Source organism: Schistocerca piceifrons, chromosome 8, assembly GCF_021461385.2.
Source record: "Schistocerca piceifrons isolate TAMUIC-IGC-003096 chromosome 8, iqSchPice1.1, whole genome shotgun sequence".
Taxonomy (NCBI): domain Eukaryota; kingdom Metazoa; phylum Arthropoda; class Insecta; order Orthoptera; family Acrididae; genus Schistocerca; species Schistocerca piceifrons.
Genome location: NC_060145.1, coordinates 349,128,466 through 350,281,898, shown reverse-complemented (window position 1 = coordinate 350,281,898; position 1,153,433 = coordinate 349,128,466). Strand labels below are relative to the sequence as shown.

The 1,153,433-nt window shown below is 43.0% G+C and overlaps 1 protein-coding gene and 1 pseudogene across 1 annotated transcript; one reads left to right on the top strand and one right to left on the bottom strand.

The window, feature by feature from the left end:
* Window positions 1-297,240: 297,240 nt before the first annotated feature.
* On the bottom strand, window positions 297,241-776,893 carry LOC124712344 (hemicentin-2-like). The gene is made up of 13 exons (XM_047242640.1): window positions 776,853-776,893; window positions 722,685-722,893; window positions 603,003-603,113; window positions 434,883-435,086; window positions 412,784-412,929; window positions 407,181-407,325; window positions 401,166-401,296; window positions 394,396-394,555; window positions 349,170-349,463; window positions 337,646-337,939; window positions 312,923-313,026; window positions 303,669-303,815; window positions 297,241-297,435 (listed from the first exon to the last, which is right to left on the bottom strand). Exons 1-13 carry the CDS (start codon window positions 776,891-776,893, stop codon window positions 297,241-297,243), a joined length of 2,181 nt encoding a protein of 726 aa, XP_047098596.1.
* A 120,034-nt stretch (window positions 776,894-896,927) lies between these two features.
* LOC124712860 lies at window positions 896,928-897,045 on the top strand (annotated as a pseudogene).
* The last annotated feature ends 256,388 nt before the right edge of the window (window positions 897,046-1,153,433 follow it).

Below are 1,153,433 nucleotides of genomic sequence, written 5' to 3'. Positions count from 1 at the left end.
GTTTTTAAAAATTTTAATTATTTCTTCAATACTTTTTTACTTTTTTTAGTCCTGTGTCAGCTTTTTTCCTCGATTGCTACGTTGTGTCATTTTTCTTATTCTAATTCTTAAACAGCTTTTTTCTTGTTTATTACTGCAATTGAAATTGCTACAGATCCACTAGGTAGTGAACCAGTACTTCTTAGACATTGTAATGCAGCCAGTAGTAATTTTAAAAATCGAACTTTATGTTTTGTTTATCCAGGACTATCTTTCTTTCTGTTGCACATTTGACAACCTTTTTCAGAACTGGAATACCTCTTTCAATAACTGAATTTCCACCAGCTTTTCTCACTGTCATTCGTTTTTCTGCATCAGTTAAAAACTGATCAATACCTTGTAATAGTTCACTGTTTCATTTAATTTTAGTTGAGTTTGGTTTCGCTCTGTCGCATTGTAGCAAAGTATGAAAAATTATTCATTTATATAGATTAAAATTTATGAAGATTAATAATTATACAGGCCCCAACCATTTTCCTCAATATTAATGCCAATTCCTAATTTTCCTTTTCCATGTATTATACCTCTGACTCCTGCAGTTACTAATTGTTCTCCTAATGAAGCATCATAAGCATGAATTCCTTCTTTTGGAGCTTGTTGAAGTTCTTTATCTGCTTTGCGATTTTTTTCTAACTCTCTATGATCTCTCTATGTCATGTCACATTGTTTACAGGCTTCATCTAATGGATCAATAGCTTTTTACCTGTAGATAATATTCCATGTAAATTTGTTCCAGGATGACAGTAATCATAGCCAGGGAGATGCATATCAAACAGTATTTTGTTAACCAAGCGATTAATAAACTTTCTTCATATTTTTCATTTTTTCAAACCACTTGTTGTAAATTATTCAAACATCTTATTCAATATGGAATTCCTTTTGGATTATCGATTATGAAATCACTAAATTTATTTGTTAACATGTCTGCTATGAGAAGTTTGTCATTATGATAATTCGTATTAACCAGCTGTTTCTTCATTATGAATTGCTTCTAACTTATCAAATAACATCATTCATCGAAACATATTAGAAGGGTTTTCGTGAATATTACTTTAATAAACCTGCTTCCAGCTTCTTCTGGGGCTTGTTGGTTTTCTTATTTCCAAACACACCAGACTGATTAATGAATTATATTTCTCATTTCCACTTGATTTCGGTTTATTTGTATTAGGATGAATATGTTGGAGAACAGCATTAGTTGCTATTAATAAGTCTTCGTAGTTGTCTCAAGCATATTCATCATATTCATCTTCGACATTACTTTCAGTCAAATGTTTCATTAAACCATGAGTAGCTTTGTAATTTTTATGTTTCATTGAATTATTATTATTGTAAAAATTTAACTTCATTTTTAAAATGCAATCCAAAAACTGAATCATTTAGAGCAACAATTTATGTTGATATTTTTATACCAATATAGCCAATTTTAGATAAACTATGTTTTCCTTTCTCCTTTTGTTCTAGCTGTTCTGCATTTCTTCAAGTTGCTTTTGTCTTTGTGGTGATGGATTTTACAGTATGAAATAAAGTTCTTTCAAAGAATGACAGTGTAGGAAAAATATCATCATAATTTTCTTTATGGTGAAAAGGAATCATTTACTTTTCAACCTTTCTGATTTCTTCAATAGCTTCCATAACTTTATCACCTAAATCTTAGATTCTTTGTTTTACTTGTTCAATAATGTCTATAGCAAGTTTGATCTCCTTTTTTATATTTTTATTAATGTGTGACAGGTAATTTTTTACAAAGCATGAATTGTTCTTTCAATTTTTCAATTTTTTTTTTTCAAATTCGTTTAGCCATTTTAACGTCAGGATTGTATTCAGGAAACATTTATTAGGGATGAAAAAAGTGATTTAAAATTATTTTTGACATTCAATAATTATGAGAAACGATTATGGTCAACGATTGTGATAAGCAATAATGATCAATGATTTTTTGTTAAAAACCTATTATGTTATTTCTATATTTGCTTCATTCTTTTTCTAGTCATGTCTGTTGCAAAAAATCCAAAGTAATCATTCCAACATTTAGAACACATTTCTTTAAAATTATGAAATTTGATATCACTTCCAATGAACTCATCATAAATATACTTCAAATTTGTGTCATCTCTCTGGAAATATTTAAAAATTAAGATTATGCATTACTAAATATTTTGGTATTTTTTAAATAGTTTGATCTAAGTGAAAACAGCCTATTCCCTTATGTCTATCTACAACAAAATATTCTTTAACTTCATCTTTGTTTTCAAGAATGAAGTCATCAAAAACTGCAACTAAATTTTCGTAAAGTTGATGTGGTGGTATAATTTAATCGTTATTTTCAACCAAAGTAGTTAGTTTTTCATTATACTTCTCTTGTATTTTTCACAACTTTTTTCCAAGTAGTTTGCCTGATCTAAACTTTTCGAGTAAACATATAAATTTTTAACATTATTCTAAATTAACCACCCTGGTACTAGAATACGTTTGTCAATCATTAATGCTATTTTTGCATAATCACTTGATCCTATGATTGCTCATTGAACAGAATTTGGTAAAAATTTACCATATTTACTTTTTATTGCTTTCTCGAATTCCTATTTTTGTTTCCTGATCAGGTTTCTTTTACTTACATAAAAAATTTGTCAACAAATGGTACATCTATTTCAGTTGATTGGTAAGGTATCTGTTCCCAAAAAAACTTTGATAATTTTATCTCATTGTGATTAAATTATTTAAAAGTACTCTTGGTCGCAACTGATGTGAACTTTTGACGAGTTTCTGCCTTTTGATTATGAGTCATCATTAATGTTTGCACCATCTGCATGACGGCGAATTATATCTAATTTCATGTCTACCACTCTTTATCGCTTTATCACTATATGTGTCAGTCAAATGAAAATGAAACATGCGACAGTCAAATGAAAACGAGATATGTGGAAAATAGTAAATTGTTCATTATTTCAGATGTAACAACAAATCATGTAACCCACCATGAGATTAGGTAGTCAATGAGCTCAAGGAAATATTATTTCTGTAGCATACAGAACAATGATGAATGCCAGGTATACACCTCCTCGTTCAGAGCAAAACGATGGCCATCTTTTCCTAGCGTCCAAAAAGATGGAAGTCGTATAGAGAGAGATCGAAACTGTACGATCTGGTACTTCGCGACGTGGGAGGATCTCGATGGACGGTAGAGGGCAGTGTCGCCGCACCGTTGCACTCACCTAGTCAGTGCGCCACTGTCTCGTCAGGTGGATATACTGGCCAACAGTGTCCCTCGCGGTTGGCATAGATATCGCCGTACTTTAACCGCTTCTTTGTCTGATAGCGTTAGTTACTATCTCCACCGAACTACTAACTGCTCGTCGCCGACTTCTCTTCGGTATTTGTTTCCTCTTTAGTTTCGACTTGAACTCGGGCTTGTACTTGACCTGGTGAGGTTCATTGCACTTCATTATTCCATAGGCTTCTATTGACTTGCTCTTGTTGTGCCGTGTTCACTGTTCGGTCAACCTTATTTGTCGACTCCGGTGTAGATTTGAGTTCCGTCTGTTGGTGGTTTCCCGCCTTGCATCGTCCTCGTTCCTCTCTTGTTTTTTTTTTTCTGATGTGGGCATCTGTATTCGACTACTCGCGGATACAGCAGTTGACGCAAGGAAAAGCAAGTTGTTTCGTAGCATGCAAGCAGTAGCTGATGCTCCAACACCAGATGCAGACAGACCTGTTATAAAAGTCGCTTCAGCTCTTCGTGGACAAACTCCGTTTGTAGAATGCCATTGTGCTCCAGAGACTGGCATCCCTGCTGTTGACACCATATTCTGTTCTCCTTCTTTTCCGCCTTCCAGAGGCGCTATGGAGGTCTGGGATACATATTTTCATCGACTGACACTTTTTCTGCCATCGGAAAACTGGCCCGTCTATCTGACCCCGTCGCCCTCTCCTTTCAGGGCGCCGGGCTTGAGGTTCATCAGTGGCATGAAGAGTCGACAACTATCCGACTCGTTGGTCACTGACTTGCAAGGACTCACACGAAAACATCTACACCATTCAACGCTGCAAGGCTTCCTACGCCGACTCCCTGATTCGAGACGTTGTGGTTCAACCTAAAGGTTTGCATGACGGCGTTGAAACTGGATTACCCGTAGTTAGAAGATATCTTGCGCATCGCTCACTTGTTCGAAATTGCACAGGCGGCTAAAAAAGGATTCATTGTTAAGTCGCAAGTGGCGGTAGTCCACGCGCCCCCATGTGTGCAACCTCAGCATCATATAAGTAGGACGATCACCATGTCTCTGAGACTTCTGAGCCTCCAGTCACCCCTCGACGACGGCTGCTTCCTTCATGCCCACAGTGTTTTTCCTCTCAGTCCTGAGCAGACTGTCCATATGGCTGGGATCCTGTACAGGCTTTGGCAAGGTGGGGCACTTCCGCTCAATATGTCGCAGTCGCATGACCCAGCTCCACCCAACGCCATGACCACAGCAGAACACAGTACATACGCTGCATACAGTAGTCCCCCAGGGCGACCCCTTCACACAGAAATTGTCCTCCCGCTACGCATATCTCACATGGCATCCGTTTTCAGGTAGACACTGGGGCACCATCATTTCGATCACTCAGGCATCGTATGTCCGACTGAGTTCACCTGACTTGTCCCCTCAATTGATGGCCTATTTAGACGGTACGATTCCTTTTCGTGGGCAGCTCTCTTTTGCGGCAACTTACAAATACGTTAGTCGGATTTTGACTTTGTTTGTCGTTGACTATCCGTCGGCTACCAACAATTTTGACTTGACACGACATTTGGATTTTCTAGTTTTGGTGAAGTCAAGGTGGTTTCCACTGCAGGCCCTTTCCAGGAATTGGATGGCTTCTGCATGGCGTTTTCGTCTCTTTTCAACAGGATATGGGGTGTGCTTCCGACTTTCAGGCGCACTACACGATTCAGCAGTATGCCACGACTCGTTTTTAGCCTGCTTGACCGATTCCGTTGGCCTTACTGGCTGCTGTGAAGCAGGAACTCTTTCACCTGCAGGCAGCTGGGGTTGTCGCACCCGTCAAATCTAGTGAATGGGCCGTGGGCATAATCCGGAAGACCAATGGGTCTCTTCATTTGAGTAGGTACTTCAGGGTGACCATCAATGCATAATCTCTTTCAGAAACCCATCCTATTCCCCAGCAAGAAGATCTCCTCACCAAACTGCGTATGTAATATTTTCCGAAAATCAACCTCTGATGTGTACTCCCAGCTACTCGTAGATGAGGCATTACATAATACTGTCGTCCTCAACACGCCGTTTGGGCAACTTTCCCTTCGCATTCCTTCAGCTCCTCCAATATTCCCTCGATTTCTGGAACAGGTGACACATCATTTCTGGATTAGATTAATTAGTTGCATGACCTTATTGTCACAGGATCGTCCTGCCAGGAGCATTTGGATAACATTCGTACCTTCTCGATGCTGTGGGACACAGACCTGCGTTGTCGCTTCCAGAAGTGCAGATTGAGTTGAGTGCTTGGGGCACTGGGTCCCTAAAGAGGGAAGCCGACCTCCTATTCCGAACACTACCGCCATCACTTCTTTGCGTTGCCTATCGACCTCACCTGAATTACAAGCTTTTCTTGACTATTATGCTATATTCTTACCCCAGGTGGTCCACTTTGCGCAATCTCTCGTTCAGTTGCTTGCGAAGAGGCTTTTGTGAAATTGAAAACCACGCTTACATCCCTTTTTGGGACACATTTCTCTCCAAATGGTATAACTGAACATTTGGTCCAGACTTCTAATCAGTAGCAGAAACAGATTATCGAATCCCCTGTCATAATGCCGGCCCTTACTTTGCTTTTGAGCTCTTCACCACACCAATTAACAATCCTAACCCTGCGGAGCTCCTCCATGGGCATCAGCCTTTGACCTTGCTTCATCTGGTGACACCCCGCAGTCATCCCACTTGATGATACACCATTGGCACGGCGGCGTATGCATGCTTCTATGGGAGTGCTGACGTTTGAACGCCAGCAATGACAGTGTCCATCCACAGTCGACGAGTTAAGTCGGTCCAAACACAAAAGGGCCACTAGCTCTGTCACCACAAGCAGCTCCAGCCTTGGACACAAGCATTCTCTTCACAGCCCCTCTTCCGCCGTCTTCTGGTGTGAGTGCGAGACAAAGATCTGAATCGCAGGCAGCTGCTGTGGACATCCTTTACCCCAGCTGTCCTCTCTTGGTCAGTGTTTCCACTGGCACCTCCATTTCTGTCAAGCACTCACGGCATTTTCTTCTTACAGTCGACGAGGCTGCACCTTCACCTGCATCTTCGTTCCATCTTCCATGGCACCTTACGCACCCATTCCTGGGTGGGCGAGGGCGGGGGGATGGGGGGTGGGGTGAGAGGATGTGGTCTCGGGCTGCGCGATAGTTGAATGCCCACCAGAGCAAATGGATCTTGATGGACGATGGCAGTGTCGCAGCAGCGTTGCACTCGTCTAGTGAGAGCGCTCCCGTCTCGCCACATGAATACAGCGTCCACTGATTTCCCTCGCGGACGGCATAAATACCACCGCACCTAGGCCACTCAGTCATTCGTGTATTTCGTCTGACAGGGTTTGTTACTACCTCCGCCGTACTGTTGCATACTCCTCGACGACATTGCTTTGTTTCCCGTCTTTGGTCTCGATTTGGATTCTGCCCGGTACTTGAACTGTTGACAGCGTTATGTCGAAATTAGTTGCGCTTCGTTGTGACTTGAATTGCTCTTCTTGTGTCGTGTTTGCCGTTCGGCCATCCCAGTTGCCCGACACTGGAGTGGGTTTTAGTCCCTTCCGCAGGCAATATTCCCGCCTTCCGTCGTCATCGTTCCTCTCCTGTTTTTCTGACGTGTGCATCGGTATCCAGTTACTCGCGGATTTAGCACATGGAGGATGTGCTAGGGCTTCCAACGAAACTTCTGCTGCCTATTCAAAACAACCTTGGCGACATATGGGCGGGCATTATTCTGCAACATAAAGATGCCACCTCTTTGGACCTGATTGAGTACTCTCATTTTTGATAAATGTCCACTGCGTCTTATACTTTGGTTTTCACTACATTTTTCATTTAATAGTTGTAATTCTTCCTCAGTTTCCCTGTGGGTAGCAATATCAACAGCAAATCTTATTACTGATATTCCTTCTGCTCGAATCTCAAACCCAGTTGTGAAAATTGCAAAACAGATGAAACTGGTGAGTAATGGATAAAAAGCAATTGTTATAGGCTGAAGTGGAATGTATGATGTCTCAGATTTTCTGTGACTGTTGTACTTGCCTGAAGAATGGTAATATCCTTATAATTATTTTCTCTGTTTCCATTTTCTTATTCTCAGTTTCTTTTGCCCTTGAATTAAGTGTGTGTTCCTTTCGTGCTTTGAACATCACATCCGTAATTTACTGAGAATTAGCGCTAGTAATTGTATCGGTGTTGGTGCGCACGTATTTCTGCATCTGTTCTCTCACATAATCCACAAAAATCGTTGCTATATTTTATTTTGACTCATAGTTCTTCAAAGCTTTCCCCGGTTTACATTTGTAATTCATTGTATCTGTTTTCCACTCGCTAACAGCAATAGTGTTAACGTAATAGATCATCTGCTTTTTTCTCTTGTTTATATGTGGAATAAACTGCTATTGTGGTCCTATGATGGCTAAACACAATACATATCGTATTCATTAGAGAGGGTATGCACTGCATCGCATTATACGTGCATTTTTTTAACAAAAGCAGACTGCCTTTTTGAGCACTGTGATATTATATTCGCTGTTAACATCATAGCCTGTTGCTTTTATTTGAAAAGTGCCAACTCTTGTCGTGCTTTCATGTGTACATGGATGTGTGCAAAGCAGCCAAATGTTCTTTGCGAGTGCGAATTTAAATATGTGCTGACATAAAACAAACACAGCGGATACAAAAAAAAGCGTGAGTGAAAATGAAGCAACCTCCAGTACTGATTCCAGTCTCGTTGGAATAAAGAAAGTGACATTAATGAATACTGCTTCAGAAAAGGCACTTTATGTGAAAGTAAAACCCGACTCAGCTAAGTTTGAAACAGTATGACAGGGAAATAGGCCGTCTGTCGAAGATAAATAAAACACTTACTCACTATCACGTCCGAAATATGGGTTTGCCAATAATTTTCGCTTTTATTTACTACGTCTTGATCGAAAGTGTTACATTATTCATTCGGTGACTGTTCTGTTTCTTTTTATGCCAGTCTCACTCAAAAATGAGAATAGTAGTTACAGCAGTTTTTTCTTAGTATGTAAATCTATATTGCCTCTCAGTGGCTCCGACTAAATAAATAAGTATGGAAAGAAGGTAAACGTAGAGAGTAAATATGACTTGACTAACGAAAGCTTACAAGTGAGAATAAGAGCGCTAGGGTTGGTTCTTACACAAGTATTCGGTGCATAGTAAGAAATAGGCTTTACACTCTTAGCAAAATTCACATTGTCTGTGGAAAGGATTTTTGTATTCATTCTTGTAACGAACAATGATATCTTACACCGGACACTTATTTCGTTCTTGGGAGACTATATCCAAGAACTGTGAACAAACATTTTTGGAAAGATCAGATATACTCATCTATCGAAGATAACTGAACTGGTTGAAAAACTGAGTACATATCGTATATCTGGAAGTCTCAATGACCGATGCAGTGCTCGCTTAGAACACTGTTCGTCATTAAAACTACAATACCACGAAGGATAGCAAATGACGAAATTTTACTTACTATGAGTATATACACTGTCCAGTCACGTTAATATTCAACATCAACGTGCAATATCCACGACAGACAGCAAGTGTAGATACTAGAGATGGAGGGTATATAAAGCGTGTCGTTGGGACGTGGAAAAACCGTAGTCGCTGTCAGAATCTGACGTCCAGCTAGGGCATCATCATTGTCTTTCGGGCTAAGGGCATAATTATTTCCGAAATAGCTAAGTAGACTGACAACTTATCTTGCTAAAAAAAAGCTACTTTCCTGACACAAGGTACATAATGTGCCTACATGAACCAAGCGAACTACATAGCTGACCTCTTGGGCAGTATTCTCATGTGACCATTGAGATACGGCATGGCGTTTAGCAAGGCCTTTCTGAATCCATCGATTCCACATTTACATGGCAGTCGTGGGGTTCCACAGAGTGACAAACCCGTATGTTAATAGGCTATGATGCTAATAATATGAAACTGCGACAAATGCAGGAAGATGATTTTACTTGGTACAGGGGACATATCACGATCTTCTGATGAACAATCAGTATTCAAATCCGATTTCCGAATGGGAAAGCCGCTGCTTGAGGTTTCCTTGCATTCGTAATCTAGGTGGCCTTATTCCCTACTGTTTTGTGTGGTTGCGCTGAAACGCTAATCATTTGTATATCGCAGCATGTAGTATAGATAAGGCCAATGTGATGTTGATTCCATGTCTCCGCCATGGTCTTATAGTTTTAGTGTATTTCGCTGTATGAATCTGTTTCAACACTGTGACAGTCGTAAATTATGTATATTTTGCAACTTGAAAGCACAACGAAACTTTGTGGAAACATTTGTAAGGACCTTCCGAAGGGAAATAGCTAATCAACCAGTGTTGTGGTTTGATGCAGCTCTCCATGCTGCTCTGTCTTATGCCAGCCCTTTCATCACCGAATAACTACTGCAACGTAAATATTTCTGAATCCGCTTACTCTCTTCGCCTCCTGGTCTTCCTCTACGATTTTTAGCACCCCCACTGCCCTCCAGTTCTAAACTGGTGATCCCTCGATGTCTCAGAATGTGTCCTGTCATCCGATCCTTTCTTTCGTCAAGTTCTGCCACAAATTTCTTGTCTTCCTCCTCATTAGTTACGTGATCGTCCCATCTAATCTCCAGCATTCTTGTGCAGCACAGCATTTCTAAAGCTTCTATTCTCTTTTTATTTAAACTGTCCATACACCGCTACACTCCAGAGAAATAGAGCGAAACTCATTTACAACTTTAAGTGTCTACTTTCCTAATCTAGTTCCCTTACCAGCTCTTGATTTAATTCGACTACATTCCATTAAGCTTGTTTTGCTTTTGTTGATGTTCATCTTTTACCCTTCTTTCATGACACTGGTCATTCCGTTAAACTGCTCTTCCAAGTCCTATACTGTCTCTGACAGAATCACATTGTCACCGGCAAACCTAGAGGTTTTTATTTCTTCTCCCTGAACTTAAATACCTACTTGAAATACTTCTTTGGATTTCTCTACTACTTGTCCAACGTACATACTGAATAACATCGAGGATAGGCCACAACCCCGTCTCATTCCCTCCCGAACCACTGGTTCCCTTTCACGCCTGCTAACTCTGATAACTGCGTCTGATTCCTGTACAAGTTGTAAATAGCATTCTGCTCCCTTTATTTTGACCAGTGCCACAAATATGCTTTAAAGTACACATGACAGCGTTCAGATCTGTTCATCTTGGTGGTTACACTGATTGGAAGGATCGACCAATGATTCGGTTTGCCCTTGAGAGAGGCTGACGACCAACTGCGCCACAAATTGTTGAAGACGCTACTTTTGCAATGGCTGAGGATCAGGAGACGATGTGCGATCTTCAAGCAGTACGAGAGCTGCGCTACGGTAGCCGAAAATTCCATGGTCCACCGTACGAGAAGTGCTGCGAACAACTGTGAGATCATATCCGCTCAATCTTCACATTACTCTGCAACGCTTGAAACCAATGCTGTCCCAGCTCCGAGCAGTGCAGTTGCGGCTGTGGGTGAGATACGAATTACTCCGCAGTGGGGAAAGGCTGCTTGCAGTTTACACGTTTCATTTGGTATCTGAGGAATTTGTGTTCTCAAGTTTTGTTGCAACTAGGTGCATTATTTGTGTTAAGATCTAATGTGACTACTTCATTATAAAAAAAGTTAACGTCTCGAACACAAGACAAATCAGAAATCATATTCTATATCTAAATCATACTCCGCAAGCCACCTAATGGTGTGTGGCGGATGGTACTTTCGGTACCACTATCTGATTCCTCTAACCCTGTTCCACTAGCGAATAGTGCGTGAGAAGAATGATTGTCGGTAAGCCTCTGTATTGGCCTTAATTTCTCAAATTTTCTCCTCTTGGCCAGTACGCGAGATGTATCTGGGGGGAAGTAATACGTTGTATGACTCCTGCGTGATGCACAACGTCTCTCTTGTAACGTCTGCCAGTCGAGTTTGTTTAACATCTCCGTAACGCTCTCCCACCAGCCAAACGATCCCGCGATGAAACGCACAGCTCTTTGTTGGATCTTCTCTATCTCATCTATCAGTCCTGCCTGACAGGGATCCCAGATAGATGAACAGTACTCATGAACCGGGCGAACAAGCGCCTTATAAGCCACTTCTTTCGTGGATGAGTTACATTTCCTAAAAATTCTTCCGATGAATCTGAGTTGTGTCTACTTTTCCCACTATCTGTTTTATATGGTCATTCCACTTAAGGTCGCTATGGATAGTTACGCCTAGATATTTTACTACAGACGCTGTCTCCAGTTGTTTGTAATCAATAGTGTAGCTGTACGGTAGTGGATTTCTTTTCCTATGTTCGAGCAATATGTTACATTTATTTACGTTCAGGTTCAACTGTCAGAGTCAGCACCATTCATCAATTTTTTGCTGGACGCTCTGCAAACTCTAACTATTTTCTGGCGTTGCTACTTTGGTATAAACAACTGAATCATCTGCGAATAGGCTTAAAGTGCATCCGAGGCTTTCTATTAGATCATTTATATATATATATATTGTAAACAGCAACGGTCCTATCACACTTCCCTGTTATACTCCGGAGCTGTCGATTTAGTTCCGTTAAGAGCGATGTGTTGAGTTCTATCTGCAAGAAAGTCTTGAATCCAATCGCAGGTCTGCTCCGATACTCCGTAAGCTCGAATTTTTTTTTTCATTAAACACCAATGCGGGACGGTGTCAAATGCCTTACTGAAGTCAAGGAACACGGCATAAGCGTGAGCGATGTTGTCCACTGCGCTGTGGGTCTCTTGGAGGAAAAGGGCGAGCTGAGTTCGCAGGACTAATAACAGTAACGTATTTCCTTAAATTTCATCACATCTTCCGTTTTCTTGTTGTGCCAGGTACATTTAGTAGAACGTACAAATTTAATGGTAAATTTGTACTTCAGAGCGGAAATTGCCAACTGTCAGGAAACCATTTCCTGTCATACCGATAACTAGCTTCAGTAATTAAGCTAGTCTGTAATGCTGACCACTTCTTCATACCCCTAGTATTCGAAAGTGAAGCAAAATGAAGTTTATAGTTTAAGGTCCCAACGACAATAAGACCGTCAGAGATGGATCTAGACATCTTCCTTGAAAAACTGACGAAAATCGTCGAAAACCTAAATCTTGGTTGCTAGTTGGGGATTTGAACTGCTTCTCCCCAATACGAAATGAGTGTGCTAGTAACTGTGTCACTCACGTGGTTCTGTTATCCAGAATCGATGCGCTGTTCACAGATTGACTGAGTTCTAAGAGGGCAAACTGCCAAATATGGCGACGTCGGTTTCATTTGTTGTTACACCGCTCATCATATTTGATGTCATTCCGTGTTCCACAATTTACATCCACTCGTGCACTAAATGACTGGGCGCCTAAGTCCAAGGCATCCAAAGGGAAGACGGGTTATTCTTCAAGTTCGCGCTTTGAACCACCCGTGCCAAAACGTTCGCGTGCCCTACACTCTACCTTCGTCGTGTATAGTGTTGTACACAGGGCTATATGGTGTTCTGTGATGTTTCGCTTTCTGCTAATGGTTATCTTCGTTTGGAATGGTCTGTTTTTTCCATACCACACTGTAATTGAAAGACTGTCCTTAGTGATAAATTAGGAATCTGTTTGGACAGTGATCACGTTTTCTTAAGCTCGTAAGTACAGCTTCTGCTTTGGCGCGATTCTGCGCTGCAGGCACACAGACAGAATGAACGTTGGCGACGACCCATAGTCTTCCCTAGTATGAATACAAAGTACGGCTGTACACTGTCAGACTCGTTGCTGTATTTGCAAACCGTTATACACACTCTGTCAGCTGCCTATTTTAGTCCTGTTTATGTCTTCTCTGGTAGTAGTTTGGTGGATATACATAAGAAGCAGGTGACATACGCTATCTGGCAGCAGTTTACTCCTAGCTCCTTTTTTTAAGGTGGGTAAGGAGTATTTTATCTTGCGTCCTTCGTGTATTAAAGAAGTTTCTGCTAGCCCTATAGAAATGGCAGCTATGTTGCCTTAATAGCAGAGTTATTCTTTAGTTTTCCTTCTAAGTAGACTATGGCCTTTAGTAAATTATAGTAGGGGAGTACAATACACCGGTTAAATTTGTTTAAATAAAGATTACTACAGATGGTTGAATTAGGGGTGCCGCAAAAATATATTTCATCTTGGGCGCCAGTGTAGTGGGCAGAGTATTTGGGGAGAAATAGGAGTATAGTTCTTGCTTGTCAGGATGTGCTCGAGTCTATGGGAGACAGGTGTGATGCTGCAGACATACTGTCAATGAATGCAAAACACTGCTCACACAATGCTGCTGACACGATGGCTACAACCCGGCCGCCACACGTGGCTTAACTGGGGGCGGTATGGGGAAGGGCAGAGACATTTTGTACTTTATTGTATGTTGCCGCACCACGCACGCTGACGGCACTGCCCAGAGCGGAGTTGGACCCGTGGCAGAAGGGTAGGGGCGGATGGCTGGCGGATTGTTGGCTGCCAGAACCACAGGTGGAGGTGCCTCGTTCACAGCCCAGTGTCGGCATAGTGACGCTGAAAACTCTTGGTGGACACAGACTGGACGCCCAGCTGATCGCTATCGCTGCTGACTCATCAGGGCAGGGTTCAAATTCAGCGACTCAGCGCTAACTCCGTGAGAGCATAGGGCGTTGAACCGTAATCTATTTTCAAAGAATATTCGTAAGAATTCATTTGATTTAGTAGCGATTCATCAAGGACATTAACACCTTTCATCACACTATGTAAGCGTGGAAATAGTTGCCAGGGAGTAACTGATGAAATCATTACCAAATCGCTTTTAACAAATGGGAATTTTATTCACTTTACTAATGCCTAAAAATTATTTTTAAAAGAAACAGATATAAAATTATAGTCAGAAAGCACCCTCTAAATATCAAGTTACAATTTATTCAGAGACAGAAAGAAACAAGTTTTGACTGTATGAGCTTTCGGGCAGAGAACCTTGCCGCTCCCTTTTGACACGGCCGTAGTTATAACCGCTCACAACAGCCTCTGAAAGACTACACTGGTGCAAATCTGCAACACACCAGATTATTTTAAAATTAAAGTTTTAACAATTCACACAAGTACACAAACTATGCACCCTCGTAGGAGGGATGGAAATCGTACAAAACACTAAAAATTAAAATATTAACTTTGTCACCGAAGGTGCAACTTGATTTTAACTTCTAAGAAAGTCTCACAGTAAAAAGGTGGTAACTTTATATACTAAAATGATCATTTAAATAAAAGCCCATAAAATGAAATCTTATATAAAATCCTACAGGGTTGGCCAAACAAGTTAAGATGCTCTACAGTACACAGATACCGCCTCTCAAGATGACAGGCAAGATCAAAACATGTTTCAGGAATCAGGCCGTTACACTCCAAGCAATAAATTCGTTAGCACACCAAATCTGACAAACATGACAGAGGCAGCTCCTAACGACAGACAGACACTTACCGCCTAGCAAATGCGGACGAGACACAGGCGAGCAAGCTGGGGACGTGAGACTGACCAAGAAAACAAGTAGAATTTAACAAGAGTAAATCAGTCAACATATCACCAATCACTTAACTTCTAATAAACTGCAATTTCTCGAGAAGACCTCGCGCAGCACCCCCAAATCGCTCTCCCGAACCTTCCGCTGCCAGCCGCTTCAACTGACACAGGAAGGCGCGCCGATCTCCCGTCTCACGGCGTTGCAGCTCGCACCGGCCAGACCGATGTCGCGGGTTGACTCCTGTTGCTCTCGTGTCGACCGCGAAGCCACTACCCCTCCTTATACGGCGCGGCCCACTGGACTCACGTGGCGACCTCACATGCGCCGACGCTCAAAACGGACAAGTCATCTTGTGTCTCAGTGCGCGACCGACCAACCGATCGATCCAACCGCCAACGACCATTGCCTGAGCAAACTCGAGCAGACTGGTGGCCTAACGCGCAGACTCAGATGCGGGAACTAAGCCCGAACCGGGCGACCACTCGTTGAGCTCTCTTACTGGCGGAGTGGAAAGACTCTCATTTTGCCGACCTTAAATGTTGATCCAAACGGAAGACATACTAGCACTCCGGACGACAGACAGACACTAACTGCCTCACAAATGCGCACGATAGACAGACTAGCAAGCTGGTGACGAGAGACTGACCCAGACTCCCCGGACTGACTGACTGGCGAGCTCATAGTACCCCTTAAATGCACGTGAACAGGCAACCTTTCCCCTTTCCCACCAGAGGGAGACACCAAAGCTGCGATTGCCACAGCGGCGCCACCGCCAGAAACGGACGGCGACTGCATCACACTACGCGCTGCGGCGCGCTCTTCAAAACAGCTATTTTTATCACGGCTCAGATGTTTGCGTCACCATCAAAAGGTCTGAAAAGTGTCGGTGACCGGCATCCGCCTGTTGTCAAGCGATAGTGTGTCGAACTGCAGAAGCAACAGCTTCATGGAGCTTGTCATTGACAGATGAAGCCAGTAGTATGGCTGAAAACAGTTGTTGACGGTTGCTTCTATTAGCAGGATGTCAAGCTCTGTTGTTGGCACTGCACATATGGCATTGGAACCAACTGTTGCTTAGGCATTTACAACAGAGTACCAACAGAGACACACATTGTAATGGGTTGGGGGTGTCATAATTTTCATGATTTTTCTATAAAATCAAATCACAATAAGACCACCCACACCTCACAACCTCTTATACTACATTTGCGACCTATTCAGACACATCTCTTACTAGGACGGTACTTTCAGTGTTTCCTTTTCACTCCGTGGGCTATCCAAACGTTTTAATTTAATCACCAGTTACTCACAATACTCGTTCATGCTCCCTTTCGTTCTCCTACAAAAAACAGAAGGCCTTCCTAAATTATACAATCACTTTACTTTGTTTTTGCTTGGACCATTATTTACTACAAATCCTGTAACAAAACCCTGAAAAATGTTTCATCTATCTCTTGCACCACACTGGCTCGTCTTACTACATCCTATTCTGATCTGTCAGAAGTGAACTGGCTCTTTCACATTACCTCTTAAATGAAAAGGATACAATTGTCATTAGGATAAAAACCTGTATTGTTAAAACTTCTAGTAGATCAACGAGATACTTGTACTATAAGCGACCTTTTCCAAACACTTCATCGTATGTCCACACTCAGAAATGTCCTCCACTTCTATTTCATTTTTTATGTCTCTCTTGAAATTCCGAACATAATATTGTTCATTTGTTACCTTTTATACACTGAACCGTTTGGGCCTCAATGTTTTTATCCGAGCATTCTACCTATTCGTTTAAGCCAGTCGCAAACTCACTCTGTATTTTCTCTACATGTACTTTCCATTATATCAAATTTTCCGCCTCTTCTATATCCGTTTTGACACCATATTTCCAATTCCACTTTTCCACTCTAGCTTAACCCTTTACTCCCAGAATTTTTTTGTCTCACTGAGTACCACTGGGCTCATACAGAACGCAAGGAATTCACGCCAGATATATTGGCAATATTTTAATGAAGTAACATATAAACACATTACAGTTATTCATTGTAACAGTAATGATCCTATTTTCACAAATATTACCTTCAAGAGACGAAATGAAATTTAGACTGGTGTCTTATTGAGCCCAGTGGCACTCAGTGAAAAAATAAATAAATAAATAAATAAATAAATAAATTTTAATCTTTTGTAAATATAAACCTGAAAAAAATCATTGGATACAATTGACTCAGAGAGAAAGTCATATGCAAGGAAGACATATTTTTCGTGATGAGATGTCCTTAGGTTAGTTAGGTTTAAGTAGTTCTAAGTTCTAGGGGAATAATGACCATAGATGTTAAGTCACATAGTGCTCAGAGCCATTTGAACCATTTTTTTTTTGAAGACATATTTTCCAATGAGCTTATTGGGTACTATGAAGGGTACAACAACAGCTGATGGGAGAAACCTTAAAAATAGGCATCATAAAAATAGGTACAAAAACGGGCAGTAAATAATATTTTCATTGTTGTAGATGTTTTGTACAACGGCCATTCATGGTAAAATCATCATTTTATTCTCATAAGTGTTACATTAAGGAAAAAAACAAACAATTTAAGTTGGAGTCATATTGACCACTGTGGCACTCAGTGCAAACACGATAAATGAATTTTAATGTGCTGTAAACGTAAATAATGGACAAAACCTCATAGTATACAACTGACACAGAGGAAGAAAATAGTGTTTTGAAAACAATAGCACTGAAAACAAAGGAGAAATGCATTGCCAATGTCCTTATGGAGTCACATTCTCTCCAGTGGTACTGGGAGGGTTAAATTATTCAATTAATATTTTGTTACATCGATGAAACGTATAATGTCATCTTCAGTTCACTGTTTTTCTTCTTCCCAATTTCCTAGTCTGTTGTCCACTTCATTTTAAATATATTTATAGTTTCACATGTTTCTTTTCCTAGCGTGTTGCACTTCACCTGTTTTCTTCTGTAACCTTCTATCTAATTTATCTAGCTTATTCTCCGCTTCCATTAACATCATTTAAAATACTGTCTTTTTACCAGCATTTCAGCTTTACTTTCTTCCAATACTTGGTACTGATTTACTAATTACCTCCTTTTACACCTCCTCCGGAAGAAATCCGTCTTCATTGTTTTCTGCTAGTTAATCACCTCAAAACATAAAGCTGGCTTCCCTCTTAACTTATCATCTTAAAAGATTATTGTGTGCGCTCTTTGTAAATTTTCGGATTCTGAATCTGAAGGGCACAAACTAGAAATAGAACAGCATTCAAAATCAAACACTTTTCTTACGGCATGATGCTATAGGTAATGAAAGGGAGATATCCTAGTTTTCGTGGGGACTGATACTCCCTATAACACCCAGTCACTGTAAGACTTTATGAAGTAACTTCACTATATTCCATCAGCGTTTACACAACAGAGCAAAAACATACTCGCCTGATTCCTAGAAATGGAACATGAAACGCCTGAGAGATGGAAGCACAAGCCTCTCTGTGACAGTTGCTGTTAAAGTCACGTTACCTATTAGGAAGCGAGAACAAGAAAGTATGAACTATGGATACAACATAAACCGTTTCGTGACACAAACGCACATGAATCGTAGTAAGTTTCACGAATAACTGAAAGAACCTGGTAGTTCACAAACAAATGTAGCTAATTAATAAATGGCAAGTTTCAGAACGTAAACCAACTTGCACTTACAATGTATCCATCGTTGTCTCAATTTTCCATCATGAAAAATAATGTGTTGCATTCGGCTTGGCCGGAGTCTCGTAATGACAAACATGAGTAAAAATTGACACAAAACAGAAACTGTTTGTAGGTGTTAATAATACGAATATGGGTGACCTTTGTAGACCCCCTTAAACAACAGCTCAATGGCAAGATCTATCACTAAAGATGCAAACTGAAAAATTATTTCAAACTACTGTGTTTCGAAATGTAATTATGCGATATGACTGGAATAGGGATTTCAAGATTACGTAAAAAGTTAATTGTTGGCTATTAAATTCGCAACTTTTACTGTTGAATTTGCAACTTCCACTAGTCAAATTTTTCGTGCATTAGCTATCGCAGGCTTACTACAAGGATACAATTCTGGAACCACTTATCGATTGCTAACAGCATAGTTGACCTGAGAGTTAGTCTATAAGATGTTCAGGAAGCATTCTTTGAGTTACAGGTGAATTGACCAAACAGGTGACAGCCTGCTGCGCGGTACATGCTAGGTCGCAAGTCTGTAGAGGAACTTGTGTTATAGTGAAGTTTGAAGAAGAGCTAGTTTTAGAGTCTGATGATGCAGTTAGCTCTTAGCGGATCTACTTGGTGCTAAGATCCTGTTTGGCTTTTGCCTGATGAGCACAACTGCAATAAGAGCATGGCTATTCTCTTTGTTAGCATCGCGAAGATTATGGTGGAGGATCTCACTGAAACTCAAACTAAACTCCTTCCTAACAGGACACGGAAAGACCATTGGTACCAACCAATAGCTGTGCCGAGAGGTGTGACTGGTTGCCGATTGGAAGTGCATGTGGTCAATACACCGTTCTCCAGGCCGTTGTCAACCATTGTGACCTGAGACACTACTTCTGAAATAGGTAGCTCCTATATTGGCCTTACAAGGAATGAGTGAATCCCTCTTGCCAACAGCACTCGGCGTACACTGACGATCAATCTTCAAGTGCTAGCCGAGACCAACAGCGCTTAACTTCAATGATCTGACGGGAACCGGTGTTACGACTGTGGCAGTGCCACTGGCCTTTACGATTACTCAGGTTCATTTAAATTCAATTGCCGATCGCAAGATCTGTAGTAAATCGTTGTGCAAAGTAAGATTTCTCTGCCTAGCTTGTAATTCGTGTTTAACATCCAAATCACATTACTAGTTTGATGTATGGGTCTAGCATTGTGTGTGAGGAGCAATATCTTTTTTAAATTTTTTTTTAAATTCAGGCTGTATCCGGAATTACTTTCTTAGGTAATTCGTCGTCAAAAGTGTCTGCTTCCACTGAATACATGCTAACAAGAAGCAATCGACATGGTTGTCTGTTTAAATTCGCATTTTAAAAGTATATATCCACCACAAATTACTGTTACTGTAGTCATTGTCAAACATTATGTGCATGTACATTATCCTGCTTAATACTGTAACGAAGTCGCCAGTTTATCTGTGTCATGTGTCACATCAGCGAGGATGCTGAATCTGGCTCTCAAGCTCGCTCTGTACCTACCTTGCTTGTATTTAACTCTGCTACACGAGACAGGCATCCTGCTGGTGCGGGACAGATTCCGACAGAGTACCCGTGAGTTCTACGAGAAGGCGGGTCAACCGGGCAATTTGCTCAGCAGGGAGTGCAGTTCACCCTCGCATTACCTCAGGCCAATGTGGCAGCGAGAATTTTTTCTTTCCTCTCCAACAGCTTGAGAATAAAACCATCTGCACAACACTTGAGGCCAATCCAAGAAGTCAGGTAATCATGACACCACATTAAGACGTTCAACAACATTAATATTTTTCTTTTTAACCTGCATACATGTCGAGCAAATATGTTCAGCAGACAAGCGACTAGCGACTACCCACCAGAGAGGTAAGTTTAAAAACAACAATCACGACCCGCTCTCTCACTCTATTACCCAATGCTTACTGTCCGATCATCGACTATCGGTACGTCTCTGCCCTGCTCCCTTTGCATATAGTTTTATACGCGTATTATGTTTACAGTAAGTATGATAAAGACTTAGTTGAGAATGGAACGCCACACTCTAGAGAATAATCATATTAAATATTACAAATAGGATGCGTAGCAGTTATAAAACTGTTACTAATGGACAAAATATGAAATCACAAAAGTATCTATATCTTGTCGGCGTAGTGCAGTACTGTATAACGAGAAGAAAAGCAAGTTGTACAGCATCAGTTGTGTACTACCAAACCAACAATTTATAACGTATTTGCCGCTGTGGTCTCAATAAATATGATAGAACTGAAAGGTCGTGTAAATTTTCTCATGAATCCCTACTAAACCATAAATTTACAATACATGACCGCTGTAGACTCAACAAATATGATGAAACTGAAAGATCCTATTTATATTCTCGTGAATAATAATGTTCCAATATTCAAATTCCACTACTCATTAACGGAAAAAAATAATGCCGCATTTTGGCTGTAAGTGACCTGAACATCCAGTTTCGCTCTAGTTTCCCTGCGTAGAAATGACGAAATCTGTTTCGTAAAATGTAATTTCATCTTATTTATGTCAGTAACATGTTAACATCAATGTCTGAACTAGCTAGATGTGCTAAATTCGATCCAGCTTGATGCAGAGAAATACACTATGGCCCTCTTTACGTTTTTCTTCGTTATGTTCGTCGTCGTTTTGATGTGTTACGACGGAAATTATTCTCAATGTGCCGATACTCAACAGTCTGGCTAAAAGCAGACGTGCAGCGCTGTTCATGTGTGTGTGTGTGTGTGTGTGTGTGTGTGTGTGTGTGTGTGTGTGTGTGTTCTTAATAAAATATTCTTGTATTGTTTGCACCATGGAGCCTGATTACTACTCGTAGCAAGCCCTAAGTAGACAAGTCAACACATCCGCCGCTCATTCTGTGAAACTGCAGCTGTTTAAATCGTGTGATGTAGCTATTAATCGGCCTGCCAGTACTATCCAATTTCACGATACGTTTCCATTATTTCTTTCTTTCTAGGCATGCATTACTGGTTTTCCAATCGGACTGTTAAGCGAACAACGGTTTTTTATATCATCACAAACATTTTTCAGCACATTTGTGGCATCGTTAGTGGATGTTCTTTATTCAATTCTGCAAATTGTAATTATGTTTTAAGTAATGGTTATTATAAAGAAATTAGGCCTGGACACAGTTTTGTATGTTGTTGCGTTACATTATTTGTTTCTACATATCTAGGCTACGTAGGACCCTCTGTGTATAGATACCGCCTCTCTACAAGTAAATATCACTGCGAGATTGGATGGCGACCTAACAGATCTCTTTACATATAAACGTAATTTTTCCGTGTGAAGAATGTCACTACCGTATTTTATGATTGCTTACAGTTAGAATCGAAATATCTTTTCTTATTTGTTGTCCCGGCTGGAGTGGCCGAGCGGTTCTGGGCGCTACAGTCTGGAACCGCGCTACCGTAACGTCGCAGGTTCGAATCCTGCCTCGGTCATGGATGTGTGTGATGTCCTTAGGTTAGTTAGGTTTAAGTAGTTCTAAGGGACTGATGACCTCAGAAGTTAAGTCCCATAGTGCTCAGAGCCTTCTTTGTTGTCGAAATACAAACAAAGCAGCGTGCACGTTCCGCAAGTGGACCTTTTCACCTTACAAACAGGGCTTATGTTTCTGGTCTGTCTATGTGGACGTACACTTGTTGGCATACAAATTTTGCACCACATTTGAATTTTACCTTTCGGTCTAAATGCACGCGCCGCATCCGTGTTTGTGTGTGTATGTGTGTGTGTGTGTGTGTGTGTGTGTGTGTGTGTGTGTATTTATCCGTTTGTGTCGCCCTTTCTGTACAGCTCCATTAATCTATTAAACAGTGTGCCATTGCATAGCGTAATGTAATCATTGATAATATGTTTTCCTTCTGATGATGCCTTCCATTTGCAACCTACGTCCTCGGTTATTTGCTTGACGTATTCCAATCTCTGTATTCCTCTACAGTTTTTGCCCTCTACAGCTCCCTCTAGTACCATGGAAGTCACTCCCTCATGTCTAAGCAGATGTCCTATCATCCTGTCCTTCTCCTTATCAGTGTTTTCCACATATTCCTTTCCTCTCCGATTCTGCGTAGAACCTCCTCATTCCTTACCTTATCAGTCCACCTAATTTTCAACATTCGTCTATAGCACCACATCTCAAATGCTTCGATTCTCTTCTGTTCCGGTTTTCCCACAGTCCATGTTTCACTACCATACAATGCTGTACTCCAGACGTACATCCTCAGAAATTTCTTCCTCAAATTAAGGCCGGTATTTGATATTAATACACTTCTCTTGGCCAGAAATGCTTTTTTTGCCATAGCGAGTCTGCTTTTGATGTCCTCCTTGCTCCGTCCGTCATTGGTTATTTTGCTGCCTAGGTAGCAGAATTCCTTAACTTCATTGACTTCGTGACCATCAATCCTGATGTTAAGTTTCTCGCTGTTCTCATTTCTACTACTTCTCATTACCTTCGTCTTCCTCGGATTTACTCTCAAACCATACTGTGTACTCATTAGACTGTTCATTCCGTTCAGCAGATCATTTAATTCTTCTTCACTTTCACTCAGGATAGCAATGTCATCAGCGAATCGTATCATTGATGTCCTTTCACCTTGTATTTTAATTCCACTCCTGAACCTTTCTTTTATTTCCGTCATTGCTTCCTCGATGTACAGATTGAAGAGTAGGGGCGAAAGGCTACAGCTTTGTCTTACCCCCTTCTTAATACGAGCACTTCGTTCTTGACCGTCCACTCTTATTGTTCCCTCTTGGTTGTTGTACATATTGTATATGACCCGTCTCTCCCTATAGCTTACCCCTACTTTTTTCAAAATCTCGAACAGCTTGCACCATTTTATATTGTCGAACGCTTTTTCCAGGTTGACAAATCCTATGAAAATGTCTTGATTTTTCTTTAGTCTTGCTTCCATTATTAGTCGTAACGTCAGAATTGCCTCTCTCGTCCCTTTACTTTTCCTAAAGCCAAACTGATCGTCACTTGGGGCATTCTCAATTTCCTTTTACATTCTTCTGTATATTATTCTTGTAAGCAGCTTCGATGCATGAGCTGTTAAGCTGATTGTGCGATTATTCTCGCACTTGTCAGCTCTTGCCGTCTTCGGAATTGTGTGGATGATGCTTTTCCGAAAGTCAGATGGTATGTCGCCAGACTCATATATTCTACACATCAACGTCAATAGTCGTTTTGTTGCCACTTCCCCCAATGATTTTAGAAATTCTGATGGAATGCTATCTATCCCTTTTGCCTTATTTGACCGTAAGTCCTCCAAAGCTCTTTTAAATTCCGATTCTAACATTGGATCCTCTATCTCTTCTAAATCAACTCCTGTTTCTTCTTCTATCACATCAGACAAATCTTCACCCTCATAGAGGCTTTCAACGTATTCTTTCCACCTATCTGCTCTCTCCTGTGCATTTAACAGTGGAATTCCCGTTGCATTCTTAATGTTACCACCGTTGCTTTTAATGTCACCAAAGGTTGTTCTGACTTTCCTGTATGCTGAGTCTGTCCTTCCGACATTCATATCTTTTTCGATGTCTTCGCATTTTTCCTGCAGCCATGTCGTCTTAGCTTCTCTGCACTTCCTATTTATTTCATTCCTCAGCGACTTGTATTTCTGTATTCCTGATTTTCCCGCAACATGTTTGTACTTCCTCCTTTCATCAATCAACTGAAGTATTTCTTCTGTTACCCATGATTTTGTCGCAGCAACCTTCTTTGTACCTATGTTTTCCTTCCCAACTTCTGTGATGGCCCTTTTTAGAGATGTCCATTCCTCTTCAGCTGTACTGCGTACTGCGCTATTCCTTATTGCTGTATCTATAGCGTTAGAGAACTTCAAACGTATCTCGTCATTCCTTAGTACTTCCGTATCCCACTTCTTTGCGTATTGATTCTTCCTGACTAATGTCTTGAACTTCAGCCTACTCTCCATCACTACTATATTGTGATCTGAGTCTATATCTGCTCCTGGGCACGCCTTACAATCCAGTATCTGATTTCGGAATCTCTGTCTGCCCATGATGTAATCTAATTGAAATCTTCCCGTATCTCCCGGCCTTTTCCAAGTATACCACTTCCTCTTGTGATTCTTGAACAGGGTATTCGCTATTACTAGCTGAAACTTGTTACAGAACTCAACTAGTCTTTCTCCTCTTTCATTCCTTGTCCCAAGCTCATATTCTCCTGTAACCTTTTCTTCTACTCCTTCCCCTACAACTGCATTCCAGTCGCCCATGACTATTAGATTTTCGTCCCCCTTTACATACTGCATTACCCTTTCAATATCCTCATACACTTTCTCTATCTGTTCATCTTCAGCTTGCGACGTCGGCATGTTTACCTGAACTATCGTTGTCACTGTTGGTCTGATGTCGATTCTGATTAGAACAACCCAGTCACTGAACTGTTCACAGTAACACACCCTCTGCCCTACCTTCCTATTCATAACGAATCCTACACCTGTTATACCATTTTCTGCTGCTGTTGATATTACCCGATACTCATCTGACCAGAAATCCTTGTCTTCCTTCCACTTCACCCCACTGACCCCTACTATATCTAGATTGAGCCTTTGCATTTCTCTTTTCAGATTTTCTAGTTTCTCTACCACGTTCAAGCTTCTGACATTCCACGCCTCGACTCGTAGAACGTTATCCTTTCGTTGATTATTCAATCTTTTTCTTATGGTAACCTCCCCCTTGGCAGTCCCCTCCCGGAGATCCGAATGGGGGACTATTCCGGAATCTTTTGCCAATGGAGAGATCATCATGACACTTCTTCAAATACAGGACAAATGCCCTGTGGATACACGTTACGTGTCTTTAATGCAGTGGTTTCCATTGCCTTCTGCATCCTCATGTCGTCGATCATCGCTGATTCTTCCGCCTTTAGGGGCAATTTCCCACCCCTAGGACAAAAGAGTGCCCTGAACCTCTATCCGCTCCTCCGCCCTTGACGAGGCCGTTGGCAGAATGAGGCTGACTTCTTATGCCGGAAGTCTTCGGCCGCCAATGCTGATTATGTATCAAAATTTAGGCAGTGGCGGGGATCGAACCCGGGATCGAAGACGTTTTGATTATGAATCAAAGACGCTACGCCTTTTTTTTTCTAAATCTCATTTTGTTCACTTTTGTTCGATGCATCTGCTCGGGGCGGACGTCGTAAGACATCCGTGTAAGTTCGTTGTTGATCGATTAGCTCAGTTTTTTTTATTACAGAGGGCTGCTAACCATCTGACCGAACACGCTGAGTTACCGTGCCGGCGCTTTTTTGTTTTCATAAACTACATCCGCTACACCAATTCTATTTTTTTTTTTATTTTGTTCGTTATTGATAGTTGTGTTACGTCGTTGCGGACGTCGCAAAACATCCTGTTCGAGTTCGGTGGTTGATCCTTCCACTCAGTTTTTTATTACAGAGGCCAAGCGGCTCTCTGACCGAACACGCTGAGCTACCGTGCCAGCACCCCTAGATCACGTATAGGCTGTGGCAAGATTTTAATAGTTTTATATCTGTTTATATTTTAGTTTGGTCATTTTTGGCTTAGATTAAGTGGTCAGCAAATGAAGTAGGGGGGAGCTCTTGCATTTAGAGATATAAAGTGTTTTGACTCCCTTGTTTCATAGATCCAACATGTCTGATCCATGTTTACTGACTGACAAGAGTTATATTTATGTTTATACACACGTGATTGAATTTTATCTGTGGATGTTTCCCGTGTTCCGATTTTCTTCTGTGTTGTATTGTTATTTGTTTTACCATTTGATGTCTCCTTTTATTTAAAACATTGAATACTCTGGGAACGATTTTATAATTTTAGGTGAGTATGTGTCATTTTCTGTCTCTATGAGTTTGACTGACGAGATGAGTTTGACTGACCAGTTAAGATTAGATTAGATTACTTAGATTAATACTAGTTCCATGGATCATGAATACGATATTTCGTAATGATGTGGAATGAGTCAAATTTTCCAAAACATGACATAATTAAGTTAATTTAACAACATAATTAAGTTAATATAACAAATTTTTTATTTTTTTGTTTTTTATATATTTTTTATAATTTTTTTGTTTGCTTTTTTTCTTTTCTTCGTAATTTATATCTAAAAATTCCTCTATGGAGTAGAAAGAGTTGTCAATCAGAAATTCTTTTAATTTCTTCTTAAATACTTGTTGGTTATCTGTCAGACTTTTGATACTATTTGGTAAGTGACCAAAGACTTTAGTGGCAGTATAATTCACCCCTTTCTGTGCCAAAGTTAGATTTAAATTTGAATAGTGAAGATCATCCTTTCTCCTAGTATTGTAGTTATGCACACTGCTATTACTTTTGAATTGGGTTTGGTTGTTAATAACAAATTTCATAAGAGAGTACATATACTGAGAAGCTACTGTGAATATCCCTAGATCCTTAAATAAATGTCAGCAGGATGATCTTGGATGGACTCCAGCTATTACTCTGATTACACACTTTCATGCAATAAATACTATATTCCTCAGTGATGAATTACCCCAAAATATGACGCCATATGCAAGCAATGAGTGAAAATAGGCGAAGTAAGCTAATTTACTAAGATGTTTATCACCAAAATTTGCAATGACCCTTATTGCATAAGTAGCTGAACTCAAATGTTTCAGCAGATCATCAATGTGTTTCTTTCAATTTAATCTCTCATCAATGGACACACCTAAAAATTTTGAATATTCTGCCTTAACTATATGCTTCTGATCAAGGTCTATATTTATTAATGGCGTCATACCATTTACTGTACAGAACTGTATGTACTGTGTCTTATCAAAGTTCAGTGAGAGTCCATTTACAAGGAACCACTAAGTAATTTTCTGAAAGACATTATTGACAATTTCATCAGTTAATTCTTGTTTGTCAGGTGTGATTACTATATTTGTATCATCAGCAAAGAGAACTAACTTTGTCTCTTCATGAATATAGAACGGCAAGTGATTAATATATACTAAGAACAACAAAGGACCCAAGACAGACCCTTGTGGAACCCCATTCTTGATAGTTCCCCAGTTTGAGGAATGTGCTGATCTTTGCATATTATGAGAACTGCTTATTTCAACTTTCTGCACTGTTCCAGTTAGGTACGAATTAAACTATTTGTGCACTGTCCCACCCATGCCACAATACTTGAGCTTGTCTAGCAGAATTTCATGATTTACACAATCAAAAGCCTTTGAGAGATCACAAAAACTCCCAATGGGTGGTGTTTGGTTATTCAGATCATTCAAAATTTGATTGGTGAAAGCATAAATGGCATATTCTGTTTAAAAACCTTTCTGGAAACCAAACTGATACTTTGTTAGTACTTCATTTTTACAGATATGTGAAGCTACTCTTGAATACATTACTTTCTCAAAAATTTTGGATAAAGCTGTTAGAAGTGAGATTGGACGGTAATTGTTGACATCAGATCTATCCCCTTTTTTATGCAAAGGTATAACAATAGCATATTTCAGTCTATCAGGGAAAATGCCCTGTTCCAGAGAGCTATTACACAGGTGGCTGAGAATCTTACTTATCTGTTGAGAACAAGCTTTCAGTATTTTGCTGGAAATGCCATCAATTCCATGTGAGTCTTTGCTTTTAAGCCAGTTTATTATTTTCCTAATTTCAGAGGGAGAAGTGAGTGAGATTTTAATTGTATCAAATTGCATAGGTATGGCCTCTTCCATTAACATCCTAGCATCTTCTAATGAACACCTGGATCCTACTATATCACAAGATTTAGAAAATGATTATTAAAAATATTTTCAACTTCTGACTTTTTGTTGGTAAAGTTTTCATTCAATTTGATTGTAATACTGTCTTCCTGTGTTCTTGGTTGACCTGTTTCTCTTTTAATAATATTCCAAATTGTTTTAATTTTATTATCGGAGTTGCTGATTTCAGACTTGATAGACATACTTCTGGATTTTTTAATAACATTTCTTAATATAGCACAGTAGTTTTTATAATGTTTGATAGTTTCTGGGTCACTACTCTTTCTTGTTGTCAGATACATTTCCCTTTTCCGGTTACAAGATATTTTTATACCCTTAGTAAGCCATGGTTTGTTACATGGTTTCTTACGAGTATATTTAACTATTTTCTTGGGGAAGCAGTTTTCAAATGCATTTACAAAAGTGTCATGAAATAAATTATATTTTAAATTGGCATCAGGTTTACAGTACAGCTCATCCCAGTCTAACTGCTGTAGGCTTTCCCTGAAATTTGCAATTGTTCAATTGTTGACTGAACGTACTACTTTGGAGGACTGTTTAGAACTGCTGAATGGAGCTATGTCATATATTTGTAACTGGCTGTGCACCATGATCAGAAAGACCATTCTCAACAGACTGAGCATTTATCTGGTTAAACTTATCTTGGTCTATAAAGAAGTTATCTATCAGTGACCTGCTATCCTTTACCACCCGAGTAGGAAAACCAATATACTCTCTTATGAAATTTGTTATTAACAACCAAACCGAATTCAAATTGAAAGAACCGAGTAATACCTCAAGGTCGTTTTTGCTATTACTCTCTTTCAGAGAATCTACATTGAAGTCCCCACAAATTATAATTTGCTTTCCCCTGTCTGACAGATAGCACAACAAGGAGTTCAAATTTTTCAGAAATAGACGAAAATTTCCCAATGCGGACCTATATACAGTTACAATTATAAATGTGCCTTTATTTAATTCAAGCTCACAGGCACATGCTTCTATATGTTTCTCTACACAAAACTTTTTTGTTTCTATACTTTTTGCACAATGATAACTTTTGACATATATGGCAACTCCTCCTTTCTCCATATTTTCTCTAATTACATGTGCAGAGAGCTTATATCCACTTACATATACCTCATCCATATCAGTAACAATGTGATGCTCAGACAGGCATAGTATATCTATTTCATCCTCAGCTTCTAAATCTTCTAAACAAACCAGAAGCTCATCTATTTTATTCTTTAAACTCCCAATATTTTGATGAAATATTCTTACATTATTTTTAATTATACTTTTATGAGAACCTTTCCTTATTCTAACATTTGCAGTGCTCTCCTGTCTGAGTTTCTCGTTGTGCTTAGGCCTAGTTCCTATACCAGTGGTCATATGATGTTCAGAGAGGCTGATTATGTCAACTGGGTTGGATGACTTTAAATCATCAATGCAATTACCTAGGACTGAGATACAACTTGGTGGAGATAAAATTTCTGGTGATTGGTGAAAAATTATAATTGACAGCTGTGATTGGTGATCCAATGTGCTAGAATTGTGCTGTTTAATTTCTTTCCTAAACTGAAGATTTGTTTCAATCCTGACCTCTCGTAGAACTTGACATCTTTCTGTCTTACCTATCCTAAAAAAGGTGCTGTTCCAACCCTGTAACCACGGGTATTTTATCATTCATGGCAGTGCCTCCCCCCCTTGAATTTCCTGCAATTATCCCAGCCAGTTTACCCTTCCCTTTCCTGTTGAGATGTAGGCCGTGCCTGGTATAGTCCCACCTACTGAGAGAATCAACAGGAACCACACCTATATGAGGCCCCACATCTGACACATGCAGCCATTCCAACTCCAAATTAACCCTCCCAACAGAAGAGTTCAAATGAGGCTGGTCATGGCGTCTCAGGACAAATTCAACATTGGTGTGTCTCGATGCCGACGCAATCTTTACCAGGTCACACTCTATACTGTACCCAGGATCTCTGTCGATACTGTTCCCTGGCCCTCCCACAATAACCACGGTGTCTTCCCTGGTAAATCCTTTACAGAGTGAACCTAAATCCTCTGTCACCTAATCCAGATTAGCACTTGGTTTGAAAAAATTTGTAACCTGGTATTCTGGTCCTCATTCCTCCTGCAGAAGTTGGCCTACACCTCTGGCATGAGAACTGCTTAACAACAAAACTTTCTTCCTTTTCGATGACTTTCCTACATTCTTTTTCAATTTTCTATTGAAAGTTTGTTGTGTCCTGTCTACACCTACCTCTGCTTGAGGCTCATCAGTTTCTAACTGAAGCAACAGGTCAAACTTATTTTTGACATTCTCCACAAAACCGTCAGGCCTGTTCCTTCTGTTACCTGTTGCCACTTCCCACCTCTCTTTGCCCTTCTCCCTCCTTAACCTGTCCAGATCTTCCCTAGTCTGATCTAGGTCAGCCTGAAGGGCAGCAATTTTCCCCTCCTGTTCCACTATCTTCCTATCTCTGCTGCAAATCCTACATAACCACTGATGAGCCTGATCCACTTTCCCGACACCCACGCCACTGCAGTCCCCCCAATGAAAGAAACTACTGCATCCATCACACCAAACCCCGGAACTAACTATTCTACGGCAAGTCAGGCACTTCTCACTTATGGCAAAAATAATACTTTAGCTAGAATAAATCAATTAAATTACCGAAAATAAAAAAAGACGTTACAAGAATTAAGCCTATTCACAAATGTATATTAGCAAGTTTCCGATTTGAAATTCCGCTGTTTTTCTGAGATATGTATTAAAACAATGAAGGTATACGCTATTTATTATATATTTCACTCGCTGGAATGAAAAAAAGGAGAATACGTTACGAGAATTAGGCCTATAAACAAATGAATATAGGCAAGTTTCTGATATACAGTTACCCTGTTTTTCTGAAATCAGTATTAAAATAATGAAGTTATAAGCTATTTACGGTAGTTTACTTATTTGTTACCGAGAAACTAGTCAAATTACCGTGAAACAAGAAACAAACACGTTTACAAAATTTAAGCCTAAACGCAACTTTACTAAGTTACAAACTTTTCGTGTTTTCTGAAAAAATGCACAAAGAAAAGTGAAACCTTTAACGGCAAGACTAAACGATACACTAATGCACGTATTTAAATTGTTGTCAGTGTTAAACTAAATTATATTCCTGACTAAATCACTTAACTTTCTGGAAATAGTTTCTAGCGTCACTTACTCGGCGGCCATCTTGGAAAGAATGTCTATAAGTCCCGTTATCTATAAACGAAAACATATTCTGTATTATTATGCAAGATCTTGTGTGAGTGTGCACTGTTCCATTCTTGTCAACTTACGTGTGTATTGGTATAACGTCTGAATCATACGGCCATCATAATCATTCTCTACTGCTATTTGTTCTACTATATTTAACTTCTGTGTGTCATCTGTTAGTTCCTTGGTGTTCTGCGCATTTTCAGGAGCATCCTTCGTGGTAAATGGTACAGGACGCACTATAGACGAACGGCATACTGAGCGCCTCCGGCACACCAAATTTCTGTTCCCCAAAAAATCTAGAGTGAGTGATTATTGTACGAGGACATACTGAAAAGTTATGCCCAGACGTTTTTATGTGAAAACTTGTAGAGCTTTTTAAATAAAAGCAAAAATATTATATTCTCCACCTTTAATCTTCAAGTCCACATATTTGCTTCTCACCATAATCACACTGACGACCCATTCCTCCCAACGGGAGACAAGTCTGTTGATACCATCTTTGTAGAACGTCTGACTTTGTTGACCGAGCCACCACCTCACCCCTTCTTCATCACTATCAAAGTGAAGTTCTGCAAACTGCTCTAGAACTCCTGGAAACAGATGAAAAGTCGGAACTGTGTGAAGGATGAAGGATAATAGTGAACTCAAGGTGTCAGAATGTTGCAGATATCACAGTGCTCGTGTGTGGTCTGGTATTGTCACGATGAAGAATGCTCCATGTGTGGACTAACTCTTCGAATACTAAACTCGGTTACAGCGCACTGTTTCTCACGTACATATAAAGTTACGTTACACAGCACCATGTTAAACGCTATAATTCGAAACCCTCTAGTGGCACAAGATTGAAAACATATGGACACGAAGAATAAAGACGTAGAATGTTAATAACATTTGTTTTATTTAAGGGATCTAAGGCATTAATTTTCAGCACGCCGTCATAGTTCCACTGGCCATTACCTGCCCTACAGGACGGTCAAAATACTGGTCACAAGCTGCATGGTACCAGTGGAAAATTAGGCTATGAAAATACAGTTAGCAGGCAACCTCATCAACCGAAAGAAGTGATCTAAACAACTTATTTCGCGTATATACTCTCAGAGGAATTATTGTTCTGAATCCTCATTGCCTGGCATTCCAACACATGCCAATTCAATTTGAGACCTTAACTTTTTCCGGCAAATTAAATGTTCAAATAATTTACGGATTTGCTGCCGGGTGACTTCGTCGACCACCGCATGCCACAACTTGGCACGTCATATATTGGTCGGACAGTCAAGACTGTGGAAGCCAGGTGTATTGAACATAAGAATCACACACGCTTACAACAGCCGAGCAAATCCGCTATCGCAAAACATTGCCTTGACACCAGTCATCCCATGGAATACAACAACACGGAGATTCTGGCTTGCATGTCCAGCTATTGGGATAGTGTCATTAAGGAAGCAGTTGAAAGAAAACTATCAAGTACCCTTATAAACAGAGATGGTGGATTTTGTCTAAATGCTGCTTGGATTGCGGCTCTGTCTGTCATCAAAAAACGTAGGGACAGAATTAGGGCTACCTCAGCTGTATATTAATAGTCACTATCGATATTTCTAATGTTGGTTATCTTTGGTTGTTTGTTGACTTTGCGGTTACTTGTTCTGTGTGTGTTATCTTCCTTGTTTCTCCTCTGTGAACCGAGGCATTAAATTCCCTTGCACACTGCCTCCTCCTTGCAGTTGTGCCTTGAGAATGGCAGTCTGTGCTCCTGCCGAAATATCAGCGGTGGTCGACGACGTCACCTGGCAGAAAACCCGTAAATTTTTTTAACATGCCAGTTCATATTAGCAAATTTTGTTTTGTAGGCATTCACAGCTGTGGAACTGAACCATGATGAAAGTGACCGCTTCAACTGTATAATAAATCTTTCCGTCAGATCCAACTAGTTTCCAACTAGTTTCGCGGCATTACAACCAATCCTCAGATACCTTTAATCGTTTATACTCTTGTTTACATACAGCTGTGTGAAAATCAGAAGTCGCGAAAGATCAGAAATAATGATTTATCATACAGCTGAGGCAGTCTTTTCTTCATGGTGCCATTCATTTTAAGAATCAACTATATAATTCAACACGTTGTCAAACTACCGGCTCTGCGCTTGCTTTTCTTACTCTTACATACACAAAGTTTTCATCTGCGAAAGACGGAATTGTTAACGACAGTATTACCTCTGACACGCCGGAACGATTTGAAGTGGAATCATCATATAAAATTAATTGTTGGTAAGGCGGGTGCCAGGTTGAGATTCATTGGGAGAGTTCTTATAAAATGTAGTCCATCAACAAAGGAGGTTACTTAAAAAACACTCGTTCGACCTATACTTGAGTATTGCTCATCAGCCTGGGATCCGTACCAGATCGGGTTGACAGAGGAGATAGAGAAGATCCAAAGAAGAGCGGCGCGTTTCGTCACAAGGTTATTAGGTAAGCGTGATAGCGTTACGGAGATGTTTAGCAAACTCAAGTGGCAGACTCTGCAAGAGAGGCGCTCTGCATCGCGGTGTAGCTTGCTGTCCAGATTTCGAGAGGGTGCGTTTCTGGATGAGGTATCGAATATATTGCTTCCCCTTACTTATACCTCCCGAGGAGATGACGAATGTAAAATTAGAGAGATTCGAGTGCGCACGGAGGCTTTCCGGCAGTCGTTCTTCCCGCGAACCAGACGAGAGTGGAACAGGAAAGGGAGGTAATGACAGTAGCACGTAAAGTGCCCTCCGCCACACATCGTTGGGTGGCTTGCTGAGCAGAAATGTAGATGTCTAGGTGTAGATGTAGATGTTATGATACTGAATAGTTTAAAATCGATAGACTTGCTGGTACAGTGTTCTACATAATTCGTTTGAATGAAAATATTAATACGCTCGCAGGCTCTGCGAGTCGCAGAAGCAGCGCGCGTGGTGTCGCCGCTCGGCGGGTCCGTGTAGCGCGGGCAAGCGTCGAGCGCCTGCTCCCCAGCCAGAGCGGAGCGGCGGCCCCTGGGGGGATCGTCTGGGTCGCTGCGCGCCGCCGCGGCCAGTGTCATAGCCGCGGGCGGAAGATCGAGTTGCTCTCGGGGCAGGGATTTATTTTCCCAGCGTCCGCGTCCGGGAAAGCGATTTTCTGGCGTCCGAGAGAGACGTTACCGCCACCGCCGCCGCCGCCGCCGCCGCCACCGCTGCCGCCGTCCCCCATCCCCCACTCCTACGCGTTCGTCCCTTCCTTTTCCTCGCTGGCACCACCCTCAATCGAATCAGTCGCCCCGCGATATAATGGAGAAAGGGAGAGTGAACGCCTGGGGCGGGAAGACAGCCGAACATCGCTGGGGCGTTAGCGCGTGGGTGGCTGTGAGGGCGTAGACTGCGTTACTCCGATGACAGCCAACTACCGGCCGAGAGAAACTGCCGTAAGCTTTGGATAGCAGTCACATGCCGGTTGTAAGAACAGGGGCGGTTCATTAAACTTACCATGCCTTCTTTAATACGAGGTGCATCAAAAACCGTTCTGTAAGCGTGCGAGAGTAATAGTAAAATTAGACAGGGCTGTGTCAGGCAAGGGCGTCGAGAATACAACTACAACTACAATGAAATGTGCCAACATCGATAACACTCACAACCCTCAGAGCGTCGGGGAAATACACATTTCTTATCAATCACTAATTCAGAATCACGGGGGGCATTCAATAATCAACGATTCCGAATGTTTTGTCTATCTTAGCATCACTGTGGCAGTTAATGAAACTGGCAGTAGCATCACCGTCGTCGTTGTGTAATCTCTTTGAGAGATCGTCGAGAGACTCAGAAACTGGTTTAAACGTTTCTCACAGTGTCTGATCTTGATCCAAATAGCCTAACCTTAGCGTGTATAACTTCTCTCGAACACCCTTACATCCAGAGATGACCTCATGCTTGGTTGACACCTTGCTATACACTAAGCAGCCTACTTCACAGGCTGCCCCTTATGTACATTTCGCTCAACCTTCATAGTTAAGTCATGTACTTTCCTTTCAATTCCATCAACTTCTACACCTAAATCGCCTATCTTCTTTCTCAGAATGATGCTGGTTCATGTCTCTAGTTCGTTAACCGTAGCATCTAATTCGTTGATCACTCTCAGAAGAGTCTGGGCGTACATCTCTAGATCCTTCACTTTAAGTTCGAGAGACTGTAATTTTCCATCAATGTACAGACGTGATTCTTTGTCTAGGCAAAGTTCTCATGCTTGGCTGAGTGGCTGACATGTGTACGAACTTGTCCATATTGTATACTAACATACACATAACTTTTTTATAGCTAAACTCGTGGATGATCCGTTATACCTACCATTACTTAATTTACCAATAACAAGAAACAGTGCTTGATTCCAGCAATCTGCACATATCTTTGCAAAATCACAGAATGGTATGTTGGTTGCTACATGTGCATGCTAAACGTGTTTAGATACAAATTGTCTTGTTTGAAAGCTGTATTGGGATTTGCATTGTCCCTCACTAACTTTTTTCTGGATTCTGGAATATGTTTGACTCAAATAAAATACGTTAGTATTATACATACATCAAAAAAAGTTTTGTATCACCTCGGTTCCAAGAGTTCCGGAATCTGTACACAAAATTGGAATTGGAGATAAACATAAACATCATTTCAGTCCTTTCTATTGCTCATGAAAACCACACATTGCATGCTGTACCACCATACAGCGAGACCTTCAGAGGTGGCGGTCCAGATTTCTGTACACATCGGTACCTCTAATACCCAGTAGCACGTTCTCTTGCATTGGTACATGCCTGTATTCGTCGTTGCATACTATCCACAAGTTCATCAAGGCACTGTTGGTCAACTTTGCCCCACTCCTCAACGGCGATTCGGCGTAGATCCCTCAGAGTGGTTGATGGATCACGACGTCCACAAACAACCCTTTTCAATCTATACCAGGCCTGTTCGACAGGGTTCAGAGAACATGCTGGCCACTCTAGTCGATGATGTCGCTATGCTGAAGGAAGTCATTCACAAGATGTGCACGATTGGGGCGTGTATTGTTGTCCATGAAGGCGAATGCCTCGCCAATATGCTGCCGATATGGTTGCACTATAGGTCGGAGGATGTTATTCACGTATTGAACAGCCCTTTAGACGCCCTCCATGGCCACCAGCGGCCTACGCCGTCCCCACATAATGCCATCCCGAAACAGCAGGGAACCTCCACCTTGCTGCACTAGCTGGATAGTGTGTCGCCGGCCGGTGTGGCCGTGCGGTTCTAGGCGCTTCAGTCTGGAACTGCGTGACCGCTACGGTCGCAGGTTCGAATTCTGCCTCGGACATGGCTGTGTGTGAGGTCCTTAGGTTAGTTAGAGTAAGTAGTTCTAAGTTCTAGGGGACTGATGACCACAGGTGTTAAGTCCCATAGTGTTCAGAACCATTTGAACCGTTTGATAGTGTGTGTAAGGAGTTCAGCGTGACTGGGTTGCCTCCAAACATGTGTCCGACGATTGTCTCGTTGTAGGCATATGCGACAGTCATCGGTGAAGAGAACGTGGTGCCAATCCTACTCGTCCATTCGGCATGTTGTTGGGTCCATGTGCACCGCGTTGCGTGGTGTCGTGATGGCACAGATGGACCTCGCCATGGACGTCGGGAATGAAGTTGCGTGTCGTGCAGCCTACAGTGCACAGGTTGAGTCGCAACACGACGTCCTGTGGCTGCACAAGAAGCATTATTCATCATGGTGTCGTTGCTGTCAGGGTTCTTCCGAGCCAAATTCGCAGGTAGCCGTCATCCACCGCGGTAGTAGCCGTTGGGTGCCCAGAGCGAGGCATGTGATAGACAGTTATTGACTCTCTGTATCTCCTCCATGTACGAACAACATGGCTTTGGTTCACTTCGACGAGCCTGGACACTTCCCTTGCTGATGGCAATTCCTAGCACAAAATAACAATGCGGACACCATCGAGATGCGGTATTGATCTTCTATGCATGATGGAACTGCAGACGACACGAGCCGTGTACCTCCTTCAGGGTGGAATGGCTCGAACTGATCGGCTGTCTGACACCCTCCATCTAATAGGTGTTGCTCATGCATGGTTGTTAACATCTTTGGGCAGGTTTAGTGACATCTCTGAACAGTCAAAGGGACTATGTCTGTGATACAATATCCACAGTCAACGTCTGTCTTCAGGAGTTCTGGGAACTGGGGTGATGCAAAACTTATTATGATGTGTGTATAATTCGAAAATTATACACTGGATGCCGTACATCTGAAAACTCAACAGGTTCCTTATTCACCGTCGCTCCTGTACTGAATTCACCGAATAACAGTTTCTTGAATGCGTGAAATTCGGCTTAAATTTCTCTTAAACTTATTGACTATCTTTTAGTTTCATTCGGAACTGTATTGTTACATTGGTGTAAATCGTCAGCATGCACACTGCACATTCGGAGATAGTCTACAAGACTTGATACACACATTTTACACAGTGCAGCTGTCTGTTGAGTCTTTCCAAGGTACATGATAATGACATCACTAGACCGAATTTGATTGTAATGGTGGAGTGTTGCACATAAATGATTGTGTTCCTTGATTTCACAGGAGTGCTGGGTCATCATGAAAAATTGTAGTTGAGAATTGGAGCATCACATTTAATGTCTGGTGTGGTACGAGATGGATAGTACTCGGTGTCCCTCTGCTGACTGACACAGGCTCCAACACATTTCGTTTTATCCTTTTTATGCACAGTAGACTGCCTTTGAAGATTTTTAAACAAATCTCATTTTCTAACAACACACCACTCTCATTGGTTTCTACAGTTGCTAATATACTGATATCATATATTTTAAACCTGTGGATGTTAAAATGTATGCTGAGGCAAAAATCAAGTGTCTACACCTCATCCTCATTGCAGTGACATGAGAATCTTCTGAGATGGCTCATATAGTGGCAGCCAGTACTGACCTATACCATGTAGGGTAGGATCACCAGCACAGTTCTGCAATTCAGGGACAGGCTTGGTTGATTCATCACTGAGTGGTATAGACAACAGCACATCATTGTCCCACTCCGGCATGCTGACCATCTGTGCAACAGGAACCCACGGTGCCGATTCAGATGCTTGTCCTGATGTGTCGGAGGTCACTGCAGGTCCTGACAAGCTTGATGTCATTGCTGATGCTGGTCTGGACGCGTCAGCCATCACCGCTGAACAAAGAAGAAGAAGAAGAAGAAGAAGCAATAAGCGTTCACGCAGAAAATTCACAAAGAAAATGCAGTTGAATGACGCAAAAAATGGAACTGGAATCCGTTATTTTCCTTTCCATTCTTCATGTAGGGAGCTATTGATGCAGTCTTCACCTGTGTGTTTGCATGTAGTACACTTACTAAAATTATCCCCGCTTATCAACAGCATCTCCTCAGTTGTACAAATGGATGCTTGAACTGGAGTGGATAAGCATCTCACCACTTGTGTTTCGGAAGACTGGTTGGACTTCTGTCAAATGGTCTACAGTTCCAGCACAAGTATTTGTCATTGTGAATTGTAACTTAGCACCATCCCGCTGCTTATTCATTATTTCATGAAGTGTTTTTGTCTTCTTCATACATTCGTCCAGTGTCGTCGCCTTCCTAACATTGTGCAGGCAGCTATGGGCACAGTCCTCAGCTGCATGATTACAGCTAATATAGCTATTAAACTCTATTTGGCCAACACAGACATATCGTCCGATTAACAGATTATACAAAATGAAGATGTCCTATCCGTACAGACTGAAGCCCCCTCAAAAGTGGAGGAGGAGAGGCACATTGGTAGTGAAAGGAAGTGAGGCAAAGGAGAGTGGGTCGGGGGGCCAATAATGCTCTCTGGTGGTGATGTTGCAAACTATGTCTGTTTGTCTCTGAACCTGAAGGCGAACATATTAAATTTTATATTCCCAATATTTAAACTATATTCCAATGCCTTTAATTATTTAATGCAATGTGATTGACAGTATATTCGCGTACTGTTGTGACTTTCTCACAGTCCAACAATCCAGCAGAGTGATTTTTCGCGCAGTTTTTTTCTAGGAGGGGATCATGGGAGGGACTGTTGAGATCATTCGTAATTGTTTAAATAAATAAACTCGATATTGATCCTCCCAATATGGCAGCTCAACACAAACTGAATGATTTCCCTTCATTCCCAGGGGTGTGCGAGGTAGTCAGAGGAGAGGAGGAGGAACTGGGAGAGGGAAGGAATGGGCAAGCGCTCAGGATTTCGCTGAATGGTTTGGTGAAGGTACCCACATGCTGGTTGGGGAAAACCCATGATCTCATCAGGAGGTGGGGGTTATTAAGTGGTCAATTTAATTAATTTGCATCTATTTCCCTACTAGTTTAGATGATACGTAAATGTGAGTGCACTCTAAGGGGTGGATTGGTTTGATTGGGTTCATCTACAAGACAATCGGAACTACTAGCACTATGACATTTTGCACTTTCTTGTATTAAGTTTTGTGTGTCAAATGTTGTAAAGAAGCCCTTATTGACTGGACATGGTACTTTCCTTTTTTGCCTTGCAACATGTTCATGGATATTTAAATTTTTAATTTGTGTATACTAGCGAGAGATCAACATGATTAGCATATGGACAAGAGAGGAAATGCGTGGTTTAATAGTATGGGGTGCCAGGGTGAAGAGGTAAGATGTTCTCCTGATTTTATATAAATTTGCATCGCGATGGGAATTACATTTTACCCTCCGTCTCCTTGAGGTACTAGTTTGTCTATTATGCAGTGGATAATAATTAACACTGGACGAAACTATTTGGGCCCCTGAGTGAGTGGTTCAAAAATTGACACTTTGCACCATAATATACGCCGATGTAAAAAATTAAAGAAACGAACCGCTAATCCTCCATCCTGTGTGTAATCCACAGTATAAACATACTGTCAATCAGATGTTCATATGGTCCTGTTCTGGACAAAGGATAACCATGCCAGCGATGATGTCAGGGCATGCATGAAACGAGGTAGTGTTTGCCAGGCAGCTCCACATTCACAAGATGGTGCAGTATCGCACAGAGAAGATGCCTACCAGACTCTCTGCAGTGGCCGGCCGTCCAAAGAAAGGAAGCAGGACTGTCGAAAACTGATTTGGGCCGATAGCTTAATGTGAATCGTTCTGTTGTTTCTAGGATGTAGTCAAAATTTACAGAGACCGAAAGTGTATCCGAAGACCAGGGCAGGGCCGACCAAGTGTGGTATCAGAAAGAGAGGCGGTATTTTGCCGGAAAGGGCATGACGGTACCGCCTTAATACTCCACAGTAACCGGCATCTCACATCGCAGCACCCACTGGACGTGCTGTGTCGAGGAAAACGATATACAGAAGTCTTCTGCAGAATGGCCTTTATTGCTGGGGATATGTTGTATGTGTAACTCTGGCGTAACTTAATGAAAGGGAACGTCTACAGTGGAGACATCAACGTGGAACCTGGACAATCGAACAGTGGGCCAATGGCGACTGCTACGGTCGCAGGCTCGAATCCTGCCTCGGGCGTGGATGTGTGTGATGTCCTTAGGTTAGTTAGGTTTCAGTAGTTCTAAGTCCTAGGGGACTGATGACCTCAGATGTTAAGTCCCATAGTGCTCAGAGCCATTTGAACCATTTAGCCAGTGGGCCAATGTTGTTTTCACGGATGAGTCCCGACTTGATCTGGAGACTGATTCTTGACGCATTCGCATCTGGAGGGGACGTGGAACACGATACCGGGACCCAAAAATTGTGGAAAGAAACGGAGATCGAGAAGGGTCCCTAATAGTGTGGGCAGGGATTATGTTTACACACTAACGCCTCTTCATGTAATTGTGCGAGTGAATCGGCAAGGTTTAACTGCTGCCAGGTATCGTGACGAGATCTTTGGACCTCATCTGCGGTTGTTGCGAGGTGCTGTGTGCTCAGATGCCGTATTGATGGACGACAATGTCCGACCTCATAGAACATGGGTGGTTAATATTTTCTTGAACCCATGGCGTGACCTGCTCGCTCTCCCGATTTGAATCCCAAAGCGCTTGTCTGGAATGCACTAGGAATACGGCTTGCGTCACGTCTGCGTCCACGAACCACTCTCCAAGACTATAAGCAGCTCTGCAGGAAGATTGCACGTTACTGCCTCAACATGAGGCTTATGACATCATTCATAGCATGCCCATTGTTTTCAGGCCTGTATTGCTGCCAGAGGTGGCCACAACCCATACTGAGCACATTAACTGGTTGTCGGAATGTGTGTGAAAACCCTTTGGGAAAAAATGTAGGATACTTATCTCTACCGTTATGCATGTTGGTCTTCTTTGCGTTCTGTATTCATTACATTGTTTCTACTTTACTATCACCTGTTTATACCGTTTTATGACAAAACAAATGCAACTTTGCAAAATTTCATTTTGTTTCTTTAATTTTGGACACCAGTGTACTTTGATGATAATTTAATATGCCCCAAAAATTGAGAGAAAGTAAATTAAACTTGGTACCTGAACTTCTGAAATGACAATCAGATTGGGTATCACTATAAGATTTATTATCCTAGGACACAGAGACAACATCGAAATAATTCTGTAATATAATCGACAAAAAATGTATCTGAGAATGGGCTGTTGACAGAATCAAATGGGTCTACTATGTATCCACCGTTCTCTACGTTCTATTGTGAGCAGGATGGAATTTCAAATGGATTAAAAACCCAACTACGCTGTGCAGCAGTGATGGAGTGAGATTATTCATCTACAGTTGCACACGTGCAATAATTTCTGGTGTGGCCACAATGTAATAATGCATGCTGGTGAGAACGACAGCATGATTGAACAAGTCCCTACTTTGCTGGGGCTGTGAACACTTTACCAAACTCACAAGTCGGGTCATGGGTAGATAGCTATCAGTATTTGGTTGCTCTGCAGGCTGTAGACAAGATTCGTTATGAAATGCAGCCGCGGATAATTTCCCAACAGGTCACTTATTCGGAAGGTAACTTAATCCGACCGACAAATTGCGAACGGGATCTGCAAAACTCTGTCCAGGCTGTCGCGACAGTAATCGCTCCTATGTCGATCAATAATTTGGTCTTCTGCCCCACGATGAAACACCCATTCTGGTGGTGTAGGACAGATGCCACGACCTCTCTCTGGCTGCTCAGACGAGATTCTCCGAAATCTTTCCCCAACGCACCAGCTCTCAAAACTAGCTAGCCTCAGTTCCTCTACGCTCCTACACTTCGGTAGGTTATGCCTGGGGTCATACGCCAATGATTCCCATACCGCACACCACTTAATGCCCCTCCTAAACCACCACTGAAACTCCATCTCCATTAGGATACTTGCCGCCATATTTGAGTGGCCCTCTATGACGTAAGCATGAGCCATCTCCAGGACCTCCATACATCTCTCTCCTTTTTTGCCTCATGCAGGAGGTCTGAGGCGCGAGAAACTGCAACTGAGAACTGCTAAACAGCGTGTACGTGTGGTGCCTATCTGTCAGGCACCCACAGTGTCAGAAATCAAGTTTTGAGAAGGCCACTCTCCCAATGAGTATGTCTGACGCTGAGACGGCGACCAGTAAGCGCTGCTAGGCAGCCACTTGCTCCACTGGCCACGATATCCAGGCAGATACAAAGGCATACAGCCGACCGTTCCCCAGGGGTCGCCTCTGTCATCAGCTCGGCCCGATATTTGTACCTACCGGCCGCCTTCTCGGAATTCTGTAGACCGACCACACGGGATTATGTCAACCACACCGCCTCTCGCAGAGCGGCCACACTCTCAGATTGGCTAAAAAATATAGAAACGATACCAGAGCCAACATTCAAGTTAAGCAGAACAAATGCATTTAGAGTACACAGCATCCGATCACACGTTATTGGACGACTTTAATCGCTTCGGCCCCATGGGTGATATTTCGAGTGTGTGATGAACATCATAAACAAGGAAGCGGACAAGCCAACAAGGGCTTAGCAACTTTCAATACAACTAACACAGGACTTTTACGCTAGTCCATTTCGAAACAGTGTGATGTGCGAGCCAGATACAGTCGACAACTGTCGTCGGAGCACGCTGTGATCTTGTATACCACTAAGAGAACACGTACAGTATTATTTATTTATTGCCAAATTATAGACCTGTTACCTGATGTTTAAAACAGGTCGTACATCCTACAATTTTAGTTTTTCATGTTTTTATAGTTTTCTTTTCTTTTGTTTTATCTACAACATTTACAAAAAATGATACTTTTCAAAATAACAATAATTTAAGGTTGAAATATAAATAAAATTTTGTTGTTTTTTAAGGAGAATATAAAATGAAAATAGGGTAGCGGAGAGATTTGTTAGTACCATCACCGAATGTGACTGTCGGTGAATACCTCGGAATGGTTTCTTCGAGCCGTTGACCGCCAGTCACTCACTCACTCACACACACACTCACACACACACACACACACACACACACACACACAAATGATTATTAGTAGAGAAATAATGTTGCTTATCCTATTTATTACTAATCCTATGTATTAACTACTTTAGGTGCCCATCCATGAACAACATTTGGTGTTTTCTTGGCTAGATCGCCAGGACTTTTGCTTATTTACTGTCGCATCTCAGCTTTCTCCTCCTGTTCCTCCTCATTGTTACTATTTTCGCTGTCACTGTGGGTATCGCTGTCCATCCCCTGGAGATTGTTGTTACGCTGCACATAGGCATGTCTGTAATGTCGTGTCCGCATGTACTCTTCATTTGTTGTTTTTGAAATACTGTTTGTCAGTGCGTTTCATTGTGCCTATTGTTCTTCGTCTGTTATTGCTGTGTATATATCAATGTCTGTACCTATGTAGTCTAAGTGTAGTGTATGTCTATTTTTCGCGTATTGCCCGCAGAAAAAGACAGTGCGTTCTGGGGAGCCTTCTTCCCCGCATATGCCTGTAGGTGTCCGCCTCAGACTCACGCGGTTTAAGTGAGTGGGATAAGGTCCGTGTCCGGATAAGAAATGTACCATACCGCGGCTGGGATCGATATGTCTCATTCTCAACCGCTCCCTTATGTCAGGGAGGAAGTCGTGCAGTCTACGTTCCTTATCACTTACATCCCACTCACCTTGCCATGTACCCAAACGCCAACTCTTAAGGTGACGTATCGTCTCTATCGGCACACCGGTTATTGTGTGTACCTCATCTAGTCTCCCCACCTTTAACGAGTTCCTTGCAGCTCTGTATTTGATCGTGATATCTATGGGGCATATTCCGAGCACCACACACAGTGCATCCGCTGAGGTGGTCCCGAAGGCTCCGGATAGCCTAAGTAGGACACTTCTCTGCCCTCGTCTGACCAATGCTTTGTTGGTGACCACGTTCGGGCTATGTGCCCACGTGTTAGCTGCGATGCTGAGTACTGATTCGAAGAGAGCACAGTGGTATATACGCATGACTGGTAGAGATAATCTGTACTGTTTTGAATTTAGCCTCGCCAGTGTGTGTAGTATATTTTCTGCTTTGTGTGGTGTGCGTACTGTAAGACCTTCGGTACACACACCATAAGATTATTTGACTTGTCGCTCTAACGAAGTAGACGAGTGTCAGCAATATGTCTCGTGGTCTTATCGTGGCGTGCTTATCTTCTGCCATTAGGTCAGACGATAGAAATGCCACTTGTACGCTTAGAGTAGCAGATTGACGGTGACCAGCTTTAAACAGAACTTGATTAATTTTCACACACATTTATTAAAATAATAAAAAGCATAGAAATTACTTAACTTGATTCTGGATGCTGTTTACAATTGACAATCTGAAGTTCCTTTGGTCTTGGTACGTTAATCTTATTCTCACATATCTCTGATACTTGACAAAGTGTCTATACATTTCTCTTGATGGCTATGTACAGGAATATGGTAATCTTATTAGGTGCAGACTGAAACTTGACTATAGACTAATGCAGACAAACTAATCGGAGGTCTGTACACTCGTTATAATACCTCGCGCATTCAAGCATCACTGCGCGAGTGTGATCCGCGAGGAGAAAAGGTTCTACGTTAGCAGCAATCTCATTGGCTGCGTTACATATTAATACGCGGATCGGCGGCAGCAGAATTTGGTCCGTCTCTAAGACAGCACCATCTCGTCGTGCGGAGATGGACGAGCGCTGCGCCTGCGCTGTTGTACTTAGCGGGGCGCGCTCTGGTGGGAAAGTTGTGTACGCGCTGACTACGCGGAACTATGTACACATCACTTTGTCTGTTGTTAGCCTTATGTGTTCGTTCAAATTCAATTTTTTTGATACCGCGTAATGTGTGCTCGTTTGATGTTTGTGTCCACAATTTTAACTGAAGGATTCCTTTAGAGTGATCCTTTCAGTAAAGTGTATTCCACTGGCTTTCTCTTCTAACTGGGCTCTGTATGCACAGTATGCACAGGTCGCATCGTTTCTGTGCGTTTAGTAGCACATGGAACGCGGCACTGTAAACGTCGAAGTTCGAAAGCACGGTCCGTGTGCGGACAGCGTGTAGGACAGGAGTGGCGGTGGACCCGTGTAATGTGCCCTGGGCTGGAGTACTGGTAACGAGGCATTGTCTGGAGGTTCCCCTAGACGTGGGGCCAGGGAGTTCCCCTCGCTTTGGGGCTAGGCGGCTGGGGCGGTGAGTCGCGGTGCATCCGGCAGGTGGCGTCGGCAGGCGGCGTCAATGCGCGCTCGTTTGCCCCCGGCGTGCGCAGCAGCAGTGTCCGGCCGGACAGACGGCGTCTGGGGCCCCTCGAGGACTCAAGAGCGTCGTTACGGCCCTCATAAAGCCGTTAGCCGCCGGCAGACCCAGCCGTGCCCCGCCTCGCCCCACCACGGCGAGGGCGACACGAGTGCGCGGCCGCCGTCCTCGCCGTCCGTCCGATCCCCGGTAAGACGGAAGGAAGGAAGGAAGGAAGTGCCGTGTGGGGGCTCGTCAGGGCAGGCGCCGCCCGGGAAGGCTCTCAAGTGGCGCGGGACAAGGCGCGCCGGGAGGCGCTGGGGGCGGCAGCGGGGGCTGCCTTAAGACGCCCTCGAGGCGTCTGCGACCGCAGTGCCGTAACGAGGAAACGCGTCACAGCCGAGCCGGCGAGGGCTCTCCAGCAGAAAGCGGAGCCCGTCTCTGCGAGCTGACAAACTAGGCATCTCCTGTGAAGTCCATCGGCACCCCCGGCGTGATCGGCCACCCCTTCTCCATCAGCACTTTACTGTCCGTCATCGTCGATCACTTCCTAACATTGTATCATTTCATGGTGGTGCCCTTGTACTATACCTGTGAGTAACGCGTTCGCCAGAGCCAGTATCTGCGGAAACGAGTTTGTTTACTGTCTCGGAGTGATAACCTGGTTTTCCTTAAACCACCTAAATGGGTTTCGGCTGGAGACTGTGTGGCTGACATAAAGGCTTATGACATTCCATAAGGACCAACGTTTCCCACTACTTCGACATAGTCCTTTTTTTAAACGTAGGTGTCGTTCAGCAACGGTGCATGTAAATGGACGACTTGAAAAATTCAGCCAAGCTGTTGCAGGTGTGGGGGATTATTAACAAATTTCGAGTATGGTTCCAACGATTAATAATTGTCTCCTCCACAAGTACATGAACCTACTGAGTAAATTTTTTACAGCATAGTTAAAAAGAACTATCAAGATAGAAGGATGTACAAAGCCACTGCATAACAGCATAACAATTACTTACTCCTAAAATCACACATTGGCGACAACAAATCTCAGAGTGGAAAGGCTCATTTCAAGTAACATGGAATTCTATCCATCAGTAAAACCAAATAAAATGTATTAAAAACATTTCTGCTGTAGCTGCGCAAAGCACAAAAGTCTTCACATTAAAATGTACGTGGAATTTAAAGGCAGTGTAACGACGCTAAATGCCCATATGTGGCTGGTACCATGCAGCGACAGACAAAATTGTCGCAGTGCACGAAATAGGAAACATAGGCAGGTGGCGTGCCTGCACGAAAACATATGCCCATAGCAGACAGATAAACTGCAGACTATCGATCACGTTGTACCGAAAAGAGACTGAGAAAAAATTTTTGGTACAAAAAATGGACGAAGATTGGAGGTGTGAAGGAGGAGGGGTAATGTTAAAAATTAGTTGTAACAGTAAAAAGGAGCATAAATAGAGATAAAATGTTATACAGAAACATAGAAATTTGAAATATTAATTTGATAAGAACGAATGACAAGTAGAGACCACCAAACGAACTGTAACTACAGCAACCAGTGGGATTATCAATTTATCACTTAACATGTTACGATACTGAGTGAGTGTTTAAAAAACTTCCAGTTCTTCACTTAAGTCCAATTTCCGCCCCCATTATCTTCTCGGGATAAATTACGGTTTCTCCCAGATCTTTAATGGAAATATTAATAATGAATAAACGTTCAGCAAATGTGGAATGATGCACATTGTACTTAAAGAATGTTCACTGGAAAAGGATAACAACTATCTGTTCTGATTTTTATCCTACCCTGACACACTTACCTGAACAATTCACATTCTGGTTACAACATTCTTTCGTTACCTGAGCCATTTTTTTTTAAGTCATCAGTCTTCTGACCGGTTGGTTTCGATCCGCAACGAATTTCTCTTGTGTGGTAATCTCTTCATCGCAGAGTAGCACTTGGAACCTACGTCCTCAATTATTTGTTGGATGTATTTCAACCTCTGTCTTCCTCTACCGATTTTACCCTCTATAGCTATCCCTAGTACCATGGAAGTCATTTCCTGATGTCTTAACAGATGTCCCTTCTCCTTATAGTGTTTTTTACGTATTCCTTTCCTCTCCGATTCTGCGTAGAACCTGCTCTTTGCTTACCTTACTAGGCCACCTAATTTTCTGTAGCACCACATCTCAAATGCTTCAATTGTCTTCGGTTACAGTCCAAGTTTCACTACCATACAGTGCTGGGCTCCAAACGTAACTTCTCAGAAATTTCTTCCTCAGATCACAGCCTATGTTTGATACTAGTAGACTTCTCTTGGATAGGAATGCCCTTTTTCCCAGCCCTGGTCTGCTTTTAATGTTCTTCCTCCGTCCGTCATGGGTTATTTTGCTACGTAGGCAGCAGACTGATTAACATCATTCAGTTCGTAACCATAAGTGCTGACGCTAAGGTTCCCGCTGTTCTCATTGCTGCTGCTCATCATTACTTTCGCCTTTCTTGGATTTACTCTCGATCAGTATTCTGTACTCATCAAACTGTTCATTCAATTTAGCACATCAAGTAATTCTTCTTCACTTTCACTCAGGATAGTAATGGTTCAAATGGTTCAAATGGCTCTAAGCACTGTGGGACTTAACATCTGAAGTCATCAGTCCCCTAGACTTAGAACTACTTAAACCTAACTAACCTAAGGACAACACACACATCCATGCCCGAGGCAGGATTCGAACCTGCGACCGTAGCGGTTGCGTGGTTCCAGACTGAAGCACCTAGAACTGCTCGGCCACACCGGCTGGCGATAGTAATGTCAGCAGCGAATCATATCACCCTTTCACCTTGAATTTTAATGACACTCTTGAACCTTTCTTTTATTTTCATCGTTTCTTCTTCGATATACAGATTGAACAATAAGGGTAATAGACTACGTCCCTGTCTTACACCAGTTTCAATCCTGGCACTTCGTTCTTGGTCGTTCTCTCTTATTATTCCCTCTTGGCTCTTGTGCATATTGTATATTACCATCTCTCCCTATAGCTTACCCTTATTTTTCTCAAAATTTCTAACACCTCGAACCAGTTTAAAATGTCTAACGCTTCGTCCAAGTCGACAAATCCTATGAACCAGTCTTGATTTTTCTTAAGTTTTACCTCCATTATCTATAGCAACGTCAGAATTGCCTCTCTGGTGCCTTTATCATTCCTAAAGCCAAACTGGCCTTCATACAACACATCCTCAGTTTTCTTTTCCGTTCATCTGTATAATCATACTTGCCAGCAACTTGGATGCATGAGTTGTTCAGCTCATTGTGCGATAATTCTCGCCCTTGTCAGCTCTAGCAGTCTTCGGAATTTAGTAAATGATATTTTTCCTAAAGTCAGATGGTATGTCGTCAGACATACATCCTACACACCAACGTAAATAGTCGTTTTATTGTCACTTTCCCCAACGGTTTTAGAAGTTCTGATGAAATGTTATCTATCCCTATTGCCTTATTTGATCTTAAGTCCTCCAAAGCTTTCTTAAAGTCTGATTTTGATACTGTCCTTGAAAACGGACTCCTGTTTCTTCTTCTACAATATCAGACAAATCTTCCCGCTCCTATAGCCCTCCAATGTGTTCTCCCCACCTGTCCTCTCTCTCCTCTGTATTTGACATTGGATTCCCGTTGCACTCTTAATGTTACCATCCTTCCTTTTCATTTCGCCGAAAGTTGTTTTGACTTTTATATATGCTGAGTCAGTCCTTCTGACAATCATTCGCCATTTCTTCACATTTCTCATGCAGCCATTTCGTCTTAGCTTCCCCGGGCTTAATATTTATTTTACCCCTCAACGGATTGTATTTCTGTATTTCTGAATTTCCTGGAACATTTTTGTATTTCCTACTTCCATCGGTCAACTAAAGTATTACATTAGTTACCCACAGGATCTTCGCAGTTACCTTATTTGTACCTGTGCTTTTCTTTCCAACATACGTGATGGCCCTTTTTATAGATGTCCATTCCTCTTCAGTTGTACTTCCTACTGAGCTATTCCTTATTGCTGTATCTACTGCCTTATCGAACGCCAACCGTATCTCATCATTCCTTAATATTTCCGTAACCCACTTTTTTCTGTGTTTCTTCTTCCTTACTAATGCGTTAAACATCACTACTACATTGTGATCTGGCTCTATACCTGTCCCTGGGTACGCCTTATAATCCAGTACGGAATCTCTGTCAGACCTTGATGTAATCTACCTGAAATCTTCCCGTATGACCCTATCTTTTCCATATGTACCTCCTCCTCTTGAGATTCTTGGACAGAGTATTTGCTATTACTAGCTGAAACTTATTACAGAACTCTATTTTAGTCTTTCTCCTCTCTCATTTCTTGTCCAAATCCCTTATTCTTCTGTAACCTTTCCTTCTACTCCTTCCCCCTCAGCTGCTTTCCAGTTCCCCATGACTACTACCTTGCATCTCCCTTTACGTACTGTATTACCCTTTCAATGCCCTCTTCCTCTTTAGCTTTTGACCTCGGCATCTATACCTGAACTATCGTTGCTGGTGTTTGCTTGCTGTCGATTCTGATAAAACCAACCCTATCACTGAACAGTAACACACTCTCTGCCCTAACTTCCTATTCATACTTAAGCCTATTTCCGTTATGCCATTTTCTGCTGCTGTTGATATTACCCTATACTTATCCGACCAGAAATCCTTGTCTTCTTTCCGTTTCACTTCCCTGCTCCTACTACGTCTAGGCTGAGTCTTCACATTTTCTTTTTCAGGCTTTCTAGCTTCCTTACCACACACAAGCTTTTGACATTCCACGTCCCGACTCGTGAAACGGCCATCCTTTCGTTGCGTATCCAATGTCTTTCTCTTGGTCACCTCCCACTTGGCAGTCCCCTCACAGAGTTCCAAATGGAAGACTATTCCGGAATCTATTACCAATGGAGAGATCATCATGACACCTTTTCAAATACAAGCCACATTGTGTGTCTTTAAGGCGTTGGTTACCGTTGCCTTCTCTATCTTCATGCCGTCGATCATTGCTGATTATTCCGCCTTTAGGGGCAGTTTCCCACCCCAAGTACAAGAGAGTGCCCTTAACTTCTGTCGGCTTCTCCACCCACTTTGACAAGTCCGTTGGCAGAATGCCTCCACCCTCTTTAATATGGCCTTTACCAGAATGAGGCGGACACCTTGACTGGAAGTCTTTGGCCGCCAATGCTGACCTTTAATCAAAATTTAAGCGGTGGCGGGTTTCGAAACGGGGATCGAGAACATTCTGATCGCTAATCACATACCCTAACCATTTTTTATTATTATCAGAGTATTACTTGTACTACCGTGAAACTTCAGAAGACCATAGTCGGATCATCAAGTAATATAAGCCGCAAATGTAAGAAATAATTTATTATGATAACAGTATAATAAAAAAAGAGAAAAGGAAAAAGTAGTGAACATAACCGACAAACCACTAACAAGGTTGTGCTAGGTAATAACAAATTATTTATCTAGTTTTTTTTAGATTTTTATTTTTTATATCATTTTTTTTTAGTTTTACGTAGAATTTAAAAGCAGAAGGACAAGGAAATGATATTATATTCTAAATCGCAAAGTAAGCCTTTCACCTAGAGAAAAGTTACAGTCTAACTGCAAGGATTCTATAAGCTCTTGTGTACATGTGCTTCATCTATACACGTTCTACAGTACAACTGGAGCGATACTGAAGCAAAACAGAAAAACAAAACGAGCAGGTAATCTAGAAGAGAACAAGCCGGAGCAAAACAGAAGGTAACGTACATCACAAGGGAAAATCCTGCCATCAGAAAAACAAAAAAACCAAGACCTTGAAGACGAAAAACAAGATTCATCATGTTGGCGAAGAGGTCTCGATATCGAGGCAGTAGCAAGCATGACCAATAAGCAATGATCATGTACTGCCTCAAGGTTATGTGATCTTTTCCCTCGTCTTCTACGACATAATGAACGAAGTGTCCCAGCAACGACATTACGGTATAGGTTTTCGACCGTGGAAAGAAGGAAGAATCTGGGTGCAGCATCATGTCCGTAGTGTACACCCTCAGAAGATCGAGTAAGGAATGGCAGTTGTGTCCTGACCCAAGGCCAGTTTTCATATTATCTCCACAAATAAAACGATGTCGTATAGTACAATGACTACATAAATCTGTGTCGCTAAGACCAATACGGGAAAGTCGCTCATTCGTTGGAGTAACTACCTTACACCTCGAGGATGCTACTGTCATAAGCAAAATCGGAAGATTGCTATCGAACCAAACTGTCGTATAGGCTGTTTTCGGCGATTCCCTTTCAACGAGATTCGGGCAAGGCATTCCTTCCCAACGAGTCTAGGAATTCCACGGTGAGGACAGGTCTCCATAAAATATCAGCCCCTAAATAGCTCACTGCAAGATAGGAGTCATGAATGTGTTTTAACTTATAACTTATGCGACCAACATCAGTAGGGGGTTCAAGACTAGCAGGACAGACAGAGAGAGATAAACGAGACACGAATGTGTGAGTTTCATGAGTGTTCAGCAAAACAGTACGTCGCACATATAGAATCTGCGTCTTCCTTTGTATATCAGTCAGGCTCATCTCCCGAAAGCAATGAGGCTTTTTTTACTATGATAGGTTCCAAGCCCTCTTTTGCATGTCGTCTCTCATTTTCGTCAATTTGTTCAATGTTGTTATTGCACGGTGGTAACAGGCCGAATAAGGTTGTTGTAATGAAAGTATTTGTACTGAAAGCTCAAAATACTTTTCACTTGTTTCCTATTCATGTTGGGTTACTTCCCTGGGTGGCCTCTGTGAGGAATGCCGGACATTTGCCACACCGGACATTTGCCACGCCGGACATTTGCCACACTTGCCCCTTCGCCAGGTAGCTTGAGTAGCGATCCCTCAGGTAAGGGACGCCCTCCCCTGCACTACCTCTGTCCGCTTTCAAACCGCCGTTTCCACATCTTACTCGATACAACCAGTACGAAAGGGACCTTCTTCTTCGACATCTTGGCCAAATACGGAGCTTCTTTTCCGAAATCGAAATATTTATAACTTTTGGGAAACGAAAGCAATACCGACGATTATGTCAGTATGTAATTAGTTCTGCCAAGTATAAATATAGATTCCTCTGTCTGTACGGTAGCTTCCTTTCACGCTTACTGATTGCGATAGAAACAGTCCAACGGCATGGGAGCAACAAGAAAGGAACGATGAAACGAGAATGCAAATGTACGCTAATCATTTCTTTTATCACTGCATTTGTGCCTACTTTAATGACTACAACTGCATACCCAAAAGACAATAGGGAAAGAATAAATGGGTTTGTGAATGTTTGAAAAGAAGAACGACGTACTCCATATAAATTTACTCTCTAAAAACATCAGTTAATAAAGTGTAGAGGGACAATGTTCAAAACAACTGAAAACACGTTCACTAAATAGGGATAAGAATATCTATGATTGACATGTTATCTGAAGTCGACTTACAATTTTAAAATGTTGGAAATAAGAAAATGAAGTAATACAGAATGCTACGCTTGTAACGTACGTTGTTGCTCTACATTGTTTAGCTCTGTTATTTAGATTGTCACAGAGAAAGCATCATAGGTTCTGGAGGGAAAAGCCGTAACTGTAATTATCTGCGCTACAACATATACAAGAACGACAACTTAAGGAAAAATAATGTAAGCTCACAATCGATTTTGAAGCAGATAGTTCCTGTGACTTAGTATGGGCAGAGGTTATGCTCGGCAACCGGAATAAATTAATAACTGGCTTTTACCGAGCCCCTGTCTCAGATGAAACAGTTGCTGAACAGTTTAAAGAAAAGAAAACTTGAGTCTCATCACAAATAGGTACCCTACTCATACAATTATAGTTGGCAGTTATTTCAATCTACCTTCCGAATGTTGACAAAAATACATTTTAATACCCTATTGTAAATAGAAAACAACTTCCGTAATTGTTCTAAATGCTTTTTAAAAAATTATTTTTAACAATTAGTTGACGAGGTCATTCAAATTGTAAATGGTTACGAAAACACACTTGACCCTTAGCCACAAACAATCCTGAGCATCACGACGGATACAGGGATTAGTGAACACGCAGTCGTAGAGAGGCTCACTTCCGTAACAAAGAAATTCACCAAAACTAAACGCGAAATATATCTATTTATAAAAGCAGCTAAAAATTCAAGTAACGTATTTCTAAGAGATAGTCTCCAATCCTTCCAAACTATGTAAATGGAGACCATATGTGGCTTAAGTTGAAAGAAATAGTATCAACAGCACTCGAAATATTCATATCAAATAAATTAATAAGAGACGGATCTGATTCCCCATGGTACACAAAACACGACAGAAAGCTGTTGCAGGAACACCGCAAAAGGCACGAACAATGTAGACGAACGCAAATCTCCAAGATTGGTGAAGTTTTACTGAGGCTCGAAGTTTGGTGCGGATTTCAATGCGAGATGCATTTCATAGTTTCCACAACGAAACTCGCTCTAGAAATGTGGCGGAAAATCCAAAGAGATACTGGTCCCATGTTAAGTAAACCAGCGGAAAGCCTCAGTAAGTACCTTTACTGCGCGACAGCGACGGTAATGGTACTGATGACAGTCCCACTAAAGTGGAGTTAGTAAATGCATTTTCCGAAATTCCTCCACCAAAGAAGACGAAGTAAATATTCCAGATTTCGAAATGAGAAGAGCTGCAAACATAATTTAGAAGTAGATATCCCTTAATCGGGCAGGTAGGTTAGAAAATTTAAAAAGGGGAAAGGATACGTTAAAGTTCGATATAGCAGGAATTAGTGACGTTCGGTGGCAGGAGGAACAAGACTTTTGGTCAGGTGAATACAGGGTTATAAATACAAAATCAAATAGGGGTAATGCATGAGTAGGTTTAATAATGAATAAAAAAATAGGAGTGCAGGTAAGCTACTTCCAACAGCGTAGTGAATGCATTATTGTGGCCAAGATAGACACGAAGCCCCCGCCTACTACAGTAGTACAAGTTTATATGCCACCTAGCTCTGCAGATGACGAAGAAATTGATGAAATGTATGATGATATAAAAGAAATTATTCAGGTAGTGAAGGGAGACGAAAATTTTATAGTCATGGGTGACTGGAATTCGTCAGTAGGAAAAGGGAGAGAAGGAAACATAGTAGGTGAATACGGATGGGGGCTAAGAAATGAAAGAGGAAGCCACCTGGTAAAATTTTGCGCAAAGCGTAACTTAATCATAGCTAACACTTGGTTTAAGAATCATGAAAGAAGGTTGTATACATGGAAGATCCCTGATGATACTAAAAGGTATCAGATAGATTATATGATGGTAAGACAGAGATTTAGGAACCAGGTTTTAAATTGTAAGACATTTCCAGGGGCAGATGTGGACTCTGACCACAATCTATTGGTTATGAACTGTAGATTAAAACTGAAGAAACTGCAAAAAGGTGGGAATTTAAGGAGATGGGACCTGGATAAACTGAAAGAACTAGAGGTTCTACAGAGTTTCAGGGAGAGCATAAGGGAACAATTGAGAGGAATGGGGGAACTAAATACAGTTGAAGAAGAATGGGTAACTTTGAGGGATGAAATAGTGAAGGCAGCAGAGGATCAAATAGGAAAAAAGATGAGGGTTAGTAGAAACCCTTGGGTAACGGAAGAAATATTGAATTTAATTGATGAAAGGAGAAAATATAAAAATGCAGTAAATGAAGCAGGCTAAAAGGAATACAAACGTCTCAAAAATGAGATCGACAGGAAGTGCAAAATGGCTAAGCAGGGTTGGCTAGAGGACAAATGTAAGGACGTAGAGGCTTATCTCACTAGGGGTAAGATAGATACTGTGTACAGGAAAATTAAAGAGACCTTTGGAGAAAGGAGAACCACTTGCATGAATATCTAGAGCTTAGACGGAAACTCAGTTCTAAGCAAAGAAGGGAAAGCAGAAAGGTTTAAGGAGTTTATAGAGGGTCTGTACAAGGGCGATGTACTTGAGGACAATATTATGGATATGGAAGAGGATGTAGATGAAGATGAAATGGGAGATAAGATACTGCATGAAGAGTTTGACAGAGCACTGAAAGACCTGAGTCGAAACAAGGCCCCTGGAGTAGACAATATTCCATTAGAACTATGGACAGCCTTGGGAGAGCCAGTCCTGACAAAACTCTACCATCTGGTGAGCAAGATGTATGAGACAGGCGAAATACCCTCAGACTTCAAGAAGAATATAATAATACCAATCCCAAAGAAAGCAGGTGTTGACAGATGTGAAAATTACCGAACTATCAGTTTAATAAGTCACAGCTGCAAAATACTAACGCGAATTCTTTACAGGCGAATGGAAAAACTGATACAAGCCGACCTCGGGGAAGATCAGTTTGGATTCCGTAGAAATGTTGGAACACGTGAGGCAATACTGACTCTACGACTTATCTTAGAAGAAAGATTAAGGAAACGCAAACCTACGTTTCTAGCATTTGTAGACTTAGAGAATGCTTTTGACAATGTTGATTGGAATACTCTCTTTCAAATTCTAAAGGTGGCAGGGGTAAAATACAGGGAACGAAGGGCTATTTACAATTTGTACAGAAAGCAGATGGCAGTTATAAGAGTCGAGGGGTATAATAGGAATGCAGTGGTTGGGAAGGGAGTGAGACAGTGTTGTAGCCTATCCCCGATGTTATTCAGTCTGCATATTGAGCAAGCGATAAAGGAAACAAACGAAAAGTTCGGAGTAGGTATTAAAATCCATGGAGAAGAAATGAAAACTTTGAGGTTCGCCGATTGCACTGTAATTCTGTCAGAGACAGCAAAGGACTTGGAAGAGCAATTGAACGGTTTGGCCAGTGTCTTGAAAGGAGGGTATAAGAAGAACAACTAAAGCAAAACGAGATCATGGAAAGTAGTCGAATTGAGACGGATGATGTTGAGGAAATTAGATTAGGAAATGAGACACTTAAAGTAGTAAAGGAGTTTTGCTATTTGAGGAGCAAAATAACTGATGATGGTCGAAGTAGAGAGGATATAAAATGTAGACTGGCAATGGCAAGGAAATCGTTTCTGAAGAAGGGAAATTTGTTAACATCGAGTATTGATTTAAGTGTCAGGAAGTCGTTTCTGAAAGTATTTGTATGGAGTGTAGCCATGTTTGGAAGTGAAACGTGGACCATAAATTATTTGGACAAGAAGAGAATAGAAGCTTTCGAAATGTGGTGCAACAGAATAATGCTGATGATTAGATGGGTAGATCACATAACTAATGGGCAGGTATTGAATAGAATTGGGGAGAAGAGGAGTTCGTGGCACAACTTGACAAGAAGAAGGGACCGGTTGGTAGGACATGTTCTGAGGCATCAGGGGATCACCAATTTAGTATTGGAGGGCAGCGTGGAGGGTAAAAATCGTACAGGTAGGCCAAGAGATGAATACACTAAGGAGAGTCAGAAGGATGTAGGCTGCAGTAGGTACTGGGAGATGAAGAAGGTTACACAGGATAGAGTAGCATGGAGAGCTGCATCAAACCAGTCTCAGGACTGAAGACATCCCTGGTGTTGCAAAGCAACTGAAATTACACTGTCAGTGACAAAGGAAATGATCAAATATCTTTTCAAAAAGTCTCTAATGTATAAGAAAAGTAGGTCTAATACATTTGTTTCTGATGTTCTTTAGTGACAACGAATTTTCAATAGTAAGCTCCTTGCTTTTACTGACCCGTTTAAAGATAATCAACAATTTAGTAAGAAATTTTAATTTTTAACGGATTATATCTTAATGTACTTAAGTAGATTTACATCTACTATAAATGTTTGCAGCTAAACTTAAATAAAAAATATTTGAGGTGCCAAAATTGTCTACCTTAGCATCAGATCAGTTTTGGGATGTCAATTTTAGGTGCAATTCAAAGGTTCAGTTCCCATTTTCTTTTATGAAAGCATGTAGTATCAGTTTAACAAACCATGATATTTTAGATGATAGCTGCGATTCTGAAGCTTCAGAAAATTATTTTAGAACTCACAATTATTTAATAGTATAGCCATAATATTGGAAGGCAGAAAAAAGTTATCTTAACGTGATAACAATAGGGATATTTTTGTGAGGCATGAGACACTTTTTAATTTTTACATTAAAGGCTGATTCGCATCACACTTTGCATAGGCTTTGGACAGTGAAAATGATAAATGACCATCTACCATTCTGGCGTGTGTAAAATCAGCCTAAACACGCTGAACTAATGTACACTCTATTTACAATTACAACTTAATATTAGCTCCGATAATGCTGCTTCAATGTTTTAATAATTTTATGTCAGTAACCTGCGAGGACTCGGTGGTCTTCATAGTTTTTAATACATTATTTTTAACGAATTTTAGTCCAGTTTCTGAATATGGGCAATGGCTTTCAAGCAAGGCCTAATGTTGCCAGTATCTTCAGAATTCTTTATGATTCTCTCTATCCTGTCGTCCAGCTTCAAGTACTTCTTTTTCCTCTTCTTACCACCAAGATTCATTTCCAATTTCATGTACATGCAGTTTGTGAGCTCTGCTTCCTTTTTCAAGCACTCCACCAAAGAGTTGATTTTAGGGTGAGGGTTTCCAATAATACTATTTATTTTGTTGTGCCACCCTTCAACAGCATTCGTAGTTCGGTGCGTTTTTCCGTAACAGTCCCACATTTCTATGGCGATATCCTCATTCTCTAGCCAGTTATCCACAAAGTAGTCAAAAAATTGAGAGAACCTTCCGTTACCAGGAGCTTCTGCATGAATCTCAATCCATCCATTGCTTACGGCCTCCGGTTTTACAACCGCCAGCGCTGCACACATGCTGACGTGAAGTCTTAAATCCTCGTTCTAGCGGTACTCGTCAGTTAGACCGAGAACTCGAGTTCTTCTTCATAAACTCTTCTTCATATGGAAATAGAATCCATTTATTTCAGTTGTGGGAAAAACTTGACGAATGGCCGATATCGCAGCAGCCTCAAAGTACATCTTTACTTGTTTAGGACACCACTCAGAGACTGCCTGTTTTATCAGACGAACATATGTGTCTTTCTTCTTATCAGGGAGCAGTGCAAATACAGTAGGAAGAATGTTTGTTTCTTTAATCGGGCCCCCTAAGTCTACGTGTATGGTGTAGATCTGTGCAAACTGCTTGCTGCATCTCTTAAAAAAATCATTATTCTCACCTCTAATCTATCGTCTTCCAGAAGAAAACTACTGCCATCTCCCATTTTTAATAGATCTTCATGAAGATCAATTTCGTAAGAGTTCTTAGGCTCTTGTTGGTTCCCCCACTCTTGACTCCATCGACAACGCATGGTTCTCTTCATAGATTCTGAATTAGGCATCACTGTAACAAAATCATAAAATTTATTATGTAGATTTCCCATTTCATCTGCGTATATCTCCGATAACTGTGTAGTTTCTTCTCGAGACCTTCTCTTCGCTCTTTCCACTTGCTCTCTCACTTTCAGAGCTGCATCGTCAGGTGGTCCACAGAGATGTCCTAATACGCTCAACATTTCTCCGTTCCTCGAAAGCAGCTTTCCCTTGCAATGATCCGCTTTTCGGCATAAGCACATCCATGTAGCAACACCTTCTTTAGATTCCCTCTGTTTAAGATACGCATAACCTTTCTAATGAGCAGCAGGCCTCCCCTTGTTCGTTGTAATAACTTCCATACTGATGGTAACGTTAGGAGCTTCGGAAGCAAACTGGGCGGACGGGTGAGCAGGAGGAGGAAGAGGGAGGGGGAGGGGAGTCTAGGGACCGAACCCTTCGGAGCAGGTAAAACCGTGGCAAATGTCCGGTGTGGCAAATGTCCGGACACCTCTGTGAGGCGAGCAACGGAGGACGCAGCACACTGCGTTTCCGTGGGGGGGGGGGGGGGGGGGGCTGCACTTCTGCGAATACTGAGAGGGTCGTACATCAATGGGCTTAAGCGCCTGGGGGAACGACTGATGTCGGTCGAGTTTCGCCTGTTGTATGCAGAGCGAAACGACCTGTGAGACGCCTGAGTGTCACCGCAGTTCATGTGTTTACCTTTCCGGCGCGTATGAAACGAAGACTCCTGGCGACGACTGTCTACATTGTCTGCACGACTCTGAGAATACTTGTGGACCGTGCCCTGCTGGGCACTACCCTCTGGCGCCAGATGGCCGGTGGTCTAGGCAGGTTGTTTTCGTAGCCGGTCAAACGGCAAGTTCAGTGTCCTCAGCTGAATAGTAGAGGCATGAACGGTCAACTTAAAATGAGGCTAGTTGACGTCATAAATCCCAGCTCGAAATTGGAGGGAACGGTCGCTATTGGCGTGAATGATGTTCTGAGACAATGTGAGGGGAATTTTGGAATCAGCACTGAATGTTGATTCGCGGTTTTCGAGGAAAGCAGGGAGTTGAGCAATGTTGGCTTCACTCTAACGTTGTGCTGGCGCAGTGCATTCGGGATCTGATCTTCGTTGGAGTCGAACGGTCTTGCGACTTAGTCGCATTTTTTCAGCGGAGCTTAGAATTCTTGGACAGCCTTTGAGGCCAGGGGTTGACACAGTGTTGCTGCACGGCAGAAGTCGGCGCCTACATGATCAGAACGCTGCCTACCGACGGCTCGCTACAGATTTCAGGACTGGTGAAGTACTTTACGGTTCCAGTATTGTAGAACCTATCAGTTTTATTCTGAAGTCCTCAATAGCATGAGCGCTAGCTTTGCTACAAGTCCACCTTGCTTGTTTCTCCGTGTGATCCCATTTGAGCTCTCACTGCTAATCACGGTACTGCTGTATAGTCAGGAGAGTAATATTTGATTCATTAGGACCTCCAGTCACTAACGTCAATCTATTGCATCACAGAGAGTAAGGAGTCCCTTGTTCTTGAGCCGACTCTTAGTCTCATAACAGTTCAGTAAAGCCTACCCTTTAACCTGCTGTCTGTGTCGATAATCATGTGCCTTCATGTTCTGATGTGTAATAAATCTCATTGTAATATTTAATCCACATATATTTTAGTAGATATATGCAGAATCCCATTCCTGTGGTTTATTATGATAAAGTTCCCTTGTTTGCTCTGAGTAGATTACGATTTTTCTTAAATTATTGTGAATGTGCACTCCCTATTTTACCAACCAGCAGGGTCCACCATTATTTCCTTTCGTTTCCGTTCTGTGCATAATTAATTAGGTGGTAGGTAAGGAAGGGGCAGAGTGCATGTCTCGTTCACATGCAAAATTCGTCAGAATTAAAGAGGTACAAACTCTTCTCCACCACGGCACCTTGCAACCACCTCGTACCGTAAGTAAAAGATATTTCATTTCCATAAGAAACGACTAAACAGCAGTTGCAATTTCTTCGCCATCGTAGAGGGACACGGATAAACTTGGGCACGTAATAAATTTAGCATAAGACGTATGTGTCCAGTATTAGGACTTTCTGGAGCGGAGTGAGAGAACCCCTTTCATGTTCTAGTATCGCTCCCTGAATGTAGTCCGTAACAGACTTCCAGTTGAGCGTCGCAGTTTAGAATGGACAACGACCAATGGTGATACCGAGACCCATATGCTGATTCACTGCAGTAGACCATTGAACAACCACTTCGTCAAAACCTCGCAAAGTAAAAAGCCTGCATTTTTTACCATCATTACGACGTGCACCTGAACTTCGACAATAATCATCGATTACAGCATTCGGTTGACGCATATTCACAGGAACCAACACGTGATCCGCCTGTGCACGAACAGCTATAGCCTCTTCGGAAAGCGTACAACCTTTCAGCTGGGATGCCAGCATCCGAAATATGGTCTTGAGACACAACACAAACAAAGTTATTGACAGCGAACTTCCTTGAAGCGCTCCCAACGGATAGTTATCGTGGATGTCAGTTGGCCATTAATGACCATCGAAGCTGAAAGATACATAAGAAAATCAGAGAACACTCGCCGCGTGTCAACAGTAAAGCCAGCTGTCTCCAGAATCCGAATAAAAAGTCGTGGTTAAGATAGTGAAGCGCCTTATCAAAATCTACAAAAGCAAGGCCAAAAAGACCGACGTTACAGCAGCGACCGAAATCACATCACGACACTCGTCTAGACGGGCAAGAATGGTAAGAAGCGGTAAGCAACTTTGATGTTTTGTAACTATTGTTTCGATCAGAGCCGACATCCTACTATCAACTGCCCTCGCCACAGTCTCATAATTGAACAAAGTAATTGAGCGAATGCTATCAGGGGCAGCCGGTCCAGGGCGTTTCAGAAACAATTTTTCCCACTTCCCTTCGCTGTAACACTTCATTCAGAAGTAAAATTCCTTGGAAAGTCCACCCAGATCCGTGGACCCTTGAGAAGGCAATACAGCAATAAGATTGTAAACTTCCGGCTGGAAGGCAGCTAAGAGCGTTTCATTTGGCTGAGGTGTACTTTTAGTATACAAGGTGCTGACTAGTGGGTCGTACTAAGTACAACTGGACTCATCGACGAAGTAGATTTCTAAGTAGCATCGGCGTAAGGCACGTACTTTATCAGCTTGCGCCATTACGGTGGGTCCAATATTTTTCGTAAGAGTGCGCCAGCGACGTGTCTGATGGCGAAGAAAATTAAATCAGGAATTCAGTTCTTCCGTCACCAATGAACGTGGCTTGGATCGAATTTTAAACCTTCCATTTGTATCCTTTTCGAAGCCCTTGCACGTCTAATATCCGCAATTCGTAAAGGGGCGTGATCCGTAGAATCATAAAGTTCACGCAGGCTGGAATAGTAGTATCCGTAACTATTCCGAACGTCTCGGTCGTTGGCAGCACAAATAATTATCAAAGCGTGGCTGATATTCGGTTTTGTCAGTTGTGTCCACCAGTCAAAGATGGAAGAGAACTTCCCAGTGGACCGGATAACACGCTCCCACACAATTCGCATCGAGTCACTGAGAGAGGGGTCACCTAGGTGAAAATGGAGCAAATGGCTCTGAGCACTATGGGACTCAACTGCTGAGGTCATTAGTCCCCTAGAACTTAGAACTAGTTAAACCTAACTAACCTAAGGACATCACAAACATCCATGCCCGAGGCAGGATTCGAACCTGCGACCGTAGCGGTCTTGCGGTTCCAGACTGCAGCGCCTTTAACCGCACGGCCACTTCGGCCGGCTCACCTAGGTGAGCGACGTTTGATATCCACGGAGTGCGAAACAATTTGACTTTAAAGATTGAGAGTTATAGACACAGCGCAGCAATCCGTAAAGGAACCTGGGATTATTTCAAGCCGGTCGGTGTGGCCGTGCGGTTCTAGGCTCTTCAGTCTGGAACCACGTGACCACTACGGTCGCAGGTTCGAATCCTGCCTCGGGCATGGATGTGTGTGATGTCCTTAGGTTAGTTACGTTTAAGTAGTTCTTAGTTCTAGGGGACTGATGACCACAGATGTTAAGTCCCATAGTCCTCAGAGCCATTTGAACCATTTTTTGATTATTTCAACGTTAAGAATGATATCGCACATAAGGTCTGACAAGTAAAGCCTAACTAATCTGCTACTAGAAGTCGTAGTAAACTGTTTAAATTTAATTAACATTGAGTATTTACATATCCAGACGTCTTTAAGACGTAAGGAGCGGAACAATTCATGCAATTCACGAGAGTAATTAAAATTTGGAGACAGAACCGCAGGACGCAACACCCAAAGGAATATCCGGTCGACTCTTAATCAGCAGATAAACAATTTCCCCTTTATAAAAACACGAACGATCCACTGAGTGACCAGGGCCCGAAGGAGCACATAAAATAAACAAAGTAAGATTAAAATGTTGACAACATATGGCTCTGCCAGAATCCAGTATTTCCATCAGAGAAACAGGAAGAATAAGGTGGTCCCCGTAGAATACTCGGGCGCTATATTGAAGATCATCCGAAAGGCAGGCAAGGAGAAACGCCTAAGTAACACCTCCTGCAAGAGTAGAATGTCTGCACATAAATCATAGATGAACTGACGCAGCGAAAACAGTCGCAGTTCTGATTAAGCACGGTGTAGGCTTGGGTCGTTGACTACAGCTCAATAGCGGTGTACCGAACGTTCCGAGCAGACTTACGTAGACAGCTGAGCATCACGGCCCGTTGCAGAGTCCACACATGAATCAGACATCGGGGGACCAGAATCCCCAGTCATCGAAACCTTTTTTCTTAGGCTTCTTACGTGCCACCGCACGGTCAGATTGCATGAGCCGTCTGCGTCGCTTGTGGGGCATGGCGGCCTCTGCAGACGAAGGTGAGGGAGGGGTCATGGTCACAGCTTCCTGCTCCTTCGAACGAGGAACATGTAATGCAGGTCTAGTCACTAAGGCGAAAGCATTCTGTGGAGCCACCAATGCAACTGGCGATACTTTATCGCTAATTTTATTCTCACTGTAGGCAGCAAATTCAGGTAATCGACAGCGGCTGAAGACGAAGGAGCACTAGAACATTGCCACGTCCCAGACTGTAAAGTGGACACAAAGACGAAGCTGGTGACGCCGCTAACTCCCCATACAAAGACAGTTCAGAAGCGAGCAAGAGGGATGCTGGAGACAACTTCGTCATTCACCGTACTACGGACGGGAGATACCGTTTCATCGAGAGGAGCAGTGGACAAAATCGATGCGGCCGAGGTTGGAGCAGAAGAAAGCACAGCCAAATCCTCACCCTCACCATCGTAAGAGCGACATGGCATGTTTGTCACTGTTGCAGGTTCTATACTGCGGCAATGAATTACTGAGCCTGTCGCGGAGGTAAAGGCGGAAATTCATTTACGCGATTATCAGAACTGTCTTTTCGTTCACTACGATCAGATGTAGAAGGAGATCCGACTTCCGGAGTGGAAGGAAGAAGATCAGCAATCGTTAATTTGCGAAGCTGCAGTAATTACGACTTTAATACAAACACTCTCTGTGGGGAATGAGACCGAGCTTGTCCTCTTTCATTACGTAAGAAGTGGGTTCCCTCTTGACCAGTATACAGAAATGAATGCGGTACCACACACTTGTAAATATTTGGCGTATTGCGTTTGGCATGCATTTCCACAGAACGAATTCCACTATAACACTATAATTTGTTTGGAGTAGACCAACGTTCACGACGTACATTTTGCACGTTACAATAAGGAGTCAAAATGTCGTTTACAAAGTTGTCATCTATCTCTGGTGGGAGGTTGAACACTCGAACAGAGGTATAGCCACAGGCCGCTGTTGCCGAGCGGTTCTAGGCGCCTCAGACCGGAACCGTGCTGCTGCTACTGTCGCAGGTTCGAATCCTGCCTCAGGCATGGATGTGTGTGATATCCTTAGGTTAGTTAGGTTTAAGTAGTTCTAGGTCTATGGGACTGATGACCTCAGATGCTTAGAGCCATTTGAACCTTCAGAGGTATAGCCAATTCCATCATCTGCGACTGACACCATTCTAACGGAATTACAGCGATGATTGAACGGGAATTGAGAACTATGTCGCGACAATAATATTTGAACGTGAAGTGGATACATAAATTTCACGTAAAGCACGTACCCGTCTGCGTCAAAATAGGCGGTGTGAGGCTGATCTGAGATCACATAAATTGTATCGACAAGTCAGTAGTGGATTTATAGAGACCCGGGCTGCATGTGTCGCAGTGTTTTGTCGAAAGTAAAGTTCACAGCGCCTTTTCATGGAATATACGTGGAAAACGTGGTAGTTATAGCGGAGCGGCCGACGCCCCTGTAAGAAGACGAACACAATAGATAAATAAGGCGGGTAGGAGGCTAACGACGATAACTTCACACAAGCGACGCTGCGGCAAGTGATATAAACAAGAACCTTCCCGCTCGGCACTCGAAGCGCAACTGACCCTAGACTATAGTTAGTAACAATACTGAAAGATTCGCTCGTCTAAAATATCCGTAAGTAAGGACTGGAAGGTTTCACATGTCATGCATGTCGTACGCCATAAAGGAAATAGGAATAAACTGCTGAATTACAGTCACATATGACTAACGTCTATATGCTGTAACATTATGGAACATATACCGAGTTCAAACTTTATGAATCACCTCGAAGCAAACGCTTGACAAATAGCAAGCACTGTTTCAGAAAATATCAGTCTTTGGAAACACATTTAGCTCTTTATTCACATGAAGCAGTGAGAACTATCCAGGGGATGTCAAATTGATTCCACATTTTTAGATATCCAGAAGGCTTTTGACACCATTCCTAACAAGCGATTTCTAGTTAAATTGCGTGCGTGTGAAGTATTGCGTCAATTGTGTCGACTGGATTCGTTATTTCCTGTCAGGAAGATCATAGTTCACAACTGACAGGAAAGTCATCAAGTAAAACGGAAGTAATATATGGCGTCTCCTAAGGACGTTTTACAGGCCCCCTGGTGTTCCTGACCTACATAAACGATTTAGGAGACAACCCGAGCAGCCCTCTTAGACTGTTTGCAGAAGATACTGTCAGTTAGCGCCTTGTAAAATCATCATATCATCAAAACCAATTGTAAAATTATATAGAGAGGATATCTGTTTGGTACGAAAAGTGGCAATTGACTAGAAATAACGACAAGTTTGAACTCATCCACATGAGTACTAAAAGGAATCTGGTAAAACTCGGTTACAAGAAAACACACAAATCTAAAGGTTGTAAATTCAAGTAAATACTTAGAGATTACTGTTATGAATAACTTAAATTACAACGATAATGCAGAAAATGTTGTGGGAAAAGCAAACATAAGATGGCAATTTATTTTGAGAACATTTACAAAACGCGACATGTCTAATAAGGAGACTGCGTACACTGCACTTGTCCGCCTTATTTTGGAGCATTTCTGTGCAGTGTGGGATCTGCATCAGATAGGCCTGACAAAGGAGATTGCAAAAGTTCAAAGAAGGGCAGCTCGTTTTGTGTTATCGTGAAACAGGGGAGAGAGTGCCACCGACATGTACGCGAATTCGTGTCACTCATTAAAACAAAAGACTTTTTCTTTGTGCAGGAAATTGTCATGAAAGTTTGGTCATCAAATTTTTCCTTAGGGTCTGAAAATATTTTTGGTGCCGACGTACATCGGGAGAAATAACCACAAAACATGAAAGATGAGAGCTTGTATGTAAAGACTAAAGTCTTCGTTTTTCCTGCACGTTGTTGAGAGTGGAGCGGTAGAGAAATAGCTTGAGGGTGGTTCTGTAAGACAGCAGCCAGGCACTTAATCGTGGACTCTAGAGTAATCATGTAGAAGTCGGTGTAGATGTGTATTTTGTCCGCATCGACTCTCTGTTCGGCACACTGGGTGACGCTGAACAACGTCTTCACTTTGTTCGCTATCGACGACAGTAGCTTGAAGGTCCAATTCTTGTAAACAGACAGTAACAAAGTAGTCCTTGTATCTACAAAATGCCTTCTTCAGCTGAATCTATCTTCTGAAGCTCACAGCCAACCACACCAACAGTCCTTATCACGCCACCGTAGTGTAGATGGTGTCGATATCGTTTGTGTACTATAAAGCCGATTTAGGTATGCTGATTTCCGTAGCTCGCGTAATCCACACATGCACTATCACGATGGGGCACGACAGACTTGGCTTCCAAAACACACTTTCACGGACTTAGCCCAAGTATGCACCCACTATCACAAAACTCCACTGTCAGCACTGTGCTGCTATCCTTTACAGTTTGTAATTTGCCGTGATTCATCAGTTAACTTAGCTGTAAATTCACTTCAGAGAAACCTGTCTTGTGAAAGGCCATTCAGCGAAACTGTAATATATAGAAGTTTAAGCCAGAAAAATTTTTAGAAGAGGCTATGGGATTGCTCAGTATACATCCGTTCTTTTTTACTGTTGTGACTATTAACATGAAACTAAGGCAGATCCAAAGGACTCAAAACCCGCCGTTTGTACTAAAACGCGTTATTATTACGATAACCACTTCATTTGTACATCTCATCATGGTTATGATGTATGTGTTTACACAGGGCCTTTTTTTCGGGGCCGATGTCCTCAGCAGTTTGGTACCATAGGGATTTACCACAAATTTCCAAATTTCCTTTATCTTCACATTACAATGTCATTCCGACATGCATGAACGTATGCCTGTAATGTGAAGATACACACACTGTATAAACACAGACATAGCAACCATCAATAATGTATCCATACCTCGACGGGCTAAAATGACGATATAATACTTGTCTCCCCGTATGCCTAAGGGCTGTGGACTCCCTGACATTTGTATGTCCTGCATGCGTTCTCGGATAGCGAAGGTAGTTAAGGTGGCCGCTCGCGATAAGCACGCGGTCCCAGTTCTCGTCCCTGTCCGTCACAAATTCTCATACATCGCAAACAGCTAACGTCAGTCCAGATTCGCAAATTCGAATCCATTTCGTAATGTTTGTAAACTACTGGAGTCTTGACAGTGTTCCGCAATATTGTCAGATTTCGGCAGTATGCTCCTGTGACTGTTCATCCCATCAAGGCTATCCAAAAAGACACTCAACATTACCCTGCCCTGTGATGCTTCGGTCTTCGCCTTTTTCGGTCGGGTGAGAGATGTAATGTTTTGTGATAAGTCCAGTTTGTTGCTTAAACTCTTAGGGAGATGTCTTTAATGTTAACAGAGTAATTAGTTCACTCACGATTTTTGTAAGTGGTCAGCCATTCACATTTCCCTGTACCGTTATTTTAGCTCATATTTCGTTTACTTATGTTTTAATCCCAGTAATAGAACCGTTAATAGAACAGTTCACCCTTTCTCCAATGTCATAAGGCCTGTCAGATAGAATGATTGTGTAGATTATTACGAATGAGGTTGGAGTGAGTGTGTGTCCTCTTAACAAGTTTGTTTGCGTGTGTCCTTTTTTCGGTTTTCCCCACTGTGACGACAAATTATCCAATTTTATCCACATTCGTTTCCTTTAAAACTGTAAGAGCGCTGATAAGCTCGCTGTTTATCGCCCGTTAACGACAGACACGCACAAACACACACACACACACACACACACACACACACACACTCACTCACACACACACATTTCGGCAGTGGTGAATCCATTTGCTTCCACTGACTGCTCTGAATCTCTGCCTAGAACTCATAGTCGTACACAAACTACTGGGCCACGGTAATTAGACGACTAAGAGAACCATTTTGATTGGTATGACATGCGTGTTACATTTCTCCCGTTGGCTTGGTTCGACAGACGTTTTGAACCTGCATATACATCTACATCCTTACTCATCGAAACACTGTGAACTGCATCACAGAGCGTAGTCCTCATTGTATCAGTTATTATTATGTTTCCTCATTCCATTCACGTATAGAGCGCGGAAAGAGCCACCGTTGAAATGCATCTATGCGTACTGTAATTAATCTACGAAGGCGTGATGAAAAGTAATAATTTCGAACTTTTTGCGTGAAAACTCTTTAAATTTTTTGAATAAAACATGTCTACATATTTAGTCTTTTGTCGCTAGAGAACACCGAGAGATGACCATGTATGAGGTGTGTCAGAAAAGGAATGAAATTTATTTTTTATCTTTCAATTTTTTTTTCAAAGAACGGTATTGTCCCCTTCAAGATAGTTCCCTTCGGCAGCTACAAACCGACGGGATCGTTGTTCCCAGTCTTGATAGATATGCTAAATTGCTTCAATTGGTAGGGCCTTTAACATGTCGGTTATATTATTTTGACTGTTCTAAGCAGTCTCAAAATGAAGCTCTTTTAAGACATTTTTCGATTTCGGGAGAAGAAAATTGTCAGAAGGACAAAGATCAGGTGAATAGGGCGGCTGTAGTACGACAGGAATGCTTTTTTGAAGTAAAAAATTCCGTGACGGAACTGGCCGTGTGACTTGAGGCAGCATCCGCTTTCCTGGAATGTCAGGTGTCACTCGATTCGTCCTTTTCCTGAGCCATCTGCGTAAAACAGATGTTTGACCATTTGTCCTGGAGGAACAAATACTTTGCGCACGATACCCCTACAGTCAAAAAAGGCAAATCAGTATTGTTTTGATCTTTTATTTGCTCATTCGAGCTCTCTTCGGTCGAGGAGATGTCTCAGTGTTCCACTCCTTACTTTGCCGCTTTGTCTCAGGATCATACTCAAAAATCTAGGACTCATCACCTGTGACCACACTACTGAACTATTCGTGTTCATTGGCAATCCTCTCAAGAAAAGCAACGAACTTTTTTTTTATTGTCCTGCTGAGTTATGGGTTTTTTCGAATATGTCTGTCTCCTTAGCTGAGTGGTCGCACGTCCGATGCCATGCAACTGGCCCGGGCTCGACTCCTGTTCGGTTCGGAGATTTTATGGGATCAGAGACTGGGTGTTGTGTTCTCCGCAATACCGTCAACACGCAAATCACCCAATGTGGTAACAACTGAGATGACTTGCAACTTGGTGACCAAACTTCCCCAGGTGGGGATTCCCAGCCGTGAATGTTATTTTACCATATCATTTCACATGTGCAAATTTTAGGTCAAAATTTGATGTACGATGAAACTGTTTACATTTAACAGGGCACGTATCTTAATTGTTCCTAAGCGTTGGTGTGATCTCACAAGAACACGCATTTCCACGTTTTCGTCGGGTTTTGAAGTTGAAAGTCTCTCTGAGCGAGGTTCATTTTAAACGTGTTCTCAGCCATCCAAAAATGATTTGTGCCAGTGAAAAAGTGTTTCGACTTATAGAAGGTCATACTCGTGGATTCCTCAAGTTTAACACAGAGCTTGATGGCATGATATTACTCTAAATTTCACTGTTCCATTTTCATAACATACAACGAAAACATAACTTGGACTGATGGCGCTGTCAAAAATCACTTGATGGGTATACGGAGCTGAAACTTAGACTAAGCACATAGAAGAGATAAACACACTGGACTACACAAGTAAAACTACACAGCGTTTGCTAGATCGCTCGCAGTGTTCTCATCTCATTGCTTTTCTCATACACCTCATGTAACTTAACCATGCCGATGCGTGAGAAACACAAATGGAGAACTCTCTTCTTCAACCTGACAATTCCACACCACACACGAGCGCTACATCTGCCTTGGTCTCAGTATTCGACATCCACAGTACAGCTCCGATTTGGCAGCATTATATTTGTATATTCATCTGTTTGTGTAAGTTAAAGATTATCTTCGAGCACTTTGCTAGTGATAAAGCGGTGGGTCCGTCAAGAAAGAAAAACACTCCATCTAATAGGGATCCTATAGGGTCATGAAACTAGACAAACATTCCATCTAATAGGTATCCTAAAGGGTCATGAAACAGTATTCCATTCTAGCAATTTTAGTCGTAGCTACTGCCAGGTACTCGATATCAGCGATTTCATTAGTCATTAGACATTGTGAGAGAGCACAATGGGGCCATCCGCGGAACTCACGGACTTCGAACAGCGGCAGGTGACTGGCTGTCACTTGTGTCATCCATCTGTGCGCGAGATCTCCACAACCCTAAACATTCCTATGTCCACTGTTTCCAATGTGATAGCGAAGTGGAAACGTGAAGGGACACGTACAGAACAAAAGCGTACAGGCTGACCTCGTCTGTTGACTGACAGACAGCCGACAGTTGAAGGGGGTCGTAGTGCGTAATAGGCAGACATCTATCCAGATTATCACACAGGAATTCTAAACTGAATCAGGAGCCAAGTACCACGGCATTTAGGCGGTAGGTGAGAAAACTAGGACTTTATGGTCGAACGGCTGCTCATAAGACACACATTACGCCGGTAAATGCTAAACGACGCCTCGCTTAGTGTAAGAATCACGGTACACAATGTGGCGATCCGATGGCAGAGTGTGGTTTTGGCGAATGCCCAGTGAATGTCATCAGCCAGCGTGTGTTGTGCCAACAGTAAATTTCGGAGGCGGCGGTGGTCGTGTTTTTCATGGAGGCGGCTTGCACCCCATGTTGTTTTGCGTGGCACTAGCACAGCATAGGCCTACACTGACGTTTTAAGCACCTTCTTGCTTCTCGCTGTTGAAGAGCACTTCGGGGATAGCGATTGCACCTTTCAACACGATCGAGCACCTGTTCATAATGCACGGCCTGTGGCGGAGTGGTAACACGACAATAACATCCCTGTAATGGACTGGCCTGCACAGAGTCCAGACCTGAATCCTAAAGAACACCTTTGGGATGTTTTGGAACTTCGTACAAGACCTCACGATCGAGATCGATACGTCTTCTCAGTGCAGAACTCCGTGAAGAATGGGCTGCCATCCCACAAGAAACCTTCCGGCACCTGATTGAACGCACACCTGCGAGAGTGGAAGCTGTCATCAAGGGTAAGGATGTGCCAACACCATATCTAATTACAGCATTACCGATAGAGGGCGCCACGAACTTGTAAGTCATTTTCAGCCAGGTGTCGGATACCTTTGCTCACGTAGTGTGCCTTTTACTCTACAGTATACTGCTGACAGGCGTCAGGGTGTAGGCGACCTGTGGCATACACACTGAAGTACCAAAGAAACTGGCAGAGGAATGCATATTCAAATAGAGGTATGTAAACAGGCAGAATACGGAGCTGCTATCGGCAACGCCTCTATAAGACAACAAGTGTCTGGCGCAGTTCTTAGATAGGTTACTGCTTCTAAAATGCCAGGTTATCAAGATTTAAGTGAGTTTGTAAATGGTGTTTTACTCGGAGCACGAGCGATGGGACACATCATCTCCGAGGTAGCGATGAAGTGGGGATTTTCCCGTACGACAGTTTCACAAGTGTACCATGAATATCATGAATCCGGTAAAACATCAAACCTCCGACATCGCTGAGGCCGAAAGAAATCCTCCAAGAACGAGGCCAACGACGACAGAAGCGAAACTTTCAACGCGATAGTAGTGCAACCCTTCCGCAAATTGCTTCAGATATCAGTTCTGGGTTATCAACAAGCGTGTGCGTGCAAATCATTCATCTAAACATAATCGATATGGACTTCTGCAGCCGAAGGCCCACTCGTGTACACTTCGTGACTGCACAACACAAATCTGTACGTCTCACCTGGGCCCATCAACAATGACATTGTGCTGTTAATGACTGGAAACATGTTGCCTGGTCGGACGAGTCTTTCAAATTGTGTCAAGCGGCTGGACATGTACGGGAATGGAGACAACATCATGAATCTATAGACCCTGCAAGTCAACAGGGAATTGTTCAAGTTGGTGGAGACTCTGTAATGGTCTGTGGCGTGTGCAGTTGGGGCGATATGGGACCCCTAATACGTCTATATACGACTCTAACAGGTGACATGCACGTAAGCATCCTGTCTAATCACCAACATCCATTCATGCCATTGAGCATTCCGACGGACTTGAGCAATTCCAGCAGGGTAATGTGACACCTCACACGTCCAGAATAGCTACAGAGTGGCTCCAGAAACGCTCTTCTGACTTAAAACACTTCCGCTGGCCACCAAACTCCCCAGACATGAACATAATTGAGCATATCTGGAATGCCTTGCAACGTGTTGTGCAAAAGAGATCAGCCACCCCCCTGTACTCTTTCGGTGTTATGGACAGCCCTGCATGATTCATGGTGTCGGTTGCCTCCAGTACTACTTCAGACATTAGTCGAGTCCGTGCCACGTCGTGTTGCGGCACTCCTGTGTGCTCGCGAGGGCCTTGGACGATATTAGGCAGGTGTACCAGTTTGTTTGGCTCTTCGGTGTGTATGCGACGCGCCTTGCCTACAATTTAGCCATCTGGTCCACTTTAAAAGGAAAATATAAAGTTCTTTATCCGCCTAAAATATCTTTCTTCGCTCTGAGATTTTCATGCTGAAAACGACAGCATGTAGTTATAGTCATGCAGTGGGCCGACGAATCCAATGAAAAGATGCCATCTATCACCAGGAAGCATAACCGAACATTTTGTCCCTAACAAAAGTTGTTCCACTGAACGTGACCTGTTACCCCTAGACGTTTGATTCAATGACTCTGAAACATCCTACATATGACACACAGTGAACAGTCAGGGAACCCAGCGGACTATGACCTGAGACATGTCCAAAATGTTGTATAGGATACTGAAAGCCGTTCCATAACGAATTTAACATTTTCACCGTCGCATATGTACATCTTGGAGTAACAGGACGCCTAAATCTTTTGCAATACACATCTACCGTCTTAGCAAATATTTTTTCCAGCATTGTCTTCGTTCAAATGTAGGAAACCGATTACCGCAGCATATGCCTCATTGAGCCCTGTTAGCTCCTGTCTATATTATATGTGGTGAGACTCTGTTACTCAATAACGGCTTCGTTCGTGGCGCCACAGAGAGCGTGAGCGTCGAGTTAAGAGCCACTAACGTACCAGGAACGCAAATGAGAAACCTGATCTCGCGGTCAAGAGGCAACGTAACGATTCTCAACTGGAGCACCCTCTCCACTACTAGCGGACAAGCTAAGTGGGAGCCTTCAAAAGAGCGCGTGGACGAGTCCACGACAGCGGCACCAGCGGGTAGACGAGCGTGGCCTCAGCAGGCAAGGTGGTAAACTACACATCGTGCGAAGAAATTGAAAGTCGCTAGCTCTAGCTTCCTTCTTCGTGTTTTCTACTGAAACTCTCGTGCTTGTACTCTTGTTGTCCTTACTATTACAGAGATCGCCAAAACTTTATTTTTTTTTTTATTGGTCCTGTGCGCTACAAATAACTTACTTGGTCTTTCTGCTGCCACTGCTTGATCTACTGTATTCCATTATTTAACAAAAACATAAAAAAACCTATTATTCATGCTGAGTGCAATGCATGTTCTGTATGGCGGCTCCTGCTGTTGCTGCGGCTGCTGCTGCGTACTACAACTACATATAATTCAGCAGAGAGGGTTTGGTCAAATCTAAACTCGATAAATGATAACCCAAACAAGTAATTCCTTCTTTCAAAAACTATATTCTGAAAGCGATTGTTTCTCATTCAATTAACAAAACGCTAGAAGCTCTTTGAACAATCGCTTCGTATGTAAATCTGCCTCCAGTGGCATTAAAGCAATATTACAAATTAATCAAACTATTGAGACAGACTGAAACACTTCTTCATCTCCCAGTACCTACTGCAGCCTACATCCTTCTGAATCTGCTTAGTGTATTCATCTCTTGGTCTCCCTCTACGATTTTTACTCTCCTCGCTGCCTGACAAATTTCCTGACAAATACAAAAGAAATCAATGACAAAAACCAATACTTAATCTATTCGCCTAACAATGGTTTGCCTTAAGAATTCAACTCCTATCATTGTCAAAAATTCCAGAATGTGATTTTCACACCGCAGCGGAGTGTGCGCTGATATGAAACTTCCTGGCAGAGTAAAACTGTGTGCCGGACCGAGACTCGAACTCGGGAGCTTTGCCTTTCGCGGGCAAGTGCTCCTTTCTTTCAGGAGTGCTAGTTCTGCTAGGTTCGCAGAAGAGCTTCTGTAAAGTTTGGAAGGCAGGAGGCGAGGTACTGGCAGAAGTAAAGCTGTGAGGACGGGGCGTGAGTCGTGCTTGGGTAGCTCAGTTGGTAGAGCACTTGCCCGCGAAAGGCAAAGGTCCCAAGTTCGAGTCTCTGTCCGGCACACAGTTTTAATCTGCCAGGAAGTTTCATTAACAAAAATTACCGTCTGCTGCTACTCACATACACAAACCCTTTTCTTTAAATTAATAAGCGCGCTGCAAACGATAAAAAAATATCAACTTAATACCAAATCCTGGAGTATAGCCATGTATGGAAGTGAAACGTGGATGATAAATAGTTTAGACAAGAAGAGAATAGAAGCTTTCGAAATGTGGTACTACAGAAGAATACTGAAGATTAGATGGATAGATCACATAACTAATGAGGAGGTATTGTATAGAATTGGGGAGAAGAGGAGCTTGTGGCACAACTTGACTAGAAGAAGGGATCAGTTGGTAGGACATGTTCTGAGACATCGAGGAATCACCAATTTAGTATTGGAAGGCAGCGAGGAGAGTAAAAATCGTAGAGGGAGACCAAGAGATGAATACACTAAGCAGATTGAGAAGGATGTAGGCTGCAGTAGGTACTGGGAGATGAAGAAGCTTGCACAGGATAGAGCAGCATGGAGAACTGCATCAAAGCAGTCTCAGGACTGAAGACCACAACAACAACAACCAAATCCTGTGTCGCTGCTGGCGCACACTGCAGTACGGCAGCTCGGCGACGACCCCTCGCCCAACACACGTGCGCATCACAGCAGGCGGGCTCCTACACTGGCTTCCAAAACTGCCACTAATTAATCCGTGCGCTGTGAAGTGCGACAACAATATCTTAGATTCCAGAGCTTGTGTATGCGTGCTTTAGCCAACCTTTAAATCCTAAGAGACTATTACCAACTCTCAAAATCACTGGGTCTCTGGAGGCAGCCAATAGAAGTTTGGTGTACCAGTTGTGGGGCGGCGGGTGGAATAATAGAATAAATGTTTTGCATTTATGTTGTTTGCCGTTCTTAATACTGGCTCTCTAACTACAATATTGACAACCAGAAAGTGATTAGCAAAATGTGAAGCCTGTAATTAGAATTTCTAGTGCCCACTTCATCTGAGAAATACATTTATAGCTACAGCTTATAGCTCTGAGGAATTAGGAGATTGTCTGGGATTCATAATCAAAAACCATTCTCTCTAAAATGTTCACTATATTCTGAAAGTCACAGACCAAAAAGAATCCACACAATCCAACTACCAGAGCAGTTCAGAGTGTAATGCGCTGATGCCACTCTAACTTTTTAAATTAAATGTTTAAGTGAATTCTCGCCATAATTTGATGATAATGTTCATCAAACGCCACACTAATAATGGCAGAATGTCTGTCTTGCGGCGGCACGTGAAAATACGACATACGCAAACTAAAGATAGATCATTAACGTCATCCCAAAATTAACACTTCACTCGAAAACGATTTCATGGTTACGCGTATCCCGAGTAACTTATTACTGCATCCGAGGCTGTTTATATCAACGATACCGACGCGACGCGACTCCCGGCACAGGTGGTGCGCTAATCAGCGTCTGGAGAGAACTGGGGCCTTCCTTTTCTCGTGCAGCGATCTTACATATAAAGCCGCGGTGCGGACGGCGAAGGGAACGCCTGATCAAATCTGCTCTCCCGACTAGCCGCTGGGCTAGTAATGCACCACTTTCTATTATCTAATAAATAATTGCTTCCTTTGCTGATGGCCGATGAAGCTTTCAATTTAATTGTGCAATCAGCACACAAGTGAGTAACCATAATAAAAGTCTGACGTGGCTAAGTCAAATATTTTTGGCGAGAGAATTAATTTAATTACACTACACGCAGTAGACGAGCTCCGAACTTGCTCTTTGGAGATACGCTATAGCTATGGTTTTGTAGTTATTCTGTTGAACCTTCTCACATATTTATGATTGTAGCGGATCTCCCTTCTATTTAAATTTAAACATCCTAGCCTTATTTGTTCGCCTACTTAATCTATCTTTCTTCCTTAATTTCTAAGACAAAAACCAGAAAATCATGAATTTCAACTAAAATTTTAATTTGTGAGATCCAGAATACTGTTTCTACTAAATTATTACGCAAAAGGAATCTAAATATAAATTTTTAAGTTTCTAGCTCTTATCCGTTGCGCCAATGATTTTTACAGAAAACATCCAAATTTCGAAAATGGTTAAAGTTATTGAACTGATACCCAACACATATTGAGTTTGTATTACTCCTGACATGCTAGAAACGTTTCAGGTTATTTACGTCGGTTTAAAGTATTGCGCAATATTTATGACGTCAGAGCTAGTTACAGTGGACTAGGCTGGCACACAATGGAAAGACTGATCTGAATTTTATAAGGCATGAGTATGCTGCTTCCCTTCACAGTGACATCTTGGGAAAGCCCCTGTTCATCCGAAAGAACTATACTCGATGAGCACAATTCTGAACCTAGCCTGTTACAGTGAGCTTGTGCCCCAAAACTGAGATATTAGGAAAGTGAGTTCAGATCGGTCAAGAAATAGAAACCACTGTGAAAATCAAATAAGGCTTCGCACATATGTGTTCGACAGTGTCTCTAGTATGCCTATGGATTACATCACTTTGCTCTTTTCCGTTCTGAGCGCATGATGAGCACATAAAGATGAGTAGAAAATAGTATCTCCCGCCAAGTATGAGGTCCTGGTGAGAGATTTCGCCTGATGTTATGCAACTCACATTACAGAGCTATTATACGGTTCCTACTTCTTGACAATTCTCGGCCGCAATCTGGAGGGCTAACGAAAACGATCCTGCAGCGTTTTGGATGGGAAGTGTTTGATCACCCGCACTACAGCCCGTAATTGGCTCCCTCTGTGTTTCATCTCTGCTCACATTAACTACTGGCCATGAGGACAGCATTTTCACGCGGACAACGAGCTATGGATGAGCGTAGAGAATTGGCGGGAAGCACAGGCGGCTGCCTTCAATGACGAGGGTATTGGAGAGTCGGCACAACGCTACCACGAATGTCTAAGTCCTAGTGGTGACTATGTAGAGCAGTGGCTGGAAGCTGTAGCTAACTGTTCCCGATAAAATATATCTGATAGTCGCAGTGGTTTCCATTTCGCGATCAATCGCTACTTACTTTCCGAATAGCCCTAGTGCAGTATAATCTGTCCAGCGCTATGTGCCAGATCTCGTTTCAGTTAAGCGCAGTTGCCGTTTACTTTATGCTTAACACTAGCCGGCATTCTTGAAATCAGTGTACTGTTTTCGTGTTAAATGGTTTCCGCCGATTAATTGATCTTGCCGTTGTGGGATAAAATTAAATGTTTTATCTTACGATTTAAATTGGCTGTTTTATGAGATTGTGTCCCAGGGGTGGGTCGTGAGAATAGTTTGATACCGCTGGTCTCATTTCAGTTGGCGACTGCGTTTGGTCCTAATTTTTGGCGATGTGATTTTCGTAAGTTGTATTAATTGACACTCTGCTATGCTTCATTTCATTCGCACTATCCTTGCATGTTTCAAGCTACCTGTGGTAAGGTTCTATGAGACCAAACTGCTGAGGTCATCGGTTCCTCGACACATTAATTAAACGATCTTAAAGTAGCTTACGCTAAGGACAGCACACACACCCATGCCCGACGGAGGAGTCGAACCTCCGACGAGGGGACCCGTGAGGACCGTTACAAGACGCCCTAGACCACGCGGCTACCACGCGCGGCTTCAAGCTACCTGTGTTACCCCGTACCAGATCTGCGAGTACTCCCTGTATAACTGTTTAAGGGCTTACAACCATTGCCACAAGTTAAAGCTATTAGTGTTTCACTTGTTCTTTTTTTCATATGTGGAATTCAAATTAGTTAAGGATTTGCCATTAGACATACTCACTGCTTACGTTTATTCTGGTTTCTGTTTGAGTGGCATTCTGGTGCAAAGTACGTCATCGATGACTTAATCGTTGACGTCATCGATTAGTCATGGGACACCGTCCCCTCCCCCCCCCCCCCTCCCAATTTCTCTATGTACAAAATGGTGGGAAATTCAAATTTTAGTAGGGTTTTCCCCTACTCCTTTGTAAATACGGCTGTTGTCCCAAGTACAAATCCTACGGAAATTTAAAATGGCGTTCTGACATGGCGACCAGGGTATACTGGCTGTATGACGTCAGAAACCAATACGTAGAATACTTGTGCAGCTGTAGCATGACGTCGGAAACCGGGATACTAGGAAAAAGGGGAGTAGCTCGCTTGTAGAAACCTGTGAGGATATTTATAGCAGCCAGTTTACTGTGTAATTTCATCTTAAGTCAAGCAATTCACAATGCTTAGACACGTTTTTATGTATGGTCGGCACATAATGTCGTACAGTTTGTACAGTATACTGTGTGGTAGGAACAGTTGTGTCTGTACTTAACGCCACCTGGGAGAATGGAAGGGCTCTCCGATCTCCGCCGCCCGCGATACCTGACTTGGAGCTGCCAGTCTCCGCTCTGATCCAGGCCCGGGCTGCGAACGTAATCCTACTTATGTCTTTAGTTAAAATCCAAACTGTATGCTGTGTAGTCTTTATTTAAACAACTACCTTGCCATGGAGGGCTCCCCTTTTGCAGCCGCAAAGTTCATGATCGCTAGACTGGTCGAGATGTTCGCCACCTACCTGTCCGCTGTATTCAGCTAAGAGCCAAATCACTGCGCACCACTACTGCTATCGGAAGATAACTGGGGTCAAACCATCAGCCACCAGGACAGCCGTACCAAGTAAGACGTATGATTTCCGAGTTAATGATGGGAAACATTGCAAGAACACTTTGAAGCAAGAACACTTGTGCTTCAACCCATATGACAGGGATTTAAGATTCTCGTAAGGTGAAAATAATTATAACCAACACATATGGTATGCATGGAAACGGAAAAGCCGGCCTCTGTGGCCGAGCGGTTCTAGGCACTTCAGTCCGGAACCGCACTGCTGCTACGGTCGCAGGGTCGAATCCTGCCTCGGGCATGGATGTGTGTGATGTCCTTGGGTTAGTTAGGTTTAAGTAGTTCTAAGTCTAGGGGACTGATGATGTCAGATGTTAAGTCCCATAGTGCTCAGAGCCATTTGAACCATTTGAAACTGAAAAATTCAGGAGATGCCCATTCGTCTTCGTGATGCTCGAAATTGTGCGCTGAGCCTAGGAAAAAAAGGTGAAGGTCCAAGTACTACGCTACTAACATTCACCACAAGAAGAAGGAAAAATAATTTATGTGGATTGGGTAGTGGGTATTTACTGACAATAACATGCCTGCCACACCAAAACTACTACTTATTTATCCTTTAATGTCATTTCATCCCTATCGCCCATATGGGTGGATGGTGGGTTGTCAGCGGATACAAGTCACAGCTCTTCAGCCATATGAGGGTAAAAATTTTGAAATACAGTATAAAACTGGACATAGCGATTCACAATAAAAAGACAGATAGGAAGCCTCATACATAAAAATATAAAAGGATGAGTCGTTGATTGATTAAAATATTGGCACAGTGGAAACGGCAAATGAATGTTTCATAAAATATAATAAACCGGCGGGCAGCTGCATAATTTCAAGAAATAAAAGTCGATTTGTTGACTGATTAAGGCAGAGACATAGACGAGTGAAGTTATGGGTGGTATAATTCCAAGGAGATCGTTGTGAGCGTTTCATTTGAATCAGGTGGAGTTAGTTTTTCCGTCGGTTGGCGTTAGAAAATTGCAATAATATAGTTTATTTAATCGATATAAGATATGAGAATAATGTACACAGTGAGTTAAAAAGGGTAAGAAGGCCAACAGATGGGAAATTAAGTAATAAACCAGTTGGCATAGAGTAATTACAGAAGTAGTATTGCTATTAAGATTGATCCAAGTCATGAATATTAAATATCGTATGTAAGTAATAAGACACAGTCGTTTGTCATTCATGAGATTTGCCTAGATTTCCTGGGTTTCAGAGTACCGGTTTAAATGAAGAAGAACTGTTAAATATCATGAGGAACAATCTTGAATATCACTAACTTTTATGGAAGCTGTGTTATAATAACAGTAAAGAGCGGAAGTGCAATTTGATTTGTTAGAGTTGAAATGCTTGCCAAATAAACTGTGACTTACGGAATTACTTCACTACTTCTGAAATATGGACTACAAACTACCTGATCAAAACTACCCGAAGACGGCCACGTAATGCAGACTTGACCACTAGATGTCACGAGAAACAGATCTTTCAGTATATAAGGAGACGAGGAGTATTGTTTTCTCAGTACAGGAGTGGAAATCTCATCTCTCGCAGAATATTAGATAGATTACAATATTTATAACTTACACACGAACTTACTATTTTATATTCGTAGAAAGGTTTTCAGCAACCAAAGGTAGAATATGAAAATAACATCTTCGTAGATGATAGTTTCAAAACTTTTATGGAAAGAAACAAAATACTATATTTCTGCAATTTTCTTTTATGTGAGAAAAGAAAATAAACATAAACAGATTACAGTTTTAATATATGTAGAAACGTTATATATATATATATAGAAACGCTATCATCACACAGAAGCAGAAAATAAAAGCTAAAAGTTCCTCAGAGAGGAGGTACAAGCCTCATATGAAGAAAAAGAAACCCTACACCTTTGCAGTCCTCTTTGGTACGAAAAGTAAAGAAAGAAACCAAAAAACGAAAAAATATGTTGCACCATAGCAGTATCTTCAAACTGTGATCAGAGTAAGATAATTATTTTGCAGGTTTTTCACTACCACTCGAATTACTGGCAAGTAGATCTGACAATTGCCCACTGTTGCATGCGCCTACTTGTACCCAACTGAAATTGATTATAAATTGTTACACCTCGCATTAAAAAGTGAAATTCGTGATATTATGAATTTATAAAATACTCTTTAAAAGAAAGAAACGACATACCACAAAGGAATTATCGAAATGAAACTGAAATTGATAGATATGATGTAAATATGCAGACAAACAAATGATTGAAATTTCAGAAAAATTGGATGATTTTTTTCACTGATCAAGTAGGTCATGCGTTGGTCCACGACTAGCTCTTATGCAAACAGTTATTCGGCTTGGCTTTGATTAATAGAGGTGTTGGCCGGCCGAAGTGGCCGTGCGGTTCTACGTGCTACAGTCTGGAGCCGAGCGACCGCTCCGGTTGCAGGTTCGAATCCTGCCTCGGGCATGGATGTGTGTGACGTCCTTAGGTTAGTTAGAACTAATTAGACCCCTAGGCGACTGATTACCTCAGAAGTTAAGTCGCATAGTGCTCAGAGCCAATAGAGGTGTTGGATGTCTTCCCGAGGCATATCGTGCCAAATTCTGTCCAAATGGCTCGTCACGTCCTCCAACTATCCCTGCCCGTAATGTTCCAAAGGTTCTCAACTGGGAAAAAATTCGGCGGCCTTGTTGGCGAAGGTAGGTATTGGCAAGCACGAAGACAAGAAGCAAAATATCCTTGCCTTGTTCGGGCGGCCATTATCTTCTTAAATGTAAATGATGCATCTGTTTTGTGTCTTGGAGCGACTGTAGACACGGACAGAACAGTATTTCGTCACACGTTCCATAGCACTAAACCATTTATAAGCGCGCCTGGTTAGCCGTGCGGTCTAACGCACGGCTTTCCGGATTTGGAAGGAGCGCCTGGTCCCCGGCACGAATCCGCCCGGCGGACTTGTATCGAGGTCCGGTGAGCCGGCCAGTCTGTGGATGGTTTTTAGGCGGTTTTCCATCTACCTCGGCGAATGCGGGCTGGTTCCCCTTATTCTGTCTCAGCTACACTATGTCGGTGACAGTGCTCCACGTTAGTGTACAATACAATTACCCTACCAAACGTAGGGGTTACACTCGTCTGGTGTGAGACGTTCCCTGGGGGAAAGGGGGGGGGGAGGGGGTCACCAGGGGCCGGTGTAAGGCGGCAGAGGGGTGAAGTGGACTGCTGTAGTCGTCGTGGGGTTGTGGACCACTGCAGCTGCGGGGGGACGGTGCCTCTAAGTCGTTTCTATGCCCCCAGTTAACATACAATACAACACAAACCGGTTATGCAAAATATGCTTAGAATTTTGGGGTGGGAACCCAACACTGCGGTATTAGGCGGTTGAGAATGAGCACCCTGATGTATCTGAACGTATTAAATATTTAAGCATGCATGAAAAATTTACAGAATTGCTTTGAAACATGGCAGAAAAAGGACACACTGGCGATGAACTAAAAATTAGACGAACGTAAAAGAGGAAGACACATGCAGCATAGTAAGTATGTTAGATTATCCCTAAACTTAACTGAAATGTGTTTTCGATATTCCATTGTTTCGCGCAGAAGCCTACTTCTTTTAGTGAAAGAGTATTCAAAAAATTATTTATTAACGATTTAACGTATACAGTACCTGTCGACAATATTGTTTTACGCCAAACTGTAACACATAAAACGTAATTTAATGAAGCAAAACTACAACAAATTTGTTCTTCGAAGCTTCGAAGATATACGTAATAAAGTCCAGTGCTGCATTAACTTCATTACTATTAGCAGTGTTTATGTTTTAAACTCCAAACTGCCATGGTGCCTGAGAGCACGGGACTACATGAATAACACATGTCAGTTACTGTTCGGTGCTCTGACATTTGCTTTATGAGGAATTATTCAAAGAAGAAAGAAATTTTCACTTTTTGTTTCGTTCAACTTACTTTCAACTTCCACTTTTTCAAGAAAAACAAAGGGAAGCACGAATATAAGAATGCGTGATTATGGATTGAAGTTTGTTTGTTGCACGGGTTAAATATATAACTTAATAGAGAAACACGAAATGGTGGGTTAATATTAATGCTGGGAAGCTTTAAGACTTAAACTAGGGTTACACAAAAATTTTGTGTCACTATCTCATGGTAGGATAGTGTAATCAACTCTTCAATGAGTATCAGTCGCAGATGATGTACATTTTGAACAGTAAATACAGTACTCCTTTAGCCATGTGCCATGTCGAACAGCACCACTGTTTTCCCAGGTGCCAGTGATGGTGTTCTTTGGTATGGGGCACTGGTGGCGCCTGCCTACAGATGATACGAGCCGCGTGGTCACCGTGAGCACCGCTGCCAGGAGAGAGCATGGACGGCAGTGGTGGGTCGGCAGTATGACGAGTAACTGGCAACGTCTTGTGGAGGCAAGCGATTACTAAGTGGAAGGGGATGGTATCCCCGCAGTGTTCCATCAGGGGCCAAACATTGGCGCGATGGCCGAAGTTCTCCTTTCGCCGGGCTGGGCCTAGTGCGCTGCTGTCGAGTGGTCAATCTCCTGTACCGCGATGAAACAGCAGTTTCAGCTTGAGCCAGCGCCGCAGAACCCTAAGGCCAGAGGCTGACTAGGCATGAGACGGCGCTCGGGCATTGCATGGCTCACGGGCAACAATGGCGTGGCTCGTAGAAGGCGTAGCAGGTGGAGCAGTCAGTTACTGAAGAGACGCGAACAAAGCTGATCTGCGAAGAGCAAAGTCCAAGGGGTCTCACGAAGATCGCGCGGATCGATACCGGACCCACAATGGTCGGCAAGGGCGGCTGTCATGTGGACATCAATCTGAGGCATCGGATGCTGCTTTCTCCTGTCGCGCTAACAATAAAGCAGCGAAGGTGATGAATGGCTTCACATATTATAAGAATCACAATCAGGGTGCTTTTGCAATTACTGTTGGTATCCTGATGTCAGTGGGTTGAAGTTGAGGTACAGTATTAGGTACAACTGTGCGAAGGTCCATTGCTGTCAATTGGAATTCAATGTGTTATGGATATTTGTGAGAGTGTTTTAATGACTTAATTGTGGATTACATGCAGTCATGTGGCAGTGCATGTTACGTCTTAGGTCAGTGAGCAGTCCTATTATATCAGTATACGCTGCACGTGAGACCGTGGTGGTTGAATGAGCTTTAAAAAGGCACTATGACTTGTGCTATGATTTTGTTCTTATCTAGCCACAGGTTCACTTAAGTGTACTGAAAATTTTTCTATAGTCTTAAGTGACTGCTTCATCGTATTGTAATTGTATACCTGATAATTTAGACCCAAGCAGGCGAGCGGAGTAGTTTTGTGGGTGTCGTGCGCAGTTAATGTGTTGGTGATCGAGTGAAATTAGAAGTACTAGAGTTAGAAAATATAGTGGCTGTATTATTAGTTTCTATCCTACATAAGTGAATATCTTCTAGTATAATGACTTAATAAGGGCCCAACTTCTGAAGGCCAAGAGCGATTTACTGTTAATTGTTATATTGTATTGATTGCCATTCAAACGACAGATTATTTATTATATATTGGTTATTGTTATTTTAAAGAGGATATTACCGCTCAAGCTCTACAAAGTTTTATTCGGATTACAAATAATTTTATTGTTAGCCAGAGTAATTTATATACTGTGTATTGATACCTTGCATGTTTAATTACATATTCATTAAACTGAGCCTACGTCTGTACAACCCACGAGCCGAATCCCTATCCCACCTAAATCCGGCGCATCACATGCTTTCATTACATTTTATGGAACCTGATGTCCTCTGAGTTTGGTAGAACATCTTCAGAGCAGGAATATGCAGCCAGCGTGAAGGATAAATGTAAAGGAATTGGAATTGTTTCGAAGTCTACAAAGAGCCGACTAGATTATACAATTAAAATACAATACTGTTAGGACCCAGGAAATGTAATGCATAGTTCTTGTAATTAGGTTACACTGATCTAGGAATACGGTATAAATTGCCTACATTCTCTGCGGAGCAACGGAATGGATAAAATGTTAATTCCCTCAAATGTCATTACTCATATTTGCGAGATCTTTATTAATCCACTTTCAGTGAAATGATTTGAAACTTCCTGCAAAACACCAGTTATATAATATAAATATGTGTCATTATGCTTTTCTAAGTCAGTAACAGGAGATGGGGCTGCTATTGGAAAGGAGAAAGAGGCGTTTAACCTACCTTTGATGCGTCAGAATTCGTCCTTCCCAGCAGGTCTTTTTTAAGAAATTATCAAATATCCAGCGGAACGGCGTCTACAAAAGGAAGCAAAAAGGATTGTGTTTATAAATCAATATCATGACCACTGCTAGTAAATCTAAAAGCAGTGCTTGATATGTGACAGTACGTACGAGTGCGCCGTATGGATACCTATGACGGAAAAAAACAGAACTGCGGATTTTGAGTTGTGGTGCGATAGAACCGCTGCTGCGGTTGAAGCAATGCAAAAGAAATGTTGTATTTACACTTTTAAAATCTCATAAAAGCATGACAATAGCGTTTTAAGAAGTCCTAATTTCAAAAACATCCCCTGGGAGGTCACAGTACGGGAACCTCTATTTCTACAAATCGAGCACTGTCTCAAAGGACAATCCAATAGAATCATTGCGTTTTTCTCTGAACACGTGTTATTCAAGAATTCTAAATCAGTTTCGGAATGACTTTTTTGGTTGACTATGCAATAGAGGAACACCTGGAAAGCATTTCTTCATTATAGACCAAACTTTGATTGGCATAAGTTACCTCTCGCCTCACAATGGAGGTTATTTCTACAAAAATAGTGAAATTACTTCAATTCCATGGGAGCAGCGTCTCACCACAAGTCGTGCGTTTTAGATGTAAATCTATTTGGAGAATTTGTATCCTCCTCCCTCACCCCAGTATAGTAATCACTTTCCTTATTTCATTTACGTTTACAACATGTATTTCTGAAAATTTCTAACGAATTTTCATCAAGTAGTGAGACAATAATGTATAGCAGTTTAATGCAAACACTAGAGAGGAGGAAGTTTCTGAAATACGTTAAGAAACGTTAAATAGATCTTACTTTAAGTTCAACGGGGATAATAAAACTCGGACTCCTAACCGGCGAGTGCAGCATTTCCAGTTGGTGAACACGTTCATTGTCCTGGAAATGGGTGCGCTGGCTGAAATACTGGCATTTAAATTAGTCTCGTGCAGTTCCAGAACGCGTAAAAAGAGAAACCGGCCAGTATTTATGGCAGTTCTAGTGAAATATTTTAATGTGTGAAATCTAGCGGCGGGATGAGTCACCCAGAACCGGAGATTAAGGTAAACGGCGGACTACTGGAGTAATTCGGAGAGCTAAAACGCAGCTACGAGCTTCAATTTACGATGGGCGGGTAGCCCTAATTCGCTATACAAGAAATCGCGCGCGAGTAGGAACGTAAACTGGATGAGAAATAATCGTCAAGTGTAAAAGTCTGTCTAGAAGAAAATTCATGTATTGTTACTATTTAGATAATCTCTTGAGATCTCTATAGATATGTGCAATGCCACTTTAATAATATATTATGTCGAGATCGCCTATAAATTACCAGTGTCGTACTAAGCGACTTGTTCTAGTTCTTCTGTCAGTTTTATTAATCCCCACTGTTGGCTGTTGAACTGAAGGTTTAGTAGTTGATTCATTTGCGACGGTAATGTCGGAGGCCACAGTGGAGATTTCGTCGTGGCTGCAGGATCAACAGCTTGGAAGGCGACGTCAAGCATCACCGATCGCCCAGTAAAGGCCACAGACTGCTTCCTGTAACTGAGATCAGTAGAAGAATCGGGCCCGACTTACACATTTTCTTTGTTTTTGAGTCACCAGTCTTCTGACTTGCTAGACGCGACCCGCCAGTGTTTTCCATGTATTTCTTTTCCCTCCGCTTCTGCGGAGAATCTCGTCATTCCTTACCTTGTCAATCGCAGCAAGTCACAGAGCCGACAGACAGCCCTTCATCTCGGTCGTGCACCAAATACTCGCCTCAGAGGAAATTTCCTCGACAGCCTAGAAGCTCTGATGTTTGAGGTTTTCCCGGAGTACTGAACATTCTTTTGGGTATCGGGATTGCAGCCGGACATGTTGACTTTTTGCTACAATATTTCGGCGGGCAGCCGTTCAACCGCCTTCAGGTGTCCGGACGCCAATTGTGACATCTCAAGATGGCTGAAAGGTTTCCAGCCGAAATATTGTGGTAAGAGCTCAACATGATCCGGCTGCAATCCCGAAACCTGTTAGAATGGCCTAGAAGCTAGTTGCCGACCAGCAGCCCGAAGGGTGGCGCCCGCTAAGCATACACGCGAATTATTATCGCCAAACGATGGACAACCGGCACGTGTTATCCACTCACAGTGAGAGTATCTTCTGTGTCGACGCGTTTGGTCTCACAGCATGAGATGGTGTCTCCCACAGACTCACTAATGCTGTCCTAAGACTGATATGGCCTGCATATAAAGAGCATTATCTCCTTTATAGTTCACTTATTAAAAACTTCGTGACACTATGCAAATCATTTTACATTGCTTTAGTCATACTTGCAACATAAAAATTTAGCCATGGGATTCGGACGTCATTAATACAGAATTTCCGCTCCCTGTCAGACCGACTCTGGTTCATTATCTAGAAGAAAACTGGAATGACATTTTATCCCTCAACTTCTCAACAAATAACGGTTGAGATTTGTCCTATTATATTATTGGATATTTTTAAAATGACTGCAGTGTGATACATATCATTATGACGCAAGCTTTTTGTATCGTTCCGGACAGATTCCGCTGCAAGCTGCGTGTAATGAAACCTTTCTTATCTATATTTCGCGAGACGACTTCGATCAAACCTATTATCTGTGTTAGCAGTCAAAACCGGTGCCACAATATGGGCGTCTTACTGTCGCGTAATTTCCATTAGTTGATTTCCGCGAATCTTAACTTGCGTACCGACCACCCAGTAATTCGACGGTGTTGTACATGTGCGTATGTGTACACATTACGCAAGCCACCAGGCGGTGCATGGCGGAGGGTACCTTTATTCTGATCCATTTGGACATTCTTTCTTGCCATATTCTTTATTTGCATTCTCCTACGACGTTGTGTTTTTCAATGCGCTCTTATAATTGATGTAAGAGCTCGAGGTTAGCACTTACGGTGACACGTGCTTATGCGTTCCATACCTTTGGTATTTACCCCTCATATGCATAAATTGTGATTTAAACTACCATTGTTTTTGCTATTTTCATCTCAGAAGAGATTTATTCGAAATTGTTGTAATTACCTAGTCTTCCGTAATCTTGTCCTACCTTTCCCAGGTTCGCAGTCTCGCCTTTCATAACAAACTTAGCTACGTACATTCTACGCAGCAAAGTACATAATTTTCTTTTTCATTCTGCATATTTCTTGAGTGTACAAGTTGCGGGACAGATACACACAGAGCTGCCATCGTGCAAATTTTTATTGACTGTTGATTCATTTCTGTGCTATAGTTAATAATATGGATTCTTAATGCACATAATTTATGGGATTCATCCTCTGGAATAGGTAGTGTATGATTTCAATGAGATGGGTTGGTAATTAGCAGTAGGAAACTAAGCACAAAACAACGTTCAACTCAACACTCATTTTTATTTTGATGAGTGGTCACCTCTCTTTGAGGTTCTTTGGTTTCAGGACCCCCGAGAGCGTTGCAGTAAATCTTCTAATACCTGTGGTGATTATATTGCATTTCTTGTTTTATTCGGTCATCGTCATGGGTGTAGAAAGTCACCAGGTCCACTAACTTTGGATTAATGTAATTTATTTGTTTTTCGTGCATCCACAATAGTAGACCTAAGCAAGAAATACGTACAGCTATGTTCGTGTAACTCCAATGGCAAACACCACAAGAGTCGAGATCTGTATCGAAGTGTGGCTTACTGTCAAAATTCGGAGGCCGTAAGTCCCCAGGAACGTTAACCAATCTACGTATTGCTTCCTCCCATTGAAACATCTCATTAGAAAAATTTTATAAATGACAGTGCTGGGAAACCGCTACGTTATTTGATTTTCAAACAGCTGAATAAAACTGAGCGTACTCAAACATTTCTCTCTTTACTTATTCTGATCATCACTAAACTGACACACAATATTTGTTTAGCGCAACGGAATCCGACTTTCAGTAATCCCTACAAAAGAATGGCCCTGACTAACAATAACCTATACCTTTCATGAGTCACTTACCTAACAAAAATCTTCGTTACTCGAACTACTGCAATACAGCGAACGCCAATACTGCCAGCTAAATAAAGTATTTACTACTAAAAACAGTCTTGATCACAATTTATTTATCAAGGTGTCCGGTTTCGACCACTACTGTGGTCATCTTCAGATCATTGAGTAGGAGCCTCTTTCTGTTGGAGACCCACTACTAGTGACTATCCAACAGAAATAGGCTCCTGCTCAATGGTCTGAAGTTGACCACAGTAATGGTCGAAACCGGTCACCTTGATAAATAAATCGTGATCAAGACTATTTTTGATGGTAAATATTTGTAACACATTGATCACTGCCACTAAAAGTAGCTAAATAAAAGATTCTAACTACTGAAGGCACTAACTACTGATAGTCATAGTTAGCTAATGATATATATATATATATATATATATATATATATATATATATATATATATATATATATCAGTTCATGATATCCAGTATTACAAATTTACTCTTTCTGATGGACACACGTCCAGATCGTCCGCTCTCAAAATTCTGCCATCTCTCTCCCCACAGCCACCAGTGCTGGCGGCTTACCTCCAACTGCGAAACGCTACGAGCTGTTCAAACTGCCCAACACTACAATAACAAATATTCCAACAATGCAAACCAGCCACAGACTGCTGCACACAGCACAGTCAGTGATTTTCATACAGAGCGCTACGTGGCGTTACCAACATAAAAACCTAAGCAGCCTACTTACGCCATGTATGGCTCCTGAAAAGACCGCAGATGCGTAACTGGAGTGTTCGAGTTCACTCCCAGAGTTACCAATAACCGTTCTTACCGCACATCATTCGAGATTGCAACGGGGAATACCGGTAGTGACAGTAGTACACAAAATACTCACTACCATACACCATAACGTAGCTTCTGGAGGGTAGATGTTGATGCAGATATAGTCGTAGTAAGGAATTTTTTCACCGTTTTAGAGCGAATTTCTAATGCGAAACCAAGACAAACTTTCACTTGAGAAGTTACGAAGAAAATACCTTTTTAGTTATTAATGAGAGAATGTTGCACAACTTAAAACTGTGAGCTGGGTCTCGAACTCGGGAACTTTGTTTTTCGTGGGTAAGTGCTCTACCGCACTACTGCTCCACCGAGCACTTCCCCTCGAAAGGCAAAGGTCCCGATTTCGATTGTAGGTGTGGCACACAGTATTAATATGATAGAAAGTTTCATATCAGTGTACACTCCGCTGCTGAGTCAAAATCTCACTCTGGAATGTTTCACAAATAACTTTCAATAAAAGTATCAAATGTCTGTTTTTCACTCGTACATGCATGCAGTCGTAAATCCATGAAATTTCGCACCGCTGCAGCCACCCTTGGATGCTGAAAAATGGTTTCGTAGAATTGCATTACATCTTAATGAAACGGCACCGAATTAGGAAGGTTTATTGCATAAAACAACAGCTGGAGATACTATAAACTAAAACTAAACTCCGTCTGAACAGGCCTCGGAAGACCCAATGGTACCAACCGACCGACCGCCCTGCCATCCTCAAATGACAGGCATCATTGGATGCGGATATGAAGGGGCATGTGGTCAGCAGTCCGCTGTTCCAGCCGTTATCAGTTTTCGTGATCAGAGATACTTCTCAGTTAAGTAGCCCCTCAGTTCGTCTCACAAGGGCTGAGTGCGCCCCGCTTGCCAATAGCGCTCGACAGTTCCGTATGGTCACCCATCCAAGTGCTAGTCAAGCTCGACAACGCTTTACTTCAGTTATCTGACATGAAACGATGTTACCATTGTGACAAGGCTGTTGGTGCTTGAGATAGTCACAGCAATAACAATCCAAAGAACTGAGCCCTGAAGAATGTGGATGTCATACCTTCCTTATCTATTAATCGGCCATCGTCCATATTTGTCAATGTACATCAAATATTGTGACAAATGGAAGAAACATGAGTCTTCTTATTAACAAAGACGTATCCTTTATGAATGGTTTTCCTAGTAGAAACGTGACCGAGAATGGCATTTAGTAGAGATGGATGGAACCATTTCATGTCGGTTTTACGGTCAGGAAAAAAATTACTTTCGCAAGGATCACCCCTTGACTAGGAGAAGCAATCGAAATTGAGCACAAAAACCATTAAAGTGAATTCGCAAGTTACCATACCGAAAGATACAGGAAAATTAATGTGGGTCTATGTACGAACTGATGTGTTGCGTAAGCCCTTGTGTATGGTTGAGCCTTTGTCTGAAGAGCTAAGTAATGTACAGTGTTCCCCTAGATGTACTTGGGCCAATGTATTGGGAAGTGATGGAAAATGAGTGGGACCTGTCAACACTGATAACTTTAATTCCGAGCAAGTGAAGCTGTCATGTAGTATTCTGACAGGCAGCTTAGAGTTATTAGATAAGGATGACGTGGACATGGATGCCACATTATCCTCCATTGCCGGCAGTTTTCTGTTATCGTTGTTGTTGTTGTTGTGGTCTTCAGTCCTGAGACTGGTTTGATGCAGCTCTCCATGCTACTCTATCCTGTGCAAGCTTTTTCATCTCCCAGTACCTACTGCAACCTACATCCTTCTGAATCTGCTTAGTGTATTCATCTCTTGGTCTCCCCCTACGATTTTTACCCTCCACGCTGCCCTCCAATACTAAATTGGTGATCCCTTGATGCCTCAGAACATGTCCTACCAACCGATCCCTTCTTCTGGTCAAGTTGTGCCACAAACTTCTCTTCTCCCCAATCCTATTCAATACTTCCTCATTAGTTATGTGATCTACCCATCTAATCTTCAGCATTCTTCTGTAGCAGCACATTTCGAAAGCTTCTATTCTCTTCTTGTCCAAACTATTTATCGTCCATGTTTCACTTCCATACATGGCTACACTCCATACGCATACTTTCAGAAATGACTTCCTGACACTTAAATCAATACTGTATGTTAACAAATTTCTCTTCTTCAGAAACGCTTTCCTTCCATTGCCAGGCTACATTTTATATCCTCTCTACTTCGACCATCATCAGTTATTTTGCTCCCCAAATAGCAAAGCTCCTTTACTACTTTAAGTGCCTCATTTCCTAATCTAATTCCCTCAGCATCACCCGACTTAATTAGACTACATTCCATTATCCTTGTTTTGCTTTTGTTGATGTTCATCTTATATCCTCCTTTCAAGACACTGTCCATTCCATTCAACTGCTCTTCCAAGTCCTTTGCTGTCTCTGACAGAATTACAATGTCATCGGCGAACCTCAAAGTTTTTATTTCTTCTCCATGAATTTTAATACCTACTCCGAATTTTTCTTTTGTTTCCTTTACTGCTTGCTCAATATACAGATTGAACAACATCGGGGATAGGCTACAACCCTGTCTTACTCCCTTCCCAACCACGGCTTCCCTTTCATGTCCCTCGACTCTTATAACTGCCATCTGGTTTCTGTACAAATTGTAAATAGCCTTTCGCTCCCTGTATTTTACCCCTGCCACCTTTAGAATTTGAAAGAGAGTATTCCAGTCAACATTGTCAAAAGCTTTCTCTAAGTCTACAAATGCTAGAAACGTAGATTTGCCTTTCCTTAATCTTTCTTCTAAGATAAGTTGTAAGGTCAGTATTGCCTCACGTGTTCCAGTGTTTCTACGGAATCCAAACTGATCTTCCCCGAGGTTGGCTTCTACTAGTTTTTCCATTCGTCTGTAAAGAAATCGCGTTAGTATTTTGCAGCTGTGACTTATTAAGCTGATAGTTCGGTAATTTTCACATCTGTCAACACCTGCTTTCTTTGGGATTGGAATTATTATATTCTTCTTGAAGTCTGAGGGTATTTCGCCTGTTTCATACATCTTGCTCACCAGATGGCAGAGTTTTGTCAGGACTGGCTCTCCCACGGCCGTCAGTAGTTCCAATGGAATATTGTCTACTCCGGGGGCCTTGTTTCGACTCAGGTCTTTCAGTGCTCTGTCAAACTCTTCACGCAGTATCGTATCTCCAATTTCATCTTCATCTACATCCTCTTCCATTTCCATAATATTGTCCTCAAGTACATCGCCCTTGTATAGACCCTCTATATACTCCTTCCATCTTTCTGCTTTCCCTTCTTTGCTTAGAGCTGGGTTTCCATCTGAGCTCTTGATATTCATACAAGTGGTTCTCTTATCTCCAAAGGTCTCTTTAATTTTCCTGTAGGCGGTATCTATCTTACCCCTAGTGAGATAGGCCTCTACATCCTTACATTTGTCCTCTAGCCATCCCTGCTTAGCCATTTTGCACTTCCTGTCGATCTCATGTTTGAGACGTTTGTATTCCTTTTTGCCTGTTTCACTTACTGCATTTTTATATTTTCTCCTTTCATCAATTAAATTCAATATTTCTTCTGTTGCCCAAGGATTTCTACTAGCCCTCGTCTTTTTACCTACTTGATCCTCTGCTGCCTTCACTACTTCATCCCTCAAAGCTACCCATTCTTCTTCTACTGTATTTATTTCCCCCATTCCTGTCAATTGCTCCCTTATGCTCTCCCTGAATCTCTGTACAACCTCTGGTTCTTTTAGTTTATCCAGGTCCCATCTCCTTAAATTCCCACCTTTTTGCAGTTTCTTCAGTTTTAATCTACAGGTCATAACCAATAGATTGTGGTCACAGTCCACATCTGCCCCTGGAAATGTCTTACAATTTAAAACCTGGTTCCTAAATCTCTCTCTTACCATTATATAATCTATCTGATACCTTTTAGTATCTCCAGGGTTCTTCCATGTATACAACCTTCTTTCATGATTCTTAAACCAAGTGTTAGTTATGATTATGTTGTGCTCTGTGCAAAATTCTACCAGGCGGCTTCCTCTTTCATTTCTGTCCCCCAATCCATATTCACCTACTATGTTTCCTTCTCTCCCTTTTCCTACACTCGAATTCCAGTCACCCATGACTATTAAATTTTCGTCTCCCTTCACAATCTGAATAATTTCTTTTATTTCATCATACATTTCTACAATTTCTTCGTCATCTGCAGAGCTAGTTGGCATATAAACTTGTACTACTGTAGTAGGTGTGGGCTTCGTATCTACCTTGGCCACAATAATGCGTTCACTATGCTGTTCGTAGTAGCTTACTCGCATTCCTATTTTCCTATTCATTATTAAACCTACTCCTGCATTACCCCTATTTGATTTTGTGTTTATAACCCTGTAGTCACCTGACCAGAAGTCTTGTTCCTCCTGCCACCGAACTTCACTAATTCCCACTATATCTAACTTCAACGTATCCATTTCCCTTTTTAAATTTTCTAACCTACCTGCCCAATTAAGGGATCTGACATTCCACGCTTCGATCCGTAGAACGCCAGTTTTCTTTCTCCTGATAACGACATCCTCCTGAGTAGTCCCCGCCCGGAGATCCGAATGGGGGACTATTTTACCTCCGGAATATTTTACCCAAGAGGACGCCATCATCATGTAATCATACAGTAAAGCTGCATGCCCTCTACAATATAATCACCACATTACACTATGCGTGCACTGGTCATAGTGAACTGTAGAGAAAGTGAGATATGGCAAAAATTTCTTCCATACAACAGTCACTTTAAAAAACCTGTTGAACCGTTGGGGATTTGAACTTAGCAGCTCATTTATTCTCGACGGTATTCGACAAATAGAGAGCCTTTGTCCCGCCGTTCGCCGACGAAGCTGTCAAAGGAAAGCTTTGGGAAACTTTGTTGTGAGAAAGATTCGACAACAGACGAGGCCAGGTTCAGTACTGTATAGTGGAAATGGTTATTCTAATAATCAGAGGACTTCAGATTGCACTAATACTGTTAACAACAAATACATTACTCCATGAACTTAGGTAGCTGGAATGAAGAAAAGCGTTCCAAACTGTTAAGCATATTCCACAGCCCCTTACTTTATGTTAGTGTTGACGTATAGTGCTACAGTTGTAGTTCTATATTAAATCTGATATATATACCAGAATATAATTAAATTATTTCGACTGCTTAGTAACTTTGAAGTTTTTAGCTGGCTGCTCAGAAAGTGTCTTCATCCCGTGTAAATTCAGTACCTAGTTAGTAGTTGGATAGCATAAAGAAAGAAGGGAGAGAGAGAGAGAGAGAGTGGGGCGGGAGGGTGGGGGGCAGTGCCAACAGGAGATTTACTTTGGGTAGCGTATTTTTTGTGTCACATGGACATTAGACGAAGACACCATCCAATCAGTCGTTACACATTATTGCTGTGTGCGCCAATGAATGAAAGAGTGTAAACATTGACGAACAGCGAAGGAACAGTCCAGAGGATTACAGGTTTAACCATCCATGGTTACTAACTCTTAGGTGCTCCCACGGAGACATAATCTCATTGGCTGCCAATTTAGATGTGCAGAACAGTTAGACACTGGGTCTTCTGCCGACTTGACGTTCGCTAGATTCACCGTAGTTTCTTATCTACGGTGCTATCAAATAAACATTTTTCAGTTTGCTACAAATGGCAACAGTATATCTTCAGCTGCAAGTATGATCAGACGCTATTTCTACTGGCAGAAATAATTGCATTATCAAAATGGCTCTGAGCACTATGGGACTTAACATCTATGGTCATCAGTCCCCTAGAACTTAGAACTACTTAAACGTAACTAACCTAAGGACATCACAGAACACCCAATCTTCACGAGGCAGAGAAAATCTCTGACCCTGCTGGGAATCGAGCCTGGGAACCCGGACGCGGGAAGTGAGAACGCTACCGCACGACCACGAGCTGCGGACTAATTGCATTATCCTAGGATACTATCTCGTCACCTGGAGGAGTGTGCTTCTAATTTGAACGACACGTTACTCGTTGAAGAGTGATGTGGAGTAGCTTAATCAAACATCACTGTTGTAACAACTAAGACGATAGCCACAGTTTCTTACGGTATACGGATTTACATGAATGATAATGTGTACGAACTACCGTGCACGTGAGCTATTTGCGGATCTGCTTTGGATCTCGATACGTGACGGTTAGCCTCGCTTCATTATTGCGGCAAAATTGTTCCACGCAGGCATGTACTTGCCAACGGAATATCAAAAGTGCGCGCGATTGTCGTTGTCTAGTCCACAGAATACAATGCTGTTTTCCTCAGCACGTGCGTGGCCGATAGCAATACTAGCAATACCTTCGTGAGTTGTTTGAACGACCCCAGTAAAAACTGGTAGTGAGAGTGAAAAACACATACAGATAAAATTTCCGTTGCGCTGACTGTGATGGAAGAATTTTTACTTGATGAGAACTTGCCATGCTTTGTATGTAAATTCATTGCAGCAGTTAGTTCTTGCTAAAATTCGCAGAGTTACTTTAATCCCGTGGCTTTGCCAGATTTCTCATTACACATGATTTTGTATTAATGGCAGCTGTGAACGGTTTTGCAGTAGGTAGCCTAAAGGGTAGTTTTATCCGTTCGCTATTTGCTCATCTGTATTTATATCTGATGTAATTAGCTTCGTTGAAATGCAAATGGTAATAAATCCTAGCTTACAGACAATATTTTGTAAGTACAGCTTGTAAATTTCACAGCACAATTATTCGTTTTTTTTTTGTTTTGTTTCATGTGAATTGCAAGTTAATTTTGCCTTTTTACACCACTTCCATGTATTTTCTTGGTTGTGTCAACAGGAAATTATTGTAGAAGCGATATTCATTATTTTTTCTTATCGTTTGTCGAAAAGAGACAGGATTTATGCAGTTTATTTTGACCAGGGGACTCTTGTGTAGTTAACGTTATTTTCATTGCCAAGACCACCAAAAACGCTCGCATATATAGCGACACGTTCAAATAAACAGGTGTGCACAAATTCATTTAGGCCTCGACAGTGGTATCACTAGAAAAATTGTAATATATCCTTCTCTTTTGCCAGATACCATCGTCACCGTATGCAAGGATATAATTATTCTATGAAATGTAATTGACTGTGTAATCCTCTCTCTGCTGTGTTATTCATTTTTGGAATTTGCAGCTTCGTTAAAGTAAGTTCACCGAATTTAACGTGTTAGTAAGGAGTGGGATATTGATGACACCTGTGGACGCAGGCAAAAGTGTTTAAGTGCTTCAAGGTATACAGCATAAAAAGCAATCCGTCTTCAGGCCACAAGTGGCACATCAAGGTATACAGGCTTGTAGACATACCAGCAGAGATGTACCATCGTAATCAGATGCGTGTATATTTATTCAGTTACTCATATGTCTAGTTCTGCAGTGGTATGGAGAGCACGAACGGGTTGTCCCGATAAGATATGACCAACTTGTGTTAATGCTGCGGTCACGCAATATATGTTCCCAGGACTTACAAATGCGAATTAATTACTTTATTCACTACATATGTTAATTAACTGCGGAGGCGCCAACCAGTGATTTCTTCAGTGCAGACGCACACCAGGCTCGAAATCTTAAGGGGATCGGCCAGATGCCGCGAGTAATGAGGCTAATGAACTGGGCCAAGGGACACAGTGGGGTGTATCATAAGTTGAGAGTTTGGGTCTGATGGGAAGCGTGCTAGGGTAGTCCGTGTGGTTGTGATGACCACTGTGTCCGGACTGGAGTGTGTGTCAGCGCTTCTGCCTAGTAAGACGGAGACACAGAGTCAAATCCTGCTGTGGTGCAAATTATCAACTTGACCCATTGATATAAATCACTGGCCACTGGCTGGTAATATTCTTTAATCCTTTGTGTCTTTATTTTATTCACCGTTTACTTTGCCTACTGTGAGGCCAATTCAGTCATTAAATCAGCTCTCACAACAGGTATATTCCAAAATGAGAGTTTAATTCAAGTAAAAACTGCAGTCTCGCAAACTGACAACGTCTCAGAGGGTTTAATCAAGGCACAGGCACAGTCACAGTAATCCTACAAATGATACCATTTTCCAGGATACTTTACACATTGACAATGTATCCCAGATTTTAATTAGGATAAAAACAGCAAACACAGTCCTAACACATGATGCCCACATCATAAATCGTGTCGTATGGAACAATTAATTATACTAGCTGTACTATAGAAATGAGGAATACAACAGAGAAACTTACATATGCACAAAGTTAAGTTCATCAGGTAACACCGGGTGGAACACGAGTAAGAGCAGACGTCGTTGCTCAGGATAACAGCATCGACCGTAGCATTAAATTTCAGGCTGCACAAGAAAAGACATCTTGCAGAGAACGTAAAAACTGAATTCGTTGTTGTTGTTGTGGTCTTTAGTTCATGATTGGCTTAATACATTTCTGCTCGCTTATCTATCCTATACAAGTCTCTTCATCAGTGTACAGCAACTGCTGCGTTCATCGACTTGAAATTGCTTACTGTAGTGAAACCTTCGCCTCCCTCTACAGTACTTACTCCCCACACATCCACCATTACCAGACGAATTATTCTTTGAAGTCTTCTGGTGTGTCTTATCAACCGATCCCTTCTACTAATAAAGTTGTACCGGAAGTACCTTTCCTTCCTAGTTCGAGTCCTTAAGTCTTCATTAGTAATTCGATCAACCCATCCAACCCTCAACATTCATCTGAAGACCGCATTTCAGAAGCTTCTGTTCTACTCTTGTCTGTACTGTCTTACATTTTACTACATGCAAGGCTAAACACTGGCCAAATACTTACAGAAAATACTTCCTAAAACTTAAATTTATGTTCGATGTTATAATCTTGCTCTTCTCCTGAAAAGCTTCTCTTGCAGTTGACATTTTGTATTTAAATCTTCTCTACTTCTCCGTTGTGTCATTTTGCTCCCGAAATAGCAAATTCGTCTATAGCATCAAGTGAGTAAGAGTCTCATTTTCAAATCTAATTTCATCACCGTCGCCTGATTGGACTGAACTATATTTCGTTAATCTTATTTTACTTTTGTCGATATCCATGTGATAACCTCTTTTATCATAACAACATCCACTACGTTCTACTTATCGTCCAGGTATTTTGCTATCTCTGACAGAATTAAAGCGTCATAAGCTACCACGCGTCTCAAATTCTTTCTTAGCTGATATATTCGTCTCTCATGTCCCTCGACTGTTATAACTGCTGCATTGTTTCTCCACAAGTTGTAGGTAAGCCCTCAGCTCTTAAAATGGCAGTCTTGTACCTGCAAAAGCTGTAGACAACATTCTGACTCGTGTATTTGTACGTTTTACCTTCAGAATTTCTTGACTCGACCAACGTTCGCTAATAAATGGGTGGACGAGGGAACTAGCTGCCCATGGTAAACCCCTACTAGCAACCTAGTCAGTTTACAGTTACTAAATTTTTGGTTTAGTGGTGTAAGTTACAATCGACCCGAAGTTTCTGTCTTCATACGTGCAGGAGATGTAGTGTTGTGAAATCGGATGAATCGTTTCTGAAGCACCCGGTACCACACACGATGTGAAAATTAAACTGAAACGACATCTTGTAGAGTTCAAAGTAGAATAAAATGATTGCTGTGGTAACAGGCAACGGCATTTCAGTACAGTACTTGGCAACATTGTTTCTGGTCTGTGTTCGTTTATATAAAATGTCAGACAGCAGTGACGCATGCTTCTCCTTGGTTCCTGTAGATATTTTAATTGTTGGCTTTTAATTGAGTGTTATTCATAGACCACTATGACGACCTGAACGACGTCTGTAGCTGATGAGTGATGATGCTGCGTAACGATGTACTGAATAAAGTAAGGAGTTCGTGTATTGTAAGAGCATTAAGTTAGGTTATTCTGGACCTTAATGGAAGAGACTAACCGGGAAAACTGTTAAAACAGGGTTAACATTAGCATGATCCTTGTTGGAAGTAGCTTCCTTTCAGTATAGGTTGACTCTTACAGGGGAAACTACGACAACCAGCCACTTTTTAGAGAGTTATTTATTTACATCAATAGCGTCGTTACTGGTTTCAAACCATCTTCAGACGGTTAGTTCACGTTAAGATACAAACAAAACAAGATGTCAGACAATGTCTTTTCAACTGTAACTGTGCCTCATAGCAATTTTAAATGATGTAAACAAAACGCCTTACTTCGGGTTGGTTGGGTTGTTTGGGGACGGAGACCAGACAGCGAGGTTATCGGTCTCATCGGATTAGAGTAAGACGGGGAAGGAAGTCGGCCGTGCCCTTTCGAAGGAACCATCCCGGCATTTGCCTGGAGCGATTTAGGGAAATCACGGAAAACCTTAATCAGGATGGTCGGACGCGGAATTGAACCGTTGTCCTCCCGAATGCGAGTCCAGTGTCTAACCACTGCGCCACCTCGCTCGGTAAAACGTGTTACTTAAGATGTTGTGTTACTTACGTAAGTAACCTAAACATTTCCACTACAATAATTCGTTTGCATTATTTAAGATCGCTATGGGGCATAATTACAGTTGGTTGTAGGATACCACTACACCAAGGAAATTTCATCATTTGGAAAAAGAAAAAGTGAAACCTAATGCAAAATATATCTTAAAGCGAACCGGCCATCTGAAGATGAACCTTTTGGTTCGAAACCAGTAACGGCGCTATTTAAGTAAATAAATAGCACTGTAAAAAGTGGCTGGTTGCTGTTGTTTTCTCTGTAAGAGCCAACCTACATTTTGTACACAACCACGGGCTCAGAATGTCTGATTTTGGCAAAATAAAACTTCCTTTTACCCGCAGCGAGGAAGCTACTTCCTTTCACTTGCAACAAGTACCACGCAGATAAAGCAATGGTTTGTTCTCGACATATCTAATAGCAAATTACAATGTTCCTACGAAACTAAATTCTCTATTAACGATTCTAAGTCCAGGCAAGAACATCCTAAAACAGTTTTCAGACCTTGCAAGACGATTGTGTCTCAGCCGGTACGACGAGACGTTTCAGGAGTATTGCACCTTATACTCTACTGTGCGCTAGTGGGCTTTGTAGCAAATGCGATTTTATCGTGACGAACAACCATAATCCACAAAGAGGAGGCCTGTGATGCACGCTTATATGGGTGTCATGCCAATGAAAAACTGTCGGACCGATCACCTGGCGATCAGCGAAGGTATCGAACGTCGGCGGTCCGGAGAGAGGCGCCCGCTTGCAGAAAGGCGGGGCTATGAGGTGGCGTGCATAACAGTTCTCATTCACTTAGCAGCGGATGTGCGGGCTTCCCTTTTCCTTCCTGGCCCAGATTGGCTGGCTGCGCGCACAAGGAAATGGAAATGGCTTTTCCACTTTATTGCATATCGCTGCATCAACTCCGGAGTGAACTCCCTGAGGCAGGACTGGGGTGGAGGGATGAGGGGAGGGGTTTAAGGCACGGACAGCTGCTAGGCAGGTGAGGGCGTAGCCGGACGGAGGCAACTCACGTCTCCGAAGAAAGGCGAAGACTGGCTTTCTGCTGAAACCAAAGTCTGGCCTAGTAAGATAATGCTCCATTGCTAAAGCATTCCAGTAGGTAACAGGGAAACTCTTTTTATTATTTCCCTCACCTTTGATACGAACTATGTGTTTTTATTCACTGAACGGACTTTTCTTGACCCTGTACCACATTTCAACTATGGTCTGCCAGTAGTTCAGTTCGTCCATGACAGAAATCCGCTGTGCGAACGACCATGCGATTGCTGAGAATCGGTTCCTCGACCGCCCGGACGTCATAGTCTGTGGTCGACGACAATGGCCTTACTTCGGGATTAGCATCAATCACAACTGTACGGCCTTTTTGGCACCATTTCACTAAGGCTGGAAGCGTAGTTGCATTTGATCCAAGTACAGACTTTCATGGTGAGACTGTTTGCTACTGAAGAACTTTTTGACACAAGAATCGTGGTGTCCCGCGTACTGCAACTTCGGAATTCGTTTCAAGTACCCGTACCACTACATTCGCACACTATGACCTGTTGCTCTTACTGCAGGAGAACTATGTCAGCAGGCGAGCATGTACTCTCGCCTGACACTGGGCCATTCTTATTGAGTAATGGTCTTAGCGTGGGAGGAAAACTGTGACTCACTTCAAGAGGTACTTACAGCAAATGAATAGAGGGCACAGACATCCACTTTCTGTTATAATTACGACACCACATATCATTTTCGTCGACTGCAACAATAGCTGCGAGAAACCAGAATGTTTGCAACCAGAAGAGTTGATTTTGGTCCACGGACGCACTGCTTTCTCAACCTTGAAGAGGACTTACTTCATCACATAGAAGAGATCCCAAGGACGGGTACTCGAAGCATTGTCCATGGTAAGGGCTCCTGTAAACTATCCAGCTCTTCAGAAAGAGATTTTCGCTCTGCAGCGGAGTGTGCGCTGATATGAAACTTCCTGTCAGATTAGAACTGTGTGCCCGATCGAGACTCGAACTCGGGACCTTTGCCTTTCGCGGGCAAGTGCTCTACCAACTGAGCTACCGTAGCACGACTCACGCCCGGTCCTCACAGCTGGCAGAAGTAAAGCTGTGAGGACCGGGCGTGAGTCGTGCTTCGGTAGCTCAGTTGGTAGAGCACTTGCCCGCGAAAAGCAAAGGCCCAGAGTTCGAGTCTCAGTCGGGCACACAGTTTTAATCTGCTAGGAAGTATCCAGCTCTTGTCTCCCCTGAGTGGGTACCATGGAGCGGGAGATTTGAAGGTGATGCGAACTTCGTACTCATTTTACATACAAACGGTATATTTCCAAACGTGGGTTCTTTGTCAAAATTTTAGCAACCAAGTCCCTGTACGATGACTTGAAGACTGTAATAGGAGTTGTCAAATGTCTTGTATATAGAGGGTGTGTCGGGTATAAAATGATTCAAATGGCTCTAAGAACCTCTCAGACAAACAGAAGCTAAACGATGTCAAAGTTAGCGTAAGGAGGGCTATGCGTGAAGCGTTCAGTGAATTCGAAAGTAAAATTCTATGTACAGACTTGACAGAAAATCCTAGGAAGTTCTGGTCTTACGTTAAATCAGTAAGTGGCTCGAAACAGCATATCCAGACACTACGGGAGATTGATGGCATTGAAACAGAGGATGACACGCGTAAAGCTGAAATACTAAACACCTTTTTCCAAAGCTGTTTCACAGAGGAAGACCGCACTGCAGTTCCTTCTCTAAATCCTCGCACAAACGAAAAAATGGCTGACTTCGAAATAAGTGTCCAAGGAATAGAAAAGCAACTGGAATCACTCAACAGAGGAAAGTCCAGTGGACCTGACGGGATACCAATTCGATTCTACACAGAGTACGCGAAAGAACTTGCCCCCCATCTAACAGCCGTGCACCGCAAGTCTCTAGAGGAACGGAGGGTTCCAAATGATTGGAAAAGAGCACAGATAGTCCCAGTCTTCAAGAAGGGTCGTCGAGCAGATGCGCAAAACTATAGACCTATATCTCTGACGTCGATCTGTTGTAGAATTTTAGAACATGTTTTTTGCTCGAGTATCATGTCGTTTTTGGAAACCCAGAATCTGCTATGTAGGAATCAACATGGATTCCGGAAACAGCGATCGTGTGAGACCCAACTCGCTTTATTTGTTCATGAGACCCAGAAAATATTAGATACAGGCTCCCAGGTAGATGCTATTTTTCTTGACTTCCGGAAGGCGTTCGATACAGTTCCGCACTGTCGCCTGATAAACAAAGTGAGAGCCTACGGAATATCAGACCAGCTGTGTGGCTGGATTGAAGAGTTTTTAGCAAACAGAACACAGCATGTTGTTATCAATGGAGAGACGTCTACAGACGTTAAAGTAACCTCTGGCGTGCCACAAGGGAGTGTTATGGGACCATTACTTTTCACAATATATATAAATGACCTAGTAGATAGTGTCGGAAGTTCCATGCGGCTTTTCGCGGATGATGCTGTAGTATACAGAGAAGTTGCAGCATTAGAAAATTGTAGCGAAATGCAGGAAGATCTGCAGCGGATAGGCACTTGGTGCAGGGAGTGGTAACTGACCCTTAACATAGACAAATGTAATGTATTGCGAATACATAGAAAGAAGGATCCTTTATTGTATGATTATATGATAGCGGAACAAACACTGGTAGCAGTTACTTCTGTAAAATATCTGGGAGTATGCGTGCGGAACGATTTGAAGTGGAATGATCATATAAAATTAATTGTTGGTAAGGCGGGTACCAGGTTGAGATTCATTGGGAGAGTGCTTAGAAAATGTAGTCCATCAACAAAGGAGGTGGCTTACAAAACACTCGTTCGACCTATACTTGAGTATTGCTCATCAGTGTGGGATCCGTACCAGATCGGGTTGACGGAGGAGATAGAGAAGATCCAAAGAAGAGCGGCGCGCTTCGTCACAGGGTTATTTGGTAACCGTGATAGCGTTACGGAGATGTTTAACAAACTCAAGTGGCAGACTCTGCAAGAGAGGCGCTCTGCATCGCGGTGTAGCTTGCTCGCCAGGTTTCGAGAGGGTGCGTTTCTGGATGAGGTATCGAATATATTGCTTCCCCCTACTTATACCTCCCGAGGAGATCACGAATGTAAAATTAGAGAGATTAGAGCGCACACGGAGGCTTTCAGACAGTCGTTCTTCCTGCGAACCATACGCGACTGGAACAGGAAAGGGAGGTAACGACAGTGGCACGTCAAGTGCCCTCCGCCACACACCGTTGGGTGGCTTGCGGAATATAAATGTAGATGTAGATGTAGACTTGACATCTGAGGTCAACAGTCCCCTACACTTAGAACTACTTGAACCTAACTAACCTACGGACATCACACACATCCATGCCCGAGGAAGGATTCGAACCTGCAACCATAGCAGCAGCGCGGTACCGGACTGAAGCGCCTAGAACTGCTCGGCCACAGCGGCCGGCGTTTGGGGTATAAACGCAGATATTTCTATCGATAGTTAGGACAGTGTACTGCACAAAAGTAAATCAACATTTACATTATTTTCGGACTGATAATTACAGACATTATGAGCAGTATTTTTATAGGTTGGTTAGCATCTCCAAGTACGCGTGGCACCAGCAAGCCATTAATGCTTATTTTCCGCTCGGCAGCAGGTCAGGTACTGAAGTGTGCATCCATGAACATAAAACTGTCTGTCCATACTGACAAACGTAGTCTACTTCGTGATTCATTTATGACCGTACAGGAAAGATCGGGTAGTAAATTACGTGGTGTTTTTGTTGGAAGATTGTCAGACACAGAGAAAAAACAATTAACACACTCTAGTAGGTACATGCTGAGGGACCAATGATCACAATATCTTTTCCTATAGCCTTAATACCTTGTATTTATGTTCAGAATAAGGCCGTAATAAATGACTGTGTTTTACAAATTTGTGATTACCTTCAAGAATTTATTATCTTGAAAACCATACCACAGTTTATAGTTAGAGTTATCAAAATGGCCTATGTAAAATTTCTGTAAGTCCGCGATCCCTGTATCACTAATTTTAAATCTGAATTTGTCACCTGGATGCCACATACCCAAATCGCTAAACTGGTAGAAGTACCATATCCTACACATCGTAACCATTTTCTGTGATGTCCTACACAAACGGTGATGAATAGTACTCCTGCAACGACAAAGATAACCTAGTCGCACGAAACGTCGCTACTTCGGAAATACTGAGCGCACGTCGCACCCATTTCACCATGTACACGAGTGCTTACACGGTCGAATAAAGGAAAATTAGATTTTAAAGTCCCGTCGACAACGCAGTCATTAGAGTTGGGGCTCAAGCTCGCATGATAAAAGGATAGGAAAGGAAAGTGACCTCGAACCTTATTAAGGGAACTATTCTGACATTTTCCTGGACCGATCCAGGGCAATTACGGAAAACCTAAACCTGGATGGTCCTATAGCGATGTGAATCGTCATACTGCCGAATGCGAGTCCAGTGTGGTAACCACAGCGCCGACTCGCTTTTTTTCACCGCCAATGTAAATTCTGCACGTGAGGTAGACAAACTTTTGAGTTTTATTTTGTAGTACAAAGTACAGCGTGAAACTGTTACTGATTTTCTTTAACAAATACAGAAAACCGACCCATCGCCGAATCGTTCTGTAGCAAAGGTTCTGCCAGAGTTACAAACTATAAACTTCCGGACGTGGAATCAGTCAGGAAAATTGATCACTCTGCCGTTGTCCAACATACTAAGACCTGCTACCTTTGTCCTGCATCACGGCTGCTGTTTTTTGAAAGGTAACATCCCAGCATTCACCATAAGTGAACAATGGAAATCGCAGAACAATAATTCGGAATGGACAGAAGTGGATTTGAACCGTCGCTCCCCTGAGAAGGTTCCAGCACATAACACTGTGCCACGTCTCTCAGTTAGCGACGCTGACACCATCGTCCTCAAAATTCGAATTCTGCAACGCTAAAGCCATGCATACACGAATACAAGTTACCTCTTTATAGGTACTTTTTATACCTCCTGTATAAGACCGTAGCACGGCTCTGCAATTCCCCATTATCTTAGACGAAATTGGCAGGATAATGGTAGTCTTCCGAGGTACGCCTTAAAAGAATTTAATATAATTTGTCCTTATAGTTAGTGCAGACAGTGAACAGTATGATGTGGGATTCCTGTGAACAGTGTGGTAGGCCCTTCTGTATTGAGCTGGGGTATTATGAGGCTAGGTCCAATATTCCTTGTCTGGAGGCTAAGAGCAAGTTAGATTTAAATTTGATTCCATGTGTTCTTACTGAGAAAATAGTTCTAACTAGCAGATCACTTTTTCTCGTTTAGAACCACCTAGGGATCACATGTAGGATATTTAACGATCTAGCATCGGCGCTCCTGCACAAAGAGTTCAAAAGTGCTGGAAACAGTGTAACTATTGAATTCAAAAAATTACGTATGAATTTCACCATGTGGAGACTCACACCCAATCTTTCTAAAAACTAGGTCAGGACTTTTCACTTAAATAACAGAGCATCATGGACGACACATTGGTTCACTAACAGTCTCCCAATGAATCCTGGAATTTCTTTGTAGCACAGGAAGCATCTCGAAAAAAATATTGAAAAATAAACACAGGAAATAACGTTATTTAGAAATATTACTGTACTGTATCGGAGCACCATTATAATTGTACACTTCTAACTGTTGCGTTGTGTTTAATTTTTTCTATGGATGAATATCTTGCTCCTGTGTGGTGAACAGCTAACATGTAAGTAGGATGCGCATTCAGCTCGATATAGTCATGAGAATCATGTCTAGGTGAAAAAGAACTACTCCACTGTACTGATTGTCAACACTCGACTTCATAGCCCTCCTGTGTTGCGAAGAACTCCTATTAAAAAAGTATTCCAAAACATTGGATAATCTTTTCAACTTCCCATCCATTGAGATATTCTCAGGTTGACAACAAACCGACTTCGTTCAAGAGATCTACCCCTGCATTTGGTCCAACAACTTACTGATGAATACCTCACTACTTACTGCAAATGGCGTGTAATGTGGACTTCAAATGCTTATTGACCCACTACAGAGATCGAAGGATGCTCTTCTCCCACGTCATGAGTGGCAGAATAGGAAGCGTATTTTGACAAAACGTAAAGTGTGACCGTACAACCGCCACAAATAGCGTAACTAGACCGCCCAAAGTTGTGGTTGTGGAGTACCGAACGAGACCCGCTGGCACGTTATCGAGGAGTGTAAATTGTGAATTTACCATGGCTTCTTAATGACTACGCCGTCAAGCATTGACTAGATAAGGAGACTGGACATAGAACATAACAACTGTTTGTACCACTTGTATTTTTGTATTTCGTCTGGTGAAATTATTGCTTTTCATGCATAGTATTATAAGATGAAGGAAACGCAGGAGGTAACCAGTGGATTTCGAATTTGCATCAGGTGCTGGTGCATCTTCTTCGGCACTCTTCATTAATAATTATTTCCAGTCCGGTTCCACTCTCAGACAGAGCGAGGAAAAGACGACTGTCTATATGCCTCGCTACGACCCCTAATTTCTCCTATTTTATTTTCGTGGTTCTTAAGCGAAATGTACGTTGCCGGCACTAAACTCGTTCTACAGTCAGCTTCGTATGCCAGCTTTTTCAATAACATCTCCATAACATTTGCGTGTTGATCAAAACCACCGATAACAAATCTAGCAACTCGCCTCTGAATCTCTTCGACGTTTTCCTTTAATATGACCAAGTGATATTCCAAACAATCGAGTAAGACTCAAGTGTTTGTAACACAAGTGTTTGTAACACAAGTGTTCTATATGCGGTTTCCTATGTAGATGAGCTTCAATCCCCTAAAGTTGTCCCTAACAACCGAGATTCATTTTCCCTGTTACAGTCCTTGCGTGCTCGTTCCATTTCAGATCGCTATAGCAACGTTACGCCTAGATATTTAATCGACGGCAGTCTGTAAGCAGCACACTACTAATGCTGTATTCGAACAGAACGCGGTTGTTTCTCATGCTCATCTGTATTAATTCACATTCTTTCTGCATTTAGAGCAAGCTTCCATTCACCTCTCCAACTACACTCAAGCTCATAGATTATGGATAATGCTGATATATGGTGAAACAACGGCCTGGTGGGAGGTTTGCGGGTTTAAATCACCTTGGCGTATGACCATGCGGTGCATTTGACTTGTGGTCGTCGCACGGTGGCGCTGACAGTAGTCCACATACCCAGAGGCGTGTAAGTGCATGCCAGAGTACGGTGCAGCGATTAAGTGTGCAGACGTTTCCAGACGTACTAATAATGACTGTGAGTTGAAAATGGCTCAAAGAACACATATTGATGATGTTGTGAGGGGTAGAATACTAGGGTGACTGGAGGCTGGTCAAACACAGCAGGTCATAGCACCGGCCCTCCGCTTGCCACAAAGTGTGATCTCAAGATTATGGCAACGATTCCAGCAGACAGGAAACGTGTCCAGGCGCTGCAGTATGGGACGTCCACAGTGCACAACACCACAAGAAGGCCGATACCTCACCATCAGTGCCCGCAGACGGCCACGGAGAACAGCAGGTAGCCTTGCTCGGAACCTTACTACAGCCACTGGAACAGTTGTCTCCAGACACACAGTCTACAGACGACTGAACAGACATGGTTTATTCGCCAGGAGACCTGCAACGTGCATTCTACTGAGCCCTGGTCACAGGATAGCCCGTAAAGCCTGGTGTCAAGAACACAGTACGTGGTCATTGGAACAGTGGCCCCAGGTTATATTCACAGACGAGTCCAGGTATAGTCTGAACAGTGATTCTCATCTAGCATGAAACAGGAACCAGATACCAACCCTTTAAGGTCCTTGAATGGGAGCTGTATGGAGGTCGTGGTTGGATGGTGTGGGGTGGGATCATGACTGGTGCACGTACACCCCTGCATGTCTCTGACAGAGGAAGTGTAACAGGTCAGGTGTATCGGGAGGTCATTTTGCACCAGTATGACCGCAGGGGTGCAGTGGATCCCACCTTCATCCTGATAGATGGTAAAGCATGCCCCCACCGAGCTGCCATTATGGAGTACATTGAAACAGAAGATAATGGAGTGGCCTGCGAATAGGGTGGCCTGTCTGTTTTCCAGACCTAAACCCTATCGAGCTCCTCTGGGTTGCTCTTGGTCAACGTATCGCTGCACGTCTTCAAACCCCTAGGACATTTCAGGAGCTCTGACAGTCACTGGTGCAAGAATGGGAGGCTATACCCCAGCAGCTGCTCGACCACCTGATCCAGAGTATGCCAACCCGTTGTGCGGCCTGCGTACGTGTGCATGGTGGTTATATACCGTATTGATGTCGGGGTAAATGCTCAGGAAACAGTGGCGTTTTGCAGCACGTGTGTTTCGGGACAGTTTTCTCAACTTATCACCAATACCATGGACTTACGGATCTGTGTCGTGTCTGTTCCTTATATGCTTATGCTATTAGCGCCAGTTTTGTGTACTGCCACGTTGTGTGGCACCACATTCTGCAATTATCCTTAATTAATGAGCATGAGTGTGGAAATTGTGTCTAAGTCACCGTGTATCCTAAACTCACTCAATGATGATACTCCTCCGTATATTACTGCGTTCTCAGCAGACAGCTATAGACTACTGCTCCCCGTGTCGTTCAGATCATTTAAGTTTACAAAGAACAAATGAGGGCCTATCACACATCTCTGGGGTACTCCTCACGATACTCTTGACTATGATGAACACTCACCGTTGAGGGCAACGTACTCCGTTCTATTCTTACTTGTTGTTTTATTACTTAAGAAGTATTCGAGCTACGCTATTGGAGGGAGTCTATTACGTATGCTCATAAACAGCGTGGAGCGGTGCACCGTGTCAAACGGTTTCCAGAAATCTGTGAACATGTAAATATCGTGTCTATCTGTCGCCCTTCAGCAATGGTTCGTAGGTTGTCATGGGTGAAAAGGTCAATCTGAGTTTTGTACGATTGATGCTTTCTAAATCTTTGCTGATTTGTGGACAGATGCTTTTCCGTCTCACGGGTATTCGTTATGTTCAGACTTAGAATAAATTATATAATTCTGCAGCAAACTAATGTTAAGGGGTTTTCGTATTTACGAAGTTCAGTTTCTAACGCTTGTTATATACATACCAGAGTCACCTGCGCTTTCTTCCATTCGCTTCTAACCTTGCGCTGGACAAGAGATTTGCGATAAATTCAAACTAAGGAGGAGACAAGTGCCGTAGAATATTCTCTGTAAAATCTCTGTCAGGCCGTGGCGGCTCTCCTGTTTTCAACTCTTGAACTTACTTCTCTACCAGAGAGATACCTATGTTCTGTGTAGGGAACACTATCCAACAATCAAAATATGGAATACTTGCACGATCTTTTTAAATGAACAATTTTTTAAACGCGAAATTTAAAACTTGAGCTTCCTTTTGCTGTCTTCTATTCCTTCATCAGACTGGTCAACGAGTGAGTGGATAGAAGCGGTTTTAAGTAGGAACAGAATTTTCTTGGGTTCTTGGCAAGATTTTTTGTTAAACTAATGGTTGTGAAAGTAGTTGTACTCTGTACACATAGATCTCTTTTACAGAAGCACAAATTTCTAATAACTTTTGCCTGTCGTCATTGGCGTATTGTTTTTTGAACCGAGAGTGCACCCGCCTTTCCCTCCTCAGCATTAGGCGACACTGGTAGATAAACAGCTTTCAACTACAGTACAAGCAAGGGTAGCAACATTAACAGTGCAATGGAAATTCCACTATTAAATACAGAGCAGAAGACCGGTTGGATGGAGGAAATACACTGAAGGCCTGTATGATTGGAGGACTTGTCCGAGGACATGGTAGAAGAAGAAATAGGTGTTGATGTAAAAGAGATAGGAGATCCAGTTCTATAATCAGCATTTAAAAGTACTTTGGAGGACTTAAAATTGAATAAGGAAGAAGGGAGTCATAACATTCCTTCAGAATTTCTAAAATCATTGGTGGAAATGGCAACAAAACGGTTATTCACTCTGCTGTGTAGAACATATGGATCTGGCGAAATACCACAAATTTTTCGGTAAAATATAATCCACACAATTCTCAAGTTTTCAAGAGCTGTCAAGTGCAAAAATTATGAAACAATCAGGGTGACAGCCTGACAAGAATAATATAAAGAAGAATGGAAAAGAAAATTGACAATCTGATGGACCATAATAACTTTGGCCTTAGGAAAATTAAAGGCACCACAGATGCAATTCTGACGTTGCGGTTGGTAATGGAAGCAAGAGTAAAGAAAATTTGTACACTTTCATACGATTTTCGGACCTAGAGAAAGCGATAGATAGTGTAAACTGATGCAAGATGTTCAAAATTCTGAGAAAAATAGCGGTAAATTATAGCGACAGTCGGGTAATATAGAATATGTACAAGAACCGTGAGGGAAAAATAACAGTGGAAGAACCAGAATGAAGGGCACGGATTAAAAAGTGCGTAAGACAGGGATGTATGTAGTCTTTAGCCCCTACTGTCCAATTTATACATTGAAGAAATTACCAAAATAAGGGAAAGGTAGAAATAAAACTCAAGGTCAAAGGATTTCAATTATAAGTTGCGTTGATGACATTTCTATCATCAGTGATCAAACTGAAGAAGAATTACAGGACATCTTGAATGGAATGAACAGACTAACGAGTACAGAATATGGTGTGAGAGTAAACTGCAGAAAAACGAAAGTAATGAGAAGTAGTCGAGAAACTTAACATCAGGACTGGTGATCATGATGCAGATGAAGTTAACGAATTCTGCTATCTAGGCAGGAAAATAACCCAGGGCTTACGGAGCAAGGAGGATTAAAAAGCAGATTATCACTAGCAAAACCTCATTTCTAACCAAGAAAAGTCTACTAGAGAAAGAAATTTCTGAAAATGAACATTTAGAGAAGGGAATTGCAACTTCACTCGGGCTTGTAAACAACCTTTTATCATGACTCGTCTGCAAAAGGGGTTCGGTTGTGCACAGTTGCATTCGCGCCCTATATTGAGTAAATAGCCAGCCTAAGTACAGCAGTGAATGAATTCAAGTATTTGTCTAAATCACGATCGTTCACAAATGATTCACACCGACAACAGTTTAGAATGAAAACGTTTTTATTTTATTAAATCACATCCACAAAACAAACTGATGGCCACGTGATAATATGTCGGCGGCTCTTAGCCGCACCGACCTTACCGCACCGACGGACCACGATCAAAAGACCTCGACCTTTGTCCCCTATCCCCTGTCCTGTGTCCGGTCACGTGACACTACATTAGTCAAATATATTATTTCTAAACATGGACATCATGCATTTACAATGTTACAATATTAAAATACGCAAAACTAAATACCTTATATTATTTTGTAGGAAATAATCATATTATTTACATACTTAAGGGCACTTCACTTTTTGGCGGTTTCACCCCTCTTCTTTTCTTTAATCACCTCTTTGCCTAAAAGGTGTGGTCTACGAAATACTTATTTTGCTCTACATAGATCTAAAACCGATCAAGCCTCCTACAGGCGCCACAGTGCCTGAGGGCGTGCCGATGCGTGGCGTGTAGTTCGCGGTACACAGCTCTGCAGCCGCGTCCGCGCGGTCAAGTGTCCGCACATGTACTCCTCCACATACATGTGTTTAGGTCTGTGCTCCACCTATCAGCGACCAGTTACTCTCCAGGCTCTGACCAACCACAAGCCCATACAACGCCCAGATACGGAACTAACACCGGCCGCTGCTAGTGCCCGACATGTGACAGACGCTGTGAAGCGTTGAAATTTCTGTTATCACGTTGAGTGAATATACTTTCTCAGAAGCTGCATACTGTTTATTCATGTCAAGAAAAAAAACGTTATTGCAAAATGTGTATCTCAATACTGGCAGTTACTCCACTCGGCTAAAGGACACTGAAGTTTTTATGCATCTTAGTCTGGAATTTACTTCTCCCGCCACTAATTTTTCATTTTTGTCACTCCGTATGGTTTTTCTGTTCTGTACTACAATTTATTTTGTTTTCAGTGAATCATCACGAATCTTGCTGTCGAACGGCAATGCTCCTTCCTGCCTTTCTATAATACAAAATGCATTTTGTTTATTTGTATCAGAATCATCTCAAAGGCCAAACAACAGCACAGTTGTCAGCAATTCCTACGTTTTTCGATCATTAGGTGGTTACATCTGTTGGCACTGCTAGCAAAAAGTTCTCGAATAAGCATTTTGCCGAACGTAACGAACAGTTCATGAGATCCAGAATGAGATTTTCACTCTGTAGAGGAGTGTGCGCTAACTTCCTGGCAGATTAAAACTGTGTGCCGGACCGAGACTCGAACTCGGGACCTTTGCCTTTGAAGGTAGGAAACGAGATACTGGCAGAAGTACGGCTGTGAGGACGGTGCGTGAGTCGTGCTTGGATAGCTCAGATGGTAGAGCAGCAGCCAGCGAAAAGCAAAGGTCTTGAGTTCGAGTCTCGGTCCGGCACACAGTTTTATTCTGCCAGGAAGTTTCAGTTCATGAGATGTAATGTACACCCTTTGTTCCAGTTTGTCTGCCGAGGTGCAGCAGCAATATGCGGGGAAGGGTAATGGGTTTGGAAGCAAAACATGGTTGTAAAATCACTATGTTGCCTTGGGGTAGTCACTATTTAGAGGTATTATTTCGTAAGCATTCTTAACCCCAGCACCACTAAAGGGGCAAAAATTTCCCACAATATTTTTTTTATCTGTGTAATATATCTATTCGTTGGAGTGAAGAAGCAAGAATTTAGGTAGTTGTAGAAAAACATCTACAGTTTTTGCTGTCATGGTTTTTGTAATTTTTGTGAATTATTTAAATCTGTCTATTATATTTAATTTAAGAGTGGGTAGATTTTGCCCTCCCCCCCCCCCCCCCCCCTGTAACATAAGTGACGCAAATTTTCTCATTAAAATATTTCTCAATGTGGCAGAAAGAGCTACAGTTTCTGACTGTTGGTACCGCTGTATTCTTTGCTTTTGTTGTTTTGAAATAAATCTCCTTTGTTGTTTGAGTAGTTGTACATTACGCGCTGTTGTAATAAAATGTCTCATCACTATTAGAGGTTTCTCACACGTGAAGAGAGGTCAGTTATAATAAATGAAGCAAGTGAAGGTGGTGAAAGTGATCCATAAAAAGATGATACAGTTGTGACATACGATAGTGACACAGCAATTGAAAATGAGTTAAGTTCACGGGGTTCATCCCCTGATGAACAGCATGCAGCTGTTCCCAGCATCATTGTTACAGCAAAAAGCGGTAGGGAATGTATTACTGCGACTCTAAGGCAAATACGGATCAGTACAAATCATAGTGGATTTTTGTGAAGGTTTGAAACGTGAAGGCTTGACCACTAGTGTGTTAGAATCTTTCAAAAAGTTTATAACTCCCGAAATAATTAAGATTATCGTTACTATACAAACCAAAAAGCTCGTAATCAGAACTTAAAACCCACAACGATAGAAGAAATATACGTCTCCATTGGTATTTTGATACTCATGGGCACAAATAATAACACTAGACTGCCTCTTGGGAACTTACGGTGGAAAATACTGAGAAATAATATCTACATAGCTACAATAAGTCGTATTCGATGTGCAGAACTTCTGTCCCTGATTACATTTGATGATAAGAACCGAATGACGAAAGCAGGATACCTTCTTGAAGTTTTCGACAAAATAGATGAAATGTTTATGAGATACTACATACCGAGATCTAACGATCGATGAAATACCTTCCAAATTTATAGGAAGATGTCCCTTTAAGGTCTTTATGAAAGACAAGCAGGGGAAGTATGACATATTGATTAGGATGTTATCAGATGCATACATCCAGTATGTTCCAAAAATGCAGGTCCATGTAGGGAAGCATGAACGATCTGCTTAGAAACGGAGTGCAAAGGCAGTTGTTGGATGCCTATTGAATCCGCTGGCAGGAAGTGGAAGAAATATAACAACAGATCGTTATTATACAGCCATAGATCTAGCCGAGGAGCTTTACAATGATGACAACTTTGACGGAAACACTGAAGAGTAAGAGAAAACACAAACCAGAACAGCTAAAGAAGACGTATGGTCGAGAGCTATTTTCCTCAAAGTTCTTATTCACATATCTGAAAACAGGCAGTGAACCAGTTACCTTGGTTTCATACATCTCCAAACTAAAGCCTACTAAGAACCTCCTTTCCACACAACACAATGATAACAAGGTGGATGAGTCGACAGAGAAAAAAAAGACAAACATCAATCTCTACTACAATGAAACCAGAGGGGGCATAGACAGCACTGATCAAACGACGCGACATCATTCACTAAACGAGGGACGAGGAGGCGGCCATTATCTCTCTTTTTCACCTTCATAGATATTGCCTGTCTCAATGCTGGAACAATCATCATGTGGCCTACTCTCTATCTCTCCACCCTCCAGCCACTTTTCATAGATGCCCACGAAGTAGTACGCCAACAGGCGAACGGCTTCGCCGTTTGAGATTTTCTCGTTTCCCTCCCCAGCGGCACAACAACGCGCCCTGGATTCAGGCACCTGCTGCCTGCATCTTCACTGTAATGACTACAAATTCGTCTCTCTTCCGCTTACATTCTTTCCTTACTGCGTCACATGCCCGCAACACCACCAGGAGCCACTCAACCACAAGGTGGGCAGTGGTCATAATGTTCTGGCTCATCAGTGTATGCAGCAAAAGAGTGGTGATTCCTCGTCAGCGGGTCATGACGTCGCCACCGTAGGTCAGTGCTATGGCCGCGTGCCGTGCTGGAGTCGGCGGTGGGGCGGGGGAGGCGCTGCCCGCACAGACGTTTTGTGATGAACAGTAGGGCTTCCACCTTTGCGCTCTCGAAGACAAGTAATCGTGTGCTCACTTGTAGACAGCCGACTACGCTCCAGTATGACAGTTGCCTTGAAGACTAGTCTCTGGTCACCTGTCATGGATCGATCAATATTGCAGCAGATATTCACTAGTCTGCCAGGCTGCAGGGACAGGCCTCACCTGGTCGGTGCAAGGATGGAAGATTGCAGCTCATCCACGATGGCCTGTCTCTGGTCACCTGTAATGGATCGATCAATATTGCAGCAGATATTCACGAGTCTGCCAGGAGGCTGCAGGAACAGGCCTCACCTGGTCGGTGCAAGGATGGAAGATGGCACCTCATCCACGATGGCCCAATAATGGAGGAAGGCTGGCTGTTCACCAGTATTCACATCAGTTTTCAGCTTGTGGTATGCATAAAGTTGTCTGCCTCTCGGTTTTGGATGATGATGATGATTTTAGATGAGGGGGTCTCAACATCATGGTCATCAACGCCCTGACGAAAAGGTAGCATGCCAATATCATGAGGGGGAGGAGGTGACGGGGGACGAAGGCTGTCCCCATACCTGGAACAGTGCATAATGCATTAAGGTCTGTCTCCATTTCACACCAATTTAAGGATCAGGCCTGACAGTTCACAAAATATCACTACTCTTGTACCTCTGGAATCAGTATCGGCGAAGCTAGAGGGCAGATCTTCAACGAGATTTAATGCTGCTCTAATATCGGTATATAAGACACACGTTGCCAAAACATGCTGAACTGAAAATGGTACACCACAAACCACACTGAGTGATGGATCCTCCAGCCGGAGGAGGAAGCCATGTGTTAAAGAGCTACGTCTCATGTCCAGCCTGGTAATCAGAACCTCCTTCCAGCAAGGAGGCTGACATGGAAATGGAAATGAGCGTTTGGCGTCATTGGGCGGTAGGCCCCTTGTGGGACAGGTCCGGTTGCCTTGGTGCAGGTCTTATTACATTCGACGCCACATTGGGCGATCTGCGCGCCGGATGGGGATGAAATGATGATGAAGACAACACAACACACAGTCCCTGAGCGATCTCCGACCCAGCCGGGAATCGAACCCGAGCCCGCAGGACGGCAATCTGTCATGCTGACCACTCAGCTATAGGGGGGGGGGGGGGGGGGGGACGAGGCTGAGATGAAGTCCGCATGGGTGGTCGAATTGAGCAATAACGGTTCATGAGAATGTTTGAAATGATTGCAGCAAATGGTACCTAAACGGCAGTTCAAGTTGATGTGAAGAACGTTGAGACTGGAGACATACAGTTTGGCTTTAGCAAGAATATCTTTCACAAAATCATGAAGATAACAATGACAGATAAATGCGAAATTTATCATACATGTAGCTTAACTGCTTATACATTCAAGTTCCTGACAAGAATAATACACGGCAGAATGCAAAACGAAATAAGGAGCCCTTAGACGACATTCAGGAGATATTTGTTTAGCGGTAAACTGAAAATCAAAATTGGACACAAAGTATATGAAGCGATAGTATTCTGCTTCCTTGGAAGCAAAATAGCACGTAACGGATGCAGCAGGGAGAACTTGAAAAGCAAACTATCACTGGAAAAAGAGGAGGTTCTTGCGCAACATCCATCTACTAGTACCAAAAATAACATTAATTTGGGGCACAGTGTTACGTAGTGAATAGTGGACTGCCAGAAAATCGGGAAACAATAGAATGAGTTTGAGATGTGATGCTACGGAAAGCAGAGTGGTGACATATAGAATTACTAATTTTTCCGTATAATTAGTCAAAAAAAGAAACTTACAGTGAACACTGATAAGAAGAAGAGACATGGTTAACATATCAGGCGTAATTTCCAGTGAACTAGGTGGAGCTCTGGACGACAAAATCTGTAGTGGAAATCAGAGACCGGAATACATCCACCAAATAATTCAGGACCTTGGTGCAAGTGCTATTCAGGGATGAAGGAATTGGCAAAGGAGGAGAAATTGCGACTGGATTCATCAAAAGTCAGATTACTGAAAACCCAAAAACGAAAGGAATCTAAACGTCAGCCCTCGCTCGTGTTATGGAATGAGCATACATTTGGACAAGAAGCGTAACCTTCAAACACATACACTGAGGTGACAGGCCGCGGGACAGCGATATGCACATATACAGATGTCGGTCGTACCGCGTATGCAAGGTATAACAACAGGGCAGTTCAAAAATGGCTCTGAGCACTATGGGACTAAACATCGATGGTCATCAGTTCCCTATAACTTAGAACTACTTAAACCTAACTAACCTAAGGACATCACACAACACCCAATCATCAAGAGGCAGAGAAAAACAGGGCAGTTCATTTGCAGAGCTATCGTTTGTACTGTGATTCATGTTACGAAGTATCCGACGTGATTATGGCCACACGATGGGAACTAACCGACTTTGAACGCCGAATGGTAGTTGAAGCTACACGCATGGGACATCCCACTTCGGGAATAGTCATGGAATTCAATATTCCGAGAACCACAGTGTCAATAGTTTGACGATGCTACCAAATTTCAGGCATTACAGCCCACCACGGCCTTTACTTAACGACTGAGAGCAACGGCGTTTGCGTAGAGTTGTCAGTGTTAACGGACAAGTCACACTTGGTGAAATAACCGAAGAAATCAATGTGCGACGTATGGCAAGGGTAACCGTTAGGACAGTACGACGATATGTGGTGGTAATGGGCTATGACAGCAAACGACCGACGCGAGTGCCTTTGCTAACCGCATGACATCGCCTTTAGCGCCTCTTCTGGGCTCGTGACCATATCGGTAGGATCCTGGACGAATGACAAAACCTGACCTAGTCCTATGAGCCCCCATTTGGGTTGGTAAGAGATGATGTTATGGTTCGTGTGCGGCCCAGACACCACGAAGCCATGGACCCAAGTTGTCAACAAGGCACTGTGTAAGATGGTGGTTGCACTACAATTGCGTGAGCTGTGTTTACATGGGATGGGCTGGATCATCTCTTCAAATTAACCCGGTAATTGCCTGAAAACGATTCTATTCGGCTGTTTGAGCAGCCATTCGTGGACATATACAGATGTCGGTCGTACCGCGTATGCAAGGTATAACAACAGGGAAGTTCAAAAATAGCTCTGAGCACTATGGGACTAAACATCGATGCTCATCAGTCCCCTAGAACTTAGAACTACTTAAACCTAACTAACCTAATGTTCTCAAATAAAGATGGAATTTTCATCGGGCCACACTTGTTCGCGATTGGTATGATGAACATTCTGGCCACCCAAATCAATTGCCCACTCGAATTCCTGTACGTGTTACTCTTTCGCAGTTATGGAGGGCTATAGAGGCAGGATGGCTCAATATCCGCGTGGGACTTCGATCAATTTTTTTAGGTCCATGTATGACGAGTTTCTACATTGCATCGAGCAAACGGAGGTCCCACCCGATCTTAGGAGGTATCCCGTGACTTTTTTCACCTCACTGTATCTCTCAGACGTGTCAGAAAGCCACTAGGGTTACGCACAAACTGGCAAGACAGGGAATGGTTCAAATGGCTTTGAGCACTATAGAACTTAGCTTCTGAGGTCATTAGTCCCCTAGAACTTAGAACTACTTAAACCGTAGTGGTCGCGCAGTTCCAGAATGTAGCGCCTAGAACTGCCCGGCCACTCCGGCCTTCAGACAGGGAATGATTCATTTTATGATCACACTACGACTGTTTATAATCTATCTTGATGCATTTCTTACTGACAACATAGAATTTGCCGTCAGCGTCTGGGCATAAAGACTGCGATACAACAATATATTATTCCTAAGGCTTACACAGGGGAATGTGCTACTGAGACTTACAGGAACCTTTGGGCCAACACAGGTGCAGGCGCTGTCGGTCATACCAGGCATGTGCCCGATAAATACCATGTCAGATTCAGAGAATCTCTCTACTTCTTCGCAAAATTGAATGTTCTCAAGATGAGAGAAATAACGTATGAAGAAATAACAACGAGTGAGATCTTATCTTATGGAATGTACTTGAGTGACGAAGAGGAGGACAATACCACAACACGTCGCAGGGTGCGAGGCATATTTCCAAATATTCACTAGAGAGTGGTCATGAATCCAGCTAAAGGCATTTTTCGCTGCGTGACAAATCATGGCCCATACCCTGACTATTTATACGAGATAAAGAACGCCCGACAGCTATGTGTCCATACAGTGACATTGGTGTACCAGATCACACCACATTACAAAGTTCTGTCCTGTGTAACAAATACATTGGTACGCTAAGGGACGTAGTTCAAGACACTGCACTTGACCAACGAATCAGCAAATAAGGTATCTGAAACAGAAGTGAGAAAACACTTAATGTACAGAAAGTACTCAGTTGTTAGTGATGAAGCTGAAGTGAACTGTGAGTGAGTGAGTGAGCGTCGTCGACGTTTCCCCGTCGCTGGAAGTAATTCCTACACAGAGGACGACCAAATACAGTGGGTATGTCACCAACAACGTGGCAGCTATGGCAGAATCGACAGAACGAATGGGAACTAATAAGGCGACTTGCGTGGGTCTTCAAGCTAGAGCAGGCTGTGAGTGGTGGGTGTGATGGATCCGTTACGTCACATTAACTGACTATTGGGGTCATAAAGTCACGTTGGGGCCAAGGGAGGAAACTTTGTCCAAACGAAATTACAATTAAATCAATACAATGAAATGAATACCCTTAGCTGCATACAGGCGTTGGTATACGTCAACGGGGACAGTTGAAAATGTGTGCCCCGACCGGGGCTCGAACCCGGCATCTCCTGCTTACATGGCAGACGCTCTATTCATCTGGCTGTTTGTAAACATTTTGCGTGCCGTCCTGGTTAAAACAAACCGTGCATAGCAAAATGGCGTCATCCAAAAACAGCGACGACGCAAGTGTGGTGCACCACAGAGCATAGGTGACAGGGGTAATCAACGGCTGGTTGTGCCATGTGGCTGCTATCTTGCTGACTGTTGTTCATCGACGAATTTGCTAGCCAATACCGCAGCTGGAGTCCACTGAAGGGCTACAGGTAACCTCTTCATTGGAGAGAAAGCAAACACCTTGTAACAATCGTTGGAAGGGTCCAGGCCGCAGAAGGCAGTGTTGTGGACTGGGTGCTCTCGTCGTACCGGAAGGCACACTGGATCAACGTATATATGCATATATCCTTGATGACCATATGCAGTTCGTTTTTCCTCGGCAGGATGGCATCTGCCATAAGGACAGCTCAACGTATCACCCAGCTCACAGTGTATGTGCGCCGTCTGCAGAGCACCAGGATGAGTTTACCGCACTCTCCTGGCCCAAACTACCCGGGTTTGTCGCGAACCTGTGCGACCGCCTAGATCGGGCTGCTCGCACCATAGTTCCTCAGCCGAGAAATATAGCGCAGGTGGCCGCTGCACTCGACTCGGCATGACTCTACATTCCTGTCGGTACCTTCCATAACTTCATCAACTCTGTTGCTGCACGTCTCACAGTGGCTTATGACAGGTTCACTTTATTCTGACTTTGTGTTGTATGTTTCCTAACTTTCCAGACCATGTACACTACTAGCTATTAAAACTGCTACACCAGGAAGAAACGCAGACGATAAATGGGTATTCATTGGACAAATATATTATGCTAAAACTAACATGTGATTACATTTTCACGCAATTTGGGTGCATACTTCCTGAGAAATCAGTACCCAGAACAACCACCTCTGGCCGTAACAACTGCCTTGATACACCTGGGCATTGAGTCAAACAGAGCTTGGATGGCGTGTACAGGAACAGCTGCCAATGCAGCTTAAACACGATACCACAGTTCATCAACAGTAGTGACTGGCGAATTGTGACGAGCCAGTTGCTCGGTCACCATTGACCAGACGTTTTCAGTCGGTGAGAGATCTGGAGAATGTACTGGCCAGGCCAGCAGTCGAACATTTTCTGTATCCAGAAAGGCCCGTACAGGGTCCTGCTGAAATGTAGCGTTTCGCAGGGATCGAATGAAGGGTAGAGTCACGGGTCGTAACACATTTGAAACGCACCGTCCACTGTTCAAAGTACCGTCAATGCGAAGAAGATGTGACCGAGACGTGTAACCAATGGCACCCCATACCATCACGCCGGGTGATACGCCAGTTTTGCGATGACGAATACACGCTTCCAATGCGCGTTCACCGCGATGTCGCCAAACACTTATGCGACCATCATGATGCTGTAAACTGAACCTGGATTCATCCGAAAAAATGACTTTTTGCCATTTGTGCACCCAGTTTCGACGTTGAGTACACCATCACAGGCGCTCCTGTCTGTGACGCAGCGTCAAGGGTACCCGCAGCGATGGTCTCCGAGCTGATGGTCCATCCTGCTGTAAACGTCGTCGAAGTGTTCGTGCAGATGGTTGTTGTCATTGGATCTCGACCAACGCGAGCAGCAATGTCGCGATACGATTAACTGCAATCGCGATAGGCTACAATCCGGCCTTTGTCAAAGTTGGAAACGTGGTGGTACGCATTTCTCCTCCTTACACGAGGCATCACAACAACGTTTCACCAGGCAACGCCGGTCAACTGCTGTTAGTGTATGAGAAATCGGTTGGAAACAGCACGTTGTAGGTTTCGCCACGGGCGCCATTCTTGTGTGAGTGCTCTGAGAAGCTAATCATTTTCATTTCACAGCATCTTCTTCCTGTAGGTTAAATTTCGCGTCTGTAGCACGTCATCTTCGTGGTGTAGCGATTTTAATGACCACTAGTGTATATTATGATATAGTTTGTGTTACTTGACAGCCTAATTTTATGTACTTTTTTCATGAATATGCACATTTTCAGTTTTTAGATCATGATGATAATGATCATTAACTGAATAAAAAAATATTTGCGATCAGAGGCTATTGTGCTGTTTACGAAACCGGATTCCCGGTAGCAGGTGTCGAAATTGTCGAAATAGTAGGCAATATAAACAAATAGCTTAATAAATAGTATCCATTATAATTATCCGGGCTGTTCTGCCGTGGTCGGTTGATGAATTATGTGTCAGTGTGTATTGACACAGAATTCATCAACCGACCACGGCATAACAGCCTAGATAATTATAATGGACATGACATTTCCGGCCGTGAAACTCTAAATTTTAGTATAAATAATTAGTACCTAAAGAAAATTATGGACTCGCCTAAGCGTTGGGTGGAGATCGTTATAAAGGCTAGAGGCAGGTATTAGTGTGATGTTTCGTTAATGTTACTAATTTTTTGGCAATCGAGAGTGGCTCTCCGGCGACAGTGGCTCTCCGGTGACATCACGCTAGACGAATTCCGCCGCTCCACCACTGTCACACCGCGCCCTCGGGGGCTCGCCTCTTGGAGGGCGACAGCCTTAGCGCTCGGGCCTGAGGGCCACAGCCCACAGCCGCCCCCGCGTCGCCGCCGCCGGACTTATCGACCCGCGTCCGCGTGGGCCGCGACCGGAGGCCGTGGCCGGCGAGGCGAGGAGGGGCGGGGCCGGTTGACGCCGCCGGCACTGCCGTCGCGACGCCTGGCGTCGCTTCGGTCCCAACCGGGACTGCAGCCGCTCACACGCCAGACGCTCGGCAGCCGCTGCTGTCGGTCGAGACGAGCAGTGGGGCAACTCCTGCTGGCCGACGTCAGACGATAAACGAACGGCCTGAGCGGCACCTCTGGTACAGCGTTTCCACATTAAGTCCGCTTCCACGATAAATGGGTGTGCTGCAGTGCGTACAGCTGATTTGTTGGTTCCATTTTATGTGCGGTATTTCAGGACCAGATGGCAGTTATAAGAGTCGAGGGGTATGAAAGGGAAGCAGTGGTTGGGAAGGGAGGGAGACTGGGTTGTAGCCTCTCCCCAGTGTTATTCATCTGTATATTGAGCAAGCAATAAAGGAAACAAAAGAAAAGTTCGGAGTAGGTATTAAAATCCATGGAGATGACATTCTAATTCTGTCAGAGACAGCAAAGGACTTGGAAGAGCAGTTGAACGAAATGGACAGTGTCTTGAAAGGAGGGTATAAGATTAACATCAACAAAAGCAAAACGAGCATAATGGAATGTAGTCGAATTAAGTCGGGTGATGCTGAGGGAATTAGATTAGGAAACGAGACACTTAAAGTAGTAAAGGAGTTTTGCTATTTGGGGAGCCAAATAACTGATGATGGTCGAAGTAGATAGGATATAAAATGTAGACTGGCAATGGCAAGGAAAGCATTTCTGAAGAAGAAAAATTTGTTAACATCGAGTATAGATTTAAATGTCAGGAAGTCGTTTCTGAAAGTATTTGTATGAAGTGTATGGAAGTGAAATGTGGTCGATAAATAGCTTAGACAAGAAGAGAATAGAAGCTTTCGAAATGTGGTGCTACAGAAGAATGCTGAAAATTAAATGGATTGATCACATAACTAATGAGGAGGTATTGAATAGAATTGGGGAGAAGAGGAGTTTGTAGCACAACTTGACTAGAAGAAGGGATCGGTTGGTAGGACATGTTCTGAGACATCGAGGGATCACCCATTCAGTATTGGAGGGCAGCGTGGAGGGTAAAAATCGTAGAGGGAGACCAAGAGATGAATACACTAAGCAGATTGAGAAGGATGTAGGCTGTAGTAGGTACTGGAAGATGAAGAAGCTTGCACAGGATAGAGCAGCATGGGGAGCTGCATCAAACCAGTCTCAGAACTGAAGACTACAACAACAACAACAACAACATTTCAGGACTGGTATCATCGTCTAATGGTGTTTACTGCGGATCGTGAATTGTTGTGTATACACTATGAGCCTTCAGTAAATACGGCATCATCTCTTTCCTGAAAGCAGGTTGGTTTTACTCTGGATTCCAACAGACCACATTATTCGCCACCTCTTTTGGCTATAAAACTCTATTTTTCAACGTAATCTCCGTTCAATGTAACGCCCTTACGCCTGCTTGTTTGGAGGACCTGTAACCCCACATGGTACCATTCTATTGGTCAATGTCGGAGCCAACGTCATGCTGCACCAATAAACTCCTCATCATACACGTTCTGTTTCCAGCGGAGTACCTTTATTGAGCCATACCGATGGAAGTCGGAAGGTGCGCGATACGAGATGTGGGATGGATCAGGACCAACAGTACAGTGACGAGTGTGTCAGCAACAGAGACGTCCACTTGTGCAGCGAGGTGTTTGATTGTGATCCGTCGATAACCTCAAATGAGAATGAGCGCACGTTCCAACACGACAGGAGTCACAGTCGTGAGTGGTCGACTGGCATGTGACAGATCGTCCAGGGTTGCGCAACAATGTCGGCATAGTGACAGACACTTCGCCCACCTACTCACCGTGCTTTTTTTCATTGCCAGGTCTCCGTAGACATATACAAGCACCCATAAATATCTACAATGCTCTGATTTGCCGCCAGATGAAATTCAACAACAGTTCTCTGCTTGGAACATATCTCCGTCACAGACGCCAATGTTGAATGCTACATAAAGCACCGCCACCTAACACAACTTCACGAAACCATACGAGATGAAGCAGAAATATCCCAAGATGTCCCACAACAAATCCCACAATTTATCAACCCAAACTGTCTGCGGAAATACGTTTTGTATTACTTACTCAACGTCTATCGTAGAAATACACTAATGGCAATTAAAATTGCTACACCACGAAGATGACGTGCTACAGACGCGAAATTTAAACGACAGGAAGAAGATGCTGTGATATGCAAATGATTAGCTTTTCAGAGCATTCACACAAGGTTGGCGCCGGTGGCGACACCTACAACGTACTGACATGTGGAAATTTTCCAACCGATTTCTTATACACAAACAGTAGTTGACTGGCGTTGCCTGGTGAAACGTTGTTGTGATGCCTCGTGTAACGAGGAGAAATGCGTACCATCACGTTTCCGACTTTGATAAAGGTCGGATTGTAGCCTATCGCGATTCCGGTTTATCGTATCGCGACATTGCTGCTCGCGTTGCTCGAGATCCAATGATTGTTAGCAGAATATGGATCGGTGGGTTCAGGAGGGTACTACGGAACGCCGTGCTGGATTCCAATGGCCTCGTGTCACTAGCAGTCGAGATGACAGGCATCTTATCCGCATGCTGTAACGGATCGTGCAGCCACATCTCGATCCCTGAGTCAACAGATGGGGACGTTTGCAAGACAACAACCATCTGCACGAACAGTTCGACGAGGGCACGGTGAAATTCCCACTCACTGAATGGAACATTGTAGGATTCTGGATGGTGGGTTCGACGACGTTTGCAGCAGCATGGACTATCAGTTCGAAAAGAAAGGCTCCGACGTTCCATCCGTTCTTTAATGGAGTGGAAGGCCAGTGGGAAATTGGAAGAAGCGGAACTCAGAGCAAACTGCTCTGCCAAGCTGTTGGCAATTTCGTCGGAGTCTGTACAAACTGCTCCATTCAGTGAAAGCGCAGGGACGCTGACAGGGGTCCGATAGCCATAGAGGCGCCGGATCTTGGCCCAGACCTGTGATGGAGAGACATGGAGGCCAATGGTGGACACGTACCGCTCCCAGCACTCCTGCTTGCTTTGGCGGATAAGGCGGCGGGTCCTCGCACGCAGCCGTTTGAAGGTGATGAGGTGTTCAATGCAGGGATGTCGCTTGTGGCTACGGTTACCCTTGACGCTGCATCACAGACAGGAGGGCCTGTGATGGTGTAATCAACGACGAACCTGGGTGCACGAATGGCAAAATGTCATTTTTTCGAATGAATCCAGGTTCTGTTTACAGCATCATGATGGTCGCATCCGTGTTTGGCGACATCGCGGTGAACTCACATTGGAAGCGTGTATTCGTCATCGCCAAACTGGCGTATCACCCGGCGTGATGGTATGGGGTGCCATTGGTTATACGTGTTGGTCAGCTCTTGTTCGCATTGACGGCACTTTAAACAGTGGACGTTACATCTCAGATGTGTTACGACCCGTGCCTCTACCCTTCATTCGATCCCTGCGAAACCCTACATTTCAGCAGGATAATGCACGACCGCATGTTGCAGGTCCTGTACGGGCCTTTCTGAATACAGAAAATGTTCGACTGCTGCCCTGGCCAGTACATTCTCCAGATCTCTGAGCAATGGAAAACGTCTGGTCAATGGTAGCCGAGCAACTGGCTCGTCACAATACACCAGTCACTACTCTTGATGAACTGTGGTATAGTGTTGAAGCTGCATGGGCAGCTGTACCTGCACACGCTATCCAAGCTCTGTTTGACTCAATGCCCAGTCGTATCAGGGCTGTTATTATGGCCAGAGGTGGTTGTTCTGGGTACTGATTTCTCAGGAACTATGCACTCAAATTGCGTGAAAATTTAATCACATGTAGTTATAGTATAATATACGAGTATTTATCCAATGAATACTCGTTTATCGTCTGCATTTCTTCTTGGTGTAGCAATTTTAATGACCAGTAGTGAAATTCGCTACTATAGCTGTGTGAGCCGGTAGGGAGACATATTACCAGCTCCACAAGCGACCGATGTTCAACACACATGAACTGGGAGTGTGGCAAAATTTTGACAGAAGCGAACTTGGTCATTAGTGAACGAAACGTAAAAGGAACTTTCGCAACAGACTCGGCATCAACATGCATAACGTTAAAGTTTGATAATATGTAAAAACAACAACAGTCTATTACCACAAGTATTTGTTTCTTTCAATGACCGGTTTCAATCGTAATGACTAAAGAGACAAGTAAAGTACAATATGGGAATGCCGTGGGGCTAGGGCCTCCCGTCGGGTAGACTGCTTTCTGGTGCAAGTCTTTCGAGCTGACGCCACTTCGGCGACTTGCGTGTCGATGGAGATGAGATGATGATGATAAGGGCAACACAACACCCAGTCCCTGAGGGGAGAAAATCTCCGACCCAGCCGGGAATCGAACACGGGCCGTTAGGTATGACATTCCGTCGCGCTGACCACTCAGCTACCAGGGACAGACAAAAGTACAATATAGGCGTGATTGACTTCGTTAATGGGATGAAACATAATAATATTGTGGCAACCATTCATGGCACGCAATATAGGGCCATCGTTAGCACACTGTGTGGTTTTTACATATTTTCTTTCTATTGCTGTTATCTTCACGGTGACCATATCACCTCTCATCGTAAATGTTTGACTTATTGACAATGCAGTACAAAAATGCTATCGTCTTTATCAATACTACTACATTTACAACTACAATTTCATTTATTAAAAGTTCAACGGCAGATGTTAACAAATGGATTAGATCATGATTACGGATATCAAGAAGTATGGCAGAACTATGAGGAAAGAGTGCCCTGCTCGAGCACGGGGGGGAGGAAGTAGAGTCTACGGCTAATTTTCGGACACGTCTGTAGTCAGTGTCGATGATGCGAACACGTATCACTTGCCAGGAACTCTTTCATTCAAGTGAATGTGCTATAAATGGTCATCTTGCCTCCGAAATCATTATTTTTATCTTGACACACTCTGGCGTAGTTATATTTAATATATAACGCAATCAAAATAATATGATCAGACTTGTAAATCATTACATTTATTTACAAATTACGACTAGCTCTCGCAAAAGAATGATTGGGTTGGATTTCCAGAGACAAATAATCCTTATTTTCATAGAAACCTTCCAATAAATCTGTATTTTTCTTTTGTCTTTCATCACACTGATTTTACGTGTACGTCCCATTTCATCTCGCTTTCTGAGTATTGTTACTGTTTTTGTAGTCTTCAGTCAGAGTACAGGTATGATCATCCCTCTGTGCTAATCTTCCCTGTCCAAGTCCCTTCATCTCCACATAAATGCTGAAATTTACATCCATTTGAATCTAGTGACTGTTTTCAAGCCTTGACCTCCCTGCACATCATTAGTTATCCATAATTTCTTCCAGCACTCTATTCTGCTCAGTACTTCTGCATTGCTTCTCCCATCTACCCATCTAATCCTTAGGCCCACATTTCTAAATTTATATTCTCCTTTCGTCTAAACGGTTAACCTTATGCGTTTCACTTCCGTACAAGATTACATTCCTGACAAATACCACTGTAAAAGGGGTAGTCACAGTAAAACTTATAGTAGATGTTGTCACTTGTCTTGCTCTAAACGCCATTATTTCCATTTCCAATCGTTCAACTTCGACCATCATTAGTTATTTTCGTACTCGAATGGCGACTCTAATTTTCTACTTTCACTGTATCATTTTCTAATATAATTTTCTCCGCATCGTCTGATTTAACCATAGCAATATCTGTTTATTTTCCGTAACGCCCATTACCAATTGGAGACTACTTCATGCTCACCCCATAAGAAATAAAGAAATCAAAATTCTCTAGTTCTTGTTGCTTATATTAACATCACGCTTTTCAAATGGATACCGATGTGTAACTAGGGTCCAGAATGGTATCGAAGGGCGATACTTTGAGCCCACCCTAAAAATAATTTTAAGAAATGCAAATTCTGTTCATTGTAGTTGACTTTCACTCACAACTTACTCTTTAAATTAATACTGATGTCTAAGTAAGATTCTGCACCTGAAAATATTGATTATGGCATACATTGTGGAAAGTGACATCTATTCAAAGACTTAAGTTTTTGGGTTGGATTTAGATGAACACTTTAAAACATTTACTGACGTCAATAGAAGAAGTCGTTAAAAAAATAAATACTTTTCAGAATTTCAAAATGTGAAGTTACTGATTAGATTAAAATAGTTTCAATAGTTCGGGCCTTACCCCACTCCCTTGGTATTTTGAAGATTAACTAAATCTCATTTCCACGGTTTAATTTCCGTTGATATTCGTCTTACAACTTCTTCTGAGGCCCCTACCCTTACCGTTTAACTGATAACGCAGTCCTCTGTCACCACTGACAGAATTAAAATCTCATCGGCATACCTCAAAGCTTTTATTTATTCTCGCTGAACTTTAATTGCCTTCCCAAACGTCATTTTGGTTTCGTTTTCTTCTTACTCAGTGTAGAGATAGAAAAGCGTCGGAGATAAACTATAGTCCCGTCTCACTCCTTTCACAACTACAGCTTTTCTTTTATCTGCTTCGAATGTTATAAAAAAAATTGTTCAAATGGCTCTGAGCACTATGGGACTCAACTGCTGTTGTCATAAGTCCCCTAGAACTTAGAACTACTTAAACCTAACTAACCTAAGGACATCACAAACATCCATGCCCGAGGCAGGATTCGAACCTGCGACCGTAGCGGTCGCGCGGTTCCAGACTGTAGCGCCTTTAACCGCTCGGCCACCCCGGCCGGCCGAATGTTATAATTCCAGTCCGATTTTTAAAAAGTCTTACACAACTTCCCTCTCCCTGTTACATTCCAAACTCGCCTCTTTGGCATTACCCATAATATTGACGACTAATTACGCAACCGTACACTTTCGGTTAACGGATTTAAATAAAGTTGAAGCGGCCGTGACAACATGTTTCTTTCTCGAATAGAGTATAGTGCAAGTTATGTGGTCCATCAAAACAGTAAAGAAGGTGTGCAACTAACAACAGCGACACACTTGACTAAAACAACCGAGTTGGTCAACTGTCGCCGAAACTGTATCAAAGGGCATAGAGAGTACTGGGATCGAACTCGACTATACGGTATATCATCACAGACGAACACAACAGTTAGTCACATACAAATCTATATTTTATTGCATTCATATACATATTGCTACTGCAATATGGTCATCACCAGTTCATGAAAGAGTAAGAATCACAGAGATCAGATATTTTAATAGGATACATCAAGAAGCATTTTAGGAGTTGAACGACTTGAATATTACATGACAAGACGAAACATGCTGTATAGCTGTGAGTCGTGTAGACTACGACAGCTTAAAAATGAACATGATGTTACAACGAATTAAATCTGCCAAAGATAAATTAACATTGAGGCTGCTGTTTAAAATCATGCACAGCCAGCCACAGTGCACGTCATACATAACAACGTGCATCCATAATACTAGTTGTCACTTAGTTACAAATAGCAATACACATCAGATCCTCATAAAATATAATCACAACATAAACAATATAGACAGTTTTAAGACGTACAAGCAATGATCACACGCACGGCACAGCGGACACACCAGGGACCGCGGTGTTGGCCGTCGAATGGCGCTAGCTGCGCAGCATTTGTGCACCGCCGCCGTCAGTGTCAGCCAGTTTGCCGTGGCATACGGAGCTCCATCGCAGTCTTTAACACTGGTAGCATGCCGCGTTTCTGAGTAAGTATAGTCGATGCGCTACATCAGATAGTTACTTCAGCCGGCTGCGGTGGACGAGCGGTTCTAGGCTTTTCAGTCCGGAACTGCGCTGCTGCTACGGTCGCAGGTTCGAATCCTGCCTCGGGCATGGATATGTGTGATGTCCTTAGCTTAGTTAGGTTTAACTAGTTCTAAGTCTAGGGGACTGATGACCTCAGATGTTAAGTCCCATAGTGCTTAGAGCCATTTTTTCAGTTACTTCACGGACCAGTCACATTAAAGTGGACACGTTTGAGAAGCCTCAATGACCACTTTTTGTTGCGTGGACGTGCAAGAAGAGAGTCAGTGAGGTTCTGGAAGGTACCTATAGATATGTGGAGATTGTCCAACTCCAATGCTATGGTTAGCTGCGCCAGGTTTGTCAGTTAAGGGTCCATGTCACGAACAGCCCGACCGAAGTAGTCCGACAGATTCTTGATTGTGTTTAAATCTGAGGAGTTTGGTGGAGAGAGTAGTATTGTGAACTAAGCCTTTCTGAACCACGCACGTAGAGATGTGATGCGCGAGACGTTCCATTGTCCTACTGGAAGATGACATCATGCTGACGAAAAAACAAACTGCATGTAGTGGCGTATATGGTTCAAATGGTTCGAACGGCTCTGAGCACTATGGGACTTAACATCTGAGGTCATCAGTCCCCTAGAACTTAGAACTACTTAAACCTAACTAACCTAAGGACATCACACACATCCATGACCGAGGCAGGATTCGAACCTGCTACCGTAGCGGTCGCGCGGTTCCAGACTGAAGCGCCTAGAACCGCTTGGCCACTCCAGCCGGCGGTGTATATGGTTCTCGAAGATAGACGCATTCTTGTTCTGATGCATTGTGTCTTCCAAAAGGACGAGATCACTCAGGGAATGTCTTTGCTAACATTCTGCAGACCATAATGCTCCCTCCTCTGGCCTGGACGCGTGCGACGATTGTTGCAGGGATGTACACGCCAATAGCCAGCTTTCCGAAGGAGCTTGAAACATGATACATATGAGAACATCACCTGTCGACACTCGGTGGACGTTCGGCTGCAGTACTGGCGTGCAAATTTTAGGATTTGTCTCCAATGAAACGCAGTCAACATGGGTGCATGAAGGAGGCGTTTGCTGCAGTAGCCCACTCGGTGGACGTTCGGCTGCAGTACTGGCGTGCAAATTCTAGGGTTTGTCTCCAATGAAACGCAGTCAACATGGGTGCATGAAGGAGGCGTTTGCTGCAGTAGCCCATACGCTGGAGAGTTTGCTCACACCGTTGGTAGCGCCTTGTTGCTTCTTGGCATGCAGATGCTCAAAAGTTGCACGTCTGTTCACTCGTACACATCTCCACTGCCGTCGTCCACCCCTGTCACCTATGGCCCGTGGTACACTACTCTTGCCTCGGCTGCTGTTTTGGATGTAGCCATTTTGACACGCACAGTATAATTTATCGACGGAGCACGCGAGCAGTTTATAAACTTAGCCGCTTCGGAAACACCTCTACGCTTTTCCCGAAAGCCAATGATCATCTCCTTTTGTACGTCAGTCAAATCGCTGCATTTCTTACGACTGCACTGTTTTCCACCTTCCTCTAATATGCTCCATATATCATCCACTGCTAGTGCCGCCACCTTTTCTGCTGTGAGTGATTATTGGACATTGACCTTGAACATAGGCGGTGGTAATATTGACTGTGTATTTTTGTCATGAAGTTCGTCCTGCCATTAGAGAAGGCCCTGTGCAGCAAATGGAAGGAAAAGAACGAATTTGAATTATTTCCGGAGGTTTTTGATGATTATTATTCATATTTTCCTAGTGAGAAAGAATATTCTAACGACTCTGCGAAAGATGTTTTGTATGTTTGTGATGACGATTCCTAGGATAGTGACATCATTACACCCGGTAACGAACTGTAAAGTGACAATGTTTTCGAGCGATTCTGACAGCAACGATGAAAGTGATTCTGTTATTGTGAATGATGCATTTTGTCACGCCGTCAATGCCAGTGTCCGAGTGCAACTCAGTCGCCGTCTCGAGTGTGTTTAAGGACGCCGCACTACCGTACTGCCTCGGAAACGTCACGAGTGGGTCTGTTGCACGTCAGTGGCGTCGCCTTTCATGATTGGAAATGCAGAGTGCCGCCATGCCGGAGGCCGTCAGTTCGCTGTGCTGTGCTCGTATAGAGCTTCTTGCAAACCAGAAAAAAGACGACGTAGAAGTTCAGATGGTGATAGCGAATAATCTGTTGAAGAATCAGAATAGGAGAAGGTATACTTGGAAAAGACACAAACACACAGGAAGATCCAACCAGATTACATTATGGTCATACAGAGATTCCGAAAGCAGATATTGGATTCTAAGTCGTACCCAAGAGTACATATTGACTGAGATCAATGATGAACAGTAGGCTGAAGTTTAAGGGAATCATACGGAAGAGTCAGTGTGGAAGAAAGTGGGATACTGAATTACCGACGAATGATGAGCCGCGCTTGACGTTCGCTTATGATGTGGATCCTGCAATAAGGACTGTTGAAGAAGAGTGGACAGCTCTAAAAAGGGAACCCATAGATCCTCTACAGTCAGACATAGGTACTAGAAAGCCAGCTCAGAGGAAGTCTTGGCTAATAGAAGAAATACTAGAATTGATCGACGAAATAACGAAGAAAGAAATAAAAATAGGTAAACAAAATATGTTCACTGAGAGACAGGAATGCAGCTATTAAATGACTTCAGAATAAAATAAATAAAAAGTTCAGGGCAGCTAAGGTGAAATGGCTGAAAAAATAATATGAACAAATCGAGATAGAAATGATCGTAGAGAAGACTGACTCAGCGTATAGAAATTATAACAGATTTCAGTGAAACTTCCTGGCAGATTTAAACTGTGTGCCGACAGAGACTCGAACTCGGGGCCTTTCTCTTTGGTAGAGCACTTGCCAGCGAAAGACAAAGGTCCCGACGTCGAATCTCGGTCCGGCACTCAGTTTTAATCTGCCAGGAAGTTTCATATCAGCGCACACTCCGCTGTACAGTGGAGATCTCATTCTGAAAACATCCCTCAGGCTGTGGCTAAGCCATGTCTCCGCAATATCATTTCTTTCAGGAGTGTTATTTCTGCAAGGTTTGCAGGAGAGCTTCTGTAAAGTTTGGAAAGTAGGAGACGCGGTACTGGCAGAAGTAAAGCTGTGAGGACGGAGCGTGAGTCGTGCTTTGGTAGCTCTGTTGGTAGAGCATTTGCCCGCGAAAGGCAAAGGCCCCGAGTTCGAGTCTCGGTCCGGCACACAGTTTTAATCTGCCAGGAAGTTTCACATCAACGCAGACTCCGCTGTAGAGTGAAAATCTCATTCTCGATTTCAGTGAAATCGCTAGCGAGAGTGGTAACATTATCAGTGCAACGGATATTGCACCACTAAACGCAAAGGAAAGAGCGGACAGGTGGAAAGAGTGCGTTAAAGGCCTCTATGAGGAGGGGGCAACTTGTATCAACACTTGACAGAAGAAAAGAACTGAAAACGAGATACAGTATTAGAACGAGAATTTAAAAGAGCTCTGAAAGACTTTAGATGAGATAAAGCAGAAGGGACAGATAACGGTCCATCTAAATTTCTAAAATCATTGGGAAAAAGCAAACCATATGGCTATTCAAGTTGGTGTGTAGAATGTATCAGGTTGGTGACGCACCATCAGGCTTCGGAAAAATATCATCCACAGAATTGTGCAGCAAGCAAGGGCTGGTGTGTGTAAAAAGAATCGTGCAGTCAGCTTCACATCTAATGCATCCAAGATGGTAACAAGAATAATATACAGAAGAGACGAAAGCAAAACTGAGGAGGTTTTACGAATGAAAATCTCACTCTGCAGTGGAGTGTGCGCTGATATGCAACTTCCTGGCGGATTAAAAGTGTGCTGGATCGAGACTCGAACTCGGGACTTTCACCTTTCGCGTGCAAGTCGGGAGAGCACTAGCCCACGAAAGACAAAGGTCCAGAGTTCGACACTTGGTCCGGCGCACAGTTTTAATCCGCCAGTAAGCTTGAAAACTGAGGAACATTTGGATGACGATCAGTTTAGTTTTAGGAAAAGTACAGGCACAAGTCACGCAGCTCTGACGTGGCCGTTGATAATGGAAGCGAGACTGAAGAACTATAAAGACACGTTCATTGGCTATGTTGAACTAGAAAGAGTGTTTGACAATGCGAAATCGTGCCATATGTTCGAGATTCAACGAAAAATGGGAGTAAGCTAAAGTGAAGATGGGTGTTACGCAAAAAAGTATACAAATGAAGAGGGAATAATAAGAATGAAAGAACACGAACCAAGTGCTTTGATCAAAAGTGGTATATGATAGGGGTGCACTCTTTCGACTCTACTGTTCAGTCTGTACATCGCAGACGCACTGACGGATAAGAAAAATTCAAGACCGAGATTAAAATTCACGGTGTAACGATATCAATTATAAAATTCGCTGATGAAATTGCTATCCTTAGTGAAAGTGCTGAAGAGCTACAGGATGTGATGAATGCAATGAAAACTCTAATAAGTACAGAATATGGATTGAGGGTAAACTGGAAAAAGACGGAGAAGAATACCAGGAATGAGAATGTCGAGAAGCTTAACATCAAAACTGGTGATCAAAAAGTGGAAGAGGTTGAGGAATTCTGCTACCTTTGAAGCACAATAACGCATGCCAAACGAAGCAAGGAGGTCATAGAAAGCAGATTAACACGGTAAAGAGAACGTCCCTGGCCCGGTATGATACATTGGCATTAATCTGAGGAAGCAATTTCTGAGAATTTACGTTTTGAGTACAGTATTGAATGGTTGTGAGACGTGGACTGTGGGGAGATCAGAACAGAAGAGCATCGAAGCCTTGAGATGTGGTGCTACAGAAGAATGTTGAAAATTGCGGTGACTTGATAAGATTAGGAATGATGAGGTTCTTCGCAGAATCGGAGAGAAAAGGAACTGACAGGATGGTAGGACATCTGTTAAGGTATGAGGGGATAACTTTCAAGATGTTACAGGGAGCTGTAGACGATAAGTTCTGTAGAGGAAGACAGAGATTGGAATACATACAACCAGTAATGAGGTCGTAAGATGTAACTGCTAATTTGAAGTAAAAAAAATCACGGGAGAGGAATTCAAGTGGGTCACATCAAACCAGTCTGAAGACTGATGACTCAAGTAAAAAGTCAAAAAAAGGAGAAAAAGCTCCTAGATAGTCGAGAGCGTTAACGCGTCGCTCCTGGAGACGAGGACACGAGCCTGCATATGATCGTTTTTGCCTCGCGAATTAGCGACGAGGACTAAGGGTCGGTCAGCCTGGATATGGTTTTTTGGCGGTTTCCCACATCCCATTAGGTGAAAGCCAGCTGGTACTTACGTACAGCCTCAGACACACGCTACGCAAACATTTAGAAATGTCCTCACACTTAAACCGAGATTCACTCTAGACACATGTACATATGGGGTACGTGAATTCTGTCCCAGGGGGAGTTGCGGTGTCAACAAGAGCATCCGGCCACTAATTGCCACTGGAATTGCTTCAACACCTATAGCAATTATATGAACTCATTGTGCTATTCTCTTGGGAACATTCAAAAAAACAACAAAACACGGAATCCGCAGCTGGTATACATAAAATTTGAAGCGGGCGTGGCGAGAAAGGAAAAGAAGGAATTACTGATGTCATCTGCATCGGGACTTCATTTGGAATCGGTGGCAACGAGTGAAAATGTGTGCTGGACTCGAATTCTAACCCAGGATCTCCTACTTACTAGGCAGTTACCTTAACCACTGCTCCATCTGGACACTGTTTCATCGCAAATGCACTCACTACCTCATTACGATGCCCGGCCGACCAAAATTACCACCTAGAGCCACCTATCCACAGGCCCCGTCCATGGCCTCGATGCTCGCAAATTTTAGATTCACGCTGGAGGCCGAGCTATATTGTGCATCGGTGTTGAAGGTTGTGGACTTATTGCCCATCGAGACGAATCAATTAGAAGAATTTGTGGTGTGTGTACTTTCGCGCATGAGATAGTCAGTGGATCTGCGATGAAACACTGAATCCGGATGGCGCATGGTTAACGCAACTGCCAAGTAAGTACGAGATCCCATGCTCGAAGCCTCGTCCGGCACACATTTTCAGTTATCGTCGCCGACCCCGCACAGTCCCGATGCAGTTGAAATCAGTAGCTCTTCCTTTCCTTTCTTTTACCTCCCCTCCCCCTTCCAATTATATATAGCAGTGCTGAACATATAGAGAATAGGTAAAAGGTATATACGAAGAAGAAGATGATGATGATGACAGACATTTTTAATAGAAGTGCGTATTGAATTATTTTGAGTCACTTAACATGTTAAGATGTGTTTGTTCTGCAGTCTTGGCATGTGCACAAGTGAAGATCTGTTGGTTTGGCACAACTACCCGATAGCTTCAGTAGAAGATAACTACAGGATGAGTCAAAAAACTGGCCCCGGTATTGCCTGTAAGATTGGCGGGGAACTGACTCATGTTAATGAACAGAAGAACTCATCATCTCAGAAAACTCCAGAAACCGTGGTTCTGATGAACCAGTCTGTTGCTCTCACACATCAGCGCACACACATCTCCGGGAAGCTCTCACCAGAATATTTCACCGTGTCATTACGTTTGAGTCAGCAGGAGGAGAAGACGTGTTTAGCAACAACAAATGGTGCTCACGCTAAAATAGTGAGTACTCATTGTCGAGTGTTATGGGAACGGCTATTGGTGACCTTTAAGCCAGGGAGTGTTTAAGCAAAACCTCCAGGGAAGTCCGCAATGCAAAACTTAGTGGCAACATGGCTCGATGTGTATTCTCTTGAGAATAAGTGGCGTAACTATCTGAAATGAGTTCGAACACCAGAAAACGTTGCTTGAGTGAACTAAAGCAAGGAGCGAAGTCCGACGAAATATCAACGCCAGTGATGTGTGCAAGTGAGAGTACAAAAGGTCGTCGTGTCGAATCATTATCAGAAATGTTCATCATCTGTAGCCTTGCATATTTACTACTGCTTAGACGAACTCTCGCGTTTTGGGTTCTGGTGGTGGTTTTTGAATGAAGAGGAACCAGAACCTTTGGAACTTCAGTTTCTCATTTTTTTTTTCTGATAAGGTTTACTTCAGCCAGTCAACAAACGTGAACTCATAGGTGTTCATGATCAAAGAGTCAATTCGACGCCAGTCATAAAACAAATGTCTTAGGAGTAACGATCATTTTACCCAACTTGTAAGTTGGCCATAATAGCTCTGGTAATTTAGTGGTAGCAGTTGGAAGTACATCTGTTTCCACATAGTTGGTATCAGGCATGGTAATCAGTCGCACCTTTCTCCATAACTCTAGGCGTTCATCTAGCCTGTCGGCGAATTGTTCTCTCTATGGCGTCTCATAGAGCGCTATGACCGTTACCCAATGCGAGATCTACTACCACCTGTTGAGTTTCCGGTCACGTGACGGAATAATGAAAGCAGTTTATTTCCTATCCCCTACCTATGAGTTTTACGCAACCCGCAAAGCTTTCAAAAACAATGTGCGAGATTTTCATTTTCTTCACCTCGCTACGCTCAAAGTGTCAGTCCTACAGAGAAAATGGACAGTTTTTGTAGGAAATTTATTGTAGTTCACTGGAGGCCAAGATTTTCGAGTTACTGAAAAGAAACGCCTTTGAAGGCGACTTTTGTTCATTTTTCTTGAATAATTCGGAAACTACGGCCTCCTGCGAAAACGTATCCCAGCACAGAATTTAACTACATTAAATTTCCCACATAAAGATCGTGTTCTTTTTTCTACAGTACTAATAGTTTGCGTGTAGCGAGAAAGAGAATGTGAAAAACTTGCGTGTGGTTTTTGAAGGCGTTGCACGTTGCTTAGGGACACGTTGCATAGCGACAAGCGGAGCACAGACGAATGAGAAATCTTTGTATCGACCGCAATGACCTCAAGCGGGGATATCCATTGAATTAAGCGAATTTCACAAACGCCAGTTTGTCCGGTACGCGCTACTATCGTGAGATTCTATGGAAAGCGACCGAAGGAGTGTGAACGAACGAGAAAGCCAAAACGTGCACGTCCTCACCTCGACACAGAACTCGGAGTTCAGAGGCTTGTCCGCACTATAAAGGAAGGTAGAGAACGATCTGTGCCACATCTGACATACAATGTTGGTGCAGCCACAAGTTATTCAGAGCATACAGTTCACCGCATTTTGCTGAACAATCAGCTCCGCACAAACGGAGCCTACATTTTCCTATGTTGAAACAACGACATTATCGGTCACGATTGCAATGGATGCGGTATCGGTCGAGACTGGAACGTGAATCAGTCGGAACGTTCCGCCTGGTTGGATGAATCACGTTTCTAGTTACACTAGGACTACAGTGGCGTCCAGAAATTCCGTCATCCAGAGGAACGGCTGCTGCGTGCTGGGCACTGACCAGTAGTGGCAATGTTTTCCTATGGGGGACATATGCCTAAGCTAGCATAGGACCTGCAGTAGTAGTCGAAGGTACCATTACAGCTGTGGACTACGTGAACAGTATTGCAGGTTACCTGCGTCCCATAGTGCTTGATGTCTTATCCGGCTAAGAAGTTATCTTTCAGCGGAATAACTGTCCACATCACAGCGCTATAGTTGTGCTACAGTCGTTTGAGGAGCGTGATAGTAAACTCACGTCAATGCTTTGGCTATTAAATTGTCTGATATGAGCCCGATGTAATATATCTGGGACGCTAGTGGAGGAGCGATGTAGAGGGGGGAAAATGAGGAGGGGGGGGGGGGGGGGGGGAATGGCAGTACCACGCGCACAAAAAGCTGGCTCATAATTTACGAGAATTGTGAGACGTGTCCATAGGTTTGTGGTGCCAACACGCCTCCGGAATTCTACGAAGAACTTGTCGAATTCGTGTCACATAGAATCGCTTCTGTTTTCCGTTGCGTTGGTGGACAGACGCATTACTAAGCAAGTGGTCATAACGTTTTGGTTTACCTGTGCACAATCACCGTGGACTGAACGGACGTGCGACGCATCGGATGATTCTCTGTAGCTCAGCGCCGTTCCTACTAAGGATCTCATTATAACGTGAGGAACCATTAGTTTAGCGTCAACGGTATCATGTACACAGAAGAGTCTGCACGCTGTTTCTGGGGAAGCTGACGCAAGAAACCTGTTCAGGCGCCACAAGGGAGACGTCATGTATCACAGATATTGTTACTGTTAAGATTCCTAAGGCGCACACTGTTTGAAGGAGAGTCGGGTGACAAATTACTTCCTCCCATAATTGTCTGGACTTGAAAGTGAACTAAATGGCCTACCATTGATTGTGTGTCGGCAGAAGAGATGAAATTCTGATGACGTGTCTGCCGTCCGGTCCTGACGTTCTGGCGGTTCTGCTATGGTGCTGAATGATTTACTTTAATTACAAGAATCCCAAACACCTATTCCCGACTGTATCACCAAAGTTTAAAAGTTTCTTTCCGTTCTACATTCTACATCTACATAACTACCGTGGAACCTACAATGGAGTGCCCGGCAGAAGGTTGATCCAAGCTATTTCTCTACCATTATAATCTCGAACAGCACGTGGTAAAAACGAACACTTAAATCTTTCCGTGCGTTCTCTGATTTCTCTTATTTTACTGTGATGACCATTTTTCCCTGTGTGGATGGACACCTACAAAATATTTTTCGATTCGGAGGAAAAAGTTGTTACTTGAATTTTCAGGAAGAGATACTGCCTCAGCAAAGAAAAGTCTTTTTTTAATGATTGCTAAAGCACCTCGCGTGTCATATGCTTCACACTGTCTCTACTGTCTCGCGATAATAAATTCGAGCGGCCGTCATTTGAACTTTATTGAAATACTCCCTCAATCTTCTGTTGCGGATCCCTCACCGCGCAGAAATACCCCAGAAGACGACGGAAAAGCGTAATGTAGGCAGTATTCTGCCAATGAAACGCGGTCTTTGATTCGCCTTCCGCAGAACCATATCTATGTGAACAACCATTTAATTGTAATGACTAGGTATTTAGTTGATCTGATGTACTTTTACAATTTATGCTGTAATCGAAATTTGACGGATTCCTCTTTATACCGATGTGGAGGTCGTGACACTTTTCATTATTAACGGTAAATTGCTACTTTTGGCACCATACAGATGTCTTGTGTAAACAATTTTGCAACTGAGTTTGATCTTCTCATGACCTTACCAGACAGTAAATCACGTGCCATTTGCATACCATCTAAGAACGCTGCTCAGATATCTCCTACACCACTTGTATAGATTAGGAGCAGCAGAGCGCCTGTAACGCTTCCTTTGGTACCTCCAGATGATACTTCTGTTTTTCACGCTTACTTTTCGTCAATTACTACGAACGGTTACACTTCTGACAGGAAATCACGAATCCGATCGCACAAACTGAGACGATAGACACGTATTTCTGATCAGTTGACGCTTGTGAGCAATTGTGTCAATAGCCTTCTGGAAATTTAGAAGTATGGAATCAGTCTGAATTTTTCTGTCAAAGGATTCACTACTTCGTGTTAAGAAAGTTGTATTTGACAATAATGATAATTTTTGAATCCGTGCTAACAGATTGCCAATAGATCGTATTCTTCGAAAATAGTCCATAATGTTAGAACACAGTATATGTTCCAAAATCATACTGCAAATTGACGTTAGTGATATGCGGATTATTCCTATTTCGTTTGCTGAGTATTGTTTTGACATGTCCAACTTCCTAGTTCGTAGGTATGGATGTTTTGTGAATATGATAGCTAAGTAAGGAGTTTTATATCAGCGTACCGAAGACTTCCCACTAAACTTAATTTAAACCGCTACGCTACGCTGAGGATATTTAGTTCTAACTACGTTCGCAGCTGTTCTTGATTTGATTTCTCGAACATTTAGTTCATCTTCTTTGGTGAACGACTTTAGGAATGCCGTGCTTAATAACTCGACGTTAGTGACACTGTCGTCTGTAGCATTACCACTTCTATCGCACAGTGAAGGTATTGACTGTGTCTTGCCGCTTGTATACTTTAGATACGACCAGAATCTGTTTGCATTTTCTGTCAAAGTTCGAGACATAGTTTCATTGTGGAAACTACTGGGTGATTATAATTAAACTGAAACTATTCACGAAAGTCGGGAGTGGGCTGTGATTATAGTGTAAAATGGGAACTTAATAGATATGCTGTTGGGTTAATGCAGAAGCGATTAAGCTGTGAAGAAGTTAGTTCCAGTTTTGGCCACAAGGCGCTGACCTGACGCTGTAACTGCAAGAAAAATCCACTGAAATGTTCCCGTTTGTAACAGAGGAACGGGACTTGGGCAGAGAAGGTCAAGCAAAAGAGAAGGGCATTGTATTGTATTGTATTGAACCGGGGACCTAGAAACGACGGAGAGGCTTCGTCCCCGCCGTAGCCCTCAGTGGTTCATAACCCCACAACAGGCTACAGCAGTCCACTCGCTCCACCGCCGCCACACACCGAAACCGGTGATTGTGAGAAAGGCATAATAATGTTGATCTTATTTTTCACCTAACTTGCGCAATTTGTGCAGTATGAGCACCGGAGATGTCAAAGAGATGTTGCATCCGTAAAAAGACGTAACAACAGTTGCTCGCAGGAGTTCGGGTGGAACTTGTTCCTGTATACTTGGCTTTTCATCAGGTGGAAACCGAACATGTCCCTGCTAAACACGTTCTCTTAGATATTCCGTGAGTCGAAAGTCAGATGGATTCAGATCAGATGACTTTGCTGGCCATGCAATTGGAAAAGCTCTGGAGATAACACGTTCGTGAAAGGCTGCATTAAACAGGTCTTTCACTGGGCGAGTGACGTGAGGTGCTGCCCCATCTTGAATGAAAACCGTGGTATCCACACAGCTGTGCTCTTCCAAGGCATCAAAGTAGGAGTCACATGCTGTACGAGGAGATCTCGATAACCTGCCGACGTCACGATACACCTGAAACGCTCTCTGAGTGTACTCACTTCAAAGAAGAACGGACCGAGAATAAAGGTGCGTGTGAATCCACACCACAGTGGCTCTTCGTGTACAACACATGGTTTAACAGTATTCCAAACTCTGCAATTCTGTGAATTCATTTCACCTTCTGGCGTAAAGCGTGCCTCGTCACTCCATAGCATATTCCCCGATAATATATCGTCAACTGCAATCTGTTGCAGAAACCAAAGAGCAAATTCAGAACGCTGCTGCAGATCATGAGATTCCAATTGCTGCTCCGTCAGGATCTAGTACTACTTAGACCGAAAAACTTTCAATACCGTTGACCACGGGATGAACAATATTCGTGACACCGCCCAACTACTAGCACTACGCGAAGTACGTGCTAACGGTCAGTTACAGCAACAGCAACCTAATATGTAACTTTGAGCGGGAAAGGACGCCTTCCGCTTCCAGGTGCCATACAAAGCTTACCCGCGTTTGCAAATTTCATTATGGTCTTCTTTAAACCATTTATTGATATCAGGCTTCTCCTCAGACCTTCCAGTCGGCGATACTCTGTCAATATAGCGCTGTAATAGCAGCCGTTCACATAAAACAGTTCCACTAACAGCGCACGGTCTCTCTTGTCGATAGCCATACTGTACACACACGTCAAGGCTTGTCAAATGACAGCGTGGATATCGTACCACCATACAAACAGCGTACAGCGCAATATTTGCACCTGGTGGCCACAATTTGAACTAATTTGTGTTCCAGCGTAAGTCAGTTCCACATTAGCATATCGATACGATACGATAACTACAGCCACACGGGACTTCTGAGAGTAGCTACACTTTACTTAAAAACCACTCGGTATTAAAAGCATTTCGCATTGAGGTGCCCACTAATTTTCGCCCTTGAGTAAACCATCACCAGTCTTGGAGATTTTTGGTTCTTTTAAATTTTCAAGCTTTTTTGCTGCTTCTGGAACAGTGTTCCGATCTGTTTTGTGTACCACGGGGGATCAGTATTATCCCCTGTTAATGTATTTCGTGTTTGTCTCTCAGTTTCCGTCGATACTATTTCTTTGAATATAAGCCACATCTGGTCTACGCGTAGTCAGTGTGAAGACGTGGAGACTCTCGCGAACGCATCAAGCTAACTGTTATCTGGTTTTTTAAATGAAGATATTTTTGCTTGTATATTTGGTCGCTCGGTGTGAATAATAAATGTAGAGTCAGTTCTAGCAATACACAACGCTCCCAATTTCACCTGGCATTTACTAATAAAAAAGAAAGTTCACACTTGTAATTCAATGAAAATAAATAATCTCACAGTCACACACATCTTCTCAATACGTAAAAGAAACAGCGAGAGTAAGGTGAGGGACGGAAATAACGGTGGGACATTGTGACACACTTCCTTCCGCTCCCTTGGCTGATGAACTGGCTCATATTCTTGTGCTTTAAACAGAGGCACGGTTGAATGGCACTTTCAAATTAATTTAGGCGACGCAAATACAAGATAAATTCACCTCACACTCTTCCAAAATTTTGCAAATACGAGCGTGATTCTAGATTTGTGCGTGCTCTTAAGATTCCCAGCGGAAGACAGTACAATTTCTCTACGCTCCTTTGTTTTTCTTTCGTTGGTAACTACTGTTAATGACTTGGTGTCAGAGAAATATTTCGCTCTGGCTAGTTCCCAATCTTTTACAAAAGATAAACTTCTGTAAACCACGAAACTAGATAGATTTCCTTAATTATCAGCTGAGGAAGCTGCATACTATGAGAGTTTCTTAACATTTTACCACTGTCTATCTTCATGGACGTGAAGAAAGGGCTCTGAGAGAACGCAAATACTTCAAATTGTGGTTTCGAATCACAAGTTAGTGTTCTTGTTGTTGAAATGGGCGCTTCGGGCACTTCGAGGTTCAGTGCAACGAAACTAAACTAGAAGTTTTCCACCAGTGAAATATATTTATATAATCATGTCTTTCTCAGCTGTCATCGGAACATTAAAAGTTAGTCTGTGACCTTCTTCATAACTGACAATTGACGCTGCATCTTTAGCAATTGTAATTCTCTCTCACTATAGGTAATGCGAGGTTCAGTGCAACGAAACTAAACTAGAAGTTTTCCACCAGTGAAATATATTTATATAATCATGTCTTTCTCAGCTGTCATCGGAACATTAAAAGTTAGTCTGTGACCTTCTTCATAACTGACAATTGACGCTGCATCTTTAGCAATTGTAATTCTCTCTCACTATAGGTAATGAAACTAATAATGGCAACTAACCAAAAGACATATCCGAATATCTCTCTCTCTCTCTCTCTCTCTCTCTCTATATATATATATATATATATATATATATATATATATATATATATATATATATATATATATAGAGAGAGAGAGAGAGAGAGAGAGAATTACAATTGTTAAAGATGCAGCGTCAGTTGTCAGTTAGAGAGAGATATTCGGATATGTCCTTTGGTTAGTTGCCATTACTCGTTTCATTACCTATAATCTCTATTATTACAATAAATGAAGAAACATGGTGTGGCTCATTGTTTCTTTCTCTAGTTTCGGTCTGCTCTGCCGACCATGTTCAGATCTAAGTTGCAAAAGTGTACTATTAGAAACAGTAGCATAAAAGGTAGCTCAGATAATATCAAAATACCATGAAACCCATGAATACCTGGCGCCGCAAGGTGCAGGCTATCAGCAATCGTACGAATGACACAAAAGTAACGAAAAATGACAAAGGATATAGTTGGGAAAATTTGTATAGTCAGTCACGTCATCATGTCTACAAGTCATTGGCTAATCTTCTGATACAGCATAATCTCTTCCATTATAAATTAAAAATAATTAGTAGTGTTATAAAACTGTACAAGACGTTAACCTGATACATTTCAGTATTTATTATGTGCTGTAAAGTAAAACATAAAATGCAATCTAGAGAACTGTCTCACAGCAAATTGCACGTCTTACATTTTTACTTCCATTTGTACATTTCGTAAGACAGTTCGAATTTAACAAGTACACGCAATTTACAATATTTGAGTCCTCCTGCTATTAAAACAACTTTCAGAACTTGCCTTCATTTAATAAATAAAAACTGAAATATGAAAGATTTTTACTGTAAAATAAAAATGAAAAACTAGTTTGGTATTACCAAGTACAGTATTACTACGTATTCACAAGGGCTTTGCATAATAATTTTGTGGAAAATAGAAAACTACATTAACACTCTTCCTCTAGTGAAACAGATTCAAAATCATATCTAAGTCCATTATGCCACGAACAACTAAAAGTTCTCCGCGAAAAGAACGTCGTCTTCCACCTCAGGGATTCCCATTTGACTCCACGAAGCACCTCCGCCAACACTACAGTGGAGTTGGAACCTAACTGTAATTAATCTAGCAGCACGCCCCTGTATTGCTTCAATGTCTTCATTTAATACGTCTTGTTGGGGATCTCAGTTACTCAGTAGTACTCAATAATGGGTCGCACTAATGTTCCAGATGTGGTGTCCTTTACAGATAAATCACACTTTCCCACCATACCGAAATCGACCATTCAGCTTCCCTGCTACGACCCTTACACGCTCATTCCGTTTCATTTCGCTTTACAACGTTACACCTAGGTATTTAATCGACCTGACTGTGTCAGTAAGCGCACTACTAATGCTGTATTCAAATATAATGGGACTGTTTCTCATACTCGTTTGCATTCATTTACATTTTTCTATGTGTACAGCTAGCTGCCATTCATTACACGAATTATAAATTGTGTCTAAGTTATCTTGTATCTTCCCACTTTCACTCAAAGACGACTCTTTCCCGTACCCCACAGCGCGATCAGCAGTGGAAATGAGAGTTGAGGGTACGGCATTGTGGGCCAGGGGTCCCCCATTCGGGGAAGTTCGGCCGCCGAGAGCTAGCATTTATTGCTGTCGACGCCACACTGGACTATTCGGGCGTCGGAGATGGGGATGAAATGTTGATGAGGACAACACAACACCCAGTCCCTGAGCAGAGAAAATCTCCTGTCCAGCCGGTAATCGAACCCGGGGCCCTGGGCGTGGCATTCCGCAGCGCTAACCACTCAGCTAACGGGGCAATAGCGACAGATGCCGCTCACCCTGTCCGTCACGTCATGTATGCACTGTATATCTATATTTATACTGGTATGTGAAGACAAATCACTGTTTAACGATTTTATCAAAAAGCTCGAAAAGGTCTTGACCAATTTAATTCAAATTTTTACACGATACTGTAATGAGCACTCGAACTGATGTAGGCTAGATAAGCATATTTTTTAATATTCGTATACATTTTTGAAGCAATCAAGAAATGAAGCTGAAACAATTCCTTGGAAACAAAATCCAACTGTCATCGAGCTTGTAACGGATCCTTTCACGAACAATAACTAGACCAGCGCGTTGCTCGATGCGTCTGGAGGCAGGAGAATTAATGTGGTACACAAACGTGGAAAATGAAAACGACACCGCACGTTGCAATCCTATCGTACTGCTGTGAAGTTTATCCAGTTTCCGCAAGCAACGATATGATTCCTCTTCGTAGAGATAAACAATGTGAGACACATCCTTGCTGTTAAATGTCTACAATAGTTAATGGCCATACATAGTAAACTCTTAACAACAATTCAACTGACTTAAAAAAAAAACACAACCACCTAAACATGTTTACAGAATTATGAGAAAGAAATGCACATACACCTTCTGTTTAGCAAATGAATCCCTTTCGGCCTGAGCCACCAACAGCATACATTCCTGGAAATGGAAAAAAGAACACATTGACACCGGTGTGTCACACCCACCACACTTGCTCCGGACACTGCGAGAGGGCTGTACAAGCAATGATCACACGCACGGCACAGCGGACACACCAGGAACCGCGGTGTTGGCCGTCGAATGGCGCTAGCTGCGCAGCATTTGTGCACCGCCGCCGTCAGTGTCAGCCAGTTTGCCGTGGCATACGGAGCTCCATCGCAGTCTTTAACACTGGTAGCATGCCGCGACAGCGTGGACGTGAACCGTATGTGCAGTTGACGGACTTTGAGCGAGGGCGTATAGTGGGCATGCGGGAGGCCGGGTGGACGTACCGCCGAATTGCTCAACACGTGGGGCGTGAGGTCTCCACAGTACATCGATGTTGTCGCCAGTGGTCGGCGGAAGGTGCACGTGCCCGTCGACCTGGGACCGGGCCGCAGCGACGCACGGATGCACGCCAAGACCGTAGGATCCTACGCAGTGCCGTAGGGGACCGCACCGCCACTTCACAGCAAATTAGGGACTCTGTTGCTCCTGGGGTATCGGCGAGGACCATTCGCAACCGTCTCCATGAAGCTGGGCTACGGTCCCGCACACCGTTAGGCCGTCTTCCGCTCACGTCCCAACATCGTGCAGCCCGCCTCCAGTGGTGTCGCGACAGGCGTGAATGGAGGGACGAATGGAGACGTGTCGTCTTCAGCGATGAGAGTCGCTTCTGCCTTGGTGCCAATGATGGTCGTATGCGTGTTTGGCGCCGTGCAGGTGAGCGCCACAATCAGGACTGCATACGACCGAGGCACACAGGGCCAACACCCGGCATCATGGTGTGGGGAGCGATCTCCTACACTGGCCGTACACCACTGGTGATCGTCGAGGGGACACTGAATAGTGCACGGTACTTCCAAACCGTCATCGAACCCATCGTTCTACCATTCCTAGACCGGCAAGGGAACTTGCTGTTCCAACAGGACAATGCACGTCCTCATGTATCCCGTGACACCCAACGTGCTCTAGAAGGTGTAAGTCAACTACCCTGGCCAGCAAGATCTCCGGATCTGTCCCCCATTGAGCATGTTTGGGACTGGATGAAGCGTCGTCTCACGCGGTCTGCACGTCCAGCACGAACGCTGGTCCAACTGAGGCGCCAGGTGGAAATGGCATGGCAAGCCGTTCCACAGGACTACATCCAGCATCTCTACGATCGTCTCCATGGGAGAATAGCAGCCTGCATTGCTGCGAAAGGTGGATATACACTGTACTAGTGTCGACATTGTGCATGCTCTGTTGCCTGTGTCTATGTGCCTGTGGTTCTGTCAGTGTGATCATGTGATGTATCTGACCCCAGGAATGTGTCAATAAAGTTTCCCCTTCCTGGGACAATGAATTCACGGTGTTCTTATTTCAATTTCCAGGAGTGTATATAAGCATTTTGTAGCGCATAATTGGATCCAAAAATCTTGATATGTTATTTATCTATTTACATTAGATTTTTACATGATATTCTAATGAACATTAGGAGGTACTTCTTTCATATATTGTTAGCAAAAAGGTTCGAAAAATTCTTGACCGATTTACACGTTACTCCAATAAAAGTTCAGACGGACGTAGGTCCGCTACTAGAGAATAACATCGGTCCCAGCACACTTTCTTGGAGCACTACTGACAGATGAATACTCGGCATCGTGCACCAAGTTCTGGATGCTATTACTCAAGGCGTCTCCGAGCCACTGACATATGCGAGGGCCTATTACTTATGCTCATACCTTCGTTAACAGTCTGCAGAGGGGAAGTCTAGGAATACAGAATCTGCCTGTGTGTGATGCTGAATATATTACGGTGTGGTACAAACGGTTAACGTAACGTCGCGCGGTCCTTCTACACTCGGAGAGGGCAGACTTCGCTGCCGGCCTGTACCTTAGAGGCGGACTCAATAGCGCTCTTCACTGGCAGACCCGCGCAGTTCTTTGGGAGCGGGTTACTGCTGGGGCTTCCGACGTCATTGATCGGCCCCGCCGAGCCGCCCAGTCAGCCGGCAATCTAATAAAAGACTCTGCGCCGGTAAAACAATAATTCGGCGGCAGACGTAGCCCAGCCCGGCCCAGAACGAGCGGCCGTTTCGCGGAAGACGAGGAGATGGCGGGCAGCGATATGCCCGGCCCCGGGCTTCCGTGACGGCGACCCCTCCCTCCTAGGGTTGTAATATGCTACCCGGCTGGCAATGTGCTTTATCTAGTTTCTAGCTGTGGAACGTCGAATGTAACCAGAGGAGACCGGTAGACTTGCAACAATCACGAACCTCAAATACTTGTCCGCGTCATTTGTTCACGTCTTACTTCGTTTCTTACTTTCGTCTGTATTCTTGGAGTTGTGATCACTATACGTAACTAAACGAGATGCTGTTTCTTTTATTTCCATGCGTAATTCGCTTCTTTATATTTGTGTAGCGTCTTCAGCGGCCTTTAATACGTTTGTTTTTAGCATACTGTTGGCAAAAAAATGCAACACCCTCAAGCGCAATGTCGTTTGATTGATAACTGAAATAACAGGTAGTTCATAGTTTTAAGAGTATGTGATAACAAATTCGAACTAAGTGAAACACACATGTTACAGTAAAGGGGGAAGCAACGCACGTATCCCACTTTGTTGGCGGCAACACATACGTATATTCTCGCATGCAAACGACCACAAGGATACCAAATAGCATCCCGCTTTACACTGTCCCTCCCAATTTGCGCCTTTCACGATTTACTTTACTTAATTTACTTGTTTGTTTATCTCCGTTATCAGAGAATCTTTTTAGAGTTATAATTCTCAAAATTTGTAATTATAAAGTATTTTAGGTCCAATTCGGCGATGCGTCTTGCAGGTCCATGACACCGATGGAGTTCTCACTTCATGATGTCCTGTAAGTGTACAATTTGCGAACGATCTGCTGATCTTGCTGGCCGGGCCAGTTGTTGCACACAATAGACAGCACGCTGAGTCGCATCAGCCGTATGTGGACGCGCATTGTCCTGCTGGAAAAGCACATCACCTCTCCGTCCAAGAAACGTCAGTAGCTTGGCAATAGCAATCTGTGCAATGTAGTGGACACTGGTTGCTTTACACTGCAGAAACATCACACGTGACCGCGACTTGCAACCGATGTCCCCTTGCCCTCATCCCTACCATGATACCTGGGGTGAGACAGGAATGTCGTGGGCGAACGCAATCTGGAATAGCCAGCCTGCCGGGTCCACTGCATATACATATACGACCATCACTCGCACACAGACAGAACCTATTCCCATAACTAATAACAACTGAGTGCCATTCCACTCACCATTCAGCTGTTTCACGACACCAGAATAGACGGTGCTGTGATGCCAGCAGAACTATGGCTAGAGGCTGATGTGATCTCAATCTTGTTGCATGCAGACGGTTCGCAATGACTCTTTCTGACAGGTGATACATATGGTCTGATTACGTCCCTGTTTGATATCTGGTCGGCTACCGCTCCTCGGAAAAAGCGTCGATCCCGTCGTGCTTCCCTAATACGCAGACGTCTACAGGTGTAGGGAGGTTCAAGAGATTACTGCTGAAATCGATAACATACAACTGATCGACTGTACCCAGCATGTGTAGCAAACCCCCTATACATCCATCCAGCTTCCCACAGGCCCACAATGCGACCCTTTTAAGTGGCTGAAGCTGTTCACCAGGAGTACGGACTCGTTTGTGTGCACGGCTGCACGCTAGAATTACTGTTGCAAACACTGTTCACCTCTAAACTTAGCATAGTTACTGCCAGTACAGTCGAAACGGAGGGTGCACAGACAAACGTCAACTGATCGCCGATTATCGGCTGGAGATACGAAGTCTGTAAAAGAGTCTGCGAGCATGTTATGATGCTTTATTTGTAAAGATCCTTCTAGATCTCATAAATTGTAAAATCCATAACTGCAAGTTTCGGCCACTGCCATCTTCAGATCTGCTATAAATAGAATTAGATTCATCTGAGGTCATCAGTCCCCTAAACTTAGAACTACTTAAACCTAATTAACCCAAGGACATCACACACATCCCTGCCCGAGGCAGGATGCGAATCTGCGGCCGTAGTAGCAGCACGGTTTCAGACTGAAGCGCCTAGAACCGCTCGGCCACAGCGGCCGGCTAAAGAGAATTAGAGTGGTATAACAAACTAAATTCAATTACCTGAAGCAAAATCTTCAACAAGCCTAGTGACGCATGAGACACATAAAAATATTCACATCATTAACAGTCGTGTATACCGGGCATACATACTCCGTTCAAAAGAGCCTCGGGAAACCCAACGGTACCGACCGATTGCAGCGTCATCTTCAGGTGATAGGCGTCACTGGATGCTGGTATGGAGTGGCACGAGGTCCGCATACCACTCTCCCGATCGTTGTCTATTTTTGTGACTTCTGAACCAAGTAGCTCCTCAGTTGGTCTCACAAGGGCTGAGTGCACCCGAGTTACCTACAGTCCTGGGCAGACCTGGACGGTCACCCATGCAAGTGCTAGTCAAGGCCGACAGTGCTTAATTTCGGCGGTCTGATGAGAATCAGTGTTTCGACTTTGGCAAGACCGTTAGTCCAGCTAGACGTACCATGAAAATATTCTGATGTAATTATCAACGTCAAAATCTATGTATCTGCGTACATAGTAATTGAAGTTGGTTGCCTAGATACGTGGATACGTGCAATATTTCTACAGATTACTGATGTTAGTCGAGGACATTAATGCTACGGGACACGAATAATCAGTAACGCAAATTCTGTAGTCAGAATCCAATATGTGTAGTCATGGATTAAAATTCATATGGCAAAATAGGCGTCTGACAATAAAACATCAACTGATAAGAAATATGGGGAAATAAAAACAATACTTAAAATTCAAATGAAGAGTGTCAAGAGTAATAATAGGAAGCTGCTAGCCTGTCATAGTAAATAACACATGATTTTTGTAAAAGCCAGAACAAAAATTTTAAAAGAAACATCACCCTTCAGCATGATAAAACAATTGAACATAACCCTAAGTGTAAGATAATTAACACACCACTGAGTATTAAAATCTCAATAGTCGACGGCACCTTCGAAACCGCCTCGTGGCTTCACTGTATGAAGTTTATGTTTTCCTGTGGCGGAGCCAGTGGCAGAAGGCCCCGTCTCCTCTCCGCTTGCGGCCGGCGCACACGACATCGCGAAGCTGCTGCGACGCTCGCAGCTGAATACATCAGAATAAGCATTCAAGTTAAACACATTATGTTCATTTAGGAGTAATTCCAATTGCCTCAGTTTGTGTAATGAAATTTCCAATTCTTCGAGTAGTTCCAGTAACTGTCCTTTTCTGCCTTACGCAGCACTTCGATATTATCAGCTATACATCTTGTCACATGTTGCAAAAAAAACTATAAAATAGTAACTTACTTCGAATCATTATAGACCAATATTATTACGTACACAAAACAGATGCCACATAAATTAAAATCGGGAAACACGTATGGCACAAAACCAACTACCTTGCATCTGGTAGCATAGACGGACCACATCTCAAAGAGATTTTTATAAACATTTCGCCCTCTGTTTCATATTTGAGACATTTACCTTGAGTGTATACAATTTCACAATTCTTATGTAACCAAAACTTCACTATTTAAACATGGCTGACAGCAGAAACCATAAATAAATTTTGAATGAATGATGTGTGCGGCCAATCGGTTGCATACTGTCTTCTACTGGGCCACGAACAGGCGGCGCGTCGTTTGTGTCCTCTTCGTGTCTAGAGCGCGGTGTCTTGATGCCAGCCCGTCGCGGCTGGTGCGGCTGCACTGTCCTCGGGATCCGTGAATCTGGGGGAATAGACATGAAAGACATGTTTTGCTTCCAGTACCTCGGAGTGGCTCTATGTGGGTAATGAGAACGATTTACACTCCTGGAAATTGAAATAAGAACACCGTGAATTCATTGTCCCAGGAAGGGGAAACTTTATTGACACATTCCTGGGGTCAGATACATCACATGATCACACTGACAGAACCACAGGCACATAGACACAGGCAACAGAGCATGCACAATGTCGGCACTAGTACAGTGTATATCCACCTTTCACAGCAATGCAGGCTGCTATTCTCCCATGGAGACGATCATAGAGATGCTGGATGTAGTCCTGTGGAACGGCTTGCCATGCCATTTCCACCTGGCGCTTCAGTTGGACCAGCGTTCGTGCTGGACGTGTAGACCGCGTGAGACGACGCTTCATCCAGTCCCAAACATGCTCAATGGGGGACAGATCCGGAGATCTTGCTGGCCAGGGTAGTTGACTTACACCTTCTAGAGCACGTTGGGTGGCACGGGATACATGCGGACGTGCATTGTCCTGTTGGAACAGCAAGTTCCCTTGCCGGTCTAGGAATGGTAGAACGAAGGGTTCAATGACGGTTTGGATGTACCGTGCACTATTCAGTGTCCCCTCGACGATCACCAGTGGTGTACGGCCAGTGTAGGAGATCGCTCCCCACACCATGATGCCGGGTGTTGGCCCTGTGTGCCTCGGTCGTATGCAGTCCTGATTGTGGCGCTCACCTGCACGGCGCAAAACACGCATACGACCATCATTGGCACCAAGGCAGAAGCGACTCTCATCGCTGAAGACGACACGTCTCCATTCGTCCCTCCATTCACGCCTGTCGCGACACCACTGGAGGCGGGCTGCACGATGTTGGGGCGTGAGCGGAAGACGGCCTAACGGTGTGCGGGACCGTAGCCCAGCTTCATGGAGACGGTTGCGAATGGTCCTCGCCGATACCCCAGGAGCAACAGAGTCCCTAATTTGCTGTGAAGTGGCGGTGCGGTCCCCTACGGCACTGCGTAGGATCCTACGGTCTTGGCGTGCATCCGTGCGTCGCTGCGGTCCGGTCCCAGGTCGACGGGCACGTGCACCTTCCGCCGACCACTGGCGACAACATCGATGTACTGTGGAGACCTCACGCCCCACGTGTTGAGCAATTCGGCGGTACGTCCACCCGGCCTCCCGCATGCCCACTATACGCCCTCGCTCAAAGTCCGTCAACTGCACATACGGTTCACGTCCACGCTGTCGCGGCATGCTACCAGTGTTAAAGACTTTTTTTTTTTTTTTTTTTTTTTCACTTGCTGCTCTTTATTTATTGACCCACCTTCTAATTGCTTATGGTGGGTCGTATTAAGCCTCTTAGCCACTGTGACTGGGCTCGGGCCCAGGAGTGGTTATGTGAGTTACCTCCCCTGTTCCCGATCCCACTCACACTGTTGCCCAAGTCTTGCCACGTGGAGGCGGGCTTTTACGTTATTTGTTCGTTTTTGTTCGTTGTGCAGCTTTTAGATACATTACAAATAATATAAATAATACGGAAATGGAAAACAATTTCATTTTGAATTTAAGAAGGAGTAAACAGAAAGATAGGAAAGAAAAGGATAGAGAAATTACCACCACCTATGTGTGGGTTGCGGTCAGGGTCTTGGAATGACCTTCAAGACGCTGGCCGCCACTCACAGTTCACATATGTACTTGTATACTTCATTAGCTTATTACTACTTACATAGTGCAAAATTAAATATTAACTAGTCTAGATGTGATGGAGTGATTTTATTGAATTTGTTTAGGTCTGTGTTTGTGTCATTATGTGTGGTTGTGGGTGTGTATGTGTGCTTGTCAGACAAGTTCTCGCTTGATGAATGATTGGCACCTCCCGGCTATATGGCAACTCAGCCTGGACGGTGGTTTTCCCAGATCTACATTGTGTATCTGTCGGGTTGGGCCCAGCTAAGGGGAACCACAATGAAGATCCTTCCATCCAGGCCCAGTGTTGCCTCTCGTTGGGAGGCGTAGGTTCGTATGGTAGGTGCCTATCTTGGAGTTAACCCTTGTTTACAGGTGTCATGTCACCTTTGACTGCATATCCTCTTGTGTGTGTTCTTGTATATATGTGCTATGTGCGTGTGTGTGTATGTGTGTACATGTGCATGTAAGACCAGTTCCCGCCTCCTGGTTACGCGGCAACTCAGCCTGGACGGTGGTTTTCCCCGATCTACGTTAAGTATCCGTCGGGTTGGGCCCAGCTAAGGCGAACCACAATTAAGATCCTTCCATCCAGGCTGGGTGTTGCTTCTGGCCAGGATGCGTAGGTCCCTGGGGTAAGTGCCTGGCTTTTGACTATTACTCATTTGTGATTTTGTGTGCATGTGTGTGTTCTTTAGTGTTCGATGTTGTTCAGGTACCTAGACTACTCATACGCAGGTTGCCACAATGGGCCGTCGACATGGCTTATCTCAACATCTGTGTCTTCGCCCGAGGTGTTTGTACTGCTATCCATCTCATGGGCACTCTGTGGTCTGCGTCCCCGTCCTTGCCTTCTGAATGGTCTATTGTTTAGATATTCGGTATACAGGGACCTGGATATTTCGTCAGTTAGTGTATTAAGTTTGTCACATAGGTCTGGGTCTCGTAGAATGGTGTATATTTCACCTTGGGTATTCTGCCGGGTAATGTGTAGTGTGTGTCTAATGTTTGTGCGTTGCCCGCAGAATAGGACAGTGTGTTCTGGGGAGCCTTCTTCCCCACATGTGCATCTGGTAGTCTGCTGCAGACTCATGCGGCTCAGGTGCGTGGGATAAGGGCCGTGGCCTGTCAGAAAATGTACCATACCGCGGCTAGGATCGATATGCTTCAGTCTTAATCGTTCTTTGATGTCAGGGAAAAAGCTATAGACTCGTCGGCCCTTATCGCTGTTAGCCCACTCGCTCTGCCAGGTATCCACTCGCCATGCTTTGAGTTGACGTGATGTAGCATATGGTACACCAGTGATCTGCCGAACCTGGTCTAGTTTCCCCATCTTTAGCCAGTACCTTGCCGCACGGTATCTTATGGTTACGTCTATTGGGAAGATTCCCATCACGACGCAAAGTGCGTCGACTGAGGTTGTGTTGAAGGCCCCTGTTAGTCGAAGCAGAATGCTTCTTTGCCCCCGCCGTACGGCGGTTCTGTTAGTGGATAGGCTAAGTCTATGGGCCCACGTGCTGGCAGCAAAACATAGTACCGACTCGAAGAGAGCGCAATGATATGTTCGTATGACTGACAGTGGTAGTCTGTATTGTTTCGAGTTTAGCCTTGCCAGTTTGTGCAGTATTTTTTCTGCTTTGTCCGTGGATATTCGTATGTGTTCGTGGAAGTTCAACCGTTCGTCTATGTAGACTCCAAGGTAGCGTGTTACTTTTGATCTTTTAATGTTTGTGTCCCCGATTTTGACTGCTGGGTTCCTATGCAGGATGCCCTTTAGTAGTGTGTAAGTTGTTTTATTTTCTGTTACCTTGAGCTTGTTGTCTGTGCACCATTGTGTAATTGTTTTGAGTGTATCATTGGCTCTGTCTTCTAGCTGGGCACGGTTGTTTGCTGACACTGCCACAAGCAGGTCGTCAGCGTAAGCGACAACTCCATCTGTCGCATTGTGCTCCTCAAGTAATTCTAGGAGCGGTTCTAACATTATGTCCCAGAAGATGGGGCCGCAGATCGATCCTTGTGGACAACCTTTGGTAATGCGTTTGATTACTTTCTTGTCGTCCATGTGCCAAGCGACTGTTCTGTCCCTGCAGTAGTCTACAAGACTGTTGTACAGGGATTCCGGTACCTGCAGGTGTCTGAGCCTCTTGAAGAGGGCCGGCCACCATAGATTGTCAAATGCACCCGAGATGTCAATCATAATGGCTAGTGTGTACTTTGTAGGTGTGTTGTGTACAATTTGAAGTGCTTTGTTGATTGCATCGTCAATAGACTTTCCTTCCCGAAAGCCATATTGGTGTGGTGTCAGTCCCCGAAGTGTGCGATGTGTTTGTAATCTTTTGCAAAGGAGTTTTTCTTGTGTTTTAGCGAGTGTATTGATGAGGCATATGGGTCTGTATGATTTGGGTTCTGAGGGGTCTTTGTCTGGTGCTTTTTTGATGATGACCGCCCTAGAGGCTTTCCACACTGCAGGCACAAGGCCTAGCCTTAATGCGTCGTTCAGCAGTGTTGTGAGGTATGGGGTGATCTGCGGTGCTATCTGTTTTAGTACCTCAGAGTGGATACCATCTGGTCCAGGCGCTTTCTTATTTTTAAGTTCTGAGATCGCTATCGCCACCTCTTCCTGTGCAAACGGACAGGTGACGGTTGGTGTGGTGTAGGCTGTGGTAAGTTCTCGTCTCAATGCTGCTTGTTCAGGTGTGTCTGTGGTGGCGATGTCGTCAGGAAGGAGTTTGCCTAGCAGGTACTCCGCTGTGCCTCTCCATCCTTTAGTCATCACCCCGTCATCCTGTCGTAGCGTTCCCAGAACCAGTGGGCTCTTGATTTTTTCGGTCACGATCTTGTAAGGTTCCCCCCATATGTTAAGTTGTGTTTGTCTTGCTACGTAGTCATTCCATTGGTCTTTTCTAGTCTTATTTAGTTCTTGTTTGTATCTGTCCTTGGCAAGCCGGTATTCATGTAGTCTTACTTGTCTTTCTCTGTCTGAGATTGCCCTTTGGTAGAGTCTGCGTCTACGTCTGGTGTCCTGCTTGAGTTGTGTTAGGTATGCTGTCCAAGGGCTGGTCTGCTGTTTTGTTTTGCGTGATGTGGGGATGCAGGTGTTTTGTATGTGTGTAATGATTTCTGTTAACTTGTGTGCTCTGTAGTCAACACTGCCTCTGATGTTCTGCAGTGATTGTTCCTGTATCTTGTGTCTTACTGTGTCCCAGTCTGTCCTATGAAAGAGCAGTCTTCTGGGTTGTGTTGCAGTGTTGTTGTTTGCTGTCTTCTGTAGAGTTAGTGTGATAACATTATGGTCACTCGTGGTAATGTGGTCGTGTACCGTCCAGTCTAGTATGTAGGTAGTCGCGGCGTTATTTGCAAGGGTGATGTCTATGTTGGATGAGGAGCCGTCATGCCCTGTGAATGTAGGATGGTGTCCTTCCTCGTTGACGACGTTCAGTCCATTTTCATGTATTACGTCATTGATTATTCGTCCTCTGTCATCTGTTCTGTTGGAGTGCCATAGAGTGGATTTTGCACTAATATCTGCACAGATTAATAATTTTTTATTGCCGGCGTATTGTGCAATTTTTCTGATAGCATTTGCATAGGGATTAATGCAATGGCTGTATTGAGCATAAATCGATGCAACGACCCATGTATCGCCCCTGTACGTAATCTCCACTGTAGCAACGTGTTCTGTGCATAATTCCGTTATTTTAACTGGGTGAATGTCTGTGTTGAGGATTATGACTGACGCCTTGCAGTCTGCCTTACCCGATATTGATATCGCGTGGGTGGGGATATTGGTGATATGGCCTTGTTTCGTATATGGCTCCTGTATGCACACGATATCGCAGTTTAGCTCATTCAGGACCTGTGGAAGTTCCAGACTGACGTGTGTGCTTCTCATGGCGTTCAGTTGAGCAACCCTCAGATCGGATGCTTCACGTGAACGTAGCACTTACTTCCTGTTTGACTGAAATCGAAGTAGGTCCTTCCATAGGCCCTAACGTGATCTTTGTATAATTTTTCGAGATCAAATTTTTCTTCTCTGCGAGCGCAAACCTGCAGGAGTAGGTCTAGCAGACTATCTGAGTCCGTGGGGATGTTCTCTGTTTTCAGGATTATTCTGTCCGTCTGCTCCGTTGTACGAAAGCAGACTGAGTTGCCATGGGGGTGGTATAGCCTAATGATCATTCTTTGCGCTGTTTCGAAGAGCTCCCTTTTTTCTAATCTACTTAATTTTAAGTTTAAATCTATGTTGTTATAATTAAAATCGCTGGTGGTGGCAGCGGGTGTCGGCGTCTGCGCCGTCTTGGGGTGTCGTGGCTGAGTGGCAGCTACACGCTGCCCCTCTGCGATGGGTGCTTTGTTGATGCTGCTGTTGGTGTGCGCAGGGGGAGCAGCTGGTGGTGCTGGTGTTCCTCTTGCAGACACGGACTTGGGTGATGAGAGGGGGCCGGGGTCGCCTGTAGAAGGAACTTTTGTGGCACTGGGTGGAGGCGCCCGCGGTTGTCGGAAATTATCGTCACACGCAACTACTTTCCCCTCGCGTTTCGGTTGTTTAGACTCCTTGGATGTTTCTGTCACACGTGTGCTGTTGGCTCTTTCGGGTGTCGCTTCAGGTTGCCCAGGGGTGGTCTTGTTACTTTGATGATTGTGTACGCTGCACTCATTGGCGTAAGGGCAGCAGTATATGTCATCGTCGTCTTCTGTGGGTATGTCAGTGTGCCATATCTTTCGTTTGTTTTGCAGATGATGAGTGGTGTTGTCAGTGTGTTGGTCTTTCGTCAGTATGCCAGTCTTGTTGATTTGGATGTCTAGTACGTCTGTTTCTTTGGGGTTTAGGGTCTCACCTTGTACAAATCTGACAGGCTTTATGCGCCCCTCGCATTTTTTGGTGTCGTAGGTACGGGGGCGCACTGGAATAGAAGTGTAGTCTTGGTTCTTCGGCGTCGTGCTTTTGTGATGTTGCTGCGGTTGGTTATATGTGTCATGGTTGTCTTGGTTGTGTGAGGATGTAATGCTTGTTACTATTAATTCGTCTTCTAGTTCGTCAATTCTGTTCATTAGCGTCGTATGGAAAGTTATCCAATGCAGGATTTGTCTCTTGATTAGTTTGGCTGCGTCTGATGGTATCTGTCCAGTTAACGTGAGGTCGTCTATGAATTCGATGGTTGCATAGCGGCTGTCTTCCAAGTTCGTGTTGTGTGACAGTCCTGGGATGTAGCCGTCATTTGGGTAGTCGTCAGGGAGAAGTTTCTGCCTCTTACGCCTAGTTATGGCACGCTGATGATTGCGATTTATTGTCGAGGGTGCTTTGTATGGGTGCGTCTGTGCTTGGGTAGGTTTATGTCTCCCACCGGTTGGACTTGAGGGATTGCTAGTTTCCATAGTCTGTGCTGTCAATTAGGCGGTCTAGGAGTTGTTTGTACGTTTGACAAGCACCTCCCTTGCTTTTGTTGCACCTTCGATTCCTGTTGTGACAAGGGATGCAGTCGATGGCCTCCTTGGCTCGGCACTCGGCACGTTTATGGCCCTTCTTACCGCACCTTGAGCAGATAGCGGCTTGTTCGGTGCACCCTTTCGTTGTGTGCCCAATGTCACAGCAGTTGTAACACTGGCTAACGGTTGTGAAATCCCTGACAGTTAGTGATTGATAATCTATGTACACTTTGCCCTTTTTTGTTAGGTACCAGTATAATTTCGGTGGGACTTCAAGGACCTGATGGTTGTAACCCCTGCCCTTGGGTCCTGTTCGAAATCTTATTTTGACCTCGCTGTCAAAGTCGTCTTTCGAGAAGTCGTCACTTAGGTTTTGGTCATAGAGGCACTCTAAGAAGTCTTTGTCAGTAATTGTGTCGGACACCCGATAGATCGCGAGTAGGGGTTTTCTCTTTCTGGGCCCTTCACAGGTAATGTTGTCGATGTCCTTTGCTTTTTCGATTATTTTTCGGCAATCTTCCTGTGTGGCTGCCTCGACTATGACCGCTGTTTTTGTATTCCTTATCGACTTGATGTGTAAATTGTCCTGCCTTGGATTAATGTGTTGGGTCAGTGTTTGTCTCACCGCTTTGGAGTCTTGGTTGGATGTTGACTTAATGAAGAGGGTGGTTGCCTGTTTCGCCTTGGCCGCCTCAATTCGTTTATGTTCTTTTGGGGCGGTGGACAGGGCCGCAGCGTACGTTAAAGTTTTGGCCTGCTGTTGAGCCTGTTCCGTGACTTTTTCTGTTAGCTCCCTGACCTGCCCTCTAAGTTCGTGATTAATCTCTGTGAGCCTGGAGTTTTCCTCCTCGAGTTTATTGACCTGCTCGCTAAGTGTCTCAATACGGAGCTCCTTGACTGGGTCTGCCGAACATTGCAGTTCACGTAGAAGGTCTTTGTTTTGCTCTTTTAAGAGATCTACCTTTGCTTCCGCGGATGTTAACTGGAATGCAAGGGGGAATATCTTGTTTCTGACTGTTTGTAGGACACTTGACGACACGTGTTTGGCTTTGAGTTCAGCTCCAATCTCGTTTGGTATATCGTCGATGGCGGCGATTTTTTGGCTTGGGGACATTACCACGTACTCATGAACACCCGACGCCATGCCAACCGGCGACGCTTTACTGCCAGTATTGCCTCTTCCAGAAGGGCCTCTGGTTGACGTTGGTGTGGTGCACGCACCACCAAGTTGCCGCACACGATCCAGGGTTGTTAAAGACTGCGATGGAGCTCCGTATGCCACGGCAAACTGGCTGACACTGACGGCGGCGGTGCACAAATGCTTCGCAGCTAGCGCCATTCGACGGCCAACACCGCGGTTCCTGGTGTGTCCGCTGTGCCGTGCGTGTGATCATTGCTTGTACAGCCCTCTCGCAGTGTCCGGAGCAAGTATGGTGGGTCTGACACACCGGTGTCAATGTGTTCTTTTTTCCATTTCCAGGAGTGTATGTTGTTGGTGGCTCAGGCCGAAAGGGGTTCATTTGCTAAACAGAAGGTGTATGTGCATTTCTTTCTCATAATTCTGTAAACATGTTTAGGTGGTTGTGTTTTTTTTTAAGTCAGTTGAATTGTTGTTAAGAGTTTACTATGTATGGCCATTAACTATTGTAGACATTTAACAGCAAGGATGTGTCTCACATTGTTTATCTCTACGAAGAGGAATCATATCGTTGCTTGCGGAAACTGGATAAACTTCACAGCAGTACGATAGGATTGCAACGTGCGGTGTCGTTTTCATTTTCCACGTTTGTGTACCACATTAATTCTCCTGCCTCCAGACGCATCGAGCAACACGCTGGTCTAGTTATTGTTCGTGAAAGGATCCGTTACAAGCTCGACGACAGTTGGATTTTGTTTCCAAGGAATTGTTTCAGCTTCATTTCTTGATTGCTTCAAAAATTTCAGCTTTTTCTCGGGACTGGCGGGGTGGTGCTTCATGACAACAGTCTGACTTGGCATTTAATTCGATAAGTATTCAGCATTTGGCGAAGTTTGAACTTTCTCATGGCTTGGAATATAATACTGTTTTAGACATACTGTGATAAATCTCAAGGAGGAAGCTTTTGCCGACGAAGCTTTATCCGTGCTACGGAAAGGTTTAAATTTTGCACCTTCTTCAAAGCGTTTGCTAGGGGTTGAGTTTATTAGTTCTGTTGAACAGACTGGTTTTTGAAGTACCTCCTGAAACTGCACAGGGGGCTAGGATGGAGGCATGTCATGTTTTGAGTGGCGCTCGTCCACCACAGCAGCTGAGAGGGTTATTTATGTCCACTTAACAGTTGATCCGGAAGGGCAACGCTACAGTGGTTTTGGACAAGCAGATGTACTTTCAAAAGATGCAGTGCTTACTGTCCGATTCAGAGTATCACAGAATCACTGCTGACCCCACAAAAAGTATTGCAAGACTGACTAACAGCATCCTAAAGGCAATTTCCTTGTACCAGGGTACTATCAAGAGTCTTAATACGGCTTCCCTATGGTTGACAAGCAAGGGGTCCCTCTTCGTCAGACTGTGAGTAACATTGGTGCTCCGACATATCGTGTAGCAAACACCATGCTAGTCTGTTGAGCCCTAGACTAGGTTGGTGTGAGCACCGCATTTTTATGGATTTCCTACGTCGATGAGAATGAATGCGTTTGAATGTCTTTGATACTGTATCAAGTTTTGATGAGGTCTGTCTCTTCACTCATGCTCCTCTATCCGATTCGTTAGCATTAGCCAAGCTTAGGTTTGGTGCTGAGTTAACGAACCTGTTTGGACATGTGTTGATCTCCAATACCTTCTATTCAGTCACCAGTACTACGAGCAGACTGATGGGGTTGCGCTGGAAAGCCCGTAAACCCTCATTATTGCTCACTACTGCCAATTTGTTAATGAAAGACTTCGAGGAACGTGCCTTCTTGTTTGGCCTAATGGTAGTGTCAATTTGAACGGCTTTTTAGAACACCTGAATTCAATCAACCGGAATATTTGACGATGGAGACAGGAAAGCGATGGCTGCCTTCCCCTCCTTGATGTGCTGGTCAGGAGAAACGTTGCTGCTACTTCGGACACGCCGTCTATAGTTAGCCTACTCACACTGCATTGTGACTGCAGGCAGATAGTTGTCACCAGCCGGCTCAACGTGAACTAGTTGGAACATATTATCTTGGGCTTGACAGTTTGTCAGCTGAGTTAAACCATATCGAAGTCACCTTTCGTCAGAATGGTTAAAGTGAAAGACCGATCAGACGTGCGTTGCACTGTCGACCAAATGTCTGACTGTGCACCAGGTTAGTGATGATTATGCCAAGTCAGCACCTTTTGCCTTATACAGGGAGCATTTCGAACAGTACTGGCCGCATTGTGTGGAAATATGATGTAAAGTGTGATTTTCGATCATCATCTAAGATGAGGATCCTTTGAAAGGATCATCTTGGTTCTTTTAAGCCGAGTGTCTACCGTATTCCTTGCAGTTTTGGCACGTCAAACATTGGTTAGATTATCAAGACTGTGGAAGACCGATTTACTGAGCATAAGCGTCACACATTCTTACAACAACCGAGCAGTATTGCCACCGTTCATTCTGTGGAACATAACAACACGAACATTCTGGCATGCACATCGACCTATTACGATAGTGCTACTAAGGAAGCCGTTGAAATAAAATTAGTGAGTAATCTTGTAAAAAGCTATGGTGGTTTTTGTTGAAACTCTGGGTGGAATCCAGTTCTCTTCTTTGTAAGGAAACAGAGGGACAGAGTTAATGCTAACTGACCACTTGATTATTAATTTATCTATCGATAACTTCTGATGTCGGTCATGTTCAGTTCGCGATGGTGCTAGCGTTTGCAGTGTATGTGAATGTTTTCTTCTCGGAGTTTCTCTGAGATTTGACTGTTTAAAATCCATTGCCCAGCGTTTACTTGATGCCATTATGCCTTGAAAATGGCATTACTCCTGCCGAAATACCGGCATTTGTCGACGACGTCAGACAGCCGCCTTCCCGTAAGTTATTTGAAAAAGTATTTTTGTGAGTATTGACGATAAAAGAAATCACAACACCAACAAGTAATTGTGCGACATAAATGCACGTTGCCAGCCTTGTTTCTACGTCAGAACGATGACGTTTATTCGAGTTTCGCGCCAGTCGCATGAGAGTGGCGCTGGTAGCGCCACTATGAAGATGCAAATCACGTTTGTTTTAAATACACATTGTAATGGTTGTGAGCGTTACATACCTTTCAGACTAGACGTGGTGAGTTGGTGTTAGTCAAGAATGTCTTCAAGGCGACAAGGATGCCTTTATCAACACCTCATTGAGTTTGAACGAGGTCTTGTAATAGGACTACGAGAGGGTGTGTGTTCCTTCTGCAACGATGCAAGAGGGCTTCACAATTCTCTATTATTCCAATCTCGTATAGCGCGCGGAAAGAATGAACACTTATATCATTCCGTACGAGCTCTGATTTCCTTTATTTTATCGCGGAACGCCCTATGTAGGTCGGTGTCAAGAAAATATTTTGGCATTCGGAGGAGAAAGTTGGTGATTGGAATTTTGTGAGAATATTCCGTCGCAACGAAAAACGCCTTTCTTTTAATGATTTCCAGCCCAAATACTGTATCATTTCTGTGACACTCTCTCCCATATCTCGCGATAATACAAAACATACTGCCTTTCTTTGAACTTTTTCGATGTACTCCGTCAGTCCTACCTGGTAAGGATCCCACGCCGCGCAGCAGTATTCTAAAAGAGGATTGACAAGCGGAGAGTAGGCAGTCTCCTTAGTAGGTCTGTTACATTTTTCTAAGCGTCCCGCCAATAAAACGCAGCCTTTGGTTAGCGTTCCCCACAACATTTTCTATGTGTTCCTTCCAATTTAAGTTGTTCGTAATAGTAATACCTAGGTATTTAGTTGAATTTACGGCTTTTAAATTAGACTGATTTATCGTGTAACCGAAGTTTAACGAGTTCCTTTTAGCACTCATATGGATGACCTCACACTTTTTGTTATTTGGAGTCAACTGCCACTTTTCATATCGTTCAGATATTTTTTCTAAGTTGTTTTGCAGTTTGTTTTGATCTTCTGATCACTTTATTAGTTGATAAACGACAGCGTCATCTGCAAACAACCGAAGACGGCTGCTCAGATTGTCTCCCAAGCCGTTTATATAGATAATGAACAGCAAACGGCCTATAACACTACCTTGCTCGATGACTTTCCATCAGTTACTACGAACTGTGACCTCTCTGACAGGAAATCACAGATCCAGTCACATAACTGAGACGATATTCCATAAGCCCACAATTTCACTACGAGCCGATTGTGTGACACAGTGTCAAAAACCTTCCGGAAATCAAGGAATACGGAATCGATTTGAAATCCCTGGTCAATAGTACTCAGCACTTCATGTGAATAAAGAGCTAGTTGTTTCAAAGGAACGATGTTTTCTAAACACATGTAGACTGTGTGTCAATAGACCGTTTCCTTCGAGGTAATTCATAATGTTCGAACACAATATATGTTATAAAATCCTGCTGCATATCGACGTTGACGGTATGGGCCTGTAATTTAGAGGATTACTTCTACTACCTTTCTTGATTATTGGTGTGACCTGTGAAACTTTCCAGTCTTTGGGTACGGATCTTTCGTCGAGCGAACGGTTGTATATCAATGTTAAGTATGGAGCTAATGCATCAGCATACTCCGAAAGGAACGTAATTGGTATACAGTCCGGACCAGAAGACTTGCTTTTATTAAGTGATTTAAGTTGCTTCACTACTCCGAGGATATTTAATTCTACGTTACTCATGTTGGCAGCTGTTCTCGATTCGAATTCTGGAATATTTACTTCGTCTTCTTTTGTGAAGGCATTGCGGAAGGCTGTGTTTAGTAAATCTGCCTTGGCAGCACTGTCTTCGATAGTATCTCCATTGTTATCGCGCAGAGAAGGCATTGATTGTTTCTTGCCGCAAACATACTTCACATACGACCAGAATTTCTTTGGATTTTCTATCAGGTTTCGAGACAGTTCTGTTGTGCAAACTGTTATCGGCGTCTCGCATTGAACTCGGCGCTAAATTTCCAGCTTCTGTAAGGGAACGCCAATCTTGGGCATTTTGCGTCTGTTTAAAGTTGGCATGTTTGTTTCGTTGTTTCTGCAACAGTGTTCTAAACCGTTTTGTGTACCAAGGAGGATCAGCTCCGTCGATTGTAACTATTTGGTGTAAATATCTCAAGTGCTGCCGACACTATTTCTTTGAATTTAAGCCACATCTCGTCTACATTTATATTATTAATTTGGAATGGGTGGAGATTGTCTCACGGGAAGGCGTCAAGTGAATTTTTATCTGTTTTTTTGAATAGGTATTTTTTCCCCTTATTTTTCGAGGATTTGGGGATTACGATGTTCAGTCTCGCTACGACAACTCTGTGTTCACCAATCCCTGAATCGGTTTTGATGCTCGTTATTAACTCAGGATTATTTTTGCTAAGAGGTCAAGTGTGTTCTCACAACCGTGTACTTTTCGCGTGGGCTCATGAACTATCTGCTCCAAATAACTTTCAGAAAAAGCGTTTAGCACAATTTCGGATGATGTTTTATGCGTACTTCCATAATTAAACATGTATTTTCGCCAACATATCGAGGGTAAATTAAAGTCACTACCAACTATTATCGTATGAGTCGGGTACGTCTTTGAAATCAAACTCAAGTTTTATTTGAACCTTTCAGCAACTGTATCATCTGAACTGGGAGGTCGGTAAAAGGATCCAATTATTATTTTATTCCGGTTGCCAACAATGACATCTGCCCATACTAACTCACAGGAAGTATCTACTTCAATTTCGCGACAAGTTAAACTACTTCCGACAGCAACAAACACGCCACCGCCAACCGTGTTTGCAGAACACCGTTAGGTCCTTAGCAAAAATTTCGGCTTAGCTTATTTTCGGCTTTAGCCAGCTTTCAGTGCCTATAACCATTAGAGCATCAGTGCTTTCTATTAACGCTTGGAGCTCTGGTACTTTCCCAACACAACTACGACAATTTACAGCTGATATACCAATGGCTCCTGTATCTATGTTCTTCCTGTGTTCAGCCTACACCCTTTGTGACTGAAGCCCTTCTTGTGTTTTCCCGAGACCATCTAACCTCAAAAACCGCCCAGTCCACGCCACACAGCCCCTGCTACCCGTGTAGCAGCCGCCTCCTGACCTATTCCACGGAACCCGAAACCGAACCACCCTTTGGCGCAAGTCGAGGAATCTGCAGCCTACACGGTGGCAGAACCGTCTGAGCCTCTGAGGCAGACCCTTCACACGGCTCTGTACCAGAGGTCCGCAATCCGTCCTGTCGACTATGCTGCAAATGGTCAGCTCTGCTTTCATCTTCCAAGCAAGACTGGCAGCCTTTACCACTTCTGTTTACCATTCGAAACCAGAGAGAATCCATTCTGATCCAAAGCGATACACATCATTGGTACCGACGTGTGCAACCACCTGCAGCTGGCTGCACCCTGTGCTCTTCATGGCATCCGGGAGGACCCTTTCCACATCTGGAATAACTCCACACGGTATGCACACGGAGTTCACATTGGTTTTCTTACCCTCCTTGTCAGCCAAGTCCCTAAGGAGCCCCATAATGCGCCTAACGTTGGGGGCACCCAACTATCAACAATCCTACCCTCTGCGATTGCCCGGATCTTGCAAGCTGAGTAGTTTCCTCTGAACTGGACAGGCGACAGTATCCGGCTCAGCGACAGTGTCAGCCACAGACAGCACCTGGAACCTATTTGTCAGACAAACCGGGGAGGCCTTACGTGCGGCCACCTGGGAAGCCTCTCGCCGCCTGCTTCGCCCCGTAGCGACCTCCCACTCGACCACAGGTGAGGGGTCAGCCTCAGTGCGAGCAGTAACTGGGTTGGCCACCGCTGAGGACCGATCAGAGGAATCTGACGCGCTGGACGTCTGTTGGATCCCCACGGCCGGCCCACAACGATGGTGCCCATCCACTGCAGTCTCAAGCTGTGCAACCAAAGCCATCAGAGTCTGAAGCTGAGAGCGAAGTGCCACCAACTCGGCTCGCCTCCGCACACAACAATCGCAGTCCCTGTCCGTACTAAAGACCGTGGAAAACTGAACTATGCAGATAAGCGGACTATCGCCACGTGCTGCGCAACTCTACTGTAGACCCTGACGAAAACGCACGAACTGTATTAATACGCAGATATTCAAAAATCTTAACTACCGAAGCACTCAGGTGAAACAAAATAATTTACCCCTGATAAGGAACTTGTAATATGTCACGAAATCGATTTACTTTCTGACGCAAACGAAAACGCAAGAATTGTGACTATTAGATTTTAAATTTATTCACAGAAACTCAAGAAAATAAATTATTAAAGCACACAGATTATACATAAAAATTCGCTCCTGGTTAGGAACTCGTAAATGCACAAAAGCGGTTTACTTATCTGTTGCTGTGTCTGTCGCGGTCGACTACTTCTGCCTGCTGATTACTCGTCTATAGATGCCTTTATAGCAAGATATTGGTCTCCTTAGGCTCAAATGAGAATAAAATATGGATTATCACAAAATGTCTCATTCGTAAATTCTGTGCGAAAACGGCAGTCAAATTGTTCGAGAATATGGCTAAAGGCAACCAGTACTTAGATAACCCATATAGCGACGGGGAATTGATTCAAATACGTATAACGAAACTACCAAAGAAGTATCAACAAGCCTTGATAGGACGTGGAGGTGACAATTTAGAGACTTTCAAAGGTGTTTTGAGTGAAGTAGAGTTCATATATGAAAACGACGCACAAAGACGTCGCGATTCAGGACAGAGTAATTCTGAAAGAACATATAATAGTAAGGAGAATAAAAATAATGGTAGCGATGGTAGACCAGTATTGGGATAGAATTTTGGACGAAATAGGAATAATTATCGAAATATGAGTAGTGGAAACACTACACCACAGCATAATGGATATGGCTTTAATAGTGCTTGGAACAGGCGGAATATAGACGAAAACAAGAATGAAAAGCGGAGACCTCGGGATTACCGACAGACTGATTTTAATCAGCGATCTCCTGGTCCATGAAGAGAAATCAGATGAAGAGGTGGTGCGAGAACGCAGCCACAGGCAAATATTTCGGGTGATTACCGGAGAAACGAACCACCGATAGAGGTTAAATTACGACCACCAGATCCTGGGAAGCGTGAGGATTGACTGACATTAGGTATTGCAGGAGTGCAAGCAGATAACACACTATCTGCTGGAAGTGATGACAATGTGTCCGGAGCAATAAATAGGTTAAGGTATGACGTACAAGAGTCGGAATTGGGAACAAGAACGACAGAGAGATCATCAAAGGTATCTGCACAGATACTGCAAATAGAGAGGAAGTCACAACAGAAGTGTTGGGACGAAATAAGTTGGGTTGACACTGACGATTAGGATGAACTACCAGCATTTTATAATAATAAACCATTTCATTATGACGAAGCATTAATGTACCGGTATATGGTGCAGATGTTTGATTCTCCACAGACGAAAAATGATTTTCAGCACGATAATATATATCCTACCGTGACCTGTGACGCTACGATTGATAAAGAAGGTAGTATTAACAGACAAAATACGGGTAATACAGGTCATGAATAAAAGAGGGAAATACACATGATCAAACGGTCGACACGTTACACGATCTACTAAAATTCTTCCACAAAACTTTGGAAGAAAAGCAGAGAGAGTCTGAGGCATTGTGGATTGCGGGAATCGAACAAAATCGGGAAGAACAAGTCGATTATGGAGAGGAAAATGACAGGGAAAACATCCCGTCTGGATCGGAAAACGAGCCAGATTATGAAGTATGTGAACAGTCTGATAAATCAGATTCAAATGTATACAGTTTTGTCACATACGAGGACATAGTACGGCAGTATTACCAGCGTCGTAATAAATGACGACACAGCTGAAAATTTGAATCTTAAACACTCAGTGACAGGTAACAAATATGATAACGAGTTGAATCAGGGTGCGAGTACAGATACACTTAACGTAGGATCTGACTCCCCAGAATCTAAGAGCGAAGTACTGCCACAATTAAAGAACACTTGCCAGGCTCTTAAGTCCAAATGGAACACGATTACACAGATGTGTGACGAGGAGACAAACTTAAAGGAAGTAGCAATGTGTGAAAATGAGGATTTTAAATCTAAATTGGTTACTTTAGAAGCTGATCTAGATGCAGAGAGACTAAGGCTGGACAATTTTAAAAAAAGGAAAGTACTTCTCCCCAAACTCTCGATGAAGACCATCAAATGTTAATGGAAAACGCTTAGATGGATAGAGCGTCTGCCATGTAAGCAGGAGATCCTGGGTTCGACTCCCGATCGGGCCCACATTTTCAACTGTACCAGTTGATGTGTATCAAGGCCTGTCGGCAGCGTAGGGTCTTGATCTAATTATCATTTCGTTCTAGAGCGCTGCATGGTCACAAATGGTATCTGTTTTTTCGGACCATCTTCATATAGTTAAGGCTGGCCGGCCATTGACCTTCTTCCGTGCAGATGCACACGCATTGCCCGAACTCTTACGGAACTCGGTAAGATTGTCTGCCACGAGTAATGAGTGTAATGGGCAGGGGCACTACGAATGTTGTGTGTGGACCTTACAGGGAGCGTGCAAGAGATAAGTCCCTGCAGTCGCACTATTCTCTGTGCCCTCGGTGGCTCAGATGGATAGAGCGTCTGCCATGCAAGCAGATCATCTCGGGTTCGAGTCCCCGTAGGGGAACTCATTTTTAACTGTACCCGTTGATGTAAATCAACGCCTGTCGGCAGCGTAGGGTCTTGATTGAATTATCATTTAATTGTAAAATAAACTAAATTACATTCATTTTTATCCACCACTTTTACTGATTAGATTTCATCGAAACTGTGAAATGTAATTCAGTAAATGCTTTAATACTCTTTAAGCTAATTTTTAAGCGATTCTACTACCAACATGGCACGTTTTAAGATCTGAGAGCTTTTTGTGAAAAGCAAGAATAGAGGCTGTTAAGTGGTGTCACACGTATGTCCATGCACATCCCTTGATTGCTGGTATTTCGACGGTATTATCACTTGGTTGCCTTCTTGGACTAAATACTATCACGTCTGGAGGTAAATTGTTCACTGCGTGCATTATCGAGTATTCGAACCTGAAAATAGTCTGGAATATAGAATCGGTACACCAATTCTAATGCTATTTTTGCTTTATATAGGGCCTACTCTAAAAACCCCTAGACTGTGGGAGTAGCGAAAAACAACAATGGTAGAAAAATTTCACGATATTGAAGTGCCTGTGTTCAGAAATTAAGAAAGCAAACGCTAGCGAAAAGTGGGAAATCCGTGTTCGAATACCGGTACAATACAAATTTTCACTGTCGTAATACAGCTGGTGATGGTCCATATTCGCAACTGCGAATACATTTCATGTATGGAAGAATTTCAGTTTTGTTGGAGTAGCCATTTTTCTCAGCAAGTACAGTAAATGAATATTCGTTTCACAAATTCAGAGACACTGGAAGTATGAATTAAGAACGCCTTCAGTCACAACTTTTCCTATTTTATTACATAAATGGTGCATTTCAGGCGCTGTGGGTCCATCATCACGAGTAATTTGTCTGAATAAATACTTTATTTTTTCTCGTGAATGTGGTGAAACGCCTATACCTGCCACGAGAAAGTTTGATGTTAGGTTATGACTTTCGTAAGACAAACGCGGAAAATATGTGCGAAATAATGGAAGAAATGAACAGTGTAAACTTACCACACAATCCAAGACAAGCGTTTTTAACTTTTTAGCACCATAATACATACTTTTCTCCATCCTCTTCGTACATGTCACTTCACTCAAGAGGCACATTTGCACACACATGTTTGTAAACACTTCACAGATGTTTTTGTACACGGTGTGATTGAAGATTAATTTATTCGTAGTTCCAGACGTAATTATTAAACAATTGACATATGCAGGGAATAACTTTGGAACAGATCTTCAAAATTATCTAAATAACTGTGGATAGTGAAATCAGTTTGTTTAACATAAATTGTAGTTTTTTGATTTTGTGGACGTGTATCATTAGTTACTGTAACAGATTTAGGGTCTTACCATTGGCTTCGTTATGTTGTACTACCAAATTGTTTTCTAGATCTTGATATGTTTCGTTTCCAACTTTTGTTGTGCAATAACTGATTTTTCTAAGTGGTTGAATATGAAAGCATTTACGTGTTCTTGAAAACGGGGTTTGAAGTTTCTGCCTGTTTTCCCTACATAGTAGGCAGGACAACTGGGGCATAATATTTCGTACACTCCACTGTTATTGTAAGTTGTGTATTTGATTTTATGTTATGCATAAGTAAGTTTTCTAGATTATTATTAGTTCAGAATGCAACTGTTATATTTGTTCTTCTGAATAAGTTAGCGATCTTTTGTGGTATGGGGACCAGGTATGGGATACTGTCAAATATATTTTTCCTTTAACAGTGTGGTCACTTGTTGCCTTACTTTTGTGTATTTATCTGTCTAAATTGTCAATTGTGTAGTCATTGCTTTTGTCAATGATCTTTTTTACATCTGTCTCCATCCTAGGTCTGTTTTCTTCTAAATAAAGAGAATGTACTCTGTGTGGCATGGACCACAATCCAACATGTTTCTGAGTTGTAGGCTGGCATAATGTGCTGTGTGGTATTATGTCTGTGTATGTGTATTTCCTGTGTATGCTAAACTTTTGTTTTTGTTGGTGAGTTTAAGAACCTGGAAATTTAATGTCTTTTTGTCCTGTTGTTCTGTTGTGAATTGTATATTTTTGTGGAAGGTATTGAATACTAGTAGTAGTTCTCCAGTCTCCTCCTTTGTTCCATCAAATAGCAGCAAGGCATCATCAGCATATCTCCAGTAACATATTATTTTACTTTTAAGTCTGTTGTTTTCATTAAAGAACATACTTTCCAAATTATTGAGGAATACATCTGGCAGAAATCTTGATATGCTACTTCCCATGGCAAGATCATCTTTCTGTTGGTAGACTTTCCCACTAAATATAAAGTGACTGTGAGACAATATTAGCAACATGTCCTTGACTTCAGATACCTCTGCAACTGAAAATGTTTCACGTTTCACTAAGTTTTCAAAGATAATATCTTTTGTTTCTTCAGTCGGTACATTTGTAAATAGGTTACTTCCATCAAAAGAGGCGATCCTAGCACCTGAAGGAAAATTTATATCTTCAATATTAGTTGCTAATTCATTTATGTTCTTAACTAAGTATGACGCACCAAAAGTATGGTACTGCTTCAACTGGGTGACTTTGGAGACAGGTGTATTCTTAGAGTTAAAAGTAGGCCTCAATGGAACATGGGATTTATGGGTCTTAGGCTGAGCTCTTACTCTTGGGGCAGTGAGATTCATTAAATTACATGTTTTTGCTTGCTTTTCTGTGAAGAGAAAATCTGATTTATTAACCTTTTCTCTGATTTTGTTTTGGAATGTTATAGTTGGATCTTGTTTAAGCTCTGTTATGTTGTTTTCAGAAAAGTGGCACATATCACAAAAAATCGCTAAGTTATCCAAAAGAACAGATCTAACAGATGCATTCTCAACTATTAATAATTTGAGAAACCTACTTGGGCATAACATAAAATGTAATGCATAAACATACAACAACAGTAGAGTGTACGAAATATTATACCCCAGTTGTCCTGCCTACTATGTAGGGAAAACAAGCAGAAACTTCAAACCAGTTTTCAAGAGCACGTAAATGCGTTCATACACAACCACTACGAAAAGTCAATTAATGCAAAACAAATGTTGGAAACGAAACATTTCATCAAGATCTAGAAAACAATTTGGTAGTACAATATAATGAAGCCAATGGTAAAACCCTAAATTTGTTAGAACAACTTGGGATATACGTCCACAAAATCAAAAAACTAGAATCTGTGTTTAACAAGCAAACAGATTTCGTTATCCGCAGTTATTTAGGTAATTTTGAAGACATGTTGTAAAGTTATTCCCTGCATATTGTTGTGGTCTTCAGTCCTGAGACTGGTTTGATACAGCTCTCCATGCTACTCTATCCTGTGCAAGACTCTTCATCTCCCAGTACCTACCGCAACCTACATCCTTCTGAATCTGCTTAGTGTATTCGTCTCTTGGTCTCCCTCTACGATTTTTACCCTCCACGCTGCCCTCCAATACTAAATTGGTGATCCCTTGATGCCTCAGAACATGTCCTACCAACCGATCCCTTCTTCTAGTCAAGTTGTGCCACGAACTTCTCTTCTCCCCAATAGTATTCAATACTTCCTCATTGGTTATGTGATCTACCCATCTAATCTTCAGCATTCTTCTGTAGCACTACATTTCAAAAGCTTCTAATCTCTTCCTGTCCAAACAATTTATCGTCCATGTTTCACTTCCATACATGGCTACACTCCATACAAATACTTTCAGAAATGACTTCCTGACACTTAAATCTATACTCGATGTTAACAAATTTCTTTTCTTGAGAAACGCTTTCCTTGCCATTGCCAGTCTACATTTTATATCCTCTCTACTTCGACAATCATCAGTTATTTTTCTCCCCAAATAGCAAAACTCCTTTACTACTTTAAGTGTCTCATTTCCTAACCTAATTCCCTCAGCTCCACCCGACTTAATTCGACTACATTCCATTATCTTCGTTTTGCTTTTGTTGATGTTCATCTTATATCCTTCTTTCAAGACACTGTCCATTCCGTTCAACTGCTCTTTCAAGTCCTTTGCCGTCTCTGACAGAATTACAATGTCATCAGCGAACCTCAAAGTTTTTATTTTTTTCCATGGATTTTAAACTTACTCCGAATTTTTCTTTTGTTTCCTTCACTGCTTGCTCAATATACAGATTGAATAACATCGGGGATAGGCTACAGCCCTGTCTCACTCCCTTCCCAACCACTGCTTCCCTTTCATGCCCCTCGAGTCTTATAACTGCCATCTGGTTTCTGTACAAATTGTAAATAGCCTTTCGGTCCCTGCATATGTGAATTGTTTAATAATTACATCTCTGGAACTACGAATAAATTAATCTTCGATCACACCATGTACAGAAACATCTGTGAAGTGTTTACAAACATGTGTATGAGAATGTGTTTCTTGAATGAAGTGACATGTACGAAGAGGATGGAGAAAAGTATCTATGACGCTGTTAAAAAGTTAAAAACGCTTTTCTTGGATTGTGTAGTAAGTGAAACACTTTACACTGTTCATTTCTTCCATTATTTCGCACATATTTTCTGCGTTTTACTTACGAAAGTCATAACCTGACATCAAATCTTTTCATGGAAGTAATATACATTTCACCTCAAAAATAAAGCATATACTAAGACAATTATCACCTGATGATTGAGCCACGGTGTCCGAAATGCTTCGTGTATGTAATAAGACACGAAAAGTTGTTATTGAAGGCATTTTTAATTCATACTTTCAGTGCCCTGAATAAAGTCACGTTTGAGGCTGCAAAATATGCATGTAAATAAAAAATTTCATATGTTTTCCTTGTTATAGTTGAATGGTTCCAGACTTGTTAGGCCTTTTATACTCTGGTACTATCAGTTGATTAAAACTGCAATAATGCAGCGCTGGCACAGAAGCCTAGTAATACTTTATTTGCATCAAAATCGTGTGAGCTAATTATGATCTATAAATACTGCATTTAAAAACAAAATTTGACGTATAAGTGTGATAAAAGCGTCAAGATTATAGAAGGGAACTCTTGAATTGACACACTAATTATGCCATCCTTTCGATGGCCTGAAGCTGGCCTCTCTATTTCCCATGATGCTTTCTTTTTATTACGAAAGTTGTAAATTGTTTTGAACCAGCTGATACTTATAGCATCCCTAGTAAAGCGATTATAGCTATTATCTCCTAGTTCCTCCAACCCAGACAGCTTGTTTCCCACAAGCTGACACTAACTGATGCATATCAAGTTTGCAGTAACAAACTATCGTCATCATGGAAGAAAAACGTCCTAGAGGTAATGTGTGTTTTTAAGTGTTGAACATAGTTGCTGAAAATTAGAATAGAATCTCCGCCTAATATTTGGTTTGTATTGTGAACTTAGATAATTTGTTACTGATCACTCTGCTGTTTCTTTCGAGCACGTGAACTGCTATAAGCTATAGTAACAGTAGGATGTCGCCCATGAACATAATAGGTTTGAGTTTGACCAAAACGGCTTTTGATGCACACTCTTCTTCGCCATTCAGATGCTCCGTGAAAGGGATCCAGTCTTCATGACATTCTGTAAAATCAAATATCTGTGCACCCCAATATGACGCCAGTTTTTAAAGACCTCAGTTTGTTTTGGAATTTACACATCATTACCAGCTAGTAATACTACGTCCATAGACCCTTTGAAAACGACCTGTAAAGAAAAATTTAATTTTGTCGGTTCATGCATGTTTGCCGAATGGTACAGCAGATTAGGTTTCCGACTTTACTAGATTTTGTGAACGACTTTATGTAACTATGTGTAACGCAAACAGATCATCGAACTTTTCGGTGCAAGTAATGCTCTAATGGCGTTATGTAAGCCGTGTGCTAACAGCTTGTTTGAGTGTGGTAAACAGTTTTTTCTGACTCTGTTTGTTCAGTACGAAAAGCACACGAGGCGAGTATCAGTTATGAGGCGGTTGAAAAAACTAGGTTACTGACAGATGAAAACAGGTAAAAACAACAATGCCAGGTGGTGTGCAACGTACTAGCGCTTCAGTGTCGTTGTTGTTTCATGAAGCAGTGCGGTGAATGGTACGTATGAAACAAGGATGATATGTGTATCTGTTAACGTATCTACAGGGTGAAAAGTATTTAAACTGACAAACTCTGGGAGGTTGTAGGGGACATTAAAACAAATACTTTTCCTTAATGTCATTTTTCCTGTGAGGGTTATTTAAACGGGTGGAGGCCGTATTACGCTCTTTAGTTGTTAGAGGCCGTATTACGATATTCAGTTGTTTGAGGGCGTATTACGCTTTTCAGTTGTAGGCAACTGCTCTCTACCAGTGTAGTAGTGCATTGTCTTTGTTTACTAATGGAGCGATACACCTGGAGTGAGTACACTGATATGGTTGGTGCGTACTATATCGTAATCGCCGTATCCCGAATCATACGACCTTTGCTGTTGTGTACCAACGTCTGCATGAGACAGTCACTTAGCAGATTACCGGCACATTTCAGTCGTCGTGTGCGTCGATTCCTGGACCGACGGTTCCCAGAAACGTGGATTGGCAGAGGTGGTCCTCTACCATGGCCTGCTCGATCCCCTCTGGACTTTATGTGGGGAGAGATGCGCAACCTTGTTTACGCAACTGCCGTTGCATCAGAAGAGGATCTGGTTGCCTGGATAGTAGCAGCAGCAGGAACAATTCAGGATACTCCTGGGGTTTTTGCCCGTGTCAGACCGAACATGATCCGACGGTGTAACCCTTGTTTACGTGTCAATGGAGGCATTTTTGAAAATCTACTGTCATTGAAATTGGGTTGAGTTAATGTGTTGTCTCTTGGTCATAAAAAACGGAAAAGTGTTTCTTGGTTTAATTAATTTGCCGCCAGAGAAATCTTTCTCTACTGGTTTAAATACTCCTCATAGGAAGAAATGACATTAGGTAAAAATATTTGTTTTGGTGTCCCCTACAACCTTCCAGAGTTTGTCGGTTTAAATACATATGTTTTTGAGCTGATTTCGAGGCCATTTGCTGTTTAAGTGGAAAGTGCAGCTGTGCACGTGCAGAAACAAGTGATTGATCTGCAGTGTGTTATCCGTTTCAAACACAAATCCCTTTGGGTTAAAGTTGTACAGCACGTATACATTTTTCCCTCGGCTATAATTCTACAATATTTCGGTCAACATATGTGTGAAGTTCTTTTGACTTTGAAAGTAAATAATCCTGGATTACGTGGCAACCTGAGAGCGAAAATCTGTGCAATTGTCTGCGTCGATCGGCACGCTTACAGTTTGCACCAAATAGAAACTGTATAATTACTCAGTTATTTACGTAATACCGAAAATTTGTTCCATTTGTAATCTATGTTTTTGAGAAATGTGAAACGTAAAACCAAGTAGTACAAAGTGCAATTGCATTTCCAACTAAATACTGGGCGGTCACTGTACCCCACCATCTCAGGTCAATCGCTCACACGGCGTGGTGTGGCGGTGCAGGAAATGGGCAGCTTGACCAAGCGCAGTGGTACTCACGGGGAAGGCAGGGTCTGCAAGTCGAATTCTTGGCCGTCCCTGGAGTAGGACTTAACTTAGAGTTGGACACATGTAATGTAAAATACTGCACATTAATAGGAAAACAAACACAATGTGGCATGATTATAATATTGATGACAAATCTCTAGAAACAGAATAGTCGTAAAATAATTGGAAGTTACCAAATGTAGGGACCTAATGTAGAATGACTACATATAAGAAACAAAATTGAATGGAAAGGCTTCGCTACAAGAAAGAGGAGGTGATGGGAGGGAAAGCAAAGGAATATGTTATATACAATACGCTTACATTCTGCTAAATAAAGGAGGGTCTTGTACAGCGCCATAAAAAGCAGAATGGATCAAGATCCTGTTGGAAACAGCTGAGTGCGGTATTGTAGGGGTACTACGAGGCAGTGAAAGTTCTGTCGACATTGTAAGAAAAATTAAAGCACATACATACGAGATTGTGGAGAATGTCAAAGTAAGGAATGTTATTCTCCAGCAGGATGGACGCAGGGTATTATATACTTTCCTAAGGGGGACCGCCATCTAGTTTGTAAAAGTACACACACAAATCCTCAAGGATTTGGCTCCTGCCATCTGGTCTGCTAAGACGCTTGAGGCGATAGACATGGTACCAGGACTGTTGGATAAAAGAGGCGCCTTCTCTAATGATGTAAGGTATTATACATGGGGAAATTTAGGTCACATCCAGAGGCAGTGTCATAAACCAGATTATAGAAAATTTGGTGCAATTTAGCAGCAGCAGGACGACTGCAGGGATGTAAAATGAAATGAAGGCTTGTGGCATAATCAAGTGTTAACCAACAACAGGAACTCCAATCCGCTGCTGGACATATTCAGAAAGCTTAAATGCCGCATCGAAGTATGCTGAGGTGGCGTGTTCTTTAGTGGATGTTATAAATTACAAGAAGTTTACATTTTTATTGGACACAGTGGTGAATATGTCATTGGTGACTGGAATTCTTGGGTTAAAAGTTGTTGAACCGCTCTCATTATGTTATGTGGAGTAAGGGCAGTCATATGAAGCCTAAAAGATTATTATCATTGAGTTTCCAGATGGGAATGTGATTTTCTGCGAGAATATACGTGTTGTTTTCCCATGTAGTGACAGGTGCTATGTAATCCTAGGGTTGTGTTTTCGGTTTAATCATTATTCTGAACTTAATGATAGACAGTATGATTCTGGAGGGACGTTGTTCAAGATGAGGAAAACTGCACCCAGTGATGTACTGTAACAATGTTTGTCGTTTGTGAAGGGCAAACCAGTTAAACTGCAGTTATTTCCAATCCACAAAAATGGTAACATCCGTAAAGTACTTGGGACTAATCACCCAGACCAACCTAAAGTAGAACGACTACATAAGGAAATTTATCTACTAAAGATGTGTATTGCAAAACACTTATTTGACCAACTTTTGAGAATTACTCGTAGTCTCACACCCATACCAGGATTAATTACTAAAGCAGGGAGACAAGATCCAGTGCAGCGTGTCACGCATCTGTCATTTAGCCAGTGCAAGATGTTAAACAAACTTAACTAGCACTCGTGCATCGCACTTCACAGAGAGGTTTACTACTGAGAATCCGAGAGTATTGTTCTCGGCGCCATATCACATTCCCTCGCACATGTCTCACGAAAAGACGAAAACGAGAAAATAGATTTAATACAGAGGTTTACTGCCAATCATTCTTTACACAGTTCACCTCCGTAACTGAGTAGTGCACACAGTTGAGTGCCACATGGAGGATCTGGGGTCGATTTCCGGTATTTTTCTTGGTGGGAAGACTGGTACAGTGTGCACACAGCTTCATGAGATCTAAGCAGCTGCTTGACCCATAAGGAGCGGTCTCAAGGTCAAGAAACGCAATAAACTCCGGGAGAGTGGTGTGTTGGTAATAATGGACACAAGTGAAAGAAATACTAGTGGTACTTGCTAAAAATGTAGACAAGAGCTATACAGTTTTCTTCTGTGTATGAACTGCAATGTGTGCATTCTAACGTAATAGTTACTTGAATATTTTTAATTTCCCAACGTTTTAGACGTCCGCTATATTGTCACAGTATCTGACTTACGCTGGGCGGCCCGATAGTGACATAATTGTGAGTCGGACACATTGTATTATAAATTACAGCAATTAAGATAGTGAAGCTGTAAATATAGAGGCAACCATGTTTGATAGTTGTATACATATTGGGATGTAAATAACATTAATTAAAATAAGGAGTCCATCTTGGGTTACAAGTTATAGCCATTAACGTAATTGGGTAATAAATTAGACCTAAATATACATGGGAAATCTGGCAACCATGTGGGCTGTGACGACTCTCGCAAGCAACAGGATATCATCCTATCCCCCTTTCTTAATTTCCCGCTATTTATAGCTCATCCAAAAAATGGAGCGCAAGGGGGCAGAGGAAGGGAAGAGGAGGGGATTTGACAGCAATGTAGGTTACACCAAAACCCAATTTGTTCTGTTACGTAGGACAATATGCTATGTTCAGCCAACCAAACATTTCTCAGTCCACTTGCAAACCAGTGGTTGCATATATACACCATATGCTTATTTCTTTAGCTACTGTACTGTAGCATAATTTTTAGAAAGTTTAGTTACTTCAATTCCAAGTGGTTGCTCAGGATCACATATTTCAAGTGTCTCTACTGTGTCCATTATATCAAGAGGCAATTAAATACTTCTTCCCAATTTTCAAAAATTTCTGTGGAGGCCATCACTTGGTTCAATTAAACCTACCGATGCATGATGTCCGCTTTGTCACATAACATAATGATAAAGAAGTGTGTACGTTACATGTGCGGAAAAGGAAAGAGAACTGAACATGCATAACGTTTATTTTAACCTTGTAGAAGTTGTTAGAATGCAGATTGAACAGACAGTTTTTGCTGTTGCTTAGCAACAGTCATACAATAATTTTTAAATGAACTCACCGCCATTTGACTGTACTGATCTTTTATTTAATTAAGACTCACGTTTCGAACTTTTATGCCATTTTCAAGTGACGTATGTCATTGACAAAACTCATTGACTTGAAAATGGTATAAAAGACCGAAACGGCGGTAGTTAAATAAAAACAATAGTCAAATGACGGTGTGTTCATTTGGACATTGTATTGACAGTCTGATACGCAGTGTAGGTCGCGCTCTAGACTGAATGGTAATTGCTTGTGAGTTAGTGAAGTACTTCAGTTAGTCCCATGAATATGTCCACTGAAATGGAAATGAGCGTTTGGCATTATTGGCCGGGAGGCCCCTTACGGGGCCGGTCCGACCGCCTTGGTGCAGGTCTTATTACATTCAACGCCACATTGGGCGACCTGGGCGCAGGATGGGGATGAAATGATGATGAAGACAACACCCAGTTCCTCAAAGGAGAAAATCCCCGACCCAGCCGGGAATCGAACCCGGGCCCATAGGACGGCAATCCGTCACGCTGACCACTCAGCTAACGGGGCGAACAATATGTCCAGTGATCTATGCCCACGTTCCTACACAACAAATAATTGTTTGGAAATTTAACTAGAGAGTATGGAGAAAAAACGCAAAAAATATTAAACATTCAAGATTAATTCACCCGGGTAACCAAAAAAAGTACAGCCTTCTTGCGGACCCACCTTTTAGCTCCATTGACCAACTGCCTTGTAGCACAGTGAGCGTTGGTACGCCTGGGAAGGCAGGGCTCGAGCGCCGTCTTTCTCTGTCGAGATAATCTTTGGACCGCGCGCCGGCATTAACTGAAACACGTAGCCCACTGCGGCACTAACTGTCGCGGCGGGGTCTCCCCTCCCACGGCGCGCAGTGCTACCAACTTGGTGCGGAGTTTCTGGTTGTGTTTGCTGGCTGCCCGGATTACTCGCGACCGCCAGGTGAGGAGAGGCGCTTTTAATTAAAGTGCGCAGACTGCCGCCACAGTCCGCGGTGTCGCCCGGTAAAAGTTTCATACTCGCCACCGCGGCCGGCCGGACCAGTTAATTTCGGGTGAGATATATTTTGGTTGCAGCGCGGCGTGTGAATTACACGGTGGCCAACTTGGCCATTACGACTAATTAATACGCCACCGTCGCGGGAACCAGATACACAGGAGGTGCTGCGTCACTGCGTCCGCCTGGCTCTTTTACAGCAGTCGTCTCTTCTCCAGGGTGACTCAATACCGTAGATCCTGTAGCAGCTTTCTGTCGGAGAGCTGTCTGGATGGCTCCGTGCGTTCCAATCCTCTTTCTCACTTCTTCAATGTGGGAAGCGGCGTAGACATATCCGCACAGCTTCCAAGCGCACTTTGCCTTTAGGACGCGACTAATTGCACCACTGGTGGCGAAAAACTGTTAATCAGTGGACACTGATCAACTTTTTGCTCTACTAGATTAAATAATTTGTAACAACAGTCACTATCGTATTATGGAGCTGTGGAATAACTCCAGACGCAATTCTGACACAAATGGCTGCTGTCTTGAAATAATGTAATTCCTGTCACAAGACTGAATCGTCCTCCTCAATTTCCTATTAGTGAGACTGTTCGGCGGGCCGCACCTAACCCGCCTGAAGATTCATGATTTAAGAACAGGAAGGATCTGAAGATGGTCAGTGCCGTATAGAGATTTACTAAACTTGTATGACGGCCGGACGGACTGACCGAGCGGTCCTAGGCGCTACAGTCTGGAACCGCGACGCAGGTTCGAATCTTAGGTTTAAGTAGTTCTAAGTTCTAGGGGACTGATGACCTCAGTAGTTAAGTCCCATAGAGCTCAGAGCCATTTTCTTGTACGACGCTCTTTTCGTTGTTATTACCATGTTATTTTTTATTTTTTACTTTTCCATTAACAATAAGACTTTCCCGATTTTTCACCAATTTTTATTATAAGTAATCTAATTTTCATGTAACTAGTAATTAAGAAACCCGTATCCTAAATCTGTCTTACAATTATGTAATCAATGTGAAATCATCTGTTGTCTCCAGGTTTCTTCCACGTATACAGTTTTCTGTCACGATTTTTAAACCAAGTGTTAGCGCTAGTTAAGTTACGTTCTGTGCAAAGTTATACCATGCGGCTTCCTCTTTCATTCCTTACCCCCAGTCCATAACCACCTACTACTTTTCCTTCTATGCCTTTCAATATTATGGAATTCCAGTCCCCCCTTACTACTAAATTTTCGTCCCCCTTAACTCTCTGAACAATATATTTTACCTCATCATACATTTCTTCAATTACTTCATTATATGTGCAGCTAGTGGGCATATAAACTTGTGCATGCTCTCCAGGGTACAGACCTGTTCCACATTTCTTTGCCCGTAAGATCTTCACCTTTTCGAGTAGAAGTTTATACTGTTTCTTTCTTTATATCGTAAAACGAATTTCCATAAGATGCTCCTTTTGTTATTTTCTTATTACACGGGATTCTACATAAAAATTCTTTTGCCGCCTCTCGGCATTCCATCGCGCTAAACTCCCAGCTCATCCTCACTTGTCTGTTTTCTTTAGTCTTCTTGTTATGACGAACATGCATCTCTGCTTTCTTCATCGTAGAGCCTTCTTCGGTTTTGGAACTGTCTGCTCATTTGACATCAATATTTCACCATCCTATGTTAATACAGGCAACATACACTATCAGGTTAAACAAACGTGGGCAGCTGTTAGTGAATATTAGGCTTCAGCTCTGTTGGAGACACTTTCGATGAGGTTGAGTAATGGTTGCCAATTCTTCCTCGAGAGCTGAAACCAGGGAAAGTGGTGTTGTTGGGCGCTTCGATCTGGAGTGAAAACGACTGTCTACGTAAAGATGCTCCATTGGGTAGGGCAGTCCATTTCAGGAACGTTATCGTCTACAGAAAGTTCGCTCAGAGATGCTGCTTTATGACAGGGTGCAGTGTCGAGCTGATACACTCACCTCTGAACTGTTCTTTTATTGTGTACAGTTCACAATTCTGTAAAATGTGGTCATATCATACCGCATTTAGCGATATCTTGACTGCACTAAGGGGATCACGTCTTAATGGAGATAAACACCTTCGTACCGTAGTACCACCACCTCTACGCTTTATTGTTGGCACTACACGTGATGGCAGTCCAGGTTCTCCTAGCGGCCGTCAAACACACTTAGAAAGTAGCCGGAATCGTCACCCCACGTTACTCGTTTCTAGTCAGCCATCGTCCAGTGACGTTGCTCTTAACACCACCTCAAGCATAGCTTACCACTCATTACAGAACAGCGTCGTTTATTAGGAGCTGCTCGACCATTTTACCCCATTCTTTTAAACTCCCTGTGCAAACAGGACTACTGGTAGCACTTTGTAACTCGCGACTGATTCCTTCGGCCCACGCTTTTTATTACCACCACCCTCCACAATGCTCGACGGCTTTGTAACTCAGATGACGCCACTGCCAAGTCCACATTCGTAGTCACTTAACTCTCCAGAACGACCCATTCTGCTGCTCCTACTTCTATAGTGACTGTGTAACACCCCCAAGCCTCCTTTATTCTGGCAGTTGCGCCTCAGGCGCTGCCATAGTTCAAACGGATATCAACAGCGTTTTTAAAAATAGGTACCCCCTTTTTTATTACATATTCGTATAGCACGTAAAGAAATATGAATGTTTTAGTTGGGCCACTTTTTTCGCTTTGTGATAGTCACAAACGTATAAGCGCGTAGTATCACGTTACATTCCGCCAGTGCGGACAGTATTTGCTTCGTGATACATTACCCGTGTTAAAATGGACCGTTTACCAATTGCGGAAAAGGTCGATATCGTGTTGATGTATGACTATTGTGATCAAAATGCCCAACGGGCGTGTGCTATGTATGCTGCTCGGTATCCTGGACGACATCATCCAAGCGTCCGGACCGTCCACCGGCTCGTTACGTTATTTAAGGAAACAGGAAGTGTTCAGCCACATGTGAAACTTCAACCACGACCTGCAACAAATGATGCCAAAGTAGGTGTTTTAGCTGCTGTCGCGGCTAATCCGCACATCAGTAGCAGACAAATTGCGCGAGGATTGGGAATCTCAAAAAAGTCGGTGTTGAGAATGCTACTTCAACATCGATTGGACCCGCACCGTATTTCTATGCACCAGGAATTGCATGGCGACGACTTTGAACGTCGTGTACAGTTCTGCCACTGGGCACAAGAGAAATTACGGGACGCTGACAGATTTTTTGCACGCGTTCTATTTAGCGACGAAGCGTCATTCACCAACAGCGGTAACGTAAACCGGCACTATTGTGCAACGGAAAATCCACGATGGCTGCGACAAGTGGAACATCAGCGACCTTGGCAGGTTAATGTATGGTGCGGCATTATGGGAGGAAGGATAATTGGCCCCCATTTTATTGATGGCAATCTAAATGGTGCAACGTATGCTGATTTCCTACATAATGTTCTACCGATGATACTACAAGATGTTTCACTGCACAACAGAATGGCCACGTAGTTCCGACATGATGGATGTTCGGCACATGGCTCGCGTACAGTTGAAGCGGGATTGAATAGCATATTTCATGACAGGTGGATTGGTCGTCGAAGCACCATACCATGGCCCACACGTTCACCGGATCTGACGTCCCCGGATTTTTTCTGTGGGGAACGTTGAAGGATATTTGCTATCGTGATCCACCAACAACGCCTGACAACATGCGTCAGCGCATTGTCAATGCATGTGCAAACATTACGGAAGGCGAACGACTCGCTGTTGAGAGGAATGTAGTTACACGTATTGCCAAATGTATTGAAGTTGACCGACATCATTTTGAACATTTATTGCATTAATGTGGGAATTACAGGTAATCACGCTGTAACAGCATGCGTTCTCAGAAATGATTGGTTCACAAAGGTACATGTACCACATTGGAACAACCGAAATAAAATGTTCAAACGCACCTACGTTCTGTATTTTAATTTAAAAAACCTACCCGTTACTAACTGTTCGTCTGAAAATGTGTGCCACACGTTTGTGACTATTACAGCGCTATCTATCACAAAGCGAAAAAAGTGGTCCAACTAAAACATTCATACTTCTTTACGTACTACACGAATATGTAATAAAAATGGGGGTTCCTGTTAAAAAAAACGCAGTTGATATCTGACCTATGTCAGCGCCATCTAGCGGGCCAATCATAGTGCCATCAGGTTTCCCCCTTCAAGCTCAAAAAAAAAAAAAAAAAAAAAAAAAAAAAAAAAAAAAAAAAAAAAAAAAAAAAAAAAAAAAAAAGTTCAAATGTGTGAAGTCTTATGGGACTTAACTGCTAAGGTCATCAGTCCCTAAGCTTACACACTACTTAATCTAAATTATCCTAAGGACAAACACACACACACCCATGACCGAGGGAGGACTCTAACCTCCGCCGAGATCAGCCGCACAGTCCATGACTGCAGCGCCTTCAAGCTAGACAAGTTTCGTTCTTTGTAGTCATTCGTTTGACGTTTATTTCGTGAGATATTTGGCCTGGTCATATCAATGGACCACCCTGTATATTTTTCTAATAGCATACTGACTGTACACTATTTTGATGTTCCGGTAATTAATATTTAACTCCAGTGTCGTATTTCTTCTGTTCAACCTCTGTATAGATGAGACACAGGGAAACACGAAACCACCTGAAAAGCGGATGTAACGTAACTGAAACATGCTACTATTTCTTCTCTTTCGGTTGCGCTGCAGAACTTTTCGTCGTTGCCGTAAGTTTAGCCGTTCTGCTAATTAGCCAGCGTCTCGCATGAAATTGAGTACCACCACTCCTTCCTTAACGCTTAATTAGTGAGGATATCGATGGATCCCTGGGAAACCTAGGTTAAACTGAAGGGAGAATCGGCAAGAGTTTTTCCTGTCCCGACCGATAATACTCATCAACTTTTTCAGACTACAACTCCTTTTTTTCCCCTCTTGTCCAATTGCAACACAATAATAACTATGAAACTGGAATCGTGAGCTGTAATCTTACACGACGACACTGAAAGTGCATTGCCATCAATTACTGCACTTTTGAATATTGTAAGTGTGGGGATGGTCTGTATCTTCCGATATGAGACAACGAAGAGTAGTCTGTTGAAGAGGAAACGTGAAAGCCATTGCTAGCACGCATCGTCGATAGCAAGAGTGACTGCTCTGGCAACAGGTAGTATATTCCATAATATTTCAGTTAGGACACGATATGTTGATACATCCGCAGACCATGTATGGAGCCATTGGGCAAAGAATCCATATATACTATAAAAATTAATTTACGTACAGCCGTGCGGCTCGCTTCGACCTCTCGATTGCCCGGTCAAAGGGGTGGAGGGGGCGGGGAGGAGGAGAAGGCTCCAAACAGGCCCTGACAGGAACCGCGGTGTGAGGCGCAAGTGATACCAACAAGGCAGTAGTGAGGCGGTGGTTTGACAGAGTTGTGTTCGTGTTGGGGCAGGAGCGCGTTTTGGCTGCCAGGTGTGAGTCGAAAGCAAGCTACATGCTGGGCAATGAGGCGTGTCCGCTGTTGACCTACGTCCTGGGAAACAAGCATACGACAAACCACCTGGACCTTGCATTTGCAAATGTTCCCTGCCGGGTGCGGGCGACGAGTTCCTGTCACTACGAAATTTGTGAGTTTTAGACTGTTTTACGTTGTAGACTCTGGAGCCTTGCGGTAGAGGTAACGTCTGTATTTTCCTGCAGTGCTTTTAACACAAGTTGACTTTTGTGTTTTGCACGAGAACTTGCGGTCGTTAATTTGTGCACAATTATTATCTCTCTTCCCGTAAAGCGTCCTACCAGAATGTGTCAGAGTTTTTTGGAATCTTTCTTATAACTGGGATGTACTAGCCAGATATGCTTTCAGATTCTCTCCAAAAAAGGAAAGAAGAGAGAGTTTTGTCTTAGCTTAAGCTTGAGGCTAGAACCAACTAATTGTGAAATTCCCGAGTTAAGACTTGAGCTTGAATTTCTATTCCCTACTATTTAAGTTAGTACAGCTATAAGGATCGTAGTTGCCATATTTCAGCGAGGTGAACTTAATGATTTTGAAATTCCTGACTTGCAGCTCCCTATTTGGCAAACAGTGTAAATTGGCACATGAACTCATAGTGATTAAGCTTCCCATACGCCTGTTACATCCTGACGTCATGAGTGCGAATGGGTTGCCTCCCTAATCGTAAGCATGATTGGGAGTTGAACTTCCTACACACATCCAAAAAAGTTTTGAATGACCTCGGTTCCGAGAGCTCCGGAACCTGTACTGAAAATTGGAATAGAGAACAACATAAACATCATTTCCGCCCTTTTTCTTTTGCTCATGAAAACCACAAATCATGTTATACCACCACACAGCAAGACCTTCAGAGGGGTTCAGATTGCTGTACACATCGGCATCCCTAATACCTAGTAGCACGTCCTCTTGCATTTATGCATGCCTGTATTCGGCGCGTCATACTACGCACAAGTTCATGAAGGCACTGTTGGTCCATATTGTCCCACTCTTAAACGGCGATTCGGCGTAGATCCCTCACAGTGGTTCGTGGGTTACTTCGTCTATAAACAGCCATTTTCAATGTATCCCACGCATGTTCGATAGGGTTCATGTCTGGGGAACATGCTGGCCACTCTAGTCGGGCGATGTTGTTATCCTGAAGGAAATCACTCACATGATGTGCATGATGGGGGTGAGAATTGTCGTCCTTGAAGACGAATGTCTCGCTAATATGCTGCACTATCGGTTGGAGGATGGCATTCACGTATCATACAGCCGTTATGGCGCCTCCCGTGACCACCAGCGGCGTAAGTCTGCCCCACATAATGCCACCCCAAAAGAGCAGGGAACCTTCACCTTGTTGCACTCGCTGGATAGTGTGTCTAAGGCGTTGAGCCTGACCGGTTTGCCTCCAGAGTTTTATTTCAAGGTCATTATTTTATTTCAAATCTGTGATATTCACTGATTTGACGAAAATAGTTAAAATCAAAGACTTAGAATTAAATAACTTGATAGAAGCATCGAGATATTAAAATTTTAACATCTTAAAAACTGGTAAGTAAATGATATAGTAAAAGAGTTATTATAACAGGAAACATTACAAGCTGAGGTGAGCACAGTCACACAGCGAGTGTATTAGGTAGTCAAATTATACGAAGCTCCAGAATGAGATTTTCACTCTGCAGCGGAGTGTGCGCTGATATGAAACTTCCTGGCAGATTAAAACTGTGTGCCCGACCGAGACTCGAACTCGGGACCTTTGCCTTTCGCGGGCAAGTGCTCTGCCAACTGAGCTACCGAAGCACGACTCACGCTCGGTACTCACAGCTTTATTTCTGCCAGTACCTCGTCTCCTACCTTCCAAACTTTACAGAAGCTCTCCTGCGAACCTTGCAGAACTAGCACTCCTGAAAGAAAGGATATTGCGGAGACATGGCTTAGCCACAGCCTGGGGGATGTTTCCAGAATGAGATTTTCACTCTGCAGCGGAGTGTGCGCTGATATGAAACTTCCTGGCAGGAGTGCTAGTTCTTCAAGGTTCGCAGGAGAGCTTCTGTGAAGTTTGGAAGGTAGGAGACGAGGTACTGGCAGAAGTAAAGCTCTGAGTACCGACGTGAGTCGTGCTTCGGTAGCTCAGTTGGTAGAGCACTTGCCCGCGAAAAGCAAAGGTCCCGAGTTCGAGTCTCGGTCGGGCACACAATTTTAATCTGCCAGGAAGTTTTATACGAAGCTCGTTTACCGCCAGGAGGAACGACGACACAACTGCTCGAGGTACAATGGCGGTACCGCCCACGAAAGGAAGCTAACAAAGGCCCAGGCGATACAGAGCATTACATAAAGCTATTTCAAACTGAAACTAAAATTGGGTTGTACCATTACTGGTCGGATAAAGCACAAATCAATCTACATTCAAAAAGAAACGCCTAACAAGAGCTGTGTGGTAGTAAGAGAAACCAGGCTCGAAGGAACCAAGGCCTGTTATTACAGTGGATTTGCTGTTATACAGTCATCAAAAAAAGTTTTTCATCAACCCGGTTTCCAGAACTCCTGAAGATAGACGTTGTCTATGGATATTGTATCACAGACACAGTGCCTTTGACTGTTCAAAGATTTCACTAAACCCGCCCAAAGACGTAAACAACCACGCATGAGCAGCTCCTTTTAGACGGAGTGGGTCCGACAGCCGATCAGTTCCATTCAACCAGGAAGGAGGTACACGGTTCGTGTTGTCTGTAGTTAAACTATGCGTAGACGGTCGTTACCACGGTTCTATCGTGTCAGCATTGTTACTTTGTGCCAGAAAGGGCTCTCAACAAGGCAAATGCCCAGGCGTCTCTGACATAGAGGAGATACAGAGAGACTGTTGATGACATGCCTCGCTCAGACCACCCAAGGGCTACTACTGCAGTGGATAACCGCTACCTACGGATTATCGCTCGGAGGAACCCTGACTGCCACGCCACCATGTTGAATAATGTGCAGCCGCAAGACGTGGTGTTAAGACTCAATTTGTGCGCAATAGGCTGCATAGTGCGGAACTTCACTCCCGACGTCCATGGCGAGGTTCACCTTTGCAACGATGACACCATGCAGCGCGGTACAGATGGGCGCAACAACATGCCGAATCGACCGTTCAAGATTGGCATTACGTTCTCTTCACCAATGAGTGTCGCATATGCCTTCAATCAGACAATCGTCGGAGACGTGTTTGGAAACAACACGGTCAGGCTCAACGCCTTAGACGCACTGTACAGCGAGGGCAGCAAGGTGAAGGATTCCTGCTGTTTTGGGGTGGCATTATGTGGGGCAGACGTACGCCGCTGGTGGTCATTGAAGGCACCGTAAGGGCTGTAGGATACGTGAATGTCATTCTCCAACCGATAACGCAACCAAATCGGCAGCATACTGGGGAGGCATTCGTCTTCATGGACGACAATTCGCGCCCCCACGGTGCACGTCTTGTGAATGACTTCCTTCAGGATAACGACATTGTTCGACTAGAGTGGGCAGCATGTTCTCCAGAACCCTATCGAACATGCCTGGGATAGATTGAAAAGGGCTGTTTATGGACGACATGACCCACCAACCACTCTGAGAGTTCTACGCCGAATCGCCGTTGAAGAGTGGGACAATCTGGACTGACATTATATGTCACGAAGAATACAGGCATGCATCAATGCAAGAGGACGTGCGACTGTGTATTAGAGGTACCGGAGTGTACAACAGTCTGGACCACTAGCTCTGGAGGTCTCACTGTATGGTGGTACAACTTGCAATATGTGGTTTTCGTGAGCAATAAAACGGGTGGAAATGATGTTTATATTGATATCTATTCCAATTTTCTGTCACGTTCCGAAACTCTCGGAACCAAGATGATTGAAAGCTTTTTATTTGATGTGTGTGTTATTGCCGCAGTTTGAACTGAGGTGACAACATTTATTGCATTTCGATACGCACATATAAAGATGGTGGTAGTATCGCGTACGCATGTTATGTCTACTCAGGTCATACACATGAAAAGCTTTACATTGTGATTATGGCCGGCCGCGGTGGTCTTGCGGTTCTAGGAGCGCAGTCCGGAACCGTGCGACTGCTACGGTCGCAGGTTCGAATCCTGCCTCGGGCATGGATGTGTGTGATGTCCTTAGGTTAGTTAGGTCTAAGTCGTTCTAAGTTCTAGGGGACTGATGACCACAGCAGTTGAGTGCCATAGTGCTCAGAGCCATTTGAACCATTTTTTTGATTATGGCCACGTGACGGGAGTTATCAGACTTTTAACGCGGAATGACAGTCGGAGCTAGACTCATGGGACATTCCGTTTCGGAAATCATCAGGGAATTCAATATTCCGAGATCCGCAGAGTGACACGAGAGCACCAAAATTTAGGCATCACTTCTCACCACGGAGAACGCAGTGGCTGACGGCATTTACGTAAGGGCGGGAAGCAAAGGCGATTTCGTATAGTTATCAGAGCTAACAGACAAGTAACACTGCGTGAAATAACCGCAGAAATCAATGTCGGACGTACGTACGACAAACTTATCCGTCAGGATAGTGTGGAGAAATTTTGCGTTAATGGGCTACGGCAACAGACGACGTACGCGAGTGCCTTTGCCAAAAGCACGACTCCGCCTGCAGTGCCTCTCCTGGGATCATGGCCAAGCGGTCGCACCCCAGATGACCGGAAAACCGTCGCGTGGTCAAATGAGTCGCGATTTCATTTGGAAAGAGGTGTTGGTATGGTTAGAGTTCGGCGCAGGCCCCACGAAACCCTCGTCTCAGTTTGTCAACAAGGCACTGTGTAAGCTGGTGGTTGCTCCATGATACTGTGGGCTGTGTTTATATGGAATGGACTGAGCCTTCTGGTCCAGGTGAACCGCCCATTGACTGGAAATGGTTTTTTGACAATGCGCTGTCACCAGACCATAAATTCTGGTGATTGATTTGAATGCCATGTGGACGAATAGAGCGAAGGATTCGGCCACCACGATCGTCTCACATGAATCTCATGGGAGATTTATGGGACATAATCGAGAGATCAGTTAGTGCACAAGATCCTAAACCGGCAACGCTTTCGCTATTATGAATGGCAGCATGGCTCAATACTTCTGCAGGGAGCATCCATCGACTTAAGGTCTTCTAAATCAGGCAACATGGGACACCTGGCTATACTACGGTGATAAGGGGTACAGCCTGACTTTACGGTCTTCTTATGTCTTGGAATGCAACACATAATTTCCTTGAACAGTCTTCCACCCTGTTCAGGTAGCTACCTCTCATGTCAATCCCAATTTCGTTTTCAGAACATTCATAATAGCGCATACACTCCATCTCTTCCATGATCAATTCGTTTGTTTTCTTGTCACACACAGTAATTTCTATGTCACCATTCAGCGCTGAAAAATCTGAATTAAAGTAAAATTTCATGTCACGCGGAGATGCCGCAATACGCCGGGCACAAGGATGTCCGTCACGATGTTAGGAGGTATCCTGTAACTTTTGGCACTTCCGTGTATCCACATAAAGTGTGCTTCTATACATGTTACACATTAAAGCTTTTTTCTGCCTATATCTGATGACATGATGGCGAATTGGTGGAGCTGTGGTAACAAAGAAGAGAGAAAAGGGTTTATTATACGGACGTATATACTGACGTGCCAAAGTCGGCGTTCCAAAACATCCCAAACGTGTTCTGTACGATTCAGGTCAGCACTCTGCGCAGGCTAGTCCATTACAGGGATGTTACTGTAGTGTAACCATTCCGCCACAGGTCGTGCATTATGATCAGGTGCTCTTCAACAGTGGGAAGCAAGAAGGTGCTTAAAACATCAATGTAGGCCTGTGCTGTTATAGTGTCACGCAAAACAACAAGGGGTGCAAGGGGTGATTCGTCAATCCAAACAAAGTTTTTCCACTGTTCAGTTGTCCAATGTTTACACTTCTTACACCAAGCGAGACGTCGTTTGGCATTTACTGGCGTTGTGTGGCTTATGAGCATCCGCTCGACCATGAAATCCAAGTTTTCTCACCTCCCGCCTAACTATCATAGTAGTGTATTTGCAGTGGATCCTGATGCAGTTTGGAATTACTGTGTGATGATCTGGATAGATGTCTGCCTATTACACATTACAACCCTCTTCAACTGTCGGCTGTCAGTCAACAGACGAGGCCGGCCTGTATGCTTTTGTGCTGTTTTTGTCCCTTCGCGTTTCCTCTTCACTATCACATCGGAAACAGTGGACCTATGGATGTCTAGGAGTGTGAAAACCTCGCGTACATACGTATGACATAAGTGACACCCAATCACCTGACCACGTTAGAAGTCCGTGAGTTCCGCGGGGCGCCCCATTCTGTTCTCTCACGATTTCTAATGAATACTGAGGCCGCTGACATGGATTGCCTGGCAGTACGTGGCAGCACGATGCACCTGATATGAAAAACATGTGAGACCTGAGTTTCTCGTGGAGTATACAATTTTCAAACAACTTACGGGAATTTAGCCAGGTAAAATTAACAGCGACCACCGATATTTCGGCGGGAGTACACCCAGCCATTTCCAAGACACAAACTGCAACAGACAGGCGATGTAAGGCAAATTCAAAACCTCAGTTCTCGGAGTAATTCAGGAAAGATAACATACACACACTGAACACTAGTGCCACCAAAGATGACCCAAGTCAGAGGTATTGGTTGTGAGACTACGAACCAGCAGGCGACATCCACTTACTTTTTAATCAATGACCAGTATTTCGAGCAGACTAATGGAGTTGCGATGGGTAGTCCGTTGTCTCCTGTGATCGCAAATTTATTTATGGAAGACTTCGAGGAACGTGCATTGGAGTCGGCACCTTTGAAACCCCCTTGTTTCTTCAGATATGTTGATGATACTTCTGTTGTTTGGCCTCATGGTAGGGAGAATTTGAATGAATGCCTTTTTAGCATATCTTAATTCGATGCATCCGAACATTGCTTTTACGATGGAGGTGGAGGAGGATGGTTGTCTTCCCTTTCTTGACGTTTTGGTTAGGAGGAAGGATGAGGGATTATTGGGACATGCAGTCTACAGAAAAAGTACTCACACGGACTTGTATTTACAGGCTAATAGTTGTCACCATCCGGCTCAGCGTGAAGGGGTACTTCGTACTTTGGTAAACAGGGCACATGTCTTTTGCGACACTGAGACCTTGACGGCTGAGCTGTCCCATCTTGAAGCTACAGTTCGCCAAAATGGTTATAGTGAAATACAGATTGAACGTGCGTTGCGCTATCGAATAACTTTGCATCGGGTGATTGATGTGGACACCTAAATCTAATGCCTTGTGGCCTTACGTAGGAAGCACTTCCAACAATATCGGTCGTATTTTATGGAAATATGACGTGAAATGTGTTTTCCTACCTCCATCTAAAATCAGAGTGCTTTTGGGTTCGGTTAAAGATGATGTAGGTTTGTGTAAGGCAGATGTATATCGCATCCTTGTAGCTGTGGCATGGCGCATATTGGTGAGACCATCAGGACCGTGGTGGACCGATGTACTGATGATAAATGGCATACACGATTATAGCAGCCAAGTATATCTGCTACTGCTGAACATTGCTTGTATACTGGTCACCCGATGTTATATCACAATACCGAGATACTGACATGCACATCCAGCCATAGGCACAGTGTTATTGAGGAGGCAGTTGAGATTAAATTAGTGAGTAACCTTGTAAACAGGGATGGAGGTTTCTGCTTAAACTCTGCCTAGAATCCTGCTCTCTCCCTTGTCAAAAAAACAGAGGGACAGAGTTAATGTTACCTCACCTGCTAGTTCGTAGTCTCACTATCGATATCTCTGGTAGCCTTTGGTGGCACTAGTGCTCAGTGTGCGTGTGTTATCTTTCCTGAATTACTCCGAGAACAGAGGTTTTAAATTTGCCTGTACATCGCCTATCCGTTGCAGTTTGTGCCTTGAAAATGGCGGGGTGTACTCCCGCCGAAATATCGGCGGTCGCTGTAAATTTTACCTGGCTGAATTCCCGAATGTTGTATGAAAAACTTAAGTTTTCCGGGGCGTCCGGACACTTTTGATTACGTAGTCTATACATAGCTGCACGAGGAAGGTTCGTGTCTATAATTTATAAATATTTGTAGCAAATTGGTTGAACTATGACAACCCCTGCCAAGCTTGTTCTATATGCGAAGGCTATTCCCAAGAACTACTGAAGGGATTTTGCTACTAGCGTGGACTGACGCGACCGCCCCTCCGAAAAACGAGGGCGGCGCCTTTGATGCACGGCTCACATTTTAACAGGTTGCTGCAGGGCTGTCCTCTCACGCCTTTAGGGGCCGCCCATTAATTGCCTGAGCTCCAAACGCTGAGGGGGAGGGCGGGGGAAGGATCTCGCAAAATCTCTCGATATCACATCTAAACGGTGGAGGGGGGGGGGGGGGGGTGACTGTGAAAGTCTGATGTCAAATGTTTAATTCAGATAATATACAATATCTTAATGGATCACATTTTGCTTCACAAAATTAATACCGAGCACAGATAGTATTAAAGTGTCCACCAGTCTCTACTGTGTTTCTGAATTGAATGTCTGAAACGTGTGATTGCCCACGATCCTCTACTTGAAACAAGTGCCGCAGAAGTGTCAGATTTCATATGGGGAGTTCCCTGACCGTCAGTCGAAATCACTGTCTGTCAGTCGGTCACTTATGGTATTCTGCAACGCATATAAAGTCGATGTTGCTGTATTCAGCATGAATTGGTATCAAAACTTTTACAATGCGTGTGTTAAACGGCGACAAGTCGATGCACAAATGCGAGCAACAAATAATCGTTTGGGGATGGAAGCTAAGATGAAGTTCAGTGACAAAAATTCTTTTACTGAACTTATAAATCAAGAGACCACACAGTTCAAAGGTAAGAACTAGAAATGTTGACTTTCATCAGCAAAGTAACGAATGGTTCAATGACATCGAATTTACATATCAGTAAAAGGTCAGCTTCTTTACGGATCCGTTGAAACGTTTAACACTAGCCTTTTTAAAATAAACTGTTTTTAACAACGTGCTAAAACACTGTTTATAAACTCTCCTCATAAAACATTATTTTATTCAAGTGTTTTAATCAATGTTTAAAACAAACCAGGGAAAAATCTTTTTTACGATGGAGTAAACTTCACCAGAGCGCAGTGGGCTCCCACCACATCTCACCGAATCCGACCAAGGGGAAGGAGGTCCAAATTAAAAAAATCTCAAGTAACTAATGGACGTCCCGATAGGCGCTGTACTTCGCCGACAGGTGGCGTGTACTGCTCAAATCGTTTAATGTATATGAAAGTTAGTGTATTCGGTTGCCTGACGTTGTTCTCCGATTTTCAAACATAGCTCCGTCCAGTAAATAGTTTTCGTCTCATACGTCTCACCTTAATTGACTGTATGAACTTCAGCGGCTGGAGTAAACATACATTGCCACTTAACTGCTGCACTTGTAACTTATATAATGTGCCACTACACTTTTAAGCTACAAATAGTTATGATTCAGAGCCTTGAATGCTCAATGAATGTGCTTCATTACGTGCGGTTCCTGATTGTGTTGTCGGCGTCAGTGTTTAGCGCACTGTTACGTGCTGTCTGTGATCAATGGTTATTTTAGTTGGTGCACACGTCTCTAGGTTGCTTGTGTGTGCGCGTGTGCGCGTGTGCGCGTGTGCGCGTGTGCGCGTGCTCGCACGAGCGCTCGATGTAACGATACAGAACTCCCTTCCAAACCACTTAATGCATCAAAACATTTAGCTTCTGTCCGTTGGGTTTTCTGTAAGGTCAGAGAGACAGCCGCGAGCATCTATCTGTGCCACTTGTAGATCAAAAGCACCGCAGATACTCGGAAATGACCACCTAACTGTCCTGCTAGGTGGTGACTAGCAAAGAATGTGTAACAAATACTGTCTCAACAAATGCAGTACAAAATCAGAGCAAAAAGGCAATAATTAAAACTTAAGTTAGAGAACTTGCAGCATACGGTAGAGACAAGTCAAATTGAGATAAACAGTTGGAATTTAATATAAGCCAATTTTAAGAAGTTGGGGGTAACCTCCTCGTGGCTATGCGGTGCCTCTTAATAAGTGCTGATATACCACAGTTTATCGTATGCTTTCAATTCATTCTCACTTCCCTGGGAGACGGGGTAAGGTTCACAGGTAGCGGACACTTAATGGCTTTGACTTCTCATGGTGATAATGTTTGGTTTGTGGGGCGCTCAACGATGCGGTTGTCAGCGCCCGTACAAATTCACAAACTTTCCACAGTACAGTCTCGCCATTTTCTCGAATCATGATGAAATGATGAGGACAACACGAACACCCAGTACGCGGGTGGAGAAAATCCCCAACCCGGCAGGGAAACGAACCCGATACGCTCTGACCCAGACCGCAAATCGCTAGATAATGAGCGACAGACTTTCTCTCATGTAGGCTTGGTGTACGGCAGGAGGGTGAGAGTCTTGGTATTTGTTAGCACTGCTGAAACTCGTTTCTGTCTGTTAAACATAAGACATTTATCTACTTGCTACAATTGTAAGATTTTGGTAAACAGTGTTGTTACCAGGACCGCATTATAGCGGCTATCGAGTTTAGGCTCGTTCTGCGCACCTAAGTCACACATTCTTATACAGGCAATGACGTTTCACTACTTTTCTGATGACTCTACTGTGGATGTCACAGACAATGAGGGAATTAAACGTAATAGTAGCGAGTTATTTAGAGAATTTTTATTGCATTTGTAGCGAGGTGCCGTGGGATGATGGTTGTGGTAAGCGACAAATTTTACACAAGCAAGTGAGAGACATTTGCAGGATACACGCTTATATCAAGAGCAAAGCAAGTGTATACGCATACCACAGCTGTCGCTTGGAACCGGCAACAATGCAATCCCCATCCGTTCCTCGACCCGAGCGAATCGCCATCTTTGGTGAATCCGACTAGAGACAGTCTAATACACTTAATACGAGGCTACCGCCTTTCTAAATGCATTCATAATGCAGGTATAATAACTTTAATGCACGTAATACATGTTTTACTGGAGTGCTCGCACTCCTGATGATCTAGTTATAATACAAATTTTAATGTAATTGTTATATTTCTTGCCTGTTCCTCTCGTTGCTTGTCGGCCGTTGCGATGTAAATATGAGCTAGGGCTTTCCGGACACGTAAAGTTTTGTACAATGTGTGTTTGCTGTGTGGGCGAGTGCCTCTATTGGGGGGTAGGGGGCTTTTATGTGTGTGTGGAAAAAAACCAAATGTACATTCGTCTCCAGGAAGAAAGCATAGCATATAGTGCCAGTAGTGTAACAAACAACGACTGATAGTTACGCAGACTTTTGCGCGGTGTTCCGGATGACCCATGCATATGTTAAGCCGCTGAGTACTCACACTCACATTTTTCAGTCTGCTCACCTGCCTCCGTGGCCGAGGTCGCCAACACTTGTGTGGTGGCGCTCGACCCGGGCGTAGGCCGGTGGTGGAACAAATTTTCACTGCGAGTGTTTGATCAGGAAGAGGAGGAGATATGGTGGCGTTAAGGTACTGACCCCTGTCCTATTTTAAATACCAAAGTTCTCCGCAGTGTCTCGTTAAGTGAGACTAGGTGACATAGCTGATGGGGACGGATGGGGACGTTAAGCTCAGCACCTTCCCCCCCCCCCCCCCCCCTTGGTGCTCTTCATGAGGGGTAGGCTGTGTGTCGGCACTGGCTTTCACCCCCTCCATTCTCACATCGTCATTATCATACAACAAAAACATTACACTTCACTCCACACACAACCACCAACACACATTACATATACACTACTGACCATTAAAATAGCTACACCACGAAGATGACGTGCTACAGACAGGAAATTTAACCGACAGGAAGAAGATGCTGTGATGTGCAAATGATTAGCTTTTCAGAGTATTCACACAAGGTTGGCGCCGGTGGCGACACCTACAACGTGCTAACATGAGGAAAGTTTCCGGCGGATTTATCATACACAAAGAGCAGTTGACCGGCGTTGCCTGGTGAAGCGATGTTGTGATGCCTCGTGTAAGGAGGAGAAATGCGTACCATCACGTTTCCGACTTTGATAAAGGTCGTATTGTAGCCTATCGCGATTCCGGTTTATCGTATCACGACATTGCTGCTCGCGTTGGTCGAGATCCAAAGACTGTTAGCAGAATATGGAATCGGTGGGCTCAGGAGGGTAATACGGAACGCCGTGCTGGATTCCAATGGCCTCTTATCACTAGCAGTCGAGATGACAGGCATCTCATCCGCAGGGCAGCCACGTCTCGATCCCTGAGTCGACAGATGGGGACGTCTGCGAGACAACAACTATCTGCACGAACATTTCGACGACGTTTGCAGCAGCAAGGACTATCAGCTCGGAGACCATGTCTGCGGTTACCCTTGGCGCTGCATCACGGACAGGAGAGCCTGTAATGGTATACTCAATGACGAACCTGGGTGCACGACTGGCAAAACATCATTTTTTCGGATGAATCCAGGTTCTGTTTACAGCATCATAATGGTTGCATCCGTGTTTGGCGACATCCATCGCGGTAAACGCACATTGGAAGCGTGTATTCGTCATCGCCATACTGGCATATCACCCGGCGTGATGGTATGTGGTGCCATTGGTTACAAGTCTCGGTCACCTCTTGTTGGCATTGACGGCACTTTGAATAGTGGACGTTACATTTCAGATGTGTTACGACCCGTGGCTTTACCGTTCATTAGATCCCTGCGGAACTCTGCATTTCAGCAGGATAATGCACGACCGCATGTTGCAGGTCCTGGATACAGAAAATGTTCGACTGCTGTCCTGGCCAGCACATTCTCCAGATCTCTCACCAATTGAAAACGTCTGGTCAATGGTGGCCGAGCAACTGGCTCGTCACAATACGGCAGTCACTACTCTTGATGAACTGTGGTACCGTGTTGAACCTGCATGGGCAGCTGTACCTCTACACACCGTCCAAGCTCTGTTTGACTCAATGCCTAGGTGTATCAAGGCCGGTATTACGGCCAGAGGTGGTTGTTCTGGGTACTGATTTCTCAGGATCTGTGCACCCAAATTGAGTGAAAGTGTAATCACATGTCAGTTCTAGTATAATATATTTGTCCAATGAATACCGGTTTATCATCTGCATTTCTTCTTCGTGCAGCAATTTTAATGGCCAGTAGTGTATGTATTATTACAAACATTGTAATAGAGCACGTTGCAAGTAAATAAGGAAGAAGTAAATGAATCTCTGTTTGTTACCGTTTTATGAGGGTAGCCTCTTCGTATCTTGAAATGCCACTTTTATCTAACTCTCTTCTGGACAGAGGGGAAAAATCTCCACATCCTTTACAATAACATTTTGTCATCTCCGTTTACATCAGTCCTCGTGGCCGTTTGCTGTTAGCTCCCAGGATGTGCAAATTTTCTGCTATAATACGAAGTTTCAGCGAATGCTGTGTTTCGTCATTTTGTTCTGTCGTGGAAAATGAACAAAACGTTGGTCGGCTACTGTCACTCAAATTATAACCAGTTACGAAAATGAACTTGACGCACGGATTATGTCAGTTTCCAGCGGCTGCTGGTGCTTTCCATCATTTAGTGTCTGGCAATGAAACACAGCGTCCGAGTATCTCCTAATGTAAGTCCTGGTTGTAGAATGGTTCCTGCTTGTCGTTCAATAACTCTGTGAACTCTCTCCACGGTATACATGTTGTTTTCCAGATGGTAGTTCGTCAGTACAGATTGCGTCTTTACTTGGAGAAACGGACTTAAAGTATTACAGTACATCCAACTTCTGCAGATGTTCAGGTTTCCCTCGTTGTTGCCAGTAGCAAAAAATGCTCCCACGTAGTCCATATTTGTAATGTTCTATTGCTTCTCATCTGTCTGAGACGTTCGCACCACTTCTGGAGTTTTAACGTCACAGCAGTAGCTACGCGGTCATCAGTGTAGATCGAGGTAAGTGTTTCTCCTGCTAATCAGGACATCTCTCAATCCTACGCTGTCGTGCAGCCTAATAGGACAACAGATGTAATTATTCGTGTATTTGCGAAGCACTGGACCGAAAAGCGGTCAGCATGCGCATCAAGCTCGCGGCTGTACGTGATCTCGGCGGCGGCCCTAGGATGGGATAACGGGTAACTCGTGCCTGGAACACAAGAGTTCGTATATTCCGCGATTCCAGTATACTCCTAGCGAATGGAAAATCGCTGACAATGAAAGCTGCGTGCATTACAAGCACACACATAATAAATTCATTAATTCATTATTTCATCAACCGAGCGATGCGGCGCAGTGGTTAGCACACTGGACTCCCATTCGGGAGGACGGCGGTTCAATCCCGCGTCCAGCTATCCAGATTTAAGTATTCTGTGAATTTTTAAATCACTCCAGGCCAATTCCGGGATGGTTCCTTTGGAATGGCACGGCCGACTTCCTTTCCCATCCCCAATCTTATGAGACCGATGACCTCGCTGTTCGGCCTCCTCCCCCAAACAACTCAATCCCCCCCAACCCAATTATTTCATTATCTTAACACGCTCTGTGACGAACTGAAGCATTCAGAAGGCATGGTCAGATGTGAATGTAACTATGTACTTGTACACACCAGAGCCGGGTAAGTAAATGGTTTAAGAGCAGCAGTTCTCAGTAACAGGCGAAAGGTCACCAGAATACATGGATACAGTCGAGGCGACGCAGGTTGTTCCCTGACAGATCCTAGCACTGTTGCTAGCTTTCGACTGAGAAGCGGTGACGGCTGCAAGCACAAACAGTACTCGTCTACAAAACTGTGACAATACTGAGGCGTTGCCATACAGACGATTAGAAACTCGTTGGTTGGTGTACGTCCGCAAAGCTGTCACGCGCAGCCCGCTGCAATTGTCAGGGATCAACTTTACGTCAACTCAACTATAGTATTGTTGCAGGCCTCCTAAGTCATGTATGAGGCGCAAAGAAGTTGAGACGTTCATTGACCACTTTGAAGACGACGAAACACCTTTAGCATTTGAGAGGGGCCTCATTGTGGGTCTTGATTTGTGAGTCATCCGGGTGTAACAGTGCTCCTCCCGACGTTAAACGGCATAGCAACAAAAAGCCAGGCACATTTGTCGTCAAGATACAAGTCAAACATGTCTGACCACCACAAGGGTGGATCCTCATATTGTGCACCAAGCACTTTGTAAACTGAGTTCGAGTCTCGGTCCGGCACACAGTGTTAATCTGACAGGAAGTTTCATATCAGCGCACACTCCGCTGCAGAGTGAAAATCTCATTCCGGAAACATCCCCCAGGCTGTGGCTAAGCCATGTCTCCGCAATATCCTTTCTCTCAGGCTTGCTAGTTCTGCAAGGTTCGTAGAAGAGTTTCTGTAAAGTTTGGAAGGTAGGAGGCGAGGTACTGGCAGAAGTAAAGCTGTTAGAACGGGGCGTGAGTCGTGCTTGGGTAGCTCAGTTGGTAGAGCACTTGCCTGCGAAAGGAAAAGGTCCCGAGTTCGAGTCTCGGTCCGGCACACAGTTTTAATCTGCCAGGAAGTTTCATATCAGCGCACACTCCGCTGCAGAGCGAAAAATCTCATTCCAGCACTTCATATATTTGCAACTATACTGAAATCACGTATCATTCACTCTCAAATCATTAAGTCTCATTTCGCTTCCTCTTCCCCTTCAGGGTGTTTCACGTTTTTGCTCAGGCAGTTAATTTTAGTCCTTTTGATAACGTACTTACACAGTATTGAGAAATAGCCACATATTTTCTTTGTTGAGTATGTACCTAAGAAGAAAATATTTAACCACTCTGATGACACTCATTTAGTGTAGCTATTTCATCACTGTGCCAGGGAAAATTATTTATGATGTGATTCACAATCAGTGCTTTGGATCCCTCTGAACGAAGCCCACGGAAACACAAGTATTAATTTCAGTGACTACTGGAAATTAAAAAAATTCTATTAATATACATATTTTCTCCAGAATACAGTCCCTATATCTTACTCTCTCCTCACCGATGAACCAAAATGTGCTGAAACAGAGAACAAGAAAAAAGCGAAAACGAAAATTTTTCAATCGCAGCTGGTATAATGTGTACATGGTGGCTAGACAGACTTGGAATATTTAGATGTTTATTTAAAACTTTATTTCATACCTTTTTCCTTTGCATGTAACACATACCGTCTCTCATCTCCCCCCCCCCCCCCTCCCCACCTCACCCCACCAAAGTTTAACTTCATCAGCGCTATCATGATAAGCCAGCCCGCCCCCAGAAAGTTGTGGGCAGTGCTACAGCACACTCTAAATATTCCACTAAAATAATGCTGTTTTTCTTCGAATGCTAGCCGAAAACCCTACTAAATGTATGCCATTCTTCTTAGAATGTGTACTAGTACGGAAAAAATGAACTTGTTTTGTCGTGCTCTCTCCGTGATAAATAGAAATCAGACTGTCGAGTGCTGAAATGATTTCAGCTCTGATACAGTCCACTATGAGAAGAGCCACAGCTTTTCTGTGTTCGACTGTGCTGCTCTGTTGTGCTGTCTGTTACAGTCCTCTCAAAAGCATATCAGTGGAGACAAGAATGGACATATCAAGGGGTCCTAGCAATCTTTCCAACACACTGTCACAGCTCTATCTAAGTCAGAACTCGAACCCCTACTGATAAGTGCTATGTCTCACTCTCATGCAGTTTATACTGCTTAACATAATTAAATTTTAGCATACTGAAGATTTATCACTAACTTGGTACAATTTCTTATAATCAAATATCAGTTAGTGACAAACTGGTGATAAAAGCCTTCAAGAGATCTTAATATAAATAATAATATTGTTAAATGCTTTCTGTGTTCATTGTGGTTGTGCGGTGAGAGATTAGGAATCTTGGAAACGAAGGAATTAGGTTCGCATCTTATACGATACTAATACTGTTCATTTTCTTTCTGCGTGATTATAAGAGATTGTTGGATTATCTATGACATTTGTATTCTTCCTTGTCACAAATATTGGCCATTTTGTCTAAATATGTCATGAATTCAGAGAGTGCGCTTAGGCAGAAGAATTATGAATAATATGATAATCCATATTAACGTTTTCAAATCCAAAGTTATAGATAAGTTCTGAAGCAGAAAATAATGACGTATGGACGTCATATTTCATCATAGACTGAGTACTATTTTCCATCCAAACAGGCTTCAAAAGCCCCAACGGTACCAACTGGCTGCCGTGTCATCCTCAGGCAGTAGGTGTCACTGAATGTGGATGCGGAAGGGCATGTCGTCAGCACACTGATCTCCCAACCGTTCGCAGTTTTCGAGACTGGAGTCGCTGCTTCTCAAGTGGCTTCTCAATCGACCTCACAAGGACTGCGTGTATCCTGCTAGCCAACAGCCCACGGCAGACCCAGACGGTCTCCCATCTACGTGCTAGCCAAGTCCGACAGCTTTTAACTTCAATGCTCTGGCGGGAACCGATACTATCACTATGTCAAGGCTGTTGACAGAGCGAGTGCTGCTTGTCACTTTAATATACACTCCTGGAAATTGAAATAAGAACACCGTGAATTCATTGTCCCAGGAAGGGGAAACTTTATTGACACATTCCTGGGGTCAGATACATCACATGATCACACTGACAGAACCACAGGCACATAGACACAGGCAACAGAGCATGTACAATGTCGGCACTAGTACAGTGTATATCCACCTTTCGCAGCAATGCAGGCTGCTATTCTCCCATGGAGACGATCGTAGAGATGCTGGATGTAGTCCTGTGGAACGGCTTGCCATGCCATTTCCACCTGGCGCCTCAGTTGGACCAGCGTTCGTGCTGGACGTGCAGACCGCGTGAGACGACGCTTCATCCAGTCCCAAACATGCTCAATGGGGGACAGATCCGGAGATCTTGCTGGCCAGGGTAGTTGACTTACACCTTCTAGAGCACGTTGGGTGGCACGGGATACATGCGGACGTGCATTGTCCTGTTGGAACAGCAAGTTCCCTTGCCGGTCTAGGAATGATAGAACGATGGGTTCGATGACGGTTTGGATGTACCGTGCACTATTCAGTGTCCCCTCGACGATCACCAGTGGTGTACGGCCAGTGTAGGAGATCGCTCCCCACACCATGATGCCGGGTGTTGGCCCTGTGTGCCTCGGTCGTATGCAGTCCTGATTGTGGCGCTCACCTGCACGGCGCCAAACACGCATACGACCATCACTGGCACCAAGGCAGAAGCGACTCTCATCGCTGAAGACGACACGTCTCCATTCGTCCCTCCAGTCACGCCTGTCGCGACACCACTGGAGGCGGGCTGCACGATGTTGGGGCGTGAGCGGAAGACGGCCTAATGGTGTGCGGGACCGTAGCCCAGCTTCATGGAGACGGTTGCGAATGGTCCTCGCCGATACCCCAGGAGCAACAGTGTCCCTAATTTGCTGGGAAGTGGCGGTGCGGTCCCCTACGGCACTGCGTACGATCCTACGGTCTTGGCGTGCATCCGTGCGTCGCTGCGGTCCGGTCCCAGGTCGACGGGCACGTGCACCTTCCGCCGACCACTGGCGACAACATCGATGTACTGTGGAGACCTCACGCCCCACGTGTTGAGCAATTCGGCGGTACGTCCACCCGGCCTCCCGCATGCCCACTATACGCCCTCGCTCAAAGTCCGTCAACTGCACATACGGTTCACGTCCACGCTGTCGCGGCATGCTACCAGTGTTAAAGACTGCGATGGAGCTCCGTATGCCACGGCAAGCTGGCTGACACTGACGGCGGCGGTGCACAAATGCTGCGCAGCTAGCGCCATTCGACGGCCAACACCGCGGTTCCTGGTGTGTCCGCTGTGCCGTGCGTGTGATCATTGCTTGTACAGCCCTCTCGCAGTGTCCGGAGCAAGTATGGTGGGTCTGACACACCGGTGTCAATGTGTTCTTTTTTCCATTTCCAGGAGTGTATATTTTGAGAATTCGTTTTCTGTTAATTTTTGTAATACTTTCCATAACACTGCCTCCTCGATACGAGCAGTTCGTTCTAGTAAAAGCTGCTGACAAGGGATGATTTTAGACGCTGAATAAACTTGCTTACCAACAGATACCGAACGTCGGAACTGAATCATGTGCGTTTTAGAGGGCAGAGTTCAGTTATGCCACTCTCTTTGTTCCTATCTTTGAAAGAGTGCAGACACACTACTCTGCCACTCATCCAGAGTGGACGGCTCCCACCATCTGCCTCTAGCCCTCTCCACCACAACCAATACCAGCCATACGAACATGAACCGCCACCTATCAGGTCCCCTACTCATTTGCTATTTTTGACCCATCTCCTAGAATGACAGTCAACCATTTCCTCTGCCCCAGCGGGATCCCCTTCTGTATTCCGTATACCAGGAATGTAATACGGTTTCAACAAATTTCACTCTTTCATTTCGCCACCTCCGTGTGAAAGATCGTCGGCCCCGCTCTTCATCCGATTCGATTGATGTCAGAAAAGTGATATAATTCAGTCTGAAAGGTGACTGAAGAATTACGGCTTGCATTAAACGCTATGTGCTCAGACAGAAATGTCGCCGCTGTATCAGGCCGGGAGCTGAGCCCGCATTTGGCCTTGCAGCCTGAGTAGCACACGCACACATTCAACGGCGCATGGGACAGAGCCTACCATGCAGCTCGCTGCCAGCTGCCTGTATGGACAATCTTGTCACAAGGGCACTAGGCCCCGCTGTCCAAAAGCATGCTATGCACGTGCGTCCCGCGTCTGCAGCGAGTTTGTCTGTTGCACCCATTCTGAATCAGTCGGCACCGGTGTCGACTCCTCTTGACGACATAGGATAAGTTCTTCCTGTATCTCCTATAGCACCACCGGCTGAAGTACTGACAGACGATGGCTGTCGACAGCGACAAGACGTCTGTTGTCGACCACGGAGCTGTACCGAACGTCTCTTTCCTGCCGGCTGGCCGCATGTCAGACGACAGTCGTCCGCCATCTAATATGAAAAAGAGTGCCAGGAAGCAATAGTCACAGAAGACACGGAAAAGATAACATCGTAGCCCTTCTGATGATTGCCTCCATCAGATGTGTGCATGGGATGGTTACCCTACAGTTGATGATGCGCTGTCCTCCGATGCCCTAGCGGAGGAAGACCAATGTGTGGAGTCAGAATTCATCTATAGACACCAGCCTTCCCTCACCTGTGACTGATGCGTTGCCTCCCTCTCTGCGCCTGACGCTGCCTGTGGGCTCCCTCTAAATGTGTTCCACTGAATTGGCTCAGTGTGATGTCTGTCTCCAGGGGAGACGACGTCGATGCTGGAGGTGTACAGGGCGATGAAACCCCCTGAGTGGAGTCGCTCTCTCCCACCCCGCCCTTCACAGTGATATGCACTTTCATGGAGGCCTGAAAGGAAATTCTCCGTGATTCTTCTGAGTTTCCATCGCCCACCCACCTGGCAAAGGCAACTTTTCAGATTTATTGCACAGCCACAGTTATTGTCAATGTTTTATGTGCGCCATAAATTAGCATTACTCGATGAAATGTTACATGCTTCAGATATTGTCATTGCCGTCAAACAGGAAGTGCATGTTGCAGCTTTTTGTGCTCCCCATGGGTTTATGGCACACATCTCCCATGCTTCCCTTACCGATAGTGGGGTAGCGATCTTGTATGTGAATGTATCCTCGCTGATGCATTTGCCTCTCTTGGATGCTCGAGGTATGGCTCTCGCATTAGGTGGCGTCAGAATCATCAATACCTAAGCGCCATCTGTTTTGGGTCGGTGCAGTAAATGTTCAAATTTCTTCTCCTAGACAGTCATTTCTCTCCACCTTTGTCGGCAGGATGCACTGATCACAGAAGGCGATTTCAACTACACCCAGGTGCCCAGAGATCAGCTGCCACATCACAATCCATGTTCAGAAGTAACAGCAAATGTCCAGCACCTCAAACTCGTGGGCTCTTGAAAGTAAGCTGATGATCATCCAGGGTTTACCCTTTTCACTAGCCACCCTTCCAGATGTCTCATTCGCGTTTATATCTGCCACAATATTGTCAATGGGACTCAGGCTGCTGAAGTATGGCCTACTGCATCCCTGACCATGATGACTGTATCTGTGCCATTAGTCTCTGCCACCAAAAGGTGTGGTGTGACCAGGAGCCTTGAAAACTGAACACAATCCACATTACATCACCAAATTGATGCTTTCTAATCGAGGCCATCGCCAGAGTGATAGGTGACGGTGAATCATGCCAGGCAAGGCTCACTGCCCTCTGTCGACGCTACGTTGGTGGACCTAAGGTCAGGGCACGCACACGTGACAGGTTAGCACAAAGCTTCAGTCTATGCACCACATAATAGGCGCCACCACTGGAGGACATTAATTAATAGTATTTCTTATTTATTTATTCATTTATTTACACGTCGGGTTCAGTAGGACCAAATTGAGAATGAAATCTCCAAGGTCATGGAACGTGTCAGTACGTGAAATTACGACATAAAAGTAATAACAGATAAAAATACAATGTTAATGAACCCGAAAAAAGTCAATCCATAAGTTTAAGGAAACGCAATCAACAATACAATAAGAATCAGCTTAATTTTTCAAGCAACTCCTCGATTGAATAGGAGTGACTCTTCAGGAACGACCTCAGTTTCTATTTGAAAGAGCGTCGATCACTGCTAAGATTTTTGAATTCGAGCGGTAGAGTATTAAAATGGATGCAGTATACTGCACACCTTTCTGTAGAACAGTTAAGGAAGCCCGATCCAAAGGCAGGTCTCATTGCTGCCGAGTATTAACTGAGTGAAAGCTGCTTATTCTTGGGAATAAGGTAATATTGTTAACAAGAAATGACAGTCAGGAATATATATATATTGAAAGGCCAAAGTCAAAATACCCAGACTCATGAAAAGGAATCGACCCGAGGTGCGTGAACTTACACACTTACTGCCCGAACCGCCCGTTTCTGAGCTAAAAATATTCTTTTAGAATGGGAAGAGTTACCCCAAAATATAATGCCATAAAACATAAACGAATGAAAATAAGAGAAGTAGACTAATTTTCGTGTCGAACGATCACTTACTTCAGGTACCCTTCGAATAGTAAAAATGGCAGCATGAAGTCTTTGAACAAGATCTTGAACGTGGGCTTTCCAAGACAGTTTACTATCTATCTGAACACCTAGATATTTAAACTGTTCAGTTTCACTAATAGCACGCCCAATCTGTGGAATTAAAGCGGCAGGATTTGTTGAATTGTGAACAGTGAACTGTGAAAACTGAGTCTTACTGTGATTAAGTGTTAGTTTATTTTCTACAAGCAATGAACTTAGGTAGTGAAATACACTAATTGAAACCGACCAATGCTGCACACAACTTCCGTTACTATCAAGCTAGTATCATCAGCAAACATAAATTGTTGACAGTTACCCATGATACTAGAGAGCATATCATTTATATAAATAAGGAACAGGAGTGGCTAAATACAGGGCTAACACGTACAGCACAGTACTTTAATATTCTGCTAGGCACTCCATCATATCCACCAGAGTTCTTAGTCTTCAATGATTTAATTATTGACTCAATGTCCTCCTCATCTGTATCACACTTGTGTATTTTAGGCATCTATCTCGGAAAGGCATTTGCCAAGAAAGTTATATGATTCCTTGTAGAAACTAAATTATTATTTAATTCACCAGAAATTCTCACAAAATGATTGTTCAAAAATGTTCAAATGAGTGAGAGATCTTAGGGGACTTAACTGCTAATGTCATCAGTCCCTAAGCATACACACTACTTAACCTAAATTATCCTAAGGACAAACACATACCCCCATGACCGAGGGAGGACTCGAACCTCTGCCGGGACCAGCCGCACAGTCCATGACTGCAGCGCCCTAGACCGCTCGGCTAACCCCGCGCTGCAAAATGATTGTTAAATATTGTGCGTTCAGACCCACATCAAAGCCATTCTCAGATTGTGAATAATGATCTTTTCCTGTCTGTTGCTAAAGTAAGAGGTGAACCAATTGTGAGCTACTCCCCGTATTTTTTGATCAACACAATCAAACGTCTTAGTTAATCAAACAATATGCCTCGTGTTCGAAACCTTATCTTTAACCCATCCAGTACCTCATAGAGAAAAGAGAATATAGCATTTTCAATTGTTTAACAACTTCTAAAGTCGAACTGTACGTTTGATAGCAGCTCGTGTGATATAAAATGATCAATTATCCTTACATACACAACTTTTCAATAACTTTAGCAAACACAGATGACATAGAAATAGCTCTAAAATTGTCTACATTATCCCTCTCTCTCCCTTTTTATAAAGCGGCTGTACTAGTGAGTACTTTAATCGTTCAGGAAACTGACCATTCCTAAAGGAAAAATTACAAATATGGCTAAATACAGGGCTAACATGTACAGCACAGTACTTTAACATTCTGCTAGGCATTCCTTCTTATCCATGAGAGTCCTTAGTCTTCAGTGATTTAATTATTGACTCAATCTCCCCCTTGTCTTTATCACACTTGTGTATTTTAGATATCTATCTCGGAAAGGCATTTGCCAACAGAGTTATATGATTCCTTGTAGAAACTAAATTATTATTTAATTCACCAGAAATTCTCAGAAAATTGTTAAATATTGTGCATATATCTGATTTATCAGTAAGAGAAGTATTTTTGCTACGAATTCACTTTATATCGTCGACCTCTCCTGCTGACTAGACACTTCCTTCACAACTGACCATATGGCTTTAACTTTATACTGTGAATTAGCTATTCTATTTTCATACCATATACTCTTTGCTTCCTAATAACATTTTTAAACACCGTACAATACTGTTTCTAATGGGCTACTGTAGCTTGATTGTCACTACATCACATTTTGATATAATTCCGAGCGGTTCTCAGCGTTTCAGTCCGGAACAGCGTTGCTGCTACGGTCGCAAGTTCGAATCGTGCCTCAGGCATGGATGTGTGTGATGATCATAGGTTTACATAGTTCTAACTCTATGGGACTGATAATCTCAGATGTTACGTCTCGTAGTGCTTAGAGCCATTTGAACCATTTTTTGATATAATTCCCGCTTTGTTCGACATAATATCTTTATCCCACTAGTCAGCCACGCAGTCTGCCTAGTACTGCTAGTACGGAGAAAGAAAACTGGCGTTCTACAGATCGGAGCGTGGAATGTCAGATCCCTTAATCGGGCAGGTAGGTTAGAAAATTTAAAAAGGGAAATGGATACGTTGAAGTTAGATATAGTGGGAATTAGTGAAGTTCGGTGGCAGGAGGAACAAGACTTTTGGTCAGGTGAATACAGAGTTATAAATAAAAAATCAAATAGGGGTAATGCAGGAGTAGGTTTAATAATGAATAAAAAAATAGGAGTGCAGGTAAGCTACTTCCAACAGCATAGTGAATGCATTATTGTGGCCAAGATAGACACGAAGCCCATGCCTACTACAGTAGTACAAGTTTATATGCCCACTAGCTCTGCAGATGATGAAGAAATTGATGAAATGTATGATAAGATAAAATAAATTATTCAGGTAGTAAAGGGAGGCGAAAATTTAATAGTCATGGGTGACTGGAATTAGAGAGTAGGAAAAGGGAGAGAAGGAAACATAGTGGGTGAATATGGATTGGGGGAGAGAAATGAAAGAGGAATCCGTCTGGTAGGATTTTGCACAGAGCATAACTTAAACATAGCTAACACTTGGTTCAAGAATCATAAAAGAAGGTTGTATACATGGAAGAATCCTGAGGTACTAGAAGGTATCAGATAGATTACATTATGGTAAGACAGAGATTTAGGAACCAGGTTTTAAATTGTAAGATATTTCCAGGGGCAGATGTGGACTCTGACCACAATCTATTGGTTATGAACTGTAGATTAAAACTGAAGAAACTGCAAAAAGGTGGGAATTTAAGGAGATGTGACCTGGATAAACTGACTAAACCAGAGGTTGTACAGAGTTTCAGGGAGAACATATGGGAACAACTGACAGGAACGGGCGAAAGAAATACAGTAGAAGAAGAATGGGTAGCTCTGACGGATGAAGTAGTGAAGGCAGCAGAGGATCAAGTAGAAAAAAAGACGAGGGCTAGTAGAAATCCTTGGATAGCGGAAGAAATATTGAATTTAAGTGATGAAAGGAGAAAATATAAAAACGCAGTAAATGAAGCAGGCAAAAAGGAATACAAACGTCTCAAACATGTGATCGACAGGAAGTGTAAAATGGCTAAGCAGGGATGGATAGAGGACAAATGTAAGGATGTAGAGGCTTATCTCACTATGAGTAAGATAGATACTGCCTACAGGAAAATTGAAGAGACCTTTGGAGGAAAGAAAGCCACTTGTATGAATATCAAGAGCTCAGATGGAAACCCAGTTCTGAACAAAGAAGGGAAAGCAGAAAGGTGGCAGGAGTATATAGAGGGTCTATACAAGGGCAATGTACTTGAGGACAATATTATGGAAATGGAAGAGGATGTAGATGAAGATGAAATGGGAGATATGATACTGCGTGAAGAGTTTGACAGCGCACTGAAAGACCTGAGTCGAAACAAGGCCCCGGGAGTAGACAACATCCCATTAGAACTACTGACGGCCTTGGGAGAGCCAGTACTGACAAAACTCTACCATCTGGTGAGCAAGTTGTGTGAGACAGGCGAAATATCCTCACATTTCAAGAAGAATGTAATAATTCCAATCCCAAAGGAAGCAGGTGTTGACAGATGTGATAATTACCGAACTATCAGTTTAATAAGTCACAGATGCAAAATACTAACGTGAATTCTTTACAGACGAATGGAAAAACTGGTAGAAGCCGACCTCGGGGAAGATCAGTTTGGATTCCGTAGAAATATTGGAACACGTGGGGCAATACTGACCCTACGACTTATCTTAGTAGCTAGATCAAGGAAAGGCAAACCTACGTTTCTGGCATTTGTAGACTTAGAGAAAGCTTTTGACAATGTTGAATGGAATACTTTCCTTCAAATTCCAAAGGTGGCAGGGGTAAATACAGGGAGCGAAAAGCTATTTACAATCTGTACAGAAACCAGATAGCAGTTATTGGATTTGAGGGGCATGAAAGGGAAGCAGCAGTTGGGAAGGGAGTGAGACAGGGTTGTAGCCTCTCCCCTATGTTATTCAATATGTATATTGAGCAAGCAGTAAAGGAAACAAAAGAAAAATTCGGAATAGGTATTAAAGTCCATGGAGAAGAAATAAAAACGTTTTCGCCGATGACATTGTAATTCTGTCAGAGTCAGCAAAGGACTTGGAAGAGTTGTTGAACGGAATGGACAATGTCTTGAAAGGAGGATATAAGACGAACATCAACAAAAGCAAAACGAGGATAATGGAACGTAGGCGAATTAATTCGGGTGATGCTGAGGGAATTAGATTAGGAAGTGAGACACTTAAAGTAGTAAAGGAGTTTTGCTATTTGGGGAGTAAATTAACTGATGATGGTCGAAGTAGAGAGGTTATAAAATGTAGACTGGCAATGGCAAGGAAAGCGTTTCTGAAGAAGAGAAATTTGTTAAAATCGGGAATAGATTTAAGTGTGAGGAAGTCGTTTCTGAAAGTATTTGTATGGAGTGTAGCCATGTATGGAAGTGAAACATGGACGATAAATAGTTTGGACCAGAAGAGAATATAAGCTTTCGGATTGTGGTGCTACAGAAGAATGCTGTAAATTAGATGGGTAGATCATATAACTAATGAGGAGGTATTGAATAGAATTGGGGAGAAGAGGAATTTGTAGCACAACTCGACAAGAAGAAGGGACCGGTTGGTAGGACATGTTCTGAGGCATCAAGGGATCCAAATTTAGCATTGGAGGGCAGTGTGGAGGGTAAAAATCGTAGAGGGAGACCAAGGGATGAATACACTAAGCAGATTCAGAAGGATGTAGGTTGCAGTAAGTACTGGGAGATGAAAAAGCTTGCACAGGATAGAGTAGCATGGAGAGCCGCATCAAACCAGTCTCAGGACTGAAGACAACAACAACAACAACAACAACGACCAGTTTTGAACATTCTAGTGGAAAGCAACTCTCCAAGAGCATGAGACATTCCTTAAGGAAAGCTTTATCGTCTATGGTATTGGCACTATAAACATCCTACCATTCTTGTTCCTTGACAAGATTTAAAAAACTCTCTATTGTTGTTGGATTAACTTTCCCTACATAGTTTGTAAAAATATGTGACTTTGTTTTGGTACAAATGCCTATTTTGTTTTAAAATTTGTGCGTTATGGTCTGAAAGGCTATTCACCCTGTTACTAAGAGAATAAATAAATAAGAAATACTGTCTGTGGCTGTGCTAGTGTTCCCCTGCACCGTAGTTCGAAAAAACACAGTCTGCATCAGATCATATGAATATAGGAGATCTACCAACATCCGTTTTCTTGCAGCATCATATACTAAATTTACATCGAAGTCAACGCATATAACTAATTTCTGATACTTCCTACAAAGTGCATCAAGAAGCCTCTCTAGCTTGAGAAGAAATGCTCTGAAGTCAGAGTTAAGGGATCTATAAACAACAACAATTAGAAGTTAGTTTCACTAAATTCATCTGCCCCTGCACAGCATTCAAATATCTGTTCAGTGAAGTGCCGTGATACGTCTATGGACACAAATTGACTACTGTTTTTTACGTACATAGCCACTCCCCCACTCTGCAAGGAACTCCTTGAGAAACAACAAGCTAATCTGTAGCCTGGTAAAGGAAGCCTCTAAATTGTCAAATTATTTAAATGGTTCTCCGATAAACCAAAAATTTCAGAGTCAATATCTATAAACAGTTCACCAACTTAAACTCTAATACCTGTCAGATTTTGATGAAATATGCTAATTCCTTCTCTACTTGGCAACATGACATCCTCTGAAGGTGATCCCTTAGTTAGAGGGACTTCCTTTAAGCAGGTATACTTGTCAGCTGACTCCAATCTAAAAAAAGGTGCAGCTCTAACACCAACTACTAAAGGAACTTTTCCATGAGTGATCCCATCACCACCCACTATACTGTCACCTATAAGCTTTGCCAGCCTCTCCTTCCCACACTTATTGAGATGCAGGCCATGCCCAGTGAACTATTGATGGACCCAGCTGGCACCACTGAAGTGTGACCCATGCCCTCTGCCATCAGCGCCCTCTCCAGCCCCATGTTAACGCGCCTAACAGCTGCATTAATTTTGAGGCCGATCATGACCCAAAACAGTTGCACGAAATGCACATTAGTGCCACCAGTTTGAGCTGCTATCTTTGCCAGGTCACCACCTACATCACATTCCCCGTCCCTATCAAGACTGTTCCCTGCTCCACCCGCTGTCACTACCTGATCCTCAATCATAATATTCCTACATAACTCCCATAAGCTATCAGTCACCCTAGAAAGGGTGTTCCACAATATGGGATACCCTGATAATACCGTCGACGTCGTTTGCTTCTTCCTTACAGAGTGACATTCTGTGTATTAAATAGTCATCGCACTCCTTCCCTCTTGATCCATCAAGGCTGTCCCTCCAACTGCTATCAGCACTGTTGTAGGCTTTCGCCTCGGAATCTATTCTGTGCATGCTTCCGTCAGTGTCTGTCTGGGATGTCTCTCGATGGCCATGTCTTTTGCTGCACAGCTTATGCGGACGATTTCGTCATCGTTCTTTGTAGTGGTGCTGAGGTCACAGAGTCTTTCCAATTGGTTCTAGTAGCTGCCTTAACGTCCACACATCGAGTGCTATGGCTATAGGTTCAGGGCTTCCCGAGGACAGCGGTGCTCCGTTGGGTGTAGCTACTACTATCCGATGCTTAGGATGAGATTTCACAAGTGACGCACAATGCACGATTGCCATCAACTCCTGGCACCTACTGTCCCAATTACGATCTGGGAGCCTAGATCGTAATTTGCAAGCCCCTGATCTTCAATAGGCGCAATATGTTAATGTATATTTGGTGTCATTCTCCATTCCACAATGGCCAGCCATATTCTAGCGGCATTGAGTTGGTTCATTTGTCATGGCTTGCTGGTCAACATTCGGTACAAGACACTCACCCTCCTACGGCTCCAGGATAGTTTAGGTTTGTGTCATGTCTCTGACAGAGCGATAGCCCTTTTTCTCAGCCCCCTAATGCTGTGGCACTGTTGCCCCACGAGGATCACCAGCCAGTAGCTGCAGACCCTCTTTCAGTCCCTATGCAGCTTTCAGACGTCCTACTGCACGTCTTTTATTTCCATTTGTTTTTTCTCGATATGTCGGTAATGCGCTGTTGTAAACGCACTTGATCTCCACGAAGGCGATTTATTGTTTTGTTCATCAGAACTGGACACCAAATGTGGTTGAGGGGAAACATTCTCACACCTGCTGGAGTCCTGCCTGGCAATCGGTGTTCGCTCCTTATCTTGCCACTGATGTCCAGTCTGAATGGTACCTCATAGTCAATGGGAAGCAAGTACGTTAGTCATGCCTTCACAGAATTCACCTTGGAGACACCCCAGTGTGTGTCGTCCGTGATGTCCTGGACTTGTTTGAGCATAGCCCCGTGTGGGGTTTGGCGACAGATGGTTTGGTGCGAAGGGCTTTATTAACCAAACAGCTCATCATCAGGTAACTCCTCAACTGTTCCTCTTTCCGGACTTGGGATGCTTCCCACAAACGAACACGAACTCCATGGATTTGTGGACGCACAGTTCACTACTTGTTTGCTGACAGCGAGAAAGATGGCCTTGAGTTTTGGCATTTCGTTAATAACCGACATTGAACAGTTATCTCGTGTCCCAAATACAGACAATTTTCTCAGATTTTCTTTGAAGTTCTTTCCTTAACCCACCTCAGAGTTGGGGCGTTAATACCAAGAGCAGTTGATCCACTTATTTGCTATTCTTAGTACCGACTCTTCTATAGACATTGGAATGTTGTCCTACAAGAAGGAAAATATGCATCGATAGTTCCACTGAGTGTGTGCAGTGGTATTTGAAAAAAAAAAAAAAAAAAAAAAAAAAAAAACAGCGAAGCCCAATGGCTGACTTTCTGCCCGCCTGCTCACGAGCAACGTCAGTTCACTGGCGCTGCCTTTCCATTGTTGCATGATTCATTGTTGCATGACTTAAAGGGCCCACACGCCAAAATGGTCTGTGTAATGTTTCATATTTATGGTACATGAACTTTAGAAGTCGAATATCAAATTCTGGAAGCATTTCGATCCAACTCCCAAATATTCTCAAGAAAACCCACTTTGAAGTTTTCTTACCATCTCTAATATGCTAATTAAGGTCAAGTTTGCGACAGGCAGAGAGTCTCTGTCGTCTTTCACTTTTCTGTCACAGGGGGTCTCGTTTCGATTCCCAGCAGATTGTTTTTTAAACACCTGTGTCATTTTAATATGAGATGATCAAATATATGCTAATTAATATATACATATGGGTTGTTTATACGAAAAATGCGCTTTTTCTTATTTCTAATTACATATCTCATACAAAAAAACAGGTCTTATTGTAACTGTAACGGCACCACCGTTTAAGATAGGAAATTTGGATTCAGTGCCATATTTCTAAGCCCACAAGTTACAGCCAGGCGCGGGCCTGTTGACAGTAAGTTACGCTGACCAGTGGTTGCACGGTAGAATGGAGGCCACAGGGCCGTCGAACTGCTGAAAAGAGTAAATGTCATGGTTTTCATGGCGCAAGGTACAGGCAGAAGGGACCCACTGGTGCAATCTAAGTGTTACGAGCACGTGACTTGGATTGGTGCATTACCAAAACAGAGGTGTATAGCCACGTATAAATAGGTGCCGGTTTTCTAACGAGGGAATTCAAGTGTGGCAGCTCTCCTGGATGGCGGGGCATGTCACGCCACCGGCTGCAAGCAGCAGCAGATGGGGCGCCAGCGTTCCAGTCCACGGTGGGTCACTGGTTCGACCCCCTGAGGCCAACACAAGGTTCTTAGCCAGCCACCGGCTGTCAGATCGCAGGCACTTGTTGTCACCGCGATCTTAGCCACGATGGCAAAGGAGCATGCAGGGGGCCGTCCTGTGGCACTGTGGGGACCAAGGCTGCTGAGTTGCCTGCCGGCGCATCCTGATGTTTTCAAAACTCCGCAACTGTACATGGACGGCACACCTCAGTATTGGTCACTGAGGTAGCCCTTCTGTGCCAAACTGTTTTGCAGACAGCGAAGTGGCGTCCTCGGCATCATGGGACCCTGTGACGTAGACAGAGAGGAATGCAGCACTGTATCTGGGAATAATAAAATACTTGAAGTTCATGGCCGAGTTTTAATACGGCGCATCCTGACAGTTCCCATCCACATCCAACACTCCTCCACCGCATGCAAACACCTACATTTGGCAGTGACGGATACAGAACTACAAATCCATATTTACGTGTCTCTTATAAAAGATAGTTTGTTCACATTTAAAAATTTGTGGATCATTTTCATCTTTACGAATTTCACCCTTTCCTTCTTTATTATAGTAAATATAGCTGGAAAGCTTGAAACCAAACCCTATTTTCTTGATAAATTTAGAGAGTTACATCAAACTACTTTGGTATATTGATACTCGAGCTCAGAATTTGACGTACAATACATACAAAAAATACAAAAGTCCGATTGGCGTGTTGTCTTCATGTTAGGTATCAGATGCTCTGCTATGCTGCTTCTCCTTGCTGTCTGCCAATAGATCACGTGGCTCATTTGATGCTGAAAACTTCACATCGAGTCCCGTCAGCTGCCTTCGCCTGGGCCTCTCCAGCCTATTGTAACATGTACCGATCTTGTCCTCCAGTTGTAGCTGATACGCCGCCTTTGGCGGGAATGTATCAATTCAGCAGTGAGCTACAGCTGCAGCTTACTTGCTGCCTAAGATGCAACCTGCTGCTGGCCGTGTTGCCACCCAGTTGCACTGCCCACAATGCTCAGCAGTGAGTGGCACACCTGGTGTCCGTCGCTGCAGCCCACCTGCTCAACCCAAAGGTGGTGCTTTCAGCACACTTTGTCTCTTCCTCGCCACTCTGTATCTGTCAGAAGGTGTCAGTTGATGCTGCCCATGGGCGAGTGACACGTTCCTGCCACCCAGCTGCCACACGCACCTAGCACTGTCCCATAACGTGTTTCTTTGCATCGTATTGAGCTGCTCTAGCTGTGAGTGTTTTACCCATTTTGGGCATCCACCAGTGAGCCACTGCATTGCCAAGACAAAGCTCTTTATTATTATTATTTGCTTTTATAGCCTCATTGGACCAATTTATTCAATCATTTCTTGGTCCTCTTTTTCAGTTAGCGCATGTTTCGTCCTTTCTTGACTGCCCAATATCTTAGTATTCGTTCTGACCTTTCCTGTCTGTACTCATCTGTATATACCCTTTTAATTGTGTGTCGTTTGTCTACCCTTGGTTTCAATCTTATTTTCTTATCTTTCTGTTTCTTGAGATTTTCTGCCTTTTTGTGCAGATCACTCGAGGTTTTATTTAGTTCTCCCATATCCTCTTTAATTTCCATGATCCATCCTACTTGTTGCTTCAGATTTCACAGTTTCTGCATACTTTCCTTGCTAATTTGGTTTCTGGTGTCCTCATTATGTGGCGAAAGAAAGAAATCCTCTTTTTACGTATTGTATCTGTGACAGGCTCCAGTTCTATGTACACTACTTTATGCAGCACTATCTGCCATTGTTCTTCCTTCTGGTATTATTTATTGATGCATGTTCTAGCTATTCTTCTCTCTACTTCTAGTATTTTGTTGGCTCTGTTTCACTGAGTGACTTTAAAACGAGTCTCGCTTGCGTATGTTACCTCTGGCTTAACCACCGTCTTGTAATGTTTTAATTTTGTTTGAACTGATACAGTTATTGTTGAATGTAGACCATGTTAGTTTTCCAGCTTTTATCATATTATTGGTTCTTTATTGCCAAGCAGGTTTTTCATCCATGATATGTGTTATAATCTCTCCATGATATTTAAAAGGCTTTACTATTTTAATTTTTCTGTTGTCTACTGTCTCGTGGTCTATTACTGGCGGGTCTGTTACCATCATCTCGGTCTTTTCGAAAGATATCTAGAGTCCTACTTTTTGCGCTATATTTTGCAGGCTTTTTATTTAATTTCTAGCTTCTTGTACATTATTAGCTAGTAATTCCATGTCATCTGCGAATCCTAAACAATTTAAGTTTATATCATCTTTCTTGGTTCCAATTGTTATGTTTTAAGGATTCTCTTGGTACCATTCTCTCAAGTATTCAAGAACACTGTTGAAAAGCAGTGGTGATAGACCATTTCTTGTTTTAACCCTGTTTCAATCGTAGATGGCTTAGGTAGTTCTCCTCTGAATTTTACTTTGGACTCGGTTTTTGTAAGGGTTAATTTTATCATTTTTATTAATTTGGGATGAAGTCCAAAATTCCTTAATATGTCCAGCATAGAAGATCTGTGGATGGAATCATAAGCTTTTTTGAAGTCTACAAAGGTTATGACTGGTTGCTTCTGTCTCCTTTTGAGGATATACATTATTAATTTTAATGTGTTGGTCTGTTCTGGGCATCTTCTCCAGAGTCTAAATCCTCCTTGATATTCTCCTAGCTCCTTTTCAAGTTGATCTTTACTGCGATTGTGGAGAGTTCTTGACATATTTTACATGTGCAGTCAACAGGGAAATCCCTCTGTAGTTGTCCAGATCTGATTTTTCTCCTTGGTTGTGCAATGGGTGTATGATGGCCATAGTCCAATGTACTGGTAGCTCTTCTCCGATCCAAATTTTAACTGTGCATTGATGTAATGATATCTTCAAGGGTTCTGCAGCATATATCCAGAGTTGTGGAAATATTTGATCTTCTCCACCGGCATTGTAGTTTTTGAGCTCGCTCAAAGATTTGTAGACTTCCTGAATTGTCAGTGGGTTTATATTTTCTGGTGGGGTTTTTATTGGGATTTCTGTGTTTATTTCAAGAAGCTCAGGAGGATCCTCGCAATTCAGTAGTTCGTTAAATGTTTCTACTAAAATTTCTGAATTTCTTATCACTTCGGGCCACCTTTATATTATGAATTTCAGTCGTTCTAACTGTAATTTCCATAGATGGATAAGGTGAGGGCAGCAATATGTGTGGAGTTAAGGAACAATCTATTTTACCTGTTGAGTGAGAGAATTTGGAGTGTGCTTGAAGAAAATACTTCAATAACACAAGCATTACTTTATAAGTTTCGCATCGTCGACAGTACTATTTTTTATTGCCAAAGTTCACTTACAAACAGCCAATCGGGACTGGTATAGTTGTGGAAAGTGTGAGTTCGTTTTCTGTAGTAGCTATGTTACAGAAATAACTTTTGAGTCAATTGAGCCAGTTCGTCTGGCCAGTAGTATATGTAATTTCGCCTATTTGTAAAAGTTGAGCTGTTGTTTCGTCTTTCGATAGTTCAACTCTCATGTTTTTTATTAGTCGCAGTATTTGTATGTGTGGCCAGAGGTACTTTTTTTTAGCATGTATTGATCTTGTAAGCTGGTGTTGACTTGGGAATAGCTGGAAGTGTTTGATGTGTTTGTCGAAAATCTCCCGAGAGTATGAGTAGAGCTCCTCCCACCACTCGGTTGCTCACTTAAAACTGGGGCCATAAAGTGGTATTTTAATGAATGTGACTTCAGTTGCTGAGATTAATTTCCTTAAATTGTTTCTCAAATTTTGTGTAGCAGTTCAGTAACTGTGAGGTATGAAAATGAACACTCCTTTCCTGATGAGTACTCTGCACCACAAACATTGTAATTTTGCACACGATTTAATGATTTGGTATTTCTTGTTGTTTAGTGTCTAACAAATTGAGTACCTAACAATCTGAGAAATTTAAGTTTATTTAAATTCTCATTCAAGACAAATTTACAGATATTTGTTGTAACACAGCCGTGCAAGAGACTCGAAACCCTTATCTGCCCAACCCGTTTTCCAGGGTCGTGTCTGGCACCCTTTTATTTCAAACCCGGTTCGCCATTGAGACTTTCAAGTACCCTCCAATATAACTTCATCGTTATCTACGTGCTAAACCAGAGAAGTGCTGCAAACGGCACTAGAGTGTCCATGAGTCTTACGAGCACGGGAGGGACAGGCAGGACCGCTAAGACACGTCTGTCATTAGCTGCTGTCCCACTGAAGTTCGTGGTCGCGAGCATGCGTGAAGGCGGTGGCGAAATGACAGGCATCTCTTACGGCTCAGCTGACGGGCTCCGATGGAACGTGCAGACGCAATGTGCTTTATAATGAATTATGTTAAACCTCTGGCCGCGCGCTCTGAGGCGCCTTGTCACTGTCCTCCCCCCCCCCCACCCCCTCCCCCACCGATCCCCACCCTCCGTCGGAAGTACGAGTCCCCCCTTGGGCAAGACGGATTACGTCACCAGTTTGGTCCCATAAGTCCTTACCATAAATATCCAAATTTTTCCAAAGCTCCTGTGATACATGATAAATGTTGTACATGGGGCAGACGCTGGATAATACCATCAAATGCGACAGTGAAGTTGACCAAGCCAGACCGAACTGCATTCACTGTAGAAATGCATTATTCGCGTCGCAATTTCGTTTTAATACGACTGATATTGCCTTTCTGTAACTCAATAATTCAAGCACATAATTTGTTGGCTTGTATAGAAATGTCTGATAGTGTCAGTTCCTGAACACTGTGAAACTTCTGAGATTAGAAACAATTCTGCTTTATACGCCACCACTAACGGAAAACCAGGGCCCTATCTGGCATCTACAAAAACGAGATCGTGTTTAATCTCAGTGCTACTAATAACCTAAGTGAATCATACGTACGTCATTAAACGTTCATAGGGGAACATAGCTAACGGTTTCATTTCAAACTATGTTGAGAGGCATTACTTTGAACCAATAAAAACGATGGTAGTTATTAGTTTTACTTGTTTTATATCGCAGCAAATTAATACTTATTACTGTTTTGTTGTGCATAAACTTAAATTCCGAATTTTAATTTCGTTTTTCTATTAGAGTTTCTGCGTGTTAATTTTCTAGTTTGTTCTTTGTTTCAAAATGCATGATATAAATATGTCCCAGTGTGAGTCATATAAACACTCATGTAGACAACTGCACGAACTCCATCTTACTCCTACGGTGGGGATCCGCATATCAGTTCCCAGGGAAAGATTACTAATGAGCTATTAAATATTACTATTTTTGTCATCCTCTCCTGAGTAGATACATTTAGGCTGCGCCAAAATTCTCTGCTGTTAATGCTTCAGAAGTAGATAGTTCGGAGGAACTACAGTGCCCTCAAGAGGAAGACAAGAAACTTCTGAAAACGGAATGGTTAAAGTTACGAGAGCCAAGCAGTATAGCTCTCTGGGGTTATATAGCCCACTTATCTAGCAGACGAGCGGCCCTAGGAAATTCCTGCTCAGAGGTAATAGGAAATAAAAGCTAAAAGGTGCAGCGCTTTGTGGAGTACATCAAAAGTTACTCAGAGACCAACACTGGCAGACAACGCCAGACGACTCTGTACACCCGATATTAGATTTTTATTTTAATCTTACTTTTGTAACTTCTTAGAGTATTTTAAATCACGTGGAACTGTAAGAGAAAACACTATTACAGAGACAATCAAAGACACTACTGAAGTGTGATGGTATTTTGGGCAAAAATGTTAAGGGTCCGCGATGCTTCGACGACACGTTACATATTCGTTTCTGCAAAACAAGAAACAAAATCGAGTTTGGCAAGTTTGAAGAATTGATCTTGTCGTTCATCTACTATGATTAGAGTAAAACGTAAATATCAGTGGTCGTACGAGGATGTGAGCCATGCTCCTCTCTAACATGAGATCTGTCTCTCAACCAGAGCACAATCTCACGCTATCGCTGCTGGCCAATGAGTGAATCTCTGAATGTTATTGTCAACAACAGCAGTTTACAGAATTTTTTTCATTATTTATTTTCCTTTCTTTTATGGCATCTAAATGCATGACATGTGTAGACTTACACAGAAAATACGGTACACGTATATGTTCTGTTGCATATGTGTCATGCCCAGACACTTTAACTCTGTGTTAAATCGAGATAACAGACAGTTGGAACATGGGAGTACGGAGTGACGTTGAATCAGACTTCAGATTGAAGATCACGACAACAGAAACCAAGGATCCAACTCCTTAAGAGCGCCAAAGTTAAGGATGCCAGCGCCTACCACTAGGCCACCACTTCGGCAGAAAATGTGACTTCGTACGCTGACAGACCATAAGCTGAAAGTCTCTTAATTTTGTTAGTTATTCAGTGATCGTCACTGATTGCCACGAACCCCAGTACAGGAGATGGAACTAGCTCCACAGGAAGGCCTTGTCTCCAATGATTCTGATGCTCTGTTGCCTCGGTGGATGACGATTTCAGACACAGGTTTCTATTTGCAGCTTGATTGTCTCTTGAGAACTTCTAAAACCTCCAGTGTTTTCGATATGATGAGAAACATAAACTACAGTTGGAAGTGTCCGAAACCAGCATCCACCATGACAACAGAGCATTGTTTTGATCGCAGCAGCTAACTGCATCTTTTCCACTGGCGGTAACAAAATTGCGAAATGTTCCTCCTACGGACCGTCGCCGTACAAAGTTATGTTCGCCGAAGTGGTGGCTTAGCAGCAGGCATGAAATCACAATTAAATAAATACTATGAAATGAATACCCTTAACTGCATACAGGCGTTGATAAACGTCAACGGGGACAGTGGAAAATGTCTGAGCTGACCGGGACTCGAACCCGCGATCTCATGCTTACATGGCAGACGCTCTATCCATCTGAGCCACCGAGGACACAGAACATAGTGCGACTGTAGGGATTATCTCTGCCACGCCCCGTGTGAGACGTGCATTTGCAACTCATTGTCCCGCACTATATTCGTAGTACTCCTGCCCATTACACTCATTACTCGCGGCTTTACCGATTCCCGTATGAGTTCGGGCGATGTGTATGCATCCGCACAGAAGATGGTCAAATGGCTGGTGAGCTTTAACTATATATATTAATATGGTATCTATTCTTTCGGACATGTCCGGAAGAACAGATACCATCTTCATATATCTAGCAGCATTCTTGAGAGCCTATAATTCGACGCTCTGAAGCGTCATTGGATGACGTTTCCGGACACGGGTTCCTACCATCAATTTGTTGCTCAAGACGCCCTCTGCAGTCCCTCGAAATTTCCGGCAACATTAATGGCACACACTGTGTATCGGGCGATCAAATGTTGAACGTCGGCTATTATGAGTGAACTGAAAGTATTAGTACCATGCGGATATTCCCTCATACATCGTTCCGAGTTTACTTGTACTTTTCGTAATAATTGTTTGAGTCAAGTCAATTTACCTAGTCGGTAACCATATTGGGGTTATTCTTGCAAAATCAAGAAAGGGTTCACGTCATCTTAGCTAAACCAGCAAAGGCAGAAACTGCTGCATTGTCTGCCATCTTCATTCGAGATAGGAGAGACTTCTTTGCGTCTAATTTTTTGCCTCTATAATCATTGATATCAAAAGTTAACAAAATAGACTGTCACGTCTATTTATCAAGAACAGAATAAGGTTTCAATATTTCCTTCTTTTATGTTGTGTTCTTATTGTTGTCTTCAATCCGATGACTGCTTAGGTACACCTCTCCACACTAATCGACCATGTGAAAGTCACTTCATCTATGAATAATTACTGCAATTTTCATCCATTTACATGAAATATATTAAATGCATTCGTAATTGCAAATATAGACAACCATCAGCTGTAAAATGGAATGGCGACAAAGAAGATTTATTTCTGAGCGCGACTCCAACTCGAATTGTCCGCTTATCGCAAGCGGTCGCCTTACTATTTGGCTATCCATGCATGACTTGCGGCCAGACCAAAACTTCCATACGTCGTTAACCATGCGTGTGCAACATGTACTCGTACAACCATTATGTATATTCCCGTACAGGTGAGCCTTTTTACTTGAAAGTCGTTTGCACTGTGTTGCCTGTGTTGTTCTGAATTACAAAGCAAAGTTTCATTGAAGTTACAATGAAATGAATAGCCTTAGCTGCATACAGGCGTTGATATGTCACCGGGCACAGTTGAAAATGTGTGCCCCGACCGGGACTCGAACCCGGGATCTCCTGTTTACATTACAGACTCTCTATGCATCTGAACCACAGAGACGACAGAGAATAGTGCGACTGCAGGGACTTACACGTGGCACGCCTCCCGTGAGCCCCACATTCGCAACTTATAATGCACTGTTTGTGCATCCGCACAGAAGAAGGTGGTGAAATGGCCGGTGAGCCTTTATATATATATTTCTTCGGACATGCATACATGCATGAATGTGTTGCAGTCTCTGCCTTCCTCTACAGTTTTCACCTTCCTTGCTTCCTCTGATACCACGAAAGTCACTGATTTCTCAACACAGGCCCATTCATCCTGTCCTTTCCTCGTGTCAGTGTTTTCCATATATTTCTTTCTTCACGTATTCTCATTCCTGAGCTTATCAGTCCACCCAATTATCTACATTCTTCTGTAGCACCACATCTCAAACACTTCGATCCTTTTCATTTTCATACAGACCACGATTCACAACCATACAAGGATGTATTCTAAATGTATATCCTCGAAATTTTCTGCCCCACGTTAACGTGTATGCTCGATACTAGTAGACTTCTCTTGGTCAGGAATGCCCTCCTTGTCTGCACTAGTCACCATTTTGTGCCCTCTTCCCTCTATCCCTCGTAAGTTAATTTGCTACGAAAGTAGCAGAATTCGTTAACTTCCTCTATTTCGCTTTCTGGCAGTTCTCATTTCTGCTACTTCCCTTTACTTTAGTGTTTCTTTCAGTTTACCAGCAGTGCATGTCCTAAACTTATTAGGCTGTACATTCCATTCAATAGATTCTGTATTTCTTTCACACTTTCACTGAGTACAGAAATGTCATCAGCGAAACTTATCATTGATGTCCTTCCACTCTCAATTGTAATCTCGCTCTTTAAGCTCACTTTTATTTCCGTCGTAACTTCTTCGATGTGTAGACTGAACATTAGAGACGAAAGACTGCGTCTTTGTTTTATATCCTTTTTAATCGGAGCATTTACTTCTTGGTCCTGCAGTCCTATAGCTTCCTCTTGGTTCCTATACCCATATTTCTTATACCCATACATTACCATAGCTTAGTCCTCCTTTTCACGGAATTTCGAACACCTTTCACCATCCTACACTGGCAAACGCTCTTTCCAGATCCTGTGAATGCGTTGTGACGGCTCTTAAGTCTTGCTTCCACTCTCAAGCGTAAAATCAGGGCTACCTGTCTCATGCCTTTTCCTTCCCTAAATCCAAACTGATCGACATGTGACAGATCTCCAACTATAATTTCCGTCCTTTTAAGTATTATTCTTGTTAGCAACTTCGATGGTTGATTTGTTAAGCAGATTATGCGAGAGTTGTCGTACTTACTAGCTCTTGCTATTTTTGGGAGAGTGTGTATGACGTTTTTTCGAAAGTCATATCTTATATCGCCAGCCTCATAGATTATACTCACCAACTTGAACAGTCATTTGGCTGCCACATCCCTATAGGAATTCCAATGGAACATTTTGCATCTCTTCCGCCTTGTTTTATCGTAAGTTTTCAAAACCTCTATTGCATAGTAACTGTAGTACCGAATCCCCTATCTCTAACATATCGACTCCACTTTATTTCTCTATCATATTATCAGACAATTTTTTCTTTCGTAGAGACCTTCAGCATACTCGTCCCACCTTTCCGCTCTCTCTTCTGCATTAACAGCAAAATTCCCAACACGCTATTAATGCTGCCGCCGTTGCCTTCAATTTCACCGACGGTTAATTTAATTTCTCTACACGTTTTCAGCCACTTCACCTTGGATTCACAGCACTTCCTATTTGTTCCACTCCTATATGACTCATATTGCTGTATTTCTGTCTTTCCGTGAGCGTTTTTTACTTCCTTCTTTCGTTGGTAAATTCAATTATTTCTTCTGTTTTCCAAGATATCTTTGCTGTTACCGTCCCACTACATATGATCGTCTTTACAAACATCTGTGATTGCTGTTTTCAGAGATGTCTGCTTCCTTCATCTGAAGTACCTACAAAATTATTCTCAATAGTTCTATCCACATCTTTAGCGAACTTCAAGCGTGTCTCATGCATGTTCAGCACTTCAGCAGTTCAGTAACGCACTTACTTCTACAGGGTGTTACAAAAAGGTACGGCCAAACTTTCAGGAAACATTCCTCACACACAAAGAAAGAAAATGTTATGTGGACATGTGTCCGGAAACGATTACTTTCCATGTTAGAGCTCATTTTATTACTTCTCTTCAAATCACATTAATCATGGAACGGAAACAAACAGCATTAGAACGTACTAGCGTGACCTCAAACACTTTGTTACAGGAAATGTTCAAAATGTCCTCCGTTAGCGAGGATACATGCATCCACCCTCCGTCGCATGGAATCCCTGATGCGCTGATGCAGCCCTGGAGAATAGCGTATTGTATCACAGCCGTCCACAATACGAGCACGAAGAGTCTCTACATTTCGTACCGGGGTTGCGTAGACAAGAGCTTTCAAATGCCCCCATAAATGAAAGTCAAGAGGGTTGAGGTCAGGAGAGCGTGGAGGCCATGGAATTGGTCCGCCTCTACCAATCCATCGGTCACCGAATCTGTTGTTGAGAAGCGTACTAAAACTTCGACTGAAATGTGCAGGGGCTCCATCGTGCATGAACCACATGTTGTCGTACTTGCAAAGGCACATATTCTAGCAGCACAGGTAGAGTATCCCGTATGAAATCATGATAACGTGCTCCATTGAGCGTAAGTGGAAGAACATGGGGCTCATTCAAGAAATCACCAACAATGCCTGCCCAAACGCTCAGAGAATATCTGTGTTGATGACGTGATTGCACAATTGCGTGCAGATTCTCGTCATCCCACACATGTTGATAGTGAAAATTTATAATTTGATCACGTTGGAATGAAGCCTCACCCGCAAAGAGAACATTGGCACTGAAATGAGGATTGACACATTGTTGGATGAACCATTCGCAGAAGTGTACCCGTCGACGCCAATCAGCTGCTGATAGTGCCTGCACACGCTGTACATGGTACAGAAACAACTGGTTCTCCCGTAGCACTCTCCATACAGTGACGTGGTCAACGTTACCTTGTACAGCAGCAACTTCTCTGACGCTGACATTAGGGTTATCGTCAACTGCACGAAGAATTGCCTCGTCCATTGCAGGTGTCCTCGTCGTTCTAGGTCTTCCCCAGTCGCGAGTCATAGGCTGGAATGTTCCGTGCTCCCTAAGACGCCGATCAATTGCTTCGAACGTCTTCCTGGCGGGAGACCTTCGTTCTGGAAATCTGTCTCGATACAAACGTACCGCGCCACGGCTATTTTGCCGTGCTAATCCATACATCAAATGGGCATATGCCAACTCCGCATTTGTAAACATTGCACTGACTGCAAAACCACGTTCGTGATAACACTAACCTATTGATGCTACGTACTGATGTGCTTGATGCTAATACTGTAGAGCATTGAGTGGCATTTCAACACAAGCACCGAAGTCAACATTACCTTCCTTCAATTGGGCCAACTGGCGGTGAATCGAGGAAGTACAGAACATACTGACGAAACTAAAATGAGCTCTAACATGGAAATCAAGTGTTTCCGGACACATGTCCACATAACATCATTTCTTTATTTGTGTGTGAGGAATGTTTCCTGAAAGTTTGGCCGTACCTTTTTGTAACACCCTGCACATTGATTATTCTGTATGATTCACATAGGGGTAGTAGGACGTAAAACCGGCCGACTTGGAGCGGGAGAAGCACCACAGGACATTGTAATGCCCATTGCCTATACTTTTACAAACTAATTCATAAAACATTGTCAGCATGACCAGGAAGGATTCAGGATTCACTCTCATAGCAGCGGACGTATGAAATTTCATCGTTTCCTCTTTTTGTTGTTAACAGTAAGTACACTTTTCTTCACAAGTAAGATTCTTCGATGAATTTTGCACAGCATACAAACCATATTTACAGTTGTATTAGAATTTATTTAATTTATGAAAAACTGAATAAGCTGTTACATTTTAAACGTCATGTTTAGAAAAAACTCAAATTTTATAATTATCTCAATTTTTACTACATTTTTAATAGATCTGGAAAATTCTAGAGTTTTTAACCTGTAAGTATGGTTTATATGTTCTGCAAAATTCATCGAAGAATCTCTTATTTATGAAGAAAAGTGTACCTATAGCAACAAATACAGCCGATATTAAGTGAAAAAATGATGAAATTTCACATGTAAAAAATTATTACGGTATGGTTTTGAACTTTTACTGCTATGAGTGTGAATCCTGAATCCCTCCTGGTCATGCTGACTAAAATTTTATGAATTTATTTGTAAAAGTTATTAAGCGGAAATTAAAATGTCCTGTGGTAGCTCTCTGTCTGATTACGATGTAATTTAGCTGGAATCTTCCCGTGCAACCGTTTCTTTTTCATCGTCATCCTCTAGTGATTATAGAATAGTGTGTTCACTATTACTAGCTGAAATTTATTGCAGGACTCTCCTTTTTCATTACTACTACGAAGCCCATACTCTCCCGTAACTCTTTATTCTACCCCTCCCACGACATTCGCATTACAAGCCCCTCATCATTTTTAGATTTTCATCCCCCTTGACATACTGTGTTATGTGTTCAGCATCCTCATAAACTTCATCTGGTCAGAGGTAGGTACACAGACGAACTAAGACATTATGAACACCTGATTGATAGCTTGTTTTTTCGTCATTGGAACGTAATATATCACTGATTCTGCGTATCAGGGATCCGACAGTTTGTTGGTAGATCTGTGGATGTACATGGCATTAGATATCTACGCACAGGTAGTGTAATCCGCTTAAATAACGGGCGGATGATATGCGTACGGGTTGATGACGCCCGATAACGACCCATTTGCGTTCCATAGGTTTTACACCGGACTAATTTGGTCGCCTAGACATAACTTGAGTTCAGTATAATACTCCTCAAAACACTGTAACACGATTATGACTCCGAGCCACGGACAATTATTCTGTCGTAAGATGACAACGTCGTCGGGGAAGACATCATGTATGAAGGGATGCCGGTGATTCCCAGCTGTCAGGATATCTTCCATTACTACCACAGATCCCATGAAAGCGTAGGAGAATACTTCCCATAGCATAATACTGCTCCCATCAGACTGCGTCCGTGGTGCGCTGCACGTTACGAGCCGCCGTTCACCATGATGACGATGTTTGTGGAGACGACCAGTGACCCAGTGCCGCAAAAATATAATTCAACCGCAAAGCTGACACGTTTCCATTGATCGACGGTCGAATTCCGATGGTTCCGGAATCGTAGATGACATCATGGGTCAACATACGGACACGTAGGGATGGTCTGCTGCCGAACTTCATGTTCATCAATGTAGATGAGCGGTGAGCTCCGAAACACTTGTGCATGCACCAGATTTGTGCTCTTTCGGCAGAGATGCCACAGATCACCTTCTACCCTACATTACAGAGCAGACAAGCTTCTGAACCGCACGTTCTGTGAAGAGTCCAACCATTTAGTTCCTTGTGGTAGTTTCACTGTCTTTCAACAGCTTTTCGTAGATGCTCACGACAACAGCAAGCGAACGTTCTACTTCGCCGTTTTCGAGATACTCATTTACAGGCTCGGCGTAATAATCCGGGCGCTAAAGACCTTGCTGTCGTGCTCCCATTAAAACATGACCATATCGTAATAATCATCTGCTGTTTGTCAAAGTCACCTGTGTCAATGGATTTCCCCATTTGCTGCCAATATCTTCGCTAAGGTTTCTTATATATATATATATATATATATATATATATATATATATATATATATATATATATATATATATATATATATATATTTACCGCGTGACGTGCCCGCCACGCTACCAGGTGAAATCCGATGTCGCGGTGGACAGTGGTCATATTGTTTTGGCTAATCATTGTAGGCATGCTTGAAGTATTGTTGTCGGTATTGGTTTGCTCTCTATTCTGATGGGAATAAACCTAACACGGAAATGTTCATATTAAATCACTCTTCTGTGAAACCGCCAATTTCACGACGAATCCTGCTCCGTTATACCATTTTCTGTTCGTGTTAATATTACCCTATGTTTATCTGATTACAGATCCTTGTCTTTTCATTTCACTTCACTGATCCCCAGTATATTCAGATTAAGCGCTTTTCATAATTTATCGCTTCGGTGCCTCGTTTAAACTATGTCATGCCATGCCCCGACTTATCCGGAATCCTTTACCAGTGGGGAGAGCACTATGAAAATCTTTCAGTTACTGGCCACATCAGTGTGCATACACCGTAAGTGTCTGTAGTGCACTGGTTTCCTGCTGCACCCTCGTACGGTTGACCATTGCCGATTCAAGTGCCTTTTAGGGTTAGTTTCCGACCCCAAGTGTAAGATGGTGCCCTGAACCTCCGTCCGCTCGTCCGTCTTCTTTAACAAAGCCGTTGGCAGAACGAGGGTGAAGTCCTCGGCAGCCATTGCTGTCGATTTTTATTCAAAATTTAAGCAGTGGCTAGGTTGTAACCCAAGACCCAAGACGTTTTGAAACGATCCCCTACACTAAGCGCGGACCTAGTCGACGCATAAACTTGTGCTAATTTGGTGGATGCTGGCCTACTCCTACAATAATCTCCATTTTATTTTATTTTTATAGCTCTTTACTCACCTCACTAAAAAGTCCTGTTCATCCTGCCACCAAACATCACGTATCCCCACTATATCTAACTCCAATCGATCTTCTTACCTTTTAAGATTTCTGCCTGGTCTAATCAATTAAATGTTGTAACTTTCTACGCTCCGAACAGAGCGAGGTAGCGCAGTGGTAACACACTAAACTCGAATTCGGGAGGACCATGGTTCAAACCCGTGTTTGACCATCCAGATTTAGGTTTTCCGTGGTTTCCCTAAATCATTCCACTTAAATTCCGGGACGGTTCCTTTGAATTGGCATGGTCGCACTCCTTCGCCATCCTTGACACTATCAGAGCTTGTCGTCGGGACGTTAAATCCAATTTTCCTTCCTTTGATTCCACGCTTCGGTCTGTAGAATGCCAGTTTTGTTTTTCCTGATGACGACATTGACCTCAGTAGTCTCCACCCCGAGAACCGAAAAGAACTTTTTACCTCCGGAATATTTTACCCAAGAGAGTGGTATCCTCGTTTAACAAGACGCCGCATGTTCTCAGTAAACGGCTGTAGTTTTCCCTTTGTTTCAGCCACTCGCAGTACCAGCAACGTAAGGGCGTGTTAGATGGTATTACAAGGACAGGTCAGTCAATTCCTTCAACTACTGAAAAGACTACTGCGTATCTTCTGGAACCACATTCTTATCTGGCCTCTCCGCAGATATCCCCCCGTTGTTGTTGCTGTTCTGTATTTAGATGTGTGTTGCGGATGCAATTTTTTCCACTGGAATAAGGGATGACATTAGTAGGGAAGTAAAATAAAGTGAGAATCTGATACAGTTATAAATATAGTAGCGTATCGATCAACTGGCTTCTATTGCCAGAGGGTATCATCATTTATGTATACTTCGGCTTCCCGAGGATTTGTGAGCTGAGCTACTCTAACTTTGGGAGTGACAACTCGCCGAAATTTTCTACACTATCATCTTCTACATGCCATGAGGCAGAGAAAAGAACGCCGGCTATGTTGACATTCTCGAAGTTAGAGAAGCACAACTCATAAATCCTCTGGAATCGTAAGAGTGCAGACGACACTTATTTCTTCCGTCCTCTTCTGGAATCTTGTGTGTATTTTTTTCTTGGAAAAATTCACATATCCCTTGCATTTCCGTCTAAGTTGTAATTTTTTTCAATACGACTAATTTCACACACTTTCGATCATTTTCAGACCTATTTAGGAAGATATGCACCCCATCGTATCTATGCGGGAACTAGACGTAATTTCCTTTACTTCCATGGTTCCTAACCCAAGAGTGCACAGTAGGCTTGACTGGAGTATCTGGCGCCTCTGTTCAGAGTGGTCAGGTAGACACATCACCGCAAGTGGACGTATGTCTAAGCCTTGCAGTCGCCTCAACACGTTACTTGAGACACTGCAGCGAGCTAACGCACATCTCAGGCTGGCAAGCTCCGCCTGGAGTAGAATCCTTTGCGTTTCTTGACATTTGTCATAGCATAGGTGACATATGTGTTAAATATTTTGTTCTATATTTTATCATTTGAGTGGAAATATGTGCAGTGCAGTGAACCTTTTAGTGCTACTGGCTCTGACTTTAAGTGTACAAAAGCTGAAATCAGAAGCCTGCAGAGGTTATTTAGTTTACGTGTCCAGGACACGACAATATTACATTACTGGTAACAGCATGAATAACATGTACAAAGAGAAGAATTAACTACGAATAATTAATTACTGAGACAATTAAACAAAACAATGTGGGGAAATAACCACAATAAAAATAGACAGACTGATACATACAACAAGAATTATGAAATACAGGTAGACAGGGAAGCTGCAAATAAATAATAAGATAATGCTGTATGTGTTCTGTGAGGCGCCAGGTATTCGGTGGTTTTCGCTGTTGTGTTGTACGCTGCAGGAAGATCATTGGTAGTACATGTAGCCAGCAGGTTCCTGAAGACTTGCAAGTATTTTTGGTCCTACGAGTCACCACATTGGCAAATTTCACCATCGCAGCCGAAATTCTATTTCCTAACGTTGACACTACCTCGTGGTGCCCAGTTCTTAATGTATTTTGCGTCTTCCATGAAACATAAGACAAATGTGAACACGTGGCAGAACTCTCTTTGATATTCCTTCGTTGTGCTTCGTTGTGTGCGTAAATTCTACCCTATGAGCTCCGAGATATCAAGAAATTATCGTAGTTTCCTGCATAAAGCTCTTCCTTTATATGAGTCTTGGTTGTTGAGGTGCTATTTGCATAATTTAGTACAGTTTACTGAGAGGAATTGATCGTAACACGCTCTCACAGTGCATTCAGTCTCATTAAACGCTGTATCAATTAGTTTGACACGTATAGAATTTAGTGAAACTGGTGCACAATGTTCTACTGTGCAGAAACATATTTGCAGGACAGATTTTCGAAGCGCTCTGGTGGTTCCTGTAAGTTTGTGGGTCTTCATCTTTACTACAAGCTATCCATGAGTACCCATGTGTTTTAGAGGGGCAGCTAAATGAAATCGAACATCCGTCTCAACTGGAATGTCTCCATTCAAAAGTAACCACCACACGCGTTAAGACATTCATTCCGCTGGGAGACGAGAAGATCAATTCCAGTTTCGTAGAACGCGGTCGGCCGCTGACGGATGCAGAACTCTTGCACGTCTTGTTTTAACTGGAACAGACGTCCACGCATGTCTTCCTTCAGGTCGCCAAAGATATGAAAATCACACGGTGAAGCGTGAGGGTGGTACGGAGGGTGTTGCAGAGTTTTCCAAGCAAACCTCCGAGGCTCAGCCCCTGTCCGATTGGTACTGAGCGCGCGGCGTTATCGTGCAATAGGATATTCCATCCGACAGCGTTTCCTCATATTTTGACTTTATGGCGCGGCTTCATTTCTACAAAGTTTCTTCATTACACAGAGCATTGATTGATATTCCACACTCTAGGAAGTCGACCAGCAGAGGGCCTCTGCAGTCCAGGAAGGAGGTCGTCATGACCTTGCTGGAATTTTTGTGAACAGCTTCGGATTTCTCTGGTGAGGGAGAAGTGTGATGTGGTATCGTAGTAGGTGACTCAGACTTGACACCACTCCGTCCGTCTGTCATGTGACGCGGCACCCTCTAAGAGCATAATTTGCGGAAATGCGAGTGGTGTTCGATGATTGCATGCGCTAAGAAATGGCTAATACCAATATGAACTTCATCCGCCATTATTCTTCGGTTCCCCTAGCTAGGCTATTGATATCGTTCCTCACAAGCGACTATTAATCAAATTGAGTGCATATGGTGTATCGTCTCACTTGCGTGACTGGATTCGTGATTTCTTCTCAGAGAGGTCACAGTTCGTAGCGACAGACGGTAAATCATCGGGTAGAACAGAAGTGATATCTGGCGTTCCGCAAGGTTGTGTCATAGACCCTTTGCTGTTCCAGAATTACATAAATGATATAGGTGATAATCTGAGCAGCCCCCTTCGACTGTTTGCAGATGACGCTGTAATTTACCGTTTAGTAAAGTCATCAGACGATCAATTCCATTTACAAAATGATCTAGAGGGAATTTCTGTATGGTGCGAAAAGTGGCAGTTGGCACTCAAGTGCGAGGTCATGTACATGGGTACTAAAGGAAATCCGATAAATTTTGGGTATACAATAAATCGCACAAATCTAAGAGATGTCAACTCGACTAAATCCCTAGGGATTACAATTACGAGCAACTTAAATTGGAAAGACCACATAGATAATATTGTGGGGATGGCGAAACAGACTCCGCTTCGCTGGCAGAACACTTATGCGATCCGACCAACAGCGCACATTACACTTGTCCGTCCTCTGCTGGAATATTGCTGCGCGGTGTGAGATCCTTACCAGGTAGGATTGACGAAGGACATCGAAGAAGTGCAAAGAAGGGCAGCTAGTTTCCTGTTATCGCGCAATAGGGGTGAGAGTGTCACTGATACGATACGCGAGCTGCACTGGCAGTCACTGAAACTATTTACGAAATTTATCTTCCGATTCCCCACCTACGTAGGGAGAAATGATCATCATAATAAAATAAGAGAAATCAGAGCTCGAACGGAAAGATTTAGATGTACCTTTTTCCCACGCGCCATTCGAGAGTGGAATGATAGAGAAGTAGTATGGAAATGGTTCGATGAACCCTCTGCCAGTCACTGAGGTGTGAACTGCAGAGTAACCATGTAGATGTAGATGCAGATAATGCCATCCATCCGCCCTAACGGCCTGTCTTGACAGCGGATCTACTTTCAGTGATGATCGCCCTTTCTGGAATCTCCTCTTCCACTGGTGTACATGCGTCAGAGACATGCAGTGTTCACAGTACATGCATCCTCATCCACCAGCTCGTTTTTGATTGCTCCATGTCAAGATCTTTAAGAGCGCACTAGACAAACCAGCCAACAACCAAGCTCACAATAACTGCGTGCATCTCTGATGTGCCTCTACGCCGTTCCCTTAAAGCAGCAATGACCGTATGGAAAGGTAACAAGAGTGGGGTCATCCGTCACGCGGACTGTGTGTTATCGCGAACATTCGGTTTTCATTTGACTCTCACTAATAGGCTCCCCACTTCTTGGATAAATTGAGAAAAGTAGTGTCCTTCCATAATTTGGCTTTAGACTGTTATTATGACAGTACTTGACAATGTCTTCGAGAGCTCTACAGGCTAACAGCTTAGTACAGACCACCTCCATAATGTTAACACTAATAAGGCAAAACATTATGACCACTGACCTTCGCGACATTGGATGCCATCTGGTGGCGTAGAGGGCACGTGAGGCGGTAACAATATTGTGTAAGCGGAGCAGGATCGTTCCGGAATCATCCTAGCCAAGATACGAGCTGCAATTGTGGACATCCATTGAGATAAGCGACATTTACAAAGAGCATATTATTATTACGCAGAACCTACGGACGGGTACCTCCAGAATGGTGAAGCTGGTCGAATATTCACGCTCTACTGTCGTGAGCGTCTACGGGAAGTAGTAGAACGACAGTGAAATTACCACTAAGCACTAAATGGTTGAACGTCCACGACTCGTCACAGAACGTGCGGTTCGGAGGCTTGTCTGCTCTGTAAAGTAGGACAGATGGTGATCTGTGGCATCTCTGCGCAAAAGCACATCGCTGGTTCACGCACAAGTGCTTCGGAGCACCTAGTTCATCGTACGTTGTCGAACATGGAGCTCCGCAGCAGACCAGCCCTACGTGTTCTCATGTTCACCCAACCACATCGTCAGTTACGATTTTAGTGCGCATGGAACCATCGGTATTCAACTGTCGATCAATAGAAACGTATAATCTCTTCGGGTGGTTCACATTTTTGCTGCAGTATGTGGCTGGTCGTCTCTACAAGCGCTATCATCTAGGCGAACGTCGGCTCGAAATGTGCAGTGCACCGCGGACGCAGGCTGGTGCGAGTGGTATTATGCCATGGGAGACATTCTCCTGCTCTCACATGGGATCTGTGGTAGTAATGGAAGACACACCCCGGCGAACGACCTGTATCCCATTACACCTCATGTCTTTCCCGATGACGACGTGATCTTACAGCAGAAAAATTATCCGTGGCTCGGAGGCAGAATCGTTCCACCCTGGTTTGAGGAGGATTATAGTGAACTCAAGTTATGTCTCGGTGACCAACTTCACCCGACGGAAATCCTATGGAACCCATCTGGGTCGCTAACGGGTCCCATCGCCGCCTGCGGCTCGTTATTTAAGCAAACTAAATGACCTGTGCGTAGACATCTCATGCCACATACCTCCACAAACTTATCAGTGTACTGTCGGATTAGTGACACGCAAAATCAGTGTTGTATTTTATTCTAGAGACGGGCAAACAAGCTACTAACAGGTCGTTCTAATATTTTGGCTCATCAGAGTATGCCTAATTTCCTAGTCTGGGGCTGGTAGGTTTTTCCTCTTGCTTATACACATTGTGTTGCATTTATTCCGAATATGAGAAATTTCCCTTCAGTACACCTAGTAGAAATACAGTCCATGAATTTCTGAATTCCTTTACAAATAGGTGACTATTTTCTTGAGTTTGCACCAGACTCCATCGGAGCACTGAGAAATGCGTAATTTAAAGCAGGCAGACTGGGATATTTCATATTAACAAAATTCTTGTCAGCTGTCCTACAGAAAGATTTCAGACTAGGCATTTAAAAACTACTACATGTTAAAGCAACGTATCTGAACAGTCGTCGTTATATGGTTAACGTTATATTTACTGGTAACAACTAGCGCAGGAAAATTTCAAAACGTAAAGGAACTACATAATAGTGCAAGTTGGAATTTAAGGCTAAGAATAAATTGTAAGACTGGAGTAATTTGCAACTAATATATCAAAGTGGAAACGGTACAAATTAAGAAAGAATCATGGATGTAGTAATGCTAATTACGTGTTTGGGGCACTTGAAGGCAACAGCTGGATGAAAAAAAAACAGAGCAGTGAAAGTAATTATTTTGTATGTTGAAACACCTGACCAGTTACATTTTTAATTCATTACGCGTAGTGTTCCTGGAATAAATTACAATCTTGAAGCGCTGCTATTTACATTTGTGTTGTATGTGAAGTGTTCGTATTATTTTGCTTCTCGTACCCTTTCCTGCAGTAGTATGTTGAATGTATTCCTGCAATCGGTGAATATAAACCTTGGAAACTTTCAGACGCTAATGTTAGAAAATAGTATTTCTTGTGTATATTCTTGCAAAGGTATTGTGCCTCCGTCACTCAGCAGAAAATGACACACTCGCAAACCATCAGTGACACTCTTTCTTTACGGAAAATCACAATGCGGTACAAACCTATTGTGACAGTATTGCATTCCAAAGAGTTTGGACGGATTCAGAAGTGTTCTACATTAGTGGATTACTTTACTTCCATTAAACTGTCATCTACTGCTGCTGCTATTAACATCAATGATTACTAAGAGAAACGTCAAAAAGTAAAATTTTAAGAGCAGTGGAGTATAAAAGACTAATTAAAAATTAAATACAGACAGACAACACATTTCATCTAAACGCTCCAGCCACTTAATATACACTTTGCTGCGTTCTCTATAATCATACTGATGGCTTTATCTCACTACCGTTCCCTCTTCATGAAGTGGTGTTGAAGTTTAGCAAAAGTCAGCAAACCGACATAAAAGCAAATATTTTGTAGTCAGCCGGGGAGGAACCTAGAGATAGAGTTCTTGTCGTATCTCCAAAGTTCGCCCCCAGGGACGCGAGGGCTCCGCCCCGGCAGCCATGGCAAATACTGTATCACATCTGGCATTAAACACGGTCATAGGCCGATTTCGCCGAAATCCTTCGCTGTTGGTCTCGCCGCAAAACACACAGCAGTGGAAGCGCTTTGATCTGCTAAAGCTAATTTCTTTGTCCATGAGCTTTACGAACTCTTGGAATAGTTGACATACGATTCGATTCAGTTCCATTCCCTGAGACTAAATGCGGCTCGCCAGCGAGAGTGATAGCAAGTTGGAGCCCTTTTCTGCGCAATGTCGAGGGAAATGTGTCGACGTATTCCTGTGTTATCCTTAATTTTCCCGTATCCTGAATTAATTTTAAGATATTACATTTAGCTCAATCAAGTCTTTCCCCGTGACTTCCTGTTTAAAAAAAAAACCTTCTGTTAAATAATGTTTGTCTTGTTTTTCACACCCAGACATGTTTTCTGACACAGAAGACACTTTCCGTGAGTTTCTATAACTTATGAAATTACGAAGTCTGATTTTAGACGTTGGTTGGTTAATTTGGGAGAGGGGACCAAAAAGCGAGATCATCGGTCCTATTGGATTAGGGAAGGATGGGGAAGGAAGTCAGCCGTGTCCTTTCAAAGGAACCACTCACCATTGCCTGAAGCGATTTAAGTAAATCACGGCAAACATAAAAAATGACGGCCGGACGCGGGTTTGGATCGTCGTCCTCCCGAATGCGAGTCCATTGTGCTAGCCACTGCGCCACTTCGCTTGATAATTTTAGACTATTTTCAGTGTGGTCTGGGTCCTTCAAGTAGTACATGGGGTTTGAGACATTACAGGCCGTTTGTTGAGAAACGAGCACAACTGTAATCGAGAACCATAGCAATGAGGCCCGGGGAGAGTCTACACACAATTGCTCAAAATGTGTGTGAAATCTTACGGGACTTAACTACTAATGTCAGCAGTCCCGAAGCCAACACACTACTTAACCTAAATTATTCTAAGGACAAACACAGACACCCATGCCCGAGGGAGGACTCGAACCTCCGCCGGGACCAACTACACATAAGTGCACCCACTTATAAGCCAGTTTCCAACTTGAGAGATGAGACAGTCTAAGTTGGCAATACTAGTGGTTAAGCAGTTTTAATAATTCCAGTGTTGGAGATAGTTTTTCGCGTGTATCAATGGAATGTTCTTTTACTGCACTTTAACTCAGAAATTAGATTTTTCTTTTAATATAATCACAATTAGAATAAAATTTTCACTCTACAGTGGAATGTGCGCTGATATGAACCTTCCTGGCAGATTAAAACTGTGAGCCGGACCGAGACTCGAACTCGGGACCTTTGCCTTTCGCTGGCACGTGCTCTACCAACTTAACTACCCAAGCACGAATCACGCCCCGTCCTCACAGCTTTAATTCCGCCAGAGCACTTGCCCACGAAAGGCATAGGTCCCGAGTTCGAGTCTCGGTCCGGCACACAGTTTTAATCTGTCAGGAAGTTTCATAATCACAATTATTTAGCCTATTTTAAAAGCCAATGCAAAAATCACAATTTGCCCCAGTGCTGAGGAATGGTGAGTTTGACCACAAGGAAGATAACAACCCTAAAAGAGGCTTAATATTTTTTTTTATTTGCAGAAAATATGACCTTACATTAATTTATTAACAACTGCCATGAAGTTCTTATTGAGCAACATTTTATAAAAGGACATTGTCTTGGAAATTAATATAATTGTAGAACAGTGTTTTTCACTAACAGAGATCAAAAAATAATTTTCCTACTTCAAATTTTGTGCTGCACTTATCGCAGGACATCTAGTATTTGTAACTATCTATCCGGTCTCCCGGTAACAATCGTCATAGATCTCATCATATACAGGACAATGTACTATACTTGTTTTGGAAAGTACATTGTTGTTATTTTAAATAATTTTGATCCACATTGTATGCTTTATTACCAATCACCATCGGTTTTATATTTGAGGGAATTAAAACAATAGATACTGTGTCTTTTCGGTTTATCAGAAACAACCTTCCTTTAGCCAATGATTCAAAGTCGAAACTTACTTCAGAAATTTTAAATTTTTTCAGTTTTAATAATGCTCAATATTTTGTTCTTAAGGAAATTAATTAGGAGTGGCTGTGAGTTAACCATTTGACGGTATGTTGGGACACGCCATTTACAGGAAGCCAATGCACACTGATTTGTATCGTCAGGCTCATAGTTGTCACCAAGCCGCTCAGTGTGAAGAAGTACTGATTCATGTGCAAAAAATGATTCAAATGGCTCTGAGCACTATGGGACTTAACATCTGTGGTCAGCAGTCCCCTAGAACTTAGAACTACTTAAGCCTAACCAACCTAATGACGTCACACACATCCATGCCCGAGGCAGGATTCGAACCTGCGACCGTAGCAGTCGCGCGGTTCCGGACTGAGCGCCTAGAACCGCTAGACCACCGCGGCCGGCGATTCATGCGCACCACGTCATGTCAGATTCTCGAAGTTCGTCAGCTGAGTTGTCTTATCCGGAAGTTAGTTTTATAGAGTGGTTGTATTGAAACACACAACAAAGTTTGAGATGAAAACAACGACGTGGCACCTAAGTCTACAATCTTCATGCTTTAAACAGATAGTGTTTCCAATATGAGTGGTCATATTTAGCGGAAACACGGTGTGGAGCGTGCTTTTCGACCACCATCTAGAATAAGTGCCCTTTGAGGATGTGTAAAAGACGATCTTGGCTTGCGTTAGGTGGGTATCTGCCGCACCTCGTGCAACCGATTCTGATCCTCTTACCAGTGTATCAGGATCGTGTAGTACTAGTGTGTTGAGCATGAGCGTCATGCGTACTTTCAACAGCCAAGCATGTACCTTTAATAGAAAATTGTTCTTGGCATTAGTCGGCCTATGGAATATAGCAACACTGAGTATGACGTGCACTTCCAGCTGTTGGGATATTGTCGTTACTGTAACACTTGAAATTAAATTAGCGGCTGACGCTATAAATAGTGATGGCATTTTTTGCTTAAATTCTGGATAGAATCCCGCTCTCTCCCAGATCTAATAACAAAGAGAGAAAGTTAATACTTCTTGCTCACACTCATTAATATTTACAGTCGATAACTTCTGATGTTGGTCATCTTTTAGTCGCGGCGCAGGTTCATTACGGTGAAGGTATCCTTCTGCATATGCTCCACATACCGACGTTTCAAAATTCTTCCACAGCACGTTCTCTTTGCACCAACCGAGGCAGCGCAGGGGTTAGACAATGTAATCATATTTGGAAGAACCACAGTTCTAATCCCCGTCCGACCATCCACATTTAGTTCTTCCGTGATTTCCCTTCTAAGCCGTGCACGACTCGTGTTCATGCCATTTATTTCAGTACTTATCATCATCTATTACGGTCCTGCCGCCTCGTTTTCTTATTCCACTTACTGGCGTCACTAATTTCCTGCCTTACTCGCCCGTGAGCGGCAGCAGCAGCGCGTATCGATATGTGCACTGTCGTACCGTCTTTGGAGCGATCGATAGTATTTCCGGGTCGTCGTGTGTCTGGCAGTCAGTTGGAGACGGACCGGCAGTGCAGTCGGGACGCAGCTGCAGTGAAGTCGGGGACGGAGGGCCGGTGAGGCGCCGACAGCCAGTGCTCACCGACCGCTGGCCACACACATCAGCTGTCCGACGGACGGTGATTGGAGCGGAACGAACGGTGGTTGGTCGTTCGGTTGGTCTATTCATCGGCCGACGTACATTTGGCCCTTTCACCGTTTCCGGGGTCCGCCCCCGGTAGCTGAGTGGTCAGAGCGACAGAATGTCAATCCTAAGGGCCCGGGTTCGATTCCCGGCTGGATCGGAGATTTTCTCCGCTCAGGGACTGGGTATTGTGTTGTCCTAATCATCATTTCATCCCCATCGACGCGCAAGTCGCCGAAGTGGCGTCAAATCGAAAGACTTGCACCGGGCGAACGGTCTACCTGACGGGAGGCCCTAGTCACACGAACCGTTTCCGGGCCTGTGCAGTTGGTCGGTTGGCGTGAAGCAGCGAGGAAATCTCCACGGCGCGTAGTTTGGCCGAGGCCGCTGGAGGCGTCCAAGCGCGGTCGGATTGTGTGGTGCTGGTTCCCATTGCTACGAGGTCCGTGGCTCACCGATCGTGGACATGAAAGTTGGGCTTTGACTTAATCTACCAGCAAGTCAGTACTGTTCACATTGTGGCGTTTGGATTTCGTTGTCTGCTGTTGGGACATTCCCGCGAGCAACAACGTGTGTTTTCAAGCTGGCAAATTTTAGCCACCCTCTGGTGGAGTTTAGCTGTATTTCGTAATTTTAAATGGAAGTGCACCAGCGGAATCTTCTGCCTTTTGGCCGTTAACGTGCCGGTTACCTGCCCTGACCGTTGACGTAAATTCAGGCAGTGTATTTTCCTCATCGTATTGTTGCTGTCCAGCACGGTGTGTAGTTTGACAGCTCAGTGTATAATTGTTTGTGGGCGCCAATACTTTCTACGTTGTTCCATTGAACTCCCTGTTCTGTGCTGGTTGGGTGGAGCGGAAGTTATCTCGACGGTGGGTCCGTTGGCTGTCTGTCGGTTGGATTGTCGTCAGATCGAGAATGGCTGGGCCGAATGCCTGTCTCACCTCAAGCGAGCGATAGTGTTTGAATTCCACGCCGACCCTTGGAAACTTCTGAGCGCCGTTGCGTGTGCTGTCTTTTCTTATTTGTTCTTGTTGTTTGTATTTGTCTGGCTTTTAGCCGATTTTTAAATTAAGGTTGTTTTGCACTGAAGCCGTAAGATTGCTTCGGCCTTCAGCCTAATTTAAAGAACTGTTTTAAGTGAGGCCTTTGGCCTTTTTAAAAATTTAATTTTATCGAGTCTTGAGTGATGGACCTTCAGCCGATTTTGAATTAAAGTTGTTTTGCTCTTAAGGTGTCAGATTGTTTGGGCCTTCAGCCTAATTAAAGAACTGGTTTAAGATAAGGTCTTCCGCCTTTTAAATTACTGACTTTGGTTCGCTTTTTAAGTTATTGGCTTTCAGCCGATGTTTCATTAAAGTGGTCTTGCCCTTAAGGCATGAGATTGCAGGGCGTATTCAGCCGGCTATTAACTTCTAAAAATTAATGCTGTGGTTTTTTTTAAATTTCTTGTCTCTTGAAATGTTTGGTCAAATAAATAAATTTGTATGTTCGAGTGTAACTGACAGCCGCTTATTTTGGCCCCTTTCCACAATTTAAACTACCTGTCCTGTCCTGCGGGATTAGCACGGCGTCTCACCTACAATGCTTCAGTCAAATGCAAGTATGGGTCCTACGAAACTAGCAAGGCCGATTTCTTTCCCCACCCCTTCGTAATCTGAACTTGTGTTCGCTCGTTAATGACCTCGCTGTCGACGGGACAAATATTCTACCATTTTTTATTCCTCTCGTTGTATTTGTGCTCTGAAAACAACGGGGTATGCACCTGCCGAAAAATCAGCGGGTACGAAATCCATCAGCCCGCTGCATTACCGTAAGCTGTTCGAACAACGTATAAGTTATGAGGAACTCAAGTTTGAACCTTCCAGTGCTGCAAGCCCAGAAGGAGCATTTTCAGTTTCGCCAACCTCCCTAACAAGACCGCGATCAGTGGTTATCGCTGTATCAAAATGGTGAGCATTAAACACAACGGAATCGTATGTCTTGCTACCATATTCTTTGAACCAACTACCTGCATTATCGACTGTAGCTGCTTTGAAATAAAAAGAGCTAGTACTTAATAGGTGACTTGGTCGTCAACTTTCCACAGTCAGCTTGTCCCAGTGGGGTATCTGAAATGTGATGTATCTAGTAGGTTTAACAATAGGACATGGCTAAATAGATGCTGTTAAACCCATGATTAGGGCAGCCATATGTAGGAAAGTAATACCAAATATCTAACCGATTCTTTCAGAAGCGCTTACGTTGAACGTCTTGAAAATCACAACACTTCAAGCAATGTACATGACAATTAAAATGTATGATAAGAATATCCAGACACTCTATGTAACGCAGAAGTGACTAGTAGAAATGGTGAGATGCAGACCCGTCAGTATGAAACGAGGCGGGTAGTATTGAGTTGTCAGTGGAGACGCAGTGACAGCAGAATGAGTCTGTCAGATGAGCTCAGTGACTCAGACAATGGACTGGTCATTGGATGTCACCTGAGTAACAAACCCGTGAGAGACTTTCAGGCTCTTATAAAGCTACCCGACGGCTGGTGATGTGACTTTGAAGTGGATACGTGAAGGAACAACCAAAGCTAAGCCAATACCAGACAGATCTCGTGCACTGACAGACAGGGACCGTCCAGTGTTGAGAAAGGTGGTTTTAAAATATCGCACGATACCAGCAGAAGGAACCATTCGTCACTTCCAAAGTGCTGCCAGCAGTCCAGTTAGCACAGTAACTGTGCTTAGAGAGTTAATGTGAATGAGATACTATAGTCGAGCAGCTCCCAATAAGCCACACATTTCTGCAGTCAGTGCTAAGCAAAGCTTCAGGTTGTGTCAAGAGCCATGACACTGGAAGTTATATGACTGGGAAGTAGAACGTTTGAGTGATGAATAACTCTGTACTCTGCAGCAATCCAACTGGAGGGTTTAAGTTTGGCGAATGCCTGGAGAAAATTCCCTGCTATCGTGTGGACTGCCAACAGCCAACGGTAAATACGAAGGAAGTGGTGTGTGCCCGATGGTTGTGTTTTTCTTGGATAGGATGTGATCCCCTTATTGTGCTTAAGAAAAGGTTAGTGGCGGGAGGAAGAATTTCTAGACTATTATTCTTTCTACACGGATGACATTCTATCCTGTCAAAATGGTTCAAATGGCTCTGAGCACTTGGGACTTAACATCTATGGTCATCAGTCCCCTATAAATTAGAACTACTTAAACGTAACTAACCTAAGGACATCACACACATCCATGCCCGAGGCAGGATTCGAACCTGCGACCGTAGCGGTCACGCGGTTCCGGACTGAAGTGCCTAGAACCGCACGGCCACACCGGCCGGCTATCCTGTCATAAATCACATCTGCGAGCCAACAGTTTGTGGACAATAATATTCCGGAAGTCGACTGGCCTTCCCAGAGTCCCTACGTAAACCCAATGGAACCCCTTTGGGATGAGTTACAACGTCAATTTCCCTCCACAACCCAGCGTCCAAATTCATTACCTTTACTGATTCCGGCTCTTGCGGAAAAATGAAGCCTTTCATAAAGGCACACCCCATAATAATCTCCACTAACGTGTCCCGATTATTTTAATCAGATATCGTAGCAAACGCAAACTGAACTGTCGGCAGAGGATTCGCTGTGCGATTTCTTAGTGATTCCAGCTTGGGAACCGTCGATACTAACCCCCCGTCCATGCTACATGGAAGGATAGATAAACTGAGTGGTTAGTTGTCTTACCCCGCTTGTCACTTCGGTCTCCCCTACAGGTTTTTCTGCAGCTTCCAAGAAGCAGGATAGTGGATAACAGTAGAAACACTTTTCCATACAGTCACCCTGTCGGGCATGGGCGTGTGTGTTGTCTTTAGCGTATATCAGTTTAAGTTAGATTAAGTAGTGTGTAAGCTTAAGGAATGATGACCTCAGCAGTTTGGTCCCATAAGACCTTACCAAAAACTTCCAATTTCCATACACTCACGCATGACAAGAAATTCAAGGAAATCTTTGAACGCCTAAACACGTGTTTTCAAGATGATAAATCCGCAGTGCGAGGTGAATGATCCACGAGGAAACAGGCAGTATACCCTGTATTGTATCAGCAGTGTTCTGCCTTGTATAATAGTCAAGATGAATCGCACATTGTGACTTTTCCTGACCGGTAGCTTCTTGCGGCCATTTGAAGATAAAGTTTCTCTTTAGTGGTGATCGTCGAGTTCAATTCTGACGGGTACCTGTTTCATCATTTGTGATGTCTTCACGTACTAGTCTACAACTTTGCTTCCGCCATTTTGCAGTAGATGGCAGCAGCGGCGATTGGTGGTGCAGGTGGTAGGTCGTAAATGGCGTACAATGCGCTTAGAATTTGTAAATATCGATTACTGATTGTGTCATAAAATTATTCACCACTAACTATGTCAACTTACGATTCCAATTCTCATCAGTTCCGGAAAGTTTTAATTTTATGCCTCAGCATGAGGAACCTACGGCTGAGGCTCATTAAATGCGGTGTGAGGCCTATGGTGAGGCACTTATTAGTAAAATAAAATGCAGAGAATGGTTTCAGTTCTTCAAGAAAGGTAATTTCACGTCGAAGAACGGCATGATGGAGGAAGAGAGCAGGTTTTCGAAGCTACTAAACCGGCGGAAACATTCACGAGAGATCATTATTGAAAGCAACTGATCCGTCTTGGCTGTGTACTGAAAGACAAACATCTACAACACAGCGATGGATGTGAAAAAATAATTTTGGACCATGACAATGCTCGATGTCAAGTTGCAAAACCGATCAAAACATACTTGGAAACATTGAAACGGGGAGTCACACCCCACCCACCGCATTCTCCACACGTTGTTCCTCTTTCTAACACTTTTTTTTCCGTGAATGACAAATCGCCTGGCTGAGCAGCACTTCTGATCATAATAAGAAGTGCTAACTTGGATCGATTCATGGATCTCCTCAAAAGACTACCACTTATTCTGCCCGAAAGATGGGAGAAAGTGTGGACAGCGATCATAAGTACTTTGAATCGTTAATTTTGTATAACATTTTCACAATAGTGTTTCGGAATTCGGGAAAAAAAGGCGGAAGTGAAGTCGTAGACCTAATACAGCAAAATAAAACTCAGCATCCACAGCAGGTGAATAAGCGGGAAACGATGAAGTTCACCACTAGATCATCCTTTTTGTTATTGACTGGAAAAGATGACACCATGTTCCATCCATAACCACAGTGCCCACTAAGTATTCTCTCCTGTCGTTCTGATATCAGATCACATGTTCTTAAGAACCACCAGAATGGGAATCCTAAGTTGCATTAATTTCTGACGGCAAGTGAGAGTTGGGGCGGCCCTAACCTTTCTGAGGCCACACGGATCCACCGTTTCTATCGAGGACGGCAGGAACACCACGAAAGCGTTCCATTTAGAGTGCATCAGTTTGGCATCACAAGCGGGAGATTGGTCACGACAGCGAAAGTCGCTACTTGCAGCTGCCCTGCGCAGAGATCAGCAGCGGCCGTTGAAAATTTCTGTCGGCTTGTTGGATGTGCCATGAAATTCACGGGAATCGTGGTAAAATACTGCTAAAGACAGTCACTGGTGACGTTACAATCACCAAATATAGTCACACCGTGGCCACATGAAATGTCTTCTTCACTAATCGTTTATGGAGGAATGTGGAAGTGAAAAGGGGATTTCATATCTTGGGACCTGCGACCACGTACATCGCGAGCAGCGGAAGGCGCGGAGGGAGAGAATAGAATGGATGTGGGGTGGCGAGAGACAAGCAAACACGCCAAGAGGCGTGAAGGGTGTATTTAACAGGCACAACAGAAGAGGACCAGTTAATTCTGTCCCCTGACAACAGCAATTTGCTCAGCCGTACCACCCTCGATAGACACTCAGGGTAAAAGTCATGTTGGACATTAAGTTATTTAATGTCGTAGGTAATTTCACATTTAATTAATGTCAGTTTCTTTATATGTTAATTGTGTGAAAAAAACTCATATCGAGTAAATGGCTGTTAATTTGGAGAAAAATTCAGAAACATAAGTCATTATTCTTCTTGCCATACAGATTATCTTTGTGGCCACCAACACCACAATGTATGTTTATTGGTTTAATGCACGCATTTTCGTTTCAGGGAAGGATCAACTTAATGACGCCATTACATGGGATCTGGTGCTCAGCACTTAACCAGCACATCAGGGTAAAATTGAATTTTGTGGTGCAAGCCCGGGGCCGGTCTATTGGCCTGAGAACGTAGAGCGCAGCCTTTCTTCGCCGAAGCTATATAGGGGTGGGGAAGAGTGGGGCATGTCTGACACCACCTTTCATTTCCTTGTATTCATTTAATAGGAGAACCATCTGGGATCGAACCCACGACGTCCATGACCGAAGGCTAGTGTTCCACACTCTGGATCACAACGGCCACGATCAGCAGGTACACAACAATTTCCTAAAAGTAGTTTCGTAGAAGTACTTAAGTATTTATAGAAGGCACGCTAGAGTGATGTGCAGAGAGGTCCCAACTAAATGCATGACACTTCTCCAAGCAACAAAGGTTATCCAGTACCCAGTTTCTTTGTACAAGGCTGTGCGTACGTACCTCACGCTAATGTTCACAGAAATTTAGAATATACGCACTCACCCGAGAAGTTGCTACGGCATCTACTGTACGGATCTGCACAGTGTAATTGTGGCCCGCCGTAATCTGTCGGCGACTCCACAACTGGGCACACCAGTGCACAGTGCTATGTTCAGAGCGTTCCTCCCCATCCATAGCTGGTACCTGACGATTGCACTAGTTCTTACACTTTCTATCACGAAACCTGTATAACGTACCTGCTTCGAGATTTGCATGACCTACATCTGATTTTATGCACGATGCACTTGCATTACGTAGTATACTTGGCACTTGAATTCAACGTGTCCTGTGCAGTTACATCACTCTCCCGTACAGTTACACTGTCATATTATAGGCAGCTGATGCAGTCATATTTGAAAGTGTAATGGGTTTTTCCGATCTCATTGGAGAGACGTCATTTTGGAAAGGACTTTTCTCCTGGGTTACGACCCTTCAATGGTGATCATCTTCGCATTCCTTCAATCGACTACCTTACAAGCCGTCGCTTGCTTTAATCGTAAATATAAGTCTCAGTGATGCTAAATGTTATAATTTTTACAGAAAGAAAAGTATTACCTCCTTAATAACCTCCTAATCCTGATCTGCAGCCTTAATCTTTGTTCGAATGGTTCAAATGGCTCTGAGCACTATGGGACTTAACATCGGAGGTAATCAGTCCCCTAGACGTAGAAGTACTTAAACCTACCTAAGCTAAGGCCCGAGGCAGGATTCGAACTTGCGGCCGTAGCAGCAGCGCGCTTCCGGACTGAACCGCCTAGAACCGCTCAGCCACACCGCTAATTTTTGTGTTTGAATTAGTGAATTTACTCGTCGCACTTCTGTTGTCTATGCCTGTGATCACTTCTAGAACTCAAATTAATAATAAAATTAGTTAATTTAATAAGATTGAACCTTAAATTGCTGGTGTAGCCATTTACCACCAAAACAAAATAAAAACAGTGAAACATTTTTGTAACTACAACTAGCTGATAAATCATAAAAATCATAAAAATGACAAACAGATATCTGAAAAGGAATGGTGTCTGACTGGCAAAGCGTGCAATGGGGTGGATGCAATACAACTTCTGCCCTTAATTAATCGCTTTTACAACGCAATCTTACTTTGTTGACGTCTACATGAATCCGTTGTGAAGCCACGTTCTATTAAAATGGAATCAACTACGACCACCGAGAGAGGTGGCGCAGTTGCTATTGCACTGGATTCGCATTCGAGAGGACGACGGTTCAATCCTGCGCCTGGCCATCCTGATTTAGGTTTTCCGTGATTTCCCTAAATCGCTCCATGCAAATGCTGGGATGGTTCCACTGAAAGAGCACGGCCGACTTACTTCCTCGTCCTTCCCTAATCCGATGAGACCGATGACCTCGCTGTCTGGTCTCGTCCCCCAAACAACACAACCCAACAAACTACGATGGCGTACAATACAAACTATATTTCACCCGAGAACAGGGAGCTGTGAATATCCTTTAACAACCCTACGCCGGTGCAGCAGAATTTTACCCTTTCACTTTGATTCAGGCGGAAGCAGAAAACGGCGTACTGTGGGCGAGAAGCGGTGCGCTGTTGCAGCTGTAATGTTCTGACGCGTCCACGAAAACTTGCAAACTACGCGGTCTGGCATTCTGATTATCAGAACGCGGGAAACTTCTCTATCAGAACCCCGAATTGAAGACAGATTTCTTTATGAGGTGCCTCCGTTCGCTGGTCTGGCCAGACCAATTCGAATTATAAGCACGCCGTTGCGAGCTGGAATTGCCAAACGTCATTTGGCCAACTCAGGACGAATAATTTCACCCTCGTGACACAAGATATGTCGGAGATGATAATATGTAGTTCCACTGTCGGTACAGTTGGAAACTGCCACTGCCTATTAGTCCAGCACAAGATACAGACAAGAAGTCTCACCCCCTAGGCAAAAACCTGGAGTTCTCCACCAGGGCAAGACCGGAAGGAGAAGAAGGCAAAGAATTACAACCACTTTCCAACCAGCCTCGGCATAAGAGCTGAATTAGCAAAATCTCCACATTGCACAAACCAATCGAGCTATGCTCTAGTAATTGAATGTCTATTCTGGTAGCCAATCCAGACACAACACTCCCACTATGGGGAAGCAATCTTCCACTTTGCATATCCTGAGAGGTGCCAATTAGCGGCTCCAAATCTCTCTTGTCTGAAAAAAGAAGGTTTTAGACTAGTAAGGGGTTGTTCTCACGGTGAGCATGGCCGTGGTTTGGCAAAAAGGCATCTATGTAGACGGGACCACAGTCCCTGTTATACGGAGAGACCAAATTTTTCCGGGCCGACCATTTCCAATTTCTGGAGTAGGGCTGTTAAGCTTCCCCTGTGAAATATATGTTTATGCCGCTCGCTGAAAGAACCTGGCGACTTCCTGGCATCAGGAGGAGGGGGAGGGGGGGAGGGGGTTTCACTAAACACGTAAACCAGCCGCTCTGCTTTTATCGTCCCAGCCTCTAACATGGAGTTTTATGACCTTACCAGCATTTGCACAAAAGCTCAGTTTACAGCAGCCTCTCTTAAATGGTTTCCTCCAGCCTCTTTCCGCCTGCTAGGCATCTTCGCGATGAACTGCCGGATGGCCCCGCTAAAAGGGTTTTGCGAACCAGCAGCCCTCTGTCCGACCCAAAGCGGCAGGAGGAGAGGAATTCGTCCAGAAGCCCCACTGCAAGTACGATCCACGGAGTGCTGCTTCCCAGAATCACTCACACAGCCAGGTCACTGCATTCAGCATTCATGGTCCCCAGTTCGTCTCTCTCCCTGTTCTCCGTCGCCTCCACTGCGGCCTCTCGGGCACAAGTGCTCTACAGGTTACACATGCAGTTATAAGATCATTCAGCCCACAATTTCTCCATGTAGAAAAACTCATAAACCACACATACGAAATGTAATACTGGGGACTACCGAGATTGTAACCTAAAATATGAATGTTATTACAACTGGCTATGTTAGTGTGGGAGTGGGATGCCATCTCTCAACCTAATGCACTATGCATTTTGTTTCACAGTTCAACTGTTATTATTTTTGAACAGTGTTTTGGGATATAAAATGGTGTCACGTATTGGTTTGTAAAATAGCGGAAGTACCAAGAATGTTTTATTTCCAGAAGCGTCTATTGTTTTTAATTCTGAAAAGGCTTACACTAGTCCAGGAAAAAAATGCAAGATATAAATATTTACTTGAATATATTCTGTACGAATACAAGTATTTCTATGATGATCTAATGAAATGGCCTGTACGTAACAACGCTGCTGATGATGACGACTAGTGAGACAATATTGTACGTACTTGGATTAGAGTTAAAATACTGAGAAAATGTATGAGTAAAAAACCCTATTAAAAACGTAACTTGACCATGCGGACGAATTACTTCCTCGCGAAAAGAACGTTATTCCAGGATTTTAGGCTCACTTTGTTCAATGAGAATGCAAAAACTTGACTATTGCCGTAACGGAAAACATCCACTTCATTCTGTTCTTTAAACAATGAAAAGCCCATCCTTTTACCTTCCGTATATTTATCTGCAGAATGTTCACCTCAGTTCCTGAAAACCTGAGATTTTGGAGTAAGATCCTTCCAAAAATCACTGTGCCAACTGACAACTATTCAGGAAGATACTAGAACTGCCTATGTTTTACTCGAACGACTAATGAACTGATTGTAGGCGTGACCTGTGTGTTTAGTCTGTATTTATTCTTTTCGCTCACCTCAGTGCGTCTTTTCTTACAGGATTTGCCTCTGTAGTCTACAGTAGAGTTGAACAGCATGTCACCTACAAAGGACTTGTGGACGGCTCCTTTCCAGTATATTTCAACAGTGAGGCAGAGCGAACATAAACATAGACGTTTTGCATTCTCCTGAAATACATAACCAGAACAATCCCGGTTGTAGAGTAACTCAGCTACATGGCCTACAGATGTGAAACGGAGAAACCAGTTAGTGGTCCCTCTTCTATTAAGATAGCGGGTGGCTGTTGGGTCGTTTGACATGTCTCTTCGTCAAATGCCTATCTAGAGGAACGAGTACCCACAGTTCCATCTTTAGAAACAAGAATGAGCTGATTTCCACGGAGACAGAGGTAGCAGCCGGAACATATCGCACGACGGTGAATTATACGAACGGATAGAAAACCCGATCCTTGCGAATGGACCTTACTCGGCAGCAAAGATATACTTTACTAAATACACACATCAAAAAAAGGTTTGCATCACCTCAGTTCCGATAGTTACGGAACCTGTACAGAAAATTGGAACAGAGATCAACAGAAACATCATTTCCGCCCGTTTTATTGCTCACGGAAACCACGCATTGCAAGTTCTACCACCATACAATGAGACCTTCAGAGCTGGTGGTCCAGACATCTGTATATACCTCTAATACCCAGTAGCATGTTCTCTTGCACTGATGCTTGCCTGCATTCTTCGTGGCACGCTATTCACAAGTTCATCATCAAGGCACTGTTGGTCCAGGTTATCCCACTCGTCAACGGCGATTCGGCGTAGATCCCTCAGAGTGGTAGGTGGGTCACGTCGTCCATAAACAGCCCTTTTCAACCTATCCCCGGCGTGTTCGATTCCGTTCATGTCTGGAGAACATGCTGGCCACTCTAGTCGACCCATGTCGTTATCCTGAAGGAAGTCATTCACAAGATGCACGATGTGGGTGCGAATTGTTATCCATGAAGAATGCCTCGTCAGTATGCTGCCAATATGGTTGCACTACCGATCGGAGGATGACATTCACGTATCGCACAGCCGTTACGGTGCCTTCCATGACCAACAGCAGCCTACATCAGCCCCACAAAATACCAGCCCAAAACAGCAGGAAACCTCCACCATGCTGCCACTCGCTGGACAGTGTGTCTAAGGTGTTCAGTCTGACCGTGTTGCCTCCAAACACGTCTTCCACGTCTTTGTGAAGGCGTATGTGGCACTCATCGGTTTAGAGAACATGACGCCAATTCTGAGCGGTCCATTCAGCACATTGTTGGGCCCATGTGTACCGCGCTGCATGGAGTCGTGGTTGCAAAGATGGACCTTGCCATGGACGTCGGGAATGAGGTTGCTCATCATGCAGCCTATTGCGCACAGTTTGAGTCGTAAGACGACTTCCTGTGGCTGCATGAAAAGCATTATTCAACATGGTGGCGTTGCTGTCAGGGTTCCTCCGAGCCATAATCCGTAGGTAGCGGTCGTCAACTGCAGTAGTAGCCCCTGAGAAAGACATGTCATCGACAGTTCCTGTCTCTCTGTATCTCCTCCAAGTCCGAACAACATCGCTTTCGTTCACTCCGAGTCGCTTGGACGCATCCCTTGTTGAGAGCCCCCCCCCCCCCCCCCACCCTGGCACATAGTAACAATGCGAACGCAATCTAACTGCGGTATTGACCGTCTAGGAAAGCTTGACCTTCAGACAATACGAGCCGTATAGCTCCTTCCCGGTGGAATGACTGGAACTGATCGGCTGTCGGGATCTTCTCCGTCTAATAGGTGCTGCTCACGCATGGTTGTTCACATGTTTGGGCGGGTTTAATGACATCTCTGAACAGTCAAAGGGACTGTGTTTGTGATACAATATCGACAGTTGACGTCTGTCTTCAGTAAACAAATGAGTATTGCTAACTTACCGAAGACGTACAAAGGGCTAATAAGTGTGACGATGTAAGCAAGAGATTCTGGCTGACAATCAAACTCTCCAGACAGCGTTAGGACGCACTCTGCAATTATTCATATGTGATACCAGGCGATAGAATGGTATTCGAATATCGTTAATTTATTCTGTTCGGCTTTACCACGTTCTCGGAACTTATTAACTTTGTAAAAGGAATCGTTTCAAGATAACAAACTGCTACTCTTTTATGTTGTTGGAAATTAAACGCATTGTAATGGCATCCCGGGAACTATTCCATAGAAATTTTCCGGCCGCACCCGAAAGTAGAAGCACAAGTCACCTGCTTGCATCTTCCGAAGAATCCAGTGCTCTAACTTTTGGGCACATTATCTAGAAGAGCTTCACAGAACACAGGTAGAAGGAAATCCTACTTTCCGATTCACGAAGGTAATCCAAGAATGGACCACCTTAAGCAGCTTAGCCTCCCGTGGAAACGTTTCGTCGGTATACTGCATATCACATACGCCACTTCCATTGGAATTGTGATTGAACTCTGAAACGTACATGGTGGTTCAAATATGTGAAGGTAATTTGCCAACTGTTATATCTAGTAGGTAGATTTCAAGAGGAATTGCATAAAAGAAACTGTAACCGACATGCAGAACATAATGGAAAGAGGGAATTGTGAATCTACCTCCATACTCACCTTTTAATTCATTTACATTGCGTAAACACATAAAAGCTGCCCATATGTCCCAATCCCGGTGCGCAAGTTTCAGTGACCAGGGTTTGGGGGTACAGTCCTTTCATGCAAAGGTTATCAAGCTGTGTGAGGTGTGATTTAGACGCTCATTGTCAAAGCACATCACACACTTCTTCTCATGGAGTGTATCATAGATCAGTATGGTCAAAGGAACTGGCGGTTTGTCTGAACAGAAGATCCAGGAGCTATGGATCACGAGCCTGCTACTATAGACAGGGCTGAAAATTTTTTAAGGCTATACAACTTCAATTGTTTGCAACGTCGCTCTCTAAAATCATTAATACGCCAGCCACCAAGTCAGATATCTCATTGCAGATGGCATGTGCTGGTGCTATGACATCTCTTTGTGTATGTGAAGGTGCTGGTAAATTTGTTGTTGGTAAGGCTGCCAAAACACCGATAAGTAAAAATAGGTGACCCTTGATCGTTTCTGGAAATAAGACATTTCTGTCTACTTGTCTGCGTCTCTCCCAACAAAACGGGAATGCCTTGAACAAAAAAGACAGACGTTATAATCCTGTGAGGCAAGGATTTGATCTTCACAATATGGATGACCTAAGTCGTAATCAGAACGCTGTCGTCCTTAGAACACAGCATACTGTGCTTGTAACACCGCCTCTATCTATCACAATGGGCCAACCTCGGTGTGGAATAGCGTCCGCAAGTTTCTTCAGGTGAGCCGTATCCAATCGAACCGACTTGTTCTTGACTGTATGCTGCAATGCTATCAGACTGTTGAGATTATGCCTGCTACTTTCATCACCTGTTCCAAAGAGTCACTCACATTTTATTTGCAATTGAAATCGGGCGATTTGGTGGGCTATTTTGGGTGCAGTTTGGTCCCTGATTCTTCACCAAAATAAGAAACCTCTATGTGCATCTCTGTAAGCAAGGTCATCGTCATCCGACACAACAGAAGGGTCTTCAGCATACCCATCGTGATCAAGTAGAAACAAGGGCAGTGACTGGTCACCCATTATGTTGAAATGAATCATATTCAACCAAGTCGGAATGAGGGGACTCAAGTGATGGTAGGAAACATCCCCTCCCAACCCCCTCCCCCAAAATTAATGAATCACCAGCAGCCTTCGCATTCTGTGAATGAACCGCCCCATTTGATCGTCAAAGCACTCGACGCCTTGAATCATTTGACAACTCTTGGCAACTGCATTTTGCAAGGTTGCTATGTTTGGCTGCGTGGGTAGGTGATGGCAGGCATACCACTCTTCAGGGTTCCAATTGATCACGTCTGACCAACATAAGGAAAGATCGCCATACTGTATACCAGGCACATGTAACCCCTTCCCACCTGCCAGAAAGAACAAATAATGGCACCCTGCAATATTCTGCATCATCTCCCACCATTGGCCGGAGACTAGTCAGTAGCCAGACTAGAGAATTATTGTTCCTAGCGCAGCCTACCGTTAACATGGCAACATGAACCACTGCGTTTCGAGCAGCGCCGTGGCTGGGAAGCGTGGACTGCGGATGAATTGGGTCGCAGTGTGTTCAGTGGCAAATCCAGAGTTTTGGAGAGGCGCAGCGGTGTTGCATCCGGCACCACAGTGTGGGGAACCATCAGGTATGATTTCACATCACGACTTGTAGTTATTGAGGGTACTCTGACGGCACAGTGGGACGTCATCCTCATGTGTAACCTCTCATTCGGCAGTATCATGGTGTCGTTTTTCAACAGCACAGTACTCGTCCTCAAGTGGAGAGTGTCTATGTGAACTGTGTGCAGTTTGTTGAGGTACTCTTGCGCTCTAGAGATCCCCAGATCAGTCCCCAATCAGCTCGAATGTCAATTCCATACCAGTGCTAGTGTCAGTGATATCAAGGACCAGTTAAAACAGTTGGGGGCCAGCTTTCATCACGAGAGGATAGAACAGCTACATGCCACATTGCCCAACCGAATCTTAGCAAGGATCCAGTTCAGAGGCGTTGCAGCGTCATAATGTTAAGTGGGCTCACATTGGAAAATTATCTATAAATTTTATTCGGTACTGTAACCGCTGAAATAACACTACATACCCTTACAATCAGTGAAGTTTCATTTCCCACCACTTTCTTAGTGAGGCAGTGTACACACTAAAACTTCCTGGCAGATCAAAACTGTGTGCCGGACCGAGACTCGAACTCGGGACCTTTGCTTTTCTCGACCAAGTGCTCTACCATCTGATCTACCCAAGCACGACTTGCGACCCGTCCTCACAGCTTCACTTCTGCCAGTAACTAGTCTCCTACATTCCAAATTTCACAGAAGATCTTCTGCGAAACTTGCAGAACTAGCACTCCTGGAAGAAAGGATATGGCCTAGACATGGCTTAGCCACAGCCTAGGGAATGTTTCCAAAATGTGATTCCCACTCTGCAGCGGAGTGCACGCTGATATGAAACTTCCTGGTAGATTAAAAATGTATGCCGCACCGAGACTCTAACTCGGGACCAGGGTAGCTCAGATGGTGGACCACTTGCCCGTGAAAGGCAAATATCCCGTGTTCGAATCTCGGCCCGGCACACAGTTTTAATCTCCTCTCCGCTGCAGAGTGAAAATCTCATTCTAGGGTACACACTCCTAGAACATGATGCTCTTCTTGCTGTATGGGTTGATTGTCCGTCTTCGCAGTGCATATTTTCGTAATTTGATAATTTCATGGAATGGGCAGTTTTAATTAAATTAATTTTAAGAATTTGAACGTGATAGTCCGAATTCAAGATTACAATGACCGAATCCCAAGCATTTTCCTCACCTGCCATTTAAACGAATACCTTCAAAGAGTAAGAAGTATGCTCACCTATTACTGCGGATACATTGGTACACCAGAATTGTATTACGGGGCTGCTAACACTGAGAACTCCCTGCATTTACCATACAAAAAAAATGGATTCCAGTCGATCTGAACGATTGTAAGTGATTGTATTACATTTTAATGTTTGGTTTTACAGGTACGTAAGCTTGATTTTTAACTTTTAATTTCGAAATTTCAGGTACCCGTGCCACTACACTTGAAATGGGCGCTGATAACCTCGTTTTCTAGCAGTCAAATCAGTTAACCCATTAGAAAATTGTGGATATATTTCATTACTGCTACGGTGTGAGATGTGTAACGCGTCAAAGAAACGTAGTTTTCTTGGGATCGTAATATAGGTGCTTACTTTCGCACTTCAGCAACATAAATCCTGTAAAGAAATTCCGTAGTGTACTGAAACGGCTCAAATCCCGATCCATATCTACGTGTATACACCGAAAACGACAGTGAAAGTACAAGGCGATAGATTGCAGTGACGTCTTGTATCCATTTTCCGTTACACATGCGTTGCCCTTTCTGAAAAGTCGTCCAAAAATTTAAAAACCTCATTCGGCTTCCCCAATACTGACATTACGTCTACATTTTACGCCATAGCGCTTGTTAGTATCGCCCCGAATTACGACTTACGTTTCAGTCTGGCAGATAGTTTCAAAAGCATTCGCTGTTTCACTGCAACAGAGGTAGGAAACCAGTAATATCGTCAAATACAGCACGAGCCAGATTTACGAATAAAGGCTGACCGCAAAGAAACGCAGTAGGAATGTTTCTCAAATTGGAAATTTTGCCTTTACTATTTATCAGATTCCATGCAGATATCTGATTTCGATACCTCCCAAGCAAATACCTATCTTCCGTTGCACATCATTAAAATAGTTTCAGGTAACTTTATTGGCTCAGAGAATTAATACATCTAACTCTTCCGTGTTTATATTGTAGAAATAAAGTTGTGGAGCAGTTCAGCCCAGTGAGTAAATGCAAACCAGCGTATCTGAAAGTGACAGGAGACTCCACATCCTACTCTTTGATGGAATCGTTTGCATAACATTTAGATTGTAAAATGGTTTGGAATCAACAGTACTAAGTTTATAGTATCACTTTAAAATTCCTAATATTAATCTCGTTAAAACTTTTATCGCAGTTTAAAGGACTTATTTTCGGCTATTCTTGTATCATCAGCCAATGCGACGCCTATGAGGGAAATGTAGAAAAAAAAATTGGCCAAGTGCTAGTAGGACTTGCGCTCTGAAGATTCCATGAAAACGTAATTATGCCCGTAGGTAGTTCATCCGCACAAGATATCGAAAATTTAGACGATTTTTGCGTGTTACCGATGTCGATACTGGTCAGATGTCAGTTCCGGTAATTTCAAGACTTTCGTGAACGATTCAATTTTATATCTAAGTTGATTGTGTAATTTCACATTTGTTACAGTAATTTTTCAGTTAATTTATTAATTCTGGAGCTACATGAACAGGTTTTCCTAATTAGCAACAGCAATTAATTAAACCTTTTTTTTAATTCGTCATTCAATAATATCTGAGTTAGCGAAATCAAAGTTTAAATGGCAACAGCGTAATCTTTTGCGATCCTATGCGCTCAGGAATCATTTAAATTTTTAAATTATAGTAATTAAAGTAATGTAATTGCAGTAAAAGTGACTGATAGATACTAAAATCTGATACTTCACTTCAAACAATAAGGAATTTTGAAATTTGGTCCAGTCACTTAAATTCCGGCGAAACTGGAAGCAGATATTTTACTAATAAACATTTGCCCAAAATCATAGCCTCTGGAGCATATAGCATCAATATAGTTATTTATAGGGTGAGCGCGATTAGGTATTTAGAAGACTGGGGCGTTTTCGGCCGTATCTTCACTCATGATCGGTCAAGACTGTGGTCAAATGCTGCTTTACCAGCTTATATGAAAATAGAAAATTAATTAAAATAGTATGAGGCATTTCGCCTTATGCAAGACACCTTTTTTCTGTTTTGTTTCGCCTCTACATGTTCCAGCACATTTGTGCTATTCTCAGTGCGTTGTTTTTTATTTTCAAACTGCAAAATTGTAACATAGTAACATTTAGCGAAACTTTTGGTACATAATATTTACAATTGTGAATGTAAAATATTATACATCGTTTGTTCGTAGTTCACAGTTGAGATATATATTAACGAACAGATGCCCAGTGTGTTGTTTATGTCATTATGTCAACGATCTATTTATAGTTTAATTGGCAAAAAGAGTGGATGTAGTAAACTAATGCATACTTCCACTCTTCTTGCCAATCAAGCTATAAATAGAACTTTGACATAATGTTATAAGCAACACACAGTGCATCAGGTCGATACTACATATCTCAACTGTGAACCATGAAGAAATGATGTATAATATTGTACAACAATCATTCATTCACAATTGTAAATATTACGTACTGAAAGTTTCGCTAAATGTTACTTTGTAACAATTTTACAATTAGAAAAAAACCAACTGAAGGTAGTACAAGAAGTGCAGAAACATATCTGGGTGAAACAAAACGGAAAAAAATGTGCCTTGCATAAGGCGGAATTTCTCATCCTATTTTCGTAGCAAGCATGGACATAACAAGAAGAACTGCAGCACCACAAGATGATTATTAAATTAAACTTATTATTAAAGTATTAAATTTGAATCACATTTGAAAGTAATGACTGAAAATGTATGAATAGTATCGCATTGTACATCAAAGTTGAAACAAACGTTGTCGATAGTGGTGTTAGCTCTTGTAATGCCTTCGTTTATTAAGATAACTTGCCATTGGGGGAGAAATAGAGTAAAACAGCATTTTTAGCTTTGCATTTAAAATTTATGTTGAAACCTTCAACAAACAGACGAGGACTATAATCATTATCGTTGTTAACGTACATTGCTGTGTCTATGCGCTCTACAGCAACATTGGTTAGACATTGGACGACACTGAACAGCTATCAACCGGATTCGAGCGTATCAAAATGTATACACTCACAATGGCCGGGTGCAGCGACCTGGTTATTTAAGCAATGCATTTTACATGATACACTTGTCACAGCACCTCTTAGATTGTGACGCACATACGCAGTTAAGCTCCAACCCGGACTTGCGGTAGTTACTTTCGGACCGTCTACCCTGCTCATTTCATAAAAACCATCAAGTTTAACGCTAATATGCATACCCTTGTTTCAACGGAAACTCATAGAGTTTTAAATTTTAATTGATATCTGAAAGACTTAAAACCGTGGCCAACTCATCAATTATACTCTCTTGCACTATTCATTAACACATTAAAGGTAGAATTAGAAATCTGTTGTAAGTGTCACATTTTCGTCCTTATACCATAGAATTACATAACCTGGTTCCGATGGACCTTGTGGTTTATGTTGTATTGTCATCAAAGTAAATTGGGTTGCAATCGATTACATTTTGTTGAAATTCGGAGAATCCATTGTTGTCATTGTAAAAAATATATTGTTACGACTCGCAACTCTGTTCAACTGTCAGATAGCGTACTCCTGTGTTCTGTAACAGAATGAAATATTGTAGTGAAGTATTACGAGTGTGAGGAGCAATATAGTGATGTAGAAGGCTGATGCACTGCAGTGTTGTTTGATATTCGATACGAACTTGGAAGAAACGTGTCATTTGTAACACTAAACAATAAAATGAACAGCAGTTACATTCTACAGTCGACAAAAGAAGAGAGTAATGAGGTTATTTCTTCACATTATTTTTTTCAGATAGAATGTCAGAATACACGTCTAAAAAAAGGAGAAGGAAAGAAGACAGCACAAGCACATCAAGCTCAAATGTTTAATCAATTATTAGTCGATGAGCAGCTGAGGACGATGATTTCCTTTCAAATATAAGTACTGCTTCAGATTAAAATCATGAAGTTGTTCCTCAGGCAGGGGCATGCAGCTCCTTGAGTGAAGAACAAAGTAGTGGTGGTGGTGATGATGATGATAGTGATGCTGATGATGATCATGACGACGATGACGTAGGTAATAATGCCTCTGGATCAAGAAATAGTGAAAATGCTAACGTATCAATTGCACCAAATGGTATGCAAAGAAATAAGTGACTCCCAATGCAAAATAAAATGCCTGCACACAATTTGGTGAAATTTATTGCAGGGCCACCAAGGGACATAATCACTTATGACCCAGAAGATGCTTGGGATTTATTTATTCCTCTAGCCATTGTGGATGAAATTGTGAGATGCACAAACCTAGAAGTAATAGGAGTTTGTGTACCAAGAAAAATAAACTGTAATGATGTACATAGAGACGAAATGTTCGCTTTCTGGGGACTTTTACTTCATATTAAAGGGGATAAGGGTTGCGATGTCCCAGTCAGGTAACTTTTTCTGGGAAAGTTCTCCATTTCGTTGTATAGAGCTACAAAGACTGTAAGTCGCTCTGAGGCAGTAAGAAAGTTCATTAGATTTGATTACAAAAGAAGAGAGAATAGGTTATAAGCTGATAAGCCTGCTGCTATATCTTATGTACGGAAAATATTTGCAGTACAGTGCAAGAAAATGATACCTATAAGTAATGTTAAAGTGGATGAATAGCTAGTTCCATTTAGGGGCTATTGTGGGTTTGTGCAATATTTTCCAAAAGTATGGAATGAAAATATTCTGGATGTGCGAAGCTGAAACTGGTTATGCCACTGACGGTAGTGTGTACACTGGAAGATAACCAGGTGTGTCACACCAGAAAAATTTCGGCCTTACCATCGTGAAGGTGCTTGCAGCCAATGTTGCTGGTACAGCCAGAAATTTTACCATAGATAATTATCTTACAAGTGTACCACTGGCAGAGCATCTGCTGAGTAAAATCCTTGTGGGCACAATGAAGAAGAATAAAAGAGAAAATCTAAAAGAGATTAAGCCAAGTAGGGCACAATAGTCAATTCAAGCCTACTTTCATTTACAAAACGAATGACTATGGTTAGTTTTTCATCAAAGAAAAACAAGTGTGTAATCGTCCTAAATAGCATGCATCGTGATAAAGCTATAGATGAACAACATTAAAAGCGGAAGCCTGAGATAGTGAAATTTTATAACAAAACGAATGGTCGTGTCGATGTTATAAATCAACTAGTGCGTAATTGTAAATGCAAAAGACACACTAAACGGTGGCCAATTGCTCTGCGGTGCAACATAATTGACGTATGCTCTCTAAATGCCTTTATTCTTAACAAAACACAACACCCCACGTATCACGAAGGGCTTTTGCGCAAAAGGAGATTTTTGATCAAGGAGGTGATCCAACCGTTATTGATCAGAAGATCGTCTAACACCTTTTTCAGAAATCCGTATACCTGGATATGGAAAAGTTGATTACTATTCCTAACACACAAAACATTAGTAGTAACAACAACAGCACAGTGGGTCTTCAGAAGAGAAGGTGTTCATTTCGCCCTGCTTCAAAGGACAGATAAGCAAAGACTGTGCACAAAACATGTGTGCGAGGACCATAGCAGCGTTGTGTGAAAACTGATGTCATCCTTGTTTGCTTAGTGATTTGTTCTTTGTTAATACCATAACCTCAAGTCTGAGAAGAGTTTGTGATAATATTGGTGGCTTATGTTTCAGTGTCTATAAAGTAATTTAATTAATTAAAATTATTCAGGAGTAAAAATTTACTCCTTTTGATTTAACGAAAGTGTTAAAAATGATCACAGCTGTCATATACTGATAAACCTTAAAACAAAATATTTGTGCATGTTAATATCCACAAAATTCTCGAATTAGACATGACGGGTCCAATGGATGTATGGTATGTAAATGTGCAAAAACTACAGTTTATGCACAGAAGGATTAAAAGTGTCGCTACGACATCTTCAGGTTCCAACAAATATTGCGGAATTAGAGGAAACAATGACAGAATCTATTATGTCGTCCGGCAAAAGGACCGTAGACCACAGTATGTGGCATAAATTTTAGCTTCATATGTCTTCCTGTTCCTAAGAAAAAGGGATCTTAACAAAAGGACAGACAGTCGGAGAACAGATGACAGAAACATTTCGTTTGACATTATTACTAATTAATAAATTTCAAATTTTTCGTTTGGTTATACTTCGAAACCTTGGTTCTTGCCAAATTTCATGACTGTAGGACAACGGGAAGGACCCTAGAGTTTATGATGAGTGAGGTTGCGAGTACAAAAGTGACATAAATGGTCGTATCCTTTGAGTGCACTAACCTAGAAGCTTAAATTTGTTACCCCGCCAAGAGGCTGTAAACCTTACTAATGTGACAGAAATTTCAACTTGATACGTCCATCCGTTCCAGAGTAAAAGGACAGACAGATAGACAATAAAGATGGACTACAAAGTCATTGTATAATGGTTCTCTCTTTAAAAATTGAGATACAGTATCTCAAAACTTCATTCCCTACATTTATTTGATTTTTTCATATAAATTAATTATAATACATCGTATGAATTTGTTGTATTACTGTTTCGTAAATTTAAGTGTGTAATTGCTATGTACTCTATAAGAAATAACGCTTTAGTCCATTAGGAAATGTTATCTTTGTAAAATTTTGCGGAGAGAGAACGACAAATGAAGACAGACAGCACAAGTGTTAAAATGAACGGAGGTTTCAATGTCTGATGATTGGTAGAAAACCCTGTTAGCTTTTTCAAGGAAAAGGTGTTTTTCCTAGAGCAATAAATCACAGCAATAACTTGAAGAATGTGAGTACTTGATCAGTCCTCTGAAGCGTGTAGATGGACGGATGCAGGCATGGAATTAAATGATGAAAAATCGATTAATTTTGGAGGAAAGATAAGTTTTTGTGGTAGTTGAAACTGGAAAAACTCTAAAAGATCCGAGAAACATTCGGTTGAGACAAAGAACGTAGTATTAAAGTGTGGAGACGAGAAAAAATAGCACTTATTAGAAAACGATTGCATCGCCATTGTTACTATAGTATACCGAAATTTCGAGAAAAAATGTGGTTCTACAATTCGACTCATAATAGGAATCACAAGAGCTGCAGATTTCGAAGAAAGAAGAAAGGCAAGAACCAAGAGTTTTAAAATTTAGCGCAGAAGACAACGGAAGGCTGAAGCTCAGAATACACAGAGAATTGTAGAACCAGTTGCAGTTTCATCAAGGGAACGTAAGCACAGACAGATTTCTCCTCGGCAATATACCGAATTATTTCCATCTCAATTCGGTAGAGGAGAAACTGTGTGAATTTCGCCCATTGTAAAGACTGTGTTACGAGTAAGAACTGTCAATGTCATGCCGATAAGAGTGACGCAACACCTGCAAAATATATCACGGTTGCATATTGTATGCAAAACAGCTTGTACATTTCGACCCGGCACAATGACATCTCGCATCCTATTCAGACACATTCTCGAGATTGTACAGTGTGAATTCTACGATGAGTCAACGCACCGGAGGTATTAAGGGGATTTACTTTGAAATTTTATCGATTTCTCGTCGAGAAGGTGGCATCCGCCAACTTTTGCGGTTACAGTGATCGTCTAAAATCTACGGAGGTAAAAGTAAGGGGAGTTGCCATGACGTCACAAACCTGGGTCCGACATCCACCATCTTATTTACCCCATAACATTAACTTTTAGTGATTTGAATGTGTTGACTCGTAGTTTGTTGATGAAATATGACAACTTGTTTACGGGTTTACTGATCTTTGTGTTCGTAGTCTAATGTTTAAAGGAATAGCATTTCATTGGTAAATGGAGCCGCTCAAGCGATATTTTCTTATACAGTATATACATGGCTGTGTTGTTTACTTTTGCGGTAGTGGTTTTGTTTCTGTCATTTGTCTTTAGATTTCCTATCAGTCCAAATCGTAAATTACTCTGCGACGCTGCTGTGGGAAGGAAAGATTGAAAACTAACCAAACTCAGCAAAATATGTTCTCAAAATCATAATGACGAGGATACAGATCACACATCGGTTTCGACAGTGCGTATTAGGAAAAATGGTGTTGCTTAAATTTTTCATGTTTTTCCTCCTCACTTACAAAAGGGATATAAAGCACATGTTAAGGATGTAGCAGAGGAATATCAATTTTAAATTCAGTTCCCATAAAATTACGACATAAAATCTTTCTCCTAAGGTAAGGGACATTATTTCTCTTCATTCAGTGAAGGCTTTCACGGCAAGATATTTCAGCTCCTGAGAATTTTTCCGGGTTATATGGCCGTGGTCCGTGGAACTCTTCAATCCCTGAAGTTTCGTCCAAAGCTACGTTGGACATCTTCGGAGGTGCTCCTGGTTGTGCTGAGTCTTGCCGTGCACGTTAATGCAGACTTGCATTGGTGTGTGTGTTGTCCTTAGCGTAAGATAGATTAAGTAGTGTGTAAGCCTCTGGACCGATGACCTCAGCAGTTTGGTTCCATAGGAACCTACCCCAGTTTGCAAATTAAGACCATTACTTTACTCACAATGGCCGGCCGCGGTGGTCTCGCGGTTCTAGGCGCGCAGTCCGGAACCGCGCGACTGCTACGGTCGCAGGTTCGAATCCTGCCTCGGGCATGGATGTGTGTGATGTCCTTAGGTTAGTTAGGTTTAAGTAGTTCTAAGTTCTAGGGGACTGATGACCACAGCTGTTAAGTCCCATAGTACTCAGAGCCATTTGAACCATTTGAACCTCTACTCACAATGCTCGTTAATACCAGCACAACTGCCAACTGGTGAGGCTTATAGCAATTGTGCAGAGCTGAAACACCATCGGTAGAGGATACATCGTTATTTCCCTGTTAATTGCTATTACTGGGTACACATCGAGTGACACTTCACAGCTAAGATTTCGAAGTGCAAGATATGTAAACTTCTGAGAGACTGATGCACTAAAAGTCTAATAAACCAATAACTCTGTTCTGCATGGTGATATGTTTAGATCCATTTCTGTGCCGATGACTTTTCAAGAATGTTTCACTTTTTTACACGCACGAGATATGGTAGCATGCGTTGCTTCTGTCGCTACTGCACACACTTGTAGACTAACAAGGAAAACGTAGGGAAGTCCTACGCAAATGTAAACATTAGCAATGTTGTGTATATGAGTTGAAAGCTGAAAATCCAACGAATAAGCGTCAGTACCAGCAAGCAAACAAGCATCGCTTTCGGAGTTGTAGCTTCATCAGTTACCAGAGCAAGTACACAAAAAGAGGATTCTGATGGATTTCGAAAGTATCCTTTTCGTATCACATACTTTTCTTCTTGAATATTCCAAATTTACAAACGAAATCAGTTACACCAATGAAGCCAAATGTGTCGTATTGCTGGATTAAATACACATTCAAGCCACAAAGCACTTCAGACTGCATTCCTGACACACTAATCTGTGGATACCACTGGCGGCCCATCGTCATTGGATAGAATGGCACTATACCACACTTACACTGGAGAAGGGGTATTGGTTGAAATTCCTGCTACTGCTATTGGTTTGTCGTCATCATTGGCTGGATTCGAAAAGGACAAAGTAAGAGAGGGGGAATGTTTAGCCAAAATATTATTGTCCGCCGAGGTGACTTGTAGCCCGTTGTTTATGACTTGCAGCGGCCGCGTATTTACTTCCTTGATGGCTGGGAGCCACGATGCCGGAGGCCTATAGCAACCCTCTCTACTGAAATTACATGCATTCTTGGAAATTTCAACCACTTCCTCGTCATTCTTATTAGCCTTATAAATACTCTTCCTAAAAGGCCTGTCGATTGAGTAACTATCAGACCCATTTGCCTTCAATGTTCTCTTTAAAAAATTCAACTCCAAGTTGTCGTCATTGCTTATACGGAAGGCACGTGAAGACAGTGTTGAGTACTGTTTGCTTCTGGGCTGGGTGGTGGTGCGAAGTGGCATCTAAATACATGTTTGTGTTAGTCGGCTTTCTGTACACTCTGTATACCAACACATCTAGGAACGAGAGACCGACCTCACTCTCAAACTCCAAGGTAAATTTAATTTTGGGGTTAATTCCATTTAAGAAATTGTGGAACGCATGAAGTAATTCGCTGTGTGGCCATACAACAAATGTATCGTCCACATAGCGGAGCCAGCAAGAAGGCTTCAAAGGAGCACTACTTAATGCCTGTTGCTCAAAATGTTCCATAAAAACGTCAGCTGCGACTGACGAAATGGGTGAGCCCATAGCAAGGCCGTCAGCCTGCTCACAGAATTCACCATTGTATTTAAAATAGCTCGAACAAAGACATAATTCAATTACGTCGCAAACATCCGGGGCAACATTCTCCTTTATGATCTCCATTGTATCTGATAATGGGACTTTAGTAAATAACGATGTCACATCGAAGCTAACAAGAATGTCACCCACAGATATCTTCAGTGAGCGTATAACGTCTAACTACAGTTAAATACACCAATGTTTCATTCACACTCACCCACTGAGCCAAAGGAAAGAACCCATTCCACGGCCACAAACGGTCGCTTTCCTTCCCGTCATCCCTGACAAAATAATGGCCTTTGCTCACCTCTGTCACTGACGCTCAATATCTAGTGTCACGAAACCCCAACAAGCTACAGTATTTAAAACAACTTTTACGTGCGCACGGCAGAAATCAAGAACAAGAAGCAGTTGTAAGCCATATTCCGTTAATGTTTTGGGGTATCTAAGCTGGCGGCCGGCCCTGCTCACGGGCTTCAGAAAGAGGTCCAGCGCATGTCCCCTTACTTTTACCTCCACGGGTGCACTCACACCAGTTACCACCCTAACTCCACGATGAAGACGTTAGTTGAGACAGCTGATTATTGCAGAGTTTTATGAACAGAAGCTAGCTCTTTTCAGCAATGTGTGAAGACGGCATCATAATAGACTATCACGTAGGCATACAATAGCACAAAAACAGTAAAATGAAAGGTATTATTTTATCACCAGCTCAAAACTTTCTCACAGCTAGAATCTGCAATCACACCATATAAAAAGGACTGTGAGACATCATTACTTACTTGTATTATAGTGTCTGTTATTAACTAACTAAAAACTTTGTAGTTACTGTGATGTTTATTTCCTCTAACTGCGTTTGAGTGCTAAACAAAAAATTACAATTTCTTAGCAACGACACGATGGAAGCTAAAACACGTGACACCATTTAATAGAAATAGCAAATTATACCTTTTGCATTACTGTTATTTTTTAGTCTCAGAATTTATCGAAAGTGATCTTAAAAAGTTGGACCTAAAGTGTCAGTTTATAGACTATTGCAACATATTTCTTGAAAAGCTTTGAACTTTCATGCATGCTAATATTTTAAGAAGCGTGTTTACTATTAATTAGAGTCACAACATCATGCAGGTATTGAGCAACCACTATACAGTAACAATGCACGTTTTGTTTACTTACTCCTAGCTTCATAACACGTCATACGCAATAAATACACTGGTCCACAGAAATGTATTTGCTATTTTGTAAATGTGTGAGCGATATGCATTCCACGTTCTGAAGCGAAATGGGAGGAAGGCGAACAGACAGCAGGTTCAGTACAAATTAGCAGTGAAGTACGAGTACTTTTCTGGTTGGACTGAATCAGGTTAAAGAGTCACAACAATCAGAAGTAGCTACAATTTCTGCACTAGCGTATGTCTAATTTATAACACCACATCAAGCTTTAACCACCTCCTTATTATGGACAACTTTGAGGTTGAAACGTCCCCTTTGAACAATTATACATGACTGTGCTTAAACTGACACACAATATTTTTAGCGCAACGCAATCTGACTTTCAGTAATCACTGCAAAGAATGGCCCTGACTAACATTAACCTATACCTTTCACAAATCACTTACCTCACAAAAATCTTCGTTACTCGAACTACTGCAATACAGCGAGCGCCACTACTGCCAGCTAAATAAAAGATACAATGTATTTACCTTAATAGTGTTGAAAAGTCATAATATACATAGCAGTTCATGACATCCAGTCTTACAAATTTCAAAACTCCGCCATCTCTCTCCCCACATCCACCACTGCTGGCGGCTCACCTCCAACTGCGCAACGCTACGCGCTGTTAACAGCCAACTGGCCAACTCTACAATGGCAGACAACAATGCAAACCAGCTACAGACTGCACACAGCACAGCCAGTGATTTTCATACAGAGCGCTATATGGCGTTACCAATGAAGAAAACCTAAACAGCCTACTAACATAGCCCCCATGCTCCCCACAAAAAATTTTACAAATTGTTTTGGGCGGTGGCCAATAATTATTTGATAAATTTTCATAATTACAATAACAAAGATATCAAATGCACACACTTATTGATAAAATGTTGGTCAAAAGCTAAAATTTTCTCACAGTCCATGAAGACAGTCCTGATCATACATCACAGTAAAACTGCCATTTCTTTTCTCAAAGTCTGAGCAGTAAAAGAGAATGCACACGGAAGTAGTGGATTTCCATGCAGTCTTGAAGAAGTAGTGTTGTCCTTCCAACGGAAAGACAGTGCTGACTCTTGACATGCTGACAGGTATTGGACCACAACAGAGCAAACCCACCGCAGAGTCATTCGACGTTTTGAAGAATATTGGTAGGTAGGTCATCACAGAGCAGACGCACTATAGTCTTGGTAGAGAGTATGGTATTGGTGGGCCACCAAAGGTGCAGACCCACTGCAGTCCTTGTAGAAATAATGGTATTGATGGATCATCAAAGGTGTAGACCAACTGTAGTCCTAGTAGAAATGGCCAGCAGCCATCTGTTGCGACTGTGCAGGTGCCACAATCACCATCGAAGAGTCTTGTGGTCAATATAGCAAGTCCATGAACCACCACTTGTGCACTCACATATTTTTTTGAAATGTCCTTAGAACCAGCAATGCTGTTATCCAGTCCCTTGCAGAATTATTAACACACGTGCAAACACTAACAGTCCCAACTTCTCACATATTGTGCATTACTATGACCAACAGAAACGTGTGCAGTGAAATGTAACTTAATTTGAAGAACTGGTGTCTATATTAGTATAAATTTACAACATTAGAATAAAATTGCAAAGGTACAAAAAACATCATTATAGAACATAATAGTACAGATAACATTTGTTGTAATACAGGCTTTACAAAAGAATAGAAATAGACATATACTTCAGTGTTACAGGAATTATGACATAAGTAAATAAATAAAATAATGAGAATAGTTCTTGAAATATTAATTTCACGCATGATCATTAAAACAAAACAGAATAAATAATGTCTAAGCATCATTACAAGGTAAATAACATATTATTAGAAAAATTCTACAACATAAATCTTATTAGCTAAACACATACAGACAGGAAAAACACAAATTCACGTAGTGTAATAACACAAAAATACAAGACAGGGTTGTTTTTCAGTGTAACATTTGATACTGCAGTCCAACCCAAAACTTCATTCCATACATTTTTCGTCTCATTTCAACATTTGTTTCCACCAAAAAAAAAATCCTATCCAAGCATGCTTTCTGTAATTATATGTTCACATATTTCTTACCTCATTATTTATTTTCCATTATCTTACCTCATAATTTATTTCCAAAAAAATCCTACCTATACCTGCTTTCTGTACTTTTTTCGTATAATTTCTCAATCCATTTCTTCCAATACATCGCAACTCATTCTCTTATATAGTCTACCCCCTCTTAGGCTAACTTAAATCTACTGAGCTCAGATGCTAAACTAAGGGACGAGGCAATACAGCAGCATAAAACAATTAATGCGAACAGCAATGAAAAAAATGGAAATTGTCAAAGCAAGCTACAGTAAATCTAAATTACCAAGCAAATGCAACATTACAACTAATATGAGCCAATGTGCAGCAAATAAATCAGTAGTAAAACTGGCTTAACAGAGTAATACAAAGTGAAATTTAGTAGCACTATACCTGGCAAATGGCAGCAGCAAATGCAATAACTTATATGTAAACATGACAAAGCTCAAGCAGAATGAATATTACAGTAAAAATGGCCATGTTTAATACCTATGTCACATCTTAACACTAGAGTGATGCAGCACAAAAACTTACTCTGCAAGGAAGTTACCAAGTCATTAAAAAATTATTTATGCAATTCCTGTGAAGGGAAATGTCTACTTGTGCTCTCTTTTCTAAGAAAGTATAGCATAAACGTATTCTTTACTGAGTCTGTAGACAGAAAATAGTGATATTAGTACATCTATTAAATTTTATAATAACCAATGCTGCAGTGCAGCTAGATATTAAAGAAAATGAGCAAATATGTACAAAGGAAGGCATGAAACATCATTCATTAGCCATATGGCATTTCATAAGTTAGTAAAAAAAACCTCTCAACTAGAAAGACAGTAGTCATAATCAGGTGTATAGACATAAAAATATTTCTCGTCATTTCATTAGGCATTTCAGTAAATATCATAAATTAAGAGCTCCACAGTGTTATCATGTTTTCAAGTTTGAGCGTGTCGTATTTGCGATGCTTTCTACAAAGGAATGTCAATAGTGAGGATAATGGCCCCCTTTTTTTCCACCTGTGCCTCTGAAAGGCACACACTAATGGCTTTTTTCCAGGTGACTGCCTCGCAGCTGGGTGCTTACGTGACCTACCTTCCTTACTGAAATATTTACATCAGTTTCCGCTACAGTGACAGTTTGATACAAATAAAATTTCACAGGTCGAAATATTTGCGTTACAAATCTGTAGAATCAAAATCCTATAAATATGACAGTGTCCAAATAATTTTCGCCAGCATTGTGATACATTCAGAAACGTCCCCTTTGAACAATTATACATGACTGTGCTTCAACTGACACACAATATTTTTAGCGCAACGCAATCTGACTTTCAGTAATCACTGCAAAGAATGGCCCTGACTAACATTAACCTATACCTTTCACAAATCACTTACCTCACAAAAATCTTCGTTACTCGAATTACAGCAATACAGCGAGCGCCATTACTGCCAGCTAAATAAAAGATTCAAACTACTGAAGGCACTAACTACTGATAGGCATAGTTAGCAAATGAAAGATTTTGATAGAGAACAAACAATGCATTTACCTTAATAGTGTTGAAAAGTCATAATATACATAGCAGTTCATGACATCCAGTCTTACAAATTTCAAAACTCCGCCATCTCTCTCACCACATCCACCACTGCTGGCGGCTCACCTCCAACTGCGCAACGCTATGCACTGTTAACAACCAACTGCCCAACTCTACAATGGCAGACAACAATACAAACCAGCCACAGACTGCACACAGCACAGACAGTGATTTCCATACAGAGCGCTACATGGCGTCACCAATGAAGAAAACCTAAACAGCCTACTTACAACGTTAGTCGACATTATCAGATTCTATTAGCGGTTTTTTACAGGAAGTAAGTCTTGGTTTATTAAGAATTTTTGGAATCCACTTAACTGGTTCAGCTTGCTAGGGAAGTTGAGCGTGATTGATCATGAAACAGTACCCGTTTCATCACTGTTGTATACACCTGGCGGTGTATTCCTCGGCACACCAGGTAAGCCGTGCGGGTTCAAATGTGTGTGAAGTCCTATGGGACCAAACTGCTGAGGTCATCGGTCCCTAGTCTTTACACACTAATTAAAATAACTTCCGCTAATAATAACACACACACCCATGACCGAGGGAGGACCCGAAACTATGGTGGGAGGGGCCGCGCAGTCCGTGACACGCTCCCTCAAGCCGCTCGGGCACTCCGCGCGGCGCCTCAGCAGATGGACGTGCGTAAACGGCTCTCATCTTCCTTGCATGGCCTGGGCTGTTTACCACAGAGTTACACGTCGCCTCCACAGCGATGGGGGCACCAGCCTCGCCGACAGGCAGCTTGCCTGTCGCAACAGAGATTGCCGTCAGCAGAGGTCGCGTGCCCTCGCGATGTCATACAGTACTGTTTAGGCCACTGCTAGACTCTGCTAAGTAAATAACACCCTACGCCTCAACTCAGTAGTATCAGCTGTTCCGTGCGGCTCCTTCCAGGGCTACAAGTTGGCAGTACCAACGTTTTCGTCTCAGCGCTCCATACTGGCAGTACCTCACCGGTAAAATTCCGGGTCACTGTCTATCACGACTCTAATGTTCGTCATATAGACATATCATAGGTAATGTCATAGGACAGATATTTCTGTCGTTTGTAGATGGGAGGATACCATCCAAGGACATTATAATTGAGTTTTGGAATTGTTAATAAGTAGTTCTCCTTTTAAAGCGTCTTCGATGAGGATGTATTGAGCACGAAGGTACCACATGGATTAAATAGGCGAAAAAAAATTTTAATCGATTCGTAACGTAATAAGAATATCGTACGCAAAGAGCATGTATTAAAGCTGTTAAGGGCGCCCTCCGTCTCGCATTGAGTAGTTTTGTTGATGAAAATGTAAATGGGACCGTCGTTGTACCTCAGATACCTTAGCTGCAAATCTTTCTACTTCTTCTTCAAACTTTATTCAACACACATTTTCATCGGTCTTTCTAATCGTACCTTATATTCCACAACATTTTGTAAGCATAGAAGTGTGCTACAACAAACATTGCTTAATTGTATTAATCTCTTTTGCCTTGGACTATCATCATCGTACTTTCTACTCAATATGAATGGAACTCATCAGTTCTCAACACTTGGAAGCCGTCAAAGTGTTGGGAAACATTTTTCAGAACGTTAGGAATAATATACATAGACACTGGCGGAAATGAAAAGCTTTGCACCATGCCACACCGGTCAGATGTATATAAGACTTTATGCTGATATATATCGCATAACGGGTATTAATTTTTTGAACTTTCATTACATTCGGAATTGATATCATTCATCGACATCGGTGCGAGGTGAGACCCCCTGACACGAATAAACTATTGTATTCATTGTGGCATGGAGACAAATAGCCACCGAAAGTAATCTTGAGAAATTTCTTGTGATGTCTGAAATATATGCTATTTCAGTTTGTGATGATTGCTAACTGTCGGCATGGTTGTCAAAACAGGCGACCTTACCTACCAGGCAAGGATCCGTATGTTATTCAAGTCGTTCGCTGTGGGAGTAATCCCTGACGTGCTGTATGGTTGTCAATTTAGCCGGACGTACCTACGAGGCGAGGGTCCGTGGGTTTTTTCAAGCCATTTGCTGTGAGCAATGCAGTATTGGGTCTTGCATTATCCTTCTGGAATACGCCATTAGTGCTCTGATTGACCAAGTTTACCGTTCTTGCTTCAAACTGGCGGCATCCAGTCACTCTTCAACAGTTATCCTGTCCTGTTGTCGTATCCAACAGCTACCTACACAATACTCCCAAGAGTTGAAATGCTGTGGGTATCGAGAATCACTCCTTCCTGTAACCTTTCACCAGCTCTGAAAGCGGAACACAGACTGGTAGTTACAAAATAAATAAAATCGTAAGGACGACTGTAGGCGAAATGGTTCAAATGGCTCTGAGCACTATGGGACTTAACATCTATGGTCATCAGTCCCCTAGAACTTAGAACTACTTAAACCTAACTAACCTAAGGACATCACACAATACCCAGTCATCACGAGGCAGAGAAAATCCCTGACCTCGCCGGGAATCGAACCCGGGAACCCGGGCGCGGGGTGCGAGAACGCTATCCCACGACCACGAGCTGCGGACGACGACTGTAGGCGTTTCCTCTCCTCACAACAGTAATGAGTCATCGTCCCAAAGTTCTCCTGCCGAAAGGATGGACACACAAAAACTGGAAGACAGACCCGTCACTCAACACTATGTCCTAGATGACTCTGGTCCTACACCCAGCAAGTCCAGGTTGTCTGTATCATGATGTCTGCGGTGAAAGGCGGACGGCAGCACGAGATCTCTACTATCGCCCACTAACCTTCTCTTGACGGTTCGTGGTATCTCCTTGCCTGTAATCTGATCCGTACTTCAGCTGTGTTCATCCGTCTACTCACTAGAGTCAGTCGAACAATCTTGCAGCCTTCTCGTGGTTTAGGCTTCTGGATGGAACTGTGTCTACTACCCTTGCCACCCTATCGTCCTGAGTACACATCGTAAACATTCGTTCTGCAGTCATTTCACTGCAGCCAGTTGTGTTTCAGATCTTTCGGTACGCTGAAACCATGTCCCTCACGCAACTATATAGACCGAAAGATGCCGGTCATTAACACGTGCAAATTGGCTGAGCGTGCTGCAACGTGATCTCCAACTGAATAGATTGATTAATGTTGTACACGTCCAATTGCTATCATGTACTCGCATCATTTATCAGCCGTAGAAATGGCTTTTCCTGCACAGAACGTAAGCTCGCAAAAACATGAAATTAAAATCAACATGTCCCACAAGAATCTAAACATAGGAGTATTACATTGGCAGCATTTATACAAGGTTTTCATGGTCTAACGCTCTCCATTTTTGTCAGCGTATTATTATTGTTTTCAGTGTGTACTGATGTAGACCTTGATAATCATGATAATGTAGAATCAACGGCACACAACGGCCCAATGCGGCAGCTGTCATCTGAACTACGGCCATTCTACGAAGTCCCTGGCAACACAGAACATGGAATTGTAAAGCATTTAAACATCCTACAAAAATGTGAGGGACAAATTTCAACAGATGAAGTTGAAAGCGAATGCCAGATCATTCTCCGAAACTGTGTACTCTTCAGTGTGCGATTTGTGCTTTTGCCAGTGGGGGGGGATGTCCTAGGGGGTTATTATAATTATATATGTTACTAGCTTGGACCATGGCGTTATCCATGGTTAAACATTTATTTATAAATAGATGTTAATGCCGAAACTCACTATTCACGCGTATGCACTATCAGAAAAGCCATCCCTTGTTATATCTTTAAAAGTACATTACAGGTAAAGCTTATTTACAAAATCATCTACATACAGGTATACGAGGGGAATTCAAAAAGTAAAGGTACATTTGTGAAAAGTTGTACTTATTCTGATGATAGAAAACTGAAACATGCGTTATTTTTCTATGTAACATCCCTCGACTTCAATGCAGTTTTCCCGACGTTTTACGAGTTTTTTTTATTTCATCAGAAAATACGTTTATCGGTTGCATCTGTAACCAATTTTGCACCGCAGCAATGACGTCTTCATCACTTTCAAATCTTCTTGCCTGTAGTGCTTCTGTTAAGGGTCCAAACATGTGAAAATCGCTTGGAGCCAGGTCTGGACTGTATGGTGGATGTTCCAGCTCCTCGAATCTGAACTCCTTTATTGCGTCGGCTGTCCGTTTGGCAGAAACTGGGCGAGCGTTATCTTGCTGCAGGATGACACCTCTTCACAGTTTTCCACGACGTTTGGATCTGACTACAGGTTTTAGTTTCGTACGCAACACATCACATCCACCATACAATACAGACCTGGCTGTAAAGCCTCATTTACGCTGGAGAGACGTCTTGCAACATTGTGGCATGCTACGGAAATGTGGCGTGCGTCGTCTTGTCATTTAGTTCTACATATTTTGAAATGCTTACCTACTACATAACACTTCTTCAAAATTAATAACCAAACATATTAATAGTAGGACTGTATTAAAAACTTTTAGTTTTCGGCTCCGCAAATTTAAATTATATGTAAAGTTTTACTCCAGTGCGTGGGAAATAAACATCCCAGGTTGGGATGCATAAACTAAAACCAGAGGAGGGGATGGTCTGATGCAGAGGGGGGGAAATCTCCCCCATCCCCCCCCCTGCAAATCGCACAATGGTGCTCTTAGGGAGCTGCCCCTGGTGAAGAAAAATACCGAGATATCGCTTGGAGTCTGTGTGCGTGGTACACAGAATTTACTTTTACAATACTTGAGTAAGTATATTTACACGCTGTGATATTTATAGAAAAATGACAAGATTTTCAGACATTTGCAAGCAGGGCACCACGTCCACCCGATGAGATGGAACAGAGAGAGAGTTGGTTGTATCTTTATAAATTCCGCGTCATTTTGTTTACCTGCCTGATTCTTTCCTGGTGAATTACAAATTGGTGAAATCTGGATAAACGTATATAACCATGTAGATTTGGTAGTCAAGAGAAGCCAGCAAGGCTTCATCTTGATACCTACATTATCTTGCATTCACCGTGTGTCAGATGCTCTGGGATCGCTGTCAGTGCTATCATGTGTATACTGGATGAACGTAAGTGGGACAGTATCAACGATAGGCACTTTTTGTATGGAAATATCAGATCTTTGCACTGTTAAAAGCTGTATACTACATGGGGACGTTACTGTCGTATGTATTAAAAGTGTGTCAGTGGAATTAGCTATTTGTAAATACATTGAATCGAAATTTATAGAAACCGCTAAGTTGACCTAAAATATACAACGTATTCTGTGAAAAAGCAGATTTTATATGGGCATGTGGTGTGTGTTTCACCCGCTCTTGTGCTGAATCACTGCAGTGTCCTTTTGTTCAAATTCGCTTTGCATAGAGTGGTTAGATAATGATATTCTCATATTAACAACGAGTAATGAAGCCTTTTGACATTTCTTTGCTCTGAAGAGGGAGAGTGTGGAAAGGTTTCACTGTAAACTCCTAACGTTACAATTAAATTTGTATATGGCGTGAACAGATATATAGGTTTCGGCAGATAAAAATGACACGGGGAACAGAGTTCCATGATACAAAGAAACAGCAAAAGATTGGAAATAGTGTACTAACCTGACTCTAGAAGATGTTGAAAGCGACCACGTTTCATTTTTTGGCGCTTTTGGTCGCTAGTGAGCAAGTTTCCGAAGGCGGATCGAAGCTGGACTGCTGGAATTGCTGCAGTCTCATCCGAAATGTTCAGTTGCAGTTCCTTCTATGAGGGTCGTTGACACATACCTTAGACTGGAGGGCTCTCCAGACGTAGTAATCACACCCTGACAGATCAGGAGACCTGGATATCCAAGTCATGCCGTGACCAGACTGACCACTGCTGCCAGTTGTGAAGACTGTGTAAATGTGCTCTAAGGTTCGGCCGGAAATATGGGCAGTTGCTCCATTCTGTTGGAAGCAACTGGAAGTCTTTCTTCCTCGTTTAATGCTGCCACAAATGGTTTCAAAATGTTGACGATGTAATGCACCGAGGTCTGATCGTGGAGTGGTGTTTCATGAAAGTTATGCGGGTTATCTGCTGCCCCAAACACATGATTCTGTGAGTTGACGCCGGCCGGAGTGGCTGAGCGGTTCTAGGCGCTTCAGTCCGGAACCGCGCGACCGTTACGGTCGCAGGTTCGAATCCTGCCTCGGGCATGGATGTGTGTGATGTCCTTAGGTTAGTTAGGTTTAAGTAGTTCTAAGTTCTAGGGGACTGATGACCTGAGCAGTTAAGTCCCATAGCGCTCAGAGCCATTTGAACCATTTTTGTGAGTTGACATAACTTTCCAGGTGAAACCCTGTCCAAGACGTTCATTTTTAGTGAACTGTCACTCACAAAACTGAAGGCGCTAAGGAGCTCCTGCATGGACAACAGGCAATCGGCAGGTATGCATGCGCAGATCCAGGTGGAGTACTGGACCACATGATCGACATGATATTCCGGTGACAGGCATCGTGTTGATTTGGTAGCACTCTCATGAACTGCAGCTACATTTTCTGATGTGCGGGTACGTTTCGAAATGTTTTTTGACTTGTTCAAAACATCCTGTCTGACTCCATTTTTCGACTAAGCGTTGCGTGACACTCTTTCCTGGCAGTTTGACAAAATTAAACTTCTGAGCAAACAACTGGCCACGCCATATCCACGACTCTGTTTTCACAAGGAACGCCTGTTGCTCCACTCTGAGGAGTACCATCGTCCCTTTCGCAGTGCTCCAATCACGTTGACACGGCCTGCACTACGCTCTGAACCGGTGTGGATCACATGGCGGGCGTATACGTGGTGTGCGCGTCACGTGTGTGGTTGTAAACGTACATTCACGCTCAATCGTATCCACTCACCTGGGACACTTTTATTTCCCCCAGCCCGTAGTTTAGATATATACTATAGAGCTTCACTCACATCGTATTAAAGAAAAAGAGGAAGTAGTATGTTCGACTGACAGTGACTGGATTTCACGAACATTATTTCTTTCATACATATGTTGGTGCATTACTTTCAAGAGCATCCACTAATTAAAGAGAAAGAAAGTAGTGCAGAACGTGCTCACTACGCATTTAATGAGAGACTGATGAGTATTTCGCTCACCAATGTTCCGCTTTTAGCGAAGTCCTCCGCCCTCCGTTAGATATTTGCAGTCGGTAGACCGTCATAATTACGAACGAAACCGGAAATTTAATTATGGTTTCCTTGTACGTGAATAGGGTCAGAGCAGCAGTTTTATTATTTTGCAAATTAATTATTGCCTCCGTGCGTTCGGGAAGTAGAATGGTTATTTTCAGACAGCATTTGACTCGAGTATCAAATTTTGTGAAAGTGCTAAACCTACTGAATGCGAACGATACAGCGAAAAATGTGTCAGCGTTGTGTCATTACTTACATCACTTCAAAGTCGTAAGTTCTCTATGTCCTGCCGGCCGGAGTGGCCGTGCGGTTCTGGGCACTACAGTCTGGAACCGAGTGACCGCTACGGTCGCAGGTTCGAATCCTGCCTCGGGCATGGATGTGTGTGATGTCCTTAGGTTAGTTAGGTTTAATTAGTTCTAAGTTCTAGGCGACTGATGACCTCAGCAGTTAAGTCGCATTGTGCTCAGAGCCATTTTGAACCATTTTCTCTATGTCCTAATTTCTTTCACGCAAGCGTGTGTAAATTCCAGCGTTTCCTGATGCCATACAGTAAGTCGTTCGTAGATCCTCTCCGTGAAATTAACGATATAAGCAGATGCATGTGTATTCCATGTACACGGCACTTCTTTCTGTGGGGTACGTTAAAGGAGAATGTGTACAGTGATGTGCCTACAACCCCAGAGGATATGAAACAACGTATTGTGGCAGCCTGCGGCGACATTACACCAGATGTACAGCGGCGTATACGACATTCAATACGCCAGAGATTGCAATTGTGTGCAGCAAATGATGGCCACCACATTGAACAACTATTGGCCTGACATGTCGGGACACACTCTATTCCAATCCTTAATTGAAAACGGAAACCACGGGTGTACGTGTACCTCACCCCTCATGGTAATGTACATGTGCGTCAGTGACAAAGACCAGTAAAAAGGTGTTAGCATGTGGACGTAATGTGCTGTTCCAGTCTCTTCTGTACCTAAGGTCCATCACCATTCCCTTTGGATCCCTACGTAATTCGGTGCTCTCCGATACACACGATCGAACAGCGGAGGAGTGGTACTCAAGCGTCAACTTTAGGTTACAATATTTCCGGATGTAATTAACATTTTACAATGCAAACAAACGGTACTGATTACGTATTTGTTTATATGTTCAGATGTGCTAACAAAATTAAAGGGGTTCCATTTAAAAAACCTAGGTTTGTGTTAAAGAACGTACTTCCGCGCATTTTTTATGGTTTGTATTAACCAATTACACTAGCCCCTCTCCTCACGTTCGGTATGTGGAATCGATTCGTCAGTATTTGATGTGGTTTACGAAATATATCCAGCGGTAACGTTAGGTGACTCACCCTGTATATAGGTATAACTCCGTAATCAATTCCTTACTTCTATTGGAATTCCTTCAGAATAAGTACGGACTGAAAGCAGAGAGACAGCTGTTTCAAAGCATTATATAATACGCTACTGGCCATTAAAATTGCTACACCACGAAGATGACGTGCTACAGACGCGAAATTTAATCGACAGGAAGAAGATACTGTGATATACAAATGATTAGCTTTTCAGAGCATTCACACAAGTTTGGCGCCGGTGGCGACACCTACAACGTGCTGGCATGAGGAAAGTTTCCAACCGATTTCTCATACACAAACATGGATTATCAGCTCGGAGTCCATGGCCGCGGATAACCTTGACGCTGCATCACAAACAGGAGCGCCTGCGATGGTGTACTCAACGACGAACCTGGGTGCACGAATGGCAAAACATCATTTTTTCGGATGAATCCAGGTTCTGTTTACAGCATCATGATGGTCGCATCCGTGTTTGACGACATCGTGGTGAACGCACATTGGAAGCGTGTATTCGTCATCGACATACTGCCGTATCACACTGCGTGATGGTAAGGGGTGCCCTTGATTACACGTCTGTGTTGCCTCTTGTTCGTATTGATGGCACTTTGAACAGTGGACGTTACATTTCAGATGTGTTACGACCCGTGGCTCTACCCTTCATTAGATCCCTGCGAAACCCTACATCTCAGCAGGATAATGCACGACCGTATGTTGCAGGTCCAGTACGGACCTTTCTGGATACAGAAAATGTTCGACTTCGGCCCTGGCCAGCAAATTCTCCAGATCTGTCACCAATTTAAAACGTCTGGTCAATGGTGGCCGAGCAACTGGCTCGTCACAATACGCCAGTCACTACTCTTCATGAACTGTGGTATCGTGTTGATGCTGCATATGCAGCTGTACCTGTACACGCTATCCAAGCGCTGTTTGACTCAATGCCCTGGCGTATCAAGGCCGTTATTACGGACGGAGGTGTTTGTTCTGGGTACTAATTTCTCAGGATCTATGCACCCAAATTGCGTGAAAATGTAATCACATGGCAGTTCTAGTACAAAATATCTCTCGAATAAATACCCGTTTATCATCTGCATTTCTTCTTGGTGTAGCAATTTTAATGACCAGTAGTGTATCTTGTATTTTCCCGTAGGTCCATAATTACACAGGATGATTGCGGAACCTCAGCTGTTCAATATATAATATCAAATCAAAACACCTTCAGTCGTCTAAATTTCCAGTTATATTTATTTGTGCTATCATTTTCAGCGTTACATCACGCGAATTTTAGGCCCCCTGACCGACGTGTACGAAGAATCCCATCTCTTCTTGTACAATTAATGTTGGGGCCAGCATACAGTCACTGTATCTGAAGCAGTCAGTTCGATCGTCACTGGAAGATCGCTGTGTTAAAACCAGATCTACGGGTAACAGTGACTGTGTGCTGTCTCCTATTTCGATTATACAAGACATGGGATTTTTCCTGCGTACCGGTCAGGAGACCGGAAGACGGCGTAATGTAACGCTGAAACTGGTAGCACAAATCAAATGAAACTACGGATTTAGACTGTTGAAGGTATTCTGATTTGACGTTTTGTGTTTTTATATTGTAGTGTTACCACAACGTTTAAATATCCAGGACAAGTGTATGAGTAGAATAGGATATTTAAGGGGAAGGAAGAATTTAAGTTGTAGAACAGGGAACTAACTCTGTGGTATGGGGTGTTGATGAGAGACTCTAAGGTGAGTATTGCAAAGAGTCGGATTGAGGGAATAAGGTGCAGTAGCAGGATTATTAGGTACTGGGAGCAGTCCTAGGCATCTAAGGGGAACTCCTCAGTGTGTGGCAGTTTGAGGTGGCCCGTTCAGGTATGTTTGGACGGAGGAGAATCACCGTATACAATGTGTCCAAGGCAAAGGCGGTACCGCTCCGCAAGCAACACATAGGTATTGTTTACCCGTTGCCCGATCAACTAATCAGCATGGCTAATTGTAGCGGGTATCGTTGTTGTTTGTAGTTATTGTAGGATTTTGTTGTCGATCTCTGTATTGTTCCAGTATTGTCACATTCTGTTAAAGTAAGTGAGTGTGTATTTGACACGTATATCCCTATGATCATTTAAGCCCATCAGTGAAATGTAATGCGTTTGGAGTGACACCTCCTGACAATGATGGGACGTACAAGCTAGTCAGATCCAGAGAAGGTGGTATCTGGCGGTAAAAGCAGTAAACAGCCGCCGTAGTTGAGAGATCATCTAAGCTTGACCAGAATCTATACCTATAGCATATAACTAAATACATATTACTCCGTCCAGGCCTCTAAAGCTCAAGGGATGTCATCCGGCCGCCGTGTCATCCTCTGCCATGCAGCATCATGTGATGAGGGATAGCACACCACTATCCCAGATGTCTTGCCCATCCTCAAGACTTTGTAATTCTTAATCAAGCAGTTCCCCAATTGCCGTTACAACGCTAAGTGCACCCCTTACCAGTCCTCACTCGACGAAAAAGACCTAGGAAGCATCGGGAGTAGAACACGGGTCCTCAACAGGGCAGCCATTCACTTTGACTACTTAGGTACGGAGGCGCATTCGTATGTCACTACATTCTACAAATTAAAGTGCCCCATCTTTTTTTCTCTTTATATGTGTTGCTACTGTACGATTTTGCAAGCGGTTTTCGCTAACGGATAGACTGACTCACGACGGAAGTTTGTGCACGTAATGTTACCGCTACGCCAGACAAGTCGTCTTGCCATACGTACTCAGTGTTATCCACGAGAAGCCGAGGGTGGTCGACAGTTAATTCTTAACGTCATCGTAAGTTGGAAACATCTCGTAGAAATCTACTGACAGACCAACAAAGTCGGGTATTAAATGTACATCTTGTCGTTCTGTAGTTAAAACATCTTGTTTGAAACCTTACCTCGTTCCATGTGTTTGTACATTGGTTCTAGCTGATAAGGAAACGAGGAGTAAGAATTGCGAGAGTTTGCTCAAAAATGTTGTCGATCTTGATCCAACACTGTATTTTATGTGTGCTGAAGCTTGGTTTTATTTTTATGGCGATACAAATAGCCAAATTAATCTGATTCCGTTTTGCTCAACAGGCTAGCGCAAATCTTTAAATTGTGTGCTACTTCAGAAGTTTGCATTTCGCTAGCGTAGCCGAATAGTACTGCCGGGCAAAGAGAACCTACAGTTTCAAGTGGAATTCGAACCATGTGTCGTTCCGCTTCCAAACATGAGCTTATTGTTAGACCATCATATCCGACACTGTCAGACAAATAGCTACTAAACCCACATCGTACATCACATTGTTCTTTTTTTTATTAAAGAAGACTGGATTACGGTGCGCTGGATTTAGCAGTAGAAATGCCCGTCACTTGTTCTTTAAAGCACTGTCTGTACAGACGTTTGACTTCAAATTTTCGAGAACGTCTTCTCCCAGGTAAAGGAACTACAAAGGTAAGACAGCTTCTTCCAGCAGATACGTGCAGCAATCCCTGCCATATATTCATGAAACCTTCACAAAAGAACGCAAGATACCCAAAGCTTCGTGACTCATAGTTGCCGGACTCTCTGCTAATGACTGTTCTTCGTGGATATTTAAAAGGAAAATGGTTGGCCGATTAAAGTCAAAATTAAGTTCAGGTGTTGAAACAATCTACGTCAAAGCTAAGATGTACACTGAATGCAGTTTCGGGAACAAATATGCACATTTTTTACATATGCAGCAATTTTAAAACTGTTGCAATTTTCGAAAATTTTACACGTAATTTCTGATTTAAATAAAATTATATTTTTCTATCGTGAAAAATAGGTATTACTGAAAATATTTGAAAGGTTTCTGGAGTGCATGTTTAAATGTCAATGGAGTATATGATTCATTCGAAATGGTGAATTTCATCAGTCAGTGGCTATGTTTAAGGGACTTCACACAGCGGTTTGTATGAGGGGCTCTCCAAGGTGACTAAGATTTTGAATATCTGTAATGGCAATTACATAATAAATATTTGTTAGTGATTCGAAAATATGCGGAAAAATTATTTATTGACTGAGGTGCACTCGAGCCACGAAATAACCTCTTTGCAGGAAAACAACTGTCATCACAAATAGTTTGACGACATCTGAAGCACCGCAAACTCTCTCAGTGTCGACCATAAGTGCGGCTTTCTTTAACACAGTAGACAGTGATGCGCCCAATCGATGCCAGTGTGGCACAACGTCGTATCACAGCCGACACTCGGCGTGTGAATGCCCCGAGGAGATCTGACATTGCCGGATCGCATTCGTCACAGTGACGGGGGAAAGTTTTTTACGTGATGATGTGCATGTGCAGTTGTGTACACAATATGATCACTTCTCGTTCACGTAGACTCTAATTTAGTTTTCTGACAAGTTAAGGCCGATGTTCGCACCCTACTTTGATCCTGTCTCTGCCCATCTCTTCCTCCTTCCCCATCACTTTACCCCCTTCCCTCTTTTCTCTATCCAACTTCTCTTGCCTCCTCTTTATCTGCTCCTACCCTGTCTCCTAGTCCACCAACACATACCCCTTCCTCTGTCCATCTCCATGTCCCCCTCTCTCGGACCTCGAACGTTGTTTACTGTTTCTGCAAATTCAGTTTCTGTAATAATAAAATGTACTTCACTGTACCATTTGAAAATATGAAGTTAATCTGTCAAGAACGTCTGAACATTTTTGGTATTAACGTTTTCTCTCAATATATTACACAGTCATCTATATATTACATATATTAATAGCGCGTTTATAAAAATTCGCACGTTTTCCAATGCTACGTTGTTTCAAAATTTCACAGCGGTCGGTGAAGAACTTCTGCAGATTTACGATTTTGACTAAACGAACATTTACGCTTTTATTTACACAAGTGTAAGTGTTTGTGATCTTAAATATACGAAAGTTTTTCACCGACTTCTTTGAAAGTATCAAACAACGTCGCATTGGAATCCGTGAGAGTTTTTACATAGCTATGGGTGCGTTATATGGTATATAAATTTATATTTAATACATGTATATCACATTTTTATTATATATCATTCGGTGCTCCAGTCGGTATACACACATCAAAATAAGTTTCTCCTCACCCTCGCTTCCAGAACTCCTGAAGACAGACGTTGACTGTGGATATTGTATCACAGAGTCCCTTTGACTGTTCAGAGATGTCACTGAACCTGCCCAAAATTTTAAACACCCAAGCATGAGCAGCGCCTATTGGACGGAGGGGGTCCAGCAGCCGATCAGTTCCAGTCAATCTATCAGGAACAGAGGTACACAGCTCGTGTTGTCTGTAGTTCAACCATGCCTACAAGGTCAGTACCGCGGTTCGGGCGCTTTCGCATTGTTACTCCCAACGAGGGAAGTGTCAAACTGTCTCGGATGAACCAAAGCGATGTTGTTCGGACATAGACGAGATACAGAGGGCCAGGAACTGTCGATGACATCCCTCGCTGAGGCCGCCCAAGGGCTTCTACTGCTTTGGATGACCGCTACCAACAGATTATGGCTAGGAGGAATCCTCACAGCAACGCTACTATGTTGAATAACGCTTTTCGTGCAGTCACAGGACGTCGTGTTACGACTCAAACTGTGCGCAATAGTCTTCATGATGCGAAACTTCACTCCCAACGTCCATGTTGAGGTACGTCTTTGCAACCAAGACACCATGCAGCGCTGTACAGGTGGACCCAACGACATGCCGAATGGACAGCTCAGGATTGGCATCATGTTCTCTTAACTGATGAGGGCCGCATTTGCCTTCAACCAGACAATCATAGTAGATGTGTTTGGACGCAACCCGGTCAGGCTGAACGCCTTAGACACACTGTCCAGCGAGTGCAGCAAGGTGGAGGTTCCCAGCTGTTTTTGGGTGGCATTATGTGGGGCCAACGTACGCCGCAGGTGGTCATGGAAGGAGCATAACGGCTGTACAATACGTGAATGCCATCCTCCGACCGATAGTGCAACCATACCGGCAGCATATTGGCGACGCATTTGTCCTCATGGAGGACAATTCGCACCTCCCCCCCCCCCCCCCCCCTCGTGCACATCTTGTGAATGACTTCCTTCAGGATCAGGATAACGACATTAGTCGACTTGAGTGGTCAGCATGTTCTCCAGACATGAACCCTATCGAACATGCTTGGGACATATGGAAAAGGGCTGTTTATGGACGATGTGATCCACCAACCACTCTTAGGGATCTACGCCTAATCGCCGGTGATGAGTTGGACAATAATGACCAACAGTGCCTTGATGAACTTGCGGATAGTATGCCAGAACGAATACAGCCAAGTGGACGTGCTATTGGGTATTAGAGGTACCGGTGTGTGAAGCAGTCTGGACCACCACTTCTGAAGGTCTCGCTGTATGATGGTGCTACATGCAATGTGTGCTTTTCATAAGCAATAAAAAGGTTGGAAATGATGTTTATGTTGGTCTTCATTCCAATTTTCTGTAGAGGTTCCGGAACTCCCGGAACCGGTGATGAAAAACCTTTTATGATGTGAGTAAAAACACCCGCGTATTCGATTACAACGCACAGTCAAAGTTACAAAGAAATCTGTGTAGAACTTTCGGATATTTAAGATTTTGAACAAACGAATGTGAGGTCCATTAGAGCCTAAAGCACCCCACGTTTATTTTGAGATTGTAGCATGTATGCATTTTCTTGACTCCTCTTGATTTTATGGTGAGTTCATCCATGCCTTAGGCCCTAACTGTGTCTATGAACATTCACGAAAAGGTCTCTTTGATTTCTCTCGTTTTCATATGGGTACGACTAAGGCGTGTCTCAGACCCTATTGGTTCTCAGCGTCTCAGAGACCAAATGGTTCTCCAGTAGGTATATAAAAACACGCGCATATTGTAATGCAATGTTGTGACAGAACTTCATAGCCACTGGTGAAAAAATTTCGGAGATATGCGATTTTAAACAAACGTACATTTACGTACTGGTTGGCTGTGGTGCATTATGCTTATTACCTGAGCCTCCATCTTACTCTGTTACTCGCTCCTGTGAATGGGAACGCGTTATGCAGATTTTGATGCCTCTCACCTCCATCTAGAAAAGATAACCTGAAGATGCCTAAATAAGGCGAAACGCGTCGTTGAAAAATAAAAAAACTAAAATTGCAACCAAGACTGTTTTTAACCAATACTATTTACGTTTTTATAAATGAAGTCAATTTCCACGAGAACAATGTATTCTAGAATATTCAGCCATTGTGAAAATAAAATCGATTATTTAGAGAGATATATCACTGCACGAGTATGTGTTAATTTGTTTCGGGAGAAAGTGCAATACACGAAAACCAGAAGTTGGATTTTCTTTTTATTCTGAGTGCTCTCCATTTTCTTGTTACCGCACGTTAATTTCACAAATGATTTAATCGTTGCTACCCCAGGATGACCTACATTTGAGTTACTTTAAAATTAAAGTGTGTGGTGCCTCATTGTTTCATCTCCTATTTAACTTTAGAAAGCATGTCTTTATATAAGACTGATTTGTCAAATATTTTTATTGAATTATTTGCTCCTCTGTAATATAAGTTGATGTGTAACGTGTACTTCTAAATGAAAAGTTATCGTATCTAGGAATGGTTTCTTCCTAAGTTTGCTGAACAGACTTTATTTGGTGTACGAGGAAACCTTAGTGTAAACAGTTTTTTGCAGATATGACGGAAATGGATATGCAGAAGAAACTGTGGTTGGAAGTATCTGGTGCATTCGAACAACACTGATGCTCGGCAACTCGTTAGATATCATCAGTGGCACTATAAGATTTTATATGCCTCCTGTTGAGGCATTCAACCTTGCACGTAATTTCTACACAGAACATTCCAAGAAAATTGATACACTGGTCAGGATCGTAATATTGGGCAAAGGGTATACATTAGGAAAACACATTTTCGATCAGAATCACAAGTTTATATTGTTTGAGTTCTGAACTAGACACAAAAATTGTCCACATCAGTTTTAACGATTTCATTAGTCAATAATATATACATTTGTCGAACATTTCATACAGTGATAACACAGAAAACATTCCTTTTACGGAAACGCCGCGCAAGTCTTTTATTATACGTATAAAACACTACACACATAAAACATCAATAGAGTCTCACCAATTAAAAGTCTTGTTGTTCGTTGCTATGAGATCATCGATTACCTGCGGCTTCATTTACCTGCCTAATCATTCGTCACGCGCACAGTTCAGACTGAAAATGAATCGACAGCACGACAGGAAATGTATACGTTAAATGTCCGAGTATCACACAGAAAGAATACAATGATATAGTTTTGATCTCGTAATTTGCACTCATATTTGAACTCACATACGCCTTTATCTTTATTCCCTCCGATACAGCATCGTTATTTGATCATTCGACACACCACACCAATTTAATGATAAACGGCAGGAAGCTACTCCGGTACTTTTTATTTGATACAGTGTGGGCAGTCAGCTTTCTTCAGAATTAATGTTATAGGATATCAGCGTTTCACCGTTTGACAAGTGTCGTCTGAAGGTCATCAAAAGAATAATTTTATTTAACTAACGACAACTTGGTCCACACCTAGAAGAGCTGTTTATTTCCCTGTAAACTTTCTCATTGTTCATTTATTTAAAAACACCCTGTTTAGACAAATTTAATCACAGTTCCGCCAATAATTCTAGTCAGTAAGACACCACAAGTCTCAATTCTTGAGCACAACGAAAGGGAAGAAAACTGCACGGTAACGTATACAAAAAATGGGTACTATGGCGCTGCACAGAAGAAAAATAAATAAATTTTTCACTTTCAAATTTTATCTATGTTGAATATGATTTAAATTTCCTTTCTTCACAACTAGACAACGTATCACTACAAAGCACATAACAAACGATTTTATTTTATTTTAGCACGATCTTTAGATTATTTTATGAAATTAACGTAAGATGACGCTCTCTTCAGTTTCTTGTTAGGAGAAAGCAGTGAAAAAGGCCAGCAATGTCGGTCTGACAATAAGAAACCGATAGGCTAAAGGAAACACTCACGTGTTGAGAAAAGTGATCAGTAGTGTGAAGAGCAGAGTAATTCAAATAATAGCTTCAGCTCAAATGTTGAGACAAAAAAGAATGAAGGGGCGCTCTATTAGCTTCTACAAAATCCGTTGAAAATGACGTTAAGCCATATCTGGTATACTGAGTGACACACATCTGATACAGTCACTGCCAGTGAGTAGATACATGTTCCGTAAAGGTCCACAGTGGTACCTACTTCGTGAGGAATTGGTCACTAACTACAGATCATGACAACACAGTCGGTACGTTCAGGGTGAAGTTGCAAGAAACATTTACATACGACGGGCTTATTAGGTCTTGATGCTTGCAGTGTTGTGTTGACAAGTAGTCTTTCACTTTTAAAAGGTACTTTACGGCATCGCATTAAAACATTTCTGGCAACTCGAAAATCAGCCGTAGTCGCTTTCTTGTAGAGCCTTTCATGCTTCATTACATAGGACGACACCAGCACGTAATACGATATTTCAGTTGAAGCGTGTCAGAATAGAAATCCTCCTAATGTATGTGAGACGTTAATAGCTATAATCACTCAGACAGTTCCGAATTCTCCATTGCAACCAATATGGAAACTTTGCTCCAACTGGGTATGTCCGTGGATGATAAATGCTTCTGCGACTATGGGCAAATTTTCTCTGGGTCCCACATAACTCAGTCTTTGGCTGTCCATAGTAATAATCTTTCAGACGACTTGGCGACATACTAGGCGTTCGAGGACGGCTGATGACAGCGTCTGCAGAGGGCACCGCTGGGTCCAGTGGTCGTATATGAAGCATCTGTTGCAAAGTAGTTGTCATTGGTACTCTCTTAAACAACTTCAGGTTGCACTTCCGGGATTACATTGTATCCACATGTCTGTGAAACCAGCTGTACACAGGTAGAGTAAATACACGTGGCCAGCTAGTAACCAATGACATCTTCTGCGAATGTCATGGATTTCGGCGGTGTTGTTGTGTGTACTAACATAGCCAGACAGTGTCCAGTCATGTCTTATTCCACCACCATAAAGATCAGATAGACATTCACCTTTTGGTAGTAGCCAGTGACGTCAGCAGTCGACACCCTAGACTTCAGTAAGGACTGATTGGACTTCTGAAGCCAGGCAGCCATCAGTGGTGTCCGAAGTCAGTCCCATGTGACTCAGTTAGACATCCGTGAGCAGCTAGTAGCCAATGGCGCCAGCAGCCAATTCTTTGCAGCTCAGCGGCTGCAGACTGGACTTCCAGGATTTACAGCCAGGCAGCGTCCAGTGATGCCTGCAGTCAGCTCCTCGCAGACTGTTAGACATCCGTGGCCAGGTAGTGGCCAGTGGCGTCTGCAGCCATCATCCTGCGGACCAGCGGCGCGCGGCCGCCGGCGCCGTCCCATCATACGCAACTCTCAGGGATTCGTGACGTCATGAGGCGCTCCTTGATGGCGTGACCGTTGAGTTCGAGGTCCGGCGCGGGGGTGGTGGGCTGCGGGGGCGGCGAGTGCCTGCTGAGGCGCAGGTCCCGGGGCCGCGGGGCGCCGCCGCTCTCCGAGCTGGCCGAGGACGTCGCCTGCTCCGTCGGTGACGTCATCTGCAAAGTAGATCACATGATCGATATTTGGCATTTCTAGCAAGGTGTGCGCTGACCAACAGCATGCTTCCACAGTTGATATTGCCTTTAGGTATGACGTTCCGTCGCGCTGTCCACTCAGCTACCAGGGGCGGACAGTGTCGGGTGATAGCTCGTGTTGAAATTAGGTCGCATTAAAAACCCGATGGCATCAGCGTCACTGGGAGCGAGGAATGATTTACTTTGTTTTGACTACTGCGTGTGGCGTTTAACTATTTCGTGTGGGTTCCAGATCTAGCACTTAGGGCACAGTGTCAGTTCGAAATCATTCAGGTAGTTGGACTTTGAAGCCATTGATGGGCCTTGAGCTGTTTCCTTCCTTTACGTTACCATGCTTAGCTAGCAATACGAATAATTAATTTCCAGTATTCTGGGAACGGTGCTGATTAAAGGCATGGTATAGGACGCCATGTTGTAGCAGACTGCCACCATTTCATTAATCGCATGCTCAGTCAGACCTCACGCTAGTGAGTTCAACGAGTGACAACTTCCATTTCTCCACTATCGTCTATCGAAATAGAATTACATTTCTGCTGTTGCTAATCCATACCGACTCCCCATATTGTTACGTAATGGTTTAAAGTAACATAAGATAGTAAATGTCTTGGTGATATTGCATCTGATGTTTAATTTCAGTGATAAATGATAAGGTTTCTAAATGCAAGTCAATAGTCATTAGATTTACTACATTTCCATTACCCTCATAGAGGTTCTGTGTGGTGTCTGTAGCCCATCAACGAGAGTGTACAATGAAATAGAGATGATAAATTCGTCACTACATGGTCGCATCAGTTCTTAGTGGGTTTGACGTGTACATTTACTTTTTATTTGTCAGTTCAGTTACAAAATACTAGAACTTAAAGGTGTCATTTTAACCAGTCAGGATTGAATGCGACCCTTGCAAAAACAGTAAATTATTCAGTCGCCTACAAGGCAATACACTGCAACCAAAACCTTTCCCTATGTTCCGATAAAAATGGTGTCCCCTCCATTCTTCCGTAGCAGTTACTGTTGAGGTTATTTCGTGCATCAATCATAGCTATGAACAATTATACAGGTTGGTCAGAAAAAGTTTCAAAAGCTTGTAAAGGTGTGGCAGGGTAGACTGTGCTGAGGTAAAACTGTTAAGAAAAAAATTCGTGTTTCCGAATCAGTTAACTGAAGTTAGCCAGACTGTTCCTGGTGTGGGTTCCTTTAGTCATGTCCTAGTTCATGAACCACGGGCAACGTATGAGTGGCCAAGTAAGTGGTCCCGACAGTCGGGATACCAGTTAATTTGGAATAAAGCTGGGCATCTCGGACATATTCTGAGTCGTGGTCACCTTTGTGCTCATACGGCAAAGACTACCAAATCCGCGCCGGCCGCGGTGGTCTAGCGGTTCTAGGCGCTCAGTCCGGAAACGCGCGACTGCTACGGTCGCAGGTTCGAATCCTGCCTCGGGCATGGATGCGTGTGGTGTCCTTACGTTAGTTAGATTTAAGTAGTTCTAAGTTCTAGGGGACTGATGACCACAGATGTTAAGTCCCATAGTGCTCAGAGCCATTTGAACTACCAAATCCACCAGTTAGTCCCTCAGCCGTTAGGGGTAAAACCCAATGGGATTTGGGGCAAGTAAGGCTAGCAACCTGCTTCCCTGGATATGATGCTGGCAACAATCAGAGCAAAACACCTCGGACCTTTGGAGGTGACGGAGTCCCACCTCTAACTGACAAACCAGGGATTCCTAAGATACGACTTGGCAAACAAATGGTAATGAGATGGGAAGCTGTTAATATCAATGGGGGCTACTCTGGGAAGAAGGTAGAGCTGGCAGAGGCTGCAAGTAAGATGGGGCTGGACGTTTTAGCTGTTAGTGACATTCGGGTAAGGGGTGAGAAAGAAGAGGAAGTGGGAGAATACAAGGTCTACCTGTCAGGAGTCAAAGCAGGAATAGCACAATGGGGTGTAGGGCTTTACATCAGGAAAGAAATGGAACCCAGCGTAGTTGCAATGAGGTATGTAAACGAACGACTGATGTGGATAGATTTGACAGTGCCTAGCAAGAAAATTAGGATTGTATCAGTATATTCGCATTGCGAAGGGACAGATAAAGATAAGATGGATAGTTTTTATGAAGCACTCAGTGATGTAGTTGTTAGAGTAAAGGACAAGGACAGTGTTCTGCTTATGAGTGATTTTAACGCCAGGATTGGAAATCGAACAGAAGGGTATGACAAGGTTATGGGTAAATTTGGAGAGGATATGGAGGCCAACAGGAATGGGAAACAACTCTTGGATTTCTGTGCCAGTATGGGCTTAGTAATCACAAACTCCTTTTTTAAACATAAGAACATTCACCGGTGTACTTGGGAAGGCAGGGGAACCAGATCTGTCATTGACTATATAATAACAGATCAGGAATTCAGGAAGGCTGTGAGGGACACACGTGTATTCAGAGGATTCTTTGATGACACTGATCATTATTTAATCTGCAGTGAAATTGGGATTGTGAGACCGAAAGTGCAGGAGGTCAGGTCCATACGTAGGAGGATAAGAGTGGAGAAACTTCAGGATAAGGAAATCAGGCACAAGTACATAACAGCGATCTCAGAAAGGTACCAGTTAGTTGAATGTAGTCCATTACAGTCATTGGAAAAGGAATGGACAAGGTACAGGGACACAGTACTAGAAGTGGCTGAAGAATGTCTTGGAACAGTAGTGTGTAAAAGTAGGATGCAGCAAACAGCTTGGTGGAATGACACAGTCAAGCAGTCTGTAAAAGGAAAAAGGAGGCGTATCAGAAATGGCTACATACTAGAACTCAGGTAGACAGAGAAAGTTATGTTGATGAAAGAAACAAAGCCAAACAGATAATTGCAACATCCAAGAATAAATCTTGGGAAGACTTTGGAAACAGGTTGGAGACTATGGGTCAAGCTGCTGGAAAACCATTCTGGAGTGTAATTAGCAGCCTTCGAAGGGGAGGTAAGAAGGAAATGACAAGTATTTTGGACAGGTCAGGAAAACTGGTGAATCCTGTGGATGCCTTGGGCAGATGGAGGGAATATTTTGAAGAGTTGCTCAATGTAGGTGAAAATGCGATCAGTAATGTTTCAGATTTCGAGGTAGAATGGGATAGGAATGACGATGGAAATAGGATCACATTTGAGGAAGTGGAGAAAATGGTCAATAGATTGCAGTGCAATAAAGCAGCTGGTGTGGATGAAATTAAGTCAGAACTCATCAAATACAGTGGAATGTCAGGTCTTCAATGGCTACACAGGATAATTGAAATGGCCTGGGAGACGGGACAGGTTCCATCAGACTGGACGAAAGCAGTAATCACACCAATCTTTAAACATGGAAACAGAAAAGATTGTAACAACTACAGAGGTATCTCTTTAATCAGCGTTGTGGGTAAAATCTTCTCAGGTATTGTTGAAAGGAAAGTGCGAGTATTAGTTGAGGACCAATTGGATGAAAATCAGTGCGGGTTTAGGCCTCTTAGAGGTTGTCAGCACCAGATCTTTAGCTTACGGCAAATAATGGAGAAGTGTTATGAGTGGAACAGGGAATTGTATCTATGCTTTATAGATCTAGAAAAGACATATGATCGGGTTCCTAAGAGGAAGTTATTGTCTGTTCTACGAGATTATGGAATAGGAGGCAAACTTTTGCAAGCAATTAAATTTCTTTACATGGATAGTCAGGCAGCAGTTAGGGTTGACGGTAAATCGATTTCATGGTTCAGAGTAGTTTCAGGGGTAAGACAAGGCTGCAACCTGTCTCCACTGTTGTTCATATTATTTATGGATCATATGTTGAAAACAATAAACTGGCTGGGTGAGATTAAGATATGTGAACACAAAATAAGCAGTCATGCATATGCGGATGACTTAGTTCTGATGGCAGATTCGATTGAAAGTTTGCAAAGTAATATTTCAGAGATAGATCAGAAATGTAAGAACTATGGTATGAAGATTAGCATCTCCAAAACGAAAGTAATGGCAGTGGGAAAGAAATATAAACGGATTGAGTGCCAAATAGGAGGAACAAAGTTAGAACAGGTGGACGGTTTCAAGTACTTAGGATGCATATTCGCACAGGATGGCAACATAGTGAAAGAACTGGAAGCGAGGTGTAGCAAAGCTAATGCAGTGAGCGCTCAGCTACGATCTACTCTCTTCTGCAAGAAGGAAGTCAGTACCAAGACTATCTGTGCACCGTTCAATCTTTCTACCAACTTTGTTGTATGGGAGCGAAGGCTGGGTGGATTCATGTTACCTTATGAACAAGGTTGAGGTTACGGATATGAAAGTAGCTAAGATGATTGCAGGTACTAGTAGATGGGAACAATGGCAGGAGGGTGTCCACAATGAGGAAATCAAAGAAAAACTGGGAATGAACTCTATAGATGTAGCAGTCAGGGCGAACAGACTTAGATGGTGGGGTCATGTTACACACATGGGAGAAGCAAGGTTACCCGAGAGACTCATCGGTTCAGCAGTAGAGCATAGGAGGAGTCGGGGCAGACCAAGGAGAAGGTACCTGTATTTGATTAAGAATGATTTTGGAGTAATAGGTTTAACATCAGAAGAGGCACCAATGTTAGCACTGAATAGGGGATCATGGAGGAATTTTATGAGGGGGGCTATGCTCCAGACTGAACGCTGAAAGGCATAATCAGTCTTAAATGATGATGATGAGCCAGACTGTTCTAAGGAACCAAAAGAAGAAGACATTTGATGACACTGTCTCTGGCTACCCACTTGAAGTTGGATGTACAACGTCCTGACTGGCTAAATACAATGCTAATTAACTCAGAAACGGAACAACATACAGAATTGTTTTTCCTAAGAAATTATTATTTCTCAGCAGAATCAATCATGGAGCACCGTTACATGCACTTTAGGCTATTTCTGACCACACTGTATATCTTCCTTATATCTGACGATTCGTGTCGTAGCATCTTGATATCACTGGACATATAATGACGATATATATATATATATATATATATATATATATATATATATATATATATATCTGTGTGTGTGTGTGTGTGTGTGTGTGTGTGTGTGTGTGTGTGTGTGTGTGAGCCTGAGATGTTCTCCAAAACACCAATAGACTTCAGTCCAATTTAGCACAATAACAGCATCAGAACTGTGAGTTTGTATCCTCCTTGCCCCAATAGGAGAGAGAGGGAGAAACGTGTTTTTTCCATGACCGGCATGTTGTGTGAGAACAAAATCAACCTGCTTCGCTGGGTAGCCTAGTAGTCAGGAGAATGAAACGGTTTTTCTGGCCCCCAGACCCATAGGCTGTTCTGCATGAGAGGCATGTTCTGTTTGAGTAGTATCACCTGCTGTTCGACCTCCTTTGTATGATGGCCTCTGTGCCAGGGGCAGATAAATCATTATCATGACAGGAATGTTGTGTAAGTAGTATTGGCTTTATTGAACTGGTGACATACTTAGGAACATGGCTAGGGACAGGTTGAGATGGATAGAGAAGGAGATGGAAATTGGCAAGTAGAGGGGAGATGAGGGATGCATGTGGCAGATGGAAGGTGTAGAGGGGTGGTGGGCTGATGGAAACGGAAGAGGGAGAGGAGAAAATGGGAAGGAGAAGAGGGAGGAGGATATGGTGGGAGGGAGGGAGAGGAAGGTATGGTAAGAGAGGGGGTGGAGGAAATGGCCAATAGTGGAGGAGGAGATGGAGAGACAGCGAGAATTGGGAGGAGACAGAGGTGGGAGGATGAGGTGGCAGACAGAGGGAGGGTGGATACAGAGGGGGAAGGAGAAGTATGTCAGTGTATGTGTTGAAGGCATAAATGAGTGAAGCCGCAGGGAAAAGGTTATTATCTCAATAGCAGTGGTGCCTGGACTTACAGTTTAATGAACTTTTCTTCTAGTTTTCTGCAGTATTGCCTTCGGTAGAAGTATGTAACTCCTGTTGTCCCACACGCAGCGAGCGTGCATCTGTGTTGTGGTGAATGAGGAAACTGCCGGCCGCTTTCATTCATACCGTGTGCAAAGCGAGTGACGGGGAACGAGTGCCGCTTATGTGGCTTCACCCCTCGAATGCAGTGCTGTTTGTGGCGTTAGTTTCTGCGATGCAGTCTAACGTGCGCGTGTGTAAATCCGGCCCTTGGTGCTGCTCCGGAGATAGCCGTAATGTCAGTGAGTCGCTGGAATGAAGCAGAGTAACGTACCAGGGGCGAGGAGGTGCGCGGCTGCGGCCAGAGCGGCTGACCCGGCGCTGGAGACCCGCTGGACGGCGGCGTGGGGCGCGCGGGCGGCGAGACGCGCCGCACCACCAGCTGGTCGCTGCCCCCCGTGCATTCTGGCAACACAGAACACTGAACAATTTTAATAAACAATTTTGGAACAGCGATCAAAAATTTTGTTTTTAAAATTCAGTCTTGATCGCACCACGTATGCTACAAGAACATAGGTGACCGGTTTCGGTAATATCACACGACCATCATCAGACTCATGGCATCCTTCGAAGACGGTAGGTCGAGCACTCTCCTCAGCTGCTGTGATGTCAGCCAGTTGAGAGTGCTCCACCTATGTTCTTGTAGCACACGTGGTGCGATCAAGACTAAATTTTAAAAAGAAAATTTTTTTACAAAACACTGACTCCTTATTTCTCGTCACTCTTCGGTTTCTCATGATGTACAGCGAAATTCAGCACTACACCAACACTCTTCCTGGGCCATCAGCGTGTAATACGAATATATACACAGGGTGGACAAAATAAAACTCGCCTGGGAAAAAATTTTTCGCACCTTGAGATAGGCAAACATACATACATCATTCACAACTGGGGCAGATGATATAAGCTAGGATGCCTACCTTAAGATGCATGAAAAACAGAGTGATTCAAAAAGATGGAATCACTTTCTGTTGGCTATGTTTCCTACGCTATACATTCTATGTGAATTCCGTCAGGTATATTTGAAAGAGGATGATGTAAAGTTTCAAATACTACCACAAGAATGCCCCAGTGCCGCACTGCCTGAAGAGCATATCAGGTCAGTTGAAAGCGAGATGGCTACCATGTCACGTCAGCTTGTCTGCGACTGCGGTGGAGCGTGCATTTTGGCGTACGTTCGTTGAACCTTCCACAAGGAATAAACAATTTGACTAAAATGGCCGTCTGTGTGACGGTAACCGCCCAGGCCAACTGCGTATATCGGAGAAGTACGTGGAGGGCATTCTGGTAAGCTTTGAACGTAGCCCAATCAACCTGTAGAGTGAGGAGGAAACTTGGACTACGGCGAACAACTGTGAATCATATAGAATTTTGTGACTGTGTGCTCCTAAACATGGAAGAAGATTAATTATTTATGTATCGTGTAATTTTTAGTGATGGAGCTACGTTTCACTTAAATAGCAAAGTCACCACGCACTAGGTTAAGATATAGGGGCTACAAAATCCCCATGTAACACAGTTACGACAGTATCGTTGACAACGGTTTATATACACTTTTTTGACGAAATTACGGTTACTGAAGTACCATATCTCAGAATGCTTCAAAACTGATTTGTTCCTCAAAAGAATGAAGATGCAAGATACACTAGTGGCCATTAAAATTGCTACACCAAGAAGAAATGCAGATCATAAATGGGTATTCATTGGTCAAATATATTATACTAGAACTGACATGTGATTACATTTTCACGCAATTTGGGTGCATAGATCCTGAGAAATCAGTACCCAGAACAACCACCTCTGACCGTAATAACGGCCTTGATACGCCTGGGCATTGAGTCAAACAGAGCTTGGATGGCGTGGACAGGTACAGCTGCCGATGCGGCTTCAACACGATACCACAGTTCGTCAAGAGTAGTGACTGGCGTATTGTGACCAGACAGGCGCTCGGCCACTATATCCAGAAAGGCCCGTACAGGACCTGCAACACGCGGCCGTGCATTATCCTGCTGAAATGTAAGGTTTCGAAGCGATCGAATGAAGGGTAGAGCCACGGGTCGTAACACATCTGAAATGTAACGTCCACTGTTCAAAGTGCCTTCAATGGAACAAGAGGTGACCGTGACGTGTAACCAATGGCATTCCATACCATCACGCCGGGTGATTCGCCAGTATGGCGATGACGAATACACGCTTCCAATATGCGTTCACCGTGATGTCGTCAAACACGGATGCGACCATCATGATGCTGTAAACAGAACCTGGATTCACCCGAAAAAATGACGTTTTGCCATTCGTGCACCCAGGTTCGTCGGTGAGTAGACCATCGCAGGCGCTCCTGTCTGTGATGCAGGATCAAGGGTAACCGCAGCCATGGTCTCCGAGTTGATAGTCCATGCTGCTGCAAACGTCGTCGAACTGTTCTTGCAGATGATTGTTGTCTTGCAGACGTCCCCATCTGTTGACTCAGGGATCGAGACGTGGCTGCACGATCCGTTACAGCCAAGCGGATAAGATGCCTGTCATCTCGACTGCTAGTGATACGAGGCCGTTGGGATCCAGCACGGCGTTCCTTATTACCCTCCTGAACCCACCGATCCCATATTCTGCTAACAGTCATTGGATCTCGACCAACGCGAGCAGCAATGGCGCGATACGATAAACCGCAATCGCGATAGGCTACAATCCGACCTCTATCAAAGTCGGAAACGTGGTGGCACGCATTTCTCCTCCTTGCACGAGGCATCACAACAACGTTTCATTAGGTAACGCCGGTCAACTGCTGTTTTTGTTTCAGAAATCGGCTGGAAAGATTCCTCGTGTCAGCCACCGGCGCCAACCTTGTGTGAATGCTCTGAAAAGCTACTCATTTGCATATCACTCCATCTTCTTCCTGTCGGTTAAATTTCGCGTCTGTAGCACGTCATCTGCGTGGTGAAGCAATTTTAATGGCCAGTAGTGTATTACATATTCGAGCACAACGAAGCTCCACCCCTTTGGCATTTGAATTTTCGATGTTTCCTGAATGAATCGCTACCTAAACGACGGAAAGGTCGCATAGAGAATAAATACTTAACAATCTGCTTTTAGCTGGCGAGATCCCCTGATCCCCCCAAATCCTGAGAGTTTTCCTCGTGGGCGTACGTAAAAGTCACCGTTTACATGCCACATTTTCCCACATATTTCAGTGACCTACGAAAATGTAAGACAGCTGCAGTGAACTCAGTGATGCGAGCCATTCACCATCGAGTGCGGGATAAATTAAGCTAACGTCTATATTTCCCTTGTCTAGCCGAAGGGGTCGTATAGAACATCTGCAAACTTCCATTCATTTACAATCAAATGTCATTTACAGAATTAAAATACAACACACATTCAAGACATATAGCCAGCTGAAATGGTGTCCACATTTTTCAATAACTCTGCATTGCCCATGTACAAGAATGTGCTATAATGTCCTGTTCTACGAATTGGAAATATTATTCATTCCCAGATATGCTCCTTAGGTAATAAAATTTGTCATAAATAATATATCTAACAAAGAAGAACACATAACTTTGAGTGTTCTACGATATTTCTTTCTGTAGTTTCGGTTTATAATCGTGTAGAGCATATATAATCTTCTGGTTTTCCTTTAAAAATATGAAGAGGCAGAAGAAGTAATTAAGGTATTTAATAACAAATGCTCATAAAATGGCGGACGCTACAAGAGAGGCATTTTGCATCACTTTGTAGTTTGCTCTTAAAGTTCCAAGAGTGTACAGTCCTGCAAGAGTTAACCAATATAATGCTTACTCCTACATATATCTCGCGGAAAGGTCATGACGGTAAAATTAGAGATTGGATCCCACAGGGGGGGGGGGGGGGGAGGGGGCTTCATAAGTCTTTCCTTCCGCGAATCATCATCCGCTGGAACATGAAAGGGAGCAAGTGACACTAATATAGAATGTAGCCTGTGCCACATATTTACGATTGTTTGTGGAGTACAAAAGTAGATGAAGATCTACAAATAAAACAATTAGCATACAGATTTATAGTCACACACTCTGAGCTACAAAGTAAAGGTGAAAGCTCAGAGATAAAGAAAAAAAGGAAAAAACTCGGAGGATGTATGATTTGTGGAGAGCGGTCTACAACGAGAAGAAGTCGGCCGAAGTGGCCGAGCGGTTAAAGGCGCCACAGTCTGGAACCGCACGACCGTTACGGTCGCAGGTTCGAATCCTGCCTCGGGCATGGATGTGTGTGATGTCCTTAGTTAGGTTTAAGTAGTTCTAAGTTGTAGGGGACTTATGACCACAGCAGTTGAGTCCCATAGTGCTCAGAACCATTTGAACCATTTGAACAACGAGAAGAGAATCTGATGGATGACAGCTGAGTGGATCAGGAGGCGAAAACCCGAGGGGCAACGACATAGCACGATCGGCGTCCTCTGTCGACTTGACCGACTTAATACTCATACACCGCGGAAACGTCGAGACTGGAAGACATTATTGACGAATTTGACGAACACTAACTTGGATTTTCACCGACATACCTTCTTTCTTTTTTAATTACGGATAAGTGATACAACGATTTTCGAGTCGGCTACATTAAGTAAATTGTCACTGGATACGTCATCCAGTTGTAGTCTGGGGCACAGCCAATTAACTAATTGTGCTAGATTGCAGTGGTTCATGCGTGCAAACGTTTTGTGTTCCTGTACGCGTTTTGGCAGTACTGAAAATTCGGTCTGATTATACGGACAGCGCGTCTCAGAAGGAATCTTCAATATTTAGGAATGTGACAGGAATAATCATTCGAAGCAAAAAAGTCTGGTACGCATGAGCATTAGAATGCATACTTTAAGAGCTGCGGGCCTATGGGGTATCGTCTCAGTTGTGCGACTGGATTCGTGATTTCCTGTCAGGAAGGTCGCAGTTCGTAGTAATAGACGGAAAATCATCGAGTAAAACTGAAGTGATATCGGGTGTTCCCCAGGGAAGCGTCCTGGGACCTCTGCTGTTCCTGATCTATATAAATGACCTGGGTGACAATCTGAGCAGTTCTCTTAGGTTGTTCGCAGATGATGCTGTAATTTACCGTCTAGAAAGGTCATCCGAAAAGTGTGAGGTGATCCACATGTGTTCCAAAAGAAATCCGTTGCAATTCGATTACTCGATAAGTAGTACAATTCTCAAGGCCGTCAATTCAACTAAGTATCTGGGTGTTAAAATTACGAACAACTTCAGCTGGAAAGACCACATAAATAATATTGTGGGGAAGGCGAGCCAAAGGTTGCGTTTCATTGGCAGGACACTTACAAGATGCAACAAGTCCGCCAAAGAGACAGCTTACACTACACTCCTTCTTCCTCTGTTAGAATATTGCTACATGGTGTGGGATCCTTACCAGGTGGGATTGACGGAGGATATTATCACATAATAGGGGAGGGAGTGTGGCAGATATGATACGCGAGTTGGGATGGAAGTCATTAAAGCAAAGACGCTTTTCGTCGCGGCGAGATCTATTTACGAAATTTCAGTCACCAACTTTCTCTTGCGAATCCGAAAATATTTTGTTGAGCCCAACCTACATAGATAGGAATGTTCATCAAAATAAAATAAGAGAAATCAGAGCTCGAACAGAAAGGTTTAGGTGTTAGTTTTTCCCGCGCGCTGTTCGCTAGTGGAATGGTAGAGAGATAGTATGATTGTGGTTCGATGAACCCTCTGCCAAGCACTTAAATGTGAATTGCAGAGTAATCATGTAGATGTAGATGTAGAATGTAGACGTAAGAGCTATGAACATTTGTTCGATACTGTGAAACTAAATCTCTTCTACAGGGAGCTCTTGGCTTTCCCCAATTTGAGAGGCGGCAGTTTGGAACAAAACAAGAAAAAAAAATGTTTCGAAACATTCGCTCCGAAGTGTATACCTTAAGAGCTATGATCGCTTGTTCATCTTGGCTACTATGAAATATATCTTTGAAATATACGCATTTTAGAATCCATGTCTACTAGACTTTTTGCTTTAATGATCGATTATTACTGAATATCGACCACTTCTTCTGAAGCATCATGTATGAAGTTGATCGGAATATAGTTTTTCAATACAGTTTACGAAGAGCTCAAACACTCGCATATACATTGATGACCGTTACAACATCGGAACGGATACGAAATGATGTAATTTTTCTTACTGTACATGGAACACTGTAGGAGAAATACCTGATAATTAATATGGTCATCTGAGAAGCCCTTGAAGATGGGTAAAGATGAGGCACAGCATCGTGCCGTAATAGTCTGAGACATAACAGTAGCTCTCCAAATTTTAGGATACGCGCACTAGACGTAATTTCGTTCCGTTTAAATTTAAACTGGAAATGTTCTACATCGTATTCCATGCTGAAGACAATGGCTGCTTGAAACCACACAGGTTGAGCGTTAAGTCTTTCCATGATTACAATAAGTTATTTGTGAAGAACTGTGCTAGACACAGATAAGTGGTTTGTTGCAAATGGTTCCTTAACTCATAAAATTATTTATGGGTACACTTCCATATGTCAGTCCGTTTTTCCGCAAATTATACTTTAACTCATTAAGCTTTTATGGATTCACTCCTATCTGTGCTCTTTTCTCTCTCTCTTGGGTGCGGTACTGTAATTTAGGAATTCCGCTGTTACAGTGGCCCCTATGCAGAAAAAAGCACAGTACATTTTCTGGTTTCATAAACCGCAGTTCAGCAACAGTTTCGAAGTGACAATAGTCGAGATCTGCCAGACGTGAAGGGCATCAAAAGACTAGTTAATTTGAAGATACAGGCTGTGCTGCTGACAAGGCAAGAAGCTGCAGACGTGGTCTTTTGACACAGTGCTTACGGCGTTTCAACGAAGTGCGCTGAAATCAACACTCGTGTTTCGAAAGAATCACTCATTCTTCAGAACACTGCGGGGAAAATTTTACACGAACGGCTGCATTTCCATCCAAAGACAGTACAACTTCTGCAAGCTTTTCAGCCAAGCGATAGTCCCCGACGTGCTTCGTTTTCTGGGAAGATGCTAGAATGAATGGGAAGATGACTATCCGTAGCACACAGTGAACATCAATATGCGCTGAATTGTGTGCTCCAGCGTTGTCAGATCTCACACACATGGCTGTCTACTCACAGTTTAACAGGTTGGGAAACTTTCGACATCGACGTTTTGCGATAAGGCCTGGACATCCAACGTTTTACCGCATTCTCCTAGTTTCACTTTCCATAAGGGATAACGACAGTGACAGGCGAACAGCCGACAAGATACGTCGTTACCAGGCGACGGCTCATAACAAGTTCACTTTGTCAGTCACTTACGTCAGTTGATTCCCAATTTGCCACACGATCCGTCGCTGAAATTATTCCCCTCTTCCCTCTGCTCCGCCTGTATACCTTCCTTCCCGTCTCACGTGTCCGTAACGTCACCAGAGTATAAGTTTAGCGATGGATTGCGGTCATAACACAGGAGGTAACAAAAACGTACCGTCAGACTTTCAGGAAGCAATCCTCACACGCAGAGGAAAACAATATTTTGCATGGATATGGGTCCGGAAACGCTTTATTTCCATGTTAGAGCTTACTTTCAACAACTCTTCAGCACCATAATCATGGGAAAAGATATGTCAGCACAATATGAAACACTTTAATAAATATATGAGTGGTTGACAATTCATACAATAGACGTTTGTCTAAATACAGATGTGAAAACTATTAAATATTAAACTGAATGAAGAGTCCAATAGTCAGCTGTAGCCGTATTAATTGAAGTCGATTGCAAACCCACACAACCGGTTTCGCAACGTTCAAGTTGCATCTTCTGGTGTATATCTGTACGGAATAATGTTTTTTTCTTTTAATTAATACTTTGATAATGGGTAATTGAAGTTATCTGAAATATCTTAAAGTACTGAATGACTAAACTTAAACAAGAAAGAAAATATAACGTATCAAGGTAGGAAAATTTGCATGGATCAAATACGCCCCACAAAGAACATGTCCATTAATGCGGTATTTGCACGATTAATTTAAAAAAAATATTCTGTACAGATATAAATCAGAAGATGCTACTTAAAAATTGTGAAACCGGTTGAGTGGGTCTGTAATCGACTTGAACAAATACGGCTACAGCGGACTACTAGACTCTCCATTCAGGTTTGTATTTAATAGTTTTAACACCTGTATTGAAACAACTGTCTACTGTATGAATTGTGACTGCCTGCAACTCGAATCCAGATTTCTCGCAAATCGCGAGCAGTCGCCTTACGATTTGGCTATCCGTGCACGACTACAGCTGATGGTAGTCCTTATTCGCAATTGCGAATTCCTTTGATGTGTTTCATAACGGCTGTGGTCGCCGCAGTGTCTACCTCAATATATTTTCACGAGGACATGTTTTTGACAAACAGGCGGAAATCAACTTTGCGTAGTGCATGCAGGTTCAAAGGACCTGTGCATCGTAATGAGAAAGACATTGCAACACCGCAACCTTTTTATAAATTAGCGACATAATTTGGCGTCCCCCTTCCCGGTCTCCTTCCCTCTTTTATACGTGCACCAGTTTCAGTTAGCTTGGTTTGTACCACACACAGATCCTGCACTTCTGATCACCTGGCTCCCCTCTCAGGTAGGCACTCCAAGTGATCGCTAGTAACTGTGGCACACCCCTTACGGTAAACTTATGGCGCCAGTCTGGCACCCGAAAGTGGCGGCTTGTGTCGCTTAGGCCTTTAAAAAGGCGCTGATGGGGAGCTAGGAGGCGGACATGCTCAAGAGTTAATATACATAATCTTCTATATGAATGCGCAGTGTCTGCTCTTTCGGACATGTCCAAAAGAACAGACACCACATAAAGAACAGAGCCCATAACTGATTCGCCTCGATGGGCACAACCTTCACTGAAGATGCATATTTACGTTCGACCTCCAGCAGGAATCTAAAATTAGCGAGGATGGAGGACATGGATGGGGACTATGGGTAGGTGACGATAGGTGGAATGTTATCACCTGGGGATCGTGCGGAGATAGTCCACGCATTTGCTATTAACACTGTACTGGGTGGCGCAGTAGTTAAGAAAACTGCCTAGTAACCAAAAGATCCCGGGGTCGAGCGCCAGTGTGCGATACATTTCCATTCGTCGCCACTGATTTCTCATAAAGTTCAGATGCAGCAGATACGATCATTTCCTTCCCTTCCTTTCATCCTTCTCTACCTTCAATTTACGTAATCTTGCCTGGATAAGTAAACAGTAAAATAAAACGGGTCATCAGCATACCACTAAGACGATAGAAATGAATAGAGTAGGTACTCGCCTCTGACGTCGCCGAATTTGGCCGGGATGACGTCAGGGTCTTTCTCGTCGAGCGTGGGGTGTGTCGGCGGCGGTTTGACGGAGACGGGATGTCCAGCCGCAACGGCGGTGGCGGTGACGCCGGAGGCGGCGTGTGCGGAGGCGTTGGGGGCGGTGGCGGCCAGAGGCGGCTTGTCGGGGGCGGCGGCGGCACGGCGTCGCGATGACCGGCGGAGGCGGACCGCCACCAGTAGCGCCGCCGCTAGCAGCGACAGCGCCGCCCCCGCCACCGCCCCCAGCAGCGGCGGCAGCGACATAGACACCCCCTCTGAGGCTGCACACACGTTGCGATAGTTAGTTATCACCTCGAAAACACTAAATTAGCGGAGCTAGTTCGCATAGATTTTGGTATTTGATTTTTCTATTTTTTTTTTTTTTTGGTAATATTTGGAGTGATTCTGGTGAACGCAGAGGATAGCTAAGCTGTTTTACTACAAAATCATGTAGAAGTCATTAATTAAATATGTATTTAAATACTTCTCCTAAAGGTCTTTAAGTATGCCAACTAACCTCAGATGTGGAGTTAGTTGGCATAGATCTAGGCATGAGTTGCATGACATACGGGTAGGGACGATATTTTATTTTATTATTTTTTTTTTTCAAAACTTGGAGTAACTTCCTTTTACAAAGAATAAATCTTTAAATAATATATTCCTTGTGAAGAAAGAATACACCAACAAAAGTAAATTCTGCGTGGATGTATTAACAATAATATGAACGGAAATGTATGAACAAACAATGTACTTCAAGAAAAAAATAGTTATCTGCAATTAGGCAGATAGAATTAGTTCCGGGTTTTATTTAAACGAGTGAGTCCAATTTTCCGACAGCTTCACTTTGGTCGTAACAAACTGAATCTTCCTCGTCTGGCCATTTCCTGTATTCTCCTTTCCAACCATGGTGGACAAGTAAATGTCTTTGCCTTCGGTTTGGACATCTTTACAGAAAATTAACGGCCGTAGTACTTAACCAAAACAAATTTATTTAAATATATTCAAGTTGAGCAGGAGGCCATTGAGACTGTGGGATTCGTTGATGGTCTTGTTCGATCTGACTTATTAGGTGTAACTACGCCAACTGACCTCTTACCCAACTTCGCGAAATAGCCCCAAAGGGATATAAAAACAGTTTGGACCCTCGGGGACTCTGTTATTAGGTATTCATGCACTCGATCATAAGACGTCGTATCAGTGAATAACCTATGTCTTGGGTTATTTGCATGTTTCACTGTCATCTATTGGCCCTTTTCGTTTGTAACTATAATAGCCAAACATCCTTTGTTACTATCGAATGGAGTTCAACGAAACCTGGATTATTAATGTGTTGAAGAGAATTTATTCATGCGAGAATCTCAGCGAGAGAGAGCCGAGGCTATGAGACAGCAATCGAGGAGACAAAGCGGTTGGTGCTCTAGAGGAGTCGGCTCTCGCCTTTCGGTCGGAGTAGGTTACAAGACTGAGCTCTCGCTGCTCTGGACAGCCTACCTTCTGTTGGCTGTCTAATATACTTTTATTTAATTGTAACTGTTTGACGAAGTTGATGAAGTTTCGACTTCAACGCAACTTTCCGAGTACAGTTGGCAATTGAGCGTTCTGCGTACAAGCGGCCTATGTTGTCTGTCTTGAGCAGTTTTGGCTAAAGTTGACTGTATCGGAGTTACAGTGTGACTTTGCTTGTTAAAATCAATCACTGTACTGTCAGTGATTGTGTGGCGAGCCTTCTTTGTCTCCCTCAGAGGCGCATTTGTATTGCTAGGAAGTCTTTAGTCTGAAACAACCAGACCAGGATAATTAGTTTCGGGCTAGACTCACAACATTATCATCACCACGACGGGACGTCGAAGCAACCAGCCATCGCCTCCGGTATTCCAGATCGTGTTCTTGCAGCTAAGAAGACAGTTTGGTAATGTATGTCCGCAGCACCGGCAGATAGGGATTTTCCTAGGTGATAATCAGAGCTAAGCAGAGCGCGCCTGTTCATCTTTTTCTAACTTTGTTCTGTCTTGGGTGTTCATTGTCTGAATTCTCACTACTGTAGCAGCAATTAATTTTGGGTTGGCTGTGTGTCTCTCTTAAGACTTGAGTTGCAAGTAATTGGCTCCACATACCACCTCGTCATAAATGTCACAATCTAGTTTAGGGACAACTTCACCTTCACAGCATTTATTTGAGTATCCAATTTGAGCCAATGTGATGTACTGTAAATGTTTCATGTGTTTTTGTTTATTATTTTGAGTTATAATAAATCATATTGTTATTTTGGACAGAACTTTCATTCTGTTAATCGGTAGGGCAACCCTATCATTTCGCACTATGTTAATGAAACTTGCCTATATTTAACTTATTTATAAAATGAAATTCTTGCAGGTGCCAAACTCTTTTCTACTCCACTTGCAGGGTCGATTACAGTCAGTTCGCGTTTCTTTTTAATCCATGTGCAACAGCAAAAGTCGGAGTTAGAATGGGGGGGGGGGGGGGCTTAGAGCATCATTTACATATGTAGATTCTAGAAGAATTTAGAGATAAATACACTGCTAGCCCCGGCACCTCGCATAAAGTATAGGCCACAGTGGCACATGCTGCTTCTCTGGTCTATGAAATTTAGCCCCACGACCCGTATTCTTCTGACTTGGCTCTCAGTCACTTCTTCCTCTCTCGTTTGCGAGGGAGACATTTCCAGAACGATGACGCGGTGTTTTTCTGAGCAGTACGTTCCTCAAAAGCCCAAATACAAAATTCTCAGTCGAGGTCTTCGACATGTTTTTCAAGTTTGAGATAAACGTGTCACGTCGAAGGTTGAAGGGGCAAATTAGAGGGAAGGTCTAAAACTATCGGCAACTTTCACGGTCGGCGCTTGACTTTTTCGGGGCTGTATGAGAACGAGCTCTCCTATCTACTGGCATCAGTTCTGTAGCTTATACGAGTTTAGGTCTGGCGTGACTACTTTGGATGCTGCTTCTCTGCAAAGTCGGGTATAAATTATTTTTATACAAGTGTACACGTGCGAAGCTTTCCATGCACATAACATTGAACAAAACAGAGCATTGCAATACCTCGATTTAAACGATGTTTGACGTAAGGCTAACCTTCGTGTACTTTTCATTTTTAATTTTCTTTTAGGTATAAAAAATTGTTAGTTTATTTAGTTATACTTGAAAAGGCTGCAAACAATTGTCCATAAGCAATGACGCAATTTGATAAACACAGTCCAGCACTCTGAAGCGTTTATCCCTGCCCCTTATTTATAGTCATAGCGAAAACAATTTTAATAGGCAATTATCTTGTTGTCAGTTATACTAGCAAAAAGTAAATCACAATTCCAGTGGCCACTGAAAAATATGTTTGTCGTTTGGAAAAGTCAGCTTGTACGTTGGGCAGAGATAATGGACTACCGCAGCCGTCACGATTGTTATTTGTACCAATGAGATACACAAATTATCCAATTAATAAATACTTCAAAAAATAAAATTGTATTTGTAATTAGATAATATGAAAACGGAATCTCTTATTCGTGATGAATGAGGTAGCTTCGTAAAATATAGGTATGAAGCTGATCATCCGTTACATCTTTCTGCCAATGATACTTAAAAGACTCTTTTACCTCAAAATTTTCCACAAATAATGCGTCTTAGGGAAAAATCTGTATGAAATGTCAGAACCTTGTTAGAAAACCTTTCTGACGATACATCATTCATAACCGTAAGATCAGCACTTATTAAGGGATGTTAACTTGAGAAATAATATATATGGTCGTCAGTAACGTTCAGGTACCGTTATTACAGGTAATTGTACAGATCCTGCCCAATTGCAATACACATCACAGGCGCTATTTTATGCCAACGACAAGATATGGATTCACAATATAGTGTAATTGAAATCCTTTTTTCCAGTTCTAGAATGATCTTTCGAGTGTGCTGTGGAGTGTAATAGATTAATATTGTCTGCTAGACTGAATCTCATCGCCTGCCCCTGTGATTTCTCAGTATCAGAGAAACCCTCAGGAATGTCTTTCTGGACTAGGATCCATGAATGAATGGAACAAAAACTTTATAAACTATGAAAGACGTACGGAGAGAGTTGGGGTTATAAGGGTGGGTCGTAAGATGTATGTATATAGCATGTATGGTAAAAGGGTTGCTTGTGAAAAATTACGTTCTGAATTGGGACACTCAGGTCAACACACGGTATTAACGTGCCGATAAGATTTTTCTTTTCGTGTTGTAACACATCGTTTCCTGACCACGTGTGAATGTTCGTCGGGTGGCCATCGCTACAGCCAGTATCAGTGCCGGTGTGAGCCAGGTGCTTAAGGGGGGGGGAGGGGGGGGGGGGAGAGCGAGATGTTCTCCAGCGAGCGGGTAATGGGCTGGTCTTTCCCTAATCCTCCTAAATGGGTTGTAGCTGGAGTGTAAATGGCTGGCTTAAAGCTATGTGAATTGAGGGCCGGTGTTTTATGACACCTGATGTTGAAAAAGATCTAAAAGCCCAACCAGAAAGCAGCATCTAGTAGGAAGAGCATGAAAACGCCTACTTTCTGCTTCTGGATCAGACTGGCTGAATCGTCTCCACGTTAAATAGCGTAGTGAAGTGGTTTGCAGCTAGCGAAGTCGAGATTTGGCCGGCAGCACATACGGCATGTAGAAGCCGTGGGTCCAGTGTGCGAAGGTGAGTCTTTCATGGCGTACTTCCGAAGTCGGGAGGAGGGGATCGTTATTAACCGAAGACTTAGTTCTTGCGATTTGCAAATTCAAGAGATGCCGAAAATTGTGACATTTGATTTTGGGTTGAGTCACTCTGGTCTTTGTGGGCGAGTGTTGCCGCTTCGAGAACTGGGGTGGCAGTTATTACAAAAAGGCGTTTTTCACTGCGCGAGGATCTCTTCATGAAATTTCAATCACCAACTTCCTCCTCCGAATCCGAATATATATTGTTGGCTCCCATCTGCAAAGGGAGAAATTATCATAATTAAATAAGAGACATCAGAGATCTCACGGAAAAATTTAAGTGTTTTTTTTTTTTTCCAGCGCGCTGTTCAAAATTCGAGATGTTGGGAAATAATTAGATGAGTCAATGAACCCTCTGCCAGGGACTTAATTGTAAATAACGAGTGATCATGTGGATGTGGCGAAAGTACAGATGCCCAATAGGTAGAGAGTTACCGTGAGGTGGTGGAGGCAAGTAGCCGGCTGGACGTTGGTGTTTAGGGAACGAGATGGACTTTACGAGCTTCCTCCCATTGAAATTGGAATAAGGTGCTTTTATGTGGCTTTACCTACTGTATTGCTGTCACGCTGTCATGGAGATTATCGACGAAAGTTGCTAGTAGCCAATGCGGCTGATCCCAGCGGAGGTTCGAGTCCTCCCTCAGGCATGTGTGTGTGTGTGTGTGTGTGTGTGTGTGTGTGTGTGTGTGTGTGTTTGTCCTTAGGATAATTAAGGTTAAGTAGTGTGTAAGCTTAGGGACTGATGACTTCAGCAGTTAATCCTATAAGATTTCAGACACATTTGAACATTTTTTTTTGTTAGTAACCAACTAGATGGCCGTATAGTAGACTACTAGTGGTAGGATTTTGGAATATTTCTGAGAGTAGCTAGATAGCTGTGGGGCTTTTAATGGTTGACTTTGGAGTTTTGTCCAGTCGTGGTGGTCAAAGTGAAGCTGTCGATCTTTTTTTACATTGGTCTGATGGTGTAGGTGAGCAAATAAGTCCGACTCCGCAGATAAAAGTTTCTTGCTAAATGCACGATTTGGAAAACATCACCTGCGTGAAACTGAGCTTGCTATTTTCTCACATGATATTCTGGGAACTATGGGTGAAGGACGACAGGCAGATTCCATATTACCAGATCTCCAAAAATTATTTGACACGGTGCACTACTACAGGCTATTAACGAAGGTATGAACATACAGAATATGCTACCAGTTATGTGATTGTCTGTAAGACTTCGTAAGTAACACAGCCCTGTCGTTATACTGGACGGGTGTTAATCAGAGACAATGGTATCGTCGGAAATACTCCAGGGAAGTGTGGTTGGACTACAGTTATTTTGTATATACGTGAATATTCTGGCGGATAGGGTGAGTAGCAATCTGCGGTGGATTGCTCATGTTGTTATGGCGTACGGGAAGGTGACGTCGCTGAGGAACTGCAGCAGGATACAGACGATAAAGATAAAAATTTCTGATTGTGCAATGGATGTCAGCTAGCTGTAAACGTAGAAAAAAGCTGATGAATAGGAAAAACAAACACCTAATGTTGGAATAAAGCATCGGTAGTGTCTGCTATACACTGGGGGTAACGTTGCAAAGCAGTATGAAATAGAACGAGCACGTGAGGATTGTAGTAGGTGAGGCGAATGTTAGACTTCGGTTTATTAGGAGATTCTTAAGAAAATTTGTTCCATCTGTAAAGGATACCACATATACGACGACAGTGTGACCTATTCTTGAGTACTGGTCGAGTGGCTTGGACCTGCCAGATCTGTTACCGATAAGTTCTAACAAAGTATTGCGAAGATGCTTCTCGAACTCAAATGGGAGTACCTACAGGGTTGGTTCAAATGGCTCTGAGCACGATGGGACTTAACATCTATGGTCATCAGTCCCCTAGAACTTAGAACTACTTAAACCTAACTAACCTAAGGACATCACACAACACCGAGACATCACGTACCTACAGGGAAAGCGACGCTCTTTTCGAGAAACACTATTGAGAAAATTTAGAGAACCGACATTTGAAGCTGATTACCGAACGATTGTACTGCCGCCAATATATATATTTTGCATGCGAACCACGATGACAAAAAAAGAGAAATTAGGGCTCGTTCGGATGCATATAAGTAGTTGTTTTTCGCTCGCTTTGTTTGCGAATGGAACAGGAGAGCAAACTAGTAGTAGAGGTACGGGGTACAATCCGTCACGCACTGTTGGTGGTTTGCGGAATACGTATATAGATCTAAATACTATACTTTTCCTTGCGTGCCATACGACATCAAGTGTGCGTGGATTCCGGCCACAGTCGCCAGTGTGATTTAGCGCGATGCTTGGAAGCATCGAGATGCGGACATAAAGCAGCGTTTCAGTGTTTCTCAGCTATCGAATCTGTGAAATGTGCTATTGATAGCAGACAATATTGAGCCTGACATTACGGAAAACTAGAACGAGTGTCGATGACTACAATCTGCAGATGTGAATGGTTTTCTGAATAAGACAGTAACCGTAAGTTAGACTGAATAAAATACAGATAGTCCATCCTTAATTACGAAGAAAACAAGTTGTACTACTGAGATAAGTACAGGGTGAGTCATAAATGAGGAAACATATGTAGTGCAAAGTGTCACATACTGAGCTACAGACATAAATTCGTTTTCCGCATGTTCCTATGTCTATAAATGACAATGCAATTGAATGGTAAAAATATGTAAATATGAAGTGGACTTCTGGGTGTTACTGTGCGCCGACATGGCCAAGGGGACAGATCGGCAACAGGGCACAACATGCGAGTGTTGTTGGTAGCCTAGCCGCTAACGAGAAGGCGAGATGTGCGGCGTCAAACGATGGTCTGCGTGATAACTGCGAGCAGTGACAGCGCCAACATGTATCTCATACCGGTTACGCTGGCATAGGGAAGGGAACGTGAAGAGCGATTGCACTGCTGTACATGCATGTTTTATAATTTGGTTTTTGTGTCCCAGACTTTGTTTTAAGAAACAAGTACATAGATGCAGAGTACAAAATACAACTACACAGGTATATGGCAGTTAATACAAACGAATACAATACAGCTGTAGAAATCGAAACTAACATAGAAACACATGACCAGAAGCTGCAGTGGCGGTTTGTAAGTACTGTCCCCCCACTCGTGCCGTGCCAATCATACGAATTCACTATACCCTCCTTCGTGAAATACGCTTCGTCAGTGAACAGTACTGTTCGTGAAAAATGCTGGTCGTGGGTCTGACGCCGTAGGATAAAGTTACAGAAGTCCATCCTTCTCTGGTAGTCTTCCGGAAATAATGTCTGTACCATTTGCATGCAAAAGGGATGGTAATGATTTCCATGGAGTACCCGCATAACAATAGATTGTGACATTCCGACCGCACCGGCCGCGATGGCCGAGCGCTTATAGGTGCTTCAGTCCGGAACCGCGTGACAGCTACGGTCGCAGGTTCGACCCTGCCTCGGGGATGGATGTGTGTGATGTCCTTAGGTTAGTTAGGTTTAAGTAGTTCTAAGTTCTAGGGGACTGATGACCTCAGATGTTAAGTCCCATAGTGCTGAGAGCCATTTGAACCATTCCGACCGCAGTGGCGAGACACCTGGTGCTTGTTGTTCGGTCATCTTCAACAGTTTGTAACACCTTTTCGTCGTCATCCGCACTGAACGTCGACGGTCGGCCACGACCACTAAATCCTGGAGGTGCTACACATGCACCATACTCCCTCAAGCGCCTGTCCACAGAGTAAAACGTTTTTGCGGATGGAAGGCGCTGGCTAGGAAACGTTTCGTGATACAGTTGCCTTGCAACGTCAGCTCTTCCATCTGCAAGCCCGTAGATGAGGTGGATGTCGGCGTATTCCTCGTTTGTGAAACTTGCGATGGTACGGTAGTAACACTGCGACGCGGCCGTTAGCAGCTGTCGACACGGCGAGTATCGGGCAGAGTGAGCAGCGCAGAGGTGATGTAAACACGTCATGCACGCCGCGATTTTACTTCCGCCGTTGACCACTCTTTCCGCTTAGAGGACACACATTCCTCAACATGGGACTCTACACTCCGTTATCGCCGGCAAAGTGTAATTCACAAGTTCTCATACAAGTTCCCATACATTGCGATGGGATTTGTTCTTTCTCGTATTTTTCAAACGCTGACGGATACACATCAGCTCGTTGGTGTGTCGTGTGTTGATCTATGGGTGAATGACATGTCGTCATCGTGAGGCTCGTCGGTATCTCGTTCAATGGTTAATAGGTGTTTTTGTTTTACGTACACAGTACACCGAGGAAAACAACGGTGCGTCACGTGTTACACATAGCATGCGATCCTCGATATATTTTTCATCATTTATGACTCACCCTGCGTGACAGTCCTAACCAAAATGTTTCACAGATAACCGAATTAAATCTAACTAATTCTACAGTAGAAATCAACGAAATCAAATGAAAAAGAAAATTAATGAAAAATACTAACACAGCCATCAAAAAGCGCTACCTGGCTGAAGTTACCTACCAACAAGGGACAGGGGAATGAGCTCTTCCCATGGCAGCTGTTCATAAAGTTTCCGAAGCAACAGGCGACTGTGAAGCACGTGCCTCATGTGAGCTTTGTAAGGGAATTGTCTCTCTGGTGTTCGGTTCAAAAGATTTTGCTGAGCATTTTACACTGGTATCCCTACAAGATCCAGAACATCCATGAAGTGAAGCCTCAGATAGACTACATCGCCGACTTTGCCATTCGTTTTATGGCACGCACAGTAATGGATGTTATGTGGTCGGGGAACGTTCTTTCGCTGCAGGAGGTACTTACTCTGCATGGTGCCGTGAGCGCACAGAATTATGGCATATGAGGTTTTACTCTGCCACATGTTTTGCGGGAATATCCAATGCATTCAGCTTATGTAACTGTCTGGTGTTAGCACACGCGTTCTTTTACTCTTGATCCGTTTTTCTTCGAGGAGGTGACGCCTAGTGGCCTTGTTAGGTGGATAGTGACATCTGCACGTCATAAGGACCTCCTTGTGCAACACGAGGAACCTCCTCAGGAGATACTCGCAGCTTACCGGGCGCCCGTTCTATAAGATGCGCGTTAAAATACTCCAGGAACAAATACAGGAGAAGATACAAACGCTTAGTAACGATCAATGGGGTCAGAAACACGAAGGATACCACATGTCCTGGAGTGACACTTCACCATCGAGAGACATTACATTGCTATTCCACAAGGACCTGAGTGCCCTGCATATTTCGCGAAGGAGAAGGCAGAGCTTATAGACACAATACTTGCTGCGTCCTTCATGCAGAATCTGACTCCTTCAGATCCAGTATTCACACTTGAAACGGTCGAGGAGGTTACACGACTTGTAGCCCAGACCACGTGCGACGAAAACAGACGTACAGATACAAATGAAATTGCTTCGTGTATCAAGCATACCAATGCTAGGAAAGCCCGTGGTCCCGATGGCATTCAAAACCGTGTCCTCCAGGAGTTCACGGATAAAGCCGTAGAATACCTAGAACACATAACGAATACCGTCTGAAAACATCAACACCTCCCTGATTTTTGGAAGGCGGCCAAGGTTCCTATGTTCAGGAAGCCAGGGAAAGACCACTCCCTCCCACAAAATTACAGACCCATAAGTCTGCTGTGCTCACTCAGCAACACTGTGGAGAAGATAAAACTAAAACGCATCACTAGGCACTGCATCGCCAATGACATCCTAAGACCGTTGCAATTCGGCTTCAGGAATCACCACTTAACAACACAACAACTCCTCCACGTGTCGAACGTATAAAACACGGTTACGACATGAACAAAGCTACAAGGGCGGAGTTCCTGGAGATCGAAAAAGCTTTCGACAGCCTCTGGCAAAACGGCCCCATACGCAGACTAAGCTATGCTGGTTTCCCCAACGGACTCATATCTCGCAAACATGTTTCAACACTGACGATCAGGGTAAATAATCGACACAACACGGTATCCAAAATGGAGTACTCCAGGGAAGCATTCTGGGGTCCATCTTGTTCAACCTCTACGTTAATGGTTTCCCATAACACAAAACACGGCGTTAGCCGTCTACGCTGATGACACACCTATCCTTGCGCAAGACTGGAAACCGTCGAACATAAATTCACTATTACAGACGGCACTCAGAACTGTTCAGCCTTGTTTGGAACGATGGCGTGTTAAAGTAAACGTCGACAAGTGGGAAGCAGTTCTGTTTACACGCAGACGGAAGCTACTGCGCAAACATCAGCACTGTATACAGATAACACTACATGCGTGCCCAATACTTTTCCGAGATTCCGAGAGAAAGTCAGATACCTCGGTGTCTGCCTGGGTCGGAAACTTACATGGGGGGGGCATCACATAGAATACGCTGCCAACAGAGCGTGGATGAAGCTCAAACAACTCTACCCATTGCTCAACAGTGAAAGCACACTAAATAGGAGGATGTTGAAGTTCATATACATGGCACTGCTTGGTCCTCTGATGACGTACGAAGCTGCGGATATGCAGCTCCTACACGCCTGTTCCCTCTGCAGATCATACAGAACAAAATGCTACCCATGAGTAGTAACGCTTCACGCTACAACCGCACCGTGGATCTTCGCAATGAATACCGCCACACGGCTATACAGGAACTCGAGACACTCGAACAACCCTCTCATCCTTCCTGTGGGGAACTATGATGACAACCATACCTGGACGTGTAAGCGGCCAAAGTCACTGCGGTGGCTCATTGTTAGGAGTGCTCGGTTGACACGCTTCTTCTCTACCCAACATTAAAGTCTGATGTTGATTCAGCCACAATTCGCCGCCTGTCCCGTTTTACCAGTCTGTCCAGCCTATGACGTCCGACGTCTGTTATGATAGGTGGTCACCCAACCACACGACGTCTAGACGTTGTTTCACCTTGGTTTCGCCACGTGTTGAAGACACCCACCTCAACACTCCTCGGACACTCGACAAGTCGTGCAGTTTCCGAAATGCTCGTGCCGAGCCTCCGGGCCATCAAACTCAGATCTAACGCCTTCCCCATTCTACACACGGACAGCGAGCTCACTGATACTACATGCACAGTGCGTGTGTCCCACTAGCGGTCATTCCCCGCCAGATGAAGCTGCTGTCGCCTGGACTGGTTTATATCGATAGCAGGTCGGTGGTCATAATGTTCTGGCTGAACAGTGTATAACAGATAGAGGGCAGATGAACATTATATCAGTATATGCCCCAAACAGGCAAGAAATAGTGTAACTGATAACTTTTACAAGAGCTTGCGAAGTGTCCTTCATTCCATAAGTTATATACTGTATTTTCATAGAGGGGATATGAATGTTAGAACAGATAAGCAGCCACTAAGGGTCTAATCGGAATAAGTGGAGACTCAGCACATAATCAGAATGGACAAATGTTATGAGACTTTATGAACTGAAATTCATTCCGAATAGAAAATGACGTTCCAAACATAGAGAGATACATAAATTTACATGGACGTCCGCGGTTGTAGATCATTAACAGATTATTAATACCAAAAAATTGTTCGGTAAAAATCAGTTGTCGGGAAAAGATGAAAATGAGGAAGTAGAAGAAATCAACTGATGTCTTTCGGAAATAGGTAAAACAGATTTCGAGGTTAATTATAATTTTAATAACCAACAGCTTCAGTTGCACCGTTTGCCTAGAATTTACTTACGTTTCAGTCGGGATAACCCAACCTTCTTCAGAATAAAAGTAACTACCGTTTGTCCATAGTGGACATCGTCAAGCTAAAACTACAAATCCATAAATTATCGCCAGACTGTAAAAACTTATCTGAAACTGCCTCGGCCCCACTTCGCGACCGCCACGAGTGCTTTACAGGAACTTCGTTCAGCACTCGTGGCTGCCGCATTCAATGAACTGTGAATGAAGCCCGACCAACAGGCATTACATGCATTGATCAAAAATGGTAGTGCATTGAGAATGGCTAGTTCATTTGCTGAAATCTACATCTGCCAATAAAAATTTCAAAAGGACGACTGATAGTTGAAATCTATTATTTACATTTAGTGTGTGTGTGTATGTGTGTGCAGTCCTCACCATTATTTCATCGTCATAGAAGTGCATGTTGCCGACGTGGCGTCAAACAAAAGAATTGCACCAGGCGTTCAAACGTCCCAGGAGGGCTCTCCCAGCCACAACTGCCATACGTACATTTCACGAACTAAAGCGGCTGCAGCTATCGCACCATATAGCATAAACTACACAGGTGATGTTAGATTACGTAAGCCTCGAGTTAATGTGTATATAATATCCATACAGACTATGAAAATGTATGTATGAATGTATATTCCACATCTCCCCTTAAAATACCGAATCGATTGGAACCAAACTTCGTACACATACCACTTACCGTTTCGATAGAAGCGCTACGGGTGTAAGAACTACGTAGCTATGAAAGGGAAGCGGATGAGAGTGACAAAGAAGTATAGCCCATCAACCATTAGTATTCAGATTTTATTCATCCAGAATTTGAAAACGAGAGCACTTAATCACTTGCAGCGAACGTTACACATAATTTCAAACTTTTGCTAACCTTTTCCTCGCGGGCATCCTAAACAAACTGATGAAAGAAAACAAGTTTACCGCTTACTATATTTTCCCTGTTCATGCAGTACAGCTGACACACCCTGCATGACTCGCAATGAAACATTGACTGTGGGAAAACCTAAGCAGAAGAGAATGGAAGTATGTGAGATAAATGTTGAAAATTAGGTGAACTGATGAGGAAAGTTAATGAGCAGGTTCTCCGCCGAAAGCGAGGCAAGGAATATATGATAACAATGACAAAAAAAGGGACGGATGATAGGACTTCGGGTAAGACATCATGGAATAACTTCCGTGGTACTAGAGGGAGGTGCAGAAGTAAAAACTGTGGAAGAAGACGGAGATTTGAATAATCCAACAAACTGAGGATGTGGGATGCAAGCGCTTCTCTGAGATGGAAAGGTTGGCACAGGAGAGGAATTCGTGGCGAACCAGATTAAACTAGTTAGAAGATTAATGGATCTAAATTATTGTATGACACATAGTTCAGGTCATATAACATCATAACCATTGAGCTATGTGAGGAGGAGATGGAGAATGTGAGGGGAAGATGAACAGAGGGGAGGAGGAGATGGACCGAGAGAGGAAGACGAGAAGGTAGATCGAAAGAGAGCAAAGAGAAGGATGAGAATGACACGTGAAGGGGGAGCAAAAGGTCAACAAATGAGAGGGAGATATGGCAGATAGAGGAGATGGAGGAGAAGGCAGCTAGCGGGGGTGGAGAAGGAGTACCGTGAAAGAAGGAGGAGGATATGGACGGAGAGAGGCCGGAGTATGAGGTGGATGTAGGTAGATGGAGAGACGAGGAGGAGACACAAAGAGGGAGAGAGAAGGATGAAATGGACAAAGAAAGAAGGAAAACAGAGAGACGGGGTAGGTGCAGATACACAGAGGAGAGGGAAGAGGAGGTGGACTAATAGAAGACTGCGACAAATGTACACCCGAGGAAAAGCGGGTACTCGGCTAGTTCTGTCAGAAAGAAAGTCATATTGCCGGAAAGTCAATGCAACGACTTCGCTCGTATCTGCATTAATCGGTAAACTCAAATTGTAATTTTGTAATATCATAAAAGCGGAGTAATAGATGCTGCACAGTGAGATTGCCGGGGCTCTCTGCTCTGTCCATCAGATGTCTGCAGAGGAAGTATATCGCCCAGAATTTTTCGACAACCGTGCCGCTGCGTTGCGGTACGGATCTGGAGTTTCCGGCAATTGATCTGTAAAAGTTTCGCGGCGCTGGTTCTGTTTATTTTGCGGATCGCATATTCAGGGGGAGGGTGCGCTACTCTTTAGCACGAACAATGCCCGCATCGCGAGAGCGGCGGAGCGGCTGCGACCAACTTCTTCCGAGACCGCCTGCCCCCATCTCTCCCTCTGCTGCGGCCAGCACCGTGAGCCAGCCTCTCATGGGAAACTACAAACTTCCTGCACAGCCATTCGTTCACGCGAACACGTTCAGCCCTTTCGGCTTTCACTTGTCGAAGCGATGAGATAGGTTGGCAAACCAACAAATGGAAATGCCATTACTGTTATCGCAGATGTCTCCGATTCATTCACTGACTATTCATTCGCACATCGTGTTTGATAAAGGGTATCATGGAGAATAGTTTTCAGAGGTATGCGACAAATCAGGCTATTAACAGGCAGAAGCAAACACCGCTGCGTACCTCTGTAAAGCATGCTAGAAGCTATGCAAGCAAGAACTTATGGCTAGTGTTAACGTACTGAGAATTACCATAATTGTTTCTACATTACTTTATGTACGTTTGTAAGGAGAAAAGTAGCTACTTTAAAAAAGATTATATTTCCCAAATTATTATGCTATTGTATTCATCTTTAAACTATTTAACTTTACTCAGACCACAATCACCTGTCCAAGATTCTAATAAATTGTGGAGTATATGGCTAATAAGGTCGTCTCTTTTTTTGTTGTGAATACACTGACGGAAAAGAGAATCGCAGCACCAAGGAGGAGTTGTGTTCCATAAACGACATTTGGTAGGCATATTTCTGCATCTGAAAGACGATATCTATTCAAATTCCACGCCAGGCGGATAACTGTGACGTTAGTAGCGCCACTATGAAGATGCAAATCAGGTTTGCCTTAAGTACACGCTTTATGCGATACTGCAGAGTGACTTGGTAGGAATGTAGCCACTTTACATGATGGCTGACAATGGTGACTTCGAGAATGTACGGCTGCAAGGAGAACGGGCTCTGGACAGCCAAGTGGTACTACCGAGGGGGAAGACCATCGTTTTTAGCGTATGGCTCTGGCACATCGTACTGCATCCGCAGCAGCAATTTGAGCAGCTGTTGGCACCACAGTGACACGGCGAACTGTTACAAATCTGTTACTTCTCGGACAGCTCCGAGCCAGATGCCATGTAGCATGGATCTGACCCAAAGCCACCGCCACTTGCGACGTCAGTGGTTTCAAGCGACATGTCACTGGCGGGGTTAAGATGTCTCGTATTTTCTGATAGAAACTGGTTCTATCTCGGTGTCAGTGATGGCCGTGCGTTCGTTAGGAGGAGGTACACTGAGAGACTGCACCCAACCTGTCTAGACACACCGGACCTGCACCTGGAGTATTGGTCCAGGGTGCGAATTCGTATGGCAGCAGGAGCACTCTTGTGGTTATCCCGCGCACCCTGACTGCACATTTGCAATGGCTTATCTGCCGCTAACATTGACGTGTGATCTTCCAACGTTAATCACTTATACATGTTATCTAGCGAAATATATTTAAGAAAACTCATTCTTCTTCTGCATACGCCTAAGTCCCGCAGTGATCGCAGGTTCGGCGTGGTTACAACGGATTTGGCAATGTTAGTTTTAGGGGTGGCCCGATGCCCTTCCTGCCGCCACCCCGTACCCCACTGGATGGAATCAGTGTACCCCAACTGTCAGCGTACCGTCACATAGTGGGAACGTGTTTCAAATGTCTGCAACTCGAGTAACTGAGGTGGATCGTGGGGACCAGCCCAGTATTCGACTAGGGGGATGTGGAAAACATATACGAAAACTCATAGCCCTACACTAATTAATGTTAGGTGATGTGATATTTTTCCTTCCGTCAGTGTATTTCGGTAATTCGATTTCCCGGCTCATTTCCAGTGGTACACTTTTTCACCAGAATATAAATCTCCACTATGATTTCAAAAGATGTGTGTATGATCCACATGGGAAATTAGTTCTATATCTGGAATTATGGTTGTCAGTTGATGAATTCATCCTATGTTCAGTCTCGTTATTAACTTCGTATATCATTAGGGAGTAAATGTAATGGCTTGTGTCTGTAAGAATCGTTGAAGAGGCAGAAAACTATTCAAAGTCTGATAGCTATCCTGGTAACAAAGCTAGAGAACTTTCTGAATGCAAAAGATTTACAAATAGTTGTGGTTTAAAGGGAAGTTAAGGTAAATAAAATTTGAAATGTCTCACATTCATAAGCTGGATAGAACTGGTTCTTATCTACACAATTAATACCACTGAAACAGCACCTGAGGAAGAATGATAGCAAATATTAAGAACATCAATTTGAATTTTGCTCTTCAGTTTGGCTCCACAAATAGTACAAATTACTTGAATTAGGTACATGTAACAATGATGCCACACGTATGTTTAATAATATCTGCAGAAAAATAAACTAAAACTTACGGTTTTCCTGCCACAGGCTTGCACAAAAAAGTTCTTACTTCAAGCCTATGACAGAAGAAACCACACGACTTCCTTTGTAAAGTGATGATACGCGAGAAGTACTGCAGATTTTAAGGAAGATAGCATGTTCCAGCACATGTAATCCTGCATTAGTCGATAAAACGCATAATAAGAAAAATCATATATTTTACGATAGAAAGGACGTAAAAGAAATTATGGGCCGCAAAAGCTATAAACCCTCTCATGCGCGACATATCGGGTATAATATCATACGCCTTCCGCAGGACTAAAGTTAATATAAGTTTCCTTACTGATAATACACTGATTTCGCAGCTCGTGCATAGCATACAAAGCATGCGTAATTACGACCACTCCGGGATGTACAGGATCAAATGCAATGATTGTGAATTTCGTTATATTGCACAGACGGCCCCGGGAACATGTTAATTTGACAGAAGATAAGTCGTAATATTTTAGAATGTCGTACCGTTAATGATACAGAGAACAAGCTTATCACCCTCCATAACATTACAAAGGAGAGAGGTAGAAAGTGTTAGAAGAGAAGGAGTATACATATACTTACAGAGACAAATAGGCATATTCAAGGAAGAAGCTGAAGTACATGAGAGGCATTGTGAACTTTAAAGAGTTCCTTAATACGTTTTAATGCATACACTATCTGACCATAAGTATCCAGCCACTTACCAGTGGAAATTAATATTTGGTGTGTTTACTCTTCGACCTTATAACAACTTAGGTTATGTTGGGGACACTTTGAATGCAGTATCTGAATGTCCGTCAACGAGTGACGGCCCTTTCTCCCTCCAAATCCGAAACCAGAGAAGGAAGTTTCCTCAGATACTGGGTCCGATGCTAAGCCGACGTTGTACACTGAAGAGCCAAAGGAACTGGTACACCTGCTTAACATCTCGTCGGGCCCCCGCGAGAACGCCGAAGTGCTGCAAAACGACGTAGCATCGACTTGACTAATGTCTGAAGCAGTGCAGGAGGAAACTAGCGCCATGAATCCTGCACGACTGTCCATAAAACCGTAAGAATACGACAGGGTGCAGACCTCTTCTGAACAGCACGTTGCAAGGTGTCAAAGACGTGCTCAATAACGTTCATGCCTGTGGAATCCGGTGATCAGTGGAAATATTTAAACTCATAAGAGTGTTCCTGGAGCCACTCTGTATTAATGCTGGACGTATGGGTTTTCGCAATTGTCCTGCTGGAATTTTCCAAGTCCGATGGAATGCATAATAGACATGAATGGATGCAGATGATCAGACAGGATTCTTACGTACGTATCACCACTCGGAGTCGTATCTAGACGTATCAGGGAATCCATATCACTCCAACAGACACGCCCCACACCATTACAGAGCCTCCACCGGCTTGTACAGTCCCTTGCTGACATGCGGGATCCATGGATTAATGAGGTTGTCTCCTACCCCGTACACGTCCATCCGCAGGAAACAATTTGAAACGAGACTCATCTGACCAGGCAACATGTTTCCAGTCATCAACAGCAAAATCGGTGTTAATGGGCCTAGGCGAGGCTTAAAGCTTTGTGTCGTGCAGTCATCAAGCGTATACAAGTGGGCCATCAGCTCCGAAAACCCACGTCGATTATGTTTCGTTGAATGGTTCACACGCTCACACTTGTTGATGACCCAGCATTGAAATCTGCAGCAATTTGCAGATGGGTGTCGGGAATTTGCTGCTTTACCGGATTCTCGATATTCACGGTACAGTCGTGAACTGGATGCACAGGAAAATCCCCACTTCATCACTACCTCGAATATGCTGTGTCCCATCGCTCGAGCGTTTAAACCCACTCCTGATAACCTGTCGATGCAGCAGCAGTAACCGACCGAACAACTGCCTCGGGCACTTGTCTTATATAGGCGTTGCCAACCGCAGCGAAGTATTCTGCCTGTTTATATATCTCTGTATTTGAGTACGCATGCATATAACAGTTTCTTTGACGGTTAAGTGTATAAGCTATCCTGAGATGTTCCATGGGTCTCAGGTTTGGACACTGGGTGAGCCCCTGCATTTCAGAGAAGATATTGTCTACAAATCGGTATTAGCGGCTGCACTGCTGTGATGATTCGATCATAGTTTCCTAACTGTTTCGCTACCGTACGTTGTACACAACGACGTAGAATCTGTTGATACGAAGGTTGTAACTTTAATAGTGGCAACTATTTATTGACAGCTCGTACAAAATAGATCCGTGTTTCAAAGTTTTACTGACAGTCAAAGTAGTCACCAGCATTATGTATAACCCGTTGCCAGCGATGTGGAAGTCGTAGGATACTCTTAGCAATGCCAGTTGTTTTGAAGTTCGAGTGGCGCGGTGTATTGCCCGACGAAGTTTTAGCAGTTCTGAAGCGAATTCCGTGAAGTGTTTCCTTCAGTTTAGAAACTGAGTTGAATTTACGAGGGCTTAAGTCAGGGGAGTGCGGTAGTTGGTATAGCACTTAGCAGCACCATCGGTCAGTCAAATCAGTAACAGCTTGCACTGTACGTGCTTGAGCATTGTTCTGTAAAATGATGGTCAAGTCCTGCAGAAAGTGTCATCACTTCCGTCTCTGTGCTACTCATTTTTGGAACACAACCTACGACCAGCTTAGAGACAGAAGTGATGACACTTTCTGCAGGACGTGACCATTATTTTGCAGAACAATGCTCAAGCACGTACAGTGCAAGCTGTTACTGATTTGTGTGAATCACGGCATTAGCTTCAAAACTGCTACAAATTCGTCGGGCAATACACTGCGTCGCTCGAACTGTCAACACAACTGGCACTGCTAAGAGTAACCTACGACGTCCACATCGCTGGCAACGTGTTATAAGCAATGCTGGTGACTACATTGAAGGCCAGTACAACATTGAAACACGTATCTATGTTCTACGAGCTGCAAATAAATATTTTCCAGTATTAAAGTTCCAACCCTCGCATGCTTCCTCATTTATGGTTTTTGTAGGCACAATAAGAGGACCACCGCCTAACCACGGAGAAAAAAACTATACCTTTACACCACGTCCCCTCTATTTCACTGTTGGCACTGAACATGATGGCAGGTAAACTTCTCTAGACATACTCCTAACCCAAATTTTTCCATTAGATTGCCACAGGGCATAGCGTGATTCATCCTTCCAGATCATTCGTTTCCAGTCATCCGTTGAGCAGTACCGAAGCTCTTACACCGTGTCAAGCACTGATTGGCGGTCACTGCAAAAATTTGTGGCTTACGAGGAACTGCTCCTTTCTTTTTAGCTCCCTACGCACCAACATGGTGCTGGTTAGAATGCTGGGAGTACTTCGAAACATACGACTAAACACTTCCACGGATTTAATACGATTTGTTCGACTATCCCTATCAGTCAGTACATTAGTCTTCCCTTGTTGTTCTTTACATGCGTTTCTGTCTCACATTCATATCAGTAACAGTCGAATTGGGTAACTTCAGTACAGTTGAAATGCTCTGATGGATCTGTTACTCAGGTAACAGCCAGTGAGTAGTCCACGTTCGAAGTCGCTGGGCCCTACTGGCCGCCCCATTTTGGTGTCACTGCTTCTCCACTGACAACGCAATACTCCCCACTTCCTTTAACACTGGCGGATCCCCCTTCCTTGAAATCTAGTGGTCAATCCAGCATTATATACGAGTGTTCGGATACTTTCGATCAAACGGTGTACATTTTAAGATAACAATTTTCAAACATTTTTGTCTTGTAAAGATAACAACTTTTACAAAAGTGTATCTCTGTTATCTTACTGTGGAATCGGTGAACGTAACCTAATACCGATCTGTGTGCACTATCAGAATGAGCATAGGGTTAAAGCTCAAACCATCCAAAACCCAAGCAATAATTGTTCGTCATTCTACGCTCAGGAGCCAGAAATATCGGGAAACCATACGACAAATATCTATTTCTCTTCCTTAGAAAAGAGCTTAGGAGTAAAAATAGACCAAATGGTAAATTTTACCGAGCACATAACTGTAATGTGCAAGAAGGCATTACCATTTTCCATACTCTATAAAAATGGAAATAGCTTTTTCCTCTTGACCTGAAACAACTTTTACAGCATCTTATATTTCCGATTACTGATTACTGATTACTGATTACGGTGATATTATCCTCAAATTTCTTTTTCAGGGAAGCTGGTTGTATCCGTAATGTTCGACTTTGATGAAACAGTGTATACTGCAACGTAACGGTTTTTAAACGTTGTTCCTTTTAAATATAACTACTTTTACAAATGTATATTTCAGCATCCCATGCACAGCATCCTGGCTGAGTGCAGACAAGAGCCGGGATTTCCCTACCCTCCAACTTTTCTACAGTCTTATTGACGTACACTGCCCTCTTGTCTCTCATCGACCTTAGCCGTCTTAACAACATGGGAGAAGTACGCGCTCCCATCAGAGCAAAATCCCTTCTGTCCCACTTCATCCTTCAGCAATTTTCTCGAAGTCCTTCTCAGTAGCAGGAACCCTTTTCTGGAATAACCTCCCTCATTATATTAGAGAAGTGAATAACATCTCCAGCTTTAGCAGACAGTTAGCGAAATACCCACTGCAGTAAAATAATGATTACCATTGTCCCTGTACATAATTTCCAATCCGATCTTTCTCATTTCCCAGAAGACTTACCTGGTGCAGTCTTCTTAAATTTCCTTTCCCCATAAGTCGCTAAGCCAGGCGGCATCTATCCTGTATACCCAAAAATTATTTTTATGTCTCCCAGTTTAACCGTTTTTACAATTATTTCATTATCACAGTCATTCTTACTGTTGCCATTATTAGTGGCACCAGCGGCAGCAGCAGTAGTAGGAGCAATGCTAGCAGTATTAACTTAAATCATTCATAGTCAGAATAATTGGCTCACAGTGTCACCACAGACACTCAGATCATTTTAATACTGTCATATTAAAAACGATATTTCTTAGATAACTATGAGGACAAAAGATGTGCGTTTGAAACCCTGGTGCGATGTAAGAGAGAGTTTTATGTCCCCAATCGGATCTGGTTAAATAAATAAATAAAAATAAATAACTAGCAGTGGAAATCAAAGTACGCTGTCGGAAAAATAAATCGCAGCATCAAGATGGAGCTGTGTGACATAAAGTTGGTTGGCGTGTTTCTACATGTGACAGATGATAAACATTCAAGGTTGGCAACCATCGCTTAAGTTTCGCCCTAGCAGCGCCACTATGACGATGCAAATCATGTTTACTTTAGCTACATGCTATAACGGTCGTGAGCGTTAAATACCTTTGACAGTGAACGTGGTCAGTTGATATTAATTAAGGATATCTTTAAGGTGACAATGACTCAGTTATCAGCGCCCCACTGCGTTTCAACGAGATCATGTTATAGCGCTACGAGAAACTGGATGTTCCCTCTGCTATATTATGGAAAGAAATTTTGGAAATTTGTGGACCAAACTGCTGAGGTCATCGGTCCCTAGGCATACGCACTACTTAATCTAACTTAATCTAGCTTACACTAAGGACAACACTCACCCTGATTCCAGAGGGAGGACTCGAACCTCCGACAGGTGGAGCCGGGCGAATCGTGACAAGACGCCTGAAACCGCACGGCTACCCCGCCCGGTATTGCGGAAAGTCTCGGCACCAATACGGTCATTGACGTACACCGACATCATGTCGCTCCTCAACGTTGGCAGTTTTGGTCATGAGAATTCGTGTTCGGCTCGTGGCTCTGTGGAACTGTATTGCTACTGCAGCAGCAATTTGAGCAGCAGTAACCACAAAAAAACTCTTACAAATCGATACTTCAACTATAGGTGTAGGGCGCATTCCACTGACCCCACACCACTGCCGTTTGCGGCTTCAATGGTGTCAAGCGAGAGCTCATTGGAGAGCAGGGTAGAGGACTGTTGGGTTTTATGATGGCCGTGTGTTGGTTAGAAGGAAGCAAGTTGAGGGCCTGCAAACAACATGTCTGTGCGCTAGACACAGTGGACCTCATCCTGGAGTTGTGGTCTGCGGTGCGATTTGGTATAACAGCAGAAGCACTGTCGGGGTTATCCCACGCACTGTGACTGCAAACTTGTACACCAGTCTGGTAGTCCCAGCGGAGGTTCGAGTCCTCCCTCGGACATGCGTCTGTGTGTTTGTCCTTAGGATAATTTAGGTTAAGTAGTGTGTAAGCTTAGCGACTGATGACCTTAGCAGTTAAGTCCCATAAGATTTCATACACGTTTGAAAATTTTTGAATCAGTCTGGTGATTCGAGCTGTCGTGCTGCTCCTTATCAACATCATTCTCCGGTCGTTTTCCAACAAGATACCGTTGTTGAAACCCAACATGCTGTACAGAGTACAGACAAGAGGCCTTTTCCTCATCGATCACCATATCTCTATCCTATCGAGCAGGTATGGGACATCATCGGACAAAAACTCCAGGTTCAACCACAAACAGTATTAACAGTACTGACCGACCAAGTGCAACAGGCATGGAACTCCATCCCACAAACTAACATGCGGCAGCTGTAAAACACAATGCTTGCACTTTTGCATGCTGTCATCCAGCATTCTGGCGTTAAGTCCATTATTAATGTATCAATCTTTCATATTTGCAATTGCTTATTGCACGCTTACATTAACCTGTAAGCATGGAATGTTAATCACTTGAATATGTTTCCAAAACAGATGTATTTCCGAAATCTCATTTTTTTTACATTAATAAATTTTCGAAACTTCCTGGCAGATTAAAACTGTGTACCGGACAGAGATTCGAACTCGGGACCTTTGCCTTTCACGGGCAAGTTCGCAGGAGAGCTTCTGTAAAGTATGGAAGGTGGTAGACGAGGTACTGGCAGAAGTACAGCTGTGAGGACAGGGCGTGAGTCGTGCTTGGGTAGCTCAGATTCATCAGACACACTTTTTCCCCCAAGAATCTTATTTTCCGGTCCAAAACACCAATGCAGTGACATGGGTACGGGGAATGGTTGTGGGCTACGTCTATAACGAATCGGAAAAGGACAAAATGGATTTTTGGCATTTTCTCCTGGACGGACACACGAAGCTGCAACAGCATAAGAAATATAGGCAAGACTTCGCTTATTATTTGCGACTTAAATTTAGCGACCCGCCGGCCAGATGGGGTGTGACGGGTGAGAGATGAGATAGACGAAGAATCCGAGACAGAAATCGATCACCCTTACGGACCCTTAGTTAATTTCGAGAAGACGACCCAGTCTTACACCAACGTCTGGAGAACGAGTCGATAGATCTCTCTTGCTCTATCGAACGTCGGGTCGTGAGCACGTGTCGCCCCCGACATGAATTTCATTTCATTGCTACAGGAGCATGATTCTTTTGTATTTGTACTATCCGCGATGACTTCATGTCTTTCATTTGGACATTTTCAGTTTTATTCATTTCCTTACTTCATTAATTTTCTAATTAGCCAGTATTTGTCAACATTTGGACATTGTAGACAATATTTATGCGGTAGTACAACAAAACGTATCTCAGCAAAGGTTGTTGAGCCTGACATTGAAAAATAATAAAAAAAAAGATGGTAGCGCACTTGCCCGCGATAGGAAAAGGTCCCGAGTTTGAATCTCGGTCGGGTACATAGTTTTAATCTGCCAGGAAGTTTCATATCAGCGCACACTCCGCTACAGAGTGAAAATCTCATTCTGGAATAAATTTTCGGTTTTGCGATTTTTTCCGTCAGCGTATTTCTGAGCAGGAGCTGACGCGGTGCTTTACTCACACCTTCCATGGTAGGAGGGGGAGTAGCAGACGGCAAACTTGTAGGAGAAGGCAAAGATTGGAATATAAGCTAGAAACGATGTAGGAGGTTCGAAGATCAGAGGATGTCATAACAAACCAGATCGAAGTCAATGAGAGAACAGAAAAGACGCAGGCTACTGACCGGTGCGTCGCTCGGCGTCCCGGAAGGTGATCTCCTCGATGAGGACGGCGGGGCTCCGTCCTTTGGCGTTGACGGCGAAGACGGCGACCCGGAAGGTGACCTCCGGCTCGAGGTCGGCGAGCAGGAAGACGGGCGCGTCGGCCGCCGTCAGGTTGTAGCGCGGCGCGGAGCCCGAGAACAGCTCCAGCACGAAGGTCTGCGGCAGGCCGCCGTCAAAGCCCGCCTGGCACCACACCTCCACCGAGCTGGCCGTCTGGTTGCTCAGCGAGCAGTTGCGCACCGGGAACGGCTTGCCTGCGGACACCGGCGCACTCTGCAGGCTTGCGGCAGCGGATCCAGCGGCGCCGAGAGAGCGGCTCACAGCGACTACTGTAGCTACGGGCGCGGTGTCACCCACTTCCCGTTAACGGCTAATTACTGCAGTGGCCGGTACCCACGCAGCCAAAAAAGGTACATTGCTGATTTACAAAATTTTAATCACTGCAAATATGCACTCTCAGATTCCCCCGAAAATTATCACTGTATACCACAGTCTACCAACAGTCTACACTGAAGTGACAAAAGTTATGGCACACCTCCTAATACCTCCCCCCCCCCCCCCCAATGAACCGTGGACCTTGCTGTTGGTGGGGAGGCTTGCGTGCCTCAGCGATACACATGGCCGTACCGTAGGTGCAACCACAACGGAGGGGTATCTGCTGAGAGGCCAGACAAACGTGTGGTTCCTGAAGAGGGGCAGCAACCTTTTCAGTAGTTTCAGGGGCAACAGTTTGGATGATTGACTAATCTGGCCTTGTAACACTAACCAAAACGGCCTTGCTGTGCTGGTACTGCGAAAGGCTGAAATCAAGGGGTCATGCAGCTTTACTGTATGATTAAATGATGATGGCGTCCTCTTTGGTAAAATATTCTGGAGGTCAAATAGTCCCCCATTCGGATCTCCGGGCAGGGACTACTCAAGAGGACGTCGTTGTCAGGAGAAAGAAAACTGGCCTTCTACGGATCGGAGCGTGGAATGTCAGATCCCTTAATCGGGCAGGTAGGTTAGAAAATTTAAAAAGGGATAAAGAAGCTTGTACAGGATAGAGTGGCATGGAGAGCTGCATCAATCCAGTCTCAGGACTGAAGACCATAACAACAACAACCGCCTAATATCGCGTCGGATCTTCTTTTGCCCGTCTCAGTGCAGCACATCGACGTGGCATAGATTCAACAGCCCGCTGGAAGTCCCCTACACAAATATTGCGCCTTTCTGCCTCTGTAGCCGCCCATAACCCCGATTCTACGACATTTCCGAAAAGGGGCAAAAACTAGATAGTGGCGCCTCCCCCCTCCCCCTTCTCCGAAATTTAGGAATGGGACGTCAAAGTTTTAAGGAAATCGATTTTTCATAAACATGTTCATTTTGTAGCTCACATCTTTCAGAGGAGTTTGATATATAAAATATATATGTTCGAGGAAATGTAAGATGTTATTTTGTCTTGAATGTGCCACTGCAGCGAAATGCAGGAAGATCTGCAGCGGATAGGCACTAGGTGCAGGAACGGGCAACTGACCCTTAACATAGACAAATGTAATGTATTGCGAATACATAGAAAGAAGGATCCTTTATTGTATGATTATATGATAGCGGAAGAAACACTGGTAGCAGTTACTTCTGTAAAATATCTGAGAGTATGCGTACGGAACGATTTGAAGTGGAATGTTCATATAAAATTAATTGTTGGTAAGGTGGGTGCCAGGTTGAGATTCATTGGGAGAGTCCTTACAAAATGTAGCCCAGCAACAAAGGAAGAGGCTTACAAAACACTCGTTCGACCTATACTTGAGTATTGCTCATCAGTGTGGGATCCGTACCAGGTCAGGTTGACAGAGGAGATAGAGAAGATCCAAAGAAGAGCGGCGCGTTTCGTCACAGGGTTGTTTGGTAATCGTGATAGCGTTACGGAGACGTTTAACAAACTCAAGTGGCAAACTCTGCAAGAGAGGCGCTCTGCATAGCGGTGTAGCTTGCTCGCCAGGTTTCGAGAGGGTGCGTTTCTGGGTGAGATATCGAATATATTGCTTCCCCGTACTTATACCTCCCGAGGAGATCACGAATGTAAAATTAGAGAGATTCGAGAGCGCACGGAGGCTTTCCGGCAGTCGTTCTTCCCGCGAACCATACGCGACTGGAACAGGAAAGGGGGGTAATGACAGTGGCACGTAAAGTGCCCTCCGCCACACACCGTTGGGTGGCTTGCGGAGTATAAATGTAGATGTAGATATAGAAACTGCAGTGCCACGCCTTTTGTCGCACGTCACTGTATTTCGCTCTGCGGAATTAAAATGTTTCCGACTTTGATAAAGGTCGGATTGTAGCCTATAGCGATTGCGGTTTATCTATCGCGTCATTGCTGCTCGCGTTGGTCGAGATCCGATGACTGTTAGCAGGATATGGAATCGGTGGGTTCAGGAGGGTAATACGGAACACCGTGCTGGATCCCAACGGCCTCGTGTCACTAGCAGTCGAGATGACAGGCATCTTATCCGCATGGCTGTAACGGATCGTGCAGACACGTCTAGATCCCTGAGTCAACAGATGGGAACGTTTGCGAGACAACAACCATCTGCACGAACAGTTCGACGTCGTTTGTAGCAGCATGGACTATCAGCTCGGAGACCATGGCTGCGGTTACCCTTGACGCTGCATCACAGACAGAAGCGCCTGCGATGGTGTACTCAACGACGAACCAGGGTGCACGAATGGAATAACGTCATTTTTTCGGATGAATCTAGGTTCTGTTTACAGCATCATGATGGTCGCATCCGTGTTTGGCGACATCGCGGTGAATGCACATTGGAAGCGTGTATTCGTCAACGCCATTCTGGCGTATCACCCGATGTGATGGTATGGGGTGCCATTGGTTACACGTCTCGGTCACCTCTAGTTCGCATTGACGGCACTTTGAACAGTGGACGTTACATCTCAGATTTGTTACGACCCGTGGCTCTACTCTTCATTCGATACATGCGAAACCCTACATTTCAGCAGGATAATGCACGGCCGCATGTTGCAGGTCCTGTACGGGCCTTTCTGGATACAGAAAATGTTCGAATGCTGCCCTGACCAGCTCATTCTCCAGAACTCTCACCAACTGAAAATGTCTGGTCGATGGTGGCCGAGCAACTGGCTCGTCACAATATGCCAGTCACTACTCTCGATGAACTGTGGTATCGTGTTGAAGCTGCATGGGCAGTTGTACCTGTACACGCCATCCAATCTGTGTTTGACTCAATGCCCATGCGTATCAAGGCCGTTATTACGGGCAGAGGTGGTTGTTCTGGGTACTGATTTCTCAGGATCTATGCAACCAAATTGCGTGAAAATGTAATCACACTTCAGTTCTAGTATAATATATTTGTCCAATGAATACCCGTTTATCACCTGCATTTCTTCTTGGTGTAGCAATTTTAATGGCCAGCAGTGTATATTAGCGTCAGTGGTATAAAACGGTGCGAGTGTTTGGACTCATGCGTTGCAGCTCGTGAAGCCAGGCTCCACATCAACCTGTTTTATTTTGCTGTTTCCATACGCTGACCTGCATATACATACCTCTTCACTGCCATGACTCATGACTGAGATTTGCATGCATCGCGTCTCGACGTCAACCTATTTTTCTATGCTGATTTCATACACTGACCATCACATGCATGCCACATTACTGTGATGAGTCATGGCAGAAATTTTCCATGTTACTTGGGACTTTCCGCACCGACCAGCACTTATATACCACTACAGTGCGAAGACTCACACAGAGATTTTCCATTCATACACGTCTGCATGTCGACCAGTTTCACTGTGCTCATTCCTTACATTAACAAGCATATGTATACCACTACCTTCGTCTGCGATCGTCTGCAGAATCGGAAACCTTGCATTCCTCAATCACAATCACCTCCAAACAAAGCTGTAAGATTTATGGTCACTTTTATTAAGTAAAGAAAATAGCCTTGGAACAGGATGGAAAGGCATTGTTCTCCTATGTGATAGCGAAACACCGCACGTGATACGCACGGCACATGTTTTACTTCAGAGTTTCTGTTGCAAGGTTTACAATCGTCCATAATACAGGCAAGATCCTGCACCGTAAGATTTACATTTGTTCGGCAAACTGAAAGGAAATCTGGGGGAAAAGAATCTTTCAACGATTAGGGCGTCCACACGCCACATGTCGAATGACTTGGTGAACAAGAAGCACATTTCTGTCATCGAATAACTTACACAGTTGGTATAATGATCCGGCTGTTGTTTCCAGACACTTGAAGACTGTTGAAAAATAGTGTCATTTTGAAATGTAATAGTGTAGAATTTAACAAATGTTACTTATTCTATCATACACGAAGGTGAATAAAGTCATGGGACAGAGATATGCACATTACAGATGGAAGTAGCACAGCGTACTCAAGGTATAAAAGGGCACTGCATTGGCGGAGCTATCATTTATACTCAGGTAATTCATGTGAAAAGGTTTCCGACGTAATTATGGCCGCAAGACGGGAATTCACAGATTTTGTACGCAGAACGGTAGTTGAAGCTAGACGCATGGGACGTTCCATATTGGAAATCGTTAGGGAATTCTATATTCCGAGATCCACGGTGTCAAGAGCAAGCAGAGAATATCAAATTTCAAGCATTACTTCTCAGCAAGGACAACACAGCGGTGTTAGGGTAGAGTGAACCGTGCTATCACACAGGCACCACTGCGTGAAATAACTGCAGAAATCAATGTGAAAGGTACGACGAACGCACCTCTTTGGAGAGTACTGCAGAATTTGGCGTTAATAGGCTATGGCAGCAGACGACCGACGCGAGTGCCTTTGCTAACAGGGTGACATCGCCTGCAGCGTCTCTGCTAGGCTCTTGTCCCTATTGGTTGGACCCTAGAGGACTGGAAAACAGTGGTCTGGTCTGGGGAGCTCCGATTTCAGTTAGTAACAGTTGATTGTACGGTTCGAGTGCGACGCAATCCCAGCGAAGCCATCACCATGTTGTCAACATGGCACCGTGCAAGCTGGTAGTGATTGTACAATGGTGTGGGCTGTGTTTATATGGAATGGAATGGGTTCTCTGGTCCAAATGAACTGAACATTGACTGGAAATGGTTATGTTCGACTACTTGGAGACTATTTCCAATCATTTATGGACCTCATGTTTCCAAAAAACGACGGAGTTTTTGTGGATGGCAATGCGCCACAACTGTTCTCGGTTGCGTTGAGGAAAATTCTGGACAATTCGTGCGAATGATTTGGTCACCCATCGAACATTTATGCGACATAATCGAAAGCACAGGTTGTGCACAAAATCCTGCACTGGCAACAGTTTCGCAATTAGGCTGGCTATACTGACTATGTGGTCTATGGGTAGCGTCTTTGATTCATAATCAAAACGTCTTCGGTCCCGGGTTCGATCCCCGCCACTGCCTAAATTTTGATAAATAATCAGCATTGGCGGCCGAAGACTTCCGGCATAAGAAGTCAGCCTCATTCTGCCAACGGCCTCGTCACAGAGGGCGGAGGAGCGGATACAGGTTCAGGGCACTCTCTTTCCTAGGGGTGGGAAATTACCCCTGAAGGCGGAAGAATCAGCAATGATCAACGACATGAGGATGCAGAAGGCAATGGAAACCACTGCATTAAAGACACGTAACGTGTATCCACAGGACATGTGGCCTGTATTTGAAGAAGTGTCATGATGATCTCTCCATTGGCAAAAGATTCCGGAATAGTCCCCCATTCGGATCTCCGGGAGGGGACTGCCAAGGGGGAGGTTACCATGAGAAAAAGATTGAATAATCTACGAAAGGATAACGTTCTACGAGTCGGGGCGTGGTATGTCAGAAGCTTGAACGTGGTAGGGAAACTAGAAAATTTGAAAAGGGAAGTGCATAGGCTCAATCTAGATATAGAAGGGGTCAGTGAAGCGAAGTGGAAGGTAGACAAGGATTTCTGGTCAGATGAGTATCGGGTAATATCAACAGCAGCAGAAAATGGTATAACAGGTGTAGGATTTGTTATGAATAGGAAGGTAGGGCAGAGGGTGTGTTACTGTGAACAGTTCAGTAACCGGGTTGCTCTAATCAGAATCGACAGCAGACCAACACCGACAACGATAGCTCACGTATACATGCCGACGTCGCAAGCTGAAGATGAACTGATAGAGAAAGTGTATGAGTATATTGAAAGGGTAATGCAGTATGTAAAGGGGGACGAAAATCTAATAGTCATGGGCGACTGGAATGCAGTTATAGGGGAAGGAGCATAAGAAAAGGTTACAGGAGAATATGGACTTGGGACAAGGAATGAAAGAGGAGAAACACTAATTGAGTTCTGTAACAAGTTTCAGCTAGTAATAGCGAATACCCTGTTCAAGAATCACAAGAGGAGGAGGTATACTAGGAAAAGGCCGGGAGATACGGGAAGATTTCAATTAGATCACATCATGGTCAGACAGAGATTCCAAAATCAGATACTGAATTGTGAGGCGTACCCAGGAGCAGATATAGACTCAGATCACAATATAGTAGTGATGAAGAGTAGGCTGAAGTTCAAGACATTAGTCAGGAAGAATCAATACGCAAAGAAGTGGGATACGGAAGTACTAAGGAATGACGAGATACGTTTGAAGTTCTCTAACGCTATAGATACAGCAATAAGGAATAGCGCAATAGGCAGTACAGTTGAAGAGGTATGGACATCTCTAAAAAGGCCCATCACAGAAGTTGGGAAGGAAAACATAGGTACAAAGAAGGTAGCTGCGAAGAAACCATGGGTAACACAAGAAATACTTCAGTTGATTGATGAAAGGAGGAAGTACAAACATGTTCCGGGAAAATCAGGAATACATAAATACAAGTCGCTGAGGAATGAAATAAATAGGAAGTGCAGGGAAGCTAAGACGAAATGGCTGCAGGAAAAATGTGAAGACATCGAAAAAGATATGATTGTCGAAAGGACAGACTCAGCATACAGGAAAGTCAAAACAACCTTTGGTGACATTAAAAGCAACGGTGGTAACATCAAGAGTGCAACGGGAATTCCACTGTTAAATGCAGAGGAGAGAGCAGATAGGTGGAAAGAATACACTGAAAGCCTCTATGAGGGTGAAGATTTCTCTGATGTGATAGAAGATGAAACGGGAGTCGATTTAGAAGAGATAGAGGATCCAGTATTAGAATCGGAATTTAAAAGAGCTTTGGAGGACTTACGGTCAAATAAGGCAGAAGGGATAGATAACATTCCATCAGAATTTCTAAAATCATTGGGGGAAGTGGCAACAAAACGTCCATTCACGTTGGTGTGTAGAATATATGAGTCTGGCGACATACCATCCGACTTTCGGAAAAGCATCATCCACACAATTCCGAAGACGGCAAGAGCTGACAAGTGCGAGAATTATCGCACAATCAGCTTAACAGCTTATGCATCGAATCTGCTTACAAGAATAATATACAGAAGAATGGAAAAGAAAATTGAGAATGCGCTAGTTTGGCTTTAGGAAAAGTAAAGGGACGAGAGAAGCAATTCTGACGTTACGGCTAATAATGGAAGCAAGACTAAAGAAAAATCGGGACACTATCATAGGATTTGTCGACCTGGAAAAAGCGTTCGACAATATAAAATGGTGCAAGCTGTTCGAGATTCTGAAAAAAGCGGGTGTAAGCTATAGGGAGAGACGGGTCATATACAATATGTACAACAACCAAGAGGGAATAATAAGAGTGGACGATCAAGAACGAAGTGCTCGAATTAAGAAGGGTGTAAGACAAGGCTGTAGACTTTCGCCCCTACTCTTCAATCTGTACATCGAGGAAGCAATGATGGAAATAAAAGAAAGGTTCAGCAGTGGAATTAAAATACAAGGTGGAAGGATATCAATGATACGATTCGCTGATGACATTACTATCCTGAGTGAAAGTGAAGAAGAATTAAATGATCTGCCGAACGGAATGAACAGTCTAATGAGTACACAGTATGGTTTCAGAGTAAATCGGAGAAAGACGAAGGTAATGAGAAGTAGTAGAAATGAGAACAGCGAGAAACTTAACATCAGGATTGATGCTCACGAAGTCAATGAAGTTAAGGAATTCTGCTACCTAGGCAGTAAAATAACCAACGACGGACGGAGCAAGGAGGACATCAAAAGCAGACTCGCTATGGCACAAAAGGCATTTCTGGCCAAGAGAAGTCTACTAATATCAAATACCGGCCTTAATTTGAGGAAGAAATTTCTGAGGATGTACGTCTGGAGTACAGCATTGTATGGTACTGAAACATGGACTGTGGGAAAACCGGAAAAGGAGAGAATCGAAGCATTTGAGATGTGGTGCTATAGAGGTATATTGAAAATTAGGTGGACTGATAAGGTAAGGAATGAGGAGATTCTACACAGAATCGGAGAGGAAAGGAATATGTGGAAAACACTGATAAGGAGAAGGGACAGGATGATAGGACATCTGCTAAGACATGAGGGAATGACTTCCATGGTACTAGAGGGAGCTGTAGAGGGCAAAAACTGTAGAGGAAGACAGAGATTGGAATACGTCAAGCAAATAATTGAGGACGTAGGTTGCAAGTGCTACTCTGAGATGAAGAGGTTAGCACAAGAATGGAATTCGTGGCGGGCCGCATCAAACCAGTCAGTAGACTGATGACCAAAAAAAAAAAAATTACTGGCACCATGGCTCAGTTTTTGTACAGAGGCTATTTGTTGAGTCCATGCCACGTTGAGTTGTTGCACTATACCGGAAAAAGGAGGTCCGACACGGTACTAGTAGGTATCCCATCACTTTCCTCATCTCGATGTAATATGCAATTTTCTGTTTAAAGTCCCCTCATGGAAATAATGCGTGCTCAAACTTAAGACTTTTATAGCAAGGAAGTTCTAAGTGTGAAGGCAGTGGAACTGGGCATATCTTTAAGCATAGGACAGCAGCGTAACTGCTCCTCCTTACGACTGTACATCTTCACCTCTCCTGCAGTCCGGTAGCCTGGAGTCCCAACACACTAGATTGCCCTCCATCCTTGAGACCGCCGTTTTCGTTCTCACAGTAATTTGAATCTTCTACTGCCTATCTGACCATGAAGCCCCTTTGCGTACCAGCTGGCATACCACACGTCTAACACATCCTACTCATCAGTCCATTCACTCATACACATCCCACATCTTTTTCCTTATAATATTGTTTCCGATACTTCAGTCATCCCAATCGTTGCCCACAACAACCACAATATCCCTTATAATTGTCTTTATAATGAAATTTAGTGTACAAGTCGTCATATTATTGTAAATGTCACTTATTTTACCTTCTTAACTTTACTACTAAGTAAATCATTAAGAAAAAGATTTCACTAGAAAAAACTGTGCGAAATTTTTAAGTAAAGTAGAGGACAGCTATGGGAGACAACGAACAAAAGAGGAACAAGCATGTACAAAGGATGGTAAATGGCCATTGCAGGAATTGGAAAATCGAAGATCAGGACAAATTTGCAAGTAAGACAAGAATACAGTTTGTATTGGATTTTTTTTAAATTATGTATACGACATGTCGAGGCAACGGATAAATATATTAAAATTTTATACATATGACTTGGATTCATTCTATTATATATCTGTTTGCTGACGATATAACTGTGATTGCTGGTAGCGAGAACACTCTTACAAACATCTACCGGTATTTTATGCCCAGCACATAAGTTAGACAATCTATAGTATCCTCAACGAAACGATTTTCGTGATCAGGAGCCAATTCCTAGCAAAATAATAATACTGTAAATGATCCGAAAAAGAGACAGTAAAGTCGTTCAGCTTGTTAAGAAGTAGTGACTCGTTCATGAGAAAATTAAAAGGAACGAACAGCAGACAAAGAGAGCGCTGTGAATCATGGGCTGCACTGCTTCCACTCATACTAGCGGTCATGGGAATTCTTCCGGCGACAGCCACAAAACAATAAGCACCGTGAACGGTCATATAGTTCCGAACCAACAGTTAGTTTAGTTCAGTGCCTTAAGCCAGCATTCCGACTTAACAGTCATTATTAATGGTCTTCAATATAATTTTCATTCATAGTAAAGATTTGAAAGACTGTCATGAGACAGCAAAGTACAGCAAAACATAAATAAAAGAGACGCGTTACGAAGGAATTATCCGAGTGAGACCGAAATCAGTAGATACGTTTTACGTGCAGAAACAGATAAAGGATTACAGTATCAAAATAACTGGATGATTTATTCAACAAAAAGAGTTTCACATATTGAGCGCGTCAATAACTCGTTCGTCCACCTCCGCCCCTAACTCGTTGGTCAATTCCGCCCCTTATACAAGCAGCTATTTTGTTTGGTATTGATTGATGGAGTTGTTGCATGTCCTTCTGAAGAACGTCGTCCCAAGTTTTATCCAATTTGCACGTTAGTTCGTCAAAATGCTGTGATACTTGCAGGACCTTGCCCATAAGGTTCCAAACGTTCTTAACTGTGAAGAGATCTAGCGACCTTGCTGGCCAAAGTAGGATTTGGTGAGCACGAAGACAAACAGTAGGAAAGCCGCGTGCGGGTGGGAATTATCTTGCTGAAATGTAAGTCCAGGATGTCTTGCTACGAAGGACAACAAAAGAGGGAGTAGAAAATTGTCGACTTAACTGCTGCGCAGTAAGGATGCCGCGTTTGTACATCAAAGAGGTCTCGCTATGGAAATATATGTCACCTCAGACCATCACTGCAGGTTATCGGACCGTATTGCGGGCAACAGTCAGGATAGTATACCAATGCAGTCCGGGGCGTCTTTAGACACGGCTTCGTTGGTCACCGAAGCGGGACAGATCACTCAAGACAATTCTGCTAAATCCAGTGAGATACCCGACCGAAAATGCGTCTTGAGACGCCCCTGAGAGTGGACAATTCCTTCGTGGTGCATTATTGTTGTTGTCTTTGAGTATAAACTAGGTTCTACTGAATTACGTAGAGAACATTAAGCGCCATTACCAAACCGCACTAAAGTTAAGCACTATATTGTAACGTACTCTTAATAGATGTTATTGGGTATTTATTACTGAGGTATCACATTTCTGTTTCAGTGACGCTCTGTCAAACAAGTGTTTAATTCGTAAGAGTAAAATCTGCCACTTTTAAAGAACTACTGTAGTAAAACACCTTTCTGCCACAAGGGACGTTTGGGCTGAAGTAATAGCAGCATTCAGTTGCAAAATTCACGACAAACCACCAGAGCAGTCTTCTTCCTGCTCCAGAAACGTCACAGACCCCTCCTACTTGCTCTCGCCTGGTGCTCACTACGTTTTAAAGCATTCGACTTGGAAACCAGTAATGTCTTTGCCATCTCGTCCGAATACATATCACCGTCGTAAGATATTCAAGATTCCAGTGTTTTGGTGGCTGCCGTGTTACTGCAGTAGACATAGGTTCTAAGAGTAGTTAGTAAGTAACCTAGTAGTACAGTAGAGTAGGAAGTGAAGCGGCCAGCCGGTTGTACCTGCTGCCACTACCTGAAAGACACAAGGCGCCTGCTGCACGCCCACGGCGTTGTCGGCCCAGCAGGACAGCGAGCCGTAGTCCAGGTCGGACTGCACCGTGTAGCGCAGCACAGACTCCGAGCCGTTGCTGGAGAAGCGCTCCGCCGACACCTCCATCGTCTCGCCGGAGTTGTTGAACTTCCAGCGGAAGGCGCGCGCCGGCGGATCGGCGTCCACGTGGCACGCGATGTCCAGCGTCTCCGAGCGTGACGCGCCCACCACCATGATGCGCTCCTGCTGGCACGTCGGCGCGTCTGCAACACCGCCACACCACCGCAGGTCGCGTTACCCTCACAGATCAGGCACAGAAACTTATCTTACTCTGTGACCTTCAATACAACGCCATTAAAAAAAAAAGCTCCAGGTATTTGCATACTATTGAACTGTAGTGTTAGTGATTCAGTTCATTTGTCACGGTCATCGGCGATCAGACTGCTCTCAGAAGGCCGGACTCTACACCATTTGTTTTGACTCTGCAGGCAGCAACTGTGCTGAGTTAATGGTGAACAGCGTTTGTGACATTCGTTCTTGAGTACAAATCACGCCCAATTGACGTGTACGGACTCCAGCTAAACAGCTTCGCCCATTTGAACGAGGTCGCACTGTGGGCCTGCGGGAAGCTGGATCGGCGTATCGACTGACTGCCGCATCTGTTGGCCACAATGTATCGATGATGTGTCAAGAGTGGTCTATGGGTCATTACCAACATCAGAAGAGCGCGTTCTAATTGTCTGCTTAGCACAGAAGGACGCCGAGATCGATGTATTTTATGAGCAGGAATGGTCTACCGAATGTCATCAGGGAAGAAATCCGGACACATGTTGCGTCTACTGTGTTATCAGGGCCATTGGGAACAGTCTGCTTACAGCAGGGTAAAGGTCACCTGTGCCTCAAGCCAGGCTGCCGCTGATACCACAACACCGACAAATACGGCTAGTCTGGTGTCGCGAAAGAGTTGATTGGAGAGTGTGGAACGACACTCTGTTGGTTCCAGTGTTCTGTCTGTGTGCGAGTTATGCGAGTGATGAACTTACACGAGGTTTTTATGATCAGCGGCCTATTAAAGAGCGCATTCGTCCACGACAAATAAGTCGCATCCCAGGACTCATGAAGTAGAAAATGTTGGGGGGGGGGGGCGGCATCAGTTAGAAACTCGCGGCGTATTTGGTGTTTCTACAGGATAAAGCAACGAGTACCAACTACAATGACCGGCTATTATCCCCATGCTACTACCACTTCTTCGACAGGAAGGCGACGTGCATTTACTGCAGGACCATGTACGTCCACATACAGCGACTGCCCTGGCCAACAAGATCACCAAATCTCTCGCGAATTGAATACGCACGGGACATGATGAAGCGGGAACTTACTCGTCCTGCAGGTCCTGCAAGAGCCACTGCCGATCTGCAACAAAAGGTGCAAGATGCTTGGGACAGTCTATCCCAGGACGTTTATCATCGATGGCATACAAGAAAACACGCCTGGGTTATCAACAGATGGGGGCACACTGTGTATTGATGCGACTCTTTGCGTATCCTTTACTGTGTCATGTGTTTTAGATGGTCTGAATTTGTTATAAAATACCTACAATGATGATCTACCTGTTACCTCACGTGTGAACAAAATAATCTAGTCCTTAAGGACGTCGCTTTTTTTCCAGCTGTGTACAAAAAATATCGTTTTCTAGGTCCATACGAACGGAATGTTGGAAGATTTGTGTTCTTCCGCTATGTGTGTCTAAAGCACACTGTACACTGCTTTGAGAGAGTTGTCCAACTAAGCAGTGGTCTCCTGTTATTCCATCCACTAAGTGTGTCTACTGTAAACTGTTTTGGAGCAGCTGTTCAGCTTAGCGAGATGTTTGTCCACTGCGTTGTAACGTTATGAGCTCTTTTCGTGAAGAGAAGCATCCAATACATCTCGTGGGAGGAAAAACTGGCCACCGCCACTTGTATATCCATGTGAAATCTGTCCTCAAAGGCGACATTGGGGACGTAAATGCCTTCGTCGTCAAGACGCCGAAACACAATGGAGTCAGATGCAGCGGCTTGCGACGCAGCCTGTTCTCTCTTTCGGCCTAAAGTACGCTACTAAGGGCCTAGATACGAACTGTCAAATTAGATTACAACTGACATTTGATAAAAAAATTAGTAATAAAGACTTGAGGCAGCTGGCACATGTGACGGATTCTGATTGGTCAACACAACCACTGACTGGTTGATCATGCCCCAAGATGAAGTCTGCGAAGTTGTTAGTTAAAGGGTCCTCGAGAGGAGAAGAAGGGCAGAAATAAGCCTCCAAGTTTGAGTGATTTACTTCGTTGATAAAGCGTGGCAGACCAAACACTTTGCTCGTTTGGCGTTTGTGTCTTTCCCTCAACCATCAGTTCGTGCCCTAGTTAATTATAGAAGAATGTATTATCCTAGGATACAACATGTGCTTCGTAATAGACAATCAAAAGCGTATTTGCGTTCAGTGACACTGTACTTGACGTATGGGTCTTGAATGAGTAGAAATTTCTGTGTGACTGCCTAAGGACATTTGTAGCAATAAGTACCTAATTAAGATGACTTTCATATACTCATTTCCAGCTGGTTATCCAGTGGTGACCCTGGATTTTCAGCAATTTCTTCTGAAGATGTGTACGTACAATATGCAGAGTTTTGTGTTTGTCCGTTGTGCAGCAGGGCACAGAGATGGCAGATTCGAATGTTTGGGTTGGAGACAGAAGTGCTAGGGCAATATAAACTCCATCTCGGTCTCTTAGATTCCTAAGGTGACGGAATTCTGCACGCACTAGCTTTGCTATTCCACAGCGTTGTACTTTATTAGTTCATATGTGGATTTCCAATCGAGGTACTGCCATAAAAGACCCCAATACATCCAAACTTTTCGTCACAGTGCGCATACAGCAAACTGTTTTGAATCAGTTTTCCAATAGCGGTAGAGAGCTTTCCTTCCACTACGTGTCCCTAAGATGGTAATCATCAAATCTAAGATAGTCTCTGGCATCACATGCTTTAGTATGCATGGTCTTGTTGGAGGCGCTATTCTATTTCCTTCCTCCAATTTTTGAACTGACGTACTCAGCCAGTTATAGAGGCACCTACGATTTAACGTAGATTCCGAATCACTGTGTATCTCTGTCAACAGACATGTCCAGAGATGAAAGATGTGGTGACATACAAAAATCCTTTCATCAACTGAGGATCGAACCTAGGTGTACATACGGCAAACTATCTTTAATCAGTCGTACAGCTAATCTGAAGTGAGATTTTCTTCTATTACGGAAACGTACCTTGAATTAGTTGTCAAACAGAGTGATAGTGACCATTCTCTCCCCTACGTGTGCCTCCTGCAAACTTTTTAGGATCAAAAAATGTGAGATGCTTTCAGGCAGAAGCTACAGATCCAACAGACAGAACGTGAGAGGGATAAGACAATGGTGTAACTATCGTATGCTCGCATTATATCGAACCAAATCGGTAGAAACTTGACTCGGAGTAATAATAGGTGGATTTTCAAGTCACATGTGAAAGCGTGTGCTCTATCAGGTACAGTGTGAGCTAAGTTAGGGCTCTGTGGACCAGATGTCTAACGTATTCCATGATAATACAATAAGGTTTACAGCAAACACACTGCGTGGGCAGTCGAAGGAAGTGCCAGGAGCATAGGAGACACTCCGAACCGAAGCAAACAACAAAAATCTGCCGTTGCGGAACGCTGCATAGCTGCAGAGGACTTTGTGAAACGTGAACCGATTAAAGTGTTACGACATACCTCGTAGTTTTAGTATTGCGCTCTAAGGAAGGCTGCTAAAATACGAGTGGCCGGCGGTCTGAGTAGTACAGTGCATTCCTGCTCTGTAAAGCTAGGGACCCAGTTGTTCACAAACTCACAACGTCGCCCGAGAGCGACTTTCGCGCACTACGAGGATGGCATTAGCCCTAAGGCACCGGAGTTGGCGCCCAGCGTTCGGCGATCGCGCCCCCTCTCCTGTGGTTTCTGTATGATAAATTTCTGACTGAATTCTACATCTACATCTACATCCATACTCCACAAGCCACCTGACGGTGTGTGGCGGAGGGTACCTTGAGTACCTCTATCGGTTCTCCCTTCTGTTCCAGTCTCGTATTGTTCGTGGAAAGAAGGATTGTCGGTATGCCTCTGTGTGGGCTCTAATCTCTCTGATTTTATCCTCATGGTGTCTTCGCGAGATATACGTAGGAGGGAGCAATATACTGCTTGACTCCTCGGTGAAGGTATGTTCTCGAAACTTCAACAAAAGCCCGTACCGAGCTACTGAGCGTCTCTCCTGCAGAGCCTTCCATCTCCGTAACGCTTTCGCGATTACTAAATGATCCTGTAACGAAGCGCGCTGCTCTCCGTTGGATCTTCTCTATCTCCTCCATCAACCCCATCTGGTACGGATCCCACACTGCTGAGCAGTATTCAAGCAGTGAGCGAACAAGCGTACTGTAACCTACTTCCTTTGTTTTCGGATTGCATTTCCTTAGGATTCTTCCACTGAATCTCAGTCTGGCATCTGTCTTACCGACGATCAACTTTATATGATCATTCCCTTTTAAATCACTCCTAATGCGTACTCCCAGATAATTTATGGAATTAACTGCTTCCAGTTGCTGACCTGCTATATTGTAGCTAAATGATAGGGGATCTTTCTTTCTATGTATTCGCAGCAATTATACTTGTCTACATTGAGATTCAATTGCCATTCCCTGCACCGTGCGTCAATTCGCTGCAGATCCTCCTACATTTCAGTACAATTTTCCATTGTTACAACCTCTCGATATACCACAGCATCATCTGCAAAAAGCCTCAGTGAACTTCCGATGTCATCCACAATGTCATTTATGTATATTGTGAATAGCAACGGTCCTACGACACTCCCCTGCGGCACACCTGAAATCACTCTTACTTCGGAGGACTTCTCTCCATTGAAAATGACATGCTGCATTCTGTTATCTAGGAACTCTGCAATCCAATCACACAATTGGTCTGATAGTCCATATGCTCTTTGTTCATTAAACGACTGTGGGGAACTGTATCGAGTCCGAAGCTCGTGGTCGTGCGGTAGCGTTCTCGCTTCACACGCCCGGGTTCCCGGGTTCGATTCCCGGAGGGGTCAGGGGTTTTCTCTGCCTCGTGATGAGTGGGTGTTGTGTGATGGCCTTAGGTTAGTTAGGTTTAAGTAGTTCTAAGTTCTAGGGGACTGATGACCATAGATGTTAAGACCCATAATGCTCAGAGCCATTTGAACCATTTTTGAACTGTATCGAACGCCTTGCGGAAGTCAAGAAACACAGCATCTACCTGGGAACCCGTGTCTATGGCCCTCTGAGTCTCGTGGACGAATAGCGCGTTGGGTTTCACACGTCTTTTTCGAAACCCATGCTGATTCCTACAGAGTAGATTTCTAGTCTCCAGTAAAGTCACTATACTCGAACATAATACGTGTTTCAAAATTCTACAAGTGACAGACGTTAGAGATATAGGTCTATAGTTCTGCACATCTGTCCGACGTCCCTTCTTGAAAACGGGGATGACCTGTGCACTTTTGCAATCCTTTGGAACGCTACGCTCTGCTAGAGACCTATGGTAGACCGCTGCAAGAAGAGGGGCAAGTTCCTTCGCGTACTCTGTGTAAAAACGAACTGGTATCCCATCAAGTCCAGCGGCCTTTCCTCTTTTGAGCGATTTTGTTTCTCTACCCCTCTGTCGTCTATTTCGATATCTACCATTTTGTCATCTGTCCTCGAGAATCGGCGTCACGTCGCTAGTGAAACATCAGTTGACAGTCCTCTCCGAATTTTCACGATTAACCCTTTTGGTACGTACACGGATGTCTTTTTATCAATGACGAAAGGAACCTAGAAAGAGAATTACAGGCACACACAAAGCAGTGAGTCACCACCTTAATAAACTCCGGCCAGTTCCAAGTACCTCTCGAACCAGCTAAAGCAAATGCTAATATGGTTAGTGATTATCAAATACAGAGATTTAATAAAAAAAATTGTTCGCCCATGTGTGCGTTTTTATTCATCTATTCCGGGCACTTTCCGTACGAACTTGTGTATTTTTGAGCCGGAGTATGAATGCAAAGTACTTCGCAGGGCAACCAAATCACGGAATGCCCTTACCTGGAAGCAGGAGCACGAGAAGGCCTGCTATAACGGGAACAAGAGAGCCGACGAATCAGCGGGAATTTAGCCGCCACTTCAGACAACCCTCATTGTGAGACGAGTGGTAATGTTGCGCTGCGAGCAGACTCGGCTGGCTCGGGTTAATTGCCACTCACCACGGCAGCCCTGCACACGAAGCCACTGCGGACAAACCAGTGCTCGGAACATACTGACTGGCCGGCGAATGAGCTCCATACTAATTCGGAGTGATTGTCTGTTGCCCTTCAAAGGAGAACGAACTACGGACACTTCTGTATATCCAAAGAGTTAGCATGCAGAGAAACGAGATAGCCGTACGCTTAATAAATTGTACGTGGAAAATAACTAAAGCAATAAACCATAAAAGCAATCTTTGTTCCTATATTCCACTGTAAAAGTCCTATTTTACCGCCATTTCCCTGAATTTGCTAGTTCTATGCTGACTCCAGTGGGTAGCTAGACCCATCATGTCTCCGTCTTTGCTGATAACGCAAGAACGCCATCCGGTGAACGAAAACCCTACATCTATAGGGGAACTCGGGACAGAACGGGATAGCGGGGCACAATAGGAAATTGCTCTTTTCTAGACTGCACAGCGCAGCAACCTGCTATATGGGCATGTAATTATTTCTCCGAATGGAAGAGAAGTCAGGGCAGCCATTTTGATTTAGTTTGAAGTGAATTGTTGTCCGTCGCGTTACCGCTCGCGTTGTTCTAAAGTTTGGTGAATTTCAACGCCCGGTAAGCTGTTAATTGAATACCATAAAATGACACATTCCCTTAAAGTGCATGGCATTTATTATACTTTAACTATTTAATGTGTTTAAATACGTCAGTTATTACACTCCGTAAAAGTTGTTAACCTCAAAAGTGTTCCTGGGGCGGAACGGGATGGGGCAGAATGGGATAGTGTCCCGTTCTGCCCCGTCATATTTTGATGCAAGTAGAAAGCAATCAATATTGTTTTTTCTTTCCCCCTTGCTGTTGCAGACGGTGCGAGCGTACATGAAAAAGACTGATAGACAGTAACGTGACGTAAAAGCGATGGTAATGGCAGTTTCAGCCGTTTCATCTTCCCATTTTTAAAAGCATCTGAGCAGTTCAACGTACCGAAATCAACATTGGAAAGATATGTGCGTAAAGCTACGAGTAATCCTGGCTACATAATTGACATATCAGATGAGAAATTTAAACAGGTGTTCACTGCAGAACAAGAACATGAGCTGGTAACATAGCTCAAGTCAATGGAAAGCAGACGTTTTGGTCTAACAATCAAAGACCTCAAGTCACTAGCCTATCAACTAGCCGAAATAAATGGCTTACCACACAGATTTGCAACCAAAATTGTCAAGCTGCACAAGACTGGTTTAAAGGATTTATTACGAGGCATCCTACACTGTCTATTCGCAAGCCAGAAAATTCTTCTGGTGCTCGAGCAATGGGATTAAACAAAGTAGCAATTTCACAGTTTAACTCTCTACTCAATAATGTTATTGATAAGTGCAAGCTGACTGTTGACAAAATTTTCAACTGTGATGAAAGTGGCTTGACAGTTAATCCTTAAAGTCAGTCGAAAATAATAGCACTCAAGGGAAAAAGGCAAGTCTGAGTGGTAACATCTTCAGAACGTGGAGAAACCGTTACAGCAGTCATCTGCATGTCGGCATCTGGGTTATACATGCCGCCCATGCTTATCTTTCCAAGGAAGAAGAAAAAACAAGAATTTGAGCTTGGATTGCCTCCAGGAGGCGAATTGTTTCTAGTATGGTTTAGAAAGTTTGTGGGATTTTCTAAGGCCACGAAAGAATCACCTGTGCTTCTAATTGTTCATGTACATTCAACTCACACTAAAAACCTGTAGCTGCTTGATATGGCTAGAGACAATGGTGTAGTCCTCCTTTGTTTAGCGCCACACACTTCACATAAATTACAACCTCTGGACGTTACGTTTTTCAAGCCCCTGAGTTGTTATTACAGTGAAGAGATAAAAAATGGCTACGGAGCCATCCCGGAAAAGTTCACACTTTTCCAACTATCATCGCTATTTGGGGCCGCGTTTTCAAGTGCTGCAACGATGCCGACGGCTATAAATCGCTTTAAGAGACCTGGAATATGGCCGTCTGACCTGAATGTGTTTTCAGACTCAGACTACCTCCCATCAGCGCCAACAGATATTCAGTTGAAAAACTGCGAATGTCCGACTGCAAACTCTACAGGTGGACAATCTAACACATTGATTACAGGCTCTCCAGTGTCTACTGAACCTGCCACTAACAGGCCTACGACTAAGACTGACCAAGGCTCAATCATTGACCCCCAGCCTGGATGTTCACGGATGCCAGACTCTCCCAACCAGCTATGTTCACCGAAAAACTCAGCTTTCCAGATATCGCCCGAGGCTGTCATTCCAATCCCACTAACCTGTAAAAATACTCGGCGGACTACATGACGAAAAGGAAAAACCGTTGTCTTAACAGATTCTCCTTATAAGAATGAACTGCATGATGCTGTCGCACGTAAAGTAGGCCTACAGAAAGGAGAAGGGTACACAAATATGAACACTGTCAGGACAGAGACGTCATGTGCAATGCATCTTAAGGCAAAAATATCAAACTGTAAACCAAAACAGAGGACATCAAAGACCTTAAGAAAAATAAAAGGAAGAAGATGGTAGTGAAGAGAGAATCAGAGAGAGAGGATGCTGTCTCTACTGTGGGGACTTCTACTCCGTTTTATTGAGGGCTGGGTCCCATGCCAGAGGTGTTTCAAGTGGGCACACAATTCATGTGCTGGAATAGACAGTCGAGATGAAGAGGAAATCCTGATTTGTGACTATTGTCGAAAGAACTAGTAGTTAGTGGTTTGGCGATTATTAAGCATTGTACATTTTTCAGAATGACATTAAAATCTTTTCTTAATTTGAAGAATGACTTTTTAATTGTTTAAATTAGGCTTTCCTTAGTCTGAATTGCCTTTTATCAACATTTTGTCATAGTTTAATACGATATTCGTAATTCAAATTCAACGTTTATGCAATAATTTAACAAAAAATAACCTTATCCCATTCTGCCCCGTGGGTGGGGCGGAACGGGAAATATGTAAGACTTTCTTTGAAAAATTGTAAAAAATGCAAAATGTATTGTTTTAAGTGATTTTAAAATAAGGAACATTAGGTTATAATACAAGGTGTCTTTTTATAACTTTAAGAAGTGTTTCCTTGTGTTCCCTTATTTTATACAAATTGTTAAACATTAAGTATCCTGTTCCGCCCCGAGTTCCCCTACCATTGCATTCCAAGATCTTCAATGGAAAATTACATGGCTATACTTCTACTGTCATTCATTCCGTAAAGCACGCATACATACCACCAATTACTCCCCTACCAGTCCTTAAATTTATTTCTTTGCTCGTTTTGCTATAGGACCACATTGGAACCATGTAATGTACCCTTAAAATAAGTAAATATGGAAATTAATTAATAACAAAGTATACAAGGAGCAATAATGTAATGGGTAGATAACGGATGAAGTGCATGGCCTTCTGTTGGCGATCTAACATTCCGCCAGCCCAGTGATACAGAGCCACACGTGGTCAGTGGCAGCGATAATTGCACTGCAGATAGCTCTACTTTGGGCCGCTGCGGATTGCGACAAAAACGTCAGACAGAGATGGAAATACATACACGCCCCAGAGAGTGAATCATCAGTTTGTACCTCCTAACTGAAGTCTTCTTAATGGCAATTTACTAGACAAATTTAACCTAGTCTTTCTCTACCTGGACTCTGAGTGGGAACTGTCTGAACGTGTGTTCTTAAACGATTGTGGTTTTGTTCACCGCTACTCATTTTGGCGCACATTACTTGCAGTCGTAATGATCGCTCTGTGTCAATGTTTTCTGTTGTCAATTCAGGATTGATCTTGGTATCCAGTCGCTACGTGAATCGCGGACGTAACCTGCCTAGTTTTTCAGGCCACTACATAAAAGAGGAGACGGAGAACGCAAACCGTTCTATCATACTGGGATAGCATGAGTGGAATGGTTATTGCTTTATCAGGGGCAACTTTGGCGCAACTGCGACAACAACAGGAACAACATCACTATCAGTGACGTACGTGAATAACAGGCAAATGGAAAAGGCCGCATTGGCTGTTATTTACGATATAAAAATTAATGTATTCTTACGAGGAACTAAACCCCGCTTGGCCATTGTCCACAATGTACAAATTTCGCGTTTTGACGGTCGAGAGAATCAACACGGTAAGACACCACAACTGTTAAAAGACATAAAGAAACCCACTGCCATTCCACTGCTCAAAAGGCCAGTGTTGAAGTGTGAATTATGATCAGGAGTTGGATAGTGTGGTATTCCTGGCTGTGGCCGCCAGTATTTTATTTTGCTAGAAGCTCGCGTTGATGCAGCTTGATACGCGTGAAATGGTATATGGTACAACAGTGGAGTGAGGTACAAGCGACAGATGGTACAGTATGTACCAGTCCCGTGGGAGAGTGCGCCAATTGTACTGAACTTGCTTCTGTACAGTCAACACATTTGGGTGCTAGGCGCCAAAATGCCTAACTTCTCTTATTAATTATTTATATACTTTTCATTGTATGTAACCCAGTTTTCAGTATAACAATCTCTCATAGTTACCCTACGAGTCTATAGTTTTTGTTTATTACATTTCACTAGTTTTGTGAACGTAAGAGTAACGATATTGCAACGTAGTGCTTTGGACGCCTTGTGATCTCTCATGGTTACCCTACGAGTCTATAGTTTTTGTTTATTACATTTCACTAGTTTTGTGAACGTAAGAGTAACGATATTGCAACGAAGCGCTTCGGACGCCTTGTGATCTCTTTGGCGCGCCTGGGAGACGAAGTACGTCGGCTCCGCTGTTTCTGGCGTTCTAGAGGGACGGAAATGTCGTACTCTGTATCGGAAGTTGGATAAAAAAGTTACCGTACAATTAAGAAAGCTATATCGAGTGTTGCAAAAGAAAGTGTAAATTGTGTGAATAACCAAACAGGATACATTAATGAGAAATGTCACCTACCATTATTGTCAGTACTACAATCTTGCCCTCTGTAGCGCGACTGCTACGGTCGCAGGTTCGAATCCTGCCTTGGGCATGGATGTGTGTGATGTCCTTAGGTTGGTTAGGTTTAAGTAGTTCTAAGTTCTAGGGGACTGATGACCACAGATGTTAAGTCCCATAGTGCTCAGAGCCATTTGCCCTCTGTAGATTCAGAGACAAACCTGGGCAAGTGGCATCCCATAAAAAGCACAACCACAGGTTCGAGAAGGCAGCATAGCAGTCTCCGCCGAAGAAGACCCCACGAGTGACGAGCTGTCTTCTGCGCTGGGGGCACAACTTTAGAATACGACAGGTTGGTGGAAAGAACGGTTAGAGGCTCTTATTCAGTCTCTCCAGATCTCTCTAGCTCCAAGATCAGACTTCCAAAAGGACACATAATATACTAGGCAAGAGACATTTTTGTCCCCAGTTTGATGAAAACTTGACGAACACGGTGCAGAAACTCCCTCTGACCGCCTGGGAGATGACTAGAATAATAGACCCAACGCTCCAGAAAATATTAAGTACGCTGTGCGTGTATCGGTCGACCAGGATACCTGTCCAAAGTTATGGAAACGGCAATATGGCCACAATCATAACACTGAAAAGGGGGGGGGGGGGGGGTACTCCAGTTGTCTACAGGAAAGTCCAGGTATGTGATTCCCAGCATCACATCATCAAGCTATTACACTAGAGGATGAAGGAGTTGGCAAGGCATCGCTTATAAATGAGGTTACAAAAATCATGGGCTAGTGATACGCACATATACAGATGGTGGTAGTGTAGCGTAAACGATACATAAGAGGGTAGTTCATTGAAGGGGAAAAGGTTTCCGACGTGATTGCAGGTGCATGATGGGAATTAAGTGACTTTGAACGCGGAATATTACTTGGAGCAGGACGCACAGGACAAACAATTTCAGAAATCGTTACGGGGTTCAGTATTCCGAGGTCCATAGCGTCAAGAGTGTGCTGAGAATATCACATTTCAGGCACTACCTCTCGCCAAGGATAACGCAGTGGCCGACGGTCTTCATTTAGCCGAGAGCAGCAGGATTTGCGTAGAGCTGTCAGTGCTAACAGACAAGCAACACTGCGTGAAATAACCGCAGATATCAACGTGGAACGCACTACGAGCGTATCCGTTAGTATAGTCAGGCCAAATTTGGCGTTAATGGACTGGCAGCAGACGACTGACGCGAGTGCCTTTGCTAACACATGACATGGCCTGCACCGCCTCTCCTGGTCTCGTGAGCATATTGGTTGGATCATAGACGACTGGAAAACCGTGCCCTAGAGACCATTCCACGTTAATTGGTAAGAGCTGGTGATAGGGGTCGAGCGTGGCGCAGACCCAATAAAGCAGTGGACCGAAGTGCAAGCTTGTGGTGTTCCATAATCGTGTGGCCCGTCTCTATAGGGAATGAACTCGGTCCTTTCGATGTTCGGGTACTTTGAGACCATTTCCAGCCATTCGTGGACGTCATGTTCCAAAACAACGATGGTATTTTTATGGATGACAATGCGCCATGTCGCCGGACCTCAATTGTTCGCGATCGGTTTGAAGACCTGGACAGTTCCAACGTATCGCCCGACATGAATGCCATCGCAAATTTATGGGACATAATCGAAGGATCAGCTTGTGCACAAAACGCTGCACCGGCTACATTTGCGCAATTATGGACGGCTATAGAGGCAACATGGTTCAATATATCTGCAGGGGACTTCCAACGACTAGATGAGCCCATGCCAAGTCGAGTTACTGCACTATGCCAGGCAAAAGATGGTCCGACATGATATTAGAAGATGACGTTTGGCTTTTGTCTCCACAGTGTAGTGGTCGGACATTGACGCCGATCTGGAAGTGCGATCTACACCAGTCTAATATGTGCGAGAAACTAGTCGCAACCACCCGTAATGTTTGTCCCTCCCCTACTCTCAGTTTGTCATGTTACCGTGTCTACATCGACTTCCCAAGCCCGTCCACTGGAAACGCTCCCTACCCATATGTCACACTGATGACCTCAACGACGTCAGCTACTTAAATGGGGTCTAACAACGATCTTCGCCATAGAGAGAGCACCACAAAACATCATATCCTATATTGGCCCCGTGTTTTCAAAGGCTATGGCATAACACATCTGACCACTGCTTTTCATCCTGCGTCGAACTCCGATGTTGAACAGTTGCCCAGAAACATCATCCAGAAGTATACAATTCAGCAAGCCCTGGACACTTACTACCATCGTATAAATTGACTCTGTACACGGCCGTAGTCAATCCAAGATACTGCACGGGGGCATTAACTTCCCAACTAATTTTCTGCGTTTGACCCAGCGAGCCAAGGTGTCGTGGTCACGTTTTTGCTTCCATTCATTTTATGTCACACCTCTAAAACTAAGGTACTCAATTAAATACTTTCTTATTCTTTAATAAATACAAACATTGCTATGTTACGGGTTTTTCCAGTGTTGTGTACTGCATTGTGTTTCGTGTGTATAACCTTATTGTTTCTAGAAATTTTGTTGGTACTTAACTCGTAACAAGTATAAAGATTACAAAATCTCTGTCTTCTACAAAAATTATGTAACATGTCTGAAATTTTCGCATGGTATAAATTTCTGACTGTTTCCCCTCTGCCCCTCTTTCGAGTACATTCGCCGCACATCATAATACACGAAGTTGCTTTAAGCAGCGGAAGAGTCAACACAGCGAGAGCCAACAATGTATTCTCATAATGTTGTATTGTTCCCCATATGCCGTTTTCGGCCTTCTCTACTATTTTTGTTGTGAAGCACGAGGTTGTGTTTCTGTGCATCGTTCGTAAATGTTACACGGAAGCGCCAAAGAAACTGGTATAGGCATGCGCATTCCAATGCAGAGCTATGTAAACAGCAGAAAACGGCCCTGCGGTCGGCAACGCCTTTACAAGACAAGTGTCTGCCGCAGTTCTCAAAACGGTTACTGCTGCTACATTGGCGGGTTATCAAGATTTAAATGCGTTTGAACGTGGTGTTATAGTCGACGCACGAGCGATGGGACACAGCATCTCCGAAGTAGCGCTGAAGTGGGGATTTTTCCTGTACCACTATTTCACGAGTGAACCGTGAATATCAGGAATCCGATAAAACATCACATCTCCGACATCGCTGCCGCCAGAAAAAGATCCTGCAAGAACGGTATCAACGACGACTGAAGAGAATTGTTCAGCGTGACAAAAGTGCTTCCCTTCGGCAAATTGCACCAGATTTCAATTCTGGGCCATCAACAAGTATCAGCGTGCGAAACATTCAACGTAACATTATCGATAAGGGCTTTCGAAGCCGAAGGCCTTCTCGTGTGGCCTTGTTAACTGCATGACACAAAGCTTTTCGCCTCACCTGCGCCCGTCAACACCGAAAATGGACTGTGGGACGTGTGCTGTTGGAGTGATACGGGACCCCTTATATGTCCAGAAACGACTGAGGTTCGTAAACGTCCTGTGTGATCATCTGGATCCATTCATGTTCATTGTGGATTCAGACGGACATGGCCAATTAAAGCAGGACATTGCGAAACCCCACACGTCCATAATTGCTACAGAGTGACTCCAGGAACATTTTCTTTGATTTTAAACACTTCCGCTGGTCACCAGACTCCCCAAGCTTGAATTAAATTGAGCATATCTGGGATGCCTTGCAACGTGCTGTTCAGGAGAGATCTCAACCTCTTCGTATTCTTGGGGATTAATGGGCAGTCAGCCGGATTCACGGTGTCAGTTCCCTTTAGCACTACTGCAGGTATTAGTCGAGTCCACGCCACGTCGTACTGCGGCACTTCTAAATGCTATTGGGGCCTGTACGATATTAGGCAGGTGAACCATTTATTTTGGCCCTTCAGTGTATTTTAAGGCTATTTCGGGGATACTGTTGATTCTTCGGTTAAAAAGTTTTATGGCGAGTAAAATTCTGCATATTTTTAAAACTAAGCACTTGATGCATGGACGATCAAGCTATACATCGTCAATCGTAAACCATCTTGTTCTTGAAAACTGAAGTAGGTTTCCTACCACCAAACACGCGATGTTTGTAAGTGGCCTGAGTTTATTTAATATTTTAACAATTTACCCTGTCCTTAAAACAGAAATTGGTGTTCCTTGACAGTAATTTATATTGTACAATGTTTTCAACTTGCAACTTGTTTCTGATAATACTTCTTTCTAATTTCATTTTCTATACTACTTATTGGTGTATAACAGTGCAATAATGTAACACAGAGACTGTTAAGTACAGTATTGGCACGATTTTCTCAATCGCATCACATTTAAATCTGAACGCTATGTTTGCTCCCATCTAAATAATATGTTGTAGCCTGAAACAGTTTTCACATTTGGAAAAAAATCTTCCAGAGTAATTTTTTTTTATTTCAAAAAAATACTGCGGCACACACAAAATGAAATCTGTCGTATGAAAGTGTAATAACAAAACGTATCAAACTTATTTCAGGTCTGCTTAGAGGCAAAAGTCTAAAAAGTGTCCGAAGTACTGTAAGGTGTCAGGCAAATCCAACACCTTCCATGAAAACCCTGACATGATAGCAAATCCGGCAGTATGTCACATAGCTCCAAATAAATCCTACCATCAAATTAACCAAAGTAATACGATCAACGAGTGAGCAAATGGAATACCACAGACTAACACAAGAACGCTTAAATGCATGTCATACCTTCCCACCGTGAAACAGACGCAGTTTCGAGGGGAGAAACGAGAACAGAAGCCAAGAGCAGAATTGTGTAGGCTAGGAGGCCCTACGATAAGGGACGGACACCCACGTCGCCAGCTGACAGCCAAAACCACCCCCCAGCCCATGTTAAAAGATAGAGTCCTCCAGAAGAACAGTATAGATCTTACGATAACACTTAAAGGGCCACACCAGCTGCAAGTTTTAGCGTGAGACTTTTTCGCATCTCTGTTACATTGCAAACTTTAGAAACATTGCGCCACCACGAAAAGTATAACGTTTCTCATTGGATAGACAGAATTTTTGTAGGCGGAGCTTAAGTTTAACATTGAGACCCTGATTGGTCAGATGAAAACACTGCCTGATAGTTTTTTTTTTTAACCAACTTCGGTGTGTTGTAGTAACAAGAAGTTAGAAAAGAGATGCTTCCGAGACGGCGAGCTGGATTGAGCTGCGCCGGCCGCCGCCCCTGGCGAATACCGACAAGGTAATGAACGCACGCGATGCCGCATTTTCTCTGAGCGCATAAGGCTTCACTCAGAACTGCAGAAGCCTCATCTGTTACATCCCCTTTTTACGTAATACTAGTGTCGATCGTCAATTAAATCTCATGGTGTTCACATTTTGCTACTTGAAGTAAAAATCTGAAACGCGATGATTTTTCTGTTATACAATTATTGAGAAGCCACATCAGCCACTGTAATTTACGACAAGTTAGATAAGTAATTAAAGATAATTGAGCGTCACTGTAGACCATTTTGGTAGTTTTCTCTTTTATGAAACTTAGCTTAAATCTATATTATAGATGTAATATGGCATAGGTCATCCTTCGATCCATTGTAGAACTTGGAAACCCATTCATGGAATATTCGTTCACAGCTTTGTTGAACGCAGTTCGTTTTTATCATCCTGTATTAAAATATTTCCTTTTATCAATGGTGCAATTTATAAACAATGTTTTGTGAGTAGAATAAAATTTCCAGTGGTAAACTTAACTGCTTTTCGACGTTATTTTACCAGTTAACTAAAAATAGGAAAGCCTTGAACCCCTTCCACTAAATTTAGTTAGTATTAAGATTCTTTTACAGGGAGTGCAGTGGAGCTGACGCTGAAATCATTAAGTATTTGATTATGTCATCGCTAGTCTCACTGAACTCTACATGTCATGTTTGGTCTGGCGTCACCTTACCAGCAATAGGTCCCAGATTCAAACTAGTCAATTCCCTAAAAAACACGCTCAGAGCGTCGTTGCGCGAATGTGGTGGGGAGACACGACTTAGAACAAACAGGCACCATGCAGAATGTTAGAGAATGGCGACCCCGCCAGGATGGTAAAATACCATGATTGAAGGTCGACCACATGCCTAACTAGGTCAGAAAAATATCTTGTTGAAAAATTTTAGTAACAACTCTCTCCCCTACTGAGAGTCACTGCTATTGACAGAATCCCAATATATCGACGTGTTACAGCAGAGCCACCTATTTATATTCATGTGATGAGACGTTCATAATTACGCGAGGTACCTGTTAGATGGAGCATGAAACGTGACTCATCTGAAAAGGCCACCTGTCACCCCTCAGTGGACGTGTAGTTGCGGTACTGCCGTGCAAATTCCAACATTCGTCGCCGCCGAACAGCAGTCAGCGTGGATGTAGGAGCCAGACACCTGCTTCGGAGGCCCAAGTGCACCACTGTTTGCTGAACGGTCGTTGAGGAGACGCTGTTGGTAGCAATGTGGTTCATCTGGACGGTCATTTGCTCAACAGCTGCACGTCTGTTCGCCCATACACATCTCCACAGCTGTCGTTCATTCATGTCATCTATGGCCCTAAGGAAAGGCAAACCTACGTTTCTAGCATTTGTAGACTTAGAGAAAGCTATTGACAATGTTGACTGGAATATTCTCTTTCAAATTATGAAGGTGGCAGGGGTAAAATACAGGGAGCGAAAGGCTATTTACAATTTGTACAGAAACCAGATGGCAGTTATAAGGGTCGAGGGACATGACAGGGAAGCAGTGGTTGGGAAGGGAGTGAGACAGGGTTGTAGCCTCTCCCCGATGCTATTCAATCTGTATATTGAGCAAGCAGTAAAGGAAACGAAAGAAAAGTTCGGAATAGGTATTAAAATCCATGGATAAGAAATTAAAAACTTCGAGGTTCGCCGATGACATTGTAATTCTGTCAGAGACAGCAAAGGACTTGGAAGAGCAGTTGAACGGAATGGACAGTGTCTTGAAAGGAGGGTATAAGATGAACATCAACAAAAGCAAAACGAGGATAATGGAATGTAGTCGAATTAAGTCGGGTGATGCTGAGGGAATTAGATTAGGAAATGAGACACTTAAAGTAGTAAAGGAGTTTTGCCATTTGGGGAGAAAAATAACTGATGAAGGTCGAAGTAGAGAGGATATAAAATGTAGACTGATAATGGCAAGGAAACCGTTTCTGAAGAAGAGAAATTTGTTAACATCGAGTATTGCTTTAAGTGTCAGGAAGTCGTTTCTGAAAGTATTTGTATGGAGTGTAGCCATGTATGGAAGTGAAACATGGACAAAAAATAGTTTAGACAAGACGAGAATAGAAGATTTTGAAATGTGGTGCTACAGAAGGATACTGAAGATTAGATGGGTAGATCACATAACTAATAAGGAGGTATTGAATAGAATTGGGGAGAAGAGGAGTTTGTGGCACAACTTGACTAGAAGAAGGGATCGGTTGGTAGGACATGTTCTGAGGCATCAAGGGATCACCAATTTAGTACTGGAGGGCAGCGTGGAGGGTAAAAATCGTAGAGGGAGACCAAGAGATGAATACACTAAGCAGATTCAGAAGGATGTAGGCTGCAGTAGGTACTGGGAGATGAAAAGGCTTGCACAGGATAGAGTAGCATGGAGAGCTGCATCAAACCAGTCTCAGGACTGAAGACTACAACAACAACAACATGGCCCTTGGTGCACCAAAGGTGCTTCTGTGCCGGTTCTGAACAGCACCATGCACAAAATACATATCCCTTTTGGGCGTCACAGAAATCGCTCCGTTTCCGCTTTACGACGACGCTTGCACTGTTTTACTTGTCCCTCGACACGCTTTATATCACCTCCACTGTTAGTGCTGCCAGTGGTTAATGCATGTTGGAGATGAATATAGGTGTTGGTCAAATTATTGGGACTGGACTATTTAGGATGGAGGCAGTCGAAACATATGGCATTGCTAATACTTTTTGCACGGCGTCCTGCTGAATGTGAAAACGGAAATGCACATTTGGGTCAGAAACGTCCAACGAAAATTACGGTTGGTTATGTTGTTGTTATTCCTCTTTAACGTAGTTACATGCCTTATAGCATCCTTCTCTCATTTCCCTACGTTTAATTACGTCGATTTCTGCTACAATTTAATTTTTTCCCATTCTTTTCCTTTCATTGTAAAGTCGTAGATGTTTTCGTTTATTTTCCTTTCCAGTTTCTCTTAGTTCTGTTTCCGCCAGCATTTACGAACCTTTGCGTTATATTCATTTTCCTGTGAGTTTCGTTTCCTTTTGACTAAACGTAAAAAAGCTGTATTCGCTTGAGATGAAATGCTACACAAAAGGCCTACTCGAAGCTTCAGTTTCTTGGTCTTAATTTTCCGAACTTCATGCCACAAATCGTCGAAGCACGGCGTATATAAAATTGTTCCTTGTCACTACCGAGAACTTCATGTAGGACCCAGGAACACAGAGTGATACGTGATGACACAGTTACTGTTGGGGACACGTTTACAAAGCAACATTATGCTTCTTGTTGTTAGATTAATTCTCTCAAACGGAAGTAATACACTACTATTTATACCTAGCTGCTCTGTGTAGTTCGTAAGGCCGCCAGAATTTCCTATTAGCTTCCCCTGATGGACTAAACTGCTTGGGCACAGGTAGACAAAAGCACAGCTTTCAGAGACATTAAAATGCACCTTTATTTCCTTATCTCTTTCCTCCATGCACTACTTTACAAAGTCCGGTTTTCTTTTATTGCAAGCTTGTTTTGTAAGTAAGACCACTTCCTTTAATTTCCCGTTCTACTTACTGGTCAAGAAAAATATGGAGAGCGTTTCTGCAAGAACTAGATAAAGGCAAAAAAATTTTCCGTGTTATGCAGTTAGAGCTACAGTTTCTTTCTCCGCCTTGGGTACAAGCTGAATCTCAGGAAACATTTGTTTTTGACTTCAACGCTTAGCTTCAGATTTGTGAACAGTGAACCGTCTGCGAGAGGACATCCTCTTCGTATTTGTCCCTTGTTATTATGGTATATCACGGAATTTATGTATTTTTTTCAGTTTGACGTGCGAATATCTTCCGTTTTACTTCATCATATTCAACGATACACAAAATTTAAAAGATAAAAACGCCACACAGACGAATGTATGGGAATGGAACGCATTTACTAAATATACTGGATATTTTAACCGTTTTTTTATTTATCATCGAGTTTCTTGAGACACTTACTGAAAGTGTGTAACAGTACTACGATATTTTAGAAGTCAAACTGCTGATTGTCTTAGTATTGTTTCCAGAACAGAGCATAAGAGTTTCCGAAGGATATGTTCTGTTATATCAGTGACCAAATTATTTGTTAGCACGTTATTGTCCAATTTCGTGATCTTTTCTTCCTAGTCGTATCCTACAGGAATTTAGAAATCTAGTCGCATTTGAAGCGACTTATTGCAGTTCATATGAGGGGCTGAAATTGTATTTTCTCCAGGATTCGTTAAATGGCAACGATGTTTCAGTGCGAAAACAGGATGTTATGTATTATTGTTGCCCTTCATATTAAACAAAAAAAGGTGATTACATAAGCCTATCTACGCTGGTGGCGTCAAATTTTATATCGAACAGACATTTAATCACTGTGTCATCATTTCGTGTGTTAATTGCCAGTCGCTTCTGTCTGTGTTCATTTTGCATGTTAATTTGATCAGTAGTGTCATTAACGTCTTGGAACACCCATGACAAAGAGAGCCTCACGTCAGGAACTGTGGCGCACTCGTTGTTAGTCATACACAACATCGCTCAACATGGCATCTACCACTTCAGTCACTGTGTGTTGACATTTCCGAATGATAGGATTTCGCCTACAAAAATTCTTTGTGGGCTATCTAAGGCATGTAAGTCTGCAAATCACAACTTGTTTTGGAAATCCTCATTTTATCGTTTTTATGGAGTAAAAAGTTGTCCAATTTAACTCATAATGGACGTAGATTCTTTTTAAATAGTTCAAGTAATTTGCATGATGAATAATCTTCTGTATGGAGACAAATTATTACTGGTATTCTACAGGGTTCAATTCTTGGAACAGTTGTACTTTTGCTAAACAGTGTGAGGTGAACATCTGCACTCCCAACCTAGACAGACAAATCGGCCGCAACTGATTGCCATATCATCCTTTGCCAACGCCATCACTGGATGCAGTATGCATTAAAGATGGGCGATCAATTCCTGAACTGATTCAAAGAGCTAGATTCTTTCAAGGGGTGAGAGATCACTGGCTCCTAACCAAGGAGAGTATCTCTTTGGATTCATAAACGCTCTTCAGTGACGTCAGTGTGCGGAACGGAGATACTAGGGTAAGTTGTTGCAACAGTACTGCAACAACCATGATGATGATGATGATGTTTCGTTCTGGGGTGCTCAACTGCACAGTCATCAGTGTCCTTACACAGTCCCATTTTTTACACAGCCCAAGTTTTACACAATCCAATTAAGCGACTGTCACGAATGATGATTATGATGATGAAAAGACGAGGACAACACAAACATCCAGTCTCCAGGCAGAGATAATCCCCAACCGGCCGGGAATCGAACCTGGGACGCTGTGATCCAGAGGCAGCAACGCTAGCCACTAGACCACGAGCTGCAGACACCCATCATGATCAATTAGTGACTATGACATAGGCTATACTGAAAAAAATATATTACACACAGTGTGTTATGTGTGTTTTTGTATATCTTAGTACCATGAACAGCTTATGTCAGGCATGAAAAGAATATAAAGCAAAGAAAGGTATCTCCCTCAGACACTGCAATAATACAGAAAACAGTTTGTCACCTTTTATTTCTATCTTTGGTTTGAAAAATCATCGTGCAAGGAGCTGCTGAGCTGGAGTGGAGTGGATCACAAGGCAATTCAGGTGTCACCCTACTCTTTGCCCTTTGGCTCATTCACTGATTTGACTTGTAGCTCTCTTGGTTCGCTCTCTGATTGAGCTTGCAGTTTGACTTCGATTCTCTGCTCTCCATTAGAGCGCCACTGGACATTGTTCATTGTAACATTAACGTTATGTATATTACAACATTAAATTTTATATACATATTAATGCATTTATAGATTATAAAATGTGGTACATATGCACTTGTTCTCATTTTAGATTTTCACTATTAGAGAAATGCATCCTCATAATAAGGAATTTAATTTTGCCATATGATGTATTTTCAAAGCGGCAGGACGTAAGTCAACCTTTTCATCTTCACATACAAGAGTTTTAAGTAATATAAGACATGATTTTACCAAACTGGATAAAAGAAGGAAAATGTGGTTACTACCAGCAAGTTCAAGAATCCAAAGTTATCTCTGGAACGGCGTGGCTTAGAAAGCCTATCAAGATCGTAATCAGTCAAGGATCCTTCCGCAGAAATTAAAGAAATTGTTTCTCACGAATTATCTTTACCAATATCTGATTCCACTTCAGATTCAACTCTGAATCCCAGAAATCAAAGAGAGTCTCTAATCTGTTTGCAGCCTGACATTGTCATTTGGTTCCCAGCAAGACCCTGATTTAGTATATTTTTGTGACACTCACCTCCAACCAATTTTCCTCTGCAACTTGCAACAACACGTAATGAAATCTGTCAATGCTGTACTGCCAATCACATTCAACTAAACTATTAATTTCTTGCACTATAGGCCAACATCTATAACTTTTTTAAATGCGTCATATTCGTTTTTATGTGGCACTGTTTTTTTTATTTGAGTAATGCATTTTCTCAAAATGAGATCAAGAGTATGTACAATCAATTTTTGTAGTTTCTTAACATTCAAATTCTTACAAGGTTTGATGGTTTGATGTTATGGTGTGGCAACTGTCGAACTATATGAAAGAAACGTGAATTAGTTACAAACGACGGCGTGCACACACTCTATTCAACATGTAAACATCACTATAGGTACTCACATTTAGGTTATGACATGTTTGATATGCTTGGCATCATTGACGATGATGTGGTGCAGACGAATAGCGAAATTCTGCATGACCCGCTAAAGTGTCGGAACATTATGCTGTCGATGACCTCCTGAATGGCTGCTTTCAACACAGCAATGGTTTTTGGCTATTACTGTACTTCTAGTGTTTAATATGGCTCTCGAAAATGAGTCGTATGTGTTCAGATCCAGAGAATATGGCGGCCAATCGAGGCCCACGCCAATGGCCTCTGGGTACACCATATGTACCATGTTTTTCACATTCTTTACATTGCACTGTTCAAGACGCAACACAAAAATCAATAGCGAAAAATTTTAACGAGGTAGAAAGAGCAGTTAGTTTCTCAGTAAGAGACTTTCCCTTAAGAAAATTTGCTGCCGCGCGGGGTAGCCAAGCGGTCTTAGGCGCCTTGCCTCGGTTCGCGCATCTCCCAATTTCGGACGTTCGAGTCCTCCCTCGGGCATGGGTGTGCGTGATGCCCTTAACGTAAGTTACTTTAAGCTAGATTAAGTAGTGTGTAAGCCTAGGACCGATGACCACAGCAGTTTGGTCCCATAGGAGCTTACCACTCATTTCCAGTTTCCAAAATTTGGTGAAATACAAGCAAATTGAAATTAAGACCAATCAGCGACTGGTTACAGGCGTAAAAGGTGGGAAATGTTCAGTCTGGAAGGTGTCCGGTGATACAATCGGTCTGCTCCAAGGAAGCCACCACCCAGAACCTGCAGTAATTGTCAGACTAGATATATATTGTTATGTCATTTGTAAATCACAACTCTGCAGAATTTCAAAAAGTAAAAATGTAGTTGATATTCATTTTAATTTTCAATACTACACCTTTTTCGATAAAATTATCGAAAAGTAACGAGAACGAGTTATTTTTATATTTTCCCAAAACCTAATACCTAATTTTATTGTGATATTCTTCATTTCTATATAATAAAAAATGTGACTTTTCGAAAATCTTAAAACTAAAAGGGACATAATGGAAAATTGTTATTTTTCTTCTTATATTGTTTCCAAATCGAATACCATAAGGCAAAATTATAGGGACAGTGACCTTGAATTACATTTGTATCTACATCTACATAGATACTACGTAAATCACACTTAAGTTCGTGGCAGAGGGTTCATTGAACTATCTGCACGAAGCTCGAAAAGGACGCAGAAAAAACAAACATCTATATATTTCCATGCGAGCTCTGATTTCCCTTCCTGTATTATGATGACCGATTCTTTCTCTGTAGATCGGCGTCAACAAAATATTTTCGCACTCGGAGGGGAAAGCTGTTGATTGAAATGTTGTGAGATTGTCCCACAACAAAAAACGCCTCTCCTTTAATGAGACCCACCTCAACTGCTGTATCATATCAGTGACACTATTTCGCAATAATATAAAACGTACTGGTCTTCCCTGAACTTTCTCGATGTATTCCATTCATCCTGTCTGGTAAGAGTCCCAGACCACGCAGCAGTACTCCAAAAGAGGACGCACAAGCGTAGTGTAGGCAGTCTCTTAAGCAAAAAAAAAAAAAAAAAAAAAAAAAAAAAAAAAAAAAAAAAAAAAAAAAAAAAAAAAAAAAAAAAAAAGGTTCAAATAGCTCTGAGCACTATGGGACTTAACTTCTGTGGTCTTCAGTCCCCTAGAACATAGAACTACTTAAACCTAACTAACCTATGGACATCACACACATCCATGCCTGAGGCAGGATTCGAACCTGCGACCATAGCGGTCGCGCGGTTCCAGACTGTAGCGCCTAGAACCGCTCGGCCACTCCGGCCGGCAGTCTCTTTAGCAGATCTGTTACATTTTCGAAGTGTTCCGCCAATAAAACTCAGTGTTGCTTTGCCTTCCCCACAACATTTCCTACATGTTCTTTGAAATTTAAGTCGATTGTAATTTTAATTCCTAGGTATGTAGTTGAATTTATGGTCTTTAGATTTGACTGACTTATCATGTAAAATTAAAAAGGGGTATCGCATGCCTTTCATTTACTTTCCTTAGTGAATGGTGAATGCTGACTCATGAGAAAGAGCTAGTTCGATTCAGTGAGTGAGCGGTTCTGATCAGATCCCTGAAAAGAGTAGTTTTACCCATCACTGTTCACTACACTGCTCTCCCAGTTGTTGTCATGTTTGTTGTCCTTGTAACCGCTACTACTCGGTCGAGGAACTCTTCACTTGGCCTCATGAGGCTGAGAGCACCCTGTGCCAGTCCTATCTACAAGGAAAAAATTTTTGGCCGTACTGGGAATCGAAACTGATCACCCACAGAGCAGTCAGCTGTGCTGACCAGTCAGAAATGTAAGGTGACATTATTACTTAGCATAAAGGAAAATTCATCTTTCTAATAAAACAGAACAGTGCTCTCTGCTAATGATGTAAGGATCATTGTCAGGTCCAGAGATGCAACAACAGAGACAGCATTAAATGAAACATCCCAAAGCTTTATTGATTGGTTCTCAATAAATAGTCTGCGACTAACAAAAGCACTTTTCATTCTTTCTGTACAAGGCTAGATATAACATGCTCAAAGTAAACAAGCTGTCGTCTGTACGCTACCATATGGGTGACTACATACTGATTGTATCAGATATTTCAGACACAGTAGATCAGTGATAAGTTAGTCCATTCATGAATAGGCCTTTACTGCCAGTCGCTAATTTTTTTGCATGGCGCCTCATTGAATGGTCATAGAGATTTGTAAACATCAAGATAATTTGCACAGAAAGGGAAGTGTTAGGTTACATAAAATATGGATGTCGACTTTGCGTCAACAGAACGATAATCCAGAATGAGAATTTCACTCTGCAGTGGAGTGTGCGCTGATATGAAACTTCCTGGCATATTACAACTGTGTGCCGAACCGAGACTCGAACTCGGGACTTTTGGCTTTTCCGGGCAAGTGCTCTACCATCTGAGTTACCCAAGCACGACTTCTGACCCGTCCTCACAGCTTCAGTTCTGCCAGAACCTAATCTGCTACCTTCCAAACTTTACAGAAGCGAGTTCGTGTCTCGGTCCAGCATACAGTTTTAATCTGTAAGGAAGTTTCAGAACGATAATTGACTACATTTAAGTGGCAACGATGGCGCCAGTCAAAGATAGCCAAGCAGTCGGCCTCATGTGTAGAATGGGGGTGCCTCTATGCGTCTCTATATATTGCAATTCATGCAGTTGTCGCTTTAATTCCGAAGATGCCTCCCACAGCCAGGAACGAAATGTCAGGGACACAGGCCGTGAGAGCCTACATTATATTACTAATTGCGTATTTAATTTACAGTAGTCACAGTGTTTTTATCGATCGCTGTTGAAACTGGAGTCAAAATGTTGCTAAAGGGTACATTTACCTAAGGAGATGACGGTGATAAGTGGTGATCAGACTTCCATTCGGAAAAAACGCAGCTCTAATTCCCCCAGTTCACTAATTCACAGTCATATTTCCCTCGTTTTCCCTAAATTTCTACATGCCTGTGCTGAGACTGACCTTACAACACGATCACGGGCGACTCTCAGCTCTAGAGTTATTCACCTGATTTTGAGTTCTGGTTGCAACTGAACGTTAATCTCTAAAGGGTTTGAATGATGACAGTGTAATAGTTTGGCAGCTGAGGGGTACACAAATATTCCGAAAAGCAAGCGAATTATTGTATGATTTCCATGTTGCTAAAGTTATACTGAAGTAACTGTCGTGATTTGTATTTATCATCAGTTTAATAGACAAAAATAAAAAGGCTAAAAAATTTCCAGGTTAACTGAGATCTATTTCTAAATAAAGTGGCTCAGTAATCGTCGCATGTACCATATTCCGTTATGGTTTCTTAGGTCTTGTCATTTCCTTAACGTTGATTAACGGCGTTGGCCTTCGTGTTGGATGAATTTGTTCAAGAAAATGTATTCTATTTCGCTGATTCAAGCGAAATAATATGTAAGTGAACATGGCAGACAAGGTGAAATATTTTCAAAGGATGTATAATGGATAGAAATGTACGTGAGTTATAGGTTTACATCCAGAATAACACCTACAGTCGCAAATTGCTCGTAACTTCTGCCCAAGTCTGAGTTAGTAATTGCAGATTCGGCGAGTAAATCGCCTTTTGAAACGTTAGGGCACCCAGTGAATGGCAGGCTTTGGTGCAGACTCACTTGGAGATCAGCGCCTAAGCGGATTAATGGCAATCTGTTGCGTGGCTCATTCCGGCGCCTTGCAGCCGGGAATAAGCGCGACCGCCGTAATGGAGTGGCTTTCCGCAGGGCACAGTACTGCGGCCGCCGGAACTGAATGTGCATGGGAATGGGGGAATTTGCCGTATGAATTAACTCGCTTTGTGCTGCGCACCTTCCACACCGGTTCCAAAACGCTTTCAGCGACGTAGTTTGGAAATTGTGCCTTTGCAGTGAATAAAAACGTTGTTACTGTGACTGACAGCTGTACTTAACATTTCTTTACAGAAAAGCAACAGCATATCAAATATGAGCTGCTCACTGTAACTCGCTAATAAGTTCGCGTAGCACATTTAAGACATTTCTGCGTGGTACTAGCGGACACTTGAGGCTTAATTACACTCATTCAAATTCAAAAGGTTTAGTATGCGATGCACAACGCCGAGAAAAGTGAAAGATTATAACACGATGAAGAATCAATGATAAATCGTACATAAATATACATGCGTCTAATGTTGCCATTTATTTATTAGTTTCTCTGTACCTCTCTTGCAATGCTGTCAGGCGATCATGGAACGTTTTTTAATAGAGTAGCATAGTTGTGTGCTCCTTCGCTATAGCCAGCTGGCCCCTACTCACACGTCAAGTAGTCCGTGGTATATTATTCAGATATTGTCACATTTTTAAAAAACATCTGCAAAACAGTAGTTGCAAATGACATTTAACGAAGGAAACGGCAAATATGAAAGAATCGGCAAATATCTTCCTAAAGAATAATTCCTCGAAGCCATGTACTTAATAAGGCATATATAATTAACGCTGGTGACATTATGTAAGAGGATATACATCGCCTTATAAAGGCGTGTTGGTTACGCGTTGATCGTCTGTGATCTGTAGTTGAGTTAGTTCCCTATGCGGCAGCAGAGCAAAATTTATAGTTTTCTAGTGTGTTCCCCATGCGATTCGGATGGGGACGTGTTTGAGTCAATGTACGGATTAGTATAACATTTGGTGTTGCTGGAAGTACATCAAAGATATCGCTGATCTCTCTGCACTGATGCTACCTTTATGATGGATACAGGTGGCAAATTATTAGCATTTCTTCAGCGAAATACTTGTTGGTGAGTTTCAGTAATGTTATTGACAGGTGTTTACAATTCTGTCCATATCCTGCTGCTCTCGCTAAACAGTGACTCTCATTCCATGGATGTTTTTTTGTTACATGAATAGCGACTCATGGTAAACAAGCGTTACTGAATATCGTGTGTCCTCTGTCATGGACGAATGATTGTATAATTACTCGCACGGCAGCAGAACGAAATTCCTGGCGACGTGGTTGACAGGGAAGCAGCCGTTTCGAATCCTGGTGATGGAAGAAATATTGACTGCCAGTGATTGTCTGGCAAGAACGCTACAGATGGCACCGTTCAGTTCTTGACCAACAGACACTCTTTTAATGTCGAGTGTTAAATTCCAAAGATCTATGTTGTGTCATCCTGCGTGTGTCATCTGCCGTAGTTGAGTTCGGTTGGGTTGTTTGGGGGAAGAGACCAAACAGCGATGTCATCGGTCTCCTCGGATTAGGGAAGGATGGGGAAGAAAGTCGGCCTTGCGCTTTCAAAGGAACCATCCCGGCATTTGCCTGGAAGCGATTTAGGGAAATCACGGAAAATCTAAATCAGGATGGCCGGACGCGGGATTGAACCGTCGTCCTCCCGAATGTGAGTCAAAAAAATGGCTCTAAGCACTATGGAACATCTAAGGTCAGCAGTCCCCTAGACTTACAACTACTTAAACCTAACTAACCTAAGGACACCAGACACATCCATGCCCGAGGCAGGATCCGAGCCTGCGACCGTAGCAGCTGCGCGGTTCCGGACTGAAGCGCCTAGAACCGCTCGGGCACTGCGGCCGGCGAATGTGAGTCCATTGCCCTAGTTGGTAGTAATACGTCCATCAAATGCAGAAGCTAGGCTTAATACGTATTACAATGTAGACTATGTGCTGCCACCGGGTTTCTGCCTCACCTTCCCTCTCGCCATCAAGAAAACCACAATCACGATTCCACACTTCACACTCATTTATCACCTACACTAAACTCGAACACTAGGAGCTTAACGCTCACGATCCATAAAGAAGAGATTCGCAGGGCGTTTTATAATTTACTATTTCACTTTTTACTTCAAATTTCAGTTTTCACCAACAGAACCTTAGGGTTCCTAGAGTGAACGAATAAGCGAAGATCTTACAGTTTATTCGGGAATTGGAAGTTGCCCAGGACTGAGCTGTCAAATACAATATGCCTTGATGAGCAAATAATTGTTGTTGTTGTTGTGGTCTTCAGTCCTGACACTGGTTTGATGCAGCTCTCCACGCTGCTCTATCCTGTGCAAGCTGCTTCATCTCCCACTATGTACTGCAGCCTACATCCTTCTGAATCTGCTTAGCGTATTCATCTCCTGGTCTCCCTCGACAATTTTTACCCTCCACGCTGCCCTCCAATACTAAACTGGTGATCCCTTGATGCCTCAGAACATGTCCTACCAACTGATCCCCTCTGCTAGTCAAGTTATGCCGCAAACTCCTCTTATCCCCAATTCTATTAAAGACCTCCTCATTAGTTATGTGATCTACCCATCTAATTTTCAGTTTTTCTGTAGCACCACATTTCGAAAGCTTCTATTCTCTTCTTGTCCAAACTACTTATCGTCCATGTTTCACTCCCATACATGGCTACACTCCATACAAATATTTCCAGAAACGACTTCCTCACACTTGAATCTATACTCGATGTTAACAAATTTCCCTTCTTCAGAAGCGCTTTCCTTGCCATTGCCAGTCTACATTTTATATCCTCTCTACTTCGACCATCATATGTTATTTTTCTCCCCAAATAGCAAAACTCCTTTACTACTTTAAGTGTCTCATTTCCTAATCTAATTCCCTCAGCATCATCCATTATCCTCGTTTTGCTTTTGTTGATGTTCATCTTATATCCTCCTTTCAAGACACTGTCCATTCCGTTCAACTGTTCTTCCAGGTCCTTTTTCTGTCTCTGACAGAATTACATTCCATCGGTGAACGTTAAAGTTTTAATTTCTTCTCCAGGGGTTTTAATACCTTCTCCGAATTTTTCTTTTGTTTCCTTTACTGCTTGCTTAATATACAGATTTAATAACGTCGGGGGGAGGCTACAACCCTGTCTCACTACCCTCCCAACCATTGCTTCCCTTTCATGTCCCTCAACTCTTGTAACTGCCATCTGGTTTCTGTACAAACTGTAAATAGCCTTTCCCACCCTGTATTTTACCCCTGCCACCTTCAGAATTTGAAAGAGAGTATTCCAGTCAACATTGTCAATAGCTTTCTCTAAGTCTACAATTGCTAGAAACGTAGGTTTGCGTTTTCTTAATCTAGCTTCTAAGGTAAGCCGTAGGGTCAGTATTGCCTCACGTGTTCCAATATTTCTACGGAATCCAAACTGATATTCCCCGAGGTCGGCTTCTACCAGTTTTTCCATTCGTCCGTAAAGAATTCTCGTTAATATTTTGCAGCCGTGACTTATTAAACTGATAGATCGGTAATTTTCACATGTGTCAATACCTGCTTTCTTTGGTATTGGAATTATTATTTTCTTCTTGAAGTCTGAGGGTATTTCGCCTGTCTCATCCATTTTACTCACCACATGGTAGAGTTTTGTCAGGACTGGCTCTCCCAAGGCTGTCAGTAGTTCTAATGGAATGTTGTCTACTCCGGGGCCTTGTTTCGACTCAGGTTTTTCAGTGCTCTGTCAAACATCACGCAGTATCATATCTCCCATTTCATCTTCTTCTACATCCTCTTCCATTCCCATAATACTGCCCTCAAGTACATCGCCCTTGTATAGACCCTCTATATACTCCTTCCACGTTTCTGCTTTCCTTTCTTTACTTAGAACTGGGTTTCCATCTGAGCTCTTGATATTCATACAAGTGGTTCTCTTTTCTGCAAAGGTCTCTTTAATTTTCCTCTAGGCAGTATCTATCTTACCCCTACTGAGATCAGCCTCTACATCCCTACATTTGTCCTCTAGCCATCCCTGCTTAGCCATTTTGCACTTCCTGTCGATCTCATTTTTGAGACGTTTGTATTCCTTTTTGCCTGCTTCATTTACTGCATTTTTATATTTTCTCCTTTCATCAATTAAATTCAAGATTTCTTCTGTTACCCAAGGATTTCTACTAGCCCTCGTCTTTTTACCTACTTGATCCTCTGCTGCCTTCACTACTTCATCCCTCAAAGTTACCCATTCTTCTTCTACTGTATTTTTTTCCCCCATTCCTGTCAATTGTTCCCTGATGCTCTCCGTGAAACTCTGTATAACCTCTGGTTTAGTCAGTTTATCCAGGTTCCCGCTTCTTAAATTCCACCCTTTTTGCAGTTTCTTCAGTTTTAATCTACCGTTCATAACCAACAGATTGTGGTCAGAGTCCACATCTGCCCCTGGAAATGTCTTGCAATTTTAAATCTGGTTCCTAAAACTCTGTCTTACCATTATATAATCTATCTGAGACTTGTCAGTATCTCCAGGCTTCTTCCATGTATACAACCTTCTTTTATGATTCATGAACCAAGTGTTAGCTATGATTAAGTTATGCTCTGTGCAAAATCTACCAGGCGGCTTCCTCTTTCATTTCTTACCCCCAATCCATATTCACCTACTATGTTTCCTTCTCTTCCTTTTCCTACCATCGAATTACAGTCACCCATGACTATTAAATTATCGTCTCTCTTCACTATCTGAATAATTTATTTTATTTCATCATACATTTCTTCAATTTCTTCGACATCTGCAGAGCTAGTAGGCATATAAACTTGTACTACTGTAGTAGGCGTGGACTTCTTGTCTATCTTGGCCACAATAATTATTCTGTAAAAATTCCTGGCATGGACTAAACCTGCGTCTGCCATATAATTCCATTAATCACATTGGACTAGGGACGCAATGGAAACCCATCCACGCTCAGCTTACGAACGATCCAGATATTGAGATAACCGATCGCTGAATTGAGCAGCAGCTACAATCACTTAAGTAGAGGAAAGGCGTCAGGACCAAACGAAATACCTCTAAGATTCTATAAAGTTTATGCGAAAGAACTTGCTCCCCTTGTAGCAGTAATTTATCATGGATCGCTTGAGCAGCGAAAGGTACCTAACGACAGGAAGAGAGTGCAGGTCATTCCCGTTCTTAAGAAAGGCCATAAGACAGATCCACACAAATATAGACCTACATCGTTGACGTCTATCTGTTGTAGAAATATGGAACATGTTTTATGCCCAAGAATTATGACACCTTTGGAAAATTAACATCTTCTCCATAAAATCAACATGGATTTCGCGAACAGAGATCCTGCGAAACTCAGCTCAGCTCAGCACCCTGGACAACATCGCTCAGCTTTATACCGCGTTCCTTAATTTCAGTAAGGCATTTGACACCATCCCGCACTGCCGTTTAATGATAAAAATACGAGGTCACGGGGTATCGGAGCAGTCTTGCAATTGGATTCAAGACTTTCTTCCAGACAGAACTCAATGAGTCCTCTTAACGGAACTAAATCGACAGATGTTAAGGTAATATCCGGAGTACCACAGGGAAGTGATAGGACCGTTGCTACATACAATATGTATAAATGAGCTAGTAGAAAGTGTTGGATGCTCTATAGGCCTATTCGCAGATCATGAAGTTGTTTATACCAAAGTAGCAACGCCAGCAGATAGTAAGAATTTGCAGTACGACCTTCAGAGAACTGATGAATGGTGCAGACTATGGCAGTTGACACTGAATGTAAATAAATGTAACATATTGCGCATACATAGAAAAAAAAAGTCCACAACTGTACAGCTACACCATTGATGACAAACAGCTGGAGACAGCGTCTGCGGTAAAATGTCTAGGCGTAACTATCCAGAGCGACCTTAAGCGGAATGACCACGTAAAACAGATAGTGGGAAAAGCAGACAGCAGACTCAGATTCGTCGAAAGAATCTTAAGGAAATGTAACACATCCACGAAAGAAATGAAATATAAGGTACTTGTTTGCCCGATTCTTGAGTATTGTTCATCTATCTGGGATCCCTTTTAGGTAGGACTGATAGATGAGATAGATAAGATCGAACGAAGAGCGGTGCGTTTCGTCACGGGGTCGTCCAGCTGGCGAAAGAACGTTACAGAGGTGCTAAACAAACTCCATTGGCAGACGTTACAAGAGAGGCGTTGAAAGATTTACTATTGAAATTTCGGCCCAGCACTTTTCAGGAGTCGCGCAGCATATTACTTCCCCCCACAAACATTTCGCGTATTCACCACTACTGGTGGTTATCCGCAACAAGTTTTCCGGGGAACGAAAATAAAGCATCATAGCTGCCTGATCACATTCCTAAAGAAATGTATTTTTACCGCATACGCAGTGGCACTGATATTTAAGAGTAGGCAAGAAATGGTTCTGAGCACTATGGGACTCAACTGCTGTGGTCACAAGTCCCCTAGAACGTAGAACTACTTAAACCTAACTAACCTAAGGACATCACACACATCCATGCCCGAGGCAGGATTCGAACCTGCGACCGTAGCGGTCGTGCGGTTCCAGACTGTAGCGCCTTTAACCGCTCGGCCACTCCGGCCGGCTTAAAAGTAGGCATTTACTGACTTTGGAAAGAGGGCAAAAGAAGATATTCTTAAAGGTTACATCCTGCAACGTGAAAAATTGAAAGAGACTGACGACGAAAAACTGAGAATGCCAACAAGCTAGGGCATTGAAGCAGCTAAAATGATGAAAACGAAGACGCTGCAGGTTAAGAAGACAAAGAAGATAAGAATGATCAAACTGTAATCAAATGGTTCAAATGGTTGTGAGCACTATGGGACTTAACACCTGAGGCCATCATCCCCATACACTTAGAACTACTTAAACCTAACTAACCTAAGGACATCACACACATCTATGCCCGAGGCAGGATTCGAACCTGCGACCGTAGCGGTCGGGCGGTTCCGGACTGAAGCGCCTAGAAACACTCAGCCACAGCGGCCGACAAACTGAAATAGGCACCCAGGAAAGCAATGAAATAATCTTGGCGAAAATCACGAATAATATAAGGGCCGATCAACAAGTTTCCGTCTGAGGCAGTTACTACAACGTATATGCAACGTAGCAGTATACCAATTCAGGTATATAAGCACCGACATGTGGGCAAGGATTGGTAGAAACGTGAACAATTTTGACGTTGTTACAAACGGCGTCCAAACAGCGAAACGTGCTGTTACTCTTTTATTGGTTGCCGAAGCAGACACTCATCGGAGAATGAAGAATGCGTGTGCGGCACCAGGTCTGCCAAAAACCACTGCTGTGGGCTGATGCGCCAAGTTCGCTGCTGGTCGCAGTTCAGCACAAGATGCTAGTCGATCTGGAAGATGAGCCACTCCCATTACGGGTACTCGAGTACACACCCTGTAGTCCTGATGCCCTTCCATGCCATTATCCCTTAAAAAAGGCCTTCAGGCGTCGACGATTCCAGCCAGACGAGGGTGTGCAGCAGTAGTTACGGACTTCTTCACGCAGCAGGGCACGCTGTTTTAACAAATGGGTTTCGTCAATCTGGTGCGTCGGTGAAAAGATTGCCTCAATTCTCACAGCGATTTTGCATGATTGGCATAGCGATTGTTGACTGTATGGCCTTCAAAATCTTTTTCATCGCCTCTTACGCCAATTGGGATTTGTACCAGATATATAACTGATAGAGGAATTAGAGAAGGTCCAAAGAAGAGCAACATGTATCGTTACAGGTTCATCAAGTAAGCGCAAGAGCGCTCAGCCAGCTCTAGTGGTAGATGCTCCAATACGAGTGTTCTGTTTCAAGGTATGCTCTACTATAATATTTCTGAAGAAGAGTGAACCAATTTATTTCCTACTCTTATGTATATCTCTCGAAAAAAGCATCAAGAAAAAATTAAACAGTTTTGAGGTGACGCAGTCGTTCTTCCCTGTAAACGTACGCAGCTGGAATATCAAAGGGGGAAGTGAGATTGATACAGAAAGTAAACTTGGGCACGCACTATAATGTGGTTCGTGGAGTATATATTTAGATACAGATGTAGTATTATTTAGATACAGATGTAGAATTATAAGTTAATGTGTGAGTGTATGTGTGTGCGTGCGTGTGTGTGTGTGTGTGTGTGTGTGTGTGTGTGTGTGTGTGTGTGTGTGCGTGTGTGTGTGTTTGTGTGTGGGTGCAAGTGAGAGAGAGATAGCGAGAGAGAGAGAGAGAGAGAGGGGGGGGGGGGAAGAGAGAGAGATAGGGAGACAGAGAGAGAGAGAGAGAGAGAGAGATACTTTGAAGTGATGGGCTATGACTCAGAACATAAAATTTTCATTGAATATGTGCAAACGTAAGACATAAATTCACTGCACAATATAATAAAAGTAGTAATAAACATTATTATTAAAAATGTCCTGCGGAAGGATTGGCTTTTGAAAAGACATACAGCCTATCAACTTACATTGCACTGAATGGCGTGCACCAACATGTTCTTCATACACAGAATGTGTCTCAATCTTATTTTCACTGATTGCAAGCAGCTGTTCAGTTGAAACAGGTTGTTGAAATCACATTTAGTGAATTAGATGTACTACACCATGTCACAGTGTAAAAAGCTATATTGGAGAAATCAGAGACGAAAACGTTGGTTTCTTGTACGGCTTTTTACATTATGGTGTGGCGTCATAATCAGAAAACTTTATGTCAGTTGACTCTGGCAGCGGAAGCCTACGCATTTTGATAGATGTACTGCAGTATAAGAAGCGAAATTTCCATCTAGTTAGGCAAAGACGTACATTAAATTTGATATTAATACATTCACGTGGATGACCCGTTTACAAATAATTAATGTTCAGTAGTAGTACGATTCTGTTATTGACATCTGGTACTGAATGGGAATTCTTTACACTTTGACATCAAACCACACTCTCTTTCATTTTAACGATGCCTACAGTAGTATATTCTAAAGGCATTGGAATAATCGTTATGGAAAACTGACAGGAGTGAAAGTATAAAATAATTAAAGGAAAGACATTCCAGTGACCATGCGTTCGTAAAGACATGTTGTGCGACATGACTGCAACTCTTCTAGTAACTACAAAAGTGTCTGCAATGGAAACATACACCTTAAGTCCACATCTAACTGCTTCAAATTTCTGTCAGACAAATATATATTTGTACCCCGGGAAATTTTGTCCCATTGTAGCTCCGACACATTCCAACCCGCACAGCTTTCTTCTGACTGTGACTGACAGCACATATATATAACGTAGACACACTGCATCTCCAGTGGCGTAAACTAAGGTTAATTTCCTCGTGTCACGCAAACTGCTTTCATTGTGTTTCCCAAAGATTTCTGGCCACGATGGGTACTGGTTTTACTGGATGGCGATTCCCAAGAAATGAATGGCGAGCACTCATTTTGGTCTGTGCAGAATAGATAAAGACGCAAAGACGTCCGCGTCCTGCTACTGATGTAACTCACATAATTTGAAGAACTCTCCTGGATACAATAATTTTTGTACATGGATGAGTATAACTGAGGCCTCGTCCTATCCCTAAAATCAATGCAGGGTTTTCAGCAAAATTTATACTACTATGTTCTCGAGACTAGGTCACGCATCCATTTTGTGTTGTGTCTTTCTAGCTCGTCAATATTTATAAGCTTCGAAACCGTGTGTTCTTCATAGACAGTGAGGTACGCAAACAACGCTAACATTAGATATGTGCGCAGTATATGTACTCCTTTTCCTGTAATACTAAAGGGATTGTTGCAACGAAAAGGTCTGAACCACTGTGTTATACTTAAATAATGTTGAGCAGAGATTTCCGCTGCCATATGCTTGCAGTAGGTTGAAGGAAAATCGGAGGTAAGTAAACTTCACATGGAGCAGTTCTTGCGTATTTAGGAAATGAGAAAAGTGGAAATACGGCTGCACCAAATGGTGTGGTAAATGGGGCTGTGCCGTGCTACACACAAATTAAATTTCTCCAGAAGCTGTCCGCATCTCGTTTCTCTTACTTGAAGCTGCGCAGCGGAAATTTGCTACGATCGATGGAACACTATTTCCTGCAACAGTTTTTGTACGGAAGCAGTTCGTTTCCACTCTTTTTATCATTTGCTTCTCTCTTAGGTTTTCTAGCAGCGTAAGAAAATGGAGAGAAAACATTTCTCAGGGTAGAAACTGTGTTACCTGCACTATATGACAGCAGGCAGAGCAACAAGGTAGTCCCAGCATTTTGTCGCTGCAACGCTTGGTCCTCGCAAAGTAACCGTCTCCTTAATTGTAGCAGCACTCAGTTATCCACACAAAGGATTAATATGCAGTATGTGCTATCCCTAGAATTGTAATAAACTAAGCATGGTAACAAGCAGCTCACTGTGTCTTCCCTCCTTTACGGAAATGATATGCAATAACCATTTGTACTTTTGAGGTAGACAATAAATATTGTAAAGTAAACGCTAGAGAACATCGTCAGCTTGGGAGGCGAAAGAAAAACAATCTTTTCACCCTGCGACACGAAACAAAGGAAAACCCAAGCGCCGTTGTCGTTCGAGGAGGATACTATGGCTTGTTTGGTGTCCATGTCTGGACATGACCACTGACTAAGACTGAGACGCATCCGTAACAATTAGGACAACTGAATTTTGTCGTGAAATGGAAAAAAAGTGTGTAACACAAAAGTAAAGAAGGTAATTAACAAATAATTTGACTGGTGAGACGATCAGCCAGGCCTAGTTGATCAAAAGACAGGAGATACTTACAGTGAATTTTGTAGACTGTAACTAAGGAAAGAGAGTTTGGTCTATTGCACTATGGGACAGTATCTGCTATACTCTACGTACCACGCTTCTGTTAGTGGATCTCTTAAGTGTTTGGCAATGAACAAGGATTAGGTTCATTGTTGTTCAATACCTGGCGCCTTCTGATCCAGCCACAGGTACACAAAATCATTAGTGGGATGAAACAAATGTATTCGGAATTTGTAAAAACGATTAGACAACAGCCATACAATTTACTAGCGACAATAGAAAGTTTGTGCCCGACACGCACTCCCTGGATTTCCTGCTTTACGCAAGCGGTTGCCGTAACAACTTCAGTTAACCGAGCACTCCTACAGGACCGACCCAAAAGTCCATATCACTGAGAGCCCATTTCCAGCACGCAACAGCTGCTGTGATTCCCACATATGGATTGATTTTATTATTATAATTCTGTCTAGCCATTACTTTACCATTTGGATACTACACCAAAAACACAGACACGACAAATAGCGTCAGCGGGAGCCGGCAAGTGGCGCTGTGTCACTTATATAGTACAAATATATGAATAGATCGATTAACAACAAAGGTCACATAACGTCTAATGATGTACTACTAAAGCGTCACCTGTCACTGTCGTCTTCGCGGCAAAAAAAGACTAATAATCAAGACGCAACAGGTACTTATTGTCAGCAGTAGGATCCATGTTATTGTAAATCTTTGTGTCTGGAATTTTTATGTTAAACGTTTTGTTTCTGACACTTTAGGATAATTTTCCTTAAAAGAGATCATAGTCGTCGTTGACTGTTTGAAATATTTGTTATTACGATTACAATAGCGGCCTTAGGGCCATTTTCAAGTAACACTGCAAAAGTTACCCAAACACAACAAAAAAGGTATGCTCTACTATAATAGTAGAAGCACAGAGTGTATATACATAATTAAACAAACATTTCATTAAGATAGTAGCGTAATTATAAGAATTGGTGACAAATATACTCGTCAAAATGTAGCCTTTTGGCTGCGAGAGTCCCACAAGATCCGATGGGCACGAGACTTATTATATCGTAAAATGTTGTTAAATATGTGCTGTATTCTCAATGTTATGGTTCAAAAGGGTTCAAATGGCTCTGAGCACTATGGGACTTAACATCTGAGATCATCGGTCCCCTAGAACTACTTAAACCTAACTAATCTAAGGACATCACACACATCCATGCCCGAGGTAGGATTCGAACCTGCGACCGTAGCGGTCGCGCGGTTCGAGACTGAAGCGCCTAGAACCGCTCGGCCACATCGGCCGTCTTTCAGTGTTACCATCGTTCTAATAATCTATCACAAATAAAAGCTCAGGTGCACTGACAACATGTGGAGCTAAGTCTGTTGGCGCGAAAATACATTACTAAAGATACTGCTTGTGCACGTAGCAAAGATAGTGCACACCAGGGATACAACTTATAAGCTTTATATCAACCAGGCTCTATTATAGCAAACAAGACTAAGTAAATAAGTAGGATGCATCCTGTATTTGTGCGGAGGTATTGTGATGTTTTGTCCCGATATGTGATGCTGCACAGTGAATTGGATTGCTGTCGAGCGTTTTACGCCATTCGTATTCGTAAAATGTATACGCACACAAAGTATTATATATCAGAGCTCTGTTATCGTCTCATTTACGAGCACTTAAGTCAATGTGAGAGCTTTTTAACAGATAACACGTGTTATCCTCTATTATGTTGTAAATAAATATTCCCATCCTGTCCTACTGCCCCTTACAATCGTAGCACTATTTAGAAAGCTGTATGATGTCGGCAGACGAAAAGACTTTACGATATAAAGCTTAGAAGTTGTATCCTTGGTGTGCACTATCTTTTCTACGTGCACAGGCAGTATCTTTAGTAAAGGTATTTTCGCGCCAACAGACATAGCTCCACATTGTCAGTGCACCTGAAAAATGGTTCAAATGGCTCTGAGCACTATGGGACTTAACATCTGAGGTCATCAGTCCCCTAGAACTTAGAACTACTTGAACCTAACTGACCTAAGGACATCACACACATCCATGCCCGAGGCAGAATTCAAACCTGCGATCGTAGCACTCGCGCAGTTCCGGACTGAAGCGCCTAGAACCGCTCGGCCACCGCGGCCGGCAGTGCACCTGAGCTTATTTGTGATAGATTATTAGACCGATGGTAACATCGACAATACAGCACACATTTAACAACATTTTACAATGTAATAAATGTCGTACCCATCGGACCTTGTAGGATTTTCGCAGTCAAAAGGCTACATTTTGACGTCATATATTCTCATGTCAGATAGTTTTGTATTCTGACAAAACCTAAGTTGTGTGTGTTTCTCACCAATTCTTATAATCGCGGTACTACCTTAATGAAATGTTTGTTTAATTATTCTTATACGTCCTGTGCTTCATGTTTGTGTTTCGTTTTGTTGTGTATAGGTAACTTTAGCATTGTTACTTGCAATCGTAATAATAAATACCTCATTGAGTCAACGGCGACTATGATGTCTTTTAAGAAATATTATATGACTGTGATTCCCAACCACGAGAAGTTAATCAAACTTTAGGATAAGTTACTGACTGGCTCTTTAATGGGCAACTACCCAAAAGTTTCGCAAGTTTTGAAGAAATAAAATGGTGTACTTAATTAAATTTCCGCACCTATTTCATTTTATTTTCCGTTCTCCATTATGCACATTTAAAAAGCACTATTGAACTTGTTAGCCTGGTCTTATCGTACTCTTGCCAAAGTCTGTTCACAAATTCGCTGTGTTGTTTCTTGCGTTCTTATGTCCACTGTCCTCCAGTGGCCTTTTCAGTACACCTCCAGCAGCTCGGTACCCCGAGCGGCCTCTGCCGGCGCAATACAGGCCACTCGCGCTCGGAGCCACTTCGTTATAGGACACCATGCAGACGGCACCTACTTACGGCTTCAACTTCACTGCTGTTACTATTGTATGAACCGGACTCTATGTCTTGTCGCTTCGTTTGTAATGAATCTTCATACGTTTTGAGAAATACAAGTTAAGTAATTGTTCTGTTTGCTGTGTCATTTCACACTAATCAGTTCTGCTCCTGTCTAGCTTTCCTATGATAACAGTTGCTGCGTTACTCTCAGCCCACCTCTCCTTACCCATGTCTACGAAGGTGAACACGACACAAACAAGTTCAGTGTGACTTCAAGCAGTTCTCATCTCATTTGAACTCTATTTCTTGCCATGCACAATGCACCATGCCAGGTGTGACTTGCTCAATTGCGTTGTAAATTCTATCTCTGAGCTCCCGTAGAGAAGCCAGACAAGGATGGGACAAATATCATTGATGAATTCTGAAAAGAAGAGATAGATAGATGCCAGGCCTGGTGAATGTGAGAGTCAAGCAATTGGCACGCCTCGACAAGTCCACTTATCTGGAAAACAGACGTTTAGAAAATCCCAGACAACAGGCATGCAACTGATTTCTTAATATACGCCAAATAATCATGTGTTGGACGTCCAGCTCCCTAGGAACAAACTGGGTCGGTTTTGTGGGACTGTTCATAAAGCTTTGTCTTGCTTACTCTACGACATTGTCGTATGCATGTGGAAGACCTGAGGTTTTATTATTCTTAGCCAGTTTCAACGAAGCATTTACGCAATTTATGAAAAACAGGCCTAGAAAATTACATTTCACACTTGTCAATGACTCGACCCTTCAAACTAAAACACAAATCCGACGTGCTTGGGTCCAGTAAAGCCAGCCATCTTCGCTGCAATTGCCGCTAGCGGCAGGGGTGGCGCGATGTTGTACTAGCGTACCACGTGAGTCAAAACCTGATTTCTTTTTCCCTCAAGATGGCACTATGACCATGTGTGTAAGTTGTATTAATAAGTTTGTACGAATTTTCGAGATTGTGTAACCGCTCTTTAGAGAGTGGTTATACAGAAACGAGTATTAAATTAAATTCTGTAATACGAAATGACCTAAGAGCCAAAAAATGGTAGTTGTATTCCGAAGTAACAGTTAGTTAAAATTTTACAAAGAGTAGATATTATAAATAGAGTAACGCAAAGTAGTACAAAGGGAATACAAGGAAGACATAACAGAGTTGCGTTTTCTTTTGAATGTAATATATAAACCACTGCGCAGCATTGTTAGGTCTCTTGAGTTTTTGTTTTCAGCGGTGGCGGAGTGTGTACGCAGTTTTCCGTGGTAGTCGGAATTTTGGGATTAGAAGCCTAATTAAATTGCATTCTTAGAAGTAGGTTAGACACTGGAGTGATGGAGAATAGATTATTTTGGGATAAATTCAGAGACGGAGTCAATTAGAAGTGATTGGGTGTACGAACATTGATATTCAAGTGAATGGTGATTGTACGTGTTAGACGAAACGCTACGATCGTATACTTACGGTTGTGAAAAGATTAATTGACAATACGGAAACTTTTATATTGAATTAGGAATTCATTCGCTGTATGCGATTTATTAAAGAGTATTGGGACCGAAAATAGTTTTTAACTTATCTTTGCCGCTCGTTGTCAACGTGATTCCGCTAATAAACGAGAAGTGAAAAATAGTGCCCGTTAAACAACTAAATTTGTGCTGGACAGTCATTGAAAGGATTCGAACCCATAATTAATATCATGTCGTGAGGACTGAGAAGCTTGGACATTATAAGGCCCAGAGACATATTTATAATTTATCAGACATTAATGGCAAAGGACAGTTTCATGGGAAAGCATATATTTGGTGATAGATACAAGAAGGAATGTAGTACTGACTGACTGTTATCATACCGAAACAATACACGCTAGGATCAACTCTCCTTTCATTGATCCCCCAGTGCCATCTCTCATTATCTTAAGAACTTAATTGTGTCAATAAAACAGAAATATACGAGACATTCCTAGTATTTACTGAATTCCATAATCAGCTAGTACATAGACAATAATATCTGTGAACATTCAAGGGTTATTGAAGGAAGCTGATAAACCTTTTTACAAACAGATTTAATAGGATTCAACGAATGCATAGAGACTGCCAAAGTAACTAAATCAAATTACTCAGGGAAACAAATTAGTAAAAATAGACTGAAACTCACTTAATATCTTACTCCAGCGTAATAAAAAAAAACCTGTCTTTGGATCTGTCGTGATTGAAAGTGTATTAAATTATCTCTGGAAAAACGCGATCAATTTTCAACTGCTAGTTCACACGACTAGATTCACAACGTGATTCAGAGATGTTTTATGCCCGACCCACACAGCAGGGAATGGTTCGTAACTAGCCGGGACAATATATACACAAATTTTGAGATCAGCGCGGCTGCCGGAAGGGGGGGGGGGGGGGGGGGGAGGACGGCGAAGCGATGTCTGTGCTGTCGTGAGTCGCGACGACGGTGGATGTGCGGGCATAATTGGAAAGCCCTTTTTGGCACACCCCATATACAACTTTACATTGGGGAAAGCCAGATGCAAGCGACATTCCATTTCGTAAATCGACGGGAATTAAATATTCTGCCATACACAGTGTTAATAGCTGCCGACGAGAATAACAAATTTCAGGCATTACCTTTCACCACGGACAACGCAGTTGCCGATGTCCTTCACTTCACGACCGAGAGCAGCGGTGTTTGCGTGAAGTTATCAGTGCGAACAAACAAGCATCACAGTATAAATAACCGCAGAAACCTATATGAGACGTACGTTGAACGTATCAGGCCAATATAGTGAAATTTGTTGTTAATAGGCTATGGCAGCAGACGTCGGACGCGAGTGCCTTTTCGAACACCACGAAAAAGCCTGCAACGTCTCTCCTGGGCTTACGACCGTATTGGTTGCACCCTACACTGGAAAACCATAGCCTGGTCAAGATAATCCCCGATTTTATTTGGTAAGAGCTGATGACAGGATTCGAGTGTGCTGCGGAACCCATGAGCCCACGAACTTAAGTGTCAAGAAAGCACTGCGCAAGCTTGCAGTCGCTCCATAATGGTGTGGGCTGTGTTTACATAGAATGAACTGGGTCCGCTGGTCCAACGGAACCGATCGTTGACCGGAAATGGTTATGTTTTAATACTCAGAAACCTTTCACAGCCATTAATGAATTTCATGTTCCAAACAAAGATGTAATTTTTATGCGTGACAGTGAGTCATGTCACTGGACCACAATTGTCGCGACATGTTTAACGAACATCCTGGACAACTCGAGCAAATGATTTGGCCATCCAGATTTCCCGACATGAATCCCATCGAACATATATGGGACATAATCGAGAGGTCAGTTCATGCACAAACTTTTGCTACGGCAACACTTTCGTAGTTATGACAGCTATAGAGGCAGCACAGCTCAATATATCTGCAGGGGACTTCAAACGTCATATTGAGTGCATGCCACGTCTAGTTGCTGCACTACGCCCAGTAAAAGGAGCTGCGACACGATATTGGGAGGTATCCCAATTCTTCTGTCACCTCAGCGTATGTGTATCTTGTGGTCTGTCCCAGAATCTAAATAACAGGTTTAAAGGAAAAGCACTCCGCCTTCAGGCCACGAGTGGCCTACCGGGACATCCGACAGCCGTGTCATCCTCCGTGGAGGATGCGGATACGAGGAGCGTGGGGTCAGCACACCGCTCTCCCGGTCGTTATGGTGGTATTCTTGACCGAAGCCGCTACTATTCGGTCGAGTAGCTCCTCAATTGGCATCACGAGGCTGAGTGCACCCCGAAAAATGGCAACAGCGCATGACAGCCTGGATGGTCACCCATCCAAGTGCCGACCACGCCCGACAGCGCTTAACTTCGGTAATCTCACGGGAACCGGTGTAACCACTGCGGCGACGCCATTGCCTGGTTTAAAGGAAAAGTAGGGAGTAAATTAATGGGTGAAGAGTTTCCATCACGTAGGTGAGATATCGCAATGTCCAGTCGTGGCGCAGCGGTAAAGCAGGGTAGAGCAGAGTAGAGTAGAGGTCTGTACTCACACTTGACCCGGAAGTCGAGCTCGTTGGAGGCGGCCTCTCCCTGGGCGTTAGCGGCGACGCAGACGTAGCGGCCGGCACCCTGGCGCGAAACTTTCTGCAGCACCAGGCTCTGGTTGCTGTGGATGACATGCGCGCTCTGATTGTGGCTCAGCGGCGCGTCCTGTGGACCAGCAAGAGGACTTACACTCTCTGCACCATTCACAGCAGACAAAGACAACCATAGTTCTCATAATTAGAAAGAGTTACACAATACAACATAGCCTGAATAGAAAAGCGAAGCAACCAGAACACATGGTCGGATGTCAATGTCATTTAGTACATGTACACACCACCGGCGGCTATGTCAGTTGTTGGAGTTGCAAATCTCTGTGAAAGGCAGAACTGCCACGAGAGTGCGTTAGCGTTGTTCGTCTTCAGGGTTATTACCAGGTCTGGTAGTATATGTAAGGAAAACGAACAGCGTCAGACGTTCAGTATCCACTGTGAAAGACACGGAGTTGTTGCATACTTAAGTGACACAACGTTGTCATGACTTGACAGAGATTGAAAGAGGCCTCATTGTGGATCTTTATTTGGCTGGCTGGTCGAATCGTGCAATTTCCAGATTTGTTATGGATTTTTATGTGACAGCTGCCCAATATGGATTCAATGGAAACGAGAGGCTAGATATACTTGTCGTCAAGGTTTCCGCTGACCACGTCTCACCACCACAATGGAGGATCCTTATGTCGTATACCAAGTACAACATAGCCCCTTCAAATCTTTCCTTGCTTCCGAGAAGGAGTTATGGACACCATGCAACAGTCTGTGTCATCTTGCACCAGTGCCAATAGAGTAGTAGCAAGCAGACTAGGGAATTGCCATCCAAGGCGTAGTAGAATTATCACCACAAAGCTAGTAACTGCGTTTAAAGTAATTCCGTCTCGGGAAAGCATGACATCGTCTTAAGCTAAGCGAAAATTGAGACATCTATAGCACGTCCGACACGACACACAGTTAGACGCGCACATTCCGCACGTGTCGTGCTGGTCCAACACATACTGAGACACGTACACGTACTTTGCACGTGCCGGTTGGCGACAGCGACGAAGCGCGAGCACACTGTAATCCTTCTCAAACGATTTTACAGACACTACTCAGTAAAAATATTTCATTTTTGCCTTGCTTGTAGCGTTATATGTCAGCTTCGTGGCAAAGTGCCCATAATCGCGCTAATGGCTATACTTATTGTGGTATATCCATTTTAGAAAGAAGGTAAGCAAAATTCGAATTGTTTGCAATGAAAAATAGGGGTCGCTATGATTTTGCGTTTGGTGCGTATTACACAACATCTTGCTGCGTATGAAATTTATCCAACATGTTGAATATTTCTTCAGACTTGGGAGGAAGTCTCTATTTGCCTCCGATCTCAAGAAAATGGACGCCCGCGAGAATGAAGTATTCAAACCGTCTCTCATATCTCCTAAACCGCTTGAGACATCGAAACGAGAGTTTGATAGTATACAAAGAGGAGAATATTTTACCACTTTGTAAAGACACGAAAAGTTCTTATGTATGCCGATGTACCATTAGTTATACCTCCCTTTTTATTTTTTTCACTCCAGTCACTGTAATATTTTAAGAATTATCTACAGCCAGTGGAACAAGAGTTTCCTATTATGAAAATAAACATGAAATTTCTTCTCTTATGTTACTGCAAACCGACAGGATGAGGTTTTTCGTAAGCTATTGAGCTCTTTGACTGCCTATTACTTGTTTAATGAGACACTCTGTTTCAGATTCTGTCGCAATAGCTGCTGTGAGATGAGTTTAAGCAAATTACACTGTGTTTTTGCAAAGGAAGTACAATTAAACATGTGAACAAGAGAAATATGGCCGTTAATCATAAATGGTGATGCTTCTTCGAGTGAGAATAGGTTAGAAATTCACACAAAATTGTCAATTCCGTTGGAATTTTGATTGAATCCCCGTAACCCATCGTATTTTTAACACTGAATGACTAGAATCGAATCTTACCAAAGGGTTTTATTCCTTCTCCAGATCTGAGCAGTATTAAAATAATGACGACCATTCCCTTCAGGTGGAATGATATGCCACATGCCAGATGTTCGTTACTCACCTACAGCTTGCAAAATGACAATGTGTGATTCGCGAATAAAATAGTTGTTATTGAGAAAAATAAACAATTGATCTGTCGCACAACACAATGGTCAGTGCATATTCAGCAACTGAGCATAATGCGCGTGAAAGGAATGCGGAAGCTAGCCATGTGTGCCGTGTGAGCGGGAGTTTGAAAAACATTGCCATGAAGGTGGAGCTGCCTTTGTCAGTAATACATTTGAACAAATTAAATACATCTAATCACCACACTCTTTCAGAATACTCCTACTTTCGTAATAACATGGAACATTTTTTTAATTTTTGTAGCCTTTTGTATACTTAGTTTATTAATGCTGATAAAGTGTATGCAACAAATGAAATGCTTTTTCTCAACACATTCTCAAAACATTATTATTTGTGACTGCTTTTCGACTGTTTCTAGCTTGCAGTGATGTCCATATGTACATAGTACAATACTGACCATTAAAATTGCTACACCAAGAAGGAATGCAGATGATAAACGGGTATTCATTGGACAAATATATTATACTAGAACTGACATGTGCTTACATTTTCACGCAATTTGGGTGCATAGATCCTGAGAAATCAGTACCCAGAACAACCACCTCTGGCCGTAATAACGGCCTTGATACGCCTGGGCTTTGAGTCAAACAGAGCTTGGATGGCGTGTCAGGTACAGCTGCCCATGCAGCTTCAACACGATACCACAGTTCATCAAGAGTAGTTACTGGCGTATTGTGATGAGCCAGTTGCTCGGCTACCATTGACCATCTCCAATTGGTGAGAGATCTGGAGAATGTGCTGGCCAGGGCAGCAGTCGAACATTTTCTGTATCCAGAAAGGCCCGTACAGGATCTGCAACATGCTGTCGTGCATTATCCTGCTGAAATGTAGGGTTTCGCAGGTATCGAAGGAAGGGTAGAGCCACGGGTCGTAACACATCTGAAATGTAACGTCCACTGTTCAGTGGCGTCAGTGCGAACAAGAGGTGACCGAGACGTGTAACCAATGGCATCCCATACCATCACGCAGATTCCATATTCTACAAACAGTCATTCGATCACGACCAACGCGAGCAGCAACGTCGTGATACGATAAACCGAAATCGGGATAGGCTACAATCCGACCTTTATCGAAGTCGGAAACGTGATGGTACGCATTTCTCCTCCTCACATGAGGCATCACAACAATGTTTCAGCAGGCAACGCCAGCAGCCGCGTTTGTGTATGACAAATCGGTTGGAAACTTTCATCATGTCACCACGATGTAGGTGTCGCCACCGGCGCCATCCTTGTGTGAATGCTGTGAAAAGCTATTCATTTGCATATCACAGCATTTTCTTCCTGTCGGTTACATTTCCGCGTCTGTAGCACGTCATCTTCGTGGTGTAGCAATTTTAATGGCCAGTAGTGTATAATGTCTCTTATTACATCCATATCAAAGTAACGACAGTGAAGCTTATGTACTTCATTACTTTTTCCAGATGCACAAAGGGGTCGTATCAGTGAAAATTACGTCTTTTCGACTTTTTGCAACAGGTCGTAGAGATACGTCACCTTAACAGGCAACAAGTTGATAACCTTGTTTTGTTTTCCTGCCTTGCTTCTAAGTCATTGATTTTATAATATCCCTTACTTCCTTATTCACTACTATCACGATGAATCATCTGTCCGTTCTTACGATCTGAAAACATTATGGAGGTAGAAGATATAATCCCATTGGCTAATGGCACACCAGTTTTCGAACTGTGCATTGTTATTGACAAAAGAATAAACGAAACAGATATATGTAACTGAAAACTTTTATGTACTAACGAAAAGAGATGGAGCGCTTAAACGGCGACAAACGAAACATTACTCAGTGATAATAAAATTCAGTATACAGTAAGACCGTATTTTTCGGATGGGGAATACTTTCACTGCCCATATGCGCCATGCCGAAGTGAACATACCGCATGACTGCCTTCCCACTCCCCGCTTCACCCACAACGCCGCGCGACCTGGCACTGGCGCGTGTTGCGTCCCAGTCGCGTCGCGTCGCAATTTACACGGTCCCATAGGAACCAGTGAAGTTACAAAAATGCGCGCTGCGCTGCGCTGCGTCGCGCCACACGGGATATACGCGTCTCAATTTGCGCGTAGCCCTACGCTCAGCAAAGAGTCACGGTCCAGCACTACCCTGGATGATCATCGTCAGTGAATATGGCGATAATCTGATGAGAGGTCTCATTCTCACAAAGTTGTGGAGAGGTAAAGCGGTGTCACTCTGGTGTCATGGTGTAGGAGCCATCAAGTATGACATCAGGTGACGGCTAGTCGTTTGAAATCATCTGATGGCACAATCGAAGTCACAGACATCTCGCGTCCTCATGTGTTGCCTCGTTTTAGACAGTATCGTAGTGGTATTATTCAACAGAACAGTCCTCATCCACACATGACACGTGTCTCCATGAACATGTGAACACATGTGGAAGTAGCTCGGATGTCAGTTCAATCCCAATGCAAGTATCCTGGTAATCAAGGACAGTTGGGGGTTAGCTCACCTCGGCAGGAGATACAACGGTTATGATACCAGTCTCAAGCGAACCAAGGCATACATTGAAGCCAGAGTGGATACAACATCACTATGATAACTGGGCTCAAAAAAGTGCCACATTTTTTTGTAAATTTACCTAGAATCTGTTATCACTGAAATAACGTCTCCCTCACATCTGGATGTCTCACTTTCTGGTCAGGCAATGTATATGAAAACAACCCGCCAGGATAGCCGACAGCGCTAACGCGCTGCTTCCTGGACTCGAGTAGGTGCGCCGTCCCCAGATGGAATCCGCCCGGTGGTTTAACGACGACGGCTGGATGTGGCTTTTAGGTGGTTTCCCACGTCCTCCTAGGTGAATACCGGGCTGGTCTCCACGTCCCGCCTCAGTTACACGACTCGCAGATATTTGAAACACATTCACACTCTTTCACGATTTACAAAAAAGCTGGGGTAAACTAATTGCGTCTCGGGGGGTATGGGTTGGGAGCAGGAAGGGCATCTGGCCACCCCTTAACATTCACCATGCCAAATCCGTACTGAACCCTGCCGACCCTGCGCACAATGCGGGATAAAGGCAGTAGCAAAAGAAAGAAAGAAAGAAACAATGTATATGAAAACAATCGTATCTTCGGTGATATTTGAGGTAATAGATAGACAAATGTTGTATGACGTTTAAAAACAAAGGTCTGCGAGAAAGTGGGATCAAATACTGTAGTATATTGCACTCCACCTGGGAGAAATAGCATTTATAGGGAGTAATTAGAAAAGGGAAGGAGGACTAGTCTTTTCGGTTGGTTAAACTTTTATTAAGATATGTGGTTCATATGGGTTGATTGTGGGGATAGGTATAATGTGGGAGAATGATTGATAGGCAAACAGCGGTTCTGTGGTATGGGTAGCAAGGATGGGGAAAGGCCAAGTCTGTGTCGCCTGGCCACCAAGAGCTGTTGCATAGTGATTTGATTCACGAATCCAGTTATATGGCTCCTTCCGTGTATAGCGATTTTACGACTATGGCGTGTGGGGCCTCAAGATGGCATCAGTGTAATGGCGCAACTGGTAGCACATAAGGAACTCATAAAATAAATTTCTACAGTACATACGGCTGTTGGTAAATTATTGAATCAAGAAAGTCAAAAGAAGGATTGAAAGAGAGGGCTGGAGACGGAGGTAAGTCCAAAAATCAAAAAAGCATAGGGAGCTCTGTTTTTGTTTAGTACTTTTTGTTGTTTAATGTGTACTTTCTGGATAATGGCTTGGAAACGACACTAATTCTGTAATGAATAGAATATTTAATTAAGTACAACCTAAGTAGACAAATGCAGCCTTCATCTAACAGTGACTATTACACATCGTATCTCATCTCAGATTCACAAGAGAAACAGCATTCATTTTCGATACGTCCTTTTGTGTGCCGCAGCGAAAATAGAAACCCCTAGAAATTACTGACGAATTTTACACCTGATTATTATAGCCAAGCGAAGGGGGAGGGGGGGAATGGACTAATAAGGTATCTAATTAACCAGATGTAGTCTAGATTCACGAAAAAGATTTCTGGAAAGAATCCAGGATAATTAAGGAAAACGTAATTAGCATAGCAAAATGAAGAGTGGAAAACAAACAGGTTGAATATAAAACGGACCAGCGTGTGGTTATTTGAATGTAATTAAGAAAAACTTAATTAGTGGTATGAGGAACAATTTTTGCCCGAATTTTCATAGCATGATAACATGGAAAAACGGGTATCAAGTTAACCAATGTGAGGTTTAGTCTTGCAAAAAAAATTGTATTTTTCATGCTTTCTAAACAAAACTTAAAAACGAAAAAAACTGAAAACAAAAATACGCTCAACTGTTTTGTGAAATGATTTGTCTACAGGTAAGAAATGCAAAAGATCAGAGAAATGTTTGACGTGCCTCATTTGTTGTACATAATTTCGGGCATTATTCAAAGACGTGTCAAACGATTCACTGCTCTCTTTCATTTCTCAATTTTCGAGCAACCTTTTACAAAACGTTGAACTGTTTTTTCAGTACTTTTCTCTCCATCAGTTGGTACGAATCACGGTTTCGCCGATACGACAAGCCGTGCTGCCCTCTGTCGGTACTTACGTCGTGCAGCCAGGAGAGGCGCCTCCACGGCGGGTTGGCCCTGACGTGGCACTCGAAGTAGACGTCGTCGCCCTCCTTGATGTCGTCAGGGTTGAGCGTGGGCCCCAGCCGCAGCGACACGATGGGGGCGACTGCAACACACGAGGCGAGGCCGCGGCTACAGTCTCATCTCCGCGCTGCCGCGGTCCGCCCCCACGAGACAGACTCGTGGCCTTCTTGAAACGAAAGTACAGATAACTGCGAAGGCTCTGCGTTCCTCAGCTTGAAAGGCGCCTAAAGACGCTCGAAAACTAGTTATTGGGAACAAATAAACATTTTCTAATTGTCTCGTCGCTGTCATTTGCATTTACACCTCAATCACCATATAGTCACAGTGTTTTACAACATCGTTAATAATTATGTTTAATCATAGACTACTTTCGAGTTGATGTTTTTCTCTCCAGGGTGCGGTTTGATCTTCAGTGCATACTCTGCAGGTTAGCAATGATTTATATAGATCGTTCATTGGAGTCAAGGCATATGCATGTGAGCGAAACTCTTATGATAAGTTGTTACCAAATTTTCGCTTTGGTTTTTTTCTCGTCGAGTGCGGTGTTCGGTCTAGACGTGATGTTTTCTGCCTGTATCTCGGAGAAATATGGTAAACTTTCGCTTTTACAATTGCAGATACAATTATGCAAAGCAGTTTGGTTGGTGTAGTATAGCAAAATGTCAAAATATATTTTGAGCTGTATGGTAGTTTGCTGTGTCGCGCCAGACAGCGTATATAATACATATACATTGCAGATTATCTATGCCTATTGCTTCCGTATTGGAATGTTCAAAAATTTAACCTCTCGCCGGAGGTTCGAGTCCTCCCTCGGGCATGGGTGTGTGTGTTGTTCTTAGCATAAGTTAGTTTAACTAGTGTTTAAGTCTAGGGACCGATGACGTCAGCCGTTTGGTCCCTTAGGAATTCGCACAAATCTGAACATTTTTTCTAAAATTTTAAAGATTATTTTAACTGTATTTTTGCTTGACGGAATACTCTCTTTCAAATTCTGAAGGTGGCAGGGGTAAAATACAGGGGGCGAAAGGCTATTTACAATTTGTACAGAATCCAGATGGCAGTTATAAGAGTCGAGGGGTATGAAAGGGAAGCAGTGGTTGGGAATGGAGTGAGACAGCGTATCCCCGATGCTGTTCAATCTGTATATTGAGCAAGCAATAAAGGAAAAAAAGGAAAAATTCGGAGTAGGTATTAAAATCCATGGAGAAGAAATAAAAACTTTGAGGTTCGCTGATGACATTGTAATTCTGTCAGAGACAGCAAGGGACCTGGAAGAGCAGTTGACCGGAATGGACAGTGTTTTGAAAGGAGGGTGTAAGATGAACATCAACAAAAGCGAAACGAGGATAATGGAATGTAATCGAATTAAGTCGGGTGGTGCTGAGGGAATTAGATTAGGAAATGAGACACTTAAAGTAATAAAGGAGTTTTGCTATTTGGGTAGCATAATAACTGATGATGGTCGAAGTAGACAGGATATAAAATGTAGACTGGCAATGGCAAGGAAAGAGTTTCTGAAGAAGAAAAATTGATTAACATCGAGTATAGATTTAAACGTCAGGAAGTCGTTTCTTAAAGTATTTGTATGGAGTGTAGCCATGTATGAAAGTGAAACGTGGTCAATAAATAGTTTAGACAATAAGAGAATAGAAGCTTTCGAAATGTTGTGCTACAGAAGAATGCTGAAGATTAGATGGGTAGATCACATAACTAATGAGGAGGTATTGAATAGAATTGGGGGGAAGAGGAGCTTGTGGCACAACCTGACTAGAAGAAGGGATCGCTTAATTGTCACATAATCCCATCATATATATATGAGACTGTTGCCTGGCATTTAGCTCTCATAACAGTGGCAGCACATGGCAGGAAATATCAACTATTAGGATGGAGTCTACGCAATGACCAAATATGAGGCCACAGCTCAAAGCAAGACTATAGTAACCGGGATCAGACACGACCAGGACGACCAGAGTCGACGATGAGTCTGAAAACCACGGAAAAACAACAGCGATGGATGGACAACGAAGACAGGCAGAATGACAAGTCCGGAGATTGAGCCAAATCGAGAATCTAGACGTAGCAGTATCAGGAACTAAACAACGACGAGTACAAAGAACCAAGGGAAAGGACAGTCGGAATACGACTGAGGTCCGGGCCACTGCGTTGCTGGCTCTACAGCGGGGCCCATAGACTGGCGTGTGGGACGTGGCCCATCCCTACAGCTGAGGCGGCGACAGCGGCGCTCGCAAATACTAGGAGCGCCGCCTAGCGATTGTCGACTAGGTTCATGCTTTCTGGAGGTTTTCAGACACTTTAGTCCACGATAAAAGAACACTAGCAAGGGAATTCATGAAAATATTATTCGGGTTAAGACAACACGTTAACAGAACAAAATGAAATTTTTATCATTCACAATGTTATATAAATTACAGAACACTTCCGATTTTTCGTTGAAGGGGAAAAAGCTCTCCTATATCGCTCATGTCGCGTTATAAATTATAAGAATGTTACACCTAAGTTTCACTGATGAGTATATGTAGAGAGCTGTGATACAAAATAGTGATAGTAGTACGGATGTCGTATCTCTTCAAGAGTTAAATATGAAAGAGGGTATTATTACAATAATAACAATATAGGTCACCGAAAACACTATTTCTCAATGTATGGAGAACACTATATCAAAAATTATGCTACGAAGTCATGGAAAGGTCGCCATTAAGATGTTCTCACTGAAGGAGAAATTCCTAATAATGTACATCTGGAACACGTCATTGAATTGTAGTGGCTCATAGTGACTCATGGAATGTGAAAAAATAGAAACAGAAAAGAATCAAAGCAATTCAGATGTCGAACTATAGAAGATTGTTGAAAATAGTTAAGAAGAGGAGGTTTTCTACAGAATCAGCAAGGAAGGGAACATGTGGAACATGCTGACAAGAAGGCACAGAATAATAAATGTGTTAAGACATCGGAGAATAGTTTCCATGCTACTAGAATGAGCTGTAGGCGGTGAAAACTGTAGAGAATGGCAGAGATTGGAATACATTAACGACGGAGGTTGGAAGTGCCACTATCAGATGAAGAGGTTAGTACAGGAGAGGAGTCCATGGCACGCCACATCAGACCAGTCAGAAGACTGACGACTCAGAAAAAGTCAGAAATTTCATAATTTCAATCCTTATAGTCTATGGCACTCAACGACAAGTGGATAGGACGTCTAACAAACATTCATAATAATGGGGATCTGTAAGTAGTTATATTGCACAAAGTCCAATTATCGCAAAAATGCCGAAAACTTGGGTGTCACTTGGAATACAGGGTGATTCAAAAAGAATACCACAACTTTAGGAATTTAAAACTCTGCAACGACAAAAGGCAGAGCTAAGCACTATCTGTCGGCGAATTAAGGGAGCTATAAAGTTTCATTTAGTTGTACATTTGTTCGCTTAAGGTGAACGTTTTCTGTGCCATTTCAGCCAATAATGTTTTTGGTCCCTTTTTCTTCGAAGGCGCTACTGTAACTGGACTACAGTATCTGGAGATGTTAGAGAATTGGCTGTTCCCTCAGCTCGAACAAGAAGCACAACAATTCATATTTCAGCAGGATGGAGCGCCACCACATTGGCACTTATCTGTCCGTAACTACCTGAACGTCAACTACCCGAGGCGATGGATCGGCCGCCAGGCAGCCCGTGACAGAGCCCTTCATCACTGGCCTCCAAGAAGCCCTGATCTTACCCCCTGCGATTTTTTCTTATGGGGGTATGTTAAGGATATGGTGTTTCGGCCACCTCTCCCAGCCACCATTGATGATTTGAAACGAGAAATAACAGCAGCTATCCAAACTGTTACGCCTGATATGCTACAGAGAGTGTGAAATGAGCTGGAGTATCGGGTTGATATTGCTCGTGTGTCTGGAGGGAGCCATATTGAGCATCTCTGAACTTGTTTTTGAGTGAAAAAAAACCTTTTCAAATACTCTTTGTAATGATGTACAACAGAAAGTTATATTATGTTTCTTTCATTAAATACACATCTTTAAAGTTGTGGTATTCTTTTTGAATCACCCTGTATTATGGAGTTGGCGCACGGATTAAGGTTTCCATTCAGATCCATCGTGGAAGCCACACTCGTGCCAGGTTCCTATTTCTGGTAAAAGTAATTTAAGAGCACTGAATTATGCATTGGAAATGTACTGCACTGAAGTGAACAGGCCAGGAGGTAATGGTGCTCACATGTGAGTAGTTTAGTCTTCCTTGGTTATGTTATTGCAGTTGTAAGTCATTGAAATACACTGGGAAGTAGTCAGGTTCAAGACATTTGACTTTTCCATGGTTTTCCCAAACAAACTGAGGTTCATGCGGACTGTTATTAATAAGTGACAAACACTTTCCTAGTTCTATTTTCAAAAGTAATATTTGTGTAACGAAGGAAATTGTAGCACTAATGGGCTATTATTATTTCATTCAGTGTATTTTTAATTCTGAATCTTCATATTTCTGTGTTGTATTACTCTATTACGTTTTATTCCAATAGTTTTAGCTCTCCCGGTGATGCAGATGTCGAAGGCAATAAAAATAACGGAAGGAATGGCCTCCAGGAAAATGCAATATTACAACGGCCAAAATCAGTACGTACCACTTTTTATTACCCCGTAAATGGCTCTTATTGCGACACGTAAGTTTGCAGTTTTGCTCAAATTTAATCTTCTTCTTTAATGGAGCAACTACAACATCCGACTCGGCGGACGCTTCAAATAGCAAGGTGTCAACACACGCGAGAATAAGGCTACAGCTCTGTATTTCATTTGAGCTGTAAGGTGAGTCAATGTCACTATTATTCTGCCCAACGCTACCGTCGCTGTGTCGATAAGGAGGAGGGTCGTCAAACCCTCTCTTAACCACACGAGTATTTCGCAGCTTCTTTTGACACCTCTGCGATGAAGATCAGAACAGCGACGCATATCATTGAAATCGTGCGGTTTTCTTATGGGTGGCAGAGGAAGATAATTCAGACACACCACCGTTCAAAATCGATACAAAAAGACGCGAGGACGTGGTATAAAGAGCGTCAAAGAAATTACTCCTTCCCTTTGGGCACTGATTTCCACAAACTTGGCTATCTAAAACGACAGTTTGCACTGGTACGGCGGAACGATTAAAACCTTCTCTAACGATATCGTGGGGCAACAATCCAACTGATGTGATCCCTTTGGAGTGTAGTGCGACATCAGATTTTGCAATTTAACTGCTTGGGACCGTCCAAAGCCATTCGATGAAATCTGAAAGTGATCTGAAGCAGCAAAAGATGTTTATGCTGTTTTATTTGTCCTGTTTCGCGCTCTCTTATAGCGTGACCACAGCGGAGTGCAAATTTGCCATGTGTGTTAATAAACTGCAAAAGGTCCCTGTAAGATTCCACACACACACGTTTGCTAAGCACGTTAACACGAGCCAAAATTGTGGGCCACTGCAGGATGCAACCATCATAACGTAGCTGTGTCGCTGGTCCTCTAAGCGCCGAAACTCTGTGAGGTACAGTCGTTTGACTGTACACGATGGTTACCACAAGAGACTGCTAGAGAACTCTTCTCATTATAGCAGACAGTAACAAGTAAACTAATACTGCGATACAACATATTTTAGAAAACATTTTATTAGAGATGAGAAAGCTTATAAATTAGAATAAGTGACACTTAAAAGGCCTTATCACACCCATTAAATGATATGACGAGTTTTTGTTCATTATCTGAATTTGAACTCATCGTTCACAGAAGTGGACGGGTTGGTCCCAGGCAGCACAGAACTATTCATTGCATTACCTCTAGCCGAGCATGAGCACATCTCGCTGCTGGTGAAGAAACGATGAATATTTCATGTCTGTTGGTAGCTGTAAGACTATAGCAAAAGCTGCCAGGCAGTCCCACTCTCACTTCTGGTTACGAGCCTGCGGCGTGTGGTACTCACACAACACGCTGAGCGTCCAGCTGGTCTCGAGGTAGGCGCCGGTGATGTTGGGGTTCTCGGCGCGGCACGTCAGCACCTTGCCGTCGTCCTCCGTGGACGGCTCGAAGATCAGTTCGCTCAGCGTCGAGTTGTCGAGAGTCTCCTCCTGTACACAAGAGACACTGAGTGAGGTGCTTTAATAGCCGCTCACAGAGCGTACACACTGTGTTTAAAAATATGTGGTTCGTATTCTTACAAGAGATAATATCGATATCTACGCGTATAATGAGCAAGCTACTATATGGTGTGCAGCGGAGGGGACTATGTTTACTACAGTCAATTCTTTCAGTTACACGCGCCAGCGCTGCGCGGGATGAACGGTTATTGGTAAGTCTCTGTGTGAGATCGAATCTCTCTGTATTTTCGAAGTGTTTTCGCGAGCTATACGATGGTTAATTCCCTTAAAAAATTATGCCCTCGGAATTTTACCAGGAAACCACTACGTGACGCACAACGCTTTTTTCTTTTAGTAGCGTCGGCCGCTGAAGGTGAATGAGCATGTCCCTGAATCCTTAGCACTTTTTTAGAAGAATAATAACACAATATACACGAACTATACGTATTTTCCTGATTTCCGGACATATTTTCTAGGCATCTGGAATGCTTTAGTATTTGAAACAATACCAGGTGGCTGCAGCAAACAGTTTTCAACTGACATCTTCAATTTTTGGGTCCTGTCCTCCTCAGTTGCGCGTAATACTACGGTATGTTGATGATTTTCACTTATGGACCGTCTGACGGTCCATAAGTGAAAATCATCAACATACCGTAGTTTTCAACTGTATTTTTGTATTAGGCTAAATGTAAAAGGACAGAGATATTTTTAAGAAATATAAATTAATTAATTCGAAATAATCAAAAGAGATGGAATTTTTATGAAAGCCTTACATACAAAATTGCTTCGAATTCGATCTCACCTGTAGAATTATGCGTCCGATGTTCCGTATGAACATGTCTAACTCTTATTGGGGAGAGCACACTGAGCACTTTTCCCTTTGGGACCCAATGTCGATATTAGAGGACTACAGGTGAAACGATCAAACGAAAAGAGATAACAAAAACCTAAATTTGCAGCAAAAAACCAGATGTTTAAACATCTAATCGGAAAGAAGCGTTAAAATACCTATAACTCAGTTAAGAAGAACAATATAAATGAGTTTTCTTACAACACTCGACTGAAACTCTGAAAAGGTTTTACTAAAAAATAACGGAACAACAGACAATAATGATTATGTATGACAGAACTAGTGTGACTACCTCTCGGCAGGCAGCAGCACGGTTCAGTTCAAAAAAATATGCAATGTCCACCTTTCCCGTCCTGGCTGCTTGAATCGCCACCTGTAGTACGCCTCTGATTTCCATAGTGTCCAATTCGTGCGCCTTGCCTGCTTGTGAGCTTATAGATTCGATATCGAAGTGTCAACCATCGGCGATAAGCCATGTGTGCAGTATGTAGGTTACTCGAATGTCATAAAGAGTACCGGGACAATGATTGTCACTGTTTTGAACGCTTAAACACAGAAACTGTAAGGTGCTTAGTTCAAACGAGTATCGATGGGAAGCTGCGGACGACTCTCGTTTAGAAGTAACAAGACTCTATGCTCTTAAAATATTTTTCACTTGTCATATAATTTTATAATGCTCATATATCTTCCACTTGGCAATGCTAACAATTACATACAGAAGTATAGTTATAAAAAAATTCATTTTCTCGTTTGGAAGTCATGTAGAGACGACGCGCATGTAGCGCTAGGTGTGGGATGAGCAGCTGCCTACAACTTGCGTGAGCTATTTACGAGCATATTCCAGTGCTTTTAGATAAAATGAAAATACATCCTATATACATGTGTTGATAGTCTGTTATGGAGCGTGTTTTATTCCATGTTTATTTTAAAGCATCCGTTAGCAACCACAATATGTTGATCGACTGGTATGAACCATGTTTTATTCCACGTTTATTTCAAAGTAAGCATTATCATCCGGAAGGGATACTATTTTAGAACTCCGTGTTTATAATATGGCTTTTATGTTACCTAGTCTAGTTTCTGAGAAACTGGCGACAAGTAAACATTGAGTGATTGAGCCACACAGAAAATTGTGATCACTCTCGAATAAAGAACGTTTGGCATTGCAGGTCTTGTTCAAGCTACTCCAGTTATATGTAGGCTGTTTAGGTTTCTATGTTGGTAACGCCACGTAGCGCTCTGTATGAAAATCACTGACTGTGCTGTGTGCAGTCTGTGACTGGTTGGACTCAAAAAAATGGCTCTGAGCACTATGGGACTTAACAGCTGAGGTCATCAGTCCCTTAGAACTCAGAACTACTTACACCTAACTAACCTAAGGACATCACACACATCCATGCCCGAGGCAGGATTCGAACCTGCGACCGTAGCGGTCGCTCGGTTCCAAACTGAAGTGCCTAGAACCGCTCGGCCACACCGGCCGGCCGGTTGGACTCATTGTTGGAATATTCGCTTGTGTAGTGTTGGGCAATTTGATGTGAACAGCACGTAGCGTTGGGCAGTTGGAGATGAGCCGCCAGCAGTGGTGGATGTGGAGAGAGAGATGCCACAGTTTTGAGAGGTTTCTATAAGTACACGATCTGGACGTTTGCCCGCCGGAAAAAGGAAATTTGTAAAGATGGATGTCATGAATTGATTGATGTATATAAGATGACTTTTAAACATTATTAAGGTAAATACATTGTTTGGTCTATATCAAAATCTTTCATTTGCTAACTATGTCTATCAGTAGTTAGTGCCTTCAGTAGTTAGAATCTTTTATTTAGCTGGCAGTATTGGTGCTCGCTGTATTGCAGTGTGGTGTGCATACTGTAAGACCTTCAGTACACGCACCACCAGATTATTTGACTTGTCGCTCTAACGAAGTAGGCGAGTGTCAGCAATATGTCTCGTGGTCTTATCGTGACGTGTTTATCTTCTGCCGTTAGGTCAGACGATGGAAATGCCACTTGCACACTTAGAGTAGCAGATTGACGGTGAGCAACTTTAAACAGAACTTGATTAATTTTCACACACATGTATTAAAATAATAACAAGCATAAAAATTACGTAACTTGGTTCTGGATGCTATTTACAGTTGATAATATGAAGTTCCTTTGGTATTGGAACGTTAATCTTATTCTCACATATATCTCTGATACTTGACAAAGTGTCTATTCATTTATCTTCATGGCTATGTACAGGAATATGGTAATATTATTAGGCGCAGACTGAAACTTGACTGTAGACTGGTACAGACTAATGCAGACTTGTACTGACTGGTGCAGACGAATGCAGACTGACCAATCGCAGGTCTGTGCACTCGTTATAATATCTCGCTCGTTCATGTATCACTGCACGGGTGTGATCCAAGAGGAGAAAAGGATCTACGTTAGCAGCAATCTCACTGGCTGCGTTACATACACTCCTGGAAATGGAAAAAAGAACACATTGACACCGGTGTGTCAGACCCACCATACTTGCTCCGGACACTGCGAGAGGGCTGTACAAGCAATGATCACACGCACGGCACAGCGGACACACCAGGAACCGCGGTGTTGGCCGTCGAATGGCGCTAGCTGCGCAGCATTTGTGCACCGCCGCCGTCAGTGTCAGCCAGTTTGCCGTGGCATACGGAGCTCCATCGCAGTCTTTAACACTGGTAGCATGCCGCGACAGCGTGGACGTGAACCGTATGTGCAGTTGACGGACTTTGAGCGAGGGCGTATAGTGGGCATGCGGGAGGCCGGGTGGACGTACCGCCGAATTGCTCAACACGTGGGGCGTGAGGTCTCCACAGTACATCGATGTTGTCGCCAGTGGTCGGCGGAAGGTGCACGTGCCCGTCGACCTCGGACCGGACCGCAGCGACGCACGGATGCACGCCAAGACCGTAGGATCCTACGCAGTGCCGTAGGGGACCGCACCGCCACTTCCCAGCAAATTAGGGACACTGTTGCTCCTGGGGTATCGGCGAGGACCATTCGCAACCGTCTCCATGAAGCTGGGCTACGGTCCCGCACACCGTTAGGCCGTCTTCCGCTCACGCCCCAACATCGTGCAGCCCGCCTCCAGTGGTGTCGCGACAGGCGTGAATGGAGGGACGAATGGAGACGTGTCGTCTTCAGCGATGAGAGTCGCTTCTGCCTTGGTGCCAATGATGGTCGTATGCGTGTTTGGCGCCGTGCAGGTGAGCGCCACAATCAGGACTGCATACGACCGAGGCACACAGGGCCAACACCCGGCATCATGGTGTGGGGAGCGATCTCCTACACTGGCCGTACACCACTGGTGATCGTCGAGGGGACACTGAATAGTGCACGGTACATCCAAACCGTCATCGAACCCATCGTTCTACCATTCCTAGACCGGCAAGGGAACTTGCTGTTCCAACAGGACAATGCACGTCCGCATGTATCCCGTGCCACCCAACGTGCTCTAGAAGGTGTAAGTCAACTACCCTGGCCAGCAAGATCTCCGGATCTGTCCCCCATTTAGCATGTTTGGGACTGGATGAAGCGTCGTCTCACGCGGTCTGCACGTCCAGCACGAACGCTGGTCCAACTGAGGCGCCAGGTGGAAATGGCATGGCAAGCCGTTCCACAGGACTACATCCAGCATCTCTACGATCGTCTCCATGGGAGAATAGCAACCTGCATTGCTGCAAAAGTGGATATTCACTGTACTAGTGCCGACATTGTGCATGCTCTGTTGCCTGTGTCTATGTGCCTGTGGTTCTGTCAATGTGATCATGTGATGTATCTGACCCCAGGAATGTGTCAATAAAGTTTCCCCTTCCTGGGACAATGAATTCACGGTGTTCTTATTTCAATTTCCAGGAGTGTATTAATACGCAGATCGGCGGAAGCAGAATTTGGTCCGTCTCTATGGTAGCGCCATCTCGTAGTGTGGAGACAGACGAAGGCTGCGCCTGTGCTGTTGTGCTTAGCGGGGCGCGCTCTAGTGGGAAAGTTGTGTACGCGCTGACTACGCGGAACTATGTACACAACATGCAGTAGTTCGAGTAACGAAGATTTTTGTGAGGTAAGTGATTCATGAAAGGTATAGGTTATTGTTAGTGAGGGCCATTCTTTTGTAAGGATTGCTGAAAGTCAGATTGCGTTGCGCTAAAAAATATTGTGTGTCAGTTTAGTGGTGATCAGAATAAGTAAAGAGAGAACTGCCTGAGTACGTTCAGTTTTACTCAGCTATCTTTGTATCCAATAACGTAGAAGTTTACCAGCACAGTCATTCATAATTTTTCTAAGGGGACGTTTCATGTTTCATAATTTTCTAAGGGGACGTTTCACAATGAACTTCACCAGTACGTATTACAAAGTAAAACGCCACGAAAGAGCCCTTCGCTCTCCTACCTGTGAACAAATTGCGGAGTTCGGAGTATTAGTGGACTTTCTTGGATACAAACTTCGCTGGTAGCCGCTCACAGGACACTATAGCGGACATGTCGTGGCGCAACTGTGCTAGGTGTATTTTTCTTTTTTTTTTCTAACACACACTGTGAGAGGATGCACCTGCATGCGATGCCGATCGCGTACGTACCCGGAACCTCTTGAGCGGACGGTTGCCCTTGTACCAGGTGATGACCGCCGGCGGCCTGGACCCCGTCGACTCGCACGCCACCTGGTAGCGCTGGCCCGCCTCCAGCTGGTCCGGCCGCTCCGTCAGTCGCACCTCCAGGGGCCGAACTGCACACACCACGCCAACGGCGTCACTCCAGCTGTGTCTGAAATTACCTTCATGGGATGGGTGGATGCATCGTTTCATCTTCTGCTGGTCACTAAATGTCTCCGCTTTCCAGCACTGCAACATACACTACAGGCCATTCAAATTGCTACGCCACGAAGAGGACGTGCTACAGACGCGAAATTCAACCGACAGGCAGAAAATGCTGTGATATGCAAATGATTAGCTTTTTCAGAGCATTCACACGAGGTTGGCGCCGATGGCGACACTTACAACGTGCTGACATGAGGAAAGTTTCCAACCGATTTCTCATACACAAACAGCAGTTGACCGGCGTTGCCTGGTCAAACGTTGTTGTGATGCCTCGTGTAAGGAGTTGAAATGCACACCATCACGTTTCCGACTTTGATAAATGTCGGATTGTAGCTTATCGCAATTGCGGTTTATCGTATCGCGACATTGCTGCTCGCGTTGTTCGACATCCCATGACTGTTGGCAGAATATGGAATGGGTGAGTTCAGGAGGGTAATACGGAACGCCGTGCTGGATGCCAACGGCCTCGTGTCACCAGCAGTCGAGATGACAGGCATATTGTCCGCAAGGCTCTAACGGATCGTGCAGCCACGTCTCGATCCCTGAGTCAACAGATGGGGACGTTTCCAAGACAACAACCATCTCCACGAACTGTGCGACGACGTTTATAGCGGCATGGACTATTAGCTCGAAGACCATGGCTGCGGTTACGCTTGACGTTGCCTCACAGACAGGAGCGCCTGCGATGGTGTATTCAACGACGAACCTGGGTGCAGGAATGGCAAAACGTCATTTTTTTTCGGATGAATCCAGGTTCTCTTTACAGCATCATGATGGTCGTATCCGTGATTGGCAACATCGCGGTGAACGCACATTGGAAGCGTGTATTCGTCATCGCCATACTGGCGTATCACCCGGCGTGATGGTATGGGGGGCCATTGGTTACACGTCTCGGTTACCTCTTGTTCGCATTGACGGCACTTTGAACAGTGGACGTTACATTTCAGATGTTACGACCCGTGGCTCTACCCTTCATTCGATCCCTGTGAAACCCTACATTTCAGCAGGATAATGCACAACCGCATGTTGCAGGTCCTGTACGGGCCTTTCTGAATACAGAAAATGTTCGACTGCTGCCCTGACCAGTACATTCTCCAGATCTCTCACCAATTGAAAACGTCTGGTCAAGGGTGGCCGAGCAACTGGCTCGTCACAGTACGCCAGTCACTACTCGTGATGAACTGTGGTATCGTGTTGAAACTGCATGGGCCGCTGTACACGCCATCCAAGCTCTGTTTGACTCAATGCCCAGGCGTATCAAGGCCGTTATTACGGCCAGAGGTGGTAGTTCTGGGTACTGATTTCTCAGGATCTATGCACCCAAATTGCGTGAAAATGTAATCACATGTCAGTTCTAGTATAATATATTTGTCCAATGAATACCCGGTTATTATCTGCATTTCTTCTTGGTGTAGCAATTTTAATGGGAAGTAGTGTATTATATATGAATGTACCTGCAACGGAAGTTTGAGCCCAGTTTTTGCTTTCTGCCCAGATCGCCCTTTATTAAGTCTGATAACGCTTTTCAGCGGGTTGACATCAACAGATCAATAACTTAAAAAAGTCATTACGACAGATGACGCCAACCACACATATTATAGAAATGGGTGTATAGTTAAACTAATGGACCGATTTCAACCAAACTTGGTACTCAAATCACTTACCGTCTGGAAATCAGCTCTGTGGGGGTAAGAAAAACCTATCAAAGGCGTGAGAGTGAAAAAGCAGTGTTGCCCACGACGTTCAAATATCCATACTTTAGTCATCCAGTACTTGAGAATAAGAGCACGTACTGACTTGCAACGAACTTAACACATAATTTCAACCTTTATGAAACTTTTACCCACTGATAATCTGCACAAAATGGCGCAAGGAAAAAAAATTATTGCTTATAAAACTTTCGCTCTTCGTGCATTAATACTACCGCATAAAGCATGACGTTTTAATTTATTACTTCCTTACTACTAACTACCTTCTCGGTATATTTTGCAGACAGTATTGACATATATCAGTGAATGTACTAGCAAAATCACATCATTGTATGACACATAGTTCAGGATATACGACGTCATAAACATTTAGATGCGTGACAAACTACCGCATCATGTAAGCTGTTAAAATATTTTACTTCGTCGCTATTAACTTTATCAGCAACACTTTTCGCAGACAGTATCCACAGACGGCGGATATATAAAAAAAAACTGTATGACTATATGACACAATGATCACGAGATATGACGTCAAATACTACGATGCATAAAAAACTACGGCATCATGTATTACGTTTTAGTATATTGTTTCTCTACTACTACCTCTGTTCGCAAAACATGCCGCAGACTATATCCTCAACCATAACTTTTTTTAATTATTTCTTTACTACGAAGTTTTTTCACAACAAATTCCACAAACTGTATCCACATATGCTTCTGAATATACCTCGAAAAATAGACTATTGTACAACTGATAGTTCAGGAGATACGTCATAAACATTGAGCCCCAGGACGAAATTCGCTGCCGGCCGCGGTGGTCTCGCGGTTCTAGGCGCGCAGTCCGGAACCGCGCGACTGCTACGGTCGCAGGTTCGAATCCTGCCTCGGGCATGGATGTGTGTGATGTCCTTAGGTTAGTTAGGTTTAAGTAGTTCTAAGTTCTAGGGGACTGATGACCACAGCTGTTAAGTCCCATAGTGCTTAGAGCCATTTGAACCATTTTTGAACGAAATTCGCTAGACGTATAGGGGTAAAAAGATCATCCTAAGCCCCTGGAACGACATCAACCAAATTTGGTGCACTTATTAGTTACGACCTGAAAAGAAATACTGTGAGAGTAAGTCCCAACATCTTCCTATTGGGATGAGCATGATAACGTGGAGACGGAGGGTAAGGAGGATTCAGAGAGAGAGTAAGGAAAGAGGAGGAAGAGATAGGCAGAGAGAGGGGGAGGAGGAAATGGATAGGGAGAGGGGTAGGAGGAGAAGAAGAAAGAACAGAGAGGTTTCAGGAGGTGGACAGAGTGAAGGGGTTGAGGAAATGGACAGAGAGAAAGCAAGATGATGGAGCTGGACAAAGAGAGTGAGCAGGACCAATAGGAAGTTAGAAAAACACATACCCGGGCAACGCGCGTACTCATCTTGTAGTGTCTATTACCGAGGATAAGAGCTCTCCTTACTACCGATTGTCTGCTTTTACATGGTTCCATCCCTTCACTGCGGTGTAACGGTAATGCGTATGACTGCTAATCGAACCCGAATTCGTACATTATCACTGCTTAAATTCCAAATAAAAATCAGCAACGGCGGCGGAAGACTTTCCACGGAAGAAGTCACTCTAGTTCTGCCAATGGCCTTGTCAAAGAGGGCGGAGGAACGGACGGAGTTCCAGGAGACACTCTCGCCCTTGTAGTGACAAATTGGCTCAAAGTAGACTGAATCTATCTAAGGATGAAGAAAGCAAGGAAAACCGTTGAAGATACAAAAGGTGTATCTACAGGACATGTGGCCTGTAATTAGAAAAGTGTCATGATGATCCGTTCATTGCCAAAAGATTACGAATTAAACCGCCACTCCTGGAGATAATTGCCTGGAGATGTGGCCATGAGGAAATGATGAAATAATGAATTAAAAGGTAATATTCTACGAGTAGAAGCGTGAACTGTCACAAACTTGACGGTGGTAGAGAAGAAATAAAATCTGTCAAGGGAAATGCCAAGTAGATATTGTGGGAGTCAGGGAAGTGAAAGAATGGAGACCCAGATTTCTGGTCAGATGAGTATAGGATAATATCAACGGCAACAGAAAATAGCATAACGGGAGTAGGATTCGTTATGAAAAGAAAAGTAATTACTGTGAACAGTTCTGTGATCTGGTTGCTCTCATTTGAATCGCAGCAAACCAACACCAATAGTTCAAGTACACATACGACGTCGCAAGCAGTAGATGAAGAGATAGGTAAAGTATATGAGGATTTTGAAGAGGTAATTCAGCAAGTAAAGGGAAATGAAAAACTAATAACCATGAGGACTGAAATGCGGATGTTTGATACGGAATGGAAGAAAGGATTACGGAAGTGCATGAGGTTGACGGGAAGAACGAGAGAGAAGAAAGACTTATTGAGTTCTGAAAGAAATGTCAGCTGGAAATAGCGAATACATTGTTTAAGAATCGAAAGAGTAGGACCTGTACGTGAAGAAGTATCGGAGACACGGGGAGATTCTAACAGAATTACATCATGGTTACACACAAATTCCGAAGTCTGATACTGCCTTATAAGTCCTATGCAGGAGCATATATAAACTCAGATCGCAATTTAGTAAGATGCAGAGTACACTGCAGTTTAAGAGACTGGTCCGGAAGAATCAGAGTGGAAGGAAGTGGAATACTGAAATACTGAGGAAGGATGAGAAGCGTTTGAAGTTGTGAATGTGGGTACTGCGATAAGGAATAACACAGTAGCCACTTCATTTAAAGAGGAATGGATATCAATAAACAGCAAAGAAAATGGCTCTAAGCACTATGGGTCTTAACTTCTGAGGTCATCAGTCCCCTAAACATAGAACAACTTAAACCTAACTAATCTAAGTACATCACACACATACATGCCCGAGGCAGGATTCGAACCTGCGACCGTAGCAGCAGCGCGGTTTCGGACTAAAGCACCTAGAACCACTCGGCCACAGCGGCCGGCCAAAATTAAGGGTACAATGGAAATTCCATCGTTAAACGCAGAGAATAGAGCGGACAGGTGCAAAGAGCACATGAAGGTTTTTACGAGGGTGAGGTATTGTATGATCACATAACAGGAGAATAAATTGAAGTCGTTAAGCAATAGATAGGATATCCAGAGTTATAGCAAGAATTTAAAAGATGTTTCAGTGACTTATGGTCAAATAAGACGGAAAGGATGGGTAACACTCCATCATAATTTCTAAAATCATTGGCGTTGAGAATCTATGAGACTGGCGACATCGCTTCATACTACTGAGAAAACATTATTGACACAATTCCGGAGATAGCAAGAGCTGATAAATGTGGTAACTACCACGAAATGAGATTAACAGCCCATGCATTTTAGTTGCTGACACAAATAAAATACAGAACAATGGAAAAGATAACTGAAGATTTTAGATGACGACCCATTTCGCTTTGTGAGAAGTAAAGGCACCAGAGAGACAATCCTAACATTGCGCTTGATAGTGGAAACAAGAGTTAAGATCAATGAAGAGACGTTCGTAGGATTTGTCGACCTGCGAAAAATGTCGACAATATAAAATGGTGCAAGATGTTCGGAATTCTGAGAAAAATATGAGAATGCTACAGGGAAAGACCGATAATGCACAACATGTACAAGAACCAAGAATCAGTACAGCGACCAACAAGGAGCAATAGGATTAGGAGACCAGAATTAAAGTGCTCGGATTAAAAAGGGTATCAGATTGGGAAGCAGTTTTCATCCCTACTGTTCAGCCTATACATAGAAGAAGCAATCATGAACATAAAAGAAAGGGTCAAGGATGGAACTAAAATTGATGGTTAAAGGACATTAATGATAAGATTCGCTCATGACACTGTTATCACCAGTGAAAGTGAAGAAGAATTACACACTCTATTAAATGGATTGAAAGATCTGATCAGTACAGATTATGGATCGACAATAAACCAAAGAAAGACGAATGAGTTGAGGAGTAGTAGATATGAAAATAGAGAGAAACTTAACATCACAATTGGTGATTATGAAATAGACGGAGTTAAAGAATTCAACTGCTTTGGAAGCAAAATAACCCATGACAGACAAAGCAAGGGGGACACAAAAAACAGACTAGCAGATGCAAAAAGAGCATTCCTGGCAATGAGTAACCCACTATTATAAAACATAGGCCATAATTTGAGGAAGAAATATCTGAGAACGTACAACGGGAGCAATGTATGGTAGTGAATCATGGACTGCAGGGAAACCGGAAGAGAAAAAATCCGACGCATCTGAGATTTGGTCCTACAGAAGAGTGTGGAAAATTATGTGGACTCGCAAGATAACGAATGAGGAGGTTCTCCATAGAATCAAAAAGAAAGAAACGTAAAGGGTGATACAGCAGCTACTACAGCTGGGCATTGTACCAGCAAAGAAAGGAACATAAAGGGTGATTCAGCTGTCGAACAACTGGACATTGCGTAAATCGCAACGTATTCAAACACCACTCATGAGATTTTCATATTCTCTCACTCGCTACATGCATACTATTAGTTCTACAGAGAAAAATGAACACAACCTCCTTATTGTAGGAACTGTAACGTATTTGATTTTTAAACTGGAATAGGCCATCGATGGATGCCATGGTTTTCGAGTTGTCCATAAACTCTCGTTTAAAGGTCACCTCAATGTTTTTCTTGAGTAATACGAAAACTATGGCCTCTAGCGAAAATATATCTCAGTACGAAATTAAATTACAATAAGTTTGTTGTAAACAGGTTGTGTTCAATTTTGTCTGAAAGGCTAATGGTTAGCGCGTAGCGAGCGAGAGAATACGAAAAACCTCGTGGGTGGTATTTGGTGTTGTGGGCTGCATAGAATCTAGCGACAGCCGAACCACACTGTATGGAAATCACTGAGAAGGAACGGGACTGGATAATGGTACATGTATTAAGACATCAGGGAATAAATTCAGTATTATCAGAAAGAGCTGAAAGAGGATAAAAACTGTAGAGGAAGACAGAGAAAGGAAAACATACAACAAACGGTTGTTGCAAGTGCTACTCCGAAGAGGTGGGCACAGGAGAGGTGTTCGTGGGAGACCGTACCAAATCAGCCAGTGTACTGATGATTAAAACAAAACAAAAATCATTTACAATTTTCAATAATACGTTGTATCGTTTTTTTTAAGTTGTCGATCTGATCGATCTACTGATAATAGTCTGCTGGAACTCATATTACACGAAATAAAGGATGATATAGACAGAAAAAAAGTTGTGTCTATGTTCGTCATGACCTTAATCTTCTACAAAGATTTGCTGACTTCCATTGATTATGTTTAAGATTGTTATTCTTATGATGTTAATTTATTCGCGAAGCAACCCGACCCACTAGAGCTCATCATCAGGCATCAAGGCTTGCCGATCACTTATACATCTCTTAAGCTACTAATGCCATTAATTTCTTGATTTGTCACGGCATTTAGTAGGTCTAAAGCACATGCATCCCTCTATAAAAATCGAAAAGATATAGGGTGCATTTTTTGACAAAAAACGTGCTGTCAAGTAATGTTGGTTGGTTGGTTGGTTTGGGGAAGACCAGACAGCGTGGTCATCGGTCTCATCGGATTAGGGAAGGATGTGGAAGGAAGTCGGCCGTGCCCTTTCAGAGGAACCATCCCGGCATTTGCCTGGAGTGATTTAGGGAAATCACGGAAAACCTAAATCAGGATGGCCGGACGCGGGATTGAATCGTCGTCCTTCCGAATGCGAGTCCAGTGTCTAACCACTGCGCCACCTCGCTCGGTGTCAAGTAATGTGACTTACTGTATGTACATCCACTTGTTTCTGCGGATTTCATTTCTGAAGCATTATTTTAGCACCAATAACATCCGATTCACAATGTAATATAAAATTGCCGTTCACGTAGCATTTTATACAAAGTAACTTTTTGGTGTTATTATTTACTGATGGTCACTAGTGTTTCGAAACGCGTTGCACACAAATTAAGTCATAATAGCAACGATATGAAACATTGTGACTGGTTTCGGTACGTACAACACAGTCGAGGTAAAGTAATCTACTAGTTTGGCTAATCATTAATGAAACTTAAAAAGAGAAATACAGTTCTTTGCAGACCGTTAGTCACTGTTTATTATTTCCAGATTACCTATTTTTCATACCTTTTATAGACTAAATATGTTACGAAAAAGCCAAATGGTTTGTCAAATATTTGATAAAACAAAGGTTGTATGACATACCATAGTTGGAAACACAGTAACTCATCCAAAGGAAACCCTATCAGTTTCATCGTCATATATACTAAAAACAAGATTTATGCTGTTCCTTTGTATTACAATTCTCAAGCTTTTCAGCTGGAGCATGGAAACCCTGTTGTATTAATAAAGGGCCTCGGCACGTACTAACGCATTATTTTTAGTTCTAGCAGTCAAAATGTTTCTCAGTTGTAATATACGTGGAGAAGATACAACCGCGTTTGAAGTATGCATACTCTACTAAAAGAACAAAAACAAAGAGCTACATACCACGAAGGAGTTATCAGAATGGAACAAAAATCGGTAGATGTTACGTGCATTTACAAACGGACAAAGAAATGGATGATTTATTCAACAGAAAGAACTTCACAAACTGAGCATGTTGACAACATGTTGGCCCACCTCTGGTCTTCATGCAAGCATTTATTCGGGTTCGCATTGATAGAGTTATTGGATGTTATCCTAAGGCATAATGGGCCAAATTCTGTCCTGTTGGCTAGTTAGATCTTCATAGTACCGAGATGATTGGACTGCTCTGCCCATAAGGCTCAAAACATTCTCAATTGGGCAGGGATTCGGCGACCTTGCTAACCAAGACAGTGAGGATGGTATCCAATCGCTGTCCGGTGGGTCTCCATCCACGCCGTCGCTCATCACCGGGGCTCAATTCGGAGCGGAGCTCATCAGTGAAGACAGTTGTACTCCAGGCAATGGGATTCCAGGTCGAAGACTTTCGGGTGACGCCCTGGATAGTGACCTGATTGTCGCCCGCCATACAGCTCGACAACCAGGAACGACGGTCTCGAGTGCCATTTCATTTCATACGAGGACCCGTTTGGTCGTCAACCGCGTCATCCTCACAGCACAGCAGTACGTCGACGATATTCTATCCCTCATTTTGTAATCAAAATGGAGAACCTGTGATGAGTTAGATATTTCCCATAGATACTTGCGTTGTCTAATTCAACGTTTAGGTTTGTAAGTGTATCGGTTAAGATTACATCATTGACTACTAGAGGGTTACCTTTTAGAATTCAGAGAGATTCTTCTGAATCAAGAAATATAAACTGATTGTGCAATGCGAAAACTTTGTTCGTCTGACGAGGATAGTTTTAAGCTGAATCAAATAAGTTGATTTAGTTAATTTGCATGTCGAATCATTCAACTCCTCCACTAGAATATTTGTTACCAGACTGGTAATCGAGCCCAGATACTTTACTCCTTGCGTACTGTCACTTGTACCGTCTTGTCCAACCGTACACGCTGCCCGTCCAACTCAAACTGCAAAGTTCTGCTCACTACTGATTTTGTGCATCCATCCATTTTGCCCTTTGCTCGCAGCCTCACAGTATTTCTGCGATCAGACGAACGACGCTAGGCACCCACACTGAAGTAGATGTATTGTCCACCGAGGCATATCATTACTATTATATATGTATGGTGTCTGTTCTTTCAGAAAAGTTTGAAGGAAGAGACACGAACAATCGCATTAAGTATCCCAGATATCAGTAGGTAAAGGGAAATTTGTAAGACCTGCCTGCTTTGGCCGCTGAAATAATTCAACAGCTGCACTTGAAAATTTGTAACCAGACCGGGACTCAGAGCAGGATATTCCACTTCTCGTGAATGGTCGCCTTGACCACCTCGGCCACCTTGACACGCTTTCTGTCTGACTCAAATCTCCACTTGCTGCTCATCACCGATGTTGTGACCCCATCCATGTTCCCCTTTGATCGCAGCCTCACTGCACTCCTACAAAAGGGGACAAACGATGCTATGCATCTGTTAAATAAGCCACGACAGGCAATACCACTAATTCAGTGTGGATGTGTTCGTCCATTTGCGGGAATACTGTGTGGATGCGAGCAAAGTGGAAAAGCAATGCGGTCACAACATCTGTGGCAAGCAGCGCTTGAGAATATGAGTCAGTCGGGAAGTGTGTCAAATGGTTCAAATGGCTCTGAGCACTATGGGACTTAACTGTTTAACTGCTGAGGTCATCAGTCCCCTAGAAGTTAGAACTACTTAAACCTAACTAACCTAAGGACATCACACACATCCATGCCCGAGGCAGGATTCGAACCTGCGACTGTAGCGGTCGCGCGGCTCCAGACTGTAGCGCCTAGAACCTCTCGGCCACGGAAGCGTGTCCACAGGGTGTTTCAAAGTCAATCAATCAGCTAAGGTTCATGACCACGCCATTAGGAACAACTTGTGTCAGAAACAAAATGCACGCTGACGGTTCTCGGACACGCTAGGCATTCTTTCCATATTCCCTGTTTTAGGACGACGAAATTTCACTGAACTGGCAGGCTCTACTAACCATGTGTGCTGCTTGATAGCCACACCAGTAAACCGAAAGTGTGATTTCCGGCGAGAAAATTGGAGAAATACATTTTAGATGAGAAACAGGAACTTCAGTCTTGTTATAGGGTACACATGGGGTATACGCCCGCTGACGAGTGCCTACGGCGTACCGCCTGTGAGGGGCTTAACAAATAAATTTGGACTTTGGTGTCGCTGGGAAGTGTCAGCGAAGCTTTCTTCTTTAACAAAATTGTTCCTCATGATGTCACATCTTACGCAAAGAGTTTGAAACACCCCGTAAGCAAGGGGCAGTCATGTACTTTTACTTACTACTACGAGAAACTGAATTTACGTAATTAATTTTGTGTTTCTTTGTACATACAAGTCCGCAGTGCTTGTGTACATTAAAATATCCGCGCCACAGTACCGTAGTACGCCGTCTAGGAGAGCCATCACAAAATGGCGCCGAGAAATATCGTTCGGGATTCGCTCTTGGCAGCAGCGGAAATGTTGCAGAAGAAAACTACTGAGAAAGTACAGCACATGTGCGGGCGGTCACGATAGTATAGCCGGATGGAGCATCCACAGACGTGGTTACAGAAAAAATTTTAACGGAACGTGTTGTGATCTCCTGAGGCAAAACTCGAGTGGGTGTTTGCGGGCCCAGCTTGGTTCCGTGCCGCAGCCCAGTCCATCACAGCCTGCGGGTCTCGCCGTCTTCCTAACACCACCAGGCGACGCGGGCAAGGCTGATCCTCAACAAGCCTCAAACTGCGTCACGCCAGAACCCGACGCTGCCTCACTCCAGTCGCGTGCCGTGACTTTCGTCGACGGTTGCAGTCGTTTAATTGTCACGCCAGCTCTTTACGCCTACGCCGAAATGTTTGGAGCGTTGCGCCCGCGAGACTACTTTGCTCATTACAGCAGATGTCGAGGCAGCAGGTCAACCTTACATTCGCCACGTCACGTCAGCAGTGAAGGCAGTTTAATGTGAGACAGCTGACGCCAGAAAAGTTTCTCCCAGGGGCCTCCTAACACCGGGGGAATTTACGTAACTGCCATTCTCTTTGGAACTGAACTCACAAGGTGCCTTTCCTCAGCCCAGGAAGTGAGACATCTGTCGCGGCAAAGAGCCTGTCACAAACTTCGTAGACGTCGGTTTTAGAATTATCTGTGGTGGAGACCGGAAAAATACAGAAAATGTATAATCAATTTATTTTCACTGGCACACTACAAGAGCAGTATATATAGTTTGATCTTAAACGCGATGTATTACAACTTAACTATATCCGCAAGAGAGACGTAGATAATGGCTTTCGAAAGAAAGATTCCTGTCAGACGTCAAATAGTAATAAACGAGAGAATCTTAAAACAATTATCCCCTTTAAATTATCGAGGATATGATATTAGTTTCAATTACGGCAAAAATATTGAGAAGAAGGTTAATAACAATGAAGCTATCTGCAAAACAGTTGGAAAAACCTTGGAATTCAAAACAAGAAAATGACACCAATAAAATTCTGTAAAGTAATTGCTCTATCTATTCCTATATACGGTTCCGAATCGTGGAAAATAAGAAAAAACGAAAACTCATATATGCCAGGAGCAGAAATGATGTTCATGAAATATGTCAGGGAATGCAATAAATGGTCAAATAAGGAAAGAAACAATAACATCACATTTAAAAATCTTTCCAGTTAATGATAACGTAGAAAAGAACAGAATTCAATGGAAGAAGGATCGCCAGCCGGTGTGGCCGAGCGGTTCTAGGCGTTTCAGTCTTGAACCGCGCGACCGCTACGGTCGCAGGTTCGAATCCTGCATCGGGCGTGGATGTGTGTAATGTCCTTAGGTTAGTTAGATTGAAGTAGTTCTAGATTCTAGGGGACTGATGACTTCAGATGTTAAGGCTCATAGTGCTCAGAACCATTTGGAAGAAGGATCATGTTGATAGCATTGCAGAAAATAGGCTTCCAAAGAGGATAATGAATTATCTCTCGATTGGAAAAAGAGAACTTAGTCGACGACGTAATAGAACAAAGAATGAATGATAGAGACCGGAACAAGCGACTAGAATACCTATTCCTTGGAAGAAGACGATTACAGGTTTCGCAGCCGTGATACTGAAGATTTGATGGGAGGACTGGCTAACTAATGTGGAGGTACGGCACCGGATTGGGGCGAAAAGACGTTTATCGCACAGATTGATTAGAACAAAGGATCGGTTGAGTGGATACATCCAGCTATATCAGGGAATCGTCACTTCAGTATTTCAGATAGGTGCGTGAGGTAAAATGTATAGAGGTAGATCAGTGCGCTGCTACAGAAAGCAGGTTAAGACAGAGGAACATGATTGAACAGAAGAGGCTCGTATGATGAGCTGCGTCAGATCTGCCTTCGGTTTGAAGACAACAACAACAACAACGTAACACTCTTACATTAATTATGTTCTTCTCGAAAAGCTTCTGTATGGCGGCATCTGATGAGCCAGCTATCTCTCCCTCTCTCACTCTCTATCTCTTCTTTAAATTTACAGTCTACTAACTTTTTTATGTTGACCTCCATCTTTCCCTGCTTGGTACTACTCCTTTTATCTCTACACCCAATATCTCTATAGTTTGTTTACATTTCTTAGTCTTTATGTGCTTCTACTAATTTACCCCTCTCCTTCTCCTTCCAGAGCCGAGTAAACCTTCGTGCCATATCGAAAGTTCCACTAACCTATCCGTGTCCGATTTAAGAGTGCCAAGATCATGTAGAACTGTTGAACTATTCAGCAATCTGTATCGTATTTCTTTTCGTCATATGTACCATTTTACTTCAGCACAAATAATGACTTCTTAAAAACAATTATTTCAAAAAAGTGAACACGAGAACATGTCGCGCTGGACAACATTGTCGACATAACCCACTCAAACACCCCATCACAGTTGGCTGTTATTATACGAGCTCCACGTTCAGGCCCTGAGGGCTCAAGGTACCCCCAACCAGCCTCACTCTCATGCTTTGTTTAGTGGTGTCATGCGGATGCATGTGGTTACCACACCTCGCTCCCGGCCATTTTGTTGACAGTGGAGCCGCTGTTTCTTATTCAAGTAGCTCCTCCATTAGCATCACGAGGGAGAGTGGACCCCATATGATCCTTCCCCCAAGGAAAGTTCAACGGCTGTTCCAGAAATCGTATCCGAGACCTTTGCATGGCAGCCGTCTACGATGACTCCTCAGCTGCAAAGACGAACTATCTCCAATCATCTCCCTTCAAGTAACGAGAGAAACCACTGTCTAAAAAGACCTCTCCATCATGAGATAGAAATAAAAGTGGACTACAGTGGAACACTTGGCTTAATTTGTAACACGCTAAATGAAATTTAATGAAACAGAAATACATCGACAGTATTCTACAAACGTTATAAATGCACTCAGTATATGGTAATTCCCTTTAATACAAGAGCATTAAAACTACTGCACTAGAATTTGCACATAATACTGAACTGTTATATTCATTTCAAAACTAACAACTGTCAACGTTTTTCCGCAAACAAAAGTCAGCTCGCGATGCGGGATCCCCGCCTATACTATAATGCATAAAACCACTTTTTGCTGTAAGGTCTCCCACAGATTTCTTTGTCTACTTATTCTATTTCTATTTTTTAATTTCGTACTTTATCTGCCCGCATTGGCGGCTGAAGACTTCCGGCATAAGAAGTCAGCCTCATACTGCTAACGGCCTTGTCAAAGAGGGCGGAGGAGCGGATAGAGGTTCAGGGCATTCTCTTCTCCTATGGGTGGGAAATTGCCCCTATAGGCGGAAGAATCATCAATCATCAACGACATGAGGATGCAGAAGGCAATGGAAACCACTGCATTAAAGACACGTAACGTGTATCCACAGGACATGTGGCCTGTATTGGAAGAAGTGTCATGATGATCTCTCCATTGGCAAAAGATTCCGGAATAGCCCCCATTCGGATCTCCGGGAGGGGACTGCCAAGGGGGAGGTTATCATGAGAAAAAGATTGAATAATCAACGAAAGGATAACGTTCTACGAGTCGGGGCGTGGAATGTCCGAAGCCTGAACGTGGTAGGGAAACTAGAAAATCTGAAAAGGGAAATGCAAAGGCTCAATCCAGATATAGTAGGGGTCAGTGAAGTGGAAGGAAGACAAGGATTTCTGGTCAGATGAGTATCGGGTAATATCAACAGTAGCAGAAAATGGTATAACAGGTGTAGGATTCGTTATGAATAGGAAGGTAGGGCAGAGGGTGTGTTACTGTGAACAGTTCAGTGACCGGGTTGTTCTAATCAGAATCGACAGCAGACCAACACCGACAACGATAGTTCAGGTATACATGCCGACGTCGCAAGCTGAAGATGAACAGATAGAGAAAGTGCATGAGGATATTGAAAAGGTAATGCAGTATGTAAAGGGGGACGAAAATCTAATAGTCATGGGCGACTGGAATGCAGTTGTAGGGGAAGGAGTAGAAGAAAAGGTTACAGGAGAATATGGGCTTGGGACAAGGAATGAAAGAGGAGAAAGACTAATTGAGTTCTGTAGCAAGTTTCAGCTAGTAATAGTGAATACCGTGTTCAAGAATCACAAGACGAGGAGGTATATTTGGAAAAGGCCGTGTCAGACAGAGATTCCGAAATCAGATACTGGTTTGTAAGGCGTACCCAGGGGCAGATAGATATAGACTCAGATCACAATATAGTAGTGATGAAGAGTAGGCTGAAGTTCAAGACATTAGTCAGGAAGAATCAATACGCAAAGAAGTGGGATACGGAAGTACTAAGGAATGACGAGATACGTTTGAAGTTCTCTAACGCTATAGATACAGCAATAAGGAATAGCGCAGTAGGCAGTACAGTTGAAGAGGAATGGACATCTCTAAAAAGGGCAATCACAGAAGTTGGGAAGGAAAACACAGGTACAAAGAAGGTAGCTGCGAAGAAACAATGGGTAACAGAAGAAATACTTCAGTTGATTGATGAAAGGAGGAAGTACAAACATGTTCCGGGAAAATCAGGAATACAGAAATACAAGTCGCTGATGAATGAAATAAATAGGAAGTGCAGGGAAGCTAAGACGAAATGGCTGCAGGAAAAATGTGAAGACATCGAAAAAGATATGATTGTCGGAAGGACAGACTCAGCATACAGGAAAGTCAAAACAACCTTTGGTGACATTAAAAGCAACGGTGGTAACATTAAGAGTGTAACGGGAATCCCACTGTTAAATGCAGAGGAGAGAGCAGATAGGTGGAAAGAATACATTGAAAGCCTCTATGAGGGTGAAGATTTGTCTGATGTGATAGAATAAGAAACAGGAGTCGATTTAGAAGAGATAGGGGATCCAGTATTAGAATCGGAATTTAAAAGAGCTTTGGAGGACTTACGGTCAAATAAGGCAGAAGGGATAGATAACATTCCATCAGAATTTCTAAAATCATTGGGGAAAGTGGCAACAAAACGACTATTCACGTTGGTGTGTAGAATATATCAGTCTGGCAACATACCATCTGACTTTCGGAAAAGCATCATCCACACAATTCCGAAGACGGCAAGAGCTGACAAGTGCGAGAATTATCGCACAATCAGCTTAACAGCTCATGCATCGAAGCTGCTTACAAGAATAATATACAGAAGAATGGAAAAGAAAATTAAGAATGCGCTAGGTGACGATCAGTTTGGCTTTAGGAAAAGTAAAGGGACGAGAGAGGCAATTCTGACGTTACGGCTAATAATGAAACAAAGGCTAAAGAAAAATCAAGACACTTTCATAGGATTTGTCGACCTGGAAAAAGCGTTCGAAAATATAAAATGGTGCAAGCTGTTCGAGATTCTGAAAAAAGTAGGGGTAAGCTATAGGTAGAGACGGGTCATATACAATATGTACAACAACCAAGAGGGAATAATAAGAGTGGACGATCAAGAGCGAAGTGCTCGAATTAAGAAGGGTGTAAGACAAGGCTGTAGCCTTTCGCCCCTACTCTTCAATCTGTACATCGAGGAAGCAATGATGGAAATAAAAGAGAGGTTCAGGAGTGGAATAAAAATACAAGGTGAAAGGATATCAATGATACGATTCGCTGATGACATTGCTATCCTGAGTGAAAGTGAAAAAGAATTAAATGATCTGCTGAACGGAATGAACAGTCTAATGAGTACACAGTATGGTTTGAGAGTAAATCGGAGGAAGACGAAAGTAATGAGAAGTAGTAGAAATGAGAACAGCGAGAAACTTAACATCAGGATTGATGGTCACGAAGTCAATGAAGTTAAGGAATTCTGCTACCTAGGCAGTAAAATAACCAATGACGGAAGGAGCAAGGAGGACATCAAAAGCAGACTCACTATGGCAAAAAAGGCATTTCTGGCCAAGAGAAGTCTACTAATATCAAATACCTGCCTTAATTTGAGGAAGAAATTTCTGAGGATGTACGTCTGGAGTACAGCATTGTATGGTAGTGAAACATGGACTTTGGGAAAACCGGAACAGAAGAGAATCGAAGCATTTGAGATGTGGTGCTATAGACGAATGTTGAAAATTGGGTGGACTGATAAGGTAAGGAATGAGGAGGTTCTACGCAGAATCGGAGAGGAAAGGAATATGTGGAAAACACTGATAAGGAGAAGGGACAGGATGATAGGACATCTGCTAAGACATGAGGGAATGACTTCCATGGTACTAGAGATAGCTGTAGAGGGCAAAAACTGTAGAGGAAGACAGAGATTGGAATACGTCAAGCAAATAATTGAGGACGTAGGTTGCAAGTGCTACTCTGAGATGAAGAGGTTAGCACAGGAAAGGAATTCGTGGCGGGCCGCATCTAACCAGTCAGTGGACTGATGACAAAAAAAAAAAAAAAAAAAAAAAAAAAAAAAAAAAAAAAAAAAAAAAAAAACATGTTTGTGTACTGTTGCACTGTCTTCTACTATCACTGTATCACTGGAGGAAGTAGCAACGAATCAGTTTAACAAAAATGGCTCTGAGCACTATGGGACTTAACAGCTGTGGTCATCAGTCCCCTAGAACTTAGAACTACTTAAACCTAACTAACCTAAGGACATCACACACATCCATGCCCGACGCAGGATTCGAACCTGCGACCGTAGCAGTCGCACGGTTCCGGACTGCGCGCCTAGTACCGCGAGACCACCGCGGCCGGCTCAGTTTAACAGCTTACACACTGACTTGACGAGTCATACATTATGAGCACTGCCCACCGCGACGTCGATGCCGCCTGGTGGCATTGCAGGCCCGTGACCTCGTAAATGAAAATTATTTAAGCGGAACAGACATGGACGGTGGATCACCATAGCGAAGATACGAGTGCAAATGGGGATATGCAGTGAGATAAACGACCTTAACAAAGGGTACATTATTACGCGGGACTTGTGAACGAGTGAGTCGAAAACGGCGAAGCTGGTGACTGTTGACGTACTCCTGTTGTGAGCATCTACGTAAAGGGATCGGAGGACTACCACTGGGCGCTAAATGGTTGCATGTCCACGACTCTTCACAGAAAGATAAGTTCGGAAGCTTGTCTGTTCTGCAACGAAGGATAGATGGCGATGTGTGACATCTCTGCCGAAAGAGCACAATGCTGATGCATGCAGAAGTGTCTCGGAGCACATCGTTCATCGTACACTGTTCAACACGGAGCTCCGCTGCACACCACACCTACGTCTTAACATACTGACGCAAGGACATCGTCTATTAGGACTGCAGTGGGTGCGAGACCATCGGAATTCGACCCTCAATCAATGGAAACACGTCAGCTCTTCGAATGAACCACATTTTTGTACACTAGGTCGATGGTCGTCTTTACAAACGTCTCATCGAGATGGACGGTGGCTCTAAACGTGCAGCGGGCCACAGACAAAGGCTAGTGTAAGAGTATTATGCTGTGGGAGATATTCCTTGCGCTTACCTTGGATCTGTGGCAGTTATAGAAGGCCCGCTGACAGCTGCGAACCGGCAGCATCCCTTCATGCTTGATGTCTTCCCCGACGGTGATCTCATGTTTCGGCAATATAATTGTTCCTGTCTCGTAGCCAGAACCGTGCTACAGGGGTTCGACGAGCATTACAGTGACCTCACGTCAATGTCTCGGCGTCCAAATTCGCCTGATGTAACCTGATGGAATCTATCCAAGCCGCTAGCGGACTCTCCACGTACGCATGTTAGCCGCTTGTTATTTATGCGAATTAAATGACCTGTTCATCTTATGACACACACTTCTACTAAACTGCCAACGAACGGTCGTATCCATGATACGCACAATCAGTGATGTATTTCGTTCCAGAGATGGACAGACAAGCTATTAAGCATGTGATCACAATGTTTTGGCTCGTCAGTGTATATACAGACAACCGTAATATACAGAAGAATGATAAAAAATTGAGACTATGTTAGAAAACGATCACTTTTTGTATCGGAAACGTAGAGGCACCTGGGAGGCACTTCTGACATTGCGCACCACAGTGGAAGCAAAACTTCAGAAAGTCAAGACACGTTCATACGAGTTGGCATAATAAAAGTATTCGATGGTGAAAAATGTTGCATGATGTCCAAAATTCTCATGAAAACAAAAACAGAGTCTCCCATAGACGAATAAGGTTTAGTACTACACTACTGGCCATTAAAATTGCTACACCTCGAAGATGACGTGCTACACACGCGAAATTTAACCGTCAGGAAGACGATGCTGTGATATGCAAATGATTCGTTTTTCAAAGCATTCACACTAGCTTGGCGCCGGTGGTGACACCTGCAACGTGCTGACATGACGAAAGTTTCCAACAGATTTCTCATACACAAACAGCAGTTGACCGGCGTTGCCTGGTCAAACGTTGTTGTGATGCCTCGTGTAAGGAGGAGAAATGCTGACCATGACGTTTCCGACTTTGATAAAGGTCGGATTGTAGCCTATCGAGATTGCGATTTATCGTATCGCGACATTGCTGCTTGCGTTGGTCGAGATCCAATGACTGTTAGCAGGATATGGAATCGGTGGGTTCAGGAGGGTAATACGGAACGCCGTGCTGGATCCCAACGGCCTCGTATCACGAGCTGTCGTGATGACAGGCATCTTATTCGCATGGCTGTAACGGATCGTGCAGCCACGTCTCGATCCCTCAGTCAACAGATGGGGACGTTTGCAAGACAACAACCATCTGCACGAACAGTTCGAGGACGTTTGCAGCAGCATGGGCCATCAGCTCGGTGTCCAAGGGTGCGGTTACCCTTGACTTTGCATCACAGACAGGAGCGCCTGCGATGGTGTACTCAACGACGAACCTGGGTGCACGAATGGCAAAACGTCATTTTTTTTTCGGATGAATCCAGCTTCTGTTTACAGGATCATGATGGTCGCATCCGTGATTGGCGACATCACGGTGAACGCACATTGGAAGGGTGTATTCATCATCGCCATACTGGCGTATCGCCCGGCGTGATGGTATGGGGTGCCATTGGTTACACGTCTCGGTCACCTCTTGTTCGGATTGACGGCACTTTGAACAGTGGACGTTACATTTCAGATGTGTTACGACCCGTGGCTCTACCCTTAGTTCGATCCTTGCGAAACCCTACTTTTTAGCAGGATAATGCACGACCGCATGTTGCAGGTCCGGTACGGGCTTTCCTGGATACGGAAAATGTTCGACTGCTGCCCTGGCCATCACATTCTCCAGATCTCTCACCAACTGAAAACGTCTGGTCAATGGTGGCCGAGCAACTGGCTCGTCACAATACGCCAGTCACTACTCTTGATGAACAGTGGTATCGTGTTGAAGCTACATGGGCAGCTGAACCTGTACACGCCATCCAAGCTCTGTTTGACTCAATGCCCAGGCGCATCAAGGCCGTTATTACGGCCAGAGGTGGTTGTTCTGGGTACTGATTTCTCAGGATCTATGCACCCATGTAATCACATGTCAGTTCTAGTATAATATATTTGTCCAATGAATACTCGTTTATCATCTGCATTTTTTTCTTGGTGTTTGCAATTTTAGTGGCCAGTAGTGTATATACAAGAGGTCAATAAGAATTGAAGACAAAGAACAAAGTGCTCGGATTAAAAATGGTGTAATGCAGAGATCCAGTTTTTCGCATCTAGTAGTCAGTGTATAGACAGAAGAAGCAATGATGGAAATAAAAGAAAGGTTCAAGAGTGCGATTGAAATTCACAGTGAAAGGATTTCAATCATAAGATCCGCTGATGATAATGGTATCCTGACAGCTAGCAGCACTGCTCTCAGTTTTCAGATGCGAAGCGCTGACGCCTGCAGGCGCAAACAGTAGTCTTCTATATGGCTTGATGAAACTTCCTAGGAGATTAAAACTGTGTGTCGGACTTGGGACCTTTGCCTTTCGCGGGCAAGTGCTCTACCATCTGAGCTACCCTAGCACGACTCACGCCCCGTCCTCACAGCTTCACTTCTGCCAGTACCTCGTCTCCTATCTCATATGGCTTGATGTTTACAATCACTGACTTCATTACTGTGATTAGCAACCATTATTAATCTAGGGTCAAAAACATGACTGTAACACTGATTAATGTAATTTAGGTAATAAAATGAGATGTGTCAAGCAGGGAATGGACTGACGCCTCTCTCCCTGACGGTAAAGGCAGTGCCGCAATGTTCCATTATAGTCACAGTTAGTTCTCAGCAGTTGCTTCCCAAAAATATTCGATCCTCCCACTTATGTAGATGAACTTCACCCAGTTTCTGTGAGATATGTCCAGACTGTTTACTGAATGTGGCCTTGCACAGACATGATGGTTTGGGTAGCACTGCATGGTTACCTCATAGCCACAGTTCCTAGGTGTTCTTCATTCCAAAAAACGTGAACCGTCCTACTTAGGTGGACAAGGAAACCCTGCTTGCTGTGAGACACGTTCAGACTGCTTACAAGATACAGCCTGTGTATATACCTCATTTCTGAGGCTGTGCTGCATTGTTGGTTTGGGTTGTTTGGGGGAAGAGACCAAACTGCGAGGTCATTGGTCTCATCGGTTTACGCAAGGACGGAGAAGGAAGTCGGCCGTGCCCGTTCAAAGGAACCATCCCGGCATTTGCCTGAAGTGATTTAGGGAAATGACGGAAAACCTAAATCAGGATGGTCGGACGCGGGATTGAACCGTCGTCCTCCCGAATGCGAGTCCAGGGTGCTAACCAGTGAGGCACCTCGCTCGGTGCTGCATTGTTCCCCTTATAGTCAGAGTTTCCAGCAATTTCTTCCCAACGATATTTAGCCCTCTCACTTATGTGGGCAAACCTCACCCTGTTTCTGTGACAGACTGCCTAGTGGCATGGCCCATGCACAAATCTGATCGTGTAGGCAGTGATGTATTGTTGCTCTTACAGACAGACTTCCGAAGTATTTCAAGGACTCTCAGCCCTCCTACTTTGGTAGACAAGCCCTCTCCAATTTCTACCAGACACGTCCAGACTGCTCACTGGCCATGGATTTTTCAAAGACCTCGTGGTTGAGGCTGTGCGTTATTGCTCTCCTCAGAGTTCCCAGCAGGACTTTAACTCGCGTCCAGTCTTTTGAGATCATCACAGAAGGCTTGCGGTACTCACGGTGCAGATCGAGACGGATGGTGGCCTCGCGCGGCTCAGCCAGCCGCGTGTTGGTCGCCTGGCAGGTGAAGGCGGCGCCCAGGTCACTGCGCGCCACCGCGCGGAACGTCAGCCTGTTCTCGATGACGTCTCCCGCGTTCTTCTCGCACTCCTCGTCCAGCACCTCGCCGTCCAGTAGCCAGCGCACCCTCGGCTCCGGCTTGCCTGCCACACGAAACACACACCCGTCAGTCTTCTTTGATCTTGAGCTAAAAATCACCTGCAATTTCACTTTGCGACCTAAAGTGAGCAACTTTCCACCTCGTACCGTCTGATACAACTTGTTAAACAAACATTATCACCACCACATAGCAAGCTAGATAGTTCTGCACCCATATTCAACACACACACCACGCAAGCCACCATACTGCCTACGTCAGAAGGTGCTCTGCTCGTCATTCTCTATCGTTTTTGTGTGTCTATCCTTTGACTGATTGTCTGTGGGACTTCACCCGTTCACTTGCGTAATAAAGTGAAACACCTAGTGCCGTCATTTTAATATTCTTTTATTATACTGCAATCAATGTCAGTGACTCGGTACACCATCTTCAGGCCTTAACCGACGCAGAGGGGGTGAACTCCAGTCGTACACACGATCCCATCAGTGGACAACATCTATGAATACTGTAACAGTGATGTTGTGTCTGCAACATTTAACTACCAACTACAGACACAACATCGCTGTTACAGTATTCTGCAGAAGCCGGTTCATAGATGTTGCCCACTGATGGGATCGTGTATACGACTGGAGCTCACCACCTCGGCGTCGATTAAGGCCTGAAGACCGTGTACTGAGACATTGAAACTGGTTGTAATATAATAGAATAACATCAAAACTCTATCTCCAAAATGAGATTTTCACTCTGCACTGATATGAAACTTCCTGGCAGATTAAAACTGTGTGCCAGACAGAGACTCGTAATCGGGACCTTTGCCTTTCACGGGCAAGTGCTCTACCATCTGAGCTACCCAAGCACGACTCACGCTCCCCGCTCACAGCTTCACTTCTGCCAGTACCTCGTCTCCTACCTTCCAAACTTTACAGAAACTCTCCTGTGAACTTTGCAGAACTAGCACTCCTGAAAGAAAGGATATAGCGGAGACATGGCTTAGCGACAGCTTGGGGGATGTTTCCAGAATGAGATTTTCACTCTGCAGTGGAGTGTGCGCTGATATGAAACTTCCTGGCAGATTAAAACTGTGTGCCGGACCGAGACTCGAACTCGGGATATTTGCCTTTCGCGAGCAAGTGCTCTACCAACTGAGCTGAAGCTGTGAGGACGGGGCATGAGTCGTGCTTAGGTATCTCAGTTGGTAGAGCACTTGCCCGCGAAAGGCAAAGGTCTCGAGTTCGAGTCTCGGTCCGGCACACAGTTTTAATTTGCCAGAATTTTCATCAAAACGATATGTAAGTTAGTGGCAGCAGAATTTTCTTGTAGACAGTATTAAATGCCTGATCTATGAACTTCGTCCATAATGTTTCGCAAATAAGAAGGTCTTGTTACTCCAGGGAGTCTCATTTTACGTCACGGAGCGTTTTCATAACATTCACAAGTGTATCAGATCTACAGATAACAAGTCTAGCTGTAGCTCTCTTAATCGTTCCGATGTCTTCCTTTAATCCGACCTGGTGAGGATCCCAAACACTCGAGCAGGACTCACGAATGGGTAGCAAATGGTTCAAATGGCTCTGAGCACTATGCGACTTAACTTCTGAAGTCATCATTCGCCTAGAACTTAGAACTAATTAAACCTAACTAACCTAAGGACATCACACACATCAATGCCCGAGGCAGGATTCGAACCTGCGACTGTAGCGACCACGCGGTTCCAGATTGAAGCGCCTAGAACCGCACGGCCACACCGGCCGGTGAATGGGTAGCACAAATGTCCTATATGCGGCCTCCTTTATAGATGAGCTACACTTTCATGAATTGTCGCAGTAAACTGAAGTCGACCAGTCCCCTCCCCTCAATCGACCTTAAGTGTTCGTTCGATTTCATATATAGCTTTACAATGTTACGCCTGAATATTCAATCGAGGTGACTGTCAAGTAACACACCACTGATACTGTACAGTGTGGTGTCGTCTGAAGAGCGAGGTGCTAAAACATGGTCGGTACCTGTCGACGGGACCGAAAGTAAGCATAGTCGCTGCCAGACGCAACGACAAGTGAGTGGAGTCAGCATAGGCAGTCCCGTGAGGGTTCCCACACGCCACCGCATCAGCTCGCTTGCTTATGTCTGAGCACACCTCCGCTCAGCCCTGTCTACAATCGTCGCCGAAAACGACGGCTTCATCTCCCTGCTGAGCCAGCAGTGCGATAGTTGTATTAGACAGGACTCTGAATAAGTGTTTATCGTCAACTGTACTCTGTGAGGAGTCGCTAATATCTTGTTCAGTATCAAGTCATACGGTAATGTTTAGAGACAGAAATAAATATTCGTGACGTTACTGTGGACATGGATACTTACAATGTTGAGTTATTTATGTTGTTCGAATCTTCAAATGTGTGTGAAATCTTATGGGACTTAACTGCTATGGTCATCAGTCCCTAAGCTTACACACTACTTAAATTATCCTAAGGGCAAACACACACACCCATGCCCGAGGGAGGACTCGAACCTCCGGCGGGTAAGTTGTTCAAGTTATAATAAAGTGACCTACCATTTTATGTCTTGTAATGTCAACTGCGCCTCCGCCAGGAGTCAACCTAAGAACCCACCACTCTACCGATGAGGGCTAATTTGTCCAGTGCATAGGACTGATTCTCCTGCTAATCTTCATTGACTACCATTTTTCTACGTCCAGGCTAGCTGCCATTCATTACATAGAAGAAAAGTTCTTCAAATCAACCCCCTAGCGTTATTCAGCGACGGCATAGTCCCCTTCACTTCACTGTCTTCAGAAACAGTCTCGCAGCTCAGCCCGTCCATTAGATCTTTTATGTGCACAAGGGCCACGATTTCGCAAACGTGGAATTAGATTTCATTCTTCAAGCATCCAAGCATGGCGCTCTTTCCACCCGTCGCCGCTACAGCATCAGGCGTGCTGGGAACTGAAAACGGCTGTAACTCTCATTACCACAGAAGAGGCCTAGATGTAAATAGTACTCGCACACACATATGGACACACAATTGACCCACCTTTGTCTAAGTTATAACACTGTACCATGTGACATTTGATGGAATAACAATACACCGCGGCTCCCCCCGTCGGTGTTTCAAGTCCTCCCTCGGGCATGGGTGTGTGTTTTGTCTTTAGCGGAAGTTAGTTTAAGTTATATTAAGTAGTTTGTAAGCCTAGGGACCGATGACCTCAGCACTTTGGTCCCACAGGAGCTTACCACAGATTTCCAAAAAAAAAAAAAAAAAAAAATCCATATTAACAGAAAGCCGACATTATGTTGCAGGAGACAGCACTAATCTTGCTTTTCTTATATCAAAAATGTCTGCACCAAAGTTTTGTTTAACTACGCCACCGGACGAGAAAAGTGAAGGACTCAGACGAAATGGTCGGATGTCAATGTAACTTCGTACACGTACAAGCCAACAGCAGTTATATAAGTAATTATAGTTGCAGTTACCTGTTGTCTTCCAGACTGCATTAGTTTTGTGCGTGGCTTGCTATGATATAGAAGGGGTGTGAACTGCGTCATATAATGATCCATCACTGTGAAGATCACGGAGATGCCACATACCTGTGTGAAACACCAGTGTCAGTACCTGCCATAGTTTTAAACCGGCTTCATTTTGGGTCTCCATTTGGCCGGTTGGCTTAATTCTGCAATATCCGGCTTTCTTGGACACTTGATTATGATTGTGATCCAATGAGTAAGTGAGAGCGGGCGTACACATCATCAATATTATGGTCAACTACATAGGGGTATTCGTCACCAGGCTTCCGACTGACTATGTCTGAGCACCACAAGCGGGCATCGCCCTATTATACACCAAGCACATAATAACCCACCGCATGTGCACCTTCCGTGATGTAAGAACGAACGACCTCCCTGCCGCAATCTGCATCTTCCCACACCATTGGTCGCAGATTAGCTACAACAGCCAGACTATGGATTTACCGTTCCATGCCTAGGCTGCCAGTCACTACTCTTGATGAACTGTGGTATAGTGTTGAAGCTGCATGGGCAGCTGTACCTGTACACGCCATCCAAGCTCAGTTTGAATCAATGCCCAGGCGTATCAAGATTTCACACACATTTGAAGATTTGAACAACATAAATAACTCAACGTTGTAAGTATCCATGTCCACAGTAACGTCATGAATATTTATTTCTGTCTCTAAACATTAACGTATGACTTGATACAGAAAAGGATATTAGTGACTTCTCACAGAATACAGTTGACGATAAACACTTATTCAGAGGCCTGTCTAATACAACTATCGCACTGCTGGCTCAGCAGGGAGAGGAAACTGTCGTTTTCGGCGACGATTGAAGACTGGGCTGAGCGGAGGTGTGCTCAGACACCACGACACAAAGAGCTGCTTTTGGAGTGGTGTCATCATTTGGAATCGTGAACTCCTGTGTTCAGCGACGTCTCGCCGTTCTCCACCACCTAGGGTGGCCACTGTCAGTGAGAATGACGGGGACACGTGGGAAAAGATACCATTCTTTCAATGTTTTAGGGAGGCACAGCTGTGTGACACCTGGCGTGATGGTGTGGGAAGCCATAGCGTTTGACCTACGGTCGCGATTGGTACTGAGTGAGGAAAGTCAGAGAGCACAGGAACATCTGAGCTGTTCTACAACTATCCAGTTCCACTGCTGGTGATGTGACTGCGAAGAGAAAACGTGCACGAACAGCCACTGTTAAACACTGCTCGTATTCAGCTAAAATAAAGTGTTGCAGAGGTCGAGCAGGACACTTCTGTAGTCAGTGCTAAGTGACGCTTGAGGTGATCTACAGAGACACGTCATTGAACCGTGGATGAGTGGAAACAAGTGATTTGGAGTGGTGATTCACTCTATACGCTGTGGCGATTTGATGGATGATTCTGGGTTTCGCAAATGTGTGAACAACATTAGTTCACAACATGTGTAGTGCCTCCACGGAAGGACGGGTGGGAGTGTTTTTCGTGATTAGGACGTGGTCCCTTATTGCACTTACGAGAACGTTAAAAGCGGAAACATAGAAACACATTCTGCAGCATGGCGTACTACGTACAGTAGAGCAACAGTTCTAAGACAATTGACAGTGCACCCGACCATGAAATAAAACGACTGTCGGCTAACCAAGCATCCAGTAAGTAATTCATGAAATTTGGAGAGTTGCAGTTTTATGTTTTCTACACTACTGGCCATTAAAATTGCTACACCAAGAACAAATGCAGAAGATAAACGGGTATTCATTGGACAAATATATCATACTAGAACTGACATGTGATTACATTTTCAAGCAATTTGAGTGCATAGATCCTGAGACATCAGTACCCAGAACAACCATCTCTGGCCGTAATAACGGCCTTGATACGCCTGGGCGTTGATTCAGAGTTTGGATGGCGTGTACAGGTACAGCTGCCCATGCAGCTTCAACACTATACCACAGTTCATCAAGAGTAGTGACTGGCGTATTGTGACGAGGCAGTTGCTCCTCCTCCATTGACCAGACGTTTTCAATTGGTGAGAGATCTGGAAAATATGCTGGCCAGGGCAGCCCGTACAGGACCTGCAACATGCGGTAGTGCATTTTTTTTTTTTTTTTTTTTTTTTTTTTGCCATCAGTCTACTGACTGGTTTGATGCTTTCCTGTGCTAACCTCTTCAACTCAGAGTAGCACTTGCAACCTACGTCCTCAATTATTTGCTTGACGTATTCCAATCTCTGTCTTCCTCTACAGTTTTTGCCCTCTACAGCGCCCTCTAGTACCATGGAAGTCATTCCCTCATGTCTTAGCAGATGTCCTATCATCCTGTCCCTTCTCCTTATCAGTGTTTTCCACATATTCCTTTCCTCTCCGATTCTGCGTAGAACCTCCTCATTCCTTACCTTATCAGTCCACCTAATTTTCAACATTCGTCTATAGCACCACATCTCAAATGCTTCGATTCTCTTCTGTTACGGTTTTCCCACAGTCCATGTTTCACTACCACACAATGCTGTACTCCAGACGTACATCCCCAGAAATTTCTTCCTCAAATTAAGGCCGGTATTTGATATTAGTAGACTTCTCTTGGCCAGAAATGCCTTTTTTGCCATAGTGAGTCTGCTTTTGATGTCCTTCTTGCTCCTTCCGTCATTGGTTATTTTACTGCCTAGGTAGCATAATTCCTTAACTTCATTGACTTCGTGACCATCAATCCTGATGTTAAGTTTCTCGCTGTTCTCATTTCTACTACTTCTCATTACCTTCGTCTTCCTCCGATTTACTCTCAAACCATACTGTGTACTCATTAGACTGTTCATTCCGTTCAGCAGATCGTTTAATTCTTCTTCACTTTCACTCAGGATAGCAATGTCATCAGCGAATCGTATCATTGATATCCTTTCACCTTGCATTTCTATTCCACTCCTGAACCTCTCTTCTATTTCCATCATTGCTTTCTCGATGTACAGATTGAAGAGTAGGGGCGAAAGGCTACAGCCTTGTCCTACACCCTTCTTAATACGAGCACTTCGTTCTTGATCTTCGACTCTTATTATTCCCGTAACGTCAGAATTGCCTCTCTCGTCCCTTTACTTTTCCTAAAGCCAAACTGATCGTCACCTAGCGCATTCTCAATTTTCTTTTCCATTCTTCTGTATATTATTCTTGTAAGCAGCTTCGATGCATGAGCTGTTAAGCTGGTGTGCGATAATTCTCGCACTTGTCAGCTCTTGCCGTCTTCGGAATTGTGTGGATGATGCTTTTCCGAAAGTCAGATGGTATATCACCAGACACATGTATTCTACACACCAACGTGAATAGTCGTTTAGTTGCCTCTTTCCCCAATGATTTTAGAAATTCTGATGGAATGTTAACTATCCCTTCTGCCTTATTTGACCGTAAGTCCTCCAAAGCTCTTTTAAATTCCGATTCTAATACGGGATCCCCTATCTCTTCTAAATCGACTCCTGTTTCTTCTTCCATCACATCAGACAAATCTTCACCCTCATACAGGCTTTCAATATATTCTTTCCACCTATCTGCTCTCTCCTCTGCATTTAACAGTGGAATTCCCGTTGCACTTTTAATGTTACCACTGTTGCTTTTAATGTCACCAAAGGTTGTTTTTTTGACTTTCCTGTATGCTGTGTCTGTCCTTCCGACAATCATATCTTTTTCGATGTCTTCACATTTTTCCTGGAGCCATTTCGTCTTAGCTTCCCTGCACTTCCTATTTATTTCATTCCTCAGCGACTTGCATTTCTGTATTCCTGATTTTCCCGGAACATGTTTGTACTTCCTCCTTTCATCAATCAACTGAAATATTTCTTCTGTTACCCATGGTTTCTTCGCAGCTACCTTTTTTGTACCTATTTTTTCCATCCCAACATCAGTGATGGCCCTTTTTAGAGATGTCCATTCCTCTTCAACTGTACTGCCTACTGCGCTATTCCTTATTGCTGTAACTATAGCGTTAGAGAACTTCAAACGTATCTCGTCATTCCTTAGTACTTCCGTAACCCACTTCTTTGCGTATTGATTCTTCCTGACTAATGTCTCGAACTTTAGCCTACTCTTCATCACTACTATTTTGTGATCTGAGTCTATATCTGCTCCTGGGTACGCCTTACAATCCAGTATCCGATTTCGGAATCTCTGTCTGACCATGATGTAATCTAATTGAAATCGTCCCGTATCTTCCGGCCTTTTCCAAGTATATCTCCTCCTCTTGTGATTCTTCAACAGGGTATTCGCTATTACTAGCTGAAACTTGTTACAGAACTCAATTAGTCTTTCTCCTCATTCATTCCTTGTCCCAAGCCCATATTCTCCTGTAACCTTTTCTTCTACTCCTTCCCCTACAACTGCATTCCAGTCGCCCATGACTATTAGATTTTCGTCCCCCTTTACATACTGCATTACGCTTTCAATAGCCTCATGCATTTCTCTATCTGTTCATCTTCAGCTTGCGACGTCGGCATGTATACCTGAACTATCGTTGTCGGTGTTGGTCTGCTGTCGATTCTGATTAGAACAACCCGGTCACTGAACTGTTCACAGTAACACACCCTCTGCCCTACCTTCCTATTCATAACGCATGCTACACCTGTTATACCATTTTCTGCTGCTGTTGATATTACCCGATACTTATCTGACCAGAAATACACTCCTGGAAATGGAAAAAAGAACACATTGACAACGGTGTGTCAGACCCACCATATTTGCTCCGGACACTGCGAGAGGGCTGTACAAGCAATGATCACACGCACGGCACAGCGGACACACCAGGAACCGCAGTGTTGGCCGTCGAATGGCGCTAGCTGCGCAGCATTTGTGCACCGCCGCCGTCAGTGTCAGCCAGTTTGCCGTGGCATACGGAGCTCCATCGTAGTCTTTAACACTTGTAGCATGCCGCGACAGCGTGGACGTGAACCGTATGTGCAGTTGACGGACTTTGAGCGAGGGCGTATAGTGGGCATGCGGGAGGCCGGGTGGACGTACCGCCGAATTGCTCAACACGTGGGGCGTGAGGTCTCCACAGTACATCGATGTTGTCGCCAGTGGTCGGCGGAAGGTGCACGTGCCCGTCGACCTGGGACCGGACCGCAGCGACGCACGGATGCACGCCAAGACCGTAGGATCCTACGCAGTGCCGTAGGGGACCGCACCGCCACTTCCCAGCAAATTAGGGACACTGTTGCTCCTGGGGTATCGTCGAGGACCATTCGCAACCGTCTCCATGAAGCTGGGCTACGGTCCCGCACACCGTTAGGCCGTCTTCCGCTCACGCCCCAACATCGTGCAGCCCGCCTCCAGTGGTGTCGCGACAGGCGTGAATGGAGGGACGAATGGAGACGTGTCGTCTTCAGCGATGAGAGTCGCTTCTGCCTTGGTGCCAATGATGGTCGTATGCTTGTTTGGCGCCGTGCAGGTGAGCGCCACAATCAGGACTGCATACGACCGAGGCACACAGGGCCAACACCCGGCATCATGGTGTGGGGAGCGATCTCCTACACTGGCCGTACACCACTGGTGATCGTCAAGGGGACACTGAATAGTGCACGGTACATCCAAACCGTCATCGAACCCATCGTTCTACCATTCCTAGACCGGCAAGGGAACTTGCTGTTCCAACAGGACAATGCACGTCCGCATGTATCCCGTGCCACCCAACGTGCTCTAGAAGGTGTAAGTCAACTACCCTGGCCAGCAAGATCTCCGGATCTGTCCCCCATTGAGCATGTTTGGGACTGGATGAAGCGTCGTCTCACGCGGTCTGCACGTCCAGCACGAACGCTGGTCCAACTGAGGCGCCAGGTGGAAATGGCATGGCAAGCCGTTCCACAGGACTACATCCAGCATCTCTACGATCGTCTCCATGGGAGAATAGCAGCCTGCATTGCTGCGAAAGGTGGATATACACTGTACTAGTGCCGACATTGTGCATGCTCTGTTGCCTGTGTCTATGTGCCTGTGGTTCTGTCAGTGTGATCATGTGATGTATCTGACCCCAGGAATGTGTCAATAAAGTTTCCCCTTCCTGCGACAATGAATTCACGGTGTTCTTAATTCAATTTCCAGGAGTGTACTTGTCTTCCTTCCACTTCACTGACCCCTACTATATCTAGATTGAGCCTTTACATTTCCCTTTTCAGATTTTCTAGTTTCCCTACCACGTTCAAGCTTCTGACATTCCACGCCTCGACTCGTAGAACGTTATCCTTTCGTTGATTATTCAATCTTTTTCTCATGGTAACCTCCCCCTTGGCAGTCCCCTACTGCTGAAATGTAGGGTTTCGCAGGGATTGAATGAAGGGTAGAGCCACGGGTCATAACACATCTGAAATCTAACGTCCACTGTTCAAAGTACCCTCAATGCGAACAAGAGGTGACCGAGACGTGTAACTAGTGGCACCCCATACCATCACGCCGGGAGATACGCCAATATGACGATGACGAATACACGCTTCCAATGTGCGTTCACCGTGATGTCGCCAAACGCGGATGCGTCCATCATGATGCTGCAAACTGAACTTCGATTCATCCCAAAAATGACGTTTTGCCATTCGTGCACCCAGGTTCGTCGTTAAGTACACAATCGCAGGCGCTCCTGTCTGTGATGCAGCTTCAACGGTAACCGCAGCCATGGACTCCTTGCTGATAGTCCATGCTGCAGCAAATGTCGTCGAACTGTTCGTGCAAATGGTTGTTATCTTGCAAACGTCGCCATCTGTTGACTCAGGGATCGAGACGTGGCTGCACGATCCGTTACAGCCATGTGGATAAGATGCCTGTCATCTCGACTGCTAGTGATACGAGGCCGTTGGGATCCAGCACGGCGTTTCGTATTACCCTCCTGAACCCACCGATTCCATATTCTTCAGACAGTCATTAAATCTCGACCAACGCGGGCAGCAATGTCGCGGTACGATAAACCGCAAATGCGATAGGCTACAATCCGACCTTGATCAAAGTTGGAAATGTGATGGTACGCATTTCTCCCCCTTACACGAGGCATCACAACAACCAGTAACGCCGGTTAACTGCTGTGTGTGTATGAGAAATCGAAAGAAAACTTTCCTCATGTCACCACGTTGTAGGTGTCGCCATCGGCACCAACGTTGTGTGAATGCTCTGAAAAAGTAACCATTTTCATATTACAGAATCTTCTTCCTGTCGGTTATATTTCACGTCTGTAGCACGTCCTCTTCATGGTGTAGCAATTTTAATGACCAGTAGTGTAGTTTTCATTTTTCTTGTAATGTTTTGTATTTTAGCTTCAATAGGGCCAACTTGACAATGAACCTTATAATTCGAAACTAGTCGCCTGTATGATAAAACACAACTGAATTACAATAATTAATTTATAGTACTTTATTCTATCCTTCGTATTCTTATCGCAGCAAAATAAGTGAGGTTGTGAACAAGTGAAATAATCATGTTAACGCTGACTCTGTGGTCTAATTTTTAAAGTTTATCGATATTTAATTCAGAGGCAACTGTATTCAATTTCTAACAACCAGCACGGATTTCTTTGAAATACATAGGGTGATTTTTTGAACCGTGTCAAACTCTAGGGACTGAACGATCAGAGGATGCGGAACGAAAAAGGTCCGCTTAACTTATGCCCAAAAATCCCTGGTTTCCATGCTAGAGACCATTTATTTAATCATAGTTTGTTCCGGAGACTGTGGTCTAATACGCGCTGTGCAATTCAGCTCCATTACAATACGTATGGTTTCCTCCTAGAGGGTGGTAGTGCTCCTCGTACGCCATGCCTTGGCGCGCTCTCCTGCCATAGTAATTGGTAATGTTGTGTCCGATTCACTTCTCTTGCGGACTCACCTTGTAGTGTATGTGATGCAGCGTTCTGCAAAACTGATTACATATTAGAATCGAGAGCTTCCGACATAGTGCTTACTTACGGAAGGCAAATGGCAACGTGCGGCGGGCAGAAAGTTTGTATCAGGAGACTTCTCCCCGCCGACAATAATCACAGCAGTCAATGTTGGCAACAGTCAGCAGTGTTTGTCCGAGACTGGGTCGTTTCAGGTAGCAGGACATAATGAGGGACGCAGCCGAAATCTTCGGACAACAGAGTTGGAGGAAAATGGGATTAACACTGTGGAAGGGGACCGTGGTGTCAGTACCAGGCAATTGGCTCGCCAATACAGAATAACCCAGACGACCGTCTGGAACATTGTCCTAGACAGTTGTTACTACCCTTATCACTTACAGCGTCTGCAGAGCTTACTAGCGACAGACTTTCCACATCAGGAGGAGTTTTGTCATTTGTTTCTTCACTAGGCAACCATGATTCTGAGATTTGTGCCACCCATACTTTATGTAGAGTGGTAACTTCAACTTTCATAACAGATCTGTAAGACAGTAGGATATTATGATGACAGCGAATCATCACCATCGGTGCAGCCGGTATATGTGGACCGGGATAATTGGCGACTATGTTTTCGGACCAGTCTTTCTTCCACGTCGCCTAACAGGCCGGAACCATCGGCGTTTCCTGCAGGTGACTTTGCATCCGCTGCTGGAAGAAGTGCCACTGACGATTCTAAGGGTTATATGGCTGACATGCGATGGTGCTCCAGCACACTTCGCCCTTAACGTCCGGACGCATCTCAATCGTGCCTTCCCTGGTCGATGGGTAGGACGACGCTGTCCATTTGCATGGCCTGCGCGTTCACCGGATCAACTAGTGCGATTTCTGGTTAATGGGCCACCTCAAAAGTATTGTGTATACAGAGCACATTCCAGATGTGGAGACACTGGACCAGGGTATCAACGCCGCCTTTGACACTGTTCGGGTGCAGCCCAGCCGATGTGAACATGTGTAGACAGAATGTGCTACGGCTCATTCACGCATGCTTTGAGGCACATGGAAACCATTTTCAACATTTACTGTAACTGTGGCTGCATGGCACAGCGCGTATTAGACCGCAATGTCTGTAACAATGTAAGTTTGAATAAATGGTCTCTGTCATGGAAACTATGCATTTCCGGACATTAGTTCATCAGATCTTGTTTTGTTCTGTATCCTGTCATCGATCAATCCGTAGAGTTTGTACACCGTAGAAAGAATCATCCTGTATAGGATCCACTCTGCGATAGCAGGTTAATCGGAGGTGTTTTGAATAAATAAGTAGCGACAGAGTCACGCAAGCAGACAAAATAGCATTAAAGAAGAACTTATATCGAACACGGGATTGTTTCAGTGATTTTGACAGCAGTATATACGTCACAACTCGAAAGCCTGCGCACAGCAAAGTGTATGACAATGAAAATACAAATCGACTTTACATGACACTGTGACAGAACTATCTAATGTGTACTTCCTCTGTTGATAGAGGACAAGTACTATAGCTTGAATTATATATTTAAATTATGTTTCTAGTCTATCCCAAAGACAGAATAGATATGGACTTGTTAACAGACTTTTTAAAGTGTTTCGTTGTGCGTTCAGTAAAACGTTAATATCCGATAACGCCATTATTCTCCTTCACTCTTACCCAAATACCAAAGACGCTTTCTTCTGAGATTTGCGTCGCAGAGCCCAGAGGAGAAAGGCGACAAAAGTGATCGGTGAGCAGAATCTTACAAAGACTATGACAAGGATTTTCCTTCCTGAGCGCTTGGTTATTCCGCGGCCTTATCTCGGTTTCACGTGAAGCTGTAGATGACGGCTGTTCAGTCGTGTAACTGGACGGAAATCCTAATTAAAGAGGGCATAATCTGTCCTGTGGGGCACGTGTGGGCACTTAACCAGTGTTTTTTTTTTTTTTTTTCAAAATGTCCGTTCTCACCCTCGTGTCCCATACGCTTGCTTATCGGCCTGGCTTCACCAAAAGGAAACGAGAAGCTCTCAGTGGGAGGGGTCGCAGAGCCGTTTCCTTTCTGCACGCAGACGATCTGCCAGCCGTCTGACGAGCGACATTTATTGAATATGCCTTTGACGGGCCTCCGCTATATTTCGCGTCTAAGGATTCTTTCGCCACTGTGGTACTCCGTACGCCAGCCCCGTCCATTTGCCTTGTCCCTTCTGTAATTTCCAGGATCGCTTTGTACCGTCTGGGTCACGTGTCGCTTGATGTTTCGGTCGAAAGAACCTTAGAAGCAAATTCCTTTATTTATTTTGCCTCCTAACATTTTTCGCGGTCGGCAGTTCAGGTGTTCTTTCACGGGTTGCTCAGCGTATTGTCAAAGCCCTGAGAGGAAGCTGATCCGCAATAACTCATCTCTAACTAATGATTTTTGTCAGGAAGGCATGCCAACGAATTTTACATTCCCGAAGCTTTCAAACTCTGTACCAAGGCGAAACTCCAATCCACCGCACAGACATATCATTCAGTTTTAACAACTCCTTATGTCACGCCCCAAACACAAAAAATACAAAAATATTAAACTGTCTTCCAAAGTACCCATCCTTTAGAGCGGCCCGGTATCATTTCAAATCACTTTGGGTGCTCGTTCTAAGTGCCACCTAAGTATCACTGTCACGTAGTCTCAGAACTTCTTCCACTCATTTTCTCCAGCATAGATAACCTTCTGTGACAGCACTCGCACAATAGCATAAAAACCAATAAATGAAAAGCCTAGTCGGTCGGAGTGGCCGAGCGGTTCTAGGTGCTACAGTCTTGAACCGCGCGACCGCTACGGTGCAGGTTCGAATCCTGCCTCGAGCATGGATGTGTGTGATGTCCTTAGGTTAGTTAGGTTCATGTAGTTTTAAGGTCTAGGGGACTGATGACCTCCCATAGTGCTCAGAGCCATTTGAACCATTTTTGAAAAGCCCATCACAATCTATTTATGTTACAAACCCCAATGAAAAATGATAAACACCACTATCCGTTCCCATAAATCAGTTCTTTCCCTATGATGCACATTTATTTTCATACTTTTGATTCTATTCTATGCTCCAGTCTATCCAGAGAGAGCCATTAAAAATATCTAGAAGAAAATGTCGTCACTGCATTTCAATAAATGTAGAGTATCTCTGGCAGTATTTCCAGGCGTTGTACCAAATGAAAGCTCTCCTAAAATGTCAATAAATGTAAAATAAAAAGAAATAAATGATAAATTCGTGCAGTCTTTCGTCTAGTTCCACTATCCGGGATGCTAGTACGAGGCGTTATGAAACTAGCTGCATTTAAGAAATTAATGACCACGAAGTCAGATGGGAGACATAGACTTCTTTTGGCAAGAATTTTGGAATTTTTGCTAAATCTGTTACAAAAATAGCATTTTTCGCCCTTCTGTGAACAAATGTGGTGTACTGGAGCTGAGTTTGGAGTTCGTTTCAAGCAGACATGACAGTACTCTTGTAAGGAATTGAGTGCCTCTGGAATCTTAAATAGAGTCACTTATTAGTGCAAGGCGTCAGGACCAGATCAGATACCTGTAAGATTCTACAAAGATTATGCGAAAGAACTTATTCCCCTACCAGCTGTAATTTATCGTAGATCGCTTGAACAACAGAGGGGTACCTAGCGACTGGAAGAAAGCGCTGGTCATTTCCCTTTTTAAGAAGGACCGTAGGACAGATGCACGCAATTATAGGCCTATGTCGTTGATACCAGTCTCTTGTAGAATTATGGAAAATGTTTTACGCTAAAAAATTATCACATTCTTGGAGAAGGAAAATCTCCTCTATAAAAAAATCAACATGGATTTAGCAAAGTTGCGAAAATAACCTCGTTCTGTTTCTTAGCGCCGTAGACAGCGGTGCTCATATTGACGCCGCGTTCCTAAACTTCAGGAAGGCATTTTACACCATTTCGCATATCCGTTTAGCAAAACAAACACTGGTTTATAGGGTATCGGAGCAGAATTGCGACTGGATTCAAAACTTCCTTGCAGACATAACTCAGCACGTGACTTTTAACGGAACAAATATGTAAAGGTAATTTCCGGAGTACTCCAAGTAAGTGGGATAGGACCGTTACTGTTTACAATATATATAAATGATCTAATAGAAGGCGTCGGATGCTCTCTAAGACTTTCCGCAGACGATGCGGATGTGTATAACAAAGTAGCAACGCCAAAAGATAGTAACGATTTGCAGAACGACCTGCAGAGAATTGATGAATGGTGCATGCTCTGGCAGACGTAAAATAGTGGGAAAAGCAGTTTCCAGACTCAGATTCATAGAAAGAATCTTAAGGAAATTTAACTCATTATGCGAATGGATAGTTTCGTGGCGATATATACTGATAAAATTTTTCTCGGGCTTCCAGCCACGCCCATTGGTTTAAAATCCATGACCTCTCGGCCGAGATCGCCTCGGCCATTGTCAAGTGGTGACTTGACGATGGCCGATGAGAACTCGGCGATAGGTCGTGGACTTTTAACCAATGGACGCGGCTCGAAGCCCGAGAACATTTTATCTGTAACTCTCGAAGGCAGCGCCCCATAAGTCGCTTTTGCGGCCGATTCTTGAGTATTGTTCATCTACATGGGATCCCTACTAGACACAACTGTTAGAGGAGACAGAGAAGATCCTACGAAGGGCGGCACATTTCGTCACGGGAGCATTTAGTCGGCACGAGAGATTCTCAATAAACTCCAGTGGCAGATATTACAAGGGAGGCGTTGTGCATCACGGAGCGAATTACTACTAAAATTTCGAGAGATTGCTTTCCGGGAAGAGTCGGACAACATATTGCTTCTCCCCACACACGTCTCGAGTAATGATCATGAGGAGAAAATTCGGGAATTTAAAGCCAATACAGTGGCTTACCAGCAATCATCCTTCCCACGCGCTATTAGCGAGAGGAACAGGGCTGAAGGGCCCAGCTAGTGGTACAAATAGTACACTGCGTCACACACCATTAGGTAGCTTGCAGAAAATGATGTAGATGTAGATTATGTGGATGAAGAGTTACATTGTTACACTGAAGCACTGAAGGCTCCATCAGATTACATTAGATTAATACTTGTTCTACAGATCATGAATACGACACTTGGTAATAATTTGGAACGTGTCAGTTTAACAAAAAGTTTTCTATGTATGCCATAAGTCAAGCACTAAAAAAAAAAGATTGCTTATTTATACCCAAAAATTCTTCTATTGAGCAGAAGGAGTTGTCACTGAGATTGTCTTTTAATTTGTATTTACATATTGGTCGGCTATCTATCAGACCTTTGGTGCTAATTGGTAACTGATAAAAGACTTTTGTCGCACCATAATTCACCCGTTTCTGTGTTAAAGTTAGGTTTAACACAAAATAGGGAAGATCAGCCTTTTTGCTAGTGTTGAAGCTGTGCACATTGCTATTGCTTTTAAACTGGGATGGATTATGAATAACCAGCTACATAAGTTAATAACTATATTGTGAAACTACTGTCAATATGCCTAGTTTCTTGAATAAAGGTCGGCAAATTGATCTTGCTTCGGCTTCAACTATTATTCTGATTACACTCTTTTGTGCAATGAATACTTCTTTCCTTAGTGATGAATTACCCCAAAATATGATGCCATACAAAAGCAGTGAATGAAAATAGGCATAGTAAGCTAATTTAGTTGTAGGTATATGGTCATAATTTGCAATAACCCTAATAGCATAAGTACATGAACTCAAACGTTTCTACAGAGCATCAATGTGTTTCTTCCAAAATCAATTTTTCATCAGTGCACTCATATAAAAGTTTGTAACATTCTGCTTTAGCTACAAACTTCTGTTCAGACTCTACATTTATTAATGTAGAACTGTATAAACTGTGCCAACTAGAGTCCATTTGCAGAGATCCACAAAATATTCTGAAGGACATTATTTATGATTTTCTCAGCTAATTCTTGTCTGTTGGGTGTGATTTCAATACTTGTACCATCAGTAAAAAGAACTAGTCTCACATCTTCGTGAATATGGAGTGACAAATCATTAATATATCCACTATGTGATCAGAAGTATCTGGACACCCCAAAAACATACGTTTTTCATATTAAGTGCAGTGTTCTGCCACCTACAGCCAGGTACTCCATATCAGCGACCTCAGTAGTCATTAGAAATCTGGAGAGAGCGGAATGGGGCGCTCCGCGGAACTCACGGATTCCGAACGTGGTCAGATGATTGAGTGTCACTTGTGTCATACGTCTGTACGCGAAATTTCCACACTTCTAGACATACCTAGGCCCACTGTTTCCGATGTGACAGTGAAGTGGAAACATGAAGGAACGCGTACAGCATGAAAGCGTACAGGTCGACCTCGTCTGTTAACTGACAGAGACCGCCGGCAGTTGAAGAGGTTCATAATGTGTAACAGGCTGACGTCTATCCAGACCATCACACAGGAATTCCAAACTTCATCAGGATCTGCTGCAAGTACTATGACAGTTAGGCGGGAGGTGAGAAAACTTGGATTTTATGGTCGAGCGGCTGCTCATGAGCCACACATCACGCCAGTAAATGCAAAACGACGCCTCGGTTGGTGTAAGGAGCGTAAACATTGAACGATTGAACAGTGGAAAAACGTTGTGTGGAGTGACGAATCCCCATACACGATGTGGTGATCCGATTTCAGGATGTGGATATGGCGAATGCCCTGTGAATGTCATCTGCCAGCGTGTGTAGTGCCAACAGTAAATTTCGGAAGCGGTGGTGTTATGGCGTGGTTGAGTTTTTCATGCAGAGGGGCTTGCACCCCTGGTTGTTTTGCGTGGCACCATCAAAGCACAGGGCTACACTGATGTTTAAAGCACCTTCTTGCTTCGTACTGTTGAAGAGCAATTCGGGGATGGCGATTGCATCTTTCAACACGATCGAGGACCTGTTCCTAATGCACGGCCTGTGGCGGAGTGGTTACACGACAATAACATCCTTGCGCAGAATCGTGATCTGAATCCTACAGAACAACTATGGGATGTTTTGGAATACCGACTTCGTGGCAGGCCTCACCGATCGACATCGATACCTCTCCTCAGTGCAGTACTCCGTGAAGAATGGGCTGCCATTCCCCATGAAACCTTCCAACACCTAACATATACCTGAGAGAGCGGAAGCTGTCATCATGGCAAAGGGTGGGCCAACACCATACTGAATTCGAGCATTACCGATGGAGGGCGCCACGAACTTGTAAGTCATTTTCAGCCAGGTTTCCGGATACTTCTGTTCACAGTGTGTTTCAATAACAATAAAGAACAGAAGACTGAAAGTTGTGGGACGCCATCCTTGACACCTTCTCACTTTGAGGCACATGCTGATTTTTGCGCATTAATTGAGCTGTTTAATTCAACCTTTTGCACCCTTGCAGGTAAATATGAATAACAGCTTCTAAGGAAGTGGTACTTGAGGAAAACTCGACGACAATGTTGCTGGATCCATCACATATTTCGCTTCGACCCAATGCGTACGGGAGGCATGCTATCTTTACTGGAATGGAACAGGAAAGAATGTCGTTAATACTGGTGTGGAGCACTCTTTACTATGTACTGTATACTACCTTGTTTAGTATGTACATAGAGTATGATCAATATACAGGAGTCATTAGAAAAGAAATACCCGAAGGTTTTTAAACATCCACTTTATTTTCCATATTTTTGATATTTTTTCAGAACGTTGATACATTGTTGACAGTCGAAATGTCATTTTGCTACTCGCTCTTCGTCCCTATCAATTCTCTCACGTACCGTGAAACTACGCCCGTACACAAGCGTGACAGAAGTCAGGACCAGTACGCCTTAGCCACTTTTGAATAGTATACACAAAAGAGCAGTTGTTTTCAAATCTCATTCCATGAAGAAATTAGTTCAGTTTACAGAAGAAGTAGCAGTCACTTAGAGCCAAATCAGGCCTGTAAGGTGGATGTCTCAGTGCTATTGTGACGATACTGATTACTTACATGTCACTACGCGACCTTCAATAATTGCATTGTGTGTTGTATTGACAGGGAGGAGGATATGCAGGTGTAGGCGAAATTCTGTGTGCACTAAAATTCAGCGCTGGTGAGACCCGTGCCCACATGCTTGAGGCTTCCTGTGGTCGAACAGCGGTGTCTCATGATGTTCCCATAATTTTCCGCGTGGGCGGTCTAAGCAACGTGAGACAGCCAGCCGAGAGGGCTATTCTCTGGGCCGTTTGGACTTCTAGATACCTTTCTGCTGTGTGCTGGGCCGTTCTTCGGGTGGCTCCTGAAGATCTTGAGAAAAACGTTTGGGCGTTTCCTAGAATCATAGCAGAGGGAAAGCCGCCGCCATATTTCCACACACAACGTGGAAACGAACGACCTTTCGCACGGTACACCTGCAGTCAATAAGGAAAGAGCTCACAGCCTACTGCCAACGTGTGGGTTTAGTCTACGGCAATCAACAGAAGCGAACTGGAAAATTCAGGCAAGCCTTCCCTGGGAGGTGGTGGGGAAAAAGATATTCACCCGTGTCATAGTGGCAATCCCGGAGATTGGTTCTCTCCAAGTGTGAGAGTAAAGAAAAGTGGGTTGTAGAATCATCAAGGACCAGGCAGGTTGCTGGGCTGTGCTACCTGGCACCGCAGGGTGAGATCTTTTTCGCAGAGGTTACGAGCGGTGACCGGTCCAGGCTGGCATTTCTTGCTGCTGTTAAGAGTAAGTGTCGCAAACAGCGTTTGAGCTGCGCAGCTCTCAACTTGCGAGCGCTTTTCGTAACTTGTGTTGTTGCTATTTGGTTCTGACTATGTGTGCTACAAAGAGATTGTTCCAAGATTCGCCAGTATTTTTGTACTTGTGAACCCATGCTTTGATAACTAACTTACTCAAGAAGTTAACAGTCTTCCAAATAGCTCCCAGGTGCATTCTGCATTCAGATATTAATGACAAAGGCAGTTTTTAATTAATTTTCCCGAATAGTTTGAATTCATCACTCTACTTCATGCCCAGTGATTTTAGTTGGTAGAGGAAAGATCTTGAATTTGCCAACACTTGATAAGTGACTCAATTTAATTTGAGTCAATAAATTCTCGTTCTATGTACACTGAAGGGGGATCACTGATATCAGCTCTAGTGAAACATTAATAGGAATCAGCGGCTACAAACGAAAATATGTGCCGAAAATGTGTGACTCTATAGGCTGGGAGGCGTACGGAAATAGTTCGTGCAGTTGCGATAACGCTAAGTCGCGGATGGCGCAGTGGTTACCGCACCTGCCCAGTAAGTAGGAGTTCCCGGGTTCGAATTCCGGTCTGCTACACAGTTTCGTTCGTCGCCTCTGATTCCGCTTAATGTCCGGCTGCATCTGATAGCAGTGATCCCCCTTCAGTTTGCATATCTGCCCGGTATCTGATCTTTCGAAGGAACAGACACTGTGCAGTAAAGAAAAAATCGCGTTCATTTGAATGATTATTTTCATTCGAGCTGTTCGACAGCTACCTTGATGAGCGACACTCTCTTCATTTGAAACAGATGTCATCAGATGGTTTTATATCTCCGAATTGTATGTTCACTGTGCTGGCGTTCCAGAGTTAAACAGGTGCCACTACCTGTAACGTTATTGGTTAAGCAGTAGAAGATGGTTCCTTCATTTCCGGGTTATATCATTTTATTAATTTTTCTTATTGGTATACAGAAATTCTCCTGCTGCTGCACGTAGCAGATAGATTGTTTGGGTTTTTCAGTATCAATCTATGCCGCGATAATTTCACAAGGAACTAATATGCTGGTGGAAATAATCGTATTCCGAGTTCTCGTGTGCAAGCAGATTGCAGTAATTACTGCTGAACCTTGACCGTCTCACACGTTTCACTATTTAGTTTATGACATGCTAATTTGCTGGTAAAGTTAATTGCGCTTTGCGTTCGCGAGTGTTGTATGCAGACTGCACTGACCTCTCTGAATCCCTAGTGACCGCAAACACACAGACGCACGCACGCAAGCGCCCACACACACACATACACACACACACACACACACACACACACACACACACACACACACACGCACACACAGACACACACACAAACGGCAAGAAGCCAACTGGGAGTTCTCATTGTGCACCCAAGGTTTGTGATCCCGATAGTCGCTTTCTCGCTGAAATGTGGCTGGGCGTTATCATGCAGCAGCAAAACACTGTTTTTCGCAGATGTTGTCGAACGCAACAGCTTCAAGCATGAAATTTAAGGATTGCCATATATGTATCAAAGTTGATAGTGGTTCCGTGTGGCATGAGATTTACAAGTAAGACACACTAACCATCATTTTATCGCTGAAGGCGCTTTTTTGAATCTCTTCTTCTTTGGCGAGTTTTCAAGGTGCCATTTCGTCGGTTGCCTTTTCGTCTGCGTTTCGAAGCCGTTATTTTACTGCTGAAGGCGCGATTTGGAATTTCTCCTTGTTTGCCGAGTTTTACAGATGCCATTCCATCGATTGGTTTTTCTCTGATTTTCAAATTGATGCAGCCAGGTCTCATCTCACATCACAGTTCCTACAAGGGAGTCACCTCCATAATTTTCGCACTGATCCAAAAGTTCGCTGTACACTTTCCTGCGTGTTTCTTTGTGGGCATTTGTCAACAATCTCGGGCTCAACTCGCGCAAACCTTTTTTATCTTCAACTGTCTCAATATTCTACAGCTAACCGTTTCTCATGCTTCCACTCGGATTGACAGTCCGTCATTGGTGTGCGTTTGGCAATCAAGCTCAAATTGTGAATACGATGCACATTGTCGTAATCTGCGTGGTGCACGGTCTACCACAGTGCATGAGGTCCCGATATTGGCGAGTCCACCTTCACCAGGTAATCTGCTTGCACAACTTTACTGAGATCAACTGTGTCATCCCCATACATTTCATTCAATCTGCTGAGAATGTTTGTCACTGTCTCTGTCTCACCACGCGGGAGTGGTACAACAGCAGGTTGCTCCAGACAAGCCTGAACCACCTTGAGCGAGTTCTACGACAGATCAACTTGCGAAAACAGGTAGAATTAAATCCGAACACGATCGGTAAGATTTTCTCTGTGATCTCCGTGAATAGCAAAGCTGTAGAAAAATGCTGGTATTTTAAAATAATATTCTGCATTGCTTTCGGAGTGACCCTCGAATAAGCAATACATGCGTCTATAAGTAATAAACGAAATAACTGCTTAAATGAAACCATATTGCTTTGCATTCGTTCACAACCGTAACGCCTGGAAAAGCATACCTCATACGGAATGAGAAATTTGGAAGTGATGAGGTGTAGTATGGGGGTACATTTTTAGGGAGGACTTCATAGGCCAAGAGAAATACATTGGTGAAATGTTCTCGTCCACACTCCTACATTGTAATATGAAGACATTGCACGACATATCACCAATTAAAGCGAGAAAAATCTATAACCCTGACACCAACGAAACAGCTGTCCAAATTTTGCCGAATATTCGTTTATAATTGGCAGGGAGAGATGCTCCGTTCAGTGGACAGTGAGTGCCCTGTTTTAGCGAGCAAAATGTGGGTGTCGATGCTGAACTGGGCAATACGGCGCCCTCCGATATCAGCGACAGTCTGTGTGCCCTGGGAGTTCCACAATGGTAGCGAAGCGGAGTTCCTATCTATTGACAGCTTGCCACTAGTGTGAAGCACTGCCGTTAAAGTGAAAGCGCCACAGCGGGCAGTGGGCGTGTGAATGTAGCCCAGCCACTCCCCTGTCGCAGTACGGTAAACTCATCTTAATCGAAGATTAGTTGGAGCGGCTTCTAACTACTACTGTGAATAGCGTGTTTAAAAGCAATAAGTATGACTACTTCACAAGAATGAAAGCACCGTTCCTTTTGCTTCAAGAAAACAGCATCAGTCCTTTCCAAACGGATAATATAACCACAATGTAACGATAGTAGATAGACGTAGATTTGTCTTCAGTAAATGTCAAACCTACCTTCTAGTAACCACTCTCTAACAGCTCTTTTAAAAAAATAAAAAAATGAAACAAATAAAGAAATAGAAGCAGTAGATAAAAACTAAACTAAACTCCGTCCGGACAGGCCTTGGAAGACCGCCATGTCATCCTCAGCCCACAGGCGTCACAGGATGCGGATATGGGGGGACATGTGGTCGGCACACTGCTCTCCCGGCCGTATGTCAGTTTACGAGACCAGAGCCGCTACTTGTCAATCAAGTAGCTCCTCTGTTTGCCTCACAAGGGCTGAGTGCACCCGGCTTGCAAACAGCGCTCGGCAGACTGGATGGTCACCCATCCAAGTGCTAGCAGAAGCAGTAGATACTAAGTTATAATTACGAGATCGTCTCAGATTTAGTGAGATCTTTTTTACTTTTCCATAAATAATTGTATTTGCCTTCGTAAAAGCCAAACTAATTCATAAAGATTCATATAATAAAAGTGAAATAGCTGCGAAAATTTTTGAAAATAAACCCACGAGCAAAGTACATACTGTTTCTGGTTTAAAAATAGAAATATAGCACACTTGAAAACTCTATATCATGCATGAATCGCAAAGGAATTTGATTTATTTATCATAATTTTGGTTCCTTCAGCGGCAACTTGTATATGTTTTAAAGGGAGAAACTGGAACTAAAATTAGCTGTTGAATATTTCATATAGCGTATAAATTTATGGAACTACAAGAATGATAAAATTACGATAATGGTTTTTTATTGTTGATTATCATCCCCTTTTTGGTGATATAATCACAATAAAATAAAATCACAGTCTCAGTAATTTATCCGTAAGTTTAATTTTTCAGACGCGTATCCATCACCATCTTATGACGAGAAGGAGTCAAGAATCATATATCTCGTGATTATTGTAAGTTGTAAATCAAATTATTATTTCATCAGACTCTCAAGCGAAATCACAGAACAAATAAAACCATTTACGAATTTAGTGGCTTGCATGCAGTTGGCGATGTATATTGAGCGTTGGTCGAACTTTCATGAGGTACACTGACGTAACTAAATAATTTTTAGGGAGCTAGCAAGTACTTTTCATCATATAAAATCCTTTTCTTTCGTACTGTGTCATATTCCATTGTCTGTTCACTGATCAAATGTGTGATATTTTAATTTTCATATTTCTTGAATGATGGTACAAACATTGACGGGCCCCATATGCTGGCTGCAATGGAATATTTTAACAAACCGAATTGCTTTGCTGTCAACTGGCTTCATGATTGTTGGCTAACTTCAGAGTGACGGAAGTTGGTACTCAGTATCGTGTATACAACATACGGGAGCATTCCGTTACAAGGTCATTTGAGAAGGGCCACAGGCTATGACTGTGGAGAGATAAGGAAGCATATTGGCCGCAGCCCTTTCAAAGGAATCATCCCGGCATTCGCACTGAGCGACTTACACATGTCAAGGGAATTTACAATCTGGACGCCTAGATACAAAATGAAATCATCGTCCTCCCGAATACAAGTTTGTTCTACCATTGTCCCTAAGTCTCACTACAAAGAACAACAAACTACGCGAAACCTTCACAGCTCTTTTCACACACAACTGCGCGTCAAGGTTAGTAAGGAAACGCTAAGTACATATTTTTCTACCTGTGGGTATTGGTACGAACGAGTTAACAGAGTTCAGAAAAAAGGCGTATTACGTTAGTTTCTTTCGAGATTTTAATCACCAGAATTAAAGCGGCCAGCAGTTTATTAGTACGAAATGCGGATACAAACACATTACACTGTGAAGTAAAGTTGTAAAGATATATTGAAAGTAGGCCTATATGAAATTGTTGCGATATTAATTCTGATCTAAATCACGGATAGCACACTATCTGTTATAGACACCATCTTACAATAGAAGTTTTATTACAGGCCCACTCATGTTATCTGGATGAAACATTTGGAAGATACAACAGTAATAAGCCGTACCTCAAAGTAGGTTAACTTTATAACTTCTAGGGATTCCTGCCGGTACGACACACGCCGAAGGTGGTCACGCGGATGTTAATTTATGCAACTGCTGAGGATGTTGCGACCTTTACACCCTGTCAGTCGTAAACTGCAATAGCTATATGCCACAGCAATGTAAGTAAATCTGCAACACGTCAGTATATGGTCAGAATAATTATGGAATACTAGTCCTTGTAAGACAGCTTTACGTTTAAGATTAAGCAGATAGACACTCCGGCTATTCCAATTCTATTTTCATATTTTTTTGAAATTATTCAGTCCATACGTAATTCCGGCTATATAATTACTTTTTCTCTGTAATAATAGTATTGTTAACTTTTATACCGAGATGAACCAGAAGATGCAACTAAAAACGTTGCGAAACCAACAATGCGAGTCAACAAGGACGTCAATAAATACAGCTATAATGGATTAACGACCTCCCATTCAGCTATATATTCATCGGTGTTATTCACTTTAACATCTCTATTATACTGCTTGAAAGGTCCGTAAACCATGCATGTGAAGTACGTATATAATCTAACAAAAATGATAGACAATGTTAACCGTTATACTACACAGATCATTGGGGTACAGACTTGTTAGTGCTGCATTTGGAAGAATACAGCTTTACGCTGTCTTCTTAACTATTATGACAGTCTGTGAAACACGTCCTCTTTCACTAGAACGTCTTTCAATGCGCGTAATTTCACGCCATGTGGAAGCGAGTTGTCAACTCAAGGGCGGTCCGACCACAGCCGGTCCAGTTTCTGAAAAGGATTTGGCAGGTACGTCTTAGCGGCTCGCGGAAACATTGACCGGAGCCGGCCAGTCATAGTGCTGGGCACATCTGTTTCATATTTGACGAAAGAGATTTCCAACTTCATGCAATGGGACATTCAAATAACTCAGTGCTGACACACGAAAATTTATGCCGTACGGAGCGTTTTACGTGATCGGTCGTGTTAACCGTTCAGCTGTCCGAGCACGTCTCCCATCAGACCGAAATCTCCAGATGCCGCTGCTTCACATTACAGAGTAGTGTCCCCTGTCCATGTCCCCAAGCATGTCCTAAAGAACAGCCACCATACCTATACAACATGGTCCTGACGGCATATCGATTTTTCAGTGCAGATGCACAATGATGTCCGACCATCCGCGGGAATAAAGCAGGGTTGTGAACGAAGAGGAATAATAGACATGGGACACTATTCTGTAGCGTGCAACATATACAGGGTGGTCCATTGATCGTTACCGGGCCAAATATCTCCGTTTGAACTATGGTAGCACCATCAGGAGAGCAACCACAGCGCCATCTGGTTTCCCCCTTCAAGCTAGACAAGTTTCGTTCTTTGTAGTTTTTTCGTTTTACGCTTATTTCGTGAGATATTAGGCCCGGTCACGACCAATGGACCACCCTGTAGAGATATGGGCCGGATGAGAGACGTCGTCGGATAGCTTAAGTTGTCGGTAGTTTACTGCTTGTTTGCTGGCCAAGAGAAAAATGTCCTTGATTTTTGGCACTTCCTTAATGAACGCCATTGTGCTGCTGCCCGTAATCCCGAACACAGTCAGTTTTTCTTCACTTTTTTTTGTAATGTCTTCCTTAACCCACCCCAAAGCTAGGGTGTTCCTGCCAAGAGGAATTGATCCTCCTCCTCTTCCTCTCTTAGAACCGGTACATTCTCTGGTCATCGGAATTTTCTTCTCCGAAAAACTATGTGTCGATAATCTTACTCTGTCTAGCATCCATCTTGTCGCGCCCTCAGCGAAGTCTGTTCCCTTCTATCCTCGGTAGTATTAATGATATTAAAAAGAGTAACAACAAAATAAAAAAGGAAAATAAATATATAATTTATTGATGTACCTCTAGTCGACTTTGCCTACGCTTTCCTTGGTTGCTGGGGATGGGAACGGGGCAGGGTGGCCAGGTTTCGAATTTCGGCCCCCGCCCACTTTGTCTCTGCCATTCGTTTAGGCGGCATGAAGGTTTTTTCTTTGAGAAAAAAAAACACACGCTCCCGCTATGTGGGAATTCTGGGTTCGAATCTCGAACGGGCGAAAATTTTCGTCTGTCGATACATCAAAAGTCGGAACTTTCTTTTGTCAAGTACATGTATATGGTGGCGGATCGACACCGTACCTGTTCGACGTATATTTCAAAAAAATGGTTCAAATGGCTCTGAGCACTATGGGACTTAACTTCTGTGGTCATCAGTCCCCTAGAACTTAGAACTACTTAAACCTAACTAACCTAAGGACATCACACACATCCATGCCCGAAGCAGGATTCGAACCTGCGACCGTAGCGGTCACGCGGTTCCAGACTGAAGCGCATTTAACCGCACGGCCACACCGGCCGGCCGTATATTTCAGTTTGGACGCCTCTTGGAGCTACGCACAAAGCGCTCTTATTCCTGTCAGTACGTTGAACGGTCTCGATTTACACACTTACCTTCTGTTTGCGGGCAGGGCACATTCAAGAGAGAACTTTCAACAAGATGGTGAAATTGCAGCAAGAAACGTAAATCTGTTTCTGTTTACTTGGTAGTAATGCACACGTCTTTAGGTTCAAATGGTTCAAATGGCTCTGAGCACTATGGGACTTAACATCTGAGGTCATCAGTCCCCTTAAACCTAACTAACCTAAGGACATCACACACATCCATGCCCGAGGCAGGTTTCAAACCTGCGACCGTAGCAGTCACGCAGTTCCGGACTGCAGTGCCTAGAACCGCTCGTCCACCGCGGCCGGCCGTCTTTAGGTCACGCTGAATTGTGTCTCCATTCGCGTTGCATTTTGTTTTCTATGTTTCTGTTCCGAATATTAAGCATTTCTTCACTCTTTCGATTTAATAAGAACACATTTTAACTGATATTCGTTTGTAATGTCATCATGTTTCAGAAGTTTGTAAGGTAATTTAGAATTTTGCTTCTGCTATGATGTCCAGTGGGAATGTTTAACGGTTCGATCTGCAACTTGTCTTTGCGTGTGACGAGTAATCTTACTTATGTTGTCTTTTTCAAACATTATAGTGAATTTTTCATGCGTTTGGTCTTCACGAATTTATTATCTCGTGGCTCTTCCTTTGTTCACGACTTCCGCCTCTTGTCGCCAATCCCTATAGGCAAATGCCATTTAATACTGACCGGTGAGTAGTATGGGCCACTTGGTGTTTGTCAGGTTTGCCCGGGAACAGTGGACAGATGAAGTGCTTGGAATAAGGTGCAGATGTCATTCCGCCATTTGCTGGAACTTGAGTCATATAGCAATTAAGCTTCAGTCATAAGCAACATTTATTTGTTTTTTAGAATCGAACCTGATAAACAGTGTAAGTTTTATACAAGCAAAGGCAAGAAGTAATATTTCCACACTGGCGCCGGTATTAATATTTGAGTAGCATAACGTAGATTGTGTCGTGATAATGAAATTCCGCTCACCCAATCCAAGACCGCAGTGAAGCAAGCGGTTTCAAATGTTGAAGGCGAAATGACCGAAAGTACAGTTAGCTATCATGCTAATGTTCCTCAAACTTCGCTGCGGAGAACATTAAATCATTGTAAGAGATGAGCTGACGCCCATGGCATCCCAGAAAAGGGGTTTCCCAAACCAGCTTTCGAGGAAAATTGCTAAGAGATCCTTACAGCGAACATGAGAGAATTGGATTCTAGGTTGATACCACGAGCTAAGACTGAGTTTCGAAAATGTAAAGCTGTGTCGTAGATTTAACAGAGAAAAGAAATTGGGGGGTAAAGTTGTATATGGGAACTTTATTAAGATATACCGAGAAATGTATTACAGAAAACCTCAGTACTCAAGCTTAATCCATTCTGCCACTTTCAGTCGACCTCCAAGTTAAAATTTAACCAGCTCTTTTATAATTATCTTGCACTTTTGATATATAAACAAATTAATTTGCTTGTGAACCCCACTAACAAAAAATGGTTCAAATGGTTCTAAGCACTATAGGACTTAACATCTGAGGTCATCAGTCCCCTAGAACTTAGAACTACTTAAACCTAACTAACCTAAGAACATCACACACATCCATGCTTCAGGCAGGATTCCAACCTGCAGCCGTAAGCGGTCGCGCGGTTCCAGACTGAAGCGCCTAGAACCGCTCGGTCACAACGGCTGGCACCCTACTATCAACTTTTTATTTAAAAGCCTATCTTGTTATATAGCCTGCACCAGTCGACACTTTTCTTAAACCCCCGAATCGTACATCTTAAAAAAATTATTTCTATGTCTAGTTATGGTTAGAAATCTTTTATTCCATTTAGCCCAAAACAAATATTCTAGTAGAGAGCTTTTACAATTATAACTTACTCCAAAACAACAACAAATCTTTTATAGCAATTTTGACTGAAGTAGCCCATAATGTTCACCATCTCCTACGTGAATATTTAAGATGTGCTTTATAGCTCATGATCCATTCACTTTCTTTGCAATTAATCCAATCGTAACGAAGCATGAATATGAAGTGTGAAACACGTATGTAACGTAGCAGCGATGGTGAGGCATGATAAAATCTTTGACCAGAGAGCCATTTATCGTGGTTAGTCTGCGCTTGACCGCGCGAGTGTTGCGAGCAGTACTCTGTCAGTAGTCGTCGTGCAGTAGTCCGTCAGTAGTCGTCGTGCAGTACAGTTGCGAGCAGTGTCAGTGGGCAGTCTGTCGGTAGTAGCAGCCCAGTGCAGTTGTGTGTGAGGAGTCGGCGGGCGTCGACATGGCATTCTGGTCAAGATTCAGGACGAGGTATATTATTTTTTAAACAAGGTAATCAATCAGCAATGCCCTTAGCTAATAATGTAAATTAATTGTAACTAATTTGTCCAATAATCGCCCCAATAATAATTTTGATTTCAAAGCAATTTTTACAAAAGAACCTTTTAATTGAACCAACGATTTCCTTCCATTTCCTTTAAAGAAAAGTTTCAGTTAAATTTCAAAAAAAAAAAAAAAATATTATTTGCAATGCATTTCCTCCAAGCCGTGGCCAACAATAAGAGCAGAAATTTGACATGCAGTTATATTGAGGTAAGAAATTAATTATGATTATTTGCACAGGGCCAAAGACCGATATTTCGGTTTAACTGAGTTTACATTGTCACTGAAGTCTCATTAGCACTGAATTGTTTTTCATTATTTTCGTGGCAGCTTACACCTCGAGTCAGATTGCGATTCTCATTTTTATTGTCATTAAATTTAATTGCTAGGGAGGTTACACTTAGCTCAATGACCATTAGCATTCATAAATAATATTGTCTTTTAAAATTTTTGTGGGGAGGTTACACTTGGCGACCCTGCCAGGACCGTATTTCGTTGAGAATCTTTTGAAAAACAGTCAGATATCTGCTCTTATTTGCTTAAGTATAATTAGGATTTGGCGCAACGCTTTTACTAATTTTGTGACTTTTTTCCTCAGATCATCGGCAATTCGTTGCTCTGTTGTATTTCTGTTTGTTGCCTTTTGCATTTTTGCTTATTTGTTTTGTGAATAATTGTGACTATTGTGAAAATGCCGCGAAAGACTATGAATAGTGTATCGCGAGGTATTACGAACGAAACTACCGATTTAAACAACGTGACCGATAGTAATTGTGACACGCAGTGTAATGATGACAATCCTGCGTTCACTGACAATCAGTGCATTCCAACCACTAGTGATGACTTTTACCTTAATGATGAACAAACGAACTCAATTGTCTCGTCTGTTAATTTGACAATTGATGACACGGAGCGATCTATAGTAATGAGCGCTGCCCAGCGGAACACACCCGGTTTGGAAAATTCAAGTAACGTTCAGACAAATATTTCTCATGAAAATGGACAGTGTACTGAAAGTACGACGGATCTATTTAATTCCGAAATAGTGTCTGACAGTGTACATCCGACTGATAAACCTTTCTGTAAATTACAGAATGACCAAATGTCACGCAGAACAAGACAATTTCAGATCCACCATTAAATAGCACGGAGAATAGAAATGCTAATTTTGTGTCGGATCCAATTAGGGCATTGTTGCTACAAATTCTTGAATCAAACAAACAACAGAATGAGAAAACAGACAACAATTTCAGACAACAGAGTGAAGATTTCAAACAACTTAGGGAACAGAACAAACAGTTAAATGAAAAATTAGACGACAATTCCAGACAGTTAAATGAAAAATTAGACGACAATTCCAGACAGCTTAATGAACAAATTAGAGCCGTTGCCGCGCAGTGCCATGACACTAAGGAACAGTTGCGCGTGGAAATTGAGGCTTGTTCAAAAAAAAGTAGCGAAGAAATTAGGTCTGTTGCTCAGGAATTAAGGGAAATGCAAACAGCTGCAACAGAAACACTCAGAGACGAAATTAGCGGAGTCGCTAAACAATGCTTTGAAAAAGCTACACAATTACGGGACGAGTTTAAAGCAATGACAGCAGAACTTTCGCGCACAATGGATGAAAAGATCGCCGCGAAATTCGACCAACAGAACACTCAGATTGACGAACGCTTTAATCTTCACATACAAAACAGTGATGCGCGTTTCCGCAAATTTATTCAGGATGAAAATAAAGTCAAACGTCAAGTCATGGAAACAATCACTGCTCAAAGACAAGAAGACAAACGTGAAATGTTTGCGAAGGCAAAAACGTATATAGACAATAATATTGCTACAGTGTCCGACGAAATTAGTTCCATCAAACAGTCGAACACAGAATTACGTGACGAAATTTCTGATCTTAAATCAAAAACAGATACACACACAGTAGATATTCAAACAGTGGCAGACAAATTCGAACAATTAGAATTAACACAGAATTGCGATGTCATCAAAGCTGATGTTAAAAAACTGAGCGAAACTACACGTAAGTTGCAAAAACAGATTAATGCGTCCGACACTAAAACTGATGATCAGGCTAAAATACTGACTGAAAAATATGATGAATTAGCCAGTCGTATTGATGCTATTGAAAGTAATAATGATAATAAATCAGACGATACTGCACCGATTTCATTTAGTCAAACACCGGAATTCCAAAATTTACAACAGACAGTCAATGAGATCGATTCGTCTAATAACACGTTGCGTAGAAAGTTGTCAAGTTTACAACAAGAAGTAACAGAGATGAAAGGTATTTCAGTTAATAACACATCACAGCAGACGCCACTTTGCGAACATTTGTCAGACTCGCGCAACGCGTATAATTTGGGTAATCTACAGAGAGTACGGGACTTAGATTCCGAACAACCACAGTTCAATAGATTCTCTTACAATCCCGAACCTGTTCCATCACACAGAGACGATAATTTTGATTACAAACATTTTCTGTCAGTGAGAAAATTTAAAGTGTTTAAAAACGACAGAACACAGATTCACCCACTGGATTGGATACAACAGTTTAGCTTTGCCTTTCCACCGACTTGGCCTGTAACACATAAACTTGAATTTATTTGCAGTTTTTTGGAAGGCGAACCGGCAACTCGTATGAGACCGATCGCGAGACAATGTTACTCGGTAGAGGAATTTCAGAATGCTTTTCTGTCAGCGTACTGGTCGAAGACGACACAGCGTGGAATTAAAGATCAGCTAATTAGTTTACCAAATTATGGGAACTCCAATTTTCCCAGTGTCACGCAATTTTTTGAGCATATGGTCCAACAAAACCAGTACCTAAGTGAACCTCACAGTAAATCTGCACTCATACAATTATGCATTTCCAAATTACCACGGTCATTACGAGTGTCGCTTCTAACGGGGCAGCAAAAGGAAAACATTTCAGCATTCAGAGATCTTTTACAGCTCTTGGAAGTACAACAATCTGATTATTCTTTTGTAAACAAAAATTTTTCTTATAATAACGAGGTCAACAAAAGTACAGCAATTACGATCAGACACGTAATTTCAATAGGAAAGATAACAGACGCTTTAGGAACGACAACTACCAAAACTCTAATAACAGCCAAAATTCTAATTATCAATATCGTCAAAATTTTCAGCAACAGGAACCACACTTTAGTAACAATAGAGGTGTTTCACAACAACAACATCAAAACCAGCCGGTTAGCATACCTAACCAACAATGGAATGCACAAGGTCAACCAGGCTTTAATGTTTCGCCGCGTGCACGTATAGTCCCTGATACAAGAAATAGTAACGTACGGCAGCAAGGAAACAACTACGTACAAAGAAGGCAGTATTTCAATTCCTATCGTAATGCACCGTATAGGAATGACTATTACGACGGACGTAAAAATAATGAGGACAATTTTCAGCGTACATCTAACAACAGTCGGTCATACCAACAGCAAAATTATACACAAGAACCTATTCTCATGAATGAACCCGACAATAGGTATCATCCAGAGCGTAATACGTCTGGAAGAAGTAATAGAACAGTTCAAATAGTAGAAATGCCACAACATCCTCCTGATAATAATAACACGTCAGATAGAATCTGACTAGATACTGTACAGGACGCATCTTCCAATAACACAAGCACTACCTTTGACACGCAAAATGTTGTTCACGAAAATGTAATTACCTTTGACGACATCAGAGACACTCTTTTGCAGGAAAGACCAGTCGTTCAGAAATCCATTTCACATCCTGTTATCGAAATTAAAATTGGTTCATCGAAATTTTCAGCAGTAATTGATTCCGGATCACCTATATCAATAATAAATGAAGAAACTTTTAACGAGTGTAACAAAGAGAATACCTATCCGACATTACCTTTAGGCAAAACAAAAGTGAAAGGAGCAGTACCGAGTAAAGGAGTAGACGTTAAATTACAGACGCATTTATCATTTTGTATTGGAGGTCATACTTTCCACTCAAATTTTTGGATTGTTCCTTTATTGACGACAGACGTTATTTTAGGTACGAATTTTCTGGTACAACACGACGCAGTTATTGATTTTCAGAATTCTTATTTAATGTTAAAGGATGAAAATGTACAATTGGCTTTAGAATTTCAGCACTCACTATCTGCGGAAGAACAAACAATTAACCGCACAGAGGTCATTCCGCAACACGTGACATAGACTGTGATCCCACATTGTTCACGGATACGTACGTACACAACTATAATACTCCAGACGAAACTGACTACGACGTAATGCAGATGATTTCCGATAAAGTTAGACAAAGCAGTGCAAATACAGACGACAAACGCACGCAGCTACACGAAATTCTTTTACAGCAAGCTCCAGTTTTCGACAACATTCCTGGTACTATGTCCGTCTTTATGTATGAATTTCAAGTGAAACAGCACGACACATTTAAAGCAAAGCATTATCCCATTCCATATATCCACAGAGAACAGGTTAAAAAGAATTGCAGGATATGCTTGACCAAGGAATTATTGAACCAGCAGTTAGTCCGTACATAAACCCGCTACATATTGTTAAGAAAAAAGATGGCTCACTTCGCCTTGTACTTGATTCACGTCACATTAATGACATTATTATTAATGAAACAGATCGACCACAGACACTAGAGGAACTTCTACAGAAATTTCACGGTACTGCTATTTATTCTACACTAGATTTGAAATCGGGATTTTGGCAAATTCAACTTCATCCGAATTGCAGAAAATACACAGCATTTCTCTGTTTTGGCGACTGTTATCAATTTTGTAAATCACCATTCGGCTTAACTATTTCTTCTGCAGCTTTTATTCGCGGTTTGAACACTATACTTCCGACAGAACTTAAGGACAGAATTACGACGTACGTAGACGACATTCTTATCACAGAAGCTAACTGGTCTGAACACAATCTGATTCTTGAACAACTGTTACAAACTTTCCATCCACAAGGACTTACAGTTAACCTTGGTAAATCGCACTTTGGCAGAACTTCTGTAGAGTTTCTTGGACACGTAATTTCAGCGGAGGGCATTGCGCCTGATCCGGAAGGGCTTCGGGCTCTGCGTGACATTACTGTTCCTACGACGAAGAGGCAATTACGCAGTTTTTTGGGCTTAATTAATTTTTTTAGTGAATTTATTCATCACTCCGCTTTGGACACACCAAGGTTATGCCAATTGACAGGTAAGGGCAGTGTTTGGGATGGGCAGGCGCATTCTGAATTTGTGAACCTGAAGCGTGCTTTGTTGAATGCTCCACTTTTATCGCACCCAGATCTTACTAGAAGTTTTTCCATTGCCACCGACAGTTCTAACACGGCTTTTGGCGTGCACATTTTCCAGGAAATTGAAGAGGAGGGCTCAACAGTGATTAGGAGCATCGCATTTGCGGGTCGCATTTTGTCGCCTGCTGAACGGAATTGCTCCGTTACAGAATTGGAAACGTTGTGTGTTGTGTGGGCTTTCACGAGATTTGGGCACTTTCTTTGTGGCAGACGTACCGCCGTTTACACGGACCGCAGACCGATGCAATTGTTGCTTTCGGCTAAATTCACTCACGACAGATTAAGCAGGTGGAAACTTTATTTGCAGGAATTTGGTTTTACAATAGTTCACATTCCCGGCACACAAAATGTTATAACAGACGCACTATCGCGTTCTCTGAGCAACAATCAGCAAGACGTAGCAACCAACTTCTGCAAAGCAAATTTCAGTGTCATGTACATTCAGCAAGTAGCATTTGAAAATTTTATTTCGTCGTCATTACAGGACATAGCAAAAGAACAAAATAAAGACAACGTGTGGAAAGAAATTAAACACCTTTGGCAAGATAAGAATAATGTTACGATTAGAAACCATTACACTGTACGCAATGACATTTTGTTTCGCCGCTCTCATCCTGACAGCAACAATTGGTTATTATGCATTCCTGACGAACTGGTTAACAAATTAATCTGGTACACTCATTTAAGTTACGCACATTACGGAGCACGAAAATGTTTTCTTACACTGAGACAGAACTGTTATTTTACCAACATGGAGAAACGTATACGACGAGTTTTAGCGTCTTGTAAAATTTGCCAGAAAGCTAAGTCAGACACCACTTCACATATTCCGCCTTTATATCCCATTGTACCTGTTAGATTAAGACACATGGCCGCAGTAGACATTTTTGGTCCTATTCCGAGAACTAACAGAGGTTTTTGCTACATCTTTGTCGCTGTGGAGCTCACTTCAAAATTTGTTACTTTCACTCCGTTACGCAAAGCTACTGCTAAAACTGTTTCGAAAGCATTTGTAAAACATTTTCTATTTCATGTAGGGCATGTGATGAAAGTAATTTCTGACAATGGATCACAATTTCGTTCTGCTATATGGACACGCATGTTACGAGCTAGAAACATTTCTCCGATTTATATATCCAAGTACCATGCTTCTTCGAACCCCTGTGAAAGATTAATGAAAGAAATTGGTAAGCTGTGCCGAATATACTGCCACAAAAGACATATTGATTGGGATACACACATACTCTCATTCCAAGATGTAATTAATTCCATTCCAAATGAATCCACTATGCTATCTCCGTCTGTTATACTGAAAAACGTTGAACCACCAAACAAAATTAAAGAATTAGTAAACTTCCCTACCTGTCGTCGACTAAGACACCACGAAATAATTGACATTGCGCTGAACAACATCAAACGTGCCGCAGAGCGCCGGAGAAGACAGCAAAAACAGGTTTGTAGACGCCGAGACTTTCACGTTGGACAGAAGGTATTAGTACGTACACACTATTTATCCAGCAGAATAAAAGGTAAGTGCAGTAAATTTGAACTTCTATACACAGGTCCATATCGGATTCGCAGCATCCCTCACCCCAATGTTGTACACGTCGAAACTTTGAGAACCAGAAAATCGAAAGGCAATCACCATATCTCAAACATTAAACCGTTTATTGAATGAAACCACTCTATGATGTAACATGCTATGATGCCATTTACTAATCTTTATCACCACTTATGCAATTATATTCACATGACTAATTACTGATGATTATCGTATTTTTTTCTTGGTAAGTGCCCGGCAAGGTAAGGTTAGCAGGTCGCTTTTCTTGTCGTTATATATCAGACTGTGCACATTTTTTTTTTCAGAGACACTTACGTATTTTATGACTAATTATGCAATGTTATCTAATGACATGTTAATTTCATTACATTTTTTCTCCATTAAAGGCTTTAACTCTCGCCTCTATTAACTACACTACATACAAGCTGAACACAACGAACATTACATTTTTTGTTTCTTATATATATATATACAATTTTTTCATGTTTTGTTCGTATGCATTGTGAAATAGCTAAGATATAACACACACCAGTTGACTTTGACATTTTTGTTGCTCTATGACATCTCAAGATCGTGACTGTTTTACATTTTTTTTTTTTTTTTTTTTTTTTTTGCTGCTGCATTGTATTATTCTGTGTACATTTTTGCATCTGAACACTGTCAATGTCTTTGACATATTACGTTTTCTGTCATGTTATGCTGTATGGTTAATTATGTCACCATAAACCAGTCATTATTTAGTGGGTATATGATTTAAATGCAAGACATTTAATCTTTGTTCATCAATTTCAGAAAGAAATGATGCGTGTAAGAAATAAATTCAACAGAAATGGGAATTTCACCTATGGAATAAACGAAAGAAGATGCAATAACTTTATGAGGAAGAGTAAATGGATCAGGATTAACAAGCATTAACAAGAATATACTATACTCATCGTAGAATAGCAGTCTTAACTAATTTTTTCTTTCAGAATACAAGGTGATTGATGCAGGCTGTCAGACAGAACTACACATCTTAGTTTTAGTGATGAAATATGCTAGAGATAAGGAATAGTTGTGTAATGAGTAATGAAGTGATATTTTTTGCAGATGATAATGAATGCTGATGAATAATGGTGAATGATATGCTATTATGAATAATGAAGTTTTTCTTTACAGGTGATGATAATAATGAAGTTATGATAATATGGATAATGAAGTGACGGATAATGAAGTTTTTTTTCTTTACAGATGAGGATAATGTTGAAGTTATGTGTTTATGCTATGTAGTTATTTAAGTATTTGTTGCAGTTTGCTTTGACGGCAGGTGTTATATTGCATGGTATAATGACTGAAGCTTTTGGAAAGGACAGCTATGGAACACATTTTTATACACATTTCACTACATGTTAATTCGAAGTTCACTACTTTTCAGCATAGTATGCGTTTCTTCTTTCAGCTCAATAATCCATTTTGTATTTTTTTCCAGGAGAAGCTTTTCATGACACTTACTAAACCTGTTACTTATTATACCTGTTCTAGTACTTGCATTTTTCCTTTTTTTACCCATTTGTGTCTACCATTTATAAATGTGATCACATACTGCCTTGTTACATAACCTTGCTACAGCTGACTCATGACGAATGACGTTACCTATCCTCATTTGCAGCAATAGGTCAAAAGCAAATATTGTTATGCCTCAGCAATTAATTATCGATCCCAATGCAATGCATTGCTAGCACAAAATATATATATATATATATATATATATATATATATATATATATATATAAAATAATGCTTTGTAACTGGCTAATAACTGCCACTGTTTATTGTAATGAGACTACTTATAATGCCCCTGATTATTAATGCTATGACTGTAATTAACTGATTTTTAATAACGACTTCTTAATGATCTGAATAACACTGAATGATGAACAATGTTTTATACTATTCAATACTTGCTGGCCACTGAGTGCCAATAATTAATATAACTAAATGAATTATGACTTTTCATATTTTGCTAACTGGCCACTGAGTGCCAATAATTAATGTCACTAAATGAATTATGTTATTAATTATGCCATTAATTAGCTCCTGTTTTCAATGATGATTTTTCATGCTCTATAACTGGCCACTGAGTGCCAAGGATTAATGTTACTAAATGAATTATGTTATTAATTATGCCATTAATTAGCTCTTGTTTTCAATGTTGACTTTTCATGTTTTGGTAAATGGCCAATGAGTGCCAATAATTTGTATCACTCAATGTATTATGTTAATGCTAGGCCAATAATTGACTCTCCTTTTCAATTAAGACTTCTGATGAACATTATTCTGTCATACTAAATATGCTTTGTAACTGGCCAATGACTGCCACTGTTTATTGTAATACGATTACCCATGATGCCAATAATTTAATTTTATGAACATTATTCTGTAATACTACATACTTGGTACAGAAATGTTCAATAACTGGGCTATGAACGCCGCGAACTACTACTGTAATTCTCAATATTATGTGACTTAATGTCCGTCACCTTATGAGCTAATTACCCTGAATTACTGCAATGTCCATTTTTCCTGTCCATCCTCATGATCATGGAGCACTATATTTGGTTTTTGCACTAATTCTACTTTGGTGTTAATATGCTTTCTACTGAACTTCAGTGCCTGTGCACTTTTCTCATTTTTCAATATGATTTGTACTCATTCTGTATGTTCAATTCTTCAGTGCGTATGCACTTATGTCATTAGTTTACTCATTGTATATACATTTCGTCGTTTGCTGATATGTTCTCAACTGCAGTGCATGTGCACTCATGTCACTTGTCAACATGATTTTCTGCCATTCTGTTTATTTGTTCTGAAAATGCTACAGAATTTTTTCAGTGCGTGTGCACTCTGTTATCTGTCAAATAATTTGTATATACAGTTTTCTGATTTGCTACTATGTTTTGTACTCACATTTTGTCTTTGACTGATATATTTTGTACTCGGTGCGTGTGCACCACATTTAATTTATGTACTACATTTGAATATTCTGTAAATTGTAAAAATTGATTAATTAAAAAAAATTTCTTGCGATGGCAAGTCCAAATGACTCACCTTGTCTGCCAAATTTTTGCCCCCCCCAGTGGAGGGTTATGAAACACGTATGTAACGTAGCAGTGATGGTGAGGCATGATAAAATCTTTGACCAGAGAGCCATTTATCGTGGTTAGTCTGCGCTTGACCGCGCGAGTGTTGCGAGCAGTACTCTGTCAGTAGTCGTCGTGCAGTAGTCCGTCAGTAGTCGTCGTGCAGTACAGTTGCGAGCAGTGTCAGTGGGCAGTCTGTCGGTAGTAGCAGCCCAGTGCAGTTGTGTGTGAGGAGTCGGCGGGCGTCGACATGGCATTCTGGTCAAGATTAAGGACGAAGTATATTTATTTTTAAACAAGGTAATCAATCAGCAATGCCCTTAGCTAATAATGTAAATTAATTGTAACTAATTTGTCCAATAATCGCCCCAATAATAATTTTGATTTCAAAGCAATTTTTACAAAAGAACCTTTTAATTGAACCAACGATTTCCTTCCATTTCCTTTAAAGAAAAGTTTCAGTTAAATTTCAAAAAAAAAATATTGTTTGCAATGCATTTCCTCCAAGCCGTGGCCAACAATAAGAGCAGAAATTTGACATGCAGTTATATTGAGGTAAGAAATTAATTATGATTATTTGCACAGGGCCAAAGACCGATATTTCGGTTTAACTGAGTTTACATTGTCACTGAAGTCTCATTAGCACTGAATTGTTTTTCATTATTTTCGTGACAGCTTACACCTCGAGTCAGATTGCGATTCTCATTTTTATTGTCATTAAATTTAATTGCTAGGGAGGTTACACTTAGCTCAATGACCATTAGCATTCATAAATAATAGTGTCTTTTAAAATTTTTGTGGGGAGGTTACAAGTGCTCACAATTATCTTCCGTGAGGATTTTGCGGCACCACAAGTAAGATTACATACGCGAGATTTCGATGCACTAGGTGGCGCAGATAGCATCATCAGAACACCTCTTCCACCACACCAACTCATAGATTAACAGGCTCTTAAGCAGTATAGTTTATCAGTGACGTAGATACATATCCTGCGCAAGTTAACCCTATAAGGATTAGCTTAGTACCCTTGACGTGGTACAGTACGATTTGTGATGTCAATGTTCTAATTCAAATCCTAGCAGTGTTACTTCTGACGAGGCCTCGCATTTCTTTGCCAGTTTGCCAAACTTTTGCCATCTCCAAAACTTCATCAAACAGTAGTTGTCACATTAACCCGCATTAAGCAATTTCACATGCCTTGTTCATTCAGTTCGATATTGATTAGGTAATTAGAGGGAGATAACAATCTGGATTGATTGGGCAACGTTTTTATTATAAGTATGCCGAATGACAGGGACTGGACGTAGTGCACTCTTTACGTTTTCATTTCCTTTCACGTAATATCGTGCTGGGATGAGTTTTTATCGAGAAGATTTTTGTGTCCTTAGGAAACCACAGCACGGATTAGAGACAGGTGGAACACAGATTGTTACTAAAAAGCGATTCTTTGCCGTCACCGCTGTCTGGAGGGTCATCTGTCTGTGTTCCTGGAAGTTAGGGTGCCAGGGATGAGCCAGGGGGTTCCTGTGTATTGTGTATTTACAACCTGGGCCCTGTACAATGACCGAACAGTGTCCGCAGCGCCACGCTAGAATGAGGAGAAGAAGGCTTCCTCATATTTTACGTGAAGGCTTTTTGTAGATAACTTTTGCTCACTTTCCAAAGGCAACGCGGCTTGCATACAATACTGGCCTAGCCTCTGATCTGCTTTCCTTATTCAGAGGACCTACGATGCAAGGCAACTGGTGGGTACAAAATAGTGCGTTTGGTAAATTAGTGATTGACGTCTCGGTGCTCAGCTGTGGCGGCTGTTTTAGAAATGGGAGGCCTTTTTCTCCCCATGTAGTTGGCGTAGAGCTGGAAGCATCCACAATATTGGGCCAGCGTGTGCGCATTTTTCGCTATTTGCGACCTGCAATATTTCGTGGTAAATGATATCAGGATATAGGTATCAGTGAAAATTGGTGGAGTCGATTGTTACGTGCATTGGAGAGAACATCGGAAGAGAAGTGGAGCTGTGCACATCTTGTACATACTAGCCACGTACGTTGGAGATGGAGATCAGGGCACACACTAAGAGAAAAATGTGATCCAGAGTTGCGAGAGCAGCAAGCGCCCTTGGTTTCTCTATGACAGAGCCATTCGTACAACAGGTGCGGCGTTCACCACAAATGTCCATGAATTATTATGGTAAGCGTAGGTAGCTGTTTCGGAATGATAGGGCATTCCTTGGTCCTCGCTTCAGACCTCTGTACTATGTCTTTCTCAGGCCCACAACTGCTATATTGAGTGTTTGGACTTCTTGATTAACCAGCAGGTTGACAGTAACTGTTTTCATTTAGGGTTGACGAACTCTGAGATTTACGTTCAGACTGATAAGTCCGTTACGAGAGCATACTTTTATCACTGAGTCAAGAAATTCTGCAAATGGATAGAAACTCACTAATTAGATTTCTATACCTACAGAGTTGGTAAACCTTCACACTTCTCCGTAACTTATTCTATATGAAGATGTTTACTGAATAAATTGATTTGTTAATTGAAAGATTGTTTCTGTTAGATACCTTCCATTCATATTAAAATATTCTTTCTGTAAATCTCCACTTTAGGATCTGCAGCCAGGGCCTTAAAAATCGTGTTATTCACTCAAGTTGTGTACGTAAAAATTTATATCCTAGATCTTAGAGGCGTGGCTGGCTCAGAATTGGTTTTCTGAGTGTTTGTAACTGCAGGAGGTTTCACAAAATTGTGTTAATAATGGGTCTCCTATGGGGGTATGTTTCAGGACAGAAACCAAGTTCATGATCTTATGCGAACACTCAGGTTCAGTTTAAAATACGTGGTAAGCTTTCACTTGTTCAGAAAAGATTACCTCATTTGTCTAATAATCTTAGATTTTGTATAACTGAGATTATCGCCGTACCCGTAAGTCACATTGCGTCAGGAGGACAATAGCAATACGAAGAATTCTCCGCGCCTTTCGGCTGCGAATCAGCTGCTTGCGATGAAAGGCGGGGTGGCGAGGGGTGATATATCCGCTTAGCGCGTCTTCCGCAGGAGAGCAGTCCCAGTTCGCCGCTCTCACGGAGCGGCGACTCCAGAATTGGATCGGGAAATCTCCGACGCGCGAGCCGTGACGTCGGCGATACTCGGGCGCCGGAGCTGGCGCTAGCGCGGCGCCAAATTGTGCTTTTTGTGTGGCGCCAGTCCCCTTCTGCAGCAGGCGAGGCAGGCCCGCCGCGCGCCACGCACGTACCTGCTGCGGCTGCGGCAGCGAAGCCCTGATTTACGGCGTGCCGGCGAGGTCAGGCGTCTCACTCCCTGCCAGCTCTCCTCGTAACTCACTCTCCCAGTACGGGCAGACGGAACAACTTCGTCAGGGTAACGCGTTCTGTCGGTCATCATGCCACTTCATATTCGCGAAATTTCGTTACGCGCATTTTCCTCGCATATCTGGGCATTAAAATTACAACATCAAGAAAGTTAACTAATGACAACATATTATTTATTGTGTGACTACAATATAGTAAGAAGAATACATGATTAAATTTGTACACACGATGAGTACTGTTCGCCGCCTGGCAAAAGTTGTGAAGCACCTAGATCTGGAGGAGAAAACGAAACAATACTTCACGGTTTGACAGGTATTGATATTATTTCGGTCATTAAAAGCTCGAGACATATTTACAAAAAAAAGTTAGTATTATGAGTCCACTTAACAGTAGGACGTGACACCTTCTCTGGCCTCAATGCAAGCAATGATGCGGTGGGAATAGAGCCAAAGTCCATTTTATCCTCCTCTGAGGCAAGTCGGCCCACAACTATTCTTAACTGGTCTTTCATGTCCTGGATATTGGGACAGGACAGAGTTCACATAGGAGTTGATCCTTCACATGCTCTCTCAGTGACCGATGTAGGCATATTGCTATCTTCGTCAGTACCGCAACACCAAGTAAAGCTATGTCGACTGGACGAGAATTGTCCTGTTGAAAAATGGCACCACAACATGAGAGGTAGCACGTGAGGATGTCGTTGACGTACCAAGTGTCGCCACAGTTCCCTCAATGACAACCAGCCGCAACTAAAGTCATACCCGATGGCTCCCCATGCCATGACCCAAGCAGTAATCATGCTGTGTTTCTCCAAAATATCGAAAGAATTGGACCTCTACCCGAGTCACCATCATACGATGGTTATCCTGGGTATTTAAGAACCATGGTTCACCACTGAACATAATGTGGCGCCATTCAACAGAAGTCTATGCTTCTTGCTTTCTGCAGCATTCCGTACACAGTCACTTCTCTTGTGAGATATCTGGAGAACTTTCTAGCCTGGGCAACAATCGAACACTCTCTGCATCAACGTAGATCAGGTCAGCATCGAAAGCATGTGTTGCTGCGTTATCGTCTTGAAAGGTAACGTCACTGATACCTGAAAGGTAGGTCACAGCCACCGCCCTTAACACCTCAGAAACGTAACTCATGCTGCCCAAATTGCGTACTATGCGAAGTAGAAGTGATCTTGTTGTGTACCCAATGGCAATACTTGACAATGCGCACAGTACTGGGTCCGTATGACGATGATTCCAGTAAATTAGATGCAAGTCTTTCAATTGGATCCCACTTTTATCCCACTCATCCAAACGGATAAGGTGGACCTAGAGATTAACTTGAAGCCCTAGCCACGTGTCGTCCGTAGTGACTCCTCGCATCGTTGAGAGGTGAAGTGTTGATTAATGGGAGAATGAAAATTTCCGTGATCCAACTAGAATTTGATCGCACGACCTCTCTGGTCCCCAGTGCGTGCTTTACCGCCACGCCATCAGGCCCAGCATCATACGACGATCGAAAATGCGCTCTTGCATCTTTTGTTATCTGCGGAAAGGTAGCACATGAGGATGTCCTTGACGTACCAAGTGCCGTTACAATTACCTCAATGACTGCCAGCCCTAACTGAAGACATGCCATATGCCTCCCTATACCATGACCCAAGCAGTAACCCAATCGTGATTTTGTGCACAGAACGAACACGTCTGAAACGATAATGCATTGCCACTCCAGTGCATTGTTGTCGGCGCGCCTCTCTGCTACAACGTCAAGAAAAGTCGCAACAATGATCATCCGTAGTATTATAGGCGTCGTGACACTGTCGGTAACGATATTTGTCTTGTTGTAAACAAGTTCATTTCTAGACCCACTTGATGGGGCTGCACATTGCAGTGAATAATTTGTCGTTCATCGAAGACGCTAAACTCATGTGGCTGTCCACGAAAATCACCAATTTTATAGCCTAAAGGAAACAGAAGAGTACATGCGCGCAGCAGTCCTCTCGCCTAAGTGCATATTGCGTGCTACTAGCTGAATTATGAATTAATTCAGAAGTTTTCTCTGAATTAAACAAATAACATCGCGGCCATCTCGTCACGAGGTACACAGTGCAGAGGATGGCTGTAGTAGAGCATGAGAATTTTAAATACAGCCCTGGCTTCTGTGATCACTTCTGAAGGGAAGTCATCCTATAACACTGCAACCGGTTTAATGTAGCGTGTGCAATCAAATACCAAATGTGGTTCATTACGTATTATGTCTCAAAAGGACATATAGTCCTGTCACGGAAAAGCCACGTATAACACTTCTGTCCGCTACTGCTATACCATAACCTTAAAGTTGGAGGCAGGTCGTGAAATAAAACTATCTTGTTAAGGCAATTACAGTATAACGCAACAGAGCAGTAGTAATAATGTCGTGTGACTAGGGCCACCCGTCTGGCAAACCGTTCGCCTGGTGCAAGTCTTTCGATTTGACGCCACTTCAGCGACTTGCACGTCGATGGGGATGAAATGATGATGATTAGGACAACACAATACCCAGTCCCTGAGCGGAGAAAATCTCCGACCCAACCGGGAATCGAACCCGGGCCCTTAGGATTGACATCCTGTCACGCTGACCAATCAGCTACCGTGGGCGGACAACAGAGCAGTTTTACCCTCTGAGAGGAATTTTGTTATGTTGACCGTGTTGTACCTAACGCAGGTGGCTTATCGGAAGTGAAAGTCAGAATCACATAAATATTCAAACAGTAACAAACAATAATTTACTTATCCACACTGTTCAAAGAATATAAAGAAAACGGTCGCCAGCCTAATTAGACATGAGAATGATTAACATTCTTGTTTAAGAAAGTAGCTATGAGTAACTTTAACGGATAAACACAACCTATATTTTGCCACACGCGAGTGCAATGAATTCTGATACCTGCATATGTTAACGTTAAGTTTGGAGTTGACAGCTAGAGCAGAACAAACTATTTGCATAAATATAACAGAAAACGATACACGCTACTATCTTCAGGGCTTAGTCAAACTGAGTGGTTTCAATAATATTACTATTACAGTGCACTTTAGAATCAAAATTTAGGCATACATTCAATATTACTATTAAAACATTTTCCTACCTGACAACAAAATTGTAAATGTAGTTTACTGCAAAATTATGAACTGGTTATAGGTTAAGAGTCTCTCAGCTAAATACTTTCCTATTTAGAATGAAAGTTAAATGTATTTCACTAACAAATTACTTCTCACTGTCTTTTGAATATAGAAGTTACTTTTTTCATAGATAGTTGTCTTTCTATTAATTGTTATTTATCATGAGCATAAAGGATAAACTGTGAATCCTATTACATTATTAGTATGCACTTTCAATACACAAGAGGAATCCAATATTGTACAGAAGTTCACTTGAACAGGAAGAGTAATTGAAACTTGCTATAATTAAGTAACTTTGTGCATTTGAACTACTTTCAGTGGAGGGGGCCCTTAAGCTTGACCACTGTAGCAGAGCATGCTAAACACACTTTCAATACACTAAAGAAACAAGCCCTTAACAAGTATGAACATGTAACCTTCAACAGTATTAGTTCTCAACTCTTACTGCACTAGAACACAACTTGATGTGGTTATAAGACAATAGCTCACCTTTGGTTGATTTTCAACAGACTGCACTGTGATCACTTACTAAGCAAAACTTTGCAAGTCTCAGTTTTGAGAACTTTTACCTTAGAAATTGGCAACAAAATTTTAATAGTCAGTTTTAATAGAAAAATTATTTTCAGCAAGCATTATTCGCTATATTACTCAGTTCTGCTAATACACTAAGCTGTAATGTTCTATCAATAAGGACACTCGGTAATAACTTTAGCATGGGAAGGACCATAAGTGGAAATGTGACAGAGGGATAAAAAATCAATGTAGGTACAAGAGTTCGAGTATAAGTTACCTTATATCTGTGCACACTAAAATATTCAATGAGCTGATCCTTCACTGCACATTACTATAGTATTCCATTACAGTGATTGCGCAATGTGGTGGCGATTGCATGTTGGTAGGTGGATTTGCAGGTAGAATTGCTGGACTCTGCCATTTCTTGGTGGCGATGATAGATACCAATTCCAGAATAGTTCCAGCTCTTTATACATCCATCCGAGGCATTGGAAAGCGTCAGGAAAAGCCTCTATCGGATCAGCACAATACACAACTTTTACTTGGGCAGTTGATAGTTTGGTAGATCATCTCCGACTGACTCTTTGTTCCACCTTTTCTACCTAGGCTAACCACAATTTGCGCGCGCTACACAGTTCCGTTCCCGTGGGGAGCCACAACACCTTTTACATACAAAATAACTAAAGTCCCTAAGTGAGGATCATAAGTTTACATAACAGCAAACAAACATTTTAAATAAAACAGAACCTTTGCACATACTGACATTCCTATAAAAAATTATTTAAACAAATTCCAAATATATAGAGTAAGTTTTGCCTCCCTCCCATTGGGCAAAGAATTTAAATGACGGATGCACTACATTGCATAGAATTAAATCATGACATCAAAGTTTTTACAAAGCAAGGAGTACACAATTTTGTGTTATCTATTCAATCAAACACATTTACAGAAGCTCAACGATGTAACATTAAATAAAACAAAAGGCAAAATAAATCAGTAGAGTATTAGAGCTATGGTGTTACAATCCCCCGTGCAGCACTGAAGCATGGTCATCTCTCCTTGAAGATCTAGAATGAAGTAGTGTACTGTATCATGCCCTGAGACGAATTACCTTCCTTCTCTCCTTCACAAAATCTAGCTGGTTTTGCCAGAGATGGAATCTCGCTAGCCAATAGCAGAACACTTTCCTAGTTTCGATCGATAAAATGTTTGTAACAGTTACAATAGTTTCCCTTCTTGTGACGAAACTGCCGTAGTTAACCAATACTGCTCGATTCTCTCTTACTGTGTGGCAGTAGACAGAAACACTCCCCCCTATACGTCGCTTTTCGTTCGATAGAAACGTCCGCACGTCCGCAATCGCAGGTCTGGAACACCATTATGAAATTAACTGTCATAAGCTAATCCTGACCTTCCTTACAAAATTTAAATATTTTTGACTCTAACCCCTCCGGCCATCAACGGCTATGTCTCACACTCAGAGCGTCGTATTTTTCTCTTTTCTTCGCGGACCATGTCTTTTCTGAAAGCCGTTTTTTAATCTCTTCGTACAGTGATTGTTTACAGTGTGTTGAACATTCTTGGCCTGCTATCCTGATTATCTTCAGTACTGATTTATTAGCAGGGTTATAGAGCGTTAGAAAAACTATCCCATACGGGTTTCATACTTCCATGCCAACATTAATGAAATATGTCACTAAATACAATGAATAGAAGCAGAAAAATTGGCCACTATAATTGCTACACCAAGAAGAAATGCAGATGATAAACGGGTATTCATTGGACAAATATATTATACCAGAACTGACATGTGATCACAGTTTCACACAATTTGGGTTCATAGATTCTGAGAAATCCGTACCCAGGACAACCACCTCTGGCCGTAATAACGGCCTTGATATGCCTGGGCATTGAGTCGAACAGAGCTTGGATGACGTGTTCAGGTACAGCTGCCATGCAGCTTCAACACGCTACCACGGTTCATCAATGGCAGTGACTGGGGTATTGTGACGAGCCAGTTGCTCGGCCACCATTGACCAGACGTTTTCAGTTGGTGAGAGATTTGGAGAATGTGCTGGCCAGGGCAGCAGTCGAACATTTTCTGTATCCAGAAAGGCCCGTACAGGATCTTCAACATGCGGTCGTGCATTATCCTGCTGAAATGTAGGGTTTCGCAGGGATCGAATGAAGGATAGAGCCACGGGTCGTAACACAACTGAAATGTAACGACCACTGTTCAAAGTGCCGTCAACGCGAACAAAAGGTGACTGAGACGTGTAACCAATGGCACCTCATACCATCACGCCTGGTGATACGCTAGTATGGCGATGACGAATACACACTTCCAATGTGTGTTCACCGTGATGTCGCCAAACACGGATGCGACCATCATGATGCTGTAAACACAACCTGGATTCATCCGAAAAAATGACGTTTTGCCATTCGTGCACCCAGGTTCATCGTTGAGTACACCATCGCAGGCGCTCCTGTCTGTGACGCAGCGTCAAGGGTAACCGCAGCCATGGTCTCCGATCTGATAGTCCATGCTGCTGCAAACGTCGTCGAACTGTTCGTGCAAATGGTTGTTGTCTTGCAAACGTCCCCATCTGTTGACTCAGGGATCGAGACGTGGTTGCACGATCCGTCACAGCCATGCGGATAAGATGCCTGCCATCTCGACTGCTAGTGATACAAGGCCGTTGGGATCCAGCACGACGTTTTGTATTACCCTCCTGAATCTACCGGTTCCATATTCTGCTAACAGTCAATGGATCTCGACCAACGCGAGCAGCAATGTCGCGATACGATAAACCGCAATCGCGATTATGAAATTAACTGTCATAAGCTAATCCTGACCTTCCTTACAAAATTTAAATATTTTTGACTCTAACCCCTCCGGCCATCAACGGCTATGTCTCACACTCAGAGCGTCGTATTTTTCTCTTTTCTTCGCGGACCATGTCTTTTCTGAAAGCCGTTTTTTAATCTCTTCGTACAGTGATTGTTTACAGTGTGTTGAACATTCTTGGTCTGCTATCCTGATTATCTTCAGTAATGATTTATTAGCAGGGTTATAGAGCGTTAGAAAAACTATCCCATACGAGTTTCATACTTCCATGCCAACATTAATGAAATATGCCACTAAATACCATGAATAGAAGCAGAAAAATTGAATGACAATACACTACTGGCCACTATAATTGCTACACCAAGAAGAAATTCAGATGATAAACGGGTATTCATTGGAACTGGAAAAGTGATCTGTAAAAATAACTATATTTCAAGAAATTCAAGAGAAAATGCAGCTAAATTTAGTACATCTTTTATTAACTATATGGAAGAATGAACTGTGGAGGGGTAACCTTTGCAGCTCTAAACAGGGGGGCAGGTGGGTCTGGTTTCTCTGTAACGCCTGGTGGAACTTTATCCGAAATTTGCGCACGTATTTGGTACTACCTGTATATAAATAGCACGAGGTAAGGTAACCCTCGAACCTACTACCAAAATAGCTTTAACCCAAAAATTCTACGTCCTGGTGTTTCGAATGAAGAGTGGTTAACATGTAAAAATAATGGAAATCAAACATGTGCAGTATCAAATTAGCAGTATTTGTGGTTTGACAGAGTGACCGGTAAAATTTTAGATGTCACCCAAATCCATGTTTAATTGGTTATTTAAAAAAAAATAAAACTCGGTTGAATGCCTAGTAGGGACTGAACGTGTAATAAATTATTTACCATGAGATTTTAATAATAATTCATCCATTTTACTACAGTCACGTTCACAAACACAGAGCTGATAAATTAATGTTGGTGGAGTCGTAGGGAAGTGATGGTTGGAACAGGGGGCTAGTTTATAATTAACATCACAACGCCGCCCCATTAGCTACTACTTACGCTATACGTTCATGGAGATACCTGTGGAATGGGGGATCAATTCATGCATCTCATAGCAGGCAATAACTGTATTTCTATTCGCTGCCAGATTAAGAGAATGACTTGTAGAAGTTCGTGCATCTGCTACGAATCATTCCTGAAGTTACAGTACAACCGTGAAACATCAACGATGGAAAATAAGACAGTGCCACGGTGAAGAAAAGGTTACATTACATTCGATAGACGATTCGTATGACTATGCGACTTTAGAACAGATAACAAGAGTTAGGTGTTTTGGCTGCGAAATCGCCCAAAAAATACGACAGGATGTGTAAATGATATACTGTAGAATGTGCGAAGGTACACGTAGTAAGAAGAGAACAAGAGAGTCCCTAAACGCAGTACTGAGTTTTACAGAATGATGTTGTTCCGCCAGTGTTGCATGATAGTGAGAAGTGGGAATTATATGGTTAATACAAGATACTACACTGAAGCTCCAAAGAAACCGCTATAAGCCTGCGTATTCAAATACAGAGATCTGTAAACAGGCAGGATACGGCGCTGCGGTCGGCCGTGCGGACTCGAAAACGGACTTCCATACATTAGGGGAGGAACAATTTTCTTTAGAGATTTTCAGGTGCTGTTCCACGTTATGCGACGGGGACAACCATCACTGCACGTCGCGTCTCCATTCCACCGACCGAGCTGTAGCAGTAGCGAAATAACGAAACCCGCTGCATAGAGCAAACAGATGAGGAATTCATATCAATAAGGACGATGCTGACTTTAAGGCGATATTTTGGTACCTCATTTGTCCTTACGTACGATAACGCCCACCTGAAGCACTTTTCCTTTCTCTGTTGTTAATTATTTATTAGAATAATTTTAAACAGCCATCTTAAAACTGTACAAAGAAGCACTAACTTGTACCAGCGTGCATTTCAGTGATTCATAGTCACATTCATAACGGGCGATCCTGGTAAATATCAAATGCGGAATGTAAGTCAGCCACTGTCTCATGCTGGTAACTTTCAATAGCTGTCCAAATCACCAACAGGATATTCAATTACATTACATCACTTTACGTGAAGGATATTCACTGAACGTTATTCTTCATGTAACTCCTTGATTATGACAGAAGTTGCGATCGGCATTGTTACTCGTACGGAATCATCTGTTCAGTGTTATCAACAATGACTTTGTTGTGTCTAGACAAGACAGCCTAGACACAATGAGAGGAAGCCGAAAGGCACGCGCTTAAACTCAAGCAGGCTGGCGTGAGGTCTGAAACAGGATACGTAATGAATGCTATAAAGAAAAGTACGTAGCTTCTGGAATACTTAACTTTAATCCACAATTGTAGAACATCTCTCTTGATGATACATGCTTTACATAATAAATATCAATTGAATACGGCGCCTTGCTAGGTCGTAGCAAATGTAGCTGAATGCTATGCTAACTATCGTCTCGGCAAATGAGAGCGTAGTTGTCAGTGAACCATTGCTATGAACGTCGGCTGTACAACTGGGGCGAGAGCCAGGACGTCTCTCTAGACCTGCCGTGTGGTGGCGCTCGGTCTACTATCACTGACAGTGGCGACACGCGGGTCCGACGTATACTAATGGACCGCGGCCGATTTAAAGGCTACCACCTAGCAAGTGTGGTGTCTGGCGGTGACACCACAGGCTTCATGTATCAGTTTATAGATCGGATTGCAGATTTACAGCGCTCTAACAGGGAAATAACCACGCTTGTGAGTAAAGGGACACCATGGTATCAGTGCAATCAATTTATCGACGCTCTCCATGAGACAAAGACTTATAAACATATTCCTTACACAGAACTTCTCCAAATTGTGGAGAGGTAGATCAGAACTTTCTCGCTGGCACATGTAGTCTCAAAAAAATGGCTCTGAGCACTATTCGACTTAACTTCTGAGGTCATCAGTCGCCTAGAACTTAGAACTAATTAAACCTAACTAACCTAAGGACCTCACACACATCCATGCCCGAGGCAGTATTCGAACCTGCGACCGTAGTGGTTGCTCGGTTCCAGACTGTAGCGCCAGAACCGCACAGCCACTCCGGCCGGCGTAGTCTCAACATAGGGAAAAATAATATATAGCTTTACTACCAAGAGACCACGCAAAACCATGAGATTTTCTTGGTATGTACCACAGAAAGTTTGTGCTCCCTATTTTACGCCCGCACATTAACCGTGGACGGTTCCCATTGTACCCCTCTCGCCTACAATTGATTATCCCACACGTACTGATTGTGGTGCGGAGGAGGTCACTGACACAACATTTTCGGCTGTCCGCAGCGGTACGATGCGACGACCAGTTTACTAGAGTGCTCAGTGCTGCGTGCACAACAGCTTCCCACCAGTATAAAGACAATATTTAAAATGAGTGAAGTGTCACTATTGTGAAACACTTACGCGTCTGAAAATAGTATGATTTAATCAGTGTGGTTTCAACTTAATGAAACACTATTTCACCAAAATGAAAATTAATCCTATCATAGTACAAAAAAGGCAGACGCGTCCTGGACAGAGCTAGGGATGTAAATTGAGGGAACCAGCTTTTCGACTTATCTGGTAGCTTAAAAGAGAAACTCAAAATATCCTGACGCATTCAGGCATGGTTACTTGTTAGTATTATTACATATGTAATGCTATATGCTGGTAGTGTCAAGCAAAGTGACATGACATATGATGTCATCCCTTATAACATGACACATGCCATCACTTCAACATGGCATTTGTCATGTCATGCAATATGACATAACATGTCGTTAAGGTTTTGGACGCATCCCCACTCCAGGATACTTAATATTACGAATGCATCCCCACATTCGGATAATTCCCATTGCAGATGCATAACACTCTCTAGAGGCACATAAATTTGTGTCTATTTCTTCTTACACCCTTCACCATATGGTAACAAGCGGTGGGTTTGCGAGACAAACGACCTCCTCGGGGGAAAAAATCAACCACTCCCAACCAGAAATCAAAAAATTGTTTTCGCGGCCTCCCAGGAACAAATTCGTCAGCCATATGATATTATATACTGTTTACGATGGCTGACGAATCTTCTGCATTTTCTGCACTGCTTCAGGGACTGCAGACTATGAAGTGCAAGATGCAGGTGTGCCAACCCTTGGAGCTAAGTTGGGTAACTGATCGGGTGAAGCAGGGTTAGCTCGTAAAAAAGCGCAAATACGTCAAGATGTTTTGATTAAATATCTTTGAAGTTAGATAAGTTGAGAAGCTAGTTCACTTATTTTACATCACTAACTCTGCCCAGGATATATTCGCTTTTTTTTTTGTTATGACAGCGATATTATCATTCCGGTCCGCGACTTTTACTCTGCCACACAGTGTTGCAACAACCAATCCGAATTAAGTATGACTGGCTGAAATAAGCAGAACTACAAAATAATGTATGCTCGACAAAAGGCTATCAACTTTTGAGTCCTGTACGGCAACTGACAAACTTTAGTTTACCTTCTTCGAAAAAATAAAAATCTTCGAGAAAGCATTGTAGTTTTTGAAATTTTTCCGTGCATTTAATGCATAGTTGTAGACCGAAATATCGTGACAACGGATAAAAATTTTACAAAAAGCAGGAGGACCATTTCTTATGTTTATCTGCCTGCCTTTTAAAAAAATTAACTGATTCGCACAAATTTGGAACACAGAAGTGGCAACTGCAAAAAAAATTCACAAAAATGGGTTTTTTGCACTTAAAATCAGAATGAAAGCGAGTTTTCAATTTGATCTTAAGAATGCATTTTTTATTTACTTGATTCGCTACAAACCAATCCCATTCATTTAGGTCAAGAAAAAATAAATTTTGACTGCATTATTTAAATCGATTTTTAACCATCGTATCTCGACAACGGATAAAGATTACTAGATACAAAATAATTTCTTTTCGACTTTCTCCATTTATCTACGACCTCTTTAACTTTCAACCGTTTGTTCTGAAAGAAAAAGAAGTCGCGGATTTCAAAAACCTCCCAGATAAAGGTGCTTGTTGCATGTTTTTCAGCATAACATCCGTACGGTACACATACAAATAGGGGCATTAGCTAAGCATTAATTTCAGACCAATTGCAATCATTTGTAAAACAAAACCATCGATTCCCACAGTTAGACTGGACCCCAGCTCCGATTCGTCGTTCAAAAAATGCTTATTGTACACCACAAGAAACCCGAAAACCCAAATAAGAATGTCATGATAATTTAAAGTAGGGAACAGTGTTATCGTGACAGGTACGACAACTTTGACAATAGAACACCAATTTCAATAATTACTGAGTATGTCATGATATAAAGCTAGAAAGAAAGAATGGTTATTTTTAATTAGCTATCAAACATCTTCGTATAACTGCAAATCAGTACGACGAAAGTTAAGTCCAAAGAATATGTCGCTCAGAGATAACATTTATTGTGAAAGAGAGTTGTAAACGCGGCGAAAAGGAAATTCAATGCGTCTACTATGCTCGATCATGGATGAGTTAGTCGCTTGCTTGCTTGATTGCTATCAAGTCGAGAGAGAGCACCGTTTGTTATCGTACTACAAACGGAACGCTACGAGATTGTTTCTTTTCAAACAAAAAAAAAAGTAATATTGTGTGACAGAGATGCGTGAACTTTGTTCTCAGTTATTCTTACTTGAGAACTTGAACTGAAGTGATATTCTGATAGTGTACGACGAGTTAATGAACTTTAATTGTTGGAGATATTATTGTTGGACTCAACCTTCATCAAAGTGAACAGTTACAACGAAGAATGGACGTAGTATCGAAGACTGCAATACCTGGTTAGACTGAAGTAGGAAACATTAATTCGGACACACGAAGGTAATACAAATACGCCGATTGTAAAAGTTGTAATTGTCACGATCATCGAATTGAAAAGAATCGTAATTGATCTGATCCATCGGTGTGCGTGTGGTGTGATGATTATAAACTAATTGCTAAGAAGGAACAACAAAATTATTCGTCAGTAATGGAAATCTCACGTGTTGGCTCAATCATTAATTGAACTGTGTGATAGTTGATAATCAAAATTAATTAACTGTGAACATTTTAATTGAAAGAGTGACTTGATGAACATTGCGCATTGAAAGAAGTTTTTTGCCGAAATAATATCACGACGCACGTAAGCAAGATAGCATTATAGATTATCTCTGGATTTGTGTCGTGCCATAGTGAATAATTCTGCCTAGCAACGTAACAACAACTAGTGATACTGAACCGCAAATGATTTTTTCCTGGCTTCAGTGGTGTGAAACGACGCAGGTGATGAATGATTCACTCAGTACTGCAATAACTAACCAACCGGGCATAGCAAATCATCATAAAACCATAAAAGACAATTAAAATCAGCAGTTCGCATCGCTGAGAAGACTGTGCGGACTCGCAAACGGACTTTTCATACATTACGCAAGGAACAGTTTTCTTTAGAGATTTTCAGGTGCTGTTCCACGTTATCCAACGGGGACAACCATCACTGCGTGTCGCGTCTCCATTCCACGGACCGAGCTGTAGCAGTAGCAGCTCAACATCAACAGCGACAACAAAAGGGGAGAGGGGACGTCACATCATTCCGGCGCCTACAACGCGGGGCTCGACGACGCCAGCTGCCATCTCATCTAGCAGTAGACGCAGAACCTGACGACGTTAGCTGACAAATTATCGAGCAGACGACGTAGTATTCGACGACGACATTTATATAGCGTTTTTCCACAGAACAGGATTCAACGACGCCGGACGACACATTTTCCGACGCTTGACACTAATTACGAGAGCAGAGACAACGTGTGGAGCTACGCCTCTATAGCTGCAACGCGAGGGTTAACTCTTCACTACTTCGAGTGATCGACAGGGCGACGCAGCGCATCGAAGAGCTGTTAGCGACAACGACAGTAGCTGCCACCAGAGACGAGAACAACGCCACGACAATCTCAAATAAACGCCAAACCGTAAGCACTCAACAGAATAAGTGATCATTCAAGTATCGTAGAGTTGAGTATTTTACCATAGTGGTAATATTGAAAGTTTATTGTGCTTGCGTTACATAGAAGTTAAGTAGTGGTTGAAATATTGTAATAATAGTAGACCGTAGGAAACTAGAGTTACCATCATGTCTAAAAGAAATATAAGATTACATAAGGACACTTACAAAATCATTCCAGAATCGGGGGAGGAATAAGTGATTTGTCTGAACAAGAGGAAAGTAGTAGGCTGGCTCTGAGCACTATGGGACTTAACATCTATGGTCATCAGTCCTCTAGAACTTAGAACTACTTAATCCACTTGGAAGTTTAGCACCTGAGTAGATGTTATGCAGGTGCACATCTGTCACTGCTTGCCACCGACCTTTCCATTCTTCAAGAGGTTTGAAATTCTTAGCAACCATGACAGCAGCATCGCACAGAGTTGGATGGCGTGATTTCAGTCTCTTGCGATTTAAAAGTGGCAGGTCGCTAGGCACGGGTAGGTTAGAATTCCAGGAAATCTTGTGGAATTCTCTGATAAGTGCACTACATCTGCGTAGATCAGGAGGCATTATACCGGTTAACAGTGGAATTCAATAAACTGGAGTAGATCTGATTGCGCCAGATATTATGCGCAATGTCGTATTCAGCTGGGTATCAACAAGCCTTGTATGATGACTGTTCATCCAAATAGGTGCACTTTTGTGCACCTGTTTGGGTGAACAGTCATCATACAAGGCTTGTTGATACCCAGCTGAATACGACAATGCCCATAATATTTGGCGCAGTCAGATCTACTCCAGCACTTGAGTACACCAAGCCCAGAGCTGAAAATCGCAGGGTGGTTGCTGAAGATCCCCAAGTAGTTCCGCATAGCTTATGGAGGATGTTGTTTCGAGGAAGTAGGTCACTAATATACGATGAGTGTCGCAAAGACCAGTTCCGAAAGTGTCGATGTACTCAGTGTTATAGTAGCAAAATTATATATATTGGGTGATATGAATGCTAAAATCAATGAACAGCAAGCAATATTAAATAGTAAATTTTCTGACGTAGAGAAAAGGTTAACTGAACAACAAGCAAATTTAGAAACTAGATTATCTAACATACATGCTAAGATAATGCAGCAACAAGCTACGATTGAAGTCAATTTTAGGGAACAACTACAAATCTATGAAAATAAATTTGCCGAACAGCAGGGTAATGTAGCTAATAAAATTGAGGATGTGGAATCTAGACTAAGTAAAAGGGAAAAGGAGGCAGTAAAAATTAATGACCGTGTAGATAAAATACAGGAAAGTGTCGGTAATTTATCAGAGCAATTTGGAGTAGTATTAGAAAGGGTTAATTCATTGGCAGAAGCTAATAGTAATATTACAGCTCGTTTAAGTGAAATAGAGACTAACTCAGCTAGGCACATAGGTAATTACCTAATACGTCAAAGCAAAAGTTCGAAGAAGAGCTCTGTGAGTGGATAGAGCTTGAAGCCGTAGAGGTTGACGATAAGGTGCGATCCTTACTTGGAACCGCACAGGAAGTAGTGGAAGAACAGGCCCAGAAAGGTAACGAGTTAATAGATACTTCTGATGATGAATTTAAACAAATTACCCAGAAAATGACTATATATGTAGCCAGTCAAAACCTAACTGCGAGAGCGAACGTCCGCGAACACAACGTAGCGCGTATACCAGCGAACCGTGGGAAATAAACACGCAATTGCATAAAGACGATGATTCCTATGTACAACGGAGTTGTATTTCTTCATTAAGGGTAGAACACAGCATTTCAAGAGCAGACAATTCCCAGTTTTCACTAGTGAAAAGAATAACTTTAACCCAAAGGTATTTATCAATTCTTGATGAACATTGAGCATTGAATGGAGCGCTTTGTCGTAATAATATCACGACGCACGGAAGCAAGATAGCATTATAGATTATCTCTGGACTTGCGTCGTACCGTAGTCAACGATTCTTCCTAGCAACGTAACAACAACTACTGATAGTGAACCGTTAATTAATTTTTCCTCGCTTCAGTTGTGTGAAAGGACGCCGGTGATGAATGATTCACTCAATACTGCAATAACTAAGGGGGGATAGAAAATCATCATAACAGACAATTAAAATCAGCAGTTCGCATCGCTGAGAAGTCTGTGCGGACTCGCAAACGGACTTTCATACATTACGTGATGAAAAATTTTCTTTAGAGGTTTTCAGGTGCTGTTCCACGTTATCCGACGGGGACAACCATCACTGCGCGTCGCGACTCCATTCCACCGACCGAGATGTAGCAGTAGCGGCTCAACATCAACAGCGACAACATAAAGAGGAGAGGGGACGTCACATTATGTGCTGTAACACATTGTAAGATCCGTGTTTGAATGGCTTTATAAAATGCCAATGGTATGGACAAAATCAAAAAATTTTACCCCATGTTCTCAGCTGCAATAGGAACCGAAAAAAATGACTCCAAGTCCCCCCCCCCCCCCTCCAACAAAAAAAAAAAAAAAAAAAACGCGAAAACGCGTTGCGCAGAATCAGTGAAACATTTCGTTCAAATGACGGAAAAAAGTTATTGAGCAGGTGGTCATAATGTTTTGACTCGTTAATGTATGTGTTTCTAACAGCGCTCCCGCGCTACAACGATGTGCCTCGAATGCGAATCATAGATGCCTTAAATGTCTTTTATTTGCTAAAATAAGTGTTACTCACTATATTTGTAGCATGTCATGCATTGAAATTACGCTGAGTAGGTCACGTCAGAATACCGAAAGTAGCACACACATCAAAAAAGTATTGCATCACCCCGGTTCCCACAACTCCTGAAGATAGACGTTGACTGTGGATATTGTATCACAGACACAGCCCCTTTGACTGTTCAGAGATGTCACTAAACCCGCCCAAAGATGTAAACAACCATGCATGAGCAGCGCCTATTAGACGGAGGGGGTCCGACAGCCGATCAGTTCCAGTCATTTCACCAGGAAGGAGGTACACGACTCGTGTTGTCTGTAGTTCAACCATGCCTATACAGTCAATACCGCGTTTGGATCGTGTCCGAATTGTTACTTTGTGCCAGGAAGGGCTCTCAACAAGGGACGTGTCCAGACGTCTCGGAGTGAACCAAAGTGACATGGAGGAGATACAGAGGGACATGAACTGTCGATTACATGCTCGCTCAGGCCGTCCAAGGGCTACTACTGCAGTGCATGACCGCTGCCTACGGATTATGGATCGAAGGAACCCTGACAGCGATGCCACCATGTTGAATAATGCTTTTCGTACAGCCACAGGACGTCGTGTTACGACTCAAACTGTGTGCATAGTCGGCACGATGCGCTACTTCACTAGCGACGTCCGTGGCGGGGTCCACCTTTGCAAACACGACACCATCCACTGCGGTAAGGATGGGCCCAACAACATGCCGAATGGACGGCCCAGGATTGGCATACTGTTCTCTACACTGATGAGTATCGCAAATGCCTTCAACCTGACAGTTGTGGGTGACGTGTTTGGAGGCAACCCGATCAGGCTGAACACCTTAGCCACACTGCCCAGCGAGTGTAGCATGGTGGAGGTTCCCTGCTGTTTTGGGATGGCATTATGTGGTGCGATCCGCCGCTGGTGGTCATGAAAGGCGCCGTAACGGCTGTACGATACGTGAATGCCACCCTCCGACCGATATTACAACCATATTGGCAGCATATTGGCGGGGCATTCGTCTTCACAGACGTCAATCCGCACTCCCATCGTGCACATCATCGTGCACATCTCGCTCGACTAAAGTGGCCAGCATTTTCTCCAGGAATGAACCCTATCGAACATGCATCGGATGGATTCAAAAGGGCTGTTTCTAGACGACGTGACCCACCAATCTCTCTCAGGGATCTACGCCGAATCGCCGTTGAGGAGTGGGTCAATCTGGACCAACAATGCCTCGATGAAATTGTGGATGGTATGCCACAACGAATACAGAAATGCATCAATCCAAGAGGACGTGCTACTGGGTATTAGAGGTACTGGTGTGTACAGCAATCTGGACCACCACATCTGAAGGTCTCGTGTATGATGGTATAACATGCAGTTTGTGGTTTTCATGAGCAATAAAAAGGGCGGAAAATGATGTTTATGTTTTCTCTATTCCAATTTTCCGTACAGTTTCCGGAATTCTCGGAACCGAGGTGATGCAAAACTTTTTTGATGTGTGTACTAACAAGAACTCTGTGGGTAGTGCTTTGTTTCTTCTACCCGTATACTTTTTGAAGCTGGTAAATAAAATTATGCAACACAATGATACATCATTCATGCAAGTACAGATAAATTCTTAAATTTAGAAAGAAACATTTGACAGTTTCACTGAAGCAAATTTTGTTTTACACTACTATCAAGTGTTAAGCTATGGAAGAAACGTATTTTCAGTTGCAAATATGATTAAACTTCAGTTGCACAGTTTATTAGTGACAAATGGAAACTTGTGCCCGACCAGGATTGGAATTCGTATTTCACACTTTCGGTAGGCTATCTCCTTAACCACTTCGGCTATCCGCAGACGCCTTCTGGACCGACTCAGACCTCAGTATGCCAGCCTTTGTCAGCGTCCTGCAGTCTTACATTCTCTGCGATTCCTGTTTAGGTAGAAGCTTATTTATTATTGTCGTTGCCTGTCTAGGCAAGTAATACTATTTTTCAGTGTCTTTTTTTGCGTTGTAATATGTAATGACTTTTACATATTCATGCTTGTTTGAAGAACAGACGCTGCTACGATCTACAGTTGTATGAAATAGAAGAAATGTTTTTGCAGTTGCCAATACGTTTAGACTTCAGCTACACAATTTATTAGTGACGTATGAAAATTTGTGCTGGACCGTGACTCGAACCAGGTTGCCCCGCTTTTCGACGTCAGCGGTCGCCTTAACCATTTTTTTATATTGTTATTTACCTATTTTTTTCTTTTTAGTCTTTTTCCTTTTTTGCCTTAACCCTTCTTTTCCGTAACCCTTCTTTTGCCTTAATCCTATTTTTGTCTTAACCCTTTTTTGCCTTGACCGTTGTTTTTGTCATTGCCGTCAGCTTTAGGCTAATGGGGACAGGGTGGGCAGGGGTGTCGAAAGACAAGGCCTGGACACAATGCGTCCTCCTTCCCGCACCTAAACACCTCTGTCCGGATATATATATATATATATATATATATATATATATATATATATATATATATATATATATATATATATATATGTGTTTTATTTTATTGGAAGACTTTTATAAGATAGCTTGTATAAGTCACTGCCACTGTATATGAAAACCACTAAGAAAATATATTAGACAGGCTGTAAGTAAGTAGAAAAAAATAAAAGCTAGAAAATCAAGTCACTGAGAATTTGTATCATATCAGTGTTTTTTCTTCTTCTTTCCTCTCTTTTCTTTATTTATATAAAAAAGAAAAACGGAAACGGCATCGGCTGTCCAAGCAAGGCCCCCAGACCTTCCAAACTTCCATATATCACCGGGTGTCCACAACCTGCTCTCCCATAGTTTTTGTGATTTACGCGCGTATTACACCGTAAAACACAGACATTGCAACATAGTTTTGCTTTTATAGACAATAATAAATAAGTTTAATGGTGTTCGCAATTGCGAATATATTTCTGCTATTTCATACAGCTGTACTCGCTTCCCACGCCCGGGTTCCCGGGTTCGATTCCCGGCGGGGTCAGGGATTTTCTCTGCCTCGTGATGACTGGGTGTTGTGTGATGTCCTTAGGTTAGTTAGGTTTAAGTAGTTGTAAGTTCTAGGGGACTGATGACCATAGATGTTAAGTCCCATAGTGCTCAGAGCCATTTCATACAGCTGTCGGTCGTAGCAGTGTCTGTCTCTTCAGATATGCACGCACGTCTGAAGAACATTGCATAGCACGCCTCAAAAACACGGACACTGAAAAATGGTGTGATGATATGGGCGTCTGCACGTCAACAGATTTCGAATTTGTCCTTGAACAGTTCAATTCTGTTCAAAATTCGTTGTACGAATACGTTCGGAAGTACTCAGACGGCTCAACGTTTCTCGAACGTATTTGTCAAACCATATGTACTGTCCGTTGTACGGAGATGCGCACATTAAACAGGTTGAATAATTGGGATGAAAGAATGAAAAGGAAGATGGAAAGAGAGAGGCAAGAAATAACGAGTTGCAGTCCCACAGGGCAATGCGGCTCAGCTTCTCCGAGGAACGGTTGCCTAAACCAATCTTTGCATTATTATAATTTTTTTAAGAAATAAAAAGATTCTCGGTTCGTTTCACGCTATTTTTTTTTTCGCGAGCGGTTTCACGCATTTTGTGTAGTCATCGCTAAAATAACAAACTGTTATTGAACGCCTTCCAGGTCAAAATTAATATCAATAACAAGCGGAACAAAAATGGAAGGGATGTTATTTACTCTGACCCGATCGTTCGTTCATAAGCATTAAGATGTTTGCATGAATTTTACACAGCAACACTATGAAGCACACAGTTTCCACTGTCCCGCTCATAGTGTGAATTACAGAGAACAGTTTCCTTTTTGTGCAATGGGAACAAGAAATGATAATAGATAACCTCTGGATCACACAAAGTTATATGGAATGTAACTACCAACAACAGCTAAACGAAAAAATAGCGCCAAATAAAAAGCTAAAGCAAAACTAAACCACTGCGAGAAAGATTGGGATAATTTTCTCATATTAAAAAACACTCTTAGTCGAAATGAAAGTACTACCCCTTCATTACAGTGACTGTGCTATATTTTAAACTCTTATTTACAGGAACATACAGCTAGCATAAAACCAAAAACCACGCTTTATTTACAAAAGTCTTACGAGGTAATGTTTTTACAATTATGGAAATTGAAATGAATTGAACTGAAATTACCTAAACTGAGATGGCGAGGTGGACTGTTCTGTTTCAAGAATCGCTAACATTATCAGTACGTGCCAGCAAAAGGAAAAAAATCGTAAAACACATCCATAATGCAAGCCCATTCTCTCTGTTCCATTAGCGCTGCGTCTGTAAGTCCTTCCATCAGATTAAGAACTAACGATTTTCTTCAGCAAAATCCTCCTCCCGTATGCACTATGCTGAAATTTCTGCCAGCTTACTCAGTGTACAATATGCACATGCACTATGCTGAAATTTCTGCCAGCTTACTCAGTGTACAACATTCGACTACTACTCCACTCTACAAATGGGCGAAAGATACACAAGCGCAGAGATACTACTATCACTCCCGTAAGTGGGCTATTCCACAGATATCATATACGACTGCTTCGCTCTCGTAACAAGAAATTTCACTCTTTCTAAAACTATGCTCAAATAGGCTCAAATGGGCGAAAGATACACAAGCGCAGAGATACTACTATCACTGCCGTAAGTGGGCTATTCCACAGATATCATATACGACTGCTTCGCTCTCGTAACAAGAAATTTCACTCTTTCTAAAACTATGCTCAAATAGATGTTCAGTCTACCTACATAATAAGTCCATCTTTCAGTAAAACGCCCTACCAGGGAAACGAAGACTGTGACATCCGCGCGCCACAAATTTGGGGGTAGGTGTACTCAGAATCCCAACAGAATCAAGCATGTTCCGGGCATATCTTCTCGAAAAATATTCCGTTTTTCCGGTACACACGTCCGAGTCCTGATCGCGACATCGCGACAATAGACGTCGTGATGTAATTGTACAGGGTGGCGCACGAAATGTATTAGCAATTGTTTCTTTCACAATTTACGACGCACATTAGATAGCCCGCTGGGATCTCTACAGCAGTACCAGCAGAGATCGGAAGAACAAATGAGTTACGAAATAACGTGTAATTCACGATACTGCCGCTAGGAGACCAGTAAACAGCAATGGCTGACAATGGAAGACTGACGACACAGCAACGATCGGCAATTGTGTTGCTTTTTCATGAAACGATGGGTCCCTTGCAAGAAGTCCATCCACAGGCTGTACGATAAATTTGTACAGGAACAGTATTGGAAGCGGCCTAAGCCTATTTGTTCGCCGGAGAATATTGAAGCGGTACGAGTTGCTGTACAGAGAAGTCGCGGGAAATCGTGTAGAAAGGCAGCAGTGCAACTGGGAATATCCAGACGCCCCGTTCAAAGCATTCTTAAAAGTGACCTCCTTATGTACCCATACAAGATGACCTGTGCACAGAAGCTCACTGAAGAACACAAGCAGCAGAGACTACTGTTTGCTCAGTGGGCAGAGGATAGGGAAGAAACACTCAACAACGTTTGGTTTTCAGACGAGGCGCATTTTCATTTAGACGGTGTGGTTAACAAACAAAATGTACGCTTTTGGGCCACTGAAAACCCACAAGTGCTACATGAACGACAACATTATGCTCCGAGGATTACAGCGTGGGCAGCAATTTTCAGTCATGGACTTATTGGACCCTTTTTCTTTGGAGAAACTGTGAACAGCTAACGTTATTTGAGCATGCTTCGCAATAGCTTCATTCCACAGCTTCTTGCTACGCCTTGCCCTTCAACACGCGGTGGTTCATGCAAGATGGAGCAAGGCCACATACTGCAAACACTGTGTTGGAGTTTTTACACGAGCATTTAAACATGCAGATCATTTCACTCAGGTTTCCAGGTCGCTTCAATGACGGACAAAATTGGTCCCCCAACAGTCCAGATCTCAATCCATGCGACTTTTTTCTTTGGGGGTACCTAATGGAAAAAATTTTCCCGGAACGTGCACGTGAATTAATGGAGCTCAGAATACTTATTCTTCAAGCTTGCAGTGAAATTAAGGAAGACATGTGCCGTAGCGTAATCACTAACTTCGTTTGAAGGAAGTTAGGAAACGAATGGTGGACATATTGAGCGTGTGCTGAGTTAGAGCAAATCTCCATGGACAGCTCTTCGTTGTAGTATATGTTCCTTTCGGATTGTATTGACAATAAAGTTTATATTTAAAAAAATGGTAACACATTTCGTGTGCCACCCTGTATGTTACAATGTTTTCGTCATTCCCTAATTGTTAGGAAAGTAATTATTTTCTGGAGTGGAAGTTGCTGAAGGTGAAACTACGCTTTGTTCATGCTTTCGTTTTATTTTAGGATCTTGTTATCACATATATGTTCGCCTTGGTACTGTACCGCGTTATCCCGCTGAAATCACGATATACGATTTTCGACGTTTGTGAACACTAACTTTCACTGTTTCCTTAATTAAAATGGTGTTTCGGTTCTTAGTGTTTAGTGTATGTATTGCTGCTAAGAGTCGCTGCCTCTTTTCGGTCATCATCCGTTTGTTTTGCTGTAAAATATGCATTTTAACAAGCGTTTGTTTACTGTGTAGGTGCGTATGTCATACACTGACGGATAAAAGTCGCAACAGCTGGAAGGAGCCGTGCGACAGAAACTACAGTCGGTAGGCGAGTTAATTAGTCAGTCACCTAAGAGTCACGCTAGTTAGCTTCACTACGAAGAAAGCAAAGTAGGTTTAAATACAACCAAGAACGGTCGTGAGCGTTAGATTCCTTTGAAATTGCACGTGGTGAGTTGATGTTAGTCAAAAACCCATTAGGGCGACAAAGACGCCATTATCAACACCTCACTGAGTTTGAACCAGGTTGTATACTAGGTCTCTGAGCAGCTGGATGGTCCTTCTGCTGTATTTCGGAAACACTTGCCAGGAAAGTAACCGCTGTACATGTTTGCTGCAATGGTGGTCACTAGACTGAGCAGTCACAAGAAGACCGGGCTCCGGACGGCCACGTGGCACTTCCGAGAGGGAAGACCACCGTGTCTGGTGTATGGCTGTGGCACACCGTACTGCATCTGCAGCAGCAATGTGAGCCGCACTTGGCACTACAGTGATACAATGAAATGTTACGAATCGACATACATAAAATATCGAATATTACTCATTGCTACTAGATACAAGTTCTCTAACGCTTATTCTTCTCTAACAGGCAGAAAAGTCGCTGGATATTTATCGGGAACTCTTTCAAAAACGTACAGTCTTCTCGGTGTCTTACTGCAGCAGCATCGAAGTATAATTCCATAATGTCTTCGAGGGTCAGCTGTGGTACTGCTCGCGATGACTACTAAGTGTTACCGCCTCCCGGTAACGACTGCTTCCATCTCGTGGTATTAACGGCATCTGACTACCTCTCTTTACTGCATATAGCCCTCCTGGCTAGCCGATTATTTACTGGCTTTCAGGGATTCTTGTAAAAATTCCTTCCTTGCAATTGCTTTTCCCTGACTCTTCCGAGGGTCTTTTCAAGGAACAACATTCTTAGAGAAAGTTTAGAATGTTGTTGAACAATCTATCTTTGTGCCAGTGTCTGCTAGTTACCTTAGACCTTGAGTGTTATCCTCGCTAGCTACTGCAGTGCTGTTCTTTCCTTAGCAAGTCTGACTTCATACAGAATACTACTCCAATTCCGGATGAACACCTGACAACATATCTTGAGCATTGTCATAATACTACTCCCAACCTTCCGAAAGACTTAATGTTTCAAGCTGCCATCAGTCTGTCTCATACCGAAGACATTTGTGGTTTGGTCACATGGCAAAAAAGATTTAGAGGAATTCTTTTGTTATTTAAATAGTAAAAATCCTAAAATCCAGTTTACCATGAAAATGGAGAAAGAAAATGCAATATCCTTCTTGGATGTCTTCGTTGTGAGACAGACTGATGGCAGCTTGAAACATAAAGTATTTCGGAAGGTTACATATACCGACAGATACTTGCATAAGGATTCCAATCATCATCCACAACAGAAAAGAAGTGTAATTGAAAGCCTAGTGGACTGAGCTAAAAGGATTTGTGCGCCGGAAAACCTGGACGCCGAGTTAAAACATCTAAAGCAGGCTTTTGAGAAGAATGGATATTCTAGTAAGGAAATAAATAGAGTTTTGCGACCGTATTATAGGAGACCAAAGAACAACGATAGGACACAGAGATGGAAGAACACGGTTTCTCCCCCCTTCATCAAAAAACTAACGCATCAAATCGGCAAGATTTTAAACAAAGATAACGTTCGACCGATTGACAGACCAACTAAGAAAATAGGCCAAGCGCTTCGTTCCGTTAAGGATAAACGTCCCCCTCTGTCTGCAAGTGGTGTACTCAAGATTCTGTGTACATGTAGGGTCTACACTGGAACTACATAGAGAAGTGTGAATACACGGCTGAAGTAACGTAAAAGTCATTGCCAACCTGGGAAAACAGACAAGTCAGCCGTGGCGGAACATGCTCTTCAGTAGGGTGATTACGTAGTGAAATTTTCGGAATCCGAAGTTTTATGTACTATGACGAACTTTTATCCACAGCTGTATAGAGAATCCATCGAAATATATAAACATGGGGATAATTTTAATAGAAAAGAAGAAGCTATGAAACTCAGCGATATATGGAGAGTGGCGCTACAGAATCGATGAGAAGTACTATGACCGATTGTTATATTTTATTCTTGACAAGGTTTATCTCTGCTATCACGTGAAATCAAGACCACGCCCAATTTCCACGGTATTTAGGCCGTTCTTCGACGTCCGACTCGTCAGTCGGCAAGACTCAGTACAACCAGTAGCACCTCCGAAGATGACCAACGAAGCTTTGGACGAAACGTCAAGGACAGAAGAGTTCGATGGACCACGGCCATACAACCCGGGGGAATTCTCGGCAGCTAGGAACCTTTTGTTTCTGGATTAGAACTGGTTCCGCCACGGTGATAGTGATGGCCGTGTGTTGGTTAGAAGGAGGGCAGTTGAGGGCCTGCAATCAGCCCCTCTGTGTGCTAAACACACTGTACCTACATATGGAGGTATTGTCTGGAGTATGGTTTCGTATGATGCCACGTATCCTGACTCCAAATTAGTTCGTCAGTCTGGTGATTCGACCTGTTACACTGCCATTCACTAACGACATTCCAGAGGGTGTTTTTCAAAAGGATAACGCTCGTCGACCTACCGCTGCCGTAAGCCAACTTGTTCTACAGGGCGTCGACATGTGACTTGCCCTGTATAATCATTAGATCTGTCTCCTATCGAGCACATATGGCTCATCATCGGACAACAACTCCAGCGTAATTCTCAAACAGTATTAGCTATCCCTCTGTTGACCAAGTGCAGCAAGCATGGGACTCCATGCCAAAAACTGATATACGGTCCCTGTACAACACAACGATGCACGAATGCATGCTTGCATCCAACATTCTGGCGGTTACACAAATGCAATGGCTTATATCACGCTTACGTTAACCTTTGGCTTGCAGTGTTAATCACTGAAATATGTTACCTAGACTAGTGTATTCCCGAAATTTCATTCTCTAAGTTAATCACTTTTTGGTGTTGCGATTTTTTTTTTCTGTCAGTGTAGTGTGTGATCACGGATGCTTTGTAAAATGGGGAAATGACTGGAGGGAATCAGTGGTGTGGAGACTGAGTATGTTATTATTTAATCAACTTACGTTCTACATCTCATTTTGCTATGGTTTTTGTGGCTAACATTATCTGTTACTTATATTAGTTCGGTCGTTTATTACATTCTTGTTCATTTTTATTGCTCTATATATGTGAAAATTGTCGTGTAAAATTAGGAGTTCTCTATTGTCTATCATAGTAACTTTTGTATACTGTACAATGTCAGATGGTTCACGCCCATGCTGCATTAGCTGTACAACAATGGTAGGCTGACTATTTACATACTTTTAGCTTCTTATGTGATCTTTATATCTTGTGTTGAAATTTGGAAATTTGTGGTAAGTTCCTGTGGGACCAAAGCGCTGAAGTCATCGGTCCCATAGGCATCCACACTACTAAATCTAACTTGAACTAACTTACGCTAAAGACAACACACACACACACACACACACACACACACACACACACACACACACACACACTCATGCCCCAGGGAGGAATCTAACCTCTGACAGGGGGACCCACGCGAACCGTGTCAAGGCGCCCATGACCGCGCGGCTACCCCGCGCGGCTTGAAATTTGTGCCTGTCGTTTCCAGGTACACTGGCCATCTGAGCATTCGTATTGGTGTATGCGAACTCCTTAATATTTGTTTAGTTTTCCTATTGATAAGTAAATATGACTCGACTGCCTTCCTTGTTTTATAAGCTACGTGTAACCCTTCTTTTTTAAGAACGTTTACTGTTCTTTGCGTTGATTGATTTGTGTGTGTTAATGTGCTCCATTTATTTTTGTTACAACGTGTTTACGTGTAATGTAGCATCTGTGTTTGCTGTAGAATTTTGTGGTACTTCTGACATCTGCTGTTTTTCTTTAGCACTGTTTTGATTTGGTTGTTGAGGTTCTCTAATATATGGTTGTTGCATCCATTGCCATTTGCTATAGTTGCATAGACAGATCATATCTCGAAGCAGATCTTATTAATGGCAATTACAACGTAGAAGCAAGTAAGAACGACAGAAATCATAAAATTGAAGATTTCTGAGGTAGAGATTGGTGACCAGCCTATAATTTACATCAAGGAGCGAGAAAAACCGCGTTAAAACAAAACTCAAGGTTGGTCAACATGGTAAAACAACTCGGATTCCATGTGAGTCTGCCTCACAAGCCCGTCTCGAAAACAACACACCCTGCGCTGAGCAATACAAGCAGGTGTTCGTCAATTAAACGCCGGAAAGAAACCCTAATTTTCACCCCTGAAAAGTTGCTCTTGGTGAATGTTAGCTTTCTGCCACAGCCAGAGCGCTGTGAGTCTGTGATGAGGGTCTCGCTAGAGCAAAGCTGAGCGGACGGCAGTTGTTCGCTATCACTGGTAACTAAGCGGTTCGGTGTCATTCGCTTTCAAGCGGGCGAGTATTACAGAGTATGACCTAAAAGCTACGTACAATACGATACTATACTGCCTGTGTTGTTCAGAAGTACGATACAGTCTTCCTTTATAGATCCTTTCCTGTCCGAAGGATCAGGGACGTGGCGACTACAGACGTTATGAAACACATGAGATGTACTCGCACTTACGAATATGGAGAGCTGTCAGCTATATAATGGAATGAGAACGAAAATTTGTGCCGGACCGTGGCTCGCACCGAATTTCCCGTTTATCGCATGCGGTCGCCTTCCTTTAATCTGCCTGAGGACACTTCACGTCCACACACTAACTTCTATATGTTGTCAACCATGCATCCACAACCTGTGCTCGTACCTGCAGTATATCTATCCCGGACAGGAGAGGTAGTTTAATTGAAAGTCGCTTGCCCCCTGTCAGCGGAAAGATATGATATTTTCATAAATTTTCGTTGTCGTTATTTCATTATACAGGTGATTGTTGTCCATATTCATAACTTCGAATACAATTCATGCATTTCATATCGGTTTTAGTCGATGCAGTGCCTGTTCGTTTGGACATGCATTCATGATTGTCTCAAATAATATTCCATCGAACTTTTGACCAACACGGGCACTGCAGTATCGCATTTTAACACCGACACCAGAGAAGCGACTTTCAATTAAAATGTCTCCCTTGTTCTGGAATACACATAATGGATGTGCGAATGCTGGCTGTAGCCACAAGGTGTACGACGTATAGGAGTTTTGGGTCTGGCCGTTAAACTTGGCCGGATAACCCAATGGTAAGGCAACCGCATGCAGTAAACGGGATATCCGGGTTCGAGTCCCAGGCTCTGAACACTATGGGACTGAACATCTGAGGTCATCAGTCCCCTAGAACTTAGAACTACTTAAACCTAACTAACCTAAGGACATCACACACATCCATGCCCAAGGCAGGATTCGAACCTGTGACCGCAGCGGTCGCGCGCTTCCAGACTGAAGCGCCTAGAGCCGCTTGGCCACACCGGCCGGCTATGGACCATGACCACATAGTAAAACTGTTTGGCTAGTCACAACAGTTTATGAAACCACTATTCGATCAACATGCAATGCCTTGACTATTTTTTGTCTGTTTACGCTAATCTACATGATACTATTTCGGCAATTTTAAAAGCAACATGAAGGTACATAGTGAAAACTGTCCACATGGACCCAGACCTGTTAGTGGCTTACGAAGACAAGAAGGACGTCTGAACATATCACGAGAACTCAAGATTTACCACAGAAAATACACACTTAAGCTTGTGCATTACTTGAACGCAACAGCATTAATGATGTTACATATAGGGCATACGCAAAGGGCGGGAATGCTTGGCCAAAACCGAGCTTACTGTTACAACCTCCCGAGCTCAGAGATTGTAATGTCAGAACGACCGAGAGGTATGGTTTTGGAGAGAGGGGTGACTCACGTCGTGTGCGTTAACGATGCCCGTGGCCCGGAACACGGGCTGACTGCTCCCTCAAGCGCGACTCTTGGACCTCTTACAGAGCGCCGAAGCAGCCGACCGCCGTCGTTGTAGTGTGCCTTAATAGCTCCGGCCGCTCACTCAGCGCAGCTCATTAGTGGCCGCAGACAGCTCTGCACTCGGGAGGACGAGTTCGCGCCCCGGCACTGGCCCTGCAGTCCAGTCCGCCGGACGATGCCACCCACAGTGCGAAGGCTGTCGGTCCTCTCGCTCCTCCCGTCGGTGTAGCTCCAAGGTGCGACGAACCCATCACAGCAATGTCGCGTCCGTACATTGTAGGCTGGAAGTGGTTTCAGTGGTCCGGTTGGCCGCTGATATTCATCACCAAGAGGGTGCAGTGGTTGGGCTGCAGCTTAAACAATCGTCATTCTCTCCAGTTCTACACGCAGACAGAATTGCGACACGACTGCCCGCTTTGAGCCGCCAGGCTCGCTTATTTATACGTCTTTTTCCAAAGCGTCTGTCGTAGTTCCTCTGGAGTTGACAAGAGTGGTTGGTTGATTCAGGGGAGGAAACCAAACAGTGAGGTCAACGGTCCCATCGGGTTAGGGAATGATGGGGAAGGAAGTCGGCCGTCCCCTTTCAAAGGAATCATCCCGGCATTTACCTGAAGCGATTGAGGCAAATCACGGAAAACCTAAATCAGGATGGCCGGACGCGGGTTTGTACCGTCGTTCTTCCGAATGCGAGTCCAGTGTGATAACCACTGCGCCACCTCGCTTGGTGGAGCGTACATATGGAGTGCTCTTTTATAATTACGGCATCGGCTTTCCTCAGCCCGCTTCAGCCCCTACATACAGGTCACTAGCCGCTGTTGTAACTGCGACTTTCGGCTCTTCACAGTATGTCGGTACCCTGTGCTGCCCTGATTACTTCACATATGTACGCAGTGTCCGCCGGGCCGTGCCTTCTAGCCTGCAATTGCTGTCATAAACGAGCCTTGCAGAATCGTTTGCAAAATATCAACATCGCCCACGCTTGCCATCCGATGTGCCAAGCGGTCCCTGAACTACTACCTACCAGCCACAGCTGCGCGAGATTTACAAGAATTCCCCAAATCCACGCCTGTACTTATTCGTGGCGGAGCATTACAATGAAACCTTATCGAAATGCCAAAGTGCCTTTACAAAACTGGCCAGTAACAGGAAATCACACTCAAATTAGCTCGGGTGAGACACAAAATCATTAACTTGGATCACTAGGCTTAACATGTACACACGGGTGAATACCATTCACAAGGAAAAAAACTATACATGCAACAAAATTTCCTCAAAACTTGTATCGATGCAGCATACTTCGTTTCTCAAACTTGTAATGCAATAACAAACTGCGAACTACGGAGATTAAAGCTAACATACAAATGTTCAAATGTGTGTGAAATCTTATGGGACTTAACAGCTAAGGTCATCAGTCCCTATGCTTACACACTACTTAACCTAAATTATCCTAAGGACAAACACACACACCCATGCCCGAGGAAGGACTCAAACCTCTGCCGGGACCAGCCGCACAGTCCATGACTGCAGCGCCTTGGACCGCTCGGCTAATCCCGCGCGGCAAAACTAACATACCACTGATAGCATGACCACGTGGTCGAACAGCATTCACAAAGAAACACAGTGAAAATAAATAATATTCTCATACTACAGATCGCGGCTTTTGCTCGTACTGCTCGGTATTAATTAACATTGCAGTGGGTGGAATATCGCATGCAAATAGAAATTACTTAGGTTTTATTTGACAGGTAGCCGCTAGCGTGTCTTCATTGCTGGACATAACTAACAAAGAAAACGATACAAACTTAATAAAATTTCCACGCAAATTGGTTGATGCAGAAAACATATTGAACTGAATAAACATCAATCGGAAAGAAATTACTTACAAACGTAATCTAGTCAAGTTAGATTGCCACAAGACAAATGGCGCGAATATTTGTGATACGTGGTACTTACTGGGGCTAAGAAAAACGTGGAAGGGAGGATCCACCAATATAACTTTCTTTTCATACAACCTGTTTATTTAACAATATATAAACTGTGTTTTACAGATAATCGAAGCATTTAACCACAAAATTTTCTTTAGCAAAATGAACAAATTCGCAAAATTTTTTGACCTTAACTTGAATAAGCTTTTAATCTTTACAAAAGAAATCTGAAGTGATGTATTGCAAAACGGCAAACGATATGACAATGATTACAAGACGGTCGGACCTGCAGCCCGCGCCTTATCGAGTGAAACAGTGGTGTTTACTACCGCGGTGGACACAGTTTCTCTTATTAACTGCCCTTCTACACCACATGAAAACTGTATAAGCACCACTGATGACAGTGTGATTCAGTTATTCAAAACAAATGACTTAACTTTTAATTTGAAAGTTGTATGTCGAAAGGTTCGGGGTTAAGATGCGCTGCTGTTCTTAAACGTTAAACAGATTAGCAAACAATACGACTGTGATAAGGCTTACTTCAAAGCAACCAACCTCTTAATTTCAGTTGGCAGCCAAGGTGCGACTGGACCCCAACCCGTACCTTCTGACAATTGACTAAAACCCTGGTGACAGTTGGCTGTTAATATTTTCAAGGTTAAACTAATTGCCAGTTATTAAGACCACTCTGAAAAAAAGTCTTAAAACATCGCTTGTGAACACTTATTACGAGAGCACTCACTCGACGGAACCACAAGATCCAGCTAACATATACCGATAGTGACCCGGTCATTCAAACATGGAAACGAACAGTTTAGTGCAACAGGTTGTTCAGATGACTGATAAATGCAATTACAGTCAAAGAATTGAACCGGTTAACAGCTAAATCTAATCACAAGCTCCCTCTTTTTTTAACGCCAACCTGTGCCTTAGTACAATTGTCCTAGCTGTATTTAAGACCAACAGCTGATTAATTAGAACATCAATGATCGGGTAAAAACCAGAAAGGAAAGGCAATATAACAGTGAGACAACATTTTCAAACAACAGTTAGTTTCTTAGTACAATACTACTGCCTATATTTACGACCAAACAGCCGACCGAGTAAAACTCTGAGGGGCGGGTACAAACCAGAAAATAATAGGGAGGGCAGATAGACAACGAAACAAATCACCACGAGGATTACAGAATGTCGCTCCCCTTTATCAGCAAGTAGTTCTATGGATCCGCGTTGCGTCGCTGCGGTCACTGAGTGATGATGATGAAAGCCAGGCAGAAGAGGGCAGCCAGGCCACACGAACACTCGTCCGACACGAATGTTGCAAACCAACCGACGGGCTGTCCGCTTGCTGACCCCAGTGAACCACTCCGGTATCTTTGTTCTGCGCAGGCCTTCCCGAGGCCTGTCTGCGTCATCAGTGATTCAAAACAAGCTCTGCGAAGGGTCGGTATAACTTTGTGTCGTACTAAGGTATATGGAGTGGTGAATCATCTACATACTCTTTTCAGTTCGTCGACCTACACTGAAGAGACAAAGAAATTGGTACACCTACGTAATACTGTATAGAGCCCCCGTGAGCACGTACAAGTACCACAACACGACGTGGCCTGAACTCGACTAATGTCTAAAGTAGTGCTGGAGGGAATTAACAGCATGAATCCTGTAGGACTTTCCATTAATCCTTAAGAGTACGAAGGGGTGGACCTCTCCTGAGTAGCACATTGCAAAGCATCCCAGATATACTCAGTAATGTTCATGTCTAGGAAGTTTGGAGCCCAGCGGAAGTATTTAAGCTCAGAAAAGTGTTCATGGAGCCACTCAGTAGCAATTCTGAACGTGTGGGGTGTCGCATTTTCCTCATGGAATTGTCCGAGTCCGTCGGAATGCACAATGGACATGAATGGATGCAGACGATCAGACAGGACGCTGACGTACGTGTCACCTGTCAGAGACGTAACTTGACGTATCAGGGGTCCCATATTACTCCAACTGCACACGCCCCACACCATTTCAGTCTCCGCCAGCTTGAACAGTCCCCTTCTGACATGCAGCGTTCATTGATTCATGAAGTTGTCTCCACACGTCCATCCGCTCGATAAAATTTAAAACGAGACTAGTCCGACCAGGGAACATGTTTCCAGTCATCAGCAGTCCAGTGTCAGTGTTGACGGGCCTAGGAAAGGCTTGAAGCTCTGTGTCGTGCTGTCATCAAGGGTACACCAAAAGCCATTATCATTGATATTTCGTTGAATGGTTGGCGCTTTAACACTTCCTGATGGCCCAACATTGAAAGCGGCAGCAATTTGCGGAAGCGTTGTACATCTGACACGTTGAACGATTCTCTTCAGTCGTTGTTCGTTCCGTTCTTGCAGGATATTTTCCCGGCCGCAGCGATGTCGGAGATTTGATGTTTTACCGGATTCCTGATATTCACGGTACACATCGCTCGTGCGCCGTCAGACTCACTTAAATCTTAATAATCTGCCATTGTAGCAGTATTGACCGATTTAACAACTGTGCCAGTCACTTGTTGTCTTACATAGGTGTTGCCGACCGCAGCGCCATATTATGCCTGTTTATATATCTCTGTGTTTGAATACGTATGCGTTTGCCAGTTTCTTTGGTGGATCAGTGTACGAGTGAGTGAACGAGGGAACTTCATGGCCACTTTGCTACTTATACACTCCATCCCCGTCCCCTTCATCGTGTTATACCCTCAGAACACAATTTATCTTTTGGAAATGAAATGGAAATGAGCGTTTGGTGTCATTAGCCGGGAGGCCCGTTACGGAGCAGGTCCAGCCGCCTTGGTGCAGGTCTTATTAAATTCGACGCCACATTGGGCGACCTGCCCGCCGGATGGGGATGAAATGAAGGCAACACAACACCCAGTCCCTGAGGGGAGAAAATCCCCGACCCAGCCAAGAATCGAACCCGGGCCCGTAGGACGGCAGTCCGTCAACCTGACCACTTTTTTCATTTTGTTTGTTGTTGATCGTTGTGTTTGTTCGTTTCGGACGTCACATGACATCCGTTAAGGTTCGTTTTGTTGATCTTTCCACTTAGTTTTTTTATTACTGAGGCCAACCAGCTCTCTGGCCGAACACGCTGAGGTACCGTGCCGGCAACTTGTGGACATTTAATGTAGTTTAATTTTGTACTGGTAAACATTTTCTCCAGGAGCAGCAGTTTTTTGAGGTATTCACAATAAAAATAAACTATGAGCGCCCTGCCACACCCTGCCGCACCCTGCCAAACCCCACCCTCCCCCACCCTCCTTCAACCATCACACTCAAATTCAAATTGTGGGGGGTTTCTACATGTTGTTCATTACGCTCCGTCCTAGCCTTCTAGGTCTTCGTTGACCGAGCTATACCGCACAGCACCGCAGCCGAGTAAACACCACGCACCCGCCGTGCTTGCGGTTCGCGCAGTCTGCATGGCCCTGGTTGACAGTGGAGGCTCAGGGCCACGCCCCCAGACTCAGCCGGCGCCGCTGGCTGGCCTGAGTGCTTTCTTGATTCGGTTACCGGCTGACAGGGGAAGGCGTTAAAAGCGCGCCCGGCCCGGCCCAGCCCGCGCCTCCCATACCGATCTGTGACTTTCTCACAATCACGCCTTCACACGCACCACCCCCACATGGGGCACGCAATCGGTAAAAGTCAGTGCAAAAGAGACAGCTAGCTGGTCCCCGAAAAAGTGCACTACCGCTGAGCCAACTTTTACAACTACATCAATACTCTGCAAGTCAACCTTCAGCAGCCGGCCGTTGTGGCTGAGTGGTTCTAGGCGCTCCAGTTTGGAAATGCGCGACCACTACGCTCGCAGGTTCGAATCCTCGGGCATGGTTGTGTGTGATGTCCTTAGGTTAAAAAAATGGTTCAAATGGCTCTGAGCACTATGGGACTCAACATCTGTGGTCATCAGTCCCCTAGAACTTAGAACTACTTAAACCTAACTAACCTAAGTACATCACACACATCCATGCCAGAGGCAAGATTCGAACCTGCGACGCGGTTCCAGACTGACGCGCCTAGAACCGCACGGCCATACCGGCCGGCCCTTAGGTTATTTAGGTTTAAGTAGTTCTAATTTCTAGGGGACTGATCACCTCAGATGTTAAGTCCCATAGTGCTCAGAGCCATTTGAACCAACCGTCAGCATGCTACTCCCGGTTTGTAGCCTCCCATTTTTATTTTTCAAATTTTTGATCATTTGTAAAGATGTTGTGTACATAGTACCGCGTAGTCAGCGCGTACACAACTTTCGCAATAGAGCGCGCCCCGCTAAGCACAACAGCACAGGGGCAGCGCTCGTCCGTCTCCGCTCTACGAGATGGTGCTGTCTTAGAGACGGACCAAATTCTGCTTCCGCCGATCCGCGTATTAATATGTAACGCAGCCAACGATATTCCTGCTAACGTAGAACGTTTTCTCCTCGCGGATCACACTCGCGCAGTGATACCTCAACACGCAAGGTATTATAACGAGTGTACAGACCTCCGATTAGTCAGTCTGCATTTGCCTGCATCAGTCTGTACCAGTCTGTACGAGTTCTACATTTGTCTGTACCAGTCTATAGTCAAGTTTCAGTCTGCGCCTAATAAGATTACCATATTCCTGTACACAACGATGAAGAGACATGTATAGACACTTTGTCAAGTATCAGAGATATGTGAGAATAAGGTTAACGTATCAAGACCAAAGGAACTTCAGATTGTCAACTGTAAATAGCATCCAGAATCAAGTTAAGTAAGGTTCATGATAGTTATTATTTTAATAAATGTGTGTGAAAATAAATCAAGCTCTGTTTAAAGTTGGTCACCGTCAATCTGCTACTCTAGGAGTGCAAGTGGCATTTCTATCGTCTGATCTAACGGCAGAAGATAAACACGCCACGATAAGACCACGAGACATATTGCTGACACTCGCCTACTTCGTTAGAGCGACAAGTCAAATAATCTGATGGTGTGTGTACCGAGGGTCTTACAGTACGCACACCACAAAAGCACAACGTCTTTCTGAGTCAGTTGTAGTCAACATTGAAACGACAATGTCTAGAGCTTCAGTAATGCTTACAATTAACAAAAAATGTATTTGAAGAAGTCGATCTTCCTACTAAGGAAGCCATAGAACTGGTTCCTGAATCAACATTAAATATTCACCTCGGAACTGTATTGTATTGTCACCCAGAATGATTAAAATGCATCCAGCATAAAATTTCACCCAGAATGATTAAAATGCATCTAAACTATCCAGGGATACATCTTTTTGCGCGTTCTGCATTCTGCCAGTAATCCCACACAGACCCTGCTTTCACGACGTTTGCCAACCTATATCGCTAATAACTATTTGTTACAAGAGGTTCATCCATGGATACGTTCCGATAGACGTTTAGTGCACTGATATTAGTGCGATCTAATATTGTGTTTGCATCAATTTTATACAACGCGATTTTAATCATAAACTGAAAGCACGCATAAAATGGGAAAGAAATACGAAATCACTGTTGCACAAGAGCTCCCGATCTACTCTTCTTAAGAAAAATACAACTGTATCGTAAATGACTATGATCTTGTCCGTAAGCTCATATAGTATGACACAGAATAGGCCTGCTTTTTGCTTGTTGAAACCTCCTGTTCGCTGCAAATCCGTGGCTTTATCTGCATGTGTTTCAATAACATCCTAGAAAAAGGACGTAATAACCTTCATTTTTGTCCTATTGAACCATTACTGTATTTTCAGTTGCTCTGTGTGTTTGTACTCTGTATTTACTCTGTTTAACAGATGAAGTCATCCATTTTTTATGTGTGCCGCAATTCACATTTGGCATTTATGACGATTTTGAATAATCCTCATCAGATAAAATATGCTTATGAAAGCTCATACAAGTGAGCAGTATAAGAAAATTCTACACTCTCGTGTGCAGTTGCCGTTAAGCGTATTTTCAAAAGAAGTCTGGCATGCGATGTCTCGAAATAACGTCTTTTAACTACAGAGAAACTACCTAGGAAAAACGAAACAGGGACAGATCAAGATAGAAAAAGGCGAAGATGATTTTTCTTTTTTTACTGTGGGAAAGCAGTATCAGTACAAGGAAACAATGACGACAATAGAGCGGAATACATGGAGTGGTGTTTTGGAAATTTGTGGTAAGTTCCTATGGGACTAAACTGCTGAGGTCATCGATCCCTAGGCTTACACACTACTTGATCTAACTTAAACTAACTTACGCTAAGGACAACACACCCACCCATGCCCGAGGGAAGACTCGAACCTCCGACGGGAGTAGCCGCGCGAGCCGTGGCAAGGCGATGGAGGAGTGCAGTGTGAGGAATAGAACAGAGTAAATGTTTAAAGCCATAATACGTCTTCGAAAGTAGAATTGTAATAGCTTTTTCACTCTCATATTATGTTAATACTAAATAATTGCACGTGTTTTGTAGAAGACCTGCTGTAATTTATGTATAACGACTGCGAAACCAGTTATTAATAGGAAATTAAAAAAAATTACACCTAGATCTGGAATCGAAATGCTTCTGTGCTGTTAGCATCTACAAGATATAATTTGTGTGTGTGTGTTAACACATGTTGAGAGAGGCGATCCATTTTACGCGTGTTGCCGTAAATGATTACAGGCTATATCTTTGACAGTTGATACTGTTTCAGTTTCTTAATTAGTAAAGAAGTACTGTGTACCTTTGGGATGACAATATCGTGATTGAAGCGGAAGAGGGATAATTTTTTGTTGGTAAGAAGAAATTGAGGCCATCGGAAAGACAATATTTTTTATTATTATTTTACTCTAGGGAATCTGTCGCCAATAGCCGTTGAAAGAGTAAAAAGAAATTTTGTTCCGATTTCAGAACTCAGAATGCTTTGCCACGTTTGCCACATTTGCAATAAATTAGCTATACATTAAGTCTGAAAATATCATTCTACTAATGAAGTTGAATTAAAATAAAAGTTGTAAGCAATCAAATAAGTCACGGATCTGCGTGGTAAATTAAGGAAATGAAAATTCTGAAACTGTAAACTGAGACTACAAGTGATTAAATTGAATACGCCAACGAATGAATATAGAGAAAAAAGAATAGAATTAACAAAATTATTCAACGTCTACATGAATATCCGAAAAGTGTGTTAGTTACACGTTCAAAAAAATGACTCTGAGCACTATGGGACTTAACATCTGAGGTCATCAGTCCCCTAGAACTTAGAACTACTTAAACCTAACTAACCTAAGGACATCACACACATCCATGCCCGAGGCAGCATTCGAACCTGCGACCGTAGCGGTCGCGTGGTTCCAGACTGAAGCACCTAGAACCGCTCGGCCACAGCGGCCGGCAGTTACATGTTCAGTCAGTAACTAGAGGCACTGCGATTCAAAAGACGTTCGCGACAAGCCTAACTGATATTTAAGCTATCTTCCAGGCTGAAATGATACAAAAGCAAAATGAGCTTTACCAAGCGTAATAGAATTTTTCCGTAATAGTTTACTTTACATAAATACGATAAAATGTGCTATTTGGAGACTCGGGGAAGGGAGGGGTGGGGTGGGGGATGAGTTATCAAATATATTTACGTGACATGAAAAACGTTATTTTGGATCACTCGTATTACGTTCTGAAACAAAAACGTAGCAACTGGCGAAATTGTTTCCAGCCTTCTCAGTACTGTCGTATCATCGCAAGCCCGTAAATATCTGGCGTGTAACACATTTATGCAAAATTACCTGCGATGACTACCAAGACAACTGAAGGCAAAAAAACAGTAACCAACACTGAGATACCTTGAGCTTTTCTCTGTTAATTTTGAAGGTAATATTGGTTTAGTAGTAAGTAAAATAGGAGAACCGATGAAAAGCTCCACAAATATATTTTGAGTACCGAAGTACCATCAGTTACAGGGAAATAGCTTTGATTTTCACTGGGAATATCTCTTGCACTCTCCAATAGCGCTTTCATTGATTTCTATACCTCTCTCGCATACGATTGTCAAATTCAAAATGAAATAATAATTGTTTGTCAGTGAAGTTGTAGGTAAATTTCAATACAAACCGGATGACTGGAGCTTCACAAGTGACTTTTTAGGAACGTTAAACTAGGATAATCTTCTTCCATTTTGGAATGACCTAATTTTAGAATAATTAATAACGTTTTTGAACGGAATTACTATCATCCAAGCACAGGTTAATGACTTAAACTTAAACATTATTTGTGTCCTACAGCTTTCTCATGCATATATGCGCGTTTCGGTTTATATCGTACATCTTTCTCGTGCATCTATGGGCGTTTCGGAATTTTCTTCCCACTTGTGAGCGTTGTGGGCGATCTAAGATAACGTATCGGCACGTTTGTTGTTCTCCGTCTATCTTCTTGCAGTCATCACCATATTTTCTCACTGTAATCAGAAAACCGAACATGATAAATATGGGAGTTTACATACTGATATTAAGGATAGTATTTTTTGTATGTCAGCTCATAGGTATTGTGCCTCCTTCGCCACGCATAAATTCAGAGACTGACAAACCATCTTTCACAGTGCTTGTTTCCGTTAAAACATAATTTCCAGATTTATGTTTTCTGGTTTTCCGATCCCACTGAGAACATAGAAAGACCACTACACGAAAAGAAAGGCAGATTAGTACATTAGCACACTTGTAGATATGATAACCATTGGTTCAAAAATGGTTCAAGTGGCTCTGAGCACTATGGGACTTAACATCTATGGTCATCAGTCCCTTAGAACTTAGAACTACTTAAACCTAACTAACCTAAGGACATCACACAACACCCAGTCATCACGAGGCAGGGAAAATCCCTGACCCCGCCGGGAATCTAACCCGGGCGCGGGATGCTGTTAGCCATTATCAATGTAAATGCCCCAAGCAGTTGAAAATGGGAAGAAACTCTCGAAACGCGTTCTGCTACCCATGGAGAACGTAAGTGGCGCAGTAGCTTCATTATTTGAATCGTTATTGACAGAGGTACCAGATTTTCCAAAAAAAAAAAAAAAAAAATGTTTAAGATGGATGAAATTAAAATGATTTTGCTACTAGAAATAGTAGTCTGCAAAGAGAAAGATGAAGTGTTGAATGTGGAGAGGAAGATTCTGCAGTAACTTCTTACGTGTTGCTTTCATTTCCATCTTACCACATAACAGGATGATTAAATCTGGCCTTGAATAAATCCAAACCATCAGTGCGCTTCTCTGCAAGCTGGAGGAAAAAAGAATGTCTTCAAATAGACCTCCTTCGAGGATGACATATTTACGAGGTCAGATGTCGTATGACATAGGCCTACATAGGCGGAGGATATTGTTGTAGTAAATTGGAGTTGCAGCCAGTGACATGTTCTTACATAAATATTGCAAGGAAACCGGGTTTACAAATTAATGAAAATAAAGAAGAATACATTGTCGTAGTCACGGCACCCTACTCCACTGACAGCTGAATAATGCCTTTTTAAATCAGTAAATGTATTTAAGTATTTGAGAAGCATCTTTAGCGCACAGAACAGATTCAAACTGACTATAAAGAAAAGGAACACTGCGGTAGAGCATATTGGCACTCACCGGACATACTGCACAGTAGTACCATTTCGAGTTTTATAATTAGATTATTGCAGGACGTACTTCTTCCAGTGATTCTATAAGGGTCTGGAATTTTTATGTTAAGGGGCTCGAATAAGCAAAACCTGGTAGTCTCCGAGAGAAAGATATTAAGGAAAATGTTTGGCCCAGAGAGGAACTAGTCACAGGACTGAAGAATACTAAAAGTGCAGAAACTGGCAAAGGTATACGCACAAACTTATTTTGCCGAAGGGTGCAGGAAACAAGATGACGCGTGTAGAATACCCAGTTAGGATGTGAGAAGGAAGACTACATCGAGTAGTATTCTCAAGATCCCTGGAGGGCAGAAGAGGCCTAGGAAGGCCACGGACACGATGGAAGGAAGAAATCAACAGGGACACGGAGGGGATGAGACTGAAAAAAGGGGGATGGGTCATGAAAGCAAGAAAGAGAAAAGACTGTTGAATGAATCTACAGAACGTGTATGGGCTCCGAGAACAATTAAGAAGATGTGTGACTCTATCGCACCGTCTGTGCTATCTGTTCTTTCGGATGTGTCCGGAAGAACAGACATCTCTCATATAATTGTATAGATACGCCTCGACAGTTATATGACTGTTTCAATACGGATACGTACCAAAGTTGATCCCCTTGCTGGAGTACAGTGAGGCTGCGAGCAAAGGGGTAACTGGACGGGGTCACAACATCAGTGGTGAGTAGGCACTCGGATGTTTGAGTCGGACAGGAAGCGTGTCCGGATGGCAGAGGTTGCTATGTCCGAGTGCCACCGAGCATGATCGAACCGCGAATGCTTCTGTACCCGGAGGACAAACATTTTCCCACCGTCAAATATCATGCCGTTATGTGGGTCAAGGGATAGGCGGTCGGTTACCTATTCCGTGAGGGTAAATCCCGCCTCGACTTCTGGACCTGTTTACGAACAGCCCTTGCAGCGCTCGAACACACGCCACATTACCGAACATTACTTACCAAGTATCTTCGGGGGGTCTTTGTTAGACCTCCACTTAGTTGGGATGTGTCTGGATCTGAGAGCATCTATCCCTACGCCGACAGTGTCTAAGCCACCTATGATCTATTCTACTTCCGACCTTCGCGGATGGGAGAGCGCACCGTAAATGCGCGTATTTTATTTATTTCTTTTCCTTTTCCTTTGCCCAGTCTATTTTTTTATGTAGATGACATATGTTCCACATAATGTTATAATGATAGCGAAAATTACAACAACAAAAAATGGAAATAAATAAACAACATCAAGCTTTCCACTTCTGATGATTCGTGTCTCCCACTTCCCTGTGCTCCACCGGTTTGGTGGCGGTTAGGGGGACACTGTGGCCAGGCCTTCGGTGTCGACCACTGCCTGCTCTGCCCCCTGAGCTTCCACCGGTCCACTCCTAAAAAAACGTGGATTCCAGGTTCGAGTCCCGGTCTGCACACAAATTATTTCAACGGCCAAAGTAGCTAAGTCATAAAGTTATCTCTATTGTGTTACCGCCACGTTTTTAAGCTAATTGGCGATGATGTGCAGATTTACACTACAGTTGTTAATGTACGGAGCGTTTCTGAAATCTGTTTTGGATTGTTTTCAGAGGAAAATAATAATATGCTTTGCGGTCATGAGTTATACTAATCCTTCCAGACAACAAAAAACAGTAGGTATCACATATTTCCTAAGTAAACCAAACTTAACAAAAATGGACAGCTATTTGTAAATGTTCCGATTTGTGTTCGGTCACTAATATTTGAGTGTTCTCAATACATTTCGCTGATTCGGGTTAAGAAAGGGATTTTGCAACTAAACTTTTAATCATATTCAGTTGAAGCCCGATGCTGTTCCCGCTGTATATTTATTATCCTCCAGAGTTGATTCAGGCGGCAGCAATGCGCCCAAAAATGAGAGAAAATTTTAAGTACAAAAGCTAAGTTACCGGAAAGAAGTAGAATAGATTTTTAATGGTAAATGTTTTACAAACTAATTTAGAGACTGATAGTCGAGAAAACGTTAAACATAAAAACTAAAAGTGGAGTAATAGTGACAACGCATGTTTGCGATAAGATTTAGAAACAAAAGAACACAGGTTTACATCATCGTCTCTCTGTTGTGTAATCCTGAGTTACTTAAAATAATGCATTTTCAAAAAGTGGCTGAGAGGATTTTTAAGGACCGTGAACAGTTACTGTTTATGAATGGCACCTGCGCTAACTGTTGAAGTGAAAACAATGCAAGGATGCGACTTTACGTTTACATTTTACAAAGTGCTAAGTTTCGTCAGGGGTCTGTCGAAGTACCATTCCTAGTGTAGGCAGTACTAAATAACAACTGAGGTAGTTTAGCGTTCCAGCAGGTTTAGTGATATAAGTGTTATTATCGTGAAAACCTTAGGAGATAGTTATAACGTGGCCTCTCGTTGCAATTTGTTTATACAGTTTATGTATATTAAATTCTTTGTGCGGGTTAGTCAAGTGTAACGTGCCCGCTACTGGATTTTTAGTATTTTTTGTCTTTTTAGTGGTAGTTTTTCAATGTTTATTTGCGCAACGGGTTTTTTATATGTGTGGTGTGCGTACTGTAAGACCTTCAGTACACACACCATCAGATTATTTGACTTGTCGCTCTAACGAAGTGGGCGAGTGTCAGCAATATGTCTTGTGGTCTTATCGTGGCGTGTTTAGCTTCTGCCCTTAGGTCAGACGATAGAAATGCCACTTGCACGCTTAGAGTAGCAGATTGACGGTGACCAACTTTAAACAGCACTTGATTAATTTTCACACACATTTATTAAAAATAATAACAAGCATAAAGAGTACTTAACTTGGTTCTGGATGCTATTTACAATTGACAATCTGAAGTTCCTCTGGTATTGGTACGTTAATCTTATTCTCACATATATCTCTGATAATTGCCAAAAGTGTCTTCATGGCTATGTACAGGAATATGGTAATCTTATTAGGCGCATACTGAAACTTGACTATAGACTGGCACAGATAAATGTAGAGCTCGTACAGACTGGTACAGACTAATGCAGACTGGTACAGACTGGTGCAGACAAATGCAGACTGACTAATCGGAGGTTTGTACACTTTTTATAATATCTCCCGCGTTCATGTATCACTGCGTGAGTGTGATCCGTGAGGAGAAAAGGTTCTACGTTAGCAGCAATCTCATTGGCTGCGTTACAAATTAATACGCGGATCGGCGGAAGCAGAATTTGGTCCGTCTCTATAGCAGCGCCATCTCATAGTGCGGAGACGGACGAGCGCTGCGCCTGCGCTGCTGTGCTTAGTGGGGTGCGCTCTAGTGGGAAAGTTGTGTACACGCTGACTACGTGGAATTATGTACACAAAAATATGTTAGTAAGATAAAATTAAACTGGTATGTAATCTTTACGAAAGAATTTGCTGCGAACAGACTGTAATCTGGATCACTGAAATTCCCATATTTTTAACTTGAAGCAGTTGAAACTACTTCTTTAATTATTTTTTTATTGAATTTTCCCTGCCAAAGACAACTCAAACTTAACCTATTAATTTATTACCCACAATATACAAGCCCAACTTTATCTGACTGCTATACCTTGACAACATGACTTCTAATAATTAACACAAAAGAATGGTCCTGAATTGAAAGAAATCCTAACAATAATACAAATCCATAAAACATGAAATTAAAGAAATATGAAACTACCTCCAACTCTGCTAAAACTCATTTCAGTCACGATTCCCAATAGTGCAAACCACATTCTTTGTCGTAAGTCACTTACTTCACAGAAAATCTTCATAACACGAACTACAGAAATTACAGCAAGTAGCAACAACGGTCAGCTAAATAAAAAGATTATAACTACTGTAGGCTCTAATTACTAGGAGGCATGTAGTTAGCAAAAAGAAAGATTTTGTTGAAGAGCAAACAATGTATATAGGAAATTTTATTTTATTCATGTGACATCCGGTTCCAAAAATTATATAGTTGTCAATAATTCCACTGCCCAAATATTATCAACCATACATCCATTCTCATACATTTCCTTGCGTATTTTCTTATAAACACATCATTTCATCTCACTATACAATGCACGTCCTAACAACAAAGAGTCTCCACCAAGAATATCATGTTCATACACTTCCCTATGCACTTGCTAACTGCTAGACCGCCCAATCACAGAATCTCTGGCCGAGGGCGCAGAGCGCTGTCAGCGATATTAACACCGTCTATAGCGCTGCCAACATACAGACTGGCTGTTCACACACTGTCCTCATACATATGTGTACAATCTGTTCTGTGTTACATCTAAGCTGATTATCATCTCAATTTGAGGGCTTCGACCTTTTCTTTATACTGATTCGTAGCTAAGTGACTACATGAAATATTGAACATATAGTTATTTCTTTTGTGTTATCACTTACCTTTTGCCATTGTTTTCGGCACTAATTATTATCGTGCGAACTAGACCATTGACTGCCCAACATTTTTTCACCAGATTCATCACTTTTGAAAGACAATTTGTTCGATAATATTCAGGCGCGCCGCCTACCTTGTGCCCTTAATATTCTCTCCAAATTATTAATTACCTGCAGAGCAGTCCCGTATCTTTCACAATTGTCACTCTCACATCACCTACTGCCGCCTTTGCGTTGTGTTCTACGCTACACTGGCGTCCCCTCTCCAGCAGTTAAGTCTCCTGGCGTCGCATGTATCCTTTTCACCGACTTTACAACATAACTTCATGCGATTTGCCCATGTTTACGATACCCTTTCAAACTATTTCCTTTTCTTACAGGCGTTTTTTCTCATCAAACTGCGACATAGAAATAGGGTTGAATTCCGGGTGGATTTATTTATCTGTGTAACAATTTTAGTTACTTGTCCATTAGTCAAAATCTGAAGTAAATCGTAGGTTTCCGAAGATACGGTCACTTTACATGGTGAAAGACGCTGACGTTCTCCGGAAGCCTCGTACTAGTACCATCGATCTGCGAAGCCTTCCCAAGTGTAGCACAAGGTGTCTATAGCGGGACGCTCAGATTGGCATAGCACGTATTTTATATACACAAACCTTCCCCTTTAATCTGTCTATTACTGAAAATGGGATTAAAAGACTTACTGTCGTCCCTGAGGTTAGCTTTCACATATTTTACTTTGTTTAACACCCATAAATTATATACATTAGTCCTCCTTGTGAACCAGTCAGTCAATTAGTGAAAACAATATACGCTACCGGCCATTAAATTTGATACACAAAAAAGAAATTCAGATGATAAACGGGTATTCATTGGACAAATATATTATACGCAGTTTGGGTGCATAGATCCTGAGAAATCAGTACAAAGAATAACCACCTCTGGCCTCAATAACGGCCTTGATACGCCTGGGCATTGAGTCAAATAGAGCTTGGATGGCGTGTACAGGTACAGCTGCCCATGCAGCTTCAACGCGATACCACTGTTCATCAAGAGTAGTGACTGGCGTATTGTGACGAGCCAGTTGCTCGGCCACCATTGACCAGACGTTTTCAATTGGTGAGAGATCTGGCGAATGTGCTGGCCAGGGCAGAAGTTGAACATTTTCCGTATCCAGAAAGGTCCGTACAGGACCTGAAACATGCGGTCGTGCATTATCCTGCTGAAATGTAGGGTTTCACAGGGATCGAATGAAGGATAGAGCCACGGGTCTTAACACATCTGAAATGTAACGTCCACTGTTCAAAGTACCGTCAATGTGAACAAGAGGTGACCGAGACGTGTAACCAATGGCACCCCATACCTTCTGGCCAGGTGATACGTCAGTATGCCGATGACGTATACACGCTTCCAATGTGCGTTCACCGCGATGTCACCAAACACGGATGCGACCATCATGCTGCTGTAAATAGAACCTGTATTCAACCGAAAAAATGACGATTTGCCATTCGTGCACCCAGGTTCGTCGTTGTGTACACCATCGCAGGCGCTCCTGTCTGTGATGCACCGTCAAGGGTAAACGCAGCCATGGTCTCCGAACTGATAGTCCATGTTGCTGCAAACGTCATCGAACTGTTGGTGCAGATAGTTTTTGTCTTGCAAACGTCCCCATCTGTTGACTCAGAGATCGAGACGTTGCTGCACGATTTGTTACAGCCATGCGGATAAGATGCCTGACATCTCGACTGCTAGTGATACGAGGCCGTTGGGATCCAGCACGGCGTTCCCTATTACCTTCCTGAACCCACCGATTCCATATTCTGCTAACAGTCATTGGATCTTGACCAACGCGAGCAGCAATGTGGCGATAAGGTAAACCGCAATCGCGATAGGCTACAATCCGACCTTTATCAAAGTCGGAAACGTGATGGTACGCATTTCTCCTCCTTACATGAGGCATGACAAAAGCGTGTCACCAGGCAACACCGGTCAACCGCTGTTTGTGTATGAGAAATCGGTTGGAAACTTTCCTCATGTCAGCACGTTGTAGGTGTCGCCACCGGTGCCAACCTTGTGTGATTGCTCTGAAAAGCTAATCATTCGCATATCGCACCTTCTTCTTCCTGTCGGTTAAATTTCGCGTGCCAGTGTAAGAATTTCTACAGTAGTTCCTGAGATTAGCCTTCACATACTGTTAGAAAGACGCAACAGAGAACTTAAATACACGATAGTTTATAACATGTATAGATTTCGCCTACAACAGAAAAAAATATTCTAGATAACTTTTGGAAAACATTGTTCTACATATATTTCATACAAAGTTTAGTATTCATAAAGCTTTTAAATAAAGGCGTATGTATTTATTTATTTACGTTATAAATAAGTTAATAGTAATGACAGACTACAACATGAAGTGTCATTAATATAATCACAATTATGTATGAGTTAAACACGTGTGCGTGGTGTGCCTGGTGAGATAGGAGGGTCAGTGGAGAAGACATCGCTCACAGCGCATCTGGGAGTGATACTCTCCGTCCGAACAAGCCCCGTGAGGCCCAACTGTACTGACCGACCGCCGTGTCATCTTCAGCGGATATGCGTCGCTGGATGGGGAGATGAGGCTTATGGTCAGCACACCGTTCTCCCGTCCGATGTCCGTTTTCGTGACCGGAGCCACTGCTTTACAGTAAAGAAGCTCTTTACTTGCCCTGACAAGCACAGCCCGCTTGCCAACAGCACTCGGCAAACTTGGGCGGTCACCCATCCCAGTGCTGGCCAAGCTCAACAGCTAGTAACGTTGTTAATCTGACAGGAACCTTCTCCACACCCTGCTTCCCTCCCTCCCCCTTTGTGTAGCCCTGAACAGTTTTGCACATTAATTAAGCTTATCCATTATGGATATTTTATAAGCCGTGACTGTTGACTGAATATCCCCTGTCGACTGTGGGAATAGTTGCATGATATGGGCGAAAGACGACGTGGCAGGTGAGCGCGCACGTGCAAGACACCGATACGCGATTGGGTAAAGGTCGACCGCGATCAAGCAGATGACGCTGTCGCAGTGCGTGCAGTCTTTTCCCGGAGCTATGGAGAGAAGGTGCGTTTTGGAGTCGTGGTCAAAGGTGGAAGTGGGAGCTGTTATCCACTGTGAATGGGCTCGTGGAATATCAGGCACAGAAGTTCATAATCGCCTTGTAGAGGTGTATGGGTCAGGTGTGATGTCGAGGCAAATGATGCGGAGATGGTGCCAGCAATTCAGTGATGGACGTCAGCAAGTGCAGGACGCACCGAGACCTGGACGGATGCGCACGGCCACTACAGATGATAATGTCAGGAAGGTGGATGACATGATTAAAGCGAACCGGGGTATCACCATCGATGGAGTAGCGGCAGAACTTGTAATCGGACATGAGTGAGCTCACAAGATCATCCACAACATTCTTCGATACAGGAAGGTGTCCGCACGATGGGTGCCCCGCCACCTGACCCCGACACACATGGAACAACGCATGGCGTTCAGCCTCGAACAGCTCGTGCGTTCCCGTGAATCTGGCAATGACCCTCTGTTTCTAATTGTGACGGAGGATGAAACGTGGGTCCACCACTACGCACCCCAATCGAAGGCCGCATCCATTGAGTAGAAACATCCGTCATCACCTGTCCGAAAGAAGTTCAAAAGCACTCCGTCTGCAGGTAAAGTGCTACTCACCATTTTCTGGGACGCCAAAGGAGTTTTGCTGCTGGACTTTCTGGAGGATGCAGCCATGAGAGCTGCGCGGTACTGTGCCACTCTGTCGAAATTGAAAGAGGTGATTCGGAAAAAGCGGCCTGGCCTTCTCAGATCTGGTTGGGAGCGCCTACACCAACCTCCTTACAGTCCGGTTCTCGCACCAAGTGACTTCCATCTGTTTCCTGCTTTGAAGCAGACTCTCGGCAGAAGGCGCTTTGGCAGCAATGCTGACGTCAAACAAGCCGTTCAACGCTTCTTCCGTGTGCAACGCTCTGATTTTTTCCTGGAATGCTTTTTGAAGCTTGTAAAGAGGTATGACAAATGTCTTAATGTACTTGGAAATTATGTAGAAAACTAAAGATATGTCTTATCTTTAATGTCTCATTCTCTATTTTTCCTTTCACATACAACTGTGACCACAGTTGACAGGGGAAACTTTTTTCCAACTCCCCCACGTACATAAAACAGCGACCACTTCCATTTTTGAGTAGTTATTTCATAGATCTTTGTTACAGGCAACAATTGTATAGCACATGCTGGATGCTGGCAAAGTTTCGATGTCACAGTGTAAATATATACAGATTTTGTAAAAGTGTGTGAAGTGATGAGCCAACTGTCCATCAAAATGGAAGCTGAATGATGGACACTTAACGAAAAAAGCCGCCCTAACTGTCGGAAGCCAGCAACCAGCATTATGCTAGAAACAGTGATGTAACTTTCAGAAAACCATCTGAAGATGAACCTGAAAAGGTTGGAAAACCGGTTCATGGAATAATAATTAACTATTTGAAAAAATGACTGGTTGCAGTTTTATATATTTACAGTTTTGAACGCAATTAAAAAGAAAAACTCTTTCAGCGTGGGTTGATGGATAGGGCCAAGTGTTAACTCACCGACGACCACTGTCACCTAAGAGACGGTACTGAACCTTCTTGACAATGGTCTACCTTCAGCAGTATAGTGATTCCTCTTCCAGCATCACTTTAGGCTGCCCTGTCGTTGCGTAGCTATCTCCCAATACTTACTTTACGGGCTAAGAACTTTGCTTCTTTACGGCATTAGATAACTTGCTGTTTTTTCTTGACGCACTCAGGTGGCAGGGAACTAATTTTACACTTTCTCACCATGAAGAAGAATAGTATCACAGCAATGAAAAGATCAAGCCAAAAGCACAATGGTTCCGCAGTACGTTCGCAAAAGGCAGTTCTAAAGGTGAAAATGTAGACATAAGAGTCATTATTCCCTAACAGCAAATACAGTACAAATGAAATACTGCAACATACCGTGCATGAGGAAGGTCTATAAAAACAATATATTCGTCTCATAACGAAATTGTTAGTGTGAATTTCACAAGGCCTAACTTCTCACGTTACGTGACACAGAAACAGTCGATATATCGACTGTTATTGCAGAGTGTTGCCTAAGCCTGATTTCACAGAACCTCTCAACTTCCTCTTATGAATTATTCCGTGCGATATAGCCCTGATACAATCCCACAAATAACGACCGAGTCATTTCGCCGACTACTTTCCGGAAATAATTCGGTGTGTGTTTAGCTTCGTTGTGTTCTCACTGTCCAAACAAAATTTCTTCCAGCATGTGCCTGCAGTACAAAGCAGAACGCGTAGAAGCTTCTATGAATTATGGGTAAGTGGCATCGCGCCATACGTTAAAGTACAAATAAGGGATTCACAGAAGCGAATATTTTATGTAGATTGCTTTGCACAACGTTGTGATTTATCTAATAACGTTGACATGTGATATGGTTGTGCTGCTGATAATTTTGAGCAAATTTCATAAAAAACCTAAAAATCTGCCATCCATTTTCTTTAGCTCAAAATGAGTGGTTTTGAATATACAGCATCTTATCAAAAGTATCCGGACACCGATTAGTGGACTTTCTCATTGGGTGTGCCCACCATTCGTCCTTACGACGTCTTGAACTCCGCTGGGGACACCCTCAATGATTTATCTGAATGTCTGTGTAATCATGGCAGCCCATTCCTCCTCACGATCCGAAACTAGAGAAGATAGTGATGTTGTACTTTGGGGTCTGGAGCGAAGACGACGTTCTGACTCATCCCAAGGGCGCCCCACTGTGTTCACGACGAGAATCTGGGCAGGTCAGTCCATTTCACAAATGCTATCCTCGACAAACCATTGCCTCAGAGATGGAGCTGTATGACAGGGAACATTGTCATGCTGATACAAGGAATCATCTTCTGTGAACTGTTCCTCTACTATTCGCAGTACACAGTGCTGGAAATTGTGTTCATATTCTTATGCGGTTAGCGTTTTCTTAAGCGAAAAAGTGGGACCACACCCGAACCGCGAGAAACACCCCCACACCCCAACACTATCTCCTCCGTATTTCACTGTTGGCAAAGCGCATGAAGACAGGCAGTCGCCAAATACAGACCATTCCCTCGGGCTGTCACCTGTGACTCATCATACCAGATTATTGGCTTCCAGGCGTCAACTGCCCAGTGGCGTCTCTCTTTACTCCACCTTAGCGTTGAATATGGAAATGTCCGGCTTATGAGGAGCTGCACGACTACTGTCTGATGCCGTCCACTAGATCATTTAGATGCATTCTGAACAGTAACTGTCCTGCCACACTGGGGTACCGAGGAAATGACTTTTACATGTGTCGATTTTGTTTCGATAAAGCGACGTGTTGAGTTTTGTCTGTAAGGAAGTCTTGAGTCCTATTGCAAATCTGTTACTCAGTAAGCTAGTATTTTTCTTTCACTTAACAGCTGTTCGGGGTGGTGTCAAATGCCTCCCAGAAGTCGTGGAACACGGCATCAACCTTACCGCCGATGTCTACAGCGCTGTGGAACTCACAGAGGAACAGAGCCAGCCAAGATTCGCAAGATCTATCTTTGCGGAACCCAAACTGATTTCTCCAAAAACTTCATAATACATCAGCACATAGCATGTTCTATAATTCTACAATAGATTGATGTCAATTGTATAGGCCTATAATTACGTGCATCTGTTCTACGACCGTGCATGGGGGCTTAATTAAATAAAATTGATTGAAAATATTATTTTTTTGTTTTAGTATGTCCGATTACGCAGTGTCTCGTAATCGGTTGGCCCTGACTAGTATTATTACGCTATCTGACTGCAACAAACAATGTAAGAAGATTTTCGTAAACACAGTTAATTAATTAAGTCCCCAGCAACTATAAAACCTACAAAACCAAGCACAAATGTAACTGTTCTGTATGTGGGAGTGTGACTCAACGTACGCATCTGGCACGGTTCTTCTTCAATAACACAAGAATTTTTAATTAACATTTATACTGAATTAATTAAAGAAAGTAAAAATACCATAATTACTCAAGAGAATCACAATTACACTCTAATCCAAGAACACAAGCCAGATGCTATGTTGACTGAACCTGTAGTGACGCATTATTTCAGACACACAATTAATAAAAGAACATTGTAGTTTTTACCTTCATATATATTGACGAAATGCACTCATTACAATAACATCTGCTATCTCTCCCATCAAATAACTGCATACAACATGGAACAACACTCTTTACTACAACATATCCCTCCGATTTCACGACAAGCAGTGCCCACTAGCACATCTCGGCACGAACTCTTAACACACACACTGTCCTCTACGAGCTCTCTACTAGCACTGACTGCCATGAACTCTCGACAACCACTGACTGCTACGAACTCTCAACAAGCACTGACTGCCATGAGCTCTTAACACGCACTGTGGAGGCGGCTTAATAGTACTCTTTGGCGCAATCTCTGGCGCAGTGGCACAGTGTAGCCACCTTTCATATGCCCCTCCTCCACAGGCCAGAATTTGATGGTATTTTTGCCAGCATTGGTGGTGAAAATACCACCAAATTCGTCCAGAAAAATACAGACAAAAATAAAAGATAATATTAATACCTAAAAATTTTGGCTTTGCACTGACCTTTCACTAACCTAATATATGAAATACAGTAAGCAATACAACTTCTTTTCATGCATGTGGCTTTACATAATAGTTTACACAATATACAAAAAATCAGTTTATACAAATGTTCACATAAAATGCTTTCAATGATTAGTTTATACAAAAAAGAACACCAACAGGTAACATCTTTTCAGTAAAAGCAGACCATCAGTTGCACACAGTAAAGTTTAGCAGGTACACCCAGCAACAAGTCACATTAATTCAGTAGAAGCAGTTCATCAGTTGCACCCAGCAATGTTGAGCAAGTGCAGACAGCAACAAGTGACATTATTTCAGTAGAAGCAGCCCATCAGTGGCACCCAGTAAAGTTGAGAGCAGGTGCAGACACCAACAAGTGACACCATTTCAGTAGAAGCAGTCCATTAGTGGCATCAGCAATGTTGATCAGGTGCACACAGCAACAGGGGACATCTTTTCAGTAGAAGCAGTCCATTAGTGGCATCAGCAATGTTGATCAGGTGCACACAGCAACAGGGGACATCTTTTCAGTAGAAGCAGTCCATCAGTGGCACCCAGCAATATTGAGTAGGTGCAAACAGCAAAAAGTCACATCTCTCAGCAGAAGCAGTTCCATAAAATTCACTAGCACTGATCACACAGTTCATCATAGTTTATGAGCACAAATTAAACATGTCCTAGTGGCACCAATCATGTAGAAAAGTACCAGTAACAGTCCATGATTTTTTTTTTTTTTTTTTTTTTTACAATCACTGATCACACAGTTCATCAGCAGAAATTAAACACGACCAAATGTCACACATCATGTTGAAAAAGTGCAGGTAACAGTTCAGAATATTTATCTTCACTAATCAGACAGTTCAGGCATGAACAATAGTTTGAATACACATACAAATGCTTTTACAGTAACATACAAATCATAACAAACACACAAAAGATGTCAGATAATTGTCCTATTAACTATTACAAATACTCAAATATCAGAAAACCTATAATATTTATAAGTGTCAGTGCAAGCCACTACAAACAAATAAAATAATATTTACGAGATAGGTGGTTAGGATTAGGAAAGGAAAACACACAAAACACACTCACTCATCTTTCATCCACATTAGTGCTACTGTGTAACTGAATAGTGTTAATTGTGTAAATGCAATTCTGTCAAAATTTAATGTTCATCATGTGTATCAAGTAGTAGTGGCAGCAATGTATAACAGTCAATAATAGTTAGTCAACGTCATAGTCATCATGTCAAGACCAATGTTTGCCAAGCCAGATCAAAATGTACTGTTGTTGAACAACTGTCAGTGAGCCAAGATATGCAATTACTTTCTCTCTCCAAAAAAAAGTATATACTGCTTAGTTATTTAACAAAGTGTGTGTATAGACTATCTTCCTTCTATTTTAGTGTTCTAGTCTGCTATTTTCATCCTCCTTGTTCCATAAAACCAACCAAAAAAAATATGCATCTCACTTACTTTACCTCTTATCCACCAAAACTCCAATAATCATCAGCATCACATAATCTCAATACGTCACTAATACCTCTTCAATACGTCTTATCATCAATATCATTTACCTTACCTCTTGTCCACAAAAACTCCAATAATCATCAACTTCATATACTCTCAATACCTCAATAATATGTCGATACATATAAACCTCAGCACCAATATCATTTCACTTCCATAACAATTCTTTCCTCTAGTCAGTCTCCTCGAACAAGTACAGATAAAATCCTAATGCAACTTCAATTCAGCATCCCATACAATCCGAAGACACAGTGTCCACACACAACCTCTGTGTAATCCATCTGACCCAAATTTTCTACTCATTATAAATTATAAGATACATTTTGGTTCCTTGTCCATCATTAAATAAAAGAAATGCATACCTGACCTCTAACAGACTTAGTTCGAATAACTCTCAGTAATTAAGTACGATTACGGAGTGTGAATAATCATAATATTTCACAGTGTGTACACCACTTCAAGAATTATGGCAAATAGAAGCAAACATGTGGAGTATTTCTTGTGTCAAGTGTCACTTACTATTTCAATTGCTTACGAAAAATGCAGTGTAATAACTGTCAATGGTCTAAACCTAGTTTTGGTCTGTCATGTCGTTAGCTTCCTTCCTATTAGCATAAATTTATACAGCTTCCATAAAACCTCAGCTCATGTGACTTCAACGAAGTTCTTTGTACCAATGTCGTTCGTCGAATTATAGCAGTTCATTTTCTTATCTTAAAAATGTAAGGCACTGAGCGTAAGCAAAACAAGCAATAGCGAGTAAATATACCAGTAGAGAACAGAATGTCAACAAGTGTATGCAGCACAATTCTTACAACGAGGCTCTGCCAAGCGAACAATCTATAATTAATCCAATAGTGTGACCTAAACTCTATGTTCATACACAGTATATCAGCATTTCTATACACAAAATTAAAGAGTAGTTGTGACGACAAACAGATATGTATAAATATGCAATACATACGCATAGCAGCAAACAGGCCATTAGTATCATATCAGCATAAGCAAATAAATGTTCATATGTAATCTTAATAAGTAAACATGAAGGCGCAAGCAGATAAATCACAAAGTATAACCTACATACATAACCACAGTCAGCACAATTAATCAGATGACAATTATAATTTAAATAAATAAGCACAGCAGGCACATAATAGAAAAATATGACATCAGTAAAAAGCATAGCAGCCAAGTGATGCATAATATATACAAATAACAATCCTGTTCATTAATCAATAATTGTCAAAATCAGTTAATGTATACAAGCACGTCGCTTCACACGTAAATTCATACAACATAAAATTTAGCACAAAGTATGAATCACGTAATCGCGAGCAGCAAATTACGTCTAAAGTACGTACCTAAGTGAACTTATGTTACCTGAAAAATAAACTCAATTAATAGTTACCTTTTTTTTTAGTTAATTAGTTTCTTCTTCGAAATTACATTCTTCCTGAAAATTTCTCGATAGCAAGTCGTCTTAACGTCGGACACGCACAGAATTTACCTGAAGTTCTTAAATATTTTATACAACCGTATCCTGCAAAATACTGAATGTTAATAACATAATTCAACAAGTTCTTATAGCTTTATACAGAATTTAGTCGGAGAAATTAGACTGTGTATTTGTTTATGTCTGTCAGTGCATTCGCACTGAGCGCTCGATCAGCTGTAGGCGCGTGACGTAGGAAGCAATTGTTTGCGGTCAACGACTGCCTTGTGCGGCGCGCAGACTTGACTGTTGCTTTGAGTATGTGCCGCCGCCCAAAACACAGCGCGGTATCCTTGTACTCTCCGCATGTTTACATCTAGCTGTTAGTTTCTGACAAGTATGTCATTCCACAAAAATTTTAACATTTGATATATGATGTATTCCTTTAGAGCGTCGTGATTTAAGAGTTTCTACTTCAACAGTGTTATCATGAATAATTTTGCGAATTCTATATGGACCGTTATAAAGCAGAAAAAATTTGCGACACAAGCCTTTTCCTTTGTGAGACAAACGGTGGGACTTAATTAATACCTTCTGACCAACTGAAAAAGTTTTTAAACGACCAGGACGTTTCGCTGATTTCTCTCTTCTAGCAGCCGCAGATGCAATATTTTGCAGAGCCAGGTTGACAACTTCAGAATGCCGCAGTTTCCGTGAAGGCGGAAAAGGAACGATTTCAGAAATGCGATTTGTTGGTACTTTGTTTTTCAGTATCATTATAGGCGGTAAAGAAGTTGAATCATTAGGGAGTTCATTCAGAATGTTTTGAAAAATATGAAGATACTGATCCCAAGTTCTGTGATTCTGATGACAATAAAGACGGCACAATTTATTGATTTCCTTCATCCATCTCTCTGAAGCGTTAGATTGAGGGTGAAAAAGTGAAATGAAAATTGGTTTAATTTTACGACGGTGTAGAGTACGAAGCCAAATTTTAGAACGAAACTGTGATCCATTATCTGATATAACCTTATCAACGTGACCGACTTCTTTAAGAAAATGTTTGAGGAAAGCATTAGATACTGAACGAGCTGTTGCTTTGCCTAAAGGTGTAAAACACACACATTTTGATGTCAACTCCACTGCTACGAAAATGTACGCAAAACCATTAGTAGATCGAACCACTGGACCAAACAAATCGACTGCAGCCATCTCCTTTAATCTCGCTGGAATGATGGGAAACAATGGTGCTCTGTGAGAAATCGTTGGAGGCTTAGCCATTTGACATAATTTGCATTTGGCAAGAACAGATCGAATACGTTTTTCCATATTACTGAAGTAGCAATTTTCTCGTAATTTATGAAAGCATTTTCTGGGACCAAAGTGTGCATAACTGAAATGCGTATACCAAATCAGCTTATTAACCCACTCATCAGGAATACAAACTAACCAAACGGAGTTGTCGACCGATTTTCGTTTAAAAAGAATGTCATTGCGAACTGAATAGCATCTAGTTTCTCTGGATCAGGAAGAATACCTTCTGTAGCAATAATGTGACCGAGAAATTTCACCTGAGAACGACCAAATTCAGATTTTTCCAAGTTTACTGTCATGCCAACTCGTGCAAAAATACGTAATAATGAATCCAAAATTTTGTTGTGCTCACTCCAAGAACGTTTAGCAATGAGAATATCGTCAACATATGAAGTAATATTGTCACGAAGATAAACAGGTAAAATTTCGTTTCAACTATGAATGAGTGCTGCTGAAGGTACAGTAACTCCACATGGTAATTTACAAAGTCACTTTTGGGTAAAACAGTCATATCAGGTTATTGTTTACTTACTCTCTAGATAGATTGATAGTCGAAGAGCTGGTTTGACAGATGCAAAGAATAGTAAAAGAGTAGGCAGCGGTCCAGAAAACTAAAAGAGAAATAGCACCACTACAGCTCGGGGCCCTATGCTCGCTACGGCACATATTCACTTAGAGTAGTGAATCCCCTGAGGACTTTAATAACTGCACATAATTTCCAGTTTGTGACTTAATGGCAACTTTGGCGGAAGTGCGTACATAAATTGATCTAGCCATGAACATGGATGTATGTCATCCTTAGAATTGCGGAAGATCTTAAATTTCCGGACAGTCAAAAAGTGTTTATAGTCAAAGTTTTCGCCTCGTGGCGACAAAGACCTACCGCGTCTGTCCCAGTCCGAATGTCGATTATTGTAAAGTTCGCGCGCCTGGCGCTCTCTTGTTGCATCCCGTAAATGAAACAAATTATTTTCTTCATACCCCTCTGCTATCTGTGATTCTAAGTTCCTTCTGCTATCTTTTCCTACAATTTCGCCTTCGATCTGCTTGACTTGCTTCCGTAATGCCTCAAATTCCTTTTTCACGCGTTCATTAAATTTTCCCTGATTTTCAACATGCTTATTTATGTTCTGATACTCTTCGGTTTCTGCAAATGGTAATGGAGCTGTATCATCCGAATCTCTGTCCCCATGTAAACTAAGATTTGTCAGTTTATCTGAAATTTCCTCAACTCTTTCCGATAAGTCACCTAATTGTTCTTTCTGTTTATTTACGTCTTCCGTAAGTGTCGCGACTCGGGTTTCGGTGTTGTCACATTTAGTAGTTAACTGTTCACATTGTTGCGTTAAGTTATTTATTCTGTCATTTGGTACGGATTCCTCGATTCTTTCAAATATTTCTTTCTTATCGTTTGCACGTTGTAAATTTAACTCTGAAAATTTTTGTACTATCACGCGATCTCTTTCTTCCCGTTCTCTGTCCTGTTCCTCTTGTCTGATTTCTGTTGAAATTAAACTATTATTGTGAGAATTTAAAATCGGTTGTACTTCTTCTCTAATTTCTTTCTTTGATTCATCATTCGTATTTTTGAAACCTGTCCCTCTTCGTGAGCGTAACCATGTTGTCATTGCTTCTATCTGTGATCCCAAATTTAATATTGCACTCATCAACTGCTCCATAGTAACCGGTTCGCAATTCTTTTCGCGCCTAACATTTCCCGCAAAACCAGTTTCCTTCGTCATAGCTGTAAGGCTATCTGTGTTCGATACTATTCCAGAATCTTCTATCGTTGATCTCGGATTCTGTGAATTTTCTAATTGAGAAAAATTTTGAAATGGTTCCGGACTATTTTCCCGACTTATTACATTGTTTTCAACTCCATTATTCATCATACTGTTGTCCTGTGTTGGCGAGTTCGCCATGTCAGCAATTTCGTTATTCTCACTATTCATCATTTTTGCCTTTTTCATTGATCGCGTAATCATTTACAAAATATACGAAAGATTCGTCACTGTACGAAAATCACACACAATGACTCCTTATTTCCAACAATACCATTTACATGCAATGTCTCCCTCAAACACGATCAATCGAACAATTGAAATAATTGCACTAGATTGTCAAACGCGTAAACAAGACAACAAATCAAATTCTGAGAAAAAAATATCATTAGAAGAATGCCAATTACCAAATCTACACATGCAATATAACCTACAATTACTAAACTACAAATTACTACAACAATACTACAGTCTACAATTTTCACAATCAGAAGAATCCAAGGGACGATCCGAAGCAGCGGTCGCCACGTGCATGGGGGCTTATTAAATAAAATTGATTGAAAATATTATTTTTTTGTTTTAGTATGTCCGATTACGCAGTGTCTCGTAATCGGTTGGCCCTGACTAGTATTATTACGCTATCTGACTGCAACAAACAATGTAAGAAGATTTTCGTAAACACAGTTAATTAATTAAGTCCCCAGCAACTATAAAACCTACAAAACCAAGCACAAATGTAACTGTTCTGTATGTGGGAGTGTGACTCAACGTACGCATCTGGCACGGTTCTTCTTCAATAACACAAGAATTTTTAATTAACATTTATACTGAATTAATTAAAGAAAGTAAAAATACCATAATTACTCAAGAGAATCACAATTACACTCTAATCCAAGAACACAAGCCAGATGCTATGTTGACTGAACCTGTAGTGACGCATTATTTCAGACACACAATTAATAAAAGAACATTGTAGTTTTTACCTTCATATATATTGACGAAATGCACTCATTACAATAACATCTGCTGTCTCTCCCATCAAATAACTGCATACAACATGGAACAACACTCTTTACTACAACATATCCCTCCGATTTCACGACAAGCAGTGCCCACTAGCACATCTCGGCACGAACTCTTAACACACACACTGTCCTCTACGAGCTCTCTACTAGCACTGACTGCCATGAACTCTCGACAACCACTGACTGCTACGAACTCTCAACAAGCACTGACTGCCATGAGCTCTTAACACGCACTGTGGAGGCGGCTTAATAGTACTCTTTGGCGCAATCTCTGGCGCAGTGGCACAGTGTAGCCACCTTTCAACCGTTCTTGGAAACAGAGACGACCTGAGCTTCATTAATTAAAACTTCCGGGCCTGAGCTTTTTTGCAGTCGTTTGGCAGCCTTCTTTGCTCCAGCGACCTACGATAAAGTGCTAGAAGGGTGGGTAAGTTGCTCACGTCACCGGTATCTCATCTGGTCCTGGTGCCTTTCCACTACAAAGCGATTGTAGTTGTTTGCCTATTCCGCGGTCAGTTATCTCAGCATCTGCTGTTTCGAAACTCGTACAATGATTGAGCTGAGGGAGCGTGTTCGGATCTTCCGCGATGAAACAATTTCAGAAGATGAATTCAGTATTTCTGTCGTATCTCCGCCATTTTCCGTTTCTGTAACACAATTTATACTGGATAATACAATTTTTTACCCGATCTAAAAGACTGATTTGCGGGTATAATGAAAGATTTATGACAAGGTACTCTCAACTGCTTACTTCCTGAAAGGAGTGAGAATTGTTGGATTTTATTATACTTATGACGACATTGTTTAGCTGAATATGAGAGTGGTCGAAAGGGTTACGTTACGCCTCCTACGTCATTTAATAATGAACATATAATAGCAGCGGAGTAAGTACAGATTATAGCCCGAGGTGTCCTGTACATAACAGTATCGTTTAACACTATCATATATTTCTACACATTTTCGTCGTCGTTGCACCCAGGTATGAAAACCAGTTTGGAAAAATTCAGGATTTTGTTTTTGACCAAGATTATCAAGCTGCTATAACCTCGACTATGTGATTGAATCTGCACGTAGGTAGGTTGTCTTTCAAAAGTACAAACAGGTAGAAGTCAAACGAGGTCAAATCAGTGCTGTAGATTGATAGAGGCATCGCCGACTAAGCCGCTCTTGCAGTCACTTGGGTGGTGAAAAATAACGTGTAGAGGCACGCATTATGATCTCCTTCAGTTTCTTAAGGTTCCTTAGACAGGTTAGGCTGTTGGTTATGAGCTCTAAGGTGTCTCTCTCTTTGAATCGCTTCATCAGGACTTCCTCGATTGACATCTATGATAGATGTCGACCGGACGGTGCATAGCTTATCTGGAGTGGCCGTTTCTCCATCATCAGACTTCTCCACCCATCACCGCACATCTGTGCTGTCCATTAGTGTCCCGGTATACTTCCTCCATTAATGAGGCAAATCAGCTTTAAAGTCATGGTTCAAGAAGTAAAATCCTGAAATTTTGCAAATCCTTTTTGACGCTTGGGTTCAACGGAGGCACAAACGTATACAGATGCATGATGACTATGTTGAACGGTATTGTTTTGTAGAGAATAGTTTCAGCTATATTACGAAAATTTATTCACAAATTGAGAATCTTAATTGACTTCGGCTATTTTATTGGTGGCACATGAAAATTTGTGCCACACTGTGACACGAACCCGAAATTCAAGCTTATTAAGAATGGTCGCCGTTCCCCTCGGCTGCCAGAGTATGCCTTCCGGACCGACCCGAGCTTCCATATGTGTCATTCATGCACACTTCCTAATGGTTCCACACACATTATTTGACTCCCACAATAGGGTGGGGCATTCGTTGCGATTGTTGTTTTCACACGTAATACTTACTTTATTTGTACAGTGTCTGGGTTCACAATTCACAGTATACAATGCACGCAACATTATTATTATTACATGCTCCGACGAGTTAAAACAACCACAACGTATGCCCCTCCCTGTCTCAGGTATGTGTGTGCGAGTATTAGGAAACGTGGACAAGTGTAACTTAGAGAGGTTTGGATCAGACGTTAGGATCGGTCCGGGAGGTGTGCACGGATAGCCGAAGCAGTTAATGAGGCCGCTTGCTATAAGGCAGACATCCTGGTTCGAGTCCTAGTCAGGCACAAACTTTCGTGTAAATAGTATAGCTGGACACAATTTAAATTCACAATCTGCGAATTACATTTCATAATATTTAAAAAGCAACTATGTACCATCAAGCAGTGTCTGTTCCTTCCATCAGGCACGCATGCCTGTAAGAATCTTGTACAAAGTGAACTGCAAATACAGACAGTGTACTGTATAAAGGGTATGATGTGTACCAGTGCTTCTGTTATATGCTCATTATTATTTATTTTTATGGCACAGGGAGCACTACTTTTCGCTGCACCCTCGCACTTCATGCACGAGCGGCACACTGACCCCACTGTCGACGAAGCCAACAGCTCTGCCGCACGACAAGAGGCCGATGATGACACCGTCCACCTCGGATTACGGAAGAGTCGCGTAATAAGATTAAGGCCAAAAATTGTTGCTGGCGAGCGCCGCCGTAGTCGGGCCAGGGGCCGGGATCCAATTACCCGGAATGGGGGCGGTTATCGGGGACGCGGGGGCGGACTGCCCCCGCAGCGCCACGCTCCGCCGCCCCCAGCCGCGCCCGATCACCGGAGGCCGCCTCCTCCTCTTATCGGCAATCACCCATCAGACGCTCGGCTACGTGCCTGTTGTGCCGAGGGCGCTGTTACCGAGAATAAGGCGCAACGGGCCCCAGTGTATATCGCTGGACGGTGCAGCGGGAAATTTTTCCGCCGGCCTCGATCGCTCGCTATTGCACAAGATTGACGTCCATCCCCGTTCGCCCGATGGTGTCCATTCCCTTCTATCTCGGACGGACTACCGGCGACGTCGGGTTCGCCTTCAGTAGATGTTTCCCCTAACATTTGTCCATTGTTTTGAAGCTCCTGCTTCTGTCGTTCCTTGAGAAAACAGTGACACAGCAGCCCTCACTGTCCCACAGTCGCGCGTTATTTTCATTTTATTACGTGCTAACTATTCTGTTATTCTTCGCTACTGTTACTTCTTTACAAAATCCGTCTGAACATAGCTATGTTAGAATTGGAACACTGCACACTTTATCTGAGTCCATGAACATCATACAAGGGGCGTTCATAAGGTTTCCATTTGAGGGCGTGACTCCGATGCGAGTATGTAAGCATCGATATGTGGGCAAGCGATTAGTGTGTTATTACTGTTTTCCGACCCTCGTGCAGCAAATACGGAAACGTGAACTACGGCGACGTTGTTACCAATTGTGTTCATACAGGACCACAGTGCTGTTATTCTTTTCTTGGCTGCCCAAGGGTCAACACCGGTACACATCCATCACAGAATGAGCAATGTGTATGGGGCAGCATGTATTTCGAAAACCTACCGCTGTGGAATTGTGCGTGACAAGTGATGCTGCTGCTTCATGATTACGCACATCCACAAATCGCAAAAGTTGTAAGGCAAAAGCTCTGCCAACTCAAGTGCGATACATTCCAGCACCCGCCCTATAGTCCTGATCTCTCTCCATGTGTTTATCACACCTTCGATCCCTTAAAAAGGGCCATGAAGAGTCGACGATTCCTATCGAACGACGATGTGCAGCAGGCAGTAACGGACTTTTTCAAATAACAGGACTCGGTGTTTTACCAAACGGGTATCTTCAATGTGATGCGTCCGTGCGATGATTACCTCAGTGCTCAGTGATTTTGCCTTATTGTGAACGGTTAAGTCACTTCCAAAACTCAAGCTTTATGTAACACAGCAATAATAAGTCGATCGTAATCATGATGTGACAAATAGTTTAGTCCTTCTAGAAACGACTGCGAGAAAGTCACACATTTGCAACGTGGAGTGTTAACTGCCGTGCTCCATGCACGCGCCGCATTCTCGGCATTGCAGTGGATGTTCTTCGTCACGTAGACGAGAACCCGACCAAGATTACTCAAAGCTTTTCCCATGCAGTTGGCTCATCTAGGACACCCAGGTCAGATGTCATTATTTCCATCGTGTGCGTGTCGTGAATTGGGAGATTAAAAAGTGACCCGCTAACGAAACTTTTTGTATACCCAACCGTTACACTTCCGGACATGCGTTTCTTATTAAATCTTTATTTACTCAGTGCGCTCTACAGCCCCTACAAGTCTCTAACAGAAACTATGAAACACTACCATACAATGTTATCGAGAACAAGAATCGGGTAAGTTTTAAACTTATTTAGTTGTTACTTAAACGCGACCTGCAAACAGAAGCGGACCTATAAATGTACATAATAGTTTGTGAGTGGCAGTGACAGTGATCTGCATTCCCCGCCAAGCCGAAGCATCGATATGGAGTTTCAGTACTTCGTCCGGTAAGCAGACATGGTTCCTCGTTACTCCACAGAGGAACGAAAGCCCAAAGCATAGCGGGAGGGCCCTATGGTCTAGCTGTGCTTAAATGCGTTTGTGATCACTTACTATCCACTTGCCCCATGTCACCTGAACCTATCTGATAGTGCTTGTCTATAAGTTGTTTCCGATTTCCTCCCTTTCGGTGTTCGTTATAGACTAATCTTGCAATTTTGCGACAACCCTGCTGTAACTGTTTCTAAGTAACTATTCATTGCGTGAACATCCGAGGCTTTCACAAAAATATGGAAACACAGTGAGAAATGAGTGCTTGAACATAAATGCAGACATAACCAAGTCTGCAAATTGCGCGGTTATATTTGACCATGTCCGCACCCGTGAGGTATTTTCAATACGCTGCAAGTATCAGCTATCGTCAGAACAGCGTTCTGTGTAGTTGTCAGTGCATTATGTCGGAGCTAAGTTAATTCGAACGTGGACAAATTGGTGGTGCTCCTATGATGGATACTCCCGAAACGAAGGTATCTGAACTGTCTGTTATTTCAAGAAGCACCGAAGGTTTACACCGCATACACGGAACATCGGAAAACATCATCCGTTAAGTCACAACGCGGACGGAAGTGTGTTTGGAGCGATTGAGACAGACTGATATTAAAGATGACTGTGGCGAGAAATAAAAGGAAACTCTATGCGATCAAAAGTATCCGGACACCTGGTTGAAAATGACTTAGATGTTCGTGGTTCGCTCCATCGGTAATGCTGGAATTCACTAGCGTGTTGGCCCACCCTTAACCTTGACGACAGCTTCCGCTGACGCAGGCATACGTTCAGTCAGGTGCTGGAAGCTTCCTTGCGGAATGGCAGCCCATTCTTCACGGAGTGCTGCACTGAGGAGAGGTATTGATGTCGGTCAAAGAGGTCAGACACGAGTCGGCGTTCCAAAGCATCCCAAAGGTTTTCTATAGGGTTCAGATCAGGACTCTGTGCAGGCTTGTCCATTAAAGGGATGTTATTGTCGTGTAACCACTCCGCCATAGGCCGTGCATTATGAACAGGTGGTCGATCGTGATGAAAGATGCAACTGCCATCCCGCAATTGCTCTTCAACAGTGGGAAGCAAGAAGGTGTTTAAAACATCACTGCCGGCCGGAGTGGCCGTGCGGTTCAAGGCGCTACAGTCTGGAGCCGAGCGACCGCTACGGTCGCAGGTTCGAATCCTGCCTCGGGCATGGATGTGTATGATGTCCTTAGGTTAGTTAGGTTTAATTAGTTCTAAGTTCTAGGCGACTGATGACCTCAGAAGTTAAGTCGTATAGTGCTCAGAGCCATTTGAACCATTTCATTTTGAAAACATCAGTGTAGGCCTCTGCTGTGATAGTGCGCACAAAACAACAAAGGGTGCAAGCCACTCCCATGAAAAACACGACCACACCATAACACCACCGCCTCCGAATTTTACTGTTTGCATTACACACTCTGGCAGATGACGTTCACCGGCCGTTCGCCATACCCACACCCTGCCATCGGATCGCCACATAGTGTACCGTGATTCGTCACTCCACACAACGTTTTTCCACTGTTCAATCGTCATTCGTCAAACCCCATCCTATTGAGAGAGAGGAGGGGAGTTTTAGTTTCAGTGAATCAAAATTTACAAAGTAAATAATATTTTTTATTCATCTGTAACCATTTTCCACGCAAAAATGAGAACATGGATTTTCCTGAATTACAGAGCCAACTGCCAAGAATCAAACCAAATGTTTAAGACCAAATGTACGTAATTTTTTATTTAGAATCTGATTCTGCTATAAAAAATGGGGGTTCAAATTTGAAATTTTAAAGTTGCCTACCCCCCCCCCCCCCCCCACCCTCCACCACCAACTGGGCTAATTTTAGCACCAGCAGATCTCCACCTCTAAAATAATCAAGTTTAGATTCTACTCATTTTTTCGTGTGAAGCTTATTTTTCGAGTTATTCTGGTTTGTCGACTTAAAATATACACTCTCTATATGTCGCCGCGCCGGTTGTGGGAGCGAGTAAATAGTGTCACTGTGTGCCTCACTGGCTACAGCCCAGTCAACGCTCACAAAAGTGCGTTGTGCCAGTACTGGTTTTAACACCATAGTCATTATTATCAATATCCCCCAAAATGCAACATAACATCGTTTGACTGTCACAAACAGTCCCGCTTGGAAAGCATTGAAGAAACTGACTCCTCACTTAGCTTGTATTTATTGCAAATCTTTCGTCCAGGGCAAATTTTCAAGCATCTCGAAAAAAGTACAATTGACTCCTGTCTATAAGAAATGTAAAATAATAGACCAGCATAATTACATACCAGTATCCTTAACTTCGGTTCGCTGCAGAATACTTGAACAAATTCTCATTTCAAATATAATAAATTCCTTTGAGACGGAAAAAGCTTCTGTCCTCAAAATCAGCATTGCTTGTGCGAAACTCGGCTAGCTCTTTTCTCACATAATATCCTGAGAACTATGAATGAAGGGCAACACGCTGATTCCGTATTCCTAGATTTCCGGAAAGCGTTTGGCAGGGCTCTCCATTGCAGACTGTTCGAAGGTCCGACCATACGGATAAGGTTCCCAGATATATGAGTAGGTCTAATTCGAAGACTTCTCACTTAATAGAACACAGTACGTTGTCTCAGAGTGCGAGTGTTTATCACAGACTAGGATATCGTACTGAGTGCCCCAGGGAAGTTTGGTAGGACTGGAAGGAAGTGTGATAAGATCAATCATATACTCTATCGACAGAAATGATCTGAAGACCAGGGTGAGCAGCAATTCACGTCTAATGACGCTGTGTTGTACGGGATGATGTCCTCGAGTGACTAGGAGGATACATGATACACAGAATTTCTAGTTGGTTTGATGAATGGGAAGTGGGTCTAAATGTAGAAAAATGTAAAGTAATGCAGATGCATAGAGATAACAATCCTATAACATTCGAACGCAATAATGTACTGCTTCACACAGTGTAATCGATTATGTATCCATGCATAACGTTGCAGAGTGATATGAAATGGAATGAGCACGTAAGGACCGTAGTAGAGAAGGCGAATGATCGACTTCGTTTCATAAGAGGAAGAGGAGGAGATTAGTGTTTAACGTCCCGTCAACAACGAGGTCATTAGAGACGGAGCGCAAGCTCGGGTGAGGGAAGGATGGGGAAGGAAATCGGCCGTGCCCTTTCAAAGGAACCATCCCGGCATTTGCCTGAAGAGATTTAGGGAAATCACGGAAAACCTAAATCAGGATGGCCGGAGACGGGATAGAACCGTCGTCCTCCCGAATGCGACGTTTCATAAGAAGTGAGAGGCACCCACATGCCTTGCTCATACTGTGGAATCAAACAGTCAGGCCTGCAAGATGAGTGGTCTGCCAAGCGAGTGGAGTAATTCTTATTTATCGAGTAACATGAACTCTAGTGCTCACAATTAAGTTACAAATTATTCTTCTGTATGAATATTACGCAACGGAAACGCACATCTGACTTTTAGTAATTTACACAACTCTGACTGTTCACTACGCACTGGCAATACCACATTTTCTTTTTTATTTAACGGCTTTGATCAACACGTGGCCATCGTACTGAATATGAATGGCGCACACATTATAAATTCTGGATATCATGGCAACATACAGTTCGAAGGAAAAGGCCACCAATCTTTTTCTTTTCACTATCTTATTTATTCCGATAAATTCTATAACCTAAACACACAAATTCTATAACCTACAACAATAACACATAAGAAATTCCGCCCAGAGGGCATGGCTTTACATTGGTGATTCTCTATCTTATGGTCTCGTAATTCTTTAACGCTACAGTGCATTTTCTGGATAGAATGGTGGATCTTTTGCTATATATCACACTTCGACTCTCACAACCATCATCACGAAACTTTTCTCCAGACCGAGCGGTACAAAAGGAACAAGCATAACCCACTACCTCTGAAACTACCTTGCTACTCTCCTATGCAAACCACACATACTTAAATTACATGATATACACCACACTGCAACATGGAATACAACATAAGGAATAGTCACAACATTATAATCACATCACTTTCAGCTTTCCCACTTCAATTAGTATTCATCCCAGTTTCACACGACACTGCCCCACTTCGTAACTTTTCTTTCCTACTACGAACTCTGGACGATATATGCACGTCTTCCTGTGCAATGCAAGCCAAGTGGCGTTGCTGGATAGACGGCTAACTCACCTTGCTTCACTCTCAGAGTATTATAGTTTGAACCAAGCGTCACACGGAAACATAACACGCAAAGTAATATTAAGAACATATTCATCACACACGCGAGTCCTTAACTGATACCATGGACGAGTACTTCTCTTTATCCTTTGTCTCATACACAGATTGAGACTCACACAGTACTCACCACGTGGAAGTGCTCGTCTCTAATTTGAAGTCCTGCACACACCATTTCTTAAATATTTCAACTTATAGTACACACGTTAGTAATTCAGCTTAACTTAGGCACTCGGAAGTATTTCAACTTATTGCTACACGTGGTTTCATTGTGACCGTTGGTCACTTCCGAAGATTACTACGATCCCCTTAATATTACCTGCCTGACATTTAATTCTCCCCACAAAAGTTCCAGAAATAGAGAAATTATTATTCTAAACTACTCTTAAGTATTTCACATGCATACCATGTCTCCACTCTTTTGTCCTTACGGAGCACGCCTAAGACAGGTCTTACCAACACTAGATCCAGCGGCAGAGTGCTGAAACATGGCCGTTCTTCAGGTTCTCCCGCACCTCTGCCGAAGTGGGCCAGCACCTTGCTACCGTATTGGTCAGCCACATTTCAGGCGCTTAAAAGCTCAGGTAAATTTCATCTCTTTGGTCCCACCAAAGGTGACCCAAGTACCGTCTCAAAGATGATGATATATTCACATTCACTATCTGCGGTTAGCAGACGACCATACATTCATTTCACAGATCTCACCAAACTGGATGTAGGGATTTATTTTGTGGGAGTGCACATGTGATCAATTAAACAAATAAATTGTCATTCTTTCCCACACTGGTATCCGGCTTCGCTGTATTAATTGAAATTGAGTTATTATTAGAAAAAATATGTTGTACTGACAAGAATAACGAAGAATGTTGTACCTATTTTCAACGTCGGGCGGTATGTACCCTTTCAGAAGAATTTCGGGAAGCGTGGCCACCCTATAAAAGTGACGGCCTACAGAACGCTAGTGCGATGCATTCATGAGTACTGCTCAAGTGTTTGGGATCTCTGCAAGGTCGTATTAAGTAAAGACAGTGAAGCAATTCAGAGACAGCTTCGACCAGTTGCTTTGTGGACTAAAATGGCAATCCCTGGAGGGAAGACTACGGTCTTTTCACGAGGCAGTAGCGGGAAACTTTAAGAGAACCGGCATTTGGGGTGATTGCAGAATGATTCTACTGACACCAACGTATATTTTGAGTAAGGACCACGTAAATACGGTAAGAGAAATTAGGCTACAGACAATTTTTACTTCCTCGCTCAATCTGGGACTGTGACAGTAAAGAAAATGACTTGTAGTGGTATCTGGTGCCCTGCATCATACACTGGATGATGGCTTGTAGAGTATGTATGTACATGTAGATGGAAACAGACATTGTTGGCCCATGTATACATCAAAACGTATTGGCAGTTAACTTCTACTATAGGACTCTAACTACTAAATAATTTGGTAAACTTTGACTGAAATACTGCTTCTGCCACATGATGTAATATTTTTTGGTTTAAAACGGGTTGAAGAAGAAAAGGAACCTAAACTACTAGTTGAATTCCCAGAAAAGAATATTCAGTGCAAAGAAGTTGAAGAAACTAGTGTAAAGGTATGAAAGGTGAACGTATGTAGAGGTGTAGGAACCAGCAACTGCCAACATAAACTATTTGTAATATTTGTAGGTTTTATTATGACCCAACGTTCCTCACTTTCCCAAAAAGCCTCAGTGTATTAATTTTTTTGTAAGGCTGATGCAAAATGAGGAACAAAGGGTGAAGAAGATTTTAAAATCTACTTCATTTCAGTCTGCAAATTGCTGATAGTAGGAACCTTCCAAGATTAAGGAATATTCGCCAAATACGAACTACCTGTTATACGAGATGAATGTTTCCTTCGGCTTTGCACTGTTTTGTCCCAGAGAAATAAAGTAAGTAATAAAATTTATCTCAAGTTTGCATTAGCGCAGTCGCAGGTGTTGCTAGGCAAAAGTTGTTAAAACAGCTAAGCAGCAGAAAGAATCAGCGCTGTAAGTCAACTGAATACATGAGAACACCTTGCTGCATAGGCGCCGACTGCCAAGTGTAAATTACATGTACAGCAAAGTATCAACTGAGAGAGAGGGACGGTTCTCCTGACATGAAGTAACAAGCATTACCTTCAGAGGCCTGACGGTGAAGATAAGAGCCCATAACAAACTGCTAAGCAAATCAAGCAGAACAAGAACGGGTGAGAACCGGTACAGCAACAGACCTCATTCTGTCATAACGAACAGAGCTTTACGTCATTACCTCACGCCAGTCTCCATAAATATCACAAATCTTTGGCTCTGAGTTCAGTTAGACATTAGGATTGTGGCGTTCATACCGAAAGCACTCATTCAGTCATTATTATAGTGTAGTGACGAACATATATTAGACATTCCAGAACTTCTTGTGAACACACTCTGCAATTCACAAGATGCTAATATCCAAATAACCATGACCTGCCACTCATGAGACTTCGCATTGGTCGCCGCCTGTTACGTTGATGATGAAGAGACTAAGGGTCTTCCAATCGGAGTACATCTTGCAGTGCATATCGCGCTAGCATCATCACCACCAGGTGCTGTCTGGTGCCTCCGTTGCTGATTATCACAGCAGGCGCTTCTGTATGACAGAGTCTGCCTGTCCAGTGGGGCTCAGGTCAGCAAACTACATAAATTCCAACAGTGTGGTACATCCCAATGGTGCATTGCGGGTCATTGTCATCCTCTGAAGTGGGAACAAGGAAGCTCCAAACAGTGTCGACATACTCTCACACTACATCTTGGCCTGCAGTCTGACAGATGCAAGACCTCAGCCAAACTGCTGTCTAACACTGCGGTAACAAAACGAGTCAGTGAAATTCCACCCGGTCATTAGTATGAGGCGGCAGCCGACACTGACTAGAAGTCGCTGTGCGGTAAATCTGAACCAATAAATGCTAACACCCTAATAGAGTTTTATTAGCACCAAAAGATGTTCTTCAGGTCTGTATCACCATACTTAAAACGTAGAGATTTCTCCCGCTGGTGCACCTGCATCATTCTGAGTGCGTCAGAGGCAAAATTCTGACAGCCATTCTGCAATGTGGTCGTTATCCACAGCAATAGTCCCCCAAAGAAACCGAAGGTCTTTTCCTACTGTGGGCGATGTGAACCGAAAACATTTAAGGGTCCGTTTAGGTCGGCGGGGAAGGACGCTGTAACTGCCAACACAAGGCGACTAGGGGCGAACAGCGCTACAAAGCTTCAGGCCGGATCGAATTGTATGCCACGTCCACCAGAGCGCGCAGCTCTGTGGGCGTCAAGGAAGGCCCCGATGATAACTTAACGACGCGCGGGTAATAAAACAGTCGTTAAGCGTCATCAGAACTGCGCGGACAACTTTCACGACAACGATTCGTGACCTAACGAACTTCTGGCCGTTGAGTGAGTTCCTCTTTCTTTTGTCGCAGCCAAACACAAGCTTCAGTGAACGAGCGTGCGAGTGTGTTTGTGTGCGGATTTACCATTAATGGTAGACGGCGAAAGGGGAATATTGCTTTCATTTCATGTACAAACGCTCGAGGAAAGACTACGTAATGAAGCAATTCTGAAGCAGTAAAAACATCCATCGTATAGCGTGGACGACATGGCGAAGAAGAAGATAATGCACTGCGTGCCATAAAATTCACTTAATGTCATAGAAGTGGAAAAACTGATGTTGCTACTAACAGTGTCTGTAGGTACAACAGTAATAAAGAGAGAGAGTGAAAGGCGTCCGTACTTTTCGTTTCCTCTTGATAAATTGATGCTAGAAGTGCTTCGATGAATATCGCTGACCTTTCTTTCCGAACAGAAAGGATGTATTATGAGTGACAGGTTTAACCACAGATATTTTCAGTGCAATACAGATATAAAGATAAACAGCGATAAAAAAGCAAATGAAATGCAACTATACAGTACCAAGTCACCAGAGACCACGGACCTCATATACTGAAATACTACAAAAATTTGCATTTACAGCGATAATTTGACGATGGAATTTCGGTCCATCATACAAAAATATGTAGTAGAGGATCCAGTATCGATTTCAGGATTGACACTTGACAACAACGTAGGGGAAATATAACTTAATTGTTTAAATTTATTTTTAATTCAAATATCAACATAGCATAGTGCATTGTTCCGTTAATTAGGTATACATGTTCAACACTAAGTTTATCGCATACCCTTGTTAGGACATAGACTGAACATTGTCACATGTCGTCCGTCCACTTTGCGAATTTTGTACGATACAAATTGCCATACGTTTCATCAAACCATACAGCATGCACATTTAGTACCTCATATCATCCCTACTATGCTAAATTCAGTATTCTTCTGATAGCTTTTTCTTATTGGGCGTTTTACTTCTGGTCAAATATTTCTTAAAACACTGTAAAGCTGTGTTAAATATTCTGAGAACCGATAGTATTCCGATGTTGAGTAATTGGTAGAATGTTGAACTCGTATGTTATCATAAGAGTAAACAGAATATTTTTCGATAATCACCCAAGTCTTGAGGGTTAGTGGGAAAGATGGTAATGTATCACTTTGCGACAGGGAAACTTGGTCTGGAGACGATTGAATCGAATATTGTGAGTGAACACGATATTTTTTCAAATTTACCATTGTATAGCTGTGATATACATTCGGTGATTCTACTTATTCTCCCAAATTGCGCAATGTCCTACATTCACTACAATTATTCACAGCAGCATCCCTCAAACTTGTATGAAGCCATGACACCGTTGCACGAAGTTCTCTCTGGATGTTGTTCGAAAAGTGTCATTTGCAACGAGTGCTCTTCGCAGGAAATTTTCTTCAGTCATTGCCTATGTCTTGTAAAAAAGACATTTCACGTGACTTCACTAGAGGAAATAAGAGGGATCATGTCATACGAATAAGTTGGCTACCAACCTGGAACTTCACCACCTTCTTATGTTTCAAGGAAACTCTGCAAAGGTGATCGTGATCACGTGATACTGAGTGATTTGGGGATCCACTACGATATGCGCAAAGATCATGGCACGTACAGTCATTAGTGAAGACCTCATGAAATATGCCTACATACTGCCTGAGCCAGCCTACCCTGTAAAGCTAGCTCCTATATACATAACAAAGTAATTTATTGCATCGCTCTAGTTTCCCACAATCCGCTGGCAGAGTTACTCAGCAAAACACATGTCTTCGTAACTTTCGACTCAGTCTTTTTCGGCCCAGAGGCTCTTCAAATGTATTCAGCTGGTTTTTGCAACATGCCTTATAGTTTGTATTATCATCACAGAAACTTTCTGTATCTGATTGATTTTTGTCAAAAGCTATAAATATGTCTATCAGACAGCACGACCTCTTCCTTTAACTTTTCATACGTCACACGAACAGAATTTTCGGGTATATTTGCGGTTTCTTTTCTTCACTGTCGCTTTTGGTATATTCAGTGCTTGTCCATCTTCCGACAGAAGGCCGCACAGTACAGAAGCGGTATGCCAATCAGGCAAAATCACCGTGAACATGGAAGTGATCATCCAACCGCCGCTACAGTTTGAAGATACCCGTCTGCTGAAACACCCTGTCATGCTGCACATCCTCATCCGACAGGAATTGTCGACCATTTAAGGCCTTCTGTAAGGGACTGAAGGCGTGATATCGCATGGGGAGTGATCAGGATATAGGGTAGGTGTTCGAGTGGCTTCCACTTACGATAACAACGTCGCGATGATTCACGTAGTTGCAATTACCACACGTATGTCCTACACTAATACCTTGCCTACATGTCGGTACTTATACAGCCGCATCGGAGCCGCGCTATGTTGCTTATACGGTGTAGCAATGTCCTCAAACCGAAACATTCTTGCCGCCTCTTACACATGAAGACTGTGGATGCGTAACATAAAAACCTTAGAAATATCTGTAGTTTGATATTTAACTGTGAACAGAAGAATGACAGAAATTTTTCACACGAGTGAGCACAGTTTACTGTAGCAACAATCGAGGTAAAGAAAGAAGAAATAGAGATATGAAAGAAGATAACAATGCGCTGGAACACAAATGAACTAATGAAGAGAGGAGAGAAAAGGCGAAAGAAAGGTAGAGTAACTGAAGAATAAGTGAGTATTAACCTTAGAATCGAACAAGATAAATCAGCATTATGTTAGCTTTTCGGATACTATATGAACTTTTCCATTTACTGCTTTAGCAAGTCTGTGTTGCACCAAGTTAATTAATTGAGTGTGCAGTAAATTACTGCTAAGCTTACTGCATGTGGGACATCTACATTGTGTGTAATACAGAAATTGTTTGACTCCCTATGGGGAAGATAATCAAGCGGTGGTGGAACGAAGGTACTGTATCATAAAGCTTACTGCATGTGGGACATCTACATTGTGTGTAATACAGAAATTGTTTGACTCCCTATGGGGAAGATAATCAAGCGGTGGTGGAACGAAGGTACTGTATCATATGAGAAGCTAATAAATATAAATTATATAATAGTTATTAACTTCAAAATCTTGCATGCAATAGCAATTAGAAGGACCAAGTGCACCAACTGAAGGAATTTAGGAAAGAAATTTACCAGTATCTTTATTTCCGAAAGATATATCTCTTACAGACCACATTCTGATTGACGGCAGTTACCGAATACAACACGAAAATTATCTGCAAAATCCTTAAAAATTCCCGTTTTATTAATAATTCATAATAGTATTGTCGATAAGTGTCCCATAGTTACTTCTCAGGCTGCTAGTGACGACGTGTTGACAAACAGGACATTGCCAAGTGAACTTTTACGTAGAAGCCTTAGTGTATTTGAGTACCAGGCAGCAATCTGTCTGCAGAATGCGTCGGCAATTGAGAGACGCTAATGCAGCGCCCTGAATGTAAACCTCCTTTGCAAGTGTTGCTGGTTGAGTATGCAGCCAGGTGTCTGACATAAAAAGCCACAAAGAATTGTCATCGTCATCGACGTCCATGCATATGTTTATTTGTATCACATACGGCATTTCACCAAGTTGTCGGCCGGCCGGGGTGGTCGAGCGGTTCTAGGCGTTACGGTCTGGAACCACGTGACCGCTACGGTCGCAATTTCGAATCCTGCCTCGTGCAAGGATGTGTGTGATGTCCTTAGGTTTGTTAGGTTTAAGTAGTTCTAAGTTCTAGGGGACTGATGACCTCAGACGTTAAGTCCCATAGTGCTCAGAGCCATTTCAACCATTTGGACCAAATTGTCCACAACAGGAGGTTTAATCCATCTCCTCTCTCCGTGGACATTCCACAAAATACTTTCTGAATACTTTCTTATGTCAGATAAACTAGCTCAGATTCGTTGTCTCTTCAGCTAAATAATTTGACATCATTTTTCGCTGCTGTTACGTAGCGCTCGCCTTTCCTACTAGAACTACGCATTTGCAAAAGATGTTTTAGTAAGCATACTACTCTGAATAACATACAACTGGCTGATATCTGTTAACATCTGATGGTTTTATGTGCTGTTGTGTAACAAATCTTGTAAGGTTCTAACACTGGCGTCTGTGGTGTGTATTACGTAGTCACCAGAAGACGAAATAAGAAAATGGTTCACTACCTTACTTCTGTTGATAAATAATTTTTGTGCTGTCATTTTCAGGCGAGTTCATGCGATTTTTTTGTCGATGGGGAGAACATGCTCCTCAACCCCAACACACACCCCTCCATGAACTCGTTGTTTCTTTACACGTTCCATAAGTAGCCAGCTACAAAAAGAGCAAAAGACTTGATGATATTTTTGTTTTACAGGCGTATACCGACAGAACAGAAAATATGCCATATCGTGTGCACTTTTATATTACTTTGTTATCGTTGTCAATTAACTCATTTAGAGCGCTACGAAATACTCAGAGCGCTCGAGTGAAATCTAGAGTTTTCCTTTTACCTTGAGGGACTGACTGTCTCCGATTTCAATCCTAAATCAGTTATGAGTTTTATGTCTGATAATATATATCCTGGTAAAGTTCTAAGTAACGTGCTAAACGGCACTTTCAATTTGTAAATTGTTTGGTTTTCAAAAAAATGTGAATTGGTCTTTGCCTACATTTTGCAAAGACATTCTGTACCAAGAATTCAGTGTAGATTCATTGATCACAGTACAGACAATCAAATAATCAGTTATTCAAAACGACAGTCATCGCATTATTTATTTTGCCGCCAACCCGTATCAACTATAGTTACCAACCGTGCAAAGGTAGGGTGACGACTGCAGCGAGCGATCAAATGGTGTAAATTGCCCTGAACATAACTCTATCGCGGGTTGAAACCGGTTGGCGCCAAAATGAATAATGCGATTGTGACTGTCATTTACAATAATTGATTATAAGTAAAGTAATCGTTGTTACCTCCACACTATGTTGTCTAAAAATTTAGATAATCAAATTATTCAGTTCTCACATAGTTTTTTTTTTTCATTAATAGTGACAATTGTTCCCTGCTCTGCACCCTAATATCAGTTGTGAAGGTACGTTTTGCAGTCGACTGGTGAGTGCGTAATTTATATGGCAGATTTCCTAGAGTGTGTATTGTCATACTCCAGCGACATGCACACAGCATATTCAACTCTTTCAAACCACATCGTTACTCCAATGACTTGCAGAAGCATTACCAGCGGACAGTAGTTGGCAAATATAAGAGCTGTTAGGAAGACCGGCACGAACCCCTTTGCACAGTGGTCAACTGTACATTGGTCACAGTCAGACTCTTGTAATTTTTATTGGAACTTAAGAGTGATTTTTAAGTGTCCGATGTTCAATTTTACACCCTACAACTGTGACCTACTCTATTAATTTCTTATGCGTTCTCGGAAGCAGATAGCGTTACAGAATTGTTTGCTGGGACATTGATTTGTTTATAAAAAGACAACAGTTCCATTAACTCATGGATTACAGACAGTAGCCAAATTTGTAAAACAGAATCTTACAACATGCCCAGCTACAGTTGACCTATAGACTTCTGAATTTCCGTAGACACACAGAATTGTAAAATATATATTTTGTGTGTACTGTAACAAAATTCTGTAAACTGTTCTCTGACGTTACCAACGAGATGCAATTTCACAGACATTGTTTGCTCCGAATCAAGATCTCTGAAGCATGGCAGAAAGGTGGTACATTACGTCGGAGACGTGTGTCTCATTTTCCTCTCTTTCGACGCAGCTCGGGACTTTCGGGGCCTGTCAGCAGCAAGTACACGCCACCGACGCAGTCATAATATCGGAGCCAGACGAATGGTAAATAAAGCGCGACAAAGTAGTGAGTTTGCGTCGTTCGAGCCGGTCAACAATTTGAGCTTAAGACGGGCCCAGCACCGCGGCGCACCGCAGCCCGCGTAAGAGGATTACAGCCACCCTGCAGTCAGTACACCCCCTCTCACTCTCTCGTTCGCTCCCTCCGTCTCTCCCGCCACTCCCCTCCCTCCCCCCTGCGCCACCATCCCTTTCCTACGTCTGCCTTCGAGCCACCCACGCCAGAACGCTTCCCGCGGTCCCAAGTCCACTGCGCTTGTTCCCCGGTAGTTTCCGCCGCGAGCCATAATCCGATTTCCGGAATATCTCCGGTGGCTAAATACCGGCCATTTCATTTATTTAATTGTCCCGGCGACACTTCTTTTCTGGTCGCTCTTAGCACCTCTCTGTTCAACTTGCAGAGTTTAGCCCGCAATAGGAGCCTTCCCGTTTCCGTTCCAATTCTTGCTCATTGGGTTGATAAAGGAAATGTTCACGTATTCAAGCGGTTAAATGGCATTCCGGCTCAAAAGGATTAACGCCGAGGGCCATCACTGCGATCTTCTTTAGATCGAAGTCGTATATGAAATGCAAATCTTGATAAAACCTCATCAACAACGTTAACTGAGGTGCCCTAGTATCCAGAGTGACAAAAATCCTGGCTAGCCAACAGACCCTATTTTCGATTTTCCCTCTTTCCAAAAGGAACTTTTGCTTATTTAAGTGCATTTTATCAAGTAAATTTCGTTACCAGGCTATTACCCTTCTCCCAATCGTCGTTTTAACTTGAGTTCTGACGTCGAACGTAGGAAGGGACACTACAATTGAAGGTGTCTACTGGGGTACACTTTTATGTGGCACTCGAATGTTGTAATGATACCAATGTACACTAAAATGAAGCTATTATATTATAAACGATGTATGTCTCTGTTGTCCTCTATAAAGCGGATCGCTGACTGTGCACGACTGCAAATCTGAAGATACTGTTTCTGGTGTGAGATTGTAGTCTTCGAGGAAGAGGGCGATTGGCGCACCACAGCAGCGAAAGAGGATGGAGTAGGCAGTTTTTGTGGTGTGCTCTATAAAGCTACCAAGTCTTAGATTATAATGCAGTAACTACGAATACATGTATTATTGGAAATATAAATGAGGAAAGCAGAAGTCTTCTCGCAAGTAAGATAAACAAGTTAAATTTTTTTATAACTTTCGTTTTGGTTCAACCTAGAACTACTTAAACCTAACTAACCTAAGGACATAACACACATCCATGCCCGAGGCAGGATTCGAACCTGCAACCGCAGCGGTCACGCGGTTCCATACTGTAGCGCCTAGAACCGCCCGGCCACCCCGACCGTCTAACTTTCGTTTTGCCAGAACGTTAGTGCAAATGAGTTGGCTGATAATTGGTAACAATGAGTTCTTTGTTGAGTAATCCGAGAATGTACGTAAACAGATTTGATGTATAGGGTAGTTACACCTTTACCCCTTGTAATGTTTCTGAGATTTATTGTCTTTATGCTTTTTAAGTGAGGTTCGATAAGACTTGCTGTATAAATCTTATTGTTTGTGACTCAACTAGTAAAATGGATGTAACTTTTCTGAGTAAGGTAATTTCAAAAATGTTCAAATGTGTGTGAAATCTTATGGGACTTAACTGCTAAGGTCATTAGTCCCTAAGGTTACACACTACTTAGCCTAAATTATCCTAAGGACAAAGACACACACCCATGCCCGAGGGAGGACTCGAACCTCCGCCGGGACCAGCCGCACAATCCATGACTGCAGCGCCTTTGACCGCTCAGCTAATCCCGCGCGACAGGTAATTTCAGTTGGTAGATGTTTTGAAAAGCCAAACTCAACTTCGAATACAATTTCACTAATGAAAAAGTCAGTGTCAGTAATTCACCTAAATCACTACAGCCTCCCTGTCCAGGTCATATGTTTTTCAAAGACATTGAATTTTTCTTAAACGTTTTATTTATCAGCCATAAGAATTTCATGTAAATTTCTAAGTATTACTGCCAGAATTACACACCCCTGAGCCTGTAGCTAGTATATTTTATTCTTCTTAATGAGAGACCAGAATATATCGCGATCCACCGTTGCTGTTTCAGATGTAAGACAATTTTATTTATTTGTTAAGTGTACAGGGACCGAAGTTATCAGTTTTGAACAGGGCGAGAGGATTCAGTACCTAAGGGGCTGAATGTATTTTGCAGTGACGGTATTTCTTTATTGGTATTGGGAGTTACATTGTCCATTTGCTAACAGTAACACAGAGTAGGCACACCACTTGCAGTTACAACAAGCTACACGGTAACTCCAGTTTTGTATATATTCAGTTCAGCTTCCTTTCAATGTATTACAAAGAAACATTTTTTAAAGAACGCTACACTTCCATTTAAATAATTTCAAATATTTCAAAGAATGTTGCAAGGTCTGTAGTTTTATCACCTGGCTGCTACACAATTACGCAACAATTTTTTGTTCTGGCACAATTATACTCTCATGACAGCGTCGAAGAGACACCTAAATGTAAGTTCAAGAACGTAATTCTAAAGAGTTTCGAGCCGAGAACGGCTCTTCGATTTACTTTTGCGAGAATATCTTCTTTGCCTCATAACGATAGTGATCAGCTATCTGGTTGCAACCAGAGGTTATGATGGAGGCTAACCAGCAGAGAGAAAAAAAAAGATTGGACGTCGTTCGTTGAGACGGCGTCAGCTCTATGCACCCCTAGTGGTGGTTGTGCACTTGCTACGGACATGAGTGGCGAACGGACAGCGCACACCTGTATGGACGTGATGTTTCTGAAGCGCGTAACCGCGAGAGGATTCGCTGGAGTGGAAATAGCGGACGGAAGCCTTTAATGCGCGCCATGGGAGGAGCCATAGCTGTTGCGATACGGCAGTGCTATGGTGACTTCTCACCTGGATCGTGACCATCCTGTGGATGCGGCTTCATTTGTCCGCTTGTTGCAGAGCTTCCTTCGTTTAATGGTGAGCTCTGCTAAATTTCCATGGGAAATTCTGATTCTTAAGGGAAAACATATCAGCAGTGGCGGCTGCTGAGACATTCCACTGGTGGTGCCAAAAAAATGCTTAGTTTGGTAGCAAAGAAAGTATTACAGAATTTTGTCGATAATTCATATATTTCATAAGATATTATATGAAGGGAAACTTACAGAGAAACAGAAATAAACACTTATTACAACAGCGCCCCTATTTTGCACAATAAGAGATTGATATATTACGGGAGAAGGTGTTAGCAAGTGTTTGTATAGGAAGGAGAGAGAGAGAGACAGACAGACAGACAGAAGTTGCTTTACCTATCTTTTTCGCATGTCTGCACGAGATATAAAACGTATCAGTAACTCCGAAGATCTCTATCGCACACACAACTGCACACGCACACACACATATCAACAGCACAATTCTTCACTTCTCACTGAGTATGTTGGGTCACTTTAACGTGGCAATCGTAAGGATGGGATGATTGAAGTAAAGTAGCTTAAGATACCGATGGAGGTCGGGCCTGAACTACCACGTAACGACACCACCAATATGATCTAACAATTGCTCTCTAGCCGTTACCAAATGATTTATGCACTCCGCGTTGCTTTGAGTTGTGCTTGCTGGTTGTTTCGTTTTCTTATTTTGAAATGAGTGTAGAGAGCAACCTTGCTCTGTCACAGGGTTCAAATATGACTCTCACAACATCCAGATGGAACCAGTTCATCAAAAGTAGTGACTGGCGTATTGTGACGAGCCAGTTGCTCGTCCACCATTGACCAGACGTTTTCAATTGGTGAGAGATCTGGAGAATGTGCTGGCAGGGCAGCAATCGAACATTTTCTGTATCCAGAAAGGCCCGTACAGGACCCGTAACATGCGCTCGTGCATTATCCTGCTGAAATGTACGATTTGGCAGGGATCGAATGAAGGGTAGAGCCACGGGTCGTAACATATCTGAAATGTAACGTCCACTGTTCAAAGTGCCATCAATGAGAACAAGAGATGACCGAGACGTGTAACCCATGGCACCCCATACCATCACGCCGGGTGATACGCCAATATGGCGATGACGAATACACGCTTCCAATGTGCGTTCACCGCGATGTCGCCAAACACGGATGCGACCAACATGATGCTGTAAACAGAACCTGGATTCATCCGAAAACATGACGTTTTGCCATTCGTGCTCCCAGGTTCGTCGTTGTGTACACCATCGCAGGCGCTCCTGTCTGTGATGCAGGGTCAAGGGTAACCGCAGCCATGGTCTCCAAGCTGACAGTCCATGCTGCTGCAAACGTCGTCGAACTGTCCGTGCAGATGGTTGTTGTCTTGCAAACGTCCCCATCTGTTGACTCAGGGATTGAGACGTGGCTGCACGATCCGTTACAGCCATGCGGATAAGATGCCTGTCATCTCGACTGCTAGTGATACGAGGCAGTTAGTATCCAGCACTACGTGCCGTATTACCCTCCTGAACTCACCGATTCCAAATTCTCCTAACAATCTTTGAATCTCGACCAACGCGAGCAGCTATGTCGCGATACGATCAACCGCAATCGCGATAGGCTACAATCCGACGTTTATCAAAGTCGGAAACGTTTCACCAGGCAACGCCGGTCAACCGCTGTTTGTGTATGAGAAATCGGTTGGAAACTTTCCTCGTGTCAGCACGTTGTAGGTGTCGCCACAGGCGCCAACCGTGTGTGAATGCTCTGAAAAGCTAATCCTTTGCGTATCACAGCACCTTCCTCCTGACGGTTAAATTCCGCGTCTGTAGCACGTCATCTTCGTGGTGTAGCTATTTTAATGACCAGTAGTGCACATACTTCGAAACAATGTTTTAAGTGCGGTTCGCATACATTTCTCTTTCTTGCATTTTTTGTGTAAGTGGTGCCATGACACAGCGGCACTACCTTAGAAGCCGCCCCTGCATACCAGCCTTGTCGCACCCTCATTGTCTGCCACCGAGAGGGGTAGAAAGAAAAAGGAAGAGTGTCTGAGAACGAGCCACCATCACCTACCTTGCACTCACCATTGGCTGTCACTTCACCTCGATCCCTCATCTCCGCTCTATCCAATCCAAAGCCTACAACCACCTCCATCTCCTTAAACTCCTCTCTGGCCGGACATGGGGGTTGAACCCCTCTATCATTCTCGACACCTACAAATCCACCCCATCCTCTGTTAGGCCAGTCGTGCCTGGGTATCCCCGCCCCCCCCCTTTCTCAACGAAATTCTGTGAGACCGACCAGATACTCGAGCGCCATGCACTCCGCCTCGCCTTCCATATATGCCTCACATCCCCCACGTGGATCCCCTATGATCTGATTCCTTTCCCCCCTCTGCTCCTTTTCCTCGAACATATTCGCGTACTAGCCATACGATTAAATAAAACAAAATTACCGAATCCAGCCTCTCACCACACCTGGCTATGGCGCCATTATAGGTTTCTTTTGCAGGGCACATTGCGACTATTTTCTAGAGAGAATTTCCTTTCCAGGGAACTGATTAATTCGTTCGCACAACGAGGAACTTTAATTTAAATATTATTTATATCTTCATTGTGTTTCGTTTCTCTTGCTCTACCAGGATGGACACCTGGAGTAGGATCACGTCTTTTTTTTTGTCTGTCTTCTGATCAGTTTGTTACGGCCTGCCACGACTTCCTTTTCCTGTTGCTACCTCTCAGAGTTGTACTCACATGCAACGCCATCCAGTATTTGTTGGATGTAATTCAGTATCTCTGTTTACCTGAGTTTTTCTCTCTGAGGCTTCATCTTGTACCATGGAAGTATTATCTGACGTCTTAACACCTGCCATACCAGCCTCTTTCCAAATCAGTGTCCTCCACGTATTCCTTTCCCTGACAAATTTCGCGGAGAATCTCCTCGTTTCTTATCAGCCATTTAATTTTAAGCATCCTCCTGTAACACACCAGCTCAAACTCTTCGATTTACTTCTTTTCCAGTTTCCCCACAGTGCGTCACTGACATCCGTACAACGTAATGCAATGCAGCACTCACGACATAGCCTGGGCGAAATCAGGGCAGAAAGGAATAGCGGGGCACAAGTTGATTTCTTGGTTTATAAACTGGAGAGTGCCGCAACCTCCTGTAGTGATATGTAACTATGTCTCTGAATGGAGGAAGAGGTGCGATAACCATTTCAGGGGGTGCGGCTTGTAAGTGAACGGCTGCCCTTCATGTTTCCATTTGTGTTCTTTTGATATTGGGGGAATTTAAACGTAAGGTAGGCTGTTAACTGTTGACTGTACGCCCTACAATGACATGTAACCTTAAAGTGCATGCTATTTGGTGTACGTTAGGTATATCTTACGTTCAAATGCATCAAGCAGAAGGCACCATAAAAGTTGTTAACTTTGACAGTGCCCATGTTGGAGAACGGGATGGAGCAGAAGGGGACAGTGTCCGGTTCTGCCCAGTCATTTTTTGATGCAAGTACACCTCTAACTACTGACTTCTTCTTTTCCAGTTGGGGTGAATTTACATTAGAAAGAGTGGTAGACCGCAGTGGGATATTAAATCAACGTAAATGGTAATTTTAATCGTTTTATCTTTCGAAATGTGAGTTTTAAAAATACCTAAGAAACTTAAAGTATCCAAACCAACATTAGAAAGATATGTTTGTAAAGTTAAGATTAATTCCAACCTCAGAGTTGACAAACAATGTGGGAAATTTAAAAATTTGTTCACTGCATTACAAGAACGCGATTTGATAGCATAACTGTTGTCAGTGGAACGAAAACTCTTTAGTTCACGAATCGGTGAAACCATGCCAAGTGTAAATATTTTGAGAAATACAAAAAATATGAAGCTATTATTCACTGAATTCTTTATGATCTCTCTCTCTCTCTCTCTTTTTTTTTTTACTAATGAGAAGTTTTTTATGCAGATGAACACCTACGATAAAAGCAGAAGGGCTACTTCTCATAGTTTTCAAGTTTTTCTGACAGTCTCAATGCCTATTTACCATATCTTTTCATTTAAATTATTCAAGGCACTAATAAACATTTATTAGGCATAATAAAAGGTTTGAGGTATAATTTGATCGCCAAAAAAATGTGTTCAAACTTCCAGTGCGCCTCTTTGATGATGCTACTTTTTAGGGCCTTCTGTGCTTGCATTGCAAAACCAAATCCACTTTTCTAGATAGTTTAGAATATGCTCTTTTTAATGACCATATTTTAGAAGAGTTTGGAGAAAACACTTTTTTGAAAAATTTGACTAAAAATACCCATTTTTAGCACTTTTTGAGAAATCGTCAATTTTACCCCAGATTTGTGAAACAATGGAAAGCAATAGGAGAATTAAATTTTATATTCTAAGACCTTGTGTTGGTGAGTTATGGCGTGCAAAGTTTCATGTACATCACACAATTACTTTTGGAGATATAAAAAACTAAAGTTCGCATTTTTTTAAACAACTGTTTTTTCGCCCAAATTTGCTTCAAATTATCTATATGAAAATTGCTCAGAAATCCTTTTCTTAAAATTTTACTTCAAAGCGCTCTAAAAGTTGTACAAGATGGCCAAGTTTTGTTTCTTTCATGCAAATACTTACATAGATATCTCATCTCAAAGTTGCTGAAAATTCAAGGATGCACTATTGGAAGCTGTGCTATGGTTTCAAACAAGTGACTATATCTCTGCAAGTATTGAATTTCTGAAACTGAAGCTTTACCAGTGTTCATTGAGAACATGTGTGATTGTTCATACAAAATTTCATCAAAATCCATGATGGTCATGTGGGAACATTTCTCGATATTAGACCACTTGGCACGGAATGGCCCCGATGAAACATCTCATTGTCAGATCATTGGCCTATCAGCTAGCTGAAAGAAATACCTTAGCACACGCATCATGGCGTGTGTCTGATGAAGACTTCTTTTAGAAAAAACTGCTTTATGTTCTCACCGTTTGTCCTAGAGTGCTTCTTACATACTTCTTTGTTCGGAGAGATGACAACCTAACCGACCACCCCCTCATATTCAATTCCGCAGCGATATTAATCACGTTTGAGTCCATACGATTTTGTTTTCGTGTTAGCTCCAATTTTGTTTTCGACCAATAAGTGAGTGGCTGTAAGATTCAAGGCTAATGTTTCTTTACTAATTTCTTGCAAAGTTTTCTTGCAGTTAAGATTGTAATAGTGCATGTGTACGCAGGGGTAGCTTTCTGGGCCGGTGTTTTTGTTCTTCGGCTTTATTGTGTGGTACAAATTCGAAAGTGTTCCTATGTCTGGCAGCAGGCCGGCCGGGTAACGTGGTACAGTTATGTTATGCGCCAGGATGAAGCGCAGTCGCTTTCACACGCTGTGAGGCCGGTCGCCTAAGGGCCATACAGACAGCAATGGGTCTTTGTTCCGCTTGGACGGCGCCGCACTGCAATCCAGCCTTTCTCGGACAAACAAAAGCGACCAGTACTGATAAGGGAATGAGAAATTTGGACGGCTGAAATTTTTTTTTAATTCTTCATTCTGTACTGAACAGTCGAGGTCTCACGTCCATCAGTATAAAGATGGACATGCAGAGGTTTTATAAGGGAATGGTCAGCTTTGTCATGCCGAAATATGTATTGATAATTTTGTGGCTACGAAGTCTTTAGGTACGTATTTCTTGAATGAAAATCCCTCTGTGCACATGCCGCGTCAATTCAGGATAAAACTCCAAGCTTTCGACCACTACCTCCATGGACGTCGTCAGGACTAAAACTGACCGTCGTGAATTATTTTTTTTTCTTTATTGATTTTCAATTCCCCCCGAAGGGGGCGGGCTGGCAGCAGCTTACTACGCTGCTCTACAGCCTTGTAGTGAATTAGCGAGGTTCCCACTTTTATATGCAAAGGACGGCTTCTGATTTGCTGGAATACGTCATAGCAACAGCGATATGGCCCGTAGTGAAGTGGTGCCCTCTACGTCCATAGCTGTAGTTTCTATCCCGCGTTGCTTGCAGCGCCATCCCTCAGGAGGTAATGTGCGGGAAGTTTTTCTCTGCGATTTTTCTTTATCCAGTGCACTCTTCCAAGTGTTGCTAAGTGCATAGCCGTTGTCTCTGTTAAAGTTATTATCGCTGAGTCTAATTTCGACTGCTTCCCGGATCACAGAGTCTCAGTAATTCGATGCGTGGGCTATTACTCTGGTTTCTTCAAATAAAATCTTATGCTTGTTAAGCAGGCTATGTTCAATCACCGCTGATTTTTCCAAATACCTGTATTTCAGGTGGCGCTGGTGCTCGATGCAGCGGTCGGCAACGGTTCTTACAGACTGGCCCACAGACTGCCGCATTCGCAAGGAATAGTATAAATTCCCGGAACTCTTAGGCCGAGACTATCTTTGACTGATCTCAACATTTCCTTAATTTTCCTAGGTGGTCGGAAAACTGGTTTTATTCCTTGCCTCTTCAGGACTCTGGCTATCTTGCTCGTTGTAGCACCGCAAAAAGGAAGCCGCGCTATGTGTTGGTCCTCTTCTTGTATATGGCCGGCATGGTGTCTTACTTTCTTGGACAATACTGATTTAATTTCACCGGCAGAATAACCATTTCTCTTGAAAACAGTAGTCAAATGGTTAATCTCGGGACCGAAGTGGTTTTTACCACTTCAGTTAACTGCATAAAAGGTTTGCATGCAAGACTGCAGCTATTGACATGAACTGGAAATCACCTAAGCAAAATCACAAAACAGCATTTTTTTTCATGCCGCTTGCAGTGACTGCTGGCCGTACCTGGAAACCGCGAGTCACGAGCTGTTTCAGTGTGGTGAAAGTGCGGCCATCTTATCGCAGCGTTCACTAAACAGGAATATCGCAGAAAGGTTTCAGTGAAAAAGGGAAATTAATATTCGTTTCTTTAGAATGGACATTCTTTTAACTTCTGGTGCATATTTCGAAACATATCGTCCTGACGCTAGTTCGAATTGTGATAGAATTTTTTACACCCACATCTATACTCCGGAAGCCACTTTACTCTGAACATTCAGTCTCCCCTCACAGGCGATGCAGAACCCTGCAAATGTTTTTCTGCTTGCTATCAGGATATACAACAGACGCCAAAAGAAGTCGCCAACTGAAAACATGCGTGAAGACTATGTGACGGGCGGAATGGTAGTTAAACTTCTAGACGAGCATGTAAACAGCGCAGACATGTCGCTATAAACGTCTGAAATATTTGATACTGGACACTGCAAATCCGTATACATGTGAAGAAACTGAAGAAAGTTATATTCATGAAGGTTCTTCGAGTGATAGTGCCACGTGTAATAATTAATTATCTCCGAAAGCAACGACAGGAACTAAAACTACCGTATCATACAAAGAAAAAGGGTGATGTATTGGTTGAATAAGAGTGGTAAGAAACGCCTACATGTCGGTACTGTTCAAAACAAATATCGCTTCGTCCGTTCTGAACGTGAATTGTATGGATAGAAAAAGAAAGCCGCTGGACCGGAAATTGCGACGGAGTGAAACGCACTACTTTTCGAACTATTTACCTAAACCAGACAGGAGTCATTTAAGTCTCAGCGGTACTACTTTATGTGATTTGGGCGTTAGACATTGTCAATGCGATAGGCACTAAAGAATTTACAACTTCACAAAATTAGATTATCGCTTCAGAAGGTCATATAAAATTGGGACAAGGAAAATCACCGAGAAAGAGGTCGGAAAATGAAGTGATTCGAACCGAAATAACAGAAGCTTTTATTACGAACGCAAAGCAAAAGATCGCTAGTTTTAGTGAATTTTACGTTTAGAATGCAGATCAGTCCGGTTTAAAAAGAAAAAAAAAGTGCTGAATGAACACTGTAACGCAAAGGGAAAAACATAGAGAGACGACTGCGCACTCCACGACAGCACTCACAGTTTGTACACAATAATACCCGTAATTAATCTGGACGGTTCATTGCTGCCTAAACTATATGTATGTCTTCAAGAATCAAGCAGACGTTTTGGACCACGTGTCAAAAGAACGGTGTTCTACGCAGACACTCTTGTGGTAGACGCATCGAATTTGGGAAAAATGGGAAATCATGTTTTTCTTCTGTTCTACGGGAACAAGTCTCTTCTTCAACTACATTCGAGGTCAGTTCATAAAAGCTCTGATCAATTAAAAGCTGTATTTCGAGCTCACCCTTCAAACAAGCAGAGATACTTCAGATTCCATTCGGCAAGACGAATGTAAATATACCGTTAGCAAGAGAATTTTTCCGTCACTGGAAGGCATTTTTCTAGAAAACTAACAGAGTAAATTATTGCGTACACATCACTGCAATTATCGGTCTATCACTGTGGCAACGTTCTCAAATTGCAGTCAGTGTTACATTATTAGTTTTGGTCCTCACGGTTTCAAAATCTGATGAAATATGCGTGGCACCCATCGAAATTTACCGATATTACGTCTTAGTCATCTCTAACAGCGGCCCAGTTTTGCATAAGGAAGTCTAATAAAGTCTGAAACTCGCAGGGCTGCCGTATGTATGTCGTCTTTAGTAGTACGTTCTTGGTGCACAAAAAATGTATGTTTGGAACACAGCATCCATATTTTGCATTTCTGCGGTACTCAAAAGAAATAAAATTTTGATGTATTCTAAATCGTATATTTATTTGTATCTATTACATAGCAATTTGGAAAGAATGTTGTAAGTAATGTATCAGTTGTACTTGTTAACGAATATTTAAATACCTTATGGTCATCTCACATGGCGAGTCAGCTGTCTCACTGCTGTGGCAAGACAGCTGCAAGTACCTGACGGCACCTTGTCCCTAGATGATGTTGGCACAACGTAGCGCGGAAACCATGAGACAAATATCTTGCTTCATAAAGATTTTTTGCTGACTTATAGGTCATGTCAGCAGCTAAAATACTGATTACGGACATTTGTCAACGTTAACTCACAATGGTAAAAAAAGCAACACAGGTTTCAACGTGACAAGTCTGATCATTCCCTTCATTCCCTTGTGAGGGACGGAGAAGCGCCATTAACTTTAGCGTCTGCAGCAGTGGTATAAAAGAGAAGTCTGACCCGCGACCGAGGAATGCGAGCGGCAAGTGTTTCAGGGCCCAGTAGCTCCTTCGCCGGAATCAGCCGATCAGATAAGCAACGGAAAATAACTTGCTTGTTGTCTGTCAAATTTTTTTTGTGGGAGGGATAGTTTCACAACGGAAAGTCGCTGGGGGGGGCGGGGAGGGGGGGGGAAATTGGCGTTGGAGCGCTTTGTGCCTTAGGCGAAACGAATCTGATTAGTTCTTGTGTCTTTGGTACCCGGGTAGGAGATTAAATGCTACTGCAAATTACTCCGATTGGAAGTTCCGCCTCACGTGTACCCAGTGATTGGTCGAGGACTAAGCAAAGAAGCACTACATCTACGCCAGATGGAGAGTTCGCATTTTGATGTAAGGGGAATTGGGTCACAAGTTTTGGTAGAGATCGGACAACGTATTCAAGTCTCGGTGCAACGTAGTGTGGAGGCTGTCTGGTCTAAGGCGCTGCAGTCACGGACTGTGCGGCTGGTCCCGGCGGAGGTTCGAGTCCTCCCTCGGGCATGGGTGTGTGTGTTTGTCCTTAGGATAATTTAGGTTAAGTAGCGTGTAAGCTTAGGGACTGATGACCTTAGCAGTTAAGTCCCATAAGATTTCACACACAACTAAACATTTTTTGAACATTTGGAGGCTGTCTGTGGTCAACGTGGCGAGCACAGAGCAGCGGCTACACGTCGACGCCGGTGATTTGCGACTCAGCCACTGTTTCAGGTCAACGCTATGCGGAGCGGTGAAGACGCAATTTACATAATCTTGGATAACATTAAACTGATGAACCGAGTCTAGCCACGTAGTTTTCGGTTTCTTCCATTCGACACTTAACCTTCCAGAGCTGCGCAGTCATTCACTAAATGAAATAGATTTGCGACATCGTGTGCTGTGATGTTTGAAGCCACCGAACTGTTTCACTTTCTTGGTTCAGCCCCCGCCTTCACTTATTACAAATGATATCCGTCTTTAACTGTTTCTCTCGCCTGTTAAATTTAAGTGCTTCATTGCCCTAACCCTTGGAGATTGATTGTTCCTTCGAAAGACCAGACACCACGCAGATCACGCAGCTGTGAAACATTATCTGTATATTGAATAATGGACAGGGACTGCGTATATGTGGCGCTGGGTGGGAGTGTGGATTGGCCGAGAGGCGTGTCTAGATAGTCCGTGCAGTTGCGATAACGCTGTGTCTTGGATGGCACAGTGGTTACCGCACGTACCTAATAAGCAGGAGCTCCCGGTTCGAATCCCAATCCGGTAGACATTTTATCTCGTCGCCATTGATTCCGCTAAATATCTCACTGCAGCTGATAATAAAGTTCCCCCTTCAGTTAGCATATTGATTATACCATATGATAGACTAAAAGATAATGAATAACTAATGAAAATGTAACTACTTAGCTGTTGAAATTTTCGCCGAAGTGTACGCCAGCACATGTCCCCATGCCCTGTACGCATTAGGGTCGTATGCCCTGTAAGGGAAAATTTACTAAATATGTTAAGAAAGTGTGATGTCTGATCGGTCGTTTTGAAGTTCCACACTTACAATCCGCCGGCCGGGGTGGCCGGGCGGTTCTAGGCGCTACAGTCTGGACCCGCGCGGCCGCTACGGTCGCAGGTTCGAATCCTGCCTCGGGCATGGATGTGTGTGATGTCCTTAGGTTAGTTAGGTTTAAGTAGTTCTAAGTTCTATGGGACTGATGACCTCAGAAGTTAAGTCCCATAGTGCCCAGAGCCACTTAAAATCCGTTGCGCATCTTTCTCTCTACGACCTACATTAGGGCTAGCAAAAAAACTTAAAATTTACGAAAGCTATAAAATTTGGCATTAAGGGCTTAATTCATAATGTCAATCACGTTATGAATAAACTGTTAGCGCTCAGCTACACAAAACCCAATTATAAGGGCAAGTGAATCGCTTGAGTAAAAGTGTGTATATGGGGATCTCTTTCACTTCACCTCTCATTTGTTGTCTTGTTTCCAAGGAAGAAGAATTCCTTCGCTATGTATATTACATACTTCTGTATTGATGTTAAGTTTGTCGCTACACCTCGTTAGCTTCACTTTGTTTGGTTTACTCTCAGTGTATTCTTTGAGCTCATTAAGCTGTACATCACATTCAACACGTCCTAGTAATTATTCTTCACTTTGAGTGAGGATAGGAAGGTAGTAAGTGAATCATGTCACTGATACCCCTACACCCAGAATTTTAATGCCACTCTTGGATCTTCACTTTTTTCTCTGACATTCTTTTTTCTGTGTACAGGTGGAACAGTAGAAGGGAATGACTGCAGCCTTGCCTTACAACCATTTTAATATGTGCACTGCTCCCCTTGTCTTATATTCTTATTGCTCCCTGTTGGCTCTTGTAAATGTTGTATATGTACTACTCATCTTCCCCTGTACTGCAGAGCTATTTTTCCCAGGATTCCAAACACCTCCTACCATATTAAACAGTCGAAAATCTTTTGATGTTGACAAAGCCTACGCTAATTTATTGAATTTTCTTAAATCTTGACTCCTTTACCAAGAAAATATTCTGAACTGCCTTACTGATGCCTTTACCTTCCATAGAGGCAAACCAAACTACATCTAACCGATTCTAACTACCTTTCCCACTATACTGTATAATACCTTGTGAGCAACTTGGATGCATGAGCTATTATCCTAACTATGCGATATTTCTCGCATGCAACTACCCTTGCAGTGTTTCTGGACTGTGTGGATACCTCTACCGAAAGTCCAGTGGTGTGCTTACAGTCTCAAAGATACTACACATTAACATTAATAACAGTTCGGTGGTCAATTTCTCCCTCTGAGTTTAGAATTTCCAAAGTAATATAATCGCCCCGTTCTTTCTTGCTTGAACGTAAGTTTTTTCTAGTTTCTGTCAACACAATGACTCTAAACACGCATGTAGAATGCTATTGAGATCCATTATTGATTATTGCTCGAGTGTTTTGGATCTCAGCCAGTTCGTCTTAACGACAGGCGTCGAAGCAATCAAGATGCGTGCTCCTAGGTTTGTTACGGGTAGGTTTGATCAGCACGAGGAAGTTAAGGAAATGCACAGTGAATTCAAATGAGAATCCCTGGAGAGAAGACGACGTTCTTTTAGCGAAACACCATTGAGAAAATTTACATAATCGAAATTAGCGGTTAACTGTAGAATGATTATACTGTCACTAATACACACCGAAGCGCCAAAGAAACTGCTATAGGTATGCGTATTCAAATGAAGATGGTGGTGTTGGTAAGTTCCTATGGGACGAAACTGCTGAGGTCATCGGTCCCTAGGCTTACACACTACTAAATCTAACTAACTTACGCTAAGGACAATACACACACCCATTCCCGAGGGAGGACTCGAACCTCCTACGGTGGGAGCCGCACGAACCATGACAAGACGCCTAAGACCGCACGGCTACCCCGCGGGGCCAAAATACAGAGATATGTAAACAGGTAGAATACGGCGCTGCGGTCGGCAACGCCTATGTAAAACAACAAGAGTCTGGCGCAGTTGTTAGATGGATTACTGCTGCTATAATGGCAGGTTATCAAGATTTAAGTGATTGTGAACGTGGTGTTATAGTCGGCGCACGAGCGATGCGATACGGCACCTCCATGGTAGCGATGAAGTGGGGATTTTCCCGTACGATCATTTTACTGTGAGTATCAGGATTCCGCTAAAACTTCAAATCTCCAACATCTCTGTGGCCGGAAAAGGATCCTGCAAGAACAGAACCAACCACGACTGAAGAGGATCGTTAAACGTGACAGAAGTGAAAATCTTCCGCAAATTGCTGCAGGTTTCAATGCTGGGCCACCAACAAGTGTCAGCGTGCGGACCATTCCACGAAACATCATCGATATGAGCTTTAGGAGCCCAAGGCCCACTCGTGTACCTCCACGGCACATAGCTTCACGTTTCGCCTGGGCCATTCAACACCGAAATTGGACTGTTGATGACTGGAAACACGTTGCCAGGTCGGACGAGTCTTATTTCAAATTGTATCGAGCTGACAAACGTATACAGGTGTAAGTAGGCTGTTTAGGTTTTTTATGTTGGCAACGTCACGTAGCGCTCTCTATGAAAATCACTGACTGCGCTGTGGGCAGTCTGTGGCTGGTTTGCATTGTTGGAATATTTGCTATTGTAGTGTTGGGCAGTTGGATGTGAACAGCACGTAGCGTTGCGCAGTTGGAGGTGAGCCGCCAGTAGTGGTGGATGTGTGGAGAGAGACGGCAGAATTTTAAGAGCGGACGGTCTGGACGTGTGTCCGCCAGAAAGAGTAAGTTTGTAATACTGGATATCATGAAACTGATATATATATATATATATATATATATATATATATATATATATATATATATATATACGTATAATGACTTTTGAACACTATTAAGGTAAATACATTGTTTGTTCTCTATCAAAATCTTTCATTTGCTGACTATGTCTATGAGTAGTTAGTGCCTTTAGTAGTTAGAATCTTTTATTTAGCTGGCAGTAGTGGTGCTCGCTGCATTGCAATAGTTCGAGTAACGAAGATTCTTGTGAGGTAAGTGATTCATGAAAGGTATAGGTTATTGTTGGTCAGGGCCATTCTTTTGTGGGGATTATTGAAAGTCAAACTGCGTTGCGCTATATATATTGTGTGTACCATTAGTGTTGATCAGAATAAGTAAAGAGAGTCTGAGTACGTTGAGTTTTGCTCAGCTGTTTGAAAATCAAATAACGTAGAGATTTACCAGCATAATAATTAACTAATTTTTCTAAGGGGATGTTTCATATGTCGACCCTTAGCAGAAAATACCTCACTGGAATCTTCTAATTTTTTCTTGTAGTTTGTGTAATTAATGTAGCTATTGTTTATTGCTAGCGCTTAATTATAGAGAGAATTTCCTTTGTAGTTGTTTTTCATTTTTGCACAGTAAAACAGTTGTGGCATGCATGTGGGTTTCCACCAAGTATTTCGCAGCTGTTCTTGCAATTAACGAGATATTAACTTCAGTGCTATGCTAATGTGTTTTCTTGTTTTTGCTCTTCAAATTATGCTTTTCTTGTTATCGTGTGAAATACGTTATAATTAAGGCGTGTGAAAAACGTAACACTAGGCTCCAAAGTAAATTGAGAAATGATATTGACGACGATTGTAGCTTATCAGCGCCTCCGTGTACTGAATTAACAGATATTCAAAGTAGTAATTTGGTGTTTGTGCATAGGGATATGGACCAGGTGGCAAATAATGGTGTAGACAGTGAAACAATTAGTGAACAGGGAAACATTGTCGATCTATCGGTCGGCAACAGCTCGCCTCAGGAATCCGAAGTGACAGGACACAATCTTGCAAATACTGCAGATTCAGGTTTTGCGTCATTACCCGTTTCTCAATCAAGTCAAGACACATTTTCTTCCTTTCACAATGCGAATGTTGCCTGTTATGCACTGCCGATAAGCACAAAGGAACAAGTTCCAGACACTAATTCATTGTTATTGCAATTCATGCAACGAATTGAACAAAATCAGGAACGAACACAGCAACAGCTACACAAGTTAAACACAATGGGAAAAAATCTTCAAAAGTTAAACACAATTGAGCAGACGCTTCAACAAACTCGTGAAGATTTAACTGCTGAGTTACTTAAAATCGAATCGAAATGTCAAAAAGTCTGTAATGACGTAAAAACACAAATTTTTAAGCATTTTCAACCTATTTTTTAGCGTCATGAAAATACATTACAGAATCACGAAGCAGCCATAAAAGAACTGCGAACTATTGTTCATGAAAACACGACACCATGCAAGCTAAAACTGTCTCAGTTGCATCTACCGATTCGGTTACGGGCCAGAGTGGCCGAGCGCTTCAAGGCGCTAGAGTCTGGAACCGCGCGACCGCTACGGTCGCAGGTTCGAATCCTGCCTCCGGCATGGATGTATGTGATGTCCTTAGGTTAGTTAGGTTTAAGTAGTTCTAAGTTCTACGGGACTGATGACCTCAGAAGTTAAGTCCCATAGTGCTCAGAGCCATTTGAACCATTTGATTCGGTTACGCAACTTGCAAAAACTCAAGGAAACTTAAAGGACATGATAGATGCGCTTTCAACACAAATGGACACTCTGAAACTTGGTTCAGAAACACACACTGAGGATATCAGTTCATTATCGGAGAAAGTAGCCGAACTTTCGGATCAGTTCACTAATTTACCTACAAAGGTAGATGATGATCTGAATGACACAAGACCGGTAGCCTTCACTGACCCAGAATAGTGTGAACAAATTAGAAAATTCAAACAAGATCAGAATGAAATAAATACACAGTACAAAAGAGAAATCCGGGAAGTACAAGATCAGTTGGCACAGGTAATACAAGAATTAAATATTTCAGAGGACACTCGCGCTCCAATACGGGAAGAGGGACATAGAAATAGGGAACAGCCACAAAATAATAATACACGGCACTTTGGAAATTATGAAAGAAATTGGCAAGGTACACCGAATTTTGAGATGGAACCACCGAAACGACGTAACAATGACCGACATGCGAATCGCCAATATGATGATTTTGACTATAAGCTGTTTATTACTACACGTAAATTCAAAACATTTAAGATTTCTGGCAACGACATTCATCCACAAGCGTGGCTTCATCAATTCTCTCATTGTTTTCCCCCCAACTGGTCATTAGAGCAAAGATTAGAATTTATGTGTGACTATTTAGAGAATGAACCAGCTGTAAGAATGCGATCGGTCATTCACGATTGTCACAGTGAAGGAGAATTTTATCATGCCTTCCTCTCAGCATATTGGTCTTAAGCTACACAAGACCGAGTAAAACACAGCATCATAATGATGAAACATTTCGAACAATCTGAATTTTCCAGTCTTGTGAAATATTTTGAAGACATGTTGCACAAGAATTAGTATCTGTCAAACCCATACAGCCCCTCAGAACTCATTCGCATTTGCTTAATCAAATTGCCTGAACATTTACGACATATTATTTTGGCAGGACGTTGCAAAGACGGCATTGAAGCTTTTCAGGGACTGTAATAAGAATTGGAAATTGACACTGACAATCGCGGGATGCGAAAACAAGAACACAACAATTACAGGTCACATCCGCCACAATTCCGCGACGACAGAAATAATAACTGGACACAGCAACGCTATTCTTACAACGCAAATCGTTTCAAAACAGACACCACCCACATGACAACCGTTGGCAGAGTAAAATTGGTTACAGAGAAAGATTGCATATGACAGAGATAACCATAGAAATGCACAATATGGGAACCAAACCAATTATTATCAAGGGAGACAGAATAACTTCAGACGCAACAGTTCAGCGCGCAGTTACGACTCGTGAAGAAATTCTCCACCACGTGACCGACAAGAAAAATATTGCAGAAACTACCTACATGACGACAGGCGATATAATCTTAACAAGAGACCATAATTTAATCAGAACTGGCGAGATTCAAACAGGTCAAGGCCCTCTCGACAAGGTGAATTTGTAGGAGTTAGGTCTCCTAATCCTAATAACGACACGCGCCAACAAAGAGACAATGCGTCGCACTGCAGGCAGCCACGTGCGCCGGCTGGCTCAGAGAAAAATAACATAGACGCTAAGCTTGAGAAAAATTTTAGCATTCCTTACCGACATATACAACTTGATAATTGCTTTGAAGTTGAAACTCTGCACACTAGAAAGGGTAAAAGATTGCACCACATTTCACATGTAAAACCGTTTATTGAGAGATAATCTGCTTTTTAACTTAGTCTTTGCTATAAAATTTTTCACTTCACATTACTAGTACGCTTTGTCACTCTTAGAAACTGTTAACACATGCAACAATGTTTTGAAGTTAACTATCCAGTCTAGAACCTAGGGAACATATTTAGACAATAATTACGAATGCATTGTTGTAGTGAACCGACAACACAGAGTTATTGTGTGTGTTTGTTAGTTGCACGTTTATGTAACAACTATAAGGCTCACATACTTAGAACATATACCAGTACTGCTAACGAGATTTTAGGATTTCAACTTCTTTCTGAGAGATACCAGTTGACACAGTGGTTAGTTTATTTGACAGCTACACAATTATATCACGACACTACTAATGAGTGACACAATTTATATTATTGATTTTGTGCTGTATTTGTTTTATATCTGCACAGTTTTTCTGAATTCTTCTGGATAGTATAACATGTTTTAGTAGTAACTTTTGTGGTATAGCTACAATGAGACAGCCTTTATCATAGCACAACAATATGTTACAGTATAGTAATTTCTTGATCACAGTAATGTACATAATAACTACGATATCTATACACATAGCATTTCACTTTTGTTTATTACGAGGTAAGTAGATTGACTTCTACAGAACTTTGCTTACAGACGACGATAATTACAACACTTGGTACATTTTTTACCCATAAGTAATGACAGAGATTATCTTAACAACAAGACGCACAGTTGAGTGCTTAAGGACACGCATTTGAGTGATTAATTTTTGTACCTAAAACATTTACTTTTAAAGATTTTTGAATCACAAAGATACAAAGAAAGTTTTCGGTGATACATTTCATTCGATTGATGTAATCTGTAACACCTGACGGTATAATTACATTAATCCTCAGGGGGTACACGCCTACTTTGTGTACTAAGTGTGGCGAGTGCTAGGAGCCCTAGCTAATATCGTATTTGACTATACAACTTTACACATCAGTAGCATATTTCTCTAACACAGAATTACACAGCTATCTGATCATTTAACTGAGAGAGACAAACATTTTTTTTTACTACGTCAGTGACACATGTTTACGCAATTACAAAGTTGGATAACTTCATACTTATGAAATTGTTTTTTGTCTGTACTTTTTGAACTGTTCATATTTTTTCGGAACCATTGTGATACTATGAGAGCTTTGAATGATGCATTTGGTATCGGATCATGATTTTTAAACCACGTTTGAGGTAGATGACACTATTGAACTTAGCAGAAAATTTTTTTTAGGTTTTGAAATTACTGCAGAAAGCTACGACGTTTTTGAGATTTGACTGTGGTGTTATGAAGTTATTATTAAGATGACAATGTGTATTATGCTGCTGAAGCGTGTTTATGATCAATAAGCTGATGCTATATGAGGAATTTGATTATGCTACGTATTTATTATGATGAAATATTGAAGAAGTGTCAATGACTATGTATTTGTGTAATAAGGTAGCAGAAACTGCTGTCGTAAATATTTCGGTAAGAAAGATAAGTGACATTGACGTAATGCGTTGTGGGCGCCCAGCTGCGCCAGTCACCTGGAGAAATAGCCATTAGGTGGAGAAAAAAGAGGCCATTAACCTCGCTATTGACATTCCTTTGTAGAAAGTATCGCAAATACGACACACTCAATACTTGGAAACATATGATTACACGTTGGAGCTCGTACTTTGTGCTACTTACTGAAATGCTTATGAATTGTTGGGATTTATTCTTACATCTGCACACCTGATTATGACTAGTGTCTTTCTACGGGTGTTGAGAATATTTCTACTGATTTATGAAATGCCACATGGCCAGTGAATGATGTTTCTATGCTTTGATTTGTACATAGTTGCTTATTTCATTTGATATCTGGTTTCCAGCTGTGTTGCAGCATTGGTTTTATAAAATTAAATTAAATGCATTTGCTAATGTGAACACTTTCTGTCAACAGATCTGTTAAATAATAATTTTATCATCCACACTCTTCAAAAAAAGGAGCACTTGGAAAGGTAAGAACAATAAGAAGGGACTAATAACAGTAACTGCATACTTAATATTCTTTGAAGTACTTGGTAATTTATTTTTTGTAGAATAAGCTGTTGTTGTGCACCACTTTAATGAATAGACACTTCCCTTATCTGCATTCTTGTCTTTAGTGTACTATTTTTTCTGCTTGTCAGTTTGTCATGTTTAGATATAAGTTATTGAATTTGATGCTGCTGCTTGCCAGGCATAGTGCTACTGAATTTCACTTTGTATTGCTCTGTTTAGCCAGTTTTACTACTGATTTATTTTTCTTGTTGCTCCACATTGGCTCATATTAGATACTAAAAGGTATCAGATAGATTATATAATGGTAAGACAGAGATTTAGGAACCGGGTTTTAAATTGTAAGACATTTCCATGGGCAGATGTGGACTCTGACCACAATCTATTTGGTATGAACTGTAGATTAAAACTGAAGAAACTGCAAAAAGGTGGGAATTTAAGGAGATGGGACCTGGATAAACTGAAAGAACCAGAGATTGTACAGAGCTTCTGGGATAGCATAAGGGAACAATTGACAGGAATGGGGGAAAGAAATACAGTAGAAGAAGAATGGGTAGCTTTGATGGATGAAATAGTGAAGACAGCAGGGGATCAAATAGGTAAAAGGACGAGGGCTAGTAGAAATCCTTGGGTAACAGAAGAAATATTGAATTTAATTGATGAAAGGAGAAAATATAAAAATGCAGTAAATGAAGCTAGCAAAAAGGAATACAAACGTCTCAAAAATGATATTGACAGGCAGTGCAAAATGGCTAAGCAGGGGTGGCTAGAGGACAAAAGTAAGGATGTAGAGGCTTATCTCACTAGGCGTAAGATAGATACTGCCTACAGGAAAATTAAAGAGACATTTGTAGAAAGGAGAACAACTTGCATGAATATCAAGAGCTCAGAGGAAAACCCAGTTCTAAGCAAAGAAGGGAAATTAGAAAGGTGGAAGGAGTATATAGAGGGTCTATACAAGGGCGATGTACTTGAGGACAATATTATGGAAATGGAAGAGGATGTAGACAAAGATGAAATGGGAGATAAGATACTGCGTGAAGAGTTTGACAGAGCACTGAAAGACCTGAGTCGAAACAAGGCCCTCGGAGTAGACAACATTCCACTAGAACTGCTGACAGCCTTGGGAGAGCCAGTCCTGACAAAACCCTACTGTCTGGTGAGCAAGATGTATGAGACAGGCGAAATTCCCTCAGACTTCAAGAAGAATATAATAATTCCAATCCCAAAGAAAGCAGGTTAGATTTGATTAGATTAGATTAATACTTGTTCCATAGATCATGAATACGACACTTCGTAATGATGTGGAACGTGTCAGGTTAATAAAAGATATCTGTACAAGATATTACATTACACAAAATATTGCATGACATTAACGTTTAAGTTGTTTTTTTCCCTTAATTTATATCTAAAAATTTAGCCAATGAATAGAAGGAGTTGTCATCTAGAAATTCTTTTAATTTATTTTTAAATGTTAGTTGGCTATCTGTCAGGCTTTTGATGCTGTTTGGTAGGTGATCAAAGACTTTTGTGGCAGCATAATTTACCCCTTTCGGTACCAAAGTCAGATTTAACCCTGCATAGTGAAGATCATCCTTTCTCCTGGTGTTATAGCTATGCACACTGTTATTACCTTTGAACATGGTTGGATTATTAACAACAAATTTCATAAGTGAATATATATACTGTGAGGTTACTGTGAGGACCCCTAGATCCTTAAATAGATGTCTGCAGGATGACTGGGTGTGGGCTCCAGCAATTATTCTGATTACACGTTTTTGAGCAATGAATACTTTTCTACTCAACGATGAGTTACCCCAGAATATGATGCCATACGAAAGCAGTGGATGAAAGTAGGCATAGTAAGCTAATATACTGAGATTTTTATGACCAAAATTTTCAATAACCCTAATAGCATACGTAGCTGAACTCAGACGTTTCAGCAGACCATCAATGTGTTGCTTCCAGTTTAACCTCTCATCAGTGGACACACCTAAAAATTTTGAAAATTCTACCTTAGCTAGAGACTTTTGTTCAAAATCTATATTTATTACTGGAGTTGTGCCATTTACTGTACAGAAATGTATATACTGTGTTTTATCAAAATTTAAAGAGAGTGTGTTTGCTGAGAACCACTTAATAATTTTGTGAAAAACATCATTTACAATTACATCACTTAGTTCTTGGTTTTTGGATGTTATTACTATACTTGTATCATCAGCAAAAAGAACTAACTTTGCATTTTCATCAATGTGGAATTGTAAGTCATTAATGTATATCAAGAACAGTAAAGGACCTAAGGTGTCGACAGATGTGAAAATTACCGAACTATCAGTTTAATAAGTCACAGCTGCAAAATATTAACGCGAATTCTTTACAGACGAATGGAAAAACTGATAGAAGTTGATCTCGGGGAAGATCAGTTTGGATTCTGTAAAAACGTTGGAACGCGGGAGGCAATACTGATCCTACGACTTATCTTAGAAGAAAGATTTAGGAAAGGCAAACCTACGTTTCTAGCATTTGTAGATCTAGAGCAAGCTTTTGACAATGTTGATTGGAATACTCTCTTTCAAATTCTGAAGGTGACAGGGGTAAAATACAGGGGGCGAAAGGCTATTTACAATTTGTACAGAAAGCAGATGGCAGTTATAAGAGTTGAGGGGTATGAAAGGGAAGCAATGGTTGGGAAGGGAGGGAGACAGGTTTGTAGCCAGTCCCCAATGTCATTGAATCTGTATATTGAGCAAGCAATAAAGGAAACAAAAGAAAAGTTCAGAGTAGGTGTTAAAATCCATAGAGAAGAAATAAAAACTTTGACATTGTAATTCTGTCAGAGACAGCAAAGGAGTTGGAAGAGCAGTTGAACGGAATGGACAGTGTCTTGAAAGGAGGATATAAGATGAACATCAGCAAAAGCAAAACGAGGATAATGGAATGTAATCGAATTAAGTCGAGTGATGCTGAGGGAATTAGATTAGGAAATGAGATACTTAAAGTAGTAAAGGAGTTTCGCTATTTGGGGAGCAAAATAACTGATGATGGTCGAAGTAGAAAGGACATAAAATGTAGACTGGCAATGGCAAGGAAAGCGTTTCTGAAGAGGAAAAATTTGTTAACATTGAGTATACATTTAAATGTCAGGAAGTCGTTTCTGAAAGTATTTGTATGGAGTGCAGGCATGTATGGAAGTGAAACGTGGACGATAAATAGTTTAGACAAGAAGAGAATAGAAGCTTTCGAAATGTGGTGTTACAGAAGAATGCTGAAGATTAGATGGGTAGATCACATTACTAATGAGGAGGTATTGAACAGATTTGGGGAGAAGAGGAGCTTGTGGCACAACTTGACAAAAAGAAGGGATCGGTTGGTAAGACATGTTCTGAGACATCGAGGGATCACCAATTTAGTATTTGAGGGCAGTGTGGAGGGTAAAAATCGTAGAAGGAGACCAAGAGATGAATACACTAAGCAGATTCAGAAGGGTGTAGACTGCAGTAGGTACTAAGAGATGAAGAGGCTTGCACAGGATAGAGTAGCATGGAGAGTTGCATCAAACCAGTCTCAGGACTGAAGACCACAACTGCTGCTTGCTTTGCCAATTTGCATTTTTTTGTCATTGCTGTTTGTGTTAATTGTTTTGTGCTGCTGCATTGCGTCGTCCCTTAGTTTATGCATCTGAACTCAATAGATATAATTAACTTAAGATGGGGTAGGCTATATAAGAGAACGAGTTGTGATCAATTGGAAGAAATGCATTGAGAAGCTATAAGAAAATTGTTCGGCCAAAAAAAGTAGTGTACAGTGGAGAATAATTATTTTGAAAGAGGGTATGAACAGAAAAGTAGGGTTTAGGGACAATAGGTTTATCTAAGATTTTCTTGGAAATAAATGATGAGGTAAGATAATGGAAAATAAATAATGAGGTAAGAAATGTGTGAACATATAAATACAGAAAGCATGCATGGATAGGATTTTTTTTGTGAGAACAGATGTTGAAATAAGAGGAAAGATCTATGGAATGAAGTTTTGGGTTTGACCGCAGTACCAAATGTTACAATGAAAACAAACCCTGCCCTTTCCTTTTGTGTTATGCTTTATTCTGCTATGTGTTTGTGTACCCCGGTGTATCTGTGTTCTTCCTGTCTCTGTGTACTGTTTCATAGAATTTTTTTCTCTTCTAATACTAAGCTACATTCACTATGATGTGGAATACCGTTATCCTCAAATATAATTTGCATTAATAATATGTTATTACCTCTGTAATCATGTTTGGACATTATTAATTATGTTCTGCTTTATTGCTGATGTGTGAAAATAATGTTTAGAAAACTATTCTCATTATTTTACTTATTTACTTATGTCATAATTCCTGTTACACTGATGTATATGTTATTTCAATTCTTTTGTAAAGCCCATATTACTACAAATCTTATCTGTATTGTTATGTTCTTTATTGATGTATTTTGTTCCTTTGTAACTGTATTCTCATGTTATAAAATTGTAATTGACACCAGTTCATCAAATTAAGTAACTTGTAAGGATTCATTTCAGTGGACACATTTCTTTTGGTCATAGTATATGCACAATATATGAGAAGTTGGAACTGTTAGTGTTTGCACGTGTGTTGATAATTCATCAAGGGACTGGTTAACAGCATTGCTGGTTCTAAGGACAATTCCAAATACTTTGTGAGTGCAGAAGTGGTGGTTTATGGACTTGCTATATTGTCCGGAAGACTCTTCGATGGTGATTGTGCACCTACACAGTCACAACGATGGCTGCTGGCCATCTCTACAAGGACTGCACTGAGTCTGCACCTTTGATGGCCCACGATACCATTATTTCTACCAGGACTACAGTGGGTGTACACCATTGATGGCTCACCAATACCATAATTTCTACAAGTACTGCAGTGGGGATGCAGCTCTCGTGTCACACCAATACCATACTCTCTACCAGGATTACAGTGGGTCTGCTCTGTGATGACCTGCCTACCAATATTGTTTAAAACTTCGACTGACTCTGCTGTGGGTTTGCTCTGTTGCGGCCTATTACCTGTCTGCATGTCAAGAGTCAGCATTGTCTTTCCGTTCGAAGGACAACACTACTTCTTCAAGACTGCATGGAAATCCACTACTTCTGTGTGCATTTTCTTTTACTGCTCAGACTTTGAGAAAAAAAAAAAGAAAACTGTAATTACTATTGTGATGAACGTTCAGGACTGTCCTTATGAGAACAATTTTTGCTGCTGACCAACACTGCATCAATAAGTTTGTGCATTTAATACCTTTGTCACTGTAATTATGAAAATTTCTTCAAATCATTATTGGCCACTGCCCAAAACAATCTGTAAAATTTTTTGTGGGGAGCATGGGAGCTATGTAAGTAGGCTGTTTAGGTTCTTATGTTGGTAACGCCACGTAGCGCTCTGTATGAAAATCACTGACTGTAGTGTGTGCAGTCTGTGGCTGGTTTGCATTGTTGGAATATTTGCTACTGTAGTGTTGGGCAGTTGGATGTGAACAGCACGTACCAGTGCGCAGTTGGAGGTGAGCCGCCAGCAGTGATGGATGTGGATAGAGAGATGGCAAAATTTTAAGAGCGGACGGTCTGGACGTGTGTCCACCAGAAAGAGTAAATTTGTAATACTGGATATCATGGAACTGGTATATATATTATGACTTTTGAACACTATTAACGTAAATACATTGTTTTTTCTCTATCAAAATCTTTCATTTGCTGACTATGCCTATGAGTAGTTAGTGCCTTCAGTAGTTAGAATCTTTTATTTAGCTGGCAGTAGCGGCGCTCGCTGTATTGCAGAGGTTCGAGTAACGAAGATTTTTGTGAGGTAAGTGATTCATGAAAGGTATAGGTAATTGTTAGTCAGGGCCATTCTTTTGTAGAGATTTTTGAAAGTCAGATTGCGTTGCGCTAAAATTATTGTGTGTCAGTTTAGTGTTGATCAGAATAAGTAAAGAGAGTAATGTCTGAGTACGTTCAGTTTTGCTCAGCTGTTTGAAAATCAAATAATGTAAGAGATTTATCATCACAGTAATTCATAATTTTTTCTAAGAGGATGAATCACAGGTATGGAGGCAACCTCATGAATCCATGGAGCCTACATGTCAACAGGGGACTATTCAAGCTGGTGGAGACTCTGTGATGGTGTGGGGCGTGTGCAGTTGGAGTGATATGGGAACTGTGACACGTCTAGCTACGACTTTGACACGTGACACATACGTAAGCATCCTATCTGATCGCTTGCATCCATTTATGTCCATTGTGCATTCCGACGGACATGGGCAATTCCAGCAGAACAATCCGACACCTCACCCGTCCAGAATTGCGACAGAGTGGCTCCAGAAACATTCTTCTGTGTTTAAACCCTTCCGGTGGCCATCAGTCTCCCCAGACATGAACATTATTGAGCATATCGGGGATGATTTGCAACACACTGTTCAGAAGAGATCTCCACCTCCTCGTGCTCTTACGGATTTACGGATAGCCCTGCAGGATTCATGGTGTCAATTCTCTCCAGCAGTACTCCATACATTAGTTGAGCCCACGCTACGCCGTGTTGCGGCAATTCTGCGTGCTCGCGGGGAGCGTTCACAATATTAGGCAGGTGTAACAGTTTCTTTGGCCCTTGACTGGGTATTTCGCGCAAGACTGCAAAGGGCTGTAAAGGAAACATATAAACAGTCGTTTTCCCTCACCCCATTTGCGAGCGGAACACGAAAGTGATTGAATAGTAGTGTAAAAGGCAGTACCCGCTATGAATCGTTTGGTGTCTTGCGGAGTATAAAGATATTGGTGTAACACTCGATCCCGCATATCTGACACAGAAACACCTATTTCCTCTTCTGTCCTGTCAACAGACAGCTACTAGTCATCGTTGAGGTACTCATGGTACTCCTTCCCTGTATGTTTGATGCCAGACTGACTGATGTAAGATATTCATGAGGAACATCAAATGTATTGCTCAAACTGTTTATAAAGGTTTAACACATAAAATACCATCCCAATTGCGATATTACGGAAGTTACAATTTTGACCTGATTATTAACGTTGACATCTCACGAATTCCCGTACTTCTTACTTATGTCACTCTAAAAATCTCCTTGGCCATAGAGCTTCATACGTTAAGCATTTGTCTTCAGAGAGAAATCTTTGACTAAGACTTTGGGAATTGACGATACAAATGCTACACTTAGGCTTTAATTACGACGGGTACTAGTCAACGCACTAACGCCATATGTACTTGACATCAATAACAAATGTGGAACAGTCTGCATCTGAGGTTCGTTTCTCTGTACCTACTGTTTTGAATTTTTTTAGATGAAGTAGTTTCTTTAACTTCTGTTACTGAATTAAGCAGGTCACTGTACTTACATTTACAGTTACTTCCATCTGACGTAAAAATCAAATGTAAAATAACTCGTAATGTATCCTAATAGCGTACCTTACAGGTGGAAGCAGATAATCTGCGCTTTATTCTTGTCACAGTACATAGAACAAAGCGATGTAGCGTGCTTAATCTTTTTACGCAAATAAAGTTTTTTTGTTCTTACGAGAAGACAATAAGGCATCAATATTTCATTTATAAGTGAAATGGAATACATTATTTTCCTTACAAAATATGAGAAAGTCATAGAACTGTGTTGAATGTAGGATATTAATACAAAGAGAATGGTTTGAAATGAATAAAACTAAGGAGCACAGTTTTGTAAGAGCCTACAGCTAGTCAGTGATGACCCACATCAAAATTTCAATACAGGGATCCTAAACCACCTCATCATAGTGTGATAACATTTCCTCGAACTTGGAAGCAGCCAATTTTTTCTCTATCCATGTTCAGCTACACAAATCTGCAAGGGCTTACACTATATAAGACCTTCGTTCTTCCTGTGGATCTAATGGCACTACAGGCTTATTGCGTTACTCCTACACATGTTACGATACAAGTAAATACAAGTGACTGTTTAATGCTTTTGTTTCGAAAACTTGTACGTTTGGAATCGAAACATTCTCTCGACTCTTATTCGGTATCGAAAGAAAAGTATATGCATCGAATCGATTTTATTTGTGTTAAAACATACAAAATTATACGAGTGATTGATTGTTTGTCAAAAGAACTTTATACCAGTGAAGCCTAACATGATCAGAAAGGAAGACGGTGGTCTTAATGTGGTTTATTAAATAAAAACACTTTTTTATAAGTTAGGCCCAACCTTCCTATCGAAATTAAAGTTCGATAACTAGTCTCGATTGCTATCTGCACCCATCTTCAGATCCTTCAAAATACGGAAAGGTGGTGAATAAGCATTGGAAAGCAACGTTAGCGGAAGTCAAGCAACAACATACATCCGTAAGTACCAAAACAATAACAGTATATAGTTAAAAACGTCATCGCGAGCAAGCCAGGTTGTAGCTGGTAATTTAAGAGGTTGACGGTTATATCGGAAACTGTCCAGTCGTATGAGTCGAACCTGGATCAAAAGCTAATTACTGGCAATAGTACAACACGTATTAACGTGTGAACAGTACATGCAATGGTGCCAAAAACTGTCAGCTGTTCTGTAGCTTGGCTTACACAAGAACGATCTTTTAAAGTAGTCATCTTTGCTATGTGTGAGTTGAAGGATAATATAAGAACGCTGCAGGTCCCCCAGACTGACAAGCGTTTTGACGTGTCTTGACAGGTGGGTGTACAGTGTTTTCCGATGCTTATTCACCGCTTTTTCATATTTTGAATGATCTGAAGGTGGGTGCAGATAGCAACTAGTTATCGAACTTTAATTGTGATAGGAAAATTGCGGTGTAGGCATTAAAAGTTTTCACTCAAAAATTATGTAATAGAACTTTATACTATTATACAAGTCTCATCAACTGTCAAAGCATGCAAGGAAGTTTTATAGAGAGACGTGAAGAAATGATATGCGTTGAGACCGTAACTTTTCCCGGCGAATTGAATGTTCAAGTAACTTACGGGTTTGCTGCCAGGTGACGTCGTCGATCACCGCCGATATTTCGACAGGAGCACACCCTGCCATTCTCAAGGCACAACTGCAAGGAGGAACCAATGTGCAAGGGAATTTAATACCTCGGTTCACCGAGAAGAAACAAGGAAGATACCACACACAGAACAAGTAACCGCAGAGTCAGCACACAACCAAAGATAACCAACATCAGAAATATCGATAGTGACTATTAATCAAGAGGTGAGGTAGCACTAATTCTGTCCCTCTGTTTTTTGATGAGAGACAGAGCCGGATTCCAAGCAGCATTTAAACAAAATCCACCATCTCTGTTTATAAGGTTGCTTGATAGTATATTTCAACAGCATCCTTAATGACACTATCCCAATAGCTGGACGTGCAAGCCAGAATCTCCGTGTTGTTGTATTCCATAGGATGACCGGTGCCAAGGCAATGTTCTGCAATAGCGGATTTGCTTGGCTGTTGTAAGCGTGTGTGACGCTTATGTTCAGTACACCGGTCTTCCACAGACCTGATAGTCTAACCAATATATGACATGCCACAACTGCAAGGAATACGATAGACACCAGCCTTACGCAAACCGAGTTCATCTTTTACGGACACCAACAGGGCCTTAATGTTAGAAGGTGATCGAAAAACACATTTCACATCATATTTCCGCAAAATACGGCCAATCCTTTTGGAAATGCTTCCTGCGCGAGGCAAAAAGGCCGTAGACTTAGGTGCCACTTCGTTGCTATCGTCACTTACCAGTTGCACAGAAGGCTGATAGCGCAACGCACGTTTGATGCCTCTCACTATAACCATTCTGACGAAAGGTGACTTCGAGATGTGATAGCTCAGCCACCAAACTTTCAGGGTCTGAGATAACGTGGGCCCTGTGAACTAATGTACGAAGTACTCCTTCACGCTGAGCTGGATGGTGAGAACTATCAGCGCGCAGATACAAGTCAGTGTGAGTAGGCTTCCTATAAACAATGTCCCAACGTACCATTAGTCTTTCTCCTGACCAATACATCAAGGAAGGGAAGGCATCCATTCTTTTCCACCTCCATAGTGAACTGAATATTCGGGTGGATTGAATTCAGGTGTTCCAAAAACCGGTTTAAATTTTCACTACCATGAGGCCTAACAACAAAAGTATTGTCTATATATATCTGAAAAAACACGCAGGTTTCAAGGTCGCTGACTGCAATGCACGTTCCTCAAAGTCCTCCATAAACAAATTGGCCACAATAGGTGACAACGGGCTTCTCATTGCAACTCCATCAGTCTGTTCGTAGTACTGACCATTGAATAAAAAGTAAGTGGAAGTCAGCACATGTCGAAACAAATTTGCTAACTCGACACCAAACTTAACCTCAATTAGCTGCAACGAATCAGAGAGAGGAACGCGAGTGAAAAGAGAAACCACATCAAAACTGACTAAAATATCAGAGTCAATCAAACGCAATCCATGCAATCGACGTAAGAAATCTGCAGAGTTCGTAATGTGGTGATTGCGCTCGTATTTCTTATACCCTGTCCGCTGACAATGGATTAACATAACAGACATACTTTTGGTGGACCAATTTGTATTTTATTGAAATTTTCTGTAACAAACTGATGGCGACTAGGCTGATAATGTAGTTCCTTCAGATTTTTATTACTTTCATCGTTATTATTATTGTCATCATTATTATTATTATTATCGCTTGGCCTGAAGCTCTTGGTTGCAAATTGCTAACGTTGCCTTGACTCGCTTTTGTAATTTATTTTAGACGCTGCCGTACTTGTGCAATTATACTGCATGTTTAAAATTTTGAAAATTGTACATAATTCTTTTATGAGTTAATTTTTTTGGTTAAGGGTCATCGACACTTTCGTCTTAATCGATATCCTCTGCTGTTTAGAGCTTGTTTAGTTTCAGACGTAACGCATTTAATCTGCCCAGGATCTTTCCAGGCCCTCTCCAGCTGCCTACTGTTTCACTTACCTACTCAGCATTATCTCATTTATATAAAAAATTAATAATGTGCCGACATGAGTAAGTGCCGATTTTTTGAAGTACTCACAAAGTAGTATCGCAGAACCATTTAAGTACTCCTCATTTGAGTAGGTAACGATAATTTGATGGTGTCGGAACACCCATAGTTACTCCTTGCTCCCAATTTTTTGCTAGCGTCTAGTGCCGGACGTACCCTTTGCGTAAAAACAAGAGATATTTTTCCCAGGACCAAGACGTATACTGTTAACAATGCTCTTGGCACTTTTCAACTGCCCAGAGAAGACACTTCATGAGGAAAAGCATACCATAAAACGAACAAAAATCAGTAGGCCGGGTGTACAACAAGCCCTGCAGCGTGTATTGTTTAGGAGCGTTACACTGATAACTAATAATTGGTCAGTTACCCAAAAACATGCTTACACGAGCAGTGGAGCGAATAGTTGAATTAAATTTTCGGACCGTTAGATTAATGGAAAGTCGTTCAGGTGTCATAAACGCTACTGGAGTGGAAGATATCATACAGCACAGCTTTTAAAAAACATTAATGTAAAACGCAACTCGATGAGTTCAAAGAGAGAATTTTCGGATACGCGTAGATGCCGGCAGCCAGCAGTGGCGCCCAGTTCGTGCATTATAAACTCCGAATTTTAATCACGCTCTGTGAATTCACTTTTGCGTAAAGCGTACCGATGTATGAGCAACCACCACTGCACGTGAAAAAGACCAAATCATAGCGGTAATTACAACTAACGTGTCTCTAAATTCTGTATATCAAAGTCGGATCAGACATATTAATGAAGAAAGACTCGTGTGCCCAAACTAAGCTGCTTAATTTATTTTGGTTCTAAATGACGACACCTGCCCAGATATTTTAATGCCGGCTTCTATCTACTTCGTTTACCTGAAAGAAATATTGTAATACTTAAACTTGATGCGAGTCTGTAGTAATTTGCTTCTTCTTTGTTATTTCATCATCCCTCGTCCCACCCTGGAGGCGTTGAGTTGTCAGCAGTAAAGGATCCGTTGCTCAACCACAGAGAGGTAAAAAATACCTAATACAGGTCAAAAGAAACATTAGGAGGAATCAAATTACACCAGGATGACAATGTTAAATATCGGTTATTTTCTCGGATTTTTCTTAACAGACAATAATCTACTTATTATGTTTACGCAAATGAAAGTCCTGTTGATCACGATGATGCGGTCCAGTTTTAGGTGTGTGGTAGTTGCTTGTAGGGACGTCTAATCGATGACCGTAAACAAGGACTATAACATAATAGATCGTAGAATGTAGGTATTTACCACCAATGTTACTCTAAAGTTGGATAGACGGCCATGACTAAAACAGCTTAAGAGAATTGATGAATTACTTAGAATTTTGGGCCTAGTAGATTCGGGCGACAAAAAAGTAAACATACTCATGGATCAAGGGACACTGGTTTCTAAACAGAGACGCAAATCGCCACACATTTTAATTGTAGGGATGCTAGTCGAGATGTAGTCGATATAAACCAGTACACAGATACGGAGAAAAGCTCAGTTGATAGAAACCAAGTTGAGAATTCATTTCTAGATCTGGGAGCCATTATCTTTATTTCCATGCTCAGCGTCTAATTCGATCGAAGTCCCAGTAAATGACGCATGAGGCTATATACTGGAGTGAAGTATGAACAACAAATGGTATTACAGTTACACCTATCGTGAGAAAATGAGCCAACTGGATGGTGGTGTTATCTGATCGGCTACTGTGGTAGAAGATGGATGGATTACCCTCTGAACAGGGCGCCAGAACTCATATATTAATGCTAAAGTATAATATGTATTATTGCTAAAGTATGATTCTTATTTTGTTTACGACAGTAGAGGAAAATCTCCTAATACTAAACTATTACCAGGTAGTCAAAACTTCATTTTATCATTAATTTTTGGAGAATATTTGAGTAACGAGACAGAGAAGAAACCACTTCGTGTGTCGCCGGACTCGCACCGAATGACCGCCTAGTGATGAGCTGGGCGCTACAGAATTCAGTTTGCAAGTCACACACGAAACAACGCAGTCGTTTGTGGAGGTCATGAACACTAAGTAGGAATGAATTTCGTTGTGCATCGAAAATCACGACTCTGAGGACAATGCAAAATACAACTGAGGTGAGGAAATATAATCTGATCAGCGGAACTGTTACATAACGTTATTAGAGTACAAGGATGATAAGGATCTTAGATTACTGTAGGTGTATGCTTTGCGCACATGTTTGTGATCAGTTTTCTGTTACTCCTGATTTAATGTGCAGCATAAAAAAAGATGACATCACAGAAAAATTCAGAACCTACCATTTCATTAAAAGTGAACCTTGACCAGTTTATTAATACTGCCATTGCAGCCACACAGCTAGGGGCAGCCCACTCACGATTTACAGGCTATTTCTGTGCCGGGACAAAAACATTACTAGGAGGCGGCGTCTTGGGGAAGACTTTTAGAATATCTTTGTTTTACTTTGACGCCGTAAGGCACAACTACTGATACAGTTATGTACCATCTGTGGTAATACGAACGCACTCGCTCTGATAAACTGACTTACGTCACGTGCAGTCGCCATGTGTTTTTAAATACACACGTTCAAGGAGGACCACTGTGACATCTAGATTTGCAGAAAAGACCGGTAATGTTATGGTGAATCATACACTGCGAATTATCAGTAACGTAGTTCCTGTACTGATTTCTTGTACAGATTCTTTGTTATGATACTGTACTTGCTTCATTAGTGATATCAGTTTTGTGGGCTTCAGGCCGTGGTCCAAGACACGTTTCGTATCCTACTGCGGTACAAATCCATATCGGCTATTAAGGCGAAGCTATTTAGTTTTCAAACATAAACCTGTCCTCCTATCAAAAACTGCCGAACTGTTTATATGTAGCCAATCAGCGATTGACTCATGATCCCATCCGTCCATCCTCAAAGATAGTGGAGTCACATCGGTGCATATTAACGGAGCTAGCACGGCTGAAAAGCTGTAACTATTTGCTTTACACTCATGACCCAAAACACTATGACCACCTGGTTATCAGCTTGTTTGGCGTCTTCGGAACGAAATACATCACTGATTCTGCGTATCAGGGATCCAACAGTTGATTGATAGGTGTGTGGAGGTATGTGGCATTAGATGTCTTCGCACAGTTTCCATAAGTCGCGTAAATAAGGGGCGTACGCGGTGATGGCGCCCGATAGCCACCCATGTGGGTTCCATATGATTTACATCAGGCGAATTTAGCTGCCGAGGCATCAACGTGATTTGACTATAATGCTCCTCAAACCACAGTACCGTGATTCTGGCTCCGAGACACGGACAATTACACTGCTGAAAGACGACATCATCGTCGGGGAACATAACAAACAGGGAGGGGTGCAGGTGGTTCACGCAGTCAGTGTGTCTTCTGTTACTACCACAGATCCCATACAGGCACAAGAGAATGTCTCTCATTAATACTTCTCCCACCACCTTGTGTCTGCGCCGCGATGCACGTTTCGAGCCGCCGTTCACATAGCTGACGACGTTTGTGGCGACGATCATTGAGATAGTGTAGCTAAAAATGATTCATCCGATGAGCCGACGCGTTTCCACTGATCAGCGAACGAATGTCGATGGTCTCATGCTCACTGCAACTGTAATTGATGATGTCGTTGGGTCAACATGTGAACACGTAAGGGCAACCCCGGATCTACGATATTTCCGAACAGAGGCAAAAACCAAGGAAGGAACAGTAGGCCGTTAATGTAATTTTGTAGCAATCCAAGTAAAGTGATTCAAAAAAATAATACAGGTTGCTTGAACGTTTTTGATTTCTATGATTTTTTATATGTTAATGTAGAGTAAATAAATAGTTCAAATGAGGTTTTAAAATTTTATATTCCTGAGCTGTTTCAGAGAGGCGACCACTTTCGTTGATCTGTACAGGCATATTTGAGACTATACAGATATTTGCGATAAATATCTTCAGACAGGGTAATGCTACAGGAATGAAATGCACACCATTTTTTCCAGAAGATTCTCTTCTATAATTCAGATCCGGAAACAAGAGCCTAAAACTAATCCTAGTGAGAAAAAATGGCTATCAAACTTTTAAATCACAATTCGATAAAATACTGTTTTCAAGGCTTAAAATTTCAATGAAGGAATAAAATACGACAGCCAATTTTCTTAACACTATTAGATTTGGTATGCAATATAACATTGACGGAGTACCAAGGCTAAAAAAAATCTTTTTCAATAAAAAAATTAAGAACATAACTTTAAAAAAAAAATTGGGGGCTTAATAACTTCGTTGGAGCTTAGTAAAATAATATGATCTTTCACAGATCTTGCATCTATGTGTTAGTAGACTACAGCAAAAATCACGTTGCTATTTGATTATGAATCAAGTTATATATTTTTTTGTATTTTGCTACTTTTCTAGCTTATACAGAAATTAGCTATCATTCATATTTCACCCATTTCATTTCTTCTCATTATATGGTTTCGATTTTTATATGAATAGCTTTAATTCATATATAGAAAAAGAATGACTTAAATATTAAAACTGAAATATCTTATAAATTACTACATGACTGAAAAAGGATTTCAAATCTCCCCAGGCTTAGTGCTCTTCAGGAAAGGACCATTTTGCTGACTGTGGGAATGCCCTCATCCCAGTCATTAACACAGTAAGTCTTGAAGTCTCTTACAAGGAAGATGTATGCAGCTGAAACATGATATTCTGTGGTCTGATTATCTTCATAATCAAATTGTGGAACAAACATTATTATTTTGCAACCTATTCTTAAAGTGGATTAACAGTGTTCTGTTGGAGATTTTGTTAATGAAGTGTGCCATATATCTTGATATGATTTGATTTCTAAATAACATTTCAATGGGTTTGATGATAGCTTACAACAACTTTTTAGGCTAAGAGTGTGGAATGAAGTCTCTTCGATCTGTGAGTACCATGAAAAAATATGTACTTAACTCTATTATTATTATTGTTGTTATTATTCACGTATGGGCCCAACAGGACCACGCGAGGTACAATCAATCAATGTCGCTTTTGATGGTTGGCCTTCCTTTGCATACAAATTTCTTTCATCCTTTCAAAATGAAGTCTTTTTCTTTTATCAGACCGCGGTGTTCCAGTCAGTTTTCTAATTTCCCTCTGACCAACTTTCCAGTCAAATATCTTTTGTCTGATGTTTTCCTATCTGAAACGTACACCTTAGTTATTCCAGCTACTTTAAGATCCTCCTTACTCTCATCGATCCATTTAATTCGCTCAGTTTTGGCCTTGCTCCTGTTAACATAGAATTCTACTTTTTTTGTCAATCTAGTGGGTGTCATCCTTTCAATGTGTCCACAAAATTTAAGTCTTTCTTCTGCCATATTTCCAAATATGTCTGTGTATTCTTCTATTTCCTTATTACTTCTCACCCTATAAGTTTCTCCATCAGTAATATTTTGGCCTAATATTTAACTAATAATCTTTGTCTCTTATTTTAAAAAATTCTTCAGTATGCCTTTTTCTGTTTAAAATTAAAGTTTCTGCTACATAAATAAATTACTTTTGAGTATAGAGCTATAATGCCCAAGTTTATAGAATTTAGAAAGTTATTTTTCACTAAAAATATTTTGTGGTAATGTGCATGCAGTTACCATTTTCTGACAGTGAACTTCGCTTGTAGCTTTTTCCAGATCACTTTCTTGTATGAGTTCCTCCAAGTATTTAAACTGAAAAACCCTTTATTTTTCCATATTTCGAGTTCAAAAACTTAGGTACCTTTTTGGCATGTCATGTATTCTGTTTTTCAAATGGTATTTGTAGTCCTACTTTTTCCGCAACTTCTTTAAGAATTTCAATTTGTTTTTGAGCTGTGGTAATATCCCTAGTTAAAATGGGCGGATGATCTGGGAAGGCGAGGCAGTCTAATGTCTACCTAACTTGATTGATTAATCTACATTGCGACTCGAATTTTACACTCGCCATTCTGTAATTGCCTTTTCCAAAACACAGTTAAACAGTCCATCTCCCTGTCTAACACCATTCTTTGTATCAAATGGTTCAGGAACTTTTCGCATGAATTTATCGTTAGATCTAGTGTCGGTTAAGGCTTCCTTAATCAGTGTTACAGTTTTATTATCTACGACTTCTTCCTTTAAAATTTTCACGGTCTACTGAGTCGCAGACATTTTCAAAATCCACAAATGTTCATACAATACTGTTACTAGAAATCCTCTGGTGCCTAAGGATTAGTTTTAAATTAGGAATTTGTTCCGAACAGGGCCTGTTTGGTCTAAAGCCTGCTTGGACTTCACCAATTTTAGATTCTAACTTTTCTTGGGCTCGATCAAGTAAACATTGCGACAAAATTTGGTATGTGAGTGAGAGAAGGGAAACACCTCGGCAATTATTATCATCCGTTATATTCCCTTCTTTATGCAACGGATGAATTAGGGCAATTTTCCAGTCTGCAGGTACTTTCTCAGTTTGCCAGATATGTCCTCTTAGTTAAATAATCTCCTATACAGAGTTAGGGCCAGTGGGTTTTAGTAGTTCTGTAATTCTAGCGTCTTCTCCGGACGCTTTATTGTTTTTAAGTATCTCAATTTGTTTACAGAATGAAATTTTCACTTTGCAGCGGAGTGTGCAGTGATATGAAACTTCCAGGCATATTAAAACTGTGTGCCGGACCGAGACTCGAACTCGGGACCTTTGCCTTATGCAGGACAGTGCTCTACCAATTGAGCTACACAAGCACGACTCACGCCTCGTCCCCACAGCTTTAATTCCACCAGTACGTTGTCTCCTACCTTCCAAACTTCGGAGAAGCTCTCCTGCATACCTTCCAGAACTAGCACTCCTTTCAGAAAGGATATTGCGGAGACATGGCTTAGCCACAGCCTAGGGGATGTTTCCAGAATGAAAGTTTCACTCTGCAGCGGAGTGTGCGCTGACATGAAACGTCCTGGCAGACCTTTGCCTTACGCGTGCCAGTGCTCTACCAACTGAGCTACCCAAGAACGACTCACGCCCCGTCCTCACAGCTTTAATTACGCCAGTACCTTGTCTCCTACCTTCCAAACTTCGCAGAAGCTCTCCTGCATACCTTGCAGAACTAGCACTCCTGGAAGAAAGAAGTTTGGAAGGTAGGAGACAAGCCACTGGCGGAATTAAAGCTGTGAGGACGGAGCGTGAGTTGTGCTTGGGTACCTCAGTTGGTAGAGCACTGGCACGCGTAAGGCAAAGTTCCCGAGTTCGAGTCTCGGTATGGCACACAGTTTTAATCTGCCAGCGCACACTCCGCTGCAGAGTGAAAATTTCATTCTTGAAACATCCCTTAGGCTGTGGCTAAGCCATGTCTCCCCAATATCCTTTCTTCCAGGAGTGCTAGTTCAGCAAGGTTCGCAGGACAGCTTCTGCGAAGTTTGGAAGGTAGGAGACTAGTTACTGGCGGAATTAAAGCTGTGAGGATGGGGCGTGAGTCGTGCGTGGGTAGCTCAGTTGGAGCCGGCACGGTAGCTCAGCGTGCTCGGTCAGAGGGTTAGCTGCCCTCTGCAATAAAAAAAACTGAGTGAACGGATCAACAAAGAACCTGAACGGGTGTCATCGGACGTCCGCCCCGAACAAATACAACGAACAATATAGAACAAATGGAAATCTAAAAAAAAAAAGAAAAGAAAAAGAAAAAGTTGGTGAGCACATTGGCCTGCGTAAGGCAAAGGTCCTGAGTTCGAATCTCGGTCCTTCACTCAATTTTAATCTGTCAAGGAGTTTCTTAATTTGTTTGGTAGTATAGATTTCGTCAGGTTCATTGGAATTAGGGTTCGTGTTACTAGTTGGCTGTGCCTGCAATTTATTCGATAGCTATGGACAGTTTCATAGTTTTTCAAAATAATTAGCAAGTGTCTTTTTCTTAGTTGTTAACAGCCAAACTGCCATTTTCATTTTTGAAGGAAAGACTTTGAGGTTGGTAACTGTTTAGTTTTGCTTTAAATACTTTGAAAATGTTTCTTGTATTGTCCTCTGGACGTCTTTCTCTATATCAAAAATTTTGGGCATTTTCGTAATTTCCTTTAGTCTATTGGATTAATTTAGATATTTCTTTTCTTACAGTTACAAAAGTGTTACACTTATTTTCAGTTTTGTTACTATTCCAGTTTTTGAATGCATCATGTCTAGACTTAATTGCAGTTTCACAAGGACGTTTTTGTTTCTTTCGAAGCGTAATTAAATTTTGTGCTGTTCTGATGAATATTTCAGTTAGGCTTTGCCAATTGTTGTATTGTTTTTCTCACGTTTGCTTGTTAGAGTAGGGTTTGCTTTAGCAGCGTCAAATTTTGGGATAACATTTTTTTGTTTTAAAAAGTTTTTGAGATTGAAGTTTTACTTTTATTCGCGTTAAATAATGGTCAGAATTAATATTAGCACCTTTCCTAAACTGGACATTTAAAATTTCTGCCTATTTAGGATATGACATTGGTACATGGTCGATTTGAAAATCCCCAACAAATGTATTGGGAGCCCACCAAATTATTTGTTTAGAGGGGTTAATTTTAAAATGTGTTGAAATGATTTTAAGGTAAAAACTTTTGCAAGTTTCAACAAGTCTTTGGCCATTTTGGTTTGTCCATTTACGCGCAGGATATCCATCCAACATTTTTTCTTACATTTTTTTCTCTTTACGCAATGGAGCATTAAAATCGCCCATTAAAATTGTAACATAGTTTGAGGGGGTTTTCGAGATGATGCCTTCTAACATTTCCCAAGCTTCATTAACTTCTTCAGGTTTTTCACGCTTATCCTCATTGACAGGCATATAGGCAGTAATTAAAGTATATGCTTTAATTTGCGCATTTAAGAGAAATTGCCATTAGTCAATTTTTTTAATTTAAAATTGCCGAAATCCGTATTGTTACTGTCCGTCATTTATGTGTCTTGATGTGCCTAAATCTGAATCTTCTGTTCTTCTAACGTATTTCCCAATTTGTAACGCTTACTTGTTTGCAAAAGTGGTTGTATGTTTAGTGTTGCAAAAATGTATTTGTTTTGGTTTTTAAGTTGGCCAGAGCACTCGAATTTCCTCTGCTGAATCACATTGCATTTTAATCTGGCCGCCCCAAAATCCGAAAGGCCCGTCATACCAGTAATACTGGTGGTGTACTGACCACATGCGATAATATTGTGATTATTAAAATGCTACATGATGATTGCGCTAGGAATCAAGTGGGGTTGAGCAGACACATTGAATAAACTGAGAGTGATAAGACTGGGAGGGCTAGTTCTAGAATACTGGTATAAATTTCGGCTGCATCACTGGTGAACAGACGCTGATACTTTGCCGCTTGCTGCAAGACAGACGCAAAGTGGATTAGCTTTTGTTTTACCTTGGTCCGAGACTGCTTATTCTGTATTCACAGTTATCCACCATATCTGATGGAACATCAATATCCGCCACCTGTGACCCGTCCAATACCCGAGGCAAAGTCGGCTTCTTAGACTTTTATTTACGTAGTCTTGAAACATAGAATGTACTTTAGTATAATCATCTTTTTGGGAAATACTGCCTAGACCCATTGAGAATAAACAAGAAACGAACCGCTACAGATCTGAGATTAAAAAAATTGAGCATTTGTGTTCGTTGAAAATCAGTCATTGCAACGAGAAATTAATTCCTGGGTAACCTCTTTGCCAGATTTGTTCTGTGAAATTATGTGTAGTAACTGGCAGTGACTGTCAGGATGATGGCTATATTCCTAAAGACGAAGTTGTACAACACATTAATTCTGTTTGCTTTATTTCTGGGATGTACCCTGCTTCTAAAATTAGAAAATGGACTTCAAGAAAGAGGCAAAGACACTGAGTATATATTTCATAAAACTAGTGATAAATTAAGGGAAAATTTACAAACATATTTTGACACTGGTAGTAACAGCACTACTGTACAACAAAGCAGGCGATTAAGACACAGAGTGTTTTGATTTAATCAAGAAAGCAAAAGAAAAATGTTCAATGCCATCTAAACAAGAAAAAGTGTAAACATAAAGCTTGCTCCCTGATTCATGGGCAGAAGAAAAATTTGTTACAGAATTTAAAGTGTCCGAATATTTGATAGGATTTACTCGAAATTTAATGAAAGGAAAAAGTGTTTTACTCACATCAAGGAGTAAAAAAGGGGCAGGTGTTAGTGAAGAGACTGTAAAGAAGGATAAAGAGTTCTTTGCAAGCGCTGAAAACCGTACGATCTGAGTAGATAGAAAACCCATTATACCAGTTGGTTATAGCTGTAAACAAAAGCGCTTAGTGCTGTACAATTTAAATGAACTATACTTGGCTTTTAAAACATCTTATCTAAAATGTCAAATATGTAGACCCATGTTTTGTGAACTGTCCCCTAGATGGAGCATTTTGGCTGCATCGTCAGGTACAAACTCAGCATGTGTCTGTGTTCATCATCAGAAAATCAAACTGATGATCGTCTAATTCAATGTTAACTATAAATAATTACTTGGTTCGATGGTGTATGCCATTAATAGACATGGTTGTGTCATGGTCTTACGTAAAATTCGCCCTGGAAAAGGACTCCTGCTTGAAGTGTTGAACGATTCAGCTGAGGAACTTCCAGGCAGTGTACAGTATAAGCAATGGGTCCCTACAGACAGGACTGAAATGGTCACAGTTATAAAAAACCAAGAAGAATATTTTGAATCATTTGTTGACAAGCTATAAATCTAAAAAGTCATTACTTCGTTTGAAAAATTCAAGGACAGTTCTTTAGAGAAAAGAAAGTAAAACTTGTTGAAACTGAATGACTAATCTTGGCTGACTTCGCAGAAAATTTTACAGACATTTTGCAAGATGCATTTCAAGGATGGCATTGGACCAATGACCAGGCAACTCCTCATACATTTGTAATATATTTAAAAAGGAGGTTGGGAAATTCACAAGTCGCTTAATCTCTATGTTAAGTGACTATTTAAAGCACAACACAAGCTATACATGCCTTTCAGTCAGGAGTGATAAATTATACCAAAGAAAACTTGTCTACAGTTGAGAAAGTAATTTAAATTTCCGATAGAAATGGTAGCCAGTATAAGAATAGGAAACATTTTACTAATATTTGTAATGACAATGAGTATTTTCAATTGGCGAAAGTTCACTTCTTTGATTCTCGTCACAGAAAGAATGCCTTTGATGGAGTGGGCTGCACAACCAAGCGTGAAGTCAGTAAGACCAGTTTAGGGAGAACTAAATCAGATCATCAGGTCAGATTCTGAATACTGATCAAATGTACACATATTGAAAAGAAAATATCAAAGGTATTACATATTTTCTGTCAGAAAAGAAATTCTTACTTACATTGAGAAACTTAAAACTTGAGAACTGGCGCACAAGAAATTTCCAGAAATGTCACGCTGTTGGTGAAAATACAGTAAAATGCTACAAACTTCTAAAACTGAAACTACGAGGATCATTGCACAAGGAAAATTGTTCTCCGAACCTTAGAAGTTAATGACACAGTTGCATGTGTTTATGGACAGTGGTAATAAGCACAGACGGAACAAATAACCCTGGAACATAACAATGTTGCTGTACGCTTTTACCATCCACCACGACCCCGCATGTCTTTTGAGAAGTCAACTTGTGACAGAGTTTCGATTCCGAACCGAAGATATTTTACAAAAAATAACGGTTCTTGAAATTACCACAGCAACAGGAAGATCACATTCTATCTCGGAAAAATTCTCAGAGAAAGTGATGGTGCTCGCAAATGATCATTTAAATTTATAAAATAGAAGGTATACAGCATACGGTTTTGAAATTGAAAATTACGATGTATTGTTACAAACAACCTACCTTAGTCAGAGGTATGCCTATAATTGCTATACCTTAACTACAGTGACAAAATATTAAGCACTCAAGGTTGTTTTACTTTAAAATTCCCATTATTAATGCAACATTCAAAAAATTATAACGTGCTTCAGCATAAAATACCAACACTGAAATTTTTGCTGTAGTTTACTACCACATAGATGCAAGCTATATAAAAAATCTGACTTTTGTTGCTTGGCCACACCAAAACATATTAATCCCTAAAGTTTAAAAAATCCTGTTTTTAATTTTTTTTTAAATGGAGATTTATTTTGGACTTGGAAAGATAACGGAAAATGTGACTGGCTGACCACTTACAAAAATGTGATTGATACAGTCGCCCTGTTAACACGTTAAGCCTATGTCCCTAAAATTCTACATGGTTTGAAAGGGGCCTCGTTATGTGTCTCCAATTGACCATCTGGTCGAACTGTGCAATACACAGATTTGTGTGAGCATTCACATTTCACAGTGACCCGGTGTTGGACTGCATGGGAATATGAGACCTGATGTACTCGTCAACATTACAGCCCGCCACGTCTAACAATGACAAAGTGGCATAACCAAGCACATTGTAATCCCTAACTTCTGCGCCTAGTTTTCTGAGAACGGATAATGGACTCACTGCAGTATTTTGTGCAGCTCGCACCGCTGGTCGGATATTAGCAGCAGCTGGACTAAACAATTACCGTCCCATGCGTAGGCTGCGTTTAACACGATACCACAAGTGTCTGCGTCTGGAGTGCATGAACTGTTGATGAGTGGTGCCACACTTTCAGCGACGAATCGCTGTTATGCACAACACTTTATGTCATTGAGTATGATGGCGAACTGGGAAGACGCCGGTACTTGTATTCTTTTGTTGTTCCAGACGTCATAGAGTGGGGACCCACTGAGTCTGACTTCTGCTCAAGGCTGGTAGTGGTTGCGGGGACTGTCACAGCCCAACAGTATGTCACGGACATCCTGGGTCCTCACGCTTTACTTCTCACGCCACGGTACTGCGGTGTCATTTTTCAACAGGACAATGCTCGCTCGCACTTTGCGCATGTCTCTATTAACTTTCTGCATGATAACGAGGACTCTGGTGGCCAGTAATTCCCCAATATTGATCGTCATCTACGTTCCAGTTCCATTATCAGGATGGCAAGAACCAGCAATAACAGCCGCGCGGAGTGGCCGCGCGGTTTGAGGTGCCATGACACGGATTGCGTGACCCCTCCCGCTGGAGGGTCGATTCCTCCCTCGGGCATGGGTGTGAGTGTTGTTCTTAGCATAAGTTTAAGTAGTGTGTAAGTCTAGGGACCAATGACCTCAGCAGTTTGGTCCCTTAGGAATTCACACACTTTTGAACATTTGAGCAAAAACAGTTGTGGAGCAGCTTGACTCAAGAGGGAATACAATGGCTTTACTATACCCTCCGCAAGCTAATCAAGGCCAAATGAACTGTACTGTGTGTTACTGGTAAATAAGTTCATACTGTCAATTTATTTTAAATCTGACTCGACTTTATAAACACTCTCAAGATGTAAAATTTCTTTCATTCCTTATGGGTGCTTCATATTTTCCCTCAGACAGCGTATTTATCATTTTGTGCTATTAGCCACTTCTGTAAGTAATTAGTAGGTGATCTTGATGTTTTTTCAAGCACGAACTAAAGCCAACAGTGTAGAATATGCTGTTGCTGTTGTAATACACGGTCGGTGAAACTCTGCAGTTGTTGGAAGCAGTCGGATGACGTCATTATCAGTTCGACACTTTAGACTACCTTATATATTGTACGTTTGAGAATGAAGAACCTACGTATTTCTACGATCTGAGCAATCTCCGTTCCAGACATGACGCTAGGCACGAAACTTTGCTTACCTAAAGACAATAACACAGGTATCACCTATTACGTACACTGGGGCCGAGAAAGTCTGCATTTTATGGTAAATTAATTCCTGGTAGGCTCACATTGCGTAGCTTCAGTGACACAAGTAGAATGACATCGATATGGACTTAATCCAGTCTTTAAATTTTAGTAAATTAAGAGAACGTCATCTTCAACGGGTTCAGTCTTACCATGATGCCTCAGCACTTACGGACATGCAAAGGCACAATTTACTATTACTGGTAGTCCTGAAAACGCATCGGCGCAGGTGCCACTCTGACGAACTCAGCATGCACTTATGAGCAGAGCCACGTACCTCCCTGGACCCTGCACGTGAGTATCAGAGGGTCCCCCTCGAGCAACGGTCCCAGGGTCGACCCCAGGCTGCGCCCCCAGCGGTCGAGAAGCTGCGGTCTCTCCGGAAGCACTGCAACACACAAGACACAGGGCGGCGTTAGCACTGGCCGTAACGTCACGGTCCGCTACTGACAAGGGAAACTCCTCCCCCACCCCGCCCCCAGATTTAGTGGTAAGATAGCCCACTGGACTGCCCGTCAAGTACTGAACGTAGAAGGTCTACTGATCTGTGAAGAAAGAACCAAAATCGAAACAGTAACCGGTCCAAGATCAAGATCTGCAATATAGACCGAACTGGAGTAGCATTTGTTGAGGCTATCCATTATTCCACAGTAGTGTTGGTAAAAGTCGTCTGTTTTGTGGCTATCGATCAGCATCCACTGTTCAAAGAAGTTGTTTACACTGGAACTGTGTATGGCACTACTGAAACTGTTTGTTTTGTCGTGACGCATCTTCACTTTTCTTCCGTTAAGACATCGGTAATGATAGAGTTGCCGTCTGTTTCTCGGGTGCAATGATAACGTGATGTTCTGAAAATACGTTTCCCTAAAACTTCTTTTAGAACTGATGTTCTGCATAAAAAAATAAAAGAATGTCATCGGACACTCCGCTGTAAAATGAAAATTTCGTTCTGGGAACGTCTCCCAGGCTGTGGCTAAGTCATATCTCCACAATTTCCTTTCTTCCAGGAGGGCTAGTCCCACACATGAAGCCGAGGAGCTCCTGGTAAGTCCGTAAACTGGGAGATTAGGTACTGCGAAATTAAAGGTGTGAGGACGGGTCGAGAGCCGTGCTTGGGCAGGTAAGTCGGTGGAGCACTTGCCCGCGAAAGGCAAAGGTCCCAAGTTAGATTCTTGATCCGACACATAGTTTCACTCTGCAAGAAAACTTCATATAAGCGCACATTCCGCTGCAGAGTGAAAATTTCTTTCTGGGAACGATAATCCTGTTGCCACAGCAATCGTAAGTAACGATGTTGCTGGAACAACATGGGAACACCTGGGAATTCTCTTCCGAGCAGCAATACTTCAGTCGTAAAATATTGCAAAGCATGGCATTCCCTACAAGAAAGGCGTTGTATTTCACGGGAAGGTTTACTGTCGAAATTATGAGAGGGACCTAACAACAAAAGTCCCAGACATGTCTTCCAATATGATTGGGACCTGAAAATCACAGGAGTTAGAACTCCTGCAAAGTTTATCGACTCGACACTTTCTCTTCCCACACAATATTCACGATTGGAATAAGAAAGGGGAGGAAACTATAGCAGTATCAGATATCCCCTCCATACCCCCCCCCCCCCCCTCGCCACACACAGAAGGGCGACCTTCGTAGCATAGTTGTAGATGTAGATACTGTAAGTAGGCTGTTTAGGTTTTTTTATTGGTAACGCCACCTCTGTATGAAAATCACTGGCTGTGCTGTGGGCAGTCTGTGTCTGCTTTGCATTGTTGTAATACTCGCCATTGTAGTGTTAGGCAGCTGGCTGTGAACAGCGCGTAGCGTTGCGCAGTTGGAGGTGAGCCGCCAGCAGTGGTGGATGTGGGGAGAGAGATGGCGGAGTTTTGTAATTTGTCATGAACTGCTACATATATTATGACTATTAAGGTAAATACATTGTTTGTTCTCTATTAATATCTTTCATTTGCTAACTATTCCTATCAGTAGTTAGTGCCTTCCGTAGTTTGAATCTTTTATTTAGCTGGCAGTAGTGGCGCTCGCTGTATTGCAGTAGTTCGAGTAATGAAGATTTCTGTGAGGTAAGTGATTTCTGAAAGGTATAGTTTAATGTTAGTCAGGGCCATTCTTTTGTAGGGATTTTTGAAAGTCAGATTGCGTTGCGCTAAAAAAAACATTGTGTGTCAGGTTAAGCACAGTCTTGTACAATTTTTCAAAGGGGACGTTTCATATGTCGACCCTTAGCCGAGGATACCTCACTGGAATCTTCTGATTTTTTCTTGTAGTTTGTGTAATTAGTGTAGCTATTGTTTATTGCTAGCGCGTAATTGTAGAGAAAATCTCCTTTGTAGTTGCAGTCTTTCATTGTTGTACAGTAAAACAGTTGTGGCATGCATGTAGATTTGCACCAAGTATTTCGCAGCTGCAATTAACTAGATATTATTTTCAGTGCTATGTTAATGTGTTCTCTTATTTTTGATCTTCAAATTGTATTTTTCTGTGTTGTCGTGTGAAATACTGTGACAATAATGGCGTGTGAAAAACGTAATACTAGGCTCCAAAGTAAACTGAGAAATGACAGTGAAAATGAAAGCAGTGTGTTAGCGCCACCGAGTAATGAATTAACTGATGTTCAAAGTAGTAATTTGGTAATTGTGCATAGGGAAATGGAGCGGGCTGCAAACAATGGTGTAGACAGTGAAACAGGTAGTGAACAGGGAAGCATTATCGATCGATCGGTCGGCAACAGCTCGCCTCAGGAATCCGAAATGACAGGACACAATTTCGCAAATACTGTAGATTCAGGTTTTGGGTCATCACCGTTTTCTCAAATAAGTCAAGACACATTTTCTGCTTGTCAAAATGTGAATGTTGCCGGTGCAAATGCACTGCCGAAAAGCGTGGAGAAACAGATTCCAGACACTAATACATTATTATTGCAATTAATGCAACAAATGGAACAAAATCAGAGACAAATGGGACAAAATCTTAAAAAGTTAGACGCAGTGGAACAAAATCTTAAAAAGTTAGACACAATGGAACAACATCAGAGACAAACACAGCAACAGTTAGACACAATGGAACAAAATCAGAGACAAACACAGCAAAAGTTTCAAAAGTTAGACACAATGGAACAAAATCAGAGACAAACACAGCAAAAGCTTCAAAAGTTAGACACAGTGGAACAAAATCTTAAAAAGTTAGACTCATTGGAACAAACACTCGAACAAACACGTGAAGATTTAACTACTGAGTTACATAACATTGAATCGAAATGTCAAAAAGTCTGTAATGACGTAAAAACACAAATTTGTGAGCATTTTCAACCTATTTTTTCGCGGCATGAAAACGCATTACAGAATCACGAAGCAGCCATAAAAGAACTGCAAACCATTGTTCATGAAAATCATGAGACCTTGTGGGCTAAAATTGACTCAGTTGCATCTACCGATTCGGTTACGCAACTTGCAAAAACTCAGGAAAACTTAAAGGACACAGTAGATTCGATTTCAACACAAATGGACACTCTGAAACTTGGTTCAGAAAAACACACTGAGGAAATGTGTTCACTATCGGAGAAAGTAGCCGAACTTTCGGATCAGGTCACTAACTTATCTACAAAGGTAGATGATGATCTGAATGACACAAGACCTGTAGCCTTCACTGACACAGAAGAGTATGAACAAATTAGAAAATTCAAACAGAATCAAAATCAAACCAATACACAGTACAAAAGAGAAATCCGGGAAGTACAAGATCAGCTGACACAGGTAATACAAGAATTACGTATTTCAGAGGATACTCGCGCCCCAATACGGGAAGAGGGACACAGAAATACGGAACAGCCACAAAATAATAACACAGGGCATTTCGGAAGTTATGAAAGAAATTGGCAATGTGCACCGAATTTTGAGATGGAATGGCCGACACGACCTAACAATGACCGATATGCGACTCGCCGACATGATGATTTTGACTATAAGCTGTTCATTACTACACGTAAATTCAAAACATTTAAGAATTCTGGCAACGACATTCATCCACAAGCATGGCTCCATCAATTCTCTCATTGTTTTCCTCCCAACTGGTCATCAGAGCACAGATTAGAATTTATGTGTGGCTACTTGGAGAATGAACCAGCTGTAAGAATGCGATCGGTCATTCACGATTGTCACAGTGAAGGAGAATTTTATCATGCCTTCCTCTCAGCATATTGGTCTCAAGCTACACAAGACCGAGTAAAACATAGCATCATAATGATGAATCATTTCGAACAATCTGAATTTTCCAGTCTTGTGAAATATTTTGAAGACATGTTACACAAGAATCAGTATCTTTCAAACCCATACAGCCCCTCAGAACTCATCCGCATTTGCTTAATCAAATTACCTGAACATTTATGACATATTATTTTGGCAGGACGTTGCAAAGACGACATTGAAGCTTTTCAGGGACTGTTACAAGAACTGGAAATTGACACTGACAGTCGCCGGATGCGAAAACAGGAAAATAATCACTACAGGTCACATCCGTCACAATTCCGTGACGACAGAAGCAATGACTGGACACGACAAGCCTATTCTAACAACACATATCGTGACCAAAACAGACACCACCCATATGACAACCACTGGCAGAGTAATAATAGTTACAGAGAAAGATCGCATTTCCAAAGTAGTGAATATGGCAGAGATTACCTTAGAAACAGACAATATGGGAACCAAAACAATTATTATCAAGGGAGGCAGAATAACTTCAGACGCAACGGTCCGCTGTGCAGTGACAATTCAGGAAGAAATTCTCCACCACATGACCGACAAGAAAGAAATTATGAAATCTACCGACATGACGACAGACGAGATAATCATAACGACAGACCTGAATTTCATCAGAACTGGCGGGATTCAAACAGAGCAGGGCACTTTCGACAACGTGAATTTGTAGAAGCTAGGTCTCCTAATCCCAATAACGACGCGCACCAACAAAGGGACAGACAATGACTCGCACTGCAGGCAGCCGCTTGCGCCGGCTGGCTTAGAGAAAAATAACATAGACGCTAACCTTGAGAAAAATTTTAGCACTCCTCACCGACATATACCGCATGATAATACCGTTCAAGTTGAAACTCTGAGTACTAGGAAGAGTAAAGGTTTACACCACATTTCACATGTAAAACCGTTTATTGAAAGATAATCTGCTTTTTAACTTTGTCTTTGCCATAAAACTTTTCACTTCACATTTCTAGTATGCTTTGTCAGACTTAAGAAACTGTTAACATGCAACAATGTTTGAAGTTAAATATCCAGTCTAGAACCTAGGGAACATTTTTAAACAGAAATTACGAATGCATTGTTATAGTGAACAGACGACACAGTGTTGTATTTGTACATTCTTGCTTGTTAGTTGCACGATTACGTAACGACTATCAGGCTTACATACTTAGGACACATACTGGTACTGCTAATGAGATTTTAATGCAACATTTTGGTTTACTTGAAAATACATTCTGGGTTTAATGTACTTTCTGTGAGATACCAGACGACACAGTGGTTAGTTTAAGTGACAACTACACGGTTTTATCACGACGCTACTAATGAGTGACAGTTTACAATGTTGCTTTTGCGGTGTATCTGTTTTATATCTGCACAGTTTTTCTGAATTCTTCTTGAAATCAAAACATGTTTTATTAGTAACTTTTGTGGTATAGCTACAAGGAGACAGCCTTTTCCATAGCACAACAATACGTTACAGCACAGTACTTTCATCATCACAACAATAAGCGTAATAACTAAGATATCTGTACGCAAAGCATTTCACTTTTGTTTATCATGAGGTAAGTACATTGGCTTCTGCAGAACTTAGCTTTCGGAGGAAAATAACTACGACACTTCCACAGAGATTATCTTACAACAAGATGGACATTTAGCGCTACAGGACACGCATTTCAGTGATTAATTTTGTACTTAAATCATTTATTTTTAAAGATATTTGAAGTACAATTATACAGAGGTTTTCCATGATACATTTCATTCCATTGCTGTAATCTGTAACACCTGAGGGTATAATTACATTAATCCTCAGGGGGGTACACGCTTACTTTGTGTACCATGTGTGTGGCAACCACAAGGAACCCTAGCTAATATGGTATTTGCTTATACAACTTTACACATCGGTACCAAATTTCTCCAACACATAATTACACAGCTATCTGATCATTTAACTGAGACAGACAAACGTTTTTACTACATCAGTGACAGATGTTTACGTAATTACACAGTTGGATAACTTCACACTTACGAAATTGTATTTTGTCTGTACTTTGAGAAATGCTCACATTTTTCGGAACCATTGTGATACTATGAGAGCTTTGAATGATGTATTTGGTATGAGATCATGATTTTTAAAGTATGTTTGAGGCAGATGACACTATTGAAATGAGCAGAGAATATTTTTTATGGTTTGAAATTATTGCAGAAAGCTACGACCTTTTGTTGCATTGCTTGGTAATTTAGATTTACTGTAGCTTGCTTTGCAATTTTACATTTTTTTGGTCATTGCTGTTTGTGTTACTTATATTGTGCTGCTGCATTGCCTCGTCCCTTGGTTTAGCATCTGAGCTCAGTAGATTTAAGTTAGCTTAAGAGGGGGTAGACTATATAAGAAACTGACTATGGAGAATAGGTAAAGAATGCATTGAGAAGCTATAAGAAACAGATTTGGCAAAAATGAGTATTGTGCACTAAGAAATAATTACTTTGAAAGAAATACGAAAAAAAGTACAGAAAACAGGTTTAGGTAGGATTTTCTTGGAAATAAATGTTGAGGTAAGAAATGTGTGAACATATAAATACAGAAAGCAAGCTTAGATAGAATTTTTTTGGTGGAAACAAAGGATGAAATAAGAGGAAAGATATATGAAGTTTTGGGTTGGACTGCAGTACCAAATGTTACACTGAAAACGAACCCTGTCCTTTCCTATTGGTGTTATCCCACTATGTGTTTGTGTACCCTTGTGTATTTGTTTTCTTCCTGTCTCTGTGTAGTTTCATAGAATTTTTTCTTCTTTTAATACTAAGCTACATTCACTATGGTGAGGAATACTGTTATCCTCGAATATAATTGGCATTAATAATATGTTAATTACTTTGTAAAGATGTTAGACATTATTAATTCTGTTCTCTTTAATGCTCATGTGTGAAGTTGATGTTTCAAAAGTTATTGTGATCTTTTATGTATGTACTCATGTCATAATTCCTGGAACACTGACGTATATGTTGTTTCGATTCTTTTGTAAAGCCTGTACTACAAATGTTCTCTGTATTGTTATGTTCTTTAATGATGTATTTTGTACCTTTGTTATTGTATTTTTATGTTATCAAATTGTAATTGTTACCAGTTCTTCAAATTAAGTATCATTTCACTGCACACGTTTCTGTTGGCCATAATATATGCACAGTATGTGAGAAGTTGGGACTGTTAGTGTTTGCACGTGTGTTAATAATTCAGCAAGGGACTGGATAACAGCATTGCTGGTTCTAAGGACAATTCCAAACACTTTGTGAGTGCACAAGTGGTGGTTATGGACTTGCTATATTATCTGCAAGACTCTTCGATGGTGAATGTGCACCTGCACAATCGCAACAGATGGCTGCTGGCCATCTCTACAAGGACTACAGTGGGTCTGCACCTCTGGTGGCCCACCAATACCATTATCTCTACAAGGACTACAGTGGGTCTGCATCTATGATGACCCACCAACGCCATTATTTCTACAAGGACTACAGTGGGTCTGCATCTTTGATGACCCACCAATACCATTATTTCTACAAGGACTGCAGTGGGTCTGCACCTCTGGTGGCCCACCAATACCACAATCTCTACCAAGACTCCAGTGGGTCTGCTCTGTGATGACCTACCTACCAATATTCTTCCAAACTACGACTGACTCTGCTGTGGGTTTGCTCTGTTGTGGCCCATTACCTGTCAGCATGTCAAGAGTCAGCACTGTCTTTCCGTTGGAAGGACAACACTACTTCTTCAAGACTGCATGGAAATCCACTACTTCTGTGTGCAATTTCTTTTACTAATGAGACTTTGTGAAAAAAAACCTGTAATTACTATTATGAAGAATGATCAGGACTATCTTTATGGACTGTGAGAAAATTTTAGCTTTTGACCAACATTGTATCAATAAGCGTGTGCATTTGATTTCTTTGTTATTGTAATTATGAAAAATTTTTTTCAAATCTGTATTGGCCACTACCCAATCCAATTTGTAAAATTTTTTGTGGGGAGCATGGGGGCTATGTAAGTAGGTTGTTTAGGTTTTTTTATTGGTAACGCCACCTCTGTATGAAAATCACTGGCTGTGCTGTGGGCAGTCTGTGTCTGCTTTGCATTGTTGTAATACTCGCCATTGTAGTGTTAGGCAGCTGGCTGTGAACAGCGCGTAGCGTTGCGCAGTTGGAGGTGAGCCGCCAGCAGTGGTGGATGTGGGGAGAGAGATGGCGGAGTTTTGTAATTTGTCATGAACTGCTACATGTATTATGACTATTAAGGTAAATACATTGTTTGTTCTCTATTAATATCTTTCATTTGCTAACTATCCCTGTCAGTAGTTAGTGCCTTCCGTAGTTTGAATCTTTTATTTAGCTGGCAGTAGTGGCGCTCGCTGTATTGCAGTAGTTCGAGTAATGAAGATTTTTGTGAGGTAAGTGATTTCTGAAAGGTATAGTTTAATGTTAGTCAGGGCCATTCTTTTGTAGGGATTTTTGAAAGTCAGATTGCGTTGCGCTAAAAAAACATTGTGTGTCAGTTTAAGCACAGTCTTGTATAAATTGTTCTAAGGGGACGTTTCATAATACAGATGTTGCAGAACGTGCAATTCCGACGATGCTGGGTTACACCATCAGTAGGCTGAAGGGAAAGCATGATGATATTGAATAAATATTTGTATGTAGGCCCGCTGAGAACCTCGTGGGGCTCTCTAATTTAACTAAAGAAAAGACTTGATACCTTAGTTAAATTCCTTTGTAGGATGTTAAACAGTAATTTTGGCAAAAGAAGTTGAGTTTTGCTACGTAGCTTGCCACATTTGTATAAAATTACGCGAACAGCAAACAATGCACACGTTGAGAACTCATGTCGGAAGTAACGACCGATATTCAGTTTCTCATATATTCTATCACATTAGTGCACAGTGTTAGAAACAGATCTGTATTGGCGATCAGAATGTTTCCGCTCGGAGGCGGGTATGCTTATAAGGCAAAATCGGCGTGAGTGTGGAGGCGATCACTCCAGCGACGCACGAGGTTGAAGATACCCGTTTTATAAGACACCCTATCCTGCTCGTGGAAAAGTCTGTAACTTACTGTTGCACGTCCTAAACCGATTGGAAACGTCGACTCTGTAAGGCCTGTTGTAAGGGACCGAAGTCATGATCAGTACCATACGGCGGGTGTTAGCTTGTATCCCACTTGTGTTGGCGTAACTTCTGCATTACCACATTTGTGAGATGGAGATATACATATAAACTGGCGACCAGCGCATAACTTGGCGCATGATTCCACAACGGTGATTTTCGACGTGGTGCCCTATTCTTCAATCTCCGAAGGCTGTCTACCGGTATGTTTCCTTATACAGCCAAGAAAAGGAATAGCAGCACGAAGGTATTGATTCGACTCAATAGGTAATAAATTCACCATAGTTCACATTTTCGCGTGTATTTCATGCACGTCGTAAAGACACGAATGCCTTTCCTACATGTCGTTGCTTATATACTCGCATCGGTATCGCGCTACGTTGCATATACGCTGCGGCAAAGCGCTCAAACGGAAATTTTTTATACCTTCCCTTGTACAGGGTAGCACGAAGCGGTCTGAAAAGCTTGTAAAGATGTTCAGGGTAGTTCGTGCTGAGACGTAATAAAGAAGAAAAAATTCGATGCTTTGCGCCGTTTCGGACTTAATTAACATTGATGTTAATCAGTCAAGCCGCATTCAAGTTGGCAACCAGATTCAGTTAATGTCAGTTGTACTCACAACGTAGATTACAGGGCATGGGATTGCTCCAGTTCGATCCTTACTCTCGTCCCACGTCCGATTTTTCTATCCGTCTCATGTTCGGTCTTGGGAAACCAAACGACAAGAAGACTGGGCGACATCGTCTCTGGTGGGCCGCTTGAATTTTCGCACTCACCGGCCTGATCGGCCATCTTCAAACACCATTAACCCGGAAACGGTGCAACATATCTATTTCTTTTAATAACTGCTTTTCAACACAATTTACCCTGCAATATCCTTACAAGCCTTTCAGGCTGTTTATGACCACCCTGTATATACGAAGGCGTACTGAAAAGTAATGCCTCTGCATTTTTATGTGAAAACTCTAAAAGGATTTAAAGTAAAACAAACGTTATTAACATTCTCTAAATTTATTCATCATTTCTACGTATTTATTGCTCAACGTAGTCACCTCGGCAATGTTCTCCCAACGAGAGATCAGTTTATTGATTGCAACTGTAGAATGTTTGATTGTGTTGACGGAACTACAACCACACCTGTACTCGCACTGCTTCATCACTATGAAAGTGAAGTTCTCGAAGGTGTTCTTTAAGTTTTGGAAACACATGAAAATCGGATGGGACCAGTTTGTGAGTGCATGAAGGGTGATCGACGACAGCGAACTCAAGCGTCGGATTGTTGCAGATGTCGCAGCGCTCGCGTGCGGTCAAGCATTGTTATGACGAAGAAGAGGATGCTCCATGTGTGGACGAACTCTCAGAATTCGAAACTCAATTACAGAAAGCTGTTTCACCCTTTTCAATATAGTTACATTACACACTGCCATGTTACACGCTACAATTCGGAGTCCTGTGGCAGCAGATGGTCCAAAATATGTAGACGTGAAGGAAAAAGACGTAGAATGTTAATGACGTTAATTTATTTAAGTAGCTTGAAGAGTTTTCACATACAAAATTCGGAAGTATCATTTTTCCGCACAACCTAGCACATAAGGGAATGCGAAGCTCGTAATAACATCCCTTTGTTTTTTGTGTAACCAAATGTGTCAACTACATCATTAAAGTTTAACTGAGCGTCAGAGTGTAATTAAGAAAGAAGAATTTTATTATGCGCCCTGCAGCCACTTTTACAAGCGTATATCAAAGAAAGCAATAAAGGAAGTCGGCACGGCACAAAAGGGCGTCTTTCTTTTTGCTTCCCTTTCCTCCGTGGCACGGCAGCAATCTCAGTAATATGGAATGGAGGACGACTGACAAACGACAGAAAGCCGCGCTCTGTTTTCGAGTGCCTAGTGTTACCCTTTTTCATAACTTTCGAAGAGAGAGGAGGGTATTGTTCGGGCCGTCAAATGAAACTTTCATAATTTAAAGCCAGATTCACACTTCTTAAAAAATTTTTAATGACTGTGCAGATGACGCGCTTATGTGATGTCCGTGCGTCTTGCAACAGACCGTACTTGGGAAGAAGAAGGTTGTCGACGACACAACTGTGGGCTCTGAGGATGACGTGACGGGTGAAGGTGAACAACAATCGGTTGGGTGTTTCCACTTTGAAGCACTGTTTGGGACGATTTAAGCGGAATAGAAAGTCGTTTTGCCACTGTTGAAGACATGTTGCTTCCCGTGATACTGCGGCAAAGACGTGGAAGACGGTCCCATCGGCCAGCAAAGTTATGGTGGCGAGCTTCTGATGCGAAACGCATCGTATAGATCAAGAAAAGAGAGAAATGATTGCTTAAAAATACTAAAGTGTGATTTTCGACCGCTTCTACAAGATATTAAAGGAAGCTTTTCTACATTTCCAGAAGAATAACGTCCTGGTTCACCAAGATAGGACGCCAGCACCACAAAACTGAACGAATTTCATTAGGAATAGTGCCCAATATGCCGTATTCACCCGATCTACTTCTCTGTGACGCCTTCGTGTCTACAAAAATAAAGAAACTGCTCAAGCGGAAAAAGAATCCTGCGCAAATTTCGAAGTTATAATGGGAATAGAAGCGCAATTTAGAGAGTGCGGAAGTTCCTATTTACTGGGAGAGGGAGCGGGCCTGAAACAGGCGGAACAATGGAAAAAAAAGAGTGTTCCTATATGAAACTATTTCGAAACGTCAATGATGTTTGTCATAAAATTTAGGACACATCATTATAAACAAGGTTATTTATTGAACCGTCCCTGATGTTCACTATCATAATTCTCACGTTCCATAGGTCAATCTTTGGCAACACAAGATTTGGGTTCGGTCTCCTCCCCCCCCCCCCTCCCCCCTTATTATTGCTCGTTAAATTTAATATCCCATTGTTATTTTAATATATGTAAAGAATTATTTGTGGGGTTTATCCTGCTCTCTTTACGTCATAAATATCTAACACCTCTCAATACATGACCAAAATGTTTTATGTCCCAGCTGTCTATGTGGTGTGACTAATGAGTTTTCCATGTTCAACTATTCTATTCAAGACCTCCTGATTCGTTTTTCTCTGGGCCCAATAGTTTTCGTAAGCTTTCTATCCATCCATATTTCCATCACTTGCACCTGCTGTATATCACTTTCACATACCGAGCAACTCTCATTTCTGTACACCGTAACTTTCTAACAAATGCTGTTAATAAAATCCACTTGTCTTCAAACCCGTCTTTAGCAGCTCTTTTTTCAATGTTCTTCAGATCTTACTAATTTCTTTCTTTGCGAAGGCCTGCATTCTACAATTTTTTGCTCTCACTGTGTACTATAATTTTCCTGGACTTCCTACAGAGGATCTATTGTCAGAAAGCTTGCATTGTGATGATGTCGATTTCGTAGAATTCAACATCTCACACCAATCGATGGTAAGGATATAACATTATCATTTTCAGCGCTTCATGTAAATGTTACAGTGTAGTAGTAAACAAAGAACAAATTAGGTTAGGGGTGTTGTATGTGCATTCCGAATATTAAATACTGAGATACATAAGACATGCCAGCCAGTGTGGCCTAGCGGTTCTAAGCGCTTCAGTCGCAGGTTCGAATCCTGCCTCGGGCATGGATATGTGTGATGTCCTTAGGTTAGTTAAGTTTAAGTAGTTCTAAGTTCTAGGGGACTGATGACCTCAGATGTTAAGTCCCATAGTACTCAGAGCCATTTCATTTGAAAATAATACATACTCTTTTTTGCTACTTGTATGCTGCTATGGCCATTGCAGGTAGGTTTAGCTGGTCCACGGCGATCTACAATTGCGAGTTCACTGCCTTCACCAACACACAGTCTTCCCCAGTCAGTACAACAGCATTGGACAGAAGTGAGATTCGTTGCCTATTTTTTCTCGGCATCCTTTTCTTCCATAGCCGTTCTTAATGTTTCCTGACGTAGCATCGATGTTGGTAGCACCATCATCCAGGGATCAGTGTCTTACCTTAAACTGCGCATTGAGGGTACCTGACGCAGTTCCTTCGGAAGTTTCTCTTCTTATCCATAGCACCTTGCAGCATTTCCTCACGCACTCAAAAATGGTTCAAATGTCTCTGAGCACTATGGGACTTAACATCTGAGGCCATCAGTCCCCTAGAAGTTAGAACTGCTTAAGCCTAACTAACCTAAGGACATCACACACATCCATGCCTGAGGCAGTATTCGAACCTGCGACCGTGGCGATCGCGCGGTCCCAGACTGAAGCGCCTAGAACCGCTCGGCCACTTCGGCCGGCTCCTCACGGCACTGATTGCTGCTCTCTTGTTCTCGTGTTTGTGTGTAGCATGTCTGTAGCATTTCTTCACGTCACACTAATGTTACGCTCTTGTTGCCTCATTCCATATCCAGTAAGATTACTGAGCACTTGCAGGACTCTCAGCCGCCAGTTCATCTGTCCAGTCGTTTTAAGAATGGATTCGCAGACCATGTTGCCTGTTCATACAGCTGTTTATCGCTCTTGTCTAATCCTTCCAGGACTCTCAACTCTTCCGCAACATCATGTACGTATTTCGCTCGAAAACTTTTTGTTGCGGTACATGCTTTGCCGTGTTTGTAGCTTTTGCAGATGCGTATTCGTATTTTTTTCCATGCTTTGCAAAAATGGTTCTGAGCACTATGCGACTTAACTTCTGAGGTCATCAGTCGCCTAGAACTTAGAACTAATTAAACCTAACTAACCTAAGGACATCACACACATCCATGCCCGAGGCAGGATTCGAACCTGCGACCGTAGCGGTCACGCGGTTCCAGACTGAAGCGTCTAAACCGCACGGCCACACCGGCCGGCATATCATACTTTGCAAGCATGGTCATTTTGAGTTGACAATGATGAGTGCATAGAGTACACCAAGACATCTTGAGAGATATTTCTCTGATGTGGTGCCAACATTTTAGGTCAGTATCGAGTACAGCCCCCTTATACCACAATGGATCGGTGCTTCAAAGAAAGATATCTGAGATAGTTCTGGTATTCCAGCGTTTTGTTAACAGCACTACTTGGCTTTAAGTTACGTTTAAGTCAGTTCAATGATGAGCTCCCCAGACTGCGAGAGTGTGACATATGTCTTGTAACCAGATATGTGCTACGTGTCTAAATCCACCTTTCTTGTGCGGGCTGTTTCATACCACTGTATGGCATTTTTAACTGTAGGTGCCGTAAGGAAAGTCCGGAGCATAAACAGAACACTTCGTGAAGTACGCGAAGGAACTTGCCCCCCTTCTTGCAGCGGTGTACCGTAGGTCTCCAGAAGAGCGTAGCGTTCCAAAGGATTGGAAAAGGGCACAGGTCATCCCCGTTTTCAAGAAGGGACGTCGAACAGATGTGCAGATCTATAGACCTATATCTCTAACGTCGATCAATTGTAGAATTTTGCAACACGTAGTATGTTCGAGTATAATGACTTTTCTGGAGATTAGAAATCTACTCTGTAGGAATCAGCATGGGTTTCGAAAAAGACAGTCGTGTCAAACCCAGCTCGCGCTATTCGTCCACGAGACTCAGAGGGCCATAGACGCGGGATCACAGGTAGAAGCCGTGTTTCTTGACTTCCGCAATGCGTTCGATACAGTTCCCCACAGTCATTTAATGAACAAACTAAGAGCATAGGGACTATCAGACCAATTGTGTGGTTGGATTGAAGAGTTCCTAGATAACAGAGCGCAGCATATCATTCTCAATGGAGAGAAGTCTTCCGAAGTAAGAGTGATTTCAGGTGTGCCGCAGGGGAGTGTCATAGGGCCGTTGCTATTCACAATATACATAAATGGCCTTGTGGATGACATTGGAAGTTCACTGAGGCTTTTTCCGGATGATGCTGTAGTATATAGGGAGGTTGTAACAATGGAAAATTGTACTGAAATGCAGGAGGATCTGCAGCGAATTGACGCATGGTGCAGGGAATGGCAATTGAATCTCAATGTAGACAAGTGTAATGTGCTGCGAATACATACAAAGAAAGATCCCTTATTATTTAGCTACAAATTAGCGGGTCAGCAACTGGAAGCAGTTAATTGCATAAATTATCTGGGAGTACGCATTAGGAGTGATTTAAAATGGAATGATCATATAAAGTTGATCTTCGGTAAAGCAGATGCCAGACAGAGATTCATTGGAAGAATCCTAAGGAAATGCAAGCCGAAAACAAAGGAAGTAGGTTACAATACGCTTGTTCGCCCACTGCTTGAATACTGCTCAGCAGTGTGGGATCCGTACCAGATAGGGTTGACAGAAGAGATAGAGAAGATCCAACTGAGAGCAGCGCGCTTCGTTACAGGATCATTTAGTAATCGTGAAAGCGTTACGGAGATGATAGATAAACTCCAGTGGAACACTCTGCAGGAGTGACGCTCAGTAGCTCGGTACGGGCATTTGATAAAGTTTCGAGAACATTCCTTCACCGAAGAGTCAAGCAGTATATTGCTCCCTCCTACGTATATCTCGCGAAGAGACCATGAGGATAAAATCAGAGAGATTAGAGCCCACACAGAAGCATACCGACAATCCTTCATTCCACGAACAATACGAGACTGGAATAGAAGGGAGAACCGATAGAGGTACTCAGGGTACCCTCCGCCACACACCGTCAGGTGGCTTGCGGAGTATGGATGTAGATGTAGATGTAGATATCGACCACTGATTTCTTCATCTATCCTTCCGAACGAGGAAGTAGTGTCACGCACACTATCAATAAATGGTTGACCCTGTAGGTAGCTGACAACAGTACATAGTAGCCATCCACCCATTCGATCGTCTTTGCACACACAGTGTCCAGGAATCATCTCTTAACTAACACCTCGAGACGTCCTGCAGCAGGGAAACGAATGCGCAACAAAGGGCGTGGCTGGTGGCTGGAATCGAACGCTGGTATAAATAGAGGCACTTGGCAGGAAAAACCTTTCAGTCTGCTTGGAGTTGAGACAGAGAGCGAGCACGTCCCAGCCGACAGTTCCTCACTATACATGGCGAGCAAGGTTACATCATTTGCCCGAATATTGTGTATAAAAATGATGAAACCGTCAAGCTGGCTGGTCATTATCATTAATCCCCAATAATGTTATACTGACGCTGACGTTACACAGTGTGGGTTATCCGAAACGTCTACAGAACGCTAAAATGCTGCACGAGATGGTAAATTGTAACAAGGTAATCTGGGATACTTGAGCTAAATTACTTAAGCTATAAAGAACTGATACCGTTTATTTACAGACATAGAAGCGTACCAGAACGTCGAGGACCCAAGTAATAACAACAATAAAAATCCAGTTCTATTTTATTGTACTCCTTCTATTACAACGTCACTGTGAATGTACTGCTCCTTTCTTTGTTTCTTCTTAGATATAAATAACCACTAATGACGTTGATTCAAGTATACTTGTGTGCAACACAAGGACGAACGTAAATTTTGCGTTATGTGTCACCGCCAAGTGACACAGATCAATGGAAGTTGTACGAAATATAGAAAGAACTGCTACAGTACAATACAGGTAACTCATAGTAATACGCAATGAGATAAACAGAAATAAGACTATTATTCAAATAAAAATAAGTACACTGAAGTCACCGCAATTTTTGATGGTCCCTGGATATTGCAAAAGGCGAGACATGGTTCTTAATGAAGCGGGGATCACCACGAACGATTGTGCATACTCTCCAACGTGCTACAAAGCTTGTATGGAGTTTTTCTGATACGGCGGTCCATTCCGCCACCAGCGCATTTGATAAATGATGGAAAGTAGTTGGTGCATGCAACGTTATGCCTCCCCACAGCATAGCACCTAAATCACGAAAACACGATGTTCGACAGTGTTCAGCGGTGAAATACGTACACTAACATTGCGAAAGGGGGAAACACATAACACATCCAGGAACATTGTCGAACATGACGGTTTTGGTGATCAAGCTGTTATAGTGTGGGGAAGGGTAGAGTTGCATGGGCGTACTGGCTTCCAAATCTTTGAACATGATATACTCGCTGGTTAGTGTTATTGTGGTACTGAACTCCTACCCCATTCACAGGGTCCCGGGTTCGATTCCCGGCCGGTTCGGGGATTTTTCTCTGCCCGGGCACTGGATGTTTGTGTTACCCTCATCATTCCATCATCAGTCGTGAAAAGTGGCGAGACTGGACTGTGTTCAGATTGGGAATGTGTACGGGCGCTGATGACCGCGCAGTTGAGCGCCCCACAAACCAAACATCATCATGTGCGTCTTTTATTGGGTGCACTCGGTCCTGACGTCATTTCTGTAGACGACAATGTGCAAATGCATCAACTCAAAGCTCGTGGAGGAGCTCTAGAGACGAGAGAATATTCGGCGGATGGACTGGCTTACTTGTTACCCCCCGATTCAAACCCCATCGGTCACGTGTGGGATGCATTGAGCAGACGTACAGCAGCACACCTACACGCACCAACGTCGTCAGCCACGCCGGTGGAGGAATGGGACGCCCTACAAAAAGAACTTTTAAACATTTAATGCAAGTTACTCATTCTATTTTTAAGACGAAGGTTCTGCAGGTGATGTGCTGTAAGGTTCAGCTTGAAGGCATTGTAGGAATGTTTATTGTAGTAAACTTTATGTCGGTGCGTCAGGAACAGCGTGTTGTAATCAAGTTTCGAATTCGAAGAGGTCATCGACCCTCTTCTTCAACGTTATAGTGCTAAAACACACACGAGCGCTACGACATCTGGAGCAATCCGATGCCCTGTGTTCACTACCATCGACCATCCACAATTCAGTCCTGACTTGGTCTCATCCGATTTTTATTTGTTTCCAAATCTTAAAGAACATCTTCGAAGGATTCACTTTGATGGGTGTGAAACGATGTAATCAGAGGTGAGGTCGGGGCTCCCGTAACAAATTCAAACATTATAAGGTGACGGTATTAACAAATTGGTCCCTCGCTGGGAGAAATGTGTTCGTCATCATAGTGACTGTTGAGAAATAAAGATTTATACAGGAAGAATAAAGATTTGAAGAATGTAAGTAATGTTTCTTTTATGTAAAAAAGAATTGAGTTTTTACATAAAAAATTTAGAGGCATTACTTTTCAGTATGCCCTCGTACGTCCACACACATTCTCAAATCTACGACTGCATGCATCTATGTGCGGCTATTGTGAAGGGTTCCGAATACTCAGCAGGCGTACCATAGGTAACATTAGTATAATGGGTAGGCAGCAAAAGATAGAAATTTCCGAGAACGTGTAGGTGAGTTACACCGGTGTCGTAACGTTCGTAAATATTTGGTCGTATATTAGAGAGTGGTAAACTTTCGCACTCTTAGAATGAAGTTTGCCTGTACGAAAATTATGATATTGTTCTTACTTAAGTGTCCACAGATGTAATAAACCATTAATGAGAAACAGACTTTTGTCGCTCACAATACGTATTTAACTATGACGTTTTATTGTTTTAGGCACATGTGTTAGAGATGAAGGGACCTCGATGAAAGTCTCATATGAGTTGTCTGTATAATATTGTCAACACATATTTCAAACTATGCATAAATGAAAAGGACAAAATACACGCCGACGGGATTTACGGGAATGATGAAGTAACGTATGATATTCCAAGCTCTGTTTCTTACCACGCTGGCTCCACTTGACAGAGAACTAGTAAATTATAGGTCTGGACGACACAGTTCGTATATCCCCCCCCCCCCTCCCGTTGAGGTAAGGAGATATTTCTCCACCGCTAATTCCTGCAGTGTGCTAACTTCCGCCGATCCAGTTATCGAGATAGCTCCTATCTGAGTATCTCATTCCGACGGAGTAAGATACGATCGAGGAGTAATTATGCAGGCTATTACAAAGTAGTTACTCCGGCTAATGCTTGAAATCCGAGACATCGTATTATGAAGTAAGTACTACAAACATCCACACCGTCGGAAGGGTGTGAACGCAGATCGTTGCTATTGTTTAGGATTGGAAACAAGACGAGATCGCAACACAACTAGGATATTGGGAGAAAGATGAAAATAAACCACAAAGCTGAAAAAAGTACCAGAAATTGACGATATTGTTCCATTGATTCCTATGGCTTCGTACTCAAAGACAGGTCACTGTAGAAAAGCAGGTTTCACCACAGTTAATGATTTTCTCTTCTTGGGGGACGACAGTTATGTAGAACTTTTTGAAATAAATGTCCACCATTTGATTATAAATTCGAAGTAATTTATTATGCTTAGTTATAATTTAAGTGTTATAGACATTTTCAAGTGCAATTTTAAACCTGAGAAAATGTCCCACTTGTCAGAATATTTCACCGTCGTAATAACATGTATCTGATCTCATGAACGAATCGTCGTAATAAATGACGTGAGTATATATCAAAAACATGCAATATTGCTGAGATTGTGCATAGCAATCAAACATTAACACATTTTAATAAGTTTCTGAGCGCGAATGCACTACTGTGACATGGATTAACCTCGTTCATACATCATCTTACCTATTGGCTGTCAGACAAGCATTAAAGTCTGTTAATGTTTATTTCATACATTTAGTTTCAACCCTCCCCCCATGAACCATGGACCTTGCCGTTGGTGGGGAGGCTTGCGTGCCTCAGCGATACAGATAGCCGTACCGTAGGTGCAACCACAACGGAGGGATATCTGTTGAGAGGCCAGACAGACGAGTGGTTCCTGAAGAGGGGCAGCAGCCTTTTCAGTAGTTGCAAGGGCAACAGTGTGGATGATTGACTGATCTGGCCTTGTAACAATAACCAAAACGGCCTTGCTGTGCTGGTACTGCGAACGGCTGAAAGCAAGGGGAAACTACAGCCGTAATTTTTCCCGAGGGCATGCAGCTTTACTGTATGATTACATGATGATAGCGTCCTCTTGGGTAAAATATTCCGGAGGTAAAATAGTCCCCCATTCGGATCTCCGGGCGGGGACTACTCAAGAGGACGTCGTTATCAGGAGAAAGAAAACTGGCGTTCTACGGATCGGAGCGTGGAATGTCAGATCCCTTAATCGGGCAGGTAGGTTAGAAAATTTAAAAAGGGAAATGGATAGGTTGAAGTTAGATATAGTGGGAATTAGTGAAGTTCGGTGGCAGGAGGAACAAGACTTCTGGTCAGGTGACTACAGGGTTATAAACACAAAATCAAATAGGGGTAATGCAGGAGTAGGTTTAATAATGAATAGGAAAATAGGAATGCGGGTAAGCTACTACAAACAGCATAGTGAACGCATTATTGTGGCCAAGATAGATACGAAGCCCACGCCTACTACAGTAGTACAAGTTTATATGCCAACTAGCTCTGCAGATGACGAAGAAATTGAAGAAATGTATGATGAAATAAAAGAAATTATTCAGATTGTGAAGAGAGACGAAAATTTAATAGTCATGGGTGACTGGAATTCAAGTGTAGGAAAAGGGAGAGAAGGAAACATAGTAGGTGAATATGGATTGGGGGACAGAAATGAAAGAGGAAGCCGCCTGGTCGAATTTTGCACAGAGCACAACATAATCATAACTAACACTTGGTTTAAGAATCATGAAAGAAGGTTGTATACATGGAAGAACCCTGGAGATACTAAAAGGTATCAGATAGATTATATAATGGTAAGACAGAGATTTAGGAACCAGGTTTTAAATTGTAAGACATTTCCAGGGGCAGATGTGGACTCTGACCACAATCTATTGGTTATGACCTGTAGATTAAAACTGAAGAAACTGCAAAAAGGTGGGAATTTAAGGAGATGGGACCTGGATAAACTAAAAGAACCAGAGGTTGTACAGAGATTCAGGGAGAGCATAAGGGAGCAATTGACAGGAATGGGGGAAATAAATACAGTAGAAGAAGAATGGGTAGCTTTGAGGGATGAAGTAGTGAAGGCAGCAGAGGATCAAGTAGGTAAAAAGACGAGGGCTAGTAGAAATCCTTGGGTAACAGAAGAAATATTGAATTTAATTGATGAAAGGAGAAAATATAAAAATGCAGTAAGTGAAACAGGCAAAAAGGAATACAAACGTCTCAAAATTGAGATCGACAGGAAGTGCAAAATGGCTAAGCAGGGATGGCTAGAGGACAAATGTAAGAATGTAGAGGCCTATCTCACTAGGGGTAAGATAGATACCGCCTACAGGAAAATTAAAGAGACCTTTGGAGATAAGAGAACGACTTGTATGAATATCAAGAGCTCAGATGGAAACCCAGTTCTAAGCAAAGAAGGGAAAGCAGAAAGGTGGAAGGAGTATATAGAGGGTCTATACAAGGGCGATGTACTTGAGGACAATATTATGGAAATGGAAGAGGATGTAGATGAAGATGAAATGGGAGATATGATACTGCGTGAAGAGTTTGACAGAGCACTGAAAGACCTGAGTCGAAACAAGACGCCCGGAGTAGACAATATTCCATTGGAACTACTGACGGCCGTGGGAGAGCCAGTCCTGACAAAACTCTACCATCTGGTGAGCAAGATGTATGAAACAGGCGAAATACCCTCAGACTTCAAGAAGAATATAATAATTCCAATCCCAAAGAAAGCAGGTGTTGACAGATGTGAAAATTACCGAACTATCAGCTTAATAAGTCACAGCTGCAAAATACTAACACGAATTCTTTACAGACGAATGGAAAAACTAGTAGAAGCCAACCTCGGGGAAGATCAGTTTGGATTCCGTAGAAACACTGGAACACGTGAGGCAATACTGACCTTACGACTTATCTTAGAAGAAAGATTAAGGAAAGGCAAACCTACGTTTCTAGCATTTGTAGACTTAGAGAAAGCTTTTGACAATGTTGACTGGAATACTCTCTTTCAAATTCTAAAGGTGGCAGGGGTAAAATACAGGGAGCGAAAAGCTATTTACAATTTGTACAGAAAGCAGATGGCAGTTATAAGAGTCGAGGGACATGAAAGGGAAGCAGTGGTTGGGAAGGGAGTAAGACAGGGTTGTAGCCTCTCCCCGATGTTGTTCAATCTGTATATTGAGCAAGCAGTAAAGGAAACAAAAGAAAAATTCGGAGTAGGTATTAAAATTCATGGAGAAGAAATAAAAACTTTGAGGTTCGCCGATGACATTGTAATTCTGTCAGAGACAGCAAAGGACTTGGAAGAGCAGTTGAACGGAATGGACAGTGTCTTGAAAGGAGGATATAAGATGAACATCAACAAAAGCAAAACAAGGATAATGGAATGTAGTCTAATTAAGTCGGGTGATGCTGATGGAATTAGATTAGGAAATGAGGCACTTAAAGTAGTAAAGGAGTTTTGCTATTTGGGGAGCAAAATAACTGATGATGGTCGAAGTAGAGAGGATATAAAATGTAGGCTGGCAATGGCAAGGAAAGCGTTTCTGAAGAAGAGAAATTTGTTAACATCCAGTATTGATTTAAGTGTCAGGAAGTCATTTCTGAAAGTATTCGTATGGAGTGTAGCCATGTATGGAAGTGAAACATGGACGATAAATAGTTTGGACAAGAAGAGAATAGAAGCTTTCGAAATGTGGTGCTACAGAAGAATGCTGAAGATTAGATGGGTAGATCACATAACTAATGAGGAAGTATTGAATAGGATTGGGGAGAAGAGAAGTTTGTGGCACAACTTGACCAGAAGAAGGGATCGGTTGGTAGGACATGTTCTGAGGCATCAAGGGATCACCAATTTAGTATTGGAGGGCAGCGTGGAGGGTAAAAATCGTAGAGGGAGACCAAGAGATGAATACACTAAGCAGATTCAGAAGGATGTAGGTTGCAGTAGGTACTGGGAGATGAAAAAGCTTGCACAGGATAGAGTAGCATGGAGAGCTGCATCAAACCAGTCTCAGGACTGAAGACCACAACAACAACAACAGTTTCAACCTTATTATGTGTCTTTGATATCTGTTCACATCCTTTAGTATGACAACAGGTTCATAAGACCAAATAAACCTTATTTCCTGGATGACACGTCATTTAGACGTGTAGGACAATTTTTAAGATTTAATCTTGCCCTTGAGGATAGCTATAAAGCCCAAATAATCTTTACGTGAAGTAAACGAATACAGATAGTCATACGTCCGAACTTTGTACCTGCGCAGTGAGTGTAATAATGTCTGTAAACTTAGCTTACCACTTAGTTCGCAAATGGACAAAACATCTGACCTGTCTTCTCAAGCCCAGGGTGCCAAACAGACATTCTAAATAGATATGACCTTGGCTAATATCAGCTGCGGATTGTAACAAAAGTCATTAGAAATTCGGCTGTCACATACATAGAATGCCTGAATTGATAAAGGGAAAGTTTGGGATCTATTCTAGAAAGACGACAAAGCTATTCCCTTTTTTAACTCTACATAATTTATCAACTGTGCTTTCAGAGGTCAAGTGATAAACAACAATCATGTTCAGTTACTTTTGACACTCAGTGACTAAGTACTTACTTCTTGGACATATTGAAAAGACGATTATTAAAATCCTTATCTCTGCACATGAAAATTTTTATCACAGGAAACGATGATTATTAAAAATCCTCATCAGCTCATTTAAATCTATGTGGTGATAGCTGGTCAATGCAATGATTTGTTGGAGAATAAAATTACTTTTTGAACCAATGAAAAACTTTCATGTACTAAATGATAAGCTAGGTTAGTATCCTAGCTTTTTATATGCAATGGTCAAAGCATACGCAAGTTGGAGTGAGCAAAATCTAGACTCAAAATTTATCGTTGCCTAATGCGCAATAGTAATTTACCAAGCAGCATCTGCAACGGCGTTGTCTCCGTGCTGGATCTGAAACGCTAATTCCTTATCCTGGCCTTGACTTAATGCACTCAGTCACAACTTTCCTGCATCCTGTAGAACGTTAATCTTCCCCTAGTTGAAATAATGGCTATTACACACTAGCTATGAGTTGGAGCGACGTGCACAATTTCTTCGCCCACAAAAATTGCCACAAGAATAATTAACTACCGCTTTGCTATCTGTTACCACGATACGTGAAGCGTATCGTCCTCACTTAGCAGAAAGCAAAGCTCTCAATGCCCTCACTTATTTCCAGACAATTGTGTGGTCCGTCACGAGACGAGAGAAATAGAAATTTTTAGGCCTCAAAATGCTTTTATGTAATGGGGACCTCCCCACCGTGTTGTGACTGCGTCGCCAAGTATGGCTTCAGCCAGTCACCGTCTCACTAGAGGTGAATAAACATTTTTCTGGGTCGCGGCCTAGTCCTGTTAATGACGTACAGCCACTTACCCTCGGTCCCGGCCTTTTCACGTTAAAAGAAATAGTCTATTGTTCTGGCCTTATCCCTTTCTACGCTGAATCTCGCCATTATCTTGCTAAATGGGAGTTTTACGATATCATTAACCACCTGCTCGGTTCGTCTCTAAAATGCATTTCACTTTAACTTGTTTGTTCATGCCAGTACATATATTGGTAGCTATTGCTTTGTCAGTTTTTGGTACATGAGATTAACTGCAATTGCCTTTTGTTGTTATAATGGAATTATTATTTTCTGAGGATCTCATACTTTATCGTCCTGTCGTTATGGATCAAGCTCATGTAAGGTCCATAAATCCAGACGCGTTACATGATCTACATTCAGATGGTGGAAATTTCCTTTAAAAAGTTTTACCACAGTATAAGTGCAATAAACAAGCTCAATTATACTGAAAATCGAACTAAGCAGTTAGATGACTGAGTTCATAGCAACACTCACTTGAAAAAAAAATGTAAATAGTATAACAAAGATCATTTGACAACCATGGTAAAAGGAAACTTCTTCGTAGAAATATCTCAGACCAAGATGCACCATATATGCCTTGGCGCTCGTTTCGAATAGCCCCATTTTGACATGTACACTATACTTTAACCACGGCGGCATGCAAACAGTTTACAAATTTAGCTGTTACAGAAATGCTTCCACCCTTGGCCCGAAAGCCAACGTGAGATAAATCGTTCCATTTCCCATCTGTAATAATGTCTGGTTTTCTGAGCCTCCCAGACACGCTTTATATACCCTCTTCTGCTCGTGCTGTCGCCAGCCGTCTGTAAGTGGTTATTGTACGTTGATGTGAACATACTCTTAATACGGCGCCCATCAGCGTCCAGAAGGGCCTGAAGGTGCAGGATTGCATTCTGCACAGCAGAACGATCATGTCCGTAGGTATGCTGACTACCTCTCTTGATATGCTGCGCTTCAGGTCAGCACACGTAATCTTCCCCTGATGAACCCTGTCTCTTAGGTAGGCTCACAACCAGAAATCACAGGGAGTGAGGTCAGGTAATCGTGCTGGCCAAGCATTTGAAAATGATCGGCTGATAATTCGATCGTTTCCAGATGTATTTCGGAGAAGCAGGCGAACTTCACGAGCGATGTGCGGTGCGGCTCCATCTTGCAAAAAATTGTTGAGTTCAATGCGTCTCTCTCCTACAGGGCGGGCATGACATGCTGGCGGAGCATATCGCAGAAATGCTGGCCAATCGAACAGCACGTCTTCGATCCTTGATCGCCAACTGTACAAAAAAGAGTGGGCCAATGCTAAACGTAGCCGTGAATCCACACCATAGGGTGACACGTTCACCATACAGAAGGAACTTCATGCATAGTGACTGGAGCTGAAGGTCCTCATACTCGGCAACTCTGTTTATTCACCTCATCTTTCAGAGAAATATGAGCTTCGTCTGTGCATAGGATGGTCCATTGGCAGCCCTCATCAACTTCAATCCTTGTGAGGAAATGGAGAGCGAAGTCAACACGTCGTTGTGCCTCATGTGGTGCAAGCTGCTATATGATATGAATCTTGTACGGATACCATTTGAAAATGGTTCGAAGCACCTTCCGTACAGTGGACCACGGGATGTTGAACTATAGTGATACAGTACACGCACTGCCTGACAATCGGGAATTGCGCGCAGCGTTGTCTGCCGTAGCAACAGCGATTTAATCAATCAGATGTGGTGCAACCGGTCGTCGGCCTCTTCCCGAAGCGACGCCCAGTTTTCCAGTTGGTTCGAACTTCTTTATCATGCTCCGCACAACAGGTGGAGATAGAGGACCGTCCCGTAATCCTTTCACCTGGCGATATCCTAGATGTGCAGCTGCAACATTACTATGGTTTTTTTAATATTCACCAGTAATACCCTGCTCCTGTCGTCCAAGCTCACGTTCACACGTCAACTCTGCGACTGGTCATGTGTGTGAGACTATGAAGCAGGATGACTGATCACGGCACCTGCGGGCAATAGTTGTAAATGGACAGTGGCGCTGTGACGCATGGAAATCATGCACCCCATACTCTGAAAATTAATGCTGCCAAGTTTGGTACTCATACGGCAATTAGTTTCCATATTATAAGCAATTAAATAGAGAACATTTAATTATAACCACCCGGTAATTTTAATTTGTGGTCTGACGATTATAAAATGCTTCTTAAATTTGAGAGTGCGATCAAATATTACGCGTAATGTGGCGTATATAGTCCTCTAAAATAGTAAAAGCCAATCAAATTTCTACCAGAACAAAATACCTAACAATCTACAGGGTGACAAGTACGTGAAAACAACGAAAATTCGTTACAAACTATGGAATGCACACAATTTGTTCAACATGTAAACATCAACACAGATATTCGGGTTAGGGTTATGACAATTTCGATGTACCTGCCATCACTGGCAATGATGTGGCGCAGACGAATAGCAAAATCCTGCGTGAGCCGCTTAAGAGTTGGAATATCGGTGCTATTGATGACTTCCTGAATGGCTGTTTTCAGCTCAGCAATGGTTGTTGCTCGCCTTGTCTTTAATATAGAACCACCAAAAGGGGTCCCATGTATTTAGATCCGGAGAATATGGTGGCCAATCGAGGTCCATGACAGTAGCCTCTGGACACCCCAGAGCCAGAATGCGGTCCCCAAAGTCCTCCTCCAGGTCATCAAACACTCCCGAATCTATGGGGTAGAGCTCCGTCTTGCATGAACCACATCTTGTCGGAATCATGGTCGTTTAGGATAATGGGGATGAAATTGTCTTCCAAAACTTGCATGTACCACCCGTTAGTCACCGTGCCATCAATGAAATTTGCACCGATTATTTCGTGACTGGTCATTGCACACCACAGTGTCACCCGTTGGCGGTGAAGAGACTACTCGATAGCGAAATCCGAATTCTCAGTCCTCCAAATGCTCCAATTGTGCTTATTGACGAACCCATCCAAATGAAAGTGAATTTCGATGCTAAACAAAACCATACTAATTCCCATGATGCCCCGCGGCCAACCGTGCAGTCGGAACGTCCTAACGCAAAACCATTCAGAAGTTATGACGATTTTATTACATATAGTTCAATAATTGACATCCTGTACGAAAATTATGGCTGAAAAAAAAAGTGAAGCACTAGAAGAGGAGGAGTAAACCAAAGATAACTTCATGGTTCGAGATGATATGTTATTTCAGTGATTACCAACTCGAGCCAGATTTACGAATACTTTGGCAGTATGAACCTACTTATCAGATTGACATTTTATTCTCTGTGGCAAGGATGCATGTACTGATTCGGTTGGGATGAATCTCACAAAGGCGTCGTATCCCCTCCTGGTGCACAAGTGTTGTAACTGTTCATTGATATCCTGGATGCTGTCTCTGGGGTGGAAAGGACGTCCGAGCTGGTTCCACGGGTGTGCTATTGGAGACACATCTGGGTATCTCGCTGGCAATGGCAGTATCTCAACATCATGCCGACAGTTCACAGAGAGGAGTGTTGTCCTGTTGAAAATTTGGCACCATGACACAGTCGCATGAGATGTAACAGGTAAGTACGCAGGATGTCTGTAACATATCGTTACGGTGTCGGAGTTCCCTCAGTCACTACCAGCTGTGTCTTGAGGTCATACCTGATGACTCTCAACACCATTAGGCCAAAAGGAACATCGCGATCCCTCCCAGGCGATAATCATCCGGGGTAGTTCAGAACCGCGATTTATAGCTGATGCCATTCATCAGCGGTCCATGGTTCCCGGTCACGGCGCTACACCAAATGTAATTTATGTGTTGTGTTGTTAACGCAGTCTAGGCATGAGAAGGTAATTCCCTACTCCTACAGCTGCTAGTCTCCGACAAACTGTGCTGTGCGTCACAGAAAGTTGCAAGGAGACCATTACGTCCTCTTGGGTAAATGAAGCAAATGTGAGGTTTCATGATGTGCCTGTTGCGCAATATGGCAACCCTCTGTTGTGGTGGTAAGTTGGGATCGGCTGCACCCTTGACGATGAGTGTCTCTGCTCTCATTTTCTCGTGCAGTCCTATATCGGGCCAGTGTCACATCAGCATGTCCCACAAATGAGGATACCACACGATCAGCCAGCCAGTCATATGAGACTATTTTCAGGCTCTGTCAGATGCTGAAACTGCTGTCTCAAATGAGTACACGGCTTCTCCGTGTCCTTCTCAGTGATCGCACAACATCTGACTTTTTAAAGGCTGCAGACACTCCACACCCACAACGACATGGTGACCATCTCAAAAGACCTACTGTCACTTCCGTATTTGTTAGTTACTGATCGAGAACTTCACGGGGTGTGATGCCGTATTGCTACCTGGATGGGATTACCCACTAACACGTTCGCATCGAGGAGATAGGTAGAGGACGAAAAGCGAACGAAGGGTAGTGGTTTCATGGGAGGAGAGGGGGGGGTGGAAGGGAGGGGGAGTGCCAAGGCAAGCGCCAAGGGAAAAAAATCTCTGCGATTGTCTGGTCGGATAGTAATAGCAGTAAGCAATTTCTTGCAATCTGCGACAGATCGTACAAGGTTGCGTGGTTGCTAGTTTTGGGTATCGATGTCGTTGTCATACATCTGACTCTGTTCACCCTCCTTACATACCCTGCCAGGCCTGCTAACAAGACAACAACGCTGAACACGAACAACAATAATGCACTCTATTAGCCGTTCTACCTGTCACAGAGAACAGAAACCCTAGTCTTTTTTCATATCCGCCAACGAACGTGGACATTAACATCCCATCGTTTCTTGGGGTTCTTCACTTTTTCTTGTCAGGCAACGCGTCTCTTCCGGCCTGACAAAACTATAGAAAGAGACAGAGATCTGGCTACTACATCGATATTGTTGTTCTTTTCTTACACAAAACGAGAATAGCCTATGATTTCTCCATTTGAAGGTATTAATGTTTACAGTACATAACTGGTCGTCAAAGATGTTGTACGAAAGCGTACAGACAAGCACTTAATGTATAGAGTAGCAGGACTTACAAGAGAACCTTAAGGTCACGGAAATTCGGTTCAGGGTGATACTTCGCAGGTTAATATAGCTCAGCCGACTTGTAAGGACATAACATCTATGGCCCAGCATACGCAAACATAACGGCACAGGCGAGCCCCTGTTAATCAGACGCCACTACTGGATATCCAGCTGGAATACACTGCCGAATAACTGGCACCACACAGGGAAGCCGTACCGTATACTGCATGCAAACAAGCTCCACACATCCCCCACACAGTGAGATGATCTATGGCCGATCTCCCACTACTGTATAACGATCTTGATTGTTCCAGGAATGCAGCAGCAGCAGCAACTGGGACACATCGCCATCGCTTGTCATGGTAATGATGCATGATACCTATACTAACAAATCCAACCTTGCATGAAGTATCGCAGCTAGTAAGCCACTACTGCTCTTACTACCCATCCCACTGTCGCAGAGTTTTTTTTTCCCACGGCACGAGCGATGGCACTCTTTTTCCTCTGCTCTTCAAATCGCTACCCTCACTCGCGTTTCGTCCACTATCTATCCCCTGATGGACCGTATTAATGCGTAGCCTTACCCAGACGCACGGACAACATCACAGCCCAGCATCCTGTGATCCACTTACTAGACAACTAACATGTTTACGGAGGTGACAGTAGAACTTTTGGCTTGGTCACCACGTTGGTGGGGGCGTGGAGGGGCACCATCTCTTCTCAGTCTTCACGAATAAAATTTGTAAACCGCATTTGTCAGAATATTACGAGAAAAACGGCTGTAACCTCTTACGCGCAGCTCATATGCGGATCAATTTATACACAATGATGGCTGCACTTGTAGAGAACTCGCTTGTAATGGAAGCGATCCAAGTTTGGGTATGTCTTTGGGTAGCATTTTATTTTGTTGTTTTAATTGTCTTAAAAAATTTTAATTTACAAAATTAATGTTACAGTTAATTAACATAAGCTGTGGGTTATAGTTAATACTCTTTTCCTCAAAAGATGAATACTTTAAAATCCATTTTTAATGGCGATAAATTAAAGCTTCTGCAGCCTCTGATACATTCGCGATGTCATCATTGACATAAAATTTTAATTACCAATATTGTAAAAGTTCCGAAAATATTTTACAGTACAAGAACGTTCCAGTCACTACGAAAGTAAAAAATGAGCTTTCATGGTAGTTCGAGTGTCCAGAGGAATAAGGTTGGGTATAACAATATATGTCTAACTGTAGCAGGTAAGGAGCATTGGTCGATTTGTTCTGTGAGGGTCATGAAACGTCCTGACCATCTGCCTATTTGTATGTACAAAAGGGCGACAGCTATAGTCTACTCTTCCACGGAGAAACCTATCCGTCAGATTCACAACGAATATTTTAACCTCGCCACAGCTTATAATACCGTCAAATTTTTAATAACATTTTAATGGCTATAGTAATTAAAGCTTTAATTTATCTCCACTAAAATTCATTTGAAATTATGCAAATTTTTAAAAAGAAAATATTAACTGTAATTCGCGTTTTGTTAATTGTCTGTAACAGTCATTTCATAAATGAAACAAAATTCTTTGTAATTTAATTAATGATAATTTAGGTCATTAACTATGTTTGAAAACTGTCACAATTTTTAAAACAGTTAAAAACCAAAATAAAAAAATTACGTAAAGATAGGCTCAAACCTGGACTGGCAGCGTGGCAAATGAGTCCGCTACAAGCGAAGCCATTTCGCTTTGCGTTATAGCGTGTAAATTGACCGATATATGAGCTACGCGTAAAAACTTTAGAGCTCAATTTTTGGTAATCTTCTGGTTAATGCGCTTTACAACTCTTATGAACGGGAATGCTTGAGGTATACTACTAACCTGCGAAGTGTCATCCCGAACTGAATTTCGGAGACTGTAAGGTCCCATTGTTGGTGCCAACTGAATCTTCAGAACGTAGATTAGCAAAAAGGGGCGTTCTAATTAGGAAAATAATTATCATTGTAAATAGAGAATTGACGGAAATTGGATCAAAGGAACTAACCCACCATGAATCTCGAGAAAGAATGCTCGTAGAGTAGAATTTAAGAAGACGGCATTGAATCGTGAGGGGAGCGATTCATGTACGGGTAACCACAAACTAGTAACTTAAAGTCATCATTCAGGCAACATACACTGGAGAGTATTGGTGGGACAAAGATTACACCCTTTTCCAGACATGTGGTCACAGGATTCTGAACCGAATGTTTCATTCTATCAAAGGATTATACTCCAATGCAAGTATTGATATTGGAGGTCATCAATTTGAAAAGGTTTTTAGAGCTCATGCTGTTGCTGTATTATTGAGAGAGAAAAAGTTGATGCAGATGAGATGGGACGTTGGGAGAGGGGGTGTTTACTGGGAGAAGAATTTGATAGCGCACTGAAAGACACAAGTCAAAGGAAGGCCATTGGACCTGATTGCATTCCCTCTGAAGTACTGAGAGTCTCGGGAGAACAAACGATGGCAAAAGTATTCCACACGGTGTGCAAGGTAGGTAAAGTACCCTCAGACGTCAGGAATAATATACTGCGCAAAAGACATAGGAGGACACGTCTATCAATGACAGGTACGTAAAATGTATTATGGTAAAGGCGGTAGCTGTGGTTTTATTGCATAGCTTAGGACCGTAGCTTTCAATTCATGCAACAAATGAGGTCATTCGCCATCTATCGGCTGGGTTATTCATTACAATATCAAGAGAGCCCACTGAAGAGAGAGAGTATCGATGTTCTTTTGTTCTCTTGTGAGGTACACAAATGGTTGTTGCGATTTTTGGAAGTTGCACTCAAGCAAATACATGCCGTGCGACGTCTTGCTCCAATGCAATTTGCAATGGCAGTCTGATTTTGTCCAATAACGATAAAATTTTCGTTGTGCTGCTGCAGATGCCAACGTCTCACCGTCTGTCATCCACAAGTGTGGAAACGCTACACTGAGGCAGGTCTGTACATAGGCCAAGTTGGAGAAGACTGCCGACGCATCACAACCCCAAATGTAGACCGATATCTGACCATCTCTGCGTTGCGGCGTTGTACGGCTACAGCCATAGCACTGCAAGAGTATCTCACATGGGCCACTGGAGCCACAATGTCAGATGAGACTTTAAGGAACAGGTTACGTGAAAGGACCTTAGAACCGAGACGTTCTGTAACAGTATCCCGCATGGCACGACACCACACCCTTCGCTTTCTGTTTTGCCGTTCCCATGTCAACTGGCAACTTCGTCAATGGCGAAACTCGTTATTCATAGACGAGTCCAAACGTCTTCAAACGCAAAGTAGTGTCAGTGGTCGTGTGCGGAGACGCTGAGGTGAGTGGTACCCGCTAAAAGTTGTGCAGGAAATCGATAGACTCGGCCAATGTTCTGTGATGGTATGGTGAGGCATCGTTGTTGACAGCAGTACGGATCTTGTCGTTATCCGTGGTCGCCTTATCTCAAGGCAGTGTATCAGTCAGATTCTGCTGTACCATGTGATGGCTGCTGCATACGGTGATGGTCCAGAGTTCCGTCACATACACGATAATGCCTGGACCAATGGGACGGCTAAGGCCATGGACGACTTTGGAAGCCTGGAAATTGAAGCAATAGAAAGGTCAATTGTGAGCCCCAACCAAACTCCATTAAACATATATGGTACCGCGCTCCGCGGATTTGGAATACGCGCCAGACGTCATGGACATCGAAGACCCCTAGAGGTCTCTGCACCATCGCACCGTAAGCCGTGGCGGCGCGCGCCTCCTGACCCACGTTTTAGTGTGAGGGCGCCACAGTGGAACACGTGGTCCCAGCGGCCATTAGCGGCGCCCCGATCATGTATTTAAGCGCCTGCCTCTCGCTCAGCCAGTGAGTCTAATCGTTGCGTGCGTCTTGACATATCATCTCGACACCAGACAGCATGTTTGCCGTTCTTTGCCGGCCGTGGTGGCCGAGCGGTTCTAGGCGCTACAGTCTGGAACCGCGCGACCGCTACGGTCGCAGGTTCGAATCCTGCCTCGGGCATGGATGTATGTGATGTCCTTAGGTTAGTTAGGCTTGAGTAGTTCTACCTTCTAGGGGACTGAAGACCGCAGCAGTTATGTCCCATAGTGCTCAGAGCCATTTGAACCATTTTTTTGCCGTTCTTTGCTTTCATTACTAGTGGACGTCCTCGATTCGTTTGGTCGTCTCTGTCACCCTGTTGCTTCTTGCCTGAAGTCGTCGTAAGATCTTTCTCCGGCTTCCGTCGTTGTTTCGTGGCCATCCTTTCCGTTCGTTTGTTTGTTCGTGGGCCGCTCTCCGTTTGGTCCCGCCGCACTTTCTCGGCCACCCCGCGACCGGAACGATCGCGGTTACAACTTATGGGACTTGCGTCACCAACGTGTTCGTGGTCTTCTCTTCCATCACAGACCCCGAAGAAGTGTCAGGAGCTCTCGTCGAAGAAATGAAACGGGTACCACAGGGTGACCTCCATAGACTTATGAGGAGCAGGCGACGTGAGTCTCATGGGGTGGTAAACGCTCATGGATGGCACACACGTTTCTACAGCTGTCAAAGTCCAATAAAACGCACTCAGAACGATAGTATGAACGATTCCTTCCACTTTCTTTTCGACAGCTGTTCGACATTTCTATACTTTTTACGTAAATGAAAAACGATGAAATTCTGTTTTCTTGTGTACTTAATTTGTAGAAAGTAATGGTATAATTTGATAACATACCCAGTCCTCAGTTATTGATCATTGAAGTATAGTAGACGTTCAAAATCCTGTTCCTCTAATTCCTTTAAGCACCGTATAATAACCCTGTAACCAAAGTAAAAAGCGTGCCGAAAAGTAATACCTTTTAATTTTTATTCTATTCTCAATTCCTGCTGATGTATTACATGACACGCATGTTACCCGGTCGACTTTGCCGTTTCGCTGTCACAAGTTACAACCGTCTGGCACTAGAGGGCTAGGTTGGCTCAAATGGCTCTGAGCACTGTGGGACTCAACTGCTGAGGTCATTAGTCCCCTAGAACTTAGAACTAGTTAAACCTAACTAACCTAAGGACATCACAAACATCCGTGCCCGAGGCAGGATTCGAACCTGCGACCGTAGCGGTCTTGCGGTTCCAGACTGCAGCGCCTTTAACCGCACGGCCACTTCGGCCGGCGAGGGCTAGGTACTTTAGCGTGTAACATAGTGCATAACTGCGTAAAAGCGTGACAAACAGTGTGCTGTAATCGAGTTTATAAGGAAAGAGTTCATTCACGCATATAGAACCCTTCAGCAAGACAATGCCAACCACACACGAACTCTGCAATATCTACAACAGTCCGACGACTTGGGCTCACTATCATCGATCATCCTCCTCGCAGTCTCAACGTGGACCCATCCGTATTCAAAACTTAAGTCACCTTCGAGGACTTCATTTTGACAGCGTTGACGCGGTGCAAGCAGAGATGAGATAAGCCGGTTCGAATCCTGTAGGTGGAACAAAATTTTCGCTGCCAGTATTTGACCGGCAAGGGTAGGAGAGGTGATAACGTAAGGCTCCTGATCACCAGACATTGCGCCAATGCCCTGATTTAAATTCCTAACCTCTCCACAGTGTCTCATGAAGTGAAGGCAAGTGACACTTTTGATGGTGATCCGTCAGTCGGAAGGGGACGCCCAGCTTCGCGGCCCCCTTGGCGGTATTCGCGGCTGTGTGCCGGCACAGGGTTTAACACCGTCGCTTGTCATCATCATCATTATCGTCTTCGTCTACCTTCTTACCTGAATGGTCAGCTCATCTCACTGCCATGCAGCAGGCCCGCGTTCGATTTCCGGCCGGCTCGGTTATTTTTCTCCGCTCGGGGATTGAATGTTGTCCTCCTCATGCTGTCTTCGTCATTGACACGCAAGTCACCCAATGCAGCGTCTACGTAAGACTTGCAAATTGGCGGCCGAGCTTCCCCAGGTGGGGACTCCACGTCATCAGTGACATACGATCGTTGCATTCCATCATCATCATCGTAATCATCATCATTGTCATCATACAACACAGGCATTACACTCCACTCCACACACACACACACACACACACACACACACAAACGTACATGTAGTATTACAAACACTGTAAAGGAGCATGTTGCGAACAGACTATGAGAGCATAGGAAATTAATCAACTTGGAAATGAAGGGAAGAGTTGGGGAGAAGACTGGGGTGGAATTGTAGAGCCAGACCAAACCAAGCCTAATGGGATATAATTTGGAGTAGTTGCCCATAGATGAAGAAAAAAAATTGTTCAAATGGCTCTGAGCACTATGGGACCTAACTTCTAAGATCACCAGTCCCCTAGAACTTAGAACTACGTAAACTAACCTAAGGACATCACACACATACATGTCCGAGGCAGGATTCGAACCTGCGACCGTAACAGAGATGAAGACACTCGCAGACAACAACGGAGAGCTTGTAACTGTTTCGTTTGTTCTGTTTGTATACTTGTGTCCTATTCTTCACATTCATCAGTGCTTGTGTTGTGTAATGTGAATGTTCCGTCAACTGAACACCGCAAGTGGTGTGCTGAGGTAAACGCTAACTGATAAAAAAGAATCGCCAAATACATCTGAAATTTTGTAACTGTATACGAGTTAACTTTCATGGAAAATGATTAGAAAACCTACAATTGAATACTAAAGAAGCTATCACGTTAAATTCTGTGTTTCTTAGTGCAGTGGAGAATTTCTGTATGGCGCGAAAAGTGGCAATTAGCACTAAACAAACAAAAGTGCGAGGTCATCCACATGGGTACTTAAAGAAATCCGATAAATTTTGGGTATATGATAAATCACACAAATCTAAGGGCTGTCAATTGGACTAAATACCTAGGAATTACAATTACGAGCAACTTACATTGGAATTGCCACATAGATAATATTGCGGGGAAAGCGAAACAAAAACTGCGCTTTGTTGGCAGAACACTAGAAGATGCAACAAACCCACTAAAGAGACAGCCTACGCCGGCCGGGGTGGCCGAGCGGTTCTAGGCGCTACAGTCTGGAACCGCGGGACCTCTACGGTCGCAGGTTCGAATCCTGCCTCGGACATCGATGTGTGTGATGTCCTTAGGTTCGTTAGGCTTAAGTAGTTCTAAGTTCTAGGGGACTGATGACCTCAGATTGTATAGAATTGTATTGTATTGTATGTTAACCGGGAGCCGGCCGTGGTGGCCGAGCGGTTGTAGGCGCTTCAGTCCGGAACCGCGCGACTGCTACGGTCGCAGATTCGAATCCTGCCTCGATCATGGATGTGTGTGATGTCCTTAGGTTAGTTAGGTTTAAGTAGTTCTAAGTTCTAGGGGACTGATGACCACAGATGTTGAGTCCCATAGTGCTCAGAGGCATTTGAACCATTTTTTTTAGACAGCCTACATTTACACTTGTCCGTCCTCTGCTGGAATATTGCTGCGCGGTATGGGGTCCTTACCAGATAGGATTGACGGAGAACATCGAAAAAGTGCAAAGAACGGCAGCTCGTTTCGTGTTATCGCGCAATACGAATGAGAGTGTCACTGATACGATACGTGAGTTGGGATGGCAGTCATTGAAACAGAGGCGGTTTTCTTTGCGGCGAGATCTATTTACGAAATTTCAATCACCAACTTTCTTTTCCGAATACGTAAATATTTTGTTGACACCCACCTAAGTAGGGAGAAATGATCATCATAATAAAATAAGATTAATCAGAGCTCGAACGGAAAGAATTAAGTGTTCCTTTTTCCCACGCGCCATTCGAGAGTGGAATGGTAGAGAAGTAGTACGAAAATGGTTCGATGAACCCTCTGCCAGGCACTTAATGTGTGAATTGAGGAGTAACTATGTAGATGTAGATGTAGGGTGACGTCACAGTACCTGTCTTGTGATTCCAAAACACAAATTGACGGAGTAACAATGCTGCGTAAAATTACAAGTCGAACTCAAAAAGAATAAGTGTCCAAAGTGCTTCTTTTAAAATGGCCCTCAAAAATATGTACCAAAGCTGACCATGTAATGCTCGGAATATTGAATGACACACGCGCTAACATGTAATACTACACTGTAATAGTAGGAATGTGTGAAGGAAGAACTGAGATCTGAAATAAGCTTTTAATTGAACTCACCCTGCCGACAATTTCAAATGCAATGTTTGACTGCAGATTATCTTACTGTGTGCTGACGCTCACGTTACACTTGTCCTAACAAATTTTCGTGACTTACCTTGTGGCAACAGAAACCAGATACTGCTCGAAAGTGATGAATGTTAGAACGTACTGAACGCGAAACCAACTAAAAAAAGCTATCCAAGGAAAAGCAACGTATGGACTATTAAAGACTTCTGTCTGAAAAATGTCGACTGTACAGGTATAAAGAACGACTCATTGAATAAAAAGAGAACTCACATCAGTCTCATCATATACCAAAAATAAGGTAGAAAGCTTACAAACTGTATCGAATACATTTTCGGATTTAAGACCACCACAGTGGAAGGTGAAGAATGTTCACGCCTATAAAAAATTAAGTGTCCTATCTCAAATTACTCAGTTCCGAATTCCCTACCATCTGTACAGTTCTGAACTCAATGGTTTATGTCACTCTTACTATGAAAGTCATGTTGTTGTTGTTGTGGTCTTCAGTCCTGAGACTGGTTTGATGCAGCTCTCCATGCTACTCTATACTGTGCAAGCTTCTTCATCTCCCAGTATCTACTTCAACCTACATCCTTCTGAATCTGCTAAGTGTATTCATCTCTCGGTCTCCCTTTACGATTTTTACCCTCCACGCTGCCCTCCAATACTAAATTGGTGATCCCTTGATGCCTCACAACATGTCCTACCAACCGATCCCTTCTTCTAGTCAAGTTGTGCCACAAGCTTCTCTTCTTCCCAATCCTATTCAGTATCTCCTCATTAGTTATGTGAACTACCAATCTAACCTTCAACATTCTTCTGTAGCACCACATTTCGAAAGCTTCTATTCTCTTCTTGTCCAAACTATTTATCGTCCATGTTTCACATCCATACATGGCTACACTCCATACGAGTACAAATACTTCCAGAAACGACTTCCTGACACTTAAATCAATACTCGATGTTAACAAATTTCTCTTCTTCAGAAACGCTTTCCTTGCCATTGCCAGTCTACATTTTATATCCTCTCTACTTCGACCATCATCAGTTATTTTGCTCCCCAAATCGCAAAACTCCTTTACTACTTTAAGTGTCTCATTTCCTAATCTAATTCCCTCAGCATCACCAGACTTAATTCGATTACATTCCATTATCCTCGTTTTGCTTTTGTTGATCTTCATCTTATATCCTCCCTTCAAGACACTATCCATTGCGTTCAACTGCTCTTCCAAGTCCTTTGCTGTATGGAAGTCATGTATGAGTGACATTAATGCAAGATAATGCATTATACGACGGTGCATATCCGACAAGAAGAACGCGCCCGTAGGGAAGTGTTGTGTTCTGCGATATTTAAATCTAACCAGAGCTCCGCCTTGGTCGAGTGCTTTCACGATCGTGCGGAAGTTGGTAACCCGTTAACTCCGAATAAAAAGTTTCGCTTACATTTCCGGAGTCGTATTTGACATGAATCGTCTGTGGGCCATTTTGCATGTTTTACTCCGCTTCTTTCTGGGAATTGGGACCGTTGGAAATAGTTCAGCCGGTGGTGTGTGTGTGTGTGTGTGTGTGTGTGTGTGTGTGTGTGTGTGCTCTTGAAAAGTGCAATTTGTCTTCCGAAGGAGAGAGGCGCCCGCCGACAGAAATGCATTCTTTTATTCCCCACGGCTCTGTCACATGTTATGCAGAATGTTGGATGTGAAAGGGTGAAGGAAGAGGTGGAGGCCTTGGAAGAAAGAGGGACCTGTTGGAGAGGGTTTTTTCGGGGGGGGGGGGGGGTTGGGTGGGGGAGGGGGTTGGCTTGGCAGACAGACAGACTGACAGACGAAGATGCGAGCGGAAAGCCGGCGGCGGCGCGACGGCTGTTTAAAGATTTATGGCCCGGCCGGGCGGCTGTTCGCGTGTCGCAGCCGCGCTACGCGCCCGGAATACGGCATAGGAAGCCAGCGAGCGCTGCCGATACCCGCGCACGTCGAAATAATCACGACGCTGCTCAAAGTTTCACGCGCGCTCTCGCCAAGCTTAGCCCGTTCCAGATTTGTTCAGACCTCCCGCACCCTGGTGACGAACCGAGCGCGCGCAGTTTCCGCGCGACTGCTGCGCTCGTTCAGACTCTGTCACCCGACAATCCACACGCGTCCTTCGATGTTAGATGTCGCGTGCGCCAGCCTCATTTCACGCTTAGGCCGGCCGTAGCTGCACACATTACTGCTTTTCTTCATTTCCTCAATCGTACTCTTGCTGCATCACGCAACATTCTCGCCTGCTAACTACTGATACAGTACGGAATGCAGCTTTTAAAGTACTGGCCGTTAAAATAGCAGCACCGTGGAGGCAGAATGCAACAATCGTAAAACTGGCATGTAGTACACTACGTGCTTAGATATGGACATGATTAGCTTTTCACCGCAACCGCACAAGTACGAAGGGTGCTCGATAAGTAATGCAACAAATTTTTCTTCTCGGTCAGATTCACTTGAAAAAATTCGTAATTTGTTGTGGGACACCGTGAAATATTCTTCCTTCAGCCCCTATAGTTTCATGCAGTTTGAGAGGGAACACTTTGTTCCATCTCCTTACAATTAGTTTTTGCTGCATTACATTGAATATACGTTCAACATCTTTTTGGTTTAAATAGTGTGATATCTCGAGTGAAAAGTAGACTACCTGTTTATTTAATTCAATTCATCGCTACGGTCGCAGGTTCGAATCATGCCTCGGGCATGGATGTGTGTGATGTCCTTAGGTTAGTTAGGTTTAATTAGTTCTAAGTTCTAGGCGACTGATGACTTCAGAAGTTAAGTCGCATAGTGCTCAGAGCCATTTGAACCAAGCCATTCAATTCATAATTACATAAAAGCACTTCCTTTCCCTAATACCACTACGTTGCCTTGGGTTGATTAAGTTCGGGGTTTGTATCAAGAGTTCGTTTGCTGGTAGTGCCAAGGGAGAGATGTGGTCACCCTGTAGGTCGGTTAATGCCAACCTAAGCCTGGAGTAAAGACAGAGATGATGCACCTGTTTGCCAGTGGGTAGTCCGGGGTTGGTAACAGGTCCTCCTCCTCTCCATGTAAGGTAACGGCCGCTGAGGGCCGCCATGATAGTCACTTTTGGGGTAGCGGCTGAACTGAGCGGACGGAATCGTGGGTAATCTCCGTCTTTGCCGCCAATTTCATCGTGGGATGAGGAATTATGTTTTACATTGTTACTAACCCGCTCTTTTTCAGGATTGAAATAGTTAGCGTCTCGTTAGGGCCATTCATTCAGTTTTTTTCTAGAAATTTTGCCTTTGCAATTGAAGTTTTCAGTTAGGGTTTCTTTTTCAGAGGCGAGCATGGGGGTTCGCATTACCCCTTTATAGTGCTGCAATCACTTGATACCTTCAGCACACGAGAGCAGCAATAGCTCTAAAAAAATGGTATAGTTTCACTTTTAGAAGCAGCATTTTTTTTTCTCTCGATGTTAAAGTAACCTGGGGCCTCATCCCGCCTAGTTAACACGTGGTCGTAACGGCTGATAAGTAATTTGGATGACGATTCCGTGTGGAACCTGGTAGGAGATGCATGTGTGACATACTTAACGTTCTAAGCGTGTGACGTAAAATTTTTATAGGCCATCTAATAAATTTAGTTCACGGTTACTTTTTAACCCTCATTTGCAAGGAGCACGTCATAACTACTTTGATAAAGAAGAGGTTGAGCCTGTGAATAATTGTATAGTATGGAAAGCAAGAACGAACAGAAGGGTGAGTACAAAGAAATTAGCTGTTGGTGTCGGTCACCCACGTGGTGCCGAATTGCACTACCAGCGAGCTACCAGTTCGTTCTTGGAAATTAGTTAAGGTGAGAATGCTTACGTGAGCTGTTCCTTGATTATTTGCGTGTGCCGTATTTCACAGGATGTTTTATTTTCCTAGAATTTGCTTTCTTTTGTGAATATGGGCGATGTTTGTGTCTGCTTTGTTTCCCCGTTTTTCCGCCAAAGAGAATTTTTGTTATTCGGTCCTAGTAGTAATCTTGGGTGCGAATTTCGATCACTGTCGCAGCAGACGAACCACAAGGGCAGCAAGGTAGTCCCATCCTCTTTCCCAGTGCTTAAGTAGAAACGAGATGCTTGTTAGTTTAAGCACCTTCAGTGCGAGACAAAACTAGAAGACATTTGACTTGACTTTGTTTGCTGCAATTATTAAATTTGTAAAGTTTTGGAGAATATAGATAATAGATGTCTTATTAAGTTTGTAGTCCGCCCCGGTAGCTGAGTCGTCAGCGTGACAGACTGTCAATCCTAAGGGCCCGGGTTCGATTCCCGGCTGGGTCGGAGATTTTCTCCGCTCAGGGACTGGGCGTTGTGTTGTCCTAATCATCATCATTTCATCCTCATCGACGCGCAGGTCCCCGAAGTGGCGTCAGATCGAAAGACCTGCACCAGGCGAACGGTCTACCCGACGGGAGGCCCTAGCCACACGACATTTCCATTTCCATTAAGTATGTAAAATTTCTGGAAGCTAGAAATAAATGACCTTTAAACTGGATGTCATGGATATAGTGGTCATTACAAACCCCAGTCCTGTGTCGAGAGCAGTGTCATGAATTTAATGATCATTACAAGCCCCAGTCCTGTGTAGAGAGCAATGTTACCAACAAACCGGTGTCCTTCTAGATCATGATAGAGCATGGCCTTTACTGACTTGCCCACTTCGTTGTTTGAGCCCTCCCCCGCGTTATCCGTTGCGCAATATTAACATAATAATCATCAGATCATTTAACTAAACGTCGGGCCGGCCCCTTAAATTCAATCTTTCCGAGCAATGTATGAAGCGGGCAAGCACGTGTCAGTGGGGCGACTTGGCCACACACACATCCGGCACGCTCTAGCATAGATAGAAGGAAACAGAGGAAGAGAGATACAAAAAGGTAACGATGCATAACTAAACAGAAGGAACCTTTCAAGTTACGATGGGTGGTGGCTCTATACTTGGCCCACAAAATAACGTCTGTAACAGAGGTGGGTTCCGAATATAGATATGTAACCAGAATACCGAAGATATTAATATGGGCTTGGAAAATGTTACGGCGATCTGGCAGGAACCAAACGCTCGGTGTGTGTTGGGCGAGGCGTCTATCATCGCCGCAACAAGACAGTGCAAACATGTCCGATCTCCCGCGTGTCAGCTGGCCGCACAGACAGTCCTGCAATGTTGCAACGTGCAGACATTCTCATTCGAGGTGACAGACGACAAACGAACTTCTCCTTCTCCGTGAAAACGCAAGGCCTCATACAAGTCTGCGCATCATACACGCCGGATCTCAGTCTGTTCGGCCCACCTAAAAGATGCAGTCCGCGGGAAGCAGTACATCGGTAGTTACTGACGCTGCAGCAAGACGTTGGTTCCGACGTCGACCAGTAGAGGCGTACCGCGCGTCATAAAGGCCCTTCGGGTAATGTGGCTTAAGGACGTTGCATTGAACGGACATTGTATTGAAAAACAGAGATTTGTATCCAAAAGAGCGGTGAATAGTGTCGTGTATTGGAATCACGAACAAAACCAACCTGCTTTAAGAAAATTGTTGCATTACTTATTGAACGCCCCTTGCAGTTCGGAGTATCGGCGCCTATTTCCGTATGTAAGGAAAGATTACCGAGCGGAATTCTCATTCAGAAATCGGATTCAAATGTTGCTTGATTCCGAGAAGATGCAAGACAGATAAACGTTCACCACCGTGTTCAGAATTGACAGTGCTCTATCGAAAATGTGGATATCATTTCACGATATTGCTGACCACGTCGGTCGAGATCTCACGACTGTTATGTGAATATGGACTAGACTGATTCATAAGACCATGCTCTATGCAGTGAATCTCTACCACCTACGCGACTAGCGCCCGAGAGGACTACCATATTGTTCACTTGGCCATAAAGGTTTATACAGCCACCTCATGTACAGGGCAGCGCACGAAATGTGTTACCAATTCTTTCTTACACAATTTACGACGCACATTAGATATACCGCTGGGATCTCTACAGCAGTAGCAGCAGAGCTTGGAAAAACAAATGAGTTACGAAATGACGTGTAATTCACAATACTGCCGCTAGGAGACTAGTAAGCAGCAATGGCTGACAATGGAAGACTGACGACACAGCAACGATCGGCAGTTGTGTTACTTTTTCATGAAACGAAAAGTCTTGTTGTGACTCAGAGGCGTTTTCGACAACAGTTTAACACACGATGGCTCCCTTGCAAGAAGACCATCCACAGGTTCTACGATAAATTTGTACAGGAAGGAACAGTATTGAAAGCGAAGCGCCCTCGGCCTAAGCCTGTTTGTTCGCCGGAGAATATTGAAGCTGTACGAGTTGCTGTACAGAGAAGTCCCGGGAAATCATGTATAAATGCAGCAGTGCAACTGGGAATATCCAGACGCTCCGTTCAGCGCATTCTTATAAGTCACCTCCACATATACCCATACAAGATGACCCATGCACAGAAGCTCACTGAAGATCACAAGCAGCAGAGACTACTGTTTGCTCAGTGGGCGGAGGATAGGGAAGAAACTCTCAACAACGTTTGGTTTTCAGACGAGGCGTATTTTCATTTAGACGGTGTGGTTAAGAAACAAAACGTACGATTTTGGGCCACTGAAAACCCACAAGTGCTTCATGAACTACAACATTATGCTCAGATGATTACAGTGTGGGCAACAATTTCCAGTCACGGGCTTATTGGACCTTTTCTCTTTGAAGAAACTGTGAACAACGAGCGTTATTTGAGCATGCTTCGCAATAGCTTTATTCCATAGCTTCTTGCTACTGCCTTGCGTTTCAACACGCAGTGGTTCATGCAAGATGGAGCAAGGCCACATACAGCAAACACTGTGTTAGAGTTATTACACGAGCATTTCGACATGCGGATCATTTCACTCAGGTTTCCAGGTCGCTTCAATGACGTACAAAATTGGCCCCCCAGTAGTCCAGACCTCAATCTATGTGACTTTTTTCTTTGGGGGTACCTAAAAGAAAAAAAATTCCCGAAACGTCCACGTGATTTAATAGAGCTCAGAAGGCTTATTCTCCAAGCTTGCAATGAAATTGCGGAAGACATGTGCCGTAGGGTAATCACTAACTTCAGTGTTCGTTTGAAGGAAATTAGGAAAAGAAATGGTGCACATATTGAGCATGTGATGAGTTAGAACAAATCTCCATGGACGGCTTTTCATTGTAGTATTTGTTCCTTTCAGATTGTATTCACAATAAAGTTTATATTCTAAAATAAAATGGTAACACATTTCGTGCGCCACCCTGTACACTGGGACAGGAAATGGGATTCTTTGCTACAAGACAAGTATCACTAGGAAAGTACGACAACGCCTGACTGCCACGGACTCTCTGCACAGCGGCCATTGTTGTTGCTTCCCTTGACGCAGTACTATAGAGAAACGCACTCAAAATCGTTCGCCCTTCGACGACATTCGCACAGAGATGGCACCACGTCCCGGTTCTGGGTACAGCAACATGATCGATGTGTCTGTGTGTGGACATTGATCGTTGTAGTACTGATGTCGTCATCGTCACACGAGCTCAATATCTTGCATGATGGTATGCGGTGATACTGGGTACACAACATGATCACTCTCCGTTCGCGTAATTGGTAATTTGGACAGCAGCTGTTACATTTCTGAGGTTTCGAACCGGTGGGTACAGCCTACCTTCAAGGGCTCCATAACGGTGTCTTTCAACAAAATAACGCAATACTGCATGTTAACATGCTTTTACGATCTTCACTGGCAACATATTCCACGTAGTGCAACACAGTGGGAGCCAGCAATGCCATGCTCCTACTGATCTATCGGTGGAGTTAGCAGTCTAGCCCACTCGCTGTCAAATTCCAACTAATCTAAAAAGTAGTTCAAAAATGACATTACTTAACACTAAGCCGCTGTTAAATGTATTTCTTAGTAAGTGGCTGGTTTTGTTCAAAGATTGTTTCTCAACACACACAGAAGAAATTAATAGAGAACACAGTTGAAAAATAATATTTCAAAATTGTAGCAAAAACAGCTCTGTTTAACAGACGTCATAACAAGGAGGACAGTGCCAAAACGTCGGCTGGAAACTATATCAGGATACAATATTTAGTACCGAGAAGATTACATATACGAATACATAACTTCACGAATATATTACTTGAATTGGGGGAAAAGTAGCTTATACCGTATAGAATTTGTAAATGAGATAAATATAGAACAGCAGAATCATTTTGAAACATTTTAGAGACTCATAAGTACCGAGTGGTGGTACACATCATATCACACAGGACAGGGTCCACAAGCAAATTTGCGTAAAAATCAATATTACAGTCGCTCTGCAGATGCTTGTGCCGAAGCTCACATATAACTTACGGTCTCAAAGATCCAAAGGTGCCGGCCGAAGTGTCCTAGCGGTTCTAGGCGCGTCAGTCCGGAACCGCGCGACTGCTACGGTCGCAGGTTCGAATCCTGCCTCTGGCATGGATGTGTGTGATGTCCTTAGGTTAGTTAGGTTTAAGTAATTCTAAGTTCTAGGGGACTGATGACCTTAGATGTTAAGTCCCATAGTGCTCAGAGCCATTTCAACCATTTGATCCAAAGATATATATAGCTCAACAACGCTGGCGTAGCAAATTCGAACACCAGATTTGTCTGCCAGTCGTTTGAACTTAACTAAACGCTAGGGGACATACGAAACATCCATTTTTAGAAAATCACTGAAAGTCTGTTAAGAGAAACATAACAAATGTACTTGAAGAACGCTGCTAACTAAAGTCAACGTAGTGTTGACATAAATAGTGTAAAAACACAGAGAATGGCATCAGCGACGTAGTGAGAACTATAAGCAAATAAACGTAAAATTTTATGACACTATGTTCTACGAAAATTACAAGTAAAAATGAGTACACACATTCACATACACATTTGACCGATACTCGAAAACCCCGCTGTCGATACCATGTTAACGACTGTAGTCAGCTACCACATAACGCGTGAATGGAATTTGCTAATTTCATAGACGAAAAGATGGGGAAAATGTACGTTGCAGACTGCAGATGGTGGTAACACTGGGTTTTTGTTCTATACACTAGATGTTTTGCGTATTCGTATGTCCAACGGCTCACATAGATTAATTTTATGCTTATGAAGACTATTAACAGACCCATGGCATGAACTGAAATTCTTTGCAGTCTTACGAATCTTTAGGGTTTACTGTTCCAGCTAAGAGAGATAATACTTTTCAGATTTCCGTTACCAGACGAGCGATTTTGTTTTGTACACTCCCACGTAACCCTACAACATTTTCATTTAGATAAGTTCTAGTTTTATGCTAAAAGAAGCACAGTTGTGTAATAAAGCATGCAGCTGATGGTAGGTCCAATTCAAAAGTTATTTTGGCCGGTATAGATTGCTACTTGCGGATCATTTCGACCTCGAACCTTTCGCATTGGGAGAGCAAAGCAAAGAGAGCCACACTTTCATTTGCATCTTTCGTAGAGCTGATAGGCGAAAACAGCCGAACTGCTGCAGCAGACGGCCGATGAAGTTTAAAAGCGCTTCTAGTTTAAAAGCGGGGCAGCTTAAATATCTCCAAGTTCCATTTCTTGCTTTGCTCTTCCTTTTGCAAGAACTGTTCCCATTTATCCTGTGTTAAATATTCAGTTTTAATGTTGAGTCTTCCCGAGTCGTATATTCCTTGACAGTTTCTCTGAGTCAATATGATTTTGTTCCGTTTTTCTTTTGTGTCATCTCACGCAGCTGGATTTTCCGTGACGATCGTCCTGACTGATTGAATTAAACTTTCATAGCAGCGAATATTTGGAGATATTTCGAAACTAGTTTTAGAGGTGACTTTCAAGTGTGAGACTTTTGCTGTCTTTCTCTTCATGTTTCAACCCGTACACGATATATGCGAAGCAGATTCTATAGCTGTCAGTTTATTTTTCATCTGGACGATGATTCGGACTTGGCGAATAGGAAAAATGTAGTATGGGTTTATGAGTTCAAGGCAGGTTGATTTTGGTCCCATTATAAGCCTCGCAGATACCATAGCCAAGAGAGGAACATACAGAGGACTGAAGATAAAAGGAGGACGGTATTCGGACGGAAAATAATTTGGTTTTATTACTGGGTAGAAATTCCTATCTCCGTGGGTATGTGTCTCTTGGAGGGGGAGGAGGGCGCTACAAATCTGTGAGGTCATTCGTTTCCCAGCAACAGCGCTTTGTGTTGTTTATAGTGTACTGCTCTGTTTCATTACGACGACATATCACGTCCTTAAATTGACTCTATGTGTAATCACTATTTCCCCGCCATTTAGTATTTCTATCTTCAGAAGCGATAATACTGTCTGTGTGTTGTGAACCGTTCCTTGTTTGCAAGTCGCTCTTAGCGAAATTGTCCTCGGTGTTGCTAAGAATGTGTTACCTACCCAGCTAAAAAAAAAAAAATTACGAGCTGCCGTTATAAAGAAGTTACGTAAACGGACAGCGTCTGAAGTGGGGAAGCAGATTACCGTGTTTTTCGAGAACGAAGAAGATTCCTTTTTTCGCTGCTATTTCACAATATACAGAAAGGCCCAGAAGGAATGTTAAATGTTTAGGGAAATGAGAGAAACGATCATTCGAAGCAAAAGAGTCTAGTAAACACGGGCGATAAAATGCACACTGTAAGAGCCATGAGGACTTGGTCCTCTTCGCTACCGTGAAACACTATCTCTCCTACTGAACAACTGCTCATAGTTCCCCACGAATGTATTTTAGATACCGTGTTTACTAGACATTTTTTCTCGTTTTGGTTAATATTATTTCCTCAGAAAAGACGGAAAGCAAAGGGCATAAAGTAAGATCAATCTGTTCCACAGTATATAAGCTCAAGAAGTGTTCACAGCTCTTATGATATGCGTTTTGAAGCCATTATGAACTACACCTTTTTGCTTCGAATGGTCGTTCCTGTCACATCCGTAAATAAAGAGCGTTACTCCTGGGACGCTCTCTACAGTAGCTGTACTTTTTGAAATTTTTCTGTGCTGTTTTACTGTTAGACCACCGTTTCATGTTTCCAGAGGCCCACATTGTTGAAAGAAAAATTTTAATTTCAGAATAAATTAAGAAAAATTCTTTTCCGTCTTTTTCCGGGAACTAGTCTATTAGTAACTAAGGGTAATGTAAACCAGCTAATATCTCACCGAAAGCAAACGTGGTACACATACCCTAGAAACTTTCAATTTTGAAACCTTGTGAATTGCTGCGTTGCCGGATACAAAAATTACTAACAGTTCGGGTCCGCTTATGAGCATACATGTAACCGCTAAGCTAATAGGGCTCAGCATAGAGTTTTACCTACAAATTAGTATAAATAAAGTTACGAACTTAAATTTTGTTTGTATGTGGATACCTGACTACTGTCTGTTTGGCCTACAGGGCATATACCTATGGCGGGACTCATGCAGTCATTCACGCCTAACATATCCTTCCCCCCCCCCCCCCACCCACTTGCTCAAGTCCCTGAAACCATAGTCCAATTTTTCTCTATCACAGTCAGCACCCACCCCCCTCCAGTGACGACTATGTCGTTGCTCAAGCTACTCTCTCACTACTTGGATCAAAGAGTAAATTAAGTAATAATATTTTTTATGGTCGTCGTGTGACAAGGGCCTCCCGTCGGGTAGGCCGTTTGCTGTGTGCAAGTCTTATCTACGGCCGGCTTGAATGTTGCGTGTTCATGTAATGACGACTTTCCATCCAAACTATGATGTGACCTCCCTACCAAGAAATTTGACGCCACTTCCGTGACTTTCCCGTCGATGGGGATGAAATGATGATAATTAGGACAGCACAACATCCAGTCCCTGAGCGGAGAAAATCTACGACTCAGCCGGGAATCGAACCCGGGCCCTTAGGATTGACATTCTGTCGCGCTGACCACTCAGCTACCGAGTGAGCAGAGATTTTTTTTATGAAAACGGTGTAATGTGAAACAAAATATAACCGTCTCATTATTCTCCCTAATGTCAAAACATGAAATGGCGATTGGTTTGTACATCATTAAACATATCGATGCCTGGAGTTGTGTATCTGGCCAATCGTTTGTTTCACGCACCGCTCCAAGCTTGTGTGTTCTATACAAGTCACTTCATTTCTGCGTAGCTACTACAACCTACAGCCCTTGAAGCTTTTAAGGAAACTACGGTGGTAAGATGTATCAAACGAAATTGAACGATTTCTTGGTAGGTTGGTCACATCATATCTTAGACAGAAAGTTGTCATTACATGAACACGCAACATCAAGCCGGCCGTAGACAAGTTGGAACTTCCCCTTTGAAAATTAAGAATGTCAGAGCTGGAAAACTCTTACGTTATTTGATACTGAAACAGCTGAGAAAGACAGAGTACTGAGATAGTTTTATCTTTACTTATTCTGAACATGTCTAAACTGACACGCAATATTTTAGCGCAACGCAATCTGACTTTCAGTAATCTCTACAAAAGAATGGCCCTGACTAACAATAACCTATACCTTTCATGAATCACTTACCTCACAAGAATCTTCGTTACTCGAACTACTGCAATACAGCGTCTTTCCACATCCACTACTACAGGCGGCTCACCTCTAACTGCCCAAAGCTACGCGCTGTTCACATCCAACACTACACTAGCAAGTATTCGAACAATGTGCAGTCAGCGATTTTCATACAGAACGCTACGTGGCGTTACCAACATAATAACCTAAACAGCCTGCTTACAAAATGTGTTATGATATTTGATCCTTTAAATTCACGTTGAATGTTTATGATCTGGCAGAAAGTTTTAACAGCAACCTGAGAACCCTTGCGGATGATGCAGTTAGCCGTTACGAGACAGCTGGCAGACATTTGGTAGGATACTAAGAAAACACGCGTACTACACGTTCCAGTCACATTAATAAGACCATCTGTCAGAAGCCTAAATAACCACCTTTTGCAGCCCGTAGGTGCAGGGAGACTCAATGAGGTTTTTTGAAATTACGAACAGGGATGAGAAGAGATGTCGAATCCAGTGTCGTGGCCAGATGCTCTAGGTTTCTCGGTTGCGGAAGCTTGGCAATGAAGGTGTTCCCATAGATTCCCGTCTGGGTTTGAATGCGGAACGTTTGCTTTCCAAGGATCTACGGTAAATACATCGTGGTGCTTTTCGAACCTCGCACGTACGCTGAAAGCTGCGTCCTGCTGGTAGACGCCACGTTATCGAGGAAAATACATTGTATGTAGGCGTGGATTGTCCGCAAGGACAGATGCATACTTGTGTTGATCCATCATGCGTTCCAGAATTAAGAGGTCGGCCCGGCAATGCCACGAAAACATTCGCCAGACCATAACGTTCCCTTCTGCGGTCTGGACGCTGCTGCCGATTGTTCAAGGTACTTACTTCCTGTCAGATGGAGTCTGAAAAGGCCACCTGGACGCACAGGACGTTAAGTTATGGTCTTGGGTTGTAAATTCCAGCCTTTCCTGCAGATGCACACTAGTGAGCCAGGGTGTATGAACCAAGCACCTGCTGCAGTGGCCCGTACGCAGAACGTTCCCTCAACAATCGTTCGCGAGACGCTGTTGGTGGTCTCTTGGTTCATCTCGGCGCTCACGCGCGTACACATTTCCACGGCCATCGTGCATCCCTGTCCCACACGTCCCGTAGTGCACGGTTTGAATAGAGCCATTTTCGAACTTTAATCACAGCGTCATGGAAACAGTGTACAAAGTTAGCCGTTCCGGAAATGCTTCCACCCTTCGCCCGTAAGCCAATCATTTTGGCCGTTCGACGACAAATAAACTACGTCAGTGACTCAACTGTTCCTCGCGTCTCCCCCCCCCCCCCCCCTCCGCTGCCGGAACGCTTTATATGCTCCCTTCTGCCGTCTATGAGTGATTAATGCTCTTTGACACTGAACGCAGGCGGTGGTCACATTAATGTGAGTAGATCGCTCTTACTCTTCAGAGGACATTGCTTACTGAACTTAGCGGAAGCTAAGCGCTCGTACTTTACTTTTCAGCTGTATGTATCCTGTTGGTACTGTCTGAAAGGTCTGAAAGCTCTCCAGCTGGTATTCAGAGCCCACTTCTACAGTCCAGTTCATCGACGTTCAAAAATGGTTAAAATGGCTCTGAGCACTATGGGACTTAACTTCTGAGGCCATCAGTCCCCTAGAATGTAGAACTACTTAAACCTAACTAACCTAAGGACATCACAAATATCCATGCCCGAGGCAGGATTCGAACCGCGACCGTAGCGGTGGCGCCGTTCCAGACTGTAGCGCCTAGAACCGCTCGGCCACCCTGGCCGGCTATTTCATCGACGTGCTGCGCACTTTCTTCAACAGAAAAGATGTGTGTTCCCTTTTTTATTCTTCCTTTTCCTTTTAATTCTTGCAACATATTTCTGTTTTCCTCTGGGAGTCTGAGGCGCTTTGTTTTCTTGGCCCCGGTCATTCTCCTGGTTTCACCAGCATAGTTACGTCTCTGGCAAATATGTGCCTCAAGCCCATTGATAAAGTAGAACCGGGATACACCATAACTTTTCGGCGAATGTAGCGGCTCTACGGTACTGTGTGGCGGAGATTTCAGTTTTCACCACACATGACTACCTGCACTTGCAGGTAAATAAATAATTAAATACTTGTCTTCATTCTCTCGAGGTGATAAATAAAACTTCGACCAGGCTGACGCCTAGTACACGTTTGGTGGACACTGCAGCGAATCTCTATATATCTTCATCTGTCTTCTGGAACTGTCTAATGGTGTACAATCGTAGAACATACATGACGCAGCAGTAAGTGAGTGTAAATGAGTGTTTCTCAGCGGAAAACTACGTCTCACTTCCGTAGTTCACACATCAAAATCAACTTGAAAACAAATGCGTCGGAAAGTCCGGATGGAAACCCAGTTCGGCTTTACAGAGAGCACTTTCGGCATTGGTATTCACACATCAGAATCTGCTTCCATGGAAATAAATCTTTAGCGTCTGCGTTAATATGTTTCCCCAGTCGTTACTTCCTACACCCAAGGGCCTTTGTCGGCCGGTGTGTTGCTCTGTAAAGAAGTAACGTACCGTATCCTTACGTCTCAAGTGCTTACTTAGGTTGCATTTATCGCGAATCTCTCACCAAACGCAGGTTCCGAGTGACTGGAAGAAAGTGTAGGTAACTCTCATACATGAAAACGCCAGAAGAACGGACCCGCAAAATTAAAGAGCATTATTGTTAACGTCAGTGTGATGAAGGCTTCTTCAGCATATAGTAATTCAAATTCAATAAATTTTGTCGACAGAGAGAAGCTTCTGTCCAGAGATCAGGATAAATTTACAAAAAATCGTTTGTGCTAAACTCAGCCTGCTCTTTTCTAGCGCGATTTTCTACGAACCGTGGAGAAGAGCAACAGGCAGGTTGCGCAGTCATTCTTTTCCGGAAAGCATTTAATACAATGGCTCACTATAAAATGTTAACGAAGGCCCTACCATAACATATAGGTACTCAGATATCAGAGCAGCTCGAAAACATTTTAATTCATAGAATACAGTTTTCTGTCATGTACGACGAACATTAATCAGAGAAAAGGGTATCTTCAGGAGTTGCCCAGACAAATCTGATACAATTGCTCCTTTTCTCTATGCGCATATACGAACTGACGGATAGCCTACAGTGAGCACCAGACTACGACTATTTGCTGATGACGCTGTGGTGTACGGCAAATTGTTGTCGCTGAGAGACTGTAGGAGGATACCGGAATATCTAAGAGGGCTATTCGGAAAGACAGGAATTGAGAGCAACAGTTAAAATCAGAATAGTTTCATTTGCAACAGTTAGCTACACCTTCCTGTTACTTCTGTACATAGTTGCCACTCCGACTTCGACTTCTGTCGTAGCATTTATCAACTTTCCAGTACGCTCGTCGTAGACTACAGACCACTGCCTCCGACAATTTTCTACGCTGCACTGCAGCTCGTTGTCTGTGCCAAAACGTTGTCTTTATGGCCAGTCGTTCATCTGAGCGGAGATGAAAATCAGCCAACTCCGGGCCGTATGGCGGGTGATCAAACACCTTCCATCGAAAGCGCTGCTGGACCGATCTCATTGCTCCTGAATTGTAGGGCTGGGAACTGTCATGAAGAAAGAACTGCATGACAGTTATTTTATCTGCAGTTGCATGAAATCCCTCGACAGGCACCTTCATTTCGCTGGAGACACTATTTTCTAGATGTTTTTACTGTGCGCTCAGTACCGAGAAGAGTAACGTGACGCTATCTAGATATATGCTAGAGATACTGCCCAACACATCTGTGCAAAAATTTATCAGATTTTCAATGTGGTTTTCATTTAGCGACCGATCGTTCCTTATTTTCCGAATAGCCCTCGCTTGGTTTGAATGTGTAAAGATCTAATTCAGTGTCACAGTACTAGTTGTGTGGTGCTAGACACAGTCACATCGCCTAAATATCTAGGCGTAGCGATGCAAAGCGACGTGAACTGTAACAAGCATGTAAGGTTGGTAGTAGGAAAGGCGAATGGTCGACTTCGGTTTATTGAGAGGATCCTGGGAAACGGTAGCTCTCAATGGAGAGAAGTCTTCCGAAGTAAGAGTGATTTCAGGTGTGCCGCAGGGGAGTGTCGTAGGACCATTGCTATTCACAGTATACATAAATGACCTTGTGGATGACATCGGAAGTTCACTGAGGCTTTTTGCGGATGATGCTGTGGTATATCGAGAGATTGTAACAATGGAAAATTGTACTGTAATGCAGGAGGATCTGCAACGAATTGACGCATGGTGCCGGGAATGGCAATTGAATCTCAATGTAGACAAGTGTAATGTGCTTCGAATACATAGAAAGAAAGATCCCTTGTCATTTAGCTACAAATTAGCAGGTCAGCAACTGGAAGCAGTTAATTCCATAAATTATCTGGGAGTACGCATTAGGAGTGATTTAAAATGGAATGATCATATAAAGTTGATCGTCGGTATAGCAGATGCCAGACTGTGCATGGGGCCTTAATTAAATATGATTGAAAATATTTTTAGATTTTTAGTAGCTGTTATGTCCGTTTACGCTGTGTCTCGTAATCGGTTGGCCCTGACTAGTATTATTACGCTATCTGACTGCAAAGAAAAACAACAAAGAATGAAATGAAATTTTCGTTAACACAATTAATTAATTAAGTCCCCAGCAACTATGAAACCTACGAAACCAAAGCATAAGTATAACTTTTTTGTATGTGGAAGTATGACTCAACGCACATCTGGCACGGTTCTTCTTCAACAAGACAAGAATTTTTAAATACCAATTTTACTGACGTGATAAAAGAAAATTACAAATACTATAATTGCGTAAGGAAAGCAGAATTAAACTCTAATACAAGAACACACGCCAGATGCTTGTTGACTGAACCTGTAATGACGCATTACTTAGGATACTGAAATAAAAAGAAACGGAGTTAGTTACCTCATTTATATTGATGAAAATCACTCTAATCCTTACATTATATGTCACACCGTTTCTCTACTATCACATTTCAACCAGAACTCTGCAATATCACATTTCAGCAAGCACTGCCTAATTGCACATCTCAACAAACACTCTCTGCTACAACATCTCAGCACAGACTACCACGAGACCTCGACATGCACTGACTGCTACGAGTTCTTAACAGGCACTGACTTCTACGAGCTCTGCCCACGCACTGACTTCTACGAGCTCTCGACAAGCACTGACTGCTACGAGTTCTTAACAGGCACTGACTTCTACGAGCTCTGCCCACGCACTGACTTCTACGAGCTCTCGACAAGCACTGACTGCTACGAGTTCTTAACAAGCACTGACTGCTACGAGTTCTTAACAGGCACTGTGGAGGCGGCAGAATAATACTCTTTGGCGCAATCTCTGGCGCATTGGCTCAGTGTAGCCACCTTTCATATGCCCCTCCTCCACAGGCCAGAATTTGATGGTATTTTTGCCAGCATTGGTGGTGAAAATACCACCAAATTCGTCCAGAAAAATACAGACAAAAATAAAAGATAATATTAATACCTGAATATAACATAATTAGTTAAAATTTTGGCTTTGCACTGACCTTTCAATAACCTAATATATGAAATACAGTAAGCAATACAACTTCTTTTCATACATGTGGCTTTACATAATAGTTTCCACAATACACAAAAAATCAGTTTATACAAATGTTCACATAAAATTCTTTTAATTATTCAAAAAAAAAATAGTTGATAATTCCAGCCCAGCAATGGTCAACAGGTGCAAACACCAACAAGTGACATCATTTCAGCAGAAACAATCCATCAGTTGCACCCAGCAATGTTGAGCAGGTGCAGACACCAACAAGTGACATCATTTCAGTAGAAGCAGTCCATCAGTTGCACCCAGCAATGTTGAGCAGGTGCAGACACCGAAAAGGGACATCATTTCAGTAGAAGCAGTCCATCAGTTGCACCCAGCAATGTTGAGCAGGTGCAGACACCAACAAGTGACATCATTTCAGTAGAAGCAGTCCATCAGTTGCACCCAGCAATGTTGAGCAGGTGCAGACACCGACAAGTGACATCATTTCAGTAGAAGCAGTCCATCAGTTGCACCCAGCAATGTTGAGCAGGTGCAGACACCAACAAGTGACATCATTTCAGTAGAAGCAGTCCATCAGTTGCACCCAGCAATGTTGAGTAGGTGCAGACAGCAACAAGTGACTTCATTTCCATACAAGTAGTCCATCAGTTGCACCTAGCAATGATGAGCAGGTCCAGAGAGCAGTCCATGATATTCACTATCACCGATCACACTGTTCATCAGAGTATATAAGCACAAATTAAACATGTCCTAGTGGCACCAATCATGTAGAAAAAGTACAAGTAACAGTCCATAATATTCACTATCCCTGATCACACTGTTCATCAGCAGAAATTAAACATGTCCTAGTGGCACCAATCATGTAGAAAAAGTACAAGTAACAGTCCATAATATTCACTATCACTGATCACACAGTTCATCAGCAGAAATTAATCATTCCTAAGTGTCACACATTATGTTGAAAAAGTGCAGGTAACAGTTCATAATATTTACCTTCAGTAATCAGACAGTTCAGGCATGAACAATAGTTTTAATGCACATACAAATGCTTTTACACTAAACATACAAATCATAACAAACACACAAATGATGTCAGATAATTTTCATATTAACTATTACAAATACTCAAATATCAGTAAACCTATAATATTTATGGGTGTCAGTGCAAGCCACTACAAACAAATAAAATAATATTTAGGAGATAGGTGGGTAAGATTAGGAAACGAAAACACACAAAACACACTCACTCATCTTTCATCCACATTAAGTACTACTGTGTAACTGAATAGTGTTAACTGTGTAAATGCAATTCTGTCAAAATCTGATGTTCATCATGTGTACCAAGTAGTAATGGCAGCAATGTATAACAGTCAATAATAGTTAGGTCAACGTCATAGTCATCATGTCAAGACCAATGTTTGCCAAGCCAGATCAAATGTACTGTTGTTGAACAACTGTCAGTGGGCCAAGATATGCAAATACTTCCTCTCTTCAAAAAAAGTATATACTGCTTAGTGATTTAACAAAGTGTGTGTATAGACTATCTTCCTTCTACTTTAGTGTTCTAGTCTGCTATCTTCATCCTCCTTGTTCCATAAGACCAACAAAAAAATATGCATCTCACTTACTTTACCTCTTATCCACCAAAACTCCAATAATCATCAACTTCACACAATCTCAATAATACCTCAATAATATCTCTTCAATACATCGATACATATAAACCTTATTGCCAATATATGCTCCTCACTTACTTTACCTCTTATCCACCAAAAGTCCAATAATCATCAACTTCATATAATCTCAATAATACCTCTATAATACCTCTTCAATGCGTCGATACATATAAACCTTATTGCCAATATATGCTCCTTACTTACTTTACCTCTTATCCACCAAAACTCCAATAATCATCAACTTCACATAATCTCTATACCTCAATAATACCTCTTCAATACGTCGATACATGTAAACCTTATTACCAATATCATTTCACTTCCATAACAACTCTTTCCTCTAGTCAGTCTCCTCGAACAAGTACAGATAAAATCCTAATGCAAACCTCATCATCCCATACAATCCGAAGACACATTGTCAACACACAACCTCTGTGTAATCCATCTGAGCCAAATCTTCTACTCATTATGAATTATAAACAAAAGAAATGCATACATGACCTCTAACAGACTTAGTTCGAATAACTCTCAGTAATTAAGTATGATTACGGAATGTGAATGATCATAATATTTCACAGTGTGTACACCACTTCAAGAATTATGGCAGAAGCAAACATGTGGAGTATTTCTTGTGTCAAGTGTCACTTCCTATTTCAATTGCTCACGAAAAATGCAGTGTAGTAGTTGTTAATGGTCTAAACCTAGTAATGGTATGTCATGTCGTTAGCTTCCTTCCTATTAGCATAAAGTTATACAGCTTCCATAAAACCTCCAGCTCATGTGACTTCAACGAAGTTTTTTGTACCAATGTCGTTCGTCGAATTATAGCAGTTCATTTTCTTATCTTAAAAATATAAGGCACTGAGCGTAAGCAAAACAAGCAATAGCGAGTAAATATACCAGTAGAGAACAGAATGTCAACAAGTGTATGCAGCACAATTCTTACAACGAGGCTCTGCCAAGCAAACAATCTGTAATTAATACAATAGTGTGACCTAAACTCTATGTTCATACACAGTATATCAGCATTTCTATACACCAAATTAAACAGTAGTTATGACAACAAACAGAAATGTATAAATATGCAATCCATACGCATAGCAGCAAACAGGTCATTAGCATCATATCAGCATAAGCAAATAAATGTTCATATGTCTTCCTAATAAGTAAAAATGAAGGCACAAGCAGATAAATCACAAAGTATAACTTACATACCTAACCACATCAGCACAATAAATCAGGTGACAATTATAATTTAAATAAATAAGCACAGCAGGCACATAATTAAAAAATATGACATCAGTGAAAAAGCAGTGCAGCCAAGCGATGCAAAATATACACAAGTTACAACCCAGTTCATTAATAATCATTGTCAAAATCAGTTAACGTACACAAGCACTTCGCTTCACAAGTAAATTCATAGAACATGAAATTAGCACAAAGTATGAATCACGTAATCGCGAGCAGCAAATTACGTCTAAAGTACGTACCTAAGTGGAAATATGTTACCTGAAAAATGAACTCAATTAATAGTTACCGTTTTAGTTTATTAGTTTCTTCTTGGAAATTACATTCTTTCTGAAAATTTCTCGATAGCAAGTCCTCTTAACGTCGGAGACACACAGAATTTACCTGAAGTTCGTAAATATTTTATAGAACAGTATCCTGAAAAATACTGAATCTTAATAACATAATTCATCAAGGCACTATAGCTTTATACTGAATTTAGTCGGAGAAATTAAACTGTGTATTTGTTTACGGCTGTCAGTGCATTCGCACTGAGCGCTCGATCAGCTGTAGGCGCGTGACGTAGGAAGCAATTGTTCGCGGTCAACGACTGCCTTGTGCGGCGCGCAGACTTGACTGTTGCTTTGAGTATATGCCGCCGCCAAAACACAGCGCGGTATCCTTGTATTCTCTGCATGTTTACATGTAGCTGTTGGTTTCTCTAAAGTATGTCATTCCACAAAAAGTTTTACGTTAGATATATGATGTATTCCTTTAGAGCGTCGAGATTTAAGAGTTTCTACTTCGACAGTGTTATCATGAATAATTTTGCGAATTCTATATGGACCGTTATCAAGCAAAAAAAAATTGCGACACAAGCCTTTTCCTTTGTGAGATAAACGATGAGACTTAATTAACACCTTCTGTCCAACTGACAAGATTTTTAAACGACCAGGACGCTTAGCTGATTTCTCTCTTCTAGCAGCCGCAGATGCAATATTTTGCAGAGCCAGGTTGACAACTTCAGAATGCCGCAGTTTCCGTGAAGGCGGAAAATGAACGATTTCAGATATGCGATTTGTCGGTGCTTTGTTTGTTAATACCAGTATAGGCGGTAAAGAAGTTGAATCATTAGAGAGTTCATTCATAATGTTTTGAAAAATATGAAGATACTGATCCCACGTTCTGTGATTCTGATGACAATAAAGACGACACAATTTATTGATTTCCTTCGTCCATCTCTCTGAAGCGTTAGATTGAGGGTGAAAAAGTGAAATGAAGATTGTTTTAATTTTACGACGCTGTAGAGTACGAAGCCAAATTTTAGAACGAAACTGTGATCCATTATCTGATATAACCTTATCAACATGACCAACTTCTTTAAGAAAATGTTTGATAAAAGCGTTAGATACTGAACGAGCTGTTGCTTTGCGTAAAGGTGTAAAACACACATATTTTGATGTCAACTCCACTGCTACGAAAATGTACGCAAAACCATTAGTAGAACGAACCACTGGACCGAACAAATCGACTGCAGCCATCTCCTTTAATTTCGCTGGAATGATAGGAAACAACGGTGCTCTGTGAGAAACTGTTGGCGGCTTAGCCTTTTGACATAATTTGCATTTGGCAAGAACAGATCTAATACGTTTTTCCATATTACTGAAGTAGCAATTTTCTCGTAATTTATGAAAGCATTTTCTGGGACCAAAGGGTGCATAACTGAAATGCGTATACCAAATCAGCTTATTAACCCACTCATCAGGAATACAAACTAACCAAACAGAGTTGTCAACCGATTTTCTTTTAAAAAGAACTTTCCTGATAGATCGCAAAAACGAGGTGTGGCCAAATCGTCCAATCTAACAAAGCGTCTAAGAAAATTACAGACACCAAGGAAACTACGAACATCACGTTTTGTAGTAGGAACAGCATAATTACGAATAGCGTCTAATTTTTCTGGATCAGGAAGAATACCTTCTGTAGAAATAATGTGACCGAGAAATTTCACCTGTGAACGACCAAATTCAGATTTTTCCAAGTTCACTGTAATGCCAACTCGTGCAAAAATACGTAATAATGAATCCAAAATTTTGTTGTGCTCACACCAAGAATGTTTAGCAATAAGAATATCGTCAACATATGAAGTAATATTGTCACGAAGATAAACAGGTAACATTTCGTTTAAACTACGAATGAATGCTGCTGAAGGTACAGTAACTCCACATGGTAATTTCCGAAATCACTTCTGGCTAAATTAGTCAAATCTGGTAATTGTTTACTTACTCACTTGATAGATTGATAGTCGAAGAATTGGTTTGACAGATGCAAAGAATAGTAAAAGAGTAGGCAACGGTACAGAAAACTAAAAGAGAAATAGCACCACTACAGCTCGGGGCCCTATGCTCGCTACGGCACATATTCACTTAGAGTAGTGAATCCCCTGAGGACATTAATAGCCGCACATAATTTCCAGTTTGTGACTCAGTGGCAAATTTGGCGGAAGTGCGTACATAAATTGATCTAACCATGCACATGGATGTATGTCATTCTTAGAATTACGAAAGATCTTAAATTTCCGAACAGTCAAAAAATGTTTATAGTCAAAGTTTTCGCCTCGTGGCGACAAAGACCTACCGCGTCTGTCCCAGTCCCAATGTCGATTATTGTCAAGTTCGCGCGCCTGGCGCTCTCTTGTTGCATCCCGTAAATGAAACAAATTATTTTCTTCAAACCCCTCTGGTATCTGTGATTCTAAATTTCTTTTGCCGTCTTTTCCTACGATTTCGCCTTCAATTTGTTTGACTTGCTTTTTTAATGCCTCAAATTCCCTTTTCACGCGTTCATTAAATTTTCCCTGATTTTCAACATGCTTATTTATGTTCTGGTACTCTTCGGCTTCTGCAAATGGTAATGGAGCTGTATCATCCGAATCTCTGTCACCATGTAAACTAAGATTTGTCAATTTGTCTGAAATCTCCTCAACTCTTTCCGATAAATCACCTATTCGTTCTTTCTGTTTATACACGTCTTCCGTAAGTGTCGCGACTCGGGTTTCAGTATTAACACATTTGGTAGTTAACTGTTCATATTGTTGTGTTAAGTTATTTATTCTGTCATTTGGTACGGATTCCTCGATTCTCTCAAATATTTCTTCCTTATCGTGTGCGCGTTGTAAATATAACTCTGAAAATTTCTGTACTATCACGCGATCTTTTTCTTCCCGTCCTCTGTCCTGTTCCTCTTGTCTGATTTCTGTTGAAATTAAACTATTATTGTGAGCATTCAAAATCGGTTGTACTTCTTCTCTAAATTCTTTCTTTGATTCATCTTTCATGTTTTTGAAACATCGTGAGCCTAACTGTGTTTCCATTGTTTCCATCTCGGTTTTACTTGTTCCTATTTGTGAGCCTAACCCTCTTATCACTGCTCTTAATTCAGATCCCAAATTTAATATTGCACTCATCAACTGCTCCATAGTAACTGTTTCAAAATTCTTTTCACCGCTAACATTTCCCACGAAACCAGTTTCCTTCGTCATAGCTGCAAAGCTATCTAAGTTCGATACTATTCCAGAATCTTCTGTCGTTAATCTCGGATACTGAAAATTTTTTGATTGTGAAAAAGTTTGAAATGGTTCCGGACTATTTTCCCTGCTTATTAAATTGTTTTCAACACCATTATTCATCCTACTGTTATCCTGTGTTGGCGAGTTCGCCATGTCAACAATTTCGTTATTCTGACTATTCATCATTTTTGCCTGTTTCATTGACCGCGTAATCATTTACAAAATATACAAAACTCGTCACTATATGAAAATTACACACAATGACACTTTATCATCAACAATATCATTCACACGAAATGTTTCCCTCAAACACGATTAACGAACAATTGAAATAATTGCACTAAATTGTCAAACACGATACAAGGCAATAAAAATTACATTTTGAAAAATACCATTAGAAGAATGCTAATTACCAAATCTACACATTCAATACAGACTACAATTACTAAACTCAAATTACTACAACAATACTATGGTCTACTATTTTTACAATCAGAAGAATTCCAAGGGACGATCCGAAGCAGCGGTCGCCACGTGCATGGGGTCTTAATTAAATATGATTGAAAATATTTTTAGATTTTTAGTAGCTGTTATGTCCGTTTACGCTGTGTCTCGTAATCGGTTGGCCCTGACTAGTATTATTACGCTATCTGACTGCAAAGAAAAACAACAAAGAATGAAATGAAATTTTCGTTAACACAATTAATTAATTAAGTCCCCAGCAACTATGAAACCTACGAAACCAAAGCATAAGTATAACTGTTCTGTATCTGGAAGTATGACTCAACGCACATCTGGCACGGTTCTTCTTCAACAAGACAAGAATTTTTAAATACCAATTTTACTGACGTGATAAAAGAAAATTACAAATACTGTAATTGCGTAAGGAAAGCAGAATTAAACTCTAATACAAGAACACACGCCAGATGCTTGTTGACTGAACCTGTAATGACGCATTATTTAAGATACTGAAATAAAAAGAAACGGAGTTAGTTACCTCATTTATATTGATGAAAATCACTCTAATCCTTACATTATATGTCACACCGTTTCTCTACTATCACTTTTCAACCAGAACTCTCCAATATCACATCTCAGCAAGCACTGCCTAATAGCACATCTCAACAAACACTCTCTGCTACAACATCTCAGCACAGACTACCACGAGACCTCGACATGCACTGACTGCTACGAGTTCTTAACAGGCACTGACTTCTACGAGCTCTGCCCACGCACTGACTTCTACGAGCTCTCGACAAGCACTGACTGCTACGAGTTCTTAACAGGCACTGACTTCTACGAGCTCTGCCCACGCACTGACTGCTACGAGTTCTTAACAAGCACTGACTGCTACGAGTTCTTAACAGGCACTGTGGAGGCGGCAGAATAATACTCTTTGGCGCAATCTCTGGCGCAGTGGCTCAGTGTAGCCACCTTTCAACTGAGATTCATTGGAATAATCCTAAGGAAATGCAATCCGAAAACAAAGGAAGTAGGTTACAGTACGGTTGTTCGCCCACTGCTTGAATGCTGCTCAGCAGTGTGGGGCCCATACCAGATAGGGTTGATCGAAGAGATAGAGAAGATCCAACTGAGAGCAGCGCGCTTCGTTACAGGATCATTTAGTAATCGCGAAAGCGCTACGGAGATGATAGATAAACTCCAGTGGAAGACTCTGCAGGAGAGAGATTTCAGTAGCTCGGTACGGGCTGTTGTTGAAGTTTCGAGAACATACCTTCACCGAGGAGTCAAGCAGTATATTGCTCCCTCCTACGTATATCTCGCGAAGAGACCATGAGGATAAAATCAGAGAGATTAGAGCCCACACAGAGGCATACCGACAATCCTTCTTTCCACGAACAATACGAGACTGGAATAGAAGGGAAAACCGATAGAGGTACTCAGAGTACCCTCCGCCACACACCGCCAGGTGGCTTGCGGAGTGTGGATGTAGATGTAGATGTAGAAGAACGACACATACAGAACAGTTGTGTGACATATCATTTAATACTGCTAGAGTGTTTTCGGGGCACGACCTATATGATGACGTGAAAGAAGACATAACAGAATAGGGAAGAGATATTACAATCAGAATTTAGAAGTGCTTTGGAACGCTTAAAATCAAAGCAGGCATAAGGAATAGAAAGCCTTCTATCGGAATTGGTAAAATCGTTAGAGGATGTGGTAACGAAACGGTTATTAAAGTTAGTGTGTAGGACGTATGAGACAGGTGGTATACCATCAGACTTCCCGAAAAACTTTATCCACACAATTCCCAATAATGCAAGATCCGACAAGTGCGAGAATTATTGCACAATTAGTGTAACAGTTCACGCATCCCCGTTGTTGACATGAATAATATACAGGAGAATGGAAAAGAAAACTGAAGAGCTATTAGATGACGATAATTTTGGCTTTAGGAAAGCAAAAGGCACCAGAGAGGCAGTTCTGACGTTGCCGTCGTTAACGGTAGCAAGACTGAAGAACAATCAAGCCACGTTGATAGGATTTGTCGACCTAGACAAAGTGTTCGACTATGTGAAATGGCGCAAGATCTTCTAAATAAAAAAAAAAAAAATACGTGTAACCTATGAGGAAAGAAGGGTAATATACAATATGAATAAGAACCAAGAGGGAACGGTAAGAACTAAAGACTAAGAAAGAAGCTCACGAAGTATGAAAGATGCAAGACAGGGATGCGATCTTGTCAGTCTGTACGTCAAAGAAGCAGTGACGGAAATAAAAGAAAGGGTCAGTAGTGAGATTTAAATTCAAGGCGAAAGGATATCCATGTTAAGATCAGCTGAAGACATTCCCGTCCTGAGTAAATGTTAAGAATGGTTATAGGATATGTTGAATTGAATGAACACTCTAACGACTGCAGAATATGGACTGAGAACAAACCGAAAAAGGCGAAAATAATTAGAAGTAGCAGAAGTGAGAACAAGAGAAACTTAACAACATAACTGATGATCACCAAGTAGGTGAAGTTAAGGAATTCCCCCACCTAAGCAGCAAAGTAGCCCATTACAAGCGAAGCAAGTAGGACATAAAATGCAGACTAGCACTGGAGAAAGAGCATTCTTGTCCAGAAGAAGTCTACAAGTACTAAACATTGGTGGTAACTGGATGGAGAAATTTCTAAGAATGTACGTTTGGAGCACAGCATTCTATGGCAGTGAGACATGTACCTTGGGAGAACCGGAGCAGAAGGCAATCACAGCCTTTGAGAAGTGGTGCTATAGAAGAACGTTTTGAAATTTAGGTGGACTAATAAGAAAAGAGGAGCTTCTCCGCAGAATCCACGAGGAAAGGAATATATGGAAAACATTGACAAGAAGAAGGGACAGGACAATAGCACATTTGCTAAGACAGCAAGGAATAATTTCGATGCTACTAGAGGGAGCTGCAGAGAATAAGAACCAGAGGAAGACAGGGATTGAGATACATCCAGCAAACAATTAAGGACGTAGGTTGTAAGCGCTGACACTGAAGGGTTGGCACAGGAGAGGAATTCGTGGTGGACCACATAAAACTAGTCGGAAGACTAATGTTCCAAAAAAAAAGTTAAAATGTTAAAGAATGTTTTGGACTCCACGTCTTCGGGAATTCGGCTAGCTATACCAGAGGGGTTTTACGTGGGTAGACTTGCGGTTAAGGACGTTATTATGGACAGGAGTAGGCAACTTTACTGACAGGACCGTTGAACTCTAAAGCTTGCTTCAGCACGCAACAGACCAAGAGCATTGTCAACGGGAAAACGATCCATCATTTACGTATTGTGAGCGATCTTTTATTTCGGACTTAATCACGTTCTATAACACAATCATAGCTAGTTTCGGCCTAAATTGGGCATCTAAAATGATACGGGTCGTGGTGGCATTCGCTCAAGAAAGTTGATGACGTGCGTTGTCAGACATCAATATAGCCTATGACCAATAGCATCTGCAAATAGCCAGTGTATGCAGAAACCGATTGTGATTGTGTCATCGAATATGATTGTGTCTGAAATAAAAAAGAGGTTCATCCAACAGTAGTCGACCTTTTCGCAAACACGGGAATGTATACAAAAATAGTGAAGCACCCAAAAAGAGGAGGAGATACGAAAACGAAATTTGATACAGTATGTGATGCTATTTGAGTGATTTCATATTTACAAAGAACTTGTCACTACGATTCCAATTATCAGCCTGACGTCGTACCCACTCTGGCCAAGGAGTACCAATAATTCGGTTGGAAACGCTGTCATAAAGCAATTGTATCCCCCTCCGAGGCGAATTGGCTCACTGCTGTTGTAACGGTTGCTTCATATCCTGGACACTGGCCCTCGGACAAATTTTAAGTCCGAGCTGGTCCTCCACATCTATCGGGGAGAGTTGTGAGGATCTCACTGGCCATAGGAGAATCTCAACATGAAACACACAGATCATACAGACACGTACCATGTGTAAACAAGAATTCTACAGTTCAAAACTGGCACCATCATACTGTCGCAAGATGTCCGTGATGTATCGTTCTGCCCTCAGAGTTCCACTACTAGCCGCGACATGAAGCCATACCAGATGGCCCCCACGCCCTGACGCAGTTACTGTGTCACTCCAAAACATTGTAAAAGTTGAACCTACATCAGGTCGCCGTCATAATCGTCGACGATGGTCATCCGAGATGACGGAGAAGTGAGGTTCATCACTGAATACGTCCTCTCAAAACGCAGCTACTCGTGATATTAATGGTAGCCCAAGTGTGGAAGGAAATTGCCTATTCCGGGTGCTGTTAGTCTCCGACCAATATTTTTGGATTACACAGAAAGATGGAGAGTATCCATTACGGGTTCTAGGATGGCATGAAGAGATTTGCTTGGTGAGGATACGAAGATCCTCCCACTATGGTGGTCGGACGCGGTCGACCAGAGCCTTGACTAGGGCATGCCTGCCCTGACGTTCCGATGCAGTCCAAACAGGGACATTGTTGCATCCGAATGCTCCAAAAATATAGATCTTGCAGGATTCAACAATTTTGCCAAATGAAGGCCCACCGTGGAGCCACTTTCAAACTGTGCCAGGTTCTGATAACTGTGTTTCACAGCATCAATCAGTGTATCCGTGTCCTTAACAGTGATTCCTCAACACCCGATGCTACTGAAGCCCGTTGAATACGCTACTAGTCCTGGTAACTACATTAAACACAACCAATATTAATGCACTTCGGTAGCCGTTCTACCTAAAAGCTATCGTTGCACTAAGCGGGTATATAATAATTTTTGTGCAGTACTGAGTCACGGAGCATAGCGAAGCACGTATGAAACCATTTGTGAAATACTGAACATTCGTCTTAGAACACATCATCATGTGGACCGCATGAAAGTCATAATTTGTAGAGACATCGACAGCTTCTAGAGGAATTTCGTTTACCTTAAAATCAATGTAGATTTTTGACACTATTTTCGGGTACTAAAATAGTGTCACAAGTTTACATTACAATTTCGAAACAAGTTTGTGAAGTCAATCTGTACTACAAGTTCTTTACAACCTGATTTGAACAAAACTATCCCTGAGATTTCCTCTCAATCTACAAGTCCAATCCTATCGCAAGTTTTGCTCAATTAACGAACCTACGATATGACCTATATTCTGGACAAATGTGAAATGGTATTCATGTGTAAAGTATAAATTTCAAAGTGTGAATGTTCATACAGTTTACCAGGTACAATTATTCCCCAGATACAATTTTCCGTTTATACATCGATATATACTCGTACTACCGTCTTACACAATGAAAACTTATTGACAAATAATTAACAGCAAATACTCTTAACCATTATTCTTATTATTGGCTGACAAATATTAACAGCAGATACTCTGTACCATTATTCTTACTATTTTTACCAATCACTTTCAAATGCAGACATATCTCATATTTCTATTTCTACTTATTTTTTGTTTCACTGTCTACACGTAATTGATATTAAAACATAACTGTACGTTTCCAATTCCTATATTTGCAAATTTTGTAACCTTTGTCTTCAGATATCGTTATTAAAAATCTTAACGTAATTACGTATCTCCAAGTGACATTCTACAAACTAAATGTGGTATATAATCTTAGAACTGGAATTTGTCTTAATATTTTGACTTATGCTACGTTCTGGAATGTCCCGCAGCAAAATCGTCTCTCTGATTCCAAACTGGGCCACTTAAGGACCCGAACCCCATACATGAAACTGCACAGCATCACTTCGTCGCTGGACATTGAGCGTTGTTAAGTGTACATTTCTCTACATTATGTTTGATGTGTTATCTCATTGACTTACAAATAAATTGCTGCACAACAATTTTTATGCAATGTCTACGAGACTTAATTTTAAATCTTAATCAGTACTCTGCGAACAACCGCAGTCCGCTGACAAGCAGCCAGTCTATTGCAGCTCCTTTGGCCGTGTGCTACAGTACTGTCCCACGGAGATTCCTTTCATGCACCCCCCCCCCTACCCACCCCCGCAAGTACACTCACACACACACACACACAGACATACACACACACACATACATAGATACATACACGCAAAAAGAAAGAAAACATTCATGACTACAGCTCGTCGCTATGCCGGTTTGACATAGATCTAGGCAAATCATTATTTCCAACACCTATTTCTCTCCTTCTTCTCGGCAGTTTTTGCCTTCCGTTGGGGAAGAACAGCTACAACTGATGTGTGGATTACTGTAATCGGTCCTAAAGCCTCGAAAACCTCGATCTGATATGAAATATAGGCCTATCTACGGAAAGATGACATTGCCTATAAGCAATGCTGCTCAAGGGAAAGTTGAGTACATTTCACAGCAGGAAAGCGAAGTTGAAGGTTCCCTGCTTTGCGGGACAGATCTGCGCACTTCCGCGCTCGCGGGAGGAGTCCCCTAGCAGCACTTACGAAGGGATCACCACCAAATTGGATCCGGCCGGGAAGCGGCCCGGAATGGGAACGGCAGATTATGCTGCAGAATGCGCCGCGTGCGTGCGTCCCGACAGGATTATGGTGCGATTGTTGTGACCCGCTGGGGTTCCAGGGCCGGGGTGGGAGGGCCAGATAGGGAAAATATACAAGTGGCTCTGCTGAGGGATGGTGCTGGTCCTAGCAGTCGGCAGGACAGGCTACCCCTCCCGCCCTTCCTTACGTCCACTTTTTATTATCCGCCAGTCCAATATTTTCTAGAGCGGTTAAGAACTGCAGTGCGACCGCCTCATTTAATGAGTGGACAGAGCAGCTGTCGGCAGAGTACTCGCAGCAAATTAGTTCCCTGGCGCAGTGTATATTTTGCAGTGGGACGCTGACGCAATAAAAGGGCAGAGACTGGGAGGGGTGTCTCACTTGTTACCGGAGGACATTAATCACGGGAGCACTCGTCCTGAGCGGAAGAACCGCCTCATAGTCTTAATCCATCCGCGGCGCGAAAGTTCATCGCCAGCGCAAACTAATCAGGGGCTACCTTCATAGCTGGAGCAGGCACTGAACAAATTTACTGCATCTCCTTTCGTTTCTTTTTTGCAAATGGAAGCTGACTGCAAGCGAAGTTCCATTACTGAATTAAGAGAAGAGTGACTGTGTTGCGCTCTTTGTTTCGTCTGTGTGGAAAACTGTACTTCAGTTCATTTATTCTGTAGTTTATTGCTGGCGAATGAAAAGGGTTCATTGAAACAGGTTATATTTCGTGCATGGGCTGTGTTTTGTTAGATAATGATAGTTTATTCAACACTTGTTGTACCCATCCGCTCTTTGCTGTGGCTCTCTCTGCTTAAATAATAAAGAAAGAAAAGAGAAGGCACACGTTTATAATATGAGTGGGAATTGGATATACGTCCTTATCTCCTTCTCTCCCCTGTCTCCGTTCATCACCTCCTCCTCCTTTCATTGACCATCTCCTCCTCCTTCCCCCTCTCTATCCATCAGCTTCTCCCCCTCTCTCTCTGCCCATCTCCCCCTTTTCTCTCAATCTCCTCCTGCCCCCTCTTATTTCCTTCTCTCTCAGTCCATTACTGTCTATCTCCTCCTAGTTTTCTGTGTCCACATCCTCCCACCCATTTGTCCATCTCCTTTTCCCCTCTATCTCTGACCTTGAGCCTTGTTTACTGTTATTGCAAATTGAGATTCCGTAGTAGTATTCTAATCATAAATCAATAAGCTATAAACACAACTTTCGGTTTGCTAACAACATTTCACAATTTCACATATCTATTAAAAATTAACGTTTATACGTAAACGGGTAAGAATTTGAAGTAAATCGGAAAGATACATATGAGATTTTTGTAACGATCTATATTGTTACAAAAAATCTCGTTTATACCTTTCCGATTTGGTTTCTCTTATAGAAATTTTCCCTAGCTGCAGTAACATCTTGTGAAAGTCAGAACCACCTGTTGTTCACACTAACGTACTAAGTTATATGGAGAAAACTTCCATCAACTAACTCCATGAAGCCCGATTGCTCATTTTAATTCGGACACTTCTTTAGAAAAGATCTTTTGCATCAACTGACATACTTCAGTCGAAGCACAAAGTCAAAAACCTCGGTTCTGATAACTAGTTTTACTAAAGGACTATTTTAAAATTATTATTGATTATTTAAAACATCGACGAAGATACATCGATAACTTTCTACAAATCCAAACTGTGAAATCACCTCGCTGCAGCACTGGTGACTTCGTTTGTCCCATACGTGTTGACGACTTGTGGTACGAAAAACCTGCTCTTCGCATCCTGATTCTGCATCCAATTCTGTCACATTGTAAGTTACCTACTCCGTTTGGGGCTGGATTGTCGGATGTAAGATGGTTACTTTGATCGTTAACTGGAAGCTGCCTATTTCTCTTTCATACTTCATCAAGCTGAAGCAATCCTTACGTCAGTTAATATCAGAATTACATGATAATTAATGCTAGCTGGGGTTAATGGATGAAACATTTCTGCTATACAATGGGTAACGTAATTGTTAAAAATCATAGAATTGAAATGAGTATTTGTGATTCGTCTGCAGTATTGGAGACTGGACTACTTAATCTTTTACTCGTGGATTTATTAACAATATAAAACGATTCACTGCTAGCACAAGTGATGGACATAATTAGTTTAATAGTCCCATCTCATGATATAAATATCTCATGGGCCCACTAATACAGAGACATTAATAAATGTCAAATTGTGTACTCATTCATGACTGTTCACAACATCACGTGGTACACGAAAGCTTTGGAAATGCATGCCTCAATGCACTGGGTGAATACGCAGTACAGATCATTCCTACATTCGCTCTAATACATCATAAAGAATGAAAAATACATTCACCACTATAGAAAAACACCTGATGAATTACTGTCAAGTCAGCATAGAGGATGGGTCCTCATCTGTGGGCAGGCACAAATTCATAAACATGCATTAAACTGATCTTTAATTAACTGGGCGGAAATTACTAATTTATGTAAGTATTCGTTCCACTTGTAAGTCCACGAATTATTCATGTAATACTTTAGTTAATATGTTACATGTTGAAGGCACAAGAATTTAATATCCGTTACCAAAGCAGAAGGCTCAGTCCCCACAAAGGGCCATTTGGCCTACAAATATATATTTCCTATGAATTAACTTTACTATCGGTTCAGAAAGACGGTCGCTCTGTGTGAAGGGCTTTAGAAAGCAATGCAACACAATTTTTTTTCCGAAAGTGGGTTGGTTTTATTCAGGATTCCAACAAAACATACTATTCCCCAATACTTTGGCTACAAAATCGTGTTTAGAACATAGTATGCGTTCAATGCGACGGCCTTATGGCACCTTATTGAGAGGGTCTGTATGCTCGTATGACATCTTCTACTTGTCAACGTCGGAACCAATGTACTGCTGTATCAATAACCTTTCCATCATCCAGGGACTGCTTTGCATTACTTATTGAACATCGCTCGTACTGCCACACCACGTGGCAATATTTCGGCTGGGAACACACGATCCTCCACATAAACCGGAAAAATTAGTGCACACGAAAAAACCAGGCCAAAGTATTTGCCACAAGAAGGAGATCAGCGTTTAACGTCCTGAGAACAAAGAATTCATGAGAGACAGAGCACAGGCTCGGATTAGTGCAGGATAGAGAAGGAAATCGGCAAAGGCCTTTCAAACGAACCATCCCGGTATTTACCTTAAGTTATTTAGGGAAATCACGGGTAACCTATACTGACGTGCCTGGATCTGTACCAGAACACAGCGTCTGATGGAGGCACCTGACCTTGCCTACTACTGCACCAAGAGTGACTCGGACTGGATGGCGCCCAGCATCCGCGGTTTGAAACAATGAGGCGGGGGAAACTACAACTTCCCAGGAACCTTATGACAAAAGCCTTGTGCCCTGTCAATGTGGCACAACTTCTCTGTTTCTCTCCTTATACGACTTAAAGCTTGCAAAACTGCTACACCACACTACAGATTCCCGTCACGTGCGAAAGTTTCAGATTAAAATCAACGACACAGTCATGCTCTGTGGTTTTCAATTACAAGGGTAGACCAGGGATGAATTATTGGTGCAAAAATTATAAGAGCAAAAGTTCGTTCAGTTTCCGGAGGGTTGCTACTGGTAACGATTCCAGAAATTACTCTACATCCAGCGTTTATTAGACGAAATGAATTTGATTCATCCGTTACAGCATGGCATCTGAACTGACTGGTATGACGTAAGCTGCTGTTCTAGACGGAGTCTGGCAGTCTGAGAGTTAAGCTTCTAATGTTTTCTCAGCTGGCAAGGAGACCCCGTGGGAAACTACGTACTAATTTTCGAGACACTGCAGTACAAATGAACTTATACCCGCCTCCATAGCCGGGGTCGTTTCGCGCGCCTATGATGTGACGCTCAACTAGCGGATAAGGTCGTTCAAATCAAGGTGCTGGATGAAACTTTTAGTGGCAGTAATTGTCCGGTAAGGAGAGGTGGAGCGATAACGTATATATCCTGATCACCAGCCTTTGCGCCAAAGTCCTGGGTTAAATACCACACCTCTCTCCAATGCCTTATGAAGGGAAACTTCATGGTGATATGTCTGTATTAACTCTTTACGAACCATCAGGCCACAGAGGCCCGTTTGTGATGTTGAACATCTTCTCTGTTAGTAATTACACGTTTTATTTTAGTGAAATTTTTATGACTCTTCCTAATTTATGAAGTAAGTCACAATTGTGCGAAAAATGAAAGTTACGAAGGAAAGAAATTTTCGAGGGAAAAAGGTTTATCATACGCACGTATATATCACCCTCTCTCTCCCTCTCTTTTTCTACTTACCGTAACATGCAGTGCCACAAAGGACGGCGTTGATACCGTGGACCAGAAGAGACGATGATAAAATGTGAAGAAAAAAAAGAAGCACTAGCCACTGGTGGTTTTCCTCAACATGGTCTATGTAAGTGTAGTGAAAGCACATGTAGTTTGGATGATCTGGCTACCAATAAAAAATTAGACGATGGACTTTCATCATCAGTTTGGGAAAGCAACTAACAGAAAGGAGATCTGCTTATTGTGTAGAGAAGAAGGATAGAAAAATCAGATTCTATGTTACAAGGTCGCCAGACCTGTATGCTCGGAACAGTCCGCTGTTGTCTGTACAGCCTGCGCAAAGTTGCAATAACAGTAAAGCCCACCAGTAAAAGTATAAAAATTGTGTTTGCACACCACTGACCTGAGAGGCCTGGTAGGCAACGCTGTACAGATTTTCTGGTAGTCAGAGGCTTAAGCTCCGCAGTCGGCTTGGTGCTGTTCAAGAGTAGTGGGCTGTGTCGCCACTAGTTTACCCCCTCTTCCTTGTCTTAAAAGCATACACAACACAAACATAGTAATACAGTCTACACGCATCTGTTGTACTCAGCCACACTCTACAGCTATACATACGACACAACTCTCAGACGTCCACAAGGAAAGCTGCAACTGTGAGCAGAGAAAGAACCCCTTTTCGACGTGGAGGTTGAGCAAACCCATTGACATATCCCAGCCAACAAAATGCCATACGACGTTTCATTGTTAAGTGTTTCCTAAATAATACAAAAACATCTCTGTGTCAAGGCCTTGAAGATTTCCTGTAGCGCTTAGTATCTAATATAGGTTCGAGGTGCTGCAGTTAACCTTTTCTCACAAATTAACATAGGATTGCTGCTTAGCTGCTTCAAAAAGTCCTGGCAACAGAAAATGACGCAAACTGTGACTGTTACGTGTAAGGGTACAAGGTTTTCCGTGAGCCCGACGCCAAGGGCAGACCACACAAGGCGTGTCCGCTGTGTGTGTACTACGTGGCCGCGCCTTGCACGCAGTGTTAGGCCCTTGCTCTTAGCCTGCGCACGGTAGCGCACTATGTGGAGTAAGTACCTGAGGTCTTCTCCGCTTGTGTTGGTAGCCAGAGCCCCGTGGTGGGTGAGCTGCGTAACGAACGAATGTGAACGGGGAAGCTATAGAGAAGCCAGTATCTCGACATCGATAGAGCCGCTGCTCAGTCGTCTTCTGTCCATTTCGATCGGCGCCGCTGCTAAATGTTGGAGAAAAGCCGCGCCAACACGTGAACAGTTGTTGCATATGAAGGGAGCCCTGCTCGCCATTGTTTTTCTTCCTGCAAACACCATGCTCTCAATTTTGATTACGCCCTTATTCAATAACACCGCTGGGTGACTAGTTTTGTTTAGTTAAAATTTGTATGTGTACCCAGTTACTATGTTGTTTAAATTTTTAAACAGTTTTTCTTCACGGACAGGTGATATGGCATTACTAAACTCCCTTTCCACATTTCCCTGTAAATATGACTTTTGTGGTGACACCCTATCCCCTGCACGTCACGGTAAACAGTACAAACATTGTAATAGCAAGTACAGCACCGAACATCTCATGCCAGAAGGCAAGGAACTAACGATTGCTTGTGCAAAGGGCCGCTTATCTTCACTATCGTTGCATGCGAATTAATCGCATCACACAGCAAAACTTCTCGCAAGCCTTTTCCTCCTCATGCTTGCTCATTTCCCCCGCTTTACTCCATTGCCAGTGCGCCCTTCATTAGAGTCTCTGCCACCATGTGCAGCTCTTGCGCTCTCGTGTTAGCGATGGAGCAATGCATTCTTTCCCTGAAGTTTCAGACAGGAGTGAGAGTTGGACCTACCTCCAACATTAAATATTTGTAATTGGACTGTTTATCAATGGAAAACTCTGACTGGTGCACACATACGACATTTTGCAATAAGTTGATATCCTCAATGACAGAATCCTTCCTACACTAAGTCACCAAAAGTATTCGGATTTCTGGCTGAAAATGACTTACAAGTTCGTGGCGCCCTCCATCGGTAATGCTGCAATTCAGTATGGTGTTCGCCCACCCTTAGCCTTGATGACAGCTTCCACTCCCGCAGGCTACGTTCAATCAGGTACTGGAAGGTTTCTTAGGGAGGAGAGGTATCGATGTCGGCTGGTGAGGCCTGGCGCGAAGTCGGCGTACCAAAACGTCCCAAAGGTGGTCTGTAGTATTCAGGTGAGGACTCTGTGCAGGCCAGTCCATTACAGGGATGCTACTGTCGTGTAACCACCCAGCCACAGGCTGTGCATTATGAACAGGTGTTCGATCGTGTTGAAAGATGCAATCGCCATCCCTGAATTGCTCTTTAACAGTGGGAAAGAAGAAGGTGCTTAAAACACCAATGCAGGCCGGTGCTGTGATAGTGCCACTCAAAACAACAAGGGGTGCAAGCCCTCTCCATGAAAAACACGCCCACACCATAGCACCACCGCCTCCGAATTTTAGTTTGCACTACACACACTGACAGATGACGTTCATCTGGCATTTGCCATAGCCACACCCTGACATCGCATCGCCACATTGTATACCTTTATTCCTCACTCAATACAACGTTTTTCCACTGTTCAATCGTCCAATGTTTACGCTCATTACATCAAGCGAGGCGTCGTTTTGCATGAGGTGTGGCTTATAAGCACCCGCTCGACGATGAAATCCACGTTTTTTCACCTCCCGCCTAACTGTCATAGTACTTTCAGTGGACCCTGATGCGGTTTGGAATTCCTGTGTGATGGTGTGGATAGAAGTCTGCCTATTACACAAAACGACCGTCTTCAGCTGTCGGAAGTCTCTATCAGTCAACAGACGAGGTCGGCCTGTACGCTTTTGTGCTGTACGTGTCCCTTCACGTTTCCACTTCACTATCAGATCAGAAACAGTGGACCCAGGGATGTGTAGGAGTGTGGATATCTAGCATACAAACGTATGACACAAGTGACACCCAATCACCCGACCATGTTCGAAGTCTGTGAGTTCCACGGAGCGCTCCATTCTGCTCTCTCACGATGTCTAATGATTACTGAGGTCGCTGATATGGAGTACCTGACAGTAGGTGGTAGCAAAATGCACCTAATATGGAAAACTTATGCTTTTTGGGGTGTCCGGATACTTCTGATCACATAGTGTATATATGCGGTGAAAATTAATCTCCGAATTGGCGGCTATGTGAACATATAACATGAATTTCACTATTAAGTATTTCCCTAAAATATTTCTTGTTGCGGGTAGTGTTATATGAAAGTGAAACATGGACGATTCACAGTGAAGGAAAAAGAAGCATAGAAACTTTTGGAATGTAGTACTACAATAAATGCTGGAAACCAGATGGAGTAACCAGTGAAAAACTGGGGAGAAAAGAGCTTTATGGCACAAATTTGACTAATATAAGTGATAGGTTGGCAAGATATATCCTTCACGATCAAGAAACAGTTATTTTGGTAGTGATGGGAAGTCTGAGGGGGGTGGGGGCTGGTAATTTTATAGGGAACCAAGGCTTGACCATACTAAACTGGTTCGAATGAATGTAGGAAGCAGTAACAACACCCAATAGAACGGGAATATAGCTAATTGCTCTTATAGTGAAAACAAATGAGTGGAAAACAACTCAATATTTGTTCACTACATGGAGAAGAGAAAACCATGTCTCTGCTACATCGATTGTCGATGGCGAACTGCAACTGTGATTCAAATTGACCATTTACTACGGTATAATGTGCAACCAGTAACTTTTCTTAAAGTCTGATAACACTTCTTTTCTGTATCACTAACTAGGTTTCAAGCCACTGCAGGCTCATCTTCAGATAAAAATACCATAAGAACAGTTTCTGGACGTACCAATCGCCTTGTCATATTGGTAACCCGACCAATGAAGTTAAACATGGTTGGGCCCGGTCAGAACTTCGAGGAAATCCGGGTGCTGTTGGAATTAAGGACACGCGAGCTGACGAAGTTACGTGCAGTTGAAAGAGTTGCACCATTCCGTGGCACCACACGACGTTCATTTACCTCTTATCTGGACCAAGTGCAGCTACGCGCTGTGTTCGTGGTGATTCCCCAGCTCCGTGGTATCTACACTCCTGGAAATGGAAAAAGGAACACATTGACACCGGTGTGTCAGACCCACCATACTTGCTCCGGACACTGCGAGAGGACTGTACAAGCAATGATCACACGCACGGCACAGCGGACACACCAGGAACTGCGGTGTTGGCCGTCGAATGGCGCTAGCTGCGCAGCATTTGTGCACCGCCGCCGTCAGTGTCAGCCAGTTTGCCGTGGCATACGGAGCTCCATCGCAGTCTTTAACACTGGTAGCATGCCGCGACAGCGTGGACGTGAACCGTATGTGCAGTTGACGGACTTTGAGCGAGGGCGTATAGTGGGCATGCGGGAGGCCGGGTGGACGTACCGCCGAATTGCTCAACACGTGGGGCGTGAGGTCTCCACAGTACATCGATGTTGTCGCCAGTGGTCGGCGGAAGGTGCACGTGCCCGTCGACCTGGGACCGGACCGCAGCGACGCACGGATGCACGCCAAGACCGTAGGATCCTACGCAGTGCCGTAGGGGACCGCACCGCCACTTCCCAGCAAATTAGGGACACTGTTGCTCCTGGGGTATCGGCGAGGACCATTCGCAACCATCTCCATGAAGCTGGGCTATGGTCCCGCACACCGTTAGGCCGTCTTCCGCTCACGCCCCAACATCGTGCAGCCCGCCTCCAGTGGTGTCGCGACAGGCGTGAATGGAGGGACGAATGGAGACGTGTCGTCTTCAGCGATGAGAGTCGCTTCTGCCTTGGTGCCAATGATGGTCGTATGCGTGTTTGGCGCCGTGCAGGTGAGCGCCACAATCAGGACTGCATACGACCGAGGCACACAGGGCCAACACCCGGCATCATGGTGTGGGGAGCGATCTCCTACACTGGCCGTACACCACTGGTGATCGTCGAGGGGACACTGAATGGTGCTCGGTACATCCAAACCGTCATCGAACCCATCGTTCTACCATTCCTAGACCGGCAAGGGAACTTGCTGTTCCAACAGGACAATGCACGTCCGCATGTATCCCGTGCCACCCAACGTGCTCTAGAAGGTGTAAGTCAACTACCCTGGCCAGCAATATCTCCGGATCTGTCCCCCGTTGAGCATGTTTGGGACTGGATGAAGCGTCGTCTCATGCGGTCTGCACGTCCAGCACGAACGCTGGTCCAACTGAGGCGCCAGGTGGAAATTGCATGGCAAGCCGTTCCACAGGACTACATCCAGCATCTCTACGATCGTCTCCATGGGAGAATAGCAGCCTGCATTGCTGCGACAGGTGGATATACACTGTACTAGTGCCGACATTGTGCATGCTCTGTTGCCTGTGTCTATGTGCCTGTGGTTCTGTCAGTGTGATCATGTGATGTATCTGACCCCAGGAATGTGTCAATAAAGTTTCCCCTTCCTGGGACAATGAATTCACGGTGTTCTTATTTCAATTTCCAGGAGTGTACAACAGATTCATTCAGGTAATGTACGTTTAGCAGTTTATACCCACACATATACTGTATTTACCGGTTTTTTGTTTCACAGTCCATTATCGTGAATGAGTGTGAAACCAATTGCATCAAATATTGTACACGAGTGTATATAAACAGCGAAATATACATTATCAGAATGAATCTATCATAGACACTATGAGGCAGATCAATCACCATGAACACAACTCATGGTCCAGATATTGTTTCTGTAACATCTTTATCTGATGATGAACTTTCAGTAGCTTGAAAATTAGTTACTGGTATAGAAAATTAATCGTTTCAGAATGTTAAAAGTGACTGTTTTCGTATTATACCAACACAAATCGCAAATACATGGCGTCATGATAATCTAGCAATTTTGAGCAGAGTCTCAGAAAACTAAATTAATCAGGACTTAAGTAACAAAACTAAATTAATTAAGACTTAAGTAAGAATCATACTAAGCAACAAGCCAAAGAAATAAAGTAATCATCTGACATATTTTAACGAAATATTAATTTGGTATGTGTGAAATCTGAGCGATCAAACTTACAGTCATTAGATTCTAAGGAATGAAAGAGCGATGAAGACACTAATGATCTTTAACTATATACTACTAGAATTATATTCTAAAATTGATTCAAATGGCTCTGAGCACTATGGGACTTAACTTCTGAGGTCATCAGTCCCCTAGAACTTAGAACTACTTAAACCTAACTAACCTAAGGACATCACACACATCCATGTCCGAGGCAGGATTCGAACCTGCGACCGTAGCGGTCGCGCGGTTCCAGACTGGAGTGCCTGGAACCGCTCGGCCACCCAGGCCTGCAGAATGACATTCTTTTAATATAAATATCTATTTAATACCACGATGAGACTTAAATATACTGCTATCGCTTGTTCCAGTCAACTGGTGTTTACTGAGCAGTAAATAATAATTGAAAGGAAACAGAACGAAAATCGAGGCTTGTTTTTAAACGCTCCATGTGGTCTTCGGAATATTGTCAATTACATTAATATCAATATCAGCGATGGCAGCTTGTATAACACGTAAGTTTGTGTAAGTGTTCAAACGAAGGACACGAACAAAGAAAAATAATGTTTCTCTGTCGGTAAACAATATTACGTAAAAAAAACCAGCGGAATATAATGTGTACCTGCAAAGAAAGTATCAATAAAGACTAATAACACACACAAAGAAACATTCATATTTTGCATTAAAAATAAAATACAGGTAGCAGCAAATGAAGCTTGAAACAAAAAGCTTAAAACAAACAAGGAGGACAAGATTCGCGTAAATTAAAGAAAAACACTGGTGAAGCATTTTCAACAAAAGTGCACAACTCTAAATGATATATGTACCCTTTTCTCAGATCCTATTCATGAAATTTTTTCAAAATTTCCTCAGTCTATTCTACTTGTATACAGTAAGCTTCTCTCACGAGGGTTTTTTCGATGCATTAAATAGGATAATTTTAATAATTTTTTTATTATAATTTTCTAAGTATAATGCAAAATTCATAAAAAATTTCAAGCACTTTGCTCATATTTCAGATTACTGTCAGAAGTTCAAAATCCATTCTTGAGACATCTACTGGGCTTTTAGAAATACTCTAAAAATTTCATAATTCTAGACTTTGATTCTAGATTTTATGAGAAAAGTACAAATACTTTAAGAAACATACTTATCAGGAAGAGCAATTCAAAGCTCAGCTATCGTTTTCCCTTCTGTCACCTCTTCAGAACGCCCAGATCTGTACTCAGAATTCCCTTTCCCTTCAAGGCTTCTGTTCAGGTTTCTTGTTTTGTGCCTTCTTTTCTTTAAAAGGTCTTCAACTGACTTTCCAACTGCAGAGAGGCACTGTAAATACTTTTTTCTCGAGATTTCTCGAGTGAAATTCCGTATCTTAAAGCCCATTCTCTCTAATATCTTCACCCTCCCTATGTTCTTATCATTGAACACAAGAACTGCAAGATAATTTGCAGTTCTGTCAGGAATTTTATTGTCTTATTCGTGCGAAAGGTTTAATATTCTATGCCTTAAAAGGTAGGAGTTACCTAGCATTTATTGGATGTTTCTTGAAATAATGCGCTTCATTTGCCAGTTAGGTTGTAATTTCGCCCGCACGACGGCTTTAGATACGGTTACGAATGCTTTTGGTGAATGTGAAACGGTCACATTAGGCACCTGCGAATGATTCCTAGCTAAATCAACAGGTGATACTGCTAGTAACTGGCGCATATCACATCAAAAAATAGTTATTTACTCTAGCTGAAAGTGACTTCCTTCACTTGGTCTTTGCTTTTTAATTTTTGTCTCAAATAGAAAAAAATTCTAATTCGTCACATCATTTGCATTTGACGTAACGTATTCAAAGTTTGTTATTATAGTATTACAAGCCACGTTTTGTGTTTTTCTTTCGTATGTAAAACAGAATAATTTTTGTGTTGTCCAAAACATGAACTCGCTATATAGTAGTTGCCTGTGCAAGCAGCACGTCTTTTAAATCACACTGTATCATTTGAATTTTTGCTCCTGTGTAATATTAATAGTCATACTGTCCACTAATATTGGGAATGGTCCAATCTGATATGTCGAGACTTAATCTGGTAGTTTTCACGCCGGAGGAACACACCAAAAAAGTGCACTCTCAGAATTTTAGCAACGTAAGTATTTTAAAAAATGTTATCGTTTTGTCCGGAGTAAGGACTGTTTGCAGCATTTGTTTTTACAGTACTAACGCGCGAAACGGTAAATAAACAGATTCAGCCGCGAAAAGAGGACGTACCGCCGCGTTGCGCAAAGGTCAAAGTGCGCACACGTTAAGTTTAAAAACGTAAACGAAACAACAAATGTCTCAAAGCATTAATTTTTTGAGTAACTTGCAGTTGCCAACAAAGTGGACAGTACTGGAATAGATCTAAAATTATACATATACATAAACAGTGTCGGAGCACCGCCGCAGTTGCCGTTGGCAAACACGGCACCTTAAACCTGTAAATAGTGTAATTAGTTTAGAAGTAGCCCTAGTATAGCATAGATCTTCCTGGTATAAGGGTTGAATTAAAGGGTATTGGAGCCTGACGATCAACGGCTTGCGCGTAATTCCAAGGCTTTCATCCTCAGTGCCCCACGTTGGAGGGACTTGGAACTTCTTCCTTTCCTATCTTCATCCTATTCTTCTTCACTTCTGAATTTCAAAACACTTTATTAATTTTTTGTTACATGGTCTTGGGTAAGCTGCCAAAGAAACAAAACTAAGAAAAACAAAAGATAATAAAAATGGAAATAAAATCAAAGAACTGAAGAGATTCAAACAAAATAAGATCAAAATAAGACCCGCCTCCACATGGCGGGACACGGGCGACGGTGCGACCGGATATGGGTACTGGTGTTGAAGCTGCAATCGCATCAGGGCCTCTTACATCGGTCGCAGCGGCTAAGAGGTCAATAAAGACCCACCGTAACTAATTAGGTGGTGGGTCGTAAAATAAGAGCGGCAAGCGGAAAGAAAGTTCATATTGACAGTTGAACTGTTGTTGATGAAATTGTTACACAAGCGACCAGCAGAGGAAAGAGAATCAAGACAGTATATTATGATACACATCACACGACACCCATCAAACGGGAGTTTTCTTTGTTGACACTAAATATTTTATAATAATTCCGGTAGCATGGTTCATATGATACTGTTTGAGCAATATATGTTTTGCTAACAATGAAAGAGTTCCCTGTTTATTTCCTATAGCCATCACAAATATATGAAGCGTCTATTCGATGACGTAACCATACATTTTTCCATACACCAGGTACACCAGTTAAAAGAAACATTAATGCATTCAGCCATTTCACAGAAATTACTGGTCTCATTTACACAGAATGGAGTAAGAAATAGTCGCGGCTATTGTTCTGCACGTTTTTTTCTGTACCCGGCTTACTTTATCAGATTCGTAGAATGTGGCAATACAGAAATGACTAATAATACTGTTCTGCTGGTAAGCATGAAATGATAAAGTGCTACCTGAAATTATAATGTCCGACAGTTTTCTGAAAAAATTTTTTATCGCGAAGGTGAATACACTATTAGTTCCGGGTGCAATTCGAATCAAAAGTCTTTTCAAAAGACATGTATTTATGTCTAGGCCAAGAGTCCAAGAAAACCAATGCATTATTTTCTGGAAAATGCATGATGCTACATTGAAAATTATTGTTTCTCATTGTTCGAGATTTTCACTGCGTTCACTGACTGCACAAGAAACAATGACGTTTTTTGATCTAAATGTTAAACTGTGACTTGCAAAACCTGATTGACTGGCTTTGTGCGCAGCTTTTATGGGATAGAAAGAAGCTTCGTCTTCACGTCAGCTACCGATTTTTCTATAATACTGCCTACTAATGATATCTCCTCTACACGTTTACTTGAAGTAAACTTCGTTATTTTGCGGCTTCCTTTGTCGTATAGTTTCCTGTTTAACAAGCCCGGAAATAAGTAATATTCATCTCCCTTGCAATCCATTCTCATAGATCTTGCTCGGTAATGGTCCACTATCTCTCACGAGTAGGTGTAAATCTTTCGGATAGTTCTTGTTTCACACTTCGGCGAGTTCCTTTTTTGGAGCATATTTCGCAGTTTCTGTTAACCTTTCTTCTATTAATACAAGTTCAGATTTTAGGGAACGAAAACGGCTAAGCACACTGCTTAAGTTTAAGCATTTTCTCCCCCCTTCCCCAAACAACCAATTTACAGCCATTTCGTTGTCACTGAAAGCTGTTATTGTACGTGTTCTCCTTAGACTTGAAAGGTACTCTATTTTTGTTGTGGACTTTAATTAGCACAGCAATCACCGTTCGAACCGCAACTGACTGAATTGTCCGAGATATACATTGTTTCTTATAACGTTTACACAATTTCTAACGAAATGTCGGCGTCATTCAAATTAATGGCCAAGAAATTAACTAGTAAGTAACACACATTTAGGTCTTCAGGAGAGGTGGCGATTTCGACTGCATACCACGTTCTGCGTATTTCATCTTTCCAAAGTTGAAAACATTAATTGGATTCCACATTACTGTGAAGCCCTGGAACCTGCACAAACGCAGATGCTATTAGCAAGAATCATAAAAAAATATTTATCTCCGTTCTTCACACTTACCGATACCGCAACGACAACGACTAATTATTAAAGATATTAAATTAGCTGCGAATTACAGCGAATGGTGTCTGTGAACAATTGTATCAAAAAAAAAAAAAATGGTTCAAATGGCTCTGAGCACTATGGGACTCAACATCTTAGGTCATAAGTCTCCTAGAACTTAGAACTACTTAAACCTAACTAACCTAAGGAAATCACACACACCCATGCTCGAGGCAGGATTCGAACCTGCGACCGTGGCCGTCCCGCGGTTCCGGACTGCAGCGCCTGAACCGCTAGACCACCGCGGCCGGCAACAATTGTATCAGAGACGCTATCAACCGAAACTGAAATTCGCTATACAAATTATGGTCGGGTCGAGGCGTGTTATGTTTCACCGATATGTCGCCAATCAAGGCTACGTGTCCGCCATGTAGCGTTTGTTCTGTCTGCTACAGCCGTGGCAATAGTGTAGATTTCGCCAGCTGCCTTTCGAGCTACGGATTTGGCAAATTTCAACATTTTTTTTAAAAAAGATACTTACACTGTGGATTAGCGACTAAGATTTTGACATCATTTTTCTTTCGGTGTATTCTTCTTGTACAAAATAATTCATGGCAGATTTCGACATGTCGGAATGGAAAGGAATTTGTGGTATGAATACTGATTTGCCTTTATTTCGGTTAATACTTTCGTTTCTATGATACCGTTTGGAACCATTATTGCTACGGCTTCTTTGGAATACTGAGTGAATATAGGAATTTAGTTGGAAACTTTACACCTTCGTCTTGCCTCATCACTGTCTCAATCGATTTAAATATATTATCTTCCTCTGGCATCGTATCCAATATTCGCCGATTCGTTTGTCGAACGAAGTCAATCTTTGCTACTAAACTTCTTCGTTCACACAACCATCTTCTCTCTGTTACAAACTGACACACTTTTGGGATGAGTTATTCTTCTGTCTTTACTGCGTCAAAACTCCTCCATTAAGACGATTTTGCCGATGTGCGGATCAGTACGATATGTGACGTTTTCAAATTTTATTCCAGAACATTTGTTAAGATTCGAGAATGTTCCTAAACGCTCGAGAACGTTACAGAATAATTTCGAAATTTCTTTTGAAAAGTACATTGGTGCTAAAGACGTGTAAGATGTCCGGATCACCCATGCGATGCCAACCACATCAAATGCTCATATCTCAACAACTACAGTAACAACCACATCACAACCACAGAACAGACAATCAAAGGTAGTAAAATGTGGTCGGTGCTTTGATATGTTGGTCGTTTTTCTTGCCTTCCCGCAAAAACCACAGAATTTACTACCTGATATTTTCTGCACAGCTGTAACTGTGCCACTAAGTGAACTACGCCCATCAGCAGTATAGATTGCTCGTTTTGAATCTATGCGATGGAAGCGGTGATGTACGTTGATTTTCTTCATTCCTATTCCTTTCAGCGCACTCTCTCTCTCTCTCTCTCTCTCTCTCTCTCTCTCTCTATATATATATATATATATATATATATATATATATATATATATATATATATATATGAGGGTTAAATGAAAAGTAATACCTCCACCTTCGTTAACTGGGTTTGGATGGGGATACTTTAATAAATCAATCTCAGAAATATACCTTAGAATGCGATCTTTAATAACCAATATTCACTTTTCCACATAATCACCAGCCAGTTGGGTACATTTTTGCCAAAGATGAACAAGTTTTCTGAAGCCGTCACGGAAGAAGTCGACACACTGTTTCCACAACCACAGTCTCACAGTTCTCTCAACGTCTTCATCAGAAGCATAGTGATGTACCCGCAGATTGTCTTTCACTCTCGGGAGCAGATGGAAGTCAGACGGTGCTAAATCTGGACTGTATGGAGGATGCTGTACGGTGGTGAGACTCAGTCTATGGAGTTCTGCTGTGGTGGCACGTGAAGTGTGTGGTATGGCATTATCATGCTGCAGGAAAACATTTCCCTTTTCCTTTCACATCAACACAATCACCATAAACTACTATCAGTCTCTGATGAATCTCCTTTGGGGTCACACGCCTTCTGCTGTCAAGAATTCAGTGACTGCACGTTGCTTAAATTGAACTGACAGACTGTCTGCGCAGGGTTCCATACACTGTAACAACACAACCGTTCAATGCTAAGGCTTCCCGCCAACTGGACCTGTAGAGAAGAGGCTACAGAAAAAAAAAAAAACAGTACCTGCCGTCTACCTATGCTGCCAGCTGCACTACTGGCCATTAAAATTGCTACACCAAGAAGAAATGCAGATGATAAACGGGTATTCATTGGACAAATATATTATACTAGAACTGACGTGTGATTACACTTTCACGCAATTTGGGTGCATAGATACTGAGAAATCAGTACCCAGAACAACCACCTCTGGCCGTAATAACGGCCTTGATACGCCTGGGCATTGAGTCGAACAGAGCTTGGATGGCGGGTACAAGTACAGCTGCCCATGTAGCTTCAACACGATACCACAGTTCATAAAGAGTAGTGACTGGCGTATTGTGACGAGCCAGTTGCTCGGCCACCATTGACCAGACGTTTTCCATTGGTGAGAGATCTGGAGAATGTGCTCGCCAGGGCAGCAGTCGAACATTTTCTGTATCCAGAAAGGCCCGTACAGGACCTGCAACATGCGGCTGTGCATTATCCTGCTGAAATGTAGGGTTTCGCAGCGATCGAATGAAGGGTAGAGCCACGGGTCGTAAAACATCTGAAATGTAACGTCCACTGTTCAAAGTGCCGTCAATGCGAACAAGAGGTGACCGAGACGTGTAACAAATTGCACCCCATACCATCACGCCGGGTGATACGCCAGTATGGCTCTGACGAATACACGCTTCCAATGTGCGATGACCACGATGTCGCCAAACACGGATGCGACCATCATGATGCTGTAAACAGAACCTGGATTCATCCGAAAAAAAGACGTTTTGCCATTCGTGCACCCAGGTTCGTCGTTGAGTACACCATCGCAGGCTCTCCTGTCTGTGATGCAACGTCAAGGGTAACCGTAGCCATGGTCTCCGAGCTGATAGTCCATGCTGCAGCAAACGTCGTCGAACTGTTGGTGCAGGTGGTTGTTGTCTTGCAAACGTCCCCATCTGTTGACTCAGGGATCGAGACGTGGCTGCACGATCCGTTACAGCCATGCGGGTAAGACGCCTGTCATCTCGACTGCTAGTGATACGAGGCCGTTGGGATCCAGCACGGGGTTCCGTATTACCCTCCTGAACCCACCGATTCCATATTCTGCTAACAGTCATTGGATCTCGACCAACGCGAGCAGCAATGTCGCGATACGATAAACCGCAATCGCGATAGGCTACAATCCGACCTTTATAAAAGTCGGAAAAGTGACGGTACGCATTTCTCCTCCTTACATGAGGCATCACAACAACGTTTCACCCGGCAAGGCCGGTGAACTGCTGTTTGTGTATAAGAAATCGGTTAGAAACTTTCGTCATGTCAGCACGTTGTAGGTGTCGTCACCGGTGCCAACCTTTTGTGAATGCTCTGAGAAGCTAATCATTTGCACATCACAGCATGTTCTTCCTGTCGGTTAAATTTCGCGTCTGTAGCACCTCATCTTCGTGGTGTAGCAATTTTAATGGCCAGTAGTGTATTAAGGAATTACGAAGGTGGAGGCATTAGTTTTCAGTCAACTCTCATATATTATAGCGTGTGACACAAATAAAAACAAGTTTCAGTAATTATGGTTGTCTTTGGTACAATAAGCAAATACAGCTGAGTATAGCTTCCTGATGCTTGCTACCAGGAGCAATAGGAATGGAGCTGCTAATGTGAAAAGGGATCTCTGGATTAGGACAAGCTTAACCTCTGACTATGAAGCAAATAAAAAAAGAAGACGATTTGTGCATTTCCAGGAACGTACGATACCGCTGAATGTAGGATATTGAGTTTCGTGAATGCGAAGTGTGGAGTACGATGTGTGCGCTGCACGGGCTCAGAAATTTGATCGCACTGCTCAAATGAACAGCACAAAACAAATAACTGCGATGGACGCATCGTAGGTATCCGCCAGCAGAAGGGACGGCTGCGCCGCATTTTCACCCTGTTACCTGTCGCCGGGAACTTCCGCGGCGGACATTTTAATCGAAAACCGATGGCACTCGCGTAGGCGGCCCGGGCGCGGTCGGAACAATGTTTGAATACAGAAAAGTCATGCATGATGAATGCCCGCGAGAGGGCGCCCGTAAAAAAAGAAGAGCTGAAAAACGGGGGAACGCCATCGGAACGCAGTAGTGCGTTCGCCCGCATTCGTAGCACCCTCTGCCAGTGATAACAAGCCACCAGCGGCAGTGAAAACACGACGGTGCGTTTAAGGGTGCGTCCGGAGTGGGATGGAGAAACTGGCGGCAAACACTCACATGTTGGCACCCACGAGCTGTTCAACGTAGGCGGGAGACGCGAGAAAAAACTTCCACTCCAGAAATGTTGTTCAGAGCAGCGGCTATGTTTTTCTGGCGCGTTTGAGCTGAAAAAACCCGCGCACGGTGATACGACAGCATAGCTCACTACACTCGTGGGCTTCAGCGAGTCAATCATTTGCTAGACATTTTAATCGGCACATCCAGTTGGTGTACTAGGGAAGAATATGTAGCTACGAGTACGGTGGAAGATAGCCGTGTTGGCTGCATGTATCACACTAACTTTCATTACGCCTCAAGCAGTGGAGGGTTTTTTTTACCTGAAGGATAGTGTACCTAGGAACACACGATGTTTCCTGGTCCATTTTGCACTCGAGTGACCGATTTTAGAAACACGTGAAGGACCACGCACTAGACCGCCACAACCAGGTTCTGGCATTTTCTTTTGTTGTTACGAGACATAGGGTTGTACTTTGTTGAGAGTCTGTAAATACCACGAGTTCTACATAGAGCTCTGTTCTACCAAACCTACGTTTCGGTAGTTCTGGTACAGCACATAAATGACATAGTAGATGGTAGGATTAACCGTAGAGTAGCAACATCGGTAGGGAAAGAAACAAATAAATATGCGAGAAGAGAACTGCTTTTCGTTTGTTTTCATTTTTTTTTGTTTCTACACAATTAGAGCTGCACATCGTTCATTGTTACCCATTGTGTACTTGACATCGTTACAGTATGTTTCATTATGCATTATACAAGTAAAAAAAATAGTTGCTCGCGTAATGCAAGCAACCAAAACAGTTGCTTCTGATGCCAGTCCAGTTTACATGCACATACACAACAAAACTCAATAGAACGTTCTTCAGCATGATCAAAGACAAGGGTTTACTGTTACTGAAAAATGCGAAAGTTATTTAGCAGAGAGAGTAACATATATATATATAAGGTCGACGAAATACTGAATCGATGTTTGATACGTTTTTGTTTAGCATTTCTTTATTTTACCTTTTTTTGGAGGAAATTGCGTTTTCTAACTCCATATGCTAAATCAAAATTTTGTATTTGTTTTTACTCCAACATCTCTCTACGTTACAATTCAACAATTTTCGAATCAAGCCTGAATCAATCAATGACAATTTATAACTAACAGTCAGGTCGATAATTGTGCAGAACAAAATGGTTTCTTCAATTACGCGGCCTTTTATATGTCCACACTCAATTTTTAGACGGTTCACCGCTTCCGGTTTTCTTGGGGAGTCTACTAAGACACTGATCGCATACGCAGACAAAACGATCGAAATGAGGTAGCGCCCATTAGGCATGCGACACACATAATGTACTGGTGACGTCGATACCATCTTAAATGATAAAATCTACCAGGAAAACTACCGTAATCGACGTTAACATACAATAACTAACGGTAGTTTTGAAAGTCTGGTTCTGCATTTTTAATTGAGGTACAATACGAAGTGTGACTGGAAAGTTTTAAGAATGGGCTTGTAATTGTATAATGGTGGTACTTACATGCTACTGTGATGCATCTCCTTGAAAACAATCTCCTTCTGACTGAACACACCGATTCCAACGGTGTTTCCACTTTTAGAATTATTGCTGGAAATTTTGTTCCTGAACTGTGTTAAGGACACTCTCCGTATTTGCCTGGATGTCCTCAATCGGGTAAAATCTCTTCCCTCTCAGTGAAAATTTCAATTTAGGAAAAAGGTAGAAGTCCGCAGGGGCCAAATCAGGGGAATATGGCGGTTGTGGAAGCATAGGAATTTTGAATTTGGTCAAAAATTCAACGATGGAGAAGCCACGATGAGCCTGACAATTGTCATGGTGTAGCACCCAACTCCTGTCTTTCCACAATGCAGGCATTTTCATCCACACCTTTTCGCGCAGACACTCAACGACACATTTTAAGTATTACAAGTTAATACTGTCTGTCCTCCAAGGGTAAATTCGTGATGCACAATACCGGTAGAATCCAAAAAACCATCACCATTGTCTTCACCTTCGACTGACTTTGCCGTGCTTTTTCCGGTCATGGTGAATCTGGAGTCTTCCACCGACTGCACTTTGGTTTTAGGATCATTCCTTATACCAACTATTCGTAACCTGTAATTTCCTATTTAACCAATCTGGGTCATTTTTAGTCCAATTAATCAGTTCTTCGCACACTTCAAGTCGGTATTGTCTCTCGCCACTTGACAACACTTTTGGAATGAATTCTGCGGACACTCGATGCATGTTCAGATCTTCAGTTAAAATTGACTGAACTGCATAGTAACTTAAATTAAGCTCATCAGCAATCTCCCTAATTCTATGATCAGAGTGCACTAAGTCGAGAACTTCCACAACATTTTCATTCGTTTTTGAGGTGGAAGGACGGCCGGACCATGGTTCATCTTCAAATGATTGGCGGCCATCTTTAAACCTGTTGAACCAGACAAAAACATTTGAATGGCTCATAAAATTATCTCCAAAAGCTGTTTTTAATAGTTCATAAGTCTCAGAAGCTGATTCCCGGTTTTAAAACAAAATTTCACACAAACTCGTTGCTCCGTTTTTACGTCCATTTTCACACAGACAGAATGCGGCAACAAGCCGTAACAGACATGCACTCGACCATCCGCCACAACGAACTGAACAAAGAAAACGCAGTTTCCTGTCCGAGGGCGTTCAAGAATAGAGCAATGACTCACTCCCCACCCTCCGTGTACCTGCCCACCAAACCAGTAAGTAATAGCGGATCTATTCTTAAAACTTTCTAACCACACCTCGTATATTAAAGCTATTTGGATGATATTGTTAATTCTTCAGTTATGGAGTATCTAAACATTGTTAAAACTAGTTACATATGTGTGGACAATGAAGCCATACTTCATCAGTCGTGCAGGTGTTGAGGTGGATGGTCTCCTGTCATGGAAGACGTGATGAATGCAGAAGACCTGAGTTTCTTTACAGTTTTAAGAATGTTTCCCATCTTGAAAACAAAAATCTATGTTAGTGTCAAAAGCTTCTGTTTCAAATTGTATTTAATTTATAACTGGTTGTAATGGTACTTCTTTGAATTTAATTTCACTTCTACATCTACGTCTATACTCTGCAAACCATTGTGAGGTGCAAGGCAGAGGGAACGTCCCATTGTACCCGTTGTTAGGGTGTCTACCTGTTCCATTCGCGTATGGAGTGGGGGAAGAATGCTTGATTGAATGCCTCTGTGCTTGGAGTAATTATTCTAATCCTATCCTCACGATCCCTATGTGTGTGGTATGTAGGAGTTTGTAGTATATCCCTAGTGTAATCTTTTAAAGCCGGTTCTTGAAACTCTGTTAATAGACTATCTCAGGATAGTGTATGTCTATCTTCAAGAGTTTTCCAGTTTACTTCCTTCATTATTTCTGTGACACTCTTCCAAAGATTAAACAAACCTGTGACCATTTGCATTGCCCATCTTCATATACGTTCAATGTACGCTGTTAGTCCTACCTGCTGTGGGTCCCGCACGCTTGAGCAATATTCTACAACCGGTTGCACGGGTGATTTGTAAGCAATCACCTTTGTAGACTGATTCCACTTCCCCAGTATTCTACCAATGAACGGAAGGCTACCACCTGCTTTACTCACTACTGAATATATGTGATCATTCCATTTCACATCCCTACAAAGTGTTACACCCAGGTATTTGTATGAGTTGGCCAACTCCAGCAATGACTCATTGATGTTATAGTCATAGGATACTATCATTTTTGGTTTTTTGAGGTGAAAATTTACATTTCTGAACATTTAGGGCGGATTGGCAATCTCTGCACCACGTTGAAATCATATCAAGATCTGATTGTATATTTGTGCAGCTTCTTTCAGATAGAGCTTCATCACAGATAACTGGATCATCTGCAAAAAGCCTGATTTTACTATTAATATTGTCTGCAAGGTCATTCAAAGACAACATGAACAGCAAGGTTCCCAACACATTTCCCCGGGCCACTCCCGATGACTCTCCGTACTACGTAATATGCTGTGTTCCCCCCACCGGAAATTCTACAGTCCAGTCACAAATTTCACTTAACCCATATGGTCGTGCTTTTGACAATAAGCGTAGCTGCGGTACTGAATCAAATGCTTATTGGAAATCAAGTAATAATGCATGTACATGCCGTGATCCAAAGCTTTCAGTATATCATGTTAGAAAATTGCAAACTTGCTTTTACATCATCGATGTTTTCAAAATCCATGCTGGTTTGCAATGAAGTGGTCATTCTTTTGAAGATACCTCATTATTTTTTAGGTCAGAATATGTTCTGTATTTCAAGAACATACTGATGTCAAGGATGCTGGACGGTAGTTTTGTGGATCACTTCTACTACCCTGTTTATAGACTAGTGTCACTTGTCCCTCTTTCCAAGAAGTTGGCATATTTTTTTGTTCGACAGATCTACGATAGATTATAGTTAGGTGGGGGGCTAATTCAGCCGCAAATGAAGGGATTCCATTGGACCTTGATCATTGTTCAATCTTAATGATTTCAGCTGTTTCTGAGCATCACTGACACTAATACTTACTTCACTCATCTTTTCAGTGACACGAGAATTAAATTGAGGTAATTCTCCTGGGTCTTCCTTTGTAACGGAACATTTGAAAGCAGAATAAAGCATTTCAACTTTTGCTACTCTCAGTTTCAGTTCCCGTCTCATTCGCTAGGAACTGGGCACTAACTTTGGTGCCACTAACAACCTTCACATACGAGCAGAATTTCCTTGGGTTCTGTGAAAAATCACTTGAGGTAGTCACGCATCCATCTCTTGACAACCAGACGCGTTTCACTCAGAGTCTGTTTGTAGCCGTCACTTTGTTTTACATCTCTTACGCAGTAATCTCTGTTTCTTTAGAAGTTTCTTTACAGTGGTCCCCATTATAAAATGTTCTTCTGGGTACGTATCTATTCAGTGCATGGTCAACTGTTCTTTTAAATCTGAACCAGAGTTCCTCTGCATGGTCCTGCCCTGTGCTGGAAGTTTCAAGTTCCTCCCTGAGATATAGCATTACTGATTTTTATATAGCTTACTGAGCATATACATGTTTTTGCTTGTTTTAGTTGTCCTTTGCACTTTGGTAGTTATTGTTGCCACAACTGCGTCATGCTCGCTGTTACCAGTTTCGATGTGGACATCCTCAAAGAGGTCAGGTCTATTTGTTACCTTTAGCTTCAATATATTTCCATCGTGAGTTTTCAGAGAAGTTTCACAGGATGTCATATCACGTCCACCACTATTAAAACTGTAATTTTTCAAGTTAATTGTCGGATACTTAAAGTCTCCAACGTTGATTACCTTAAGATTGGGGAACTTACGTTCGAAGTTTCCTCTAAAGTTTTCGGTTACATCAAGAGATGAGTCTTTTGGGCGATAGAAACATGCAATTATCATTTTATGCCCACCCCTGATACTGACTCTTGCCCAAACGGTCTCACTTGCAGCTTCAGTTTCTACAACTGTGGATTTGACTTTGTTGTCTACTGCGACAAAGACACTCCCTCCATTTCCCATTTGCCTGTCCTTTCGATGTACACATAAATTTCCCCAAAAATTCTCACTGCTATCAACTTCAGGTTTCAACCAGCTTTCTGTACCTAGTCTTATGTGAACTTCACACCTTTTCATGAGCGCTTCCAACTCTAGCAGTTTGTTGCGAATGCTTTGGCATTTTACCACTGGGATTTCTTTTTATCATACTTCTGGGTTTCCTGCAGCTGTCTTTATCTGGATTGGAACGAGAGTCTCCTAAACCCCACACACATTCCTCTACCTGAGTAGCAGCCTCTGATGTGTAGCGCACACCTGACCTATTTAGAGGAAACCTACAGTTCTCAACCCTTTGACGCAAGTCCAGGAAGTTGCAGCGCTGCTTGTCACAGTGCCTTCGAAGATTCTGGTTCAGTTCTTCCAGTAGACTCAGAACCAAAAGGCCATCAAAGCACCAGGATCAATCTTGGGAATAATGCTGCAAATTGTGAGCTTCGTTGAAACTCCTAGAGCAAGGCTGGTCTCCTGAACCTCCTCTGCCAGTAGCTGGAATTACCCAAGAGTGACTTCGGAGTCCAGACGACAGGCATCACATGTGCAGCAGAGTAATAATGTAACACGAAGACTATTAAATACAGTACTGATAATATTTTTCTGAATTGCAGCGCTTTTAAATTTAAGCAGAATATTTGTTGCTACCATCTCTAAATGAAATAAGGAAATATACGGGGTGTTTCAAAATGAATCCACTGGTTTTAACCCTATGTAACATTTGTTACATTCAACTTACAATTATAAATAATAGATCAAACGAAAGAGCATCTAAAACCTGTGTGCAAAGCGAAGAGTAGGCAACGACCAAGAGTAACTGAAGAACCTGTAGAACGAATGAGAGTCTTTCATGCGTAGCCCCAAGAAATGAGTTCGGAAGGCTAGTCGTGAATAAGCAATTGCAGTGATGTCCGTGAGGATACTTTTAAGGAGACACCTACAGCTATATCCTTATCTTTTATAGCTGTTACAAGCTCTAAAGCCTACATACTACGGTTTACGTGCCAGCTTTGTAAGCGAAATGTTGCCGCACGTGGTTGAAGATTTTCTTCATCGTGCCGTATTCAGCGATGAATCGACCTTTCACGTAAGTGGAAATGTGAACACACATAATGTGAGCATCTGTGTGTCAGAAAATGGTACAGTTGCAACGATACTTCCATAAATTGAAGGTTTTATGGGCCATGTCCTGGCGAAAACGTTACGGGCCCTTCCTTTTCGGTGAAGCTACTGTAACTGGTGTTTCTTATTTTGACGCGCTAGAGCTATGTTACTTTCCTCAATTGCAAGAAGCTGAGCCACGGAACTTTATTAGGCAGAAAGATGATGTACCGCATCATTGGCGTAACTCAGTATACGATTGGTTAAGTGACGCTGTACCCGATCACTAGATCGTCCAAAAGGCGCCGGACGAAAGAACTTGCTTCGCATGACCTCTTCGTTCACACACACGATTTTTACATTTGGATTTCATAAAGGATCACGTACATGGACCTACGCTACCATACGATCTACTGGCTTTAGGAACAGCATTGTTGTGACAATTACTCCAGACACACTAATCAAGTTTAGGAAAGAACTCGCATATCGACTCGATGTGTGATGAATGGTGCTCATACTGACCGTCTGAATTGATCCTTCATTTGTAAGTTGAACGTAATAAATGCTACAAAGCCTTAAAACCCCCACATTCAATTTGAAACACTCTGCACTAAAGTTCTGTTACAGAGATGGCTAAACGCGGAAGTCTGCAAAGTATTCAAAGGTATCACACTTTTTATCATCCATCAGAAGTCGAATCATCTACTGAACCATAGATACCCTGACGGGATCTGCATTCATGAGGCAGGAAACACTTGTGGTGCTAGAAAAACTTTTATTATAACTCTGTTTTCTCAACCTGCTCAGAGAATGTGACGAAAGCTTACGCTTGCGTGGAGAGGCGGATACAACTCTTGTGTTAGCCCGCATCTTCTCGGCGATTGTGAAATAGAGAAAGCTCTTTCAGATGCACTACGCTGCAGGCTGCGGGCAACGAAATTATCTTATACATCTTTCACCAAAGGCCATTGACGTTTCATAATTCTTGGGTTACCTGTCAAAAGTAAAGCGAAATTCTGCTCGTGTTACATTCCCGTAATTTAAAATAGTTTGTTTCCGAAAATCTTAACGTGCATTACTATCAACAGGTAATTCGACATACGTTCTGGGCCCCATCGACGTTCTTGTTTCTACGTTCTTATGTCCATCCTCAATTTATTTTGCGATACTTCTGATATTCATAATTAGTGTATTAGTTCGCGAAACTTGCACTTTCGGTAACAAGTGGTTACGCTTTGTGTGCCTTTAGTAATTGGCGTTGTGTATGATTGCATTGTGATTGAATCCTAATTCTTTTTTATTTCCGACTAATTGTATATTCGAAACTCTTGTTACTGATATCATGTACCCTCTGCATAATCTTCCACCGTTTACGGTCCGTGTTTGCCATGCTCACTGCTTCGCCTGTTTCTAACAGACCTGACACTGAGCTGTGTTGAACGCGGCAACATAAATGTTCTTTCTTGCAGCGTATCAAGCAAGTTGTTCACTGTATGAGTCTACGAGATGCGAGCTGGTGCGCCTAGAGACTCTGTTGCGCAAGTTACTGATTGATCTTTTTCATACATTTCAGGGCTGTGGTCAGATATATGGATTATGAGTTCACAGTATTTGTGGAACGCACCCACAAGTAGGGTTACTATTATGAACAACATAGACTGCCAACTGTCAGTCAGAAACCAAGCTTAAGAACACGAACTTGCTTTTTATTACCAGCAGGAAACTAAGTAAGCTAAAACACACGGAAGTTTGAAGAGTACCACCGATGCGTAGCAAACCGTTCATTCACACACATACAGCGTAATCTGCGTCAGACGTAACACCTGTGCTGTCCATTGTACCATCAAAGACGTGTCCGTGCTTCCTGTAGACTTGGTGTTAACGGTGGGACAAGGAAACTGCAACGTATTTCTTTTAGTCTTTCTCGTAATAAAAAGAAAGAAGGCCAAGCTTAACTTTTAAAGCATAACCGTGGACAAATTTTGTCGTGTACTTCTCAAAATGATGTAGTGAAATAACTGCTTTTTTAAGTTACTGCGTACTATGGAACAGTTTCGACAGTAATCTGCCTGCTAAAACACAGCAGTTATTTTCATAAACAGCCGTTTCCAGTACGAGTTATCTCACCCACAATCTGTTAGTCCATTCCATCCATCAATGGATGAACAAGAAACTACCGCTTCTGCGCACTACGTCGTAAATTTATTTGTCAATATGAACTCTACTTATCGCAAAGCGTTTGTTCCGACGAGACTTCGGTATTCAATTCTCTCAGAAAGTAAATTTCATCTGCCGGCCGGAGTGGCCGCGCGTTTCTAGGCGCTTCAGTCTGGAACCGCGTGACCGCTACGGTCGCAGGTTCGAATTCTGCCTCGGGCATGGATGTGTGTGATGTCCTTAGGTTAGTTAGGTTTAAGTAGTTCTAAGTTCTAGGAGACTGATGACCACAGCAGTTAAGTCCCATAGTGCTCAGAGCCATTTGAACCATTTTAAAATTCATCTAAATCTGCTTAGATGTTGTTGTTGTGGTCTTCGGTCCAGAGACTGGTTTTGTGCAGCTCTACATCTGCACTATCCTGTGCAAGCTTATTCATTTCCAAGCAACTACTTCAACTTACATCCTTCACAATCTGCTTAGTGTATTCATCTCTTGGCCTCCCTCTACGAATTTTACCCTCCACGCTGCCCTCCAATACTAAATTGGTGATCCCTTGATACCTCAGAACATGTCCTACCAACAAATTTCTCTTCTCCCCAATTCTATTCAATACCTTCTCATTAATTATGTGACATACTCATCTATTCTTCAGCATTCTTCTGTAGCACCACATTTCGAAAGCTTCTATTCTCTTCTTGTCCAAACTTTTTATCGCCCATGTTTCACTTACTTACGTGGCTACACACCATATACATTCAGAAACGACTTCCTAACACTTAAATCTATACTCAATGTTAACAAATTTCTGTTCTTCAGAAACGCTTTTCTTGCTATTTCCAGTCTACATTTTATATTCTCCCTACTTAGACCATCATCAGTTATTTTGCTCCTCCAATAGCAAAACTCATCTACCACTTTACGTGTCTCATTTCCTAATCTAATTCCCTCAGCATCACCCGACTTAATTCGACTACATTCCATTATCCTCGTTTTGCTTTTGTTGATGTTCATCTAATATTCTCCTTTCTAAACACTGTCCATTCCGTTCAACTGCTCTTCCAGGTCCTTTTCTGTCTCTGACAGAATTACAATGTCATCGGTGAACCTCAAAGTTTTTATTTATTTTCCATGGATTTTAGTTCCTACTCCGAATTTTTCTTTTGTTTCCTTTACTGCTTGCTCAATATACAGATTGAATAACATTGGGGATAGGCTACAACCCTGTCTCACTCCCTTCCGAACCACTGCTTCCCTTTCATGCCCCTCGGCTCTTACATCTGCCACCCGGTTTCTGTACAATTTGTAAATAACCCTTCGCTCCCCTGCCACCTTCAGAATTTAAAAGACATTATTACGCTCTTATTATCTTCAAAAAGTCTCCCACGTGGAATGTGGCTCGAACAGATGGAAAATCGATGGCGCCAGGTCAGGGGTGTAGGGTGGATGAGGCGCCACCAAGCTTCGTGATGTGCTTCCGGGCCGGCCGGAGTGGCCGAGCGGTTCTAGGCGCTACAGTCTGGGACCGCGGGACCACTATGGTCGCGGGTTCGAATCCTGCTTCGGGCATGGATGTGTGTGATGTCCTTAGGATAGTTAGGTTTAAGTAGTTCTGATGAGCTCAGATGTTAAGTCCCATAGTGCTCAGTGCTCAGAGCAATTTGAACTATTTTTTTTGGTGTGCTTCCGGCTTCTGAGAATCGCATGTGGGAGTGCACTATACTGCTGTAACAAATTTTCTTTTGGATCCTTGTCAGACTGAGCACGTCAGAAACTGTTCTTGAGAGTATTCAGAGTCTTCACATACACCTCTGAATTAATGCTTGACCCTATTGGTAACACATCCGTGAGAATGACACCATCATTATGCCATAAAAATTTCATCGTAACTCTGACAGCAGAGGGAGCTGCCTTGAATTTTTTCTTTCCTTCTGATTATCGGTGATACCACTGCAGTGACTGTTTAACTTTTTTTTTAATTTCAAGCTAAATATGTTTTCGTCACCTACATCGGTCTGTGATAAAGATCTAATTATTTCACACGCACTGCCAGTGTTCATCAGTAGATGCAAAAAATTGGTTCAACTGGCTCTGAGCACTATGGGACTTAATATCTATGGTCATCAGTCCCCTAGAACTTAGAACTACTAAAACCTAACTAACCTAAAGACAGCACACAACACCCAGTCATCACGAGCCAGAGAAAATTCCTGGCCCCGCCGGGAATCGAACAAGGGAACTCGGGCGCGCGAGGCGAGAACGCTACCGCACGACCACGAGCTGCGGACTCAGTAGATGCAGATCCAAGTATTGCTGACCTGCGTTTCACCGCATTCCATTTCGGGAGACTTATGATTAGGGACAGGTCAGCCGGACGAGAGAGTAACCAATAGCATTTCACGGCATTCAAGCTAGGTCCCGTGGCGTCCCCCGTTTGCTACTTTGGAGCTGCCACATTGGATTTCATCGTATTTCTCTGTTTCTGTATTACATTTGTCGTATCATGACAGAACGCTATTTTGAGGCAATGGCGCCCTAAAGATTTGCCACACAAAAGAGATAAAAGAAATTGCCAAAATACAGTTATTTAAAAAGGCAGCTAAAAAGTACCTGTTATGCAATACATTTTATACACTGAATGATTACTTAGCTAAAACAGAGTTGGGGTTTGATAAAAAATGTTATACAAATAAATAATAAGAATAATGATAATAAAATATCGAACTTTCCACATAACACCCTCACTTTATGTTTTTTTTTCCATTCTATAAATACTTAGCCCCAAGCTATATGAGTGAAAAATGTGGCATTACATTATTTAATAAGTTATTTGTAAAAGAAAGTGTTGTATACCAGGAGTAAATCTAATGATTGTCTCTAACTAGAAGTCTGTAAACATATGTATGTACGAATTAGCTTATTTTGAATTGATCTAAATCTGTAAATACTTTGACATGTCTTATATCCTTGTGAAAAGAGATCTACGGATGAATAAAGCTACTACTACTACTACTACTACTACTACTACCGCTACCGCCGCGCGGATTAGCCGAGCGGTCTAGGGCGCTGCTGTCATGGACTGTTCGGCTGGTTCCGGCGGAGGTTCGAGTCCTCCATCGGGCATGTGTGTGCGTGTTTGTCCTTAGGATAATTTAGTTTAAGTAGTGTGTAAGCTTAGGGACTGATGACTTTAGCAGTTAAGTCTCATAAGATTTCACACACATTTTGAACTACTACTACTACTACTACAAACGTCGCCCGTGGTACGTCTCGTTACAATTAAATGGCAGTTAACGACTCATCAATGGTAAAAACCCTCTGGGAAATCCTAAGATAAACGATTCTAATACAATGAACTGTGTGTGAATTGTATGGTCCTGCGGTAAGAGACTTTCTGCTTGTGACGTATACTTTGCTTTTTATTCCGAATATGCCGCAATTTTCTAGGGTGTGAATCGTAATTTCCATACTTCATATGTTAGTCACATTAATGATCAAATGTACACTAAATTGTGGCAAGGAACATTATTTACCGAGACAAATACTGAATACAATACTACAAATTACAAAGATGTTTTCTGTGGCTCTTTACGATATTTGAATTTTCCAGAAGCCAGAAACACGTATTGAAAATACGGACCAGGTTTTATTTCCCTGCCCTTTCTCATAAAAATAGCTGCAGTGACAAAATACACTATTACATTTGCTGTCCAATTGTTTCAGCAACGTTTCAAGCATCAACATACTGCTTTCGTAAAGTCTGCCACAGTGCCCACAGACAACAACGTGAAAATGCATACAGGCCCATCCGAAAGGAAACAATTCTATTCGCTCTTGTTATCTTGAAATGTAATTGATTATTCTTACTGCGGACCGAGCTGTCCCTAACGAACAGTTTTCGGGATAACTGGCAGTGGAGGGGCATCCCGAACATTTCCGTTCATGGAATCAGTTCAGCACATCCTGACGCTCTAATTCACTTTACCCACAACGGCTTGCCACCTCTCGAATTCTTAGAAACTTCACACACTTGTAAAAGTCACGTCAACCTGAAGAGAATTTTCATATTTCATTTTAACTGAATACATTGAAATATATAGAAAACTACTGAGCGAAATAGAAAAATTATAGTCCCAATTTGTTTGTCTCGGAAGGGGACACACTCGATCCCCACACCATACCATGCGTGGGTGATGAGGGGAAACTTTGAAATCTTCAATGGGAACTCCCGTTTTATACTGCAGATTACGATTCTACGTCAAAATCTACATACGTTTTGTCTGAAGCATTTTCTTCATTTCGCCAGGGATGGCGCTGTAATCGTAGGAATAGAAATAGAAACTCAATCGTGATTTAGGTCTTGTTCCTTAGTGGCCCAACCTCGATGTCGCGAAGGTACTATTTCATAACTTCTAATTGGAAACCCCATTCACAACTTTGGATTCCTCCTACATATCGAACAGGGAAACATTCGACGCGTCACCGGTGCCATGTAGCGAACGAAGAGTATCATCACAGGCGTTGCACTGAGACTAGAGCTCACGTATCGTGCAGATGTAGAATATATAGCGGCTCGAAACATTAGAATACTTACGCAGTGTTTATTGCCTGCTCACCTACCTATCATCTGCACAACAGACGTGCAAGTGGAAGTTGAATGTTGCAACCACAGAAGAAACAATTGAAATAATAAAATTATAAACAGCCGACCAGTTGCAATGGATAAAGAAATTCCTTACCTAGGTTTCGACAAATATAAATTTGTCTTCTTCAGAAGAATATTTGTCGAAACGTAGGTAAATAATTTCTTTATCTATTGCAAGTGGTCGGCTGTTTATAATTTTACTACGTGAAACCGTTGTGAGCTATGTTTAAAATATTGAATTAAAATGATCTTGATTTATAGAGAATGCGGGAGAAACGTGGAAGCTACTGTTGCCTTGTACACCGAGCGTTTTCCAGAGAAAGTCCGCTCTCATTCATTCTTTTATAAAGTTGTGAATGCCTTTGTGTCTGATGGCAATGTACAGATTGCCAAAAGAAAACAAAATAAACGTGTTTCAGGAGGAGCTAATGAAATAGTTGTACTGGTAGCAATGCAGCACAATCCTTGGATAAGCATCCGGAAATTACACTGCGATTCCTGTGTATATACCCGAGGTGGCCCATGCAAACCGTCCTCTGTAGTTTTATGATTACCTCACACGTTAGTGCAAGAAGGGTTGCCTCCTCACTCGTTTCCAGAGGGGAAGAGCGCGTACAAGCGCCATTTGTGAGTTTTCCTCTTGGTTCCGCTCTGATGGGGCCGCGTGTCCGTCTGTTTGTAGTTAGACAGGTCTTACAGTCAAACAGGTAGTAACTGCCATGTACTGTAGCGAAGTCTACACTGATATGATACTGATCTATAGGAAGACGCACCACAGGGTAACTGAGGCTCGAAGGCTGTATTCACAAGGTCAAGGTCATGTCCATCTTCTGCACTTGTTTTTAGAGGTACAGAGACCGGTTTAAGAAACAAGCCTTCCCGGTACAACGTGTCGTGGTAACACCAATCGGCGACGCACCCAATGTTGCTCGACATGCTTTTGAGTATTTTGTAGCACATCCACATGAAAATAACGTGTGAATACAATGCAGTATAAACGAAAGTGTTATCGTGCTATTGCATTTAGGTTGTGCTATCATTTGAACCTATAATAATAATAATAATAATAATTACATCTCGCCAAATAATACCTATTTCTCATCGTAATGATGACAAAGAAGAGCTGCAGCAGACCTGGTGATATCAAGGTCTTTGGTACGAAGGATTCTGGAGCAATCAAAATGGTATCCCTTTATGTTGCACCTACACCAACAGCTATATGTTATCGTCGCCGGCCGCGGTGGTCTAGCGGTTCTAGGCGCTCAGTTCGGAACCGCGCGACTGCTACGGTCGCAGGTTCGAATCCTGCCTCGGGCATGGATGTTTCTGATGTCCTTAGGTTAGTTAGGTTTAAGTAGTTCTAAGTTCTAGGGGACTGATGACCACAGATGTTAAGTCCCATAGTGCTCAGAGCCATTTGAACCAATTTATGTTATCGCCCTGCAAAGATCTCGTAAAACAAATAGCCGTAAATCCGGATTTCATCAGGCAGATTTTATGGGGAGACATCCGCTTGCTTAAGTGAGTGATAACGTGCTCGCCAACCATGCAGCGGGCCCGGGTTCGACCCCCTCACCCGGCTTGGAGATTTTCTCTGCTCGTGGTCTGGGTGTTGTGCTGTTCTTATCATCCTTTCATCACCATCGTCATGCAATTCGCCCAATGTGGTGTCACCTGAAAAAGACTTGCAACCCGGCGGCCGAATTTCCACGGATGGGGCCTCGCGGTCATCAATGCCACACTACCGTTTCATTTTTTTATGGGGAGATGAATGTTATTTCGCCAATGATGCCACTGTCAACAGACACAAACTACATTACCGGGCTCCTGAAAATCCTCACTGGCTACGATCACATTACATGCAAGCGCACTGATTTGTTAACATATGATGGGGTATTCTAGGAGACCACATCATTGGACCAGTGTAGTTGGCTGTCAGACGATTCTTACAGAATGAGTTGAAACTTAGACATCTCCTATTAAATATCCCAACTCAGTTAGCTATGAGGCACTGGTTTCAGCACGATGGTGCACTACCCCATTACTGTAATTACTGTAGAGGGGTTAGGACATATCTCAAAAATGTGTACTCCGAATGGTCGTGGTGGTTGCATTTGACGACCAGGGAGATCGCCTTACTTAAAGCCAGGGTTTACGAAACCGAACTGGTAAAGAACCGTTAAAAGGAATAATACGTCATGCTTTAGCTTCAGTACTTGCGGAAATGTTGAGAGGTGCCCATGCTAATACCGAGAAGCGCTTACATCAATGCATCCAAGGCGGACAGGCAATTGAACATTTGCATTATGAAAAATGCATTTTAGAGATATTCAGTCTATAACAAGGGTTTAAAGGAACATCATTTATAATATTCATCATATTCATTGTTCTTTACTGCAATCGAGGATATGGCAGCATTTGTGTAATACTGCCAAATGCGAAGAACGAATTGGTGCATTATGTGTCGTTGATAAATTAGCTGTCATGTATTGACATCCCTTGAAACAGATAGCTGATAGGCTTTAGCTCTTGTGAGCATTTTTTGGTCAGAGATAATCATTCTTATACACAGACATCTTTTTCGTGCTCAGGAATCGAACCTGGCACCCCTCCTACAGCAAACAAGTTTTCTATTGACGAGCTATAGAACCAGTCATAGCAGTAAAGTGTTTGTTTCCAAGTTCTGGTCGTAATGTTTAGCAGGGTCTCCTCCGTGTTGGTGTGGGGTCCCCTTTACTGTTCTGCTCAGGCAAACATTTCGGCTTCTGCGGTATCTGGGATTAACTATCGTTAATATATATGAGGTAATATTTATTGAATGACACTCGTCTCAAAAAAACCCTTAATATATTATTTCTCTTCTTTACTCTAATACGGTACTGGTGTAGGAAAATCCTTTACATTACGCTGATGAGCTGAGGACAGTCCCTAGATCAACCTTCATCCCCGCGACGACAGCAGTATCATCTGCTCAGTTGTCTTGCGAATTTGATCTATTGATTACTGCTGTAAGCAATGCATGTAAGAGGAGATAGAGCACATCCTTGTCTCAGCCTTTTTTAAATTTTGTTTCTTGTTTCTTATGGAAATTGTTAGTCACGTCCACTTAGTTCCTGTACTGGTATAGTTTCACCTCTATATCTTTGTATTTCAGGTCCACTTTCTTCAGCACTTTCAACGTCTCTTCCAGATAACATTCTCAAATACTTTTTTTAAATCTGAAAAGGTTGCACGAGTAGGAACATTTTTCGATTACTGCCGTCAATGTAACTGCCACAATCGTCTCTCTTGCTTCAAATCCGCTCCTGAATCCAAACTGATCTTCACTCATCATATCCCCTATCCCCCTGTGAACCCTTCTCAGAATTTCCTTATGCGACTACTAAATAAAGGTTGTTCAGCATAACAACAATTGAAACTTCCTGGCAGATTAAAAGTGTGTGCCGGTCCGAGACTCGAACTCGGGACCTTATCCTTTCGCGGTTATGTGCTCTACCACCTGAGCTACCCAAGCACGACTCACGCCCTGTCCTCACAGCTTCATTTCTGCCAATACCTTGTCCCTTACCTTCCCAACTTCATAGAAGCTCTCCTGCGAAACTTGCAGAACTCTCACTGCTGGAAGAAAGGATATTGCGGAGACATGACTTGCCACAGCCTGTGGCATACCAGAAAGTTTCATATCAGCAGACACTCCGCTGCAGAGTGAAAATCTCATTCTAAAACAACAATTGGTCTTCACACTAAAGTAACTCGAACCATAGTCTTTATTTTATTTCTTTCGATTTATATTTCGCACTTGACTAGTAGTAAATAATATAGATGAAAACAAACATCTGAGCATTTATTTAAACAAGTATACTTATAAAATAACAAACAGTGCACTTTTATATGTTAAATCGCACAATATTACTTGATGCTGTACTTCCGTACTTCTTAAAAATTGATCTTATCGTATGGCACTTCGGCAAGTACAATGCAGTCTATATTTTAATAGATAATTTACTGGAGGTTTGAGAACACACGCTACGGCAGGGCTGGGTAAATGATGCATACTCTACGAAAGCATGGAAGCGCGCCACAGGTATACACATCCCAGCCAGCGGACAAAGCTGAACAATGACATATGTGACCAGACACGTCCACCACATGAACGGAGACGATTCCGTTTCCTTGTTTGCGCGGTACCAGGAGGACCAAAGTACATACACTCTTACTTCGCTCTGGCGACTGTAGAATAACGCGAGACGTACTGAGAAATGCCGAGTTCTGTAAAAGAGCAAAGGACGGGAGGTCTGTGTTCTGTCAGTTAAACACGACTGCGACCTGCAATTCTTCTTTTCAGCAGCAGGTGAAAACACAGTGTTTACTGTGCCGTCGAATAACAGGCGGTCAGCGCAAGTCCACGAATGAAAGACGCTACAACTCATTTCATAAAGACATGTGTAGTGTACTGTACAGTGAACAAGGACAAGCCAAATTAAGTGCGCTTAAGAAAATGGATGAGGCACATCAACAGGTTCTTAATGTAAGTCATAATAAGTGAAACTTCTTGAATTCGTCGTTTCCTGTGTTACATTCGTATCTATTTTACTGTTTTCAATCACAGTACATCTGCACTGCGGGCTATTTTCTAAATTACGTTATGAATAGCAAGATTAGGGAAACTGTTTTCCGAAGGGAAGTTTATAAAAGACTGCCTTACTGATGCTGCACAACTTTTGTGCCCCCAGAACGTTATCAGGTTTCAAGAAATCGGCCTTTACAAACAAACATTAACACGACATGTAAGTGTTATGGCCTGCGATGTTCACAGGCATTTAATAAATAAAACTAAGGACTTTTGTTGCTTTCTCTGTTGCGCTGGATGAAGCAAGAGATCTTGCAGACACAGCTCAAGCAGTGATACATACACACGACCTGTCGATAACGCTATGCGTGTAACGGAAACCGTTTGAATATATCGCCTTTGAAACGGACTAGGTGTAGACTTCCTCCAAGCTGCCGAGCAAGCGATTGATGATGCCGGTATGAACTGAAATCGGTTAATTTCAGTGACCATGGCTGGAATACCGGCAATGCGAGGGAATCAGAGAGGACTCATAGCACTGATGCGCCAAAAGCTAGGGCGCACAGAGCAGACGTTGTGTGGAAGTCAGTGCATTCTACATCGAGAGGTGCTTCCTGCAAAATCAGTAACGTTAGAAAAAGTCGTACAATTTGCTGTGTGTACTATAAACTACCTGAAAACATAAGGGCTTCACCATTTTCGGTAGTTCTTGAAGAGGAGTACAGCGACATAACTTACTATACCGAAGTACGCTGGCTCAGTCGAGGTAAAATAATGAAAAGACTTTTTGATTTACGTTTGGTCGCAGTGCATTTTTTAAATGAGAAATGAAAGAGTTAACAGAAATTAAAAGACCATTGCTTGATATTAGACCCTGCATTTCTCGTGGACATTTTGCCTCACATGAACATCAGTTTGCAAGGAGAAAATAATTTATTTTCTGACATGTTGGAAAAAGTATATGCTTTCGAAAGGAAGCTTACTCTTTGGGAGAGCCAAATACTGTCTGAAAACACTGCACATTTTTTTACCCTTCATTTGGTCCACAGAAGTGCTAGACTTGAAGAATAAGTATCAATAATAGTGATAGTTAAGGAGCAGTTTGTAGACGATATGAATGTGTCTCCTATCATTCGCTGCTTTGCGCGACCGTTTGCAGCATCAGTCGAAGGCGCACAGAATCATCTACACATGGAACTGAGCGACCTGCAGTGCAGTACATGGCTCAATGACAACTTATTTGCAGTGCGAAGTACGAAAGAATTCTACGAAAACTCTCCACGCCAAGAATTTCCACGGTTGCATCACTATTCTGCGGGAGTGATGTCCATGTTCGGATCTCCCTACGTGTGTGAAAGATCTTCCTCCATAATGAAAATGAATAACTCAAGGCTTCGATCGATATTAGTGCCGAAAATCTTCGCAACTGCTTTCTTTCATCGATGTGCCGTGATTTTGTGTCCGGCTTTAAGTTAATCGTTTCTCATCATCAATGATAAACATGTTTCGGTTTTCTTCTTCTAACATAAAATTTTTGTTTACTAACTGTTCCTCGTACTGCTCCACGTTACATAGACGAACATTGTTATCTGAAAAATTTGGTGTTAAATCTGTCGTTCAAGGTACACTTACTGGCTTAAAAATTATCCTTTATTAATTATTGAAAGGCATGTTTGATACCTTTGTCATGAAAGGCGTTTAGGTATTTTATGTGGACGCTAAACCAAACCGGGATATTTTTAGTTTTGTTTTAGAACCACGACGTTTTTTTTGATAGGGCTGCTGAATAACACGATACCTTCCCTTGATTGCACTGGATACTGCGCAAAGAGCACGAGAGTGATCCAGGTAGAGTGTATCCCAACTGGTGGGTAAAGCGAAGCGGAGCATCTGTGCTTAGAGACATACTCTGAACGAGCGGTGACGGCTCCATTCCCCTGTTCACACGTCTGGTAACACTGCACACTGTGACCAGGAAGTTGCACATGTGCCGCAGCTCCGCATGTGTGCAGAATTTGTGGCCGGCCCTGTACTAAATTGACGTACCGTACGCTAACTCTAGCTCATAGGTTGCGTAGCGGCGCAACCAGTCGTCCACGGCTAATTGCCTCCTCGTAGCGCTTTTTGAACACTGAAAGTTGCCATGGCTATGTCTGAGGCCGACAATACAATACAACGGCCTGTAAGTCTCCGGGGCGACTGGGTACACAGCTATTTGCGCCGCTAGTTGCCGTCGGCAAATAGCGGCCTCACTCTAACTATGCAAATAGTCATACAGGAAAAGGTAGGCGGTAAAATTTTTGTTGGGTGATGTATGTGTGGCGTTTAGATGTATGTTCTGCGGGATCGGTGGTTGGGGGGGGGGGGGGAGAGGGGGGCGGAGAGAGGGGGAAGGTATTGATCGCCTCTTACCATTGTTGTATTTTAAATACGACCAGAATTTCCTTGGATTTTCAACCAAATTTCGAGATAGAGTTGGTTTCGTTGTGGAAACTGTTAAAAGCTTCTCGCAATGAGGTTCGCGCTAAATTTCAAGCTTGTGTAATACTTCACCAATTTTGGGGATTTTGAGTTCTTGTAAAAATGACATGCTTTTTTCGTTGCTTCTGCAATAGTGTTCTGACCTTGTAACGCCGAAAATGCAGGATGCGTGGCACCTGCTACCGATATACAATTTTTTTCTTAATTGTATGTAAATATTTGTGATTTGAATGCTTTCTTTTAGTAAGTAAGGACATTGCCTCACTGTATGTGTACATTTAGGTAAAAATCTGTTGACGTTTCATAGTATTTATCTGTGTTTTACTGTGAAACTTATAAGCTCTGGGAAAAAACCAAAGGAATTTTATTTGCATCGACTAGCAACGATAATAGCAGTGCTTGTGCGTTGTAAAATCTTTTTGTTGGGCAGAGTGCGCGGAGAGAGCGAGAGACGGGTTCCAGCGCTTGTAGTGTGCGGTGTGTGGTGTTAACGCTCTCGCAGTAGAGAGTACCATTTCGGCGGCATCATGTACGCGCGCCGGCCAGATGACTAGTAGCATGGAGAAGGACAGTGGACGGGCGGAAGACGCTGTATAAATTACGACTGCCCGTTCCTGTAATTAGCCGTGGCTCCACAAGATGCTACCGTCTTCAACAACAGCAGCAGTTCCAGCAACACAAATTCGTCGTCGCACGCACAGAACTGAAGTATGACTGTTCATTGGTAGAAGTATTAACGGCTAAACCAGCAGTACAACTGAATGTGATTTGATTAATGTACTTTATTTAAATAATAATCAGTTAAATTCAGGACGATTGTGTCATTGCCCCCAGACATTGTTACCAAGCAGGGTCCATGTTCCCTTTTTTCCTTATATGCTAACCGAAGTTTGAGAATCTATCAACGGAAAAAATCCAAATCTAAAGAAAATGCACAAATTAAGAGTGCGGAAGTTTTATTTATTTTGCATATAGCTTGAAGCACATGGCTGTTTGGTTTGGTACGTATTCTAGAATTTATTTCTGTTCAATTCAGTAAAAAAAAAGGCTCAGTTGTTCAGACAATAATATGAAATCCAATTTGAAAATTAAGTAACTGCAAAGTAAAAAGTGCTTGCCTTTCTCTAAATTTCTTTGATGACGTTATATTGAGGTGTCTGAAAGTCATTGTGCACGTAACGAAGTTCAATACTAACATACTATTTAAGTGAATATTTTCAAATCATTACTGGACTGCCTTTTTCAAAATTTAATGCCAAACTTAACGCAAAAGTGACTTCTCAGTTTTCTTTATCATTACATACTCCCCTAAAATTAGTGCCAAAAAATGTGACAACCTTCAGTGGCCACGTCAGTGTTTAATAATAAATGTTTTTCTTTCCCATCTTCTTGTGGAGGATTTTGGATGTAAATCGCCCTAGTGGGCTGGCGAACGTAATTATTTCCTTTTCGTTCGTTATTGTAACTTTTGAACTCATGATCAGTGGTACCCCTTTCTGTCCAATGTTGTTCGTGAGTGAATGCGCAAAATAACTTTCATTTTTCCAAATTTTAGCCCTGTTCGGTTTAATTACTTTTTTATTTTTAGTAGAATTTTCTATCAGAAAGATCTGTTGTACACTTTCCCTCTACTTATCGGTATTACTTCTTCGGTAAAGATAGCCTTATCCAATTAGAAAAATTCCATTAAGTATACACGCGATCCACGGTCAGATTTTATATCGCAAGCAGGATAGGTCGATTAGTAAGGGGGAGATTACAACCTGTTTTGTGAACCATGGGGGAACAGTACCATCTCTTATTAATTTATTTGGTGAAGATCTGTCAATTTCTGTCGATGGTATCCTTTGACTCTTTTCTCAAAGAAATAGTATCAACAGTAATTGACAGATCTATAAATTAATAAGAGAAATCCCCAAGATTGGCGAAGTTTTACAAAAGCTTGAAAATTAACGCTAACTTCAATGCGAGATGCTTTTAACAGTTTCCATGGCAAAACTAACCCTATCTCGAAATTTGATCGAAAATCCAAAGAAATTCTGGTCGCATTTAAAATACAGCAGTGGTAAGACGCTATCAATACCTTCACTGTGCGATAACAATGACGATGTTGCTGATGACAGCGCCACTAAAGCGGAGTTGTTAAGCAAGGTTTTCCGAAATGCTTTCACAAAACGAAAAGAAGTAATTACTCCATAATTCGAATCAAGAATAACTGGCAACATGAGTAATTTAATGAAGCAGCCTAAAGGTAAGAGTTACGGTCCACATTTTATACCAGTCAGGTTCCTTTTATTAGAGTTTGCTGATACAATATTTCATACTTAGCTATCATATATAGCCGTTCGCTAGTAGAAAGATCCGTACCCAAAGACTGGAAAGTAGCACAAGTTGCACCGCTACCCAAGAAAGGAAACAGGAGTAATCGACTAAATTACAACCCCATACCACTAACGTCGATTTGCAGTAGGATTTTGGAACACATAAAGTGCTCGAACACTATGAATCACCTCGATGAGAACGATTGTGGTTCTCCTGTTAAGGAGACCGCATTTAGAACGCTGCTGCGACATACTCATGAGTACTGCTCGAGTTTTGTGATCCGTACCAGGTCGGACAGAAGGAAGACGTCGAAGGAATTCAGAGGTGGGCTGCTATTTACCGCTAGGTTCGAACAACACGTAAGTGTTGCGGAGATGATTCGGAAACTCAAATGGGAATCCCTGGAGGGAAGGCGGCGTTCTTTTCAAGAAACACTATTGAGAAAATTTAGAGAACCGACATTTGAAGCTGAGCAGGCATACAGACCGCCGTTTTTCTCTCACTCTGTTTAAGAATGGAACAGGAAAGGAAATGACAAGTAGTGGTACAGTGTACCCTCCGCCACGCACCCTACGGTGGCTTGCGGAGTATTTGTATAGATGTGATTTAGATGAAACAGCCAACACGCATTCAGAAAATACCGTCACAACTAGCTCTTTATTCTCACGAAGTAATGAATGCTATCGACAAGGAACGTTAAATTGATTCCATATTTTTAGATTTCCAGGCTTTCAAGCGACTTCTAATTAAATTGGGTGCCTCTGAAATAGCGTCTCAATTATGTGACTGGATTAGTGATTTCCTGTCAGACAGGTCACATTTTGAAGTAATTCACGGAAAGGTGTCGAGTAAAAAATAGGTAATATCTGGCGTTCCCTAACGAAGTGTTACAGGCCCTCCGTTGTTCCTGATCTACAAAAACGATTCAGGAGGCAATCTGAGGAATATTCTTAGAATTTTTGCAGAAGTTGCTCTTTGCTGTTGCTGTTATTTACCGCAAAGTAAAGTCGTCAGATGATCAAAACAAATTGCAAAAGTGGCAATTGTCTATAAATCATGAAAAGTGTAAAATTATCCTCATGAGCTCTTAAAATAATACGCTAAATTTCAGTTGCACGATAAATCACACAAATCTAAAAGCTGAAAACTCAGCTAAACATTTAGGGATTAGTATTACGATTAACTTAAATTGAAACAATAACATAGATAATGTTGTGGAGAAAGCAAACCAAAGATTGTAATTTATTGGCAGAACACTTAGAAAATGTAACAGGTCTACTAAAGAGACTGTTTACGCTATTACTGTTCGCCCTTTCCTGGAGTATTGCTGTACGGGCTGAATTCACCATCAGATACGACTAACGAAGGAGGTCGAAAAAGTTCAGAGAAGGGTAGCTCGTTTTGCATTATCACGAAATAGAAATACGGGAGAGAGCGTCAGGGGTATGACACATCAACTGCGATGGCAGTCATTAAACCAAAGGCGGTTTTCACTACTGCAGATCATTGTCATGAAATTTCAATCTCTAGCTTCCTCTCCAGAGAGTGAAAACATTTTGTTGGTGCCCATCTACATGAGAAGAAATGTTCATCACAATGAAATAGGAGAAATCAGAGCTTACACGGAAAGATTGTAGTGTTAGCTTCTCCCGCGTGCTGTTCGAGAGTGCAACGGTGGAAGCAGATTAAGGTGGTTCGATGACTCCTCTATCAGGCACTTAATTGCGAATTGCAGAGTAATCATGTTCATATAAATATAGATGTAGAACATGAGAAAGATAATGCGCCACCACGTTAATGAAAATCTCGTTGTTAATTCCCTGGAAATTTGATAAAACGGAACGGTATAAGCGAGAAACTCATAGGAGTGGTTTAGGACCTTTCATTGCCAGGTGATATTAATTACACACACAACCTCCAAGCACCTGCTAGGTGCAATGGCGATAAACAAAATTTGTTACAAATTCGTGCATCTATGTCGAGAACTATGAATTAAACATATTATCTGTTTCCAGCATTGCATCTTAGTAAAAATATAACGTTCCACGTAGAATTGCGAAGAGAATTGTTGGTCTGCTGCATCAACAGAAGACAGAAAGTATAAAACTGAAGCCTCAGGTCCCACATGTAAGTGAAAATGATTGAAGTAAGAAGATTATTCAAAATTAGCATCTTTCAACTGCTACATAAACTCTTCAGTGGATGACATAGAAATAAACATCGCTGGTATCAAAGAACCAAAGAGCACAAGAAGTCAATGGGAAACGAACAAGGCGCTGGACACAAATTTCATTACAGAGAGAACTCTGCAGCGCTGATCCGTTGCATAGGCCATGTTTAGTCCCAAGAGAGTGGAAACACGCGCAGTTTATTACTGTATATAGGAATGGCGAAATAACGTGTGCGGAAAATTGTAGATCAACATCTTTTACTTTGATCTGCTGCAGGATCCTTGAGAATATTGTCAGCTCGAATATAATGAATATTCCAGAGGAAACCGTCTGCCCATGAATCAGTACGAGTTTAGGAAGCATCGCTTCTTCAAACAAGATATCCTGCGAAATACAGATACACAGCAAGAGATAGGTTCTGTATTCGTATTATTTTGAATATCATGACACAAAAAAGAATAATTAGAGAAACGTGTATCTTTCTCTGATTCTTAAGTCGTGTTCATCTCAATGAATGAACAAACAGAGTAATCAGCGATGATAATCAGACAAAAGAATGCGTTTGGAGGACTAGGTAGTGATTGTGGTGTGGGGGAGGGTTGGGGGTATGCAAAGTAACCGACCTTTGCCTATTCGCTAACTATCCTGGTTACGCGGATGGAGCGGGTCGGTTCAATAAGTCCCGATTATCAGGGTTAACGCGGATTAGACGCTGCATGAGAACGCGGAAAACAGCGACGGTCCCAAATACACGCGGTTTATTCTGGAAATTAAGATTTACTGTATCTACAAAACATCTGGAAACCCACTAATTACTTGCACGTTACTAGCCGGAAACTAATTACGTATTTACAAATTTACTGTATTTCGTATCACTAGCTGTCAGTTAACTTACGGGAAATAACCATGTTTACTTTTCCCAGACCAAGTTTCTCATTTTCCGGAGAGTAAAATTATCGGTGCAGTGAAACGAACTTTAGCCTGCCTGGTCTAACAACAATTCAACGTGTTTCAGTGCCTCACAGCGCGTGTCTAATAACGCATCATCGTGTTTCAGTGCCCCATTGTGGATGTTAACAGATCCCTCGATCGCCTCGTTTCCACTCTTTTCCTCCACCGAACACAAATTATTCCATACATCCACGCCCCGTAGCTGCTCAAATTCTTGGTCATTGGCGTTGCAGTTTAACTACTCCCGCATATTTTTATCATCTGAGTCATAACAACCAGATAAGTTGTATTCTAAACGAATTCGTTCTGTACTGGCTGAAAAAAAACTACTGAAGCGCCTAGAAGGTTTGGGGGGATCTTAATGTAACACCGTACACGTACACATCATAGCCGGGTTTGAAAATGATTAAAGTCGTACTTCTCTATGATATGTAGACCGGGCACCAGAGTGCATTGGCGTTTTTCGTGTACAATATTGTTATTAGGTCTGGTAGAATATTGAGTGGTCACTGATATGCCGCATACTCGCGCGTGTCAGCCTTCTCATCACTTGACAGAGTTTGAAAGGGACCTCACTGAGGAACTCCATTCGGCCGGTTGGTCGAAGTCTGCAATATCCAGATGTGTGGGGAGTTCAGGTATGAAAACGACCCGGTGTTCGACCACATGGGAGTGTGAGGGCATACTTACTCTCCGCCGGCCGGTGCGGCCGCGCGGTTCTAGGATCTTCAGTCTGGAACCGCGCGACCGCTACGGTCGCAGGTTCGAATCCTGCTTCGGGCATGGATGTGTGTGATGTCCATAGGTTAGTTAGGTTTTACTAGTTCTAAGTTCTAGGGGACTGATGACGTCAGATGTTAAGTTCCATAGTGCTCAGAGCCATTTGAACCACACTCGTCGTCATGATTCCTGTCGACGACGTCTGACCACCGCAAGACAAGGTCGCCCTGTAGTGCACCGAACACATTGTATCCCACTGACATCGACGCTTGCAATCAGTGAACAAGTAATGACTCCCTGCAACATTCTGTGTTATCCTCCACGGTTGGCTGGAGACTAGCAGCAACCGCATTGTGGAATTACCAGCCCATGTGTAGGATATCATTTACGCCATAACACAAACTGCTGCGTTTGCGAAAGCACCTTCACTAACAGCGATGAACTGGTGATGAAAGGCGTCGCGCCGTGTTCAACGATGATCTACGGTTCTTCGCTACCCTGGACGACCACTGTCGTCGAGTATGGCGGTGATCTGGTGGCAGGCCCCATTATACGAGTGTTGTGGAGAGGTACAGCGTTGTTACGCCTGACGTCATGATGTGTGTTCCATCGGGTAGGACTTCAGATAATGGTAGTGATATTAGTGACTGCGGAAACTCTGAAAGCACAGTAGTACGTCAAGGATATCACGCGACAATATGGTGGTGATTTTTTTCAACAGCACTTTGTTCGTCCGTGCATGACAGGCGTCTGTTTGACCAATGTGAGTGATGTTCAGGTACTCCCATCAGCAGCAATATCCAGCGATCTGTTATGAATAGAAAATGTTGGCAACAGTTCGGACATCAACTCCATTACAGTGCTAGTACTCAGGATATCAGACAGCTTGGCTCAGGAGAAGATACAACAGCCTTATAACATCCTACCGAAAGGAATCATCATAAGCCAGAGGAACTGCCACGTCGTACTTTTAGTGGGCTTATATTGCCACGTTTTATGTAAATTTGATTCCAGTTTGTTATCACTTAGGTAATGTTACACCCTCTAGACCCGTGAAGTTATACACTGAATTGCCAAAGAAACTGGCACAGGCACGCATATTCAAGTACAAAGACACGTAAACAGGCAGAATACGGCGCTGCGGTCGGCAACGCCAACATAACACAACAAGCGTTGTTAGATCGATTGTTGCTGATACAATGGCAAGTTATCAAGATTTAAGTGAGTTTTAACGAGGTGTTGTAGTCGGCGCACGAGCGATGGTACACAGCATCTCTGAGGTAGCGAGGAGGTGAGGACTCTCCCGTACGACCATTTCACGAGTGTACTGTGAATATCAGGAATCCGGTAAGACATACAATTTCCTACATCAATGCGGCCGTACCTTCTACTCCCCATAGATTAGGCTGCAAAGAGATGAGATACGTAGGGCAACGTTGGTCGTTTCTCAGCTTTCTAAAAATATATTACAATTTCAAGATTTCCTTATAGTGTAGTACTGAAAAACAAAAGAGGAATAGCTAAAGATTTAAGTATCCAGAAGCTGAAACAATTAAATTAACTTTCTCTTTGCAGTGGAGACTGTTTGATGTTTGTGAAATGGAGGAAACTAGGAATATCCTCCCTTTGACGACAAAATGACTTCATCCAATAACAATATCAGAACTAAATTAGCAAAGTCAGAGACGATGAAACACTCCTTTGTTTTGGGTTACAAAACAAGGCTGGTGTGGCCCACACCGACCAGCTAATGGACTTCTTCCCTTTTGACAGGAAGAAAATGACATTGTGGAATAAAGTTTCATTTCACATTTTCGCGATGGTGATTGTAAATTCATTTCTTTCATGTAAAATGTCAAGAGCAAACACCCTGTCGATATAATTTTTCAACAGATCGGCTCTTTGGTGAATAAGGGAGGCTAGACTGGATAAACATCCACTAAAAATAGTTCAGAAGTAAAAAACTGTAAAAAGACTCAGTGGAAACATATTCCTAAATTGATTCCGACTGCAGATACGTCCAAATGGTCACAGATAATATACAAGGTTTCCGCAGGACGAAACAAGACAAAGTCAGCAACAGTGCAAGAAAAGGTATGAGGCGTTATTGTAAACAACGTGACCAAAAGGCTTCGAAAATCTTATACTAAGCCAAACGTAAGTAATTAAAATTCATGGAGAATTTCTATTTTAGCACGAATAGTTTCTAATTCTATCTCCAGTTTGGAAGAGAAAGACAAACGAAAATATTTGTAGTAGAGAAAACACCATATTTTCATTTCAGGATAAGAAAAAAAGACACTGGTGTAACTCTATGTTCAGTTGCAATATTCAATAGGAAAAAGACCCCTGTTTCAAGCGCAAAACTGACAAATTACGTGTAGTAGAACCTGCTACGCCAAACAGGGAAAGAGCATAGTATCAGGCAGTTGACAGACACCGTAACTGCGCAAATCACAACGTATAAAAAGATTATGTATCTAACTTCACTTACTTCATTTTATAGTGCTTTTGGGTCAGATTTCTTGTTGAATTTAGTGACATAACACATTAGTTACATAAGTTCTTTAATTACACTACTGGCCATTAAAATAGCGACACCACGAAGAAGACGTGATACAGACGCGAAATTTAACCGACAGTAAGAAGATATTGTGACATGCAAATGATTAGCTTTTCAGAGCATCCGCACAAGATTGGCGCCGGTGCTGACATGTACAAGTTGCTGACATGAGGAAAGTTTGCAACCGATTTCTCATACACAAACAGCAGCTGACCGGCGTTGCCTGGTGAAACGTTGTTGTGATGTCTCGTGTAAAGAGGAGAAATGCGTACCATCACGTTTCCGACTTTGATAAAAGTCGGATTGTAGCCTATCGCGATTGCGGTTTATGGTATCGCGACATTGCTGCCCTCGTTGGTCGAGATCCAATGACTGTTAGCAGAATAAGGAATTGGTGAGTTCAGGAAGGTAATACGGAACGCCGTGATGGATCCCAACGGCCTCGTATCACTAGCAGTCGAGATGACAAGCATCTTATCTGCATGGCTGTAACCGATCGTGCAGCCACGTCTCGATCCCTGAATCAACAGATGGGGACGTTTTCAAGACAAAAACTATCTGCACGTTTGCAGCAGCATGGCCTATCAGTTCGGAGACCATGGCTGCGGTTACCCTTGACGCTGTATCACAGACAGGAGCGCCTGTGATGGTGTACTCAACGACGAACCTGGGTGCACGAATGGCAAAACGTCATTTTTTCGGATGAATCCAGGTTCTGTTTACAGTATTATGATGGTCGCATCCGTGTTTGGTGACATCGCGGTGAACGCACATGGGAAGCGTGTATTCGTCATCACCATACCGGCGTATCACACGGCGTGATGGTATGGGGTGCCATTGGTTACACGTCTCGGTCACCTCTTGTTCGTATTGACGGCACTTTGAACAGTGGACGTTACTTTTGAGACGTGTTAGGACCCGTGGCTCTACCCTTCATTCGATCCCTGGAAAACCCTACATTTTAACAGGATAATGCACGACCGCATGTTGCAGGTCCTGTACGGGCCTTTTTGGATCCAGAAAATGTTCGACTGCTGCCCTGGCAAGGACATTCTCCAGATCTCTCACCAATTGAAAACGTCTGGTCAATGGTGGCCGAGCAACTGGCTCGTCACAATACACCAGTCACTACTCTTGATGAACTGTGGTATCGTGTTGAAGCTCAAGGCGTATCAAGGCCGTTATTACGGTCAGAGGTGGTTGTCCTGGGTATTAATTTATCTATGCACCCAAATTGCGTGAAAATGTAATCACATGTCAGTTCTAGTATAATATATTTGTCCAATGAATACCGGTTTATCAACTGAATTTTCTTTTTGGTGTAGCAATTTTAATGGCCAGTAGTGTATTTTATTGCCTAAATATCTGTCTATGAGCGTATTCTACTTTCATATTTATTATTGCTTTGAAGTGATACCGGGACGTTTATAATGTATAAAGAATTTATCGCAGTAGTTTAATTTTCTTTACGAAATTAAGATGTTTTGCCTAGGAATGGATACTTACGCCCCCAAAATTTTCAGCTCGGTAACTCTGACTACGCAACGTTTCTCAGGCTTGGAAATTTTCTTATTCTCCGAATGAAGTAGAACTGCATACAGACAATCCGTAAGCCGAATAATATCCACCGCGATTATAAATAGCTAGCTGTATTTTCTTTCTAATAGCAAAAAGGAGCATTTCATCTTCAAAATACGTTTCGCAAACAGGTCGCGCCATTGCACACAGCTCTCGTCACCGAGCTCCGGCTGCAAGTTTGAGTCGGGTGCATTGGGTTTCAACCTCGCTGGTGAGGTGCTCAATAATCTCGCATTCCATCGGGTCAGCCATACGGCTAGACCAATAGTGTAAGAGTACTCCTAGTGTGTGTGACCTCGGTGGCAGTTACTCACCGATGACGGAGAGGTTGAACTTGGCGGAGCGCGTCGGCGTGTTGCGGAAGTCGACGCGGCAGCGGTACACGCCTTCGTCGCGCAGGTGCACGTCCTCGAGCCGCAGCACGGCCGGCTCGGACACGGTGCGGAAGAAGGCGCGCGAGCCGAACACCTCGGGATCCGACCAGTGCGTCGCCTGGCCCAGCGGCTTGCCGCGCACGTCGAAGCTGCAATACCACAAACACACAGCACGCTCACTACAGGGCTCCAACACTGTGCGGAAGTAGGTGCACGAGCCGCCACCTTGCGGTCCAACCACAACGTTTCACAATTCAACGGCTATCAAATGCAGCTACTCAACAGACACTCATTTAATCTTCCTAAGACGTTTGCGTCCATTCTGACCCACAATAATTCTTGATTTTTTTCATTTTGAAAATACACTGCAGGGCCAAAGAAACTGTTTGTTGTTATTGTGGTCTTCAGTCCTGAGACTGGTTTGATGCAGCTCTCCATGCTACTCTATCCTGTGCAAGCTTTTTCATCTCCCAGTACCTACTGCATCCTACATCCTTCTGAATCTGCTTAGTGTATTCATCTCTTGGTCTCCCTCTACGATTTTTACCCTCCACGCTGCCCTCCAATACTAAATTGGTGATCCCTTGATGCCTCAGAACATGTCCTACCAACCGATCCCTTCTTCTGGTCAAGTTGTGCCACAAACTTCTCTTCTCCCCAATCCTATTCAATACTTCCTCATTAGTTATGTGATCTACCCATCTAATATTCAGCATTCTTCGGTAGCACCACATTTCGAAAGCTTCTATTCTCTTCTTGTCCAAACTATTTATCGTCCATGTTTCACTTCCATACATGGCTACACTCCATACGAATACTTTCAGAAATGACTTCCTGACACTTAAATCAATACTGGATGTTAACAAATTTCTCTTCTTCAGAAACGCTTTCCTTGCCATTGCCAGCCTACATTTTATATCCTCTCTACTTCGACCATCATCAGTTATTTTGCTCCCCAAATAGCAAAACTCCTTTACTACTTTAAGTGCCTCATTTCCTAATCTAATTCCCTCAGCATCACCCGACTTAATTAGACTACATTCCATTATCCTTGTTTTGCTTTTGTTGATGTTCATCTTATATCCTCCTTTCAAGACACTGTCCATTCCATTCAACTGCTCTTCCAAGTCCTTTGCTGTCTCAGACAGAATTACTATGTCATCGGCGAACCTCAAAGTTTTTATTTCTTCTCCATGAATTTTAATACCTACTCCGAATTTTTCTTTTGTTGCTTTTACTGCTTGCTCAATATACAGATTGAACAACATCGGGGAGAGGCTACAACCCCGTCTTACTCCCTTCCCAACCACTGCTTCCCTTTCATGTCCCTCGACTCTTATAACTGCCATCTGGTTTCTGTACAAATTGTAAATAGCCTTTCGCTCCCTGTATTTTACCCCTTCCACCTTTAGAATTTGAAAGAGAGTATTCCAGTCAACATTGTCAAAAGCTTTCTCTAAGTCTACAAATGCTAGAAACGTAGGTTTGCCTTTCCTTAATCTTTCTTCTAAGATAAGTCGTAAGGTCAGTATTGCCTCACGTGTTCCAGTGTTTCTACGGAATCCAAACTGATCTTCCCCGAGGTTGCCTTCTACTAGTTTTTCCATTCGTCTGTAAAGAATTCGTGTTAGTATTTTGCAGCTGTGACTTATTAAGCTGATAGGTCGGTAATTTTCACATCTGTCAACACCTGCTTTCTTTGGGATTGGAATTATTATATTCTTCTTGAAGTCTGAGGGTATTTCGCCTGTTTCATACATCTTGCTCACCAGATGGTAGAGTTTTGTCAGGACTGGTTCTCCCACGGCCGTCAGTAGTTCCAATGGAATATTGTCTACTCCGGGGGCCTTGTTTCGACTCAGGTCTTTCAGTGCTCTGTCAAACTCTTCACGCAGTATCATATCTCCCATTTCATCTTCATCTACATCCTCTTTCATTTCCATAATATTGTCCTCAAGTACATTGCCCTTGTATAGGCCCTCTATATACTCCTTCCACCTTTCTGCTTTCCCTTCTTTGCTTAGAACTGGGTTTCCATCTGAGCTCTTGATATTCATACAAGTCGTTCTCTTATCTCCAAAGGCCTCTTTAATTTTCCTGTAGGCGGTATCTATCTTACCCCTAGTGAGATAGGCCTCTACATCCTTACATTTGTCCTCTACCCATCCCTGCTTAGCCATTTTGCACTTTCTGTCGATCTCATTTTTGAGACGTTTGTATTCCTTTTTGCCTGTTTCACTTACTGCATTTTTATATTTTCTCCTTTCATCAATTAAATTCAATATTTCTTCTGTTACCCAAGGATTTCTACTAGCCCTCGTCTTTTTACCTACTTGATCCTCTGCTGCCTTCACTACTTCATCCCTCAAAGCTACCCATTCTTCTTCTACTGTATTTATTTCCCCCATTCCTGTCAATTGCTCCCTTATGCTCTCCCTGAATCTCTGTACAACCTCTGGTTCTTTTAGTTTATCCAGGTCCCATCTCCTTAAATTCCCACCTTTTTGCAGTTTCTTCAGTTTTAATCTACAGGTCATAACCAATAGATTGTGGTCAGAGTCCACATCTGCCCGTGGAAATGTCTTACAATTTAAAACCTGGTTCCTAAATCTCTGTCTTACCATTATATAATCTATCTGATACCTTTTAGTATCTCCAGGGTTCTTCCATGTATACAACCTTCTTTCATGATTCTTAAACCAAGTGTTAGTTATGATTATGTTGTGCTCTGTGCAAAATTCGACCAGGCGGCTTCCTCTTTCATTTCTGTCCCCCAATCCATATTCACCTACTATGTTTCCTTCTCTCCCTTTTCCTACACTCGAATTCCAGTCACCCATGACTATTAAATTTTCGTCTCCCTTCACAATCTGAATAATTTCTTTTATCTCATCATACATTTCATCAATTTCTTCATCATCTGCAGAGCTAGTTCGCATATAAACGTGTACTACTGTAGTAGGCGTGGGCTTCGTATCTATCTTGGCCACAATAATGCGTTCACTATGCTGTTTGTAGTAGCTTACCCGCATTCCTATTTTCCTATTCATTATTAACCCTACTCCTGCATTACCCCTATTTGATTTTGTGTTTATAACCCTGTAGTCACCTGACCAGAAGTCTTGTTCCTCCTGCCACCGAACTTCACTAATTCCCACTATATCTAACTTCAACCTATCCATTTCCCGTTTTAAATTTTCTAACCTACCTGCCCGATTAAGGGATCTGACATTCCACGCTCCGATTCGTAGAACGCCAGTTTTCTTTCTCCTGATAACGGCATCCTCTTGAGTAGTCCCCGCCCGGAGATCCGAATGGGGGACTATTTTACCTCCGGAATATTTTACCCAAGAGGACGCCATCATCATGTAATCATACAGTAAAGCTGCATGCCCTCGGGAAAAATTACGGCTGTAGTTTTCCCTTGCTTTCAGCCGTTCGCAGTACCAGCACAGCAAGGCCGTTTTGGTTATTGTTACAAGGCCAGATCAGTCAATCATCCAGACTGTTGCCCTTGCAACTACTGAAAAGGCTGCTGCCCCTCTTCAGGAACCACACGTTTGTCTGGCCTCTCAACAGATACCCCTCCGTTGTGGTTGCACCTGTATCGCTGAGGCACGCAAGCCTCTCCACCAACGGCAAGGTCCATGGTTCATGGGGGGGGGGGGGGGGGGGGGGGGGGGGAACAAAATGTTACACCTGCCTAATATCGTGTAGGACCCCACGAGCACGCATAAGTGCCGCAACTCGACGTGACATGTACACGACTAATGTCTGAAGTAGTGCTGGAGGGAACAGACACCATCAATCTTGCAGGGCTGAACATAAATCCGCAGGAGTACGAGGGGATAGGGATCTCTCCTGAAAAACACGTTGCAAGGCATCCCAAATATGCTCGATAATGTTCATGTCTGGGGATTTGGTGGCCAGCGGAAGTGTTTAAAGTCAGAAGAGTGTTCCTGAAGTCACTCTGTAGCAGTTCTGGACTTTTGGGGTTTCGCATTGTCCTCCTGGAACTGCCCAATTCCATTGGAACGCACAATGGACACGAATGGATGTAGATGATCAGACAGGATGCTTATGTACGTGTCACCTGTCAGAGTCGTATCTAGACGTATCAGGGGTCCAATATCACTCCAACTGCACACGCCCCAGCCCTTTACAGAACTTCCGCCAGCTTCAACAGTCCCCTGATGACATACAGGGTCCATGGATTCATGAAGTTGTCTTCATACATGTACACGTCCATCTGCTCGATACAATTTCAAAGTAGACTGACCAGCCAACATGTTTCCAGTCATCAACAATCCAATGTCGGTGTTCACGGAACCAGGTGAGGGATAAGGCTTTGTATCATGCAATCATCAAGGGTACGTGAGTTGGCCTTCGGCTCCGAAAGCCATATCGATGATGTCTCGTTGAATGGTTCGCACGCTGACACTTGTTGATGGGCCATCATTGAAATCTGCAGCAATTTGAGGAAGGGTTGCACTTCTGTCACGTTGAACGATTCTGTTCATTCGTCATGGGTCCCGTTGTTGCAGGAACTTTTTCCTGCCGTAGAAATTCCTGATATTTACGGCACATTCGTGAAATGGTCGAACTGGAAAATCCCCACTATATCGGAGATGCTGTGTCCCATTGTTCGTGAGCCGACTATAACACCACGTTCAAAGTCACTTAAATCTTGATAATTTGCCATGGTAGCAGCAGTAACCGATCTCACAACCGCATCAGACACTTGTCTTCCATAGTCGCTCCCGACCGCGGCACCTATTCTGCCTGTTTCATATCTCCGGATTTGAATACGCTTTCCTATACCAATTTCTTTGGCGCTTCAGTGTATGTGGTTTTAATAAATTCCCTACATTATCCATCGAATACTACTGGTAGTCGACTCGACGATCACATTGGCCTTCAATAACCATTCCGCCCACTTACTTCCCCCTGCCCCTCGCCTCGCTTCCCCCTGCCCCCCCCCCCCCCCCCCCCCGCATAACTTATTGTGGACGGGAGGAGCGCGCCGACCTTGCAGCAGTGCCTGGAGGTTCTACTTCGCTCTGTGATACCTAAAGTAGGCAGGTTCGCCTTCTTCTAAACTGCTGTTTCAAGTCTCGAATTGATATACGAACATACACTACTGGCCATTAAAACTTCTACACCACGAAGATGACGTGCTACAGATGCGACATTTAACCAACAGGAAGAAGATGCCGTGATATTCAAATAATTAGCTTTTCAGACCACTCACACAAGGTTGGCGGAGGTGGCAACACCTACAACGTGCTGACATTAGGAACGTTTCCAACCGATTTCTCATACACAAACAGCAGCTGACCTGCGTTGCCGGGTGAAACGTTGTTGTGATGCCTCGTGTAAGGAGGAGAAATGCGTACCATCACGTTTCCGACTTTGATAAAGGTCGGATTGTAGTCTATCGCCATTGCGGTTTATCATATCGCGACATTGCTGCTCTCATTGGTCGAGATCCAATGACTGTTAGCAGAATATGCAATTGGTGGGTTCAGTAGGGTAATACGGAACGCTGTGCTGGACCCCAACGGCCTCGTATCACTAGCAGTCGAGATGATAGCCATCTTATCCGCATGGCTGTAACGGATCGTGCAGCCACGTCTTGATCCCTGAGTCAACAGACGGGGACGTTTGCAAGACAACAACCATCTGCACGAACAGTTCGACGACGTTTGCAGCAGCATGGACTGTCAGCTCGGAAACCATGGCTGCGGCTACCCTTGACACTGTATCACAGACAGGAGCGCCTGCGATGGTGTACTCAATGACGAACCTGGGTGAACGAATGGCAAAACGTAATTTTTTCGGATGAATCCAGGTTCTGTTTACAGCATCATGATGGTCGCATCCGTGTTTGACAACAACGCGGTGAACGCACAGTGGAAGCGTGCATTCGTCATCGCGATACTGGTGTATCACCCGGCGTGATGGTATGTGCTGCCATTGGTTACACGTCTCAGTCACCTCTTGTTCACACTGGCGGCACTTTGAACAGTGGATGTTACATTTCACATGTGTTACGACCCGGGGCTCTACCTTCATTCGATCCCTGCGAAACCCTACATTTCAGCAGGATAATGCGCGACCGCATGTTGCAAGTCCTGTACGGGCCTTTCTCGATACAGAAAATGTTCGACTGCTGCCCTGGCCAGCACGTTCTCCAGATCTCTCACCAATTGAAAACGTCTGGTCAATGTCACCCGAGCAACTGGCTCGTCACCATACGCCAGTCACTACTCTTGATGAACTGTGGTATCGTGTTGAAGTTGCATGGGCAGCTGTACCTGTACATGCCATCCAAACTCTGTTTGACTCAATGCCCAGGCGTATCAAAATAGTTCAAATGGCTCTGAGCACTATGGGACTTAACTTCTGAGGGCATCAGTCCCCAAGAACTGAGAACTGCTTAAACCTAACTAACCTATGGACATCACACACACCCATGCCCGATGCAGGATTCGAACCTGCGACCGTAGTGGTCGCGCGGTTCCAAACTGTAGCGCCTAGAACCGCTCGGCCACCACGGCCGGCCCCCAGGCGTATCAATTCCGTTATTACGGCCAGAGATGGTTGTTCTGGGTACTGATATCTCAGGATCTATGCACCCAAATTGCGTGAAATTTAATGGCCAGTAGTGTATATCTGGTGAAACTAACTTAAATTTTTACAATAGTCCTCCCAGTGTGAAAATCAAGTGCATGCTTTCTTCTTCAAATGTGTCGCTACTTCAGCTTTCTCATACCCAACACATGAACAGCAGTCACACCCTCATAGATATATTTGCACCAAAATCCTCAAACAGAATAATTTGTATCTCTCAAATATCTGCACCAGGCATGTCTGGCCTTTACGTAAGTTTCATGATGTACTCGCTAGTATGTCCCAGAAAGAAACCGTAACTGACTACCTGCCGAGACTTCAAACGGATCAATTTATCTGAACTTGCAACTGAGGCGTAAGAAATAGTTTGGGAGACGCCTTTTATTCCCTTCTGGTACAAAAACGAAAAACGTCATGGGTTTACAAAAAAACTTAAACTAGTATATGCCAAATACGCTCCCCTTAATGCCGGAATAATAAATAGGAAACTTGCATCTTGGCTAACTGGAGAACTGAAACAGCTCATGGCTGTCAGAGACTCTGCACATCTGGCACACAAACTACGTTCCTTGCCTGGAGATCACATTGATCTTAAGCAAAAGCGGAACACAAACAGTCAAGTTGTGAGAAATGTAAAAATCAGGCATGCCCACACATTAACGAATAACAGAAACCGACAGCCTGTCGTATGGAAGAATCGGCGGTGTCTTCGTATAGGCAAAGTAAAAGCTGGAGCTGATCCCACTGTCATAGCGAAAGAATTAAACTGGTATTTCACATTACTTACTACCATAACTGAATCACAAACGGAACAGAGGTTCACTGATTACTTCATGGGGGGTAGACAACAGTAGTTACGAAAAATTCTCTGTAAAGCGTTTTACTTGCAGTACCGTGAAAACTGCCGTCATTGGTATCAGATCAGCATCTTCTAGACATGAAGCCATCACAGATCAAGTGATGGTTATTATTAACCCACTATCGCCGACTATAAAAGATACCCTCACCTACCCCTTAACCGCAAGTGTTTCCCCTAAGGCCTGGAAACAGGGACTAGTTCAGCCACTATCAGAAAATGAGTACCAATAAAGGAAGTTACATTGCGCCCTCTAATTGCCGTTCTATTTGTAGTGTTTCTGCACTATCCAGTGCATTAGAATATATAGTATACGACCAGCTAACAAACTACCTACCTACAAATAGCTTACTAAATGAACACTAATCAGGTTTCCGTAAAAATCGCGGCACACCTTCTGCCTTAACAAAGGTAACAGATGACCTGAAGCTTGCCATGGATGCGCAAGAGGCGACTATCATGTGCTTCGTACCCTTCAGCAAAGCCTTTACACCTTCGACTTCGAAATTTTACTTGCCAAACTTATCATTTTAAATTTCTCCCGAAGTTTCGCTCATATCTGCCGTCTCGCTAACAGTGCACCATACCCAGCATCATAGAGGCACAATACAGGCAGGCAGGTAGGATCAGACGTTCCCCGGGTTTCGGTGTTTATGTCCCATACTCTTTTCATTGTACATAAATGACGCGTCACCTTTTTTGTACTTCAGTGAATACCACATGTACGCTGATGATCTCCAGTCGTATCTAAGTGCAAGTCAACAAAACTGAAGACAGCTATCTAGAATCTCAACACCGACCTGTGTGCACTGTCAAAATGGGCGAAGGATATAGAGTTAAAGCTCAACCAGTCCAAAACCGAAGTGGTAGTGATTACTTATTCTAGGCTCATTAGCCCGAAATATCGCCAATGCTTGGCACCTTTAACCCTAAATGTGATAAATGTCAGCTTCTTTCCTTCAGAAAAGGGAAGTAATAATAGATAATAATCTAAATTGGACTGAACACATAATTGCAATGTGCAAGAAGGCATCAGCATTTTCTCCATTCCCCATAAAACAGAAAAAAAACTATTCTTTCTGGAAACTTCCTGGCAGATTAGAACCGTTGAAAGGTGGCTACACTGAGTCACAGCGCCAGAGATTGCGCCAAAGATTATTATTCCGCCGCCTCCACTGGTGCAGTAGTAGTTCAGAGGACGTCGAGGGCAGTTGTTCCGTTGGGCGAGAGAGTAGATGCTGTTCGGTTGGTTTAATGTATAGATGGAAGAAGTTGCAATTGTCAGAGTGTATTTGAGGAGATGAGCTTTTGATTTATGATGCTGGTGTAATGGAAAATTTTCGTCAATATATCATGAGGTAAAAAGGTATTACAGTTTTCTTTAATGACAATGCCTCTTGCTCACAGGTACAGTCGACAAGGCATCTGGCTCGTGTTCATTCATTAGACTTGTAATTCTGGTTTTTTTCAATTAGTTCATTGTAAATGTAGTTTAAAAAATTTTGTCGTATTGAGAAAGAACCGAGCCAGATACATGTACGTTGAGTCACACTACCACACACAGAACAGTTACACTTGTGCTTTGTTGCTTCGTAGCTTTTATAGTTTCAGGGGACTTAATTAATCAATTGTGTTAATGGAAATTCCTTGTCATTCTTTATTTTTATTTTATGCAGTCAGATTGCGTGCTAATACTAGTCAGGGCCAACCGGTTACGAGACTTCGTAACCGGCCACACAGCTACTAAAATTATTGCATTTCTATTTAATTAAGCCCCCATGCAACCGTGTGCCGGCACAGAATTTTAATCTGCCAGGAAGTTTCATATCAGTGCACACTCCGCTGCAGAGTGAAAATCTCATTCTGGAAATATTTCCTCTTGATCTGAACAAGAAACTTGTTCGAACATTTATACCTCAATTTATTAATTTCAACGATGTTCTCTTGCAAGGCCTTTCCCAGGAAAGCTCAGGAGCCTAGAACTGGTTATGAATGTGTTAGTTATATGTGTGATGTTGGAGTCTGTGATCATATTTCACCATCGTATGCACAGCTATTCTGGTTGTGTGCAGACAAGAACAGAGATTTCGATACGCTCTGTCTTCTCTACTGTCTTGCCAACGAATATCCTCATACCTCTCCTCGACGTTATCGCTTTTGTCTGAACAACACGGTAGAAACACCCGTTCCTTTGAGAGCAAGATGCCTTCTGTCTCACTCTGTCGATCAGACCATTTCTCGATGTCCTTCTCCCTGGCGGGAACCCTGCTCTGCAATAATATCTAGCATTACACAAGACTATTGAATAACATCCCCAGCTCCAGTAGACAGTTAATGACATATCTACTAAAGAAAAATAAGGATTATCATTATCCCTGTAGGCAGTCGTTATTCTTCTACATCCTTCTTTCCAACCATATCTTCCTCGCATGCCAGTATTGTCAGCTGGTGGAGTCTCCTTAAATTTTCTTTACCCAGAACAGGCTATATAAAAAAAGATCTATTTTGTCCAACTTTCAATACTTTTTATATCTGCCGCTATCATTAACGTTATTATTTTCAATGTTATTATTATTATTATTATTATATCTATTATCAGCATTAGTGCCACAATCTGCAGTAGTGCAATTATTGTTAGTATAACTTTATTATTTCATATTCAGTACTGTTTCGTCACATACACACTTCAGACAGTCAGTTGATTTCAATACCATTTATCACTAAAATTTTTATTTCATAGGTAGCTGTGACGAGGAAAAGATAATGTGTGAAACCCTGGTCCAACATAAGAGAGAGCCTGATAACGTTAGTAAGTTCTGTTTAAATAAATAAAAAATATTTTGCATATGATATACAGTTCTATAATTATTCACGAGGGCTGGTATGATCCTGGAATGGGATGTTTTACATAGAATTACAACTAATCGCTGGGGAGAGAATACTTTTTAATTGAGGGCCAATTTTGAGTTTGATGTCGTGCAATATATGTTAATGACATAAACTCAGTCACTTGAAAATGGCATAAAAGGCCGAAGCCTGAGTCGTATTTAAATAGCAATGCTGGTGTGTTCATTTAAAAATTTGTGGCAGATGATGGTTCCAGTTTTACCAGTTATTATGGCTTTCCGCTCTTTTGATGTATGGAGCACATTGTAGTAAGTCCAATCCTGTCTTCGTGAACCTTATGGTAGTGATACGTAGGATACTGTAGGGTATACCTAGATCCATCACTTAAAGTTTGTTTTGAAACTTACTAAGTACGCCATCACAGGATAGTTCGCCTCTATCTTCAAGCATTTGCTAGCTCATGTATTCAGCATCTCCACGACGCTTCTGCATGGATCAAAGGGACATTCGTGCTGTCCTATCCATACGATTTCTGACCTAAAGTAGCCGGACAACCACTAATGGATATTAATAAGAGGTACGCCGACCCTACATCTTTACAAAGGCTTGCACTTTTCTGGGGACGCTTTCAGTGCGTAGTCTGAATGGAGGAATGGCAGCCCAGCTTCTTCATAAGGCGAAACCTGAGAAGACTGTGATGAACGCTGCGGTCTGAAGCAAGTGAACGCGGATTAATTCATCCCAATGGTCTCTCACTGGATTTAGGAATGTGATTGTCCACAAACCATTGGCTCACAGATCCTGCATTATGACAGGGTGCACTGCCTTGCTGATACAAACAATAATCGTCTCCGGACTGTCCTTAAAAAAAATATTGTACACCGTGCTGTAAAAAAGGTACACATCCTTCCGCGTATGATGACAGCTGTCGTTTTCCAGTCATCCGCCAAACCAAAAAACCCTGCCACCGATATGCCACAACGTATGGCGTTTTCCGTCACTACCAATCATTCGTTTCCAGTCATCCACAGTCCAATGGTTTCGCTGTCTGCACCATCTCAAGCCTCACATAGCAATGGTAACAGAAATGTGTGGCTCATGGGCAGCTACTGGACCATTATATCCCATGCTTTTTAACTCCCCACGCACAGTCACTGTGATAGCTGTACTGCTCGTAGGACTTTGAAACTAACGAGTGATTTCCCTGCTAATTTCATACGAATTTTTGGAAGTAAACCTTCGCAATGATGTGCGGTCCCTGTCTGTCAGTATGGTTTCCACTTCACCATCACAACAGTCGCCTTAAGCACCTTTGGAAGGATTGAAGTATCCCACATGGATCTGTTACCAATGTGATATTTCTCGACTCTATGTACTGACTATACCTATTGCTGCCTACCGAAAAAATCTGCTGGAACTGCTTCTCTGCTGTCAACACAACATACCCCGTCTTCTTTTAAGCTAGCTCGTTCACCCCTCGTGACATCTAGTGTTCCATTCCGCATTACATAGGGGTGTCCGAATACTTTTCTTTGGGTAGCGTGCGTCCTAAATTCCCCGTTAATTTTGTTTTGTATGGTTCCCAAACACATGACCAAAATTCTCGGATAGGTCGAACGAGTGTTTTGTAAGCAATCTCGTTAATAGAGTGATTTACCTAGTATTCTGTCCCTGAACCGAAGCCTACTGCCTGCTTTATCTACTAGACCTTTGCGATCGTTTTATTTCATGTCCCTAAAATCGGTTAAGCGCAGATATCTGCATGGGTTGACTGATTTTAATCTTGACTCACTGATATTGTAGACGTAGGATGATATGTTTCTTTTTTCGTATTGTGAAGTGCCCAGTTAGACATTTCTGATTTAAAGCAAGCTGCATAATTTTGAAATACGAGGGTTGGAACTTTAATAGTGGCAATTATTTATTCACAGCTCGTACAAAATAGATACGTGCTGCAAAGTTTTACTGACCTTCAAAGTAGTCACCAGCATTGTGTATAACCCGTTGCCAGCGATGTGGAAGTCATAGGATACTTTTAGCAGTGTCAGTTGTGTTGATAATTCGAGCGGCGCCGGCTATTGCCCGACGAATTTGTAGCAGTTCTGAAGTGAATGCCGTGAACCATTTCCTTCAGTTTAGAAATCGCGATAAACTTACGAGCGCTCTAGTCATGTGAGTGCAGTAGGTGGTATAGCACTTAGCAGCCCCATCAGTCAAATAAATTAGTAACAGCTCGCACTGTACGTGCTTGAGCATTGTCCTGCAAAATGATGGTCAGGTCCTGCAGAAAGTGTCATTACTTCTGTTTCTAAGACGGTCGTAGGTTGTGTGAAAAAATGAACAGCATTGACACAGAAGTGATGTCACTTGACTCACTGATATTGTAGACGTAGGATGATATGTTTTTTTTTTCGTATTGTGAAGTGCCCAGTTAGACATTTCTGATTTAAAGCAAGCTGCATAATGTTGAAATACGAGGGTTGGAACTTTAATAGTGGCAATTATTTATTCACAGCTCGTACAAAATAGATACGTGCTGCAAAGTTTTACTGACCTTCAAAGTAGTCACCAGCATTGTGTATAACCCGTTGCCAGCGATGTGGAAGTCATAGGATACTTTTAGCAGTGTCAGTTGTGTTGATAATTCGAGCGGCGCCGGCTATTGCCCGACGAATTTGTAGCAGTTCTGAAGTGAATGCCGTGAACCATTTCCTTCAGTTTAGAAATCGCGATAAACTTACGAGCGCTCTAGTCATGTGAGTGCAGTAGGTGGTATAGCACTTAGCAGCCCCATCAGTCAAATAAATTAGTAACAGCTCGCACTGTACGTGCTTGAGCATTGTCCTGCAAAATGATGGTCAGGTCCTGCAGAAAGTGTCATTACTTCTGTTTCTAAGACGGTCGTAGGTTGTGTGAAAAAATGAACAGCATTGACACAGAAGTGATGTCACTTTCTGCAGGACCTGACCATCATTTTGCAGGACAATGCTCAAGCATGTACAGTGCGAGCTGTTAATATTTTGTTTGACGCATGGGGCTGCTAAGTGCTATACCACCTACTGCACTTCCCTGACTTAAGTCCTAGTAAGTTCAACTCGATTCCTAAATTGAAGGAAACACTTCACCGCATTCGCTTCATAACTGCTACAAATTCGTCGGGCAATAGACGGCGCCGCTCGAATTGTCAACACAACTGGCACTGCTGAGAGTATCCTACGACTTCCACATCGCTGGCCACGGGTTATCACAATGCTGGTAAATCTTTGAAACGTGTATCTATTTTGTACGAGCTGTAAATAAATAGTTGCCACTATTAAGGTTCCAACACTCGTATGATGAGCTGTCTGGAAATTCATGCAGCTTGTTTCATATAGCATTTTGTTATATGACACTTAATCATCCGCGAAATGGCTGAGGTTATTATTAATATTGCCTGCAAAGTTATCAGTATGCTACCACAACACCCATGATCCCAATACGTAACCCTGTAGCATGCCCGAACTTAACCTCTACGTAAAGCACATAAAACAAACGTTCTGTGGTCGTGGTGGATGAAGGAAGAGGGTCTTACTTTATTCGCTTACATTTTCAGGGTCTTACATAGTTACAAGTTTCCTTCCCTCAACCCCAAACAACCACATCATGTGGGTACAGATGCGCACTGTACAGATGTTTGCCACCCCAGATTATACGGTTTCAGATGCGGTCGCCATTACGTCAGATTAATGCAACATTTGCAATGTCCGACAGGCTTGTGCGCTGACGTGCCGCAGCTGCTGACTAATAGGCAAGAGAAGGGTGGCCGAGAACCGCAACATTCGCCACGCCGCCCAGAAAGTCGAGACGCGAATGCGACGGCGCGGAGGAAGCAGCTTACCTTCAAGTCGCGCTAAGGGGCTTACCGAATTGCAGCAAAAGTTTCGCGGGTGGACATTAAAAGTTCAAGAATAAAGAAGGGAGATAAAAGGCGCTCCGAAGCGCCCTGAGGAGACAGCTTCCAGGGCCTGGGCCGCGCTCGTAGGCGTCGTTAAAGATTGCAGACTTAGCCGAGTCTCCCCTGAATAAATTAATAGGAGCGGCACTGTCTTCGCGGTGGTGTGTATGGCGTAACAATATTCAGGAAGAGTAACCATTTTCTAAAATAATATTCTACGTAAGTCTTTTAAACGGTAAGTTAATTGAATATTGCAAAGAAGTTTTGGTTTTTCTGCTGACGGTGCCATGAGCTATTGAGGCGCAAACACCTGTGTCTCATGAGATATGTGTGATTACATATGGTGGTATTTGGACAGAAATGACAAGTTCCCATCCAACCAGCAGATTATCATTGGGTCGTTGGATGTGCGAAGCGTGCAAAGTATTAGAAGAAAGTGATATATCATTCCCGTTTGCAGGTCAAATGGCTCTGAGCACTATGGGACTTAACACCAGAGGTCATGAGTACCCTACACTTAGAACTACTTAAACCTAACTAACCTAAGAACATCACACATATCCATGCCCGAGGCAGGATTCTAGCAGCAGCGCGGTTCCGGACTGAAGCGCCTAGAACCACTCGGCCACATCGGCCGGCCCCGTTCGCAGGAGACCCTACTTCACTGAAGTCAGACTTTGGTAAAACTTTTTGTTGTTGTTGTGACATCAGTCTTCTGGCTGGTTTCATGAGGCCCTCAAGACTTTCTCTCCTGTGGCAACCTCTTCAGCATTTGCATCCTATATCCTCAACTATTTGTCGGCTACATTCCAAGCTCTGTCTTCCCCTACAGACTCTACCCTCTACGAACTCTCATGTGCTTTGAAGTTATTCCTTAATCTCTTAGCGATTGTCCGCTTGTAGGTCACAGATTTTCCAATGACTATTTACAGACTTTGGTGAGGGCAAGGCAAACATTACATCCAGCCCATGCAAAGAAGGAGCAATTTATAAATCTCGACAGTTAAATTCAGGTCACGAATTCTGACTGCCGGCGAAATTATAAACCGAATGACACCAGTCACAAGCACACTACTTGTATGCTAAGCATTTATACAATCTTTATATGTAAAACTCATTCAGTAAAACAGTTACGCGCGATATTCCGAAGCTATCAATGCCATGGAGAAGGACTGGACTATAGGCAGTGATGTCTGAATAATTATGTTATAAGCATAAATTACCTTTATTAAAATGTAGTTGAGTACCTGACATTCCACAGAATTGTATTTTATCCACTTCTATCAATCCATATCCTCCTTCTTCCGGGCCGGCCGCTGTGGCCGAGTGGTTCTAGGCGCTTCAGTCCAGAACCGCGCGCCTGCTACTGTCGCAGGTTCGAATCCTGCCTCGGGCATGGATGTGTGTGATGTCCTTAGGTTAGTTAGGTTTAAGTAGTTCTAAGTTCTAGGGGACTGATGACCTCAGGTGATAAGTCCCATAGTGCTCAGAGCCATTTGATCCTCTTTCTTCCTGCTTTCTCCGTCTCCTCTTCCCCCACCCCCCATCGTCCGTCTCCTTCTTCCACTTCTGAGTGCCCGCTCCTCCCCCCCCCCCCCCCTCCTCTGACAACATGCTCCTCCAGCTCCGTCTGTTTCCTTCTCGTCTGTCTCCGTGTTCACCGCCTACTCTTTCCTCCTCCACCTATCTGACCCTTTACAAGGTCTATCTCCCCCTCTTTCTCTATCCCCTTCCTCCCCCTCCGCCATATCTGTGTCTATCTCCTCCATTCCCAACTGTATCGGTCGATATTTTCTTCCCACCACTCTCTCTCCACGTTATCAGCCCAGCCCAATCCAGTAGGAGGTAGCTGTTTCTTACCCTCACAGTATTTATTTCCACATAGCAAATAATATGCATACCAAGCGGTTGAAATCGATCCAGCGCCTTAGGAGGAGGTTTTTATTCGCGACTTTGGTGGCATTCGCACATGTCAGACATTTTTCACATATATTAGACATATTTCACCGATATCTCTAGCGAATTCCACGCCACAGTTTTATTTCCACGCAGCTCAATGTTTATGACGTCATATCTCCTGAGCTATGTTTGTACAATCATATAACATTGCAGGTACATTAATCGGCATATGTGAATACTATCTGTATGATGAACTGGGAATAGAGTTACTAGCAAAGAAGTCATAAATTTAAACGTCATGAATGATGTGGCAGGTTTTCACGACTCTCAGTGATTATTGCTGGCCGCTGTGGCCGAACGGTTCTAGGCACTTCAGTCCAGATCCGCGTGCCTGCTACTGTCGCAGGTTCGAATCCTGCCTCGGGCATGAATGTGTGTGATGTCCTTAGGTTAGTTAGGTTTAAGTAGTTCTAAGTCTAGGGGACTAATGAGATCAGATGTTAAGTCCCATAGAGCTAAGAGCCATTCGGTGTTTATTATGTTGTATCTTCTGAGCTATCCGTCATACTGTAATGTAATTTTGCCGGTACATTCAGTAGTATGTTTGAATATTGTCTGCAAAGTGTGTCGCGAATATAATTAGTAGTAAAGACGTAAAGATTAAAGACATGCCTGATGTGGTAGTTTCACTGCAAGAATACTGTAAACGTAGTAAGCGATAAACTTTTTTCGTTCAACATTTTATGGAGACTGTCAGCGAGAAAAGGTTTGAAAGTACGTGTAACGTTTTTTCCAGGTAATTAAGTGTTCTCATTTTCAAATACTGGATTAATGAAGTCTGGGAATTTACCCCTAGTGGGCTACATTCCTCTTTCATCCGCACCCCCTCCCCTTAATATGTAGGTGGTTCTTACCCCACAGCGATTAATTGGTATGTGTTCGGTTGGAATCGGCCCATTGGTTTAGGAGAAGACGTGGAACGTTCAGTACATACACACATACAGCACTGTGGGGCTTATAACTTCCTAGGGGAGGCGGGGGAAATGCATGTGGCAGGTGGAAGGTGTAGAGCTGTAGTGGGCAGGTGGAAATGGAAGAGGGAGCGGTAGGGATGGAAGTACATTCTTTTTTTATCATATGTGTGGATGCCAAAATTGCGGTGGTTGTTAAGAAAAAGGGTTTTCATTCAAATTTTGTTCGTGGGCCAGTCGGTTGCAGAGGTAGATGTTTATTTCCGTGTCTTTGCTTTGACGTCACGTGGAGAGGGTAACAATAGAGCTAAAAAAGTCGTCGCCGCAGCTATAAAGGCGTGATAAGGGTAAGCCAGGGCTGTGTTTATATCGTGGAAGCACACTGCCTGTGTTACACATTGCAAGACGAAAAAAATAAGTTCGCACCACGAAGGAGTTATACAAATTCGACAAAACCAAATATTCATACGCTTACCGCCTAAATATGTACCACTGTAAACTTTGACGGCCGATGGTTGAATGTGTGGCGCTGCAGCACAGTTTCACCGTGCAGCTGGCAACGATAGTAAACAGTGGACATGTCGATAGCAGGCCATTTAATCATTGTTAATTTTGTTCCGTGTGCTCGATCGGATAGAACTATGGCTCGCAGAAATGTTCAAATGTGTGTGAAATCTTATGGGACTTAACTGCTAAGTTCATGAGTCCCTAAGCTTACACACTACTTAACCTAAATTATCCTAAGGACAAACACACACACCCGTGCCCGAGGGAGGACTCGAAACTCTGCCGGGACCAGTCGCACAGTCCATGACTGCAGCGCCCTAGACCGCTCGGCTAATTCCGCGCGGTCGATTCGCAGACAGGTGTGTGAATAATACAAGCAGATTCAGCTTTTGAGAGGACGTGTAGCTGTGCTCAAAGGAGCCGTGTAGAGTGATGCGCGAGTCTTTCGAAATTTCACTGGGGCCGTTGTCACTATTCTTCAATATTGGTCTGAATGAGTGAAACATCGCCCGACGCAGAGTCAAGAAGGGCCGACTTGGAGAAGCGACAGAACGTAAGGAACGAGCACTGACCACAGATGCACCCATAGCCCCGGATTCGTCATTATCATCGAATTGACGTGCAACTGCTGCTTTATTGAACACAAGGACCATTAGTAGGTGCCTCACAGAACAGGGGCTGAGCTCACGGCGCCCCGTTAGCACTGGCGTCGGGCACATCTGGCCTGGAATCTCAGTGGCTTGACTTAGAATTGACTTCTCTTCGAACTGAGCCCCGATGATCGTCGAGGGGTGTCTGAACACGCCCCGGACAGTGATGCAATAGCAACCTAACTGTTGCCCATAACGCCCGACAACCAGGACTGATGGTCTGGGTACCATTTCATTTCAGAGCAGGACCGCTTTGGTTGTCTTCCGTGACACCCTTACAGCACAGCGGCATGTCAACGATGTTCTACGCCCCGTTTTGTTGCTCTTCATGGCAAGCTATCCTGGGCTCACATTTCAGCATTTCAGCAAGATGTGCCACTAAACGGCAGTGCGGGACGATGTCAAATGTCTTCCTGGATTCTAGGAATACGGCATCTACCTGAGCGCCGTTGTCTGCAGAGCTATGGATCTCATGGGCACTGAGTTTCGCAAGGTCTCTGTTTGCGGAATCCATATCGATTTTCAAAGAGGAGATTCTCGTCCCCCAAAAAAGTCATAATCCTTGAGCATAAAACAAGTTCCATAATTCTACAACAGATTGAAATCAACGATAGAGGTCCATAATTATGTGCCGGCCGGAGTGGCCGAGCGGTTCTAGGCGCTACAGTCCGGAACCGCGCGACCGCTACGGTCGCAGGTTCGAATCCTGCCTCGGGCATGGATGTGTGTGATGTCCTTAGGTTTAGTTAGGTTTAAGTAGTTCTAAGTTCTAGGGGACTGATAACCTCAGAAGTTAAGTCCCATAGTGCTCATAGCCATTTGATCCATAATTATATGCAATTGTCCTACTGCCCTTATTGAAAACTTGAATGACATGCTCCTATTTCCAGTCGATAAGTAAACTTCGTTGCTCCAGCAAACTACGATATACTGCTTTATAATATCTGTAGAATTTTACAGGTACCTCATAGCATCCTGAGGACCTTCCGCTATTAAGCGATTATAGTTCCCTTTTGTTTCGCAATTGGTTACCTCAGTATCTGCCATTTCGACGTTCGATTGAAAGGAGGGACCGTATTAAGATATTTCACGGTGAAAAGATTTCGGAAGACCGAATTCAGTATATTGGCTTTCTCTTTGTATCTTCCGTTTCAGTGCCTGTATGCTCAGTGAGTGGCCGAGTAGATGATTCCGAATTTCTTACAGATTTTACGTAAGACCACAAGCTCTTATAATTTAGTCAGATCGGTTGACAATATGTTACTTTCAATGTCGTTGCACCCTTCTCTCACTGCTCTCCTTACGCTCATTTTCGCTTCGCCAGCTTTTATTTGTCAGTTGGGTTTTCAATCCTCTTGAATTTGCGATGAAGCCCTCTTTGTTTGCACGGCTATTAAACCACGATAGGTTTTTCCCATCCCTTAAGACCTTTCTCGGAACATGCTTGTCTAGGATATCTTGAAAGATTATTTGAAATTTCTTCCATTTGCGCCCCATATGTTTGTCCTCAGCACTACTTAGTGTTGCCTACTCAGATACTCTGCAATTTGTATCCCCTCACTCTTGCTAAGCGAAACTATTTTACTACCACTCTTAACAGTCCTTGTAACAACCATAGTCATAGTACCTATGACAGCCTTATGGTCGCTGATACCTTGCTCTGTGTTAACTGATGCGGTAAGTTCAGTTGCTTTTCAGTGTCTTCAACACTTCGTGAACTGAAATAATTTCCACAGTGCCTAACAAGTCTGTTTCTACTGACAGTCCTGCATTGTGGATTAGCGGCTAACATAGTGGAAAGAATGGATCAAATTTCATTTTTGTTGAATAATACACTCATATTACATTGAAATTGTATCCGTTTTTTTTCCTAAGAGACATGTCTGATGTGGCAATTTCACTGCATGAACACTGTAAATGTAGTAAGTGATAAACCTTTTTTCTTCATCATTTTGTCCCAGCCGTTCCATTATATATTCATACATCAAGAGTCGGCAGAAACATCTGCAGCACGAGAAGAAGTCCGATGTTATTGTCGTCATGGTAACAGAAGCACTTCCCTGGAAAGTAAGAAAGCGAGACAGTCGCGGAAAGACAAACAGCGAAGGTTTACTTTATCATCCTGTCCCCTCTTTTTCTCGATGTTTTCCACATCATTTAATCGCCGATTCTGCAGAGAACCACATTTCTTATCTGTCCAAGTAATTTTAAACACCCATGTATAGGACCACATATCAAACGCTCCTTTTCCGGCTATCCGACAGTCATTATTTACTTGCATACAATGCTGTTCTGTGAACCTACATTATCAGGAATATCTTCCTCAAAATAAGGACCGTGTTTGACACTAATAACTTTCTTTTAATGAGGAATGAACTGATAATCTATGCTAATGTGCTTCTTACATCCTCCTTGATTCATCCGTCACCCATATTTTGCATCAAAAGTAACAGAATTCCTTCACACCGTGTACTTGTGTAGAAGGATTTTAAATATCACTACGTTCTTTATTGACAGCCGCTGATCTTTCACATATTACACTATAAAAATGGCTATGAGCACTATGGGACTTAACTCCTAAAGTCATCAGTCCCCTAGAACTTAGAACTAATTAAACCTAACTAACCTAAAGACATCACACACCTCCATGCCCGAGGCAGGATTCGAACCTGCGACCGTAGCGGTCGCCCGGTTCCAGATTGTAGCGCCTAGATCCGCTCGGCCACCCCGGCCGGCGTTACACTATGGTTACTATACATTTGGTCTTCACGAATTCATTATCTTACACCCTTACTCCGTTCACAAATTCACCACGCGTTACCTCCATGTGTTAATATTTGTTTCGTATAAAACGTGTTCCATTCACCTATATAGCTATTTTCTCTGGGGCTACGAAACGTATCTTTACAGCGCTTGCATTTATCTTAAGAACTTTCCAAGTATTCGGACAGGGCATCGGTAATGCAGTACTTCGAGCTATACCATGGCAGAGACAGCGTCTTCGTAAATTACCATAGACCTATGTGTTATGTCCTAGCCAGTAATGCCAACCGAGCCCGCTGCCAAAAGGTTGGCAGCATCGAAGTCCGAACGCCGTCCGTATAAGCAGCGCCAGCGATACAGGAAATCGCCGCAAGTCTGCGCGCGCCACCGCTGGCTTCTGGCTTCTTAAGCGCTGGAGTCGCGAGCGCTAAGACAGTTCTGTATTCGCCGCTCTGTTGTATACTCGCCACCGAATTGTGTACTTGTTAGTCAGTTGTGTGTTCATCGCAGTAGAGTTGTTGTTTGTCGTCAGCTGACGCTGACCTAGCCGCTCCGACTCGAACTAGACAGATCTCTGTAGACACGGAGTTCCCTATTGTGTTTCTGTATCTTTATCAATAAAGATAAGTACCGACTTTTATTTAATCAGAGTGTTTGGTTTTTCATCTTTCTGTTTACTGTTCCAGCGGACCGGTCGGCCTGCTATTAAAAGTGTGGCGGTGACTTCGTAAGCCATTTCTACAGCCAAGTGATTGTCGCTACGAACACCGCCACAAAACTATGGTTCTTTACAGAATCGTAATCCCAGGCATAAAAGGGCTTCACAAATGAGTTAATGTGTTAAATGTTTGACATTAAGCATCTAAGCGAGAAAAAATTTGAAGAAGTTCCTTGGAAGTCGCTAACACTGGGTGAAACTTGGGTAATTTGCACTCCATATTAAGCAAAACCTAGTTTTCCACGCATCTCAAAGCTTTGACGTCATATCTCCTGAACTATGTGTCTTACAATGACATATCTTTACAGGTATTTGGAAAGTAAGGTACGATCAGTCGCGTGATGTAAGCCACAGTGCCTCTAGTGTGCCCGTAGATCGCGTCACGTTGCTCTTTTCAGGACTAAGTGCCCAGTGAGCACGTAAATATGCGTAGAAAATAGTGTCTCCCACTAAGCATCAGTGCCTGTGAGAAATTTCGTCTGATTTCGTACAGCGCACGAAACGTGACTGTCATGCATTACCTTCTTCATGACAGTTCCTGGCCACTCTCTGCATGGCGCACCTGCAGCGTCGTCAATGGAAAGTCTCTGCTCACAGGAACCGCGCGCTGCGAAGACTACATTTTAGTACAGACAAAAAGATGGATAGAGATTTGGAAGAAAGAACAGGCGGCTGCCTTCTATGACGAGGATATAGGAATGTTAGTACAATGCCTACGACAAATGTCTCAACAAAGGCCCGACTATGTAGAGAAGTAGCCGGATGATGTAGCTAACTGGTGCAAATAAAACTTTTTTTATTTTCATTGTGGTTTGCGAATAGCTCTCGTGCTTTCAGAGGTGTATGTGGCCACCGTCTGCAAATTGTACTGTGAACAGAATCGGTAGTAAGGTAATAAATTAAAACGTCATATTGGATGCTGAAGTGTTACTGCATGATCAAGAAAAAGATACACTACTGGTCATAACTAGAACTGACATGTGATTACATTTTCACGCAATTTGGTTGCATAGATCCTGAGAAATCAATACCCAGAACAACCACCTTTGGCCGTAATAACGGCCTCGATACGCCTGGGCATCGAGTCAAACTGAGCTTGGATGCCGTGTACAGGTACAGCTGCCCATGCAGCTTCAACACGATACCACAGTTCATCAAGAGTAGTGACTGGCGCATTGTGACGAGGCAGTTGTTCGGCCACCATTGACCAGACGTTTTCAGTTGGTGAGAGATATGGAGAATGTGCTAGCCAGGGCAGCAGTCGAACATTTTCTGTATCCAGAAAGGCCCGTACAGGACCTGCAACATGCGGTCGTGCATTATCCTGCTGAAATGTAGAGTTTCGCAGGGATCGAATGACGGGTAGAGCCACGGGTCGTAACACATCTGAAATGTAACGTCCACTGTTCAAAGTGTCTTCAATGTGAACAAGAGGTGACCGAGACGTGTAACCAATGACACCGCATACTATCACGCCGGGTGATACGCCAGTATGGCGATGACGAATACACGCTTCCAATGTACGTTCACCGCGATGTTGCCAAACACGGATGCGACCATCATGATGTTGTAAACAGAACCTGCATTCATCCGAAAAAATGACGTTTTGCCATTCGTGCACCCAGGTTCGTCGTTGAGTACACCATCGCAGGCGCTCCTGTCTGTGATGCAACGTCAAGGATAACCGCAGCCATGGTCTCCGAGCTGATAGTCCATGCTGCTGCAAACGTCGTCGAAATGTTCGTGCATATGGTTATTGTTTTGCAAACGTCCCCATCTGTTGACTCAGGGATCGAGACGTGGCTGCACGATCCGTTACAGCTATGCGGATAAGATGCCTGTCATCTCGACTGCTAGTGATACGAGGCCGTTGGGACCCAGCATGGCGTTCCGTATTACCCTCCTGAACCTACTGATACCATATTCTGCTAACAGTCGTTGGATCTCGACCAACGCGAGCAGCAATGTCGCGATATGATAAACCGCAATCGCAATAGGCTACAATCCGACCTTCATCGAAGTCGGAAACGTGATGGTACGCATTTCTTCTCCTTGCATGAGGCATCACAACAACGTTTCACCGGGCAACGCCGGTCGACTCATGTGAGTACGTTTTAGGTGTCGCCACCGGCGCCAACCTTGTGTGAATGCTCTGAAAAGGTAATCATTTGCATATCACAGCATCTTCTTCCTGTCGGTTAAATTTCACGTCTATAGCACGTCATCTTCGTGGTGTAGCAATTTTAATGGCCAGGAGTGAATACACAAGAAGGTATCATAAATTCATCTTTATTATTTCTAATCATTTGCCTCCTTTTTAAAGATGTTTTCTCTACATTCCCACAACTGTTCTTATCCCAACGACTACGGTTATTCTAAATATTGTCGTTATCTGAAACTTTACAAGTGCGAAAGCTTCGCACAAGTACCCTTGTATAAAAATAATTAATACCCGACTTTGCAGAGAAGCAGCATCCAAAGTAGTCACGCCAGACCTAAACTCGTATAAGCAACAGAACTGTCGCCAGTAGATAGGCGGATAGTTCGTTCTCATACAGCCCCGAAAATGTCAAGCGCCGACGGTGAAAGTTGCTGATAGTTTTAGACCTTCCCTATAAGTTGACCCTTCAATCTTCGACGTGACACGTTTATCTCAACCTTGAAAAACATGGCTAAGACCTTGGCTGAGAAATCGGTATTTTGGTTCTTGAGGAACGTTCTGCTTAGAAAAGCACCGCGTCATCGATCTGGAAATGCTTCCGACGCAAATGAAAGAGGAAGAAGTGACTGAGAGCCAAGTCAGAAGAATCAGGCAATCTAGGCCACAGATGGCAAAAATGTTTCTCCGGCACAAAGAGGGCCTAGGAGGCCCAGTTTTAATACACTTTGACGCTGTACATTACAAAGTATGTGGCCCATTTTCTAGTTCAAAACTCAGTTATATTACATTCACCTCCCCCTTACCCTGTCCCCGATTTGCGTAAGCGATGCCATATCGTAAACTTTAACTTTGAAATCACATTGCCTTATTAATGGGTGGTATTCATTGTCCAGGGCATTTTTGAGGGCAGAAACCGGATAGCATAATCTTGTATGAACACCTAGGTACAATTTAAAAAGAGTTGACAGGCTTCCAAAGTGTTGGAGAAGTTTTTGACTGGCCAAAGAGGTAGCTACAAGCAGTACTCTTTTCCGGGAAAATGCTTTGAGACTTGCCGCAACTTTGGGTTTGGAATACGTGTGTTTAGTTCTGTCAACAGCTGTAAAGCGGGAGTGCTTGTTAGTGAATGCTGTGCCAGATTTACAGCGCTACTGAACGCCTACAGGTGACTTGTGGGGGCAGAAAGTGGTATACAGAATTAGAAGACGCGCACTGAAGAAGCTGTGGAAGGAAGGACGAGAGAAAAAGGCTCTGAGCGGAAATGAAGATGGGAGGGTGCGTGATGGAAAGGATTTTGCACTGGATATGTGTGAATCGTGATGATGGTGGAAATTTGACTTCCGTCAGCAATTGGCCCAGCAGAGTCTACACGATGGTACGTCCTACGTGCGGAAGATGGCTGCCAGTCTCACAATTGTCGCGCAGGCAGAACAGCAGCAGAAGAGATTAAATTAGCTGTAGCACACAGCGACAGCATTTGACCAAGTGTTAATAATTTAGAGGTGCAGATAATTCTTAGCTTTGGAATTTCTCTCAATGTTGTTTCGAGTTTCTTTCAATGAGGCACCTACTGTTTCTACTGATCTCTGGGAGACGGCGCTTGACCAATTAGCTTATCAGTTACCTCCGAATGGTAAGGCTAATGGAAATACTATAAACGCCAAACTCCTGAGGTATGCTGCTGAGAAAGATTACCTCGGCACTCCTTTTATGTTAAAAGAAATGCAGATATTAACTCCAATGAAGAACAATAAACCTGAAAGCCAAGAGGAACTGCGAACAGAAAAAACTAAACTACTTAGACCTGCTACAAAACAGGGTATATTCAATCTTATGAACACCAGAATTGGAAATTCCCTACATCTGGTGCAAAGCCAAAGTAGTAGCACTTCTAAATACGGGGAAAGAGAAAGCAGGCTCAAACAAACCTTTCGTCCATTTTCACTTCTCTGACATATGTATGAGGTACTAGAGAGCTATCATGCTTAGTCCAGGAAGAGGGTGCGTTTCTGGATGAGGTATCGAATATATTGCTTCCCCCTACTTATACCTCCCGAGGAGATCACGAATGTAAGATTAGAGCGCGCACGGAGGCTTTCAGACAGTCGCTCTTCCCGCGAACCATACGCGACTGGAACAGGAAAGGGAGGTAATGACAGTGGCACGCCACACACCGTTGGGTAGCTTGCGGACTATAAATGTAGATGTAGATGTAGATCTTTCTGTGGACAAATCGTTAATTTGATCTAACATATCGAGAATGTTTATGGAATAGGTCAAGTTAGAGATACGGCTTTCGCTGATCACACAACTGCCTGACACGCCTCCTCCATTTTGGATGAAAAAAGGAGATTTTAAGACACTGCAAAACAAAAAGATTCGGTAGAGAGTTCTCCTTCAGGGGAGTGTACTCTTCATGCAGTTGTGTAACATGTACACAAATGACCAACCACTTACCTTTGTAACTAAAGCATTATTTATTTATACAATATTACAGTGCCTGTGTGGTTAAGAAGAATGATGAGCTGTTCTATCGGACAGGCATGAATGTCCGAAGGAACATTACATCGCTCTTCTTAACAATACAGGCTCTGCAATATCGTATATCGCGCCTATAGCAGGCAACAACTTCCGATTAAAATGTTATCCTCTGAATGGGAATTACATCATGATGCGTGCACGGGTACAGGTTGTGACGCAGGATTGACGACATAGGTAAGTTTGGGTCTGGCCTTGAACCGTGTACGAATAGCCGAAGCGGTTCCCGGATCTGTAGCTCAGCGTGTTCAGTCAGAGGGTTATCTACCCTCTGTAATAAAAAACTGAGTGAACGGATCAACTCTGAATCAGAACGAGTGTCGTGAGACGTCCGCCCCGAATAAATGCAACGAACAGTAAAAAAAAAAAAAAAAAAAAAAAAAAAATATCAAAAACAAAACAAAGAGGTTAAGACGACCTCTCGTGTAAAGCGGGAAATCTGGTTTCTCTTCCTGGTCGGGAACAAATTTTTATTGTCTCCATTCTATTTACAACTGATGGATGGCCATATTAGCAGCTGCCAATACATTTCAGGCATTTGTTTATGCAAATGATATAACAATTGCTAACCGAGGCAGAATATTTGATGGCGTTGATATAACGCTGGTAAGAGCTTTCGAAGACATGGCCAAGTTCTGTGATGGTAACCATCTGAAGCCAGAGCCTAGAAAGACACGGGTTTGTTCATTTCACCTTACAGGGAAGCTAAAGGACAAACGAACCTCACTTGGACAGCAGAACGACTATTCCACTACGACACTCACAAATATCAAGGAGTCGAAACAGACTATTCCCTTACATTCGACAGAATAAAGTTCGAAGTGCCTGCAAGGAACAACATCATCCGTGAACTTACAGGAACCGCCTAGTGCTCTCAACCAAAATCGAACATCGGACCTGGCATTATGTATCCCCGCAGCAGAAAGTTCTGCACGAGCCTGGCAAAATTCTATGAATGTCAAACGGTTGGTACAGCTTTGAACGAGATTGGGGACATTTTGACCGTCTGTTTACTACCAGCAAACCATATCAAATTATGATTATAGCACCACCGGCACGAAATAAGCTCAGGAAGTGGAGAAGAACAAACTGGAAAGTGACTACAGACCTCCTCTATTTGGACAAGAGCCTCAACGGCCAAGACGCAGACCAAGAACGAGCATCTCTCAGAAAACTACTGCAATCCCTTCATCTCCCTTAACTCACCGAGTGGAACATTAGCGTCTTTCTGTGTTCGAAGCCCACTGAACAAAAGCCAAAATGGAACTATGCTGTGCTCATCATAAGAATAAACCTGATAAACTTTACCCCATGTATTCTTCCGCGTTTGCTCGAATCTCACTGAATTTCGTTTCATGTGGAACGGAAGCGAAGCTGTTTCCATTACAGTCAAGTACGATCATAAGGATATGTTTTATGCTGTGTTATAGTTGGAGTCGAATTTAGGCTCGTTCTACGCAACCACATCACGCATTCTCTGACAGCTAGTGAGTGTTAAGCAGTGTTCTCAGGGCTCTGATTTAAATTTCATTCCCAATGCAAGCATCAAGAGCGATCGTAGTGAGTTAGTGAATTTTTATTACATTACTTGTAAATGGTTGATAGTGACGTTAAGCGCCAAATTCTACACGAGAAAGGGAGAGACCTAATTGCAGGATACACACACCAAGCGCAAAGCCAAGGGTATGCGACTGTCGCTTGGAACCAGCATTAACGCAACCTCAGTCCGCTTCTCGACCTGCAAAACCGCCATCCTCCGTGGCTCGGACTATACACGCACACAGAGCAATAATAAGGGACAACACCTTTACCAGCGCGTCTAACTTGCTCTTGCCAGCCACCTGGTCCTACTAATCTGCAGTGATGTGAGCTGTTGCAGTTCAGACGTAAAAAGGGACGAGCAGAGAAACAATATACCTTCGAATGTAATTTTTAAAGAGAATGAAATAATATTCGGCAGAACTCCAGCACTACGGGACGCATCTTAGACGACCTGACGTAAAGCATAAAATGCTCTCGTTGCCACCTAACATAGTACTCTATAATTATAAATAAACATGATGAAAATCCCTAGCCTGAACACGGAGTAATTTTTTTGAGCGACCTAGGTGTGATGCAAAAGCAAACTACAGGGATTTCACGGTATTGTTGAACAATGAATCCATTGAAGGTATTGTGATTCTTCAGTTTCTCCTGGCGTATTTGTTACTCGAACAGTCCACGGGTATACTGCCGGTTCATAGTATCCAAGGGGCACAATATTTCGGCGATCAGACATGTCGCCATCGTCAGGTACGTTGACGAACTGGGAAGTGTGAAAGATGACTTCGGTTTGAGGAAGGCCGGCATATACCAAATTCCCTGTGTCTGTGGGAAGACATATCGGACAGACAGTACGCACCGTCGAAGATCGTTGCCGAGAACTTCAAAGGCACACTCGACTGAAATATCCAAATAAATCGGCAGTAGCAGAGCACTGTTTGTCCGAGAAACACGAGATCGGTTATGAGCGTACCAAGATCCTGGCTCAAACCTCTAAATATTGGGACAGCGTTATAAGGGAGGCTATAGAAATTCGCACCAGGGAAGATCTTATCAACCGAGATTGCGGCTACAACCTCAGCAAGGCTTGGGAGCCGGCATTGAATGTAATTAAGAAGACTCTCAGCAAGAAGTACGAACTGGCGACCAGGGCGGACGTAGGAAGCACATCGACGCTACGACAGATTCCGACGCCCACTTGTTCGCGACCGCCGGCGCGCGGGCGCGGACGGCGAAGAGAGCGGCCCGCGAGGGGAGGGGATTTAAATCGGCCGCCCGCCCTCAGGAGTTCCATTCGTCAGCGCACCTGAGGATGGCGACATGTCTGATCGCCGAAATATTCTGCCCGTTGGACACTATGTACCGGCAGTGTACCCGTGGACTGTTCGAGCATTGAAGCTATTAATTGCAGTCAGTCGTCTGGTGATCTGTTAGTTACTCCCTTATCCGAATACGAGAAATACGTTTCATTTCTGGGACTGTCATCTGCTACGTTAATAAAACGTCGATCAACAACAGAATCTGCGAAGCTACTCAGGCGGCGTATTTTCTCCTCTTCTTGTATGACGTGCGGCTCTATATCACGCCTGCGTTCGGCAGTGTCATGTGGAAAAGCTGCGTGCGCTTGTTCCAATACGTGTGGCAGCTAAATAGTCTTGTTATCTCTCGCAATAACTCCCTTAACTTGGCTCCTGATGAGTTCTGTTGGGTTCATATTGCAATGGCTCAGTGGCAAATTTAAAAATGCAAAAATTTTATGATGCGCTCGATGCTGCGAAAATAATTTTTTTCCCACGTTTCTACGACACTTATCGCTATGGTTCGTGTGAGACTCCATCTGTGGTATAACACATTGGACACATTCTAAACAAAGAGTATTTGGTTTTTCATTTTTGTCCTAAAATTAAATTATTACATTTTCTTAATTTAATCAACCTTTATTAACAATCTTTCATAAAATATTGATAATCAAACATTTAAATTTGCAATGAAAACTGGAATTTTGCGTGAAATATGTAATTAGGAACATCAAGACGCACGTTATTCATAAAAACGATGATGAATTTTACAATTACGAAATGCTGGTATTTCAAATTGAACGAAAATAAAAACGGATAACCAAGGCGAGACCTCACCCAGCGATCCATGAGCTGCGTCAGATTATCCATCTACTACGCTACCGATTCCGCCATACATCTAATGTGTATCTGTAACTTTACTCTGTCAAATACTGTTAATACATTAGAATATCTTAAAGTTTTATTTCACGTAACTTACTAATAAGGTATCTAATACGTAAGTAGAACCAATAGCGTAGCACTACCAGTGTACGTGTGCCACTGCTTCTGACAAATCATCACGTTGGTGTTTGTCTGCATACGTTTATACTTATGATAAACAGAGTATAGCAGCAGGCTCACGTCTGCCTTATGTGACGTAGAAGACACTGAACAGAGCTTCAGCAGTGGTGGTTCCATTTGCCTGTATGGTGACCTACTAATAAAATAGTAGTCAAGGTCGCCGAATTCTGAGCGCTGCTCTCAATGTGAGGAGCATGACCTAGTTTTTTTATTGTTTTGTCTGTATTTCATAATTTTTGATGATGATGAGGTCCCATACTGCGAGGAGCGTAGAGGGACGATGCGGGAAACCCGTAATGGGGATGAATGATGATGGTGAAGACGACATAACAACACCCAGTCATCTCTAGGGAGGGAAAAATCCCTGACGCCGCCGGGAATCGAACCCGGGACACCGTGCGTGAGAAGCGAGAACACTACCTTAAGGCCACGAGCTGCGGACTTCATAAGTTCTAGATGAACGTATTAATTCTTGTATTTTCGTTAATACTGCTTTCGTTTTTATTTTATTCAATTTTCTCTGTCATGGATACCTTGTGCGTAACTAAACTCTACATGTTATAAACGTTCTACCAGTATCGTAATAATCCCACGTCCTGAACACATAAAATAGATAAATAAATATTCATCTTTTGAATCTGCAGCTCTCTTGCTTTCTTTCCACATTTGCAGTTAAATTATAGGGTACGGGTTCCCCCTTTCTTGCAAATATGAATTCACATGCCACACTTGTCAATCATTACACACAGGAAGAATTTTCAGAAACTTCAGAAAAAGAGACTCAGAACACTTCAAAGCCCTAAAACGTAACAGCACGTATAGTACGTTTGCTGACGATCTAACAGCCCATAACCACCACCCAAACAGATTCATAAATACTGAAAAGCAGCCACGGCCTATACCGCAAACTGACAATAGAAGAGAACTTCCACACACAGAAGGCAATGGCAGGAGGCAAACACGTTTTAAATGAAAACACTACGCTCTGTAAAGGCACATTATTTGACACATTAAAGGTACTTTACAGAAACAGCTAAGGCACACACACATACACGCACAAAAAGAGAGAGAAACGTAAACAAAATTCAAATTCGGCGCTAAACTCTCTCGGGAACAAATGAACGCCGGCGGGGTTAGGAAACACAGCATAGTGCTCACTGCATCTCGCGAAGCAAAAAGTCATTTATAAAGAAATAAATTACATTAATATGTGTGTGCAATGTCCACGGAACCCAAAAGAAGAAGGATCAGTCACAAGAAAACATGAATAGTAACAAATACACACGCAAAAAAATTTGATACGCAAAAATTCACGTTTTTGAAAAATCAAGGGATGTGTTAAATCGCTGATGAAATTTACATTTACATCGTTTGGTTTGCAGATAACAAGCTATCAATGGAGGACACTACAGAGTTGATCCTGCAAAACCCCGTAATGTCAAATCACGGTAAGAAGCAAAAATAACAAAAAGTTTCTTTAGGCCTTAGTTGTAAAGTCAATTGTAACCTAAAATATTTTCACTTTTCACAGTTTTTCAATAGATAAAAAAACGCACTGATAATGGCACAAGGGTGCTGAAACATGTTTCGGTAAAAAGATAAGCCAGTGTATTTGCAAAAAGGCGGAACCCACATCCTATAAATAAAGTTAGAACATAAAGTAGCAACTTATACGAGAATACTTCAAAGAGTAAGTTACACATGTCATGCGACGCTAACACCATTGCACAAAAAAAGTAGCAATTAGAAGGGAGTACATGTTCTGGTTCTCCTGCAGACAAATCTCTGCTGCAGTATATTGAATATGTGCATCACAGCGTATGAGTGAAATGGCGCTGCATCATAGACAACAATGTCCAGGAACTTAACTGCAACAGTCACAGATTTTTTATACGCGCACGTCCACACCATGGGTGATTGTTGGCTCCGTGACGACTTTGAAGAGTAGTGCAGTGCTCGATAAGAAGTTACTTATCATGCCATGGTATTGTGTAACTTACTTTTTGAAGTCCTCTCTTATAATTCATGAAAGATTTAGGGAACTAAGGGAAAGGTTGGAGGAGACGCGTGATACGTTAATGACCAGGGAGAAATGCGAGAAGAGGCATGTCCTGCACATGTAGCAAATTTTGGGGTAACAAACAGTTTAATAGATAGTTAAGCAGCTGTTGATACTGTAAAAAGGCCAGTGAAGAGAGAACTATACCTCTCACAGTAACTGCATCAATAGCAGAAGAGGTAGATGAAACTGATCAATAATCAGCTGTTTGTAAGGGCAAAAATTTTCAAGGTGAGTGCTTATAAGTGTAGTTGCTGTTCTCCTCCCCACCATTTATGGACTAGCAGGGATGCATGAATTTCTAAGGCAGACTTTCGCTTTGTTTTAGAACTAGAGTGGATGTCGTGTCGTGCAACATTAAAGTTAAGAACAAGGCTCAGAATTAAAAGTAATATCTATGATAAATGTATCTGATACCAAATATGGGCCATTTTTGGTAAACTTTTAGGTGGAGTAATACACGGACAATTTTTTGCTAAGAACTTCACAAAGAAATAGAAGAAATAATAGGTCATTTGTAGTTTTTCATTCGTTCTATGAAATGTCAATTAAACGGCTATTATGATATGCCCCGTTTCTGAGTTACAGTTAGAATAACAAGCCATGTATTATCACCCATAAAAGTTAAACTACATGGAAAGTCACCCGGGAGTTATGTGCAGTGACCTTCTGATGGGGACCCAGCACATTTTCGCCACAGTGGTTTAGCCTGGTGTTGGAAAGTCGTCTTTGTCTTCCATAACAGGAGTGTAAGACGTTGAGAAGCAGTTTAAATGCTGTCTTGTTCGCGTGGCTTCGGCTTTCACGTTTTTGTTTCTGATGGAACCAAAATAATTATTTTTTAGCAACTGACTTTTTACTTATCGATACGCTTGACTAACGTGTTACGGAAACTTGGGAAACTTTTCCACTTCATTTGGAGACGGTTGATTGTTCATGAAAGAAAGTGACAATCCATGACCAGACTAGTTCAGCAGGGTGTATAGAAGTAATAGGAGGGAATTTGTGGTTTTTCATACATCCTATGAGCTGATGATACTAAAAAAAAAAATCCTATGAGCTGTCGGTCGCAAACAGTTAGATTACCTTACGAATGAAGCGCGCCACGACATTGGTGTAATTTTCTACATTATTTATTATGCTACAAACCCGTTTTCGCTTGCTTACGCAGTCATCAGAAAGATAAATACAGTTGTGTGGCTGTGAAATATTGCAGGATCAAAGATTGCAAACTAGTGCGTTACAGAATATCGCATTTTGTTTCCAAAGACAACAGTTCTTAATGTTTGGTTCAAATGGCTCTGAGCACTATGCGACTTAACTTCTGAGGTCATCAGTCGCCTAGAACTTAGAACTAATTAAACCTAACTAACCTAAGGACATCACATACATCCATGCCCGAGGCAGGATTCGAACCTGCGACCGTGGCGGTCACGCGGTTCCAGACTGAAGCGCCTTTAACCGCACGGCCACACCAGCCGGCTTAATGTTTGGTTTCGGACAAAAAAGGAAAGGAGTTATTTCAGTTAAAATGTGTAAAATCATTGAAATAAGACAAAATACGTGACACGTAAAATAATGAACGATATAAAAATTATGACAACTGTTCTGAGAAGAAAATAATTTGAGCAAGGAACTTTGGCGACACGTTCCAAGGGAATGGCAGAGAAAATAAACTTGTCTTTAGCGGGACAATATTACAAGCAGGTAAGATATGAAAATGAGATTAAACGAGTGAGTGAAACATTTGTGATTACACTAAGTAAGATTTTTTAATGGAAAAAATGCTACTATAATAAGTGGCGTAAAGGAAGAAATGGGCTTGTGAATGTAAGGGGTAATTTACAGCGAGGTCTGACTGGTATTATGAGTGGTATCAGCAGTTAGAAATGGCGACTAAGAGAACTGTATCTGATCATTCAGTATTAAGCTTGGGAAACTAACATACGTTTATTAATTTCCATTACTTCAAGGTAGTTCATCTTCTTCCCTTTATGTATATGATGCAGGACTTCATGCTGCATCTTGTAACTCTGGCCTCCTTTAAGCAGGTGGTCGGCGAATGTAGAGTCTACTTGATAAATTTTCAACTTCTATTGTGTTGCTATAAACAGGTGTATATTGCCCTGGCACACTGACCTATATAGAATTTCCCACAATTACAAGTGATTTTGTATTTTCCCCTTTTTTCCAATGCTGGAGTGCTGTCTTTAGCATTGGGCAAAAAATGACCAACAGAGCTGTGAACATAAAATTGTGTTTTAAAGCTAATGTATTTAAGCTTTCTGGCCTCATTCAGGTAGAAATTTCCTCAATATGGGATCGTGCAACAATTATTGAGGTACTGAGGTGATGAACAGAGTACCTGTACGTACGCACAAGAGAAATGATCTTAAGTGTTTCAAATCTGAGGTGCGAGTTTTCGAACAATTCCCACTGTTAACAGAGCCATTGTTAACCATCAAAATGTGGTCTATGCTAGACACTTATTACAAGCAACGTGTTGTTATTGAACTCTTTGTTGCCAGAAAAAATAATCACGTCGAATTTGTCTCAAAGTTTGTGTGTAGCGTATGGTAATGAACACTTGACGGAAGTACTGATAGGCGATTTTTAATGAGAGTGAAAGGGCCAGAAAACTGCAGAATCTGAGCTCTATGATCTGTCAAGTTCGGAACGTTCTATCAAAACCACTGTTCGAAACAGTGAAGCGCACGGATGTCATTATTCGTTCGGGCCACCACATAGTAATTTGACCGTTGGCTCTAGGGCTCAAATGAAATGATCGTATGGTATTGTTGGCCGGGAGGCCCGTCCGGGGAAGTCGGCCGCCGTGTTGCAAGTCTTATTTCACATGACGTCACATTGGGCGACTTCCGCGTCGTTGGTGATGAGATGATGATGAGGACAACACAACACCCAGTCCATGGGCGAAGAAAATAACCAACCCGGCCAATAATCGAACCCGGGCCCGCTGCATGGAAGGCAAGCACGTTACCACTCAGTTTATTTTATTTTATTTTTTTAACCTAATGTGTAGTTTTTTCTGTTTTTTAGAACTACAAAAAAACCTAAGTGCCACCGCCACTTTTCATCCTATAACAAAAAAATGTCTGGTCCACTTCAGGCGTTGGCTCCTGACTAAACCTACTCCAGAGAGCTACCTATATACCAGGGGAAATAGGGAAATCGAGGTTAGGGCTATCCTTACAAAGAAAACAAAATCTTCCTTTTTCTGAATTTTATTTTTATTTTTATTGTTTTTATATTTATTTTTATTTTTTTCTCTTTTCCTTTCTTTTTTTTTCTTTTCTGTTGTGTAATTGATCAGAGGCCTTCTGCGCCCCGCTGGTAATATGTTGAGTCACGTCTTCTCGAAATTGATGTGTTCCGTTAAATTGTTCAGAAATGTTCATTGGTTGAAACAGGAAACCTTCTTCTCTCTTGGCTTAACACATTCCAGCTGCGAGGCGGGTCGTGGAAAGCACTCCCAAGGAAGTTTGAGAAAAGTTGTCTGCATTTTGGGTGACGGACAACGACATAATGAGGGTCATTGAAGTATGTCCAAAAATCAAGTACAGAGTCTACAGTTTGTCCAAATAGGTAGTGAATAGCATGTCTGCGAATCCAATTCACAGCATTGGTCTTTGTCCGAGGAAAATAGTCACGTTCCGGAAATAATAATGAAAGGGGAGTAATCCGATCCGGAATGTCCAGCGTTAGAAAAGCCACAATACGACGAACCAAGTGCCAAACCTCCGCCGCCGGTCCGCAAACAAACCGGTGTTCATCATTGTCTGGCACTCCACACGTGGAACATAGAGGTGATTGGGCGAGGTGGATACGATGAAGGCGAAATTGGTTGATTTGCTTACCATTGGCAGTTAGGTACCAGACAGATTGAACATTAGTGTCAAGGTAACAGGCGAACACCGCGCGCCATACATGACGCTAGTCAACCTGGGGGAACTTTTGTTCAATAGGGTTAGGTGGACGACCTAATTGGAGGACATTGTATACTGCCTTTGTCTTGAGTAAAAGTTGTCTTGGTAAGGTGAGGCGTAGATAACTGAGTTCAAGAAAGAAGTATCGTATATAATGGAACTGGGACGGAACATCCGAGATCATCACTGGGGCTGACGCTCAGTTAAGCAAGCAGATGGCTCTAGGGCTATCGGTGAGCATTAGATGTGCGTGTGGTATAACCGAGACTGAATATTACAAGGTCTGCTCAAGATAGATTCCACTACTGCTTATAACAGACGACAAAATTGAAAGTCAAGCCATTTGATTAGAACTGCTCAAACAGTTTTGTGTTAGTGGGGTGGCCTTTCTGTCACGTATCATTTTATGTGGAGAAAACAAAATGGCAGTCACCCCCAGCAACCACAAAAAAAAAAAATCGAGGTGGTAAACTCTTCCGGCAAGTCATGATATCGTTGATGTCATTCTCGTGGATGTTTTGCCAATGGAATTTGTTGCCGATTTGGGTTGGAAACCATTGCCTCACCCATCCTATAATCCAGGTCCAATGCCCCCGGATTGTAAAACAGATGTAAATTGTAAAAGAAATTGTGACTGATCTTGTCACCAATTTCTAACGCTTTTGAAGAAATATGCTCTGAGATGTAACACCTGGCAGTGGTATTCATGAAACTTAGAATCAGAAGCCAGGCAAAGCCTACTAACTAAATGAAATGTCCCCATGCGCTCTATTATAATATTGTCGAAACTCCATGTTGGTGTTTCTTATGCATTCCCCAGGAAAAGATAGTTTGAGATCTTGTCAAAAGACGCCACAGATAATATCGAACATGTAATCGGCACATTCCTACCCGCATTCACAGAGAACATTTCATCCCTGCTTGAGATGGCTAATTTTTAATGTTATCGAGTAATCAACGTAGTGAATCAATTTTTTTAATAACATCTGTCCAATGTACGTACCAACAAACAGATGTCCTCAAAACTCAACATGTGGAATGGTAATCTGTATAAAAGTAGTAACCTACAAGACATACAAACAGTATGAATGTACGAGGTCATGCTAAAAATTAATTCCTCCATGTATATTAGACGGTCGACTTTCTCTGTTCAGTAACTCAAATGGCAACCTTTTGCCGCTATAGCACTCTGAATTGTACTGTGTAAGGTGGCGGTGTGTAACGCAACTACACTCCTGGAAATTGAAATAAGAACACCGTGAAGTCATTGTCCCAGGAAGAGGAAACTTTATTGACACATTCCTGGGGTCAGATACATCACATGATCACACTGACAGAACCACAGGCACATAGACACAGGCAACAGAGCATGCACAATGTCGGCACTAGTACAGTGTATATCCACCTTTCGCAGCAATGCAGGCTGCTATTCTCCCATAGAGACGATCGTAGAGTTGCTGGATGTAGTCCTGTGGAACGGCTTGCCATGCCATTTCCACCTGGCGCCTCAGTTGGACCAGCGTTCGTGCTGGACGTGCAGACCGCGTGAGACGACGCTTCATCCAGTCCCAAACATGCTCAATGGGAGACAGATCCGGAGATCTTGCTGGCCAGGGTAGTTGACTTACACCTTCTAGAGCACGTTGGGTGGCACGGGATACATGCGGACGTGCATTGTCCTGTTGGAACAGCAAGTTCCCTTGCCGGTCTAGGAATGGTAGAACGATGGGTTCGATGACGGTTTGGATGTACCGTGCACTATTCAGTGTCCCCTCGACGATCACCAGTGGTGTACGGCCAGTGTAGGAGATCGCTCCCCACACCATGATGCCGGGTGTTGGCCCTGTGTGCCTCGGTCGTATGCAGTCCTGATTGTGGCGCTCACCCGCACGGCGCCAAACACGCATACGACCATCATTGGCACCAAGGCAGAAGCGACTTTCATCGCTGAAGACGACACGTCTCCATTCGTCCCTCGATTCACGCCTGTCGCGACACCACTGGAGGCGGGCTGCACGATGTTGGGGCGTGAGCGGAAGACGGCCTAACGGCGTGCGGGACCGTAGCCCAGCTTCATGGAGACGGTTGCGAATGGTCCTCGCCGATACCCCAGGAGCAACAGTGTCCCTAATTTGCTGGGAAGTGGCGGTGCGGTCCCCTACGGCACTGCGTAGGATCCTACGGTCTTGGCGTGCATCCGTGCGTCGCTGCGGTCCGGTCCCAGGTCGACGGGCACGTGCACCTTCCGCCGACCACTGGCGACAACATCGATGTACTGTGGAGACCTCACGCCCCACGTGTTGAGCAATTCGGCGGTACGTCCACCCGGCCTCCCGCATGCCCACTATACGCCCTCGCTCAAAGTCCGTCAACTGCACATACGGTTCACGTCCACGCTGTCGCGGCATGCTACCAGTGTTAAAGACTGCGATGGAGCTCCGTATGCCACGGCAAACTGGCTGACACTGACGGCGGCGGTGCACAAATGCTGCGCAGCTAGCGCCATTCGACGGCCAACACCGCGGTTCCTGGTGTGTCCGCTGTGCCGTGCGTGTGATCATTGCTTGTACAGCCCTCTCGCAGAGTCCGGAGCAAGTATGGTGGGTCTGACACACCGGTGTCAATGTGTTCTTTTTTCCATTTCCAGGAGTGTATGTTAGTGCGTTACAAACAGCATGCTGTAATCGAGTTTATAACCGCAGAAAACTTGCATAGAAGGTTAAAAGTTGAGTCTATCTGCACCTGTAATGTGCTATGTTGGAGTTAGCCCAGCGTCTGTATCAGAGCTTAAAGTGCTTCCAAAGCGTTAAGAACTCCTTCGAGGGCTTCATTTTCACAGTGATGAAGCGGTGCATGCAAAGGTGCGTTTGTGGGTACGTCATCAAACATTCTGCAGCAACGGCATGAACAAACTGTTCTTTCGTTGGCAGAAATGTGTTCGTCGCCGGCGTGACTAGGTTCAGAAATAAATTTGTATGTATGAAGAATAAAGATGTGTACTGATAATAAATTTTCTTTTATGTAAAAACCTTTAAGAAATTTCACATTAAAAATTCGGAGGCTTTACTTTTCACCATGTCCTCCTAAGCTGTGATTTTCACCATATCCATTCAGTGTTCACGTTCTTTGACATTATTTCTGATTACACACTGTAATGTATCACTATAAGATTTCAATCCTTTGAGTGGAGCCTGTTGTACCAGTCGTAAGTAGGAATGACTATGAGGTGATTATTCAGATTCGCAGAACAGAATTTATGTCTCCAACCTGCATTACCTCCAATGTCACCTGACGCTGCATTAGTTATCTATGAAAAATAACTTTTTCTCTTTGCAAGTACTACGATTTGCATTTGTAGAATTAATTTTGTTCACCATTCCTTTTAATAATAACCGAATACTCGTGACCAGGGCAAATGTTTGTTACATACTCGGACTTAGCGCAGTGTATAAACAGCATTGCTCAAATTTCACAGGACATTCGTCGTTTTATGTAGGCGATGTGCGGGTAATGCTTGTTCCACAATTTCCGCAAACGTGACGTCACTTCGACGTCACGCGCAATATCGACGACCGCAAGATTGGCTATCGAATTTGTGGCAAGGAAGAATAGGAATATTATTGCTCCTCACTTCACTCGCCGCTATTTAAAATGTCCTCTTAGTTTCCTACCTGACCATACATTCGAAAGTCGCTGGATATTCGGAAGTAAATGAGACAGACATTTAAGAGAAGAAAAAATACAAATCTTACTGCAGCTGGTTTTAGTTGCGCCATTTAAAGCTGTACTCTTAGGTTCCAGCCTAACCACACATTCGAAAATTTCCATAATTCGGAAATAAAGGGCGAATTGTTAGTGATAAGGCAGAATATGAATTTTATTGCTGTTAGTTTCAGACGCAGCAATTACAGGTGTCCTCTTAGGTTCGTGTCTATCCACACCCCCGGAAATCGCCACACATTCGCGAATAAACAGTGAAATATTTGTGACAAGGAGGAATATGAATGTTAATGCTCCCCGTTTCACCCGCTGTCCTCTTAGGCTCTCGCATAACTACACATTTGAAAGGCGGAGATATTCAGAGATAAAGAGCCAAATATTTGTGAGAAGGAAGAATATGAATTCTATTGTTACTAGTTTCAGTCGCAGCAAGTTAGGCTGCCCTCATAGGTTCCTGCCTAGCCACATACTCGGAAGTCACTAAATATTTATTTCACCTTTCGTTCTCAGGTCAGACTGTATGTAAAGAGCATCAAATATTGCAGAACATACTTGTATTACACTCGTAAGAATGTAACATAACATCTTCGCAACGCTACCGGTTCTTGAATTACAGCTTCTGTTACCGTTTGGGCGAGTTAATTTAAGATGCATAGAGCCTGTCCCTAGTAATTGCAATTTTTAGATTGATTTTTTAAGAATGCATGAATTCGTTCAAATCTTTCTTTTCACTGTAATGAAAATCAAGGATAACCATCTGCTAACTTTGCTTTTTGTTTTTCTTGTAAGACATATCTGATAATCTACAGTTTACCTGACCGACGTTAGTTTGCTTAAGTTCACTGCCGTTCTAGCCGTGTTTTTCTTGCTGTTATTCTTATCTAACACCAGATTCTTCAGTCTCTGTAAGATACCTAGATTATATTGTTCAGTTTATAATCGATCAAGCTCTATTCCATATTTTTCTTCTCAAAATATGTCCAAAAATTCCAAAGAAAATTCCCGACATTGACCTTAATTCGAACTTTTTCTCAAAGACGCTATTAGGGATATAATCGAACGAATGTACTGTCATTTCTATTGCTTGTCTGTGTAATCTTCCAACTCTCTACATTTATTACATCAGTTAACAGTGGCTGAAATAAAAGTCGATACTTCCCTGCAGTAGCCGACGCACCTTTAAGTCCATCCTTGCAAAGTAAATTCCTTAAAATTTCACTTTATACAATTCAATGCACAATGACTTGGATGCTTTTATAGTTTTATGTCGCAGATTCGAGAATTAAATTTCACCTTTGGTGTCGTTATACATGTTATATGAAACACAGATAAGGTATGCAGCCTCAGTAACTTAAGGTTCAGGAAAGTTTGTCAATTTAAAAAAGAGTCTTCAACTTTCCATAGCTTTCTTACTTACTCATCTCTTAGAGAGCGAGTGTTGAATACGAAGTAGCGAAGAGTGAGTTTAACACGTAATGTTCTACAGTAGGCGTCACTTGAAAGTGATATACATTCTATACATACTTCCACAAAGTGAAATTCGCATAAATAATCGACAGCAGATTAACAAGAGATACTTATGTCCACAACTACAACGCTAGAAGAGTAAATGACATTTTCTTACACGTGATTAAACTTGGCTGCGTATAAAAAGGAGTTGAATAGGTACGCAAGCATCTTTTTGAATTTTCCAATCTTAATTTGTCTTAAAGGTAGAAAATAAAGTTTTAAATCCTTCTGCTGCTTAGGAGAATATTTAATTAAACATAGGTAGAACGTGAAATACAGTGAAAAATATGCTTCTTTTGTGAAATCTGCTTTTTAAGTGTTACCACTTGTATGAATATCAAGAGCTCAGATGTAAACCCAGTTCTAAGCAAAGAAGGGAAAGCAGATAGGTGGAAGGAGTATATAGAGGGTCTATACAAGGACGATGTACTTCAGGACCATATTCTGGAAATGGAAGAGAATGTAGATGAAGACGAAATGGGAGATACAATACTGCGTGAAGAGTTTGACAGAGCACTGAAAGACCAGAGTCCAAACAATGCCCCTGGAGTAGACAACATTCCATTAGAACTACTGATGGCCTTGGGAGAGCCAGTCCTGACGAAACTCTACCATCTGGTGAGCAAGATGTATGAGACAGGCGAAATACCCTCAGACTTCAAGAAGAATATAATAATTCCAATCCCAAAGAAAGCAGGTGTTGACAGATGTGAAACTTACCGAACAATCAGTTTAATAAGCTACAGCTGCAAAATACTAACGCGACTTCTTTACAGACGAATGGAAAAAGTGGTAGAAGTCGCCCTCGGGGAAGATCAGTTTGTATTCCGTAGAAATATTGGAACACGTGAGGCAATACTGACCTTACGACTTATCTTAGAAGAAAGATTAAGGAAAGGCAAACCTACGTTTCTAGCATTTGTAGACTTAGAGAAAGCTTTTGACAATATTGACTGGAATACCCTCTTTCAAATTCTAAAGGTGGCAGGGATAAAATACAGGGAGCGAAAGGTTATTTACAATTTGTACAGAAACCAGATGGCAGTTATAAGAACCGAGGGACATGAAAGGGAAGCAGGTGGTTGGGAAGGGAGTGAGACAGGGTTGTAGCCTCTCCCCGATGTTATTCAATATGTATATTGAGCAAGCAGTAAAGGAAACAAAAGAAAAATTCGGAGTAGGTATTAAAATCCATGGAGAAGAAATAAAAACTTTGAGGTTCGCTGATGACATTGTAATTCTGTCAAAGACAGCAAAGGACCTGGAAGAGCAGCTGAACAGAATGAAGATGGTCTCGAAAGGAGGATATAAGATGAACATCAACAAAAGTAAAACGATAACAATGGAATGTAGTCGAACTAAATCGGGTGACGCTGCGGGAATTAGATTAGGAAATAAGACGCTTAAAGTAGTAATTGAGTATTGCTATTTGGGGAGCAAAATAACTGATGATGGTCGAAGTAGAGAGGATATAAAATGTAGACTGGCAATGGCAAGGAAAGCGTTTTTGAAAAAGAGAAATTTGTTAACATCGAATATTGATTTAAGTGTCAGGAAGTCGTTTCTGAAAGTATTTGTATGGAGTGTAGCTATGTATGGAAGTGAATCATGGACGATAAATAGTTTGGACAAGAAGAGAATAGAAGCTTTCGAAATGTGGTGCTACAGAAGAATGCTGAAGATTAGATGGGTAGATCACATAACCAATGAGGAGGTATTGAACAGGATTCGGGAGAAGAGGAGTTTATGGCACAACTTGACAAGAAGGAGGGACCGGTTGGTAGGACATGTTCTGAGGCATCAAGGGATCACAAATTTAGCATTGGAGGACAGCGTGGAGAGTAAAAATCGTAGAGGGAGACCAAGAGATGAATACACTAAGCAGATTCAGAAGGATGTAGGTTGCAGTAAGTACTGGGAGATGAAGAAGCTTGCACAGGATAGATTAGCATGGAGAGCTGCATCAAACCAGTCTCAGGACTGAAGACCACAACAACAACAACAACAACAACAAGTGTTAGCTTGAGTGGTAACCAAGACAACGTAACATTACGCGTATGTAGGCAAGCTAGTTGGTGACCTAAAATTGGTACTGGGTAACGTGAATTTATTTAAGAATTTCTGCAGCCCCAGGGCCGATAGCAGGACGCGGCCGGCCGGGCCGCCACGGCCGCTACAGGAAAAGCCACTTGCGTTAACGGATGTGTAGAAAATCCGTAAGCTGAGATGTGGATGGCGGAAGCTAGCCTAACCTTTGTGCAGAATATGCTTCAGGAAATGTCGGAGTGTCAGGTACTCTTAAAGATGATTAAGTTACAGCCCTTTGTGATTCGACAATAACTCATATCAAATACTAATTCGAATCTGAATACATCGGCTATCTCAGATACATGAGAAGCATTCAGTGACACAACAATGTATCAATATCTTTAGAGCTATCTAAGTTAATATTTCATAGCGGATAAATATTTTCACAGTGCCCCTCTAAAAACTTTTAATTGCTTCATGCGTTTTCAACGAAGAATAGCTCAGATGACAGCACTATAATTATTGTCCTTGAAAGCTACGTGCCTGTATCTATATTATTTATTGACTATGACGTCATTTATATACATCGTATTCCTCATATTAACACAGCCAATGTATACAGCTTGAATACCTCACACATTGTCATACATTTTTCGTTATTTGATAAACATTTACTGTTTTTCCTGTCATTTTATTTAAACGTTGACTCCAAGTGCTATTAAAAACAAGGTAATTTAAAAGTGGTCAATCGCTTGTGTTAGCTGATACCACTGTTGTAAGGAGTGTCGAAAGACGTTTCTGTCAAGGAGGCGTAACCAATTGTTTTAAACAATACTTAAGAACAGTCTGTTGCCATTTATCGCAAGCACAGTTGCGCAATAATGCTGGCTTACTCATTTATGAACCAACTGTTACTTATATCTGAGTGTAATGGAAGGCTTATGACATTTCTTTATTTGAATACTATTGTAATATATTATTTTAATCCGGGAAGTGCTATCAGATTGCCCTTTTCTCACATGATATACTGCGAGCTATGGGTCAAGGGCAGCAGGCAGATTCCAGTTTTCCGGAAAGCATTTGAATCATATCAGATCCGTACAGCTTAAGGACAATGTACGATATCCTATTCTTGGTGGGGATGACCTTCAGCCAGTAAGAGTTGGACAGTGGCGGATCAGGGCAGGACTCGAGTGGATGCTTTAGCGACTGGAAAAAAGGGCAGGTGACTCCAGTAAATACGAAGGGTAAAAGAACGGACCCGCAAAATCATATATCTATATCTCTAATTTCGGTTTGCTGCAGAATCATTGAATACATTCTCAGTTCGAATATCATAAACTTTCTTGAGACCGAGAGGTGTCTTCACTAATCAGCATGGTTTTAGAAAGCATCGTACGTGCGAAACACAGAGTGCCCTTTCTCACATGATATACTGCGAACTATGAATCAAGGGCACAAAGAAGATTCTATATTTCCAGAATTCCGGAGAGCATTTGACAAGGTGCCTCACTGCAGGCTGTTAACGAAGGTATGAGCGCATGGATAAGTTCCCAGTCATGTAAATGCCTCGAAGACTTCTTAAGTAATAGAACCCAGTATGTCGTCCTCGACGGCGAACGTACATCAGTCAAGGGTAACGTCAGTAGTGCCCCAGGGACGTGTAATAGGACCGTTGTAATTCTTTGTATACATAAATGATCTGGCGGACGGGGTGGGCAGCAATCGGCAATTGTTTGCTGATGATGGTGTGGTATGCGGTAAGGTGTCGAAGTTGAATAACTGTAGGAAGACAGAAGACGGCCTACATAATTTCTAGTTGGTGTGATGAATGGCAACTAGCTTTAAATGTGGAAAAATGTAAGTTAATGCGGATGAGTAGGAAGAACTGTTTGGCTAACGCTGAAAAACATGAGCCGACCGTTGTGGCCGAGCGGTTCTAGGCGCTTCAGTCTGGAACCGCGCGACCACTACCGTGGCAGTTTCGAATCCTGCCTCGGGCGTGGATGTGTGTGATGTCCTTAGGTTAGTTAGGTTTAAGTTCTAGGGGACTGATGAGCTCAGATGTTAAGTCCCATAGTGCTCAGAGCCATTTGGACATTTGATTTGCACAACATGAAATACACAAGGGGCCGACCTATTCGTCACAACGGTTTTGAGGAACTCCTGACAATAAATGTGAGTGAAGTTTCGAATTTGATAAATGTCTTCAACCTCTGTAATATTATATTCTTTCTAAGAGACTGCATTTTGAAGAGAGCAGTAGTGTGTGTTGGATAGTCCAGCTGTGTACTAGCCGCTCGGGTGGCCGAGCGGTTCTAGGCGCTACAGTCTGGATCCGCGCGACCGCTTGTGACATTGATCTGTAAATGTAAATATTTCCACTGTTTCCACCAACTTTAAAGCGTACTACATTCGGATATATTCAACTGTTTCCGCGGTTCATATGATGGTATTATTGGTGACAGTGGTATGGAACGCAGCTTTACAACAATACTAAACTAACAACGGACAGGATATTTCAGAAATTAAATTGATTGGGCGTTGGGATGAGTGGTTGTGGAATAATATTGAGCATACAAAATACTTATATTGTGCAACCTCCAGAGTATTGTGGCAGGGGCACCGGCATTTCATAATCATTGCGGATGTTCTAAACACTGTTCACAGATGTTGAAAACTAAGCTTCTGAAAATCCAATTGTAAGTATTTAAGAATGAGTAACACTTGGTAAAGATAAACAAACTAACGTTTATTACGTTCTTTTTCCACACTTCTTAATTATTACAAAATGTAATCCATACTCCACATAAAGTTTTTTCATTTTTTCAGGTCTTTGTGTTGTTTCTCTCACTCATTAAGAACGTGTTCCTACGATCAGCGCATCGTTTCATGTAAATCTTCGCCACAGTGTAAATGTTCAAGTTTATTCCTTCTTTTTCATGAACATGCATGATAGCATTATCGTTCAATTTCCCTTGCGACATGGTTTTTATGTGTCATTTTGTTGGAGATCAGTTCCACCGGGTTCGTCGCTTTGACTTGCTGTTTTGTGGCGTGATTCGGTTTTAGTGCTGTGGTGGCACTCTTTATTTAAACTTTTGGGGACAAAATCGTGAATTTTCGAACTTAAAAGTTCGCCAGTCCGCCGTCATAGGTGGCGGTCTATGCCTCGTTGCGATCAGGCTTTGGTTTTGTATTTTTTCCATGTGCTTTTTAGCTTTATTGTCAACAAGTCAATGTTTCCTAGTTCTCTTGGTTTGTGTCTATGATCCAACATGACTTAGCCGGCCGGAGTGGCCGTGCGGTTCTAGGCGCTACAGTCTGGAACCGAGCGACCGCTACGGTCGCAGGTTCGAATCCTGCCTCGGGCATGGATGTGTGTGATGTCCTTAGGTTAGTTAGGTTTAATTAGTTCTAAGCTCTAGGCTACTGATGACCTCAGAAGTTAAGTCGCATAGTGCTCAGAGCCAGAGCCAACATGACTTAGACTGATGTGCTAATCTTCTAACATGAGTTAGTAAATATTCTATTGTAAGTGGTTGTATAAATATAAATTTGTCTGGCGCCTCATTCTTCTAAGATGAAATAGTAAATAGCATATCCTATATGATTATATATAATACTGTGGTATCTTCTGCTGTTAGTGAGCCTGCCTTTAGGTTGGTGGCTTTCTGATTCTGCATGGGAGTCGTTGTTTGTGCCACGTCTTGTTTTGGCTTGTGCCAATGTTTCTTTGGTGTCTGCTATTTTCTTTATAAACGTCTAGATTTTTGTAGATTGCTATGGCCAACTTCTTTACTGGTTTCTACTGGTCCAAGGTTTTGTGAAGGGTTGTTACTTTTGTCCATATGGGAGCGTCTAAAATTCATCGAAGGACATTAATCTGGACTGTCTGGAGTTTGTATTTTTTCCTTTTGCTGGCTGTTCCCCATGATGTGCAGCCGTAGGTCATGGTGGGGAGGGCCATTGTTTTATATAGGGTCCTCTTGGTTTCTTGTCTCATATTTTAGCTCTTCCAGGGTGGCAATGGGGCTTTAGGAAGGTTGAGCGGTTTGGTTTTCTTCGAGATGATGTGTTGGTGGTAAGTTATTGAAATAGACGGCTCTCCCCCCTGCTGTCTTGAGTGTCATCTTGTTTAGGCGGCTCCAGTTTTCCACTGTACCGAGTTGACGTTGAAGTTTCCTGGTATTAGCCGGGTGTCTTTTGCCGCTTGTGAAAAAGGCAGTATTGTCCACGAATTGGGCTATATGTCGCCTTCGATGCTAAGGATATCGTTGGCATAAATGTTGAATAGCATTTGGGAGAGGACTGTTCCTTGCGGTTTCCCTGCGTGGAGTGTTCTGCGAGAATAGCGTTTGCCGTTTACTTCGACCACGAATTGCCTGCTGGAGACGAAATCGTCAAGGCGTTTGGCGTAGGTTTTTGGAATAGTAGTTTGTTGCATTATTTTCCAGGTTACATTGTTGGCCACACCTCGTCGAAGGCTTTCTCGCAGTCCAGGAAGACGGCGGGGGTGGAGTTTTTATGTTCATGTTGTAGGCGATATGATCAGTCAAAGTACCTGTAGCTTGGCTGCGACTTCTTGCTGAAAGCCGAATAGCAGCTCTGGTCTCATGGTTCTGTCTTCCAGAAGGGCGGTTTATATTCTTTCCAGGATTATCCTTTCAAATAGTGTGGGCATGGTTGGTAGTAAGCACATGGGTTTATTATCGGCGTGGATTTTTCGGTCTTTTAGTGATTTGGAAATTGTGGTTAGTTTGGCTAGTTTACAAGCTCAGGAAAAGTAGCTTAACTTCGTGCATAGCGGCACTCTCTCTTTTCTGGGCATGTTTTGAGATGCATGTGTGTGATTTTATCAAGACCGAGTGCAGAGCCTCCTTTCCTCTTATGAATTTCTTTGCGGATTTCTGTGGGTGTGGCAAGTCTTGATATCGTAGTTGGAACATTATTTTGGAGTGCTTAGACTGACTGAGCTACTGCCATGTCGTGCTGGTCGCAATGGTGTTGTAAAAGTCATCCATACTTTGTACTCCGAAGCCAGGAGGTCATTTCGGAGTTAGCTTCTGCAGCTAATTCTAGCAATGCACTACAATTTGGATTTTTGTCTGTGTAACCACAGAATGCTAACCCCTGTACGATGAGATGACGCCGCTGCGGTCGCAGGTTCGAATCCTCGTCGAAAACATTGCACCTCGTTGTTGCTTACCTACATCCGGTATAGTTTTCCTTTTCAAACCAGGAAGATAAGTGTAAACAAAAACATCGCTTCCAGGTGGGGAGTCCGTGACATTTCTCTCTTAAGTATAAACTTTACTGATCATTGATTATTATTGATTCCATTATTCATTTCCATTATTGATTTCCATATCTGATGTGTAATCTATAATTTTGTAGACCAACAAAAAATGTATGGAAACTAGAGACATGGAAAGTCGAAAACTAACGAGTATGCCGTCTGTAATTCAGCCTTGAACTTTTGTGTATTTATTTGATCTAATAATGCAGTTCAACAGCAGTCCTCAAAGTGAAGCAGATGTTTCGCCTGAAAAGACAAATTTTCCGAAATGCAATAAAATAAACAGGAGGAAGCACTGATGTAGACTGTCGTGGAAACAGTAGAAGCATTGATGTAGACTGTTGTGGAAACGGTATTTCAGACTGTGAGCTACACCCAGTAAGGACAGAGAGATGTGTAAAGGTAGGTAAGTGGCCAACTTTACAAAAACGCAGTGTGGGACGTTTTGTGGATGTGGGTGGGGACTGAGGATAAGTGACTTGAGTATTTCGGCTGCAAGGAAATTAGAAATGAAACATAGGTTACGAATATGTTCATTTCTTTTTAAATTCATACTTTTGACGTAAGTGACATCTTTGATTAATTCTGGATATTGATTTGGAATTTCATAAAAATTTTCACGAGTTTCCATATTGAATGCTACAATGAGCATTACATTAGCGCTTCAGTCTGAATTGACGATTTTTCAACCTCCACATGGTATTCATCAACGAAATTACTCGTTCGGTAAGTGCGTTCGTCCCTGGCAAACTGAGCAGGTACTGGACGATGGTCAGACAGTTTATTTGCCGTTCGTTAAGTTTTTCGAACACCTCTAGCCACCGTTGCTCCATACTGTTTTTCATCCCTTCCCATCTCTTCAGAACATCGTGGTCCACGTAATTTGAGACGTGGTTAACTTCGTCGAACAAGTTACCTTCTGCTATTATCATGGTAAGTCTGCTCTACGCCAGCCCTTTTTAGGCACTGTTTCAGCTCAGTCCCATTACATGTTCCGAATTGACTGTACTGATGAATATTTCTTTAAGTACTAGATGCAGCTGTGAGAGAAGTTACGTATATGCCCCGTAAAATAATTCTGTCAATTTCCCCCCCCCCCCCCCCCCCCAAACTTTACTTAAGTTATTTCGTATGTCCAGAGGAGGAATACAATCGTTTTCTAAGAGGTAATGTATTTGTTTTTCACATCGAAAAACAAGTGGTAAACTTGTGTAAAGCTAATTTTGTCTCCTTCCAATATTTTCACTAAATAGTCAAATAATGCAGTTTGAAACGGTGTTTTACACAACTGTCGGACCTCGCATCCTACAATTTTAACTGAAAACACGGTAAACACAAGGAGCTGCAAATCCAAATGATTAATATATGAATTTCAGCCAAGCTCCGAGCATTTGTTAGAGAAGAATGCCGATAGTTTTTCTTGGGACAAAAAGTATGCTTTCAGTGGTACATGCGTTTTCAAGAGCATCTCAACTGTTTTACCATATCAAAAATTTATTTTGTACTGCATTCCGCCTTTCGCAAGAATCATCGAGAGCTTCTACATGCACTGTACGTATATGAAAGAACGAATATATCTTCATAACAATATATTCGACGTGCACTTGCAACAACTCTTCTAATTTTTTATAGCATTGTGTGCAATGTGTACTGCGCACCCCACACCAACTATTTTTCTTCCTAAGCCCTTTTGAATCTGAGCAAAACGTTACATTGCCCTTCACGGTGAACTCCAGCAAAATTTGTATTGGCATTATCAGCACAGATTCCAATCACTTTCTCTTTAAGGTCGCGCTTTTCAAGAATCTCCATTAAAGAATCATATATAACGCGTGCAGTTTCGCCAGGTAAATCTAATATTTCGATGTTAATTCCAGTTGTAGGATGAAAATACTACACTAGCATGGGAAATTTTTTGACGTTTTTATGGTTTGAAACATCTGTACTTTCCCTATACAGGTAAATGGGACACCATTGGGTTCTTTCATCAGGCTGTCTAAAGAATACGGTGCAATCACCCACTCTTTACAGTTGCCTTGCACTTAGTTTCGCGTACTGAAACTTTTTTCAAATACTCATCATCATCATCATCATCATCATCATCATTTAAGACTGATTATGCCTTTGAGCGTTCAGTCTGGAGCATAGCCCCCCTTATAAAATTCCTCCATGATCCCCTATTCAGTGCTAACATTGGTGCCTCTTCTGATGTTAAACCTATTACTTCAAAATCATTCTTAACCGAATCCAGGTACCTTCTCCTTGGTCTGCCCCGACTCCTCCTACCCTCTACTGCTGAACCCATGAGTCTCTTGGGTAACCTTGCTTCTCCCATGCGTGTAACATGACCCCACCATCTAAGCCTGTTCGCCCTGACTGCTACATCTATAGAGTTCATTCCCAGTTTTTCTTAGATTTCCTCATTGTGGACACCCTCCTGCCATTGTTCCCATCTACTAGTACCTGCAATCATCCTAGCTACTTTCATATCCGTAACCTCAACCTTATTGATAAGGTAACCTGAATCCACCCAGCTTTCGCTCCCATACAACAAAGTTGGTCGAAAGATTGAACGGTGCACAGATAACTTAGTCTTGGTACTGACTTCCTTCTTGCAGAAGAGAGTAGATCGTAGCTGAGCGCTCACTGCATTAGCCTTGCTACACCTCGCTTCCAGTTCTTTCACTATGTTGCCATTCTGTGAGAATATGCATCCTAAGTACTTGAAACCGTCCACCTATTCTAACTTTGTTCCTCCTATTTGGCACTCAATCCGTTTATATTTCTTTCCCACTGACATTACTTTCGTTTTGGAGATGCTAATCTTCATACCATAGTCCTTACATTTCTGATCTAGCTCTGAAATATTACTCTGCAAACTTTCAATCGAATCTGCCATCACAACTAAGTCATCCGTATATGCAAGACTGCTTATTTTGTGTTCACATATCTTAATCTCACCCAGCCAGTCTATTGTTTTCAACATATGATCCATAAATAATATGAACAACAATGGAGACAGGTGCAGCCTTGTCTTACCCCTGAAACTACTCTGAACCATGAACTCAGTTTACCGTCAACTCTAACTGCTGCCTCACTAGCCATGTAAAGACCTTTAATTGCTAGCAAAAGTTTGCCTCCTATTCCATAATCTCGTAGAACAGACATTAACTTCCTCCTAGGAACCCGGTCATATGCCTTTTCTAGATCTATAAAGCATAGATACAATTCCCTGTTCCACTCACAACACTTCTCCATTATTTGTCGTAAGCTAAAGATCTGGCCCTGACAACCTCTAAGAGGCCTAAACCCACACTGATTTTCATCCAATTGGTCCTCAACTAATATTCGCACTTTCCTTTCAACAATACCTGAGAAGATTTTACCCACAACGCTGATTAAAGAGATACCTCTGTAGTTGTTACAATCTTTTCTGTTTCCATGTTTAAAGATTGGTGTGATTACTGCTTTTGTCCAGTCTGATGGAACCTGTCCCGACTCCCAGGCCATTTCAATTATCCTGTGTAGCCATTTAAGACCTGACATTCCACTGTACTTGATGAGTTCCGACTTAATTTCATCCACCCCAGCTGCTTTATTGCACTGCAATCTATTGAGCATTTTCTCCACTTCCTCAAACGTGATCCTATTTCCATCATCATTCCTATCCCATTCTACCTCGAAATCTGAAACATTACTGATCGTATTTTCACCTACATTGAGCAACTCTTCAAAATATTCCCTCCATCTGCCCAAGGCATCCACAGGATTCACCAGCAGTTTTCCTGACCTGTCCAAAATACTTGTCATTTCCTTCTTACCTCCCTTTCGAAGACTGCTAATTACACTCCAGAATGGTTTTCCAGCAGCTTGACCCAATGTCTCCAACCTGTTTCCAAAATCTTCCCAAGATTTCTTCTTGGATGCTGCAATTATCTGTTTGGCTTTGTTTCTTTCTTCAACATAACTTTCTCTGTCTACCTGAGTTCTAGTATGTAGCCATTTTTGATACGCCTTCTTTTTCCTTTTACAGGCTGCCTTGACTGTCATTCCACCACGCTGTTTGCTTCATCCTACCTTTACACACTACTGTTCCAAGACATTCTTTAGCCACTTCTAGTACTGTGTCCCTGTACCTTGTCCATTCCTTTTCCAATGACTGTAATTGACTACATTCAACTAACTGGTACCTTTCTGAGATCGCTGTTATGTACTTGTGCCTGATTTCCTTATCCTGAAGTTTCTCCACTCTTATCCTCCTACATATGGACCTGACCTCCTACACTTTCGGGCTCGCAATCCCAATTTCACTGCAGATTAAATAATGATCAGTGTCATCAAAGAATCCCCTGAATACACGTGTGTCCCTCACAGCCTTCCTGAATTCCTGATCTGTTATTATATAGTCAACGACAGATCTGGTTCCCCTGCTTTCCCAAGAATACCGGTGAATGTTCTTATGTTTAAAAAAGGAGTTTGTGATTACTAAGCCCATACTGGCACAGAAATCCAAGAGTTGCTGCCCGTCCCTGTTGGCCTCCATATCTTCTCCAAATTTACCCATAACCTTTTCATACCCTTCTGTTCGATTTCCAATCCTGGCGTTAAAATCACCCATGAGCAGAACACTGTCCTTGTCCTTTACTCTAACAACTACATCACTGAGTGCCTCATAAAAACTATCTATCTTGATCAGTCCCTTCACAATGCGAATATACTGACACAATCCTAATTTTCTTGCTAGACACTGTCAAATCTATCCACATCAGTCGTTCGTTTACATACCTTATTGCAACTACGCTGGGTTCCATTTCTTTCCTGATGTAAAGCCCTACACCCCATTGTGCTATTCCTGCTTTGACTCCTGACAAGTAGACCTTGTATTCTCCCACTTCTTCTTCTTTCTCACCCCTTACCCGAATGTCACTAACAGCTAAAACGTCCAGCCCCATCTTACTTGCAGCCTCTGCCAGCTCTACCTTCTTCCAAGAGTAGCCCCCATTGATATTAATAGCTCCCCATCTCATTACCATTTGTTTGCCAAGTCGTATCTTAGGAGTCCCTGGTTTGTCAGTTAGAGGTGGGACTCCGTCACCTCCAAAGGTCCGAGGCATTTTTAAATTAATTTAGTAATGCGCTCTACCAATCTAAATCGCTGATTTTGACTCACCGAGTGGGAGGCTTACAAAACTCAGCCCCATGCAGGTGCATGTTCGCCGTATTTTTGCCATCGCGAGTAAGTTGACAGTGACGACGATGTACCAACAGCTGTCAGCGCTTTTCCATGCTCGTCAAATGCCGTTATTTATCGTGTTTGCCGCCGTGAATTACGGAAAACATGCCTTTGCATATATTTCACCATACTGCAGAATGTGTTGAACACTTCTGTACAAAACAGAAATTTCTTGCAGGTATTGGGTGAACTTACACTTTCGATTTTTCGCTGTCGGCGGCTTTGATGAGTAATACAAGCATATTACTTCAAGAAACTGGGCGAGCCAGACACAAGCAGACAAATTCGTGTCACCGCGCGGACTAATTTAAACTCCAAATAATCGCTGCCAACCTCAGGGAGCTAACAGTGTTCGTTATTTTTGTTATGCTAATTACGTTGTATTACAACACACTTACTTCAATCTCATTTTCTTTTCGACAAATAAGAACTGCATTTTAAGATGAAGGGCCTTTATAATTCGCTTTCAAGAATGCTTGTTACATCTGTGAAATTTATTCGGTAGCAGCTGCCTGGTACGAGGAAAGCGCAACCGTAGGTTGCTGGCGCCAGTCAGCATTTTGCCCTCTCCCATTCTCGCTCCAAGCAGAACCAGATAACTTCTCCTCCGCATCCCACACATAACAGACTAATCCGTCAACTTTTCACAGGAGCTGTACTGGCGCTTTCTCACCTTGCCTAAAACAGTTGTATGCTATATTTCTTTCTCTTTCACTTGCACGTGACAATGAAAGCTATTGCACATAGTCACACAGAGATTCTGTGTTGATTACTTGACTGTTACTTCCTATGACATGTGAAGGTGAGATGTGGTGGGTGGAATGTGAAAATTAGCGGACTATGAGACATGCGGGATGTGTTAGGTGCTCTGAAGGAGTTTTTTGTTAAGTCTTCCAATGCAGGATTACAAGAACCATGTGGCAAAATCCAGGACGGTTGGCTGCCTTAAAGTTAGTGACATTGCATTTATTTCACAGCCAACCAATGTAAAATTTCAAAAGATAAAAGAACAAAAAATTGTGAAGGGCCTTTTTCCGTGAAAATACCCTGTATTCAAAAATCAGCACCCAGAGCAGCAACAGAACTCGAAACTTTTCTCTTGTTGGACAAAGTTTACCGGCGACACATACAAATAGTTGTAATGGGTGCAAAGTCGCTTTTCCTGACACTGCTGTCATGAAAAATATGAAAATGAGTGGGATAAATGGACTGCCAATATTAAATATGTTACTGTAAATTGAAACAAAGAGAAACTGGGAAACAAACTTCATTCACTGAAAATCAGTACCTGAACAATATTTCGAAGTTGTACAGGGTAACTGTTGTGTACATAGTTCCGTGTAGTCAGCGTGTACACAACTTTCCCACTGGAGCGCGCCCCACTAAGCACAACAGCGCAGGCGCAGCGCTCGTCCGTCTCCGCACTATGAGATGGCGCTGCCTTAGAGATGGACCAAATTCTGCTTCCGCCGATCCGCGCATTAATATGTCACGCAGTGAATTAGATTGCTGCTAACGTAGAACCTTTTCACCTCGCGGATCACACTCGCGCAGTGATACCTGAACGCTCTAGGTATTATAACGAGTGTACAGATCTCTGATTAGTCAGTCTGCATTAGTCTGCACCAGTCTGCATTTGTCTGTACCAGTCTATAGTCGAGTTTCAGTCTGCGCCTAATAAGATTACCATATTCCTGTACATAGCTGTGAAGATAAATGAATAGACACTTTGTCAAGTAACAGAGATGTGTGAGAATAAGATTAATGTACCAAGACGAAAGGAACTTCAGATTGTCAATTGTAAACAGCATCCAGAATCAAGTTATGTAATGTCTATGCTTTTTATTATTTTAATAAATGTGTGTGAAAATTAATCAAGTTCTGTTTAAAGTTGGTCACTGTCAATCTGGTATTCTAAGCGTGCAAGTGGCATTTCTGTCGTCTGACCTAACGAAAGAAGATAAACACGCCACAATAAGACCACGAGACATATTGCTGACACTCGCCTACTTCGTTAGAGCGACAAGTCAAATAATCTGATGGTGTGTGTACCGAAGGTCTTACAGTATGCACACCACAGTAACAAAGCCAAAGAAGATATGAAAGTGAAAATTTCTTTAGTGGAGTTACTGGCTCATTTAATAGTGTAAATCTCCAGCTGAAAACATCATTGTATTTGCATGTGAGCGGCAGAATGTGAAGAGAAGTCAAAGAGAATGACACCTGAATCAATGTCCTAGCTAAACGCGTTTCCATACTCCACGAATGTATAATTTTACACAAAGCTAGTTCGTAATAACCGTGCGAATGCGCCTACACAAGTAAGTTGAACTCACAGGCAAAACAAATACTGCGGGACAAACACTCGCAGACATGATCTGTCCTTTGTGGGCTCAATCGTTGTTTATACATTATTAGTCTCGCAGTTGTTAGCAGTTCAAATCTGACGACATTGTGTCACACAAGTAAGCTCAGCCGACGAGTGGACAGACGATTTCACATCAAAAACTTTTTAATAACTGCTTTACATATGATAAGATATAATGATGATGTTATGTGTGTGCCATTCGATTCATTAAAGCATCCAAATGTCACCGATTACGACGTCAAGATCTGACGCGCAATAATTGCAAAGATCGACACAGTCACGGGACAAATCGTTAGTTGAATTCCTAATTCGCAAAATGTTTTGTCCATCTCAGAGTTGGTGGGTATAGTTATATGCAGTTGTAACGCGAATTGTCAAACATCAGTATGTTTTAAGTTATAGTTTGATTTGAAGTATCTAGTGCAGGGATCTCCAACCCGCAGTCTGCTGGCCGTATACGCCCACAGCAAGTACAGTGCACCCCAAGAATTGAGCATATGTGACATGGTTGGTAACAAAATAAAATTCCATAAAATTCCGATTATGTAAAGTTATGAAAATTGAATAATTCCAAATTGAGATTCCCGCTACACGACGCTACTCCGTCATTAGTACATCCCGTTCTTAACATACTTAAACCCTCGGAGTGTAGGTCTTTAATTGGCCTATCCTTCAGACGCGCTCGTCTCTTGTCTAAGGAAACAACATTGCAACTGTGAAATTAAGGATTTAGAGACGAATAATGAAATTAATTTATCGATATACAAGGAAGTTCTGTGGTTATTCTGTAAAATGGTGGGACTAAATCTGCGCCAGTTGCTCAAGAGTTTGGATGCTGAGTATAGTGGTATCTTATATTTTACAGAAATAAGGTGGAAAGTCGAGAGCAGACTATAAAAGGTTTTATCGTATAATTAATGAAATCAAATTGTTTATGATTGCAAAAGAAAAATCTTTGCCAGAACTGGGCGATGGAAACTGCTTGGCAGATTTAGTATTTGTGATACGTTTGACTGCTCATTTAGGTGACTTAAGCAGGGGTGTTCAAAGTAGAAACCTACTAATCAATCCAATGTTTCAAACAGTAAACGCATTTTAGAAAAGGAAATCATGGCAAGCACAAGTAAATGCAAGCATTTTGTTTTCCATTTCACTGTGTTGGCCAAACATAACCCTAAAGAAGGAATGAAACCCGGAGCCATACTTCACGTTTTGATGCAACAATTCGGAAATCGATTTCAGAATTTTCGAAAAAAATAATCCAATTTTTTGTATTTGTGTGACACTTTTTACAGACAATAAAGATACGATGTCAGATGATTTTCAGATGGAATGCATAGAGTTGCAGTCTGACGTCCAGCAACTGATCATGTACCTTTGCTGGACTTTTACAAATCATACCCTCCCAGACACAAACATCCCTTGCTGCACGCTCGAGCGTTACATATATGGGCTTTGTTTTGGAGCAAGTACAATTGTGAACAGATATTTTCAAGAGTAAAACACACAAACAGCAAAAATAGAATAGAAATTTCAGATGAACACCTGAGAACTGCAACCACTTCAGTCGAACATGATATTGATACATTAGCCTCCCATAATTCCATGTTGTTTCTTTTAATAAAGAGCCATAAATTAATAAATTATAAATTACCTGTATGTGTTAACAATATACCTCCGACCATTTCCTTTATTATTAGTGTTCAGTATGTTATGTGCATCCGAAAAGTACTCCATTGTGGCGCAGGTAAGCTAAACGGTTGGGTACCCTAGATCTAGAGGAAAACTTTTCAGCGGTTGAAGGAAACTACGTCTCCTTTTTAAAACTTTTTCTTGTAATCCGTATTTTGGGAGCAATGAAGGTGAGTTTAGTGAAGTGAATGAGAAAATATAAGCTTCATATAAATTCCTAGCGTTGTGTTAAGTTTCTTGATATGCTTCCATGTACGAGGCTATTCAGAAAGTAAGGTCCGATCGATCGCGAAATGGTAACCACAGTGAAAATCTGATGACGTTTCGCAGAGGTCGCGCGGTTCCAGACTGTAGCGCCTGGAACCGATCGGCCAGCCCCGGCGATGACATTTTATGTAACTGTCATTATTTCGGATACCAAGGAAATGTTATTACGTGCATGACACACTGCTGCCATTATTGTTTCGCCTCAGGCGTAGAACAACAATGGCGAATATACAGGCGTGTACGGATCCCAATCTTCTGTCTCCCCTCACACTAATGTCGGCCGAGAATGGATTTTTAGTCTGAGCCGAAACCGTGATCGTAACCAAACTAAATTCTTCTCCTACACTGGACCGTAACATGTGATAATATGTAGAAATGTAGGGAAAAAACAATAGTTTCTCTTTGTTTACAGGAAGTGATGAGTGCTATCGAGAGGAGATTTTAAAGTTGAAAAATGGCTCAAATGGCTCTGAGCACTATGGGACTCAACTGCTGAGGTCATTAGTCCCCTAGAACTTAGAACTGGTTAAACCTAACTAACCTAAGGACACCACACACATCCATGCCCGAGGCAGGATTCGAACCTGCGACCGTAGCGGTCTTGCGGTTCCAGACTGCAGCGCCTTTAACCTTTAAAGTTGAGTCCATATTTATTTGTTTTCAGAAGGCTTTTTACACCGTTCCTCACAAGTGGCTCCTAATCAATGTACATGCCTGTGAAGTGTCGTCTCAGTGACTGGATTGACGATTTCCTGTCAGAAGGTAACTGATGGGAAGCCATCGAGTGAAACAGAAATGATATCTGGGTTCCCTGGGGAATTGTTATAGGACGTGTTCTACTCCTATACAAGCAACTGAGGAGACAGTCTCAGCAGCCCTCTTAGATTTTTTGCCGACCTAGTAAAAACGAATTGCAAAATTATTAGAACAAGATATCTGGTTGGTGCGAAATGTGACAACTGAACCGAAACAATCAATTCTGTGCGGTCCTCTAGATGAGTACCTAAATAATAGGCCTACGTTAAATTGAGGTGACGCGATAATACACACAACTTTAAAGGTTGTCAGTTGAGTTACGGAGCTCGGTATTACATGTACCAACAAGTTCTATTAAATTGGAACTATCACGCAGAAAATTTTGTGTGGAAAGTAACCTAAAGACTACATTTTACTGGCACAATTCTTAAAACATGCTTTTCATCTACTAAAGAAATTGCATACACTACACTTGTCTATCCGTTTCTGGAGTATTGCAGCACAACTATTGGGGCGGCAATGACTAAAACAAATGCTTTCTCGTTGCTGCGAGATCTTATCACGAATTTCGATCAACAACTTCGCCTTGCGAATACAAAAATATTTTGTTGGCTGCAACTGACAAAGGGAGGAATGACAATCCTAATAAAACGAGAAAAATCAGATCCTGCACGAAAAGGTTTAGGTGTTAATCTCTCCTGTGTGCTGTTCGACAGCAGAATTGTGGAGAAATAGTCTGAAAGCGGTTCTATGAGCCCTCTACCAAACAATTAGGTGTGAGCTATAGAGCACTCATTGTAGGTTGACGAGGGTTGGGTGGTCTATATGTTTGCTAACTAGCCCTGCTATTGGACTTTAACCAATTAGACTCCCTCCCAAATAATGAATTAACAAAATGATTACTAGATGAAACAAGTATCACAATGAATTAGCTTTAATACAGTAAAGTACCTCTTAGGTCATCTGACAAGCAACAGTGCTTATACAGTGAAGCGCCGAAGAAATTAGTATAGGCAGGCGTATTCGAATACAGACATGTAAACAGGCAGAATACGGTGCTGCGGTTTTCAACGCTTATATTAGACAAGTGTCTGGCGCAGTTATTAGACCGGTTACTGCTGCTACAATGGCAGGTTATCAAGATTTAAGCGAGTTTCAGCGTGGTGCTATAGGCGGCGCACGAGCAATGGGTCACAGCATCTCCGAGGTCGCGATGAAGTGGGGATTTTCCTGTAAGATCATTTCACAACTGTACCGTGAATATCAGGAATCCGGTAAGACATCAAATCTCCGAAATCGCTGCGGCTGGAAAAAATTTTGCAGGAAAGGGACCAACGACGACTGAAGAGAATCGCTCAACGTTCCTAATGTCAGCACGTTGTAGGGAATTTATTAAAATGACATATACTGAAGCGCCAAAGAAACTGGTATAGGAATGCGTATTCCAATCCGAAGATATGTAAACAGGCAGAACAGGTGCCGCGGCCGGGAGCGCCTATCGAAGACAACAAGTGTCTGGCGCGGTTGTTACATCGGTTACTGCTGCTACAATGGCAGATTACCAAGATGTGAGTTTGAACGTGGTGTTATAGTCGGCTCACGAACAATGGGACACAGCATCTCCGATGTAGTGGGGATTTTCCAGTTCGACCATGTCACGAATGTGCCGTGAATATCGGGAATCGCTGCGGCCGGAAAAAGATCCTGCAACAACGGGACTAATGACGAATGAATAGAATCGCTCAACGTGACAGAAGTGCAACGCTTCCGAAAATTGCTGCAGATTTCAATGCTCGGCCGTCAACAAGTGTGAGCGTGCGAACCATTCAACGAAACATCATCGATATGGGCTTTCGTAGACGGAGGCCCACTCGTGTACGCCCTTGATGACTGCACGACACAAAGCTTTACGCCTCGCCTGGTCCCGTCAACACCAACATTGGACTGTTGATGATTAGAAACATGAAGCCTGGTCGGGCGAGTCTCGTTTCAAATTGTATCGAGCGGATGGATGTGTATGATTATGGAGACAACCTCATGAATCCATGGACCCTGTATGTCATCAGTGGGCTGTTCAAGCTGCTGGAGGCTCTGTAATGATGTGGGGCTCGTGTAGTTGAAGTTGATATGGGCCTCCTGATGCGTCTAGATACGCCTCTGACAGACAACACGTACGTAAAGGTCCTGTCTGATCACCTGCATCCAATCATGTCCATTGTGCATTCCGATGGACTTGGGAACTCCAGAAGGATTATGCGACACCTCACACGTCCAGAATTGCTACAGAATGGTTCCAGCAACACTCTTCTGAGTTTAAACACTTCCGCTGGCCACCAAACTCCCAAACATGAACATTATTGATGTCTTGCAACGTGCTGTTCAGAAGAGATTTCCACCCCCTCGAACTCTTACGGATATATGGGGAGTCCTGCAGTATTACTGGCGTCAGTTCCGTCCAGCACTACTTCAGACGTACTCGGGTCCATGCCACGTCGTGTTGCGGCACGTCTGCGCGCGCGGGGGCCTACACGATATTAGGCAGGAGTACCAGCTTTTTTTGGCTCTTCAGTGTATATAAAACCTAGGCACATCTCACTTTTGTGTCGGGGATAAGATTCTAACTTTCGCGTGTCAAAATCAAACCATTCCATTTGCGAAGTTGTACCGTGATTTTCGTCATGTTAGTACAGAAGACAGATAGCACTAGTGAAGTGAATGTATTGCATCTATGGTCGTTGTTGAAGACTTATTGCTCACACAAATCTCAAAGCATATCTTCAGAGAGAAGTTTGAAGTTGTTGAAATAGTATGAAATGATTTTACTGTCCTTACATATTATCTCGCTATCACAACTCGGTCTCAACGTATCCATCTGTAGATGGAACTATTACAGAATCCGTCATTGGTGGCCCATCAAAGACCGATTCTGGCGACTTAGTTCAAGTTAGTCTGTAGACCCCCAATCTCATCTACTCTGAGATGGCGGCAATAAAGGCTAATGGAGGAGATGTCTAACGGTGAAGGGTCCCAGTGTCAAAAATTTCCAGAGCTACAATCTGTTGGAGAAGACTCCCAGAGATGTGATCTTGTTGCTTGCAAAAAGAAAGACTCGTATTTCTGTATTTTGCATTCTTCAGTTAAATCAGATTGACAGGGATACGGATATCCTGAGCGCCAACAACTGAAAAGATTCTTTAAAAGTTGTTGGTCCCCATCCCCAAGCTTTGCTTAAGGCGGTTAACCATTAACGCACTTCTTACCATTTCGTGATGAAAAAAGGCATTTCACTCTCTTTCTGTGGCCAATGAAGTGGAACTTCGGCAGCGCAGTTGAGTTTCTCTCTCTAATTTCTATTTCATTTACTGGCAGTTCTTGAGCTGCGTAAGCATCTAAGTTTTGTCGAACCAGCACTCATCGGTGTCCCACATTTACAAAGAAGTCGCAAACTACAGGACCTCACTCCATTTTCTAGATGACATCTATGGCGTCCAGTGCATTCCAAAGAAACAGATTTCAACATTTTGTTGACAATAGTGCTTTTCCTCTCCTTGCTTAAAACATCCTTTTCCCTCTTACCACCTCAATGCCGTGAAGACAGTCGCTGTTGGAGGCCTTACGCCAGAGGAGAGCTATGTTGCCTGTGGGGCACCCGGCACCACTCAGTCAGTGGCATTGACCTGCATCTCTGCTGGCGCGACTTTCTCAGAATTTCCCTGTGTGTGTGTGTGTGTGTGTGTGTGTGTGTGTTTGGGGGGGGGGGGCATGGGTGGTTGGCCACCCTGTTCGGCTGTGTGATCCAGCTGCGCGCCTAAAGCCGTCGGCACACGGACCGTGCTGTCGAGCGTTAACGTGGAGCGTGCCAAGTTCAACGTGCTGCTGAATGCTGAGGAACAATGCGACTTGTGCATACGGTACGTGGGCCCCAACGTGGCATACGCGATCGCAACGCACTCCAGCGGCAGTTGAGGGGTGTTTGTAGTTCGTAAATCACACTGTTTACTCAACGGGCGCACGTAAAATTCACAAGTTAGCTGTATTAAAATGCACATTTCCTCCATCGTCCACTAAAAGGAAAGTACCATATCCAATCAATAAGGACACAGGTTTATAAAAGTTCCATTACAAACAGTGCGATACATATTTGGAATACTTCTCCGCATAAGATAAACATTATTTCCTAAGTCCCACATTTTAGTAAAACCCCAAGGTCAGTCAGTCTTACTTGGTCACTGTTCCTACGCAGTAGCAGAATCTTTGCAACATATGAATTACGAAGCGTAAAAGAAAAAGGAACAAAATATCTTTATACAAGTAGCTCAAGCTGTCCTGTAGATTAAGCCAATCGAACAAAGTCACCACTCAAAAACAGGTGAACTTATATTTACATAACATCAAATATTATAGCATATACTTATATTAAACTAATAATAAAGCATCAGAACCTAATAAAACGCGAATGTTAGGAAAAAAATTTGGAAGTGTAAAGTCGCGATCCACCGGCCCAACAAAAACTCATTACCGGGCAGAGGCGCTACCATTTTTTAAAAAAAATTTCATTTTATTCGCTTTTCTTCGTTGCATCTGCTCGGGGCGGACGTCGTAAGACATCCGTCTAGACTCGTTGTTGATCGATTAACTCAGTTCTTTTATTACAGAGGACAGGTAACCCTTTTTTTTAATCTCATTTTGTTCGCTTTCGTTCGTTGCATATGCTCGGGGCGGACGTCTTAAGACACCCGTTTTAAGTTCGTCGTTGATCGGTTAACTTTTTTTTTTATTACAGAAGGCAGCTAACCATCTGACCGAAGACGCTGAGCTACCTTGCAGGCACTACTCATTACGCTAAACCAGCAACACACTCCTTGTACATAATCATATTGCATTACTCTTGCTAAAAACGTTAATGTGGGTAATTATGTTACTAACTGAAATTTAATTATAACAAACTGTACCAAGAACAATGCATTTTGGGTGGATCTTCAGTGTGTCGCTGCCTTCAAATAGCGTACTATCATAATACGCAAGCTACAATAATTCTTTTGCCACGAATATGATGTTTCTCATTATTTTATTGGAACGAATCACACAACTAACACCGGGTTTTCCAGTGATTCTCAATTTTCTGGTGCTCAGAAGCGGCATATGTACGTATAGGCTTGAAATGAATGCCAATATGGCGCCTCACAACTCGGTTCTGAAGGGGGACGGCGTGCGTGTGACGTAGGTGGCGTTGTGCCATCTGATTGGACAACGCTCAGGCGCACGCTCAGAATATCTGACATGCCAGATATTGTTCTGCACGTTCGGAAAACTCCCGAACGCGCTATTCCGCGCTATGACGTCAGAAACTAGGCGCGCTCAACGCTCAACGTTCGGATGCACGGTCCGTGTGCCGACGGCTTAAGCGCTAGCAGCTCATCGAAATGTGCTTTCAGACTGCCTGCATACGTATATAAACCATGAAATCGCAAATGAAAGTGTAAATTACCTTAATTAACTACTGAGAACCGCTGTCACTGATATGCGTTTCATTTCTCGGTGTTGATTAATTACCGGCCAGAGTGGCCGAGCGGTTCTAGGCGCTTCAGTCTGGAACCGCGCGACCGCTACGGTCGCAGTTTATAATCCTGCCTCGGGCATGGATGTGTGTGATGTTCTTAGGTTAGTTAGGTTTAAGTAGTTCTAAGTTCTAAGGGACTGATGACCACAGCAGTTAAGTCCCATAGTGCTCAGAGCCATTTGAACCATTTTTGTTGATTAATTATGTCTATATGATGCGTCTACTTGTCCTCATTTTATATTAGTTGCGGGACAGTTTTGGAAGAACAGTCACGTAACATTTTGCATACGTAGATGTGGATGCACAGAGAGATGGCGTTGTTGTTGTGGTTTTCAGTCCTGAGACTGGTTTGATGCAGCTCTCCATGCTACTCTATCCTGTGCAAGCTTCTTCATCTCTCCGTACCGACTGCAGCCTACATCCTTCTGAATCTGCTTAGTGTATTCATCGCTTGGTCTCCCTCTATGATTTTTACCCTCCACGCTGCCCTCCAGTACTAAATTGGTGATCCTTTGATGCCTCAGAACATGTCCTACGAACCGATCCCTTCTTCTCGTCAAGTTGTCCCACAAACTCCTCTTCTCCCCAATTCTATTCAATACCTCCTCATTAGTTATGTGATCTACCCATCTAATCTTCAGCATTCTTCTGTAGCACCACATTTCGAAAGCTTCTATTCTCTTCTTGTCTAAACAATTTATCGTCCATGTTTCACTTCCATACATGGCTACACTCCATACAAATACTTTCAGAAACGACTTCCTGACACTTAAATCTATACTCGACGTTAACAAATTTCTCTTCTTCAGAAACGCTTTCCTTGCCATTGCTAGTCTACATTTTATATCGTCTCTACTTCAACCATCATCAGTTACTTTGCTCCCCAAATAGCAACACTCCTTTACTACTTTGTCTCATTTCCTAATCTAATTCCCTCAGCATCACCAGACTTAATTCGATTACATTCCATTATCCTCGTTTTGCTTTTGTTGATGTTCATCTTATACCCTCCTTTCAAGACACTGTCCATTCCGTTCAACTGCTCTTCCAAGTCCTTTGCTGTCTCTGACAGAATTACAATGTCATCGGCGAACCTCAAAGTTTTTATTTCTTCTCCATAGATTTTAATACCTACTCCGAATTTTTCTTTTGTTTCCTTTACTGCTTGCTCAATATACAGATTGAAGAGCATCAGGGAGAGGCTACAACTCTGGTAGAGATGGTATGGAACAGGATATCACATGCCACGAAAGAGTGATATTGAGCAGCGAGGTACGGAAGCTTTCTCGCTCCAGCCGGAGATTATTCTTACAGCACAGAGAGGCGGCACTGAGTTTCCGCAACGATGAGCCACTGTTCGTGCCAGCGATGCGATGCGGCCTCATGCCGCTCTCATTTCATAGCAACGAGTTGGCTCTAGGGAAGGGAGTGGCTGAGTCAACGAGAGGCGGGCCCGAGTGAGTTCTTTGCGCGGCTGCGGCCGGAGAGCGCAGTAATTGTGTTCACTGGGGCGCCCAGCGGCAGCGCTGTTTTTATTGTCCGTCGTTGCCAAATAAAGAGCGGCGACTCGGCCGGCGGAGGCACCGCATGAATTATTAATGCCCGCTGCCAGCGGGTCAACCGGCGCAGCCCTACCACCCTGGTGCAAATCTCATCGACCCCGCGATCGACTGGGCCGCCTGAGCTTCCGAGCCGGGAGGGGTCTTCGGGACTTCCGGGAGGAGCAGTGTGCGGCAGCGCCGACTTGCGTCCCGCTCTGCTGCGCGGCGCAAGCCGCCCGTGTTGTGTCCCGGGCCGCAGGTCGAGGCCAGTCCCTGGGGACCACTTGACGTAATGAATCGCCGGCCGTGTAACTGCCGTTCTGTCCCTCTGCCCCACAAAGCCCCCAGGTGCCCCACAGGAGACTGATGTATCTGCTCCTCGCCGCTCAATTATGCCCCCTTGCTCTTTGCTGCTCCACCCTCTCATGCAGCGCCTTCCGAGAGTCTTCTGGGAACTGTTGTGACAATAAAAATGGCATCTCTATCGCTGTTCGATTGTAGTTCGTTGTAAGCTTTGCAATTTAAACAGCAACCAACCAAAATATGGTTTAAAAATTTCATTTAACGCAAACTATCACCAGTTTCGGATTTGTTACAAATGCGTCTTGAGATGCCTCTTAAAGATGATCAAAATGGTTTAAATGGCTCTGAGCACTATGGGGCTTAACTGCTGAGGTCGTCGGTCCCCTAGAACTTAGAACTAATTCAACCTAACTAACAACCTAAGGACACCACACAAATCCATGCCCGAGGCAGGATTCGAACCTGCGACCGTAGTGGTCGCGCGGTTCCAGACTCTAGCGCCTAGAACCGCTCGGCCACTCCGGCCGGTCTTAAAGATGTCTTTGCTTTCCCTGTGAGCTCTCGTTTTGTAGGACTTCAATCTCTGAGCTTCCTTCGTGTTAAGTTTTGTAGTTTAGTGGCCTCGAGTGCTAAAATAAAGAAACCGTTTTTGCTTCAATGTATGTAAAACTTACTGCAGATCTTGTTTTTCCTTTCCTGTCCTTCACAGAAACATATACGAAATGATTTTGAAGTTAATAAAGCATTATATATGGTGAAAACTTAGGTAGTCTGTGTGACGAATTCGTCTGTGTTTGTTCAAACATTTTTGCATGCACACAGTGTGAGTGTAATTAAATTTTATAGAAACTTCTTTAACACGCGCCATTCTGTTTTAAGGCATCAAGCACACTCAACATTCACGAAACGTGGCTTAGCTTGACGTAAGTACAAAAACAATAGCTTGAAAGACGTAAAAGTAGTAAACATTTTAAGTTACAGATACTGTATAGACTACATGGGTACGGATAAATTGCCCTTTGGCGAAATTAATTTAAAGTTCGGAAAGAAAAGTTAAATTATGTACAACAAATTCTAATATGGCATTCTAGTGAATGGCTATGATTAAACAAATAACAGGCACAAAACGCGGTCCCAACTGGAAATCATAAAAGCGGTCAGAAGCAGGCTTTGTAATAATTCAAAACCGCCAATGACTTGATATAAATAATCTTTTTCAGACCATGTTGCTCACTGGTTGATGTTTCAGATTATGAACTTCGCAATTTTACTACAGCCACATTTCTCATTACGTCTCTTCTCTACAAGAGGGCGTTAGTCAGTTAGTTCTAACATAGCTCGTAAGCAGACATTTGAAGTGCAATGTAGAGGTGAACCAACAAATAAAACTTGTACCCCAGACACTTTTGAATTGATCATACGCTCCAATCAGTAACCTGTTTATTACGGTGAAACGTGCTTATGTAAAATTTCACAGATCGTGTGATGGCTCATTTAAAGAAGTGTGTAAGTTCCATACATGTCAGTAGTAGACGGAAGGGGGCATGTGGATATCCTGCTTCCTTGACCTTAAGGAAAATATCTCCCTGGGTAAGGGTCTCCGGCGGAAGAGTGGGAACAGTGGACATAGTGCCACGTCCCTGGCAAGCCGCAAGGCATTCTAACCTAACGCTCAAGCACGCGGGCCAAGGGATCGTCGGACACAGCAAAGCTAACCCGTTCTGGGCAATGCCTGTCACGTTGTCTTGCGACCATATGAAAGCATAGCGACTTTGAGAACTGAGAGATTATTTGAAAAAGACTAACGGATATGGATCGGATACTGCAAAGTCTAACATATACGGTCGCGACACTCACTCCTTTGAAAATTGTTAGTGCCTGACAATTGGATCGACATTAGCGCCCGTAGCGGCGAGAAAGCCAGCCGTATGGTTTTAATTAAAGAAACAGTTATTACAGTGTTCGCTCCAAGCTTGACTACATTATCAAGAGACATGAATGATCGTGAAATAAATATAAAAACAGTTGAATGCCACTGATTCGGTGACTTAAGATACAACTTATTCACGAAATAATACTTACAAATTTTTGTGTAACTCTAGTTTACTTCACTGAAACCAAGAGAATATAAACATAAATTTCATGCGTGAGCAGCATGATATATTTTTAAGCTTGTTCTTCTTACTACGATAGCCATATTCCTCAACACCTAGCAATTTTGTTTATATGGATATAGTGTCTGTTCTTTCGAACATGTTGACCTGCAGCCGCATAGAACAAAATTAGAATTATACACTCCTGGAAATGGAAAAAAGAACACATTGACACCGGTGTGTCAGACCCACCATACTTGCTCCGGACACTGCGAGAGGGCTCTACAAGCAATGATCACACGCACGGCACAGCGGACACACCAGGAACCGCGGTGTTGGCCGTCGAATGGCGCTAGCTGCGCAGCATTTGTGCACCGCCGCCGTCAGTGTCAGCCAGTTTGCCGTGGCATACGGAGCTCCATCGCAGTCTTTAACACTGGTAGCATGCCGCGACAGCGTGGACGTGAACCGTATGTGCAGTTGACGGACTTTGAGCGAGGGCGTATAGTGGGCATGCGGGAGGCCGGGTGGACGTACCGCCGAATTGCTCAACACGTGGGGCGTGAGGTCTCCACAGTACATCGATGTTGTCGCCAGTGGTCGGCGGAAGGTGCACATGCCCGTCTACCTGGGACCGGACCGCAGCGACGCACGGATGCACGCCAAGACCTTAGGATCCTACGCAGTGCCGTAGGGGACCGCACCGCCACTTCCCAGCAAATTAGGGACACTGTTGCTCCTGGGGTATCGGCGAGGACCATTCGCAACCGTCTCCATGAAGCTGGGCTACGGTCCCGCACACCGTTAGGCCGTCTTCCGCTCACGCCCCAACATCGTGCAGCCCGCCTCCAGTGGTGTCGCGACAGGCGTGAATGGAGGGACGAATGGAGACGGGCCGTCTTCAGCGATGAGAGTCGCTTCTGCCTTGGTGCCACTGATGGTCGTATGCGTGTTTGGCGCCGTGCAGGTGAGCGCCACAATCAGGACTGCATACGACCGAGGCACACAGGGCCAACACCCGGCATCATGGTGTGGGAAGCGATCTCCTACACTGGCCGTACACCACTGGTGATCGTCGAGGGGACACTGAATAGTGCACGGTACATCCAAACCGTCATCGAACCCATCGTTTTACCAGTCCTAGACCGGCAAGGGAACTTGCTGTTCCAACAGGACAATGCACGTCCGCATGTATCCCGTGCCACCCAACGTGCTCTAGAAGGTGTAAGTCAACTACCCTGGCCAGCAAGATCTCCGGATCTGTCCCCCATTGAGCATGTTTGGGACTGGATGAAGCGTCGTCTCACGCGGTCTGCACGTCCAGCACGAACGCTGGTCCAACTGAGGCGCCAGGTGGAAATGGCATGGCAAGCCGTTCCACAGGACTACATCCAGCATCTCTACGATCGTCTCCATGGGAGAATAGCAGCCTGCATTGCTGCGAAAGGTGGATATACACTGTACTAGTACCGACATTGTGCATGCTCTGTTGCCTGTGTCTATGTGCCTGTGGTTCTGTCAGTGTGATCATGTGATGTATCTGACCCCAGGAATGTGTCAATAAAGTTTCCCCTTCCTGGGACAATGAATTCACGGTGTTCTTATTTCAATTTCCAGGAGTGTATTAATACCTGCAGCTGCTAACGGGCGTTGATATATACCAACGGGGACAGGTGAAAATGTGCGCCCCGACCGGGACTCGAAACCGGGATCTCCTGCTTACATGGAAGACGTTGTATCCCTCTGAGCCACCGAGGGCACAGACCATAGTGCGACTGCAGGGGCTATCTCGCGCACGCCCCCTGTGAGACCTACATTCTCACCTTGTATGTCCACACACTACACTCGTAGTGTCCCGCCGCAACATTCTCATTACTCGTGGAAGACATTCTTACCAAGTCCCGTAAGAGTTCGGGGAATATGTGTACATCCGCACAGAAGAAGATGGTCATGGCCGGTATTGCCAGAACTATATACTTATATGGATGTCGTGTATTCTTTCAGACAAATTTTTGGTTATAAGTCGTCTTCCATTACGAGTTTATCAGTCATGCGACGCCGTTATGTTCTCCACCATAATGCGATAACAACGACATGGCGTGAGTGATAAAATCGTAATGGAACACAATTCATAAGCAAAAATTATTTAGAGATCAGATGACAGTTTCAACTGTCGAAACCAGTCGTCAATAATAAATATTTATTAATGTGATCTCGGCTTACAAAGTTTTTGAAGATGTTCTTGTTGATACTTTTTAGTCACACATATTCTTGGCTATTTGTACAATGTGTGATACTTCTGGGTCGTTGGCTCAAGCGTCAACAGGTGTGTACCACTATTATGTATAGTACAGATTGGCGAAGTGGTTTTTCGTCTTCTCGATATGTAAAAATTCTCCTTATCATAGATCTAGCAGTGATAATTGTTCCTGCAGACGAGAGAGACAGTTAATTCGAAGTAATAAAAAGCCTATAGGATTATTCAGATCAGCAGTAAATTTTAAAATATCATTAATTTAATTTAACAACCACTACACTGTTTTTTTCGACAGACGAAATCGTATGAGACTTCACTGTTATCTTTAATAGAACTTCCCCTCTCCACAATCATCCAGTACGGTTTCGGGCACGTTGTAAAGGACGAGGTATAACAGTTCTTCCTTATTGCCATCCATAACATCGAAAAGCACCGACATTTTGTATTGCGCTTATAAAACCTTGTCATCTGGAGAAAACCGGGCATGACGCACGATCAAATTTAGCTGCGATTATCTCCCTTGTTTAACTTTGATCGAGGTCGGTGCACCAGAATTTTGCACTGAACAGGATTAAATGCCAACTCAGCCGTGATTAACTTTCAAGTGAAGTTGGTGCACTCGGCCAGTGGTGTGTAATCCAAAGCAAGAACCAGGCGGCGTGCAGAACTAGTACTCAAAGCGCGGCCTGATACTGAGACTTGATAGTCCACATAATATGCAAGACAACCATTATGACTTATTTTTATATCTTCATAACTAACTGTAAGAAAACGATTACTGTACAGGAAGAAGTTATGTGACTAATAATGATACACTACTGGCCATTAAAATTGCTACACCACGAAGATGACGTGTTACAGACGCGAAATTTAACCAACAGGAAGAAGATGCTGTGATATGCAAGTGATTACCTTTTCAGAGCACTCACACAAGGTTGGCGCCGTTGGCGACACCTACAACGTGCTGACATGACAAAAGTTTCCAACCGGTTTCTCATACACGAACAGCAGTTGACCCGCGTTGCCTGGTGAAACGTTGTTGTGATGCCTCCTGTAAGGAGGAGAAATGCGTACCATCACGTTTCCGAATTTGATAAAGATCGGATTGTAGCCTATCGCGATTGCATTTTTTCGTATCGCGACATTGCTGATCGCGTTAGTCGAGATCCAACGACTGTTAGCAGAAATTAGAATCAATGGGTTCAGGAGGGCAATACGGAACGCCGTGCTGGATCCCAACGGCCTCGTATCACTAGCGGTCGAGATGTCAGGCATCTTACCTGCAGAGCTGTAACTGATCGTGCAGCCACGTCTCGATCCCTGAGTCAACAGATGCGGGCGTTTGCAAGATAACAACTATCTGCACAAACACTTCGACGACGTTTGCAGTAGCATGGACTATCAGCTTGGGGACCATGGCTGCGGTTACCCTTGACGCTTGCGATGGTGTACTCAACGACGAACCTGGGTGCACGAATGGCAAAACGTCATTTTTTCGGATGAATCCAGGTTCTGTTTATAACATCATCATGGTCGCATCCGTGTTTGGCGTCATGGCGGTGAACGCACATTGGAAGCGTGTATTCGTCATCGCCATCGCCCGGCGTGATGGTATGGGGTGCCATTGGTTACACGTATCGTCCACCTCTTGTTCGCATTGACGGCAATTTGAACAGTGGACATTTTCGTTTAGAATTAGATTTAACTGGGGGGAGATTTCCTGTAAAAGTTATTGTATTTTTGGCTGTTGTACCTCGGAAGTGACACCTAATCCAAGCATGCGTAGATCACCAGTTGAGGGAGCATTCTTTTCTATACAATGTATAAAAATTTGTCAACTGCCGCTTTTCCAGTCCATTCCTTGATTCTCGTGAGTGTCACCAGTTTGGAACATCACGAGTTTTTAAAGTAGTTGCCAAACGAAAGTAACAGTATCTGTCGGTCCGTGGTACCTTTTACCACTATCAGCCAGTAAAAGAACTGGCATCTCCGTTACCAAGGAGCGGTACCCGATAGCCAGGCAAGTCCAGCACGCAATAGAGTGTCGTGGCTCTCAAGCCGTGACTCCATTGTGTTCGCTATGTAATCCTACTACCTCTATTTGTGCCCCTAGCACCTGCATTTGTATCCACATCACCTGCAAGAGAAATGTGTTTATGTAAGTGTCATTGTCACCCGAAGGTTGCTTTCTGCCGCTTGTGAAGTCAAATTGGCAGTACTGTAAGGAGGTTTGAGTCGTTTATTTTGTTCGCCAGTGAAGCCAGGTATGGCATTATAAAACTACACAGTGAAGAGATGACACCACCCATCGACACAGATTTGGACTTAAAAAGAACAAGACAGAAGCAACGAAACAGTCATAATGCACTCTGTTGGCCGCTTGGTCGAAATCAGCTTTTTCGTCTATGTACAATACAACTTTCACATTCGTTTCTTAACTGTATGTGTTAAGTGTAGGTGACTGTATTTCGTTTGTGTATACTGTGATGTGTAAGGATGAGAGAAGCAAGAGGATGAAACCCATAGCCGAGAAGGTGTAAGAAGATACCTGACAGCTCACAGCGCTTTGGCCAGCGTTCAGCTGTGAAGCGCAGACGGCTTTAGGCGAAAACAGTAGCAGTCTACAGAGATGTGACTAAGCCGTTGTCATAGAGACGGTTACAAAATTGCTTTAGGTTATTGGTTGAGGCAGACGCACGATGCTGCAGCACAGCCCATTGCAACTGTCACGAGTCAGCTTAGGTGACTGAGATACAGTGGTCTCACTCGCTCTACTCGTATCGAATAGGAGGTCCCCATCTGATGGGTGGGTCATCACTAGCCATGTCTCACATCTTCACCTAATGAGGGAACAGGATTGAAACTGAATCCATGGCAGTCCTCCAAAAACGGGTGATCAGGAACCTTACCCTACCACCTCCTGTTCCTTTGTCTGCCAAATAGTGGAAGTGAAAATTTCTTCCATCGCAATAATTTGTACTGGCTACCCCAAAGTCGAACACCAAGATGCAAGTGTGCACTGCCTATACTATCGGGTTTGTTTGCAGTCAGATATCAATATCGCTACGATGTATGGACCCAAAATCACAGGTGGTGCGGTCATGTCCCGTTAATTAGGGAGTGGGATGAGCTTTTGTCGCCTGTAGAGAAAGACGCGTAGGAAGTTAAGAGTGGGTGTGGATGTGGGATTGCCTGGCGTCCGGATTTGATTGCATATATCCTGATCTTTACTTTCGCTTCCAGACAAATATATTCAAGTCCGGCCTGTTGGGCTTTTGCTTGGCTTTTAAGCGATGAAACAGACAACGCATAACTAAGGCATGTTCTACACTAAGTGCGTAAGAGCGGGAAGTAAGTACAGGGTGATTCAAAAAGAATACCACAACTTTAAAAATGTGTATTTAATGAAAGAAACATAATATAACCTTCTGTTATACATCATTACAAAGAGTATTTAAAAAGGGTTTTTTTTCACTCAAAAACAAGTTCAGAGATGTTCAATATGGCCCCCTCCGGACACTCGAGCAATATCAACCCGATACTCCAACTCGTTCCACACTCTTTGTAGCATATCAGGCGTAACAGTTTGGATAGCTGCTGTTATTTCTCGTTTCAAATCATCAATGGTGGCTGGGAGAGGTGGCCGAAACACCATATCCTTAACATACCCCCATAAGAAAAAATCGCAGGGGGTAAGATCAGGGCTTCTTGGAGGCCAGTGATGAAGTGCTCTGTCACGGGCTGCCTGGCGGCCGATCCATCGCCTCGGGTAGTTGACGTTCAGGTAGTTTCGGACAGATAAGTGCCAATGTGGTGGCGCTCCATCCTGCTGAAATATGAATTGTTGTGCTTCTTGTTCGAGCAGAGGGAACAGCCAATTCTCTAACATCTCCAGATACTGTAGTCCAGTTACAATAGCACCTTCGAAGAAAAAGGGACCAAAAACTTTATTGGCTGAAATGGCACAGAAAACGTTCACCTTAGGCGAGTCACGTTCATACTGAGTTGTTTCCCGCGGATTCTCTGTGCCCCATATACAGACATTGTGACGGTTGACTTTCCCGTTAGTGTGGAAAGTTGCTTCATCACTAAACACAATCTTTGAAACGAAAGATTCATCTGTTTCCATTTGAGCAAGGATAAAATCACAGAAATCGATTCTTTTAATCTTATCAGCTGCAGACAGTGCTTGAACCAATTTCAGACGATAAGGTTTCATAACTAACCTTTTTCGTAGGACTCTCCATACAGTTGATTGTGGAATTTGCAGCTCTCTGCTAGCCCTGCGAGTCGATTTTCCTGGGCGGCGAACAAATGCTTGCTGGATGCGTGCTACATTTTCTTCACTCGTTCTCGGCCGTCCAGAACTTTTCCCTTTGCACAAACATCCATTCTCTGTAAACTGTTTATACCAACGTTTAATACACCACCTATCAGGAGGTTTAACACCATACTTCGTTCGAAATGCACGCTGAACAACTGTCGTCGATTCACTTCTGCCGTACTCAGTAACACAAAAATCTTTCTGTTGAGCGGTCGCCATCTTAGTATCAACTGACGCTGACGCCTAGTCAACAGCGCCTCAAGCGAACAAATGTACAACTAAATGAAACTTTATAGCTTCCTTAATTCGCCGACAGATAGTGCTTAGCTCTGCCTTTTGTCGTTGCAGAGTTTTAAATTCCTAAAGTTGTGGTATTCTTTTTGAATCACCCTGTATAATGAGGAATAAGGCTACATATCATAAGGATGCACAAAGCAGTTACACTAACTAATGTTGTACTTGTGTCTCCTTTATTTTCTTCGTAGACCGAACGAACCTAAAACTCAGTATCACAGGCACGACACGCGCAGGACGAGCGATGCAAAGTATTGTAAAAAGTGGCAGTGAGTCGATGCTAAACTGATCCTCCCCACCACAATCGCGCGACGTTCCTTCCCGTGATGAGATGGAGCAAACCTTCTCTCCAGTCAAAGTTGTAGGAATTTCATGGCGAACATGAGAGAGACTTCATAAATAGGTGGAAGAATTTATGGCAGACATGAAAAATACGCAGGTAATTGCAAAGGCTACGTGGAATCCGGGACATCTGAATATAGCACTCAATTAAAGCACTTTCAGTGGATAAGGTTAGTTGATGTTCCAGCCTGGGAACATGCAGCAGATACCGTATATACTTTGTGTAGAAGAAATGGAAAGTTTATTGACAGTAAATTCTTCCATCAGTAGTTAAATTTCACGTAATTCATGCAGCAAAGAATGATGACTCTGTCTTTAAAAAGCGTTTGGTCCAAGAAGAGTGGGCAGATTACTCCAAATCACAGCAAAATGAATAATTTTATTCCGAATTATTGAGATTGGCAGAATATTACTCTGCAAGTAGAGGCCATAGTATCAACGTCGAAAGGATGTTCTCTTTCGCAAACGCCTAATGGACAAAGGCACGCAATAAATGGGAAATAGACACAATCGCGAACATGACGATGATGTCGTGTAATGCAAAATTATTTTTCATGTTCGTAGCAGAATAATACATAGTTATTTATTTTGCTTAATGAAGAAACTTTAGTTTATTTTGATAAGACCATCTTAGGAAGAAGACTCAGCAATTACGAAGGCTCAGGACATACTTGTTACTATAATTTCCAAATTATGAGTCTGTTCATTGATTTTTTTTATTTTAAGCACATTGAGGTTTAGCTCGCCAAATGCTGTCTATTGATTATTATCCCTAAATATCATAATGGATGGTTCTACAGGATCACAGCTAATTTACTATCTGTTCAAAAATGGTTCAAATGGCTCTGAGCACTATGGGACGTAACATCTGAGGTCATCAGTCCCCTAGAACTTAGAACTACTTAAACCTGACTAACCTAAGGACATCACACACATTCATGCCCGAGGTAGGATTCGAAGCTGCGACCGTAGCTGTCATATACAAACCATTATGCTCCAATGTCGCTATTCATTTGCTTCGTATACACCAAATTTCCTTTGACGTTCTAGTAATGAATTTTTTTGGTTCTCATGTTAAAGGTCAATTAATTCGAAGTATTTTTATTGGTTGTATCATAATTGCAGATCTGTGCGACACTTGAACAACACATAAAGGTGCACCAGGTGCAGGGATGTTATTCAGATCATTACAAGCGTTTTACTTCCACAAAACATAAGTTTTAGAGTGGCAGAAGCTGCCCTTTTAAGTAGTGTGTTCGATGGTGCTTCAAATTTTTGCTACAATTTTCATTTCGTTAACTTGCAATCTGACCTACGGAAACTTTCACAAGGCCCTTCGGTAACCAGCATTGAAATCCAGTGTAGTCTCTTAGTGTCGTGTTTATGTGAGTCATTGCAAGGTAGCATGCCTACCTTTGATGCGTTCTGCATGTTTCCATCCCATAGCAAAACTGGCAGTTAGTTTGGATAATGCTTACGAGTCACTTGAAAACTCTTTTGTTCTGTCACTTAGAGCGAAGAGCTTTAGCAGTTGGAGGCGGCGGCTGCTGCTGAAATATCTGGTGGGATCGTTCCAGTTATTTGCAATGACTGCAAATACGAAAGGTTCTGAGACACTTCTGTCGTGTGATATTCGTATTTCACGGTTGATTTTACAGTTATTTCGCGTGCTCAATTTGCGATGAATTACGAGAGTGAACTTATATTCTGACTCGATATATAAGGGAGCGATGAAAAAGTTTCCGTTCGAAGTCCATACAGTCCAGAATTGGTACGTCAATCAGGCAATGTAGCCACAAACATTGAGGTAACATCCCACCGCCGCACCAGTTTGAACCCCGTTTGGTAAAACATGGTGTACTGCTGTACTGCTGCTTGCACAAATTCGTAACTGCCTGCTGCACATCCTCGTATGAATCGTCGACCTTCCAAGGCCTTTTTTTAAGTGGACTGGAGGCGTGATAATCGCATGCACAGAGACTAGGTCTGGAGTACTGGTGGCCGAGTGTGTCCCACTTGACTTTGTGTAACTTCTGCGTTACGACATTTGCAATACGGAAACGTGCGTTATCATGAGGCAGCAGCACCCTTTGTCGCAACATTCCACAACGGTGATTTTCTGCAGACATTTTTCCCCATATAAATTCTTCATTCTCCGATTCGGCAGTAAAGAAAAGAGTAACAGCATGTTGGTCGTGTTTGGACATATTTGATAGTAACGGCGCCATAGTTCACTTTACCGCATTTAAAACACGTACGGTAGATAGACCCGTACACCACACTAATCCCTTGCATACATATCTGTGCTTATATATCCGCATCGGTATGGGATACGTTGTATATACGCTACAACAACGCCCTGGAACAGATGCGTTCTGCTCGCCCCTTATATTACAGAGGTTCAGAGTCTACGTGTTCTGCTAAAACTGTAAGGTGGTTACTGAATCACATTGTTGTCTTTCAGTCCGAAGTATTATGCACTCGTTTTCACCATTTCCTCTAGCAACGTAATTTGTTCTATGTTTTCGTGGAAATCAAGATGCAAACCGTGGATAATTGAGATCTCTGGATAATATTGTGGATAGAGCAAACTAAAGACTGCGATCCATTGGCATAAAACTTAGAAGGTGCACCAGATTTACTAAGGAGACTGCTTACACCACGCTTGTCAGCCCTATTTTGGAGTATTGCTGTGCGGTGTGGGATCCGCATCAGGTGGGACTGACGGATGACATCGGAAAAGTACAAAGAAGGGCAGCTCGCATTGTATTATCGCGAAATAGAGGAGATAGTGTCACAGACATGATACCTGGAGTGGCAATCATTGAAACAAAGGCGTTTTTCATTGCGACGGGATCTTCTCATGAAATTTCAATCACCAGTTTTCTCCTCCGATTGCGAAAACTTTCTGTTGGCTCCCACCTACATAGGGAGAAATGATCATCACGATAAAATAAGAGAAATCAGGGTTCGCATAGAAAAATTTAAGTGCTCGTTTTGCCCGCTTGCAGTTCGAGAGTGAAATGGTAGAGAGACAGCTTGAAGGTGGTTCATTGAACCCTCTGCCACGCACTTTATTGTGAATAGCAGAGTAATCACGTAGATGTAGATGTAGAATTTCGACCTTTCTCTTGCTTGTACTGTGAATTCATTTCTACTTTCCTACATCATTTACTGCAGATTTATATGCACTTAGTGTGCATTCGTAGTTCGACGCAAGCAATCCCCTGTTGCCTATTAGTGAATACAAGTACTGCAATTAATGCAGTTCTTACACAAATTTTCTCACATTAATATAGAACAACATTTCCTTCTTTGCACGAGTGTTTTCTACAGAGTGAGTATTCGTGTTTTCATACTTGCCTAAAACATGGCACTGTCCCCTTCAGAATTTCATGATCGTTCATACAAATTCAATTTTTTGATTCGTGTCTGTATTCAAATGATTTGGAGAGGTGCTGTCGGTAGTTAGTCACTTTCATGTAAAAGCAAAGTGAGCACTACCAAGGGCCACAGTCCCTTTACAACAAGTTCAGCTAGAAATTAATCACTAGTACGCACTGCAGTTATCATCGGATTTTACACGTCCATCTCCTGCCAGTTACTGGTTGCGCGAATTATTTTAAATGTGTGCTACTGTGACTATTCTTTTTCGTATTCACGAAATCAGAATCTGTTAAAAAAATTATTATTGGGTCATGAGTTTTCTGATTATAAGGCATAGTTACACAAAATCAACACGTTAGGATACTACTTACTATAGTAGTCTAACTTCTAAAACAGAGGCCACCTTGCGCCTTTTACTGTAAACATTGTGTTACAACTAATATTCCTCCATCACTCAGAAGAATTTTTAAAAAAGTCTGTAATTTATCCACTATATCAGTTAATATCTCACCCCCAAACCTTCAGATGTCAGACACTGACACCGGTGCCAAACGTTGTATGTCGACAATCAAACAGAACTCCGATTTAGAACGTCGACCAGCAGAACGAGCTTAACGTCTATTGAAAGTAACACCGGAACTACGAAGCACAGAAAAAGCATAACTGTGAGTAAGTAATCCATATAGCTTACTTGGGGAAGATGGTGGAGTGTTACATCGTCGTACCCAGGGTCCTGGATTCATACCCCAATGATGACAATTTTTTTTTTACTGTATTACGCGTGAAACTGTTGTATGGGACTATTAATATCTCCACACGTGTGATGGAATTGTTTATTTATTCTATTGTTCCGATTGTTTATGTTTATTCTGTGAAACTACAAATGCACTAGCTGCTTCATCGCGAGTGGCGTCTATTCTGCAGCACATGTCCGACAGAACACACCACATATCCGTAAAAATGTACTCTAGGTTCGCTATTTTCAATTGACGAAGCGACAGCAGAGTGACAAAGCATCATTGCTACAAACTCCGAAAAATGCTTTTACATGTGAGGAAAATTTCGCCCTTATAACAGTTTCGCTTGTAAGCAGTTAGAGCAAATTGTAATCAGTGGGCCGCGCGGAGGGGCCGCGCGGTTAAGAGTCGCCATGTCACTAACTGCGCGGCCCCTCCCGCCGGAGGCTCGAGTCCTCACTTGGGCATGTGTGTGTGTGTTGTTTTAGCATAAGTTAGTTTAAGTAGTGTGTAGGTCTAGGGACCAATGGTTTAGCAGTTTGATACCTTAGGAATTCACACACATTTTAACATTTTTGCAATCAGTGGGGTTTGAACACGGGACTCTTGGTGGAACGACCTCACGCTCTAGCAATTCACCCACGTGAGGTCTACAAAACTGTCGTTCTCACAGACACGATTTTCCACTTTTCCTGTGCTTCGTACTTCTACTGATACTTTTAATTGTAAGGTGGCAGAATAAATGGTCAGATTTGCGCCTTACATGAGACCTCTACAAATCCCAATGAAAAGAGGAAGATGACACCTATCGTAAATCGACAGTTATGAGAACATTTGCCAATCAATATGTAATGCAAAAAGGGATGATGGTCAATCAACGCTAATTAACAAACCAGTCCTATACAAAGAATGTCTTTGAGCGGAAGGTAGAACAGGGAACATGAGTCGAGTCGCTTTTAGTTTTGAAAAGCCAGCTCAGCAACGGCAGGAAGGAGGATAGCGTCCCCGAGCCAGGTGATTAAAGCCGGAGGACTGCCTGTAGAGGGGCATCTGCACAAGGGCAGAGACGAAGCATTAGAAAACTCCATTGCGGAATTCCAACGGGATGCGAACAAAAGTGTGACGCATTTTCGTCCAGCGAGTGTGACACATGAAAAGGTCAATGTACTTAAGGCGTCTAGAACGGGCACAACACGTCCGATTGGCGTAAACGCACTAGGAAGGAGAAAAATTCCGAAGTTTCGACGCAGTTTGATAGAAGGGACATTGCAATTGGTAGAGTGTGTTTCTACAGAATAAGAGGAACGCTCCTATTGGTCGAAAAAACCTATGACATGAAAAAGGAACGCAAGTGGAGGGAGGCAGTTCTGTCATGAGTAGGACAAGACAGAAATTTTTCAGGCGGACTCTTCTCTGAACTGGCGTCAAGTGCAGAACAGAGCGCTTAACGCTCCGTGCAATGCACAGAAGAAATTTGTGTGGACACTGCATTCACAGCGGCTGCTCTCCAGCTAAAGAATTAGCTGTAGCAACGTTTAGCTCCAACTGTGGAAAAACGAACCAGGCAAATTTGTTAATTGTTCTTGCGAGAACTGAGAGGGCACTATAATGTGCATACTGCTCCAACCACACACCTATATATCGCCGCATAATAAGATTACGGCTGAGTATATGTTTTCTCTCATAACAAGAAACATAGGGAAAGTTTCTGCTGCAAAGTTCAGCAAAGGCCAGATTAGTTATGTAGGAATTTCAGTGGGAGAGAGCGGCCTTGTAGACAGCAGCACATCGCAGCATAAGGTAAATACCGTGTGCAGAGACGTAAACTTTGTTGGTTCACCAGCTTGCGTCCACTGTAAACTCGAGCGGCCTTGGGTAATCTTCCACTCAGATTTGTCATATGGCTAACCATCCACCGTAGATTTGATTATCGTCCTAAATAGTACCGAACTTTGAACCGGAATCGGACGATTTTCGTTGTACTGACCAACATCGTAACGTATGTGTAGGAGGAACTTTGTAAAGAAACTTCCAATTAAACATTCATATTATTGTGCGTAGGATTAATGGAAAGATACTTCCCATTAAACTTTCATAATATTGTGTTCAGAACTAATGTTCTTTCAGAGAGTTAACATTTAACGTCGTAGTATATAAACTTATTTCACTTTTTGATGTTGGCAAGATGCGTTATCCATTGCGCTGTTTTAATGCTGGCGAGATGAAAACTGTGTGAAAAGCTGTAATTTGGTGAGAAACAGTGCGACATTAAACTTGTCATTTCACCTCACACATTTGTTCTCAATTCTAGAATAAGCAAAAACAAAACCCCATCCTTACATAATTACCGTTCACGCGTGTTCTACTGGGCGATACCACAGAGCACGAACTAAATCGGCGTTTTGGTTGATATTCTACCTACATATAACGTTTGGCACCGTGCTGAGTGTCTGATATCTGGAGTTTTGGGTTTCAAGAGTTACTTTTACTACATTTTAGGTAGTTTTTTGAGGTAAGTGTATCATCAGCACCCAGATTGTTATTGGAACAATTTAATGCGTTAAAAGTATTCGCAATTGTGAAAATAAACAACCATCAACTGCAGAATGGAGTAACGACAACGAAAATTTATGCCGGACGCGGACTCGAACAAGGATTTCCCGCTTATCTCGAATGGTCGCCTTACCATTTCGCAATCAGTGCACGTCTCACAGCCAGACACACACTTCCATACATTGTCCACCATGCGTCTATAACCTGTACTCGTACATCTACCGTGTATATTCCGGTACAGAAGAGATATTTTACCTGAAAGTCGCTCGGCTGGTGTACGCATGTGCAAAGGAACCTTGCATCGTGAAACGAAATAACACACGCACTTCAATTCTTGTCATCACCAGGTGGTCTGTTTGTCAATCTCACAGCAGTAGCACAATTTTGTGCTGCACCTCAGAGAAAGGCAGACCGTTTAAGTTTTGAAAATCGGACGTTGCAGTTGAGGCTGGGCTGCAGTGGACCACATGACTTTGAAATGTTTTACAACCGGCCAAGCAGCGGTGCCTATCTTCTGGCACATCAGCCAAATTATCTCCTTTGAAGGGTTGGAGTACGGGAAGGCGTCGTCGTTGAGTGACTGTAGGAGGATACAAGATGACATAGACAGGATTTGTGATTGGTGTAAAGAATGGTAGCTAACTTTAAATATAGATAAATGTAAATTAATGTAGATGAATAGGAAAAAGAATCCCGTAATGTTTGAATAATCCATTAGTAGTGTAGCACTTGACACAGTCACGTCGATTAAATATTTGGGCGTAACATTGCAGAGCGACATAAAGTGGGACAAGCATGTTATGGCAGTTGTGGGAAAGGCGAATAGTCGTCTTCGGTTCATTGGTAGAATTTTGGGAAGATGTGCTTCATCTGTAAAGGAGACCGCTTATAAAACACTAATACGACCAATTCTTGAGTATTGCTCGTGCGTTTGGGATCCCTATCAGGTCGGATTGAGGGGGGACATAGAAGAAATTCAGAGGCGGGCTGCTAGATTTGTTACTGGTAGGTTTGATCATCACGCGAGTGTTACGGAAATGCTTCAGGAACTCGGGTGGGAGTCTCTGGAGGAAAGGAGGCGTTCTTTTCGTGAATCGCTACTGAGAAAATTTAGAGAACCAGCATTTGAGGCTGACTGTAGTACAATTTTACTGCCGCCAACTTATATTTCGCGGAAAGACCACAAAGATAAAATACAGAGGCATATAGGCAGTCATTTTTCCATCGTTCTGTTTGGGAGTGGGAATAGGGAGAGAAGATGCTAGTTGTGGTACGAAGTACCCACCGCCACGCACCGTATGGTAGATTGTGGAGTATGCATGTAGATGTAGATGTAGCACTGTCTTCCACACTACGAGAATGTCTCGTCTAAGATTCTGCATAGTTTGTATTGGTGTGCTCACACATCTTGTAAGATGACCATGTCTGCAATAGCCTCCGACGTCATCTTCCGTTCCATCCAATGACGAACAGGTAAACTTTGTATAGGTAGAGTATCACAGTAATTAACTCGAAAGCAAAACCCCAAAGAGCTTAGGAGATCGATTAGAAGAAGGTACCACTCAGAAAACGAAATTATTTGAAGAGTATTATATTTATCTCTAAATCATGTGAAGACATATGTCGCAGTAAGGGAAAATATTGGCCCGCCCGGTTGGTCGTGCTGTCTAACGCACGGCTTTCCGGACGGGAAGGAGCGCCTGGTCCCCGGCACGAATCCGCCTGGCAGATTTGTGTCGAGGTCCGGTGAACTGGCCAGTGTGTGGATGGTTTTTAGGCGGTTTTCCATCTGCCTCGGCAAATGCGGGCTGGTTCCCCTTATTCCGCCTCAGCTACATTATGTCGGAGATTGCTGCGCAAACAAGTTCTCCACGTACGCGTACACCACCATTACTCTAACACGCAAACATAGAGGTTATACTCGTCTGGTGTGAGACGTTCCCTGGGGGGGTCCATCGGGGGCCGAACCGCACAATAACCCTGTGTTCGGTGTGGGGCTGCGGGTAGGTACAGTGGACTGCGGTAGTTGTGGGGTTGTGGACCACTGCGGCTGCGGCGGGGACGGAGTCTCTCCGTCGTTTCTAGGTCCCCGGTTAACATAACATAACATAAAGGAAAATACTGCATGTGACTTCATCCACTGGCGTGACCAGAGAAGATGTATCCCTGTAGAGCTACAGCAAGCAAGGCAATTGTGACCAGAGGGTAATGGTGGATTAGAGTTTGGGACGAGAGAAATTCGGGACTGGATGTCAGACTGAACAGTGGCGAGGAAGATCGAATTATGTAAGAGATAGTGAGATAATTAACAGTTTTCAGACACAGTACTGAGGACAGAAGATAGTGCTGAATTTTGAATACAGAATTACTCGCACAAGTTTACCTTTGACATAGTGCAACATAGAGAAAACATGTTCTGCAATAGATAAAAAGAAACATTTGGTAATAGTTGGTGCCGCAATACAACAGAGGAAATAACAAGTGATAATCAAAGGGAATAAGTATAGGTCTCTCCTAGTTCAATAATCATTTGCCCAAGAACGTATCTCAAAAAAGGATCGACACAATCCATTGAAGCTCATCTCAAGGTAACAAAGAACTTACTTGTTTTATAGCAGCTGCAGCATAGTTCTTCAGACAAAGAAAGCGACTCAGGAACATAAGTAGTTCGCATGTTGCAGAATCGGTAAATATATTTCCTTACAGTCAGCTTCCTTTCATGAATTCAGTAAGATTCAATAATTTAGACAGTCATATACTTTCTGTTGCACATAAACATTTAACACTGCATAACAATATTCATATTACGCTTGTCGGCCTGTGCCATTGGACGATACGAGACATGTTATACCTGGCTTTGAGAATAAGCAGCTATAACGAAAGCAGACATTATACTAGGCTCAGCCTGCCAGGGTAGCATAAAGCACCCACTTTATAATTTCCTTGGGCAGCTTGGATCCTTTGTCTGACCAGTCAAATTGTTTCGTGGTGACTCTCATTGAAGTTACATGATGATGAGGTCCCATACTCCGAGGAGGGTAGGAGACGATGCGGGAGACCCGCAGCGCTGTACTACGCAAGGTCCTAGTGGAGGTGGTTTGTCATTCCCGTCCTCCGACCGTAATGAGGATGAATGATGATGATGAAGACGACACAACAACACCCAGTCATCACGAGGCAGGAAAAATCCCTGACCCCGCCGGGAATCGGACCCGCGACCCCGTGCGCGGGAAGTGAGAACGCTTGGTGCAAGACCACGAGCTGCGGACGAAGTTACATGACGCTGCCTTTTATCACACAAGGACACGCATTCATTTAAGAAGTTTTTCCCAGCGTTCTCCTGATTATGTCAGCAAGCATGTCATTCTCGCCCCCTTCCTCAGCTGCGAGCAATAGTTCTCTAACTGTACGTCAAATGTAACTCTTTCCATTCAGAAGAATAGCAAAAACGTATTCACGGTTATGAATGCGATTATACTTTGGCTACACAATTTATTGGTGACATATGAAAATTTGTGTCAGAACTGGACTCGGTCCGATTTTCCTACTTTATTTGCCTTAACCACTTGGACTAGCCCAAACCTTCATATGCCATTGTGTGTCTACGTCCTGCACGTGTATAATTTCTGTGATTCCTACACAGGGAGAATCTTATTATTGTCACGGCCTGCATATGCATGTAATACTATTTAGCAGTGCCTGTGTCTTTAGACTTTATAGAGTGTACCATGCAATATCCTTCAGACAGGTATAAATTTCTGAAGAATTCTGCATAGCAAACTATGAAAACACAGGCCCTGCAGAAAAGTACAGCTTCCCATTTAGTCTGTACAATACAGTTGAATATGGATGTTGATGTTTAATATAAGTAAAACCTGCAGTGCTATTACATGGGACTGACTGCACACAAGATTTGTGAATGAAGGAAAATATTCAGACGTATGCTGCAAATATTACGAGAATTTATATTTCATGGGACAGCAAGGTCGATACCTTGTGATGTCCGTTACCAGTGACTCCTCCAGCAGGCAGTAAGAAGCAGCAGTGAACTGTCGCATGGCCTTGGCCACTGGCGTTAAGCTGGACATGAAACTTGGACGCCAGATGGCTGCAAGACACCTCATATGTCTACTTCGCTTATGTAGTACTTTCGCGGCCTTCCTCGATTTCGACTGCAGCTGTTAGATTGCTGTTCTTCGAATTACTAACGGATTCGTTCTGGAAGTGGACTATCTGGAGTATTCTCTCGATGTGGTCTACAGTTTATGACGGCCCAAAATCTACTGAAATTGTTAACAATCAGGTGATTACAGAGTATCCATCTTTTCTGAGAAATGAAAGAGTGTTTTGCGCCGTAGCAGATTTAGTACTGTTTTGTGTGCAAGGATCATAGAAGACGTTCAGTGATCATGGTGCCGGAGTTTATGAAACTGGCAACAACAGCTGTGACTTCAGATGCTACGACAAGCACAAATTATGCAAAAGCAGCAGCTTATAGTACAGCAAGTCATCAAGCCACATGCATCCCTGCCATTCACGCCATTTTATACAGAAGACTAAGACATCTGCAGTTCTATTTTCAAGTCAGTATCATAACCGTCATTGTTAAACAGAAAGTATTTCTGCTATCTGCAGGCCCCAAGTACTTCATATTCTGCAGAAACTACGTCCTTTCTGTATACATGAGCGATTAGATTTTTCTGAACGCAATAGTTTGCTCTCTAAGCATTTCCAGGAAACACATATTGTTGCAGCTAGGCTCGAAATATTTCGTTGTCGCAAGAAGTCACATGAGTCAGCTGATCTCAAAAGGCCAGCTCGTATCTAATTTTCTGTGAAAATGAAAACTGTAAACAATCATTTGCTAAATCGTTAGTGTGTGGTGTAATAATAACATATGCAACCGATAAAGAAGTTTGTGTACAGGCATTGAGTTAATAAATCGTATTCTCGAAAAGGTGCTACAATAGGAAAAATTTCAGATGCAGCACAGCAGTATTTCGAGGAAAGGAGTGCATATTCTGTTCTGATTAAAGTGATGCGGATTCCGAAAAAGCAGCGTTCTTGTTCATTGTAAGTGCGATCAGAAATCATGAAATCTTTTTCGTCATCCGCCTCGGGAGTCAAACCCTGACGTCCATTTGGGGATAAAGCCCAGACAACAAACCGGCAACGACACGTATTTTACTGTCTTCATGGATTTCATGAATTCAAACCGTTTCACAACTGCATTCTTCAAATGAAGCACTTGTAAAACGATTTGAATTCAGGAAATACAGGGAGATATGGAGTTGTATGGCATTATCGTTTATTTTGAGAGTTCATATGGGCCCTGCAGATGGCATAGTGGAATGTCGAAACTAATGGTCGTCAAAATAAAATAAAGTAACATCTTAGTTACGCGGCTATTGAATAATTTAATTGATATTGACAATTACTTAACCAGTTGATGTTCCCTGTCCATGATGGATCAACAGAGATTTACCACAAGTGTCACCAAGATGGCCACACCCCTTAATAATTTACGCAAGAAAGGCGCAAAATATGAATGGTCGCAGCAGTATTAGGAGATTTTTTTGTAAGATAGAACATTATCGAAAGTCAGCGGTTTGTCTGACGACCTATGACTCATCAGCACACATTATCCGGATAACAAATCTGCCTCAGTTTGACATCGGGGCCGTTCTTTCTCACAAGGCTGATGATGGGCATGAACAATCCATTCACTCACGTGTCTAAATTCTCACATCAGCGTAGATCAGTTACTAACAAATCCAAAAGGAAGTAATGATTATCATACATGGCATCTAAAAATTCCACAAATTTCTTTACAGCTCAAAATTTTACTTCATAACGGACAATAGGCATAGAAAGAATCTCCGGTCCTGGATCGAATCCACCCCGTAGATTAACGGCGAGGGTCGGTGTACTGACTAGCTTAAACGTGGTTTTCAAGCATTTTCCTACATCCCACTAGGTGAATAATGAGACTCGATTCCAAATCCCGCCTCACTTACATGATTCGCCAACATTTAGAAAGGTTCGCTCACTTTCACATAAATAGCACCACAGGCGGAAAATTGTGGTACATATGTTCCGTGCCGGGGTTGGGGAGAGGGAGGTGAATAGCGGTGTAGCGACAAGAAGGACATCCGGCCGACCCTACGTTGGTGTGGGACAAAATCACAAGAAAAAGAGGACTGTAAATATCTTTGGTGAACCGTTCTAAGGTGAATGCATCATGAACGTATAAGGTGTCTGGATAAATCATTCGTATACAGGACTGCCGGAAAACCGAAAAAGAAGAGGATCGAATAGTTTGAAGTGCGGAAGTATAGAGGGATGTTGAAAAGTAGGTGGACTGATGAAGTAAAAAGTGAGGCGGTTCTCCGCAGATTTGGCGAGGAGATGAATATGTGACCAACACTGACAAGCTGAAGGGAACGCCTGATAGGTTATGTGTAAGGACATAAAGCATTAACTTCCGTGATACTAGATGAGGCTGTAGAGGAAGACAGAAATAGGAATACATCTACTAAATAACTTAAGACGTAAGGGTCAAGTGCTTAGGAGGGAAAGTCATGAGGGCGACGTCAAACTAGTCAGAAGATCAACGACAAAAAAAACTGATAGATAATAAGAAGAGAATACAAATTGTAGATGCTAATATTAAGTGAAAATGTTGACACAGTGTGGGTAAAAAGCAGGGGACGCATTATCCAAATTGCTTTGACCATTACGTCCATCAAAGGAACAAAAAGGATTTTTACAGCATGGCGACAAAGCAAGACTCTGTAGGCATTTGATTACCTATTTATCGCCGCCTGATGGCGGAACAAGATGAAAAAACACTGCTTGATGAGTCAACAGGCGGAAAGGCCGCTATGGATCATTTGTGAATGCCTCGTTAGGGCGACAGCGTAATTGGTGGCCGTCCTCGTGACCGCCAATGGGCGCATTGTGCGGGAAAGTCAGGCACGCCAGCGCCCCAGTAGTGGGCGGAAAAGTGTCAGTGTCTAATGGGGCGGGGCAGAAGCCGCTGACAGGTGTGCAGCGCCCACAGGCCGCCACGCAGACAGACGGACAGATAGCACGTATCGACCACAACAGACGGCGCAGGGTTCGCGTGTCGTGGGTTTTCTGCCTTCCCATAGTACCGAAGACAGCGAGGCAGGAGAGATTTTGTCAGTGCAGTTCTTTCTCTCACTCACCGTCTCTCTCTCTCTCTCTCTCTCTCTCTCTCTCTCCCTCTCCCTCTCCCTCTCCGCCCTTCACGCTCATCCTCCAGCCCTAGTGATGGAAAGCAGCACATGTCTACGAGCATAAGAAGTTTATTATTAGGTCCAGAGGTTGCGCTCGCTAATGACGTGAAGGTTGGTGCAGAAGTTGAAAGTAAACCAAGGTGAAAAAAAAGAAAGAAAAAGGAATGTCATGGGACAGCGGTATGCATGTACAGATACACTATGTGACCAAAGCATCCGGAGACCTGGATGAAAATGACTTACAAGTTCGTGGCGCCCTCCATCGCTACTGATGGAATTCAAAATGGTGTTGGCCCACCATTAGCCTTGATGATAGCTTCCACACTCGTAGGCATACGTTCAATCAGGTGCTGGAAAGTTCCTTGGGGAATGGCAGCTCATTCTTCATGGAGTGCTGTACTGAGGAGAGGTATCGATGCCAGTCGTTGAGGCCTGGCACGAAGTCGGCGTTCCAAAACATCCCAAAGATGTTCTGTAGGATTCAGGTGAGGACTCTGTGCAGGCCAGTCAATTATAGGGATGTTATTGTCGTGAAACCACTCCGCCATAGGTCGTGCATTATGAACAGGTGTTCGATAGTGTTGAAAGATGCAATCGCCATTCCCGAAATGCTCTTCAACAGAAGGAAGCAAGAAGGCGCTTAAAACATCAATGTAGGCCTGTGCTGTGATAGTGCCACGCAAAACAACTACGGATGATAGCCCCCTCCACGAGAAACACGATCGCACCACAACACGACCGCCTCCGAATTTTACTGTTGGCACTGTACACGCTGGAAGATGACTTTCACCAGGCATTCGCCTTAGCCACAACCTGCCATTGGATTGCCACATTGTGTACCGTGATTCGCCACTCAACACAACGTTTTTCCGCAATTCAATCGTCCAATGTTTACGCTCCTTACACCAAGCGAGGCGTCGTTTAGCAGTTACCGGCGTAACGTGTGAATTATGAGCAGCCGCTAGACCATGAAATTAAAGTTTTCTCGCCTCCCGCATAACTGTCATAGTACTTGCAGTGGATCCTGATGCTGTGTGGAATTCCTGTGTGGTGGTCTGGATACATGTCTGCCTATTGCACATTACGACCCTCTTCAACTGTCGGCAGTCTTTGTCAGTAAACAAGGTCGACCTGTACGCTTTTGTGCTGTACGTGTCCCTTCAGGTTTCCACTTCACTATCACATCGGAAACAGTGGGCCTAGGTATGTTTAGGAGTGCGGAAATCTCGCGTACAGGCGTATGACAAGGGACACTCAATCATCTGACCACGTTCGAATTCCGTGAGTTCCCCATTCTGCTCTCTCACAATGTCTAATGACTACTGAGATCGCTGATATTGAGTACCTGGCAGTAGGTGGCAGCACACCGCACCTAATATGAAAAACGTATGTTCTTGGGGGTGTCCGGATATTTTTGATCACATAGTGTATATGGATGGCGGAAGTATATCGTTCACGACGTTTAAAAGGGCAGTGCATTGTCGAAGTTGTCGTTTGTACTCAGAAGATTCACGTGAAAAGGTTGCCGACGTGATTATGGCTGCAGGACGGGAATTAAGTCTTTACTTAGAAATGGATTTTGTTCTGAACTCTTAATACATCTGTAGTACGTAGATACTCCCCAAGCGACCGTACGGTACGTGGCGCTCCGCATTTCCCTTTCTGTACGACTCGCATGCAGTGTCTACGTCTCCATATGAGCCCTAATTTCTCAATCTTATCTTCGTGGTCCTTACTAGCAGTGTATGTTGGCGACAGTGGAATCATTCGGCAGGCGGCTTCAAATGCTGATTCTCAAAATTTTCTGAATAGCGTTTCTCGAAAGAACGCCGTCTTCCCTCCAGGGATTCCCACTTGAGTTCCCGAAGCATCTCCGTAACGCTTACGTATTGTTCGAACTTACCGGTAACAAGTATAGCAGCCCGCCTCTGAACTGCTTCGATGTGCTCCTTCAATCCGAGCTGGTAAGTATCCCAAAATCTCGAGCAATACTCAAGAATAGATCCCACCATCGCCCTATATGCCGTCCCCTTTATTGGTGAACCGCTCTTTCCGAAAATTCTCCCAATAAACCTAACTCTACCATTCGCCTTCCCTACCACAGTTCTCACACGCTCGTTCCACTTCACATCGCTTTCCATCGTTACGCCCAGATATTTAAACGACTTGACTGTATCAAACAGGACACTGGTAACATTGTATCCGAATATTATAGGTTTGATCTTCCTACTCATCCGCATTAACTTCCATTTTACGACATTGAGGACTAGCTGCCACTCATCACACCAACTGAAAATTTTGTTTAAGTCGTCTGTTACCTTCCTACAGTCACTTAACTTCGATACCTTACCGCACACCACAGCATCATCCGCAACCAACCGCAGACTGGTGCCCACCGTATCTGCAAAATCATTGATGTATATAGAGAACGACAGGGGTCCTATCACACTTTCCTGGGGCAGTCCTGATGATACCCTTGTCTCTCACGAACTCTCGCCGTCGAGAGCAAAATGCTGGGTTCTGTTGTTTCAGAATCCTTGGAGCCACTCACATATCTGCGAATTTATTCCATATGCTTGTACCTTCGTTAACAGCCTGCAGTGGGGCACCGTGTCAAAGGCATTCCGGAAATCTAGAAGTAAGGGATGTGCCTGTTCCCCGTAATCCAAAAATGGTTCAAATGGCTCTGAGCACTATGGGACTTAACATCTGAGATCATCAGTCCCCTAGAACTTAGAACTACTTGAACCTAACTAACTTAATGACATCACACACATCCATGCCCGAGGCAGGATTCGATCCTGCGACCGTCGCAGTCTCGCGGTTCCGGACTGAAGCGCCTAGAACCGCACGGCCACCGCGGCCGGCCCCTGTAATCCATAGTTCTCTATATGCCATGCGAGAAAAATGCACGAACAATGCTTTCTAGCCGGCCGCGGTGGTCTCGCGGTTCTAAGCGCGCAGTCCGGAACCGTGCGACTGCTACGGTCGCAGGTTCGAATCCTGCCTCGGGCATGGATGTGTGTGATGTCCTTAGGTTAGTTAGGTTTAAGTAGTTCTAAGTCCTAGGGGCCTGATAACCACAGCAGTTGAGTCCCATAGTGCTCAGAGCCATTTGAACCATTTTGAACCAATGCTTTCTAGAACCATATTGACTCGTGGCCATAAGCTTCCCAGTCTCAAGAAAGTCTGTCATATTCGACCTGAGAATATTTTCAAGGATTCTACAGCAAACCGAAGTTATGGATATTGGTCTGTAATTTTGCGGGTCCGTTCTTATATACTGGAGTCACGTGCGCTTTTTTCCAGCTGCTTGGGACATTTTGCTGGGCGAGAGATTCACGATAAATGAAAACTAGGTAAGGGACCAACGCCGTAGAGACCTCTTTGTAAAATAGAACTGGGTTTCCATCCGGACCTGGTGGTTTATTTGCTTTCAACTCTTTCAGTTGTTTCTCTACGCCAGGTGTGCTTATTTCTACACTCCTGGAAATGGAAAAAAGAACACATTGACACCGGTGTGTCAGACCCACCATACTTGCTCCGGACACTGCGAGAGGGCTGTACAAGCAATGATCACACGCACGGCACAGCGGACACACCAGGAACCGCGGTGTTGGCCGTCGAATGGCGCTAGCTGCGCAGCATTTGTGCACCGCCGCCGTCAGTGTCAGCCAGTTTGCCTTGGCATACGGAGCTCCATCGCAGTCTTTAACACTGGTAGCGTGCCACGACAGCGTGGACGTGAACCGTATGTGCAGTTGACGGACTTTGAGCGAGGGCGTATAGTGGGCATGCGGGAGGCCGGGTGGACGTACCGCCGAATTGCTCAACACGTGGGGCGTGAGGTCTCCACAGTACATCGATGTTGTCGCCAGTGGTCGGCGGAAGGTGCACGTGCCCGTCGACCTGGGACCGGACCGCAGCGACGCACGGATGCACGCCAAGACCGTAGGATCCTACGCAGTGCCGTAGGGGACCGCACCGCCACTTCCCAGCAAATTAGAGACACTGTTGCTCCTGGGGTATCGGCGAGGACCATTCACAACCGTCTCCATGAAGCTGGGCTACGGTCCCGCACACCGTTAGGCCGTCTTCCGCTCACGCCCCAACATCGTGCAGCCCGCCTCCAGTAGTGTCGCGACAGGCGTGAATGGAGGGACGAATGGAGACGTGTCGTCTTCAGGGATGAGAGTCGCTTCTGCCTTGGTGCCAATGATGGTCGTATGCGTGTTTGGCGCCGTGCAGGTGAGCGCCACAATCAGGACTGCATACGACCGAGGCACACAGGGCCAACACCCGGCATCATGGTGTGGGGAGCGATCTCCTACACTGGCCGTACACCACTGGTGATCGTCGAGGGGACACTGAATAGTGCACGGTACATCCAAACCGTCATCGAACCCATCGTTCTACCATTCCTAGACCGGCAAGGGAACTTGCTGTTCCAACAGGACAATGCACGTCCGCATGCATCCCGTGCCACCCAACTTGCTCTAGAAGGTGTAAGTCATCTACCCTGGCCAGCAAGATCTCCGGATCTGTCCCCCATTGAGCATGTTTGGGACTGGATGAAGCGTCGTCTCACGCGGTCTGCACGTCCAGCACGAACGCTGGTCCAACTGAGGCGCCAGGTGGAAATGGCATGGCAAGCCGTTCCACAGGACTACATCCAGCATCTCTACGATCGTCTCCATGGGAGAATAGCAGCCTGCATTGCTGCGAAAGGTGGATATACACTGTACTAGTGCCGACATTGTGCATGATCTGTTGCCTGTGTCTATGTGCCTGTGGTTCTGTCAGTGTAATCATGTGATGTATCTGACCCCAGGAATGTGTCAATAAAGTTTCCCCTTCCTGGGACAATGAATTCACGGTGTTCTTATTTCAATTTCCAGGAGTGTATGTCGTCCATGCGGGAGTCGTCCGATGGTCAAATGACGGTATGTTTTGTACGATTCTCCTGTTTGAACGAGTTCTTGGACGTGAAATTTAAAACTTCGGTTGTCGTTTTGCTATCTTCAACTGCCACAGCAGACGTTTCAAAAAGGGACTGAAAGCAAGTCTTAAACCCGCTTAGCGATTTTACATACGATCAGAATTTTCTCGGTTTCTCTGCCATTTCTTTTGCTAAAGTGGGACGGTAGTAGATGTGTGCGTTTCGCGTAGATTGTTATACAAACGCACAAATCTCTAGTACCCTTCGCGTGTCGTCGTTCATGCGTTCCCTTGTCAACCGAGAGTGCAACAGCCTCTGCTTCCTCAGCATCCGTCGAATTTCGTTATTAAACAATCGTGTCTCTTTCCCATCCTTTATCCACTTACTACGCACATAACTCTCCAGACCACGATTTACGATCTGCTTAGAGTTTTCCCATAATTCCTGTACATCCATCTTATTGGAACTAAGTGATGCCAATTCACTGACTAAGTGAGATGTTAATAACTGCTTATCTGCTCTATTTATCAGAAACACTCTCCTACCTTGTTTGATGATTTATTAACTTTCGCCAGCTGGTCGCAGGTTCGAATCCTGCCTCGGGCATGATGTGTGTGATGTCCTTAGGTTAGTTAGGTTTAAGTAGTTCTAAGTTCTAGGGAACTGATGACCTCAGATGTTAATCCCATGGTGCTCAGAGCTATTTATTAACTTTCGTAATAATAGTTGCTATAATGACATCATGGTCGCTAATCCCCGTTTCTATACTGACATTGTCGATGGGTAAGTTCCGGTCTGTTTCTGGCTAAAAGGTCAAAGATATTTAGATATTCCCAGTCTATACTCGGCAGGTTAAAGTCGCTTCCAACTAGTATTGCATGATCTATGTATTTACGCGCTATTGACCGAGAGTTTCTTTGAATGCCTGTAGAAATGTCACAGTAGAATTGGGTGGCCGGTAAAAACATCCAACAATTAACTTAGTTTCACCTACACCTGTTATACGCGACCAGATGACTTTGCTATCACACTCCACTTCGTTCTCAAGGGAGACAATATTTTTGTCAACTGCAATGAACACTCCCCCTCCTACGCCCCGTAATCGGTCGTTCCGATATACGTTCCACGACTCACTACATATCTCGGAGCTTTCCACCTCGGCTTTCAGCCAAGCCGTGGTCCCAAGAACAATTTGATCGCGAAGACTTTCCTGGAGGGCAGTAAATTCGGGAAATTTATTACGAATACTTCGATAGTTTACTGATAAAATTGTGGCAGTCGAAGGGATTTTATTCTGAACGCCGTTTGACTTCCCTTGCTGCGTATCGACCGGCGAGTGTTCATCAGAGCACCTCAAACTACAGCCTAGCCTAAAAAACCATGTGTACTCCACACGTACTGTGCTACCCGAGTACCTGCTTCCTTTTGTAGTGCACCCCTGACCTATCAAGGGGAGCCCTACAAATCCCCGCACGAAACGCAGCTCCAGAAATCTGCACCCCTGACCGTCACAGAATCGACGAAGCCTTTGCTTGAGACCCACTACTCGGCTCGAAACCAAAGGACGCTGACAGTTCTGGAAAAGACAATGCAAATTGCAAGCTCTGTTTGCACCCCGCGCGCGAGGTCAATAGTGTTCATCACCTTCGCCAGCCGCCTGTACGAACTGAGGATCGCCTCAGAACCCATGCGACAGGCGTCGTTGGTGCCGACGTGTAAAACAACATGCAGACAACTGCACCTGCACGGTCGATAACCGCACGCAAGGCTGCCTCCACATCTCGGACGAAGCCCCCCGGCAGCCATACTGAATGCACATTGGCTTTCTTCCAGGTCCTGAATGCTGTCTGCCTAAGAGGCTCCATAACGCGCTTAACATTGGCGCTCTCAATAACTAGTGAACCCGTTCCCCTGTTTATCTGTTCGGGCCCTGCTGAAGGAGCGGCCACCTGTCCACTCACAGGGTAAGTGGGCGAGGCGATTGGCCCTCCGCCTCGAGCGACGCGCATGGGTTACCAGCCACCACTCAGCCTCCTGTGAGAGCGTATCTACAGTCTAGGGTGCACTGCGAGGTGTCTCGGAAGCAGAGATGGTAGGCAAAACAAGCGGCACCTGAGGTGTCCCATGTGACACGCCACTCACCGCCACAGCTACCCCCGAGGCGGCAGCTAAATTCAGTATCTCACATGATGCCCAGCGACTGCTACAGGGCTTTTTTTTTTTTATTTGACCCTCTGCTGTAACCACTATTTCACCTCTCAGACCTACACTCTCGTCCTATATTATTTGCCATGTTTGCGTGAGGATACCTGTGTTGGACCGTGTTTTCTGACGTTGTCATTGGTTTTCAGGATGGACTGAGATATATGAAAAAGCTTGTAAGATTGATAGTGCTTAATGTGCGAAGGAAAAAAAAAGCACTTGAATTAAATCTGAGACATATTTAAGGAACATACTGAACATTCATTTGTTAAAGAGCGCTGAAGATAAGACGGACTGCAGATTCTTCGTGCCTGAAATGTAGACTTTAACAGGACATGAGGATGATAAATAAAATATTTAAAGTGTTTGATAACGATCAGACGACGTGAATATCATTGAAAAATAGTTAACAATGCAGTAAGAGAAGAAAAAGACACGGAATCGAAATTCGTGTTGCCTGTTGTTCATCTCACATATACTCGTTCCATATAATTATCGCAAAACTTGTCAGCGACATGTTCGTTAACTGAAAAAGAAGCAGAATAATTCAATGTAATTCAGTAAATTTAGACAGGAGATACGTTTAGGCAACGGAATCTGCAAAGAATAGATAGCTACTACCTTTGGAAGTAAACTAATGGGCTACATTCTGTTTCAACTCATTTATCCGTGGTGAAACAATCGGAACAAAAATTTAAGAATACTGTATGTTTAACAGATTGATGCATGAGTTACAAAAATAAAGCAAACACGCGTTTCGCAAAGAAATATGACACTTTTTTTTTACATGTTTTGAGCTGAATAGTGTGCCACTGACACATACTCCATGTTATTTCGGTATTGATTTAACGAGTGGACGCGAGATCAAAGTCCAAATACGATAAATTGTGAGGCGATTCATTCAGAGATGCGCCTACTGTGACGTTCACCAAGGGATTGTCCTCTATTCGCTACGTGGTGTAAGACGTTTATTCCTGTTGCCTGTACGTGAATTCATCCATGTTTTATAATTCAGTAGACCTTGAATCGTTCCAGGTATATCCACCGACAGAGAAGTTGAAAGATCAATGACAAAGTTACTTGACGTCAGAGACTCAGTAACAACCTTTCGAAACAGCCGCTGCCAAAATCACGTGCCGTTGCGTGACATACGACAGACAGTAGCAGCTCATCCCAAACCCACATGTACATTGTTGTGTAACTGGACTCATTTTTACAATGCATACGTAAAATAATATGTATATATTTTCGTATAGAAAAAGAATTACCTATTTCTAAAACTGAAACCGTACAAGAGACTCGATTGTGACTGTATTTTGATCTTCTCTGGTGACAGTTTCTAAAATTTCTTACAGGATCTCGTTATTCATCGACATAATCTCGAAGGACGTACTGCAGGGTGTAAAAATCACTACTCTTGATGAGATACTTTTCTTCGGCAGCTTGAGAACTATATTGTTGTGTCGGAAGTTCCATGCGACTTTTCGCGGATGATGCTGTAGTATACAGAGAAAATTGTAGCGAAATACAGGAAGATCTGCAGCGGATAGGCACTTGGTGCAGGGAGTGGCAACTGACCCTTAACATAGACAAATGTAATGTATTGCGAATACATAGAAAGAAGGATCCTTTATTGTATGATTATATGATAGCGGAACAAACACTGGTAGCAGTTACTTCTGTAAAATATCTGGGAGTATGCGTACGGAACGATTTGAAGTGGAATGATCATATAAAACTAATTGTTGGTAAGGCGGGTACCAGGTTGAGATTCATTGGGAGAGTGCTTAGAAAATGTAGTCCATCAACAAAGGAGGTGGCTTACAAAACACTCGTTCGACCTATACTTGAGTATTGCTCATCAGTGTGGGATCCGTACCAGGTCGGGTTGACGGAGGAGATAGAGAAGATCCAAAGAAGAGCGGCGCGTTTCGTCACTGGGTTATTTGGTAACCGTGATAGCGTTACGGAGATGTTTAATAAACTCAAGTGGCAGACTCTGCAAGAGAGGCGCTCTGCATCGCGGTGTAGCTTGCTCGCCAGGTTTCGAGAGGGTGCGTTTCTGGATGAGGTATCGAATATATTGCTTCCCCCTACTTATACTTCCCGAGGAGATCACGAATGTAAAATTAGAGAGATTAGAGCGCGCACGGAGGCTTTCAGACAGTCGTTCTTCCCGCGAACCATACGCGACTGGAACAGGAAAGGGGGGTAATGACAGTGGCACGTAAAGTGCCCTCCGCCACACACCGTTGGGTGGCTTGCGGAGTATCGATGTAGATGTAGATGTAGATGAAGGAATTATGAGATTCACATTTTACTGATACTTCCGATACCAACAATTCTAGCACTCTGACGTTTTTACTAATACTTCCAATACCCACAGTTCTAGTATTCTGACGTTAAGTGGAACATTCACCTACCTGTGATAAGCCACAGCAAACGCACATTCGAAATATAGTGTTTCAGAATCTTCATTCGCGCTATAGTTAAGAATGTTTCGTGCGGCGTTAAATTTCTTCCTCATCACATATTCTGCTAATGATTTATTCGTTTATTTTATTCCTGTTATTTTTATATCATTTCATTCTTGTTCCGCGACAGTTCAGAACGAAGTATGTTGCAGTAGTGCTCATTGTTGATGAATACTGTACATTGATGTAACAGATAACAAACTACCTGTTGTTTTCCGGACAAATTTCTGATGTCGATTCGTCCGTTCTCACCATCGCCGCCTATTCTTCGACACCCAACTTTTCACAATTCCTCATATTTCCTACTTGGAACTACTGTTTTTAACTCTTTGTTTCTGTAGATTTTATACAAAATTTAGTAGAAATCTAAAACATAAATAACGCTACTCTATTACTCTTACCTAGTAAGGATCTCAGACTCACGACCAAAAGTTAAGCATTCATCACTTAATTGTTATATGGGTTTGCGGTTCTATGGACAATAACGCTCATTGTTTCGGAATCTTCGGATATGCTTTTCATACAATTAGTTTTGTGGTTGTTCCGCTTTAGGATTGTCCTGATGGTTACACCCAGAAATTTTAGGTATGTTTCTGTTTCCATCTGTGTATCGGCAATAGTGTAATTCAGTGTAATTGATCCTACCGCCTATTTAAGCGTATTACATTGGGTTTAATTTCGTTGAGTGTCAATTTTCTGTCCATACGCCCTGGAGCTCTTCATGTATTTCGCTACAGATTTCTTGCATCTTTGCTAAATACATAACAGCATAATTCGCGAACAGCCTAGCGAAACATCGAACTTTTTTTTCCTTTATTGTTAATTTCAAACCTGATACACGTAGGCCAGCAGCGGCAGATTACGCCGCTCTTCGGCCACAGATAAAAGTAATGATACAAAAGAAGAGAATCGCAGAACAGACAGGATGGATATACAGACGTAGACAAACAAAATAGAGATGGGTAGTTCGCGAACGAACGGGTGCAGAGGAACGGTTCACCAAGCTGAACAAAAGGACCGAGGAACGAATTCCAAGGAACGATCCGTTAATTGTTCACTTCGGTCGCGGCGGTCTACTTATAGTTCCCGGGAACGAGGAACGATCGGTTCATAGTTCACTTCGGTCGCGGCGGTCTACATATAGTTCCCGGGAACGAGGAACGATCGGTTCATAGTTCACTTCGCTCGCAGCGGTCACTTCGGCAGTTCTCGTTCCAGCCTCGGTCGCGGGCTCGTCTCAGTCTCGGTCTCCCTCGGCCGCACTCGTCGTTCTCCGCATGTCCACCTGTCTCAGTTCCACTGCCGACTGTTCCTAGTTAGTTCAGTATCCAGTTGTTCGTTTCGTTCACTGCGGTCGCCTATTTTACATGTGTTCCAAACTGTTCTTGCACTTGGTTCTGGCTATTCAGCGTCCACGACCGGTAATCAAAAAGTATTTTATAGTTACGTAAATTACATAAAAATTACGTTGTATCTAATAGGTATGTCTTTTCAGGTAAGAAAAGGGCATATCAGCTCATTTCATTATATCGATGAACAGCAGAAGACATACTTATAATAAGGAAAGTTTTTTTTGTTTGTTATACATACATTTTTTGGTTTCATCGACTTGATTTAGCAGCTAACTTTCAATAATTTGCTTAGTTTTTAGTGTAAGAAAACTCATATAAAACGATTTTCGTGTATCTTTCATATACAAAACATTCCATTTAGGAAGGCTCTAATTATTTTTAAGTTTTGGTGTTTCTAATTTCCATTACCTGCTAGTTTGGTATCTTTGAAAAAAAAAAGTGGTTTGTGGGTCATTTTGGCTCAGTAGTAAAAGCGGTGCCTCTACATTTGAAAAGACATAGATTGTCCATTATAATTATCCGGGCTGTTATGCCATGGTCGGTTGATGAATTCTGTGTCGATTCCCAACGTTTCGTCTCCGACTGCGTAGCTCAATGGAAGGTCCAACACACCCACTGGCTCGCTACTGACTGCCGCTAAATTCCGTGTCCGCGCGCTCCCACGCCGCGGCGTGAAGTCACGTGTTTTCAAAACATCAGTGCAATTGGTCGCTGTCCGTCGCCGTCGATCGCCGTTGCCATCATCCAGTAGTGGGCGGGTGGTACATTTCTTCTTTAACACCATCCATATGCCGTTTAACTTCACACCCTCCTCCTTACGGTTGAAGTTATTAGGGTGTTTAGCGATTTCGATTGCCTCCCTGTACAGCCTTTCGTAATGTCCGCTTGTGGCAGCTAGTACTCGCGTCTCCTCGAAACGAATATTGTGGTTCCCTGGCTGGAAAGCATGCTCCGCAACAGCTGATCGTTCCGTTTCTCCTCTTCTGCAATTTCCCTTATGCTCTTCCAAACGTTTAGAAACAGTTCTTTTAGTGGTACCCACATAAACATCACCACAGCTGCATGGGATCCTATACACTCCAGCTTTTGCCAGTGGTTTGCGAGCGTCCTTGGCAGGCTTAAGGTATTCCTGTATCTTCCTGCTGGGCTTGTAAATTACGGTAATATTCCGCTTCGTCAAGATCCTCCCTATTCCTTCCGTTACATTTTTAACAAACGGCAGGAAAACCTTAGATTTTGCAGTAGCCTGTACGTCAGTATGATTTCTGCGTGGGTGCCTCAACGCACGTTTTATTTCGGCGGACGAATATCCGTTCTTCATTAGTGCATTGTGGAGATGTTCCATCTCAGCGTCGAGGAACTCAGGTTCACAAATATTTCTAGCTCTGTCCGCTAACGTCTTGATAACACCCCGCTTCTGTTGTGGGTGGTGGTTCGAATCCCGGTGCAAATAACGGTCCGTGTGCGTGGGTTTGCGGTATACTGAGTGGCCCATACTACTATTTTCGTTTCTAAAAACAAGCAAATCGAGGAAATGTAACTTGCCGTCTACCTCCTCCTCCATTGTAAACTGAATTCTCGAGTTTATACTGTTCAGATGTTCGTGGAACCGGCTTAGTTCCTCCCTACCATGTCTCCACAGCACAAACGTGTCATCCACGTATCGGAACCATACATTTGGTTTTTTGCTGGCAGTACCTAAGGCCTGTTCTTCGAATTTCTCCTTAAAGAAGTTTGCAATTACGGGACGTAGGGGGCTTCCCATAGCCACGCCATCCGTTTGCTCATAAAACTGTTCATTTCACTTGAAGTATGTGGTCGTCAAACAACACTTAAACAGTTCTGAAATATCGGCAGGAAACATTCGATCTCCCGCAGTCGGAGACGAAACGTTGGGAATCGACACAGAATTCATCAACCGACCACGGCATAACAGCCCGGATAATTATAATGGACATGATATTTCCGGCCGTGAAAGTCTACATTTTAGTATAAGACATAGATTGCCATAAAATCGTATTTACTTATTATTTCAAAAACATTTGCTCAGAAGGAGCTTTCAAACCAAAAACTTTATTACTCCGAACTTAATTATTATTATTATTGCTGTATTAACTTTAATAATGCAACATAAAAACCTAATTTTTACTAAGCGTGTGACGCAAGCATGAGAAAACCACATTTTATTTTATGCTTCCATAAAGTCTCTACTTCGCCTACGAACTCAGAGACAACATGAAGTATATATAGGGTGTAAACGATTATTGTTTACAACGTAGCATAGCTACGTAGTGGAAGTAGAAACGAACAATTTTATACAAGACACTTTTGGTCTATTAAGTTGGGAAACAGTCACCAACAGGTTTACAAGAATACATGAGCTACAGCCCATGCGCGTCGCGTTGTTGCTTGCATTAGCTTGTTATTTCTTCACTGCCTAATTATTACATGTTTGTCTGTTTGTTGTATCTGCTCGTAACGGACAACACATCGTCCGTAATTGGCGAGCAGTCTGTACTCGGGGCCGGTTTTCCGTGCGCCACCCTATATTATTTCCCTGCGATCAGCCACACAAGGCTACGGTTGGCTAAACGAGAGGTTCTGCAGAATCACAGAAATTACTTCTAAAAGTGTATAAGAATTCTGTCATGAATAAAAACTCTATACTCCAGGGGGGAGGCAAATGCCCCCTCTTGGTGCCCTCCATCCTTCAGTCACTTACACTACTAGTTTTCAGTTTGTCATAAGAACCATATACCAAGCACAAATGAACGGTGAACGAGTAAAAATGAACGGTTCCCAAAAAAGAACGATCAGCAGTGAACTAATTCCCAAGGATGAACGAGTTTGCCCATCTCTAATACAAAATTAAAACACACGGAGCCGTTCACGGGAGCAGAGTCCAAGATAAGAATGTTCAGGCACGTGGACACACACAGAGAAGATAGATGGCACACGCGAACGTTGGAGCACAAACGAATAAACACTGGAACACTAACAGGACGCCACACACAAACACTAGGCGATGATCTCCGGCGCGCGAATGTCCGCTTAACGTGTGCGAGTCCGGCGAAACATCGAACGTTATCCACAAGTCAATATACCAGGGCTAGTTGGAAAGAAGGTCCGGTCGATCGCGAAATGGAAGCCAATATAGCAACCAGAAACATTTCATTTTCAACGATTACCTATACCTTCCAGTTACTTCTTTACAGGGTGGTCCATTGATAGTGACCGGGCCAAATATCTCACGAAATAAGCATCAAATGAAAAAACTACAAAGAACGAAACTCGTCCAGCTGGAAGGGGGAACCAGATGGCGCTATGGATGACCGGCTAGATGGCGCTGCCATAGGTCAAACGAATATCAACTGCGTATTCCTTTTAAATAGGAACCCCCATTTTTATTACATATTCGTGTAGTATGTAAAGAAATATGAATGTTTTAGTTGGACCACTTTTTTCGCTTTGTGATAGATGGCGCTGTAATAGTCACAAACGTATAAGTATGTGGTATCACGTAGCATTCCACCAGTGCGGACGGTATTTGCTTCGTGATACATTACCCGTCCACATCTCCGACGGTACTCCGCAAGGTTACCGCCCTTCGATTGTGCCATTCCAGCACTAATCGAAGTGCTAGGTTTTTCAGAAGCCAGCCAGCCAGCCCAGCAGCAGCAGCAGCAGCAGCCCCGGCCCCGTCCGCGGCAGCAGCAGCAGCAGCTGCGGCATTCCTGCCACCCGCCGTCGCCGTCGCCAGCAACGTGGGACTCTGGTCTTCGTCCGTCTTCGTCTTCCTCCGTCTCCGTCTCCATCTTCGTCTTCGTCTGTCCCCAGTTTTTGTCCTTTCTTTTCCGTCCTGTGCGTTTTTGTTTCTCCCTGTCGTCATGTCAGCCCACACCACCACTACCACCACTACCACACAGCCATCGTTTATACTTCCCCCTCCGCCGCCACCACCACCATAACATGGTGTGCCCAGTCACACCCCCCTCTTTCCATCCCGCCTCTTCTCACTCTCCCTTCGCCCTCGCTCTTTGTCGCCCCCTCTCCAGCTTCTTCCTCCCGCTCCTCTCCCTCTGATCCTTGCCCCCCACTCGCCCGGCCTGTCACTGCCGCTCCAGCTAGGGTGGTGGCCCGTCGGGCCACTGCCCCTGCCCAACTCTCCCCATTGCCTTCGCCGTCACCGCCACCACTGTCGCCGTCGCCTTCACTGTCGCCATCTCTGGCACCGACTGCTGCGTCCACGCCGGGCCTGCCCCTTCCTGTCACCTCCCTATAGCTCCCATCCCTCATATCACCACCCACCCTTCTGCCGCCGTTAAACGCCCTAGTGGCACCACCACCACCTCCTCCGCTCCCAAAAAGGCCCCGCCCCGTCTTCCTTACCGGCCCCAGAATGCCATGGATGTCTCCCCACCTGGCCCCGCTCCTTCCGCCTCCTCCTCCTCCTCCTCCTCCTCCCCCCCCTCTTTATACAAATACCTCCTCTCCCATCCCGATCCTTCCCTTCTCGAGGCCCGGAATCTCTCCCTCTTCCTCCACCAACACTTCCCTGGTGCCCCCATCTCTCTCCTCACTCCCAGACGGGATTCTGTTCTCATCTCTTCCCCCAGCCCAACCCTCCATACTGACATCCTCTCCCACCTCCCCATCACCCATTTTGGCCCCAACGCCTCCCTCACCCCTGCTCCTTCTCCGTCTCCTACCCGCCAACCCCAACCCCCGCGTCATCCGCTGACCCTCACCGCCTCTGATCACTCGGCTTAGTCCAACGATCACAGAGGAGGAGGTGTTGGCGGAGCTCGAGGCGCATCCCACGCTGGAGGTGCAGGCAGTCCACCGCATTTTCAACTCGGCCGGCCCCACCCGTCTTATGCGGGTTTTCTCCGAGGATGCCCCCTCCATTGACCGTCTCCTGAAGGAGGGTGCCCTCCTCTTCAACCAGCGCTACAAGGTCGACCCCTCCCATTCCCCTCCTCAATCCCTGTGCTGTCAGAGGTGTCCGTGCTATAACACACACCCAACAGCCGAGCGCCGCGAGGCCGCCACCTGCCCGCATTGTAGGCAAGCGAACTTCCTCCGGCAGTGCCCTAACCTTCAATCCCCTCCCTCCTGCAATACCTGCAATCTCCCCCATCCCACCTACTCCCAAAAGTGTAGAGCCCCTCCGACCACTCCTGAACTCACCGTCCCTGTCCGTCCTCTGGACGCCCCCACCCCTCCCACCAATTCCCTTCGCCCGCCCCCTACCGCTGAGGACATAATCCGATTCCTCACCATCATCCTTCAGAATGTTCATCCTTTTCAGCGCCCCCACACCCTCCAACAGATTTCCCTTGCCACCCGTTCCATTTTCCAACTCAAAATGTACGCCACCTACTTCAACAACCAGGCCCATTTCACCTTCTCCCGTCTTGACACCCTCATATAAATCCCTATCATGGTGCGACAGCACCGTATCCTTTTCAACAATATCTGCTCCCTTCCTGCCAACAAGAACCTCTTCCTGCACACCCTTGCCACCCACTGCGTGGATGCCTTCCTCCTCAATGAAACCCTCCTCCAACCCCACCACACCGTCCACACTTTGCCCTACCTCCTTCACCGCTCCGATAATCCACTCCCGAATGCACATGGCAGAGTTGCCATTGGTCACCACCGCCAGATCCCCGTTCGGCTCCAACCTCTCCTTCCCGACCCCACCGAACACCTGATCCTCAGTCTCTTCTTCCCCAGCCTTACTGTTACCTGCGCCACGATCTATATACGCCCTAACGCCCCTATTCCCTTCGACTTCCTCTCCCACACTGTTACCTGCGCCACGATCTATATACGCCCTAACGCCCCTATTCCCTTCTACTTCCTCTCCCACATTGACCGTACCTTCTCCTCCTACATGATCGCCGCCGACCTCAACATCCACAGTCGTTCCGCTGCCCAGTTACGGCGGTGCCATCGGTTACTCTCCTCCCTTCAAGGCGACCTCATCCCCATCCCCCAGCACACCCGTCCCAAATCCAACTCCTCCCGATGTTATCCTCTCCTCCCCCAACCTCCTTGGCCACATAACGGTGGATGTCCTGGAGCCTACTGGTAGCGACCATCTCCCTGTCCTTCTCACCGTATCAGACGGTCGTCGCCCCCGCCCCAACCCTCGTACTGACCCTCCCCCAAAGTATGTCCATGACTATTCCTGTGCCAACTGGAATGCCTACCTGGATACCCTCTCCACCCAGGTCGATAGTCACCCCTTCACCTACCACCACCCCGACGATGTCACCCATGCCGCCTCCTTTCTCCAGCAGACCTTGTCTGAGGCCGTGGAGGTCCCCATCCATACTGTCGCCATCCACCCCCACCGTCTCACCTTACCCCCACAGGCCGTCCTCCTCCTCCATGAATCCCGCCGTCTGTACTGTGCCTTCCTCCGCACGCGTGACCCGGACACACTACGACGCCACCGGCAACTCCAGCGACACATTCGTAATTTGCTCGTGGCCAAGAAACGCTGGGACTGGCGACAGACATGCATCTGTTTAACTGCTACCCTACCGATCAACTCGTCCAAGTTCTGGTCAGCTTTCTGTCGCCTTACCGGAAATAAACCCTCCCCCTACTATCCTCTTCTCCATGATGATCACCCCTTCGCTGACACCCTTAGTAAGGCCAATCACTTTGCCTCCTACCTCTCCGATGTCTTTTCCATCCCCGATGATCCCCAGTTCGATTACTCCCTCTTCCCGGATGTCCGCGATCGAACTGACACCTCTGTCCCTCCCCTCGCTCCTGGTTTCCAGTACTTGGACAACATTGCACACACGGAACTCAATACCCCTTTCACTACACAGGATCTCATTGCTACATCCCACATAAAATGCAACACCACTCCTGGTCAATATTGTGTCACCTACCGTCACCTTCGTGAAGCTCCTGTCTCTTTTCTCTCCACCCTGGCCAGGCTCTACAATGTAGTCCTGTCCACTAGTTACTACCCCGACCTGTGGAAAACCTCCCGTATCCTAATGTTCCTTAAACCTGGCAAACCGCCATCCGCCGTCTCCTCCTACCATCCCATCAGCCTTACCTCAGTCTTCAGCAAGGTCCTGGAATCTATCCTCACCCAACGCATCCACCAGCATCACCGCCAGCACCACCTCCTTCCCGTTACGCAGTGTGGCTTTCGGCCATCCTTCTCTTCCAGCGACCTTCTCCTTCACCTCACTCATCTCCTTTCTGACCAGCTTAATTCCCGTCACTCCGCAATCGTCCTCTCCCTGGACCTCGAACGTGCTTATGACCGCGGATGGCATTCCGGTCTCCTCTTCAAGCTCCAAACCTTCGCCCTTCCCATTAACTATGTCCGTCTGATCGGCTCCTTTCTCTCCCGCCGTCCTTCCTATGTCACCATCCATAAAACAGATTCCTACACCTTTTTCCCCTCTGTCGGTGTGCCCCAAGGCTCCGTCCTCTCCCCCCTTCTGTACCTTTTGTACACGGCGGACATGCCGCCGCCGTCACCCCACTTCCACATTCTCCAGTTTGCCAATGACACCGCCTTCCTTGCCCTTGCCCCCACCCTGCAGCGCTCCCACCACCTTCTCCAATCCAATCTTGACCAGTTCACCGCTTGGTGCAACCAGTGGTTGCTCAAGGTCAATCCCTCCAAAACCCAGGCGATCATTGTAGGCAAAACCACCCCTTCCTTCCACCTCCTTAATTTCTATCTCTCCGTCTATGGCCGTCCTATCGCCCTCACTCCCACCCTTAAGTACCTTGGCGTCACCCTCGACCGTCGCCTCTCCTGGACTCCCCATCTCTGGACCATCCAAGCCAAGGCATGCTCCCGACTCCGTCTCCTCAAGCTCCTTTCCGGCCGTACGTGGGATCTGGATCCCTCCACCATCCTCCACACCTATAAATCCCTTATCCGCCCCATCCTTTGTTACGCCCATCCGGCCTGGATCTCCGCTCCCCCCACCTTTTATAAATCCCTACAAATCCTTAAACGCCATGCTCTCCGCCTCGCCTATCATATCCGTCTCCCCTCCCCCATGCGGATCCTGTATGATCTCATCCCCTTCCCCCATCTCCTCCTTTTCCTTGAAAGGATACGGATCCTGTACACCTCCCGCAAACTCGATCCTCCTCATCTGCTTGTCTCACCCATCCTCTCCCACCCCCGCCCGCTGCCACGCCCGTATTCCAACGTCCCACCCGGTCTCCATCTCTCCACCCTCCTTACCCTCTCCCAAGGTGGCTTCCGCCAGCTCCCCCTCCCTCATGCTGTCCTCCTCCCCTCCATCTACCCCTCCTATCAACTTTGATTCTCCCCTCCCCCACTTCCTGTGTCCTTTCCTTTAGGCACCCCCCCTCCCTTCTCTCTCCTTTTCCCCCCATCCCCCTTCCTCCATCCTCTTCCCCTGGGCTTCCCCTCCCCCTTCCTCCCTTCCCCCTATCTCCTCTGCCCATGGCATCTCTGCTCTCCCTCTTCCTCCGCCCCTCCTCCTCTCTTGGCAGGTCCCCGGACTCGCACACGCTCCATGGACTTTCGCGCGCCGGAGATCATCGCCATCAGTGTCTCGTGTGTGTCGTCGTGTTTAGTGTTTAGTGTTCACCGTCGCACTCCATCGTTCACCTGTGCCATCGCCATCTTCAGTGTTTGTGCGTCGTATCAACAGTTTGCAGTGTGGATTATCGTCGAGTGTGAACGGCTCCGTGTTTGTCTCTATGTGTCTACTGTTTTATTGCCCACCGTTCTGTAACTTATGTGTCTTCTCACTGTTTTTTCTCATTGTGTATTCTATGGCTGAAGAGCAGCGTAGCGTGCTGCTGACAGCCTGCCTGTTGTACAGGTTTTCAAATAACAATAAAGAAAAAAAAAACATTACCCGTCTTAAAATGGACCGTTTACCAATTGCGGCAAAGGTCGATATCGTGTTTATGTATGGTTATTGTGATCAATATGCCCAACGGGCGTGTGCTATGTATGCTGTTCGGTATCCTGGACGACATCATCCAAGGGTCCGGGTCGTTGAAGGATAGGTACGTTATTTAAGGAAACAGGAAGTGTTCAGACACATGTGAAATGTCAACCACGACCTGCAAACAAATGATGATGCCCAAGTAGGTGTTTTAGCTGCTGTCGCGTCTAATCCACACATCAGTAGCAGACAAACTGCACGAGAGTCGGGAATCTCAAAAACGCCGGAGTTAAGAATGCTACATCAACATCGTCTGCACCCGTACCATATTTCTATGCAGCAGGAGTTGCATGGCGACGACTTTGAACGTCGTGTACAGTTCTGCCACTGGGCACAAGAGAAATTACTGAACGATGACAGATTTTTTGCACGCGTTCGAAACGTCATTCACTAACAGCGGTTAAGTAAACCGGCATAAAAAGGTTCAAATGGCTGTGAGCACTATGGGACTTAACATCTATGGTCATCATTCCCCTACAACGTAGAACTACTTAAACCTAACTAACCTAAGGACATCACACAACACCCAGTCATCAGCAGGCAGAGAAAATCCCTGACCCCGCTGGGAATCGAACCCGGGAACCCGGGCGTGGGAAAAACCGGCATAATATGCGCTATTGGGCAACGGAAAATCCACGATGGCTACGACAAGAGGAACATCAGCGACCTTGGCGGGTTAATGTATGGTGCGGCATTATGGGAGGAAGGATAATTGGCCCCCATTTTATCGATGGCAATGTAAATGGTGTAATGTATGCTGATTTCCTACGTAATGTTCTGCCGATGTTACTACAAGATGTTTCACTGTATGACAGAACGACGATGTACTTCCAACATCATGGATGTCCGGCACATAGCTCGCGCGCGCTTGAAGTGGTGTAGAATAGCATATTTCATGACATGTGGATTGGTCGTCAAAGCACCATACCATGGCCCGCACGTTCACCGGATCTGACGTCCCCGAATTTCTTTCTGTGAGGAAAGTTGAAGGATATTTGCTATCGTGATCCACCGACAACGCCTTACAACATGCGTCAACGCATTGTCAGTGCGTATGCGAACATTACGGAAGGCGAACTACTCGCTGTTGAGAGGAATGTCGTTACACGTATTGCCAAATGCATTGAGGTTAACGGACGTAATTTTGAGCATTTATTGCATTAATATGGTATTTACAGGTAATCACACTGTAACAGCATGCGTTCTCAGAAATGTTAAGTTCACATAGGTACATGTATCACACTGGAACAACCGAAATAAAATGTTCAAACGTACTTACGTTCTGTATTTTAATTTAAAGAACCTACCTGTTACCAACTGTTCGACAAAAATTGTGAGCCATATATTTTTGACTATTACAGCGCCATCTTTCACAAAGCGAAAAAAGTAGTCCAACTAAAGCATTCATATTTCTTTACGTACTACACGAATATGTAATGAAAAATGGGGCTTCCTATTTAAAAAAACGCAGTTGATATCCGATTGACCTATGGCAGCGCCATCTAGCGGGCCAACCATAGCGCCATCTGGTTTCCCCCTTCAAGCTAGACAAGTTTCTTTCTTTGTATTTTTCTCTTTTGACGCTTATTTCGTGTGATATTTGGCCTGGTCACAATCAACGGACCACCCTGGACATAGCCGCCGCTCGGACATACACAAAGCGTTGTACCAACTTTCCAGTACCCTCATCACAGAAGGCAGCCGCCTGTGCGTTCCGCTGATGTTCCACGCTATTCTGCATCTCAATGTCTGTAACATAATGTTGTCTACGTAGTCAGTGGTGCATGTGAGCACAGATGAAAATCAGAGGGAGCCACGTCAGCGCTTTATTGTGGGCGATCAAAGAGCTTCAAACGAAAACGCTGCAGGAGCGCCTTCGTTGCCCCTACAGTGTGCTGTCGAGAATTGTCATGAAGAAGGAAATACATGACACGTAATACAGACTGCGTGAGATCAGGCGAAATATCACGACATCCACCCATACTTGGAGGGAGACACTTTTTCTCTAGGCATTTTTGCACGCGCACTGTGCGCTCAGAAGAGTGACGTGACCTACCTAAGACACCGCCCAAAACATCCGTGCAAAGCTCACCGTATTTTCGCAGTGATTCCCATTTTGCGCTCGATCGGACATACCTTTGCAAACGCCCCGTGTATATACTGGCTGGGTCAACTAGAACTCCCCCAGGAAATATTTATAACACTGACATGACACTGATGGTTGTTAATGAACAGGAGAAATGCCGTTCACAGAGAATGCTGCAAACGGTGATTACGATGCACCAATCAATTGCTGTCAGACATCTACGCATTAACATCTCCTGCGTTGTCTGTTCCGAGCACTTCACTGTGTAATTATGTTTTAGTGGCAGACAAAAGCAGACGCCCAGTTGAATGTTACAAAAATTTTTCTCACAGTGAAACAGTGTCTGTTCACTATCGAGTGTTATGCGGAACACAATTCCCGGAATACGTGTGCAGGACTGCTTTTGCAAGAGTTTGACTAGTAGTGTTTTTTTTAAAATCTCACGAAAAGTCTGCAGCCCAAAATTTAGTGCCGAAGCTTCGTAGTGAGTAAAAGCCAGAACTATCCGAAAAGATTTTCACCATAATAAAATGAGTGAAGAAAAGACTGAAACAAATTCTGACGTAAGTTAACTTCTATTTATATGTGCATTTTCCATCGTCTTGTTGAAATATTATGACAAAGGTACTGCACCCGTATCTCTACAACTTTTAGAGTTGTGCGTAAGTTGAAGCGTCCAGTAATGGAGTGAAGCGAAATCAGGACTTCTGGGTTCTCAGTTTCTAATTTTTTCTGATGTGGTCTAGTTATGTCTGTTATTTTTTTTTTGAACTCATAGAACATGCGTAATCATGTATCAGAAAACCTTCATCAGTATTTTGAAGAGCTGCTGCATAATTTCAAAACTGGTGTTTGATGCGTAATATCTGGTGTATGCATCGTAATACAGTTCTTTCACCAAACTGTTAATGCTCTCTAGTACGTATAGAAACTGTTAAATACATATGTGAATCAACTCACAACAACTGTGGCCGAGCGATTATAGCCGCTTCAGCCCAGAACCGCGCTGCTGCTACGGTCGCAGGTTCGAATCCTGCCTCGGGCATGGATGTGTGTGATGTCCTTAGATTGGTTGGGTTTAAGTAGTTCTAAGTTCTAGGGCACTGATGACCTCAGATGTTAAGCCTCATAGTGCTCAGAGTCATTTGAACCCTTTTCTTTTTTTTTATTTATTTATTTTTTTATTTTGACAACGGGGGCCATAATATGATGTTGGTTTTTGGTTGCTAGGTGGGGTCGCTTCAAAGATATGAAGGTCAGTTCTTTTTTAAAAAATCTGGGATGCTATAATCTCTGCAACTCATTTCTAGCAATCAGCGAAAATTGTGCCGGATGTTCATCGTGTTGATACCACTTTCTGTTCCTTGTTCCTAAAGGTATTTCTTCCAATAACAGACCTAATGTTTCTTGCAGGAATGTGGTGTACTTCCTAACATTGAGATTTCCTCCAATGAAATAGGGGCCTATAATCCTGTCCTCCAGAATCCCACACCATACATTCACCGACCACGGTTTTTGGTGTGCAACTTGCCGCAGCCAACATGGATTTTCAGTCACCCAGTAATGCATGTTATGCAAATCAACATTTCCATGGTTCGTGATGTAGCCTTGTCAGTAAATAAAATCAAATTAATAAATGTGTCATCCCTATGAATCTAAAGTTGAGCCCATCGGCAGAAGTCAGTGCGACGCACACAATCCCTATCAGCTAAATGTTGGTGGAGACTGATACGGTAAGCATAATATTTATGGCGATGCAGAACACGAACAACATTACTCTGACTCATACCGGATTCCTTTGCGATTTGACGCGAAGCAACACAAGGATCTCGAATCACAGTGGCAAGAGTACCAATTTCCGTTTCCTCGTTAGTTACTTTCCTTTGCCGGATATGTTTCCGATGCGTTAAAGATCCAGTTGTTCTCCATTTATCATACACATATTTAAATGTACGACGTGCAGGATGAGTACGTTGAGGATATATTTCAGCGTATAAGTCTGTAGCTCTCACTGAATTTCGTTGGCATTCTCTGTGAATGAGAAGCATTTAGACATGTTCTTCGAAGGAATGCATCATTCACATTCGCTTGATTCGACGGTACTAGTCTTACCGTTCCTATTAGTGTTGCCTTGTGAAACGGAATGGTGTTTGCATGTCAATGACACGTTAGATGGATACGACGTATTTGGCAAATGTTTACTATTTGCACGATATACGAGAGAGGATTGTCAGAGCATCTGCTTCGATAAGTGCCGAAGTGATAAGGAATACCACTCAATCCATGATAAGAAGATTTCAGCACTGTATTGATACCAATGGTCATCGCTTCGAACACATTCAGTAAATGGATGTTCATGCCACCTATTTCACCTTTGTTGACCTTCAAAGACCTTACTGTTACACATCATTGGATTCGTTTCGATAGCCGTTATCAGAAAATAAGTACCAAACCATAGCATCCCATTTAAAAAAAAAAAGTCGATCTTCATATCTCTGAAGCGACCCCACCTAGCAACAAAAAACCAACGTCATATTATGGTCCCCGATGTCCTATGCAACTTTTGTCCGACAAACGTTTCAGCTCCTATCGTACTTTCGGAGTTATTCTAGGTGGCAATAGTTCGTGACTCACCTTGCATACACCCTCAATCCGCGAAGTTTCATTTCGTTCGCTCATTGCCTTCTCGGTGGTTTCCTTTCATTGTCGGGCAGGGTACGTGCGTGTGTGTGTGTGTGTGTGTGTGTGTGTGTGTGTGTGTGTGTGGATGCAAGGTGCCCACAAAGGGATTTAAGCTATTGGAACTTCAATTACTCAAACAAAAATAACAAAAACTTTAAATTTTTAAGTCCCGTGGTTGGTCACGGCATTGCTGATGACATTTGAGTCCTGAAAATGCTCAAAATGTCCTTCATCGGCAGCAGTACAGCGCCTGCAGCTTTGCCGAACAGACACACACACATATTATGGTTGCCATTGGAATGGATTCACAGGCAATTAGTGTCGCCTCTCTCTTGTGATCCAGCGTACGTGCTTTGTGGCGTAAACGATGTCTTCCAGAGTTCCCCGCAGGAAGAAGTCGAACGGCGTTATGTCGCAGATGTGGGTGGAAACTCAACACTTACTCGGCGCCCTATCCACCTCTCGAACAATGTTTCATCCAGGAATTAGCGCACGTCTCGTTGCTAATGTGACAGTGCACCGACTTGTTGAAAAAAAGAGAGAAAAGGAAACAATCTTCATCTCGGTACTGTTGGTGAACTGCTGGTAAAGTTCGTTCCTGCAACATGGCTAGGTACTTTACACCTATCACTTTTCCTTCAAAAAAGGACATACCACATCACAATGATAAATCAGGAACATTAATACCTTGTCCATAGTTGACAAATTAGATGAGAAGATTAAAACCAACCAAACAGCATCAACAGCGCAGCCGTCAATAGCAGATCAATCTAAATACATCTCCGTGCCATTTCTCTGTAACATCTCATATCAACTTGCAAAACTGTTTAAAACACACAAAGTCGTAACAAATTATCACACAACCAACAAAATACAAAACAAGGTAGTTCGGAACACTAAAACAGTCAAGTCGCTTTTTAACAAATCTAGTATACTGTACATAAATTAACCAGCGGGAGCTACTCCAATAGGCGATTGTGGCCGGCTTGCCTTTCACTTTCAGCACATTTCTCGGATGCTTTTGAGAAAATATTGAACTCCAACATTAACCAGTGTTATCACTATACTCGTCTTTCCAAGAGCTTTCTAATATACAATGGAGAGCCAAAGAAACTGGTTCACCTGCCTAACATCGTTTAGGGCTCCCGCGAGCATGCAGAAGTCCCCAACACGACTTGGCATGGACTCGACTAATGTCTCACATAGTGCAGGAGGGAATTGACACCATGAAAGCTACAGGGCTATCCATAAATCCGTAAGAGTAAGAGGGGGTGGAGATCTCTTCTGACTAGCACGTTGCAAGGCATCTCAGATATCCTCAATAATGCTCGTGTCTGGCTGGGGAGTTTGGTGGCCAGCGGAATGTTTAAAATCGTAAGAATTTTCCTGGAGCCATTCTGTAGCAATTCTGGTCTTGTGGGGTGTGGTATTGTCCTCATGGAATTGCGTAAGTCCGTCGGAATGTACAATGGGCATGAACGGATGTGATCAGACAGGATGCTTACGTACGTGTCGTCTGTCAAAGTCGTATTTAGACCTATCAGGGGTCCCATATCACTCCAACTGCACCCGCCCCACATCATTACAGAGCCTCCATCAGCTTGAACATTCCCCTGCTGACATGCAGGGCCCATGGACTCATGAGGTTGTCTCCATACCCGTACACGTCCAGCCGCTCGATACAATTTGAAAGACGGACCCTAGCGAGGCGTAAAGCTTTATGTCGTGCAGTCATCAAGGGTACGCGATGATGTTTCGTTGAATGGTTCGCACGTTGACAATTGTTGATGGCTGACCATTGAAACATACAGCAATTTGTGGAAGGGTTCCACTTCTGTCACATTGAACGATTCTCTTCAGTCGTCGTTGTTACCGTTCTTGCAGGATCTTTTTCTGGCCGTAGCGATGTCGGAGATTTGATATTTTACCGGATTCCTAATATTCATCGTACACTCGTGAAATGGTCGTACGGGAAAATCCCCACTTCAACGCTACCTCGAAGACGCTTTCTCCCATCGCTCGTGCGCCGACCATAACACCACTTTTAAACACACTTAAATCTTGATAACCTGGCATTGTAGCTGCAGTCACCGATCTAACAACTGCGCCAGACACTTGTCTCTTATAGGCATTGCCGACCGCAGCGCCGTATTCTGCCTGTTTACATATGTCTGTATTTGAATATGCGTGCCTATACTACTTTCTTTGGCGCTTCAGTGTGTGTACGATAACTGCGCCTGACGACCCGCCAAACTAACGTTCTCCTCTGCGTACTGTCAATTGACGAAAACCTGGTCTAGATATCTTGAATCGTTCACGAAAAATTAATAGCTTTATTTCGAGAAGTAACACGTCCAGACTGGAGTAGGAACATACAATAAGTAACATCTTACTGTGGGCCAATGTTCAGCAACCAATATGTGATCTCTTAATCCGTCAGAAACATTAATCCGATCCAGTCCGCTCGCCGAGTGGCTAGTAAAAAACTTGTAGCCCTCACGATGCCCATGGATCTTTTCCCACGCGTCCGTTAGTGTCAGTCATGTCTCGGCAGATTGTGTGCAGCGCACAGCAGGAACTGTTACTGGAGATGTTACTTTGTTACTATAATTATTAATAAATTGTGATCCCTGACTTTAGCAACCGGAGAGCGCACATCGCGAACCGGGGGCTCAAGTATGCAAGATTTTAAACAAAATCGAAAACATAGTGTGTGTCGCACTGCCCGCTGAGCGCCTAGCGAGTCGGTGATACAACCCCCCCTCCCCCTCTTCCCCCGCCCCCCCTCCCCCACCGCCAACGACTTGGCTCAGCGCCAAGCCGGCGCGCCAGGGTACGCGTGCTGCTGGAGACTACAGCACGCGTACGGGATAACCTCCGCCTGCCGCTGCCTGCAGAGTCTATTATTCTCGAGGCTAATAATATGTTTGTAGACAGGCATGCGGTGGCTGCGTTGACGATACACACGTCGACGAGGCATAGTGCTTCAATGCTGTTGCAGATAGACCTCACCAAGAGACACTCTTCGGTGTGGGAATACAGTTAAAATCCCCTTCTACCAAGATGTGATCTTATCTGTCACAGAATAGAGGCGCAGTCTTCTCCGCGTAGAACAGCGCACGCGCCCTTCTGTTGTCACATCTGGACCGTACGTAGATATTGACAATACGGATGCCGCTCACTGTCATCGCCAAAGCCCAGGCCGAGAGGAGATAATAGGGGTGACACACCGGAATCCCTTCACTAATATAGCCGTGCCACGTCTGCAGTCGGCCCTTGGTAAGTGTTGTAGCCACACACGTCGGGAAAGGCAGCAATGCACGTCTCCTGCACCAGCAGAATATCAATGTCTGTGGCGTAAGTCATGTTCAGGAAAATTCGCATCTATGCAAGCGTTCGAGTGGTTTTAAAGTTCCCTGTTCCCACATTACATGATTGGTTCGTTATCGTCGACATGCTGTCATGTCATTGTAAACGTCAAAGTCTTTAGTGCACTATTCATGCTCAGAGTGTTGCCTGCCAATGGATGCCCTCCGTTCTTTTCGTCCTATAGTGTACGTCCTGTAAGTGAGCCATCGTGAAGTAGGGATGCTAATTCCGGTATCCTTTCGACTGGTCCTGCCCAGTCACAATAGTCATCAGTCACAAAGACATTCTCTGCTGCATTTCGATGTGGCTGCCGGGACACATCGTCCTCCATGTCACGCCTCTCTTCGGATAGAATAGCTTTCGTGTCCCCTAGACTAGGGGATGACGTATCACTTGAACTATGGGGACGCTTTTTGCGACGCTTCGGCGATCGTTGTTTGCGGGCTCTGCCCTCTCTCGCGGTAGGTGACGTCTCACATTGTTCATTGGGCGATCGTTGGTCCGTTGCTGCCCCCACAGTTTCGACCTCCATTTCCACGCCGCGTGCTACTTGTGAGGGAGCAGAAGGTGCCTCCCTCATCTGCCGTGGGAAGGGTTTAGAGACATCCTCCGTGTCACCTCGATGTTCCCCTAACTCGGTCCGTTCTTGGCTCGGCTCTGAGCACTATGCGACTTAACTTCTGAGGTCATCAGTCGCCTAGAACTTAGAACTAATTAAACCTAACTAACCTAAGGACATCACACACATCCATGCCTGAGGCAGGATTCGAACCTGCGACCGTAGCGGTCACGCGGTTCCAGACTGAAGCGCCTTTAACCGCACGGCCACACGGTCTGTTCTTGCATCAACACGTCCGTGTCACGCTCCGAAATCGGCAACACCACCCTCCGAGCCACCGACACGTACGTCACTGGCAGTTGCATAGTAACTTTTCGCTGTGACGCTTCTCCACGTGACAGTTGCATGACACGGCGTTGTATGCACTCGTAGCGGTTATGTCCTCCTCCATCACAGCCATAACATGTCAGCAGCTGACCATCGTAAAACATAGTAGCCGGCCGGAATGGCCGAGCGATTCTAGGCGCTACAGTCTGGATCCGCGCGACCGCTACGGTCGCAGTTTCGAATTCTGCCTCGGGCATGGATGTGAGTAATGTCCTTAGGTTAATTAGGTTAAGGTAGTTCTATGTTTAGGGGACTGAGTCTCATAGTGCTCAGAGCCATTTGAACCATTTGAAAACATAGTAGCTCGACATCCTCAAGTATATAAATACGAAGGGATACGTTTGTTGCGGAGGATCCGCACCTGTCGGACGCCGTTTAGCAAGGGATGGGTGCTAAAACTCACCCAGCGTTGGGATGTATGACTGAGTACCGTTCCATTTGGTCGCAGAGATTCAATAACCACCGATTCTGGTACCTCAAACGACAGTTCAGAGAACCGAATGACCCTCAGTGCCAAGCCTGAAGAAGGTACTGTTACATTACTAATATGGTCATCAGAGTGTGAAAATTTTAATCCTCTTCGAGCAGTGGCGATAGTTCTTTCACCTGCAGCCTCTTCGAACATCTTGACGTACGTTGTACTGCTTACAATTGATAGGTGTATCCCAGTTATGTCTATAGCAGGTAAACGAATTTCTTCCCTAAAAAAAAAAAAAATGGATCTGGCATAGTCGTTGTCAAACATAAATTGGAGTGCAGTCTTTCTAAGATTATGTGGCATTGTTGTCCACTCAGGCTACAACACGCGCGAGTGTCAGCCGTGTAAACACGTCCTCTTCCACACGCGCCCGCGGCCGGGACAACAGGTCCGAGCCGTGCCACTAATGCAGTCTGACCGACTGAGCCACTCAAACACGACACACGACCCATCGTCACAGCTTTATTTCCGCCGGTACCTCGTTGTCTACCTTCCGAGCTTTGCTGCGAAACTTCCAGGACTAGCACTCCTAGAACAAAGGATACTGCGGGGACATGGCTTAGCCACAGCCTGGAGGGATGTTTCCAGAATGAAATTTTCACTCTCCAGCTAAGTGTTCGCTGATATGAAACGTCCTGGCAAGGCGGGTCGTGAGCCGTACTTGTGTAGCTTAGTCAGCAGAGCAATTTGCCCTCGGAAGGCAAAGGTCACGAGTCAGGGTCGCGGTCCGCCACACAGTTTCACACCAGCGACACACAGTTTCATACCAGTGCACATTCCGATTTAATGTGAAAAATTTCATTCTGGAAGCAATTACACAGGTGGCCAAACAACGTTTTGGCTCTATTCTCTTGGAGAATGCGCCAGCCTCGTGAGGAAAGTTTAAAACTATCCAAAGACGTTTGTTTGGTTTTATCAGTGATTTTAGTGGCGATTGTTGCTCGTGCTCAGATGCGGTGAAATACTTTTTGTTTTCTTTTCATCTGTAGAAAGGTAAGTGATAAATTCAGTTGTATGTACGAGTGTTAAAATATTATTGGGACAGTTGATTCCTACATTCTTGTAAAACCTCAGATTTTCGCCTTACAAACCAGATTTTTATGACTTGTCTACGTTAAGTAATTTCGTATTTGGACAACATCCGGTGTAACAGCGTCCACTCTGGCATAGTGGCCATTCGCCTGAGTCAAGACACCACATTTACCTTGTTTATAGGCTACGGAATTCATAATGAGAGTGGTTCATAAAATAAGTAAGCAATGGCTTTAGTGTGCTAACATCTGGTGAGAAAGTACGTTCTTGTATTAAGGTTTATGATGTCATCAAATTATTTAAGAGAGTGGTTACAACGATCATAAGAATCCCAGGCTATAGAAAAGGCATTGGAGTGTGTAAGAAAAGAAAATATGTCATTTGCTTCAGCAGTCAAACTTCAAATATGAATTCTTAAAAAAAAATCCATGATGCTACTGACGACTCTTCAAAAAAGTCTAGGGAGTTTCATACGTGTATTCAGCCGAAAGGAAGGACAACTACTCCCTGACCATATTTTTCACATGGAACGAAGACGTTATGGCAGACGACTAAGTGATTTACGCCCATTAACGTTTCAGCATACTGAGCAGAGTAATCTACCCCACCTACTCACAAAAAGAGAAAAAGATAGTATGCAAGGATTTGGTTACACAGTTTTCGAAGAGAACTTGCAAACATAAGCCTTAGAAAACGAGATTGAACTTCACCTGAGTCTTAGTATGCTACAGCGCTGTCTCTGACCTGCCTGTCCTTCCTACCATTTTGCAGACTTTCACTTAAGCACACTGTTCAGCAATAAAAGGAGTATTTGTTTTACACTTACAGAATTTGTACAATATATAAAGTCGTATTTCATACGCATAACTATGACGTGATATCAGAAGGAACCAACTTCCTTAAGGTGGCCACTTTACCCAGCCTTCCCCTATATACATAGACTGGTCAGCTAGAACATTAAGACACCCTTCCTAACAGCCGGTACGTCTAAAGCTTGTATGGATAACACCGGCGACACTTTCTGGCATATAAGCAATGATGCCTTGATATGTCGCGCTGGAGTGGGCCCCACATCTGCACAGTCAAGTCAGGCAGTTCCCGTAATTTCCGGGGAGTTGGGCAATGAGCTCCGACGCTGCGTTTGATCCCAGATGTGTTCGCTCAGATTCAAATCAGGCAAGATGAGAGGCCATCACATCAACTGAAACTCGCCACTGTATTCTTCGGACCACTCCACACACTCCTGGCCTTGTGACACTGCACATTATCTTGATGAAAAATGCCGTTGCCATCTGGGAACATGATCGTCATGAAGGGGTGTATGTGTTCTGCAGCCGGTGTTTGATACTACTTGGTCGTGATGGCGCTTGCAGGAGCTCCACAGGATCCATTGATGCCCACGTTAATATTCCCCAAAGCCTAATGGAGCTGGTCTCCGTCCCGCAGCACGTCTATCAAGCACTGTTTCCCTTTAAGAAGACGGGTTCGCGTCCTCACATCGGCATGATGAAGAAGCTACCGGGATTCATTTGATCATGCAACACTCTGTCACTGCGCCAATGTCCAGTGGGGATCGTCACGTTCTCATTTCAGCCGTAGCTGCGTATGCCATGGTGTAAACATTGGCACATGCATGGGTCGTCAGCTCCGGAGATCCGTCGTTAAGAGTGTTCGGTGCAGTGTCTGTTCAGACACACCTCTACTCTGCCCGGTATTAAAGTCTGATGTTAGTTTCCCCACAGTTCGTCAACTGTCCTGTTTCACCAATTTGCCCAGCCTACGACGTCCGACATCTGTGATGATGGGTGGCCGCCCAACCCAACGACGCTGGCCTTTGTGTTCGAGCTGTTCTAGGTGCTTCAGTCTGGAACCGCACGACCGCTACGGTCGCAGGTTCGAATCCTGCCTCGGTCATGGCTGTGTGTGATGTCCTTAGGTCAGTTAGGTTTAAGTAGTTCTAAGTTCTAGGGGACTGATGACCTCAGATGTTAAGTCCCATAGTGCCATGTGAACCAACCGAACGACGTCTGGACGTGGTTTCGCCACATGTTGAAGATAGTCAGCGCAGCACTCCGCGAACACCTACAAGTCGTGTAGTTTCAGAAATGCTCGTGCCGAGTCTCCGGGCCATCACAATCTGCCCTCGGTCAAACTCAGACAGATCTCGTGCATTCACCATTCTGCACACGGACGGCATGCTCACTGATATTACATGCACCGTGCATGTGACTAGTACCCATTCCTCACCAGGTGACGCTGCTATCGCCTAGACGTGTTTATATTGATAGTAGGTCGGTGGTCATTTTGTTCTGGCTGATCAGAGCATATTTGTATTATGAACGGTAGCTGTCGTCAGAGCTCCTTTAAGATACTTTCACATCTGGTGGCGTCATTCCGCATTGTACATCTTTTGACACTAATGGCCCTCCTATCAGTGAAATGGTTGGCATCAACGTCTGCCGCAAATAACAATAACGATAAGTACTTCAGAAGTAAGTCCCACACGTCGTCTCACCTTAGGACCAATGCGCATCGACAGTGGCGCTTTGACAAAAAGAGAGTACATGTTCCTGCCATCGTGCTGACACAGTTCTGCGGCAGTACGTATAACAAATGCTTCAGAATGTACGCGTGATATGATGCTGTATCTGGATACATACTCCAGAGTTGAAGTACGGGGTACAGTACGATTTTTGTGCGTAAAATTTCTAAACTGCACACATATTCACGGTAAAATTCTGATGGTATGTACACCAAATGCAATGTCGTGTCCAGTCCTAGTGAAATTGTGTCAACCTGCCGCAGAGACGTGCTTGGTGCTAATCGGGATGGACGACAATGTGCAGACAATCGAGGAAGAATATTTGGAGAGGGTAGGGTTCGGGGCGGGAGGAAGAGGCTTTCCAGCGGTAATGGCATTCACACAGTGATCTCTGAATGGATCCGTCACAAAGGAGCGGATTTCTATCGGCAAGAAATTAAACGATTGTTAGAACGTCCCGCTAGTTGTTCACAGAGACTTGATGACGATGTTGAAAAATAGTGTCATGTGTCCGTGTCACTTTGAAGTGGGATGCAGCATACAAATAAAAGTTACGTGGTGTACCATAAGAACGTGTAACTTTCTGTACTGACTTAGTAATCATGGGAAGTGTCCAATGTTCATCAAACTACTTTTACAGCTGCATGTTTCAAAACTACTAAGCACCTGGCTCCAACATTTGAGTCGGCACTTTTAAAATCAAAGTATCCCCATTTCCGATTAGCAGGGTGATTGTAATTAAAGTTAAACTTTCAAAACGCTGTAGAAATAACATCACTGGTCAGAATGACGTCAAATTGCAACGGAATATTATTGCAGAAGGTGGAAGAGTATGGCAGAAGAAAAAAATAGTGGAAATTGATCAATAGATGGCACTGTATGTGTCAGAATACATAAATGAAAACACTTGTCATGCGCACGACCCACTGAAGTTGGTATACAAAAGCCAGGTACACGGCTTTTCCTCCTTTCGCGTCCGCGACGTTCGCCATTACTGTTTCAGTGCAGGATCGCGCTCTGCTCGTAAAGCTGTATTACAAGAATGATGACTGTGCACACGTCGCTCTGCAGAAGTTCCGGACACTGAAGGGTTTGAAAAAAGGCGTCGGTCCCATGACTTCCGTTGCTCTGGAGAAAATGATGCGGAGATTCGAAAAGACTGGTTGTTTTGGTGTGCATCCTGGTAGAGGGAGGAAACGAAATGATTCGACGTCAGTGGAAGCAGTGGCCACAGCAATGCAGGGGGAGGCGAGTACTGGTGTGCAAACGTGTAGTGCACGGAGAATTGCCCGAACATTGGTCATACCCGGTGCGTAAAATCCTGCGAAACTTCCTTCTTTGCTAGGCATTCAAAATTATCGAAGAGCACGAGTTGCTTCCTGTTGACCTTTCAGCAAGAGAGACATTTGCTTTAGAATTTCTTGCACGTGTGGAAGAGGACAATTATGGGCAGTGGAAGATTTTGTGGACAGACGAATCTCACTTCCATCTCACAGGATATGTCAATACACAGAATTGTCGAATATGAGCAACGGAAAATCCGCACGCAAATCAGCCACTACCAATTCATCCTGAAAAGGTCACTGTGTGGCGCGTGTTTGCGGCATCATGTATCATAGGGCAATATTTTTGCGAAGAGACAAGTGCTTCCGGTCCTGTTACCTGTACCGTCATTGATAAGCACTACGAATATCTTTTGCGCAACCACGTCACTCCAGCTCACCAAAAGAGTGGATGTGTGGATGGGATAATTTTTATGCAAGATGGTACACCTCCGCACATTGCAAATCCAGTTAAGCAGCTGCTGAAGTGCCATTTCGGAAGTGCTAGAAGTATCAGCCACCATTTGCCTTCAGCCTGGCCGTCCCGATCACCTGATCTTAATGGGTGTGACTTCTGGGTGTGGCGCTGTCGGAAAGATGTTGTGTTTAGTGTTTCGATTACAAACTGAGCTGCATTGAAGACACATACTGCGCGACGCATTCTGAACGTGACCACGGAAACTCTTCGATCAGTTGTGGAACATGCTGTTTCTCAATTTCAACTTGTTGCAGGAAACGGTGGACAGCATATTGAATATGTTTTGCGCCAGTCACACGGAAATCAGTAATCCGATTTGATTTTGATTGATGCTTTTTACGCGATTTTTGGCCTCTGGACAATTAAAAACCTATTTGAGTGATGCTTTTTATGTGGCGTATGGCCTCTGGACAATTAAAAACCGATTTTTCCCATCCGATGTGATATGATCTTGCTGTGGTGGATGGGCTTACGTAACTAACAGTATCACACCTGTACACCCATGCGCACTGAGTAGTACAGTTTGTTTAACGTCAAACGTACATCTTAGGCATTGTATGATTCATTTGTCTTTTGTAGTCGACCATTGTTAAATTATGATGCTTACAGCGCCATATATTGCTACATTTAGTAATAATTTATTTTTCCTTGGCCGTACGTTTTCCCCCTTCTCCGATAATACTCCGCTGCAATTCGACGGCATTCTAAACAGTGGTGTTATTTCTACAGCCTTTTGAAATTTTAACTTTAATTATAATCACCCTGCACTTCCCTCTTTTGTACGCATCATGCGATACTCCTCATAGGTAAATCAATATCCTGCAATGCGCAAAGCAATCAGTCGGAAATGCTAGAGGGAAAATTCGCTCGTTGTACAAATACGATATGGGAAATATGCAGGTAGAATTTAGTCACGGCCGGAGCTCACAAAACTGCGTGCTGCTACGCACTTTACGCCCCGATGCGTGATAGCTGCAGAGATACGCAGCTTTCGGTAGGCAAACACTGCCGTGTTTGTGCCCGCGCGAAATTTGTGGTCGTGATTCGTGATGCACGTTGCAAACTTCGGCCGGCAAATATTGGTTACCATTGGGGGTGAGCTGCTGCACAGACACACAATTTCACATCGAGTGAAGATGAAAGTAAAAAGTAAATTCCGGATTGTGGCCCGTCGTATGTGCTCAGCGTGCCCTCGCAAACACCGAACACATAAATATTATTTTTGACTTAATCGTAGCAGCTTTGTCCACCATATCGTCTTGAAATATTTATATCATCAGTGGAAAACAAAATTTGTAAATTTTATCTGTAGCTGTGGCTTGCACCTGTGTGTTCCATTAAAATTCCTGCCTTTTAAATTATGTTTTGCTTTTTAAGACAATGATGTTTTTCCATTCGACTAACAACATATTGTTTATAAGGGGGTTGGTAGTTAACGTTCTGTCGGGTGTAGGTACTTCTTTTACTAAGAAGGATGAGAAGTACTACCAATCTTATTATAACAGGACAATTTGATTAGCTTTGTAACCTACAGTGTATTATTTTCTGTTAATAACGCAGGGGCATCACTCGCCCAGATGGCCAAGTGTGTTAAAGCGCCGCTTCCAGTACGGGAAGGTATGCCGGCCTCGGTTCTAATACTCCCCGCGCATTACCGACGAGTGTCGGTGCGCCAGCCAGCCTGGACATAGATTTTAGGTGGTTTCCCACAGTCCACTACCTGAAAACGGGGCTGGTACCCTAGCTCCACCTCAGTTATACGATTCGCTAATATTAAAAAACTTTCGCTCACTTTCGCATGAATAATACAAGACCCACACAGCTGGGGCACACATATTCCGTCTTGGGAGGTAAGAGGATGGTGACAGGAAGGCCATCCGGCCACCCCTTAAGTTACCCGTGCCAAGTTAATACCTACGCCGACATTGCACAAATGCGGGACAAGGGCACAAGAACGAGGAAAGACAATTCAGTAAACTGACAAATGGTTCAAATGGCTCTGAGCACTATGGGACTTAACATCTCAGGTCATCAGTCCCCTAGAACTTAGAACTACTTAAACCTAACTAACCTAAGGACATCACACACATCCATGGCCGGGGCAGGATTCGAACCTGCGACCGTAGCGGCCGCACGGTTCCAGACTGAAGAGCAGATCACGTTCCACAGCCGGAAACAACCTCTGCTGGCGTGACGATCCTGCTCGGCACGTGGTCCACAATGAGCTGTACTTGAACGTTACTGCCAAATATCAAAATGAAAAATTAAAATAATTTAAAAATCAGAAATATCGATTAGGTGGATAGTCAACCTTAGCAACAGACTAAATACTTAGTTGTAGATGCAAAAAATGATTTATTTCGTGTACTTTAAAATTCAGATTTTCCATACTTGGTAACTTTGCGATTACATACCTCTTTTTATACCCCTGTATAATATTATTTTAAATCTGTAAAAGAGGGGAGATAAAGAATCTTAAATGGCTGATGAGTATTGGCAGAAAGGTAAAAAGCGTGAAGATTCTTTTTAGTAATTATGAAAAACAAAAATTTACGCGAGTGTGCTACAAACGACGTCCAGTCCGCCAGGAAAGCATCGCGTTCCGGAAAACTAACGTGGATCCGTTGGAGGCGCGCACCAAACGCCATCGAACAAGCGGCACTATGTACCATACCTTCGTAGGTTTTCATAGAAAGCAACTGAAATTTAATTGTAACGTAGTGTATTCCATTTCGGATTGACTTGTTTATAACTGCGCCAGACCAGGTCGACTAAATTTATAATCGACAATTATTCAAGTTGGTAGGGCAGGTATTTCTAAGAGTGAAGTACCTGTAATAACTGGAAGGATATATAGCACTTTCAAATCAGTGATCGATGGTTTGTTTTACAATTAAATGTAGTACAAATGTAGTGGATTTATTTTCCAATAGTTTTGCTTAAACTACTCGTGGTCTAGGATGATGGCAGCGTATTCGATCGGGGGACTGGCAACGCTTTGCAATAATAGAAACCGAGTGAAATTCCCATGGAAGGAATCTGAATCATGTGACATGGGACCAGAAACGGAAAAAATGCAGAAACATATGATAAAAAGAAGTCAAAAAAGGGTAGCGGGTTTGACTAGTAATAAAAACGACCAGGTTCTCGAGTTCATCACAGCCATTACCTAGATTTTGAATAAAAACGTATTGCCAACGGTGGACGAAGACTTGTGTTATAAGTAATCACCCTCGTTCTGCCACCAACCTTCCGAAAGAGGGGGGAGGAGCGGACACAGTTTCAAGGCAACATCTTGCCCTTTGGGAAAGGTAACTGCCCACAAAAGGCTGAAGAACCAGCATTAACCAACGGCATGAGGATTGATTAAGCATTTGAAAACACTGCATTAAAGAACATAATACGTATCCACAACACATGTGGCCTGCAATTGAAAAAAAATGTCGCTTTGATTAATTCATTGTCAAAATTATCCCGATTAGACCATCATTCGAATCTCCGGGAGGGGCTGCAAACGAAGCGGTGCCTATGAGGAAAAAAAACTGAATATCCTACGACTCAAGGCATGGAATTTCAAAAGTTTAAACGTGTTAGAGGAAGAATCTGGAAAGACAAGGGCAAAGGCTCAATTTCGATCCAGTTTGTGTCAGTCTAGTGAAATGAAAAAAAAAAAAAAAAAGATTAGTATTTATCTTCAGTGAAATCAACAGCAACAGGAAACGGTACAATGGGAGCAGGGTTAGTAATGAATAGGAGAGGCGCACAGGGACTGAGCTACTGAGAACAGGCATCAACAGCAAACCGACGATAACCAGACTAGTTCATATATACATATCGATGTCACAAGCAGAAGAAAGTGTTTGATGACACTGAACAGGTAACAACGTATGTTAAAGCAGAGGTTAATCCAATAACTGAATGTGGTAGTAGTGAAGGAATAGAAGACAGAATTACGGGAAAATAGAGACTTGGCAGTAAGAATGAAAGAGGAAGAAGGGTAACTAGGTTCTCCTTAAATTTCATTTGGTAAATAGGAATACATTATTAAAAATTGCAAAAGGTTTGGAAAATTCCCAGAGAGCCAGGAATATTCTAGATTCCATATTCGTGGTCAGAAAGATATTTGATTGTAATGCGTACTCAGGAGATGTTACAGATTCGGATCAGATTTTAGTACCGATAAAAAGTAATATGAAGTTTAACAGAATCGTCCAGAAGAATTAATGTGAAAAGTAAAGGACTGCATTTGATGTTCTCTAAGGTTATAGATACTGTGACAATAAGTACCACTGTAGTCCATCGTAAGCAGTTAAGTCAAAGGGCAATGAACAGGGCTAGCACATAATTCGGGTAGACAAACATAGGTTCTAGGCTATTAACGAAGAAGAATTCTTAAATAAGAGAAGAAATACTTTAACTGATCAACGACAGAAGAAACTTCAGAGATGATCAGGGAAAGACATGATTATAGGTGTAAGTCACTCGGGAATGAAATTAAGTCGAAGTTAAGGAAAGGTAAGTCAAAGGCTGTAATAAAAATTCGAAGATAACGAAAAGTGAACCGTCGTCGGAAGGACTGAGTCATCATACAGAGAAGTGGAAAACCCCTTTGGTGAAATTAATGTGTTTGATGACGTGATGGATGGGAAAGGATACGGAAGGTATAGAGAATCGTCAGATAGAGTTACAGTTAAACAAATTGGAAGATTTTTGATCAAATAAGGCAGAAGCGGTAGAAAACATTCCGTAAAAATTTGTAAATTTGTTAGAAAATGTTGCGACAAATAGGCTGTTCACATTGCTGTGTGAACTGGTTCAAATGGTTCAAATGGCTCTGAGCACTATGGGACTTAACATCTGAGGTCATCAGTCCCCTAGAACTTAGAACTACTTAAAACTATAGCTGTAGCGCCTAGGACCGCTCGGCCACACCGGCCGGCCTGTGTGAACTACATTAGACAGGAGACATACCACCAAACTTTAGGATAATCATTTTCCACACAATCCCGATGTTTGCAATTGCATATATGTTCGACGTTTATCACGCCATCATCTTAACGTCTCGTTTGTCCAAGTTTCTGACAAGAATAATATAAAGTAGAACGGAAAAGATGATCAACGAGTACCTAGATAATGTCAGTCTGGCTTTCGGAAAGGTAGCGGCATCGGAGATAATAATTGAACCAAGGCTTAAGAAAAATCAAGACACGTTCATTGGATTTGTTCCTAAAAAATGCGTTCGACAGTTTAGAACTGTGAAAGATGGTCAAATTCTGAGAAAAGTAAGAGTAAGGCATAGAGATGAGGGTAATACGTGATGTGTATAAGAAACAAGAGGAAATAGCAAGAATCGTAAATCAAGAACGAGGTGGTCAGATCGAAAAGAGCGAAAGATAAAGATGAGGTCTTTCATACCTGCTGTTCAGCGTATACATCCAAGTAATAAAAGAAAGATTCAGTAGTGACATTAAAATTCAGGGAGAAATGACATCGACGATGAATTTCGCTGATGACTTTGCTACACTCAGTGAATGTGAAGATTAATTATAGGACTTCTTGAATGAAATGAAGAGTCTAATGAGTACAGACTATGGATGGACAATAAACTGATACTATTATGTCTTTAAACTGCGCAAACACTAAAGGTCGGGAAGGAGAAATTTGGAAAGAGAATGAAAGTGGCTGTTGTTTGCTGACGACATTGTAATTCTGTTAGAGATAGCAAAGGACTCAGCTGAGCGGAATGGATGTAGCTTTGAAAAGTGGTTAGAAAAGAAACATAAAAAAATAAAACAAAGTCAGGGGAGAGTAGATGATTTAAATGAGGCAAAACTGATGGAATTAGGAAACGAATCACTAAAAGTATTAGATCAGGTTTACCATTTGGACAGCAAAATAACAGATGGGGGCCGAAGAACAGAGACATAACATGTAACTGGCAATAGGAAGAAATACATTTCTAAAAAAGGATTTATTCATATATAACGTAAATTTAAGTGTCAGGAATTCTTTTCTGAAGTTGTTTGTCTCAGATGTGAAGTGAAATGTGCACAGTAACAGGTTTAAACAGGAAGAGAATAGAACCTATTGAAAAGTCATGCTACAGAAGAATGCTAAAGATTAGATGGGTTATGTTGAATTATTAACGATGATGTACTGAAGCGAATTGTGGGAAAAAGAAAATTATTTCGCAAACTGGACTAAAAGTAGGTGTGTGAGGGGTAAGAGCTGTAGAGGCAGAGCAAGGGCTGAAACAAAAAGCAGCTTCATATGGATGTAGGTTGCAGTAGTTACGCAGAGATGAATAGGCTTGCTTAGCATAGATTAGTGTGGAGAGCTGCATCAAGCCGATCTTCGGATTGACGACAACAACACATAGATTCAAAATGTGGACATATTTTTATCCACAAGTAGATAACGGATTTTATTCTGGAGAACATAGATTAATTTAAATCAATTACTGGATTTCATTATCTCTGTGCTGTATTGATATATCATTTGAACTGATTTTAAATATACTTCAGAGAAATTTAATAATCACAACATTCATCATTATGTTGGATGTAAAGCATACTGTTGCATAACGTGAAAGATTTGTTCGGTACCTTCCATCAATGGTCGGCAACGACGAGTCTGTCGGTTAACGGCAATAGTTGAGAACTAACACGTGCATCTCACGCCATCCGTTACTTGTTGTGTGTGGTAGTAAAAGTCTTGAACAGCTCTGAAAAGTGTTGACGCAGCAGGACACGTTGTTGGGAGGCAGAGCGTGGGGAACTGCTGGCTGCACACACACACACACACACACACACACACACACACACACACACACACACGCCTTGTTAGGTGTGGTCGGCTGCGCGCCATATCTGCGACAGCTGACGCCGGCGCCTGCTTCCGGAACACACGCCGCGCGCCGCACACTGCCGTTTGGCGGGTTGCCACCCAACGAGGGGCACCACACCAAACTTCCGTTATACCGCAGTTCACGCCGTCGCTGTAGGCACTTTTTTTTCATTCTTTTGTCCGATCGATGACTGTCTTGTAATAAGGATACGTGCGCGTGAACACACTCTGCTTATGTTTCAACTCAAGCAACAAACCGCCATACATACTGTTGAAATGACAACTTGTAAATTTGTGTAATGTTGCATGTTACAGAAATTTAACAAAATATTTATAAAAAAAATCGGTTTCTCTTCATGAGTACTAAGGATATGTCGTTAAATTTTGGTGAAAAGAAAAATCACACAAATTTGAAGGCAGTCGATTTAACTAGACTCACACCCCCACGGATTAGGTCGATGTCTTTCATCTCTGGTAACATCTGGCATGATGACGTCTCCATGAGATAATTCGGCCAATACTATAAAATACCTAATGGTCTCCAGATAAATACTGCCGATGACGACAGACCAAGTCCTTAAAAACTTACAATTCTGACTCGTCGAGAAATCCATGGGGCAACACGCAAAATGTTGTAGAGAAGATGAAAATTGCGTGCTATTAATAGAACACTTGGAGGGTGCTACAAATCTACTTTTCCGATCATACAGGTATCTTGTCGAAACCGTTACGTAATTCTTGTTGATTTTTGGATGACTTTAGTAGACGGTAAACGGCAGCATGAGCTGAAAACAGTCTAAGATGGTTGCTCAGATTGTCTCTTAAATCATTTACGTAAATTAACAACAGCAGCGGATCTATAACCCTTCCATAGGGAATCCCAGATATAACATCAGTTTCACAAGATTGCTACGACCTATGACCTTTATAACATGAAATCACGAATCTAGTCAGTCACCATAGGCACGTAGTTTGATTAGAGGCCACATGTAATGAACTATCTCTAAAGCCCTTAGCAAACCTAGAAAAACTGAATAAACTTGAGATCTCCTCTCGATAACACTCTTTAATTATGTGAATCGGGAGTGAGTTGTTCCACAAGTACAATAGTTTCTGAATCAGTGCTGTGTATCTGCAAATAGACCGTTCCCTTCGGGGTATTTTATAATATTGGAACACAGTATTTATTTCAGAATCTTGCTACAAAAATGAATTATTTGAGTCGACGCATAATTCAGTAACCCACTTTCTTTTCTGTGAACTGGTACGACCTCTACTACTTCCCAGGCTTTAGTTACGAACATTTCGTTGGGCAACGTGTTGTATACGATTGGTAAAAGTGGAGATACTTCACCAGCATAATGTGAATGGAACCTAACTGCAAAGCAATCAGGGACTTTCCTTTATTAAGTAACTTGAGTTAATTTTGTTGTATAGTTAAGTACACACGTGGAAGCTGCTGAAAATGTAACAACTGTTTGATTAACAACTAAACATACTTGAAAGAAAATCTGGTACAATAAACCACAGCCTCTTTCTACTCACAGTGTTCACCCAGAGAGCTTTTCATGTTGTACTGACAGGAAATCTAAAATTAAATGTCAGAAATAAAATCATTACACAAAAAATAAACAGTAAAATCAAAATTCATGTTTATACAAGAAAATACCGCTTCAAAAGTCCACTTACGAATGAAACGAGATTTCTTTACACGTTAGGTTTAGACTAGTATCGGAACATTAGTACACCCGTGAATGATGCGATGTGTCGGTTTTGATCAGAACACTTTCACCTGAAGCTAATGTTTGGGACAGCTGACGCAGCGGACGTCGGCTTCACGTTTCTCGTAATAACTCCACTAATTACACCCCCACGGATTAGGTCGATGTCTTTCATCTCTGGTAACATCTGACATGATGACGTATCCATGAGATAATTCGGCTAATGGTATAAAATACCAAATGGTCTCCAGATAAATACTACCGTTGACGACAGACCAAGTCCGTAAAAACTTACAATTCTGACAAGTCGAGAAATCCATGGTGCCAAACGAAACATGTAAAACCTGTCATCGGCTTTAATCCGTGCCTTAACAGTGTTGTATCATGTGGCATCTCCGTTAACAGCGTATTTGAAATGAGTCGTGTTTGAAGAGGGCGTTTTGCAGAATGTTGTGGCGCTTTCTCGTGTTGAAAGTCGATGTTTCAAATTTGCTTTTCAGTATCGTTAGTACGTGATCGAGCTTGTGTAATGTTGTTTATCACGCGCTGTATATTTCTTGTATATTTCGTAGTGTAACTGTGTGTTTGAAGGGTTTTAAACGAGTTATTGTAGCGTTAAAAATTATTGGTTACACGTTTGTATGGGAATTGTGAATTGTTAGTTCAGCGTGCTGTACTGTAGTTGGATGGCGACTTAATATTTGCTTTGTATTTGTTTTTGCGAGGAAATTCACTAGTACTTCGTTGCATGCACAATGGGTGACAATATGGCGAGAAAGATAAGGTATTCCAGTAGAAGGGTCTGGTGGACGAGTAGGTTAGCTGCCGTGTATGTGGGGAAGTTATGAAGTTAACCAAAATTGCTGCGTTTGGGTTCAGGGACGAGTATGCAGAGTCGTCAGAAATATTGTGAAAAGCTTGAAGCGGTGTTGTAAGTTAGGATGAGCAGAGGAAATATTAACAAGAAAAAATTCAGTACAATTGCAGCGTTTTCCAGTTGTTGAGCGTTAAGGCTACCCAGTCATGTAAAGGCACGCATTTTCATGTACTTGCACGTGCTAAATTGCTGTACTGCATAGGTTTGTGGAAACCAAACGAAAAACAATTTTGGTGACTGCCCTGGCAGGGTCCTCGAATTTGCGCACGTCATGATTAGCTGTCTTCAATGCTGAATAATGCGGAGACGGCGCAACGTACTGTACATCGTTTTTAAGAATTTTCTGTCAGTACTAGTTTCACTACAACGCCAAGTTCTCAAAACCTTTTGTTAACAACCTTTATATGCCATTATCGCCATAATGATACTGGCGATTTATTCGGTTGGTTGCCTGCTTTCAGAAGCATAGGCTGGCATTCGTGATATTGTTTTGTTTAGTTATGGTGATTTTGTTTTCTAGTGTGTGTGTGTGTGTGTGTCTGTGTGTGTGTGTGTGTGTGTGTGTGGGTGGGTGGGTGGGTGGGTGGGTGGGTGGGCGGGCGGGCGGGTGGGTGTGTGCACATTTTTTTTTCAATTGTAAGAAGCGTAGTACGAGGGTTTTATTTATGTAACCGTTTATGCATTGTTTTCGAACAGAAAATTATGTTAATAAATTGTTATTACTACTTTGTATAGTCTTTTCTTCATTCGAGGTATAGAGTTTACATAAAATTAATGGGAATTCTGTAGATGCTTCTAGCTATTTCACTCACGTTACGTTTTTCTTATATAAGTTAGATCAGCAAAGTTTGGTTTCTTGGTATCGTGGACTTCGTTGTAGTTGTTTTGGCTGAGTAAGATTTTCGATAGTAAAAGGTACAGCGGGTTTGGTTTTCTTCCTGTTGTGGAGATTATTCTAACTATGCAGTTGAAGATAGGAAACTAGAACTCGTTCCAAAAATTGGGACTGAAATCATCAGTGCCAGTTTCTAGAACGACTCATAGATTTTTGATATCATCGACTTCGTTCTAATAGACCAAGTGAAGATTTCTATCCAAGTCTTCACAGTGAGTTGCGGTTTCGTGATGCCGGAAACTCTGTTTAAGCTCCATACGTCAAGTGAAGTCAGCGATAATGATTTCGTGAATTTTGGTAATGTTGGGCTCACTAGAAATTTGAATACGTTTCTGTTTGGTACGTATTTTATATTAGGAATGCAGTTTATATTGTTTGTCCCCTCCCAAAACACTTAATTCCCGCGATTGTCCCGTTAGTTTCATGTTCTTCTTCGAATTATTTTATTTACATTTATTAATTGGATTGTTATTGTCCCTTCGAGTCTTCAAGTATAACGTCATGGTAGCCACATTGCGTAAGGCCAAAATGGCGATGGGCACCATGTTGAACTATGTCACGGGTCAAATCGGACGCTTCGGTTACTCCCGTACCTGAAATATTTGTTCAAGAATGTTGTCACGACAAACTCAGTGCTCACGTCATCTTCCTTTCTACAAACCTTGATTTGTTATACAGGCTGTATCGCGTTATCGCGTGCGACTCAAGAGCTCTCTCGGACGTAGGATGAAAAGCAGCACCTCTATAGTCAGCAACATCGTCTGCGGAAAGCAGCATGGAATTTATGTCGTTACCCACTACGTCATGTGTACGCAATGTAAAACCTAATGGCTCTATAACACTTACTTCGGTTACGTCCGACGTTACTTTCACGTCTGAAAGTTTATCTCCGTCACTCAAAGAACTGGAAGTGGGAACCACCGAACGCCTTTCTTCTCTGCCACGTATTTTCAACGATGGTATTTACTCCGTATATCTAGCTTTACTAACTTTTTCCCCACCAGAAAAACTTATTCTGTCTCACTACAAAGAACAGAACTGGTAAGGAAGACCGTAACTTATCTGTTTTGCCTGCTTAACTGTGCAATTGGTGTAGGCCAAAGAGTGCTATCTTCAGTCTCCGGTTAAGAACTCTAGAAAGGCCTTTGTGGAGTTCTGGAAAAATAGCCTGTCCAAAAAGACTGTAATAAGAGACCTACTAAATGCCGTTGCTGCAGATCACGCGGTCTCTAGTGCCCGTGGAAGAGCTATTGATCATGTTGCCGATTACTGACGCAGCGCCAGCCACTTCCGTATTATCCCGTCAATATGTCAACAACTTCCTTCTCGGAAGATGGACGGCCGGTCCTAGTCCATTGATGTCACATCAACGAACTTAAATTCCTCATTGCTGTTACGTGGACATTTGAGTGGATTGTCAAACGTGGCCAGGATGAAATATTCCAACAATGAAGGCAAAACTAGTCGTAAAGTGGCGTAATTACGATTTTGAATTATGCCCGTTTACTTTGTTTCGTAACAGACTGACTGTTCGTCTCCAGGTAAAAAAAATCGTTTATTCTTGCTTCTGATGTCACGAAGAATCTTGTGACATCTACGTAATATTTGTTTTTGAGAATTAAACGAGCCCTAATGGACAGTTCCCGTCAATCCAAAAAAAGTTTCAAGAATGTAGTAAAAATGAGAGAAATGTGAAGATTATTATTGTAACGCTTCTGGTGTCCTACGCAGTCACCCCCGACTTCAGTACGGTGCAAAAAGCGTTCATACAACCACGTATAAATTACAGAAAAGTCCATTGCGTCACGGGACGCGTCCACTTGTAGTTTTTTTCGAGAGTCAAGGTGTGCGAGACAAACTTCGCAAACACTACTCTCTTCTTCACACATTCTGGAGAATATCCTGGACACTTTATTCAGAGATATGGCTCTATTACGTTTTTTCACACAACAATATTGACGCAGTACGGTCGCATCTCTTAACACTGTCCGCTCACAACTAACAGGTCGAATGCATATTTGTTGTTCAGAGATTTTAGTTCAAGCGCCCATCGAGGTAAGTGAGCTGACTTCACTTATACACCAAGAAAAAAGTCACTCTCGGAACTTGCTTAATAGACGGTGTAAATTTGTAGTGTAGTTACCAACCAAGGTCATGTCTTTCTGACGCATTAGCATTGGCAAGAGTCGCCATGCCTTGCTGGCCAGGACAGAATTTTAGGAAAATGGCAAGAAATATGACGAGACTGTCATATTTTGGGACGGCATAGAATGCTGTTTTGAACGATAGTGACTACGAAACACTCCAACGGCAGGTTGGCGACGAAATCCAAAAGACCAACGGGTTAAGGAATGGAAAAAAGAAAGCAGAGATGATCTTTTTAGAATAACTGGGGCTGATGGGTAGGATATACGAAAGCAGCCAACCGTGGTGGTGCCGACCGGAGACCTGGACCCACACAAAGAATTTTAAGGAAAACGAAGCTATTATATAGATAAGGAAAACGAGATTTTGAAGAGATTCTACAATACATCGGGGATTATCGAGTAGTGTTTCATATGAGCCTGTTGGATACAAAATGAAGCCGAGACGTGGCGACCAACTAACATCACTGCCTGCCACACGTCAACAGGTCACCAACCCAGCACAGCCAAGTGTAGGTACACAGCCTGAAAAAAGGTGAGGAAACGAAATGAAAATTCAAAGGTTGAGGGAACAAACGAGGTTATTTCAGTGACTCGAGTCTAACTTTCAAATAACATGGCAGGATGAGCTCACTTATCAATATGATAAAGTACCCCATGGGGGCATTCTCGCACTAATTCGGATAGGAAGGATGCCATAAAGCAGTCGAATCTTCTCCTGAAGAAATCTGGCCCACAACGGTTGTAGCTGGTCGTTGCTAGACATTACAATCATTTCAACAAGTGAACTTGCCGCACATGTGTTCTTTCAAGCACAGTTGTGGGAATCTCTCTAACCCGGATAGTAGGCTATCTCAATGGTTCCTACGGTTCATAGACACACGTGCCGAGTAAAGACGGGCATTGTTCTGTTGGAAAATGACACCACGATTCTGTCACCTGACAGGTAACTCTTGACAATGCGGGACGATCGTGCACTACCACTTTGACGTCAAACTTCTCTCAGTTCCCTCATCACTACCAACTGTGACCTCAAATAGTACCTGATGGCTTCACACTTCATGATGCCAGAAGTAACACAGCTGTGCCTCTCCAAAACATTAGAAGCAGGGACTATTCCCCAGTTGACCACCATATTCGCTTAGGATGGTCATTCAGGGTAGTGCAGAACACCGATTCATTACTGAAAGCGACGCGACGACATTCATAAACAGTCTATGTTTCCAGTTCATTCAGTACATCAATCGCAGCCATTTGCATTGTGGATTCAACGATAGCCTACGTAAAAATTCCTTAGTAAGGCAGCTGCTAGACTCCGACCAATGGCGCGATGGGATACGCATTGTTGCAGGGAGACCCTTACCTATTCTCGGACAGTAGGCGCAGTTGTGGAGGGGTTACTCTAAGCCTGGTACACAATTCGGTGTTCCTCCAGTGTTGTTGTCAGGCGTGGTCGAGCGGAACTTTGACGATGAGTATTTCTTCCCTCACATTCGCAATCTTACTTTGGGCCACTGTCACATCCAAATGCCCAACAAATCGAAGTACTGAATGATTCTGCCAGCTGGCCAAACGGAGACCCAAAATAGGATCCACTGCGTTCTGTGTCACGTGCAGATAACGTCATCTGACCTAAGTAGGCGGTATCTGTGTGTCCTTCACAAGTGATCACGCAACATCCGACGCTATTCTCGCCCCGTGTATATCCTACCACCCTCAAAACATCTCTAAACACTAACAACATTAATACAGTCTAGTGATTGTTCTACGTCTCACAGAAAATTCCAGTTATGATCATTTACATACCGACCAACGGCGTTAACGTTGATATCTGACCATGTCTCCCTGGGCTTCACGTTTTTGTCAGGCAGTGTTTATCGGTAGCCGCTGAAGCAACAGAATTCCGTGCACGTGAGGAGCTACATAACGCACTCTGCGACTTCCGACATAGTTCAAGCAACCTTGATAGCACTGAAAATTCTTACTCATTTCTGTAATTAAATGTTTGTGAAGTTATCCAGAATGAACGATATCTCTTTCATGTCTCACTCGAAATTTTACACATAGCTCTCACCAAATCTCAAGTAAAAATTTTGCACTAACGTTACATATTACGAGTGCATACTGAAAAGTAATCTCTCCGAACTTTTCACGTGATAAATCTAAAGCAATGTAAATAAAACAGATTATATTAACTTTCTACGGTTTTGTTCTTCCTGTATATATATATGTTTCTCAATATAGTCACCCTCGCGACGAATACATTTCTCCCAACGAGAGACCAGTTTCTCGATACCATCACTGTAGAATGTTTGACTTTATTAATGGAGCTACAAGCTCACCTCTATTTGTACCAGTTTGTCACTGTCAGAGTGAGGTCCTCTAAGGTGTTCCTTAAGTTTCGGAACTAGATGAAAATCGGATGGGGCCAAGTCGGGACCGTATGAAGGATGATCGACGACAGCGAACTCAAGGCGTCGGATTGATGCATGTGTCGCAGCGCATGCGTGTGGTTTGGCATTATGTTGCTGAAGGAGAGATTGCTCCATTTGTGAACGAACTTTTCGAATTCGAAACTCGATTGCACCTCGGACGTAGGTATGTTACACACAGCCACAGTTCGGAGGCATTTAAGCGGCAGAGAGCTGTAGATACGTAGACACGAAGAATAAATATGTAGAATGTTAATAACGTTTGTTTTATTTAAAAAAACTTCAATGGTTTTCACATAAAAAATTCAAAGTTCTAACTTTTCAGGCACTCGCTGCAGAAAGTGATACTACAGTGACACTATGGTAAGTGTAGGGCACTTCCAAGGCCAGTGTCAATCCCCTGAGCAGCTGGCAAACGTTGCATTATTATTCTTGAAACGAACGGAATACATATCCAGGATGGCAACACCTTCGTGTTCACACGTGAGAAAGAGGGAGGTAAACGGTAACAGCATTACCTCAGTATTCTTACAAATGTGTACTCACAGCGTACACTGCCACCTTTGTATGACGATGCTTCTCGGGCACCTGACGATGCTTCTCGGAGACTACAATTTTTTCATCATTTATTCTCAATGTAATTTGTAAGAAGCGACATTCCTTTAAATAATCCACCGGTAACTTTCATTCTAATGGTTCAAATGGTTCAAATGGCTCTGAGCACTATGGGACTTAAATGGTTCAAATGGCTCTGAGCACTATGGGACTTAACTGCTGAGAGCCGGCCGCGGTGGCCGAGCGGTTCTAGGCGCTTCAGTCCAGAACCGCGCGACTGCTACGGTCGCAGGTTCGAATCCTGCCTCGGGCATGGATGTGTGTGATGTCCTTAGGTTAGTTAGGTTTAAGTAGTTCTAAGTTCTAGGGGACTGATGACCTCAGATGTTAAGTCCCATTGTGCTCAGAGCCATTTGAAACCAATTTAACTGCTGAGGTCATCAGTCCCCTAGAACTTAGAACTACTTAAACCTAACTAATCGAAGAACATCACACACATCCATGCCCGAGGCAGGATTAGAACCTGCGGCCGTTGAGGACGCGCGGTTCCAGACTGTAGCGCCTAGAACCGCTCGGCCACCCCGGCGAGCCATAAATCATCCGTGGAAAGCGCACGATGAGATTTATTATTAAGGAAACAGATTCTGTTCTCGCTAGGTAACTGAGCTTGGCATGCCTTGGTACCAGGGCCTGTACTAGTCATGATTTAATTTTTATATTTTATTTTTGTCAGCACCTAAATGTGTCTATTATACGATTAAAAATAAGGGAGATTACAGAATTTTGGTTACATGCTGGTTTATGGCTTTCACATTGACATATGAAGAATCAACGTAGCAAAATGTTAATGACGTAGATATCTCCTTAAATTTATTGATAAATGCGTACGACAGTAACGAGACGTAGACCTATTAATGTAATGTTCTTAGTACAAAAAGAATTTATATTACCAATGTTTGTAAGATACCAAAATGGCTCTGAGCACTATGGGACTTAACTTCTGAGGTCATCAGTCCCCTAGAACTCAGAACTACTTAATCCTAACTATCCTAAGGACATCACACACATCCATGTCCGAGGTAGGATTAGAACTTGCGACCGCAGCGGCAGCGCGGTTCCAGACTGTAGCGCCTAGAACCGCTCGGCCACTCCGGTCGGCTATAAGATACCTGAAAATTATAAAACATAATATATTAAATCAATTTTTTCTATGACTGCTGCACGCTAAATGTGAAATCATTTGTATTCCATTTCGTTTTCGTCTAATATTGTGTTGCCGACGTAATGAAAATAGTTATCAACAACGAAAGTTGAACAAGAACAAACGAGTTCAAAATTTACAATCGACCAGTATCGAATCTACGCACCTCATTGGACAAGCCGGAAACTCTACACATTACGCTACCGCACTGCATCTGTACCCAACATCAGTGGCTTGTTAACTCATGTCATGTGCTCTCCAAGGGTGGAGCACGTTAATCCACGTAATCGCTCAGTCTGATCAGCATGCTATTCTTCTGTTGGAAATTCTTTGCTAGTCTTCAAATACAACAATGTGAGATGAGTTCTGCAGGTCTCAAAAAGTTGGTACCTCTTTGTATTGCCCATAACATTGCAAAAATTACTGTTTGGTAACAAATTCAGCCAGTATATTTATTGTTTACACATCACAGATTTTTATTTTCGGCAAGCATTTCAATTCCACGCATCACAGCATCGAAAAAAACAAGGGAATCTAACAGAAATTTGCTATTCAAGGGATAAAAAAGCACTTTCACAAACACGGTTTGGTTCTCCTCTGGAGCAGTGTCTCCTCAATCGATTTGCCTCTTCGCACCAAGCACGGTGGTGGGGGTACACATTCAATTGGGTACAACAGAATTTTGGGGTGAGTGCATTTGACTTTACAACGATGGTCGAGCGGTGTCATGGCATTGCATCCTTTGATGTATGAATGGAAAATGCAGGAAGTCATCCTCAGTTATTTTTGGGGGATGACAGTGGTGGCGTAGACAGTGTCCTCTGCCTGACGGTAGGCATCGGCTCTACCAACAAAAGCACGAACCAGGCTCAGCCACTCTGCAAAAGCTGCCCAAATCGCCGAGGATGCTTATTCCTCCTAATGAGACCCATTGACCACCTGCTGCTGCTGACAAACTGGATCTAAGACCATCCTGCTAAATATTGACAGAAAATGAAAGATGTCGCACTGCGATATGCGACAGTCACATATGATATTCTCGAATACTTTATATCGATAATGAGAGCATGAATATCGGAAATATATCGATATTCACGCATATGTAAAATACTGGAACGTCTCTAATCATAGAAGTCTGCGTAATACTATTGGTCGATATTAGCTTCTACTATATTGTAAGCGGTGGCACAATAATGAGACGGTGAAATCATTATTTGAGATGATTTTATCAATCTTTATTCCGAATTCCTACGTGTGTGTTTCATTTATGCTCCAGTACCAGTGATACATTACTAGATACTTTGACTTATTTTATGTATGTTCGTAAAAATGTAGCATTGACGTTTGGATGGGGATACTGAGAGGCGGTTGCAGTCGTAAACGTAAAGTTTTTTCTTCGTCTGTGGACAACAGCATTTCATCGCGAGTGGTGAGTTTTGTTTCTTACATGTAACTGTTTATTATAGGTGTTTACAATGGCTGTGAGTTAGGTACAATTTACTATTGTCTCTGTGCTGAGCATTACAGAATGTGATGTTGAAATCCACTTCCGGCAAATAAATTGCTAGTTTAGTAGGTTCAGTATCACCACTGCCACATCATGTTACTGCATGACACCCTGAAGAGCAATATGGAATTTTAGGTAGGACGCAGGCTCACAGAATGGTGATCACTGAGTGTACAGCCAGTGAAGTACAATAGAGATTTCATCCATAACCAGGATTCGAAGCATAATTGTGGGCCTAATATCATTGCAACAGGTTGTATCAGAGATGTTAGCTGCAGAGATGGGTATGAACATTGACATCAACAGACACGCTTTTCCTGTATAATACCTATGCTTTTCCAGGGAGCTCTAAGGTAGAAAGAAATACTGTTCCTTGAATGGGACCTCACCAAATGAATGCAAAAGAGAACAGAACACAGGAACTGTATTCCTTTCTTTTGTAAACACAGGTAGGTGGTTGGCGAGACTGTCGGCAGGAGTCGTACAGAGACTAGACCTCCCACTTTGTTTTCTTCTGCTGTTCTTCCCAGGACGGCCTTAATTGTGTACACAAAAGAACTAATGACACAGTGGTTCAAAGAGGTCGGCTTAACAAGGCGGAAATTTAATTACATCGAAGGAAACAATGGCCCGGGCGGCTGCATTCTGCTTGCACAGCCATGTGTCTTGCTCATTTTTACAGGAGCCGTCCCCCGGGAACCACCCACCCCGCCCGCACAGTGGCAGCAGCTGGCGGGGACTCCCCGACGCCCACATCGCGCGCGGTGGCAGCAGCGCCGGGGACTCCCCCGCTCGGCAGAGCATTTTCCGAGCGGCCGCACGCCGGCGACATTTCAGGGCGACGCGACGCCAGCGCGCCACGCGGCGCCAGCCTGCGGTTGCGCAGCCCGCCTGCCCGAGCCAAGTGTACTTGAAAATTGCCTGTCGCTGCTCGTCCGCGCGAACCGTGTAATGTATAGTCGCAGCCCTGCCTGGTCGCCGGAAGCCGGAAGCCCTTTCACCGGTCCGTTCTGCTGCGGTCAAAACACGTTGTAACTAACAGATTCCCCACTGTATGCGCTTTAGTGGTGGTAGCATTCACTGGGAGAGGAGGCGGGGTAGTCACAAATTTTTAATTATACGTAGAAATAATCAAGCTGTGTCCACGGTGGTGTTCTTCACAAACATGTAACTACACAAATGAATGAGACTGCCCAGCGCCCCTCTCAAGGTCGCTTGCACTAGGTCGGAAGTAGGGGATTGCGTTACACACATGGCATGTGTGAGGAATTTAGCTGTTACAGCAGGTACCGAGACGATACTTTGCCCAGCTCTGGCTCACGAAGCAAACATTATACACCGCCTGACAAAAGTAATGGAGCACGGAGAAGACGGTCAGTTTTCGTACACCTATACACAATCAGTGGGGACGTAAATGATAACAATTGAATGCGTCCATGACAGGTAGAATAGCCACATAATACATTAGCGCTTTTCATCTTCGGTCATCTTAGAACGCCTGGTATGGTACATAAGGAGAATGAACAGTGCAAAATATTGAGTAGTCACTGTGAGGGGCACGTGGATTCCGCGAAGGTGTGTGAGACGGCGTTGTCAGCACCTGTCAGAGTTCGGAATGGACCTTATTGTGGGTGTCCATTGTTCGGCTGGATGGGCCGCATAGTACTCAGATTTGTGGGAAATTCGCACGTAGCAGTCGCACAGTGTAGGAATGCATGGGAATTTGAGGGCAGTCTTACTCTACGTCAAGGTTCCGGCCGACCACGTCTTACCATAAGGACGGAGGATCGCCGTGTTGAGCACCGATCACATCATTGAGTTGTTCCTTCCAAGGAAAGATAGCTCGCTGTTTATTTCCTTCTGTTGCTTAGTTGATTACAGTTCCTGGCCTCCTTTTGTCTCGTTAACTTTCAGTTCTTGAACTGGCCATAGGAGAAGTTCGTTTTGTGTTTTCTGTGTACGCTGTTGCATATAACTTGATACCTCCGCACAGCGTTTATGGCGTATTGTAATTTCATTTGATGTTTTAGAGATTTTCGCTCTGTGTTAATTTTATGTGAATTACCTTAGTTATTAATTGCAAATAAATGTCTGTTACCTTAAGGCTTGACTTAGATTTCGAAATCCGCTACTGTATTAAAGCTGTTTCATCGTTACGCGATCCAAGCGTAACAAACATATTCTAATGTACTCCTAAGCTGTTGCTCTCACTGTGATGATGTTTTCGTTACGCACGTGGTGAAACTCATCGATTAGTTATTTAAAAATTCAGATAGGAACGAGCGTTGCACTCGCTATTCTTTATGGTTATAGTTTCGTTTATTCATCCGAAAGAATGGTTTCGATTTCTGCAAGGCCTGTAATTTGTGTTGTTTCATGATGCTAAAGCGAACGGAATTCAACACAAATATCCCAACTATCATGTAGTGTCGCAAGTAAAATAATAAAACTATCTGTTTGGATGTACCGAATGGTCTGCGGTGGGTGTGTGTGTGTGTGTGAGGGGGGGGGGAGGGGGGAAGGGATAACAACCTTTCTTTTACTACAATTTCAATGAGAATAAAAATCTATGCCGTATCTCTAGGTCATACAGGATGCACAGCTGCAGTAGTGAAAACTACGTACCATTTGTAGGTTGTACTGATCATACAGTATAATAATAAAACAACATGCACTAGTAATTTTAAGTATGTGCAAGGTACTTTCGATTAAATACTGAAATACTTGTGACAAAAGGATGTAAAAAAAGGTCAATTCTTTTAGCGAGCATATCACAAAAAATGATTGAAGTAGACATGACTTTTCACTTACGACTATAGTTCTGCTTGAAAGAATGGCAAGAGTTTGTAGAAGGAAATTTACGTCAAGGCCTATACTTTTGTTCTTGTTTGTAATATTAGTACTTTACTGTTTACGTTTGTAGTTAATTATACATTCAAAATTATTCATTCGAACTCTTCATAATCCCCATATTTCGCTTTGTATTCCTCATCGGCCCTTTTCTGTCAAAGCATGCACAAAAATGTATAAAAATCAGTAAATATTGCGATATCAGTAGCCTTATCGTACATCGTTAAGTACTGATACAGTTTTAAGTATTGGTATCGATACGAACTACTGTACTGAATGTGGTATTAGAACATCCTTGCCTGTGGCTTATCAGAAAATTTTTCGAGCTTCCTGACCGGCAAAACCTACAGATATTAAATCTATGTTTACATACAGGGAGCACAAACGAAATCAGTGATTAGACGCCTCAAAGGTGCAGTCGAGAAAGAACACTATAGCTGCGAGACCGAGCGAAATGGAACAGTTGTTGACACAGATTCGTGTTCGAGAGACAGAGGTTCGTATAGCGGCCCATATATCCACCTATAGGTTTTCCATGATTTCCCCAAATCACTTACGGCATTTACTAGGTTTGGCAGGGACAACTCTAATCTTTTGGGGTTCAGTAAGTGACGGAATTCCCACCTCAACCTTAAGAGAAGAGTTACACTCTCAGCAGATTTAGGGTGTTTTAGGTATTGTACTGTTTCGTGGATATATTGTGAACAGCCTCAGTCTCGTAATGTTATGAAACTTCCACTTCTATTTCGAATTATTTAACTGAACTGAGACAATTGCGTAACGTCGCACAGCCTTTGTAATAGGTAGGACCTCTTCAGCCTGTAAAGTTACTCTGAATGCAGATTTTACGAAGCGCTGGTCACTGCGAAAGCGGTCTCTCTAGTGACTTTCAAGAGAGCAGTTTCATTTATGCGGTACAATATACTTTCGGGGACCACAACTATGTTCGGTTCGCCAATGATTTGCAATGTTCCATTGTATTCTACGTTACTGTCGTGCAGTTTTGGGAAAGACTGAAGCTACAATGAGCGATAGTTGGCTCACTCTTTTAACTTTTATCATATTTTGAGTCCGTACCTCGAACAGTGAATTACGTTTCTTGACCTGAGGCTGGAAACCTGCACACCCAACGCAGCGTTTAGGCATAATACGACTGATCAAGTTGTGATACCGAAGCAAGACTGTTAATTGCAAACACTGAATCAGAAGCTGATCACATCCGGAAGTAGCGTCAAAGGCAAACTAAGAGTTTTGCTTGTGGTCTATGAGAGATGCAAACCCAAACTAATTTACATACGCTCAGATGTCTATTCAATGAGATTGAGCTGGTGGCTACAGTTCACTCGTCTGCTAGTTATCAGACTCTGCGCATTGTATTTACCCGAATATATGTTTGGTCTTTCATTATTCTTGTCAGTTTTTCCTATGATCTCATCTTTCTCAACTTTTGTTATATATCTGTCATCCAATTTGACTTTACCTCTTTTGACTTCTTGTTCATTTCATTTCTCATCAACTTACATTACTGACTTGCGATCTGACCATTATCAGTGTGATTATTTCTTCCTCACTTGATCACATGGAGTATTGTTTGATCTATCCGCCACTGGCTTCATCATACCAATAGACAGCTCTCGTTGAGAGGGAGAATTATAAATTCTTGTATAATTTGTGTCATTCTGTTTTTATCTTCGGCATTCCACTCATTATTACTTATTATATTTCGGGCTAGTCTTATTCGTTATTCGGCTGACATTGGCAATGGAGACATAAGACGACGTGCTGTTATTTACGTTCAGTTTGTACGGTGTAATGCTTTACAACGCATTCACTTTCATCTCAGTAAAAATCTAAGGAATCAACCTACAGGACTGATCGTAGGGGCGTCCCAGTTGCATATTTGATATGATATTTGGTATCGATACCAAAAATCATTGAGACCCAAAATTATATTCATACCTCGGAAGAAAAGTATCGAAAGTGACAGTATAGGAATCTATCGATATTTTGAAGACAAAAGTACTAATTTAAAATATAAGATGTAATATGAAAATTATGCAGTCAGTCCACGAACCAATTTGACTATTAAATCAAATATAAAGGTGAGAAGGCATTTTATGGTTCAAATGGCTTTGAGCAGTATGGGACTTAACATCTGAAGTTATCTGTCCCCTAGAACTTAGAACTACTTAAAACTAACTAACCTAAGGACATCACACACATCCATGACCGAGACAGGATTCGAACCTGCGACCGTAGCGGTCGCGCAGTCCCAGACTGATGCGCCTAGAACCGCTCGGCCATACCGGCTGGCAGGCATTTTATGCTACCTCTGCATTCCATTAGTACTTTAGTAAAGCTTTACATTAAGGCGTCATGATTTTTAAAGTAAGAAAAATTTTTGGAATTTTCCTGTGTTCGCAACAACCAGCCAGACTTTAAAAATAAATGATTCAATTACTTTTCGTAAATGGTGGGTGCATGCTGATATGTAAGGTTACAATTTCAATTTAATAACTGCTCTGATGTCTTCACCAAACTTTTAATTATTTCCAAAATCACCCTACGCGTTTCGACATCCTACCATTTTCAAGGCTACAAAATAGAAAACAAAACTGGAAACAGAAGAGATGAAAATAAGTTTAGACACATAGTATAATGAATAGCATATGGCTTTCTAGCTTGTCAGTGTTATGTCGATCATATAAAACTGTTCATTAGATACGTTTTATCTCGTCAACATCCTGGAACGCGAGACAACTACAAACTCCTACCAAGGGACAAATTGGAAGTCAAGTGGACCAAACCTTTAGATGGGGCTGAATATGTGGTACCCACTACATTTGTTACTTTGCAACTGTGTCCATCGTTACACATTATAAAACAACTTCATCAGTAAACAATTCATGTAAAGCACTTTTCAATGTTCCACAAAATGTATTTCTCTACACAACGATGTGCAACACATCTTTTGAGTGGTCGAGAACGATACATTGGATGAGCATGCTGTGTGGTGTTAGGGTGCATGAAGCAACGATTTTTTTTATTTTCTCGTTCTTTCTTTACAACTTGTTCTTGTTGTGGTCTTCAGTCCAGAGACTGGTTTGATGCAGCTCTCCATGCTACTCTATCCTGTGCAAGCTTCTTCATCTCTCCGTACTTACTGCAACCTACATCCTTCTGAATCTACATAGTGTATTCATCTATTGGTCTCACTCTACGATTTTTACCCTCCACGCTGCCCTCCAATGCTAAATTTGTGATCCCTTGATGCCTCATAACATGCCCTACCAACCGGTCCCTTCTTCTTGTCAAGTTGTGCCACAAACTCCTCTTCTGCCCTATTCTATTCAATACCTGCTCATTAGTTACGTGATCTACCCATCTAGTCTTCAGCATTCTTCAGTAGCACCACATTTCGAAAGCTTCTATTCTCTTCTTGTCCAAACTATTTATCGTCCCTGTTTCACTTCCATACATGGCTACACTCCATACAAATACTTTCAGAAACGACTTCCTGAAACTTATATCTATACTCGACGTTAACAAATTTCTCTTCTTCAGAAAAGCTTTCCTTGCCATTGCCAGTCTACATTTTATATCCTCTTTACTTCGACCATCATCAGTTATTTTGCTCCCCAAATAGCAAAACTCCTTTACTACTTTAAGTGTCTCATTTCCTAATCTAATTCCTTCAGTATCACCCGACTTAATTCGACTACATTCCATAATCCTCCTTTTGCCTTTGTTGAGGTTCATATTATACCCTCCTTTCAAGACACTGTCCATTCCGTTCAACTGCTCTTCCAAGTCCTTTGATGTCGCTCACAGCATTACAATGTCATCGGCGAACCTCAAAGTTTTTATTTCTTCTCCATGGATTTTAATACCTACTCCGAATTTTTCTTTCGTTTCCTTTACTGCTTGCTCAATTTACAGATTGAATAACATCAGGGAGAGGCTACAGCCCTGTCTCACTCCCTTTCCAACCACTGCTTCCCTTTCATTCCCCTCGACTCTTACAACTGCCATCTAGTTTCTGTACAAATTGTAAATAGCCTTTAGCTCCCTGTATTTTACCCCTGACACCTTTAGAATTTAAAAGAGAGTCTTCCAGTCAACATTGTCAAAAGCTTTCTCTAAGTCAACAAATGCTAGAAACGTAGGTTTGCCTTTCCTTAATCTTTCTTCTAAGATAAGTCGTAAGGTAAGTATTGCCTCACGTGTTCCAACATTTCTACGGAATACAAACTGATCTTCCCCGAGGGCGACTTCTACCACGTTTTCCATTCGTCTGTAAAGAAATCGCGTTAGTATTTTGCAGGTGTGAGTTATTAAACTGATAGTTCGGTAATTTTCACATCTGTCAACACCTGCTTTCTTTGGGATTGGAATTATTATATTCTTCTTGAAGTCTGAGGGTATTTCGCCTGTCTCATACATGTTGCTCACCAGATGGTAGAGTTTTGTCATGACTGGCTCTCCCAAGGCCGTCAGTAGTTCTGATGGAATGTTGTATACGGGGCGTTGTTTCGACTCAGGTTCAAATGGTTCAAATGGCTCTGAGCACTATGGGACTTAACATCTGTGGTCATCAGTCCCCTAGAACTTAGAACTACTTAAACCTAACTAACCTAAGGACATCACGCACATCCATGCCCGAGGCAGGATTCGAACCTGCGACCGTAGCGTTCACGCGGTTACAGACTGAAGCGCCTAGAACCGCACGGGCACACCGGCCGTCTCGACTCAGGTCATTCAGTGCTCTGTCAAACTCTTCACGCAGGATCGTATCTCCCATTTCATATTCATCTACATCCTCTTCCATTTCCATAATATTGTCCTCAAGTACATCACACTTGTATATACCCTCTATATACTCCTTCCATCTTTCTGTTTTCCCTTCTTTGCTTAGAACTGCGTTTCCGTCTGAGCTCTTGATATTCATACAAGTGGTTCTCTTTTCTCCAAAGGTCTCTTTAATTTTCCTGTAGGCAGTATCTATCTTACCCCTAGTGAGATATGCCTCTAAATCCTTACATTTTTCCTCAAGCCATGCCTGCTTAGCAGCTTTGCACTTCCTGTCGATCTCATTTTTGAGACGTTTGTATTCCTTTTTGCCTGCTTCGTTTACTGCATTTTTATATTTTCTCCTTTCATCAATTACATTTAATATTTTTTCTGTTACCCAAGGATTTCTACCAGCCCTTGTCTTTGTATCTACTTGATCGAATGCTGCCTTCACAATTTCATCCCTCAAAGCTACCCATTCTTCTTCTGCTGTATTTCTTTCCCCCGTTCCTGTCAATTGTTTGCTTATGCTCTCCCTGAAACTCTCTACAACCTCTGGTTTAGTCAAATAATCCAGGTTCCATCTCCTTAAATTCCCACCTTTTTGCAATTTTCTTCAGTTTTAATCTACAGTTCATAACTAATAGATTGTGGTCAGAGTCCACATCTACCCCTAGAAATGTCTTACAATTTAAAACCTGGTTCCTAAATCTCTGTCTTACCATTATATAATCTATCTGATACCTTTTAGTATCTCCATGGTTCTTCCATGTATACAACCTTCTTTCATGATTCTTGAACCAAGTGTTAGCTATGATTAATTTATGCTCTGTGCAAAATTCTACCAGACGGCTTCCTCTTTCATATCTTACCCCCAATCCGTATTCAACTACTATATTTCCTTCTCTCCCTTTTCCTACTGTCGAATTCCAGTCACCCATGACTATTAAATTTTCGTCTCCCTTCACTACCTGAATAATTTATTTTATCTCATCATACATTTCATCAATTTCTTCATTATCTGCAGAGCTAGTTGGCATGTAAACTTGTACTACTGTAGTAGGCATGGGCTTCGTGTCTATCTTGGCAACAATAATGCGTTCACTATGCTGTTTGTAGTAGCTTACCCGCACTCCTATTTTTTTTATTCATTATTAAACCTACTCCTGCATTACCCCAATTCGATTTTGTATTTATAACCCCGTATTCACCTGACCAAAAGTCTTGTTCCTCCTGCCACCGAACTTCACTAATTCCCACTATATCTAACTTTAACCTATCCATTTCCCTTTTTAAATTTTCTAATCTACCTGCCCGATTAAGGGATCTGACATTCCACGCTCCGATCCGTAGAACGCCAGTTTTCTTTGTCCTGATAACGACGTCCTCCTGAGTAGTCCCCGCCCGGATATCCGAATAGGGGACTATTTTACCTCCGGAATATTTTACCCAAGGGGACTCCATCATCATTTAACCATACAGTAAAGCAGCATGCCCTCGGGAAAAATTACGGCTGTAGTTTCCCCTTGCTTTCAGCCGTTCGCAGTACCAGTACAGCAAGGCCGTTTTGGTTAGTGTTACAAGGCCAGATCAGTCAATCATCCAGACTGTTGCCCCGGCAACTACTGAAAAGGCTGCTGCCCCTCTTTAGGAATCACACGTTTGTCTGGCCTCTCAACAGGTACCCCTGCGGTACGCTGTATCGCTGTATCGCTGAGGCAAGCTAGCCTCCCCACCAACGACAAGGGTCATGGTTCTTGGGGGGGCTTTACAACTTACAACGTATAAATTACGAGCATCAGAATAAGTTCATTTCATAAGAATTTACAGAGTCTAGAGACACCAGCTGAGGCAAGTAGCCTTTACTTACGAGCAACAGATGGTAACCATGCATTGCTATTTCCACCAATGGGAGGAAATGTATGTATACAGAAAATTGAAACAATTTGAGAAAACGCAATCTTGGAACCCAAACATTAGTTCCATCAATAGCGTATGACAACCATCCAAGATTGCCTTATGGACGCTCCTTAAGCCCGAAACATCAGTTTAACTAAAGCACTAACCAAAATAAAATCATGTAAGAACTAATGCAATATTACTGCTAATAGTACATTGGCAGTTGTGCTATCTTACATAATTCGTTATTGCTCAGATATGTTCTGTTTATAAGTTTCTTCTCCGGGAATCCAAGACAACTATTACAGCAATAGCTATCACTATATAGCAAACCATAAGCTGTAATTGTACGTATGACAACTGAAAAGTTAGAAAAACATATCAGTTATATAGATTAACAAAGGGAGGAAAGGGAATGTCATTAAAAGCTGCTAACCACAAATAACGTACATATACTGCAGCACCAAAGAAACTGGTATAGGCATCTGTATTCAAATACGGAAATATATAAACAGCAGAATACGGCGCTGCGGTCGGCAACGCCTACATGAGACAACTCTTGTCTGGTGCAGTTGTTAGATCGGTTACTGCTGCTTCAATGACAGGTTATCAAGATTTAAGTCAGTTTGAACGTGGTGTTGTAGTCGGCGCACGAGCAATGGGACACAGCATCTCGGAGGTAGCGATGAAGTGGAGATTTCCCGTACGACCATTTCACGAGCGTATCGTGAATATCAGGAATCTAGTAAAACATCAAATCTACGGCACAGCTGCGGCCACAAAAAGATCCTGCAAGAACGGGACCAACAACGGCTTAAAATCGTTCAACGTAACGGAAGTGCAACCCTTCCGCAAATTGCTGCAGATTTCAGTGCTATACCATCAACAAACGTCAGCATGCGAACCATTGAGCGAAACATCATCGATATGGGCTGTCGTCATCACTCCTGTATCCTTGAAGACTGCACGTCACAAAGCTTTAAGCTTCGCCTGGACCCGTCAACACCGACATTGGACTGTTCATAACTGGAAAAATGTTGCCTGGTCGGACGCGTCTCCTTTCAAATTGTATCGAACGAATGGACGTGTACAGGCATGGATACAACCCCATGAATCCATGGACCCTGCATGTCAGCACGGGACTGTTCACGTTGGTGGAGGCTCTGTAATGGTGTGGGGAGTGTGCGGCTGAAGTAATATGGGACCCATGATCCGTCTAGATACGACTCTGAATGATGACACGTACATAAACAGCCTGTCTGATCACCTCTGTCCATTCGTTATGCAACTGCGGCAAGACAATGCAACATCCCACACGACCAGAACTGTTACAGAGTGGCTCGAGGAACACTCTTCTGATTTTAAACACTTCCGTTGGCCACCAAACCCCTCAGACATGAAAATTATTAAACATATCTGGGATGTCTTGCAACGTGTTCAGAAGAAATCTCCACCCCCTCTTACGGATTTATGGACCGCCCTCCAGCACTACTTCAGACATTAGTCAAGTCCATGTCGCGTAGTGTTGCGTCACCTCTGCGTGCTCGCGGGGGCCCTACACGACATTAGGCAGGTGTGCCAGTTTCTTTGGCTCTTCAGTGTAATATTTTCTGTGCTTCTATGGTCCTAAAACTGTATTCTGTGAATAACAAGTATCGAAAACTGCCATAACGCTATTAAAGAACGGAGTATGGGGAGGTGAAGGGTTAAAGAAGGTTAATCTTGATATACGGAACAATATTTTAGAGCTGTTTATAATCTTATATCTACAAACGCTTTATAAAATATCTGTATTAAATAAAATAACAGAAATCGTTATCTAACACCTTCAGCAGCGATGCTGTGAAAATTTTCGCTTTGTGTAGCGCAGCGTCTAGTGTTGAATAACGCTTATGAATCCCCTATTGGTCTATGAGTGAATGGTTGTATATTTGTCTTGTGTAAAAAAATCAAAAGACAGGAGGAAGCCACGTAAAAGTGCGCAGCCATGAGGGTAAAATACAAAATTGTACGGCATTTAGCACAATAAAAATATTGTTTAGCGGGGAACTAGCGCGTCGCCATCTGCTGAGGCCCTAGGATGAAAACAGAACTGTAAGTGTACCATAGATAGATGGAAAGACCAGATCTTGGTGAAGTATATATGTTCGTTTAGCATCTCTGACCGAAATTTAGTTTTACTCTGAAAAATCCCATCGTCAAGCGTAATTTAATAGCAGACCCGTAGGGCGTTTTGCAGAATTTTAATATTAGTTTGAATTTCGCGTAACGTGTTGTTTCGTAAAAGATGCCTTTTTATACAGCCTCCATTGCTGCTATACATATGCTCTCTAAAATGTTTTTTGAAGGACCTAGTAACCTGACCTACATAAAATTTCTTGCAGTCACCACACTTCATCGTATAAACTGCTGTGTCCTCACACTTATCTCGCCTGACTTCACTTTAAGTGTGGTGACAGCGAGAAATTTTATGCAGAACAGACTGATAGGTCCTATAAAAACATTTTAGAGAACATACATATGACAGCTTTTTTTCTTTATTGTTATTTCATCCCCCTCGTCTCATATGGGAGGAAGAGGGGTGGGGAAGGGGTTGCTAGCGGTAAAAGTAACCCACTTTTCAGTCACTAGAACTTAATACCAACAAACATGCTAAAAAATAAAACCAAGGAGACTCATGTACTATGAATTTAAAATAATTTAAAAGGTGCACGAATTGAAAAAATGTAAATAATGTAATGCTGTCGGCATGAACTGGTCAAAAAGAAATATAAAATTGTGGGCAGACCTCACAGTTATAAACACTTAAGAAACACTTGAACACTAAACACTTGAAAGAAACACTGAATACGAAAGAAGATACACTGGCCATTAAGGAGCTCCAGGAAGTTTCACTATAACTGGTAAAGAACCTGCATTGGGCGCTGGATTTTAGATGAACGAAGAGTTGTTGTGAAGGGAGATAGTGGAGTGGTGAGGATGACGAAGTGAGAAGAGGTGGCAACAAGACAGGAGTGACTGTGGGGGACAAACAATGAGTCATCTGGTATTGGGAGCTGTAGATTGAGATGAGGTATGGTAGGGAGGAGGAGGAGGAGGGAGCCCTTGCGGATGGATACGGTAGGATGGATTTAGAGTTGGTAGGACGGGTATAGGGCGGAGCGAAGTACGTGGTCTGGGTGAGGGAGGGTGTGTAGGTGAAGGGCTAGTGGGATGTGTAGCTAGAGGCGGGAGTTCAACTTGAATTAGAGAGGGGACACAATAGGACTGTTGAAGTCCAGTTTACAGATGGTGTAGGTCATCCGGAGGTGTTCAATGTGAGCGACGAGAGGTGGGAATTCGATCTGTTCGTAAAGGACCCCTCTAGAGGCAGGTAAGCGGATGCAGAAAGCAAGGCGGAGAGCAAGGCATTCGAGCATCTGGAGGACGTGTAGAAATTTGGAGGGACAGAGATCCTTGGAATATTTACATAACAAACGATGGGGCAGATCAGGGATTTGTACGTGTGAAGTACAGTGGAGGAGTGGAGTCACCATGTTCGGCCGGTGTATGACAGCACTGGAGGTTGTATAAAAAGGCATATTTTACGAATCAATCACACATTAGGTGAAATTCAAACTTATCTTAAAATTCTGCACAGCGCCCCTAAGGGGTTGCTATTAATTATGTTTGTGTGACTGAAGATTTTTCAGAGTAAAACATAATTTTCTTAAGAAATACTAAAAGAATAAATAGATTTCACTAAGAACTGGTTTTTCAGTCTATTTACGAATCACTTGCAGTTCTGCCACCATCATAGGGCCTCGGTAGATGGCGACACACTATAGTTTGCCACTACACAGTATTCTTCTTGAACGATGCGCCCTTGTCCCCACCGATCCCGCTCGCCAACCCGATGTAGCTGGACCCGCCATTAACGGCGCCGTCCCCGTCTTCGCCCCAGGTCACGCCCTCACGCCTAGACATGTGCCCTGGCAGACGTTTTCTAGAGGATGTTCGTGTTGCTTCGCAAGCCAGATGGCGGGGCACAGTTGGGAGTTTGCCATCCTCCACAGTCACGGCTCCCAGCTTAACTCTACATCCAGCATACTGCTTCCCTCTCCGTTATCGTTCGCAGCCTCCCTACATGACAACGGTGCAGCATTTCGCGGGGTGGAGGGGCGGGGAGGAATGTGCTGACGTAATCTGCCGCCAGCACACCGGTCAGCAAAGAGGTTGCAAAAAGATCGATAACAGGCGCTGAATCAAGCGTGCCTATCAGATGAGAGGCCAAAGACAAAGTCGCAAGCAACGCGCCGCCAACACTCTCTCAACCACAAGTACTTAGATCGCCGCCGTGCACCTGAGCACTCAGTCAGTCACAGATAGTCACCCACTAAGTCGCAGTCAGAGTTGCAGTCGCAGTCAGTCAGTCACAGTCTCTACCAAGTCAGCTGAGTCAGTCGCAGTCGGGCCAGTTACTAGCTCAGTTACTATTCTAGTTGGCGTCTGTCAGTTCATGTCACTGGCTACAAGAGTGTAGTGTTTACAGCGGGACTTGTACTTCACCAGCAGTGAGGCTTAGGGGGACTATTACAGAAGACATTGTACCACAACAAATGGACTGGCTTAAACCTAAGTAGATTCTTGTCCTTGTTAATACCCTGTTAATAAATGTGTGCAGGTGTGTTGTAGAAAGAGGATACCAACCACCAAATAACGTCTTCTCCCTTGCTTCCCCATGGAACAAGACTCTACAGCGGCAACGACGACACAAAACGTCTTGTGATAATGCCATGCCATTCTGTATTTTACTCTCATTGCTGTACTGACTTCCTCTTGTATTTTGTTTTTTACATAAGCCGGTGTAAAAGCTTAATTATTCACTACACCATTCTCTTTTATTGGTCATAGTGTGATAGAGTATTCACGAGCTGTTACTCAGCGCAAGACGCTGCATAACAGAAATTGAATACTCCTCACAAAAGCGCGGCTAAAGTTATTCCACAAACCTTTCCCTTTATTTTATTTACAATTGTCACTTTGTAAAACATTTGTAATCACTGTATTATAAACAGTTTTAAATGAATTTTCAGGTTTGCGGACATAGAAGCACAAAATATATATTTGTAGGCTTACGTTATTTGAAGTTAGCCATTTTTAAACATATTCTCTTCCAACCCTATGTTAATCTCTACAGCTAATAATTTTTTATGAATTTTATAATTGTCATACGTACAATTACAGGTTATGGTCTATTATATAGTTATACCTATTTCTGTGAGAGTTTTCTTTGATTCTTGGAGAAAAAGCTGTGAAATTTAACATACGTAAAAGAGAACGAATTGTATAAGGTAGCACAATTGTCAATGTACTATTAGCTGTAATATTGCACTAGCTTTTAGATGATTTTATTTTGGGTGGTGCTTTAATTAAACTGATGTTTGGAGGTAAAGGAGCGTCGATATGGCAATATGGGGTGGTTGCCATATACTATTGATGGATCTGATATATTGGGTTCCAAGTTTGCGTCTTCTCAAATTCATTCAGTTTCATGTATACATGCATTAGCTCCAATTGGCGAAAATAGTAATGCATGTACATTATGTTCCCCATAAGTGAATGCTACTTGCCTAAGCAGGTATCTCTACACTCTGTAAATTCTTATAAAATGAACTTTTACTGATGCTAGTAATTTATACGCTGTAAGTGTATCCAAATGACCTCTTCGTCTCATAGCCTTTTCATGCAAATCGCAACTGTTACAATTTAAAACAGCAGACAGACAGAATTATGGTTCATTAAAGTTTATTTAAAATTATAATTCTTATATTTTCACTACAGCCATGGTTCCCATAATGTTTACTTTCGAAGAAGATAGCTTTACTGTTGTACGTTATTGGAATTTAACATATTGAATATTGTATGTAACTTTTACTGGTGCACAAGATTTTGTTGTGGACTACATATAGGGTGTCTAAAAATTGTGACATATTTCTACAGGAGGCAATACTGTTGAAAACTGGAAGACAAGTTACAATAATGAGAGGTCCAGAAATCCAGACCTGTTGGGCCAATCTGGTTTCTTTCTCCCATCTTTCTGTTTCGTAAGAGACACTATACGCATCCTGACACACCCTTCAACCCTTCTTCGTAGTGGATCTCGTACAGCTTCAAATACACGGATCCATTGGGATGCCGTCACATACATTGTTCACACGCTCTTGTAACGTCTGGACGTTTTCGGTGGGTTGAGGTTTCAACAATGGCTCCATAACTCCAAATCGAGTGGAACAGGTAGGCCATAACACTGGGTTTCCCCGACCCACTCATCGTCCATGAAACGTTGCGGTGAGTTACTGTCTTCCGATCTACAGAAAATGTGGTGGTGGCCCTTCGAGTATAAAACAAAGGACGTTATCTTTTTCCGGTGGTAACATACTCCAATAGCTCTTGTAATTCATTGCTCAGAAATCGTTGGTACACAGCACCTGCCGATCTTATTGGTAAAGTGTGTGGTCCTATGTGTCTGTCGGCTGGTGCTTCAACTCGTACAGCTTCAAATACACGGATCCATTGGGATGCCGTCACATACATTGTTCACACGCTCTTGTAACGTCTGGACGTTTTCGGTGGGTTGAGGTTTCAACAATGGCTCCATAACTCCAAATCGAGTGGAACAGGTAGGCCATAACACTGGGTTTCCCCGACCCACTCATCGTCCATGAAACGTTGCGGTGAGTTGCTGTCTTCCGATCTACAGAAAATGTGGTGGTGGCCCTTCGAGTATAAAACAAAGGACGTTATCTTTTTCCGGTGGTAACATACTCCAATAGCTCTTGTAATTCATTGCTCAGAAATCGTTGGTACACAGCACCTGCCGATCTTATTGGTAAAGTGTGTGGTCCTATGTGTCTGTCGGCTGGTGCTTCAACTCCATAACTGTTCGTGGAGTTGATTTGCCGCCGCTCTCGTGTTGTGGAAATTTACTATGTCATTCTTTGAGAATCCGGTCTCATTAGTATATATAATAAAGGCCATGAAATGCTGGTCTTCAACGGTCCACATCTCAACAGTTATCGGTTTCCGGACATATCGTTATAGAAATTTTTCTTACAGTTTTGAGCAATGCTACCGTTTGTAGGATTGACTGACACTGGTTCTGAAACATCGTCTATTTTCTGCAGGAGATAAACGACGATGTTCCTAAATGTTTGGACGACATTTATCTGTTGTTTCCCTTCCCAGCAGGTTACCATACACACTATGTCAAGAACATACGTTGCAATATTTGCTTCGACGTTTATTAAACTTTATCATCACCACTTCCTTAACTCGACTTCTTCTTTTGGTAACTATGTCACAACCTTATATGACTCTTCCCGGCGGATATGTTGTAAATAGTCTTCACGGATTTGCCGACGGCTGACGTTGTGCAAATTCCACCATATTTCCTCGGAGAAACTGTCCAACGTTATCCGCCCGCAAACCCGTATAGACTATTTACATGTCATAACGTCTTGGTACTGAACTAGGAGATGGGGCGTTCTGTTGCCTTTCCATCTAGTATGGACAATCCATCATCTGACGGGGACGTCTTCCGTCACATTCCGCTCTATTCCGGTGAAGTCAGATATTAAGTCGGAGTTGCCGATTAGTGCGCTGCCTCCAGTTACCTTCGGCATTAGCAAGGAAGGTTATGAGCGAGGCGTGGGCCGGCTGAAGGAAACAGAGCTTGACAGGGCATGCGAAATTGCCGATCAATGAGCTCCGAACGATTTCCGCTGCTGTCGTAGGAGGCTGTAGTCAAACGAAGGAGGCGGTCTGCCGATGAAAGGCAGCGAACAGACTTCCACAGTGTCCATTCCAGAATCCTTTACGTGTCACATGGGGAAGTGTTCGGTCTGTGAATGCTGTCGGGTAGTCAGGATCACATGGGTGGCAAATATTTTTTTACGATTCCGTTCGACAATCGGTAAAAACCGAACACTTACAGGATCACGTCCGTCCGGCTGTTTGTCAGTCTACTTCGGTTTAAGTATAAACTTAACTTTAACACTACATGCAAAGAACTAGTCTGGCACTGTAGAAGATTTAAGCTGGTAATTAAATGCAGTCAAAAGATACGGCCATTTATGTTATATATTTTGATATTCGCAAACTCACTTCTGAAAAAGTGTTGGTTGCTTCCCGTTGACCTAGAATCCAGAAATTGGGAAAGCAGCAAAGTTTTACGGTAAAAGTAAAGGAAAATATGCAAAAATTGTTAATAAGTAATTACTCGCATATCACACTATAAAAATATTTTTTGTTTTATCATTTGTTATACATCTGTCTGTCCGGCTATAAAGGCCTATTCCTCTTGAACGGGTAGACGTGCACATCCTAAGTCCTATGGTCTCTGGGCAGTGTAAAGGATTTTAGCTTTTAAGTCAGTGCAGTCAAAATATATCGTTATTTACATCACATATTTTGGTACTCGCAAAATCACTCATCAAAACCTATACGGGCTATTTACATAGAATAATGAAATTTGGAAAGAAGCAAGGCTTCACAGTAAAAGTAAAGGATAAAATCCGAAAATTCACAATTTGTTTGTTATCCAACTATGTGGATATACACCTGTTAAAACCCATTTATCTCAGGAACTGCAATTGTAAATGCAAAATTACACAAAAATTAGGCTTAAAACTAAAAATTAAAACATTTTCGAAATTTATGGAATTCCCAGGACCAGTATCTTGGCAGCATCAATATCGATAATTGGCTAAATTCGTCGAGATTCTCGATTCCCGGGACGGATGTACACTATAATTTGAAAATGGAATGGAATTCGTAATTTGGTGCGGGAACCCTAATATTGCGAGTTGTATTCGCACTTGGCAATTTTTTGTAACCAGAATATCAGAAACCTTTTTTCTACGCATTAATTTTAATGATGGACAAATTGTTGTCCATAGTGTTCGTCTGTCAGTTTTTTATTATATGAACAAAAATATATAATTTGTTCTTACTAATTTGTTTGTTTTTACTGCCTGCCGTTGCAGTAACTTCTTCCTGCTCTCGATGTCGTAACTAACAATTTCTATATTACTAAAATATTAAAATCACCTTTTCCAGTTACAGGTTGTCCGTCTCCGTCTAACGGCTCACAGGGGCACAAAAAATTGACCTTCGGTATCTCATATGATTATTGAGAGAACGTTAAAATTCTAAAATTGTGCCATAATCGACTCAATTAGAAGGTATAATATCACGTTAAATGTTTAAAACAATAATTCAGGTATTAAAGTTAGAAAATATGTTTGTCCCTAGAGGTAGAATAACTCATGGCTCGCAAATCATACAGAGTATCTTGAGAATGAGAGCACTCAGAGTGACTTCCAACAAACTTCTTACTTAATTTAAACACTTCTGTATCTGCTCGCAAGCACTGTGTGCGATGAGCAACGTTTGGCGCTGTTACTGACCTGTACAGAGGGATGCCGGCGTCGTCGCGGAACCAGAAGACCATGTACAGCTTGTCGTGGCCCGGCGGGGTGACGTTGCAAGGTAGCTCAACGCTGCGCCCCTCCACGGCCTGCACGTCCACCGTCACCACTGCAACACACAACAGGCGGAGTTTATACCAGTTTCCTTGCTCGATAGCAACTAAATCGCAGAGAACAGATGCTATTCAGAAGCAGCACATAAGTCAATACATGGAATGGAATAGAACATGTGGAATAGAACATACGTTAATACATCAAGAATGCTGTAGACGGATATTGGAATACATTCAACAAATAATTGAGAACGTTGGACTTGATCACATAATGCCAGCAGGCTAGCTTGCGAGAGAGGGAGGTGGGCCTGATCTGGATTGCAACCGCGCTGTGAATTAAATAAAGCCCATGGGCCAGACTGAGTGTGGTTTCTTGGTGGTTTGCCATGTTCTTTAAGGCTAATATGGAGCTGGTCCACGGCTTCCATCTCAGAGATGAACAGAGATATAGGGGTAAGAGGAGATGGATGAGAAGGAGGAGGATGAACAGCTGGACAGGGAGAAAGGGGTGGCAGTGTGAGAGGGGAAGGAAGAGATGGATAGAGAGGGAGATCGATTGAGAGGGCTGGAGCAGATGGGTTAAGAAGGGGTAGAGGAGGAGATAGAGACAGAGAGGGGGGGGGGGGGTAGAGGGGGGGGGAGCAGGAAATAGAGAGAGTGGAGGAGAAGATGGGCAGTGAGAGAAGGGAAGATAGGAGTAACAGCTGGATAGAGAGATGACGAAGAGTAAATTGACAGAGAGTGGGGGGAAGAGGACATGGTCAGAGAGAATGGTAAGTGTAGGAGCGACGTGCAGAGGGCTATCGGGCAGGTGGAAAAGGATGAGGATCTAGAGTGTGATGTGGCCATTGAACGAAGGTGGAGAAGAAATTTGTGGTAAGGTCTTATGGGACCAAACTGCGGATGTCATCGGTCCCTAAGCTTACACACTGCTTAATGTAACTTAAACTAATTTACGCTAGGGACGACACACACAACCATGCCCGAGGGAGGACTCGAACCTCCGATGGAGGAAGCCGAGCGGACCGTGACAAGACACCAAGATGGAGAGGGTTTGAGGTGGCAGGTGGTTGTGAGAAGAGTGTGAGGAGGGAAGTGGATGAGGGACGCAGTGTGAGATTCAGTCATATACTATTTGTGCGAAATCTTCCACCGATCATTCTCGGTCTTATTAAGTACCCTCGCGGCCATTTCCCTTCGCGCATCCGTTACTCGACCAAGCGATCGCAGATCTATCAGACTTCGTTCTTGTTCCGTAGGGTCGTCTACAGCCTTTTTTCGTCTTCTCTGTGATGTCTGTTGACTACAGTTAAGCCTTGCTTTTTCGCAGGCAGTGTCAGCTAGGTGGTTTGGGGTTTCAAAGTTCTCCTTTACTCTAATTATTTTGTAATGAGTACTGCCTCTCAAAACCTACCTAGCATTCCTTGCCATGTCTTCAAACTGGGGGACATTTTCATAGGTCATGGTCCCATGTGTCGTTTGCGCGACAGTCAAAACTGGTCGTTACTCTCTTACCAGTTTATTCTGATATGTAGGAAATGGCCCATGTCCGCCAGGGCAGTAGATCAGTTCCATTCCTGACTCAAAATGTATCTTAAGCCTTTCGTTTGCACCAGGAACACACTAAAAATTTCTTCTTTCATGGATCTTAATGACCGCTTCAGCTGTATTTCACCTTTTATTATAGGGTCACTACCAGTTTCGTGGCATTAAAAGCCACATGTTCAGGAGAACAGCTGTATAACAATAAATCCAGAAGGAATATTAAAAATGACATATACACTGGTATGGGAAATTATTTCAAGACTATAATTGTTTTTAAAAATATTAGAAACTTTTGCATGAGAATATCACAATGTTTGTACCCACAGGATTAAATCATTACAGTGGAAAATCTCTGAATCTTTTTACCCAACATTCGTTGTCCGTCACAACAAAATACCGCTGAGAGCGGTAGGTCATATAATTTAACAAAATTTATAAAACTTTTTTAAAACATACTTGAAGGAAAGGCGTGGAGAAAACCTAAGATAATAAGGCGGATGGATAGGAGGTGGGGAGATGAAGTGAGGAGGGGGTGGGGGGGGGGGGGAGTGAGGGACATGAGAAGGTTGAGGTAAAGGGGAATCGGTGAATTGCAGAGGACTATGTTAACTAACTTAGCAACTGAAATTTGCCAAAACAGTACGGTGTCTCATTCGACTCAATATCTTAGATTTTACACGTCTTCCTTTCAATTATGTTTTAAATTTTTTTTATAAATATTCTTAAATTTTGTCTACTCTTATTAGGCATCAAAATTCACTACATTCTTGCATCCTTCTAACTGTCAAAGTGAAAAATTTTTAAAACACTCTTACGAATCAATGACTTAAAAAATTTTTAATGTATTTAAAGTTTTAAGGTATTTTCAGTGGACATTGCCGGCAGATCTGTTTCGTTGCTGTCATATACGCACTTGAAGTTTCTCTTAGACGCTCTAGCTTTAGCCTAACTAACGGGCGTTATTAACGAAAAATATGTCAGCTATCATTGTCATATTAATACTCTACAGATTGTGTTTAAAGAAAGTTTTCACAGTTTTTATCCCAATATTCCTTGTTCTCATTCACCATCCGTGTAATCCCCAGAAGTCCACCACTCATTCGGTCGAGTCCACGCGTCACCAGCGCGTGGATGAGCCGTACACAAACAAGCTGTTTACTTTCTTGCTGTCAGTATAACACAGTACGCGGCCGCGTCTCATGCACGCGGTTCCGTATAGATCGCAGAAACGGTAAGTGCGCATACCAATTTCTGTTTTTCCGCCAATAGCTATTTAGCTGACGGTTTTTATAGGTAGAACAACCCTCCATTTTGTGGCAACCGCTTCTTGATTTTTCATTCTGGCCCAACATTAAGTCTTAACAGTTTACATCTACTTTCTCCTTACCAATGGATCACTACGGTAGGATTTGTTTAGGACCCATTAACAATACTGGAATCCGGCTGTTTTATTCTATGACCTACCGCCTTTTACCGGTGTTTTGTTCTGACGGACGACGAATGTCGGGTGAAAAATATCTGAGCTTTCCCGCTCAAATGTTTTAGTCACTTGAGTACTAACATTTTAATATTCTGATGTAAAAGTTTCTAATATTTTTTTTTAAATGTTAAAATAATTTAGCTTGCCATTGTATATCTGAGGGTTGTTATTCCTTCTGGAATCGTTGTTGTAAAGATGTTCACCTGAAGATCTAGGTTTTAGTCCCAGGAAACTGGTAGTGAGACAATAAGAAATGACTAAACACAGCTGAAGCGGTTATTAATAATCAGAATGACTACTCACAGCTGTGGTGGCCCCATCTACAAGGTTGTCTGCAGTTTTTCCTTCCTGTGTCTAAGAAAGTCCATATCCATTGCCACTCTGTAAATAATAAATTCTTTATGCCTAACGTATTTCTTGCTTGTTCCCCAAGAATTTTGTGTATTTTTCGTTTCTCTTTGCGGCCGGTGGATATGACAGCCCTAGTTTTTATTTGTAGGTCTATAGGACATATGCCCTTTCATATAGTTTGCACGTCTGTAGACATTCTGTGGAAGGCTCCACAGCACAGTAATCCGAGATAACAACGTGTATCATCTAATAATGATGGTCATTTGACGACTGAAATGCTACCATGCGCTGCAGGTAAGCACCTCATTAGGCCTAAGCCACCAAGTACCTAGGAATCTACCATCTAACAGTCTTTTGTTTCCCAAGCCAATCCTTGCCAAGCGGGCAGTTAAAGTTACCTGCTGTCATGACAACACAACAAGTCACTTCACTGGACGTGCCATCTCACTCACCTGCGCGATGAGACCTTTTACAAAATCATTCCATTACATTCAGGACCCCAAATGTAATAATTAATGAACAAAAAACCTTCCACCCAGTCCAAACGCTCTGATATGGACTGGTAAATAATTCTGTTTCCTTGTTTTAAGGAAAATAAGTGTAACATATTTATTTGTTACTTATGGATGCTTCCCATATTAACTGCTTTTCCTTCATTAATGCGTTCGCACTCACACAAATGTAGTCAATCTAATGCCTAGCCAATCATTAAAACGTTTTATGGTGCATCACTGGAATTCGACGTGACACAAAATGATGTAACCACAGTATAAAGGCACCCTGCTTGGTACCAGCAAAGTAAGACCGCACCATCGTGATCGTGATATTTATACTGACTACTGACAGTTCAGTCCAGCACTGGCGAGGGGTATGGTGGGGGAGACCAACAATTTTATGTTAACGCATTTAACAGTGGACACGTCGTGGATACCTTAAACTTGAGACTCTCCCTGAAACTGTGCCGTTACTGAGTTCTTGTAAGGTATCACAATGGCTAGAGTAACGGGTGAGTACCTTCATTTGGGAAAGACAGTTGCAGTGAAAGACAGTTGCTGCTGGAAACAACGTATTGATGACATGGGTTACAGCCAAATATCAGTTACTGAAATCGAGGACACCTGACCCAAAATGTAGCAGACTCACCTATTCATTGGCGGAGAGCAGCAGCTGTTGAGCAGCGATTCCATCTAAAGAAGGAGGAGGAGGAGATAAGTTTTTAATGTCCTATCGACATCGAGATCATCAGGGACGGAGCGCAAGTAAATCGGTCTTGCTCTTTCGAAGGAACCATTCCGACATTTGTCTGAAACGATTTAAGAAAATCACAGAAAACCTAAATCTGAATGATCGGACGCGGGTGTGAACCGTCGTCCTCCCGACTCCGAATCCAGCGTGCTAACCGCTGCGCGACCTCATTCCTTCCATCGAAAGTTGCTTTCTAGATTTTGCGTTCAGAAGCATCTGCCCGATGCATAAATCACTGCTTACAATATGGAACTATGAAAATGTTGGAGGCGCCATGTGGGCGCATCTGGCGTTAAGGGACCCTCACGTAGTAATCAGCAGAGTTGTCACAGGTGTTGACAGTAGTGCTGTCTGTCTATCCACCAGCAACAGTCTAGAGGAGGTAATTGATTCTTGACATTCATTGCCGGAGGAACCTACACTGACTTCTATGGAAGATGTTAGCAATTGATATCGCGTTTTGTATCGGTGTTACAGTAAAACTGACAGAACCACACAAAATCAGGGTACATCTAACGATAGGGAATTTACTGCTGAATATACTGGAGGAACATGTTCAGCTATACAAAATATATTGTAGCGGTGCGGGCTCAAATTGGGGCCCGATGCTGCAATCCAGGCCCTTGCAGACACCTACTAGTTCAGCCAGTATATTAGCGGGGCATTGGGACAGTAACCGGACTTTTCGAGACGCTTCGGTTTGCACTTCGCAGGAGCGTACTTGGACGCAGCAATGAACAAGACCTGCCTTGACGTGTATAAAAGCTGGCCATCCGTTGAGGCTCGTCAGTTTGCGACAGAACAGACACCACACATACAATAACAAACTCTAAGACAAAATTAAGACGCACCACGAAAGAGTTACGTTTATTGAACATAAATTGATATTCATACAGCTTTCGACGGAAAATGCAAAACTGCAAACTGTGGCAGCCGATGGATGATTGTGTGACGCAACAGTGCAATTCACCTCGCAGCTGGTAAAGATAGTAAACAGGAAACATGTCGATACCAGGAAATAATCCACTGCGAATTTCTTTCCTTGTATTCAGTTGGTCAGTAACAATGCCTCGCAGGTAGGTGCGTGAAAAATGTACAGAGGTGTCAGTATTTGAGAGAGGAAGTGTAGTTGCGCTCAAAGAAGCCGGTTGGAGTAATCGGTGAATCACTAGACATTTGAATAAGAGCGATGCCACTATTCGACCATGTTCGCAAGAATGGGTGAACCATGGCCGAACGCAGTGTCAAGAAGAAAGCGGCCGACCTAGAGAGACCACAGAAAGTGAAGACTGAGCAATCGTCAGAGAGGCACTCAGAGAACCGGATTCATCATTATTATACATACGACGTGCAAGTGGTGCTTCAGTAATCACAAAGGCCGTTGATAGGCGGTTCACAGAAAGGGGTCTCTGCTCACGGCATATCTTGCTTCGTCTACCACTGACCTGTGTAAACCAACAAGCCCGTTTGCAATGCTGTCGGGCGCTTCCGGCCTGGAGTCTGATTGAATGCTCTCCAGTGATGGGTCCCGCTTCGAAGTGAGCCCGGATGGTCAGCGAAGACATGTCGATAGACGTGCCGGGCAGCAATGGGATCCAAACCTGACTGTCGCCTGCAATACAGCTCGAGAATAGGAATGAGTATCTGGGATACCATTTCATTTCATAGAAGGACCGCTTTTGACTCCTTTTGTTGTCAGCTGCGGCACACTTACAGCAAGACAATGCCCGTCCGCACAAGGCGAGAATTTCTACTGCTTGTTCTCGTGCTTGGAAAACCCTACCTTGGCCAGCAAGGTCCCCAGATCTGTCCCTGCCTGAGGAAGTTTGGAGATTATTGGAAGGAACCTACAACCAGCTTGGGGATTGTGACGATCTAACGCGCTAGTCGGACAGAACTTGCAATAATACTCCTCAGGAGGGCATCCTACATCTCTATCAATTAATGCAAAGCCGAAAAACAGCTTACCCGAGCGTCACACCTGGACCCACGTGTTATTGAATTACTCAAATTGTGAATCTCTTTCTCTTGAATAAATGACTCAATGTTTTAGACATTTTTGTCATTTGTTTGTGTGTACATATACATCACATACGAGGGTTGTCTAGAAAGTAAGTTCCAATCTGTCGCGAAATGGAAACCACTGGGAAATCCGCTAAAGCTTTGCAGAGTTTTGTTGGGCAGTGTCTCTAGTATGCCCCTCGATCGTGTCGCGTCGCTCTTTCCGGTTTTGTGTGACCAGTGAGCACATAAAGATGCGTAGGGAATAGCGTCTCCCGCCAAGTACGAGGGTCTAGTCAGGGATTTCGCCTGTGTCATGCAGCCCACATAACACAATTGACGAGCAGTTCCTTCTTCATGCCACTTCCCGCCTGCTCACTGTAGGAGCAATGAAGAAGCTCCTGCAGCGTTTCCAATGACAAGTGTTTAATCACCCACATTACAGTCCGTAATTGGCTCCCCCTGAGTGTCATCTCTGCTCAGAAGAAAACGCTGGCTATGAAGACAAAATTTTACCAGAGACAACGAGCTGCAGACCAAAAAAAAAAAAAAAAAAAAAAAAAAAAAATGAATTTAAATAAAAAAATAAAAAATCTTCTTGTTTTCACTGTGAATTACATTTCGCGGCGGATCAGAACTTACTTTCTGGCAAACCCTCGTATACCGATTTACGTCCCATTGGGATAATTCCTCCACGGTGAATCACTTCTGTCGCTTAGAGTGGATACGTGCGTCTTGACGGTAAGATAACTTCCGTGCGGATGGAAATAATGTTGGAACTCTTCCGGGAGTAAGGTAAACGTGTGAGTAATAAGGATAATGAACGGTGGAACGTATTTGTGTGTCTGCGACAGATTGATAATTTGGGTTCGGCGGAAAGCGTGTACTGTATCCGAAGCGATTAAGACGACCATGCGCGTAAAAGGAAAACCCTAATCCGAATCCAGGTCCGGCACAAATTTACACAAGTCGCCATTGCATTTAATTCAATGCCCATGTTGCAGCTGCCTGTATTTTTATTAAATCATGAATAGACAGGGTGGTGAGAAAGAGTCTGAGTAGCTTGTAAAGATGTTGCAGGGTAGGTTGTACAGAGAAATAAATGTTAAGAAAAATTCGATACCTTCCCTCGTACCCGAGTTAAATAGCATTGAAGGTAGCATTCAAGCGGCCCACCAGATACAGCTAGTGACAGCTGTTCTTATAATGTAGATGGAAGAGCACGAGACAGCTCAGTTTTTGGCTTGGCTTCGATCCTTACTACCGTCTCATGTTCAATTCTTGTGTCGCTCCCTTGTTAGGTTTTAGGAAAAGAAATGATGAACACATTTGCCGACACGTTTAGCCTCTTCAATTCGGTCACGACAGTTTGATTGGCTAACTGCAATGGTAATTAACTCGGAAACGTCAAACGCATCGATTTTTTTCTTAACAATTATTTCTCATCACAACCTATCCTTCAACGTCCACACAAGCTTTTCACATGGTTTCTGACCATCCTGTATACAGCCGCTGAATCTAATATGGTGACTGTTCTGTCGGACATGTCTGACAGAATAGACGCCACACATATGATAATATTTAACTCTTACGTTCTTTAGTTGCTTGTACGGTATTATCTCGTACATGAAATCCCATAACGGTTTCTGGGCACTGAGGATCTTCTGTGTCTCAATAGGCGAAATACTGCTAATTTTTTGTTGAAACATGTGTTAAAGCCTGTAATATTACGTCCTCAATGTGTCAGTGGTTAACAGATAGATTGCTAATTAAGAAGTCTAAACTTCCACCTGCAGTCAGCTATCGCTTCTTTCACGTCCACCAGTCACCTGCTGACTTGAGAAAGCAATGTAGTACGTCTAATTGCAGGTGCCTCTATAACTGGCTGGATTAGTCAGTTCAAAAGGACGGAGGTAGCCGAGTACATACCGCATCCAATAATACATTTCCTAGTGAAGCACCTTCGTGATAACGTCGATATGCGTTTTGATGACGACTTTGCCTTTATCTGCATAGCTGCAATCACAATAACTGCTTTTAACTTACATACACCTCTGTTTTTATATTTATAAAAGAGTTTCGTTACGTAATATGAAGGCCTTCTTTCCTTCCTAAGGCTGGAAAACTACGGCATTGTGATTGAATTCAGTTTCCATTTTTCAGTTAGTTTTACAATGAAATGTTCTTATGCATTTGCATTATTAATTATTAATAGTCCATTGCTTGCTGCTGTCTTTTTTACACATTGTAGATCCACTTTGTTTTGTTCACCTGAGTAATGAAGCTTCTGTACCTTGTTGACCTTGTCCGTGTAGACTGATATTTTGATAAGTCTAAGAGTGAGATTATAAATTTTTAACTCTTGGCTAAATTTCATTTTTTCTGTATATGCTACTGTTGTAATCGGAATTCTATATGTAAACGGAATATTCTAAGAAATGTTTTTTTATTGCTTCATGTTCAGTACGAAATGAGATGGTATAGAATCAACGAGTAGACTAAGTAGGCAACTGGAAATTACACACATCAAGAAATGTATGCATCACGACGGTTCCGAGAGTTCCGGAACCTGTACAGAAAATTGGAATAGAGATCAACATAAACATTATTTCCGCCCTTTTTTGCTCATGAAAACCACCACACATTCCATGTTGTACCACCATACAGCAAGACCTTCAGAGGTGGTGGTCCAGATTGCTGTATACGCCGGTACCTTTAATACCTAATAGCACGTCCTCTTGTACTGATGCATGCCTGTATTCGTTGTGGCATACTATCCACAAGTTCATCAAGGCACTTTCGAGCCAGATTGTCCCAATCCTCATCGGTGATTCGCCGTAGATTCCTTGGAGTGGTTGGTGGGTCATTTCGTCCATAAACAGCCCTTCTAAATCCGTCCCAGGCATGTTCGATAGGGTTCATGTCTGGAGAACATGCTGGCCACTCTAGTCGAGCGATGTCGTTATACTGAAGAAAGTCGTTCAGAAGATGTGCACGATGGGGGCGCGAATTGTCGTCCATGAAGACGAATGCCTCGGCAATATGCTGCCGATATGGTTGCACTATCGGTCAGAGGATGGCATTCACGTATCGTACAGCCGATACGGTGCCTTCCATGACCACCATCGGCGTACGGGGGCCGCACATAATGCCACCCGAAAACAGCAGTGAACCTCCACCTTGCTGCCCTCGCTAATCAATGTGTCTGAGACGTTCAGCCTGACCGTGTTTCCTCGGAACACGTTCCCGACGATTGTGTGGTTGAAGGCATATGCGACACTCATCGGGGAAGAGAACGTGATGTCAATCCTGAGCAGTCCATTCTGCATGTTGTTGGGACCAACTCAACCGCGCTGCATGGTATCGTGGTTGCAAAGATGGACCCCGTCATGAACGTCGGGAGTGAAGTTGCGCGTCATGCAGGCTATTGTGCACAGTTTGAGTCGTAACACGACGTCCTGTGACTGCACGAAAAGCATTATTTAACATCATGGCGTTGCTGTCAGGGTTCATCCGAGCCATAATCCTTAGGTAGCGGTCATCCACTGCAGTAGTAGCCCTTGGGCGGCCTGAGCGAGGCATGCCATCGACAATTCCGGTCTCTCTGTATCTCCTCCACGTTCGAACAACATCGCTTTGGTTCTTCGAGACGGCTGTACATTTTCCTTGTTGAGAACCCTTTCTGGGACAAAGTAGGCCACAGCTCGTGGTCGTGCGGTAGCGTTCTCGCTTCCCGCGCCCGGGTTCCCGAGTTCGATTCCCGGCGGGGTCAGGGATTTTCTCTGCCTCGTGATGCCTGGGTGTTGTGTGATGTCCTTAGGTTAGTTAGGTTTAAGTAGTTCTAAGTTCTAGGGGACTGATGACCTCAGATGTTAAGTCCCATAGTGCTCAGAGCCATTTTTTTTTTGGACAAAGTAACAATGCGGACGCGATGCAACCGCTGTATTGACCGTCTAGGCATGGTTGAACTACAGACAACACGAGCCGTGTACCCCCTTCCTGGTGGAATGACTGGAACTGATCGGCTGTCGGACCTCTTCCGTCTAACAGGATCTGCTAATGCGTGGTTGTTTACATCTTCGGGCGGGTTTCGTGACATTCCTGAATAGTCAAATGGACTGTGTCTGTCATTCAAAATCCACAGTCAACGTCTATCTTCAGGAGTTCTGCGAAGCGGGGAGATGTGTGTATTATTGTGTCAGTAACATAAATCGTGAATAAATTTCCTTCTGCTGTATATTACATCATCCATAGCGAAATTTAATTAGTTACTGTTATGGATTATTAGAAAATCTGAAAAGATGATTCCTGAAGCGTTTGACATGTTGACATGTTGTGGTATAGAAGTTTTCTGAGGACTAAGTGGACTAAAGATTATGAAATGAGGGGTCTTTTGCAGAATAGGGAAGTAAAGGGTCACATACGTAACACTGAAAGGAAGAAGGAACGCTATGACTATATGTCTGTCGATACAAAAGGTAATAAATTCCATGATGCTAAAGGGGCCCGTATGGAACAAACATTGCAGAGGAAGACGCAAGACACAGGAGAAGAAGTCGTAGCAGGCCACATAAAATCGACGCAAACGGATGAAGAATAGTTACAACCTGCCGTAGTGGAAATAAATATTAGTTTTACAATATGATATTTGCTAGTGACGCTTTATCAGACGCAGATATGCCCTTCGAAACACAGCGACAGATTAAGCTCATCATGAAAACTATTTTCAAACTTGTGAAAAGTCTTATGTTTTTATGTTTGTCTATACGGTAGCGATTAGTCGCTTATGAAGCCACATTTTCGACAGTAGACAGCGCCTTCGTTTTTCTCAGACTCAACCACTATGGCTCCGCCCTCGCCTCAGACATCGACTCAAGGCTGCAGAGTTTCAGTTGCCTCTTCTCTCTTTCCCACTCCGCACACAATATAAGTTCTGCAGAGACTTTAAGGCTGCAAAGTCCCTTAGCTTCTCCGGCTGCCTTTAGGTTCCTCCCAGTGTTGTAGGACTGGCCCTGCAGCACAGTGGGAAGTCTCCGTGAGAGTCAGAAGAGAGGGCGGCCAATGCACTGGTACGTTGATACTTTCATGGCGAGTAACCAGTATATGTTGGAATGATTCACTCAGAACAACACCCTGTACTAACACCAGGATAAGAGTTCGATACCCGCTCGCACATGAATTTTAAAATGTCTGTTTGTTGCGTTCTGTGCATATGGGATAATGCCAAAGGTAACAACTCTTCCTGCTTCTTGTTTGCGTTGTTAAAACTTTTAAAACACTAAACTGGTTAATGAAGGTACGATTTATGCCTGATAGGCCATACGCACTTTCAAGTAAAGTAACAGAAGGATGTCTGTAAAAATCGCAATTGTTTGTACGAAAACAAAGTACGGTATTTATCCCAGTCCAAGGCAAGCTTTCCCCCAAACTCATCATTCAAGAACACAGTTGTCTTAGAACGGAGCATGAAGCCTGGTAATAAACTACTAATGCCACGAAAAAATTGGGTTAACCGAGATTAACAATCGCCAACGGCCTTGCCGCAGTGGTAACACCAGTTCCCGTCAGATCACCCAAGTTAAGCGCTGTCGGGCTGGACTAGCACTTGCATGGGTGACCATCCGGTCTGCCGAGCGCTGTTGGCAAGCGGGGTGCACTCAGCCCTTGTGAGGCAAACTGAGGAGCTACTTGATTGAGAAGTAGCGGCTCCGGTCTCGTAAACTGATATAAGGCTGGGAGAACGGTGTGCTGGCCACATGCCCCTCCATATCCGGACGCGGTGACGCCTTGGGTGAGGATGACACGGCATCCGGTCGGTACTGTTGGGCCTTCCAAGGACTATTCGCACGGGGAGATATTTACAATCACTTGAGACTAGCAGTAACGTTAATTTAGTTTCACTATAATTTTTCTTGATGAATTTATGAGCGTTGTGAGGGCGTACGGGAGATACTAAAGAGACAGTAATGATGTTCCTGTATAAAGATATTGCCCATAACTTTTGGTGGCGGTAGTTGCAATAAATTCAGAAGTTAGTAATTCTCCGCAAGATAGCGTTTTCTGCCACAAGGGAGCAAATTGTGTTAAGTTTGAAGGATCATCACGGCTGTCCTGCTCCTTTGTGATTAAAAATACGAGGGCTATCCACAAAGTACATTACGTTTTGGAATTAAAAATAAATAAAGTATTGGATTTTTTTTATTATATACAGATGAAAGCCACACTTAAATACTACTTTTCTACATAGTTGCCATTTAAATTGAGGCACTTATCGTAGCGATGGTGAGCTTGGAAATTCCTTCGTCGTAATATTCGGCCGCCTGCGCCTTCAACCACGTGGTTACCTCTTTTGGGACAGAAAAGGTGTGATTTTTGTGGATTTCCTTGAAAGAGGCACTACAATAAACTCTCAAAGGTATTGCCAAACTCTGCACAACCTCAGAAGAGCAATACAAAACAAGCGCAGGGGAAAGTTGCGCTCAAAGATCTTGCTGATTCACGACAACGCCCGGGCCCACACGGGAAATGCTACTCGTGAAGTTCTCGAATCTTTTAAGTGGCAGTTATTTCCTCATCCGCCGTACAGTCCTGGCACCGAGTGACTTCCACTTATTCCCAGCAATGAAGAAGTGGTTGGCTATGCAGCGTTTTGATGACGACGCACAGCTTCAAGAAGAGGTAACCACGTGGTTGAAGGCGCAGGCGGCCGAATTTTACGACGAAGGAATTTCCAAGCTCGTCCATCGATAAGATAAGTGCCTTAATTTAAATGGCAACTATGTAGAAAAGTAGTATTTAAGTGTGGCTTTTATCTGTATATAATAAAAAACTTTCCAATGCTTTATTTATTTTTAATTCCCAAACGTAATGTACTTTGTGGATAGCCTTCGTGTTAAGGCGAAACACATCTGTAAAATCAGATGAATTCGATGCTTTAGGCACGACCAGAACAGAGAGTAAGATAGTGGGTGGTCTTTTGAAACTCACAGAACGGTTTCACTTTTTGACACTCGGTAAATGAAGGTAATAGCCTTAAGGTGCGTGACAACTTAAAGTTTGAAATACCTAGCCACACATGTTTGATTTGAAATCCACGAGAAATTTCATTTTCTACCAAAATTAGGACATCATTTTAATTTTGCAATAACATCTTTCATAACCGTAGCTGATGCTTTTAGTTTACATTCATTGTCGAATTTATAAGCATGGTAAACTGCAGATATACATAATCTCTGTAAATCATATCCGTCATGTTGTTGAGTTAAATGAAACTACAAATTACTGCTTCGGAATTAGATCACGGAGGCGTGACGATGGTAAATTTAAGTTAATGATCCTTAATGAACCATAGACCATAAATGAACGTGGGGCAGGAGGAAATTTGTAATCATAGAGCGTACACACCTAGGTGATGTCAGATGAAGAATACATTCCAGAGTACATTAATTACGTGCGAAACATTCATAGTATCTCAACATGAATAGCGGCATTAATTGGAGCAGCAGGTTGTGCAGTCTTTCTAAGAGAAACGCAGTGGAGGCGTCCCCATTAGACAAGAAAATACAAGAATGAGGATGCTGAAGCGGTGAGAGCAGTTTCCCAACAGAAGCCTGCACTAAGTTCCAAACGAGTACAGATCTTCGGCGGTGAGGTCGGGGCCACCATTATGGTGAAAAACTAGCTGTGGAACGAATAAAAGCCAGCGCACAATGAGAGGATTACAAATGCGCTGCATAAAGAACGTTTTGCTGGCTTGGAAGTTGATAAAATATGGGAGGAGCATCACGAAAGAAAGAAACGGAGCTACACCTACGGATGAAGATGGTAGATAATAGTACTGACGAAGATGATGACAGTGATGATGATGACAGTGACGATAACGATGGTGATGGTGAAGAACAAGAAGAAGAAGACGAAAAGAAGGAAGGAGAAGAAGATTATGATACCACACATTGTCGACTGACGCCGTAAAAATGTAGATGGTAAATGTTGTGACGAGTGTAAACTATTTCTGTACAAAGGCTAGGCGTACTGATACTGCCTTAGGGGAGCAGAGACGACGTTCCTAACGATTACTGTATTATACTTTTTAGCTTCAGGTCATCAGATCATGAGATGAAATGTATAGAGGGAAAGAAAGAATTGAGAATGTAATATATCAGGAGCCAAAATCACAAAATCAAACTAAACTCTATACGAAACTGCATGCACCTGAATGCATTATCTGGTAAGTCGCCAAAGTTCAACTGTGACAGTAACAGCTCATAAGAGGCGCTCGTAATGTAACAAACCCTTTCGTCGCTGTCAGCTTGTATGCATGGCCTGCCACGCCGTTCCCCAGGTGTTCTGGCCGTGTGTACACGTTCCGCTTGGATTTTCCTACACTGCTATCTACGTCTGAATGCGTCCTGATCTGCCGACCTCTCAGTACCGTGGAGAAGTTACTTCCATATCCCGGCGAGTAAAAAGATTGCTATCATCCGACTTATTTGCCTCACTGCATGCTATCATTAGCAAAAAATCTCGTTTCGATATCTTGAATCGTTTTGAAAGACATGAAAGATACGATGATTGGTATGACCAAATGACTCGTGATACGTAAAGACGCGAATGGGCGCGTGACACTCAACCTTCCTTCAGATAGAAACTCCAAAACGAAATGAAATATCCTCCTCCTCCGAATTTTAAACAAAATGTAGATATCTTATCTACAATTTAACCGATCCAATGTATGAATTAAATCAAGCATACGGGAAGCTTACGCAATGTGTTTTTACTCTGAGAATCTTTCCTTTTACTTGGCGCATCGCAGTAAGTATGGCGGTTGACGAAAAGAAATTCATTTCTTTATTCTATGTAAAATGTGCAAAATTCAAATTTTCACTAACAGTTTTCGAAAAATCGGACGTTTAGTATTTTATATTGGACAGAACGCCGTCTCTCAGCACAGACAATCAGCATTCACAACAAAAGCCGCTTCAGCACGGAATACAAAAAGCACCTCTGTAGCAGCGAAAGACCTAAAGGCTGCAGGAACTGGACTCACTATCATTAAGACGTTCTCTACACCTCGTTTTTGAGGTTCCTCCTGGTTTGGCCACCATAAAACTTTTCGCAGTCGCCACATATAATTTTACGTACTTCTGTTATATGCCTAGATATTGTGTACAATCCCTGATAAAGCAATTTTCTCTGTTCGGAATCCAAAACGAGTCAACCAAAGAAGAGAAAAGATAGGTTTGTATTTTTTCCATACTGGGGTCACATTTTACGACAAGATAAATCGTTTGTTTCGGAAAACTGGGCTGCAAATTAGCTGCTAGATAGAGAACAAAGTAGTAAATCGTGTATCATGGATACTAAAGTGGATGACAGTCAGGTCTACCACAAGCCCAAAGTATGTAAAATTGTATGTCGTGAAAAGAACTCCAGTACGACCTTTAGATAACATATGAATCTAATTCTCATTAGGCTGCGCTCATTTAAGAGAGCACAAGCATTCTGAAGGCGACAGCATTAAGAATATCACCATTCTTCACAGGATGAAAAAGGTAGATTCTAAATGTCCTAACAGAAATAAAATTTCCAGTTACATGGAGAAACACCTGGACAACGTCCTTAGGACTAAAACATTGAAGGGAGGGAATGTTACATTGCTACTAAACCATCGTAAAGTTTATTGCTCCACATTTTATTCGAATGAACCCATATTTTGTAGGTTATGTATTAGTTAATTACCATTTTTAGATATCCAGTTGTATGCTACAACCAAATAAAGTAGAAAATGTCCTGTTTTATACCCTACTGCAATCGTAAATATTAGTAATCTAGGTTTAATGAACAGACCGACCTATGCAATGAGATGTTTATACAGAAGTTAAACGACGTGCTAACAAGATAAGTTCAGTCTGGCGTTTCCACTGTTTTCCTATACGTAAATTTGATTAACCTTGACTAGATATGGTAGTGAGTCTTGAGGACCGGGTCCAGGTTGGCAGCCTCTTTATATAGTAGCCACAGATTTTATTACATTTTCGTCCGATTTGGTCAATGTGTTTTTCCTAACTGGTAACATCAATTTCGTTTCTTGTGTTCTACCCTTATATGCTATTTGTTCTCATGTGATACCCAGCGTATAAAATGAGTACATTCAATGTAGGTATCTTGTTAGAGGTGACAAGTGTCCTGTAACGTGAGATTCTTTGTCCTGACCAGCATTTCCAAGTTAACAAGGAAGTCTGACCGTTTAGTTTTGCACAGTAACATCATATACACACGACGAATCGTTTGCTGCAGTGGTAAGACAGATAATGGACCCTGACGTGGTGTTGGAGGCATTCTTATGTACAGAGCTATAATCAGAATTTAAATATTCGTAGGGGTCACATTTTTTCTAAATCAAAATAATTTTTAACAAGTAGAAAGTTTTTATATTTGACACCATCGGGTGACACTGTGTAAGAGCCTTATGTTTCTACTTCAGTGTGTGCCAATTTTTTTGTGTTACAGACATCAACACACATAAATTTGTATGTTCATCCTCTGTGTCTTATCTATTGTGTTGCGCGTGAGCCCAAATACCGGCCCGGTGTATAAATACTTTCGAAGTGCTGCTCACGATGCCCATCAAAATGTCCTTTATCAAACAAGAATTAAGTTCCTAGTAATCGGAAGAATGAAGAGAGAGAATAGAGAGAGAGTAATAAAGAAGACGCACGTAACAGGTCGTTCGTGATCCCAATTTGTCGAAGCGGAACCAAAGAAGGGTACAGCATTAGGTGAAACATTATAGTTAAAAAACGTTATTCAAAACCAGTTGCGTCAGGAAATCATCGTGGAACTATTGTAGTGATACACAAAATAGTTATTTGTGTTAGTCTCCAACGTTCTTTATCCTACAAATTTTGAAAAAATGAAGCAGTTGCGTATTAGGCCTACTTAAATATAACAAACCTACAGTACAGTTCGGTAAGATACGGAACGACATGTTCGTTTGCACGTAGTATCCTCAGGGCGAGATCCAGCAGACGTAGGTAGAAGGCGTGATTAATCGAGTTCTGTCACTCAAGTACGACAGTAAAATATGAATCGCCGCAACATTTGTCAACCGGATGAACGCGGAGCGGAGGCAGCTTAGCTTAATCCTCTGGTGTTAAACGGTAACTAAACATTTGATTAACTTTAGCACCTGTATCAACAAAACTCGGTTGGAAACAATTTCACTCGGATTCCAGATTGTTTCGCGGTGTGTTAGCTGTTTGGTGCTGAAATTTCTAACAGTATTTGGACAGCCCACAAACTTTTCGGAAACAAGTGTCGCTCTGAAGACTAATAATAGTAGGTTGATACCAGAACGTCTCTGCACAGAATCGATGTTGTGATCTATTGTCTTTTGCTTCGTTATTATCCGCAATTCCGCACAGACATACATTGAAAAACATGTTTATTAACCAGCAAAAAGTGTGACCCCTTACATATCCTTCCAATCCCTAACTTTCTACTTTTATAAACGCATTTTTATGCCGTATGTAAGGCCGTTTTTTGATTGTTGTGTAGAGGAAAAAATCTTGATTTGTTCTGCTAATCTAAACTCAAAGCGTTCATTGTGGTAATTTTATTTTTTAATCGACTTTATTCATTTATTTTTATCTTGATCTGACTGAGGCAGTCATGTCTTGTCTTACATCGGACCACGGTTTCATACATGCTACACCGTTTTTACGTCATAAATATAAAAGCTTGAATATGAAAGATAGTACTAAAATGATTTGTGTGTCTGAAGTGGCATTGTGAGTAAATAATACTAACTATACTAAAGCAGCTGCGGCTGCTAACAGTGATGTTGTTGTTGTTGTTGTGGTCTTCAGTCCTGAGACTAGTTTGATGCAGCTCTCCATGCTACTCTATCCTGTGCAAGCTTTTTCATCTCCCAGTACCTACTGCAACCTACATCCTTCAGAATCTGCTTAGTGTATTCATCTCTTGGTCTCCCTCTACGATTTTTACCCTCCACGCTGCCCTCCAATACTAAATTGTTGATCCCTTGATGCCTCAGAACATGTCCTACCAACCGATCCCTTCTTCTGGTCAAGTTGTGCCACAAACTTCTCTTCTCCCCAATCCTATTCAATACTTCCTCATTAGTTATGTGATCTACCCATCTAATCTTCAGCATTCTTCTGTAGCACCACATTTCGAAAGCTTCTATTCTCTTCTTGTCCAAACTATTTATCGTCCATGTTTCACTTTTATACATGGCTACACTCCATACGAATACTTTCAGAAATGACTTCCTGACACTTAAATCTATACTCGATGTTAACAAATTTCTCTTCTTCAGAAACGCTTTCCTTGCCATTGCCAGCCTACATTTTATATCCTCTCTACTTCGACCATCATCAGTTATTTTGCTCCCCAAATAGCGAAACTCCTTTACTACTTTAAGTGCCTCATTTCCTAATCTAATTCCCTCAGCATCACCCGACTTAATTAGACTACATTCCATTATCCTTGTTTTGCTTTTGTTGATGTTCATCTTATATCCTCCTTTCAAGACACTGTCCATTCCATTCAACTGCTCTTCCAAGTCCTTTGCTGTCTCTGACAGAATTACAATGTCATCGGCGAACCTCAAAGTTTTTATTTCTTCTCCATGAATTTTAATACCTACTCCTAATTTTTCTTTTGTTTCCTTTACTGCTTGCTCAATATACAGATTGAACAACATCGGGGAGAGGCTACAACCCTGTCTTACTCCCTTCCCAACCACTGCTTCCCTTTCATGTCCCTCGACTCTTACAACTGCCATCTGGTTTCTGTACAAATTGTAAATAGCCTTTCGCTCCCTGTATTTTACCCCTGCCACCTTTAGAATTTGAAAGAGAGTATTCCAGTCAACATTGTCAAAAGCTTTCTCTAAGTCTACAAATGCTAGAAACGTAGGTTTGCCTTTCCTTAATCTTTCTTCTAAGATAAGTCGTAAGGTCAGTATTGCCTCACGTGTTCCAGTGTTTCTACGGAATCCAAACTGATCTTCCACGAGGTTGGCTTCTACTAGTTTTTCCATTCGTCTGTAAAGAATTCGTGTTAGTATTTTGCAGCTGTGACTTATTAAGCTGATAGTTCGGTAATTTTCACATCTGTCAACACCTGCTTTCTTTGGGATTGGAATTATTATATTCTTCTTGAAGTCTGAGGGTATTTCGCCTGTTTCATACATCTTGCTCACCAGATGGTAAAGTTTTGTCAGGACTGGCTCTCCCACGGCCGTCAGTAGTTCCAATGGAATGTTGTCTACTCCGGGGGCCTTGTTTCGACTCAGGTCTTTCAGTGCTCTGTCAAACTCTTCACGCAATATCATATCTCCCATTTCATCTTCATCTACATCCTCTTCCATTTCCATAATATTGTCCTCAAGTACATCGCCCTTGTATAGACACTCTATATACTCCTTCCACCTTCTGCTTTCCCTTCTTTGCTTAGAACTGGGTTTCCATCTGAGCTCTTGATATTCATACAAGTCGTTCTCTTATCTCCAAAGGTCTCTTTAATTTTCCTGTAGGCGGTATCTATCTTACCCCTAGTGAGATAGGCCTCTACATCCTTACATTTGTCCTCTAGCCATCCCTGCTTAGCCATTTTGCACTTCCTGTCGATCTCATTTTTGAGACGTTTGTATTCCTTTTTGCCTGTTTCACTTACTGCATTTTTATATTTTCTCCTTTCATCAATTAAATTCAGTATTTCTTCTGTTACCCAAGGATTTCTACTAGCCCTCGTCTTTTTACCTACTTGATCCTCTGCTGCCTTCACTACTTCATCCCTCAAAGCTACCCATTCTTCTTCTACTGTATTTATTTCCCCCATTCCTGTCAATTGCTCCCTTATGCTTTCCCTGAATCTCTGTACAACCTCTGGTTCTTTTAGTTTATCCAGGTCCCATCTCCTTAAATTCCCACCTTTTTGCAGTTTCTTCAGTTTTAATCTACAGGTCATAACCAATAGATTGTGGTCAGAGTCCACATCTGCCCCTGGAAATGTCTTACAATTTAAAACCTGGTTCCTAAATCTCTGTCTTACCATTATATAATCTATCTGATACCTTTTAGTATCTCCAGGGTTCTTCCATGTATACAACCTTCTTTCATGATTCTTAAACCAAGTGTTAGTTATGCTAACAGTGATACCAATAATAATAATAATAACAATAATGATAATGAAACTAATAACAATAATGCTAGTGGGAGATATACCAGTACAAAGAATTTATAGGAGTGCAAGATAGATCTTTTCTGAGAAAACGAAGTTTGAGGAGACTGCATCAACCAAGAATAGCGAGAAATGAGGAAAATGTAGCTGGAAAGAAGGATGTACAAGGGTAACGAGTGCGAAATTGGACAATAATAATCCTTATTGTTGCTTTAATACGTGTGTCATTCAGTGTTTTCTGAAGATGAAGATGTTATTCAGTTGTCTAATATAATGTGGGAGGTTATTAGAGAATCGGGTTCCTGCTTCTACGTTGTACCTTCAGGCTCAACGTAAATTTATTGAGAAATTGTTAGCTTCCTCATCTCTCGATCAGACACAAGAATTTCTTGTATCACCGTCTTTATAACTGAGATAAATAATTCAGGAGAGTCAGACGTAATTATCCTAGCCTTGATGCTGCATTGCATCAGCGTAGTATGTGTGGATAAACAAGAATTCATATTTACAGCGTTTCACTACAAAATTTGAAATGTAGTAGGTGAGTGTATTGTTCATAAAGGATAATGTACCTAGGAACACACACGTAGGAACATAAGATGTTTGTTGGTCAGTACTTCTATCTAGTGACTGATTTTAGGATCACACGAAGGAATGCGCCACCATAATCATTTTCTGCCATTGTCTACAGATTTTGTTGTTGCTAGACGTGAGTTTGTTTTTTGTGCAACATTGGTAAATATTTCAAGATCTACATATTTATGTACTGTGTAAGGTATTAAATCTATTTGGAATAGTTAATACTTCAGCTACAAAATTTCTGGGCCAGCAAAATCGTATTTATTTTATAACCATTTATACGAGCATGTAGACGATTAAACCATACCTCGTCGTTCGTGCACCATATTATACCTTGAAATGCAATGTCTTTTACCATGGAACATGACATTTGCAAATGAACTGAGTTTCGTTAATATCTTGAAAATGGAAATTTGTATTACTTTCCTAAAGTTTCCGTTTCAAACTGCATAGATGACTTGTAAGTACTATTTGGTAATGCTTGCACTTAATTTGATTTCACTTACTGACTGTTCGTGTGTAGTAGATTAATAATGTAAAACGTACACGATGAAATACGGTACTGACAAGATTTTCTCGATGGCTTCTTTTAAATTTCAATAGAATATTACTTCTTAGGTGCATGATCATGTTGTACTTTGGAATATGTAAGCCAGTCCAACTAAATTGTTATCTGTCACTTCTTTAAATACTTTTTAATTTACAATTTTATTGTGTAAATGGAAATAAGAGTAAATCACATACTCCATCACATAACTGTAATATAGTTTAATATGCACCATTTGACTGATGTAGTGCCGGCCGGTGTGTCCGTGCGATTATAAGCGCTTCAGTTTGGAACCGCGTGACCGCTACGGTCGCAGGTTCGAATCCTGCCTCGGGCATGGTTAGTTAGGTTTAGGTCGTTCTAAGTTCTAGGGGACTGATGACCTCAGAAGTTAAGTCCCATAGTGCTCAGTGCTGTGATGTAGTGCTGCGATAAACATGTTCAATAGTTACAAAATGTAGGTGCAAATATAGAAGTTTTTCACCATAGCAGAAGACAAAACTCATGTGGTCGAACGAAGGTAATATATTACTGGACCTGATTTCTATCATTCATCTTGTTTTATATAATTATTCCTGCCACTTCTCGTAAAATTAATAACTGTGTCCTACTTTCACTGTTAGGTGACCCATTTGGTTGACATCAGTGGCGGCCTTACAGCACAGCGGTACGTCGACGATATTCTACGTCCCGTTTTCTTGTCCTTCCTCACAAGCTTTCCTGGGCATATATCTCCGCAAGATAACGCCCGCCCGCACAGTGAGAGTTTCTAACGCTTGTCTTCGTGCTTGTCAAACCATACCTTGGCCAGCAAGGTCGCCTGGTCTGTTCACAGTTGAGTGAGTTTGGAACATTATGGTCAGAGTTCTCCAACCATCTCGGGATTTTACACGTTAATTCGACGGAATTTGGCACAATATTCCTCAGAAGGACATCCAGCACCTTTCTCAATCAATGCCAGCTCAAATAACGGCTTGCGTAAGTGACAGAGGTGGAACAATGCGTTAGTGACTTGCTTGGTACGTGGAACTCTTTCTGCTCAATGAATGGTCCAAATTTTTGGAATTGTAGTCATTTTTTGCCTGTATATGTACAGTCGTGGACAAAACGAGTGAGACCCCTCGCCTTTTCGTTAAGCTGATCCGCACAGCTTTAGAGTCTACTACACAGCATAACAAGCAAGGCGACGAAGTGCTACCAACATACTACACACAGGCGTGAAACTGACAAACTATCCGAACTTAGACTGTTTTCACTCATGTCTAACACTACATTAATGCTGATTAGTGTGTTAAACACAACACATAAATATAAGATATAGATGAAAGAAGAAACACTAATTAGTATGAACTGTACTAATAAAAATGAATTTCAGCTTATCGAGATAACACAACTGTTCTAGTAAGACAAAGTACCCCAGGTCGTTACGAATTAGCAAAATGTGCGCATTCGGCCGCGAAACGGTTTGTGTCAACGTTCAGACCAGTCATAGTGGATTGCCGTTGCTGACCTACCATGAAAGTTTGTAAATTTGGCAATGCGTCAAGATTCATAATGAAATTCAGTTAAAAATCATTCAGTGCCACACGTAAGTCAATTCACTTATTGACAGAAGTGGAAAAAGGAAGGCAGCAACAAGTATGAAATTCTACAAGAGTTTCCTATTGACATCCACAGGGCGCCAGACAGGCGGTGAAGAAAGTGAGACTAGTAGGGTTCAATTTTTACCGATTTGGGTGACGAAATCTAACAACGAAAATAACTACGATATTTACTGAAGATGAGGACCGCATAAATAATTCTCCCTACTCTTTATTCGACATGTTCTAGTTGCAGTCGATACGACAGCATATTACCCGTAGCTACACTTTCGATCTATATCACGTTTACAGGAATGCATATAAAATCCATCTTCTTACACACGTGGTAATTCACATCATAGTATTAATGCCACCGTGTTTTGGAAGTACGACCATTACCATTGCTAGCTAGCTTAAGAAACACTTCGGCTAATGAACGTCTTCTGGCTGTGGCGAGTCTAGTGGAGAAACGTTGTAGAATACGTTTGGCAGCTATGCAGCCGTTTATTTCCTGGAGTGGTGCAGAATTATCCTACTAAATTTACTCGCTAATAACAGTATTTTTCTTATTTCGATAAACATCCCGAATGATTGTCACATAAGCGGTGACATAAAGGTAGAAAATTCATGTTTTAGAGTGCAGAAAGCTCTATGCAACAGAAACTGCAGATCATTTTGCCATTTTCATTGGCATGTCTGGGGTAATAATAGAGGCAATCCACTATGACTGGTCTGAACGTTGACACAAACCGTTTCGTGGGCGAATGCGCATATTTTGCTATTTCGTAACCATCTGGGGTACTTTGTCTTACTAGAACAGTTGTGTTATCTCGATAAGCTGAAATTCATTTTTATTAGTACAGTTCATACTAATTAGCGTTTCTTCTTTCATTTAGATATTATATTTACGTGTTGTGTTTAACACACCAATCATCATTAATACGAAGATTGGAACTTAAATAGTGGCAACTGTTTATTCAAAACCAATACAAAAGAATTACTTGTTTGCACCTGTTACTGTCCTTCAAAGTAGTCACCAGCGTTGTGTAGAACTCGTTGCCATCGATGTGGAAGGCGTAGTATACCGTTAGCAGAGCCTGTTCTGCTGATGGTGCGAATGGAGCGGTCTTAAGTTATGTTGATTATCGTGTACGACTGTGATGATGTTATCCTAACACATAACGTTCCTCCACGCCAGACCGTCAATGCACAGTATTACTGTTCGTCTTTGGAGCATCACCTGAGACCGGCTTTACGAAAGAAACTGCGACACTTTCTGCGCAACCCACCCATAATTTTGCACCACAATGCGCGGGTGCATACAGCACAAGCTGTGGCTGCTCTTTTCGGTCGATGGGTCTCGGAAATACTGTACCATCAAAAGCCCTTGTGACTTTGAATTGATAGCGAAGATGAAGGAACCACTTCGTGGCTTTCGCTTCAGAACTGTTCTAGAGATTCGACAGGCAGTAGACCGCTCCATTCGCACCATCAACAGAACAGGTTCTGCTAACGGTTTACTAAGCCTTCCACATCGCTGGCAGCGGGCTCTACACAGCGCTGGTGACTACTTTAAAGGACAGTTACAGGCGCAAATACGTAACTCTTTTGTATCGGTTGTGAATAAATAGTTGCCACTATTTAAGCTCCAACCCTTCTATGACTGAAAGCAGTCTGACAAAGTTCGGATGGTTTGTCAATTTCACGCCTGTGCATAGTATGTTGGTAACACTTCGTCGCCTTGCCTGTTATACTGTGTAGCAGACTTTAAAGCTGTGCGGATCAGCATAACGAAGAGGCGAGGGGTCTCGCTCGTTTTTTTTTTTTACGGCTGTGCATCATATCTAGCGATTTCCGTCCCATTCGTGTAATTTCCACGTGATGCGACATTTCTTTTGTCTTAGAGTAGTTGCCATTTCTCTTGTATGCTACGGAACCTAGGTCACCAAACAAAATGTAAAAAAAAGTAATATGCGAGCAAGAAAATTGTGGTTTTTGAGTATTCGGACAGGTGTAACAAAAATGAAGAATAATGAGAGATGAAGCTGTCAGGGAGATAACATATGTGGAATCCTTCCAGCAGGAAAAGACTTGTCCATAACTGTCTGCTTCCCATCCTTGTTCGACAGGAATCGTTGACCAAAGGCGTTTTCTACGGTACCAAAGGCGTAATAATCGCATGGGGAGACGTCGGGACTATAGGGCGGGTGCTCCAGTGTCTTCCACTTGATTACTCGATTTGGCGTAAAATAAGGCTTTCCTCTCAGATCGACCAGCGTCTCGTGAAGAACCTGCGACCAACGCCGTACTTCGCGCACTTTTTCACGACGGTGGTTTCCGACAGACATGCTGTCCCAAGCGCAATGTTTATTCTCCGATGGATGTTTACCAATGTTTGTCCTTCGGCAGCCAAGAAAAGAATAATAGTATGTTGGTTGGACGCATACACAGTGCGCTTACACTGAGACGACAGGAGTCATTGGATACCTCCTAATATCATGTCGGACCTCCTTCCGCCCGTCGCAGTTCAGCATTTCGACGTGGCTGGAAGTCCCCTGCAGAAATATTAAGCCATGCCCATCCATAATAGCGAAGGTATTGCTGGAGCAGGATTTTGTGAACGAACTGACAACTCGATTATGTCTCACTATGGCATTCACGACGGGCGATCTGAGTGGCCAAATCATTCACTTGAATTGTCCAGAATGTTTTTCAAACGAGTCTCGAACACTGTGGCCGGTGACATGGCGCAATGTCAGTCGTATATACCTTAGTAGTAAGCGAGCAAGAAGTTGATGAATGGCTGCATATGGTCTCCAAGTAGCCGAACAGAACCATTTTCAATCAAAGATCGGTTCATTTGGACCAGAGGACCCATTCCATTCCATTCCATGTAAACACAGCCCACATCGTTATGGAGCCGCTACCGGCTCTCACAGTGCCGTGCTGACAACTTGTCTCCATGGCTTCATGGAGTCTGCGCCAAACTGGAACCCTCCCATCAGATTTTACTAACTGAAATCGGGACTCACCTGACCCGGCCACTGTTTCCCAGTCGTCTAGGGTCTAACCGACATGAGCACGAGTACGGGAGAGGCGCTGCAGGCGATGTCGTGCTGTTAGCAAAGGCACTTGCTTCGGCCGTCTGCCGCACTAAACATCCTCGGAGTGTCCTAACGGATACATTCACCGTAACTCCCCCCATTCATTTTTGGGGTTATTTTACACAATGTTGCTTGTCTGTGAGCACTGAAAACTCTACACAAACGCAGCTGCTCTCAGCCGTTTCGTGAAAGCCGTCCGCCACTGTGTTGTCCCTAGTGAGAGGTAATTCCTGAAATCTGGTATTCTCGGCACACTCTTGACACCATGGATCGCAGAGTATTGAATTCCCTAACGAGTTCCGAAATGGAGAGTTCCATCCGCCTAGCTCCATTCCGCATTAAAAATCTACAGCCGTAATTTTTCTCGAGGGCATGCAGCTTGAAGTCGGGTGACGCTGACGGAATTAGATTAGGAAATGAGGCACTTAAAGTAGTAAAGGAGTTTTGCTATTTGGGGTGCAAAATAACTGATGATGGTCGAAGTAGAAAGGATATAAAATGGCAAGGAAAGCGTTTCTGAAGAAGAGCAATTTGTTAACATCGAGTGTCAGGAAGTCGTTTCTGAAAGTATTTGTATGGAGTGTAGCCATGTATGGAAGTGAAACATGGACGTTAAATAGTTTGAACAAGAAAAAAATAGAAGCTTTTGAAATGTGGTGCTACAGAATAATGCTGAAGAATAGACGGGTAGATCACACAAGTAATGAGGAGATATTGAATAGAATTGGGGAGGAATTTGTGGCACAACTTGACTAGAAGAAGGGATCGGTTGGTAGGACATGTTCTGAGGCATCAAAGGATCACCAATTTAGTATTGGAGGGCAGCATGGAGGGTAAAAATCGTAGAGAGATAAATACACTAAGCAGATTCAGAAGGGTGTAGGCTGCAGTACCTACTGGGAGATGAAGCAGCTTGCACAGGATAGAGTAGCATGGAGAGCTGCATCAGACCAGTCTCAGGACTGTAGACCACAACAACAACAACAATTCCCGCTTTGCATCAGAAACTTTCCACATGAATCACTTGAGTACAAATGACAGTTCCGCCAATGCACTGTCCTTTCTTAGCTTGTGTACGTGATGCTACAGCGATGTGTACATGTGCATATCAGTATCCCTTGACTTCTGTCATCCCACTATATAAATCAACCATCCCGGTATAGTGAGTCTCCTCGATTTTTGATTGTTTTCGATGTCGATACTGGCATGATATTTTCATTTTTCCATCTCGTTTCCGCATTTATCACACTCTCGTCGGAAAAACTTACTAATCCCTTGCATACATGATGGTGCTCATGTAAACGCATTAGAGTCACGCTACGTTGCATATCCGCTGCAGCAACGCTCACAAACTGAAATTCTTTGATCGCCCCTCGTACAACGAAAACAAGCACAATGTTACTTTACGTATTGCGAAGTGAAGTGAGGTGTTTTGGACGGATCTAACGCTGTCGGTGCGGCACCACCGAGCCGTGAAACGACGGCGTCGCAGTTCCGGCCGGGCTCGGCGCGGCAGTGGGCCGCGCGCATGCAAGGCTACAGTATTTCAGGCGTGCGACGTAATATCAGCGCCGAGGCAGTCGCTGTCACTGCCGGCGCGGCCCTGTGTGCGTCCAAATTCCGTGACGGCCGCGTAGCCCCGCTATATTTCTGTCGCGCCGCGCCCTCTTCACCCGGCCTTACGGTGCAGCCAACCCCTCCCTCTCGCCGCCTTTTAACACCTCAATTTATGGAAGCGATATTTTTTTTACGCACTGCTCATTTGAATATACGTATCCCAAGTTATGACGGTAAGCGAAAAAAATGTTAAATACGCCGAGCGAAAGTCGGCGACAAAAGCAGGGAGAAGGAAAGAAAGTCGTTCGCTCCCTTGCTGGATAAATCTTACAAAAAAGAAAGAAAATTTCTCCCTTTCTTGCCTGTCTCATTGAAATTTTTCCGCGGTCTGTTTGCGAATATATTTTTCTTTGCTCCTTACTGCTGCGACAATGGTCGAGTGAACGGAGATTACGTTGTTTTTTAGCCGGCCGGTCGGTCCTATTCGTCCGTTTCTTTCTCTGGCGACCCTCGCCAGGTTCAAAGGGAGGGGTTTCGCTGCGCGGAACTGCTCTACGGTCCAGGCGACGCAAAGGTCGGATAGCGCCCACTGCTCGCAGTCAGAGGGAGCCGTGGGCGTGCACCGACCTCGTCGCTCGATTGAGCAGAATGCGAGCGCAGAAGCGAAATTACACGCGGCTCGAAATATACACGCGTGGCAGACAGCGAGAGGGTAACGCCGTAGAAAGGCGCCCGTCTAGCAACACCTGCGTATGCGGGCCGCCTAAATGAATCACGAGAAACCACCTCATGCCTTTGTGTGTACTCTTTAGCGTGACGTTTTTAGTAGCGGGATATTTTAAAGCCGTACAGTGTTAATATTTACGTAGCGTCTCTTTCTCCTCTCTCAGTGCCGCAGAAGGCATTTCGCCGGCACTCCTGTACAAAAAGTAATCCCTCGGAAAGCCGAGTCTTTAAAGAACTAAATCTTTTTTTTTTATTTTCTAATGTTCAAATGTGTGTGATATCTTATGGGACTTAACTGCTAAGGTCATCAGTCCCTAAGCTTACACATTACTTATCTTACATTATCCTAAGGACGAACACACACACCCATGCCCGAGGGAGGACTCGAACCTCCGCCGGGATCAGCCGCACAGTTCATGACTGCAGCGCCGCAGACCGCTCGGCTAATCCCGCGCGGCTTTATATTTTCACGTTCGATTGAGGCTGGCAGCACAGTACACGTCATACTACAACATGTTGAAAATGGGAACTCTAGACTAGTTGCAATAACTTTAACATCCTTGACGACAGCTGTTTCGGTTTTTACGCCATTCTCAAGTAACCTGCGAAAACAACATAAGTGAGGCTATTTACAGATGCAGTGGTTGGCCGGGTGAATAATTTTAGACAGTGATTGTACATTACGTCTACTTTGATTTGACGAACATATTGCATCTACAAAAACAGTCACTGTCTAATTCGTAATGATTACAAAAATGGTTCAAGTGGCTCTGAGCACTATGGAACTTAACTTATGAGGTCATCAGTCCCTTAGAACTTAGAACTACTTAAACCTAACTAAGGACATCACACACATCCATGTCCGAGGCAGTATTCGAACCTGCGACCGTAGTGGTCGCGTGGTTCGACTGTAGCACGTCTGCTGAAGGAAAGAGAAGAGTCTCAGAATTGATTGCCTTCGTATGCAGTAGGGTAGACAGGATGACGCGTGTTAGCCGGCCGGGATGGCCGAGTGGTTCTAGGCGTTACAGTCTGGAACTGCGCTACCGCAACGGCCGCAGGTTCGAATCCTGCTTCGGGCATGGATGTGTGTAATGTCCTTAGGTTAGTTAGGTTTAAGTAGTTTAAAGTTCTAGGAGACTGATGACCTCAGAAGTTAAGTCCCATAGTGCTCAGAGCCTTTTTTTTTTTTTTTTTTTTTTTGACGCGTGTTACGTCAGACGGTCACCTGATGGCACTTAGCGTCTGCCTTGCGAAGCTTAATTTATGAGGCTCCTGTAGAGACAAAGGAATATCTGCAGCACGAGTTCTGGCCGCAGCACTAGAAACTGAAGAGACAGCAGGTGGAATGGAGAGGGTAGAACATGCTTCGTTGGTGGCCACCATATCTAGCCGCGGTTGTAATGCCCTCAGTACTGTCCTGTACGTGCAGTAGGCTGTGTTCTTTTTTGTTTTGAAATAATTTAATCACGTGATGTTTACGTTTTAACACAAACAAATGTGCTAAAATGATAAATGCATGTATTGTTATGTTTCCACTCCAGTCGTTAACTAGTAATTGTATTGCGCCACGCCTAATTCGATTTCTCAACAGAAGTGCAGAAGTGGATGAGTTGAACATCTGAACTGAAAACATCTTACGAAGGAAATCGTACCCTTCCAGACATGGGTTCCTACTCAAAATATTACGTACTCACCTCCGTTTACAAGTTGTTGTAGTTTGTAATGGGAATTTCCGAAATCTCTTATAGTAGCATAAAATGTATGGAATACATTTCCACACATATTTGACAGTTCGTTTACTATACATTATCATTTATCATTTTTGACAGTCCGGTTACTGAGATGCTCTGTACTTACAAAGTAATAATTAGTTAAGCAACGTTTATGTTGTATTTCACTGACTGCATTTAACTGTGAACTTATCTTTGACTGAGTAGGTGTCGTCATCAAATGTACTATCTCCTTTCGTGTTCCAGCAAATCAATAAAGTTTTCGAGATAATATTAGTGTTCGGTTAGTATTCCGTGTCGATAGTTTCTATTCTTGGAGCACTTACAGTTTACCTAGAACAAATATCAAACAATATCAATGAACTATTGAAAGCCACGCACATCCAACTGGCCGTCAGTACCAATAACAACCACATAACCAAATTGTATTCAGGAAAGACCAAAATCTCAGAAATTACCAATCCAGGTGTATACTAGATCACTTGTGACAATTTTAAGAATTTTTGTATCGGCCAAACAGGACGAAATTTCAGTATCAGATTCACAGAACATACTAGAAACGGCCAAAATAATCAATCTAGCTTCTTTTTACTTCTGAAAAACTAACACAACACAGCCGCGAAAACAAAAGCTCCATTACAAATACCACACAGACTACCACGAGGACTCACTATGAAGATACTTTTGAAAATGGACACACACACACACACACACACACACACACACACACACACACACACACACACACACACACACACACACTCACACACACACACACTCGCACGCGCGCGCAGCCGCATTTTATATATTGCAGTGGTCTTCAGTCCGAAGACTGGTTTGATGCAGCTCTCCATGTTACTGTATCCCGTGTGAGCCTCTTCATCACCGAATAACCATTTCAACACACATCCTTCTGAATCTTCTTAGGTCACACAGCTAAAAAAGATTTGCATCACTCAGGTTCCCAGAACTGCTGAAGATAGACGTTGACTGTCGACAATGTATCACAGACACGAAACCCACCCAAAGATGTAAACAACCATGCATGAGCAGTGCCCATTAGACGGAGGGGGTCCGACAGCCGATCAGTTCCAGTAATTCCACCAGGAAGGAGGAACACGGCTCGTGTTGTCTGTAGTTCAACCATGTCTATACAATCACGTCTGTCTTTGCGCCAGGAAGGGCTCTCAACAAGGAAAGTATCCAGGCGTCTCGGAGCGAACCAGCGATGTTGTTCGGACATGGAAGAGATCCACAGAGAGACAGGAACTGTTGATGACATGCCTCGCTCGGGCCACCCTAGGGATACTACTGCAGTGGATGACCGCTACCTACGGATTATGGCTCGGATGAACCCTGACAACAACGCCACAATGTTAAATAATGCTCTTCGTGCAGCCACAGGACGTCGTGTTACGACTCAAACAGTGCGCAATAGCCTGCATGATGCGCAACTTCACCTCCCGACGTCCATTTCGAGATCCACCTTTGCAACCACTACACCGTGCAACGCGGGACAGATGGGCCCAACAACATGCCGAATGGACCTCTCGAAATTGGAATCACGTTCTCTTCACCGATGAGTGTCACATATGCATTCAACCAGACGATCGTCGGAGACGTGTTTGCAGGAAACCCGGTGAAGCTGAATGACTTAGACACACTGCCCAGCGACTGCAGGAAGGTGGAGGTTCCCTGCTGTTTTGGGGTGGCATGATGTGGGCCGACGTACGCCGCTGGTGGTCATGGATAGTGCCGTAACGGCTGTACGATATGTGAATGCCATCCTCTGACAGATAGTGCAACCATAACGGCAGCCTATTGACGAGGCATTCATCTTCATGGACGACAATTCGCCTCCCTATCATGCATATCTTGTGAATCACTTCCTTCAGGAAACGACATCGCTCGACGAGAGTGACCAGCATTTTCTTCGGACATGAACCCCGTCGAACATGCCTGGGACAGAATGAGATTTCACTCTGCAGCGCTGTATGCGCTGGTGCGCTGATATGAAACTTCCTGACAGATTAAAACTGTTTGCCGAACCGAGACTCGAACTCGGGACCTTTGCCTTTCGCGGGCAAGTGCTCCTCACAGCTTTAATTCCGCCAGTAGCTCGTCTCCTACCTTCCAAACTTCACAGAAGCTCTCCTGCGAACCCTGCAGAACTAGCATTCCTGGAGGAAACGGTACTGCAGAGACGTGGTTTAGAGATTTCACTCTGCAGTGGAGTGTGCACTGATATGAAACTTCCTGGCACATTAAAACTGTGTGTCGTACTAAGACTCGAATTTGGAACCTTTGCCTTTCGCGGGCAAGTGCTCTACCAACGGAGCTACTCAACCACGACTCTCGACCCGTCCTCACAACTTTAATTCCGCCAGTACCTCGTCTCCTACCTTCCATACTTCACACAAGCTGTTCTGCGAACCTTGCAGAACTAATTTTCATGGAAGAGCTTTGTTATGGCTGGCTCTCACAAGGCTATCTGTAATTCTCACGGAATATCGTCTACTCCCGGAGCCTTGGGTCTTTCATAGCTCAGTCAGATTCTTCTCACAGTATCATATCTCCCATCTCATCCTTATCTACGTCCACTTCCCTTTCTATAACATTGCCTTCAAGTTTATCTCCCTTGTACAGGCCCTCGATATACTTCTTGCACCTTTCAGCTTTCCCTTCTTTGCTTAGGACTGACTCCTCCTCTGAGCTCTTGATATTCATACAACTGCTCCTCTTTTCTACAAAGGCCCTCTTACATTTTGCTGTAAGAGGTATATACCTTTCCCCTAATGAAATAGGCTTCTAAATCTTTACATCTATCCCCATGTCATTCCTGCTTAGCGTTTTTGCCCTTCCTGTCTATCTCATATTTTAAACGTTTGTATTCGCCTTCGGCTGTTTCATTTGCTACATTTTTTAATTTTCACGTTTTATCATTTAAATTCAGTATCTCTTGTGTTATCCAAGGATTCCTACCATATCTTGTCTCTTTTATCTATTTGATCCTCTCCTGCCTTCACTACTTTATTTCTTAAAGCTACCGATTCGTTTTCTATATTCCTTTCCCCTGTCCAAGTTAACTGTTGCCTACTGCTCCCTCTGAAACTGTCAGAATCCTGTGGTTCTTTCAACTTATCCAGGCCCAATCTTCTTCATTGTCTACATTTTCCAATTTCTTCAGTTTTAATCTAGAGTTCATAACCAATAAATTGTGGTCAGAGTCCATACCTGACACTGGAAATGTTTTACGATTGAAAAAATGTGTTTCTAAATCCCTGTCTTGCCATTATATAATCAGTCTGAAACCTTCCGACATCTTCAGATCTCTCCCACCTTTTTCTATGATTCTTAAACCAAGTGTTAACGATGATTAAATTATTCCCTGTGCAAAACTCTACCAGACAGCTTCATCTTTCATTCCTTTCCTCCAGTTCATATTGACTTCATATTTTCCTTCTCTTCCTTTTCCTACTATCGAATTCTAGTAGTCCCCAACCACTATTAAATTTTCGTGTCCCCCACATTAACATCTAAATCTACATACATACTCCGCAATCCACCAAACGGTGCGTGGCGGGGGTACCTCGTACCACAACTAGCATCTTCACTCCCAAACAGAACGAGGGATAAATGACTGACTATATGCCTCTGTACGAGCCCTAATCTATCTTATCTTTGTGGTCGTTCCGTGAAATGGCGGCAGTAAAATTGTACTGCAGTCGGCCTCAAATGCTGGTTCTCTAAATTTCCGCAGTAGCGATTCACGAAAAGGGCGCCTCCTTCCTCCAAGACTCCCACCCGAATTCCTGAAGCATTTCCGTAACACTCGCGTGATGATTAAACCTACCAGTAACAAATCTAGCAGCCCGCCTCTGATTTGCTTCTATGTCCTCCCTCAATCCGACCTGATAGGGATCCCAGTACTCAAGAATAAGTCGTATTAGTGTTTTATAAGCCGTCTCCTTTACAGATGAACCGCATCTTCCCAAAATTCTACCAATGAACCGAAGACGACTATCCGCCTTCCCCACAACTGCCATTACATGCTAGTCCCACTTCATATCGCTCTGCAGTGTTACGCCCAAATATTTAATCGACGTGACTGTGTCAAGCGCTACACTACTAATGGAGTATTTAAACATTAAGGGATTCCTTTTCCTATTCATCTGCATTAATTTACATTTATCTATATTTGGAGTTATCTGCCATTCTTTACACCAATCACAAATCCTGTCCAAGTCATCTTGTATCCTCCTACAGTCACTCAACGACGAAATCTTCCCGTACACCACAGCATCATCGGCAAACAGCCGCACATTGCTCTCCACCCTATCCAAAAGATCATTTGTGTAGATAGAAAACAACAGCGGATCTACCACACTTCCCTGGGTTCAAATGGGTCTGAGCACTATGGGACTTAACTTCTGTGGTCATCGGTCCCCTAGAACTTAGATCTACTTAAACCTAACGAACCTAAGGACATCACACACATCCATGCCCGAGGCAGGATTCGAACCTGCGACCGTAGCGGTCACGCAGTTCCAGACTGAAGCGCCTTTAACCGCACGGCCACGCCGGCCGGCGACTTCCCTGGGGCACTCCAGATGATACCCTCACCTCCGATGAACACTCACCATCGAGGACAACGTACTATGTTCTATTACTTAAGAAGTCTTCGAGCCACTCACATATCTGGGAACCATTCCCATATGCTCGTACCTTAGTTAGGAGTCTGCAGTGGGGCACCGAGTCAAACTCTTTCCGGAAGTCAAGGAATATGGCATCCGTCTATTACCCTTCATCCATGGTTCGCAAGATATCATGTGAAATAGGGGCGAGTTGCGTTTCGCAGGAGCAATGCTTTCTAAAGCCGTGCTGATGCATGGACAGCAACTTCTCTGTCTCAAGGAAATTCATTATATTCGAACGGAGAATATGTTGGAGAATCCTGCAACAAACCGATGTTAAGGATATTGGTCTGTAGTTTTGAGGATCCGTCCTTCTACCCTTCTTATATACAGGCGTCACCTGCGCTTTTTTCCAGTCGCTCGGGACTTTACGTTGGGCAAAAGATTCGCGATAAATGCAAGCTAAGTAAGGAGCCAATGCAGGAGAGTACTCTCTGTAAAACCGAATTTGAATCCCATCACGACCTGGCGATTTATTTATAACCCATTCAGCTGCTTAACATTCCCAGGGATGTCTATCACTATGTCCTCCTTACAGGAATCTGTACGAGACTCAAACGGTGGTATGTTTGTACGATCCTTCTGCGTGAAAGATTTCTTTTACCTCGTCATATTTCAATCTCTTTAGCATCTGCGGAGCTAGTTGGCAGATAAACTTGTACTGCTGTGGTGGGTGTGGTCCTCGTGCCCGCCTTGGCTACATTAATGTGTTCACTATGAGTTCATAGTATCTGACCATCATTTCTATTTCCTTATTCATTATTACACTACTTCTGCGTTACTATACTCGAGTTTGTATTTTAAACCCTGTATTCACTTGACCAGAAGTCCTGATCCTCCTGTCTCCGAACTTCGCTAATTCCCATCATATCTACCTACACCTGATCCATTTCCCTTTTTAATTTTTCTAACTTGCCTACCCGATTAGGGGACTTAACATTCCGCTCTCCGATCCGTAGACTGCCACTTTTATTTCTCGTAATGACGACAGCCTCCTGAGTAATTCCCCCCCCCCCATTCCCCCCCCCCCCAGGTCCGAAGGGGAGGGGACTATTTTACGGACGTTCAGTCAATCATCAAGACTTTTGCCCCTGCAACTACTGAAAAGGCTGCTGCCCCTCTTCAGGAGCCATAGGCTTGTCTGGCCTCTCAACAGCTACCTCTCTATTGTGGTTGCATTTACGGTACGGCTATCTGTATCGTTGCAGCACTCAAGGTACCCCACCGACGGTAATGTCCATTGTTCATACATACGAGAAACTATACACACGATATACTAAACGAACACACAGATTTTATATATTATCTTCACTTTATTGACATACTGGACCACGAAAAGGGATAGTACATTTTACAAGACATATACTCAAATCTAAGATAAATTCACAGTAATATCCAGTCAGGTAAATATAACATTATCGTTGTTTAATTAATTATAGAGAATCTTACTAAACGAATAGTCAAATAAACGTCAAATATTATTTTCAGTAAGCAAATTACAAAATACGTGTGGAAACGTTTATGGTTGCTATATGGCGCATAATTATTGTAAATTACACGGTGACAGTGTACTATTGCTGCAATATGGACGTCAAACCGAACTAACGTAACAATGTGAAATTGTACTGTGTAATTCAAATGGCTCAAATGGCTCTGAGCACTATGGCATCAGTCCCATAGAACTTAGAACTACTTAAACCTTAACTAACCTAAGGACATCACACACACCCATGCCCGAGGCAGGATTCGAACCAGCGACCGTAGCAGTCGCGCGGCTCCGGACTAAAGCGCGTATAACCGCTCGGCCACCGCGGCCCGCGCACTGTGTAATTATCCACGGGGACAAACACCACATATGTACGTAGTCTCGCCTATGTTGTACTGGCAGGTCATCAGCGAATGCCAACAAAACCGAAACAGCTGTCGTAATAAATATTACACTTATTGCGGCTAGTGTACACCTTTCATTTTCAGACTCGAACTCCCGTCTATTAAACAACTTCAAACGTGTAATTACTTTACGGATCAGTCAATGAGTTAAATGTTCAGTAATAGCAGCCTTTCCTCGCAGCTCCAATTCTGACAGTACCGTTCTCCTGTCTCCAAAGTTTCACATTAGCTCTCTTACATACGTTGCGGGACTGCAAGAAAGCATATCGGGGAGAAATGCCTTAGCCACAGCTTAATGCATTGTTTGCAGAATGAGTGTATCGGTATGCAACAGTCTGTGCATTGTTTTGGAATAGGATTAAAATTATGTACTGGACAGGGTCCCTTACACAGAACATTTCCTTTCACTGAAATGACTCTTGCCAGCTGAGGTACCCGGGCAGGGCTGACAGCTCTTCATCGCAGCTTCAGTTTTGGCAGTACCTCTCTCCTATTCCCAAAACTTCACAAAAGTGGTCTTTTATACAACTTTTAATTTGCTAAGACATTCTGCTGCATGGAGAAGGACTCACTTTGAAAACAATCCATGCCTTGCAACCAAGCCATTTCTTCTTAATATCCTTACTTCATGATGAACTTCTATGAAGTTTAGGCAAAAATGAAGTTGTGTGTTGTTCCAGGAATTCTGCTTCCTTGGAAGCAAAATCACTAATAACGGACGAAGCAAGGAGGATAGAAGAAACACACTATTATAGGCTTAGAGGGGCTATCTTCGCTAAAAAAAAATCTATTAGTATTGAACATAGACCTTAGGTTGATGAATAAACTTCTAAAAATTTACGTTTGGAATAGAGCACCATATGAAAGTTCATAACGGAATGTTTAAAAAGCGGAAAAGTAGAGAATTGATGCGTTCGGTGTATGGTGCTACACTCCTGGAAATGGAAAAGAGAACACATTGACATCGGTGTGTCAGACCCACCATACTTGCTCCGGACACTGCGAGAGGGCTGTACAAGCAATGATCACACGCACGGCACAGCGGACACACCAGGAACCGCGGTGTTGGCCGTCGAATGGCGCTAGCTGCGCAGCATTTGTGCACCGCCGCCGTCAGTGTCAGCCAGTTTGCCGTGGCATACGGAGCTCCATCGCAGTCTTTAACACTGGTAGCATGCCGCGACAGCGTGGACGTGAACCGTATGTGCAGTTGACGGACTTTGAGCGAGGGCGTATAGTGGGCATGCGGGAGGCCGGGTGGACGTACCGCCGAATTGCTCAACACGTGGGGCGTGAGGTCTCCACAGTACATCGATGTTGTCGCCAGTGGTCGGCGGAAGGTGCACGTGCCCGTCGACCTGGGACCGGACCGCAGCGACGCACGGATGCACGCCAAGACCGTAGGATCCTACGCAGTGCCGTAGGGGACCGCACCGCCACTTCCCAGCAAATTAGGGACACTGTTGCTCCTGGGATATCGGCGAGGACCATTCGCAACCGTCTCCATGAAGCTGGGCTACGGTCCCGCACACCGTCTTCCGCTCACGCCCCAACATCGTGCAGCCCGCCTCCAGTGGTGTCGCGACACGCGTGAATGGAGGGACGAATGGAGACGTGTCGTCTTCAGCGATGAGAGTCGCTTCTGCCTTGGTGCCAATGATGGCCGTATGCGTGTTTGGCGCCGTGCAGGTGAGCGCCACAATCAGGACTGCATACGACCGAGGCACACAGGGCCAACACTCGGCATCATGGTGTGGGGAGCGATCTCCTACACTGGCCGTACACCACTGGTGATCGTCGAGGGGACACTGAATAGTGCACGGTACATCCAAACCGTCATCGAACCCATCGTTCTACCATTCCCAGACCGGCAAGGGAACTTGCTGTTCCAACAGGACAATGCACGTCCGCATGTATCCCGTGCCACCCAACGTGCTCTAGAAGGTGTAAGTCAACTACCCTGGCCAGCAAGATCTCCGGATCTGTCCCCCATTGAGCATGTTTGGGACTGGATGAAGCGTCGTCTCACGCGGTCTGCACGTCCAGCACGAACGCTGGTCCAACTGAGGCGCCAGGTGGAAATGGCATGGCAAGCCGTTCCACAGGACTACATCCAGCATCTCTACGATCGTCTCCATGGGAGAATAGCAGCCTGCATTGCTGCGAAAGGTGGATATACACTGTACTAGTGCCGACATTGTGCATGCTCTTTTGCCTGTGTCTATGTGCCTGTGGTTCTGTCAGTGTGATCATGTGATGTATCTGACCCCAGGAATGTGTCAATAAAGTTTCCCCTTCCTGGGACAATGAATTCACGGTGTTCTTATTTCCATTTCCAGGAGTGTATATTAGGGTGTTGAAAATTATGTAGCCAGACACGATAAGAAATGAGGAAGTTAAATTGTTGATACTGTACTGCAGCCAGCCACAATTGGTTTTAGATTACTTTATTCAAAAAGTACCGTTACCGATTTCGAATTTACATAGTTCGTCATTAGACGGCTTTCACGCTTTCATCGAAACAAATAATATGTTGGTTTACTGATGAATTGCTCTGGGGTAAACAATAATTGAATCTTTGAAATGTGTAACAAAAATGGCTATACTTTTGTTACAAGAAAAACATTTGTAGCACAATACATTTGTAACAAACCGTTTTTTATGTTGCTGAGCAACAGTCATACAATATATTTTAAAGGAGCACACTGCCATTTGACTGATTTATTATTTATTTAAGTACAGCTCAGGTTTCGGCGTTTTATGGCAGTTTTAAGTATTTGATTTTATGTCTTTAATGTATATTGCAGAATACCTAATGTGTTGACAAGCTCAAAGTTGACCATAAATTGAGAAAAAATATTGCCCCCTTCCTCCCCCAAGAAATGCCAGATATAAAATCACCCTCTTGTAACAGATCAGTACATAATCGTTGGATGACGTCATATTTAAGGAAAACAGCCTTACATTAGTAAACAAAAAATATTTTTTCTAAATGTGACGTGCCATCATGATTATTTACTGATCTGTTACAAGATGTACAGTCAAATGGCCGTGTGTTCCTTTAAAAAAATGGTACCAAAAATCGTTACATATTTGTAACTGTGAATAATTCTTTATCCTCGGGCAACTTACCAATAAATCGATGTGTCATTTGTTTTAACGAAAGCATGAAAGTCGTCTGCTGATGAATTGTGTAAATTCGAGACCGGTAACGGTACTTTTTGAATAAGACCGATTGCTGTGCACCATCAACAGTTTATATCATAATGAGATTTTTCACTCTGCAGCAGAGTGTGCGCTGATATGAAACTTCCTAGCAGATTAAAACTGTGTGCCCGACCGAGACTCGATTTTGGGACCTTTGCCTTTCGCGAGCAAGTGCTCTACCATCTGAGCTACCGCAGCACGACTCACGCCCGGTACTCACTGCGAAGGTTCGCAGGAGAGCTTCTGTAAAGTTTGGAAGGTAGGAGACGAGATACTTGCAGAAGTACAGCTGTGAGTACCGGGCGTGAGTCGTGCTTCGGTAGCTCAGATGGTAGAGCACTTTCCCGCGAAAGGCAAAGGTCCCGAGTTCGAGTCTCGGTCGCCACACAGTTTTAATCTGCCAGGAAGTTTCAATTTATATCATATGTCACCAACGGTCTCAATCATGTCTTTATTCGACAAAATTGTAGTGAGTAAGTTATCCACGAAATCGGGGAGGAAAGGAATATGTGGGAAACATTGACAACAGAAGAGACAGAATTTACAGGACGTGTGTTCAGACATCAGAAAATAGTTATCATGGTACTAGATGGAGCTGTGGAGTGTTAAATCTCTAGGGGAAGACGGAGATTGTAATGTATCCAAGTATTGAGGACGCTGAACGGAACACATTTGAATTAGGCTGCTGTATATGTGCAGTACAAGTAAGTACATATTATTAAGCTCCAACAAGTAACACCATCAGTGCAGACGGCACCATACGAGCGTTATTTACTGGCGCCTAGCCCGACTACAGATGCGGTGACAGCCGCGCAGTTTTCAGTGAGCCCGGGCGCCCTGCCTCTCAGCAGAGTCTTTCCCGGCACTGTACAAAATTTACGGCTTTTTGAAGAAAGGCTGATAGAGCGGTCCTCGCGGTAATGGGCCCCCGGCGAAATTGATCGCCCGCTCATGAAGCTATCTCGTAAATTGAATTCGCTATCGGGGCCCGACATTAAATGCACCTTAGGCGAAAGGCAAATCGCCGCCTGCTCGGATACAGATAGCAGGCGCCCTCTGCTCTCGCAAATAGCTTCATCCGCTTGCGGCAGCTCTCGGTCACGGATTTGTCTCCCGTTTCAGATCGCGAGCTGGTTACTCCTTAGCCCGCTATCCCAACAGGCCGGTGCGTGCATTCTAGCTGGCGAAGACCTGCTCACAGGTTTAGAATATAATTACCGGGAGCTGAAGCAGGTCAGTTTTTCATTAAGGTCTCGACAAAAACCTCAGATAACCCGGCTGTTATCTCATGCCTCTCCCGCACTACACACTTCCACCGTCGCTAAATACAGGTTTATTCACTCCATAACAAGAGAAAAAATATTCTGATTATCTTCTCCTTTGACACAAGAAGTAGTATAGTCCCCCTAGTACTATCAATTCCCGCTTGGAAGTTTCCACTTCCTACAAATGTCTTCAGTTTATTCCACTGGGCAACGACAGGTAAGGTACAAAATATGTCAATTGTGTTATTTGCTAGGTCGTAGAGTCTGAATTCGGAAATGAAATAATTTTTTGGCTATCAGGATATGTTTTCCTGCAGCACACTGCCCTCTGTCTATCAGAATCATAGGAAACGTCACCATGTTGGTTACTCTCCTGTGACTTAGCGTAAAAATTATACCAATTTAACTCCTGAAGCCGGCCGCGGTGGCCGAGCGGTTCTAGGCGCTTCAGTTCGGAACCGCGTGACTACTACGGTCGCAGGTTCGAATCCTGCCTCGGGCATGGATATGTGTGATGTCCTTAGGTTAGTTAGGTTTAAGTAGTTTTAAGGTCTAGGGGACTGATGACCTCCGATGTTAAGTCCCATAGTGCTCAGAGCCATTTGAACCATTTTTAACCCCCGAAATCTAATACAAACCTGTAAAGCTAATTTCCAAAAATGCACCTCCAGAAACTGAAGGTGGTTTTACAGCACTGTCAACGAGTGAAGTTTTAACACCCTTTATTTTTGTTGTCAGCTGCATTCTCAGCGTTGGGAGCACTGACAGTTGTCGGAAATGATCGCTTGTTGTTGTGAGCTTTGTATCTGTGTAAATCGCCCAAAACCTTTATTGTATATCTATGGGGATTTAACATTGAAGTCACAAAAATGGAAATTTAATCCTCTCCTAAGAAATGCTAAGAACATTATTTCGGATCTAAGAATGACAAGCAGGACCAAAATTGGACACTCCCCTCCCTCAGACTTAGGTTGCTCGTCATGTACTACACTAAAACAAGCTGGTTCAAAAATTATCATATGTTCTTAGCTGCTTCCATGATTTGGAGTGAACCAACGGTCCACAGAACGGAATGTTTTGTCTCAAGATAGTAGATGGAATCACTTCGAAAAAAAGGAAAACTATGTAATATCCTAATTTACCATGTGTTACAAGGTCTGTATGTCACAGTGAAGAACTGCCGATACCGGTGCCTCCTGAGAACGTGTCAGTGAGTAAAAACAAAAGCAGTGACAACCATGCCACGGATAAATACGTGCCGACCCAACACTAGGATTGGTAGGATGCATTAAACAACGCACACATTTTGTGTGAAGAGAGTCTCAGCGATCTTGTTTGTGAGTGAAATTTGCTGAAGGAACAGGCTGAGTTTATTGCTTCATTATTTTAAGGATCAAATCTTCTTCCGCGCGATACGGAAGTGAGTTCCTGTCGTGACCGCCTTGCTGTGTTTCCTGAATATTTCTGCAAGAATGGTGACATGGTTTTGTGTAATGATATCGAGTTCCCCATGTAAACTCTTGACCTTGACTTCAGTGTAAACGAATGCAGCTTGTTCGTAGATTCCAGGAAAATTAGACTGAAAGAGTGCTTCTTAAGGATCTGATAGTACTTGTAGTTCTCCTGGGCATGCAGCTCGAATACACAAAGAAGTGCTGCATTCTGTAGGGGTGGGATGGCAGAGACAGGAAAAGTAAACCTTAGTTTGGGAAAAAATGGCCTGCGAGGAATAAACTATTGCATGGACAGAAGAATGGGGTGGACACTCCTCTTGTTCGTCCCAAACTGCATATCTACTTACACTGCAAATTTGCAATGAGACAGAGTAAAGAAATAGACAGGTGGTCTAGTGTCAGGTGCTGTGAGGATGTTTTAAATCAACGTTCGGGCGGAGACCGAAAGAAAGTAGCTCGCCAGACTTGGCGAAGCCGTAGACAGTGACAAAAGCCTTTTGTGAAAGACATGGAGGGATGCGCCACGGCGGAATTCCTCCGACCGGCCGGCACCCTGACTCCCGTGGTGCCGCGGGTTATCTTGTGCGCCTAGAACACTGGACCAGCATAAATCGAAATAATCGACTCACATCCCTACAGCTAAACTGTGTATGTCCTCAGAATGAGATTTTCACGCTGCAGCGCAGTGTGCGCTGTTATGAAACTTTCCTGGCAGATTAAAACTGTTTGTAATGTAGGAGACGAGGTACTGGCGGAAGTAAAGCTGTGAGGAGGGGCTTTAGTCGTGCTTGGGTAGCTCAGATGGTACGACTTCAATCAGCACTAGGCTATTTTGTGATGATTGGACCGCCCCTCAAGGTGCGATACGCAACGCTCTCACTCCTTACGGACAAGGGGGTACTCGGACTTAGGAATGTTCACTGCCTGGCGACGGCGCTCCTTCTAGCCACGATATACAAGCAACGGCGTAGCGGGGGTGATTCCCTTACATCCCGCCTACTGGATCTCCTGGTTCCAGCGTCCCTCACACCTCCGGTGGTGGTGGGCAACATTACGCCACATTTTGCGCATGTATCAACATTTATCGTGGAACTTAGTTATATCGGAGACGAGCTTCAGCGCACGAGACCGCCATGTGCGAAGGATTTTTATGTTTGGCTGCTACGACGGATAAGTCGTAATGTCATTGAACTCAAACACCCCAGGTTGCATTGGCCCAAGATTTGGAGACATGTGCACCAAAAATTCCTTCCTACCTTCGTTTGGGCACTGTGGTTCTCTGTCGCCTGTGGCAAGTTCAACACCAACCAACGGCTCCATGCAATTGGACTAGTGGACACTCCACTATGCCCGAAATGTCGCCAAGTGGATGACGACCATCACCGCTTAACTTGTATCACGGCGGAGGACGTCTGGCTCCTAGGAAGACAGATGGTAGCTTGCTACCTCCGTTGACCCCGCAACATATTACACCTGCTTTCTGCTTACATCCGGAGAGTGACTACTTTCAGCGACTAAATCACAGTCGATCACCTGGGTCAAAGGTTGGACGATCGCGTACCTCTATGGGGATGCTGCCAAGTGGCGACTTGACTTTTGGTATTTCTTGCAGCAAGCCCACAATGAGGTTCATAGGTGGTCACGCTATCGGAAAACCTTTGCCATCTATCTTCAGGCAGTCTTCCTCGACCCACCACGCAGTTGGGATGTGCCGGGTGCAGTCGGTGTGCACATTTGACAGCTGATAATGAACCTCACGCTTCTCTCACCACTCAATATGTAATGCACATACTATACCATGAAATGATCTACATGTTCCTGTTAACAGAGTGATCTTTATTGAAAATAAGTAAATAAATAAAATAAAAACAACATCCCTGTTCCTTTAAATTTGGGATTTGTTTTACAATGATTTTTTTTCAGAGGATGCGTTTCATTTAGTGTTTGTGAACTGCCTAATTTTGTATCCAAATAGAATACAAAAAAAAAGATTGTAGAGCACTTGCCGCGAAAGGCAAATGTCCCAAGTTCGAGTCTCGGTTCGGTACACAGTTTCACAGTTTTAATCTGCCAGGAAAGTGTGTATGTCCTGTTTGCTTTGAACTGTTTTTAAAATATTCGAAACATATGGGCAAAGAGGGTCTGGCTCTGGCGAAGTCATCTGGGAAGATTACTTATTTTTGCAAGCCGATAAAATTGTATTAAAATCTCAGGCAGCGTGGAAGGAAGTACCGGTTGATAACTGCCTGACACAAGAACTCGTTCTGAAAGGCAATCTGGAGGCGATACCGCTCGAAAACGACACTTGTTCCTAGGCCCTCGCGAGCAGCAGACGTGCAAGACATCGCTATCAGCACTGGTTACAGGTCTGAGTTAAATTATGGACTTCATTGGTGAGATGATGTGGCAGTAACTTCACTCTAGGCCGGCCTGCCACGGCTTTCCGGAAGGATTTCCGGACTGGGAAGGAGTGCCTGGTCCCCGGCACGAATCAGCCCGACGGACTTGTGCCGAGATCCGGTGAGCTGGCCAGTCAGGGATGGATTTTAGGCGGTTTTCCATCTGCCTCGGCGAACGAGGGCTGGTTCCCCTTACTCTGCCTGAGCTACACTATGTCGGCGACGTCTCTATTGCAACGCCTCTTCACAGTTTTATAGACGGCTACTGCTTTCGCCTCAGCCATTTGCGCTTCGCAGTTGTCAAAAGCGCTGTCAGGTTTCTTTAATTTGCCTCGATTATAGGAGTATCTTAGGAGTACAGAATAAATTTACTAAAAGCTCATGCATGATGCAAAACTTTTTTACGCATCTCAGTGTTTATGACGTCATGTGTCTCTTACAATGATTTATCTGTGTAGATGCATTCAGTGGTACATGTGGATACTGTCTGCGAAATATAAACAGAATCGGTAGCAAAGGAGTAAATGGTTCAAATGGCTCTGAGCACTATGGGACTTAACATCGGAGGTCATCAGTCCCCTAGAACTTATAACTACTTAAACCTAACTAACCTAAGGACATCACACACATCCATGCCCGAGGCAGGATTCGAACCTGCGACCGTAGCAGTCGCGCGGTTCCGAACTGAAGCGCCTAGAACCGCTCGGCCACCGCGGCCGGCAGCAAAGAAGTAATAATTTTAAATGTCATCCATGATGCGACAGTTTTTCATGCTGCTCAGTATTTACGACGTCACATCTCCTCAATTATATGTGGTACCATGATATAATTTTGTAAGTGCATTTGACGGCATATGTCGATAACTCTGCGAAACTTTTTGCGAATAGAATTATTAGCACAGAAAGTATTAAATTTAAACGACATGCACGATGCGGAATTTTTCACGTGCCTCATTGTGTATGACGTCATGTCACCTGACCTATGATAGGTAGCCGGCTCTTAAGCCGACAGTGACAGTTAGCTGACATTAAGGGATATGAGTAGCAAGTCCGGCTGGCTGGTTGGTTGGTTGTTTGTTTGGCGGAAGTGACCAAACAGCGAGGTTATCGGTCTCATAGGAGTAGGGAGGGATGGGGAAGGAAGTCGGTCGTGCCCTTTCAAAGGAACCATCCCGGCATTTGCCTGGAGCGATTTAGGGAAATCACGGAAAACCTAAATCAGGATGGCCGGACGCGGGATTGAACCATCGTCCTTCCGAATTCGAGTCCAGTGTGCTAACCACTGCGCCACCTCGCTTGGTAAGTCTGGCTGAAAACGGTTCGGTGGTATAGGACATACAGACGCACGGACAGACATACATGTATACGTACATACATTTTTGTATAATGTATGCATATAAGTTTCATTCTCTACCCTGAAGGAAATGCAGGCTCTTCAAAATCGGACCTTTTGTAGAGCGTCGTTCTTTTCTGGCAAACACCTGGCCTGTTGGCAGGGATGAGATGGTTCGCAAATGGGCATATTTGAGTGGGAATTCGAATATCTTACAGCCAAGAGAAATTTCACAAAAAATTTGATCGGCTTTGAAGCCATGTTTAATTATTATCTGGGATAATGTTCACTTCAGTGATATGAAGGCATAGTGCGACTTTGTGTCTCTATTAATGTATGTTGTAGATTAAAGGTAAAGACTTGCTCGATATGTGCGGTATATCTATTTGGAAGTACGATGGTTGAACACATTTTCTTACTCGCGTGAAGGTGTGATCATGAGGGAAAATTAGCCATTGACGTGATAGACAGGACCGGCGGGCGTCTATCCAATGGCTCTACTTCTGGGAACTGATAATAGATTTGAACAAGCAGATAGTGGCGCATAGTAGCAATAGATGTGCTTATTCACGGTATGGCCTGTTCCTTGTTCTCGGAAATAGAATGCGCTGTGCTGCGCCAACTTTGTGCCATTCGGTAACAGGTGGCTCATCACATCCCTCTATGGCCCCCACTAGCGTGGGCGAAGTTCGCATCGTAAGGTGCGGCAAGACATTGCCACAGTGTAGCGTTACAGCCAATGAAACTGTGAACTGGCTTCTTGCTAAATGTCGGAGTGGTCTCAGTAAACACATCGCTTTGCTTACAAATGCCTTCATATTGTTTTCGTTTGTCTTCGTCTCCTCTCTCGCAATGAACACATTCGGTTTTCCCACACATCCCGCAAACTTGAGAACAACCCTCCTATCGTTTTATCTCCAATAGCCAGTCTTCTAACTTTGCTGTGCTTGTACCAACTACACCTCACTCCAGCCCACCTAACCCCACCACTCCCCAGACATACACCTACAGACAGTTTCCAAATCACATACCAACAAAACTTTAACCCCTCCCGCTAGTGGACACCAAATTTTCCCAGAGATTTGCCCATCTTTCCAATTTCCTTTTCCTCTTCCCATTCCAAAAGCTTCCTTCAGGGTCCTCCTCCCCATCTTCCAGTCCCGTATGCTTTTCTAAATACTTTCCCATATCAACTCCTCCACAATCGTGCTCACGTCCTACAATTTACTGCAGTGAAGTGTTCTGTTTCTTATAAAGAAAATTTTCATTTGTATAGAATCTGTGTTGTAGAAAAGACCTTTTTAATAATTTTAAAAGACGTGTAAATATTGTATCATTTTAAATTTTTTAGGAAAAGAGGCTTCGATATTTTATAAATGCTATTGGCTGAATATTGGTCATGAGCTGCCGTCAGTGGGAATAAACGTAAATAAAACTTAGCCAGTTGCAAGTAGGTCTCGCGCTCTGGAGGTTTCGTACATATTTAATTATGTGTACCGATAGTTCATCCATCCCAGGGAATCGAGAATCTCTACGAATTTTTCCTGTTATCGACATTGATACTGCCAAGATATCGCCAGGGAATTCCAAGAATTTCGGGAATTTTTAGACTTTACGTTTGAAGTCAAATAACAAATTATTAAAGAAATATTTTTTCGTATGATATAATTACTAACAATTTTGTGAAAATTTTCCTTTACTTGTACTGTAAAACCTCGCTTCTTCCAAATTTCATAGTCAATGGGGAGTACTCCACAGGTTTTAATGCATGAGTTTGCGACTGTCTACAAATGCGACATAAATAGCCGTAATTTTTTATTTCATTGACTTAGAAGCTTAACTTCTTTACACCGCCAACGGACCATAGTCCTTAGTATGTGACAAAAATTTCAACAAAGTACACCTACTCGTCCTTGAGCAAAAGGCTTCTTAACAGACGACCGGAGAGACAAACAGTCGAAACCAAATGACATAATTACAGATTAACAATTTTGGATTTTTTCCTTCAGTTTTACTGTCAAACCTTTGTTATTGCCAAATTTAATGATTCTAAAGTTAACGGCAAATACTCTATATGTTTTGATCAGTGACTTTGCGGGTATGAAAAATGTGACATAAATGGCCGTATCTTTTGATTGCGTCGACTTAGAAGCTTCAATTTTTTCAACGCCAAGGATAAGTAGTTCTTATTATGTGACAGACATCTCGATATGAAAATCCGTTCCTGGATAAAATGGGTTTTAACAGTCAGTCATACAGACAGACAAACGGAAGGACGAGCATCAAAGTTACAGTATACGGGTTTCGTTTTTGCCGAAGAAGGTACGGAACGCTAAAACAGAAATATGGGAGCACGGATGTAGCTTATTTCGCCATCCTGTGTTCAGTGCATCTTGTCCAAATCAAACAATGAAGTGTCATACTCCAGTTTACCATTTTACACCAAGCTAGTGTGGTGGCGCTTCCACTAACAAGTCGAGATCGAGATTTTTATGCCACGGTTTTGTAGGAAATATCTCGCAGATGTTGGTAATTGAAAAACAAATAGGTTCTCATTTAGACTTACGTCTCCTTTCTTGGTAGTGTTGGAACCAAACACAACACCCGCAGTTAATCATATACTGATTCGGATTCCAACATGTCTTCCGATTCTGCTGAATTTGTCTTCTCCCGCCTGTATTTTTTCCACAAAAGTACGATCGGTTTAATGTTATAGATATTTTTATTCGTTTGGTGTGGAACAACTGGCAATGTGCGCTTGCAAAGTGTCGCATTTCTGTTGTTACGGCTAATTAATCTCTGTGCTTGAGATGCGGAGAATTTGTAAGCTAGAAATGATTAATGACACACAATGACGCAGTTTATATTTGTAATTCAGATTTATTGTAATAACCAAATGAAATAAATATGAACTACTTATGAAACGAATTGCGAATTTTGTGAATAATCACAATTTTCCCCATTTAAATGCATAAAAGTGTTATAATATACTGCTTAATTTGTGTAAAAACATATTCTACCCAAGAAAAAAAGCTCTGCAATTCTGTAGGTGTACTTGAACGTCAAACAGTAAATCCGACATCGGATCTGATTAGTGGTGAGAACTAGCATTGTAAATGTGAGCCGTAGTATTTCATCAAGTTTGTTTCATAAATTTATTTATGAAACTGAGTTAGAAGAGTTATTTACACTTATGGTCTTCTTCATCAGCCGTGATTCATGTACTGGTAGGTAAAAGCTTTGTCCCACCCTCTTTAGATATTACCATTTTTAGCTCTTAGTTTCTGACTGGGCTCTGAATACGTCCATATATTGATAATCATTATTCCTTTTTGTCATCGTCAATGTCATTTCTCATCAGAAGAAATTCATAAGAAATTTCTTGTTCTGTTTTGCATCAATTTATCGTGCTTAATGTGCCGGTATTTTCCGTTTTAATTTCCTGAGGGTTCTCTTAGCCTTTTCTACTTCTTCATTTTTCCTATCGTCCCTGGCAACTTACTTATTTATGTTGCATGTCTGGGAAATAGTGTTTTATAATTGTCACAGTTTCATTCGGTGTCCCATTACCATGAATTAGAGTTGTCAGTACCGCTTTCATCAGTGACCTTGCATTTCAGAATTTCTAGAAACGTACAATTGCATTCAGCTACCCAAATCAATTGCTAACCATTCTTATTCTCTTAGTGATTCATTTCGTCGCGTGCATACTTTTCGATTTACCGTTCCTCAAACTACGTGTTAATTCCATAGTTTATTGTCTGCCTTTCAACCTGCTAATTACTAACTGATTTCTAAGTTTATTTCAACCTACTAATAACTGATTGATTTCTAAGACTATTTCAAATCTGAGTCTAACACAGTCGCTACCGAATTTTCCAATTCTTATAACTTGCTTGATTGCTTTCGTAGAGTTTATTGAAGTCTCGTCAAGAACGAACACGAAAATTACGTCCAACACAAAGTGATTTTTCGTGCTGTCTCCAGTTTAAGTTCCTGCCCAGTTAAGTTCTCATACTTCCTCTATTCTGGAGAACGACGGTTCAAGTCCGGTTCCAGCCATCCAAATTTAGGTTTCCCGTGACTTTCTTAAATCGCTCCAAGTAAATGACAGTATGGTTCCTTTGAAAGAGCATGGCCGACTTCTTTCCCCGTGCGTGAATCAATCCGAGCTTCTGCTCTGTCTCCATTGACCTCGATGTCGACGGGACATTAATCGCTAGCCTTCTTTCTTCGTTTGCGGAGCTTTTCTCTTGTTCTTTTTTGTTCAGTGATCGTGATAGACAGTGAAGATGTTAAATGCTGCGTAGAAAGGCCTTGCCTGCTATGAAAGCGATGCTCTGTTGCCTCGATGGATGATGGTTTTGGAGAGGAGTTTGCATCCGCAGTTTATTTTTCATCTGTAATCCTCTAAAATCTATGTTTTTTCAGTATACAGGAGAAAAATAAATTATAGATGGAAACCAGTGTCCGAAAGCGTCGTCCACCGAGATAACAGAGCAATGCATTCATAGGGAAGAAGGCTGGCCTACGCAGCCGCTAGCTCCTTCTTCAGCACTGGCTATTGTGACGATCATTCGCTTTCACTGAGTAACAAACAAGTGCCACAGACGTGATGCGTGAATTGGAAAAAAATGTTCACATGTGTGTGAAATCTTATGGGACTTAACTGCTAAGGTCTTCAGTCCCTAAGCTTACGCACTACTTAACGTAAATTATCCTAAGGACTTCGACACACACCCATGCCCGAGGGAGGACTCGAACCTCCGCCGGGACCTGCCGCACAGTCCATGACTGCAGCACCTGAGACCGCTCGGCTAATCCCGCGTGGCGTGAATTGGAGTGGCAATCATTAAAATAAAGGCGTTTTTCGTTGCGACGGGATCTTCTCATGAAATTTCAATCAACAGTTGTCTCCTCCGATTGCGAAAACATTCTGTTGGCACCCACCTAGATAAGGAGAAATGATCATCACGGTAAAATAAGAGAAATAAGGGCTCGTACAAAAAATTTTAGTGCTCATTTTTACCTCGGGCCGTCCGCGAGCGGAACGGTAGAGAGACAGCTTGAAGGTGATTCACTAAACCCTCTGCCATGCACTTTATTGTGAATAGCAGAGTAATCACGTAGATGATGAACGTGGGAGACTTTGCGGCTACGGTCCGTCAGCGTACACACACAAACGCTTGCTGGCGAAGAGGTAACCTAATGACAGGCACTGGGGCCCAGGAACTTCGACGCTCTGTAGCGTCGTTGGATGACGGTTCCGGACACGAGTTCCTACCCTCGATTCGTCCGTCAAGACACCCTCTACAGCCCTTCTAAGTTTCTCGAAACATTTCTTGGACAAACTGTGAAGTCACATTTTCAGCTTGCGAAAGAGTGTAATCAGAAGCATGTCTCTGTCAAGAACGTAATTGAGTGAAGGGGAAATTTCTCTGAAAAATGTTGTATTTACAGTCTATAGACAAAATTGTGTATGTTATTTAATGTCAATTATTGCTATATTTATTGATCGATAAATATATAGAATCATCTATATGTTGCTTTTGAAGTCACTCTATAAATTCATGATTTAACATAGATGGTGAAAACATCAACTTTTGGGATCAGTTATTATAGAACATTTACATTTAGATGTAGATGAGAAGTTGCAGCCAGCGTACATGATTTGCCAAAAGAGCGTACATTCCTGGTAGTGTCTGATTTTGGTATGATCTGTCGTCGTAACCTACACTACTGGCCATTAAAATTGCTACACCACGAAGATGACGTGCTGCAGACGCGAAATTTAACCGACAGGAAGAAGATGCTGTGATATGCAAATGATCAGCTTTTCAGAGCATTCACGCAAGGTTGGCGCCGGTGGCGACAATTACAACGTGCTGACGTGAGGAAAGTTTCCAACCGATTTCCATACACAAACAGCAGATGACCGGCGTTGCCTGGTGAAACGTTGTTGTGATGCCTCGTGTAAGGAGGAGAAATATGTACCATCACGTTTCCGACCTTGATAAAGGTCGGATTGTGGCCTATCGCGATTGCGGTTTATTGTATCGGAACATTGCTGGTCGCGTTGGTCGAGATCCAATGACTATTAGCAGTATATGGAATCGGTAGGTTCAGGAGGGTAATAAGGAACGCCGTGCTGGATCCCAACGGCCTCGTATCACTAGCAGTTGAGATGACAGGCATCTTACCCGCATGGCTGTAACGGATCATTCAGCCACGTCTCGATCCTTGAGACAATAGGTGGGAACGTTTGCAAGATAACAACCATCTGCACGAACAGTTCGACGACGTTTGCAGCAGCATGGACTATCAGCTCTGAGACCATGACTGCGGTTGCCCTTGACACTGCATCACAGACAGAAGTGCCTGCGATGGTGTACTCAACGACGAACTTGGGTGCACGAATGGCAAAACGTCATTTTTTCGGATGAACCCAGGTTCTGTTTACAGGATCATGATGGTCGCATCCGTGTTTGGCGACATTGCGGTGAACGCACATTGGAAGCGTGTATTCGTCATCGCCATACTGGCACGTCACCCGGCATGATGGTGTGGGGTGCCACTGGTCACAAGTCTCGGTCACCTCTTGTCCGCATTGACAGCACTTTGAACAGTGGACGTTACATTTCAGATGTGTAACGACCCGTGGCTCTACCCTTCATTCGATTCCTGCGAAACCCTGCATTTCAGCAGGATAATGCACGACCGCATGTTGCAGGTCCTGTACGGGCCTTTTTGGATCCAGAAAATGTTCGACTGCTGCCCTGGTCAGCACATTCTCTAGATGTCTCAGCAACTGAAAGCGTCTGGTCAATGGTGGCCGAGCTACTGGCTCGTCACAATACGCCATTCACTATTCTTGATGAACTGTGGTATCGTGTTGAAGCTGCATGGACAGCTGGTATACACCATCCAAGCTCTGTTTGACTCAATGCCCAAATTGCGTGAAAATGTAATCACATATCAGTTCTAGTGTAATATATTTGTCCAATGAATTCCCGTTCATCATCTGCATTTCTTCTTGGTGTAGATACTTTTAATGGCCAGTAGTGTATCTAAGATAGGCAGACGCTCCATCTCTTTCTAATTTTCCTAGCAACACACACACACACACACACACACACACACACACAGACACACACACACATAAGCTGTTGCGGGAGAGTCGCAGTGTGTTTCGACACACGGCCCTCAACATTAGGAAGGGCGGAAGGGCGCCGGCGGTCGATAGCTGCGTGGGAGGCCGCGGTAACCGCTGCGGCCGCTGCTGCTGGGCTGCCTGCCAGCCCACAGTAGCGAGGGGGGGGGGGGGGGGGGTGGAAGGGGGCGTGCTGGTTACCAGAGGGAGTGGGGAGGAGGTACAGCGGGCACTGCAGAGGACGCTGCCGTCCCACCAGTTGGACGACACCTTCACCTTCCCGGACATTTATGTGGCTTCAGTTTCGTTGAAGTTGACCAACATGCACTACATCGACATTCTGCCACTCGAACTAATTTCATTATACCCAGATAAAATTGTTTTATAAAATTGGATCTTAGTAGTAAGTCAAAATATAGCTAATCTAAGATCGTAGGCACCCACGACCAATGTCAATTGGGTATTAGGCTGCGTCACTATGGAGGAATAAAATAACTTCGACGCAGTCCTCTTCAGTGCGACTAATTGCTGGATTGTAGTGGTAATCTTTCCCTATATATTCCAACAAGCTGCGATAGTCGTGAATTAGTAATTCAGGAAGTGTAGGATAAATTACTTTTATTTCCATCAATTATCACTTAACTTTCAGGTCCTTATACTTCCGGTTTCGGCCATATTTGCAAGTCTCCAGCCAAACATGGGAGACCGAATACAAGTAGTGGACAGTTTACATTATAAAATAATAAAGTATGCCTTACTGGAATGTATTATATATATACATGTGGAAACATGCAGTTAAAATATGGAGAGGCACAGCTGTTTTATAACATGTCGTAATAAAATTAAACCACAATGGCATCGTCAAGAAATACGCGCAAAATCAGCTTAGCGACGTCGTACATACTTAAAATATTGTGCAAATTAGTCCATAGTGCCAGCGGAGTCACCCCGTTGACAATGCTATTGTTCAAGACAAACTAAGGTACGATAGCCAAAAAATATGTGTCATAGCTTTGTTAGATGTAAGCTTATTCATATTAGTTAATTTTATGACTGTACAAAATGCAATAAACAGAAAAACGCACTAGTTAAAGTCTACAGTCTGCTCATAAGGTGTATAAATTATTACAATTATAACATGTAACATATTAAAATATAAATGAAGTAAAACTTTAAAGCTGTTAGGACGGAAAAATGACAATATGTGATTCTGAGACACATTTGCTGTGATTTTGCGTAAAAAATATAATTTAGACAAGAATGAGCTCAGAGATATAGAAAAATTAAAATTATCTATGAAATAGGTAGATAAAGAAGACGAATCGATGGAACAGACTGAAGTCGCCCTCTGTTAGCGTAGCCGCCAGGTTGCAGCGTAGGCATAGGCATTTACTGCAGTTTGTACAATTAGAAAATTGACGAACGCGTATCAGCTTCCCGTAACGACATCTAGTGAGCATATGACGCTGTACTTCAATTTCTTAGTGACATTAGCGCTGTTAACAGGATGACTCTGTCGGCATTGTCACCTAGTCTACACTACATTTTAAATGTGTGTGACGAAGCTAAACAGATTTCGTGTGTATTTTTTTAAGAATACTACTATGGCTTCATTATATCAGGACATGCTGTAAGACAGGTATGTATTTTCAGCATATGTTTCCACATCTATGAAAGTAATACATTTCATCATGGCACATTTTATTATTTTAAGATGTGAACTATCCATTAGTATTTATCTTCCCATGTTTTGCTGCAGATCTGAAGATAGTCACTTCTGACCAAAACCGGCAGTTTAAGAGTTAAAAAGTTTTGTGATCATTGGCGGAAATAAAAGAAATTTTTTCTACCTTTGCGTATTGTATTTTTCCGGTTATCTGGTGGCTACCTATGTTTCATTCTGGATGTAACTGGACAATTAAAATTAGAGATAACTATTGATTGCACCACCACCCAGCACAAAAGAGCACTGCACTACGTAGCTGGCTGCCCGCGTTCACTGTATTAGCGACAGTGAGAGCCGTCAACATAAAATACGCGAGCTCCGAACAGCATGCCGTACAAATGTATACATCAACAGTAATATGCAACGAGCCGTAAGGTACAATGAAAATATCACAGACAAAGTAGCAGAATAACCTCTTTCTGTTGCTCGCTTATCTTTTGTGAGAGATATCAGTGACCATGTAGGCAAGGTGCTGCGCCATTGAGAGATTAAACAAATATTCAATAGCGGCAGCAGGTCAGATGCGCACGACTGATTTCGTACGTGCTCTTCACACTGCAGAGGTCTACGAACTCCGATGAGAATGCGGTGACGTTGACGTTGGTGAAACCGGGAGACCGACTGGCAGTCGTGTGTTAACTGCGACTGGGACAACACGACAAATCAGCGGTATTGTTACATCGTGAGGACTCTGGCAGATCCGTTAATTTTCAAGAACCACGTTTGTTTACTCGGAAACAAGGGATGAAGCAGAAAAAAAAGAATGAAAGTGGCTATCGAAATAATTGATGACTCTAACAGTGTGAACGGTAGGATGACTACAAGATACAGACGCATATACTTATTGACCCCAAAAACACGGGTGCGAGGGGACTTCAAAAAGTAAGTTACACATTTTAAGACAGGGACAGTAACCGTCTTTAAATGCTGCAGTACACTTCAAACTGAAACATGACACTGATTTTCCACAAAGTCGCGAACTCTCTGTAAACAACAGCTGGAACGTTCTACCCAGTTCAGTTCAGTTCCTCGACGATAGACATTCGCTGATTGGCCATGAAGTCATTCGAGAACCACCGTATGAGTGTCATAATCGGAAAATATCTTTACCTCAGATGTTGTTCCAGCTTGCCAAGAGATGAAAGTACCATGGTACAAGGGCTGCCATCGAAAAGTGGAAGCAAAGCTTGTGCGCACCGTGCATCATCGTGTAGGAGAGTAGTCCCTTTACTTAATTTACTCCATAGGAATCGTACTATCCCGCGTACTTCAAATTTGTATTACAATTCTAGTGGGCAACCTGCGATGCTCCTATTAACGGAACTGCAACAAAACAATTGCATCTACGTGGATCCCGGAACACGTACTGACAAAGCGTCATTTCTATTGCGCAAAAGATCTTACCATAGGGCTACATGTGTAACTTACTTTTTGAAATCCCTACCTACAATCATCCATGAATCTCGGAAGTATCGCAAAATTCATGCTCGTTAGATACTACGTGAGGTGAGAGACCTACGTCTGTCTAAATTTCATTTCAGTCGTTTTGAAGAGGATGGAGATGTCTTTCTCCGTTTCGTAGAAAGCGTTGATGAGCCGTGGATTCATCACTACGAACCACAGAAAATTGACAGAGTGTGGAAACATGAATCTTCGCCGACAGCAAAAACTGAAAATGAAAGATCCGCACCTTATTCATTACAGCACCAGAGAAAATATAATGAAAATTACTGCGAAACAGTGCCAGATCCGAAACCAAAATTACACTCTAAGCAAAAAAGGCGCACTACGAATGAGCTTTACAAATAGGTCACAAATTGGTATTCATACAGCTATCTACGGAAAATGCAAAATGGTAAACTTTGGCGGCCGGCGCTATTTCACCACTACAGTCACCAGTCTCCATCGTCCTCGAAAGTTTGCAGCATTATCACGCAATTATTCTGTACTTATTTCTTTACCATATATAGTAAAAATATGTAGCTTGTGACCGCACAAATGATATACAGGGTGATTTTTTCCACTGTGTAGAAACTCTAGAGACTGATCGACGAGAGGAAGCGGAACAAAAATGGTCTAATTAACTTACGTCCGGATGGTTGCCATGCTAGAGACCACTTACTCGATCATACATTGTTTCAGAGACTGCGGTCTAATACGTGCTGTACCGCGCAGCCACAGTTACAGTATGCGTGGTTTCCTCCTAGAGGGTGGTACCCTTCCTCATACGTCCTGTCCTAGTGCCCCCTCCTGCCATAGTAAGTGGCAGTGTCCGATTCACTTCTCTTGCTGTCTCACCTTGTAGTGGATATGATACAGCGTTGTACGCAATGGTTCCGTATTCGAATCTCGAGCTTGCCGACATGACAATGGGCGGCGGGCAGCAAGGTTGTATCACGAGATCTATCCCTGCATTCAATGTCTGCAACAGTATTTCGCCGTTTGTCTGAGACAGAATCGTTTCACGTAGCAGGAAATCGTGAAAGACGTTCCCGGTACGTTCAGAAACCAGACTTTGAGCAAGATGGAAATAACACTGAGGAAGGCGACCGCCTTGTCAGTTCGAGGCAGTACAGGATACACCAAACGACCGTGTGGAACGTTTCCATGGCAACAGCGTGTGCAGGACTCACTGGCGATAGATTTTCACATTGGGAGCAGTTTTGTCACTGGTTTCTGCACCAGGCGACCACGATTCCGGGATTTGTGGCATCCACCTTATTCACAGATTGTTCAAATTTATTTTGGGACCAGTGGTCCTTCCACGTCGGCTAGCAGGCCGGAACTATAGGCGTTCTTGTGGGGAACTTTGATTCCCTTGCTTGAAGAGGTGCCACTGATGACTCGTAGGGTTATGTGCCTGTTACATGATGGTGCTTCAGACCACTTCGTCTGTAACGTCCGGACGCATCTCAGTCGTGTCTTCCCTGGTCGATGTATCGGACGAGGGTTTCCAGCTGCAGGGCCCGCTCGTTCACCGGATCTTGACCCGTGCGATGTCTGGTTATGAGACCATCTCAAAAGTATCGTGTATGCAGAGCCAATTCTAGATGTGGAGACACTGGAGCAGAACATTCATGCTGCCTTTAACACTGTTCGAATGCAGCCTGGCCGATGTGCATGTGTAGACAGAACATGCTACGGTGCGCACACGCATGCGTTGGGGCACATTGAAACCATTTTCGCCACATACTGTAACTGTGGCTGCCTGGTACAATGCGTATTAGATCTTTGGCTCTGTAACAATAATAATGTGTGACTAAATAAATGGTCTCTAGCATGGAAACCATGCATTTCTGGACATAACTTCAAATGGCTCTGAGCACCATGTGACTTAACATTTGAGGTCATCAGTCCCCTAGTAGAACTACTTAAACCTAATTAACCTAAGGACATCACACACATCCATGCCCGAGGCAGAATTCGAACCAGCGACCGTAGCGGTCGCTCGGCCCCAGATTGTAGCGCCTAGAACCACACGGCCACTCCGGCCAGCTGTTTAATAAATAATAGCGCGTATGTGTGCAGAGAGTGTTACACACATGAGAGAGTCAATATGTGCATTAAGGCGTCTGGAACGTCCACAAAACGTCTGATTGGCGGAAATGTGCTAGGAAGGAAAAAAACAACCAAAGTTTCGACGAAATATAATGGTAGGGGCCTTGCGATTGTTAGAGAGAGTTTCCACAAAATAAGAGGAACGCTCGTATTGGTCGAAAAAAAGCCGTGACGTTAAGAACGAAATAACCCAGGTGGGGAGATAGTTCGGCTATGAGTTAGACAAAAAGGAAATTTTGGTGGGACTCTTCTCTTAACTGGCGTCATGTGCACAACGGAGCGCATAACGCTCTATACGACGAAGAGGAGTAATTTGTGTGAACACTGCGTTCACAGCGGCTGATATCCAGCTAGGAATTAGCTGTAGCATCGTTTAGCCCCAACTGTGGAGAAACGAACCAGCTAATTAGTTAATTGTTCTTGCGAGAACTGAGACTGCATTATAATGTGCACGCTGCTCCAAACATGCGCGTGTATATCGCCACATTCTAAGACTAGATATGAGTACATGTTCTCTCGCATAACGAGAAACATAGGGAATGTTTCTGATGGAATGGTGTAATTCGTTTTATAGGAATTTCAGCGGAAGAGAGCAGCCTAGCAGGCGACAGCTCAGCGCAGCTTAAGGTAAATATCTCGTGCAGAGGCGTAAACTTATTTGTTCACCAGCTTGCATCCACTGTAAATTCGAGCGACCTTGGGTAACCTATTGCTCAATTTGTCACATAGTTAACCATCCACCGTAGACTTGATTGTCATCTTAAATATAGTACCGAACTTTTAACCGGAATTGGACGATTTTCATAGTACTGACCAAGATCATAACGTAAGTGTAGGAACATTTTTGTAAAGAAACTTCTAGTTAAACTTTAACATTGTCGTGTTTAGGACAATTTAACCTTCTGAGAGTTAATATTTATTATTGTTGTGTTTAGGATTATTTCACTTTTTTATGTTGACGAGATACGTTTACCGGACAACTGTCTTTGTTGTCACATTGAAAACTGTGTTAAAGCATGAATTGTGCTAATATTGCGACACTAAACATGTCATTTCAACTTACACAGTTCTCTTCAATCCTAGAAAAAACCACAAATATTGCACCTTAAAACCTGTTATTGAGCAACATTCGGCATTAAGTTATCTGCTACCAGGAATGTTTGGGCAGAATGAATAAAACGAGTTTTAGAAAAAAAGTGGCACTTACAACATTTTCCATTTCCACTCCCACTCTTCATATTAAGATGAACATGGCATGCTTTCGAGGTTCCTTACCTCAGTCTGTAAATTTTCGACCCTTACATGGAATTTCTTCGTTGTCGGTCTGTCTGCTTGCCTATCAGTCAGACTGTTAAGAACCATTTTCTCAGGAACGGGTGGTCGTATCAAACTGAAATTTATGTTACATGCTAAGGTCCATGATCTCTTAGCGCTATAAAAATTTAAGGTTCCAAGTCAACGCAGCTACAAGATGTGGGCAGTTTTGTCACATATTTTAATACACGCACATTCACTCATGGAAAACTTTGAGCTTGAAATGAGAAATTTGGCAGGGATCGACGTTTCACAGTAGAAGTAAAGGAAGAATTCGAGAAGTGTTAAATTTTAATTATATCACAGAAATAATTATTTTTTCATCAGCTCTTATATTATATTCATTATCCGTCAAAAGCATAACACAAACGTATCACTGTTTGCAAACATAGAAAGTATGTTGTAGTCAACTTTTCTGTCTCTACACGTAAAAACTGATGTCTCCTGTCCACTTCTGTTTGTGTTCTGGGCTTGTCCCAGGACCTACTGTAGAGATTTTGATACTGTCTTTAAATTCCCAGGACAGATATCATGCCTGTATCGACGTCGAAAAAAGTCAAAAATCGAGGAGACTTTCGATCTAGAAATGGTTGAATTATCTATACGATGAGGTGACAGAAGTCACAAGATAGCGATATGCAGATGTACACTTAGCGGTAGTCTCGGTCACAGAAGATATAAAACGACAGTGAATTGGTGGAGCTGTCATTTTTACGCAGGTGATTCATGTGAAAAGTTTTCCGACGTGATTAAGGCAGCACGAGAGGAACTTACAGACTTTGCACGCGGAACGGTTGTCAGAGCTAGACGCATGGACTTACCATTTTGAAAATCGTTAGGAAATGTTCCGGAATCCACAGTGTCAAGAGAGGGCCGAGAATACAACAAATTTCGGGCAATCCCTCTCACCACAGCATTGCAGTGGCCGACAGGCTTTACGACCGAGAGCAGCTGCATTATGGTACTTAATTGAAGGGGTCCGTTCGTGTACAAAATCCTGCAACGGCAACAATTTTGCAATTACGAAGAAAATGTTCAAATGTGTGTGAAATCTTGTGTGACTTAACTGCTAATGTCATCAGTCCCTAAGCTTGCACACTACTTAACCTAAATTATCCTAAGGGCAAACACACACACCCATGCCCGAGGGAGGACTCGAACCTCCGCCGGGAGCAGCCGCACAGTCCATGACTGCAGAGCCTAAGACCGCTCGGCTAATCGCGCGCGGCTCGCAATTACGGACGGCTATAGAGACAGCATGGGTCAATATTTCTGCAGGGTATTTCCAACGACTTGTTGAGTCCATGCAACGTCAAGTTGCTGCACTACTCCGGCCAAGAGGAGGCCCGATGCGGTATTAGGAGGTATCCCACGGCTTTTGTCACTTCAGTGTAAAGATAATTAAATTAATTAAGTTTGTACGGAATCATAAGCGTGGGCCTACTTGCACTTGGACAAATATTTTTTCCCAAGAGAGCTCCGTAAAGAGCCGGACGGTGTTAAGAAAAGAGCTATTTGAGAGAGGTAAATCATACCTGCTGACCGCTCCTCATCCCTGTTTCTATGCCCCTGTCGAAAGTTGTTGTCTTCCTGTATTCGTATCCCAATGTCTCCTTTATCACCACTGCGCACTCCTCTCTAATTCTGCATTAGATGTCTCCCCCCTTCTACTCTGTTTTGTCTGTGTGTATATATATGTGTGTGTGTGTGTGTGTGTGTGTGTGTGTGTGTGTGTGAGAGAGAGAGAGAGAGAGAGAGAGAGAGGGAGTGAACGTATGCACTCGATGTTGGCAACGTCACTCGTAGTCGGTGGGCGGGTGATTGGGTGTATCAGAATGTCGGGCTGTGTAGAGACAAGCAGGATGGGGGCGCAGCACGCACTGTATCCTGTGTGCGCTCGCGTCCCCCCGCTCTCGACAAATCACGGCTAAATGCGTCGCCGAGGCAGCCTGGCGCTGCGCCAGCTCGTGCTGTACTGGGGCCGGCATTCAGGGAAGGCACCACGTGCGCACACAAAGCGCCGCCAGACGGACTGCCTACAGCCTTACACGGTTCTGGGGCCGCCTTTGGCTCCTACTGCGGCCATTACCGAGCTCGCTGCACGCGGCCCCTCGCAATACCATCTTCCAGTGGGCGGCCCTCAGCCCGCATTGTTGTAACACGCGCACTACTTACACGTCACGTCTCGCCGTAACAGTCAACGATGGCCGAACTGTCGACTAGGAACACACATGTAGGACTTGGAAACTTACTACGTTTGACAAAAGGAAAACTTTGTACAAGCTACGTCGTGCCCGTCGTTGTCCCGTGTGTCCAAACCATTGCCTTGCTAAAGAACATCCCCTTCCATTCTTAGTGAATGTGACCTACTGGCAGTCTAATGTTGAACAGTGCGCTAGTCACACATAGTGCAGATGAAGTGGTACTGCGGCATCCTATTCACATTTCCAGTGGCCTTCTTGAACGGTCTTATCTTGCCTCCAGTAATCTAATTTGTCACATCCCCAGAAGGCTGACTGCTATTACTAAGAACTTTCATTTAGTACATACTGAACAAAGACATAAATGGAGCAGCCGTCATCTGCAATATGAATATTTTACGACAGTATATCTACTAATAATAAATCTGTAAAACTGTTGGGTTTGTCTGTTCGTCTTTGAACACATTGATCTTCGAAACTGCTAGACGAATTTTTGCACGTCGCTTGGGGTACCGTACAGGTTTTAGTTCATCAAAATCGAATCACGGATGAAAAGATATCGTGATTTAAATTTTTATAAAGATTCTCTTGACTGTCTGTCTGTATGAAAACGCTAAGCTTGAAAACTACTTGACAGATTTTCATGGAGTTTTTACTGGTAACTTCAGGGTAGGTATGGAAACCGTATAGGACATATGTCATCAAAATCGGATCATAAGGAAAAAAAAGATTTTCATGCATACTATAAAAATAAATGTATGTTCCTCATCTCCGCATCACTAGACCGATCTCAACTAATCTTGGCACGGTTACTGCATACTGTCTTGAGAGAATCGCTGTGGGGGTATGAACGGGTAAGTGTATTGGTGAAAAACAAGTGTTGGCCACGACTGTCGAATATCTAGATTTTATTCATTCATTATTTGAGAACGTGAGCACTAAGTGAGTTGCAACAAACTTACATATAGTTTCAAAGTTTTACGGAACTTGTTCTCGCTGACATCCCCCCACATAACGTGAAATGAAAAAAGTTTATCGGTTACTACATTTTCACTGTTGATGCAGTAAAATTGCTGCGACAGGCATGACGTTTTAACTTACGACTTATTTATTACCAGCTTCATTCACAACGCAATTTGTAGACGGCGTTCACATATAGCGCCGAATATACGTACATGATTACATCATTTAACGCCACATAATTCAGAAGATATGACGTCATAAACACTACGATGCGTGAAAAACTGCTGCGTCGTCGATAACATGTGAATTCGTTACATCTTTGATACTAACTCTATCCGCAGATCGTTTAGCAGACAGTATCCACATACACGTATGCCGCCGAATGTACCTGCCAAATTATATCACGGTATGGCACAGAGAGAGGGAGGAGGAGATGGACAAAGAAAGGGACGAGGAGATGGTCAGCGAGACAGGGAGTAGCAGATAGACAGAGGGGTAGGATGAGATAGAGGAGTGGAGAGTTGAGAAGGGTGACAGACGGCGGGGGAGAAGGGAAAATGGCTCTGAGCACTATGCGACTTAACTTCTGAGGTCATCAGTCCCCTATAACTTAGAACTAACCTAAGAACATCACAAACATCCATGCCTGAGGCAGGATTCGAACCTGCGACCGTAGCGGTCGCCCAGTTCCAGACTGTAGCGCCTAGAACCGCACGGCCACTCCGGCCAGGCCAGCCGGGGAGAAGGAAATGGGCAGAGAAGGGGGGCAGAGAAGGGGGGGGCAGAGGAGATGCACAGGAAAAGAGAGGTACCTGGATAACGCCGGGTAGTCTACTCAGCTACTGGTAGAATACTCCACATAACTTAAAAGGAACGGGGATTCTGACAGAACTGTCTCTCTCTGGCATTCTGGTTGCTGTGATAGACGGATGCATCTCTGTGTTCTAGCGCTAGGGGACATACACTCCTGGAAATTGAAATAAGAACACCGTGAATTCATTGTCCCAGGAAGGGGAAACTTTATTGACACATTCCTGGGGTCAGAGACATCACATGATCACACTGACAGAACCACAGGCACGTAGACACAGGCAACAGAGCATGCACAATGTCGGCACTAGTACAGTGTATATCCACCTTTCGCAGCAATGCAGGCTGCTATTCTCCCATGGAGACGATCGTAGAGATGCTGGATGTAGTCCTGTGGAACGGCTTGCCATGCCATTTCCACCTGGCGCCTCAGTTGGACCAGCGTTCGTGCTGGACGTGCAGACCGCGTGAGACGACGCTTCATCCAGTCCCAAACATGCTCAATGGGGGACAGATCCGGAGATCTTGCTGGCCAGGGTAGTTGACTTACACCTTCTAGAGCACGTTGGGTGGCACGGGATACATGCGGACGTGCATTGTCCTGTTGGAACAGCAAGTTCCCTTGCCGGTCTAGAAATGGTAGAACGATGGGTTCGATGACGGTTTGGATGTACCGTGCACTATTCAGTGTCCCCTCGACGATCACCAGTGGTGTACGGCCAGTGTAGGAGATCGCTCCCCACACCATGATACCGGGTGTTGGCCCTGTGTGCCTCGGACGTATGCAGTCCTGATTGTGGCGCTCACCTGCACGGCGCCAAACACGCATACGACCATCATTGGCACCAAGGCAGAAGCGACTCTCATCGCTGAAGACGACACGTCTCCATTCGTCCCTCCATTCACGCCTGTCGCGACACCACTGGAGGCGGGCTGCACGATGTTGGGGCGTGAGCGGAAGACGGCCTAACGGTGTGCGGGACCGTAGCCCAGCTTCATGGAGACGGTTGCGAATGGTCCTCGCCGATACCCCAGGAGCAACAGTGTCCCTAATTTGCTGGGAAGTGGCGGTGCGGTCCCCTACGGCACTGCGTAGGATCCTACGGTCTTGGCGTGCATCCGTTCGTCGCTGCGGTCCGGTCCCAGGTCGACGGGCACGTGCACCTTCCGCCGACCTCTGGCGACAACATCGATGTACTGTGGAGACCTCACGCCCCACGTGTTGAGCAATTCGGCGGTACGTCCACCCGGCCTCCCGCATGCCCACTATACGCCCTCGCTCAAAGTCCGTCAACTGCACATACGGTTCACGTCCACGCTGTCGCGGCGTGCTACCAGTGTTAAAGACTGCGATGGAGCTCCGTATGCCACGGCAAACTGGCTGACACTGACGGCGGCGGTGCACAAATGCTGCGCAGCTAGCGCCATTCGACGGCCAACACCGCGGTTCCTGGTGTGTCCGCTGTGCCGTGCGTGTGATCATTGCTTGTACAGCCCTCTCGCAGTGTCCGGAGCAAGTATGGTGGGTCTGACACACCGGTGTCAATGTGTTCTTTTTTCCATTTCCAGGAGTGTATTAACGACGTGAAGACGCACTTCTTATCCTTCCAACAAACAAGATGATTGTATGGATGTTTTTGTTTATCAATTACAAATGTGGCCGATCACAACCGAAATGAACTACTCTAATCCATAAATCGTAGGACCAATAGCGAGTAGATCCTGACATGATATTTCGTGCCCTGCTAATAAGAGAGCAACGACAACGAAACAAGTCATAAAATTTAAATAATTTCTGCCGAGGTCCGATTCGAGGATCATGACATATTCCATTTCAACTATTTGTAAACATCGCCATCATTATCATCGGAATGATGTTTTCGTTGTTTTGGAATGTTCCTACATCTACATCTACGTGATTACTCAGCTATTCACAATAAAGTGCCTGGCAGAGGGTTCAATGAACCACCTTCAAGCTGTCTCTCTACCATTTCACCCTCGAACGATACGCGGGAAAAACGAGCACTTAGAATTGTCTGTGCGAGCCCTGATTTCTCTTATTTTTCACTGATGATTTATTCTCCCTATGTAGGTGGGTGGAACGCCGGATATTACTTCTGTTTTACTCGATGTCTTTCCGTCTCTTACTACGAACCGTGACCTTTCTGACAGGAAATCAAGAATCCAGTCGTACAACTGCTTCATTCTTTTATATGTCTTCCACGAACGCTCGTGATTTGGCTATTTTTTTTTCAATTGCTTATCTCTATATTACTTTTTCAATTATAGTACAATAATGTTGACAGAGAAGACACTTGTGGATACGTGAGAAAACTGTCTTAATAACCTAACAAGTCAAGGTGTAAGGTACTGATCAGAAGAATAGAAAGCAATAATTGAAGTAATTCGGGAAAAACGTTTGTTTCGCAAAAGGCAAGAGAGAAGACCCATACAAACGTTTTATTGACAATGATACGTTAATCTCTGCAGCAAACGGAATTAATGGCTGGATGGAGTATGAGAGGACGCAGTATGTTATCGATAGAGAGTTATCATCAGAAGAAGAAGTAACATTAGGTGTGTCCCAGGCGAGTGTGTTATGATTCTTGCTGTTGAATTTTGCATGGTAATTGTGGTGGCTCCGGAGAGCGAAGTGCCAAAGCAAGGTTGGTACCTCGCAAAGCAACCACAAGGAAAGATATATACGATTTTGCAATGCCCCTTTTATACGAATTACGATACAAAGTTCCTTTGGACATCCATGCATGTTGACGACATGCGGAAGTCTGAGTCTGCCCGTGAGTCGTGCACGGATAACCAAATGGTAAGGCGACCGCTCGCGATAAGGGGGAAATCCGGTCCTAGGCCCAGTCCGGCACTAATTTCCATTGTCGTCATTCCATTATACAGCTGATGGTAATCCATATCCGCAGCTGCGAATAAATTTATTGTACAAGGAAAAATAGTGACTGCAAGCTACCTTAACGTATGAACAACACCGGCGTATCTATGCCCAGACACGCTTAGCTACGTCACCGCAACGGGTATTCTACTTACAGCCGACGACAGTACCGCTCAGCTCAGTCCATTATCATCGACTGAGACTACAGCATAAGCCCGCCCAGTTAACCGTGGTCCCCGGCACGAACTCGCCGGCGGACTTGGGTTGCGTTTCGGTGAACCGGCCAGTTTGTGGATAGTTTTAGGCGGTTTTCCATCTGGCTTGGTGAATGCGGGCTGGTTCCCCTTATTCCACCTCAGCTACACTACGTTGGCGATTGCTGCGCAAACAAGTTGTCCACGTACGCGTACACCACCATTAGTTTACCACGCATAGGGGTTACACTCGTCTGGTGTGAGACGTTCCCTGGGGGGGGTCCACCGGTGGCAGAACCGCATAGTAACCGCGAAAGAGTGGTTTGATGTGGGCCGGCGGAAGGGTAAAGTGGACTGAGGTAATCGTCGTGGGGTTGTGGACCACTGTGGCTGCGGCGGGGACGGACCCTCTCCGTCGTTTCTAGGCCCGCGGTTAACAAGTGCTTCACATGGCTCTGAGCACTATGGGACTTAATATCTGAGGTCATCAGTCCCCTAGAACTTAGAACTACTTAAACCTAACTAACCTAAGGACATCACATACATCCATGATCGAGGCAGGATTCGAATCTGCGATCGTAGCAGTCGCGCGGTTCCGGACTGAAGCGCCTACAACCGCTCGGCCACCGCGGCCGGCTCCCGGTTAACATACAATACAATACAATTCTATACAATACAATATAAGACTACAGCATCGTATTCTCTTACGCCAGCTGTGTGATCATTGTATTAGGCAAAACATACGTGAATGTTTTTGTTTACTGTACTCTGAGTGAGAGACTCCTATTTTATCTGTACCATGTGATACGCTATTTTTAGGGACAGTTGTAAATACTCGTGAGGTTACCGCGCGAATGGATCGCATATGTAATAAAGTAAACTGATATTTTATTTGTTATAGTATTCACTGTGTCTCCTCCCAGAGCAACGTAACGAAACCCACCGTAGTACCGACGACTGTATTTTCGTCTGGTAGAACATTAATGACCTGTAAGACGTTATTAACAGCTATTTCGGTTTTTTCAGACAATATAGTTAATCATAATGAAGCATGGTCTAAAAAAAGTGAACAAAAATATCCAGTCGGATGTTGCCAAGCCGCGCGGGATTAGCCGAGCGGTCTAGGGCGCTGCAGTCATGGACTGTGCGGCTGGTCCCGGCGATGGTTCGGGTCCTCCCTCGGGCATGGGTGTGTGTGTTTGTCCTTAGGATAATTTAGGTTAAGTAGTGTGTAAGCTTAGGGACTGATGACCTTAGCAGTTAATTCCCATAAGATTTCACATACATTTGAATATTTGATGTTGATAAGGTTTCAATGCGGCTAAAGAATGGCGATTTGCTTTAAATGTATAAAATGAGGAAATGTGCAATTTGCTAAACGCAGAAAAGTTTTATGCTCTAACTAAAATTGCCATGACACAAAACTTGAATCATGTAAATTAGGCGGGAGACTGATTCATTATCAAGATACTGGGCAAATAGCCTTCAAAGCAGCCTGCTTACAACGAACATCCCCGTTCCATCTTCGAATAATGTTCAAGCATGTGGGCCCCATATTAAATAGGACTACTGAACATATTCAAAGAAGAGCATCATGAATTATCATAGGTTTGTTTTACGCACAGGAGTGTGTAAAGAGAGAGGTGAACACTAGGGATTAATTAGATCTTCTGCCTCGTGATGAGTGCTCAGAGCCATTTGAATTAGATCTTCAGTAATCAAGCCATTCAGCAACCTATATTTGTCGAATGCGATCTTCTGGCCGCTATTGTTGAGTTAACGTGTAATGATATGAATGCAGTTCATCATACAGCACCGCAACAACCAGTCTTCGAGATATCTGAAACTGCCTTGAAATATCAGGAGTGCTTCGCCGAGGGTATTGGAGAACGGTTTCAAGAATCGTGTCCTCTTTTTGTGCAACAATTCTACTCCTACCTCTGCCCATTACTTGTGGACAAAGATTACCCGTTTCCTCAAAGGTGTAGCTCCAGGCGAGGATAAGCATTCTTATCGAGATGGAACCGTTGAGGGACCGGGCAGCATTCGCACGAGCAGTAGCAGCAGCAGCTTCGTTATCGGATGCACGCAGCACTAAGAGCACGCTGACGTATTCATATAGTTTGTGCACTACGTCTGGGAGCCCCCTTACGTGAACTTGACAGGACCACTTATGGTTGTGCAGTGCGCGGTTGTTAGACATACGCCTGCAGTTTAATGGGTCCCACTGTCCTGTGACAGGTTGTTATTATATGAGAAAATAATTTCCTCCTTATAAACGATGAGAACTAGGGGACGGACGTCTAAAATTTAAAGAAAGGAACCTGACGAGGATTCGCAGCATGGCACTATGATGGATGTGGTTTTGATGTCCCCATAGTCTACTCATGGAGCTACGACTGCTGGTACGGCAGTACGGCGTGATTCACGTCCGTCTGTACATACTTATGCGCTGCACGGTACATTGTTTCCACCTCCACGCTTTCCTATATGTGTTTTCAAAATGCATTCGATGTGATTTTGCAAGATAAACTTTTGTCGTGAATCTGGATGAAGAGTCGCATACGGTGTCCCAGAAATGTTGCAACAAAATTCAATGGGTTGTGGAGGATGTCTTGAGGATCAAATCGAGAACGGAACTCGTGTCCGGAAACTTCATCCAACGACGCTAAAGAGCTTTAAAGTTACAGGCATCGGCGCTTGCCACTAGGTCACCACTTTGGCAAGAAGCTTGGGTTTGTACGCTGATGGACCGTAGGCGAAATGTCTGCCAACCTTGTTTGTCATTCAGTGATGGTAGCTGATTGCCACCATGTAGACGATGGAGCTACCTGCTGTGTAGAAAGACCTTGACTAGTATGAACGCGATGCTATGTTGCCATGGGGAATGATTCTTTCAGACACGGCTTTCCATTCCATCCACAGTTTATTTTTCTCCTGAAAAACTTTAAAATCTCCAATATTTTTCGGTATAAACTGCATGTAGAAACCCGTATCTGAAATCATCATCCACCAAGATAACAGAACATCGCCATCATAGGAGACAAGGTGTGTCTACGCAACAGCTAGCTCCAGGTTCTCAAATGTTCAAATGTGCGTGAATTCCCAAGGGACCAAACTGCTGAGGTCATCGGTCCCTACACTACTTAAACTAAATTGCGCTGAGGACAACACGCACAACCGTACCCGGAGTAGGACTCGAACCTCCGACGGGAGGGGCCGCGCAATCCGTGGCATGGCGCCTGAGACCTCGCGGCGACTCTGCGCGGCCTCAACGTTCTCCAATTCTGCGAATCGTTCGCGATCACCGTACAACGAACAACACACGTTCCGCCTACGTTGTTTCACCGTACAGAGGCACACACACACACACACACACACACACACACACACACACACACAAGTAACATTTTAAGACGTCTCAATTTATAAAAAGAAACACTCTGGAAGGTCACAGTAGCGGAACCTCTTTTCCGTTTTACATATTAAGCACTATTTAAATAGATACATATTGGCGTCCCACCTGAGGGCCGTTAGACGCCTTTCTTCTTACATTTTTGGAGATATTTGTAATTTTGTTTTTGCAATATATAGCTAGAGTCAGCTCGAACAAAAACTATTTATCACGTCTTTCATACGGCGCCCATTGTCTACGGAAAGCGTCGCTTTTTTCCCGTTAAAAAAGAGAAAATAATAATATTTCCAGCGGACGTTGGCGTGTCCGCCAAAATTGGTACAGAGCGGTATTCATTTCATCGACGTGTATTAAGAGGGACAGAAAAACCGAAAGATAACTAGTACTCCCACAGCGCCTGAGCAGCGCTGCTGAGTGTCACCGCAGGCCGTGACGGTACTATCGCTGCTCGAGTAGTGGTTATTCTTCGTGTTTTACTGCTCCTGATTCATACAGATCAGTAGAACAAATAACCGAGGACGTTAAACGTAAATGTTACTGTGAGGTGAAGAAACTGACAGAGAAAGGGAAGTCGTGGTGGGCCATGTCAAACCAGTCAGATTAGCTACAGTAACATGGATGTTATGGCCCTATGTTTAATATATATGCTATTATCATGTTATGTCGTCAAGCTAGTGTGTCCATATGTTTCCCTCCCTCGCCTGTAGTGCGAAGAATTTTATCTGTCGTCTTATCAACCAATTTTCAGCATTCTTCTGTAAAACCAAATATCAAATATTTCGCTCCTCTTCATTTTCGGTTCTGCAAAAGTTTATGATTCACTTTTACAAAATGCTATTGTCGAGATATACAATTTCAGAAATTCTTTCTCAAGCTAAGGCCTGTGAACTGAAGAGCGAGGTACCGCGACTGTCCTTCGGAACGACATGTTCAAATCCCGTCTGACCATGCAGGCTATATTTTCCGCGATTTCTCTCAAGGCAAATGCAAAACAACTTCCTTCGAAAGAACACGGCCGATGTCCTTTCTCATCCTCCCCCAATCCGAATACGTTCTCTGTCTCTTAATGATCTCAACGCCGACACGACATTAAGCACTGACCCTCATTCGTTACTTCTTCCAACAAAAATTATAGTTGTCAATTAGAGTTAGCCCAAAGTCGTCGATTACAGTTAGTACGACAAAAAACTAATAAACTGCCAATATTTTCCATGTTGATGAATCGAATCAATTATTTACGATGGTATGATGAAGAGCCAACAGTCACTAAGTTAATAATTTTTGTTTAAATCCTGACAGGTTCTTTATTTCATCTTCACATACCTATGACCACGTTTTGTCCAGTGAATCATATACTTCTTAGCGTTCGCGACTTGCCGGCTCTATAAAAACATAGCTCGATTGGACTTGCCACTTGGTGTGTCTTCCAGCAAAAGAAAGCCTTTTGAAAAAATCAAAAGTCCTTTGTCGAAAACTAGACTGCACCACATCAGCATACCATACGCTGTGCCATTCACCGTTCAACAAGCAAATGTGGCCATTTAGAATAGAAAGGCCCGAAACCTACCATGATTTGTATAAAGAAGGAAATCTGTGAACTGAGTGAACGTTAGGGTTCCAACTCATGTAGTACACGACACCCAATAGTTTCTCCTTCTTTTTTGAACTGCCTCAAGTGCTACACAATATTGTATGCAAGGCGCTCCGAGGAAAATACGTGACCTCTACAAAGTACCGCATTAATGTCTGTTTATCACATACTCAGAACAGCGCAGGCAATATCGGATTCCCGGAAGCTGAAATGCCATCCCGCATTGCTCCTAGCGTTATGATTTTCTGTAATCCACTTAAGAGCGTGTAATCCGCAGCGTCCTTCTTTTATTGCTGCAACATGGCGAAGTTCGGCGAGCGCAGCTGAAGAAAGCCGGGGCCAGTTGTGTAGGCGGTGCGTTAATCAGGGCCCGCACTCATCAGCAACCGTCCCGTAATCACAAAAGTTCGCCCGCACGCCGCTTCCGCCCGAAGAATCTCCATAATTAGTTCCATAACTCCGCCAGTACTGCTCCGCATTAGACCCAGTTTCTTTAACGGGCGTTAAATACATTTTATTAACAGCAGCAGAACACAAAATATGGGTCATATCGCCACTGCGGAACTTTAATCACACTTCCAAAACTCCCTCAGCGACTGCTAGAGGACGATGTTTCGATTAGTTTTGCAACGAGAACCTGTACACACTGGCGGAAAAAAATCGCAACACCAAAACATAATTAATGTAGAGTAACGAATTTTGGGGAATATACACTACTGGCCATTAAAATTGCTACACCAAGAAGAAATGCAGATTATCAACGGGTATTCGTTGGACAAATATATTATACTAGAACTGACATGTGATGACATTTTCACGCAATTTGGATCCATAGATCCTGAGAAATCAGTACCTAGAACAACCACCTCTGGCCGTAATGACGGCCTTGATACGCCTGGGCATTGAGTCAAACAGAGCTTGGATGGCGTGTACAGGTACAGCTGCCCATTCAGTTTCAACACGATACCACAGTTCATCAAGAGTAGTGACTGGCGTATTGTGACGAGCCAGTTGCTCGGCCACCATTGACCAGAAGTTTCCAATTGGTGAGAGATCTGGAGAATGTGCTGGCCAGGGCAGCAGTCGAACATTTTCTGTATCCAGAAAGGCGCGTACGGGACGTGCAACATGCGCTCTTGCGTTATCCTGCTTAAATGTAGGCTTTCGCAGGGATCGAATGAAGGGTAGAGCCACGGGTCGTAACACATCTGAAATGTAACGTCCACTGTTCAAAGTGCCGTCAACGCTAACAAGAGGTGACCGAGACGTATAATCAATGGCACCCCATACCGTCAGGCCGGGTGATACGCCAGTATGGCGATGACGAATACACGCTTCCAATATGCGTTCACCGTGGTGTCGCCAAACACGGATGCGATCATCATGATGCTGTGAACAGAACCTGGACTCACCCGAAAAAATTACGTTTTGCCATTCGTGCACCCAGGCTCGTCGTTCAGTACACTATAGCAGGCGCTCCTGTCTGTGATGCAGTGTCAAGGGTAACCGCAGCCATGGTCTCCGAGCTGATAGCCTATGCTGTACAAACGTCGTCGAACTGTTGATGCAGACGGTTGTTGTCTTGCAAACGTTCCCATATGTTGACTCAGGGAATGAGACGTGGCTGCACGATCCGTTACAGCCATGCGGATAAGATGGCTGTCATCTCGACTGCTAGTGATACGAGGCTGATGGGATCCAGCACGGCGTTCCTTATTACCCTCCTGAACCCACCGATTCCATATTCTGCTAACAGTCATTGGATCTCGACCAACGCGAGCAGCCATGTCGCGATACGATAAACCGCAATCGCGATAGGCTACAATCCGACTTTTATCAAAATCTGAAACTTGATGGTACGCATTTCTCCTCCTTACACGAAGCATCACAACAACGTTTCACCAGGCAACGCCGGTCAACTGCTGTTTGTGTATGAGAAATCGGTTGGAATGTTTCCTCATGTCAGCACGCTGTAGGTGTCGCCACCGGCGCCAACCTTGTGTGAATGCTCTGAAAAGCTTATCATTTGCATATCACAGCATCTTCTTCCTTTCGGTTAAATTTCTCGTCTGTAGCACAAAATCTTCGCGGTGTAGCAATTTTAATGGCCAGTAGTGTATTTGTCTTGGTAACACAGTTAACACTGTAAGATCCCGGGTTACTGTAAGCGTTAGATAATGCATTGCAAACGTGAATGCTGGTACATTAATAACAGGAGTAACCACCATAATGTTGAATACAAGCGTGTAAAAGTGCATGCATTGTGCTGTACAGGTGCCGGATGTTAGTTTGTGGGAGTACCATACCTGTTGCACTCGTTCGGTTAATAGAAGGACGGTTAACACTGTTTGTGGATGACGCTAGAGTTGATCGAGAACAGCAAGACAACATGTCGACACTCTGTAGAGCATGTCTGGGTACAACAGCAGCATGTGGTTTACCGTTATCCTGTTGGAAAACATGTTCTTCACGAATGGCAGCACAGCAGGTAGAATCACCGGTCTGACGTATAAATTTACAGTCGGGGTACGTGGGATAATCACGAGAGTGCTCCTGCTGTCATACAAAATCGCCCTAGGTGCAGGTCCAGTGTGTCTAGCACGCGGAAAAGTTTGCTGCAGGCTCCCAGCTGGCCTCCTTCTAATCAAAACACGGCAATCGGTGGCACCTCGGCAGAACCAGCTTTCTTCAGAAAACGCAGCAGACCTCCATCCTGCCCTCCAAATGGTTCAGATGGCTCTGAGCACTATGCGACTTAACTTCAGAGGTCATCAGTCGCCTAGAACTTAGAACTAATTAAACCTAACTAACCTAAGGACATCACACACATCCATGCCCGAGGCAGGATTCGAACCTGCGACCGTAGCGATCGCTCGACTCCAGACTGTAGCGCCTAGAACCTCACGGCCACTCCGGCCGGCTCCTGCCCTCCTACGAGCTCTCGCTTGACACTATTGAAGTCGCAAATGTACGCTACAGGGTGTCTGGTTCGGAGATGTCTTTGAAGTAACTAATTTGCAACAGTTCGATGTGTCACAGTGGTGCCAACTGCTGCTCAAATGCTGCTGCAGAAGCTATACCATGCGCCAGAGCCATACGCCGAGCGCGATGGTCTTCTCCTCTACCGAGTGAGATGGCGCAATGGTTAGCACTCTGGACTCGCATCCGGGAGGGTGACGGATCAATCCCGCGTCCGGCCATCGTGATTTAGTTTTTCCTTGATTTCCCTAAATCGCTTCAGGAAGATACCGGGATGGTTCCTTTGACAGAGCACGGCCGTCTTCCTTCCCCTTCTTTCCCTAATCCAATGAGACCGATGACCTCGCTGTTTGGTCTCTTCCCCAAAACCAACCCAATGCAGTAGACGATGGTCTTCCCTCTCGACAACGTGGCCGTCCCGATCACGCTCTTCTTGCGACGGTGCGTTATTGCGACCACCGCTGCCATCAGTCATGTACAGTAGCTACATTCCTGCCAAGTCTTTCTGCGGTATCGCATGAGGAATATCCAGTTGCTCGCAGCCCTATTACACGACATCGTTCAAACTCAGTGGGATGTTAATAATGGTGAGGTGTTGATAATGGCGTCTTTGTCACCTCAAGGACATTCTCGACTAACATCAGTTCGCCACGTCAATCTCAAAGTAACACTCACGCCCGTTACACCGTATATTTAAAGCAAACCTTATTTGTATCCTCATAATGGCGCTACTAGCGCCACACTAATGTGACTGGCGCGAAATTTGAACAGACGCCATCTTTCAGATGTAGGAACACGCCAACCAACTTCCGTTTATGCCGCACAATTCCTTCTTGGTGTTGCGATTTTTTCCATCAATGTAGTGTTTTAGTTTTCAGTGGTATTCGCTGCGTTACTGAGAGTGTCGAAAAACATAATGTGATTTCTCGATCTTTCAATTCAACAGACGCAACGTCATTGAATAGCACTCGCTCGTTAGCCACTACGAGATGCATGAAAGAGAAGTAAAAATTTCAAAGACAGCTATCAATTCCTAGTACACACAGCCGACTAATATTTAATGAGGACTAGTCGATGAATCTTATTTAGTTGACTTTGCATGTGTAGCAACGTGAACACGTAGCTGAGCGACGGACAGAACCGCTTTTTCTACACTAAAGAATTCTGCAATGTATTTTAGTGCCGTGTATGTCTCCGAGTGGAAGTGAAGGTGCGCCAGCCAGTTTGACTTGGTTTGGAATGCGACTGGATGTTGTTCCTGTTTCCATATGCATTTTTATAAATTTAAATGAATTCAGACGCAAGGCAAGCCGTTAACCCTTAACTGTACTCCATTAAATGGCATGTAATCTTATTGTGAATGTCATTTGCTATACGTTATTTACATATTACATTTAAATCCGTCAGTTATTATAGTCCATAAATGCTGTTAAAGTAATATGTGTTGTTGGGGCGGAAACTCACCCCCAACTGCGCAACGCTACGCGCTGTTAACAGCCAACTGCCCAACACTACAATAGCGAATATTACAACAACGCTAACGAGCCATAGACTGCACACAGCACAGTCAGTGATTTTCATATAGAGCGCTACATGGCGTTACCAACATAAAAACCTAAACAGCCTACTTACATATTCCGTGTGCATTTTCTTTTACTGCTCAGACATTGACAAAAAAAAACAAAACACTGCAATTTTACTGTGATGAATGATCAGTACTGTCTTTATGGACTGTGAGAAAATTTTAGCTTTTGACCAACATTGTATCAATAAGTGTGTGCATTTGATTTTTTGTTATCGTAATTGTGAAAATTTTTTTCAAATCTGTATTGGCCACTGCCCAAAACAATTTGTAAATAGTTTTGTGGGGAGCATGGGGGCTATGTAAGTAGGCTGTTTAGGTTTTTATGTTGGTAACGCCATGTAGCGCTCTATATGAAAATCACTGACTGTGCTGTGTGCAGTCTGTGGCTCATTAGCATTGTTGTAATATTCGCTATTGTAGTGTTGGGCAGTTGGCTGTTAACAGCGCATAGCACTGAGCAGTTGGAGGTGAGCCGCCAGCAGTGGTGGATGTGGGGAGTGAGATGGCGGAGTTTTGAGTGCGGATGATCTGGACAGAGACAGTAAATTTGTAAGACTAGATGTCATGAACTGCTATATATATTATGACTTTTGAACAATATGAAGGTAAATACATTGTTTGTTCTCTATCAAAATCTTTCATTTGCTAACTATGCCTATCAGTAGTTAGTGCCTTCAGTAGTTTGAATCTTTTATTTAGCTGGCAGTAGTGGCGTTCGCTGTATTGCAGTAGCTTGAGTAACGAAGAATTTTGTGAGGTAAGTGATTTGTGAAAGGTATAGGTTAATGTTAGTCAGGGCCAGTCTTTTGTAGGGATTATTGAAAGTCAGATTCTGTTCAACTAAAAATGTTGCGCCAGTTTAAGCACAGTCATGCATAATTTTTCTAAGGGGACGTTTCACTGCTCTTACAGAAAATCTCGGCGTTGCGGCTCAATCTCACCATATCGCTCTGTTTGTAGAGACTGAAGTGGTTGAACAATCAGTCATTGGCGGCGCACCAACATCCCTTTCCTGCAACTAAATTTGAGTCGGCCCGAAATCTTTCTGAGTCCTTCTGCTCATCTGCTCGCAGATGGACACTGGCGGCATCGCAGGCCAGTGGAGGAGAAATATTTTGGTGAAGACTCCCAGAGATTTTTCTTAGTCGAAGAGTAGAAAGCGGAGAATGGAATGAATTTCTACGAACTGATTCTTAAAAGGAAAACTTGTATTTTTTTAATTTGGTGTTCTTTACTCTGTTCGGTGTAGTTGGGCTACGGATATTCCGATTGCTGACCGGTAAAGCGATTCCTGAAAAGACGCTTGCCCCTTCCCTGAGTTCCTCTTCAGGCGGCTATCCAGCAATGCTATCAATTAGTGCTGAAAAAGGGCCTCTCTCTTTCTCTCTCTCTCTCTCTCTCTCTTTCTCTCTCTTTCTGTGACCAGTGAGGTGGGACCTCAGCCGCATAGTCGAGTTTCTTCCTCTGACTTCCAGTTTATTTATATTAAACAATCTTGGCAGTTCTTATACTGCGCAAAGATTTCGTTTTTGGGCACCTAACTTCCTGCGGTGTCCCATGCTTACAAAGAGGTTTCAAACTATGACCCTTATCCCAATTTTCCAGGTGTTATCTGGGACGTTCCAGAGAAACACAGCTGTCTACGATTTGTTCACAATAGTGCCTTTCCTGGCGCTCGCTAAAAACAGCATTTCGTCTGTTTCAACCTTCAAGTCTAAAACAGTCGCTGCTGGGAGGTGGGAGATCTTATCTATGTCGCCTATGGAGTACCCAGCGTCCGGCTGCGGCAGCTGGAAAGGAAGGTCTGATGAAGTGAGCGAGATTGACGTAAGGCTCATCGGGCACGCTGTTCTGAGAAGACACCTGCGGTATGGTCCCTCTATACGGCTACATTGCCTCGTTGCTCGACCAGTGTGCTTCCAAATGGTTTCATACTTATACATCGTGAAAATATGAATAAAATTGAAATTAATTTACTGCTGACAGTCACTGGTACTAACATGTATTTCAACTCTCAGTACTGATTCATTATTCGGCTCTAATGGGTCTTTATATTCTGATTTTATATTAGTTTCGGGGCAGTTCTGGAAAAAAGAGGAACAGTCACATAACCAATATGCACGGGCAGTAAATCATGGATGTGAAACCAATCCCTCTGACAAGGCAAGTCAACTAATAGTCACAGTCTCTGGTAGATGTTTTTTGTTCCAGTCTTTGATTACAATATCAATTCTTTTGGCGATGACCCGTTTCAGTCAGCAATGACCATCCTCAGATCTTTTCTACACTATTTTCTAAAGTGATAAGGCCATAATGGCATCGTCAAATCATATTACGGCCTTATCGCTTTAGGGCATGGTGTAGTATGGATCTGGGAATGGAAATTACTGACTGAAATCGGTCATCGTCAAATCAGCTGATATTGTGATCAAAAACTGGAATAAAAAACATTTGACAGTTCTGGATCACAGTTGACATACGCGACTATGTCGCAGCTGGTGAAAGTCTCTGGTATTTAGTACTTACAACGTGCGGTCGCTGTTTACACACAGCATATTTTTTTGGTTTACTTGGAAGGTAACGCTACTATAGCAAGGTATGTGTCGTACGCGCTCGTACATTTGTTACCTTGAAACGCAGCAAGCCTTTCGTGTGCTGGTTCCATTAATAATTTGATTATATTTTATCTATCACTTTGAGGAAAGCAACAGGGAAATTCGGCATGCAGAATGTTACTGAAGCTATAAAATATGATAACTGGCAATAAGGTGCCTTGTGTTATTTTAATGTCTCTCTTCATTAACTTGGTGATGGTTTTTAGTGGGTTATGTATGTTTGTGGCGCGTGCGAATGTGCAAACACTCTACAGGAAATGCTTTGGAGAGCAGTTTGGTTGCTGGTGGACGGGATTGCAACTGAGTGATGTGAGATTCCAGGAAGTGAGGACGAGCAGAAAGCCCCAGGGGGCGGCAGGTTGTTTTCCTTTCACAATGACTGCTGGCGGCTAAGATCTAGTCACTGCAGTAGGGCGCCGTGTGAAGGAGTCAGGGGCATTGCTCATGTTTTCTAACTTCTTTTGAGGATTATCAAATACCGCTCATAGAAAGCGCAGGCTACCGAAAACTCTAGCCTCATAACGCCCCTCTCTGAACTTCTCGAGCCCCGTTGCGAGGTTCAGAACATTAACGGGAAAATATGTAGTTGGTGTAAAGAAGTGTGACTTCAAATCGCAGCGCTGAAATGAATGTTGTTGATGGTAGCGGAGAGTCTTCATGTTGACATCGGAGACTGGAAAAGAAGCGCTATTTTTGGCGAGATTCTCAGGAATCGTGGTTGAACCGCAGTGTTACGTAATTTATGCAGTTGGTGATTGACACCGTTTTTGTAGCAAGAAATAAGCAGGACGTAAGCGAGAGTCGTATGAGAAGGACTGGCGGGCAGAACACAAAGGTGTCCGCTTCGGAGGAGCTCTTGCGCGTACGACGCGAAAGTGTCTGGATCGAATTGGCGCAACAGCACGGTAGAGGGTGTCGCCTACTGGAGTCTTACTCAGGTCTGACGATTCTGCCTTCGCGAAAGGGGACTGCACGTTTGCGCTGCGTAGCTCAGCACATCTCATTCTTGCTTGCTCAGCACCAGAGGAGAAGTTAGAGTGATTTCACACATGTGGAATCCATAACGATCACCCGTGTCATCTCCTTTGCCATGGTAATTAACGTGTAGTCTTCTGAATTGTAGTCACCAATTTCCAGTTAATACTAAACATCTAGAGGGAGTTAATTCTTAGAAGGGCAAGAGTTAATAACTGATAGAGTAGACACACAGTCACTCTTTATATAAATTCGAACAGAGTTAACTATCGCAGAGTTTGATTATTCCTTAATATGTTGATACCATGAATGTGTTCATTAATATACGTCACTATTGAGTTATTGTTTCCATTCGATCGTTTCACATTCATTAAGTTATAGGCTTGCAATCCATACTATATCGTGGGAGATATACTGACGGAAAAAAAATCGCAAGACCAAAAAATAATTAATGTACAGCAATGTTATTCGGGAATACGTTTTTGTAGGTTACATATTTAAGTGATTAACATTACAAGATGACAGGTTACTATAAGTGCGAGATTAATTGGAAATGTGAAATGCTGGTACATTAAAAATCGGTATAACCGCCAGAAGGTTGAATTCAAGCAATCTAACGTGCATTCATTGTATTGTACAGGTAGCGAATGTCAAAATGGTTCAAATGGCTCTAAGCACTATGGTACTTAACATCTGAGGTCATCAGTCCCCTAGATGTAGAATCGCTTATACCTAACTAACCTAAGGACATCACACACATCCATACCCGAGGCAGGATTCGATCCTGCGACCGTGGCAGCAGCGCGGTTCTGGGCTGAAGCACCTAAAACCGCTCGACCACAGCGGCCGGCTTGCCGAATGTCAATTGGTGGGATTGAGTTCCATGCGTGTTGTACTTGATCAGTCACTACAGAGACGGCTAAAACAATTTGTGAATGTCAATGGAATTCTGGTCGATGGAGTTCCATACGTCCTCGGTTGGAGACAGACCGAACAGACCAGGGCAGCATGTCGCCACTCTGTAGAGCATGTTAGGTTAAAACAGTGACATGTGGGCAAGCGTTATCATGTCGCAAAACACCCCCTGGAATAATGTTCAAACGGAATGCTGTCAAAAGGAACCGCACCCCAGACCATAGCCCCAGGTGTAGGTCCAGTGTGCTTCGCATGCAGACAAGTTAGTTGCAGGCCCTCAAAAAGTCTTCTTCTAACCAGCACACTTCCACCACTGGCACCAAGGCTGGACCAGCTTCCATCACAAAACAACAGACCTCTACCCTGCCCTCCAATGAGATTTCACTTGACACCACTGAAGTCGCAGATCGTGGTGGTTTGGGGCCAGTGGAATGCACGCTACAGCGCGTCTGGCTCGGAGCTATCCTTCAAGTCACCTATTTGTAACAAACTGGTTGTGTCACTTGGTGCCAACCGCTGTTCAATTTGCTGCTACAGATGCAGTACGATGCGCCAAGGCCATACGCCAGACACAATTCTCTTCCCTGTCGGTAAATCCACGTAGCCGTCCGGCACCCGGCCTTACGACGGTATTTCCCACATCTACATACATACTCCGCAATCCACAATACGGTGCATGGCGGAGGGTACCTCGTACCACAACTAGCATCTTCTCTCCCTGTTCCACTCCCAAAGAGAACGAGAGAAAAATGACTGCCTATATGCCTCTGTACGAGCCCTAATCTCTCTTATCTTATCTTTGTGGTCTTTCCGCGAAATATAAGTTGGCGGCAGTAAAATTGTACTGCAGTCAGCCTCAAATGCTGGTTCTCTAAATTGCCTCAGTAGCGATTCACGAAAAGAACGCCTCCTTTCCTCCAGAGACTCCCACCCTAGTTCCTGAAGCATTTCCGTAACAAATCTAGCAGCCTGCCTCTGAATTGCTTCTATTGCTTCTATGTCCTCCCTCAATCCGACCTGATAGGGATCCCAGACGCTCGAGCAGTACTCAAGAATAGGTTGTATTAGTGTTTTATGTGCTGTCTCCTTTACAGATGAACCACATCTTCCCAAAATTCTACCAACGAACTTAAGACGTCTATCCGCCTTCCTCAAAACTGCCATTACATGCTTGTCCCACTTCATATCGCTCTGCAATGTTACACCCAAATATTTAATCGACGTGACTGTGTCAAGCGCTCCACTACTAATGGAGTATTCAAACATTACGGGATTCTTTTTGCTATTTATCTGCATTAATTTACATTTATCTATATTTAGAGTTAGCTGCCTTACTTTAAACCAATCACTAATCCTGTCCAAGTCATCTTGTATCCTCCTACAGTCACTCAACGACGACACTTTCCCGTACACCACAGCATCATCAGCAAACAGCCACACATTGCTATCCACCCTACCCAAAAGATCATTTATGTAGATAGAAAACAACAGCGGACCTACCACACTTCCCTGGGGCACTCCAGATGCTACCCTCATCTCTGATGAACACTCACCATTGAGGACAACGTACTGGGTTCCCGTGGCAACCGCTGCCAACAATTATGTACAGTGGCTACACTCCTGCCAAATCTTTCTGCAATATCACAACAGCAACATTCAGCTTCACGCAGCCGTGCTACACGATCTCACTCAAACTCAGTGAGGTGTTTATAATGGAGATTTTGTCACCTTGAAACCTTCCCGTCTCCTCTACATCTCTTTTGTTACGCAACCTTCTCTTCTACAATAACCTATGAAGCCTTCCCTTAGGATTTCTATCTCTTGCTTAATAACAACAAATGAAATCTTCCGTTTAAAATTAATTCTCTTTCTCAATAATGATAAGTGAAATCTTCGCATACAAATTTAAATGCTGCTTATTAAAAGTGATTTGCTGATTATTTCGACGAAACATAGAATATGTCGTCGTCGTGGCCCTCAGTCGTTACCTGCAGTAACCGAAAACTTTACGTTACCTTTTTTACTGTTACTGGATAGCCATCTGACTGCTACATCGAACTGCTACATGAATATACTTACCCTGTTTTACTATACTCTATTAGCTGCTGATGGGCTGTCATAATAAGTGGCTGTATTTATTACCAAAGCTGACGTTATTCTTTCATAGCAAAGCTGACGTTATTCTTCAATTAATTTGATTGTAATTACGTAATTCATAGTAAACTTTGTCTTGACAACAATAAAATTTTGCAAAGTTTTACGTTGATGGTTTTTAGGATGGATTATAATCAGTAATGCAATATTGCTGGTAAAAATGAATTATATTCTGAAAATGATTCTGCAAATATTTACTGTTGGCAATGAAATGATTTTACAAACGTTCAAATGTGTCTTACTTTTTACAATAATCTTACAACTAGCATTGCGCAAACATACCTTCAGTAGTCTTGAGTTTCTACAAAAAACAATTCAATAATAAAATGGTTCAAATGGCTCTGAGCACTATTGGACTTAACATCTGAGGTCATCAGTCCCCTAGAACTCAGAACTACTTAAACCTAACTAACCTAAGGACATTATACACATCCATGCCCGAGGCAGGATTCGAACCTGCGACCGTAGCGGTGGCGCGGTTCCAGACTGTAGCGCCTAGAACCGCTCGGCCACCCCGGCCGGCATTCAATAATATTAGTTCTTCTGATGTTAATAGTTGTCTCTGTACATCCGTTTATAATTTCTTGTAATTCATAGCTGCTGGCTGGCAGGCACACCGCTCCTCTCAACCTCTCGCTTCAGACCTGCTACCGACTCGCTTCACATCTCACTTACTACTGACTTCCTACGAACGCTAACGTGCGGTCTCTTCCGCCAACAATTCTTTCTGGTGCAGACAATCCCTGCTACCATTACAAAATGTATCAATGCGCGGTCCTTCCCGCTCTTTTCTTAAAATGTATCCATACGCTGTCTCTCCCGCCCTTCTTAAAATTATATCAATGTGCGGTCTCTCCCGCCAACAATACTTTGGTGCAGACATTCCCTGCTACCACAATTATTTCCAAAGTGTCAAATATTAATTATTCCTACTTAATCTTATTAATAAAATCTAAATATCTTCCATAAATTTCTTATTGCAAAAATTACCAACAGCCGTGTGTCTTATAGAAATTTATTTTATTTTATGAACTTCTATGTGCTACCAGTTTCGGTATTACATTGATGCCATCTTCAGGCCCCATTCGTCATAGTCGTAAAATCGCTGTACACGAAAGGAGCCGTATAACTGGATCCGTGAATCAATCGTCCTGCAACAGCTCTTGGTGGCCAGGCGACACAGACTAACATAAATTGTGGTTTGACAATAGGCAATAGAAATATACACGTCATACAACCTTAAAGACATTCTTGACTAAGATCAACTCACCATGTCCAATCTGAAAGGCAACTGACGATCGTGATCGTTACAGAGTATGTTTAAAGTAAATATGATTTGCATACTCACAGTGGGACTGCTAGCGCCACTATTAGGCGACTGAGGTGAAACTGGAATAGTCATCTTCCAGATGTAAACGCCTACCAACTATGGTCTATGTCACTCAGCTCCTTGGATTTGCAGTTTTTTACTATCAGTACACAATCAGTTCAAAACCATCACAAACATATTACGCCTCGCAGATAGCGGTAGGGAGGACTTATGCCTAGGGCCACAATTTTCGCGTTATCCAATTAACTTTGTACACAAGCGTTTAGAGATTAGATCTTAAAGAGGTGGCCTGCCCACGATTTTTTAAATTTTTTTATGGTGGTTAAGGGAAATTCATCCTCGTACTGACGTGAAACTGGAATAGTCATCTTTCAGATGTAGAAGCACACCTACCAACTATCGTCTATGTCGCTCAGCTCCTTGGTTTTGTAATTTCTTACCATCAGTATACAATCAGCTCAAGACCATCACAAACATATTACGCCTCTTAGATAGTGGTAGGGTCGTGCGGTAGCGTTCTCGCTTCCCGCGCCCGGGTTCCCGGGTTCGATTCCCGGCGGGATCAGCGATTTTCTCTGCCTCGTGATGACTGGGTGTTGTGTGACGTCCTTAGGTTAGTTAGGTTTAAGTAGTTCTAAGTTCTAGGGGGCTGATGACCATAGATGTTAAGTCCCACAGTGCGCAGAGCCATTTGAACCATTTTTTTTTTTTATAGTGGTAGGGAGCACTTTAAGAGTTATGCCTAGGGCCGCACTTTTCACGTTATCCATTTAACTTTGAACTTTGTACACAAACATTTAGAGGTTGGATCTTAAAGAGGTGCCCTGCCAAATTTTTTTTCTTTTTTGAGGGCAATTCATCCCCGCGGGGATTTTTGCGACTTGTGAGGCTAGAAACGCCTTTAGCGCGGACGTAACGAACAGCCAAGTTCAGCGACAACGCCTGCACAAAGCTGAAGCACAGCAGAACGTGCCTGTGTTGACACTGTGCGGTGCCCCTGAGAGAGCGCCGCGCGGTAAGACGCGTGCGGCCGCCTCTCGCCGGCCACCTAGGGTAGGCGCGCCGGTCCCGACTGGGTGCGGCAGTGCGTTATCAGCGTGGGGCAGGCGGCGCGCCCTTTGCTGTCAGCGGCAGTGTGGCAGCGCGCCGGCCGGCCGATAACGCGGGCCGCCCCCGTCACCCGCTGATGCCGCAGACGTCGACGCCGCGCTGCCACCGGCGCTGATAACGCAGCACGTCGGAAACACGAGGCCGCCGCCGCTATTCACCTCCGACCGCTGTGGGCCCGCCGGTAGTCGCAGGGCGCCCCACGTCTTCCCGCTCTCCGCTCCGAGTCAGCGCTTAAAAGGGACCGCCAAATGCTCGTTCGGCAGAGTAGCCGAGTGTTATACCGGGTGATCAAAAAGTTAGTATAAATTTGAAAACTGAATAAATCATGGAATAATGTAGATAGAGAGGTACAAATTGTCACACCTGCTTGGAATGACATGGGGTTTTATTAGAACAAAAAAAAAATACAAAAGTTCAAAAAATGTCCGACAGATGGCGCTTCAACTGATCAGAATAGCAATAATTGGCATAACAAAGTAAGATAAAGCAAAGATGATGTTCTTTACAGGAAATTCTCAATATGTCCACCATCATTCCTCAGCAATAGCTGTAGTCGAGGAATAATGTTGTGAACAGCACTGTAAAGCATGTCCGGAGTTATGGTTAGACATCGGCGTCGGATGTTGTCTTTCAGCATTCTTAGAGACGTCGGTCGATCACGATACACTTGGACTTCAGGTAACCCCAAAGTCAATAATCGCACGGACTGAGGTCTGGGGACCTGGGAGGCCAAGCATGACGAAAGTGCCGGCTGATCACACGATCAGCACCAAACGACGCGCGCAAGAGATCTTTCACGCGTCTAGCAATATGGGGTGTTTTTCTTTGTTCTAAAAAAACCCCATGTCATTCCAAGCAAGTATGTCAATTTTTACCTCTCTATCTACTTTATTCCGTGGTTTATTAAATATTCAAATTTATATTGACTTTTTGATCACCAGGTACTTCGAATGGTGTGCGTGTATACACGCTCCTCATCCATCCACATAGTGTAAATTATTCGTAGACAGTTTGTGCAGGGGACTCTAGAATTCCCCTGACAAACTTTCAGGAGTTTGAATTGGAACCCATGTCCGGAAAGGTACCGTTTTAGTACAGAAGCGATTCGAAAACATCTTGGAAAATATACCTTTAATTTTAGTTCAAAGCTTGCCGGAGGATTAGATAAATAATCAACTGTTGTCAGTTGAATCATTACTCCTATACCTGAAGGAAATAATGGACTGAAGTAAGTAATTTCGAAGTTAACTACGAGGGTCACTCCAATTGAAATGAACACTATTTTTGTAAAAAACAGTTCCATTGTGCATGTGTGAAAATCTTACAGTGTGTATATATAGGGTGACCAGATGCAATTGTTTAAAAAGGAGGACTAACAGCTTCAAAAAGGAGGACAAAGGAACAAAAAAGAAGACACATCAAACGGGTCAACTGCAGATGAGGATACCACCCGTCAGCTTTGGGCAACTCATGTGACTGCCGGGAATTACCGGTAAAACTAGTAGTTAATTGTTACTGACGGTCAGGTGGTGGTTAAATGAGCAATATGAAAAAATTAAAAACATTGATTGTGGTGACAGTGTGGCGTCAATTGTTTTGTTATGTCAACAACACGGAAGTGTTTACAAAGCGAAAAACGTAAGACCATTTACCTCCCTTCATTCGACACACTGCTACCAACATCTACAATTCAAGCAGAAGCTGGCGACATGTAAATTGCACTTTAACCTTCCGAATACAGATAAATTGAATGACTATGAAACAATGATACAAAACCATAACAGTTAATCTGTCGAGTTATTTCTTACCTTTATTGGCCACTGAGACGTACAAACCAGCTCCACACATCTTACATTCCGCTTCAAATTCATTTCTCCCTTTCTTAAAGCCGGATATTTGCAGGAAAGGACATCAGAAAATGTACTCTTTCGTTTAGGCATAGCCAAATATTTTACGTAACTCACTCGGCTAAAAATTACACTCACCAATCACACTTGCACTACAGGAAACCAAGCCAATACAAAGCGAAGATACGAAACGAAAATTTTAAATAATCGATATTTGCATTCGCTTGTAGGTAGATCAACGATAACATCGACGATCCTGGTGCCACCTACTAACACCGCCTTCGCGCGTGCTTATCACGAAGGTTGTGCCAATTCTTAAAGTATTTAAGAAAATAGCAATAGAACGGAACGAACTGTAAATTTAACTGTATTACGCTTAACTTTGCGAAAAAACCGGACACTGTAAAAATCCGCCCAGACCCCGGACAAAGAGCTAAAAAGGAGGACATGTACGTATTAATCCGGACGTCTGGTCACCCTATGTAGATACATCCTTCCCGCTTGTTTTCAAACTTAGTTCAACCTGTTCCCGTGAGTGGCGCCGTCACTTCATGTCTTCAAGATGGCTGCTACACTTGACGCTCGTCAGAAGCAACGTGCTGTCATAGAATTCCTGTGCAGCGAAAACGAATACTGAAAGTGTTGGCGTTAAAAAAGGTTTGTGCCAGGTCGGTTCCCAGGATATTGACAGTCGCTCACAAAGAAACAAGAAAAACGGTATGCAGCGAACTTTTGGAACAGTACGAAAACTGTGGAGATGAATTCCTTGGAAGAATTGTCAAATGGCTCTATCATTTTTCACCAGAGACGAAGAGGCAATCAATGGAGCGTCATAATTAAAATTCACCCAAGAAAAAAAATTCAGAACCACACCTTCTGCTGGAAACGTTATGGCTACGAAGGACTCTTGCTTGTGCACAACATGCCAAGTGGAACCACCATAAATTCTGATGCATATGTGACGACACTGAAGAAAGTTCAAGCTCGACTGAGTCGTGTTCGACCACATCGGCAAAAGCAGGATGTTTTGCTGTTGCACGACAATGCACGGCCACATGTCAGTCAAAAAACCATGGAAGCAATCACTATACTCGGATAGACAACACTAAAACACCCGCCTTACAGTCCTGACCTGGCTCCATGTGACTATCATCTCTCTGGGAAACTGAAAGACTCTCTTCATGGAAGAAGGTTTGAAGATGATGATGACTCCCTTGTGCACGCTGCGAAACAGTGGCTCCAACAGGTTGGTCCGGAATTTTACCGTGCGGATATACAGCCGCTGGTTCCAAGATGGCGTAACGCAGTTGAGAGGGATGGAAATTATGTGGAGAAATGAAAATATTGTTCCTAAATGATGTATCTACACACTATAAAACTTTCAAATATGTAGAATAAATGATGGATTTAAAAAAAGTAGTGTGCATTTCTTTTGGAGTGACCCTCGTCATATGCAACCTCCATGAATTTAAATTATTCCATGAGAGGGAAGGTCATCATCGTTCGTTATTATCTGTTCAGAGAAAATACAAATTCGCTTTGCTGTCCAGAATGCTCTTGATTAGACTCCTTTCTGAATGTCGTTGAAAATTCAATAGTCTCTGCCAAGAACAGCAAGACAGTAATTAACGGTGCTCGACGATATCGTTGCGTGGGAGCAGCTACAGGAATCCACCGCTCTGGTCAAATTTAGAACTTTGTATGGAGCCCAATTCGGTTATCATTTTGTTCGACGACGCGTAGCCGGACAGCAGAGTATTTCAGTCACCCGTAAAAACACTTCCCGGTGTATGCTAAGACCGTGATGCAGATTCGTCAGCAAATATCACGAACCAAATGTCTGAAGGTCCTACAGATGCCTTGCTCGTATGTTCACTCTTGGAAAAGCTTCATTTATAAAATGAAACTTATTTAAATATCTTTTCAATACTTTGTTATATCCTTGACGAAAATCACAGTCTGTCCTTTTGAATACTTTTAACACAGTCGTCATGATAACAAAGTAAAATAAATTTGCCATTAATGTAGGAAAACAATGAATTACAATTTTGTTCAAGGTCTGTACAAGTCTATTCTCGATCGCGTACCGTAACAGGGTGTCATGCACTTTTCCGTATTGCTTTAGGTTTAACTCTCCAACGAGCAGCTACAATTCATAGAGTCAACGGATCTCTTTCGCTGGTGGAATGCGATATATATCCGTACTTTACAATTTATCGCCTAAGAGTTGGTGTATTTGTGTAGCGAGCTAAAGAGACGTTAAATCATTCCTTAGTACATATCAGAGATAGATTCGTTAAAGTGACGTAAAATCATTCTGTAGTACATCCAATGGTCAGTATATCGTGTTGTATATTTCAGAGATAGATTCGTTGAGGTATCTGAATTATTCTTTAGCACATCCTCCGGAGCGGTTGCATTGGTGTCGTGATCCCTCTTACGTCACAAAGCAAAATAAGGAACTTAATCAACCAACGCTATTGGTTACAGCTTAACTTAAGCCCCCTTTAACATACAGGTAAGGCTCGATGTGGCGAGCACCAAGTTCTGTCCACACCCTGTATCTACTAATGATGTTGCACACACCTGGCGTCTCTGCAATCTGTCCTGCAGTGACCTCGTCTCGTACAGCCAGATCCTCCCCTGCGCCTACAGGAGTCTCATAAGCCAACCCTTCATTCGTCCCCCCGAGGAAAATGTCCAATGGAGTCAAACCCTATGACAGTGGAGGTCATGCGACTGGACTACTTCGGCCTCTCTATCTGTGTCCAAATCACTGACGCATACTGCTGAAGCAACATGTCTTGATGGGCATTCAACGGCACAGCATGCAACAACATGCCCAATACTTGTTATAGGAAGGTCAAGTAGATGAGACTCGCGAGCTTGGGTGGAAGCATGTGCTGTCCAGTCATATGACCATCCAAACTACCTGCCACATGTCTGGGTGGACATTCAACGGCACAGCATGCAATAACATGCCCAATACTTTTTACAGGAAGGTCAAGTAGATGAGACTCGTGGGCTTGGGTGGAAACATGTGCTGTCCAGTCATATGACCGTCCAAACTACCTGCCCACACTTTGATAACAGATCTGTGTTGGAAACCCTGGACATGCGTGCCATGTAGCTTCTCGTGTGCCCAGACTTTGGTATTTCGAGAGCTGAGAACACAATCCCTAGTAAATTTACATTCATCTGTGAAGAGAATGCGCCGTGAAAAAACTTGGGGCTTATTGAAGCAGAGGAGCAGAAACTGCGAACGGAACAACATATGGTGCAAAATCGGCTGGCACTGGTAGCTGTATCCCTTGGAGGTGGTATGGATGTAGTTGTTGGTCATGTAGAACATACCAGACGACGTTGGGAGCAACATCCATTGCATGCGCAATTCCTCGGGTATTCGTTCACGGATTTTCTTCAACGTGATGCAGTATTGTCTCTCCCAATTTGGTTGTAAGGCCTCTCCTTGGAGTACCACAGTCAAGCGTGGTAGCAGTCGTTGCGTAGTGTGGCGAAAATGGTATGCGATGGACATTGTGAATAGCGATATTGATAAAGGCTACGGGCAGTTCTTGCATTACCCTGAGCTTCGTCATACAGAAGAATCATGTCGGTGTCTTCTGAAAACTTGTAGTCAACCATGTTGCTCTGACACTGACAGGCACGTGAATGAAACTGGAACTGGGTCAGATAGGTAGGGTTGACGTCAAATGACGTCAGCCGATCCGACGTAAGTACTAACCCCACTCCCCCCTCCCCCGCCCACCGTCCCCCACGACTACCTTTTGCAAATCTACCCAGCAAACATGTTTTCAAACGGCTGTAGCTCGGAAACGGTACGTTACTGGGCAAATTTAGTGCACACTGTGTCAGTCGCTAGTGACTATATCGACAATGATATGAAGTGCAAGAAAAACCCGGGAAATCGAACTCGGGTCAACCGTAACCAGTGTTATCTGAAATGCTTCCGAAAACAGCACAAAAATAATTCAGAAACCAGTACTGTACAGAAATAATTCGAGTCGAAGATGTGCTGGGCTCTGGTTAGCGGGAAGAGGTGAACGCGAGGCCTAGACTTTCTTTGCCACCAACTGACCCACAAGTCTAACAAGGTAACCGCACGCGAAGTTCAGAACTTAAAAACCAGTCTTTCCGCTCAGATCCATGCAACTCACATTCTAAAGAAAAACAAATTTGAAATTTTCCGAGTGATTTTAGTTCAATAATTCACAGATAATCCTGGAATGTGCTGACATGCCACAGAAAAACATGTATGATGAACTAAATGCAGTAAATATGAACCACAAAATCAATTAGGGTGCGCAAGCCTGGAGTAAAGTGAAAGTAGAAAATCGTCAAAGAAGTTCGAAAAATCTGTGTGATGGGCTTGAAGAAAATGGAACAGAAAATTTTGGGAACTTCACAGGTATGGTTAAAAGAATTTCCGAATGTGAAGACATGGATACGTGTGAGTTGGATGAGTGAGCTCTCGCAGACTATTTTCAAGATTTTAAGAACCAAGAAATCGAATAAACAGTGTTATAGTCAAATGCTGATGCTATCGAAGAGCCCGAAGTAGGTGACTCGAGTGACAGAGTGACCAAGGTTTTCGAGCACTACAGATGAAGCTATATCAGGAATTTATGTTTCAGAGGCCAACAGGACATAGTATGACACAGAAATTACTGTACTTGTGTTCTTGTTATTATAGGTTGCTCTAAGATTTGTTGAATATGCAGTGAGTCAACGAAGGCTGACGTACATCTAATGAAACGATAGAGGATCATCGAGGCTCGAACACGAATAGAGGGACATAAGAAACAATAAAAAATTAGTGAGTTTTTAGAATGAGTAATTCATATGTTACAAACTGTTAGATGTAGAGTGCTGTACATTATTGTACAGGAATCTTAAAAAGTCTCACTTTAGCTTTAATCAAGAAAATACAGGATGACAATTATTGAACTAAATGAAATAAAATCGCCATAACTTCTGAACGGTTTGTCTTAGAACGTTAAAACTGCAGGGTTGCCAGCGGGGCATGACAGTATTAGTATGCGCATGCATGGTTTGGTTAAGCGACGAAGCCCACTTTCCTTTGGATGGATTCGCCAATAAGCAAAGTTAGTGCATTTGGGGGACTGAGAATCCGCATTTCGGGATCTAGAAATCTCTTCACCCTCAACGGGTGACTGTGTGGTGCGCAATGTCCAGTCACGGAATAATCGGTGCAATATTCCTTGATGGCACGGCGACTACCGAACGGTGTGCAAAGGTTCTGGAAGGGGATTTCATCCACATTATCCAAAGCGACCCTGGTTTCGACAAGATGCCGCTCATGCAAGACGGAGCTCGACCCCATCGAGGCAGGAGAGTGTTTGATGTCCTGGAGGAGCACTTTAGGGACCGCATTCTGGCTCTGGGGTACCTAAAGGCCACTGGCATGGGCCTCGATTGGTCATCAAATTCCCCGAATATGAACTCATATGGCTTCTTTTTGTGGGGCAATATGAAAGACAAGACGTACAACAATAGCCCCAAAACCATTTCTGAACCGAAAACAGCCATTAAAGAGGTCATCGACAGCATCGATATATCGCTATATGTCTGCGCCACATCAGCACCAATGGTGGCAGGCACGTCGACAATGTCATAACCTAAATCCGAATATCTGCAGGGACGTTTACATGTTGAACAAAGTTTGTGCACGCTGTAGTCTGTAATTATTTCATGTTTTCTTTTTTTTAATAGGTTAATAATTGTCACTCTTTAAATATAACCTACAAAGAGATTTCGTTTCACCTTCGAAACTTTTCAGTACTACTGTAATTACAATACAAAACACTGTCGCACCTATTAAATGCTCATGGCTTAACCGAAAGAACTGTTACCCGAAAAGGCTTGCACCCCCAATCCTTAGTTCCGTTAACCAGCGTCCAACGTGATGTGATGCCACGACTTCCGGCGAATAGAGACGACGTCCACATCATTCTAATATGAGTCTTTTTTCTGGACGCTGCAGCAAGCAGACGTATGTGTGTTGAGCAGTTAACTTTCAACAGCACTGACCCCTGTTGGCCCGCCATACATTTACATACATACTGTATCTGTAGTTGAGTAGTATGAACATACTTGTTTACTGATTCACTTGGCGTTGCAATTTCGACCAATCGGTCTCATATTGTGGTAGAATTTTCTGTGCATCTCATGAGATACGAGGGCTCACTGAAAATTAATGCCTCCGATTTTTTTATGTGGAAATTCTTAAAGATTATTGAATAAAACAAACGTTATTGACTATCTTCGTCTTTATTCTATGTGTCTATGTATCTGCAGCCCTCTGCTGCTAGAGGGCTCCGAACTGTAGCTTGTAATATCGCGGTGTGTAACGTAACTATGTCGGCGCATGAGAAATAGTGCGCTGTAATCGAGCTTCGAATTCGACGGCTTCCTACACACGTGGACCACGCTGTCCATCAGCATTACAATGCCAGACTACACAAAGGCGTTCCAACAACAATCTGACACCTTGCGTTCACTTTCATCGGTAATCCTCCATACAACCCCGATTTGGCCCCATCCAATTTTTGTCTCTTTCTCAAACTTAAAGAATACCGTCGAGGACTTCACTTTGGTAGTGATGTAGCGGTGCAATTAACGGTGAGGTTGTGGCTCCGTCAAGAAAGTCAATGTTCTGCGGTGACATAATCAACAAACTGGTCTCTCGTTGGGAGAAATGTGTTCGCTGCCGGGGTGACTATGTTCAGAAATAAATATACAGGTAGACATAATAAAAATGTAGAATGTTAATAAAGTCCGTTTTATTTGAAAAACTGTGAGAGTTTTCACATAAAAATTTCGGAGCGTATACTTTTCAGCAATCCTTACTATTTTGTGCTTCATATCTGCAGTCTGGCATGGTTGTGGGGGTGGGAACAGGTGTGACTTTTACAGGCCGAAAGGCCATTATTTCTGCTCCTTAGAACATTTCACCGTATTTGTCAATAAGCAATTGCCCATGTTATTAGTTAGGGTAAGCCTTCAGATCCTTTCTGTGACTATCAGGAAGTTTAATGCAATTATATAATTGTGATTTAAGCTAGCATCAGGTAAGTATTTCACTGTGTAGGAACGTCACTGTGGACATACGGGCAGGAAAGGAGGGGGAGTTCATTTTCCCAGCACACTGAGATGACAGAAATCATGGGATAGCGATATCAACGTAAACAGGTGGCTGCAGTATCGCGTACACAAGTTATAAAAGGGCAGTGCATTTTCGGAGCTATCAGTAGTACTCAGGTGGTTCATTTGGAGAGGTTTTCGACATGATTATGGCCATGACGAAAATAACAGACTTCGAACGTGGAATGGTAGATGGAGATAGTCGCATGGGACATTTCATTTCGGAAATCGTTAGGGAATTCAATATTCCGAGATCCACAGTGTCAAGAGTGTGCCGAGATTACCAAATTTCAGGCATTACCTCTCACCGCGGTTAACGCAGTGGCTGATAGCTTTCGATTAACGACAGAGAGCAGCGGCGTTTGCATATAGTTGTTAGTGCTAATAGACAAGTAAGACTGTTTATAATAATTGAAGAAATCGATGTGGGACGTCCGACGAAGGTACCCGTTAGGACAGCGCGGCGAAATTTGGCATTAATGGGCTAGGGCAGCAGACAGCACGACATCGCCTGCAGCGCCTCTCCTGGCTCGTGGTCATAATGGTTGGAGCCTAGACGACTGCAAAAACGTCACATGGCCAAATGAGTCCCGATTTCAGTTGGTAAGAGTTGACGGTAGGATTCGTGTGTGTTGCAGGCCCTATGAAGCCATGGATCCAAGTTGTCAACAAGACAATGTGCAAGCTGGTGATGGTTCCATGATCGTACATACTATGTTTACAGGGAATGCACTCAGCCCTCTGGTCCAACTAAACCAAATATTGACTGGAAATGGTTATGTTTGGCTACCTGGAGGCCATTTGCAGCTATTCATGAACGTCATATCTCCAAACAACAATGGAATTTTTGTGGCTGATAATGCACCATTGCACCCGGTTTGAAGAATATTCTGAAGAGTTCGAGCGAATGGTTTGGCCATCCAGATCGCCCGGCATGAATCCCACCGAACATTTATAGAATATAATCGAGAGGTCAGTTTGTGCACAAAATCCTGCACCAGCAACACATTCGAAATCTTGGACGGGTGTAGAGAGAGCATGGTTCAGTATTTCTGTATTGGACGTCCAACGACTTCTTGAGGCCACGCCACGTCGAACTTCAACCCCATGCCGTGCAAAAAAAGGTTCGAAACGCTATTAGGAGGTATCCTATGACTTTTGTCATCTCAGTGTAAGTGAGTATTTCCATTGTGCATATCGGCCGTACAATCGCCTGAAGTGTCTTTGAAAACTAGTCGATCCTCGTTTGTTTTTAATATGTTTCTCTGGTTAGACATCTTCCTTAGCATCAGTTAAGTTTCTTTCTCTGATTTACACATCCAAAAAATTAACGGGATTTTCATCAGAAGAGTTCCGTTTTCATTTGTAATGTATCATATGTGTTGACTGGCCTCTGATCCTCCATTTCACATTTTTTTAAATCCGTTGGCGTCTGCTCAGTGATTATTTCATTTTTTTCACTTGTGAACTCAATTTTCTGTTTTTACAATAGATTTTCTTGCACTCTTAATCTCATAAAATATCTTACTAGTTCACTTCACACTAATTCCGCCGTAGTTACACTTGCTTTGTGCACTCGTTTTGCAGTCAGAACTTTGTTCCCAAAAATAAAAAAAGTAGAAAATGTAGGTGAAGCTGACACATGAAGAGCAATAAGGTTTCTCAAAGGTGTAGGGACAGTTACGGGATTGCTAACTCCATGCACTATCTTCGTAAGTCGATAGAAGTAGGCAAACTTACGTTCATAGCATTTGTAGATTTAGAGAAAACTTCTGACTGTGTTGACCGGAATATGAAATGCTGGTGTTACACCAAATTACAACTCTCATTTTGCTACTGACTATATAGTGCCAGATTCCAGTCCAGTACGGAAGACTGTCTTCATTCTTTTCTCTATTTCTTGTCTGTTCATTCTTTGTGGTGCTGCTATTGTTGAGTTCCTTGTAGCAAAAGCAATTGTCATGTTAATATTGGAGGAATGTACAGTGTGTTTCGAACCTATAGGAACGTAGTTACTCAGCCTGTAGAGCAACCTAAACTGCTTAAGGTAATCACGAGGTAGGATGAAGTTAAGAAATTCTGCTACCTATGCTGCACAGTAACCTATGATGCAAGGAGAACATAAAAAGCATACTAAGACAGACAAAAAGTGCATTCCTAGCCAAGAGAAGTCTATTAGTATGAAACATAGGGCTTAATTTGAGGAAGAAATTTCTGAGAATGTACCTTTGGCGGACAGCGTTATGTTGTTGTGAAATATGGACTGTGGGAAACCGGAACAGAAGAGAGATGACAAGAAGAAGGGACAGAACATAGGACATCTGTTAAGAAACGAGGGAATAACTTCCGTGGGATTAATGGACACTGCAGAGGGTAAATACGGTAGAGGAAGACACAAATTGGAATACAGCCAGCAATTAACTGAGGACGTATGTTGCGATTGCTACTGTGAGATGAAAAGTTAGGCACAGCAGAGAATTTCGTGACGGGAAGTATCAGAGTATTGATGATGAAAAAGGGCAAGTGTCTGAGTTTATTTGATACGTGCACCTCACATAGGAACCATAAGAATGAAGTATGGAAGACAGATGCGTCTACGTACGTATATCGACCGTCACTTTCAAATCAATCAGTGTGCGAGTGGAACAGAATTGAAAACCGATAATATTGCTACTATGTATCCTCCGCCATGGATTGCATAATTGCTTGTGGAGCTTATGTAGAAGTATGTGTAGATGGAGGTTGAGACACGACTGAGCCGCAGTAAAGTTAGCTTTGAAAAGCGCGCCGCAGCGCATGGTGTGAAGCAGTCACCCTCCGTTTGCTGGCGGTGGCGCCTTTGTCGCAATTGAAGGCTTCGGTGTCTCCCTCTAGCGGGAAAAGGGAGAAGTGGGCTGTTCGCGTGTGTTTAAGAAGTGGCTGTATAGTCTGGTGGGCGTTGGCAGTCGGGGCATCAAGAAGCGACTTCTCTGCCGGTGCTAGAGGGACAGCATGCAGACCGCGGCATCAGCGTAAGCGACGCAAGTAGCGGTTCCGTGGTATGGGGCGTTAACTGCTCGTCGCGAAAGGAATCTTCCTGAGCGAGGGTCCGTAAGGGGCCTAATCTGCAGTTCGGCCGTATGCTGTCGACCGGCGAGGAGGTTCTGAAAATCCGTTGAAACGGCTGACAGCAGGCGGCTCATCAGAGCATTTGGAGGTGCTGCGTTGTTTCAGTCCTGGGAGTTGAGTATTGAGTGTTAACAGATTTTATGAAGTTTAATTGAATTCAATGTACTTATTCTTGTTAATTATACCAGCCGTAATTTTTTTGGGGGGTGGGGGGGAGGTTCCCGCCATTCATTCTCGAACGCCCACCCGCGAGAAGGTGGTAATATTAGAGAAGGTGGTCCGTTTGTCGCCTTTTGAGGACGAAAGGGGGGGGGGGGGGGAGTAAATCTGTGGTTCGAATTGCTTCCCGGCTTACCTACGGCTTTATTCGAGTGTTAGCCTCTGCCATGTCTGTGAAAATCTAAGGCACCAATGACTGTACTGTTTAAATGCAAGGCACTAAGACCTGATCCATTCTCTCGCCTGCCATAACTTGCATTACTAGGTACTTTAAGAAAGAAGAAAAATTCCTTTTTCCTCGTGGTAAGAACTAGTCAGTTGCATAACGAATTCCTGCTCATCTGGAAGCTGTAACTTACGTAAATTTGTGTTTATGTATATTTGGCTATAATTAAGCAAGGTTGTTCATGTACGCCATAGTGGATTTTTTTTAATATTGTTTCTAGTCAGCAAAAACTGGTGTGTGTTTTTCCAATTCAATACCTTTTAAGGCTTTTACTCAACGTGCTTATGTGTTTTATACAGGTAGTTGGTTATTAGTGAGTTTTCTTGCCATGCAAAAGTTTGCCATTTCATTGCGGGTAGATATTGTTGCCTTGAAAGGAGAATGTTGTAAAAGTTCACAAGTTCTACCTGGCGAGCGTGTGTGTTTGCTGTAAGTTAACTGGCAGAAATTTGTAAAATTTGTTTTTTATACATTTTGGAAATGTTAATCTTATTAACTGTGAGTGTCCTCCCGTGTGCATGACTCATGCGTTTTTGTTTTTCTATTTTGAGAACTTTTGTAAACAGGATTGTCTTTATATGTTGCAGACAAGTTAGATTCTGCGCCATTTAATGAATTGAGTGAAATTCACCTGTAATTTAGCTGAGCTTGAAATATCATACAGCGTCGCGTTGTATACGTTAAATTGCTTGCTTGTACTTGCCTTTTACTGGCGTGAAATTTTTTATAATTTTTTGTAATTTAAAAGTCCTTTCCTATCGTAAATTGTGACTTATTTGTTCAGTGATTGTTCGTTTTTCCTTTAAAATATGGTAAAGTCTTGCACCAAATTTAAATAAAGTGTGTTACTGAAAATTGTGTATAATTTCAGCAGTTATTCCTTGGCACCTACTTCCACTTTACATTTTGTGTATTGATTGAGATTAATAACCTTTGGTGAACTAGTAGTAATTTTACGGTTCAACGATAGAGGGGAACAGGCGCGATCATCAGGGGAGTGGGAAGAGTGGTGATTACAAAACGAGTCAGTCTGTAAGCTGCGGAATCCTTGCGACGTTACAGCCGTAGGTGAGGCAGAGTCAACGGAGAGCGACAGACGCGAGCGCTGATCTTCGCCTCTTTCCGCTTCGCCCCGCCGTTCCGGCTGCAGTCTGGGAGAGGGATTAGTTACTCTGCAACATGTGCTCGGCACTGTTTCGTGTTTGCAATGGCGGTTTTAGGGCGACGAGAGCAAAAAAGGGAAAGAGGTGGAGATCCGGGGCACTTAGTCTTGTGCAAATACTAGCCGGCCGTAAGCCTTAAATCCGGAGCGCAAATAGAAGCGGCCTGGCGCCGTGCGCCGGGCTCGGAGTGGCACGCGCGGATAACCTGACCGGTCCGCTGGCTACGAGCGGCCGGGCACCGGGAAGCGCAATTTCAGCCGCGTAAATCTCACATCGTCGCTGCAAAATTATGTATTTTACAGGAGAGACGAGTTTAAAGTGGCAGCGTGCGTGACGCTTTGCAGGGAACACTTCGTATCCTATGCAGCTCTCCACACGACGCGCATCGCTTTTTGGACGGAAAATGCAATCGTTGTTCCTAGCAGTGTGTAGTAGCGCTTCCAGTGTTTAATTTTCTCCTCTTTATCAGAATTAAAGAGTCTAAGGCAGTGCAGCGACATGTCTCCCCAAATTATTAACGGAAATTCGCCATTAGATTGAGGATTTCTTTGTACGGAAAACGCAGCGGATCATGCTGGGTCATCAGCGGATGTAGAAATGGCAAAAAAAAAAAAACCGCCCCATGAAGGATTTATCTGAATGGGACGGAAATCGGTATATGTGACGTACATGCACAGACAAGCAAATAACTACAATTTCAAAACGGCTCATTTATTCAAGAACTTCACAAATTGAGCATGTCAGTAAGGTGCACGTATGATCTATGGAAGCAGTTATTCCACTTGGCACTGATTAATAGGCTTTTGAATGTCCTCCTGAGGGATATTGTCCAAATAATTTTCCCTTTTTTTTTTTTAACTGGGGAGAGTTTCGGCGTCCCTGCTGGCCAAGGTAAGGTTTAGCGAGCACGAAGACAAGCAGCAGAAACTGTCGCCTTGCTGAAACATAAGCACGGTATGGCTTGCCATGAAGGGCAAAAATCGGGGCGTAGAATATGGTTGATGTCCCGCTGTACTGTACGGCTGCCGCGGATGATAACCAAAGCCAAAGCGGTCCTGCTATGATATGAAACAGCATCTCAGGCTATCACTCCTGGGTACCGTGCCGTATGGCGGGCAACACTCATGTTGGTATCGCACCGCCGTTTCGTTGCGTCGCCAGACACGTCTTCGCTGGTCGTCGGGGTTCATTTCCAAGCGGCGCCAGTCAGTGCGCAAAGTTCCACTTTATTCAATGAGTTTCCATGCCGAATGTGTCCGACACCACTGCAAAAGGTCTTGTCGGTAAATGTAAATCTCGTGTGACTAGCCGCCACTGTGGCCGAGCGGTTCTAGGCGCTTCAGTCCGGAACCGCGGTGATGCTACGGTCGCAGGTTCAAATCCTGCCTCGGCCATGGATGTGTGTGACGTCCTTAGGTTAGTTAGGTTTAGGGAGTTCTAAGTTCTAGGGGACTGATGACCTCCGATGTTAAATCCCACAGTGGTCACAGCCATTTGACCATTTCGTGTGACTAGGGCCTCCCGTCGGGTGCAAGTCTTTCGATTTGACCCCACTTCGGCGACTTGCGCGTCGATTGAGATGAAATGATGACTATTAGGTCAACCCAACATCCAGTCAAAAAATGGTTCAAATGGCTGTGGGCACTGTGCGACTTAACTTCTGAGGTCAACAGTCCCCTAGAACTTAGAACTACTTAAACCTAACTAACCTATCACACACATCCATGCCCGAGGCAGGATTCGAACTTGCGACTGTAGCGGTTGCGCGGCTCCAGACTGTAGCGCCTAGAACCGCTCGGCCACACAGGCCGGCAGCACCCGGTCCCTGAGCGGAGAAAATCTCCGACGCAGCCGGGAATCGAACCCGGGCCCTTAGGATTGACAATCTGTCGCGCTGACCACTCAGCTACCGGGGTCGGGCGTCTTGTTGGTGAACTGAGGTCAGGAGTAATAGGTGCCAGGGGTGCCATGAGCTCAGCTCTCTTTCTATAAGTCACCTATTTATACTCCTTGTGGTCACCAAAGCACAAGTTGTACGGCAGATTGGTGATGATAATGACTGAAGGGCCCTGAGTGCCTCTATAAAGACTGATCGGTTCTCATGTTCTGTCGCCTCTCTAGGTCTGTCGCTTCTTCTTGACGCTATGTTCGGTCATAGTTCACCCACTCCTGCCAAGATTGTCGAATAGTGGCATCGCTCCTATTCAACTATCGAGCGGTTTTCTAGTTGCGCCGGCCGCTGTGACCGAGCGGTTCTAGGCGCTACAGTCTGGAACCGCGCTACCGCTACGGTCGCAGGTTCGAATCATGCCTCGGGCGTGGATGTGTGTGATGTCGTTAGATTAGTTAGGTTTAATTAGTTCTTTCTAGGGGACCGATGACCTCAGATGTTAAGTCCCATAGTGCTCAGAGACATTTGAACCATTTTTCTAGTTGCCCCAAGCGGCTTCTTTGAGACCAGCTACAAATCCTCTCTCAAATGTTGAAATCTGCGTATACCATCCACGCGCCTGTTTGCGAGGCATAGTTAGTATCGAACTCAGTACAGAGAATAAAATTCGTAAAGACTTTACGCCCTGGGATAGACATGACCCTGTTCACTGTACTTGCAAACTATGCTGTGAAACCGCGCTACAGCGCCACATACTAATCCATCGGCCACCAAACATTATGAGAACCAGAGAGAGAGAGAGAGAGAGAGAGAGAGAGAGAGAGAGGGTTGTAGGGAAACTCATAAGCATTCATTGATTTCATTAAGCCATCCGATAGTGTTTCTGGAGAGAATGTGTGTAGAAATGTGAGGAGAAGAGGACATCCACAACTCATTGTAATCGTTTTACATATAAATGTACTCTAACACAGACTAGACTAACACATTCAAGAGTGCGGAATTTCATCTATGCTGCGATATAGATGATGCAATCCGTAAATGGAAATAAGTTTTTAGGAGGGGAATTCCCTTTTGAATTGTCTTCTACACTGAGACGACACCACATTACTGTTGGAGAATGAAGATGATCTAGGAAGGGAAATACATTTGTTATGTAAGATTTATTATGTAAGATTTGTGGAGAGTACCATCTGGCGATTTCAGAAAAGAAGACAAATTCAATCTCTTTTAAAGGAAAACATCCTATCAGAAAAAAATGAATTGATGTCTGAAAAAGCTGAAAAGATAATTAGTCACATCTTAATGAGATTCCAAAGTGGTCCAAACGATTTTTAACTGTATAATATTAAAATTTGGCTTGGCAACATAAAAAAATTGTTCCTATGAGTACGACAAATGTGAGGTGCACAAGATAAAGCGCACATCGTGTGATACATGTATAGGACCGACGGGAAGGGATTTTAAAATAAGATACATTGTCGACAGATGAGCGGTAACTACCCATGTTCATCCAACGACATCCTGAAATGCGTATGAATATCGACGACGTGTTTTTACGTTGTTGCCACAATAACTGCAAACCGCCCAGTGCTCTGCTGCCTGGCGCCAAGTTCCGCCAGGACGCCGATTAACATTCTGCAGTACTCACGAACATACAACACGAGGTGGTTGTGCAAGCCAGTTGACGGAAACAAGTGTGTAGGTTCAACGGTGCCAGCAGAATTTGAAGCAAGATGAAGACAATTTACACTGAGGTGACAAATGTCATGGGATATCAATATACAGATAGCGGTAATATCGCGTACAAATGGTAAAAGGGCAGTGCATTGGCGGAGCTATCATTTGTAATCAGGTGATTCATGTGAAAACGTTTCCGACTTGATTGTGTCCGCAGGACGGGAGTTAATGAACACGTAATGGTAGTTGAAGTAAGACGCTTTCTGTTTCGGAAATCGTTAGAGGATTCAGTATTCTGAGATCCACAGTGTCAAGAGTGTACCGAGAATATGAAATTTCAGGCATTACCTCTCTCTACGGACAATGCTATAGCCGACGAACTGCGCTTAACGATCAAGAGAATGGCATTTACGTAGAATTGTAAGTGCTAACAGACAAGCAACAATATACTAAATAACCGCAGAAGTGATTGTGTGACTACGAAGAACGTATCCTTTAGGACAGTGCTGCGAAATGCGGCGTTAATGGAATATGTCAGTAGATGACCAACGCGAGTGCCGTTCTGACACCACGAATCTCCTGCAGCTCCACTCATAGGGTCTTAACAATATCGATTGGTCTCCAGGTTGCTGGAAAATCGTAGCTTAATCAGATGAGTCCCGATTTTTATTGATAAGAGCTAATAGCAGAGTCCAAGTGTGGTGCAGACCCCCATCAAGCCATGGATACAGGTTGTCAATAAGGCACTGTGCAAGCTGTTGGTGGCTCCATAATGGTGTGGGTAGTGTTGACGTGGGATGGACTAAAACCTCTGGTCTAACTGAACCTATCACTGACTGCAAACAGTTATGTACGGCTACTTGGAGACCATTTGCAGCCATTCATGGACTTCGTGTTCCTATGACAAGGTGTCGTGCTGACACGCCACAATTGTTCGCGAATGGTTTGGAGAACATTCTGGACGATTCGAGAACATGATCTGGCCATACAGATGGCGCAACGTGAATCCCTTCCAACACATATGGGACATAATCGAGAAGACAGTTCGCGCACAAAGTGGTTGAGTCCATCCCACGTCGTGTTGCTTCACTACGTCGGGCAAATGGAGTCCGGCACGATAGTAGGAGGTATCCAGTGACATTTGCCACCTCAGTGTAGTTCGACATGTTTATGTACCCTGTAACTATAGTAGTAACAAGTTTCAACTGGAAGAAGTCAAGTTGTATAAATACCTAGGTGAAGGAACTTGAGAGATTTCAAATGTATCGATCTCATTTCCTCAATCGTAGATAAAGAAAGTTGCAAACTTCGGGTCACTGGTAGGATACTGAAAAAATGCGGTCAGTTGAGGAACGAGACGTCACACATAATATTCGTGCAATGCATTCTACAGGTGTTGGACAAAAATATGAAAACAACGCGAGAATTGAATGCTTGAACATAAATGCATTTACTAGCCTAACCTGCAAATGGTATTGTTGTATTTGACTATGAACGGAACCTGTGGAAGTGTCATTCGTGGTCAGAACAGTGTTCTGTGTATTTGTGAGTGCACTATTTTGGAACTGTGTGAATCAGAGCGTGCGAACATTGTTGGTTTTTATGTGGTGGGTGCTTCCGTAAGAAAGGCAGCTCAAGTGTTTGGTGTTTCAAGAGGCCGTGAGTGGCCGAGACGGACTGCCATTGACGAATTTTGTGATCAAAAATAAGAGGACGAAGTGTCAAGAGTCGATACAGGACTGAATGCTAGCAAAAAAGGAACACGAAGAGAGCTCCATAAACAGTAACTGCGAAGCGAGCTGGAATTCTTAAACCTTACATAACTGATGCAAATTCTCGTAAGAGGAAGCCATAAAACCAGGACTCTGCAGTAATGGAAGTATGTCACTTGGTCGGATCGTCTTGTTTCACACTTTTATCACCTTATGGCCGAGTTTACTTCCTAAAAATGAAACAGGTCGGGGGTTCGGTGATTATTTGGGCAGCCATATTGTGGTATTCCATGTGCCCCATATTTGCTCTGCAAGTTAGCATTAATGTCAAGGGTTATGTGACCGTTTCAGCTAATCAGATCAATCCCATGGTACAATGTTTGCTTCCCAATGGTGATTCTGTTTCCATGACGACAGGGCCCATGTTGACGCAGCTCGAATCGTCCAGAACTTTTTTGTGAGCTCGAAGATGAACTGTCTGATCTCCTCTCGCCACCAGATTCGGTATTTTTGGGCCTTTGTGGTCTCCTTTGGAGAGAAGGGTGTGTGATCGCTGTCCAACTACATCATCGGTACCTGAATGTACCACTATTTTCGAAGAACAGTGGTATAAGATTCCCTTGAAAACCATACAGGACCTGACATTCCGAGACGACTGGAGGCTACTTTGAATGCCAACGTGTAGAATACTGATGATGTGTACGGGACCCACACCAAATAAGACTAAGTGGGTATGCTGAACGTACAGAATAAAGGAAAGCACGAAAATCACCGGTAGGTTTGACCTGTGGGACAACATCACGGAGATGCTGAAGAACCTTAACTGGCAGACACTTGAAGACGGACGCCAACAATCTTGCGAGGAACTAGTAAGTAAATTCAAACCAATCTTTGGCGAAGGATCTGGGAATTTGTTACAACACCCTACGTTTCGCTATCTTATGGATCGCGAAGACAGGATTACAGTACGTCAAGCGCGCACCGACTCGTTTAAGCAGTCACACGTGGTCCAGTAGGGACTATTCTTCTGTGCACTTGACAATGACTTGAAGAGTACAGAAACATGCTTAGACGGCTGACGCCTGTCTTAATATCGACTTAGCCTATCTGATAATTTCATTTCATATCCCTACATATTGTTAGATCCAGATGTGTGCACCATTTCAATTGCGTCAGTTATGACTCACTGACATTGCAGTATGATATACTGATTGTAGGAGATACATTAAAATGAAATCACTTTTCGGTTTGGGTAATTATTCCGTTTCCAGTTGATATTGTAGTAATAGAGTGCGTTTTGAGCAGTGTACAATTTGGCATTTCTGAACGTTTAAAGCAGTGTTTGCAGCACTTTGAAATATGTTCAAGATGTGTTTGAATATTGTACAAATTTTTTCGTGATGGTATTTCATTACAGATAATTGCATTAGAAAAATATCTAAGCTTACTAGACGGCATCACAAAAATGTGAAACACCGAGGAGGAGGAAACATAATGGAAACTTCACGGGATGAGAGCGAGCTTTGTGTGAGCGGAAGGTACCAGGTCACAAAGTAATTAACTTAGAACAAATTGCACAAACATTATTTCACTTTTAATTTAGGAAACTTCACAAATAATAGCAAATATCGTTAAACTTGCATCATCTACACGACCAAGCTGTCTTGAGAATTAGAAATAACCAAGCGTAATAGTAAAGACGTTAATCTGAATTCTTGCACGTATTGAATTTAGCAATTTAAGAAGCTTTCATCATATCAGTTCGGAAGCCAGTTCCGTCTTCACCTCTGCTCGCGGGCACAAATATTGAGATAGTTGGATATAGCTGATAATACAAGTAAGGCATAGCAAAGACTACACTGTAAAATAGTCACAAGATACAACTTATTAATGCTGGCGAACATGGAGCAAAGCAGTCCACACATTAAGTCAATCACTTGCAAACTGAGTCTTTACCCAATAGAAAAGTGCTTTCATTTTCATGTATCTTCTCTAATCAGCATGTGGCTAAACACAAATCGTTACACCAAAAGTTAAAAACAGTAAATTATTAAAAATGTTAAAATGATTTACAATAAAACTTGTGAAACTGACAGCTCAACGCTCAAAACTGTTTTATAAATCTTATCTTTTTTGTTTTAGCCCAACAGGAAGCGCAACAGGTAGCTTAGCAGCTAGTGACTGCAATAAACTATTTACATTAAATATGCCTTATAACCGTTTGCAAGAGAAATCGTGATAATATGGCTCGTTACCTTTTTTTTTTTTTTTTTTTTTTTTTTTTTTTTTTTTTTTTTTTTTTTTAAAGGGGCCATTAAAAGGGACCATTAAATAGTTGAAAGAATTGTATCTAATGGAATGTGTCTCGGCTAAAGCATTAAGTTTTGGTAACAGTACCGACACGCCGATGCATCAAACATATGCGATGCTCACCTTTATGAATGTAGCCAAGTGACTTCTGCAATACAATTAGATTACTTCGTGCCAATGCTGCAGTTCGTAAATGGCGTCAAATCGCTGCACCGATTGCAGCTTGCTTCGCTTCATTGCAGTCAGTCGTATCACACAAAACATTAAATGATGCCTGGTAGACGGATCTATACCTCAGTTAAAACTGATTAACCCTCTGTAGGTAGTAGTCTACAGAGCTTTACCACCACATCTGACAGACTTGTGGCAACTCCAGTCAAAATCGTCACTACGCAACTTGCAAACATGCGATCTCACTGTGGCACCGTTAAACACATGTTGGCAATCAGAATTGTCTTAAGTCACTGACTCATTGCCGGTCGCGAGTATAAGAGACCCTCCGCCTGTGACATGGAATAATATCTTCGTAGCGCGCCGCCACGCCACCTAGGGGGCGCTGCAACACATTTTGGCCGACAATAAAGTGTAGAAGCGATCATAATCGATCTAATGCCCTAACGTATACCTGTAGCCATTTGCCATGACATTTCAAAAGTAGTTCGTCGCTCACCGTGAAACTAACATGATTTGCCTCTTATAGCACCTATCGCGGCCCTTGCAAATGATGCACGAGGGAGGCCGTCAGAAGACATCAGTGTCCGGCATCGTAATGGGTTTGAGCAATGACCCTAAATCTGTGAAAATGACCTCTGTTAGCTTGGTTGTAAAGAGTAGCACGTTCAAGACAGTCGACTGTGTCCCTTCAGTGCTGTGGTTTATAAACAGCGCTCAAAGCTACTGGATGGTCTCATTTTGAGACAAAGCATAGCACAGTAATCCTCTCGGCTGCATAGACTAACGTCTTAGGCACCGAGTGCCAAAGGTCTTACAGTTTTAGGAATCACTGCTGGTTTTATCGAGCAATGCACTCTACAAACTGGTAAAACAGATATGCCGAATTTACGACGGCAATCGTATTTACAATGGTATCAGGACCACAGATGCCTAATCAACCGCTAAGGTGCTACTGTTGTATGACATCACTAGACCCAATGTTTCTGTTTTCTTCTGTTTTGTGTTTCCTTACCGACCGTGCGCGATCTTCCAATCCCTTAACTATCGACTCACTTCCGTAACTTTACCTTGTCCACTTATTTCACTGCTCTCTAAGTTATTAATTGTATTTACGGATCTTGATGGAACAGAATATTATTTCAATTAAGTCTGTAGTCGACTCTTCTTTAAGCAGAAGTTGTGTCGCCACCTGTTGTCCTCAATTTTAATCGTGTTTGGCGGAAAGCATCGTGTCGAAGTGTGAAGCCAAGACGAATTAAGCCTGCAAAAGGATTAGAGTATGTTGTTATAGGTAACTGCCAGGACAGGGAGCTAGGATGTGATGATGCTCGCTGTAAGCCACGCCCTTGGACATAGCGTCCAGGGCATGTTGTGGCAATGAAGCTGAGCACAGACCCTGTTGTAAGACACATGATACAATTTTCCATTAAACTTTGAGATCAATATACGTATGTTGCAGTCGTACCTACGTAAGGGTTTTTTTGCTATTCCAAGATGAACTCGACACATTTAAACTGGTGACGAAAGAAAATCAGAGCCGTAGGAACCTGGATCGCTATGGTTGAAGCATGATAACATGGACATAATTAGCAGGTTTCCAGGCGTCCCGGAATGAGAAATGCAGCCGGTGGCAGCGAGAGAAAGAAGCGGAGAACAATAATTTCTGCAGAACCTGCGGCTGGCATGGGCCAATTCCCTTGCGGCCTGCCCCTGACACGCTCTAATTACTTTGCGGAGGTAAAAATTACCCGCGGCTTATAAGAAGAAATAAATACTGCATTTGGGAGGCTTCGCGTGGCACTGCAGGATAAGAGGGGGTTGTACGTCTAGCTAAGGATATTAAGAGCCTATAAGGAAGAAACATTGCACATTGTTGTTAAAGAAGGCTGTATGAATCTGTTTCGAAGGAGCTTTCAACATAATTTGGCAATGGTAACGGTAACCGTGTTGAATGCCTGTATTGAAATGTTGATATGAGTGTTTGATTTACTCGGAACGGCGGCAGATCTTCTAGAAAGAACTATGTTACTTGGCTAATTTAACCATACGGATAAAAATAATTAACTAAGATCTCTTTCGGGAATCTTCAGTGACGCGTTTTGAGATAGAAAATGCTCGTTCTCATTCAGTTCGTGATACTATAATCTGCCAGTCAAATGACGCAGCAGTGTTCAGGTGACGAAGTCACTAATATTTAGAAATGGTTCTTTCTAAATATTTTCTATGAGTGGTAAACACCACTTCTAAATTATAATACGTAATAGTTTAGCAAAAAACTACATAATTTCACTGTACAGCTGATACAGATGAGATAAAAAGAGTATGACAACATAGTTAATAGTGTCTAGGGCTACCTTTAGAATGCGATACCAAAATGATTCTGCATAGCATAGACAAGTCCTTGGAAGACTTGATGAGGCGCCAAATAGCGTCCCAGATGTATTCCACCAGGTTTCAAATGGGGCAAATTTCGTGGCCAAGCTATCTACACGACAACATCACAAACATTCTCCTCGGACTACGAGTCTGATCTTGTGACACGGACAGATATTTTGCTGGAAGATGCCATCGCCACTAGGGAAGACCTCAAGCATGAAGGGATGCAGCTGATCTGCAATAATGGCCGCATAATCCACATTGTCATGGTGCACTCGTAACGCCGTGTAGTTGAATGAAGCTACGAGCGTCACCGATCACCTACTCAGTTGTCATACACTAATGCTACCAAATTCAGTTAGTTGCCAGAGCCATCCCGGCAGAAAACGTCACCAATGCGACGGTCTGTCTATCGGGAGGTGAATTATGGAACTGGGCATGCAAGGAATACAAAGTACGTTCCAGATGCGATGACCAGTGGTAGTGGCCTAAGATAAGTCCCCAGTGAATACGCTACGGACAATCGTAATTATGATTCTGACTGAAATCTTCTTCGCCACACTGTCTCAGCTTAAAGTTAGTGGCTACACAGAAACAGTAAAAATCTCAGTTCTCTAAGAATAGTTTTTAATTCCGAATAGTAACCAACTTACGATGTTTGTGATTACTTTCAAGCTATATCACAGTACTTCTATTGTTTTATGAACAATATATTGGACATGAGCTACAGAAGTTTCTTGGGAAAGCTATTAATATTTTGATGTATACACGAGGAACCAAACAGGAAGACCTATGGCACGCAATGCTAAGTCGGAGGAAGAGAATTAAATGACGCCTCTAGCACGTGGTAGACATTGAGGAGAAAGACGAAAAAGAAAATAGTAACAGACAGAGTTGAAGTAATGCAACATCGTACGTGACGCCAGGTCACGTGGCCTGTCTTCTCGTTTCAGTCCGTGTTGTGCCACGTTCGTTCTCTGAAGTATATGATCAGTCATAACGATTTCTCTCCCGGGGATGAACTCAGTGGATGGTGCAAGACACTCCGAAGGTAATTTAAAAAATGTTGACCGTATTGTGGGTGGCTAACAATAGCGTGGTGCCTCACAGGAAGATAACATCAGGAATCAAAAACATGGTTGGGGGTCGTCACAGTAGAGATATTTCACGCCCTGGTTACGAATACACAAGATTGCATTCCTCCGACCTCTGGGACAGGTTTCATCCGGTAGAATTATCATGTATGCGTTTATATGGAGCGGCGTTGCACGTAGGATATACGCAAAAAACATGGCGCACAAGGTACCAAATCTGCCCTAAGTCTCCACAGCTAAGACTGTGTTCGACGGTGTCGGGCAAGAGGGTGCATTCATATAAAATTCTTATAAAGGATTTCGTATGTCATATACTGTCACATACCACGCGGCTTGTGCGTCAGGGTTAGGTAAGTGATGGTGTTCCATTCTCCACACCAATCTCCACCGCGTTAGGCCGGCGGTACCGCTGTAGTTCACCGTAGAGTAGTTTCCCTGTCGACAGAAGTTGGCTCTAGCTCACTTATCGTAGATAACTAGTCCGAACCGAAACGTCAGGATATCTCCTAACAAAATCGGTGGGTTGAGAGAGGCCGGTTCCAATGCGATCATTAACGAACTCGTAAGGCTCAGTGGGCATCCACGCTGTATCGTTAGGTAGGCACCGATGTAAACGACCACCGCCCTGTCATAGACACTGAAGAGCCCGAATCCCCTCTCTATTCTTGGTTAGGATGGGAGAGTCGTATCTAATTTCAAGCAACATACTTTTGCTAACAAAGGAGCCATAAGCAGCCATAATGCTGCGAGACAGTGGGTGCGTGATGGGTAGAATTTGTGCGACGTGTGGAAACCACGTTACATATGCTCGCTGTACGTTATTGAGGGAACATAGGCATTGACCCACTATACTATCCTATGTCTGTTGCAATAGGCGTTTGTAGTTCATTGTTATCATGCGTTGCATGTCGGCTGCAAAGTCCAATCTTAGGCATCATAGAGCGTTGGTAAGCCAAAAGGGAGCAACGTTCTCTTAGACAAATCCGACGCCGACGCCGATGCCGTTCCGTATATCGCAATCCAATACATGGCCGCTGTCATGTCAGAGGCTCCATGGACAAAGAGTATCACATCATTGATGTAAGCTATGCACTGGCAAGCTCGACCACCAAATCGAATTCATGTTAATCGTTCGAGGAAACCACACAGTAGATTTTCGAAGACATAAACATAAATCATCATAGATAAAGGACAGTTCTTATGCACCAAATGGTTGATATGTAGAGTAACTGGAATGAGATATCCGCTCTGCAGCGGAGTGTGCGCTGATATGAAACTTCTTGGCAGATTAAGACTGTGTGCCGGACCGAGACTCGAACTCGGGAACTTTGCCTTTCGCAGGCAAGTGCCCTACCATCTGAGCTACCCAAGCACGACTCACGCCCCGTCCTCACAGCTTTAATTCCGCCAGTACCTCGTCTCCTTCCTTCCAAGCTTCACAGAAACTCTCCTGCGAAACTTGCAGAACTAGCACTCCTGGAAGATAGGATATTGCGGAGACATGGCTTAGCCACAGAATGGGGGATGTTTCCAGAATGAGATATTCACCCTCACAGCTTTACTTCCGCCAGTGAGGACGGAGCGTGAGTCGTGCTTGTGTAGCTCAGATGGTAGAGCACTTGTCCGCGAAAGGCAAAGGTCCCGAGTTCGAGTCTCGGACCGACACACAGTTTTAATCTGTCAGGAAGTTTGATATCAGCGCACACTCCACTGCAGAGTGAATATCTCACTCTGAACACATCCCCCAAGCTGTGGCTAAGCCATGTCTCCACAATATCCTTTTTTCCAGGAGTTTTAGTGCTGTAAGTTTCGCAGGAGAGCTTCTGTGAAGTTAGGAAGGTAGGAGACCAGGTACTGGCGGAAGTAAAGCTGTGAGAACGGGTCGTGAGTCGTGCTTGGATAGCTCTGTTGGTAGAGCACTTGCCTGCGAAAGGCAAAGGTCCCGAGTTCGAGTGTCGGTCCAGCACACTGTTTTAATCTGCCAGGACGTTTTATATAGTCATGATGAGTACCCATGATGGTTGCCGTGTAGGAGGTGCATGATCATATCAATGAAGCTGTCTGGGTATCGCATATTGCTTACCACTGAAATGAGATACATATGGTAAACTTGATCAAACTCCTGACTGCAGTGAATTGAGGGCAGCGCACATGGGAGGCTCTGAATATGAGCTATGGGGATTGAGTCCTTGTATTGGCACAGAGCAGATCTGATATTGTATGGATTCCTGAAGGGAGTTTGGTCCGTGGAGATGACGTGGTGGATTGAACATTATATACAGTTTCCCAGCGTTCATGTGAAAATTTTCAACTCATTGTTAAGCAGCATCAAAGATTGGTGCGTCATGTTCAGTTCTTTAGTTTTGTCTACTGGCACTATCAGACCATTGAGGAAAGGCTCAGGTGGGCACATATTGGGGGACAATAATTAGCCACCAACCTCAGTCCAACACTGCATCAAGTGCCATTGGAAAGTACTGTAAAACTCCAACGGGTGCCTGTCGCATCCAGGTGATTTCACATTGTGATTTCACATTTCACATTGTGAACTTGACATGTTATACATTGTGCATCACAGGTCCCTTAGGTCGACAGTAGCTCACATCATCCACCCATAAGCAATAGTTCGTGCTGACAGGCATGTCTTCAGTGCTAGTCCGGCATGAGCTACAGTTTCCACATGACCTTTCCTCGCATTTCCATTCATGCCTCTTAAACATTAGCTCTGTAGCAGAAAACTTCTTTGTGTCAGGTTATTAACTGATAACATCTAAAGCAACAGGTCGTTTAGGCGGTCGGTGGTACCTCATGCACTCCTCCTGGTAGCAGTAACTTGTACGAGCATGGCACTGCAGTTAGGTGGCCTCATAATATGTATGTGTTATTCCAAGGACTTCTGCCATTCACCGCCTGATGTCAATGGCAGTGGCACAGTGTGCTATCGATACCGTGCCATGCAGTTCGTGTCTATAAATAGCATGGCCAGTCTGCAGCTGGGTGCATGACATACCCTTCTCTGCACACAGCGCCAGCGCCACCAACAGTAGACTTAAAAGGAAGCTGCGCCTCTCTGGGTTAGTCTGTCCATTGGTCAAGCTCCATCTGTGTACTCGAAGCTTTGGTAGTTAGCCTCTGTTGCTATTGTGTGCGACAAATCTGTCAATTTCAATGAGACGCAATGGATTGCATTCGGGACTCGTTACTCTAGTATAAAGGAGTTACTTAAACGTTACGTGTGCTTCTCAGCATTTTTTTCCCTGTGTCTTATAACCCACCAACTCCTTGATTTCCAGCACTGGGATGATCAGACACGTACTGTGGCAGATTAATTTATAACAGATCTGTGAATTTGCATTTAATTATGCAGAGAGCTGGGTCGATCCTTGGTACTGCCAGGAATTTTCCCTTTGTGGGAAGACTGGACTGGATGCACTCAGCTTCTTGATGCCAAAAGAGGAGAGCTATCTGACAGTGAGGCAGTGGCTCCAAGGTCGCAATTTCGGAGAAAACCATGAGTGTTATGTGCTGCTCCCATGTACCACCATACTGCATCTGATGACATAGCTCATAAGTGAGTCTATCTATTAGTGAAAATCATATCAAAATCTTTGCTGTAGTTTCTGACATTAGCCAAACAAGCAGACACATACTGGTGCAGAGAACTTTAATCTACATGAGTGGGGACGAAGATACACTATTGAGCATTAAAATTGCTACACCAGAAAGATGACGTGCTACAGACGCGAAATTTAACCGAAAGGAAGAAGATGCTGTGATATGCAAATGATTAGCTTCTCAGAGCATTCACACAAGGTTGGCGCCGGTGGCGATACCTACAACGTGCTGACATAAGGAAAGTTTCCAACCGATTTCTCATACACAAGCGGCAGTTGGCCGGCGTTACCTGGTAAAAAGTTCTTGTGATGCCTCGTGTAAGGAGGAGAAATGCATACCACCACGTTTCCGACTTTGATAAAGGTCAGATTGTAACCTATCGCGACTTCGGTTTATCGTATCGCGACATTGCTGCTCGCGCTGGTCGAGAACCAGTGACTGTTAGCAGAATATGGAATCGGTGAGTTCAGGAGGGTAATACGGAACGCCGTGCTGGATCCCAACGGCCTCGTATCACAAGCAGTCGAGATGACAGGCATCTTATCAGGATGACTGTAACGGATCGTGCAGCCACGTCTCGATCCCTGAGTCAACAGATTGGGACGTTTGCAAGACAACAACCATCTTCACGAACAGTTCGACGATGTTTGCAGCAGCATGGACTATCAGCTCGGATACCATGGTTGCGGTTACCCTTGACGCTGCATCACAGACAGGAGCGCCTGCGATGGTGTACTCAACGACGAACCTGGGTGCACGAATGGCAAAACGTCAGTTTTTCAGATGAATCCAGGTTCTGTTTACAGCATCATGATGGTCGCATCCGAGTTTGGCGACATCGCGGTGAACGCACATTGGAAGCGTGTATTCGTCATCACCATACTGGCGTATCACCCGGCTTGATGGTATGGGGTGCCATTGGTTACACGTCTCGGTCACCTCTTGTTCAAATTGACGGCAGTGTGAACAGTGGACGTTACATTTCAGATGTGTTACGACCCGTGGCTCTACCCCTCATTCGATCCCTGCCAAACTCTACATTTCAGCAAGATAATGCACGACCGCCTGTTGCCGGTCCTGTATGGGCCTTTCTGGATACAGAAAATGTTGCCCTGTCCATTACATTCTCCAGATCTCTCACCATTTGAAAACGTCTGGTCAATGGTGGCCGAGCAACTTGCTCGTCATAATGCGTCAGTCATTACTCTTGATGAACTGTGGTATCGTGCATGGGCTGTTGTAAATGTACGCACCATCCAAGCACTTTTTGAGTCAATGCCCAGGCAACTCAAGGCCGTTATTACGGCCAGAGGTGGTTGTTCTGGGTACTGATTTCTCAGGATCTATGTATCCAAATTGCGTGAAAATGTAATCACATGTCAGTTCTAGTATAATGTAATTGTCCAATGAATACCCGTTTATCATCTTGGTGTAGCAAGTTTAATGGCCAGTAGTGTACAAGATAGAAGAAGACAGATAGACATCATACACATTTACACATGACGTTAACACAACATCAGAACTAAAACACACATTCGTTTAGCGTGTATGAACATGTGCTGCAGGAGTATATGTGGGAAAGCGTTCTTTCGTTTGGCTAATGACAGCTGATCATTGCTCATTTTCGGTGAATGTACCTGTTTCCACCACAGCAGTCGTATCTGGCGATGAGGATCGATCCTGGAGGGGAGCAGCAGCTGTAGCGCAGCCACAGCCTACCCTGCAGACCTGCCGATCTCCGGTAGCTGGCTGCTCGGGACGTGAATAGCGCGGCTGCAGCGGGCGCCTGCCGGCCCGGCCGTCTCCATTGTTAATGCGGCCCAGTCGGTCGTAAGGCGCGCGGGCGGCCAGCAATGAGGCTCGTGTTTTATTCAGCCCCGTCCCCCTCCTGCCGGATTCTGCGCCCCCTCGTCACCTCCCCCGCCTTACCCCGCGGCTAGAAGCCGCCCTGTCGCAGCCCGCGGCACACGGGGCTACCGATGGATGCACGGGGAACCCCCTTGCCGTCGCAGCATCGAGTCACGGGTGCCGTTTCACTGAAGTCTGCGCACACCAGCAGGGAACTCCGAGACAAGGGAACGCAAGGGACGTTACTCCTAGACACCGTACCTACACTATTAGTGGGCTGTGCTTGCGATGCGTTTACTGTGTCCAGACTAAGCGCCTGCAACTCTCGCTTCCCGCGAAGCAGACCGGTTCAGCGGGCCGCGGACCGAGTAGGGAAGGCGAGCCAAAAGTTGCGTTTCATTGGCAGGACACTCAGAAGATGCAACAAGTCCACTACAGAGACAGCTTACACTACACTCGTTCGTCCTCTGTTAGAATATTGCTGTGCGGTGTGGGATCCTTACCAGGTGGGATTGACGGAGGACACTGAAAGGCTGCAAGAAAGGGCAGCAAGTTTTGTATTATCACGTAATAATGTGGCAGATATGATATGCGAGTTTGGATGGAAGTCATTAAAGCAAAGACGTTTTTCGTCGCGGCGAGATCTATTTACGAAATTTCAGTCACCAACTTTCTCTTCCGAATGCGAAAGTATTTTGTTGAGCCCAACCTACATAGGTAGGAATGATCATGAAAATAAAATAAGAGAAATCAGAGCTCGAACAGAAAAGTTTAGGTGTTCGTTTTTCCCGCGCGCTGTTCGGGAGTGGAATGGTAGAGAGATAGTATGATTGTGGTTCGATGAACCCTCTGCCAAGCACTTAAATGTGAATTGCAGAGTAATCATGTAGATGTAGATGTGATAGTAGAGCCTGACCGGTCGTCCCGGAAACACAGACGCTTCCCAGAGACCACCAGGAGGCGTCCACGGCGCCGCAATTGGTCGCTACAGCCGCGGACCTTTTTCCTTCCGCTCGACACGTGACTTCAAATAGATCCAGCCATATCATGCGCCAAGCAGTATCTAGGCTGGCGCAGGAGCCTGGAGAGGCAATTTACGCCGAGCGAGCCCACTGGTGTCATCGTAGCCGCCGCGTCGTCGTCCACCGTCGCCAGCGTACCGGAGCCATCCTCGCAGAGCCTCTACTCGTCCTCGGACTCAGATGATGCCAACGTGGACTCCACGCCGCTCTTTACGAGACGCCCGAGGCTTGGTTTGGTGAAATTGTATGGTTACTACAGACAGTTTATGTTTGGAAGAATCTCTGATTTAGTTATTGGTAGGCTTGGAGGATCAGTCCTACCCCACGAATATTCTTTTGTAAATTTTGAAGAAAGACTTAAGTTTAAATAAAAACGCTATAACTCACACTCTGAGATTTTCCTATCCGCGGACGGCGGATATATTAGCCTTAATCTCGAGGGACGACGGTAGAACTTCATCATTACCTAGGTTAGATAATGCTACATACTTGAAGTTAAACAGCAATGAAGCAACTAATTACTCACGAGGAGAACAAAGGAGGAGCCATAATCTGATTTCCCAGAAAATTTGCCCATTGGAAGAGGAGTCGAAACACTCGAACACGTGTCTCTGTTTGATTGTCTCACAGATGACAAAATGATAGATATCGAAATAGATGACAGAGGGATAGAAAAACAATTAAAATCGCTCAAAAGAGGAAAGGCCGCTGGACCTGATGTGATACCAGTTCGATTGTACACAGAGTACGCGAAGGAACTTGCCCCTCTTCTTGCAGCGGTGTACCGTAGGTCTCTAGAAGCGCGTAGCGTTCCAAAAGATTATTAAAGGGCACAGGTCATCCCAGTTTTCAATAAGGGACGTCGAACAGATGTACAGAACTATAGACCTATATCTCTAACGTCGATCGGTTGTTGGAACACGTATTATGTTCGAATATAATGACTTTTCAGAAGACTAGAAATCTGCTCTGTAGGAATCAGCATGGGTTTCCAAAAAGACGATCGTGTGAAACCCAGCACGCGCTATTCGTCCACGAGACTCAGAGGGCCATAGACACGGGTTCGCAGGTAAATGGCGTGTTTCTTGACTTCCGCAATGCGATCGATACAGTTCCCCGCAGACGTTTAATAAACAAAGTAAGAGCATATGGACTATCAGACCAATTCTGTGATTGGATTGAAGAGTTCCTAGATAACAGAACGCAGCATGTCATGCTCAATGGAAAGTCTTCCGAAGTAAGGGTGATTTCAGGTGTGCCGCAGGGGAGTGTCGTAGGACCGTTGCTATTTACAATATACGTGAATGACCTGAGGCTTTTTACGGATGATGCTGTAGTATATAGGGAGGTTGTAACAATGGAAAATTGTACTGAAATGCAGGAGGATCTGCAACGAATTGACGATGGTGCAGGGAATGGCAATTGAATCTCAATGTAGACAAGTGTAATGTGCTGCGAATACATAGAAAGAAAGATCCCTTAACATTTAGTTACAATATAGCAGGTCAGCAACTGGAGGCAGGTAATTCCATAAATTATCTGGAAGTACGCATTAGGAGTGATTTAAAATGGAATGATCATATGAAGTTGATTTTCGGTAAAGCAGATGCCAGACTGAGATTCATTGGAACAATCTTAAGGAAATGCAATCCGAAAACAAAGGAAGTAGATTACAGTACATTTATTCGCCCACTGCTTGAATATTACTCACCGGTGTGGGATCCGTACCAGATAGGGTTGACAGAAGAGACAGAGAAGATCCAACGGAGAGCAGCGCGCTTCGCTACAGGATCATTTAGTAATCACGAAAGCGTTACGGAGATGATAGATAAACTCCAGTGGAAGACTCTGCAGGAGAGATGCTCAGTAGCTCGGTACGGGCTTTTGTTGAAGTTTCGAGAACATACCTTCACCGAGGTGTCAAGCAGTATATTGCTCCTTCTTACGTATATCTCGCGAAGAGACCATGAGGATAAAATCAGAGAGATTAGAGCCCACTCAGAGGTACACCGCCAATCTTTCTTTCCACGAACAATACGAGACTGGAATAGAAGGGAGAACCAATAGAGCTACTCTAAGTACCCTCCGCCACACACCGTCAGATGGCTTGCGGAGTATGGATGTAGATGTAGATGTAGATCAGTAGGTACTCCACCGTTTCCGAGAAAACCGTCAAAGTTTACGTCGTAACTGAGATGCCTTCTTGGTCGCTCTCATCTCAGACGAAATGGTAGTTCAGAGGACCATGTTTGAAAACCGATTATTGTTCTGTTTTTTATTTTATTTCACATTATTAATTTCGCTATCCATGTCTGTAAAAGATTACTATACAAACGCTTCTTATTAAGTTATGTTCCATTGTAGTATCAGTTCTCATATTAATTCTTATATTTTATTTTTACGTTTATTCTACAGGAAGATTTGCTGTATTCCCTTGAATGATATCGATCGTAGAAATATTCGAGACATAGTATTTCCGAACACCACCTTCGTCGGGCAAAGGCGGTTACACCACAGATACATTTTTTTATATGTATCTCACTCTTATGTTAACACTGATGAACATTTCATGCATTGGCAATACGTTTGCGAGAAACCAGCCACAACGGATCATTTTGCCAAAAACTGGTACTTGCAATTGATTATGAATCAATATACACTACAGCAACTGTCACTGAAAAAAATTTGAAATATTTTTTTCATTCGTTTACTTCTTTATGAGTTTTACTTATTTATGAGTTTCTCTGCAGGATTGGTGATAAAAGGAACATTAGGAAGAGATTGACAAGACCAAGAGACAGGATGATAGGATACCTATTAAGACATAGTACATAACTTCCGTATTACTAGAGGGAGCTGTCAAGGGTAAAACCTGTAGAGGAAGATAGAGAGTGGAATATATCCAGCATCTCGTATAGAATATAGATTCCAGCAGCTACTCTGAGATGAAGGGGTCGACACGGAAGAGGAATTTGTTGTAGACCGCATGAAACCTATCAGAAGACTGATGACGCAAAAAAAAAAAAATAAATAAAAATATCTGGTGGTCTTCAGGAGCCAAAGTTGCTTTCATGGCTACTAATGTACATATATATATATATATATATATATATATATATATATATATATATATATATATATATATATATATGCTTGCACCATTGCGAGATACCTAAGCCAAAATCAATCATTCAGCATACACTGATACGCTAAAACATATTGACCGTTACTCACTGTGAGAATGAATGCCACCTGGTGGTATTACGAGCATGCGAGGTGGAAAGGAAAGTAGGAATGAATGTGGATTCGTGCCGCTATATAGTCGGCAACGCGCATCGGTACTATAGACATTAGCGATGTCTCTCTTCAATCCACAGCGACGAATGGGAGAGGCTAAAGAAGACATGTCCTCTCTACCAGCTTAGCGGCGCCCTCGCACAGAGGTCAATATAGAGCTGAGCATGGAAACGCTTTGCCCCAGTTCGTGACCTCAGCTGAAGCAATCAACATAATCGAGTAGCGTTGAAGACTTATTCAAGTAAGAGACGAGAAGGTATTTTCTTAAATATTGCAAATTGTACCTCAAGAGAAGAGTTTGTGACTGTATACATCAAGGGATGATTAAATAGTCAATGCCAGTTGTAAATTAAAAAGTACTTCTGTGGCAAAGGATTACATCAAGTTAAGTAAATGTATTCATTCACATAATAAAGTGAGCTAATATTTCATATGTTGATAGTTCCAGAACGTGGAGGTAGGAGTCTTGTTATCTCTGTAAAGCAGAATAGGCGGCGAACTGTTGTAGATCTGCCGACAAGTTACGGCTCTGCTGCAGACACAAGTGTTCCGGAGCAGGCCTTTCAGCGCACATTGCTGCATTGCGCAGCAGGTGATCCCCAGTTGACCCGACAATATCGTCAATTACGATTGCAGTTGACACGGGGTCATCGAGATTGGACTGTGGGCCAATGGAAACGTGTCGCGTGGTCGTCTGTATCACATTTTTTCATTACGCTACATCGATGGTCGTGCCTCGATACGCCATCATCCAGGCGATCTCTGGGCATAAATACTGGACAGGATCCTCCAATAACGCAGGTAGCACCTGAAGAAGGCAACGAGTTACGTGGCCGAAATATTGTGCCAGAGCGACACAAACATCCGGCAGTAGACCCGATTATTCCACATATCAGTATAATGCTTATTTACCTGAGCTTGCATGGGAGCACTGTGTGACTGTTCGCCTAGAATAACAACCAAGAAGTTATTTTAATCCTCAAGTAGAACGTGAAGATTTTATCGATCAGAATTGCTGAGCGGCCAGACGAATTACAAGTAGCAGTTAAAAACAATTCAAAAGACAAGATGGCTTTTATTCAAGACAACCGTTTCAAGAGTCTTAGCTGTCATCTTCAGGGTTTAAACATTTTTTTCTTACTAATACATGTTCATTTTACGCTAAGCATGAGTGCACAATATGCCAAGTGGATAAGACTCAGCACACTATAAACGTTTGTCAGCACCTTGTCCTAAAGCTATAACAGAATTGTTGCTCTATGGCTGTAAATTAATATATTAGTCTTTGATTTCTCACGTACTTTCCCTTTTCACCAAGGTTTGACGAGAACACCGTGGTCAGACTTAGGGGTTCCTACCCTGTCCACTCTGCCCCTGATCACCTCTTTTATACCCCAGACCGGCACAAAACAAGGGTAACATCATGGTTTCTGGAGGCGAATGATATAGGTTCACATCTCGTCACATGCAAATATTTTTCATTTTAGCGTTATTAACACGTTGTGGGATTTTCTTACCTACATCTGCATTTATATGGAAACTCTGCAAATCACGCTTAAGTGCATGGCAGAGCGTTCATCGAACCACCTACCACCTTCACAATAATTCTCTATCATCCTACCTCCAACTGCGCAAAGAAAACGAACACCTATATCTTTTGATGAGCGCTCTGATTTCCCTTACTGTACTATGATGATCGTTTCTCCCAAAGTAGATAAACGTTAACAAAATATTTTCGCATTCGAAGGAGAAAGTTGGTGATTGAAATTTCGTGAGAAGATACCGCTGCAAAAAAAAAAAAAAAAAAAAAAAAAAAAAGCCTTTCTTTTAATGATGTCCACCCCAAATCCTGTATAATGTCATTGACACTCTCTTCCCTCTTTTCCCTCTTTCGGAGTAATAGAAAACGTGCTGCTCTTCTTTGACCTTTCTCGATGTACTCCGTTAATCCTATCTGGTAAGGTGTTCTGGTGTTCTGGCTCTGAGCACTATGGGACTTAACATCAATGGTCGTCAGTCCCCTAGAACTTAGAACTACTTAAACCTAACTAACCTAAGGACATCACACAACACCCAGCCATCACGAGGCAGAGAAAATCCCTGACCCCGCCGGGAATCGAACCCGGGAACCCGGGCGTGGGAAGCGAGAACGCTACCGCACGACCACGAGATGCGGCTATCTGGTAAGGATCCCAGATCGCGCATCAGTACTCCAAAAGAGGACGGACAAGCGTAGTGTGGGCAGTCTCCTTGGTAGACCTTGTGCATCTCCAAAGTGTTCTGCCAATAAACACTGTCTTAGGTTTGCCTTCCCCACATCACATCATTTTCTATGTATTTTTTTAAGCTGTTAATAATTGTAATTCCTAGTTATTTTGTTGAATTTACGGCTTTTAGATTTGGTTGATTTATAGTGTAACCGAAGAGTAACGGATTCCTTTTAGCACCCTTGTGTATGACCTCACACATTTCGTTATTTAGGGTCAATTTCCAATTTTTTTTTACCATACAGATATCTTTTCTAAATCGTTTTGGAACTTGCTTTGATCTTCTGATGACTCTACTCGACGACAAACGACAGCGTCATCTGCAAAAAACCTAAGACGACTACTCAGATTGTCTCCTAAATCGTTTATACAAATAAGGAATAGTAGCCGGCCTTCAGCACCATCTTGTGGAACGCCGGAAGTCACTTCTGTTTTACCCGATGACTTTCCGTCAATTACTACGAACTGTGGCCTCTGACAGGAAATTACGAATGCAGTCACATCACTGAGACGATATTCCATAAGCAAGCACTTTCACTACAAGCCGCTCATGTGGTACAGTGTTAAAAGCCTTCTGGAAATCTATGAATAAGGATTCATTTTGAAATTCCTTGCCACTAGCACTCTACACTTCGTTTGAATAAAGAGCTAGTTGTGTTTTACAACAACGATGTTTTGTAAATCCGTGTTGATTATGTGTCAATAGACCGTTCTGTTCGAGGTAATTCATAATGTTCGAACACAATATATGTTCCAAAATTCTGCTGCATACTGACGTTAATGATATGAACCTGTGATTTAGCGGATTACTCCTACTACATTTTTTGAATACTGGTGTGACCTATGCAACTTTACAGTGTCTGGGAACGGATCTTCCATCTAGCGAGAGGCTGTTAAGCAGGTAGCTACTGCATCAGCCTAATTGGTATACAGTCTGGACCGGAAGACTTGCCTTTATTAAGTGACTGACGCTGAGTCACTATGCCGAGGATATACAGGGTGGTCTATTGATCGTGACCGGACCAAATATCTCACGAAATAAGCGCCAAACGAAAAAACTACAAAGAACGAAACTTGTCTAGCCTGAAGGGGGAAACCAGATGGCGCTATGGTTGTCCCACTAGATGGCGTTGCCATTGGTCAAACGGATATCAACTGCGTTATTTTTAAATAGGAACTCCGGTTTTTTACTACATATTCGTGTAGTACGTAAAGAAATATGAATGTTTTAGTTGGGCCACTTTTTTCGCTTTGTGATAGATGGCACTGTAATAGTCACAAACGTATAAGTACGTGGTATCACGTAGCATTCCGCCAGTGCGGACGGTATTTGCTTCGTGATACATTACCCGTGTTAAAATGGACCATTTACCAATTGCGGAAAAGGTCGATACCGTGTTGTTTTATGGGTATTGTGATCAAAATGCCCAACGGGCGTGTGCTATGTATGCTGCTCGGTATTCTGGACGAGATCATCCAAGTGTCCGAACCGTTCGCCGGATAGTTACGTTATTTAAGGAAACAGGAAGTGTTCAGCCACATGTGAAACATCAACCACGACCTGCAACAAATGATGATGCCCAAGTAGGTGTTTCAGCTGCTGTCGCGGCTAATTCGCACATCAGTAGCAAACAAATTGCGCGAGTATCGGGAATCTCAAAAAAGTCGGTTTTGAGAATGCTACATCAACATCGATTGCACCCGTACCATATTGCTATGCACCAGGAATTGCATGGCGACGACTTGGAACGTCGTGTACCGTTCTGCCACTGGGCACAAGAGAAATTACGGGACGATGACATTTTTTTGCACGCGTTCTATTTAGCGACGAAGCGTCATTCACCAACAGCGGTAACGTAAACCGGCATAATATGCACTATTTGGCAACGGAAAATCCACAATGGCTGCGACAAGTGGAAAATCAGCGACCTTGGCGGGTTAATGTATGGTGCGGCACTATGGGAAGAAGGATAATTGGCCCCCATTTTATCGATGGCAATCTAAGTGGTGCAATGTATGCTAATTTCCTACGTAATGTTCTACCGGTGTTACTACAAGACGTTTCACTGCATGACAGAATGGCGATGTACTTCCAACTTGATGAATGTCTGGCACATAGCTCGCGTGCGGTTAAAGCAGTGTTGAATGGCATATTTCATGACAGGTGGATTGGTCGTCCGTCGAAGCACCATACCATGGCCCGCACGTTCATCGTATCTGACATCCCCGGATTTATTTCTGTGGGGAAAGTTGAACTTTATTTGCTATCGTGATCCACCGACAACGCCTGACAACATGCGTCAGCGCATTGTCAATGCATGTGCGAACATTACAGAAGGCGAACTACTCGCTGTTGAGAGGAATGTCATTACACGTATTGCCAAATGCATTGAGGTTGGCCGGCCGGTGTGGCCGTGCGGTTAAAGGCGCTTCAGTCTGGAACCGCGTGACCGCTGCGGTCGCAGGTTAGAATCCTGCCTCGGGCATGGATGTGTGTGATGTCCTTAGGTTAGTTAGGTTTAATTAGTTCTAAGTTCTAAGCGACTGATGACCTCAGAAGTTAAGTCGCATAGTGCTCAGAGCCATTTAGCTATTGAGGGTGACGGACATCATTTTGGGCATTTATTGCATTAATGTGGTATTTACAGGTAATCACGCTGTAACAGCATGCGTTCTCAGAAATGATAAGTTCACAAAGGTACATGTATCACATTGGAACAACCGAAATAAAATGTACAAACGTACCTACGTTTTGTATTTTAATTTAAAATACCTACCTGTTACCAACTGTTCGTCTAAAATTGTGAGCCATATGTTTGTGACTATTACAGCGCCACCTATCACAAAGCTGAAAGAGTGGTCCAACTAAAACATTCATATTTCTTTACGTACTGCACGAAAATGTAATAAAAATGATGGTTCCCATTTAAAAAAACGCAATTGATATCCGTTTGACCTATGGAAGCGCCATCTAGCGAGCCGACCATAGCGCCATCTTGTTTCCCCCTTCGAGCTAGACAAGTTTTGTTCTTTGTAGTTTTTTTCGTTTGACGCTTATTTCGTGAGATATTTGGCCTAGTCACGATCAATGGACCACCCTGTATATTTCTAAGTTATTCATGTTGGCAGCTGTTCTTGATTCAAATTATGGAATATTTATTTCGTCTTCTTTGGTGAATTAAGTTCAGAAGACTGTGTTTAGTAACACTGCTTTAGCAGCACTGTCGTCGATAGTACTTCTATTGCTATCTCGCGGAGAAGCCATTGATTTTGTCCTGCCAGTAGCATACTTTACATACGACCAGAATCTCTTTGGGTTTTCTGTTAGGATTCGAGACAAACTTTCGTTGTGGAAACTATTAAAAGTGTCTCACATTGAAGTCCGTGATAAATTTCGAGCTTCTTTGGGGGAACGTTATGAATGTAATTTAAAAAAATGGTGTCCATTCTTTAGAATATGTCCGAAACAGCAGACACCCCTCATATAGAAATCAAGCGAGAAATGTGACAAACGTAAAATGTATACAGACTGAACTCTTAATTTCCAAGGGGAGAATGGGAATCCGATTCCTTTGACGCTAGCCCCTCACTTGTTCACAGGACCGAGAGGAAGAATAGAAGAATGTAGATTACAAATTTGGTTTTCAGTTAAGTGCTCTAACTTAAACTAACTGCACGTCACATTTTTTTATGTTAAAACTGTATAAATTTGTTTAGCATATATGCGATTGCGGAATGAAAGTATGGGCAGTTCCAGTACAACAAGATTTAATCTAAGACTTACATTATGGTAATGTTTAAATTACGTCCAATTTAATGTTGACGCAAGCGGTTTTGGGGGAAAGTTGTGTACACAATGTACACAGTGGTGTAGAGGAAGTTGAGACGAACAGTTTCATACAGTACTTTTGTGGCCTTTCAAGCCGGGAAATAACCTTACATTAGCCTACAAAAGCCGCCTACGCTACAGCGGTAACGCGCCGCGCCAGACTTTTCAATATCCTCTCGCTCTCGTATAACATCGGCTTAGTCGGCTATTTCGGAAACATTGTTAATTTTAACTTTCCCATAAGGGTAATGAAAGGAAAAACAAGTAATTACGTTCACAACTCGATCTAACGTCAACCAAACACAATACTTACGTAATAATGACAGAGAAATAAAACGATTTAATTGTTAATTTTTTGCTTTTAAATTCGTAATATTTTGGGATAAAATTTACGCAAAAGTAACTTTGCACATGTAAGAACAAGGAGCTTTTCATATGCAAGTGCTGAAATCTTGCGTGTTCCGTAGTTTGGGCGACTTTTGTAGGCCAATTTGATGCTCTTTCCCAGATTGATAGTCCACAAGTGCCCTCTATCAATTTTTTTTTATCTAGACTTCACCTACACCACAGTAGTACAGTGTAAACAGTTATCATTTACACTACGTATGTGGAGGGGTGGAGGTGGTTGAGAAAGTGACAGTCTAGTATGTTAGCTACTATTGCTGCTCGTGGTGTTGTGATGCAGGACTCAGACCGGTGTGCTTATGAGAGGATCATCAGTGACAGGGTAAGAAATTTATGCCACCTAAGCGAAATACAATGATGAGAGGTGAGCAAATGACTATGCAAAAAGCTCTTCTTTATGCCCTGATGCATCTGTATCATGAGATCATTATCCTCTATAATACCACGTAAGCACTGGAATTAGACAGATACCTATACAGTAGGCAAAACAGGCAGTCAGACGACATCGTGAGTACATGAGGAAGAACAGTCCAGTGAAGTTTTCTGAGCTACTCTCGTGTACTCAGACTTATGAGACCCTGATGTCCTTCCTTGACGTTTCTGCGAGTAGGACAGTACATCTCCACGATGGAGAACATCAAACAGAACAACCCCTTCAGATTTCCAGACGACCGTCGCCATAATTTTACCGGCTGAGTGTGCAGCTTTGAACTTTTTCTTCGTAGGAGATGTGGTGTGATGCCCCTCTATGGACTGCTGTTTTGTTTCCGGTTCGGATTGATGCACCCACGTTTCAACGCCTGTGAAGATTTTTAGCAAAATATTGCCATGACCACAATGACAACACGCACGCAATTTCGCACTGACGGTATGTCATTGCTCTTTATGGTCTTCTGTGAGGCAGTGAGTAACACAGTGGTCACACTCCTTTCATTACCGCAACTGAAGGACACGTGTGTCAACACTACCAACAGAGACGTCCAGGTGTGCAGCGAGGTGTCTGTGATGCATTGGTAGCCTCGAATGCGAATAACCGTACGTTCCAACACTGCACGAGTCGTAGCTGTGTGCGGCCAACCTTCAGACAGATGTTTGGGAGCGTTCCTCAACGGCTCACACTCGTCCTACTTCCATATGCTACGGTGATCTCCACTTATTTTTTTCACCAGTAGGCTAGCAGTACCTCTTTTAATTTCCACTACCCCCCTTCCAGAGTTGGTCAACACCGAAATAGCGATCATGTAAATGGCCGCAAAATGAGGGAACAATGCTCTTCAAAATGGAATACCAAGACATCTAACTACTTAATCACTGTGGAAGATGAGATTAACTGTATAGAACATTACCTTCAGACAGATGTTTGGAAAGCCTCTTCCAGTTTCACTACGTGGTGTCCAACTTTCTGTGAGATCCAATGCATCCAAAGGTGTTAGTGTTGGTTTAGCAGCTGACACAGACCTCCAAGTCATGGTGGAAAAACAAAATGTATGACAGTGTACAAAGCTGTAATCGTATGCAGCTTGGATGTGTTACAGCGGAAAAACAATTTATTAAAGTGCGTATGACAGGGCAACAAAGGAATCATCTCTTATGATTGATAGTCTGTGGGATATGGTCCTCCTCCCCTACAGGTGAGAAAACTTTATACAGGTCTGCGCAAGCGACATCAATCACTTGCTACCTGCTCCAGTGGGTCAGTACATCCATATATAATATTCTTGACGTTAACACACAAACAGTATTTGTTTTTCTATTTGTTGGAGGAGAGATACATGGTAAAATCTTATAGGAGGTTATATTACAAGGAGTGGTATGACTGGTTAAATTCTGGATGCAGATGGTTTGTAGCTTTTACTTACTCTCGATGTTACAAAATAACGATGGGAAGTGCTCCCAAATGTACTAAATGACTGTATAGATGCTGATCAGTATCAGTATTTCATATATCTGAAATGAATGTAATGCCCGAATGCATGAATATTTGTAATTCTAACATGCAGACTGCTCTCAAATTACCATGATTTTGCTCATAAAACTTATGGAAATCGACTGCATCTATTCTCATATAATCCTGACTGTTCTTATTATTGTTATCGTAATGATTGTATGTTTACGCATCTGTATTATCAAAAGTCCTGTGTTATTTCGTACTTGATAACCTCTAATTATAAAGTAGACAGTATTTGGATTATAGCACATGGTGGAACCTAAAAATGATATTGTTTTCCTGTACATTTGAGCAGATTGTGTGAAAGAGGATGTTCTGTGATGATCAAATTACTTACAAAAGTACAATGCAAGAATCTGCTAAGCCGCATGCAGTGACTGCACGGTTTGAGGCGCTATGTCACGGATTGCGTGGTCCCTCCCGACGGAGGCTCAAGTCCTCCCTTGGGCAAGCGTGTGTGTGTTGTTCTTAGCATAAGATAGTTTAAGTTAGTTTAAGTGGTGAGTAAGTCTAGGGACCGGTGACCTCAGCAGTTTGGTCCCTTAGGAATTCACACACAATTGAACAAGAATCTGCTGCTATAGGGTATGATAGTCTGCTGGATGTGGACTACTTCTTCAAGTACGGGTGATTGAAACATAACACTCAGGTCAGTAGAGGAGAGTTGTGGGGGAAATGTCAGATGTCAGCAGTATTTGTTTTCGTTGTATTGGAGGAATCTTGTAGTGTTCTCTACTAGGTGAAGTTAGGAGCTTCTGTTACAAGACATGGTCATACAATTTTTCCTTTTGTATCTTTTCTCCCCTTTCCAGAACGCCAAATTACAGCATGTTGTTGCCAAATGTAGAAGATTGCGTTTCTCCCAACACGTGAACAAATGGCGTGCAAGACTATAATCTGTAATGTTATTTTATGTGTCTGAAATGTTTGTAATAGACGCACGCATCACAATATATTTACAGACACTGATTTGAATGCTAGGGACGCTCTCATGCCATTTGATTTTGTCTGTCAAACTGAAAGAAATCGCTTGAAATACGTGTTTTTTTTCTTTGGAGTTTAAATTCTCGCTTTTTCTTTACTCTGATGACAGTTTCAAAATAACACGAACGTTCTGCAGTGATTAGTAGTCTTTGCAGCAAAATAGTAGAAGATTTTTTATTTTATTTTTCCAGGGTAGGCTTATATGGGAAGTGTAAGATGAGTTAATACATCTGTCAAATTTGTCGCTATGAAGCACCGACCACTGCAGTTTTGTGATCTGTGATCAGTGGTACTGCTGGAGCTGTTTTTCACTTTGATGGACGTCGCAACACAACGGGAGACCTGTGTGGAGGAGGGGGACGGGGGGGGGGGGGGGAGGGAGAGAGATGTAAAAAAAAACTATAACGATTTTGCTCATAAAACCAAAAGAAAATGGACTGTACCTGTTTTCATGGAAACAGGGCATTTATTATCACTGCGACTGTATTTTCTTTTTTAAAGGATGTTGCCTGTTAGAGGTGTTTTGACGTTAAATACCATTGTTACAGTGAAGTGTTTTTGACCACAGAATGGCGAGAGCTTGTGGAGGCGGTATGCTGGAGGCGTGGTTAATGTTCCAAAGGAAAATTTGGAAATTTGTCGTAAGAGCCTACTGGACCAAACTGCTGAGGTCATCGGTGTTCTAAAGGAGGTAGCAGCTGACAAACAGTTTACAGTCAGGACAGCCATCATTTACCTCGCTTTGTTCCGTGACTCATCGGCGTCGTGGCATTTTATGTTGGCTAATAGACTTTTTAACAGACTCCAGGACGCGTCCATGTGATTGAGTTTCGCAGACCGAAGATAGTATGTCACTAGCATCAAACGGATCTCTTTGTGGACCATTGGCGAACAGGTAGAACAGGCTTGTATCCTTACCTATGGTGGCTCTAAATTGGTTAGTTCGTGACCGCACATCAAGGAGAACACACGTGCATGTGCCGCGCCTCTCTTCTGATGCAATCTTTTGGGATGATGATTTTTCCTAATCCTCATCACGTATATTGCATTATGGTCCATTGTCTATGAATGTTGGTATTTTTAATGACAATATCGGCATGTAATTAGAACAGTGGAGCACTGTGGTAGCATGTATTGGGCATTCCTGAATTTTGACCACTTGGGGTGCTGGGTGATAGTCGAGCAACGCAGCAGGAGGCTACTGTACCGACCACTGACATCAAACAGTGATAAACAAAGTTATCATCTCTGTGCTTACAGGTAATACACTAATTAACCTCTTCTTTCTCAAATATCAGTACCTTGTCAGTTGAATACAATTCCTGCCAATAATAAAGATAATAATTTTCACTCCAGCCTTTTTCCCACCAGTGTGTAAGTGAAAGGATCAAGCTACACAGAGTTTGAGTACATCTGCCACTAGATTCAAGTGGTATTGCGGAATTTTTCCCCAATATGATAACATCAGTATTATGAAATCATCAATTTTTGAGCTGTATTGCGATTTTAGACGCTCCTTGTGTACCACTATGCATGTAGATGTGTAATTAGGCCTGATCTTCATGATTAATTACATAATTAGGATTGATCTTTAACTCAGTTTCCCAACCAAAATAAATAAAGTATATTAACCTAACCTCCTTCACCTGCAGCTGGATAGTTTCGCTGTGTTGGCTGGGTGCACTTGGGCTTTCTGTCCAAAAGGACCAGGGTTCAAGTCCCAGAAAGGGTACTGCCATTTTGAATTTCCTGCCAATTTCTATGGGAGGGGATTGGGAGAAGGTGGGTCATCAGCACAGCCCTGGAACGAAGAAATTCCCGCCATTTTTTTTAATTTCCCGCTAAAATTCGAAATTAGCGCCAAAATTCGATATTAGGATAGTCTTGGGAGGGAGAGGGAGAGATAGGGAGGGGGAGGGACCAGGGATCCATATGTCAGCTAAATAAAACACATGGTGTCATCAAGGGATGGGGGTGGGGGAGTAGTTAATTGATCAGTTTAGTTAATTTGCCAACAATTCGATAAAAAAGTGTCCTCATGCCGCCATCAGCCTACTACTGTCGACGACATCACCCTGCTGCAGTCCTGTAAGTTATTGTAACATTGGTGGACATGTTCTGTCTTTCCTACAGTTTTTATACTCAATGGCTCCATCAGAAACTGTGGAAGCAATTCTGTGATGCCTTAAAACCTGTTTATCCTATCGTTTTCTGCCTTCTTGTCAGTGTTTATATGTTCCTCATCTCGCCAATACTACTGAGAACTTTCTCATTTCTGACCTTGTCAGTTCACCTAATTTTCAACATTCGATTCTCTTCTGTTTCGGTTTTTCCAACGTCTGTGTTTCACTGCCATATAATGCTGTGCTTAAAACGTTCATTCCCAAAAATGTCTTTCTCGAATCAGGACATGGTTGATGCTATTAGAGTTCTTTGGGCTAGGAATGCTTTCTTTGACTGTATTAGTCTGCTTTTTGTTTCCTCCCGTCCGACAAGTACTATACTGATGTAACTCTTCAGGCTTTCCCGGCAAGATCTTGACATGTGGAATAATCGGGACTACTGCCGGATGTTTGTGTCGCTCTGGCACCATGGAGGGGCCAAAACCTCAGGAGCAGCACCTGGCGGGCGCGGACCGCGAACGGAACGCCCGACACAGGACAGGCCTCAGAGAGCTGCCACAGATGGCGCAGAAGTCGGGCGCGTACGTCCGAGGGAGCACCGGGGAAGAGACAACACATTACAAGCAGCGCCAGGCGGACGCGGATGGCAAAGAGAGCACCCAGCGCCCTCTGGGCATAAATACTGGACAAGATCCTCCAACACGGCAGTCATTCGCTACGGGGATGTCGACGCGTACAGACCACGTTAGCTGCGCTCAGGAGGGGACTGACCGCCGTGCGGTGGGGCTTGCCCTACCGCCGGTCCCGTCAGTCACTCCAACGAAGACGACACGGCAAAGGAGGACGGGTAATGATCTATTGACGACCACGGCACGTGCACTGGACTTTGCAGCGGACTATTCTACGGACGCGTCGGTCGAAGACGACGCAGAACAGCAGTTCATTTCCAACCTGCGTAGGAGTGACAGACGCCAGCGAGGCAAGGGACGCCAACGTCCTTCCACATCGCAAATCGACGAGGAAGGGTTTGTCCGCCCACCCAAGAAGAAAGTGGCGCGAAATCGACAGGAAGTTCCTGATGACGCGATCGCTCTGCAAAACCGTCATGGATATGGTTGGCTCCCGGAGTATCGCATGTTATACCTTCCCGATGGTACGGCCGCCAGTTCTGACAGTTGTCATCCGAGGAATTCTAAACTCACTTCAAAATGACTACGTGAAGGAGTCGCTGGAGGAGCTTGGCTTCGTGGCCACAGTCGTGGACTACCACAAGATCCCTGGCACGAACAAGAAGTTGGGTCTGCGTGTCGTCGTGCTGCCTGATACGGACCGCCATCGTGAAATTTTCCAACTGACCAGGCTCTGTGCCCTGGCCGTGACGGTGGAGAAGCTTCGGAAGTCACGTGGAGTCCTGCAGTGTTTCCGCTGCCAGGGCTTCAACCACGTCGCTCGTCATTGCACCATGCCGGCAATGTGTGTTCGATGCGGCGGTGGTCATGAGAGTAAAGCCTGCGCTCACCCACGGCAGGAGCCTGCAAAATGTGGCCTCTGTGGCGGCAACCACCCGGCCAACTACCGTGCTTGCCCAAAGCACAAGGAGGCCAGTCGCCGCCAACGCGGACTTCCACCGTTGAACGCCAAGCGTCGTTCACCCCGCGGCACCTCCAGGAACACCATTGCATCTACGCGGGCTGCAGCCGCCTCTCGCTCACAGCCGCCTACCCTGATGGAGCGCCGCCGTGCCTACGTCCTGCAGCGCCCAACGGCTGCCGATGTCGCCAGGGGTGGGGTTCAGGCTCCCGCTCCTGCTCCTGGGTTGGACCTGTCGCAGACCTCGTTTCCAGCGTTGCCACCGCGACGCCTTCCGGACGCTGGCCGGCAGCCCCTCTCCAGGGGTCAACCCCTCGATGCTGACTGTGACGTGAAGACCCTTCTTCACACGATGCTTGCTACACTTGCGGAGATGACCAAGGCCATTCAGGCACTCCCTGCTACTATTGCCGCCGCGGTCGAGGCGACCGTTCGAGGAGCACTCAGTGCAACCCGCGAGGCACCCTCTACCCAGCATGGCCGGGATTAGACGTCTGGAGGACCTATGCATTGTTACTTACAATGCCAACGGACTGTACCACGACCTCTTGGACCTGCGGCAGTTCCTTCTCGACCACGATGTGGATCTCTGCCTTGTCACGGAGACCCATCTCAAGCCCGCCCTCCGGGCCAACATTGCTAACTATCGGTGCTACCGTACCGACCGGTTGACGGCCGGGGGCGGCACTGCCATCTATGTCAAAGCCATTATTCGTCACTATGCTGCACCAACGCCGCCGCTCCGGACCTTCGAAACGACGGCAGTCGCTGTCGAGACATCTGTCGGCCTCGTGACGTTCATCGCGGCTTATCGTCCGCCACGTGGACCTCTCAACATGGATGAAGCCCGTGCGCTGCTCCATGTTCGTGGCAGGCTCTTCGTCGCTGGCGATGTCAACGCCAAGCATACTGCGTGGAACTCCATCACCACGACGCATAATGGCCGCCGCCTTCTTCGAGTGCTGGACCAGGTGGATGCGTATGCCTGTGGGCCGGATACCCCCACCTGTTTTCCATCCAGGGGTGCTCCGGATGTTCTGGACTTTGCTATCACCAAAGGACTGCGGCAGTTTCTCACAGCGGAGTCGATCCACGCTCTAAATTCGGATCACATCCCTGTCCTTTTCCGGCTTGCCGTCTCCCCGTCGTCGCAGCCCGATCGTCGGGACCTCAAGAGGACGGACTGGGACCGTTTCCGTGCCCGCCTCTCTCATTCTGTACATCTTCACCCTGAGGACGACGCTCACGCCGTGGATTGGGCGATTGATGAATTCACCGCCGCTGTGGGGAATGCCTTGGATTCCTCCACGCCGCGCCCTCGGCGATCTCCACCACCGCGGCCTGGCCTCCCGCCGGACATCCTCGATCTTATTCGTGAGCGAAATCGGATTTCCAAGGACTGGCGGCTTACAAGGGATCGTCACCTGAAGCGGCACGTCAACTTTCTCCGCCGTACCATCAAGTCCGCCATCATTGAACACAAGAATCGACAATGGGCGTCGCAGCTCGCCTCCTTTACACCGGATGCTCATTCCTGGGACGCTGTGCGATTTTTCACCAAACGGAAGGCCTCCGTTCCTCCTCTGGACGTTCCTGCCGGCGTCGCTTATGCGCCTTTGGACAAGGCCAACGCGTTGGCCGACGTCTGTGAAGCGAACTTTCGCCCCATCGCTGACCCTATCGACCTACAGCATGTTCACCTCGTGGAAGAGACCATGGCCACGTACCTGGCGGAAGACGTTGGCGAAGAGGACGATCTGCTCGTTCCCATTACTCCGACGGAAGTCAAGTCCACCGTTGCAGCTTTATCTTCCACCAAAGCGCCGGGTGCTGATGACATCCCTGTGAGGGTCCTGAAGGAATTGCCGCCCATCGCTCTCGTGATACTCGCCACCATTATCAACAGTATCATCAGGACGTGCACTTACCCTGCGGCTTGGCGGCGTGCGATTGTTGTGGCTGTTCCTAAACCGGGTAAACCCCGTCAGGATCCTCGCAACTACCGGCCTATCAGCCTGCTGCCGCACCTTAGCAAGGTCTTCGAGAGGCTCCTGCTGCACCGCTTACGGGACTTCCTGGACCACCGACGTCTTCTTCCGCCTGAGCAGTTTGGCTTTCGGAAGGGGCATTCCACCTGCCTCCAGTTGATCCGTGTGGTGGAGGAAATCACCCTCGCCTTCAACAATAGGGAATTCTGCGGCGCCATCTTCCTAGATGTCTCGAAGGCGTTTGATAGTGTGTGGCATTGCGGGCTGTTGTACAAGCTCAAGGATATGGCCTTCCCCAAGAAGATCGTTCATCTCCTCGCCTCGTACTTGCGGGGACGCCGCTTTCAGGTGCGGATCGGCGACGCCCTGTCCTCGACCAGGCTGATAACGGCGGGCGTTCTGCAGGGCTCAGTCCTGGGCCTCACGCTCTATTCTCTCTACACGTCCGACCTCCCTCGATCTCCACGCGTCGAGAGGGCTTTCTACGCTGATGACACCCTTCTCTACACCCGTAGCCGATGGCCAGCAGCTCTCCACCGTCGGTTGCAGGATGCTTGCTCTGACCTCGAGGCGTGGGCGACGCGATGGCGTGTCTCCTTTAATGCCCTCAAGAGCCAGGCCGTCATCTTCACCAGGAGACCCTCGCCGCCGGTCCCACCGATCCGCCTGTTTGGTGTGAACATTGCGTGGAGCGACGCCGCCACCTACCTGGGTGTCATCATGGACCGTCAGCTGACGTGGCAACAGCAAGCAGCGGCTGTCCGCCTTAAAGTGCATCAACGTCTGGGGGCCTTATAGCCCCTCCTCAACGAACGCTCTTCACTCTCCGTGAAGAACGGTCTTCTGGTCTACCGCCTCGTTATACGCCCAGTGATGGATTATGCAAGCGCTGTCTGGGGAAATGCAGCCAACAAGCACATTCATCGCCTTCAGCAGCTACAGAACAAGGCTCTCCGCCGTATTTTTCATGTTCCTGACACGTTCCCGTCTCACTATCTCCACGAGCCGGCCCAAGAGGACTACGTCATCACCCGTTTCCAACGCCAAGCACGACAACTGTATCATTCTTCTGCAGACTCTGCGAATCCTCTCATCCGGAGCCTTGGTACTCCATCTCATGACAGAGACCGCTACAAGCGGCCCAGCGCGCTACTTACTCGCTAACTTGCTAAGTAGCGCTCTCTTCTTGTAATTCTCCTTTCTCTACCGCCAGCATGATGACATATAAATAAACGTGAAGCACCTTCTTTCCTTCTTGTAATCTGCTGTTAGTAGTAAATGCCTCCTTGGTACAAACTACCTTTCCTAAGTTGACGACACTCTGAAGAAGCGGACCGGCAACACGGCAGTCTCAGGTAGCACCTGAAGAAGGCAACGAGTTACGTGGCCGAAATATTGTGCCAGAGCGACACAAACATCCGGCAATAGACCCGACTATTCCACAAGTACTATTCTGCTTCTGTGGCTGCAGAATTCTTTCATTCCGTCTACTTCGTGGTTCCCAATTTTGATGTTAAGTCTATTGTTAATATCATTTCTGCTTCAGAACGTTACTTTCGTCCTGCTTAGGTTTACTCTGAATTAGCGTTGTACATACATTCTGATACCATGGGCCGCAGACCTCTCACAGTGACTACAAAACATTTAATTTAACAAATATAATGTCAACAAAGAATGTTCACAGAAACATTATTTACACAGTTTAATTTGAAACATGACACTCTATTGATTTCCAAGGATCGTCCGGTCACAATGCCTGCTGGACAGACGCGGATTAGAAGAAATGAGTTCTAGAGGGCCGAACATCTTTCTGGGAGGGAAAACAAAAATTACAAGAACTAACGTTGAGGGTGAGCTGCCGTCAGATCAACATCAGGTCACTGTCTGTGCATCCCTGCTCTAATATATAGTGTGTTTTATTAGGTTGTTCATTCTACTCTACACTTCCAGCAATTCTTTTTGTCTTTCACTGAGGACAGTAATGTCATCCGCGTAACTTACTGATATCCGTTATTGCTTTTATTCGATGTGTAGTTTGAACAACAGGGGCGAAAGACTACGTCCTTGTTTTGTATCCTTCCTAATCCGAATACTTCGTTTTTAGTCTTCCACCTCTTCGTTGTTATTCTCAGGTCGGCATGGTTAGTTTACAAGGTGGCCGAATGCCCTTCCCGCCGCCACTCCATTACCATCCGGTACTGAGTGTCAGGACTCCAATGCTTGCGTCCAATGTTAAGTATGTGTGTGAAAGAGAGCGTAAATTTCCTAAATGTTGGCTGTGTAAGTGAGGCGGGACTTCGGTGCCAGACCGATATTCACCTACTGGGATATGAAACACCGCCTAAAAACCACATATGGCCGCCACACCGATCGTCACCGTTAATGTCTGGTGAATTCTGTCCGGAGCCGGTGCACCTCCCCGTCCCGGAAATGGTACTTAAGCGTGCATGGTAACCCGAGAGGATATGTAACGAATTCTAAAGTATCCTAGATTAATTGCTTAAAAATTCTGTAAGTAATGTGATTGATGGCAATACAAAACAAATAAATTCGTCGGGAACCATTTCTCAAGATTGTGTCCCATCTGGAGTGACATCAAGTCCTTTGACGCAGCTAGGGGCAGTTGAGCGCGCGAAAGAATTTCGACTGCGGAGTTACGTTCTCCAGCTGGGAGTTTGGCGCGCTTTGTGGGCGGGCCCGCTGTGTTTCCAAGGCGACGGGTGAGCATTGTTGACACAACGGCGCGCGACTCTGGCGGATGAGTGGCCATCGTCGGCGGCGCCGCAAACAGGTGTGGGCGGGGCGGCCTCCGGGTAAACATGGGGAGCGTCGGAGCGCACGTGTGCCGTTCAGGCCTTATGGCCGGCTACACGGGCCCAGCCTTGCTCTGCAACTCTTCCCAGCCGGCCTTCCTCTATTTGGATCGTGTCGTACCGTCCGGCCGTGCAAACTAATAAGTAATATCACCTTCGCGCAGAGAGTCCCACGCCCGGGCAGTGTTATCTGAAACCTCCAGAATAATTCTCCCTAATAAATCCTATCCACATTACCAGACGGGTAAAATTGTGCACGGTACGCAGTCCAGGATTTCAGTTATAGCTTGCCAATTTAATGGCTTCCACGGTCGAAATAATTTTATTTTCATGTTTAATACAATTATTAAACAAATTTAAAAATTCAACGTGGTGTCATAATTTGCTTATTAAGAAGTATGATCTTACGTTAAAGGTTTAGCACAACAAATCACGGCCGTCCGAAGTGGCCGTGCGGTTAAAGGCGCCGCAGTCTGGAACCGCAAGACCGCTACGGTCGCAGGTTCGAATCCTGCCTCGGGCATGGATGTTTGTGATGTCCTTAGGTTAGTTAGGTTTAACTAGTTGTAAGTTCTACGGGACTGATGACCTCAGCAGTTGAGTCCCATAGTGCTCAGAACCATTTGAACCATTTTTTTCCCATAGTGCTCAGAGCCATTTGAACCATTTGAACCAACAAATCATGTGCTAAAGTTAGGAACTATATATGTTTTGGGGAAGTGTAACTCACAGCGCGTTAATTACCCAGACTACATTCATCCTTTAGAAAATGCATTATGAACCGTCAGCTATTTATTATAAATCTATACGTCTACCGTTTTTGGCTATAGACCATCATCATAGGACATCTGTCAACAACAAAACTGAATACCTGTAACGTGCAGGACGGTAATATAACATGACAAAAATGTATACAAGTTGAAACTTCATGGCATACTAAAACTGTGTGCCAGACCGAGGCTCGAACTCGGGACCTTTGCCTTTGGCGGCAAGTGCTCTACCATCTAAGACTGCGATTTTCACTCTGCAGCGGAGTGAGCGCTGATATGAAATTTCCTGGCAGATTAAAAAGGTGCGCCGGACCCAGACTCGAACTCGGGACCTATGTATATAAGTTGTGAAGCATATAAACGCAGATATTTTTATATGTTGTAATTTGATATGAACACACATCAGTTTGTTGCTTGTTTTTTGCATGTATCAAACAGTCTTCCCACGAAATTCATGATGCGGTGTTTTTTGCACGGTCTTAATTGTATCACTAAGTTGGCTGTAACTCTCATTATATACTAACAAGGGAACCTCCCCATCGCACCCCCCTCAGATTTAGTTATAATTTGGCACAGTGGATAGGCCTTGAAAAACTGAACAATGATCAATCGAGGAAAGAGGAAGAAGTTGTGTGGAACTATGAAAAAATAAGCAAAATATACAAACTGAGTAGTCCATGGGCAACATAGGCAACATCAAGGAAACTGTGAGCTCAGGAGCGCCGTGTTCCCGTGGTTAGCGTGAGCAGCTGCGGAATAAGAGGTCCTTGGTTCAAGTCATCTCTCCTGTATAAAGTTTAAATTTTTATTTTCAGACAATTATCAGAGTTCAGGCACTCACACATAATCAATTTCGCTCTTCAAAATTCCAGGACATATTCAGATTTGCTTAGACATATGCAGGATTTGATGGTCTTCACACGGAAAAATTTGAAAACGTTAAAAACATATGTTTTGACAGAGCACAGAGAAAACTGCGCGACTGTGAGACTTGCATTCATTTGTTGCAGTTTATGTGACACATTCTTATGTTTTCATCACTTTTTTGGGAATGATTATCACATCCACAAGAAAACCTAAATCGGGCAAGGTAGAAGAATCTTTTTACTCATTCGCTGCGCAAGTTAGGTGGGTCGACAACATATTCCTGTCATGTGACGCACATGCCGTCACCAGTGTCGTATAGAATATATCAGACGTGTTTTCCTGGCTCAAATGTTTTCGGTTCCCATTGGAGAGGCACGTCCTTTCGTCTACTAATCGCACAGTTTTGCGGTGCAGTCGCAAAACACAGACACTAAACTTATTACAGTGAAGAGAGGCGTCAATGAACGAATGGACAGATCATAACTTTGCAAAAATGAAGTAAGTAAACTTTTCGCTAGAGGGTAGACTTGAACCAACGACCTCTCGCTCCGCAGCTGCTCACGCTAACCACGAGACCACGGCGGTCCTGTGCCCAGGGCATCCTTGATGTTACCTTTGTTGTCCATGGACTACTCAGTTTGTATATTTTGCTTATTTTTTCATAGTTCCACACAACTTCTTCCTTTTTTCTCGACTGATCTGTGTTCAGTTTTTCAAGGCCTATCCATTGTGACAAATTACAACTAAATCTGAGGGGGGTGCCATGGGGAGGTTTCCTTGTAAGCATTTTGCGTTCACGCATCCTCACTTCAACACCTGATCTGCTACACACGGGAAAATAAGCATTAATGGCTTGCTCTGGGCACAAGTACTTGGAGGTACTACACAATCTAAAAATATGTGATTTGTGGTAGCTATAATTATTAGTCTGCAGATTACACAAATACTGAGATTTAGTTGTTCAGTACGTCTTCCTTCATCACTTATACACGCTACACCCTTTATGTAATTACAAGGTGAAAATAGATGTGAAAGCTTATTTCATGTTACTTATAGGCTCATACAACATCTCATTTGTCATAGTGAACGTCCACGATCAGTACTGAAATACAGCACTAGTAACATAGCATCATAGTGATTAGCGCAAAAGTGAGGAATGCATGGAAGAACACATGTACACGAAACAAAGACAACCGTCTATGTATAGTCACAAATGGTGATGCATGTCATACATCCACTAGCGGTAAGAACTTGACATTGTTACTGAGAAATATTGTATCGCTTGGAAAGAGGTAAGTGGGACATCTCTGTTGAACATATCTTATCAGATGCCTTGAGAACTAATTACAGACAGCTAATACACGAATGTGTTTGATCCTTTCATGCATGTATCTCCCTCCTCACCTTTCGTGACTGTGGTATGAATCACTGTGTTACTGCTGCAAGTGCTATATTTGACTGCTGATTGTGGACTTTCACTATGATAGCTTCGACGTTGTTTGGACCTATAAGGAATATGACATACGTCTTTCACCTGATCTGTTTTCACCTTGAAAGCTCATGTACCTGGTCATATTATATTATTTTCGTGCACGTTATATGTATTCAGTTTTGATGTTGACAGATGTTCTGTGACGATGGTCTGCGATCGAAACCGGCAGACATATAGGTTTATATTATACAGCTGATGGTTAATAAGGCATTTTCTCAAGTACTTAACGTCTGTTGGTTGTCACTTAAGCAAAACTTTAAACATATTCAACCAGTACGGTATCTGATAATTACAGCATTTAGCGTATTCCAAAGAGCTTAACACATAATTCCTAATTTCTAAACTTTTTTTGCTTACTCTCGCTATAAAAAGATGAAACGGAAAAATATTTGTCGCTCACTTAATTTTCGCCCTTCATGTAGTAAAGACTTCAGTGTCACACATGACGTTTTAATCTACTAACTCTTTGCATCTAACTTTATATGCTACACATTTTTGCAGACAGTATCCACATTACCACTAAATGTATCTGCAAAATTGTATGATTGTCAGGCAAACAGCTCGGCACATATAATATTTTACATGAGGGAGCTGCGTTCTTCAAAGAATCAGTGATCGGTCTTTGGGCAAAGGGAGGTTTCGGTTCCCCCTTAGCTGTATAAAGTGCGAGACACAGAGCAATTAATGCATCAACAACTTTCTTCTCACTGTCAGTATTAACACTTAATCATAAGCGTATATTGACCCCACGACAAGTTGTGCATATCGTGCAGTAATTAGTTTTCCACATTTGAAGGTGAACAACTCTGCAATAATCCTTGTTAGTCGCTGCTGTGGCACGGCACCAATGACACAGTGATTCAGCGGCGCATATGCTTCCACTGTAGTCCAACAAGTCTGCATTGAGAACGTAAAGATCACGTCTTTGTGAAGAACAGAGAACTTCAACAGAAGTGGAGGTCCTGGTGCTCGAAACCCGGCACTCAATCGTGACGATCTTGGAAAAAGTAAAAATTAGTCATAGATCAATTTTCAACATCTTGGACGACATTTTGAACAAGACAAGGTCTCCACCAACGAAGCTCCGTTATCTGGTGTGGCAATAGACGATTGTAAAAGGAAAGCTGAATCCTTGAATTTCATGGTTAAGACACCGTTCACTCAGGAATATTGTAGAAACATACCGTTGTTTGACTGTCGCACGGAGAATATAGTAATACGCGTCCTTGACGTGGAGAAATAACTGAAAGAGTTGAAAACAAATAAGTCACCAGCTCCGTATGGATTCTCAGTTTAGTTTTACTAAGAGTAATCTACGGCACGGAACCCTTACGAAGCTCTCGCCCAACGCGAAGCACCAAGCAACAGGAGAAAAGATCAGGTGACACCTTTATAAAAGAAGAGTAAAAGAACTGACCCACAAAATTATTCACAGATATCGTCGACAATAGAGCTGATGCAGACTTCTTGAACATATTGTCAGTTCGAATACAATAAATTTCCTTGAGACGGTAAAGCTGACGTCCTCAAATCAGCACGGACTTACAAAGCGTTGCTTCTATGAAACTCAGCCTGCCCTTTTCTCACATGATATCCCGCGAGCTATGGATGAAGGGCAACAGGCACATTCCATATCCTTATATTTCTATATTTCTGAAAAGCATTTGACACAGTGAGCCCACGGCAAACTGTTAACGAAGGTCCAAACTTACACAGTTAGGAAACTTAAGCAACAGGAACGAGTATCTCTTCGCCGACGATCGGTGTTCATCAGGGACCGCCAGGAGTGCCTCATGAAAGGCTGCTAGGACTAGACAAAATTTCTAGTCGGTGTGATAAACGGCAATATTTCTGCAGGTAGAAAAATGTAAGCTGATACAAAGTAATTGGAAAACCAATCACGTAATTCGAACACAACAGTGGCAGTATACTGCTTGACACAGTCACATCGAATAAATATATACGCGTAAGAAACTTCCTGGCAGATTAAAACTGTGTGCCCGACCGAGACTCGAACTCGTGACCTTTGCCTTTCGCGGGCAAGTGCTCTACCAACTGAGCTACCGAAGCACGACTCACGCCCGCTACTCACAGCTTTACTTCTGCCAGTATCTCGTCTCCTACTTTCCAAACTTTACAGAAGCTCTCCTGCGAACCTTGCAGAACTAGCACTCCTGAAAGAAAGGATATAGCGGAGACATGGCTTAGTCACAGCCTGTGGGATGTTTCCAGAATGAGATTTTCACTCTGCAGCGGAGTGTGCGCTGATATGAAACTTCCTGGCAGATTAAAACTGTGTGCCCGACCGAGACTCGAACTCGGGACCTTTGCCTTTCGCGGGCAAGTGCGGTTGGTAGAGCACTTGCCCGCGAAAGGCAAAGGTCCCGAGTTCGAGTCTCGGTCGGGCACACAGTTTTAATCTGCCAGGAAGTTTCATATCAGCGCACACTCCGCTGCAGAGTGAAAATCTCATTCTGGATATACGCGTAACTTTGCAAAGCGACGTAAGTATTGTAGTGAGGAAGCGAATGGTAGACTTCGGTTTATTGGGCGAGTTTTGGAGCGATCGATTACTACTCGAGTATTTGGAAGCCTACCAGGTCGGTTTGAAGGAAGACATCGAACCAGTTCATAGGTGGCCTGCTTCATTTGGTACCGTCCGGGTCGATCAACGCGCTAGTATGGCGGAGAGACTTCGGGAAATTAATTGTGAGTCCCTAGAGGGAACGCGAGGTTCTTTTCGAGGAACGTTATTGAGAAAATTTAGAGAACCGGCATTTCAAGCTGACTGCAGAAGGACCCTAGTACCGTCAATGTACGTTTCGCGTAAGGACGACGAAGATGAGAGAATTTAGGTCCCATACAGAGGCACGTAGACGGCGTTTCTTGCCTCGCTCTGTTAGCGAGTGGAACAATAAGGGAAATGACTAGTAGTGGTATAATGTTCACGCCGCCATGCAGCGTACGGTAGTATGTATGTAGATGTAAAGGCAAAAATTACACCCATTCAGAGGTCTCACCGTACTAATACAGCAGCGGATAAATTTCTGTTGTGTCAGACCAAAGAAGACGACTTTTCTAGACACGAGATCTCCAGTGTTGCGTAAGATCTACATCTCCAACTACACGGATACTCTGCAAATCACATTTAAGTGCCTGGCAGAGGGCACTCTGACAGCTGCCATCGCTGTTGCCAGCTTTCAAGTAGGCAGCGCAAAAGGCTGCAGCCGGAAACAATAGCCGCCTACACTGCTCCGACAACAGCGAGGCGTTGCTATAGAGACGGTTACAAAATCGCGTTGTGTGGTTGGTTGAGGTAAGTGCGCAAAGCAGACGCGTCCAAGCCACTGCAAATGTATTAGGGCTCTTCTTAAATCGTCTCGACTATAGATGTATCAATACGACCCTGATACCAAGGAGCAAAGCAAGTAGTGGAAAAAATGTGAGTTCACCATCACCCTGAAAGACAAGGACTCAATGTGATACTGAGTAGTTTTTTAGCGCTGCCATGGAGTTGCTAACAGATTATATTTGTAAGGGACAGACCATCACTGGAGCACACTACTAAAAACCTCCTGATGAGGCTAAGGCGGGCTATCCAGACGAAGCGGGAAAGTGTACAAAGTGCTGTTTTTGCTCGACAACAACATAGCATATTTCGCCTGGAACAATTTCTCACATATTGCTTCTTTGGCCTTTCAAATTTTACATCGCCCCACAGTCTCCTAAGATGGGAAACAGTGTCATAGTTCTGTCCTCACATGAAGAAAAATTTGATTGCAGTCATTTCCAGAGTGACGACGTCGTGACTTTCAAGGTGGAACGATTCCTGGATTGCTAGTGTCCAGTCCAAAACAAAGTTCTCCGCTAAGTCATTCACCACTGAGAAAAATGGGCCGCATCGAGGAGTGAATATTTGGGGAAGGATTGACACCAGGTCTGATGGTGCACATTTTTTTCAAGTAGGTAGTTAAAACCTTGACTGCTCCTTGCACAGTTGTGTATAACTGTATATCGCTCCTGGTCAAGTCGCCGGGTTATCAGCTTTGCTGGTAGAGACGCAGGAGCAGCCGTCCAGGATGTGTCAGAAAGGGGTTGTGTCCAATGTGGAGCCGATATAGTAGTCTTTCTCTAAAACGTATAAACTGGTGCTTGGAGCCTACAAGTCTAATGATTAATGACCTTTCCCGTGTGGGCGTTGTTTCCCAACTGAAACCTAAACTAAACTCCTCCCGAACAGGCCATGAAGGCCCAAAGGCACCGACCACAGACCACAGGCGTCAACGGATGCGGATGTGGAGGGGCATGTGGTCAGCACACCGCTCTCCTGGCCGTATGTCAGTTTCCGAGACCGGAGCCTCTACTTCTCAGTCAAGTAGCTCCTCAGTTTGCCTCACAAGGGCTGAGTGCACCTCAGTTGCCAGCAGCTCTCGGCAGACCGGATGGTCACCCATCCCAGTGCTAGCCCAGCCTGACAGCGCTTAACTTCGGTGATCTGACGGGAACCGGTGTTACCAGTGCGGCAAGGCCGTTGGCCGTTTCCCAACATCTACTGGAAATACAGTTGCAAAAATCCTGCCAGAATGCAGCACTTTTCGTGGGAATGCCGGTAGGAGGAAAAGTGCTTCTCTAGATGCTGACTGGCTGAAATGTTGTTGGTAGTTTAATCGGAAGTTCCTAGCCACTGGGAGTGGCCGGCCGGGGTGGCCGAGCGGTTCTAGGCGCTAGTGTGGAACCACGCTACCTCTACGGTCGCAGGTTCGAATCCTGCCTCGGACATGGATGTGTGTGATGTACTTGGATTAGTTAGGTTTAAGTAGTTCTAAGTTCTAGGGGACTGATGACCTCAGAAGGTTAGTCCCATAGTGCTCAGAGCCATTTGAATCACTGGGAGTGTAAATAGACAGTGTGATTTTGCAGGAAACACATGTTTGATGAAACGGTAGAGAAGATGAGAGACATCTCTCGAAAAGCCCATCAAAGTCAGTTCGCCGAGCGTCATGACAGGTAAACATCAAGCGCTCAGTTGTTCACAAGGTGCTGCTTGAACGATGTTGCTAGCAAAAAGCTGCAATCATACCAGTATAGAAGCGATACAACTTGCAGCGTAGCCATGAATTTTCTGTCGACATTTAGACTGTATCGGGTAATATCGCAAATATTTAATTATTTCTCTGTTCTCTGACGAAGGAACCTTCTGCACAGACGCGAAGGCTAACAACCAAAACGTAAGCACCTGGGTTTCGGAAAAACCCAACAGTTTTAAAATCTGGTAGCTCCCTTGGAAATTCACGTTGGAAATTTGTTTGGACATAAGTGAGTGATTGCCGATTTCGCTCTCTCTCGAGATGTAGTGATTTCTGGTAATTATTTAGCACCTGAAACAGTTCTAAACTAATCATGTAGAAAAACCTACACAATTTTTTTCAGTTACTTTACGCTGTGCGTCCACATCTGTAACAAAGTGGTCAGGGTGACTGCATGCCCCGTGTATGACCTAAATTCTGTGCCCGGTTCTTCCAGCGGTTTTTACTTGATGAGAGTATTGGAAAGGTGTCCAATCAGCCATGTGATGTCAGCTGAGAAGCGACTTAAATGAGAAGCTCCAAGGTCTTCAAAGCCGAAAACAGCTGGAAGAGTGATGTGTTGACCCTAAGCATCTCCGTACCACACCCAAATGACGCCATTGGTTGATGATAACGTGGCGGTCTGTTGATCCCGGTTGGATCACATGAGGCCAGAAAGGCACAACTCTACATTTTTGCTTTCCAGAAGATGTCGCAGATCTATGTGACATAGTTATGTACTTACCTATGGAAATAAGGGTGATGAAGTAACGTCACTAATTTTGGCGATACTGTGGAAAATGGCAGCTCAGCTCCATCAATTGAAGAACCCATAAGCAGATGGCGGGTGTCAAGGCATCCGCGTGCCAGTTGCAGCAACATGGCTGTTTATGCACTGGGAGGCAGGCGAAATCAAAAACTCAATTCTGTCGATGCAGTAGAAAGACCTACACCGTCAACCCACGGATTTACTACTCTGTACATGGCTAGTAACAGTACAGCGGCACAACAAATAAGGTGTTAACCAGTATAAATAGGCGTCAATTCTAGTAGAGGTATTCGCAGTGCTCTATGGCTCAGTAAGTAGCTGGCACAAGTTTAGGCCCCCTCCAGCGATGGACCATCTTCTAGCACCAAGTCCTCCTCTCTATACATGGCGTTACATCCAGGCTCACTGAATAACAGGAGTATGTCACCTTCTTCACTGGTGGGGAAAACGTGGCGCTTCAAGCCTTTGCTTGCAGAGGCGAGTTTCACTCCCGGAGGCTGTCATTCTGTACGAGAGTTCTAACTGGCTCCCGCATCACTGACGCCTTGCACGAGCAGCAACGCCGCACCAAAGTGCGGCACCAGTTGCTGAGGGGGCTTCTGTGTGTCAGCATTACTGGCCGCAGAGGTCAAGACCGGCCTCTTGACCGACAGCTGGCACAGCAGCAAACCATGAGTCAACCACGCCATGAGCTAAAGGGGACGTGGCTACCGTGCCGCACTGCTACCAGTGTAGTAACACGACTCTCAACAAAATGTTTAACATTCTCATATTGCTTCCTTGAGCTACCAATGGCCTGCACTCTCGCTACCGTGTACAGATTCTACATCATGGGCCACCCTATTTATTTTCCGCATGTAAGTGCACATTTGATATTAATTCTGATTGTGACAGGTCGATGCAGAGGAATACAAATTAAATGTACAGTGTGTCAGACAGGACTGCGGATGTGATCATTGATACCATAATACACTACTGGCCATTAAAATTACTACACCATGAAGAAATGCAGATGGTAAACCGGTATTCATTGGACAAATACACTAGAACTGACATGTGATTACATTTTCACCCAATTTGGGTGCACAGATCCTAAGAAATCAGTGCCCAGAACAACCAACTCTGCCCGTAATAACGACCTTGATACGCCTGGACATTGAGTCAAACAGAGCTTGGATGGCGTGTACAGGTACACCTGCCCAAGCAGCTTCAACACGATACCACAGTTCATCAAGAGTAGTGACTGACGTATTGTGACGAGCCAGTTGCTTGGCCACCATTGACCAGACGTTTTCAAGTGGTGAGAGATCTGGAGAGTGTGCTGGCCAGGGCAGCAGTCGAACATTTTCTGTATCCAGAAAGGCCCGTACAAGACCTGCAACATGCGGTCGTGCTTTATGCTGCTGAAATGTAGGTTTTCGCAGGGATCGAATGAAGGGTAGAGCCACTGGTCGTAACACATCTGAAATGTGACGTCCACTGTTCAAACTGCCGTCAATGCGAACAAGAGGTGACCGAGACGTGTAGCCAATGGCACCCAATACCATCACGTTGCGTGATACGCCAGTATGGCGATGACGAATACACACTTCCAATGTGCGCTCACCGCGGTGTCGCCAAACACAGATGCGACCATCATGATGCTGTAAACAGAACCTGGATTCATCCCAAAAAATTACGCTTTGCCATTCCTGCACCCAGGTTCGTCGTTGAGTACACCATCGCAGGAGCTCCTGTCTGTGATGCAGCGTCAAGAGTAACCGCAGCCATGGTCTCCGAGCTGATAATCGATGTTGCTGCAAACGTCGTCGAACTGTTCGTGCAGATGGTTGTTGTCTTGCGAACGTCCCCAACTGTTGACTCAGGGATCGAGACGTGGCTGCACGATCCATTACAGCCATGAAGATAAGATGCCTGTCATCTCGACTGGTAGTGATATGAGGCGTTGGGATCCAGCACGTCGTTCCGTATTACCCTCCTGAAACCACCGATTCCATAATTTGCTAACAGTCATTGGATCTCGACCAACGCGAGCAGCAATGTCGCGATACGATAAACCGCAATCGCGATAGGCTACAATCCGACCTTTATCAAAGTGATGACGGTACGCATTTCTCCTCCTTCCGCGAGGCATCACACAAAAGTTTCACCAGGCAACGCTGGTCAACTGCTGTTTATGTATGAAAAATCAGTTGGAAATTTTCCTCATATCAGCACGCTGTAGGTGTCGCCACCGGCGCTAACCTTGTGTGAATGCATTGGAAAGCTAATCATTTGCATATCACAACATCTTTTTCCTGTCGGTTAAATTTCGCGTCTGTAGCAAGTCATCTTCGTGGTGTAGCAATTTTAATGGCCAGTAGCGTTGTGGTTCATGGTGTAGGTTCCTGTACTCATGGCCTAGTTCATGAAGCACGGGCAACGTATGAGTGGCCAAGTAAGTGGTCCCGACAGTCGGGATACCAGTTACTTTGGGATAAGGCTGGGCATCTCGGACATATTCTGAGTCGTGGTCACCTTTATGCTCATACGGCAAAGACTACCAGATCCACCGGTTAGTCCCTCAACCGTTAGGGGTAAACCTCAATGGAACTCGGGGCAAGTAAGGCTAGCAACCTGTTTCCCTGGTACTTTAAATATGATGCTGGCAACAATCAGAGCAAAATGCCTCGGACCTTTGGAGGTGACGGAGTCCCACCTCTAACTGAAAAACCAGGGACTCCTAAGATACGACTTGGAAAACAAATGGCAATGAGATGGGAAGCTATTAATATCAATGGGGGCTACTCTGGGAAGAAGGTAGAGCTGGCAGAGGCTGCAAGTTAGATGGGGCTGGACGTTTTAGCTGTTAGTGACATTCGGGTAAGGGGTGAGAAAGAAGAGGAAGTGGGAGAATACAAGGTCTACCTGTCAGGAGTCAAAGCAGGAATAGCACAATGGGGAGTAGGGCTTTACATCAGGAAAGAAATGGAACCCAGCGTAGTTGCAATAAGGTATGTAAACGAACGACTGATGTGGATAGATTTGACAGTGTCTAGCAAGAAAATTAGGATTGTGTCAGTATATTCGCATTGTGAAGGGACAGATCAAGATAAGATGGATATTTTTTATGAGGCACTCAGTGATGTAGTTGTTAGAGTAAAGGACAAGGACAGTGTTCTGCTCATGGGTGTTTTTAATGCCAGGATTGGAAATCGAAGAGAAGGGTATGAAAAGGTTATGGGTAAATTTGGAGAGGATATGGAGGCCAACAGGAACGGGGGGAAACTACTCTTGGATTTCTGTGCCAGTATGGGCTTAGTAATCACAAACTCCTTTTTTAAACATAAGAACATTCACTGGTATACTTGGGAAGGCAGGGGAACCAGATCTGTCATTGATTATATAATAACACATCAGGAATTCAGGAAGGCTGTGAGGGACACACGTGTATTCAGGGAATTCTTTGATGACACTGATCATTATTTAATCTGCAGTGAAATAGGGATTGTGAGGCCGAAAGTGCAGGAGGTCAGGTCCATATGTAGGAGGATAAGAGTGGAGAAACTTCAGGATAAGGAAGTCAGGTACAAGTACATAAGAGTGATCTCGGAAAGGTACCAGTTAGTTGAATGTAGTCAATTACAGTCATTGGAAAATGGATGGACAAGGAACAGGGACACAGTACTAGAAGTGGCTAAAGAATATCTTGGAACAGTAGTGTGTAAAGGTAGGATGAAGCAAACAGCGTGGTGGAATGACACAGTCAAGGCAGCCTGTAAAAGGAAAAAGAAGGCGTATCAAAAATGGCTACATACTAGAACTCTGGTAGACAGAGAAAGTTGTGCTGAAGAAAGAAACAAAGCCAAACAGATAATTGCAGCATCCAAGAAGAAATCTTGGGAAGACTTTGGAAACAGGTTGGAGACTTTGGGTCAAGCTGCTAGAAAACTATTCTGGAGTGTAATTAGCAGTCTTCGAAAGGGAGGTAAGAAGGAAATGACAAGTATTTTGGACAGGTCAGGAAAACTGCTGGTGAATCCTGTGGATTCCTTGGGCAGATGGAGGGAATATTTTGAAGAGTTGCTCAAAAAAATGGTTCAAATGGCTCTGAGCACTATGGGACTCAACTGCTGAGGTCATTAGTCCCCTAGAACTTAGAACTAGTTAAACCTAACTAACCTAAGGACATCACACACATCCATGCCCGAGGCAGGATTCGAACCTGCGACGGTAGCGGTCTCGCGGTTCCAGACTGCAGCGCCAGAACCGCGCGGCCACTTCGGCCGGCGAAGAGTTGCTCAATGTAGGTGAAAATACGATCAGTAATGTTTCAGATTTCGATGTACAATGGGATAGGAATGATGATGTAAATATGATCACATTTGAGGAACTGGAGAAAATGATCAGTAGATAGCAGTGCAATAAAGCAGGTGAGGTGGATGAAATTAAGTCAGAACTCTTCAAATACAGTGGAATGTCAGGTCTTAAATGGCTACACAGGATAATTGAAATGGCCTGGGAGTCGGGACAGGTTCCATCAGACTGGACAAAAGCAGTAATCACACCAATCTTTAAACATGGAAACAGAAAAGATTGTAACAACTACAGAGGTATCTCTTTAATCAGTGTTGTGAGTAAAATCTTCTCAGGTATTGTTGAAAGGAAAGTGCGAGTATTAGTTGAGGACCAATTGGATGAAAATCAGTGTGGGTTTAGGCCTCTTAGATGTTGTCTGGACCAGGTCTTTAGCTTACGGCAAATAATGGAGAAGTATTATGAGTGGAACAGGGAATTGTATCTATGCTTTATAGATCTAGAAAAGGCATATGACCGGGTTCCTAGGAGAACGATATTGTCTGTTCTACGAGATTATGGAATAGGAGGCAAACTTTTGCAAGCAATTAAAGGTCTTTACATGGATAGTCAGGCAGCAGTTAGAGTTGACGGTAAATTGAGTTCATGGTTCAGAGTAGTTTCAGGAGTAAGACAAAGCTGCAACCTGTCTCCACTGTTGTTCATATTATTTATGGATCATATGTTGAAAACAATAGACTGGCTGGGTGAGATTAAGATATGTGAACACAAAACAAGCAGTCTTGGGGATGACTTAATTGTGATGGCAGATTCGATTGAAAGTTTGCAAAGTAATATTTCAGAGCTAGATCAGAAATGTAAGGACTATGGTATGAAGATTAGCATCTCCAAAACGAAAGTAATGTCAGTGGGAAAGAGATATAAACGGATTGAGTGCCAAATAGGAGGAACAAAGTTAGAACAGGTGGACGGTTTCAAGTACTTAGGATGTGTGTTCTCACAGGATAGCAACATAGTGAAAGAACTGGAAGCGAGGTGTAGCAAAGCTAATGCAGTGAGCGCTCAGCTACGATCTACTCTGTTCTGCAAGAAGGAAGTCAGTACCAAGACTAAGTTATCTGTGCACCGTTCAATCTTTCGACCAACTTTGGGAGCAAAAGCTGGGTGGATTCAGGTTACATTATGAATAAGGTTGAGGTTACGGATATGAAAGTAGCTAGGATGATTGCAGGTACTAGTAGATGGGAACAATGGCAGGAGGGTGTCCACAATGAGGAAATCAAAGAAAAACTGGGAATGAACTCTATAGATGTAGCAGTCAGGGCGAACAGGCTTAGATGGTGGGGTCATGTTACACGTATGGGAGAAGCAAGGTTACCCAAGAGACTCATGGGTTCAGCAGTAGAGGGTAGGAGGAGTCGGGGCAGACCAAGGAGAAGGTACCTGGATTCGGTTAAAAATGATTTTGAAGTAGTAGGCTTAACATCAGAAGAGGCACCAATATTAGCACTGAGTAGGGGATCATGGAGGAATTTTATAAGGGGGGCTATGCTCCAGACTGAACGCTGAAAGGCATAATCAGTCTTAAATGATGATGATCATGAGTAGCGTATATACGAACTTCATTATCATTCCATGTAGGCTTTCACGGCCGGCGTCTTCATCAGTAAACACTTCCGTTTACTGACGTTTCGTTCTCAACTACGGAGAACATCTTCCGAGGTGAGTCAACGACGTCAGGGAGAAGAAGTTCTACAGATCGACCACGGCAACTTAGCCCGCGAAGTGTTTACTGATGAACTTCATTATATTTTTTCTCCGCATCTCACAGTCTTGCCGCAAGCACATCACATAATTAAAACCCTAATGTTTTCTGCACGGTCGTAACTGCACTGTGGAGTGGACTACGCTGTCACTAAAGACTGTTCTGTATCCACATGTTCAGACTTCAATGCCTGCTCTGCTGTCCAGGGAAAAATAAATCTTAACGGCTTGTTTGTGCCGTGTTTTCTTGGAGGTACGATTCGACCTTAAACTACAGTACTAGTTGTAGCTATAAATATTAGTCCGCCAATGAAGTAAATAATGACTTAATGTTGTGCAGACACTGTCCTCAGTCAGCAAGAGAAATATCGGCACTTGTATCGCTAACACCATCTATAGATCATTGACGTGGAGAGAAGTGCAGGAGTCTGCTGAAAGTAGAGAACAGCGAGGCGTGCAGAGAAGCTGAGAGGTTTCTGTCCCTGCAGCGGAGTGCCCGCCGACAGGTTATCGCCAGACAATGACGGCAGCGCGTCGCTAGGGAGCCCCGGCGCTCACATAGGTGGCTGATCGACTGGCCCCGGCGCGCGCCACGCGAATGCAGTCCTCACAGCGCGCAGCACACAGCGGCGGCGGATCTCGCGTTCCTGCCGGCGGATATTAAAATGCGACCTGCTGAAATATGGGCTCCAGGCGGCCGAGCAGCGCAGATAGCGGCGCCCCACCCCGCCCACTGGAGGCGGCACGAGTAGCGGAAGGAGGAATCTGGAGAAACGTCAGATACAGCCGCGCGGCAGAAAAGGGGGGACGAGGGGGCGGGCGCTTCCACTGGAGAAAGGGAGTCGCGACGCGCGCCGGAAACGCCAGAGAGTGGTCTCGGAGCTGGAGGCGGTGCCTGGAGGGTGGGGAATGCGCCGCCTTGATCCAGCGAACTGTCAGCCCTGCCCTTGATTCCATTAGCGGCGCAAAGAGAAGCGCCGCGCGCGCGACCTCTGCGCTCCGCCGCCTCCAGCCGATAGCGAGATGTCGCCCCGCACTCATACCGCTCCAGACGTGACCTAAAGCAAGCAGTCCGGGCTTAAGAATATCCAGCATCTTCATTATTATTTCAGTTAATGCGGATAACATTTCTTTAATGCTCGAAATGTTGTTACAGCTGTACTGCTTCACTCGTGTCCGTTAATTATCTAGGCCCAACACTGCAAAGGGTGAAACTTCCCCTTGGAAAAATTTATAAATGACAGTGCTGGAAAAGCTCTACGTTATTTGATTTTCAAACAGCTGAGCCAAACTGAACGTACTCAGACATTTCTCTCTGCCTCGTGATGACTGGGTGTTGTGTGAAGTCCTTAGGTTAGTTAGGTTTAAGTAGTTCTAAGTTCTAGGGGACTGATGACCATAGCTGTTAAGTCCCATAGTGCTCAGAGCCATGTGAACCATTTGAACATTTCTCTCTTTACTTATTCTGACCAACACTAAACTGACACACAATATGTTTTGTAGCGCAACGCAGTCTGATTTTCAGTAATCCCCACAAAAGAATGGCCCTGACTAACAATAACCTTTACCTTTCATGAATCACTCACCTCACAAAAATCTTCGTTACTCGAACTACTGCAATGCAGCGAGCGCCAATACTGCCTGCTAAATAAAAGAGTCTAGCTACTGAAGGCACTAACTGCTGAAAGGCACAGTTAGCAAATAAAAGATTTTGATAGAGAATAAACAATGTATTTACCTTAATAATGTTCAAAAGTCATCATATATATACATCTATCAATTCATCATATCCATCTTTACAAATTTCATTTTTATGGCGGACACACGTCCAGATCGTCCGTCCTCAAAACTCTGGCATCTTTCTCTCCACATCCAGCACTGCTGGCGGCTCACCTACAACTGCACAACGCTACGCGCTGTTCACATCCAACTGGCCAACACTACACTAGTGAATATTTCAACAATGAGTCCAACTAGCCACAGACTGCACAAAGCACAGTCAGTGATTTTCATACAGAGCACTACGTGCCATTACCAACATAAAATCCTAAACAGCCTACTTACATAAGAGCGCTACGTGGCGTTATCAACATAAAAACCTGAACAGCCAACTTACAAGCGGTATAAAATGGAGAGAGTTCGTAAGATAGGTAGTAGGGAATGTGAATTGTAGGAAGCTGTTTCTCATCTATAAAGCAATTAAAGCATCCCATGTGACGAACAGTTTCGCGGCCCATTCTTGAGTACTGTTCGAGCGTTTGGGATCGCCACCAGGTCGGATTAAAAGAAGAAATTGAAGCAATTCAGAGTCACTGTAACCTTCCCATTATATTTGTTTCTGTATGAAATTTAGTCCAACCCTACTACCCATTCCATAAAAGTCTAAGTATTACCAAAACTATGTCCCCATAAACTGTTATCCACCTTAAACTCACATGCTGAACTGGGAGTTAACAGAACATAATCAGGGTGTATACAGGGACAAGGAAAAAATTTCCCGGATTTTTCCCGGATTTCCCGGTTGAAAATACACTTTCTCCCGGGTGAAGATACACTTTTCCCGTGTTAAGTAATAGTATAGTTTTCCTCGGCACTGTAAAACTTATCAGTCCTTTGAATGTTTATGGTTTTATGTGCCGACGTAGAATTTTCCGGCACTTTAGGAAACGAAACTAAGGGGGAATAAAACACGTTTTGGAAAGATCTTCGATCTGCAGCAACATGTACGCTGCATATTTTCGTGTTATGAAGGTATAAATTCGAATTCCACCATACACCGCATGTCACTTTCCAAAGCACTGAATTCAAGATTGCGACGCGCTTTTGTAATCCAGTCATAGCTCATGTCACGTGATCTCGCCAGCCGAAGACAGCATAGGACACGTGATGTAGTCAGCCAATAGCAAGATCACTCTTAAGTAGCGCGAAAACACATATAGGAAAAGTTAATGGTTTAAATTAATATACATAGTGTTGCAACAAGAAAAACAGAGCTTTCACATATAATCGTCGTCTCGAAGATTAATAAGCTGCAAGAGACGCTAAGCTTCCACATATAATGTTGATCTCTTTTGCGCGTGTCACACTTTCAGATATATCACACAAATGTACTAGCAAAAATTTTAATAACGACGTAAATTTCTGATCTTTTGGGCTCGAAATTCTTCTAGATGGTCGTCCTCAAAGAGTTGATTTTTAATTGAGGGTCAAACGCTGTGTCATTTCAGAAATTCATCGTACATTCTCGCACATTATTGATCTTGTGTAAAAGTAAATTTACTTTGAAAGTAACGCTTTTCAAACAACCATTCGCAATATTATCCTGTGACCTGTTAGAAACTGATTCGTTTCAGCAGTTGCCAGAGAGCGCCAGGTAACAGGCGCCACTGCTCATGCGCAGCTACGATGACGCAGGAAGCTGATATGTTCGTACGTGTAAAACATTAAAAGATCTTGCACTATGTAACAAAAGAAACAAGACATCAGAGGATACTTCAAAGAGTATCGGAATTTCGTGAACCATACTAAAATGCATAATTCGGCTTAAAGTGCACATTCGTATGTCCAGATTTGAATGTAAATTTTCTTGAGTACCAGTACTATCTGTCACCTCACGCCCATCGGAGGTAATTTGTTGTTAGGAAACATTACATAGTCTTCCTAGAGCCTTTGACACACTTTGCTGTTGGCAGACGCTTGTATGAGCACTATGTTTTGCTGTTGTACATGGCACATTTCCTTGACGACTTAAGTAATTTTCGTTTTTTTTCCCTTCTCGTTCATGTTTTGTTGCTGCAGTATTATTCTGCAGAAGCGGGATAGAGTAATATCCTTTGTTGGAGTATTGATTCTTACCAGTCAAAATCACAAAAATTTAACTGAAAACTAAAACAATAATAAACTCCCGGAATTCTAAAAAAATTCCCTGGTTTTTCCCTGTTTTCTCCCGGATGAAAAAATTCCCGGGTTTTTCCCGGATCTCCCGGTTGTCCCGGGTCGTAGACACCCTGTAATATGTACTTAACTGCAGTTCTGAATGTAACTTGTCTTTATATTAGACGCTCAGCTCAAGCACAACAGTTATCTACCCACAATCAAAATTTCCACTTACCTCGCTTCTTGACAACATTGTTGCAGATTTCTCGAGAACACAACAGCAAACGGCAAGCAGTCAGCCGCTAATATACATTTCTGTTTCTAAATGAAATTTCAAAACTATATTCAAACTGTGAAACGTGGTAATGCGTAATGATAAACTGTGGAATGAATGTTATTCCAAGACAACGATTTAAAATGAAGCATAAGTTCAAGAAGACAATGTAAAACTCCGCGTGATCATCACACATAACATTGGTCTCAACAATACTATACTTACCAAAGTGAAAAGTGATTTATAAAGGGTACAATATTAACATAGAATTTCTATAAAAATCAAATAGCTTAATCAGTTCATATGTTAATGCATGATTTAGGGAAGTGGGTTGGACTTTCTCTCAGCTCTGAGCACGTTAAGTAGCTGACAATAATTATTCTGCAAACTAGCCGTACAGTGCAGCAGTGATACCTCAGACATTTTCTCTTCAGAAAGCAATAACATTATACAAAATTTATATTCTCGTCGCTTTTTAATATATTTATCTTATTCATACTGGCTGTCCTTTGCAATCAATCTTTCTCCAACTTACAGATACAATCACAAGTTAACACAGTGCTACAGAATACGTCCATCGCTTACCACACTTCAACTAAGAATGGTTCTGCGCAGAGGGAAAGAATGTGCCGCAACAAGACCAAAGATTGTTTAACAATAACGTAACCTGCTCTCTCTCTCTCTCTCTCTCTCTCTCTCTCTCTCTTTCTCTCTCTCTCTCTCTGACGTCCACATCGATAACATACATAAACCAAAACGATATGACCACCTTACACAGTGTTCCTAGGTTTGTTACCGGTAGATTCGATCAGTAAACGGGTAGTACGGAAATTCTTCGTAAATTCAAATCGGAATCAGTGGACGGAAGGCGACATTCTTTTCGTGAAAAGCTATTGACAGATTTTAGGGAACCGGCAATTGTGGCTGACCAGAGAACGATTCTATTGCCACCAACGTACATTTTCCCTAAGGACCGCGAAAGAGAAATTAGGGTTCGCACGGAGACTTATAGACAATTTTTTCTACCCCGCTCAACTTGTGAGTGATACACGATAGGGAATGGAAATTAGCGGTGCAACACGCCTTCTGCCATGTACATCTACATCTACATCTACATCTACATTTATGCTCCGCAAGCCACACAACGGTGTGTGGCGGAGGGCACTTTACGTGCCACTGTCAATAGCTCCCTTTCCTGTTCCAGTCGCGTATGGTTTGCGGGAAGAACGACTGCCGGAAAGTCTCCGTGCGCGCTCGAATCTCTCTAATTTTACATTCGTGATGTCCTCGGGAGGTATAAGTAGGGGAAAGCAATATATTCGATACCTCATCCAGAAACGCATCCTCTGGAAACCTGGACAGCAAGCTACACCGCAACGCAGAGCGCCTCTCTTGCAGAGTCTGCCACTTGAGTTTGGTAAACACCTCCGTAACGCTATCACGCTTACCAAATAACCCTGTGACGAAACGCGCCGCTCTTCTTTGGACCTTCTCTATCTCCTCTGTCAACCCGACCTGGTACGGATCCCACACTGATGAGCAATACTCAAGAATAGTTCGAACGAGTGTTTTGTAAGCCACCCCCTTTGTTGATGGACTACATTTTCTAAGGACTATTCCAATGAATCTCAACCTGGCTCCCGCCTTACCAACAATTAATTTTATATGATTATTCCACTTCAAATCGTTCCGTACGCATACTCCCAGATATTTTACAGAAGTAACTGCTACCAGTTTTTTTCCGCTATCATATAATCATATAATAAAGGATCCTTCTTTCTATGTATTCGCAATACATTACATTTGTCTATCTTAAGGGTCAGTGTCCACTCCCTGCACGAAGTGCTTATCCGCTGCAGAACTTCCTGCATTTCGCTGCAATTTTCTAATGCTGCAGCTTCTCTGTATACTACAGCATCATCCGCGAAAAGCCGCGTGGAACTTCCGACACTATCTACTAGGTCATTTATATATATTCTCTCAACCTAGATGCTCTATTTTTTCAAATCATCACCTACTTGGCTGTTCTCAAGTCGACCTCTGTCGTTTGCTCTCTTTACATGCGACTAAAAGAAATTATTGAGATAGTGAAGGGAGACGAAAATTTAATAGTCATGGGTGACTGGAATTCGAGTGTAGGAAAAGGGAGAGAAGGAAACGTAGTAGGTGAATATGGATTGGGGCTAAGAAATGAAAGAGGAAGCCGCCTGATAGAATTTTGCACAGAGCACAACTTAATCATAGCTAACACTTGGTTTAAGAATCATGATAGAAGGTTGTATACGTGGAAGAGCCCTGGAGATACTAAAAGGTATCAGATAGATTATATAATGGTAAGACAGGGATTTTGGAACCAGGTTTTAAATTGTAAGACATTTCCAGGGGCAGATGTGGACTCTGACCACAATCTATTGGTTATGACCTGTAGATTAAAACTGAAGAAACTGCAAAAAGGTGGGAATTTAAGGAGATGGGACCTGGATAAACTAAAAGAACCAGAGGTTGTACAGAGTTTCAGGCAGAGCATAAGGGAACAATTGAAAGGAATGGAGGACAGAAATACAGTAGAAGAAGAATGGGTAGCTCTGAGGGATGAAGTAGTGAAGGTAGCAGACGATCAAGTAGGTAAAAAGAAGAGGGTTAGTAGAAATCCTTGGGTAACAGAAGAAATATTGAATTTAATTGATGAAAGGAGAAAATATAAAAATGCAGTAAATGAAGCAGGCAAAAAGGAATACAAACGTCTCAAAAATGAGATCAACAGGAAGTGCAAAATGGCTAAGCAGGGATGGCTAGAGGACAAATGTAAGGATGTAGGGGCATATCTCACTAGGGGTAAGATAGATACTGCCTACAGGAAAATTAAAGAGACCTTTGGAGATAAGAGAACCACATGTATGAACTTCAAGAGCTCAGATGGAAACCCAGTTCTAAGCAAGGAAGGGAAAGCAGAAAGGTGGAAGGAGTATATAGAGGGTCTATACAAGGGTGATGCACTTGAGGACAATATTATGGAAATGGAAGAGGATGTAGATGAAGATGAAATGGGAGATACGATACTGCGTGAAGAGTTTGACAGAGCACTGAAGGACCTGAGTCGAAACAAGGCCCCCGGAGTAGACAACATTCCATTGGAACTACTGACGGCCTTGGGAGAGCCAGTCCTGACAAAACTCTACCATCTGGTGAGCAAGATGTATGAGACAGGCGAAATACCCTCAGACTTCAAGAAGAATATAATAATCCCAATCCCAAAGAAAGCAGGTGTTGACAGATGTGAAAATTACCGAACAATCAGTTTAATAAGCCACAGCTGCAAAGTACTAACACGAATTCTTTACAGACGAATGGAAAAACTAGTATAAGCCGACCTCGGGGAATATCAGTTTGGATTCCGTAGAAATACTGGAACACGTGAGGCAATACTGACCTTACGACTTACCTTAGAAGAAAGGTTAAGGAAAGGCAAATCTACGTTTCTAGCATTTGTAGACTTAGAGAAAGCTTTTGACAATGTTGACTGGAATACTCTCTTTCAAATTCTAAAGGTGGCAGGGGTAAAATACAGGGAGCGAAATGCTATTTACAACTTGTACAGAAACCAGATGGTAGTTATAAGAGTTGAGGGACATGAAAGGGAAGCAGTGGTTGGGAAGGGAGTAAGACAGGGTTGTAGCCTCTCCCCGATGTTATTCAATCTCTATATTGAGCAAGCAGTAAAGGAAACAAAAGAAAAATTTGGAGTAGGTATTAAAACCCATGGAGAAGAAGTAAAAACTTTGAGGTTCGCCGATGACATTGTAATTCTGTCACAGACAGCAAAGGACTTGGAAGAGCAGTTGAACGGAATGGATGGTGTCTTGAAGGGAAGATATAAGATGAACATCAACAAAAGCAAAACGAGGATAATGGAATGTAGTCGAATTAAGTCGGGTGATGCTGAGGGTATTAGATTAGGAAATGAGACACTTAAAGTAGTAAATGAGTATTGCTATTTGGGGAGCAAAATAACTGATGATGGACGAAGTAGAGAGGATATAAAATGTAGACTGGCAATGGCAAGGAAAGCGTTTCGGAAGAAGAGAAATTTGTTAACATCGAGTATAGATTTAAGTCTCAGGAAGTTATTTCTGAAAGTATTTGTATGGAGTGTAGCCATGTATGGAATTGAAACATGGACGGTAAATAGTTTGGACAAGAAGAGAATAGAAGCTTTTGAAATGTGGTGCTACAGAAGAATGCTGAAGATTAGATGGGTAGATCACATAACTAATGAGGAAGTATTGAATAGGATTGGGGAGAAGAGAAGTTTGTGGCACAACTTGACCAGAAGAAGGGATCGGTTGGTAGGACATGTTCTGAGGCATCAAGGGATCACCAATTTAGTATTGGAGGGCAGCGTGGAGGATAAAAATCATAGGGGGAGACCAAGAGATGAATACACTAAGCAGATTCAGAAGGATGTAGGTTGCAGTAGGTACTGGGAGATGAAGAAGCTTGCACAGGATAGAGTAGCATGGAGAGCTGCATCAAACCAGTCTCAGGACTGAAGACCACACCAACAACAACATGCGACTAATCATTCGAATATAAACAAGAGGTACCGATGACATGTAACCATAGACTAGAGACTGCTCTTATACATGCAGATATTCAAATACGCATGGTGTTTGTATTTTTATCCCGGACATAATATCAGGAAAATAAATTAAAAGTAACAGTCCTCCGATATAAGATCGAAGTTCATCGTGGTTCGACACCATAGCATAATATCTTTTAGGTGTCCAAACGGCGTCAAATCAGTGTTAAATCTGGAGCTTTCGAAGATTAACATCATGTACTTCGTCATAAGTGTCTACAAAAAAACCACGCGAATCTAGGGAATGTTACATAGGTCAGACAATTCGCTTCGTAGCCGAGTGCTGCAGCGAACATAAACACCAAGACAAGTGGTTAGCACACTGGACTCACATTCCGGGATGGTTCCTTCGAAAAGGATAGGATTGAATTCCTTTCCCATCCTCTCGTAATCTGAGCTTCTGCTATGTCTGCTGATCCTAGACGGCACGTCAGGTACAGAAATCTGGAGAAATTAGCGACTGCGGAATATATCCTTACGGAAGGGCACAACAACAGTTTTGAGAAAAGGAAGTTCCTTTCCCTTACATCGTCTTACTGGGATGCATAATAAAAGAACGGGTAGATATTCCTATTAACAGAGAAGGAAGTTATAATTTGAGTAGTGCTTCCAGACGAGCGCTTGAGACGGAGCTTATGCCCTTAGTGGTTTAATTTCCAAAAACACCGTAAGACGTATTTTTTTAATTTCTAACTGAGAAACTAGATACAAATTTAGCTTTAAAATGCTTTTACAATGAAATATTTTCATAAAAATTCGCCCCCTATTTCAGCCTCATAATGGTTGAATTTCCAAAAACAATGAAACACGTATTTTTCTTTTCGTTTGCAAACGAGAAGTTATAGCAATTTTCATAGATGTAGCTTTAAAAATGCTGTAGTAGTTCTTTTTATAATGAGTTATTTACAAAAAGAATTCACCCACTCACTCACCCCTTAGGTATTAAATTTCCAAAAATATGAAATCTCATATTTCTTTGTCTCTAGACCGAGAAACCAAATACCAATTTTCGTGGTTATAGTTTCAAAATTGTTTTAATAGTGACATATTTTCAAAAACCTTTCATCCCCTATTTGACCCTTTCAGGAGCGGAATATCAATAAATCGCCTACAATATAAGATCATACCCTCTCCAATTGTCAAGTTTCTATCTTTAGCGGTTTGCGCTGCGCGATGATGAATTAGTTAGTCAGTCAGTCAAGATACGTCCTTTTACATATAGAGATTTCATACTCCTATCACATACCTCCATCAATACTTCAAGTTGCCTGTTTGACGTTTTAGTTTGAAGATTTCAGAATGGCACATTCGATCGATGCAGGTAATTTCAGGCCTATACCGCTGACATGAATCTCTTTTCGAATTATGGAACATTTCGGATGCTCATGCAATATAATGTATCTGGAAGCTAAAATCTCATCTGTAAAAAGGAACATGGATTCCGCAAGAAGAGATATACCGAAACTCATCTCGCTCTTTTACTTTAAGAGATTCAGGGCACAGCGTACAAAGGCACCCTTGTGAGATGTGATCCTTGACTTCCATGGAGTATTCTACACAGTTCTTCACTGTTATTTAGAGAACGAAATACGAACTTACCGCGTGCTGGAATAAATTTGTCATTAATCAAGGCTTCCTTGTAGGTAAAACTAGACATTTTGTCGTTAATGGAAGTAAAACACGGGTATAAAGGTAATTTTCAGGAGTACTCATAGTAACGTTATACGGCCGTTACTATTTACCGTTTTTACTAATGATATAGTAGTTAACACTGGGGCATCGTGAATTTGCGGACGATGCTGTCGTCTGGAGGAGGGGTGAAACTGTTCAAGACTGTTGTGAAACGCGGCGAGATCTGCAGAGGAATAACTGTTGTTGTAAGCACTGACTGTAGATAAATTTAACCTTTTGCGCAAAAATAGATGCAGACATGCTTTACTCTTCGATTGTGCTATATGCAACAAAGCAGTGGATACAGTAACTGCTGTAAAATACTTCAGCATAACCATCCCGAGTGACTTAGGGTAGCAGGGTCAAGAAAGAAATAGTAGCAAAAGCATATGCCAGGCCGACAATCGAAGAATCTTGAGGGAACGTAATTCATCCAGTAAAGAAATGGCCTACGAAATACTCTTTAGTACAGCTCCTGAATACTGATTATCAGACTGGATTCATTACCAAGTTGGAAAGACAGAGGATATCGAGAAGACCCAACGAACAGCGACGCGTTTCAACATGGGACCTTTCAGACAGCTTCGAGAGCATTTTGGAGATTAATAGAAAAATTACAATGGCTGACGCTGCTAGAGAAGCGTTGTGCATCACGGAGTGGTTTATTATTTCAAATTTCGAGAGCTTACGTTGCAAGCAGAGTCCAGAAACATATCACTTCTTCCTAAACACGTCTTGCAAAATGACAACGATGAAGAAGTCAGGGAAATTAGAGCTCATTCGGTGGTTTATCGACAGTTGTTCTTCCCACGCATTATTACGAAATTGGTTCGCATTTGTGAATGGACATCTTTGTGACAAATGGGAAACTTTGCCGAACCATGATTTCCCACCTACCGCGAGCGGTCACCTTAACCATATCGGCTATCCGAGCATGCCCAAAGGCCTACCCACACTTCCTGATGTCATGGAGTTCGCAACCCTTACACTCGTACATTTCGTGATATCCGCACAGGGAGAGACAAATATTTTGTGGTCATTTTAGCCCTTCGTGGTATGGATACATCACTGATGGTCAAAATATCTGTGTTTGTGCAGTGTTTGTATCTTCACATTATAACATTAACGTGTTCTCCAGGCATCCCTAAAAACAGACAGTGGAACCATGTATGATCTATCCGTGCCTCGACGGATTAAATGAAGATAAAATATTTATCTCTCCCTGTGTGGGAATCTCGAAATTCGCGAGCGTGAGGGTTGGGAAGTTTGTATCAGTCCTGGAGGTACGCTCGGATAATCCAAGTTGTAAGATGGGCCGTTCTCGATAAGCGGGAAATCTGTGTTCGAGACCCAGTCCGTCACAGATTTTCATCTGTCATAAACAGATGACGTCAATCCGGATTCGCAAAAATGCGAATCAGTTTCAGAATATTTGCCAGAACAGTATCTGTTCCTTCAGGCATGCTTGCATGAAATTTTCACTCTGCAACGGAGTGAGCGGTGATATGAAACTTCCTAGCAGATTAAAACTGTGTGTCGGACCGAGACTCGAACTCGGGATCTTTGCCTTGTCCGGACAAGTGTTCTACCAACTGATCTACCCGAGCACGACGCACGACATGCCCGAAAAAGGCAAATGTCACGAGTTCGAATCCCGGTCCTGCACATAGTGTCAATCTCCTAGGAAGTGTCATCTCTGACAGACATTGTAATCTGAAGATGCAGACAGTTTATAAGCACAGACATTGTAACCGTCAATAATTATCCACGCATCATTCTTGAATGAAACAGAGAAGGAGAGAAAAATTCGAATTCCAGAGATACACTCTACCACGGTCCGGAAAGTGGCTTACGGAATATGGATGTATACGTGTAGGCATAAGTGTGTGTTTGTGTCAACATACTCCGGTTGCACCTCGCACAGAATTAATGCTGAACAGAGAATGGCCGCGGTGGTAGCTACTCGCTCCCGCAACAATTTGGCTGTTCGCTGTAGGGATTTATGAGGCCGCACGTTTCCTGTCAGTAAATGTCATGGTGGAAAGTGTTGAACAAAGAGCGCCATAAACCACTGAAGGCAAGGACCCGTGGTGAGGGGCGGAGGGTGGTGTGCGCACGGCGGATTGAGTGCCGCAGTCCCGCCGCTAGGCGCAGTCACACCGCTCTGTAGCTTTACGACTTCCGGCTGCCGATGCCGAAACCGATGACGTTCCGTGTACGTTTATAACGCTGCTAGTTTTTCTGGTGCTATGTGCAGGGCCAAGTGTTGTGCGACGTGCTTTCACTGAACTGTAATCAAGTGAAACGGGCCAAGGAATCCACAAAATTTTCCTGAACATTCGCGTGTGCGTCGCTCTGGACATGCAAATCCCGGAGAATACATGCTACATTACTTAACAGTAGGTGGCCGATACCCGTATAACTTGTACGGCTTCGCCAAGAAAGATAATTATATCTCTCAATGTGGTCATATGAAAGCACCGAGTCACATCAAATTTAACCGTGATGACTATAATGGAGTTAGGGAATGAACTGGGGTGAACCAACCGCTACATTTTTTCTTTTTTATAAATCTCGACCGGTGGGCGACAAGAAACAATGTCAACAAATGGATCAGACGATTTTCATTTCTTTTCAAAACTTAAGGAACAGCTTCAAGGGCTTCGTTCTGATAGTGATAAAGTTCTCCAGGTAGAGGTGAGGCTGTACATCCGTCAACGAAGTCAAACATTCACAGTGAAGGTATCAACAAACTGATCTCTCGTTGGGACGAACGTGTTCGTCACCAGGGTGAGTATGTTGAGAAACGAATACGTATACATGAAGAATGAAGTTGTAGAATGTTAATAACGTTTGGTTTGTTTAAAAGCTCTTAAAGTTTTCACATAAGAAATTTGGAGGCGTTACTTTTCAGCACGCTCTCGTAGAAACGTTTCGTGACTTGACTCAGGAAAACACACCTATTTCGACACATTCTACATCTACATCTACATTTATACTCCGCAGCCACCCAACGGTGTGTGGCGGAGGGCACTTTACGTGCCGCTGTCATTACCTCCCTTTTCTGTTCCAGTCGCGTATGGTTGGCAGGAAGAACGACAGTCTGAAAGCCTCCGTGCGCACTCGAATCTCTCTAATTTTACATTCGTGATCACCTCGGGATTTATAAGTAGGTGGAAGCATTATATTCGATACCTCATCCAGAAACGCACACTCTCGATACCTGGCGATCAAGCTACACCGCGGTGCAGAGCGCCCCTCTTGCAGAGTCTGCCACTTGAGTTCTTGAGTTAGCTAAACATCTCCGTAACGCTATCACGGTTACCAAATAACCCTGTGACGAAACGCGCCGCTCTTCTTTGGATCTTCTTTATCTCCTCCGTCAACCCGATCTGGTACGGATCCCACACTGATGAGAAATACTCAAGTATAGGTCGAACGGGTGTTTTGGAAGCCACCTCCTTTGTTGATTCACTGCCAACTTTGGAACAGTATTCTGTGGAGGGGAACTAGTTTCTGCGGTGAATCATTTTTTTTTTTTTTTTTTTGGTCATCAGTCTACTGATGCGGCCCGCCACGAATTCCTTTCCTGTGCTAACCTCTTCATCTCAGAGTAGCACTTGCAACCTACGTCCTCTATTATTTGCTTGACGTATTCCAATCTCTGTCTTCCTCTACAGTTTTTGCCCTCTACAGCTCCCTCTAGTACCATGGAAGTCATTCCCTCGTTTCTTAGCAGATGTCCTATCATCCTGTCCCTTCTCCTTATCAGTGTTTTCCACATATTCCTTTCCTCTCCGATTCTGCGTAGAACCTCCTCATTCCTTTTCAGTCCACCTAATTTTCAACATTCGTCTATAGCACCACATCTCAAATGCTTCGAATCTCTTCTGTTCCAGTTTTCTCACAGTCCACGATTCACTACCATGCAATGCTGTACTCCAGACGTACATCCTCAGAAATTTCTTCCTCAAATTAAGGCCGGTATTTGATATTAGTAGACTTCTCTTGGCCAGAAATGCCTTTTTTGCCATAGCGAGTCTGCTTTTGATGTCCTCCTTGCTCCGTCCGTCATTTGTTATTTTACTGCCTACGTAGCAGAATTCCCGAACTTCATTGACTTCGTGACCATCAATCCTGATGTTAAGTTTCTCGCTGTTCTCATTTCTACTACTTCTCATTACCTTCGTCTTTCTCCGATTTACTCTCAAACCATACTGTGTACTCATTAGACTGTTCATTCCGTTCAGCAGATTATTTAATTCTTCTTCACTTTCACTCAGGATAGCAATGTCATCAGCGAATCGTATCATTGATATCCTTTCACCTTGTATTTTAATTCCACTCCTGAACCTTTCTTTTATTTCCATCATTGCTTCCTCGATGTACAGATTGAAGAGTAGGGCGAAAGACTACAGCCTTGTCTTACACCCTTCTTAATACGAGCACTTCGTTCTTGATGGTCCACTCTTATTATTCCCTCTTGGATGTTGTACATATTGTATATGACCCGTCTCTCCCTATAGCTTACCCCTACTTTTTTCAGAATCTCGAACAGCTTGCACAATTTTATATTGTCGAACGCTTTTTCCAGGTCGACAAATCCTATGAAAGTGTCTTGATTTTTCTTTAGCCTTGCTTCTATTATTAGCCGTAACGTCAGAATTGCCTCTCTTGTCCCTTTACTTTTCCTAAAGCCAAACTGATCGTCACCTAGCGCATTCTCAATTTTCTTTTCTATTCTTCTGTGTATTATTCTTGTAAGCAGCTTCGATGCATGAGCTGTTAAGCTGAATGTGCGATAATTCTCGCACTTGTCAGCTCTTGCCGTCTTCGGAATTGTGTGGATGATGCTTTTCCGAAAGTCAGATGGTATACCGCTAGACACCAACGTGAATAGTCGTCTTGTTGCCACTTCCCCCAATGATTTTAGAAATTCTGATGGAATGTTATCTATCCCTTGTGCCTTATTTGACCGTAAGTCCTCCAAAGCTCTTTTAAATTCCGATTATAATACTGGATCCCCTATCTCTTCTAAATCGACTCCCGTTTCTTCTTCTATCACATCAGACAAATCTTCAGCCTCATAGAGGCTTTCAACGTATTCTTTCCACCTATCTGCTCTCTCCTCTGCATTTACCAGTGGAACTCCCGTTGCACTCTTAATGTTACCACCGTTGCTTTTAATGTTACCAAAGGTTGTTTTGACTTTCCTGTATGCTGAGTCTGTCCTTCCGACAATCATATCTTTTTCGATGTCCTCACATTTTTCCTGCAGCCATTTCTTCTTAGCTTCCCTGCACTTCCTATTTATTTCATTCCTCAGCGACTTGTATTTCCGTATTGCTGATTTTCGCGGAACATGTTTGTACTTCCTCCTTTCATCAATCAACTGAAGTATTTCTTCTGTTACCCATGGTTTCTTCGCAGCTACCTTCTTTGTACCTATGTTTTCCGTCCCAACTTCTGTGATGGCCCTTTTTAGAGATGTCCATTTCTCTTCAACTGTACTGCCTACTGCGCTATTCCTTATTGCTGTATCTATAGCGTTAGAGAACTTCAAACGTATCTCGTCATTCCTTAGTACTTCCGTATTCCACTTCTTAGCGGATTGATTCTTCCTGACTAATGTCTTGAACTTCAGCCTACTCTTCATCACTACTATATTGTGAGCTGAGTCTATATCTGCTCCTGGGTACGCCTTACAATCCAGTATCTGCTTTCGGAATCTCTGTCTGACCATGATGAAATCTAATTGAAATCTTCCCGTATCTCCCGGCCTTTTCCAAGTATACCACCTCCTCTTGTGATTCTTGAACAGGGTATTCGCTATTACTAGCTGAAACTTGTTACAGAACTCAATTAGTCTTTCTCCTCTTTCATTCCTTGTCTTAAGCTCATATTCTCCTGTAACATTTTTTTCTTCTTCCCCTACAACTGCATTCCAGTCGCCCATGACTATTAGATTTTCGTCCCCCTTTACATACTGCATTACCCTTTCAATATCCTCATACACTTTCTCTATCTGTTCATCTTCAGCTTGCGACGTCGGCATGTATACCTGAACTATCGTTGTCTGTGTTGGTCTGCTGTCGATTCTGATTAGAACAACCCGGTCACTGAACTGTTCACAGTAACATACCCTCTGCCTTACCTTCCTATTCATAACGAATCCTACACCTGTTACACCATTTTCTGCTGTTGTTGATATTACCCGATACTCATCTGACCAGAAATCCTTGTCTTCCTTCCAGTTCACTTCACTGACCCCTACTATATCTAGATTGAGCCTTTGCATTTCCCTTTTCAGATTTTGTAGTTTCCCTACCACGTTCAAGCTTCTGACATTCCACGCCTCGACTCGTAGAACGTTATCCTTTCGTTGATTATTCAATCTTTTTCTCATGGTAACCTCCGCCTTGGCAGTCCCCTCCCGGAGATCCGAAGGGGGGACTATTCCGGAATCTTTTGCCAATGGAGAGATCATCATGACACTTCTTCAAATACAGGCCACATGTCCTGTGGATACACGTTACGTATCTTTAATGCAGTGGTTTCCATTGTCTTCTGCATCCTCATGTCGTTGATCATTGCTGATTCTTCCGCCTTTAGGGGCAATTTCCCATCCCTAGGACAAGAGAGTGCCCTGAACCTCTATCCGCTCCTCCGCCCTCTTCGACAAGACCGCTGGCAGAATGAGGCTGACTTCTTATGTCGCAAGTCTTCGGCCGCCAATGATGACTATTTATCAAAATTTAGGCAGTGTCGGGGATCGAACCCGGGACCGAAGACGTTTTGATTATGAATCAAAAACGCTACCCCTTTTTTTTAATCTCATTTTGTTCGCTTGTGTTCGTTGTATCTGCTCGGGACGGACGTCGTAAGACATCCGATTAAGTTCGTTGATGATCTATTAACTCAGTTTTTTTATTACAGACGGTACGTAACCCTCTGACCGAACACGCTGAGCCACCGTGCCGGCTATCCCTAGACCACGGGTACTATACAGGGGGTGAAACGTGGATCCACCACTTCACCCCCGAAACAAAGGAATCGTCGATGGAATGGGTGCATACCACAACATCACAACGAAAGAAGGGGAAGGTCCAACCGACAGTAGGAAATGTGATGGCGACAGTGTTCTTTGACATTATGGCGGTGCCCGTGGAATCTGTGCCGAAAGGTACGACAATCAACTCTGCTTCGTGCTGTCAAACGTTGCACCGGTGAAACCTTCCCGTCGAACGAATAAAAAGAATAATGATTCAACTTAATGCGTGTAGACGATAACCTTCCCGTCTAGAATAAAATAATTTAACTTACTCTCCGTCTAATGAAAGAAAGAAAAACAATTGAACTTTTTTGCCTTGCAGCTTTCCTGTGTGGACTTGCTTTTGACAACGTGTCTGATCTGATAGTCTTTAGCGTACACAGTGTTGTATGCCTTGTGCCTTGATTGCTAACAATATTAATGTGACTGATCAAAAGAAGATTATTTCGACGTGAACACATAAGTTTACGCTGTGGCCCTTAGTACTGGTTGTCTATGGAGTGAACCTGAAAACATGCATATATATATTTTCCTTACTCTTTATTTTACTGGGTCGCCTCTGGATAACGTCATGTGACTGCATGTCTGAATATACTCACTCTGATCTATTGTTGATAATTATTTGGGTTGGCATTCATTTACTAGGATTGCAAATATGTGAGCTAAAGGTGTACTTATTATTCATTTGCTTATTTGATTGAAGTTACTGGTGCCAAATTCAATGTCATTATTAAATAAAAAAATTGAGGAAAGTCAACAAAAGTTAAATCTTGTGGTTACTGGGTTAAATGAAAAATAATACGATATTGACTGAGATAAACTGATCTATTCTGAAAATGACTGAATATAAATTTTTAACTCTTTATAATGATTCAATTTATAAAGCTTTAGTTTGGGGATCGTTTGTATAAAACACATTAAAAATGTAACAGTGAACTTAGAATACGCAAAAAAAAGGTTCAAATGGCTCTGAGCACTATGCGACTTAACTTCTGAGGTCATCAGTCGCCTAGAACTTAGAACTAATTAAACCTAACTAACCTAAGGACATCACACACATCCATGCCAGAGGCAGGATTCGAACCTACGACCGTAGCGGCTGCTCGGTTCCTAGAATATGCATTTAGTCCATAAATACCTTTGATGTTTTCATCACGTCGATTTTTTAAAATTCATGAATAATTAGGAATTATATAATTATAGCATTCTTCAGGTAATACATAGCTGGTGGCGAACAGGCACACCGCTCTGTTGCTACACACAAATTCACTGCACAAAGGATTACTCAAGATGTAAGTAGGCTGTTTATGTTTTCTCTATGTAAGTAGGCTGTTTATGTTTTCTTATTGGCAACGTTACGTAGCGCTCAATATGAAAATCACTGGCTGTGCTGTGTGCAGTCTGTGGCTAGTTTGCATTGTTGTCTGCCATTGTAGTGTTGGGCAGCGGCAGCTGGCTGTGAACAGCGCGTAGCGTTGCGCAGTTGGAGGTGAGCCGCCAGCAGTGGTGGATGTGGGGAGAGAGATGGCGGAGATTTGTAATTTGTCATGAACTGATATATATATTATGACTTGTGATGATATTAAGGTAAATACATTGTTTGTTCTCTATTAATATCTTTCATTTGCTAACTATCCCTATCAGTAGTTAGTGCCTTCAGTAGTTTGAATCTTTTATTTAGCTGGCAGTAGTGGCGCTCGCTGTATTGCAGTAGCTTGAGCAGCGAAGATTTTTGTGAGGTAAGTGATTTGTGAAAGGTATAGGTTAATGTTAGTCAGGGCCCATTCTTTTGTACGAATTATTGTAAGTCAGATTGCGTTGCGCTAACAAAATATTGTGTGTCAGGTTAAGCACAGTCCTGTATAAATTGTTCAAAGGGGACGTTTCATATGTCGACCCTTAGCCTAGGATACCTCACTGGAATCTTCTGATTTTTTCTTGTAATTTGTGTATTTAGTGTAGCTTTTGTTTATTGCTAGCGCGTAATTGTAGAGAAAATCTCCTTTGTAGTTGCAGTCTTTCATTGTTGTACAGTAAAACAGTTTTGGCATGCATGTAGATTTGCACCAAGTATTTCGCAGGTGCAATTAACTAGATATTATTTTCAGTGCTATTTTAATGTGTTCTCTTATTTTTGATCTTCAAATTGTGCTTTTCTTTGTTATCGTGTGAAATACTGTGACAATAATGGCGTGTGAAAAACGTAACACTAGGCTCCAAACTAAACTGAGAAATAATAGTGATGACGAGCGTAGCTTATCAGAGACGCCGAGTAATGAATTTACTAATGTTCAAAGTAGTAATTTGGTAACTGTGCACAGGGAAATGGAGCGGGCGTCAAACAATGGCGTGGACAGTGAAACAATTAGTGAAGAGGGAAGTATTATCGATCGACCGGTCGGCAATAGCTCGCCTCAGGAAGCCGAAATGACACGACACGATCTCGCAAATACTGTCGATTCAGGTTTTGGATCCTCGCCGTTTTCTCGAATAAGTCAAGACACATTTTCTGCTTGTCAAAATGTGAATGTTTCCGGTGTAAATTCACTGCCGAAAAGCACTGAGGAACATGTTTCAGACACCAATGCATTGTTATTACAATTAATACAACAAAGAGACAGACAATGACTCGCACAGCAGGCAGCCGCGTGCGCCCGCTGGCTCCGAGAAAAATAACATAAGACGCTAACCTTGAGAAATATTCCAGTATTCTTTACCGACGTATACCGCGCGATAACTGGGTTGATGTTGAAACTCTGAGTACTATGAAGAGTAAAGGTTTACACCACATTTCACATGTAAAACCGTTTATTGAGAGATAATCTGCTTTTTACCTTTGTCTTTGCCATATAACTTTTCACTTTACGTTGCTAGTATGCTTTGTCAGACTTAGAATCTGTTAACATACAACAATGTTTGAAGTGAAATATCCAGTCAAGAACCAAGAGAACTTATTTAAACAGAAATGACGAATGCATTGTTATAGTGAACAGACGTCACAGTGTTATTGTGTGTGTACATTCTTGCTTGTTTGTTGCACGATTACGTAACGACTATAAGGCTCACATACTTAGAACATTTACCAGTACTGCTAATGAGATTTTAATGCAACATTTTGGTTTATTTGAAAATACATTCTGAATTTAAAGTGCTTTCTGAGAGATACCAGATGACACAGAGGTTAGTTTATGTGACAGCTACACGATTTTTATCACGACGCTACTAATGAGTGACAATTTACAATGTTGCTTTTGCGGTGTATCTGTTTTATATCTGCACAGTTTTCTGAATTCTTCTGGAAATCAAAACATGTTTTATTAGTAACTTTTGTGGTATAGCTACAAGGAGACTGCCTTTTCTGTAGCACAACAATACGTTACAGCACAGTACTTTCATCATCACAACAATAAGCGTAATAACTAAGATATCTCTACGCAAAGCATTTCACTTTTGTTTATCATGAGGTAAGTACATTGGCTTCTGCAGAACTTAGCTTTCAGAGGACGATAACTACGACACTTCCACACAGATTATGTTGCAACAAGACGCACATTTAGCGCTACAGTACACGTATTTGAGTGATTAATTTTGTACTTGAAACATTTATTTTTAAAGATTTTTTAATTACAAAGGAAGTTTTCCGTGATACATTTCATTCCATTGCTGTAATTTGTAACACCTGAGGGCATAATTACATTTATCCTCAGGGGGGTACACGCTTACTTTGTGTACCATGTGTGTGGCAACCACAAGGAACCCTAGCTAATATGGTATTTGCTTATACAACTTTACACATCGGTACCATATTTCTCCAACACATAATTACACAGCTATCTGATCATTTAACTGAGACAGACAAACGTTTTTACTATATCAGTGACAGATGTTTACGTAATTACACAGCTGGATAACTTCACACTTATGAAACTGTATTTTGTCTGTACTTTGTGAAACTGTTCATATTTTTTTGGAACCATTGTGATACTATGAGAGTTTTGAATGATGTATTTGGTATGGATTCATGATTTTTAAAGTACGTTTGAGGTAGATGACATTATTTAAATGAGCAGAGAATTCTTTTTAGGCTTAGAAATTATTGGAGGAAGTTACGACGATTTTGAGATTTGACTGAAGTTTTATGATATTATTACGACGATGATGTGTATTATGTTGTTGAGGAATGTTTATTATGCTACGTATTTCTCACGATGAAATATTGAAGAAGTGTCGACGAATATGTATATGTATAATGAGGTAAGGAGTAATGAATAGTGGGTAGGGACTCTTGACTTGTGAAAAAGGATGTTGGAAACCAAGAATCGTACTTTAAGAGTTATGACATGTGTGAATCATGTGTGAATGTATCACAATGCCACTGAACATTTTTTGGACACTGTTATATTCATAGGATTTTGTTTCTACAGATTTGCAACGCTAATTCTTGACCTGTGAAGTATTTTTATGTGAGACTGTCACTTTAGCGAAAATTGCTGTCGTAAATATTTCCGTACGAAAGTTAAGTGACCACCTGCACGTAATGCGTCGCGGGCACCCAGCTGTGTCAGACGCCTGGAGAAAAAGTCATTAGCGCGTGCCTTTCAGAGCACAGGAAGAAAGAAAAAAAAGGAAAGGGAAGGCCATTATCCTGGCCATTGTCATCCCTTTAGAGAAAGCATCGCAAAAACGACACGGTCGAACTTGAAAACATATGATTACACTAGCTCTTAATTTACGATATTTACTGAAATGCCTAATAAAATGACAAGAAATATTTTTACATCTGCACACCTGATTACGACAAGCGTCTTTCTACGAGAGTTGAGAGCTACTAACTTATGAAATGTCACATGACTACTGAATGATATTTTTATGCTTTGCTTTTCATAGTTGCTTATTTCATTTGACATCTGTTTTCCAGCTGTGTTGCAGCATTGCTTTTATAAAATAAAATGCATTTGCTAATGTGAACACTTTCTGTCAACAGATCTATTAAATAATTATTTTATGATCCACATTCTTTAAAAAAGGAGCACTTGGAAAGGAAAGAACAATAAGAAGGATCTAGTAACAGTAACACATAATTTTCTTTTCAAGTACATGGTAATATTTCTTTTTACAATCAGTTGTTGTGGTGCACCACTTTAATTACATAGATATTAAGATGTGAATACACATTTCCCTTATCTGCATTGTTGTTTTTACTGTAATATTTCTTCTGCTTGCGCTATGTCATGTTTAGGTATAAGTTGCTGCTGTTTGCCAGGCATAGTGTTATTGAATTTGACTTTTGCTAATTTATACTGTAGCTTGCTTTGCAATTTTCCATTTTTTTCATTGCTGTTTATATTAATTGTTTTTTGATGCTGCATTGCCTCGTCCCTTAGTTTAGCATCTGAGCTCAGTAGATTTAAGTTAGCTTAAGAGGGGGTAGCCTCTAAGAGAATGAGTTGCGATGAATTGGAAGAAATGCATTGAGAAAACAGGTTTAGGTAGGATTTTCTTGGAAATAAATGTTGAGGTAAGAAATGTGTGAACATATAAACACAGAAAGCATGCTTGGATAGGATTTTTTTGGTGGAAACAAAGGATGAAATAAGAGGAAAGATATATGAAGTTTTGGGTTGGACTGCAGTACCAAATGTTACACTGAAAACGAACCCTGTCCTTTCCTATTGGTGTTATCCCACTATGTGTTTGTGTACCCTTGAGTATTTGTTTTCTGCCTGTCTCTGTGTACTGTTTCATAGAATTTTTTTCTCTTCTAATACTAAGCTATATTCACTATGAGAAGGAATACTGTTATCCTCAAATATAAGTTGCATTAATAATATGTTATTTTCTTTGTAAAGTTGTTTACAATTCTGTTCTGTTTCAATGTTCATGTGTGAAATTAATGTTTCGAAAACTATTCTCATTATTTTATGTATGTACTTATGTCACTATTTTTGTAACACTCATGTATATGTTTATTTCTATTCTTTTGTAAAGCCTGTACTACAAATGTTATCTGTATTATTATGTTTTTAATGATGTATTTTGTACCTTTGTAATTGTATTCTTATGTTATAAAATTGTAATTGTCACCAGTTCATGACATTATTAACTTGTTAGTTACATTTCACTGCACACGTTTCTGTTGGTCATAGTATGTGGACAATATATGAGAAGTAGGGACTGTTAGTGTTTGCACGTGTGTTAATAACTCAGCAAGGGACTGGATAACAGCATTGCTGGTTCTAAGGACAATTTCAAAAACTTTGTGAGTGCACAAGTGGTGGTTTATGGACTTGCTATATTATCCGCAAGACTCTTCAATGGTGATTGTGCACCTGCACAGTCACAACAGATGGCTGCTGGCCATCTCTTCAAGGACTACAGTGGGTCTACATCTTTGATGATCCATCAATACCATTATTTCTACAAGGACTGCAGTGGGTCTGCACCTCTGGTGGCCCACCAATACCATACTCTCTACCAGGACTACAGTGGGTCCGCTCTGTGATGACTTACCTACCAATATTCATCAAAACTTCGACTGACTCTGCTGTGGGTTTGCTCTGTTGTGGCCCATTACCTGTCAGCATGTCAAGAGCCAGCACTGTCTTTCCGTTGGAAGGACAACACTACTTCTTCAAGACTGCATGGAAATCCACTACTTCTGTGTGCATTTTCTTTTACTGCTTAGACTTTGAGAAAAACACTGCTATTTTACTGTGATGAATCAGGACTGTCTTTATGGACTGTGACAAAATTTTAGCTTTTGACCAACGTTGTATCAATAAGTGTGTGCATTTGATATCTTTGTTATTGTAATTATGAAAAATTTTTTTCAAATCTGTATTGGGCACTGCCCAAACCAATTTGTAAAAATTTTTGTGGGGAGCATGGGGGCTATGTAAGTAGGCTGTTTATGTTTTCTCTATGTAAGTAGGCTGTTTATGTTTTCTTATTGGCAACGTTACGTAGCGCTCAATATGAAAATCACTGGCTGTGCTGTGTGCAGTCTGTGGCTAGTTTGCATTGTTGTCTGCCATTGTAGTGTTGGGCAGCGGCAGCTGGCTGTGAACAGCGCGTAGCGTTGCGCAGTTGGAGGTGAGCCGCCAGCAGTGGTGGATGTGGGGAGATAGATGGCGGAGATTTGTAATTTGTCATGAACTGATATATATACTATGACTTGTGATGATATTAAGGTAAATACATTGTTTGTTCTCTATTAATATCTTTCATTTGCTAACTATCCCTATCAGTAGTTAGTGCCTTCAGTAGTTTGAATCTTTTATTTAGCTGGCAGTAGTGGCGCTCGCTGTATTGCAGTAGCTTGAGCAGCGAAGATTTTTGTGAGGTAAGTGATTTGTGAAAGGTATAGGTTAATGTTAGTCAGGGCCCATTCTTTTGTACGAATTATTGTAAGTCAGATTGCGTTGCGCTAACAAAATATTGTGCGTCAGGTTAAGCACAGTCCTGTATAAATTGTTCAAAGGGGACGTTTCAAAGAGTGTTCTATCGACAATGATGAGCGCTTCTCTCCGCGCACCCTTTGTATCAATCCGCGGGCTCTCCCGTCAGCAAAGAGCTTGGTGCGGATACTTCACTGTCACTATCGATATGCAACGAACTTAAATAAATTTTACAGAACATTTTTCTTACATACTATAGTTGTTGTTTACATATTTCTTAGCTTATAAATATTTTTCATCAGTTTATTGCTTTGATTTGGCAACGGCCTTGCCGCGATGGATACACCGGTTCCCGTGAGATCACCAAAGTTAAGCGCTGTCAGGCGTGGTCGGCGCTTGGATGTGTGACCATTCACGCCGCCATGCGCTGTTGCCATTTTTCGGGATGCACTCAGCCTCGTGATGTCAATTGAGGAGCAACTCGACCGAATAGTAGCGGCTTCGGTCAAAAATACCATCATAACTACCGGGAGAGCGGTGTGCTGACCCCACACCCCTCCTACCCGCATCCACTGAGGGTGTCACGGCGGTCAGATGGTCCTGGTTGGCCACTCGTGGGCTGAAGACGTTTTTTTATTACTTTGATTTATTTATGTTTTGGCCTGGTTGATTTTATATTGGCATATTTCACCGGTTGCGTATGACAATTTACGAAAAGCGGCGGGGAAAGTCAAGCGCCAGACTGATTTTGTTGCACGATAACGCAACACCGCACTTGGCTCGCCAAACGTCAGAACTGCTGCAGCCATTCAAGTGGGAGTTATTGTTTCGTCCATCATACATTTTAGCGCCATGCCAGTATCATCTGTTTATGTGTTAAGGAACCTGTCTCTTTTTGTTTTGTCTCTCAGTATACCAATCGTGGCTACTGTTGGTTATTTTAACTAAGTTGTGCTTCGTAACGTTGCGCTGGAATTCAGTATCGACCAGCAGCAATACGGCGGCAGGATCGGCTCGTCCGCAGACTGGCTGAGGCAGGTGGTAAGTGTTGGCTGTCACGGCACGCTTATGAGGCGAGCCGGCAGAGTACAGGCGGGGCTGCTTCATTACATTAGCGGTCGCGTGCGCCGCCGACACCAGCATCACAGCACCGCCACCTCCCGCCAGACGCTGGCCAGACACGGCGGCTAGCACAGCCGCTGACCGGCTGCAGCTGACGGAGTGCGCAGCGGCACGGCACAGCTGCAGGCTGAGAGGGGCCACGTGTCTGCTAAGCGGGAGAAGACAATGTAAGCATGTCCGGCCACGGCGTGGAGGGTGTGCGGACCGCGGGCCGGCCAATACCCGGTCTGTCTCGGCTTCCTCGTTCCTTTTACATCTACGTCAGCATTTATACACCGCAAGCCACCCACCGGTGTGTGGCGGAGGGCACTTTACGTGCCACTGCCATTACCTCCCTTTCCTGTTCCAGTCGCGTATGGTTCGCGGGAGGAACGACTGCCGGAAAGCCTCCGTGCGCGCTCGAATCTCTCTAATTTCACATTCGTGATCTCCTCGAGAGATATAAGTAGAGGGGAAGCAATATATTCGATACCTCATCCAGAATCGCACCCTCTCGAAACCTGGCGAGCAAGCTACACCGCGATGCAGAGCGCCTCTCTTGCAGAGTCTGCCACTTGAGTTTGTTAAACATCTCCGTAACGCTATCACGGTTACCAAATAACCCTGTGACGAAACGCACTGCTCTTCTTTGGATCTTCTCTATCTCCCCGTCAACCCGATCTGGTACGGATCCCACACTGATAAGCAATACTCAAGTATAGGTCGAACGAGTGTTTTGTAAGCCACCTCCTTTGTTGATGGACTACATTTTCTAAGGACTATCCCAGTGAATCTCAGCTGGTACCCGCCTTACCAACAATTAATTTTATATGATCATTCCACTTGAAATCGTTCCGTACGCATACTCCCAGATATTATACAGAAGTAACTGCTACCAGTGTTTATTCCGCTATCATATAATCATGTAATAAAGGATCCTTCTTTCTATGTATTCGCAATACGTTACATTTGTCTATGTTAAGGGTCAGTTGCAACTCCCTGCACCAAGTGCCTATCCGCTACAGATCTTCCTGCATTTCGCTACAATTTTCTAATGCTGCATCTTCTCTGTATACTACAGCATCATCCGCGAAAACCGCATGGAACTTCCGACACTATCTACGAGGTCATTTTTGTATATATTGTGAAAAGCAATGGTCCCATAATACTCCCCTGTGGCACGCCAGATGTTACTTTACTTTGAGAACAACATGCTGTATTCTGTTTGCTAAAAACTCTTCAGCCACACAGCTGGTCTGATATTCCGTAGGCTCTTACTTTGTTTATCAGGCGACAGTGCGGAACTGTTTCGAACGCCTTCCGGAAGTCAAGGAAAATGGCATCTACCTGGGAGCCTGTATCTAATATTTTCGGGGTCTGATGAACAGATAATGCGAGTTGGGTCTCACACGATCGCTGTTTCCTGAATCCATGTTGATTCCTACATAGTAGCTTCTGAGTTTCCAGAAACGACATGATACTCGAGCAAAAAACGTTCTAAAATTCTACAACAGATCGACGTCAGAGATATAGGTCTATATTTTTGCGCATCTGGTCGACGACCCTTCTTGAAAACTGGAACTACCTGTGGTCTTTTTCCAATCATTTGGAACCTTCCGTTCCTCTAGAGACTTGCGGTTCACGGCTTCCTTTCCGGAAGTACCTGGAACTGCGCGACATTTCATTTACTATCGCTGTCTGGGAAATTTGGGTCGCCACAACTCTCTTCAGTTCAGCAGAATAGAGGTGTCAGAGCTATTCCTCCTTCGCTCTCTGTTCTTGATATGGACATTCAGAGTTGCAGTGGCTGTTTGCACGAAAAGTGGCAGTCTAGCGATCTGTCGTCTCAAGCCTTTAAAAATAATGCGAAAGCCGCAAGAGAGGTATAATCACTCTCTACACTATCCTGTCGCATAAGCAACGGGTAATCCAAATTTGCTCTGAAACGACATTACAGTACCATGCACAAAAGAATTTAAATGTTTAGTTGGTAAAAAATTATAACTCTCAACAGGCGGGATTTCTATTGTACATCAAAAAAGACATAGTGCTGAATTTTCAGGCATGGAGCACGTGAAAAAATTGTTAGCACAAATAGTAAAATTTCTGAAGTTGCATGTAGGGTATCAGTTGTAACAGTTTTCTATGGACGTGAGGGAATAATATGGATACTTTATATATTATTGCAGGGAACGTTAATTAAGTCAAGGGGCGCGTCTGGAACAATTTATCGGTTTAAAGCTCGCTGTTGTAGAATTTATGAAGAAAAAAGGAGTGCAGTAACAAAAATGAAAGCATCTGTAATGGTTTACAGAGCTCGTATTTTAAGGCGACTCGATTGCACACTGTCCGCAGTAAGACAACGCAGGGTGAGAAACAACATCTCTCTGACTTGATAGGGATGCATTGAAAAGAAAATCGCTTTCTAGAGGGGACACGTTCTGAGAAACGCAATCCAGTTCCATAAGCTCACTAGCGTTAAAGAAAACGCCGGGCTGCAGCAGTTCATTGCGGTCTTGAAAGATTACATGGATAGTTACGCTAACGGTTTGAGCACGCTGGCAATCTTACATGAGTTTCCGAGGTGCTGTCGAGGCCGTTTGCTATTTCAGATGAAATTGCCACTGTAGATGTCCAGATGTGCTACCTCATCTGCAAGGTAAATCCCGTTTCAAAGACAAATCGCTTTAACATTAATACAGTCCAGGACGTCTAAATTACTTTCCTCATTTAGTTTGCATCCACAACGATGGTGCAAAAGTTCTATAACATTTCGACCGACATATGTGTGAAAGAAGTTTCTTCGATTATGAAACTACGTCCGTCGTGATTCCGTGGCAACATGAGTGGTAAAATCTATGACATATTCTGCATTTACCTGCATGGCGACAGTTTATACCATATAAAAATTATGTCTTAGCACGCCAAAAAGAATACAGTAATACTAAAAATTGGGTTTGTTTCTTATCTATTTTGTTGAGAAGCGTGAATGCAACTACATTGAAATTTAAATGTGGCGCATTCGCAGTTTCCCTCTCTTCGTGCTGAGAGAGTTGGCGTGGCGCGGGAGGAAATGTGACAACCAGTCAGAGTGCTATGGCACCCATGCCAGGACGCGGTTCATGAGGCGAATTCTTTACCATCCCTGCTGTAAACAGATGAACCACTGAGCTGAAGATGAGGCAGATGGAAGTGTTAACGCCATATACAATATTTATCAGTCTTTTGTGGAGATATTCACCACAAAAAAGTACTAAATGATGAAACTTCCGTCTCGTTTCAACCCACTATAGCCCATCATCGTTAGTCTGATAGGACAGTATCTTCGTGATACTGTAGAAAGTCTCCAAATACATCCTGAGAAATTTCTTGCCACGTGTGACACATACCGCGTGTCAGTTCATTAAGACTGCCCGCTAGATGTTGAAATATACGCCGACAAATCACACCTGAGTCATAATATTATATTGACAAATCAGAAACTGGGTAGCCCGCTCAAGTATCCGCAAATTCTTCAAGGCAATTTTCGCGTTAACTGCAGTATGAGGTCTAGTACACTCCTGGAAATTGAAATAAGAACACCGTGAATTCATTGTCCCAGGAAGGGGAAACTTTATTGACACATTCCTGGGGTCAGATACATCACATGATCACACTGACAGAACCACAGGCACATAGACACAGGCAACAGAGCATGCACAATGTCGGCACTAGTACAGTGTATATCCACCTTTCGCAGCAATGCAGGCTGCTATTCTCCCATGGAGACGATCGTAGAGATGCTGGATGTAGTCCTGTGGAACGGCTTGTCATGCCATTTCCACCTGGCGCCTCAGTTGGACCAGCGTTCGTGCTGGACGTGCAGACCGCGTGAGACGACGCTTCAAACATGCTCAATGGGGGACAGATCCGAAGATTTTGCTGGCCAGGGTAGTTGACTTACACCTTCTACAGCACGTTGGGTGGCACGGGATACATGCGGACGTGCATTGTTCTGTTGGAACAGCAAGTTCCCTTGCCGGTCTAGGAATGGTAGAACGATGGGTTCGATGACGGTTTGGATGTACCGTGCACTATTCAGTGTCCCCTCGACGATCACCAGTGGTGTACGGCCAGTGTAGGAGATCGCTCCCCACACCATGATGCCGGGTGTTGGCCCTGTGTGCCTCGGTCGTATGCAGTCCTGATTGTGGCGCTCACCTGCACGGCGCCAAACACGCATACGACCATCATTGGCACCAAGGCAGAAGCGACTCTCATCGCTGAAGACGACACGTCTCCATTCGTCCCTCCATTCACGCCTGTCGCGACACCACTGGAGGCGGGCTGCACGATGTTGGGGCGTGGGCGGAAGACGGCCTAACGGTGTGCGGGACCGTAGCCCAGCTTCATGGAGACGGTTGCGAATGGTCCTCGCCGATACCCCAGGAGCAACAGTGTCCCTAATTTGCTGGGAAGTGGCGGTGCGGTCCCCTACGGCACTGCGTAGGATCCTACGGTCTTGGCGTGCATCCGTGCGTCGCTGCGGTCCGGTCCCAGGTCGACGGGCACGTGCACCTTCCGCCGACCACTGGCGACAACATCGATGTACTGTGGAGACCTCACGCCCCACGTGTTGAGCAATTCGGCGGTACGTCCTCCCGGCCTCCCGCATGCCCACTATACGCCCCTCGCTCAAAGTCCGTCAACTGCACATACGGTTCACGTCCACGCTGTCGCGGCATGCTACCAGTGTTAAAGACTGCGATGGAGCTCCGTATGCCACGGCTTACTGGCTGACACTGACGGCGGCGGTGCACAAATGCTGCGCAGCTAGCGCCATTCGACGGCCAACACCGCGGTTCCTGGTGTGTCCGCTGTGCCGTGCGTGTGATCATTGCTTGTACAGCCCTCTCGCAGTGTCCGGAGCAAGTATGGTGGGTCTGACACACCGGTGTCAATGTGTTCTTTTTTCCATTTGCAGGAGTGTATTATCGTCATTTGGTACTTTAGTTACGAAGGGTATTCCTGATGCCATATCTACACACTACTGGCCATTAAAATTGCTACACCAAGAAGAAATGCACAAGATAAACGGGTATTCATTGGACAAATATATTACACTAGAACTGGCATGTGATTACATTTGCACGCAATTTGGTTACATAAATCCTGAGATATGAGTACCCAGAACAAACACCTCTGGCCGTAATAACCGCCTTGATACGCCTGGGCATTGAGTCAAACAGAGCTTGGATGGCGTGTACCGGTACAGCTGCCCATGCAGCTTCAACGCGATACCACTTTTCATCAAGAGTAGTGACTGGCGTATTGTGACGACCCAGTTGCTCGGCCACCATTGAGCAGACGTTTTCAATTGGTGAGAGATGTGGAGAATGTGCTGGCCAGGGCAGCTATCGAACATTTTCTGTATCCAGAAAGGCCCGTACAGGACTTGCAACATGCGGTCGTGCACTATCCTGTTGAAATGTAGGGTTTCGCAGGGATCGAATGAAGGGTAGAACTACGGGTCGTAACACATCTGAAACGTAACGTCCACTGTTCAAAGTGCCGTCAATGCGAACGAGAGGTGACCGAGACGTGTAACCAATGGCACCCCATACCATCACAACAGGTGATACGCCAATATGGCGATGACGAATACACGCTTCCAATGTGCGTTCATTGCGATGTCGCCAAACACGAATGCGATCATCATGATGCTGTAAACAGAACCTGGATTCATCCCAAAAAATGACGTATTGCCATTCGTGCACCCAGGTTCGTCGTTGAGTACACTATCGCAGGCGCTCCTGTATGTGATGCAGCGTCAAGGGAAACCGCAGCCATGGTCTCCGAGCTGATAGTCCATGCTGCTGCAAACGTCGTCAAACTGCTCGTGCAGATGGTTGTTGTCTTGCAAACGTCCCCATCTGTTGACTGAGGGATCGAGACGTGGTGGCACGATCCGTTTATCCATGAGGATAAGATGCCTGTTATCTCGACTGCTAGTGACACGAGGCCGTTGGGATCCAGCACGGCTTTCCGTATTACCGTCCTGAACCCACCGATTCCATATTCTGCTAACAGTCATTAGATCTCGACCAACGCGAGCAGCAATGTCGCGATACGATAAACCGCAATCGCGATATTCTACAATCCGACCTTTATCAAACTCGGAAACGTGATGGTACGCATTTCTCCTCCTTACACCAATCACAACAACGTTTCACCAGGCAACGCCGGTCAATTGCTGTTTGTGTATGAGATATCGGTTGGAAACTTTTCTCATGTCAGCAGGTTGTAGGTGTCGCCACAGGCGCCAACCTTGTGTGAATGATCTGAAATGCTAATCATTTGCATATCACAGCATCTTCTTCCTGTCGGTTAAATTTCGCGTCTGCAGCACGTCATCTTCGTGGTGTAGCAATTTTAATGGCCTGTAGTGTAGTAAGAAACTAAGTTCGTAATTTACCATGAGACTTACTGCGTTTCGAAGTCTTTCTGTTGAAATATGGAGAGTCCTGGGCTCTAATCAGAGTATCCATCTCACTAGGAAGATGTGGTAAACTTTACACCACTGGGTACACAGTGACTTAGCACAAATGCACGAATTACCCTAACAGGCATTGCTCCTCATTCAAAATTACCACTCAAGCCTCAGCACACTGGTATTCCCCGTAAACTCAAACAGCATGACAATGCTGGACTGAGGAGATGTATTTGAATAATGAGCAGGGGTTCAAATTACGCCATTGGTACAAATTCCATTTCGTTGCTTCACTTTACATACATGTCGTGGGCCGTCACCACCTTACGTGTTTGGTCTGCCGCATTTTTATGTAGATATGAGACACAATATTAAGTTCATACAATGCACTCGCGAAAACTATGGTGTCATATTTACTTTCAGTATGTAAATTCTTATTTTTCTCCTTTCTTGGGGCCCATGGTGAAATTTTCTCCCGAAATGTTTGATGCCACAACTCCTCAGTCAATACAAAATATTGTGTTTAACTTAAATTTTGTTTCTATTTTTTGACATTATGTTCGACATTTCGTCCGTGTTACATGCACTAAGGACAATAAATAAGTTTCGTTTGTGTCTCGTCGTATATGTTAGCATTATATATCAGAGAAAGTAAAAATTCATGTGCAGCTTTATTTTTGTTTCTGGTGTGAAATCTTTCTCCGATTAATTCCGAAAGAGCACTAACCGAGAAGTGTATTCTGTAGAGTGCTCTTGAAAAAATATCAGTTAGTCGACGGAAGGCTGGCATTCTATCAACTTTTGAAATTATCCATAGGAAAGTAGAGCAATAAAAAGAAGTAGGAAAAGTGATCATCTCCGTTTATGTAACGGCCACGAGAGAAGGAAGGAAGGAAGCAAAAGCTAATTGAGGATAACAGGAGTAATAACATTTGAACGCAGTATTTAGATATTATCAAGATGAAATAACTACGGAATACAGTCGAAGTAATGACGGCTTGTAAAACCGAAAAATAAGCTGCTGACATTGTGGGTGTACAAAGTAACCCAAATATGTTTCCCACTAATGGGAGGTCATTGTACTGCAAAGAAAGCGACAGGTCTCTTTTTATATCTCGAAAAATTCCTAAAAGTCCATACGTCTGGTAGTTGAAATTTTACGAGCGTCTGACAGACGCTTTATTTTCGGATGCGCAATAAAACTGACGACCTGTCTTCTGGTTAGAGTTTACGCAGTTTGCAACGCTTGACGAAAATGACAAAAACAGTCGGTGAAATGAGTGGCACAACACAGAAATATTCAATCCCGTTGAGCAGTTCTGAATGTGTTTTCAGTTTAAAGATGTTTGACGAAAGGAGTGGTATCTCTGCAGTAAACGACAGACAGAGATGTAGCTGGAACGAGACGTGTATTCGAGCGGTGACAGACAGCGTCTGTTACAGGAATTTAACGTGCGTGTGTGGAGCACCTGGCGACGCGATTTCGCTACGCAGACCGCAGACCGCCGCACTGTTTATTAAAATTCCTGGCCATCCTGTGTCTCGGCTCTGGTTGCTGACTTCAGCGGCTACCTGCATTTGGACAGCAGAATAACGCGCACCAGTGTCGTTACACCACCGGTACCGCCTGATCCTCGTGCCTTATGCCTGATCCTGATTCCTGTCGTTGAGACGACACTCGGTGCGATCCATTATTTCCTTATCTGTGAGTTCATTGTAGTTGTCCTTGTCAGCCCTTATTAATCACTTACCCCAGTTATTACTTTCAAATGTTTTCTGCTTATACATTACACAGGTCTGCGACATAAAAATTGTTTCAAATTTATTAAGTGATTTTTATAGTGTTTTCAATACTGATTTCGGGAAAAATTGTGAAAAAATTCCATCACGTACAGTTATTTCACAAACTGCTTGCATAGTTTTAGGTTTTTTCGATATTTCAGCGCTCTAGTGAGTTTGAATTTTGGTTTTTAGGATCTCAGTAAACTGTTATATTAGATATACGTAAAATAAAGAGTAAGTAGCAGAAACCAGCAGCATTTTCATGTCAGTGCCTGACTGTAGCGCTTCCCCTTCCCCCGCCATCACCAAGCAGTGACCTTCTGCTGTTGTCCATCAGTTCACAGTACCTCTTCACTTTGTGCTGTTCACGTGCAGTTGTTACTAGTGCTTTAAAGTAGTGACTGTTTTCTTGTGTTGTGAAGTTGTTTTATGGACAGTGGCTACCAGAGGATGTATGAATTAGCCAGACTGCTTCTGCTACATTTGTGGTTTTAAGCAACCTCTGCTATTCAGACCACAGATGGACACAATGTGGTGATTTAAAAGTGATTTTAATGCTGCTTGGTCAACAAAGTGGCTATACGAAGTTCCCTTGCTTTCTCTGTGAATGCGACAGCAGAGACAGAAAGCAACACTACATGAAAAAAGCTTCGCCCTTGAGGAAAACCTTTTACAGGATGTTACAAAAAGGTACGGCCAAACTTTCAGGAAACATTCCTCACACACAAATAAAGAAAAGATGTTATGTGGACATGTGTCCGGAAACGCTTAATTTCCATGTTAGCGCTCATTTTAGTTTCGTCAGTATGTTCTTCCACCTACGCTCAATGGAGCACGTTACCATGATTTCAGACGGGATACTCTACCTGTGCCGCTAGAACAAGTGCCTTTACAAGTACGACACAACATGTGGTTCATGCACGATGGAGCTCCTGCACATTTCAGTCGAAGTGTTCGTACGCTTCTCAACAACAGATTCGGTGACCGATGGATTGGTAGAGGCGGCCCAATTCCATGGCCTCCACGCTCTCCTGACCTCAGCCCTCTTGACGTTCATTTATGGGGGCATTTGAAAGCTCTTGTCTACGCAATCCCGGTACCAAATGTAGAAATCTTCGTGCTCGTATTGTGGATGGCTGTGATACAATACGCCATTCTCCAGGGCTGCATCAGCACATCAGGGATTCCATGCGACGGAGGGTGGATGCATGTGTCCTCGCTAACGGAGGACATTTTGAACATTTCCTGTAACAAAGTGTTTGAAGTCACGCTGGTACGTTCTGTTGCTGTGTGTTTCCATTCCATGATTAATGTGATTTGAAGAGAAGTAATAAAATGAGCTCTAACATGGAAAGTAAGCGTTTCCGGAAACATGTCCACATAACATATTTTCTTTCTTTGTATGTGAGGAATGTTTCCTGAAAGTTTGGCCGTACCTTTTTGTAACACCCTGTAGACAGGGGTGAAAAATGTTGAGAGGAAAAGCCTTGTGGATCCCAAAAAGGTGTTACTTCCACCACTTCATATTATGTTGGGGCTGATGAAACAATTTTTTAAGGCACTGCCAAACGACGGGGAGTGTTTCAGATATCTTTGTGGACAGTTTTCTTGTTTATCCGAGGCAAAGCTAAAGGAAGGAATCTTTGTCGGACCAGACATTAGAAAACTAATGACAGATCCCAACTTTGTGGACGAAATGGAAACAAAAGAAAAAGGCAGCATGGACTTCTTTTAAATTAGTTACCGGTTTCCTAAGAAGCAAAAGAGATCCAAACTACAAGACAATCGTCGCAGACGTGCTCGACAACTTTAAGAAGCTGGACTGTAACGAGCATTAGAGTTCATTTACTCCACTCACATTTACTTCCCTGCAAACCTTGGTGATGTAAGTGAAGAACAGGGCGAATGATTCCACCAATACATCAAAGAAATGGAAAGAAGATGTCAAGGAAGATGGAACGTCTACATGATAGCGGACTTCTGCTGAATGATAAAAAGAGATGATCCTCAACGAGTCCACAACCGGAAAAGCAATAAAAGATGCTTCGACAGAAACCGAAAGCGTTATTATAAGGACTTATGAGCTTAAAGAGAATTGGAAGTGTACTGCAAATGTAGCTATAAACAAAATTTTATAACGTTGGAAAAATGTCACAAATTGCTTAAATTTTGTTATTATACTCAAAAATACTCCGTCTTTGTGAGAAAACCATACGTGATAGAAAAAATGGATTGCATTTTTGAAATCAGCGCTGAAAAGTACAGAAAAGTCATTTATCAAATTTAAAACAACTTCCAAAAAATATTTTTTTGCAGACCTGTGTTATCGTACTAGGTAATACAATTCTCAAAGGTTTGCACAGAAAGTGTCGTGACTGCAGAAATTGATGACAGGTTCACCAGTTTCAAGTACAACGCATCCATCACCAGAGTTATGGAACAGAAAAGACAGATTGTAAACTGTTATAGTGAAATAAAGAAGTGTACCCTCATTGGAGGAAACATAATGAGCGTGTTACAGAGTAACGTGTCACTGTAATGGTCACAACATATAATCTGCTATTCGTGTTCTGCGTTGCGCTTATAACCGTGGTATCAACTATATTACTAGAGTATGCTGAAGCATGCTCGGCTTACGTAAGTTAGAGAACCAGACAAATATAAGGTAGGAATCTGCAAATAAGTGACACTGAATATCGTTATCTAAAACATACAATTCGCAAAATAAAATAAAATAATATTGCCTTTACCAGTCGAAATTTATGGCAAATAAAAATAATGTCTTAAAAAATGCGTTGCATATTAATCATAATGCGATGCAAGAAAAGAAGGTTGTTGTTGTTTATAGCGCTCAAAAACATAGCAGAATCATTACAATTACCGTATGAGATCAGTAGGGATAAAACATGGAAAATGTAGACACGTTAAAATACTACATAAGGTAACATCCGCTAATTCGCACTCTTCCTCACATTTGTGCACACATCACTCTAAAGTAAACAAAAGTGCAAACCGATACAAGATGCACTATCAAAATATTGATGAACTCTTCTCGGGTGATCGGCCGAGTGCTGGCGTCGTCTTGTCGCAACGTTTCGCTGAGTTTCGTGTCCATCATCCTCAAACGAGGTCCTCTCTTGAGGATGGTGGGTACGAAACTTATTGAAACGTTGCGACAACACGACGCCACCATTCGGATGATCGCCCGAGAAGAATTCATCACTGGAATACAGTGAGAAAGTCGGCAGTTGCATTTATCTAAGTATTGTCATCAAAGCAGGAAAGCCACAGAGATGAAAATCAAGAACGATGGCTGGCTGATCGCTAACATACACTGCGCAACACATCTGAGGTATCATTTTCTCGAAACCTCGTAATTCTCTCTCATAAGTTTGAAATCCGATTGAAAAGTGCCTGCAACTTAACTCCGTATTTATGACGTCACTCTCGGGTTCGGCGACGCTCCAAACAGCGAGAGCGCGACACATTCGAAGAAACACTTGAGCTCAGGAGTTCATGTGAGGTGTAAGGTGGGTTAATGATGTTACATTTTTACCGAATTTCACCACAATTCTCCCCAACACCATCGTGGATGTGCCACACGCTGAGAAGTCCGTCAAACACCCTGCCTCCACCATCTTACATTTCACTCTGTCTTATGACGCCTCTTCGATGGAGGTCAGAACCGCGACACCCAACGTTGTAATCACGTATTTTTCGTATGGGCTGCCGAGGAAATCGTTTAAGACTCACCGTTGCTCGGTATCGATGCGAAAAGGCCTCAAGGGTGGCATAAAGTATGTCAACTTTATATTTTTGTCTAAGCCGACAGTTCACATTGCACTAACCATGACGATGTTCTTGACGACCTTTGACACGGGTCATACACCAGATGATTCAACCCTTGTCTAAGGACTTCGTGGTGCTGTTTAGCACGCACGTTAGTTGACGATACCTACCTTCGTACTCGATTGTGTGATTATGGGTTGTAAGTCCGCAGGTATACTGAAAGATAATGGGTGATTTGTTATATATCAACTAGATATTTTACAGAAACACTATCAAGCTGTTGCGCATTTATTTTGTGAACGTGAACGTGACTGCAAAACTTTGGAGTATAGCACGGCCGCAATTTTTGCTCTGGTGTACAGCGTGGAACTATTAGGGAACGTTCAACCTATTCGACGAAATCTGAACGTGAAGCGAAGTAGCAAAGGGTGGTTATGCTTTTTCAGTTCTTCTGATTCGCACCCTCCTGTGGCGTGTCATGGGGGCAGAGGCGGAGGGAGGGCGACGTTTTTACCTGATACATAAAACGGCAAACGGTCCCTCACCGACCCCCCTACCACATTCATACCTGATACATAAAACGGCAAACGGTCCCTCATCGACCCCCCTACCACATTCATACCTGATACATAAAACGGCAAATGGTGCCTCACCGACCCACCTACCACATTCATACCTGATACATAAAACGTCGAACGGTCCCTCACCGACCCCCCTACCACATTCATACCTGATACATAAAATGGCAAATGGTACCTCACCGACACCCCTACCACATTCATACCTGATACATAAAACGGCAAATGGTGCCTCACTGACCCCCCTATCACATTCATACCTGATTCATAATATGGCAAACGGTCCCTCACCGACCCCCATACCACATTCATACCTGATACATAAAACGGCAAATGGTGCCTCACTGACCCCGGTACCACATTCATACCTGATACATAATACGGCAAACGGTGCGTCACCGACCCCCCACCACATTCATACCTGATACATAAAGCTGCAAATGGTGCTTCGATGACCCCCCTACCACATTCATACCTGATACATGAAACGGCAAATGGTGCCTCACTGACCCCCCTACCACATTCATACCTGATACACAATACGGCAAACGGTCCCTCACCGACCTCCCTTCCACATTCATACCTGATACATAAAATGGCAAATGATGCTTCACTGACCCCGGTACCACATTCATACCTGATACATAAAACAGCAAACAGTTCCTCACCGGCCCCCCTACCACATTGATACCTGATACATAAAGCTGCAAATGGTGCTTCGATGACCCCATACCACATCCATACCTGATACATAAAACGGCAAATGGTGTCTCGATGACCCCCCTACCACATTCATACCTGATACATATTACGGCAAACGGTCCCTCACCGACCCCCCTACCACATTCATACCTGATACAGAATATGTCAAACGGTGCCTCACCAACCCCCCTACCGCATTCATACCTGATACATTAAACGGCAAATGGTGCCTCACTGACCCCCCTACCACATTCATACCTGATACACAATACGGCAAATGGTCCCTCACCGACCCCCCTTCCACATTCATACCTGATACATAAAATGGCAAATGATGCTTCACTGACCCTCCTACCTCAGTCATACCTTATACATAATACAGCAAACGGTCCCTCAACGACCCCCCTACCACATTCATACCTGATACATAAAACGGCATATGGTGCCTCGATGACCCCCCTACCACATTCATACCTGATACATAATACGGCAAATGGTCCCTCACTGACCCCTCTACCACATTCATACCTGATACATAAAACGGCAAGCAGTTCCTCACCGACCCCCCTACCACATTCATACCTGATACATAAAATGGCAAATGATACTTCACTGACCCCCCTACCACAGTCATACCTGAGCCATATTACGGCAAACGCTCCCTCACCGACCCCCTACCACATTCATACCTGATTCATAAAATGGCAAATGGTGCCTCACTGACCCCCCTACCACATTCATACCTGATACATAAAACGGCAAATGGTGCGTCACCGACCCGCCTACCACATTCATACCTGATACATAATTCGGCAGCGGTCCCTCACCGACCCCCCTACCACCCGCGCACCTCCCCCCCCCCCCTCCAGCCCATCCCCTTCCAACGAGCTTAAATTTCATACAGTGGCTATACGTCCGCCGTATCTGAAGCAAATTGAATCCTGTCATTTTACCTGTACTCAAGAGTATCGTTCGCTGTGCCCCTCGAACACTCCCTCCCTCCGCCCCCCCCCCCCTCTTTGCGCCTTTTGTAATTGACTTTGACTACCTTTAATTAGCTAATCCTACCTTTATTTTTTCTCAAGAAGCAATAAACAGCGGTGATTTCTGTGTACACTGGCAGCACTACGAAAAGTTTTAGTCGAAATATGCAATAACATGCCTATGTAAGTAACACCACAAGAGGACTCAATATATTTTCGCCCACCAAGGATGACCTCTTGTTGTTTGCAAATTGAACATAAATCAGTACAAAATGAGCAGGTACCGCCTGCAGATTATGAAGTAAACTTCGAAATGTGTTGTGGCTAGGTAGTAGAACGGATATTTTTCTTACTACGAAAATATGTAGAAGGTGTATTTAATTATTAAATTGTGGACTTATTATGCGCTACTGTTGACTCCTTAAGAATATTATTGACCAAATTGTCGAAGTTCACTTTCTGGGCTCTGGTTGTGGGACTTCATCATGGTTTTTGTAAAATGTTGAAATTTAAGGACAGTTGGGATTGTCTTGGACAAAAAGCGTCGCTTATCGTTTGTGTCGTAAGTATATTTCTCTTCAAAATTGTTTGAGCAGTTGCATCTCGCTATAGTTCGAAATAGTTGGTCCCATTTCACGTTTGTTATCCATCTCTACGTTAGCACCTATCACGCCGATTCATGCAATTAAACGCTAAACACTAAGTATGCATGTTTAATTTGTATTTCTCTAAAGAAACTGCAAATAAAAGTTAATCGATTCACTAAATGAAGCAGTTGACTTTGCACACAGACAAACGGCAAACTCGACTCTCTCAATGTTCAGACTACAACAATATTGGTTGCCGTAAGGAGTGCTGCATCTTGTGCATTAGCATCTCTGTGAAGTTTAAACTAGTTGCGCAACACCCTGAGTGCCTACCACTGATCAATGTTGAGCACATTAAAACTGTGCACTTCACAGAAAAAAAGGGCCACTACTAAATTCAGCCAACATAACGTGACTGTGTCGCAGGTCCACTAAACGCAGGAAAACTGTAGGGTACAGTCCTTTGACTATACAAAACGGTTACCACAAGATACCACTACAGACGACTGCCCATTATGGCAGTCAGCCCAGCTGTAAACTAATATTGTGATACGAAAAACTTCAGTCCGGAACCGCGCTACTGCTACGGTCGCAGGTTCGAATCCTGCCTCGGGCATGGATGTGTGTGATGCTCTTAGGTTAGTTAGGTTTAAGTAGTTCTAAGTTCTAGGGGACTGATGACCTCAGATGTTAAGTTCCATAGTGCTCAGAGCCATTTGAACCATTTGATACGAAAAATAGTGGAAAACATATTATTAGGGCTGAGACAGTCCCTAATGCTTGTAAATTAAATTTCATTATAATAACTGACATTTCGGAAGCCTTGTAGGTATAGATGTATTGAACTGGGGACCTAGAAATGACGGAGCGGCTTCGTCCCCGCCGTATCCCTCAGTGGTACACAACCCCACAACAGGCCACAGCAGTCTACTCACCCCATCGCCGCCCCACACCGAACCCACGGTTATTGTGCGGTTCGGCCTCCAGTGGACCCCCTCCCCCCCAGACCCCCGCTCCTTCCCCCGAGAACGTCTCTTTCCAGGCGAGTGGAACCCCAATGTTTGGGTGGTAGCGTAATTATGGTGTACGCGTATGTGGAGTCTGTTTGCGCAGCAATCGTCGACATAGTGTAAATGAGGCGGAATAAGGAGAATCAGCCGCATTCGTCGAGGCAGATGGAAAACCGCATTAAAATCATCAACTGGCTGCCCGGCACATCGGACCTCGACACTAATTCGCCGGGCGGATTCGTCACGGTGACCTGCATGCCTTCCGTTCGGAAAGCAGTGCGTTAGACCGCACGGCTAGCCGGGCGGGCTCGGGAGCCTCATTAAACACCTTTAATGGCATGAAGAGTTTTTGTTCTTGTTCTGAACTGAACCTACTGTTAACCAAAGAAAGTTCGTGTGTCAGATCGACTCTCCACTATGTATAAAGAGCCATGAGGTATCGAAGTTTTCACCAATACAAGCTTACAATTCCGGGTGTCCGATCCTGGAAATATCTGACGAAACATTTAGCAAGCATCAAGAACCCCTTTTTTTGTTTTTTTTTTTTTTTCTGGTCATCAGTCTACTGACTGGCTTGATGCGGCCCGCCACGAATTCCTCTTCATCTCAGAGTAGCACTTGCAACCTACGGCCTCAATTATTTGCTTGTCGTATTCCAATCTCTGTCTTCCTCTACAGTTTTTGCCCTCTACAGCTCCCTCTAGTACCGTGGAAGTCATTCCCTCATGTCTTATCAGATGTCCTGTCATCCTGTCCCTTCTCCTTATCAGTGTTTTGCACATATTCCTTTCCTCTCCGATTCTGCGTAGAACCTTCTCATTCCTAACCTTATCAGTCCACTTAATTTTCAACATTCGTCTATAGTACCACATCTCAAATGCTTCGATTCTCCTCTGTTCCGGTGTTCCCACAGTCCATGTTTCACTACTATACAATGCTGAGCTCCAGACGTACATCCTCAGAAATTTCTTCCTCAAATTAAGGCCGGTATTTGATATTAGTAGACTTCTCTTGGCCAGAAATGCCTTTTTTGCCATAGTGAGTCTGCTTTTGATGTCCTTCTTGCTCCGTCCGTCATTGGTTATTTTAGTGCCTAGGTAGCAGAATTCCTTAACTTCATTGACTTCGTGACCATCAAACCTGATGTTATGTTTCTCGCTGTTCTCATTTCATTTGATATTAGTAGACTTCTCTTAGCCAGAAATGCCTCTTTTTTGCCGTAGTGAGTCTGCTTTTGATGTCCTTCTTGCTCCGTCCGTCATTGGTTATTTTAGTGCCTAGGTAGCAGAATTCCTTAACTTCATTGACTTCGTGACCATCAAACCTGATGTTATGTTTCTCGCTGTTCTCATTTCTACTACTTCTCATTACCTTCGTCTTTCTTCGATTTACTCTCAAACCATACTGTGTACTCATTAGACTGTTCATTCCGTTCAGCAGATCATTTAATTCTTCTTCACTTTCACTCAGGATAGCAATGTCATCAGCGAATCGTATCATTGATATCCTTTCACCTTGTATTTTAATTCCACTGCTGAACCTTTCTTTTATTTCCATCATTGCTTCCTCGATGTACAGATTGAAGAGTAGGGGCGAAAGGCTACAGCCTTGTCCTACACCCTTCTTAATACGAGCACTTCGTTCTTGATCGTCCACTCTTATTATTCCCTTTTGTCTTGGTTGTTGTACATATTGTATATGACCCGTTTCTCCCTATAGCTTACCCCCACTTTCTTCAGAATCTCGAACAGCTTGCACCATTTTATATTGTCGAACGCTTTTTCCAGGTCGACAAATCCTATGAAAGTGTCTTGATTTTCCTTTAGCCTTGCTTCCATTATTAGCCGTAACGTCAGAATTGCCTCTCTCGTCCCTTTACTTTTCCTAAAGCCAAACTGATCGTCACCTAGCGCAGTCTCAATTTTCTTTTCCATTCTTCTGTATATTATTCTTGTAACCAGCTTCGATGGATAAACTGTTAAGCTGATTGTGCGATAATTCTCGCACTTGTCAGCTCTTTCCGTCTTCGGAATTGCGTGGATGATGCTTTTCTGAAAGTCAGATGGTATATCGCCAGACTCATATATTCTACACACCAACGTGAATAGTCGTTTTGTTGTCACTTCCCCCAATGATTTTAGAAATTCTGATGGAATGTTATCTATCCCTTCTGCCTTATTTGACCATAAGTCCTCCAAAGCTCTTTTAAATTCCGATTCTAATACTGGATCCCCTATCTCTTCTAAATCGACTCCTGTTTCTTCTTCTATCACATCAGACAAATCTTCACCCTCATAGAGGCTTTCAGTGTATTCTTTCCACCTATCTGCTCTCTCCTCTGTATTTAACAGTGGAATTCCTCTTGCACTCTTAATGTTACCACCGTTGCTTTTAATGTCACCAAAGGTTGTTTTGACTCTCCTGTATGCTGAGTCTGTCCTTCCGACAATTATATCTTTTTCGATGTCCTCACATTTTTCCTGCAGCCATTTCTTCTTAGCTTCCCTGCACTTCCTATTTATTTCATTCCTCAGCGACTTGTATTTCTGTATTCCTGATTTTTGCGGAACATGTTTGTACTTCCTCCTTTCATCAATCAACTGAAGTATTTCTTCTGTTACCCATGGTTTCCTCGCAGCTACCTTCTTTGTACCTATGTTTTCATTCCCAACTTCTGTGATGGCCCTTTTTAGAGATTCCTCTTCAACTGTACTGCGTTCTGCGCTATTCCTTATTGCTGTATCTATAGCATTAGAGAACTTCAAACGTATCTCGTCATTCCTTAGTACTTCCGTATCCCACTTCTTTGCGTATTGATTCTTCCTGACTAATGTCTTGAACTTCAGCCTACTCTTCATCACTACTATATTGTGAGCTGAGTCTATATCTGTTCCTGGGTACGCCTTACAATCCAGTATCTGATTTCGCAATCTCTGTCTGACCATGATATAATCTAATTGAAATCTTCCCGTATCACCCGGCCTTTTCCAAGTATACCTCCTCCTCTTGTGATTCTTGAACACGGTATTCGCTATTTCTAGCTGAAACTTGTTACAGAACTCAATTAGTCTTTCTCCTCTTTCATTCCTCGCCCCAAGCCCATATTCTCCTGTAACCTTTTCTTCTACTCCTTCCCCTACAACTGCATTCCAGTCGCCCATGATTATTAGATTTTCGTCCCCCTTTACATACTGCATTACCCTTTCAGCATCCTCATACACTTTCTCTATCTGTTCATCTTCAGCTTGCGACGTCGGAATGTATACCTGAACTATCGTTGTCGGTGTTGGTCTGCTGTCGATTCTGATTAGAACAACCCGGTCACTGAATTGTTCACAGTAACACACCCTCTGCCCTACCTTCCTATTCATAACGAATCCTACACCTGTTACACCATTTTCTGCTGCTGCTGATATTACCCGATACTCATATGACCAGAAATCCTTGTCTTCTTTCCACTTCACTTCACTGACCCCTACTATTTCTAGATTGACCCTATGCATTTCTCTTTTCAGATTTTCTAGTTTCCCTACCACGTTCAAGCTTCTGACATTCCACGCACCGACTCGTAGAACGTTATCCTTTCGTAGATTATTCAATCTTTTTCTCATGGTAACCTCCCCCTTGGCAGTCCCCTGCCGGAGATCCGAATGGGGGACTATTCCGGAATCTTTTGCCGATGGAGAGATCATCATGACACTTCTTCAATTACAGGTCCCATGTCCTATGGATTCACAAGTTACGTGTCTTTAATGCACTGGTTTCCATTGCCTTCTGCATCCTCATGTCGTTGATGATTGCTGATTCTTCCGCCTGTAGGGGCCATTTCCCACTCCTAGGACAAGAGAGTGCCCTGAATCTCTATCCGCTCCTCCGCCCTCTTTGACAAGGCCGTTGGCAGAATGAGGCTGACTTCTTATGCCGGAAGCGTATATTGCCCCTGAGAAGTAACCACGAACGGCATGTAATAAAGTGCGATGCACAAGTGTTAAACGCCATTCAGTACAGTTGTGGTGGCGGGCGGGGAGTAGAGCCCATTACCTATATGAATTGTTAAGTAAATACAGTCAGATACCAGATATTAAATATGGTCTCCAATAGCGTGATATCGAACCTGAAACGACAATACGTATGAGGTTTGCCTTGCAGGGATTCTAACTCAGAAACTTTCGCTATTGCCCTATAGCTACGAACAGACACGAAATATTTACTGTTTCTTCACCAGTAGCGAGATGTGCACATGTTCAGCTAGAGAGAACACAACGAACAGTTCTGTGCTGCCTAGCATTCCAACCGTGTGCATTGACCGTTGTTGACCCCACGGTGAAGGGGTGTCAACTATCAAATTCTCTTTCACAACTAACAAGGATCACGCCGTAGACCTGGATGGGTTTGAGATCGTTAGAAAACAACTAAATGATGCGACATTATCATCTCGAAGACTTCGAATCCAGAGACAACTTAGAATCGGAGCTCGAATCCTAGTAAGGTGGCAATAATTTCAAAATCTCAAGGTCACTTAAATAATGGATGTCCTATGACCCTACACGACGATTGGTTCGTGAACTAAAATAACATTACTACTGTAAGAAAGCCTACCAGAGACAGAGTTTCTGCAACCAGCGGCTTTCCGCCTTTGACAGCTAAAAGTAATCCTACTCCATTCCAGCCAGTAGCGAATGGACTTCCTTAATATTGATTTGGAAATACGGTACAGTGCTGCAGTCTTTACTTGGCGTTAGTGGAGGTTAAGGGAGATGTATGTGGCTGTTAAAAGCTGGTACCCCCCGCGAGAATCGAAGCAGCACTTCAGCCATTAAAAGCTACCCTCAGTCCAACAACCACCTAATTTCACATGTGTTTGCATCACATTTTTGTCATAATGGGGTACACTGTACGAGAACTGTTGACTTACACTTGATCTGTTGTTGTAAAAAGCATGTAAGTGGTATAGAAGTCAACGGCACGAAGAGAGAACGCAAAGCCTTCATACTATTCCCATACTTTTGCTTTCTTTTTTAAGCAGCATTCTATCTGTCTTCTAAGAGCATCAGAGTGACAAAATTACACAGACAGTTCCGTTCATTTTGTAACCAGACAGCAATAGCAAAATCTTGCTGAAACATATTTGTGAAAGCACTCATAACTGTCTGTCACGTTAAGACCAATTTTAGCGCCATCATCCAGTGGTCGCTTGATGCAGACCGGTGTCCGTCCAAGCGATCGCGACGCACTGGACATAAAGCCTACGATCTCGAGCAGACTTTTCTGCACTCCAGTTAGCAAGTATAACATTATGAAACGTTGTGTACGATATAATACTGTGTTTGTGCAGTCTCCATGGTTTTTTTTAAGGCATGTTGCTATAAGCGTATTTAAATACGGTCTTGCTTTGTTCAGCTTTGTAGCATAGCTCGTGCCATGACAACTTGAATATTTCTCGTTTTTTACGTTATGAGGAGCGTAGTTTATGTATTAAAAAACGGAAACGAAGTGACGCTTAACATTTGTGACAATGTGTTCTCTTTGTGTTTAATAAAAAGTTGGAAGCAGTGGTGGCAATTCGAAACACCTGTGCCCTCAATGGAGTGAGTGCTATCGATAAAGTCAAGCTGTATTATTTCAAGTGCGATCGTTTCGAAACAGTAACTGCTTTATGGTGGAATTGCTTTCTGCTGAAGCGTTTCATTTACATCCCTTTGATACACGATTACTCTATAACTGATAGTTAAGTGTTTCGTAAAGGGTTCACAGAATCACTTCAATTTCTCGACCATTCCACCCATGTACGAAGTTCGGGGAAAACGAAAATCAGAATCTTTTTGTGTGAGTTCTAATTTCTCTCGTGTTATTACAGTTCTAATAATATGCTTTGTACTGCAGTGATAACAAAAACTGTTTGCATTCGGAAGAGAACGATGGTAGTTGAAATATCATGGAAACAATATGTCGCAGTGAAACCGCGTTTGTTTTAATATTGTGTCCCCAATGTGACGCCCTGGCTTCTCCTCCCAAAACGCAATGAAAAAAGTAAAAAAAAAAAATTTTTAAAATCCGCTACACTCTCTCCCCTAATTCGTTATATTACAAAATCAAATGCCTTCTTTCAACGTTCTGAATGTCCTTCTTCAATTTCGAACATGTAATGATCGCACACTACTCAGCAATATCCTAGAAGAGGTTGTATATCAGTAGTGCTGGCGGTCTTCTGAGTAAGTTCTGAGTAAGTAGTTCTAAGTAAGTAGTAGTTAACACTTTCTGTCCGGCAGCATAGGAGGGATGTTTCGAAAGTAGGCCTCGTCATTGTTTTTGAAAGAGAAGATAGTACACCAGGTGTCACAAACAGAGGGCATATGAATCCACATCCGTTGCTGATTGAACGACGGGATGGGCGTCAGTGGAGGGGAGCACCGCAGGAGAGAGAGTAGCAGCAAACCACCGGGGGTGCCCGATATTATTCGAGTGGACATGACGATGACAGACGGATGTCTGTTGAGAAGATTGTTGTCAATGGAAATGCATTCCGTTTATCTGGTAGGAATGGACACGTGGGACTGATGCGTCCATCATCCACGTGTGTGGTGAAAAGGTCATGTCTTCTCACATGGCTGGACGCTTGTGTTGCATGTTCAGAGAGGGTAGGCAGAGTGTGGAGGATAAAGATCGAAGTGGGCGTCCCTACAGATCCATTAATTACAAAACAGTGCTATACTACAGAACATGGTGTGATTCTCGTTGATTTTCTCCAGCAAGGGACCACTACTGCGGGACGTTACAGCGAAACTCTTCACAGGAGAAACTGAGGCTCTTGAGTGAAAGTGTTTTGCCACTGGACGTCAATGTTCACACAGGATCAGATTCGCCACTTCCGATGGGTGAGATTGGGTAACGCTGGCTACAGCCCCGATCTTGTCCCATTGGTCTCTCACCTGTTCTCCGGATTGAAACCCGTTGTCTCGGGGAAGTCACTGCTGAACCAGTGCTGAGATGGAACAGTCTGTACAACACTTCCCTGCATTGCAGGGTACCGTGTTTTGCAGTAGTGATTCCTTCAAACTGATTGTACGCTACGAAAAATGTCTCAATATCGGTTGCCATTACGTCGAAAAAATAGTGAAAGGTTACTACTTCATGATGCCATGGTGTATTTCTTTTCTTTTTTTTAAAATAAAGTTTCCGTGTGAGAAACAATAGCGGAATCTGTTTTCCTCTGAAGAGGCACAAGTGAACTTGTCTCACACCTGTCCGCAATTGAGCTGGTTTGTGTATTATTTCAACGAGTTGCAATCAGAATGGTCATCTGTAATAGTTAAAGATACAACTCAGGAACCGGAAGTTGCTGGAAGGGCCGAACATACAGTGCGGTAAGCTGTAATATTTGGGAGTATGCGTGCGGAACGATTTGAAGTGGAATGAACATATAAAATTAATTGTTGGTAAGGCGGGTACCAGGTTGAGACTCATTGGGAGAGTCCTTAGAAAATGTAGTCCATCAACAAAGGAGGTGGCTTACAAAACACTCGTTCGACCTATACTTGAGTATTGCTCATCAGTGTGGGATCCGTACCAGATCGGGTTGACGGAGGAGATAGAGAAGATCCAAAGAAGAGCGGCGCGTTTCGTCACAGGGTTATTTGGTAACCGTGATAGCGTTACGGAGATGTTTAACAAACTCAAGTGGCAGACTCTGCAAGAGAGGCGCTCTGCATCGCGGTGTAGCTTGCTCGCCAGGTTTCGAGAGGCTGCGTTTCTGGATGAGGTATCGAATATATTGCTTCCCCCTACTTATACCTCCCGAGGAGATCACGAATGTAAAATTAGAGAGATTCGAGCGCGCACGGAGGCTTTCCGGCAGTCGTTCCTCCCGCGAACCATACGCGACTGGAACAGGAAAGGGAGGTAATGACAATGGCACGTAAAGTGCCCTCCGCCACACACCGTTGGGTGGCTTGCGGAGTATAAATGTAGATGTAGATGTAGATTTGCGAAGACATACATCCTTTGTAAGACATCTCCCCGAATAAGATTAAACTGTTGTGAAAATAAATTGTTCTTGACTCTAATCCTTAAATAATTGCACCCTTAATCACTTCCTAGGAATCACGAATTCTTCTCTCCGTTTCAGAATCACCTGTGCTAACCATCCTAGGAGACTTTCTCCCTCTCACACCTTTACAGCCGGCTTAGCGGACATTAGTGCACACTGTCGTCAACGTTATGGTTAAACTCCGCTCGCCACACCTTCGCTCAAGGCGGCGATATTACCTGTGCCGGGATGCCACAGCACATTGGGCAATGAAGGAGTGAGCGAGCTATCTATGCTAGGGAGACCATCATCCACAACCACATGAATATAAAACTCACAACAGGCGACAAGGCAAACTTTATCTTTCGGTAATTTAGTTGAAATTCACCCCAAATGTTCATCTTTATTCACGTGTAAGATATATCTTGTGTACTCGGATGAGTCGTTTTGAAACACGGTGTAAACGCAATGAAATTTAAAGTATAGGATTTTTTCAGCAAGAAGTTTGGAGGTCGTGATAGGCACATGCCCACATGCAGCGGAATCCAGTCTGATGAAATCTTTCGGTTGACACTGGCGGGGCAAGCATTCCCGACGGCTATTTCGCGAAAGAGGGCAGCCTCGGTTTTATTAGAACTCTACAGCTCCTTTGTCCCTGCAGCTCCGCCATGAGTCGCGTTCCATGCAGGTCTCTTAAATAAACCGAACGGCCTTATAGGCTTTCCCAATGTTACTTTATTGGAATTCTCCTGGGGGGGGGGGGGGGGGGGGAGGAGAGCGGCCCTTTGAGGCAACACGTCGTTATTCATGCAGTTCTAGACGTCCCTTTATATTTTTCGAGACCGAAAGAACGCTTGACATGTCAACGCTGGCACTGAGAGCACTTGTCAAATACCTCTGCACATAGTAGCATATCAACTTCGGGCACGAGACGCAACAAGGCTGGTCGACAAACGTTGTTTAAAATGGAGATTTGATTGCTTCGTTTGTTTATTTAGTGACAGATAATTTTTCACAACTCCGAGAAATGAGAACCACGGATGGTCAGGCAGTGATTAATTCTAATTTAGTATGTAAAGGCCTCTATGTCGAAATCCAAATGTAGCAATTAAAACTTGCCGTTGATTTGACTAGAAAATCCGTATTACGTGAATCGTAGAATTTCGATATACACTCTACGACAAGTAAAACGACATACCACGGAGAAGTTACGCAAATTCGTCACAAATTCATGTTCATACACGTATCTACGAAAAATGCAAAACTGTAAACTTTGGAGGCCGATGGATGAATGTGTGACGCTGTGCAACTGGCAAGGATAGTAAACACTAGACCTATCGATACCAAGGACTATAGTCTTCCCAAATTTCGTTCCACGTAATCAGTTGAATAGCAGCTATGCCTTGCAGATAGGCGCATAAACAACACCTGCAGATGTCAGCATTTGAGAGTATTGGGAGAAGCTAAAGCTTAAACGGGACGCGGCAGGAACTGGCTGTTGCGTTGTAAACACTGCCGGATCGGTTCCTCACGGCACGCGCTTTCGTTAGATGCAGCAAGGGGAAAGTACGCAGCTTAGAGGAAACAGATTTTCTTTTGGTCCCATCTTATACGACGCAGATACAGGGTCAACTACTATTGCTGAAATTAAACTACATTCTATCTCCCAGCGTGTCTGACTAACGTTAGGAAAACTAAATCAAATGTACATACGTACTCATGCGTTAGCGAGCAGCTGTTATGGAAAAGATTTGATACAACAATGGAGTATGTCAATAGAGCCCGGCTTGGCCGTACTTGAATTTACATTGTCGTAGTGGATTTCGGCCACTTTGCCTTCCAATTTTAGAAGCCGTCTTTGATACATTTTGGAAAAATTTCATCGCTAACTTTAACGAACGTTATATCTCTGCACTCCTGTTTAAGAGTTTTTGAATATCGGTCAAATAAAGTACACAGTTCCATTTAAAAACAAGGAGAATCCTTTTCCTTAAACTCCTCGGATAATACAAGAGTCAAGACGGTTGAACAGATAACCAAATTACGCGTCGCTCTACGTACTATCATTTGCCATCCACATACAGGTGCCCCTCCTATGAGTTGTCAGGCACATTTTCTGTAGTGTTTTGACATGTAGGCGCTATTTTATTCTTGCAGTATATAACTGGAGTCAGTCCAGCGATTTTATTCTTGCGGGATATAGCTGGAGTCAGCCCAGACAAGTACTACTCGTCATTCATAGCGACGACGGAAAGCAAAATGCTTTTTAAAGTGGAGTTTTAAGAACCCATTCAATAGAGCTGTCCCACATTTGTCTAGTTTTATAATTTTTTATCAATATGTATTAACAGGATAAATAAAACACGAAGAAAAACCAGTACCCCAGCAACAATTGAGCAGCGTCGCTGCATGACGATAGCAGTCAGTGCGGGCCAGGGCGATGCTGTCGCATATTTATTTCTCAACATAGTCACCCTGACGACGAACTCATTTCTCCAGAAGAGAGCCTAGTTTGTTGATACCGTCATTGTAGAATGTCTTACTTTTTTTGACGGGGCCATAACCGCATCTCAGCTTGCACCGTACTTCACTATCAAATTGTAGCTCTCCTAGACATTCTTTAATTTTTGGGAACAGACTAAAATCGGATGGGGCCAAGTAGGCACTGTATGGATAATGATCGATGACAATGAACGGAAGGCGTCGGATTGTTGCAGATGTTGCGGCACTCTTGTATGGTCTGGCATTAAAGGAGAGGGTGATTCCTGTGAGGACGGACTCTTCGAATTCGAAGCTCAATTACTGCACGCCGTTTCCCATACACCGACAATGTTATACAACGTTATGTTACACACTACAATTCGGAGTCCTCTAGCGGCAGAGATCTGCAAATATGTAAACATGAAGAATAGAGATGTAGAATCTTAACAACGTTTGCTTTATTTCAAAATCCATAAGCAATTTCACATAAAATATTCAGAGACATTACATTTCAGCACACCCTCGTATATACAGAATGAACCAGAGCTCCACAAACGCGCGCGGAGTGGCCGCGCGGTTAGAGGCACCCTGTCACGGTTTGCACGGACCCTCCCGTCAGAGGTTATAATCCTCCCTGGGACATGGGTGTCAGTATGTGTGTTGTTCTTAGCATAAGTTAGTTTAAGTAGTGTGGAAGTCTACGAACCGATGATCTCAGCAGTTTGGTCTCCTAGGAATTCACACGCATCTGAACAGCTTCACAAACAAACTTTTACAGACTGTTCAATAATACTTCCTGTTTTGGTACGAAGTACACACGGTCTCTGGTGGTTCGTTTTGTAATGATTATTTATGAGTTTTGTTACCGCATTCTCATTTGTTCCTGTCAAAATACCTTCACAAGGGTGAAAACTACTTCCATGTGCAATCGCCAAACATAGCACGGAATGACACTTCCCGCAGATTAAAACTGTGTGCCGGACCGAGACTCGAACTTGGGACCTTCGGCTTTCACGGGCAAATGCTCTACCGACAGAGCTACCGAAACACGACTCACGACCCGCCCTCACAGCTTCAATTCTGTCCGCCCCCGGTAGCTGAGTGGTCAGCGCGACATAATGTCAATCCTAAGGGCCCGGGTTCGATTCCCGGCTGGGTCGGAGATTTTCTCCGCTCAATGACTGGGTGATGTGTTGTCCTAATCATCGTCATTTCATCTCCATCGACGCGCAAGTCGCCGAAGTGGCGTCAAATCGAAACACATGCACCCGGCGAACGGTCTACCCGACGGGAGGCCCTAGTCACACGAAAAAGAAAAAAAAAAAAAAGCTTCAATTCTGACAGTACCTCGACTCCTACGTTCCACACCTCACAGACGCTTGGTACAGCAATTGCCCGCGAAAGGTTCGAGTCTCGGTCCAGCACATAGTTTTAATCTGCCGGGAAGTTTCATATCAGCGCACACTCCGCTGCAGAGTGAAAATTTCATTCTGGAAATACCACGGAATGCTTTAGTTTCACGTAGATATGTATGTACAGATGTAAAAGGACTCTGATGTGCATGCTGTCGCTGCGCAGCGTATCAGCGTAGCCACGTTGTGCGGCTATTACATTGTATTCAGCAAACATGTAAATGTAGATGGGAACACATAAACGCGTTGTATATCGCCCAACTCTTCATCAGTAGAAGTTTCCATAGAAGTGCTGTTTATCTCTGTTAACGCACAACTAACTCTGTTGGAAAATAGAACCATAGACAGAACAGAGCAGTACTGAGTGCAATCTTGAAAGCGAGTTATTAGGGGCATTAGTATTTCCAACACCAGGTACATTGAGCTAATGGAAACATGACACACAGCACATATCATCGACATTTGCATTGTTGTGCACTGTTTTTAGTGAAATACAGACACAAAGCTAAATGGGCGAAGAAATCAAACGAAATGCAAGAAGTCTGTACCTAGCCACAAGAGACGGTGGAGCCCTTATAACAAAATACGCAGAAGGTATCCCTGAACTACTTGCCGGTGGAGTTCTGTGGACCAAAAAGATTCGTTGTACATACTGGGATGGTATAACTAAAGGGCAGCTATTGACGGAGGTCCATTCTGGAATATAATTATCGTATGGCAGCGAATGTTAGCAGATGCACTAATGCGTTACTGCGGAACCGATTTAAGCTGGAGAACAAATCAGTTCGCACTGTGGCCACCTGGTACAAATCTGGTACTGTACGCTGTTTGTATGACAGTATGACATCCGTGCTGCCACTTGACAACCCGTAACGTGAGTGATGAATAAGCAGTCGAGAAGAGAGACCGAGTGCTGTTAGTGAAGCTATTTGAACGACAGCAGTTAAAGTGCTGCATTGAGAGATCATTGCCGCCTGAAAGGTCTGATGATAGGCCCGATGTTATTAAATGGTTTAGAGAAGATGATAATGAAATTCGACAACCCGGGTGAACTTCGTGTGGCACTTAGACGAGGAAGGCGTCCTATCCCGGTGGAAGTTTTGTCGATGAGGTTGCTTTTGTTGTAACTGACCATGCACCACGTGTCCCGGGTAATGCCAGTGCTTGTGTGGTGTCACAAGAATTTTCCATCCCGTGGTCGACAGTACGGAAAATTTTGCGGTCAGTTTTACACTGATACCCGTACAAAATCCTGACGTTGTAGCAACAGAAACGTAATGACCCGTAGCAGCATTCTTAATTTTCTCTTCAGTTTCTGGCAAGGATCGAAGTCGACGACATCTGCCCGGATAATACTCTGCGGAGTGACGTGGAATGTTTTCCACAACAGGGCGCAGCGAATACACAGAACCGCCGAATTTAGGGTGCTTTTAAACCGCGTATTGTGCATGAAGAGTCACAGGGCTCCCCGTTAAGTGATTGTGTGATGAGGGTTCACATATACTTTTATTCTCGGTTCGTTCTTCTTTCAGGAAAATACATGCAGAAGGACTGTCAGGCGTAACGTGACGTCTGCACGTTATCGAGACCTCCTTCTGCAGCACGTGATTCCAGCTCTGCAAGAGCAGAAAACCAGTGTTTTCATGCAAGATGGGGAAAAATCTCGTGTTGCTCGCCGAGTGAAAGATCATTTTTAACACAACCTGCCACGAACGTGTCATATTCAGAGGTTTTCCCGATGCGTGGCCTGGTGATTTTGATTATTGGTATATCTAACAGAACGCTTTTCCAGTACACGTTCGGTCTCTACCTGTTCCGAAGGCCACTACACAGGACCTGCCGTGGGCAGTGTTTATCACGTCGTTTTACGGCTGCAGCCTCTTGTAAACGTCTCAGTTGCTCATACTGAACAAACTGTGTAGGCGGCGGTTAATAATAAACTCAATGTTACACCTTTCTCACTTGTTTGACTTGTTATTAATCCGTTGGATATGGAACCATTACCGTATATCTTTCTTGCATTCACAGCGCGGGATTTGCACCTGGTTTCCAAAACTGGAACTCCATTTTTGCAGCGAAAATCGGTTCTACATTAATGTACTAGAGTATCTATAAAGTTTCGCTGCCATACGATACTTACAGCCCACATTGCACCTCTATGAGTTGCTGAACTTTCATTATAACCAACCGATTTATATGTAAGCGTTCGGAAAAAAATCGCAGCACCAAAATGGAGTTGTGCGACGTAAACTAAAGTTGGTAGGCGTTATCAGAGTCATGACCTCTGTTAACATTTTCCGCCAGTCTCATAACAATTGCGCTAGTAACGCCACTATGACAAGGCGTATCAAGTTAGCTTTAGGTACCCGCTGTAACAGTAGTGAGTGTTAGTTACCTTTGAGATTGGGCGTAGTGGGTTGATGTTCGTCAGTAATACCTGTATGGTGACAAAGACGCCACGCAGGACTACATGAAGCTGGATGTTTCTTCTGTGGTGTTGCAAATTTCTTTGGCACTGAAGCCACTCTACATTATTACTGGCGGCGGTGGTCAAGGGAACGTAAGGTCACAAGAAGACTGGACTCCTGGCAACCACCTGGCCCTACGTATTCGGCGTATGACTCTGTCGCACCAGCAATCTGAGCAGCATTTGACACCACAGCGACACAAGAAACTATTACAAGTCGTTCACTTCAAGGACAGCTCCGAGCCAGAGGCCATATAACGTGCACTCCACTAACCCCAAACCACTACACTTTGTGACTTCAGTCGTGTGAAACGAGAGCTCATAGAAGGGCGGGGTGAAAGTCGGTTGCGTTTTATGATAAAAACTGGTTCTGCCTCGGTGTCAATGATGGCCGTGTTTTGGTTACATGAGGCCAGTTGAGGGTTTGCAACCAACCTGTTTATTGCTAGATACACTGGACCTACATCTGGAATTAATGTCTGGGGTGCGATTTCGTATATCAACTGGAGCGCTGTCGTGGGTATCGAAACACCCTGACTGTAACTTTGTACATCAACCTGACGAATCAACCTGTTGTGCGGCCATTCATGAACAGCATTCCAGGTGTGGTTTCCAACAGGATAACGCTCGCCCACGTACCGCTGTTGTAACCCAACCCGCTTTACAGAGTGTCTGCATGTTGCGTTGGCCTGCTCGATCACCATATATGCATCCAATCGAGCGCATGCCGGACATCATGGGACTACAACTCCGGCATCATCTCCAACCGGCATTAATCGTCCCTGTATTGTCCGACCAGCTGCAACAGGCATGGAACTGCATCCCACAAAATGACGTCCGGCACAACGTAATGCGTGCACGTTTGTATTCTTGCATTCAACATTCTGGCGGTTGCATCGATTGTTAATGTACCAGCAGTTCGCAAATGCAATGTTTTATCTCGCGCTTACATTAACCTGTAGCCTTGCAATCTTAATCGCTTAAATATGTTACTTACACAAATGTATTCCAGAAATTTCATTTTTTTGGTGTTGCGATTTTTTTCGTCAATTTATGTGGAGAGTTGGATTAGGGTCATCACATCATCTTGGCACACTCGATATGGCGGCGAGATCAAAAAATAGGACTTGTATCGGCTCGTAAACTGCTGTATATTTTTTATTCGGTTATGAAATATTATTGATGTGTTCACTTAAAGAACTGCCACAGCGTTCCACAATGTTTACATGTAATCGTGATAATGTTTTCTCAGCGGAATGATGTGTAAGTGTCCTGTTAAAATCCTGTGCCCTCTACCGACGTGCAGTGTAGCAGGGCGTTGGCAGCTGCCCTTTAGTGGCAGGCGATAGGTCTGAGGAAAATGAATGCTTCGGCCGGCGAGGTCGAATCCGTGCGCACGCTCGTCGCGGCATGGCGCGCTCTCAATTCTTTTCTTGCATGCCGTGAATCAGATCCGCGCGCCGTTCCCTTGACCTGTGACCGACGCTCACCACACGGAACAGGCGGGGCGGTTCGCGGCGCATAAAGGCAAACATTCAGGGCCCATCATCTCCCTTATAATCCTGCTTCGCATTTGCAGAGAATGCTATGTTGGGGCGGCAGATGACTTAGTTGGCGAAATTCAGGCACGCCAATCCATGGGCACAAAACCATAGACACGAAACCAGCTATCATTTTATCGCACTGCAAAATGAACTATAATAAGGTAAACGTCCTGCGACATTGCAGTGACTGCATCAGCAACATTGGATTTTAATGTGAACTCGTCTGATCCACTTTTCCCTAACAGGGGATTATTTTTTATTCAACCGCGTCCACATTCCTGTAATAATTCAAAAATAATAACACGTACAGTGGAATGAACATCCACATACTTGAGCCAGACTCGTTGAAGACGGCAGTACTGCATTTAGTCCGAATCCAGCGTTGGTTTTTTAATTGTCTCCGTACACTACAGTGCAAACTACTGTGATTTAAATGGCAGAAGGTACTTGGCATTATACCACATGTTGAGGGTTTTCCCCCGCTTCAATCGCCTATGGACTACCTAAATGCTTTTGTGCATGCTGTAACAAGCCTAATCTGCCCTTATGCTCCCTACGAGAGGGAACCATACGGGGATGAAGAAAATCTCTAAATTGTTCACTCAATACGTTCTTGAAATTCTGTAAGTATGCTTTTGCGGGACAGTTGGCGTATATTTTGAAGCGTCCGCCACTTCGAGTTTTTCTACATTTCCGTTAGTTTCTGCAATGAGTGAAACCACTCAGCAATCGTGCCTCCCTTGTTTATATACCTTCAATGTCCCTTGTTACTCCTGTTTGGCATTAACCCCACACACTACATCAGTAGTCAAGGAATGATTGCTCGAGTGTTTGTAAGCAATCTCCTTTGTAGATTGACTTTAGTTTCCCAGTATCCTGCGAATGAGCCAGTTAATTGCTTTACCTACAGGTTGTCGCAAAACAGGTGTTAGAAAGTGTTTATTGCAGTTTAATTGTATATCATAAGTGGGTGCCATTGTGATATTCACATTTTTAGTTCTCAAAATTCTATAGACTCCTCGATAATGTCTCAATTCACTTTTGAAAATGGAAGCAGGAACATTGGAACAACGACTGTTTACCGCAAAAGGTATTTTACACGAATTCTGGTCGCATTGTTATGGTGAGACGCGCATTCAACAGCGCCTTACATCAAACGGCACCGTTTACAATGACTATTTCTCCGAGTAATTACAGTGCTGAAACGAAGTCCAGTTGTTATGATAAAAATTAAAGCATCCTCTGGTACGAATTTTGTTTAATATTTTTCGTAAAGGTTTGCTTAAACCTTATGAAAAGACTGGTTCTCGACATGACCAAAGGAAACCTCGGAAACACAGGAGAATGTAGAACGAGTGGCTACGCTATTCAATAGGCAGCACACTGTACCCAAAAGACATTCAGCACAGCGCCTCGAAATGTCACGACAGCCACTCATGAAGATAATGAAACAGAAATTTAGCTTTTTCACTAACAAAATTGAACTATGCCAAACTAAACTTTGAAGGACAGCGACGTGGAGCAGCGATATTCTTTTCTAGGTAAGAGATTCAGACGTTTGAAAATGGAACAGTTGTTAAGAATCAGGTGTAGTCATGAGACATGCTTCCATCCGCATGGGGAAGTCAACAAACTCAATCAGCTTCAGTGGGGAACTGTGAATCCACATGCTGAAGCCGCTGGACACGATTTAGAATGGACCCCTTGCAGTTCCGATCTCAGTCCCTATGGTTACTTCTTTTGGGACTTTCTAAAGGACAGAGACTTCGTACGTGCACCTGAAATACTGCTCGACCTTCGTATTAGAATATCAAAAGATCCATGCAGTCGGGAATGATAATCTTCAGTAATTCAGCGCGGAATTCAGTTCAAGACTCTGCAAACTCGTTACTGTAGAAGAAAAGCTCCTTGAAAACCCTTCCTGTTAAATTTCAGGTTGGCTGCTACAGGGTAAAGATGTTAACGATAATTTACCACCCTCTATTTATGTCGCAGTAGATAAAAAATTTGTACCACTTATTTTGCGACCCATGTACGTTCAAATGGTTCAAATGGCTCTGAGCACTTTGGGACTCAACTGCTGAGGTCATTAGTCCCCTAGAACTTAGAACTAGTTAAACCTAACTAATCTAAGGACATCACAAACATCCATGCCCGAGGCAGGATTCGAACCTGCGACCGTAGCGGTCTTGCGGTTCCAGACTGCAGCGCCTTTAACCGCACGGCCACTTCGGCCGGCGACCCACGTACGACTGAAACTGTAAGGAGCAGTCAAATGAAAACCGGAAACATGCCATAACGGGGCCGTGGAACGGTTCCACTCACAAGTCATCACTACACGCGTTGAGATGTTAATTCCAGTGGGAGGCGATATGATCAATTCCTGTTTCGCAGAACCCGGTCGGCTGCTGACAGATCCACAACCGTATCCACTCCAGCACTTCCTCGTCCGAATGGAACCCCAGTCAATGGGTGTCTTTTTTCACGAAGCCATAGGTCCTTGCTGCACGAAGGATTTGCAGTGTTTCCCAACCAGATAGCTGAAGGATAATCCTGAAGCATAGCCTTGGTCCTAACCGCAATGTAGGGGCCGGCGTTATCAGTCTACAGGGTGATTCAGTCCGACAGTGTTCCTGGGCTTTTATGGCTAATCGCAGTTCCTGCGAAGTGTCTTCATAGCGCTCCGCATTGGTTGTGGTTCCACTATCGACGAACTCGACAAGTAGATGACCCCTACAGTCGAAGAAGAACGTCGTCATGACCTTACCGGAACTTCTTTGAACAATTTTGGATTTCTTCGTCGGGGGATTGCGGGATGTTTCTACTGCTGACTCTGCCATTTGGCCACAGGCTGTCAGAATCCTGTCGTACGGTTTTCATTTCACTACCCTTCATATGTATCGTCGCATTCTATTTTCCTACCACATATTACGCCCATGTAAATGCAGTAGTCGATTGATTCTGTGACTCACTGACGTTGCAGTCATAGAATACCACTATTATACATTTTGTCACAGGCTCAGCTTTAAATTCATGGCCAATTGAAGCAAGCTGTCAATCTATATAAACTTTAAATTAACATCAATGTAATTTTTGAAAAGATATTTCCGCCATGCAACAGTATATAAAGTGTTTATTACATTTCGGTCTGGTTTCACACAAGTCGGACGATTTTTGACGTAACACTTGAAAATGGCCTAAGGCCAAAATTTATATAGTGTAATAGGAACGTTACAATGTCTACTCAAATGGCGGCAATATCTTTTCGCAAATTTTACATGGAAAAATAGTATCAAGATCAGAATGGTATTTCCCGTACCTTTTCCAGATAGTACTTGTTTATAGGTAACTGCAAGATATGCAAGAAATCTGAGGTTACTGTTAATGTTATCGTCTCGTCATTACTATACAGCATGAACAAAAAGCAAGTTTCTTCTGTTGCTGACTCTCCATTCAAAATAACGTGTGGTGTTCTCTAACCGAGAATTCTTCAACCAGTCACAAATTTTGCTCGTGGTCTAGGGGTAGCGTCATTGATCTATAATCAAAAACGTCTTTGGTCCCGGGTTCGATCCCCGACACTGCCTAAATTTTGATAAATAATCAGCATTGGCGGCCGAAAACTTCAGCCTAAGAAGTCACCCTCATTCTGCCAATAGCCTTGTCAAAGAGGGCGGAGGAGCGGATAGAGGTTCAGGGCACTCTCTTGTCCTAGGGGTGGGAAATTGCCCCTAAACGCGGAAGAATCAGCAATGATCAACGACGTGAGGATGCAGAAGGAAATGGAAACCAGTGCATTAAAGACACGTAGCTTTTATCCACAGGACATGTGACCTGTAATTGAAGAAGTGTCATGATGATCTCTCCATCGGCAAAAGATTCCGGAATAGTCCCCCATTCGGATCTCCGGCAGGGGACTGCCAAGGGGGAGGTTACCATGAGAAAAAGATTGAATAATCTACGAAAGGATAACGTTCTACGAGTCGGGGCGTGGAATGTCAGAAGCTTGAACGTGGTAGGGAAACTAGAAAATCTGAAAAGAGAAATGCATAGGCTCAATCTAGATATAGTAGGGGTCAGTGAAGTGAAGTGGAAAGAAGACAAGGATTTCTGGTCATATGAGTATCGGGTAATATCAGCAGCAGCAGAAAATGGTGTAAAAGGTGTAGGATTCGTTATGAATAGGAAGGTAGGGCAGAGCGTGTGTTACTGTGAACAGTTCAGTGACCGGGTTGTTCTAATCAGAATCGACAGCAGACCAACACCAACAACGATAGTTCAGGTATACATGCCGACGTCGCAAGCTGAAGATGAACTGATAGAGAAAGTGTATGAGGATATTGAAAGGGTAATGCAGTATGTAAAGGGGGACGAAAATCTAATAGTCATGGGCGACTGGAATGCAGTTGTAGGGGAAGGAGTAGAAGAAAAGTTTAAAGGAGAATATGGGCTTGGGACGAGGAATGAAAGAGGAGAAAGACTAATTGAGTTCTGTAACAAGTTTCAGCTAGAAATAGCGAATACCCTGTTCAAGAATCACAAGAGGAGGAGGTAAACTTGGAAAAGGCCGGGAGATACGGGAAGATTTCAATTAGATTACATCATGGTCAGACAGAGATTCCGAAATCAGATACTGGATTGTAAGGCGTACCCAGGAGCAGATATAGACTCAGATCACAATATAGTAGTGATGAAGAGTAGGCTGAAGTTCAAGATATTAGTCAGGAAGAATCAATACGCAAACAAGTGGGATACGGAAGTACTAAGGAATGACGAGATACGTTTGAAGTTCTCTATCACCATAGATACAGCAATAAGGAATAGCGCAGAACGCAGTACAGTTGAAGAGGAATGGACATCTCTAAAAAGGGCCATCACAAAGTTGGGAAGGAAAACATAGGTACAAAGAAGGTAGCTGCGAAGAAACCATGGGTAACAGAAGAAATACTTCAGTTGATTGATGAAAGGAGGAAGTACAAACATGTTCCGCGAAAATCAGGAATACAGAAATACATGTCGCTGAGGAATGAAATAAATAGGAAGTGCAGGGAAGCTAAGACGAAATGGCTGCAGGAAAAATGTGAAGACATCGAAAAAGATATAATTGTCGGAAGGACAGACTCAGCATACAGGAAAGTGAAAACAACCTTTGGTGACATTAAAAGCAACGGTGGTAACATTAAGAGTGCAACGGGAATTCCACTGTTAAATGCAGAGGAGAGAGCAGATTGGTGGAAAGAATACATTGAAAGCCTCTATGAGGGTGAAGATTTGTCGGATGTGACAGAAGAAGAAATAGGAGTCGATTTAGAAGAGATAGAGGATCCAGTATTAGAATCGGAATTTAAAAGAGTTTTGGAGGACTTACGGTCAATTAAGGCAGAAGGGATAGATAACATTCTCTCAGAATTTCTAAAATCATTGGGGGAAGTGGCAACAAAACGACTATTCACGTTGGTGTGTAGAATATATGAGTCTAGTGATGTACCATCTCACTTTCGGAAAAGCATCATCCACACAATTCCGAAGACGGCAAGAGCTGACAAGTGCGAGAATTATCGCACATTCAGCTTAACAGCTCATGCATCGAAGCTGCTTCCAAGAATAATATACAGAAGAATGGAAAAGAAAATTGAGACTGCGCTAGGTGACGATCAGTTTGGCTTTAGGAAAAGTAAAGGGACGAGAGGCAATTCTGACGTTACGGCTAATAATGGAAGCAAGGCTAAAGAAAAATCAAGACACTTTCATAGGATTTGTCGACCTGGAAAGAGAGTTCGACAATATAAAATGGTGCAAGCTGTTCGAGATTCTGAAAAAAGTAGGGGTAAGCTATAGGGAGAGACGGGTCATATACAATATGTACAACAACCAAGAGGGAATAATAAGAGTGGACGATCAAGAACGAAGTGCTCGTATTAAGAAGGGTGTAAGACAAGGCTGTAGCCTTTCGCCCCTACTCTTCAATCTGTACATCGAGGAAGCAATGATGGAAATAAAAGAAAGGTTCAGCAGTGGAATTAAAATACAAGGCGAAAGGATATCAATGATACGATTCGCTGATGACATTGCTATCCTGAGTGAAAGTGAAGAAGAATGAACAGTCTAATGAGTACACTGTATGGTTTGAGAGTAAATCGGAGAAAGACGAAGGTAATGAGAAGTAGTAGAAATGAGAACAGCGGGAAACTTAACATCAGGATTGATGGTCACGAAGTCAATGAAGTTACGGAATTCTGCTACCTAGGCAGTAAAATAACCAATGACGGACGGAGCAAGGAGGACATCAAAAGCAGACTCGCTATGGCAAAAAAGGCATTTCTGGCCAAGAGAAGTCTACTAATATCAAATACCGGCCTTAATTTGAGGAAGAAATTTCTGAGGATGTACGTCTGGGGTACAGCATTGTATGGTAGTGAAACATGGACTGTGGGAAAACCGGAACAGAAGAGAATCGAAGCATTTGAGATGTGGTGCTATAGACGAATGTTGAAAATTAGGTGGACTGATAAGGTAAGGAATGAGGAGGTTCTACGCAGAATCGGAGAGGAAAGGAATATGTGGAAAACACTGATAAGGAGAAGGGACAGGATGATAGGACATCTGCTAAGACATGAGGGAATGACTTCCATGTTACTAGAGGGAGCTGTAGAGGGCAAAAACTGTAGAGGAAGACAGAGATTGGAATACGTCAAGCAAATAATTGAGGACGTAGGTTGCAAGTGCTACTCTGAGATGAAGAGGTTAGCACAGGAAAGGAATTCGTGGCGGGCCGCATCAAACCAGTCAGTAGACTGATGACAAAAAAAAAAAATCCCATTTAATCGCACTTTTATTTGGTAATGGTTGATGTGGTAGCTAGGCAAATGGTTTTCAAAAATAAAGAAATTCTGCATATATCCGATTGCTTTATCGGTGGCTTTCATAATATTATGCGATCAATAATTCTATACAGATTTATGCCAGATATGTGTATTTCTGGCGGGCCTGTGTAATAATTATTATTACACAGTTTTGTCTATAGGATGGTGATTGACTTGAAGTTACATGATTATTCTTTTTTTTCTTGGTTCCTTCTTCTCTTTGTCTTCCCAAAACTTCTTCATTCTTTGGCTGTGTTCCTGTTTCCTTTCCTTTGTCCACATTTTGCCTGTTTTATTCCTTTCTCTTGCTTCAAATTTCGTGTTCATGATTTTGTTTCTGATTTTTTCTCTTTTATTTATCATTTCTATACGGATACCTGCTTGTATTAGGTTTTCCTCTATTTCTCGAAACAAATTTTTTAATTGAACTATTTACTATACCAAAAATCCTCTTTACGAGTCTGTTGTTTATTCTATGCATATGCCCACAGAATGTCAGTCGGCGTTAAAAAGGTGCCGAATACTTTGCGAGGTGGTAGCACTCATCGGAATAAGAAAAGCAAGTCCAATAAACATGGGTACAGAAATGCATTCCTTCTGCAATAAACAGGTGTTTACAGAAGGTGTTCAACGTGGCGAGCAATCACGACAATACATCAAAATGGTTCAAATGGCTCTGAGCACTATGGGACTCAACTGCTGTGGTCATAAGTCCCCTAGAGCTTAGAACTACTTAAACCTAACTAACCTAAGGACATCACACACATCCATGCCCGAGGCAGGATTCGAACCTGCGACCGTAGCGGTCGTGCGGTTCCAGACTGTAGCGCCTTTAACCGCTCGGCCACTTCGGCCGGCGACATTACATCCCTCTGTCCTCCGGTGTAAGGAATGGCGCACCCTTTGAAGTATATCAGGTCGTTGTTCTACCTGTGAGCACGCATTGAAGACGGGACCCTATAGCGTCCGCATTATCGTTGATAGGCATGGCATAGACCAATTCCTTTAAGGGTCCCCACAAGCAAAAGTCTAGAGGACTGGGATTTACGGAACGAGCACGCCAGTGTTTCGCGCCCCCTTGCCCCCCCCCCCCCCCTTACCGTTCAATCCAGCGGTCCTGAAATGTGTGCGTCAGATGACCGCGCACACTGTGACCTCTAGCAAGGTAGGCAATACGTTAATGAGAATGTACAGATAATGCACCCCAGTTAACCTTTGTCGTAGCACATATGACCCAGTTAATCTATCGGTAAATGCGCCTGCCCATACGTTGATTGCGAACAGGTGTTAATGCCCTCTTCCCTGAATTGCTTGAGGATTCACACCTGCCCATACATTCTGGTTATATAAAGCCCCAACACATGTTTTGTGAACCCTGACTCCTCAGTAAATAACATATTGAATGTGAAAAATGGATTTGCGGCACGCTCGTGCAACAGCGATTGACAGAACCGCCGTCTACCACGACTATTGTTCGTGGAGTACTCCCCGCAAAAGAGAGTGCGACACGACTTCTGCTGCTGACAGTCGCACGCTAGCCCCAGGGTTTTTCTCAGCGAATGCAGCACTTTCTCCTCCCACGTCAGGGCTACAGACTGTGTGAGACCTTCTACTGTCAGTATTCTAAGGTGCAAGGGTACCTGTGTTCCCCACACGATGGAAAAGTCTGTCGAACAGCTAATCAGAGGGTACTCACGTGATGTATATATTTTTCCGCTTAGCAGAACATGATATCCGCCATTTAACTTCACGATTAGTAGGCTACTATCGATAGCAAGTAGTGGAGGAGAGAAAATGTAAATGTAGAACTCCATTTGTACGTACAAATGACGCAATGACAATAAACACGTAAGTGAACCCGTGTTTCGAAGAAGGTAAAACACCATGATGCACAGCCAGTGTTGACAGTACTCTACAATAAGAAACACAAACACGATGGAAACTAACGTAGCTTACAACACGACTCGAACCACTTAATGGTACGTTGAGAACTGCAGACACATTTAACGGAGCACCAACACAATGACTGTGCTGATGTCCGCAACCAAGCGTTGCGCAGCTCGTCCTATAAAAACGTGTTTATCTCGGAAAGTTGAATTACCAGTCTCTGAGATATGTTAATGGATTCGTATCGAAACAGTAAAGCAAATAATTGAAGTTTCACTTTGGGCGAGTATTCATTGAAAGAATCGTTTGGACAGGTAGCCCACCCACAAACGAAGTATCTTACAAAACTCTCTTTCGACACATACTTGAGTGTACTAACTCTTGATAGTATTACGAACCCTGGTGAAGGTCACTTGCAGCACTGGTCGAATTTACATGATGACACCGTCTACAACGCAGAATAATTTTAAGGAAAAATTAAAGTGGATAATCAACGGAACATTTGTCGCACCAGAACTGTTGGGGGAGAGAGAGAGAAGCTGCAGAAGCGCATATTACTTTAGCAGGTGGTAAAGCTTTCGAAAAGGGGCAGGGTAGCTGTGCTTTATAGTCGTGATGCATTTTCTACAGAATTAACATCGGGTGATGTTGCGCATCAGTCCAGGTGCGATATAGTCAATGAGCGTTCGTCAACCATGGAGGCTATGCGTACAGCTCTGTGAATACGACTGTTGTCATGTACGATGGTGTGTGTATGCGCAGCACAATCATTATGAAGCTTCTAACAATACCACCACTTGCAAACTAGGTTATAAATCAGACTAATACTGTTGCTCACGTAGCATATGTTCGCTTTATCGGGCAACAACAAAGTTATTGACTATGGTTGGTATCGTCAGAATGGAAATAATGAAGTCACTGTAAAAAAGTCATTAATTTTGGGCACTTATCTTGAATGGATTCCCACGTAGATTTCGTCGAAGTTGTTATATCTCATCTTGTTGATTCTAGGGCGATTCCACTTTGACGGCTAGAAGGTCCAGATCTGTATTTTAGCAATATTTGAAGACCTAACAAACGCATTTTTCAGGAAATTCTTAATGATCAAACAATCCCAGATCAGAACAATGGTATGGTAGAAATAATTTTTGACTTGGTGTTCACGATCCACATTTTTATTAAACTTCTTGTAAATTCACATATACTTCTTCTTAATTGTCACATCATCAAGAAAACAGTTTTGTATCAATCTTCATATATTTAATTCCCACTTTAAGCAAACAAAAGACTTGACTGTTGTTTTACAAAGCGAAATAACAACTTCTGCAAAGTGAAACAAAGTCTGCTCTGTGCGCATTCGCGCCAAAACGGTTACAAGTAAGTCAAAGATTATGACAGTCTCACAGAAATGAATACACACAAGAACTATATCACTGTAATATATCGATGCATCGGAGTACCGATATACATTAATAAAACCAAATGTGAATATTGTCACAAAAATATATCTGTTACGTCGCAGAAAAGTAGTACGATATTACTGGCATCGAGAACTGGGGTTGGAGTGCCGTAATGGTCACGTAAATAGAGAACCCATTGCAAGCTGTAGAACCAAGGCCAACACTTAGTCAGCATGAATGTTGAAACAAACATCCTGGTTTATGTTCACACTAACCTGAAACGGTGGGTGCAAATAAAGCCGCGAGATGTCACAGAACCTCTTGAACTACGTACATCATGCCGCGGATAGGACGCCCCATTAACCAGCGGTGCATTCGTTGCCTTGCCCAAAAAAAAGGGCAACATTGCAACTCGTTGGTCTACACTACTTCATTCTATTGTCCAATTTCTGTTTTTTTTCTTTTTGCCCCATTGGAGAATTCTAGCTTTTTTGTTCCAACAAGGTATGATATGGCATGAGTTACTAAGATGGATGATCGCCTTCTCTTTACTGGGAGGATTTTAGGAAATTTTAGCTCACCTAGAAAGGAGAATCCGTATAGAACATTAGTGCGACCCATTCTTGAGTACTGATCAAGTGTTTGGGAACCCCAGCAGGTCGTATAAAGGAAGACGTGGAAGCAGTTCGGAAGCATGTTGCTAGATTTTTTTCCGGTACGTTCCATCAACATGCTAGTATCTCGGAGACGCTGCCTCAGATGGGAATCTCTGGCGGGAAAACGACGTTCCTTCCGAGAAACGCTATCAGGAAAATGTAGAGGAACCGGAATTTGCGGCTCACTGCAGAACGATTCTACTCTTACCATCCTACATTTCGCTTATGGAACATGAAGACCAGATAAGAGAAATCAGAGCTCGTACGGAAACATCACCCGCTAAGTCAGAACGCGGACGGAATTGAGTGGTGTTGAGTGCTCGCCGCAGGAGGTCGTCGAAGAGAATTGCGACACTTGTAGAAGTCACTGCTGAATTGAATGTCACATTTGCGAACCTCGGTAGTACCAAAGCAACACGAGAGGTAGCTTCATAAGCAGGGGATTGCAGGATGATGCGTAATTACAAAGCCACTCCTCAGCGATTAAACTGCCCCCAACAGGGAGACGTATTGCAGAAGCCATAAAACTTGAATCATGGAGCAATGAAAGAATGTCATTTGGTTGTATGACTCATGCTTGACATTGTTTCCAACTTGTCCGAATTCACGTCGCAAGAGTAAAACGCGACGGGAGTTCGTTGATGAATTAGACAACCATATCATGGTCATAGGGGCCATGGCACTCTGCAAGGTCACATTACTGCCAATGTTTATTTGACCCTTTTGGGTGACCAGTTCCATCCCATGGTCCAGAGTTCATCCTCAGTGATGATTCATTAATCTCAGTCGACAGGATCTTTATTTCCAAAGCCCACATGATCCACGACTGGTTTTGTGAGTACGACGATGAATTGTTGAATCTCCCTATGTCTCTGCTGTCACCAGATCTCGATGTTATTGAGCCTTTGTGGTCTAAGAGTGCCACTTACACCATCGTAACATCAATATGCTACCGTTTTGCAGGAACAAAAGATTTCATTGAGAAGCATAAATGCCCTCTATTGATCCTATCCAAAACGACTGGATGCTGTTTTGAATAACAGCGGGTTTCCTACACTGTGGTTTTGGTGTTTCCATGCTTTTGTCCAACCCCTGTAAGTATATATAGATCTAAATACGTCGGATTTAAGATGACCATTGACGATACGCGACACTTGCCTTCAGTCCCGGTTAGTATCTTTTCAGTACCACTGTTCTTACGCCGTGTTACATGGCCGTGAGTGTTACACCATTTCTTGTAGACGCGTTGGACAGTCCGAGTTAATAAACAACGGATCGCACAACTTCTGTTATGGCAGATGATCCTTGTTACGACTTTTGCAGCTCTTGTTACGGCCGTTTGCTACTTGTCAGCAGCAGACACAGTGGCTGCGCCAAAGACTGAGACGGCGTGGAGTTTAACAATTATTTATTGAACTTTCTGTACAATTTTTCCCTCGTCGTCGCCGCCCAGCTCTGCGGATCCCTCCGCCTGGCTGCTGCTGTGTAGATTCTCCGACAAGGCGCGCCGCCGATCGCACTCGGTAGCCTCATGCTACCAGTGCTCCGCTGAAGTCAGGATGCCCTGCGGCTGAGATGAACTCGTCGTCGCTCGGCAGCCGCGTCGCCGTGAGGTCAGCTGCCGACGCCTGCTGCACCGGCGGCTGGGAAGCCGTCAGTCGCAGTATATGCGAGGCCCCGTCATGGACGGACCACGCGGCGTGGCCGGGCCGGGCGTCAGTCCTCGGCTGCGCCTGTGACCAAAATCGCGCTGCGGCCGGTCCTGCTGGAAGTTCTCGCTGTAGCCATGGTGCCGACCGAACTCGGGCCGACCCCCAGAGCCGAAGTTGACATCTGGCGGCGAACGGATGACTCCTGCGAGCTGGAACAGACTTCCGGAATCGTCACCTACGAAGATTGAACATTCGGACACGGACCACGTCCGTCCTCAGATCCGAACTGCTTCCTAATGGCTTCTGTCCGTTGCTGCCTACGCTCCACTATTTATATCCGGCAAGAGGACGTTTTTTACCCTCGGTGGTATCTTTTTGTTATTACTCCCGCAGTATATTGGAGCGTAACTTAACGTGCTGGCCTTCCCTTACTCAGCACTCTCCAGGCTTCTCCGCCTGAGTGTGTCCTTGCGTCAGCCTGTTTGGTAGACTGCTACTGTCAGCAAGGATATCTGTGCCGCACTTACATCACAACGCCTCGGTCGCTGGCTGCTTCTGTTTTGCCATTCTCCACTGCGTGAAGCAACGCTTACTACATGTGTCGCCGGCCGATGTGGCCGTGCGGTTAAAGGCGCTTCAGTCTGGAACCGCGTGACCGCTACGGTCGCAAGTTCGAATCCTGCCTCGGGCATGGATGTGTGTGATGTCCTTAGGTTAGTTAGGTTTAAGTAGTTCTAAGTTCTAGGAGACTGATGACCACAGAAGTTAAGTCCCATAGTGCTGAGAGCCATTTGAACCATTGGAACCTACATGTGGCCACAACACTTCATTCTCGGTCATGTCCAAATACCATTATTCCTCTCTGCCATTGTGACATGTCTCCCTGTCGACCTGCCTTACTGCACTAATTCCACACAAAGGGCTGGCACATGCACACACTTTCTCTGCCATGTCACGTTAGTAGTTGAGGGCACATGGCCGCTTGACACCAGTTCCAAATCGTCTACAGAGCTGATACCGGTGGTTATAACTAAAGTGAACCTACTAGCGAAGGTCCAAGTTTGGTCCGTAATTATGGTATGGCAGCAAAACTTGGCAAATGTGCTAATGCGTTACTACGCAACCGATTTACGCTGGAAAAAAGCTAGCTACCATTTTCGCCACCAGGCGGAAATGTGGCGATTTACAGAACCTCGTTTGATGTCTCTGGTGCTCACACAGAGCAAATTTTGTAAGCGGTGATTAATAATAAAATTAAAATTATGCCTCTCTCACTTATTTGACCCTACTGATCACACCCCATCCTAATCCATTACACATGAAAACAATTCTACACGTCTTCCTAGCATTCACAGCGGTGGCCGAAATAGGAACTAATTTATTTTTCCACCTGAAATCTGTTCTGCAATAACGCATTAGAATATCCACCAAGCTTTGCTCCCACGAGATACTTATAGTCTACACAGAAGCTCTATGAGTAGCTGCACTTTAATTACAGCTACCGGGTATTTTTTTGGTGATCTTGTTTCCGAATAAACGAGAGTTAATTGCTACGAGGCCCGGCTCACACAGGGGTACGGCAGCGGGAAATCGCTTTGGCGCGGAGGTCCGTCGGAACGCCGGCCACTGTGCGCCGCGAGAGCCGCACCGCTGGGGGAACTTTGATTTCCGATTGCACGGCGGGCCGGCCGCAGCGTCGCCTACGGTCGGCTGCGACTGCCCGGCTGGGGCCGTGCGGTCACCCCGCGGCTCCGCCCCGGCCGCCAATCTCCGCAGCCGCAGGACGCGCCGGGACGGGCACTTTGGAGCGACTATTAAATTCCAGACACCCGGAGCCGGCTGGAGGCGGGCTCCAGGGGACGGCACACGGCGGGCAGGTGACACTGGACGACAATTTCATTACCGCCACCGCTGATACACACGCCACGTCAGGAATGCCCACTCAGCTCTCTGGCTGGTGGCTGGCGATGGTTTCCGATACTGTCACACCACACAACGTGTCCCGCGCAGTTCCTATTAGGCCTGTTGCAGATCGGATACAGGGTGATAGTAAGAAATTGTTACGAGGCGTGTTTTTTTAAGTAAGTGCCGTTTTGAAATATAAAAAAAAGACGCGCTAAGATATCTCAATCATTTTATTTTTACATGAAAGCCTGTACCTTAATCTACGCACTGACGCCATCACAGTCTGATTTTTCCTTGTTTACGTTGTGTACTGAGTGTTTAAGATGCCTCCGATAGTCGTGAGTCCCGCCAACTGTGAAGTACGGGCTGTTATAAGATTTATTAGTGCTAAAGGCCTAAAAGCGATCGATATTCACCGTGAGGTCTGTGCAGTTTATGGAGAAAACATTATGAGTGATGGCGTGGTAAGAATGTGGGTGAGAGTATTTAAAGATGGCCGCACCAATGTGCATGATGTACAAAGGAGTGGGCGTCCTTCGGTCGTTAATGAAAGTTTGGTGCAGGAATTGGACAATAAGGTGAGATAAAACAGACGCTTTACGATTTCCTCCTTGCGGGATGACTTTCCTAAAGTTTCTCATAGTGTTTTGTATGGTATTGTGACCGAGCACTTGAATTATCGAAAATTGTGCGCACTTTGGGTATCGAAAATTTTGATTAATGTGCACAAAACCAAAAGTGTAGACAGTGCATTGACTTTCCTTGAGCGGTACCACAACGACGGTGATGATCTCTTAAGTCAAATTGTTACGGGCGATGAAACATGGGTGGCCTACGTCACACCAGAATCAAAGCAACAGTCCATGGAAATTGAGCAAGGGCATAGTTTTGCTGCAAAACAATGCCCGTCCGCATGTGGCGAATCAGACCAAAGATCTCATCACATATCTTCCATGGGAAACTCGAGATCATCCTCCGTAAAGGTCCGATCTTGCGCCCAATGACTACCATCTGTTCCTGCACTTGAAGAAACACCTGGGCGGTCAGCATCTTCAAGACGATGACGAGGTCAAAACAGTGGTGATGTAGTGGTCAACAAGTCAGGCAACAGACTTCTATGAGGAGGGTACTCAAAAACTGGTACAACGTTATGACAAGTGCCTCAATATTGACGGAATTATGTAGAAAAATAGATTAAGGTACAGGCTTTCATGTAAAAATAAAATTATTGAGATATCTTAGCACGTTTTCTTTTAATTTCAAAACGGTACTTACTTAAAAAACACGCCTCGTTGACATTCCTAAAGGAGGTATTACTGACCGAAACTAGAATAAAAGTTCATATAATGATACCGAGTGGTTATTGCTAAAGCGCAGCTTCTCACAGCCCTAGTCTGCGCTGTAATTATCGTATGACAGCAAAACATGTTAGACATGCTAATACGTTAATTCGGAACCGATATAAGCTAGGAAAATATTTGTTCCAATTCTGGCCACCCCGTGCAAATCTGGCGCTGTGATGTAACATGCATAAGCAATGAATTAAGAACAGAATGTGAGCAGAAAAGATCTAACAAGTGAGAAAGATCTAACATCGATTTTATTATTATAAGCTGTAAGTAATGTGTCACAACTCTCCGTTACCATGATAACAGTATAGCCAACTTAACGCTATTCCTTGCTTTGTGTGAGCACTCAGATATCGATAATAACAACCTGAGGGCCAAACATGGGAGCGCGGCTCTAAGCATTTTTGTGAGACGATGTCTGTGTGCGGGAGCGGAAGTAGTAGTGTCGGCCGAGAGCTCGGACACAGAAGACTTGTCACGTTGCCCTCATGTCGGTGACGGCAGATCTTATCGCACTCAAGGCCTGATTTCATTTATATAGCTAGAAGAGATTCAAATGGCTTAACTACGCTTGGAGATGAAGTTCAAGGTAAAATTCGCAAGCATAGTGCAAAATCAATTGCAGGGTTAAGCTCGTGATTGTTAGCGCGAGTTTTTAATAATCCCACGCTTATCAGTTAAAGAAGCCTCCTTATCCGCCAAATAATAATTATTATTCTCCACATCTTCTTAATTAAACTTAGAAACTGATATAATTTTTTAGTCTGGCACTCAGCCATTATTGATACCTATGTCATTGTAATTGTGATTGTCATCATTAATACTGGTCATGATGATTTGTGAAGTTTTAAATAGTTTTAATTTTTGAAATCCCTTCTCGCGAGTTATTTAGTAGTTAACACGACCCAAGCAATCTTCTTTTTATTCTAGCGTTTCTGGGCGCGACAGTCCGGAACCGCGCTGCTGTTACGGTCGCAGGTTCGAATCCTGCCTCGGGCATGGATGTGTCTGATGTTAGTTAAGTTTAAGTAGTTCTAGGGAACTGATGACCTCAGATATTAAGTCCGATAGTGCCTAGAGCTATTTGAACCATTTTTTGAATTGCTGTAAACCACATGGAAAAAGGCAGTCATCTAAAGAGGTCAGTGCAAAACGTATGGCCAAAACAGAGACACTGACCCACCACATGTCATGTACTCTAATCCAGTAAATTCCGTTGCAAAAGTCAGATTCTGTATCACTTGAAGATTCTTGTTCAAAAACGTAGTCAGATAGGTTAGGCTCAAAAAAGGCTCTAAGCACTATGGGACTTAACATCAGAGGTCATCAGTCTCCTAGACTTAGAACTGCTTAAACTTAAGTAACCTAAGGACATCACACACATCCATGTCCGAGGCAGAATTCGAACCTGCGACGGTAACAGCAGCGCGGTTCCGGACTGAAGCGCCTAGAACCGCTCGGCCACAGCGGCCGGTGATAGGTTAGGTATCTAAGAAACTTCAGCATCGCAGCGGGTCAGCAATCGTTGGTTAATATATTAAAAAACTAAAAACCCGTCTCGATTGCTAAAAAAGCACCTAGTGTTAAGTGTTAACCCAGGTTTCGGTGTAGATAACTACACCTTCTTCAGAACAACAATAAAACCCGCAAGTGCCTAAGAAGACCTTTGTCAATGATTAAAAGAACACCATAGCTAACCATTTATAAACGAAAAAGAAAAGGAAAACACAAACAGTACATATGTACAAAGTCAAAACCACTACATAACTTAATGGTGTACGCTCCACCTCACACCGGCCTATGTTCGATGGGCCTTGGCGGGTCATGGCCAAATCCAATAGATTGAGGTCTGAGGAATGGGGAGGCCATGCTATCGGACCTCTTCGGCCAGTCATCGTTCATGGAACATTGCGGTGCGGTATGGCCGCACTATCCGTAGAAAATTGGATGGTACCTCTGATTTATATAGTACTACTGTTGATATTTTAAAAAAATATCGAGAATCCGATATTTGATATTATATCATTATCGAGACAACGGTGCGGTGACGGAAACGATATTGGTGTACGGGGCAAAAAGAATATTGGCTGCACATTGTCAACATATTGCCAATATTAGAGTTGTGTATTTAAGTATTAATTTATTATTAGATATTCTGTACATCAACAAGCTAGCAGCCTGCTTATTCCCCTTCACGCTTGGCGATAACCACTTTGCCAACAATGATAACTGCAGGTAAGTGGCATAATAAATGTGTCCGATACGCCCGTCGTTTTGGTTTCGTTATATATCGGATTTTTCTGGAACACTTCATGTCGACATCTCTATTTTTTAATTTTTGCAAACGCCAGCGACCTAGGTGTTGTAGTGTCAAAATTGCGCGGAGAAGTTAAATGTTGCAGTTTCTGTTGGTAGCACCGAGCGCTGATTATGTCAGCATTTCTCCTCACGCGTCTCGGCCAACTGCAAAGACCAATCTTCTCATTTAGATCTTTGTTCATCAGTTTCAGCAACTGTATTTGAAGAATGACGATGCATTAAAAATTGCTTTTTTTTTCACGTCGGATATATTGTTATTCCATTCGCCCCCTCTCCCCCCACCGCCCACCCCCCCCGCCCCCATAGTGCACTTCTTCTTTGTGCCATCTATACTTGTTTCACTCGGTCAAAGAGACAAAGAGAAAGACTGAACGTGATGAAAGCTCAAAAAGCAGTAAGACTCCTTCACACAGAAAATATAAAATAAAAATATTGTCCCTCAATGTTGCCATTTCGATGTCGATATGCCGACCGATGTATGGAAGCTTCTTGGAAAAGGTATCGATGTGTCGATGTTTTTTCAACCACTGGTACAAAGCACACTACTTGTCTTTCTGCAAGAGTAAAGTTATCCAACAGAGCTCGTAACGCATTGCACGAAATTGGTGACATACAACATCTGTTAATCTATTTGGCGAAACAGAGTGAATGTTCATTCTACAACGTAGTGTGCTCTGATTCGGAACTTCCTGGCATACTAAAATTGTGTATCAGAGGAGACTGGAACCTGAGACCTTTGCCTTTCAGGAGGAAGCGCTCAGCCGACTAAAATATCGAAGAACACCGCACGACGTGCTGTGACAGCTCTAAGGCCGCCAGTTTCTCCGAGATTGGAAGGTAGGAGATGAGATACTGGCGGAAGTAAAGCTGTGAGGGGGCGTTGTACTTCGATAGTTCAATCGATAGAGCAATTTTCCGTGAAAGATAAAGGTGCCAATGTTGCGCACAGTTTTAATCTGCCAGAGACTTTGTTTGGTGAAGCGTACAACTCTATGAATCTGTCACCGGCTATTTCTGCTCATACAATGAGTTGAAGCGATCCTCATGACCCATCTCTACGATTGCTAGAGGATCTGCCTAAGCTCAGACGTCCGTACTGCAGTAATACTGAAAGTGACTAGATCCACATCAAATACTGCACATTAATCGTCTCAGGCGAAACGGCCCATATTTGAATAAGTGCTTGTTTCCGGAGAGGTCAATATACGAACTTGTCTTCTAGTTTTGACCAGTACTACATCCTGTAGGAATATGTGATTCATTCTTTTAATCAACCTGTATAGTCATTACAGAGTTTCATAATTTTTAACATTTTTATGCAGCGACAGCAACTGCTATTGTTTATAAAGAATATACAGCCTACAGTTGCAGGTTAACTTTATCGTTTACCTAGATTTCAACGTTAGTAATAACGTCTCCTTCAGAACCTGCAACAAGTTAATATTATAATGCGCTAGTAAATTATATTAGATATGGTCATCCTACAGGATACAACGTATAGTACTTACATAAAATATTATTTAAATGTTTGCCTAAAACAGGCCATGTCCTGAGTCAACTTTATAAAACTTATTGCATAACCATAAGGTTTTGTCACCTCTATTAAACAAGCTGTAGCAAATTAACTTTAAGCCCGTTGTATGGGCCTCGTCGTGTGACTAGAGACTGCGGACCGCGAGGGCTTCGCGGTCTGCCTCACAGAGGGCAGCGCGCATGCGCGAGACGTATAGATTCAAACTCTTATTACGCACGCGTCAGATAACCTTTTTGCTATGAATTAATTTTATATTTTACTATTGTAAGTTAACTACAGTATTCAGCATCACTACGCTTTACATTCTACTAGAGAGCCTTATAAACTGACCAACAAATCTCGTATGAACATCTGTAAGAAAGGTTCTATTATTATAGAAACTGTAATGGTCACATGCATTGTGAATTATTGTAAACATAATATAGGCTGGAAGCCTTCGAAATATGCCCTACGTTTTAGATACAGTTGATCGTTCAGTAAATTGCCTCTATCTGTAATTAGGTGTGCATAAATTTGTAGTTCCTCAAGCGTGTTGAGTCTATATCCCTTAACTTCATGATGTAGTAGCTCTATGTCACGTAAAGGTTTAGGTGTATGAGCCATTTTCACCAGATGTTCCGCAAAGGCTGACCCCCGTGTTCCTACGCCCTTTATTGGAAGATGTTCTTTAAACCTTACTGCTATAGCTCTACCTGTTTGACCTATGTAATAACATGGGCAATCATCACACATAATCATATATACGCCTGATTTCGCTGACTTGTCACCGTCTAGCCCAAGGGAATGAACCAAATTTTGCTTTAAACTATTATTCGTCGAGTAGGAAATTTTAAAACCTGAATTTTTCAACAGGCGCCCTATCTTGTAGGAGACATTACCTATATAAGGAACCGACAACCATTTCTTGGTCTGATCTAGGGTTTGAGTATTTGTGTTTACTAAAGTCGTTGTCCTTTTTCGCGTTTTCTTATGATATAACTGCCTCACTGTCTTTGGATCATAGCCATTATTCTGTGAAATACTCTCGAGAGTTTATAATTCTTTTTCGAGGTTGACATCTGACAATGGAATAGAAATCGCCTGATGGATACTAGAATAGAAAAATGCCATTTTATGCGCTTGGGGGTGGGTGGAATCGACCGGGATGATGTTGTCTGAATAAGTTGCCTTCCGGAATATGTTGAACTCTATTTTAGCATCTTTAATAGTCAACGTTAAATCAAAATAATTTAGTGATCTATCAGCTGATTTTAATTCTTGTGTGAATATTTATATTTTCGTGTAGACTGCGCTACCCCGCTCACTATACCGTTGGTAAGAATCAGTATGAGCTATGTTTACCATTACTGAACGCCTGGTGGCATTTTTCAATTATATCTGCACTCCTCCGGTGGCAGCGGCAACAGAGACCAGACACCACTCGACAGAGCCAGTCCCACCCCCAACGGGAGTTTCTCGGGAATAAGAGTTACTTGTTAGAACTGCCAACTACTGAAATGCGGAAAGCCTTCTTAGCACACAAAATGTCACGTGCTTGGCGCACAAGGTTTCGGAATACTCTTACTATCACCCTGCGCAGGACTCACATTACGTGAAGGGAACATTACCTTGAAAAGGGTGACTGTGTCACAATTCCAAGCTGTCACCTAACGCTAATATTCCGTTTTATTTCTAGCAATATCCGAGTACGTATCAGGTATTTCGTCCAGAAGTACTATGCTTGTTCAGAGTAAGCTATAGGACCTAAAACTATCTATTTAGTACATAGTTTTATGAAGCATTCCAACGTGACACATTCCACTGTAATTAGGTTTTGTTCGGTTTGTTCCTCTATTACCTTTGTTTCTGTAAACTAAAATAGCGAAAAAGTCCATAATATGCATTAATCAAAATATAAAACACAAATGAAAGTGTAGGTACATACACTACCTAACCAAAGTATCTGGACAACTATTAGTAGACATTTATGCTGGGTTTGTCCAACTTACGCCTTATGACGGCTTGAACTTTTATGGCGACACAATCAATGGAGAGTCTGAATGTACGAGTATTCGGAGCAAGAGCGGCTATTCCCCCTCAAGAACCGAAACCAAAGCAGTTAGTGATGTTCGACGCTGGAGTCTCAAGCGAAGAAGACGTTCCAACTCATTCAACAGGTCTCTGTATGTCCATCTTTTCACAGACGGTTGTGGGACCTCGGCTGTTCAGCACAGAATGAGAGATCAAACGCCTTTCAAGCTTGTAAATTATTAATTTGTTGGGCTTCCAGTTTCGGTGATATATTATGCTATCTTCAGCCCCTGACCGGAGTGTAGGAAGATTCCCACGTTTGTTCCAGTCAAAATAGGAGCCACCATTCAATCGCTGGTATCCCTACATTTTTGAGACAGTCATCACTTCAAACAGGGGCCTGAAGATGGCATAATATATCGCCGAAACTGGTAACCCAATAAAATAGCAAGTAGACGGCTAAAAGGTGTTTGATTTGACACTTTTCATCCAAAAGGTATTCCACTGGGTTCATGTCAGCACTCTGGGCAGGCGAATTCATTTAAGTAGTTTTACTGTTCACAGACCACTGCCTCACAGCTGCTGCTTTATTATAGGGTGCATTTTCGTGCTTATACAGTCAAACAACGTCTCCGTAACGTTCCTCTACTGCCCGCAGAGTACAGCGCTGTGAAGTCCAATCATTTTCTTCCGCATTCAGTGTTTAGTAAGGAGACCACACCCTAACCATGAGAAACAGTCCTGATTCGTACTGTTGTCACTACACGTGATGGCAACTGACGTGTTCCGGGATTTGTCAAACCCAAAACATTCCGCTCCATTGGCGCAAGGTATAGTGTGATCCGACATCCCAGATGTTTCCTTTCATCCACTGTCCAATGATGGTTTTCTACACCACCTCAAGGGCCCTCAGCACTGGCTACGGAAATGCGTGGCTTATGGGAAGTTGTTCGATCACTGTTTTCCACTGCTTTTAATTGACTACCTACACTCATGATGCTATCTGGACTGTGTGCAGCACTTCTGAACTCACGAGTGATTCATTCCATGGATTTCTTGCGGATTTATCGTCAACCGCCGGAACCACGGACAGTCCTTCTCCGTGAGTACATGACGTCCGCATAGCCTTAGTTTATCTGTGTTTGTTACCTCGCGTTTTCATTTCACAATCACATCACCGAGTGTACGCTTGCGCTTCTTTAAAAGGTTGAAACGATGGTGAATTTGTTATTCGGATGACATGCAGTGACTAGTTCATGGCTGGAGTCACTGAGTTTTTCTCTGGCCACTGCCACAGTGGCAAGCAACAGTTGTTTATGTGTGTGTGAGAAGTGCTTCTCTGAATGTGTGTGCGTGCGTGTGTGTGTGTTTTCTACTTTAGAAGAAGGAAAGCTAAAATGTACAGCAGGCTCTTTGTTGAATCTTTTTGAACCTCAATATTTCTTCTGTGTGGTGAATAGCAATTGTTATGACCAGACGAAACCACAATCGTCCGACCACGACTGCGGGTTTTTTGACTGCTCTAAGAGCCGCCTCATCTGAACTACAACATACCAAATATTAGTTCACTCTATTACATGAGATGTAGTCCTACTCGATGATTTCGACTTCTTCAGCTGAGCGTTTCCTAGCTCGGCTCTATATTGACCTCTGTGCAAGGGTGCCGATGATATGAGAGAAAATATTTTCTTCACTCTATCCCACTCATCACTGCGGATTGTAGCAAGACATCGTTGATGTCTATGATATCAATGTGCGTTCCCGACTTTGGTGTGGCCGCACTTTCGTTGGCCAATACCACAGCAGTTTACCTTATACTTACACTACTGGCCATTAAAATTGCTACACCACGAAGGTGACGTGCTACAGACGCGAAATTTAACCGTTAGGAAGTAGATGCTGTGATATGTAAATGATTAGTTTTTCAGAGCATTCACACAAGGTTGGCACCGGTGGCGATATCTACAACCTGCTGACATGAGGAATGTTTCCAACCGATTTCTCATACACAAACTGCAGTTGACCGGCGTTGCCTGGTCAAAAGTTGTTGTGATGCCTCGTGTATGGAGGAGAAATGCGTACCATCACGTTACCGACTTTGATAAAGGTCGGATTGTAGCCTATCGCGATTGCGGTTTATCGTATCGCGACATTTCTGCTCGCGTTGGTCGAGATCCAATGACTGTTACCAAAATATGGAATCGGTGGGTTCAGGAGGGAAATACGGAACGCCGTGCTGGATCGCAACGGCCTCGTATCACAAGCACTCGAGATGACAGGCATCTTATCCACATGGCAGTAACGTATCGTGCAGCCACATCTCGATCCCTGAGTCAACAGATGGGGACGTTTGCAAGAAAACAACCATCTGCACGAACAGTTCGACGAAGTTTGCAGCAGCATGGACTATCAGCTAGGATTCCATGGCTGCTGTTATCCTTGACGCTGCATCACAGATAGGAGCGCCTGCGATGGTGTACTCAACGACGAACCTGGGTGCACGAATGGCAAAACGTCATTTTTTCGGATGAATCCAGGTTCTGTTTACAGCATCATGACGGTCGCATCCGTGTTCGGCGACATCGCGGTGAACGAACATTGGAAGCGTGTATTCGTCATAGCCATACTGGCGTATTATCCGGCGTTATGGTATGGGGTGCCATTGGTTACACGTCTCGGTCACCTCTTGTTCGCGTTGACGGCACTTTGAACAGTGGGCGTTACATTTCAGATGTGTTACACGCCGTGGTTCAAATGGCTCTGAGCACTATCGGACTTAACTGCTGAGGTCATCAGTCCCCTAAAACTTAGAACTACTTAAAACTAACTAACCTAAGGATATCACACACATCCATGCCCGGGGCAGGAACGAACCTGCGACCGTAGCGGTTGCGCGGCTCCAGACTGTTGCGCCTAGAACCGCTCGGCCACTTTGGCCGGCTACAACCCGTGGCTCTACCCTTTATTCAGTCCCTGCGAAATCCTACATTTCAGCAGGATAATGCACGACTGCATGTTGCAGGTCCTGTTTGGGCCTTTTTGGATAAAGAAAATGTTCGACTGCTGCCCTGGCCAACACATTCTCCAGATCTCTCACCAACTGAAAACGTCTGGCCAATGGTGGCCGAGCAACTGGCTCGTCACAACACGCCAGTCACTACTCTTGATGAACTGTGGTATCGTGTTGAAGCTGCATGGGTAGCTGTACCTGAACACGAGATCCAAGCTGTGTTTGACTCAATGCCCAGGCGTATCATGGCCATTATTACGGCCAGAGGTGGTTGTTCTGGGTACTGATTTCTCAGGATCTATGCACCCAAATTGCGTGAAAATGTAATCACATGTCAGTTCTAGTATAATATATTTGTCCAATGAATACCAGTTTATCATCTGCATTTCTTCTTGGTGTAGCAATTTTAATGGCCATTAGTGTAATATTGTCATTATGCTACATGTTAGTGACATACGAAAAATTGTGCCACACCGGGACTCGATTCTTGGTTCCCCACATACAGCGAACGGTCGCCTTAACCACTACTACTACCCGCGATTGCCTTCCAGACTGACTCAAAGTAAAATGCGAGTAAAAAGAAATAGAATTTGTTTGAAACTAGGCATTGGAGACCACAGTTTCTGTATGCCAAAATACTCAGAAGATATCCCCAAACAGCATCCAAATTTTGTTAGCCGAGGTCCGGATCAAACTGTAGTCATTCATTGGGGCTGTAATGTAGCCAGCAATGAATGTGGGGGACTATTGTACAGGGACGTAGACAGTACGACATACGGAAGTTTAGGTCGCTCTGCGAGCCACGTATGTATAGGCAAAGTAGTTGTGGCGATTACTCGCGACGAGAACAGGTCTAGCACAAATGCAAAGATAATCGTATTAAGCGAATTGATTTCGAATTAATTTCAGTAGCCTGTCAGTCGTCATTAATGTATGTTCATCCAGACATTCAACTGAAAAAGGCATTGAAAAAGTCCGACTAAGTACGACTGAGACTCGTCACCCACGTTTCCGTTGAAATTTAGTCATGTATGTAGATAGTTCATCAATCCCAGGAATCTAGAATCTAGAATCTCGAGGATTTTTCCCTATTATCCATACGCTACTGGCAAGATGTCGGTCACAGTAATTCCAAAACTCTCGAGAAAGACAAAAATTTTTGTTCGTGTAACATGATTACAAATTGACAACCTTTCAACTTTTTCCTTTACTGAAAATGACACCAATCCATCTTTCGGCCCACGGTACAGGAACATCTTGAGATGGTCAACAAAGAATAGGCAGTCTCGGTTACAAAATGGTTTTTTATATATTTAATCTGTGACTCGTTTCACTCTCACAGGAGCATCTGCAGAGATCTGGGGATAATTTCTTGGTGAAGTTTCCTCAATACAAATTTATGAGCCAGTATTCAGCTATACAGCTACAGCTACGTTGTCACTTTAATAAAGAAACTCGGAAACCACGACCTAAGTTGTGAAAAAAGGCGTAACCAGACCCATACTCACCGGGTAGAAACACACGAGGACCACTGGCAAATGTACAGGAAGTCCTGAAAACAGCAAAAATGGCACGTCATCCAATAAAATACACAGGACACATCCACCTACGGAAATAAAATATATTCTTATTTATTTCCGTAGGTGGATCTTTGTTTATTGGACGAAGTCGGTGTGAGCGGGACGTTCTGTACTCTTGCCAGTAGTCTTCGAATGTTTTTACTCGGTGAGTTAGTCTCTGGTTACGCTCTTTTCACACGACTCAGATCGTGGTCCCCAGTTGCTTCATTTAACTCACAATATAGCTTCATAACTGATTCCTGGCTGATAAATTTGTAGTGACGAAACTTGTTTTCCCCTCCAGATGTCTGTTGTGCTCTTGTGAAAGAGAAATTAACTAACTAAAAAACCGGTTTGCAACCGAGACTGACGGTTCTGTCTTTTCCTTTACTTGTACTATGGAACTTTGCCTCTTTCAAATTTCATGATTCTAGGCCAACGGTTATAATTCTACATGTTCTGATGGGCGAGTTCGCCGATATCAAAACACCTGACATAAATAGCCATACCTTTTTGTTCCACTGACTTAAAAGCTTCAGCGTGTTACGTCCCCAAGGGGTTGTAAACGTTAGTATGTGACATAAATTTCAACTTGATATGACTAGCCAGTCCTGAGAAAAAGGAGACTGAACAGAGCGACAGAGAGTTAGACGGACAAAAACTCTATCGTCCAAGGGTTTGTTTTTACCGATTGTGGCATGGTACCCTGTGACCTCTGAGACCACAGTTTTAGTATGTATAATACTAAGAAAATATTCAATATTTTGACCGTGGAGTTCCGGTTCAACCTGTAGTCACTCACTGGACATTAATGTAGCCAAATCTGTCAGAAAATCACGCAGTACGGGTCACTGTCATTCCCAGACATTCCTCAGAGTCCCCGCGTCTGGGGGACCAGGCGGAGAGCAGGAAATTAACGCTATTCGCGTGTCCCACCTCAGACGATCGATTGTTTCCGCGGCTGGCGCGGAGTGGTGTAAATCAACAGCCCCCGAGGCCCGCAATTGCCGGGCGCATTTCCCCAGACGTGGGGGCGGATTTAACAGCCGCCGTCTATGGCGCACAGAGTGGTCGCCATATTTTTGGAACCGCACCGCTGATACCGGCAACAGCTCTGCGTGGTGACAGTTTCATTTCGGCTCATGCGGGGGTAATATAGGGAACCCCGGCTATTCCTTATGTGTTTAATAAAAGGGCTCGCGCATTTATAGGTAAAGTGGTACGATTTTTTTTCTTCTGGAAAGTCTTCATAAGAGGAGGGACTGGAGTTACGGTCCCATAAAATTGCGCGCACACTCTAGTGAAGAGGACATTTGCGGAAAAGGGTCGAATTCACACGCTTCCGTCTTTCACATTTGGCAGAGTGTCCATCACTTTCTCGTAGCTGCAAGAGGTGGATTTGAAGGTGCGGAGCGTAGCATCGAAATTAGAGTCTTTTTTTTGTGGTCCATTTAAGACAATTATACTAGCAAACAGGGATCTGGATTTCATTGTAGTTTCATTCTTCGAGAGCTGCAAGATCACCAAGTCCGAAAGAACATATACCATCTTCATCCACACAAGAAGTGCCGGCCGGGGTGGCCGAACGGTTCTAGGCGCTATAGTCTGGAACCGCGCGATCGCTACTGTCGCAGGTTCGAGTCCTGCCTCGGGCATGGATGTGTGTGATGTCCTTAGGTTAGTTAGGTTTAAGTAGCTCAAAGTTCTAGGGGACTGATGACCTCAGAAGTTAAGTCCCATAGTGCTGAGAGCCGTTTGAACCATTTTGAACACACAAGAAGTGGCTTACAAGTCTCTTGTTCGGCCGAGTCATGAGCATTGTTCGTTAGCCTAGGACCCTTACCTAGTTGGATTAACAGAAGATACAAAGACAGCCGAGTCAATGCGTTGTTGTCCGGCTACGTTTCAGCAAGTTTCTTACTTGCCATCATCAGGCGAAGTGTCGGTTTCACGTCTCGTCCAGATCTTTACAGCCACTGGTCCACGGGCTTCTCTGCATCCACAGCGTCGTGATCCAGCGGTTATAAAGATCCGACCTAGACGTGAACCCGACACTTTCCCTGAAGATGGCAAGGAAGAAGCTTGCTGGAACGTTGCCGGAGAACATCGCATTGGCTCGGCTGTCAACTCGAGATGATTTTATCATCAAGATTATCATATCATTTTGAAGATCAAAAAGCTTTGGCTGTAAGTGCTTTATTCATAAGCACAACCAGTTTCGCGGCATTTTAGCCGCATCATCAGGTGTAATAAAATAAAAACTTCTGATCAAAAAAGGTAATGGGATGACCCAGCGTTTGTAGTCAACAATTTTTCTCTTTGTAGCGGACGTTAAATGCGAAAAGTTGTTGACTATGAACGCTAGGTCATCCCGTTCTCTTTTTTGAACAGAACATGACTTGATTTTATTGCACCTTATGGTGCAACTAAAATGCTGCGAAACAGTTCGTACTTACAGATGAAGTGGTTTTATCTTCAAAGTGATTAATCCAGGCTGTGACTGCCCTAAATGTAACATCCACTGCATATACATATGTGTGTTGTAGTTGTGAGGGGCAGATTATACATAAAAAAATGGCTCTGAGCACTATGGGACTCAACTGCTGAGGTCATTAGTCCCCTAGAACTTAGAACTAGTTAAACCGAACTAACCTAAGGACATCACAAACATCCATGCCCGAGGCAGGATTCGAACCTGCGACCGTAGCGGTCTTGCGGTTCCAGACAGATTATACATATACAGTCTTCCAAAACATCTTCAGTCCTTTGCTAGTTGTCTAAAGACACCTGCACCGCTGCTCACCGTTTTGTTCCACGATATTTGCAGTTCCTGTGCTGTTCTGATTACGATGCAAAGTTCCTTTGGACATGCATGTATGCATGCAAGGAACAGGCACTGCGGCGACTAAAGCCGTTATGAAATACAGTCAATAGAATCGCAGTTGCGAATAAGGACGACCATCAGCTGTAGAAGACAATGACGACAATGGTAATTTGTGACAGACTGGGAAGCAAATCCGGATTTCCCGCTTATCGCGAACGGTCGCCTTACAATGTGGCTGTCCGTGCACTACTCACGGCTACACCCAAACTTCCAAATGCCATCAACTATGCGTCTACGAGCTGTACTCGTACATCCATTATGTATATTCCCATTCAAGTCAGAAGTTTTACGTTAAAGCCGCTTGTCCGGTATCCACAGATAAATACCATATTACCTATTACTGCCTATTCCTGCGTTCATCACTGCAGCTGTGATGAACGTATAACAGTTAAGAAAGTCAACGATAAGTAGTGGAGCGCAGGAAATAACGCAAAATGAAAAAAAAACTTCAGATGTGAAATGAAGTCTATCGACATCAGCCACTGCTAGCAAGAGTGGAAGCTGCAGACTATGTAAAGAAACACCAATGCCACGGAAGATGACTTTTAAATAAAAGCGAAACGCGTGCGGTGTAGTTCTTTTTAATTACTTTGCAGTCAGCTCAAGACAGATAAGCTATAATAACAGATTTTAATAGCTGCTACGGAAGATGGCCACACAAACAAACGTATTATTTGTTGTTTGTGTCTCAGTATCGGTTCATTTCCGCCCATATACATTCAGTAGTATTGAAAGCACTCCACGGAACATACGAATTCGCCAACCTGTGTAGCACGCTTTCGTTTCTTCACTTCATTCACGTGCACCATACATCGCTGTGGACGTAGTACGGTAGGGAACAGATGATATAGGCAATATTTCAAGGACGACACTGACTACAATGTTGCACTACGAGTGCATTAATTTTGAAGCACCTCAACATAGTTCCTGCCACCTGCCCAAATGCCATTCGTGATTGGGTGATTTCTGCGCTTTCGTGGAAAAGAATGGACGATCTGAGGTGTCAGCATCCAGACTGTACAGACATGTTCTTGTGTACTGCTTGAAGCTAACTATAGCGTAATTCCTGAGTAGTCTCAGGAAAAAAACAAGGTACAGAAATGAACCGAGCAGTGGAAGACAGGAATGGAGTAGAGTATTTTCTTAAATGCATCCTACGTTGAAGACTACTTTCCTTAACTATCCATGTTTCCTTACAAACACATCACACGTTTCACCTAAAAATGTTATAAAACGTAAGTGGACAAATGATGGATTGAAAAAGTACGACGCAGGTATCGCAAGTAGACGTGATCTTCAAATTCATCACAAGAAACGACGCACTACGATGTACTGTGTTGCACGACGGCTTAATAGAGCGTTAAAGAAGTTCATGGTGATAGACTTCAACACAATACCCAGAAAATAAATATGGATGCCAAGTGTTACATTCGATCTGTTTTTCTTTTCGAGAGCTTTACTCTTAGTGTAACGCCGATGCCAACTGAAAAGGATAATTCATAAGGGTTATCTGGTCAGACTAGCGACGCATATGAACGTTTATTGACAAGCAGACGCAACACATTACCGCTGAGGAAGAAGTCATTCAGAGGCGGAGAAGTAAATATCCCTTCACGCACCGGAATTGTGACTAGACTACGACTGATTCTCTGGTAACACTACATGCAACGTGTGTGTTATCGCGGGGTGTGAATTTCAGTACAGTGAAAACTGAAAAGTGATTCTAAACGTTGAGGTCAGTGTAGTTCATGAAACGTTTACTTTCACAGTTAAAATACGATGTAAGTAAACGTAAGGTGAAACTACCATATAGTCTCAGTCGCGAGAAAAGTAAATGGTACTTATTTGTTCACTGGATAGCTAATGGACACTTGACTTTTGCGTCTAAAAGAGATTACTTGTCTTGTGAAACCGGTTGCACACCTGAATGGGGCTCATTAATTCCGACCGAACGAGGACACCAAATCCATGAAAAACTAATTAGAAAAGTATCTCCATGAGAATTATTTATATGGCAATATGGATCCGAAAAATGAATTCTGTACTTACCGCGACTGTGTGGTCGCTTAGATATTACTATGCATCTATCAACTTCCATTGTGACTGAGAACTGGTTATGCATTACTCACTTTTCAGAGGGTATTTATTTATACACACCGATTGTAAGTAATCAAAATAAAATAGGAGTACAGTATTTGCAGAGGATTGTGGCTGTTAAAATGCACATGTACTATCCATTTACGAAAACAAGAGCGAAGCTAAAAATGAACTGCTGCCTTATTTCAATTCTTACATTAACATTACCTGGAATATAAGCTTCTACGAGTTTGTGCTGTGTAGACTCTAGGACGTTAGCTCTAAATGAGTTTTTGTATACCCGATTATTGGTATTGTTGTACAGTAATTCCGGTACTGTAGATGACTTTATTCTTTATTTTGTTGTTGGTGAAGAAGCTGGTTTTATGTTGCGGCCTTGAAGAGGTTGGCAGTCTGGTATGAAGTCTTTCCTAGGAAAGGCATTCGCAATAGATAAGCTTAATCTTAATGGTTAATACTCTAAGGTCGAATCAGATACATGGAACTGAAAATCCGTGAGTCAGCTCTATGTTTACTTTCCATTGTCTCCTTAAATCACTCAGAGGCGATTTCCGTAATGGCTGCTTCGCTGAGATCACGGCCTATTTCCGCCCCATTCTGAGCTACAGCTCCATCTCGCATAACGTGGACGGGTCGTTAAAGTTAAGCCTGCTTCGTTGATATCCAGCGAGGCTGCTCTGTCGTTAAGAGCCTGATTTCATATTCTGGCGGAGCACAGTTTATATGCCCGTGGCTGCCATCAAGATATAGGCTTCCCTCAGTTTGCCTTAACCCAGCGACCTACAGAATGATTTTCCTCTACCAAGCCAGAACGTATATAATGCGCTGTCAACACTCGCTTCAGTTGCTTCTTTACGACAAAGATCTTGATGCGACATTAAATTCTCTCTTTCTTATATCATTTCTTCTCTCGATAATCATCTACAGCTTCTATCCAGTGGAGAGTTTAGTGCAACAACTACATAACTGACTTAGAAAACGAAACTTTCCAAAGGGTAACGGCCATAGAAATTACACTAATTTTAAATTTTTCTTTGAATTAAAAGATACTGATGAATAATTAAAAAAAGTAGTAAGTTTAAAAATTAACACCGTTTCGATGACAAAGTCGTCTGAAATGGCGAAATAACTTGAAATGCTGGAGTTACTAGAAGCACATTGTAGTAGTCATGGATTTATTACTGTATCTAGTTTAAGAAACTTATTCACATGATCACATTTGTTGATTATAACATGCACTTCAGAAGTACACTTGAACTCAGTACCAAGCAAATGTGTTTTGTGTGCCAGCTGCAGCAGTGTAAACGGACTGCACTATAATTACTGTCGTTTGCAGAAAATTCATCTTTCTCAGGATCAAGGGTCATCTGAGAGCAGTTCCTCTTTACTGAAGTTACTCCGAAACAACTGAAATCTTTCCCTCATGCAGTAAGATAAAATGAGAACAATTGTATGCCCGTTCTGTTAGTAATTACTTTAGGGTCGCATTCCTGGGTGCCAGATGTTACTTTGGAACAAACAGAACTGACTCTTACGTTTATACCTTTGTGCATTTCATTGCCAGGTGCTGTGTGCGTGTTATGTGGTGTTGACTGACTCTTGAGATAACATTTGCAGGGCAGTGGATGCAGGTGCGGAGACAGATGGATTGAGCTGTGCCACGTGTCAGTTATGTAGCAGGGACTCACAGTTACAGTCGTTTCACTCGCTCTGAACCAGTCCTGAGTGACTTTCTACGAGTAGTATTCGTGACTTCACATCAGGCGTTGGCAATTCCTTACATCTCATTACCTTGCATCGCTTCTTCATTTCGCGAACTGAATCATTTGATAGCAACTTTTACTTGTGTAGCATAGCCTGTACATTACAATGCTAAAAATCTCACACATTGTAACAATGTTCTTTGTGAATGTCTATCAGAGTAATGATCAGATCATTCATATATGTAAATCAACGAACCTGCGAGTCCTTATGGAGTGTAAGTCTTCTTCCGCTCGACTCATTTGTTTTAAATTATGATCGTCACCTATCTGCGATAAAAGCGGAAGGTTTTTCTGCACGTACAGTGTGTTAAGCTAGAACAGACTATCAGGTTGTTGAACAGCAAGTAGTTTTTTCTACCTTTGTCTTCACATCATTGTCCACCAGTTGCGAATATGAACCCCAGTCGGCTTATGTTCTAATTATGATAGTGAAAATTTTCGCCGAACCAGGCTCGAACATGGATATCCTGCTTTACGCGATCAGTAGCTTCAATGGCTTCGGCTATCCATCCACGAATCGCGGCCATGCCCATGTCTCGATATGTCGCCGTCCATGTGTCACAAGTTTAACTCGTACATAACGTATATTCCCGTCCAGGAAGGACATTTTTATTGAGAGTCAAAGGTCTGGTATTGACGAATAAGTTTGAATCAGCAGGCCTGCGTTATTAAGAATTACAATGCACTCTTGTTTTGGACATGGATGCATGTTTTTCTTAACGGCTATTATCGCTGTAATGCCTGTTTCTTCGGACATGCATGCATGCCCAAAGAAACATTGCATCGTAATTCTTAATAACACAGGCAACGCAGTTTCGCATGAGACTGATGGACGACCGATTCACACCGGGGTTCATTACTGATTGAAATGAATTTCCGTTACAGCCTACATCAACGCTGAGATGTGACATTACTTGTTTTACACTTAAAGGATGTCTGAGAAGAATAAGAGATTGGTCGTGTCGATTGGAGTGTGTGTCTGGTATGGTGAATAAACTCGAAATTATACAGTTGTAAGAAACACTTTGAAAACTGTTTAAGTGGTGACGGCTTACTTCAGACATCCAGCTTGAGAAAGTAGTATATATGAATCACATATATAAAAAAATTGGCAATTAATGCTAGCGCCCCAAAGAAAATGTCATTTAGCAAGATACTGCGACACTATAACGAGGGTGTACTGGACACTATTAAAATTAACCACTGTTTAAAGGTATTTTTCCCTACACAAGGTATACCAAGTGTAACAGTATCACGGCAGGCAGAGGAATGAATCTTCGAAATATCGTCTGCCGAAATATGTACACGGGGACGCACAGTGATGCTTCGTGTTATTTACGGATGAAAGTCTAGTATGGCCGCCCTCTGTTTGTCGTAACTGGTTAGTTGTCAGCTTGCCGTCTCGTACGCAACCCCCATTATTTCTTCTCTGTCAGCTGCGAACTGTAACGCATGTGCAACAAGCAGTGCATAACAAAATGACAAGTGGGTAGGTTTAAATGCTAAGCGTAATAAGAATCGTATAATGTTCGGATAACAATTGCTCTTGTTTTATTTCACCAGTCGCAAAATAAGTGAAACGATTTCTAGAGCCAGTCTGTCGTTAATATTCAGAAATAGAGTCTCGGACATTAATCGTCAGTTCCCAAGCACCGCAAAACCGCTTCACACGGTTTTAGCATCGACATGTGCTAGCGCACACATGTTTTCGGAGACACCCTTCACAGTTAATTGGATTTGTACACACCAATTTCAATGTTGCGACCTCGAAAACCTGTCGTACGACCTTGGATTAACACCGCACGTGTACCTCGTCCGAGGCGATTCTTCAGCAAACTGTCCCGTCTTTACATGAGGTCACATTTTATACACCGGTTCACCGGTACCTCGCAATCAGATCGTACACAACTAGTGAGCCATCAGTTCGGCGCCTATCCTCTCGGGACGCACTTGTTATTGGTCCTTCCTTTCCATCAATAAGCACTAACGGTAACTAAAATATGTAATTAGCGTTTCCACATTAAATGAGTGGTATTGAAATTATTAATAACAAGTTCTCAGTGCAAGTTGCGTCATCAGCACGGCTGTAGCTGTATATTTACATCTAAACAGTAAATATAAGTAATAAAAGATTCACTTGTTGATGCCCAGCGTTGTAGGTGAATCACCATTATCTCTCTCTGTTCCAGTAAGATACAGCTCTTGCTCACTCGGCCGTTCTCATCCTATGTGACCACCTGGTTCGTCTTTCGATGAGTGTGCCTTGTGAGCCTACTTACTCGCTAGCCTCCCGTAGCAAAATCTTCCTATTCTGTGCATTAAAAGACAACAACAAGAAAGTTACGTGGGCAGGGATGTAGCGAAAACGCCATAACACGTTGTTTCAGTTAAAATTTAGTGCGCCTTGCAATCTCTGTCGTGACTCTGCTTCATTCATCTTAGTGTGCACGACCAATTGTATTACCTAGGTCAAATACAAGGTTCACAAGTTAAGTTCAAAATGGCTCTGAGCACTATGAGACTTAACAGCTATGGTCATCAGTCCCCTAGAACTTAGAACTACTTAAACCTAACTAACCTAAGGACATCACACAACACCCAGTCATCACGAGGCAGAGAAAATCCCTGACCCCGCCGGGAATCGAACCCGGGGACCCGGGCGTGGGAAGCGACCACGCTACCACACGACCACGAGCTGCGGACACCAGTTAAGTGGGAAGATTTCAGAATGTAATGATTCTGAAAAATTTTCTTCGCAATGTGTTTGGCAGTGTTGGAGTCCTGTCTCGGTTTGTGATGGGTACATAATCCTGAAAAACTATCATGAAAAATGCAATGGGGCCAAGGGATATCTCCATTGCGAGAGATAAAACGACCTACAATAAAACATTCACAGCCCTCATTGAGATAGCTGTGTCTTGTAGCCAGATTTTGTTGCAAAAGTGCGTAATCATTCATTGAAAACAGAGCGACTTATCGTAAAAGACAGTTATGAATTATTTCGGCGAACCACACTGAATTACCAGTTCTCTTACTAGCCTTACTCTGGAGAAAAAAATCACCGATCATGTCATTCGCCGAAATTACGCACGCCTGTGACTTTATGATCACGAGGGGCTTCCCATAAAGTAACTAATACTGTGGTTCACGATGCTCAACTACAGCAGCAGATGACCGCTGCCTTGTGCACCAGCCAAGAACGGAAGGACATCAACCAGTGGGTGCAATTGCAACAGCAGTTAACAGGACTGAGAGGCACGCAAAGTCACGCCTCACAGTGGCACGATGACCAGTGCGTTGTGTTCCGTTGATACCCGCGCGTCAGCGGCACCGTTTCTGATGGCGCCGAGAGCATAGCGACTGGACAAACGAGGGGTGAGTTTGCGCGATCTTCTCGGATGGGAGCAGACTCAGACTAGTGATTGTCGACGTACTCAGGTGTTATGGTGTGAGGAAGAATGACTTTGTGTGTTCGTTTTTTTTTTGGTCATCAGTCTACTGACTGGTTTGATGCGGCCCGCCACGAATTCCTTTCCTGTGCTAACCTCTTCATCTCAGAGTAGCACTTGCAACCTACGTCCTCAATTATTTGCTTGACGTATTCCAATCTCTGTCTTCCTCTACAGTTTTTGCCCTCTACAGCTCCCTCTAGTACCATGGAAGTCAGTCCCTCATGTCTTAGCAGATGTCCTATCATCCTGTCCCTTCTCCTTATCAGTGTTTTCCACATATTCCTTTCCTCTCCGATTCTGCGTAGAACCTCCTCATTCCTTACCTTATCAGTCCACCTAATTTGCACCGTTCGTCTATAGCACCACATCTCAATTGCTTCGATTCTCTACTGTTCCGGTTTTCCCACAGTCCATGTTTCACTACCATACAATGCTGCACTCCAGACGTACATCCTCAGAAATTTCTTCCTCAAATTAAGGCCGGTATTTGATATTAGTAGACTTCTCTTGGCCAGAAATGCCTTTTTTGCCATAGCGAGTCTGCTTTTGATGTCCTCCTCGCTTCGTCCGTCATTGGTTATTTTACTGCCTAGGTAGCAGAGTTCCTTAACTTCATTGACTTCGTGACCATCAATCCTGATGTTAAGTTTCTCGCTGTTCTCATTTCTACTACTTCTCATTACCTTCGTCTTTCTCCGATTTACTCTCCAACCATACTGTGTACTCATTAGACTGTTTATTCCGTTCAGCAGATTATTTAATTCTTCATCACTTTCACTCAGGATAGCAATGTCGTCAGCGAATCGTATCATTGATATCCTTTCACCTTGTATTTTAATTCCACTCCTGAATCTTTCTTTCGTTTCCATCATTGCTTCCTCGATGTACAGATTGAAGAGTAGGGGCGAAAGGCTACAGCCATGTCTTACACCTTTCTTAATACGAGCACTTCGTTCTTGATCGTCCACTATTATTATTCCCTCTTGGTTGTTGTACATATTGTATAAGACTCATCTCTCCCTATAGCTTACCCCTAATTTTTTCAGAATCTCGAACAGCTTGCACCATTTTATATTGTCGAACGCTTTTTCTAGGTCGACAAATCCTATGGAAGTGTCTTGATTTTTCTTTAGCCTTGCTTCCATTATTAGCCGTAACGTCAGAATTGCCTCTCTCGTCCCTTTACTTTTTCTAAAGCCAAACTGATCGTCACCTAGCGCATTCTCAATTTTCTTTTCCATTCTTCTGTATATTATTTTTGAAAGCAGCTTCGATGCATGAGCTGTTAAGCTGATTGTGCGATAATTCTCGCACTTGTCAGCTCTTGCCGTCTTCGGAATTGTGTGGATGATGCTTTTCCGAAAGTCTAATGGTATGTTGCCAGACTCATATATTCTACACACCAACGTGAATAGTCCTTTTGTTGCCACTTCCCCCAATGATTTTAGAAATTCTGATGGAATGTTATCTATCCCTTCTGCCTGATTTGACCGTAAGTCCTCCAAAGCTCTTTTAAATTTCGATTCTAATACTGGATCCCCTATCTCTTCTAAATCGACTCCTGTTTCTTCTTCTATTACATCAGACAAATCTTCACCTTCATAGAGGCTTTCGATGTATTCTTTCCACCTATCTGCTCTATCCTCTACATTTAACAGTGGAATTCCCGTTGCACTCTTAATGTTACCACCGTTGCTTTTAATGTCACCATAGGTTGTTTTGACTTTCCTGTATACTGAGTCTGTCCTTCCGACAATCATATCTTTTTCGATGTCCTCACATTTTTCATGCAGCCATTTCGTCTTAGCTTCCCTGCACTTCCTATTTATTTCATTCCTCAGCGACTTGTATTTCTGTATTCCTGATTTTCGCGGAATATGTTTGTACTTCCTCCTTTCATCAATCAACTGAAGTATTTCTTCCGTTACCCATGGTTTCTTCGCAGCTACATTCTTTGTAACTATGTTTTCCTTCCCAACTACTGTGATGGCCCTTTTTAGAGATGTCCATTCCTCTTCAACTGTACTGCCTACTGCGCTATTCCTTATTACTGTATCTATAGCGTTAGAGAACTTCAAACGTATCTCGTCATTCCTTAGTACTTCCGTATCTCTCTTGTTTGCGTATTGATTCTTCCTGACTAATGTCTTGAACTTCAGCCTACTCTTCATCACTACTATATTGTGATCTGAGTCTATATCTGCTCCTGGGTACGCCTTACAATCCAGTATCTGATTTCGGAATCTCTGTCTGACCATGATGTAATCTAATTGAAATCTTCCCGTATCTCCCGGCCTTTTCCAAGTATACCTCCTCCTCTTGTGATTCTTGAACTGAGTATTCGCTATTTCTAGCTGAAACGTGTTACAGAACTCAATTAGTCTTTCTCCTCTTTCATTCCTCGTCCCAAGCCCATATTCTCCTGTAACCTTTTCTTCTACTCCTTCCCCTACAACTGCATTCCAGTCGCCCATGACTATTAGATTTTCGTCCCCCTTTACACACTGCATTACCCTTTCAATATCCTCATACACTTTCTCGATTTGTTCATCCTCAGCTTGCGACGTCGGCATGTATACCTGAACTATCGTTGTCGGTGTTGGTCTGCTGTCGATTCTGATTAGAACAACCCGGTCACTGAACTGTTCACAGTAACACACGCTCTGCCCTACCTTCCTATTCATAACGAATCCTACACCTGTTATACCATTTTCTGCTGCTGTTGATATTACCCGATACTCGTCTGACCAGAAATCCTTGTCTTCCTTCCACTTCACTTCACTGACCCCTACTATATCTAGACTGAGCCTTTGCATTTCCCTTTTCAGATTTTCTAGTTTCCCTACCACGTTCAAGCTTCTGACATTCCATGCCCCGACTCGTAGAACGTTATCCTTTCGTTGATTATTCAATCTTTTTCTCATGGTAACCTACCCCTTGGCAGTCCCCTCCCGGAGATCCGAATGGGGGACTATTCCGGAATCTTTTGCCAATGGAGAGATCATCATGATACTTCTTTAATTACAGGCCACATGTCCTGTGGATACACGTTACGTGTCTTTAATGCAGCTGTTTCCATTTCCTTCTGCATCCTCATGTCGTTGATCATTGCTGATTCTTCCGCCTTTAGGGGCAATTTACCACCCCTAGGACAAGAGAGTGCCCTGAACCTCTATCCACTCCTCCGCCCCCTTTGACAAGACCGTTGGCAGAATGAGGCTAACTTCTTATGCCGGAAGTCTTCGGCCACCGATGCTGATTATTTATCAAAATTTAGGCAGTAGCGGGGATCGAACGCGGGACCGAAGACGTTTTGATTATGAATCAAAGACGCTACCCCTAGACCACGAGTGTGTTCGCATAGACACCCAAATATCTGAACACTCAGCGGTCAACGTTATTGCAACACTGTACTCTTCCTCCTTTGTTAGGCCGTCGCCAGAGGTAGCCCCAGCGGGCCGGCAACACATCTAACACCACACAGGACCGAGGTTGTCTATTTTTATTTTTTATTTTATTTTATTTATTTACAAATTATAGACCTGTTATCTGATGTTTAAAACAGGTCGTACATCTTAGAATTTTCATTTTTCATCTTTTTACAGTTTTCTTTTCTTTTGTTTTACCTACAACATTTACAAAGAATGATACTTCTCAAAATAACAATAATTTAAGGTTGAAATATAAATAAAATTTTGTTGTTTTTTAAGAAGAATATAAAAAGAAGATATGATAGAGGAGAGATTTGTTTGTACCAACACCGAATGTGACTGACGGTGAATACCTCGGAATGGTTTCTTCGAGCCGTTGACCGCCAGTCACACACACACACACACACACACACACACACATACACACAAACACACAAATGGTTGTTAGTAGAGAAATAATGTTGCTTATCCTATTTATTACTAATCCTATGTATTAACTACTGTAGGTGCCCATCCATGTACAGTATTTGGTGTTTTCTTGGCTAGATCGCCAGCACTTTTGCTTATTTACTGTCACATCGCAGCTTCCTCCTCCTGTTCCTCCTCATTGTCACTATTTTCGCTGTCACTGTGGGTATCGCTGTCCATCCTCTGGAGATTGTTGTTACGCAGCACATAGGGATGTCTGTAATGTCGTGTCCGCATGTACTCTTCATGTGTTGTTTTTGAAATACTGTTTGTCAGTGCGTTTAATTGTGCCCATTGTTCACCGTCTCTTATTGCTGTGTATATATCTATGTCTGTATCTGTGCAGTCTAAGTGCAGTGTATGTCTATTTTTCTCGTATTGCCCGCAGAAAAAGACAGTGTGTTCTGGGGAACCTTCTTCCTCCCATGTGCATGTAGGTGTCTGCCTCAGACTCACGCGGTTTAAGTGCGTGGGATAAGGTCCGTGTCCGGTTAAGAAATGTACCATACCGCGGCTGGGATCGATATGTCTCATTCTCAACCGCTCCCTTATGTCAGGGAGGAAGTCGTGCAGACTACGTCCCTACCACTTACATCCCACTCACCTTGCATGTATCCAAACGCCAACTTTTAAGGTGACATATCGTCTCTATCGGCACACCGATAATAGTGTGTACCTTATCTAGTCTCCCCACCTTTAACTAGTTCCTTGCAGCTCTGTATTTGATCGTGATATCTATGGGGCATATTCCGAGCACCACACACAGTGCATCCGCTGAGGTGGTACTGAAGGCTCCAGATAGCCTAAGCAGGACATTTCTCTGCCCTCGTCTGACGGATGCTTTGTTGGAGACCACGTTCAGTCTATGTGCCCATGTGTTAGCTGCGAAGCTGAGTACTTGGTTCAAATGGCTCTGAGCACTATGGGACTCAACATCTTAGGTCATCAGTCCCCTAGAACCTAGAACTACTTAAACCTAACTAACCTAAGGACATCACACACATCCATGCCCGAGGCAGGATTCCAACCTGCGACAGTAGCGGCCGCGCGGTTCCAGCTGAGTACTGATTCGAAGAGCGCACAGTGGTATGTACGTATGACTGGTAGAGGTAGTCTGTACTGTTTTGAATTTAGCCTCACCAGTTTGTGTAGTATTTTTTTTGCTTTGTCTGTTGTTAGCCTTATGTGTTCGTGGAAATTCAATTTTTCATCTATGTGCACCTCAAGATAGCGCGTAATGTGTGCTCGTTTGATGTTTGTGTCCCCAATTTTAACCGAAGGATTCCTTTGCAGTGATCCTTTCAGTAAAGTGTATGTTGTTTTGCTTTCGGCTATCCTGAGTTTGTTGTTGTGACACCACTGAGTATTCCACTGGCTTTTTCTTCTAACTGGACTCTGTTGTTTGCAGTGACTTCAACTAATAGGTCATCTACGTAGGCGACAATTCCGTCTGACCTGTCATCCCCTTTCAGTTGTAGGAGGGGTTCGATTGTTATGTCCCAGAAGATGGGGCCGCAGATCGATCCTTGAGTACAGCCTTTGGTAATTCTTTTAATTACTTTCCAGCTGTCCATCTGCCATTCGACTACTCGGTCTTTACAGTAGTCTAGAAAACTGTTGTACAGTGACTGCGGTACCTCCAGATGTTTTAGCCTCTGAAACTGTGCGGGTCACCAGAGATTATCAGATGCTCCGGCAATGTCAATCATTATTGCCATGGCGTATTTATGTTTTGTGGTGTTAACTATGAGCAGGGCCAGGTTGATGGCATCATCTATTGATCTGCCAGTTCTGAAGCCGAACTGGTGTTGGCTCATACCCCTGAGAGCTCTGGTTGCTTGCAAACGCTTACACAGTAGCTTCTCCTGAATTATTAAGCATATTGCATATTGGCCAGTAAGTCTTTGGATCTGAAGGATCCCTGTCCGCTGATTTCTTAATAATGACTGCTTTGGAAGTTTTCCATACTGTAGGTACCCTGCCCAGCCGTAAGGCATCGTTCAGTAACGCTGTTAGGAACGGGGTGATCTGCGGTGCTAGTTTTTTCAGTGTTTCCGGGTGGATACCATCTGGTCCAGGTGCTTTTTTGTTTTTGAGCTCTGAGAATGCCAGCGTAACCTCTTCTTGCGCAAAAGGACAAGTGACAGTTGCAGTGTTGTACGGTGTGTGTAGGTTTTCTCTTAGTGTTGCACGATATTGTGTGTCTGTATCGATAACGTCGTCAGGGAGCAGTTTATACAGCAGAAACTCCGCTGTATTCCTCCATCCCCTCGTCATCGAGCCGTCATCCTGCCTTAGCGTTCCCAGAACTAGCGGGGTTTTTATCTTCTCTGTCAGTGTTTTGTATTGTTGCCCCCACATATTTTGCTCTATGTGTGTTGTTACAAATAGCTCCCATTGTTGTATTGGGTCTGTCTATATAAGTCTTGTGCATGCCTATATGCTTCAAGTCTTATTCGTCTGTCCCTATCTGCTATCGCCCTTTGAAATAATTTTCGTTTGCGTCCTGCGTCTTGTTTGAGTTTCGCGAGTTCGTTGGTCCATGGTACTGGTAAGCATTTTGTGTTCTTTGCTGTCAGTATTGAAGTGTTTTGTGCATGTTATATTACCTGTGTTAACTTGTGTGCCCTATAATCGATACTTCCATTGATGTTTTCTAGATCGTGTCGGTGGATAATTTCCGTTAATTTGAACCAGTATGCTTTGTGCAACAGCAAGTGTCTGGTGTGTGATTTGGTCATTGTGTTCTGAGTGTGAGTTAGTGTGTATGTTATGACATTATGATCACTACTAGTTATGTTGTCGTGTACAGTCCAGGTTGTCTACGCCCAAGGCGTAAGCAATGGTAAACATCGGCTGTTTTGGAAACAGACATTCGGCGTACTACTTCCTGCAGAGGGAGCTCGAGATGGCCTACAGGAAGTATTACTACATCAACATCTGATTGGCTGGCCAATACTATTTCAACGGTAGAACCAGCACCGGACGTCAATTCACGCCGAATACCGACCTCAAGGACGTCTCCATGGAAGACTACGTCTTCGCCATTGGAATAGGACTTAGAATTATGTGTGTTACCACGGACTCTTGTGGGAAACTTAGAAGTTATCTTTTGTTGCCTCTAGTAGGAAATTCTTACTAGCTTTGTGATTGTGACTTTTCGTTGTTATTCAGTCGGTTCCATGTAGACTCACATAAATAAAAGTTGTGTTGTAAGAACTTTCGAACTGTCAGTTACAACACCCTTGTTTGCCCAGCTACTAACTCCATTAATATTTCAACCATACTTTTATCATTATCTTGTATAGGCAATGTATCTACTGATGCTGTTCCACGGCTTAATCTATTTGTTGTACTTGCTGATTCATTAGCAGTGGCGGTGTCAGAGTCATCACCTCTGCAATCATTACCTACCTTATTTAACTTATCATTAACGTTCGTGTCACCTACATCAGAATCCACCTCTCGAAATTTGAAATTATGTTCTCTCGGAAAACCTTAGTTTCTACATTAGATGATTCTGGTAAATAGCTATCATCCATTTGATTTTGTACACTTTCCTCTTTACTTACATCACTAATTTCATCGGGCATGCCCTGTAATTGGCTTGACTCTTCAGTTTCATTACCCTAAGGCTGCACTGCCTCTCTACTTCTAAGATTGTACCGCGTTTCATTTTCCGCTGACATTTTCCTATTAAAGAAACTGTTACAAAACAACTCAACGATATTTTTAAAAAATCCTTATGGTTGTCAATATTTGCTTCCTCTCACTAGCTGTGGAGTGATTAGCGTACGCACTACCTTCTTCTCCGGCGCGATTCTGCTGCTCGCCGCACTCTTTTTGTCGGTTGGGTGTCTTTGGCCGCCGCAGTCAACCACAGACGCCTATCTCTGCCATTCGCCACTCGCTAACGTTGGACTGCAGTTGGTGGAGGCGACAGGTGTTGCTTCCATGTCATCCGCCTTCCCTGCTGTACGCTGCTCTGCTAACGGCTCCCTGAAGCGTTGTTTCTCTTAGCGGTGAAATAAAACACACCTGTAACGTCGATTTGCGTTTTCGAGTTTTCACTTTCAACTACGCGACGCGGATTAATTAGCTGCATTTATAAATTTTGTTGCCTAACTGTTAAAACAGGTCATAATTTCACCGTTCACACAGTGTCGCATTTTATATTTTTCACTGTTCATATTCTACTGATCCGGGCGTTTTTATGATAATCATTACAGTCCACTGTTCTCACTATGATTTCACATCTCAGCCATTTCACAGTTCTCGTTAACGGAAAGTAGCCTCTCCTTCAAACACAAATTCCCTGCAAGGGATGCCATGTATAAATTATGTGTCCTTTGGGAGGCAGATCTGGAAGCTGGATAGATCTGTAGATATTGAATAAGTTTCTATAACCGGCTATCTTCTTAGGTTGCGTCCCCAGCGCAGGAGAAAGCTCGTTGGCTGAAGGATCTTATTCGGAGGAGGCTGCTCAGCTGTCATATCGAACCTGTGATTGTGCTTTTTATGAGATGCCACTTGATCAGATTAGTCTCTGTATCTACAGAGGGCGATCTGAAGTAACAATAGTAGTCGACAATTTTAATTAATACACTATGTTGCCCAAAGTATCCAGACACCCCCAAACTAATACGTTTTTCTTATTAGGTGCATTGTGCTGCCACCTATGCCAGATACTCCACATTGCCAGGTACTCCACATCAGCGAATCCAATAGTCATTACACATCGTGAAATAGCAGAATGTGGCGCTCCGCGGAACTCACGGACTTCGAACGTGGTCAGGTTATCGGGGGTCACTTGTGTGATACGTGTGTATGCGAGATTTCCACACTCCTACACATCCCTAGGTCCACTGTTTCCGATGTGATAGTGAAGTGGAAACGAGAAGGGACACGTACAACACAAAAACATACAGGCCGACCTCGTCTGCTGACTGACAGACTATCGATAGTTGAAGAGAGTCGTAATGTGTAATAGGAAGACATCTACCCAAACCGTCACACCGGAATTCAAACTGCATCAAGAGCCACTGCAAGTACTATTACATTAGGCGGGAACTGAGAAAACACGGATTTCATGGCTGCTCATAAGCCACATATGCCAAATGCCAAACGATGCCTCGCCTGCTGTAAGGTGCGTAGACAATGGACGATTGAACAGTGGAAAAACGTTGTTTGGAGTGTCGAATCACGGTACACAATATGGCGATCAGATGACAGGGTGTGGGTATGGCGATGCCCGGTAAACGTCATATGTCAGAGTGTGTAGTGCCAACAGTGAACTTCGGAGGCGGTGGTGTTATGGTGTGGTCGTGTTTTTCACGGAGGGGGCTTGCACCTCTCTTGTTGTTTTGCGTGGCACTATCACAGCACAGGCCTACATTGAAGTTTAAGCAACTTCTCGCTTTCCAATGTCGAAGAGCAATTCGGGGATGACGATTGCGTCTTTCAACACGATCGAACACCTGTTCATAATACACAGCCTGTGGCGGAGAGGTTACACTACAATAACATTCCTGTAATGGACTGGCTTGCACAGAGTCCTGACCTGAATCCTATAGAACATCTTTGGAATGTTTTGGAACGCCGACTTCGTGCCAGGCCGCACCGACCGACATCGATACCTCTCCTCAATGCTATACTCCGTGAAGAATGGGCTGCCATTACCCAAGAAACCTTCCAGCACCTGATTGAACGTATGCCTGCAAGAGTGGAAGCTGTCATCAAGGCTAAAGGAGGGCCAACACCGTATTGAATTCCAGCATTACCGATGAAGGGCGCCATGAAATTGTTAGTCATTTTTCAGCCAGGTGTCCGGATACTTTTGATCACATACTGTACATCGTGTTTGGTTATTATTTAAATATTCACACATTTTACGCTGTCTTTTACAACACTAGACATAACTTTCTTAATTGTACAGTAAATTCTCTGATATCTTCCGATACAGAGTACGTCATGTCCCCATAGTACGCCCGAAACTGAGTTCCGTGTTCGTCCCTCCAGAATGCCCGAAACAGAGTGACTAGCGCAGCTGAAGCACTTGTTGCGCCAAAGCGACCCGAAGTTGTCTGAATCACTTCGGTTAAAGTATCGTTACTCTTATGTTTCTTAAAATAATAAATGTAATAAACAAAACCGATAGACTCGTAGGGTAACCATGAGAGATTGTCATACTAAAAATTGGGTTAAATACAATGAAGAGTATATAAATAATTAACAAGAGAAGTTAGGCGTTTTGACGCCTAGCACTCGTATGTGCCGACCAATCAGAAGCAAGTGCAGTAGAGTTGGCGGACTCTTCCATGTGACTGGTACATACTGTATCATCTGTCGCTTGTATCACACTCCACTTTTGTACCATGTGTTACTTCTGCGTGTATCACCCTGCATCAAGGAGAGCTTCTAGCAAAATAAAATACTGGCTGCCACAGCCAGGAATATAACACGTCTAATCACCACGGACGGCAATGCATGCTCCGTAACGCATTCCCAAGCTGGCCATCAGGTGGGTAAGAAGTTCCTGTGCCAGGGAGTTCTCTTCCTCCATCAGCGCATGTGACAACTGCTGGATGGTCGCATGTACATGTGGACGTGCTGCAGTAAGTCGCACAAATGTACCCACACGTCCTCGAAAGGCTTAAGTTGGGGGTACGGGAAGGCCAGTCTATTCGCCGAATATTGTCGCTTTCCTAATCTTCTACAGTGCGGTCGCACATTGTCACACGGGTACAAAAAGTAACTCAGGGTCGAATACACAACTGTAAGGCCGGCCGAAGTGGCCGTGCGGTTAAAGGCGCTGCAGTCTGGAACCGCAAGACCGCTACGGTCGCAGGTTCGAATCCTGCCTCGGGCATGGATGTTTGTGATGTCCTTAGGTTAGTTAGGTTTAACTAGTTCTAAGTTATAGGGGACTAATGACCTCAGCAGTTGAGTCCCATAGTGCTCAGAGCCATTTGAACCATTTGAGCCACAACTGTAAAGGCAAACAAGGGGAAGAGTACAGTGTTGCAATATGTTGACCGCTGAGTGTTCAAGAATAATAAATAGAACAGGAGTAAAAAGAATAAAAAATAGGGCTAGAAGAAGAGATAGAACAGGGACAAAATGAATTAAACTAGGGCCAGAAGAAAAGATAGAACAGGGTCAAAAAGAATTTAAAAAATGGCAAAAGTTACTTGTTGATAACATAGAAGCAACAAACGAGGAGATAGAAGAAAAAATTAATCGTGAGTTTAAACATTTAGAGACCAGGGATGATTCTCATGAAACTGGAATAGAGGCTTGTGAGAAAAGAAATGAACATGAGAGTAAAGAATGGGGACAAAAATTAGATAAGTGTAAGCAAGAGATTAATCGTAAGTTGATGATGTAGTGAAAATAAATAATCTCATGCGAATTCAAGATACTTTTGTATTGTCAGTTAGAGATGAAGTCATTTAACTGAATGATGGTGAGAGTAAAATAAACAAAACTTGCAAAGACATCCATGTAAAGCAAAACAAACAAGTCGTAGATGTAAAAGTCGAAAATTCAGTCCTTAGCCGTAAAGTATCACGAATGGAATCTATTTATACTGGTAATACAAATACGATTCAGTGTCGTTTGTGAGAAATAGAAGGTAGAAAACATATCTCAACTAAGTGGGGTGAGTAAAAATACAGATAATATGGAAGTTTCATCAAAACAGGAACTAAAAACGCTCACCGAGCGAGGTGGCTCTGTGAGTAGCGGACTGGATTCGCATTCGGGAAGACGATGGTCCAATCCCACGTCCGGACATCCTTATTTAGGTTTCCCGTGATTTCTCTAAATTGCTTTAGGAAAATGCCGGGATGGTTCCTTTGAAAGGGCACGGCCGACTTCCTCCCTCATCCTTCCCTCACCCGATGAGACCGTTGACCTCGTTCTTTGGTCTCTTCGACCAAACCAACCCCAATCCAATGGAAACGTGGGTTGAAGAGGAAAAACGTAAGGGTGTTGCTCATCTTAATGAAGGAGTCAGTATTGCCAATGCTTACAAATTTCATAACTTTTCTAGCAAATGTAGTATACATCCTGTTGCTTTCTCAATTTGAGGGCATCATATCTGACAACATGATAGAACTGCAGAAAATCAAATTTGTAGCCAGTCGTTTTGAAGGGTACGCAACATCATGGGGAACAGGAGCCAGTAACACATGTAAAACGTACCAACAGTTTGTTAGGGCATTATTAAATCAATACTGGTCCACAAATACACAAAACAGTATAAGAACAGAAATATTTGCAGCTAGGAGCTATGAAAGCAATGGCTGCCATAGTTATAAGGAGTTCTTTCAGCTCTACAGCGAATAGAACCAGTACTCAACTGATTGTTTACGTGAATCTGAGTTAGTAGAAATAACAGTTGTTAAGTTTCCTGTGTTTGTACAGGAGAAGCTAATTCATTTCAACAAGAGTAGGGTTAACAACCTCCTGCGTATATTCAGGCAATAGACAAGTGTCGGAAGGCTGGCGTAAAAACAGGTAGCGGACTGAAGGGCCTAGAACCTCTCGGCCTCAGCGGCAGGCCGGAAAACCAAGAAGGATTGGGATGTGTGATATTCCGAGCTGTGGGCGCCAGCATTTTATTTTGCTAGGCGCTCGCCTTGATGCAGCTTGATACACGCGGAAGTAGCATATGGTACAAAAGTGGAGTGAGATACAAGCGATATATGGTACAGTATGTACCAGTCCCACGGGAGAGTCCGCCAATTGTACTGAACTAGGTTCTGATTGGTCTATACATTCTGGCGCTAGGCGCCAAAACGCCTAACTTCTCTTATTAATTATTTATATACTTTTCATTTTATTTAACGTAGCTCTTAGTATGAAAATCTCTCATGATTACCCTACGAGTTTGTTTATTAAGTTTCACTAGTTTTGATGAATATAAGTGTAGCGATGTTGCAACCAAAGTGCTTCGGACACCTTCGGATTGCTTTGGCACGCCTGGGAGCCGAAGTACTTTGGCTGCACTAGTCACTCTGCTTCGGGCGTTCTGGAGGGACGGACATGTTGTACTCTACATTGGAAGTTATCAGAGAAGATTCAGTACAATTGAGAAAGCTATGTCGAGTGTTGTAACAGACAGTGTATAATGTGTGGATATTTAAGTAATAACCAAGCAGGATACATTAATGAGATGTGTCACCTACCATCACTGTCATCTTGTCCTCTGTAAGTACGGAGGCTAACCTGGACAAGTAGCATCCCTTAAAAAGCACAATCACAGGTTCGAGATGACAGCATAGCAGCCTCTGCCGAAGAAGATGCCACGACGGACGAGCTGTCTTCTGCGCTGAGGACACAACTTTAGAAGACGACAGGCTGGTGGAAAGAACGATTAGAGACTCTTATTCGTTCTCTCCAGATCTCTCCAGCTTCCACATCTGACTTCCAAAGGACACATAATTTATTAAAGACATATTCAAAACCATATCCCGTCGTTTTTAATACTCAGGTGACCAGCATAAATCGCTGCGACTTCAGTGTAATTATATTCTTTGAATAAAAGTGTCATTTCTGGTCGACTTACTCGTACTAACTTTTACCTGCGGCTAGGCTTGCTTATCAATAATTTTACTATAGTGATTGATGGTAAGTAAGGGAGCTGTTGTACGTGCAACAGTGTGACTTGCTCCCAAGTGTCTGCTTGCTCTCGTAAGCGTAGCGCGATGCTTACTTGGTCCCCACCTCTCAACAACTTTACCGCACGACGACGTGCTGTATACACTGATGACCACATGACCACATTATGACCACATGATTAAGAGCTTATTTGTCCGGCTTTGGAACGAAATACATCCCTGATTCTGCGTATCACTGATCCAAAGTTTGTTGACAGGGTTGCGGATGTATGCGGCATTAAGTAATTGGTCGCTGATCTGCGTACGCGGTAACTGTGCGCGACGACAACCCACATGAGTTCTATAGGATTTACATGAGGCGATTTTTGTGGCTGAGACATCAGGTGAGTTCACCATAAAGCTCCTCACATCACGGTTCTGGCTCCGAGACAGAGACAATTATAGTGCCGCGACATGACATAGCCGTCGGGAAAGACATCAAGCATTAAGGGGTGCAGGAGATTTGCAGCTGGAAGCGTGCCTTCGGGTACTACCACAGGTAACATTTAACTGCATGAGAATATCTGCGATAGCATAATACTGCTTCCACCAACCTGCGTCTGTGGTGGCGCGTTGCACGTTTCGAGCCGCCGTTCACCTCGATTACGGCGTTTTTGGAGACGACCATCGTCATAGTGTAGCAAAAATGTGATTCACCCGAACAGCCGACACTTTTTCATTGATCGACGGCCGAACCCCGATGGTCACGTGCCCACTGAAATCGTGACTGACTATGTCCTTGGGTCAATATGTGAATACGTAGGGGTGATCTGCTGCGGAACTCCATGTCCAACAATGTATGATGAACAGTGTGCTCTGAAACACTTGTACGTGTACCAGGTTTGTGCTCTTTCGGCAAAGAAGCCGTAGATCACCACCCATCCTACTTTACAGAACAGATGAGCCCCTGAACCACACGTTCTGCGAATAATCGTGAGCGTCAAACCATTTAGTGCTTAGTTTACGATCCTTCTACCTTTTTCCGTAGCTGCTCACGACAGTAGCACGTGAACATTCGACCAGCTTCACCGTCTTCGAAATGCTTATTCTCAGGCTTTGCCTAATAATAATCCGTCCTTTGACTAAGTCGCTTATCGCAATGGAATTTTCCATTTGCAGCCCATATCTTCGCCGGGGTGAGATCCATCCGCCTCTGCTGTGCTTACATAGTTTTCTCGCGCCCTGTGTCCAACTTCGTGGTGGGCAGTGGTCATAATATTTTTTCTGTTCAGTGTATACAGCGATGTAGCTGAATTTTGCATGCGTAAAGGCATTGGCAGTTGATCATTACGCAAAAACTTTAAATTTTTTCGACATGGTTTGTGTCGACTAATTTAAAAATGTTCCCCATATCAAATATCATCGAAACTGATTAAGTGTCTAGTTTTGTTCACATTCATTATGCTATAGTACAGCAGGACAGAATACATATGCTACGTATTTTATAAGCGTTGTATTCATTACGTTGAATCGTATTGTGCAGAACACTCCAATCAATAAAAGCATTATCAGAAATATGATTAAAGTCAAAAGTCAGAGAATAAGTAGCTTTTTCAATGAGTAGATATATTTCCCTAATTTTTGTAACATGAATCAACCAATATCTTGCGCTGCACACATTCTCACGTAGCCTATGTTCATCATCGGCGTTCAAGCGGTCTCAACACCAAATTTCATCGAAAACTGTTCAGCGGTTTGATACTGAAAAGGTAACATACAAACACACTTTGGCATTTATCTAACTTTAAATTACAGTGCCTTCCTCTTTGTGATCAGATTTTGATGACATAGAAGTTGTGTCTTGCCCCAAGCTACGCTCACGTTACATGTCTAGATCCCATGAAAATTTGTTTAGTAGTTTTGGAGAGTATCGTATTCAAATAGGCAGACAGGGACGACGGTTGTATATGAAATTAGCGAAGATTTATTTCAGTTACATTATGTTCTATAATATGGCATTTCTATACACGTTTGGTCCAAGTTCCATCGAGCTTCGCAATGAAGTACGATGCGAAAATTTCTTTCGTCTTCAAATTTCCCTACCACTCCGTAACAAATAAAACACGTCTGCATTTAAGAAAGGGACGAACAACACTTCCTACAGACGTAGTTTCCCACATGCTTCCTCCTCAGCTTGGAAACAGAGGAGGGAGAAGGAAGTGACGAGCACGTCACCTAACACTTGTCAGGCTAAGGATCTCGGCTTGCGAAAGCGAAGCAGCCCGCGCTGCGTTCCGCGCGACGCCGCTAACAATCGCTCATCAGATAACAAGGCTGCCTTCACCGCCGGCGCGGGCGAACACGGACAGGTCCCTAATGAACTTAATTCCTGCAAATGAGCGGCCGCCACCTTAAATCCGGCGCTAAGCGCACTATATAATTCTGTACGACCAGCTAACGCGCTGGCCGGCGCGCCAACAATACAATTAGCAAAATGGCGGCCGCGCGCAAACATTTCGCCGCCCGCAGCCTAATTGTAGAATCCGCCCGACGGTGCTGCCACCTAAGCGGCGCCGGTGGCAGTGTCGTCCGCTTGCGCGCTGCAATTACACGAAATGTACGGCCCTCCCTCCTCTTTTGCCACGGACTTCCTCTGCACGTTATTTTCACGCAGTAACGCTTTCGCTTCTTTTTTTATATTCATTTTGCCTCTGCCACGTCTGCGTTAGCGAAAATTGCTTCTCCGTTCTGTTCCCCGGCCCCAGTGACCCGCGGAGGTGTCGGCAGGGCTTTTAATTTTCCACGTCACGAGCTTGTCATCGAATGTAAAACAAATACAGAGTACCGGATTTACGTCATACGTAGAAACAGTTAACGCGCATATGAGTTGCCGCCGCGTATCTTCCTCACGAATATTTAGTTTTCTAAACGTTCTGGAAATCTGACGAAGCTCAGGCAGGTAAATTGGGAGGCTATTATACTGGACCTAAACGACCAATCCAGCTTTCGATAAACGTTCATAATAGGTATTGTTGCACGAGGTCCAGGAAATAAGCTGTTGTTCGGTCGTGCACAAACCACATTCCTACCACATTCGTTGTATTTCTTCATGGGTAACATTTTCCGGCTGCGGAGGTAATTTGTAACGCAGAAATGACTGTGCCTATTTGTCTGGTAACAGCGCCTACTGTTACGTGAATAGCTGTGGCTTTTACTGGGATCTTTCTCATCTCTCCTCTTAAGAGTCAGATCAATACAGACTATCGAAAGATGGAATAAATGGTTTTAGCAGACGTACCAGTGATCATTGTTCCCTAGCATGTCACTAACCTGCTGATCTTATATTCCAGGTGTCGGACTTCGTCTCTTACAGTACGTGTTTCTTCGCGTAATACATAATTAACTAACAAAATAAGGATTCCAGGAAAGCTACACACCGTTGAAAGTCTAGTGTGGCAGTCCATCTCTTTACAAATGGATATGAAAATGAGAACCTGCCCCGCTATAAGTTTCCTAAACTGTCACTCACAACAAAACAGCAGCTGGGCGGGCAATGGACTTGCTGTAGGACAGGCCAAATAAAAATCAGTCTCTAGAGAGAGTGACCAAAGCATTTACATGAATCATTGTAACGAAAGAAGCTAGCCATGGATCAAGAATACGGTTACAATAACAGGGGTTGGACGATAGAGCTGACCACACTATGTTGATCTGTAGCGCCGATAACCAGATGGCGACAGTACAGACGCAATGATCGTGGTTGCAGCGTGCTTCGTATATCTAAACATCACGAGCAGATAGCGGATGGCTAACACAACACTGCTCCCATGGTAATGGAAAACAACACTTGCCACAGAATGCTGCAGGATAAACCTCGCGAATCGACACCTTTAGTATCTGCAACGGGATGAGCCGGGCCATGTGGCCGCGTGGTTTAAGGCGACATGTCACGGATTGCGCGGCCCCTCCCGCAGGAGGTCCGAGTCCTCCCATAGGCATGGGTGTGTGTGTTGTTCTTAGCATAAGTTGGTTTAAGTAGTATGTAAGTCTCGGGACCGATGACCTCACCAGTTGGATCCTTAGGATTCACCCACACGTTTTGCAATGGGATGGGCTGGAGAACTGCTTTTAGGCTACAAAAGACTCGATCGATAAACTACAGTGCAACTCCGCTGCATAGGAACAGGTCCTTGTAGCCAACCTAACAGAAGTTGGAGGTGTGACCGTTCCTGCTGTTCAAGTCGACAGTAGTGATCAAGATCCCGCCATCAAGTTAGGTGGCCCGAGCTGGTGCCGATTCCCAGAACGCAAAAGACTTTTGCGTCTCCGACACCGCGTGACTTCAACGACGATTTGAAATAACTGCCAGTAAACTAGATTTCACCATCGTGAATGTTTCCTATGTTCAACCAGTTTGGTGAACTCATATGTTAAGTCCAAATAGTGCTTAGAGCCATTTGAACAATCAACCATTTTAGCGCCCTCTGCTTCGCGCTCGCATAGACAGTGTGGTCTCGGCAGACTTTTATTTTCGTTTTCTGCAATCGAATTTGTGTGTTGTTACATTCGTTGCTCATGGTGACTATTAAATAGCTTTCTTCAATTTGTAAGTAGGCTGTTTATGTTTTCTCTATGTAAGTAGGCTTTTTATGTTTTCTTATTGGCAACGTTACGTAGCGCTCAATATGAAAATCACTGGCTGTGCTGTGTGCAGTCTGTGGCTGCTTTGCATTGTTGTAATACTCGCCATTGTAGTGTTGGGCAGCGGCAGCTGGATGCGAACAGCGCGTAGCGTTGCGCAGTTGGAGGTGAGCCGCCAGCAGTGGTGGATGTGGGGAGAGAGATGGCGGAGGTTTCCAATTTGTCATGAACTGATATATATATTATGACTTGTGATGATATTAAGGTAAATACATTGTTTGTTCTCTATTAATATCTTTCATTTTGCTAACTATCCCTATCAGTAGTTAGTGCCTTCAGTAGTTTGAATCTTTTATTTAGCTGGCAGTAGTGGCGCTCGCTGTATTGCAGTAGCTTGAGCAGCGAAGATTTTTGTGAGGTAAGTGATTTGTGAAAGGTATAGTTTAATGTTAGTCAGGGCCATTCTTTTGTAGGGAATTTTGAAAGTCAGATTGCGTTGCGCTAAAAATATTGTGTGTCAGGTTAAGCACAGTCGTGTATAATTGTTCTAAAGGGGAAGTCCCGTGTATAAATTGTTCAAAGGGGACGTTTCATATGTCGACCCTTAGCCTAGGATACCTCACTGGAATCTTCTGATTTTTTTCTTGTAGTTTGTGTAATTAGTGTAGATTTTGTTTATTGGTAGCGCGTAATCATAGAGAGAATTTCCTTTGTAGTTGTAGTTTTTCATTGTTGTACAGTAAAACAGTTGTGGCATGCATGTAGATTTGCACCAAGTATTTCGCAGCTGTAATTAACTAGATATTATTTTCAGTGTTATGTTAATGTGTTCTCTTATTTTTGCTCTTCAAATTGTGTTTTTCTGTGTTGTCGTGTGAAATACTGTGACAATAATGGCGTGTGAAAAACGTAATACTAGGCTCCAAAGTAAACTGAGAAATGACAGTGAAAATGAAAGCAGTGTGTTAGCGCCACCGAGTAATGAATTAACTGATGTTCAAAGTAGTAATTTGGTAACTGTTCATAGGGAAATGGAGCAGGCGGCAAACAATGGCGTGGACAGTGAAACAATTAGTGAAGAGGGACGCATTATCGATCGATCGGTCGGCAACAGCTCGCCTCAGGAATCCGAAATGACAGGACACAATTTCGCAAATACTGTAGATTCAGGTTTTGGGTCATCACCGTTTTCTCAAATAAGTCAAGACACATTTTCTGCTTGTCAAAATGTGAATGTTGTCGGTGCAAATGCACTGCCGAAAAGCGTAGAGAAACAGATTCCAGACACTAATACATTATTATTGCAATTAATGCAACAAATGGAACAAAATCAGAGACAAACACAGCAACAGTTAGACACAGTGGAACAAAATCTCAAAAAGTTAGACACAGTGGAACAAAATCTTAAAAAGTTAGACTCATTGGAACAAACACTTGAACAAACACGTGAAGATTTAACTACTGAGTTACATAACATTGAATCGAAATGTCAAAAAGTCTGTAATGACGTAAAAACACAAATTTGTGAGCATTTCCAACCTATTTTTTCGCGGCATGAAAATGCATTACAGAATCACGAAGCAGCCATAAAAGAACTGCAAATTATTGTTCATGAAAATCATGAGACCTTGCAAGCTAAATTTGACTCAGTTGCATCTACCGATTCGGTTACGCAACTTGCAAAAACTCAGGAAAACTTTAAGGACACAGTAGATACTCTGAAACTTGGTTCAGAAAAACACACTGAAGAAATAAGTACACTATCGGAGAAAGTAGCCGAACTTTCGGATCAGGTCACTAACTTATCTACAAAGGTAGATGATGATCTGAATGACACAAGACCCGTAGCCTTCACTGACACAGAAGAGTATGAACAAATAAGAAAATTCAAACAAAATCAGAATCAAATTAATACACAACACCAAAGAGAAATCCGGGAAGTACAAGATCAGCTGACACAGGTAATACAAGAATTACGTATTTCAGAGGACACTCGCGCTCCAACACGGGAAGAGGGACTTAGAAATACGGAAAAGACGCAAAATAATAACACAGGGCATTTCGTAAGTTATGAAAGAAACTGGCAATGTGCACCGAATTTCGATATGGAACCGCCGACACGACGTAACAATGACCGATATGCTACTCGCCGACATGATGATTTTGACTATAAGCTGTTCATTACTACACGTAAATTCAAAACATTTAAGAATTC

Bases quoted from the DNA above. Each gene is read 5' to 3' on its own strand.
- LOC124712344 (XM_047242640.1), bottom strand. From the start codon at position 776,893: ATGCACCTGCATGGGGCTGAGTTTTGTAAGCCTCCCACTCG. The intron at 349,464-394,395 runs GTGAGTACAGAC...GCGGTGTTGCAG, and splicing joins GCTCGACTTCCGGGTCAAGT to ACGCGCCGACGTGCCAGCAG. The intron at 337,940-349,169 runs GTACAACCGGCT...CGGTGTCCGCAG, and splicing joins CTTTCAGGTAGTGGCAGCAG to GCAAGCCGTTCCCGGTGCGC.